At 46.7% G+C, this 983995-nt stretch overlaps 2 protein-coding genes and 1 long non-coding RNA gene across 8 annotated transcripts in view; 2 read left to right on the top strand and 1 right to left on the bottom strand.

The window, feature by feature from the left end:
* Positions 1–39579: 39579 nt before the first annotated feature.
* On the top strand, positions 39580–622807 carry ADAM15 (ADAM metallopeptidase domain 15). Of its 5 annotated transcripts, XM_069650162.1 has the most exons (25): positions 39580–42559; positions 159568–159677; positions 282356–282432; positions 302069–302147; positions 304675–304751; positions 311312–311489; positions 313046–313111; positions 317156–317227; positions 317492–317661; positions 341466–341550; positions 344744–344892; positions 345003–345177; positions 345269–345361; positions 346930–347125; positions 355759–355867; positions 357248–357443; positions 362324–362401; positions 371125–371236; positions 442517–442661; positions 452956–453018; positions 454793–454889; positions 493290–493367; positions 518543–518614; positions 579217–579347; positions 621970–622807. In XM_069650162.1, exons 1-25 carry the CDS (start codon positions 42403–42405, stop codon positions 622022–622024), a joined length of 2820 nt encoding a protein of 939 aa, XP_069506263.1. In that variant the 5' UTR covers positions 39580–42402; the 3' UTR covers positions 622025–622807. The 5 variants fall into 5 exon arrangements, with proteins under 5 accessions (XP_069506263.1, XP_069506264.1, XP_069506266.1 ...); XM_069650163.1 differs by lacking the exon at positions 518543–518614; XM_069650165.1 differs by lacking the exon at positions 493290–493367 and having other exon boundaries at positions 39581–42559.
* LOC138579947 (uncharacterized) lies at positions 120480–216865 on the bottom strand. The gene is made up of 3 exons (XR_011304163.1): positions 216619–216865; positions 203612–203773; positions 120480–120770 (listed from the first exon to the last, which is right to left on the bottom strand). It is a non-coding gene; the product is annotated as an uncharacterized lncRNA (long non-coding RNA).
* A 278462-nt stretch (positions 622808–901269) lies between the features above and the next one.
* The window catches only part of EFNA4 (ephrin A4), a 241342-nt gene continuing 158616 nt past the window's right edge, over positions 901270–983995 (top strand). For both annotated transcript variants that reach the window (XM_069650160.1, XM_069650159.1), the window contains exon 1: positions 901270–901542. In XM_069650160.1, the coding sequence (XP_069506261.1) occupies positions 901430–901542 (113 nt within the window). In that variant the 5' untranslated portion in view covers positions 901270–901429. The remainder of the gene's footprint in view (positions 901543–983995) is intronic.

Genomic DNA, 983995 nt, shown 5'->3' with positions numbered 1-983995 from the left:
CCAACCGAGGTGCATGAACGTGGTCACTAGGTTCCCATGACCTTTCTTGTGGTCCGTAACCCTTCCAGTCGATTAAATAAAAAAGTCTTGATTTAACCATCTTAGAGTCCAGGATATTCTTTACCTCGAATTCAGGTTCTCCATCTATTAGGATGGGGTCAGGTGGTTTGGTTAATCTTGTCCCAGGTTGAACTGGTTTTAGAAGTGAAACATGAAAGACAGGATGAATCCGCAAGTTAGAGGGTAATTCCAATTTGACGGCCACCGGGTTGATAATGGTCTTAATGGTGTAAGGTCCCAAATATCTGGGATTGAAAGTTCGAGTTCCCTTTAGAGGTATGTGTTTTGTAGCTAGCCAAACTTGATCTCCAATCTGGTATTGTGGAGTTTCACTTCTATGTCAATCAGCATTTTTGTTGTATTTCTCCTTTGCTTGTTTCAAGTGTTCTATTGCTTCCTTAAAGGCTTGTGTAATAGTAGAGTGCAGATGAGTCACTGCAGGCATTTCTAAGTGTTGAGGCGAATCGAGTTCGAGGATGATGTCCATATATGGTGTAAAAGGGGCTTTGTCCGGTTCCTGAATGTATGGAGTTATTGTATGCGTATTCCGAAATCCATAAAATATCTTTCCAATTGCTTTCGGTTTGGTGTAGCATACAACTAGGTATTGTTCAAGAGTCTGGTTGGTCCTCTCTGTCTGACCATCAGTTTGGGGGTGGTGACTGGTTGATAGCATTACGTCGATTTGCGCCAATTGACAGCATTTCTTCCAAAACTGCGAAATGAATTGAGTACCTCGGTCAGAGACCAATACGGAAGGAAATCCATGGATTCGAACAATGTTTTCGAGAAATTCCTTGGCCAAAATCGAAGCGACGTGGAAGGAAAAAAGATCCACAATAACTAAAATGGTGTTAAATCCATTACACGGAGGTAGATCTGTAATGAAGTCTAAAGACAAGGTGTGCCATGGTGCAGGTGGAATATCCAAAGGTTGTAAAAGGCCAGCTGTTTTTTTCTTCAGACTTTTGTTTTGGGCGCAGATGCCACAAGACATCACAAATGACTTTTCGTCCTTTTGCCAGGTGGGCCACCAGAATTGTCTTTTAATGTTAGCTTCAGTTTTTGCGATACCTGGGTGTCCTTCCATAAGGGCGTCATGATAATTGGAGATGACTAGTTCTTGTAGTTCCTTGTGTGGTAGAAATAGATGTCCTTGATAGTAAGGCAGGTCATTGATGACTGAATAATCTTGGGCTTTCTTTACCCAGTCCTGCAGGGCTGCTGGATCGAAAAGTTGTTGGATTTTTAAATGAATGTCTTCTAGAGTCTGTAGAGTAGTTATGCCAAGAATTCTTTGTTCTGAAATTATAGGCACCGGTTCCGGGTTCGAATATACTTCTGCCATCCCTATTCGCGATAGGGCATCTGCCTTGCCGTTTTTACAACCTGGTCCATAAGTGATCACAAAATCGAATTCAGCAAAGAATAATGCCCACCGAAGTTGACGCGATGATTGGGCCTTGGCTGTTTCCAAATACTGCAGATTCCTGTGATCTGTGATTACAGTGATGGTATGCCTGGCACAGAGAAGATAATGCCGCCAAGCCTTGAAGGCGGACTTGATGGCTAATAACTCCTTATCAGTAACCGCATAGTTTAATTCGGGTGCTGAGAACTTTCTTGACCAGAATGCTACTGGATGAAGTTGACCGGTTTCGGGATCCTTCTGGGACAGGACAGCTCCCATGGCTAAACTGGATGCATCAGTGTCAACTATGTATGGAAGCTCAGGGCGTGGATGCTTTAAGACAGGTGCAGACGTGAATTTCGATTTTAGCTCTTGGAAGGTTCTTTCAGCCTCTTCAGTCCACAAAAAACATTTGTTTTTTCGCAAAAGTGCTGTGATGGGGTGTACAATATGCGAGAATTCAGGAATAAATCTGCGATAGAAATTAGCAAATCCAAGCATGCTTTGTACCCCTTTAACAGAACTGGGTGATGGCCACTTGAGGATTGCGTCCACCTTTCGAGAGTCCATTCGAACTCCTTTTGGAGTCAGGATAAATCCCAGGAATTCAACTTCTGTAGAATGAAAAACACATTTCTCCAATTTTGCGTATAATTTGTGCTGCCGTAGTTTCTCTAGGACTGCACGAACGTGCTTCACATGGTCTGATTCTGAGGAGGAGTACACTAGAATATCGTCTATGTATACGACAACACAGACGTCAATGAGTTCACGAAGGACATCGTTCATAAAATACTGGAAGGCTGCTGGTGCATTGCACAACCCGAAGGGCATCACCTGGTATTCGAATAACCTGTACTTGGTGCGAAAGGCATTCTACCATTCATCACCTTTCTTTACACGTACCAGATGATATGCCCCTCGGAGGTCTAACTTGGTGTAGATACAAGCATCCTTTACTTGGTCTAGTAATTCGGGGATCAGAGGTAATGGGTATCGTTTTTTTACTGTAATCTGATGTAATGCGCGGTAGTCTATGCACGTTCTAAGGTCACCTTCCTTTTTAGGCACGAAGAATAGAGCTGAGGATGCAGGAGATTTGGATGGACGAATGAAGCCATTAGCAAGGTATTGGTCCGGATATTGTCGTAGGTGAAGATTTTCGGGTTCCGTGAGGGCGTAGATTCTACTGCATGGAGGTTGTGCACCCGGTACTGGGTCAATTTGACAATCGTATGATCTGTGAGGTGGTAAGGTATTTGCCTGTTCTTTTTGAAAAACATCCTGAAATTCTTGATATTCCTGAGATAACTGCACAACTGGATTAGTAACGGTGGCCAGGCTTTTGTTCAAGGTTTTTTCCAGGTAACAGGTGTGTGCACAATCTGGGAAGGTCACTCTCTTCTCTTGCCAATCAATACAAGGATTATGTGTTTCCAACCATGGCATTCCCAGAATTATTTGCAATTGCGGGGCCTTGATTAAATCAAACACAATAGTTTCTCGATGCCCATCTTGACCCAACAGTGTCAGCTCAGTAGTGGAATGAGTTACAGGCCCAGAGGCAATTTCAGTTTCATCGACTGTGGTGATGACATCCGAAGCAGTCTTTTTGCAAAGGGGTAGATTCATCCTTGAGGCCAATTTGTGGTCCATGTGGTTTCCTACGGCCCCGCTATCAATGTATGCCCTTACTGCATGCATACGTGATGGCTGCCTTGGATCAATTAGGACCATTGGTATAATTAGGTGGGAGGTCTGAGTGTCCTTCTTTAAGCTCGGCAAGCGGACCTCTACGCTTATCGGGCGTGGTCGTTTCCCGAATCAGGCTCTATTTGACTTTTGTCAGCAACTCCTACTACTTTCTTGGGTGTTTTTATAGGGCAATCCCGCAGAAAATGTCCTGCGGTTCCACAGTACAGACACAATTGCATCTGCCGTCTCTTTTCTCTTTCCTTTTGAGTTAAGGGTCCTTTAACCCCCCCGATCTGCATAGGTTCTGATGCATCTGTTCCTTTGGGGGTGACATTGGGTTTAACCCATACCCGACTCTCGAACTTAGCTCGCTCAGCCTTTCTATTCTGAAGTCGGTGGTCTAACTGGACCACTAAGTCTATACATTATGCGCAATCCTGAGGTGGGTTCACAACTTGAGCCAAAACATCTTTGAGTTCTCCCCGAAGCCCACAATGAAATAATGTAATTCGTTTCTCCTCAGACCATCCGGTTTCCACCACCAACCTATTGAAGGTTGCGATATAGGTTAGCAGATCCTGATTACCCTGTACAAGGGATAAAAGTTCGTTATCCAGGGCCTGTCCCTGTGAATGTCTGGCGAATAGTCTTTCCATGCTTCTTTGAAAACCCTGAAAATCCCGAAGAAGAGGGTCATCCTGGTTGACTAGTGGAATTGACCAGTCAGCTGCGCTGCCACTAAGATATGATAGTACAAAGGCTACTTTGGCTTGGTCATTTGGAAAAGCTCCAGGTCTGCATAAAAAGTGCAAGCGCCATTGATTCATAAACACTGCAAACCTTTTTGGGTCCCCAGCAAAGCGTTCGGGTGGAGCTAAAGGAATAGCCCCTGGTAGCATTACTTGCACAGGATTGTTCGATGAAACAGGAGCTGGGTTTCCCCCGAATCCAGGTAGGGATGTTTGCCCAGCTTGATTTTGCAGCAGTTGTCTAGCAAGATCATCTGTGCGTTCCTTTGACACAATCAGTTCTCTCCTGAGGGCATTAGTCTCTTGGCGCGCAGAGTGCACTTCCGCCCTAGGTTCCCCTAATAATTGGGCTAGTTGGTCTGCTTCGGAGGTTTCCATAACGCCCGAGTGGGAATTTGTAGATAGGCTTCGTGTTCTGTTACGCTCACCTGGCTCCCACAGGGGCGTCGATCGGACCCGGACAGCTGCGACCTCCTCCAACGTGAAGCGTAGTGCAGAGATGACAGACTGGACTGGACCGCCTAATCTCGTCTGCTTGACCCGTAGAAATATTCTCCTGCAAGTGGAGAAAGGGATTCAGCCACCCGTGGATTTTAGTAATGGCACCCCACTGTTCTCCCCACTAATCACCACCGATATTCACTTTCTGTAAGCACACCTTATGTTTGTAAATGATGAGCTCTCCATCCTGCGTGGAATGCAGGGGCGCGTAGATACCAGTTACTTCACTAGTTTGAGGGCGTTGGAAGAGTTCCGGATGAATATTGACTCTGAGGCTCCAGGCGAGAACCCGTAAGTATAAAGTTCAAAGAGTTCAATATGTCCGATGTTCACTCTTGTACATTCCTTTCTTGTTTTGCAGCTGGGTCCAAGGCAAGATTGTCTTGTGGCAGCTGATGGTGTTGAGGTAAGAGTCTGTATTACCCAACACTGTCCGGTAAAAGATGTGTGTGTTTAAATTGCTGGTTTCTCTCTCCTTACAGGTGCGGTGTAAGAAGTTGCGGTTTGTTACAGAATAATGCCTCCGGTTGTTAATCAGGTAAGTCTATGGTGGAGAGGTTGTATTTGTTGGCTCTCTCGGCTCACCTTATGTTTCTTTTGTCCCCTAGATGGTGGAATTCGGCGGAGAAAATGATGGAGGCTGCGCCGGATCGAAAAATGCTGTGAGGACTGGTGAGTATGGCGCGGCGCTGCAGCTGGTGATGCGACGCGTGTAGAATAAAGTCCTTTTCAAGTTCGAAGACGTGATGGATCCGGAATTCAGGTAAGGATTGAAATAATATCGGTTTTCTAACCTTTCCTTCTTCATTCTTCTAGTGCTAGGAGCTCTGGATTCGAGACGGGCGTGGCTGAAGACTGGATGCTGACTGCAGGCACGGTGAGCGTTACGCTGCTGGATGCAGAATAACACGAAGCATGTGCTGCTGTTCGGGCATGGTTTAAATAGCCTCCAAAATAGTTCCAGGTAAGAAGTCCCTATAACCACACCTGAGTAAAAAATAGTCCCTGTAGCAAAATAGTCCCATCCAGGCCTCACGTTGGCCTGGATTCATTTGCAGCATGGTCTGCATGAGGTAAGTAAAGTCTATGAGCCTGGCGCCTATGGCGCCAGGACTGATTTCTATTATGAGCCTGGCGCCTAAGGCGCCAGGACTAAACCCAGACAGCCCCCAGCTGGGGCTGCTGGGGTTTTATTAAATACCTGGATGCCTGCTCCCGGGGCTGATGGGCTTGATCCGAATGCCCGAGGGTAGGCATCATGACAACGTGGTCCTATATCTCAGGCTGAAAGAGATAAGAGGCGTCAGCAGCAGCTATGTTTATACTGCGGGAAGGCAGGCCACTTCCTGAAGGACTGTCCAGTGAAACCTTTGAGAAAACCTTTGGGAGGAATCAGACAGGAGAAGAAGGATCAGAGTCCAAAAAACTTAAGTGCCCGACAAGTATAGAGGTCAGCTTGTTGAGCGTGAAGGTTTCAGTGACCTCACACTTTGTGTTTCCTGTTATCCTATTTAGTCAGCAACTGCCCATGAAAAGATTTGCGTTGAACGCTTATATTGACTGTGGAGCAATTGGAAACTATATGGATCTACACTTGGCTGGCAAGTTGGAATTTTCCTTAATGGATAAGTTGGAAGCCGAGAATGTCTCTGGGGTGGATGGCACTCCCTTAGTGTCGGGCCCTGTAACACAGTCCACCAATGAACTGATTATGCTCAGCCATCGGGGACACAAGGAGGGATTTTCCTTTGACCTTATTCAAGCGCCCCAGTTCCAGATCACCTTGGGAATTCCATGGTTGGAAAAACACAATCCTGTACAAGAAGCTTGACCTTCAGTGCAGGATGCAACAGAACTTGTGGCCTTTTAGAAGATGCTTTGGAAATGGAGATGCCCAAGAGAACTACTGAGATCACCTTAGGTCTTCTTGGTTCTTTGCCATCCGAGTATCAGAAGTACCAGAGTGTTTTTCAGGAGGAGAAGCAAGCAGAAGTTTTGCCCCCTCACAGACCATATGATTGCCAAATCGATCTGGTTCCTGCTGCTCAGCTTCCTTGTAGTCGTATACATGCGCTAACGGAAAAGGAAAACTCTCATCTGAAAACTTATCTAGACCAGTATTTGGCAAATGGTGTCTTCAGACCGTCTAAGGCCCCAGCAGCTTCACCTCTGTTCTTCGTGCCAAAAAAAGAAGGAAAATTGAGAACTTGCATTGATTATCGGGCCTTGAATCAGATCACAGTCAAGAATCGCTACCCCCTGCCTCTCATCTCCACATTACTGGACCAAGTGAAAAGAGCTACAATATTCACCAAACTTGATCTCCGAAGAGCATATCATCTCATCCGAATAAAAGAAGGCGATGAATGGAAGACGGCCTTCCCCACACGCTACAGACTTTTTACAGACTTTTTTCAGACTTTTTTTTTTTTTACAGCCCTTTGGGCTGTGTAATGCACCAGCAGCCTTTCAAGCATTCATGAATGACATCTTCCGAGAACTCTTGGACATTTGCGTAGTGGTCTATGTAGATGACATTTTGATCTTCTCAGCTAACCCTCGAGAACATGTTGATCATGTGACTTCAGTTCTTCAAATACTTTGAGAAAACTTTTTGTATGTCAAATTGGAGAAATGTCAGTTCCATGTTTCTGAGGTCGAATTTTTGGGATTCGTGTTGTCATCCCAAGGAGTGAAAATGGACAATAGGAAGGTTGATGCCATTCTGTCTTGGTCTGCCCCCACATCAGTTAAGGGAGTTCAGAGTTTTTTGGGGTTCGCAAACTTCTATCGACGATTTGTGTCCGACTTTTCTCGATTGGTTCATCCCATCACATCCCTGCTTCGAAAGAATAAGACTTTTGCTTGGACAAAAGAGGCTGAAGAGGCATTCCAGAAATTGAAAGAGAGATTTACTACCGCTCCAGTTTTACAACATCCTAGACCTGATCTTCCTTTTGTGGTGGAAACTGATGCCTCAAGTGTGGCCATGGGTGCAGTTCTGTCTCAGCGTGATCCAGACTCTCAAGAGTGGCATTCTGGTCCAAGAAGTTTGCCCCGGCAGAGCTTTATTATACTGTCACTGATAAGGAGCTGTTGGCAATCAAATGTGCCTTGAAAGAATGGAGGCATCATTTGCTTGGGGCTAGGCACACTGTCACCATTTTCACGGACCACCGGAATTTGCAGTATTTACGATCTGCTAAAGCGCAATCTTCCCGACAGTTAAGGTGGGCCCTATTTTTTGGGCAGTATGACTTTGTTATCACCTTTCGCCCAGGGATTCATAATGGTAAGGCTGACGCTTTATCCAGGATTGGTAAGGGAGAAGAAGCTTACATTGTATCCACCCCTGTGGAAATAATTGCTGGTGAGAAAGTGCTAGGAGTCATGAACACCACTGACTCCCTGTTTGAAGAAGTGAAAGATGAAATCAAAGCAAGTATGAGTCCAACAGATCTGCAGGAATGGGAATCTGCGAGCGAGCATGGTAAGGTTTTGGATGGCTTACCATTTTACCAAGGACGTTTGTATTTGCCAACTCGTAAATTACAAGATCAAGTAATGGAAAGTTATCATTGTGCATTGTTGGAAGGCCATCCTGGAGTTACCAAAACCTTGGAAAGGGTCAAGAGATCATATTGGTGGCCTACCTGGCGAAAGGATGTAATCCAATTCATCAAAACCTGTGGAATTTGCGCTCAGAACAAATCTCAGAAGACGAAACCTGCAGGTTTTCTCAAACCTTTGGAAGTGCCACCCCTTCCTTGGCACACTCTCTCTTTGGACTTCATCACCGACTTACCCAAAAGTAATGGATTCGACACCATATTGGTGGTGGTAGATCTTTTTTCTAAGATGGCGCATTTTGTGGCCCTGAAAGGAGTTCCAACGGCAACAGTCCTGGCAAGGACATTTTTGGAAAATATAGTATGGCTGCATGGCTTTCCTTCCGTTGTAGTCTCTGATCGGGGAAGCCAATTTGTTTCCGAATGTTGGAATAAATGTTGCAAAATTGGCAAGATAGATGTACGCTTGTCCACCAGTTACCACCCCCAAACGGATGGACAAACTGAGCGCACCAATCAAACGTTAGAACAGTACCTCAGGTGTATGCTTCACCAGACAGATGATACTTGGTCTGAAATTTTGTGGATTGCTGAATACGCTTACAACAATTCCGTTCATTCATCCACGGGATTGAGTCCATTTTACATCACTTATGGTCAGCATCCTCGAACTTCAGTTTATGATCCGGTGGATGCATTGAAAATGCCAGCAGTAGAGACTTTGCACAATAATATAGCCACTGCAATTGCTAAAGCAAGAGAACAGTTGTTGATAGCCAAAACATCTCAGAAAAAGTTTGCAGATCACAAGCGCACAGATGCTCCGGAATACAATGTGGGGGATTCAGTTTGGTTAGCAACCAAGAATCTAGCTTTAAGGGGGGCTCGGAAGTTCCTTCCAAGATTTTTGGGGCCCTAAAAGATTGAGAAGATCATCAACCCAGTGGCCATGAAATTGACACTCCCAAGAAATATGAAAATCCACTCCGTGTTCCATGTGTCATTGTTGAAGGCTGTCAATCCCCATACCCGTGTCCAAAAGCCTCTGGCACCAATCATAGTGGAAGATGATCAGCCGAATTTGAGGTTAAGGCTATTCTGGACTCCAAGGTGGTTCGCAAGAAGCTGTATTACTTGGTGGACTGGAAGGGTTATGGGCCACAGGATAGAACTTGGGAACCATTTGAGAATGTTCATGCACCCAGATTGATAAGGGCCTTCCATCATAATTACCCAGGCAAACCAGGGAAGGGGAGTCTCCACCTAGGAGGGGCCTTGGGGGGGAATACTGTCATGATCACAGCAAGGAGATTTAGATTTTCCCAGAAAAAGAATTGGTCATCAGCCTATCACTGCTGGTTGGTGGGACAGCAACACAGAATAGTGGGTAGGGTGCAATAATCACTTCCTGACTTCAACATGGCTGCTCTAATTGTTCGCCGGCTAGTTTCTGGGCAGGTCTAGTGTTCTGCACTCCAGCGTTATATAAGCCCCTCCCAACGTGTGTGATGAGCTTCGCGTTGAATCTTTCAGGCTAACGCTTACCGTAGCCCTGTTCTCCTGTCAAACCAAGAATAAACCTAGTTATCGTTTCATTGACCACAGTTACCTCATAGTAGACGTTTTTCACAGTTTTCCCTTACCCGCCGTGTAATTCCTCTGAGATACATTCCTGTCACGGCGTGTGTTGCAATTGCTTTCCGAGTTTCTGTCAGGCGGCTGGGTAATTAGTGTTGCCGTTTGAAGTCGTCCGCGCTTCGGAAGACGGCGGCCGCATTAGTCACTCAAGTTTATTGTTTCCTGAGTCGCAGTCACGCAGCTGAGCGGTGAGCGGTTGCTGGAAAAGTCTCCGCGCTTAGGAAGAGCTGCGTCCAGATTCTGTCTCCGCAAGTATCTATCTTCAAAGTTTTTATCAGCTGTTTCTGGTTGGTAGTTGTGTTCCGTGTTTGTTTTTATCGCAATTCTAGACTCTCATTTAGCTTACATTCGAGTGCATGCCTGATAAGGCTATTCTATGAGGTGTTCTTCTTGTCAAAGGTCTTAATTTTGGATGCTTATCTTTCCCCTGACGCTTTGCGAATAGATAAGGTATTCCATTCTAACACAGTGCATTATACACCACATTAACTGAACCCCTCCTCTCCTTCTTTTCATTTCCCCCAGGTTTTGCTATGAAGCACAGTAGCATGGTGTCACATGTTCATTGTTGGCTCTGCTGTCACGTAGGAAATTAGGCAGGGTTCACAGTGATTTCACCCCTTTTAGTTTAGGCATTTGTCCAGGCCTTTTCTCACGCAGTTCATTGTCACTACCTCATCCACCTTTTAGGAATAGAGTTCACTCTCCTTCCCCTTTATACTGCAGCAAATTGATTCTTCGGGACTTGAGCCCCTGCACTGATGCAGGATGGAGAGCCCACTACAAAAGTATATTAGGTAAGAAAATCTGGTGAAAGAGTCTTAGCAAAAGAGAGATAACACTGCACTAAAGTCTGCAACACTAACTCTAGGAAATAATTGGTATTAATAGGGTAACGCTTTCACTGAAGATGTTTTTGATTGATGAACAGCGCTCTCTGAGAAGAGTCCTAGACTGGTTCCTTGAGTGTTCCTGCAGATTCAAGGTAAGCGTTACAGTAACGCATGTACAGCTCAAATTAAGTGAATAACTCTCAGAAAACTGCTTTGAAAAAACATTGGCAGGCACTACGAGTGCAAAGTTGTATGGTAAGGCTTGAGTAAAGCGAGCTCAAAGAGATGCCGGGAGTGGAATGCGTTTTGGGCAGGAAGTGGGTTGGAATGGACATAGGGATTAGCATGGCCTTGGTTAGTCAGTGGGTGGGTCAATTAGCAAACAACACTGACAACTTTTGTGTCCCTCCTCATACCCCATTCCTCCCCACTCAGATGCAATAGTTCAGATTATCGGTGGTGCTTTCCAAAACAAAAAAGAAATGCTCTCATCACATGGCCTATGTGAAGTCCAGGATTGCAGGACAACTACCCCTTCTGCCCGCCCCCTCCATCACCATTGTGGCAGGCCTGGGCACAACTGCATTTCTTTTCTTTAAAAGATTGTAACCAAATCTAGTTACCAGAACGTATCAGTTGACTGAAGCCCAGGGCTCAAAAAGAAGGGCAAACGGGCACGGACAGGCTCTTTGCATTGTGGGGCACCGGCGAGTATCTTCTCAGCATCCCCCCTACACAGGATCTTGAGGGTTGCCATGGACCGTGGTAACCCTAAGATTTGCTTATTGTTATGCCACCTCTCTCCTTCCTTGTAGCCAGGCAGCAGTCGAAGGGGACACTGGAAGCTCAAATGGCAACACATGTCCTATGCAGGCAGATGAGGCAACTCGGCCTGCCCAGTATGAACATTGTGGAGGAGACTAGATTTACCAGGCAATGGATTATCGGATTAATAGGTGAAAGGGCAATGTATCAAGGAGAGGGGCATTGCTGTGAGATGTGTGAAGAAAACGTGGGAATGGGACAGGAGGACGAGAATAGAAAATAAGAGAAAGAGAAAGGGGGCATTGGAAACGAGGGGATCAGACAGGGACACACACACACATCCAGCATAGAGTGATGGTAATATGTGGATAGGGCATAGGGCCAGGTGAGTGGCTACAGGGGGAAGGTGCCAGACAGGAGGGTGGACTAAAGGATAGAGGGATGAAGAGTGAGGACGAAGGGCATATAGAATAGAGAAAGGAAGATGGCACCCCAACCACAGTGTACATTAAGTTGTTAACGATTTCAATCAGGCGACACACACCTTGGTCTCGGCCTAGTATGCAGCGCACGACTGAAATGCTTATCTCTTTATAGATATAGATTCAATATTGAGATGGTACACCACTCATATCACACCCCCTTTTCAAATACCCCGGGTCACAATGGACCATGAACCAGGCTGGTTGGTAAAATACAATATTTATTTATTTATTTTCAAATTCAAAAGAAATCATACACTTTTAAATATGGGCAGCAATCACCAATGGGGTGATAATTGCAATGAGAATATGAGCAAGGCACAGGGTTTAACCTTCTAGTGGAACATATACACAGCACAGCACCATAGGAACACTTTTTGATTTAGGAAAGATAGCACCCAAGTTAGAATGTCACCCTGCAATGTTCCCTCAACCCACAAATACCCAATTCTGATGAACAGAAGCAGCAGGTAATCAGGAATAAGAAACAGGAAACGGAATGCAAATCTGACCTTCCCTCCCAAAATAAGAGAGAAAACTTATTTTAAACCCCTTGCAATGTTATGATATGACACTCGGAAATGAGCAAACAAATAATGAATGTGTGTTAAAAACGTTGAAGCAAATATAATTCCTCACTAAAGCAACAGTACAAAGACACTAATAGTCACAAAGAATGGATTACCAACAGCATACAGTTCGAAAAAATGAGTGGAAAGTTTAAAACAGATTGCAGCAAAATGACACGTTGGAAACTTTGCAATTTTTCAATTCCTGCCTGAAATTACCCAAACGATTTGGAGTGCGTTTTTTTTTGTTTGGGGCGTAGAGGTATATCTCGGGGATATTATAGAAGTGAAACTAGGTCTCTAGCTGGTAAATTGGAGGAGTTATGCACGATATAAAAAGGTGCGCTTTGAGTAAAATGGAGCTGTGAAATAGGAAAGGAAATCGGTTGTGGCAAGAAAAGTTTTACTTTACACTAGAGTATTCAGGCTAGGCCACCAAAGAGGAACACAGTAAGCTCCAGGGTTGATTCACGACTTCAACCCTCTCAATTCAGCGCCCAACTTTGCCGGAAACCAGTCCGATCACTCAAAATATGACTAATGGCATAGGATTACACAAGACAAAATTGAAAAGAGATGGCGCTAGCACTAGAAATCAAGGGCAGGGTTGCAAGAATAATTCTGACAGTTTTAGCAAGTTATCAGGATAAGGATAGGATGTCTTAGAGAGTGGGATAAGGCCAAAGACAAGATATGCTCTGAGTTTCTATGGGGTGGCAATTATACTCACAGTCCACTTTTTAGTTTTGGGATTTTTGGACCGTCAACGGTTCTGGTCACTACACGGCAGCGCGCTTGGCAAACAGCTGGGCAGTTCTGGTTACCGGATGGCACTTCTGGACTGGCAATTCTGGTCACTGGATACTAAAGGTCAGCTGGATGGCAGGATATGCAGTTAGGGGGCAGCAAGCCAGGCTGGTTCAGGATGCTTCCCAAAAGAATATCACAGCTTTCCCCTTTTTAATGGGAGATTAGTGGGTTTTCAGAATTGAGGCCTTGCAGGGATTAGGAACAGCACTGCTCGGGTTTTGCAGTGGGCCCTGGAGTAGGGTCAGCAATGCTTTGGCCTTGTAGCTGGGATCAGGAATATGGATGGATGGAACAGGAATGCAGCACAGGAACGTCAGGAAGAGTCTGTGTGTCTAGAGTCTTGTAAGGGACTCTTTATATAGAGCATGGTGACAACATTGACTATATGGCTGGGCCGGCTTAGCTAAGCCCGCCTCTAAACAACTGGATTGGACAATCAATGTTGGTTTCCTCCCCTGGGATGTGACTCAGTTCAGGAGGTTACATTTTATGATGTAAAAAGACTTCCCACAGACCTTTTTGCCAAATATCTGTCATACCAGAATGTGGCACCTTAATAAATGACATAATCAAGTTACATATGTTATGTAGAGCACTCACAGCCATCCAATCCTTCAGTTTGTGAAACATTGCTTTGTCCTTTTATACTTTTGTGGTAATTTTCAGTGTGAAATATTCGACCTAAAATTCCATAACTTTATACATGGGTGTGGGTGATCATATAGGATGTATGTACAAACATTCGCATTTGCAACATGGATGCTTTTCTTGTAATCCCCAATACATTGCCATTTCTGTCCCCAAAGTGTCAGTGAAATCTACCATGTCTTCAATGAAAGTCCATAAAATCATATTTAAATTATAACATTTTCACATTTCTACAAATTCTTGCTGCAGAGATAAAAGGTCTTTAAAGTTTATTTATAAAATAGTCTTTGGAAGCAAATGGCAGTCCTTTGTCTTGCACTAGACCTTTTCTTTATTTCAGCTGCCACCAACTGTCACTTCCTCCAGAGCAAGGTGGGGGTTACAGCTTGATTGAATGTTTATTGCCCCCTTCCCCTCTTCACACTTCCTGGCCCTGGGAGTTCCATTGTCAGTGGGTTCAGCCCAGCCTAAACTCTTTCCAACCTAGTAATTATCAGTGGGGCGTTAGTCTCTGCTGAGAGTTTATGGTCTGGCTCCCTTCCTAGGGGGAAGCTTTAACTCTGCCAATCGGAATAACATGTTTTTGACAGTTTGCAAATCCAGCCAAGGCAGTTTAAAACCTTTATTTTATGATATTTGGTCCTGAATTAAAACAAACCTGTGGTATAAAATAGCCCATGTATGCATTTTCACCAGCCACAAACCCCTTCACATTGCTAGGTAATGGCAGGCTTTCCTTCAACAGGTTAAAAAGTAAATAGGCATTTTTCTCCTTTAGTTTCGCAAAATCCCATTTTTACACATGTGTTGAAAACTGCTAGCATTTCCTTTCAAATTCGATTTTGAAATCTGACTTCCCAATATTGCCTCGCAGCCATAGTTATTTTCTTCTAGGCAGTAGTTTATGTGAAGCACAGATGCATTGAAACTGACATGGCTCAGATAGCTGGAGTCTCTTTTGAACTACTGAGCTTTGATACATTTATGAAGAAATGAACGCGTTTTTCCCATTCAAGTAAAAGTGAAGTTCCTTGTTGATTTCTCTTAGAGTTGGTTTGACAGGGCCTGTCATTCAGAAATCATGCCTGGTTTTGCTGAGGCACAATAAGATACTGGGCATGGCAGGGCCTTATTAATCACAGTGATTTAAGGAAGAACAGATGGAAACAGCATCAGCAGCATTATTTTAAAGGTGAAAAGTTTCCTTTATAATGGAGATCTTTGGCTTTATGCAAAGCAGTGCTGCCTTTTCACTCCATTTCTTTTGTACAGGTAGGAACACACTGGCACACTCCCTTAGTGTGTCCCCTTGTTCCATCCTGCCCCTGTGTGCTTGGCAAGAAGGTGCAGCCATCTCTTTGTTGCTGCCAAAATGCAGTTTTGAGGCCATAGCGCTCACAGGAGCCAGCGCAGCCATTTTGCTGTTTCTGCGCGCATGCAGCTTGTCGATGTGGGGAAATACTGTTGAGTGGGTCAATATATCCCACAAAGTAGAAAGACATGTTCAGAATAATAGCACAATCTTGGTCAATACACATTTACAAACAGGTATCAGCAATGCTAGGGGTTCTGACAGTTCGATTTCGGGGGGACTGGGCTACCCTGTTTAGACACACCAAAACTCGGCCCAAATGTTCTTAGGCTTGCTGGCACCTGGCACCAAAGCGATGTACAGTTCTTTGGTATTGTTGGCCCAGACAATAGGCCTCATAACAAGTATTCCGATCCGGAAAAAAACAGTGCTGGTAAGCTTAACGGCACCATTGTTTCCGAACCGGCATACTACAGATGTGCCTGCCGGAGCCGCTGTGCCCGACAGGTCTGACCCTGCCAGGCACAGCGGCCATGGTAGGCAGACCGCCACGGAAGCACCGGCACCATTATTAACAGTGCCTGTGCTTCCATGGTCCCCACTCCCATAGAGTATGGGAATGGGGAACAACATTTCACCGGCACCTGACTTTCTGGTCCACATGGGTTGTAATCCCCCTGTGTTACCAGGAAGGCAGGCACCGGTAAATAATTACGGGTCCAGCCGAAACCTGCCGGTAGCACCAACATGGTTACCGCTGGGCCCGTAATGAGGTCCAATGTCTTGCATCCATGTCTCTTTAGTGGGGCGTTGTTTGTGTGTCCATTTCATGAAGATAGCGCTCTTGGCCTGCAGCAACCCCAAGTTTAAGAACCTGCGTTGGCTTACACCCATCCGGCCTACATAGCCTACTATACAGTCTCATAGAGATGGGTCCAAATGCTCCCCCATTATCTCAGACAGGGTGTTCTTAACAGCGTCCCAGTACCCATATAGTTTGAGGCAGGACCAGAGCATATGCAGCAGATGATATGATAGGTTATTTATAGCGCGCTTAATACCCAGAGGTTTCTAAGCACGGTCCCTAGCCAGGATTTTGTTCCATGCCCCGCAAGTGGCCCCGACAGGGTCCTGTTGGTGCCTCACCTGGTATGTACTGCCTATTAGTAAGGCTGTTAAGGATGTGGGACAAGCACACACCTTCTCCAGGCGTGAGTGGGGTAGGAGAAGGTCCCAGTGTAGCCCAGTGGGAAGCAAAGTGAACCTGCGCAACCATGTAATACAGTTCAAAGTCAGGTGCATTGAACCTTTCTTCTTCATATGGTCTGGTCATATGTGACCATTTCAGTCGCACCGCCCCATCCGCCCATACGAAGGAGGAGCATGCGGCTGTCAGGTCATGGAACAGTGTGCGGCTTGTCCATAGTGGGGTGTTATGGAGAGCACCACCATTTTAATTAGGGATAGTTTTGCAGCCATTGACATCAGCAGTCTCCCCCATTTCTTCAGTTTAGCCTTAAAATCCCCAATGTAGGACGCGTAATTCAGTTTACGGGTTAAGCCGGGATTTCGTGACACCTTTATCCCTAAGTAATGGATCGAATGGGGAGCCCATTTCAACCCCATAGTGTTAGTGGGTACCGTCGTTTCGATCGACATGGGAAATATTTGATTTGCTATTATTCAGGTGCAGTCCAGAATATGCACCAAACCCCACCAGAGTATCCAGTACCTTAGTCAAGTTAACCTCTGGGTCTCTTATATATAATAGTATGTCATCCACATACATTGAGATGATTTTGGGTTTCCCCCCTATCGTTATGCTGGCCTGACTGTGTTCGGTCCGAATCTTGCCTGCTACCGGCTCGATTATCAGTTCGAATAGCAGTGGGGACAGTGGGCACCCCTGTCTGGTACCCCCTCGCAGTTGCATTAGTGGGAAGTCGCAACCATGTGTACGCACGTGGGCGTATGGACATGCGTAGAGTAGTTTCACCCAGGATATGAATCTAGGTCCGAACCCGTAGTTAGTCAACACCTGGAAGAGGAACGGCCAAGACAATGTATCAAAGGTTTTTTGCATATGCAGCGATACCGCCACCGCTTGAGTGTCGGGAGGAGTCAGGGTCATGATGTTGTATAGGCATCAAAGGCATAATGCGGTCGACCGGCCGGGTATAAATGCCACCGGATCAAGATGTACCATATGCACCATATGTGGGAGTATTTCAGCTGCAATGAGGCGACTAGTTCCAAAAGAGGATGTAGAAACAGTGAGCAGGGTACCGGAGGATGATAAACAAGAAGGAAGTAAACTGACTGTTACGCAGATAATTTCAAGTTTACCAGTAGTGACTCCATGGCCAGGTTATAAACAAGAGGTACCAGGCTAACATTTAGAGCCAATTTAAAAATAATGGTGACCCCACTCCCAGGTTTTACCTGACATGTCCCAATACAAGGGTCAGGCAAAGTAATCACACATACCTGATGGCCCTTTCCCTTCCCCACAGTGATAAAAGGTGGAGCAAGAGAGCACAGTACATAGTGTTAGAGCCTTTAACCCTTCCAGAGCTACCAAGGAATCAATAGGGTTTAATATCTGTAGCAGTAGGGAAGCTATTTTACCCCGTGGGAAAAGAGGAATGATACCTACGGGCTTGGTTTTGATACCCCCTCTGGGGTGTTACATACGATTAGCCCCAAAATCTTGCTTAGCATAGAAATTCGGGATAGATGTTTTACCAGGCGTTATTGACCCCGACTTCAGGGGAGACATGAAAGCTCTCTTACAGAATCACGGCGAAGTACCTTAGGGAGACCAAATTTCACAGGGAATTACGGAAAGGGCTTTCTTCCCTCAGTTCAAAGAAAGCAAACCAGATAAAACAGAAAGGGGTAGCTTAAGCTTTGGCAAAGCTGATAAATCTCTTAACACCAAAGAAAGAAAAGGAGAAGAACCCACCATCTATCCCGACCTAGCCTTTGCCCAGATAAATGATCCAGCCCTCGCTGAAGCTTTTTTGCCAGCATTTTCAGAAGAGGAAGGCATGGAGAAGGGAAGTCCCTTTTTCTTCTTAAAACTTGTGTTACTTTACCGAAGAACAACCACCCCAGAAGGTTTTATAAAAACCCAACTAGTAATACCTAAAAGTCACCGAAAGGTTGTGTTAGAAATCGCTCATTCTCATCTCACCCGAGGGCATGTGGGATACATTGAAACCCAGGTGCATATTAGTGGAAAGTTTTACTGCCCAGGTATCCACGCTGATATAAAAACTTTCATACAAACCTGCAAAATATGTCAGAATACCAGCCCGCACATCCCAGTACCTGCCCCTCTGAACCCGTTGCCGGTCATAGAAGTCCCCTTTTCCAGAATTGGTATGGACATAATAGGATCTCTAGAAACATCTGAAATTGGGCAACAAGTGTGTCCTTGTGATCGTGGATTATGCAACCCGATATCCCAAGGCATTCCCAATGAGAAATAATACCACCCAGCAGATCCTAAAACATCTTCTACCGTATTTCTGTAGGGTCGGTTTTCCCAAAGAAATACTAACAGACCGTACGAATTTTATGAGTGCGCTTGTGGCCGATGTCAAAGAGCTACTCCACATTACCACCTTGTGAATTTCTGTGTACCATCCTCAAACCGATGGTCTAGTAGAAAAATTCAATAAGACCCTGAAACTAATTCTACGGAAATTGGTAGACAAGGACGGGAAAGACTAGGATCGAATGAGCCCATGGGCACCATTTGCTGTGAGGAAAGCCCCCAAGCTTTGCTGCCAAACACTGTCTCACATCTCTTCCCTTGCATATCCAGTTCCCAATTGACACTATCCCCTACTTTTCTTCAGCTAGAAACCTCTGCATCATCTATGAACCTTCTCATACCTTTTCTCCAAAACTGCAATGGTGGTTCGCCTCAACCTTCTAAATATTAAGGAAAATCAGGTACCTCCTTCCTTTCCACAGTGCCAAACATCTCTTAACTACTCTTGTCTTCTCTAAACTGCACTACTGTGCCAGCATCCTCTTTGGTCTTCCCAACTATACTTTCATTCCTCTCGACAATATCATTAACTTCGCTACCAGGACTCTCTTTGACTCCCTCACTTCACACCTACTTCCTTATACTGTCACCAGGTTGAATGGCTGGCAATGCAAAACAGGGACAGATTTAAATGTCCTCTCCTGTTTCACAAATCTTTCCACGGCAAGGCACCACTGTATCGATCCTCCTCTATCCAACTCTACAAGCCTTCTTGTTATCTCAGCTCTGCCTCCTCAACTACCCTTGTGGTACCTTGCCCTCCCTGTGCGTTCTCTTGCTTCTGCTATTTCTCTCTTCTTGCTCTACTTGCATGGAATTCTCTTCTCTGGACGTCCAAGAAACAGTCCACACCAATTTGTTGAAAACCAAACTATAAAATTCAACCTCCCCACCTCTGATTTTCCCTCTTAACCTACCTCTCATCAGCCTTCTAGCTTACATTTTTCCCTCACCTCTAACCTGCCTCTGTTCCTCACTTCTTTCTCTGCCTCCACTGTAGCACTTCATTAATCATGATCACATCCCTAATAAATCAGGCCATACCGCCTACCTGCAGTTAAAAATGTGTGATGTTGGTTGTCCTTAATCTATGTTTGTCCACCCATATATTGTCCCCAGTGACTGTTCCATTTACTCCCCTCCACATCCTGGTCAGAGTGTCACTCAAACTTACCCCATTGTAAGAAGCTCACTGCTTTCCGTCAAAACTGATTTCTCATCTATTGTACGTAGTTCTGTGATCAAAAGAGCATTATTCACCCCTGTATAATAACTAAATAAATAAATAAATGTGGACCTTTGTAAATTTGGAATTCAATTTTATTTAGCTCCATAAATGCAATGACCACGATACATTCTGGTCGTCATGGACACTTTCTCTGGCTATGCCAAAGCCTAGTTATGCTGCAGAGCTGACTCTATCAAGTTTGCTAAGTTGCTTATAAGAGACTTTATTCCAAGATTTGGGGTGTCCTTCAGCATAAACATTGACTGGGGCATCCGCTTTACTGGCCAGGTGGTAAGGAACTGTGTGCAGTGTTTCAGATACAATGTAAGCTTTATTGCCCCCACCATCCTCAATCTGCATGGGTTGTGGAGAGACAAAAGGGTGTGATAAAGACTAGGTTGGCAGAAATCTGTGCAGATACAAGCCTCAATTGGGCCACCAGCGCCCTCATTGTTTAGCATGCATATCACAGCCAGCAGAAACATGGGGTTCAGTCCCCACAAGATACTGTTCAACATACCATTGTGCCTCCCTTCATCATAACCTGTTAAGAGTTCTTCTAGGAACATACTTTTAACTGTTCTACTGGCATGTTGCAAAACACTCATGGCTACTGTTAAGTCTCTGCACACTGTAAGTGACTTCAATCCAGCAATCCAACTAAGTCAATGCTTAGGATGGGATGCCCAATGGAAGCCCTTATTTATATATTTTTATGTCAAAGTTCTTTAAATCTGGATGATGAACCCTTATATAACGCCCCTCTCTTTGAATCACCCTGACCTCACTGAGCCAAGAAGTAGGTTTGTTTTGCAAATTAAAAGATTTATTTGAAGAATTAAACAATATATATATCACACTTTTCTGAACAAATAATATTTGAATAGCACACTTATGAATATGAACGGTAATCAGCAATGGATAATATTACAGTCTCAACAGTCTCTTTAATCAGTAAGGAGTAGGAATAGGAAGTATAAGATAGCACAGAATACTTGTATGGTTCGAGGAAATGCAATAATGGGAAAAATGCAACACAGAAATAAACTTGATATGGTTTCAATCAAAAGATAAGATAATCACTTTTTCCCCTGTGACTACTCACTCCCTCCAGTATGCAATATGAAGAGATGGAAATGAGGCTACACAGGTTTTAGAAATACAATCAATAATGCAGTTCAATCCCAGTTCCCCCCAGCAAGCTTAGAGAAAACAGGTATGATTTTAAAACACAGGTCAAAACGCTTTTGAATGTGATTGCAATGGATGGGAAAATCTGCTAAATTGATTTTATTTCACTAAAGGAGATCCAGAATAAGTGATAGTTACTTTGAATTGGTTCAGGTCAACACTAGCAATGATTCATGAATGATTATCAGATTGCAAACGAAATTCAGCAGTTGCAAACAAGAACTAGCTATTTTGACAGAAAATGAAATTGAGCCAAATTGCAATTCGCTGGAATTTTTCCGCGTGCGTAAATCGCGATTACGGAGAAACTATAATGAATTGGAATGTCGTTTTGGGTTTGTTGGAAAGCTCAGGATCTTAGCTTTAAAATGACAGTTACATTTCGCTTCTAGGACGTGCGGTTCGAAGGTTACTGTTGTTTTGTGAAGGTAGATTTTGCAGAAATAATGTCAAGATTTCCAAATGACAGATTGCACTTTACAGATTTGAAATCAATAGGATGGACACAAGATTCTATAATGCAGTTATGGACAGGTTGAGATGGATGGAAGAGAATTACTTTAAACTAAGAGATTGGTTATGGACAGTTCTAGACTAGATACTCACTCCTATCTTTGTAATGGAATGGCCCTCGTCAAAGATCTGGTCAAGGGGTTTTGGCTTCACTCTTGCAACCGGACAGGTCTCAGGCCCTCTGGGTTCTGCGTTCAGCACTGCACAGCGGTCTGCGGCCTCTTGAACTGGATCTGACGGGTCTTGGATTACAGCACTGCTTTCTGGGTCTGGACCTCGGTTCTAGCACAGGGTTCTTGGCTAGAATAGAACAGCTCAGCCTGGCTGTTGAATGTGAGAATCAGGTTTGCAAAAGATTCTGAAGCCTGCTGAGAAGGATTCAGCTTTTGGTTTAGGCCTCTCTGCTTCAAGATTGTAGAGTTTGGGTTCTAGAGTTCTGGTCTCTGGATCTAGATCTGGAGTATCTGTCTGGATATTGTCTGGATCTGGTCTGGCAGAGTGCTTCGCAGGGATCGGTGAGTAGTGGAAAAAAGAGTGTTTTTTACCTGTCCTAAACAGTCTCTTTTTATGTGTTTCCAAAGTGGGTGGGTAGGCTGTTTCTCTATGCCCAACCCCTAAGGATTTGATAGGTTAGAGGATTCTCTGTACCCTGACTGGAGAAAGAATCAGCTTATCACCCGGTGTCATGTTTATGGCTTAACTGAAATCCCTCCCCTTTGCTTTTACAGAGAAAATCAATTTTACCCAAAAAACATATTTCCCAGATACACAAGTTGTTCATAATACATATACACATCACAAATTACTTAAGGTACATTCCTGTCCAACTCTGATATCTAAGAGCTCTAGTTCAGAAATGACAACTTATTCAGGCTTTTGGTGGGTTTCCCAATATTGGTTCTGCACCAAATTTTACACAAATCTACATATCCTCTCTGGGCACATTTCTGTAAATTCTTATGTTCATAGCAAAAACACTGCAGCTGCAATAATATATTTGCTGGGCTACCTGAATCCACAATGGTTTGTCTCCGCCCCTAAATCTGGCTGCCTCAGAGGTCACATGTCCTGTCTCTCCCAGAGCAGTTGTTGACCAGTCACACCCAAATTAGCATATTCCTATTCATCCCAAAGCCCCCATTGTCTTGACTGAGAGCAACATGCCAGGGTGCCTTGGCTAGTTCCTGTTCACACCAGTCTGTCAATCTCTTGGCCAAGGGCAGAAGGAAGCTTCTTTGTCTAGGGATAAGGTGTGAAGGGTTCCCATTAACAGAAGGCCTCTTGAAGTTTTAACTAAATCAGATTACCTTCTAGTCAATTGCAACATAGTTCCTTGTAAAAAAAATACATTTATAAACTCACAATAAGCAACATATCTTTAAATCAAGTCTTTTTCAACAATGGAATCACTGTGTGGCACTCTATATGGCATTTTGATAGAATTCTCTTTGGAATATTTAACTTCTGAAACACAGCTCTCCTGTCAGAATTATAAATCGTCAGCACCTGACAGAGGCGATTAACGGTACTACACCCATTTTTACAGCTGTCTTTCCATCAAATATCTTTAAAAGTGGATTTTGTTCTAATAACACATGATTCTTTTCAACATTGGATTTCTGTGGATTCTTGCAGTGTAAAGATGTGGAACATCCAACAAGGAGGTTGGGTCTTTTTAGGTGGTTTGTGAGCCATGATTTTAGCAAATTTAACACCAAATAAAAAAAACAGATTTTTGAGACAGCGCTGTATTCTTTAGCAGAGATTTTGCTCTGTGAGCAGCCAAAGGATGGGTTTTGGCAGTGGTCTCCAGTGCTCACTAAGATAGGCAAAAGTGGATGGCAGCCTATTTTTCAGGTTTTCACTGCGCATTTTCTGGTGATTTCTGGCGAGCAGCATGCTTTCCAGTGGCCATTATGATGTTTTTGCTGCCAGCAATGCCTAGTGATGTTGCAGGGCTTGGATGAGAGGGTTGAGACATCCCACAACACACTGGTCAGAGAAGCATTACCCAAAGTGTTGAACGAACCCTGCCACTCTGTCCGGCCTTTCCAGTATGTGATGGTGAAAGAGCATCAGAAGACAATATTAGCACCTAGGTGTCTCATTCCCTATGAAGTCCTCTTGAAAAGGTATACAATAGTTAAGGCAAGAGAGATTGTCACCTGGGTTCACGTCACCTATTGTCAAAGAGGTGTCCCACCCAGAATTTGAGTGCAAAGGGGTAGCAGTTCACCTGCTAGCAGAACTTTGGCACTTTGCTATGTTTCTCAATGAAATCCGGTATCGGGATCAACAAAAAGGGATTAACAAAAATAGTTAGTCAAGAGCTTTAGAAAATCAATTTTACTCAGCTGGTAACTACTTCTGATATCCAAGCATGGCCATGGTATTGCAGGAGGTACATTATGGCATGGCAATGGGGGGCTTGAGATCAGGCAGGGGCCTAGGAATATGGGGGGGGCATGCTTTTGGGGTTCATCCACTCACCTGCCAAGTCTAAAGAGGGACAAGTTGCTTATCCTTGCCACGCCATCCTGAACTAGTTATCGGATTAAAACTATATCAAAGCATTATCTGAAACCAAATCTCTACTAACAGCAGCCATAATATATTATTCTCCTTCCCTGCGGTCACAACCAGGGAACCAAATTCACAAAATGAATTGAACTTGTCCAAACTGTTTCACATATCCAAATTGTAGTCATACTGTGTTCCTAACTTGTTTGTTGTAGATAAAAGACATGCATGGAAAGAGTTTTTGTTGGCACAGGAATGATTCAGAAATGGAATAAAACATAACGCCTTACTCGTGCCATCCAACTGAAACATGGTGTAGGGTAAACCTGTTGGAGGCAGTGAATATGGTGGCCATAACAGGTTATTACGATAAAGACAAGGAACTCAATAATTATAATGGTCCATACTGGTATCTGCTAACATGTCTGATTAGCAAGAATGATACTTTGATAGAGAGAATTTGTGCTGGAAGGCAGCAGCTGTGAAATCATCATGCGTATAGTTTGAATGGGTTTTCCTGTTCCATGATTCAGGCCTCTGTTTCTCATGGCATGAAGTGAGAAGAATTTAGAAATGTCAGAACTGTGTCAAGTTTTATGAAGCTGCAATTAGCGTGGGTAGGACGAAATACATGTTTACTTTTGTAAACGCTTCTTTACGAACAATCACATTCTCGTTACTTTTGTCAGCCTGCCAAGTGACATCACAGTTACCTCATGGGTTGTGAGGAGAGCGATATGTCTTGTACAACAGTGAAAGATATGGATGCCTCAGAAGAGTAAGGAGGATGCAGGGATAGACAATGGGATGAGGGAAATACAACTATTGCAGCTTTCAGTATCTAGATCGAGTCCCTTAGTGACCATATGGTTCAGTTAGAGAGGGCAACTGGATTCATCACCGGGGCACAAATGACCAGCTCTGAGGCAAACATTGAAGAACAGAATAATTTCTGCTCGGAGTATGGCAACAAAATAACTTCTGTCAAGACTTATCTGGAATGTCACTGCATCTGAGGCTGCTGTGGAATGGTACTTTGCCTGTGCAGAAGTTCAAAATGTTCTCAACAAACAACTTAAGAGAATTCATGTTACTTTATGGCATCGGGCTTGACTATGAGAGCTCAATGAGGAATCAGAGATACCAACAGAGCTGTCGCCCCCAAAGAAAGATATGGAATTACAGCACTTGGAAAGGCCAGCAAATGCAGTGTTCATTTCAGACTAGAAGACCTATTGATTGAGTCTGGGCCCAGACTAATCAATTCCTACTCGGTTTGTGGGCAGGATGCTCCCAGAACTAGGCGAACCATTCTGACGATTGGAAAGTGCACATTCCTGGACAACCTCAGATCTGTGGATAGATTTAGGAACTGATTGGATGTTATGTCCTCTTGAACCTCCTCAGATGCAATGACTGAATAATCTAGGGCCATGTAATGTAATGTTGGTAGGCAAGCTTTGGTCAGTACTATATCTATACAAGGTGCTCTATTAGTTCCAGGTAATGATAGTTGTCTCTAGTTTAGCAGGGCATGCTCAGCAGATATACATTTACTACTTAGAACTCAAAGTAGAACTCTTAACATATTCTAGCCAATGGTAAGCACCCAGCTAGTGAATTTGCAGAATGAAATGTGCCTGAATTGTTTAGTTTTGATCCCACAAAGATTTAATAATTTATTACAACTCTTAACCTAGGTTAAGGAAATAAATGTTGTGAAGATACAGATACTTATTGTAGAAACAGTCTTTGATGCGAGAAGCAAGCTTCCTAGTGTGCACAGAGGTATGCTACCTTGTGTACTTCCTCTGATGTGGGAGCCACAGTGAATATCGAGGATAAACCAATGACCTTTACCATTGTAGGGCTACTACTTCTTTTTGCATAATTAACTGCTTGCTGTTGCAGGTGCTTGTATAGAAGGGAAAGTTTAAGTTTATATACATCCAGACTTCCACCAACTACTATTGGGGAATGTAAATGCTATTTTAATAGTAGAGAGGATGTAAATAAGTAGAGGGAAGATGAGGTGAAATTACCAATTTGTCTTGCAACGTGTATAACATTTATTCATGAACATTGTCACTTTAACTTGGCTTTCATCTGTATAACTGATAATCAGACATTTCTGAAAGAGACAAAGGGCCTCATTACAAGTACAGCGGTGCAGAAAAACTCTGTTACCACTGCACCTATCTGGGCCTATGATCAGGAGATCATACCACCCCCAGAAACCACCCTGCTCGCATCCAATATAACTGCGGCGCACAACACGGACGCTAATCCGAAGCCCCACAAGGACGCAAAGGAGCTTGTTGCTCCTTTTAAAGCTGGCCACTGCCATCACGCTCCCTGAACGCTCACCAGCACCAGAAGAATGACTGGAACAGCACATCAGTGCTCCAGTGCCCGCACAAGCCCAGCCCTCCATGATGTAGGATTGGCCCACTGCAGGGAAAACAAGAACCAGGAAACATGCCTGCAGGCGCATCCTGACACCACTCAAGGCCCCCAGGTAAGGCCATCGCCTGTCTGGGACTGTCAGGACATGGAAGATGTCCACTCACCATAACCCTCATCAGATAGGACCACTAACATGCTGTGATTCCTGCAAACCACCATCCAGCGAATATGCTGGACCCGTCTGCAGCTGGTGTTCCCTAAACAATTTACAGTTCTTTGAACTTTCTTCAATGCGCCACTTTGAGGTTTTCATTCAAGCCACCATTGCCAACGAGTACAAGAGAGCTATACATACAGCCAAAGCCTCCTCTTACAACACCATAATAGCCAGTTCCAAATTGGACTTGCGTGAACTATTACCCATCTTATGTGATCTTGAAACCCCATCCACAGCGCCAATCGACTTCACCAAAGATGGCACCTGGTGCACCAAGGTAGGAAACGTCCCCATAGGAAAAATCCTCTCCTTACAAGAAAGGATTTGGGCTAAAGAACTTGCCATTTGCAGCAAACCACAGCATACAACACGCACCACCACGCAACCCCCTCCTCATCCCTTCCTCCCAATTTAACTTCCACCCACTATCAGAATTGGATGTTGCCAAGATAATAAAAGGGCTAAAACTCTCTCGCTCCTATATCTGTCCTGCACCAGTAATTAAAGCCTCTGCTGAAGCACTCACTCTTCTCATTACTACCATCGTCAACACATCCTTCACATTAGGCACAGACCCCACCAGCCGTAAGGAAGTGTGGATTCTCCCACTCCTCAAGAAACCTTTTACTAGATCCAACCACACCAACCAACTACTGCCCCATCTAGACACTGTGTGCAAACATGCATGCATGTGTGTTTGGTGATTCCCATGTCATGGTGCATGTACTGGGGAGCAGGACCAATGGATGGGTGTTGGGGTGCACCGTGGGGGTGCATCTTGTGGTGGCATTGTTGTGGACATATGCTACATGATTGCATGTTAGGGCAATGTGTTAGGGGGGTGGGGCACATTAGTCGGGGCCTGCCTGCAGGTTGCCGTCACTGGTGGGGGACATGAGTCAGGGCCTGCCTGCAGGTTGCAGTCACTGGTGGGGGTGGGGGGACATGAGTCGGGCATGCCTGCAGGTTGCCGCCACTGGTGTGGGTGGGGAACATGAGTCGGGGCCTGCCTGCGGGGTATGGTCACATGACCTGGGGGGGTCCCTTGTGATGTGGGCTGCCTGCGGGGTATGGTCACAGGTGATGGGGGGTCCCTTGTGGTGTGGGCTGCCTGCAGGGGATGGTCACGGGTGATGGGGTGTCCCTTGTGGTGTGGGCTGCCTGTGGGGTATGGTCATGGGTGGACTGCCTGCGGGGTATGGTCATGGTTGATGGTGGGATCCATTGTGGTGTGGGCTGCCTGCGGGGTATGGTTACAGGTGGGCTGTCTGCGGAGTATGGTCACGGGTGATGGGGGGTCCCTTGTGGTCTGCGCTGCCTGCGGGGTATGGTCATGGGTGATGATTGATTGATTGATATTTCATTTCTATCGCGCTCGTACACAAGTGTTTCAGAGCGCAACAAGGCAAGGGAGGGCAACAGGGGAGAACAAAACAGCGATCTTACTAGGCCCAGTGACATTGAGAACGCACAAGTGCATGGGAGAGGGGGAGGGGAATAGTGCATGGAAGGGGGGAGAGGTGGAAAGTGCGAAGCAGAGGAGAAACAGATAAATAACAATACATAAATAATAAAGGCAACAAACAGTGGTAATGCAGCCAGCAATTTGTAAGTGCTAGGTTTAAGGCAGCAGACAGGGTAGGTCTGATAAGTGCAGGAAGAAAAAGGGGGGCTGTATGGGTACAGATACAGACCCCAGTGCAAGGGGTGGCCCGGAAGCAGTGCGGAAGGGTGGCAGGATGAGCAGGTACCTGGGCCCAAAGGACAGAGGGTGGCCAGGTGCACGGTGCCAAGAGAGAACAGATCAGCAGGGGAGAAGGGGAGCGTAGGCAGAAGAAAAGAGGAAGGTCTTGAGGTGCTTCCGGAACCGGAGATGGTTCTCCTCAAGTTTTAGAGTGGCAGGGAGGCTGTTCCAGAGGGAGGCCCCAGCCGAAGACAGAGATCTACCCCCAGCTCGTTTCTTAGAATAACGACTGACCCTGAGTGAGTTGGAGGTAGAGGAGCGAAGAGCTCGAGAGGGGAGGTATTTGCGGAGGGATAGCTGAAGGTATTTCGGACCCAGGCCCCAGAAAGGTCCCATGTGGTGTGGGCTGCCTGCGGGGTATGGTCACAGGTGTTGGGGGGCCCTTGTGGTGTGGGCTGCCTGTGGGGTATGGTCACGAGTGATGGGGGGTCTCTTGTGGTGTGTGCTACCTGTGGGGTATGGTCACAGGTGTTGGGGGGCCCTTGTGGTGTGGGCTGCCTGCGGTGTATGGTCACGGGTGATGGGGGTCCCTTGTGGTTTGGGCTGCCTACCGTGTATGGTCAAAGGTGTTGAGGGGCCCTTGTGGTGTGGGCTGCCTGCTGGGTATGTCACGGGTCTTGGGGGGGTCCCTTGTGGTGTGGGCTGCCTACGGGGTATGTCACAGGTGGGCTGCCTGTGGGGTATGGTTATGGGTGATGGGGGTCCCTTGTGGTGTGGGCTGCCTGCGGGGTATGGTCACGAGTGATGGGGGGGTCCCATGTGGTGCGGGCTGCCACCGGAGTATGGTCACAGGAGATGAGGGGTCCCTTGTGGTGTGGGCTGCCTGCGGGGTATGATCACAGGTGTTGGGGGGCCATTGTGGTGTGGGCTGCCTGCTGGTTTTGGTCACGGGTGGGCTGCCTTCGGGGTATGGTCATGGGTTATGGGGGGTCCCTTGTGGTGTGGGCTGCCTGCGGGTATGGTCACAGGTGTTGGGGGGGCCCTTGTGGTGTGGGCTGCCTTCGGAGTATGGTCATGGGTTATGGGGGGTTCCTTGTGGTGTGGGCTGCCTGCGGGGTATGGTCACAGGTGTTGGGGAGGCCCTTGTGGTGTGGGCTGACTTCGGAGTATGGTCATGGGTGGGCTGCCTGCAGGGTATCGTCACAGGTGATGGGGGGTCCCTTGTGGTGTGGGCTGTCTGCCGGGTATGGTCACAGGGGCCCTTGTGGTGTGGGCTGCCTGCAGGGTATCGTCACAGGTGATGCGGGGTCCCTTGTGGTGTGGGCTGTCTGCCGGGTATGGTCACAGGGGCCCTTGTGGTGTGGGCTGCCTGCGGGGTATGGTCACGGGTGATGGGGGGGTCCCTTGTGGTGTGGGCTGCCTGCAGGGTATGGTCACAGTTGTTGGGGGGCCCTTGTGGTGTGGGCTGCCTGCGGGGTATGGTTACCGGTGGGCTGCCAGCGGGGTATGGTGATGGGTGATGGGGTGTCCCTTGTGGTGTGGGCTGCTTGCGGGGTATGGTCACGGGTTTTGGGCGGGCCCTTGTGGTGTGGACTGCCTGCAGGTGTGTTCGCAGCTGATGGCAGCACGTGCTGCCCTTTCCACGTGATTTGGCTGGTGCGAGCGTGGCATGCGATTTCACTGGGGTACCCGCGGCCCTTTCCATGCAATTTGGGTGGTGCGAGCGGGGTACGCGATTTCGCTGGGGTACGCGTGTCCCTTTGCATGCGATTTGGCTGGTCAGAGCAGGGTACGTGATTTCGCTGGGGTGCGGATGGGGTACGCGCGGGCCTTTCCATACGATTTCGCTGGTGCGAGCGGGGTGAGCGATTTCGCAGGGATACACGCAGGCCCTTTCCACGTGATTTGGCTGTTACAAGCAGGGTACACGATTACGCTAGGGTGCGGACGGGGTACGCGTGTCCCTTTCCACGAGATTTGGCTGGTACGAGCAGGGTGAGTGATTTCGCAAGGGTACGCGTGGCCCCTTTTCACGCGATTTGGCTCGTGCGAGAGGGGTACGCGATTTTGCTGGGGTGCGGATGGGGTAGGCGTGGCCCTTTCCACGCGATTTGGCTGGTGCAAGCAGGGTACGTGATTTCACTGGGGTACAAACAGCCCTTTCCACACGATTTGGCTGGTGCGAACAGGGTACACTCTGATTTTTCACACGATTACAATGGGAGGGGATGTGTGCTGGGCCATAGATGGCACGGGGCCGTATTGGGCATTTCACTGGCTTTTTCATGCACACGGGGCCGTGTTGGGGGCGTTACTGGCGCTGCTTGCTGTTCATTGCGCCACAGCTACTGATGCCTCAGGAAATCCATGAATACGCGTGCCGCGTGGTACTTGGAGTTTGTATTACACTTGGTACCATAACTGTGAACATGTGTCAATAAGAATGAAATCCTCAGACTAGCGCGGTAACCAGAGGTGAATACAAAACTGGTCTATTTACATCAATATAGCTTTTTGAACATTACAAGATCGTCACCCTGCCGGCAGATTGATTTACCGTAGGGACGCTCGTTCTGGTCACATGGTCAAGCCCCGATCGCCTTCATAAACAGTGGGAATGAGGTGCCGGACTGGTTCGCCAGTTCGATGCCTCGTTCCCCTTGTTGAAGCCTCGGTAAGTGGATTAAAATTGCAGCACAAGGATAAATAGTCGTCCTGTGTAGGATAGGTTAGATGACATGAGGTTGACTGAAGCTGGGACTATGCCAAATTACTGTATTGAGTTGGAAACGCAAAATATACTGGTGAGCTATTTCTTGACACTGGTTTTGACATGAGTCTATTGATGTAACTAGAGGTATAATTACTCCATGATGGGAGTGGTGAAGTTGATGTTGTGGTTTATTTTTCTAGGAAGCAGTGTATTTTGGTTAGAATATATGCACGTGGATGCAGCCTACATAGGTGAGCATTATTCATTTTTAAGATTTTATCGGCCCAGCTTGGTAATAAAACAAATCTGCTTTATGTTTTAGATTTTCAGAGATTTCAATTAACACTTACAGTGAAGATATGCACAGCTGACACTGGTGAACAAACTACGAGAAACTACTGGAGTAGTTCTTGAAGATTGAATATGTTTGTAAAGAATTAACATGTATATCGTTTACGTGATATTGCTTATCTACACTACTGAATGATATGGCAGTAGATCCTTTGAGAAAAGATAGATGGCTGTCCAAAACGCATCGGGTATCCAAAATTACAAATGCTAATGGATTTTTCTAAATCTTTGCATAGTAAAATATAAGGACAGGAAGGACGTGAAGTAAACTGTCCGTACCACTTTTCTATGTACCTTCTTTTGTTCGTTGCTTTATTTGAGAAGAGAATAAACATATGTATGTGTGGAATACATAAAAGCTAGATATTATATTTAACATCACAAAAAATGTTTTTGTTGAATGTGATTTGTCTGAACTTTAAATATTATCATAAAAAGAATCATGATCAAATAATCAAGTCTGAATGCCATTCAATCATTTAAATCCGGTGAAGTTTACCCCTACAGGTGTGTAATTGGGAGACTTGTTTTTCTAAACAAGTCCCTTTTTTTGTTGTGTTTTTGTCTTTGCTCTCCCATCAAGCCATGGGAGACACCCAACTGCACCCAAAGATATTTAAAATATACATAATACTTGGGATTTAAAGGACTATTAGCTGGCAATCCCACATGGTATTTTGTGACTAGTGTATTGATAGTTTTTCATTGTAGTACCATTTGGCATTGGAATTTTATAGATGTATAACTTTGTTAATATTTAAATTGTTTCAATAAATATACCTTCTGAGCAACCCTGTGTGTTTCTTGTCTCAAAAGAGGAAGGAGGCTGTAGGGAATCAGTACTGTTAAATTGGTGGGAGGGGGTTCCATATTCATAAAAAGAACTTGATCAAATACTGGAAAATTGTGTGCACCTGGTTTGGGATGGGTGGAAAACTCCCCTGAATTAGAAACTCTCCTGAATTAGATGTCGCCCGATTAAAACATCATACTACTTGTAAGACAATAAAGCTGTCTCTGACCTTGCTGCTATGTGAGAATGATTTTGTTAGCCTGGTTTCTCTGACAGTTGCTCCACCCAGAGGGACTGCTTGAGATTTAGTGGGTCTGTGCTCCCATTACCTCAAACTCCTCTATGGGTGCAGCAGATTAAGCTGGTCTCATAGTAGCATATGGCTACAGGACATCCAGCATGGTAGGTGTAGATGCGAGGGCCACAGTACTCACTACAGTACTGCCAAAAAACATTGTGAGGGAGATAGTTTTTTCAAACAGCTAGTCACCGCACCCCTGTTGCGTATTATGTCAGACACCGTAAAATCAATTTGGGATTAGGCGACTGCTTGTGTTCAGTTCAGGTGCTGTTTCTTTCGCATTCCTGTTTAACCTTATTTCTTTTGCAGGAGTTTCCTCCTTCCAACACGGAAAATGCCTCCTCCGTCTGACATTTTCCATGGTGGAAGGAGTTAACTTCTCTTCTGACTACACCTGCAAAAGAAATAAGGTTAAACAGGAATACGAAAGAAACTGCACCTGAATTGAAAACAGGCAGTCACCTAATCCCAAATTGATTTTATGGTGTCAGGCAGAATACGCAAAAGGGGTGCGGTGACCAGCTGTTTGAAAAAACTCTCTGCCTCACATTGTTTTTTGGCAGTACTGTAGCGAGTACTGTGGCACGGAAGAAAGTGGTCAGTATGTCACACCACCGAAACCGGTAGGCCTAGATTGACCTTATTCTTCAAGTAAAAGACCACTGGGGTGGTCTAAAGGTCCCTATTAGAAGAAATGTTTACTCTTCTTAAATACAATACAAGAATCAGAGTACATAACCTATGGTAATGTTGTGTTGGTAAAATAATTGAGTATGTTTCACTAACCAACGAGAGCGTTTCAAGATATTAATGTGTCTTTTATGTGTTTGGCCTTGTTTTTAGTTGCTAAGCAAGGAAAGAGAACAAACTTTTAAGATTTCACTTGCAAAGCATGCAACACACGATTGAAACTTTGAAAAGTGTGTTTTTTTAGAGAAAATGTTACTAGTGACTGCGATATAATAGTGATAGGGCAAGTCTTTCTTCTATCCCCTCACCCTAGATAAGCGGCTCATCAGCGCTACCAAGGGACAGCCACCACACGAGGGAATAGCAAGAACTGTTGGAGGGCAAGTTATGCTAGAGTTACACAATTGGTAACCTTAAAGATAAAGTCAATTGATCTACTTACCTGATGATTTTGTGTGTGATAAAATACAAGGGTGTATTGTCAGGTACGATACCCTGAAAGTCCCAAAAGTGTGTTTTTGGTAAATCCCCCACTCCAGAGCCATTATACTGGAGGTAAATCCCCTAACATTCTGCCGATAATCGGCAAAATCGGCAGAATTACAGCTGCAAGTAATTATGCCAAAAATGCCCTATAGAGTCCAATGGACTCTCAAAAAATGGGGATTAACTCTGCCACTGCCAATTGTAACCTGGTGGTAATTCCGCCGGACCAAGTGGCGGTAACGGTAATACCGTTGGGCGGTATTCCACCTGATTTACCGCTGCAATACCGACCAACTCGTAATGAGGCCCATAGTATGCAAAACAAATCCAACTTTACGAAGCGTTTCCCCCCGGGGATTATTTTGGCGCTGCACAAGGCCAGCGAGTGGCTCTGGTGGGGCAGAGCGCCTCTGTGGGTATTTAAGGTCCCAGGGAAGGTTCGGGATGCAGGCGACGGTTGGACTTGGAGATTGTGAAGTCCTGTCGCCTGCTCCCGAGCCTTCCCTGTAGCTGGGCCTAAGGTCATGTGAGGAGTTGATGTAGGGGTTAACTAGGGTCTAGTGGTGGGTGGTTAGGTGTAGCAGGATTGTGGGGAGAGGTGACGGCGGCGTTAGGAGTATAAAAAAATAAAAATTAAAAAAAATAATAGTGTTGGTGCGAACGCGTCTTAATTGGGGGTATCGTAAATAAGTTACCCCCCCTCTCTTACCGGTGCCGCCGTCTGTGGGGATGTGTTGATCCGGGCGGGCGGGTCGTGTAGGCTGGGGCTGCGGTTTTCGTCTCCCGGGTGGGTTGCCTGAGAGGGTTCCGGATCGCCGCGGGGAGTGGGGGAAGAGGTACGTCCATCAGTAGGCAGTCCGAGGGGGGGCCCCGGAGTGCTTTAGGCACCCGGCGCCGGCCCCGTTTCTCACGGGGCGCGCTGGTGCGTTGGTGCGGGGGAGGCCGTTGTACGAGCCCGTGTGTGTAGGGCTTGCTAGGTCCTCGCGTGCGGTGACGTCCTCCGGAATAAAGGGGGCAGAGCGGTCCTCTTAAAGGGCCCGCTCCTTTTTTCTTGGAAGTGTGCTGCAGGGCACTGCGGTGCGGCGGGTGGGCCACTAGGGGGCAGGCTGGTGAGAGGAGCGTTTGCATAGGGGTCCCCAAAAAAATAAAAAAAAATAAAAAAATAAAGTACAGGTGAGAAAGGAAAGGGTTTTTTCTGTGGGTGCCCAGCAGCAGTGGTGAGTGGGGGGGCACTGTGGGGTTTTAATAGTAGCTTGGCCTGAGAGCTACTAGTAGGGGTTCTCTAGAGGACTGGGGGTGTCGGCGAGGTGGTTTTTTTTTTAAAAAACAAAAAAAAACAAATGTATATAGGGAAATAAGATTGCTTGGAGCAGGGGTTATTTAACTCCTTTGGGGTTTAGCGGTTAGCGCAATTTCTTTAGGGTTTCGCGCTACTAGGGGCTCTTCTTGCCACGGGTAGGACCCGGCTCGGGGGCTTAGGTAGCAGGGAGCGAGAAGGGGCATATTTTAGTGCGCCAGTAAGTGTTGGTGCACGATGGTGGGACAAGGTGCAAGCAGGGAGGGGCTGGTGGATGCCAGGGCGCTGAGGGAGGCCCTGGCCATAATTAGCAGGGCAACTAAGGCCCAGATGGAGGGGGGCGGTGGGGGAGGTCACGGGTGAAGGGGAGACAAGTGGGGGTAGGCCGCAGCGGAGAGCGGCAGCTGACGGGGCTCTCGCGGCGGTGGTGGCTTGCACCCTCGCAGCGGGGAGAGGGGAGGTTTGGGAATCCAGGGGCAGGAAGATGAGGAGGGAGATAGACAGGAGGGCGTCCGGGGAAGAAAGGATTTCGGGTGGGCAGCCACGTGGGGAGGGAGTGAGGGATAGCACTAAGGGAGCAGCGAGTGCGCAGATGGAGGTGGCTCAAAGGAACCACGGTGGGGCTTTGGTGGAGGTGCAGAAGGGGGTGCAAGGGCAGCGGGGAAGAGGGGGGAAATACCTACGGAAGAGTGCGGGTTGGAGAAGGAGAGGGAGGGACCCATCAATTGAGGTGGAGAGGGCGGGGTGCGGAACGCCCCCCCCCGGGTAGGGTGAGAGTGAGGGCGGAGGGCACTGCGCAGCCCCCGCTGGTCAAATGGAAGTAGAGGGTTTGAGAGCGGCCCCTACTCGGTCAGCGTACGGAGAGCCTAGAGGGTGCAGAACGGCCCCTAGCAATGAAGACCCCAGGGTGGAGGTCGGAGCGCCTCGCCCGGGAGAAGAGGACCAGGCAGGGGTCTCCACGGCCCTGCCGAGAAGACGTCAAAGGAGTGGCGGGGTGGACACCCCGGGCTCGCAAGAGGAAGAGCAACTCGACTGGGGCACGAGCTCGCAGCCACAATGGTATTTGATGGGTGATGAAATTGGTTTTGAGGATTATGTGGGGCAGTGGGAGGTGGATGCTTATAGGACAGCATAGGAAAGGGGGGAGGAGAGAAGAAGTTGGTCTTTGGATATGGAAAGACAGGCGCAGGGGGGTCGGGGGGGCAAGAGGGCGGGGGAAAAGTTGGCTGGGCGAGTCTGCTGACATGTTTTGTCCCCGCAGTAGGAGCCCGCTAAGGAAGGAGATGAGGAGCATCGGTGTGGATGCCAGACCACAGACGGCAGGCGTGGAAAGAGGTGAGCGGGAAAGGGAATGGTCATCTGCATGGCAGAGAGGGGATACGAGAAGGGGGATAGGAAATGAAGGGTCTGGACTGCAAGGGGTAAGGAAAGAAATTGGTGTACAGGCCATTGGAGCCTTGGGGGATGAGAAGAGCATTTGCTCAGTGGAGGTCCAAACGGACAAGGTGGTGGAGCCATTGGTGCTCGAGGTGCAAGTTGGAAAAGAAAAAGAGGTTGAAGTGAAAGGCAAGGAAAAAAAACTGCCATACATGGGTATAACAAAACCGTTGGGGGCGCACTTGAAGGCAGCGACCAGGGAGAAGATGCAAGCGGGGGAATTTGTAGATGTTTTAAGCTGCTCCATAGGGAAGTGAGAGCAAAGGAGGGGTCTAAAGAAGAAGAGAGGGACCTGGCTTCGCGCCTAAGGGTCCCGGTGACTATTGAGAACTGGACGTCGGCATTTATCATTTATGCCAGCGAATATTGTGAGAAATTCCCGGAGCGATGCGTGGCTCTGCTGAAATATATGGACGTAATTAGGAAGGCTTTCACGAGTTTTGGAGGTTTTGCCTGGGTACGCAATGATGAGGAATTCAGAGCGAGAATGGCGGAGGACAGTCAGACGGTCTGGGGGGAGATAGACATGGATCTTTGGCTGCAATGGATGGCTCCAACGAGGCCTGCCCCGACATTGCACACAGCAAGTGGTCTGCCGGTGCCTTACCGGCCCTTTCTTGGTCGCTCCGCCCATGAGGGGACGGGGGGAGGAGGCAGAGGACAGCCCTCAGCTGCGTGTTGGACGTTCAATAAAGAAGGCTGCACGAGGTGGATGTGCAAATTTAAACACGAGTGCAGCAGGTGTGCGGGTCGGCATCCGGTGACAGATTGTTTGCAGGCATGGGACAGTGGGTCAGGGCGAGGAGCGGGGCAAGGAGGTGGGGGGGAAGAACTGCATGCCAGGTAAATTGGGGTGTTCTGGTAGGTCAGGCTCAGTTTATCGGAAAAGGAGGGGGGGGCACAAGGTTGATGAGAAGTCTTGGGGGGCGATCCAAAGGGGGTAGGAGAGGGGTGAGGAGGAAGACGCTTAGGTAGGGTAGGGGAGGGCCGCAGGGGGGATGTAACTGTGGAAATGGTTAAGGGGTGGTGGCCGTTGTTTTGGAGGGCTTGGACGACGGTGGGAACCCTCACGCTTGCCGCACGACAAGGTGAGTAAGTTTCAGGCTGCATGGACGGAGGTGCGGGAGCGCTTCTGGTGCAGCAGAGGGAAGTGATGAGATGGGTCTGCATGGACGGGGGTGCTTTAGGGCCCCTGGTGCAGCTGGGGGAAAAAATGGAGCAACGAGGCAAGGTGCTGGAAGAGGAATTTATATGGAATGGACTGCATGGACGGGGGCGCAGGTTTGGCCCCTGGTGCAGCGGAAGGCAAAGAAGGGTCCTGCATGGACGGGGGTGCACTAGGGCCCCTCGTGCAGGCGGGAAACAGGTGATAATGGACGCAAGGAGCTTGAAGATTAGTTATAGGGAATGGACTGCATGGACGGGGGTGCAGGTTTGGCCCCTGGTGCAGTGGCGAAAAGGAGTAATAAAGAAAAGGGCCTGCATGGACGGGGGTGCACCTAGGCCCCCGGTGCAGGGTGGGAAACGCAGGGACATATTAGTAAGGAGGGAAGGTGGGGGCAAGGGTGAGCAGTAGGGTAATAGGTTAGGGGAAAAAGGGGGTCTAAGTGGGTTTAGGTGTATTGTTTAAAGGTTAGGTGAAAGGTGCGAAATATAGGGGGACAGGTAGGAGAAGGCCAGGGGTGTTTCCGGAGAGGGATAAGGAGATGGCCAGGAAGGACAGGTTACTGAGGAAGGCGTTACTAGTGGAGGGGAAAGGTTAGGAGGTTGGAACTCATTCAGTTGGGAGGGGTGCAGCATCTGAAGGTAGCAGGCTGGGCTATTCAGAGGAGTAGGTGCAAAGGTTGGGATGCTGGAAGTAGGGGAGTTACAAAGGGTATGTCAGGGACCGGGGCAAACGGGATGTCTTTAATAAATTTTCAGTAGGTAGCAGGAGTGTTGTAGTTATTAGGATGTTGTTGATTTGTAAGTGATTTTGTAATTTCTTTTTCAGATGCTGCTAGGAGGTCGGGTCAGATGTCAGATACCTGGTTTGTGGGACATTCTATGGTTAAGTGGGCGGGGAAAGAAGCTGTGAAAAGGGTTGTTGGCAGGCAACTGGCGGATTTGGGCTCTTGGCTGGGAGATTGGTTAAGGAGTTGGAGGTAAAGAGAACTGGTGGGGGGGTGGGGCAGAAAGAACACCTTGGTGGAGGGTTTTTCTGGTGCCGGCGGCATGGGCCCTTTAGATGTGGGGGGAGGGAAGCACAATGGGGGAATGGCACGGGAAAGGATGGGGTGGTGCTGTTTGCACAAGCGGGCCACCCCGGGGGAACAGGTATTGAGCCTGGAGGGGCATGGCCCGGGGAGAAAGCGGGACGCCTGGAAAAGGGGTAAGGAGACGGTAGGGTCCAAGGGATAGTTAGGGAGGAAGTGGCTTTAATTAATTATTTAATTGTTGGGGGGGGAATGTTTAATTATTTAATTGGTTGTTTAAAATAGTTCTTTAGTCTGTAAGGCCATGGAGCCAGGTAAGCGTTTAATTGTAAGCTTTGGCCTGTCACATTAAAGCGACCTTTTCCACTTTTAAATGAGTCTGGGTTTTTGTGCAGTAAGCCAAAATGAGGTGCAACCGCAACTTTGTGTACAGTACATATGACCATTCATGCTTTGCATCTTTTCTATAGAATGACTATAGAAGCATGTGTGTAAATTCCCAGAGACAAAGTTAATGTCCAATATGTATCAGTTGGCTCCTGGAGCCAAAGGTAGCTCCTGGTAGCTGTTGCCGTCAAGCTCAGTCACCAGGCTCTTCTACAAGGCAATAACCAGAGTAACTCCGGACAATTTCGAAACCTGCTTCTTTCCTGTCCTCTTATCTTTCCTTTTCCGAACTTATACATTTCCGTTTATTCTCTCGTTCCACAAAATATGTCCGAAAACAGGGGGCGAAAGCGCTCAAATCATATCGCATTCGTATAGAGGGCAGAGTACTGTGGGGCTACGCCATAAGAGTCTTGGCAATTTGTATTTTAGTCACACCAATGAAGCATGATTGCGTACGTCCTATCATTCGTCTCCCTCTGGTAAAGCACGCCTACCCGGGGGGGCTCCTCCCCAGTCGTGCCTCTTGGTTTCCCTCCCACGGTTCTCGTCCCTCTCTCCTGCCTGGCTTGAGCTTACCTTCCCGTTTCAGGCCCCCCTTATTCCACCTCCGCCCACAGTGCTCTCCCCGCGCCCCAGAAGGCTTTTCTTGTCGCTCCTTCACTATTTGCTTAGCCCGTCTCGTGCCGTGGTTTCCTCTTACACGGGCACGCCTCTCTTTAAGGGCAAGCCCACCTCTTCTCCTCCTGCCACACCCCCGCCCGCCTTCTCCTCCCCTTCCCACCTTCTAGGCCCGCCCCCCTCTCTCGCCTCTTCCCTGGGCCTTCCCTGTTTATTTCCCAAAGCCGGAACTTGTCCCAATCCTTACTGTGTGCCCGGGTGTCAAAGGGACCGCAGCTGTGCCTGGCTGTGGAACCTTGAGGCTGTGCAGCCCGGGACTGCAGGGCGCTGCACGTCCACCACCGGCGCAGGGAGGGCTGTTTTTCTGTTCTTCTCCCACACTCCCGGGAACGGAGAAGACTGTGCACCCTACAACGAAAAGAACGTCAGCCTGCTCATCACCACCACACCGAGAAACCCGCCTTTACCTCAACGGTAACCGCTCTACCAGGCAGACACGTGTTCGCGCCATTCACGAACGAGAGGACGTCAACCACACCCTGGGGACATTGACACCTCTAAGCTAAGGAAATCACTGTAAACTTAAAATATCCCGCGGACCAAAGCAACTATACAAAACGGGACCTGGCCACCTATGAACTGGGGATAGCAATTCTAGCTTCTGTGAGACCGGTGCACTTCTGACTTGGGGATATCCTTAACTGTAACCTGTGCACATTATTAGCAAGGCCTACACTGAGAGGATTGCATCTGCTCCACGACGAAACCAGCGCCTGTAACCGATAACTTCGCTTCCATCATCCGCATCTCCGAAGCTGAGCCGTCTATCTGCACGTTGAACCTGATGAAAAGCGCACACGGGGCACATTCGCAGCACTACATTTTAAGGATACCGCCTTTCCCTGAGAAGTGCTTATGCACCTTAGGTTGCAATAGCTTCCTTTCAAGGGCTCCTACGCCGCTAACTAAAACACCTGCACTCTCATCAAAGGCCTACAGCAGTTCCTTAATTTGAGGTTCTTTGCGCTTTCATCGGAAGGACTGCACTTCTACCATTGCCCACTACACTTTCATCCAAGAACCTCTGTTCTTCCTCATAAGTGCCATTGCACTCAAATGGAATATCAGCACTTCCATTGAAGAGGTTATGTGCTACCATCCCGGGGCGGCTCTATCCTTTCCTGCAGGACTCGTTGCTTTTGAGTTATTTCCTTATTTTCTGCAAATTGCACTTGTTACCTGCACCTTTCTGGGATGTTGCACTTTTTCTGTGACACTTGTGAGTCTTCTGCATTTTCATCCTAGTACACCTGAACTTATTTCTCAAGGTTACTATTCTGTACAATCACTTTAGTACAACGCGTGAACACTGACACTTGTTTTCCATTTTTGGACGCCTATCTTTCTATCCTGGCCCACCTGGAATTCCATCCTCCCTGCAAGTGCTTAAAGTCCAAAAGCAGTACAGCCATTGTCACTTAGACTCTGAACGCTTCACGTAAACAGCAGTGGCTCCTGGCCGGAAACTATAATCCAAAGTCACCATAACTAACAGCAACTTCATCCCATGAATTGCACCTACAGTATCCTGGAAAGCAGTGTAACTTAATTCCAGGAACAGCAGGAACTCTATCCCAGTATCTACTTCCTAAAATCTTCGGAACCGCTGTAACTGATGAACTGCAAACCATACATTTGAGGAACTGCAGCATCTCCATCTCATTGAAGCCTTGTTTCCGTTGCTGTAGTAGCTTTCCTTGTCCCCATCAAAGACCTGTAATTGCTTGGGGGTGTGGGGGAGGATGCTGGCACCAATGCTGTCTTCAGCAGCTCCCCAATAGACCTTAAATAACTTCCCAATCACATTAGTACAAGGTTCTGAAAATCGGACACATACTGTAATTTAAACGTGGGAAAAATCCCTGGCATTACTGTACAGGTGAGCAGGCCCCATTCCAAGGAACGGTGTTAATGAGCCTTTATCCTTTCAAGCCTGAGGGTTCAATTGTCACTACTAGACTGATAACATAGGAGGAAAAGCATCTATCACCTTACCAGGGCAAAGTACCACTGTCCTCGGTGAGAGCTGTGGTACATGGTCCAATGTTCTACACAGGTGTCTTGAGTTCCAGCAGGATAGTACACATTTAGGATTAAAATCAGACTTTGGTCCATATATGCACCATGAGAACTTTGAGAAATCACCTTTTCTTGCCTTGACAAATGCCTAGTATTAGCACTTAGAAACAATTTTAAGGTGTCCTGGAACGCTACATTTATGTCTGTTTATATATTGCAGTGGGTGGGCATCCTACTTTGGTCATATGGTTTGGAGACCAGCATCTGAAGCGGCAAGTTACGGGGTGATCTTCTGGGTCATGTCCCAGAGTGGTGACCACCAGCGTACCATGTAGGGTGAGAGACAGGGTCTTCGCCTGTATGATCTAATATAAGGGAGGCTTGGTCTGTACAATCTAGGGACGATAGAGTGGACTCAATCCATAGGCTCTGCATGAGATATATGAATTGTTAGATCGTACTACCTGGGAGTGATCGAAATGACTTGGCCTATAGGATTTGGGAGTGAAAGAGCACACTTGTCCTGTACGATCTTGAAAGGATAAAGCTCACTCTTCTGTACGATCTGGAGGGAGAGTGAACACTCAACCGGGGAAAGAGGACAAGGGTGCTTGATCTAGGTTCTGGTGTAGGCTGTGCAGTTGCTGCCCACAGATTTAGTAATTGAAGGTTGACCGGCTGGATCAGTGATGGAGTTGGTCTATGGGGCGTTGATTTTCTGCTGGTTGTACTGTACTGCCCTGGCAAGCGCCCCCCAGTCTGAAGCTCTCCCGCCATTGCACAAGGTCCCAGAGCAGGAGCAGCCCGCGGCGCCTGAGACGATGCGCGATTTCTACCAAAGAGAAGGTAAGGCTTTGCACATTTGCGCACATAGTGGAGGGTTATGAATGCACGCATTATTAGGTAGATTGCATGACAGTGAATTTGCACATTTTGCCTGTCTTTTCAGTAGCCTCCATCCGTTCCCACAGAGTGAAAATCAGACCCACATTTTGAAAGCCGTGTTTTTCTTTCGATACACTTTAAAAATTAATAGCAAATTAGGATTTTCATGTGCTTATTACTTTGCCAGTGCAGGAGTAATGTTCACCAAGCTTTTCATTCCACAGTTTTAGCCACGTATCGTTTTACTTCGGAAATTTGTTAAATATTGTACCATTGCATACTTGTAAAGGGGTTGGAAATAATATTTAAAACATTTTTTTCACACATGACTGGTTAGTTGCATGTTTGTTAGAAATATGTGTACCAATTGCCTTCAAAATTTCACCTGCGCACCCGGAATAAGCTGTACTAAATGCTTAAAAAATACACACAATTGGGGCAGCCTGATTTGGAGAAATCTCCATCATCATGTTAAGTATCAGTGGGAATCCAACAATATCCCCGACTTGGTAGATGCCAGCCTCTCGGTTACAGGAGGACGGTGCTCTGTGCCACTTGTGCCCACCGTTTCCCGAATAGCGTAATAACGCTCATCAGACTTTTGAGGCCTTAAAAGTTAAACCGTGCACGTGAATTTACGACTTATACCTATATATGTGTAATGGATTCAAGGGGTGCATATACTTCAATAGCAGAATTCAAAGCGCTGGTGTAAAAAAAGTCCGACCTGGCTGATGGTGACTCGCATTACTTGGGACCTGAATGCCGTTGCCTCCCCGTGTGTAGTGCCGAACTCATGCACACGTAACGTCATTGCAGGCAGTATGGATAAGATGGCCTTCGAAACCTACCGCTCTGAGAAGCAGAATGCATAGAATGGACATGCGTATTGGCTTTCAAAATTGCGTTTAGAAAACCAAATTAGTGTTTTTCAAGAATCACCTGCCTCTATATGACATGCTACACACCTGCACTTAACGTACATAGACATTGAATAATTTGGGGACACAAACGCACGTGCACAGATGTCCATGCATACACTACTTCGGGTGTCATAAACATGTGGCTCCAGATGTTTGGGCAACCACACCCATAATGTTTCCCCACTGTCTATGCTGGCTAGAGCTGGTGGGAATTGTAGTGCAAAACATCTAGCGAGCCAAAGGTTGCAGACCCCTGTACTATTTGATCCTGGCACTCACAGGTGGGCTCTTTCTCTTTCTCCCTCTCACATATATCACCCACAGCATGTCTCTTCTCCATATAACCCAATTCTCTTGAACGCTGTCCTAACTTCCTTGAAGTGGCTCACATTCTGCCACGAGCTTTCTGAGTGTCCCAATGATAACTGACATTGGGCGGGCTTTCCTTTAATACATATGTTGTGACAGAATGCCATCTGCAAGAGTGTACAAGCCCAAGCTTTTTTTGATTTTGGCTAAGCACATTTTTTTCTCTCTTAGAAAGTGGTCTCTACGAAATAGTCTCCACTTTCAAAATAGTCTATTTTAAAAAGTATAGTTTACATGTGTATTTTGCTGTGCCCTGTCCACTCGCACACCAGCAGTTGCAATGCGGTTTGTCAACATGGCTGCTGCAGAGTAAGAGCGCGTTCCCGAAACAGCCTGCCAGAACCAATTTCCTTCTAACAGCCATGGGCTGCGTTTAACTGGCACTCATGTTTCCAAATATCTTTAACTGCATGTCCTCATGGCCTGGTGGAAGTGATTTGGTTAACTATACTTTTATATCTGTTTGACATAGTGGCAGATGAAGCATATAGTTCAAATTGCCAAAACCCAATCTGATGTCATTTAATGTATCCACTTGGTTTCCACTGTGATCTCTGCTGCAGGCCCCTTTGCGTGTTAGCGTCTGGGCCTGGAGGTTTCACACCCAACAAGTGGTGGGCATGTCCAGGATGCCTCTTATGTTCTTTGCTGGGAAACGTCATCTTCCCAGAAGAACGGGAAACTCTTCTCTTCTCCTTGCTACTACCCAGCCTCTGGTAGGGACGAGAAGGGTCCCTCTATCTTGAACATACACATGCCACATTTCCGAGACCCTCACACCCGCTAACTTCATGCAGGCAATGTACTAGAGGAGCTGACATCACCAGGAATAATTGTTGTTACAGCAGCAATGATTGACCCTCTGGAATGGGCAAATGTATAAGGGGGTGAGACCCCCCTCAATTGAATCATCTTGGAGTATCCATGGAACCATCTTGTAAGTAAGCTATGACACCTTCTGGGGCTGAAGACTACCCAAAGTCCCCAACCATCGCGATCAAGGGCAGGATTTCCAAGGATGGTGCAGACCTGCGCCCTGACCACTTCAGTGGAAAATTTGATGGGACTTGCTGGTGCCCGACTGCTGCTGAACACTGGTGCCCAGAAATATGCCTGCTAAAGTGGCAACCCTGCAGTTGTCTTTGGCAACCTGCCTGGCTGGGAAGGGCAGAAGACAGATTCACGTTTCCCCAGGAACCATGGTGTAGGGTTCCACAGCACCCCAAGTACCAAAAGAAGCTGCCTTTGGGTCCATCTACCATCTTGAGTCGATTTGAGCTGGCATATGCTTTCAAACTGCTGCAAATCTCTACTTCGTAACCCTTTGAGGGCCTTTGAACTGTGCCGATCCACACATCGCCTACCTTTCCCAAGCTTCTTTGAGCCAAATGCCATTGACTTGCTGAAATGCACGGTGTTGCTGAATCCTGTTGTATCCGTTTCGATGCACAGGAACAGACCTAGAAACCATGCTCATTCTCTGAGTAAACCCTTAGAGCTAACCTCAATTATGCACATTTTTTCCCGCTGGCATGTGCTCAGTCCATCAACCTCCCGACCCCCCATTTTATGACCTCCAAAACGCCTATTTCATAAAAAATAATCCAGGGCCTTCAACTAGACATAACAAGCCAATTCCGTTGACTTCTCATCTCTCCACTCTTCCTATTTTAGCTCGACACCTTTTCATCTGTGCAGATTGAGGGGCTCCTTTGCACCCTCAGGCTATCTCAACCTAAGCCATCCCAGTTGCTCTTGCCAAAGACTGACCAAACCACTACATACATTCAATAAACTGGATCGTTGTTAAATCCCCTCAACAACACCCATCATAGCCAAGTCCTTTTAGCTGCCAGTCCTCACTCAATTGTGAGAGAAAGAGATAGAATACCTTGACCTCACTGCACTGGCTAGCTACAGCCTATTTTGCGATCGAACATGGATTTAAAAAATCCTGGAGAAATAAGGATTGCCCAATTTAAACAATCACTGAAATATCTGTCAGTAACCTCTAACATTATTTTTCTCCTCTGTAGCGGTCATATGTTTGCATTTTGTGGTAGAATGAAGTTCATTGTGTGCACTATGCAAGTCTCATAAGTATATTAAATACAATGGTTGTGAATTTATCCTTGTTCGTGCATTCAGATTAGGTCCCCCAATTGCCTGTGATGATTATCGATGTGGAAAGCCGAGGGAGCCCCGGTGCCCCGGCTCGGGAGAAGTGTTCAGAGACTGTCCACACCCACTTAAAGCGCTGGAAAACGGTTGATCTGTTTGATATCCAGTTTCACATGTGCAGTAGAGTTCGTTTTTCGTCAGGGCTTTAAGTGGGCCCGGGCGGAGCCCCGGCAGTCTCTAAAAAGGGCCCCCACGCGGGGGCCCTGCCAGGTCCCACCCCCGACTAGTCCCAGACACGCTGACATCTCAGGCAGCCCGAGTAACAAGGGCGACATCAGCAGGCAGACCTTTCATTCAAGGAGCCCATGTTTAAAGCGTTGCCTACCACGCGGCTCCTTGAATGAAAGGGCTGCCTGCTGCGTGTGAGAACTGGAGCACACTGGTGTCACACCTTTGGGGTGCCCAGCCCCTTAAAAGGAGTGGCTGGGTGCAGCAAAGGCAATGCAGCCAATGCGCCCCAGTTCTACTTCTTTCATCAGCCCCCCTCCTAGGCTATGGGGGAGGGGGCTCTCGTTAGTGGGCATACCCTAAATAAACCCATTTAGGCCAAACACCCTAACGAGAGCCCCTCCTGATTTCTAATCCCACTTAAAGTACTGGGTGCCCCCCTCAAATGTCCCGCATCTCACCCACTGTCCTAAACAAGTAGTATTCCCCCCAACCTTACCTCGGCATGGCCCCCTACTTTGAATGCGTAGCCTGGGTCTGGAGGCCTGTTTAAACACGTCAGAGGTCCCCGTCTCTCAGGGTAGGGCCATGGGCGTGGACACCCTACTCAACAATTTGGCTGCCCATCAACAAGCTTTGCGGTGCGTCCCACTGAAAAGGAGTGCTGTCCAGTTGATAACAGGTGGACGAGTGGCAGGGCTGCTAGATGCAAGCTATGCGCAGTGTATTTCAAAGGCACGCCACCTTCCTTTGTGTGCAGGTCTGGTGTAGGTTGCCCCACCCTTGTGAACACCAGATGCGCACCAGCAGATGGCCAAGGACACTGGCAGCTTCTGCTCCAGGCAGGGCTTTAAGTGGGCCAGGCCCAGCTGGGGCTCATTCATGGCAGCCTCCAAATATTTCCCTTGAGCCAGGACTATGACAGGTTTCTCCAAACTGACCTACCTTACCAAATGTCGTTAAAGATATGAGTGGCAATACTGCTCTTTGCCATTAGATGTTCTGTCCAGTAATGTTTAGAATCTCAACATCACTTTGCCTTTTTACCAGGTAAGGCCACTACCAGTGGCATCCACTCCTGCATATATCTATGCAGCACCAGGTATCATACCTGATGCATAACTTATATAGCCTGCTTGCATGTGACCTCCTTGATCACCTGGCAACAGGGGCGTTGCTAGGGGGGGGCTAAGGGGGCTATAGCCCCTGATCTTTTGGTTGTAGCCCCGGATAGAATCTCAGGAGCTACAGCCAAAAGACTAGCTAGCCCCCAGTCCCAACAGTTCTGACATCAGCTTAGCCCCGGGTCTTTTCCAGACCTAGCAACTCCCCTTCCTGGCAACATCATTGTGTCTCGGGCTTATTCACCTGCCCATGCGTCGTCCAAACAGACTGCATGCATATCACCACAGTGCATGGTCCCCTGAGCCCAACACAAGAGGCACCATGTCCCACTGGGGCATGACCACATTAGGCACGATCTGGTGACATGAATTTTCGGCGGTGGGTGAGGGATTGAGGGGGCTCAGGTTGCCGAGGTGCCTGGGACGTTGTCTGCCCCATTTACTGCTCAGTGGCTACACACTTTAGTTCCGGCAACCCACAGTGAACACCAGCAGATGCACTCTTTATTTTAACCTTCAGTAGTTTAACTTTGCTTTGTTTGCACACACACCCACACCTGTTTTTACATCAGTTTTGAATTTCTTGGCAGATCCAGTGACTGTGTTTTTTGTCCACTCCATTTGCCTCCATCTCTTTGCCCTGAAGAAGGCCTTTGTGACCCTTAGTTTAATTGTCACATCCATGGCTGAAACTCGAGTTGGCACAAGTTGTTGACTTTCTTATAACCCATCTTCAGCAACTGCCTCAGGTCTTTGAAAAGAAATAATAGTGACGTAGGTTTAAAACCCTCTGATTTGCCACATCGTACCTAGTAATGGCGCTGGGTGTTTATTATTAACAGAGCCTGCTGTATTTTGTAAAAACAGATTTTATTTATTTATTTATTTATATTTATATAGCGCACAGACAGCCCAGGGGCATTGTGGCACTGTTACTTGCAGGAACTTAGTTACAGGGGGTACAGGATTGGTAGCAGTCGTTGGCACATTATGATTTCTACAAACAGATTAGTCTTTACAGCTCATGCATCTTTGGTTATTACATTACAGACAGTTTATTGGCAAACATGGTGCTGCGAGAGACCTTATGTGAAGAGGATGGTTTTCATAGCTTTCCGGAAGGCAATGAGGGAGGGCTCACCTCGGAATGTGGGAGGTAGGCATTCCAGTGTGATGGTGCGAGATAAGGGAAGCTGGATCCTCCAGCTCTGGCTCTTTTTACTAGTGGCACACAGAGCATGTTGGTATATGGTGACCTGGTTGGCCTTGTGGAGGAGACGGGGTGGATTCTTTGTGAAAGGTAGACAGGGGCGGTGAGGTGGATGCACTTGTGGGTCAGTGTCAGAGCTTTGAAGATGATTCTTTCCCTTATTGGTAGCCAGTGGGCTAGTTTTCTGGCCTCAGAGATGTGTTCTCTTTTCGTGATACCTTGGGCAGCGCGGAGGGCATTGTTCTGTATGATTTGTAGCCTTTCCAGGTTTTTGTTGGAAGTTCCTAGGAAGAGTACATTGCAGTAATCTAGCCTGGAGCCGGTGATTGCTCTGGCTATGTTTGTGCAATTCTCTTTGGAGAGGAAGGGTCTCACTGCGTTGATCAGTTTAGCGTGGTACGCAGCTGAGGAGGCTATTGCGTTGACTTGTCTGTCCATGGAGATGTTGGAATCCAAGTAGACACCAAGAGTTTTGACCGAGTCTGAGACAGGTATTTTAATGGAGTCAATGGTGAAATTACTGAATTGGGAGTCTAGATTTTTTAGCGTGTCGGGGGAGCCTACCAGTAGGAGTTCGGTCTTGTCGGAGTTGAGGCATAGTCCATTGTCTGCCATCCAGGCTTGGATGGTGTTGTAGAGGTTGTTGAGGGTCAGTGAGTCAGTGTCATAGTTGCCAGTGAGGGTGAGGAGGATCTGGATATCGTCAGCGTAGTTGGTGTAGGAGATGCCCATGGCGTCGAGGATGAGGAAGAGTGGTCGTGTGAAGATGTTGTAGAGAGTGGGGGAGAGGCAGGAGCCTTGGGGCACACCACAGAGGATGATGGTGGGTGAGGCGGAGGCTAAGTCAGAGAATACTTGCATGGTTCTGTCTTGTAGGAAGGACGTGATCCATGCTGTGGCCTCAGGGGGGAATTTAGCGGTGGCAGAGAGGTGGTGGCATAGGACGTCATGGTCTACGAGGTCAAAGGCTGCTGATAGGTCGAGAAGTAGGAGAAGTGTTGGTTTGCCCATGTCTCTGGTGTCGTCCATCTGGTTTTTCAAGTCAAGTAGTGCGGTTTCAGTCCCGTGTTTGGGGCGGAAGCCAGATTGTCGGAGACCTAGGAGTTTATTCTCTACAATGAAATGCTGAACCTGCAGATAGGCTGCTTTGTCCAGTATTTTGAGGAGGAATGGGACAGTGGTGATGGGTCTATAGTTGTTAGGGGAGGTGGGATCAAGAGTTGGTTTTTTTAATAGAGGGCGGACCCAGGCTTCCTTGAGGGAGGCGGGGACTTTCCCCGCGGCAAAGGAAGCATTGACAAAGGCTGTCAGGAAAGGAGCTAGTGCTTCAGTGCAGTCCTTGATGAGGGTAGCTGGGCATGCATCACCTTTACAGTTAGAGGGTTTGATATTCCTCATTATGTTGATGATGTCTTTTTGCTGTATGGGTTTGAAAGAGAAAGGTTGGGGGGGTCGGAGGCTGGCGGGGGGCAGGGATGTGTGTGTTAGGCATGGCTTGTTTAGTGGCTTATATTTTATTTTGGAGGAGGTTCAGTTTGGCTTGCATGGCAGTTTGTATTTCGTTGCACCAGTCTTTGTCTTTGGTGAAATTCTGGGGGGCGGGAGTGGGCGTCTCTAGCTCCCTGAAGATAGCAAAGATTTCTTTAGTGCTAGATTGGGCCTCCAAGATTCTGGATTCGAAGGATTTAGCCTTTGCTTGGGTGATAGCGTTTTTGTATTTGGTAGAGAGGGCTTTGAAGATCATCTTATCTTTGTCCGAGTGGGATGTTTGCCATTGTGTGAGTGCAACCTTTTTCTCGTTGGGGAGTGTGAGAAGGTCTGGGGTGAACCAGGAGTTGGAGTGGGTGGTGGGTTTGGATTTGCGGGGTTTCAGTGGGGCAATGGAGTTGATGGCTCCTTTGATGGCACTGTCATATGCTGTTGCAAGTATTTCTGGGTCTGTGGAGAAAGGAGGTCTGAAGGCTGGGCCTTGGAGGAAAGGCAGTAGCCTTTCCTTCGTGAGCTGACGGGAGCTTCTTGCGAGGCAGGGTGGCAAGGGTTAGGGTGCCGGGGCGGAGGGGCTGGTGGTGGGGATGCTGAAGGTGATGATATGGTGGTCAGACCACGGGGTGGGCGTGTTACCAGTGATGGTGAGTGGACCGTTGTGCTATGCAATCCAGTCGAGAGTTCGTCCCTGGGTGTGGGTAGGGCTGAAGATGGTGTTTTTGTAGCCTAGTGCCTTGAGGGCTGAGTCAAGGGATTTAGCTCCTGAGTCTTTGCAGTCAAGGAGGCCTAGGTTGACGTCCCCAAGGAGAACGGCTTTAGAGTTCTTTTTAAGGTTGTCTGAAAGGAGGTGGACGATAGAGGCTTGAAAGTCGCCTATTGGGCCTGGAGGGCGATAGACAATGTGAACAGCAATGGTACAGTGGGGAGAAAGGTTGATTTTGACTTGGAGGTAGTCACTGTTGTTGTGCAGGGATCTCTCTATCTTTCTACTGGAGAGAGAATCTCTGACAATGATTGCTACACCTCCACCTTTAGAGAGGCGATCTTGTCTCGCGATGGAGTAGGCCGGAGGTAGTGCAAGGGAGAGTGCCGGTCCGGATGCTTCATGTAGCCAGGTTTCTGAGATCATGAGCAGATCAAGATCATCGGAAATTATGAGGTCATGGATGTCCAGAGCGTGAGCATTAACGGACCTGGTATTGATCATGGCGCATTTGAGATGGGGTTGTGTAACAGCTAGAGGGGGGGGAGAGGGGAGCGAGGGAGAGGTGGTGGACACACATGTAATAGCAATTGGCACAGTAGCATTCAAAATGGTGGTAGAAGATTTGCCTAACACAGATTTTGCATTGGGTGGCACATTTTCTGTGGTGGTGGGCACACATGGAGTAGCAATTGGCACAGTAGCATTCAAAATAGTGGTAGAAGAATTGCACATCACAGATTTTACACTGGCGGGCTCATTTTTAGTGGTGGTGGGCACATGTGAAGTAGCATTTGGCAGCTGACCGACATTCTCGGCCCCCAATTGAGCTGTATAGTTTTGTTTGTCCTCAGCTTTGTAATGGTTTAGTGGCTTTATATGGGTCCCTTGTGGTAACATATGATGGCATGAATGTGTAGGAGAGTTTGGTGGTATGAATGCGTCAAGATTTGAACACTTCTCACTGGATTAACAAATAATATATTGGGTGAGTTTTTTTCAAGGGGAACAGAAGAACAAAATGTATTATTCTCCTGTTCGTGTTAATATCATGTCTCCATTGCAGTGTATGTGTGTTTGCTAATATCAGCAATATATATATTTTTTATATGTTCGGTTTGTAAATCATACAGTGTTTGATGGTTCATCACTTTTTAAGGTGATTTCCCAGTGACTTTGATTTGGAAAAAATACAGGGGCCTTCTTTGTAAAGCTTCTACTGGCAGGTCAGGCCTGCTGGGCGATTCATGGCCTCCACTGGAAAACTTGTTTTTTTGCCAGTCGGTAAAAAATGCTGGTGCCGGAATTACCGTAATTTTTTCTGGACCGGCAAAGTTATAGTGGGGGCCAAAGATTTGAGGCCTCTTTTAAAAGAGGAAAGCATTTTGGCACTGTGCACCTGTGAAAGGCTCACTTTGCATAAAATGCCACTTACTAAATTCTATCACTCACAGGAAAATTAAAAGGAAGATTGTGGTGTACTGGGCGATTAACTACTGCCAGTGGCATGAATATGATTTTTCCCAACTAGCAATGTGGGGTACTGGTACACCTTGGACTGCTTCGCTACAGAATAGCAATCTACAAGCAAAGTAACTGCTCATTAAGAAACTTGAAGGTCTATTAAGCAAATAATGTTGACAAACTACTTCTCACTTGTTGCCTCACCACATAACTGCTTTGTTAAAACTTGTATGTCAGATGTATGCAGAAACAGAAATCCTCTGTTGTTCCAGTTTATAGTGATATTTTTGAATGGCATATTCCCGAATGCCATTATGTCGACGCAATTTGGCAAAAAAATCTTTTTTTCGATTTTTTTTTAATTTTGTATTTAAAATGGGCCCCCCTGTTTTTTTTAACACACACTTTTTTTTACTTAACAAACAAAACAAAAAAAATTAAAACAAATATATTCGAGAAAAAAAAATTTCGGCAAAAAGTTTTCGACATAATAGTGTTTCGAAACTATGTATTCGAAAATATGACCGGATACGTTGTTCCATGTAGGATATGACATGTTTTGCAGATGCTGGTTTTTTTGGCTCCTCCTTTCGTGTACAAAATTGTCCCATTATAAACGCGGCACTGCAAGGTTTGTCGTGTTCTGGTCACAGGTACTAGGAAAGATATCTAACCCGACATGGGACAGCCTTAAATATTAAACAGAGGGGACCAATTCCAACAACGCTTTAAGTGTTGCTAAGTGGTCCCATGTAAACTCCATGGAGCCTTGGCTTTTCAGACTGCAAAACTTAATATTCTGGGAGTTGTAGTTTTGCTTTTTCCCATAAGGTTGGACCCACAAATCGGAAAACACACAGTGCTTTTGGTTAAAAAGCAAACACCGGCCACTTCACAGCTACTTCCAAGTGCAAACGGTGTGGAAAGGGGGCGGGGTTGGATGTGCTATCCACACAGAGCACGGCGCCACTTGACATTTCCATGAACTGATCTCTGTTATGTTATCAGCAATAAATCACTTGCTTTTGTCAATGATTTAAACAAGCATTCGGGCGGGTTGTTGCACGTTTTTTAAATAAAGTGTGCAATTCCACAAAGTAAAACTTTCTTATTTTAAAACAGCTAGACGGCTATGTGACGTTTTACTTTACCTTTTTGTTCTCAAATTAATCTACTGCTCTGTGTGGTAGGAATTTTGTTTTACATTCAGATGGCGCAATAAACAGTGAAAAATAGCACTTTCCAGGAAGATTTAGGGCCTGATTCATGGAACGTTTTCCTATGGGATTGCGCCATTATAAAACATTTCCATGAATCAGGCCCTAAGTATTTAACATGTAAAAGGACCACTGAAGATGACCTTTTCCTACCACGCATTTCCTTAATTGCTGTCTCTTGGGCAGCATGGGAAACACAAAAAAAGACAGCAAGAAACTTTAATATGGACAAGCCAAAGTTATGACTGCTTCACAGGTGAGGATTAAATAATAAGGCTACCTGTGATGCCGCCGGTTCTCCAGGTAAGTAACATGAAACAATAATACAATGGACCTCGGCAGAGGAGATTGGAGACACTCTTACATAAACAAGTTCAACGTGACTAATATCACAAAATATATATTTTTATTTTACATACATTTGACAAAACCTAACAGTGTTTGTTCACAAAACACACCTCATAGTCTACAATAATTATACATCCACTGATCTATTCCAGCATTCATATCATTATTCAAACACACACAAATCAGTACACACATATACATTGTATGGGTTACTAAAAGAACCCTAAAACACACGCTTACAAAATAAATTCCTCACACCTATATCCACTCTAAGTGTGTGTTCAAATCATATAGCACTCTGCTTATTCCCGCTTGCCTCCCGGGAGTCTCAAGGGTTTATCCTGTTCATCCGCGTCTAGACTTAAACAGCCGCATGAACAAGAATAAATTGCTGAACGGATTTGATGGAATTATATGCGCAAGGTATCCTGCAGACCTACAAATGCCATGATCTCTTCGAGACAGGACATTTAAGAGGACAAGAGGCCGCTGGTGACATACTTAGTGACTTCGAGCTTGAAGTCCTCTGGGGATTTGCGATCTCCAGGGTGTCTAACCTGATTTTCTGATCAGGCTTCTAGAAAATTATCTCCAGGAACATTGAGGATACATTCCATTGTTGACACTACCGCGCCAATTCCCTATTGGCGATTTGTGCTAGATGACATCCCCCACTAGATGACACTTCGGGTTAGGTCGTACCCATAACCTACCCTCATCCTGAAGAAGGTCGCTCAAGACAAGGCTCTATTAGCAGCCATAATTAGACAACCAAAACGTATGTAGATGTCATTGAATAAGCAGAGTGCTATATGATTTGAACACACAGAGTGGAAATAGGTGTGAGAAATTTATTTAGTGAGCGTGTGTTTTAGGGTTCTTTTAGTAACCCATATAGTGTATATGTGTGTATTGATTTGTGTATGTTTCAATAGTGGTATGAATGGTGGAATAGATCAGTGGGTGTATAATTATTGTAGATTATGAGGTGTGTTTTGTGAACAAACACTGTTAGGTTTTGTCAAATGTATGTAAAATAAAATATATCTTTTGTGTTATTAGTCACGTTGTACTTGTTTATGTAAGAGTGTCTCCAATCTCATCTGCCGAGGTCCATTGTATTATTGTTTAATGCTTCACAGGTGAGCCATTGATCAATTCACATAATCAAGCAGAGCCTCCCAAACCCAACACAGCATCAGAAAAACGATTGGAATGGCCGTTGCAACCTACACACCGCTCTGCAAGCTGCGTCACTGCTGGCAACCCACCAACTATGGAAGTGGGGTTATGGCCGGAGAGATGAGGATGGAGTTATGGGTGGAGTCATGACAGGCACATTATACACTTGTAATTAGTGTGAAAATACGTGGCTAAAATAGTTTTATAGCTGTTACTCGAAGCCTACAAAAATTACATAACAAACCAAACGGACAATATATAAATGTGTACATCATGTTGAGTAAAAGAACTGATTGTAGCTTTAATGTCCACATTCGGAATGGTAGTCTACAATTACCAGCGTGCAAAGCAATATAACTCTAAAAAGAATCTCCTTACGGTTTCACAAATTTACATTTAACTCTTAGACATAACCTGCTTGTAGTCACCGTTTCACACAACTTGCTGCTTTATGCACCCCCTTTATTTGTAGTCTCCCTCCATCCGCATCTCTTGAAGGACATGCCCCAGATCATACCCACCTCGGTGACTACGGCCATTTAATGCTAATCCCACTTCAATGTGCTAAAATTGGAAAACCCAACAAAAGACAAATCGGAGAAGAGCTCTTCTGAACAGCGGATCACTGTAGCATTGTCTAGTGGTGCTGTAATCACGCTCTGTTTGGCTTAGTTTTCCTCATCCCCTCTTCTCAACCACTCATTTGAGTGCAGTCATTGGCTCTAGAGCGACTGTTCTCTCGGCAGGGATGATAAACTATTCTAGGCTCGTGAGAATCTTGCTGTTGGTGCCTAGACTAACGATGAATTGAGTCTAGGGTTTGCAGTTGGACCTCCTAACCAAGTATGCACATACCATTGCACTCCTTCTGGTGGAGGTGAGGTCTAGCTAAGGGCCCAAGCATTCCAAGTCACACATGGGCGGGCAGGCAGTCCCTGGAGTAGAAGGCTCCTGCCTTCCAGACAATTTGGCCACAGACCTTATTTAGCATGGGACTCTGGGTAAGAGTTGTAGGAGTTTCACAAGAACACTTTGGACCCTGAACTGAAGCCAGCTTGACTTCTTCCTGCCTGAGAAACCTTCGGTTCACTTATCCAGTATTTGCTTTTTTTGGGAGAGGATATCGTACGCTTGGTTTTCAGTCAGAAGCCCCTGACATTTCCATGCTGCTTAGTTTAGTTTAGTTTACTCTTGGCAGGCCAGGCTACCTCCTGAAAGTAGGATGGCTACTGAAGTGGGGAGGCATGTGAAGCCCAGAAGGAGGCAGAAGTACCTGGTCGGCGCTGTAAGGCAGCCCCCGAACCATTTGCATTGATACATGGCTGTGCCTACTGGATGCTTTGGGAGGGGAATGCTTCGCGCAGAAACCTATTGTCTCTAGGAAAGTGTCTCCCTTTTGGGGACTCGCACATGAAGAACCGAGTAGAAGACAGAACTTTACTTGTAATTCTGGTGCTGTGCATCTTGCACAAGATTCTTCGCTTGAATGAAGATCTGCCACGTGATCCCTCGGAGAAGCTTCTGAACCTGTTCCCTTTCTCTGGATCCACACCGGGAGACCTGGAGGGGCGACAATACAATGAAACAACTTGCAGTATTAAAACCGATCCTGTACTTCCTAGTCTCGGGCGCTTTGTGACGCTCTCCACCCGAGATGCTGTTGCCTCCTTTCTGCTTATGTCCGTAGTCTGGTTCCTGGAGCACCAGCTCAAGAGCAGTCTCTTGGGCACCATCTTTAAAAGGACCCTTGTTAATATGTTTTTTCAAGGGGTGTGGCTGTATTACAAGAGTGTGCTGTTTGAAGCTCACTGGGTGCGATTGTTCTGTGTTAGTAGGGTTTAGCCCTGTGCCTACTTTGCTCTATGTATTGTGCAATACGGCCTTGCGGTTCCATGTAATAATGTCCCCGCAAAAATGTTGCCTGGCAAAAAGTTGCCAATTTTTGCAGGGACATTATTACATTAAACATGTGGGCGACACCCTTGTAAACCCCAAAACCATATATAATGTCGCCACTGCCTTTTCCCAGCGGCATTATGTTTGGCGACCATATATATATGGGGACATTATTACCGGATACTGGTCTTGCTCTGTTTTTCCTCTGTGTTCAATTGTGCTACTTGTTTAATTTCACCAGAAGAGGCTCCTTGTCACCAAACCCCTTTTCATGCAGGATTACAGCAGCTATATTTAATAACCCTGACTTATTTTGGGGTTTTATTTAGGGTTATCAGACCGGTAGATGCAGGTGGGCAGGGGTCGGGGGGGGGGGGTGTATAGGTACCTGAAGCGAGAGGCCCAGCACCGACGCCACTCCAGAGACTGTTCCATAACACACTCTAGAAGGGATCTGGAGGAGGCTCACAAAATCGCGGAGCGCATAGAGTGTTTTCGCAGAGCAGCAACTGCAACACCTGCATGCAACCAGGGATGCCATGCAAAGATCATCCCACCGCATGGCAAGGACCATAGACGGGCAGTGTCACCACCTATATGCACAGCAGCATTAAACACTGTTGTGTGGCAGACAGCTCACGAAGGCAATCGCCACAGGTGCCGAGACCACACATATTAGCCTGCTCCTCACCTTGCAGCACATCATGGGCCAGGATTCGGAACCTTCTTCTCCCGTCACTCTCTCACAAGGGTCACTGTCTGGCAGCCCCATCGCCCGTCACAACAAAATGTGGCACGCACACATGCCAAGCAATCTGGCATGCTGAAGAGGTCAGTAGCCTACACCAGGATTCTCTGCAATTACCACGGAGACCAGGGAATAACCTTATATAATACACAAACCTATGTGGGCTATACAACAATGTTCTCTAATTTTCAAACTACTTGGTCATTCATCGCCCCCATAAATATGTCTCAATATATTAAGTCCCAAGTAAATATACCTGGGGTTAAGGTAACAATTGAACTAAAAACATGCTTTATGCCTAATAAACATACACACGATTTATTACCAACATACACTTTTTTTTTAAACAAACACTGTATGTTTGTTATTTTACACATTTGGACATGGTGTTTGGGGAAAGTGTGGAGCTTATCAATTGGCTTAGGGAAAATTGTGTACACCAGTGGCTTCCTTTCAATCACCTGTATGCATTTACTGCCACCATTTTAGGTGGTATTTAGGCGGTATAGCCACTTCTAGTGAATGCAGTGGAAATACCATTTTTATTTCAGATGGTAATTCTGCTGGAGGAATTGGCACCAGCAGAAAATTTGCTGGTTTTCAGTGAGTTTCGCGCCGGAATATCAACCATAGCGAATTCCGCCAGAGGAATGCATGGACATTCATTGAAATATGATCGACCTACACCCTTCCTCACCCCATTCCCCAACATTTGCTTATATACTTATCTGGCGCTTTATATGAATATATGTATGCATGGGATTTATAAAGCACAAACCGAGCTGAGAAGCAATGGAGCACTGTACATAGGGGACGCAGTCAGGAGGTTACAGGTGGGGTTTTGTGGCAGCAGAGGAGCTGGAATGGATAGTAGGAGCTCGAGGCGCTCCATTGGCCGATAGTTTTTATTCTTGATTCCAGGCTTAACTTTAAAACTCACATTTCTCATATATCCCAATCTTGTTTTTTACAGCTATGTCTTCTTCTGAAGATTAAACCTTTTCTATCTGTCTCTGATTTCTGTTCAGCCATCAAGGGGCTCTTGTTCTATCTCGCCTGGACGGGGGAAATGCCATTTTTGTCGGCTTGCCTGGACCATCCATGGCATCTCCGAGGACAGCACTACATCAGCAGCTCGTCTGATTTCTGGCACACGGAAAAAGAACAGTACCCATGTTTTAGTTTCTCTTCACTGGCTCCCAATTCACTTTAGAGCACTTTTCAAGATGCGCTACATCACCCTGAAGGCAGTACATTTAGGCCAACCGCAGTACTTGCCAGCCAAACTTTCCATCTCCGGTTGTTCGAGGTCAGCTCGTAGCTCTGATACTTTGAAGATGACCTTCCCCTGTGTGAAACACACTTGCTACTCTTCTCACTTGCTACTCTTCTCCGGATTTCTCTGTTGCGACTCCCAGATCGTGGAATGCTCTCCCCCTACAATTCATTGCTCCTATTCTCTGTTCGCTTTTAGAAATGCTCTTAAAACTCACTCGTTTTCTCTTGCTTATCCTTACATTTTTCTGTAGGTTCGGCTTTTTATTTGGTTTATGGATAGGTTATATTTAATGTTAACTTAGCTTTAGGATAAAATATCTGTACAACAGTTTTTTCTTTCTTTCTTTACTTTTTTTGTTTTTATTTTTGTTCTTCCTGCATAGCGCTCCAATACAGTTAGGTCTAGTGGTGCTTCATGTATGGTATACATAAAGTATGGTTGGGATCATAGGGTGTGGCCATACCGGAGAACGTGATGAATGGGGTCAGTGTTGTAATTACAAAGGTGATGCTCATCATTAGAAAGAACAGTTCTCTCTCTCTACTTAAAGATTTGCCAGGGGCACGCCAACATTGGGATACTTCAGCGCCAGGCCCAATAAATTGCAGAGTTGGATAAAATCCTGCGTTCACTGCTTAACTAACAAGAGTATGTTTGATCATGGACAAACTATTCTCGCTGTGATTTGAATTGCAAAAATTGGAGTCCTTAGAAGTGATAAGGTTCACACTATTATATATTGCCTTAGAATGGGGCAGATGCCATGATTTTAGGGACAACGTTGTGTCTCCCTGTGCACCTTTATTAGTGGCCCCTGAGGCAGTCACCTAGAATTGCGTTATGGTTGCAGTGATCCTCCCTAACTTCCAATATCGGTTAATTTGACAAGCAGATGTATAGTCTCACGAGCCAGTCACTGCACCAGAGATTATAGCCTAGCAGACTGACAATTTCCTGCCCCCTTGCTGCCGGCCACTGAGGTTGACTGGGCCATTCAGATTATTATCCCAAATAAGAATGAATGAAGCTCTTTGCTATGCCGAGTTATGCCATGTTATCAGTGGCGTAACACAAGATCTGGGGGCCCCCCCTGCAAGCCATGCTGAGGGCCCCCCCCAACTCAGCAACAAATCACGAGTAGCGCCACACTCTGGGCCGTCCTAGATTACCATGCTTGCGCAATACGCACAAACGTGTTGCTGAAGGGGTATGCCACACAGTGCACTAGGAGAAAGATATAAATATGTATTTTAACGCAATATACAGCACACTTTCTGAGAAAAATTCGCTAAAAAGCCACAGTGTTTGCTATTGTTGTGTAGGGTCACAGCAATCCAATACATGCAAGTCACCAACAGTGCACATGAATATTAATACTTTGCTATTAAAAAAGCCATGCCACAATGAAAACATGTCCAACTGGCTGCACAATGTAGACCAGTGGTGACACATAATAACATTACAGTAAAGCATGCCAGGCCACATTAAGACATGCCTAGACTGGTTGCACCATAATGCCAGTCGAAGCAATAAGACTCATCAAGAAGAGAGCACACATTCAAGCCTGCGTCTCTGCGGCCTCTAACAACACAGCCAAACTCTGTAAAATCTGCAAGGAACTGGGCAATCCTTTTGCGGTTTCTACCTCTCCTGTTCCCTCAACAGGCCCTCTGTACAGCTTTGGCCTCTCGCTTCTCCGCTAAAACTCAGGACATCGTGTCCACTATCTCCTCTTCCTCTCCTCCCTCTTCCTCTCTCGACCCCCTTGGGCCATCTCTCTCTCTCCTCCTCCTTTCTCCTCTTTCTCTCTAACACCTGACGAGGTTTCTAGACAAGTCGCATCAATGGAAGTGTCATCGAAACAGGTGCTCGCCTGCTCCTCCAGAACCATCAAGGATCACATTGACACCCTTGATCCAGCCTTGGCCGATTTCTGTAATCATTCTTTTGCCACTGGAACTTCCCCCTTTGGTGGCAAACTCTTGGAAAAGCTGTCCAACTGCCAGCTTACTCTCCACACTGAATTTGTTGGTTGTCTCCATGACCATCAGTCTGGCTTAAGAGCTGCCAGAGGCATGGAAACTGTTCTCCTGAACACTTGTGAAGATCTGATCTCTAACCTCGATTCCAGCATTCCTTCTGCCTCATCAAACTGGAACTTTCCTCTGCTTTCGACACAGTCAACCACGCCATCCTGATCAATTGACTCTGTGAGAACCTGGGCATCATGGATCAGGGCGTGGAGTGGCTTACCTCCTTCTTCTTGGACCGCCCCTCCCATGGTCCAACTTAGTCCCTTTCACTCCGCCACCTCTCTCTACATGTAGCGTTATCCAGGGCTCTATCCTCTCACCCTGGTTTTTCAACCTCTACTTGGCCCCTTTGACCCACCTTATCTCTACCTTCTCCTCTAACTTACAGTGTTATGCGGATGACACTCAGCTTTCCTTCAGGCTCCCCTCAGCCTACTCTCCTCTCGCTCATTCCTGGTGTCATCTTCAACTCCACTCTCTCTTTCTCTCCTCACATCTCGGACGTCGCCAAGAAGCCCCACTACCAGTTGCACATCCTCAAAGGGACTCTTCCATTTCTCACTTTCCCCCAGAAGCTCACTGTCTCCAGAGCTCTGGTTCTCTCTAGGCTGGACTACTGCAACAGCCACTTTCTCAATCTGCCTTCCTCTACTCTCCGCCCTCTGCAACTAATCCAGAACAGGACTGTGAGACTTATCCTTGGCCTCAAGCCCAGGGACTGTATCTTTCCAGCCATGAGATCTCTCCACTAGCTCTCGGTGGCTGCAAAGATCAAGTTCAAGACCCTTTTCATTGTCCACAAGGATTTCTGGGGCTGGGATCCGCACTACATCCAACGCTATCTTCCAAAATACCTTCCTTCTTGAGCCCTAAGCGTTAGATGCTTCTCCAGGCAGAGGGGGGGGGGTAGATCCTTCTCTCCTGCAGGTGCCTGCCTCTGAAATGGCCTCTCTGACCCTCCCAAACTTGAGCCGGACCAACTGAAGTTCCGTAAGCAGCTCAAAACTTTCCTCTTCTCCTCTGCTTTCTCTCTCTCCCTCCCCTGCTGACCTACCTGTCCGCTGTACCAACTGGTTTCTTGGCTACCCTCTGTCTCACTGAGTCCAGGCTCTTTCTTGATCAGTCACCATTGCACTGCCTCCAGACCTACCACGCAGTTTGGGGCAGTAACTGTAACCCTACAATGCCTTGTTCTCCTTGCACTACCCAGAGCCGCGCTGCCCAGGCGCCACTTACTCAGAGCATTGCTGCCCTGTTTTCCCCTCCCCTCTCCCTTGCACTTCTCGTTCTCGCACTTGCACGATCTGAATGACACAAGGGTTAGTAAGATCATTTGTCTTGTCCTCCCTCAGTTTTCCTTCCCTTGTCTTGTCGTGCCTAAAAACACTTGTGTACAGGTGCATTATAAATGACTTATCATATCATAGCATATCATTTTATCACAGATGTCCAGAAAAATATACAGTACCGCAGTAAGAAGCTGCTAGACTGGCAGAAGCCAAATGCCAGCCTAGCCAGGTAATTAAACTTAGCAGGACTGCTTTATCAGAAAGGCCAAGTTAAAAAAGTCATACCAAACTGAGGAATGACTACACTGGCTGCACCAAAATGTCTCTCTAGCCACTAATACCACATATCATGCCTGCTTAGCATGGCCATGGACGACCATTATAATTTATTGCACAACCCTATCCCCCCACACATCCCTTCTCCCTCCCATCCCCTACCCCAACCTCCAAAATCAGCTCATTGCCCAATAATTACCTCCATGTCCCTCTTCCTTGTCCCAGTGCTACGTATGAGGCTTCTTGCCTCACTGGTAAGTACTGGGATGAGGAAGAGTGGGACTAGGAGTAATGAAGATTACAGGTAGCTTAATCAGGCATTACCTTCATGCATCTCTACCTTATCCTAGTTCTTGTGTATGCGGCATAGTGCCTCTACACAAGTACTGCCTCATACACAAGTACTGGGATGAGGAAGAAAGGGCTGGGTGTAAAGAAGATTACCAATAATTAATCAAGACATTAAACACAAGTAGTGGTGCAACACCATTGAGCTGACTGGGCTTCAGCACTCCCCCCACCCCCCACTGAAATTGTGGGCTATATTGACTTGACCTGGCTGATTTACAGAGCAATTGCCCGACAGAAAAGGACACAGATGTTAAACGGCACCTGGGTTTTGCCGTTAACAAAGGCCCGGCCCAGCAATTACTAATGTACAGCATTTCACTGATAGTACCTGCATTCAAATGCCAAATGTTTTAAGCAATTAAAATTGTGATGTGGGTTTAGTACTTGCATTCCAGGGGAGTGATTGGAAGGGTAGAGAGGAAACAGGAGACCAGTCATTCTCACAGCAGCTCATAAGTGGGTGCTTTCAGACCTAAAGGAGAGAGTTAACTGCTTGTAACATTGAAGCTGCACTAGAATAGTCTTATTAAAATGCATAAAGAAGTTAGATGCCCCCACACAAATAATTTTGCTCCTCCCCACCACACGTGAAGTTAGCGCCTCTCCCACCATTTGAAGGGATTTTGCTCCTCCCCACCACACGTGAAGTTAGCGCCTCTCCCACCATTTTAAGGGTTAGCCCCCTGAAATGTAGGATTTGTTGCACCCCTGAACACACCATTCACCATATATACACACGCACACCCAGCCATCCATATATTTAAGAGTGCAACCTTTCACCACACAGGCACACACACCCAGGCTCCTACCCATACATTTAAGTATGCACCCTTTCACCATACAGGCACACCCAGGCAGCCACCCATACATTTAAGTGTGCATTATTTCACCCTTTCACCGTACACGCACACCCAGCCACCCATACATTTGTGTGCACCCTTTCACCATACCCTCACACAGACAGTCACCTTTACATTTAAGTGTGGACACTTTAACCATACAGGCACACCCAGGCAGCCACCCATACATTTAAGTGTTCATCCTTTCACCGTAAACGCACACACACATACACAGCCACCCATATATTTGTGTGCTCTATTTCACCATACACTCACACATGCACACGTCATGAGTTGAGGGGAGCCATAATACTTCAAAAGTACATTGGGCCTCATTAGGACCTGGCGGTGACGGTATGAACGGTAGCGGCAAGGCACCGCCACTGTTCATACCATCCCGCCACATTACGAGTTCTGCTTGTGGGTTCCTGACAGCCCACCAGGTCTTACCTGGCGGGCTGTGCAGCACCAGCGAGCATAACTCGGAATTGCGCCGGCACCGTTATCAACGGTGCCGGCACAACCATGCTCCCCATCCTCATTCTGCCCTATAGGGAGCCCGGCAATACCGCCACCTGGGAATGGGCAATTACCGGCCCATTCATCTCGTAATGGGCCAGTTATTGCCCAATCGCGGGAGGCAGTGCCGGTAGCGGGCATGGCGGTTGCCGTGCCTGCCATACAGGCACGGCTACTGCCATGCTCGTAATGAGGCCTATTGTTCCTTTTTGAAGTCACTCTGACTTCATAAAGAAATTATTTCCGTTAAGGACTGAACCATAACAGAAATAATTTCTTTATGAAGGCAGAGAGACTTCAAAAATAAACTATTTATTTTTGAAGTCATAGGGCTACCCCCACCCCATGACATGGAGGCCTCCAGCTTAAAGTCTTCATGTCATGGAGTGGGGGTAGCCACCCGACTTTTTGTATTCACTCTGCTTTCATAAAGAAATTATTTCTGTTACAGAAATAATTTCTTTAGAAATGCAGATTGAATTCACAAAGAAAATGTAAAAAAAAAGTTAAAAAAAAACTTTTTTTTTTACACCAAGTGGGGGCCCCCTTTCAGAACATGTGGTCGCGGGGCCCCCCACACTGCGGGGGGTGCAGGGGTCCCTGTTTCGCCAGTGCATGTTATGGAGTATTGCATAGCACCCTTCTCCCTTTTTCATGGTTTCTCAAAGCTTTGTGATCTGTAAATCTTTCTTGCTTTGTTGCAGTACTGATGTGAAAAGATGAGACTGTCTGAAGTGTCTTAAATTTTAGATATTTTGTGACTTGTATAGAGGAAGGGATATGTGCGCTCCAGGTTGCTAACTAAATGGTTTGTGTGGCTGCCTGTGGTGTCTGTCAAAGTAGTGTTAAAGCAGCGTGGAGAATTGTGTTGGTGTATCTGTGGTGGATTAGTGTGGTGTTTAGGGAAATTGAGTATAGGCATTTGTCTTCGGGTGGTGTATGTTCCATTGTGTAACATGTGTTGTTTTGCTGCTGGAGTTTTGTGTCGAGATGTGCTGTTTGGCTACAGGGGACTATGTCAGGTGACACTATCATGGCACTAATTCAGGGTACACACTATAATCCGTGCCCTGGGGCCTTTCTTCTGACTTCCCACTGACATGTCAACACTACAATCAGCCCTACAGATAAGAGGTGTATCAGCCACATTTAATTCCAAAAAATAAGAAGTAAAAATATTCCCAACAAAAACTAGGAAACAGATACGTAGGACCATGGGCTCCTGCTTGCACCCAAACCGCTCCATTGATATGCTTGGACCAATAGTGCATGTAGTACAAGAGAAAGAAATGACTATTGCTGCCTGATCAGAAGTAAATATCTATCTTTTAATGTTCATGAATAACTAGGTTTTAAAGAAATAATTATTAAAAAAACATTTCCGTTTTTCTGTCAAACCATTTTTACTCACTTATAAAATTGACACTAAAACGATAACTCAGTCTGTTTGTCGGTCATGGGAAAGGGATTTGGGTCTTGCCCTTGATGAACACATATGGTCCTCAATCTTTTTCAGAATTAAAAACATTTCCGTTTCTGCAAACCACGCAACACTTTCTATTTTTTATTCATAGGGCGTTTATCAATCCCGCTAAACTTTCCAAGTGTAAGAATGGTTTAAGGAATGAATGCTGGACCTGTGGATATGCTCCTGCCTCGTATGAGCATATGTTTTTTAACTGTTCTTTTGTTTTCACATTCTGGCAATCTGTCTGGAAATATCTCAAACTAATCTTTAAGACTGATGTAACACTTTCCTTTTTGAATATTGTTTTATGTAGACTTGCTATTAATTGTCACAACATACAAACCTCTAGAGGTAAACTTTATGATTTATTTATAATCATAGCTCTCAAACTTATAACTGCTAATCGGAAAAACTCTTGTTCCCTAAGTAGTAGAGGTTGGTGGGATAACATCTGTCACATACAGAGAATGGAACATTGTATGGCTAAACTGCAAAACTATATCCCCAAATAGTATGCCAAATGGTCATTTTTTTATTCAATATTTAGACAGTTTTAATGCTTCTACACACGGCTCATACATGTATTGGTATTCATGACCTCATATCATCTACTTTAGCCTTGCGGTCGCAACGTTATTGAAAGCATATTGGTATGTTCACTTCTCCCCCTCCCATCTTACCCTTTGTCCTCTCGTTTGTCTCCCCTGTATTATGTCACCCCAATGTTTGTGTTTGTAAATATTCTGGTACTTATATATCAGATTATAGTCTATTTTATTCTGATACACATTGTCAATATTTCTATTAGTCATTATTATTGATGTTTGGTAGTCCTACTGCTTATTGATGACTAGTTCATTACTTGTCAGTTTATTTGTCTGCTGTTATTCATGCTGTTATTATTCTAATAAAAATTATTAAACAAAAAAAAAGGAATGATAAACTACTCTAGGCTCGTGAGAATCTTGCTGTTAGTGGCTAGACTAACGATGAATTGAGTCTAGGGTTTGCAGTTGGACCTCCTAACAAAGTATGCACATACCATTGCACTCCTTCTGGTGGAGGGGAGGTCTAGCTAAGGGCCCAAGCATTCTAAGTTGCACATGGGCAGGCAGTCCCTGGAGTAGAGGGCTCCTGCCTCCCAGACAATTTGGCCACACACCTTATTTGACATGGGACTCTGGGTAACAGTTGTAGGAGTTTCCCAAGAACACTTTGGACCCTGAACTGTAGCCAGCTTGACTTCTTCCTGCCTGAGAAACCTTTGGTTCACTTATCCAGTATTTGCTTTTTTGGGAGAGGATATCGTAAGCTTGGTTTTTAGTCGGCAGCCCCTGACATTTCCGTGCTGCTTAGTTTAGTTTACTCTTGGCAGGCCAGTCTACCTCCTGAAAGTAGGATGGCTACTGAAGTGGGGAGGCATGTGAAGCCCAGATGGAGGCAGAAGTACCTGGTCGGCGCTGTAAGGCAGCCCTCGAACCATTTGCATTGATACATGGCTGTGCCTACTGGATGCTTTGGGAGGGGAATGCTTTCTCTGGATCCACACCGGGAGACCTGGAGGGGCGACAATACAATGAAACAACTTGCAGTATTAAAACCGATCCTGTACTTCGTAGTCTCGGGCGCTTTGTGACGCTCTCCACCCGAGATGCTGTTGCCTCCTTTCTGCTTATGTCCGTAGTCTGGTTCTTGGAGCACCAGCTCAAGAGCAGCCTTTTGGGCACCATCTTTAAAAGGACCCTTGTTAATATGTTTTTGCACGGGGGTTGGCGGCATTGGAGCATGTTGTTTGAATGCTTACTAGTTGTGATTGTTCTGTGTTAGTAGGGTTTAGCCCGGTGCTAACTTTGCTTTATGTATTGAGCAATACGGCCTTGCGGTTCCATGTAATAATGTCCCCGCAAAAATGTCGCCTGGCAAAAAAAGTCCCCACAAAATGGCTGTTTTTTGCAGGGACACATTACATTTTCCCAGCGACATTATACAGATAAAAGGTGTAACGGCCACATTTACTCCCAAAAAATAAGAAGTAAAAATATTCCCAATAAAAACTAGGAAACAGATATGCAGGACCATGTGCCCCTGCTTGCACCCAAACCGCCCCATTGATATGCTTGGACCAATAGTCAATGTAGTACAAGAGGAAGAAATGACTATTGCTGCCTGAGCAGAAGAAGTAAATATCTATCTTTTAATGTACATGAATAACTAGGTTTCAAAGAAATAATTATTACAAAACAATTTCAGTTTTCTGTCAAAACATGTTTACTCACTTATAAAATTGACATATACTTGTACTCCCCGAAAAATCATTTTACTCACAACTTTAAAAAATAGGGAGTAAAATACGTCCACTTCAAAATCTTATCCGGAGCACTGACTACAACTATAGAGCCAGGCTGTCTTTTTAGAAAACGCTTGAACCCCTTCGTTTTGAGTAATCTGTATCTGGCTCTGACCCTAGCATGTGCTCTAGTCTCTTTTCCTTTTTGCGCCCTGATGCCTGCGGGCTCCGGCGCATTATAAACTGACAAACAAATAAATCGGACTATCGTTCAAAGGAGCTGGATATGCACCATGAACTTACAACCTACAAAGCCAAACACGGACCACATCCCAATCGCAGCATTACCCTGCCGGCAGGTGCTGTCAAAATGTGCGTTTTGTATTTAAAACCTATTCTGTTTTTGACAATGTCATTGTCCCAATGTGCATTAAAATTACACCATCGGCTGCAAATTTGAAACAAGTTTACACAAGCTTTCCTTTGAGGCAACAGGAATGGGGCACCATACAAGTACATTTTCCCCACCCGTACAAAGTTTCTGAAGATAACCCCTCACCTACCATTTGGTGTGTTGGGCCCTCACCCCTGAACGTTCCGTCTAGTTGTGCTCTTTAGTCTTACAACTATGTTTAGGAATTATGTCTCCCCTTTTATCTGTCTATATAATTTCCACATATTTATTTATTTTGCATTTTTAAAGCGCTCACACAGCCCAGGGGCATCGAAGCGCTGTTACAGGAATAGTTTAGTTTTTAGTTGCGTAATTGTTGTCTTAGTGCGTATTTATAACACGCTTAAATACCCAGTGGTTTCTAAGCGCAGACCCGGGGATCAGACCTGTGTTGCTTCGTGTTGTCTTGTTTCCAAGGCGAGCACGTTGCCACTGAGCTATCCTCCCGGGACGTAAACTGGTAGCCTGTGCATCAACAACCTATTTTTTATCATTACGTCCTGAATTCATGCAATAATGTTCCATGGTCATTAGGCTTACCTCTCAACTCGCATGGTTTTGGCCACTCCACGTAAGCAGCCCTGTCACCCGCCAAACCTGTTACATGCCCATACCAGTCAATGGGATTTCACCGGTCAAAAAACAAAATCTTGTATTTTCACTAGTCTTGGGGCCACAAAAGGTTGAGAGTTATGCATTAAGGCAGGAAGCCCCTCCTGCTGGTTACAGTGGATCGCGAGTAAAGCCTTCCCTCTTTCGGGTGTCCTGGTATCAGCTAATACTGTCAGGGACCCAGAAAGCCCCCTGGAATGGACTTTATCAGCAATAGTTCAGAGGTCATGAGCCTTGCCTGTTCCTTATGGATAATCCTATGCTTACTTGATTGGCGACAGCATAGAGGCCTGGATGCCCTCTTGGAAAATTACTTTCAGCAGGGATACACATTTCAAGATGCAGCTACTAGCCAGCCTTAAAAATTCACTTGCCACCTCAATTCTCTATATACAGGCAACGCACCATTGCTTACTATACAAGAGTCGGTTATCGCTAGAGAATGGCCAGTGCACATATTTCGCCCTGCTTTCAGTATTCATTGGGTATAAAGGCCCGTAGGTGAGGTGGTGGGGAGGGGAGTTCTTTATGGGTGTTCACAGCTGCAAGTGGCCCCATGTCATACACGTCACCCTTCAGCGAGTACTGGCTTTTCATCCAACCACATTTAACATCCTGGGAGTTCTAGTTGTGTTGTTCCCATTAGAACTGTGTGCGCCTGTAAGTCCTAGTTTGCAGGGTCCAGTGTGCCTGGACTTGTTTTCTCATGTGACCTGCTGCAACTTTGCACGGATTTGGTGGGTCTAGATCTGCAAGCACGCGCAGCTGAGAGGGGTGGTGCGAATCTCCAGTTCCTCCTCCCTTACCCTCACCCCTCCAGGTACGAGAATGCTGCGTGTTCACTACTGTATGCATCGCCCATACAGGGTGAAGGGTAATGCCATGGCATGATGGCAACATAGGTGATAACGGGCCTTAGGCCTTACCTAACTACATATCCCTCTCCAGGGCACCCTTGACTGTTGCTTCGCTTTCAGGGGAGTTAAATATTAACCCCTGCACTCCATGTGCTCTAGGGCAAACACAAACACACACCGGGAAACTGCCCCGTGCCTGATCAGGCTGTATCACAAACAAGAGAGGAAGGGGGGCTGCTTGCACCTCTGTCTGGGGAGACTGGGGTGCGCAGACCCCCAGTGACCTGCCCATGAATGCAGTTCTGCACCTGTGTCCGAGTCCACTAAGGCCACATGTTTACGGAAAACCTGATTAAACGTGTTCATTCCAGAAAATGGGTCATGTCTGGCCCTGCAGGTCGAACACAATGCTCATTTATAAAGGGCACACTGCAGGCGTGATGATCTCTTGTGCTGTAACCCGCAGATTACGCCTTCCAGGATTCAAACCAAAGACATGGATTACCCATACATCTCAGCAGCATTCAGACTAACCCGCTGGGGACCTGTCCTTTTAGCAGTAGCCGCATTAACCAGCAGAACGCATACGATCAGACCTGGAATTTCTTGTACGTTTGTTGGACCTGTCCTGGCATGGTCACATGTGGGCTTCCACTACAAAGCAGTTGAACCCGCCCGACGGCTTCCCCACGCCTTCCAGGCTCTCTGCGTGGGAAGCCTGTGCTTCTTGCCCTGTGGTGATGTGGCCCCTCCCTGTGCAGTGGAGGCCACCCAGCGTGGAGCCAGGCCCATGCAGGCTGAGCGTTCTGAAATGGCGCAACCTGTCTCCATGGCTGACTCTCGAGACTTCTGTCTGAAGACTTTTGAGTCGCCCCCTGGTAAAGCCAGATGCATTCTCTTACACCACGTTACCCACTCTTTAAATTTTCACTGAGGGCAGCTGCCACATTCCAGAACATTTAGTTCAAAAGGTGGGAAACCAAGAGAGCAACATTTTCATCCCGTAGGCAACAAAGCTAGAATTTCGAGATAGAAAACCGGGATGGCCAACAACATAAAAGGAGGACTAAACCACTCTCTCCCCTTTCCTCCCCCCTTAACCTGACGCCCTTCCGCTCCCACCCCTAAATTCCACAACATCTACATATACATGGTGTGGTTTTTACTTTTGATAAAAGCACGTAAACAACATGCATGGGATATTTTCAGTAATGCTGGTTGATGTATTGTAATGTTTAATGTATACAATGAACTTGATTAGTATTGGTATTTAGTGTTAAAAGTTGATCATCTCAACTACAACACAGTTTAAAAAAAAGAAAAGCACGTAAATATGAAAGGAGCTGTTGCTCTGTTTGATATTACATGCATTCAATTTACATTTTCTCATCCTGTCTCTCTGGCATAAGCAGTTAATGCATATCTGATAATTGGAAGGTTGTTGGTTCGAGCCTGTCGTCGGATGAGAACATTCAGAAAGTCCTACGTATTTTTAGTTTACAATTATTGGCGATAAAAAAAAAAGAAAGCGGTACGGTCACCCTCCCTTTTCCCAAAATCTGGATTGGGTTTTGAAATAAAAAAAAACTCTCTGAACAGATGTCCCGATTCCAGGACAGTCCCTGCAAAACCAGGACGTCTGGCCACGCTACACAAAGCTGCCAATGTGAGCGTGCTCAACTAATCTTTATAGATTTGAACAACTGACTTCTCCGGGTTCAGGGCGGACTGGCTAGTTCTATTGCTGAGAGGCATCACTATTCCATCCAAAGTCCTAAATTTGGTCAGTGTCAAGCTCTAGTCCCCAAAGAGGTCTCTGGGATAGACCTCTTGCTGACTTGTATAAGTCTAGGGAAAGATAGTGAGCTAAAGACTCCGGGTAAACCTCTCTTAACCAGGAGTAATGTCTGGCAGAGGGACTCCCAGGATCCCCTTGTTATTTGCATATTTTAAGTAACTTTGGGTCTCACCCTAAATTACTAGAGGAATCCAGACGTGGACTCCTTGCTCACTATTCTTAGAGAGGCACAGCTCCACCCTACTGATGAGGTCCAACCAGACCGAAACACATGTCTGGGGTTGCTGTTGGTACTCTTTTTCTGAGGATAATTGCCTAGCATTTCGGTGCTGGACTGCCCTAGGGCATGACAAAGACTGATATGTTGTGGATATTTCTCCTCTGTGAAAGATAGTGAGCTTAAGACGCTGGGTAAGCCTTTCGTAACCAAGGACTAATGTCTGCCAGAGGGACTCCCAGGACCCCCCCTTGTTATAAGGCTAAGGCTCCAAGATGTGTGGTTGGTCATAGCATGCCGATCCGCGCAGCATACACTAGCGACGCAGACAGGCCTGATGCTTCACAGTAAGATGCAGAACTCAGGAAGCCAGACCTTAGCTGTAAACCATTTGTTCTGAAGGCTTCTTGGTGCTCTTAGAAGTGGTTGAATATGTCACAAAAGAGCCCATGGGATTCTCACCTGAATTAGATTTCTGGACCGTGATGGCCCTGGACATTGTTAGTGCACAAATGCGATCTGGGAAGTAGAGGCACTTGATTAGCCAGAGCTTGACTTGGGGGCATGCTGTAGCTCCATTGGATTGTCTTTGGGACGATCTCCCATCACTCATTTTCTGACCGGGCATTCCCAAATTGAAACTGCAGGCGATTCAAACCTGGCTGTGAAGAGTACTAAGGGAAGCCCTTTGTGGGAGAGACAGTGTGACTTTTCTGCAGGTGCTGGTGAGATGACCTCTAGCAAACAGGGCTGAGGTAAACCCCCTAGGCTTCCACAGCAGGAGTGTGTTTTAATAGTTCCAATTCCCTGATGAGCTCAGACATTCTAAACCAAGAATGCAAAAAAAAAATAACAGGGAAATCTGTTGTTTCGCAGTTTAAGACTGAGGCTAATAGGCTTGCATCCAGATCTGGAGTCCTGGGGTTGTTTGTTTGGAATCCAGACTTGGTCTCCTTGCTAGTTTAGTTGGGATCCATGTGCACCTGCTGCGGCACCTGGATGCAAGACAGGCCTCCAGGGGCAGTTTGACTTGTACCCTGAAAATCCACGTTTCCGGTCGTTTTCCTGGATGGCGGAAACCAGGCCTAGCTTCCTCTGGCAGCTGAGGTCCATGCCGGACTTGCTGAGCTGTCCATTTTGTAGCTGTGGAATTTCGAAGCTTGTGCAGGCATTTTGAGTTAAGCATTCACTGCTGTGCTGTGTGCGCTGTGCATGTCTGTGAACTGCACTGCTGCTCGTGCCTTTTTTTCGTATAGCTACTGCCTTGCTGTGCCAATTCTGGGCAGGGAAGGAAGCATAAACGGCGGCCACCTGAGGGGATCTTGCATTTCCCACGCGCTGGTCTTGACCGGCCAACGAGAAGGAAACTGTCCCTGATGTTGTTAGCGCCAGGGGAGCCGGCACTGCTTCTGCCAGTTTTGCACCTGTTCCTTGTATATGGGAAGCTTGCATGCACTGCCACTGGTCACGCACTGTTACTGGTCACGCACACGCAGCGTGAACCTTAGAACTATGCCCTCCAGCGAGTGAGGGCCGCATTCTATGTGAGAAGGAAGCCTGCGCTGCCGGAGCCCGGGCTGTGCCTTTCCTTTGTTTGGGCACGGGAATGGGAATGTCATGTCTGTGCACGCGTGCATGGCAGCGCTAGATTTTGTCAAGGCATGTTGGTCGTGCACAGCAGGGCGGGAATTTCGGCGACCCCTGTGAAAACTGCACAGCTACAAAGTGCTCAAGGTTCCCAGGCGGGCGCCTTCCTGCTTTTATTAATAGACTCTGAGCTCAGAGCAAAAGGCCTGCAGGAAGCCGAGGGGACGAATGAATGAAAGACTGAGGTCTGCGCCTCTGTCACAGGCCCATCCTCCGGGGCTCCGGGTGGCGGCCCTCGCGCCTCGCGGCCCTCGCGCCTCGCGGACCTACTATGGAGTAGGGCAGCCCCGGAGCAGGACGATTAGGCGCGGCCAGTTCGGCGCGGGCCGATTCGCCGCGACCGATTCGGCGCAGGAGCCAATTGGGCGCGCCCATTTTGGCGCGCCCAATTCGGCGCTGCGACGTTTGGCCGTGGGGATGTTTTGGCGCGGGGTGGGGGTGTTGTGGGAGATTCGCATTGGGGTTTGGGGAGATTCTGTTTAGGCGCGGGGTGGGGGGGCTTTGGGGAGATTATCATAGGGGTTTGGGGAGATTCTGCCGGTTCCGTATTTTTAAATGTATTGTGAATTTAATATAAATGCTTTATTATTATTATTATTTTTTATCAATTCTTCAATCATGGGAGTTAAATATATAACTTTTGCTGCCCAGGGACAAGGCCAGCTTGGTCTTGTGGTTAAGTTCCAAGACCCACAATCTTGCTGGCCATGGTTCGTGGCTGGGCCATTCTATTTGGCAAAATATCACATTATTTTTATTTAAAAGGGGAAATTAACGAAAGGTTCAGTCTATCCACGAACCATGGCCTGCAAGACTCTGGGGTAGGGAACTTAACGCAAGGCCACTACCTCCAGCAAATTTGGGAGGAGAGGGGTGGTAGTGGGCAGGGGGTGGAGGAGCGAGGTGGTAGCTTGCAGGAGGTTAGAGGTGGTAGCTGGCAGGAGTTGGAGGTGGGAAGGGGGAGGTGGTAGTGGGCAGGGGGTGGAGGAGCGAGGTGGTAGCTGGCAGGTGGTGGGAGGTGGTAGTGGGCAGGGGGTGGAGGAGAGAGGTGGTAGCTGGCAGGGGGTTAGAGGTGGTAGCTGGCAGGAGTTGGAGGGGGGAGGTGGTAGTGGGCAGGGGTGGAAAGGGGGAGGTGGTAGTGGGCAGGGGGTGGAGGAGCGAGGTGGTAGCTGGCAGGTGGTGGGAGGTGGTAGTGGGCAGGGGGTGGAGGAGAGAGGTGGTAGCTGGCAGGGGGTTAGAGGTGGTAGCTGGCAGGAGTTGGAGGGGGAGGTGGTAGTGGGCAGGGGGTGGGAAGGGGGAGGTGGTAGTGGGCAGGTGGTGGGAGGAGGGGTGGTAGTGGGCAGAGGGTTCTTTTTTATTGTGAATTGCCCAAATGCGTTATAATTTTTTTTTATTAGACTGTTCAATCATGGGGGTTAAATATATAACTTTTGCAGCCCCCGGCAGAAGGCCAGTTTGGTTTTGTGGATAAGTTCCAAGCCTCACAATCTTGCAGGCCATGGTTCGTGGCTGGACTAAAGCTTTTAATTTTATTCTATTTGCAAAATATCACATTATTTTTTTTTTCAAATAGAATAGAATTAAAAGCTTTATCCCAGCCACGAACCATGGCCTGCAAGATTGTGAGGCTTGGAACTTAACCACAAGACCAAACTAGCCTTGTGCCTGAGGCAGCAAAAGTTGCATATTTAACTCGCATAATTGAATAGTCCAATAAAAAAAAAAATAATGATAAAGCATTTGGGAAAATCACAATGAAAAATTCTACACTTCACGCCAGTCACTTGACCCCAAATTATTTTCAAATGCAACACGTTGTCAGGCACAGTTCCTGTCAACGTGCTGCATTTGAAAATAATTATGCTTTAAAATTTGGCGTGAGGGAGTTTAGATGTGGCTGCAATGTCAGCCACGTCCAAACGTCCCTCGCGCCAAATCGGCGGCGCCAGAAAGGCTCCCGCGCCGAAATGGGCGCGCGAACTGGCCGCTGCGGCCAACTGGCCGCGCCGAACCGGCGCGCGGCGAAACGGCCGCGCCAAAAGGGGGTGTTCCCGGGCAGCCCCTATCCAACCCCCCCCCCTACAGACAGCAAAGAACACGGACCTGGTATCCGGTGTCAAAGGGAAACCTGCCTACGTCACTGGGCTGGACTATTTGAACACGTATTTATAGCTGGCCTTGCACAGCACTGTAAATAACTACTCCAAAAGTATACGCCTCAAAAATAGCTCAGCGCGTCAAGGGCTTACTAGAATTCATTCAAGGTAGAACTCCACCGCACTACCCATGAGATGAGACTGTCACAGAGGCTCCATGTTCACACGCATGGCGGCCAAACTCTGGAACTCACTCACAGAGGGAATGTGGACGCTTCAAGACCACCACACCTTCCGGAAAGCACTGAAGAATGTGGGAACACAATTACATTCCTTTGGGGTGCTTACAGCAACCTTGGACCCAGTAAGCCCAGAATGTGAGCCCTCCAGCACCCACATATTGCACCGCCTAGAATGGAATGTAGCCAGTGAACCCCCTAACCCCCCCCATTGGTTTAATCCTCTCTGTTTTCCCACATAACATGTACCATATTGGGCCTCATTACAAATATGGCTGTGTGGTGAAAATGGCGGTAAAGTGGCGGTAATTCCGTTACTGCCACTTTAATGCCTCATTACCGCACTGCTGCACCACACGTTTGGTGGCAAAGTGGATGATTTACTTCCAGCATTTTGCAGAAGGCAAATTCTTCACTTTACCTCTAATACGCGTTATACCACTCTCAGTAAATTAGCTAAAAATCTCCATGGAGACTTATGAACTCCAAAAATGGGGATTTCTGCTGCTGGCGACCACTCTTGATCCCGCGCTAATGCCATGGGACAGAGTGGCGGTAACCCCTAACTGAGTTTGGCAGTATATTCCGCATTTACCGCTGTATTCCTGCCAAACTCGCAATGATGCCCATGCTTTCAGTAGATGCGTTGCTTCTTTTTTAATGCAAACTACGGAAACCCTCCTGTACGTGGTCTTCTTTCTAGACTGCTTCATGCAATTTTGCGCTGCTTTGCTGGCAGTGAGACTGTAATGTTTGGCCCATGATTGCATGCAATATTGCCATGCTCCAAACCCGGCCTCTGGACCGCACCCAGTGACAGTGTGCTCCTGTTGAACGTGTTACCTTAAGACAGTGCGACCATGAGCTCTTCACAGAAGCCGGCCTTTTTCAAGTGCTGCCAGTACTTTCCTGTGACTGGTCTATGCACTGCTCCGCGATTACAACATCTAATTACCCTGCTTCAATCACCAGCCGCTGTTTTAACTACACCCAGTAACATTATGGCTGTGCTGGATTCTGGGTAGCCAAACAACTCCTTGCTAATCTTGCATAATGTCCCAAATAACCTGCAACACATCTCTCCAAGCCTCTTTCCACCTACACCAGGGACGACGACCAGAGCCACTACACACCACACACGTGACATGCACGGACAGGGGTCTGAAAACACGGAACCATGGTTACAGTTAAAATACTACCCCATTGACCACCATCACAGCCATTACACTGAACTCACCACAACAGACAGCAACCTGATGCACACCATGCACATCTACCACAGGACACACCAAGTCCTGGTCCTGATACTCAAAGCACCTAGAAGCTTACCCCACACTAACCAACGTGCTTGCTCTCAGCAGGCATCCAAGCAATAGCCAAGCAGTCTTGCACTGCTCTGACTAATCATTCATTCCCAACCCTTTCCCCCACAGACCCAGAGTGACGAGAACACATTAAAAAGGCAGCAAACCTCAATAAGGTAACATGCCCCACCCATCTTTCTTCCGCCTGTAGGCACAGATTAGCATGTGCACAAAACTGTCCATATTGCCTCAAGAATGGGCCTTAATGCTTTATTATTAGAGAATTTAGTAGCAGGAGGATTCTGTCTGAAGTGCTACATAAAACACGCATTGGCAATGCCAACAGTTTTGGCTTTGTGTAGGCATGGGAAATGCATTTGACGGGCACTGCTGCAGTGGTATTAAATTGCCATCAATGGTAGCAGCTGTACAATGGTGCGAGTAACTAGGCATACAATAGCTGTGGCTGGCAAATGCCTATTACGTGTGCACAAGTCAAAACTGTTGGCTTAGCCAAAGCTGGTTTTTAACAGGACTTCATGAATGGATCATATATTGCTTATCCATAGAGAGGCTTAAGGCAGACCTGGTTAAGACCTTTTTATTGCCACAATAGCATGTTTACAGCTCCATTTAAGTCATTAACAGAAGACTGCTTTGAGAAAATACTGGCAGGTACTTCGAGCACACAGTTTGATGGGAAGGCTTGATAAAGCTAGCTCAAGGAGATTCCAGGAGGATGTGTTTTGGGAAGCCGGGGCCAGGAAGTGGGTGGGACTGGCCATAGGGATTAGCATGGTCATGCACAGTCAATGGGTTGGAAAATAGCCAAACAACGCCTACATGTTTTGTGTCCCGCATATGCCATTTCTCCCTAGCTGTACTCTAAAGCAATAGTTTCAGTTTATAGGTGGCGCTTTATCGCGTCCTTCTACCAAAACTAATAATGGAACATTATTATTTATTGCCCAATTCCTCATGTTCTCAACCTCATAAAGGTAAGAGGCAGTCTGTATATATACATCGCTATGACCTGCAAGTTCTGTAAATCATTCCCTGGATCAGAAGCATGAATCCACTAAGAGATTAAAAAGATTTAAGACCTTAAATGAGAAGATCCCATGGCTGTACTAATCAGTGGGAAGTTTTCCTAATTTCTTTGTGGTTTTAAATTGCTTTCCAATAGGGCTGGGTGATATGGACCAAAAGTCATATCTCGATATTTTAGGGCTGAATGGCGATATACAATATATATCTTGATATTGTTTCTAGGTTATATGCTCAGGTGTAAGCCGCCCAACTACATGTGATATGTCACAAACACCTTTGTTTATAAGACATTGATCAAAATAAAGTGCAAATACAGGGTTCCTTTTCCTGTTTGAATACACACACAGCAGTGTAAATATCAAAATGTAAATAAATTGTATATGCAATCATATATATATATATGTGTAAATAGCTCGATGTTAACGATATTGTCTCACCCTATATCGTTTTATAAAATATATCAATATATCTCCAAAACTCGATATGTCGCCCAGCTCTACTCTCCAGTAAGCGGGAAGGTGTGTCTTGTCCCACACAAAAAAACACTGTGCCACAGCTCCTGCCAAATCAGTCGGCTGGAGGTCGGCATAAAGAGGGTCAATGCCCCAAAACGGTTCCTTCTGCTTTCTGATTGGCAGGACTCTGGAAGGAAAGCACAGTAACGACGAAGGGCGTGAGTACAGTAAAGAAAACATTACCAATATGCAGCCAGTTCAACTGAAATAGGGAAAAAAGGTTCAATGACGATGAAACCCCAAAAGTCCAGAAAAGCCTTACATGGATTGTATAAAATCAGCATGGGCTTAATAAAGCGTTTGGCAGTGTGTATCTTGTACATTTTTAAACTGGTTTGCTGTTACTGCCACTTGGCCTCTGGGTGAACCGCTAGATTATAGGGGTAATAGCAGAGTTGATTCCCATTCCTTGAGTCCATAGGACTGTAAGGGAAATTGGGAGAAATGACCACCGCTGCCACTGCCGGCTGTGATCATTCCTCTAGTTTTTACTGGTGATATGCGGGTGATAAGAGCTAGCAGTAGCCCCTCCAATTTCCCTGTAGACCTGTAATTTGGTTATGGCATCACCACTGCTTTTTACTTCACCCGCCGAACTAGTAATGAAGCCTCCTGTCTCTAAAATAACCTCATTTTCCTATAATTAAGTAATATTGGGCAACATGTGATGCTGCATAGCACACGGATGCAGCAATGGACGGATCACTGATGGGAAAAGTCAAGGAAATATTAAGCATGGACATTTTGATGTGATTTTTGTCAATAATTAAGGTCCAGCTGAGCAAGAAAGTCTCAGATAAAGTATGATGGTGTGGGTGTCCAGGGTGAGAAATCCTGTTTACTTCCTCTTAGTTAAACAAATACTCCCCCATAAAAAGGGACTAACAAACAGGGACCTGCTGATCTCCTTACTATTTCCTAAGACATTCCATCCATCTCTTCCATGCTACTGTATTTATGTATTATGTATTTGGGGTTTAAATTGTGAAAACATAGCCAAGAAGCAGCACAGCATTCTGCATGCCTTTGGGGTAACATACAAGTTAAGGAGGGGGTTTACGACATGTGGCATTGGATGTTGAGGCCATGGGGATGGGATGATATGTGGGAACACAAGGAACCTACGCGGCACCTAGGTGTTTACTGAAGGGTAAGGTCATGAGGTCTTTCCTGAACTGCAAGATGTTCGGCATTGTCCGGATTGCCACCAGGATGGTGCTTGAGTTGGCAGCGGTGAAGCCGCGGAAAGTCTGTTTCCTTATTTTTTTCCTTGCGTGCCAGTTTCACCGCAAGCCTACGGACGGTCTGGCTCACGGAGGAGCTAAGGAGTTTTGCAGCTAGGTAGGCAGCAGTGCGAGCTGTGGTTGCCTTGTTGGCACTGCGGACAGTCTTAAAAAAGTAGCTGGCTGGGATGGCAAGCCAGTGCTGCTACCTTAAATTGGGAGAAATGTGAGAATTGCTTGTTTTCTGTTATAAATCATGCAATTGCATGTTGGGCAGCCCTAAGTGGAGACAGGGGGTGCCTCTGGATTGCTGCAAAGACAGCGTTTCCCCCATCGATGCTGGAGGTTACCATGACTTGACCAGTGGTTTTGAAGTCCTCGGATAGAAGGAAAGATTTTTTCTACCAGAGAAGGGTTTATTGGTACAAGGCAGTTTGGGTCTTTTTGTTGATATATTTTCAGAAGGCGAGAGTGCTGTCTGTAGTTAACCCAAGTGATTTGGGAGTTGGGGTCAGGTGAGGCGTGAAGCAATCAAGGTGCATGTCGTTTAGCCACCCTTAATTGATAGCCTGTTTAGATGGGGGGGGGGGTTGCCAGTCATTTGGTCAAAAACAATTGGTCGACTGGACAACTGGTCGAATCAATTTGGTCAAAAACCAAATGGTCGAATTTTTTATTTCTTTTATTTTTACCCCTTTTTTTTTTTGGGGGGGTCCCCTCAAACCCCCTTTTTTTCTTTCTTTTTTTTTTTTCTACACGAAAACCCACGAAACATATATAAATTAAAAAAAAAAAATTCGACCATTTGGTTTTCGACCAAATGACGTAGACCAAATTGCAGTCGACCAGTTTGTAGTCGACTAAATGACTGGACACTGATGGGGGGCCGAATAGGACAAATCCTGTCTTAGTGGGATTGAGCTCCAGCTATGTGGTTGTCATCCTGGCTTTTATGGGGGGCAAGGGAATTCCTGAGGGGTGAGATGCCCTTCGTACTACTGACTTTTAAGCATAATTGGGTCACATCCGCAAATTGGTCAAGTGACAGGTTGGGATCATTGAAGTTCTTCATGCAGTAACCCGAAGATGTGTGGAGTTGATTGCGATAGCGTTTTACGCAGCAAGGCCAAGCTATTCCATTCTACTATTACGGAAAGATATGCAATGCTAAGATATTTGCCCATTAGTTTGTCTATGATTTGAAGCCCATCCTCTGTAACTAGTATGGTGGCTTTTCAGTGCTACATTTTAGTCTGAACCTAGATTGGTTATTGCAGAGCAGACTATGCTGGTTAATCCAACCATGGAGTTGGTTGGTAACTGCTTTCTCAATGATTTATCCAATGAATAGGAAGCGAGTGATTGGTAGTTCTATAATGTCGTCTGAGTCCAAGGTGTATTTCTTTTTATATTTTAGGAGGGGTCAGATTAGTCCTGTTTTTAGTGTGTTTGGAAAGATGCTTTGCGTGTGTGACGGATTTCATATTTTGAGGAGGGGGTGATGGGTAATATGCTTTAGCATGGCAGCAGGGAAAGTGCCAACTTCGTATACCTTTATTTTCAGTGACACAAGGGTGTCCGCAAGATCTCTCCTCCCCTGTCACTGAAAAAAAGGTATAATGTTTCAGGTGATCGTATGGTGTGCTTATTGTTGGTACATTTTTCTGTGTACCTGGCGGCAGAGGGTTTAACCTTGATGCAATGTAGTTTCAAGGGGCATGTGTGTCAACCAATTCCATTATGGTTCGGTCGAGAGTTGATAAGGGAGCAAGGCCATTGCGGGTGGTGGGGTTGGTTAGAGTTGCTAGTTTTGTGTTCTAATACTTACAAGGGGAAGTACTTAATGATGCTACAAGAGCCATAGTGGGCTTACCCTATCCCTTGTTAGATTGGCTGGTATACGAAAGGATGGTGGGGCTGGCAGTATTGGCCGTCCAGTTTAGTGGGATAGGGTTAACTAAGATGCTGAGAAGACAAGATAGAGTATGTTTCATCTGCTATAGGTAGGGTTTAGTTTGTTTTTTTAAGTCCAGGAATTTAATGAGACAGAGGAGAGTGTTCCTGGTGCTTTTATTGGCTTGGGTCCTTTGCAGTTGGAAGTCGCCAAAGAAGACTTTTGTTAAATGCAGGATTGATACTGAGGTGAAGAGGTCTGAAATGTAATTGAGGAATGACCCACAACTGTGAGGTGAGAAGTAGATCGGATCAGAATTGTCTCGTCCTGTTATGTAGTAGTGGAAGGGGGCATGATAGAAGCTCTTAAGAGTTCAAAGATATTTGAATGAGAATGGTACAGGTTGTAAGAGGATTCAATTCAGCACTACAGCTAAGTTAACGCCTAGTCTAGAATACTGAATGAAAACCCTTATTGATATATCTTTAGGTCCAGTTCATGCGTTCCGGATGACTACCCCTATATAACACCCCCCTCTTGGAATCCCCCTGACCCCACTGAGCCAAGAAGTAGTTCTGTTTTGCAAGTTTAAAAGGTTTATTTGATAATTTAAACAATAGATATATATATGACACTTTATAATAAATTAATAATTGAATAGCACACTTAATCTGATATGATAAAGATCAGCAATGGAGAATCTGGCACTAGCACACTTCTTATAATCACTAATGAGTTGACATGAAATGGATAAGGTAGCACACTGGTAAATAGGAACAAAAGAAGAAGGTGGTACAAAATGCTTTATAGAGTTCAAATGGATGCAAGGTTGAATGAATGAAATGCAGTATAGAAATACTCAATATGATTTCAACAAAACAATGTAATCACTTTTCTCTGGCAATTCCCTCCCCCCCCCTTTGATGCAAGGCAAGGAAATGGAAGGAAACACACAGTTCTCGGAAATGCAATCAAATGTGATTCAGTTCAATCCCAGCAAGCTTACAGAAAACAGATAGGAGTTTTGAAAACACAGGCCCAAATGCTTTGATATGTGTTAGCAATGGATGAGAAATATGCTGGAAATGCTTTTTAATTCCCTTTCAGAGGTTCAGGGTAAGTGGTATCTAGTTAATATTAGTCCAGGCTCACACTAGCAATGATGCAGGGATAGTTAGCAGGTTAAACGAATTTCTGGCAAATGGAAAGCAAACAGCAGCAGTTTTTACATGTGAAGAAATTGCAAATCGCGGTAAAATTCGCGGATGCGTGTTCCGCGATTGCGGTAAAACTATAAGGGGTAGGAATGCGGTTCTTGGTGCGATTCAAAGCTACGATTCTAAGCTATCAGAGGAAAGTTACTGCAAGTCTCTAGCCCAAACGGTCGCGGAGATATGAGCAATTTAATAAAGGTCGTTTTTGGGTTTGCAAATTTCAAAAGCTCAAAAAGACACGTGCAGCTTTTGCAGCTAAAATGACAGGTGACAGTTAGGAGGCAGTTCTACTTAGGTTAAATAGATTGAATTATATGATTTTAACTAGGAGATTGGTTCTGCACAGTTTTCTAGGTACTCACACTATATTCTTGGGTGAAATGGGCCTCATCACGGATCTGGTCAGGGTTTTAAATTCGCCTCTGGTCTCTGCACTTCACAGTGATCTGGGTCAGCTCTCTCTGGTTCTCTGGTCTGGGTCTCTAGTTCTGGATAGATTGAAGTCTCTAGTTTGGCTCTCTGGAGGGTTGATGGAGGTAAGTATGGATTTTTCCGGCAGAGCGTCCCGCTGCAGATGGATTTGGAAAGTCCCTATCTGTCCTGTCTGTCTGCTTTTATGTGTTTAGAATGTGGGTGTGTTCTAGCATCACTGACCCTACCTCTCTCTCAGCTTCTAATTGGTCAAACTTCCATTTATCATTTGATTGGGGAATGAACTGTGAGTCAGAGTGATGTCATTTTACAGCCTGCAGAAAGTCCACTCCTCCTGTCAACTTACACACAAATCTAGATTTGAAACAAATACATATTTGCAGAGGTACATATTGTTTTAAAATCATATGCACCCATCATGCATTACAGGAGGTATACCCTGTTCAAACTCTGCTCTTCCTGGGAGCTTGCATTCAGAACTGGCACATATTTCACTTTTTAACTGATTTTGCAATTTCTGACATTGACCCAACTTTACATACATGTGTGCAGGGAGTACGGACATTAACTGATGAAGTTTCAGATTTTTAACATGCATACATTTAGAGTAATATCCATTTTTCCGCTAAAACCCCCCTGAACATGCCACCGGGTCGAAAAACCTCTTAAAATGTGGGCAGAAAAATCACAAGAATTATGGTATCATTTATAAAATTTTCACATGTCCGCTCTATGAGTTATTCATCTTTTTAAAGTTATGTTCTGGCTCCAAAGGGGTGTGGTTTCCCAGGTCACATGGTATAGAAACCAGTCTTTCCAGTTTCTGCCAAGCCAGCTTGCTCTCACAGGCAGTGCTCCTCCCAGCTCCTGCCAAGAGGAAGCTACAATTTACGACTGCGGTAATAAAAACCTTTGCCTGAGTGAAGAGGGCTTTGTTCACTCTCTTGCAGAGCACAGATAATTCAATTATCAGATAGATGGCATATCCTTAGTGTGGGCAGCAAAAGGAAGGTTGGCCTGGGAACACAGCTGTGACTCAAGTTTCCTCCTGATGGGGGTAGTTGCCAGGCAGAATTCAAGTTCCTTAAGCCAAGTTTCAGATAAAATGTCACTTTTTGTTCCCCAGTTTCTGCATTCAAATAAAACTAAACTTTTTCACATATGCAGCTAGAAGGCTGATTCTAAGTTTAAAACTATGACATTTAAACAGTTACAACCTATGTGACACTCAAAAGTAGGTCACTCAGTCAATTTAAACATTTAGATTTTAGTGTCTTTAAATCCAGTGCAACTTAAACTGCTGAAATCCACAGCGCAGCCAGTCTTGTTATAAACCTTGTCTTATGATCTTCATTTCCCAGATTTTGTAGGCACACAAAACTCCATTCTGCCAAATGTCTGCTGGTGTTCAGTTAATATTTTGCACATATTGCAATGTTTGGAAATAGGCATTTTGACTTGCCTTCAGGGAAACAGAGTGGTTTTAAAACGCCGGCTTTTGGATAGTGGTGAGTACTGGTACTGCACCCATTTTTGGGATTTAAGAAATGAATTCCCCACAATTCTAGGTTGCATTTGGCAATCAGCATTGCCATTCCCAATGGTTTCAGACTACTGTGCGGGTAGTCCAATGGTGGTTTTAGGCAGCGTCCTTCTGTGCCCATAACATCGGCAAAAATGGGTGGCAGCCTATTCTTCCTGCATTTCCCTGTGCATTTTCTGGGAAGCTCTGGCCATCATGATGTTTTCATGTCAGCACTGCACAGTTTTGAGGTACGGCTCGGATGCATGGGTAAATACATCCCACAAGCCCCCCTCTTGCGATGGCCATTCTATTTCACGAATGGGACTCGCAAGACCTGGGATGTTTCCTCATCTTCTTCCAATAGATGGCACAGTTCAGCATCTTTTCCTCCATCCGGTCGGATCGATCGGTTCTCCTCGCCGGTCCTGATGGGAATATTGGGCGGTACCCCGAGCCCGTTGCGTCTCAGCTCCCGGTCTCCGGATCGTCCTCCTTGGCCCGTCTCAAGGTTTTCTTTCTCCTAGGATGACAAAGGAAGAGCGGCAATACCTACTCATAGACGTTTTTCCACCACTGTTGAGATAGTGGGGCAGCATATGCATTTCATCATAACAAAACATTACATTCTTATTTAGAAAAAAAAACAGTATAACTAAGAGACAGTTTCATGCAAATCACAATATTTTAGAGACTAGATGTGGTATGTTTTATGGTTGGAACTGAATTAGTCTGATACAGTACCCGCTAGGATTCCAGAGGATTCCTCCAGTTGTTGCAGAGTGTGCCTGGGATGGCAACATTTCAACTGGTTTATGTGGACCCACTTGTCTTCCCCCGCTGCCAAAGGACCTTTGGGGATGTGGATTTTGTAGGCCACAGGTGAGATCTTGTCGATGATCTCAAAGGGTCCTTTCCATGTAGGCAAAAATTTGCGCTGCTTGGCCTGGTTCCTTTGGAAGTTGTATAGATAGACCCGGTCCCCCACCTGATATTCCGTCCTGGAAGTTTTCAGGTCATAGTGGGTCTTCATGCTATCAGCTGATCTTTCTAGATTCCGCTGAGCATAAGCAAAAGCATGTTGGAGGTGTTTCCTTAAATTCTCTACATACTCATGAGTAGTGGAGGCATTTATCAGTGTCTGCTCTTGGGTCCTGTAGAGCAAATGCTGAGGAAGCACCATCTTGCGTCCAGTCATCAACTCAAATGGTGACATTTTGGTTGCAGATGAAGGGGTAGATCTGATGGCCATTAGGACCAGAGGTAATCGGATATCCCAACTTGGCCCAGAATCTGCCACAAACTTCTTTAATATGCTCACAATTGTCCGGTTATATCTCTCTACTGCCCCAGAAGAAGCTGGCCGATAAGCAATATGCAACTTCCTTTTGACCCCCAGTATCTCCCACATCTTTGTCATTACTTCACTGGTGAAGTGGCTACCTCTGTCTGACTCAATCCTTTGAGGTAGACCAAAACGGGAAAAGATGTGGTTAATCATCAAGGCAGCTGCAGTTTCTGCCTTGCAGTTTGGGGCTGGGAGACATTCCACCCACTTGGTAAACAAGCATGTCACAGTCAACATGTACTTATTCCCCCTAGCCGAGCGAATCACAGGGCCTACAAAGTCGATTTGTAAATCTGACCATGGCAGTGTCATTCCCCTCTTTTGTAAAGGTGCCCGGTGTGTGAGGGATGTCGGCTGAAATTGTGCACACACAAGACAACCCTTCAAATATTGGTTGAGGTCCTGGCCCATGTGTGGCCAGTATGCAACCTCTCTTAAGATTTCCAATGTTGTGTGAAACCCCCTATGACCGGCGGTGGCCGCATCATGGGCGTGACTTAACATCAGGCTTCGGAATGAGGTAGGAACCACCCACTGATCGTGGCCAGCTTTGGATTTCCTTACCAGCAAACCGTCTTGGATTCGGAACATTTTTGGACATTTCATCAACACTCTTAGGTCCTCTTTCCCAATGTAATCGGTATCCGTCAGGGGAAAGTTCTCAGGGTCCTCAAGGTGCTGGTAAAATTTACCAATAATTGGATCCCCCTTCTGAGCAGTAATCAAATCAGCATCAGGGGTCTCCTTACTCCATTGTGCAATTGAAAGGTCGTTGTGAGCATTTGTCTGGGACCTAGTGATAGCAGTGACCTGGATTTCCCCCAACAGGGACTCAATCTCAATTAGATCCCCTTGGATGGCCCCGGTTTTGGCCAGCTGATCAGCTAAGTCATTTCCAGTTTTGTCTGGTCCCTCTACTTTGGAATGACCCTTGATCTTTTTCCAGTAGATGGTCATCCCATTCGATGTTACCAGATCATCAATGTTTTGGATCAACTTCCCGTGTTTCAAGGGTTTGTTGTTAGCACATAACATGCCTCTGGTTTTCCAATTAACCAGGTGCTCCACGAACCCGTTCCGTACATAATCCGAATCTGTGATTATGACCAGTTCGTGGAGGTGATGCTGGACAGCAGAGAGGATGGCCTGATGCACAGCCATCAATTCTGCCACCTGACTACTTCGGGGACCAATTTTGTATCCAGCGGAGGGTTCTGGGGACTCATTCACCCATGCATTCCCTACGCCGGCCACCAGTTCTTTCTCCCCGTTGTTGTCAACATGGTAAGAGCATCCATCCACATACACAGTGGGCATTCCCTCACACTTGTCTTCTTCAAAGACTTTGTGGGGGGAATTAAGGTATGCCTCCATGTTGTCCTTGATTTTCAGACTTTCGTCCTCGAGACAGTTTTCTCTGGCACAATCATGCAAGTCAGCCAGACCTTGCGCGAGGGGACTCTTCTTGTTTTGGCCATATCTGACCTCCACAGGAAAGCCTTGCATTGACAGAATCCAGGAAGTAATTCGGGAATTACTCACATTTCCGGCCCGGATTCTGTCACTTTGGAGATATTGCAGAGGCTGGTGTGGAGTCTCCACTATGATGTGCTCCCCCTGGATAAACGGGCGGTAATTCTTCAATGCCCACACCGTCGCCAGGAGTGCCTTCTCACAATCGTTGAATTTTTCCTCCACAGAGGATAAAGTTTTGCTCGCATAGGAGATTACTTTATTGACCTTGTCATGCTTTTGATATAATACTGCCGTCAAGCACGTATTAGAGAACCCCGTATCCAGGAAGAACTCCTTGTTTCTGACAGGGTAAGCTAGGCAGGGCGCTTGTGAGAGGCTTCTTTTGAGTTGTTTTACTGCCTCGGCTTGTTCTGGACCCCATTCCCACTTGACCCCCCCCTTCAGGAGATGAATCAGGGGTCTGGTGATCTCTGCATAGCCCTCAATGAACTTTCTGCTGTAATTAGTCAGTCCAAGGAGGCTCCTTAGTTCCCGCAGCGTTGTGGGGTCTTTCAGTTTCTGAAGTGCTTCCACTTTCTTTTCTTGGGGACAAAGACCCTGAGGAGTAATCTCATGCCCCAAGAAGTTAACACGGGTTTTACACCACTGTGCTTTCTGAAAGGAAAGTTTTGCTCCGGCGGCCCTCAACTGTGTCAGAACATAACAGATCTCCGCTATGTGTTCCTCCACAGTTGAGCTTTTGATGAGGACATCATCTACATAAGCCAGGTTACCCCTTGCACCCAAGTCGGGCATGGCCTTGTGTAGAAAAATGTTGAATTCATTGCCGGAGTTGAGGTATCCGAAGGGAGTCCGGGTCCATGTGTACTGCTGGCCCCCAAAGGTAAAAGCCAGCTTGTATTGGTCCTCCCTACTGACAGGCACGGTCCAGTATCCATTGGTCAGGTCTATTGCAGTGAATACCTGTGACCCCTGAATCTGGGCCAGACCTTGGTCAATGTAGGGCAGAGGCCATCGGGAAGTATGGACCCGTTTGTTGAGCTCCCTGAGGTCGGCGCAGAGTCTCCACTGGCCGTTTGGCTTCAATATCCCCAGCACCGGATTATTGAAGGTGCTGTGGACTGGACGGATTATTCCCCGGGACTCAAGGTTCTTAATTATTTCGGTAAGGGACTCCATTGATGCGAGAGGCAAGCGATATTGCTTCACAAACACAGGAGTCATGCCAGGGTCCGTGGGGATTGTTGTTGTGTGGATGTCAGTGCGACCACAGTCATATGAGTCTACCGCAAAGAGATCTTGGAAATCCAAGAAAACTTGTTTCAACTTTTGCTTTTGTTCCAGAGTCACACAGGCATCAGCTAGGTTGACTCTCTCTTCCACCATCTGCCTGAAGCCTGGAAAGACTTCTGGTTTGGCTATTTCCGCGGCCTCCTCCAGCTGGGTGGAGAAGTCCCTGGTTAGAGTGCTGATTTGGACCGGAGGCTTCAGGTGGGAAAGGCAGCCCTCATGGACCTGGAAAATCACCTCATCCCTCCTGAAGTCACAAGTCACATCTTCCTTACCATAGGGGCAGGAAGTATACACCAGGAAGTTCCCCCCATGCCGGGTAAAAATCCTGTCTGGTGTTGTATTGTCATCACTGTCACTGTCAAAACAGTCCTTGGGGATTGGTCCTAACAGTTCATTTACTAAGTCGATGGAAAAATGTCGGTCATCAACCGCCATTCCAATAATGGTGCCTGCGGCTAGAGTAATACTCTTTAAGTCGCTGTTATCCACCTCTATTAGAATGGTGTCATGTTCTATGTTGACTAATGGAGTTGGGTTTACCCCTAACCCTTGCAGTTGGAGAGAAGCATTTAGATGTATGTAAGCATCAGGGTTTTGCAAATATTGTCCTCTTTTAACTTTCACTTCCAGGGAGAATTGTCGGGTCCTTTCTGGGATGGTGACTTCCTCTTTGATCTGAATTTCAACTGCATAAGGTAGCAATTGAGCTGACCTAAATGCTTTTTCTGGATCATCAAAGCCCATGGGATTATCCGCTAATCGGGACCAAGCTTTGAAGTTTATTAGGTCCAAACTAATGGCAAAGCGATTGAGAATGTCACTGCCTAAGTAAAAGGCGGCAGGGACATCTCGCACGACCCAACAATTGTGGACTATGCTCTTGTTGCCAATGGAGATTTTGAGCATACACCTGCTTGGCAGGAGATGTTTGGAATTAGGTGCTTCCAGGTCCATTTCCCATTTGTCTATCAGTTTGAAGGTGGGAATGGCTGGATCTTTTGGGAGTTGGCGAAACATGGCTTCGCTGATGAAGCTCTTACCGTTGTTCACACACACTCGAGCGAGAACAGAGTCCTTCCCATCATTTAACTGAACAGGGATGAACAACTGCTCTTCAATTTGCTGAATATCAGCCAGGCTCTGAGCTGATTTCACATCTTTCTGGACTATAGGAGTGTGAGTTTCTGATTGTGGATTAGTATAGAATCTCAGAGTGTTTCCTTCCAGCGTGGAATACCACCTTAAATTGGAAGGAAGGTTGATTTTCAGAAATAGAGAGGACCCCCCATCACCAGTCTGTTGTCCTACCGCTATTACTGTCACGTCTGGAATCTGGTTGTTCTGGAAGTGAAATTCTACTTGGTCAGATTTTTGTTCAACCATGTGGCAGGTGCCGTTTAAACTAACATGGTTAACACTCTGTTTTAATTTTATTGGTCGGCTAGTCTGGGTCCAGAGGACCTTGTTTACACAATCTATTAGGGGTGACAACCTTCTCAGGAGGTCATTCCCTAGTAAACAAGGGGTGCCCTCTGGGGTCACCACTATGACCGGGTGTTTCAACTTATGTCGCCCAATTTTAATGTCCAAGTCTGCAGTCCCCTCAACAGGAATTTCCTTCCAGTCAAAGTTCTGTAGTTGTCCCGGAAGAGAGGTGAGAGGAATTTGGTAATTCTCTCCCCTTCCTGCATTCAGTTCATCAAAGGCCCTTCTGGACAGAAGGGTAGCTTGAGATCCAGTGTCCACCAGTGCCGAGATTGTACCCTGCCCCTGTACTTGTACCGGGGCATAGTATCTTCCCTCCTTCTCCTCAAGGGGGCACAGATAATGTACATTTTTGGACAACTGGTGGGCTAACTTTCTGGTTTTGGACATCGCTAGCGAAGAGATTTGGGCAGAATTCTGTGGAGAGTCTTGGGAATCTGAAAGAAAAAGTTGGCAACTGGAGATCAGAGCCATTGTGGGTTCCCCTGGTTCCGGTTCTGGGCCGCCCCCCCCTTTTTGGAGGCAGTCACCAGGATGGGTTTGAACCAGGGGGTTTTCTTGCGGTTGGTTCTGGGATGAGATGGTGGGCGGCGGTAGCTCAGTCTCCACATCTCCCCAGTCTGGATTTGCATCCCTAGGGACCCATTTTTCTTTGGGAGGAGTTCCCCCCTCTCTGAAGGAGAAGATCCTTTTCCCAGGATCCTCTGAGGATCCCTCTCCCTCAAATTGGAAGATCTGTACCTCCTCCTCAAACTGAGTCTGTTTGGGTCTTTTGTTTCTCCTACCCCCCCTCTGCTCCTTAGGAGGCAGACTTTCAGGGGCAAGAGATTTTGTTTCCGGTTCCTGGGTTTCCAGGGGCTGTTTACAAGTGAGGAAGGAAGCTTCCTCCAAGGCTTTACATCCCCCTTCCCTTTGTGCCTCCTCCCTGGGAACCGGTGAGTTATCGGGGTGCTGCCCCCGTCATTGTTCTGGAGCACCAGGTCCAGAGTTGGGTGCGTTCTGCGCCGGCACGCCCATCTGAGGGTTCTGCTGAGCCCTCAGTATGTGACCCAGGTCCCGCGCCATGTTTTGAACCTGGCGCTCTAACTGGGAAACCCGCTCAGGCTGATACGGGGCCCTGTTTTCTCCCCGGGGCTGATCCCGGGAAGGGTAGCTGTCCCTTCTTTGGTAGTACCCCTGGTTGGGAAGATTTGGGTACCCCTCCACCCTTGGCCTCCCCTCTCCCGGATTCAGTGGTCTGGGCTCAGGGAATTGGGGAAAGAAGGATGGATGGTTTTGGGGCTGGAAGTCGGGTGGATATCTGGGGAAAAAGTCCTGCCCAGGGTTTGGTAAATTTCTGCCCTCCTGTGGGAAGTTTGGAGGGAAGTTCCCTGGGTTAGGTGCTTGGCTGGATCCCCCCCCTTGGGCTGGAGGAGTCCACACATAACCCAGGATGGGTCGATTTCCCTTGTAACGTGGACTTACATAGTCAGGAGAGCGAGGGACCCCATTTGTGGGGCTGCCTCCCTGGCTCCCTGTCTGTGACTGGCCCGAGGACCTTCTGGGCCTAGCATTATTAGGTGCAGGTAGGTTTTTAGGCCCCCCCATCTCCAGATCCAAAACGGGGGTGACCTTTACCTCTGCCACCTTTGCAGCAGCAGGGGTGCTGTTGGCTTTGGGGTTTTTCTGGGCATTGCTTTTATTTTCTATGGGCTTCTGCACCTCATAGATCCGGGTAGCCTGTTCAATGACCCAGTCTAAAGATCTTTTCTCATGAAAATCCCTCACAAGCTGGGTCATGATATATTTGGGCAAGGCATGGAAAAATGTATTGACAAACTCTCTACTATCTGTGCGCACCCTTCTGGTGGTTTGCGCAAAAGCACGCTTTAACTCCTGCACAAATTCTCGTGGGGCCTGATCCTCCCCACATTGCAAATTGTAGGCCGCCTTGCGAGCCTCTTGAGGATTTCTGTGAACAGAAAAATGTTTCAGGATGGCCGCCTTATATGTGGACCATCTTAAATTATTTTGGTCCTCCAGCCCCGCAAAGAAACTGGAGTATTCCGGGGAGAATGTCCACTTTACATATTGAATACAGCTTTGGCTGTCCTTCAAATGGAAAGTCTCCATCATTTGTTCAAACAACTCTAAGTGCTCCCAAACAGAATACTTAGCGTTCTTATGGTAAGGCGTGATGACGCTCCTGATCGCCTTAATCTGCTTTAAGGGGTCCTTAAGCAAGGCCCTTTTTGCCTTATTGGCCTTTTTGGTTCGGGTAACCCTTGTCCATTCTTCCTCGGACTCAGAGGCACTGCTCCCAGAGGTTCCCGTCTGTTCTTCCAGGTTTTCCCGGATTCTGCGAGCCTGGGAATGGCTGGCAGAATGTGGGGACCTGGTCTCCTGTGTCCTGCGCAGTTCAGAGGAGTCTTCAGATTCCTCCTTGCTGTCAGGATTTGATGGGTACCCCCTCCACTGACCTAACTGGGCAGAGGTTTTCAGGATGCCCTTAATGGGCCTACTCTCCTGGGGTTCCCCATTGAACTGTACTGTACTTGGGTGCCCATACCCGGATGCCCACCCCTCCATTCCTGAGTGGTACTGGCCTATGAGCCCCATACTTCTGGCTGGATAGTAATCTGCCATCCCTGTGGCCCTGTGCTCATGTGCGCCAGGGGACATGGGGGTGGCAGAGTCCAGGGACTGAGAGGTATGAGGGCCTCTGGTACTAGGGCTCCTGAGGTTATGCTCCGGAGTTTCCATTTCCCAGCGAATCTCATCTCTATCCGCCCCTGCTCCCTGTTGCAATGCAAGAGCCTGCATTTGTGCCTTCAGTTCCTCAGTTAAGGCCTTACTCGACTCTATCAGTCTCTCCTGCATCGCTACCTGCTGTTGGAGCCTATCATTGTGCTGGCAGAGAGCTTCATTCTCTCTCTGTGTTTCCTGATTGGTCCTGGAGAACTGGGCCAGTCTTTGCTGCAGGAGGGTTACCTCCTGGGCAATGTCCCTATTGGCCTGCTCCTTTCTTGCTAGAGCATCCTCCACCCTTCTGGTGTGCTCTACCAAGTTCTGGTTTTCTTTTTGGAGGTCACCCAGCCCCTGGTGGGCCAGGTGATTTTCTTCCATTTTTCTTTTTAAATGGCAGACTTCCTGGCCTAAGGCGTCTCTTTCCTGACTAAGAGCCTGCATTTGTGCCGCCAGGTCGTCCCTTTGCCTTTGGAAGGCACCAGCTTTCTGGCGCTCCTGATCAAACTCTGCCTGGGTATCCAGGTCTTTCAGAATCAGTTTATTGCTCTCCTCCTTCACTCTATCTAGGTGGCCTTGCAGGGTGACTACCTGCTCAGCACATGCCCTATTGAAGTCTAGCTGTTGCTCCAGCTTTTTCTGGCTTTGCAGTAGGGAGTCCAAACCTTCTTGGTGTTCCTTCTGCAAGGCCAGAAATCTGGTATCCTGTTCTGACTTTTCCTTTTGCAGCACATCCATATCCTCCTTTATTTTAGTGATGTACTGTCTGGTCTCATTTTCTGACTCCTGGCTTCTGTGCAGCCTTTGCTCAGAAGAGTCCAGATCAGATTGGGCCTTCTCTAACGCCATCTGTTGCCTTTTTGCCAGATCATGGCCTTCAGCACATTTATTCTGTATGGCTCCCATGTATAAATATAAATATGCCGCTATCCTAACAATCTTGTCGTGCTCATCTTTGGCCTTAGGAGCCATATATAGTTCACTCAGGGCCACGTGTAATGGACCCTGATCTCTATATATATCTGACCCTGTTTCAGTGACCTGTTGCGTGATGGCCTGCAACCAGACTGTTTGGTCCTGGTGAGTCCATTCACCTCTCACAAATAGTTTGTGTAAGAAGTGCTCTCTGGCTATTTTCATATCTACCAAGGTCGTCATTCTAGAGATTGGTCTCTGTCCTGACTTACGGAAGTTAGTATTTTAGTTTTGCAGAACAGAACTTTTCTTGGAGTGTCCCTTTTGAGGAATGCTTCACAGCGTAATGCAGCGTGGTGATCCGACTGGATGTATGTATCCCGTCAGTTAGCACACTGTATTAAGCTGCACAAATGGTAAATCTAACCCAACGTCTCGGCTCGAGCCCCCACTTTGTAAGAGGATTCAATTCAGCACTACAGCTAAGTTAACGCCTAGTCTAGAATACTGAATGAAAACCCTTATTGATATATCTTTAGGTCCAGTTCATGCGTTCCGGATGACTACCCCTATATAACACCCCCCTCTTGGAATCCCCCTGACCCCACTGAGCCAAGAAGTAGTTCTGTTTTGCAAGTTTAAAAGGTTTATTTGATAATTTAAACAATAGATATATATATGACACTTTATAATAAATTAATAATTGAATAGCACACTTAATCTGATATGATAAAGATCAGCAACGGAGAATCTGGCACTAGCACACTTCTTATAATCACTAATGAGTTGACATGAAATGGATAAGGTAGCACACTGGTAAATAGGAACAAAAGAAGAAGGTGGTACAAAATGCTTTATAGAGTTCAAATGGATGCAAGGTTGAATGAATGAAATGCAGTATAGAAATACTCAATATGATTTCAACAAAACAATGTAATCACTTTTCTCTGGCAATTCCCTCCCCCCCCCTTTGATGCAAGGCAAGGAAATGGAAGGAAACACACAGTTCTCGGAAATGCAATCAAATGTGATTCAGTTCAATCCCAGCAAGCTTACAGAAAACAGATAGGAGTTTTGAAAACACAGGCCCAAATGCTTTGATATGTGTTAGCAATGGATGAGAAATATGCTGGAAATGCTTTTTAATTCCCTTTCAGAGGTTCAGGGTAAGTGGTATCTAGTTAATATTAGTCCAGGCTCACACTAGCAATGATGCAGGGATAGTTAGCAGGTTAAACGAATTTCTGGCAAATGGAAAGCAAACAGCAGCAGTTTTTACATGTGAAGAAATTGCAAATCGCGGTAAAATTCGCGGATGCGTGTTCCGCGATTGCGGTAAAACTATAAGGGGTAGGAATGCGGTTCTTGGTGCGATTCAAAGCTACGATTCTAAGCTATCAGAGGAAAGTTACTGCAAGTCTCTAGCCCAAACGGTCGCGGAGATATGAGCAATTTAATAAAGGTCGTTTTTGGGTTTGCAAATTTCAAAAGCTCAAAAAGACACGTGCAGCTTTTGCAGCTAAAATGACAGGTGACAGTTAGGAGGCAGTTCTACTTAGGTTAAATAGATTGAATTATATGATTTTAACTAGGAGATTGGTTCTGCACAGTTTTCTAGGTACTCACACTATATTCTTGGGTGAAATGGGCCTCATCACGGATCTGGTCAGGGTTTTAAATTCGCCTCTGGTCTCTGCACTTCACAGTGATCTGGGTCAGCTCTCTCTGGTTCTCTGGTCTGGGTCTCTAGTTCTGGATAGATTGAAGTCTCTAGTTTGGCTCTCTGGAGGGTTGATGGAGGTAAGTATGGATTTTTCCGGCAGAGCGTCCCGCTGCAGATGGATTTGGAAAGTCCCTATCTGTCCTGTCTGTCTGCTTTTATGTGTTTAGAATGTGGGTGTGTTCTAGCATCACTGACCCTACCTCTCTCTCAGCTTCTAATTGGTCAAACTTCCATTTATCATTTGATTGGGGAATGAACTGTGAGTCAGAGTGATGTCATTTTACAGCCTGCAGAAAGTCCACTCCTCCTGTCAACTTACACACAAATCTAGATTTGAAACAAATACATATTTGCAGAGGTACATATTGTTTTAAAATCATATGCACCCATCATGCATTACAGGAGGAATACCCTGTTCAAACTCTGCTCTTCCTGGGAGCTTGCATTCAGAACTGGCACATATTTCACTTTTTAACTGATTTTGCAATTTCTGACATTGACCCAACTTTACATACATGTGTGCAGGGAGTACGGACATTAACTGATGAAGTTTCAGATTTTTAACATGCATACATTTAGAGTAATATCCATTTTTCCGCTAAAACCCCCCTGAACATGCCACCGGGTCGAAAAACCTCTTAAAATGTGGGCAGAAAAATCACAAGAATTATGGTATCATTTATAAAATTTTCACATGTCCGCTCTATGAGTTATTCATCTTTTTAAAGTTATGTTCTGGCTCCAAAGGGGTGTGGTTTCCCAGGTCACATGGTATAGAAACCAGTCTTTCCAGTTTCTGCCAAGCCAGCTTGCTCTCACAGGCAGTGCTCCTCCCAGCTCCTGCCAAGAGGAAGCTACAATTTACGACTGCGGTAATAAAAACCTTTGCCTGAGTGAAGAGGGCTTTGTTCACTCTCTTGCAGAGCACAGATAATTCAATTATCAGATAGATGGCATATCCTTAGTGTGGGCAGCAAAAGGAAGGTTGGCCTGGGAACACAGCTGTGACTCAAGTTTCCTCCTGATGGGGGTAGTTGCCAGGCAGAATTCAAGTTCCTTAAGCCAAGTTTCAGATAAAATGTCACTTTTTGTTCCCCAGTTTCTGCATTCAAATAAAACTAAACTTTTTCACATATGCAGCTAGAAGGCTGATTCTAAGTTTAAAACTATGACATTTAAACAGTTACAACCTATGTGACACTCAAAAGTAGGTCACTCAGTCAATTTAAACATTTAGATTTTAGTGTCTTTAAATCCAGTGCAACTTAAACTGCTGAAATCCACAGCGCAGCCAGTCTTGTTATAAACCTTGTCTTATGATCTTCATTTCCCAGATTTTGTAGGCACACAAAACTCCATTCTGCCAAATGTCTGCTGGTGTTCAGTTAATATTTTGCACATATTGCAATGTTTGAAAATAGGCATTTTGACTTGCCTTCAGGGAAACAGAGTGGTTTTAAAACGCCGGCTTTTGGATAGTGGTGAGTACTGGTACTGCACCCATTTTTGGGATTTAAGAAATGAATTCCCCACAATTCTAGGTTGCATTTGGCAATCAGCATTGCCATTCGCAATGGTTTCAGACTACTGTGCGGGTAGTCCAATGGTGGTTTTAGGCAGCGTCCTTCTGTGCCCATAACATCGGCAAAAATGGGTGGCAGCCTATTCTTCCTGCATTTCCCTGTGCATTTTCTGGGAAGCTCTGGCCATCATGATGTTTTCATGTCAGTACTGCACAGTTTTGAGGTACGGCTCGGATGCATGGGTAAATACATCCCACAAGGTACAGTCTGATTTGTTGTTAACTACTATTCCTCCCACTACTTTCCTTATCTGGTCAGCATGTTGGATGCTGTAGGAAGATGTGGGTAGAGGTACGGGAGAGTCAAGGTTTTGTGAAATAAATGGCATTGGGGTTGTGTGTTGTGATGAAGTCGGAAATGTTGACAGAATGGCAGACGACAAAGTGTCATTAATGAGCATTAGGCTTGGATGTGGCTTTGCAACCCATTGGTGCTGCAATTGTTGCCCTCAGGAGTGTGGGAATTGACTGTGGTTGTAGGAGAGCACTTCTGATGTCGGTCTGCGACTGGAGATGCATGGGTTCCCACCCTTGGGCTTATCATAGCCCTAATGGACACAAACAGGCAATGTCCTTGTCTTCGTCATAAGCTTAGGACGCTGGCAATGATGACGCCTAGGGAGGGCTGGATATAAGGAAGTGCTGTGGCACCTGGCTGGCTAGTGTGCTCGGGGTGGCGCAGCTGGTCACATGAAAAGGTACACTCTTTCGAGCCTGGTGGAAGAGCACTGTAAGTGAGGAAACAGGAATGAACCCTTAAATAGCACATTTGGAGGGAAAATACGGAAGAGGCAGAGTTGGTCCTGTGATTAGGAACTTTCCTCTGAGCCTGGTGGAAGGCGACTGAAAGGGGGATGGGGGAAACACGTCATTAAGTCATCACCACTTGACAGGAAAAGGCGGAGGAGCCAAGCTGGTCAAATGATCAGAAACACTCCTCAGATACTGGTGGAAGAGCACTTCAAGGGAAGGAAAAATTAAATCCTAAAGTAGTCCCTGTTTGGGAGAAAAAGCTCGAAGAGGTGGACCTACTCAACATTTAGTGCGATTTGCTGGAGGAAATGGAGCTGGCTTAAGGCAAGACCTCCAGACAACCAGCCAGTAAAAACAATCCTCTAAGGAAAAAGGCTAAGTGCACCTCTTTGCAAGGGAAACAAGGATTATTTTGTATTAAAAAAAAGGAAAAAGGTGGCAGAAGGTCCTGTAGAACCAAAATGACATGGAGTTCTCTGTTAGTTCAAAGCAGGTATGAGGTTTGAAGGGATGACAGCACCACCCGAGACGTAAACAGTACACAGTGTTAACTCCCCACCCTCATTTGCTATTATCTTTATACATACTACCAGTCCCCTACAGTCCCTTGACCGACTGGCCACATCCTAATCTACCTGTGCCATCCAGCACATCGTCCCCCTACTCCATCATCTTGGTTCTCCACTACCTGATTGGCGAGGTCCTTGGAATGGTACCTTCCCGATTGGCTTAGTCACATGGAGCGCACCTGGTCGTTAACATGAGCTCAGTGGATAACTCTGAGGACAAATTGGCTCCCTAGAACAATGGTACGCTTCTCTTGATGCCAGAAATGCGGGAGCCCCCACTATGCCTCCCTGTCGCTGAACTAAATTTGTTGGCATCACCTTCTGCTCCTTGTATCACAAATCACAGGGTGTATCACTCCTTGCTCCCCCCTTATCAGCCGCCTCTCCCTGGAGCTTCGTCTGGGCCTTTTGAGGACCACACTAATCAACTGAATTCTGATGTATTTAAGTATTCTGTTTTACAGCCATCTGGCAGTTCAAATGGGATGGCCATTCTCCTGGGGGGCACTAGTGGACATTTTGACAGCTCAAGACCTCTATCCCATGGGTTTGTCCTTTGGAGTGGGCACAGCCTTGCTTGTGCTCGGCCATTAACATTCCTTTCTGGTTTCGCAGGCCTACAACTCGATACAATTAAACCTTTAACTATTTGGCCTGAAGGCGCTATGCTCGCTTTCACTGCTAGGACTTGGGAAGGGGAGATGATTCAAACTCTTTATCGCGCTACACTGCCAAACTTCCAACAGGGACTGCAAAGTACTAGACCTCACTTCTAATATGGCAGTTCTTCAGTATTTCTCTCACCGGGGACTAGAGTCTATGTTATTATTGCCATACACTATATTTTGACTGCTATACTACACTGTCGCTCGTGACCTATACCTGGGCCTATCTACACTTCCATGACTATTACAAAACAACTATAGTTATTATTCCCACTTGGCAAATTCCACCCCCTACTGCTGCACACGTTCACTTTTGCAAGCGCTAATAGATTTTCCTGATCCAGAATCATTTGGGTGGGCATGGGAGCTGAAAGTACATCTCAACACTGGTTACATTGAGCAGAGACCCTTCTATGGGTTTGGTGGAAGAGAACAGCTAGAGATGGGGGAAAAACCAAGCCCTTAAGTAGACATTGTTGCCTGATGACAAAGGATGATCGAAATCTCCCACTCCTGATTGGCTGTGAGCCTCTCTGACCCCTTCCTGCCGGGTGTTAATACTTTTCAAACACTTAACATCCACACACAGGCACAGTTGTAATTGTTTCTTTGTTACAAAATAAACAGTAAAGCTCGAAAAAGTGTGTTCTCTTATACATACTCCTTAAGAGTCCCTTCTAGTGTCTGTGACAGGGTATACATGACCTGACCGGAATTTCAGACCGCGGTTCAAGATCATGTTGTGTTTAACGCACATCGCACATCGCCCTAGCCAGACACCACTGTTCTTGACTATGCCAAATCCTACTACATAGAGTTTATATCCTTCCTTCTCACACCCACTCATGGAATCCATGGCCTTCCAGGCCATGCTTCTACCCCACTGCACGGCCAAAAACCCTATTTAGGTCTCTAAATCTACCTAGATCCTTGCCCATCTCAACATAATACCATCACGCTGGATGTCTTTCTATTCAAAACCGCCCTCTCTTCAAGTTTCTACTCCTCATCTTTTGTCAGTTCATGGCCTCCACCATCACCTTGCTGACTGTATCTTTCTGTACTCTCCATCTTGAACTCTGCAAGCCTCATCTGTCAATGAGCTGTATGTCCCCCATGTGCTTCCCCCTACTTCTGCTCCTTCTCACTACATACCCCCCTCCACTGGAATGCCCCCCCTAACAATATAATTGAAGCTGTAGGTCTCCCTCATGCAGTCATTTCAACTTGTAAAGCATCCTGGATAGGGATTTCCCCCGCTTTCTGTCCTGTAACCTGATTACTGCATTTTTGGCAGAAGTGCCTCCTCAATCAAACGATCAAAATTATTTCAAATACATGGCCCCAGCTTCCATCACCACTCCCCTTGCCCGCTCTCATCTTGGCAGTATTCGTTGCCGAGTTGTTGTTTATGACAGCCCTAAAGTGCTTTGTGAAACCGAGAGCCTTGGCTGCATCCTAGATTGAACATTATCCAATGCAAGCAGCAAAAAGCAAGATCAAAAGCTTGCAGAGACACAGCTTGCAGGTGAGACCTGCTGCTGCCAGATTGTGTAACCTCTGCAGTTTATGAATGGTAGGGGCAGGAAGATAAAGATGAACTCTATTGCAGCAATTTAGTTTTTCTGTCTGAAAGGAATTTACCAAGGTGATATGTGCATTAGAAGAAAATACCCTGCAATTCTTTTGGAATAGGCGCAGCTGCAAAATTCCTGACTCTACTATGGTAGAGACATGAGAGAGGGAAGCATTGACTTATTTCCAATACTCAAATTATTCACAGTAGCAATTGGCCTAGGTCCCATACAAAGGGGCCAAAAGTCGAATGATTGGTCTTGCAATGAGGAGTTAACCCTCCATTCCCCCCCCATTTAAGTGCATCCATTTTATTGATGGCAATCAGTCAAGATGTAAAAATCTGTGCAGGGTTGTTGCTGTTGTCATGCAGCCGCACAATGATCTAGGTGTCATACACCTGGGTCTAAAAACGCTGCCCAATTGATTCAATCAAATTAGGTTAACTAGCGGAAACATGTCGCTAACCCTTGAAAGGCAGTGGGGACAATACCGATCCCTGTGGAATACGGCCAGGTAGAGAGACTTGCAGGGATTCATAGGGACCCGAGCAACAGTATAGTTTCGGCCCTTGGGTTTGGTTAAATCCAGTCCAATTCAGAACTGTATCATGAAAACCCTGCTGATCTATCTAAACGTAGCCAATGATCTATCCTGTAGAAGGCCGATAATTGGTCTAATAAGACCATGGCTAAGACCGCAAAAGCCTGTAACTTGAAAGCAGCCGGTTTTTCCAGTAGCTTCCCCAAATAGGGCAACTGCACAATTGGACGAAAGTTTGATGGAGCATTTGGTTTAGGCATAGGTTTTTCGGGAGTTTTTCAGGAGTGCCTGACTGCTGCCATTGTTAATTCCTCAAACACAACCATTTAACAAGCAATACAAATCAGAAATGATCACTGACCTGACCGGTTTGCTATGGGAGTATCATTTAGGGAGCCAGGGACCTTCACAGAATGAATCATTTTCCGCCATAGAATGTCTGATAACAAATCAGAAGTATGCATATGGGAGGACTTGTTTGCCGGGTATAGGAAAATTAGGGGAGTCAGAGAGGGATATTGGGCCTCATTACGAGGTATGAGGTAGCCATGCCCTTAATAAGGGAATGGCTACCCCCAAACACGGGTCCGGCACCGGGTCCCACAAACGGGGAATAACCGGGCAATTCCAACCTTTGCGGGCCTGGTAATTACCCTTGCGCGGGACTCGGAGCCGGTACGTCCCATTTCCCATTTGAGCCCACATAGGGCTCAATGGGAATGGGGAGGATGGTAGCAGGGGTACCATTTATAACGGTACCGTTGCTACCATCTTGTTCTGCTCGCGGGTGCCACTCTGCACGTCTGGTCTGGCCAGGCGTGCAGAGCGGCACCCACGAGCAGAACTCGTAATGTGGCGGCCCGGTATGAAAGGTGCCAGTGCCTTACCGGCACTGTTCATACCGTGGCCGCCAAGGTCGTACTGAGGCCCATTGTGTATTCAGCCATGATAGCACAACATTGTAGAGGTCCAACACGCATATAGAGAGAGCCATCAGCTGCGATTGGTTTCCAAAGTCCCTTCAGAAGAATAAATGCAACTTGAATAGTAGCTAATTTTAAAATTATGAATTGCATGTTTACAGTTTCTCAAAGCTACTGTGAAAATAGATTTTTCTACTTTACCATTAATACGTCTCCAGGTACATTTTAATTTCCTTAATTCTCTAGATTAGAGTTAAAACCATTGATTCTGAGACATCACTTTGTATGTATTTAACAGATTCTAAGGAGCAAAGTTATCTTGCCTTGTGCCTCTCAGCTGGGTGTTGCCTGTAACATTCCCATATCTCTATGCTGTTTTGCTGTGAGACCGGGGGTGGGGTTTCTGGAACTTACTTGTAACAGCAGAGCCATTACATGACCCTTGCCCTCTGATGACATCACAGGAAGTGATGTCATTTGACCCCACCACGAAGTTATCACGGGAAGTGATGAAAAACCTTTCACCCCTTGAAAAAAACAGGAAGTGGCATCACATAGCATTGTTACTAAGTACACTATGAAAAATATGGTTATGATATCACTACAATGTGGTATACATTTCATACAATAATGGATCACCATATGTATCGTTAATATCAGTGTGTATGGGCCTATATTACCAGATTACTGTGAACCTTGAAACACTTGTGTATAGGCGCGTTACAAATGCCATATCATATCATATATCATATCATATCATATCATATCATATCAATTTAAGCAGATGTCCAAGGCCAAATGATAATGATATGCTATTATATAGCACTTACGCCTAGGCGCTTTATATAGAACAAATATACATAAAATATCAACCAACCTGTGTTGGTACTCATGTATCAACCATAGAAGGATAAGAGGCTGAGTTGAAGTGTTTAAGAATAGACTAAATCAGTGACTCACCCCCTGGAGTGTGCCTGAAAAAACCTTTAATGAGTTTAGAATTATTGCATAGAATTCCAGAAAGACACATTGGCCCTCATTACGACCCTGGCGGAAAGTGACTGACCGGACCGCCACAGCGTAAATAGCGTTTCCGCCATTGCACGAAGGAGCAAAGTGCGGCCAATCACGACCCATCGGGCACGAGCATTACGCCATGGCGGAATCCGAAAGGCTGCGATGGCGGAAATGACCCCAAAACGGCCCTTACCGCCGCCGTACGCTGCACCAGGTGCAATACCGCCACCCATCTTAGCGGTCACCGTAATGAGCGGTCACCGTAACGAGCGTGCACCGCAAATTACGGCCACCGGAAATATACGGAAACGGAAGTAAAAGCATGTGGCCGGAACGGGAAACAGCACGCCGCACAACTATAAAATCCGAATCCCAACACAACCATAAAAAATCCGACCCTGACACACATCCCAACCCGTTAGCAACCCCAGTTAAAAAAATAAATATGGGAAAGGTAGCCAAGAAAGCGTGTGACCGCAAGCGGCAGGTACACTTCTCCCGAGAGGAACTGACCGTGCTCACCGAGACCCTACAGGAAAATTCCGCCGTCGTCTTCTCCAGTCAAATGACCAGGACGGCCCTTGCCAACAAGAAGGCCATATGGGCCCTGGTGGCACAGCGCGTAAGTGCGGTGGGGACAACACCCCGCACGCCACAGCAATGTCGCAAGCGGTGGGACGACCTGCGGATCCGCGTACGCAGCATACTTTCTGCGAACAGGAACATCGCCACAGCTACCGGGGGGGGTTCAGAGTCGCCCATCAAGTTGACCCCCTGGGAGGATATCTGCGCCTCCACCATAGGAATGGAGAGCATAGAGGGAGTCGGAGGGATGGAGAAAGGAGTGCCGACATCCGGAGAATCAGGTAGGTTGGCCAAGAGAAACAATGCGAAATCCACAAACCACGAACATGTGCAGTACCATGTGACCCCATAGTGCAATACATACTTAGCCCTGACAGCGCCCTCTAAAAGTCAGAATGAACAAACAAATCAATCAAGAAGCCATAAACAACCCCTACATGTGCAGCATGCACCCCCTAACTGCAGGCAGCCAAATGAATGCATCCTCAATCCACACGAAAATGAGACCACCTCCAAGGCCCAGTCCCAAATCAGCCTCATGTACCACCCCAATGCATTTGATACGTTGCCATTCCAAATCCGACAGACCCATAACTAACGCTCGCCCCTCTTTACTCCACCACAGGGTCCGATACCAACGACGAGCTGCAGGACACCCCTACCAGCACGCCTGCAAAGAGGGCCAGGACCAACGTCCCAAGAGCCTCCACCTCAGGTGCAAGGATCAAGACACGGCAGCAGCAGGAATCAAGTGGCAGCACACTGGAGGGGACTGCAACAGGCACCCCAGCAGCCAGCAAGTCCACAACCCCAGCACCACAGGTCCCCCCAAAGAACGTATCTGATGGCACTGCCTCTGGTGGTAGCAGCACCATAGGTGACACAGCTGTCATGCCAGCATGCTCCGACACGGAAAACAGTGCTGGCGACGTAGGTACCATCCATGACCTTTCCCAATCCCCCTGCATGTTCCATCCCCTACACCATGACGAAACCACGCAGGGGCACCCTGAAGACGACGACTGGCCAACCCCCACAAGTCCTGTGCCAAGGCAACATGTGTTGAGCAGCCCCCCTGTCACACCACCGCAAATGTCCATGGCCCAGCAGAGGCAACAGTCCCTCGACCTGCTGATCGAGCAACAGCAGGAAGCGTCCACGCTACTCAAGGACCATGCAAATGAATGCGGGGGTTCCAGGGCAGCCATGGAAACATCCACCGAGACACTCAGGGCACAAATAGAGAAAAGTAGTGAGAGCCTCAGGGGAGAAATGGAGAGAAGCACCGAGAGCCTGAGAGCACAAATGGAGAAAAGCACCGAGAGCCTGAGGGGGGAACTGCATGCGACGTCCAAAGACGTTTGTGCTGAACTTGCTGCTGTGCGCCGTGTGCTCTCGGAGCTCTCACAAACCCTCAGAGACATGCATGGACGCGAGCAGGCAGAGACCTCATCCGTGGCAAGTTCCGTCCAGGGCAGCCCCCAACGCAGATCTGGCAGGAACCTGCGCTCCACGGGCAGGGGTGCCCCTGATACCCGTAGAGGGGGCTTGCAATAGCGTCTACCCACGGACAGCATGCATATTTGGACACTGGTGTTGGGGGGGGAGGTAGTAGGGTGGAGGGGGTGTGTTGGGCTTCACTGGGTGGCGGGTCCATAGGGTGTATAAATCAAATCACATTAACAATACAGCACCTCATTATCATCCAATGACATGTGTGGACATTGATATTTGCGTACGAGGCCTTCATAGGCGTACAGTCCACAATGTGCCTGTACTACACACACACAGTGCCACAGGTCCCCTTTCCGTGTAATAGGCACCATGCGTGGTTGCTAGAAGCATGCATCTATGATGCTCTGTCGGATTGCACGTGCATCCTGTGCCTCATGGACTCCTTGAGGTGCCTCCACATCCCCACCCTCATCATCATCATCATCATCTTCAGGTGCATGCAGTACAGCGTCAGGGGGCATGGGCACATTCCTACGTATGCACATGTTGTGCAGCATGACACATGCCATGACCATCTTAGAAACCTTCTCATGGCTGTATATGAGTGCCCCGCCAGACCTGCTGAGGCTGCGGAAACGAGCCTTCAGTAGGCCGAATGCCTGTTCAATGACCACACGGGTACGTGAGTGGGCATGGTTGTAGTCCTCCTCATGCTCGTTCTGTGGGTTCCGGATTGGTGTAAGGAGCCATCTCTTCAGTGGATACCCGGCATCACCTGTATGAGACGAATAAAGGGTGTCAGTGGAATGATAGTGCTAAGTAGCCCCCCCCCCCTGCAAGGTCATTGACGCATCAAATGGGCCACGATGTCATGCATGGAATGAGACTCACCGAGTAGCCAGGATCTGTGCCCTGCGTGTCGCTCCATGTAGCGTGGTATTCTTGTGTTCCTCAGGACCATAGAATCATGGGTAGATCCTGGAAATCTGGCACAACAATGCGTAAATATCTTGTTGGAGTCACACACCATTTGCACATTGATTGAATGAAATTGTTTCCGGTTGCGGTACTGGACCTCCATGGCATGTGGGACAACCAATTCAACATGGGTGCAGTCGATGGCACCAATGCAACCCGGGATGCCGCCAAGTGCATGGAATCCCACTTTAGCGTTGGTAATCTCCTGGTACGTGCGTGGTAGTGTGATGTGGTCGTCGGCGTGCTTCAGGAGGGCATCGTGCACTTGGAAGAGTGTCCGTGAGAACAGTGGCTGTGAAATGCCATGCAACTGTCCCACTGTGTGCTGGTAGGTGCCTGTGGCCAGGAAGTGGAGTGCAGACACCACCTTCAGTAGGGGTGGGATGGCGGTTGGGCTATCTATCATGCTCACGAGGTCAGCATGTGTCATGTCCACAATGGCGATTATGGTGTCCCGGTCCAAACGGTAGAGGGTGTGGATCTGCTCAGCAGTGAGGTTGAACGGATCGGCTCGGAGGCGTGGGATTGCGGGCCGCCTGCGTGGTGGTAGTGGCAGTGCTTGTGGGCCTTGCTGACCCTGCCTTGCCCTCCTCCTCCTCCTTCTCCTCCGTCTCCCCTGTGCGCCCGGTTGTTGTACCTGTTGTTGTTCGTCGTCTTCTTGTAGTTGTAGCACTTGCAGTGCTATCTGGTACCCCAGGCCCAACATCGCTAGTCCTGCCGGTAGCATTTTGGAGTGGGAGTGGTTGTGGGAGGGGTTTGGGTCTGCAATATATGTGCTGTCGGCCTGTATGGCCTCCACCTGTGCTGATTGAATGAATCTGTGGCAGATGCAATCCCTTCTGGTCGAGCACGGCCCGCACGTAAGGCTGCATTTGGCCGCATGGCATCTTGGGATTTGAATCATGTATCTAATCCCGATGGCAGTGTGATGTACTTTGACTGATCTTCATGCTATGCTCCCATTGTTACACATGCTATGATTGCAGCCGCTTACATACCTGTGAAGAGTCAGTGGTATGTAGGGCTCGATCGATGGCCGACCCTCATGCAGCACAGTAACGTACTTCACCGACGGGCGTGGCGTGCCATTTGTGATTGCAGCCAGTTAGCATCATGACACACAGCCGCACTACATTGATGTAATTGTGAATGCAAGCGTTCACAGAAGCCTTTTCGACGTAATGTTGCAAGTGAGGAATTCGAAGGCCAGCATTTTGGGTTTTGAAGTAGCGGCGAGGATACGCCCACAGGTCTGGCTGGAAATGTAACGTTCTATTGTAGAATGTCCTTGGGACATGGCCCATAACGAGCAGGCAATGAATGATATGAATTGAATGGGATGCGCAATAGCGTAGTGGACGATGAGGCAGGACGTTCCCAAATCCATCTTGCTTCACAACACTACAGATCCGGCCAGGGGCACAGTGGTTTTTGCGGACTGCATTACGCACAGACGCGATGGAAGTTTCACATATTATGTGAGTGAATATTCATGCGTTTTCATTGCGGGATGAGGGAATGATGTGTGGATGCATGGACTGATGAATCCGTTTAGGGTCTGCCATGTACATGGGTTTTTTGGTTCACTCCCCTTCCCCTGCGTTATGTGATGCAAGGCTGCCATAGTGGGACATACGTCTATCTGCCCTTGTCGGATCCTCCCTGTCTCGACGCGCCTTCATACACTTGTGTCTAGGCACGTTACTAATCCCATGTCATGGGTTCTATCTTGACGGACGCATGCACAGTAACCGACGTTGCCAATGGTGTATTTAGCTCGATTGGTTTCGTTGTGATTCGATACTGAATTAGGGGTGTGTATATTCCTTTGGAGTGGGCTAGCATGCATATGGGTGTGGATTTGGTGTGTTGAATGAAGATTGTAATGCATCATGAGTCCCGTAATGCAATCGGTTGATTTGTGTTTCTTTTGGGTGACAGGTATCTCCTGCCCTATTGCAGATGCCATCTCTACGCCACTCCTCCAGATGGTTTTTACTCTCGACTCCTGCAGCTTCGGGTGAATCAGTGGAGCACCATTTCGATCATATGGGACGATCGCCAATGGGCCACATGCCCTTACGCTGTACTGGTGGCTAGGTGCAACATTTCGGCCTTTCAGCTCGACTAGTGCCTGCCTCATGGGACGGACCTGCGGTTCTTGCCGCTTCCATGTTGCCTTTTGGAACGTTGATGTAAGCCCTGTGTGCCATGATGGTACAGGGCGTCACACAAGTGGAAGCCGGTCAATTATTGCAGATGCAGCCCTCGGTGATGATGGTTGTTTTGGTGGTATTTTGCAAATTGATGTGGGGCCTTTGTCATTTGGATGTGCATTTAAATTGTATTCCGATATTTGTCGTGTTGCGTTGTTCTTTGCAGGTGATGTGGCGATTTTCGCTTTGTGGCGGTATGTATTGCGTGATGATCTGCTTTGTGTTCCGCCTTCTGAGTTGAGTTGTGTGGTACAGTACTGGCCGCGTTTGCCTACGTAGCACAGTATGGTCACGGATAGAGGCTGCCATTGTGACTGTTTACATGATGTGCTGTTCAGGGGCGGGGGATTGGCTTTTGGCCGACTGGTGCCTGTCAGCCAGGTCGATTGGTGGAATGATGGGTTGTTCAGAATGTGGCTGGTCACAGGTGACTGTGTTTGCGTGCGTTTGTTGGAGGGGGACTGGGGTCATGTCCATTGGAATAGCTTCTGTATTGATGCCATCTGTGCCCTGCAGCTCCCATCGGCCCCTCTTGGGATGAGCCTGGCTGCTCAGTCACTCTGCCGACTTGTGTGGTACATGCTTCTGCTGATGGGTGGTTTGTTTACTGGCATGAGTACAGGGCTGGTGCAATCCCCCTCAGGATGCTGTTGTGGATGTTGCCTTGCGCTGGTGGCAAGCGATGGGGGACTACTGTTGTTTTGTGTCATGTGTTCTTGATTTTCATTTTGATGTGTTGTACCTTCACATGCCTGTGCTGCGTCAGTACGGCTATGGTGACATGCCGTACATGGATGCCCACTCACGGGGCGCTTTGAGCCCCTGCATGCTTTTCTACGTTGGCATGCATGGGTGAATTGTGGATTTCACTGGTTGCATGGTGTGAGTACATTGCGCCTGCCAGGAGTTGTGCAATGAGGCCAGGGAGTGGAGTACAGGCACTCAGTGGGCCATTTACGGTTGGTTCGCGTTGCCGTATTTCTCGCCATGGCGGAATGGTACTTTACGACGTGCTTGATGGCGTTCAGTACATGTCCGCTAGGGTCAGAATTCGCGTACCGTTGCGCCATGGCGGTGATTCCGGTTTTGCAAGGCGCGCGTGCGCGTACTTGGTGCAGTTAGCGTTGCCGTTCACTGCGGTGTCGCTAATGGCATCGTACTTTACGGTGACGGGTCATGATCGCAACGAGCGGTGTTCGATGGCGGTATTGCATTTCCGCCATCATTTTTCCATTTCCGCAAGGGTCGTAATGAGGCCCATTATGTGTTATTCCTATTCTTTCTTATTCAGGGTCATTACTCAAAGTGTTACACTTATGGAACCACTGTTTTTTTAAGAGTCCTGAACAAGAACGCCAGCCACTCCAGAAACAAAGAGCCAAATGGCGCTGGCCACAGCGCAGGAGCTTATATTTACACACACAAAAAAAATATTTCTTTTTTTTAGGGATACCATGGGAGACCACAGGGGTCGCAGGGGTCGAACCTGCAACCACTGGCGATCCCCAAATGACACCCCTGAGCTGAGCAAGTCACAGACACGCTTGCAGCAGAAGCCTGGGAACCCTTGTCTTGCAGCACTGTTACTCATCTCACACTGACAGACAAATCCAATGTCGGTGTGTCAGCGAGCGGCTGAGACCATGTAGGGCCACTCCAGTCAATGAGCACCCCCCAGCAGTACATTACCAATGGCTTACACAGTGGCCGCGTTCCCCACCATCCGCATATGTAGCACTGATTGATCTACACTTTGTATCTGGCCATATTAGCCTTACTGGCATTTCAATTCTTTGGAATTTTGATTTTATTTTTTAACTTGGATTTTTCTTGCATCTTGAAGCTTTAGATTTTACAGCACCATCTATCATTTTATAGCTCTGCAATATGAACAATGGAAAGCTAGGTTTGCCCTTATTACACCTTCTAGATATCCCCAATCTAATCCATCTCCATTTAACCCAAACCTTCCAATTTCTTTGCCTGTTTTCCCATATTTTATGCACACTCGGAATTATGTGTTTTAAATCTGCAGTGATATTTTTCTGCCCATTTGGCAATGTGTGTTGTGACAAATCCTTGGATGTCGTCACTTCTTTCTAGGAGGACCCCATTCCCATGAGGGCAGGCAGGTGAGGTTGCTACCCGATAGTCCACCTGGGGGTGGTACTCAGTGGGAGGTGCTCATGGGGAGCCCCCCCCCATGGGAGTAGGGAAGACTATCCAAGGAGAACGCAACATTATCCACTCCATTCCCCTTCACCTACCCCACCCTTGTGTGTAACCCCATGTACATGTGTCGTGTAGCCAAAATCATAAGTACTGGGACAAGGAAGAATCTAGTCAACTCAAGGTAGAAGTATAGTATAAATACTGGGACGAGGAATAGTGTAGTTTACCCAACAGAGGGCTACAGGGCAGCTACAGAGACGAGTAGGAAATGTGGAAACATGAAAAGCACTCCTGGAACCACTAGTGAACATTCAAGTGGTTAACAAATTCCTATTGGTCAAGTCGCATTCAAAATAGAAGAGGAAAAACAGGAGAGTAATTATAGCCCTCCGTGGAGGAACCGCAGGCAAGTCAGCGGTGCAGCAGAGAAAAGCAAGGTGGGCCGGGATGTGAGGTGAGAAGGTGAAGCACCTCCTGAAGGTCGGAAGAGGAAAGACCCTTCATCCTACCGGGAAGCAGAGGGACCACACGGTCCACGTCGGTAGAGGAGCCCAAGGGGAAACTGCAGCTGCAGAGCTGCTGTAGCTGGAACAAAGTCTGCGGAAGGAACGCTAGGACCAAAGGCCTGTCCCAGGACCGACTGTAGCCCACAGCAACATTCCCTGAAGTTAGGGGCCAACACAGGCCAGCCAGTGGGGACAGAAGAGAGGATAGTGGTCCAGATAAGAAGGGTGGTGCTACCCTGGGAAGAAGGGCTGAGAAAATAGCCTGGGAAAAAGACTGTGGGAAAGTAATATGTGAAACAGTACGTGTCTGGTACCCACACCCACAAGAAGAAAAGTTGATTAGTCATCTTCATATTTGCAGTACATAGCAGGCTAGTGAAGCAGGTATGCCACACTACCAGCAGAGAATCCCACTGGTCTGGGACCCACAAGACTGGAAGACAAGTCTATGTTGGGAAGAAATGTACAAATCATAGAAATAGGCCAGGGGAAAGGAGTCATTACTTCTACTATTGTGAACTGTGTTAAAATTATAAAGGGACTATGGGAAGGGAGACATTCCCCAGGTGTTGTGAAATGTGAAGAAGCCTGAGAAAGGCCAGAGGAAGGGAGTCATTTCCCCTGGTGTTGTGAAAACACTGAGAGCAAGATACCTGGCGAAGGGAGGCATTCACCAGGAATCCAATATTTAAGAAACAACTGTGGGCGATAGGGAATGTTGATGTTTGAACAGGAACTTTACCTTTTGAGTTTGAACTGAGAACTTGACTGCTTTTTAGCATTACAATCTGGAGCCTTTTTTGTGCCTTGAAAAGGGATTGAGACCTGGGGAAGGGAGTCATTCCCTCAGGTAAAGGTCCCACCTAACAATTGGAACTGTGATCCAGAAGAAGGCAGTCATTCTTCTGGACCAACAAGATCCACTACCTCTTTAGTTCAGTTATAAGGGTAAGGGACAGAAGTAGGTTTTTGACACATGAAGGTGGACTCTTGATGTACACAGACATCCTGACCGAATCCTTAGTATTTTAGTTGAGGTAGGGAATCCCCTCTTAGAGTAGGGAGATGTAGGCTTTATCCTTCTCTTTATTTCTGGTTTAATAACAGTTTATGCCAACAACCATGACACCTGGGTGTCAGTCTCCTCCTTTCTGCATCCTTACAGTGTGCTAAGTTCGCAAGTGTTTAAAGCAACAAACTTGTATCTCGGTAGATGGCAATGGTTTGTGGAAGTACCATGAGCTGTGCATGTGTGTAAGCTTTCTAGGTGTGAAGTGCAGGAGCTATTGAGGACTTTGTGTTCATATAGGCGGCCTATGTCATTATCGTGTGGGCATGGGTTGGCCACAGGCTGAGTGTGTCTGTTTGAGTTGGAGATGTAAAGTTTGTTGTTCCAGGTCTGGGAAGATGGTCTTTTTCAAAGCTGTGTGCAAGTGGCTGCTTTGCATTTGTGTGTGGTGAACAAGGTGGAGAGAAACTGAGGGTTAGTCAAAAAGGTAGCATGTGTTCTTGTGGGTTTCCATATTGCTTGCAAGTTATTGGCCTTGCTGTCGGGTTTGTTGTGATGAAAGGTTGTGGCTTTTTGTGGTTGATGCATGAGGATATTGCGTGTTCTGATTTGAGATATTCTGGGAATCATGGAAGGTGTTTATTTAGGCTTTTGGCAGTGTTGTTTTGATGTGTGTCTTCTAGTCATTCTAGTTCTCTGATGCCATTAGTTATGTTCTAGGTGGACGATTGGGAGTCATCATGGCGTTCCCTCAGTATGTTTCTGCATGTGCAAGTCCATCTATTGAGATATATTGTTTATGTTGTTTGATGGGTGTGGGTTAGACATTGCATATTGTGCAGTAAACCGCCAGCTTATTAGATTTTTTCCTGAATTTCAGGTGATCCTGTGGGGTCCAGACGTGTGTGGTAGTGTGCTCCAGAGTTTGCCCAGCACAGTATAAAAGGCAGAGCCCTCATGTCTTTCACTGCTGAATCTTCTTGTTTCTATTAGTACGTCATCTTACATCTCTGGTGTGAGATTTTGTTTCAGAGAAATTCTGCTCCTTAACCTGCAGGGCTCTGTGGGCGCTGTAAATGGCTTTAAAGTGGATCCTTTTTTAAGGGTCGCCAGTGAAGTGCTCTGACAGATGGTATCATGGGTTCCCTCCTGTTGAGCCTGAGTAGTAATCGAGCTGCTGTGTTTTGGATCAGTGGAACTATTTTGTGGGATAGTCCATCTAGGTAAATGCTGTTTGCATAGTAATTTCTTGAAAGAATCAGAGAGGTGACAGGCAGTGATTTGTGTCCGAAAGAGAGGGGGAGCATAATCTGCTGGATGGATCAGAGATGGCAGAGCCACTTTTTTGACTATTGTGTTGACTTGCGGTTCCAGCATGAGTCTGTTGTCCATCAATATGCTGATGTTCTTGATCACTTTAAATGGCTTGGTGCAGTTACCAATAGAGGTGTTTCGGGTGCGGTGTGAGACGAGACTTAATATATTTCCATTTTGTGTGGGTTGAGTATTATGTAGTTGGTCATCAACCATTTGCTTATTTTTGTGATGCAATTGCTGAAGGTGGTGCTAGAGTTCCTGTCATCTGTCGTTTTGTATATGATTTGTTTATCATCCACATAGTAGTTACAGGCGAGCCCATAATTTGTTATATTCATCAGTGGGGTCATAGAGATGTATAAAGGAGTGGTGAGAGGCTTGATCCCTGAGCAACTTAACAGGTAATGCATCGTGGCTTTGAACTTAAAGTAGGGAGCCAGGTGATTTCTATTCCTTCTGTTAGGAATGATAACATCAATTGTAGAGTTGCGTTATGGAGTATGGTTTCTTCAAGCTACAAATCAGTGTACTGTCCTTAACTGTGTTGAAGGCCACTGAGATATCAGAGTATGAGCGCAGAAGTGATGTTGTTAGCCACTAAGATTTTGAGGTCATCCCAGATGGAAACTAGTGCCGATTCAGTGTCTCATAAGTCTAATACTGACTTGTGAGTGGCCTAGTAAACTATTAGACTGTAAATGCTATAAGATTTGGCTGAATACGCAGCTTTCTAGAATTTTGGCTAGGTATGGTATGTTTGAGATGTGATGAAAATTGGGGCTTCTGTAGAGTTTTATAGAAATAGTTTGATGTAGGCGGCCTTCAAAGGTTTTGGTACAATTTCTATTTCGAGTGAGCAGTGAAATAAATTCCAAAAATAGAAAGCTGATGTTTCCTTTTTGAGAATCTCTTTGTAGATGTTCAGGGGCAGGGGTCTATTGGTGAGACGGCTTTGTTACTGAGTTACACACGTTTTTTTTAAGTCTGGTTCATACATTGGTTTAAAACTGTTAGTTGGTGGGTGTGGAGGCTGGATGCCATTGCCAAGAGTTTTATTGTTGCTTCTAGTTCCGTCCTTATTGCAGCATTTATGGCTTGCTGTATGTTTGTGTTTCTGAAATAGTTGATAATTTCATCAAATCGTTGATTTCATCAACTCGTTTTTGGGTAGATGAACGTATTTGCTGCAGGAAGCAGGGTTTCTCATTTCATTAACAATTTGGTAAAGTTGTTTCCCTGAATGAGGTGAATAACTGATTTGTTTGAAATAGTAACGTTTCTTTCCTTTAGAGATTTATGCTGTGCAGCGGCAGGTCTGTCTTTGCTAAGTGATCTTGTCTTGTGGGTTGTTGTGTTTCCTAATCTTCTTTTCTACTATTCGATTTCTTTATTTTAGGATTTGTAATGGAGTGTGAACCATCTTGCTGAAGTCTTTTTTTACTTTCTTAGAGGATGATGCTCTTTAGCGGGGTGAGGGTGTCCTGTGCTTGGGGAAGCCAGTTTTCCAGTGCCACTAAAATTCTTCCAGCTATTAAGAGGTCTTGTTGGTTGGGGTTGGTCTTGGGTCGCCTCCATATGACTTCTGAGTTTCTCAAGGTTTAAAGTTTCCTAGATTCTTTTGGTGGTGGTTGTTTTGTCCTTTGTGAGTGGGGAGTTGACACATTGTAATGTTGATAGCAAAAGGAATCATTGGATGGTTGATCCATATAACCTGAATGGGGGCAGGTGGTTATTAGGCTTTCACAAAAGAATGTGTTGAGGTTGTATCCTGCAGTATGTGCTGCTCCTTTGATCATTTGTTTGAGGTGAAGCTGGCCATGCGTAAGCTTTTGGGTGCTAATTTTGTTTACTCTTTGAACCAAATATTGATGTCTCTGAGCACTGTTTAATGGGCTGTATCGCTAGGTTTGCAATGATGTTTGCAAAGATTTTGTGATGGTTGGGTGGTATGATGAAAGTCTTTTAATAGGTAGGACGGAGAGGTTGGATTGATGGTTTTAGTGTGAGATGGATGAAGAGTCCTTCATGGTCTGTGAAGTCCATGTGGTAGAAAATCAAGATTTTGAAGTATTCATGTGTGTCACAATGACACCTCCTCCTCTTTTGCAGGTCCAGTTGATCTGGATGAGTTTGATGTTATTGGAGATGGATTTGTGTGCTATTTGTTTAACAACCGGGTTTTGGTTATGAAGAGCATGTCCGCTCCTCCTTTGCTAAGAATTTTGTGAATCTCTGTTCTGTGTATAGAGATAGGGTGGGTGTTTATCACGCTGCAGGGTATGATGTCTCCTGTTTCTGGATCCATCGTCCGTTTCATTGGATGCACTGTGCTGGTTCCATGTTCCATGTGGGACACCCGGTCCTTGCCACATGATTGATTGTTTCTAAGGGTGGATAACTGAATTAAGTCTGATGTTTCTTTGTTAAACAGGCCCAGTAGGCTGCTGGTTTGTTTGTTTATTTAATTGGTTTCCAGAAAGAATGTGGCAGGTGGATGGGCTGTGGTGATGAAAGGTATGTATAGGTTGAAGGTTCTTTTTAGAATAATGCAGTCTTGAGCTTCTGTTGTGTGATGAATAGGCCAAGGTTCAGATATTGTTGTTCTAGTATTTTATTCTTGACTTTGTTGCATGCAAGATTGGCGGTTTACATGGTTCTGGTTCTTGTCCTCATGCATTCATTTTCCTGTGTTGTTTCTCAAGGTGTGCACCATGGAGGGAGTGGTACAAATTGGTAGGTGGAGAGGTAGCGTGAAACTAACTGTGGTTTTAGGTCTGGCTTGTGGTCTTTCACCACCAGGGTCACCTGATTAATTTTTGCTGGGTGTTGTATATGCGAGCTGGCCGGTGGACGGTTGTGTGCTATTTGTAGTATTGATGGTGAGCCTGTTGTTAAGATTTCCTCTGACTCTGCTGTCCTTCATGAGTGTGCCATTGTCATTGGAATCTTATAAATGGCGACAGTATTTGACTATCGTGGGCTATCTTGTAACAATGGATGCTTGGGAGCATGGGACGAGATAGTACACGTAATATGAAATAGTGGGGTATCGTGTATAGTCGATTACTTCTGGGATACCTAGCTGTGAAACACCAGCTGGCCCAATGTACAGCAATGCAATGTGCTTTTTAGGGGTGCTGTATGTCAACACAATAGAGTACAATTTAGTGTCAATGCATCACGCTTTTTTAGGGACAATTAAATGTGAGACAGTATGGGCAGGTGTGAACAACCTCGAGCAACATGTGGTAATGCAGTTTCGCAGGGACACCTAGATATGAAACACAACAGTACATAAAAGGAAGCCATTAGATGCGCCATTCCAGGGGCACCCATATGGAGAGCACAATATATGGCAATGCAATGCATGCCCGGGATGCCTATATTTGAGCGCAATACTGCACAACCTAGACACAGTGCAGCAGGCATAGTTAGATGTGAGTACATGTGTAAAACAATACAAAGCCTTGTGTTATGGCTATGTAGGGGCGAAGAGAACAGAACACAATATGTGTCACTGTACCTTCACAGGGACAACCGGATATGAGACACTAGTATACAAACGTTATTAAATTGATGGTTTATCTGAGGATTACCTAGACGTTAGTTCAATGCAATGCACTTTGCACATTATAGCACTAATGTATTGAATGCCTAGGGGAGAGGGGCTTTCTTAGGAAGAACTAGAAGTGAGATAACATACAAGGCCTCTAATAGAGAATAAGTTACATCTTGGGATAGCACATGCCTGGGATAAAGGGGTTGTCGTCCTCCATTACCTGGATCTAGTGGAATTCAGGACCAGGAGTTTCTTTGGGGCTGGGGTGCCAGGCGGACAGTAAAGAGGAAGCACGAGGCATCCTGTGCTCCTGACTGGCTAACACCGTAAGGCTGACCTAGGTAAATTAAGTTTATGGTGTGAAGCGGTCACATGACCCATTGTCTCCACCAATCTATAGGGATGGAGGATGGGTAAAGGGGCAGGCAGAGGGCTGGCAACTTCGGCTAGTAAAGGCCTGAAAAAGTACTTCTCCGATGAGAAGTGGAGGGCTGTACGCTATCACAAAGAACCAGTTTGTGGATTGCCTATCCTAGGGATTGTAATATCCACCGGATCAATTCTCTGAGTTCATTCTTTACAATAAACGAAACATCTATTCAATAACTAAGCCTAAACATGCATGCTAGCCAGTAGAGTATTTGCTTAGGCCGTGTGAAACACTTGTTGGCCATTAATTTCTTTTTTCTGTTGCTCTGATCTCTTATTTACTTGAGCATGCTCAGTCATTGAATATATTTCTTATTTACTTTCATTGACTCAGCAGTTGTAACCAGGGGATTGAAGAATCCCTAGGATAGGGAATCCACAACCCAGTTCTTCAGGATTTGTTTATAGCAAGAAGGTGGCCGGTCCGGTAACAACGGTACCGGTAAGCTTGCCATTACCGTTGCTACCGGACCGGCAAACTATGAGGTCTGCTCGCAGGGGCCTGTCAGCCTGGCAGGTCTGACCTGCCGGGTGGAACGGCACCCGTGTGGAGGCCTACGCTGTAGCACCGGCACCGCTCTTAGCGGTGCCGGTGCTACCGGCCTCCCCATTCCCATTGAGTCCTATGGGACTCCAAGGGAATGGGGAGTAATTTTTACCGGCACCCGGCAAAGGGGAATTACCGGGTCCGCCGGGGCTGGAATGCCCCGGTACATCCCCATTGCCGGGTGCCTGTAAAAAATGACTCGACCACCGCCAACCTTATATTGACCTCCAGAAGAAGGGAAAAAATTGAGACATGTCCATGTCCAACTAAATTATAATATGGGGGAGTTGGATATCGGTTAACAAACCGCAAATGCACAGAGTGGAAGGGTGAGGAGATGTTATGTCGGGTAGTATAGATAATTAAAATGTCATCAGCATATAAAGTTATCTTTACACGTTGAAGTTCTCCATTAGTAAAGGCAAATCGCCCTCTACCTGCCACAAATTCTGAGCCAGTGGTTCCACAGCGGCAAAGAAGCGGGAACTGCGGACAATCCTGTCTTCTACCATGGGAAACTGGGAACAGTGGAGAGCGATCTCTTCCCAACCAGACCTCAGAAGATACATTAACGGCATAATTCGTGTATATGAGCGATTATAATTCTCTGGTAGTTCCATTTTGTTCATTGCGACTCACAGGAAGTTTCGGCTTACTAAACTAAGTGCTATTGTGCCTAGAAATGTATAGGAGAGCTGGGACCCCCTGCTTACTATGTAGTCACTCACCACCTGCGCAACATGAGTGTGTTCAACGGTATCCTTCCCTAGCTAGAGTCGTGCTGGTCAGGGGCAAAAATATATTAAAACTCCTGAACCCAACACTTGCTAGGGGCTTTGGAATATATCTTATTATCCAAATTGGTAAGAGAAATAGGTTGATGGGGGCCACATCTGATTTTATTTACTTTTTTCAAAATAATAGGTTGCAATTATCACAAAGTGTGCAGACTTTGTGGGCAAATGCACCATGGCCCGGAGTGCGTAGCTCTTGCCTCTGCATTCACCCATGCACAAACCAAAATCTACATCAAGGATAGCATAAACATGCCCCCACCTCCGGGAATGCCAAAGGCCAGTGCCCTTCCTTTGCAACATAGATGTAAAACACTGCTCGCAGAACAGGGACCGGGACTCTTTTGTATTTGTATGATTTTGTGTTCTGTTGTTTTATGAACTCCGCTGCAATAAACGTGTTTGTTGCTGCTACAACCGCATCCTACCAAGTTTGATAAATAGAGTAGTACTTAATTTGGTAATAATACTACCTTTTTATTGGAGCACTCGAAAGTGGAAGCAAACTTGCAAGAAGCATTACATCAGGAGACAACCGAAATGTGACGTTTCCTTCTACTGCTAGCTTCTTGTGTGTCCTACCCCTAACAGTTCTGCTTTGAAGGATGCCAGACGGGGCATCTTCACTCAATCTGGGTTGTGCACATTTTTACTTGGGGTCCCCAGAGCAGAATACGGTCAGTATCCTGGTTTCAAACTCACTCAGTGGCTCAAATTACAAAATCAGTCATTAAATAGCAGCTATTACTAAAGTAAAAGGTTTGTCAACCAGTATCTTATTGACCGGCACCTCTATTGCAGGTAATAGTAATGGTTCTAGTTACGGAAGTGCCGTATAACAGAGCAAGCAACCCCGGAAGCTTAGTTATCTGGCCTTTTTGGTTTATCATCAGGCTTGGACAACCGCAATTTGGTAAACCAGAATTTTTGATTAGCAGATACCTTTGGGCTCCCATGGTGCTGGATAATTGAGCTTTTACTGTAAATATAGGTCCAGGTCATCGCTCTTATTGACGATGGAAACTAAAGGCAAAATCAACTACAAATGATCAAATATACTAAATTCCCTCCCACAAATGAATTCTACTTTACATGTTGGAGGACTACCCAGCTCTGTATATATGATATGATATGGCATTTATAATGCACCTATACACAAGTGTATGAAGGTGCAGTCCTGATTATGCACTAGTTGAGCCGCTGGGTGGCAGTTAATACATATTTTCCATACATTCGTTACAGAAAGTCATGATTCTATTAAAGACTCGGAGGCGAAAGTATATGCTCTCACTTCTCTTTACTTACTCGAGCAGCAATTTAACCAACAAACATGAAAAACAAATAACCAACAAAACTACAAATTCCAACAAAACCATCGTATTTATAGTGCGTTTTTCATAGGTTGTTCAAATCAGTGACTTCATCATCCAATTACACTCTCCTATCTTCTATAACACTAACTGTCCCCATAGTCCTTCCTCTTTCTTTTGCTGAACGAAATCCAAACTTGCGCCCCAACCGGTAAACGACTTAACTTCCCCTTGTTTCCTTCTCAAGGTGTCGTTTTCTGTTCCGTCCCTGCTGAAACAAATATAAACCATTACCAATCTCATCATGAACGGGTGGGCAATCGCATAACAAGAACATCACCATATCAAAATACAACATCACATTATTTTCAAATAGCATATATGAACATTTCATTGTAGCGATTGAAATTGGGTGGAATAATCTTTCGCCTCCGAGTCTTTAATAGAATCATGACTTTCTGTAACAAATGTATGGAAAATCTGTATTCTATGTCAAGACTCGGAGGTCATATTATGCTTGTTTAAAGCTTACTTACCACCAATGGTAATAAAAACAGACGACGCCATAGCACCCCTTGTGGAATGTGCCCCAAACTGACCTACATCTATACCTGCCTCTGCCATGCACCACCTTACCCATCTAGACAAAGTGTCTGATGCTACCGCCTTAAAGGTTTTCCTAATAGCTATCAGCAATTGATATTCTCCATTAGGTCTCGCCCTATTCGCTCTTTCTTCATACACTTTCAAACATCTAACTGGACACAATTTAGGTTTCCCCGGAAAGGCCATGTACTCAACGGATTTAATGTTTGTCTTTGTTCTCTTCTCTACATAAAATACTACTCCCTGAAGGTGAAAAGGACTTCATATTTACCTCTAAAGCCTTCACAACAGACACTCTCTTACATGAAATCAAACATAACAAGAGTAGTTAACTTAGCCCAGAGGACTTTCCTAGACAAATACTCATTGCCTGGCCAAGTCTCAAACATCTTTAATACCACACTCACATCCCTCAAATGAGAATATTTAGGTGTGGGTGGTCTCATGCATCTGATCCCTTTCAGGAGCCTACATACCAGAGGGTGCTCACCTACCGGCTTACTCTCAATGTACACATGACCTGCCGATATCACTGATCTATAATTGTTAATGGTCCTGTAAGCCTTTGCCTGCGCCCCCTGTGCTGCTAAAGAATTCACTATGTGAACTACACCTGTTCGTACGGGATCAACCTTTCACTCCATGCACCAATCACTCCACTTACTCCATGCCACTCTGTAGGCCTTCCTGGTAGCTGGGGCCCATGACTCTAATAAACTCCTGAGCCGTCCCTGAAAGTCCTGGCTTAGACCAATTTTTCCTGAAATCGCCCAAGCTGTCAGGAACTGGAGATTGTGGAAGCGCTGGAGGCTATGATAGGTGCGCGCTCCAGTCCTCACCCAAGATGCCTGCCGTGCCTTTAAGAGGCTGGCTCCTCCCACAAGCTGGTGCGTTGTATCTGTTTGCCAACGCTCGGTTCGTGTGTTGGAGTTTCTTCTGTGGATCCTTCCGTGCCTACAGCGAACTTACTGACCGCCTTGAATCCTACCCTAGTCTCCCTCCTCCTTCCTGCCTGTGCCTCTTTTTTTCTGTTTGTTCTGTTTTGCTCTCCGCCTTATCTTCTTTTTCCTTCTACTCACGGTGTCTCAGCGCCGCCTGGTTCTGTGCCTTTGCCCTTAGTTCTTTCTTAGCTCCCGTTCCATTCGCTACTCTGCCTTTCCTTTAATATTTCATTTTGAATTGTAGGCGCCGGTATTTCATATTGCTATCGGCGCTGCCTTGCCTTTCACTTGTTGGGTCCCTGTTGCTCAGACTACACCCTGGGAACCTTTAGCTCTTGCTTTATTGGACTATATCCGTATTCATTTCTATTTCCTTTCAGTCAGCCTTTCACAACCTGCTCAGGATATTCTTTTCGTCCTAATCCTATTTATATCCATCTTCTGTCACTTATCACGTGGTGTTGCCTTTTCTCCTTATATCCTTTACTCTTCTCAGCATTCAATTTGGAGAACTTCTGGTGTTCTCTTCCATTTATACTCCCTACAGTCTGGGCAATTGTGGAATCAGACATCTATTCAACCAGCATTCCTTTTTGGTGTGGAGTAAACAACCCCTTCCTTGTCGATTGAGAGGAACCGACTGTCCCCCATCTGAGCCCATTCGGAAACAGGGTTTTTTCTGCATTCGTGCTTTTTCCCTGGAAATTAGGACTGGCCCTCTGGGGATCCCCGAGGTCAGAGTTACATCTCTGCCAAGGTGGCCTCCGGAGGGGCCAGACCCTACCTACACGATAAGAAGGTCCGGACTCCAAGAGACAAGACTCCCTCAAGGAGAAGGGATCAGAAGAAGCCAGAGGCCAACCCTAAAGAATCTTTCCCAGAAGAATCAGGTGAGGAGTTGGGGGAGGAAGCCTCGGTTCTTGACACAAGCTATGAGGTTCAAATTCCCTGACCTCACCAAAGGGTGAGTTTCTCCTGCTGGATTTAACAATATGTCCTCTCTGCGTGGCAACAGAATTGGAGCCTCGTAAGACAACTCCAGGAGGTCCGGAAACCAAGCCTGACCTCTCCAGTCTGGTGTTACTAGAACCACCGTAGCTTCTTGTCGCATGACTTGCGCCACTGTGCGTGCTATCATGGCGAATAGAGGGAAAGCATATTCTCTTGCTGGTCCCCAAACCTGGAGAAATGCATCTGTCGCTGTCGCTTCCGGATCCGGTCTCCAGCTGTAAAACCTGGAGATCTTCATGTTCAATCTGGAGGCGAACAGATCTGTCTGACACGGACCCCTGCAACGCATTATCTCCTGAAATACTGAGTTGTCCAGTTGCCAATCGCTGGAGTCCCTCAAGTATCTCGAGTTCCAATCTGATACCAGATTGAGATCTCCTGGCAGGTGTTCACACGTATTCCTTTCTGGAGGCATATCTGCCAAAACTCTTTGGCCATCTCCGTAAGCATCTTCGACCTCGTTCCGTCCAGTCGATTTATATATCTGACTGCCAAAACATTGTCCATCTTTAACAGAATGGCACCTTTCACTCCTTCCCGGGTCCAACACCTGGCATCCGACTCTATCACCAGGTCCGGGGATGAGCCAAATATCGCCCTGCCATTCCATGCCTCCATGTGGTAGTACCACCACTCCAGTTCCAACCTCGCCTCCTGAGAGATAACCACCTTCTGTTCGTAAAATAGACCACTCCTGAGATGATCTATCTTCAGCCTCTGCAACGCTCTGTAGTGCAGAGGTCCTGGGAATATTGCCTGAATTGATGATGACAGACGGCCTGCCAATCTCGCTATTTCCCTCAATGAAATCTTCTGCTTTGTCCTCATACTCTTGATCTCCTTCTTTATTGAATTGACCTTCTCTAATGGAAGTTCGAGAACATCCTGTACTGTCTCTAAACTGAAGCCTAGGAATTCAATCTCCTTCACTGGCTCTAATTCCAACTTCTCCCAGTTTATCAAAAACCCCAGTTGTTGTAACAAAACTGTGGTTATCCGAACCTGCTCTACTAGAATCTCCCTGTCCTGACACATCAGGCAGATATCGTCCAGATACATGATCATCCTGAACCCCTGCTCTCTCAGATATCTTACCACAGGTTTTAACAGCTTGGTGAAACACCATGGAGCTGACGCCAGTCCAAACAGAAGACATTTGAACTCCCACTTCTGTCCTCTCCATATAAACTGTAATAGCCTCCTCTGATCTCTTTGGATAGGAATCGTCAAATATGCATCTCTGAGATCTATTCTCGCCAACCAATCTCCCTTCTGGAGGACATCTGTTAAAAGATAGATCCCTTCCATCTTGAAGTGCCTGTACACTAGAAAATAATTAAATCCTCTGAGATTTATCACCGGTTTTACCTTGTTTTTCCCTTTCACTAAAAACAGATTGCTTACGAAACCTCCCAAACCTTCTGAGGCTGTACCTATTGCGTTCTGTACCCTGAGTAACTCTACCTCTCTGTCTAGAAGCTCCCTGTCCTGTTTGCTGAACCTTATTTGCCTTTGCAACCTTACTTGATATGGTTCTCGACAGAACTCCAACTGGAAACCTCGCACAGTCTGTCTCACCCACGCATCTGAGGACAACTCCTCCCATTTTTCTACATGCAATTCCACTCTCCCTCCTACCGGAGAAATACTTGCATCTGCCATTTCCACTGTTTTTACTTCTCTCACCTGAATTACTCTGGTGTTGTCTAGTATTGCTTCTCCAACCTCTACCCCTGCCTCTTCACCTAGAAGGGAAGAAGGGGTTGGACCTTTGATCTTCCTGTTTGCAATTAGATCTGTCTCTATAGGAGCCTCTATACTGGCCACGGCTGGACTAGCGCCCCTTTCCTCCTCCAGCCCTGTCAAAAACTCTTCGACCAAATATTTTCTTCAAGGAAGATTGAGCTCTGTCCATAGAGACATATGTGCTGGCAAACTTTGCCATATCCTTAATAAACAGGTCCCCAAACAGCTTGCCCTTCACTGCCATCGCCTGTTCTGATGTCCCTATCTCACCAAGCCTGGTGTCCAATTTCATCAAAATGGACCTCCTCCTCTCAGTGGATAGCGCTGTATTAGCATTATCCAACACGCAGAGAGTCCTCTGTGCCCAACCAGCTACAATGTTCGGATCCATGGGCTCCTTCTTAGCTTTTGCCTCTTCTGCCAGCTGCCAGATTTTCGTAATCGGGCCCAACATGTCCAACAATTTGTCTTGACAGGACCTCCTGGACCTGTCAATGCCCTTCTTCACGTCCCTGCCATATCTGCCCAGGAACGTGAGGATCCTGTAATCAATCTCAGGGGTTTCCGCTACCCCGTCCGGAACCCTCGGTCTCGGGAATTCTGCCTTTAGTTTGCTTCTTGCTCATCTACTCAACGGGGCCCTCAACCGTCTCCTGATGTATTCCGCAATCTTTTCCAGAGTATCCCACTCATTGGACCTTGGATGCACCAGGTCGTCTGGGTCAAACTCATCTTTCAGTAGGTCCTCCTCTTCCCTCCTGCCTCTTTTACTTTTAGGTTCCCATTCATCCTCATCTGGGGAGGTCTGAGGTTCTGATGTACTGAATTCCTCACATCTTGAACTGCTTCTGCAGTAATTGTCATCCGACTCACTTGAGCTTGTGACTTGTCTCTCACGAGACCTCGCCTTCCTTTTCCCCGATCTGGATCTGCGAGGTGAAACCCGGGGGGGCTGGGCTCTACGGTCCCTGCGGGTTTAATTTTACTTCCCCCTTTTTTCCTGTGTGCCTTGCCCTGCGACAAAGCAGCCAGGTCTTGTAATATGCCCCTCTCTCTACGGGGCCTCTGGGCACTCTCCATTCTTTGAACTGCTTTGCTCATGCGTAAGCCGCTTACGTGAGGACATTCAGATCCTTCTGAGTAATCACTCATCTTTTTGCAGTGCCTTATAAATGTATCTGCAGTTTACTTGGGCTGCCCTCGTCAAAATATAGTTAACTGTAGCTTGGTGAGTCTCAGTATATGTTAGCAGTTTTCCTTGGGACTGAGCCCGTCAATGAGATATTTGACAATTTACTTAATGTCTCCTCCCCAGCAGGCAGAATAATGAGGGGTCTAACCAACTGTACCTGGGCTGAGCCCGTTCTTTATCCTGTGCAGCAGTGTCTATTTCAGCCTGCGGTGCCACTTCTGACCACCAGGCGGCGCCGCAGACTGTCCAGTGGAGCTTCTCGCTCTCTTCCACCAGATAGACCTTCAGAGTACGGCTGCTCAATAATGTATTTGGATCGTTTATTGATCCTTTCCTGCGCGCACACTAATGCTCCCACTCTTTAACACTGTAAGTTTGCAATGACGCCGGAACCCAAAGAGTCCCGTCGCGCTGTTGCGAACTTCCGTTACTGCAGTGCCTCCTAATGAGGCGAAATGACGCCAGAACGAAAGTCCCGTCGCGTCCTCTCCCGCGCATATGCTCCGCCAATCCACCCTAACGTACCGCGCGCCTTATATACCTCAACTGCGCACGCGCACGTCCTATTCTATGTATTAATCATACACATTAAACAATTAGTATAAAGATAAAATTAAACCACTTATCTCGGCTGCTCGAACAGCAAAGAAAGAGGAAGGACAATGGGGTCAGTTAGCGTTATAGAAGATAGGAGAGTGTAATTGGATGATGAAGTCACGTGATTGGAACAACCTATGAAAAACGGACTACAAATGTGATGGTTTTGTTGGGATTTGTAGTTTTGTTGGTGATTTGTTTTTCATATTTGTTGATTAAATTGCTGCCCGAGTAAGTAAAGAGAAGTGATAGCATAATCTGAGCCTCCGAGTCTTGACATAGAATTTAGGGTTTCCCCTAGGACCATTTCTCCAATGTATCCTGGTCATGTGCTCTTGAATGCCGGTTTTCTGGGGCCCCTCATTACCGCTTCTTCAAGCTTGCTGCATCAGTTGGTGAACTGGGATACGCCACTGGAGTAAATGTAGCTTCAGCCCCTAACTTCTGAAATGGTGTTAAATGAAAAGAAAGACCTGGAAGAGGGAGATAAGAGATATGGGACTTCCTGTTCTTGGCAGCACAGCGCCGCCTCGCTAAGCAACGTTATTTCCTGTCTCACCTCCTGTATCCTCGATGCGTGGGCCAGGATGCTCCCTCGACAGTGGAGTGACGACCCCTTTGAAGAGGGGAACTAAGCTGTGTACATAAGCAAAAGGCCCGTTTGCCAGCTGCTTCAACGTGACACGATTGAAAAAAATACATCTAGAAGGGTTCCATTGAAAGACCGTCATCAATGAATGGGTAGAGGGCGCACTCCTGCTGCTTTCTGGTAACTGGATTGCAGGCCTTTGAATTATTAATGGCAGCATGTCAAAGTCTGTAGTGCAGTTCTTGTTACATGGATGATCATTTGCCCTGAAAGTTTTTTTCGCTGGTCGCGGGGGCAGAGTTTCTGTATAAGTCAATCAGCGAGTTAGGAAATGAGTCGGTCTTTCGTCGTCACTTTCTGTGCCCTTATTCTTCTAAAGCCCAGTGCCCTTGAACTGCGCTCCATCTGGGTATGTCCGTCAGTCATTGCAAGCCTTAAGTCGCGAGCCTTCCTCCACGAGGCACCAGCGTTGCACACCTACTACCCCTCACTGTTTTGCGGCATTATTGTCAGAACCCGGTGCCTTTGCTGCACGCAGTCACATTCTCGTTTCTGTACAATAACCCCACAATCCGATTATTCTAGAAAGAGTAGCGCGACCAAATTTAGTAATCCATTGCATCACACATGTAGCCGTTGGCACACCAGTTTAGGTTTTGCTACCTTGTAAATGTCCAATGCTAGGTCTACCTCTAGGAAGGGATGCCTTAGAAACATAAAGGTGTCGATTCATGGAATTAATGTGCGCCGAAAATTCCCGCGCAGAGGTGCAAAAACGTGCGATTCGTAGTGCAAGTGCGAAAATCGCAGGGAAACCAGCGCACATCGATTCATGGAAGGCCATGCGCGAGAAAAATATCGGATGTGCGCTGAAAAAGTGCGCGGCGCATGCCGGCGCACAGGATATCTAATGGCGTGCGCCACGGCCACAGCGAAATCGCACATAGCGCGGCGCACACAACAAAAGTAGGCGGAACACGGGGCGTAACACTCGGAATGGGGAACAACTCGTCAAAATGTGGGCGTCACGGGGGAAGTACAGGAGGCAAGTGCGCGGAACGCCCACACGCTCGCCTACAACACGTATTCATGGAATCCAATAGGGCAAACCAGCGCACGGTCAAACCAGCGCACAGGCCCAAACACGTCCGCCACAAGAAAGCAGGCGGTAGTGTCTCTGCCCCTGAAATAAATGTGCGCCAAAATGTGCGCCAACAAAAAGCACCTATATACAGCTATGATGAATGTCACATACTGTGGCCCTCTAAGACAAATGACGTGCAAAGGGGTACGCGACAAACACGGACACTCGCTGAGTGAAAAAAAGCGTGTGCGTGTATTCTGTGCTGCGCGGAAAGTCCCACAGGCGATTTGCCTGGGTACGTGTATTCTGGCGTGCGCGGAAAGTCCCACACGCAATTTGCCTGGGTACGTGTATTCCGGGGTGCGGGGGAAGTCCCACACGCGATTGGCTGGGTACGTGTATTCCGGGGTGTGCGGGAAGTTCCACATGCAAATTGCCTGGGTCCGTGTATTCCGGGGTGCGCGGGAAGTCCCACACGCGATTGGCCTGGGTACGTGTATTCCGGGGTGCACGGGAAGTACTACACGTGAATTGACCGTGTGGGTCCTCCCAGGTGTTCCCTCTACACCCTCCACGGCCCCTGTAGGCAGCCCACACCACAGGGGACTACCCTGCACCCCTGCTCATGTCCCGTAGGCAGCCCATCCACCATGGCCATGCCCCCCAGCCAACCCACATGTCACCTTGCACTACTGATCACCAACACATGTCTCCCAGCACCCCCACCCACCAGCATCCAGGGGCACCCTCCACCAGGCCCCCACTCATGTCCCCCTGCACCCACACCCCCCAGCAGTCAGGGGCACCCTCCACCAGGCCCCCACTCATGTTGCCCTGCACCCCCACCCCCCAGCAGTCAGGTGCACCCTCCACCAGGCCCCCACTCATGTCCCCCTGCACCCACACCCCCCAGCAGTGCGGGGCACCTGCCAGCAGGCCCCCACACATGTCCCCCTGCACCCCCACCCCCCCCAGCAGTGCACGGCACCCTCCACCAGGCCCCCACTCATGTCTCCCAGCACCCCCACCCCCCACCAGTCAGGGGCACCCTCCACCAGGCCCCCACTCATGTCCCCCTGCACCACCACCAGGCCCCCACTCATGTCTCCCAGCACCCCCACCCCCCACCAGTCAGGGGCACCCTCCACCAGGCCCCCACTCATGTCCCCCTGCACCCCCACCCCCCAGCACTGTGGTGCACCCTCCACCAGGCCCCCACGCATGTCCAACTCATGTCTCCCAGCACCCCCAGCAGTGCAGGGCACCCTCCACCAGGCCCCCACTCATGTCCCCCTGCACCCCCACCCCCCAGCAGCCAGGGGAACCCTCCACCAGGACCCAACTCATGTCCCCCTGCACCCCCACCCCCAGCAGTCAGGTGCACCCTCCACCAGGCCCCCACTCATGTCGCCCTGCACCCACACCCCCCAGCAGTGCGGGGCACCTGCCAGCAGGCCCCCACACATGTCCCCCTGCACCCCCACACCCCAGCAGTCAGGGGCAGCCTCCACCAGGCCCCCACTCATGTCCAACTCATGTCCCCCTGCACCCCCATCCCCCAGCAGTCAGGAGCACCCTCCACCAGGCCCCCACTCATGCCCCCCTGCACCCCCACCCCCCAGCAGTCAGGGGCACCCTCCACCAGGCCCCCACTCATGTCCCCCTGCACCCCCACCCCCCAGCAGCCAGGGGCACCCTCCACCAGGCCCCCACTCATGTCCCCCTGCACCCCCACCCCCCAGCAGTCAGGTGCACCCTCCACCAGGCCCCCACTCATGTCGCCCTGCACCCACACCCCCCAGCAGTGCGGGGCACCTTCCAGCAGGCCCCCACACATGTCCCCCTGCACCCCCACCCCCCAGCAGTCAGGGGCAGCCTCCACCAGGCCCCCACTCATGTCCAACTCATGTCCCCCTGCACCCCCACCCCCCAGCAGTCAGGGGCACCCTCCACCAGGCCCCCACTCATGTCCCCCTGTACCCCCACCCCCCAGCACTGTGGTGCACCCTCCACCAGGCCCCCACTCATGTCTCCCAGCACCCCCACCCCCCACCAGTCAGGGGCACCCTCCACCAGGTCCCCACTCATGTGCCCCTGCACCCCCACCCCCCAGCACTGTGGTGCACCCTCCACCAGGCCCCCACTCATGTCCAACTCATGTCTCCCAGCACCCCCACCCCCCAGCAGTGCAGTGCACCCTCCACCAGGCCCCCACTCATGTCCCCCTGCACCCCCACCCCCCAGCAGTGCAGGGCACCCTCCGCCAGGCCACCACTCATGTCGCCCTGCACCCACACCCCCCAGCAGTGCGGGGCACCTGCCAGCAGGCCCCCACACATGTCCCCCTGCACCCCCACCCCCCCAGCAGTCAGGGGCAGCCTCCACCAGGCCCCCACTCATGTCCAACTCATGTCCCCCTGCACCCCCACCCCCCAGCAGTCAGGGGCACCCTCCACCAGTCCCCCACTCATGTCCCCCTGCACCCCCACCCCCCAGCAGTCAGGGGCACCCTCCACCAGGCCCCCACTCATGTTCCCCTGCACTCCCACCCCCCAGCAGCCAGGGACACCCTCCACCAGGCCCCCACTCATGTCCCCCTGCACCCACACCCCCCACCAGTGCGGGGCACCTGCCAGCAGGCCCCCTGCACCCTCACCCCCCAGCAGTCAGAGGCAGCCTCCACCAGGCCCCCACTCATGTCCAACTCATGTCCCCCTGCACCCCCACCCCCCAGCAGTCAGGGGCACCCTCCACCAGGCTCCCACTCATGTCCCCCTGTGCCCCCACCCCCCAGCAGTCAGGGGCACCCTCCACCAGGCCCCCACTCATGTCCCCCTGCACCCCCACCCCCCAGTAGTCAGGGGCACCCTCGACCAGGCCCCCACTCATGTCCCCCTGCACCCCCACCTCCCAGCAGTCAGGTGCACCCTCCACCAGGCCCCCACTCATGTCCCCCTGCACCCACCCCCCCAGCATTGCGGGGCACCTGCCAGCAGGCCCCCACACATGTCCCCCTGCACCCCCACCCCCAGCAGTCAGGGGCACCCTCCACCAGGCCCCCACTCATGTCTCCCAGCACCCCCACCCCCCAGCAGTCAGGGGCACCCTCCACCAGGCCCCCACTCATGTCCCCTTGCACCCCCACCCCCCAGCACTGTGGTGCACCCTCCACCAGGCCCCCACTCATGTCTCCCAGCACCCCCACCCCCCACCAGTCAGGGGCACCTTCCACCAGGCCCCCACTCATGTCCCTCTGCACCCCCACCCCCCAGCACTGTGGTGCACCCTCCACCAGGCCCCCACCCATGTCCAACTCATGTCCCCCTGCACTCCCACCCCAGCAGTCAGGGGCATCCTCCACCAGGCCTGCACTCATGTCCCCCTGCACCCCCACCCCCCAGCAGTCAGGGGCAGCCTCCACCAGGCCCCCACTCATGTCCCCCTGCACCCCCACCCCCCAGCAGTCAGGGGCACCCTCCACCAGGCCCCCACCATGTCCCCCTGCACCCACACCCCCCAGCAGCCAGGGGCACCCTCCACCAGGCCCCCACTCATGTCCCCCTGCACCCACCCCCCCAGCAGTCAGGGGCACCCTCCACCAGGCCCCCACTCATGTCCCCCTGCACCCCCACCCCCCAGCAGTCAGGTGCACCCTCCACCAGGCCCCCACTCATGTCCCCCTGCACCCACACCCCCCAGCAGTGCGGGGCACCTGCCAGCAGGCCCCCACACAAGTCCCCCTGCACCCCCACCCCCCCCAGCAGTGCAGGGCACCCTCCACCAGGCCCCCACTCATGTCTCCCAGCACCCCCACCCCCCACCAGTCAGGGGCACCCTCCACCAGGCCCCCACTCATGTCCCCCTGCACCCCCACCAGGCCCCCACTCATGTCTCCCAGCACCCCCACCCCCCACCAGTCAGGGGCACCCTCCACCAGGCCCCCACTCATGTCCTCCTGCACCCCCACCCCCCAGCACTGTGGTGCACCCTCCACCAGGCTCCCACGCATGTTCAACTCATGTCTCCCAGCACACCCACCCCCCAGCAGTGCAGGGCACCCTCCACCAGGCCCCTACTCATGTCCCCCTGCACCCTCACCCCCCAGCAGCCAGGGGCACCCTCCACCAGGCCCCCACTCATGTCCCCCTGCACCCCGACCCCCCAGCAGTCAGGTGCACCCTCCACCAGGCCCCCACTCATGTCGCCCTGCACCCACACCCCCCAGCAGTGTGGGGCACCTGCCAGCAGGCCCCCACACATGTCCCCCTGCACCCCCACACCCCAGCAGTCAGGGGCAGCCTCCACCAGGCCCCCACTCATGTCCAACTCATGTCCCCCTGGACCCCCATCCCCCAGCAGTCAGGGGCACCCTCCACCAGGCCCCCACTCATGTCCCCCTGCACCCCCACCCCCCAGCAGTCAGGGGCACCCTCCACCAGGGGCCCACTCATGTCCCCCTGCACCCCCACCCCCCAGCAGCCAGGGGCACCCTCCACCAGGCCCCCACTCATGTCCCCCTGCACCCCCACCCACCAGCAGTCAGGTGCACCCTCCACCAGGCCCCCACTCATGTCGCCCTGCACCCACACCCCCTAGCAGTGCGGGGCACCTTCCAGCAGGCCCCCACACATGTCCCCCTGCACCCCCACCCCCCAGCAGTCAGGGGCAGCCTCCACCAGGCCCCCACTCATGTCCAACTCATGTCCCCCTGCACCCCCACCCCCCAGCAGTCAGGGGCACTCTCCACCAGGCCCCCACTCATGTCTCCCAGCACCCCCACCCCCCACCAGTCAGGGGCACCCTCCACCAGGCCCCCACTCATGTCCCCCTGTACCCCCACCCCCAGCACTGTGGTGCACCCTCCACCAGGCCCCCACTCATGTCTCCCAGCACCCCCACCCCCCACCAGTCAGGGGCACCCTCCACCAGGCCCCCACTCATGTGCCCCTGCACCCCCACCCCCCAGCACTGTGGTGCTCCCTCCACCAGGCCCCCACTCATGTCCAACTCATGTCTCCCAGCACCCCCACCCCCAGCAGTGCAGGGCACCCTCCACCAGGCCCCCACTCATGTCCCCCTGCACCCCCACCCCCCAGCAGTGCAGGGCACCCTCCGCCAGGCCACCACTTATGTCGCCCTGCACCCACACCCCCCAGCAGTGCGGGGCACCTGCCAGCAGGCCCCCACACATGTCCCCCTGCACCCCCACCCCCCAGCAGTCAGGGGCAGCCTCCACCAGGCCCCCACTCATGTCCAACTCATGTCCCCCTGCACCCCCACCCCCCAGCAGTCAAGGGCACCCTCCACCAGGCCCCCACACATGTCCCCCTGCACCCCCACCCCCCAGCAGTCAGGGGCAGCCTCCACCAGGCCCCCACTCATGTCCAACTCATGTCCCCCTGCACCCCCACCCCCCAGCAGTCAGGGGCACCCTCCACCAGGCCCCCACTCATGTCCCCCTGTGCCCCCACCCCCCAGCAGTCAGGGGCACCCTCCACCAGGCCCCCACTCATGTCCCCCTGCACCCCCACCCCCCAGTAGTCAGGGGCACCCTCGACCAGGCCCCCACTCATGTCCCCCTGCACCCCCACCTCCCAGCAGTCAGGTGCACCCTCCACCAGGCCCCCACTCATGTCCCCCTGCACCCACCCCCCCAGCAGTGCGGGGCACCTGCCAGCAGGCCCCCACACATGTCCCCCTGCACCCCCACCCCCAGCAGTCAGGGGCACCCTCCACCAGGCCCCCACTCATGTCTCCCAGCACCCCCACCCCCCACCAGTCAGGGGCACCCTCCACCAGGCCCCCACTCATGTCCCCTTGCACCCCCACCCCCCAGCACTGTGGTGCACCCTTCACCAGGCCCCCACTCATGTCTCCCAGCACCCCCACCCCCACCAGTCAGGGGCACCTTCCACCAGGCCCCCACTCATGTCCCTCTGCACCCCCACCCCCCAGCACTGTGGTGCACCCTCCACCAGGCCCCCACCCATGTCCAAATCATGTCTCCCAGCACCCCCACCCCCCAGCAGTGCAGGGCACCCTCCACCAGGCCCCCACTCATGTCCCCCTGCACCCCCACCCCCCAGCAGTGCAGGGCACCTTCCACCAGGCCCCCACTCATGTCGCCCTGCACCCACACCGCCCAGCAGTCAGGGGCAGCCTCCACCAGGCCCCCACTCATGTCCAACTCATGTCCCCCTGCACTCCCACCCCAGCAGTCAGGGGCATCCTCCACCAGGCCTGCACTCATGTCCCCCTGCACTCCCACCCCCCAGCAGTCAGGGGCAGCCTCCACCAGGCCCCCACTCATGTCCCCCTGCACCCCCACCCCCCAACAGTCAGGGGCACCCTCCACCAGGCCCCCACTCATGTCCCCCTGCACCCCTACCCCCCAGCAGTCAGGGGCACCCTCCACCAGACCCCCACTCATGTCCCCCTGCACCCTCACCCCCCAGCAGTCAGGTGCACCCTCCACCAGGCCCCCACTCATGTCCCCCTGCACCCACACCCCCCAGCAGTGCAGGGCACCTGCCAGCAGGCCCCCACACATGTCCCCCAGCCAACACGTCATCACAATCCAGATCCCAGGCTCCTATGCCCACCCAAATTCCACCCCACACCACCCCAGTCCAAACACCCAACCAAGCTTTACATCCATTCAAAATGGAAATACCCATTACATGATAGATAACAAATAAGCAGTGTGCGCATGAGTACAAGTCCGTCAGACCCACACAATGGCAACACATGACTGTGAAAACCCACATTATGGCAGGCATGAAACCAATGAGAGAAGTCCACACATTGAAGTAAGAAACAAAAATGTATTACAGTGTAAATGAAGTGAATGAAATCAAAACAAACAATAATGGCAACAAATATCAAAATGCAGCATGTCCACAAAAATAATAAATAATGAAAATGGGAATCCAAAATAACCGTAAAGAAATTGTCCAAAGTCACTGTCCAACAAAGCAAATCCAAAGGGAAAGTAAAGTGAAAATCCATTACTCCATGGTGAAAAAAATAATAAAAGATGAAGGCCACAAATCCACTGTCAAACTATGTACAAAGAGCAAATCCATGGTCCATGATCCCAACGATGTAAATGAAACCTACAATAAAACCTACCTAACTAATAACTATATACAAAAAAGTGGGGCATAGTCCAAGCGCCCCAATTTAAAAAAAAGAAATAAAACCTAACACTAATTAACTATATACAAAGGCGGCGGGCTAGTCCAGCGGCTCACTCCGTGGTGTCCCGGGCCAGGGCATCATCGAACTCCTGTTCGATGTCCCAGAGGCGGTCCTGTTCCATGGCCCCGAGGGTCAGCAGGGACGCCGACATGTCCTCCTCCAACTCCCTGCGGATTGCCTCAAGGCACTCGGCCTGCCTCAGGGCCCTCCGCATGGAGTTCTCCACCCTGACCATCGTGAGCCGCTCCTCTTCCGCCCGCTGCCGCTCTGCACCCATCTACTGGCCCAACCGCTGCCACACGGAGGACAGTTCCCGTCCTGGGTCCTCCTGCCCTCCGGCCGATGTCTGCCCCTCCGATGTAGATTGCCCCGAGCCATGATGCCTCCCACGTTGACTCCGCTGCTGCCTCCGACGCAACTGCCTCTGCCAGCACGACTGCATCCAGGCTGATGGAATCCACCGACGCCGTCGTGCACGTGCCCTGCCCAATGATGCCGTCACATCCTCCATCTGCTGGGGTCCAGTTGCTGTGGTGTCCACCCCTGCTGGACCTCCGACTCCCGACTGTGGCAGGGATGGGATCCCCACCAAGCTGGCTGCGTTGGTCAGGGCAGGTCCACAGGGGGCCCTGGTGGCATCTGGGCCGGAAGACGGCATGGAGAATGACTGGCTTATAGTCTCCACAGAGGAGGAGAGGGCCGCCAGATTGGCCGACACATGTATGAAACCCCCGACCACGGCCGATCCCAACTGGGCCACGTCGGCACGGTGCTCTTCGTGATGACGTTCAAGCTCCTCCCGGGAAGCATGCACGTCATCACGAATGACACCCGTGCGCAACGCGACACCAATCAGGACCTTCTCCATACGGCCACGGGTCCCCTCGTCCGCAGGTGGAGGGGAGTCAGATGACATGGACATCCCCCCTACCTTCGGACGGGCCTGGGATGGGGCATCCCTGCTGGTGCATGGTGGTGCAGTCACAGTGTCAGGGACAGTGACATGTACAGGCCCCTCCACGGCGACCTGTACTGCCTCCTGCCCCTGGACTGCACCACTTCCACCAGCAGGGATGCCCCCACCAGGCCCCATGTGCGCCTCAGTAGCGGCCTCTTCCTCCTCTGTGGAAACCACCAACCTGGATGGCTCCACACCGTCTTCCGCCATTGCAAGCCCCTGTGGGGGCTCACCCACCCCTTCCGCTGCAGCCGTGGGGGCATCCCCGCCGCTTTGCTCCACAGCGCCGTCTCCGCCTTCTTCTTCACTTGCCGCTGTGTAGAGGGAGACATATAACACAAGCATCAGGGTACTGTACAATGGTCCCCTAGACAGGAAGCAATAGCAGATGAGTGGCACTGTCAAAGATCACTTCCATCATGTCCCTCCACAACACATGGGTCAGTGCAGGCAAAACACACGCAGTAACAGGCATGGCACATGCTATGGACATTTGCATACATGTCCAAGGGACTCTCCAAACATACAATGTTGTTATGGAACTCACATGCATCATGGGTCATGCCTATCACATGCACACACATCACCGTAGTTTCATCCATCTGGCCTTGTACACCCCAGACACAGTGGATACAAGGATAACTAGGCTGCATCTGTGAATCTGTACATTGTCACAGACATGTGTCATGCATCCATGGCATTCACAAGTCACAGACACGCAGGTCAGACACACAGACATGGATACCATACATGTACATGGCATCAGCACCCATCCCTCACCCCCACCCATGTCCAGGAACAGAGACTGGCATGCTCTCATGTGTCCAATCCGCATAGGGCTCCCCATGTTGCATTTAAACACATGCACCAACCGTGTGCTTCACACATTACTGGTCTCACATGCATGACCATGATGCCCCTGCACACATACATGCGTACATGGCCTATGTCACACATACAGGCAAGCATCAGACAACCAGCACACTGCAACATGCCCACTCTCACACAGCAATGCTTGCCCACTTACCGCTCAACTCCAGACGGGTCTGCCTCGCAAGGATCTGGGCGTGGAGCGCTGCGTCTACACGTTCCAGGACCCTCAGCTGGATGGTACTCATGCGGCCCCGGCCCCCCTCCACGAGGCGCCGGGCCTTCAAGAGGGTCCTGGACTTCAAGTCCTCCCAGCGCTTCTTGACTTTCTGGATGTTGCGGGTTGCCACCCCCTCCGCGTTGATGGCAACCACCATGTCGTCCCAGATCCTGTCCCGTCCTTCCTTGTTGGCGCGTGACGATCTGAAGAGGGCATCATACTGCCCCAGGAATTGCTCCACCAGGACACCAACTTCGGTGGCAGTGAAGCTGGTGCCTCTCTGCCTCTCTGGCCAGGGGTTGCCACTGGAGCCAGATGTTGCAGTGCCCGACATGGCAACCCCAGAGGCAGGAGTGGGTTGGCAACTGGGTCCTGGGGCTGGGCTGTGGAGCGATGGTATACCAGTCGGGAGTCTTCTGTTCCAGCAGGGATGGACACAGCAACTGGACCCCTGCAGATGGCAGATGTGCAGGCACAAAATGGCAGGGCACCGTGGCAGCAGGCAGGCAGGCAGCAGCAGATGGCTCATGGGAGGCTGCTCGGGGCTCTGCGGGGCAGTAATTCGGCCTTCTGGGCAGGAGCGTGGTCTTCCGTGTGCTTACGCGTGGCCAGCTTGATACGGAGTGAATTGGCACGTGAAAATCCTGCACGTCAACGTGAAATTCGAGGAAAGGGCCTTAGCGCGTAAGTGCGTCAGCACGCATACGCGATTCCATTGGACCAAAGACCCTCAGCGCGTAAGCGCGTCTGTGACATGATGCGCGCGGGTGTTTCCCTCATAGCACGTGATGACAGAGCACACGTGGAAACACTGCACGTCAGAGTATCATTGCGTGTAACTGGAGGAAAGTGCGTGTACACGCAATTGGCCTGGGTACATGTATTGCAGGGGTGCACGGGAATTCTCACACGCGATTTGCTTCGGTACGTGTATTACAGGGGTGCGCAGGAATTCTCACACGCGATTTGCTTGGGTACGTATATTACAGGGGTGCACAGGAATTCTCACACGCGATTTGCTTGGGTACGTGTATTACAGGGGTGCGCGGGAAGTTTTACACGCTCGCCAACAACACGTATCCATGGAATTGAACGGGGCTAAGGCATGCGCACAAAAAAACTTGCTAATCCGGAAACACGTACGCCAGCAGGAAGCAGGTGTACATCGACCCGCGCAGCATAAAAGTGCGCGCAAACAACAAACAAGCTCAGACGCCAGGATGAATATACCGTTCCTAGCAGCAGTGGCCGTGGGTTACCAAAGGAGGAGGAGGAGGATAGTGAGGGCCCGAATTTTCACACCAAGAACCAGCCTTTTTGGGATGCCTGATGACCAGGTGTATGGGAGGTACAGGTTTCCACCTCACATAATACTGGACCTGGTGAGTGAGTGGGAGGATGACCTCACATCACCCACCCTGTGCTCCCAAGCACTCAGCCCCCTGGAGAAGGTCCTTAATGTACTGCACTTCTTGGCCACTGGATAATTTCAGCGGACAAGTGCCATAGTGGGTGGGGGCTCACAGGCCACGCAGTCACGCTGCCTACACCAGGTCTTGAACATCATCACTACACCCCCATCAGTCCGCAGGCACATATACCTGCCCAGAACACCTGCAGAAAGGCAGGCTTCCGCCCTGGATTTCTACGGTGTGGCACAATTCCCCAAAGTTCTAGGTGCCATTGACTGCACCCATGTGGCACTACGTCCCCCCAGGGCATCTGAGCACATCTATAGGAACCGCAAGCACTGGCATACCATCAACGTGCAGGTAGTATGTAATGCCAAGGGAATCATCACCTCAGTATATGCCAACTATCCAGGGTCCACCCACGACAGCTTCATTTACTGAATGTCTACCCTAAGCCGGGACCTAGAAGCTGGGCGGCATGGCGATACATGGCTGCTTGATGAGTATGAATGCCACTGCACATGCATGCATGTCAGATGCAGAGTTATGTCACTACCCCACTAATGATACCCATCACCTCCTCACCAGGGGACAGTGCCTACCCTCTGAGCACCCACATGATGACGCCAATTCGGAACCCCATCACGCCTCCCGAGGTAAGATACAACACAGCCCATATTGCAACCCGGGGCATAGTGGAGCGCACATTCGGAGTGCTCAAGTCACGCTTTCGCTCCCTTGACCGTTCTGGCGGGCAGCTGTTATATGCGCCCCCAGTAGTGTGCAGGATCATAGTGGCAGCATGTGTCCTGCACAATGTTGCAACATGCCGGGGCCTGGCTGTGGACATGGTGGTGCCCCCACATCCCCAACCACATGCACGCCCGCTGCGCATGGGAGGGGAAAGGGCACGGGGTGAGGCAGCCCGTACGCAGCTGGTGGCTAATTACTTCACATAGAAATCACACCCCTGTGGAGTGCACACAGCCCTGGCACATAACATCTGATAAGCAATGATGACTCGACCTGACAATTATGATGAACAAAGGGACAGTCAACTGTCAGAACCATAGCAGCCTGAGATTGTTCATGTGGAAGTGTCACAATGTGTGCATCCCTACCTACACAAACACCACCAATGCAGTGTCATCAAAAGACACACTTCCATGCAGCAAAAATGAATACCCACTTGCAAAATACGACATGAGAACAGTGCCCTGTCACCCAACCCCTCCCCGGCACGGCCACACAACACACCATGGCATGTCATGCAATCTGAGAGCAAACAAATTAATCCCCACAACATGCCCAAAGGGTCACCAACTACAGTGTCCCTAATGGAAACTGGCCACACATGAAATGCTCACAGTAATGCAGGACCAACAACACACATTACCAAATACTTACCAAGAATACCAATCACCTACACAACTTTCAACCTACCATGAACATGACAGTACAGACTTAAAAAATTGGTAGCCTCACTACCCGATAATGCCAGCACTTCTAACACTTCCAAGTATACAGTGTTAGCGCCACGCAAGAGTGTAGGTGCACTGCTTACAACATGGACTCCAGTCCCAAAGTAGACCGCCTTGTGAAGACATGAGAAATGGACCTGCAAATTAGGAGGATGAGATGGATGCAGAGGCACATATCAATACACCATGCAGTGTACAATACAACAACAATATGCACTAGGAATGTATACACAGTATTGACTACAGACTGCACACACATCAAATGGGAGTCCAACGTCACCGTGTACGTCAATGTCACTTGGGCACACCCTTTGCAAGCCCATGGAAACGGGAAGCAGGAGGGGTGTGTGTCACACAAACCCAAGCATCTGACCCAAATTCAGGACAAGCCTGCATGTGCCCAGCCACAATACAGTGTATGCCCACGGGAGCCACACAAGGCAACACACTGTCCAAAAAATCAAAAATATAAAAAAAAATAATAAAAAATAGAAAATGGCCATTAATGGGCCCGGGGGGGTGGGGGAGGCCACCAAAACCCACCTGTGTGGATCTTGTGAAAAAAAAACACCTCCATGGGCTCATGGCCTGCACGGCTACCCTATTGTGAGAGAATCACTGCTGTCGCTCTCCCCAGACTCTGCAGCTGCCTCAGGAGGTGGTGGCACTATGGGAGGCAGCCCACGCAAAGCCCTAGTCTGGTCCTCCATGGCAGCAAGCATGCAGGTCTGGAAGGTCTGGTTCTGGAGGATAATCGTGCGGAGATCCCCATGCAATAACTCACGGGATGACCGGACCTCCTCACGAGTTATCTCAGCTGAGAGCGTACGTGTGAGACGCTCCAGCTGCTGTTCTGTCCTTGTGTTTGTTGAAGCCTCAAGCTCAACAAGAGTCGTCCTGAGGTGACGGAGTTCCACCCTCAGGGCTTCCCCTGTGGCCCTGGGACTCTATGGAAATGGCTTCCCGTAGAGTCGCGAGTGCCGCCCGCCTGTCCCTGTCGGACGCCAACATGTCCTCCCTGTGTGACTGACAGATGGAGTCTGTTGCCTGCTGTAGTCGCTCCATCAGCCTTTCTGTGGGGACAATGGAAGTGGCCACCCTATCCATGGCCTGAGCCATCATCTCTGATGATGCTGCCTGTTGGGTTGCCATACCGTATATGGATTGCTCCCATGCGGTATTGCCAGGTGGCGTACGGCCAGCACGACGGCGGGCACCACACCTGTCTGGGGCAAGGCGAACTGCGCCTTGCTGTGCCGGCACTGCCTGAGGCTGCAGGACTGCATTCCCCCTCTGATCTGCTGGCCCAGGAACAGGATCAGATGTTGCGGAGTGTGACCCTGCATCCGTAACCACCAAAGGCGGACCTGCCAACACTGACATCCCCATTGAGGGTCCTACCCCTGGTGCAGGTGGGTCGGACAGAACAGAATCCCTCCCAGGAACACTCACCTGCGACAGCACATAGGTCTCATCATCCGAATCTACACCTGAATACAGCTCGGGGGAGATGCACCCAGAGACACCCCTGGAGAGCACGACCTGCAGCAGTTGTGGGTTCTCACCCACCACCACACCACGTCCCTCACTGGTGGTCGGTCGGCCCTGAGACCCCTCCTGGGTCTGCACCATCTCCACAACCCCAGCAGCATCAAGTGCGTCATCCCCTGCAAAGACATGAAAGAAAAGAAATGGAAAAATGCATTAGCACTATGGCACACAATTAGGACTGAGAAGCTACAGAACCAGTACTTGATTGACACATGTCCCACATGACTAAAACCCTCCCATGCGTGCACCGTCAGTGCCTATGAAGGGGAGGCAAATGGCACACATTGATGACACCAAGATGGAAGATCAACACATTTGCTGCATGCTGCCTAGCAGTGGCATCACACATTGGCCTGTGATTGGCAGGTCAAATACACATGCCATCACACAGATGGCATGTACCAGAGCCATGAAGCCATAAAGTGAAGATGGAGAGGAGGGCACCACTTGTTCATTCAGTCTAGTTTGCTCATGAAATTGCTTTTTTAATTGAAATAGTTCAAATGTTTAACCTGGCGCTGCCAGTTCAAAATGGTCCTATAGCACAGGGACATGTCTAAACAAATGATATCCAGGAAACAAAGTCAGTCCACTTTACCATAGCCATGTCAGACATGTGACAATAGGACTGAGAAATGCCTAGTAAAAGTGGTGGAATGCAAACAATCTGCCTGAATAAACAGAGAAAAATAAGCAACAATGTTGTGGCAAGATGACACTTCAAGGGCAACTGGCGTGGTGTTGGGCTAGATGTCTACTGTTGGCAGAAGGGATACTGCTATACCCAAATGCTGGTGCGCAGAATGTATTGGATGAGGCACATGGTTGACCCAAACCACTCAGGCACACACACCCTCACCTGGCACACTAACAGAAGCCCTCACACACACACCATGCACATGGATGACACACACATGCATGTGCACTCACCGGACAATGCCTCGTAATCTGCCAGTTCTCCCACGCCTTGGATCTGTTCCTCCGTGACGTAGGTCCCAGCAACATGCTCATGTGGAGTGAGTTCTATGTCCTCTGCTGGAGACCCACCACTGGGTCCTCCTGCCCTCCGGCCAATGCCTGCCCCTCCGATGTAGATTGCCCCGAGCCATGATGCCTCCCACGTTGACTCCGCTGCTGCCTCCGACGCAACTGCCTCTGCCAGCATGACGGCATCCAGGCTGATGGAATCCACTGACGCCGTCATGCACGTGCCCTGCCCAATGATGCCGTCACATCCTCCATCTGCTGGGGTCCAGTTGCTGTGGTGTCCACCCCTGCTGGACCTCCGACTCCCGACTGTGGCAGGGATGGGATCCCCACCAAGCTGGCTGCGTTGGTCAGGGCAGGTCCATAGGGGGCCCTGGTGGCATCTGGGCCGGAAGACGGCATGGAGAATGACTGGCTTATAGTCTCCACAGAGGAGGAGAGGGCCGCCAGATTGGCCGACACATGTATGAAACCCCCGACCATGGCCGATCCCAACTGGGCCACGTCGGCACGGTGCTCTTCGTGATGACGTGCAAGCTCTTCCCGGGAAGCATGCTCGCCATCATGAATGACACCCGTGCGCAACGCGACCCCAATCAGGACCTTCTCCATACGGCCACGGGTCCCCTCGTCCGCAGGTGGAGGGGAGTCAGATGACATGGACACCCCCCCTACCTGCGGACGGGCCTGGGATGGGGCATCCCTGCTGGTGCATGGTGGAGCAGTCACAGTGTCAGGGACAGTGACATGCACAGGCCCCTCCACGGCGACCTGTGCTGCCCCTGGACTGCACCACTTGCACCAGCAGGGATGCCCCCACCAGGCCCCATGTGCGCCTCAGTAGCGGCCTCCTCCTCCTCTGTGGAAACCACCAACCTGGATGGCTCCACACCGTCTTCCGCCGTTGCAAGCCCCTGTGGGGGCTCACCCACCCCTTCCGCTGTAGCCGTGGGGACATCCCCGCCGCTTTGCTCCACAGCGCCGTCTCTGCCCTCTTCTTCACTTGCCGCTGTGTAGAGGGAGACATATAACACAAGCATCAGGGTACTGTACAATGGTCCCCTAGACAGGAAGCAATAGCAGATGAGTGGCACTGTCAAAGATCACTTCCATCATGTCCCTCCACAACACATGGGTCAGAGCAGGCAAAACACACGCAGTAACAGGCATGGCACATGCTATGGACATTTGCATACATGTCCAAGGGACTCTCCAAACATACAATGTTGTTATGGAACTCACAAGCATCATGGGTCATGCCTATCACATGCACACACATCACCGTAGTTTCATCCATCTGGCCTTGTACACCCCAGACACAGTGGATACAAGGATAACTAGGCTGCATCTGTGAATCTGTACATTGTCACAGACATGTGTCATGCATCCATGGCATTCACAAGTCACAGACACTCAGGTCAGACACACAGACATGGATACCATACATGTACATGGCATCAGCACCCATCCCTCACCCCCACCCATGTCCAGGAACAGAGACTGGCATGCTCTCACGTGTCCAATCCGCATAGGGCTCCCCATGTTGCATTTAAACACATGCACCAACCGTGTGCTTCACACATTACTGGTCTCACATGCATGACCATGATGTCCCTGCACACATACATGCGTACATGGCCTATGTCACACATACAGGCAAGCATCAGACAACCAGCACACTGCAACATGCCCTGTCTCACACAGCAATGCTTGCCCACTTACCGCTCAACTCCAGACGGGTCTGCCTCGCAAGGATCTGGGCGTGGAGCGCTGGGTCTACACGTTCCAGGACCCTCAGCTGGATGGTACTCATGCGGCCCGGCCCCCCTCCACGAGGCGCCGGGCCTTCAAGAGGGTCCTGGACATCAAGTCCTCCCAGCGCTTCTTGACTTTCTGGATGTTGCGGGTTGCCACCCCCTCCGCGTTGATGGCAACCACCAAGTCGTCCCAGATCCTGTCCCGTCCTTCCTTGTTGGCGCGTGACGATCCAAAGAGGGCATCATACTGCCCCAGGAATTGCTCCACCAGGACACCAACTTCGGTGGCAGTGAAGCTGGTGCCTCTCTGCCTCTCTGGCCGGGGGTTGCCACTGGAGCCAGATGTTGCAGTGCCCGACATGGCAACCCCAGAGGCAGGAGTGGGTGGGCAACTGGGTCCTGGGGCTGGGCTGTGGAGCGATGGTATACCAGTCGGGAGTCTTCTGTTCCAGCAGGGGTGGACACAGCAACTGGACCCCTGCAGATGGCAGATGTGCAGGCACAAAATGGCAGGGCACGGTGGCAGCGGACAGGCAGGCAGCAGCAGATGGCTCGTTGGAGGCTGCTCGGGGCTCTGGGGGGCAGTAATTCGGCCTTCTGGGCAGGAGCGTGGTCTTCCGTGTGCTTACGCGTGGCCAGCTTGATACGGAGTGAATTGGCACGTGAAAATCCTGCACGTCAACGTGAAATTCGAGGAAAGGGCCTTAGCGCGTAAGCGCGTCAGCACGCATACGTGATTCCATTGGACCAAAGGCCCTCAGCGCGTAAGCGCGTCTGTGACATGATGCGCGCGGGTGTTTCCCTCATAGCACGTGATGACAGAGCACACGTGGAAACACTGCACGTCAGAGTATCATTGCGTGTAATTGGAGGAAAGTGCGCGTACACGCAATTGGCCTGGGTACGTGTATTGCAGGGGTGCGCGGGAATTCTCACACGCGATTTGCTTGGGTACGTGTATTACAGGGGTGCGCGGGAATTCTCACACACGATTTGCTTGGGTACGTATATTACAGGGGTGCGTGGGAATTCTCACACGCGATTTGCTTGGATACGTGTATTACAGGGGTGCGCGGGAAGTTTTACACGCTCGCCAACAACACGTATCCATGGAATTGAACGGGGCTAAGGCATGCGCACAAAAAAAGTGCTAATCCGGAAACACGTACGCCAGCAGGAAGCAGGCGTACGTCGACCCGCGCAGCATAAAAGTGCACGCAAACAACAAACAAGCTCAGACGCCAGGATGAATATACCGTTCCTAGCAGCAGTGGCCGTGGGTTACCAAAGGAGGAGGAGGAGGATAGTGAGGGCCCGAATTTTCACACCCAGAACCAGCCTTTTTGGCATGCCTGATGATCAGGTGTATGGGAGGTACAGGTTTCCACCTCACATAATACTGGACCTGGTGAGTGAGTGGGAGGATGACCTCACATCACCCACCCTGTGCTCCCAAGCACTCAGCCCCCTGGAGAAGGTCCTTAATGTACTGCACTTCTTGGCCACTGGATAATTTCAGCGGACAAGTGCCATAGTGGGTGGGGGCTCACAGGCCACGCAGTCACGCTGCCTACACCAGGTCTTGAACATCATCACTACACCCCCATCAGTCCGCAGGCACATATACCTGCCCAGAACACCTGCAGAAAGGCAGGCTTCCGCCCTGGATTTCTACGGTGTGGCACAATTCCCCAAAGTTCTAGGTGCCATTGACTGCACCCATGTGGCACTACGTCCCCCCAGGGCATCTGAGCACATCTATAGGAACCGCAAGCACTGGCATACCATCAACGTGCAGGTAGTATGTAATGCCAAGGGAATCATCACCTCAGTATATGCCAACTATCCAGGGTCCACCCACGACAGCTTCATTTACTGAATGTCTACCCTAAGCCGGGACCTAGAAGCTGGGCGGCATGGCGATACATGGCTGCTTGATGAGTATGAATGCCACTGCACATGGATGCATGTCAGATGCAGAGTTATGTCACTACCCCACTAATGATACCCATCACCTCCTCACCAGGGGACAGTGCCTACCCTCTGAGCACCCACATGATGACGCCAATTCGGAACCCCATCACGCCTCCCGAGGTAAGATACAACACAGCCCATATTGCAACCTGGGGCATAGTGGAGCGCACATTCGGAGTGCTCAAGTCACGCTTTCGCTCCCTTGACCGTTCTGGCGGGCAGCTGTTATATGCGCCCCCAGTAGTGTGCAGGATCATAGTGGCAGCATGTGTCCTGCACAATGTTGCAACACGCCGGGGCCTGGCTGTGGACATGGTGGTGCCCCCACATCCCCAACCACATGCACGCCCGCTGCGCATGGGAGGGGAAAGGGCACGGGGTGAGGCAGCCCATACGCAGCTGGTGGCTAATTACTTCACATAGAAATCACACCCCTGTGGAGTGCACACAGCCCTGGCACATAACATCTGATAAGCAATGATGACTCGACCTGACAATTATGATGAACAAAGGGACAGTCAACTGTCAGAACCATAGCAGCCTGAGATTGTTCATGTGGAAGTGTCACAATGTGTGCATCCCTACCTACACAAACACCACCAATGCAGTGTCATCAAAAGACACACTTCCATGCAGCAAAAATGAATACCCACTTGCAAAATACTACATGAGAACAGTGCCCTGTCACCCAACCCCTCCCCGGCACGGCCACACAACACACCATGGCATGTCATGCAATCTGAGAGCAAACAAATTAATCCCCATAACATGCCCAAAGGGTCACCAACTACAGTGTCCCTAATGGAAACTGGCCACACATGAAATGCTCACAGTAATGCAGGACCAACAACACACATTACCAAATACTTACCAAGAATACCAATCACCTACACAACTTCCAACCTACCATGAACATGACAGTACAGACTTAAAAAATTGGTAGCCTCACTACCCGATAATGCCAGCACTTCTAACACTTCCAAGTATACAGTGTTAGCGCCACGCAAGAGTGTAGGTGCACTGCTTACAACATGGACTCCAGTCCTAAAGTAGACCGCCTTGTGAAGACATGAGAAATGGACCTGCAAATTAGGAGGATGAGATGGATGCAGAGGCACATATCAATACACCATGCAGTGTACAATACAACAACAATATGCACTAGGAATGTATACACAGTATTGACTACAGACTGCCCACACATCAAATGGGAGTCCAACGTCACCGTGTACGTCAATGTCAATTGGGCACACCCTTTGCAAGCCCATGGAAACGGGAAGCAGGAGGGGTGTGTGTCACACAAACCCAAGCATCTGACCCAAATTCATTACAAGCCTGCATGTGCCCAGCCACAACACAGTGTATGCCCACGGGAGCCACACAAGGCAACACACTGTCCAAAAAAAAAAAAATACAAACATTTTTTTACAAAAAATCAAAAATGGCCATTAATGGGCCCGGGGGGGTGGGGGAGGCCACCAAAACCCACCTGTGTGGATCTTGCGAGAAAAAAAAACACCTCCATGGGCTCATGGCCTGCACGGCTACCCTATTGTGAGAGAATCACTGCTGTCGCTCTCCCCAGACTCTGCAGCTGCCTCAGGAGGTGGTGGCACTATGGGAGGCAGCCCACGCAAAGCCCTAGTCTGGTCCTCCATGGCAGCAAGCATGCAGGTCTGGAAGGTCTGGTTCTGGAGGATAATCGTGCGGAGGTCCCCATGCAATAACTCACGGGATGACCGGACCTCCTCACGAGTTGCCTGCATCTCAGCTGAGAGCGTACATGTGAGACGCTCCAGCTGCTGTTTTGTCCTTGTGTTTGTTGAAGCCTCAAGCTCAACAAGAGTCGTCCTGAGGTGACGGAGTTCCACCCTCAGGGCTTCCTTGTGGCCCTGGGACTCTATGGAAATGGCTTCCCGCAGAGTCGCCAGTGCCGCCCGCCTGTCCCTTTCGAACGCCAACATGTCCTCCCTGTGTGACTGGCAGATGGAGTCTGTTGCCTGCTGTCGTCGCTCCATCAGCCTTTCTGGGGGGACAATGGAAGTGGCCACCCTATCCATGGCCTGAGCCATCATCTCTGATGATGCTGCCTGTTGGGTTGCCATACCGTATATGGATTGCTCCCATGCGGTATTGCCAGGTGGCGTACGGCCAGCACGTCGGCGGGCACCACACCTGTCTGGGGCAAGGCGAACTGCATCTTGCTGTGCCGGCACTGCCTGAGGCTGCAGGACTGCATTCCCCCTCTGATCTGCTGGCCCAGGAACAGGATCAGATGTTGCGGAGTGTGACCCTGCATCCGTAACCACCAAAGGCGGACCTGCCAACACTGACATCCCCATTGAGGGTTCTACCCCTGGTGCAGGTGGGTCGGACAGAACAGAATCCCTCCCAGGAACGCTCACCTGCGACGGCACATAGGTCTCATCATCCGAATCTACACCTGAATACAGCTCGGGGGAGGTGCACCCAGAGACACCCCTTGAGAGCAAGATCTGCAGCAGTTGTGGGTTCTCACCCACCACCACACCACGCCCCTCACTGGTGGTCGGTCGGCCCTGAGACCCCTCCTGGGTCTGCACCATCTCCACAACCCCAGCAGCATCAAGTGCGTCATCCCCTGCAAAGACATGAAAGAAAAGAAATGGAAAAATGCATTAGCACTATGGCACACAATTAGGGCTGAGAAGCTACAGAACCAGTACTTGATTGACACATGTCCCACATGACTAAAACCCTCCCATGCATGCACCGTCAGTGCCTATGAAGGGGAGGCAAATGGCACACATTGATGACACCAAGATGGAAGATCAACACATTTGCTGCATGCTGCCTAGCAGTGGCATCACACATTGGCCTGTGATTGGCAGGTCAAATACACATGCCATCACACAGATGGCATGTACCATAGCCATAAAGCCATAAAGTGAAGAGGGAGAGGAGGGCATCACTTGTTCATTCAGTCTAGTTTGCTCATGAAATTGCTTTTTTAATTGAAATAGTTCAAATGTTTAACCTGGTGCTGCCAGTCCAAAATGGTCCTATAGCACAGGGACATGTCTAAACAAATGATATCCAGGAAACAAAGTCAGTCCACTTTACCATAGCCATGTCAGACATGTGACAATAGGACTGAGAAATGCCTAGTAAAAGTGGTGGAATGCAAACAATCTGCCTGAATAAACAGAGAAAAATAAGCAACAATGTTGTGGCAAGATGATACTTCAAGGGCAACTGGCGTGGTGTTGGGCTAGATGTCTACTGTTGGCAGAAGGGATACTGCTATACCCAAATGCTGGTGCGCAGAATGTATTGGATGAGGCGCATGGTTGACCCAAACCACTCAGGCACACACACCCTCACCTGGCACCCAAACAGAAGCCCTCACACACACACCATGCACATGGATGACACACACATGCATGTGCACTCACCGGACAATGCCTCGTAATCTGCCAGTTCTCCTACCCCTTGTACCTGTTCCTCCGTGACATAGGTCCCAGCAACATGCTCATGTGGAGTGAGTTCTATGTCCTCTGCTGGAGACCCACCTCCAGTCACTAGAGTAGCGGCATGACTTGAGGCCAGCTTATTCTTTGCCCTGCGCTTCAGGTCACACCAGCGCTTGTAGCATTCAGTAGCTGTGCGCCTCACGATTCCAAGGGCACTTATGATGTCCGCGATGGTCTGCCAGTGTGCCAGACGTTGTGCAGGTGTGGTCTTGGATCCTGCAATAATCACCATTTCGCAGTCATGTGCCGACACATACTCTACAAGTGCATTCAGTCCGGCCTCATTGAAGCTGGGCTTCCTTGACGGGCTGGACTGTGTAGCCGTGTCTGGGGCATCAGCCTCTACTGGACGAGCACTCTTCCTCTTCCGCTTGGAAGGTGGTGGGGATCCTGAGTGTCCTACGCCGCTATGGACACTAGGGGCAGGAGCCCCGGTGGACTCTGTACTAGGAGTGTGGGATTGCACACTCAGCATGGGAGTTGGTGCAGGCATTAGCTCAAGTGTGATGGTGTCCGGGGGAATGTCAGCAGGATGGACTAGGACCGGCACTGTCCTGGTTGGGTGTGTGAGAGGTGGGGTGTATGGAGCCGCAGCTGCCCCTGCAGCCTCCCCACCCTGCCTACTCTGGGCAGCAGATGACCTAGCTGCCCCTGATCCACGTGGCCTGATGACACCAACGTGCACCGGCGCACGTGGCCTAGACCTGCTGACCTGGAAGTCAGCCATGGAGTCAACCTGTGCCAGGTCTGGTGCCACAGTGGGCTGGTCCAACAAGGGCTGAGCATGGATGGTGTCAGCCACGTTACCCTCAACCAGGGGGGGGCATGGGTGTCCCTGACTGGTCCTCCACACATGGGGGGCTAGGGGCACCCTGCAAATCACGGCCACGTCCCCTACCGGATCCACCACGGCCACCTTTGCCACCCTTACGGCTTGGTCGCCTCCCAACCATGGCACTGATGTTATTGTGCGTATGGGGGTCGCTGTGAACTATTGTCCTAGGCAATTGGGGGTCAAAGGGGTTGGGTACCAGATGGTAATCGTACCCTAGTGCTCTAGCAAGGCTGTATGTCACCCCTGGGGAAAGATGACGGGTCATGCAACGCACAGGCACAACAAAAAAGGGAAGTAAGGTGCACGCAACCCCTCCTAGACCACGTGTGTGGAAAAATAAACCTGCACTATGCTGTGGCACCCAGAAACACAAGAATGAACGGATGCGTGTCACACGCAGCCTAGAATGACCTCTGAAGGGGTACGCGACACACGGGGCAAGCACAGATGTTAAATACGTGCGCGACTCACCATCTGCCAGGAAAAAAAGCGTGAAAAAGACGCACGTGTGCGCGTTGGCAACACCCCCGCCAAAAGAAGAATTGTACGCTGTCTGAGGAGACAGGACAACAGTAGAAGGGAACGCTGTTTGAGGAAACAGGCCCAGGAAAAAGAGGAAAAGAGAAAAAGCTGTCAGAGGTAACAGGGAGTACGAACTTGAAACGCTGTGAAGTAAATCGCGTGTGAACCGACAAGAAGTACAGATTTCACCCACTGGCTCTCCACGAAAAGCGCGTACAAGGAAATGGTGTTCTACACGTACCTTTTATACACACGTCACAGACGCGCATACGCGCTGAGGCCATTTCCACCAATTACACGCTTTGACACTCGGACGTGTATTTTTTTTTTTACACGCGCCATTCTCAACGGCCATGCCCGTGACATCATAGACGCACCTGGGGGCCTTTGGGCCAATGAATTAACGTACGTGTGCTGACGCGCTTACGCGCTAAGGGCCTTTCCGCGAATTACACGCAGACGTGCTGGATTTTCACGTGCCAAATCACTCTGTATAAAGCTGGCCACGCGTAAGCACACGGAAGACCACACTCCTGCCCAGAAGGCCGAATTACTGCCCCCCAGAGCCCCGAGCACGCTCCCACCTGCCATCTGCTGCTGCCTGACTGCCTGCTGCCCACGTGTCCTGCCATTTGCTGCCTGCACATCAGCCAGGGGTGCTGTTGCTGTGACCACCCCTGCTGGAACCGAAGACTCCCGACTGGGATACCATCGTTCCACAGCCCAGCCCCAGGACCCAGTTGCCCACCCACTCCTGCCTCTGGGGTTGCCATGTCGGGCACTGCATTATCTGGCACCAGTGGCAACCCACGGCCAGAGAGGCAGAGGGGCACCAGCTTCACTGCCACCGAAGTTGGTGTCCTGGTGAAGCATGTCCTGGGGCAGTATGATGCCCTCTTTGGAAGGTTGCGCGCCGACAAGGAAGGACGGACTCGGATCTGGACAGACATCCTGACTGCCATCAACGCGGAGGGGGTGGCAGTCCGACTATTCCATCATGTGAAGAAGCGCTGGGAGGACTTCAGGTCCAGGACCCTCAAGAAGGCCCGGCGCCTCCTGAAAGCAGCGGATGCTAAGGGGCGCTGGGGCCACTTGTCGGAAGATCAGATGAGGGTCCTGGAACGCATATCTCCAGCGCCCCACGTCCAGGTCCTTGAGAGACAGACCCGTCTGGAGTCGAGCGGTAAGTGTACATGCATACTGATTGTAAGCTGTGCGTGTGGTGGTGTGGCAGGAGTGTGCAGGTTGCACATGTGGTTTTATGTGGCCAAGTATGGGGGGGTACAGGGCCGTGAGGTTGACACATGCGAGGGCTCTCATGTGTGACACATGGATGGTGCTTGTGTGTGTAGGTTTGCATGGCAAAGGATGTGGAAGAATGATTGGCAGGTGTGACATGGATGCCGATCTGAACACTGCGACAGTTGGCGGAGGTGTACACATGCATGAAAGTGTGGTGGTGTGTGTGCATGTGTAGTGCACTCCCTGTGTCGCATGTGATGTCTGGCTCACCTTTGCCTGGTCATGCTGTTGTATGTGTATGGATGGTGCTGGCTGTTGTGATATGGCTGTGGTATAGCTCATGTGCGGAGGGCAGGAGGACCCAGGATGGGAAGTGTCTTCCGTGTGGCAGCGGTTGGGCCACGCCATAGATGCGGAGCGGCAGCAGGCAGAAGAGGCACGGCTCACGATGGTCAGGGCGGAGAACTCCATGCGGAGGGCCCTGAGGCGGGCCGAGTGCCTCGAGGCAATCCGCAGGGAGTTGGAGGAGAACATGTCGTCGTCCCTGCGGACCCTGGGGGCCATGGAACAGGACCGCCTCCGGGACATTGAGCAGGAGTTCGATGATGCCCTGGCCCGCAACATCCAGAAGTGAGCCGTTGGACTAGCCCGCTGCCATTGTATATAGTTAATTAGTGTTCGGTTTTTATTTTATTTTTTTAATTTGGGGCGCTTGGACTATGCCCCACTTTTTTGTATATAGTTATTAGTTAGGTGGGTTTTATTGTAGGTTTCATTTACATCGTTGGGATCATGGACCCTGGATTTGCTCTTTGTACATAGTTTGACAGTGGATTTGTGGCCTTCATCTTTTATTATTTTTTCACCATGGAGCAATGGATTTTCACTTTACTTTCCCTTTGGATTTGCTTTGTTGGACGGTGACTTTGGACACAATTTCATTACGGTTATTTGGAATTCCCATTTTCATTATTTATTATTTTTGTGGACATGCTGCATTTTGATTTTTGTTGCCATTATTGTTTGTTTTGATTTCATTCACTTCATTTACACTGTAATACATTTTTGTTTCTTACTTCAATGTGTGGACTTCTCTCATTGGTTTCATGCCTGCTACAATGTGGGTTTTCACAGTCATGTGTTGCCATTGTGTGGGTCTGACGGACTTGTACTCATGCGCATACTGTATTTTTGTTATCTATCATGTAATGGGTATTTCAATTTTGAATGGATGTAAAGCTTGGTTGGGTGTTTGGACTGAGGTGGCGTGGGGTGTGATTTGGGTGGGCATAGGAGCCTGGGATCTGGATTGTGATGACGTGTTGGCTGGGGGACATGTGTGGGGGCCTGCTGGCAGGTGCCCCGCACTGCTGGGGGGTGGGGGTGCAGGGGGACATGAGTGGGGGCCTGGTGGAGGGTGCCCCTGACTGGTGGGGGGTGGGGTGCTGGGAGACATGAGTGGGGGCCTGGTGGAGGGTGCCCTGCACTGCTGGGGGGTGGGGGTGCAGGGGGACATGTGTGGGGGCCTGCTGGAGGGTGCCCTGCACTGCCTGGGGGTGGGGGTGCAGGGGGACATGAGTGGGGGCCTGGTGGAGGGGGCCCTGCACTGCCGGGGGGTGGGGGTGCAGGGGGACATGAGTGGGGGCCTGGTGGAGGGTGCCCTGCACTGCTGGGGGGTGGGGGAGCAGGGGGACATGTGTGGGGGCCTGCTGGAGGGTGCCCTGCACTGCCTGGGGGTGGGGGTGCAGGGGGACATGAGTGGGGGCCTGGTGGAGGGTGCCCTGCACTGCTGGGGGGTGGGGGTGCAGGGGGACATGAGTGGGGGCCTGGTGGAGGGTGCCCTGCACTGCTGGGGGGTGGGGGTGCAGGGGGACATGCGTTGGTGGGCAGTAGTGCAAGGTGACATGTGGGTTGGCTGGGGGGCATGGGCATGGTGGATGGGCTGCCTGCGGGACATGTGCAGGGTAGTCCCCTGTGGTGTGGGCCGCCTGCAAGGGCCGTGGAGGGTGTAGAGGGAACACCTGGGAGGACCCACACGGGCAATTCACGTGTAGTGCTCCCCGCGCACCCCTGAAATACACGTACCCTGATGGAATCGCATGTGATACTTCCCCCGCACCCCTAAAATACACGTACCCTGATGGAAACGCGTGTGATACTTCCCGCACACCCCTAAAATACACGTACCCTGCTGCTTTTGCGTGTGAAACTTCCCGAGAACCACTGAAATATACGTTCCCCGCTTGGCGTTTACTGTTTGGCAGCCCTGTGAACTGGTCCAGGGTTAGCGCAGCACTTTGCGATGATTTGGGAATTTTGAAGGCTTTTCCTTGCGCGAGGGCGTTCTTGGGGGCGTAACTGGCCCTGCTGCAGGGTCGCTGCGCCACTCTGCGCCACGGCTGGTTTTTGAGGCTAAAATCCATGAATACGCTGTGCGATGAAAAGGATTTTATCGCACGCGGCTGGCGCAGTGTATCGCACGGGGACACTGTGCGCCAGCCGCGTGCGCCACTTTTGTGCGAATTTCTATGAATTACCCTGTATATTTATATGCCAAGGTGGTTTGTGTTGATTCTGATTATGTTACCCTTAGCTGTTAGAAAAACCCCAGTGTCACTCTGCATTCAAACCACCTGATATTGATTTGGGTTGACAGAGTGTGGGGGGAGGTACGGGGGCAGACTATAGTGCCCTCTTATTTTTACTTATGCAGGTGAGATAACAGTACACTTTTCAGCTGGGCCAGTTTGCTCCAACCCCCACGTTCCAAGTTAAATATCTTTCTGTAAAAATGTATTTGTAGATTTAAAAAGTCATTTCCGCGTCTTTATTCCTTCTATACCCTATCACCGAACTGTGTACATTTTAACTATGCTTTAAATATATAAAACCTAGTTAGCTTCGTGCAAGACCTATGTCTGATTGTGGCATAAACCTGTATTATTCCTTGAGCCCTGTCATAGCTGTTAATAAGAGAAACCAGCGTTTGAAAAATGCCTTTGGCGGTGGTAAGGTCGATCTAAAAAACACATTGGGAAACGGGTAAACAAAAAAATATCAAGGTGAGATAGTAGAAAAACAGGGGCATCCTTGCAATGAGGAATGAGGGAATACACCCCTCTCCCCTTAAAGGAGAAGGAGAAAAAGAACAGCACCCACCTCAGCGCGGCCACCTCACTGCATTTGGAGCATTGGCCACAACACATTTTTTTTCAAGGGGATGGGGGGCTGCGGGTCATGGTTTAAAAATACATAATGCATCAAAAAGACCACTGCTACAAGATGGGAACTGGACCAGAATGTATTTATTCATTTGATTTTGTATAGCGCCGAGCGGCCCTTGGGAATCGTAGCGCTTGTTACAGAATGCTTGCTGATTACAGAGATTAGTTACATAGAGGATATGCAGTGTGCTTGGTCTGCTTACATACTGGTGCAGACGTGAAACGCATGTTACAGGTTATTTACAAAGGTTACAGTTGATTCTATTATGCTCAAGAGTACAGGAGTTTATAGCAAACAGACTGGTCCATGATCACCCTATTTCATAATGTTTCTACTTCCTGTTTATGCATTACCCATGAGCATCAGCTTGGTACCCATTCGTTCTCTTCATCGCCACTTCCCTCCTACCCTCAAAAGACTCTCCTCGCCACCAGCCTCAGCCGGCTGCTGAAAAATGGCAATTTCTGCACCTTCAGTACTTCACAAAACACTGAATTAAACTTCAATGAAGACACCATTGCAATGTTTTTGTGCGTAATGTATCGTTATGGCACGGCACTTCAAATCAATAAGTGGTTTCAGTTTGGGGCTGTGATTGGTTTGATAGGCCACAATGCAGAGTGCTTTAAATGGAAAAAAAGAAGGGCAGGTACTTGCCAATCTATGTTTTAAGTAGGCCGGGGATCACACCGGTAACGTCTAAAAACTGCTCTTGTGCCGGGGCCCGGCCTGCTTTCCCTGACCCAGTTCTATGAAATTCCCCCGGTCTTTATCACCAAATCATGTACTTCTCTATTTTTGTCACTTTCTAAGTGTGTCTTGCTCTGTGCGTTTCACTGTCTATTTGTACCACTTCCTATTTGCCTCTCTGCCCACGTTCCACCGCCCCAATCATATGCATCCTATCCTATCTCACCCTGTCTAAGTCCCTTTTTTCAGAGCTTGGCCCTTGGGACTCTGAAACATTACAATCATGGATTCCAAACAAAAACTGAGTTTAATGGGGTACTTGTGAATCATTCTCTGGACATTTGATTCTGTCAGCCTAATGCAGTCACCTCTCAAAATCGTACATCAATCACAGACTGGGTGCGCACTGTTTTGGCCTCAATATCGTGATGCATAACATGTGTGAAGGAAAAGGAGGGTCAGAAAGGAAACTAATACTTTACAAATAGCTATGATCTATGGCTAAACTAAGGCGCTTAAAGAGAAAAGTCGCTGATAAACTCTCACAATCCTCATTGAAACCTGCTGAGGGGCACATGGTTACTGCATAAATTAAACCATAAGCGGATAAGCGTACAGCTGGACTCCAACCCTGATCATCTTAATGAGGTGCACTGCAGACCATTAGATTTGTAACTTGTCTGCAAACCTGACCATCTGAAAGTAGCTCTGCAGATTTGACAGAGGGCAACCTATCACGCCTGCTCCTTGGTTTTCTTCCCTCTGCAAATTGCATAGAGAAGAGCACTCTCCCTAACAACAGTATGTTAGCAGTTCCTAGGCCCTACGGTGACCAGATTTAAAAAGAAAAAACCGGGACAGGGCAACTAACATAAAAGTAGGACTAACCCTTGAAAGTGGCTGTCAAGCCATTACACTTCAGTAGCGTTTGGAGGAGAAGGGGAGAAGGGGGTTTAAGTGTTTCTGTTCAAAGAAACACATATTCTAATTAATTTATCACAAACTATCACTATCTTAAATGGTAAAATGCAGCATTTCTTCTGTGCGAGATTGTGCATTCCTGCCTGCCAGCTATAAAGACCTACAAAAAACCGGGACCACTGCAGTTTCCAATGCGAACATAATCTTGCGAAAAGGGGACAGAGCACCAAATACTGGAACAGTCCCGGCAAAACTGGGACGTCTGCTCACCCTAGCACCCCCCAGCTCCCATGCAATTTCTGCTTGCTTGCACTACAAAGTTCAAATGCATGGAAATTCAGGTGAACCCAAGTTTCAGTGCATTCTTTAAACCGCTTTGTAGTGCAATCGTAAATGCGCTCTGCCATGTATGTGCATGGAATGAGACATTTCCATGAATTCCTATAGAATCTACCAGCTTTTAACAATTGCTAAAAGCTTGCAGATTCCAAAGGGATCTAATGCATATCTGCCATCATCGGAATCAGATGCTGGCAGATATGCGTTGTTTTTGAAAGATGGAGCAGATAGGCTGGTGGACACGTAGGTTTTGTCCTGGGTACCCACCCAAGCCAATCAAAACCTGGAGAGATAAACGAGGGAAAAAAATATGCATATGGTTATTGCTTTTGATTTACCACTCTGCGAGATTGAAACATGACCCCCTAAATCTGGCCCAATTTTTGCAGATAAGGCACAGCAAGAATACATGATTTTGGTCCCAGATCAGACATTTTGCCTAAGTGGTGAAACCAAGATTTGGGACCAGTGAGTGATTTAAGCACTTTGCCACATATCTTCCGAGTAAGTATATGTTGAAGGTTGGCTTTGAAAAGATTAAACAATAGCTGTAGAGCAATGCATTAAAAAGTACACACATTACATAAACAACTTTTGCTCAAGGTCCATTTGTTTGATTTTTTTTGTGTGATTTTTCTAACACAATTTCACTGCAAAAAAAGACGGGGCGGGGAACCCCTTGCAGCCTTCCCAACCCCACCTTAATAAATACCTAAACCCAACTCCCATCTATATTTGCAGCAAAATATGTTCTTTTACCCATCCTGACTAGAAGATCTCATTAAAAGCCTTCAAAAGTGTGTACGCTTTTCAAACTGCTTTCACAGTGAAAGTAAATGTAACACAATGTAAAGTGATCTAGAGTCTACACACATCATGCGATGTTATGCCCTCCTCCCATTTATTATCACCTCCCTTCACACTTCTTATTGGACAACAGTCCTTCCCCTGGCACACCTGCGCCTGGGTTAACAACCTCAAATCGCCCTTATTGTAATGCTTTGCTGACACAGAGCAAAACTTGAGTGGGATCAACTGTGCCAGGCTGTGCGGTACTGTGCTTGGACGTTTTACAGGGCAAAGTGTGAACGCCAAGCAGGAAAAGCTATGGACAGCTGACGTGTGCGGGACGCTTGCATGCACGCATGCTTCAAGAAGTCCTGGCCCTCAATACGACCAAAATAAGTAGTGCAGGTCCTGAGGGCTGATAGATGCGGCCCATTTAAACCACTCACAATGCCCACCATTTACTGCTCCTGACACTGCCGACTAAGGGACTTTCTTGGTCTGCCTGTGTACGAGTGCCCACACTTCTTATGCCACCCTTTTCTACATTTTTCACACTGACCGCCAATCCCATCTGTTCACTGTTTACCAGGGCCATTTTCTTACACTGCCAATCAGTGCCAGCGTCCTCCCCATGCTGCAGTACCAGCTCCGTACACGGCCCACCATTACCACTCGATCTTTTCAGGCGGCTGTGAAGATTGTTGATGCGGCCCTAGATTATTCTTCAGTTCCTCCTTCTCTTCTGATTAAATCACATTGATGTTACTAGTAAGTTGCCATCACTTGTCCGATTCTGACCGATTGCTTTACTCCGCAGGTGGCGCGTCCCAGAGCAGTTCCCAGCAGGAGGAGACTCCGCCGTTCACGGAAACCGTTCCTTGGGTCTTGTTGGAGGGCCAGAGGGTGCCGCTGCAGGAGGCTCTGAAGGTAAGGAATGGGGCCTGTCCTCTGCGGTTTTCTTGAATGGCTCCCTATTCCCCTTCCCCTACCCCCAAGGAAATCCTATAACTGCCCCACCGGTGCCTGTTTCCCTGACCTCTCGGCTTGACTCGCAAGCAGGCCTTTGCTTCAGGCTTGACCTTCCTGGGAATTCCCTGGTATGTCAGCCTTTGAGCAGGCACTTGGTGTGCTCTGACCTCGTCTTCCTATCCGAATCTTTGCTAGTGGTAGTATCTGCATCCTGCTCACCTGCTCACCTGTGATGTGCTGACTGCTGCGTTCCTGGTCATTGAAGTGGGAGGTTTTCTGGTTCATATGGAAGCTCGCCATTCCTCCCTGGTGAACACGCTTCTCGCTTGCTGTAGACCTCCCACCTCTAACCTAGCTTGTTCACCTTTCTGTTTTTGTTATATGTCCAGATAAGGCCAGGAGATACTTGTTGTCTTTGCATGTTCACCTTGCACGTGTCATTCCCATTTTGCCTTAGTTACTTTTCATGGCTCTGGCATCCACAGCCAGTGCTGTCTCTGCCATTAAGATGGCCGCTGGACAGGAAGGAGGATGAGCTGTCGGCACCAGTATGACACTTGAAAGGCAGAAATGTAGTGGCTGAGATTGATCGTTACTCGTAGCTCAGTGGATAGATACCATCAGGCACTTCATACATTATGTTGTGTTTTATTGTTATTTATTGTGTATAGGCAGTAACGTAAACCTCTTTTTGGAATTTAGGAGTAAAACAATTTCTTAGGCAGTAAAAGCGTACTCTTGAATACTGGCTTGCATAATTTATATATTTTAATGTGAAAAAATAGGCATTCTTCTTGCGAGCCAGTATAGAATAGGCCATTTTAGCTAACAAGCTACACGTGCCGCAGAAGCAGCCAGTGGCCATCCGTGGAAGTTCACTTCCACTTTAAAGCCACTGGGGCATACATTGTGGAATGCACATTAACTCAAAAATATATACACACAGGCATAGACAAATACTATTTTGTGGCGATAAGTATATACTTTTGAGCTACTTTACATACCCATAATGTGTTGCTCATTGGCATTTCAGTGCTAGATATTGTGTATTTCTTTGCTTTATTCGACATGATCTGGTCCACTGTGTAGAGTGAGGTGAAAAGAAAGCCCTTAAACCATAGCAAAACCCAGGGGGGTGTGTTCTCTATGAAAAGAGCCATGCATAAGATGGGAAGAGAGCTCTGTGACTTGGGCATGCTCCAATCTCTGTATGTAAACCACAGTCCACAGGTTAGAATTTCACTAAATTAATGGAACGGCTGGATGTGTCTGCTGTAAGATTCGTGGGTAGCCTGCAGCAGACTGGTTTTAATCGTTATGAAATAGCTCAGGGGGTAATATCCGCTAGAGAGATCTGTAACTAATCTAAAGGTAAACGGTTCACATGTATATAAATGGAGCAGAGAAGTCATGAAAAGCAGCAAAGGATGTGATGTTTAAATAACACCAAAGAGAAGAAAAATCTTGAGGTTACCATTTATCTGGCCCCAAAGGCGCCAAAACGTGTGACGTTATGTTAAGGGAGAGCAACAGGGAAAATGATGTTTCAAAGTCAGGGGTCCAAGCAGACACTGGGACCAGCGGCGTGTCCGGGGAGTGGCCTGGGGTGGCGGGTGCTACCCCTGGAATCTGATTGGCCACCCCAGGTGCCAACCCCTTATCCTAAACTATGATAATTATGTGTGTGCGCTTGTACTTCATGCCACCCCTGCATAAGTCAGTGCCCCACTTGGGTCACCCCAGTCAAAAGAGTCAGGTCTGGACAGGCCACTGACAGGGACCTTATGTTAGCACTGTGAGACCTTAACGCTGGTTGTGGTCTCACAGAGCATTGCACCCAGTTCTTACGGTCATACCTGAAGCCTTCCACAGTTCTGCAGGCCATGTGTGAGGTGTTGTACCCTGTTCTGGGCTGTGTTCGTTCTGAAGGCCATCTTTAGAGTATTTTCCAGTGATGAAGTGTTTTGTCCTGTTCTGGTGCCCGTATCTGGTGCCTTGTCCATTTCCGGTGGAATATCTGCAGTTCCATACCTACCTCTGAAGGCTATCTTCGGTCTATTGTTCAGTTCTGGAGGCCATCTGAAGAGTATTGTGCCCAGTTTTACAGGCCACATCAGTAGTATTGAGTCAGTTCCAGAAGCCGTATCTCAAGTATTATCACCTGTTCTAAAGGTGTATTGTTCTGTTCTGGAGGGCAGTGGGGTATTCAAGAGCCCAATTCTGTTAGCCGCATATTTTTCAGTTATGTAGTCCACATCTATTGTCTAGTTCTTGAGGCCACATTCTGAGTATACTTGGGCGGCCATATCTATTGTACTGTGCTGCTCTGGAGGCAGTATGTGAAGTATTGGGTCCCATTCTGGAGGCATCAGCTCCTGTTAGTTGAATTGGAATATGTCTTTTGGTCGAATTGCGACTGGTCAAATTATTTTACAGAATTTTCTTACTGTTTATTTACCGCATAGAGGTAGATTCGGGGTTGGGATTACGAAAAATAATGTGGTTAAAGAAGATTGAGGTATTCAGAAATTCGACCAAAACACACAGATCCCAGTCTTGTGTCCAATTTTGGAGTGTTGCCCAGTTCAGAAGGCCACATCTGAAATATTCAATCTCGGTCTGGGGCATTATTTGCTGTTTTGTGCAGTTCTGCAGGTCAAATGTATTTGCATGTATTTGGTTGTTTGTCAGACACTTTGTACCATAAAGGTTGTGCAAAGGACAGCAGTGCAGGTAGCTGAGGCAGTTATAATTGGCCGTTTCTTTACATGGTTACATGAGTGTACTTGCAAGAGCAGATGGTTGTTGGATGGGTGGAGTAGTGGACCATAAAAAGGAGATATTTAATAACCGTAAACACGAAATAGGCATTGAGCCAGTTATTTACACAGCTGCAATTTACATATGTGCTATGTGGGTGGGGCAGTCAGAGGGAGAGGGATTCTAGATAGGAGCTTGAGGACGTCCCTTCGCAGGTGAGCAAATGAGGTTTGAACCTGGGTTTGAATATTTTCGCAGTTTCGATTGCTTAGATGTCCAGGGGGAGAGCATTCCAGCAATGGAGACTAATCATGAGGAGGAGTGTGTGTGGGAGGTGGATTATAGAGGTCGGAGGAATGATTGGTTATTGCGAGTTGAGGAGTGTGGGGCTGTTGGGGGGATTGTAAATACAGATGCAATCAGTATGCTAGTGGGGCGAATGCCATAACTTGATTTGAAGACGAAAAGTAGAAACTTCAAAGGGAGTGATTTTATATTCAAAGCCAACGGGAAAGGATCTGAGAAGATTGGAAAGGGCCTGTGTGGAAAAGTGTAAGAACTTTGTTGAGTATAGTGAAGCAGTCGAGGGGAAGGCCCAGGATTCGGCTACAGGTATAATCAAGATGACTTGGGACCAGGGTAGAGGCCAGTGTTTTTGGCTGCATAGTGAGTGAGGTGCAGACAGATGTTCTTGATGTTCAGAAGGTTAATCCTGGCAGCAGTGGCAGTGATTGCATTTGAGTTTGCTGCCAAAGAGGACTCAGATGTGAAGCGGTCCTGAGGAAAAGAGATGGGGGATGGGAGAGTATGATTGACCTGGAGAAAGAGGACTTATATCTTGAAAGTGTTAAGCTTCAGTCATTGGGCAGCCATACAGTGATGGATTGTGGAGAGGCAGTTGCTTTCTGATGCGCTCCAAGATGTCAAGGGTGAAGGAAGGAAAGGAGAAGTAATCTGTGTGTAATTGACGAGCAGGTGGTAGTTGTATCCAAAAGAGGACATTAATTAACAAGGGATGAGGTATAGCAGGAGGAGAGGAGTGGGCCCACGGCTGATCCTTGTATGACCTGCCCTGCCTGAACGGGGGGGGGGGGGGGGAGAGAAGCTCAGGAGATGGAGAAGAAATGGTTGGAGGGATGTGAGGCCAGTCACGTGAGCATGGTGTCGTTAAAGCCAAGGCAGTGTTTGAAGAACGCAGATGATTCACAGTATCAAAGGCTCTAGAGATTGAGTAGAATGAGGTTGGATGAGAGGTGGGTGTATAGGGCAGAGGTAAGAACGTTTGGGACTTGTATAAGGTCAGATTAGTGGAATATTGAATCTGAAAACATAGATTGGGTGGAAAGGGTTTTTTCTTGAGTACTGTATCCAATCCTGGAGGCGCTATCAGGAGTATTGTCAGTTGTGGAGATCCTAGCTCCTGAAGAGTATGACCAGACTGTAGGCTAGCATTCCATAGGCGGGTGACCTGCTGGTAATGGCTAAGCAAGTCCTAGTATCTGAATCCAAAAGAGAGTACACTGAAGAGACAGAAGGGAGGGGACAAGATAGAGGTGCTCAGATGCAGGAAGGTACAGGAGATTGCATTTTCCAGCAGCAGAGAGGAGCCTTGAATCGATGGTCATGATGTGAACCTTGCAGTGTGCGGCATAGCAGATATGAGACAGGAGGGATATCATTGGGAGTCACACTGGAACATATTTTGCCATGTTAGGGGTGTAAAATGCATAAGCAGTTTCCAGCAAAATTGATGTTTAAAAATTAGCAAAAGAAAGGAGCAGTGATCCCAGAAACATGCAATTAAAGCATGATAGGCCTGCATGTGAAAGTAGCAAAGACATGTGCAGTGCTGACTGGCGCCGTTCTTTGCGACAAAGTGAGTAGGCGGAATGGGCCTGTGGTCCTTCTCTGGCACAGTGAAGGGCATTTAGCCCTATTCCTATGGATGGGCCTCAGGGTCCTTATTCAATCTTCCGATGTTCAAACTATTCTACAGCCCGCCAGTGAATAGTATGACAATGTGTTCTCACTGCAGAGGGCCCCCACTGGCCAGGAAGTGCTGTCTAGGGCTCAGCAGCTGCCAAAATGGAGTCTGCATTGAATCTGGGAGCCATGTTCAGCCTTGACCTTCCAGTGATGTTTAAGAACCAACCTTAAACTATCAGCAATGTCTAGGGCGTGGTAGTAGTCTGGTAGTGACCTCTAGAGCCTTAAACTAGCCTGGTGCCAATGTTTAGACCCTGGCAATGATGTTTATGTCTGACACCAGCTTGGCAATGCTATCGGCTGGTGTACAATGATCTTGCAATCATTTTTACAGCCTGACCCCCATGCAGTAGCAACTGCATTGGGTGGCACTAGATATAAAGCTATTGTTTTGGTATTGCAGCCTACATGCCTCGCCCGATTTAAGTACCAAATGGGAGCGCACTAGTGGGACTGCAGCAGAGACAATCACACTGTGAAAACTACACAGTTAAAAAGCCACATGTAAATTGGCCGCGATGAAAAGCGCGGTAAGTGACCTCAGCACCATCAGCCTTACCATATGCCAAAAAGAGTGGCATCCATTGGCTGATGGCCAGTAAGGCACCTCTGATCACATAGGTGCCTTGGGTATTTTAATAGATGTCACGAGGAGTTTAGTGCCAGCAGAAGCATCTATAGGCTATACTTTTTTGGTGAACAGTTCTTTTTATTAAAAGTTTGAAGCCATCATATAATGTTACAAACAAATTACCCCCACCTTCTCTCCCTTCAACCACACACACCAAACAAAAACAGGTTCAATGCAAGTCCAAGAATCTCCCCCCCCTATCTCATCAAAAAGCTTGGTCTTCCTTTGTCGATGGTAAATAACCCTTTCAGTCAATAACATTTTCCAAAGATCATGAGACCACTCATCAAACGTTGGGTGTTTCACCAATTTCCAATCTCGCAAGAACACTTTTTTGGCAACTCGCCCTGCTCTGAAAAGCCGACATTTGTGAGGGTAGGACAGATCCCCCAAAAGTGTTTCCTCCCCTAGAATCAATGTCCCATAATCAAAGTCCAGGTTTATTCTTAACACTTGGTTAAAAATCTTTGTTATTTCAGCCCAGAAGTGTCTAACCTTATTGCACCCCCAAAGCATGTGCTCCATCGAACCCACTGCTTACAACCCCAGCAAGCCTCAGAGTCTGTAATACCCCGTTTGAATAATCTCTGTGGAGTCCAGTACACACTATGATTTTAATTTGTCTGACCCTCTCGCCCAGGTTCAGATATGTTAAGGGAATGCTCTTACAAATGTCCTCCCACCTACTTTCAGTCATTCCGGAGTCTGATTTACTCACCCAGGTATTGATCAAGTCAACATTTTGCTCTCTGCTACTCTTTAAAAAGGTATACAATTTTGAAGCCAGGTGATCTGTTCTTTCGAAGTTTAGGATATGTGCACCCACATTGTTTGCATTCATGGGTTTTTGGGGATCCAACAATGTCTTTAACAAATGGAATTCAGCCAATGTGCCCTCCCTAATATCCTTCTCTGATTGCAGTTTCTTAAACGTTATCCACTTCTTGTCCTCCAATAGATCCCACAGCTAACTCACTCCACCCATGAACCAGCGAGGCCAAAAGATCATCTTCTCATTGTGTTTCACTTCAGGCTTAAACCCTATAGACGGGTCCTCTGAGTGGAGAGGCGCAAGACCAAGTCATTCTGACATTTTAGTCCAGCAGTCCCTCTAGAATTCTATCTGAGGTGATTTCCCATTCATTTTAGGATTTATTTGGTAAATCCTCAAGGAAAGGTAGCATGTGTCTACCTGTAAATGCAAGGTGGAAAGAGGAATAATTGGGAACATTCATTCCAGTTGTAACTTCTGTAACTTCAAGGGTGGTGGTTTTCTAGTTTGCAACGTCCTGTCCATATCATTCCATGTGCTCTGTCTTGTAGGTTAGGGGTTCATGCTCAGGAGGTAGTAAATCAGTGGTGTTATATTCATCTTTATGGCATTCACATTGCTTCATAGCAAGAGTTTCATAACACTAAATATATCTTCAGATCAGATATCAACTCCTTTGCATTCTCCTTCATCAAATGGTTCACATCATTTGTTAACCATATACCAAGTGAGTTCATTCTTTTAGGACACCACTGAAATACAAGGCCTGATACATCATTTGCTTTTGTTTCCTGTGAAGCAGCCATGGCCTCAGATTTTTACCAATTTATATTGTACCCAGAAATCCTTTCAAAGTCGTCTATTTGTTCCATGAGTGATGGTTATGATGACTTGAAATCTTGACGTACCATTAGAAGATCATCGACATACAGCCACAGCTTTTGTTCCAGCCCTCCATATTTTATACCAAATTTCATGATTTCCTAAGGAGCTCGCCAGGGGTTCCATAGCTATTACGAACAATAAAGGTGAGAGAGGAAAGCTTTGTGTAGTACCCCTTCCCAATTCAAATGGCCCAGAGATAAGCCTGTTTGTATTCATCACCACTGAAGGTTTGGTATATAACGGTTTGATCCAATTCATATAGTTCGAGCCAAATCCCAGTCTTCTCGTTTTGACAAAAAGTTAGTTCCATTCAATGCGATCAAATGCTTTCTCTTCATCCAGGGATAACGTAACCACCTTGGTCTTCAGCTTACAACTCTCAAGCAACCTTAGGAGCAGGTTCCTCATGTTCACTGTAGCATGTTGATTGATGTATATCAATTTTGGTAGAACTAATTCCAATCGTCGGGCTAAGCATGTAGCCAGTATTTTGTTGTCCAAATGATGGATCTGTAGCTACTCGGGTGGTTTACACTTTTCCAGTAATACCAAGATTGTTGCGTGACAAACAGAGTTCGATAAGAGGCCTTCATCATGATAGGATTGAAACATATCCTTCATAAGGTGCAACACACATTCTGGCATAACCCGGTATAATTCTACAGGTAAACCATCTGGACCTGGGCACTTCCCTGTGTTTATGTAGAAAGCCTCTTTCCTCAAGTCCTTCTTTGATACTTCCGACTCCAAGGACACCACTCAGTATCTGTCAACGTTGGAGTCCGTGCAAACTCAAGAAAGACTGCTAAATGCTCGGTGTCATCTGTTTTTTAAAGAGTATAGATGACTAGAAAAACTCTTTAAATACCAGCAAAATAAACAATGAAGGTCGCGACTCGGAAATTAAACTGCGCTTCTCTGAAAATTAGTATCTATGTAAGAATCAGATTAAACAAATCTAATTTGTGAGATGTTGATCTCTTTAATGATAGCCGACAAGTGCGCTATAGTCATAAGCCAAAAAATTATAAAAATCATATTACAAACAGCATATGTCATTTTCAATTGTTATGAGGGTGGTCCAAACAACCCATAAACACAATCAAAGCATTAATATTGTCCAATTACAAATATATACATTATTAAATCAACATGTCATATTGTTGATAAAGAAGATCAACCGCTTGTAACATAAAATTAAGTATAAATAAATCATCATGCATACCAAAATAAAGATAAAAATTGAAAATGTTAAAATTAAAAAGAAAAAGGGAGAGAGAGAAAAGCTAATTAAGAATAAGCACAGCTTTGCTACTAATTTGATTAGACCATCGTACAGAATGAAATGAGACCTTGTTGATGGGTTTTTAAGAAATTAAGAAAAGATAATGCTAATGTTATTGTGTAATGGGACAATGATGTTCTTGTACTAAATTAGTTTTTCTCTCCCTTTTTATTTTAACATTTTCAATTCATATCTTTATTTCGGTATGTATGATCATTTCTGTATACTTCATTTTATGTTACAAACGGTTGATCTTTGACAACAATATGACATGTTGATTTAATAATTTATATATTTGTAATTGGACAATATTAATGCTTTGATTGTGTTTATGGGTTGTTTTGACTACCTCATAATAATAGAAAATGAAATATACAGTTGCAATATGATTTTTATTATTTTTTGGCTTATGACTATAGTGCACTTATTAAGCCTTGATAACGACCTGGGGTCGGCTTAGCGCTATCATTAAAGAGATCAATATCTTACAACTTAGATTTGTTTAATCTGATTCTTATATAGATACTAATTTTCGGAGAAGCGCAGTTTAATTTCTGAGTTGCGACCTACATTGTTTATTTAGTTTATATTAGTGGATGGGGCAGAAACACTGCCCCCATAGACTGCAGCTATCCAGCATTTTCATGTTACGTAGCTAACTTTGACTATAACCCGAGCGCACCAGTCCCAGGCAAGCCCCAGACGATATACACTGTATTTCTCCTGGAGTACTGCAGCTAGTTTCAGATTTACAACTAAAATTATGACAGATTACCTCTTGAATAGAGAGGAGGACAGGGTACCACTTTTCTCCCCAGGAGGTAGTACCGCTAACGCTTTTAGAACAGGGACAAAACAAATGTAAGAAGCACAGTTTGATTTCTGAGTGGCGGTCTAAATTATTTATTTTGTTTGAATTAGGGTATAGGGGCAGAATCCCCATCACCCGTAGATTGCAGATATCCAGCATTCTCATATAACGTAGCTAACTTGACTATAACACGAGCGCACCGGACCCAGGCAAGCCCCTGACGATATCCACTCTTTAAATTCCAGGTTGATCATCGCCGGATCATACATGATCTTTCCAGAAGTATCTCTAATTGCACAAATCACCCTCTAATTGTCTTGCATTCGCAAACGATGAGCAAGCAGATGGTAACGTTTCTCCTTCTTGATAGGTGCAGCCTGTCCGAAACAGAGCCTTTTCAACGTTCTCCGACAGGAATTTATCAAATTCATATTTTTGTTTCAACCGCAATGTTTTCTTTCCTTCTGTCGGGCTGATCATTATTTCCTTATCCAGATCTGCGATGGTGTCCCCCAAGTTTTTTATCTCTTTTTCTTTAGACATTCTCTTGCTGCACGAGAGGCCAATCAGTATACCTCGCCTATAACACTTGAAAGTTTCCCATGTAGTCGCTATACTTTTCTTTCCATTCTTGTTTGTTTTTATGAAAAATTCTTCTCTGCAAGTTTCGTAATTACGTCGTCGTCTTCCAATAAGGATGTATTCATTCTCCAAATGTTGGATTGCCTAATAGTAAAATCACGTGAGATATCGAGTATGACAGGAGTGTGGTCAGAGATGTGAATATCCCCTATCCCCCTGATGCGAAAGAACTGGTTAATCGCCCGTCATGAGTATCATGTCTATATGAGATTATGTACCATAGGACCCGGAGTGAAAGCTTTATTCCTTGTCTGTTGGATGTTAAGATCTCCAGAGATCCATCAGCTGATACTCATCCATCAAGTTTCTAAGGCCAATCGATTCCCTTCTCCATTACTTGTCCATCTGTTGTTGTCCTTATCAACGAGTATGTCCAAAAACTGATTAAAGTCTCCTCCTAGAGCGATATTATTCTGCTTTAAGGACTGAACACCCTGTGCCACACGTTTAAAAAAAAATAAAATAAAAAAAATACCATTACCATTGGTAGGAGCATAAATGTTGCAGATGGTAAGCTTTAGTCTTGCAATCTAGCCACAATAGAAATCACCCGGCCCTCTTTGCCATTAACATGCGAGATAACTGATACCGGTAACTTTTTATGAAACATTGTGTAGGCACTCCTGGAACATGAGTTGTATGATGAGCCAAAAGCCTGGCCTACCCATCCCTTATTCAGCTTCTCTTCCTCAACCTCAGTTAAATGGGTCTCCTGTAGTAAGACAATATCGCTTTCAAGCTTTCTAAGTGAGAAAGGACTTCCTTTTTCTTCATAGGGTCATTCATGCCATTAACATTCCAGGAAATTGTCAGATTCCCTTTCAGTTTCCCTGCCATAGCCAGCCATTTACAAGGTGTAATCATTCACATAGAAAATACAGTGTGTGGCTAGGGAAGGGCGAAATGTGAAAAGTTAAAAACAACTAGTACTAGAAACAAAAGGATAACAATAAAAAAAGAATAAAAAACAGTAAACATCTCTTGTTGTCCTGACCAGGTGCTTGTGAGCATCAATAATTAATGTACTTCGCTGCCAGTGCCCTCTCTCCCCAATCCATCGCCCACTTCAATTATGAATCTTGTACAATCAGCATATCCTAAACCAGAAATGTAAAGATACCCAACTAATCGCAATAGTAATCGGGTGAACCATCAAAGTAACTCACAATAATCCTATTCTGATATTGTAATATATACAATACCTCCTCAACCACTGTCTCCTTAGTGAACAGATTACAAATCAACATAAAATGGGGTAAATCTTCAATAGCCCCAGATCCACAGGAGCAGCGCCTATTTTTAGACAGCCATGACATTCGTTCCCTTAAAGGTAAAACATGAAGTCTTTAAATTACAATAATTTGCCTCTGTTCGGGAGATCTTATTTTACATATTGCATTTCCTACCAGAGCTAAACTGCGGGAGACGGCAAAACATTTCAGGAGACTTAGCTTCATAATACAGCTGATTGCATGGTCATATTCCAACACCTTAGCTCTGACTTGTTTATACCTCCTTTCCTAAGCTGCATAAAATCGACGCCCCAATTCTTGCACAAGGAGGCACGCCACATAGCATTTATAATGTTTGGGTTTTGTAGGCTCTTAGCAGATGTTTTGAGGCAGAATTCTAAAAATAATTTGTTCCACACTATCCAAACGGGAGACATTCCCTGTGAAATCCAAAAGACTAGATATCATTTGTGCCACATTGTGGGTGACCTTCTGTCATGAATCGGAGATGATTCCCCCAGAAAACCTGGCTTAGGTCCCTTCTCATGGGGCCAGAGAAAGGCAGACGCTTTTTGATCCTGACCCTGGGGGTGCTGCGGGATGATCACATGAGGTGGGGAGAGCAGGTCAGGAGGAATGGGAAACCCCCTTTTATAACTTCCCCAGAGACCCCACCCTTCTAATGGCCTATTGTAAAATAGAAGGTTAGAAAAGCTGATTTTGACATTGTGGACTCCAAGTCCCACAATTCCCAAAGTACTGGGACGAAGAAGAGGGCTGCAGAGGCACAAAACTGCAAAGTGCAGTTATTGGTGTAAATGGCCCACACCTGAGGGAGACTGGGAGGCTTAAAATGCCCCCTTAGGTGCAGGACATGAAAAAGGAGAAGGAGAAGAGTAGCAGCAGGAGGTGGAGTATCCGTAGTCTCTCTGGGTTACAGCCGAAGCAGAAACTGGAGGAAAGCAGAGATTCTGCGACCACTGTTGGGGGTCGAACAGTTGCCGCTCATGAGAGGGTCTCTTCCTCTAGGAAACCTAAGTGCAGAGGTTGCGTGGTGGGAAGCGTACACTTTGAAAGCTTTACCCAAAGTGAGGAGGTCTCCAGTCGTAAAGCGAGCACCGGAGACCCTCTGGAGCAGAGAACGCTCCATTTGCGTGTGGCACAAGCCGCAGGAAGCCGAAAGAAGGTGGTTATCGGGGCGCGCAAAGAAGCAGAAGACTTGGAGGCAGCGGAGCAAGTGGACGTGCACGCCAGACCTGGTGAGTTCTCTATGATGTTGTGACCCCGGAGCGCTCCGAAATCGCCAACATGTCGATCCAGGGTGCCCTAAGCCAAAACCTGTTGTGAAGCGAGTGAAGGGGCAAAACAAAACAGAACACTAATCTATTTAAAAACCAAGCTGATGTAAAGAGTAGGAGGTGGCAGAATTTGAAAAACAGACTAGAAAGATGTGGCAGTATGGGTCAGAATAAAAGCAAGCAACAAGAGAGGGCAATATTTAAAGAAACCAATATGAACAACTATTGCCAAAGTCAAAAGAGAAATACATTTATGCAAAGAAAAAGGAACTAGCATTGTCAGAGCCAAGGCAATTCATACATCATACATACATACATCTAATGATTGTAAAATCTATTGTCCATATTTACAGAAGCCCATAGAAGGAACTGGCTTAAATCCACATTGCCAAAGAATTGTTGAAGTTAGACTGAATCATTGTCAGCATTTTGTTAATACGGAAGTGGAGAAACGAGAGTAGCAGGAAGACTCTTCTTTTGACAGAAGATATTCAGAGGGAGTGGAGCGTAATCTGCCTTGTGTGTGGCAATCACAAGTGAGTAACAAACAGCACCAGTGTGGTTCATGTTTCCCCAGAAGAAATTCTTAAACTTAATGTTGTTAAGCAGGAGACCTTGCTAACCACAGAAGCACTTATGTTTACTAGTTTATCCTGTTCTGCCAGAAGAGTACACCAGAGCTGAGAACATTTTAGAAGGTAGAAGGGCTGGCAGGTAAGTGGACCAGGTGAATGTTGATGAAGTACTGTGGTGTGGTGGTGAAAAGTCATAAAGAAGAATTGGTAGAACTACTGAGATGTGTTTGTGAAGTATTACAGAATCATCCTGACAAATTTACATTGCTGAAGCAAGCATTATGTTAACTGCTGCAGAATTATCTAACATTGTCAAAGCAAGCGTTTTGTTGCAGAATAATCCCGACAAAGACAGTTTCTGTTGATCCTAATGAACTAAGGAAGTGTTCCTGTTTATTGAGAAGAAGCTGTTTTGAGTTCTTTGTGCCACAAGTGGAAAGAGGAAAAACCTTGTTGAACAATTTTGAAGTATTGGAACGTTTATTGTCAAGTGTGAATCAAAACAACTGCACTGGAATTTTGTTACAAGACAGGATTTCCTTATTCTTCTGGAACTGTTGAACAGAATCCTGCTTGAATCTGGGAAGGGGAATTCACCCAGATTATAAGGAGAGACAGTTATGATGCAAACCTTACTGTTATATTTATTTGTTTTGTTCTGCCATATATTAGATTGTTGTGTTGTTGTATGTAGAAGTGTGAGGGACAGAAACCCTTTGGTGGTTCCTTTAGTTTATTTTATGCAGGGAAATCCTTGTCAGGGTAGTCATAGTGAGGCGTTTATCCAACCTTTTGAGTTAATAAAATGAAATCTTTTGAAACATCTTCACTAACTTCACCTCGCATCTGACCCCTCACACTTCATCAGCAGAGAATACATGTCATTGGAGCTTGGCCTTCACCATCTCGCTCAAGTCCTTGTTTAGGCTTCTTTGGTATGGGATTCTCAGCGGTTTCAATTTTCTTCTTGGTGTTGCGCATTGTCATATCATTGTAAAAACAGAGTTGAATATATGCTTTGTCAGATGAGTAGAGTCGGGAGAGCAGGAGCTTAGGTCTTAAGCTGCTGCCAGATCAACTGACATTCCAGTTTTCCCAACAGAGGCTATACCTAAACAAAAATTCAATTGAAGCAACCCCTTTTTCTGATAGGCTGCATCTCTGTTTGCATTAACTGGCTTTATGTGCTTTCAGTTAACATACATTGATTGGGACTTTCTCCATTCCGAAGTGTTCCCAATTTTGGCAGGTATTGGAAATGTCATGAAGTGAATTTTGCCATGACCTCAACATGTGGCCAAATGAGGGGCCAGGATAGAACCACGGTCACCTAACAAAAAATGTGTCATCTTAGTTGCTAGATGACGCCTCCTTCCAATCAGAGTCTTGCTGGAGTATACAGAAAGCAAGAGAATGCCTAACCCGCCTGAACATCTAAAATGCGGTAGAACTAGTCATGAGTGAATCGCACTTTTGCTTCTCTATAGTGGAAAGGAGGGCACTATGAACGCAGTGGGCCAGCTCCCTCCCCTGACTGGGCCTGCTGCCCTTCTAGGAAGAATTGGAAGAATTGGAAGAATTGTTTGAGCACCTGGGAAAATGATATCAATGCTTGGCAAATGGTGGATATATGTGGGCATATTATTCCGATGCTTGGCAAATGATGTGGACACCTGGGCAAATGATTGCAATAGATGTCAAATGTTGTTGAGCACCTGGCTGTGTTACGTTGATAGTATACTATGGAAGTCTGATTGCCGTATATTGGCAATACCGTAAATGGTGGTTTTAATTGAAATATGATGACAGTACATTAACATGGTATGGCCATACCTTGGAAATGATGGCAGCACCTGACATGAAATACCAATGCCTCGCACATGGTGTGAGTACAATGGCACATGTAGGACCAACCACATCTCCAGCCGAATGCCACAAGAGGCTCATCTGGCAACACCAATCTGGAAGAAATCACCTAATCCGAGCAACAACAGGGACAATACCAGAGAGACCCACCACTGATGGACTAGGCGATCAGTTGACAAGAGCGTGTGTCATTCCTTCTGTTTTTTTGGCTTCACTTTCTGTCTTCAACGTGACAGCCAGTGGCCATCTTGGAATGGTCACTGACATCACTGCTAGCTGGGATCTTGGTAGTGTGACATCACTTCCGGTTGCCATCTTGGATCAGCGACATCACATCCGGTGGCCAGCATGGATACGTCAGGTCACTTCCTGTGGCCATCTCTCCAGCCGAAAGCCACAAGAGGCTCCTCTGGCAACACCAATCAGGAAGAAATCACCTCATCCTAGCACAGCCGGGATAATATCAGAGAGACCCACCACTGATGGACTAGGCGATCAGGTGACAAGAATGTGTGTCGTCCCTACTGAACTTCTTAGACGTGTACAGCCAGGGGCATCCCAGTTAAGAGCGGAATAGTGAAGGGTGAAGACCAGCCCTTGACCAGCCTCTTTGCCTTTCAGCTTTTGGTTTTGCCTTTCTTTTTGCTGCACCTGTGAGTACCTGAAGCTTCCTAATTACTATACTGTCCACACTGTGCTACTATCCTATAATGCTTTCTCTCCTGATCCTCCTGCTGCTGCTCCTACTCATCTGTCCCTACGCTTTCTCTAATCATGCTTCATCTTCCTCCTTTCCTATCCTTATTATAAAACTCACAACTCAAAACTCCCACTACTCCATTTCTCGTCCACCTCCTTCCCGCTGAAGAGCTAACCATACTTCCTCTCCACCTATACACCTCGCCACTCTTCCTCTGAGACTCAACTTCTCTTCTCTTCCTTAACTCATCAAATGAACACTGCACTCAGAATGCTCAGTCTGTATGTAACAGAACATCCTTTATCACTGACTACTTTCACTCCAGCTCTCCTCTCCTAGAACCTCTTGCTATCATAGAAATCTCGATTTCTCCATCTGACACTGACACTCTGGCAGCCTTACAAGACTCCAAACTATCCTTCGTTCACTCTCCTCCAGTGACTGGCAGAGGTGGAGGCGTTGGACACCTACTCTCTTCCTGCCCCAATGCCTCACAAATCTCCAATGCCACATCTTCTCCTACCTCTTTTGAATTCACCATATATACTATTGGTCTGCCTGACTTAGTTCACATCATCAGCATCTATCACCCTCTTGGTTCCACTGGACCATTCTTCGATGATCTTGGGCAACTCCTTTATTCTCTTTCCACTAAATATCAACTAATTCTCTTGGGTGACTTAAACCTTCCCTCTCCAACAACTTCTCAGAAATCTGAACTACAGTCTTTTCTTGGTGACCACGCCCTTCACCCTATCCTTAACCTACCTACACAGACAGGCAGTAACTCTTTGGATTATTCATATCCACCTCTCTCAGCCACTAATACTACTGTCACACCATTCATATCTGAGCACTCAATTGTTTCCACCACCATCTCCTTTCCACACTTTGATCTTTCCTCACCACTTGCTTTACCTATTACTAAGAGGACATGTAAACCTTCTGCCATTCCCCCATCGCTCCGACCTACAGTTCTCACTCTCCTCCTTCACACCCGATAACTCTTCCACCAACACAGCCTTCTCCAGATGCCAATCCCTACTATATGACACATTATCCTCTCACTTCCCACTGCATACTTTCACCCCTATCTCTCAGCATCCTCAACCATGGGTCACCCCATCCATACGGTCTCTCTGCACAAACATGCGTTGGCTGCTGGGCAAATGGAGGCATACCCACTCGACTGAGGACCTGCAACTCTACCTCTCTGCCCTGAACTCTCTCAATTCCACTCTTGATATAGCTAAAAGGGAATTCTACCTAACCCCATTGACTCTCACTCCAACCATCCTTGTTGGCTAGAGGGCACCCTAAACTCACTCCTCACTCCTCCTAAATCTATGACTATCAACTCCACTCTCAGAGTTTATGACCTAGCTGAATACTTCGCTGCAAAAAAATCCAAAATTAGAGACTCTCTCCTGACCTTCCTCACACTCTCGCCTCCTACAGTATACACTCCCACCTACTCTACCATCATCTTTTGCCTCCATCTCCCACTTTAGTTACACTAATACTGACAAATTGCTATGTCTATTGATGAAGGCGAATGTGAAAAATCAACTTCCAGGGCACCAGTGGTCCAGGGAGGAATATTGGTTTCCAAACCATTAATCAGCCTCACACCTCTAGTACACCAGAAGGCATCCAAACAGATTGGAACACAAGTCATTTATAAACCTCCCTGTCCAATTTTGGTAACATGAACTGAACAGCAGGCTTATCTCTGAAAGGTTGTGGATCATTGGTTAGTTGAAAATGCTATTATTACCCAATGATTAAAGGGACTGTCCAGTCAAGGTTGTATACAAATATCTATTTTATTATTATCCCAACAGACAGTTCTAGCACACTACAAAATACAACCTATCCTGTAAAGGAATGCAGCGGACACAGTTTCAAAGAAGGAAAAGGGATACACTCTGGATACTGACCGGAGGGTAGTCGGTAAAGTAATTAATCGCAATGGTTCAGTTCAAGGATACTTGGTTTCAACACTAAGGGAGCAATCGGTTGTAAAATGTCACTAGGGCCCTCGGAAAAGGACCAGGGGGACAGAACCACAATGTATCTTGCGCTTGTAGAAGTTCTTTGTGCTTGATAGTGTAGAGTCTGTTTCAGGACGCTTTGCAACTTCTGCGACAGAGTTCAAGACAGGCGACAGCTGCGGGTATCAGGCGGCAGGCAGTTTGGCGAGCGAGGTTGGATGGATGGCTGCAGGCTGGCCAACACGGCAGCTCGGGTCAAGAAACGCTGTCTCAGTGCTGGTTGGCGGGTCTGAAGCACTGGTCGAGGCATCTCGGACTGCGTTAGCGACTGCGGCGTAACAACAGACAGAGTTCAGTCGGTTGCAGCTTGAGGGGCTCATCTGGCTCATAAATTTCCATTAAGGTGGATGTCGGTGGATGCTCGTTGATGCACTCCTCCTATGTTCTTCACCGGGCTTGTGTCGTCTTTTAACGCGGACGGACCAAAGCTGAGGAGAGTGCTGCAGGTAGCTTCTTTGTCCTTATTTTGGTTCAGAGACTCTCTGGTCCTTCCCACCTAGGAAGCTTGCTGCAGAGCCTAGCAGGGCACGTGGTGTGCTGGCTGGGTACCAGTTGTAGAGCTACTGGAGGGTCTTCTGGATTCAGTATCTCCCTCTGCTCCCTAGGAGATGTTAGGGGTGGGGTCCTGCTTCCCTCTTGGAGGTCCTGGCCTTCCTTCACTGGTGGAAGATGTAAGGCAGACTGTACCTTCAGCCAGGGTCCAATGCTGAGTTCTTCTTGTTACTCCTTGCGAAGTCTGCAAATGATCTGCCCAAAAGAGGGTCTCAGCCCTCTTTTAAAGCCAAATGGGCCACAGTAATTGGTGTATGCTAAGCCTACTTTAATTAACCAATGCTGGGTCCCCACGAACAATCTCCTGTATGTCTGAGGTCATAACCAGAGTGCTTTGCAACAGAAAAGGTAAAGGGGTGAAAACATGTAATACTAAGTCTCACCCATCTTCCTGTCTGTTGTGGATCAAATGATATCTCTGGTTAATTGAGCTCTCTGTGGTTCCTGATTAAAGCGGCAGGTCTCCCTTGAACTGCAGCGAGAACATAATTTCTGTCTCCTGCAAACCACATTTTCATACCTTCTGAATGGGGTCCTCCTACGGGGGTTGCCTACTGTAAACACATATTCCCAGACATGACAACTCATTGTCATTGATACTTTCGGTTGAGAGCTGGCTTCAGGTTGACACAGTGCATATGAAAGGGGTGTTGAGGTTTCCTGTTTCTTTTGTTTAGCCTCTGCAGCCAGGCCCCATGTGGGTCTGTTTGAATTGAACTTTGATTAGTATGCAAAGCTGCTGCCAGCAGCAGAGCTTAAACAAAGGGAAAGGGTGGATCCATGGAGACCTTGTTAGTTAATAAGGCTGGCCATGGCAGGGGGGAAGGTTTTGCCCTCCCCCTTCTGAGATGCCTTTAATTACTCTTGGCTGTCATATCCCAACTGAATATTACAGGGGGGGGCGGAGCCTGTAGGCTCTGTCCACCCTGAGTACACAGGTCTATGTATATGTCGTGCAGTGACCAGAGGAAAATGTGTGCGGATTAGCCCCACACATTTTCCGGAGGTTCATCTACCATCATTCAATTTCTTTTAAAGTTCAAAAAGCTCAGGCGAGCGCACCCTCACTGTGCGGATGGTGGAATTCCTCATAGCTGTGCCCCATCAGACCCTCTTGGTCCTCAGCTAGTCAAGCCTATTGCCCCTATAGTGGCCTCTCACCCTGTCCTTCGACTCTGCTTGCTGTCCTTTGACTAACCAACTGGCTAACTATTGCCCCGTGTCTCTCTTCCGCACTACTTTAAAGTGCTCAAAAGGGTTGCATTCAACGGTCTTACCAATTTGTTAGACATCCGCAACCGTCGAGGCCCCCTACAAGCAGGTTTCCGCTCCTGTCACTCCACGGAAACTGCTCTCATGAATATGTCCAACTTCATCGCATCTGCTAAGACCTCAAACATATCCTGTGTCCTAATTCTCCTTGACCTGTCTGCTGCCTTTGACACTGTCGATCACTCTGATTTCTTTAATACTATTTCTTCTTGGAATTTGCGATCAAGCCCTTGCCTGGATTGAATCCTACCTTGCACCTCATCAATTCTGACTCCTGGAGCAACAACACCTTTCAACTCACTCATCTAAATGTTGGTGTTCCACAAAGCTCTGTCTTGGATCCGCTCCTTTTACACTCTATACTTCTGCTCCTGGGGCACTAATCTACCAACTATTCGCAGGCAACACCCAAATCTTCTATTTTCTTCTTCTCCTTTCCTGAACTCTACTCTGATCTCTCTATCAAAATTTCCAACTGTCTCTCTGCTATTAAATATTGATTGCCTTTGCACGCTCTGGTCTTAAACTATACCAAAACACAGGTACTCTTCTTCCTGGCCAAATGCTCTCTCTCATCTCTTCATCTGCCTTTACAGTTCCCATATGACTCTCCCTTACTCTTCTTCAGCTAGTAGCCTCTGCGTCATCTATGACCCTTCTCACACCTTCTCTACTTTCATCTCCAAAACTGTAACACCAGCTCCCCTCAGCTTCTTAAATATTAGGAAAACCAGGCACCTCCTTCCTTTCAACAGTGCCAAGTATCTCTTAACCACTGTTGTCTTCTCTAAACTGGACTACTGTACCAGTATCCTCTTTGGTCTCCCCAACTGTGCTTTCTGTCCTCTTGACAAGATCATTAACTTTGTTACCATGACTCCCTTTGAACTCTCTCACGTCACACCTACCTCTTCATACCGTCACCAGGCTGGATGGCTGATGATGCAAAACAGGGCCAGATTTAAGTCTTCTCCTGGTTCACAAATCTATCCCTGGTAAGGCAGCACTGTATCTATACTCCTCTATCCAACTCTGTAAGCCTTTTCGTAATCCCTGCTCTGCCTCCCTGAATACCCTTATGGCTCCTCATCCTCCCCGTGCTTCCTCTTGATTCTGCTCTTTCTCTCTTCTTGCTGCACTTGCATGGAATTCTGTTCCCCCATACATCTGAGAAACAGTCCACACAGATTTGTTCAAAACCAAACTAAAAGCTTACCTCCTAGCCTCTAAGTTGCCCTCTTAACCTACCTCTCATCTGCCTGCTAGCTAACATGTTTCCCTCGCCTCTAACTTGCCTCTGTCTCTCACTTCCTCTGCCTCCACTCTAGCACTTCATCCATCATGGTCCCGTCCCAAGCATAGCTGGCCGTACCGCCTACCTGCCCTTAAACATGTCCAATGTTGGTTGTCCTTAATCTATCTATGTCCACTTATGTATTGTCCCCAGTGACTGTTACATTTACTTCCCTCCACAAACTGGTCAGAATGTGCCTCAAACTTACCCCATTGTAAGAAGCTCACTGCTTCCCGTCAAATCTGATTGTACGTTCTTTTGTGATGAAAAGAGCATTGTTCCTCCTGTATATAAATGAACATGCTCTCATTAACTGGTAACACACCACACAGTCTGAAGGTATTTGCTTTGCCAATGCTTGTTGGAAGTACACATGTTATCCTGGCCGGTCGGGATATGGGTATTCGTGTAGAATCAAGGCACAGCTGGGTCTCGCAAGGGCTTTGTGTGCCAAAGTCTGTCCTGATAGGCGGTGTGATCCGTTCTCATGCTTTACTGTCCTCGGACACGCATTGCTCATAGAAATTAGCCTCCCGCTGCTAAGGCTCGATGCCTCCTGGTGCTATGTATCCCAATAAAGCACCAGCTCCGGGGACAGATGTTTCTCCTGCTGTGCGCACTCTAGGGCCAAACTAAAAATATTGGCATGTTTAGTTTTTGCCTTCCTGAGAATGGCGGGAAGCCAGCACGCTTGCTGTCTTTTGCACGATAGAGGGCTCGCCTGGCACGTGAAAGCTCCACACTTTCTGCATTTCAGATGCGCGACTGCATCTTCCCAGCCCGTTGCACCTTTTAAAGCGCAGTAGCAACAGGTATGTGAGGCAGTCCTTTCAGAGTTGAGCCTGACAAAGTGACTCTATTAGTTTCAGGCACAGACGCACCCTGCCCCAGCTCTAACAGCCTTTCAGAAGCAGTGGTCGAAGTGGATGGGAGCGCTGCTCCTCTACTTTGTTCCTCTACTTTTTTAAAATTTAAGTTTCACTGTTCCTTTACTTTTATTTTGAAAAGAAACCGTTCTGGAACGGTTTCGTTTTAAAATAAAAGTGTAGGAAGAAGCCGACACTTGAAGTCCACTGCACTGAACGTTCCCTTAAACAGCAGCTGCATTTGTTAAGCAGGTTGTATGGCGCATGGGAGAGGGAGTGGCCATGGGGTTTGTGGGGAGTGGGGACAGTCCAGCACGGGATATAGCACCAACCTGCCTTGAAGTCTTCAGATAAACGCAGATTCATGGGTGCCTAGCTACCAAAGCTAAGGGATATTTGGGACATCCAGGAGGGGCTACCTGACTTCAAAGACTTGGCTAACATGTGTTTTAGGCACTGCCCACTTCATGTATTGGGGTCTTCTTGAGCTTCCAATCCTTTCTAGGGATTTCACAGGTATAACCATACTATGCAAGGATCTCAATTAAGGATAACAAGGGGTATCAGCTACTACCCTGGCAATTTCCTTGGTACCCCTGGTACTGCGTTGGTCACCCCTGGTCTATTGGCCCGCGTACATTTAGTTCCCTGACAAAACATTGTTGGCCTGAAATAAATAACTTTTTTGCTCTCCAAGGCCCTCATTACGAGTTTGGTGGTAGTTTGGCAGTAAATCTACTAAACGATCGCCAAATTCTGTTACTGGTACCGCCACTTGGTCCGTCGGTTACAGCTGGATTACAAGTGGCGACATGACAGTGTTAGTCCCAATTTATGGAGTCGATACCACTCTGTGCGATTTTCTGCGGAATTACCGCTGATGTTAGTTCTGCCGCGGTAATTCCACTCAAAATTGGTGCTAGGGTGGCAGATTCACCCCCAGCTATGTGCTGGAGGTAAATCCTCCACCTCACAGCCAATCTCGGTGTTGCAGGAATGCGACAGGAATCCAGCAGTAATGGAATTACTGCCCCATTCCCGCCAATTTTTCCCACACTACCGAACTTCTAATGAGGTCCTTAAGTGTACTTGGTTCAATGCACTTTTTCAGAGTAACGACTGCTTGTATAGTGGGAGCCACTCCCACAGGTAATTAATTCCTCAAGAAGTGCATGCTCTGTCCATTGGCATCAAAGCATTTTCACAGTGGCACATGCCATGGCATCTTCACAATTATTATTATTATTGTGTAGGACCTGTATTTCCCTGTAAGCATTTTCTGTGTGCATGCCACTTCATGGTAAATGTTCAAAGCAATTATCTCAAACTACTTTGTTCTTTTTATTTAGTATGTAGATAGAATTGGAGATCACTCGGTGGATTAAGTACTTGCCTCTAGGAACCATGTTCATCCTGCATCCCATCATAATAAATCATAATTGTTTTACTCAACAGGTTTTAATAAAGATGTCTGGTCTATTTTCCCATTGATTTAGAATATTGTTTGGTGCTTTGCATAACTTCTTTATTAACCACAAACAACTGTTATGATCATGAAAGAACACAATGCAGAAGTCTTAGTACGCTGATGCAAAAGAAAAGATGGGATTGTAGGAGATGTGGTCTACTGGGTAAATTGGGGAGAGGTCCACTGAGAACTAATCCCCTGTCTTCTCCCCTTGACCAACATGCATCATACTGGTCAAATCACTTTATCTCACAAAACCCCCTTATTATTGTCCTGCTCCTCCACCCCTAAAAACCTTCCCCAACATATTTTAGGTCCTAAAATATTTGGAGAAAATGCTTGATTTTCTTGTTGAGTGCACATTTGGGGAAATGTTGCCCCCTGGTGACCTTTACCTCTGCGACTTTATCACTGGATACCCTCAAATTGAGATCAACTAAAAGTAATTAAGTTCAGTGTGCATCATAAAAAAGCAAGATGAGCCATGCATCTACCATATTCGCGTTTATCCTATCGCGCTTTACTCCGGTGCTCTGAAACTACCATGGTGGTCGATTTGCAGCAGTATGTATTTATGTTTCCATTTATAGGGTGCACTAAACCCAAAGACATCGAGGCACTTGTTACAAAAGTTACATCATAATGTGCAGCACATAGGGCAATGCTCAATCTTGCTGCATCAAGGCGCTAGTTAGAAAATGTACATCAACATGGAAATTAATTAGGGCAATGATAGATTTTTAGGGTAAGGGACAAACAATGAGTTGACCTTTTGTAAATAGAGTCCTACAATGAACGCATCCCAGGCAAATAGCAGAGCCTTGCGGTGCTTACAGAAGGCCCAGAAAGATTGTTGCAATCTTAGATCAAGTGGTAAGGCACTTCAATTCGTAGAGGCAATGCCTGGGAAGCTCTCCCCATCTGCCCCCCCCCCCCCGATCTCTGTATCTTGAAATGCTAAGACAGTACAAAATGGAGGATTGAGTGGGTCTCAAGAGTGCGCTTTCATTCAATTTTTGTGATCGATAACTTGGGGAAGTGTTCGAAAGGCATTTGTGGGTGATGGCCAATGTTTTAAAGATAATATGCTTGCGAATCAGAGGGCCAGTGCACACTTCTTCTTGTGGCTGAGATATGCTCTTATCTTGGGATGTTCCAGACAGCCCGAAGCGCATTATTTTGTATGACTTGCAGCTTGCTGATGTTTCGTGTGGAGGTGCCTGCAAACAGGACATTGCCGTAATCCAATCTGGAGCCGAGGAGCACACGGTCAATGGTGAGGCGGCTGTCAGTAGAAAGGAAAGGCCTGCATGCATTGATTCATTTTGTGGTATAGGCAGCGGAAGAGGAGATGGCATTGATCTGCCTTGATAGCGACAACGTGGAATGTAGGTAAATACCTAAAGTCTTTACATCCTCTGTGACTGGGATAGTGATGCCGTCAATGACAAAGGATTTGTAAGCTGTGAGTTTATTTAGTGAAGTTTTCAAACCAACTACGAGAATTTCCATCTTATCATCGAGGCATAGCATGTGGGCGGCTATCCAGACATGGATAGTTTGGTAGACTGATTGCAAAGTGTTTGAGTCGGTGTTGTAGTTGCCAGTGATGGGTAGGATCAATTACGCATCATCAGCGTAGTTTGTGTAAGATATGCCCTAGGAGGTCAAAAAGGGGATTAGTAAAGATATTGTACAGGGTATGTGACATAAATGAGCTTTGGGGGACTCTGCAGGTGACAGGGGCTGGGGGGCCGAGGCGGTTGCTGAGAAAACCGTCATGGATCTGTTTGTTAGGAAGGAGGAAATCGAGGCGATGGCTTCGGCCAAGAAGTGTGTCGCTAAGTGGAGGTGTTGACACAAGGTTTGATGCTCCATGAGATCAAAGGCGGCTAACAGATCCAACAAGAGGAGGAGGGCTATCTTGCTAGTATCAATTCGTCCCGTTTATTTTAAGTCTAGTAATGCCGTTTCAGTACCATAGCATGGTCTCCACCCAGATTGCCGCAAACCCAGTAGGTTGTTGGATTTGAGTATAGGGAAAAGCTGTAACGCAGCCCAGCCAGAACTCCAGGACGGTTGGAGGTGATGTCCCCGTCCTTGGGCACCCATCCCCCATGTGGGTCGACCATCTCCCAGCACAGCGGTAGTCCCAGGGTACCCTGGCAGGGTCTCCATCTTTTCCCAGAGGGAAAAGCTGTGCCACAGGCCAGCCAGAGCTCCAGGATAGTCAGGGGTGGGGGGGTTATGTCCCCGGCCCTGGGCGGCTGTCTCTCATGTGGTTTGACCATCCCCAAGTGCAACAACAGTCTCAGGGTGCACCGTAAGGGTCCCCATCCAGTAATGCAGTCCAGCCAGAGCTCCAGGATGGTCAGGGGTGATTTCCCTGGCCTTGGGCAGCTGTCCCACATGTGGGTTGACCATCCACAAACCCAGCAGTGGCTCTAGGGAGCCTCTGTAGGGTCCCCGTCCTTCCCCAGAGGGCGAAGCTTTAACGCAAACCAGCCATAGCTTCAGGGTGGTCGGGGTAATGTCCCTGGCCTTGGGCGCCGGTCTCCCATGTGGGTTGATCATCCCCAAGCACAGGTACAGTCCTAGGACGCCCGGGCAGGGTCCCCATCCATTCCCAGAGGGAAATTCAGCAACACAGCACAGCCAGCGATCCTGGATGGTTGGATATGATGTCCTAGGGCCTTGAGCACCCGTCTCCCATGTGAGTTGACCATCCCCAAGCCGAGCCTGGAGCTCTGGCTGGGCTGTGTTATAGCCTTTCCCTCTGGGTAAGAATGGGGACCCTGCCGAAATCCCTGGAACTGCCCCTGGACTTGGGGACGGTCGACTCACATGGGAGACAGGTGCCCAAGGCCGGCGACAACACCTCCGACCATCCTGGAATTCTGGCTGGCCTGCGTTACAGCTTTTCTCTCTGGGAAAGGACGGGGACCCTGCCAGGGCTCACTGGAACCACTGCTGGGCTTGGGGATGGTCACCCCACATGGAAGACACCCACCCAAGGCCAGGGATCTCACCCCCAACCATTCTGGAGTTCTGGCTTGCCTGTGTTTCAGCTTTTCCCTCCGGGAAAGGACAGGCACCCTGCCGGGGCTCCCTCGGACTGCTGCTGTGCTTGTGGACGATAGAACCTTCATGGGAAACGAATGCCAAAGGTCGGGGACATCACCCCTATTACTGCACAATATTGTAGCTGGATTTGAAACTAGAGGAAACTCTGCTTTGACAATATTATTAAGGGGGTGGAGAGCCTGAATAAATCTCCATGACCATCCTTTCTATTTCTTCAGAGGGTACGCAGCCGTGTTACATGGAGAGTCTGATGGCACCAATATTCCTTGCTACATTAGAGCAGAAATGGTATTGAATATACCCTCATCAGCTACTCCGGACATGGGATACTGTTTTGCTCGTATCAAGATAGCTCTAGGCTTGAGCTTTTTTTTAACTGCTCCTACTCCACAAAGTAGGTCTACGTTATAAGGACTACTAGTCCACAAGCTGCTTTGAACTTTCTCTGAGTCTTCCTGAAAGTATGTTGGTTTTTGTCTCACTAATGCCTTTCCCCGTGGCATGTCTCTGTCTCTATTTTAATCCAATAAGTAAGACTTATAAAAAATACCAATTCATCATCTGAATAATCATATCTGAACAATTCCTTGTCTATCATTTCTTTCAGTCTATACCCTTCACCAAGGGCTATCACTGCTCTCCATCCTCTTCCCTCATCGTCTGTTCCACGCACAACCACCCTTTCCTCTCTGACTACTGATACTTGTAACTCTAAGGGAATTACTTGTCCATCTTGATCATCCATAGGTATTTCTGGTCTAAACAAATATTCATCAGGTATTCTCAATATTTTACCTACTAGTTTGGGGAGCCATGTTAACAAAATCGTTACTTCATACAAAAATACTTCTGTATCTAGAGGAACCCCTTGTAATGCTTTATGTTTGGCAAATGCTAGTATAAGCTCTCTTACATTCAGCAAATGTATTCCTGGAGTGGAACACACAATCCCATTGTCAGTAAAAGATTTTGTCATGTTTAGTTTTGTCATTAAGTCATGCCCTATGTTCACTGGCGTCTGTCGAGAGAACAATAGTGGCATAGATAAATCATGCTCTCCTATAGAAATTGGTAGCTCACAGATAAAAGGAACAAAAGTCATTGCCCCAAAGAATCTCTGTGCGCTCATGGCAATGCCAGACATTGGGTACTTTCCCTCTATGACACAGGAACGAGTCGCTCCAGTGTCTACAAGAAACACAAATGTCTTGCTTCCTATCGTTACCCTGACCTTTTGTTCCTCTTGGGGGTCTGGTGTCACTGATAGTACTGAACATTTCTGGTTGCTGTGTGGGCTGTCCTATTGCAGATATAAATTCATTCTAGTACCAGTTGTGAGAAACCTGAGGCATTTCACCCAGGCTATTGTCAGGGATCCCTGACTCAGGTGGCCAGGGGATCCTAATCCTGGGGCTGGACGAGCGAGGGAGGATCACCTGGGCTGGGGGTCCTTGGACACTGCGGGAGGAGTGCCCACGGGCGAGACGCAGTATCCCTTTTTCCCAACATAACCCCACCCTACATTCCCTCATTTGAAATAGGATACTTTCAACAAAGTCCCATTATGCCCAAATACCTTTCTGTAAAAACACAAAAACCCATATAACCCCCATCATACACTTATCCCCTTCACCTTGATAAAAAACCCACATAGTTATTCCATAATCACTCGGAGAAACAACAACTTCCACAATCCTTCCACACTGTCTTCCAAAAACTACTGGAACGAGGAAGAGGAAACCCCCGAGCCACGAAGATTACCCATAGGAACCAATGCACCATGAGTTCCTATGGGCAGTCTCCATCTTGTCCCGCTAAAAAAGCCAGGCGAGGTCAGACCTCCCTTTTCAACCACTCACACCTGATGTTAGATGACTCTTCTAGGGAGTATAACAGGTGGAACACACAGGTACACTCTGAGCGAGCTGGGGAGGCTGAGAGGATGGTGCTGTCCAGAGGAGCCAAGGAGAAGCTGCAGAGACCCTGGGAAGGAACCCTGAGACGGAGGACAGGCTGCCAAGTCACTGGGCCTGTGAGTGCAGGAGAGGCTGTGGTGTGACAAGAGAACTGTGCTTCCAGGCAGCCAGACCAGGGGCAGCTGGCGTCATCAGACAGTGCCCAAGCCAAGGCTCATCCCCTTGGTGTAACATTAAAACCCAGGCCTCTGAGGGGCAGGTGAGACGAACCTGACCCCAGAAAAGCCCCATTGGAAACCCCACAACTTCCAGAACCTGCAGAATGCCGTTTTGGGGAGCTGGCGAAGTGGGAGCGAAATAGAGACTGATGAATTGTAGACCTTGACGTCCAGAGAGATTTTCTTTTATCTAACTTTTCTGCAAGGTGAGAGGGTCTGAGCCCGACTGAGGGAGACCCATGTGAGAAGCTAAAGGAGGGTTCTGAGCCCGACTGAGGGAGACCCTTGAGAATTGAAGCAGGTTGAAACACGAGAAGGAGCAGATCTTGTGGGGCAAAGGTGAACCCACTGGAGCAGAATGACCGACCAACGCACCAGAGCAAAGGGTTGGTAAACCCTGAAGTTCCCTGTAGGAGGTCGTTGCCTCTGAAAAACTGGGAGAGAGCCAAATCCCAGACAAGAAGACTGCATTGTGTTTCAAGGACGCCAGCGACCCTCCCGGGTGAACGACAGAGTTGGGGAGGCGAGGCCAAGCCTGTGGTATTAACTTTGACTCCTGAATTGAAGCCACAAAGTGAATGAACTCTGAACAGCGTAATGGTCAAGATTAAAAGGGGAAGTGAAAAGGGGACTGCTTGAAGAGGAAGATTTCTTTGAACTTTTTGCTTATGGTACAGAACTACCAAGACCAAGAGACACTGGGGCAAATAACACAAAAGGAGATTGGAAGTGAAAGTCGAAGTGGTCCTGCGGAGGTCCATAGTAAAAGTCTTGCACAGACGAAAGTCTTCGACATCGGTGAAAGGACCGAGCCCGACTGAGGGCGACCTGGAATTTGAAATAAGTTTGGGGAAGGGAATCCATGCAAGTGCTGTGATTGCAATTTCTGAGCCCGGCTGAGGGAGATCTACGTTGAATCGGGTACTTTTTGCTTTGAGAAGTCCGATGTCATGACCACTGTTGTGCCACAAGCAGACTCCCACCAGAACCCTGAGGGCCTTAAAACCACTGCAAAAGGGCTCCTGGAGCCAGTCCTGGCGCCTTTGGCACCAGGCTCATATGTAGGAAGGAAGGGCTGTTCAAACTAGGTCCCATTTAGTCCCATTTATGTACATGGGCCTTTAAATCCAACCTGGAAGCACCCACACAGTCTAGTTCTAAGAACCAAGCCATGCGCTCTAGTGTTTTGGGTGTGGCAGGCCTGGAACTACTTTCCCTGGTACTACTTTACCTGGGCTATATAAACCACACCCTGACTGCAGAACACGCTTCGTGTTATTCTGCAACCAGCAGCATGACGCTCACCGTGTCCAGCTCCTGGTCTTCAGCATCTTCCTGTAATCCTGCAAAAACAAGAACAAGATTATTCTGTTTTACCTGAGAAAACACCATCCAGCACTCAGCATCTCAACTGGGCTGCAATCTGTGGAAACCGAGAGAAGAAGAAACATTACTTACCTGTGAGTACTAGCTTAAGGACTTCCGGCGAACCTCTACCACAGCTGCTGTTTGAACATTGCGACCTGCAGTAACGAGAAAGAAAAAAACAATATTAGAACGCGCGCTTCCAAAACATCGAATTCCACCAGTCTTACCTGAATTCCATCGCGCTACGCCACACTTCCATCCAGAGCACCACAGCAACATCTGCAAAGCAGAAGAGACATATTCAGGTTCGCTTTCAATATTAAACAACTGCACAGCGCTGTACTTACCTTAACGGATTCCGGGGGCCTATTTTTCATCGCGCTCTCATCCACTCGCAGCACCACAGTGGCCTGTGAGGAGAAGAAGAAGAAAACACAGGTTAGCTTTAAAAGGCAATAAAGGCGCTGCGCTTCGCGCTTTCTCTTACCTAGAAAACGTGCCTCTCTATCCGGCACGTCAGCATCAAGACCTTCACACCTGAAAAGAAGGAGATAAAGACATTAACGAATTCCCATCATAAACAGAACAAAGACTTACAATTAACAAACCTACCTGCCTGCCAGCAGATTCGGGGTCACAGCAGGCCTGGGCCCAAGGAAGGCGTACTGCACCAGTGAAGCAACCCGGGCAGCTCGCCAACAAACGTCAAGCGCCCCTGCACAAGAAACGCAGGACAGATAGCTCACCCTACAAATAACTAAGGTGAGAAAAGAACCCAGTGGGAAGGGAATCGGTCATAGGGAGGTGGGAGATTCACCCATTAGAGACAGTTATCACAAATCCTCCCTTCTGTAATTGCAGATTCATTATTCAGCACTAGGCAACTACGCATCCAGGGTTCCATATCTCAGAGCCTTCCAGACGCCCACGGGGATATCAGGTGAGCGTAACATCCGACCCCGACAGAGGGAGATCTATGTGAACTTTTTATTGAACAGTGAAAGAACTTTTGTGAACTGGATAACCAGTGACTTTAACGTGAAAGGCCAGGCGGGCCTCGCTCAATGTTTTTAAGGGCTTTGTTTTGAGAACCTGAGCCAGAGTGTGGTTTAGAGCCTGAGTGTGCCACCTTGTGCCGTGCTGAAAACGTGGGGAAGAGAACCTTAATACTCAGTCATTCTGATGTATTATTTTTGGACACTGTTTTCTTTTACATACATATTTTTCCAGCACATTTTTTTTGTAGTAGTCTAAGGGCAGGCAATTGGTTTTCTTAGTATAGGCCATTTTGTTTTGATAGACATCACAAGGACTGTTATTAGTTTATGGTTGAGCGTGCTCCCATCTTTAGATATAGGGCCAGATAGGCGTTTTTCTAACCCATACTGTTCAATAAACACCCTTGAACTGTACATTTGTGTCTTTCTTCACTATTGATTCCATGTCTTCCTTACACTGTGAAAGGATTTCCTCCTACTACGGTCACACTGGGTATAGATGCTTGTGGAGCCCATGGATTCGTGCTCCATTGTGGTGTTGCTGCTTGCTGAGTCTGTACTTGCTGTGCTTGTATAGGCACTAGCTGCAGATACCCATGCAGCATCTGCACTTGTGGTGGATTTTGCTGCGCTTGCTGTTTTTGCGGCGCCTTTGTCTGATTCTGTCTGTGATCTTGGGCAAAGCACTCCTGTGGTTCTGCATTATACAGTGGAGAGTAGCCTATCCCCTCTAGAAGCTTGCCAGTTCTGCTGCATACCTCCTCTACTTCGAATTGTTCAGGCTATATGTCCCCTTCCCCCACAATTCCAACATTGCTGTGGCTGTCCTCCATTAAAGCCTCCTCCTCCTCCTCCATGGGAGTTCTGAAATCACCCTCGTCCTCCTCTAGGTGCATTCCCTCTGCCTAGTGGTCAAAAGTTATATTCACCTTGATCTGCAGGGCTGTATTGGCTGCACCCGTTGTGTTACCACACTTTCACCACTTGGCAATACCACTCCTTCTGTAGCAAACCTCGACAATTTTTTCAGAACTAACTTTGCATCCTCTTGCTTTCTACCGTCAGCTTTTTTTAAATTCTTCTCTTGCAACAGTCGACAATGATGTACTATAGTCAAATGTATTTCTGGACAGTGCTTCGCTTCCATTCCCACCTGTTTCTTCATCTGCCTTTAGCACTGGCTAGGGCAGCCCTTGTAACAAAATGTGGTAAAATAATGCCACAGTTTTGTCCCAAGGCTCTCTTGTCTTGAGCCTCCAGTGCTCTTGAATCTCTCGAATAAAGGCAACAGGGTCTTCATCCTTCTCATTTTCCTTGTCATAATTGCACCCATGTCTGATGTGTTGGGGTACTGTACTCTAAGCGCTCTCCGTACGTCTGCTCTACAGGTATTGAATGGCGCTCCATCATGTGTCGAGTTTTGTTCTGTTACTTGCATACTCTGCTTGTCTCCAAATGTTGTCAGCTCTTTGCCCTATGATGGTTGCTAGTAGGCCTTTTACGTCTCCCACTGCTAACGACATTCCCGCTGTCATTCGTTCTAACTCATGAATCCATTTTCTTGCACCCTCAGTCAAACTAGGCAATTTACACTTCTTCCTCCATCTATGGTCACAGAACATATTGTGGTCTTCCTCTGGGAGTTGCATATACCCTTGCCCATGATCATACCACCTACATTTCTCGTTTTTCAGGTAGGACTAGTTTCGGCCATCTGTCTTCGGCCTGGCATTGACCTTAATCGACTTGCATATGGCGGTGATATATCCCTTGCACTGTGTGATTGTGCTGGTGGTCGTTCAGGATATGGTGTTGGTTCCATTGTTTTTTTCTATAGGGTCTTCTAAATCTGACAATTTTACCCATTTTTCTATGCCTGGATCTATTGAAAAACGACATGCGCCCGCTCTTTGTTCCTTCTCGTTTTGTTCCCTTTCTTCGTCTGACATCATTATACCCCAGCTTGTTTGGCTATCGTCCCTTTCCTCGGCATCAAGATCCAACCCGCTTAAGGACAATACTCTTATGTTCATCTGCTATTATATCACCCAATCTGCTTCCTGTTCCTTCTAATAAAGAAGCTTAATTGTCCCTTTAACTGTATAGCCATCCTTGTCTCTCATTTGCCTATATAGATCCCCAATCCTTTTCCTTATACCTTCTGCCTCATGCTCATCGGCCCATGTCTGTGTTCTCGGTATTCCCTGCAGCTTCCTACGGGGCTGCTGTGACCCTCTCTCTTCTTCCTATCATTGCCGTGCTTCGTCTAGCACCATGAATCTGTTAACAAGATAATCTATCTCATCATCCTTTTGTTACATACTTCTAACTTCTTCCCTTCTCCTCATCTCCCTATTCTCTTCTTCCTATCGCCTTCTTTGCAACCTACATTATTTTATTCTCCTGGCTTCTATTTCACTGTATTTCCTGTTCTCTATTCTTTCTTTCCCTTTCTTTTGTTCCTCGTACCATCGTTGTTCTTCCCTTTTGTTTCCTCTCTTTCTCCTTCTCTTCTTTGTATGCTCTTTCCTGTTCCTTTGCTTTCTCTTCCCGTTCTTCTCTTTCTTCCTTCGCTCGAAGCCCATGAATGCCCTTTCTGTCTAACCTAAGTAATATCTGTCCTCCCATCCATTGTTGTTGTGTTCTGTGCCTTGTTAACTGTATTGACTTTGTGTTTGCTCTCTAAGGTTCTTGATATTGTGTTGCTAGCCACGGTTTGTGGCATCACATTTCAAATGCCTGCATTCTTCACTTCTAGGTTCCCTGCTGACCTCTGTGTTTTGATATTGGTCCTGTATTGCATCTGCATTCTTTACTTCCAGGTTCCTCCCTGTTGAGCTTTGTGCTTTGCCTTGGTTCTGTACTACATCTGCATTTTCTACTTCTAGGTTCCCTGTTGTGCTCTTTTCTTTCTGATGGTTCTGTACTACATCTGATTTGTATGTCTGTTGTTCTTGTTCTTTGTTGTTCCCCTGTCTTTCGTGTCCCCCCTGTGCTACACTCCTGGCTGCCCCCTGACCACCCTGCACCACCTCCTCTCCCCAGACACCTCTCTCCTTACCCCCTTCTTTCCTCCCTTCACCCCTATGTTGCTCTCTGTCTCACCTATCTTTTCTAACTGCTATTCTATCGACAATCCTATCCCTCTCATTAAGTCTGGCAGGAAGAGGTTCAAAAGGGACATCCTGGTCTCTAACCCAGGCCTCTCTATCACTGATACCTACACCAGTGCTTCCTCCAGACAGACCCTTACCGACATACTCTTTGTCATTCCTTCTCCAGGCCTATGGTCCCCCATATGGTCTCTGTTCTCTCTCCTTTTTCCTCTTCTCTCATTAATAGTGACACCCAGTGGGAAGCCCTCCTGGCCCCCTTCCACTCCTCTTAAGACCATCATTAATGTCTACTTAAATGGCACTGTCTTGGTTTAGGGCCCTCAGGCCAATCTCCTCTTCTTTGAAAGACGCTTCCCGCACCTTATCAACTTCCTCTCCTCTGCTGCTATCCCTTCCTACCCCTCTCTGGCTCCTCTGCCACCTCCTTCCTCTGCCACTTCTTCAGCACCCCCTGCTACTTCTCTGGCCACCCTGTTGCCTCCCTCCTCTGCCACCCCTCTGGCACGCCCCTCTCCCTCTCTGACTACCCTGCTTTCTCTTCCTTCCTCCTCAATGTTTCTAGACAAATCTGATCTATAGAAGACTTGTCAAAGCAGGTTCTCCCCTGCTCATCCAGAACCCTCAAGGACCATATCGACCTCTGTTAATGACTCCAATCAAGCATTCCCACTAAGTCAGTGCCTTGTCTGGGATTGCTCAAGGGAAGCCCTTATTTATATATTTTTATGACAAGTTATAATCTGGATGATGAACCCTTGTATAACGCCCCTCTCTTAGAATCCCCCTGACCCCACTGAGCCAAGAAGTAGGTTTGTTTTGCAAATTGAAAAGGTTTATTTGAAAAATTAAACAATAGATATATATCACACTTTTATAATAAATTAATATTTGATATCACACTTAGACATATGACAGTGAGTGATCAACAATGGATGATGTTATACTAGCACACTGGTTTAATTACTTAGGAGTAGTATAGAGGATAAGGTAGCTGAGATTGCTTTATATGGTACAAGGAAATGCAAGGTGGAAAAGAAGCAACACAGGAATACATTTGATATGATTTCAGCAAAAGGTAATAGAATCACTTTTCCCCTTTTGGCAACTCACCCCCCCCCCCCTATGCAATAGAAGATGGAAGGGAGAGCACACAGTTCTCAGGAATACAATCACAGTACAATACACATTCAATTTCCCCCTAGCAAGCTTAGAGAAACAGGGATGATTTTAAACACAGGCAAAGTACTTTAAAGGTGGTATGCAAAGAAGGGAAAATATGCTAAAAATGATTTTAATTACCTATAGAGGTTCAGGGTGAGTGAGAGATACTTTAAATCAGTTCAGGATCACCTTAGCAATGCTCTATGAATGATTGCCAGGTTGCAAACGAATTTCAGCAAAGGAAACAAAAGACAAATATTTTTACACGTGGCTGAGATGAAGCAAAATGTCAAATCGCTGCAATTTAGTCGAGTGCGTCGAGCGCAATTACGAAGGAACTATAAGGAGTAGCAAGTCGGTTTAGAGCTTGTTAGAAAGCTTAATCTCAGCTTTAAAATAAAAGTTAAATCACGCTTCTATCACAAACGATTCAAGAGATACGGACGATTTTGTGAAGGTAGATTCTCGAAATTAAAATAAAGCTCTGAATGACAAATGACAGTTTTGCAGCTTTAGAATGACAGAATGACACGATTTCTAGGATGCAGTTCTCAATAGGTTAAAATAGTTTGAATTAGATTATTTTAAACTAAGAGATTGGTTTTGCACAGTTCTGGCTGAGTACTCACACTATATTTTGAACAGGAATGCGACTTTGTCACGGATCGGGTCAGGATTGGCTGTGGTTCTCTCGCCACTGGGTACTGGTTCTCTGGTTCTGCTCACAGCGATCTGGGTCAGCTCTCAGCACTGCACAGCGATCTGGTCTCTCTGGATCTCTGGTCTCTCTGGATCTCTGGTCTCTCTGGATCTCTGGTCTCTGGAGATTGATGGATTTGAAGTCTGGAGTCTCCCGGCAAAGCGTCCCGCAAGAAAGTGGAAAGTGAATGTCCCTGTCTGGCTTCCAGTGGCTCTTTTTATGTCTTTAGAAAGTGGGTTTGTGCGTAGCATAACTGAGCCTGCCCCTCTCAACTTATCATTGGCCCAGTTCTCCTCTCTCCCTTGATTGGGGGAACTGAGTTGTGAGTCAGAACTGAGTTGTGAGTCAGAGTGATGAGGTAGGTTTATGGTCAGAGGATCCTCCCCTTGTCAAATTGCACACAAATCTATTTCTGATCCAAATACATATTTCCCAGATACACAAGTGGTTGACATTACATGTACATATTACAGATTACTTATGGTACATTCTGTTCCAACTCTGATGTTTCTAAGAGCTTGCATTCAAAAATGACAACTTATTTTTGTTTTTAGTTGGTTTACCAATATCGGACGTTTACCAAAAATGGCACACATGTACACCGCCTTTCTACACTTATTCCAGTAAATTTGCATTTTTCTAGCGTGAACCCCGTGTCTGCAATCTCCATAATTCATGGGGTTTTGCCTCAGAACATGGTACAGAGTTCTAACACTTCTTGAAATGTGCACAGAAAAATCACAAGAATGATGATGTTATTTATATAATTTTTACACGTCCGCACTATGAATTATCCATCTTTTTAAAATTATGCTCTGGCCCCTAGGGGTGTGGTTTTCCAAAGCACATGGTGGAATTTCTGGTTTATCCACTTCCCCCAAGCTCAGCTTGCTCACAGATGCAGTGCCCCTCTCCGTTTCCTTCCAAGAGGAAGCCATTTACGACCCCCCTAATTTAACATTTGCCTGGGCCAAGGAAGGCTCATTGTTTAGTTTCCTGCAGTCCCCAGGTGCCACTCCCCTAATTCAATCAGAGAGGTGTCATCTCCTTTTGGCAGGGGCAGCAGAATGCAGCCAGGCCTGGGAACACAGCTGCTGATCAAGTTTCAACTCCTGTCTGGGGTAGTTGTCAGGCAGAATTCACTCTTTTCAAGCCAGGCTTCAGCCAAATGTCACTTTGGTTCCCAGTTTTCTACATTCAAACCAAACTTGCAATTTTTACACATGCAGCTAGAACACTGATTCTAAATTCAAAACTATGACATTTAAACAATTTCAACCTATGTGACACTCAAAAGTAGGTCACTCATTTATTCTAAACATTTCGATTTTAGTGGCTTTAAACCCAAATTCACTTAAGCTGCTGGCATCCCCAGCTATTTCCAATACATACATTAGACAATTACTTCCTTCAAGTCATTTCAGAATATAGTTTTACATTGTATCCACCTCTTAGTAAGTCTTTCTTTGGCCTGGTTTGGTTCATTTGTTCAGTTTTACACAAGTGTCTGGTGGTTTTAAAACGCCGGCTTTCTGGTAGTGGTGAGCACCAGTATTGCATCCATTTTTGACATTAATAACAACAGATATTGAACAGCACCACATTCCTTAGCACTGATGGGTGGCAGGCCAGGGGACCATTTTGCTGTGCGCAAAACTGCACAGTTCTCCAGGATTCTGGCGCAAATGTGGGCTTTTCCGCCCTCTTGGATTTCCTAAACCCACAGCACCAGGTGTTGCAGCATAATAGTCCAAATGTGAGTCATGACACCCAACACACCCTTGTTCCAGCTTTGGCCAATTTCTTCAATCGCTCCTTTGCCACTGGAACTTTTCCCTCCCCCTTAAGCACTCTTTTGTACACCTCCTTCTAAAGAAGCCCTCAGCCGATCCTTCCTATCCGGTTAACTTTTGCCCGATCTCCATCACTTCTTTGCTGGAAAAGCTAGCCATCTCCTAGCTTAATCTACATACTGAATCTGTTGGTTGCTACCATGACCACCAGTCTGGCTTCAGTGCTGCAAGAAGCACGGAAACTGCTCTTCTGAACACCCATGAAGACTTGCTCTCAAATCTTAACTCTAATCTCCCTTCTGTCCTCATTCTACTCAATCTATCCTCTGCTTTTGACATGGTCAACCATGCCATCCAAATCGCCTCTGTGACAACCTTGGTATTACTGATCAGGCCCAGGCATGGTTAACGTCCTTTCTCACAGATGCACCCACTCAGGTCCAACTGGGGTCTTTCCTCTCTTCTATCTCTTTCTCTACTTATGGTGTTCCCCAGGAGTCCAACTTCTCCCCCTGGCTCTTCAACAACTACCTCGCACCTATTGCCCACAGCATCTCTACTTTCTGCTCCAATTTTCAATGTTATGTGGATGACACTCAGCTCTCTTTCAGGCTCCCCTCAGCCACATTGCTTCTTTTCTCATATCAGACTGTCTGGCCGCAATTCAGAAATGGTGTGCTCCAATGACCTCTGCCTTAATGCCAGTAAGACTGAGATCCTCCTCATTGGAACACCTGCTCCCTCCTTTCTTCTCTGGCCGCCCACTTTGGGCCCTCTTCCTGCTCCTTCCTGTGAGGCTAAGAACCTTGGTGTCATCTTCGACTCCACCCTCTCCTTCTCTCCTCACATCTCTGACCTCTCTGAGAGGTCAAACTATGAGCTGCACTTCCTCAGAGGTATTCTTCCTTTTCTCACTTTCCTCCAGAAGCTCACTGTTTCTAGAGCTCTGGTCCTCTCTAGGCTGGACTATTGCAACGGCCTCTTTCTAAATCTTCCTGCCTATAGTCTTCGACCTTTACAACTTACGCAGAACAGGACTGCAAGACTTGTCATTGGCCTCAAGCCCAGGGATTGCTTCTCTCCAGCTCTGAAATCTCTTCACTGGCTCCCCGTTGCTGCAAGGATCAACTTCAAGACCCTCTGCATCGCCCACATGGCTTTCTGGGGCCTGGACCCCTCTACCCCCAACATTCTCTTCCAAAACATCTTCCTTCTCCAGTTCTCTGCTCATCCACCTCCAACTCTCTGAGGGTCAGACTCTTCTCCAAGCAGAGAGTTGGGGTCAGATCTATCTCCTCAGCAGGGGCCTCCCTCTGGAACAGCCTCCCTGCCTCTCTCAAACTTGAGCAGAACCACCTCTGGTTCCAGAAGCAACTCAAGACATTTCTTTTCGCTTCCACTTTCTCTCTTTCTCTCCCCTGCTTATGCACCTGACTGCTCCGCGCACTGGTCACCCTCTGAACTCAGGCCCAGGCTTGTGCATGTGCAGTTGCCTTTGCACTGCCTCCAGGCTCCCCAGTACTTAAGGGTCTGTATTTGCAACCCTACAGTCCCTTCTCTCTGCACTTATGAGCCACCCGCTGGCTTCACTTGTGAGTTAACTGCACTTGCCCCTTCCCCTCCGCCCTGGCACTTCTCCCCTTCCCAGCACTTGCGCGATCTGAATGACACAAGGCCTAGTAAGATCGTTATTTTGTCCTCCCTTTCCTTTGTTTCCCCCTCCTTGTTTTGTCGCGCCTAGAAACACTTGTGTACAGGGGCGTTAAAAATGACACATCATATCATATCATTTGTTTTGCACTATGGTTCCTTCCTTGGCTTTGTCCTTTCCTTCTTTTTGTCTTTTAGCTTCCTCCTCTATTTCTATCTGTCTACTTCTTCGTTCATCACACCCTTTATATTCATTCCTTAATCTTACTTGCTTCCATACTATCTCCACTTTTATATGCAGGAGGTGCGTTTGGTGGATTAACATAGCCCGCTGCTGCCTTTAGTTCCTTTTATAGGATAAATTTGTTATTTATCTTCCGTTCTGTCATCTTTTTTTGGGAGGAGTGAGAGGAGCTGAGGGCGTTACGTCCTCCTCTTTATGCTGATTAAGCACCCACTTCTTCTCAGGCGGGTATTCTTTCTCATTTTGATACATCTTCCTTAATTCTAAAAAAGCAAGCCTTTTTTCTAACTTCTTCTCGGTGTATGTAGCATATAAATACGTTGTCATGTGTCGCAATACTGTTTTTGACAACAAGCCTTCTTGAGGCCACGGCATAAGTGTTTCGTTAGTCGTTTCCTTCACCCACTCCGCCGGATACTGTCTAATTTTAGGTGTGTATCCTGGTAATGTCCTGCATAGATGTAAAAGGGGAGTGTCTCACATGATGACAAGTCCATTTCAACTGTCAATATTTACTGGTTTCTTAAAGATATTCACAACACAAAAAATTGATTTGGGCGAGTATTATCAATCGTTGCCCTTTACCACAACAGACAAATATTTCAAATAATGTTTAAATCTCTTAAATATTGTTTCTATTTATTTCTTTGTTTTTAGTTCTATCTATTCTTGCCGGCCTATTGTTGCTGTTGCACAAACCTTTAGTTTAACTTTACTACTTTTTCTCTTTTATCTTTTCTCAGATTGATTTCAGTCACTTGATCTTAATGCCTGATAATCAGCTGATTTTATTACTATTGTTTTATTCTTCTTAGTTTATACACAATACAAATTTTACACTGACATATTTATAACCCCAAATAGACGTGCACTCTTTTCTTTTTCTGTGATCACCTTCCTTTACTATCCCTTAGTAAATGTATCTCATCTCACTATTTACCCCATTTTGGAGTGTAATACGCATTTTCTCTTTTTGGCACTTGCCTCAGGAATCCTTACCATATAATCTACTTAGAGTTTAATGCATATTCTTTGGTCGCCTTGAAATCCGAAATCGAGGTATCTAGCTCTTTAAAAACAAATCCTGTTACCCTATATACACTTTATACTATAGCCCCTCCTCTTCTTTATTTGCCACCTTCAATGATCTACTTATGTCTGTGGCTCAGCTGGAGGCCCTCGGCATCGACTCTTCCCCAATCGACCAGTTTGCCTTCAGTCCGTGGGGCACCTGTGGACCACTTCTTTGCACACTTGTGTATTGTGTGTATTGTGCGCTGCTTTCCACAGGAAACTCCACGATCTTCTGGCTAATGGTGGAAGACGTTGATCGTCCAAAAGTCTGGATCTGGGTCCAGGTCGACTGGCTCTTGAGCCATCCCCACAGCTACCAAATAGCACATTGAAGCATCTCATGTGGCCGATGGAATTACCAATAATGATCTCAGACCAAAGAAAAACGGACAGACTCAAGGAATATGGCAAAATACTACTTTATTATCGGTTCAAATAAATTAGGGCAGCGAACAACTAATTGTAGCCCACACAGTCACACTTAAGTTTCGATTACACAAAGGTTTAATACCTCAATGTGCATCATTTAGGATGTCATCCTACATGGCAAACTTAAAAACCTTTTGAAGGGAGGAATTAGTTAAAGGGACATGTGTACCTATATATCATGTAAGTATTAATAACATTACTGGATGCCACTTATCTAGTAGGCGCGCCTTTAACCACCTCTAAATAAGTATAATACAGATTAAAGCAGAAAAACAGTAGCAAATTGCTTGTGGAACACTGTATAGCATGTTGCTACATAGACCCCTATAATTGGTTAACATTCTCTCCCAACCTTGGACTTTCAGCTTGTTGGCAGCACACGAGCAAAATGAAACTTGGGCGCATAGAACAATGTCAGACTACTACCCACTTGCCCAATTAGTTCATCATCTCTCATCGGTCAGGCCCTAAGCCAAGGCTTCTTCTTTATAGTTGATCTTGCAGCCTGTTCTCTGTTCTGGGACTTTTAAGGGAGTGTAGGCACACCATTATCTTTGTCTGGAGCTTAATGAATAGCCCCTGTTTTCGCCTTCTGAGTCACGTGTCAGGAGACCATGATCTTGTCCATCTCATACTCTTATTTGCTGCTATTTGTTTTAATTATGCTGGGTGCTATTACTCCTCTTGTCCTCTGGAGACTCGATCACTCCATCGTACATATACTTTTTCTGTCTTGATTGTCCAATACTTGGCACTTGCAGATGTTTTCTTCTTTGCTTAATCTAAGAGAAATATGTCTTACGTACATAGCTCACCCACTTGACTCCCTTTGTGCCTTGCAATTATTCCTCGATGTGGCATCCTAGATCCCAGGGCAACAGACTCCTCTTTATTCTTCACACAAAGCAGTTTTTCCAGTGTCTCCTTACTCTGCAGCCTTGGTCTGTCCCTGGGATAGCTTGATTGGTTTCAACATGAGTCCAACATCCATCTTTTTCTCATGGCCGCTTTAGTCACAGTGGGCCTCATCACGAGTTGGGTGGTAACGCCGGCTGTATTACCGCCGGCGCTATTAGCCCTACTGCCAAACCCCCCGGCGCTGTTAACGACGGATCGCGGGTTTGGCGGAACGGTTAGTGACCATTCCCCATTGGGCCAATTCGTGAATTTCCCATTCCCCATTGGTCCCAAATTTCGCGCTATTACCGCTGGCGGGAAATCCGCTGGCGGTATTAGCGCCGAAAATCGGCAAAATTGCCACGGATTTGCCCCCAGCTCAGAGCTGGGTGGAAATCCACCAAGGCCGTGATTTGGCGGACCCTTAAATGCAGCGGTAATAGCATTACCACCGCATTTAAGGGTTACTGCCAAACTCGTGATGAGGCCCATTATGTTTTCTTCTGCAGTAAGATTCTATATGTCTCAACCACCTTGCATTTCTGCATATATACAAGTTTCTCTTATTACTTCAGTTACATCTTTATTCTTTAAGTATTTGAATATCGTTTCAGTGCGTCCTTGTGTCTTTTCTTCATGACGTCACCCTGCAGCTGTCAGTTTGCACTGACAGCTCTTCTGTGTCCAAAGGTGTATGCCGACATCCTCCTACCAACTTAATGCGAGGGTACATTCGATATGGTTGTCTGAGTGCATAACATCTCTCCTACACTTGGTGCGGTATTGGGACAATACCTGGTGTCACACATAGGGCTGAGTGGTGGGCCTGGTGCCCGCTAAACCACATGAATAGTTACTGTAGAGGTGTTTGATCGTGTTAGCTTAACCGACAGGAGCTCACCTATTGGGAAGGTGGAGTTACTAATTTCTCTCATGTGGAGCGTATCTCTGGCTATGAGAGCAATCCTCCCTACCCTCACTTCTGGTATCTAACTTGTCCTTTCGATAGATTACATAGTATGGGGGGACAGCTGGGGAGAGGGTTGGGCCTGAGGCAGCGTGCAGCCAAGTTTCAGATATGGCTAGCAGGGTGAGCTTGTTAGAGGAAATGATTTCTGCAATGTCCAAAGCGTGGGCTAGTATGGATCTTGCGTTAACTAGAGCTCCCTTCAATGTTGAGGCAGTAAGGTTTGTGGGAGGTTTGTTGCCTGTGGAGCGTCTCTTATCAAGCATGCTGATGGGGCGACACTTAGAATCGTGGGGAGGGTATTGTGGAACCCCTGCATGGTTAGGTAATTGAGCTACTGGAGGTCGTGTAAGTAGAAACATAGCTTAGTTTTAAGCTGATATGGTTATGTGGATTGGGCAGGGAATTGGCCAAGGAGGTGGCATCAGGTATTGTCTTGATGCTGGTGGTTGATACGGCACAGATCATTCGAGGTAGCTGGCATGGTGGTAAAGTGCTGTTGGTATTAGCAGGATAAGTGATGATGCGATGCCCCGTCTGGTAGTGTTAGGCTCTATTTTGGTGCTGAACCTTTAGCAGTCTTGGAATGGGTGCACAGTGCATTCTTGGAGGTAGGATGCTCTTGTTTACCATCTAGCGGAGCTGAAAGGGGGTCAGTCTGGTGGGCAGGGACTTTGATCATACACGCTCGGAGATGCTTCCTGCATATAATAGTTGTTGGCCTTCCTAACAGGTGCGGGGGCTGAGAGGTGCATGTGGAAAGGCTTGTGCGCCTCGCTTAGCCGAGGCATCGTAATGATGGGGTGCGCGTTGCACATACAGACAGGGTGTTGGTACGTGGACCTCTAGCGCACACACAGGCATCATAGCTAGGGCATGGAGGGGAGGGGAGAAGGCACCAGGAGGGAGCAAGGTTGATGGTGGGATGGTAGAGTAGTGTGGTAGACTTTTGGACATTGACAGGGTTACCTTGGGCCCAAATAAACTGAGTAATAAGTACCTTTAATGAGATGCTAGCAGGCGTCCTTCCATGGCCTGACGGGGCCAGACAGAGTAAATGAACGAAGGCCTTAGCAGTGGGCCTTTGTTTGGGGCCGGCGTGCCTGCATCGGAAATAAATTATCATTGGGCATCCAATAGGATGTGGTCAGGGGGGGCAGAATTCCATTAACAAAGTCTGTATAGCAGAAACGGTATCATGGCAGCCATATATAAATGGCTTGTCGTTGATTCAATTTTGATTTCATCAAGTGTCTTCATTGCATTATTATGCAGCTCATCACAGTCTTTTATCACATTAACATTAAGCCCAAGGTGGCTTATCTTACTTCCGAATTCCGAAGAATGTACGCTGGTTGCACCGATGCGTGCCGCGATGTATTGGCAAACCTCATGCTCCACGATGGATTCAGCACAGGACCAGACAGGGGAAGTGAACGAAGGCCTTAGTAGTGGGCATTTGTAGGAGTCTTGCGTCGCCTGCTGGCGCCCTGCATCGGAAAGGGTGATGTATGAAAAGGTATTAACTTAACAACATAACATAAGATAACAATACGTTGGCAATTTAAGCTGCCCTTTGCATAGGGTCACGGCACTTGACCTTGTGAGGCTTTAGCTTGCAGATGACTCTAAATGGGCTATGAGGCTTAACCTGTCACTATAGTAGTGCTTGTCATGTAAGGCAGTATTTATCTTATTATGAATATAAATGGGATGTGAAGTTTTAACAGATGAAATGGTTACATGCAATTATAACTAATGAAATAATAACAAATACAAAATAACTAATTCCAAAATAACTAATACATTCAGTATTTTTTGGAGGGGGCTTTCCCCCACCCCCAAAACCACTATTCCCTTTCACAACCACATTTTTTGTATACACATTGCATACCGATAAAATGGCAGTATCTAGCTATATGAGGCAGTAGTAGCACAAGGAAACAGTACTCCTGACCTACAGTAGGGCTGTTGAGCGTGCCCCCAGCATATCATGAAGGCAGGCATTACATATTGAGACAGCACTATAGTTAATAAATGGTTGAAATCTCAAATGCCGGTGTATTTGATTTTGTACTATTTGTTTCTTGATTACTCTTCATTTGATGTCACCAGGACCAATACCATTACCCTCCTGTGCAGCAAGAAACCTTGGTGTCATGTTCGACTCCTCTCCCTCCTCACATCACAGACCTTGCCAAGAAGGCCCAATTTCAGCTGCACCTCCTCAGAGGCATTCTCCCTTTCCTCATCTTCCCCCAGAAAATCAATGTCTCTAGAGCTCACGTCCTCTCCAGGCTGGATTACTGCAACAGCCGCTTCCTCAATCTGCCAAACTCCTCCCTCCTCCCCCTTCAACTAATCCAGAATAGGACTACGAGACTTGTCCTTGGCCTCAAGCCTAGGGACCCCATCTATCCAGCCTTAAAATCTCTCCATTGGCTCCTGGTTGCTGTGAGGATCAAGTTCAAGAGCCTCTGCATCATCCACAAGGCTTTTTGGGACCTGGGACCCCGCTACATCCAACTCTCTCTCCCGCAATATCTCCCTGCTAGAGCCCTTCAGTCTTCTATCTCCAACTCTCTGCAGATCAGATGCTTTTCCAAGCAGAGAGTGGGGAGTAGATCTCTCTCCTCTGCTGGTGCCTCCCTCTGGAATGGCCTCCATGCCCCTCTCAGACTTGAGCCAGATCTCCTTAAGTTCCGGAAGCTTCTCAAGACCCTCCTTTTCTCTCCCTCCTTCCCGCTCCCCTTCTCCTGGTAATGCCCCCTCTGCCTCTTGACTGGCTACCTGGTTCCTGGAGATTCTTACCGGGCACCAAGCGCCTCCTTGACTAGTCTACCCCTGCACTTGTTCTCCCCTGACCTCCCTCCGGCAACTTGCACTGCCCTGCGGGCTCCCTCCCCCTGCACTAGCCTTGCTAGGCCTGCCCCCCTGAGCCCTTCCAGCCCCGTCCCTCGCACTTAGCACGTGGACCTTCTCTCACCTGCAGTTCTGCATCCCCTGGCACTGTCCACCTGGCCTCCCATGGCACTCACTTCACCCACAGGCCCTTTCGCACTTCACACCTTCCCCTCTCCCCCGCACTTCTTGCTACTGCACTGGCGCAATCCGATTGTCACAAGTAGGACCTTTTTTTTGTTTTTGTTCATCCCTGTTCCCCCCTTCCCATCTTGTTGCACCTTGAAACATCTTGTGTAGAAGCGCATTATAAATACCTAATAAAAATTCATATGGTATGATATCAACTGCAAAGGCCGTGTCATGTCTCTTATTGGGATGTCACCTGGTATGTGGTGTCACTTCTACTACCCCTGGTAATTTTGTTAATTGACGTCCCTGATAGTATGCACGTGAGTGGGAACGGTCTGCACTATGCAAGGGAAGGCGTTTGATCCTGTGTTAGATCCTCGCCCAAACAGATAGACTTACACAACAATATATCTCAATTGCAATTGAGGACTGTCAAACCCCAGGCAGATTGCGGATTTCAATTGCATCATTGTGCGAATCAATCCCCTTGGAGTACAACAGGCGTTCTTCTGCAGAGACAGGGTGATGATCAGAGCCTGTGAGGGGTTAGTTTGCCTGTGCTGGTGGCCGGCGGCAGGGGGCGGGGTTGGTACCCTATGTTTATGGGTAGCGTCGAAAGCGGAATCCCTTGATGGGACTAAACCTGAGCTCATCACCATGTTGTTAGTAGTTATTTGGACTGGTCGGCCGCTCAGAAACCAAGTAACCAGAAGTTGCTGATCTGGTTCAGTCAACAAGACGTGTGCACAGCCCTCAAATAATGAGGTATTTCTCAAATTGCTTGAAAGAAAGTAACAGAAAAATGTAAATAAATTAACAAATGTCGGGGACTATATGTATTTCCCCACAAGTATTCTTGAACCAATTGTCTTGATGGGTGCCCAACATAACACATGTTCTCTGTATACATCATGTTCGTATGTTTTAATAGAAAAATAAAATCCAATATACCAAAAAGAAAGTGTGTCCAGTGGCTATGTGAACACAGTTTGGTATTTCCCTGTGGTTTTCTCTGGCTCGTGGCCACATTGCCGCTGGCACTTGGATGATATACTGCTTTCCTCTGTTATCAGTGCAGGGCATAGACCTTCCCCGCCCCTGGAACTCTGTGTCGGGTGCGACCGAGGGAAGCACTTATCAGGACAAAGCCTTGACCACTTGTACTTTAAACGGCAATCCGTGCAGGGGGGTAACGGGGCTTTCTGCCAGGAAATGAGCAGGAGCTGACAGCATGGGGACAGGAAGTTCCTCCCCGGCCCCTCCTAGCACTCTGAAGCCGTGGGTTCCTCTGAAGTCGGAGTCATGCCTACGCTGCCAGCCTACAACGCCTTCCTTGCAGGAGCTTTCCACAGTCCAGGCACATTTTCGAGATGCCTTGCAGAGAAACCTTTCTAGGAAACCGAGGCATCCATCTTGCAACTCTGACCAGGGGTGGACTGGCCTATAGGGAACTCTAGAGATTTCCTGGCAGGCCTCTGCACCCTCGGCCTCTTTTGTGTGGTATTTCCAAATGTTTTCATAGGAAAGGGGTTGGGTTTGCCGAAAATGTGTAATATGGGGACACTTCGAAAATTATTTCCAGAGCCTCTTTTGGCTCCCAGTCTACCTCTGACTCGGAGCTCAATAATATAGCCTTATAGACCAAGGGAGGGGGCTTTGCATCGGGACGTAAATTGGGTAAGGGTCATTATCCCAAGCATTAATGACCCCTCCAGAAGTCTTTAAGGCTATTAGAAGATCGTCCTAGAAGCAATATGCTTTGAAGTTTAGGAGGTGAAGTAATATTACTTTAAGAGCAAAGGAAGTAAACAGACGCAGTTAGTAAATTAAATGTGGATTATTTTGTAGTATTTAAAAAACACTGTCTTCATAAGTTAAGCATTTTAATTGCAATTCGGTTGAAGTGGAAGACAGTGTTATTTAAAATTAGCATGCATTCAGGTGTCATGTGAAAGTAAATGGTTTCTCCATAAAAAAGAGAAAGCATTTTCCAATGTCTTCCTCTTTCTTGTGTTAAATAGCATGTTGCAGAAACAACAAATAGGCCCTCAGGAAAGGGGAGTGCCTTGTTGGGAAACCTCTTGCCTGGAAATTGCATTGTTGTTTCTCTATCTGCTTTTGAAGACAGAATGTTCAAAATGCAGTTAACACCAGTAGTTATTGACTGCACTCTAAACATTCTGATTGGCTGAGGGGAGTTCAATAACCATCTAGAAATGCCAATCCGCATTAATCCGAATCTGCTATTTAGAGGTCATGCAGATGCCCACCATGCAGCATCTATAACTGGTGACAAGGTTTTCTTAAGTTTGGGGTATCAAAAACACTTCCTGTCTAAACATCGTATTGAATGACCAAGTACACTGGGGCTCTCTGGCTTATCCACGGCAAAATGCTAAAAATTATTAAAACCCACAAACAATTCAAATCACACTAAAAGATTCTGCTTAAACCTATAAAGCCGTGCACTATCACACCCGACTTCAACGCCGCATTGGCTTGGGTTTGGACACAGGGGTAAGTTTAGAACCCTCAACACACTTTCCAAAGCTTGTTTGTGTAAAGTGTGGAGCTACCTTGAAAAGAATAGTACACGAGATGCCACTGCCGTTGCCATGCTTCAGCGTCTGCAGTAGCTTGTGCCAATTGACTTTGAATATGCTTAAACATGGAGAAAAAGAAGCCACCAAAATAAAAGCTCCTTCCCCAGCCTGCACTCCCTCCAAGAAAAGACTGAAAAAGGCTCTATTCAGGGCAGCCTTATAATTGTATGCCTGCCTTCTACAGACTGGCCCTCGCCCCATCAGAGCCTGACCCTGCCAGGATACACAAGCAGTGGCAAAGCCAACAGTTTGGGATTTTGTATAGTTGTGGGATAGCCATTTGCCAGGCACTGCCATAATGATGCTACCAGCCATGAAATGGCAAACGCTGAAACATTATGTGGTTACTTGGGCATATGACAGCAGTACATGGCAAATGCCTTGCAAATACCTACGCACAAGCCAAAACTGTTGGCTTTGTCAGCACTTGCCTTTTGTGTATGGTACATATATAAATCACGTGGTTGAAAGTGACTGCATTTTTATTACACCAGTAACTCATATACAGCGGAAACTACGCCATTACCTCTCAGAAGGCTGCTTTTCTATAATACTGGCAGGCCAAAGTTTGATGTTACTGCTGGACAGTGCTATCTCAAAGTGGTCCTATGATGGTTTGTTTTAAACCCCGAGGGGCAGGTATTGTCATGATACCTACCCCCGGAGCACCAGGCCAGGCCCAGCACCCCCGGGAGCAGGCATCATGCCCCTGGGTAAAAGCCCAGCGGCCCCTTATAGGGGCTCTTTGGACTCTGTCCTGGCGGCTTTGGCGCCAGGCTCATGTTGGACATCAGTCCTGGCGCCATAGGCGCCATGCTCATAAAGGAAGGTGTTTTGTGCACTTATCTGATGCAGACCATGCTGCAAGATTCAGGCCTCCCTGAGACCTGAAAGGGACTATTTTTTCATTGGGACTATTTTGCCACTCGGGCATGTCCAGGGAAGGATACTTACCTGGAACTACTTTGGGGGCTATTTAAACCACGCCCAGACAGTAGCTCACGCTTCGCGTTGTTCTGTATCCAAGCAGCTGAACGCTCACCGTGTCTGCTCCTGCATCTGGTCTCCAGCCTCGCCCGCCTCGATCCTGGAAAACCATAACACTTACCGGTCTTCTGTTGGTGGATCATTCCTCATTTCGGGTCGGCGCCGCTACGTTGGCAGGTACCGCACCCCGGCCCCTAATGGGAAAGGACAAAAGACATTACTGGAGGAATATAAAGACATTAAGAGGGATTGCCCCCATCGCTAACTCACCTGAGTTTACCATCGGCAAGTCAATCCCTCAACGCATCGCCTTCATTCTGCACCTGAAATAAAGGACAGATCACAGGTTAGGAAGGCAACAGAAAAGGAGGCTCAACACTTGAACTTTTGTAATCTTCATACTTACCGCATTCCGCTCGGAAAAGTCAAGTGGATTTTGCCAGCGCCATTCTGAAAACCAGTGAAGTAACTGGACAAACACGCGCCCCTGCACCAGAAGCAGGATGGAGAGTTCAACCTTTCAAACCATAAGGTGAGCTTCAAACGGGGATTTCGGAGGAAGTTAGAGAAGAACGAAGGGGGGAAAGGGGGAGCAAGCACACTATTCTGCAGACTGTTAATCCCCTTTCTCATCTGCAGAAGGATATTCCTACGGGCCAGACAAGCAAGATTTAAGGGTCCTGTTCAGTCGGTGTTCCGAGTTCTGCGGATCACGCTCGAAGAGGCCACAGCAACCCAGACTAGACCAGCACCTCTGTGGGAGTCAGGTGAGTGTTACAGGTATTGGGTGGGAATGGGCATAGGGATTAGCACGGCAATTGGCAGTATATGGTTGGGTAAAGAAGCAAACGCCCACATGCTATGTCCCCCTCACATTTCACACCCCCACCCCCTCAACTTTATCCCAATGCAATAGTTTCAATTTATAAATGCTGCTTAAGCATGACCTAGTAGATAAAAACAAAAAAGAACCCAGTACATGACCCATGAGGGACTTCCTGATCGCACCCTACCTGGGAACTTGATCCAAGCTGACTCACAACCAGGTACTCTACATCAGGCCGATCCCTCCCTTTAACGAGGGGCCCTACTAATATCCCATGAATCCTTGATAATTTTTTGGTTTACTGAGATAGAAGTAACCATTTGCTGGGAGGACATCATTTATCGGCTGAGCTGCACAGCCACGAGAAGCAAATGGATTGCTGTAAAGGGGCTGCAAGGCTTACTTTACAAGACTGCTTGCTGCATCATTTTAATAACATTCTTGATTCTAAAAATATTGAGTTGCTGTGCTCCCAAACTATAATGGCTGATTCTTGCATCATATAAAATAGAGGGTGTGGCATTAATGTGGCCTTTGAGGCAAAAAGCACCCCCAGGAGAAGGGCTTGGATATTTGTAGCCGCATAGCGAGTGCTACATAAGTGTTTTGATCCATCCATTCAGCTAGAAAGACATTGGGTCCGCAATGTAGGGAAGGACACCAACATTTCAGTACATTGGACAGGTCTGCAGTCAAGATCACAGTGACTATTTTTAAAAAGGAAATAGTTGGACCATGAGGTCCTTCTCCAGCGGTGATCGTTGATCACCTCAGTGTACTCCCTGTCCAAGAGATGGTGTCAGTCCTTTCTTCCCTATATCGCCAACAATTTGTCAACCCGGGAGCTTTCCGGACTTCCTTAGTTCATGTCACCTTTGGCATCTCCCATGGGTCTTCAGTATCCCCTGTGCTTTTTAATAATTAGCTGACCCTATTATTTGCCATCCGGGTGGCTGTGACAGTTTTGTTCGGGCTTATGCAGATCTCTCTCTCTCTCTCTCTCTCTCTCTCTCTCTCTCTCTCTCTCTCTCTCTCTCTCTCTGTCTCTCTCTCTAGCTTTCTCTCTCTCTCTCTCTCTCTCTCTCGCGCACACTCCCCCTGTGCCCCCTTATGCTGGCTTACTAGAATACCTTATAACTAACTCAAATGCATCTAGAGCATGGGAAGCCACCTATCCTGGGCACTGGAGATTTTGAGCAAGAATTTGAGTCCAGACGATCCCTCTGGTGGCTACCAGGCAAATACATGTTCAGGTTTAAGACAGCTTGCCTCTGTTTCTTTTGAAATGGCCACACCAATGGCCAACCTCTCCTCCAAAAGCGACACATGCCTTGTGGTACAGGCAGCTCCGGATTGGAATGCTGTATCGCAGGGGGTCTGCAGAACTTCCTCCCCAGCGGTTTTCAAGGCTCTCTGGAGGTTTTCTAGTTCACCGTTCTCCTATCCCCACAGTATTTGTGAGCTATACCCTCAGCACTTGGGAATTTCACCTCATATAAATGCACTCAACAACTTAGCTCATGCGAGCCTTGCCTCTAAACGCTGCAGTTAAAAGGCCCAGTAGGGGTTTCTCTGGTAATTTCCACATTGAAAAGGGGAAGGTTTTAAACTCTGATATTCAAGTTCATGTTCTTTCCAAAGTTCTTCTTTGGAAACACTGACATGGGTAGCATGTGGGGGGAAAACACGTATTGCATTGTAAAAACCATTGTTACATACATCAGGGCAGTCCGACATGCATGTTGTGAAAAGTGCTTGCACTAACATCTTTACTCTTTGATGATTATGCTGAAAGCCAATTTATGCCAGACCTTGCAAAAATCCACATAAAGTGCTCTGTCAGAACATTCTTATTATAGTGCTGGTTTTCCATTACATGTTGTATGATTGACTATTGGGGACTTGCAAGAACAAGGGGTGGGGCAGAGCAAAAGTTGCTATTTGATTGACGTAGCAATGTAGCCTGGGGCTTAATGGTGCCTGCGAGCATTGTGCCTGTGCTGTGTGAGTGGTATGTGTCTGCGTTTTCCCATTTCAGTCGGTCAGTGCCAATGTGACTTTGTGTGGGTGATGGTGCGGTGCGTACGGTCACATCATTTGGTGTAAATGCTGGGCAGGCTACAGACTGTTGCCTGTGTTCTGGTTGGTATAAGCAGCCTGGCAAGGTGGTAGCAGTCAGTGGTAGGTGGCGGCAGATGTACTTGGCAAATGCGTGCTTGATTTGTGTGACACAAGTTGGGTGAAAACGAGAAGGCAGATAGGTGCTAGTGCAAAGTTTTGTGGGCGTAGGTTATGGTGCGAGATTGAGAAGTATCAGTCAGTCACATACCTGGCATTACACGACATGGCGGGTCACTAGCATTGCAAAAGCATGAACCGGGATCACAATTAAGATTGGATAAGCAGGAGCTAAAGGCAGCTCCTGGGTATCTGGCATTAATCGGTGATGAGGAGCTACCCCTGGAGAACGAAGAGCTAGTGCATAGTGTTCCTGCAAATCGAACTTCCACAATAATTGCAAACTTAACATTTTGCCCATTATGTATAACTCTGTATGCTTTAAATGTCATATAGATGTGGCCTAAAGCTCATTTATTGATCGTCTCAAATACACAAAATGATTGTTGCATAGGTGTGTTTGTTCAGCATCAGTTGGCCCTGGGAGCCAAGATTAGCTCTTGGTAGAGCCGTTACTGTCAAGCTAACCAGGCTTTGTTACAAGCAGGGGCTAAATAGCTCCCAGATCCCCTCAGTTAGGAACCCTGATAAACCAGCAGCCTTTGGTCCCTCCAAACAAGACGTCAATGCATATCACTGTATATCTTGATGCAGCTGATAACAGCACTGCATGATGTGACATTTATAAAGGGCCTTGCCCTATCATTTAGTTGTCCTCCTGGCACTAGTGACCAGCACTGGCCATTGGGCCAGATTTCCCGAGATCAACGATTTGGCAACCGTCTCGGAAAACTATTTGTGGCCAATAACTTTGTGGGCAATCTTCTTTTGCTTCCAAGACCAGGATTCGAACTTGGTCATCAGGACCAAAGTCGAGTGACTTACCCACTAGACTCATGAGATCTCTGGTCAGACAGCTTGTCAATATTCCGGATAGGACTGTACTCTTTAGAAAATATTCAAGGACAGCTTTGTAAAGATGTGCACCTTTTCTAATTTGCTTGCAACATTACAGGAAACTCTCCACCTTTCTTTAATAATTTATTATTCTCCTGAAATGTAAATGTTTGTTTATGGGGGTAGAGGGGACTGAGAAAAATCTCCCGCGTTTTCCCTTGCCCTCATTTTCAATCCACCCTCCTAACCTTCACATCCTCCCTCCGCCCCTAGTTAATAATTTCCATTCCCAGCACTGCTAGTTACTGTTGCAGAACAGTGACAGGTTGTCCTTTGCCGGTTGCAGACTACCCAATGAGGCAGGCCACAGGGAGGAAGAGGTTACTGTGGGACTTGTGACCTACCTCCAACACTCTAGTTTACCAGTTATGGTATGCAATATTTGTAAAGCTCAACATTTGCCTTTTCTATGGCCTGTTGGTGCTGACGTCTGTCTCGGTGGGCTAGAAGATGTTTTGGCTAGAGTATATCACTCCAACGTTGCGATATTTGCTCTGACTGCCAGTACAGATAAGAGTTGAGTTCAATGCACTTTGCCTTGTCTACATAGCAATTAATAAACGGAACCCCCACTTCGTTCAAGAAAAAAATAAAACCTATTCTTCCACTCACCTGCTTATATCTAGCCATCAATCTTCAGCATTCCTTCCTAGATGTCAGAAGGCCATGCTGTAGTTACTCGTTCCATTGCATCTGACCTACAGAGCAACTGACCAATCAGAAGCCTTTAAACGCCATCTAAAGGCACACTTCTTCCCTATCGATTTTCAGTAGATTTCCATGGAATTTCCTCTCCCTCTTACTGGAGTAAATTCTGATTAGCTTGTTTTAATAAGTGCTAAATTGCGCTCTACAACATTAAACATAACATGGAAGTTTCCAAGGGCGTGGGTGATGCAAGTATGCTGGTTTCCCAACTCCCTAGAAAAGACGGTGAGTATTGCTTTTTGGACGAGGGTGGTTCGGTTTGAAGCCTTGCACGACACCTTGGTGTCAGTGTGGTAGGCGAGAGCAGTCTCTTGGTTGAAGGTAGCCAGGCTATGAGGCCTTGGGTGATGCCTTGGTGTCACTGTATAGTGTTATAGATTCATAAAGCCTCAGAAGGGACATGGCTAGATCCCTCACAAAGTCGTTGGTGGTCATAGTTCACTTCTGGGTGGATATAATGCATCAAAACAGAAAGCATTTGAAGCAACATATAAATGTGCCTAAGGGAACAGGAGAGTCTCTTCTCTTCACACCCTTCTGCTATTCCTCCACTTTTCCCCTCCCACCGGTCACTGTAGACAGCTCCCAATTTCACTGTCTTGCTCTGCCACTATTTCTCGATCTTCCTTCCGCAATAGATACACAATGTTCAACAAGAATTGGGAGGGAGTGTACGATTTGGGAATGCCCCTATGTGCTAGCGGTCCTGAGAAATTAACTTTAATGGTTTATAGGTAGCACTCTGTGGGATATGAAAACACAGGGCCACATTTCTCCTTTCTTGGTATGCAGGGAGCAGGCTGAAAACAGTCTCTGATGTCTACTTTGCAGTGGTGATGTGCGAGAAGGGGCTCTGGGACATTTTGCCAGCAATAACTTTTGGGCAAAGGATATTGATTGTCAGATGATCACAGCTTGGGCCAAAAGCTCTAATGGCAGTCAGATGCCAGTTGCAAGCTCCAAGGCCTCGAGAGCCCAGAGCAGAGGTATTCAAACTGTGGGTTATAGCCTCCTGGGGTGGGCATGGCTGCATTCCCTGGGAGGGTGCGAGACCCCCGCCTGAAAAGTATTAAACAATTTATTTTTTTGAATTTTCTTTTAGGGAGGAAAGAAAAAGCAGAGCTGCGAGAGACCTGGACAGGTGTGGCTCATCCATAATGGGTGAGGGGGCATCAACCCAGTAGTCCCCTCACCCATTATGGAGGAGCTAGCCCAGTGAAACACTGAGCGTTTCCTCAGCTGCTTTTTCCATCTGAGGGAGTGCTCCTTGGCTGGATGAACTGTCAAAGGGAGTTCCCCAGTCACACATGGTCAATGAGCCATACAAGACTCTGGGCCCTTTGTTTTGCCAGCCCTGCATAGCTCATTGGATATGTTGTCTGGGGAACTGCATGTTTGTATTTCGCAAGGGGGAGCTCCTCGCACATTCCAACAGGACAGGCTGGATCAGGGCGTTTCAGCACCAACACTCAGGCCCGTGCACGCAAGTGCAGGAACCAGGAAGCTTTTGCTTCCCGATTCCTGTTCATGATGCAGGAGCTGGAGCGTTGGGGAGGAAACTTCAGGATGGTAAGGAAGGTAAGTCTATGTGCATTTATTTCTTATTTATTTATGTGTATGGATGCGTGTATGCTTGTGTTATGAGTGAGTGTATGATGATGGATACTCGTGTGAAAGAGTGCAAGCTGCGTGAATGCTGTGTGAAAGCGTGTGTGTTTAAAAATGCCTTTGTTGCACAATCCCTTTACCCACCTGCCAAACTCGGGCCTCCTTCTGAGGCAATGTGGAGCCCAGGGGACAAGGATGGTATTTTTTACTGGACATTATCATAGATATCCAATAAAAAATACCATGCTTTCCTCTGGGCCCTCCAGCGCCTTCCACACACACATAATCAATGTGTGTGTGTCTTAGGTGCTGTGAGGCCCTGGGGACATGGGATGATATCTTTTTACTGGACATTTATCATAGATGTTCAGTAAAAAATACCATGCCTGCCCCTAGGCCTTCCAGCACCAATTACAAACTGTTTGGCTTTTTACCCAATGTTTTTTTAAAGTATGCTCTAAAATGCAACATTTTAATCCATTATTTAAAAAAAGAAAAATCCTGAACCCTATTGATTGGCTCAGGCTCCCTTGCTATGCTCTGCTGCTGTGGCATATCTGGGAGAAATTATATGACAGGTTATTTATAGCGCGCGTAATACCCAGATGTTTTGAAGTGCGACACTGGGATCGAACCTGAGTTGCTCCGTGTCCTCTTGCTTCCAAAGCGAGCATGTTGCCCCTGAGCTATCCTACCAAGCTAAATAATTATGCCCTTCCAATTAAATAATTCACCAGCCGCCACTGTCCCTGGGAGCGGGAGGGGCGAGCCAAGGGACTGTGGTGGGAGCAGGATGGGGGAGCCATGGCATAGTGGTGGGAGCAGGATCGGGGAGCCATGGCATAGTGGTGAGAGCATGGTGGGGAGAGCCCACGGACATTGGTTGGAGCAGGGTGGGTTGAGGCCCTGGGCGGGAGTTAGGAGTGGGATTAGGGAGCCCAGAGACTGAAATGGGAGCAGGTGGGGGAGCACAAGCACTATACTGGGAGTAAGGTGCGGTGACGGCGGGCAATAGTTCATAGCCATTTGGATTTACTGTCAATTTGGCATTTTTGGGGGGGGCTGCGTCTGCCCATATTTTCCTCAAGGGGACCGAGACCAAAAAGGTTTGAAGACCACTGGCCTTGAGAAACCCTAGCCTTTTGCTTGACCACACCAATCGGGAAACGCGCAATCAGTAATACAGCACCTCAACAAACATTACCGACCCCACAGACCGTTACCCTGACATCCATACAGTAGTGCAGTACATCAGCAAACAATCGGGACGGTCAACAGTGATATAAGCTACACCTTATATATTTCACATAAAGGACTCTGATAACCAAGCATTGTCTTCACAAGGAGCGTTTGACGCCAAGATCCCCATTTGTAATCTGCAATTTGCTGACCATTTGTCAATGCATATATAATACAACACTGACTTACTGCTCACCTTGTTAAGCATACATGAAGTGCTTAGATTCCCAGACCACTTGTTAAGCCCAAGCCCTGGAATAGCTCGATTGATAGCACTGGGTGTATTTGGCTCTGTGGGAAAAAAAAACTAAAATGGTATGGTTAAAATGCAGACACTTTGCACGTTTTAGTTTAAAACGACGTCAATAGAGAAAGGAGTCCTGAGTGTTGCAGAGCATTCAGTAGTGTGGGGGTGGGATGGGGGGGGTACTGAAATATCAGTTAGAAGCGGCTACTGATCTTGAACTCTGCTCATTGTGTAATAACCCCCCTATTTGTGGGTTGATATGCTATCACGGCTACCGGGATTTTCACTTATGGTCCCAGTAGAGGAAACGCAGGGGGAAGGACACATCCGATGACAAGTTCGTACATTACAAGACTTTCATCCCCAGAAGGCCGTCTCTGCTCCCTGGCCCGCCTTGGCCTATGCTTCTCTAAAGCGCCCTCCACCCCCGACCCCTACAGTCACCTGCTTCCGGTGCCAAGGGAGGGACGTCCCTCCCCGGTGAAGTCATCGCTCTGCGGCAGATTTCAACCGCTGTTCCTCTTTCTTCTCACCCCCCCCCCCTTCCCCTCCCCTCCAAGAGCACCTCTCCCAGTCAGCGCAGATTAAAAGGAAGTGCCTCGGCCCTTCTCAGGGGCTCTGCGGAGGCGACGTGGGAGAATGCAGGGCAGGCCCTTTCCGACAGGGGAAGATTAGTGCGCCTTGGTGCGCCCCCCATGGTGATGTCATGCATTGAGGCGATAACAAAAGAGTCAGGATAATGTAGAGGAAATGACTAGGGCTGGGCCACCTGGCACTTCTACCTTGGGGACTGATGTATATACCAGCAGGGCTCAACCCAGGGAGTGGGCAGACCTGCCTACATTTGAAAATCAAAAACCCTCATATTTTTTCCCTTTCCTATCAGCCTCTCTCATTTATTTCCACCTGAGTGAATTTAAATATTCTTGTTTTGTTAACAGTTGAACACAATTGCACTGGTGTGTTCTGTTTAATTATTAAATCATCTATTCAGGGCAGAAATGAGGGTTTTCACATTTTTCATCAAAAATCTGCAGATAAGGCACAGTGAGAAAACATGATTTGCCCAGGATCACACACTTTAGCTAAGTCATGAAACCGGAATATGAGACCAGTCTGCAATGTAAGCACTTAGCTGCATATCTTCTCACTTGTAGTTGGTAGGGGCACGTGTTAGTGTTTGGCTTTTAAGAGTTCTCTGTTTTATCAAAAGAAATTACCAGCAAAACAGAAATCCGAATAAAACAGCATGACAAATATACATTGGGATAGAAACATGTTTACCGAAAACAGTATAGCTGCCACTTTCCCCCTTCCCTTTGAAGAGAATGCAAGTTTCAGAATGCAGAGTAATACAAGTTTAAAGAATGACTTTAATCTACATAGCAAAGGATACTGTGATAAGTTTGACTCCTTGTTAACCAAGGGATCCTTATTATTGATATTAAATGTGAAGAACATGTCAAATTGGGCATAAATGCAAACCCTCCTTTATGTGTGTCAAAATAAGAAAGCATAATGGAAATGCAAGGCAGTTTAAATGTTTTTGTCTTGTAATAAGGGCCAGATTAGGATGTTTGTGGAGATTTATTTGGCCATCTTGATGCAAAATAGCTAATGCCCCACTCGGTTCTTATCACTGGCTATTAACAAACAGGGGTTCATTGTTTAAAAGCCCCTGTGGACTTTGACCCCCACTCCCTTGTTCCCCCAGCAGCCAGCAATGTATAGGCCAGGCAATTCCAGATGTTTCAATGCTCTTCCCTGGAGACCCAGCGAAGAGCATGAAAACCTGGAGGCTCTGGGAAAAACCCGGAGGTTAGGCAGGTCTCGTGCTATGGGTGGGCCTGGCAGCAGGGCATACTTACACATGGATAGGTGTGCGCTCTTGGGCCTTCTTCTTTAGCTGCCTTTTAACCGAGCTATGCAGAGTTTCATGAGAGCTCCATTTTCGAAGAAGTCCCTCACATTGCAGTGGGTGTGGAAAAAATAAATAAAGATAACCAGAGCGATGTGTAGAGCTCGCTGGTTAGGCCACTCTGTGCACCACAAGTAAGGGCTCACTGTGTCTCGTTCCGGATAATCCCTAAGGCGCTTGCATTCAGTTCTGAGGCCAAATGCTCAGTTCTGGAGGTTGTATCTGGCATGCTGTGTTAATTTCCACAGGCCATGTATCCTAATGTATATGTGTTCAACGTTTCACTACTTTTCCCTTTTGCGCCACCCTGTAACTAAGCTCCTTGCAAGTAACAGCGCCTCGATGCCCAAGGGCTGCTGTGCGCTACACAAATGTAATTAATAAATAAATACTGCTGTGTGGTTTCCGGTCTTGAGGCCATATGCACATTATTGGGTCTAGTTCTTGAGGCCTGCTCCAGACTATCAGGTCCAGTTTTGGAGGCCTAATTTGGGGTATTTGATGATGTTCTTAATATTGTCTTGCATTCAGATTTGGGGACGTCAGAAAATGACTATTCTGTCCTCTTCACAAAAGCCATACCTGAAGTATTCTGCCCGGCTTTGAACTCCGTATCAGAAGTACTGTTCATTTCTGGGGGGCAGCATCTGCTATATTGTCCAGCTCTGGGAGCCACTTTTGGAGTGTTGTGCCATGTCCACAAGGACTCTGCTGCTATTAGTACCCGGCAAGGGGCGTGTGGCAACCTCCCAGCCAATCAGGAAGCTCAGAATGGGGGCTTTACCACATGGTAAAACCCTGCTCCGAGCCTCCTGAGATCTGGAGTCTGCCATCTTCCCCTGCCGGGTCAGAGGTAAGTGCGCCCCATTTAGGCCTCTTCCAGCTTTCAAACACAAAACATAATCACAGTTCCTTCTTTATTGCACAGGATGCCCTTCCCCAGGTTTAGGCCCCTCTAATTTAAAACACAAATTCTGCTTGTCAAGATATACCTTTTTCTTACTGACACTCTTTTCCCGATATCTTCCTTTCATGGGCTAGAACCAGAGGCTTTCGAAAACGCCAGGCTTTTTTCTTTTCCTCAGTGCGACCACTCTGATTCTTTGCCCCTCTTTATTTTCTTAGTCCTACTTTTCTTGATACCTTTTCCCCTTCAGATGCTTCCTGCACCCCATTACTTCTTCTTTCCTTACTGTGCACACTTGCACTGTTTATTCTTTCTTTTCTTATTGTGCCACTGGCACTTGTCCTTTACTCTTCTTGTGCTACCTTGCACCCTCTTTTCTGTTTTCCTCTTTATCGTGCCCTTGGCACCTTTTCTTGACTCTTCTCGTGCCCCTCTCTTTTCTGTTATGGGCCACTCGAACCCTTGTGCTTTTTTTTCTCTTATTTTCACTTTCTGCTGCGATCAGTATTTTGGTCGCTTTCCGTTCCGATCTGCTTTTCTTTCTTTCTGCTTCACTTTTGCTTTTGGCTGTGCATTTAGCCTTTACACTTTCTGCTTCACTCTTGCTTGCAGCCTTTTCAATTTATGCTTTGTTCTTGCTTTCAGTTGTGCTTTTAACCTCTACACTTTCTGCTTTGCTCTTGCTTTTAACCTCTACACTATCTGCTTTGCTCTTGCTTTCAGCTTTTACACTTTACTTTCAATTTCGTGCCACTTTACTGTCTGCCTTTCTGCAGTTCCGCTCTCATCCAATGCACGCTCCTGAGTTTCTCTCACATTCTCCATGAAATTCACCGGGCAGTGTCACGTTGAGATGCGGTTCCTCCAGGAAATGCGGGATTGCGGTCAGGGTATCACCACCTGCCTCTCAGGCACCCTTGGGGTCAGCACAGGCCACAAGTGAACAAGCACTCTCCTGAACCTGGCCAACAGAATGAAGGCTGCGCTTCACTGGTTTCCTGGAGGCATAGTTCCCTTTGCCACACTGCAGCCCTTAATCCACGCCGGACCAGCGTCTCTGCACGCCGTCCTCCTCCAGCCTGCAGCTCCTGCTTCTCTTTGCTCCTGGGCTCCTCCGGTCCAGACTCCATCCCCAGCTCGCTCATTGTGTGCACGACCCCACCCTTTTTTAGTGAACCAACCAGTGCAGTGGAGTCAGGTGTGAGTATTTACTATTAAATGCCTGACCCTATTAGTGGGACAACCTTAGTTCTTTCTAGGGTAGGTTGCCCTTACTTTCCCCATGTTATTCCTATGGGTAATCTTTACTGATCTTAGTGGTCTCCTCCTCCTCTCATTATTTGTTGGAAATGGGGATTGGGAGATAGGGTGAGATTGTAAATATCCCCTTGAGGTTAAGGGTAAGATATTAGAAGTGGAACAAGATTTAGGTTGAGTTCTGATCATCTTATCGGGGTATTGACAGGAGGTATAAGAGAATCTCCTGATTCGCTCTTCCTCTACAGAGGAAGTTGTCCCCTTTTTTACTTCTGCTGATGGCTTATGTGTATAGTGTTCTGGGTGGTATTCTCTATAGTTCGGAGAGGATGAATAGCTCTTGTTATCAGTGCTCTGATCTTGTGTTACTTGCACCTTCCTCCATCTCCCTCTTGGGTAAACAACTCTTTTCGTTCTTGCTCTGGGGTCATAAATAATGGGTCTTGAGGAAGGAAAGACACTGTTACGGTCAAGAGTTGTAAAAAGGGATGGACTCAGGTGACAAGATGCCATGAACAACGAGGATGGGTAGGATGGTTTGGGGCAAGGAATGGGGGATACCATGTCTCGGCTTCGGATGCCCTCCCTGTAGTCCCCGAAGACCCCCCTGCCCTGGTGTTCCTCCCTCGCTGGTCCGCCCCCAGGGTTGGGATCCAAGAGCAATTGCCCTTCCCTGGCCACCTGAGCAATGGATCCCCAGGGAATACTTGTGAGAACACCCTCAGGTTTCTCACAAAACATAAACCATGGTAAGAGGCTGCAGGGTGAGGCCCATTAGTCACATTTAGAAACATGTATTTGCAAAGAGGTGGTTTAATGGAACCACCTTGAGCAGAAGAAAACTGTAAATTAATTCGGAAAAGGTCATGAGACCAAAACGGGGGACCATGAGAATAAGCAGGGGTAGACGTGGCAAGCAAGTTTAGAAGTTCAGCAAGCATGCTGTAACTCATGTAGAAAAAGTATCCTGCAGCCCACATAGTGTAAGAACACTGGAGTCATTAATGGGTAAACCTGCTGGTGTACAGAAATTGGGACTGACATAGGACAATCACGCTGAGGCCTACTTGGGGTAAGCATGGTGTAGCCAATATAGGGAAAACTTTCTGGTGCCCACATAGGGTAAGGCTGCTCGGGCCGGGTAGGGCAAGCATCTGGGGGCCCTAAAGGGTAAGCCTGCTAGTGCCAAGGTATGTAGGCATGCTGGTGCCCAGGTAAGATACACATCTGGCACCCCCATTTAGGGTAAGTATGCTACAGCATGTGCAGGGTTAGCAGGCTGGTACCCTTTTAGAGAACTCGTGCCATTTCCCTTCTAGGGGAAGCATGTTGTTGCCAATGTAGGCTAAGTCTGCCCTTGCCCATGTGTTACTCAGCAGATGTGGTGGTCTTGGGAATATATGTGCCCTTGCAGTCCATGCACGTACCTCTATACATTCCAGATGTCCTGCCAGGTGGCTTATGTTCCTTCTTCTCTGATGCTTTTCTGGCTGTTATGATTCAGTTGCTTTTTTTACAGGATTGTGAGGTTGTGTGTAACTATAGTGCAATGCTCTTGCGCAAGGTTTCCAACCCCATCGATATTTGGTTGCCAGGATAGGATACATTTGAAAGAAAAGATGCACATTTTAAAGTATACGCGAAAAAAGGCCTCCCTAATCCCTCCACTGATCGGTATCTAAATTTTTTGTTGTGCACAGCGTTCTATCCATATGAGTAATGCTCCCCAGCACCTCTGTCCTTTTTGGAGGGTGTATCCTTCATACTTTGATCTGAGACCATAATCAAATTGGTAATACAGCTAAAAGGCACCAAATATTTTGATGAAATACTGTTTTTTATGTATGTATATTTGACGCTGTTAGCAATGTTTTCTCTTTGTAGCAACTTTCCCTCCATTTCTGTGGACCCCCAAACTTGTTCCTTTTGTTTTTTAACTGTGTCCTGGCTTTTTCCAGTGAAGCCTTCAGCTTCACTCGCCTGCACATTTGCTCATTGTTCTGGGGAAACTGGCGAGTCCTTAAGTCTGTTGGTACATGGAAACTGTTTCCTTTTTCTTTTTACATGCTGTTTCTTTTTTTGGTAAGTTTTTATCATTGCACAATGCATATTACAATGCAGTGCAATGGGGTTTCTTTAGTATGACCCTAGACTACACTGAAAAGGATTTTTTGGTTACTTTCGATGTGCCTAAAGACAAGCTGGTGGCATCAGTTGCTTTTTTCTTAGCCTTGCTACGTTTACAGCGTTTGGCTACTAACTGTGGCTAGCGTCCCAACATGGCCGTCCCACAGGGTTTTTGCTTGTTCTGTTGGCCATCTTGTCTTGTGGCCTTCTTCCTGCCGTGCCAGGTCAGGAAAATCCTTTTATGGTCATGCACTTGCCTGGGAAAGGCTTGCTTTTCATGGGCTAGTGCAGGGCCATGTGTGTGTGTTCCCAGGAAGTGGGCTGGGACTGTCTGGTCCCATTCCACAAACTTGTTTCTGTATGTCTTGAGCGTATGCACAAGTTTGACCATGAGTGGTCGTCATTGGATCACTGCTGCAGTGTGTGTGAGGGGCAGATCTTCCATTGGGTGTGCTGAGTTTCTGTCTCACCTCGGTTGTTGGATAAGAAAAGGAGTCCTGCAGTCATGCCCCAGAGATCCTGTAGAAATCCTGCAAGGAGCCAAGTATCCTGCCCAGCTGTGAAGACCGTGTAAGGGTACCATTAAGTTGGGTAACAATAAACATATGTTATTAGCGCTAAGATGCCCCTTTGGGGGTGAACGTGCGCTTTACAAATACGCCTGTTAGGTTATGTTTTTAAGACCCGGGGACCTGTCGTAAGAAGGGCTGGCGACCAACTTTTGCTGCAGTCTCAGTGGAGTCCTGTCTGATTGGTGATCTTCAGAATGCCTTCGGTGGTACTTCGACCATTGGACTGGTGGGACCAACTATTCCAGGCATCTGCACAGTGCCCAGCTGTCTGGAGTCTTCAGAAGTGTTCCTGGAGCCATCTTGTGGACTGACCAACTCCATTTGGGGCTACTGCGGTAGAGGCGTCTTGGTTCTGTGTTTCATCTCAGAACTTTGGGCAACCCCTATCTTGTTCTACAGGAGTCCCACCTGTGTATTTTCAGCGGTTCAGCCTCATCGCGACCCAGGATAGTAGGCCGACTCTGACCGTGACAGCTGTGTCACTTTGTGTCACTATGCATGGGTGACGTTTATCGAAACCGGCTTCCCCCGTGTCTGGTCACTGCCCAGAAGAGTGCTGCATCAGTGAGAGTACCATTCATTGACAGGAACAGGCTGCACCAGCTTCTGTATCTAACCGGGACATCCCTTGCACACGCTACTCCTGGTCTACGGTGACCAGAACCAACAGCGGCAAAAACAAGCTCTGACGACCCTCTGTCAACCTGCCAAGCCTGAAGAGAAACCAGAGTATGGGGGTGAGCCACAGCAATACTTACCTGTCCACGTATCTCCACCTGTAAATGTTTTGTAATACTTTGAAAAGTTTTACATTTGTTTGGCTTTGGTCAAACTTGTTGCCGAAAGCCCTCCGCAAGCTGGGGACAGGTTTATTTACTAGAATACATCCTTTCCTCTCCATAAGACCCTCCTCCTAACTTTTCCCTGCTCACAAAACCTCTGGAAACTTTGTGAACCTTTGGAGCAGAATGTCCCAGTCAACTTAGGTTAGGGTTGTATTCTTGGGGACTGCTATTGCAAGTAATAATCATTATCTTCCCTTTCAGTATTGTGAGGGTAGGGGTATTATGATTTTATTGCACTGGCTAGTTGGGCTGTATATATGTATTTAATTATGCGTGTTGTGTGATAGTATTACTTGCTTATAGTCATTTTTATAGTGTTTGCTTGGCCATAAATATAGTATTTTTATAACTATCTCTCTAAGTGTAATCTTTGATTACTTAACACGTGGACTCACTGTGGACCCTTTACCAGTCTCACCCCTTCCTGAGACTTGGCCTTCACCTCTCTTCATACTACCTTGTTTGGTTTGGCTAGAGCTCCCTGAGTTTTCCCTGTTCACTAACTAGGTTGGCTTCCTACACATCTGTCCCCCATGCAAGAGGGTAGGAATCAATTCTAACACTGTAGCTAGCACACTTCATTTATGTTAGTTATTTAGTGTGTTATAATTCTCCACATGTATACAGGTTACATCAGGGCACCTGCTTAGCACATCATTGCCGATTAACATAAGACCTAGTTAGCACATTGTTAATGGTTCCGAACAAATCCACTTGCATTACATGGGTTTTGTATAGCACACCTTTGCCATTTGCACAGCTCATGGTGCTGAGCGTCTCCACATCGGATAGACACCTGAGCTCTGTTGGGCACACCTGTGTACCTGGTGGAGACACAGGGGTCCTCACTGTCCCCCTCAGTCTGGGTTTGATGAGGTGGCCTATGTGCGTTCCTGTCTGGTGGTGTCATGGGATTAAGATACTGTTGGGGGCCCCCAGCTCCTCAAAGGAGTGTGGTGGTGTGTGCCACTGGGGTCGAAGCAAGCTGTTTACGGCGGCAGGGAGAAGAGCGCTTGTGTAATGTATGGTACTAATTCTTTGCACAATAAGTGGTATTGAGTGGGACATTGCAAAAGGTTATCATATGTTTATGTAGAAGATATGGGACCTGCTGGAGCAACTTCCATGTCATTATTTTCCTGGTATTGCAGTTAACACAAATATTTTCATGAATACATTTCACAAGTTATAAACTCTAGCAATTTCAAATCCGTTCAATTAGCTTAATTTGATATATTTTCCATCAAGTGTTAACAGTAAAATAACATTTCATTAGATATTTAAAAAATGGTATAAGTAGTATACATAATTTCCATTATAAAGTGCATTTTCAGTTGTCAGCTTACTCTATTCTGTGTCTCAAGACAATTTACAATGATCTGTTGAGAAGGAAATCCTGGCCCTTATCTAATCTTGGTGAGGTTATCTGAATGTTTAAGGACTACCCACAGGGCTCTAGACAATAGATCCGACTCCTAACTATTTGTATTTGTCCATTGTACAAAGGGACTGCTCATTGCCAACACATGGAAACAAAAACCTGCCATTGGGATTCTCTCATATGATTTGGTTATCCATAAAAAAAGGCTTCAATTCAACTGGTTTTACTATTACTCACTGGGCCCTATTTTGGGGAATTATTAGCTCTTTGCCTTCTCTTAGCACTGAGTAAGGATAACAGTTAAATTACTCTTGCTTTTGTTTTTGTGTAACAGTATGAGGAATTTCTACTAGCATTAATAGGCAGGAGAGCGGGAACCAAAGTGAGCTGTGGAAGGTGCAGTTCATTGGAACAGAAGACATGGAATGAAAGTGAAGCAGATAGTAGAACAGTAAGAAGAATGCAAACTGGAGATACACAAAGAAGGGACCAGGGCAAAAGAAAGGAGAACACAACTAGAACATATGTGTGAAAGAGATTACACAAAATCAAGGCAACACAACACTTGAGAAGTATGTGAGGAGACAGAAGCAAGGCTCAATAGGACAAAAGAACGGCCAGCATGTTCTACAGAAGTGACAGTGGGAGACAAAGCACAAGAACTGGGACAAGGCATCAAGAGGGATACAGGACAAAAGCAAGAGGGAGCAAAAAACTAATAGAAAATATCATAAAGGGAAAAATACAAAATACAGGGAAAAGGAGTGATTGGGTGGGAATTGTAAAAACGATAGTAGACATGAACAGATAAAATAGGATGGTGGGCTGGATCAAAGAAAGAGAAAAGTGCCCATACGGAAAAAAGAAAGAACTGCTGTAATTAAAGCAATATAGACCAGGACAAGATGCACAGAGGACGGCAGCATGGGGAAATCACACAAGGGGGAACTGCAAGTAGCAACAAAACATGGCCTTGTGATGAGAAAGCGTCAGCTTCCTTTGATGAAAAGGATACTTTTGTGAACAGGAAACCGAGGAAAGCTGCAGACAGAAGACATTCTATGGGTGAGCAGATTTTGATACCCAATCCCAACACATCCCATGTGCGTTGTGCAGGATTCCCAGTAGCCTGATCTGGCTGGTGCTGCCACAGCTGATCAGAGCACACAATGATGTATAGTAAAAAGGCACAGAAGAGGGATTGATTCTAAGCCTCTAAGTGATGTCCTAAGCAAACGGGTAGCCGTGTCACTTTTAAAAACATCTTGTTAAATGGATATGAATCATTGGAAAATGTTCTGATGCCTACAGACACTGGCTTTATATCATTAGGAACCTTAGGGGAGGCAAACCTTCCTAAACCAGCTGCATTTCCCCTGAATACGAATGATTGGTACCAGCAGAGGACTGTTTCATTTGGTTCTGTGCTGAAGGTAACTGATGACAGCAGTCTGGCCTTGCAGCATGCCTCATTGTCTGCGTGCCATCTTCGAGCCAGTATTCCATTTGAAACCTGTATGCAAGCTACCCGAATTGTATTTCACCTGATTGTGGTCCCAAATGTTATCCGCTTGTTCCCTGCCAGCAATTGCCCTGCAATAACTCAAGAATTGGGGACAAAAACACCGGAAGGATAAGGAGGTTAAAATCTGGAACTTTCGCAGAAAATCCGATGGCATCTAGTAAGCTTAACATTGCAGAATGGTGGGAATTTGGCACATACATAACTTTGCGTGCTGAATAGAATACCATAATGGTATGGTAGCCTCTCCCTTACCAGCCCCTGCTAGCATGGTAATGATGCAGTTGTGATATAGTTTGCTATGTCAGTTGCTAGTGCAAAGTGTGTGTCTGGCAGCACTGTATTAATTCGCATGGCTGAATTCACGTCCTGGCACAGAGTGACTGTGACAGTCATCTGTGAGGGTGGTAAAACCTGAGTTTTTTTTATTTGTATTATTACAATGATGCGTAGAGCTCTGAATGTGAGGTCTGCTAATCAGACCTCCCTTTCATAATGCTTCGTGCTAGAGTGCACACATGTGATTTTTGCTGAGCTTCTCTGCTGATACCTCTCAGCTGCTGCCTTGGGATTTGGTAACCTGGCAGTCACAAGGTGACTTTCATTACAGTCAACAGCTGTTCGAACCAAAGGTCCATTATTACAGCATCTGCCTCTAATTGTGGGCAATCCTAAACTTAATCGATACAATTGTTGGCCCCATGCTATGGTGGTAGATGACAAATCTAAATGCAAGCCATATCTGGGTATGACATGGTAATCTCTGGAAATCCACAATTATACTGGCAGAACCAGTTGATGCCATTTTATCATCATCTTAGTTTTTATAGACTCTTCTTGTTAGGGCTTCCTACTGTTTGGGGCAGGGTTTCGCCCAAAACAAGCCATTTGCGCTCAGTCCCAGCAAAAGCATTGGTCTTCCCAGAAAAAGCGTTGTCCTCTCCCAGAAAGGCAAGAACTTCCGCGATGGGGCAGGGAACACTCATGTGCTTCAAGGGACAGGCTCTGCCAGTCAACAGGAATTCACACTAGGGAGTATAAAAAACAGAGACCCTTTGATGTGGGCAGACAGAGGAAGTGGTGCAGTAGAGTAGCCCAGGAGAGGTCTTTCCAGTTAGAGAGGGGTCCACTGTCTTGGATTTCTCTTAAGACTCCCAAACGTCATGCCTACTTCCCCATTAATTGCAGATGAAGCACTCTGGGCCCTACCTCAACAGGCAAGATGATACTGAAACAGCAGTCAGGATGGGACCCCTTACAGAAGAATAGAAGATAAACCATCTGCTGCGGCCTTTTGCGTATATATGTGGACATTCCCCATCTTTTTAGACTCAAAGGAGAAGGATTCTTGTGGAACATGTTTGAAAGTACAGTTTGCTCATTATCCTCAGCCATAGAGGTGAAGATCAAGGTCTCCAAAGAAGAGGCCAGCTCTTCCCTCTAATCATCCTAAGGGAATGTCCGGGTTGACCAGCTGGCTGCAAAAGGCCTACTGCAGTAAAGACTATTTGTCCCCCGTACCCTGACCAAGAAATGCTAGTGCTCTCTATACTGGTTGGGAATCGCAGAAGAAAGGGTCCTCCCAGCAAGCTGGAGTCAAGCACCAGCTCTGAACCATGTTTTCCACCTTCCATCCATCTTCAACCAGGGTACGCCACTTCAAGATGCTTTTCGAGCCTCTCTACAAGCACCAGAGCTGTTTTTGCTAATCGCCACTTTTTCAAACCCCTGAGCTGCTGACTCGACCCATTGCTTGCCTGTGCCGTAGCATCTTCGAGCCCATCGTGATTAAAGAACCGCATAGTGTTGTTGGACCTCTTCGAGCTGGCTTGAGCAATTCAAGACGCTGGTTCGACCAATTCCCACTTGGTTTCCTTACTTGATTCGATCCTGTCACTGCTGCAGGACTGCACTTTATCAGTGTGCCTTCTTTAGACGACTCAACTGCCTCAACACATATGATCCGGTGGGAATCTCTGCCACAAAATGTCTCTATGTGAACTCCACACCCTGAAAGCACAGAGAAGGCTGACTCAATGCTGTTCAGCCCAAAGACAAGCATTTCAAGTTATTTAAAGTGTCTCTGTACCTTTGGGCCACCTTAAGGGGCCCTTGTAACTTGTAAGAACCCCCGCTATTCTTTTTTTGAAAGACCTATTTAGTTACTTTGGCATTGCTACTGGAAATATTGACTGTGCACCTCATCTGGAAAAGTAGTCTTCATTCTCTGGATTTCATTTATAGGGCAGGTTATAGTGGGTTTTTTCAATTTTATTTTTGTATCATTTTTTATTAAGTAAAGAACATAACCAGTAAAACCAACACAGCAGAATCACATAGTATGACAGATTCTGCTCAGCATCAAGTTCACAATCGTTTTGCCCCGACCTTCCGTGGCCCTCCTTCCCTTTCTCATAACCTCCCACATTGGCAATAGCTCCTGCCCATCAACCCAACTCATCCCCTTTCCCACAGATCGTGTACAATTTCCTAGGATTGCTTCTATGCCTTTACACTGTCTCTTCTAGGGATCTGCAAGGGTCCATGCCCTCTCTCCATTGAGCCACTGTTGGCATATCACGTGACTCCCACTTGGTAGCCAGGTCCCTCCTTGCCAGGGCTAGGCCTGTGTAGATCAGTTGTTTTGTTCCTCCTGCACTCAATGCGACATCCAGAATATGGAATATGGTGACTTTGGGACACCTCAGGATCTCACTCAATACCAGTCTAGATAGTATGTGCAGAATCGTTCCCCAGTATGCCCTGACCCTGATGCAGGTCCATATTATGTGGAGAAAGGACCCATCCACACCCTTGCACTGTTTCTTTCCACCCTCCCCATCCTGTATAGGAATGGTGACAAGAGAGACACATACTCAGAAAGTAAGATTTCAAAACCTTTATTTAAAGTTTCAGGGTTGGTGTAATACCCAACTAGTCTTAACTGTAAACGGATGTTTCCCTGAAATGATGCTTCTAAGGGCCGTCTCTGTCTCAAAGGCCAAATAAAAAGTCTGTCTGTGTCTAAACCTATGCTTGCCCGCACTCTATACAAAAAATGTTTAGGGGGTCTTTTGTCAAAAATGAAAAGTAGTGGTTCAACAGAAAAATGGCAAACCAGGGTTGGTTTCTGGTGACCTTCTTGCCAGGCATGGCTTTAAGCTCACCAAAAAATGAGTTCATTCTAACAGGGTTGCCTGCAAGACCTTTGCCACAGGGTCCTTGCAGAGAATTAAAATACCTTCAGTGTATTTGAGTTCCTTGGGGTTCCCTTCCCCAAGCTTTAAGTATTCAAGTTTCAAATGCCACAAAAGAAATCTATCACAGTTCCTTTTGAAGATTCTCGGGGCTCCCTTCCCCACGCTTCAGTCCTTTCAACACTATAAAGCAAACCAATAAGTCTCCAACTTGGCCGGGCCTCTTAGGGTTCTCTTCCCCAAGCTCAGGCCCCTTCCAGCTTTCAAACACAATGCATTTTTATCAGGATACACTTGATTTCTTAAGTAGGCCTCTGAGTATTCCCTTCCTCAAGTTTAGGTCTCTTCCAGCTTTTAACACACAAGATATATCCCAGTTCCTTTTAGGTTTATCAGGGAGCCCTTCCCCAAGTCAAGGCCGCTTTAGTTCCAATCACGAATTCAGCTGGTAAGGATATGCCTTTTCCTTATTTACAGCTTTTCTTATATAAAATCCTCTCATGGGTTAGAAACAGAGGCTTTCGAAAAACGCCAGGCTCTTTGCTTTCTCCTAATCACGACCACTCTGATTCTTTGCCCCTCTCTTCATTTCCTACTTGCGCTTTCTTTTGTACCTTTTTTATTCAGGTGCTTTTTGTGCATACTTGCACTATCTTTTATTCCTTTGACTTTGTTGTGCACACTTGCGCTGTTCTTTTTCACTCTATAATTCCTCTGTGCCTCTTGCACCTTCCTGCTTTATTGTGCGTCTTGCATGCTTCTGTTTCACTCACTTCTGTCTTTGGTCGTGCACAATTGCACTTTCTTTGCTTTTCCAATGCGTCCCTGCATCTTTAAACTGTCACTTTCCTGCTCCCTGCCCTGCATCTTTAAACTGTCACTTTCCTGCTCTGTGCCTACTCACACCTTTTCCTTACTTTACTTTCAGGCCGCTTGCTCTCTATTGACTTTATGGTGCGCCCTCACACTTTCCTCTTGCTTTGCTTCAGTCCACTTTAACTTTGCATTCGGACCGCTTGCCTTGTCTTTCAAATCTATTTGCTTTCTGTCTTTTATTTCTGTGCTGCTTGAACGCTCTGTTTCTCTTTTGTTACTTTCTTTCACTGGCTTTCTCCCTTTTTTACTTTTCTGTTTCTTAAAACTGTCCTTGCTTTCTGCTTCGTGCCGTTTTACCAATCCTGCTTTTTTCTCCCTTTCCCGCTCCAGCCAAACGCTCGCTTCCGAGTTTCTCTCTCTGTCATGCAAAACTCCTCGGGTAGCGTAGTGCTGGAGTACAGTTTCTCCGGGATGCTTTGTGTCGAGGTCAGGGTCTCACCACCAGTCCCTCAGACGCCCTTGGGACTGGCACACAGCCAAAGGGAATGAGAAATTGCACAGACTCTGTCAGCAGTGTCCCAGCTGCCTCACTCCGTGTCTCAGGAGACACGGCTCCCCATCCACTCTGCAGCCCTCTGTACACATCAGGCTAGCGTTGCAGTACGCCGCTCTCCTCCGGATTCTCCTTTTTGCATCTCCCAGCTTCGTTGCTTCTCTGGTCCAAAATGCCTCTCCAGCTCGCTCATTCAACTGTGAGAAGTCACGCCTTTCATAGCTGAACACACAGTCAAGTGGCGTCAGGTTTGAATGGTTACTTACAAATACCTGACTCATTCTGACTCTATTAGTGGGACAGTGGTTTTCTCTAAAGTAGGTTTCCCTTACTTTCCCCATGTAATTCCTGTGAGTAATTATTATTGCTTCTAGTCGCCTCTTCTTCGTCCCAGTGTTATGGGGAGATGGAAGGGGTGTTGAGATAGCCCATAAAAACTGAGGGAGGGGGCTTGAGGTGTGATGAGATAAGGGGGAGTACCATGTGTCGCCCTTGGGTGTTCTCCACCCAATCCATTGTGACCCTCCACTCAGGTGATCTTCCCTCGCTAGTTCACCTCCAGGGTCGGGATCCAAAAGCGATGGCCCTTCCCTGGCCACCTGAATAGAGGATTCCAGGGCAGTAGGCGGGAGAACACTGTCTGGTTTCGCACAGCTCTTTCTGGAATAGTAAACGTGTTAGAAAACCTTTTAGTTGACCAATCGGAGTCTGGTGGACATATTAATTTGCCTGACAGCCACCTGTGCCACTCTTCCTCTTCCAACTCCCCTACATTGGGCTCCCACCTGGATTGGACCCTGTCCAGTCATTGTGCTGTAAAGTTGTTAATTGCCTGGTATATTATAGGGATTGCCTTTTTTTATATGCAGCCTGAGACTAGGTTAATCTCCAAGGGGGTGTAGTCTGCGTTATTGATTCTGCTCCCAGTTGACTATCTAGTGCGTGATGTAGGCGTATGTACGTATACCGATCCTTCTCCTCTAATCCGTGATCTCTGCAGAGGTTGAGGAATGGCACCATCCGGTCCTCTTTAATGACATCCCCTACTGTAACAATGCCCTTATCTATCCATCTATCCATCTAGAGTGCTTTCAAAGCTTGTGTACCTCAGGTATGTGTGTATTTGTTCAGAGTGGCATAAGTTCTGTGATCACTCGTTTGTACCCCATGGCTTCGGCATCAGCTGCTCTGACTTTTATACTCCTTCTTGCTTGCGACAGAAGATCCTGACTCCTGGTTTTGGTTTGTTTTTTGTATTGTTAGTTTAAAGTCCTATTTGGGCATAGGTTATAGAACATTGGTTGCATATTCTAGATATGCGGTTCGCCTGCAAGGATTCCCCTAACCAGGAATCCCATGCATTTGAGGATGTTATATATTTTCCTGCTGATCTGCGCAAATTAACATTACAATATTTTGAAATACCAAGCCTCCAAAGACATACCACTCGCCACACCAGTCACAATTGCAGGGTTCGAAATTGAGGGGAGCTGGCAGCTATTTAGTGCCTGCTTCTAGCCCTGTAGAGCCTGGTTAGCTTGCAACAAACAGCTACCAGGAGCTAAATTTTGGCTCCTAAGGTCAACTGGTGCCTTCCAAACATGTAAATGTGACTGAGTATTTGAGAACGTTGATAAAGGATAATTAGAACACATCTAATAGACATTTAAACACAATGGTTCATACAAATTGGATAAAGAGTTAAAGCAGCATCGCTGGTAGCTCCTGGTTCCCCTACGGTAGCTCCTGCCTGCAGGGTGATGTGCGACACCCATGAGCTGGTTTTAGCTCCTGCTCATCGAATCTCAATTTCGAACACTGCAACTGACTTAACATTGATATTCCTTCTCCTTCAGAAGAATTCGTTAAGGCACATGGGGACATTTAAATAGCGAACATAGCATTGAGAAAGACTTACAGCCTCATCACGAGTTTGGCGGTAACCCTTAAATGCGGCAGTAATGCTATTACCGCTGCATTTAAGGGTCTGCCAAATCACGGGCTTGCCTGCATTTACCCCGAGGTCTCAGCTGGGGGTAAATGTGCCGGGAAAATTCCCATTTCCGGTGCAATTAGCGCTGCGCTATTAGCGCGCGCTAATTGAGCCGAAAATTCCCCATTGGGACTGTTACCGCCAAACCGATGATCCGGAGCTAATACCGACAGAGGGTTTGACGGTAAAGCTATTAGCCTGGGCGATACCCAGCGTAATACTGCCAGGATACTGCCCAACTCGTGATGAGGCCCTTAGTGTCGAAACACGTGTTGGCTGTTTTTTCCTTGAGTGAACCCCAATAAATCATAAACACTGGATATATTTAATTTGCAATCATTTGTTGGGGCGAGCGCGACTATCTAGCACAATTTGTTAATTACTATTGTTGTTTGGTCTGCTTCTATACTAGCTCACAGTGTATAGCCTGCCCTCTGAAAGAAGTATAACTGCTGGGAAGTGTTTTCACCTTCATGATTAAGGTCACTGCTGATTTAATAGTAGTGTAGGCTGAGTAGGAGCGTTATTCATACTCAGACTTGCACTCCTGCAGCGCAGTAGTCCTTTTGTCACACTTGTGTGCAGCGATTGGACCCGGTGCAGAGTGTGCCTAGAGCTTAGTCAGCCACCGTCCAGACTGTGCAGGCAACACTAGAAACACTACTAGGTATTTTTTGATTTTTGCACAAAGGAACTGAATAAGGATACAGCGAAGGGCCTGAAGTCCAGCGCCCTTCACGGCCCATTTCAGGAAGGGGGCTTACCCATGACAGTTCCCCATGGCAGTAAGGTTAGCAAACCCAAAATGCTGAAAAGACTCCATGCTTTTGTAAGAAGCAAGGGTTGCAGAGGAGACCTACGGGGTGGGTAGTGATCTTGAGGACCCAATACAGGTGCTCATTCTAGTTGGGAATGTAGTGGATGGGGACAGCAACACCAATGGTGATAGCTGTTCACACCATTCTTCTCAATGGGTGGATACTGTAATATCCCGAACATCCTAAGTCTCAGTTGGGTCCCAAGTTTCGGTTTGGTCCCACGTTTCAGCCAGGTCTCGGGGTTGTTTCACTGGGGAGGGGATGGATGCTAGATTGCTCCTTAAAGCCCAAAGGAAGGTGGCCATAGCGGAACAAAAGCAGAGTGTTCTGTAATGCGAGAACTTTGCATGGTAGAATGTGAGGAGAAAAGGGAGACCTGCAGGCAATCTTCTGAGGGGGAGGGAAGTGTTTCAAGTGGTGGCACCCAAGGAAAGGCTAGGTGCCAGATCCCCAGGGACTTTGCCCAGCTGTAAACATGTTTTATTAGTTTAAAGTACTTCAGTTAGCCTTCCATCTTAGGAGATTGTGGGGTACAGCCCCCACGAGTCGCTTACCAACACAGGGTACTGATGCCCTCATTCAGTTCGCTTCTGAGAGTCCCAGTAATTCCAAAATGAAGGCCACCATCATCTGGAGCGTGTACAAGACTTTAGAACTATAATTTTGTCGTTTTATAGAACTCTCACAAAGGGGAACCCAAGCATTTAAGGTGCTACACATCTGTCCTTGAAGTATCTGAGTGGGTGAGGCACTGATAACAAAGTTGATGCATTTGAAGGAATATATTGTTAGCATGCAGGCATACTCTTAAAAATTGTAAGTCAGAGTTACACCAGGATCTAATGCACAAGAATATGATAAGGTTGCAAACGCTGCTGATTTGCATGTGAGCACTGAAGTCCAGAAAAATGCTCAGCCGAGCACATCCAAAGCAGTAGGAAAAGCATCTGATAAAAAGAGTGAGATGAACAAAGTTCTCACCCTTCTTCGAAGAAAGGTCCTCAAAATGAGATGGGGAATCCCCAGCCACATGGCTCGTCAGTGTAATAGAAAAGAAGATTGATTGGATCTTCTAAAACAGGGGTACCAACATGATCAACACCCAAAGGATGTTTGTAAGGGATTGTACCTTTTTTTCCGACAATAAAGGTCCGCAAGGACCAAAAGTTCTAAAAATGCTAACACCAAAGGTTCAAACACCAAAAGTTCGAACCTTTGGTGGTAGCATTGCAGGTAAGTTAAAAAAAAAAGAAAAGACTGCGGGGGCCCTGGGTGAGTCCCCCGCAACACCCCGCTTACTATTCTGTGTGGTGTATAGTGAGCGGGGTATTGCGGGGGACACTGGCCAATGGTAGAGGTTTACTGGAAGAGAGAAACCTCTGAGTGCCACGTAGCAGTACAAGTCTCCATTCCTGTAGACCTTTGGTTGGGGAATGATCTCCCTGATCCCAAAATATTTGCGGGGCCACTAGATACAAGCCTATGAAAGCAACCAGAAAGGAAGCGATTGACCCATGGGCCCGAGGTTGTTCTTGCTGGAGAATGCGAGATACTGCAGACACCAGTAGAGTCGCATCCCAAGCCCACTGAGATGGCTGTACCTGCAGGAGAGGGCCCTGTGTCCACTGATGTGCCTAGTGCAGAAGCACAGGATGCAGATGTCTTTACCGGCACAGTTTCCGCCGGATCCGTACTGAGGGCAATAGTGTGAACTATATTTAATTGTGTACAGAAAGGTTCATCATATTAACAAGCATGAGAGAACACTTTTTTTTAAATTGTCTTTATTTGCATTTTACAACATACAATAAACATTACGCAACAACATACAAACGAGGAACCCCCTCAACTAAATACCACAGAGAAACAAAACCCCCCTGGAGCCCACCCCCCCTCCTCACCCTCTCCCCAAGCATATTGTCAGCAAATTACTTTAGCACCAAGGGAAGGAGAGCCATTTAACTAAGAACAGATATAGACAGAAATGTAATCCAGTCACCGTACCACCGTCCTTAAATTGCGACCATAACATTGCACAGCCCATGTAGAGTAGGACACACCTCAGGATCACCACTCCATCGACTACAAGTCTGTGTCCGCTTCCGAGTCCTCCTTCCTAGCCATATAGCTCCTGAAAGGGCCCCAATAGTCCTTAGGTTTGCTGGTAGTTGGAAGCGTTAAATTGTACTGAGTCTCTCTGTGTTCACAGCACGCCATAAGATTGAGCCAGTGCTGGAACGAGGGTGGTGCCGGGGCTCCCCACTTTCGTGCCAATAGCGACCTAGCCACAACTGAAGCCATGCCAACAAGGCATCTCTGGCAAACGGAGCCAAAATCCATCCGTGCCAGCAACCAGCATTCGGGGGTAAGGGGAATAGCAATATCAATCATACTCGACATAGCCTCTGCTATACTCGACCAGAGATCCTAAACCAAAGGGCACAACCACACCACATGAAGGAAGCCAGCAGGGGTTTGACATCCCTTAGACATTTACACTCCGGGGGCTGAAGAGGAAACATCTTGTGTATTCTTACAGGGGAAAGATATTTTTGATGTAAAAATTTAAAGTGTATCAAGCGAAATCTACAGTGCATGAGAGAACACTTTTGAATATGTACATGATCACACAGCTGAATGAAAAACCTAGTTCTGTGACGTGTTGGTTGCTTATAACCATACACTTTTCTTAGTCTCCAGATCTCCCTTTGCTCTTCGATTATGACTGCATTATATATGAGCACCCTGGGCAGAGGCGCTGGCCAATCAGGAGGCAGCCAATGCAGGCAGAATTCTCAAGTTACAACCCACGTTCCATGCCGGAACCCTGCTCCAGTCCCTGGCCATCCTCTTGGTGAAGGTTAGCCAAGCTGGGTCTTCACTGGAGTCCCGCACTTCGACCTCCCTCTTCCCCCACTGGAATCCCCCAGCGCCCCACCACTCACCTGCACACGTCCTGGGTAGCCTCGAGGATCTGGAACAACCTATTTCCATTCTCAGATATATTTGTTTGCAGTTTGATTTTGTGGAAAGCACGCACATGAATTGTGCAAAGCCTGATTCCCATAAAAACAAAAGAAAAGTATCAGGACCTGGTTTGCTAATTGCAATAAATACAACTTTCAGGAGCGGCCAGGGCTCTACCGCTGAACTCGTATCTACCTGGTTTACTGCTTCCAGGGGCAGGCCTTGTCCTCCCTCACCCCCGAACGCGGTATGTATTGCTATATTGGGATTAGCTGAAATCAGTAACAGACAAAGGCCATCTTTTCCATCTTAAGTTTCCAATTACCCTTCCTGCCTGAATAGCACACTCCATGCATAGTCTCCCTTTTTAACTTTCCCCTAACATTATGAATTCTTTGATTTTTGACATTTCTCAATTTTTTTTCCTTACACAGCACATGAGGGCAGTCATAACGTTTACAGAGACACTGCCCTGTAGGACACTGACTGTACCCAGCTGCACAGAGCCTTACACTGAAAACTGTTTTCAGAACCTTTTAATCATATTTATCTAGTGGGGTTTTTGTGTCTGTCGATGTAGCTAAACTTTACGTTTTAGAGACCTTCATCTCACTCATGTGTTAATTCAGAAGTACACAGAAATGCTGTATTATTGCTCATTGGGGTCAAATATAATTTACTTGCAATAAAATATTTGGTACAAAATTGCCAAAAAGTTTCATTTGTTATAAAAAATAAAATTCATTAGCAAACACTGCTAATCAATGTTCGAAATTTAAAGTATGCCTTGATCTGGTTCATCTTATTCGTTTGGCATATTACTTAAAGGTTACAGCTAACAGGTGGCCTGTTAGTACTGGCCTCTGAGTGGCGTACAAATCGAGGAATGTGTGTGCTCCTGTCATACTTGCCAAGCTTCTGGTAAGTCGGTGGGGTGACGGAGATCCCCATTCATTCTGATGCTAGTGGTTGGGGGTTGTTCTAGAAGACAGGGTTGGACATGTGGATCACTGTATACAATTCCAGTATTCTCTTCACTCAATTTGCAATGCTACAATACCAGTGCTACAAAACTCATTGCCCAGTTCCACTATGCTCCAAGTTCGCAAACTTCTAGTATATTCCCAGTTAAAAATCTCAATATTCGTTTCCAAGTTTGTTAAAATTCTAACACAATCCACACCTAGTTTGCACAATGCCATTATAATTCCAGTTGAACAATTCCTCTTTGCACCAATACAACATCCCAAATCCATCCTTCATATCATGAAGTCACAAAGACACAACCCACATCCTAACCTCCCATAGATCAGAATGGCGAGCAGCGTCACACAGTTTAGGACCCATCATACTGGCTTTCTAGTTACCCCGGGAATACACAGATTACTTGTAAACATCTGAAGGGGCAACTGCTGCATTATTGAAAACGAAAATTAGGGAAATCCTTAAACTTCCTGAAATCTCATCCAGATAACTTCCTCAAATATGAGAATTCATCTTACCACATGGTGCTCAAAATATGATATATAATCAAATATAAACTACATTTGTTTAGCGATAAAACCCTACTGGAACAGCAAGGTGTTTTTGTGCATAGGGGCTTCTGAGTTGTGCGTAGATTTTGCAGTGTTTGGGAATAGGTGATTTATTGCTCGTGTACTTCAAGGAAAGGCCAGAGCTCCAGATATGCTGTAGACCTGCCCATTTTACTTCTTAAAATAAGGCTAATTCTCCCAAAAACGAAATGGAGGGAGTAACAGGAACGCATGTCCAAAACAGAACTAAGATTCAGAAACGCTTATACCAAGCTGTTCACATCTCATTGGGCCCAATCTCCTTATCTAAAGGGAGGGTGTTTCTGGTCACAAGAGCATCCATTTCCTGTTTTGTTCTGTCACAGGTCCCCTGCCCCTTATCATTAGGACTACCAATGCATCTTCATCAATGTATCTGAAGCAAGGAATGAGCATGGACCCCTTTTGTTTGGTTCTGATAGTGCCTAGAAACCAAGACCCCTTTACACCTCCAGTTAGTCTCTGCTAACATATTCATGTGCACAAACGACCCACCCATAATCAACCCCACTATCTCAAACAGTCCTACGCACATCACATTTGTTACAAGTCATAGCCCACCCACACAGCAGATACTCGATCAGGCATTGCATACAGTTTTGATCATAGACCTGGTGCCTGCCCCTTCAGCTCACATCCTTGACATCCTTATCCCACAAGATACAGTGTTCAGCGCATCAAGCACAAAGAATGGAGGAAGACTTGCAGTCAGGCACAAGTCCTCGTGGCCAGGGGCAGCTCAGGAAACTTCAACCCATTGGATATCCTCAGATTGCACTTCCTTCTACTGCCTCCTCGATGGCCGCCTTCAGCTTAATCTATAGACCACGAGGAACTAACGCATCTTTTCCCAAGTAAAGCATCTAAATCGACATCTCCACATTGTTAATCAACAATTACGACAGTATCTTTCTCAGGGACTACACCATTCGAGGGGAATTTTCCACCAAAAAAGAAACAAAACAAGCAAACCTTCACTAACCTCCTTAACAACCTGAAAGCCAAACATCAAACATCAGAACCATATCCTGCAGACCCTTGACTTGATTGTCACCTCTGTGTCTCTTTTGAAAACCACTCCCCATTTATAGATGCCCATGTCCTGTCCACACGTCCATCACATTCCACCTTCTCACCATGACCATGCCAAACCCACCAAGCCAAATTATTGGGTTTGGATTGACCGAGGTTGGTAAGTGGAATGTGATCGATGACATCCTCCCATGATACTTCTGACAGCTCTATATACTCAGCGAGACCCCCACTGAACATACACTACTGAATAAACCAGACCGATTTACTAGTATGCTCTCCACCTCCCAACGATTGCCCTTCTCTTCTAGCACTACTGGGGCTCTCTAGCATTTGACACAGTTAATCATGACCCCTAATGAACATGTTGCAAAATGCATAGGATTTCATGACACTAGGCAAACTGATCCACCCCATACCATTTCGTCTGTCACCATCTCATCCAGACCGCAAATTACAAATCCCTGGGGCAAACGGTGGCTTGATGAGTAGCCCTAGGGGCAATCTTTGCATGGAGCCTCTTGGAGGAATCTAGATTCATCAGTATGGCAGCAAAACTTGACTCTTTTTAAAAATCTCCCCATTCAAGGACACCACGTGTCTAATCAGGGTTCCAGATAAGATTTTGAAATGGGGGTATTTTACTTACTATTTTTTCAAGTTAGGAGTACCATTTTGTACAAAAATGATTTCCTTTCTAAATGATAGTATTTATTATGCAATATAAAATATACTGTAACTTTAAAATAGATATCTTTTCCAATCCATACATGTTTGCACATAGCAGTAAATAAAAATTAAAAGGTGCATTTTTACCCTAAAGTTCTACTTTAGGGTACCCAGACCCTGCATCCAGATTTCTGATTGTACTGTAAATAGACCACATTGTAATACTATATCCTGTAATTTTGTAATTATAACATGCTGTATATTGTAATTTATGTAACCTGTTTGCTGTAACTTGGAACCCCATTTGTATTCAAGCAAAAGCTCCCAGATACCCCTGGGTTATGTGCGCTATATCAAGTAATAAACTAAACTAAACTTCAGATCCGAAAGCTCTATTATGTTGCACTGCTTGAAATGTATCCACAAAATTGGAACCAGGTTGAGGGATCTGTAGCTCGAATCTTCCCTATTATCATAGCACAGTATGATTTGGGTAAATTCTTTTCAAATATTACCTCTGTTTCGGACTTGATCCATAGTATTGGGTTCCTGTTTATTTCATCCTTCAATAAATAATAATAATAATTTCACATTTATATAGCGCTACAAACCCTCAGGTATGTGAGCGCTGCTTATTATTACCCACGGTGCGTGGTGCTCATTTATCGACCTCGGAAGGATGAAAGGCTGAGTTTGGCCCCGCTGGGATTCGAACCTGCGTTAGCAAGCTCTGCACAGATGTCAAAGCGAGCGCTCTACTCGCTGTGCCACTTGACCGAGAAGATTCCCGATTCCATACACACTAACCAGTGTTGGTCTCTCTAGCCCTGTAGAAAGTGGTCCCAGCAACCCCTACACCACTGAAACCGGTCGGCTTTTGTGTGACCTGACTAGACAAGATACAGATCAGAGAGATCCTCGAGCCAGGCCACATTTCAATCCCAATAATAGGAGGGATTGTGTATTTAAAACCTTGGGAACGGCGTTTATAACAAGATATGCATCTCCGAACATAAAGAAATAGGAGTTGTCTCAAACTATCTTTGGACCAACACTCCAAATATGTTACTTTTGATGTCAATAAATATTCTGTGAAGTGAATTCACGTGACACAATTTTTGCCTCTCGACTTATATAATAAAAAGGTCTTTTTTCAGCCGAGAGACACAAAACCTTCACCTCTATTTTTAATCCGTTGCATTACAAAAAACGAAATAAAATTTGATGTTTATTTGGGAAACAACAATATAAAAAACCATAATGTGCGGAATCTTGAAGGATGAAATAAACAGGAACCCAATACTATGGATCAAGTCCGAAAAAGAATTAATATTTGAACAGAATTTACTCAAATCATACTGTGTTATGACTGCTTGAAATGTACCACTGATCAGAACACATCTGCAGAGCTGTATGGGTTGAAACAGAGGGCTGGCTTCTGTGTTTCTGTTACCTATTTTTGGGAGAGTGAGTACTTGTACTCGCTGTAGTGTTATTGTAGCTTTCCAGCTCTGCATCTTTCACTTGGTGCAGCCATGTATAAGGTAAAACGAAAATCTTCAGAAGAGCTCTAGATCTCCATGGCATTTGTCTATGCAGAACTAGTGTTCAATTTATCAAGGCCCCAAATGTAGGACTTTATTATGCATGCGTCTACAACTCTCTCCCCTGCCCCAAGCAGTTTCTTTTGTTCAAATAAGTTTTCTACAGTATGTTGAAGTCCAACTGATGCCATGCGTGGGTCTTCAGTCCTCTGCACGTTCGGGAATCAAAATGGAGGGCTTATCCTTATCGGAAACATTTATAAAGTCATAGTAAATGGCTTTCAGTTGTCATTCAGTGTTTGATTTGTGAATTCCGGAGGTGGTCTTCCAATGTTTTCAAAAGAATTTGTGATCTGTGTTTATCAGAGTTAATCTATTTTTCCTTTTATTAATAATGGGCAACAGTGTTTGTCCTGGGTTTAGAGACTGTATTGCTTTTACTTCCTTGACGGGTGACCCCCAAGTTGAATGCTTGTCTCAGACACGGGGCAAGCCTGCACATCTCCAGGAGCAAACTATGCCCTTCCTCCTTCACCTTCCGAGGTTGATCCAGTGAGCGCCATTAAATTGGGCAATGAGAACCGCTATCTTAGATCACCTGGGAGGGATCAGTCATGAAGTGCCACATTATGACAATATGATTTTTCTTATTGTTATTGTACAGTTTTTAATCATCCATTGTGCAAAAAAATAATTATCCCTCGCCAACCAAGAAACCCCATGGGCCTCAGTAGGATCTTTGTTCCCCCTTCCACACGTACGCCTAGGCAATGGAAGATGAGTGATGCTTTACAATCTATCTGCGGTAGCTACACAGCCTACAATTCACTCTTCCAAATCTCCCAAGCAAGCCAAGAGAGGTAGTTGAATGCAAATGGTGGCGTGGTGATATTCAGAGTTGTTCGCGTATTAGGAACATGCTTCCCAGTTCCCTGTGCTGGTTTTAAGACAAAATTGGATGACAATGGATCAGACTGGCCGGTTAGACGCCCTCATACGTTCCAGGAGCGGCGATGCAGTGATCGGTCCAGGAAGGACGTAACTGAGCTGGGAGATTACACAGCGCAGATTTCACTCAATGGAACAGCTCCTCAGCTATTTAGTTTGAAGAAATACTAAGTGCACATTATTTCAGGTGTCAGGCACGGGACCCGAGCGACAGCCTGAACATCGTCCTTTACCTCAGCAACTACAATATAGAGACATCCAAATTGACAACTGGCAACACACACCAAAGTGACCCCAAATGGGGTTCTTGTATGTCCTGAAGATGGCTCGGGTACGGAAACCATGGACACTACCAAGCCCAAACTCGAGTCGACACTTGTTTGTTTCATTTCCACCATACTACAAAAATCAGGCAGTCATTATGATTGCCATGGAGAATGTTATCAAAACTAGATCATTGATCTGTGCCAGCATTGTAATGGATCGGTGCATTTAATGTGAAAATAGCACTTTGCACTTTTGGGTCGAGTTGTAAGACCCTCTTTTTTTCAGATAAAACGGTTTACTTTGTGTTCTTTGCACTGTATGAATGGACCATGAATGAATGAATGATGTAGGTTGTATGAATTACAGAATGGGTCATAGTTGGTGTTGCTGTGTGGTTTTGCGTAAATTGTGATGAATTGTTAACATAGATTGAATTCATGTAATTTTAATGAATGAGGGTATTTTTTTTATATATTGTGATTTCACCTTCCTTCCATGAATGATATAAAATAAAGAATATTTTTTTGGTAATCAAATTTTATGTGTTCTATGTAAGGAGATCGTTCTAATTAGAATAGTTACTAAATGCCTATGACAGTTGGTATATACCCTCGGGTCTATACATTTTGTGAAGAGGGGTAGTCCCGCCAAACCACGTACCCCTTCACTGGACCCGATTGCTCATTTCCGTCATTAATGTAGGGTTTAGCAAAAGTTAAGACATTTAACCATTGCAGCAGAAGCACGAAGAGCATAGACGGCATGCTCGTCGCCAGTACAAGAGCTAACTAAACATGTTGTCCTTGGCCGTCGGGCCAGTATGCATATTTAAGTCACACACTCTGGAGTTATCTATTCAGCGAATTATTTTATACGTTGGCATAGCCCTTCCAAAAAAAACCTAGCACGGACAGGCATTCGTCCAATATGATTCTAAATTCACCTGCACCCCACATTGCACGTGGAGCAAAATTAGGATTGAATAAGAAGGAGCTAAGACTAGGTCCTGGGTATGCATCACTAACCGGTGGCCAGGAGCTAAAACTGGGGAACGGGGAGCTAGTGCATAGCGTTTCTCATATGTAACTGTCACATAAGATGCAAATATATAATTTTGTCCATTATTTATGACCCCTAATGCTTTAAATGTTGTATAGACGAATCTTAATGTTCCTTTATCGCAGGTCTACCCAACTTCAGGCTGCAAGGGCTGGAAACCTGTTGGATTTTTAGGATATTTCTAAATAATATTCACGAGGTAAACTTGCATACATTGATTCTAAATGTATGCAAATTTATATCATGAATATTAATGAGGGATATCCCAAAAATCCATCACGTCTGCATGCCTCGATTTATAGATTGTCCCAGATTCATAGAGTTAAATTCACATGTAGAGTTAAATTCACGTAGGTGTGTTTGTTTGGCATCAGTTGGCCTGGGGAGCCAAAAGTAGCTCCTGGTAGCTGTTGGTGTCAAGCAAACCAGGCTCTTCTAGGCTACAAAGAAACAAGGGGAGTGGCCCTATACCACAGAGAAAACTTGGACCAATGCTAATGTAGTACAAAAGGCTACACACAGGAGCTAAATAGATCCCAGCTCCCCTTAGTTTCAAACCCTGTGATATTTCAACCTTATCAATATCATGTTCATGCAATATCTGTGGGGTGTTGCAAATCTTTTACAGATGTTTCAATATGATGTGTTTACATTTTGTATTTATAGAAACTTGGTCTGTGGAGCACTTTTTCATGCCGATGGGTATCTGGTAATTCAAACACCAATTTTCCTATTGCTGCCACCTTTCTGTTGTTCCCCTGTGTTACTGTCCTGAACCCAAATGTGTATTTAGTATCAAATCCCACTGCCGAGTCACATTCCGCACTGCCAGTGCAGGAAATGGGCCGGAACAACACAGAGCAGCGCTCTGGCAAACATCTTGCCGGAGCCTTCCTTCATCTAAAAACAGTCTGCTTTATGAGCGTTCAGAACCCACACACAGAAACTGCCAAGCCTCATATACACTTTTGCAGCTGTCGGCGCTTCTTCTTCTTCTTACTGACAGATTTGTATCCATCAGCAGTGATTTTTGGATACTGAGGCTTGAGCCTCATTAGTCCATCTTCTCGTGGTGAGTATGTAGTTGGGGTAGGGATTCTACTTGGTCTGTGTGGTCTTGTCACAGTAGAGCTGGTTTCACAGGGTCTTCGCAGTGATGGGCCGCGGGTAGTGGTTGAAGGGGTTTGGAGTGGTGGCAGCACTGAGTCTTCTGATCAGAGGATTCAGGTTCTGATCCAGCCCTTGGCAGAAGTTATTACTCAGCTTTGCTAGATGTTCGTCCAACATCTCAATGTCCAGGTCTCTGTGAAGGTCTGCTATCCTTGTGAAGATTGGAGCTCCAGACAAATTCCGCAGGGCCTTGTTCTGGACTATCTGAAGACTCTTCCGGTGTCGCTCATGGCAGGTCATTCAAGCTGGGGAGCAGGGTTGCAGCTGTTCACACTGGTATATATGTCCTACATTTTAAACACACTCTTTATTAGGGTGAATATTATGACCAATCAAAACTGAAGAGTCCATTATGCGCTTAAAATGTTTTCTTAATGAATCACTATGAAACATGTTTAACATTTAATATTGTGCACATTATGTTGTTCCCAAAATGCTCTTTGCTTTTATGCAAATTGCCAGGATTGGGTTCTATATAGAGATATGGTGTTGTGCAATCTGACAATGTTGGGCAATGCCCCTTGGCTCCGCCCCTCCTAAGAAGTGACGGTTCCCCAATAAATGTTTTCCATTTTCAGCACTGCTGTGAATTCATGTAATTTGATGCATGTATAATGTGCATATTCCTTTGAAAGCAGAAATATCATAGGGTAAATACAGTTCTATTTGTGGTCGAAATATGACATCATCTATTGGATTGCGAGAAAGAAAAGAACGATAGGTGGCATCGGGAAGTCTGGAAAGAGAGAGAGAGGGAGAAAGAAAGGCGGGGTTTTTGCTAGATCGCTCAATGTCAAAGGTATGCCACATTTCCAGTTGTGTGCTTACCTTTTACTAATTACTGTTATCAGATGCTTCAATTGAAGTGAGCCAACTCCTTAAAAGTGTTTTTGTTAAAACAAAGGCCAAGTTTGGAAAAAATGCGTTGAATGATTCGGTTACCTCATGCCACAACATAAATAATCTCGTCTGAGTGAACTGAGCATCCACCGCCACTTGTCCACCCTCCTATCCATGCATACAGTAGTGCATTCCCACACCTGCAGAGGACCAGGCAAGGATGCGTGCCTCTGGGAATGATGAAGGGGCAATGGAAACGTGATGGCAGTGGTCGGTCGAAGTGTAAAAAGAAAAGTAGTGGAAGTATGTTCCCTCGCCTGCCCCCTTTTCTGCCCACTCCGACCATACTCACCATCACCTCCCCTCCCTTTTAACCCCATTCTTGGGTCTTTCCTTTCCTACACTGCACCCTGCAACATTGTGTTTTACAACAGTTCTAGTAAAACTGAATGAAAGAAAATGGATTTAAATGACCACCATTAGTGCGTCATTGGGGGTTATAACGAGGTGGGCAGTAAGGGTTTACGGGCACCGGTAAGGATGCCGGTGCCGGTAAACCCTTACCACCCTATTCCGAGGTCCCTTAGCGGGTCCCAGCAGGAACGGCTGGTCTGACCAGCCGTTCTCTGCGGGTCCCGTTGAGGGACCTTGGAGCTAATAACAGGCCCTCAATTTGCTGGCCCGTTATTTGCGCCTTCCCCATTCCCATTGAGCCCTATGGGGGCTCAAATGGGAATGGAGAATGGTTAACTGAATGGGGACTTACCGGGTCCGCATACGTCGGAATATCCCGGTAACTCCCCATTTAGCCAGACTGGACCCAGACTCGGGTTTGGGGGCAGCCATGGCGCTAATAGTGCCATGGCTACCTCCAAACTCGTAATGACCCCCATTGTCCCACTCAGCATGCACCGTTCACACCTCTTAAAGAACATGGCCAGCCACAGACGCAGCCCTCCCATTGCCAACATACAAGCCTGAGCCTACAGCCATTCATAGGCAGATCCAGATCATCGTCAAGTTGGGCATTTTGGCTGTTTGGGAACGGGTTGTACATCCCAAACAGTCTATTCAAATAAATAATCTCCTTCAAGCACTTGAGAGATAGCGCAGTGCAATGTTACTCTGTTATTCTGTCCTGATATCAGTATGGCTCAGGTTTATGTCCCCCTAGTAAGGATTAAGTTTAAGACGAAAAGGATTTTTAAAAAGATGCTCTCCTGGAACGGTATTCTGGGTCGCATAAAGTAAGGGAGCGATGACGGGTTGCCCCGAAACTAAGGGAACAGCGTACCCTTTAGTTCCTGCCCATTTTGACCTCTGCATGATGGAGAGGAGCTAGCAGTGCTAGGCAACCAGTAAAAATGGAGATGATGCATTCCTGTTTCCCACCCATTTATATACACGCGCAGGGGGTGGGGGGCAAGTATGTTGAGGAGTAGAGGGGATCCAGGAAGGCTTCTTTAAGTAAAAAAAAAAATATAGAATGCTGCGCCCTGCGTTTTTACCAGCACATTCACCTGCATGAGCCATAAGCGTGTCCAGCGATGCCGATGGCAAACCAAGTCCCGTGTCTGACTGCAAGTAACCCCAAAGTTGCTGAAAAAATACAGTCTAGCTCATGCCACCCATATCCAACTCCCCGGGGCTCTGCTCATTTTATCAGCCATACCAGACTTCTAACATGTTGTATGCATATATCAGCTCAGATTGCATGGGTTGGCATTCATCACACCTAGAAATGCTGTAAGTAGTTAATATTCACGCATTTTCATTGTTACCCAGTTTATCGACCTTGAACGGGAACTTCAGTTGACAACGGAGCAATTCTGTGGTCATGGTGTTGCAAAAGAGATAACCAATGAATAGTCCATTGAAACCCCTAACCATCAATAGCCTTATTAATACTGAGCATTTTTGCTTTGCGTGGAGAAAGCCCCAATTTAGTCGGCTACGTTTTATTTCCTTCTTTCGTACATGCTCGTCAGCTTAAAAGACACAAACAAAACTAGGGAAACTGAATTTGAATTAAAATGGGGTTCATCTTCTCTTTTTTTTTCCTCGGAGAGCGCCTTTGTTTATGACAATAACAGGCCGATTCATGTAATTCCTCACAAAAGTGTTGCACGCGGCTGGCGCACAGCGTGTCCATGCGAATGTCTGCGCAAGCCGCGTGCGATAAAATCCATTTCCGCGCACAGCGTATTCATGGATTCTCGCCTCCAAAAGCAGACGTGGCGCAGAGTGGCGCAGCGAGCCTGCAGCAGCGCCAGTTACGCCCCCAAGAACGCCATCGCGCAAGGAAAAGCCATCAAGATCGCAAAACCATCGCCAAGGGCTGCGCCAACACTGGACCAGTTCACCGGACTGTCAAACAGCAAACGCAAAGCGGGGAACGTGCATTACGGGTCTCGGGAACATGCGTGCGCGAGAAGTTTCACACGCGATCGGGCCTGGGGGAGCGTGTATTTCAGAGGTGCATGAGAAGTTTCACACGCGATTGTGCTGGGTACGTGTATTTCAGGGGTGCGCGAGAAGTTTCACATGCGATCGGGCCTGGGTGAGCGTGTGCGTGTAATTCAGGGGTGCGTGAGAAGTTTCACACGCGATTGGGCTGGGTACGTGTATTTCAGGGGTGCGCGGGAAGTTTTACACGCGATTGGGCTGGGTGTGGGTATTTCAGGGGTGCGCGAGAAGTTCTACACACGATTGGGCTCGGTGCGGGTATTTCAGGGGTGCGCGGGAAGTTTCACACGTGATTGGGCTGGGTGTGGGTATTTCAGGGGTGCGCGAGAAGATTTACACGCGATTGGGCTGGGTATGTGTATTTCAGAGGTGCGTCAGAAGTTTCACACGCGATCGGGCCTGGGGGAGCGTGTGCGTGTATTTCAGGGGTGCGTGAGAAGTTTCACATGCAATTGGGCTGGGTACGTGTATTTCAGGGGTGCGTGAGAAGTTTCACACGCGATTGGGCTGGGTACGTGTATTTCAGGGGTGCGCAGGAAGTCTTACACGCGATTGGGCTGGGTGCGGGTATTTCAGGGGTGCGGGTACAGGTTTCCACCTCACATAATACTCGACCTGGTCAGTGAGTGGGAGGATGACCTCACATCAACCACCCTGTGCTCCCAAGCACTCAGCCCCCTGGAGAAGGTCCTTAATGTACTGCACTTCTTGGCCACTGGATCATTTCAGCGGACAAGTGCCATAGTGGGGGGGTGTCACAGGCCACGCAGTCACGCTGCCTACACCAGGTCTTGGCCATCATCACTGCATGCCCATCAGTCCAAAGGCACATATACCTTCCCAGAACACCTGCAGAAAGGCAGGCTGTCGCCTAGGATTTCTACAGGGTGGCACGATTCCCCAAAGTGCTAGGTGCCATTGATTGCACCCATGTGGCTCTACGTCCCCCCAGGGCAACTGAGCACATCTATCGAACCGCAAGCACTGGCATTCCATCAACGTCCAGGTAGTATGTGATGCCAAGGGAATCATCACCTCAGTATACGCCAACTATCCAGGCTCCACTCACGACAGTTTCATCTACAGAATGTCTACCCTAAACTGGGACATAGAAGCTGGGCGGCATGGCGATACATGGCTGCTCGGTGAGTATATATGCCACTGCGCATGCATGCATGTCAGATACTGAGTAATGTCACAACCCCACTAATGATACCCATCACCACCTCCCCAGGGGACAGTGCCTACCCTCTCAGCACCCACATGATGACGCCAATTCGGAACCCCACCACGCCACCCCAGGTAAGATACAACACAGCCCACATTGCAACCCGGGGCATCGTGGAGCGCACATTCGGAGTGCTCAAGTCACGCTTCCGCTCCCTTGACCGTTCTGGCGGGCAGCTGTTATACGCTCCCCCAGTAGTGTGCAGGATCATAGTGGCAGCATGTGTCCTGCACAACGTTGCAACACACGCCGGGGACTGGCCGTGGACATGGTCGTGCCCCCACATCCCCAACCACATGCATGCACGCTGCGCATGGGAGGGGAAAGGGCACGGGGTGAGGCAGCCCGTACGCAGCTCGTGGCTAATTACTTCACATAAAATCACACCCCTGTGGAGTGCACACAGCCCTGGCACATACCAGCTGACAATCAATGATGATTGTAACTGACAATTATGATGTGTCAATGGACAGTCAACTGTCACAACCATACCAGCCTGAGATTGTACATCTGGAAGTGTTCCATTGTGTGCTTCCCTACCTACACAAACACCACCAATGCTGTGTTCAAAAGACACACTTCTATGCTGCTAAAATCATGACCCCCTTGCAAGATACAACATGACAACAGTGCCATGTCACCCAACCCCTCCCCAGCACCGCCACCCAACACACCGTGGCATGACATGCCATGTGAGAGCAAACAAAGTCATCCCCCAAACATGACACGTGTCACAAAGTACAGTGTCCCTAATGGAAACTGGCCACACACAATATGCCCACATAAATATAGAAATAACAACACACATGACCAAATACTTACCACAATACAATCGACATAGCATAAACATGACAGTACTAAGGTAAAGGATACGTAGTCTTACAACATGAGAATGCCAGCACATCCACCACCTCCAACTGTACAGTATTGTTGCCACACACATCTGGAAGTCCACTGCTCACAACATGAACTCCATCTCCAAAGTGGACGGCCTTGTGAAGACATGAGGAATGAACCTGCAAATTAGGAGGGAGACATGGATGCACAAGCACACATCAATACACCATGCAGTGCACAATACAACAACAATATGCACTAGGAATGTATACACAGCATTGACTACAGACTGCCCACACATGTCGTGGGAGTCCAACGTCACTGTGTAAGTCACTGTCACTTGGGCACACCCTTTGCAAGCCCATGGAAACGGGAAGCAGGAGGGGTGTGTGTCTCACAAACCCAAGCATCTAACCCAAACTTAGGACAAGCCTGCATGTGCCCAGCCGGAATACAGTGGATGCCCACGGGAGCCACACAAGGCAACACACTGCAACAAAAAATCAAAAATCAAAAATCAAAAATGGCCATGTGTGGGCCAGGGGGGGGGGGGGTTGGGGGAGGCCACCCAGGAGGTCCGAGGACAGGGTGCCCACCAACAGCCACCTGTGTGAATGTTGGGAAAAAAAAACACCTCCATGGGCTCATGGCCTGCACGGCTACTAAATCATGGGAGATTCACTGCTGGATTCGCTCTCCTCAATCTCTGCTGCTGCTGCCACAGGAGGTGGTGGTGCTATGGGAGGCAGCCCACGCAAAGCCCTAGTTTGGTCCTCCATGGCAGCAAGCATGCGGGTGTGGAAGGCCTCGTTCTGGAGGGATATGGTGCGGAGATCCCCATGCAACACCGACGTTTTGCCCGGACCTCCGCCCGAGTTGCCCGGGCCTCCGCCCGAGTTGCCTGCATCTCTGCTGAGAGCGTACGGGTGACGCGCTCCAGCAGCTGTTCCGTCCTGGTGACATTGGAAGCCTCAAGCTCCACAGGAGTCTGCCTGAGGTGCCGGACCTCGCCCCTCAGGGCTTCCCTCTGTCCCTGGGCATCTAGAGAAATTGATTCACTCAGATTGTCCAGGGCCGCCTGTCTGTCCCTGTTGGATGCCAACATGTCCTCCCTGACTGATTGGCAAATGGAGTCTGTTGCCTGCTGTAGTAGCTCCATCTGCCTTCCTCGGGGGACAATGGAAGTGGCCACCCTCTCCATGGCTTGAGCAATCATTTCTGATGATGCTGCCTGTTGGTTAGCCATACCGTACATGGATTGCTCCCATGCGGTATTGCCCGGTGGCGGACGGCCACCGCGTTGGCGGGCACCACACCTGTCTGGGGCAAGGCGAACTGCGCCTTGCTGTGTCGGCACTGCCTGAGGCTGCAGGACTGCATTTCCCCTCTGATCTGCTGGCCCAGGAACAGGATCAGATGTTGTGAAGTGTGGCCCTGCATCCGTAACCACCACAGGCGCACCTACCAACACTGACATCCCCATAGTGGGCTCTACCCCTGGTGCAGGTGGGTCGGACAGAACAGTATCTCTTCCATGAACACATACCTGCGAATCCACATAGGTCTCATCCGAATCAACACCTGAAAAGAGTTCTGGGGAGGTGCAGCCAGGGACACCCCTGGACAGTATGGCCTGCAGCAAGAGACGGTTCTCCCCCACCACCAAACCACGTCCCCCACTGGTGCCTGGTCGTGCTTCAGATCCCTCCTGGGCCTGCACCATCTCCTCACCCTCAACAGCATCAAGTGCGTCATCCTCTGCAAAAACATGAAAGACAAAAAATGGAAACAGGCATTAGCACCATGGCACGCAATTAGGCCAGACAAGCTACAGTACCAGTACTTGATTTACACATGTCCCACATGACTATAACCCTCCCATGCATGCACTGTCCATGAGTTGGAAGGGGAGGAAAATGTCAGACACTGATGACACCAAGATGGAAGAGCAACACATTAGCTCCATGCTGGCTAGCAGTGCCATCACACATTGGCCTGGGAGTGGCATGTCCAATACACATACATGACACATGCCATCACACAGATGGCATGTACCATAGGCATGTCATATATGTGACAATAGGGCAGAGTGATGCGCAGTAGAACTGGGTGAATTTCAACAATCAGCCTGAATGAACACAGCTAAATACGGAACAATGTTGTTGCAAGATGCCACTTCAAGGGCAATTGGCGCGATGTAGTGCAAAATGCCTACTGTGGGCAGAAGGGATACTGTAATACCCAAATCCCGGGGCGCCGAATGCATTGGATGAAGCACATGGTTGGCCCAAAACACTGAGGCACACACACCCTGACCTGGCACTCAACCAGAACCCCTCCCACAAACAACATACACATGGATCACACACACATGCATTTGCACTCACTGGACAATGCCTCGTAATCTGGCAGTTCTCCCACACCTTGGATCTGCTCCTCTGTGACGTAGGTCCCAGCAACATGCTCATGTAGAGTGAGTTCAATGTCCTCTTGTGGAGACCCACCTCCAGTCACCAGAGTTGTGGCATGACTTGGGGCCAGCTTTTTCTTTGCCCTGCACTTAAGGTCGTTCCAGCGCTTGTAGTACTCAACAGCTGTGCGCCTCACAAACCCAAGGGCACTTATGCTGTCCGCGATGGACTGCCAGTGTTACTGACGTCGAGCAGGTGTGATCCTACACCCTGAAGTGACCAACATTTCGGCGTCATGTTCGGACACATACTGCACAAGTGCATCCAGTTCGGCATCATTGAAGCTAGGCTTCCTTGGCGTGCCAGACTGTGTAGCCGTGTCGGGGTCATCAGCCTGTACTGGACGAGCACTCTTCCTCTTTCTTTTTGTGGGTGGTGGGGATCCGGAGTGCCCTACGCCGCTCTGGACACTAGAGGCAGGAGCACCGGTGGACTGTGTAGTAGTAGTGTGCGATGGCACACTGACCACATGACTTTCTGCAGGCATTAGCTGAAGTGTGATGATGGCAGGGGGAACCTCAGTCTGATGTACCGGGACCAACACTGTCCTGGCTGGGAGAGTCAGAGCTGGGGTGGACGGAGCTGCAGCTGCCCCTGCAGCCTCCCCACCCCGCCTACTCGGGGCAGCAGATAACATGGCTGCCCCTGTACCACGTGGCCTGGTGACACTGGCTTGCGCCACCACCCGTGGCCAAGACTTGGCGACCTGGAAGTCAGCCTTGGAGTCACCCTGTGCTAGGTCAGGTGCCACAACGGGCCGGTCCAACAAGGGCTGAGCAGGGATGGTGTCAGCCACGTTTCCCTCAAACATGGGGGGGATGTGTGTCCCTGACTGGTCCTCCACACGTGGGGGGCTAGGGGTAGTCTGCAAATCCTGGCCACGTCCCCTACCGCGCCCACCACGCCCACCTCTCGAGGCTCGGCCACCTTTGCCACCCTTACCGCTTGCTCGCCTCCCAGCCATGGCACTGATGGAGTTGTGCGTATGGGAGTTGCAGTAGACAATTGTCCTGGGCAATTGGGGGTCAAAGGGGTAGGGTACTATATGGAATTCGTACCCAAGTGCTCTAGCAAGGCTGTATGGAACCCCTGGGGAAAGATGACGGGTCACGCAATGCACAGGCACCCCTAAAACAGAAAATGACGTGCACGCGACCCCTCGTAGACCACGTGCGTGGGAAAAGGAACCCGCACTACGCTGTGGCACCCAGAAACACAAAAATGAACGTATGCGTGTCACACGCAGCCTACAATGACCTCTGATGGGGCACGCTACACACGGGGCTAGCACAGTTGGTAAATACGTGCGCGACTCACCGTCTGCCTGGGAAAAGAGCGTGAAAAATATGCGCGTGTGCGCGTTGGCAACACCCCCGCCAAAAGAAGATTTGTACACTGTCTGAGGAGACAGGACAAAAGGAGATGTCAACGCTGTTTGAGGAAACAGGTCGAAGAGAAAATCAGAAAAATACTGACAGAGGTAACAGGGAGTACGAACTAGAAACGCTGTGAAGTAAATCGCGTGTGAACCGACAAGAAGTACAGATTTCACCCACTCGCTCTCCACGAGAAGCAGGTACAAGGAAATGACGTACTACACGTACCTTTTAAACCGCACCACACGTCCAAAGTCACTTCTGCGTATACGCACTGAGGCCCTATCCTCCAATTACGCGAGCTGACACTCGGACGTGCAGTTTTTGGTCTTGTAACATTCCCCTGGGTACAGGGAAACGCCCGCGCGTGTCACGACACAGACACGCCTGCGCTGTCAGGGCCTTTGGTCCAATGGAATCGCGTACACAGGCCAATCGCGTGTGGAACTTCTCCCGCACCCCTGAAATACACGTACCCAGCCCAATCGCGTGTGGGACTTCTCGCGCACCTCTGAAATACACGCGCGCAGGCCAATCGCGTGTGGAACTTCTCGCGCACCTCTGAAATACACGCACCCAGGCCAATCGCGTGTGAAACTTCTCGCGCACCTCTGAAATACACACACACGCTCCCCCAGGCCTGATCGCATGTGAAACTTCTTGTGCACCTCTGAAATACACGCGCCCAGGCCAATCGCGTGTGAAACTTTGCGCGCACCTCTGAAATACACGCAAACGCTCCCCCAGGCCTGATCGCGTGTGGAACTTCTCACGCACCACTGAAATACACGCGCACAGGCCAATCGCGTGTGAAACTTCTCGCGCACCTCTGAAATACACGCGCCCAGGCCTATCGCGTGTGAAACTTCTCGCGCACCTCTGAGATACACGCACAGGCTCCCCCAGGCCCGATCGCGTGTGGAACTTCTCGCGCACCCCTAAAATACATGCGCACAGGCCAATCGCGTGTGAAACTTCTCGCGCACCTCTGAAATACACGCACACGCTCCCCCAGGCCCGATCGCGTGTGGGACTTCTCGCGCACCCCTGAAATACACGCACACGCTCCCCCAGGCCCGATCGCATGTGGAACTTCTCGCGCACCCCTGAAATACACGTACCCAGCACAATCGCATGTAGAACTTTGGCACACAATTTTTTCCTGCGCAGGGACGCTACCGCCTGCTTTCGTGTGGCGGACATGTATGGGCCTGTGCGCGTCTTTGGCCGTGCGCTGTTTTTCCCTATTCCTTTCCATGAATACGTGTTGTAGGCGAGCGTGTGGGCGTTCCGCGCACTTGCCTCCTGTACTTCCCCCGTGACGCCCACATTTTCACGAGTTGTTCCCCATTCTGCGTGTAACGCCCCGTGTTACGCCTACTTTTGTTATGTGCGCTGCGCTATGTGCAAATTCGCTGTGGCCTTATCGCACGGCGTTCGATGACCTGTGCGCCAGCGTGCGCCGTGCACTTTTTCAGCGCACATCTCACATTTTGCGCGTGCACGGACTTCCATGAATAGATGTGCACTGTTTTCTATGCGATACTCGCACTTGCACTGCGATTTTTGCTATTTCACTGCGAATCGCACGTTTTCGCACACGTGTGCCGTTTTTTCAGCGCACATTCATTCCATGAATCGGCCTGTAAATATGTATTTTGGCCTTGACACCAGAACTCTCCTAAACAGTATTTATTTTCCATTTAGACAGGCATACCCCCCAGGGCCGGCCTTAACACTGTAAGCGCCCGAGACGAGTCAACCGAATTTGGTGCTCCCACCCCTCCCCCGTCACCCACCACGAGGGGGTGGGGGCGTGCCAAATGTTTTGTTTCTGTATTTAATTCAATGCTTAACGCCCACTCCCATGCAGGAGCGGGGAGGAAAGCACTTTAATACAGCGCGACTGTGAAACCAGCCTGGGGCCTGCTGCTTTGACAGCCGCGCTGTTTTGTAATAAAAAGCACCCGCCCTCGTGCTGGCGCACACAGCACAAGCAGGCGAGCGGGGTGCCCTTTTATTAAAATAGGGTGCATGCCGCACCTTCACCCACCACGCCAGCTAGGGGCAGCCCTTGAAAGACTCCCCTGAGCTGGCGTGGCAGGCGGGCTAATATGGCGCCTTGGTCAGTCGGCCGGGCGGCCTTGCCCTAATGCCAGTACTGCTTACCCCTATGAGCTCAATAACTCCCTAGCGAGACCAGGGCCGGGGCATTTTTACTGCAAGTTATGCATCAGGGCCTTTCAACTCTTTCAGGTGAAAAGGTCCTCAAGCCTCAGGGGGGCCCCAGCAACTGCCTCCATGTTGGCAGTCAGCTTTCTTGCTGTCATTCAGGTCTTAAAACGTTCTGTTTTGCAGTATGCGCGCCACAAGCTGAATTTGCTAGGGCCCTTCAGTGCGTCACCTACCTGGAGCCTCTGTGGTACCATTTTACTCCAGCTTCTCAGGATTGGCACCTTGCTGACAAAGGATTTATTGTTCATTGGTGGAAGTTTAGTGTTTCGGCTTGGCCAGCTTGTCATATTTGGTGGTTATTAAGCCCCTGGCTCCACTTCTTTGTCCCCATTGTAATGAATGCACCGTGCTGGGGGCTCAGACTATCCTGAGCTCTCACCAAGGATGGGGGGGGGCTGGTGGAGCAAGCCATCGTGCTGAAATGCGACCCCACGAGCCGTGACACCTGTTCAGCCGGCCCTGCAAGACACTGCCTCCCTGAGAACATTTCTAATGCACAGGGATGTTGCTAGGTCTGGAAAAGATGCGGGGCTAAGCTAATGTCCGTCCTGTCAGGACTCGGGGCTAGCTAGCCTGTTGGTTGTAGCTGGCCCCATAGCTTCTATCCGGGGCTACAACCTAGGCTAATGCATGCCAGAAGGACTTGAGTGCTGTGGTGCTGGTTCCTAGGGCGTGACACCAAAGCAAGAGCAACGTGATGTGAGCAGCGGGCAGGGCCTGCTCAAGAGACAACACTGAGAAGCATCTCCGTCCTCGAGCCTGCTCCTGGGCATTGTTTATATGCAGCGTTGGTCAATGGGCTGGCTCTTGCCGGTCCGACACCCGACATCACGTGGTGATGATATGATGTGGCATTTATACCGCCCCTGCACACGAGTGTTTCTAGGTGCGGATGTCTCCCCGGATCTCGGACTGGGCCTGCTTCAGCCCTGACAAGGGGCTCGGTGATCTAATCTGATATGTGCTCCTTTCTCCAGCCGGCATTTGTGCGATTCCATGTCTTTCTTCTGCCCTGAAAGCACCACCACGGGAATCAATGGGCCATGACTATCACTGGGGTGGGGCCATCACTGTTAAAAGCAGGCTTTCCACATGCTGGGCACACTATTGTTGAACAAATGTGCATTTTATACCTTCATAGAAAAAAAAAAGTAATTTCCAAACTAAAAAATGCTGCTTAATCTTGCATTCACTAGTTTTCTTTGAAATGTGTTTTTTTTGGTCCGGCTACTTCACACATACCGTCATTTTTGAGCCCCTTCCTTTGTGTTTTATCACAGGTTACATTTATAAAGATGTTTTATGCTTGTCAAACTGCTTAATCACAAATAAATGCTTCTGTTGTGCTGACGGCAGTTATTAGGAAATTAACCTATGGGTTCATGGGTGGAGACTTTTGATTTTCATTTCAGGGTCAGAAATACCTCAACCTCTGCTGCCCTGAATATAAGCAAGCAACCAGCTCAACCCATCTGCTGGCCAAACACATTTTATAGCACTTATTATTTTTAATAAGGGATTTCAAAAAGTCATATGATTAACAAGCAATGTTTAATATATAACGTCTCAGCAACGTTCTCTGAACCTTCTGAGCTACCCAGGGAGTCTTCTACTGTAGAGCATGTCTATGGACCCCTTACTGTTCTAAAAATCACTGCATTACCAACAGTATTTTGAGTGCATCACTGCCATGGAAGTGATTTAACGTGAAAATGGTGTGCAGTATGGAGTTTGGAAACGAGCAGCATGAAAGAGGTTGCGCCATTTTAAAACTATTATTTTGAACATTTCCTTTTAGCAGAGATCAAGTACCAGCTCTGCCTCCTCGGAACTCCGCCCCCACCCTGGCCCGTGTGGGATCCACTTTCCATTTTTTCCATTTCTACCACTGGGTATATGCCCTTGTTTATGCTTATGCCTGAACATTTACATGAATGTCTTTCAAGTCTTTCATCATTTCTCCCAGTTAACTTTCCTGCCTGCCGTATACTGGCACCACATTGGCAATGAAGAATGGCACGGCCTTCAAGCGACACCCATCAAATTGCAATGCCGCTGCCTCAATTTTTCGAGTCACTGAACGAATCATCTGATCCTTGGACCCAATGGCTACTACTGTTTGTGACATACGTCATTACAATAGTCAGAATGGATTTTGCCCCTCAACACAAAAAGGCCATGTTGTTAAATGCCTTGGGGGTAGAGAGAGACACGATCAAATGTGCAGGCTTGAATGAGAACCCACCCGGGCGCAGCCGATGAAGGTGCAGTATATGGCAGGCCCTGAGAGGAGGATGGAACGTCGCTAGGTCAACGAGAAAAACGTAATCCTTCACAAGATAAAGTTTATTCAGGGGCTCAAGCACATAATGAACCAGTAGACAGCCATGTGGAACAGGTTTGAGGGATGTCATTATACTGTCATTTTGGAGCTAGAATCCCAGAGAAAGACACCCTCCCTCCCCCACCCTAGATAAAGCGGTAAGAGTAGTCGGAAGACTTGAAGAAACAGTGTTGAGAAGGAAAAACATGACTTCGCAGTCGCATGCTATTTCCTGGCCATGCTCTCAAAACCCAAACATGGCAGGGCCCTCCAGATAGGTGTGAACCCAGAGGAATCAAGCCATTTATGCCACAGATCCAGCAGTGAACACGACCTCGTCAGTGACCCATGTGACCTGCCATGAACAAGGACTGCACGTCATGCAGACTTGCCAGCCACTTTGCAGACAGACAAGCAACAGGCCAGCATCCAGAATGGAAAATGCTCCTGATGACCGAACGGATTGAAGCGATGAGGGTTGGCTCCCTATTAGCCGCTGACCTCAAAATGCAAAGAAGGGAGAAGGACCACTCCACGGTCTGTGTGGACTATCAACATGTGAATCTGATGGTGGCTACAGGGTAAGACTTTGCATTCATTCCAGTTCAAACCTGCAAGAAGATGGAATGAGGAGTTCATTAGAGTCAAAAATGTAAGCGTGAAGCCCACAGCAGGTGGAAGGCACACAGGTAAATTTACTGGCATGCAAAACATGTTTACTAAAATTAAGGATGCCAAGCTAACAAGAACGTGTACTTTGCGGGACATGGACTCGCAGCCAAAGGCTGCCATGATCAAGCCAAATTAGATATTTTCCTTTATCCTAATAGCAAGGACCAAGTGCTCTTTGTGAACAGCACAGCTAAGGAAATACAGTGGAACAACACAAGTATGTGCACAACATTACACTACGTTCAGGAGCAGGCCCAGTGAAATACATAGTGCATCCATTACCAGTCACAACAGGACAAGCACTCAAGGATCTCTTACAGAAATTACAAAACAACAAAACCCATAGAGTCTTCCCAGTTATTAAGCTCACTGATACTTACTAAAAAACCCAGCACTAACAGTTTCTGTCTATATGTTGACCTGAGTAGTCTCAACCAAGTAAAAAACAATAACTACCCTTTGCCAAGCCTCTCTAAATGGATCCTGGTGGCAAAGATTGCCAGTGCTTTCTGGAAATTGGCCATGAGAGACTCTGACAATCAACTAGGATTGCATAGTGACTTGAAATCCATCACTCCATGAATCACCCTACTTGGTATGTATAGATCAACTGGAAATACTTTTGGGGTCTCCTCAGTCTTTCAAATAATGATGGATTCATAATCAAAGACATTCCAAATATAGCACTTTTCCCTGATGATAATCTCATTTACAGGCAGACCTGTCCAGACCACACTACTAAGAATGTTACCAACGGCTAGCATTACAATGTGCAAAGCAAAATGTATATTTCACACAGAAGCTGTGGAGTACGTGGCCCAAGTAAGACTCTCAAAAGCCATTGTAGACGCTCTTGTACCCACCTGCAAAGAAGAATTAAATGAGTACCTCGGTCAGAGTATTGTGCTAAATTTATCCCGTACTTTTCAGAGAAGAAAGTACCCTTGCACTCTGAAGAAAGGCACCTAGTTCCCGTGGTAAAATACTCAACAGAAGGCTAAATTGAACTGCTAAAGATGCACGTTCTGAAGGTACCTTGTCTCAAACCCGTCGACCAACAATTGGAAATGTGCATCATAGTTTTGACGCCAGCACCTATAGTTTAGGAGCAAACCTTGCACAGAGGACTCACAAGGTGGAACGTATAATGGCGTTTGCTTCAAAATCCCAGCCGGCAACAGAACAAACCTACTCTGTTATTGAGAAGGAGAGATGGGCCAACTATTATTTTCACATCTGCAGATGGGGAAATAAGTTTAACCTCTTTACTGACCGCAAATCATTGGTTTATGTGTTGAGCCCCAGTGGAACAAAGTAATCGATCCCACGACCTGCCAGGCATGCCGCATATACTTTCTCCATGCATCATCTAACTGCCTGTGACAATAACCATGCCGACTGCATGTCCAGGCTCTCCAAGAAAGGCAAGGGAATCAAAGCCTTTCTATGGGATACACTAGAAAACTCTTGATCGATGACTACAGATTCAGAACATGTAGTAGGATAACTCACCTTTTCATGTTCAGGCCGGAACAAGAGCATGTAAGAGATGCCCAAAAACAGGCCCGGGGACAGAGATGCTGGTCTTTTCCAGCCGGAAAGGAAACATGTCTCTACTTCATTATCACAAAACCTACAAGTACGGTAATTTCTCAAAACATTTTCCCTAGCACCCATCACCTCTCTAGTAGGGAGTACATTTAGTTTAAATCGCAACATGTCTTGTCTACATTTTCTAGATGGGAGCTTTTGTAAGTAAAAATGGTAGAGCATTATAGGTTTTAATTTCATATTTTAAATGATAAAAGGTGGGAATCCATAGCTAAGGCCCGATTTTTTTTTTATCAAACCCAAAGATTTCTATGTTCATTCTATTTGAAAAAGAAAAAAGATCCTCCACTATAATGTCATAAGCACCTAATGATTTGGTAGTTAAAAGATACCACTCAGTCAAAACCTTACAGGACTTTTGAGCCAATTCAAGTCTTAAAGCAGCAAATGCAGAATTTTGTCGAGGCAATAAAAGAGATCTAAACAACTGGTATCTTTTCTAGTCTACATGAGCATCAAGTGAGATTAAACCTACCTCGTGTCTTCCATTGGGGTCCCTTGCGGTAGGATTAAAGCCCTTTTCCAGAAAAGTGCTTGAAACCTTTCCCAAACATTTATCAACGGGCCCCTTTCGGTACCATAAAGCAAACGAGGCACTGTCTTTTGATGGTAAAATTTGATCAAATGAATTGCAGAAAAACGTCCACTTTTCATATAAAAAACTGCTATCTCTGAGCCGTTCATCCTAGTTTTCTTCATCATGATATCCAAATCATGTTGATTCGTTCTGTTTGCGGTAATCACAACTCCCAAGTATTTAAAATTTTGGACCACCTCCAAATGTACTATGTCCAAAAACCAGTCAAAATGTATCTTCCTTATTTTATTATAATTTATCATTAAAATCTTTGATTTATGTACATTTAGATGCAGGTCCAAGGATAAAAAATAGGCATTTGTAACCGTCAGTGCTCTTTGTAAACCTATGGGTGTTAGAGAAAACAGAACAACATCGTCTGCGTAGACCAAGTGGTTTATTTGTAGGCTGCCCAGTTTGGGTGGATTATATATTTAAAATGTTCCCAAAAATATCACCAAAGTCATTAATATATAAATTAAATTAAAACAGTGCTAAAACACAGCCTTGGCGTAAACCACAACAGGATTATGAGGTTTTAATCCACCCAGTTGAATTACCACTCTGATCTAGTCGTACCTTAACTTCACTGTTTGAATGAAATGCGATCAGCATACTAATAATATCATTAGGACAGCCTAACTTGTATAATATTGCCCAGAGTATAGCCCTGTTTACACGATCGAAGGCCTGTGAAATATCTAAAAAAGCCCAGTAAAGTACTTGAGGCCTCCAATAGTGATAATGGGTGGTAGAATTTAGGGAGTTGACTGTCACCATTTTTAAAGATAACAAAAATCAAGGCTTTTTTCCAAGATATCGGCAGCTAACTTTCCCTCAAAATATTTTGAAATAGACTCCACAGAATAGCTGCTCGTAGGTTAGCATTTGATTTTAGAGTTGTATTTGCTAGGCCATCTGGGCCTGGGGCATATGAGGTTTTGCTTTTTTTTTTTAGAAGCATCTGAACCATGTCTAAATCAACAGTCATATAGTCATACAACACACAACTATGCTCAGCCCCACTTTCGTCGGATCAGGCCCACTGTATAATCTGGAGAATTGGGACTCCTAGATCTCTGCCTGAATAGGCTGCAGTTGAAGTGAGCTCTGAAGTGCGGGTTCCCAAACCAACCTCCAGAAGGCACGTGTGTTTTTTCGGATAATCGTGGCAAGCATGACTTCAGCGTCTGCCATATGTAGGCAGATGCTGAGTTTATGGCCCTTAAGTAACGTGCATGCAATGGATGGGATCGCAGAGTAATTCTGAGTCCAAATAACTGAACCAACTCAGAAAGATGGCAAATATACTGTTTTATTAACAATGATCTAAAACAGGTGTTAGGAAAGATTTCGTAATTGTAGGGAATTTTCCTTCCATGTGGCAACCCCTAAACTTTTTGCTATTGTTTTTAACCTTGTTCTTGACTTTGCCAGAGAAGTACAGCCTTCTGCCGCACTTCTCTGGGCTTTCGCTCCTTTCTTACGGGGAAACTGACATGCCCTTAAGACAGTCAGTACCGGGGAACGTGGTTTCCCGTAGTTTCTTTTATCGTGTCGCAGCTTTAGTGCAACACGACACAAGAGGGCACTGTAAGCTAAGTTACAGCTCTCTTGGGTCTCTAGCCTTCTACAGGCCCTAGATACTCTTTTAGGATGGTATTTGATCGGTGCAAGTCATTCAGGGACTCGAATGGTGGCAGCGATCGTTTTGTTTATTTTGAGCTCCTTTTGGCGTTCTGAGCACGTTTTTGCACTGAACCCAAAATGGTGGCCTGGCTCCCAAAATGGCCAGGCCGCGAGGCTCCTTTGTCTTGTCCACTGACCGTCTTGCTCCCTTCACCTTCCCCAGGTCCGGCGACCCGGGGCCTTCCTTATTTGGGCATGTACTTTCCCGCGAAACGTGGTTGCTTTCGCGGGCTTCTACATGTCGTTTGTGTGCCTCCAGGGTGTGGGCTGGGATGTCTGGTCCCAATACACATCCTGGGTGCCAGAGAGTCTAGGGTGGTGTGAATGCCTGGGACCACCGTGGTCCGTGATTGGTCCACGTATGGTATGTGTTTTGATGAGCGGATCTCCCATTGGCTCCCCTCCGTTTTGGCGCGAAGGGAACCGTGGATAAGAGGGGGCTGGAAACACCACTACCATGTCGATCTCCTGAGTTCTCACGAACGAAGGAATACAGGAGCCAAGTATCCTGCAACTACGAGGCTGGACCGAGGAATCGCTGGTGACCCGCTGAAGGAATCCTCCTTTGCACTGCTGTCGTCCGGAGAGCCCCTGTCCTCCTTTGATCGAACCAGAAGGCCTGTACTGGTGCTTCGACCTTTGGAATAGCAGGAACAGCTATTCCCGGCATCTTCAACCATCTCCTGCCAAGTAAGCCTTCGGAAGCGTCTCTGGGCCATCCAGTTGACTGACCAGCTTACCAAGGAGTTTGGCTCTGCAACCGCCGCCAGGTTGTGTTGTATTGCGAGTCCTTGTCCCTCTCCCACGCTTCGTACGCTTGGCGTCCCCAGGTCTGAAGGGAGGAGGGTTCATTTGGCTCGAATACACACGGCCGCTCCGTTGTCCTGTGCGGCAACAAAACTGTGCCGGTTTCGTCGATTGGGACGTCTTTTTGCTCTACACGACTACAAAGCGTTCCCTGCTCTTCTGAACCTGCCAGCTGCTGAAACTATCGTGGAGAAGCCTGGGTCTGCTTGCTTCGGGGACCGGTGAGTAGTATATCTAGGATCTGGTCGCCCTCCTGCAGTATCCCATTGCTTTCCCCTGCTGTGTAAAAACAGCACCCTTTTGCCGCGCTCGCGCTCTGCTTCTGCCCGCTGTGGAGGCTGCGCTTGAGTTGCGGAACCTGTTCTTCTTCTGCTGTGCACTAACGTGAACCGCCTGACTTCCTCCGAAGAGCTTCCCCTTGTGCCCGTCGGCACCGGCGTGGCAGGTACTTTGAGCACAAGGCTCCACTCTTCGCAGGGCTCGGACTTCCATCTAGTTAGGTGCCTATGAAGGCGAACTGAGTCGAAAGCATTATCGCACTGCCTGTTTTCCTTTCCTTTCAGGTGGACTACATATTTCGTGCTTTAAACGCTTGCGACTGTGTATTTGTATATATATTGTGTTGATATGGTATGTGTTGGTTTAATATTGTGATATTGTGATTTTCTCGCTACGGTCATTGTTTTAAAGGCCTTAAAATAAATGTGTATCTATTTTTGATATAACAACTGTTTGGAGTAGTTTGTAAGCGCTCTTGCTTTGTGTGCTCACTGCGGGCTTTCAGTCACCCTCACCCCTCTTGAGACCTAGTCTTGACCGCCGCGATCGCTACCTTGATTGGTCTGGCTTGTCCAGAGGTTACCCTGTTCCAAGTAATTAGGTTGGCCTTCTGAACTTCTGCGCCACCAGGACAGAGTTCAGAAATCCGTCTTAACAACAGGTAGTTTACAACAATCATCAACGGATGTACACTCATACTCTGAATGATTTCTTCGCAAAGTGTAAATTATATTCTAAAAATACATCAGCGGTGACATCATACTACGTGACAAATAATGAAAAACCTACGGGGGATTGTAATTGGTTCAAGTGGAGCATGTAAGTTTCTCCAGCATGGGGTCTGGCATGGATTCTCATGAATATTCCCCGTCGTCAGGCCGAGAATCCTTGGTAAAAGAAAAATCACGTTCACTTACTTTCACCTATAAACCAATCACTGAGCTCTGGGTCATACTGCCCCCAGCCAATGACTGCCCTCTTCCTTAGACCCTCCTCTGGCAGCCATCTTCAGATTTTTACCGCACGTTCAAGTGTTGGAGTCCTCGTTTTTTACTCCAAGAGCTTTTCTACATTTTGACACTTTTTTGATAAAAAAGTGTCTATTTTTCTCTCCTCTTTGCCCGGCTCGTCCCTTCCCACTCTAGCACTTTGCATTCATGCCGACCGGCACGGACCCCCTCTCCCTCGCACTTCATTTTACTACACTTGCACGATCCGAATCTCACAAGGCCTAGTAGGAATGTTATTGTTATCTATCTCCCTTGTCTCCCCCCCACCGCCCTTTTTGCCTTGTGGCACCTTGAAACACCATTTGTTGTATAGGCGCCTTACAAATATCCAGTAAATAAATACAAATAAATACAATATGGATCAGGGTGTTAACGGCTGAGGGGAACAAACTGGAGATTGGAGAGCAGAAGGACTAACTTACGCAGAGGGAAGATCTGTCTATTGTCCATGCAGAGACGAGAAAGCCCATAGAAGGATGACCAGTCTGCACAGGGGAATCCGAATAAACCACCTGAATTGAGCATTTGCTGACAGAATGATGCTTGCCTGACCGGGTCCCTAGTTGGTCCACCCAAATCAGAAGCTTCATCTTAAAAGTTAAAAAGAAACCTATACCAATTCCCTAAATTGGGCATTTTGATTAGGGTGAAATCCAGGAAGGCAATAGGACTCGGAATGTAGAGAGGTGCATTTCAAATCAGGGACACCGTGGCAAATATCCAAATGTTCTGTGTTCATTATATATATCAAATACAACGCCAGATGTGGTTTCTTTAAGGCCCAGTCCACTTAGAAGTAAAAAACGAAATCCAAATCTTAAAGCATTTCGGCTGCCTCTTTAAAGTGTGATTTTCTTTGTAAAGTGAAGCATTATTTGCAAATATATTTAGTGGTTGAAGCTGGCGTTGAGTCATTTAGATCATAGTTGAACCACTATAGCTTACGAAACATACTGTAGTTAATGCCGTTTGTGGAGACCATAGTCTAGACTGGATGGGTGCTCAACAAAATGTGTGCTGAAATAAATAATTGTATTCATTAATAACTGTGCAAAGTACAAATAATCTGCATTCTGTCATTCAATGCAAAGGTGTAATGTGGGATGGAAAGAGGTTTTCAAATAAGCATCTATTAGCGGAGAATGGTTCTTCAGCAGCCCGGAAATCTTAAGGAATCTGAAAACATTACAAGCAAGGCCTTTTAAAACTGCATACATCTGGATTGAAAGGAATACATTCATGTTCAAGGAAAGGCACACACATAAACACTGATGGATGAAAGGACAAATCTGTGTTTAATGAAAGTCACATACACATGTCGATAGAGAACGGCACCCACATTTTTATAAAACGTAGGATACATGTGGGTTCAGAACAGAACATATAGATTCCCGAGAATATTGCCTGTGAATTTAAACTTAAGTGAGCCAATGCAAACATGTCACCTTTTGCACAAATACAGCTTAACAAATAGTCCTATACTAGCCAGTCATTGTGTATTTGTCAAATGGCCTCTACATAGCTAGTACATTCACTATTTCATGCCAGGAGTAGAGAAATCTCTGTTTTCTATTTTGTTTCTTTAACATTCTCCGGTACCATACATGTCTTCATGTTGGAGAAAATGAAATTTGTAATCATATTTGCATTATGTACAGTGTTCTAGTGAGATAATATTGATGTTGACCAAATAGTTAATGCTGGGGAGAAATGCTAGAATGCTTCTATGTATAGGAAGATCTTGTGATTGAAATTGAATGTATGTGTGGACATATAATAGTGAGATTCATATAGGCACGTCAAATGTTTATCTAAGCATTTTTTTTAATAAATACATATTGTAGTGATTCCCAGGGTAATCCTGGAGACCCACAGGGTAATTCATAGATTTCAGCGCAGAGGCAGCGCACGCGAGCAGCGCAGAGAGGGAGCGTGCGCCAGCATGCGCCACCATGTGCACTAAACAGCATTCTGGCGCACCACGTATTTATGGAATTGCCAAGCCATTTTGAGTGCTGGCGCAGAGAACATCCCACAGCGCCAGTTACGCCCCCAACACCTCTTGCGCCCCCAACATCCCTTGCACAAGGAAAAACCATTGAAATCCCCAATGCAGCGCAAAGGGCCGCGCTAACCCTGGACCAGCTAACCGGGCCACTATACTGCAATCGCGCAAGTGGGGTACGTGTATTTCTGGGGTGCGCGGGAAGTTTCACACTGAATTTCGCTTGCAGAGCAGGGTACGTGTATTCTGAGGGGTGCGTGGGTACTTTCACACGGTATTCCGCTTGCAGAGCGGGGTACTTGTATTCTGAGGGGTGCGCGGATACTTTTACACGCAATTTCGCTGTCTGACTGGGGTACGTGTATTCTGAGGGGTGCGTGGGTACTTTCACACGCGATTCCACTTGCAGAGCGGGGTGCGTGTATTCTGAGGGTTGCGCGGTACTTTCACACGCGATTTCGCTTGCAGAGCAGGGTACGTGTATCCAGTGGGGCGCGGGGGGAGTCTCACACGCGATAGGCCTTGGGCGAGCGGGGTACTTCTATTTCTGGGGTGCGCGGGGAGTTTCACACGCAATTCCGCTTGCAGAGCGGGGTACGTGTATCCAGTGGGGTGCGCAGGGAGTTTCACATGCGATAGGCCTTGGGCGAGCAGGGTAAGTGTATTTCTGGGGTGCGCAGGGAGTTTCACATGCGATTTTGCTTGAAGAGCGGGTTACATGTATCCAGTGGGGTGCACGGATAGTTTCCCCTGCGATAGGCCTTGGGCGAGCGGGGTACGTGTATTTCTGGGGTGCACTGGGAGTTTCACACGCGATTTCGCTTGCAGGGCGGGGTACGTGTATCCAGTGGGGTGCGTGGGAAGTTTCACACGCGATATGCCTTGGGCGAGCGGGCTACGTGTATTTCTGGGGTGCGCGGGCCCCGACTCATGTCCCCCTGTACCCCCACCCACCCAGCATTGACGGGCACCTGCCAGCAGACCCCGACTCATGTCCCCCTGAACCCCCACCCACCCAGCATTGAGGGTCACCTGCCAGCAGGCCCCGACTCATGTCCCCCTGCACCCCCACCCACCCAGCATTGACGGTTAAGGCCCGACTCATGTCCCCCTGCAGCCCCACCCACCCAGCATTGACGGGCACCTGCCAGCAGGAGCCGACTCATGTTCCCCTGTACCCCCACCCAACCAGCATTGACGGGCACCTGCCAGCAGGCCCCGACTCATGTCCCCCTGCACTCCCACCCACCCAGCATTGACGGGCACCTGCCAGCAGGCCCCGACTCATGTCCCCCTGCACTCCCACCCACCCAGCATTGACGGGCACCTGCCAGCAGGCCCAGACTCATGTCCCCCTGCATGCCCACCCACCCAGCATTGACGGTTAGGGCCCGACTCATGTCCCCCTGCACCCCCACCCACCCAGCATTGACGTGCACCTGCCAGCAGGCCCCGACTCATGTCCCCCTGTACCCCCACCCACCCAGCATTGACGGTTAGGGCCCGACTCATGTCCCTCTGCACCCCCACCCACCCAGCATTGACGGGCACCTGTCAGCAGGCCCCAACACCTCATAAAGGTGCACAATCATGGGCCTCATGTCCACCAAAATCCCACAGCACGTCACCCCAGTTTTGAGAGGCAATCAAGTCCTCAATCCACCCCACACTGAAATGCCTATTTCATGACACAATACTACGTACATCAATACATGTCCCTCACACACACACACTGGGTGCCAGTGATTGTGTAAATCCACATTTTCACATGTAGTATCCCAATGAGCAAATACCACACATGGAAGTAATCAATCAAAATGTATTATGAAATAAATGAAATGAAAGCATGACAAATATTTGAAACATGAAATGAAATGCATGTCCAAAACAGAATTAAAAAAATATGAAGAACCAATCCAAAGTAATCCAAAAGAAGATTTGTCCAAACTCTCGGTCCACCAAAGCAAATCCAAAGGAAACGCAAAATGTAAAATCCATTGATCCATGGTGAGTAAAAAAATAAAATTATCTCATAAATCCACTGTTCAACTATGTACAACCATTTCATCCAGGGTCCATGAGCCCAACGAAAGAAATTAAACCTATCAAAAAAACTACCTAGGAAATAACTATATACAAAAGTGTGGGGCATAGTCCAATCACCCCAAAATAAAGCAAAACAAAAATGAAACCTAACACTACAAACTATATACAATGGCGGCGGGCTAGTCCGACGGCTCATTTTTCGATTTCCTGGGCCAGGGCATCATCGAACTCCTCGTCTGTGTTCTGGAGGCGGGCCTCTTCCATGGCCCTGAGGTTTCGCAGGGACAATGCCATGTCCAACTCCAACTCCCTGCGAATTGCCTCGAGGCACTCGGCCCGCCTCAGCGCCCTCTGCATGGAGTTCTCCGCCCTGACCATTGTGAGCCATGCCTCTTCCTCCCGCTGCCGCTCCGCTTCTATCTGCTGGCCCAAACGATGCCACATGGAAGACACTCCCAATCCAGGGTACTCCTGCCCTACGGCCGATGCCTTCCCCTCTGATGTTGTTGGCCCCGAGACATGATCGATCCCACCTTCAGCCTGCTGCTGCCGTGCATGTGCCCTGCCTGTTGTTGCCTGCATGTCATCCTCCTGCTGGGGTCCAGTTGTTGGGGTGGCCACCCCTGCTGGACCTCGGACTCCCGACTGTGGCAGGGATGTGTCCTCCACCAGCCTGGCTGCTGGGTCAGGGACAGCTCCACAGGGTGCCCGGGTGACACTTGGGCAGGAAGATGGCACGGAGGACGACCGGCGCATAGGGTGTTCAGTTGAGGAGGGGGTCGGCAGAAGCTCCAGCACACGGAGGAACCCAGCACTGGTGACCCCGCCCAGTAGGTTGACGCGGTCTTCGCGACATTCGAAATGACGTGCGATGTCCTTGCGAGAACCCCGCACGTCATCCCGTATGTCATGAACACGTAAAGCCACCCCACCCAAGACAGGCTTAAGCCGGTCCCGGATTGGCATGTCCGCAGGGAGAGGAAGGCCAGTTGTTCTGCGGTTATCCCCTCCCTGAAAACGGGTCTGGACGAAGGCATCCCTGCTGGTGCCGGATGATGCAGTCACAGGATCGGGAACAGGATTACACACAGGCACCTCCGCGGTGGCCTGTGCTGCCTCCTGTCCCTGCCCCTGGACTGCACCACTGGCACCAGTGGAATCCCCCCCTCCAGGCCCGGTGTGTGTGACTTCCACGGCCTCCTCCTCAACCAAACCCCCAACCAACCTGGATGACTCCGTGCCATCTTCCTCCGTAGGCCCCTGTGGGGTCTTAGCTGCCCCTTCTGCTGCCGAGGAGTCCACCTCTGACCTCTGCCTCTTGGACCTACCCCTGACAGCTGCGGCCGCGTAGGCGGCACCAGACTCCTCACTCCCCGACGAGATGGCAACCTGGGAGGGGAGCTGGGCCTTGCCTCTCCGGCTGGCGGTGGTATCCCTGCCTGTGTGCTCCACAGCACCGCCTCTGCCTTCTTCATCAGTTGACGCTGCAGACAGGGAGAGACAGAAGAGACAGAAGACAGGCATCAGGGCACTGTACAATGGTCTGATACACACATGACAGTTGCAGATGAGTGGCAGTCTCAAACTTCACACATGGCATCACACTCCCCAACACACATATCATTTCAAGCGACACACATGCGGAAATGAACAGGAATGTTGCAGCAGCCAGCACCATCCATACACATACAACATCATGACCATCCGAAGGTTAGCCTGACGTCACATGCAACACGGGGATTGGCAAACACATGCACACACGCCACCAGACATATATGCATCTGTACATCTACACCACCTGTTGCAGTCAAATCCTCGGCATCCATGTCACATCTGCCAATCAGCCTCCTACATGTCAGTGTCACATGCATTCCTGGTGTATCACAGTGGCACACATGTCAAATACCCTCACATGTACACCATGCATGTACATGAAGGTGGACCCGCATCCTTGTGTCACACCCCAACCATGCCATGGTACATACACAGATATGTAAACATGTGTGCACCCCAACATGCATTTGCCCATAATGCTTTTGTACTCATACACCTTTGATGTGCCTCACACATCACTGGACTCTCATGCGGCAGGCTCATGTCCCTGTACATACACATCCATACATGGGCCTTCCAAGACATTTGTGCAACCTGCACACACCTGCCACACCTCAACATGCACAGCATCCAATCAGTATGCATGCACACTTACCTCTCGACTCCGGACGGGTCTGCCTCCCAAGGACCTGGAGGTGGAGCACTGGGTGTATGCGTTCCAGGACCCTCATCTGCATGTTGGTAAGGTGGACCCGGCGCCCCTTTGCATGCTTTGCCTTCAGGAGACGCCGGGCCTTGCCGAGAGTCCTAGACCTGAAGTCCTCTCAGCGCTTCCGGACGTGTTGCAAGTCGCGGGCTGCCACCTCCTCCACGTTGAAGGCAGCCACGATGTCCATCCAGATCCTCTTCCGTCCTTCATTGTCGGTGCGTGAACTTCCAAAGAGGGCATAATAATGCCCCAGGACTTGCTCCACCAGGATACCAACTTCTGCAGCACTGAAGCTGGTAGCCCTCTGCCTCTCTGGCTGGGGGTTGCCAGTGGTGCCGGATGGTGTTGTGTCCGACATGGCAACCCCCGAGGCAGGTGTGGGTGGGCAACTGGGTACTGGGGCTGGGCTGTGGAGCAAGATGGTACTTCAGTCAGGAGTCTTCTGTTCCAGCAGGGGTGGTCACACCAACTGGACCCCTGCAGATGGTTGACGTGTAGGCACCAAATAGCAGGGCACGTGGCCAGCAGGCAGGCAGCAGCAAATGGCAGGTGGGAGCGTGCTCGGGGCTCTGGGGGGCAGTAATTCGGCCGTCTGGGCAGGGGCGTGGTCTTCTGTGTGTTGTTGCGTAGCCAGCTTGATACGGAGTGATTTGGCATGTGAAAAAACTGCACGTTACCGTGTAATTCGAGGAAAGGCCCTTAGCCCGTAAGCGCGTCTGTGACGTTATATGCACGAGCGTTTCCCACAACACGGGTGCATACTGAATCAGCATGTGAGCAAACTGCACATCAGCGTGCTATTGGAGGAAAGGGCCTTAGCGCGTACGCACGTAAGTGACGTTACACGTGTGGGCTGGCTCAAAAGGCACACGTATGACGCCATTTTCTCGTAGGTGCTATTTGCGGTGAGCGAGCGGGTGATTCTTGTACTTCTTGTCGGTTCACACGTGATTACTTCACAACGGTTCCAGTTCGTACTCCCTGTTTCCTCAGACTGCGATCATTTCTTCTTTTGGCGGGGGTGTTGCCAACACGCACACGTATGTCTTTTTCACATTCTTTTTCCAGGCAGACAGTGAGTCGTGCACGTTTTTTCCAACTGTGGTTGCCCCCGTGTGCCGCGTACCCCTTCAGAGGTCATTGTAGGCTGCGTGTATCACGCGTACGCTTATTTTTGTGTTTCTGGGTGCCACAGCGTAGTGCAGGTTCATTTTTCCACACACGTGGTCTACCAAGGGTTGCGTGCACGTTTGATATTGTTTTTGGGGTGCCTGTGCGTTGCGTGACCTGTCATCTTCCCCCAGGGGTCACAGACAGCCTTGCTAGAGCACTAGGGTACGAATACCATCTAGTACCCTACCTCTTTCACCCCAATTGCCCAGGACAATTGTTTACTGCAACTCCCATATGCAAAACAACATCAGTGCCATGGTTGGGAGCGACCAAGCAGTAAGGGAGGCAAAGGTGGTCGACCTCCAAAAGGTGGGTGCGTTAGGGGACGTGGCCAGGATGTGCAGGGTGGCCCAAGCAGGCAGTGTGTGGAGGACCAATCGGGGCCACCTATGCCCCCCCACCCCCAAAATGGTTGTGGGAAATGTAGCTGACACCATCCCAGCTCAGCCCTTGTTAAACCGGCCCATATTGTCAACTGAACCGGCACAGGATGACTCCCAGGCTGACTTCCAGGTCACCAAGTCTAAGCCACGTGTGGCGGTGAAGGTTGCTGTCACCAGGCCACGTGGATCTGGGGCAGCAATGTCATCTGCTGCCCCAAGTAGCCAGGGTGAGGAGGCTCAATCCACCCCAGCTCCAAGTCTCCCAGCCAGGACAGTGTCGGTCCAAGTCCATCACACCAACGTTGGTCCTGCCAACATCACCCTGCAGCCAATGCCTGCACTGAGACCTTTGGTCATTGTGCCTTCGCAAACTTACAGTACCCAGTCCACCTGCACTTCTGCCCCTACCAACCAGAGCGGCGTAAGCCACTCACGATCCGCACCACCTCTCAAGAGGAAGAAGGGTGCTCTTGCGGTACAGGCTGGGACCCCAGACACGGCTACACACTCCGCCACGTCAAGGAAGCCTAGCTTCAATGACGCCGAACTAGATGCGCTTGTGGCCTATGTGTTGGCACATAGCCGCGAAATGGTGGTGACTGCAGGGTGCAAGACTACGCCTGCTCAACGTAGGGCCCACTGGCAGACCATTGCGGACCACATTAGTGCCCTTGGATTTGTGAGGCGCACAGCTGATGATTGCTACAAGCGGTGCAAGGACCTGAAACGCAGAGCAAAGAACAAGCTGGCTTCCAATCATGCCTCTACTCTGGTGACTGGTGGTGGGTCTCCACCAGAGGACGACCAACTCACTGAACACGAGTCTGTCGCTGGAACCTTCGTCACAGAGGAACAGATCCGAGGCGTGGGAGACCTACCAGATCTTGAAGCATTGTCCGGTCAGTGCCCATGCATGTGTGTGTAATCCATGTGTATGTTGCTTGGGTGATGTGTTCTCATTCAGTGCCAGGTGAGGGTGTGTAGTCATGACTGGTATGGGTCAACCATGTGGTTCCTCCAAACCATTCCCCGGCCTTTGGTTTGGGTATGACAGTATCCCTTCTGACCACAGTAGCCAATTTTCACCATATTACTGCAGTTGCCCTTCAACTGTCATCTTGCAACAACATTGTTCAAAATGTTTTCCTGTTCATTCAGCCTGATTGTTTCAATCCTTGCCATTTTTATGACACATTTTTCTGCCCTACTGCCACAAATGTGACATGCTTCTGTCATAGATTACACCCCACAATGGCCCACATTTATTACCTTGTTATGGGAATGATTTAACCATTCAGGCTGATTGAGTAATGGCCTGCACACAATCATTTTTGGGCCCTGTTTGAATGTTGAACATGACTGTTGTCTTCTGTCATGTTGAAGTGACCAACCATTGATGCATCCATCTGCCTGCCATCACTGTATAATTGAACACTGGATCTGTAGCAGCGTGTGGCACATGCGTGTTTTGTCACACTATTTTGCATGTTGTATCTCATGATGTCCATCTCACATGGATGGGTGACAGTACTTATTTCCTACCATGTGGCTGTACTTGTCAAATGTACCATGGCTATGCTATGTGCCATCTGTGTGCTGGCATGTGTCATGTATGTGTATTGGACATGCCACTCTCAGGCTAATGTGTGATGCCAGTGCTATCCAGCATGCAGCACATGTGTTGCTTTTCCATCTTGGAGTCCTCAGTGTCTGCTTCTTGCCTCCCCTTCCAAATCATTGACAGTTCATGCATGCCATGGTTATAGTCATGTGGGACATGTGTAATTTATGTACTGAATCTCTGCCTCGTCAGGCCTATGTGTGTGCTATGGGACTCATGCCTGTTTCCATTTGTTATCTTTCATGTTTTTGCAGGTGATGAGGCACTTGATGCTGTTGAGGAGGAGGAGATGGTGCAGACCCAGGAGGAATCACAGCCACAACCGGGCACCACTGGAGGACGTGGGGTGGTGGTGGGTGAAAACCCATTTGTCCTACAAACCAAGCTGTCCAGGGGTGTCTCTGGGTGCACCTCCGCAGACCTCTATGAATCAGGTGCTGAATCGGACAGTGAGACATATGTGCTGTCGCAGGTGAGTGTTTCTGGCAGGGATGCTGTTCTGTCCAACCCACCTGCACCGGGGGTATACCCCTCTATGAGGATTTCAGTGTTGGTAAGTCTGCCTTTGGCGGTTACGGATGCATGGTCACACTCCACAATATTTGCTCCTGTTCCTGGGCCAGCAGATCAAAGGAGGAATGCAGTCCTGCAGCCTCAGGCAGTGCCAGCACAGCAAGGTGCAGATCGCCTTGCCCCAAACAGGTGTGGTGCCCGTCAACGCTGTGGCCGTGTGCCACCAGGCAATACAGTGTGGGAGAACTCCATGTACAGTATTGCAGCACAACAGGGAGCATCGTGTGAAATGATGGCTCAGGCAATGGATAGGGTGGCCACTTCCATTCTCTCCCCTGAAAGGCAGACGGAGCTTCAGCAGCAGGCAACAGACTCCATTTGCCACTCACACAGGGAGGACATGTTGGCGTCCAACAGGGACCGACGGGCTGGACTGGAGGCTCTGCGCGAAGCCATATCTGTAGAGTCACAGGCCCACAGGGAAGCCCTGAGGTTAGAACGCGGGTTCCTCAGAGATATTCTGGGTGAACTTGAGGCTTCCCGGAATTTTATGTCAGAATAGCAGCTGGAGCAGCTCACATGTTCACTCTCGGCTGAGCTCCAGGCAACCCGTGTGGAGATCCGGGCATCACGCGAGGCCATGCAGGCAGAAATGCGGGCAACCCGTGAGGTGCTGCATGGGGATCTCCGTACCATCATCCTGCTGAACCAAACCTTCCAGACCGCATGCTTGCTGCCATGGAGGACCATACCAGGGCTTTGCGTGGGCTGCCTCCCATATCACGGCCACCTCCTGATGTAGCAGCAGAGGGTGAAGAGAGCGAACGCAGTTCTCCCACTGTAGCGCAGCCGTGCAGGCCATGAGCCCATGGATGTATTTATTTTCTCAACATCCACGCATGTGGGTGTTGGAGTGCACCCTGTACCTCGAACCTCCTTGGTGCCCCCCCCCCCGGTCCACACATGGGCATTTTTGATATTTTTTTTATATATTTTTTTTACAGTGTGTTGCTTTGTGTGGCTCCCGTGGGCATCCACTGTGTATTCCAGCTGGGCACATGCAGGCTTGTCCTGTCTTTGGGTTAGATGCTTGGTTTCCTGACACACACACCCCTCCTGCTTCCCCTTTCCATGGGCTTGCAAAGGGTGTGACCAAGTGACAGTAACTTACACAGTGACATTGGGCTCCCATGAGTTGTGTGGGCAGTCTGTAGTCAAAACTGTGTGTACATCCCTAGTGGGGATTGTTGTTGGATTCTACACTGCATGGTGTATTGATATGTGCTTGTGCATCCATGTCTGTCTCCTTATTTACATGTAGGTTCTTCATGTCTTCACGAGGCCATCTCCTTTGCAGATGCAGTTCATGTTGTATGCAGTACACTGAGACATTTGCCTGACAGCAACACTCTGCAGTTGGAAGGGGTCGATGTGCTGCCTTAGTCAGGTTGTGAGACTTGCACTACTTCAATTTTTTACTATCATATATTGACACGGTTTCATACTGAACTGATGTTTTGTGTTGTTGGTAAGTATTTGTTCATGTGTGCTGTTTCTTATTGATTGCTGAGCGCATATTGTCTGTGGCCTGTTTACATTATGGACAGACACTTTGTGACACTTGTGTCATGTGTTGTGCATTCATTTGGTTGCTTTCACATTGCATGCCATGGCATGGTGTGTTGGGTCGCTGAGATGGGGAGGGATTGGGTGACATGGTACTATTTTGATGTGGTATTTTGCAAGGGGGTAGTTATTCCTGCTGCATGAATGTGTGTCTTTTTGTGAAACAGCATTGGGTGTTTTTAAGTAGGTAGGGATGCACACAATGTAACACTTCCAGGTGAACAATCTCAGGCTGGTAGGGTTGTGACAGCTGACTGTCCCTTTTGTCATCATCATTGATTGTCAGCTGGTATGTGCCAGGCCTGTGTGCACTCCGCAGGGGTGGGATTTTAGGTGAAGTAATTTGCCACAAGCTGGGTACGGGCTGCCTCACCACGTGCCCTTTCACCTCCCATGCGCAGCGGCCGTGCATGTGGTTGCGGATGTGGGGGCACCGCCATGTCCACCGGCACGCCCCTGCGGGTTGCAACGTTGGGCAGGACACATGCTGCCACTATGATCCTGCACACTAGTGGGGGCGCATATAGCAGCTGCCCACCAGAGCGGTCAAGGGAGCGAAAATGTGACTTGAGCACTCCGAATGTGCGCTCCACTATGCCCAGGGTTGCAATAGGGGCTGTGTTGTATCTTACCTCGGGTGGTGTCGTGGGGTTCCGAATTGGCGTCATCATGTAGGTGCTCAGAGGGTAGGCACTGTCCCCTAGGGCGGTGATAATGGTTGTCATTAGTGGGGTTTTCTTATTTCTCAGTTTCAGACATGCATGCATGTAGAGATGCATTTATACTCACCAATTAGCCATGTGTCGCTATGCCGGCCAGCTTCCAGGTCCCGGTTTAGGGGTGACATTCTGAATATGAAACTATCATGGCTGGACCCTGGATAGTTGGCATATACTGAGGTGATGATTACCTTGGCATCACATACAACCTGCACGTTGTTGGAATGCCAGTGCTTGCGGTTCCGATAGATGTGCTCAGTGGCCCTGGGTGGACGTAAAGCCACATGGGTGCAATCGATGGCACCTAGGACTTTGGGGAAGTGTGCCACCCTGTAAAATTGCTGGACAACAGCCTGCCTTTCGGCAGGTGTTCTGGGCATGTATATGTGCCTGCGGACTGAGGGGCGCGCAGTGATGATTGCCAACACCTGGTGTAGGCAGCGTGACTGCATGGCCCGTGAGACCCCCCCCCACTAAGGCACTTGTCCGCTGAAATGAACCAGTAGCCAAGAAGTGCAGTACATTGAGCACCTTTTCGAAGGGGCTCAGTGCTTGTGAGCACAGGGTGGGTGATGTGAGGTCATCCTCCCACTCCCTCACCAGGTCTAGGATTATGTGTGGTTGAAACCTGTACCTCCCATACACCTGGTCATCAGGCATCCCAAAAAGACTGGTCCTGGGTAAAAAAATGCGGGGCCTGGCTATCCTCCTCCTCCTGCGGTGTCCCATGACTACTGCTGCGAGGAACGGTACATTCATCGTAGCGTCTGAGCTTGTTTGTTGTTTGCGCGCACTTCGCGGGGCCGCTTACGCCTGCTTTTCCATTGGCAATTTCCTGCAGAAATATTCCTCCGGGGCTCAAGCGCTGGCGATCCATAGTACAGGCAAGATTCTCGCAGGAATGCAAAGTGTTTTTATTCTTGCAGTAAAACGAAAACGCCTTAAAAATAAAAAACATTTTTAAGCCCCCTTATTACTCTACATATGCAGCATTCATCATTTGTGGTCCTCCCCGCACCCCTCTCTGAAATCAGTCTGCCTGCAGCCCCTATCCTTATATCGTTTTGCCCCTGGTTCTTCCTGTGGCGCATTTGACTTACTGCGGCTCTTCACCGGGGTGGTGGGGGGATCCTGTGACGTTCCTTCACCGAGACTAAAACGATCTCACTGAAAAAGGTCTCTTTAGCACTTCCCAAAGTGTCAGCTCACCAGCTTGTCCTCTTTCACCCTTCCCATCCCTAACCTGATATGAAACCTCCCCTTCTTACCTTCTATGTGTCATTTATTGCGAACCAGCAGGATTATCGCGGGGACATCTTGTATTGAGCAAAAGAAAAGGTGCTTTTCATGTCTGAAAAGCCGGATTTTTCATGTCTGAAAAGCCTCAGTGCCACAGTGCACCGGGAAAGTATATGAAACGTTTTTGGTCCTGAGGGCACCCGTCTTTGCCATCACATTTCTTAAGAAACATCTAGACGGATTTACACCCAACTCCAAAAAAGGAATATCTGCAGTGCTTTTTGTGAACTTGTTTCTTATTTGGCAGAACTCTGCCAAGGCATTGCCACTGTCCACCAATCCAAAGGTACACCTTTTTCTCTTTGGGTATAGCAATAGTGTTCACAAAAGTCAGTGGTTCTTAAGTTTCACCTTAACAACAACATATATATATATATATATATATATATATATATCTAATTTGAGTTTACTGTTCCTAAAATTCTGGAGGTAATAACTTTTGACTCACAGGATGGATTTCGATGAAATCGTCACCTCCATCTGCCCCCCACCCCCTCCCAAAATAAAGTCTGGGACAGGCCTCTCCAAATTGGAAAATGTGGGGATAGTTCCTTAAACTGTTTAAATGTTATTAGACCAAGACCACACGCTGTTTTCAGCCTTCTCCCATTAATTTTACTATGGAGATAAAGGTGCTTCCTTTTAACATGTGTAGTGTGGAAAACCACTGGATGGACTTGCAGCATATAAAAAACAGGTTGGGCATAAAGTGTTTCTGATATTGCTCTTTTGTAGTATGGTGTAAGTTTATGCAGTAGCTTTTTTTTAAACAATGGACGCATTGCAAGTGCGAAAAACACATCATGGGTTTGAGGCGGGAAAGGGGATAATAGGAGCAGGACAGGGGATATATAACCAGTGTGGTGGGGTTTGGTAGGGACCAAAAAAAGTGAAGGGGTGCACATGGCGAGTGGAAGTGAGCATGGGGAAGATTTCCTAATTTTCAAACATCTTCCCTTTACCATGGTAATCTGCAATTGCTGTGGGAATGATTATTGCGGCAATACAAAGAGGCGTCACAGTGATCAGGGTTTTATTTCTGTGGGAAATGTTTTGATGAAACACTGCCCCCCCACCCCCCGAATGAAACTAGGGGTGGAAATAAGGACCCACTTGGGCCATGGCTAGTTGCCCATGGTGTTTTGTCTTAGCCTAATTGTTCCAAAATGGCATGATCGGTTGGATCTGGTTATTTATTTGATAGAGGGATAGAGTACACATGCTTCTTCCATGGTTCTACGAGTGGACCACAGCCTTTTTTGATTATTGTGGCAATGTGTACAGTCAAAGACAGTGGGTGGCCAGTGGGATCTGGTGGTTTACTAGTCAGGGCAATATGGGCCCCGGCCAAAGGCCATGTCCTGCGGGCCACAGTGTTTTTTTCTAATTGTTGCAGATTGGGCAGTGGCCACGGCAAGTAGGCCTTGAGAAAGATATAGTATCACAAAAAACCTAAAATCAGTGAAAAAACATTAAGGCAGAGGTGAGGTGATCCTACTCGTTGCAACAAAACTCAGGAAATACTGGAGGTGTGGGAACTAAGAGAAGTGCTACAAAGCAACCCTGCCGGGGTCCCTCGCTGATGCCTGACAAATATGTGTTTTTTCAACAACTGTTTGCATTGAGCCTTGCAGCAGCAGTACAGTAAAGATATGTGCTTTTCTGTTTACCCCAAAAATAGAACATTTAATTTCTTTGATTTTTTGGGAAATGTTTTCAGTGTAAACTGAAACCCAGAATGTATACATGTACTTAATGACACCATGTCAAAGGGTTGTTGATTCCGTTTTTTCAAAGGCTCAATTTGTTCTTAAGTAACAAGCACGTTCGTCTTTCCATATCCTGGTTTATTGATTTTGTTGTGATATAGGTATTGGGTAAGGAACAGAATTAGAAACTGGGACACTTGTGGCTCTTTTTCACTGTTTCAGCTGCTGATCTAAACAAAAGTTGTTTGTAATATGAGTGAGTGTTCTGAACTGGGTCTTACGTTGTCCTCCCACTCCTGAATTATTCTTAGCGCATCATTACAAATACGGTGGTGCAGTAAAAAAACAGCAGTAATGTGGCAGTAATTCAGTTACCATTGTTTTACCGCACCACCGTACTACAGGTTTGGCAGTGAGGTGGAAAAATGTTTTCCTGCAATAGGAGAATCCACCATGTTACCACCAAACAAATAAGGGGAATTACCGCCAGTGGTAATTCTGCCAAAATCCCCATGGAGTCCAGTGGACTCCAAAGAATGGGGACATACACTGACTACCACCACTTGTAATCCAGCGGTAAATTCGTTGGGCCAAGTGGCCGTAACAGTAATTCTCTTTGGTGGTTTTCTGGTGGATTTACTGCCAGAATACTGCCACACTTGTAATTAGGCCCGAAGTCTTTGTGTCACGGTTTCCCTTCATGGATTGCTTTACATATCTACCAGCATAATCTACCAATATCTAACTCTTTCCTTCTTGTGTTTGATTGCAGGTGGGTCACCCTTCCCAGCTATTTATTGTGTTGGAAATCGAAGGTGATGATTACGAGATTGAGCTGAAACAAAACAAGTAAGTTGTACAAGATAATTGGACGTGGTTTGTGAGTGGAAGGGGTAAGTGCTATTTTGGTGGACCTCATTCTGAAGATTGTATTGTGAGAAGCCTGGTTGGGTTGGTTAAGTGTTTATGGGTCAGGTGCAGGTTGTTTGATGAGAGAATCCAATTGAATTGTTGGGGCTAGGAGGGGAACTATGTTCGACTAGTATGTCATTTGTTAGCCAAACAGCATCATTAGTTTTGGCTATTAGGTGGCAGTGAAAGCGCTACCAAAAAAGCCAAAACTATTGTCATTAAAATAAGAGCTTTAACATGAGAGCTTGAAGTAGGTGCTTTGAATGCAGGTTTGTAATGCTTTTCAATGCAGATTGACACATGAGGATTGATATATGTAGTTTGACTATGTCCCACCCATTTAATGGCCATTGCTAAGTGAGATCTATAGCGTTTTGACCATCGTGAAAAGAATGGGCAGAAAACTTGAAAGAAAGTGGCGCAAATCTAACACTTTTTGCGATACAGTACTTTTCAAGAGCCATACCTGTGACTGTCACGGGGCAACATAATCCACTGCTGTATGGCAGACCCCACAAACCAAGGAACTGTACAAAATACCTAGGGAACTCACTAATCCTGAGCAGTCAAGCTGCGCCGTCAGCCCTTTCCAGCCTTTGTGTGTGAACTGGCCTTCTTTGTCGTTAATGTTAATGTCAATTTTAAAGGACATTTGTACCACGCACTATCACCACCGGAGTGGTCCCCTGAGAAAAATGTAAGAAATTAACAATGAACATCCACACCCTGATAAAATTCCCCCCGCCCTCTGCCACCACTTGGACTCCTTTTAGAGCCTGTAAATTCTTCTAGCTTCACATTCTTTAACCTAGCATTTGAAGACAACTTCACCAGATGAGTGAAAAATATGAAGGCCTCCTCAGCTTCACACCACCCAGGCTCAACCACCACCTAAGAGGACCAGATCTGTACCGAAGCTCTCTGCATAACTAAACAGAGAAATTATGCCCCTTACCCTCATAGTGCAGTGGTGCCCAAACAACTGAATAAAAGTGTCCCGCTTAAGAAACTAATTGCTGTCCCTAACCAATAAGACCACTTTCATTTAATATTAAATCTTCCTTTTCTGGTCAAAATCTTAGAGAGAATCGCTCTAGTGCAACTTGAAAACCACAGCAAGAGCGCAGGCCTTCTTCATGACAGACCATCATGGTTTCAGTCAGGTATGAGCACAAACTACACTGATGGATAAGGGGAGGAGATTATAAAAGCATCTGACGCCAGACAACGGGTAGCCCTCATATAACTGGACTTATTGGCAGCAAACAAATCGGTTGACCTTAAAACCCTAAATGACTGCATACAGGAAACCCTGAGGAAGGACTTTTTTATTTTGTTCCTCATGCTCAGTCCAAGCGTGGGACCAGGTATAAAACCCATGCTGTTCAGTATTGTCTTGCTTTCAAGACAAGCATGTGTCCCCTGGGCTACCCTTTTAGTAACACACTTAAATGTGTACACTCCTTTGTGACAGATCACTCTACTTAAGTCATACTGTGTCACTTCCTCTTCAATTCCAACTCATCTCTCTTAACCGGGCTCTGCATTGCATATATGCGCACCTGCTTTACCCAGAGGATGTGTAACTGAACTTTGAGACAAGTGATCACCTAAAAGCATAACTGAAAAATAGCTATTCAAGATGGGACGATCACGAGCAGCCTCTGCATCAATGTGTGCAAATAAGGGGAAACATAACTGTGAGCACACTCGACAATGCCTCCATCCCATCAGAAAATACATGAAGTTTAAGCCAACCATATCTAATGTTATAACCATCACTTCTCCCGATTCAGTGAAAGGGGTGCAATGCCAAGGACGAGGCTAGCCAAACTGGGCAAAGTCAAGGTGTAGAGAACATGAGCAGCCCAGCTTGGAGTTGCAAATAACCATCTTCTATTTAGAAAGCACTTAAAGACACTACTCTTCCCACAATGAATAATCGTGTGGAACAGTCATGTTTAAGTTGTGTTACTGCTATATAGCGCCTGAAGCACATTTGAAGTAAGAGTGGGTATGGGCAGACCAACTCGTTTGCCGTTTGGCACAGAGGGAATTATCGGAATAGGGCGATTATGGGATGTTTGAGCAATGTAGTTGGGTGCTTGGAGTCCTCTTGTAAAGAGTAGCAATAGAGTGAGGAAGAAGAGGATAAGGATGAGCAGGATAATTCTGTAGAGGTGTGAGGAATTCGACCATCCGTACGGTGGGTGTGCACTCCCCTGGACTTTTTTGAAATGTTATATGAAGTTGAATGATGGCAGATCAACCTCTGGAAAATGTGTGGGGCTAATCCGCACACATGTTCCAATGCGCACCACATGACAAACACATAGACCCATGTACACTGGGTGGACACAGTCTACAGGCGTCACCGCCCAGTCACATTTAGTTGGAATGTGACAGTCAGGAGTACATCCAGACATCACAATAAGGGAGGACAAAACCTTCCTCCTGCCATTGCTAGTCTGATTAAATGGCAAAGGCCACATGGATCCGCCCTGTCCTTTGTTGGCCCTGCGCGTGCCAGCTATGCATACTGATGAGAGTTAATTCAAGCAGGTCCATGAGAGGCCTAGTCGCAGGGCTAACAAAAGACAAGAAACCCCAACACCTTTGATATGCATTTTTGTCAACCTGAAGCCACCTTCTGCCTCTTATTATCAAGGGCAGTGAAATGTCATGTCTGGGACAGCTGTTTACAGTAATCATCCCCACAGCGGACCCATTCAGAAGGTACGAGTATGTGGTTGGCAGCAAACGAAAGTCGAGTCTGGCTGCGGCTTCAAGGGAGACCTGCCGCCTTAATCAGGAATCACAGAGAGTTCAATTAACCAGAGAGGCCCTTTGATCCACAACAGACAGGAAGATCGGTGGGACTTAGTAGTACTTGTTTTCACCCCTTCACCTTTCCTGTTGCAAAGCACTCTGGTTATGACCTCACGCATACAGGAGATTGTTGGTAGGGACCCATGATTGATTCTAGTTAGGCTTAGCCTACACCAGTCACTGGGGCCCATGTGGCTTTAAAAGCGGGTTGAGCCCCTCTTTTGGCAGATCATCTGAGGACCTGCCTTACAGCTTCCACCAATGAAGGAGGGCCAGGATTTCCAAAGAGGGAAGCAAGATCCCTTCCCTAAACATCTCCCAGTGAACAGAGGGAAATACTGAACCCAAAGGAACCTTACAGCAGCTGCAGAACCGGAACCCAGCCAGCACACAGATTGCCATGCTAGTATCTTCAATCAAGCTTTTTGGGTGGGAAGGGCCAGAGAGTTCCTGAACCAAACCCAGCACAAGGCAGGTGCCTACAACGCTCCTCAGCTTTGGGCCATCTGCCTAAAAGGACGACAGAAGCCCAGTGAAGAAGCTAGGAGGAGTGTATCAACAAGCATCAACCAGCGTCTGCCTTAAAGGACATTATTAAGACAGTCGAGCCCCTCGAGCTGCAACCGACTGCACCACTGACTGTTGTCATGGCGGTGTCGCTAACGTCGTCCGAGACGCCTCGATCAATGCTTTGATCCGCCAACCAGCACAAAGATAATGATTCCTGACCCCAAGCCGCCGTGTAGGCCAGCCTGCAGCTGTCCGTCCAGTCTCGTTTGCCGAACTGCCTGACGCCTGATACCTCTAGCTTTCTCCCGCCTTGAACTCTTTCGCAGAAGCTGCAAAGTGCCCTGAAACCAACTCGACCCTGTCGAGCCCCAAAGCACAAGGTACATTGCATGACGCAATCTGGGTCCCAGCCTCATAAACCAAGTTACAGGAGATACGGTACAGTCTCAGGTCACACGTAACAGTGTAACCCTGTATCTGTTTTATTTGTAAAACAGCTAGTGCCCCACCAAGATTGAGGGTGCAGCATATCAAAAGGTGCCCCTTTGAGCTGCCCAGGCTCCCTAGCATCACAGTTATGTACTTGCCCTGTTTTGCAGTGTTGAGATGCAGAGGTGCTGACTTCTTTAAGATGGGACCTCTTTCAGTGGATTCAATAATGTATGGAACCTGCATCTGGAGTAGCCTGGGCACATGGCTCACAGAAGTGCAAAGCTCCTCAAACCGTAAATCGCAAGAGCGGATTCCTCCAGGAGCAGGCAGTCCACAACAGTAATGATCAGGGAGGTGAAGTGTGCTTCTAAGGAGTGAACCCTGTCAAGTCCTCACGCTCACTACATAGATGCTTCTCCTTTCCCTAGAGCCATTGCTGCCAGGTGAGAGCCAATGGGTGAGGTAGAGGTGAGGCCAAGTGGCCAGTCAGGGGATGATTGCCAGACAAGTTCACAGTGACAGACTATTGCAATTCCCAATCAGTGTCCTTATTTATTTGTTTTTTATTCAGAACATTTGATAATGCCCACGCCCCATGCAGAATAAACTGCATCTGCATGCAGATGTGAAAATCATTTCCAAAGCTATAGTTGGAGTAAGGCAATTCCCAAGAAAAGGAAGTCTTCAAAGCTTTCTGGAAGGAAGTCAGAGTGATGGGACAACATGTAACTCACCAGTTAGAAAGAGTCCCAGAGATGATGAACTGCTACTAAAATCTTCGGTCCCCTCTATTCTTGCATCTAGGTTTTAGAATCATCAACATACAGGTATCATAAGATCGGAGTAGCTGCTTCGGTTCATATGGCCAGATTTTCCAGAAGATGCTCAGGGGCCAGGCCATGAAGCCACTTTAAAACTAAACAAAGGATTTAAATTGAATCATCTGTTGAACTGCAAGCCAATGAAGTGCTTGAGACTGAGTGGAACTTAAATAGGCCATAAATAAGGTGAACTTCAGAACTGTGAACTGCCTGAAGCCATTCTAATCGGTACTTTAGGATCCCAACATAAAGTATGTTAGAGTAGTCCAGTTTAGAATTGATAAATTAACCCAGAATCTGTGCGAAATCAGCTTTGTGGCCATATAAATAAATAAATAAATAAGGACCTGAAAATTTGACAGTTTGAAAAAATCACTTTTTACCACCTTGCTTATATGTTTGCTCACACCCAATTCTGCCTTCCTGAATGCCTTAAGATCTTTTACTGATTTTACAAACACAGTATCAGAAACCTGCAGCTTAAGGGAAAGGCAAAGCCACGCTAGATCAGATAATACATGCTTAGAACTTAGACTCATAGTTTTATATGGGGTTAGCTGCAATACCATCCAAGAAATGACTTCACCTGTTCTGTGAAGCTGTGCCTCGGCTCAAAATGGCAACATATCTAGAGAGTGGGTCACCTTACCATAGAGACCCTCTTATGGATCCGAAATAAAAGCCAGGCACAAAGTTGGCATATTTTGGCTAAAGACTTTTACACAACTTAAATGGGTTGGGAAAATGCCTCTCTGATCCTATTCTGAAGAGGAGCTTCCATACCTTAAAAACCAAAAATTAAGGATCTGTCTGTGTCAGGATGGCATACATTAAAAGCCGTCCTTGGGTCCAAATGTTCTTTCCTGACCCTCACACTATAAACAAAATAACAAAGTGAGAAGTGAAAATGTCTTTAACCTGGCTTTGGCAAAAAGTGTTCATAAATGAAAAAAATAGAAAAGCTCCAGCGTAAATGTTCTCCAATGGATTCTTCAATGGGATGGCATTGTCTCTTCTAACAGATCTTTTGTGTCTCCTCTGGACTCACAATACTCCTGTTGGGTAAACAGTGCTGTAGTGATCCTTCATTAACACAGGTTCCTTCTTTATTGTCTTTCTTTGACATTTATTGTAGATTTGTAATTTTCCTGGTGTACTCCCCTGCCAGGACTTCTCTTGTATTTCCAGTTGCCTGGTATACTTCCCTTGCCAGGACTTTTCATATCGTTTCAACTTCCTAGTATTCCTCTCTGCCAGGACTTCATATGTAGTTTCAACTGCCTGGTATCCTTCCCTTGCCAGGACTTCTCCTTCTTTTACTACAGTTCCTCTTTATAACCAAGACTGCATATACCGTTCTTTACTCGGTATATCGGTCTGCTTCAATGTTCGTTCAAGCTTTTCCCCACATTTGCATCTCATGCACTCGTATGTTATTGGAGTTTGGGTCTGCACTTTGCCTTTTCTGCTTTCAAACAATCTTCTTATTGTTTCTGTATTGGCAATCTTATAACATTCAAATTGTCCTTGGTGCAGTCTCTGAAATGCCCTGTTGTCCCTACTTGCTTTGGGCTTATTCACCGGCTCTATGTAGAGTCTACAGTCTTGTTTGCGCTTCCGTGGTGTAACTCTGCTGCGTGCCCACTCTGGGTTGCTCAGACGTCTCGGTAAGGAGAACGCTGCCTCTTCGAGCTGCCGAGCGCCCAGGAACTCTCTGGTGACTCCTGGTGTCTCCATGGCACGCCCTGATCACACACTGCATCTCTCCATCTCTGCAGGCGAGCCCCACTGCTCCGCCACACCAGCTTGTGGCTCCAGCATTTGCACGCCTCTGCGGAAGAACCAATGTCTTCTCCTGAACAACTTCTCATTTTGTGGTTGCCATCTTTAAATCTCCAGCGCTCAGGTGTTTTCATCAAACAACTAGTACGCACATTGAGCTTGAGGCTCTTCTTGCTTTGCACCAATTCCTTCATCCTCCTCATCTCCGTAGTTGGTTTTCGGAGTTGAGTCCATTGAAGCCAATTGATACACAGCCTCTGGGGAGTTTCTCTCAATTATTCCACATGAAGGTGAACCAAAAGTGAAAGGGGTTTTGTTGGAGCTTTTATACTTCAGGTCATAGATGGGAGTTTGACTTAAAGAATTTTGGGGAGAAGTTTCTTTACTTTTTCTACAGGGGGGAACAAACACTTGGCAATAGGCCATATTGGTATTTGGTATAAGGTTGTCTTCCTTGTGGATAAAGGGGGGGTATACCGTGTCTCATCCAATGAAGTCATGTCATCTCCCCGGTAGTTGTCTCCTCCCATGTGATCCTCCCTCATATAGCGGCCCCCAGGGTTAGGATTAGGTAGCGACTGCCGTCCCCTGGCCACATGGAAGGAGGTCACTGCTGGGATCTGTGAGGGCTCCATTGGATTCATCACAATCCTCACCTATGCTCACCTAAAGGAGTCGGTCAGGTCGTCCAGGACTCCTACAGCCAGAGGGACTGAGCATCGCCGGCCTCTAACACTGCAGTTCTTGGGTTTGGGGATGATGACGGTGGATGTATCTGAACAAAGTCAGGAACAGGGCTGGCTTCACAGGGACGTTTGGAAGCAGGACTGCCTCTCCAGCACCTCTTCGAAACAGGTTTTGCTCACAGATGGAACACAAGACTGGCTCCCCAAACCAGGAGCAAAAACAAAGAGATGATGGCTGGAAGGTTTAGACTGAATCTTAACCACTCGCATTGCTCTGGGCAACCCTCCAGACCATCGTTCTTCGCCTACCAAGCCATTACAGAAGGGGAAGGACCATATGCAAATCAGGCTTGATCCCACCCCAAAAGGGGCAGTCCAGCCCGAACTGCTAGGTCACATCCCTTATGCACGAGCCACAAACATCCCCAAACATGTTTCGGCCTTGTTGGGCCTCATCAGTGAGGAGTAGCTTGGGTCTCTAGGGCCAGCAGGCACGGGACCCACGTCTGGGCATACCCTTCCCACTCGGGGAGACAAAGCAAAAACAAAGAGGTGATGGCTGGAAGGTTTAGACTGAATCTTAACCACTGGCATTGCTCTGGGCAACCCTCCAGACCATCGTCCTTCGCCTGCCAAGCCATTACAGAAGGAGAAGACCATATGCAAATCAGGCTTCGTCCCACCCCAAAAGGGGCAGTCCAGCCCGAGCTGCTTGTTCACATCCCCTCTGCACGAGACCACAAGCATCCCCAAACATGTTTCGGCCTTGTTGGGCCTCATCAGTGAGGAGTAGCTTGGGTCTCTAGGCCCAGCAGGCACGGGACCCAGGTCTGGGCGTACCCGTCCCACTCGGGTAACAAAGCAAAAACAAAGAGATGATGGCTGGAAGGTTTAGACTGAATCTTAACCACTGGCATTGCTCTGGGCAACCCTCCTGACCATTGTTCTTCGCCTGCCAAGCCATTACAGAAGGGGAAAGACCATATGCAAATCAGGCTTGGTCCCACCCCAAAAGGGGCAGTCCAGCCCGAACTGCTAGGTCACATCCCTTCTGCACAAGACCACAAGCAGCCCCAAACATGTTTCGGCCTTGTTGGGCCTCATCAGTGAGGAGTAGCTTGAGTCTCTAGGCCCAGCAGGCACGGGACCCACGTCTGGGCATACCCGTCCCACTTGGGGTGACAAAGCAAAAAAAAAAGAGGTGATGGCTGGAAGGTTTAGACTGAATCTTAACCACTGGCATTGCTCTGGGCAACCCTCCAGATCATCGTTCTTCGCCTGCCGAGCCATTACAGAAGGGGAAAGACCATATGCAAATCAGGCTTGGTCCCACCCCAAAAGGGGCAGTCCAGCCCGAACTGCTAGGTCACATCCCTTCTGCACGAGACCACAAGCATCCCCAAACATGTTTCGGCCTCGTTGGGCCTCATCAGTGAGGAGTAGCTTGGGTCTCTAGCCCCAGCAGGCATGGGACCCACGTCTGGGCATACCCGTCCCACTCGGGGCGACAAAGCAAAAACAAAGAGGTGATGGCTGGAAGGTTTAGACTGAATCTTAACCACTGGCATTGCTCTGGGCAACCCTCCAGACCATTGTTCTTCGCCTGCCAAGCCATTACAGAAGGGGAAATACCATATGCAAATCAGGCTTGGTGTCACCCCAAAAGGGGCAGTCCAGCCCGAACTGCTAGGTTCCAGGATCCTGCTGGAGCCAGCAACCGAAAAGTAACTGACCCAACATGGCGGGCAGGACCAGCATCGGAACAAGGACGCGTGGAGCAGAGGCCACCATAGAGGCACGTATCAAGAAGGAAACACTGAGTGATATGCCGCCTCAGGGAGGTTGCCCTTGCCTACAGTTGGTGAACTGTCTGAGGGGGCATAGAATATTTGGAATCCGGAAGAATTGATGGATTTAAAAGGGCGCTGTGCTTTGAATGATGGTGTGTGTCCTTCCTGTTGCAGACTGATGAAAGTGAGGAAGAAGAGACAATAGCATACGCCTTGGCCTATTGGCTTAAGGGAAGCCCGAATAACCACAGACTGGCTGAAGTACCGACCAGGAATGAACCAGACACATTGCTGTAAATCAATGCTATGATGAAGAAATTGTGGCAAGCTTGAGAAATCGAAATAAAGACAATTACCAATTCTACTACAAAGTATAGAGTAGTCCTTGGGGTATAAACCCCGTCACATAGGCATGTTTCTGTTGAGAAAAATCCGCTGATGGAGAAGAGGTCTTGAGATAGATCTAGGTGTCATCAACATAGGAATGATTACTCTAGTCGGAATTGTCAATAATAATAAACAAAGGATGGCTATAAATATTAAATAATAAAGGGGAAAGAGGAGGCCCTTGAAGTGCTCCACATACAACCAGAACTGATACTGACAAATGGGACTAATCTCACTCGTTGAAGCATGTCCGACAGAAATGATCAACAACCCAAAGGCAGTCTCGGAAACCCTAGCCAGGTCAGAAAAACTGGGCAATGAAAATCTTGTGATCCAACATGTCGAGCGCTGCAGAGAGGTCTAAAATCATCAACAGGTTGAGGCTCCCCTCATCAGTGCATTACAGGTTATCATCCAAGACGGCAGGCAATCTGTGTTCTGTGGCAAGGGCAAATACCAAAGTGAAGGTAATCTTATAATTTGAGGTTTTCACCGTGCAGCTGGCATGTTAGAATCTTATCGAGAATTTAACAAGCCATCTTTTCAAGAATTTAACAGACCAGCATTTTGCGAATTGTTTGTTTAAAGATTTGCATTTTTCAGCAATGGGGGTAATGCTAGCCTCTTTCAATGACGGAGGCACAACTGCCCGCTGAATTGAAGGAATAACAAACTTCTCAATAAATGGTGCTAAAAGACCAGCAGGCGAGGGGGCAACTAAAGCTGGAAGAAAGTTTTCCAGTGGACAGGTAGGCTTGACAATGTCTAGTAAGTGGGATTTTACTTCAGTTGAGCTAGGCTTGCAATTAAAACAGGAAGTCATCGGAGGAAGACGATACGAGGTATGAGCAGGTGGTATATTATTTTTAGAGCATAGGTCTAGCTGAATCTGAGTACTGTTAAGAGGAAAACGTTATAAATATCATTGGCTTGCATAAATGAAGGTGTAACAGAACCCACATCGTATAAAGGTCCTTTACTTTATTATTCGCCTCTCAGCTATGACACAGTCAAAAGGGGCATGTAGCATCAACAATAGCTTTTAAAAAATACATTCCTATTCTAATTTAGGGTTTCATTGTTTGGGGGATCAGCGTTGCATTGATGTGCCCCGCTTAGCAAACTTGAACATCGCTCTGCTCTGTAGCCAGAAAGTTGATATTCTAGTGCCGAGAGGCTTTGTTATACACTTTAGTGGTGCTGGAAATTATTGCCTGTCTGAGGTGGTGGCCTCCACGCGTGAAAGTAAGTAATGGGTTGAGAAAGGAAGATGTGGAGGGTATGAAGATTAGTGGTAAGTACTTTTTGATTTTGACTTATTTCTAGGGGTAGGTTTGTCCCTTCAGGGTTGCATGGTTCTCAATCATAATAGGATTTGAAACGTGTGTTGCCGATAGAAACGTTATACTCGGCGGTGGGATTATAGGGCCTGTTGTCTGTGTACGTAACGGGTGTGCTTGGTTGCCATAGCTCCGCTGAACTGCTGGGATGCACATCAGTGCCTAGAGGAAACCGGAAGAGGATGTGGCTGATTGGCTAATGCTTTCTTCGTGGTTTGGAGATTAGCACAATGGGAAGTGGGCTTCCAACCACAATGTGTCGGCGCATCGGTGTCATTGCGTCTGGAGAAGAGGCACGGGAAGGGGGTGGCGTTGTGTTATTCAGGATATCCACGTTTGCATTGTGAAGAAGGGAAACGATGTCAGGATCAGAATGGGGCAAAGAAGACTTTGGACCATATTCCCACCTTAATTCGTGAGTTTCCAAGAAAAGCTGTTCCTGGGTGGTGCCTTTACACTCCCAGCTGAACAAGTACCGCATCTTTAACGTGTCGCACATGGCACGCTCCATTAACGTTCCTGGTTTAACTGGAGCGCAATGTTTACCCGGACTAGCTTATGCACACTATCTGCTCGTCTTTTATCCTTGTTGTTATATCTTCACACGTTTAATCCTCCCCACAGCCTACGGTCTGGAGAATCCTGACGGGGAAATGTATTTATTTATTGTTCGAACGCACTAAGCCCGTGGGCAACTAGTCGCTGGTTACAGTAGGGGAATATGCCCTATGCCAATAGGATTGTGAATTGGCACAGTACAAAATCGCTGTGAAATGATACAATTTAATAACCCCATACTGGACTGCTGGCAGGCCCAGCAACCAGTCTGAGCCTGGAGACGGGCTTAAAGTACTTATGATGTTGTAATGGTGGCAAAAGAGTTGGCAGGTAATCTACCGGAAGCACATCCAGTGTCCAGGCAAAGAATGTTGCAGGCTTGCTTTTGTAATTGAATCGGGCTATCAGGGCATAGACATATTGTGGAATCCCACGATTACCCTCTGACCGTTGCTTCTGTTTAGGTAACAATGATAATCCGTGGTGTTTTTGGGACAGGAGTGGGGTGGGAGTTATTGAGGCACCTGTATGATTGTACGCAGTGGTGGGAATGGAAAAAATGTGGTGGGGGACCCCACAACAAAAGGGCAGGGGGGAAGAATTTTGTTGGGGGGGGGCATGGCCGAGGGTGCGTGGTCTAGAGGGGGCGGGGCACGTGGTGGTCATCCAGCAATGGTGGAATACATTAAAAAATAAAAAGAATTTTAAAAAACGCCTGCGACGGCAGCATTGCGTTTTACCGCCGGCTTTGGCACTGGTGTGTAATGCTCACTACATGCACAAATGAAAGGAATCAGTTGTACACACCAGTGCTTAAGCCGCGGTAAAAGGCAATGCTGCTGGCGCGGCCGTTTTTTTTTCTTTTTTATGTATTCCAGCACTGTTCATGTGCTTGGGTGGCTGACTCTGGCCGGATACTGGCCCTGAAGAGGTTTAGGGGGATTATCAAGGGCCGGGCAGTGCTTGCCAGGATGAACAACACCACGGCCATGGCTTACGTAAACCATCAAGGGAGTTCTGGATCTCGATCACTGAATGTACATATCTGGAGCCGGGTCTCGGATCCGCCGAGAGCCGGCCCAATGACCAGCACTGATTGTACGGCAATGTTTTAAATGGGAACCTGAGTGTGTTGTAAGGCTCCGATTACTTACTGATAATCTTCATTACTCATAATCGTACTCTTCCTCGTCAGAGGCTCCCACCTCCCTCACTGGGACCCTTTTTTTCCTTCTAGAGGTACAATCATTCCACTTACCCACAGTGCCTTGATTACAAATTTCCCAAGTGGATCATGGGAATGTCCACACCTAGGACAGGAGAGGAGGTTATCAGTACTTTGACAAGCAACATTAGGACTAGGAGTAATGAAGAATACTGGTAAGTAATCAGAGCATTACCTACACATCTTTCTTTCTCATCCGAGTATTAACCTCTGAAATATACCCAGGCAGTAGACTGGAACAGTCCCAATGACAAACAACAAGCCAGCTGTTGTGGTATCCCAAGACCAATTTTATTATGCCATCAAGACATTCAGATCTTGCCAACAGAAAGCACCCTCACCCCAAACAAAACATCCCTGGGATTAGCCATGTTCAATCTATAGTGACGAGTGAACGTGTTCTAATCAGCCCATATGGCTACTCTACATTTCTCTTGTAGCAAAGCACACTGGGCGTCCACCCAGGAGTTAGCCATACCCCTAGTGCAGTGACTCTGCACATGATCAGGAATGGGTAACTCAGTCGTCACGCAGGCCATGGAGATAAACGTCTGTATCCAGCGACCGATGGACACCACTGAGTCCCTGCTGGGCCAAACGCCACCAAAAGACTATCCGTTTTTCCAAAATGTTCAGTTTTAGAGAGATATTATAGGACCTCCCTCCTCACGTCGTTGGAATGCCATGCCTCCTCCGCTAGAGTTTGAGGTTCCTGAAAAAAAAGACTGGAGAACCAACGCTTGAGAAGTGTGAAAATTAGAAACTATTTTAGGAAGGAACTTAGGATCGCAACACAATACCGCAGCTTCAGGGAGAACTCAAAGACACAACAAAGCTCCAATTTCACCCAACATTTAGGCTGAGGTAATAGCAATAAAAAATGCTGTTTTGTGGGTAAATTGTTTGATATCAATAAGCACAATCGGTTCAAAGGGAGGACGATGGAGACATTTTAGAACCAGTGGGAGATCCCAAGGAGGTTAAGCCCTTATAGGTGAGAGGTTGAGAGGAGGCAAGACCAGAGGCGTAGGCAGGGTAGGGCCTGAGGGGCAAGGCCCACCCAAAATCTGTGGGCATGTACAGATATTTATGTCAGTGCAGTGGGCCCAACTCCATTAGCTTCAGGCCCCATTTGCTAGACAATCCTGGCTACGCCTCTGGGCAAGACTCTTAAGAAATCTTCCGACCAGTGTTTCACCCACCAACTTCCCCTCCGGACCCCTTTTTAGAGCACTAAGAGCCACCCACTGAGAGCGAAGAGTAGAAACAGCCAAACTCCTATCAAACCCTTCCTGAAGGAATTGTATCACAGCTGAGATACCACAGAGAAGAGGTGAAATACGTAATCCCCTCACACTACTTTTCACAATTACTCCAACACTTCTCAAAGGCTTTTAAAGTTGAAGGGTGCTTAGAGTGGAGGATGGGATCCACCACTTAATCCGCCAAAAGGCCTTGACTCTTTAGACTCTCTCTTTCAATTTCCTGCCCGCCCGTTGTATCAATAGTTTTCCAGACCCACTTGTACAGGGCAAGACCACTTGGGGATCTTCCAAGCTGCCTGTAACTGGATATCCAGAACGGAAGGGAACTGCCCCCTCAAGGCCAAAAGGGAACTACCAAGATCACTGTTGCCCTGTTCTGTTTGATCTTTCCTTGTTAGTACCATGGGCAGATCTCTGCGAAGGTCCTGCCTGACGGAACCAACCCCTGAGTGCTGAGGCGGTGTGCCTCAAGATTTTCCACCCCTTTGATATGGGCTGGTTCCAAGGGCAGAAGGAGGCCCCTGCCCAAGACCCCATTTCCGTGGCAAGGACATTCCGTGATCGAGATCCAGAACGCCCTTGATGGTTTACGTAAGACATGGCCGTGGTGTTGTTCATCCTGGCAAGCACTGCCCGGCCCTTGATAATCTCCCTAAACCTCTTCAGGGCCAGTATATGGCTGACAATCCTCTCCAATTTGAGTATCTCAGAGAACCCTCCTGACTCAATTTTTCCTGTACATCCATGGACCCCAGAGTAGTACCTAAGATGAAGCTGATGGCCTCTGTGGTAAGGAAGATCCTCATGGGGCAATCCAACCCTTGGTCTGGAGACTATTCACCCTTTCCCAAGGGAGAAAGACCTTTCCCTGCTTGGTACAAAACTGGGCACCAATGAAGATTATATTCTGGGAGGGAACCAGCTGGGATTTCTGCCTTATTGATTGGGGTTCTCTGGTTCCGAAGGACCAGATGTAGATGAGCCTGTATTGATCCCCTCTTCTATGCCTTGATTAACAAATCATCTAGACATATGCTTAATTGAATCACCTGCAGATGAAGGTGAGCCACCAGGGGAGCTACCACTTTTTTGAAGACCCTTAGAGCAGTCTTTCCCCCAAAGGAGGGAGCTATGAAGTGGATATAACGGCACCTTAGTGCAAACCTTAGATACCTCCTTTGGGGGTGGGGTGCATGGCCACATGGTAGTAGGCATCCTGGAGATCCATGGATACCAACCAATCCCCCCTCCTATTATTTTTGAAGTGTTTCCAATTTGATCAGTTCCCCCTCTTAAATAGGCATGTTCAGGGCTTTCAGATGCACGATCAGCCTGGATTTGGGTATCGGGAATACTCAGGAATAGATCTCCTGGCCATGTTGGCTGGAGGAAGCCTAGAAATCGCTTTCTTGACCAATCACTCCCGGATAGCCTTGGACATGGCAGTCCTCCGGCTCTAGTTCCTTGGAATAGAAGCTATGGTCAGGAGCAACTGCATAGATGAGTCAGCATTTCTATCACTACATAAACTTGTGTATAGGCACGTTATAAATACCATATCATATCAGATAGTCTGCCTGGACCGTCCACAGAGCCCAGGCATCTGAAGGCTGCCTGTCCCAAACTGGGAAAAAGTGCCAGAGCCTTCCAACCACCACCAGCAGTCTGTAGCTGTCCTGAAGGTTTCAGAGGCCCTGCTCTAGCCGAAAGTCCTGCGATTGCAGAAAGGACTTGATTTTGGTAGTAGTAGAGTGATCCTGAATCTTTCACTCCGATGATTTGTGCCCACAGCTTGAAGGAGCATTGCCCCTTAACATGCTAGCATGTTTATCTGCCTGAAAGACTTTAAGGACTTTGTCTTCTAAGGAGTTTCCGAAAAGCATACTTCCTTCGAAGGCAAGCTTCACAGCAGTGGATTTCAGGAAGTCTTTGGTCTTCCAATCCTTTACATGAGTATGGCGTCTAGTCGAAATGCTGGTGTCAAAATGTACACTTCTTGAGACAGCAGGTGACCACACATCATCACAGGCATCACAGGCCCAGCAGCTAGACCATCTGTGCCGTGGGTACATTCAGACTCACTGCAGTAGGCATAAAGGCACCCTTGGGTGGCAACAGGCAGCATTTAACTTAGTAATTCTCTGCCCTGGACAGGACAGGAAGGCTCACCTTCACACTTCAGCCTGGATGGTGGGATCATGCCTTGTGGGGGGCAGTGTGACTCCTCCTTTTCCTTAGCTCCTTCCTGCTGCATCAGTCCTTCCTCTTCATCAGGTTCCTGGCATCTTCAAATTCCTCCTGTGTCCAAGTAGAAAGCCAACTCGTTGCCACTGTTAAAAAGTACACTTCTTGAGACAGCAGGTGAGGTTGAATATAAGTTTCTTTATTCAGGTTTTCAGGTATCTCAGTTTAGGAATAGAGTAGGACAGGAGTTTAGAGTAAAGCTGGAAATGAGCCCCCTAGCTCCCACCACCCAGGATACATCATTCTAACTGCCTGGGCTGGAACTGAACTCTTCAAATGAACACAGACCAACATTCCAAACACTCGGGGAACATTCTCTCCATGACATCAGACCATGACATCACCAGGCACAGAAACAGGATATAACACATCTCCCCTTCTTGCACCTAATAAGCAAGGGCAAAGAAGGCACAACATAACAGCTTGCTCCCAGCGCCATGGCTTTGCGCATGGAGTAAACTCCATCATACCACAAATCCAACAACAGTTCCAGGCGCTTTTGAATCTCCATAAGAATGGGACCACAACTGGAACCGACCTCCATGGCTTTGCGCAATTTCTTAAACACTCCAAGAACATTCTCAGCCCTATAGGACCTGTAGATATTCTCTTTAAGGGCCAGATGTGCCACTGAATGGACCTTCTTAAGTGCTGCATTGGCCTTTCAGGCGACTGGGACCCGGACCACTGTTTCTTCAGCTGTCATTGATATCTCCCCACCAAACTGACCAGAAAGTCATCCACATCCACAGTTTCTGGGAGAAAGGATTCTGTGCCTTTGAGAGGGTATAATTTCGACATGAACTACAACATAGCGATATGCTCTGGGTCATTCCACTCCTTCAGTAGTTTGTCCTTTATATCAGAAATCACTGGCAGACCCATTTTAGGTGTATGTTTATGCCGCCTGATCTTCGTATCGGCTGATCCTCCCTGGACATGCTTTCTCCTCCCTGGGTGTCTACTGCCCCAACCTCCTCTATCCAGATATTTCCCCTAAGCCTCATCCTCAGAGACTGAAACCACAGACGAGGAGCAGCAAGTCATGTCCAATGTTGAAGAAGAGCTTCAGGGGCAATTTTTTTTTCCTTTCTTCCTTCCTTCCTTTTCTTGAATCATCTGCCTCATCATCTTCTTAATTTACATTTGACAAAGAGAAAATCTTAACTGTTTTCCTTTTAGTTGCCTTCTTTTTACTGGATTTCTTCTCGGGGCTAGAAGAATCCTCTGACCGCTCTAATGTTTCTTCTTTTCCTAATGTTTCCCTAATATAGCTATGGAAAGCTGGCCTCTGTAATCTACAGAGTTCTGTATTAAAGTGAGGAAAATCAAGAAGACGCGGCAACCAGTAAACAAGACAACCGGGACAATCCGCCTAAATGCTTCCTGACTGCCACGCCAGTAAAGCAGCCAACCAGGTCCTTTTTTACTGGAAGACGCTCCCCTGCTAGGGAGCAAATGTCTGGAAGTGTCCCAGGTTGCTAAGATTCCATTGGGGGCACTCGAATATTCCCTCCAGTTTAGATAGGCAGAGCTTGCCATTCATTTCACTGCACCAACCATGCCCGGATGGAACCGAAAATGAATATGCGCGAGAGGCAGAGACTGGTTTCCATGCAACCAGTCTCTGCACTCTTACACTCATGTCTCAACCGCACCCCCTGCACCACAGAGAATGCAGGAGCCACGTTGTCCAGGGCCATCCCCGCTGGCCTGCTGGAGGAGATGCCGAGGAGGCCAGCTACATTGCTCCTCAGAATGCCGCACCGGGAAGAAGGGGTGGACTGACGTATAGGGAACTCTGGAGATTTCCCGGCAGGCATCTGCAGCCTGTGCCTCTTGTGTGTGGTAACCTATTTTATTTCCAAATGTTCTAATAGGAAAAGGGTTGGGCTTGCTAAAAATGTGTAATATGGGGCCACTTTGAACATTATTTCCAGGGATTTCCATTGGATCCCAGTAGACCCCTGCTGGAAAGATGTCAGATTCCTGGCTGGAGAACATGACATTTTTCATCTAAGGGATTGTGGAGAAGTGGGGGGTTTATACCTCGAGACGAAAAGAATAAATATTCCTGTGAGGGAGTCTGGACTCAAAGGTAAGTACTGGGACGAGGAAGAGGGGCTTGGAGGCAATGACCCAAACTGGCGAATGACAATGTGATTGCCGAAAAGTGAGACGTAGTTACAAAGTACATTACACAATGTGTGATGGATGGAAGTTGTGGAACCAATTGAAAAAGAAGTTTTCTTGGACTCAAATAGATGAGTGACACAGTGTACACTGACTCGTCTAATCCCCCCACCACTGTATGAACCCCGAATTCCCATTCGCCCTCTTCCCGCGGCGCTTGGCAGGGCCAGGTCTGCCGAAATGTTTCCACACAATAGCTGAGTCACGGTGCCCAGCGGCAGCGGGCCCTGCCCTTTCTCCGGCACCGCTTTGTTCTGCTTTGGGTTGGGCTCTGCCTATGGTCCCAGTGGACACATACTTGGCAGCACACGGGCCGGCATTCCTGAGACGTTCCCCGCCCTGTGTAGTGCTGGGGTGGACGTGGACACTTCCCGAATGCTTCGAAACAAATTTAACGTGTCACGCCGTGGCCAGCACCCACTTTAAATGCTCTGAGCCTTGCCGTATTATGTGCCGATTGCTAAGTAACATAACATAGCGGCAACGTCCATAGGAAACGTCACATGAAACGAAAGCACACAGTTTTGTGAGGTGGGATGGCTGGCTAGAATACCCCACGTCCCCAGGAAAAACACTTGGTGCAGACCAGGGTTTTTATTTATCAAAAAATATGCATATTGTCAGGGGCGTTGCTAGGGGGGGGGCTAAGGGGGCTATAGCCCCTGATCTTTTGGTTGTAGCCCCGGATAGAATCTCAGGAGTTACAGCCAAAAGACTAGCTAGCCCGTAGTCCCAACAGTTCCAACATCAGCTTAGCCCCGGGTCTTTTCCAGACCTAGCAACTCCCCTGCATATTGTATATTGACAGCTGACGATTTCCCCAGACGCCCACATCGAATTGGTAGCGTGTGCGCCTGCCCCCTCCCTCACACACACTCTTCCATTAAATGGCCTGCGCACCCGAAGTTCGGCCCTTTCAAGAAAATATTTGGGAATAAACGGGGGTGCGAGAATCTCGTGGCCTTGGGGAATCTGATATTATGGCATTGCCGTAAAAATGGCTGCAATTGCACATACAGAGACCCTGGCTCCATGATCACCCGTAGATGAGATGCAGTCTTAACCACAGCGAGGCCTCTGCATTCACCAGTAGAGCGATCGCTGCCATCGCCCATAGAGAGGCTGCTGCCATCAATACTGTTGTGTTTGGAACAATGTCTTAACAACTTACCACTCAAGCACATTTTCATTTTTGATATTTTTCATTCACCTTTTTACTCCTTTCCGTCTGTGCACACTCATTATTTTTCTTTCACCTACTCCCTCTCTTTGCCTGGGGTCCCTATTGTTTACCTCTACTTTCACACTCGACTGCTCAATCATTCTACTTCTTCATCAATCTCTTTACTCTTCTATCGCCTCGTGTTTTCCACTGTCCTTTTTCTGCGTTTCTGTTCTCCCTGATTCCCTCCTTTTCTCTCTGTGTCCTTCTTTCTCTCACCTGTCACCCCTTCACTCCCAGTCCCTTCACTCTCCTCTCTGCCTCACATGTATTTTGTTCTCTCCTGCAGGGAGCTCTTGCAAGGCGGGCACAGTCTGGTGTCCTACCTTCCCGATGGCAGGCCTGTGACGAAGAGCGCAGAGAAGCCGGTAAGGACTCTGCAACCTATTTCGTCCTGGAGCTTTCACTCGCAGTATAGCTCCATGTACTGAGCGTTTAGTCTTTGCTTATGTCTCCCAAAGCACTGCACTGCACTTGTCCGTCCATACATCAATATCCTGGCGCATAGGCCCGAGGCATGGGCTGTCTGTGCAGTGGCACAGGGCCCCACTCTCGGGGAGGGGGGCCTCGCAGGTCACATTATTTTAAAGTTAGGCTGTGCTGCTTCCTTGGACGAGTTGTGCTTTTTCCGAGAGAGGCCACAGTGTCACATCTCAAGCCATTGTGATGCTCTTAAGACAAAAACCCTCCCCACAGGCACCATAATTACTGTTAATCACTTTACTTGCTCTAGCCTAGCTTTTAAAGCATGAGCGATTTACACGTCCTGGCCCATTGAAGAGACCATTATTTTGGGCAATGTGTTTCCATGTTAAGAAATGCAAAGGGTCATTTTAATTCTAAAAGCACCCACAAAGCACCAGTTAGCTGCCTTCATTTACATCCTCCTCCAGCCAACTTAAAATATATCTCACAGAGCCATTTTAAACTAACTACATTATTTTCAGATGTTCATATTTAACACACCAAAATAGTTTATTTTTGTTAGTATGTGATATTTTCATCACACCACATACAAAGCCCGTAGTTGTCAAATATTGAAGCACAAACAGGTAACATTTTGACACACTAGTTTTAAGTCTTAAAAGTACATTTTCAAAACTCATAGGCCACGTTTTGCCTTCTGCTGAATTGCATTCTGGTATTTGTAGTTTCCCATTCAAGAAGAGGAGATTAATGCCACAATTGAACAATTTTTGCCTAACATGTTCTATAAGGATTTATGTATTTGTGTGAATACCATACTATGGTTTGTGTACTTTTTAAATCATATTTATAAAAGCAGAGTACTGTTCAAAACCAAACATGGGGGTAAGGGCAAACGATGAGCAGGCAAGCACATCATTTATATATGCCCAGGATGTGGTAAGAGGTTGAAATCCTAGAGATGTTATTTTTCCCTTATTGTGGCCATGTGTTGTTTTTTAGGGCATAAGTAGAGAATACATGTGGGTAGTCACACTTTTGTCAGAGGGTGGCTGCTACCCCACTTGGGTATTTTTGAGTCTGGCAAACTTTCTCAAGGATTTCACCCAGGTTGTCCAAGTGCAGACGCTTACCCACAAGACCATATAAAAGTGTCATCAAAACACTATTATTATTATTATTACTGGAATTTTGTTTTCCTGGGAATATTTCACTATAGATTATTGGGATTAAAAGGTTTGCACCTTTTACACTTTGCCAGCATAGTTATTGAAAAATCTCTCCTCTCAGGTAATTTCTCTGGTGTTGATTGTTTTTTAAATGACAATGCTGTTTTGTCTAAGGGGAAAGGTCAATTGAATCACACTTGTATTTTTTGCGATTTAAGATATGTACACTCACTGTGCGTATATTCATAGGTCCCAATTTTGATTTTTACTATGGGACCAGAGGCTCCCACACCTAGTGAAGCAAGGGAGCCGTACCCATACCATAGTCGAAACACTACATTTTACAGCACATTTTGAAACAGGAAAGGGAAAAAAGCCATATGATTTACAAGAAAATATAAACCTAACATCTCAGCAACAGTCACCTAACCTGCTCAGTTGCCATTGCAACATTCTGTTATGGAATCCCTGCTTCCCCTTTCAATTCTGATGAAGTCTAAGGGGGGTACATTGATGAATGAGGCTCCCTTCTTATTTTGTCTGCTTCCACAAAATAAAGTCTCACTCCTGATATTGCCACATAGGTAAATGTTAACAGTGACATATCATATACTGCACGCCACACTGTATTCATCTCCTGCCTTACTAATAGCAGCATGTTTTTAATGTAACTGCCCATGATATTTTGTATATTAAAGACTCATGCTGTGAAATCATTTTCTGTAATATCACAGGTCACCATTTATGCAAATAAGGCGGCCCGAACATCTTATGCCGCCTAGGGCCCCCCCGCAAATCCTAGGGTCAGCCCTGCATAGGTCCCTGGACTCTGTTGGCTGCGCGCGACTAAAAGGGACCTGTGTACAAGGTGCCGCACTGAAATGGGCGGCGCTGAAAGCGGTATGCCCCCACTCAGTGATGATGACCATGTGGTGCCCAGTGTGGCGCTGTATGCCAGGGTGCTGCTCAGCATGAGGTAGTGCCCCCCTAACAATCCCTGCATTGTAAAGTGTGCTCCCCCTTGTGATGTGAGACCCCTGCTGCATTGTGAGGCAAACACCTCCTGAGTCCTGTTGACCTGTGCCTGCTTCTTGAGGCGAGATCCTGAGGCGTGACACAGGGCCACCTCCACTGTGAGGTGTACCGAGTCAAGACCCCTTGTGCTGTGAGCAGACAGAAGCCCACTTCAGTCCCCACTGAGGCACTGGCGGGACCCCTTGCCCTGTCCCAAACACACACACTGTGAGGCACGACCCCCTCCTGCACCCTGACCTCACACTGTTTTCTTTCTCTTTTGCAGGTGAACTGCTACTACCACACGCGCGTGCTGGGGCTGCCCCACTCCAGGGGAAGCGTGAGTACATGCTCTGGAATCAGGTACTACAGGATGGGCCATTGATTTCATTGTTTGGTTTGGGATTTTAATGCACACAGTGAGCACACATTGAGCACACTGTGCACACTGCAGCTGAGAGCGACATTTACAGTGGACTTTCCCACGAGTCTGCTTCTCAAAATATATAGAAGAGAGCAACTAGACTAAACATTGAGTGGAGAGGGGCGGGTTGCCATTAACATTTTGAAGTGGGCTAACTTCAGAGACTGTGGGGGAGTGGCAAACTTACTTTTGTGGGTGCATCTCACTTCTTTATGCATTCTAATGATACTGATGGTGAAGCTTCAATGTTAAAAGCAGTTAACTCTCTCCTTCCTGCCTGAAACCACACACATAAGGACTGCTGTGAGAATGATCTGTCTCCTGTCCCACCCAAACCCTTCGAACCCCTTCCCTGACATGCAAGTGTTAACACTCCATCACAGTTTCAATTGCCTAAAAATGTATGCATATGAAAGCAGTTGCTAACAATGGAATACTTTACATGAGTAATTTCCGGGCCTTTGATAACTGCAGCCGCAGGTACCGTTTATTGCCTATGTCTGGTCCTGCCACTTCTCTGTAGGTCACCCAGGTCAAGTCAACATAACCCACTATTTCTGGGGTGGGAGGTGGGGGCTAAAGCATAACCTACCCAATTGTCGTTGCGCCACTGGAAGAGAACAACATCGGCAGGTAACCTTTTCAACCGGATCACGTCCTTCAATTTTATTTTATGTATCAATTACGTTCTGTACCTTTTGACCAGCATGCTTCCCTCTGCACCGATCAGTACGCATCTCATTGCACACATCTAAAATCAAACCAAGTACATTTTACTCTTACAAACATTATTATTATTATTATTGTGGTATTTCTTGAGTGCGGTCCGTGCTTCGAGAAGCAACGGAGCACGTTACAGAGGTATACAACAGTACCGATGCATAACAGAGCACTTTTCAGAGGTAACAACTGAACAGATATACAGCGGGGTGTAGGATCCCGAGGGGCACAGAGGGAAGGGTGAAGCTGTACAGGGTGGTGGGGACAAGAGGGCTGACCGCGTCTAGCGAGTCAGGTGGTGTGGGGGGCAACGTGATGACCTAGATGTTGAGCAGGAGAGACTCCTTGAAGAGGTGGGATTTGAGTACTTTTTTTAATTGTAGGTGCGGGTCTGATGTTGATGGGGAAGAGGATCCATAGTCTTGGCACGTAGGCAGAGAAGGCTTGTTTTCTGGTCCTTTCCTTTTTGCAGCAGTGGATTTCAAGTCTCCGCGTGTCCTGGCTCCTGGTGGTGCGCTGTCTGCCAGAGATGCAGAGTCTGCGAGATAGCTGGGTGATTTAAGGGTGACTGCCTTATAGATGATGCAGCAAGACAGCTAAACCTAACCCAGGGTGATGTGGTTGTATCTGACGAGGCCTGCAGCCACGTGTAGAACACATGTCAGGGACGCAAGGGAGGACGACAGGAGGCCTTTGAGGAGGGCATTGCCCCCATCCAGGTGAGATAGCACTAGTGCTTGAACAGTGGATCTAAACCTGTCCGGAGTGAGGAAGGGCTTGACGTTTCGCAGGAGGGAGCGCTGATACCCAGCTGTCTGAGTTTTCTTAGCTATGTGTGTCTTGAAGGAGAGGCGTTTTTCGATGTGGAACCCAAAGGACTTGGCGCAGGAGGTGCGCTTGGATGTGAAGCCCTCAGGGTTCATGGTTGCTAGCCAGCTGTATGTCTGGATGTTCGGTGTTGTTGGTGAGGAGTAGGAATTCGGTCTTGGAGGGGTTGAGCTTCAAGTATGCACCGGAAATCCAAGACTGGATCAGCGAGAGGTAGGTTTTGAGCTTGTAGATGTCCTTGATGGAGTCGATCTTGAGGTATAGCTGTCTGTTGTCTGCATCTTGTTGGATGTTGATGTTATGTGTGGCTAGAAGGCTCCCAGGAGGCTGTCAAGGATGTTGAGGGCATCATCGACCACCTGTATGGTTGCCGTCTCCATGCTGCATCTGCGTCTGAACCCAGATTGTTAGGTTTGGAGGAGATTGTTGGTGTTGATTTTATGCTGCAGTTGCGTGGCTTCCACTTTCTTGAAGATGGTTGATGGGGCGATAGTTACCTAGGTTGTCAGGATCCAGAATGGGTTTCTTTAGTAGAGGGAGGATTTGTCCTGTCTTATGGTCAATTATTATTATTATGGTATTTATTGAGCGCAGACCTAGCTTTCAGAAGCAACAGAGTGCTTTACAGAGGTTTACAACAGTACAGTTGAATAACAGAGCGCTTTTCAGAGGTAAAAACAGAACAGATGTACAACGGAGCGTAGTATACAGAGGGTCGATGGGAAGTTGCCTTGAGTTAGGGATATGTTGATGGTCTCACATTTCTAAAAGAACATTCCAGTGGTGGTTCTAGTCTTAAACCCCATTATCCATTTATTTCCAACACTCTCCAACTCACATCTCATTGCACTCTCAGCTCACATCTCATGATGGCAGTTCGATCACATCTACCCGTCTCATCACACCTGCAAGCTGACACCTCACATAACTCACTGCACCCTTCATAGCACCTTCTGCTCAGATCCCACTACACCTGAAATATTATACTTTTCAACCCTTTTCTTTACACTTTTGACATGATCATGCAATTACACCCACCCAGTACTTAATTTGTGGGGGTGTTTTCCAGGGCTGAGCCTTGGCACTTATTTCGGAACCTCATCACTTATTGTCTGATATCCTGTTTGATTATGATGAAGCGCTTTGGCAATTGTTAGTTTAACTGTCAGTATATTTACACAACAGGCAACAACAGGGTGCATTGGCCTAGTATCAGCAACTTGGGTTAGCTCATTGTACTTTATGAACTTGATCACCTACACTGGTTGGCAGTTCGAGTAATACATTTTCATGAATAACAATGGGTTGGAGGGTGACAATGCTGGGTACACGTGATGGCTATGCCCACACAATGCTCCAGTCAGCCTGCGTGACACAGTGCTTCAGTACTACTGTAATAAGCATCAGCAATGCTACAGCTGGATGGGTTGACAACAGGACAGCTAGCAGCAATAACACTGGGGCAATGCCAGGGAAAAGGCCACTGCCGAGGAGGAGCACCCATCCATACCTACACCAGAAAATCTTGCTGCAGAGTTTGACAGGAAAGTTCATCAGTTCAGAAATTATTCTGCCTGCATTTGTCGATCAATGTACAATAGGAGGAAATAATGTTTGGCCTATGTTCTGTGGCAAGATGGTCAGTAAGTTCCACCTGCCATCCATATAATCGGAGTAAAGTGTTAATGATGAGTATGGGCATAGCGTTTTCCAATGCAGTTTTGTTATTATAAACCGCTTCCGTGAATAGGCCCTTACTGTTTAAAGAAGCCCTTAAACATGTTTCCAATTTCAAGACATAACTAGCATCTTATGTAATGTTGATTGGTATTTGTAAATCAAGTGTCTGCCATAGTGAGAGAATCCATGGACACCGAAAGAGCCAGCACAGTTTGCAGCTTCAGCCCCACCAAATATGTTGACACTGGCAGAGCAGCTGTATGTGGTGGCAACAGTGGCAGATAGATGTCCGCCCTGACGTGCCACAGGCATGCTAGGAAATATGTGGGCCCTGGCACTTATTCTTTTACATATTAAGCACTGTGCCCACCAACTCACATCGAATGATGCATGTTGCATCTCATTACATCTGGCAACTTGCATCCAGTCACACGTCTCATGTCTCAATACACCTGTCAGCTCAGATCTTATGACTCCTGTTGGGTCTCATCTACATGTTTGCATATAACGTGTGCGTTCTTGTGTCTAAAAACAACTCTGGTGGCACAGCGAGAAATTGACATGGACATGGAATCTCCAAAACAAATAAGTTGTGTCAAAAAGTTTATGCAGACACCAAGCCTCTGTCTTCAATATGGCAGACCAGTCTGCTCAAAAACACAAAGAAATCCCCCATACTCAATGCCACAGGCTTACACGTATTTGAAAAGACTAGTTGGTGACTACATACAGCTACATATTCTTTGTATTGGATTTCAACCATTGAGCCTGATGAAAGCTGCTAATAATATATCAAACTGAAACTGGTTGACATGACATTTGAGGCAAAAAGTTTACTTGATATCCAGTCACATTTACTGTTTGTGAGAAGGAGTGGAGTGAACATCCGAGAGTTAAAACAGAAGCCTTAGCGCAACAAGGCATAATTCTACACAGGAAATTTGGCAAATTCTCGCTAAAGCCACTTATTACATTTTATAGGCAAAAGGTAGTTACAATTTTTACCTACGGGAGTGAATTTTTACCTCACACCTTGCTGAATTTAGACTGGAAAATATGTGACCGATTGGAAGCTATTTTTTGGAGAATTTTTTTAGCTCCCTGAGTATAGAATACTCTTTGAATTAGCCTTACAGTCAATGAAATCAATCATGAGATGGAAATCTCTGGACCTATTTAGAAAAACCTTGTTGGATGACAACAACCAACCGTTCGAAATTTTAAGAACTAAGGACACCACCTCACATGCCACTATTCTAAAAATGTGGAAAGAGCCAGGTATTCAGATGGACATTTTTGATTTTCTGATGGAAACCGTAATACACCGCCCTCAAGAAATAAAAAGAAAATTAAAGAGCGGACTGGATAGAGACAATAGAGAAGAAAAGCATGTATAAACATGCAAAAAGAGGATTGAGCAAGAACAGAACGTTAAATCAGCTCCGTTCGTATCTTGCTCTCTTCCCCTGTCAATATACTAGAGACCTCTTTCTGAGAAGGCGGCTCAATATTTTACCAACAAGGGAAGTTCTTGCGCCCAGAAAACAACTTGGTACACAGCCCCTATCGAACGTTTTTGTCAAATAAACGGTCCTATGGAATAATTATATCACATCATCATGATTTTCACGGCGCTGGCCAATGTACAACAAAGATTTGCTGCAATGGTACCAATAGAGAATGTGGCACTTTCTTTAGAAGATAGATGGTCAACATTGATGTTAGGGACCAAAAAGAAATTGACATTTAGAGTAGTGCAATTCCGGCTAAAGATAACCAGGAAAGAACCATCTACATGGTCCATAAGGAGCAGGTTTAAGGACTTTATTAATTGAAACAGGGAGCATCCCCAGTGCTTGGGTCTTATTGAATTGAGAGCAAAAGCACGATTACGAATTGGCGAATTGTGTTACTTATCTTTTGAATTGCCTTGAAGTTAAATAAGTTCTTTTATTAAGACATTGAATTATTGGATTTTGATATAATGAAAAAGTTTTGTAAAATAAAACTAAATTATTTAATTAAAAAAGAAAAAAGAATTGACTGTTTATTAAAAAGTAGATTTTTTGCAATGGATGTTATTGTTGCTGCTTGAATAAAGAAGCAATATGTTTTGGTGATTGTGGACAGGAAGCTCATTGACCTCCTTACATAGTCTGTGTCAAAGCACTTTTTATCACACTGGTTAAATCTTACATACGCCTCCTCACATCTCATCACAATAATCGAAATGAGTTCCACCAGTCAAATCCCATTATACATGCAATACCATGTCTTTATTACCTTCCATCATGCGTCGCACCAGCAAATGCCTGCCATGTTGTTGCTACTTATGTCTAGCACATGTTGTTAAACCTGCGAGCTCCCATCACATGGCAGCATTCCCCTGGTGTCTCATTGCCCCATGTGATCATATGACAACTGTCTGTGCTCATCCCAAGGCACTTGCCAGTTGCATCCCATTAACTTCCCCGCTCTCATCTCATTACCCCTGTAAACCCACATTTCATTTGACTGGCCGTCTCCCATCGCACTATGCTGGTCAGCTTGTATCTCATGACACCCGTCACCTCACTTCAACTGCCAAATCTCATTACGCCTACACTAGTCCACCGCATCCCTCATTACACCAATATAATATTGTTAAAACCCGCCCGATTGCATCTCATTGCTCCCGCTAGCCCAGAATTCTTTATCCTTGCCATGCTGCCTTGTAATCCATTAAGCCCGTCAGCTCATGATGGCTCCAAAATCATTTCAGCTGCCAAATCCTGTTACACATGTAAGCTTACCTCTTCCAATTTACAACTTTTGACATCTCATTACAGCCGTCAGAGTATGTTTTATTACAATGGTCCACTCATCTTGCAGTACAAGTGTGCGATTATAACATGCCACAACTCTGTGTAGATGTCAATTTACATCTCCTCACACCTATCAAACCGAATCATACTTAACACATTTCAGTACACCTGTCAGGTCACTTCTGATTACTGTAATATCAAATGAGGGAATTTAAGTGCCAACAAATAACTAAACAAACTCTGTCTTGAGTTTTCTTCGAGACCCTCTTTTCACATTTATAGGTCTTGTGAACGTGTATGTGGAAAGAACTTAAACTAAAAGAAGCTACAATTGTCAAAATGATCCCAATTTCCCCCCAGAATTTCCCCTTAAATGATTTTCTAAATCTGATCTTGCTGGTCTCTTAGTGAAAATAGAAGTCTCTTTTCTGTGGTCATGGTCAGTAAGAGCTCTTCGTTCTTCCCAGAGGCACTCTCTTCCTCTCTGGAAGCCGAAGCTACAGCATCACGCCGGTGGCGGATGATCCCAACGGAAGACACCTTCTCAGCAAGATCCCAAATGCTAGTGGTGAGAAGCAACCATGCGGTGCTAGATACGGACAACCAGTGATGCCCTCAGAGGGACACCGTCCTCGGCTTCGCCGGGTATGTAATGGGACTTGGGGAAAGGGTGCCACTGAGCCCAGGCTGCTATTGTCAGATGAGTAGAGTGTGTCAAGGCCCATAGTTAAGAGTTAGAACCTGCAAACGTTACAAAGCATTGCCTGTCTGTGTTCCTGCTAGTTTTTGATTTTATCATTTCATAGAAGGGGGCTTCTAAGTTTACATGCCCTCTGAAACTGTCACTGATCGAGTTACTGAATTTTTAAAATACCAATGGGTATGTTATTGGGTCTTGTATAGCACACCTTCTACCATTTTTCAGAGTTTCTTAGCACTTAGGAACATGCAAGAGGTGGGCTGAGGTAAGCTGGGAAGAGAAGTCTGTATGAGTGTAGAGGGGGCGAGAAAGGTGGTTGAGCATGCAATTTTATTGCATGCAGATTGGAAGAAAGTGGTCCCTCGTTTCAGGTACGCTTCTAGGTTTTTGTCCTGGCCTGGGAAAACCCTGTGATGTGTAGGTTTGGTATCAAGTGTGAGTTTGTGTGGTGACTGCATTCATGGACCATCCTCAAGAGTGTTTAGCATTCAGTGGTTCAGTGCTATGGTAGGGTGGAGGCATGTGGCCTCGGTTGTGGAGGGAGACAGAAAGGTCAGTTGTGTTAAGAATAAAAGTGATGCATCTCTTCTCTCTAAAATGTGTACATTTAACACAGCAATAAAACTCAGTGGGCCTGATCGAGTGGTAACAGCCCAGGGCCCAAGCTATAGGCTGAATTCCAGAGCCCAAGTTATAGGCCTGAGACACAAGGGTAAGGGAGGGGAGGTTCGGAGTGGGGAGATGGTGGGGCAGGGGAAACAGCCATCAGGCTACTCACAATGCGGGTTGAAATCGTAGGATTCAGCCTGTGATCCGAGCAATCTGATTGGTTGCCTCTCCCGCCCCAGGTGCTATTTAATAATTTAGAACATCCCAGATGATGGGATCTGCCATCAAGTCTGCCCATAATTTGCCAATGCCTGAAAACAGCCCCTACCTGTGTGACCCTTTCTACCTTCTAATTTTCCTGTGCCTTACCTTTTTTTTAAAAGTAATTTGTGTTTTGTCTCCTGTTTTTGAAAGGAGTCGAGCCACACATTTTTCAATCAAACTTTATATTAAGTTTTGCGAAAAGCGAAAAAGGACTCAAATTAAAATGGCTTTGTTTTGGCTTCCATGGGATGAGGGCAAATAGAGGATGATACAGCAGTGAGAGGGGAAAGCACAGGACAGAAAGTGCTATGTATATATATTTATTTCATTTTACGAAAAGAAAAGTATTGGACAGCACTAGGTGACACATGGCGGTGAAAATGATAGCAGATTAATTCTACTTATGAAAGGCAGAGTGAACACATAAAGATGAGACTTGAGGGAAAAGCCCGGAGGCCTTGTGGAGTTAGGAGCAATGCACTAAGCAGGAACTTGGGCAGACTTCACATAACATTGCACCCCTTAAAGTGCCCAGTATTCTATTGCTCGAATACAGCTTATTTTCAGGTGCTAGAAAGCCAGATGACCCTTTCTCATGTCCATTACTCTGATGTGTTTACTATTTCAGCTTCGAAGAAACGTGCTCAGTGAGATGAAATACATTGAGTTGGTGATAGTTGCAGACCAAAAGGAGGTGAGTTCCAGGTGAATCCCCCGCACATCCTAAACCTCTCACCCTACATATTGACCTGTCCCCGCCATGCCTATCTGACCTCGCAGAGACCCAATGCCCTGATCTGTTCCCTTTTTCTCACCATCTACCCTCCCGCGTTGTCCCCTTTGTCTGTCCATCTTTGCCATAAGGGATCTCCTATTTGCTGCCTCTGGGATGTTGGGTTGTCTCTTAGGTGTACTGGTCTATATAGAATTGCGGAAATTCGCCAACAGACTGCACTCTTCTAAAAGGCTTTATAAACGGAAGCAAAGCCAGTGGGGGTCATTGAAATTTCCCCGGTGCAGTTAAAAATGCAGGTAAAAGTGCTGGTAAACCTGGTACTGTAAGGAAGGCATGGTATCAAAGTAAGACGGACACAAGTGACCACAGTTCAAGGGTGTTTATTGAACTTTATCAAGTGTGTGAAAAACTCCTATCTCTAAGATTGGAGCAAGCTGTGACCATCAAATGAATAATAATACAGTCATAGTGGAGTCTCGTAAAAGAAAAGGGCCTATACTAAAAAATAAACTATTGCCAATACTTACCGCTAAGTTACAAATAGTGTGGGGCAATGTTCACGAAAAATAAAGAAGTGTTCACAAAATAAATCAGGATGTTCAGGCCGTTGGCCTCCCTTCCCCATGTTTTTAGTACGGCACAAGGCGGTTCACTTGAGCATAGCACACTCTTGGGCTTCTTCGGTACAACGAGACAGTTCCTTTTACCAACATCAGGGCCTGCTGTGTCCAAGTCTCTTACATTCAAAGGCTCTTAATTCAGAGGGCCTGATGTACCAAAAACAATGAAAAAAGTTCCTTTCCAAATACCCAAGTCGTGCGAGTCACTCTTCACCCTGGATCCAACTGTGCCGAGATCGTATCCCTTTTTATACAATTAGCCTCCCTCAGCCGGGATCAGACCAATTTCAGTTCATAGGCTATCAATGACTTTTGAATGTGCACAGGATTTAGCTTGACCCACTGCAGGACCACTTCAATTTCACAGTTTAATAATTCTCACATGCTCAGTAGGATACTAAACAGAGATCTTCAAGTGAGCACCCACATGGCGCCGCACCACTCTGTATCTTGTACCTATTTTGAAAGGTGGGGGGGTTGAGCTTCTAGGTATCCCACATGGTAGGATGGGGAAAACGTGTTAGAGGGAAGGGGATACTGTGTCTCACCTTTCAGTGTCCCACTTCCGCTCCCCGAAGACCCCTCATCCAGGTGATCCTCCCGCACTGGTCCACCCCCAGGAACTGAATTCAATAGTGATGGCCATGTCCTGGCCACCTGGATGACAGATCCCCGAGGACTAGCTGGTGAGCCACCTTCAGGTTTCTCACAGTACTGACACTTTTACCGCATATGGGGAACACATGTTTGCCGGTGGGGTGAATGATTTACCCCCAGCTAAAAGCTGGTGGTAAATCGGGCCCCCACCGGCAAAACAATGGCAGCATTTCCGGCACAGTTATTACTGGCAATCCCCTAAATGGAGTCCTATGGGACTTCATGGAATGGGGATTTCCTGCTGTTGCCGGCGGTGATACTGGGATATAGGGCACCGGTAACGGTTGGTCAGTTTCCCGGTATCCCGTTGGTAATACCAGTGGGATACCTGGAAACTTGTAATGAGGGCCAGTGACATGTCAGGTACAGTGATCTATGTGGGACTAGGCTTCAGGGGTTACATGCATGTACCAGGGAGGGTGGTGTTGTAATATGCTTTCTTCCTGCCTTGTCTTCGATACGTCAGTGGTGATGTCATGGCAGTTGTAAGAGTGGAATGTGGTGGGAGTGCTGACTGCTCAGTGTTCTGTGTATAACAGCTGGCTCAGAGATAAGGTGTTGTGTCCTGTAAACCTTTGGGCTGATCTATCCTGCAATGTAACTAATAAAGAAGATTTCCTTTTGTACCTGCGGCTCCTGGTCATCTCTGGGAAAGGACCCCTTGCTTATCCGTGAGGATAGGGTGATGTGCATGGATAAATTATAAGGACTGTGAGAAACCAAAGGACGTCTCACTTGCTAGTCCCTAGGGATCTCTCTTTCTCAGGTGGCCAGGGCACGTTCATCGCCTTTGGATCCAGACCCTGGTGGTGGACCAGTGCAGGTGGATCACCTGGGTGGGGGATCTTTGGGGAGTAGAGGTGAGGCAACCGATGGTGAGACGCAGTATTCACCTCTTTCCCGTGCCTATATCCCATCATCTTTTTTAGGATTCTCCAATGTCCGAACTCCCACCTACCCCCCTTTCTACATAAACACTGGGCCGAGGAAGAGGGCGACTGGGAGTAAAGAGGCTAACCCTTACATATCTCATTGGACATGTCACATTAATCAGGTTGGCAAAGTCAGGCACTTGACCTTAATCACATTCATCTGATACCAGACACACTCTGAGAAAGGTGAGACGCGAGAAGGAGCAGATCTTCCAGGGCAAAGGCAAACCCACTGGAGCGGGAGTACCGATTGAAGGAACAATGGAGAGGGGTAGGAAAACCCTGAAGTTCTCTAAAGGAGGTTGTTGCCTCTGGGAAACCATGAAAGAGACACAGAGAAAGCCAAATCCCAGACAAGAAGAAGTCTGCATTGTGTTTCAAAGACTCCAGCAACCCTCCCAGGTGAATGACAGGGCTGGGAAGGCGAGGCCAAGCCTGTGGTATCAACCTTGACTTGTGAATCAAAGATGCAAAGAAAATAAAGGAATGCACACAACTGGTGAGTTAGCGAAAGACCGGAAAGGCCCGTTCTTGTCAAGGAAAGTTTGAAGCTCCAACAGTGCATCTCACAATTGAAGGTTGCACGCATGCTGATGAGATGCGAAAGAAAGCAAACAAGTAATGAACTTTTAAGTTACTGATAACTGTGAAGCCAGTGATACAGAGTAGCGTAGTGGTCCGGCAAAAGGAAATAGCCCACTTGAAAGTCTCCACAAAATGTTTGATGTCATGTTATAAAGCGGCAAAGTGAATGTACTTTGAAATGCGCAATGGGTAAGATTTCTTTTAACTTTTCCGGTTGAGGTATAGAACTACCAATACCAAGAGACATTGTGGCAAATAACATTAAGGAAAACCTGAAGTGAAACCCAAAGTGGCCCTGTGGCGGTCTATGGTAAAAGCCTTGTACATTCGAAAGTCTCCAACATCAGTGAAAGGTCCGAGCCTGACTGAGGGAGACCAGGAAACATGAAATAAGTTAGGGGAAGGGAACCCCTAAACAATGTGAATGAAGCTTGGGAAAGGGAACCCCTGTGAGTGCTGTGATTGCGAGGTCCGAGCCCGGCTGAGGGAGATCTACGTTGAATGAGGTACTTTTGGTTGAAAGGTCCAAGCCAGACCGAGGGCGACCTACGTGAACTATTGATGCCTTGAGAGGTCCTAACCCGACAGAGGGAAACATACGTGAACATTTGTCGAACTGTGAAAGAACCTTTGGAAAGCTAGAATAAGTGGCTTTAACGTGGAAGGCCAAATGGGCCTCAACCCATGTTTTGAGCTGCCTTTTTTTGATAACCAGAGCCAGAGTATGTCATCCTGTTTACGCGTGCCACCTTACTCTGTGCTGTCCAACGTGGGGAGCAGAGTAGACTTGTATAAGAGATATGGCAGGCATTAGGTTTTGTTAGTATAGGCCATTTTGATTTGACATAGACTGACTAGGGCTATGTTTTCTTTATTATTTGATGGTAGAGACTACTCCCATCATAGCTATACGGCAACATAGGAATTTTTCGAAACCCCAAGAATCTAATAAAGGTTTTGAAACTTGTAACTTGTGTGCCAGTATCATACTTGTGATACCATGTCTCCCTCTGGTGATATAAGGGATGGCAGAGTCTACTATATCCTACTTTCTATAAGCCGATGTGTGGTGGCATTGGGCAGCACAGAGTGGGATAGCATGTGTTGGTTATGAGCTTTTCTATGGTGGTGTTTGAAGGCTGGGAGATCTGGCAGGTCCTGTTTCTCCTTTCTAAATTTGTTTCACCTTGTCCCGTCTCCTCTCTCAGTACAAGAACTATTACTCGGACATGGCGAAGCTGCAGCAAAGGATGCTAGAGATTGCCAACCAAGTTGATGAGGTAAGTCTATGCTGGAGATGACAGCCCGAGAGCAGGCATCCGGTTACTCTCACCATTGCATCTTAAAAGTTGAACCATGCTCCCTTCAGCCTTATGTACAGTGTGCACGGCTGGGTCATTCTGGGTGGGGGGCGGGTGTCCGGGAGTAGGAAAACAACCTCTTCCATATGCTGCCCCTCTCTGGGTGGTCTGTATCCAAGCCCATGCCCCCAAGTTCATGTTCTTTTCAAGCCAACCTTCTAACTGCATATACTGCCTTTGCAGTTTTACCAGCCGCTGAATGTGCGTGTGGTTCTGGTGGGTCTAGAAGTCTGGAACCGTGACGACCAAATCTTGGTAGGTGGAAACCTTACAGACACGCTGAACCGCTTCCTAGCATGGCGTCAGACAAACCTGCTTCCGCGGATGCCCCATGACAACGCACAGCTCTTAAGGTAAGAACATTGCTTCAAAAACATTTGCAGAACAGAATCAGAGATTGACACGGACACGTCTGTGAATGTGTGCAGTGTTCACTCTTTCTTCTCCCCGGTGTAAATGTAACTCCTTAAAGTACCCAGATTTAGTTTAAAAATAAATACACATAGCAAAATAAAAATGAAAGAAATATATTTTAAGGTGTGCTTCTCAAAAGCAATTGCAAATGTTAATTCATCTATGACATAGCCAGTCATTTGCTTTCTATGTTGAGACTGGTAGCTGTTACCCTCCATGTGCAAGAAAGGTGGTGTTGATAAATTGCGGTCACACATCTGCCTTCCGACCTTTGAGCTGTGGTGAATCATTAACATGTCTAAATCTAGATGCTAGTTCTTTTTTTCTAAAGACTTCCATGACCATTTATTAGAATATTTATTTATTTATTTATTTATTTATTTATTTATTTATTTAATGTGTTTCAGTTAATTAAAACTTTTCACATTTTTAATCAAGAATATTACGAACAATACATTACATTAACACTTACATTTCATACATTTATCATAAAATACTAAAACATAAAACAAACTCACATTTATCATATTATCAGATTTAAATCTCATTTACATTTTTTTTTAAATATGTACACTCCATAAAATCCCATCGCAGACTCTTACAAATACCACATACAAATACAATAGTCAACAAACACTCTTAAATCATTCCAAGCGAATATTCAGTATTAGGAGCCCCCAAATGTATGTGGAGAAAAAAGCCCTAATTTCCCTCTAATCATCTTTGGGTATCCTCAATGTGACTTCCAATCAAATTCGGTAAAGTGCTAACTGCAAGTATTTAAAATCAGAATTTAAACAATGAATACAACAATCTGAGTCCTTAATAGTATCAACGTTGGGAACATACAGCCCCAAATATTTTAGCTATATGTGGCCCAATTCTTGTCATGAAATGCTTAGCAGACTCGAGGTAAATCCTTTTTTTTTTTTTTTTAAGATTCTGCAAGTTCTCTCATGCACAGGAATCTTCTTCATGGGGCCCAGGATAGTCAAAACGGGTAAGCGATTCAATCGCAAAAGCATTATACATCTTCTCAGATCTTTCGTTGGACATAGGGTCATAAAAGACACAAAACTGTATGTCCTTAAACTGCACAGATGTTCAAAGTTATTGCCCAAGTCCCACTGCTGAATGTTTCTTGTGATGCATTTCTTCATGTCATAAAAAGTATCATTCCAATTTGGAATCCACCCAACATTTTCAAGTTCTTGCTTAATTTGCATCACATACCTTGTTCGATCACTCCTTTCCATCTCCTTACCAATGGAACACAGGAGCAATTCCTTTTCAGAGGTCATAGCTTTTATGTATAATGTTACTCATTTAAGGGTCCCCATATATAGAATGGACATCAGCCCCAGTTCCAATCAAATTATTTCTTTTGGAACACAGTGGGGTAGACCAATAATCCTCCTCCAAAAAGTACTTTCAACTTTTGTTAGCCAATCCCAATTATCGATAGTTAATGCCTCTGACTTTATTAAGAGTCAAAAGCAGCTTTGAGGTCAATATATAGGGCATATAGACTAGGACTACCTTTTATGCGTGCTCTTTCAATCAACCTATCCACCGCCCTTATATTGGCCACCGTAGAGCACTCTGCTCTAAAACCAGTTTGAGATCTATCCAAGGTGGCATTCTTTGTCACCCATGCTTGCCTTTTTTGCAATAACAGATAGGCAAAACAATGTCCAGTGATATTCGTCATTCAGAGAAGTCTATAATTTTTTGGCTCCTGTATGTCTCCCTTCTTATACACTGGAACCAGCATGGCTGTTTGCCATACACTAGGATTCTGCCCACTCTGCAATACTTTCTCAGAAAGCCATAACCGGGTCTTGGCCCACATTTCTGGCTCTGGTTTTATAATAATATTAGCCACTCCGTGAGGGCCGGGAGTTTGCAATGTCTTCAATCTCTTCGTTTTATACATAATCTCATCCTCCTCCATAATGAATTCATGTTTATACTGATATTCACTACGAGTGACCATAGACAGCTGCTCGCACTCCCCATTGATTTACCCAGGTATTCGCCCATTGCTGTCCACCAATGGGATTAATAGTTTTCCGATTCCTAGCACCGTTTGTCTCTCCCAGCATATGCCATATATCACGAACATTCTTGGCATTCAAAATTGCGACCATGCATTGCCAATCCCTTATTTTACTCTTTCTTCCACCAACGAATATAGTTTCCATATTGGTTTTTAATTGTTTTACAGATGGCATATATCATGGGATTGGTCTTGCCACTATACTTGAGCAACCGTATCTCTCTCCTCATTTCACGCTTCCTATTTCCTATAACACAATCATATGCTCTTACTACTCTACCGCCGCTTACAGTGTGAGGGGCAGCATAATACCCATGTTTTTTCTTAAAATTCCAGATCCATACTTCCATCTCTTCACTAGTTCAATACTCAATGTTAGTCAACAAGGGAGCAACACTCCCCTTAATTCCCACCTTAGCCCTTCTGATGTTTCTGTGGGACCATTTAATACTGTTCCCAGCTTGATTAACTTCAATTGCTATCCCTCTAGTGAATTCATCACTCACGTTTCCTACAGAATATTGCATGGTAACTGTAGCATGGCCAATAACGTTGTTCTCTTTCATGGTCAATCCTACCACCCCATGGAGCAACACAACACTAACAAAGAAGTAGGCAAGCGTGGCACGTTTATTACCCAATTTCCATGAGTAATTACTGTTACGATCACTCTCAGCATGTCAGTTTAGCATGTTTAGGTCGCATTCACTTAGCAATTCCACCCATTTATTTCCTTCACAAGAAGCATGCACTTGTAACATTGGGCTTTTTCTGTCCAAGTGGGGATGGGGGGGACTTCATTTCTGCAGATACAACTGCAGTTTAAATCTCCACCCAATATAACAAGATCTCTTACATTCCCTGTGGATATTCATTCAACAATTCAAATTTTGCAGTTTGCAGATTATCATTTACTATATCCCCAGAGGGGTTATAAGTATTAACAATGAGCGTTCGGCCTCCAGAGTAGGGATTAATATCATCGACCTCTACTGCTAACACATATCCGGGCATAGTGGGCCAACAATTTTCCAGGCCTTCAATTGATATGAATATTACTTAATCAATCTCGGATATAATGTCATTGATTTCGACAGTGTGCAGTTAAAAAGCAACACACACAACAAAACAATATATTTTCTTTCTGGTAATATTGTCACTTAAAAGTAATTGTGCTCCTAAATCTTTATGGAGATCCCTAGTTATTAATAAACACCTGCCTTCCCTATTAGGCATATCTCACTTTTGTTCTGGCAGTGTTTTGTTACTCTACAAGAGGATGGGTGATTGTGGTGTTGCTCAAAAGTGGCAGTTAGTTAGGCAATTAATTTTTTCCAACGCCTGCTCTGTTCCAGCATTGGACATGGGTGCACCAGATGCCGCAGGTGGGCTACCGGGCCCTCTGTGTGAACTTTGCAACTGGAAGCCTTGCCTTGGTGACGAGGGAAGGGGGTGTGTGAGAGAGGGGGCACTGATACATTGGGCAGGTAATGAACATATCACGCAGCCCTTGCGTGATAGACATGGTTTCCCGGTCGATTACCCAAGCACAGTGTCTACAAAAGTCACAGACTTTCAGGAAAATAAAGTATACTTGGCCACGTTTCTCATCATGGTGGAGTCTGAGTCTCTGAGACCCTAGTCATAGTTCTGCGTCTTTGTCTTGGCTGCATCGGCTCTTTGGACTGTGGATGACATGTAGTTCCACTCCTCCGTTAGGGGTCTCTTTACTTGGTAGGCATCCCTCTACCTGTACATTGGCCTGCATTCCTCCTTTGAATACTTGATCACTGGAGCTGATCTGTCATAGTCATTGGCCCTGGCTCAGGTCACTATATGAATCCTTACGCGCCAGGTCTTGCCTTCTTCCTTTCCCTGCTCTTTCTCCTCCACCATCTCTTGCTTTCACATTTTCTCCTTCACCTTCTCCAGTTCTCATTCCTACTCATGCTCTTGTTCTCCCTTCTCCTTCTACAATCTCTGTGTGTCTCCTCCATACTCTTCCCCTCAATCTCTCTCCTGCTCTCCTCTCTCTCAGTAACACCATTTCTCGGGACCGCCATCCTCTACTCCAATAAAGATAGTGAAGAGTGGCTTCCTTTTGTACTGTGAGTAATAGGGTGGATGTGGACTCTAATGGGCTACAGGGGTGAACTGGCCGATAGGGAACTCTGGAGATTCCCTGGTAGGCCTTTGCACCCTGGGCCTCCTTTGTGTGGTATTGCCATATTTTCTCAATAGGAAAAGGGTTCGGCTTGCTTAAAATGTGTAATATGGGTCCACTTTGAAAATTATTTGCAGGGCCTCTTTTAGTTCCCAGTCCACCCCTGATTGACTGTCCCGTTACTTCCTGGTATCCCTTGCACTAATTTGTTCTTGCCACTTGTGCTTACTTCTTCCTCTTTTGTGTAAACCTTCCCCCTCCTTAACTGCAGGTGAGGGGAGTTTTCTGTTGATTTAGTTTATGTTCTCCCCATGTTAAGGTCAGGCAGAAGAGTCATGGCTGTTGCCTGACCTAGACGTCTGTCTGGAAGGTTCTTGGGGAACTGGCTCTCACATCTGATTGTATATTTTGAACTGAATATTGTAGTTCGCTATTGCGTGTCCAGCGTGAGCTCCTGATCCATATCTCTTGTATAGGTTTGACTTTAGACTCCAGTCCGAGATCCATATCCTGCTTTGTCCTTCAGGTGCATGCCGCTATGAGACCACTGCTCTACCCATGAACTTGCAGACTTCATGCAATGTGTTTCTGTCTCTTCTCTACACCGTGTGTGTGTGTGTGTGTGTGTGTGTGTGTGTGCACGCTGTCTTACTCTGCACTGGGTATCTGTCTGTGATTCATGTCCTGCTTGACCTTATGCAGTGTGCTTCTGTCTCTTCTCCACAGCCTGTGTGTATGTATATGTATGTGAGCATTCTAACTCTTATACCAGGTTTTCCGCTGGTTACCTGTAGGAGATACCTTTGTTTAAGGTCACTCTTGTCTGCCTGGTCTGACGGGGCACGGATCGAAATGAGGATTTGTTGACCAGGAGCAAACAGCAGCTCCTGGGTATTAGTCATCACCCGCTGGACAGGAGTTATCTCTGGGGAGCCAGGAAGCACATGTACTAACATAGAACACAGCAAATCTAACTTGGCCGCACAATGTCCCTTTGAGGTGTCCTTTATTCTCTTTTATACATATTCCCAAACCTACACAGTTCATATCGCATAGATATGTTTATATGACACCACCTGCCTTGGGAGTCAAAAGTATCTCCTGGTTGCTGTTAGTTTCAGTCTAACAGGGCTCCCCTTGGTTATAACCAGGAGCTAAATAGCTCCCAGACCATAGCAATTTCGAACCCTGCTGGGGGAGGACTGGGCGATACCCCCTTCTCTAAATTGGTCCCCCAATGTATCCTAGTCACTGTTGGCTGGTTTTGCAACAGTGACAGAGCCATCAATGTGGACCCCTGATTTTGCATATGGCCTTGCAGCACCACCACATACTCATACTCAATGTGATGAATGGTGGTTTTGTGGAGGACACACCAGGTCTCATCTGTGACGGTCACCAACTGGGTGGCCTGCTGTGCTAAGAATACCAAAATGGTGGAGGTACTCTTCAGTCAACTGAGGAACCTATGGTTTTAGTTTATATAGCGGTAATGCTGAGTACCGTTGGACAGACATGCTCACTGGCAGTCCATGCCCTTGGGCATTGTGGGAAAGCAGGTGATATTTCAGAATGGGGAGCTTGTGTGAGGCTGGCAATGTTTCTCCCTTTCTGTCTGCCTGGAAGCACATAGGTAGGCCTTCATTTGGATCTTGGTGGTGGATCCAGCAGGAAGAGCCATGCTTCTTGCACACTGTTCCCTGCACAAGACATATCCCCACATACTTCCATGTATGTCTGCAAAGTAGAAATTGTCACTTCCCTGGGAAACACTGAAACAAAGAAGAACAGGGAGTACAGGAATCAATATAATATTGGGACGAGGAAGAGCAATGAGGAATGAAGACCTCACTACTGTGAAGAGGAAGAGCAACAACCTACTGAGGATTGAAGACCTCACTACTGAGATGAGGAAGAGACAAGGTTCCATGTGGCAGGTCCCACAGAACCAAGGTGCACGGACTAGATGCAATAGAACGGCTAATACCATTCAAGTCATAAAAGGGGAAGAAGGACTGGCAACGGCGAGGGGCCTACCCAGGAGGAAGCGGGAGATTTGAATGCTGGCAGCTGTAGAGGAGACAGGAAGCAGAGAGTACTGAGAACGGACCACTTACCCACTGATAAAGGTGTTCTTAGAAGCTCTGTTGCAGATGAACATCAGCGAGTAGTAGAAGCCTGAGCTGCCATCCAGTTAGGAAGCATGGAGCGCGTGAGCAAACCGTCCCGCCAACTGTCCCGGTCTCCCTGACCTCCCCAGAGAGGTCAGGGAGACCGGGACAGTTGGCGGGACGGCTAGGAGAAGGGTGGATCACGAAAGCGAGTCTGGGAGCCGCACCCATATATCTAATCAAGGCCTCCACACCAGTCTGCATAGTCACAGTACCTGGCAGGATAGTATACCAGGTAGGCTGTGACCAACAAAGTAGTACTACCAGTAGTAGTCCAGCAGGACGATCACAATTAAATAAAGTCGAATCTGGGATTCACACCCACATGAAGAGCGAGCCAAAGCAATCTACATACCACAGTACCTGGCAGAAGAGTATACCAGGTTGACGGTGACCAGTGGAGTAGTAGAAGTTAAACAAGAGAACTCACAATTGGGAAGTACAGAGAAGGCAAAGTTGGGACTCCATCACATATGAAGAGAGAGCTAAAGCACTCCTCATGATCACAACACCTGGCAGTATAGTGTACCGAGTTGTCTGTGAAACCAAGAAGGCAAGAGGAAACAAGAAATTTCCCTCGGAACGTGGTAAAGGACATAAGCTTTATAATCAGTGCTCGATAGAAGCAAGAGCCAGGTTGACTGAGGAATATACTTGGAAGAAACTAGGGAAAGGATAGCCTTCTCCCTAGTAATTTGTATGGACAGTATCAAGGACATTTCTGGAACACTGATAGAGGAAAAGACCCTCATTGAACATTTGGAGGGCACAACAACCTGGGAGTAAGGTTGTTCTTCCTTTTAGAGTTTATTTGTTGCACCATTTTGGAACTTTGCTTTGCGAGTTGCAACACAACTTTGAGACTAAAGAAGATCCTCTTTTCACATTAGTTTAGGTTTTAGTGTGGGGCTGGAAATAGGAATTTCGACACAACGGTAGACTTGTTTCTTTTGAACTATCCTGACAGCCTCCTTACACTATTATTTGGAGGCATGGAAACCCCTCTTAGTGTTAGGGTCAGGAAGGTATTTCTCCAACCCTGATTTGTTTAATAAAAGTCTCTGCCAACAAGCATGCAACCTGTGTGTCCATGTCCTTCCACACCCTTACAGTACGCTCAAATGAAGAACATTCTATACAAGTATTGTCGTTTCACAATGGTCCCATTTAGAAAGTTTTACGTTGGTATGGTGCTCCCTTCTTTTATGTTTGGGATGGAATTTGCTGAATGTGATTGGAATTGCCTTAGTAGATTGGAAGCCACACTTTGGAAGAAACTCTTGGGGTTGCCAATCTCATCCTCATCTGTTAAGATTAGTTGGGCTAATTTCTTAGAAATCTTACCATAATCTAGCGAAATTAAGGCTATCCCGTAAGATTTTAATACCACCATGGGTCTCCCTAGTCACTGACTTAAATGCAGTCATGCTCAAAAATGCATGTAGACCGTTGAGGAAATTCTGTAAAGAATGTTAAGATATTTTGGCAGAAATAGATTCTGGGAAGAAGCACATTATAGATTTTTTTTTTAAAATTGTATTTCGTTAACTTAAACCTTTACACTTATAAATGTATAGCCCTTATAAAACAATACATACAAACAATACATAAAAGGTGACTATTTCATCACATTTACTTTGACAAGAAATCACATCAATTATTTTAATTATTATTATTTAATAATAGCCTGGCTAGGACAACAGGAAATATAAAACAGTGATGTGGTGTAGGGACTATGAATAACTACTGCACTATACACATTTACAAGAATTCACTATGATATACCAACCGCTGAATACTATCCTGCAATATGTAAAGAGATTCCAGACACAAAGTACTGCTATATATTTGTGAGATTTTGATTTAATTTCTTGGGCACTTTACAAAGATGGGGACCAATTTGAGGAATCACCCAAAAATAGGAACTGACGGCTTTGTGGGGTGGTTGGATGTGAGGAAACATTGAAACACCTGTCGATAACCTGTCCGGCCACTAAAGATTTAAAACAAATCGCTTTTGGCAAATATGTTCATAGGCTGGCCATCCTGTCTAGTAATAGTTTTCGGCTCACCTTATGAGCAGTTATTCCATACCACTAGTTATTTCCCTTATACAGGTCCTAATAAGAATACATGAATTGTTGGGTGAACATGTATATAAATTAATTGAGTGTGTAATAATAGGAATTGTACTATTGTTATGATGTTTTAGTATCCTGGAGGTTTTCGGGTTCTGTTTTTTTTCTTCAATTTAAGCATTACTCTGATTTTTAAATGTACATATGGTACAAACTAATGTGTAAAGTTTTTTTATAAGGTATAAATAAAAGAAATCATATCCATTTGCACCATATCTCATCTGATTTTATTAAGTCAGTTTCAGTTTATTTCGGATTAGATACAATCCATACAATTATTATGTTCCATTTCATCATATCATATTCTACCTCATTCTACTCCATTCCATTCTATCCCATGCCACTCTATTCTATATCATGCCATCCTACTACATCCCCTCAGTCATATCCAGCCCCATTCCTATAACACATCAATACAGCCTATCCTAAGCTCTTCCATTGTATGTCTTTCCATCCTACTCCACTCTGTCCCATTCCATCCCAACTGACCACATCCCATCTTATAACACATTGCATGCATCTCTTCACTTTCACCCATTTTGGTGCCATTGCGTCCTATGCTAGTGCATCTATGTCCATTTTATCTCATCCCATAACTATCTTATCTTATTCCACCACATTCCACCCTATTCTGTTACATAGTTTTCTGTCCCATCAATTTCATCCAATGACATTCTATCTAATGTTCCCATCACTTCCAGAACCACCCCTTTCTATCCTATCTCATCTGATTGCATGCCACTATCCAATCCAGAATTCGGGTCAATAGAAGTCTATGTCAAAACACAGTTTAAGAGGACCTGTAGAAACATTTCACCCTGGACAACTTGCACCCCTCAGGTTAAATATCACAAATAACCCCCCGAACCCTTTGGTCAGCAGTTGGTAGTGCTGGTTGTGGTTCCCGAAAACACCTATTAAGAACAGTAAAAAAAAACTGTGACATTATCTTTTTACAGATGCTTCTTGCCAGAATATGGTCATCTAGGGACTTGAACCCTGGACCACTGATGACCGAGACAGCCATAAAGAAGAAGAATTGGTCTTCAAAGGAGTGGCTACCACCAGCCAGAAGTGAAGGCAATGGCAAAGATGGCTGCTGGAAGATGGGGGAAGTTAGCAAATCAGATATAGGTGGCTTGATGGACAAAGAAGGACATATAATTAGCAGACAACAGTACCAAGGTGAAGATGATGGTGCAGGAGACCCACACAAACAGCAGAGGGTAGGTAATGATGTCTCAAGTCTTCTGAGTGACGGCAGCTTCTCATATCAAGGCAGACGATTAAGATGGTAAAACAGAAAAGGGGTGGTAAATGGCCCGAGGGTTCCATGTCATTTCATCTACAGTAATTACTTTGTGGTAATTGAATACAAAGTAATTACTTTGAAATGCTACTTTGAATTCTTTTATTTTGAGGGGTCGCCCCATTCCTGCCTTTCCCTTCATTACTACCCCTCTCCAAAACCCTCCCCACCCCATTAACCCATAACTTCCCACATTTGTCTGAGTAATTTCGAAGTAATTACTTCCTAGTAAATTACTATGAAGATGAAGTAATTACTGTCGATGAATGAACGGGATACCGGCCAGAGATGGTCCCAGCACAGAAGTTTCAACCCAGCCAGCGAGGACGACTAGCAGGATGAAGAGGAAAGCCCAGTAAGGCAGCAGTTCCATGTCATTTCATCGACAGTAATTACTAAGTGGTAATTTGCTACGAATTTTACTTCCAATTACTTAGTTTTCTATTTTGGGGACACCTGTGCCCCCAATGCTTCCACTTTCCCTTCATTACTACCCCCCCCAAAGCTCTCGCCACCCTCCTTTGTAACACTTAACCCTTAAATACCCATATTTGTCAAAATAATTTCGAAGTAATTACTTCGTAGTAAATTACCAAGAAGATGATGTAATTACTGTCGCTGAATGAACGGAATACCGACCAGAAATGGTCCCAGCACAGCAGTTTCAACCCAGCCAGCGAGGGGGACGAGTTGGATGAAGAGGCCAGCCCAGGAAGGCCACCCAGCAGCAAATAAACAAACCATGTCCAAGGAACCGAGACACAAGCCCAGCCAATATGGCCAGACAAAATTGCAGCCGCCTCTTTTCAGTGCCAAATCCACCCTCTGGTAAGTAAACCTGCACCCTTCCAGGATACATCCAGAAGAACAGAGGCACGTCAAGGGATTCCAGGGACAAACTCATATACATATGGTCTGACTTAAGCCAGCCCTCCAGTAACACACCAGGGCACCTAAAATAAGATCTGGCGGTCATCCAATCATGTTTTTATTTATTGTGCAGTTGTAAGGTGTTTGTACGTCAAGTAAATTGTGTTTCAAAGCACCCACAGCACAACAGGGAGGGAACATGTGAATGAAAAGGCAAATATAAGAATGAAAGAGAGAGGCGGTCCTACTAGCCCTTGTGAGCATTCAGAACGTGCAAGTGCAGAGAGAGAGAGGAGATGAGGGTGGGGGATAAGTGCTAGGAGTACCACGGAGAGAAGTGTTAGGGAGTATGTTGCAAGCAGCTGTTAAGTGACTTGCTAAGTGTGGTCAACTGCCAATAAATAAGTGCAGGCACAGGCCAGTGGGCGCCAAGGCAAGTGCTAGGAGCTTCTGGAATTTGAGGAGATCCGGCTCAAGACAAAGAGGAAAGGGGAGGCTGTTCCATAGGACGGAGCCAGCCGTGGAGAGAGATCGGACACCTGATTGCTGTTTAGTGAAGCGCTTGACACATAGAGAGTTGGTGCCAGAGGAACGTAAAGATCTGGAGGGAGAGTATTTAGTGAGAGCCATTTGTAGGTAGCATGGTCCCAGGCCCCGGACAACCTTATGGATGATGCAGAGGGATTTGAATTTGATTCTTGCAGCAACCAGGAGTCAATGGAGAGATTTTAGGGCTGGAGAGAGGCGGTCCCTGGGCTTGAAACCAAGGATAAGTCTTGCAGCCCTATTCTGGATTAGCTGGAGTGGTCGTAGAGAGGAACAGGGTATATTAAGGAAGAGGCTTTTGCAGTAGTATAGCCTAGAGAAAACCAGTGCTCTAGAGACGTTGAGCTTCTGGAGGAAAGCTCCGAACACCGCCAAACATTCAGCTCCACAAACACATGACGTGTAAAGCCTGTCTCGTGCTAGGGACTGGTCTATACCTGTCCAACCCACAATAGAGGGTGCAGGGCAGGGTTCAGAGTGTGCCCATGTGTGCACAACAGCCATTTTAGGGCTCCCTCATGGTTTCCTAAAACAAAGGGATGGCCCGAAAACAAAATGACTGAGAGCAGGACTTGGAGAAATACGTTAGTATCCCAATCGCTACCAAAAAGGTGCATTGGGCTGCTTATGCAGTATATTGGCTTACACCCTGGTGAAGCCAAAACTAAATTGCAGCAGCCTTCTGCCTTCATCCTAAAGCCGGCATAGGGTGATAATGTCTCCCTATGGTCAAAATGGGGTGCTTAAAATGCACCCTGGTCCCAGGACCTATATGGACTACCATAGGATGAAATACTCACAAAAAGGGTTGTAGTAACAGGGGAACTTCAGCAGAAGCCCCTCTGAGCACAAAAAGAGCCAGGAAGCTAGCGCAGGTGCAGTGCGTTTATCTTGGAAGCAAGACACCTCAGTGCAACATCCCGGTACCGCGCTTAGAGACTGGTCTCCAGTATTAAGCGCGTTATAAAAGATTAATTAATTGTATTAATTTAATTACTTAAAAAGCAGTAAGTAATCCTAGAAGCCAAAGGGGAAGAAAAGTAAACGGTTTGGGGGTCTCACAAATTAAATTCTGCCCTGTCATCGAAGCCTAGATGGTTCAAAATACTTCCCTGCCTCATGTTCGTGGCATTGACCCCCAAGGAAGACTATCCCATAGGCTGTGACTTGACCCATCAAAGGACGAAAGAATTAAAACTGCATCCTTAAGGATTTTCACTGGCTATGTCTCAAAAGTCGTATCACCTTCAAAACTGCATGCATCATCTAACTGGCATCATTGACAAACGCTCCTATAGCTGGCCCCAAAAAGTTACCATCTCTGGAGAAAACACACCACAACATTGCAAGGCTTCAAATCAAGATTTGAATGCAAAAAGTCATCAGGAAAATAAAATCTCGGAAAGAACACCCTGCCCCTCACCATCTTGCACTCCGGGAAGGAACTTAAAATGCACCTCTATAAAGGTCACATGATCAGCCCCCCAAAAAGATCTGCCTTGCTCCTCTATGACACTAGTGATGCAATCGTCTTCCCTTTGCTGGTCTTCTTTCCTGATTCTTTACAACGCATAATCCTTAAAGAACTTCTCCCACCTGTTTGTACAGCACACCTTTGCTACCTATTTGTGATATGGAAATCTCCTTCTTCATATATATATGTACATACATGTTGACACTTCAAAACTTGTAAAATATCTTAAGATCAACTACAACTAAGACTCCTCCCAACAATCCATGGTTAAGTACTGTTACGAAGTATATTAACACCAGGCTAGAGAAGAATTACCTCTATAAACTATTGATACTGCTGTAGTATTCACTCTGCGTAACCTTGCAATAGTTGATAAGCCTTGAAGGTGGAAGGTGGAAGTATCACACATTTTACTATTATTACAATTGCGTATTTTTACAGTTGTAAGGGTGCAGAAGTAAGTCACAGACACAATGATGGCATAATTCTGTGTATTTACTTTTATTAATCAAGAAAGTGTTGGAAAAAGGCCTCTCTATCCCTGAAGCTGAGTTGTTTCCCTACCTCGAAAGAAAACTAGTGAAATTGTCAGGAAGTCCGAAACTGAAAAGTCTTTCCCTGTCGTGTCTCAAAACCTTCCTCTGTCCCTAACACTAATAACCTAAAATAATTGTGCAATGATTATCTTTTCTCACAAGTCAAAGTGTTCGTTGTGGTGCCAACCAACAGAAAAGTTCCCAGTCTCTCAGGTATTAAAAAGGTGGTGAGAAAAGCAAACCATGCTCAGAAAAATAATAAATATACAGAGAGGTTCCCAGTCTCTCTGGTGGAAAAAAAGTAATCAGAAAACAACGTAAACCATCTAAGGTTCCAACGATAGGGTATTTCTCCTTTCACCTAGATTTCCTCATATCCTATTTTCCTTTTGCTTAGGGCTCCGAAGACCCTTTTGCACTTTTTGGAAAAATGTCACTGGTTCCACCGCAAGGGTATACTTCTTGGATTCACTGATCTTTGTTCCACCACCTTGGCATACTCTGCTACCAAGTGTAGGATTCCCTTTTGGTTTTCAACCTCTCGTGTGGGTGCAGGTCCCAGACTCAAAAAACACTTTATACGGCTTGGTTCACTCTATTGTCAAACCAATGTCCTCTTATAGACTGTCTCTCTTTCTCTCGCAGGGTCCCAGACTCTCTTTAATCTTCGTCACTTTAAACTTTGGTTTCTCATATGGGTGCGAGTCCCAGACTCATACTGAAGTGTAACACCTGCTTGGTTTACTCTCCTGCCAAACATACACCTCTTTGTTGTTTGCTTCTTTTCTCCTCCAGCCCTCAGACCCTCTTATTCCTGATTTCTTATTTGGGTGCGGGTCCCAGACTCGCACTGTAGCTTTGTATTTGCTTGGTTCACTCTCCTGCCAACGATACATCTCTTCGTGTTTCAGTTCCTTTGCAATTAGGGTCCCAGACCCTTTTATTCTTGACTCGGTATTTGGGTCTGGGTCCCAGACTTGCACTTTGTATCTGCTTTTTCATTCAGGGTACCTGACCCTCTCCTTCTGGCTTCTGGGTCTATGCTGTTGTGCCCCCCCCCACCTCTAAGACCTCTTGGGTAACCGGCATACCTGTTTGCTTCCTTGGCGCAGGTACCAGAGTTTCCCATCCAGCAGTGTCCCTTCTCAATGCTTCGGTAGCGATGGGTGACCAGCGGGGTCTGTTGTGGCTCTGCAGACGTCTGACCCTTCCTGACTGCGCATTCCCTATGTCTCGCGGTTCGCTAGTTCCTGGGGCGTCCAAAGGATTTGCTAGGCCGCTTTCTGAGTAGTCCTTTCGTCCTGGACCAGGCTCAGGTACTCCCATTCCTTTGTTCATGCTTCCCCGTTTGGACTACATCTGCTCCTCTGGTACATGACTCCTGCTGTTCCTCCTCAGAGGATACTTCTTTTTTGTGTCCCATCTGAGCTCCATTTAAACTCCTGCATGGGATTGTTCTACTATATTGGGCCAATCACTGGTTTCGAGAAGCTAGACTGCTCACACTGGTTCACAAGAGTGATCCTTGGACTCCCGGTCCTCTTCTTCACAGCACCAGTCTAAACCATTCTCATTATACTTTTTACTCTCGCGTCTTTCAGTCTTGCCAATTATGTTGTATTGACTGACTTGACAACAAAATCCATTTGCGCTATCTAAAGCGGAGGAAGGAGGCTTTATGGATGGAGAAGGGTTGGGTATCTTGATGTGGGGTCATAACGGGTTCTCTGAGAATGATCGTCCCTAATGCCATAGAGGGATTCCTTCTCCATGTGATCCTCCCACGGTGACTATTGTACTGTAGACGCACCGCTCTGGCCCCATGGGAAAGGTCTCGCCCTATAGCGAGTCTTAGAGCAAAACATTGGTAGCGCGATTTTAACAAGTCATCAAGTAAACATAAGTAATAATGTTAAGTAAACATAAGTAATAATGTTCACAGTACAATGTATGTAAGGGGCATGAACAAAACAGCCAGTATCTCGGTTACATCAATGTGTTGCTGGAAGAGCCAGCTCTTCGGTTCTTTCCTAAACTGCAGGATACTTGGGTCAGTCCAGCTTGCCAGCGGGATGGAGTTCCAGAGGACTGGAGAGTAGCATGAGGAGGCCTGTTGCCTCATTTTCTGTCTTGCGAGCCATGCTAGTTTCCAGTCTGCTGATGGTCGTAATGACTGTGTGCCATTCATTGTTTTTATTTTGGCTGCATGTTATGTTGGTGTACCAGTGGTGGCTGCCTTGTAGGTGAGGTGCACAGTTTTAAATGCCATCCAAGCTGGGACGCATAGCCACTGTAATTCATGTGAGGTAGGGCTGAAGTGGTCAGGTTTCCTAGAGTTGGTGATGAGGTGAGCTGTGGTACCTTGGACTGCTTTGAGTGAAGCCAGTTGAGCAGCCGGGAGCCCTGCAAGGAGGGCGTTACCCCTGTCCATATGCAAGATTACTAGGGCCCACACCACCATTCAGAAGTGCTGCGGCTGGTGGAACGACTTAATCTTGCAGAAGAGAGATCTGATACCAAGCCATTTGAGCCTTTTTTGTGATGTGTTGTTGGAGGGATAGATTGCTGCTATTCAGAATGAAGCCTCAGGATTGGCTTGGGCTACACCCTCAAGAGGTTTTCGTAAGCTCAGAGATAGGTGCGCATTATATGTCCTAGAGTGGAAGAGAGAGGGCTGACGTAAGCCTTTGTGACCGGTGAACCTTATCTCCTGGAATGGGAGAAAAGGCTATTGTACGGCTAAGGGACTGGAAAGACTTTCCAAAGCCCTGATCAGAATAGGGCTGATGTGAGTTTACAGACAGCTGGGTTCTCTTGCAACATCTCAAAAGACTGAGATATTGCGCTTCATTTGATAGGTTCATAATAGAAATATTGAACTTCAATACCTTCATCATTCAGCAATCTGCCACCCTGTGCTACTTTTGAAGCATGTCCAATCGCCTCTTTCCCCTTCCTTAAGTACTCTGTATACACAGGTCCAGCAGTTCGACGAGCTGAGGAGTGATGGAGTCAGGAGGCTGGGGAGTGATGGAGTTGGGGGGCTGGGGAGTGATGGCGTCAAGAGGCTGGGGAGTGATGGCGTCAGGAGGCTGGGGAGTGATGGCGTCAGGGGGCTGGGGAGTGATGGAGTCAGGGGGCTGGGGAGTGATGGAGTCAGGGGTCTGGGGAGTGATTGAGTCAGGGGTCTGGGGAGTGATTGAGTCAGGGAGATAGGGAGTGATGGAGTCAGGGGGCTGGCGAGTGGTGGGGTCATAGGTCTGTTTTTCCTGGCAGAAATCATCTAAGGGTTCAAATACCACTTTTTTGTTTGTGCAAGAAAACTTGAGTTCTATGTATAATCCTGGACCTTCACCCGGATCATGTAGGCCCTGTTGAAGGAGGAGGACCGGCTTTGTGATGTGGAGCTCCGCGGTCACACTCTCCACTCCTGTCTTATGTGTCATATCAATCGTTTTGTGATTTGTTACTTCAGGGATCTATTACCAATATAAAGGGTTTGCGTTTTGTACGAACTCTGCCAAAACGTTTCGGCAAAGGCAATGACCGCAGGTGCAGCCTCCTTGTTTCATTCAAAAGTGCAAATGTTATTCTACAGCCCTATTCAAGTCTTTGGAGCATGGGCAATGGCCTGTTGCCCGAGTTGCTGTTTGATAACATTTTCCATTCGTTGTGGCTACTCGTTTGCTGGCCGGGGTGCAAAGTGTGACGGGGAATGAGCAAGCCCGGGGTGCTGGCTAGGCTGCCTTTGTGCTCGGTTACTTGTACACTCACTTTAAAAATGATTTCTATTCAGCTTTAGAGGTATGTAAATGCTGGATGACAGAACACTGATAATTATTGAAGTATTGGTAGACCACTAAATGTTATCAGCAGTAGGAGAGCATTGTTGTGCTTTGGGAAAACATTGAATTCTTCAGGAATTTGCAGAAGACCTGGTGGTTAGTGATTGTCCTGGTGTTCTTGGTGATGCCATTCAAGGGACAGGCTCCAAAAGAAACGAGGAGCGCAAACATTGAGGCGAGAAGAAAGGAATTGAAGAGTGCTGGTGAGGAGGACAGATACCACACTAAAATTGAAGGGCTGCGTAGAAGCAATCAATGTTGATGTTGTCAGGGCAAGTGCTGTGGTTGGACTTGTGTATCCAGCATACATTTGAACTGAATCTCTGATGTGGAACCTATGCAGTGCATTGAGGCCAGGTTTGAAGTGTGTGTGTGTATGTGTGTATGTCTTGGCCAGTTGAGAGTGTCTTGTGGTTCTGGACACCATGACGTTTTGTAAGTGTGTCTAGTTACTGTAGACCAATATAAAGTATAAAGCAGCAGTACAGCCTGAATACAATGGTGGTGAGGATGATATCTATTTTCTGGAGACGGGCAGGATTGGGAGACTTTGTTTTAGAATGTGCAGCCTGGAAATGGTGGAAGAGGTGACTTTTGAGAGCTATACAGTCTAGCGGTTAAAGGTGACTGCAAGGCTATATAGTTTCAGGACTTCTTTTGGTAGAACACCTACGTTTATTGTGGCAATGAATTGGTGTAAGGGGTGTGACATTATTGGAGCGATGGAGGATTTCAGATTTGGAACCATTTAGACAAAACCAATGATTTTCCATTCTGACATCAATGGCATTCAGTCTCACAATGTAGCTCTTTTGGGTCTTGTTCTACATAGAAGTATATTTGTGTATCATTACATATATTTATTGAAAAAAAGCAAGGGGTTCTTCAGATATGTTGTAATTACTAGAGAGTACTGAACAGAAGGGAAAATTCAAACGAAAACATGGACTGGGGACATCACAGAGTGAGCATACATTTTGTAATAGTTGAAAGTTATGTAAATACATTTGCCATGTAGGGAGGGGTTGGGGGTTAGTGGGAGGGATGAAGCCACTGCAAGGCTTCTGCCCCCTTGCCTGGATAGTAGGTGCTTTTTGAGAGCTCTCTGGAAGTTGTGTATTGCGACTGTGTTCTTGACATCAGTTGGTAGGAAGTTCCAGGGGCTGGGAGAAAGAAAGGTGCAAGAGCAGACATGCACTGCCAGTTGGGGGGAAATAGTGTTTGGGGCAACAGACCAATGGATCCGGCCTTGGGATCACAACGTCCTAGGCCTGGCACACATGCTGAAGGATCTGGGAGAAAGAAAGAAAAAAGTGGAAAGCTTGGGGGTGGGGTGGGTCAACCTCCACAATTCAGTGGAGAGTAAAAGTGCAGAGGCTACGTGTTGTGGTCAGATAGGAGGGATTTGAGCCAACTGAGGGCTATCGTACCTCCCCTTTTAAATGATTTACACGCGTTTTATTGAAAGCTGGAACTTCACAGGAAATCCTAGCATTTCTCATTTGTGTCCATGCTCGCAGATGTCACATAAGCTAGGATTGTTGTTTAGGTTGGCTAACCCAAGCATCACAGCTTTTCCCAACTGTGCTAGAGAACAGTAAGGTTGAATGTTCCTGGATAAATATCTGGCTTGTCGCTAGATGTGAGAACATGCAGAATCTAAGACTTTTACTCTGTCTTATTTTTGCTTAAGTTCAGCATGGAATTGCGAAGAAAGTCTTAGGGCCTCATTACACGGAAGGCGGTAAACCATGGTGCCATTAGCACCATGGTTGCCGCCGGTACCATACCGGTACCTCCATGGAGAAAAGGGGAATTACCACCCCATTCCAAGGTTGGCGGGCGGTAATTACCCCTTTCTCCATGGCCCTTCCCATTCCCATTTTTGCCCCAACGGGCATAATGGTAATGAGAAGGCGGTAATTACGGTACCGCAAATTGCGGTACCGTAATTAGCACCAAGGTCCCTTTGCGGGTCCCAACTTTAACGGCTTGTCTACACCAGGCGTTAAGGTCGGGTCCCGCAAAGGGATCTCGTAGTAAGGCGGTAAGGGTTAACGGTCACCGGTAAACCTACCGGTGACCGTTAACCCTTACCGCCTTATGTGTAATGAGGCCCTTAGACTGAAAAGGACTGATTCTTGTAGGTTTTGAGAAGAGAAACTTGGACTTAACATCTAGAATTTAATTCTTGAAGACCTGGTTGGACTCCCATCTTTAAACATTTTATTTTAAAAATAAAGTTCACCATGAAAGTGGCATTCTGTTTTGGTCTTTCAAAAGCCATCAATTTAAATGTAAAGTTCCTATATCAAGGCTATTAGTGAACAACTATTTAGCACACAATTGTTTTTTAAACAAATACTTGCTCAGGGCTTGAAAAATCTCCTCGCCCAATCGCATACTCAACGAGATTTTCTGAAGGTGTAGTACCATTTGCAAGGGACTCAACCATGCTGGCGATTACAGTGATGTTTACAACTTTTATTTGATATTTGATGCAAACAAACCTTGTTTCCCTTAAATGACAAATGCAAGTTTCACTGTGCGTGGCTGGCCTCTGGGTGGCAGCATTGTTACAAAAATGAAGTGTGCACCATTTAACCGAACGCACGTGTACATTTGTTGTCGCCACTAACCATGAGCCAAGTGTGTTTCTGTTAGGTCCTATATAAAAAATAAGGAACTTGACCTGCATGGCTAGTGGCATTTTTAAGAATTGGCAAGTCATTCTTGCTGTATTAGTGGTATCATTTATTGTTCATAAACTGAAGAAAAATCTCATACTGTCAAAGGAAACAAGAAAAAAGCATCACATTAATTGTTGCACAATACAAATTCTGTTAGCTGTTTTTTTTAAATTCTTAGTTGAACAGGCATTTGAAATAATGGAGAAGAACCAGATAATGATGTTTGTTCAACAATTCATTTTTAGCCAACATAAAACACTTCAGTTTAAAAAAAAACGTGGTCAGAAAAGGAGGTGGATATATGTTAGGAAAGATTTTCTTTTTGCTGCTTTCCTCCCATGTACTTCTATGGGACGCCCTTTCTTTTTGTTTGTTTTGAACCCTGTCCTGACTTTTCGGAGCTAAGTAAAGCCTTATGCTTTACTTCCCTGTCCTTTTGCTCATTATTATGGGGAAACTGATCTGTCCCCAAGAAGATCAGTAATGAGAGATTAGGTCTCTTTTTGTGAATTTGTTGTATAGTTACAGCTGCACACGTCGCTTTACAGTGAAGTGCAGTTAGGATACTTTATATACTTGTATCGTTTTATGTAATGGCTTTTGGGTTACTTTTGTAATGTGCCTGAGCAAGCTGGTGGCAGCAGGGATAAAGGTGGCTAGCACCCTAAAATGGCTGTGGCACAAGGTTTTTTTGCTTGTTCTTTAGCCATATTGTTCTTTGTCCTTCTTCATATCTTCCCAGGTCAGAAAATGTCTTTTATGGAATTCCTTTTCTCGGGGGAAAGCTTTGGCTTTCATGGACTAAGGGGCGCTTTGTGTGTGTCTAGTCCCAATCCATCTTCTTTGAGTCGAAATGCCTGTTGTTGGACAGATGTTGTTATGTTATGTTATGTTACTTGGCATTTATATAGCGCCTTATGTATCATTGGTATGACCGCAAAGCACTGGTAGGTTGAACACCCTCGGGAACCTCAGTTCAAGTCAGTAGAGAGAGAGAGAGAGTCGTATGGTTAATTTTAATGTTAATGTTAAAGGATATTTGTGCTGCACACTATCACCACCGGAGTGGTCCCCTGGCACTCTGGCGGCTCTGAAAAAGGGAAGGAGGGGGGTGAGTTAGTAGGAATAAGCTGGAAAAGTGCAAGAGAGCAGTGATGTGCTGTTGGCGGCCTCAGCCCGGTGGGAAGGCTAAAGTTAAGTGTATTTAGAATACTACACACAAGGGGATGAACATTGTCAAGAATTACAGAATTACGGAAAGCACCTCATGAAAACGCCAACAATGGAATGTCATCTACACCAGTTTTGGCTTAATAAAGCAATACATAAAATGGCAGCTCCCTTGTAAGACAATGCAAGCTAGCCTAGTCACTTAATTTGCATACCAGTAGTGCCTTGCCCTGAAATGGAGGTGAACTTCCAGGCATGGCTGGTTGGTGCTGCTGAGACGCGTGTGCCTCGTTAAATGAAATAGTGTATTCTACTCATGAATGTTATCCTTTTCTTTAGGGATGTTCAAGAGCAAGTTTATAGAGCAATATGGCCCTTGATTTTCCAAGCTTTTCCCCCCAAGACCTGATCTCTGTGAGGCTTTGTGGGTTATGAAAGCTTTTCAACACAATGTGGTATCCCAGACGTTCCACGAGTATCCCACCATCTAGCTTTTTGAGGAAAGTCCAAGTGCAATACTCTTGTGCTTTTCTAAGCTTTTTCCAGAACTCTGATTTCTTTGAACCTCTTAAAAATCCAAGCATATCCATGATTTGCCAAGCAATTCATAGGAAATCCTCAGATACTGGGTCTTATTTTTGCAGATTCAGAACATTGGAAGCAGCATTTAGCTCCTGTAGAACGAGGGTAGCATTGCAGAAGATTGTCATAGACATAGATGAGGGTGGTTTTGGCATTTCTAGAAGGACGACAAAACGGATTCGTGGTAATCTGAAAGGGGATCTGATTTTGTAGTATCTGGGTGGCAAGAACCATCAGCCAACAATCATTCCATAGCCAGGTATGTACAAAGGGAAAGGCTTGCTTTAATGTTTCAAGTACAGGGATGAAAGTAAGAAAGGAGAGCAGGTTAAAAGCATCTTTCTTCTTTGGCTCCCTATCTCCCAGTCCCCAACCGTCATTCCTGGAACCTGGTTGACACCCAGGTTCCAGAAACCTCACCACATTTCAAGCACCACTGCACTCCGCTCATTCAGTCCAGTGCTATGTCACCACAGATTTAAGATGACTCTGTAGTTGAACAATGATGTAATCATTGTACATTGTTGCTGGAACTTGGAGAATATTCCTGTAGCTGGTAGGGTTGGAGAGGCCGAACCCAGGTTTGACTTTCTTTTTTGTTTTTTTGAAGTAGCATGATGAAGGCAGATTTTGGGCACAATGACATTCTTCTTTTAGACAAAGAAATGTTGACCAAGGTCTGGAAGGCAGGCAGTTGTGTGGATGTATGGACCTAAACTATGGCTTTGGAGGGGCCGGGGTCAGTTATAGGAGACATATAGGAAGGGTAGGGAGGCATGAGGTGATCCATTTTGGATGATGGATCGGCTCATCTGCTATTCCGAATTGTAGACACTATTTCAATGTGAACATCTTGTTGGTTGCAGGGCTCTTGAGATGCTCTGCAGAGTTGTCAGATGAAAGCTCTTTGAGGATTGTAAAGAAATGGGCATATTTTGTTGGACTAATGTAGGTTCTTTGCATATCTGACTTTCTTGTAAACTCGGCTGTGAATGAGGCAGAGTGAGTAGTGATGGTGAGACTGGGATTATCTGCATTTTCTCTTCAGTTTGGAAACCACATATGTTTCATTAAGCAAGAAAAGCTGATCTATAGTCCAAGATTCTCAATGCTTATGAAGTGCTAAATATTGGAATCATCGCAAAGACTTATGGTCGCACAGAAAAGGAAATATAAAATGTACCATTGATTTTTGCCATACTCGATGTAGACTACAGATGATGCATATTGAAAAGCGTCGGTAGGTAAAGATATGTATTTATTTTTATCTTTGTAAAAATTGGCTAAGCTAAGCAACTCCTGGTTGTTGCATATATTCTCTCATTTACACATTCAGTGTGCTACATTCCTAGAGTGTCTCTGTTAGGGAGGAAGTTGGAGCAATGCATTTCCTCCAGAATGACTATGGCCAAAAAAAGAATTTCAACAACCTTTATGAAGGTGAGACAAAACATTATGAGACAAGTAAGCACTCCAGTTTGTGTTTGTGCTTCTTATATCATGCTAGTAGGTCACTAAGATGAGCACTACTAAGTGCTAGGAACATCTTGTCCGAGAGTTGCTTAATAGCTCTTATGTCATAATAATTGAGTCCTGTAAAAGGGTAAAGTGCTTGGATTCTTTGAGGATGACTCTGCCAAGAGAGCGTTGAGGGTAGAGATCATGGCTGCCACAAGAAGTGGCCCATTCCTGTTGCTTTGGTGAATATGTTTGCGATTTGATGAGCTGTGATACTAAGATAAGCCCAGAATCATCTCTAGCTGTGGGAAGCAAATGATGTGTGCAGGGGCTGTAAAATGGCCACCTACAGAGGCTTTGAAACCTTTTACTTGCAGAAGCAGAAACATCCATTTATAATAAGCAAGGCTTCTGGATATGGAGTAAGCAGGGGTACTGATCTACAATGTTAGAGGAGGTATTTGTTTCCAAAATGGTGCGCTGTAGTCCACAGGACAGCCAGCAAAGCCCTCACAGTACCTAACACTGTATTATGTTTTAATGATGCGTAGGCATTGTAGCCGCTTTCATTTGTTATTGTATTCACACTTTGTTGTTACAATGCTTTATCGAAATAACATTTTTGAACAAATGACCTTGTACTGCACCTGCAGTTCCTTACCCCTGTTTGCATTACAGATGTATTTAAGGCCCTACCTGCTCACTGATTGGCTGCACTTTCTCTCCACTAGGGGTGCTCCATTTAAGGGTCCCTTGGTTGGCATGGCGTCCCAAGCCTCCATGTGTACACCAGAGCGGTCAGGTGGAGTCATTGTGGTAAGTGTTGTAAGGACCAAACAAAGATATAGGCAAATAGGATCATCCCCCTGGCTTCATTAATTCTGCTTGTGATATGTATCACGTATGCCTCCTAACAGTGCCTGACTGAAATCTGTGTGCACCTTTTGACCGCATTTACGTGCCTAACTTGCCTATAGTACTGGTAGCTCGCAAGCAGGCCTTGTCGTCAAGCATTGTAATGCCTTCCTAAAATATCCGCCCCAATAATGTTGTACCTTCTGTGAGGAACCTGTGGGCGTTCTCACTTCTTTTTCCCCAGTATCCTCTGAGGTGATCAGGGAAAGGCCATTGCTTTTGGATCCCGACCCTGAGGGTGGATCCTGTGTGGAGGGAACTTGGGGAATGAGGAGAGGACATCCTTGGGTGAGACATGGTATCCTCCCTTTCACTTTCACAATGACCCCTCTATCCCTAAAGCCTTTGTAGGATATTGTCAACCCCTCCCCTTTCTTTCAATCTGTTCCCCAGAAACAACATCTTAGTACTGGGATGAGGAAGAGACCAACTAGGAGGACACATCCTTATTTCATGGGCACACATATATATCAGAGACCAAACAAAGATGAAAAATATTATTTTATTAAATCAGACAATTTCAAACAACCACTCTGGTACTGAGACGAGGAAGAGGACTATGGAGGGATACCGGAGGAACGCCCGGGCATGTCTGCATAATGGAGTCCTCCAAAGTCAGGCAAGATAACTCAACGTACCACACCTTGGGTCACATAACGCACCTGAAGGATATTAAAATGCCTGCCGTTCAGAGGGAAGAGGAACGGGCAGGAGGAAAGGAAGCTGAAGACCCGGGAGGTTGAAGCAGTGCTGCGCAGGAGAAGGGGACCTCACAGCCGTGGTCAACTGTGCGTGGGTTTCGGAAGACCTGCCATCCGCGGAAGCATATTTGGTTGGGAGAAGCAGTGGAGTGCCTTGTGACCGCAGCCACTGCTTAGAGAAGCCTGAAAAGCGGGCAGTATGCGTGGTGCAGACCGGAAGAGGAAGGCAGAGTAGGGGGAAGCCAGGAAGTAGCAGAAGCCTGGAGGAACCTGTTGCGAAGGACGCGAGAAGAAAGAATGCTGCCGTGTGCGACTGGTGAGTGTAGAGTCAATATGCACTCTGACCGGGGCGCTCCTGTAACATTTAGCAAAGCCCTTTGCAGCAGCAGAGGGAAAGGCAAAGCGTTTAAAAGTACTGTTGAATGCCAGACAAAATGTTATTGAAGTGTCAAGTGAAGTGCAACCAATTGAAGACAATTGTGAATACCGAACAGAGTAAGAATGGATGGAAAGCAGTTGTGAATACTGTACAGAGTGACAACGTGTTACCGACACAAAGTAAAAGGTCTTTGAAAACACTTGTGAATGCCACACAACTGTTGAATGCTCAGGAATGAAGAGAAAGCAATGTAGTGCATGAAACAAGAGTCAAGAAGTACAGTGTGTGAAACATGTAAAGGAAAAGTCAAGAGAGTACTAAGGAGGTACAAAGACGGAAACTTAAAAGTGACCCAAAGTACAGATGGGCCTAGGCATGGCCAACTGCGAGAGACTTGTGTTGGCAAGAGCCAGAGATGTGTTGGCAAGAGCCAGAGTTGTGTTGGCAAGAGCCATAGAAATACAAACAAGAATAACAAAGTGCATGGCATCTAAACCAGCCTCGGGACAGTGTCTGAAACCTGTGACACTTAGGAATCAACTAAGCATCACTGTCAGATGGAACCAGTGACTAAGTGTTGATAGAAGCAGTAAGAAAGTGTATCAGTTACGTGACCTGGATTGGGTGGACCGTGTGGTGCGACAACTGCGCCTAGACCGAGTGCCCCATTTGGAAAAAGCCAATGAAAGCATATTTGAAGTCAAAATTATTTGTTGCTACATCTTTATCAAAGACACTGAAGACGAGAAATAGAATTGTATCAGCTTTGAGAGCTGGGGAGCTTTTGAGCTTCTGACAAAAGAAGTACCAGACTGGGAAGGTTCCCAGGCGATCGTGTCAATTTTGAAAGTTGAAAGTTTTGAACTCATGTGGGGAGGAAACTCAGACTTGGGAGGTGTCCCAAGGAACTGTTATTTTACAAGCAAGTAGGTCTGGAATTTTGAACTCTTAGTGGGGGCGGGAGGGCTGGAATCCCCGACTTGGGAGGCATCACAAGAAACTGTGTTATCTTGGAAGCAAGAAGGCTTGAACTCTTGGGGAATGGAATCCCACTGTTTTGAGAACTATTTTGAACTTGGGGAAGCTGATCCTAAGCTAAGAGCTCGAAGAAGCTCTGAACTTTCTTTTGAACACCTTTCTGTTGAGACCGACATCCCTCCACATTGTATACAGTTAGCTGTGAGGGCAAGTATAGATTTTGGACACAGACAGAGACTTAAGTTGAACATCCTGATATAGACTATCCTTAGTTTTCTTTAGGTAGGGAAAACCCACCTTAGCACAGGGCAAGTTAGGTCTTACTCCACCCTGCCTTTTAAGTTAAATACATTTACTTTGTAAGTACAAATTTGAATCTGTTGTCTGTGACTTGCTTCATGATGCCTTCACACTCCTCATTGTCTTCCAATACCCACCAGAGACATTTGTGTGTAATGCCTGCTTGTTACACCTGCACACTAGTTGCTTATTACCTCAATGTGGCGTTTGCACTTCAATTGTGTGTCCTGCCACTACTGGAAGAAGTTAGACGCTTTCAGATGTGCCTTCCTACTACCACCTAGAGGCACCTGCCCCGGTCAGGTGTGCCTTCCACAATTCCTGTGTGCGGCATCTGACCCTCTCACTTTACAAATACATACTTTGACATCTGCTGCCTCCCCCATGTGTCCCTTAATCCAGCCTAGTTGTCCGTTTGTCTTGCCTGTCCCATAATGCCTGCCTGCAAACACCGGCCACTTTCACTAGTCTCCCTAATACCGGTTGGGATGCTTTCCAAACTCCCCACATTATGTGCTACCTAACTTTGCTCTTTATTCAGAACTGTCTTCTGTTTGTGTTCATAATTCCTGCCATTTTGCCCTGTTTCCATAGCACCAGTGTGGATATCTTCCCCTCTTTTTATTGTCTGTCAAAGTTGCCTGCAATGCCAGCATCTCCCTACCTCCTCCCCCCATTGGTGATCTGACTGAGTGCACCATTGTAAATATTGCTGGTTGCTTCCTCTCCTTCCCAGGACCACTCGGTGAGCATCCTGAGTGTCGCATCCACAATGGCTCACGAACTGGGGCACAACCTGGGCATGAGCCATGACACAGATGACAGGAGGTGCATGTGCCCCAGGTCCTTACTGACGCGGCGCTGTATCATGGAGTCGTCCTCTGGGTAAGTTGAAATGAGGACCTGGTTGGACTCAGGAACTATTGAAAGTGACGTAGGGTAGATGGTGATGATAAAAATATGACACTGCCTAATAAAATCTTATCCCGTTTCAGGTTTCTCTCTGGCCTTGCATTCAGCAACTGCAGTAAGTCCGACCTTGAGCGCAACCTTCTCCAAGGTGGTGGGATGTGCCTCTTCAATGTCCCTGAAGCAAAGAATCTCAAGCGCCAAATCTGTGGTAACCTGTTCCTAGAGGAGGGCGAAGAATGTGACTGTGGCTTGGCTGAGGTACTGTTGACACTTCTCCCCCTGAGCATTTCTTGGGCAAACATGATGTCTCCTCCCTGAGCCGATCTGTGCTCTGTTTCCTCTTTTGCAGGAATGCAAGGACCCCTGCTGCAATGCCACTGTATGTAAGCTGGTTCCTGGAGCAGAATGTTCCTCTATAGGAATGTGCTGTGAGGACTGCAAGGTAGGCCACCCACATGCCTCCACTTTTTAACATAACAGCATGTCTTCTAGCGTCAGTTAGCATTTCCTAAAAGCTGTGCTGTCATATGTGATACATAACCCGGGAGAAAGCTTCTTAATCACTGAATCATACATAGTCACGTGGTTTCTATAGCCTCCATAATTTGGTAAGGTCTTTGGGTAATCGCATCTGACATAGAACTGTTTCCTTTTTTAGCTCACATACCTCACTCTCATAATGCAGCTAGGAACTCCAAACCAATAGTGTAACTTCTGCAAGCTCTGTGTGTTGTTTCATTAGAGAAGAGTACTGTACAATCTCCAAGAAATAAGAGTTGTGTCATGGCAGTGGGATCATTGAATTCCTCCAAGAGTTAAGTCTTGTGAAAGCAATCAAATGGGTTCCCTCTGAGTTATATAGTAGGTCCTGCATGACCAAACGCATAGGTTTATTGAGTGTGGTCTGCAAGAGAATTGATGTTCATTCTCCCAGAATTAAAATTCATGTCTCGTAAGATCCTGTAGCATGTTGTGTCCAAGTGTCAGGAATTGGGTGTAAAAACAATATCATACATTCTTCAAGAATTTGCTGTTGGGCCCCTAGTATTTTAAGTTCTCCAAAGAGAGGATGTAGGTTCTACAAGAGCAAGGGCATATTCTTAGAAATACTACAAGAGTAGAAATATAGGATTTCCCCATCAGCTGCAAAATGACTCATTCGATATGTTGCCAATAACTGCTTGGTGGATCGGACAGAGGATTGCAAGAGATCACCCATATGTCATAATGTGGTTTCCCAAAGGGCTTTCATGAAGGGTGTGGAATGGGTCTGTGATGACCGATGGGTCCCTGACATGCTCTCCAAGATGTACTCCTCTAAGAGAAACCTATGTTTCCCAATAACTTGAAAAAGGATTCCACAATAGATGTTAGGTGGGTCCCCCAAGGCATGCCATTTATGACCATGGGATTCCATACTAGGTCCATATCTGGCAATCTGGATCTGTAGATATCTTTGTGTTCTCGATTGATGTCCATAATGCAATGGGCCTGACTTCATAGAATATGTGAGCTAGCGAGGGCTTATCAAAGAAGGGCTGTACCATTGCACATCCCACACAGGCTGCACTCACCTGGGCCATTTCAAGATTATAAATCGTACATCACAAAAGAACCAGTAGCTTGATCAGTCCCTCCTCCCCCTAGAATTAAAAATATGTATCTGCTTTAGTTTTGCCTGGCTGATGAAGCCTCTTTCACAGTGGCACCATTCCTCCCCAGCTGGGACACTTATCTGTCATTGTAGATACATTCTGAGGACACAGGTTTGTTTAGCAGCCCATGCCCAGGGATCTACTTTCTGGATCAGATATAAATATCTTGTGATGTGTTACCTTTCAGGGCACCAATGTGACTCTCTGCCCGGAAGGCTGGGCACCAGGACCTGTAACCTACCCCTCTTTCTTATTCAGAAGGCATCTTTATGTGCCATCTTTTGAGACCTTTCATTGCTACATCATATAAAGTCCCTTCTTGTTAAGATCTGCTTTCTCCCCACTTATTTTGCAGCTGAAGAACTCTGGGTCCTTGTGCCGTGTACCCTTGGGCGAGTGTGACCTACCAGAGTACTGCAATGGGGTTTCCCCTTACTGCCCTGAAAACATCTTCCTGCAGAACGGACAGCCTTGCAAGAGTGGTCAGGCCTACTGCTACAGCGGAGACTGCAGAAGTTATGATTCCCAATGCCAGACCCTTTGGGGACCGGGTAAGGGGTAAAGGGATAGTCAGCAGATTTCATTGATCTGTTTAGAGGTGTGCCTTAGGAAAACATAATGTGCACAAATGCGTCAATTTCTATTAATGGTTTGCATGCATAACACCTTAATAACTGTACTAATCTTTATCCTTTATCAAATGATTGGGCCGCCCTCCGATTGTCTAGTAATGGAGCAGGTGGCAAAGAAATAATCAGTTGAAAGGCCTAGGCTCAGAAGCCTGAGAGGGGAGCCAATTAGCTCTCCCAGGCTTACCTCGCCTTTTCATCATATCGGACTGCAGACCGCTCTCTGATTAGTCCTCTTTCTTCTGCCCATTTTTAAAACTATATTATGGTCAGAAGGAGTCAGGGTAAGTCATTTCAATGAATAGGGTAATTTGAATGAAGAGGCTAAATGATCAAGAATAGGGTGGAAACTAAAGAGAGTAAACCAATGTGGGAGTTGGCCCTAGAATCCGTGCCTAGATCTTTTTAGTTATAGATTATGCATGCAGTGACCCAAGTAACTGCCTTACAAATAACTGCTCGCAGCACGTGCTTCTGAAAAGCCAAAGATGATGCTTTGGACCCAGTTGCGTGTGCATATATGCCCATGGCAGAAGAAAGACCCCGGACAAAGTAACTCCCTAGAGTGGGCCACCAATGGGCTGTTATTGGGTTTCAGAGACCCAAAATCAACGCTATTGAAGAAGCACTTAAATCTTTAATACCTAGATTGTGACAGGTCCTCATTCCTTAATGCACAGTAATTTGGGAAAGCAGAGAAACTGAAGGATGAGTCCCTAAGATTAATTTAGTCCTACTAAGAAATTGTGGGAGACTCTGATGTTCATTAAGTCTTGTGGCAGCAGTAATAGCCACACGTAAATACTTTTTGAAAGTTTCTTGTCAAGTGACTGATGAAACCTTTGACTGGAAAGATCCTGTAATGGAGGGGATTTATCAAATGAGGAAACATGTTTCAGCAGCTGCTCAAAATGTCTTTTACATAAATGTCCTGTAGCTACCAAATGTGATTTGCAAGAATCTTGCTAGCTGACCAAAAAAGCAAGTACATATAAAAAATGAAAATAAGATGTGCATCTATAGAAAACACAGAGGATTAATGCTTCTTACCAAAGCCCAATAAAATAAGGAAAATGCTTCTTGTACTTTTTTCTTGTCAAGCCCTTTGTCGTCCTCTTAAGATGGACTACCTGGACTCTTTATTAAACTTTTTAGTTTCCAGGAACTTTTTGCGGAGTGATGACGTGTTAGGTCTTCCCTCAACATATACATTGTGATCGTCGAATGATGTTTGAATATCAAACTGAGTTTGACCAAATTAGTGCTTTTATGATTGCTAGACCTGGAAAGTTCTTTTCCGCTTGGCACAAACTTTCATTTTTGGGCGCTTAGCATAAGGGCGTCTTCTATGGAGGAGTTTCCATTCCCCATCCAAGAGCCATAGTCTAGGCGGTGAGAGGGAAACCCCCGTTTGAGAATAATTACCTCAACAACTTTGCAATGGAATATCCACTCTTGAAGAACACTGTGGAATCCACTCCATCTGTCTGGTGTATGGTTGAGTCCCCTGGCTAAGAGAGTCACTGAGACCCACATTGGTTTCTGAATGCACACATTCCCTATCTCCACAGCTAGAATGCGGAGAGCTTGTTTATGTAAAACCTAGCTGGATAATTGTTCTTAAAGGGCATGTTGGAAATCATTGCGAGAAGCATAAATTACTGTCAACTTTCGGATTATTATGGCTGGAATATTCACAAAGGCCGAAGCCCTCTTATCTGTTTTCCTATAATCTTTCATACAAATGAAATGGTAATCTTCAGGAGAACTGTGGATTTGTGGAATGAAAAATAACTCCCTGAATATGGCTAAACTCAGTTGCCACCAAAGCACATATGCTATGAAAATGGGGAAAGTTGGAACTTTAGTAGACAAGGCTTCTTTTTTCTCGGTTCCAGTGGTTGGCCAGGTATAATTGAACAAACCTCGTTTGAAGTCTGATAATTAATCGCTTAATGAAGATGACATTGACGTCCATCTTTGCGTACAAAGCTTACTAATTCAAAGGGACCCACAGTGCAGCAGTGATAAATATAACTAAGTTATGCTTACAAATCTCTAAAATAACAAACCCTTTGACAGAAAATTATGTATTCTTTGGCTGAGGGATGCATTCTTTTTTTGAGGAAGCAAGTCATATTTTGTGGAGAAGCATCCTCATACGATGAGCAGGAGACATAGATGATTTTCTTTACATTAGTTTGAGATAACCTAAATGAAATGTTCCTCTTTTACCAAGGTTAACGGACTAGACAAATGCTTGGACACGTTTAATTGTCTCCTCTTGTGTCTGACAACTAATACACCCAACAGAGAGAGAATATACACTTCATTATAATTATGTAGAGTATTTTATACATGTAGCACCAAATTACTATTGTACCGCAGTTGACTTAAACTAATGATTGTAATCAGGAAATTACTGGTAAGGCTTCAGATGTATTATTTAGTGTTCAAGTGCATTCAAATACTACATACAGTCAATGATTCATGTAACTGAATGGGCATAATAGCATGATAGAGGGGAATGTGTCCATCACATCAATAATAGAACACATTGTGAATGCATCAACATTTTAACACAACAAAACAAAACACAGGTAGAAAATAATGTAAAAACTCCTAATGAATCACAACAAAAGACTAACAAATGTTTTATCACTTTCAGTATGTACAGGATAAAACAATATCCAGAGGGCGAAATACATTGGCCCTCATTACAAGTTTGCCGGTCTGGAAACAACAGTGCCGTAAGCTTACCGGCACTGTTGTTTCCGGACCGGCAAACTACGAGTTTGCTGGCGAATGCCATTCCGCCCGCCAGGTCTGACCATGGCGGGCGGAATGGCAACCGCCAGCAGACTTGCACGGAAACACCGACACCGTTATCAACAGTGTCGGTGCTTCCTTGGTCCCCATTCCTGTGGAGTCAGGAATGGGGATCAACATTTTACCGGCGCGTGATTTACCGGACCGCCGGGGCTGTAATGCCCCGGTTATTCTGGCAAGTCAGGTGCCGGTAAATCATTATGGGTCCGGCGGCTACCTGCCAGTTTTTCCAGCACGGTTACCTCCGGACTCTAATGAGGGCCATTATGAGTGAATTTGAAAATTGAAGAACATCATTTGCGTAAAATGGCAGTGAGTTTGCATCACAGTCTTCTTCAGGTTCCATTTTAGTATGTATTCCTAATGACTTTCGCATTCATTTGATAGAATTAAATTACAACGTAGTTAGATTGATTATGGATAATCCTAATTTAATCATCAGCTGTATGTGGAAGAATTAATTAAGACTATTAATGTATAACTTATTTTTGGTGGCGACTTGCTTATAGGTGCCGGATGTTATATAGAAAAAGGTGGACTCATTCGAGTTCTCACCTGCTCGGAATACGTATATTATATTGTAATTCAGTTGTATGAGGACATATACTCTCTTTATTGAATTCTCCATCAACAATATGAAATGCTGTCAATACCATAACACTGGTAAGTTTCAGTAAATCTGTAGAGCATTAAAAGCATAATTCGAGCAGAGACTCTTCCCGATTTGAAGGTGACATCATAGCCTTAAAATTAAGGTGAAACTTGAGATCCATTGACTTTCTAAACGTTCTATTGCTAACAACATTGGATTCATTTGGCATATCTGTACAACATTTTCAAAGGTGTTTTCGGGCCCATTCCCTCTACACAGCAAACAATTTTTGCGCAAATTAGTTTATAGTTTCAAGAAACGTAAAGCTTTGAAAAAAGGGCATTTTTTTCTTTTTGCATTGTTTTTTCCCATAGGCGAAAATGTTTATACATCGGAAAAGCACGAAGCTGAAATCACTGGATGTTTTTGCTTCAAATTTGAAACAAGTTAAACACAAACCAGTGACTTTTAGAGGTTTGGTCAAATCCATCCAAAATATAATTTTACATTTGGTGGTCGAATAGCATGCCCCCACAGCATCAAAATCTTTTATCTCCCACGGTGCATTGCAGAAACTAAAGCTTTTCTGAAATTAAAAGCTGCCATTTCTTTCATCGTTGTGAGCTGTTCAAATGAAAGTTTTTCTTCCCATTTGTAGTGAATTTGTGGTAAATTTTCACAGGATCAAAGACGGGGTAGCGTCACAAAAAACTATTTAAAAAATGTATGCTAAAGCACCAAATATCTTACCCATTCTCTTCCTCATTATTGCCAAGTGGACCATACTGTGGAAAAATACCTTGGTACATAGCTTAGAAACATACTGATATTTTTAAATATGACATCTATGATGATATGAAAAGAAAAGAAAATTTAGTACTACAGGTGGTGTAAGGTATATGTTATTTTATGTTAATAGAATGTATAAAGCGCACGTTCACCTGGGGGCATCATGGCACTCACCTAACAGATATAAGCAGGAGAAGAAACAGACAGGAGTATTCCTAAAAAAGAAATGATTTCAAAGCAAGACGAAAGGAAAAATGATTGGTGGTTGCCCGCAGGGATAAGAAAGTGCATTCCACGCCTTTGCTGCTGCTACACAGAAGGCACGACCACCCATACGGGAAAGTCTTACCCAAGATATTTGAATCATCAGAGCCGATTGGGAGCGCAGCGCTCTAAAAGGTACATACGGGGAGAATATTATTTGAAGATATTCAGCTCCAAAGTTTATAAAAAAGCTTTATGGATGATACACAAGGACTTAAACAGTACTCGCTTATCGACAGGAAGCCAATTGAGCTGATGAAGAAGGGGTGACCAAGTATGTGCACCAAAAGGAGGTTGCAATACTGCTCTAGCTGCTGCATTTTGTAGTAGCTGCAGACAGCGAAAGAGGTAAGCAGGGTGGGCCAAATAAAATGCTTTGCAGTAATCAATACTGCTTAGAACAAGGGAAGCTACCACTGGAGCGTGAAATTTAGAAGGAATAAAAGGTAAAACCTTGCAGAGAATTTTGAGCTTCAAATGGCCCAATTGACAAATGGAGGAGACCTGATCGCACATCGACAAGGTGGAGGATATTTGAATCCCCAAATCCTTCACAACTTTTACAGGAGAGGGGAGGGGACCAAGAATAGTGGGCCAAAAGGACAAAGGGTAAGAGGTGCCAACAACCAGAACCTCTTTCTTCTCAACGTTCAGCTTCGGCCAGTTCTCGGCCATACACCCCCCCCCCCCACCTCCTCCAGGAAACCCCTAAACCGAGCTGCAGTATCCGGCCTGGCGAGATCCAGACAAAGTACGATCTGCATGTCATCGGCATAGAAAAGAGCACATGAAGCTGTGGGAGTGAATAAGGCAGAGAAGTGGCTGAATATAGGTGTTGAACAAGGTGGGGGATAAAGCAGAGCTTTGAGGGACTCCATAGGACAGGGGCACGGGTATAGAACAAAAAGGGGGTAGACGGACTTCGAGCGATCTGTCAGAAAGGCAGAGAACCAGGCAAGAACCTGGCTCAATAGACCCACAGAAGACAACCGGGCAATCAGGGTGGGGTGGGGCAGTTACGGTGTCAAACGCAGCTGACAAATCCAATAACATTTGCGCCCCCACGCCACATTGGTCGACCAGGTGAACAAGGTCGTCGACCATGTCAGAAACCTGAATGTAAGGGAGCAAGGAATTTAGAGGATTCAAGAAAGGAACCAAGTAGAGGGGAAATCAAGGACTCAAGTACTTTCATAAGAAATCGGAGGAGTGAAATAGGGCAAAAATGTGGAGATTGATTGGCATCACCTCTTGTTCCTCGTATCACAAATCACAGAGCGTGCTGCCCCTTGCTGCCCCCTTATCAGTTGCCCACCTGCAGTACACCTCCTTGCTCTCTCTCTCGAGGACCACATTAATCGGCCTGGTGGATTTATGTACTCTATTTTCCAGCCGCCTGGCAGCTCAAATCGGACTGCCATTGTCGCAGGGTTGCCAGTGCCCTAAATCTAAACCGGGTATGTTGTCAGCTCGAGACCTCTAACTTGTCTCACATGGATTTGTCCTTCGGGAAGGCTGCCGCCCTACCCTCACTCTGCCCTTGACATTCCACTCTTGTTCCCCAGGCCTATTTCATGATACAATTAAACCATTGTCTGTTCAGCCTGAATGCCTCTATTCTCGGCTTAACTCCTGGGGCTTGGGAAAGGGAAAATAATTAACTCTTCATTATGCCACACTGCTACACCTTCAACCGGGAATACAAAATGCTGGGCCTCACTTCCAACATGACGATGCTTCAGTCTTTCATGCAGCCCGGCCCTGTATCTGCCTCATCGTTACACTTTAAATGTAACTACTGCTACACAATATCGACTGTGCCCTATACCTGGGCCTACTTAAGCCTCTATAACTTCTTTGAAAATACATTTGTTGCTCCCAACTGCTTTCCCCACCCTTCTAAACCACGCACCTTCACTTTCTTGTGCCAATAGACTTTTAGCCTGAACAGTTTGGCCGTGTATGGGAGATCCATGTGCATCCCAACACTCTTGGTAAGAGGTTGCAGTGGCCTTGCCAGGGATTTAAAGAAAGCACACCTCTTGGCCGGTTCCATGTGATATTTTCGCCGCAAAAATATTGCGATGCAAAAATATCGCCATATTTTTGCGGCGAAAATAACACATGGACCCTGCGGGGGACACCCCCGCAACCCCTGCATCATTTTTTTTATGTGCGGGGGAAACCCCCGCAACAGCTGCACCTAATATTTTCGCCATATGTACGGCGATATTTTTGCTGGCGAAAATATCACCTGATACCTCTTGGCCCTGCAAGAGCTTGGTTTACTTTTCAAGCCTGCATGTTTTATTCTAAAGGAAGAATACGCGATAGGACTATTTGCATTTGCATTACTGTGTCTCACACAAAGGCATAAAAGGGTTCACATTCACCCAACAAGGATCCAAAACATAAAAATGTTTTAGAAAAATAGCTTGGCCCATGAACTATCAACTGGGACTTTTTAAACCGTCCATATTACATTTACAGAAGTTAGTACATAAAGAAATCAAAAGTGAAGCCAAAAAGACCTGGTGGCACAACACAGACAAGCATTACTTACTATAGAAATTCAGAGTGCTACAGTTATCGAAGCCCTCACAAATGATGTGATTAAATAAACAACCTATAAACCAATGGCGCATTTTCATTTTTTTCAGCCTTAGTTTTCATCCATGTGCCTCTTGGCTACCCAGGCATACCTAAGCGGATACATGCTAGGTAATCACTACCATGAGGTGGCAGTAACTAGTAAAAAAAAAGGCTGTGCTGGCATATGAACACAGTGCATTTGACCTGCAGTGACTATGTTAGCTGTGCCCCATGGCATATCAAGGCAGCATCCCAGTTAGTACATGATTGATACCTAAAACATATGTGTCTGCTTTTATTCCCTTTCGTTACTTTAGTAACAGTACACTGTATTTGATTTAACATGCGTTAAAGATAACAATTCCGGCGATGACGTCAGTCTCAATGGTCACGTGACATATGATATGTTATTTATAACGCGCTTAATACCCAGAGCTTTCTAAGCGCGGACCCAGGGATCGAACTTGTGTTGCTCCGTGTTGTCTTGCTTCCAAGGCAAGCACGTTGCCGCAGAGCTATCCTCCCAAGACAACCATATTCCGTCAAAGTTCCTAGGATACCTTTCCCTTGTCGTCAGGCATGTGATCTCACTTCTGCTACTCCTGGTACAGTGGTAAATTGGCATCCCAGGGCATGAGAGCAGATGTTTGCAAAGAAACCAAAAAGGTTTCTTCACATTAAGACGGAAGGAAACCTGCCCGGATAAAAGCTGCTGAAGGACTTTGCACTTCCTCACATCACAAAGAAGATCTGGAATTAACCTGAAAGCGAGCAGCACAGTGGCTTGAAAGGATATAGAGACTCTAGTCCTGTGATTCAGATCTAAGCTTTATAAATGTGGTGTTAGTGCTTGAGAACCTTGTCCTGTATTGTCATATGGAAGGACGTTCCCGTTGTAGGAATGAAGGCCACGAGCCATAAGAATAAGGGCTGTCGCAGAGAAAAAGTGCTGCACGCTAAACTCATTACATAGGTGCTTCTGCATAAAGGCACAATTTCTTCAACACGAGTCCATTCAGACAGGGCATGTTAGATGCACGTAGATGGCTCGGCGTCTTTATTACACCATGAGTTTCACCCAGAATGCATTATTAATGTTCATCTTTTGGAGGTAACAGAGTAATTTCAGTTCTTTTAGAGAGGACCATTTACCAGTTCCTAACTGCGACTCTCATTTAGGTCACATGAGCTGGATCAGAGGGCCTGTTTGAACATGTTTCTAAGAGCAGGGGCATTTCAGGCAGTCTTTTAAAGTTGCGAGAGTAATTGACTTTGCAGAAGCTCTCGTGCCACATCTACTTAGGGCTTTTTTCCAAGCTACTAATCACTCATTCCGTGCATGCTCAGCGCTGCCAGCGTTGACCACTACCATCTGTTTGATGGTTGGGATATTGGCAAGGTACTTGAGGCCTATTCACAGCTCCATTAGACCACAGCTCAGTTTCTAAATATCTGCTTGTTTTCTCTTTTTGGGGTTGGGGCTCTGCAGGGTCCAGCCAAGCTCCAGATGTGTGTTTTAACACTGTCAACGCTAAAGGAGACAAGTATGGGAACTGTGGACAGGCCCCCAATGGCTCCTTTGTGTCTTGTGATCAGAGGTAAGTTTGACAATTTTGTACTCAGGAGTAGAGATTTTTTTCAGAATCTGGCTAATCCTCATAGCTTGGTTTGACACTTCCAACTTTCCTCCTACAAATTAGTCGGTAGTTGAGTTTGGGTGGAGGCGTGGGCATTTTGCAAAAGCTCTAAAATACAAATTTACAAGGCTGCACTACATTTGTGGCTCGTCGCCCACCTTCACAGATTCTGTGGACATTAATTGCTCTGCTTCAGTTTGCACTCAATCCGAAAGCTAGCAGCAGTGTGTAAACGCAAACTTACTGTGGTTCTGTTGCTGCACTGCGTTTCTGATCTGCATCACCCTCTGCTATTCCAGTACTCAGACCCACATATTAACCTTAATTCTGCCATGCAGCACCATCCCCACCCATGCGGACAGTACACCCCAATTCTGGCCAACAAGCCCCTGTGTTGTGCCGGTGGTGTAGTATGTCAGTCCCTGTTAGGCTTGATGGTCAACACCTCATGCTTCTCCGGCAAAGATCCTCACACACAGCAAATGCACTTAAGTTATTTGCAGCACTCCATTTGTAGTTCTGGGACCTCCCCGCCCCCACCACACAAACACCTTCCTGCAAATGCAGCCCAATTCTCCTTGGCATCATCTACTGTTGTCAGTACTAAGACCACAGACACAACTCTGTTTCAGTCTTGACCCCTTCTTTTATCCATATTACACCATTATGGTGACACCCCTCCCCATCTCCCACCCAGAAAATTAAAAGGTCATCCAGATGATTTCACATCCGTGTGTGTACTTTGCACAGTGTACATTTTAAGATATATCCTTTTCCTGTCTCGCTTACTACTCCACCCTCCCTGTGACATTCTCATCTCTGTTTTAGTTTCTCTTTTGTATTTCCCTTTTAACTTCTCTCATGTTTTGCGTTATACTGTTCTCCCCTCTCCTTTCTCCCTGTCCTTGGTTCTCTATCTCTTCTACCACTTTGCTTTTGTTTTCTTTCTTTCATTTTGTTTTCCTGTTCTCATTTGTTTGTTTTCTTATCTTTAGCTTTCTTACATTCTTACTTGCTTACTTATTTTTTCCTATTGTCCTTCCCTTTGCTTTTCTTTAGTTTCATGTCATGTTTGCACATTTTGGGATCTAATTCTCACCCTTCTCTCTGTTTCTCTACCATTGTTCTTTTTAGTGTTTCTTTTCATTTTTAATGTGTTCACTTTGTCTGCTACTTTCATTTTTCCCATGTTTGCTTTTTGTTTTATCCAGAGCCGTCTCTTTCTTCATATCACCTCCACCTCGATGTGCCTTACTCCTGTTACTCTCTTCCTTTTGCTGTTTCCTTCCCTCTGCAATTATGCTCATTTTTAGTTCACTGTCTCCATGTTTATCTCCCCAGGAATACCAAATGTGGCAAGATTCAGTGTCAAGGTGGCCGTTACCGCCCCATCCTGGGTTCTAATGCTGAAATCGTTATAGCAAGTGTCACTGTAAATCAGACCAAGTTCAACTGTCGTGGGACCTACTACAACCTGGGTGATGACATCACAGATCCGGCAATGGTTTTGCCTGGGAGTACGTGTGGTGAGGGAAAGGTAGGCCATGGTTGATCCCCTGCTTTTATTCTACCTACGTTTTTAGTCTTGTTCTTGACAGACAGATGGGGTCATCGGAATGATTTCTGGCAGACAATTTAAACATAATGAGAACACCATCTCAAAGCAATGTAAAGACAAGAAAGGCAGACACGTTTTGCAACTCCTTGATATCTCTGTAGTACATTGGTCATGTTGCATGGGCAGGAGCCATCAGCCTGAACAATAGGCGTCAATAGGTTTTGATTCCAAGGTGCTTTTTAATGGTGCACCAAAAGCTAGCTCCTGCAAAGGCTATTTCAACCTCTGCTGAGGAGGCAGGTAGTCCTCCGAGAGGCTGTTCTCCTAATGCCCCCACCCATTCTTGGAGATCTTTTACAAACAGCCCTGGCATTGGATGCTTCATCAGCTCCCACGGTGCGCGATCTCTGCAAGCCAGCACTCCCAATGAGTTGGTGCTAATATTGTATGTTGTGGTAATTGTGGTAATTGCAGCAGCCGTTTGAGTATTCTGGAAAGTATCCTCTCCACTTTATGGACAGATTACCTTTATGTACTTGACACCCCAGTCATTGTCACCCTCATATTGGCTCCACATTCATGTCTTTTGAAAATCCTCTCTGTTGCTGGGTAAACAATTGACTGCTTTTATGTTCAAACCAGCTAAGACTGAACTTGTATTCTTTCCCCATCAATTTCCCCACAGCCATCCTTGCCCCCTCTAATCATTCCCATGAAGTCAATTTTTCTGATCGTGGGCAATCATGTTCAGCATTCTTCTCCGGACGTCGACCACTTGCTCGCTCTGCCTTAGAGATGCTCAGTTTAAGCTCACGGATGATGCAACAACCCTGAGCCAAGTACTTTCCACAGAGCAGGTTATTTGAACCATGTTCGTTCTCAGCAGAGGGACTGCCGCGCTTTGTCAAGCTAGAACTATTTGAACACTATTTGGAAATGAGGGTATGTGAACAGAAACTTAATAGACTTTAGATGGGAGAAACCGAATTTCACAGTATCATTAATTTGAGATATCAAGTCTCTGATCAGATTCCCAAATGTGTGACTATATCAGCAGGTGTGGCCAAATGGCCTGTACCTGAGGACAAAACTATCCAACACTAAATGTGCCTGGAATACCCAAGGTAAGATAGATTTTAAGAAACAGCCCTGTGGACAGAGTCTGAGGGGCCATCCTATTCTGGTGAGAATGGACAGACTCTAATGTCTTGCCAAACTACCTGGGTAGTGTGAATGAGCTGTAAGGTTTAGACTTAGGAGAATGAGAGAGTGGTGAACGGTTCAGTTAAGCACACATCAAACATTCTTAATAATACAAGTTAGGCAGAATGTATACAAATACAATTATTTATTTAGGCCTTGGACTAACTCTTAGCAATGAAAAGCCGCAAGTAAGTATCACACTAAACATACTGTTTGGGTGCTATGGCTACAGAGCACTAACACTTTACTTTTAAACACAGTTAACTCAATCTTAGCAACTGTAGTATAGCAAGGCAAGTAAGTAAATAACAAGGTAAGGAAGACCCACATTAGAGAACTGATGTTAGAAACTCCATACACAGTCTTATAAAATAAGGCAATGCACTTTAAAAGTCCTTCACTGGTTAGAAAAGATGAAGCCTAGTACCCTCAGAGTCACAGGTCCCAGTACAGTTCTTTTCAGAGGACTATGAATCTGCACAAGTATTGGCAAAGCCAACAGGCAGCTGTATGTGTTCCTAAGTTAAAAGGAACAAGGAAAGTAGTTTTTTTGGGAACCCCTCTTACAATCCAACCATTTTAGGGGAACCTCAGGGGAGTATTATTGGCTGATTACGGGCAGGCAAGGGCGAGGTAGGGCAAGGACTTTATGCCATTAAACCCTATAAACTCTGTGGAGATGGGGTTAGGAACTGGTATTTGTACTCACCGCCTGTACTCCGATTCACTCTGGGAAAACGTTGACATCTCATGAAATTACGTGGCCCCCATGCTCTGTATTTTGGTTCTATTGAAGGAGGTTTAGGGGTTGCGAGTGCAGAGGTGACTTCTAGCGTCAGTATTTATTTCTGATATTCTGCAGTTCTGCACTCTGGCGAAACGATTCCTGGTACTGCGGAGCTGAACATCCCTGGCATGATGAAGAAAGGACCACCATATTATCGACTACCTCAGAGGACCCCCCAAAGCAAAATGGTGATGGAGATCAGCAATGGCCACTTCGATGAAATGTCGGAAGCCGACCCTCGTGGCGGAAACAAAGAAGCTGGTCCTGAAAGGTCCAATTTTTGTGCTGGAAAGCTGCAAATGCAGGGGGAAGCCTCATGTTTCACAAGTTGAAGATCTGTGGAGTCCCAAGTCTGAACTTGGGATGGCTACTGATGCAGTGCAGCGGCCAACGAGAAATCAGGACAGCCGATAAAATGGTTCTCAGAACACCTCCACAGGCTTCCAACAGCAGGTTCCTCAAACAGGGGTCACACAGCTTCCGGGGTCGAAGCACTGATGAAGGCCTTCTGGAGTTGAGCAAAGGAGCATGGCTTCGCTTGGATGGTTGAAATAAGCATGCTGGTTGGCTGCAACAACGAGTTCCGGGGCCTTAGCAAGATCCTCCTCTTTATATGGGTCTTGGATCCAATGACAATTGAAACAGTGCAAAAGTCCTCCTTTTATCCAGGATTCGAGCTGAAGTCACCACCAAACCCACCAATGGAAAGGATCTGCACCATTCAAACTAACTGGCTGGGGTTGTTCAATCATACACATTTGGCATGGATGTGAACTGGGACCAGACAGACCCAGCCCCATCATCCGGCCACAAACCTCCACCGCTGCTTTGCCAGGAAAGCTGGTGATTTTGCCTGAAAAGTCAGGGCAGAAAGAAAGCCAAAATTCAAGATGGCCAAAGTACAGACGCATATCTCGTGGCACAGTCATTTTGGTGTATTTGGGACTCTAAAATTGATTACGCTGTAAAATGCAAAAATACACACAGGAATTAATAAAAACATGCTATAAAAGTATCCACTGCCACCATCCTGTCTCGGACATATCATACAAGTAACCACAAAGTTAACAAAAACAATGTTATAGGGAAACAAAGTTATAGGGACACCAAGTATCCCTACTGCACCCCCCTGCCAGGTGAAGTGTGCATTGTAAAACAAACAGAGAATCTCACAATGGAGAACAGTTTTCATGCACTGCTAGCCATCGGGACTGATCACTGCCCCCAAAACAGATGAGCTTGACAAGACTAATAAGTAAAAAAGACTTCACTTGCCACCAACTGTCAGGACAGGTACAAAACAACAGCAAACAGTTGGTTGGGGCATTCCACAGATATCTATGGAGGGAGAGAAGCAAAACGAAAATCTTGCCTAACAACCCACTAGATTGATTTTTGGTGTTTTTCTTCAACATGAAGTAAACCATTTTGTTCAGCCAGTTTATGATGGCATGCACGCAATTAAGACAGGATTTTGAAATTCAGCTTAGTCATCCTGCCGCTATCCGTGGCAGCCTCCCATATAAATGCCTATATGGTTGGTTCACTGTCTGCCACTATTCCTGCACATGTTCTGTATACAAACCCACCTGTGTCCTTCCATAGCCCACAGATCTCCTGCTGCAATCCAAATCTCACCCCCTGATCACAAACCTTCCACTGATCTCCTGTCCATCAATACCCATGCTCCACCTCCCAATCCTGTTTTTTCGTGCTTCTGGCTCCCCACCACTGGAACACTTTCCCCACAGTCATCACCTAAGCCACATATTACAAAGTCTTTAGAAAGCCCTTACAAGCCCTGTCTCCCATCACTGGAGAGACACTCTTCTGCCACTGCTCCCAACTTCCCATAAAGGGCAAGAGGCTCCGGTAAACTCAAGGAGATCAAGACATCTGATTTGTCATTGTCTCTTGTCTCGATATGCCTCTATATCCTTATTTTCTGCCCACATTTGTTGATTACTCCACTTATACTGTTTTCCTGTACCGATTATTGCATTTTACACACTGCTGTGCTATTATCTTTTGTTCAACTCAGTATAAAAATACATGTGATCCTTTCCTCATCCATATAACCCACCCCAATGTGGGCCAGTCGTTCCATTTGATCCTTTTCTGAACGCCTCCTCTTAATTAACCCTTCATTTGTATCTTCTCTCCCCATAGACACTGACTTTGAGACCGCCATCCCATTTGATTCTCCCCTAACCTGTAGAGGCCGTTCTGTCCTCCATATACACGTTCCTCTGTGATCCACCTCTTCTGTACTGTCCTCTCATGGACTACCCTTCCCATTTAATTATTCCACCCAACAGAGCCCCTTGGGTGGTCCGGTTTCTCCTTACACGCTGTCCTCCCGGTCAGCCACCATTTCCGTTTTGATCCTTCATTCACCCATAAGCTTTAAAAGTAAGGTCTCCCATTTGATCTTTCTCTTCCTTTAGAGACCGCTTTCATATCCAGATGTGGTATTGATTTGCATTTTATCTGAGGTGCTCTCTCTGTCCTCTCACAGCTGTTCAATGTAATCCATCCCTTACGTTTGACCCTTTCTTTAGTCATTGACTCCTCCATGGAGCCAGTCCATCCAGTTGATCCTTCCCTACCATAAAACCCCTTTTCTAATCAACTGTTTACATGTGATACTTCAATCACCCACATAGTCTTTACTGGGGGATCCAGTCCTTCTTGTGATCCATCGGCCATACCCTTTGGTAAGCCAGCCCTTCAAATGTACAATTTACTTGAGAGCGCTGTCTTTGGGTGCCCTAAACTATGCCAAAGTAGAGTAAAATCACTGTACAGATTGTACATGCCAGTGCACCCTAATATCTTCATCCATATCTGCTCTTTGTTTGCCACTCAGGTGTGCCTTGATCGGAAGTGCCAAAATGTGTCCGTTCTGGGGGTCCAGGAGTGTAATAGCAAGTGCAACGCGCATGGGGTAAGTACAGGATGAAAGTAGTCTGGTTTGTGAAGGACAGGGCAGTGGGAAGAATCCCTTTCTCTTTCCCCATGATGTTGTTTTGTTAACATGTGCTGCTTTCTCCTGCTTTCTACTTTTTCTTTCATTTTCACTTTGCCTGTTCATGTGTTTCTTTTTCTTTTCTCTTTCAATCCCTCCCATTTTATTTATTTTGCTAGTCCCCCTCATGCCTGCTTTCACTCATGTCTTCTTCATTTTCTTTACATATTTCCTGCTTATTCTTTTTCCTTTCTTGCTCTTTTCTTATTCTTGTTCATTACTTTTTCTTTCATTCTGTCTCCTACAGTTTTTGTCTTTTTTCAATTTCCAGGCACACATTTGTTATTTTTCTACTTCCCTCCATTCATTTCAATTCATTTTGTTTGATGACTTTTTACTATTCTTCTTCATGCCTTGCCTACCTCGCTTCTCCTATGCTATGTATTCCTTTTCCAGGTGACTCCCTTTAGTCGCTTACTCTGCCATCACTCACCCCTTCATTGCTTTGTTCGTTGATCCTCTTACTCTCTAGTGTTTTACACCACCGATCCCTGCCAGTTTTTGATCTGGATAGCCATAGTGTCTTCTGGAGTTTCAGCATAGAAATTGGCACTCACACAAGGTTGCAACTTAATATTTCGGAAGGGAGCTTTTCACATTACTGTAGATGCCCTGAATTTTACCCCTTTTGATGTTCGTTAATCTGCTTAGAATCACATGCTGTGCATATGGTCCGACATCCAGTGGTAACTGCGGAGTACTGCATCTTGTCTTTCGAGAATTGACATGGGTGTGCCTGTAACACTATCCCTACGTGACGTGTAGTGTACCCAAAATCCCTCACGCGTCATGTTCCCTCAGATTGTTTTACAATCTGGCGACAGCATACTGGTCGCCTTGATGCAGAGCTCGTTAAAGATTTTGCTTATTGTCCATCGACCTTTGGTCGAATAATTATATAAAGAATCCTTATCACCCTACCCGTTCCTTGTTTCGACGGCCTATACAGTAGGGAGAGTGGGGTTGGGGTGGACATTTCTATACAAATTGAGAATGCCTTTTCCTTTCCTTCCTTTTTCCCTTTCGGTCTTCGTCACTCTAACCATCCTCAGCAATGGAGAGGACTCCATTTAGGTTTTGCCCTAATTGTAGGAGCAAATTCTCTTGGAAAGACAGGCACAGACATTGTAACTGGTGCTTACCGCTTGATCACAAAGAGGAAGGATGCGCGGCTTGTAAGCTCCTTCGTCCTAAAACATTAAAGGAGCGTAGAGTCAAACGGTGGGCAGCCTACGGTATGTCAAAGGCCGAATTTGTTCCCGCTGTGGCAGCCACCGAATGTGACGACGGCAAGAGTGACGAACATACATCCGAACCGGAGGTTGTTGACCTTACGACGGAACGCTCGCGTTCCGCATCATCTGTCCCCGGCCCCGATAGGCACAGCTTAGGCACTGCTATGGGGAAGTCACACCCCGGCGACAAAGACGAGCATGTACACAGCATAAAGCACACAACCCCAAATCAATCTTCGGCCAGGTCGAAGAAGACTTCAGCGCCAACGGGTACACCGGGAACGCCGGCGGCACCCGCCGACCGTCAGTTTCGCCAGCCCTCCTTGCCGCCGCAATTGCGCCTAGCGACCAGGCAATCGAAAACAAAGGGCGCTACCCCCAATATATCAGGTTCCGCCGAGATGCATCACAAGAAGGCGTCCGGTGACGACAGGATTCCGATTCTGCCGAAAAAGGCGGTCACAGACAAGGCCTCGGCAGCGCTGAAAAATACAACCGTTGAGGACAAGGCCCTGGCAACGCAGAATAGGGCGGCCGTTGAGGACAAGGCCCCAACACCGGCGAAAAAGACCCCCTCGCAGGCTGAAGGCACACGCCTCCCCACCGCGGAGGAACGTCACCGGCAGCTTAGCCAGGATTGTCGCCGCCGATTCTCAGAAGCAGCAAGGCAGGCATGCACTGAGGCCCACGGAAGAGCCCAGGGATCGATCGAGGTACAAGGAAAGACTAAGGGGGGTACTGGAACCCACCCAGAGTCCAAGGAGAAGCACAGAGCCGTCTCACCTCTGTCGGTGCCCCAAGAGGAGTTCTCCGAAAGCGAAGAAGGACTATTCTCGACGACGAGATGAAAATCTCGACGCTTTAAGACAGATGAACAAAATCATTTCATTTTTCCACCTCTAGACCATTCTAGACCCTCTGTTTGGACTAGAGAAAATATTTGAAAACTGCATGGAAAGGCTGGACAGGTTTGTTTCCCGTTCAGAACTACCCACACCAAGGAGGCCAAGGGATGAGAGCCCTATGAATCTCAAGGCTAAGTTTCTAAGACTTTTTGACCCCTCTTTAAAAAACGATATTTACAACTATGATTTAACAGAGGATGACATTCATGCTGATACCCAGGATGAAGAATTCATCAACCCTGAGGACTTTCATGAACCCATAGAGGGCTGGGAAGAAAGCCCAGATGGGGGTGACCCCCAACCATGGCAATCCCCAAATCATCAAGACCCTGATGTCCTGTCCCTGGACTCTCCTCAGTCCACATCCACTAGGCAACAACCATCGCCAGTGGATGACCAATTGACCCTTAACTTAATGTTACATAAAGCAGCTGATCATTTTTAAGATTGCTATGGATGATGCGGTCCCCGAAGCTGACTTCGTGGAAGATATCCTTATCCTCCTTAATTCAATTAAGAAACGTCTGGCGCCATCTTTATCAACACCTGCTCTCACAACAGGTGTCAACCTGTGAATAGAAAAACTCTTTCGCCCTTCTCCATCAGACCCTCTTTATATCTGAGGTCATTCCACCCCAGATTCACTAGTAGTGACTACCACACGGAAGCGGGCAGGGGTCCCTTTGTCAACCGGCGAGGCACCCCCTGATATGGAAGGTAAATGACTTTACGGCCTGGTAAAAAGAATCACGGTTGCTGCCACGTTCTCAACGCGCATTGCCAACAACAATACCTTGTTGGCCAGCTACGCCGATGCCCAGTGGGCTTCACTACAGGAAGGCATACAAGAGGTTCCCGAACCCCTAGCTACTAGTCTCCTCTCCACTATCTCTGAAGGCAGACAGGTGAACCAGAGCATTCTTAAGAATACTTTGGATTCCGCAGAAACGGCTGGTCGATCCCTCGCTCAGGGCGCACTCCTAAAAAGTCATGCTTAGCTGCGGAACTCTGGATTTAAGCCTAAACGCAGGCATCACTAATAAACAAACCCGTGGAAGAATCCAAGTTGTTTGGGAAAGCGGTAGATGAGGCCCTCGAAACCACAAAAAAGGAGCATGACACCTTAAAAACATTAGACCAGATCACACAGAGACCCTCTACGAGAAGAAGATCTGGTTCCAACTGGCTTTTTATGGCCAACGCTTCCCTCAGCAACAATACTCATCGGGAAAAAATTGGACTTCTACATAGGGAAATAGTGGACATACCACCCCATATCCCCAAAGTTGTCAATGCCGTGGCAAAGAAAGAGGCCAGATCTCTAACCCTAGAGGCTCCCCGGCCTCAGGCTCAAAATGACTCAAAGATTTGGGTCCCCTCCCATGCCTCCCCAGTCAGGGGCTGGCTAACATTGTTTCTTCAGGCATGGGAGGAGATAACTACACACCAGTGGGTACTAAAGACCGTGGCCCACGGTTACTGTATAGAATTCAACCGGTCCCCAACATTCAGACCTCCACGAGCAAGACGACTGACACCAGACCATCTTCACTTTCTTCTGCAAGAAGTAGAAACTCTACAAGAGAAAGGAGACATGGAAATCGTACCTCTGGCACAGGTAAAAGAAGGTATTTATTCAGTGTACTTCATTGTACCCAAAAAGTATCTAACCATGCACCCTGTTCTAGATCTGCGCCCAGCGAACAGGTTTGTAAAGCCACAAAAATTCTGCATGGTCACACTGCAGAAAGTAATCCAACTACTAACACAGGGGATTACATTGCAACACTGGGCATGAAAAATGCATACTTTCATATTTCAATGTTGCCAGCGCATAGAAAATGCCTCAGATTTATGATACAAGACAAGCATTGTCAGTTGAAAGTACTACCCTTTGGCATAGCATCTGCACCAAGGGTATTTACAAAAGTACTAGCTGTAGCAGCAGCACATCTCCGCAGGCAATTCATCCCGGTATATCGTTACCTCGATGACTGGCTCATAACAGGGGACTCTTATGAAACATGTCTGTGAAATACCCAAAAGACGATAGATCTTTTATTCAGTCTGGGATGCTCTATCAACGAGAAAAAATCCAGCCTAGACCCTAATTCTCACAAAGGACGGCCTCGTCCTCCCCTCCAACGAGAGGGTCCGAAACATGTTGTTTCAGATCCCTCAATATGTAGCCAGTCGAGGGGTGACTGTACGCAAGGCTATGCGACTGCTAGGAATGATGGCGTCATGTATCTACTTGGTTCCTCACGCACGACTGCACATGCGACCAATGCAAGAGTGGCTCAACAGCCAGCGGTGTCAGGCCAGCGGACAATGGGACGATCTAGTAGTCGTCTCGCCGGCCCTCGTTCTCTCGCTTCAGTGGTGGTCGAGGGAGAACCTCTAGAAAGGGAAATCCTTTACCACTCCCGCAGTGGAGGCCACTCTAACCACGGACGCGTCTCTTACAGGGTGGGGAGCTCACCTGCTTCAACAAACAGCACACGGATCTTGGTCGTCAAACATAGCATCCAACCACATAAACCTGTTGAAACTGTTGGCAATGTTCAAAGCACTAAAAGCTTTCCAGACACAACTGCAGGGGAAGACGATTCTCATCCTCACAGACAGCACAACTGCCATGTACTATCTGAACAAACAAGGGGGCACTCATTCTCCAGGGCTGTCCAAACTGTCCCAGAACATTTGGAAGTGGGCTCTCAAACGCAACATGTTCCTACTGTCACAACATGTTCCAGGGGAACTCAATCTTCTGGCAGACATACTCAGCAGAGACTTCCCGTTACCCAGGGAGTATGAATGGTGATTATACAAAGACATTGTCTCCAATGTTTTCGCAGAATGAGGCTTCCCAGATTTAGATCTGTTTGCAACTCCGGAGAGCGCTCAATGCCAAGATTACGCCTTCAGGTACTCCCAGAACCGCTCCAAGGTTAACGGACTCTGGATAACATGGTCAGGGAAATTTGTCTAAGCTTTTCCCCCCGACTCCCCTTCTCAACAAGATCGTGCACAAGATGCACCAGGAACCAGTCACGATGATACTGGTAGCCCCCATGTGGGCCCGCCAACCCCGGTTCGCTCATCTGATGGAGATGTCCCTATCTCCTCCAGTCAAACTGCCTTGCCCGTACAACATTTTGTTGCAAGACAGAGGGTAGACGCTTCACCCATGCCCGCAGACATTGAATTTAGTGGCCTGTCTCCTGAGGTCATAGAGTTTGGACACCTGCAACTCCCTCAGAGATGTATGGACATTCTCAGGGAAGCAAGGAGGCCGAACATCAGATGCTGCTATTCCAGTAAATGGAAACGGTTTGTCATCTGGTGCAATTCAAAGAGCATTAACCCGATTAACTGCTCTCCCACACACATTGTGTTATACCTAACTCAGGCCTGGTCTTCAACTCCATAAAGGTGCACTTAGCTGCACTTTCAGCCTACACTACATCACAACAGAAAGTGTGTCCTGGTGGAAGATACCAGTTATTAAAGCTTTCATGGAGGGAGTGAAAAGAATTCACCCTCCCATTTCTAACCCGGCTCCCGGATGGGACCTAAACATGGTGTTGACTAGGCTTATGGGGGCTCCATTCGAGCTCATGCACAAGGCAAGTCGTAAAGACCTCACCCTTAAGGCTGCTTTTTTAATAGCTATTACCTCCATCAGGAGGGTAAGTGAACTACAAGCGCTCTCGATCTTAGATCCCTTCGTAACAGTTCACAAAGACAAGGTGGTTCTGCGCACTCACCCTAGATTTGCGCCTAAATTCATTTCAAAGTTCCATGTGAACCAGTCAATAGAACTTCCAACGTTCTTTCAAAATCCTTCAAGCATGGGAGAAAGAACCCTGCACACACTGGATGTACGCAGAGCTGCAGTGTTCTACATGGAAAGAACTCGACCACTTAAAACGACTAATCAGTTTTTTGTTTCAGTGACAGCAGGAAGAGAAGGAGACGCAGTCTCCATATCCACTATCTCTAGATATGATATGATATTGCATTTATAACGCGCCTAGTAATGCACAAGTGTTTCGAGGCGCGACTCAGCAAGGGAGGGGGCAGAGGGAAGACAGACAACGATCTTACTAGGCCAGGTGTCATTCAGATTGCGCAAGTGCATAGGAAGGGGAGGGAGGAGAAGTGCATGGGGGAGGACAGTGCAGTACAAGGGATAAGGATAAATAACAATAAGTAAAAGTACGGCCAGCCGGTGGCAAGTGCAGGGTAAGTGCAGACATCAGGTGTCAAATGCTGGAATTGTCAAATGCAGTTCACTCTGCTACACTCTTGCCCTTCAAGCCTAGAGCACATTCCACTCGAGGCACTTGGGTGTCCATAGCATTCATTGCAAATGTTCCCCTCAAATCTATTTGCAAAGCGGCAACCTGGAGTTCTGTACACACCTTTACAAAACACTGTTGGCTAGATACTCATTCTAGGTCTGATTCTCAGGTGGGACAGGCATACTAAGACAACTTTTCACTACTGTTCCTTCTCACAACCCACCTCCTACTCTGGGTACTGCTTGCTAGTCTATGCACAGCATGTAATTCTAAACAGATTAACAAACATCAGAAGACATGCATTACTTACCGTAAAAGCATTTCTGATGGATGTATCTGCTTAGATTCACATGCGCCCACCCTTCCTCCCCGCTCGGATGGAAAGAACATAGACGTTTCACCACTTTCTCTCTCTCTTTTCTGTACTCACGATAGTCATAAGGCTCCCTCTTGGCAGCAAAAATACAATCGGAAGGACCTCGACGCGTGATGGATTTTGGGTACACTACACGTCATGTAGGGATAGTGTTACAGGCACACCCATGTCAACGTCCCCTTTCGATTCTCGAAAGACAAGATGCAATACTCTGCGGTTACCAATGGATGTTGGACCATATGCACAGCATGTGAATCTAAGCAGATACAACCATCAGAAATGCTTTTACGGTAAGTAATGCATGTCGTATCAAAATGTGCTTTTTTAACTAAACACATAGATCAAATAGTGCAGTGCTTTACTGTAGATGCTTCCAACAGTGAGCACATGATTCTTTGTGTCTTATGTCTGTCAAAATATGATGCAAATAATGCAGAGTTGACATTTCCAGGATCTGCCCATGGAAAGGTCAGGTCTCTAAAAATATGGTTCTCATCAGGCATGCTGATGCATTGTTTACAAACTATGTCAGCTTAAACAAAGGTGTATAAACAAATAAATGCAATATCATGAACTAAACACTAATCAACAAATTTACCTTGCAAATTGGTTTACTGAATTCTGATAATCTGACCATATAATTAAAGGCCAGATGTATGTTTGTCCTGTATGTTTGTCCGAAGCAGTAGCTTCACCTGTTGTCACCGCTAGAGGGAGTTGTTGACTTAGGATATATAGAGGCAATGGCAATTTGCATAGATTTGCGTGTTGTCATCACTAGAGGGAGGTGTTGCCTTAGGATATTTAGTGGTCCTACTGTGTTAATGTAAACCTGCACTTTGGCCTGTGTACACAGGCTTCTACACTAGTATTCTATAAAATGATAACTCATGAACCATGTATGTGATTTGTTAGAGCAATTGTACTTATTAATATTTTACATGCAAAACAGAAGGACATGATGCAAATGCTGCAAATTTACTGTCTGACTGCCTACATTTAATTCATTAAACAAATGTTGTTTTCCAGTATGTCCTTCTCTTCTGTCATAGCAAATTAGGCAATTGTGCAATGTCCGTCTTCCTACACGAAGCACATAATAAATGCCAAATGTTCAGTGGTCTTTATATCTGTCTGCACTATGCACATGGCAAAAATAGTGGTGTTGGCAGTTAGTGTCTGCCTACAATAATCTCATCATACAAATAGGGCCTCATTAGGATGCAGTGTCTGCATCCACTAAGCACATGATCTTAATAGTGCAGAATCACATGATCGTAATAGTGCAGTTAGTTTGCTTGTTTGTATGACTTCACTTTGCACAAATGAATAATAGTAATATCCGATTTTGATATTGTGCTTCATGCTGGGTGCTTCCAGCTTCTAAACAGTGTAATGATAGTTCTTATCCAGTTTGATGGTACACAGTTTATCATCTTGGGAAGAATAAAGGGGCGAGTCAGACCTGTCTGGACTCAAACCTGGGCAGTGTAGGCTTGCCTCATGTGAGAAAAAAGGGCACGCTAGCCACCCAACAGAAACATACAAGTGCTCGGATGTTCGTCTCTTTTTGCATGGTTACATTAAAAACAAGCTATAAATTGAGTACACAATAACTGCAACATATTTCCCGTTTCACTGCATGTTTCTCTTTTCCTTGCCATCCTTTCTGTTTTTCTCCCTTCTCGCCCTCTTTGTCTCTCACCGCTCTCTTTTCCATTTCTTCCTATATCTGTTTTAGCTTTCAGTCTTACGCATCCCTTGTCGTTCCCTCTACCAAGTCTACACTATTTACCTTGTGCAAAACCTCTGTTTGCAGGTTTGCAACAGCAATGGGAACTGCCACTGTGATGACGGCTGGGGACCCCCTGACTGCAAAAGTGCAGGGCCTGGTGGGAGTATTGACAGTGGCCCGCAGGAGCAGCGAAGCGGTAACCATGCTTACTATATGAAGTGCTATACGTGTCTGTCTTACATAAGTGTGCAAGGATGGGTGAAGACATGTGTAGTCACACCTATGTTTAGATTCATCATGTTGCTATTGCCCTCCCAGTTCAACAGTGATCTGGGAGTTGTCTTGGACAACCATGATCTGAGACAGAGTCCTCAAAATCACTTATTTCTGCCTCAGAGATGTTGAAACAAACTCAGAGGTTAACCTAAGTGACATGCACTTTGATAGCCTGGCTGAGTTCTGAAGACTCTCCCTTCCGTCGATGGATGGTAGTACAAATTTTAGATGGACACAATACAAATCAAGTAATGTTTACACTAACGTCCTGACTATGGTTCCAGGTATTACCTGAAGATGAAATATGAGAGCTGAAATCCAAATGAAATTAAGTGAAATTCTCCAGCATTGGATCTTTCATAGATTCACATGCTGTTAGAATGTTCCCTGTGGCCAGTCTGGGAATCCTTGGTAACATTAAGCAGTTTCATAGGAAACCAGAAACTATTGACGTTAGTGTTCTCTCAGCCGCCCTTAGCTCCACCCCTGGAGGCCATCTTTAGATTATTTACTGCAACTTCAATGTTTTATTCAAGAATCTGCATCACTCAACACTTTACTATTACTATCATTTGAAAGCTACAAATAAGTTTTTAGAAGTTCCTGCACTCATTTGGTGACCATCTATAGGGAACATAAGCACACATATTTTCTTCTAGGGTTGAGGACAGTGAAGTGTCCCCTCTACCCTTCACCCTGACTGATTTAAATTCCAAAAAGAGCCTTTCCAAGACTTGTTCCACCTGTAAAATAAATAACATGCATGTTCTGGACAGACAACAGGAGTGGGGGTGTGCAAACCTTTCAACCACACAGCGAAAAGTGCAGAATCGGTTTCCGCCCGTTCTGCAAAATCAGCATTACAGTTCAGCCGCCACCGAAATTTCGCCCGGTTCTGTGCGGTTTCGCACGGAGCTTAGTGTTTCATTCCCATGTTAGTTTCTAGTAGCGCCATGAGAAACTTTGCACAGTTCTTTCTTTTCATATTTGCTAGTTTTGTGCAGCGATATGAGAAACGTAGTACAGGTTTTTTCAAACATTCTAGAGTTGCACACTGCCACAAGAAACTTTGTGTGGTTTTTCGATTCGTGATAGTCTCCAGCAGTGACACAAGAAACTCTGTGCAGGTCTTTTTTTTTTAACTGTAGTAGGTTCGCAACATGAGAATCTTTGTGCAGGTCTTTTTCCACTCCGTACTAGTTTCATGTAGTGGTACGAGAAACTTTGCACGGTTTTCCACGATCTGTGCTAGTTTAGAGCAGCGACACAAGAAACTTCATGTGGGCTTATTTTAGATCTGTACTACGTTTGCATTGTGGCATGAGAAATGTTCCACCGATTTTTTGAACCATGCTAGTTTTGCACAGCGGCCCGAGAAAGTTAGTGCCACTCTTTTTCGATTCGTGATAGGTTCATGCGGTAGCACACAAAATTCACGCAGTTCTTTTTGTCAGCCAGATTCCATGAGAAAGTTTGCGCTGCTCTTTTCGACACTCAATGGTGGCAGAACGACGGATTGCTGCAAAATAGATCGTAATTGGATAGATTTCACATATGAGGATGGTGGAAGGGAATTTAACAATTTTGTCCAGCACCAACCAGGATTGTCATTTTGTCTGTGATAGACAAAGGAGACTTGTGGCTTGGCTCAATGACGGCACTGTGGCATCATGCTCTGATGCAGTGAGAAGCTGTGCTTCACTGCATCCCGGCAGGCCCCTAGAGCAATTTTCCCTTTATAAGAGGTTTAGATCTCCTGAGGAAAGTTCCTGTGGGAAAAGGGTGAAGAAAGTGTATTTCTGATAAGCCTGCTATGACTGATAAAACATCATGTTCCCACAAACCGTTGACCTAGTCAACAACATCATCAAAGGCGCCATCATCTATGAAGCCCTCGATGACAAGCATGTATTCGAGCAATACCATTCCTAAAGCATGTGCGATTCCTTTGTAATTGCAAATGCCTTCTTTCAAGATGCTCAAACCATCGACAATGCCATCCGTGACTTCATTTCTGATGCAAACGAGCTTTCTTCATCCATATCATCATCCACAACCTCATCCATGACCTTGTCAGTGACCACCATATCGAAACCCTTGGTGCCCATCCTGTCAACAACTTTTCACTCGTGTACGACCTTGTCTACACACCTTTCGTCTGCGCATTCCACATCTGGTCCCTACTCCGCTCAGGTTGCCCAAAAGCCCTAAACAGCCTCTGTTCATGCTGCAGCCTTATGCTCAGTCTATGTTGTCAGTGTCTTCCAATGTTCTTCCCGAGGACATCCTGGAACACACTATTGACTCTGACTTTGAGGGCCCAGCAGGTGTTTTCCGAGGAGGAGGAGTCCTCTGATGGACCTGCCCGGCCACACACAAGTACTACCTGAAGCTTGTTGCCTATCTTTGGACATTGTAGCTACCCTGCCGGACAAAGAAGGCATACAGCCTGATGCATTTAGCAAGAGAGGCATTTTCTCTGCTCCAACCGCAATCAATGCCTCCAATTAACTCGCTATCATCACAAAATATGACCAGGAACTATGGTTCAAGATCAGTCCCACGTTGGAATTTCTCCCTGATGACCAAAAAACAAAACGATTTTGCACTGCTCAGGGAGGGCAAATCCATCTCTGACCATGCCATCTCAGTGGCAGTTTATATCGCGGACACAGGGTTCTGCCAGATGGGCAACAGCACTGTCCTGAGACGTCAAGGTTGGCTGCAGGCCACACATTTCAGGCCTGATGTGCAGGCGAAAATCGTTGTTAATCTGGAAATCCAAAATGAACCCTGGGGGTGTAGTTTGTGAGGCCAACCTGTTATAGTGAACAGGAAAGACACTAAAGTCTAGCTAAACCCTATCAAGGTAGGTAGCAGAGATGGTAATGCCTATACTTAGGAGGGGGTGTGAGAGTGGTCTATGGCTACAATGAATCGACCCATAACACCAATAAATCCAGTCAGACCATTAAGTACAAAAATATACAATGAATTAGGTCTTTAAAATACATACTAAGCAATGAACCTACCAGGCAAATATTGTTAACACTTACCATAAAACAGATATATTGTTAAACGAGTCTTCACGAGATCGCTGGTTACCTTTTCTTCCTGGAGACCGTGGAGTTGAGGTTGCCAGTCTGTCGGAGTATCTCTTGCCGATGAATGAGTAGCGCGAGAAATTAGCCCAATACCCCCCTGACGATATATGACAGGATGGCACTGAACCAACTCCCAACGCCACGGGTGGCACTTCTCCGTATTTACGTGGCGTCGGAACAGTGTTTCCACTGGCAGAGAAGGCTTAATGAAGACACCGATAATGGTGGAAGCTGAACTCCGGAACATCCAAGAGGGTAGCAAGGCACAGGTACCGGCAGGGCACAAGACAGGTAAAGAAGGAAGGTCTGCAAGGTCAAAACAGAACAGACAAGGGAATCCTACTATCCTAGCAGAAGGGAAGCAAACCAGGAACCCAGACAGGAACTCCCCTACCCCAACCCAGGTGGCAGGCAAGGACAAGGTAGAACCGGGAAGCAAGGGGTAGGAGGACTAAGGAGCAGGGAAAGGACAAGGAGGAAAGGCTGGGCTAGGCAGGATAAGGCAGAGTAAGGAACTGGAGAGGCTGAACAAGGCACAGGTAAGGCAGAGCAAGGAACTGGAGAGGCTGAGGCACGGACACCAGGGCTCCAGCAGCGCATACACAGTAACAACCGTGTTGAGACGCGTTGTCCCTGTGTATGTGGCGCTCATTTAAAGCCCGGCATCAAAGCGAGGCTTGGAACGCATGTTCCGACACTGCGCATGCGCGGGAAGTCGGATACTGACGACCCGCGCATGCGCAGATCCTCGCAAGATGGCGGCGCCCACGGAGCCCATCCGGACCGCGGGCCGGCGTGGGGAAAGACGCCACCGCGAGTACAGCCTCCATGAAGGAGGAGACCGCTGCGGCCGTGGACCCGGGACCCCAGGACAGGTAAGTGGCGCCCGCGAGCGAGCGCGCGGTGTGACATATATACATTGACTGTAGGAGAAGATAGAACATATCTGATTCAATAATCAGTGTAAAACGGGTATGTACACAGATGCATAAAATTCAGTAGAAACACATTAGCTCAGCCATAAAACAATTCCCTAGAACTTCATAAGCCCAACCCTACAATAGTTTGGGTCCTATGTCCTATAGTCATCAGTTAAGGTAACTTTACTATGGCCCTCATTACGACCCAGGCGGTAAGGGGTTTACGCCGGCGTAAACATCGCCGACCCTTACCGCCTGAGTACGAGTTCCCTTAGCGCCATGGCGGATTTAACACCTGCTTCTAGCAGGTGTTAAAATCCATGGCGCTAAGGGACCTTGTTGTTAATTACGCCACCGTAATTTACGGTGGCGTAATTAACGCCTTCCCCACTCCCATTATGCCCTATGGGGCAAAAATGGGAATGGGGAAGGGTAAATGGGGATTGGGGACTTACCGCCCCGCCAAGGTCGGAATGGGGCGGTAAGTCCGCCAACCACCATGGCGGAGTTGGCAATTTAGCGCCATGGACCATGGTGCTAATAGCGCCATGGTCCTCCGCCAAGGTCCTAATGAGGGCCTATGTGATTAGATGATGCAAGTGGTTGTGATTCAAAGTCCAAAAATTAAAGGAAAGTTCAGGTAAGTAACTCTCTCAATCCCACTACGCTGGGATAGACCTAGGGAAGGATCCTTGTTTAGACTACCACCAACCTAAGTCAGGAAAGAGACGAGATAGAGACAGGACTTTACACCCATGTAACCCAATGGAGGACATGGGTGGTCGGGGGGTGTTGAGAGAAACAGGTATGTTGACTTACCCCTGGCTTTGATTTCTCCAGAGATCCTGCTGAGGTTCTGTAATGAGTTGGGGACACAGTCGTCTGTGCTTGGTCCAGTTAAGGGAGGCCCAGGCGTTGTGGGTGTAGAGGTCACTTTCAGTGGCAGATTTTAGTTTTGGTTGCTTGCAGTGCTTGAATATTGGTTCCAGAGACTTCCAGCTGAATACCCTTGTGAAGAAAAGGTGAAGACTTTTGCAGAGCAGGTAACCTCAGGAAATGTACAAGGAAGGAAGAAGACGGATTGCAATGGGAGTCAGCACGGTCATGAGGCGACAGCCGATTTTCGATGAATGAGCGAAGGGGCAGGAACTGCACGGTTTCTGTTGATAGAAGAAGGCTGAAAATGCAGGCTTCTTGTAGAACAAGCCAAAGCTCCTCCAAGTTCCAAGGATGCCCTCAGAAGGGCGACAGCAGCAGCGACGTGGCCCAGGAGATAGCTGGTCAGTCCATTGGTTGGTCCAGGGACACATCCAAAGGCTCAGAAGACACAGATCCTCGATCAGGTCTTGAGACTGGTTGTTCCCACCGGTCAAAGTACCAATGAAGGTCTTCTTGAGATCAGGCAGAGGAGCATGACTTCACTGGGACTTTACTGGAGTTGGTGCTGGTCAGCTGCAGGAGTCTTCAGGTTGTCAGCAGGCTGCACTGCACATACAGGACTCAGCTCCAACGATGATCTGTGGAATGGCTGCAGGAATGGTGAGATTCAGGCATTCTCCAGTCGGCCGCATTATATTGGACTCATTATACATACAGCGGTGCGGAAAATCGGCGGTAACGGAGAGGTAACTCTGTTACTGCTGCATTACCGCGCCGCTCTACTAAAAGTTAGGCGGTAAAGTGGAAGATTCACCTCCAGCAAAACGCCAAAGGTGCATCCACCACTTAGGCAAAATTGGCGGAATTACTTCTGGTGGTATTTCCACCAAAATCCACATGTTGTCCTACGGACTCCAATATATGGAGACTAACACTGCCTACCACCACTTGGAATCCGGAGGTAAATCTGCCGGACCAAGTGGTAGTAACAAGAATTCCATTTGGCATTATGCCGGCAGATTTACCGCTGGAATACCGCCAAACTTGTAGATAGGCTGATTGTTTTCAATAAGGACAAGGTTCTCCTTCTGTCCAACCCTACATTTATGCCCAAAGTCCCATCCACTTTTTCATCACAATGATCCATTGGTTATACCAGTTTTATTTAGTTCTCCTACTATGCCTGCTGAACTAGCATGTCACAAGGACACTGAAGTATTTCAGTGGTCTGATGAAGCCCTTTAGAAAGTCCTAGCAGCTGTTAGGTGAATTTGGACCTGCTGCTACTGGAAACAGCCTCTCTAAGGCTTCATTTCCAGATGTCCTGCTTGTATCTCTTTCCGCTATGAATTTTATAACAGGCTGTGTTCATGTTGGCCCTGAGCACAACCTATGGGGCAGTCTCATCCAATGCTGTTTTTCCATTAGGAGTACAACTGTCGGGGGAGAGAGACAGACACAGACACACACACACACATACACCTTCATACTCTGCTCCCCTAAGGTGAGCCATCCTCCTCCCACTTTTACATGTTAAGGATTGGACCGGCTTTGCAATTTATTCTAACACCATGTTAATCTATGAAAGAAGCTGAAGAAGGAATAAGTTACTATCCCTTAATTCCTTTTCTCGAGCATTGGTATCTTTCCTACATTTACATGCAACCATCTTCCCTGCCCCACATGTGGCTCATCTTTGCTCTGTTATGTTCGATAAACACATCTGAAGATGGCCTCCAGGTGTGGCACTAAGGGAGGCACTGCCTGTTGAATAAGGGTTAAATGACCCAAAAGAACACTTAAGTGAATTCAATTTCTGTTTTTTTGTGAAACTGATTGGCGTTACTGAGTATTCCAAGTCTGATAAGTAACCTATTCCTTATCAAGAATTTGAAATTCACAGGGTTGCCCCGGCAGGCTCTTTGGTCTGCTGAGTGAAATATTAAGGATAACAATGGGCAGGTATGGAAGGCAAAATCCAAAGTTGCAAGGGAAGACCTGTTCTTTATTTTAGAAGCAAGGTTTGGAAATTACTTAATACTTTACTGTTTTACTTTGCAGTCACCCATGCAAAAGCTTGGTCTGCCAAGGGCCTCCTGACAATTGCATGGGCAGGCACCAATTGGTGATGCGCTTTGCTGCCTCGCTCAAACGGTGTGCATTGTTCAGAAATTTGCACAAAAGCATTGTTGTTCCTTTTATTGTTTTGGATAATGTGATAAATATTTAGTTTCTAGCTTTTTTCACTCTTCCAAGATTGTTTTAAGCGCAATTAACAATCTGAGTAGGTGAGTGGTGAACTTTGTTCCAAAGTGCCATTAATTGCCACATAGTCTGACTTATGGTGGTGGAGGATTCCACAGCATCGGTGCTGCTGTCGAGACACTCAGGCCTTCCTTTGAGGTCAAGACCACTTTGGAGATGTAGACACGGTTCTGTGTAGCACGTTGTAGCTCAAGGCTTATGATGTACAGTATGATTTTTGCGAGTCTTGTATGCTGGGTTTCAACAAAGGAGGCACTTGTTTTTATATAGCTCTTGCCAGCTAAATTTTTTCCATTTCATGAAATAGTAAATAACATGTTACTCTATATTAATACGTGTATCCGCTTTGGAAAGATGCAAGAATGACTATGCCCTACCAGGATTTAAATCTGTAACCTCGAGTACTAAAACAAACACCAGCACCAGCAGTGACCACTTAACTCCAAAAAGTAGAGGCCCATGTTATATTTGATGAGGACTTGTACCAGGAGCCTGTGGAACCTCTTGCATGTTGCATTAATATGATCTCATGGTTTTCGTTGTCTCCAGGAGTTTGGTAGTTTCAGGGAGCCACTAAGTGATTTTCCACAGGAGGTTCACGTAAGGCATTGGCTCAATCCAAACATGTGGGGATGGGCACTGCTAAGTTCCTGATGTTTTTGTGTTTTTTTCTGTGCTCTGGCTCCTGCCTTTCCACGTGCATGTTGTATCATAGAGAGTGAATGGAATGGCAGTAGCTGTAGATCTGACTTCAGGCTATGTTCTCAACCAGGAGATCTGTTTCTGGATGGGAAACAGAATGAAAACAGGCTTAGAGTGGGAGCCTGTTAACATGTACAGGCTAAAATCAGGTTATCGTCCCAGACATGCCCTTTATATTTAATTACCTGTATATGTATGCCCTTAAAATATTATTTTGAAGATTGACCCAATAGGGGACAGAAGAGGTCTCGGTTTGATGTTCTGATGTTGGCTAGCGAGTACCTGACCCAAGTCTGCACCAAAGCAGGTCCTACCTCCTGAATGTAGGTAGACCCAACAGGGTATTGTGGTCCACTGGGTCGAATGGCAAAAGACCACTGAAGGGACAACAATAGTTATTTATATAGATGGTGTTTTATGCAGCCAAATCATGCAGAGAAATCTGCTTTAGAATGCTAGAGAAGGATACACATACCACTGAGGCAGCACTTCTTATGGTTCCCTGACCGAAGACATTTAATACGTTTACCAGATGACTCCATGTCACTAGGGGCGCCATGCTCCAGTCCTGGGTTTTGTGTTTACTTTGGTTAAATGTATTCCAGTAAAGTGAACCGAGACTACAACTCGCAGTATGCAATTAGTAGTGATATTCAAATCAAGAGGTTGTGGTGTTCTAGGTCACATGGGGCCATCTTGTAACTGTATATTTAAGTGCATGTGGGAGATGTTGGCATCTAGTGTCCTCTGCTATAAGTCTGAGAGGGGCCGGTCTGATGTTAAGGAGACAGGCGATCCGGCATGTAAGAACCTTTCCGGGTCATAGCATGCTCACGTTAAGCACCGGAGAAGGGTTTCTGATAGAAGCATCATGTCAGCTATTCCAGGGAAGAGTAGCAGACAGGTTAAGAGGAGCCAGTGGGTCTGTAGGAGGCATTAATTAAATACATTGGTAGGGTTCCTTGATATAACTAGTTAACTTTGGAACTGAACTTAGATTTGATTAGAAAACCAACCAATTCTGTGGCTTGTGTGGAGTCATCACAGATGTTGAATGGGACTTGAACTGGGTTTCCAGCCCTTTAAGATGAGTAGCAATACCCTGGAGATGGATGGGGATGCGGATGTTATTAAAACATCAATAATCAAAACGACTCACGTAGTTTGGCAAAAGGGGAATCCGTTTTATTAACAAGTATATAAAACAGGGAGTACAACGAGCATCAGCAGTCGGTCGATCCTCCTACTTGATGCATCTTAGTAGAAACTGAGCTTATATTGCATACAATCATCATCATTGACGCTGACCTGCGTCACTACCTACGTGGCAAACTACAAAAACCTATCGGAGGGAGTGATTGGTTCCACGTGAATGTCTACGCATACGTTCCATATCAGTATAGAACCGTGAAGGAAAGTGATAGGGTGCTTAACATCAGGTGGGGCAACTAAGCCCCTCCTAAACATGGCCACTATGAACGTCACTAAATACATGATGTTCCATTGGCTAGACAAACTATAGGACCCTTGATTACATGGTCCTCTACAATTGGTTGGCTTCCGTTCCCCACCAATACTTTTCCACCTACGTTTAGCAGCATTCAGAATGAACATCCAGGTGCTAGAGGGCTCATCTAGAAACCAGCTTCCCACCAATTATTATATCAATCCATCATCACCTCAACAGTCCAGTGTCAATTAGTGCTTTGAAGTTTGGCCTTGGGTTTATACTTTGCTTTGAGAATTTTAAGGAGTGTAGGCACAGCCAGCCTTCGTGCGTAGGTGTGACCACCTCGATCATCCAATTTCTCCAGCATTGGATCTTTCATGGATTCACATGCTTAGAATATTCCCCGTCATCAGACTGGGACCCCTCGGTACACATATATAGCCTTTTCCTATAGGAAAACTTCCGACACTTTTGTGTCCTATCTACGTACTTTTAGGGCCTGCCTACGCATGCTCCGTAGGCCGTCACGGTATAAGAGGCCCGCCCCCGCGGCTCCCCTTCAGATTTCAACCGTCTCCAAAGTAGTGGGATCTCCTTGCGTCGTCTTACTATTTTGTACAAGGTTGTGTACTTGGAGTTGGAGTTAGGTGAATTTTCCTTCATGTCAGGAAAGGCGCTGTTCCGTCCGTGCGTGACGTGCGGCTTGAAAAAAGTTTACGAGGGGGACGCACATATGGATTGTATATACTGTCTCCACCCTCATCATTCGGCTGATAACTGTGACATATGCAAAGGGTTTTCTCAAAAGACCCTCAAAGACCGAAATCGACGGCTGGTGACATGGTTGAATGATGGAGCGGGGGCATACCCCCCTTCGGAGGTAGGCTCCACACAATCGGCGAAAACATCACACTGCGCTGTGTCGTCGGAACCACCGGCGAAGAAATCTCGACCGACGGATAAAGAGTCATCTCCGAGTCATTCAGCTAGAGAATCTTTGTCGAGAAAATCGTCATCTTCGTCAAAAAAGCATGACAAGGAAAGGCCGAAATACTCCTCGGGCGATCACCATAGATCGACCACGAGTCGAGAGTCGAGTAAAAGCAGGCCAAGTGTGGAAAAGGCGGGACCGCCTAAACCACCGGCTAAGCCACCGTCGTCGACGGCGGTCCTTTCATCGTCCTCCACCCTACCACTGACGCATGTGGTATCCACTGTCCCACCGACAACGACTGCGACGGTGGCCTTGTCAACGGAGGTTCTACAGGAAGCTTGGAGGCCTGAAGTTTTTGATCCGATCCCTCCGGATACTTTACTGCCGGAACAGGCAGTGTCGCTGTCCTCGGGGGAGGACGAGAGCGGGCGAATAGCTGGCCCAGCAGACCTCGGGCTACGAGTGGTTGACAAGTCGTTGACGAGGGGATCCGGAATTCCGGTGTCTGCCCCTCTTCTCAATCCTCAATCTGTTTTGTCGTTGGAGATTCTGTCCACGCTTCAGTCTTTGGTACAGTCGTTGGACCAGAGACTACCTCAGGTAAACCTGCCACAGTCACCCGTCGACGAGCCGGCCCGTCAAATCCACCGACTCACTTACGCACGCCAGTCTCAGCACCACAGGCACCCCAAGAGGAAGGTGAGCTGCCAGATTCGGAGTCTGACAGAGGAGCCATGTCGAATATCTCATCATCCCTCTCCACGGATCCAACCTGGGAGTCAGAGGTGGAGTTAGAAACCCCATGAAGCCCGGCTCACCCATCCCCCCCGGACGATATTGCATCATTCCATTCTATGATGGAGAAGGTGTGTAAGGAATTTGGTTTGTCCCAGGAAGAACAGAAAAAGGACTGTTTTTTGTTCGACCACATGGGTAAGAGAAGGAGGTCAGTGTTCTCAATACCCATACTAGATCACGTGTGGAAGGAGGGTTTGCAGACAATGCGTCACCTCTTTTCGGAGCCGGTGTTAGGGAGAATTCTCTGTTTAGGCTGAATTTCCCTACCTAGTGAGTCCCCCAGCAGCTTTGCTGGATTTCTGGGGTTTCTTTTTTCTCCTGCCAAGAGTGAGACTCTTTCACCCTCACTCTTGGGCATGTTTGAAGTGTGTTTTCTTGGTTAAACCTTGTGTTGAATGGGCTATGGGGTCTTTTACTCCATAGGGCCTCATGTATTTTTGTGATGTGGGTTACACAGCACCCTCTGTGCAGTAACCCAGGGGTGTCCTAGGGACTCCCCAACATAGACTCCATACCCTGGGACTGACTACTGTCTCCCAGGGCATGTAAAGTCACCAAAGACTTTGCTAGTCTTAAATCCTGAACAGAACCAGTACAAACCATCATATTGTGGACGTACTGGCTGGGGCAATTCGATTGCCCCAGGGTCTGTTAGTCGAAGGGGCACGTCTCCGTCCCCCCTGATCGAGGGGTGTCCTAGGGACTCCCCAACATAGACTCCATACCCTGGGACTGACTACTGTCTCCCAGGGCATGTAAAGTCACCAAAGACTTTACTAGTCTTAAATCCTGAACAGAACCAGTACAAACCATCATATTGTGGACGTACTGGCTGGGGCAATTCGATTGCCCCAGGGTCTGTTAGTCGAAGGGGCACGTCTCCGTCCCCCCTGATCGAGTTTTGGCTGGTGGCAGTGGAAACTACTTTTTATATTCAACCGCGAATATTTTCCTATGGGATTTCCCATTGTTTTAGGCTAACACATTTAATTATTTATTTACGGTAGCCTCAAACATACCGCCGGTTTATATATTTATTATTATAACTCCGGTTGGGATTTTTTGCCAAAACTTGATTCTAAAATGGCGTTGGCGTTCGCCTCTGTAACTCTGACCCAAAGTGGAGCCCTTTGTTCCACTTTTGGCGGGCTTCTCCACAGAGCCCTCCAAAGTGGTGCCACTCTGTCTGGGGTACTTAGGAGGGGTGGAGGGGGATTTAGGCACCCTGGACTGAGTTACCTTGGTAACTCAAGTCGCACTCCGTCCTGATTGGCCCAAGTGGTGAGCCGGCCGGCTCACCACTTAGCATGTTTGAGTGACAGCTAGGCTGGGTGAATGGGGGTTTGCTGCATAAAAGCAGGGCTTTGGGGACTGGAACTTCAGAAGTCGCCATAGGACCAAGAATCCGACGAGGGAAGAGCTGAGCCGACCTGCTACGACGACACCACCCGGTGGAGCCCTGCTGAACCGTCTCACCACTTTTCCCAACGACCGAGGAGAACTCTTAACGGAGTGGCTCCTTCCCTTGACTGGTGGGGACAACCAGTTTTCACCTTCTTTCCGCTTCTTCGAGGTATCTCGTGGCCGCCTTGCCCGTGCCAAGCACCCCGGCAACCGGAATACCACACTTTTACCACAACCGCGAAAGTCGGTACAACCCTTTAACCGGAGGACTCCGCGGCTGGTTTCTTCCCGGGCAGTGCAACGACCTTCTTCTTCTGCTCTTCAGCGAGAACTTCTTCTTCCCTGACCGACGTCGAGCCTTGCTGCCACTGCCTGGAACAACTGCCACCGCTGGAGGATCCTTCCCGTTTAAGGTACCGTGTTCCGCCTGGCTTCCCTTGCCACCGACTGTACGGGGTAGTTTTAGCCCCCGGCTTTCGAACCTGGGAGTGCCTGGGACACCCTGGCTAAACTTTCTAAGCCTCTCTAAACTCTTTCTGAACTCTTTTGCAAGACTCTGAATCCCTAATAACTGTGTGATCTTGGGCACATTTTCGCTCTGTCTGCTCTAAGAGTGGGCCCTGCCTAGTGACTTTTGCTCACCTGTGACTTTGTGCTTCTTTGAGCCTACTGAAAGTGTTCTTGACCTTAGAGTGGTGTGTTTATCCTAATTCTGCTCCTTTTTTCCCTCCCTTCTTTGAACCACTAGAGTGTCATCTAACGTTAAGCACTCACCTCTGTTTGAATTATGTGGTGTTAACCAAGAGTTGTCTAGTTAGGAATAAGGGTTGGGACTGCTTTCCATATAACTGTGTTTGAAGTGTTTTACTATATATTGCTAGAGTGTTTTCAACTTATGTGTTCTTAAAATAAATAACTATATACTTTTGAAACCAAGCTCTGGTCAGTGTTTGCTTGTACTATTGTGTTTGAGTACCTATTGTGTATACTTTGCATACTGCCTAACTCTTCTTGAGGGAAGTCTGACTGCTCAGCCACAGCTACCAGGTAAATCTGGGTGGTGCAGACTGCTACCAAGTGGGTTTACTGCTATACCTGTAGTCTTAAATCTTTTGCAGTGTTCCCTAAGGGAACTGCACAGGTTTCTGCCTAACACTGGTGTACAGCGGTGGGATTTGTATTGAGTATACATTTTGGTGTGCTTTAGATACCTTAGTGCAACTAACCACAAAGCTTAGCACTGTAAAAGTAATCCTCTAACATGTCAGTTATAGAAAGCTATAGTCAAGAGTCCCTTGCAGCCAAAACTGCTGATTGTTTAAGAGTGCTCTGTAAACATAAGGATCTCATGACTAAGGGCAAGAAAATGGAGCTGATTGAAAGATTGTTAGCTAACAAAAGTCTGGGTGATGGTTCAGAGGAACCTACCACCCCAGCAAATGTAGATGACAGTATTGAAATTGACATAGAACAAAATGTTGATGATTTTGAGGAAGAGTCAGAAGAGGAGGATGAGGCTGTTGTGACTGTCCCCCCTAGGCCTCTGCCTGCTCTACCTGCTGTGCCTACTGGGCCTTTACCAGGTCCCACATTTAGTCCTCAGTACTATGAACTAGAGAAAATGAAACTAGAATTGGAGTATAAAAAACTTAATGCTCAAACTGAAAAGGAACTAAGGCTAAGGGAAATGGAGCTCAAGCATGAGCTAGAAATGAAGAAATTGTCTGTTGAGAATGCTTCTCTCTCTGGCTCCTCTAGAAGTTCCAGTCCTAAAAGACCCCGGATGCCTAAAGAATTGGTTGGTATGTATGAGCCTAAGTTGGATGTGTTGGATTGGTTGTCTCTGTTTGAATATAATCATGGGCTCCAGAACATCACAGGAAATGACTTACTCACCTGGTTGTTCTCTAGGCTTCCCCCTGTTGCAACTGATGTGGTAATGGAGATGGGGGAGGAGGATAAGAAGGACTATGAATGTGTGAAACTAGCTTTGATAGCTAGGTTTGGGAAGACCCCTTCCCAGTATCTTAAGAGGTTTAGGAGCCTCAAAAAGCATGATGGTACCCCTTGGGCTACCTGGGTGAGTGAAGGGTTGAAAAACTTAGAGGGATGGATTAAGGGTTACAAGGTGAACACTTATGAAGGTATGAAGAATTTGTTTATGTTGGAGACTATTTATGATGCCTGCTCTCCTGAGCTCAGACAACACTTGGCTGATTCCAAGGAATTAGATTCCCGGAAACTAGCTAAGGCTGCTCACTTGTGGGTTGCCAACCGGGCCACTCACAAGGACTCTGGGGTAACTCAGAAAAAGGATGGGGAGAAACAGCCTAAAAAGGACTCCAAAGAGAATTCTAATACTACAAATTCCAAAGAGGGCCCCAAACAAAACTATAAGGGTAAGCCACAAGGGAAACCAAATCAGGCTAGTGTACCTTCTGGTCCCAGACCAGAAGGAGGTCAGAACAAGCCTCCATTCCAGCGAGCCTTTGGCTCATGCTTTGTTTGTAAGGCTACTGACCATGTGAAAGGAGATCCCAGATGTAAGGGTAAACCTTCAGGGGTCCAGCTTGCCTCCTTAGCCTTCGCTCTAAAAGAGGAAGTACATATGGCAAGTGGAAACTTTCTATTACTGGCTGATGAACCCACTGGAGTCTCAGCTAGTGTTTCTTTAGTCTCTCTGGGGTTGTGGGAACAACAGAACTTAGATGTCTATAACTCTATCCCAGATAATACTAAAGAGTATTATAAGGACAGTGTCCAGGTGAATGGTCAGGAGACTCCTGCCATTAGGGACACTGGAGCCAGCATAACTGTGGTGGATGAATCATTTTTCAAGGCAGAGGATGTTGCTAAGGCACCCAAATGCCTCACCAAGTTAGCTGGTGGGCCTGTGCAGATGTGTCCCCAGTTACCAGTTCTCATCCAATGTAATGATATGGCTGTGAAAATACCTGTCAGTGTACAATGTGAAGTGCCAAGTAGGGTTCTGTTGGGTAATGACCTCAAAGCTCTTGGAGTTGTGTCCCATACCCCCAGACCACCTAGCAAAAGGTTACAGGAGCTCACAAAACCTGCAAGAGAGAAAACCCTGAGAGGGTTATCTCAGGAGATGATGACAGAAATCACTCCTCTCCCACTGGAGCAACTTACTGCAGTAACAACCAGATCAGGAGCAAAGGGGCAACCCAAGACTCCTAGGAAAAAGCCAGCAGCAAGCACTCCAGTGCTTCCAACAAGGACTTCCCCTAGGTTGTCCAAAGTTACACCTGTAACTCCACCTCCAGCTGAGGCTGAGAGGGAGGTACAACCCTGTGTGGTTGAGCTAGACTCTGAGGAAGAGCTAGAAGGAGGCCCAAACCTTATTGGAGATTTGGACCCTGAGGACCATACTGAGCTGCAGTCTTTACTGGCAGAAGGTGGACCTAGCAGGGCAGCTTTTCGTAAGGGGCAAAGAGAATGTCCAACTCTGGAAGGTCTCCGCCACCAGGCAGCTTCTCAGGCTGATGGGCAAGAGCCTGGGAAGTATAGGTTACACTGGGAAGATGGCCTCTTCTACAGTGAACCAACTGAGTCTGAACCTGGAGACTACAAGCGCCTTGTAGTCCCCCAAGAGAACAGACAACAGTTCTTACAACTAGCCCATGAGATACCTTTGGCTGGTCACTTGAGTTTCAAGAAGACCAAGGAAAGGCTCTCTCTCTACTTTTATTGGCCAAAAATGGGGGCTGAAGTAGATAGATATTGTAAGAGCTGCCATACCTGCCAGACTTCTGGTAAGGTTGGTTCCAAGAATGTGGCACCTTTAGTGCCTCTCCCAGTTGTGGGAGTCCCATTTGAGAGGGTAGGGATTGACATTGTTGGTCCCCTTGATCCCCCAACCTCCTCAGGCAACAGGTTTATACTTGTTGTAGTAGACCATGCTACTAGGTACCCTGAGGCAATTCCTATGAGGACTGTTACGGCTCCGGCTGTGGCTAAGGCCCTCCTTGGTATTTTTACCAGGGTTGGGTTTCCTAAGGAAGTAATCTCTGACAGGGGGTCAAACTTTATGTCCCACTACATGAAGGCCATGTGGAAAACCTGTGGAGTTACTTACAAGTTCTCAACAGCATACCACCCTCAAACGAACGGGTTGGTTGAAAGGTTTAACAGAACCATGAAGAGCATGATAGGTGCTTTAGAGGAACCCCTTAAAAAGAAGTGGGACCTTCTACTGCCATGCCTTCTCTTTGCTTATAGAGAAGTCCCTCAGGAGGGAGTAGGTTATTCTCCCTTTGAGCTTCTCTATGGCCATCCGGTCAGAGGTCCATTGGCCCTGATTAAGGAGGGATTGGAAGGTGCTCCTCCCCTCAAGCCAGTCAGAGTGACTGACTTTGTGATAGGTCTCCGGAGGAGAATGTCACACATGATGGCAGAAGCAAGTGACAACTTGAAAGCTGGTCAAGCTCTGGTCAAACATTGGCATGACCAGAAGGCTAACATGGTTGAGTTTACTCAAGACCAGCTAGTTCTAGTTATGCTCCCAACAAGGCAGAGGGCCTTGCAAGACAAATGGATGGGACCCTTCAAGATTGTGGGAAAACTTGGAGAGGTCAACTATCTGGTGGATCTGGGCAGACCCAGGGAAGCTCCTAGAGTCTTCCACACCAACAGACTAAAAGCATACATCTCCAGACCTGACGTAGGAGCCTTGCTTCTAGCTTCAGCTGCAGAGGAAGAAGAGAGTGAATCTCTCCCTGATCTCCTCAGAGGTGTGCCTTTAGACGAAAAAGTTGAAGGAGTCAATCTCTCTTCAGACCTGACACCTGAGCAACAGGAGGAGTGCAAATCTATGTTAAATCAGTTTGCCTCCCTGTTCTCACTGTCACCAGGCTTGACCCCTCGGGGCCAGCATGATATACTCACTGGTGACTGTCTGCCAGTCAAAAGCAGAGGGTACAGAATGTCAGAACACATCAGAACCCACATCAAAGGAGAGGTCAAGAAGATGCTTGATCTCGGGGTAATAGAGCCCTCTACTAGTCCATGGTCTAGCCCAGTTGTGTTAGTACCAAAGGCAGGATCCAAAGACTTGAGATTCTGTGTGGACTATAGAGCTCTAAATGCAGTCACCAAGACTGATGCCCACCCTTTGCCCAGGACAGATGAGTTGGTGGATAAACTTGGTGCAGCCAAGTACCTCAGCACATTTGACCTTACGTCAGGCTATTGGCAAATAGCCCTGACAGACCATGCCAAGGAGAAAACTGCATTTTCAACCCCAGTTGGCTTGTACCAGTTTAAGGTCATGCCTTTTGGATTAAAAAATGCACCTGCCACATTCCAAAGGATGGTGAACCAAGTTCTGGCTGGGATGGAAGATTTCTGCATGGCATACTTGGATGACATTGCAGTTTTCAGCCACTCCTGGGAGGAACATGTGAACCACCTAGGACATGTGTTGCAGGCTCTTGAACAGGCCCATTTGACAATCAAAGCCAGTAAGTGCCAGATTGGTCAAAGTAAAGTGGTCTACCTTGGACATGAGGTAGGAGGTGGAGAAATAAGGCCCTTGCTCAGCAAGATTGAAGCTGTGCAAAATTGGACAACACCAACTACTCAAACCCAAGTGAGAGCCTTCCTAGGCCTCACTGGGTATTACAGGAATTTCATTGAGAACTATGGGACCATAGCTTCTCCACTGAATGTAATCTCCTCTCCTAAATTCCCTAAAAAGGTAAAATGGAATGAGGAGCGCAATCAGGCCTTTGAAAAACTGAAGAGAGCTCTTTGCCAAGCTCCAGTATTAAGAGCTCCTGACTACCACCAAACTTTCATTGTACAAACTGATGCTTCCAATGTAGGTATAGGTGCAGTTCTAAGCCAACTGGATGAGAAGGGTAGGGAGCACCCCATTTGCTTCATCAGTAGAAAACTGAAGGATCCTGAGACAAGGTGGGCAACAATCGAAAGAGAATGCTTTGCTATTGTGTGGGCACTGAAGAAGTTTAGGCCATACTTGTATGGTTCTACTTTTGTTATTCAGACTGACCACCAACCCTTGAGATGGTTAATGCAAATGAAAGCGGAAAATCCAAAACTATTGAGATGGTCAATCTGCCTGCAAGGGTTTGATTTCACCATTGAGCACAGGTCAGGGTGTCACCATCAAAATGCTGATGGACTCTCTAGGATGTATATCATCGACTAGAGGTATGAGGTTCATCCAGGAGTGGATTAAATCCTCCTGTCCCTTAGTCTGGGGGGGGCGAGTGTTAGGGAGAATTCTCTGTTTAGGCTGAATTTCCCTACCTAGTGAGTCCCCCAGCAGCTTTGTTGGATTTCTGGGGTTTCTTTTTTCTCCTGCCAAGAGTGAGACTCTTTTACCCTCACTCTTGGGCATGTTTGAAGTGTGTTTTCTTGGTTAAACCTTGTGTTGAATGGGCTATGGGGTCTTTTACTCCATAGGGCCTCATGTATTTTTGTGATGTGGGTTACACAGCACCCTCTGTGCAGTAACCCAGGGGTGTCCTAGGGACTCCCCAACATAGACTCCATACCCTGGGACTGACTACTGTCTCCCAGGGCATGTAAAGTCACCAAAGACTTTACTAGTCTTAAATCCTGAACAGAACCAGTACAAACCATCATATTTTGGACGTACTGGCTGGGGCAATTCGATTGCCCCAGGGTCTGTTAGTCGAAGGGGCACGTCTCCGTCCCCCCTGATCGAGTTTTGGCTGGTGGCAGTGGAAACTACTTTTTATATTCAACCGCGAATATTTTCCTATGGGATTTCCCATTGTTTTAGGCTAACACATTTAATTATTTATTTACGGTAGCCTCAAACATACCGCCGGTTTATATATTTATTATTATAACTCCGGTTGGGATTTTTTGCCAAAACTTGATTCTAAAATGGCGTTGGCGTTCGCCTCTGTAACTCTGACCCAAAGTGGAGCCCTTTGTACCACTTTTGGCGGGCTTCTCCACAGAAGCCCTCCAAAGTGGTGCCACTCTGTCTGGGGTACTTAGGAGGGGTGGAGGGGGATTTAGGCACCCTGGACTGAGTTACCTTGGTAACTCAAGTCGCACTCCGTCCTGATTGGCCCAAGTGGTGAGCCGGCCGGCTCACCACTTAGCATGTTTGAGTGACAGCTAGGCTGGGTGAATGGGGATTTGCTGCATAAAAGCAGGGCTTTGGGGACTGGAACTTCAGAAGTCGCCACAGGACCAAGAATCCGACGAGGGAAGAGCTGAGCCGACCTGCTACGACGACACCACCCGGTGGAGCCCTGCTGAACCGTCTCACCACTTTTCTCAACGACCGAGGAGAACTCTTAACGGAGTGGCTCCTTCCCTTGACTGGTGGGGACAACCAGTTTTCACCTTCTTTCCGCTTCTTCGAGGTATCTCGTGGCCGCCTTGCCCGTGCCAAGCACCCCGGCAACCGGAATACCACACTTTTACCACAACCGCGAAAGTCGGTACAACCCTTTAACCGGAGGACTCCGCGGCTGGTTTCTTCCCGGGCAGTGCAACGACCTTCTTCTTCTGCTCTTCAGCGAGAACTTCTTCTTCCCTGACCGACGTCGAGCCTTGCTGCCACTGCCTGGAACAACTGCCACCGCTGGAGGATCCTTCCCGTTTAAGGTACCGTGTTCCGCCTGGCTTCCCTTGCCACCGACTGTACGGGGTAGTTTTAGCCCCCGGCTTTCGAACCTGGGAGTGCCTGGGACACCCTGGCTAAACTTTCTAAGCCTCTCTAAACTCTTTCTGAACTCTTTTGCAAGACTCTGAATCCCTAATAACTGTGTGATCTTGGGCACATTTTCGCTCTGTCTGCTCTAAGAGTGGGCCCTGCCTAGTGACTTTTGCTCACCTGTGACTTTGTGCTTCTTTGAGCCTACTGAAAGTGTTCTTGACCTTAGAGTGGTGTGTTTATCCTAATTCTGCTCCTTTTTTCCCTCCCTTCTTTGAACCACTAGAGTGTCATCTAACGTTAAGCACTCACCTCTGTTTGAATTATGTGGTGTTAACCAAGAGTTGTCTAGTTAGGAATAAGGGTTGGGACTGCTTTCCATATAACTGTGTTTGAAGTGTTTTACTATATATTGCTAGAGTGTTTTCAACTTATGTGTTCTTAAAATAAATAACTATATACTTTTGAAACCAAGCTCTGGTCAGTGTTTGCTTGTACTATTGTGTTTGAGTACCTATTGTGTATACTTTGCATACTGCCTAACTCTTCTTGAGGGAAGTCTGACTGCTCAGCCACAGCTACCAGGTAAATCTGGGTGGTGCAGACTGCTACCAAGTGGGTTTACTGCTATACCTGTAGTCTTAAATCTTTTGCAGTGTTCCCTAAGGGAACTGCACAGGTTTCTGCCTAACAGCCGGCGGTAAAAGGACGCCTTGAGAAAAAATGTAAGGCTCCAGAGTCTACCCCCAAGTGCTTATCCTCCCAACCAACGCCTGAATCGGTGGTGTCGGCGGCAGCGGCGAGGAAAGCGAAGGCCCAGCACAAGTGCACGACTCTGCCTGAAAACGAGGCAAGACGTCAGGATGCCTTCGGCAAAAAAGTGCTATCCGTGGGAGCAACTACAGTAAAGGCCGCAAACTCTCTGGCTATTGTAGCCAGATAAGACAGAGAAATGTGGCACAGGCTGGCTCCGTTGCTGGATCATCTTCCGGAAGAGCATAGGAAGGCAGCGATGTTACTTGTCTGAGAGGGTGAGGAAGCCTCCAATCACGCAATAAACATCGCGGTTGACCTCGCTGAATCGGGCTTCAAGCAAGTCAATAATGGGGTAGTGTTACGACGACAGTCATGGCTTAAGTGTACCTACTTCAGGCCAGAGGTACAATACAAAGTATTAGATATGCCCTTTGAGGGAGACCTTCTATTCGGAGAGAAAGTAGATGAGGCCCTAAAGGGAATGAAAGAGGACTCGGACACGGCACGTTCATTGGGTGCCCTCCAGAGTGGCCGAAGCTACAAGTCTTTTTGTCCCTTTAGAGGGGATTCAGGTAATTCCAGATTCTCTGCGTCAGGAGACAGATCCTTTGGTCGGTCGGCTTACCCCTTCCAGGAAGAGACATCCTATCCGTCGTCGTCAAGAGAAAAGCAAAATAAAGATCAGCAATGACGAGCAACACACCGTTCTGGGGGGAAGAGTATCAGCCTATGTCGACGAATGGGAACGGATAACGACAGATCAATGGGTGCTGGACACAATAAGGAACGGGCATTCTCTACAATTCAAGCACAGCCCTCCACACATTCCACCTGCGTTCACCGCTCATTCCCATCTGAGGGTACTGCAACAAGAGGTAACACTCATGTTAGCAAAGGGCGTGATAGAATTAGTTCCAACATCCTTGAAAGGTCAAGGGGTCTACTCAAAATACTTCGTCGTAAAAAAGCCGAACGGAAAATGGCGTCCCATTCTAGACTTAAGCGATCTCAACAAGTCCTTAAAGAGCCTAAAATTCAAAATGCTCACGCTGCAAGAAGTGATCCGAGCCGTTCAAGAAGGGGATTTTCTAGCGTCCCTGGATTTGCAGGACGCGTACTTCCATATTCCAATGTGTCGGAAACACAGGAAGTTCCTGAGGTTTATGATAGGGCGGACTCAATACCATTTCACGGTTCTTCCCTTTGGGCTCAAAACCTCCCCCAGAACGTTCACGAAATGCCTGGCCCCAGTAGCGGCCTGGCTAAGGAGGCAAGGCCACCATGTATACCCATACCTCGACGACTGGCTGGTAAGGGGATCCTCCCCAGCGTCGACCAACACAAGTTTGCAAGCCACCATGCAACTTCTACAACAGCTGGGATTTGCCATAAACTTCAAAAAATCCTCTCTGCGGCCATCGAGAACGTTGGTGTTCCTGGGGGCACATTTCGAGACCCAGCCGGGGCTAGTGAAGCCTTCCCTTGACAGAACCTCAAAACTCAATCAACTGGCGAGCCGACTACGGCGAAACACCAAGCTCTCAGTGAGGAAATACGTTTCGGTCCTAGGGGCCATGGCATCCTGCATCCATCTGGTGGCAAACTGTCGCCTATTCATGAGGCCAGTTCAGGAGTTCCTCGCGGACCGGTGGACACAGGCCCAAGGATCGTGGTCAGACAAGATAATCATCGACGACGACAAACGGCTTCGGACCCTTCAGTGGTGGCAGAGTTTCCACAATCTGAACAACGGTGTACCCCTACAGGAACCGGAGTTCCAGCGAACCGTAGTCACGGATGCGTCTCTAACTGGATGGGGAGCTCACATGGGCACTCTTCAAACGCAAGGTCGTTGGTCTCAAATGGAGTCACTCCTACACATCAACGTGTTAGAGCTCAGAGCAGTGCGATGGGCCTTGAAGGCGTTCCTACCACACATCAAGGGATCGAGAGTACGAGTGCTGACGGACAATACGACGGCCATGTTTTATTTGAGAAAACAAGTAGGGACGCGATCCAGGACTCTTTCCATGGAGGCCCAGAAAGAATGGCATTGGGCATTAAAGCATGAGATTTCCATCGTGGCTCACCATCTCCCGGGAGTGAGGAATTCGCAAGCAGATTCCCTCTGCAGAAGGATGGCCCAGATACACGAATGGGAATGGACACAGTTCAGCTGACGAAAGTTTTCGAGAAATGGGGTCACCCCCCACTGGATGTTTTCGCAACGAAGGAAAACAAGAAATGCGAACAATTCGCAAGCAGATGGCCTCAGGAGGGTTCCATGGGGGAGGCATTCTCCTTCCCATGGACGGACAAGTTCCTTTATGCTTTTCCTCCGTTTCCCCTCATACGGAGGACAGTGCAGTGGATACGCAGGTATAGTTGCCGGGTAATTCTAGTGGCACCGTACTGGCCGCGGCAACCGTGGTTTTCCGACCTGCTTCACCTGTCGCTGGAACATCCAATAGCGTTTCCGAGAGTCCCGGGACAAAGGTACGGTGTGGCATCACGACCCGGACAGTCTCAACCTCAGAGCCTGGCTCTTGACTTTTCGGAATTTGGTACCTTAGACGTTTCGGAGGATTGTCAGAAAATTCTGCAAGCGGCTCGGGCCCCTTCTACCAACAAATCTTATACCTATAAGTGGCGAAGGTTCTGTGAGTGGTGTCGAGGACAACAAGGTCTACATCTGTTGAAGGTGACTCCGGAGCAAGTTCTACCTTACCTGCTTCACTTGGCAGAGGGGGGTTTAATCTTTCACATCGATAAAGGTGCACCTGGCGGCCATCTCTAGGTTCACGAGGAAGAGACAGTGGTCTCCTCTATTCAGCGACAGACTTGTGAAACACTTCATGAGGGGCTTATTTCGAACTTTTCCCCCAGTAAAACGTCTCCTACCAACATGGTGTCTCAACATAGTGTTGGCAGGCTTAATGAAAGCACCCTTTGAGCCTATGGCCACGTCGGACATGAAATTCATATCGTGGAAGTTGGCATTCTTAATTGCTATCACGTCAGTTAGGAGAATCTTGGAACTGCAGGCGTTGGTCGTAGACCCTCCATACCTAAGATTCTTTAAAGACAAGGTGGTTCTGGCAACTAATCCTACTTTCGTTCCGAAAGTTCCTACAGTGTATCACAAACACTCGTCCATTGTTCTCCCTACTTTCTTCGCGACCCCATCATCGGCAGCAGAAAAAGCTCTTCATACCTTGGACGTTAAGAGGGCCCTAAACATTTTACCTACATCGTACACAAGAACTCAGGTCTACTCGACAACTGTTCATCGCGTATGGTCCGTCGACGAGAGGAAAGGCAATTTCTAAGCAAGGATTGGCTTGATGGGTCTCGTCGACGATTGCGTTTTGCCACTCCAAGGCCGGAAGGCCGATGCAAGGGCATCCTAGAGCCCATTCTACAAGATCAACGTCCTCCTCAGCAGCATTATGGGCAGGAATTCCGCTAACGGACATATGACAGACTGCGGCATGGTCAGTGCCCCACACATTTACCCGCCACTACTGCCTTGCCAGGCAGCATGCGGACGAGGTGCAGATGGGAAGAGCAGTCCTGCGCCATCTGTTTCAATAAGGTAAGCTCTACACTGTGGAGAGTTTTTCTATCTGTTGGTGACCGTATGCTTTATGGAGGTACAGTTATATGGGTAAACTTATTTCTGGTGTACCTATGCATTGTGTATTGTGGTGAGGGTATATTGCATTACATTCTCACCGCCGTCTTCAGGTTTACTGCTATACAATCTATTCTAAGCATGTGAATCCATGAAAGATCCAATGCTGGAGAAGGGAATAGTTTCTTACCTGTAACTCCATTTCTCCAGCATAGTTATCTTTAATGGATTCACATGCGCCCGCCAGCCTCCCTGGAATGCAATGTATATGCTTGATAGGTTTGACCCTTCCTACTTTGGAGGGGCCGAAATCTGAAGGGGAGCCGCGGGGGCGGGCCTCTTATACCGTGACGGCCTACGGAGCATGCGTAGGCGGGCCCTAAAAGGACGTAGATAGGACACAAAAGTGTCGGATGTTTTCCTATAGGAAAAGGCTATATATGTGTACCGAGGGGTCCCAGTCTGACGACGGGGAATATTCTAAGCATGTGAATCCATGAAAGATACCAATGCTGGAGAAATGGAGTTACAGGTAAGAAACTATTCCCTTCTTCCTTCTACGTGACTGGACACCATGAAATCGAGCTTTTTGTGTATTTAATTCACTTTTTTAATAGTCCTCTGACGTATTTTGTTTGCTTAAGCTTCCTGAACAGAAGCCCCTTGTTCCTTCACACAATTTGTATCCAATGTCAGCCAAGTCCTGTTTGATAAGACTTTTGGCTTCCTGGCTCATCCTATCTCCTTCTGCTGAGATTAATTTGTGCTATTAAAACTTGCTTTTAACTGCGACACACTAAAGTGAGGCTGTTTTATTCATGCTCAGCACTGCTTTATAACGTGCACTGGAAACATCCATCTTTTATTTGTCCATATGTATCTATATATATATTTCTGAGGCTTGTGGAATCTGCTTAGATCACATGCTGTGCATAGGCCGACATCTAGTGGAAGCTGCGGAGTATTACAGTTTGTTTTTCGAAACTCGAAAATGGGCGTCGACACAGGCGTGCCAGTAATACTATCCCTAGTGTGACGTCCACTGTACCCAAGATCCCTCACGCGTCTGGGATCCTCAGTTTGTTTTTTTCAGCCATACTGGTCGGAAGCATCTTGCGGAGTCCCCTGGCCTTAGCCATACTTTTGCTATTATTGCAATTTCAAATTATTTATTGACATCCTTCCCCACCCCAACGTCGACCATCGATCTCGACGACGGCTGGAGAAGACATCGACCGTCGGCTGCTGCACGACGGATCTGGGCCTCGGAAGGCCGCTGGCCTCGGCCCGGGCCTAGTAGGCCGCTGGCCTCGGCCCTGCAAGTAGGGAGAGTGGGGGGTGGTACATACTCTTCACTCTTGGTATATAGGTACACCTTATATATTTCCTACACTTATCAGCCCGCTGCCTCAAGGTGCGTATGGAGGGTACCCCTTTCCAATTCTGCCCCAAGTGCAATCGCAAATACCCTTGGGTCGACAGGCACGCCACGTGCAATCTCTGCTTGCCGAGGGACCACCCCGAAGCGAACTGCAGAGCGTGTAGTAGGTTTAAACCTAAAACACTTAAGGACCGTTCGACAAAGCGTTGGGCCCACCACGCCAGGCAGGCAGCCATGGCAGCGGAGGGCGCCTTCAGCGATGGCAGCGACGCCGTACTTTCGGACGGCGAGGGCATTACAGCGTCGAAAGACTGCCGAGCGCAGGTCCCCGACCTCGGAAGGTTGTCCGGCAGGGCGGCTATGGGGAAGACCCCCGGCGACGCAAGCGCTACACCTACACACACTAAGCACACTAAGTCCAACCGAACCTCGACGACGTCGACTTCTCGGAAAGAGGCACGGATAGAACGGTCCGACTCGGTGTCCTCTGGGCGCTCTCGATCGAGATCGCCTCATGACGCAAGGCAATCATCCACTCTTGCCAAGAGTGCCTCGCTCCCTAGATTAACGGAAGTTCGATCGTCGGAAGACGAAGACGACTTCCACCCCCAGGCCGCGCTCCAAGAGACCGAGAGCGCAGTTAACACCAGCGAGGCCCCACGCTCGAAACAAAATACCTCTCCCGACCCTCGGCGCCAGGCGTCGAAAGTCTCTGGGGCCTCTAAGGGGCAGGGAAAACATTTTTCCACGCACAGGGAGGGAGGGAAACAGCGGAAAGCTCAGCCTTCCACTCCTGTAAGACCATCCTTCCACCCCAAGCAGACAGATAAACATAAATCTACTGGGACAGCAACATCCAGCAAGGGTACCCTTGATAAGTCCTCTAAGTTGCCTACTAAAGTCATACCCTGTTCCAAAGAATGGTCCAGTGAGGACATAGACAGGGTCATGTCAAGAATGTCTTCCTTAGCGGATTTTTATGACAAAAACCCAGAACATTTCCTTTCGTATGACCCTCAAGGGGCCACACCCTCAGGCTCCTCTGATCCTATCCCCCTAAGTAAAAAGGCCCGGGTTGAAAGACCTGACCCCTTCGAGGTGCAGCCTTACTCTACTCCATACTCTACTCCACACCCCAGATACCAAGGACAACCTTTCCCTGAAGGGGACCAGGAGTTTTCAATTAAGGAGGAACGAACCGGGTCCGAATACTATGCGGAGGATGAGGACCTGGAGGAGGTAGAAGATGAGGAAATTTACAGAGTAGATTCCCCGGTAGAGAGCGAAGCCCCAGTTACCGACTCGCCAGTTGATAACCAACCCCTCCTTAATGAAGTTCTTGCTCGCGCAGCAGAACATTTTCACATCGACACCCACGGTGTACAGGAGGAAAGGGACTTCGCAGAAGAGTTGGTGGGAGAGAGGAGGCCGGTCGCTCAGACCATCCCTATCCTTAAATCCATCCAACGTAGAATAGATCCATCCCTGGTGAATCCTAACCTCACCAGAGACGTCAACCCCAGAGTCGAAAAACTTTTTCGGGCAGCCCAGTCTGGCCCTCTTTATATAAGAGGTCATCTTAAACCAGACTCCCTAGTGGTTACCAACACTCGGAAGAGGGCTGGGACACCCTTATCGTCGTCAGAAGCTCCTCCCGACAAGGAGAGCAAAAGACTGTATGGGTTTGGCAGGAAGGTAGCCTCAACGTCCGCCTACCAAGCAAGGATTGCAAACTCCACCACCCTGTTGGCAAGTTACAACTGCCATCAATGGGAAGAGGTCGCGGCGCTCATAGCCTCTGCTCCTGAACCGTTAAAGGGCCAGTTGGCTCGGATCTCGGCAGAAGGGAGAGCCGTGTCTGGTTGCATTTTGAAAGCAACTTTCGACGCTGCAGACAACGCAGGAAGATTGATAGCAGAAGGTACTGTTATCAAGAGACATGCGTGGTTACGGCAGTCGGGGTTCAAAACAGAAACACAGGCGTCATTAATAGACAAGCCGGTGGAACCAGATCTATTGTTTGGGAAAGCGGTCGAAGACGCACTTAAAAATGCCAAGGACGAGTACGAGACTCTCAAATCCCTTGGCCAGCTTACCAACAAACCCCCGAACCAGAGGGGGAACAGTAATTTTCGTCGCCCACGCGGCCAAAATTCACAAAGAGGCAACTATGCCCAAGGACAGGGTACACAATGGAACAACAACCAGCAGTCTACCCAAAGTTACAGTAAAGGTAACAAGAGAGGTCGTGGAAGAGGCAGAGGCAGCCCCAACAAGGGAGGTGGCACGCCTCCGCCAAAGCAGTGACGCTCAGTTCAGGGTCCCTTCTCACGCAACCCCAGTAGGGGGACGCATTTCCAACTTCACCCAGGCTTGGGAAGGGATCACCTCAGACAGATGGGTGCTGTCAACAGTGTCCACAGGATATTGTATAGAATTACTGCAGCGTCCCCGGAACCACCCTCCACGACAAAAAATACACTCCTTAGAACATCAGAAGATCCTTCTCGAGGAGATTGCCATTCTGCTAGAAAAGGACGCGATAGAACTCGTCCCAGGACACCAGGTAAACAAGGGTATCTATTCAACTTACTTCCTTGTGCCAAAGAAAGATTTGACAATGCGCCCAGTATTGGACTTACGGCCTGCCAACAAGTATGTCAAGCCCCAAAAATTCCGTATGACCACGCTACAAGAGGTAATCCCCCTCCTAAAAAAGGGGGACTACATGGCAACCTTGGATATGAAAGATGCCTATTTTCATATTTCCATGCTCCCGGCGCACAGAAAATACTTGCGCTTCAAAGTGGACAGTCGCCACTACCAATTCAAGGTACTGCCCTTCGGGATAGCTTCAGCACCAAGGGTATTCACCAAGGTACTGGCGGTGGCAGCTGCACACCTACGCAGGGAGGCAATCCCAGTGTACCCTTATCTGGACGACTGGCTCATAACGGGGGAAACCCCAAGAATTTGCAGGTCAAACATTCAGAGGACTATCGACCTCCTCCACGAATTAGGCTTCTCTATCAACGAGAAGAAGTCAAGTCTGGTGCCAAGCACCTCAAAACAGTTCCTAGGAGCAATCCTAGATACTCAGAAAGGGTTGACCTTCCCCTCGGAAGAAAGAATTCGGAATATACTACTGCAAATTCCACATTATCAGTCAGGTCAACAAATAACGGTACGCAAAGCAATGCGGTTACTGGGCATGATGGCGTCATGCATTTACCTGGTCCCCCACTCGCGTCTGCGCATGCGTCCCATGCAGGAATGGTTGGCGAAACAGTGGTCTCAGGCAAGTGGTCAGTGGGACGATCTAGTGGTCGTTTCGCCAACACTCGTACAGAGCTTACACTGGTGGACAAAAGAGAATCTCGCAAGGGGAAAACCCTTTTACGATCCCGAAGTACAAGCAGTGGTAACTACAGATGCTTGCCTGACTGGGTGGGGAGCTCACCATCTCCACCACACAGCTCAGGGTCTCTGGTCTCACTCAGTAGCCAAGAACCACATCAACCTGCTAGAGCTTCTGGCAGTATTCCGAGCGCTTCGGGCGTTCGAGCCCCATCTACTAAACATGTCGGTGCAGATCCGGACGGACAGCACGACAGCCATGTTCTATCTGAACAAACAAGGAGGGACTCGTTCGCCAAATCTGTCCAAGCTTGCCCAGAAAATCTGGATATGGGCACTCAGACGGAACATCTTCCTATCAGCACAACATGTTCCAGGGGAGCTCAATTCCCTAGCGGATGCCCTAAGCAGAGACTCCCTTCCAGAAGAACACGAATGGGTCCTTCACAGAGAGATCGTAGAAGATCTCTTCTCTCAGTGGGGTTTCCCCACTATAGACCTATTCGCCACAAGCGAAAACAAACAATGCCCAGGATTTGCATCCAGGTTCCCCCAGCCAGACTCCCAAGGGAACGCCCTGTGGATGAACTGGTCAGGGATGTTTGCGTACGCTTTTCCACCAACCCCTCTCATCAGAAAGGTGGTGTACAAGATGAACAAGGAATCGATGACGCTCATCCTAGTTGCTCCCATGTGGGCGAGACAACCATGGTTTCCACACCTACGCAGGATGGCGCTGTGCGAGCCCATCAAACTCCCAGCCTGGTACAACCTACTGTCCCAGCAACAAGGTCTAACAGTGCACCAGGAACCCAACTGAATGAACCTAGCAGCATGGCTCCTGAGGTCATAGAGTTTGGGCATCTCAATTTACCACAGAGGTGTATGGACATCCTAAAAGAATCCAGGAAACCAAACACAAGGCACTGTTACTTTGACAAGTGGAAGAGATTCGTTATTTGGTGCCAGAATAAACAAATCAACCCAGTTGATTGCACTCCTTCCAACGTGGTAACATACATGCTCCACCTGCTGGATGCAGGGTTGGTTTTTAACTCTCTGAAAGTACACCTGGCAGCCCTCTCGGCTTACACCACATCCCATAACAAAGTATCGTGGTGGAAAGTACCAGTAGTTAAAGCCTTCATGGAAGGAGTAAAGAGACTTCACCCTCCTATTTCGAACCCACCGCCAGGATGGGACCTCAATGTGGTGCTAGCTAAGCTCATGGGGCCCCCTTTCGAACCCATGCATAAAAGTAGTCTCAAACACCTGACTTATAAAACGGCCTTCTTAGTAGCCATTACCTCCATAAGAAGGGTCAGTGAAATTCAGGCTCTATCAGCGCAAGATCCTTTCTTTATTATCCACAAAGACAAACTGGTTTTACGCACACACCCTAGGTTCTCACCTAAAGTTATATCTAAATTCCATGTAAACCAGTCCATCGAGCTTCCGGCTTTCTTCCAGAACCCGCAAAGCTCGGCTGAGGTGAAACTACACACCCTTGATGTGCGTAGGGCGGTCCTCTACTATGTAAATAAGACCAGACCGCTAAGAAAAACAGATCAACTGTTTGTCTCCGTAGCTACAGGCAGAGAGGGGGATCGCGTCTCTAAAGGCGCGATCTCGAAGTGGATTATCAACTGTATACAGCTGTGTTACTCTCTTTCTGAAAAAACTCTGCCTTTTACGCCAAGGGCCCATTCTACTAGAGGCATTGGTGCCACTCTGGCTTTCATTGCAAATGTTCCCCTCGACACCATTTGCAAAGCAGCTACTTGGAGCTCTATTCACACTTTTACTCAGCATTACTGCATTGACACTCATTCCAAGACAGATACACAAGTGGGACAAGCGGTTCTAAGACACCTGTTTGCTCATGACCCTTCTCACATCCCACCTCCTTCTTCGGGTACTGCTCGCTAATCTATGCACAGCATGTGATCTAAGCAGATTCCACAAGCCTCAGAAGGGATACATTACTCACCGTAATCGTATTTCTGATGCTTGTATCTGCTTAGATTCACATGCGACCCATCCTTCCTCCCCTCCGAGAGAAGGTGCATGATTGCTTGTAGTCTTACCTTTCTGTCTATCTGCTTGGATTATCTGTACTCACGCTACTCCTCATGCTTCCTCATGTCAGAAAAAATACAATCTGAGGATCCCAGACGCGTGAGGGATCTTGGGTACAGTGGACGTCACACTAGGGATAGTATTACTGGCACGCCTGTGTCGACGCCCATTTTCGAGTTTCGAAAAACAAACTGTAATACTCCGCAGCTTCCACTAGATGTCGGCCTATGCACAGCATGTGAATCTAAGCAGATACAAGCATCAGAAATACGATTACGGTGAGTAATGTATCCCATATCTATATATAGTTACACTCCGTGGAGGCTGCTAGCACACAGCACTTTAACAGCATTAAGCTGTACAGAGCATATTTTGCACAACAATTCCAAAAAGGTACTACTGTATTAGAACTTGTAATTTAAACATACTTGTGTCTTAAAAATGAAGAGTTTGTGTGCACTATGCACTATAATCCTTTCTTGTCTTTATCAAATGGGTAAAAAAACTGCATTGATTCAATTACGTTAAAAACTTAAAAATCTAAAGATTTAATATTGATGTGACTTGAATATGTTTCCATTTATGTTTAGAAATGGTCGCTTTGAACACATGTTCCATTTGAATCTACTAAAATATGTGCAAGTTTTTAACTTTTTACCTTTTGAACCCAACGTAAAATGGTGGATATGTGAAACGAACGAATAGAGAATGAGCGTGACTTTCTACACTGTAATCATAGAGTTTCAATGTGGATAAATTGTCCTTCCTTAGTGTTCATTGCCCTGAACGAGAGCAAGCGGCCAGTTGCCGCGAAACGCGTCGTTTACCGTGTGTTTTCTTTTTCTGTCCTGGACATATGTCCAAATAAAGTACAATTTTTTGACTGAACCTAATGGATTGCTGCCTCAGTGTTTTGCCGTAATTGGTACCAGCAGAACTCGCTTCCTGGAGTGCCTTCCGCTTTCCCTGCACTCGCGTACAGGGTTCACTACATATATATATATATATATATATATATACATATACATATATATATATATATATATATGCTTGCCACTTAGCTTCACGATCACTTTGCTGCTTGCGTTACAATAGCATCTGTACATGTGTAAAATGATTTGATAACTTCATCTGTTTCTGCGGCATAAGCTTCTTCATCCTGAGCGCAAGATGTCACTTATCCCTGTTGCTTTCTTGGTGCCTTATAGAATATCTGTATTCTCTGATCTCTGCATCTCTTCTGTGTGCGTCATCTCTTTCTGCATGATGTCACCATTCGTTCTTGCCTTTTAACTGCTCTGCTTCTTCGGGAATCTCATTCAGATGACCATCATTTTGTCTTGCGTGCAGGTATGGTTTTCTTAATGGGTACCTTGCCTCCCAGATTCACTTAGGTATTGGTACTCTTATGGGTACTGCACAGAGTCCACGCTCTGCACTTTGCTGATTCAATTGTTCCGCATACGTCACATACTTTGGTTCCCATTCTATAGGTAATATGGGTAGGGCAGTTGGCGGGGGAGTACTTGGCTCCTCCTCCACAGACTGGTGCCCTGTTCAGAAATACGATTTGCTATCCCTGTGGGTCCCCCATATATAGGCCCTGTTAGAGCTCAGATGCTAATATTTGTTTGCATGACTTTGTGTTAAAATTGGGAGATTGGCGATGGGGCAGTAATTCTCAGGTTGCATAGGTTTCTTAAGGAGTAGCATGAGGTGGCTTTTAAGTCTGTTGTTGGATTTTCCTTGTTTAAGTGGAGCGTGGATCATATGTGGGAGGAAGAGGGACACTGCTGCTACTTGTTTGGATTTCTCACCAGCACTTCCTAGGCCAAAGAATTTGCTGGAAATTGATAGAATCAGTCAACCTAAAAGTACTTTTCTGTTGCTTGGACTGCTTCTTGCTTGCAGGGAATTTTCAAGGTGTGCCCTGATCCGCCGCTGGACCTAGATTTGTTGGGCAATCAGGGTGATCTAGCAGCCTGTCTTTGACCCTTATGCTGCAGTCTGCTCTCAAATGATGGATGGCTCTGTGCTCTTTTCTACCATGTGGTTTTGCTTTAGGTCCCCTCGAGTCATAGGAACTTTGTCTCTCTAACCTGTGTCCTGCCACAGTGGGGCTGTTCAGATTTTGCTGCAAGGCCTTCCATCATAGGAACTAAGTGTCGTTTTACTCAGGCATTCTTTTTGAATCACAAACATTATTCCTTCTGAAATAAAAAAACAGATGTTGGAGTCTTGTAAATTCGAACTTTTTGTGCTAACATTAAAAATAAAAGTAGCCCAACAAATGATCAGTATTGGATTGTTAGTGATTTCAAGTGATGGGCCTCCACAGCCCAGAATCTTCATATCAAATATCAGTTTTTTTAATATAGGACGGAGACATGTCACGGAGGACACATGTGGCAGACACAACAACAGACACTAACTTCATGTCAAGCGTACAGCTCTTGGAATGATGACCACAACGCATTAGAGCTTTCATAGTTCATTCTAGTAAACATTGTTTCTCCAGCATGGGGCCTGGGATGGATTTACATGCTCATGAATATTCCTCGTCGTCAGGCTGGAAATCCTGCGTAAAAGAAAAAACAGTTTCACTTTCACTTACAAACTGTATTTCTCCTCTAAAGCAATCACTGTCCTCTGGGTCATACTGCCCCATTCAATGACAGTCCTCTGCCTAAGCCCCTACTCTGGCAGCCATCTTCCGATTTTCACCGCACTTCAGTGTTGGGAGTCCTCAAGTTTGCTCTCTGATCTACTTGTACGTTTCTTTGTGTTTTTGACGGAAAAAGTTCTATTTTTGTTCAAAAGAAGACTGTGTGCTCTTTTCTTCATCTGCTGACAGCGGGGATCTGTTGTCGGTGAAGTTCCATGCCCCTCAAGGGCAAAGATCCATCGAAGATTCTACAAGGCCTCTTAGGCCTACTTCGTGCCCTCTGACCATGCCGGAGGAGAAGGAGGGTAGGTCCCCCTTCAGGCCCTGCACTAAATGCGGGCTACGGAATGTGTTTGTGGAGAACAAGCACCTTCAATGCTTCTACTGCCTGCAACTGGAGCACAAGAAGTAGAATGCAAAATATGCCTCGATTTCTCCAAGAAAACGACGAGGGGCAGGCGGAGTAGGCTGGTGGCATGGCTTAACGCCAATGGCCATGGCTTAATGACGTGCTCGGAGCATGGTCATGCCTCACTCAGGACCGGCTTCATCCGTGTGGGCCCAAGATAAGGCCAAGAGCCGTAGGTCAGAGTCCACTGAGTTCACTGCGGTAGCGGGTCCCAAAGTGTCCGAGAGCCCACTCCAACAGAGCGATCGCTGCAACAACGGCGTTCCTGTCTGGTGTGCCTCTGCTAGACACCTGCAGGGCTGCTACATGGACGTCCACGCACACCTTCACGATGTTCTACTGGGTCGACAGGGAATCCAGGGAAGAGTCCAAAGTCGGACAAGCAGTGCTAAGCAACCTGTTTGCTTGAGGTGAGCCTGTTCCAGAGATGACAGTTAATTGCTTCTGTTGAGCCTTGCAATCTCCAATGGTTGTGTAATGTTGTACTGCTATGTATTCGTTATTCATGAGCATGTGAATCCATACCAAACCCCATGGTGGAGAAGGTTTAAGTGACTTACCTGTAACTATTGTTCTGATGTTTGTTAATCTGCTTAGAATCACATGCTATGCATAGTCTAACATCCAGTGGTCACTGCAGAGTATTGCATCTTGTTTTTCAAAAGTCGAAAAGGGGACTTCGACATAGGCATGTCTGTAACACTATCCCTATAGTGACGTGTAGTGTACCCAAAATTCCTCACACGTCGAGGTCCCTCAGATTGTTTTTTTCCACCCAGAATACTGGTCGCCTTAAGCGGAGCTCGTAAGAGACATTGCCATTGACTCGACCCTTGGTTGATTTGTTAATTATTGTTAACTCATATCACCTCCAGCCCTCTTTCGACGGCCATTCCACTTCCCCGCCGAGTCACGATTTTCGACGGCGGTGGTTTTTGATGGACGGTGAGCCTATCAGTGCTGCCGAACACGTGGCCTGGCCTCGCCGGCCTACAAAGTAGGGAAAGTGGGGGTCGGGGTGGCCATTTCTGTTTCTTCTAGAATGCCTTTCCTTTTCTCCCCCCTTTCCTTCTGGGTCGTTATCACTGGTTACGTCCTCTGCTATGGAGAGGACTCCTTTTAGATTTTGCCTACTTCTTAAGGGCAAATTTCCGTTGAAGGACAAGCATAAGCGGTGCAACTGCTGCTTACCCCTCGACCACAACGAGGCTGGTTGTACGGCCTGTAAGCTCCTTCGACCAAAAACTTTGAAGGAACGCAGGGTCAAAAGGTGGGCAGCCTACAGAATGTCAAAGGCTGATTCCTCGCCCGCAGCAGCCGCCGCCGGGTGTGACGAGGGGGATAGTGATAACTCCACTTCCGTAATGGAGGTTGTTGACCTCTCATTGGAGCGCTCTCGCTCCGTCGCATCTGTCCCTGGCCCCGAAAGGCACGGCTCCGGCCCTGCTTATGGGGATGTACACCCCGGCGACGCTGACGCACACGAAAAAGTCACTAAACACACAACCCACGGCCGTTGGCCTCAGCGCCAACAGAGATGCCGACACAGCCGGCTGCCTCCACCGACCGTAAGGGTCGGCAGCCTGCCCCACAGCCGCATGCACGCCTAGCGACTGGGCCTTCTAGTACTAAGGGCGCTACCACTAAAACATCCGTTTAGAAGCCTCGGAAGAAGGCGTCTGTCAACGGCAAGGTTCCGGCTCCACCGAAAACTACTCACGACCAGCCCCCGACAGAGAAGTTAGTCGTGGAAAGCATAGCAAGAATAGTCTCCCAAGACTCTCAGAAACGGCTGGTGAAAGATTCACCGAAGCCCGCTCAAAAGGTCAGGGACACGCCAAAACCTATAGAAGGTATGACGGAACCTCCCCCTACGTCGAAGGGAAAACCCAGAGATACTTGCCCACTGTCGGGCCCACGGGAAGGATTCTCAGAGGGCGACGGGGGTATATCCTCCACTTTGTGGGAGAGATCTTGGCGCCTAGAGGCGGAGGAGCAAGACTTTCCTTCCGCCACTAGACCATTCTGGGTCATCCCACTGGACTAGGGAAATATTTGAATCATGTATGGACAGGCTAGATAGGTTTGTGTCCACTTCTGAACACATTACACCTAAAAGGCCAAGGGAGGTACTCCCTCAAGACCCTAGAGCCAAATTCCCAAGACTCTTCGACCCACTCGAGGAAGAACTAGACACATATGACCTCACTGAAGAGGATCCTTACTTTCAGGAAGAGGATGAACTCACGAATACTGAGGATTTACAAGACCATGTAAGGGACTTTGAAGAAGACCCCGACATATGTGAGCCAAAGCCCTGGCAGTCCCCAGGGGCGTCGGCGGACCCTGATGTTTTGGATCTGGTCCCTCCAAAGACCACGCCTGTCAGAGATCCTTCACCTGTGGATGATCAACCCACATTTAATGCAATGCTACGCAAGGCAGCAGCACACTTTGATATGGGGGAGACTACCCCAGAAGTAGATTTTGTTGAAAAAATAATCAAAGAAAAGCCACCTGCTAGCCAAGCCATACCCCTCCTCGCCTCCATCAAGAGACGCTATGTTCCCTCTTTATCTACACCTGCCTTAGTTAGAGATATGAACCCAAGGATCGAGAAGCTTTTTAGCCCCTCACCCTCTGATCCCTTATATATTAGGGGTCATTCCATACCAGATTCCCTGGTAGTGACCACCACAAGAACAAGGGCGGGGATTCAGCTGTCCACCAGTGAGGCACCTCCCGATAAAGAGGGGAAAAGCTCTATGCTCTAGGGAAAAGGATTACATCCTCTGCAGCTTTCGCCACGGATATTGCCAACAATACTACTCTGTTGGCTAGTTACGCCGATGCCCAATGGGACCTGTTGCGCGAAGGCCTACAAGTAGTCCCTGAACCCTTGCATACCCGCTTATTGGCCACTGTCACAGAAGGCACTGAGGTGAACCAAAGCATCATCAAGAACACCTTAGATGCTGCAGAAACGGATGGCCATTCTTTAGTCCGGGGCGTACTCCTTAAGAGACATGCTTGGCTCAGAAACTCAGGTTTCAAGCCAGAAACACAGGCATCAACAAACCCCTTGAGGATTCCAACTTGTTTGGTAAGGCGGTTGATGACGCACTGGTGGTAACAGCTGAGAAGGAGCGCAAAACATTAAAGACCCTGGACCAAATCACAAGACCCCCTAATAAGCGCGCATATGCCAATAGGCGCTTTTTTTGTGGATAGCGACGACATACTCAACAGCAATACACCTCAGCCAGCAACTGATCCTCCCCTCAGGGAACCAGTGGATATAGCACACAGCATTCTCAAAGAGGACAACGTTGTGGCAAGGGAAGAGGTCGGGGCTCTACTCCTAGAGGCTCCCCGGCTGTCAACACCAAATGACCTGAAAATTCGGGTCCCCTCCCACGCATCTCCGGTCAGGGGCCGGTTAACATAATTTCTGCAAGCATGGGAGGGAATTACCACAGACCGTTGGGTACTGTCAACAATAGCCCAGGGTTACTGTATCAAATTCAGCCGGTCCCCGAAATTCAGACCTCCAAAGGGAAGACGTCTCACACCCGAACACCTTCTCATCCTTCTTCAGGAAGTGGAATCACTGCTGCAAAAAGGAGCCATAGAGGTTGTGCCTCTATCACAGGCAAAGGAGGGTATTTATTCAGTGTACTTCCTTGTACCCAAAAATGATCTAACCATGCGCCCTGTATTAGATCTGCGCCCAGCGAACACATTTGTAAAACTTCAAAAGGATCACACAGGAGGATTACATGGCAACACTAGACATGAAAGATGCATACTTTCATATTTCAATGTTGCCAGCGCACAGGAAATACCTCAGGTTCATGATAGAAGGCAAACACTATCAGTTCAAAGTGCTACCCTTCGGCATAACCTTGACGCCAAGGGTATTCACGAAGGTACTGGCAGTGGCAGCGGCACACCTGCGTAGGTTGTCCATTCCGGTCTATCCTTACCTCGACGACTGGCTCATAACGGGATTCTTACGAAACATGCTTCTCAAATACCCAAAAGACTATAGACCTCTTGTTCCACCTGGGCTTCTCCATCAAGGAGAAGAAGTCCAGTCTAGATCCCAGCCAAGCCAAGCAATTCCTAGGGGCTGTTATTCGAACAAAGGATGGCCTTGTCTTCCCCTCCAACGAGAGGGTCCAAAACATGCTGTTTCGGATCCCTCAATATGTAGCCGGTTGAGAGGTGACGGTAAGCAAAGCCATGCGATTGCTAGGAATGATGGCGTCATGTATTTATTTGGTCCCTCACACGTGCCTGCGCATGCGCTCAATACAAGAGTGGCTCAACAGCCAGTGGTGTCAGGCCAGCGGACAATGGGATGATCTAGTGGTTGTCTCGCAAGCCCTGGTTCTCTCGCTGCGGTGGTGGTCGAGGGAAAACCTCGTGGTGGGGAAATCCTTTGCCACCCCCACAGTGGACACCACTCTAACCACAGACGCATCCCTCACAGGATGGGGGGCTCACCTATCCCATCAGACTGCACGGAGAGTCTGTACTCCAAGTGCAGCGTTCAAACACATAAACCTGCTGGAATTGTTGGCGGTCTTCAAAGTACTGAAGGATTTCCAGACACACTGACATGGAAAGACAGTGCTGATCCTCACAGACAGCACCACGGCCATGTGCTACCTGATCAAGCAAGGGGGCACTCACTCCGCAGGACTCTTCAAGCTGTCCCAGAACATCTGGAAGTGGGCTCTCAAACACAACATGTTCCTGTTATCTCAACATGTACCAGGGGAACTCAATCTTCTGGCAAACGGACTCAGCAGAGACTTCCCTCTACCCGCAGAGTACGAATGGCAATTACACAAAGACATTGTCTCCAACGTTTTCGCATAATGGGGCTTCCCAGAGATCGACCTGTTTGCAACTCTGGAGAACACCCAATGCCAAGATTACGCCTCCAGGTGTCCCCAGGACCGCTCCAAGGGGAACGGCCTCTGGATAACATGGTCAGGGAAATTCTTCTATGCTTTTCCCCCCGAATCCCCTTCTCAACAAGATAGTGCACATGATGCACCAGGAACCAGTTACCATGATACTGGTGAACCCCCATGTGGGCCCGCCAACCCTGGTTCGCTCATCTGATGGAGATGTCACTGTCTCCTCAAGTGAAACTGCCCTGCCCATACAACATGTTGTCACAGGACAGGGACTGAACGCTGCATCCATGCCTACAGACCCTGAACTTGGCAGCCTGGCTCCTGAGGTCATAGAATTTGGACATTTGCAGCTCCCTGAGAGATGCATGGACTTTCTCAGGGAGGCTAGGAAACCGAACACTCGTTACTGCTACTCTAGTAAGTGGAAACGATTCGTCATCTGTTGTAACTCAAGGAGCATCAACCCCATTGACTGCTCGCCCACTCATATTGTTTTATACCTGACTCACTTGCTGGACTCAGGTTTAGGGCCTCATTACGAGGTGGGCGCAAAGGGATACCGGGCAGCGTTAAGGACATCGGTGCCGGTAATCCCTTTGCGCCCTATTCCGAGGACCCTTAGCGGGTTCCTTCCTTAACGCCTGGTTTTACTAGGCGTTATGGACGGGGCCCGTTAAGGGACTTCAGAGCTAATAACGGTACCGCAACTTGCGGTACCGTTTATTAGCGCCTTCCCATTGAGCCCTATGGGGGCTGAAATGGGAATGAGGAATGGCTTTTTCAATGGGGATTTACCGGTCCTGCAAAGGTCGGAATAGACCGGTAAGTCCCCCTTGAACAAGGGCAGACTCGGTACCGGTATTGGAGGTAGTCATGGCGCTAATAGCGCCATGACTGCCTCCAACCTCGTAATGAGGCCCTTAGTCTTCTGTTAAAGTTCACCTAGCTGCACTCTCCGCCTACACTACGTCTCAGCATAAGGTGTCATGGTGGAAGGTTCCAGTTATTAACGCCTTCATGGAGGGAGTGAAAAGAATTTACCCTCCTATATCTAACCCAGCTCCCGGATGGGACCTGAACGTTGTGTTAACCAGGCTAATGGGCTCCCCCTTCGAGCCCATGCATAAAGCAACCCTTAAGGATCTCACTCTTAAGACTGCTTTCTTGATAGCTATCACCTCCATTAGGAGAGTGAGTGAACTACAAGCGCTCTCTATCTTAGATCCCTTTGTAACAGTTCACAAAGATAAGGTGGTTCTATGCACACACCCTAGGTTTGCACCGAAATTCATTTCTAAGTTTTATGTCAACCAGTCTATAGAACTACCAACGTTCTTTCAAAATCCTTCAAACTTGGGGGAGAAGAGCCTACACACACTAGATGTGCGCAGGGCAGTCATGTTTTATATGGAAAGAACTCGTCCACTAGGAAAGTCTAATTGGTTCTTTGTCTCAGTGGCGGTAGGAAGAAAAGGGGATGCAGTCTCCAAATCCACTATCTCTAGATGGATTGTCCAGTGCATCACTCTCTGTTACACTCTTGCTAAGAGAGAACTGCCCTTCAAGCCTAGAGCACACTCTACTCGAGGCACTGGGGCATCCATAGCGTTCATTGCAAATGTTCCTTTAGAGTCCATTTGCAAAGCGGCAACCTGGAGTTCTGTACACACCTTTACAAAACACTATTGTCTAGATGCTCACTCTAGATCTGATTCCCAGGTGGGACAAGCAGTACTAAGACACCTTTTTTCCACTGTTCCTTCTCACAACCCACCTCCAACTCCGGGTACTGCTCGCTAGTCTATGCACAGCATGTGATTCTAAGCAGATTAACAAACATCTGAAGACATGCATTACTTACTGTAAAAGCATTTCTGATGGTAGTATCTGCTTAGATTCACATGCGCCCACCCTTCCTCCCCGCTCGGATGGAAGGAACATAGACGTCTTATTACTTTCTCTCTTTCTGTACTCACTCACGTTAGTCATAAGGCTCCCTCATGGCAGAAAAAAATACAAACCGAGGGACCTCGACGCGTGAGGGATTTTGGGTAGACTACACGTCACTATAGGGATAGCGTTACAGACATGCCTATGTTGACGTCCCCTTTTTGACTTTCGAAAAACAAGATGCAATACTCTGCAGTGACCACTGAATGTCGGACTATGCACAGCATGGGAATCTAAGCAGATACAACCATCAGAAATGCTTTTACGGTAAGCAATGCATGTCTTCTCTAGCATGGGTCTGGCATGGATTCACACGCAAACCCTCGCTCCGACCCCTCTGCGGCTCTTCTTGGTCATGCTGCCACTTTACATGTTTACCAAATCTGAAGATGGCTGCCAGAGGGGAGAACTGTCATTGGATGGGGACAGTATGACCCAGAGGACAGTAATTGGTTTAGAGAAGAAATACAGTTTTTATGTGAAAGTGAAACAGTTTTTTCTTTTACCAAGAATTACCAGACTGACGACGGGGAATATTCATGACCATGTGAATCCATGCCAGACCCATGATGGAGAACAATAGTTACAGGTAAGTAACTTAAACCTTGCTGCCAAGGATAAAAGAATAATTACACTGGCTGGACCTGCAATGCCTTATAATGCAAGGAATGGCGAATTCAGTCAAAATATGCATCCAGCCTAAGATCCTTTATGTCAGAAAGCCAGTCCCTTTTCCTATTACACTGCAACTGTTAAATGAACTGTATATACAATGGTTTTAAGAACATTGTGTGGATGGAGGAGTTTAAATACAAAGAGTTCCCTGGTCCTTAATAGTTAAGAACGTTAGGGAAGGGAGTTTGGTCTCCCAGGCCTCTATGATTAGATAGGACATTTACTCAGAAGTGGTCTCAATGCTAGTTTCAAGCAGAACACTCCAGATCATTATGATTCAGAGTTTTCATCAATAAGGTTCTTTTAGCTTGGTTGTGTTATATCAACTGCAAGGGCCAGGCAATAGAGGAGACAAAATCCCTGCCCGCCTGTAGGTTAACCCTGGTCTGAAAGAGAAGAACATTGTCCCAAGATCGTTCAACTGACTGAGCATTGCTTTGTTCCAGCCACACTGCCCATCAACAAACCAGTGGTATATCCCACAGCACCTTCAAACCAACCAATACACTGTAGCACGCTAACAATCCAAATAATCCTTAACAGGCCCATATTTGCTGTCCTTCCCATATTGATGTGCAGCAATACCATGCATTCTAGCAAGCGTTCCAGTGGCCCCATGCATCTACTGAAAGACAAGGGTGGTAGGATCGACCCATGCGGTGCTCTGCAGAGCTCAGGGTCAAGGCCATGCAATATATCCAACAAAACATCAAGATCATCAGGGACGGGTTACATGGGTAGGCTACTTGTTGTTGCCCTGTGTGCTTATGTATGTGTATGGTAGTACACTGTGTGTTGGTTTGTGACCACTTCATATCCCTTGCCATGATGGAAATCTGGTACTGTTGATTGTCTATTGAGGTAGTGGGTTATTTCATCAGATTTTGTAACAGGGTGACCAGCTGAGTGATTGAGTCCCAGTCCAGTCTGCTGTGGAGTGAAGGTTATGCTTTGAGTCACCTACCTACAGAATCTGAGTGTTTGGACATAGTACTGTTTCTTAGACTGGAAGAGGAAATGTGTCACTTCTCATAACCTCACAATGCTTGCAGGAGCTTCATACCAGCTCATTTGGGTAAAAAGACGCTATGCCATGTGCTACCTTGCACAGAAAAGAGTACCGTAAATATCCCTTTTCCCACTCTGTAGACCCTAAACAGCCAAGATCTATAAGCAGGAAAGCTGGGTGAATATAAGGGCACTCTGAAATGAGGGTGGCTTTGATCTGGCTCCTCTGGGACGAATGCCTTTACCCAGATGCTTGGGTACCTATGATGCCTGCAATGTGCTTTTGGAGATGACTATAATAGGTTGGGTAGCGAGATCCTACTTTGGCCTAGGTTCGGCTCCTGTGACAGTGATCTAGATACGACAGCCTTTCTACCCATCACTAACTGCTCTACACTTAAAATCTCTTGTTATTAGAGCACATCAGGGGGATATTGGGTCCCTCAGGGACATAGAATAAGCCTACCAGGAGAAACAAGGAGCGGGTAATGTTATGCTCCGATAACTCCGGGAAGGTGAGAGATGTCTATTTGAATGTGTACTATGATGTTGTGTTTTGGCAATGAGCAGGACTTACTGTTTGGTGGACAACCAAATGTGAATCTGTGGAGTGGAATTCAAAACCTAAGACATTTTAGTGGGTGACAGGTAGTCCGTGTTTGGAAGAGTGCAGCATGGAACTCTTCTTCAAATAGGGGAGAGAAGCAACACCACAGCATTCACTTCTCCCACACAACTACCTCATTCTACCGAACAGATCCCTCTTTCAATCTGTTTTTTAAACTTCATTGAACTGCATTCATAAGTGAGGGTCAGAACCTCCAAATTGGGGCCACTTGACACCCAGTTCTCCCTACAGACTGGTCCATGGGTAGAGGACTCTATAAACCCCTTTATTTATCCCTGTGGCCACAGAAGGTATCGGTGCAATGGTGGGAGGAAGGTGGGTGCATGCTGCCACTCACACATTCTCACACCGGAAGACTGGTGGTTCATTCTAGCTCTTAGCCCTCGATAGCATTAGACCACATGTTCAAGCCTCAATGGGCTACAGAGAGCTGGAAATGCCAGTTCCACATATCCTGGCCCAGTGACCTATATTATGGCTGCTACCAGGGGATTTGTCATTGTTATCTTACCGAAGCTGTTGTGGAACATGGCATTGCTGCAACTTTGGACATGAGATGTTGCTGAAGAATGGGGCTTTGGTGTCATGGTATAGCAGACACATCAGCTCCTGTGGTACAGACCCACTCACTACTACGTGCCCCAACTTGGCCTATGGTGTGATCCATCCAGCACATCTTGCAATGGTGGACCCTCATCTAGTCTTGCACCATTGCTGCTGTATTTCTGAAAATGGGGTGGAGGGAGCAGTTCAAAATGTTGAAAATAGGGGTCATGAACTGATGCTGCTGGATTGTTTAATGATGCATTTGGTGCCGTAATGATGCTTCTATTGGGCATGGAAGCTAGTGCAGTAGACATGTCCAGATGCAGAAAATGGTATACCATATATGTATGAACGGCATGGTCCTATTTCTCAGTGTTGCATAAGTGATGTTTCTGAGCATGCCTGGATCCATACATGTTTTTTATCGTGCACACTGTGGAGGGCCAGAAGGTGACAGACTAGATTATTCCATTCTGAGCTTGATTTTATTTAAATATGAAAACTGCTACACTTTCTCGAAACTATGTGCTTCCCTACATAGCAGAACTAACTGGGGTGCTCATCGATAAGTTGTGAAGTCCAAAGAAATAGTCTGTCCTCTGTCTATATCTTAACCAACTCTGACCCTACCACTAATACAAAATAACCAAAGGCCAGGAGAATGTCTCCCTTCTCCTGGGGCTGCTTTCTCAGCAAGTTTCTATGAATATGGAATTTTTAGATGGTTCTTTCAATCACTTGTATCAGTTTTGTTTAATTCACTTAAGGTATTTTTCCAATTCTCTTGGTCCCTCTTCTCTTGTCTTTTCAAAATTCTCTTTAAAGGTGTTCCTTTTCCTTGAGGTTTATTTCACTCAGACTTTATAACATAAACTTGAAAGTCTCTCTTTATCTGACATCAAACTTGTACCTTGAGTATTTTGAGCAATCATATTCTTATCAGGGTTCCCAATCTTATCACTTGGCTTTTCCCTGGGGCGAGTATGATGAACCCAGTGTTGATTCTCTCTTTTTATTACTCTTCTGGTTACTTTGCGTCTCACTGAAATGAGTATGATGGTCCCAGTGATGATTCTCACTCTACTGATTACTTTGCGTCTGTCGCACTTCGAGGGTTCCACGATCAGTCTGAGGAATCACTTGGGTTAGATGCCGCTAAAGTAATTCAGACTTCCCTCCTGAGAGCACAGCTTGCAGGGAAAAGAAGCACCTGTCAGGCAAAGGGCTCAGGCAAAAAGGCAGAACGCACAGCGGAGCTAGAGGGAAGAAAACAAACAAAGCAAATATTACATACCGTTTGTTGACAATTCCAGTCCCTCTACCCCCTCCGAGCCCCACAAGCTTACCTGTGTATTCCTTTCCTTCTGCGGAATACCTACTTGTGACAATACACAAGAATGGGAGTGCGTGAGGGTCAGAGGAAGATTTCTTGCTTGAATGAAGGGGGACCATAGACTTCCCTCAATGATTGATTAGTGATGTCAACAGAAGAGTGTCCCCCAATCCAATGAGTGAAAACAAAATCAAATGTTCCAAAAGCAAGTAGGCAAAAGAAAACAGCAGAGCGTCCTAGTATCCAAGGAGTGAAGCCAAGTGTCTCAAGATCCAAGGGGGCGGAGTAAATGATAAGCGCAGCAAAGCGTCCCAAAATAATCCCACAAGTGATGAACACAGCAAAGCGTCCCAAAAAATCCCACAAGTGATGAGCACAGCAAAGCGTCCCAACAATAATCAAGAAATGAGGTTTCTCCGCTCGGGAAGCGGGTGGCCAAGAGTGATTTGAAGACTACGGGGTTGAAGGGAGGCGGAAACCAGACATGAGAAGCAGAATCCAAAACAAGTCCGAGGTGTGTTCCGAGGTCGAGCAGGGGAGTTGATCAAACGAAGGTCTAAAGCAGAACCAAGGAGACGATAACAAGGTCCAAGGTAAACATAGAATTCAGGAACCAGAAAGGCAAGGAATAGGGGAAAGGAACTGATTCCAAGAGCGTAGCTCGCGTAACGCAATGGTTTAGGAGCACCGGCTTGCTGGGGGCGTGGCCAATTATAGGAAGTGAAATGTAATTGAGGCGTGGAACGCACGCAAAAAGAAAGTAAAAAACGTTCCAAAGGTTCCTTGCGGGCATCGTCCTCTTGGGAGATGTAGTTGATTACCGGCGGTGGCGTCGGCGTTGCCGCAAACGCCAAGTTAAACGCCACGGGCTTCTTCCCTGGGCATAAGGATAGCCTAAGAAACCGGGGGATGTGACAGTACCCCTCCTCAAAGATGGGCCTCCCCCGGGTCTCGGACCATTAGACCGGAGAAACGCCCGCAAAAGACGCGGAGCGTGAAGATTTGAGGCGGGTTCCCAGGTACGATCGTCGGGGCCATAGCCTTTCCAATCTACTAGATGATGCCGGGTGCCCCGGATTACTCGAGTATCTAATATGGCCTGAACCTCATATTCCTCCTCCCCCTGAATCGCAATAGGAGCGGGACGATCACCCAAACGTGTACCGGCAACATAAGGCCGTAATAGGGAGACGTGGAACACGGGGTGGATCTTCCAAGCTGAGGGTATGCCCAAACGATATGCCACTGCGTTGATGCATCGCGTGATGGTATAGGGACCCACGTAGCGGGGATTCAGCTTACGTTTGCCTCGTATGCGAAGGTGCACAGTCGATAGCCAGACCTTGTCCCCCAGGTGATACTCCGGGGCTGACCTACGATGCCTATCGGCATTTTGTTTTGTGCGATCCTGTGCTTGGTGTAGATGCTGAAGCACAGCGGCACGGATAGACCGTAACGACTGGGCTGTTGCCTGAGCTGCGGGTACTCGTGCCACTGAAGGAAGGGTGGATGGTAGAACTCGAGGATGTAAACCATACATGGCATAGAAGGGTGAACAACCAGCCGATGCATGGCAGGCATTGTTGTAAGCGAATTCCGCAGCCCCCAATACAGACAGCCAGTCTGATTGATATTGTAGGCACAAACATCGGAGATACTGCTCCATTGTGGCATTAAGACGTTCAGTCTGCCCGTCCGTCTGAGGATGGTATGCTGAGGATAGGCGAACGTCAATGCCAAGAAATCGAGTGAGAGCCAACCAAAAACGCGAGGTGAATTGGGATCCACGATCTGAGATAAGGATCTGAGGGAGGCCGAATAGGCGGACCACCTGTTCGAAAAACAACTTGGCCAATGTAGGAGCAGAAGGAACACCATTGCAGGGGACAAACCGTGCCATCTTGGTGAAGGCATCTACCACCACCAAGATAGTGGTTAACCCCTGGACTGGTGTCAGCTCTACCACAAAATCAAGTGACACAGTGTGCCATGGGCGTGATGGGATGGGCATTTTTTGGAGAAGCCCCACCGGTTTTCCAGGTACCGTTTTGCATCGTGTACAGACGGCACATTTAGATACATAGTCTGCCACATCCCGTTTCATATTGGGCCACCAACACCACCGGAGGAGTAGATCAGTTGTTTTAGTTTGTCCTGGATGAGCCGCCAGGCGAGTATCATGGGACCAGTTTAGGGCCTGTAACCGAGTCCGAGCATCAGGGATATACAGACGTTCCTGTACGTAAGGTAATCCCGATATCAATTGTGCTTTTAGCCCTTGAAGTACCTCCCCATGGTCAGCAGCCCAGTGGCGGATCCGTTCTAATAAGGAACCGGTTGCAGCACAGACACACATAACCGTGTTGTGTGGCAAAACAGGAAGGACTGCCTCCTCGAAGGGGATATCAACTCCGATACGAGAAAGTGCGTCGGCCTTGCCATGCAAGGGGCCCGGTCGATAAGAAACCGTGAAATTGAATTGTGCAAAAAACAAATGCCATCTGATTTGTCTAGAGTTGGTACATTTCACCGTGGATAGAGCTTGTAGGTTACGGTGGTCCGTGTAAACCGTGACAGGGTGTCGACCCCCCAGTAGATGGTGTCTCCACTCCTTAAAAGCAGCTCGAATAGCCAATAGCTCACGTTCCATTATAGTATAATGTTTTTCCGGAGAAGTCAATTTCCTGGAAAAGAAGGCTACTGGATGTAGTTGCCGAGTCGTGGGGCATTTTTGAGATAAGATCGCCCCAAGGGCAAGGGCAGAGGCATCAGCTTCGATGATGAAAGGTAATAGGGGGTTTGGATGTAGCAAGACCGGAGCCGTAGTGAACGCCTCTTTCAAGACCTGAAAGGCGTCCTGAGCCTGAATGTCCCAACAAAAGGGAACTGAGGGACTGGTAAGGCGTGTCAATGGGACTACAATGGCTGAAAAGGATGCAATAAAGCGTCTATAAAAGTTAGCAAATCCTAGGAAAGATTGCAAACCCTTAAGCGAAGTAGGAGCAGGCCAATCAAGGACTGCTCGTATCTTTGCATCATGCATATGAACACCCTGAGAGGATATCACGAATCCTAGAAACTCCACAGAGGAAACATGAAAGACACATTTTTCAGCCTTTGCATATAACCCATGTTCCCGAAGACGGAGTAACACCGTCCGGACATGGTTCTCATGTTGTGATAACGTTTCCGAGAATATTAATATATCATCTAGATATATCACAACAAAAACATCCAACAGATCTCGGAAGATGTCATTGACAAAGTGTTGGAAGGTTGCGGGGGCGTTACATAGACCAAACGGCATTACTAGGTATTCAAAAAGGCCGTATTTGCACTTGAAGGCAGTCTTCCACTCGTCGCCCGCACGCACTCTCACCAGATTGTAGGCCCCCCTTAGATCTAGTTTCGTGAAGAGTTTGGCGGTAGAGAGGCGATCTAACAACTCCGAAATGAGGGGTAATGGATACTGGTTTTTTATTGTCACAGCGTTAAGTGCACGATAATCTACACAAGGCCGGAGATCCCCTTCCTTTTTTGGGACAAAAAAAATCGGGGAAGCAGCTGGAGAACGGGAAGGTCTTATATGGCCCAATCTCAGAGATTTCTCGACGTACTCCTTTAGGAGTTCTTCCTCAGGCCGTGCCAAAGAATATATCCTTCCGTGGGGGAGAATGGCATTGGATACCAAATCAATCGGACAGTCATATTCCCGATGTGGCGGCAGTTGTTCAGACAAACCTTTGTCAAACACCTCAATCAGGTCCTGATATGCAGAAGGTATTTCCACCGTCATCCTAGTAGTAGCGTTACAAGTGAGGATACTTGAAATCAGAGCCTTACATGGAGATGGGTGAGATGTCCCGTGAACTGGAAAGCAGTCCTTCAGACACAAGGGAGAAGAAAAAAGCACTGTTTGTTCCACCCAGTCAATGATAGGGTTATGTTTACGCAACCATGGGAGGCCCAAGATGACCCCAAATTGCGGTGTGGAAATGAGATCGAAGGACAGGTATTCTGCATGCCCTTCCGTTGTGCTCATCCGCAAGGGTTGTGTTTGTTTAACAACATGACCCGAAACCAAACAGGAGCCGTCTACTGCATAAACAAGTTCTGGTGACTCCTTAGGGTCTACCGGGATACCATAGGTTGCTGCCAGATGTTCATCCATATAGTTACCTGTTGCCCCGGAATCTATCATGACTGGACTAGAAAAGACTTGAGAGTTGGGCAACATAAAAGACATATCTAAATATATGTGCGCGGCAGCTGTCTGAAGGAATGAGCCATTGGAAGGCTGACCCGTCACGTCGGCTCGATTTAGGGACGGGTCGTGGCGTTTCCCGCCCGTTTAACAGGGCGTTTAGGGCAGACACGAATGAAATGTCCCGTTTGTCCACAATACAGACACAGATTGTTTTGCATTCTTCTCTCCCTCTCTGCTTTTGAGAGGGGACCTTTTACTGCCCCAATTTGCATGGGTTCTACCTCTCCAGTGGTTGGAGAAGATCCCAATTCGGATTTGCCAGGGCGAGGATCAAGGTGACGGCGTTCTCCACGCCTTTGTTGCATCCGAGCATCGACCTGTAACACCAAATCAAGCAATTCAGGAAATACTGAAGGGATAGAAGGGACAACGGACAATGCGTCCTTAAGTTCGTCTGATAACCCCTTATAAAAGACTGCCGCCTTTTTTGATTCAGGCCAAGAGGTTTCTGCGGCCAGCTGATTAAATCGGGCTAAATACGCCAAAAGAGGTTGTTTCCCCAGGGAAATTGCCAAAAACTCTAAATCCGAAGCCTGAGCCTTATATCTGGTGTCAAAGACCAGATTCATGGCGACTAGTAGGGCATCGAAATCGTACAAGACCGGGTCATTGGACTCCAACAACGGATTCGCCCAGGCCGCAGCCATACCCCCTAGATGAGAGAGCACAAAAGCTGCTTTTGTTTCAGAATTAGGGAATGCCAAGGGACGGCATAGGAAATGTAAACGACATTGATTGACAAATGTCCTATACATTTTTGGATCTCCCGTGAAGCGTTCCGGTGGTGCCAATGGAAAAGGACCCGGCAACACCACAGGGGTTAGGGGTGTCGGAGGAACCGGTGGTGGTACAGGAGCGGGAACATCCCCAAACTCCTCATCCACCGGCAAGGGTTGCACAAAGCTTTGCATGACATCCATGCGTTGGTGCAAAGCGGCATGTGCTGCTGCCATGTCTGTGCGTAACGTGGTAAAGGCTTGCATCATAGCAGCCATAGGATCTGCATTAGGATCCATTTCGGACAGGCAGGCACCAGTATTAGGCTCCTAAATCTGTCGCACTTCGAGGGTTCCACGATCAGTCTGAGGAATCACTTGGGTTAGATGCCGCTAAAGTAATTCAGACTTCCCTCCTGAGAGCACAGCTTGCAGGGAAAAGAAGCACCTGTCAGGCCAAGGGCTCAGGCAAAAAGGCAGAACGCACAGCGGAGCTAGAGGGAAGAAAAACAAACAAAGCAAATATTACATACCGTTTGTTGACAATTCCAGTCCCTCTACCCCCTCCGAGCCCCACAAGCTTACCTGTGTATTCCTTTCCTTCTGCGGAATACCTACTTGTGACAATACACAAGAATGGGAGTGCGTGAGGGTCAGAGGAAGATTTCTTGCTTGAATGAAGGGGGACCATAGACTTCCCTCAATGATTGATTAGTGATGTCAACAGAAGAGTGTCCCCCAATCCAATGAGTGAAAACAAAATCAAATGTTCCAAAAGCAAGTAGGCAAAAGAAAACAGCAGAGCGTCCTAGTATCCAAGGAGTGAAGCCAAGTGTCTCAAGATCCAAGGGGGCGGAGTAAATGATAAGCGCAGCAAAGCGTCCCAAAATAATCCCACAAGTGATGAACACAGCAAAGCGTCCCAAAAAATCCCACAAGTGATGAGCACAGCAAAGCGTCCCAACAATAATCAAGAAATGAGGTTTCTCCGCTCGGGAAGCGGGTGGCCAAGAGTGATTTGAAGACTACGGGGTTGAAGGGAGGCGGAAACCAGACATGAGAAGCAGAATCCAAAACAAGTCCGAGGTGTGTTCCGAGGTCGAGCAGGGGAGTTGATCAAACGAAGGTCTAAAGCAGAACCAAGGAGACGATAACAAGGTCCAAGGTAAACTTAGAATTCAGGAACCAGAAAGGCAAAGAATAGGGGAAAGGAACTGATTCCAAGAGCGTAGCTCGCGTAACGCAATGGTTTAGGAGCACCGGCTTGCTGGGGGCGTGGCCAATTATAGGAAGTGAAATGTAATTGAGGCGTGGAACGCACGCAAAAAGAAAGTAAAAAACGTTCCAAAGGTTCCTTGCGGGCATCGTCCTCTTGGGAGATGTAGTTGATTACCGGCGGTGGCGTCGGCGTTGCCGCAAACGCCAAGTTAAACGCCACGGGCTTCTTCCCTGGGCATAAGGATAGCCTAAGAAACCGGGGGATGTGACAGCGTCTCACTGCGACGAGTATGATAGACCCAGTAATGACTCTCACTGTTCTGGTTACTTTGTGTCTCACTGGGACGGAGTATGATGAACCCAGTGCTGATTCTCAATCTGCTGATTAATTTGCGTCTCACTGGGACAAGCATGATGGACCCAGTAATGACTCTCACTCGTCTGATTACTTTGCGTCTTACTGATATGAGTATGCAAATAGTATTTGTTATACTCGCTAACCTCCCTGGGTCTCCCGCTCTTCCCATTACCTTCGTGGCGTTGGTATTGTGTCACCAGGTTGGTAGTTGACCTCTTCTCCGTGGGTCAGGACGCAACTTCAGTTGTCTCTTTCTCTCTCCCTGATGAAACCCTCTGCAGTGTCGCTTCATGCGATGCTTTGCTGTCTGGGAAGTGTTTCCCAGTATTTTCTCCTCGCTCGTCAGGTCTAGAGGTCTCTTTCCAGAGACTTGCAGTTCACTTGGCTCCCCAGAGCATTTTGGCTTCCTGGTGTGACTCAGGCACCGCTGTGATGAGGTTTCCTCTCCACGAAGGAAACCATACCTTCTTTTCCTCTCCTCTCACTGCCACGGCAGCTTTGAACTTCCTGGGTTTCTCTCTCACTGGTATCTCCTCCTCCAATACTTAAGATGCTCCGCTGGAGCTTCCCCAGCGTAATGTTGTAGTCCCTCTTTTGTGTTGGACTGGTGCTCAGTATTGTTCCATTGGTTTTATTTGTCACAGTAGCAGACAAGTACTTTTTCTCAGGTGGAATATCACAGTAGGACATGTATAGTTATTTGTCCTGTTTTCCTCCAGCAGGTTTCACTACGTTTGGTTGTTTAGAGATTTGGATAGGGAGTTCCTCACCAGAACAGGAGTCCTCGTCCCCACAGGAGGGGTGGGGGCTTCTCCCAGTGAGGTCCCGCTTACCTCTTCCCTTAGGGAGGGTATCGTGTAGCAGCAGGTTCACCGCCCTATACTCACAAGGAAAGGCTCCCTACCTTGGGAGGGAGAAGTGACGAAATCCTGTGATTCGTCACAACATGCAAACTACAGTAATAATGGGGCATTTTAATGAATACTGAGCCATTGGGAGGAATTTGGGCATGTCTTTTCAGAACGCTCTAAAAACTAAACTTGTATTCACAAATGAACATGGGTTGCAAACTTAAATGTAGCATTTGAGACGAGGTGATAAATGTTTCTTGTAGTGCACACCCTGAAACACCCTTGAATTTATTTGGCTCACTAGCTACAAGTGCACGCTCCAAGAACCAGTGATGGGGATTGCTCAACACTTGTCTAAAAAATATAGTGACTTTTTAAAGCCAGCTTCCACACTGGATGAAGAGAGCCCAGTGTCGGGTACACCCTACTGGAGCTTTATCATACGTCATCGCTCTGCAATGTTTCAGTATACCAGGAGGTGTCTTTTCTTTGGATAAGTGTGTGGATTCATTGTACCTTTGTATCAGCCTACTTCCCCTTCCTAGAGTTCAGCCTTACTGATCTGCCTTGTTGCTTATTTTAAGGGAGGTTTTTCATTCTTTTTGGCTGTGTGCTCTTCCCTACCTTGAAGTAAGAGTTGTGCAAAAACCCTGTTTACAATCCTGCATTATGGAAATGTCTTACTTTGGAAACGAAAGATGAAAAGGATGGCAACGGAGAAGTGTCAGAAGTACTGGCGGTGAAAGTCCCTAGAATTGAAGCTTGTCTATATTTTGAATGATATTGAGTGTAAGTGACTTCAATTCAGCACTCCAACTAAGTCAATGCCTAGTCTGGGATGCCCAATGGAAGCCCTTATTTATATATTTTATTATTTCAAAGTTCTGAAATCTGGATGATGAACCCTTATATAACGCCCCTCTCTTTGAATCCCCCCTGACCTCATTGAGCCAAGAAGTAGGTTTGTTTTGCAAATTAAAAGGTTTAGTTGAATAATTAAACAATATATATATATCACACTTTTATGAACAAAATAATATCTGAATAGCCCACTTATGAATATGGACGGTAATCAACAATAGGTAAGGTTACAAAATTACAATCTCTTTAATCACTTAGGAGTATGGATATGAAGGATACTGTAGCAGAGAATACTTATGTGATTCAAGGAAATGCAATGATGGGAATGAATGCAACACAGAAATAGCCTTGATATGATTTCAATCAAAAGATAATAGGGTCACTTTTTCCCCTGTGACTACTCACTCCCCCACTATTCAGTATGAAGAGATGGGAAGGAGGGTACACAAGTTTCAAGAATACAATCAATAATGCAGTTCAATTCCAGTTCCCCCAGCAAGCTTAGAGAGAACAGGTATGATTTTAAAACAGGCAAAATACTTTTGAATGTAATTGCAATGGATGGGAAAATATACTAAAAATGCTTTTATTCACTAAGGGATATTCAGGATAAGTGAGAGTTACTTAGGATTAGTTCAGGTCAACACTAGCAATGATTCATGAGTGATTACCAGGTTGAAAACGAAATTCAGCAATTGAGAACAAGGAGCAGCTATTTTTAACATGTGGTGAAATTGAGCCAAATTGCAATTCGCGGCACTTTTTCCACGTGCGTAAATCACGATTACGGAAAAACTATAAGGAATTGGAATGTCGTTTTAGGTTGTTGGAAAGCTGAGGACCTTAGCTTTAAAATGACAGTTAAAAGACGTGTGGTTCAAAAGATACGGACGTTTTTGTGGAGGTAGATTTTCAGAAATAAAGTCAAGATTTCAGAATGACAGATGCGCCTTAGAGATTTACCAACAACAGGATGGACACAAAATTCTATAATGCAGTTCTGGATAGGTTGAAATGGATTGAATAGGCTTACTTTAGACTAAGAGAGGACTATGTACAGTTATAGACTAGATACTCACTCCTAGTTTTGGAATGGAATGGAAATGGGCCTCGTCACCGATCTGGTCAGGTTTGGACTTCACTCGCCACCGCAGAGGTCTCAGGCACTGGTTCTGCGTTCAGCACTGCACGGCGGTCTGGTCTGGGCTGCCCCTTGGACTGGGTCTGACGGGTTCTGGATCAGCTCTGCTTTCTGGGTCTGGACCTCGGTTCTAGCACAGAATTCTTAGCTAGGATAGAACAGCACAGCCCGGCTGTTGAGAATCAGGTTGCAAAAGATTTTGAGGCCCGCTGAAGAGGATTCAGCTTGTGGGTAGGCCTCTCTGCTTCACGTTCTAGAGCTTGGTTCTAGAGTCTGGTCTCTGGATCTATCTGGAGTCTCTGTCTGGATATTATCTGGATCTGGTCCGGCAGAGTGCTGCGCAGGAATCAGTTGAAGTGGAAAAATGAGTGTGTGCCATCTGTCCTGAGCAGTCTCTTTTTTATGTGTTTTCAAAGTGGGTGTGGAGGCTGATTCTACATGCCCAACCCTCTAAGGATTTGATAGGTCAAAGAAATTTCTGATTTCTGACTGGAGAAAGGACCAGCGTGTCATGAGGTGTCGTCATGATGCTGTGTTTATGGCTTAGCTGACATCCCTCCCCACTGCTTTTACCTAGAAAATAAAATGTTCATAACAACCATACTTCCCAGATACACAAGTTGTTTATAGTACATATACACATCGCAAATTACTTATTTTGGTGGGTTTGCCAAGATTGGTTCTGCCCCAAATCTCACACAGACATACACACCCTCTCTGAGCATATTACTGTAAGTTCTTATGTTCCTAGCATAAACACTATCTACAATATTAATAAATCCCGGGGTTTGGTCTCAGAACATCCCACGGCGTCCAGCTTAGTCTTAAACTGTGAGTGCATATGTCATTTTAAGAATCTCAAAGTTTGACATTTCTGTCAGCTTGGAACACTTTGTAAATTGCAATTTTATAAAACATATATTTGCTCTCAATTAAATTCACATCTCAGTCTGGTCCACCCCCCCAGAACTTGGTGAGTCAGATGTCACATGGCCTATCTCTCCCAGAGCATTTGTTTGACCAGTTACACCCAAATCAGCATATTCTATTCAGCTGAAAGAATCCATTGTCTCTTTCCTCCGGGCTGCAGGGAAAATCTCAACCCTCTTAATCAACATGACCATGCAATATCCTGCCTTCTGGTGTGGAGTCCCCAGGTGTGAAGGATTCTCATGAAAAGCAAGCCTTTTGAAGTCTGAACCTCATCAGGTTACTTCCTGATCAATTGCAACCTAGTTCCCTATGGAAAAAATACATGTATAACTTAAAATAAGACACATGTCTATAATCAAGTCTTTTTCAACATGAAATCACTCTGTAGCACTCTATCTGGCATTTTGATGGAATTCTCTTCTTTGGCATAGTTTGAGTTCAATTGTTTAACCTTACAAAAGTGGCTGTTTTAAAACGCCGGCTTTCTGGTAGAGGTGAGTACCGGTATTGCACCCATTTTTGACAGCTTTCTTCCCATCAAGTATCTTTAAAATAGGGGGTTTTACTCTGAGAACATATGAGTCTTGCTGATATTGTATTGATATGGATTCTTGCAGTAATGATGTGGCACACCCAACAAGAAGGTTGGATCTTTTTAGGTGGTTTTGTGAGCCAAGGTTTTAGCACTTTTTGATACCAAATAAAAACAGATTTTTGAACAGATCTGTATTCCTTTGCAATCAGCATTGCTTTTTCCAAGTGGTTTCAGGCTACTGTGTGGGTAGCCCAATGGTGGTTTTAGGCAGTGGTCTCCTGTGTTACCACTGACATAGGCAAAAGTAGATGGCAGCCTATCTTTCATATTTTTACTGCGCATATTTAGCTGATTTTGAGCGAGCAGCATGCTTTCCAGTGGCCATTCTGATGTTTCTGCTGCCAGCAATGCACAGTACTGTTGCAGGGCTTGGATGAGTGGGTTAAAACATCCCACAAGCCCCCCTCTTGCGATGGCGTTGATTGTCAATCAATGGAATTCACAAGACTGGGATGTCGGCCTCATCTCTCCGGATTCCAACATGGCAAAGTCCATCGTCTTTTCTTCCATCAGAGGTGGATCGATCGGTTCTCCTCGCCAGTCCTGATGGGAGTATTGAGCGATACTCTGGGCCCCTCGGATATTTGCTCCAGGTCCCCGGGTCGTCCTCCTTGGTCAGTCTCCATGGTTTATCTCTCCTAGGATGACAAAGCAAAGCGGCAGAAACATATGCGTAGACATTTCCCCACCACTATTAATGTAGTGGGGCGGTCATATACATTTTATAAATCAGGAGACATTTTCAGTCTTATTATTATATTTTATAGCCTATACGTGGAATATTTTAGGGTTGGGGTTTTATTGATCTGGAGTGGCCCCCTCTGGGGTTCCAGAGGACTGCTCCAGTTGCTGCAGAGTGTGCCTGGGATGGCAACACTTAAGCTGATTAATATGGACCCATTTGTCTTCCCCCTCCGCCAAACTGCCTTTGGGGTTGCGGATCTTGTAGGCGACTGGTGAGATCTTGTCTACAATTTCAAATGGTCCCGTCCAGGTAGGCAGAAATTTCCACTGTTTGGCCTGGTTCCTTTGAAAATTGTATAGATAGACCCGGTCTCCTACATTGTATTCATTCCTGGTAGTCTTTAAGTCATAGTGGGTCTTCATGCTATCGGCTGATCTTTCTAGGTTTCTCTGAGCATAGGCAAAAGCATGTTGAAGGTGTTCTCTTAAATTTTCAACATACTCATGAGTTGTGGAGGCATTGATCAATGTCTGCTCTTGGGTCCTGTAAAGCAGATGCTGGGGAAGCACCATCCTGCGTCCAGTCATCAGCTCAAATGGTGACATTTTAGTTGCTGATGAAGGGGTAGATCTGATGGCCATTAGGACAAGAGGTAATCGGATATCCCAACTTGGCCCAGAATCTGCCACAAACTTTTTGAATATGCTCACAATGGTTTTGTTGTAACGTTCCACTGCACCAGAAGAGGCTGGCCGGTAAGCAATATGTAGCTTCCTTTTAACCCCCAGCATCTCCCACATCTTTGTCATTACTTCGCTGGTGAAATGGCTACCTCTGTCTGACTCAATCCTTTGGGGCAGTCCAAAATGCCAAAATATGTAGTTGATCATCATGGCAGCTGCAGTTTCTGCCTTGCAGTTTGGGGCCGGGACACATTCCACCCATTTAGTAAATAAGCATGTCACTGTCAACATGTACTTATTCCCCCTCGAGGAGCGAATCACAGGCCCTATATAGTCGACTTGCAAATCTGACCATGGCAGTGTCATCCCCCTCTTTTGGAGAGGCGCACGTTGTGTGAGGGATGTTGGCTGAAATTGTGCACACACAAGACACCCCTTCAAGTATTGGTTGCGGTCCTGCCCCATGTGTGGCCAGTATGCAACCTCTCTTAAGATTTCAAGTGTTGCATGAAACCCCCTATGACCGGCTGTGGTCGCATCATGGGCGTGACTTAACATCAGGCTTCGGAATGAGGTAGGAACCACCCACTGATCATGGCCAGTTTGGGATTTCCTTACCAACAAACCGTCTTGGATTCGGAACATTTTTGGACATTTCATCAACACTCTGAGTTCCTCTTTCCCAATGTAATCGGTATCCGTCAGGGGAAAGTTCTCACGGTCCGCAATGTGTTGGTAAAACTTACCAATTATTGGATCCCCTTTTTGAGCCGTAATCAAATCAGCATCTGGGGTCTCCTTACCCCATTGTGCAGTTGAAAGATCATTGTGAGCATTTGTCTGGGACCTAGTGATAGCAGTGACCTGGATTTCCCCCAACAGGGACTCGATCTCTATTAAATCCCCTTGGATGGCCCAGCTGATCAGCTAAGTAATTTCCAGTTTTTTCTGGTCCCTCTACTTTGGAATGACCCTTGATCTTTTTCCAGTAGATGGTCATCCCATTCAAGGTGACCAGATCATCAATATTTTGGATTAACTTCCCATGTTAACAGGGCTTGTTATTAGCACATAGCATGCCTCTGTTTTTCCAATTATCCAAGTGCTCCACAAACCCGTTCCGTACATAATCTGAATGTGTGATTATGACCAGTTCGTGGAGTTGATGTTGGACAGCAGTGAGGATGGCTTGATGCACAGCCATCATCTCTGCCACTTGACTACTTCGGGGACCAATCTTATACCCAGCGGAAGGTTCTGGGGACTCATTCACCCATGCATTCCCTACGCCGGCCACAAGTTCTTTTTCCCCGTTGTTGTTAACATGGTAAGAGCATCCATCCACATAGGCAGTGGGCATTCCCTCACACTTGTCTTCTTCAAAAACTTTGTGTGGGGAATTGAGGTATGCCTCCATGTTGTCCTTGATTTTTAGACTCTCGTCCTCGAGACAGTTTTCTCTGGCACAATCATGCAAGTCAGCCAGACCTTGCGCCAGGGGACTCTTCTTGTTTTGGCCATATCTGACCTCCACAGGAAAGCCTTGCATTGACAGAATCCAGGAAGTAATTCGGGAATTACTCACATTTCCGGCCCGGATTCTGTCACTTTGGAGATATTGCAGAGGCTGGTGTGGAGTCTCCACTATGATGTGTTCCCCCTGGATAAACGGGCGGTAATTCTTCAATGCCTTCTCACAATCGTTGAATCTTTCCTCCACAGAGGATAAAGTTTTACTCGCATAGGAGTTTACTTTATTGACCTTGTCACGCTTTTGGTATAATACTGCAGTCAAGCATGTATTAGAGAACCCTGTCTCCAAGAAAAACTCCTTGTTTCTGACAGGGTAAGCTAGGCAAGGCGCTTGTGAGAGGCTTCTTTTGAGCTGTCTTACTACCTCGGATTGTTCTGGACCCCATTCCCACTTGACCCCCCCCCCTTCAAGAGATGAATCAGGAGTCTGATGATCTCTGCGTAGCCCTCAATGAACTTTCTGCTATAATTAGTCAGTCCAAGGAGGCTCCTTAGATCCCGCAGAGTTGTGGGGTCTTTCAGTTTCTGAAGTGCTTCCACTTTCTTTTCCTGGGGTCAGAGACCCTGAGGAGTAATCTCATGCCCCAAGAAATTAACACGGGTTCTACACCACTGTGCTTTCTGAAAGGAAAGTTTTGCTCCGGCGGCCCTCAACTGGGTCAGAACATAACGAATCTCCGCTATATGTTCCTCCACAGTTGAGCTTTTAATGAGGACATCATCTACATAAGCCAGGTTACCCCTCTTAACCAGGTCAGGCATGGCCTTATGCAGATAAAATGTTGAATTCATTCCCGGAGTTGAGGTATCCGAAGGGAGTCTGGGTCCATGTGTACTGCTGGCCCCCAAAGGTAAAAGCCAGCTTGTATTAGTTTCCCTACTGACAGGCAGTCCAGTATCCATTGGTCTGGTCTATTACAGTGAATACCTGTGACCCCTGGATCTGGGCCAGCCCATGGTCAATGTAGGGAAGAGGCCATCGGGAAGTATGGACCCGTTTGTTGAGCTCCCTAAGGTCAGCGCAGAGTCTCTGTCAGAATCCAGTTGCCCACGTCGTGTAGCCGAAGAGTTCTTCCTCCCGATGGAACCCTCTGGCCCCAGGAATGGACAGCCAGAGCGATCAATCAGAGGAAAGAACGGATACCTGATGAGACCCAGAGGACGCAGGAGTTGTAATGTCGATGACGCAAAAGTTGTAATGCAGAAGTCAGGGTGGTACGAGTAGCCGAGGACAGGCGTTGGATCTGTAGGTGAGGAGTTAACACAATACAGATAATATAACAACCGCCCTTCTGACCAAACCCGAACACAACAGAAAGAATGCAATACGTTGATCCCAATTCTGATAACAACCCCTAGGCTTACCGTTACTCCGGGGAGAACCAGATGGAACCAGGAAGAGAAGAACTCCGAAGTCCACAATGCAGAATACCAGCAAAGCTCAACCACCTATCCCGCCGGCACGAGGACGCCTACTACACACTAGATAGTGTGCGTCACAAGGAAACCCCAGGTAGGAGGTTCATAAGTACCAAGTTCAACAATCCAAAGTTCAAGAGTTCCAAGGTCAACAATCCAAAGTTCAAGAAAAGTTCCAAAGTTCCTCAAAATACCCAGATGCAGTCCAGATGATTGATGATCCAGAAGACAACCGAAGAGCAACCAAAACTAATGGGCGAAGGCTAGGAAATCCGTGAGCGGTCCGAGGTCGAAGAATGATGCGGGCAGCAAACAAGAACAAGGCAGTCCAAAATCCAAAGCCAGGTAAACGGTCCGGGTCGAGGCAACGAGGTAATCAGAAATGCTGGAGGGAAGGGAAAGGGACAGAACCGGGATGATAAGGAAAACTGGGTACAAGGTACAAGATACGAGGCGCCACCAATTCTCAATCAGAAGCACCGATCTGGAGTGTAGGCGGAGAATATAAAGGTGAGGTCACATGACAGCGTTCCGCGGCTTCCAGCGTCGACCGTGGGAAACGCTGAGAGGACGCCAGCGTTGCCATGCCAACTTCCAAGCCCCTGGTTGTAGTGTTCTTAAAGGGCTATGCATCCGTTTCTTGACACTGCTTACACGCCGGTACATGACAGTCTCCACTGGCTGTTTGGCTTCAATATCCCCAGCACCGGATTATTGAAGGTGCTGTGGACTGGACGGATGATCCCGCGGGACTCAAGGTTCTTAATTATTTCAGTAAGGGACTCCATGGATGCGAGAGGCAAGCGATATTGCTTCACAAACACCGGAGTCATGCCAGGGTCCGTGGGAATTGTTGTTGTGTGTATGTCGGTGCGACCACAGTCCTATGGTCCACCACAAAGAGATCTTGAAAATCCAAGAAAACTTGTTTCAACTTTTGCTTCTGCTCCAGAGTCACACAGGCATCAGCTAGGTTGACTATCTCTTCAACCATCTGCCTGAAGCCTGGAAAGACTTCTGGTTTCGCTATCTCAGCGGTCTCCTCCAGCTGGGTGGAGAAGTCCCTGGTCAGAGTGCTGATTTGGACTGGTGACTTCAGGTGGGAAAGGCAGCCCTCATGGACCTGAAAAATCACCTCATCCCTCCTGAAGTCACAAGTCACATCTTCCTTACCAAAAGAGCAGGAAGTGTACACCAGGAAGTTCCCCTCATGCCAGGTAAAGATCCTGTCTGGTGTTATATTGTCATCACTGTCACTGTCAAAACAGTCCTTGGGGATTGGTCCTAACAGTTCATTTCTTAAATCAATGGAAAAATGTCGGTCATCAACCGCCATTCCAATAATGGTGCCTGCGGCTAGAATGATACTCTTTAAGTCGTTGTTATCCACCTCTATTGGAATGGTGTCATGTTCTATATTGACTAATGGTGTTGGATTTACCCCCAACCCTTGCTGTTGGAGAGAAGCATTTAGATGAATATAAGCATCAGGGGTTTTCAATTTTTGTCCTCTTTTAACTTTCACTTCCAGGCAGAATTGTCGGGTCCTTTCTGGGATGGTGACTTCCTCTCCAGTCTGAACTTCAACTGCATAAGGTAGCAATTGAGCTGACCTAAATGCTTTCTCTTGGTCATCAAAGCCCATGGGATTATCTGCTAATCGGGACGAAGCCTTGAAGTTTATTAGGTCCAAACTAATGGCAAAGCGGTTGAGAATACCACTCCCTAAGTAAAATGCGGCAGTGACGTCTCGCACGACCCAACAATTATGGACTATGCTCTTGTTGCCAATGGAGATTTTGATCATATACCTGCTTGGCAGGAGATGATTGGAATTGGGTGTTTCCAGATCCATTTCCCATTTGTCTATAAGTTTGAATGTGGGAATGGCTGGATCTTTTGGGAGTTGGCAGAACATGGCTTCCCTGATGAAGCTCTTACCTTTGTTCACACATACTTGGGCGAGAACAGTGTCCTTCCCATCATTTAACTGAACAGGGATGAACAACTGCTCCCCAATTTGCTGAATATCAGCCAGGCTCTGAGCTGATTTCACATCTTTCTGGACTATAGGAGTGGGAATGTCTGATTGTGGATTGGTGAAGAATTTCAGAGTGTTTCCTTCCAGGGTGGAATACCACTTAAACTGGAAGGTTGATTTTCAGTAATAGAGAGGACCCCCCATCACCAGTCTGTTGTCCTACTGCTATTAGTGTCACGTCTGGAATTTGGTTGTTCTGGAAGTGAAATTCGACTTGGTCAGATTTTTGTTCAACCATGTGGCATGTGCCGTTTAGACTAACATGGCTGACACTCTGTTTCAATTTTATTGGTCGGCTAGTCTGGGTCCAGAGGACCTTGTTTACGCAATCTATTAGGGGTGACAACCTTCTCAGGAGGTCATTCCCTAGTAAACAAGGGGTGCCCTCTGGAGTCACTACTATGACCGGGTGTTTCACCTTGTGTCGCCCAATTTTAATGTCCAAATCCGCAGTCCCCTCGATGGGAATCTCCTTCCCGTCAAAGTTCTGAAGTTGTCCAGGAAGAGAGGTGGGAGGAATTTGGTATTTCTCCCCCCTTCCTGAATTTAGTTCATCAAAGGCCTTTCTGGACAGAAGGGTAGCTTGGGACCCAGTGTCCACCAGTGCCAAAATTGTCCCCTGTACTTGTACCGGGGCATAGTATCTTCCCTCCTTCTCCGCAAGGGGGCACAGATAATGCACATTTTTGGACAACTGGTGGGCTAATTTTCTGGTTTTGGACATGGAGAGAGAAGAGATTCGGGCAGAATTCTGTGGAGTCTTGGGAATCTGAAAGAAAAAGTTGGCAACTAGAAATAGGAGAAGTTTTGGGTTCCCCTGGTTCTGGTTCTGGGCCGCCCCTCCCCGCCCCCTTTTTTGGAGGCAATCACCAGGATGGGTTTGAACCAGGGGATTTTCTTGTTGTTGGTTCTGGGATGGGATGATGGGAGGCGCTAGCTCAGTCCCCACATCTACCCAGTCTGGATGTGAATCCCTTGGGACCCATTTTTCTTTGGCAGGAGTTCCCCCATCTCTGAAGGAGAAGATCCTTTTCCCAGGATCCTCTGAGGATCCCTCTCCCTCAAATTGGAATATCTGTATCTCCTCCACAAAGTGGGTCTGTTTGGGTCCTTTGTTTCTCCTACCTCCTCTCTGCTCCTTGAGTGGCAGACTTTCAGGGGTAGGAGATTTTGTTTCCGGTTCCTGGATTTCCAGAGGCTGTTTACAAGTGGGGAAGGAAGCTTCCTCCAAGGCTTTACACCCCCTTCCCCTTGTGCCTCCTCCCTGGGAACCGGTGGGTTGTCGGGGTGCTGCCCACGTCATTGTTCTGGAGCACCAGGTCCAGAGTTTGGGGCATTCAGCGCCGGCATGCCCATCTGAGGGTTCTGCTGAGCCCTCAGCATGCGACCCAGATCCTGTGCCATATTTTGGACCTGGCGCTCTAACTGTGAAACCTGCTCAGGCTGATACAGGGTTCTGTTTTCTCCCCTGGGCTGATCCCGGGAAGGGTAGCTATCCCTTCCCTGGTAGTACCCCGGGTTGGGAAGATTTGAGTACCCCTCCACCCTTGGTTTCCCCTCTCCCGGATTAGGTGGTCTGGGCTCAGGGAAGTGGGGAAAGAAGGATGGATGATTTTGGGGTTGGAAGTTCTGTGGGTACCTGGGGAAAAAGTTCTGCCAGGATTTGGTGAATTTCTGCCCTCCTGGGGAAAGTTAGGAGGGAAGTTCCCTGGGTTAGGTGCTTGGCTGGATCCCTCCCCTTGGGCTGGCGGAGTCCACACATAACCCAGGATGGGTCGGTTTCCCTTGTAGCGGGTACTTACATAGTCAGGGGAGTGATGGTCCCCATTTGTGGGACTACCTCCTTGGCTCCCTGTCTGTGACTGGCCCGAAGGCCTTCTGGGCTTGGAATTATTCTGTGCAGGCAAGTTTTTAGGCCCCCCCATCTCCAAATCCAAAATGGGGGCAACCTTTACCTCTGCCACCTTGGCAGCAGCAGGGGTAAAGGTTGGTTTGGGGTTTTTCTGAGCATTATTTTTATTTTCTATGGGCTTCTGCACCTCATAGATTTGGGTGGCCTGTTCAATGACCCAGTCTAGTGACCTTTTCTCATGAAAATCTCTCACTAGCTAGGTCATGATGTATTTGAGTAGCACATGGAAAAACGTGTGAACAAATTCTTTACTGTCCGTGCGCACCCTTTTGGTAGTCTGCGCAAAGGCACGCTTCCACTCCTGCTCAAATTCCTGTGGGGCCTGATCCTCCCCACATTGCAAATTGTAGGCTGCCTTGCAAGCCTCTTTCTATGAACAGAAAAGTGCTTTAAGACGGCCGCCCTATATGTGGACCATCTTGAATGGTTTTGGTCCTCCAGCCCCTCAAAGAAACTGGAGTATTCTGGGGAGAATATCCATTTTACATACTGAATGCAGCTACTGCTGTCTTTCAAATGGAAAGTCTCCATCATTTGCTCAAAGAGCTCCAAGTGTTCCCAGACAGAATACTTGGAGTTCTTATGGTAAGGAGTGATGACGCTCCTTATTGCTTTGATCTGTTTTAAGGGGTCCTTAAGCAAGGCCCTTTTTGCCTTATTGGCCTTCTTGGTTCGGGTAACCCTGGTCCATTCATCCTCCTACTCAGAAGCACTGCTCCCAGAGGTGCCCGTCTGATCTTCCAGGTTTTCCCGGATTCTGCGAGCCTGGGAATGGCTGGCAGAATGTGGGGACCTAGTCTCTTGTGTCCTGGGACGCTCAGAGGAGTCTTCAGATTCCTCCTTGCTGCCCGGATTTGATGGGTTCCCCCCCACTGACCTAACTGGGCAGAGGTTTTCAGAATGCCCCTAGAAGGCCTACTCTCCCGGGGTTCCCCACTAAATTGCACTGTACTTGGGTGCCCATACATGGATGCCCGCCCACCCATTCCTGGGAGGTACTGGCCTATGAGCCCCATACTTCTGACTGGATAGTTATCTGCCATCCCCGTGGCCCTGGGCTCATGTGCGCCAGGGGACATGGGGGTGGCAGACTCCAGGGACTGGGAGAGATGGAGGCCTCTGATACTAGGCCTCCTGAGGTTATGCTCAGGTGTTTCCCTTTCCCAGCGAACCTCATCTCTATCAGCCCCTGCTCCCTGTTGCCCTGCCAGAGCCTGGGCTTTCAGTTCCTCAATCAAGGCCTTACTAGACTCTATCAGTCTCTCCTGCATGGCTACCTGTTGCTGGAGTCTATCATTGTGCTGACAGAGAGCCTCATTTTCCCTCTGTGCTTCCTGGTTGGTCCTGGAGTCCTGAGCCAGTCTTTGCTGCACGAGGGTTACCTCCTGAGTCCCATCTCTACTGGCCTGGTCATTTCTTGCCAGAGCATCTTCCACCCTCCTGGTGTGCTCCAACATGTTTTGATGCTCTTTTTGGAGGTCACCCAGTCCCTGGAGGGCCAGATGATTTTCTTCCATTTTCCTTTTTAAGTGGCAGACTTCCTGGTCTAAGGTGTCTCTTTCCTGAGTAAGAGCCTGCTTCTGTGCCGCCAGGTCGTCCCTCTGCCTTTGAAGGGCACCAGCTCTCTGGCGCTCTTCCTCAAATTCTGCCTGGGTGTCCAGGTCTTTCAGAAATAATGTGTTGCTCTCTGCCTTCTCCGTATCTAGGTGGTTTTGCAGGGTGACTACCTGCTCTGCGCATGCCCTGTTAAAGTCCAGTTGTTGCTCCAGCTTTTTCTGTCTCTGCAGTAGGGAGTCCAAACCTTCTTGACACTCCTTCTGCAAGGCCAGAATTCTGGTATCCTGGTCTGCCCTTTCCTGTTGCAGGATACCTATGTCCTCTTTGATTTTAATGATATACTGCCTACTTTCGTTTTCTGACTCCTGGCTCCTCTGCAGCTTCTGCTCAGAAGAGTACAGATCAGATTGTGCCTTCTCTAATGCCATCAGTCGACTATTTGCAAAATCTTGGCCTTCAGCACATTTGTCCAGTATGGCTCCCATATATAAATATAAATATGCCGCTATCCTGACAATCTTGTTGTGCTCATCTTTGGCTTTAGGGGCCATATATAGTTCACTCAGGGCCACATGTAAGGGGCCCTGATCTCTCCAGATCACTAACCAAGTTGCAGAGACCTGTTGTGTGATTGCCTGCAACCACACATTCTGGTCCTGCTCAGTCCACTCACCTCTCACAAATAGCTTATGTAAGAGGTGCTATCTCACTATCTTGATGTCTACCAGTGTCGTCATTCTGTAAATTGATTTCCTTCCTGACTTACAGAAGTTTGTCATTTTATTTTGCAAAACAGACCATTTTCTGAGAGCGTTCCTTTTTGAGGGGTGCTTTTACAGTGTAACACAGCGTGGTAGCCCAACAGGATTTATGTATCCTTTTAGTTAGCACACTGTATTAAGCTGCACAAGTGGTAGATCTAATCCAGAAGTCCCGCAACGAGCCCCCAATATGTAAGTGACTTCAATTCAGCACTCCAACTAAGTCAATGCCTAGTCTGGGATGCCCAATGGAAGCCCTTATTTAAATATTTTATTATGTCAAAGTTCTGAAATCTGGATGATGAACCCTTATATAACGCCCCTCTCTTTGAATCCCCCCGGACCTCACTGAGCCAAGAAGTATGTTTGTTTTGCAAATTAAAAGGTTTAGTAGAATAATTAAACAATATATATATCACACTTTTATGAACAAAATAATATCTGAACAGCCCACTTATCAATATGGAAGGTAATCAACAATAGGTAAGGTTACAAAATTGCAATCTCTTTAATCACTTAGCAGTATGAATATGACGGATACTGTAGCAGAGAATACTGATATGATTCAAGGAAATGCAATGATGGGAAAGAATGCAACACAGAAATAGTTGATATGATTTCAATCAAAAGATAATAGGGTCACTTTTTCCCCTGTGACTACTCACTCCCCCACTATGTAGTATGAAGAGATGGGAAGGAGGGTACACAAGTTTCAAGAATACAATCAATAATGCAGTTCAATTCCAGTTCCCCCAGCAAGCTTAGAGAGAACAGGTATGATTTTAAAACAGGCAAAATACTTTTGAATGTAATTGCAATGGATGGGAAAATATACTAAAAATGCTTTTAACTCACTAAGGGATATTCAGGATAAGTGAGAGTTACTTTGGATTAGTTCAGGTCAACACTAGCAGTGATTCATGAGTGATTACCAGGTTGAAAACGAAATTCAGCAGTTGAGAACAAGGAGCAGCTATTTTTAACATGTGGTGAAATTGAGCCAAATTGCAATTTGCTGCACTTTTTCCGCGTGCGTAAATCGCGATTACAGAAAAACTATAAGGAATTGGAATGTCGTTTTAGGTTTGTTGGAAAGCTGAGGATCTTAGCTTTAAAAAGATACGGATGTTTTTGTGGGGGTAGGTTTTCAGAAATAAAGTCAAGATTTCAGAATGACAGATGCGCCTTAGAGATTTACCAACAACAGGATGGACACAAAATTCTATAATGCAGTTCTGGATAGGTTGAAATGGATTGAATATGATTACTTTAGACTAAGAGATGACTATGTACAGTTCTAGTCTAGATACTCACTCCTAGTTTTGGAATGGAATGGAAATGGGCCTCATCACCAATCTGGTCAGGTTTGGACTTCACTCGCCACGGGAAAGGTCTCAGGCACTGGTTCTGCATTCAGCACTGCATGGCGGTCTGGTATGGGCGGCCTCTTGGACTAGGTCTGACGGGTTCTGGATCAGCTCTGCTTTCTGGGTCTGGATTACAGCACTGCTTTCTGGGTCTGTCTGGATATTATCTGGATCTGGTCCGGCAGAGTGCTGTGCAGGAATCAGTTGAAGTGGAAAAATTAGTGTGTGCCATCTGTCCTGAGCAGTCTCTTTTTATGTGTTTTCAAAGTGGGTGTGGAGGCTGATTCTACATGCCCAACCCTCTAAGGATTTGATAGGTCAGAGAAATTTCTCGGTTCTGACTGGAGAAAGAAAGGACCAGCGTGTCATGAGGTGTCATCATGATGCTGTATTTATGGCTTAGCTGACATCCCTCCCCACTGCTTTTACCTAGAAAATACATTTTTCATAACAACCATACTTCCCAGATACACAAGTTGTTCATAGTACATATACACATCGCAAATTACTTAAGGTACATTCTGTTCCAACTCTGATTTTTCTAAGAGCTTTATTTCAGAAATGACAACTTATTCGCAAATTTGGTGGGTTTGCCAAGATTGGTTCTGCCCCAAATCGCATACAAACATACACACCCTCTCTGAGCATATTACTGTAAGTTATTATGTTCCTAGCATAAACACTATCTACAATAATAATAAATCCCGGGGTTTGGTCTCAGAACATCCCACAGTGTCCAGCTTAGTCTTAAACTGTGAGTGCATATGTCATTTTAAGAATCTCAAAGTTTGACATTTCTGTCAGCTTGTAACACTTTGTAAATTGCAATTTTATAAAACATATATTTGCTCTCAATTGAATTCACATCTCAGTCTGGTCCGCCCCCCCCCCCCAGAACTTGGTGAGTCAGATGTCACATGGCCTGTCTCTCCCAGAGCAGTTGCTTGACCAGTTACACCCACATCAGCATATCCTATTCAGCTGAAAGAATCCATTGTCTCTTTCCTCCGGGCTGAAGGGAAAATCTCCTCCCTCTTAATGAACATGACCATGCGATATCCTGCCTTCTGGTGTGGAGTCCCCAGGTGCGAAGGATTCTCATGAAAAGCAAGCCTTTTGAAGTCTGAACTGCATCAGGTTACTTCCTGATCAATTGCAACCTAGTTCCTTATGGAAAAAATAAATGTATAACTTAAAATAAGCAACATGTCTTTAATCAAGTCTTTTTCAACATGAAATCACTGTGTAGAACTCTATCTGGCATTTTGATGGAATTCTCTTCTTTGGCATAGTTTGAGTTCAATTGTTTAACCTTACAAAAGTGGCTGTTTTAAAATGCCGGCTTTCTGGTAGAGGTGAGTACCGGTATTGCACCCAGTTTTGACAGCTTTCTTCCCATCAAATATCTTTAAAATAGGGGGTTTTGCTCTGAGAACATATGAGTCTTGCTGATATTGTATTGATGTGGATTCTTGCAGTAATGATGTGGCACACCCAACAAGAAGGTTGGATCTTTTTAGGTGGTTTTGTGAGCCATCATTTTAGCACTTTTTGATACCAAATAAAAACGGATTTTTGAACAGATCTGTGTTCCTTTGCAATCAGCATTGCTTTTTCCAAGTGGTTTCAGGCTACTGTGTGGGTAGCCCAATGGTGGTTTTAGGCAGTGGTCTCCTGTCTTACCACTGACATAGGCAAAAGTAGATGGCAGCCTATCTTTCAGATTTTTACTGCGCATTATTGGCTGGTTTTGAGCGAGCAGCATGCTTTCCAGTGGCCATTCTGATGTTTCTGCTGCCAGCAATGCACAGAACTGTTACAGGGCTTGGATGAGTGGGTTAAAACATCCCACATGAGCTCCCTAATGTTCTAAGTGATTTAATTCTATGTCTGTAAAGAATTGAAAGTTCCCTCTATCATCAGTGGGATATGGAACTAAGCAGTTTATATGACTTCAGGAACACCTCACTTTTTACACGCAAGAAGCCAGAAACATGTCTGAGGTTGTTGATTTTAAAGGTATCTTCTATGCTTTGTGGGTGCAATTTCAGAACTGCAATAGCAATTTCTGCATTTCCCAAGCAATGTCAAAACGGGTTTGACAATCTAAGATCTAGTGAAAATGTATACATATTCAATGTCTGCCTTTAAATGGTTAACCTGTTTTATTCTAGCCTGTGTCAGAATTCCTACGGTAAAGACCACATTCTCCCTAATAACTGTAAAGTTACCATTACATTTTACAAAGTATTGAGAATGTATTCCTGCGAAATATGCATTAACAATCACCATGTTTACCTCATATTTGAAATATATAGTGTTTTGGGGTGCACTGCCAAATTCCATTTTAAAAGGGGCCTTATGGTCTATATAGAGGGAAGCCCCTACTCCCTTTGCAAAGCTGTCTAACATGCATTGACAATCTTACTGTTCTAATCATCTTTGCTCATCCACACCTACCATTTGTGATTACAATTTCCTATTAAGGGCTTAGTGATGCAACTGGCCAACAAGACTGTATGTTATAGAGCTGGTTCTAGGAGAAAACCTGGCCCTCCTGTCTAAGTAGGAGTGCAGGCCTTTCTCTGAGACCTGTCACACTTAAGCCAAAATGTCTGGAAAAGTAGACCTTTTAAATGTGCAGTTTGGCCAAATTCACAAAAAACATTCTTGCTGTATTTGCTTGCATACTTAGCTCTCGAGCCTGCTCTCAGCTACCCACAAACCCAATCGCCACTTCTGAAATCCAGTTTGAAGCACTGATGTAAAGTATAAATGTATGTTTGTTCTCCTTGCTCTTTACTGGTTAGGTGTCTCCGGCCTTACCACAGCTCTGTTGATCCTCTTCCTCCTGGTGCTACCGCTTGCTGCCCTCCTGACTCTATGCTGCTTGAAGCGCACCATCCTGCAGAAGATGCTGGCAAACTTAAGCAAGGGTACAGGCTGCCAACGCAGGTAACAACCCCTCAAACTGCGGCCTGAATGCAACGTGTCTATATGGGAGAGTTCTGGAATGGAAGGGTGGGGGGTTGGGCAGGTATGTGAAATGCTCTGTTTTGTAACATGGAGGTATGTAGTCTTTACCTTTTGCTTTCTATTAGTATAGCACTGGACAAGGTTCTTCTATTCTATGTTGAAACTATACGGAGCCAATTTGACACTTGGTACCTTTTAGAGCAGATGGATGCATGGTTTTGTGGAAACAGTGCAAAGAAGCAATCAGACACCTCCTACCCACACTATCATGCGTCCCAACTTTGGATGCAGTAGAAAGGTGCGCAGAAAGGCCTTCGTGCAACTTATGTCTGCTTTGCAGATTTGACACAGCGTGGGTGTCTGGTAGCGTTGTCTCCACATGCCATGGATTCACAGCTGACGGGGAGACACACTTGGCAGAATATGTGATTTGTCCCTCTCCAGGAGACCTGTGTGACTGCCCCGCGGCTTCAGATGGATGTGTCCATATGATGTGCTTGAGTGGAAGTGGGGCTTTGCCAGGACTGTTAAATTAGACATGCTGGTTGGCTGCATCAATGAGTTCCAGCTCTTCAGCGAGCTGCTCCTCTAGGTAGGGGTCTTGGCTTCAATTACAATCTGTTGAATGTCTCCAAAAGACCTCCTTTTAACCAGGATTTGAGCTGAAGTTACCACCAATGGAAAGGATCTGCACCATTCGAACTGGCTGTGGCTGCTCAATGATAAACAGCCTCCGGCCTGCACATCTGCCTAGAAACAGACTCACTTTGGCATGAATGTGAACTGGAACCTGACACTGCCAGCCTCCATGTCCCGCCACAAACACCCACCATGGCTTTGCCTGTAGAAAATCCGCCCGATAGGGCAAGAAGAAGACCAAAATACAGCCCCTTTTGAGTATATGGTACTCTAGACGGCATTAGGTGCTGAAATGCATAAATCCTCATGAGAGTTAATAGAAACACAGTAGAAAAGTATCCACTGCCACCAGCCCATCTTGGACACACCATGCAAGTTGGCACAACGTTAACACAAATAAGGTTCTAGGGACACAAAGTATCCCTACTGAACATCCCTACAAGGTGAAGTGTTCAGTGTAACATGTAGTTTCACAATGGAGAACAGAGTTCTCCTGCACTGCTAACCATAGGGACTGCTTAGATTGCCCAAAACATATGAGATTGGCAAATATGTTCCACTTCCCAAGTTGTCCTTACTGTTCAGCGTTCCACTTGTACTTTAACACAGTTCTGTTCATTTTAGTTGCTGACCCCTAAACATGTTTGAGGCGTAGCAAGCCAAGATTTGCAGTAAGTGACTGTGTAACTATGTTGTGCTCCTTTACTAGTCAGTGATTAAAGTCTCCCAGTATCGTGAGGCATTAGCTGTCTAAGGAACGATTAGAAAACACACCAGCCAGGTTGTCTGCGATAGATGGGTTGTATGACTGTGTTTTGCAGAGGAGATGAATGTTTGTGTGGAGCAGTTCAGGAGAACTCATTCCCAGTCAAGGGTGTTGCCAGAGGGTGGGACTAATATTGAGAATCTTTATGAACAGGTGTACTTTTCCTCTCTTGGCCATTCTGCTGCCAAATTAGATCTTGGAGCCCATGGGGATGGCTTTGTGTATATACAGAGTGGTCCTCTGAGAACCAGGTTTTGTAGCCACAAAGATGATATTATATACTCGCAAAGGAGATCATAGCTCTCAGATGAAAATGTTGGCATGTAGTCAGCAGTGATGAGGAGGCATATGGGTGTGACGTATTCTTTGAGACTCCTTCACGTTGATAGATTGTTCAGGATGTTCTTTCCCTTGGGGTTGGACGGCTGAAGAATCCAGTTTGTTGTATTTGTCTTTGAAGAGGCTTAGCAGGTTCTTCTTGTTATCTGATTAGTTGTTTTAGGTATTGTGGGCTTGGTGGTAGGGGGCTGTTAATTGATTAAGGTTGCTTTAGTGGTGTAGGTCCAGTGCTCGAGGATGAGGTTATTTGATGGTGGGTGTTGCTTCTACTGCTTTGCAGTAGTCCTCTGTGCATTACGTTGATGGCTTGAGGGGTGGCTTGCTCATCTGCTACAGGTGCAGGACGTTCTTTTAGGGAGATTACTTATTAGGACTAGTGCTACTTTTTTGTCGATTGATTTTTTTCATGTCATGAAGTAGAATTATTACCTTTTAGGGAATAGTCTGGTCTATGGTTACAGTGGTTGACAGGCAGTGAATCACTTTAGGTAGCCACTAATGTGCTCAATTGCAGTGGGGTAATACCTAATGTGGAGCATCAGGAGGGGAGGTCAACACATTGATCAGGACAGTGGGGGGACAATTCTTGTTGTGTGACAATTGATCCGGAGCAACCAAGTAGGAACTGATACAATGGAGAGGGGAACACAATTAGCAAACTTGCAACAATTTATCTAGAAGAACCAAGGAGCAGATTAGAGTGGGACAACAATGCATGTAAGAAAAACTAGTAAGCACAATACAGTGGGGCATCAATTCATCTAGTGGTGCAACAATCCCATCAGGGGCAATCATTGAGCTATGTGATGAATCCTGCGCAATCCTCACAAAGAGCCTACCCAAAGTCTCTTCCCAGGTGGCCAGAGGAAGGAAGCTGCTACCTGATCCTAACCCTGGGGGTGGTATTAGCCGGGAGGATCACCTGGGAGGAGAAGGGCCCCAAGGGAAAAGTAGGACTCGGTTTGGAGAAACGCATAACTTGTCTTCTTCAGAAGAAATGTCAATGATGTCAATGATGCCCGAATACATAATGGCTTGCTGTCGGAGTGAGGTTTCCTTTCCCAAAGCTATTTATCCTGAGGGTTATGAAAACTGTCCTAATCAATCATTTATCAAGAGTACAACCCGCCTTCACAAAGTTGCCCGCAGTTATGATGGTAAAAACTCTTGTAGTCAACAGGAGAATGTTAAATATGAATCCCATAGCATTAACATCTTAGGTTCTGATAACCTTAACTCTCCTGTAAATCGGAACTGCTCATTGAGTCCTTCTAAAAATTCCTTGGAAGGTTTAATTAAAGACTGAAGTGAAATATGTAAATTTGGAAATAATATCCGGGAGTAAAAGAATCAATTTGAACCCTGTGGACTTCAAGTCCCACAATGCACAAAGTACTGGAACAAGGATTAGGAATGAAGAGGCACTGGATGCAAATTGCAGCCTAATGGTGTTAATGTGCATAAAGAGTTCTGGGAGTCCCTCTACCGGCACAAACACAGCCCATTGAGCTGTTCTTGGGTAGATGGCCCCCGGGAGAGTCTCAACCACGCTTTAGCTCACTGTGCTTTTCACAGAGGAGAAATTTCCATAGGCATATCAGTCTTTGTCCCACCTGAATGTAGTCCAGCACCGAAATGCTAGGCAAATCTCCTCTGAACAAGAGTACCAACAGCAACCCCAGACACATGTTTCGGCCTAGTCGGGCCTCATCAGTGAGGTGGAGCTGTGCCTCTCGGAGTATAGTGAGCAAGGGGTCCACGTCTGGATTACCCTGGTAACTTAGGGTGAGAATCCAAAGTACCCTAAAGGTACATAAAGAGGTCTGGAAGTCCCTCTACCGGCACAAACGCAGCCTATTGTCCTGTTCTTGGGTGGAGGGCCCCTGGGAGAGTCTCAACCACGCTTTAGCTCACTGTTGATCCCATAGACCTGGGTCCATTAAGACAAGGTAGCAATACTTAGTGATGGATGGGGATGCAGAATTTACTCAGACATCAATAATCAAACCGACTCAGGAAGTTGGCAAAACGTAGTGCTGTTTTATTTGCAATTATCTAAAACAGGGAGTTACAACGGGCGTCAACAGACGTAGCAAAGCACGATCTCGATGAATTTCATAAAAAACACAACACAACTTTTATAGTCAACATTTGTCATCATTGACGTCACACTACGTGGCAAAATACAAAATCTTACTCAGGGATGTGATAGGCTTACAGGGAACATCTAAGTATACGTTCCATACTAACGGGGGTTGTGTTTGGATCTCTAACATCAGGTGGACAACTAAGCCCTCCCCTAGTGCAAGTCATCTTTGTCGTCACAAAATACACGAAGATTCATTGATTATACAAACTATATGACTCTCTGTTACGTGGCCCTCTACAATTGGTTGCTACACTTGTACTCTTCTGGAATATTCCACATGCTAGCAACACGCAGGCTGGTACCCCAGGTGCTGGGAGGGTCGGCCTGGTCATGCCTCCCCGCCGAATTAGCCCATCATCTATCATCAATCTTGCGTTCTGCCATTCAATTAAGGCTTTGAACTTGGCCTTGCAGAAGCTCTCTGTGCCTGAGAATAAAAGGGAGTGTGGCATGGTCTTATCTTCTGGTTTCGGTGTAGCTCGCTCCACAGTCTATTTTCATCTGACCATGTGACTGGAGACCACATTTTCGAGCTCTTCGCAGCATATAATACTGTTAAATGATGAACTCTTGACTCCTTCTGTGTTTTTTCATCCCACCTCAAACACACATTTGTTTCTTTCTCACTTTCAGTGTAACTACTTGTCAGACAACCAGGCTCACGGTGGCCTTGACTCTTGGTACTGTGCCAGCCAGCCTTTCTTGAATTCTCCTTCGACATTAGCTATTTTCCAACTGCTCCACACTGAAGCCCTTTCCATTCTCAGGGTTCAAGCTTTGCTAAAGTGCATGCATCGTGGAACATCCAGGTTCTATACATTCCTATGTACATACATTGGCGCATCGCCGCAATCTATTCACTACATAGCGAGCCTCACGATTATTTTGTCTCCTTGCGTTACAGCATCTGTACAAGTGTAAAATTAATTTGCATTTTCTTCAGTGTTACTTCGCACGAGCATCTTCATTTCGATCCCAAAATGTTGCTTATCCTTGACACCTCCTCTTCAGATCATATAGAATGTCTGTTCTTTCGTCTTGTGTACCTTTTCAGCTGCGTCAGTTCTGCTTCGTATGATGTCACCAGTCTTCATTCTCGTTCATTTTCACACTTTTTCCGGACTCTGTCCAGAAGACCATCATTTCTTTGTGAATGCATATAGGGTTTTCTCAATGGATACCTTGTTTCAAGAATTATTTGCGGTACAGGCATCCTCACTGGTACGGCATGTGTTGCATTTTCCGGTTCCCAACATATAGGCAACATGAGGGCGGAGCTTCTGGTAGGGGCTTTTGGTTCTTCCTCTACACTGTGCACAGAGGAGAAATGTCCATAGGCATATCAGTCTTTGTCCCACCCAAAGGCAGTCCAGCACCGAAATGCTAGGCAAATCTCCTCTGAACAAGAGTACCAACAGCTACCCCAGACACTTGTTTCGACGTAGTCGGGCCTCATCAGTGAGGCGGAGCTGTGCCTCTCGGAGTATAGTGAGCAAGGGGTCCACGTCTGGATTACCCTGGTAACTTAGGTTGAGATCCCAAAGCACCCTAGAATTTACATTAAGAGGTCTGGGAGTCCCTCTATTGGCCTGGTTCTTTCAGCATGCCTCAACTGCTGAAAGTGCCTCACGGATTGCGATATGTTGTAGACCAGAGTTTGTCCAGGAAGGGAAATAAGAAACGATCTAATGGGTTAAGAGCATGCCAAGTGCAACCTCTTGTTGAGGCAACATGCACCAAAATGTGTCTACTTACGTTCATGCAATGACTCACTAATACCCCAGTTGGCCAAAGGTATGACCTTAGGAGCCATAGCCTTTCCCGGGCTGAGGATGCCCAAACATGCTTGTGACTAACCTTTAAAATGTGCCGAGCATCTGAAAACCATCAATTTGGAAATGTAGACATTTATGTTTATTTTGTTAGTGGTTTGCAAAGTGCCACCTTCAATTTAGCAGCAGCTGCATAGCGACATGACCTGTAGGTCTGGCAACAATACCAGCCTGTCCAATGCCCTTGTGGTATAAGATTCATGATGGACTTCTTCACTTTGAGTCTGGCTGCCACCTCAGTTAATAACAGAAGTGATAGAAATGCATACATTCGATTCATTCCAATCCTAATGTACCATACATTCCAAGTTCTTTAATGAAGTTTCCATTATTATATATTTTTTTAGAGGTTTACGAAGAATGCCTCCGCTGGTGTGTATGGTCTTCTGGTCCAGAGTTGATTCATTTTTTATTTTTTATTTTATGGTTTAAAGCGCAGACCTAGTTCGAGAGCAGCAGAGTGATGTCCAGCGTGCAAGTAGCCGGCATTTGGGCTGGCATCTATTAACAGTAACGCAGTACTATGAGGTCTGGGCGTCGGTATGTGCGTCCATTGGAAATAGTCCATGGTCAGGTGTTGTTGATGGAGCCATGTTTTGAGAGATTTTGTAAAATTGGAGAGTTGTGGGCGCATTCCGAGCCGACACCAGGATCGAGTTCCAGAGGGTGGGTGTATGACAAGGAAGTTGTGATTCAAGCTGGTTGGTTGATTTGCTGTGCAAGGAGGGTGTGCCACCAGATATGTGGAGCTTAGCCGCCAGGTAAGCTGGTGTGCTACTCGTGACTCCTTTGTAGATGATAAATGCAGTCTTGAACCGTATCCTAGCTTGGTGTGGAAGCTGGTGTAGTGTTCGCGTAGGATGGGGATAATTCTGTCAAATTTCTGGGCTCCCATAATAAGATGTTCTGCAGCATGGTGGACTGCTTTTAGGGGAGCCAAGTGAGCAGCTGTCAGGAGAGAATTTCCCCTATCGATGTGCAAGACCACAAAGGCCTGCACTACAGTCCAGAAGTCCTGTGGCAGGATGAAGGGTTTGATTTTTCAAAGGTTAGACATTCTGTGCATGGCTATTTGGGTCTTCTTAGCTGTGTGTTTCTGGAAGGACAGATTACTGTCAATGGTGAAGCCTAAGGATTTTGCTGAGTCTGAGAGTTGTGGATCAAATTCTTCTCAGTGCATATCATTGAGCCATTGTTGAATAAGTTGTTTTTTAGCAGGCGGACCGATGAGGACGAATTTGGCTCGAGTGGGTTTAGTTTGAGCTGGTCAGTTGACATCCAGGACTGGATGATGGCTAGCTAATCATGGAGACGAATGACGCCCTGCATAGCATTTTGCTCTCATGTACAACTGGGTATTGTTTATGTATTTGTGTATGGCTATATTAGGATCTTTGAGGAGAGTGCCCAGAGGATCCACGTAAAGTTTTAAAAGGATTGGTGAAAGGATGGAGTCATGGGAGGGCTCCTCAGGAGACCTGGAGTCGCTTAGAACGTAACAAGTTCATTTGGACAGCCTGGTGTCTGCCAGAGAGGTAGGAGGTAGACCAATTCAAGACAGTGCCAGAGAATCCTATGCTGTCAACTAGGAGGGAGAGAAGGATGCAGTTGTTGAAGGTTTCTAATGCAGCCAAAGGTCAAGGAGGACGAGGAGGTATGAGTCACCCTTATCCATGATTTGGAGAACATCATCCACCACTTGGATGGTGGCTGTCTTGATGGCTCCATTTGGGGCGGAACCCTGACTGATAGTCATTTAGGAGATGGACTTATTCGATTCTTGCGAGTAGTTGTGTAGCAACTACTTTTTCCATGATTTTTCCAATAAACGGGAGGTTCGTAATGGGCCTGTAGTTGGCTGGGTGATCTGGATCTAGGGTTGTTTTTTTCCAAAAGAGTTCGTATGAGACCAGTCTTGAGGGTGTCCAGGAAGGATCCTTCTGCTAGGGAGGCATTGATGATGCTGAGGAGCGCATTGAGCACCGGACACGTCAATTGTTTAATGATGGAGGCCAGAATTATATTATCAGAGGAAGAAGTAGGTTTGAGGGAGGCAATCATTTTTAGGCGATCCGGGGAAAAGAGAGGAGAGAATTCGGTCCAGACGGGCAGTGTGCGTGCCAGTGTACAGGGGATGCTTAGGCTGTTGGGGCTTGATTCAGTGGTGTCTCAGATTTTGTCTATTTTTTCGCATGTTTCCTGAGTTGCTGGTGCCTCAGGGTCGGGTGAGGGCTTGGCACAATGCTTTGCTACTTCAAATAGGGCTTTGCTCCTGTTAGAGGTAGCCGCAATGGTGGTGGAGCAGTAAGCAGCTTTGGTCTCTGTAATCAGAATCCTACGGTTTACGCGCATTTATCTGTTTTGGTGGGAATTCCCATTAAACCTATGCCTAGATCCTAGGATCCAGGGGAGCTGGGCTGCAAGCCGTACCCACAGAATCCCATTTCACGGTTTTCCAGCACTGCACATTAATTTCCACGTAGCTGAAAGTCTTCATTCCCCATAAATCAATCAATATCCTGGCACTAAGGCTTAACTTGAGTATTCCCAATTGTTGAATAGTGTATTGGCTCAAGGCCGATCTAATGTTCCCATGCTACAAAAGGGAAAGCTGCATTGACTTATTTAAGGCACACACCCATCAATGACGCATGCAGAGCTGCAACATGGGGTTAATGCCACACTTTCTGCAAGAATTGCTGCTGGAATGTGGACGCTCCAGAAGGTGCCAGAGTTGCAACATCCCTGCTAAGGAACCTGTTGCGTTCCTTGTGAAGCCCATCACAGCCCTCCTCCATCCAAGTGAGGAAAGAAAGAAAAGGATCAATATATGTGTACGTGTGGTATCCTGCATGTGAATGCACTCGAGAGCTTCTGGAATGTTGTTGCGTGTAAGATCAACTATTTGTGTATGTGAGTGTTCCAAGAGTGACAATTAGTGGAGATGGAAGAAGCTGTACTATTGAGTGATTGCCTATAATGTAATATCTTATCTGCTCTGTATAATATGCGTGTAGCTTTAATTAAGTCTGCCGTGCATACAACTTGCGACCCAAGGACCAGTATGACTCGCCTCAGGATCTACCCACAGACTTGCCGCTCGGTTGAAGTGTGGTGTGGTCTTCTGCTGAGAAGCATTTCTGGCTGCTTTTCCGCTCCTGCCGAGATGTCCCATTTGCCCCTTTGTGGCCCCCATGGACTGGGTGGGGGGGGGTGATCTGTGGTAGCAGTAAGGTGTAGGTTTGGAGTTTGGGCTCTGGTGGTGTTGCGGCCTTGTGATCCCTCATGGATTGGATCCAGGCTTCTGGTCACCCCCGGTTGCGGTCCCTGTTTAGGGACTGGCAGCAGTGGTGATATGGGCTGTCTGATCGCTGCTATAGGATCCAGCTGCCCGGTCCACACTGTGACGCATGTGGGCCCGTCAGTCCCTTTTTCTGTCTGCAGGAGTACCTAGGTGTTGTGGTACATGCTGTATCATCCATTGCGCATGACTTACTTGTTTAACTCTGTAGGGGCATGTCCATTGTATGCATGATTTTTGGTTGGGTTGCTGTTGCTGTGGTTGCTGAGAGTGGGCACCTTGCATTCTTTTCTGCATGAATGCTTTTCGTGAATGGATTGCGAGCAGGCCTTTACACCTCCTGTCCACTGTGTGTAAGTGAGTCTTCAGAGAGTGACCAGAAGTAGATGTGGGAGAAACGGGTTGCTTATAATGGAGTCTCATATGTGTACCTGCATCTTGTGCCTGTAACTTTAATAAAGCCGTCCTTTTATACTACTACTACTGAAGTCATGCCTGCCTCGCCTGCTTAACTTACCTTAAGAAGGCTTAGGCAGGTCACATCAGTAAGCAGGTATCAATATTGTAAAAATATAGATTGATGAAAAACACTGCTTGTATTAATTTCACTGTGCTGCTGCTTTTTCTATTGAACCATGAAAAGACCACTACTTTTTCTGTAATGCTAGGTCTCCTGCATTGGTACTTTTCAGGTACTTTTCATTGAACCTGCATCTCGAGGAGGGGAGGAGGGCAGGGGTGTTCTTAAGATAATGCCTAGGTGTGATTGTTTTTTGATCAAGGGGTGTATTGCGCAGGTCTGCTGCTTCTCTTTTCATGCTTGCTGTTTGTTGTGGAACCCATGTGGTCTGCTTGGTAGTTTCGGTGACCTACCATTCCAAATGAAATAAATGATATGAATGGGCTACAAAAGGCAATGTTGCTAAATGATTTTGCTTGAGAGCCCAGTGGATGCTATATAGTTAAGTCACTTTCTGATGTCATGTACCACCTGACAAGACCCTGCAGGTGTTCTCCTTCAGTGGAGAGTGATGTGTGCCTGTGTGTGCCCTCCACCCCTGACACACTGCCACCGATTCCCACTACCAGCCGAGCCTGAGTGATGTTGGCGTGTGCTGTGCCCAGGCTGGGGGCATCCTTTGACTCAATGACTGTGCTCCCCTCCCCCTGAGAGACATGTGGGCATGTGTGGCAGGATGTACTGCAGGCCGTGGAACTTGCTGACTCTGCTTTTTCTTTTCCTGCAGTGAAGGGTCGGCTGAGACACGGGTGCGGTTCCTGGGTGATGGCGCCTCAGTCGACAGGCCCAGGTAATTGCACAGCATTTAGGATTTTTAAAACCTTTCCCAGGGGCTTTTACCCCTGGCCACTTAGTGTATCTGCAAATCTGGAGAGAGAACTTCCTTCCACGGCTTGTGTATGGCCATATTATTGCTGGGGTTTAGCGCACCTCCCACTGTTGTTCAAGCAAGGGTTTCGAGGGCCCAGCGCTGCCCCAGAGGGAAATCAAACCCCGGCAGTAAGTTGTCACAGGTATACCTGCGAAGTGGCCCCGTGCCCTGCGTGACACCGAGAGCCAGTCCTGGTTTTTTCCATTGCTTGATGGGATTTATTGTGTTGTGTTTCCCATTGTAAGTATGGGCCTACTACTCCGAGCATGCCAAATTAAAAGCCAGAAGTGGTGTATGGTTTATGCATGACATGTGGCTACTTGGCAGCTGTGCACAGGTGCAGGACCCGGGGAGTGTGCACTTCCTTTAGAAGGGCCCAGTTAGTTCTGCAGAGCCCCAGTGGTGTGGGCCTAGCCCACGAAGACTTTAGATGCCATCAGCGTAAGCTTCCTGTCACAGTGCCCAGAGAGGACTCTAGCGGGATCAGCATTGAGGCTACACCTATGACCTGTGACCTGTGATCTTTTCTTGAATTTGTTTCATTTTTATAAGGCCACAAACCGTACTCACCACCCAAGTCCCTTTGCACTTACACAGATAAATGCCTGGACGGGTCAAGCTTCTATATTCCGCCAACGGAGAAGTGACCTGCCTGAAAGACCTGCGATGAACATGACCTGCCAGGGTCTCCTTGGGATCTGGCACTCCACTAATGGGGCTCCTGCTTTACCTTGACTGGTGCCTGTTGGGGATTGTGGGTGGTGGGGGGGCATTGGTATGCCATTCTGCTTTGGGAGCAGGTACCAGGCCTAGCGATGCTCAGAAGGCCAGACATGGCATTCTGCTGGTGACGGCCCTCATTGGCCTCTTGCCAGCCGCAGCCCCATTGTTGAGAGGGGAGTAAACAGCTGAGACATGGGACCCTCGCCCCTGAAGGAGCTACTCACTCCATAACTGCATTCTGTCTGCCAGGAGTGTGGACCCTGTGAGGGTCAATTTGCCCCCAACCCTGTCAGGTAGCAGAATTAGGATAGGGTGTAAACTGTTTATGTATTCTTGGATCTATTCACCTAATTCTGTAACCCTTGGTAGTGAACTCCTATGGTCCATCTTAGTCCCAAAGCTGCAGTGGGACGTAAGGAGCGACATCTCACGTGGCTGCTTTTGTTATCCTCCGACTGCGAATAATGAGCGCAAAGCCCATCGTGGCGCCACGTAGTCTCTGGGAGGGACATTTCTCCCACAGGAGTCAAAGTGCACGACGCACCCGGAGTTCAAGACTAGAAATGTACTCTTTGTGGCGGCCCCTGCTTTCTCACAACTCCCTAGGTCTCTCCTGGTCCTTTGTTTTACTCCCTCTGCCTTTATGTGTTTTTCGCTTTTAACTTCCTGAACTTGCACTTTTATGGTTTTCGTTAATGCATACCTTTAGTGTGCAAATAGGAGATAGGAGCCAATTGACAGGGCTTTTAAAAGTGAAAGTTCAGGAGAAATGTTAAAATCGGTGCACGAAAAATGAACTTGGTGGATCTATCTGAAGGGTTCTGCTTTGCACGAGCAGCAGCTGCTTTGCTGGGGGCCTGGGTCTGGGACAGGGGCGGCACAGCTAGCAGCAGAACAACAAGCCTGGCAAACAAGATTTCCAAAAGTTCTGCTGTGTGTTAATGGTGCCCTGTGCTTCTGTCTTTTGCAGATATCCCCATTCCGGAAGCCGCCCGACCCCGGAACGCCCAAGGCCACCCCAGCGGGGGCAGTCCACAGAGCTGCAGGTGATGCCCATCATTAGCAAGGTAAGGAGCGCAGCTCCCCTGGACTACCATGAACATGGTGTGTTTCCTTGTGTCCCAGCTGCTGACCGCCAGCCCACTCCTCTAATATGCCCCGAGAGCCCAGAGTATGAAAGAGCCCCTGAACATGGACTGACTGATTCGAGCTTCTATACTTAGAGTTATATTTCTGTGTCTTGGTCCCTCGAGTGAGGGACCCTCCTTCAGTGTGCTATACAGGTTAATAAAATGGCGCATTCGGGACACTATTTGGAGACGTTTCCTCTTTAATTAGGCTTCACGTTGCGGGAACACGCGAGTGGACGGCGTCCGTCCTCTTTTTTTCAGAGGCTCGACGGCGTCCACCCTGTGTTTTAAATTAATAAAAACAATGTTTAAAATTGCTCCTCTTACAATGGAGAGACGTGTCCGGGATTCGAACCCAGGTCGCGCAATTGATAGACAAAAAACATAGCGACCACAATAATCTCTACGCAGCTGTATTAAACTCCAATTGACTCTTTGCTCTGCAGGATACGTTTACTTAAACATGTTAGGACCAAAAGACCCCCATTTCTTTTTAGCAAGTAGTGTTTTAAAGAAAACGTGTTATCTTGGCAAATGCCTATTCTGTGCACGTGCTTGAGTTGGGAAAGACACCCTAAAACTAAATATGCCAATGTGCTTGAATATACGTTCGTCCCACTGCACACGTCATAGTCCACCCACGTTTTTTTAGGACCCTATCCCTGGATACGGTGGTGAATCTATTTGGGCACAGCCTTTCTGCCCCATGAGGGGAAGAGGTGGTTCCTCGGAGAGAGAGCCTTCCCGCCCAATCCCCTTTTCTGAATTATTGAGATGAACTCTACGATGGAACAACGCCTGCGCTTGACCAAAGGAGGGCCTGGCACCGCCATGTCACTGCTCGGTAGTGTTCTTTCACGTGGAGTCTTCCAGTGGCTTCCTGCACACCCACTGAAAGGATATCGGCACACTTGTGTGTAACTTTTTTGTGCACATAACCCATTTGAGTTTAAATTTAAAAATAACTCCTTGAGATGCATTTTTAGACTGCCGCATTATTTTTTTACCAAAACACGGTGTTACACTTTGCAGGATTTTTCCGCTGAATTTGCAGTCATCGTGATGCCCCTCTCAGCTGCCTTTAAGCAGGCAGGGAATGGGAAAGGAAGGCATCCTGCTTATTTACTGTGAAAAGGAGCTGTGTTTCATGCTGTAGATTATCTGGCGCAATCCCTGCGCGATTTAAAATACCTGTCTTCCACAACAGTTCAACAGGGACTTTTTCACAGAGCCGGCCGATTTGGTGCGGACGTTTGGCCGCAGAGCCCGTTTTAGAGTGCCCATTTCAGCGCGGCCAGTTTGCCGCTGGGATGTTCTGGCGCCAGGATGTTTTGGTGTGGGTATGGCCGCATTGTGAGCAACGAGTTGCTGTGTACACACACACACATACACATCTCCCATTACCACTGCCCAGCTGCTAGCATGGAAGGAGAGCTTGCACTCTCTCTCCCCCCGCCCCCCATCCTCCCTGGGCAGTGTACAGGTCATGCATGAGAGGAGAGCTCTCCCCAGTTCTCCCTGGGCACTGTTTAGTTTGTGCTCGAAAAGGACGTTCTCCCTCTCATCCTCCCTGGGCGCTGTGCAAAGTCTACTCCCTGCTTGCATTCCCTATGCTCCCTGTTCTTTTTTAAAAAAAATTTTTATTAAGTGTATTTGGTTTATTACAAACCTTTCACCTTCACTAAAACATTTCATCTTACAAAAAGATCTGTCACAGTCGGACAACATCAAGCAGATAAAAATTGAATTAAGTCCCAATATAATGTTCAATAAAATATTTACATCAACGCTGCACCGTGAGTCCTTTTAGCCAATTCAATTCAGTTTTTGTAATGCATTTCCTTCATCAATTAGGTCTAGCCTTTTTAGTGTGTTTTCCAGAAATTTGACTGTTATGAAATTTATTTTTGGAGATTGGCATGCATAAATTTTGCTCCACCATTTTTCTGCATCTAGGCCGCATAAGTCAGTGATATTACTGGTTAAGTACAAATTTCGTAGTTCTCTCAGTTCTGTGCAAAATAGCACTAAGTGGTGTAGTGATTCTTCACCTTTGTTGCACAATCTGCACTTTGTGCATATTTTCTCTCTAGTATATCTTGCTTTTGTTGTTTTATTTTGCAAGGTATTCAACCTGAAACGTAGTAACAGATCTCTTTGTTTTGAGTTCGGAAACTTTCTCAGATAATCTGGTATAATAGTCATCACCCCACAGTTAGATTTCAAGAGTGTATGCGTTTTTGACCGAGCTCTTTCGATTTCAGTTTTCGACCAGTCTTCAGCCCAAAGTGCTCTCTTTATAGCTATCGGGTTTTCTGCTAAAGTTTGGGATTTGAGGGTAAATTCTGTCAGAGTTTGTTCGTTTTCTCGTTTCCAATCTTCTATCACTTTTTCTTCGTAGTTATTGAATTTTGTGAGTAATTCGAATTGGGGCGGCATTGTATTATTCGTTATCTTTCTATACAACATTAGTTTATTATAACGAATGTGTATATATAACAATGTTAGGCCCAGTTCGTGTCTGATTACCGTCATTGGAGTGGCTTTTGGTATCGGTAAGTTTTTTTCCAGAACAAACCTTCTAGCGTGGTCCAAAACTTCTCTGGGATGTTCATACAAGTTTCTGCTCCATATATCAATATCAGAATTACTTTCAATCTGTAAAATATGATCACTGGTCGAAGGGAGAATTTTCCATATCTTTTATTGATAATGATGGCTTGAGCTGTTTTGTCTTTGCCTTTAGCATCCTTTTCCAGGGCTCTTCATTTTTTATTCCACTTATTTGTGATCCCAGATATCTCATTTCGTCACATGGTTTTATCCAGGTTTCATTTACTTTCCATTCTTCATTTTTTGTCTTTTTCCATCTTTTATCACCGAATATTAGTATTTCGGTTTTTTCTGCATTTATTTCTAGGTCATTGTTTTCTATATATTTTTCGACCTGATTTAAAGCCCTTTGCAGACCAATTTGAGTGTGATCTAAAATTATCAGGTCGTCTGCATAGAGCAGATGATTAATCGGTCTGCAATTCAATTTTGGTGGAAAGGTCCTGCTGTTTCCGAAACAGTGTTTTAGGTCTTCGATATAGAAGCAGAACAAAGTAGCTGCTAACGGGCATCCTTGTTTGAGGCCTTTTGTTGTTTTTATCTCCTTGGATAGATTGCCATCTTGGTCTAATTTGACTCTCATTGAGGTTTTAGCATACAGCTCTTTGATGGCTTTCAAGAGATCTGTCGGGCAGCCTTTAGAGGCCAATTTTTCCCAGAGACGGCTTCTTTTCACACTGTCAAATGCTTGCCGTAAATCAATACTTGCTGTATACAGTTTTTGTTTGTTTATATAGGCTCTTCTTTTCATCAGTCCTAGAATAAACAGATTTAAGTTGCAACCCACGTTCTCAACAAAACCTGATTGTCTTTTATCATATATATTGGACTCCTTAATCCACGTTTTCAGTTGTTTTAACAGGAGGGTGGCAAAGATTTTCCCAACACAATCTAATAGGGCAATTGGTCGGTAGTTTTCCGGGTCCATCCTATTGCCTTTTTTGAAGATCGGGACAATAATGGCCGACTTCCATGATTTTGGTATTTGTCCCTGTTTCACAATCCTCTTGAAGAGTCTTTCGCAGAAGGTTGCCCATTTTTCCGGGTCTTCTTTTAATACTGCATTTGATAGTCCATCAGGTCCTGGAGCTCTTGAGGAGCTCGCTCTTAAGATTAGGGACTTTATCTCCTCCTTATCGAAATGGATTTCCCACAGACCTGGTTTTTCTTCTTTAGTATTAGTTTCCATGTCCAGCGTTTTTGATTCATTAAACAATTTTGCAAAATGCTTAATCCATACGGTTTCTGCTATTGGATTCAAGATCGCCGCTGTTGGTTGTTTATCATTTAGTAGGTCCCACAATGTCCTGCTGTTTGCATTAGATATTGCTTTCTGCATGGCTTCAGCATCTTGTTGTAGCAGTTGTACTTTGTGGGTTTTCTGCCAGTTTTTGTATTTTTGTTTTCTTTTTTGCAGCATTGCTTTCATGTCTTTGTTCTTCCCATTTTTTAATGCACGTAGATCTTTTCTTAATAGTCTCTTTTCTATCGCTACTACTGGGTCATATACATGTAGTTTTTTAGTTCTTGGTTTTAGGTATTTTCCAGAGTATTGTCTAAATATCTGTAGCGATGTATCATATTCTACAGACTTTTTTTCTTTGGATTGTCACTTTTCTAGATTTTCTAGTACAGTGTCGAAATCACTTTTTTTCAACCTTAATCGATTTAGGCCGTGTTCTAACTCTATTTTTACGTCCCATTTTTGCTTTATTCGGGTTTCCCAGTGTAGGAATTCTGCGATGATTGGTTCATGATCGCTATAGTTTGAAGGTGTTATTTTGAAGCTTTGAATTTTCGTTAATAATCGTTCACACACAAACATATAATCTAGTGTGTTACTTGCAGTGCCATTTGACCAGGTCTTTGCTGGTGGTATATCTCCATTCGTGTTCCCATTTAATCTATGTAATCTCCTTGCATCCATTTCTTCATTCCATTTTTTTCCACGTTTGCGTTTTTGGTCATTTTTTTGAGTTGTATCATGTTGGGTTGCTTTATTTTCTTCAAAGCAATCTGCGTTAAGGTCACCGCAGATGATGATATTTAGATCTTTGTATGCTTCTATTTTTCCATCTAAGCATTCCGTTATTTGGTCTATGAGGCATTCGCTTTCGATGTTTTGAGGGTTCCAATAGACATTCAATATTAGCATTATTTGCTTGACTTTAGGAGCTTCGAGCTGGAAATTTATGACCGTTGCCTGTATATACGGGTTAATATTCTTAGATTCGATTACTTTTATTTCTGACGTGTTTTTGATTAATATCAAAAGACCTGCTGATGGTCTTCCAAGCGCACTTCTTTTGGTGGGGTTGCATAGCACAGTGAATCCTTCCTTAAATGGGGCAATTTTTAGCCATGATTCTTGAATACATATTATGTCTAGCTCGTTTAAGGATGGATTGAAATCACTAAAGAGATGGCTGTGACCTCTGGTGTTCGAGCTTCCTATTTTCCATCGATCAGTGTAGATTTTTTTGGATGGCTATAATTTTGGTTTAGTGGCAAGAGTGCCGGCTAGCCAATTCCAATATTTCGGGTCCTCTTTTGTTGTTTGTTGGGGATTTGTTGATTCACTTGTTTTTTCAGTTCTTCTTATGGTTATTTTTATTTTATCTAAATGCTCTTTTTCGTGCCTTTGAATCTGATCTTCATTTCCGTTTCTTTTTAATATTCTATTTGATGGTTCTGTAGTTAAGTATGTTGTGTTTTTGCTTCTACCTGAGTCACTCAGGTCATACTGGTAGTTCTCTCTCTGATTTGTCTTTCTATTTTCAATTTTCGATTTGATATGGTGTGCTTCTTCATCTTCCGAGAATTTCTTCTCAAAAAACACAGTTTTACTTTTTTCACTGGTTCCTGGTTTATCATTGATGTTTTGGTAGTCTACTGGTTCTGAGATTTTAAAGCCCAGTACTCGAAAGTTCTCGTGTGCCTCTAACATTATAGTGGCAAGTAACACCGAGTTTGTTGTAATTTCTACCAGGTCAACACGCGTTTCTTCAGGGAAGCTTACTGTCAGTATTTCTTCTGATTTTATTGTTTTCAATTGTGGAATGTATTGTAAAAGTTTCATTACTGCTGATCTATTAAGTATCAGGCCATCCGAACTTCTTGCTATTTTTTCGAGTATTACAACCCTATTTTTCGGTGGTTTAGGTTTTTGCTTCATCCATTTGTGCTTTATGTCGGTAATTCTAGCATTTCCTTGTTTGTCGCTCGAAAGCCAATTTTCTTTTCTTGTTTCATTTTGTTGTGTATTATTTGGATTAAGCAATTGTGTTTTTTTTGTGAAGAGCATTCGTTCATTTCTTTTGTTTTGGAGTATTTTGCTGTGCATTTTTTTAATTTTTCGCTTAGGGTTAGAAACTCTTCTTTATTCACCTCCCTAGGATCAATGCATAATTCTTCAGCTTCGTAAATATTGAAATCCGTTATTACTCTTTCCTGTATTTCGTTTGTATATCCAATTCCGTCGTCATAAACAGAGCAATCTAGGAGTTCTTGAATAGTTCGATCATGTGAATTGTCGTCTTCTGAAGATACCGAGACCGTTTGGCTCTTTTCTAAGGTCAACTGAGGGTGGTTCTCTATTGGTTTGCTGCATGGTATAGTATTATGCGACTCTTCTTCTGTTGTATCTTTTGTGCTTCGCAAGAGACCCCATGACCCGCCAATCTTCTTCTTTTCTTTGGGGATCACGTTTTTTGTTTTACATGTGCTTTTTTGATCTTTGTGTCATATTTATATTTGCTACTTCTGTCTTTTTACTTGTATTAGAATCAAATATGGGAAAAGCACTTGTTGTCGCTTTTCCTGTATTTTCCCGTATTTTTCCAGCAGTCTCAGATGTAATATTTTGGCTCCTTTCATTCTCAATCTGTGTTTGTTTCGGGGTTAATCTCGTATTTGAGGGCATGGAATCATGGGCTTCATAATCTTCATGTTCCTCGGACTGTGTTATTTCAAGTCCGGACACAGATGGAGCGTGGTGGACTTCTCTTTGTTCTTCCTGTGTGTACGCTCCTGTTTTTGGATCAGTCCTGATCGGGTGGAGGGCTAAAGTTGTGATGATTTCTCGAATCCCTTCTAAAAAATGTTGTTTATCGGTTTTTGCATCTTGCAATAAATCAATCAGTGTTTTTAGGACCACTCCCTCCATTTCTTTCTCCCGGCTTCTCTTTTCTTTAATATGGTCCATAACTGATTCCACGTAGATCAGTTTGCTGTTCATTAAAGCAATCAATGTCGATTGGTCTCGTTGGTTTTCAGTTAAAGTTTCATATAATTTTAGAAAAGGAGCCATAGTTACCGATACAGATGCTATGATTGCTTCCTGTGCCTCTTTTAACCACTTTTTTTCATTTGTCGTTCCATAAATAGCGCCATTTTTCCGTCTTTGTAAAATTTTTCATTCTTCATATTTCTCTCATTTGAGCTGTATTCTGATGAGCTTGAGGAGTTTTCCTCTGACGACGTCAATTCTTTTGTACCTTTTTTTGTGTTTGATGATACATTTTTGATGTGGTCTTGTAGTACTTTTATTTCTGAGACACGTTGCTTATTTATCTCTCTCTCTTCAGAAGGCCTTTGTCTGTGATTTTCTGTTTCAGACGTGACTGTAATTATGTTTTCGCTATTCGTGGGTACTTTAGTTGTCGTGCTTGATAGATCACTCAGGCTATTTTTAAGTGAGTTTTTCAGGGTATTGTTTTCTGGTGAGTGAATTCGAGGGCGTTTGGAGGCCCAGGACTCAGTTTGTACAGTTCCACCGCCTTGTTTTGCTATATTTTCTTTTTGACTTATTTCGTATGGACTTTCCTTTGCATTAATGCTCATAGCATCGAATTTCCCTACAGATGGGTTTTCTTTTTGAGTGTCTATGATCTCTGCTGTGTTTGATAGTAGGTCATCATCTGTTATTTCAGAAGTCACATTTCTTATAAATGCGATGTCATTTTCCTTTAGCACAGTTTTTGAAATGGAGCTTTCATGTGCATTTTTATTCGGTTGAATTTTGCCACTCTTTACGGCTTCGCTCATTTCCGAAGGGGCAGGTTTTCTATTAAAATGCCATCTTAGCGTGCCGATCTCGGATGTAGAGTGGCATCTTTTTTTGTCTGTTTCTTCAGATTTTGTAAACTGTGATATTCTAAGCTTTTCTCTTGATCCTCCTCTGCACCAATATTCATCCTTTTTATGCTGGTGCTTTTTTTTGGGGCTTCAACATAAGTTTTAGGCTCTTTATTTTTGTTCATTTCATTTGAGAGTGTGGGACTAACGGAGACTGCCTGATTTCCCTCAGGGGCCAGTTGTTTGGCCATGGCGTGCTGGTTGCAGGGGCTCAGCTGCCTTATTCCTCTCGTGGAAGCATGCCCTTCAGCTGGTCCTTCTACGCCCCCAGACAACAGAGGGTTAACTCTGTTCTCTGTGCGTGCTGCATCCGCAGTCCATTCGGGCTCCCGGCAGTCTCCGCCCACAGTCATGGGCAGCTCTCCCAGCTCATCGCCTCCTCGAGGCTCAGCGCTCACTCCTTTCGGATCACCCGCTCCCTCCCACCACGGGGCCGCGGCGGAGCTCAGAGCTCTAACACCCGCTCCACAGCTCGGCTCTCCTCGCCCGTGGCACGCCGCAGTGGGGCCGCCGCTATCCACGCGCACCATTGACTCGGCGCGTGCAGGCGACTCTTGCACCCCGCTCGCTCCGCCCTCCCGACACCATCCATCCCGCTGGTCGCTCCGGACACCGATCCCGTCCACAGCGACCACGCTCCTCTCATCACGGCGGGGGCCAGAATCGTAATGGCAGCCACACGTCTCCCCAGGCCCCAGCGGCAACCCCCCAGGCGCCGCACAAGTGCTCAATAGTGGCGAGGAACAGTCACCCGACGGGATGGGTGGAAACATCTCATTTGTGAGTATCTTACTTGTCAACTTGCATGTTTTGTTGGGGCGTAGATCTACTGGAAATTTTTTACATTGTTTTCCAATGTTTTTGATAGCTGTCTTTAAATTAGCTGAACTGTCTGTGGTGACTAATGATGAGTTAAAAGGCTGTTTCTCAGCCAGGTCGTCTAATGCACGTACCTTGCTCCGTGTTCTTGGATGTAGTTCTCCTGGTGTTTCGGAGTCCATTTGTTCACACATCGGCGAACACTCGGCAAACACTCCGCTACGCTCCGCGTCTGTGGGTGGTTCTTATGGGTTCCAGATGTAGAAATAAAGAACAGACTCCAGAACAGACTCCAGCAGAGGGTGTGGGTAACGGGGATTCTCCTTCTCCTTCTTTGCTGCCAAACACTCGGCAAATACTCCGCTACGCTCCGCGTCTGTGGGTGGTTCTTATGGGTTCCAGATGTAGAAATAAAGAACAGACTCCAGAACAGACTCCAGCAGAGGGTATGGGTAACGGGGATTCTCCTTCTCCTTCTTTGCTGCCAAACACTCGGCAAACACTCTGCTACGCTCCGCGTCTGTGGGTGGTTCTTATGGGTTCCAGATGTAGAAATAAAGAACAGACTCCAGAACAGACTCCAGCAGAGGGTATGGGTAACGGGGATTCTCCTTCTCCTTCTTTGCTGCCAAACACTCGGCAAACACTCCCTGTTCTATATATACACACAAAGTGGACAGCTTTGTAATTACTTTCTATTAACCTGCAATGTGTTTGCAATTATAAGTCAGTCCAAGTAATTTAGCATTCTTGGATGCCATCACCGAGCTGTCTAAAGTTCGTGGCCGCCTGAGCAGTCTCCAGCCCTGAGACCGAGTGGGTGCAGTGCAGTAATGAAGCTGCGACGGGAAAGAAACAAAGAAAATGGAGGAGGCGGCCCGGTAACCCTTGCAGGGTCCTCCGCTACCGCTCCTCCCCCTCCCTTTGGGTAAGGGGAGGGCCCAGGTGCGAAACATCACCAAAGACTCCAAAAAGCCAGCGAAGGGTGAACAATGGAAAAGGGCGGGGGAAGCCCTTTATAATGAGGGGGCGTCCTACAGCAGGTAGCATCCAGCCCCTGCAGTAGGACGCCCGCCCCACCGACAAAGGAGAAGGTTTTCGTTCAGTAGGGATTTGTTAAAAGTGCCAGGGGGTTCCCATGGTCAGAGTAGCCGGCTTGTAACATGGTCATTAGGTATAGTGGAAAGTGCTCATAGTTATGTGCTCAGGTATGCCTTGGAAATGATCGATAGGTGAGCTCTGGAGAACGGTACGGAATTGGAGAGGCACTGTATCACGCAGGACTCTGGGTAAAAGTAAGGGGGTAATAAAGCAGCTGACGATTGATTGTGTGCTGGGGCCGGTTACATTGGAGCATGATAACTCCATGGGAATGGGACAACAAGCTGGTTAAGTGTCAGACAACGGGGGGTTCAGTGGGGAGCAAAGGGACAGGAGTAGAAATGATGTCATCAGGCTGTGTGGGCCTGGTGCAGCATACCGACTTCCAATTAAAAAAACAAACAGAATTCTGTTATGGGGATGGTTGACCTAGGTAACAGCAAGATTCCAGAAGTTATGATCGGGACCATGTGTCAGGCAGCATTGGGAGAGGGTCATAGATCGTCACATTGGCAAGGCCGACTCACCCATTCAATCCTTCCGGGTCTAGAAACAAGTACCAGTGATGGTGGTCCATCTGTTAAGTAGCAATGTAGGTGTTAGTGGGATGCCACTCACTTATGACCAGAAAGCTGGTTTGGGGAGGCCGAGAAGGAAACAAGGTTTAGCACAGACGGTCTCTGAGCTGTATCGACTCTCCTCCAGCCTGGGATCACCTACGAGTAGCCAGTCTGCTGGGTCTATGGCAAGGGAGCTTTGACCTATGTAAGGAATGGGGGGTCTATTTTAGAGGAAGGATGGCCCATCTCCCCGGTTTTTGAAAATCAAGCAAAAAGAATACAGCTCAACCGCAACCGCCAGGAACAGTGCTCTCCCAGCATGGTAACTCCTGCAAGGGCAGGCAGCAAGGGTAAGTTGGTTGGGGAGCTTTTGCCTAATAAAAGATGGTGATGAACCTATTGTGGGTGCAGTGTGATGAACAAGTTGGCCAGACAGCCGGGTTAAAAACAGGAGCCGGTGGATGAGCAATTGCAAGGCCAGAAGGGTCTTCACTCTTTCGGACCAGCGCCTCTTGGGAGCCTAAGCGGCAGTGGCGTCTGGTGGTAGCAATGAGGGCACGGCTTCCTTCATAAACCGGAAGGGTCTTTACCCTTCGCATGACCAGCGCCTCTTGGGAGCCTAAGCGGCAGGGGCGTCTGGTGGTAGCGATAAGGGCCCAGCTTCCCCCGAATAACGGCACTTTCCCAGCCTAGGAACACCTGCAATGGGAGGCGGGGATCAGACACAAAGGGCTAAGGGAGTTGGGCCTACCTGCTGTGGACATTGTTGGACAAAAGGGGGAAGCAGGTGGCGGGGCAAGGAGCAGTCTCCGCACGTAGCTCCTGCAAGGTATGCCACGTAAAAGCGGTGTTCCGCCAGCACAAGATCTCCGGCAAGGACCGGCAGTCCAAGGAGTATAGAGAGGGGCAGTGGCGGCCGCTATCATAGGGCGGCAGGGCACCGCCCCCCCCTCCACTTAGGCCCCCACCAGGTGTTAGTACAGGCACATTCAGAAGAAGTTCAGAAGTTCTTCTTCTGAATCTGTTTATATTTTTCACCTCGTGGGGGCACTGTGGCGAGCCACTGGTGACAGTTACATCCTATTGTTGCAGCCGGCCCATGACTAGGATTCCTTTTCATGGGCCGGCTGCAACAGCGGGGCGCGTCCCGTTTTACACTGCATTTGCTTATAGTAAAGTGCGTGGAGCTCGTAGTTCCACGCACTTTACGTAACCCATTTAATTAGGATGCTGGCGGGCGCTCGAGGGGTGGCCCCGCCAGTTTCACTATGTGCGCAAACAGCGCGAAGATCTGTAATCTGCAGGGAGGGAGGGACTAGTCTCCTTCCCTCCCTGCATAGATACAGTAATCTCGTTGGCTGTTTACGAAAGGCTGGCAAACAGCCAATGAGATTACTGTATCTATTCAGGAAGCAGCCAATGACTTCAGTGTGGGGGTGGGGTGATGGCCCAGGGCCCCAGGCTGCATGCACCCACACTCTCTCTCTCTCTTCCATCGTCCTCGTGATTGGAACCTGTTTAGCTGCCTTGCTGCCCGCCACCAGAGAGAAAGAACAGTAGGCCGAAGAAGTTTGCCCTCTCCGACTGTGTGATCTAGGTGAGTGCATCTCAATGAAGTGTGTGTTTGCCTATGTGCCATCTTCTCCAGTTGGAGATCGGGGCAGCCAGACTTCACCATGTCAGGGGGCGGGAAGCATGCATTGCAGCAGTTTGCAGGCTCTGAGGTAACCCAGGGTCACAGTGTCGGGAGACTTGAGTCCAAGACCATCACTGTGAACTGGGGTATTTGAAGAGCCCATCGATGGAACAAAGCTGTTGTGCACGGGAAGGCCAGAGAAATTTGAGAAGAGTGGAACTTGTTCCTCTCTCACGAGGAAGCAGCGCGTGGCGGGGGTGAGCAGTGTGTCCAAGCACGATCTAGGAGGGGCCTGGGCATAGGAACTCGTATGAAAAGAAAGGCAACGGAGGGGAGCAGGTGGAGGTCAGAGATCGTCCGACTGTCAGAGATGTGGGCAGCAGCTGCAAACCTTTGCCTGGCCCGTGTTAAGGCACGAAAAGGCAACGCTGCCTGCCGTGCCCATGGGCCTGGGCCTGTGTATCTGTCCCATGGGATTCAGTGCGAGAGGTGTCAACGATGGATGATTTCCAGTTATCTCTTCTTTTGTGGTGTGATTTTTGAATTTCGGGTGCACATCTGTGCCAATCCTATGTTTGCTCTTGTAGTCCGTTATGTTAAACTAGTAATTGCTTTTTCAATATGAATTGCCTTGTGTTCACAACTCTTGATGCTTAAAGAAATGGGAAAGCTAGATCGTTCACATGGTGTTGATAAAGTTGCCATAGCTAACTGGCAATGCCAGAACAAATGATATGATAGGTTATTTATAACGTGCTTAGTTAATATCCAGAGGTTTCTGAGCGCGGACCTGTGTTGCTCTGTGTCGTCTTGCTTCCATGGTGAGCACACTGCCCCTCCCTGAGCTATCCTCCAGAGACTGAATGCAATGAGACCTGTATATGACTGTTTTCGTTAAGTTTGAATGTTGTAGCCTGCACGTTGGGTTTTTAATCCAGAGATTTGGTGAATTGTTGATGGCACTACTATTCTGTTAATCTTCAATTTGCTTTAAGTACTGTTTACCATTTTTTTCAGAGAAGCTCGATCCTGGGCAGCAAACATGCCTTCTGTTCTATTGTTTTGTTTGTTTTTTTTAAATGGGTAGGATCCATCTTGTGACCATTCCTCTTATTAGTTACAGGCCCAAATTCTCATGACTGACTCCAAAGGCTTCTCCCTCTTTTATGTAACATGAATTCCCATTTGTTCGTTGGGATTAATGAGGGCCAAAGTTCTTAAGCATGTGGTCTGCAACCAGATGTAAGCAAACTGTGGCCACCCGCTTCCAGTCCTGATTCTGCATCAGATTTTCCATAGAAATGGCACTCAGCCCAATCTTACTAATGCTCACCACTTTCATTCGTTACTCCTCCTCAGCGTTCATGATGTTACTGTTCAGTCTTTGTGGAGTGATAGGTGAGGTGGGGCCAATTGCACGGCTGCTAAGGATGTTGAGCCTGCAACATTAGATGTTATTGGCTGCTGACGTTTGAGGTGGCTGTCAAGCCTTGGGGATGGTGCAAGAAGATCGCACATGTCACGTGTCTAGTGCCCTCACACTCGTTCTCTTTCCCACACACACTCCCTCTCTCTGCAATCTTTCTCTGTCTCTGTTTCACTCTATGGGCCGTATTACAAGTTTGGAAATAACAAGAAAAAATGGCGGCAAATGGAATTGCTGCCACATTTACCATTCCGCCAAATTTCCAAACTCCTTAATTTTGGTGTTAATTTCTGCTGTGCTAATTCTTGCAAGGGCATTACCGCTGGGCACTTGACATGTACTTACATAAATGATTTCGCTTTACGTACAGGCTAGCTGGTTCCAGCTAGAGGTAAGTCATCCATGGAAAGGGCTCTGGCATTACATATAGAACGCATATGAATGCCAGTAACAGCATGACAAAATTATATTTTTCCATCATTACTAATACTTACTATATAATGATGAATTTCTTTATGCATATATTATAGTACCAGCTATTCTCAATACAAGCTGCTGTAAAATACACTTCCACACGTAAGAATAATTTACCACCATTAGTATGTAAAACCTAATGCTTTTAATGTTATGTTTTGGTGGGTTTTGACAGTAAATAGCACATTTTGGAGGCCATTTTTCAAAGAATTTCAAGCGGCCCGGACCCCCTGGGAACTTACCGGCCCACCAGCTTTAAAACTCACCAGCCGCCACTGGAGAGGGGCAGTCTACCTGACAAAGAGGGTGTCATGATGCCCGCTCCCGGGGAGCCGGTTCAAGCCCTGCGTCCCCGAAAGCTGACATCCAGTCCCCAAGGAAGGACCCAGCAACCCCATTTAGGGGCCCATTGGACAGTGTCCTGGCGCCTATGGCGCCATGCTCATAAAAGACATCAGTCCTGGCGCCATAGACGCCAGGCTCATTATGGGAGTGCTTGGGTGCACTTACCTGATGCAGACCATGCTGCAGGATCCCGGCCTCCTTGAGGCCTGAAAGGAACTACTTTACCTGTGGGACTAATTTACCATCCGGGCGTGGTCGGGGAAGGATACATACCTGATTGGAGGAAGGATACATACCTGGGACTTCTTCCAAGGCTATTTAAACCCCACCCGAACAGCCACATGCGCTTCGCGTTGTTCTGCATCTAGCAGCTGGACGCTCACTGTGTCTGCTCCTGCATCCTGACTTCTGCCACGCCTGCCAGCATCCTGGATCACCTGCGAAGGAAGAGAAGAAGAGAACAGAAGAAGGAAAAGTCCTTACCTGCTTAATCTGCATCCCAGAGACATCTCGCCGACAATCCTGAAAAGGAAGACTTTTATTTAAAAGCTCATCGCGTCGATCGCTGCAGCACCGCATTCCACCCACCTTTACAGGGCGCCTCCATGTTCAGCAGCGATCATCCGGATTCGCAGTCACGCCCCAGCGCCTAGGGAGAAAAAGACCAGAACAAAAGGTGAGAGAGAGAAGGGAATAAGGAAAGCTAAATCTCCATGTTAAGACTTACCTGTTGATTCATTCCCTCTTCATTTCGGGTCCGCGCCGCATCCTGGCATTTCCAGACCCCGGCCCGTAAGGGGAAAAAGAGACATCAGCGTTAATGAGCGAATGAAAAGACATTACCAAAAAACGCTCATTAAAGACTTACCTGATTTCTACAAGGATTTCACCTCTCATCGCGGGTCGGTGCCTGTTCCCCGGCATTCCGTACCCCGGCCCCTATGGGGAAAAAGACACTAGCATTAGTACATTAATGCATGGACACAAGGGGAACCTCTTATCAAAAAACTTACCTGGAAGCCAAGCAAGTTTGGTTCTCACCAATCCGAAAATCCAGTGAAGTAACTGGATACCAACGCGCCCCTGCATCAGAAGCAGGATGGAGAGCTCGTCCTTCCAGGCCCTAAGGTGAGACGCTACGAGAAATCACAGAAGGGTTTCGAGGAGGGTGAGAGGGGAAAGTGGGAGGCCGATTGCATTATCCCGCAGACAGTTAATCCCCTATTTTCGCCTACAGAAGGATACTTCTGCAAGCCAGACAAGCCAGATTTGGGGGCCCGGTCCAGTCCGTCTTCCGAACCCTGCGCATCACCTTAGAAGAGGTCACAGCAGCGCAAACCAGGCCAGCGCCTCTGTGGGGGTCAGGTGAGCGTAACAGAATGCGAAGCCTTCCTACAAATTCCTACCCAGGCGCTATCGAAAGTTCTGAGACTGATCAGTTGGCCCAATTACTGGGGGAATTACGGGCCGAAGTACATGCCGCTCGTCAAGAGACTAATGCCCTCAGGAGGGAATTAATAATATCAAAGGAAAGAACTGATGACCTGGCCAGACAGCTTTTGCAAGGTCAAGCTGGGCAAACTCCTCTACCCGGTTCCGGAGGGAACCCCGCTCCTGTGGTTTCCAGTAACCCTGTGCAGATTAATCTACCTGGAAACATGCCGCTGGCCCCACCCGAACGTTTTGCTGGGGACCCCAAACGATTAGCCGTATTCATGAATCAGTGTCATTTGCACTTCCTATGCAGACCTGGGGCCTTCCCTAATGATCAGACCAAGGTAGCCTTTGTATTGTCATATCTCAGCGGCTGCGCTGCCGATTGGTCAGTTCCACTGGTTACTCAAGATGACCCGATTCTCCGTGATTTTCAAAGGTTTCAAGCAAGCATGGAAAGGTTATTTGCTCGACACTCTCAGGGGCAGGCTCTGGATGACGAACTTCTATCCCTGCGACAGGGCAATCAGGACCTCCTATCCTATATTGCAACCTTTAATAGACTAATTGTGGAAACGGGATCGCCAGAGGATAAGAGTCAAGTTGTTTTATCGAGGCCTTCGCGGAGAACTTAAAGATGTCTTGGCCCAAGTTGTAAATCCGCCCCAAGAATGCACAGAGTATATAGACTTAGTGGTCCAATTGGATCACATACTTCAATACAGAAAAGCAGATCGGTCCAGGTTTGAGACCCGGGTGTTGGTCAAGACCCATGCTAATCCCAAGGGAGTTGATGTCTCTGAGCCTATGCCCGGCAAAACCGCCCCTAAAGGCGGTAGGAGCCGCTGATCAAAACCATGAAGACTCTGTTTCGGGAAACGACTCCGCCCGACAAGTGTAGGGGTCTGCTTGCCGAGCTTGAAAACTAACTCTCAGACCTCGCATTTCATTGTGCCAATGGTTCTCGTAGATCCAGAACAGCCTAAGCGGTTGCATGCAATAAAGGCATACAGCGATAGTGGGGCTATTGGAAACTATGTGGATCGTGAATTGGTCTCTAGGATTAACCTCCCTCTCCGTCTTAAAACCAGCAAAGATGTCATCACCACAGTCGATGGAACTGAAATTGCCTCTGGACCGGTAACACATTCCACTACTGAGGTGACTCTTCTTGGTCCCGACGGCCATCGGGAGGGTGTTGTGTTTGATGTAATCAAGACTCCACAGTTTCAGGTTATTCTTGGAATCCCTTGGTTAGAGACACATAATCCTCAAATTGATTGGCGAGCTAAGAGAATAACCTTCCCGGATTGTACACAAACCTGCTTCCCAGAAAACCTGAAGATTAATCTAGCATCTGTAACCTCTACCTCCATGCAACTACCTCCGGAATACCAAGACTTTCAGGACGTCTTCCAAAAGGAACAGGCCAACACGTTACCTCCTCACAGATCGTACGATTGCCAAATCGATCTGGTGCCCGGTGCACAACCCCCTTGTAGCAGGATTTATGCCCTTACCGAACCCGAGAATCTGCATTTGAGACAATATTTGGATCAATGCCTAGCTAATGGTTTTATTCGCCCGTCAAAATCCCCGGCATCCTCGGCTTTGTTCTTCGTGCCCAAAAAAGAAGGCGGCCTTAGAACTTGTATCGATTACCGCACATTGAACCAGATAACGGTTAAAAACCGTTATCCTCTGCCTCTGATCCCTGAACTCCTTGACCAGGTGAAGGACGCTTGCATATACACCAAGTTAGATCTCCGGGGGGCTTATCATCTGGTACGAGTTAAAGAAGGCGACGAATGGAAAACTGCCTTCCGTACTAAATACGGATTATTCGAGTACCAGGTGATGCCTTTCGGATTGTGTAACGCGCCGGCTGCCTTCCAATACTTCATGAATGATGTCCTTCGGGAACTCATCGATGTTTGTGTTGTCGTATATATCAATGACATTCTGGTGTACTCCTCTTCGGAATCTGATCACAGAAAACATGTCAGGGCAGTACTTGAAAAACTGTGCCAACACAAACTATTTGCTAAATTGCAGAAATGTGTTTTCCATCCCACAGAAGTCGAGTTTCCTGACACCCAAAGGAGTCCGAATGGACTCAAGAAAAGTGGATGCCATCCTCAAATGGCCATCCCCTAGCTCTGTAAAAGGGGTTAAAAGCATGCTCGGCTTTGCCAATTTCTATCACAGGTTTATCCCGGAATTTTCACGCGTGGTACAACTGCACTCTAGAGGAAAAATAAACGTTTTGAATGGTCTGAAGAAGCCGAGCAGGCCTTTCAGGATTTAAAAGTTAAGTTTATCTCCGCACCTATATTGAAACACCCGCGTCCAGATCTCCCTTATGTCGTCGAGACTGACGCATCCAGCCTAGCCATGGGAGCTGTCCTGTCCCAAAGAGATCCCGAAACCAACCAACTGCATCCCGTAGCATTTTGGTCAGGAAAATTCTCGGCACCCGAGGTTAATTATGCAATCACGGACAAAGAACTGTTAGCCATTAAGTCCGCTTTTAAAGCCTGGCGGCATTATCTGCTTGGCGCTCGACATACCATCACAGTGATCACTGATCACCGGAATTTACAGTATTTGAAAACCGTCAAGGCTCAGTCATCACGGCAGCTCCGATGGGCTTTGTTTTTCGCTGAATTTGATTTTGTGATTACCTATTGACCTGGCTGCAAGAATGGCAAAGCAGACGCCTTATCCCGAATTGGAATGGGAGAATCTGATACAAACTCGGAACCAGTACCAATAATTCCCGAACAGAGGATTCTAGGCATGACTTCGTTACAGAAGCTTGAAGACATTCAAGCCAGAGTGAAACAACTCCTGGACCGTACAACCTTACAGGAATGGATACAAAAGGGATCAGACTTTACCATAGATAATGGTTTACCTTATTTCCAAGGACGCTTATTCCTGCTACATAAGGAATTACACGAACTAGTTATTTCCGGTTATCATGATACATTAATAGAGGGACACCCCGGTATTGCCAAGACAGAGGAAAAGGTGAAACGACAATTTTGGTGGCCCTCTTGGCGAAAAGATGTCAAATCTTTTGTGATGTGCTGTGGTGTTTGCGCCCAAAATAAAAGTCAAAAGAAAAGACCAGCCGGTCTCCTTCAACCTCTAGACATACCACCAGCACCCTGGCACACCCTATCAATGGATTTTATTACGGACCTGCCTCCTTGTTCGGGGTACAATACTATTCTGGTAATTGTGGATTTGTTTTCCAAAATGGCCCACTTTATTCCTTTGAAAGGTTTACCTTCAGCTTCTGTCCTAGCCAAAGAATTCCTCGAAAATATTGTTCGGCTACATGGATTCCCATCTATACTAATCTCTGACCGGGGAAGCCAATTCAATTCCCACTTCTGGCGCAAATGTTGTCAAATGGCGCAGATCGACGTAAGATTATCGACCAGTCACCACCCTCAGACCGATGGTCAGACCGAGAGGACAAATCAGACCCTTGAGCAGAACTTACGGTGCATGTTACAGCAATCTGAAAGCAACTGGAAAGACATTCTTTGGATAGCCGAATACGCATATAATAATTCGGTACACTCTGGAACTGGCCACAGTCCTTTTTATACTTTGTTTGGGCATCACCCTCGAAGCTCAAACCTTGACTCACCTCAGAACCTCGGAATGCCTGCAGTAGAACATCTGCATTCTACAATTACCCAAGCCTTCAAAGAGGCAACTACGCATTTACAACAAACCAAGAGAAAATACAAGGAGAATGCTGATCTACATCGGAGTGAAGCACCTCCGTATCAGATTGGATATCAAGTGTGGTTAGCTACCAGACATTTACCACTCAAAGGGCCTCGAACTTTTAACCCAAAATATCTGGGACCTTATTCTATTACGGCAATAATTAACCCAGTGGCTGTTAAACTTGATTTACCAGCTAGTATGCGAATTCACCCTGTTTTTCATGTGTCACTTCTGAAACCAGTGGTACCCGGAACCTGACTACTCAAACCTCCAGAACCTATTCTAATAGATGGGGAGCCCGAATTCGAAGTGAAGAACATTTTAGACACAAAAATGTTTAGGTCAAAACTGTTCTACCTAATTGATTGGAAGGGGTACGGACCTCAGGAGAGGTCGTGGGAACCCAGCGACCATGTGCATGCACCTCGATTAGTCAGGAAATTCCACCGACTCTTCCCAGACAAACCAAAACCCCCGGAGGGAACAACCTTGGGAGGGGCCTTGGGGGGGAGTGCTGTCATGATGCCCGCACCCGGGGAGCCGGTTCAAGCTCTGCGTCCCCGAAAGCGGACATCCAGTCCCCAAGGAAGGACCCAGAAACCCCATATAGGGGCTCTTTGGACAGTGTCCTGGCACCTATGGCGCCAGGCTCATAAAAGACATCAGTCCTGGCGCCATAGGCGCCAGGATCATTATGGGAGTGCTTGGGTGCACTTACCTGATGCAGACCATGCTGCAGGATCCCGGCCTCCTTGAGGCCTGAAAGGAACTACTTTACCTGTGGGACTAATTTACCATCCGGGCGTGGTCGGGGAAGGATACATACCTGATTGGAGGAAGGATACATACCTGGGACTTCTTCCAAGGCTATTTAAACTCCACCCGAACAGCCACACGTGCTTCGCGTTGTTCTGCATCTAGCAGCTGGACGCTCACCGTGTCTGCTCCTGCATCCTGACTTCTGCCAGCATCCTGGATCACCTGCAAAGGAAGAGAAGAAGAGAACAGAAGAAGGAAAAGTCCTTACCTGCTAAATCCGCATCCCGGAGACATCTCGCCGACAATCCTGAAAAGGAAGACTTTTATTTAAAAGCTCATCGCGTCGATCGCTGCAGCGCCGCATTCCACTCACCTTTACAGGGCGCCTCCATGTTCAGCAGCGATCTTCCGGATTCGCAGTTACGCCCCAGCGCCTAGGGAGAAAAAGACCAGAACAAAAGGTGAGAGAGAGAAGGGAATAAGGAAAGCTAAATCTCCATGTTAAGACTTACCTGTTGATTCATTCCCTCTTCATTTCGGGTCCGCGCCGCATCCTGGCATTTCCGGACCCCGGCCCCTAAGGGGAAAAAGAGACATCAGCGTTAATGAGCGAATGAAAAGACATTACCAAAAAACGCTCATTAAAGACTTACCTGATTTCTACAAGGATTTCACCTCTCATCTCGGGTCAGTGCCTGTTCCCCGGCATTCCGTACCTCGGCCCGTATGGGGAAAAAGACACTAGCATTAGTACATTAATGCATGGACACAAGGGGAACCTCTTATCAAAAAACTTACCTGGAAGCCAAGCAAGTTTGGTTCTCACCAATCCGAAAATCCAGTGAAGTAACTGGATACCAACGCGCCCCTGCATCAGAAGCAGGATGGAGAGCTCGTCCTTCCAGACCCTAAGATGAGACGCTACGAGAAATCACAGAAGGGTTTCTAGGAGAGTGAGAGGGGAAAGTGGGAGGCCGATTGCATTACCCCGCAGACAGTTAATCCCCTATTTTCGCCTACAGAAGGATACTTCTGCGAGCCAGACAAGCCAGATTTGGGGGCCCGGTCCAGTCCGTCTTCTGAACCCTGCGCATGACCTTAGAAGATGTCACAGCAGCGCGAACCAGGCCAGCGCCTCTGTGGGAGTCAGGTGAGCGTAACAGGGGGATAGGAATGAAACAAAGGGGAAGGAAGGCAAAGTTGGTTTTGAAATTCTAGTTGGGAAATCGTATGGTCACAGATAATTCCCAGGCGGCAATGGAGGGATGCCGAGAACCACGCGGCAGTTGAAAGATCAAGGAAGAAGTTGATCAACTTGAAATCTCCTGAATATTGTTTTTTTTTTAAAGATGGGGTTCACCTGTGAGCAATGGGAATGGAACTCTTCTACTGGAATATATGTACAAAGATCTTGGAGCTATAAAAGGAAGCAGGAGAGAGGGGGAGCCACGGTGGACGGTAACCCACAAAGTGGCGTGGCGGTGTTTGGGCAACCAAGCACAAAAAACAGACTCCGAATGAGCCAGGAGGAAGCCGGAAGGGTCTTCGCTCTTCTCGGGCCAGCGCCTCTTGGGAGCCTAATGGCAGGGGCATCTGGTGGTAATAACAAGGGCTCAGCTTCCCCCAAAAAGAAACGGCGCTCTCCCCGCCCACGGACACCTGCAAGGGCAGGGTAGGCTCAGGCACAAAGGGTTGGGAGAGTTGGGCTTACTATGGACTTGGTGCAAAGGAATAGGGGGAAGCAAGTGGATTGGACATGTAGCAAGCGCCACACTTACAGACTAAATTTCAATAAATGTGTGCAGTGATTCTTGTGTGAAAATAAAACTGCTGCCAAGTTTGCCATTTTCAAAAAACAACTGTCTCATTCCAGCTCTTTTTCTGAGAAGGGAAAATAAACTGTAACGGAACAATGAGCAAAAAATGGCTTATTGGCTATGGGTACAAATGGACAAATCCAAGGGTTATGCGCCTAGTGTTTCCCGCCAGCAGCTCGCACTGCACTTCTGCGTCCCTTTCACGTTCACAAAGGGGAAATGACTTGTGGAGGCACTTGTTAAACTAATTATTTAGATGAAACCGTAATGTTTGGGCATGAAATCTTCAGCACTTAGGGTCAGGTGGAACACAGTACACAAGACACATTTAAGCAAAGTCTGCTTCAGTGCCTTTCGTTTATTTCTGGGACTGCTGATGTGAGCCTAGGTCAGGGAGCGTGCCTGGCAAGGGATGTAATTAGCAATACCAGAAGTGGTTTTGTTGAAATGCCCCCACCCTTCCTGCCTCTCAGAAGATATGAAAAGTTCCTCCAGCCAATTTTGTAACTCAAGCCAACTAAATTGGAATCTCACTTCAACGCGGATCCCTGCACCAGGTGTGATCTCGGGCAAGTTACATGCTGTCATCAGGGACTTATACAAAATGTGTTAATGAAGCTGTAAGCATTGCATTTTGTCAAGACACAGGCACAACAGGAAACTCCATAGAGGTACGGCAGACGCAGACATTACACATTTGTAACACCCACACAATGGTTCTTATTGTCTCAACCTCAGAACGATGAAAGGGTAAGGAAAACCAGCCAGACCCACAGAACTGCAAAGATTTCTGCAACCGGCGCGTGAGCCCTCGCAGCTATCCGGCCGGATTAATATATTGAAACCTGGTGTTTGAGTTGGCCTCCCGAGCGATGCATATTCCAGTTTATTTCAGGCCATGGGAAGGTGACGGCATCAGAAGCCACTGGTTGGCAAAGACTGCGGTGCTAGGCAGCTCGTGATAGGACAGGAGCGGCAGCTTGTGTCATGGGATTCATGCAACATCCCCCAGGGCTGTGCTGTCACGGGGGTAACGGGACACTCTTTAATAGGGCACTCCGCTGCCTCTCAACCATACTTAATGCACACAATTTCTCTCCCCAGCTCCTGAGTCATGAGACTGTGTGACATGGGTGCGGTGGGTGCTGCTGGCTCCAAGATGCCCCTGCTGCCTCTCCCAAGGGTTGCTGATCTGACACTGCCTGCCGGAGCAGGACGTATTGGCGTGGCCGGTTCGTGCTGCATATGCCAATAATTATGCTTTTGGCGTGAGGGAGTTTAGACGTGGCTGCAATGTCAGGCACGTCCAAACGTCCCTCGCGCCAAATCTACGGCGCCAGAAAGGCTTCTGCGCCAAAATGGGCGCACTGAAATGGTCGCCGCGCTGAAGCGGTCGTGCCAAACCGGCCCGCGCCAAAACGGCAGCACCAAAAAGGGGTGTACCGCTTTTTCAACCTCTAATGGTTATTTGTGTAAAGCCAGCAACATTCGCAGGAGTAAGTAGGTACTGCGACTTGATGCGATCGAACCTTTGCCTGAGGAAGGGTATTGGCAAGTCTTGTGAGCGGCCACTGGAACAGGTTTAAGTGCCTGTGGCCTTTAAGAGACCCAGACATTTGCAATAATAGGGGCGGTTTTTCGTATGTTGTATAAGATTATTGTGCCAAAGTTTCATTCAGAGATCATCAGACATGTTAGCATTATATTAAACATAATAATAAACCCACAAGGTCTGATTCACAAACCAGCCCGGCTGTAGATGTGTGGGGGCCCATTTCAACATGATGGTTGGCGGTGGATTCATGCTTAGAGCGAAAACGGTCTAAGGTGGGCTGGGGGCATACACTACAATGATAACAGAGATCGATTTAATAGCACCCGATTATCATGAGACGGACAGCCAGCAGGGATCTAAAACACTAAATACCCACTGAAGAGCTATCAAGTATCAACCCTTCTTTGTCAGCAAGTGGCTGATGTAGAGAAACCAGTGTTAGAAGGTAATGAGGTGATGGTGATAACACTGTATATCCCCTTGGGAAGTGATATAAGGCAGGGATCCAGGAAACGCGGCTTTTAATGAGAGCACTGCAAAGTACATTTTAATCCCCATAAAGAAAATGGGGAAAGGAATATATTGCCGTGTTACAAATCTGCCGACAGTCAACATGGGAGCAGTTCCCGGGGGCCTTGCTGATGCTCGAAGCCCCTTTTCTCTGAAAAGGTTGAAAGGCCCTGACACCGTCCATGTTCACAAATATTTTTTCTGGAGCAAATTGTGAGATGTCCCTGAAGCTCTCGGATCTGCACCTCTTAGCTTACACCAGCAGAGCTCTCGCGTTTCACCGTGCCACGCGTGTTTAGGCAAGCCAGTCTGTTTAGTCCCCAGTTAAAAATGGGGAAAAGCAAAAAAATAATACATTCCAGAATGCAAATGATGAAATCAGGACTCAATGGCGTACTCCTGCATCATGCGAATTCACGAAGCCTAAAACCGAGGCATATTAGTGAAGCCCAAGTGCCAGTGTGATTCACAAAGATTTGCTCAAGGGCATTTTGAGAAGGAAGTATATGGATGCCGCTGCAAACCCGAGAAGCTCAGGGCAACCCCCGATTTGCTCCATTGAAAATACTTGTGGTGGCCCATGGTTCTTGCCTAAATCGCCAGATAAATGTAACTGTTAAATCGACATTGGTCTTCGTTCCACACGCTCTTGGCCTTTAATGTTGTGAATCCCAAATCTGATGACTTTCTGCTGTTCTCAGCCAGTGAGGATTCGGCATTGCGAGTTTGGAAATAGGCCAGGGGCTGGCCTGGGATTAAGAACGCAAGGTTAATCTGCCGTTATTTGCGAGCAGACCCGCCATTCTACCTCCCGAGCCCTTCTGTATCTGGCCGTTATGGCTCCCATCGGAGTGCCCGTCGACTCATGGAAGACAAGAGGACGCAGTTAATAAGCTCCGCTGGGCATTGATTTCTCTGAGGTTGTTACCTTGGAGGTCTGTGATGGGTGTGTGGCCTTTTAGTAACAATCGTAGCACATGCATTCCCACTTGCATTTGTTGCAGGGTCTCGCACTGAACCTTATCCTGTATAATCCTGCCATCTAGTGGTCAGGAACGATATTGGTCATACTCTTTGATCAACGACCAAGTGGATTCGGAAATTGCACAATGCTTATGTCGAAGTGAACATTTGTGTTAGAGAAGCATAAGTGTCTGGAGTGCCCCTATGACGTTGACCTACCGAGTGAAATACCATCTTTCAGGTGTTTCATTCTTTTTTTTTATATATAACATTTTATTGTTTTTTGTTTAACACAAAAGAGAACATACAGCCCGTACAACGGGGTAACCAATACTTCCCTTTGCCCGTCAATTAGTGGTTCCACACCTTGGTTCACATACATAGGAGCTTAGCATAACCGGACATTTTACCACATTAATATTACGTAAACTGATTCCTTTGCGAGTCTTTGGGTTTTAGCACGGTCTGTCCATACAGGTTACTGTTCAGTGTGCATCTTCTCATTTTTGCCATATTTTCTGAGCTTTCTCAGGACATCCCCGGGCTGTATACACTCTTTTTTTCCATCGCAATACAAATGTCTACATCTGTGATCCATTGCTCATAAATTGGTGCTGTTGCAGAGCCCCAGAGTTGCGCTATATTTCTTTTGAGTATTGCAGTGGTCGTAGATAAAAACGCTTTTTCATAACATGTTAGCTCGATATCCCCTTCCTTCCCCAACAGTAGTTGTTTGGGGCTTGTGTGGATCCTTTTGCCCATTACCCTTGACAGTTCATTGCAGCACTGCTGCCAGTATTGTTGGATGACGGCACATTCCCACAGTATGTGATAATAGGAGCCTTCCTCCCTTTTACATCTCAAGCAGTGCGGGTCAGTGGTTTTCCCCCAGTTGAAAAATGTTACCCTCGGGTAGTAAATTCTATGCAGCATCTTCAGTTGAATTAATCTAAACCTGGAGGAGATAGCCGCTTATCTGGGGAACATTAATGCAGCTACCCATTCCTCTGGAAGTATGGCGCCCACATCCCTTTCCCATTTGGCCTTCAAACCTGACAGTTCTTTCGTGGCGAAAGAAGTTATGGCACTATATAAGGTGGACATGACTTAGTGTCTAATCATTTCTGGGAATAGATTGCGTTCCAACGGGGAGTAGTCTGGTATGTCAATCATATCGGGGAGGTGAACCTGTAGCGCATGTTTAAGATGCACATAGTGATACTGTTCATTAGGGGGAAGTGCGAAAGTGGTGGCTAAAACTTCGAATGGTATTATTTCGTTTTCTCTCACTACGTCCCCAATTTTGATAATGCCTAGTTGGGACCAAGAGTCAGGTGTTTCATTCTTGACTCGAGTATGAATGTAAATGTCCAAATTGCGCACTGACATATCAGGCTGCCTCCTTGATACCCGGGAGATAGGCAGTCCCTGGCGGCTAGTTATCACTAGGGTTATGTGAGGTGGTACAATGGACCCCTGTTTGGTGTTATCACACCCTCGGGGAGAATTGGAGAGGGGCCGGTTGCATTTAAATGCGCTTTCCCATCTTGTCTGCACGTCCCATCCCAGTGCACTTAACCAGCCTAGCGCAGAAGCAGACTTCAACTAAAAGGGGCTCTTTTTGGATAATAGACTACGACAGTTTATGCATGTTTGGGTTCGCTCTTCCGTACACACTGGTCCTTGCCCTGGGTTTTACATTCAACGCACACAGCTCCAATTTCTTCTCCACCGAACAGCAAAGCGAAACGACAATAGAACCTTGTGACGCACTTTCCTTGCAGCGAGAGACCTGGGGTATCTGAGGGACAGTCTACTTACTAAAAAAGCACTCGGGGTTTCCTTCCTTTGTTGGGTGACTGAACTATCTATGCATCCCGCTCATGTAGAATTTTGCCGCACATGTGAGTGGTGTAATGCAAGTTTGCCTGGATTTCGGAAGGATGTTTTTAGCAGCACAAATAAAATTAATTACTTTTTCTGACGCGGTGCATTCATTTCCCAGTACATCAGTGCAACATATATAGCACTCTCCGTTCAATCATTTACTTCCACCCAGCTCCACCCCCACACAGAGGGAACAACTATGCACACAGGGATACACGTTTCACTATGGCTAACATTTTTGCTTTCCCTACACATCAGGTAATTTTGCTATAGAAAGAGCACGTAGCCCCCTAACATGAGCGGCTCCCCAAGGTTATCAGGTTTCATCATCCCGCCATCTGTTAAGTTACTGGGGAGGACAGGCAAGGTGGTTGAAAGGGGGCAGTATTTATGCCGATTATTTCCCAGAGGAGCCTGGCAGTTGCTTAAAAGGGGGACCTTTCTCCACAAAGTCACCTACACCCCTATAGGTTCCTTTCAAGGACTGTTCACTGCTTGGGCATCATACTCAGCCGGGCACCTACATACTGGAGGCTGCTATCACGTGAGTGTCTACAGGGTCATACAACTACCCCTACTATAGGATTGGACTTTCGGGGATGAGGTGTCTGGGCTCTGCCAGTGCCGATCCTCTGGTGTATTGCCCTTGATTTGTTGCGCTGTATCCTCAACTACGCGCTCTCTGCTTCTCACCCTCATAGTTGTGCACTCGCCCTACTGTGGCATAAAGCACAATGCAGGCAACCAAGACAACATAACATGTTTTGGCACTCCTCTAACATACACAGGATCCTGTACAAGTGCACCTCTATGTCACCTGCATCCGTCTTCACCCCAAGTCCTGTACCTTTATATTGGGTAACTCCAAATTTCTTTCTTCGGGGACTGCAATGTCCAGCTGCCGTGTTTTGATTGCACAGCACTAGTACGCAACATCATGGGCAGAGCACATCTCTGGCATGCACAGGTGATGATAGTGCGCGGTATAAAAATCCTTTAACTTTTACATTAACACCCATGCACACAACCCACAGATGCACCAAGGTATCTCTAACCCTAGCAACTGCACTCACAGTGGACGGGTATCGCTCAATCCACTCAGGTGGTGAGATGTGAGGAAGTCGTTAATAAAGCCCTGGCCCGGACTGGAGTTACCACTGTATGCACTTCTCCCCTCACATTCTTCTCAGTGCAAACTAACTGCAGCAACAGGCGTATAGCACCAGCTCAGATCACGCTTCCCACCACACCCTACGGCCATCACATTTAGGTAATCCATGAAAAAACACCAAACTCAAGTCTGTTGGGTCTACAAATTGTACAGTGAACCCATAATTCACACCACTTCAAAGCCATACCAATGACGTGTGTGCTATTCAAAATGCCTTCGAAGTTGAACTTTGAAAAGAGGTGCCCACTTGCTGTGCAGCATTTCATCAGAATCTAGGAACCCTTCCTTTGGCCGACATCTTGAGCAGACTCTACACCTCTGTTGGACCTAATATTCTGTTTCTATCCTTTTTTTAACTGGAGCCGCAGCCATGTTAGGCTCCTGGGGTTTCTTGCAGAGTTTGTTCCATATTTTATCTGTTGAAAGCCCATCTTTGCTTGGGTCCTTTATGGCTCAATATTGAGAGTTCTCCTGCTTATTTATTTTATTTATTTATTGTTTGTTTGTTAGGAGCTTATATAGTAAGATTATACTGTTTCAAGCGCCCACAGGCACGGAGGGAGGGAGGGAAATACCGTACAATATGAAGAGCAGAGGGGCAAGAGGAGGAGGGACAAACCTACTATGCCTTGTGAGTATTCAGAACGTGCAAGTGCGGAAAGGAAGAGGGAAGAAGGCGTAAGTGCTGGAGAGTCCGAGCCCGTGAATGAGCCATGGACGAAGTGCTAGAATGCAGAGTGCTACACGGCCTGGGCCGCAGGAGGTGTAAGTGCGAGTCTCTAGAGTGGAGGGTTTGCAAATGCAAAGTGCTGTGGACAGACAGGAGCTGGGAGGAATTGGTGTGGGAGGTCAAGGCCCCGAAGATTCATAAGGGCCAAGGACACCGATTCAGCAACCGTGGTATTAGCAGAGGAGAGAAGGAGCAAAGGAGGAGGAAAAGAGGAAAGTCTTAAGGAGCTTCCGGAATTTGAGAAGATCTTGCTCAATGCGCAGGGGAAGAGGGAGGCTATTCCAAAGGAGGGAGTCCGCAGAGGAGAGTGAGTGACCCTCTGCCCTCTGTTTACGGACAAAGTTGGTACCAGAGGAGCGAAATGGACTAGAGGGAGAGTATTTAGTGAGATAAAGTTGAAAATAGTGTGGTCCCTGGGTCCAGGCAGCCTTGTGCTTGATGCAGCAGGCTTTGAATTTAATCCGTGCAGCAACCGGGAGCCAGTGAAGACTTTTTAGTGCAGGAGTGATGTGGTCCTTGGGCTTAAGGCCAATGATAAGTCTTGCTGCCCTATTCTGGATAAGCTGGAGGGGTCGCAGAGTGGAAGAAGGAAGATTCAGGAGGAGGCTGTTACAGTAGTGAAGTCTAGAGAGAACCAGGGCTTGAGTCAAATTGAGCCTCTGTGGGAAAGTGAGAAAAGGTAGAATTCCTTTTGGAAGGAGGAGCTGATAGTTGGACTTCTTGGCAATGGGCCTCATTCCGAGTATGGCGGTAAGGGATAGCGGCCACCGGTAACGAGACCGGTGGCGGTATTCCCTTACCGCCATACTCCGAGTTCCCTCTGCGCCCTCGCCTTTAACGCCTGCTTTGAGCAGGCGTTAAAGTCGAGGGCGCAAAGGGGCCTCCAAGCCAATAACGGTGACCGTAATGAACGGTCACCGTTATTTGCATCTTCCCCATTCCCATTGAGCCCTATGGGTGCTCATTTGGGAATGGGGAAGAGCCTTGGTGAATGGGGAATTACCGCCCCGCCAACCTTGGAATGGGGCGGTAATTCCGCCATCCACCAAGGCGCTGCCGTTCCGGGTACGGCGTCAACCAAGGCGTTAATAGCGCCATTTGTTAGCGCCGTACTCGGAATGAGGCCCAATGTCTTGAGTGAAGGAAAGAGAGGAGTCGACGATGACTCCAAGGATTCTGGCTTCAGTTGAAGGGGCAGGGGGGAGCCCAAGGAGGAAGGCCAGAGTGAAGGGAAGGAGGAGGAGGGAGCAGGGGTCCCAATGGGAAGGATCTCAGTTTTACAGGCTTTGAGGACAAGATAATTGGAGGCGCACCAGGACTGGATGGCAGATAGGCAGTCAGGGATGATGGAAGGTGCAAGAGGATCAGCATGGAGTCTGAAGAAGAGCTGTATGTCATCTGCGTAACACTGGAAGTTGAAGGAGAAAGAGGAGATAAGGCGTGAAAGGAGTGTAAGATAGATGTTAAAGAGCCAGGGGGAGAGTATAGAGCCCTGAGGCTTCTTCAGGTGTGATAGGAGAGAATGAGGAAAAGGAGGCAGGAAGAAGGGGAATGTGGTGGACAGGAAGTGGGATGGGTTGTGAGGGAGTGGAGAAAGGGTGGTCAGAATGTCCTGAGATTTGGTGGCAAAGTATGAGGCCAGTGCATTGCAGAGGGCCTGGGAAGGAGAAGGGAAGTAGGAGACTGCAGAGGGGTTGGCTAGTTCCCTGCAGATTTTGAAAAGTTCAGCCGTGTTATTTGATGCGCTGCCTACCCATGCCTGAATGTGGGCTCTTTTCTTAGCATGGATGGTGAGCCTGTATTGCTTTTGGAGCAGACGGCAAGCCAGTTTGTCAGAGGATTACCCTGCGGTTTGCCACTTCCTTTCTGCTGTCCTGCACTTTGGTTTCAGTGCTGCAAGTTCGGTGTCGTACCAAGTGTTACGCTTTGAGGCAGGTTTCAGATGGATCCTCATTACTGGGGAAAGAATGTCAAGAGTGTTGGTGATGGAAAGATGGAGGTTGCTGAGGGCAGTGTCAGAGGTATACTCAAAGGTGGGGGGTAAAGGGGGTGAAGGTGGAGGCAAAGGCAGTTTAAGTCGCTCATTTCTTTGGGTGGTTGTTTGTGAACAAGGTTGGTGAGTCGTTTGGGGGGTGGTCAGGGGGCCAATAGGACCCAGGTGGGAGGAGAGGAGAGAGTGGTCTGACCAGGAGAGTGGTGGGGGGAGAGAGACGTTAGAGTGTATGAGGGCATCAAGAGTGTGTCCAGCTGTGTGGGTTGGCCCAAAGGGCGAATGGAGAGGGAACGCAAGGAGCATAGTTCACTAAATAGAGTGGATGCAGAGCCAGGGGAGTCCAGTGGAATGTTGAAATCACCCAGTAGGAGAAGGTTGGAGGTGGCAGAAAGTAATGAAGAGCAGAAGTCGGCCCATTCTGAGAGGAATAGGAAGGTGACGCCTGGAGGCCGGTAGATGGTAGCAATGGTCAGGGTGGAAGTGGGAGAGATGACCAACTTGCAGACCAGGCTTTCAAAAGAGGAATAGGACTGGGTAGGTACAATAGAGGCAGGAACCCACTCAGGGAAGATTAAGGCTACCCCCCGCCAGTGCAGTGGGGTTGAGGCTTGGAGATGATCTCGAAGCCGACAAGGAGGAGGGAGTCAAAGGCAGTGACTGAACTGGCATTGAACCAAGTCTCGTTACGAGCCAGAATGTCGAGGTCAATGTCTTCAAGAAGGAGACAGATGTCAGAGGAGTGTTTGTTGGCTGAGCGGGTGTTAAGAGTCGCCAGGTGGAGGTGGTCAATGCTTTTGAAGGTTTTCTGAGGTGGGGTCCAGGGGCGTGGTACACCATTGAGAGGAGGGAGAGAAAGGGGAGAAGCAGGCGTAGGAAGGAAGTTAAGGATAGTTAATCACCTTTGCAAAGTTAATCTCCTCTGCACATTTTCAGTCTTGCCATAGGACTTAGCTGTCATTCCACTAAATGTTTACCCGGTCATGCAATGCATTGTAATTCAGCTGTTATGATGAGTTGGGGCCCCATGCCCTGCTCCATTAATTAATTACTTTCTCTAGCATCCATTTCCACCGGTCATACAATGTAGGATGCCACACAGGTTTGTTCCTTAGGGCATGGCCCTTCCATCTCCCATTCCCCGTTCTCCCAGCTACCCCACCTACACACACTGTCAATTCCTTACTCTACTGCTTTTATAGCATAAGCCATGGCGGTTCCAAGCTGTAACTGTCTGGTTGTTGGAGCGTAGATAATTTATACAATCCCACATCTTAAACTGCTTCCATACTTCAAGGTGCTGCTTGAGGATGTCCCGAGCCTATCACAAAACCATTCACTGCTCACTTGCAGCTTAATGAATTACATAGACTTGCCCAAACACAGACTCGCTACTGGTTCATCATTTTCACTTTCTCCCGCCCACCAACACTTCTTGCCGATGATCTACCTACATTCTCACTGTCTAGACTCTGCTTCTCCTGTTCCCCCCTCATCATCCCCAATTCCTTGTTCTGTGCCACAAACCCAGGTCTGGTTGGCTCAGGTGTTAGTGTTAAGGTTTCTAGAATCTGGCTTGGTGGACAGATTTTAGGAGGCCACCCTAGTTATAGTGAAGGGAGAACTCTGTGGTTAGCCGAAACCCAAGCAAGGTAGCAATTGAGAGCAGTCAAGGCTATTCTCACTAGACTGTGGGTGGGTCAACAGCCCCCAATGAGTCCACACAGTGAAGCACACAATAACTACATTTAGACAGGCATGTATAGAAATAGTTATTTATTGTAGGCCTTCGACATACACTGAAAATGACGCTAGCCTGTGATATTATCGCACAATACTCAATAGAAGCATACATACATTCACCATATGTTCATAAATGCATTCCAATAACTTATTCAGTTCAAGAGGTGAGTACAACAATGCAATAATGATGGCACCGAGTCACAAGTGAACTTCCCTAACTTCAGCAGTCCAATCCCTAAAAAGAATGGTGCCTCCTGCCCAAAGGTCACAGGAGCCCCAATAATTCTCAACAGAATGGAGTCTCTGTAGGTAAGTCATAATCTACTTATGTCGGTGAGGGTTCAAAATACTCTTCGACAATTCTACTAAGGTAAGTGTTCTTCTGTATTTCAGGAGTTACTACCCAGATTCGACTACCAAAAGGCAGTGGAATGGAAGTTTTGGGAAACAAAGGGACTTATTCCAATGTTATCCTGTGGAGGACAGGGGGAGACAAATGCTTTGCATTTACTTACCCTTAATTACCATTTCCCCAGATGACTTGATGGGTCTTCTGGGGGTCGCTGGAGGTTGGATTTCCCGCCATTGGCTCCGGTGAGAGGTGCCCAGGAGCTGCGGGTGCATGGATTCTTCCAGTTGGTTCCAGATGCAGAATGCAACCCTTGGTGAGGAAGACATGCAAGATTCACTGATGCAGGCCTCGTTAGGACACCTCACAGGATGGGGGAGGGCGAGTTCCAATGACATCTTCCTACGCAGGCGATGACAGGCATCCTTCCACTCACGGTCATAGAAGCTTCTTTAGGATAGGATCCCTTCATACTGAGAAAGCTGAAATTCAGAAGGAAGGTGACTTTTGCCACAAGCTGGCGACTACAAAAGATCTGGATGCATCCACTGACCGGCAACGTTTCTAGTGAGGTAGACCACTTGAGAGCTGGTCAGTCCGCAGGGTGGTCCAAGGACACTTCTGGAGGTTCAGGACCGCTGGATCCTTGCAAACGTGCCAAGAGTAGTTGGTCCTACTAGTCCTACTAGTCCTACTAGGATTGAAACACCACTCAGTGTCTTCTGAGATCAGGTAGTCCACCACAGCTTCACCAGGCCAGATGCAGGATATGATATGATATGGCATTTATAACGTGCCTATACACAAGTGTTTCAAGGCGCAACCAGGCAAGGGGGGGTAGAGGGAAGACAGAGACAGCGATCTTACTAGGCCAGGTGACATTGAGATCGCGCAAGTGCAGGGGAGGGGGAAAGGGAAAAGTGCGAGGGGAAGGGGAGGGAGCAATGCAAAACATAGGATAACAGTAAAATAAGTAAAGCAAATAAATAAATACAATAAATAAGAAGGTCAGCCAAGTGGTGGCAGGTGCAGGGGTAAGGGCAGACATCAGGTGTCAGGTGTTGGTAGGGGGCTGTAGGGATACAGAAACAGCTCCCGAGTGCATGAGGTTGGCAGGGGGGCAGTGCAGGTGTGCAGCTGGTGGGTAGGGGACCTGGACCCGAAACAGAGAGTAGCCAGGGGGCCAGTGCATTTAAGTTTCAGCCAGGGGTTCAGCAGGGGAGAGGAGGAGAGAAAGCAGAAGCAAAGAGGAAGGTCTTGAGGTGCTTCCGGAACCAGAGATGGTTTTCCTCAAGTTTCAGGGAGGCTATACCAGAGGGAGGCACCAGCCGAACAAAGAGATCTACCACCAAATCATTGCTTGGAGAAGCGACTGACCCTGAGGGAGTTGGAGGTGGATGAGTGAAGGGCTTGAGAAGGAAGATATTTAGTAAGAGAGTGTTGAAGGTATTGAAGCCCCAGACCCCAGAAGGCCTTGTGGAACTTACTCCTCGCAGCCACTGGGAGCCAGTGCAGAGATTTCAGTCCTGGAGAGATACGATCCCTGGGCTGAGGCCAAGGACAAGTCTCGCAGTCCTGTTTTGGATGAGTTGCTGAGGGCGCAGAGTAGAGGCAGGAAGATTTAGAAAGAGGCTGTTGCATTAGTCCAATCTAGAGAGAACCAGAGCTCTGGAGACGGCGAGCTTCTGGGGGAAGGAGAGGAAAGGAAGAATATCTCTGAGGAGGTGCAGCTGGTAGTGTGACTTCTTAGATACGTCAGAGATGTGAGGAGAGAAGGAGAGTGTGGAGTCGAAGATTACCCCCAGGTTTTTAGCCTCACAGGTGGGAGCAGGAAGAGTGCCGGAAGGATTGGATGCCAGGCCTCCTCAAGTGTCGTCTTCGGATCTTCAGCCAGTTATTCGTCTACGACGGATTCTTGGCTCTAACGATGATTTGAAGAAATTGCTGCAGGAGTCCTCTACTTATCCAAAACTCAGGCTGGAAGCAAATCCAAGCCCACCAATGGTAAGGATCTGCACCATTCAAACAGCCAGTAGTTGTCCAACCAGGGACAACTACTGGTTTCACTCGGGCAACCTGTGGAATGGGACCAGACAATCTCACCCTTTTCCTGGGCAACATATACACAAAGGAATCACCAGCCCACAAAAGCAGCAGCTTTGCCTGCCAAGTGCATGACCTTATAAGGGATTTCCTGACCTGCCAAGGCAGGAAGAAGGCCAAATAAAATGGCGAAAGAACAAGCGAAAACCTTGTGGCACGGCCATTTTAGGGCCCTAGCCATGTTAAGTAGCCACACAGGGGGAACGCGAATGTGCACACTAGAAGTAGTGCAAAAAATTGTAAAAACGTATCTGCTGCCACCAGTTTATCTTTAGGCACAAATAAAAGTAACCAAAAATCCCAAGTGTAAAAAGCTAGGGTGACACCAAAGTATCCCCATTGCACTGCATTGTAAGATGCTGTGTGCAATGTTAAAATGTCACAGAACTCAAAAGGGAAAACTAGTTTCCCAGTACTGAGAGTCTGAAGGACTGATCAGTTTCTCCATAACAAATAAGCAAAAGGCAAGGGAAGTGAAGCTGAAGGCTTAACTGCGCTTTAAAAAGTCATAACAGGTTAAAAAAAAACAGAACTAAAAGATTGGGGGTCCATAGGAACTATGGAGAGAATGTTGACAAAACAGAAATCTTTCCTAACACTGAGTACAATACGTACGCCCGTCAATCCCTGTATCTGGTAGATCACTGTGATTACTGGTGCATTATGAATAACTGTTAGTTTACATTACTTTCATATTGCTTTATCCCCACCTTCGGGTTTAAAAATAAGTAAACAGTCACCAGCAGAGCAAATTGGCATGGAGAGAGTATCCATCACTGCCAGGGATATCACTAGACGAGTGGTATCTGAATACATCTGACGAGTTCTAATTTTCTATACATTTTTTACTTGAAAGTAATGCTCTCCCACCAACAATCTCCCCAGACCTTCATTTCAATAAAAAAATATCCCCAACAATAAAGTTGGCAAGATCCTAAAATCCTCAGATCAACTACTGACCTGAAAAGAATTTTGCAAACCTACCACGAGTCATTGCTTATCTCTTCCAGGACGCGTTTACTCTTCTCCCGGCAGCCCTGGAATGGAACAACACCCTTGGTTCCGTGGGTCTCGACACATTTTTCAAAACCCTCCGCCTGGCTCAGTTGATTCAATGTTTTCGATGTAAGACGAGTGACAGTGTGCTCCTCAGATAGATCATAAGGTCTTTCAAAAGTCCCTGGCCAACCACATAGCACATAGCCACCAATCCAGTATTATCTTTGTAGCTAGCAACCATCCGGCGATACATTTTGCAGTTATTGTAAGGTGGATGGAACAATCTATTCAACTTTGTGCCACACTGGCCGCTCTTTGGTAAACCAACAACATTCCTTGACACAACCTAAGTAGAGCCGCACTGGGATTCTCTGCAGACATTTATGAGCACTATTGCATACTCATTCTATCAAGCAATTCTAAGGAATGTGTTTGGTGTCATTCATTGCACCCTACTTACATTTAGGAGTAAAGAATGTTCTAAAACCAGGGCCTGCAACCTTTGCCTCTCCAGATGCTTTGGACAACAACTTCCATCAACCCTTCCCAGCATAGCCAATAGTGAGAGACCCTGGGAGTCGGAGTACAAAGCATCTGAAAAGCCACAGATTGCAGACCTCTGTTCTAAAATCTGTGCATAGCCTGTGAATCTATAACAGATTCGCACTTCCAAAGGAAAAAACATTACTTAACTATAACAGTAGTTTTGAATCTTACTATTTGTCGTAGATGCACAAGAAACCTTCCTTTACTTCCCTGTCATTTGGTTTGCCAACAGCACATTCAATATAGAAGCATCATTGCATTCCGATATCATATAGGGAAAAACATACAACCAGAAGCGCGTCTGAATTTGTGTGCCCTTTTGGGCTTTGGGTGTTTGTGATTGGGTGCCAATCGAGACAGTCCACAATTTTCACTTTGGAACAAAATGTCATGTAATTTTCATGCGCGTTCTCTAGATGTCAGAATTTGGCGCAGCTTGTGAAACTACAAGAGATTGACACTACTACGCCGTGGTTACAGGCAAGTGGTGTATTCCATAGTTTAGCGCCAATTGAGCGATTGGGCCTTTTCTCCAAATCCTCTCACTTACCCGACCCACTAGAGATGGAAGTGGTCTGCGTGGTCCAAGATCCAGTTTTGCCTTTCCTCTCGTGTTAGTCCCATGCTAAGGTGGTGACCTCCTCCATTATGCGGTCGGTGGACTATTGGGACGGCATCTACCTTGGTCAGCCAGCCTTCTCAGTTCAGCGCTTGCAGAACTCTGCAGCACGGCTGGCCGTAGGGGCACCAAGACCGTCTCATTCCAAAGACTTGCTACGCCAATTCCACTGGCTTCTGATTGCGAGTCGGATCAGCTTTAAGATTCTGTGTGTTGTGCACCGTGCCATTCACAACACTGGTGCTGAATACCTTCTCTCAAAGCATACTCTTTATAGGTCTGTTAAAACTCTCTGACCCTCTTCTCAAGTTTTGTTGAGAGTCCTGAGATTCTGCAAGGTCCGGGCTGGGGGGCCCTCTTTCTCAGTCCTGGCCCCTACTCTGTGGAAATCTGTACCGGTCTCTCTTTGAGACATTGGTGATCACTTTGCGTTTTGGGGGACTCTGAACATGTATTTGCTAAGCTTCAGGTGATCTGGCTAGCTCTTCTCACCACTATCTGGGTTTTAGCACCTAGATGCCTTCTGGGCGTCGTTCAGGCTTTATAAGTCCTCTTACATTACATTACAGTGTGGGATCCTACATTATTGCATTTTTAAATTCTCCTCGCCCCGCTTTGTCTGCTTTCGGGGCTGTGAGATTGCTGTGCAATGCCAGGAAACACAGTTCTGAACCTGCTTCTACATGTCCTCCCGTGTAAAAAATGGGAAATGCCAGATTTGCCTGGATTTCTTGCGTACTGTGCTGTGTACTTAACCTGCAGTGTGGATGTGCAACAGTCTTAAAAACTGGTGCTCTGATTTGCTGTGCCCCCTCATTGACCTGCATTTCCGGTGTGCAGTCTTCCGGTTTGTAAACACATCGCTGGTGTTTTGCAGCCTAGGATTGCCGTTTGGTTTTGTGTATCGATGGTTGGAAACTTTTCACAGCTTAATCTTCAGTTGCTCAGGTTACTGGGGGAGGTGGACAAAAGCGGGGGTTGGAGGTCGATCTGTCTGATGCCTAGGGGCCAGATCTGCTGTAGCTTTTTGGGGTGGCGACTTGACGAATCGAATGTGGCCAATTCTCTTGATGTTCTGTCTCTGGTACACCATGCATGCTGCTTGCCATTGTATAGAGACCTTGTAACACCTGGCATGATCTAATGCTCTGTTCTCACCCTCAAGATGGCGGACGCATGAACATCTGTCCTAACACCGAATGCATCTCTATTAACCATGTCTATTCTCTCCTTCCTGCCATTCTTTTTTTTTTCCTTTTACTCTTTCTTTTTTGTTGTTTTGTTGCCATGCACTTCTCTCAGCCCATTTTTCAGGCTTCTGACAGGCCCGATCCACCATCGAAGCCACTTCCGCCTGATCCAGTGCCCAAGCGTGTGCAGGTAAAGTCACATTTCTGTGTGTGTTGCCGACCTGGTGAGGGCTGATGGTGGTGGTGCTTGCAGCGTTTAAGGAAGGAGGTGGGTTCTTGCTGCTCTAATCACTCACAAAGGGTGCTGCATGCGCGATGATCAAGGAGGCGGAAGGGACTATAGGTTCAAGAACCCTGGGAGGTGCACCTCATTGGCCAGTTTTACCTTTTGTGTTGGGGACGTTGTTCTTTGTTGCCTATTCTCTTCCTCCCTCTGCTTGCAAACTGATTTTCACTATCTAGGTCATGAATACTTTCACTCAAGATTATATTTTCATCGCGCCTTCTTTCTGTGTCTGCTAACTATCACACTACTGCCCTCAATATTTTCTCTTGCATGAGATTTCATAACAGAGCCTATTCTCCCTCAAAAGGGGGACTGTTCTCCTACTTGCCAGCCTAGACGGCCCTCCCTGGTTGGGCTGAACTCTTTAAAAATAAAAGTGTGAGGGCCACTGCTGCCCCCAGTTAGCAAGAAGATTGCCGGTTGCAAGGAAACCACACCAGGGAGATGAAAGGAGTTGTTGACAAACAAGAAAGATGCCGAAGCAGCAACACATCTCAAAGAAATTATAGAGAAGCCAATTGAACTCTTTTTGAAATCGGGGAACTGTTAAACTAAATTAAAACATGAAGCTATCATGACAAATGGAGGGACAGAAGCTTCACTTGCAGATCAGCTGGAGATAGACCTGTTCAACTACCACCATCATATCTGGGCCAATGTAGCTGTTGCCCTGTCTGTGTTACAGAGGCAAGTGAATTTACATGCTTCCCACCCAGCAACATGAAGCACATGCTCCCTCCCAAGGGGTCCTTCTGGTGTTCACTTCAAGCCAAAACACCCTGATGTTGCATACTTAGAATGTACATGGCTTCCATTATAGATCCCCACAGGGGTGTTGCTAGGTCTGGAAAAGATCTGGGGCTAAGCTAATGTCGGGACTGTCCGGACTAGGGGCTAGCTAGCCTTTTGGTTGTAGTGCCGGAGCTTTTGTCCGGGGCTACAACCAAAAGATACGGGGCTGTAGCCCCTTCAGCCACCCCCTAGCAACGCCTCTGGATCCCCGCCCAAGCACTCAGAATACCTTCATCTCCCTGGTGTGGCTTCCTTGCAACCAGCTATCTTCTTGCTATCTGGGGGCGAAAGGTGGCCCTTACACATTTATTTGTATAATATAATCTCTGGCATTGACCTCATCCCTAACATTCTGACCTGAGCAGCAGCCGGACAAGCAGCACAGAGATGACAATTGTCTTCAGCTGTGTAAAGGCAGATGGGAGCACGTGCAGTTCAATTCCTCACATTAACAGCATTGAAACACACATTGTGTGTAGTGTACTGTTGCTAGTTCCATTTTCATTAAATGACCATTGCAGATTACCTGTGTGTGCCATTTCTCCCCCCACAAAACAAATGCTTTCCTTTTTAGTTGCACAGCCCCATCTGCCAATAGCCTTATATACTTAGGAAGGGGTACCGATCACTGCGAATAATGAACCTTTCCCAACTTGTAGCTCTTGGCTTTGCCCCTGGAAATACATTGGTGGGGGAGGAGTGCCATTATCCTAAGGACAGTGACACCTCCATCGGTCCATACGGCTTCCTTCTTATTACACCATGGAGCATTTCCTGGGCTCACAGTCCTGATTCTGAAGATTCCTAATGAAGGCGCGGCTCGCCTGAAAATAAAGTGCGTATTCAAATCATGAGGACAAGGCCCTCAACACAAGTCCCTAGATAACCAACTTGAGCGGCACCCGTTCTACACTATGCAGGCCATATTGCAGGAAAAATATCCCATGGCAATTGTGAAAGAAATTGAAGGTAAGAAAACCAAGAATTTAAAATATTTTTAAATAGAACAAGACTACAATTTTAATGTACTAGTATAAAACAAATGTATATAGATATTTTTAAATAGAAAGGGACAACACTTGCAAGGTACTAGTATAAAAAAATGTATATAGATATTTTTAAATAGAAAGGGACTACCATTTTAAGGTACTAGTATATTCCATCGCAATTAGGAACGAAAGTGAAGGTAAAAAAATCAAGAATTTTGAAAGATATTTTTTTTCTAGAAAGAGACTACAATTTTAAGGTACTAGTATATAGGAGCATTTTTTAATTTTTTTATTTGTGTTTGGTTCATATACAAAAATAAAATTTCGCAGAACCTTTACAAACATTAAAATTTCTAAATATAGACACATATACAGTCATATAATCGTTTTTCCATCTTTCACACCTGTTTTAACATGATTTATTCCTTTCGAAGTATAATTTCATTTGTAATTTAATCTTCTGATTTAAAATTTTCTAGTTCCTTATCTATATATCTACACAAGTTAACAAGTTCAAATATTAGCGGTGTATATGTATGCGTACAGTCCTCAAAGTCTCTGTTCACAAATTTCATTAACCGGTTGGTCCTCATATTCCTGAAATGTGGACATTCCAAATTAAGATGTTTTAAGGATTCAACCGATTCATTACATAGAGGAAATCGACAATTCAATACTTTCCTCTCACCCAGTTTAGTCCAATGAACAGTTCTCTCTCTTGTGTGAAAGAGATTCAACCGGTACCTCATATAAACCTGTCGCACATATTTACATGGAAACATAGTTATATACGAATACCTCGGTATATGTTTTTTTAGAAAGGCTCCATATTCTTCGTACAATTTATATGCTGATATACTATCAATAGTGTCTTTCCAATCTAGTTCAAATAGCTTTTTTTTTACAAATGCTGGGCGATAGCATAAATCCTCTCTCATAATACCAATCGTGTGTATAAGATTTTGCATATTAGTTTGGTATTTTTTGAACGACAATGGAGTGGGTGCATCTAATAGCCCATTCAGGTCAACATATAAGGAATTCTTAGAAGGAAAGCATATCTTTGCATAGCACAAGAGTTGACGCCATTTCCATCTTGAAGATAAAGCAATTAACCCTAATTCATGGCGAAGAACTGCGTTAGGTAAAGACATTGGCAAGTGCATGGCTGATTTTATCAGAGTTCCTGCCATGAATCTAGGATTCCAGAGACATCGCTAAGGCACATGTCTATGGAATACAGTATGACCGATTAGATTTTTTAGAGTCAAAAAGTCTATTAGAGGTACCAAGGAAAATTTACAGTATTTTGAATATATCACTTTAAGTTGCGATAACAGGGGGCGCGATTTGTTTTTTATTAAATCCGACCAGTGTATGAGTGAATTTTGCGCAGATATTTCATAGCCCAGGTATATTGCACTAGGGGAGCAACCAACTTTAGTCTGCATAATTTCCCAACAATACCTTTTACTGTTCTGCCTCACCCCAAACTTCAAAATAACTGTTTTTGCATGGTTAGGCATTAAGTTATGTGTAACGGCAAATTGTTGAAACAATAATAACTTCTTTTGTAACCCAGCCGGAGTTGGATCAAATATGATGATATCATCGGCAAATTCCATCCACTTCACTCGCATTTGGCCTAGTTTTACAGAGAACAGATCTTTTAAGTCCAAATATTTGTCCAACTCAGCAATATACAAATTGAAAAAGGTTGCTGCTAGGTTACATCCCTGCTTAAGACCAATAAACGTATTGATCTGATCGGTTGTTCTACCATCAGCAGAGATTCTTATTTTGTATGAAGTATTAGTGTGTAGCTGAATGAACCAGTATATTAAGTATAACGGAATTCCCATAGTCATCAATTTCTTCCACAAAAGGTTTCTCACGACATTATCAAATGCCGCCGTCATATCGACCATTGCCATGTATACTGGTTGTGAGTGTTTACTTCTTGTGTTTGCAATAAGGTGAGCCATTACAGTAGCATTCAGTGTAGTATTCATTCCTTTACGAAAGCCCGTTTGAGATTTTGAAAGGAGATTATTTTCTTCAATAAATTTTTCTAGATCATGCAATAGTAATATGGCAAACAGTTTTGCATCGGTGTCAATCAGAGATATTGGTCTATAATTCTGAGGAAGGGAGGGGTCTCCCTTTTTAAATATTGGTACAATATTAGCCTGTGTCCAAGAGCAAGGGAAATTCAAATTTAGTTTTCAGCATTTCCACCCAAAACTCTGGGTCAGCTTTGTATAAGCACGGAGGAAGCCCATCTGGGCCAGCAGATTTTGAGTAGGAAATTTTCGATATAGCACATTTCAGATCTTCCCTTGACCATTTCAGTTGGACAATCTTTGAATAACATAGCTGAATATTGGGAATAGACTCAAATCGCTCCGGAATACGATACTTCAGGGATATATAATCTCACCATGTTTCCTCAGATATACAACAAGGTGATACTACAGAGATTTCCCTTTCATTCTTTTTTATCGTTCGCCATATAGTTCTAGTATCATGAAGAACAATTGCACATATAAGATCACAATTCTCTCTATTGTATTTACATATGCGAGCAAATTTTAAATTTCTTCTATATTCTTTCAAAATCAACAACTTCGCTGAGCTACGTTGCTCCACTCTGAGATCTGTGGATAGTAGCTGCCTAATTTCTTTATTCTTATTTCGTTTTAGTACTTTACATATGGGATCAAATGGATGGAGGTGGGTAGTCTGCACATACTTTTTCCCGAAAAAGGAAAGTGCATTTTTGATCAACTCTGTATAATGCTCAATCTTTGTTGTAGTCAAGTCAACATTAGAGACTTGACTCAAATTTAACTTCTGTGAGACATATTTGACAAATTGGGAGCATAATCCTTGATTCCATCTGATGGAAATTTGTGGTCGGGAAATTTCGACTAGAGCCATAGCAGGTTCTATGTGTGGTCTTCTACACTCCCATTTTAGATTACATAAGAGATGTGCATGATCACTCATCCCACTAAAGCCACACTGTGAGGAGACAAGTAGCGAGAGAAGAGATCTAGTAATGAAAATAAAGTCAATTACCGATGACTTTTCCCCGCGAGACCATGTAATATGTGATTTAGGGTCTTTATAACTTATCATGTCCAAATCCCAATTCTCCATTAGTTCTCTAAATAACGCCCCCCTAGTGCGTGAAAGTACATTTGATTTTACATTTCCATAGTCATCTATCTCTCTACAATCGCAATTGAAGTCTCCTCCAATAATAATCTCAGTAAGTGGAACAGATTTTGCTATATTCCCCATACAATCATCAAGTTCATCTAATATCACATTAATCCCCGTGTTGACAGGATTCCAATATAAACATACTACAGTGATCGACATATTTAAGTTGGGTGGACTGTTTTTCACAGACACACATAAAAGATTTGCGGATTCCCAAACCACTTTGGTGCGTAAATCAAAACTGTTGTTTATAGCAATCGCAAGGCCATCACTAGGGCATCCAAGTAACTGCTTCTTTGCTAATTTACAGTAGGTTGTGAATCCTGGTATGAGGAATACGTTTGCTTTCATAGTTTCTTGTAATAAGATAATAGTGGGCATATCTTCAATTGGTAAGGAAGCATTCCAATTCCTCAAATTCGAATGACCACATACATTCCAGGAGAGTACCTTCAACAATTTGCTATCCGGTTGCTATAAGGAGGAATCCTGGGTTTTCACTCCTAAAAGGGCAAATACCATAGGTTCCAACCATGGCATGCCTTTTTCCATTGCTACTCGTGTAAGAAGTGTTTGAAGCTCTCCTTTAGTAACAGTGTTACTTTGTTGGGGATCTAGTATATCAGTGTCTGTGGATTTCAGTTCTAAATTGGATTCACTAAATGCCAAGAAATCATTAGCTATTGATTCTGTTGTAAATGTTAATAATTTTATTCCTTGATTATTAAATTCATCTCCATATGACATGATGAAATTTAACATAGTTTCTGAACCCAAATAACATACTGCTCTACAGTTATCAGTCTGCGCTATGGATACTCTCAGTATATCTTCCGTGGTAATCAATCTTAATTGTGGAATTTGAGAAAAGAGAGATAGTATAAATGATCAATTCATTCTCTTGCCTGAGGTTGAGATCTTATTTCCTTCCATCCCCACAAGAAAGATGTTAGATTTGCTTTCGTTAAATTTCTCCATTTGGTTTTCTATGTTAACACACTGAGCTGTTGAATCTGCACTCTTCTCTTGCACTCTATCTATTGTTAGTACTGATCTTTGAGTATCTATAGTTAAATCTTTACTAGGCAGCACCTTTTGCATTACCTCATTCGACTCTAGGAGGCATGTTGATAGATTTTTTGTTTCAATGCACTGTGATAGCAAAATTTGTACCTCTTCTAATCTCTTCAGAATTGATACTTCTCTCGCCTTCCCCTCTTCGCCCAATACTGGACGACTATCCTCTTCTACTTGTTTAATTATTTTTAAAGTTCTGAGATCTGCCATTGGTAAGACTCTACTCAAAGCAGGTCCATGAATCGCAATGTAAGGAGGTGAAAAAGCTGGCCTTGCGACTATTTTATTTATAGTCGTTATCTTTTCCACAGGCATGCTTTTTTCATTTTCCTCCTCAACCTCTTCTACAAACAGAACATCCTTTTCTACAAATGCTCCTTTCACACAAGATAAGGGAGATGCATGTTCAAGAATAAACTTTGATGTCTTCCCTTTCCCATTGATCTTGTTTGAGAATTTAGTGTGACCTGTTTCATTCTTATCTGCAATTCTAACCGGGCCACCCACTGATTTTGTACAGATCTCGCTATAAGGTTTGTTCCCTCCTAGTTTAAATTGAGGGTCCAAAATCACTGAATTATTAGGAATAATTTCTTCATTGGTTGATATAATTTTGGATGTCCTAGTTGTGTCAAATATAGGAAAGTGTTTAGTTTTGTTTGGTTTAGGAGAAAAAAGTGATTCAGCACTTACTTTAAGCTTTATTTCCTTTCCTATTTCTTCCTGTTTTATGTTATTACAATTAAGTTTATCTACCACTATGTCTAACTTATTATTGCCACCCTTTGTTGAGAGAGTTACGTTTTCTCTATTCACATCATACTCTTCGCTTTTGAGGATAGCTTTAGCTGCCCAATACGAGGGTGGTTTCAATGCGTCCTGGCTCTCTTTAGACAGCTGACGAAGATCAATACTCAGTTCATCAGATATTACAATAGGTATTTCGTGGGAAAGTGCATTATCTGAGGATACATCTTTATTATTTATATTTTTTGTGAGTTTTTTCCCATAAGCTTCTCTTTTTCTCTTTACGATTCTTCTCATTGCTCTTTGGTGAACCCTTTTTGCACGGCGCGACATAAAGAAAGACTCATTTTCCCTGTTGTTATGCTTATCTTCCTTCTGTTGCTCTTCTACTAATACTTTCACCACAGTAGAGGGACTATCTGGACCTTCAGATGGTAACAATAATTTGTTCTGACAGGATAGGATAGAAACATTCATCAATTCCATTTGAGTTTTCAGAGCTCTAACTTCAGACTTACAGTTACAGATAGAGGAGACTAAAGCTGAACCTATAAGTGAATTGTTGATAGTGTCTGGTCCCTCACCTACTTGAATATTTTTATCACAAACATTCAGGTTAGGTTTAGTATTTAAGTTGCGTAATGTATCAGCTGCTAAAATGAAGCCCTCTATTTTTTCCATTTTACAACACAAGTGCTGTAAAGTCCCCTTAATATCTTTTAATTCTAGATGTGACAGATCATGGCCCTTATCCAATAGATCTCACATTTTTATAATAACCGGAAAGGTGCACGGAGACTCGGGTATTTTCTGTTCTATCCCATTCATGGCATCCTCCACAAAGTCTATTTCACATGGTCGACTCAGATTTTTTACGCCCTGTGATTTAAGAGACATGTGGGGAGATGAGGATATATGAGAGTAGGATAAATGGTCAAAAGAAGAATCTCTTACTACAGCTTCGCCGCAACGCTGCGAAGATACATTATGCAATTTTTTGTTACACACATAAGCGGAGTTAAGGTGCCTATGGCATGAATTATTTGGTGATCAAGTGCAATCATATTTTTTAAGGTGGAGTCATTATGGCCACCAGAGGTGAGAGATGATGCAGGATCTTCAAGGCTACATCTGCTAAGGTCTCTTTCTGTCATCGCTTTTAAAGAATGTGAGTTTATGTCTTCCGAACCCGGGTAGGTACCTTGTGAAGTAATGGGGCTATTTACATTGGTGTGGTGCATTGGCTCAAACCTAAAAATGCTGATGCTCTCTTGATTGACCTTATTAGTACACATATGTGGGCTTTCTCTTATCGAAGATTCAATATCGCTATTATCATTATGTGATTCAGATAAGTCGATATTCGTACTATTGTTTATTGTATTATCTAACCGTTTACTTCTTAAACTTGCTGCCATATTATTCCCAACAAATTGTACTTCAGCAGTTAAAGAGAAATAAAATAAACAGAACTCCCACAATTACAACCTTACAGTCCACCGCTAAGTAGAGGGGGACTCTGAAGACGTGCTCCTTCGTGAGCTCAGTATTTATAATTCAATGCACTTCTTTCTAATATGTATCTCCCGACAAGGAGCACAGACCACAGAAGTTCAAAGTTGCTTCTTCCAATAGTTCTATAATTGGAGAACTAAATATGAATAATTATTTTCCTGCCTCACAATATAGTCAATGTCCTAATTTCCACACAAATAATCGTATTTAAAACAGATACTTCTTACTTTGTGTTCAAACTTATTCAGAATCAAAGATACAGAGCATCCACAGTTTCCCGAATATTGAGACGCCGACTGCGCCGAACAGTCACTAGGCTTGACCCCGCCAGGCTTATCGCCGCAAGGGCCCCTTCAGGCGGCTCAAATGGTGTTCCAAAGTCACGTGATTGAACACGTGAGCAACACGGGTCCTGCCTCCTCCTGCAAACACGTGACCAGTAGCAAGAGCGCGACTCGCTCGCAGTGCCACTGGAAGATGAAAAGTACTTGTGCATCTTGTACACAGTTCAGGGAAGCAGATATAAAAGCACACGTTCTTCCTGGTCAGAACGCAATGCACCGCTCGGGCGCCTTCAGGCGGGTCAAATGGTGTTCCAAAGTCACGTGATTGAACAGGTGAGCAACACAGGTCCTGCCTCCTCCTGCAAACACGTGACCAGTAGCAAGAGCGCGACTCGCTCGCAGTGCCACTGGAAGATGAAAAGTACTTGTGCAGCTTGTACACAGTTCAGGGAAGCAGATATAAAAGCACACTTTCTTCCTGGTCAGAACGCAATGCACCGCTCGGGCGCCTTCAGGCGGGTCAAATGGTGTTCCAAAGTCACGTGATTGAACACGTGAGCAACACGGGTCCTGCCTCCTCCTGCAAACACGTGACCAGTAGCGAGAGCGTGACTCGCTCGCAGTGCCACTGGAAGATGAAAAGTACTTGTGCAGCTTGTACACAGTTCAGGGAAGCAGATATTAAAGCACACGTTCTTCCTGGTCAGAACGCAATGTATATAGGTGCATTAAGACCAATGTTAATAGTGTAGAATTATCTACTGAGAACCGAAAGACATTCCTTTGGTATGAGAATAATGTATAGCTTACATCCAGTCCACCTTACAAGGACCTCCTATTGTCTTGGTTTAATGACTCAGTGCACTCTGTGTACAACTACACACAAAAACGATGCCCCCTGCCCCCATAGGCATGATGTACTCACGGTAATGAATGTTTATTTTAAAATGTTTTTATTGGCATTTATGAATTACATCCACACTTTTGCAGCTCAGTTCGTCATCATTGTCGTGCATGCATGTAGAAGCTAATTAACAACAACAAATAACATTATAACAACAACAAACAGTCTTCACCATTGTATTTGCTCATAATGGTACTAGTCCGTTCACTACAGTAGCCCTCATGTGCAGGGCACTACTGAACCTATTGGGGGCAAGACGGTGCCTATGCACGCTTCTGTTGTATTATCCCAGCTCTTAACGAGTCCCAGTCATCCTTGTTGTGGTCCCTGGTTGTTCATGGGGGGTTTATCGTCTGATGGATGGAACATGTCCCAGATCAGTGTTTTCCTTGCCTCATATTCAGGGCTCACGTCGCCTCCTGCCTTGGACACTCCATCTCCCCATACCCTAGTCTCTGCCCCTGCCCAATTCTCCAGCTCGCTGTGCTATCATCTAGTATATTGCGGGCTCCCTGCCATTTCCCACGCCATTGCAATGGACCTTTTGGTCAGTATACATGCCATGTCCATAAATTTGACCACATAAATTTGTCCATAAATTTGACCACATGTCTGAACTTGTTTAATCTTGGGTAGGCTCCCTGGAGGCATTCTTTCGGTGCATCATCCCCGCTCTCTCTGACCCACACCAATGACACAGTGGGTGTGCTCTGTTGCTAAATTTAGCTATTCTACTTGGTGTCATATAGGTCCTAAACAACACATTTAACTGGATCAACCTAAATCGGGCGTTTCTGGACACCTCCCAGGGGTACATTTGGATCCTCTCCCACTCCTTCTCCGTTATGTTGATTCCCAGGTCTGTTTCCCACCATTGCTTCGGCCTGTCGCTTTTAGGGTTGTGTCTATCCGCCAGCTGGCTATAGAGTCTGGACACTGGCTTCCATCCATCTCCCAGGTTGTGAAGGAGGGTTGGTACTGGGTAAACCTCTGACTCCTCTGGCCATTATTTCCATTTCTTCCTTGCTACTTTTCTAGTCCTCTAATACTATAGGAACTGTCCATTGGGTAACCCCTCTTTCTCTCCTATAGATTCGTATTCCCTGAAAACTCCCTCCTCGTATGTGTCCCCCCAGGTGTACATGCCGTATCTTTCCCATTGCCTTATGTTTGCCAGGTCCGCTCTGGCTGCACAGACATCAGATGCGATCGGGGTCTCAGGTGAGTAGGGGTGTTCACGTCCCACCAGTTTCAGGGCCCTGGCCCAGATTCTCCTGCCTAACGCTACGATCATTGGGACACTACGCAGGCCCCCCAGCGGGACCCACAGTATTTCCTTTAGGCGTGCTGGCTCCACCAGTTGTTTTATCAGCTTTGTTTCCGAGTTGGTCTCGTCCGCAAGCCACTTGGCCACGAAACTGAGCTGCACTGCAGGTAATATTTCTCAAGATTTGGCAGTTGGACCCCGCCAGCCTTGTGCGGCAGCATAAGTGTGGTCAGAGACAGCCTGTGTCTGGTGGGGCCCCAGAGTAGTTCCTTTAGCAGCTTATCCAATAGGCGAAAGAAAGCGGCCGGAATATAATAGTGGACATTGTGGAAGAAATATTGAAACCGCAGTAGGACTAACATTTTAGTGACAGCAACCCTGCCCATCACCGACAGCGGCAGTAGCCCCTTTACCACCATTTCAGTGTTGCCCCCATGCGTTAGTTCAGGTGTGTGCCAGGCATTTACCCCAAGATATTTAAACTAGTTCAACTGCCACTGGATCCCGACCTCCGGGAGGTCCATCTCTGCTTTCCCAGCCAAGCCCGCCAGTGGAAATTGCAAGATTTCCCTTTGCTAAAGGAGATCCCTGACATCCGTGCAAAGTTCTCCAGCACTTATAAAATTACTGTAACATTCAGATGCGGATCCCTTAGGTACAGCAGTACGTCGTCTGCATACAATGATACATCGTGATACACTCCTCCCACTCTGATTCCTGCGTCAAGGAATTGTTTCCTGAGCTATATTGCTATCGGCCCTAGTCCCAAAACATAAAGCATTGGCGACAGTGGGCAGCCCTGTCTAGTGCCCCTTTGGATAGCCCAGGTTGCTACCCCTCTCTCCCAGTTTTCACCCTAGCCACTGGTGCTTCATGGTGTAATTTAAACCATTCAATGAATTGCTCACCCAACCCAAACGCTCTTAAGGCAGCAATTAACCATTTCCAGTATATGGAATCAAATGCTTTTATGGCGTCTAATGATACTATTGCGTATTGTTCCTGCGCCATTATATGCTGTAGCCGTCTCAGGTTTATTGCTGTGTTTCAGCCTGGTATAAACCCATTTTGGTCCCCATGTACTATTGTCCCTATGACCCTTGACAGCTGTTTGGCCAGTATAGTAGTCAGTATTTTGACATCATAATTCAGCATTGCTAATGGTCTATATGAGTCGCACTCATCTGTGGGTTTACTAGGTTTAGGTATCGGGATCACTAATGTCTCCCTCATGCTCCCCGGCAGCACCTTCATTTTATATGCCTCCTTGAATACCTTGTGTAGTACCGGGTTAGTTCCGGGCTCTATGCTTTGTAGAACTCAGAGGGTAACCCATCACTCCCAGGGGGCTTGTTAGTAGTTAATGATTTGATCGCTTCACTTATTTCCTCGGCAGAGGTGTAGCCAGGATCATCTAACATGTAGGGCATGAAGCTAAGGTAGCTCGGCCCACCACAGTGGCATTAACATCTGTAAGTGCCCACCCACCACAGTGACATTAACATCTGTAAGTGCCCACATCGTGCTGCTGAGTGGGCATTTACAGATTTTGGGGGGGGCGTGCCCGCTTAAGCCCTACCCTGTCTACGCCCCTGGTCCTCGGCCGCTAACTCCCCTTCCAACACTTCGCGTTGCATACTATTTAGCGTGGGCAAGCTTATTTCTTCCAGTATGTCCAGTATGTCGCCCTGTGTGTCTTGGCGGTACAATTGGGTGTAAACATTTTTAAAAATTTCATTAATAGACGATTGCAATGTATGCACCAAGCCTTTCTCATCCTTAATTTCTGTGGTCCGGTGTCTTGGATTTTCCCTCTTGCACAGCCACGACAGCGACCTACTTGGCTTGTCGCCTTCCGAGTGTGTCTTAGTGGTTTTTGCAATGTAGTCGAACTTCGAAAGTCTAGCCCAGGCACTTTGGCAGCTCTCTCTGGCTGCTGATAGTTCTAACTCTGCTTCTCCAGTTCTTTGGGCGCCAGCCTCCATCTGTCTAATCTTCTCCTCTGCTGTCTCTAACTCATTTCTCAGTGACCTTCTGATGCCCTGGCAATGACTTCCCCTCTCACCACAACTTTCAGTGCCTCCCAGATTGTACTCCAGCTCTCTACACTTCCCACATTGTGCTTGATGTACTCCACTAGTCTGCTCCGGAGTCCCCCTTTAAAGGCACAGTCCATCAGAGCATCCACTGGCATACGCCACATTGGTATTGATGGCCTAGGGCCCCACATCTTCCAGTCCATGAGTAGCGGTGAATGACCGGATATTGATCTACCCAGATATTTCGCTGATTCTGCTTGGGGCAGATGGGTTTTGTCTTATCAATAGGTAATCTATTCTGGTATATAGCCTGTGGGGCGATGAAAAATAAGATAATTCCCTGCCCACTTTGTGTAGCTCCCTCTTCACATCCGCCAGGTCTAGGTTCTCTATTACCTCGTTCAATGATGACAGGATCGTCCTCCCCCCTTCTATCGGCGGGCTAGACCTGTCGAAGGTGAGATCGCGAACACACTTAAGATCTCCCCCCCAGATAAAGAAGCAGTCACAGTAAGGGGCTAATGTCATACTCCGCCTTCTCAAGTACGCTGGGGACCCACAGTTGGGAAGATTGGAGTTAACTATGCAGATCTCCAACTGTTCAATGCTACCCCTGAGTATTTGGTATCTCCCTTCTGCGTCAACTTCCTTTGATAATAGGCGGAAGGGTACATTTTCACTAATCCATGTGTACACACCTTGCGCATCCTTAGAGTATGCCGCTCCAAAACCCTGTCCCCCCGCCCCAATGCCCTCCTACTTTGTTATTGCTATCTGCAGTGAGGTGGGTCTCCTGCAATAGTGCAATTGAAACCTTTTTCCTCCTCAGGAAGGATTTGATCTGGTTCCTACGCATGTAGGTGCCCATTCCTCTGACATTCCATCTCAGTACTTTTATATCAGCCGCCATTACTGCGTGGTGTAACTTCTTTCTGTACCCCACATTCTCTTTGTTTCCCCCGAACCCTCTCCCTCATTCTACTCTCATCTGCACCTCTCGTTTTTTGTCCCAGTCGAGCACCCTTTTCCCGTTGTATCAATTACTGTGAATGCCTTATAACATTTCAAACAACAACAAACCAAAATGAACCAACTGCACCCAGCAGTTGCACTGGTCTGGCAACGCTCAGGTGCCCCGGTCCGTCTTGGCCCATCCGGGTCTTCATGTGCGGGTTGTGGTGGGTTATCAACAGGCCGACTCGAGTCCCCTCGTGGGGTTTCACCTGTTGTCTTAGGCCAAGCACCCTTACAGACAGTTTCCCCGTCCATTGTGAGATCTGACTCTTGGATGTGGTGAATGTGGGCATCTGAAGAGTCGTACCATGTCGAATAGTTCTCCAAGGTGTCATAATTGACAAGCTCCCCCCCTTTCCTCAGTGCTTCAGACTACGTCACAGCTTCTACTCCCTCCGCCAAGTTGTTGTGTTCCAGCCACATGGTAGCCGCCTCCAGGGTCTTTAGGAAGACAGCTCGTCCCTTGTATATCACTTTGAGTCTTGATGGGTACATCAGCATCTATTTGAGGTTTAGCTCCCATAGCCTGGCCTTGAGACGAAGGAGTTTCTTGCTCTCTGTACTGCTGGGGTGTAATCCGGGTAGATTGCAATTTTGGCGTTGTCTCTTCTTATTTTGCCCCCTTCTCGCGAGTAGCGCAGGATGATTTCTCTGTCCTGGAAGTTTAGGATCCTTGCTATCATTGGGCGAGGGTGTGATCCAAGTGGTGGCCTTTTTTGTAGGGTTCTGCGGGCCCTCTCCACCGCAAATCCCTGTGAGAGTCAACCAGCGCTGATCTCTTGTTGTAGCAAGGTTTCAACAAATTTCAAGGGGTTGGGGCCTTCCATCCCCTCAGGGATTCCTATTAGGCACACATTGTTGCGTCTAGACCGCCCTTCAGCGTCCTCCGCCCTCTCTTCCAAGACTTTATTTCTTCTCTCCAGTTCCTGCACTCTAGTCTGGATATCCTTCCACGCCTCCAGTGTGCCTTGGTGCCCAGCCTCCGTGTCAGTTACACGCTCTGTGAGGTTGCGCATGTCTTGGCGTATCACTTGCATATCTGTTTTGACCTCTTCTATTTTGGTGTCTATAAAGGAGTGCAGCCCAGCAATAGCTCCAGCACCTGCTTATCTTTGTTGGGTTCTTCTGGAGTCTCTTTATCAGTGCGAGCCACATTGGTGTTCTGCATCTGTTCTCATGGTTTGGCTTCAGGGAAGGAATCCATAATTGTGGATTTGTTCTTCCTTTTGGGTGAGGACATAGCCACCTGCAGTGAACCCAAGTAATGCTGGCCTGCGGGCTAGCGTTATGTCTTGTTAGGGCCTGTTTTGCTGTGTGGCCTCTTGCCGGGCCTACAAGCAAGCTCAGGCCTCTGCCCGTGGCGTCCTCTTGTGTTCCAGCTGACGTGTATTCGGCCTGCCAGGCAGATGGATCCGCACAGTCAGTGATTGCCCCCCACTTAGCTGCCCCCGGGTCTACAGCACTCTGCTTTGTGTCTGTCCCTGTGCAGGGCAATGCTCTCAGCATTGAACAAGTTCCCCCTTTGACGATGGGGTTGTCCGGTTCCAGTGGCACCCTTTGTTGCCTTCAGTCGCATGCGCTGAGTGCTATGTGTGGCATACCTAGGGACAGGACCCTTCAGTGGGGTGCACAACCATCCATTTAGACAGCCTCCCCACGGCCCCTAGTGTGTTGAGGGAAAGTTTGGTGACAGCCTTCCCTTGGTCCCCAGGTCTCTTATTGCCCCAGTTAGGGGTATGTGCTGGGAGGCAGCACTGCGCAATGCAGCCGTCCTGCCGACAAATGTTCGCTGGAGGTAGCAGGCTCTAGCCTTCCTAACTCTTCTGCCGCAAGTCTCAGGCCTTTATCTCTGCCCTTAGTCTGTTTTTGTAACGCGGCTGCTATTGTATATAACAAGAGAGGTAATCACAATTCATCCTTCTCCTTGGCAGGGACTGCTGTGCGTGGTATATTGATATTTGGCTGTGCTGCCTCGTGTGTCTGTGGGCACTGCAGTGTAGTGCCCTCTCTTTCGTTGTCTCTGGTCTACGGGGCTTTGTTTTATCCCAGCTACCTCCTTCGGCAGCCCGTCGCGGTGCTCCAGTCGCTGACGGGCCTGCGTGGCCCGGCGGGATCACCCGACACCTCGATGGAGGTGTCCAGCACACCTTACCCCTCTAGCACTGCAGTGCACCCCAAGTGTTCCGCTGGTTTGGCAGTGCGCAGGCTTCCGTTAGCTATCCTGAGTAATTTTCCATTTAATGTCACTTTTTGCAGCTGCACTGTGTTCTGTCCAGCAGCTGACTCAGCCCCAGTCGCGGGATAGGAGGGATGTGGTCCCAGTGCCTTTCTGTTCCATTCTCTTCTCCCTTCAACACATCAATCGCTGCCCTTCGATCTCCAGAGTCTCTACGGAGCTCTCAGCAGGCCGCTGCATCTTCGTGATGTTACAATTGCCTCCTTCCATATTTTCACGGGGAGTATTCCGCCACTCTTCATGTGTCATATGGTTTCGTTCCCCTCCAGCTGCCACTCCAGGTCCTCTTTATGAGTCCTTTCCCTTGACGGGGGTCGCCCGTATCTGGTACGGTTGGGAGCCGTCTGACACGTCTACCTCCAGTCGAGGCTTCGGCGCTCCAGCCGCAGCCCACTCCGATTTTCACTCTGTTGGATGTTCCGGGGCTCTGCTGTTGTAGGCGGTCTGCTGGTGCCGAGCGGTCCGCAGGCCAGGGAAGGTGCGAGCCCCTTTTCCCCCGATGTGTGCGGTGAGGCGCAGTGCGAAACGCTGCTCCTCCCCCTCCTCACTGCCGGACCGCGGCTCTGTCCACCATCTTGCCGGCCAGGGGACGCTTGTTTGGAAGCCTCGGGTTTTGGCATACAAACTCTGATTTCCTTCGATTTTCTTGCGATTGGTGGCAGGACCGCTTCCTCTATACATGGGTGTTGATTCAATTGCTAATCACCTCTGTTGCCTTGAGGATAAAGGATCATGTCGAGGATCAGGATGGGAGCTCTGTCCAGGCAGCTCCTCACTCCATGAGCCCAGGCCACGCCCCCCCACGGTATTGAATATTCATGCATTCAGTGATGTATGCACATTTCATAGATTACCTTTCATGGGCTTTTCTCCTTATTTTAATTTTTTGAAAGTTCTAATAAATCAAGATCATCTGGTCCTTGATTGGTCTCTGAACATAAATAGAATATTCCTGCCCAAAACAGCATTGTAGCGATGCATGCATAAAACATCACATAGTGCTACGGCAAAGCTGCCATGCTCTTTAAAACAGAACTATATTCAATTTAAGGCACACGGACAACAAAACGTCTATTTCGTATACATCTTTAAAAAAAAGCAAATAGAAGGCTGAATACATACAATGCGTGTACACAGCTGTATTTTGTATCATTCATTTGGTAGAACATGTCATGACTATTTATTCCTGGGGCATCTTCTGCTTCAGGGATCCCTGATGTGTGGAGTGCTATAAGTTTCAATCCTTGCCTTTGTTCATTTTCAGCATATTTACGGTGGTACAGATTCCATGTGACCTAACGTAACATGTCTACACACTGACAAAGTTAGTGAGGCAGTAAGGAGATTATGCATCCCCCCTCCTCCATTGCTGCAACATTCTACTGCACCTCATTGCTGGTATATACCCAAGTCTGGATGTCTGAAAGCTTGTTGGACCCGAATAGATCAAAAATGTACATACTTGCATTGTTGGTATGAATTAAATTCAGTTTCTGTGGCCTGATGATTATGCACCAGAATCGGAGCCAGTATACAAGGAATGCGATTTAGAGGCTCTGCTTAATATATTTTGTATGTTTACACTGCAGAATATGCCGACACTTGATGTACTTATCCCTTTACACACTTGAAGTCTGAACGCCTTGTCTAGACAAAGACGAGAGCTATCTCGCCATCTAGGACAGTCCCGGTGCCATGAATGTACAAATGCTCTTTACACCGGCACTCTGCTGACAGAGGGCCTCATCATAGGTTTGGTGGTATTTTGGCAGTAAACTTGCCAAAATGGACGTTATTTTGGCATAAAGGTGGTGGGATTACCTCCAGTATCTTGCTGGAGGTTGTTTCCTCCACCCCCGTCTCCCCCCTGCCAAAAGCATAATGTTGCAGTGGGTAACCCCGTTCCTGCTGCATTACTGCCAATTTTAGTCGCACCGCCCAACTTGCAATGAGACCCATAGTCCAGATACTCTCTCTGATCCGGAATGGGGCCACCACGCTAACCCTGGACCCCTAAAGACGGCATCATGTGCAGATGGCCATTGTGATGCTCCATTGGCTAAATTGAGAAGCCTATTCAAGGTACTTTGATTCAGCTTGAAAACTGGAATCCAAGTCCCCTTTATCCACAGTCCTTGGTCATGAAGTTGACACCCAACTGGGCCAAGTTGCTCTACTACAGGCGTGTACGTAGTTGTATTGTGTAGCATGTATAGTGCTTTACACCACTGTAAAAGCACGGCGGGAGGGAGAAAAACGAATAGTAGGGAGAGAGAAGCAGAAGAAAAGCAGCAACCTAGGCTTATGTTAGCTGGCTTTTTTTGTACAGTGCTTTTCACCACTTCCACTAGTGCCAAAGTATTGCCGAAAAGATGTGGGGTGGGGCTAGTCGTTGGAGTTCTTGGCTAGATAGTTATTTTTCTCAGATGGAAAACTAGCACAGAATTTCTACAATTTCATAAAAAATCTAAAAACACCATTTGCCAACAGTGCCTCACTAAATGTGCCCACCCTGACTTTGCATTTTTCATTGGCCTATTCCTTCCTTTTTAACAAGTGTTCTTAGTTTGCAACCTAACAGAAGTAGGCCTCACTCTCGGCATGGTAGTTAGGAGTAAGTAGGATACAGTCCTGTGTCCCTTGGAAGGGAGATTCATTGCTCATGTAGCTGCAGAGTCTCACACTTCACTGTCCACAGTATTACAGTAATAAGACTCTTGTAGTAACAGCCATAAACAAACACATCTGCACTGGTTCACATTCGACTGCCGCCTATTTTATAGGTAACCACTTATGCCCTCAGCCTGGAAATCAACATATGCCTTTTTACAACTAATACATAAAGTTGCATGCATATGACCATTCTGACATATGTAAAATGTAGCATGCACAGTCGCCCACAAGGGTTCACTTTAACTGTCTGTGCCGTAGTCTGTCTCTCTTCTCACCCCTGTCACTATTGTGCGATGAAAGCCAGTCGCTTTCAGTCAGTCCAAGGCTCTTTGCTGCTTCATTATCCATTTCCAGGAAGTCATTTCTTTAGCAGTCTCTTTTACCATTCTTTATGCCTTTAAGGCATACGCCCGCCAAGGAAGAGGGGTAGAGTTTATGACGAGGGGTTTGGAGGGAGGAGAGTTGGCGCGGAGACGCCAGTTCCTGTAATACGTTAATAAAGACTGTTGTGTTTCATGTTCCTCTGGCTTTGCTTCCTTCCTTCATCCAAGCAGGCCCAGTCGGGTCAACATCTGGCGACAAGGATCTCTCCATGTGAGCCGCACTCCTCCTTTGCGGGTGATCCCACCATTTGATGCGGCTGGTGATCCCACTGGGCCAGTTCCTCCTCCTCCACAGTGCTGCCTGGCTCTCCGGTGTCAGCGAGTCCCGCCGTGTCCCTCCTTTAAGGTGATGGGCCCAGGCCCATACGCTATACTGCTGTGGGTGCAGCCCAACCCGCCCACCGCCATGTGAAGACCTGCTGGAGGGCTACACAACGCCCCAGATCTGCAGCGGCCCTGCAGGCCATCAGAACACCCCGTGGCGCAGGAGAGCACCTGTGGTGGCGTCGGGCAGAGCCCCTCCCACAGTGCCTGCCTGCAGCAAGAATACCGAGCCATCAACACTCCCGCCAGAGCTGGAGTGCACAGACGGTGAGCAGCTGCGTTGAAGGAGAGCTACCCCACCCGACAGGGCTCCAACCCCTGCATCCCGCTTGTGCCTCCCTTGCCTACAAAGGCATGTTCTCCTCTACACTCGCCTGCAGAGCCAAAAAAGTTCTCCATGCTTGACTTGATACAAGGGTACCATCAACTGGAGCTACACCCTGACTCCAGGGTGATAACAACGTTTGCCACCCATGATGGGCTGTTCCGATACCGGAGGTTGAACTTCGTTATCTCCTCGGCGGCTGAGATCTTTCAAGAAGCTGTGAGGCAGATCATCAGGCCAATCACGTGTGCACTAGATTACAGTGATGACATTCTCATTTTTGGTGCGTCCATAGAGGCCCATAATGCCGCAATCCTCGCCACCTGTGCGGCAGTCCAAGCCGCAGGCCCCACGCTCAACATTGACAAATGTCGATTTAGCAAATCGAAGCTGAAGTTTTTTGGACACATATTCTCTGGCGATCGGATGACGCCTGACCCGGAGAAGGTAGACACCATCACCAAATGAAAGGAACCACAGCAAGTTTCCAATGTCCGATCCTTCCTAGGGATGGCTGGGTACTGTGTTAGGTACATTCCTCATTACGCCTCGATCACTGAACCACTTACGAAGCTGCTACAGAAAGAAGCCGTGTTCGAGTGGTCCCCAGCATGCCAACAGGCATACAAATCGATCAAGTGAGCCCTGACTGAGGCCCATCGCCTTGCGTACTTCGACCCCTTCTGGCACACGGAAATTATAGTGGACGCCAGTCCGGTTGGCCTAAGTGCCATTCTGGCACAGACAAGCGTCGCTGATATCAACCCCAGACACATCGTGGCATATGCCAGCAGGGCCCTGTCCACACTGGAGTCCGCCTACTCGCAGGCTGAGAAGGAGAGCCTAGCCGCCATCTGGGTCTGTAAGCATTTCCACAACTTTATTATTGGCAAGAAGTTCACCCTGATCACCGATCATCAGGCGCTGCTATCATTGTTTGGCAACCGATGCACCAAGATGCCCCCGAGAATAGAGCAATGGGCCATCAGACTGCAGGAGTACAACTACGACATTGTGCACTGGCCTGGCGGTGGCCTAAATCCGGCGGACTACCTATCCAGTCATCCTCCGGGCCTTCCAGTTACCCGTGGGGGTGACGTTGCTTACATTGACTATGTGGCTGCTAACTCACTTCTGCCTGCCCTGTCGTTGGACGTGGTTGCGGCCGTGTCAGCTGCTGACCCAACAATCTCCCTTGCCATCAGCCTGACAAATACCAACAAATGGAAGGACTACCGACGAGCGACTTTGGCTCACCGGGGGTGTGGAAGGAGGAAATGGAGAGACTGGCAAGGGAGCAGTCTGAACTGGCTGTAAAAGACCACAACATACTCCTGAGAGGCTACCGGATCGTCATTCCTGCCACCCTTAGAGCAGACGTGGTCCGAACAGCCAACGAGGGCACACCGGGGAGCGAAAAATACCAAGAGACAACTACGATGCCATATCTGGTTCCCTTTTCTGGACGCACTGGTCGATGAGTGCAACAAGAACTGCCTTGCTTTCCAGTGCATGGCACCGGCAGAGCCACTGGTGCCCCTTCGGCCCACACAAATCCCAGAGCGGCCATGGGAAAGGATGGCAGTCGACTTCTACGAACCAATGGAGTCTGGCGAGTACTTCCTCCTCCTCACTGACGAGTACTCCCGATTTCCCATTGTTAAGGGACTTGCCACCACCGCTTTCCCTCAGGTAGCAGCCACTCTGTATGAGGTACTCAGTGAATGGGGCATCCCAAGAGTGATCAAGTGCGACAATGGCCCGCCGTTAAATGGTCATGAGTTCGAGCCACTGGCGAAACACCTCGGATTCAAGCACCTCAAAATAACTCCCCACTGGCCACAAGCGAATGGCATGGCGGAACGCTTTATGGCATTGATAAAGAAAACTCTCCAAAGGCCCGCATAGATTCCACCAATCCCCATCAGGCCCTATGCCGGCTACCACGGGACTATAGCAATACCCCGGACGAGGCTATTAACAAGACCCCGACAGAACTGATGGTTCGATACGATGTACACACACGCATTGTGAGAGGTTCCACGACCCAAGGAGGTGCCAATGCCGAAGTGACCCAGAGGGATGTAGAGTTGAAAGAGAAAACGAAGCAGGACTCGAACACAAGGCATCGGGCCGTGCCAAGGATTCCAGATCGGGGACGAGGTTCTTGTCCAACAGCCCATGGTAAAGTAGACAGACTCCCAGTTCGCCTCAAGCCACATGCGTGTTACGGCTGTAAAAGGGATGATGGTGACAGCCCAGAACGAAGACAAGGCCATTACGAGAAACAGCTCCCTATTCAAGCACTATGTTAAAAGGGAAGATTGTGAATCTCCCCCGCCGGAACCGGATCCGGTGTCTCGAGAGCCACAAGATGACTTGTGGGTCCCGCCTGGAGGATGTTCGAGCCAAGAGGGAACTCTGTGTGATCCTCTGGGTGGGGATCAAATGTATGACCGACAAGCCAGACCGCAGCGAGTAACATGGAAGCCGTTACGCTGGGTCGAAGAAAGTTGACCTGGATGTTTGAACATTCGTCCGGGGGTGGTGTTACCATTCTTTATGCCTTTTAAGGTTTACGCCCGCCAAGGAAGAGGGGCGGAGTGGATGACGAGGGGTTTGGAGGGAGGAGTGTTGGCGCAGAAACACCAGTTCCTGTAATACGTTAATAATTACTGTTGTGTTTCATGTTCCTCCGGCTCCGCGTCCTTCCCTCATCCAAGCAGGCCCAGTCCGGGCCACAGTCTCCTCTCGCCTCTACATCTGCCCACCATTCTGTGCACATAAACTGGTGTATTAGAAAAAACCTCTGGATTTTAAGTGATACTTAAACCTGGTAAAATCCAGTATACGCGTCCATAAACTACAAGCCATTCCTATAAAAGAAAATGTATGCGTAAATTACAATTGAATGCCAGGGATGAAATGTCACCAAAATTCCAGGGATAGTTGAACTGACATCACACGACCCTCGACCTCTGATAAAATCACCGGAAGTGATGTAATTTGACCCCACCCTGAAGTGACATCACAGGAAGCGATGCAACACAACTTTTCACCCTTGACAAAAGAGGAAGTGGCATCACATAGCATTGTTCCTAAGTACACTATGAAAAATATTGTTACGATATCACTGTAATGTGATATACATTTCATACAAGAATGGATCAACATATGTATCGTTGATATCGGTATGAATAGGCTCATATTACCAAATTAGTGTGAGTGCAAGCAGACGTCGAAGGCCAAATGATAATGATGTGTTATTATATAGCACTTGCGCTTAAGCGCTTTATATAGACCACATTTATATACAATATCACCTAACCTGTGTTGGTTCTCATTTATCAACCTCAGAAGGATGAAAGGCTGAGTTGGCCTTGACAGGATTAAAATCTGCAACCTGCAGATCACTCACACATTGCAGCAGCGAGTGCTCAACCCACTGAGCTATCTTACCGGCTATAAATATCTTACTGGCTATAGCCAAATAAGCAATTACATGTCTGAATGTTCTCAAAATCGAAAAGCAAATGACACTCTGTAGTGGATACCATTAACCTGGTAACTGGGATTTAATATCAGACCAGTTCGTCTGCAGGTCTGGTGCAAAGTTGGCCACATGCCATGTCTACGTGGATCTAATTTGCAGGCTTAAGAGGCTCGCAAAATGCATACCATTGGGAGGGTTCATAACTGTGTATTAAAGAATTTATATTAGCACAGAGAAAGCAGCGCACACTCGTACGGCATCCTGTACTCTGGGCACTCGTTACCTCATCCATGCAAGCAAACATCCTGAACAGCATGCCAGGGAGATAGGAAAGATAGACACTTGTGGAACCCCCTGTTATTTTTAAGAGGCCTGAACAAGAAAGCCAGCCACTTCAGAAACGAAGAGCCACATGGCGCTAACCACAGCCCAGGAACTTCCATTTTAGTTTTAGGGTTAGCAAGGGAGACCACAGGGGTAGCAAGGGAGACATCCAGGGTCGCAGGTGTGATCCCTGACAACCCCCAAATGATGTCCCTGCTATACACGTTTGCATAGGGTTTAGGTTGATTACTGTGAATACATTTCGTCGCAGGAGAATTGGTCGAATTTTGTATTTTTTTTACTGCTCAATTTTGCTGCATATACATGCGGGGGGAGACCCCCACTTCCCCCATTTAGTCCCCCCACTCCACCCTTTAGTCCCCCCACTTTACTTACTTCCCTAAACCCACCCCCACATATATATGCAGCAAAATTCAGGCACATATCTGGACCAATTCTCTTGCGACTAGATTTGTTGCGCAGTAATCTACCAATCCCGTGAGTTTGATATCCTAGGACTGCATGCATTTAAATTACTGATGACCACAAAAAAGTGTTTTATCTCGGGGTTGTCAGGAGAAGGCAATGCATATAAAGGCCACCACTCTCCAAAGCAGCCATGCCACCCTCCAAAGCAGCCATGCCCTCTTCAAAGCATCCGTGCCACCCTCCGGAGCATCAGTGCCATAGCATGTTTTCTGATTCATAACAGTAGCAGAAAGGCTTCTACTATGCACTCTGGTTATAGAGTGCTGCTTTTTGCACCATGGATAATTGTAGGATTTTAGCTGGGTAGTGTGTGATATTTGATATATTTCCAAAAGTGTATCCCTTCATTTAAAAAGGACAGTTGTGTGAGTGGAGGTTTGTTTTCACTTGCACCTAGCCACCTGGTAGTGGTCAAATTGCAATTTGTATTAATGCAAACGTAGAATGGAATTGGTCATGAATCAACAAACATGCATGATTCCTGCATTGTCATAGCCGTAAATTGCGTGTTTCGTACTTCACGTATTTTGTCTACATTGGGGGAGCAACTTTATAGTGTTTATCATCTGCACCCAACCTAGCCCATTTCACATGTGTACACAAAAATACACAGCCACATGTACCGTTTCAGATGTGTCATTGATCCTGGTAGCAGCCCTTACCTTCCCCTCTCCATGTAGCAGTCACTGAGTAAAATTCTCCCCTTGTGTCAGTTTTCTTAAGTCATTTCTTCGAACTCGGACCCACAGCCTTTCTCCCAGCCACTTTATTAAAGTCAGTCGCATGTCCTCCCTTCATGTCAGTCAGCACCTTTCCTTCTCCTTGGCTAGTGCGTCAGTCATGGGTCAGCTTGCTGCCGGCTCCATGCAAAGTAGCGGATGCGTTCCGGCCTAGGTGTGTCGGTTGCTTGCGCGTGTGCAGTCTACTTTCTATTAGTGACTGCGTTGCTCTCACTGTCCATGCTCTCTTTGTTCAGGGACCAGATCCAGACAGGCCCGCAGCTCCCACAAAGCCTCTGCCTGCGGACCCTGTGGTCAGGAATTCTCAGGTAACCCCTTGCAGAGTGCGCAGACGCATCTTTTGCTCTGTTTTGGTGGTGGTGAAATAGATCTGTGGTGGTGTGAGCCATGCATAGCTGGGCATTTGCTTTTATGGTGGCGGGGGCTATTGCTAGTGGGTTAATTGCTTTTATGGTGGTGGGGACCATTGCTGGAGATGTTCCTTTAGTGTTTATAGTCATGAGAAACATTGTTGGTTTTCCAGTGGCGCTTTCGGTGTTGGGAACCATTAGAGGTCTTTCAGTCAATTATATGGCGGCAGAATCTATTGGTGGTTGTACTGCAGTGTTGCTGGTTTTCAGACTGGGCATCATTTGTGTTATCAATGATAGGAGATGATGATTGTTTTATGAATGTAGTGAATTTGGCTGGTGCTGATATGTGGGTGTCTGCTGGTGGCAGTTCGCTGATCACGTCATTTGTTGCAGTCAAAATGACAATCGAACTGAACTGATCTAAGTGGTGGAGAGATTGCTGGTTGTGTTTTTTGATGTGTTCGCATTGGCGAGTTTGTGTAGCAGGCGATTGCAGGAGTTGTGAAGACGGTGAAGTTGAAGGCCTTATCAGACATTAAAGATGTTGCTGGAAGATGTGTGGATACTGATATTGAATGTTGGTGGCAGTTTTGCAGATAGTGATGTTGAATGTGTTGGGAAATGCGTCGATGGTGATATTAAATGCGTTAGCTGTTGTTTTGAGGGTGATGTTGAAGACGTTTGTGTGTATATTTGTGGACTTTGTGTTGATGGTAAATATGAAATGGCATTTGTAAAGCGCCTATACACAAGTGTTTCAAATGTATTTGTGACACCAATAAACTGTGTTGGTGTGTTTGTTGAAGTCTCTGTGAGATTCCTGATGATTTATGTTGGTAAAGATCATGACGATGGCGCTGATGTTGAGGCACGCTGCTGTCCGTAGAGACGACAGTGGTAATGATCATGCATAATAATGATTGGTGAATATGCCGGGGTGGATGATGGTAGTGCTGTTGTTGTGCTTCTGATTTTTTGTGTGGGTGTGTGTTCCGATGTGGGTTTAGTTGTGATGTGGGTGTGGGGATGATGGAGCAAGATGATACTTTTATCCCTTTTTTAAAGATATCGTTTAATGTCTACCCAAAAGCTTTTTGTGTCCTTGATTACTGATTTCAGTAATGGAAAAACAGATGCAGAGTGAGTTGCCTCAGAAGTACATCTTCAAAAGTCATCATGAGAGTGGATATTGCTAAAGGCCATGGGATCAAATGGAGTAACTACATGGGGACAACTACAGGGGAATGGTTTGCACGGGGGTCATGGGAGGCAGTTCTCAATGGGGTGCACAGAATACATGGGGTGGCGTCTGAGAGGAAATGCACACAATATAGTAAAACTGTGCTTCTGCATTTGGAAGGCTTTACTAAATATGAATATAAATGGAAGATCTTGCCAGAGGATCGGAGGGTGGATCGATGCATAGTGAGAAGGAAGGGTGAAGGGAGATCAGCCATCTGTCGGAATCCCGTCACTAGGCGTGGTGGGGGTGGGGCTTGTATCAGGAAGGGAGTGCAAGCAAGGGTGTACAAATTGGAATAATTGTCATTAAACACTAGCACACTATGCCAGTGGGTCTGGAGAATAAGAGCAGGAAGTTCTATATTGAAATTTGACCAACCCCACCCATTCCCCGTGCACAGGGCGTGGTCCGGCTCTGTGCCATCAGTATAGGCGGTTTCAGGAGATTGCCGATTTTGCAATTGTTGGCTGCAGCCCCACAACAGTTGGTGGACTGATATTTTGGCCTGAGGTCAACATACCAGTCTGGGGTGTACTGGCGACACTGGAATTTGACCAACCCCTCCCATTAGACCTGCACATGGGTGGAGAGGGGTCCAGGGCTGTACCCGGCCAATGCTCTTATCATGTCTAGGTTAGACTACTGCAACACCCTGTACTCAGGAGCCAACAAGTATGTTACTGACAAACTTCAAAAGTTGCAAAACAACACTCTAAGAGCAGCTTTGAACATCCCTCCTTATAATAATCTATAAACAAGGACCACGTTTGGACGTACTGTAACAAAAAGACTACTGCTTTGCAGGAGTACAGGGATAAGTAGTGGCTAAACCACATGCTCAGCTCCGCACTACTCCTAAACCAGCAGTGATCCCAATCATAGAGGTGAAACAGGCACACCCTAAAAAATATACCTCCTTCAACACTGTTGGTAGTGCTGGCCAAAGGCAGGTATCTTCAGAATGGGTGTGAGCTGATAACAGTAGCAACCCAAACAACTTGAGTACAATGGTTCCGAAATAAAAGAATGTCAAATCAAGGCTCTATAAAAATATAGGGCCTCATTCCGAGTTGGGCGGTAAGGAATACCGGGCACCGTTAAGGAGACCGGTGCCGGTAATCCCTTACTGCCCAATTCCGAGGTCCCTTAGCGGGAACCGCAAAGGACGTGTGGTCTGACTACACGTGTTTTACGGGACCCGTTAAGGGACCTTGGAGCTAATAACGGGCCCGCAATTAGCAGGCCCGTTATTAGCGCCTTCCCCCTTCCCATTGAGCCCTATGGGGGCTCAAATGGGAATGGGGAATGGCATTTGGAATGGGGACTTACCGGGTCCGCCTAGGTCAGAATGTCCCGGTAAATCCTCATTCCACCAGACCGGACCCGGTATGGGAGGCAGCCATGGCGCTAATAGCGCCATGGCTACCGCCCAACTCGGAATGAGGCCCATAGACTTTTAATAAAATGCAATCAACTAACTAAAACTGTAGCAAAACGCACCCCTATAGAGAAAACACAGAGAATGCAGACTGTAGTAGAATGGCACTCTGTGTTGATGAGCAGGGGTGTTCAGGCACTCAATTCGCACAATGTCAATGTTTAAGAATGTCTTTGAAGAAAAAGCAACAAAGCAGGGCTTAAAAGTCACCATATGGTCCCAAAAGAGGACCAGGGGGCATTACCCCTTCCAAGTACCTTATTCCTGTCCTTTGGAGCTTCTAGGAGCTTCCAGAGGTGGGGATTCAGCGTTGGTTTGGTGAGCTGTTCTATTTTGTCCAACCCAGGGTGTGATCCAAGCAGCAGTGGCACGTGGCAGAAAGAAGCTTTTGACAGACCCAGGCAATGTCCAACTCAGTTGTAGCTCAGAAGCTATTCAATTGAGGATCTGGCCTCAGAGGTGGTTCTTGACTTCTGTGTTGTGGGGTGTCCTAATCCCGGGTATCAAGGGACAAGGTGAGTCATTCTCCCCCCCCCCCACCCAACCCCCATTCCAGGGAGCATTGCAGGCACCTATATGTAATCCTTCACCTCTGGTGAACAGAGTCCTGTTTCCAGTGCAGCCAAAAGTGAGGCCTTTGTCCAACAGCATTCACCCCCACTGTTCCCTGGGGATGGTTAGGGGTCAGAGCTCTCCTCTGTTTTGGATGTATTTTGTCTTCACCACCATGCACAGGATATTTGAATGGACTCTTCTCCCAACAGAGATCCAGATGTGTATCCTTCTCTTCATCATCCAAAGATTAATCAATTAATTAGCAGGTACCCCTTTCCTTTTAAAGGTGAAATGCCACACGGGATTGGTACAAAGCAAGAAGAACATTTCCCAGGGGGATGGGTGTTACCCTGCCTGTCGGAGTATCAAAGAGCAGCATTCTGCCTATTATTTCACATGGATGTTGTGTGTAACAGACTAGACACCAATTATTAAGCCTGTCATAGCTGGCCATGCTCGTAGAGCTGACACTGTGTGATATGATAGTGCTGTGCCTGTATAATTGGGTGATTCTTGCAGCCACCATGATAAACCAGGCATGGGTTCTATTTACAGATTTCCATGCCACCAGACTGTTTAAATTGCACAGTCATTTGAATTTAGATCAGAGGTGCAGACAGTTAAAATGCAGCCCCTGCCTGCAGGAACTTGAGTGACCCAGCAGCTGCCTGGGATGTACACGTGACCTTTGAACCTATTCTGCAATGGCATTGTACATTTCAGGGGACAAGTTACAACAAGGCACATGTGCACCCTAACATTTCAGCATGAATCATCTATGAAAGGGGGTCTGATTAGCAGACCTTTCAGGGACAGAATTACCTGCATAATTTTAACATTAAACATCAAAAAGCTAGAGCTTCCACGTCCTGGCAGATGGCACCCTGTCACACTTACCCAAAATTTGTATCTCATCCCTTGTCAGCAGTTTCAGAGTGCTTTGCACAGAGTAGGCATCTGAAGGAGGGAGGGGGAGATATAATTTAGCAGGCTGAAATAAACTGTTGGAGGGACGCCATGCCATACACTGGTTGAGAGGTGAGTTTTCAGTCCTTTCAGGTACTTTGCAAAGGCTGCCTCTTGGTACTGAGTTGGTCCAGGAGCAGCAGCTTCAGTGGGATATTCCGGAGCACAACCGTGCAAAGCTTTCAGCACAAGGCAGACAGAATATTCAGCTGGACTTGTGTTCAACAGTCAAATTATAGAACGAGAGAGTCTTGGGGCGCGTTCTGTTTGTTTCAATCAAAGGCGGGGTGTGTAGTTATGTGATCTTTGGAGCTTGCCCATTGTCTCGTGTTGACCTCAATTCAATAGTCAGAGTGCAAGAGGACAATTTAAAGGACCATGGGGCAAAAACGAGTGCAGCAGTAATCCATGGAGAATGCAGTGGTGCTATAATACCTAATTGCACAGTTTTATTCTCCTTAGGAACAAATGACACAAAATCAATTTGATGTAGGTTCGGCTCTGAAATACAAAAACAACCTATACCAGAGTCTGCCTAAGAAGTGACTGGGGTGCTGCCAAACACTGTCAACTTTGGTTATCAGATTGAAAAAGCAAACTACATCTCGCAGGACCTACATAGCCTACAGCAGCAGCGAGTGGAGGCTAGTATCCCCTTTAACACCATGGGTAGGATTCATTCTCATGTTGCCTGAGCACTGTTTTTGGCTTATAATGAAGAGCAGTCGCTACTTCGGTATGGGGGCCAAAAATCCTGGAATTTCCTATCGGATGCTACATACGCTTCAAGGCACTGAATATTAAGGTTCTACTTTTTTTCATATCAAGCTTTTTTAAATGTGTCCATTTAGTTTTTGCACTTTTTGTCAAAATGAATTCACCCATGTTTTTTTAATGGGGGTTTACCTCTATGCCCCCACTCCCATTCCCACACCCTCACATAAACATAAACACATCTATATGTATATGTAATTGGTTGATTTTTTTTTTTTTAACAAAAGAGCACACTTTTAAAAAAGCTGCTTATGAAAAGACTTATTACATTAACGCAGCTCTGACAGCTCTGGAATGGCCCCTTCTTTATCATGATTGGTTCTCAATCGCACCCCAGAGTCTCCATTTACTTTAGTGTGCTCCATGCCAGTGCCAGACGATATCTATACACATAGCAACATGCAGTTACATGTAAAATAGTACATCTGGTAATGCAGATTTAGGTCCACATACTTTAAGATCATGTGGGAATAGGGATGCTAGAATTAAGCCTGCTGCAGCAGCTGCATGGCAGGAGAGCACAGGGCTAAAGCTATATATCAGAAGACACACTGTAGATTAGACAGAAACTGGAGCAGGAGTGGGCTATTAGCAAAAGAGAAAGAGAAGGCAAGCAAATATGCTGTGAATTGATCAGAATAAGGGGTGTACTGGAATATGGTAAGTGATTTCAAGGGGGAAATCATTCGGGACCTATAACAGGCGATTGCTTTAACTTTCATACAGCAGAGTCATGACGTGTACGCACTTTAGGCAGGTAAGACTCCAGCAGAAAAGCCGCACTATAAATGGATACTAAGCTGAGGCACAACAGTGGACCAATTTCCATTCAAGTCAGAAAAGCAGAGTGGATAGAAATAACCAAGTAAAGAATAGGAAGAGAAAGAAAGCATTAACGGCCCAAATCCCTGCTCAACAACAGGTAAGCATGTGCCGACATGTATTTTCTCCCTCCGTCCCCACATGCCATCCCCACCATCACCAGGCAATGCCAGCATCAACAACATCGCCCCTCCTCTAAGGCATTGAGTCCACAATACAGCAACCTCACCCACATCAGCCTCAAACCCATCAGCATCCCCTCACCATCCACAACATGGAGGTTGATGCTCGCCAGCGTCCGCTCAGCTATCACCCATGCAGCAGACATCAGTGACCTCGACACTACACACGACCTTGATACCATCTTCATCACTGAGGCCTGGAAGACACCCACCTCCACCCACATCCTAGACGTCCTTGTCCCCAATGGTTGCAGTATCCAACACAGAGACCCGCAGAACAAGACAGACAGAGGCCTGGCAGTCATCCACAAGACCTTGTGGCCCTGCACCAGACTTGACGTCGACAACATTAGCTCCTTTGAAGCCCTCTCCTGCTACTTCTCGCTCTCCGCGATGGACACAGTCACCTTCCATCTAATTTACAGACCACCCAAACCCACCACCGCCTTCATCAGAGACTTCACCGACTTGGTCACTACCATGTCTCTCACACACACCAACAAAATCTTTCTAGACGACTTCAGCCTCCCAGGCAACAAGGCCACCAAACCAATGAAGGAAGCTCTTCTCGACTCCCTCAGCCTCACACAACACATGGAAGACCCAACACACGAGAAAGGTAACATCCTCGACCTAATCACTGCACTGCCTTCCCTCCACTATAGAGCTCCTCTCCCGCTTGACTGATCTGACCATCTACCTGTGTTTTTCACCATCCTGCACATAACCCCAGTCAAGCACTCCCAGCAGAAACTCATCAGACAAAAGACAAACCTTTAAGTCCTTCAAGAACTTCCCGGTGGAAGCCCTGACGGAAGACCTCGCAACCTCCACCTCACATGGGCCGAACACCCCCAAACGAGCTGTGACTCTACTGGGAGCACTCAACACCACCCTCTCGGCCTCCATCGACAGACACGCGCCTCTGAAACAACGCACCTGCAAACTGAAACCGACAGCACCCTGGTACACACAAGAACTCAACCTCAGCAAAAGAGTAATCAAGAAGCAAGAGAAAATCTGGTGCCGCTCCAGAACTGCATCCAAACTGACACTCTTCAAGGATCTCCGGGCAACCCGCTAGAAAACTAATCAAGACAGCCAAGGCATCCTAATATCGGAACACCATAGCAGAAGCCGACAACAAAAGCAGAGCCCTCTTCAAAGTGGTCAAGCACTGCCTTAACTCAACTACCCGACCCTGCCATACCATACTGCATTCAAAAATCCACATTCTTCATCGACAAAATCAGCAAGGTTTGCCAGCATATGGACACCAGCTCTGCGTCTACAGATTCACCTCACGTCCCTCCTTGCGAAACCTGCACACCCTGGACAACCTTTAAGGTACTCTGTACAGTGGACCTGGTAGAAACCCTGGTCACACTCAAAGCCACATCATATACAGACGACATCCTCCTAGCATCCACCCTCAAGACCCACCCCGCAGAAGCTGTCCTTCCCTTTCTGGTGATCATCAACAGTTCCCTAAAGCAAGGTACCTTCCCATCGATCCTAAAGACAGGACAAATCCTCCCTCTTCTAAAAAAACCCACTCTGGATCTCGACAACCTAAGTAACTATACCCCCATCACCCATCTTTCCTTCCTAGTTAAGATAATTGAGAAAGTGGTAGCCGTGCAACTGCAGCAACACATCGACACCAACAATCTCCTCCAAACCTAATGATCCGGGTTCAGACTCGGGTGCAGCATGGAGACAGCAACATTACAGGTGGTCGACAACAGCATGCCTCATGGTTCTCCTGGACCTCTCGTCTGCTTTCGACAAAGTAGACCACCAGGCGCTCACAGACACCCTACATCAGCACATGGAGATTAGCAACCTTGTCATACACTGGTTCAAGTCCTACCTCGCCAATCGCCAGCAGTTTGTACAGATGGACTCCTCTAGCTCACCAATGTTACCCGTCACCTGTGGAGCCCTGCAGGGTTCCATCCTCTCCCCAGTGATCTTCAATCTATATATGGAGCAGCTGGGAGCCCTCATAGCCACACACAACATTCACATCCACCAATACGCCAACGGCACACAGCTATACCTCAAGATCGACTCCATCAAGGACATCCACAGGACTAAAACCTGCCTCTCGCTGATTCAGTCTTGGATGTCCAATGCATACACAACCCCTCCAAGACAAAATCCCGACTCCTCACCAACAACAACGAACACCTAGACATACCGATCTGGCTATCAGCCATGAACCCTGAGGGCTTCACACCCAAGCTCACCTCATGCGCCAAGTCCCTCGGGTTCCACATCGACAAACACCTCTCCTTCAAGACACACATAGCTATGAAAACTCAGACAGCTGGATATCGGCTCTCCCTCCTATGGAAAGGTAAGCACTTCCTCCCCTCTGGACAGCTTTACATCCACTGTTCAAGCACTGATCCTATCCCACCTGGATGGGGGCAATGCCCTCCTCATAGGCCTCCCGTCATCCTCTCTTGTGCCCCTGAGAAGTGTCCTACAAGCGGCAACACGCCTCATCAAGGATCTATGCAGATACAACCACATCACCCCGGCCCTCATCGACCTTCACTGGCTCCCTCCGCACGACCTTCATGTTTTGCAGCATAATCTATAAGGCATTCATCCTCAAGTGACCCAGCTACTTCGCAGAGAATCTCAGCATCTCGGGTGGACAGCGCACCACCAGCGGCCAGGACTGGTGCAGACTTGAAATCCACCAAAGCAAAAAGGAAAGGACCAGAAAACAAGGCTTCTCTGCCTACAACCCAACATTATGGAACCTCCTCCCTGTCAGCATCAGTCTCGTCCCTGCGCTCCTACAATTCAGAAAAGAACTCGAGACCCACCTTTTCAAGGAATCTCTCCTCAACAGGTAGGCGATCACGTCCCGCTGCGCCACCTAACTCATCAGACACTGTCTGCCCCCTCCTCACCGGCACCTTGTACAGCTCTACCACTCCTCTGTGCCCCTCTGTATCCTACCCCCCGCTGTATATCTGTATTGTTGTATACCTCTGTAAAGCGCGGCGTTGCTCCTTGAAGCTAGATTCACGCTCAATAAATACCATAATAATAATAGTAAAAAATGCACAAAGCAGTGACTGTAGACAGAGGATATAGAAAGAAGCTATACAAACGCTAACTTAGAAGTCGCACAAAAATGCTAGTACAAAGAACACCAAGTGCCAGGAATCAGAGAGAGTATCGGGGAAGCAGGCAAGGAAATCTACCGCACAGAAACGACTCAGAAATCTAGCATTATAGGAATATTGGGTAACACAAAACACTAGTCTCAGACAAGACAGTAGGTTGTTGCCAACTCAGAAAATATGTGGCTTCAGTAAACTTAGTGCACGTATCACAGACATGGCAGTCGGTCGCTGACAACTCAGCGAATACCTGGAGTCAGGACACTAAGTGCTCTGAAGTTCAAGTACATAAACTCCAGTAATAAAGCAAGAAGCAGGAAAGCTAAATACACCTGCTGATTCAGAAAAAACATGGTATTGGTGAACACTGGAAAATGACGACAAAGCAAGAAACTGAACTGTATGGAGAAAGAAAGGAAACATTGTGTGCAGGATAAAGGAGAGGCTGAGAGGAAGGAAAGCTCACTGTACAACAGGGTGTTTGGAGGAAGCCAGTAAGGCATCACAAATACCGGCAGAACACTGGTTGTCTTTAACAGTGAACAGGACACGAGCTGCACAAAGCAGCTACAGTGGGCAGGATTCTGGAGCGAAATGCAGGATATTAAGGAAAGGTTTGAAAACTGGCCACAGAAGGAAGCCCATAGCAGGAACCTCCAGTGTTAAGGCATTTGATTGAACGGCTGCTACTGCTGAAAGTGAATTTGTGAGAACTCTTCCAGTCCCCAGCCAAACAGGATGGAGCAGATTGCTGCCTGATACCGCTGTGCACAATCAATCCCACCCTAGCCTTCGGGAGCCGTTACATATAATCAAGGTCTCTCAAGCCCTTCTCAGCCTGTTGCAAGGGAATGAATTAAAACCTCCAGCCCTTTGTCTCTTGGACAGCATACATCTACCAGGATGCATCTGCTGGATTAACCCAAAATTCGGATTGGAACATGAAATGAGTTTGGTCCAAAACTGTATTTGTAAAGAAGGCAACTAAATGCAGAGGCAGTTTATAGGTACTAAGATGGTAGTTATGGTAATGAGAGTCTCTGAATGTCGGCTGTAGTAGAGGTTAGGATCCTGGTACTAGACTGTTGAATATGGATTGCAATTGGCATGTTAAAACTTATATTTAATTTCAGTGCAATAACTTGAACCCTTTAATGATTGCTCACAAAATGTAACTAATATAAATATCCCCCTAAGCTTTTAGGAATTGCAGATTTGTTGGAGCTTTTAGTTGGGAACAGCAAATTCCTTTCCCAGTTTTACCTCGCATAGGAAACCTTTGCTTACTATTTCTCAATCAAAATTCATAGCAATTTTCCAGGTAGTCAATGGAAAATCCAGGGAGATGTCTTTTTTTAGTAGGAGGAATTGGTTTGTCCATATTTCAGAAACATATAATTGCAAAGAGCAGTTTCTTGTGCATATGCAAACTATGCATTATATGAACTCCATTCCTGAACACGATCTGGGATTTTTTTTAATTCTAGTCACAGAGTAATAGTTACATCTGAAATTGAGCCTGGCACATGCACAATCAAGGTAATTCTGAAAGCCACATGCTTGGCAGACAACCATTGGCCGCTTCTGGGCTACCGGTTCTTACATTCTCCCTGCTAGAGCCAAGAACACAGGGTATCCAGTATTATTAGGCTGTACTAGAAGCAGGAGTGCAGTAGTGCAAGAACAACCCAGCTTGGGCATGAGTGTGTTCTGGATTCCAGCCCCTCCAGACTCACCCTTCCAAATAGCTGCCTTCACACCAGTTCCCTTTTTTCTAAGGTGTAGATGTCATGTGCTAGTTCTACTCTGAGATGTTTTTCATTTAGATTGCTAGAATTCTTTTTCTTCATGAATAGTTTGAATCCTGTGCCATACTCTCAGATCCTTTGCCTCCATTCCTTGCCGTTTACAATCAGTTCATATACAATCAGTTTTCAGAAGACCCAGCATTGCAGTCACACCTTTTTCATTATAGACCTTCAGAACTATTATTTTATTTGTTATGGCCCTTCAACATTCAAACATGCCTTGTTGTGCCTATTGTTAGGTAAGATTTTCGTTTTTATGTTAAATCCTCCTCACCTGTGTCATCCCCAGAACATTTTCCTGGATTTGTGGATTATTTTTCTTTGTTCCTGAGTGAGTGGGAACCTTTTTCCCCACTGCCCCTTTCTTTTACTCTTTTTATGTTTGCAATTTTGTAGACTCTCCATAGTGTGTTTTTGAAACTATCCTTTTTGATAACTTGTTGGGCATCTACATTTTATTGTTGCAGCACACACCACTAATTGAACAGTGTTGCTGGGTAGCCCTTTCGGCTTCCCTTTTTATTTTCTCTGGCTTTCCTGGGGTGAACTACTGTTCACAACGGTAGAGAGGGATTTTCATCCCCTTTACATGAACCTGTACACCCCACCGTATGCAGTATGCTGGGGGATACCTGGTATCCCCTTTCTCACTGCTCCTGAAACATTTCTGTTACAGTGAAAAGCTTACTATTATGGCTGGTGGCAGTGGACCTGGGTTTATGAATTTTGTGTAATCTTTGCTCGCAGGCTGTCAAATCAGCCGCAGTAATGCACAGGAGGATAACCATTCTACCAGAATGATGGCTTCTTTCTTTTTTTTGCCGTTTATAGTGTGCTTGTACTTTCTTGGTCCTTCTTCTGCCGTCCTAGGTGGGGAGGTCCTGGTTTCATCTTTGGCAGGAACCCGTTGTTTAGACCGCTGAGGCTCCAGAATGTCTGTGATGACAGGAAAGGGAGGAGGAGCCTGGAACTCCACAGCCATTTGTATTCTGGCATGCCTACCTTGAACCAGTTCAAACTGTGAGGCTGGCTGTTCGGAAAGGACAGCCACCCCTCCAGGTTTGAATGTTGCTTCCCTGTTGATTGGCTGGGTTCCAGTATGAAGTTCTGATTCTGGAAGCTGAAGAGGTAGTCGACCACTGGAGCTGGATCAGAAGAGGAAGATGAAGAAGCACTGGCTGCAACTGTTTTCCAGCGACTGGAGAGCCTCCTGTGCAACTGAAGCCTGATGTGACCCTTCCTTCCAAGCGACCTAGGAGTTCTGAAGACGACTCCTACCAATAGGGTGGGGAGACTCACTAGTCTTGAGAAGACCTGTAAAAAGGGAAATACCTCAACGTGCTGTGACCTTGCTGGGTTGCAAACCCGCCAATACCAGGGGACCTGGAGCCTGAGTGCAGTGCAACGTCTTCCGAAGTCTGATTGTCGCTGAAGCGCTTCTGGTCCTCACTTGGTCCTCCAGAAGCAAGAGTCCTTGAAGTCCCCTCACCAGAGTGCTGGACCAGATTAGAGAGGCGAATCCGATCGGCGGTGAACACTCTTCTTCAGGCACCTGTAAAAGGGTGCCAAAACTACAGAGCTGTTAGAAGCCTTTATGAATGCTTTGTTGGAAGTCTCTTGCCAGGTTCTTCTTCTCTGCTGAGGTACTGTCTTGGCTTGAGTAATATTAACCTAAAGTCTTGTGTGAATCCTGTGTAGCTTTGGGGGTGATTCGGGTGTTTGGGAGTTCGCCCTTACCGTTCGCCCAGACCTAATGCTGGAACACATCTAGGGAGCCTTCCACATAGTCCCAGAACCCTTTCTGCTAACTCTGAAGTCTGTACTTACTTGGAAGAGATATCCTCTGGAACTCTGACTTTCCTGCATCCTGTGTCTATCCTGACCTGCCTAAAGTTGGCCACTAGACCAGTAGTGTCCCCCTTCTGCCACTGAGGACACTCATGCTCCAGGAATAGGGAAGGACTTACAAGGTTTGGGCCTTTGCCTTGAAATAGAACAAGTGTCCTTACTTGCAAATGAGTTGGTTTGGTAACTGCATCTCTATAATAGGATAACTTACAAACGTTCTTATTTAACTCTGAATGGGTTCTACCATTCTAAAAAGTATATGAGGTTACTTTACTTGCCTTTGCCTTTTTCAATCTTCTAAAATGTAACGTAGTTGGTTTCACTTTAATATATCTGTAAAAGTATAATTGTAAGGGTTCACCAACTGGATCTTACTCACCTTGAATAGCTATGTGCCATTCTGAAGGTGTATCATTGGGGTTTGCTTACCCTGATCTTCTTCAGAGCAGTTCTAAAATAGTGTATGGAGTTATTGCTCACCTTAGTCTTTGTTGCACTGATCTGAAAAGCAACCTTGGTATAACTGTAATAGTTTGTTACCAACTTTGTATAACTTAAGGTTATCCAAAAGTAGTTCAGAGTTCTAACTTATCCAGGAAGTGCTTATTTCCCCTCTGAAAAGTAATTCACAAGTTATTGCTGATTTTAGAATTGGATACTGCTATTCTGTAATCTAAATGTAACTGAATCAATTCTTAAAATAGATTAAGTTACATATGTTGCAAGGTGTATAGCTGTAACACTATGGTATAACAGTTTTATTCTGTTAACTGAATAACACTAAAGGTTATGACCATTAGGGTCTACTGCCCTTAAATCACTGAGAGTAATCTAAAAGTAACTATTGTGGTTTTACTCCCCAGGAATAGGTGTTTCTAAATGTGATATACTAGGTTTGACTTACCTTGAATATTGTATAGTTTTCCAAGTAAGGTTTATGCTTTGGTTTGTATACCATAAGCATTGTGTTGGGTTTTAATATTTTGCATATGATTTATGACATATTACTTACTTCCTCCAAGAATTCTCTTGGCCTACTTGTATTTAAAATAAACCTTTATTTTTACAATACGTCTGGTTGTAAGTTTTCCTTTTGAACCATATGCATGCTATGCTTTCTTTGTACTTACCTACAGCCCTCTCTCCCTCCTATGATAAGCCTGACTGCTCTGTCCCCGCTACCAAATTATGCACTACAGTTGCAGTTTTCTGTCTTGCCTAATAAGATGGGTTTATAAAGCCCTTGGCTGGACTTTAGAATGACGGTCCCTAACACCTTTGATGCAAGCAAGTGCTTTCGAGCCTGGACGTGTTGGTGGAGGATCTTTGGAGAAGAAATAGTATATGGATTTGTGAGAGGGAGAAGACAAGAAACTTACATAAAACATTATTTTTAGATACCGGTCTGATGCCTTTTTTCTCTGAAACGCTCTCCAGTCAGACTCAGACATGGCGCTGCTACGCTGCTGTGCCAGTTTACAAGAGGTTCACTAGGTCTAAATTCAGGCTTAGTCATGTGGTGCTCTTGAGGAGTGCATTCAGGCTCACATGGCTCAAGATCCCCACGAAGTCCTCTCCGGTTAAGGCCTGTGGGGCCCTGTGTCGTAATTCCAGGCTCACACCTGAGATGGGGAAGATGTATCTGGCACCAACACCTGCTGAATAAACTGACCTATGCAACTTTAGTATAACAACAAATTATTAATCGGACAATAACAGTACCAGGAGATATCGGGTAAAATAAATTCAGTACAACACCACCCTCCCCTTTGAATTTAGTAAGTAATTTAAACTAGACATTAAGCGCCTAATTCACAGCATGTTTTCCAATGGCGTTTTGCCATTATAAAACGCTTCTGTGAATTAGGCCCTTAGTATTGGCATACGCTGTAATCAGACAGTGCAGGAGTCCAGCATAGATGTATGTCATTCTCATGTTTTTCAATTACATCAAATTAAGAAAAACAAAAAATGTAGACACACAAAAAAAGAAAATTGGTTAAAGAACATCAGAAATTTCATGCACACTGTGCTTATATGGGATCAACATCTATTCACTTGACGCATGAGGAAATAGCTTTCCCACTGTGTCTTTTTCCAGGGCCTCTGTGGCCTAATTCCAGGCTCTCACCTGAGACGAGGATGAAGTATCTGGCAACCGTACCTGAGGTTTCAGGGGTCTTATCATGCTAGTCCCCAAATGCACCATCCACTTCCAAATCTGGTCTTCGTGCAGCAGTAGCTCAGTCAGTAGCAGAGGTCACCGCCTCTGATTATCATGCCCCATCACAGTACCTTTCACTGCAGCGTTCGCCATCAGGTAGCTCTCAGGATACTGGTAGCCAGTCAGAAGCGCTCCAGCACCTAATAATGTGAAGAAACGACAGAGGCAAAGGATTTCTACATCTACGACTAGTAATACTTTGCAGGTAATGCAATCAGACTTAAGAGGCCTCTTTCTTTCCTCTCATTGTGGGCAGACTCAGCCAGAGAGGCAAAGGAAGTGAAAAGCAGTGCTTGTGGTATGCAGGTAAGATGCCTACAGAGAAGGCTCAGTTTCCTGGACAAGCAGTGCATGGGAACGAGATAAGGACAGAACCCGAGAAATAGGTAAGGCAGGGACTTTCTAGAATCACTGGAATGACTGCACAGTGATCCCAGAGCGAGGTGCTTGCAAATTTCAGATTGAAAAAGGATCTACTTTGAGATAGCTGGGACAACCTATTTGAGTGATTTGAAAGTGCAAGCCTAAGGAAACAAGTAATGCATAAACATCTTCAACGCTCTGTTCAATGTTATTGAAAATAAGCCTCTCGCACCCCGTTCTTCAATTCTTCAGGACTCACCTTCCCAGCATGCAGTGTTCTATGCACACAGCTTGCCAACGCTGTCCTGGTGCTTTGCCATGTCATGGTGCATTGGTCTTCTCACTGCCATTGCTCAGCTTCCTTTCTGGGACTTTTTGGAGACTCCCCCCACTCTTCCTGCACATCAGAAATTCCAACCTGCTCATTGTCTTTGAGGTGTGGTGGGAGGGCCTTGCCTCTGCTTCCAGCATTCTCTCCCCACAGCAACTTCCCTCCAACAAAGTCGCTCTTCGCGTCCCATGTGTTCGGCTTGTGTGTGGTGCAGCATCTTCTCCCCATTTACACAGATGTTCAAAAGGTGGTCTGCAGTTCCTTCTCCACTCTGGGAGGCCTGCTTCCTTTTCCCTGCTCAAAGAGGCTGCCTTGGTTTTTAATCAGTTTGGCTTTTTCCTGCAGCATTCACTCCAGGAACCCCTTTGGCTTTGCTTGCTCCAGACTAAGCTTTCTTGCAGACTCACTTCTTATGCTGGTGTAATTGTTGGGCCTGCTCCTTTCCCTTGACCAGTCTCCTCAGAGAAGGGTGACTTCTGTGACTCCCTATTTTTTTAGTAGTTTCTGGAACTGCTTCTTTGGTCAGGTGACCATGGCCATGGAAAAGAAAGACTGCAGACTTCTGCCCAGAGGCCTCAGTCAACCGTGATTTACGGTATTGGCTGAAAAGGATCTGGTTTTCTGAGGTGATAAAGCTTGTGGTGAAGTGCTCATTGCCCCTTCTGGTCCAAGAGGAGTGTTCGTTAAAGGGTTAGGTCATATCTCACCACTTTTCATAGACTGCATTTAAAAGTCGGGACTACCATATCATAATTTAACACATTTTCACCACACCTAGGACATCTACACAGACCCCTAGACAGTCGATGTCCCTCGTGGCAGAAAGCCCACTGCTACCCAAATCCTCATTCCAGCCCCACCAACCGCAGCACGTTCCCCTCTCCATCTCCCACCTTATTTCACCTTGCCCTCTTCCAGTTTGAGGCTGGTGCGAGTGTCTGAAATATTTTAGCCTCCTCACCCCTCGCTGAACGCTCAATGCATGTTGTAGTGGCCTGTCAATGATGACACCGAGCCCAGGGGTTGTGTTAGTGTCCTTTATTTCTCTTTAACACATGACACTATTAACACTTAACACTGATCTTCCAGCATACAACACTATATCTATAAATGTAAATGATAATGTCCTCTTGTGGTTCCTATGCTCAGGAAGTATATAGTTTTAAGACATGAGGTGTAGGACAGAGCCTGTGGCAGGTTGATGCTCACTCTCTGCTTGCCAGCTCGAAATGCTCTGAGCGGGAGCTGCCACTCGATTCCTTGCGCCACTTCTTTCGGGACATCCCTCTGGACCTCTTAAGGTCCTTTACTCTACATACCTCTTTTTGTTGGATGAAGTTGGTTCTACTCCATCACGTAGTCTTTGTACCTCCCTGGTCTTTTTCTTTCTCTCTGTGGTCGGCTGTTCTCTGGATTCTCTTGTTGTGGTGTTGTAGCCCTTTCGCTAGTTCTCTCTTGCCTCACCGCATTCCTCCTGGTACTGGTTTCCACTTGAGGGGGTGTCCCTATGTCCTCCGTCTCTGCCTGTCCTGACTGTTCTCCTATGGTCGCGTTCTCTTTGGCCAGGTCTCATCTTGACTTCTGTGATGAAGTGTTTCGGAGTTGTGTTCTACTTCTGCCCCCCTTTCATACAGGGCTACTCTCTAAGTTCCACCGCTTGCCGTCTTGGGTGCATACATATTTTGTCCCTCGTTGCACCACTTTCAATGGTCTGCTGAACTTGGACCCCGTCTCTGGATATCTGTGCACCATTTCAATTTTTATAAGATCTCCTTCTCGGACTGTGCTTTGTTGGGGCTTTCTCCTTTCATCGCTATATATCTTCATGGGTTTTTTGTTCTTCTTAACTCGCCATACCAATTCTTCCATGTCCACCCTTTCATCCTCTCTCACGCTTGCCAATCATGGCGGGACCATGGTAGCGACTGCCCTGCGTCCTCTGAGGAGGTGGAATGGCGATATGTTTGTGACACCATTGGGGTGAGGCGATGCTCAGCTATGGCTTCCTTGATGTACAAAGCCGATCGTGTCTCGCTGCTGTGGCCAACTGCAATGCTCCCTTAATTAATCTGTTGGTGCGTTCCACCAACCCATTTGCTTGTGGGTGACATAGGGCTGCTTTAATTTGCCTGATTTTGTTTTCCTCAGGAAACTGTTCATCTCTCTGGATATGAGTTGCACTCCATTGTCTATGACCGGTTCTCTGGGTAATCCTTCTCTCTGAAATATGTTTTTAAGGAACTGGATCACTGTGGCTGTGGTTATGTTGGATACAAATTCAACTTCTGTCCACTTCGATAAATAGTCCACCATCACTATGCCATACTTGCTCTCATGCTCCATGAGTTCCAGCGGGCCTATAAAGTCTAAGCCCAATTTTTGCCACACTCCTTCAGGCACTTCTGTGGGGTGTAGTGGTGCTTGCCTGACTTTGAGTCTCTTGTCACTATTCACACACTCGTGACACCTCTCTGTCATGACCCTTATTTCCAAGTCCTTGCCTGGCCACCAATATACTTCCCTTACTCTCCTTCTCGTCATGTTTTTTCCAAGATGACCGGCATTAGCTCTGCATAAGATGGTTCTTCTCATGGCTATGGGCAGAATCTTGGTCTCCTCTCATAAGCATCCCTCCATTTTCAAATATTTAATCTGACACTTTCCAGTAGGGACGCAACCCTTCTGGAATAGATCTCTCATCAGGCCACCCTTTTCTGACCCACTCCATGATTTTTGTTGTGGTGCCATCTTTGGCTGCTTCTTCTATCCAGTGTTTCTCATTCATTTCAAGGAATTCCCTGCTCTTTAGGTCTTCGAGTGATGCAACGATGCATTAGTCTTGTAGAAAACGTATTTCCTTATCTTTGCGCTGCAAGAGTCTGGACATGCAGTCCGCCTGGGCATTTTTCCATCCTGCGATGTGCTGTATTTCGTATGTCTATTCTTGCAGCTTGGCGGCAATGCGAGCAAGCCGTGGTGTCGCTGTGCGGGTTCCTCCTGGGCTCAGTAGGTGCACTAGGGGTTTGTGATCAGTTACCAGCTGAAACATTGTACCCCATACGTATATGCGGAAGTAATCCACAGCCCATGCACATGCTAACATTTCCTTTTCAATGGTGGAGTCTTTTTTTTCTGATTGTGAGAGAGCCTTAGATGCAAAGGCAACAATGTGTTCTTCATCGCCCTTCTTTTGCGTGAGCGTTGCTCCTATATCATATGCACTGGCATCCGTGATAATCATGGTCTTCCATTCGGTTGCAAGCAGGGCGCATGCATTATTCCTTTTTTGATATCTTCAAATGCTCTAGTTTGTTCTGCATCCCAGTGGTACTCTGCACTTTTCTTGAGTAATTCTCTCATGGGAGCAGTGGTCTCCGAGAAGTTTGGTATGAATTTTGTGCAGTATTCAAAAATGACCTCAGCTCTTCTTTGGTGGTTGGGAGGGGGTGGTGCCTTCACGATTGCTTGCAGTAAGTATTTCTTGGGACTGATACCTGCTCTGGATATGGTGTATCCCAGGTATTCTACTTCATCTGCCTGCAGTTCACATTTGTTGTAGCGAAGTCACACTCCTGCTTCCTACAATTTTGCCAACACTTTGCGGAGCGCTGCGTCATGTGTCTCTGTAGCTTCTGCGTACATTGAAATATCATCCTGGAAGTAAGAGACGTTTCCAATGTTCTTCAAGAGCGAGTCCCTCATGCGCTGGAACGCAGAGGCCGCAGAGGACAACCCAAATGTCATTCTGGTGAATTGATATGTTCCAAATGGGGTTATGAATGCCGTGAGGGGTCTGGATTCTCGATGTAAAGTGATTTGGTGTTAGGCATCCCTCAAGTCTAATTCAGAGAATATTTAGCCTCTTTCATGAGCAAGATCAGTTCATTTATACTCGGTAATGGATAACTGTCTGCCACTACCTCCATACTTAGGCTGCGCAAGTAGATGCAAATATGCAAGTTGCCGGTATGCTGTTTCTTTATAAGAACCATTGGGCTGAGCCATTCAGATTACTCTACCGTCTCTATGGTTCCTTGCGACAGCAGCTTGTTGTGCTTTTCTTATAGTGCAGCTCTCACCGTTGCCGGCACGGGTCTCACTCTATGCTTGACTGGTACCGCTCCTTGTTTCAGTTTTATCTTGTGCACATAGTTTTTGATGCGGCCGGGCATGTCTGAAAACAATTGCGGAACTTCTTCTTTGCTGATTGAGGCGCCATTTTAGTTTATGGACAGGACCTCTTCCTCCACGCTGGGGTCGAGCCTGATTTGCAGTTTTGCTTGGTCATCCCAGCCTAGCACTGGTAGTCCATTTTCTGCCAGATCTACTTTTGTTCTGGTAACTCTGTCCTTGAATTCTACTGTCGCTCTCACATACCCCAAAAGATTTATACTGGCATCTCATACACCGTGGGACTGAATTTTTATTGTAGGCTTCCACTCTTTTTCTTCCCAGCATGTTTTTGTACAAATTTAAGGGTAGTATGGTGAGGTCTGAACCCGAGTCTGCCATCACTCTTGTTTCATGACCATTGACTTTGATGGTGCAGTGTGGCTTTTCTCTCCGACTTGTGCCGCCATTCACCATGAGAACTGTGGCGCCTGCTTCTTCATCTGAGTATGCCTCATCTCTGCTTTCTTCGTTCTGGATTGCTGTCACAGTTTTCTTCACTCTCCACATGCACACCAATGCGAAGTGTCCAAATCTTCTGCATTTTGAACATTCTTTACTCCTTGCCGGGCATTCTCTGCTGTTGGCTAAGTGGCTTGTGCTGGCGCACCTGTGGCACTTCAATGGTTTGCGTTTCACTGCTGCGTCATCCCAGGCTTTGCGTTGTCCTCTGTCCCTTCTGCCTCTGGATTGCACCCACTGTATTTCGGGTGATTGCGCAGCAATTCCCCACTCTTTGCGCCTGTTGGAAGTTTCTTCTACAGCCCTCGCAATCTGGATTGCTTTATCTAACACAATTTCTTTTTCAAGAATAAATTAGTCTTGCACCTTTCTGTTGTTCGTGTGGACGATGAGCATGAGATTCTTTCCTCTGGCGTTGCTCCAAAAGCGCATAACGCAGCCAGTTCTCTTAGCTTAACTACGTAGTCGTCCACGGGTTCTGTCGGCTCTTGCTTCCTGCCATAAAATCTAATTCGGTGTAGCACTTAATTTTCTTTAAACGAGAATCTTTTGGCTATTCTCCTTTTCACTTTAGCAAAACAGAAAGGTGATGGCTGGAAGGTTTTGAATTAATCATAACCACGGGCAAAGCTCTGGGCAACCCCCCAGACCATCGTTTTTCAGCCTGCCAGGCCATTACAGAAGGGGAAAACCATATGCAAATCAGGCTTGGTCCTACCCCAAAAGGGGCAGTCCAGCCCGAACTGCTAGGTCACATCCCTTCTGCACGAGACCACAAGCATCCCCAGACATGTTTCAGCCTTGTTGGGCGTCATCAGTGAGGAGTAGCTTGGGTCTCTAGGCCCGGCAGACTCGGGACCCACGTCTGGGTATACCCGTCCCACTCGGGGTGACTTTAGCAAAACAGAAAGGTGATGGCTGGAAGGTTTTGAATTAATCATAACCACGGGCAAAGCTCTGGGCAACCCCCCAGACCATCGTTTTTCAGCCTGCCAGGCCATTACAGAAGGGGAAAAACCATATGCAAATCAGGCTTGGTCCTACCCCAAAAGGGGCAGTCCAGCCCGAACTGCTAGGTCACATCCCTTCTGCACGAGACCACAAGCATCCCCAGACATGTTTCAGCCTTGTTGGGCGTCATCAGTGAGGAGTAGCTTGGGTCTCTAGGCCCGGCAGACTCGGGACCCACGTCTGGGTATACCCGTCCCACTCGGGGTGACTTTAGCAAAACAGAAAGGTGATGGCTGGATGGTTTTGAATTAATCATAACCACGGGCAAAGCTCTGGGCAACCCCCCAGACCATCGTTTTTCAGCCTGCCAGGCCATTACAGAAGGGGAAAAACCATATGCAAATCAGGCTTGGTCCTACCCCAAAAGGGGCAGTCCAGCCCGAACTGCTAGGTCACATCCCTTCTGCACGAGACCACAAGCATCCCCAGACATGTTTCAGCCTTGTTGGGCGTCATCAGTGAGGAGTAGCTTGGGTCTCTAGGCCCGGCAGACTCGGGACCCACGTCTGGGTATACCCGTCCCACTCGGGGTGACTTTAGCAAAACAGAAAGGTGATGGCTGGAAGGTTTTGAATTAATCATAACCACGGGCAAAGCTCTGGGCAACCCCCCAGACCATCGTTTTTCAGCCTGCCAGGCCATTACAGAAGGGCCTGGCAGGCTGTCTCTAGAGACACTTCTTGATAGACGTCATCACCTTCTCCTGTCGGGTTTCTGGGTTCAGGCCTGCAAAAGTTCTTTGTCCTTCCAGACTCAGCGTGTTTAATAACTTGGCCTTCTTTCACGCAGTTGGATAGCCTGTTCCACCCATCGCTTCCAGATAGGTTTGAAATTAAGGCTCCCATTGGAGCAACGGAATAGCTGGCTTGCCTGGGACTTGCAGGAATAGTGGTGGTGGCGTCGCTCATTGCATCTTGGTGCAGATGGGCCAATCCCGTCCTTCGTCGCCAATTATGTAGTGGCCTGTCAATGATGACACCGAGCCCAGGGGTTGTGTCTTGTCCTTTATTTCTTATTAACACATAATACTGATCTTCCAGCATACAACACTATATCTATAAATGTAAATGATAATGTCCTCTTGTGGTTCCAATGCTCAGGAAGTATATAGTTTTAAGGCATGAGGTTATAGGAGAGAGCCTTTGTCAGGTTGATGCTCACTCCCTGCTTGCCGGCTCGGAATGCTCTAGGTGGGAGCTGCCACACGATTCCTTGCGGCACTTCCTTCGGGACGTCCCTTGGGACCTCTTAAGGTCCTTTACTCTACACACGTCCATGCACTTCCACGGCACAGAGGCAGATATGTTCTGTCCTCACGGCCGTCCACAATCAAAAAAACATTACCACTATTAATTTTTCCAGCGGCACGCACGGCTGCAGTAGCCGCCAGTCTCTCTGGACGAGGCTTTGCAAAATTGCCCTGCTATGTTCCACCACATCGTTTTCTCTAACCCACCTGATTTAACTTTCTAGCCTAACTTTATACCTGCAACATGAATGGAAACATACTGATCTTGACTTTATCACATATTGCTGTTCTTTTATGATACCAGCAACACACCTTATTTGTCTCCTAGCATAGGCTAAACCTGTAACTTGCATACAACGTACATTATACCCTGTCTTTCTGGCCTGACATCCATATTTCATCACCTGAACTTACAACCTGTACCATGAGGCCAGGCTTGCCAGAATATGTACTCATACTTATTTTGTTACTCTTGTTTGCTCAACTGAAGTTGCCCCCGTACCATGAGGCGAGGCTTGCCAGAATGTGCATTCATGCTTATTTTGTGCACTTACCTGAAGTAGCCCTCCACACCTTGTGGTGAGGAGACGCTTTACCGGAGTGTGTTTTTCAAGATATTCCCTCTTGCTTGTGGCCCATTGCATGGTCTTGCACCTTGTGGACTTTGCTATTGCACTTACTTTAACTTAGCATGTAACACGCGCCCAGATGCTTGAGGGCTTGGTGCGCTGCTATAAATGCAAAAATAAATAAATACATACAGGCCACTAGAGCATTCTCCACCTGAAGAAGAGAAAATTAGTATACTTTGGCCATTTGGCCTGATGTCTATGAAGGGCTTACCAATGTTATCAATGCTTTAATTTGATTGGCATTGCCCTGTAAAACCTGCTGGACTGCTATATGGGTCTGCATTAATACTTCTGAGGAATCTTTCTAGTTGTACATTGACTTTTTATGGAGACATTTTGAGGGCTGCCTTTGTTTCTTTCTCCTGGTCAGAAAATCTCCAATCTTTGTTATAAACATAATTCATGCATTGACTTAAAAACATTTTAGACCCGTTACATTCAGTTATGCGAAACTGATGACTTGGAAGGCTTGCCTTTTTAGTTGCAGCTGTAAGCTCATATGATTGCCACTTCGTAGGCTCTCTCAGCCGAGGAAACATGTACAGTTTTTGTGAAAGGCAGGTGGTCAGCAAAACATACTTCTCTTTTCTACTAGCGTTATTTAGAGATGGCCATCTTCATCAGGAGATTTCCCCTCTTCCTTGAAACCTCCTTGTCTGGGGCACAAAAAGCCTTCCACAATCTGGATTTGGAGAACTTTCTTTGATTATGCTTGGACTGAGTAAAGAGATATGATCATCCAATAAGGTGTCTCCCTCGTTTGCACCTGCCACACCCAAGTAACCTCCCTTACTTGCTGGATTGTGTCCTGTGTTTGTCTGCTTAATGATCCAGAGGACCCACCTTAATCAGGCACTCACACTCAGAGTCATGAGTAACGCATCGCAGGTGACACTCTAGAGACAGATGATGCTGATTGTTTTGGTAATGGTGGTGGTGGGTCGAGGAGTGGGACATGATAATGATGTAAGCGTTGGTCTCAGAGTCTATAGTAATGTGGTGGTCATGTAGATTGTTACTTGTGTCGGATTTTTGAGATGATGATGATGAATAATCTTGGTGGTGTGAGACTGAGATGAGGGTGGCATTAGGTGGGGTTATTGCACCCCACCTGATTCCACCATCAGTATCGGGCACACCTCCTCAAAGGAAGAATGTGTACGGTTCTGCTTCACTCTTCAATCAGCACCTAGAACACTCAACATCTTTACAGAACAGCCTTTTTGGTTTCATTTGGCAAATATAGTTCGGGGCCTAGTTGCTCTGAATTTTAGAAGGGAACCTGCATTTATGCACCTTAATAGAGTTCTTAAATCATTAAACAACTTGTCTTCTATACTCTCATAGCAAGAGTCCCTTTTGTTCAAACGAGAACAATCATTTGTACAGCAGATCATAAACACTTGGGCACAATTCATTGTTGAATTTTCAAAATAAGCATTTTAATCATATGAGCATCAATTTCAAATTACAACATTATTTGCTCTGTGCTAGAATTCTTAATCCAGCTAGTTATTTCATTACAACATAGCATATCCTAACGTCTCTTGCATCAGCTGCCAGCCATCCTAATATGTATTAAGCACAGTGGATTGAAACATGCATACTCAGTTTGCTGATACAGTAAAAGGACTCCTATCCTCAAGCCTTCATTTCAAGTGCATAAGCACATCAGTACTTGTTCAAAAATAAATAAAGAGCTATTTGTTTCCCATATCCACAGGTGTGTTATTCGAACAATGGGACCCATTCTGTAAAGCTTTTATGCCATGCATTCACATTACGGGGCTCATTTTCAATCATTTGTTTGGCAGAGAGTAGGGGAGGAACGCAACTTGCATTTCCGTCGCCTACCATCCAGCCCTCCGCACCGACATGGATTTTTATGCCAGCGCAAATTCTGGAGATCCCTATGGGCAGTCAGACCCCATAGAGATCCATTGTACACGCTGTCTGCCATGCTTGCATGGCAGACAGCGTGTACAATTACAGTTAAACCCTGACCTACATGCTTGCAGGTCGGAAGGGTTTAATTGTAATTTTGAACACTGCTTACCATGCAAGCATGGCAAGTGGCGCTCACAATGAAAAGTAAACGCTGCCTGGCATGCAAGCATGCCAGGCAACATTTAAACACTTTGCACGGCGGATTGCAAAAGTGCAGGGCACAAGGTGCCATACACACATCTTCTTTTGCCCCGAACGTTTGCACTGCTCCGTGCAAATGACGAAAATTTGGCAGGAGGGCACCGCCTGACGTGTATGTCACCAAATTAAGTTATTGATAAAAATGAGCCCCAGGGTGTTTTATTTCTCACAAAGCAGAGAGTAAAAGTAAAGAGTAAAGGCAATTTTACCTAGATTTAATCTTCACGTTTACACTCTGCTTTGTGGGGGTCGCTTTATACTATATGCTAATTGCATACAGTGGATCGCCAATGCCTACACTTGTGTGTTGCTGGCGCCTGCCTGAAATTTTAAACGCTCATAAAGCAGAGTGTAATTCTGAAGAGTAATTCAAGGCGAAATTGGTTTTACTCTTCACTTTTACTCTGATTTATGAGGAATCACACACACTGTAAATGATTCCTTGGATGTTACGTTTTTTAATGGATTCCAATGGAATCCACTACCTGCTATTTACCAGGTGTAAATGGGAGGTGCATTTAATTGGAATCTTTTTGTTTTATGCCTGCATGCCAATCCCATGAAGACGTGAAACTGATTTGCAAAGTGGAAATGCTAACACCGCTTTCCTGTCCTCTTACACCTCAGAACAGCACGAAAATGAGATGGAGTGGAAAATGGAAGCATAAAGGTACTTTTAAGCTTTCATTTTCCGCAACACTCATTCTAAAATGACCACCTGTGAGTGTTGAATGAAGGGGAGCCAACATCACAAACTGTCACATTTGTAATACTGACCTGGCTTTTGGGAACCATTGAGTACGTATGCAAAGACGAAGAAGGAAAAAGGAAGGTTTCTGAAAATGTAACATTCAGAACCACCTTTGTCAATCCTGCCAAATCATAAAAAGGAGGGTGCGCCAGGAGGGATTCAGGCAGGCAGGTCTTCTAGTCAGAAGAGCTGTTCTAATGGGGGACAAAAACGAAAAGGTAAATAACTGTTCAAAACATGCTTCCCAACTGTTTTTTCTCTGTGACAAGGCTTTTAATGGTACCATACTGGATGGTCAGTCTGCCGACTTAAGAGACTTCCACAATTCCACAAGGAGACAATCCGGAAATCATTAAGGAGTGGCTGTGCGAAGGTGAAGAACTAAGGAAGGGCCATGATAGACTGTTGAAATTAAATTATAAATCCGGCAACGCACAAAACATAATTCTAAATACCTATTTAACTGTAAACATTGTTACGGGATCGTGACAGCTAAGACCTTGGTTGCAGAAAGGTTAAAAAAAGTCTGTGGTCTAAGAAAGTTCCTTAGGAGTTCACAGCAGTCTTTAGCTGCGACCTGGATGAGTAGAATCTTTGCAAAACGCGCACGTCTGAAGCCTGAGATTTAAATAGGCGGAGCCGCGTCTATTTCCGGAAAGGACTCCATTGCAGAAACGGAAAAAGACATAGTTGGGGCCGCCATCTTTAAGTGGTGAAAACCCATATTGAGTTCATGGAAAGGTCATCTGGGACCATATCGATGTGCCCAATAAGGTTGCCACAGCCTTCCGGACAGAATTCGGTTGGCAGGAGATCTTCTATTAATGTTATGTATGGAAAAACTTCTAAGCCCCTTTCCCTAGGGAGGGGGTTGATGGAATTGTCTCGAGGTGTTCCCGGATCCAGCATGTGAAAACATTAACCAAATTAGGGAGAAAAAACGGCCGAGACACAAGTTCTGTTTTCGGGCCAATACCCTACCCAGTCAATCACAAACTGGACAGTATTCTTCCAACCACGTGAGCCTGTGATCTTGATTTCATAATCATCCTGGGAGCCTACTGCAAGAGGGTGTTGAAGATGTTGATCTCCATAGCGAAGAAAATTAGTGACTTGTTTAAGGAGAGATACATGGAAAACAGGGTGGATTCAGTAACTCTGTGAAAGAGTCAGTTCCATTGTAACATGATTGATTATCTTCTCTATTGTGAAAGGTCCGATGTATCTAGGTTGACATTTCTGATGACATGCAGGTAATTGAATGTTTGTTGTAGCTAACCATACTTTGGGGGTCATTATCAGTTTCGAGGTAGCCATGGTGCTATTAGCGCCATGGCTGCCTCCAAATTCGTGTCTGGGTTCCTTGAATGGGGATTTACCAGGTCACTCTAACCTTGGAGGACCCGGTAAGTCCCCATTCAAAATACCCATCCCCATTCCCATTCAAGCCCCCATAGGGCTCATTGGGAATGGGGAGGGAGCTAATAACGGGCCGTTAATATTGGACCCGTTATTAGCTCCCTGGTCCCTTAGAGACTCCCGCTAAGGACGGCTGGTTCAATCAGCCGGCCTTAGTGGGACCCGCTAAGGGACCTCGTAATGCAGTGGTAAGGGATTAACAGCACCGGCATCCTTACCGGCACCATTAACCCCTTACTGCCAGCCTCGTAATGAGGCCCTTTGTCTTTTGTTTTATAGAGGGGAGCGTCTAACCGTTTTTTGTTGGCATAGTTTGTTGTTTGTTACTGTGCATGTTTTACTTGTGCCTTCTGGAAGCCTTAATGTAATAATTGAATGCGTTCTTGAGCAGCAGGAATATAGATAACTCCACCCTTGGATAATGGAAAAGAAGTGGAATGGAAACCATAGGATAGATGAAAAGGAATATCTGATAAAGAAGAATGATGGGAGTCATTGTAGGCGCAAACTGCCTGCAATGACTCTGTTGGTAGTAAGGTCACCCAATCCTCGCTACATATAGTAGCATAGAGATGCAGATACTGACCTATCACCTTATTCAACCTTTCCATTTGTCCATCTCTCTGGGGATGGTATGCTAAAGAAAAAACATAGTTTGATTCCCAGGAGCCTGATGATCTCTCTCCAAAACGTGACACAAACTGAGAACCTTTGTCAGTAATTATGGAGTACGGGAGCCCAAGTAGTCTGAAGATATGTTGAATAAAGGTTGAGCTAAGGAGGATGCGGACGGTACATCGCGCAGAGCAATAAAGTCGGCAATTTTTGTAAATGAGTCCACAATCGTTAGAATCGTAGTCTCTCTTTGAACCAGGGGAAGTTTGGTTATGAAGTCCATTGAACAACATTTCCAATGGCCTATAGGTAAGGAAAGGGGGTGTAGTAGTCATATAGGTCTCTGGCGGTTGGGGGTGGACCCGGAACATACACAATATTCTTTTACATAATCTCTGGCCCATTCCTTCCACCAGACATATCTCTCAACCTTGTTCCATGTTTTAAGAACACCAAAATGTCCTTCTCCTAAATCATCATGACACTAAGTTAAGGAGAAGGTTTGAGTAGCTTTGGTAGGTAACCACAGTCGGTTTCTATGGAACAAAAGTGCTTGGTTTTCATGATTTGTGAAATCTTCATCACCAAATTTCTTTTTCATGGGACCAGTATAAGTAAGGCAGAGTTTCTCTTTGTATCCTTCTAATTACAAAACGAGTGTGGACAAGATTTGTGATGAAGCTATAAAAGGAACTCCCTCACTAAGTTCTATGAACATTGGATCCTTTCGAGACAGGTGTCGGCCTTGGTATTTTGGACCCCTGGAGGATAGGTTACCTTGAAATTGAAATGTGAAAAGAAATGTATCCATCGGTTTTGCCTTTGGTTTATGTATCTAGCAGTGCACAGAAATTCAAGATTTCTGTGATCAGTGATAACAAGAATAGGGTGTGTCGCTCCTTCCAGGTGATGTATCTAGGTAATTGTTTATTTGCAGAGCGCTTATACACAAGTGAAGTGCTTCAAAGAGCTTCAAGGTGGGAAGGGAACATGGGAGTACAGTCGTCTTTCTTAGGCCTTGTAGATTCCAAATGATTTACAACATTAGCTAGCATGCTAGGCCAGAGGTATATATACTAGTGAAGTGCTTGACAGAGTGAGGGAGCAATGTGGGGGGAGCATACAGGTCAATTGAACAGTACTGACCTGGCTAACATTTAGGGATGCTTGGTAGTTGGTCATCAATGCGCCAATGCATGAGTAATACAAGCAAGCACCACCTAGGGAGGGAGATGGTGGGAGGACCAGACAGACAGACTTACACAGCCTAGAACATTTAAGGTCAAGCAACGTGCAAGTGCACAAAACAGGAAGTGCGAGGGAGGAGAAGGGGGACATGTGTGCCCCATCTAGCAGGGGACCAGTTTAAGAGCAGACGGTGTGCCCTTCTCGTGGAGCATATTGCAGTGCCTGGCTAAGTGCGGAGGCCCGGAGGCAAGTGCTTAACTGGTGGGGGAGCCTGGGACATGTGAAGGCTCTGGAGGTGCACCAGGTGACCAGTCAGCTAACTGAGCAGTTGGGGAAGAGAAGGAGGTAAGGACGGAAGGGAGGAAAAAGGAGGTTAGCAGGGGAGAGGGAGAGAGAAGGAGGAGAAGAGGTAGGTCTTCAGGAGTTTCCGGAATTTAAGGAGGTCAGGCTCAAGATGAAGAGAGGTAGGTAGGCTGTTCCAGAGGGAGGCACCTGCAGAGGATTAGAATCTACCCCCAAATCTCTGTTTGGAGAAACGGTTCACACACCGAGAGTTGGAGGAGGCCGAGCCGAGGGCTCTAGAAGGAGAGTATTTAGAAAGAGAGCTTTATAGATATTAAGGGCCCCACCCCCAGAAAGCCTTGTGTACTATGCAGAGGGACTTAAACTTGATCATTGCAGCCACGGGGAGCCAGTGGAGTGATATCAGCGCCAGAGAGATGCAGTCCATGGGCTTAAGGCCAAGGATAAGTCTTGTGGTTCTGTTCTGGATAAGTTGCAGAGGTCAGAGAGTAGAATTAGGAAGATTGAGAAAGAGACTATTGTAGTAGTCCATTCTGGAGAGAACCGGAGACAGTGAGCCTCTGGGGGAAGGTGAGAAAAGGTAGAATACCTCTGTGGAGGTGCTGCTGGTAGTGAGACTTTGTGGACATGTCGGAAATGTGAGAAGAGGAGGAAAGTTGAAGATGACCCCCAGGTTTTTGCCTCGCCGGTGGGTGGGGGTGCAGGACCAAGGGAAGCCAGCCAGAGTGAGAGTGGGAAAGTGGGAGCAGGTGTCCCAGTGAGGACGATCACTGTCTTGCTGGCATTAAGACAGAGATCGTTAGCAGCACACCAGGAATGAATTGCGCCAGACAGTCAGGAATGAGCAAGGAGAAGGAAGAAGCAGAGGGTAGTCTGAAAGAGAGCTGTGTGTCATCTGCACAACACTGAAAGTTGGAGGCGAAGGCACAGAATATGTGGGCCAAAGGGGCCATGTAGACATTTAAAAACTAGGGGGTTAGTTTAGATCCCTGGGGGACACCACAAGTAGAGAGAGTTATGGTGGAGAGAAAGGGCCCAAGTTCCACCAGGGAAGGACGGTCAGAGAGAAAGGGCGCAAGCCACGCCAGGGCCTGATCTGTGATGCCCAGAGTATCCCGGAGACGGGTGATCATGCTGTTGTGGTTTACTGTAACAAAAGCAGAGGAGAGGTCAAGGAGAATGAGGACAGAGGGGGAGTTAGAGTCAAGGTTTGAGAGCAGGTCTTCACTGGTGTTCAGAAGAGAAGTTTCCGTGCAGCTGGATGCTCTAAAGCCAGATTGATGGTCATGAAGACAACCAACTGATTCAGTGTGTAGGGTGAGCTGAGAGATAGCCAGATTCTCCAGGGGTTTGCCGATGAAAGGACTGATGGAGATCGGGCGATAGTTAGCCACAATAGAGGGGTCGGCAGAGGGATCTTTGAGCATAGGGTTCTTTGAGCAGAGGGTGCACAAGAGAATGCTTGAGGGAATTGAGGAAAACTCCAGAGGTGAAGGAGAGGTTGCAAATGTCTGCCAAGGCTGGAGCTAAAGAGTCACTGTTGTCCTTGATGGTTTTTGAGGGGCAAGGGTCCACCTGTTTGGAGGAGGCTTTCATAGACCGGACTTGTCTAGAAACCTCCTAAGGGGTGACAGGGGAAAGGGAGGAGAGAAGGGGGGGCGTGGTGGGGATGGCCGAGGGGGGCCAAGAAGATAATGGTGCATGAGTGGATGGGGAGGAGAGAGAGGAGAAGATATCTAGTGTTTTGGCTGTAAAGTGTGCAGCCAGGGCACCGCAAAGGGCCTGGGTGGGTGCAATAGAGGAGGAGGTTGCAGTACGGTTGGCCAGCTCCTTACAGACTTTGAAACGTTTGGCCGTGTTGTTGGTTGCCGCAGAGATGCAGGCTTGAATATGGACTCTTTTCTGGAGCCGGATGCAGCATCTATATAGCTTGTCAGAGGGTGCACCTGAAGATCCCCATTTCTGTTCAGCTGCCCTGCACTTGTGTTTCAGGTCAGCCAGATCAGAGTCAAACCAAGAGTTACATTTTTTGGAAGGCGTCAGTCAGACCCTCATGACAGGGGCAAAGATATCGAGAGTATTGGAGATGGAAAGGTGTAAATTAGAGAGGGCTGTATCAGGGTGGGAGTCAGCCGCAAGAGTGGGAGGAAGAGGGAATGCAGAGGCAAAGGCAGCCACTGACACTTTTTTCATGGGTTGGAAGACCCTGTAGGGGAGAGGCGGTGTCGGGTGTGCCAGTGCTAAAGGAGAAGAGAGCTTCAAGTGAGACGAGAAAAGAGAGTGTTCAGTCCATGAGAGTGAAGTAGTGAGAGGGGTAGAGAGAGGGATGTCTGTGGAGATGAGAGCATGAAAGGTGTGACTAGCAGTGTGTGTCGGACCAAAGGGTAGAATGGAGAGGGAGAGCGAGTCGCATAGGTTGCGGAAAGCTCTTGAAGAGTCAGGGGAGTGAAGATGGATGTTAAGATCCCATAACAGGAGGAGTTGGGAGGCGGAGGAAAGGAGAGAAGATGCCAGGTCAGCCCATTCCGAGAGGAAGGAGGTGGAGTGGCCTGGTGGCCGATAGTAGGTGGCCAACGTAAGAGAGGAGGCAGGAGAGAGAGAGAGAGCCTGCAGACAAGGCATTTGAAAGATTAACAGTGCTGAGTCAGAATAGTAGAAACAGGGATCCATTCTCGAAAGAGCTGGGCAACACCCCCTCCTGTCTGTTGGGCCTGGGCTCAGAGAGGATCTTGTAGCCTTCAGGGAGAAGTGTGTCAAAACTCGTGACAGAGCTGTTCTTAAACCAGGTCCCAGGGAGAGCAAGAACATCAAGGTCCAGGTGTTCAAGGAGGTGGCAGCTGGCAGAGGAGTCCTTGACTGCGGAACAAAAGTTAAGTGTGTTGAGGTGGAGCAGATTGCCATTTTTGAGGGACTTATGAGGGGGGTACAAGGGAAAGGGGTCCCCACCGTAAGCGATGAGTGTGCCAAAGAGATAGGGGAAAGAGAAGGCAGAGGGGCTGAAGGGAGTCCAGGCAAGGGACCCTGGGCAGTAGTAGATGGCCAGGGGGCCAGTGAAGGAGGGCCACAGAGGGCAAGGGAGCCCCAGATGCATCAGCAGTGGGTGTCAATGGCACATGCATGGTAGAGGCTGATAGGGATATTAGTGATGAGTATGAGGGCAAGCGATCAAGGGCAGTAGAAGATGTCCAGGGTGTCATAGTGGAATAGGCAATGTGGCCAGGTGCAGGGAAGGGAGCCAGGGATGCTATAGGAGTAGTTGGCAAGGGAGCAAGTGGTGCTGAAGGTGGAAAGTTGATAAGGTGAGTGAGGAGCCTATCAAAAAGAAGGCGGTTGGGTTGAGGCCCATGTACCAAGATGGTACCATTTCGATAGACATTAATGATGACACTGGAGGTCGAGGAGGAGTCAAGAAGAGTAGGGAGAGAGCAGAGCAACCATATGAAGAATCCATAGTTTGGGAGACAGAACGACGGAGAGGATGTGGGTGAGAGTCTCTCTGGTGGAAGCACTGACGTAGGTGTCAGCGATAGGAAGGCATGGGCTGGAGCCAAGTAAGTCCTTCCTAAGTTTCTTCCTGCCAGACTTGGTGAGGGGTGAAGGGTAGGAGATGGAGAAACAGTTTGAGAAGATATGAGAGATAGTGAGCGTCGTTAGGGGACAGAGAGCATGCTACACTTAACCCAGATGAGCAACTGAAGGTGGTGAAAGCTTCTTTTATTGCAAGCAATTCTTTGTTAAAGATGCTCTAGTTTTGTTCTTGGAATGATAAGCCACTGGATGATTGGTTTTGGAATGAGGATCTGTTTGCGATAGCACTCCGCCTACTGCATAATCGGATGCATCGGCTTCTACCACATTGGGGAATTCGGGATCAGGTATTTTCAAAAACGGCACTGTGGTAAACTTTCATTTCAGATAGTCGAAGGCTTCTTGGGTTTGGTAATCCCATTGATATGGATGTCCTTTACGCAAAAGGTTGGTTAAGAGTAGTAGAATCCAGGAATACTCGGAAATAAAAACTGTCTATAGAAATTGGAAAAGCCTTGGAATCTTTGTAGTTCTTTGAGAGTTTTTGGAATAACCAAGTCCAGTATAGCATCGACCTTTTTTGCATCCATCTCTATCTTGTTGGGGTAGAGGCTATATCCCAAGTAGGCCAATCGTTCTTGGTGAAAAACACATTTCAAGGCTTTGGCGTAGAGGTGATGGTTTTGTAACCTAGATAGGACTTCTCGTGCAAGCGTCACATGTTCTTGTTTGGATGTCAAATATATAAAAATATCATCCAAATAGATGATTGCATAGACATCTAATATATCCCGAAAGACAAGAACTGAAAGGCCTCAGGAGCGTTGCACAGCCCTGAAGGGCATTACAAGATATTACAAGGCCGGGAGGATAGCACAGTGGGGCAGCGCGTTTGTCTTGGAAGCAAGACAACGCATAGCAACACAGTTTTGAATCCCAGGCTTGCTCTTAGAAAATGGTCCCTGTTATTAAGCACGTGATAAAAGAACAATTAAAAATTAATACTATTCATAATGCCCATAACGAGTGCGAAAAGCAGTTTTCCATTAGTCATGATTTCCATTAGTTTCCTGCAGCTATTCTCACCCGATTCTCAAGCTCCTTTCAAATCCAATTTTATGTTTATGGAACTATGACAGGCTTGATCTAGGAGAACATGGATCAATGGTAAAGGATCATGCTTCTTGTTGGTAGACTATGCAGGGCGAAAGTTCGGATTTGTCCTTCTTGGGAATAAAGAAAATGAGTGCTCCTGCAGGAGAGGCGGATTGTCTTATGAACCCTTTGTATAGTTTCAAAATGACATCCTCCTTTTCTGTGAGGAATCTAACACTAGTAACACCAACAATATATGCACACATGATACAAATACTTCATATTCCTTTACTACATTTCCCATGAGATACCAGCATCAGTAGGTGACCTCTCACCTCTGCACTATAATACAAACCATCCTACTATCGATAACCTATCTCTTTTTATCATGTATAGATATTTTACATCAGTTAACCAATCGTGTGTATTAATTAAAACGCTCAGCACGGCAAATTATCTAATCGGTACAATGTTACTCAATTATGGTAAAGCTCGGGACTACAGCCTTAGATGCTGCTTCACAATGACTCTCTAAACAGAGCCATCCGTTTGTTTATCATTATATGGCTATTTTACATCAGTCAACACATTGTCTGCATTAAATAAAAATGTACAGTACGTCGAATTATTTAGTCGACAAAATTCTACTCAATTATGGCAAAAGCATGGGACTTGGTGCTCACACGCCGCTACCCAAAACATGGCCGCCGACTTGAGACAGACGCATGGTAACAGACAATGGACTACTGTTCCCATGGTAATTGTGGCTTACTTAGATGACATTGCCGTCTACAGTTCCACCTGGGAGACAATTCAACAAACGTTTTCACTTTGTAACCATCAATCCACCCCATCATGTTCATGTGCGCAGCACTCACCCAGTCAATCCAAGAAACATTCTCTCGTTTCTTAAAATCCCTGAACCGTTTAAGATATTGGGTAGGCGTCTTGCCAAACTTGGCGATTAAAGCATACTTCATGCACTCGTACTGACCCCTTTCTTCCACACTCAACTTCAGAATACAGTCATATCGAGTTTGAGGCATTTAACAAACACTTAGCCCAATCTCTCTTAACAACATCATGGATTGCACAAGCCATCTCAAACGCTTCAATCCAATGGAGTATATCAGAACCCTCCGCATACACACCAACCAAATCTTTCATGAACTTGGTTGCTGGGGACCTGACACTTTCAACTGGTTTCGCTGAAGTCTCCACTCAAGCTTTCTCTAACTGGATTGGCTGACATTCAGTGTCCTTGTCTTTGAGTTCAAGATCCCTAATTTTGAGTTCCACTTGCTGTGCCAACTCCTCTTTCTCAAGCTCAGCATCATTTTCCAACTTGCGATATTCAAAGGCCAACTTCATCCTTAATAACTCAAGTTCCAAGGAACTGCTGGGGTTTGGAACAAAGGCAGCAGGAATGGTGGTATTCACAGAATTAGATTCGGCGACAACCCCCGGGGTAGAGTCCTCATTGGTTGCATCCCCCCCTTCAAGAGTTTCACAATCGATCTGGTAGTCCACCAGGGCAGCTATCAGCTCAGCCCTAGACTTATCCACAAAGTCTAATTCCCTGGCTTCACAAGCACTCTGGAGAGCCTCTAAGCTCATCCGAGTCAGTTTACCATTCGCAATAGATTCCATTGCTTGTAATGCAGTTATCTTGTACACGACTAAACCTTAATCTAACAAAGTGCAGATATCCTTCGTAAGTGGCACGGTTATACACTGAGTCTTAATGCCATAAGCATCCCACTGCTGCCACCAGCTGTGAAGACAGGAGGGGGGGTCTGTACTTCCGCTCTCTATATGGTAGAGGGGAGACACAGAGACCCCTGCCAAGATTCTCTAGTATTGGTAGACGTAGTCGATCAATCAAGGCCTAGCTTTTCAAGAGGTGATGCGAGCTGGTTCTTAAGTACAGTGTAGTCCCCAAGCATCCACGAAGGAATGTCCACGCACTGAATTGGTTTAAAACACAGTCTTTATATAATTAATATTCAAAGTCATATACACGATCACGATAACTGACTTTGTACTCCGGAAATCAACAATGGTAAATATGTACAATTCTAAAGTGGTACCACTAACGTTATTAGATCTCATTAAAGTGCACACGGTCAGAATGACACACAGATCAAAATAAAGAGGAAATCAGCAGTAGAGAGAGGAAGGAAAGCAAGATGGTGGAGCAATAGGCAGAATACTGGTAACTACTGTTAAACACAGCTCTGTGTGGAGATCCCCCCACCTGGGCAACCTGTAGAAGAAAGATACTTCTACAGATGTTTTCTCTGTATTTGTTGTTCCATTGTAAAGCGCCTTGGTGTAAGGCGCTCAATAAATCAATCAATCAATCAATCAATACAAGCCCAGTCCATATATTGTTCCCACTAGACTTTCCAATAGTTCTGCAACCCCAAAGTACCTGGCGTTGTAGCGTTCCTCGTCAGGGAAATCGACAACCCTTCTTGAGTGCCCTCCTTTTAAGGAAGGAGTCACGGGTCGTCGAACGTCCGACGGAGAACAGGTTGAGCTACGACGGTGAAGCGGTGCTCGTTGACGGGGAAGCATAGACGTCCTGCAAGGAAGAGGCCTGTGGCGCACCTCGATGTCAATAGTTCTGGACCGCAAAGAGTTGAAGAACTGTGGCCCAGCAAGGGCATCGAGTCGTCGGCTTCTCTGTGGTCTCTGGGTGGCGGGAAACCCACCGGTGGATGCTCCTCGGCGCGTCAACGGTCAGGCCTTCTCCGGCAGGATACAGCGGTGACGATGCGGACGAGAGCGTCCTTGGATCAATGAAATTCTTAGACAATGGGAGCGTGGCGGCTCCAGTCGGCGACGGCGGTCGGCGACAGTGGTGGACAACAGTCCGGGCGCTTCTCCTTGGAGTTCCACAGCAATCCATGTATCGGGTAGGCAGCCTGTCGAAGGTCTGTCTACCAGGGAGCTTTGGGAAAGATCAGCTGTGCACGATGGTCCCTCGTAGCTCGGGAAGAGGGCGCCTTACCAGGTCCTCTCTGGGTCGGTTCTTGAGGCACAACAGCTTTCAGATTGTGAAGGAGAGCAACAGCAATTCTTCCCGTCCAGCAGGGCTCAAGTTTAAGCGTCAGTTACTCCAGTTACTCGTCATAGTGGACTTCAGCTTCCGAACACGATTCCTAGTAGTGAGAGGTCCCCAGATATACTGTTCATCTCCCATTCATTCCACTGGGTCATACTCAAGCATCCAATCACGACTACAGGCATTCATGCAGGCAGGCAGCCAATCAGGCACATGAGGTATACAGGCCATTCACTTCTCTCTAGACACTCACAACAAGTTATGTGTATTGGGACAAGTACCGAGCCATTCAACACTCCAAGCGGCATTCATACCGGTTTCGGGCAGGGCTGTCTCAACCATTGTGTCAACCACCAGATACTAGATAGTCACAACATAGAATTTATGTTCGTCACACACTCCATTCACCCAGGTCCCACCCACAGGGCTACCCACAACATACGGTCATTGGGAAGGCTCCAGCCAGTCTGGTTGGCACTTCCCCACACTACCATATACGGAACTACCACCCAACAGCCAGTCAGGGGGAAGGGACAGAGGCAGGGCTTCCCGGAACTTCGGGAAGATCAAGGTAACAGGTGATGGAAGGCAAGTGGCCATGGGGGCCATTTTGTCTCCATCAGGAATCTACCGATTCCAATGACAGGGCCTGGGCATCCCAAAATGGAGGACGCTCAGGGCACCAGTCATTTCACCACAGAGCTGCCACCAGCCCGTACCCTGCTCTTTGGGTCACACACAGGTGCCCAAAAACATACACTAGGGGCACAGGGTTGTATCCCTACCGATGGGTGCCATAAGGGTATCCCACGGGTCTGTTCACCAAACCAAAAGAGAGCGAGCCGCACCGCCAGGAGTCCCACATGAACTCCTGCGCGTAAAACACGATGGAACACACAATAAAAAGCAGTAAAGGACAAGGATACAGAGGCCCAGTCCCTCCGATCCATTTCCAGCATCACAGTAATCCCATCACTCTTTAGCCAACAAGGAACCCACGGCCAGTTCCTACTGACGTGAGACGCGAGATATTAATCATTACAGGTAAGCCCTTAGGGGCCCAGACAGCCCACCACCCAGCGGACCAATCTCAGGATGGTCCGCCTACACACACGAGACCCTGCTTACTAGCGCAGACGGGCTCACGTTTTAGACGGCCTCGTGATAGAGATCTCTATTTAACTAACTCTCACACATAACCACTTGAAGCGTTAGCACCGGCACAATGTAACCGACAAAAAGGAATTTTTAAACAATAAGATTTATAAATACCGCGCAGTAATTTCTGAGCTTTTCTCATTGGGGCTCCAAACACACAAACGCGCACAGGCGCACGACCTTTCCTAATTCATAACATCTTTTTCTTTTGTTTTCTTTAATGAAGCTGTTTACTGATGTAAAAAGGGCTAATTACGATCATGAATCGAGATATTAATTGCGTGAGGGATGGCTAATATACCCCTTGCACATATATTTATACATACATTTTCCTAACACTGTACACAAATAATGGCAAAATGACAATGGGCCTCATTACAAGGTTTGCTATTAGCACCATGGCTACCCCCTTACCACATACTGGGCCCGGGTTCTCGGTATGGGGACTTACCGGGTCATTCCAACCTTGGAGGACCCAGTAAATCCCCATTCTGAAAACCATTCCCCATTCCCATTGAAGCCCCATAGGGCTCAATGGGAATGGGGAAGGAGCTAATAATGGGCCCGCAAATAGCGGCCCCCTTATTAGCTCCATGGTCCCTTTGCGGCACCCGCTAAGGGCGGCTGGTAAAACCAGCCGGCCTTAGTGGGACCCGCTAAGGGACCTCGGAATGCGGCGGTAAGGGGTTAACGGCACCGGCATCCTTACCGGTGCCGTTAACCCCTTACCGCCGCACTCGTAATGAGGCCCAATGTCATATATATATACATGTCTTATATGTATAGTATGGGATTGATTTATTCTCCGAACTTCCTGCCCCCCCCCCCCATTCTCATCTTTTTCTCGTATGCACCTCCTTTGTCCTTTTCTTTCAGTTGGATTAATTCCAGTAATATTAAACAGTTACAACTACCGTAACGTAATAATGACACCACAGGGTAAGAAATATATGTTTAACAACCTACTTTCATATGAGCCAATTAAGAACAATATTGATATTGAATATTGATATGAAACTAACTTTTGCTTTTGCTACCTTGTTTTCTATTTCTTTTACCCAATTATCATCCCTTATCCCCCACCCTCTATTTCTGTCACATCCTTCTGAATGAATTTAATTCTATATTGACATTATGCTTTGTGTGCAAATATGGCATTTTTTATTATTTGTATTGCTTTGGTTCTTTTGACGTTATGCTGGCACATTCTTTGAATATGACACTGTCTATTTCTTGTCCAATTGAATGTGCACTTTTTTACTCATTAACTGTTTTGTTCCATAATGTGTTAATGTGTTGTGTGGACATAGCAATGCCCTGATTTGAAAAAGGCACCTTGCCGAAACACGGGTTATCACAAAGGGCTACCAACAAGGGCTTTTGCAAACAAGCATCATTTATATTTTTTTCTGGTACAGTAATAAGGTGTGCTCAGAGCACTTTCTTCCTTTTCTGTGAGGACATACGTTCTTCCATAGGGAATCTGGGCTCCAGGTATTAACTTAATCTGACAATCATATGGTCTATGAGGTGGGAGATTGTTAGCCTCATTTGGATCGAAAACATCAGCGAAATCGCGGTCCCCTGGAGGGATGTTGAGATGTTGAGCTGTAGCAATACATGGTTTTTCTTTCATTAATGGTATCTGGCATGATTTGGGACAGTTGTCTCCTGAAAAGGTATGCTTTCGTTGCTTCCAATCGATCAAAGCATTATGGTAAGTGAGCCAAGGAACACAAAGTATTAACTGGAAATGAGCAGCAATGCAATCAAAACTAATCGTTTTTTGGTGTCTCTTGGAACCTGTCATTCTTAATAATATTGTCTGTTGTGCGATCATTGCAGAGGTCAAGTCGGAGCCCTCCACGGAGGTGATAGTTTTGCTTTGTTTCTTAATGGTTAGAGGAATTCCCATCTTCTGGGCGAAAGAGGCATGAACGAAATTGCTCATAGCACCACTGTCAATCATAGCCAATATGTCGTCCCAATATCTTGACACCCCTTGGAGTGTAACCTGGACGATAAAATGATGTTCCTTCACTGGCTTTACTACCTGGTGTAGCGTAGGGAAGACAGCCTGGGTACTCGTTTATTTCTCCCCTATAATGGGCAGGTTCTTCAATTTTCCAATTTAGAATCCCAGCTTTTGGGACAGGTCCTCATTGTGTGACCCTGACTACCACAGTAAAAGCATAGATTTCCCTTTCTCCATCTTTCCCTCTCTTCTGGTGTGACTGGGTCTCTGATGCTTCCAATCTGCATTGGTTCACTATGGGGAGTCTCCACCTCTTGATCTTGTGGATAAGGTGTTCTTCGCCATTCAGATCATCGGTGTTCTCCTTTCTGATCCTGCCATCGTTGGTCTATCTTTTTTATTATTGTCACACATTCTTGTAATGTGGCAGGGGGATTCACTACTTGAATAAGGGCGTCCTTGAGGTTGTCTCTTAATCCCCTTTGAAAGATTGTCATCTGCACATCCTCTGCCCAGGTAGTTTGGGAAACTAGATTCCTAAATTGAGCATTATCATTGAGAAGATCCCTATTTCCTTGACGGAATTCCATAAACTTGTTTCTGAGTGACTGAGCAGCATATTGTTTGCTGAACATACCCTGGAATGCTTCATAAAAGTCATCATATCGATTCAGAATAGGATCGGTAGTATCTATAAATGGAGTGGCCCATGACAAGGCAGTTTTCTCTAAATTGAGGAGAATAAAAAAACTTTAGCCTGGGTAAAGAAGGCCTTAAAGTCTTTAGGGTCTCACCATATTTAGTGGGCATAGTGGGTGTTGGAATGTTTGGGCCTTATCCTGGAGTGGGAAAGGTAGCAGGATATAATAAGGGATGCGATGTTCCCCACAGCTGGACTTTTACTGACCAGTGAATCAGTAAACGTGATTGTCTGAAACAAGATGGCATTTTCTTTCCTAGACACGTTCACTTCTGTTTGCAATTTATACATAGAGGCTGTGAGGTCTTTTTGCATCGCCTCCATGGTTCAAGAAAGTAAAAAAGTCTTGCAATCTGTCACAACTGTAATACTCACCTGGTTTTCGAGAACCTTGGAGTGTGGATGCAAAGGCTAAAAAGGAAAAAAGCGGGTTTCTGAAACTCTAACAATCATAACCACATTTGTCAATCCTGCCAAAGCATAAAGGAGGGCGCGCCGGGAGGAATTCAGGCAGACGAGTCTAGTAATCGGAAGAGCTGTAGAATTGGGAGGCAAGAAGGAAAAGGTACAAAAAATACTTTATTGTGATTCAGCCAATTCTATTGACTTTTCACAAACAAACAATTAAACAAAGGTCATACTTTTGGCATTGTCCAAAACACAGATTAAACTCATCAATGTATACATTTATAATTTAAAACAAGAAAAAAGGAAAGAAAAAACAAACTTACAATGAAGGTTCATTAACAATTATTCTAAAAAGCACAAAACAAAGGAAGAAAAAACTGAGATCTGTACAAAAAAGGAAAAATCAAGGAAATTAAGAATGACCAACCCCTTGTTTCCTTTCGCTTAGGAAGCCCAGAGATCTCAGAACTTCCACAACTTGAATTGTCAAATCTGTTTTATGGCCTGAAACTAGCCTTTGCCAAAAGGAATCCGTGCATAGCCAATCAGGTTTATCAATGAACCTACCTAATATTCTACACCTTGTTTCATAGGTATTCCTACATTTTAAGATAATGTGCTCTAATGATTGAGGAACATTTTCATTACATCTGTTACAGCTGTGATCTCTGGGTTCAGCGTTATCCCTGATGGCTTTAATTTCACTTGTATGAATTATGTTTGGGCGCGCCCTCAGAAAATCCATCATCCATGATTTATCTGGCAACCGACTAAGGTACTTCGGGGTGTGGCCACACGGTTTATCATACTGAGACAGTGACTTTTCTGTAATCAAGTCACGCATCTGGTCAATTGTTTCTATCCAATCCATACGTAAAAGAGCAGTCTTCACGCCTATAGGATTGGCACTCAGGTCTTCACAAGTTCTACTACAGTGAAGTAATCTCATGATGGCATAATCTTTCATCTGGATCAGAACAGGGCTTGTACCTTTCCTCATCTCCTGGCTTTTTTCCTCATGCAGGGAATCACTCTGTGGGCGCATCATTTGTCTATAAATGGAGAAATTGTTCCAATCCAAGTACACTTTCATTGAATACAGGCCCAGTTCATATCTAAGACTCATGATTGGCATGCTCATTAGGAGATTCAAAACACTTATCCAAATCTTTCCCTCAATCCTAGTCCAATTTACTGCCTGTGAGTACTGAGATATTTCTAGCCCATATAGTACTGCTGGAATTATCTTCAATGTGTAGTATCTTATGACAGGTACCATAGAAAAAAAACTTGCAGTAGGAATTAAGGAGTTTTTTCATTTGGGTCACCAATGGCACAAGTTTAAATTCTATATCTAGCTCCAGTTGTTTCAGTGATTGAGTCGAACATAGTTTTAGGCACATGTAAGTGAGTTCTTTCACACAAGGCACCGACATACCCAAGAGGCGCCAGTTGAATTTGGGGGCTGTCCTCTGCAGTCATTTAAAGACTAACATTTTGGAATTTTTGGTGTTTACCAGGAGGTCATTATCCAGGGCAGATTTACCAAAGGCATGCAGCAAACGTTGTAGTCCCACTGGCGAATGATCAACCAGAATGACATTGTCTGCATACGATATCCAACTTATTGACTGTCTGCCAATCTTGGGACTAACCAAACAATGCGATTTTAATGAAGATGCTGAGTCTGCCAAGTATAGATTAAATAATGTGTGGGTCACAATACAGCCTTGTCTTAGCCCCCTTTCAGTGCAGACTGCCCTGGATAAATCTCCCTTATCATTCAACCTGACTCTCAATTTTGAGTCTTTGTGCATAGTGATTAGAATTGCCAAGAGGGATCTAGGCATTGCCCAACTTTCTAATTTCTGCCACAACCGTTCCCTATTAATAGTGTTGTAGGCCTCTGACAGATCTAACCATGCTCCATATAAAATGGGGCCATCTTGTTTTCCAGGACTCATTTCGATACTACTGACATAATTAAACCATTTAGTGTGGTGGAAAGACCTTTACTAAAACCAATCTGTAGTTTTGAGATAACCCTAACTCTGTCGGCTCAGCTTTCCACTTCACGCAAGACAGCCCGGCAAAAATCTTGCTGTCAGCATCCAACAAAGCGATCAGACGGTTATTTGCAGGGACTGATCGTTCGCCTTTCTTATGGATTAGGATGACTAACGCCTGCCACTGTGATAATGGTACCATCCTTTAAGATCTATTTAAATAGTAGCAACAGGACTCTTGATCAGAGCTGCAGATTTGACTTAAGTATTGAGCTGGTCAGACCATTGGGTTCGGATGCTCTAGAAGAGGAATATGGTTTTATTAGATCTACAATTAACTCCTCGTCCAGGGGCAATTCCCATTTTACATCACAGTTGGATTTTGGAACATTCCCTGGTGTAACTTTATACATGTTCCCAAAAAACTCAAGCCAGACTGCCTGTTGGATAACATTACTTTGTGCTAGATTTTGGGTGGCATTTGTGTTACTAACTAACGCCCAGAAGCAGCGAGAATTATTGTTTATTAGAGTGGTCATCATTAGTTCGGCATCTTGCTGTAGTTGTAAGTATCTTTTGGAACGAGACCACCCTCTATTGCTGTTCTGCAACTTCTAGACTCCAAATTATATTCTATTATGGTGTTACACAAGAGTTTCAGATTTCTAAGATTTGTTCTCAGCTCCCTCTTTTTTTGCCTGAGGTCTTCATTATATCCATGTCGATATTTAATATAATTTAATATAATTTGGATTATATAATTGACCCGGGGGTTCCAGATTCCATATATAATCAATGAAATTCATTGGACAACATATGATCTTGAGTTCCTTTTCAGACAGAGTCTGTGTAGCCCCCATCAGTTTAACATTTAAGCAAATTGCAAGCTAAATGACTGTTGTAAAGTGATATCCAACCCCTTTTTCTGTGTGATAAGCCTTTTAATGGTACCTGAATGGAGAGTCAGTCTGCTGAATTAGGAGACTTCACAATACTGTAAACTGACAATATCATGGGAAGCCAATCCGGAAATCATTAAGGAGTGGCTGTACGAAGGTGAAGAACTAAGGAAGGGTTATGATTGACTGTTGAAATGAAATTATAAATCCGGCAACGCCCAAAAAATAATTCTAAATACCTATTTAACTGTAAACACTGGTCCGGATTCGTGACAGCTAACACTGCTCCTTGGTTGCAGAAAGGTTGTAAAAGGTCTGTAGTCAAAGAAAGTTCCTTAGGAGTTTGCAGCGGTCCTTATCTGCAACATGGATTAGAAGAATCTTTGCAAGACGTGCATGTCTGAATGCGCAAGATACAAATAGACGAAGCAGCGTCTATTTCCGGAAAGGACTCCATTGCAGAAACAGAAAATGACATAGCTGGGACCGCCATATTTAAGTGGTGAAAACCATGAGTGAGTACAAAGAAAGGTAATCTGAGACCGTATTGATGTGCCCAATAAGGCTGCCACAGCGTTCTGGGCAGGATTCGGTTGGCAGGAGACTATTATTTAGAAAATGACCTTGTGTGTGTCTAAAGGGCTTTTTTAAAGGTTTTGAAAGCCAAGACATAATTTTAAAACAGATTGCATGCTTTTTCCACATTATAGAATGAACACATTTGCTCATTGTATGTTGCGTTCAGTATCACAATAAGTCAACATTTTATGTTTGCATGCTTGGCTGTCCCTGCACTGCAAGGCAAATCTTTCCATGACAAACATATTAGTGATATATTTATCTTGGTGTATTATCGAAATAATGTAGAAGGGGCTGTAATGTCATGTGAATGTAAGCAGGTTTTTGATCATTATCACTTTGAAAACGTCACATTTGTATAGAAACTGGCATGCATGTCAGTAGTTTGCCTCTTACCATCTTCCCTACAGACATATGTTAATTACCTCACCCTCGTAGTGGAGAGTGTTCATGGCAGAAAGACTCCTCTGTACATTAGAGTATGTCACACCATGGAAACACCTAAGGCCAAGGAATAAGGGTTCATCCATGCCCTATGCCTATGTTTCATAACCTACTGGGGCAATCACGCCCACCAGGTTTTTTTTGCCTCATAAGGAGGAGTGTGTCTCCTTCCCAATTGTAGACCCCTCTCCAAGCAAAGAGCATGTTATCAGCCATCAAGGTGGCTCAAAATTTCTGTTAGTCTCCAACCTGGAACTACCCCCCAAAGATATGGGTTGGTCCCCATGCCCTGATCTTTAGTTTAACAGATGCAACCTTTGGTGGGGGCAGGCTATTGTAGTCATGTGCAGTCAGTCTGCTTCGGAACCCACCCAGTTATTAGGAATAAATGTGCTTGTTGCAGAGGAGGAGTCATTGCTTTCTAGGTTGCACATGTTCATGGTCTCACCTGCATGGGGAATTTCTTTAAGGAGATTGTAAAGGAGATGCTGTCGTGGCCACTCCTCTTCACCTAATCTCATCCTACCCTCCTCCTCTGAGGCTGACTACTTCGGTTCCAACTCCTTCAAAGGTATGTTCACCTTGTTCATCTCAACCGGCCTCTGTACATATGATCCCTACCGTGACTCTGAGCCTTTCTCATCTGCAGCCACAAGAGCTTACTTGGGTAGGTACTGCCAAAGGGCTGATCCAGTTTCTGGCACATTGGATGAGGATGATAGCGTGGATCTACAATTCTCAAATAGGTTGTTCAATAAATACATTTTAGGCACTCCTTTCCTGTGTTCTAGCAGCATTTCTGTCCACCAAAGCAGACAAAATGTGGGTTCCTTTGAAGAGGGATGTCCTCACAGATGTCTTTACATTTTGGAAAATACCTCAGAAATTGAACGTTGGCAATAAATGGCTAGATGCAAACTCCAGGCTTAAGATAGAAGAGCAGCTTTGTTTAACGCTCTGCCTCATAAGTTGTTTTGCTTCTATGGTCCATGGAAGCTCTCCCCCTCACTCATCCTCTTTGAGCCAGTGCTCTGTATCACGGTTGTGCAAAGAGAAGACACTAGATGGATGGGAAAAGGTTTACAATGACAGTGACTTCCACCTCAGGCAAGCTAAGGCTGATGCCATTATGACCACCTGAAATATGAAGCTGTGAAAGCATACCACTGTTATTCCATTGAGTTCCTCCCTGAGAGCAGAGAGCAGTGTCTTGCAGGCTTTTTAGAGGACAAATTGGTGGTCCATGACATGCTGGAGGTAGCCACTGGTCATGTGAACATTGCTACAAGGAGCATGAGCATTGGGTTAGAGATCCGAAGAAATGTTTGGCTGTGGGGCATGGTGTGTGGCCTTCCCTTTGATGGCCTGCGCCAATTCTGAACCTCCTACAAAGGGTTGCGTGAAGGTTTGTGTTACTTGCCGTAATTTGCAATACAAACAAATAAGGGACTTATCACAACTCTTTTTTGGGTCCTGTCTGTGTATCCTGAATTCTCTGACTGACCGCCATTATAATTGGTGGAAGGAAGCTGGCCCTATAATAGTGTGCATGGTGTGCCAACTCTCTAATCATACCTTCAACCTCTCATCAAATTAACAATTCTTCATTTGGGGAAAGCACACAAAAAGCAGCATTGCCCACATTGCTTGACAAAGAAAATGACTAGAGTCGACAATTACGTCCACTACCAATACAAATTAAAAGGAAGTGCTTTGTAGGGCAAACATGTCCCCTATTTATTCAGGAAAACCTTCTTAGCCCTGTGACCCTCTGGTTAAAAGAATTTATTTAAAACCTAGTTATACTAGGGAATCCACAACCAAATATGTTGGAAGCTCCTTTATGAACATATACTGGTTTCAGGCATATGTTTAATTTATGGCTTTCATCAGGATATCAGGCTGCATACATTATTTTAGCATACAGACCATTACTTGCAACCAACAGTGACATCTGGGAGCTCAGTTCCCACCAATACCAATAGCTTGTGGGCACACCCAATCTATTAAGACACACAAAAAGTTAGTATCCCTGTTATTCTGTATACTTCATGCAACCAATTCCTCTGAATTTGATAAGCCAAGAAACACTCATGCTTCTGTTATGCATCATTTCATCTGTATGTAATCTTTTTTCCCGTATTGGAGTAAGTCCTTCAGACAGGGAGGTAGTTATGCTCCACCAGTAACAGTAGGGCTATATATGTCTAAATAGAGGCAAAAGCCTTGGTTTGACAGCAGTGTTTTTCTCATTGGTTCAAATGTATGCCTGCAGGTTTTGTGAGAAAATAATATTTGAGCTTCCCAAACTGTGTGTTTAGTCCCCGACACGTCACATTGCTCGATCATAAGCGAATGGCGGTGTCACATGCGCTTGTTAAATAGAACATCGCTTTCTGGTTGTTGGCTGCACATGTGTGGAGTCACTTGTAAATCTCGTATGATGGCTATCTTTAAGTGGGAACAATATGTTTCAGTGTAATCCATAATTTCGTTCCATCCAAGGTAGGGGAACTTTGGTCTTCTTGCTATCAATGAGCAAAATCCAAATAATCATTTCTACTCCATGCCTATTGAAATTCTACAAGGGGGCAGTTATACTTGCAGCAAATCATGGGCGGTGCAGTGTTTCTTTCTGTGCACGCGCCCGTGTTTCTCATTGGCCTTTAGAAGTGCCCATCACTGTTTTGGTGCCCATAGTAGCATCATCCCTTCTGCTATAGTCCCTTACCTCTACTGGAAAAGAAACGGGTTAAGCCTCAGTACTCTTATTTTAGCTGTTCGTTACTATAACCAAATTTCTACCCAGATTTAAATAAGATTTCCAAGGTAGACCAACACCAGTTCCACCCATGTACGGAGGAAGAATTAACAGAATAAAAGACGATCACAACTAAATCGCTAGTAGTGATTACGCCTTGTCCCATAAGAGTGACAGGGTGGTGTGTCGCAAGGGTTCAGAGTCTTGCGCGACAGAGCCCCAGGCATGGACAACCAAAATTCAAAGAACCACAAAAATGTTATTGAACAAAACCATGCCATCCTCTGATTAGCAGACAAATTCACATTTTCTAAGTCCTGTGTAAAGACATCCCTTCCCGGATCAGAGTTTCCCCACCAAGTCTTGCAGTGTATCTCATGGGACCCTTGGACTATTTGCGTGGTGCAATGTGGCTGGAGATTACCCCTGCCTCTCTCACTTCCTTCAACCCTCACCCCTTCTCTCCTTCCCAAACAACTTTCATTGTATTTGAGGGAGGACATTTCAAACTACTTCACATCAACGCTATAGAAGAGCTTCCACACTCAGAATCCTCAGAAGGAATTTACTCTTGTTTTTTTGTGATTCCAAATAAAGGCAATTGGAAAGGTTCAAGGTGACCATGCCTGCACAGATCTTTGCGGCTCTGCTGAAGGGGGCAGAGTATGTGTGCCTTACATCTTCATGATGCATAGGTGCATGTTTCCCTTTAGCACCCTCATCGCAACTTAACTTCCCCCAGTATTCCAGCAGGGACCAGTGTTTCCAGTTAAAAGTGCTCGCCTTTGGCCTCATTGCCACAGTTAGAGTATTTGCCAAGATGATGTTGGTCCTGACAGTTTGCCTAAGACTGGGTGGTGAATTTACGCTTATTTTGATGATAACATTATTCCAGCATCCTCTGTGTAAGTGGCTGTCCTCTCTTTATAGATGTCACCGGATTTAGTCTTCATGATGGGCCTGTTTGTCAATTTCAAGAAATCCCAATTGATACCAACTCAGGCTAATAGACATTGAAGGTGGTAGAGCCTTCCTTCTCAGAAGAGGATTCATGACGTAAGGGGAAGGAGGGGCGATCTGTTCACAGATGTGCTAGAATTTCCGTGTTTCAGAAGTCACTTTTGAAAGGCTTCTACGGCTGGTGGCATTGTGCCTTCTGGTTGCCTGGAATGCGAGAGTTCACATCTGAGAGAGACTGATGCATATCATTGATCTCAGTTTTTTCAGATCCCCGATTTTGGCTCAAGTTAAGAATGACCTGCATTGGTGGATGTACAACCAGTATCTAAGGTGACAATTCCATTTTCTTTCTACCTGATCCACCTCTTTGGTTGTCCTGACTCCTCTCTAAAGAGATTGGGGACCTTCTGGTTTACGACTTGCGTAGGATTCTCATGATCACATGAATGTGTCGGGGTGCAAGGAGTGTGTTCTGTGAATGCCTGCCTTCCATCCATCGCAGGTCACGGAGTGCCGATTCTTCGCGGCAGGGTAAGTTAAAAGTTTCACTTGCAGAAGCATGTTGCTATGAGATCTCGTCAGTTTTTACGGGTAGCGATTGACCTCTAAAATAAGTGCACAAGCCTCAGTGTTTCTGGAGTGGCCGCTCACCAGCCAGAGGACCTCAGTGTGCAGGCAGACAAGCTAAGCAAAAAGTGACACGAATGGGAAATGACACCCCAAGATGCTGAATCAGATATTGTCATGCATGCGCCATGGGCACATCCATTTTTGCTCCATTTGGACTTTGCTAATTAATGATTATTGTCATCTAACTACGCATACCATAATGCACCTGGCCGCAAGCATTGTTTCCTGGCCGTTCCTATTGGAGTTCTATGGAACTACACCCCCCAGAAGCCTTAGAGTCTGGTCCTGCTTCCACCAGCCCAGGAACAGAAAGGGAGGTGGCCGATTGCCTGCAGGTGTGATTCGCCAGGTGAAACCAATTGGCCTGCCTCTGTGCTGGGCTAGGCAGTATATAAGGCTGCTGTCTGCAGTGGCTCAGCCTCTTGCATTGAGAGTCCTTCCTCCACCTTTCGCGAGTGTCTTCGGATCCCTGTATGCTGTTTATCCTCACTCCTGCTTGGACCCTGCCTTACAGCTTGTTACACCCTGCTGCCTACAGCCTTAGCCTTTTGGGCTCCCTGCCTTGTTGCTTGCTCCACCCTGCTGCCTCCAGTCATTGCCTTCCAGGCTCCCTGCCTCTCAGCCCTGCTCCTCTGGGCTCTCCACACGGCAGCTGATCACGCTCTGCTGCCTTCCAGTCTCCGCCCTTGCCCTGCCGGGCTCTCCACATTGCAGCGGATCACGCTCTGCTGCCTTCCAGTCTCCGCCCTTGCCCTGCCGGGCTCTCCACATTGCAGCAGATCACTCTCTGCTGCTTTCCAGCCTTAGCCCTTGTCCTCAGGGCTCCCTGCTCTGCAGCCTGCCTCTCTCCGGCTGCCTTTGCCCTTGTCCTCTGGACTCCCTGCTCTGTAGCCTCCTCTCTCCGGCTGCCTTTGCCCTTGTCCTCTGGGCTCCCTGCTTGCAGCCTATCTCACACCGGCTGCCTTAGCCCTTGTCCTCAGGGCTCCCTGCTCTGCAGCCTGCCTCTCTCCGGCTGCCTTTGCCTTTGTCCTCTGGGCTCCCTGCTCTGCAGCCTTCCTCACTCTGGCTGCGGTAGCCCTATTCCTCTGATATTTCTACCTTACTGTCCCACTCTTGTGGGCTTACTCCTTGCCTTCCTGCTCCTCTGAGCGCTCCTCCTACCTTTCTGTCCTCTGCTATCATATCCTGTTACTCGACTTTCCCTTCCTATCCTTCTGCTAGTTTGCTATCATCTCCTTTCCTGGATTTGTCTGTTGTATCTTCTCTTGTACTGTTTGTAGACCCTTTGTACAGAGCTTGTCTGCTGGTTCCCATCAGTCAACCTCTGCCCCTTCCCTTGTCTCGTTTCTATATCACAGACACCCATAGCTGCTGTTCCAAGTTATGAGCAAACAGCGTGGGACTCTGTTATAGCAAACTGTGCAGAAGGCTAGAGTATTTCCAAGGTTCGTGGAATACTCTTTTCCTATTCTGCATACACCCCAAGAGGGTATTCACTCTATACCTTTTCCCTTGCTACTCTTCCCTACTCTTCACTCCCTTTCCTTTCCGCGGTGTGTGTTCCTATCTGTCCACTTTATTTCAACACCCAAACTCATCTGGGTGTCTTGTGCCACTCGTATTAGAGTGCCATCCTTGACAGAATGCAAGAGCCAAAAATTTCTTATTCCATTGGCCGGAAGGGCACACACAGACCAAAGATGCTTCCCTTTCGAGTTAAGAAACCTTTGCATAAACCTATGGTTTCCCTAAGGACAGCAAACAAGAAACTTAGTCTAAAGGACAGTCTCGCCTTAGAAAACAAAGATTTACAAGCACGGTACTATACCCACTGGCTAGCTGACCCTTCTTCCATGTACAATTATTATGACATTTGCGACTATGATCCGCAGTCCTTATCTGTTGCAGAGCTACAGCAAGAAAATGAATTCCTACAGATCTTATTAGACCAAACAGTGGAAAACTCTCCTGCGTCTTCTGACAAGCCTGCTAACACCGTAACAGCTAAGGACATATCACTCATAGTGAGAGAATCTAAACCAGAATACGCTGTTGCCAATGTAATATGCGCAAGATCAGCTTGGCAAGCTCCCCAGAATGCTGGAAAACCTTATTCGACAGGACAAGGCAGTTATTATCCTGAGGTTTGTGCATCTGGTTCCGGGTACAAAAGACCTATACTAACCATCGGTTGTCTTAATACTTCCACAGTATCTATTAACCACAATAACCCTAAGGTCAGTCTTCCCATTGCTACAACCACATTTTCTGCCACACCCGCTTCTGAAGCTGTAGATCAAACTAATGATACTTACCTGCTACACAAACAACTCCTACGACTTAAAAGAAAGACCGAAGACCTTTATGATGACTTTGTTTATTTGTATCACAAGAATCTTATGAAGGGACACAAGTCACCAGACCTTTTGACACTATGTGCAACACCTGACATCTTATCTTTAGAGATCGACATGATAAGGCCTGGAGTTGCCATACAGAAAAGTATACAGACATTTACCAAGCAGATGGAAGACCTAAATATATCATATGTATCCCTTCTAGAGATTGACACAGCTCTTTCACCTTCCAGCCGCAGAAGCTCAGGTTGTTGTACTGATAGAAAAAAATTAACTCCTCCGGTGGGTCATATCACGCACACAGTCATTACACCGCAAGGCAAGGGTGGTCCACTGATTGAAATTCCTTCTGAGTCAAAGGATGATTCCGCCCTCACCCTTGCCTATCGTCCAGTACCCACACCTACAACCTCCTCTGCAATGACAATGGCAGCTGAAGAGACTGGCACAGTTCACACCGAGCATGCGGAAGTGGCAAGCGGGGCTTGCCAAAGTGTGGCTGTGCTATCAGACATCACTCTCGAGCAATTAACATCTTCTGTTTCTTCGATACCCCCTGAATCGCCAGTGGTTGTGGTACCCGATCTACCAGTAGTTGCAACACCTGATTTGTCTGTAGCTGCTATAGCACTCGAACTTTCAACTGCTATTCATGATCTGCCTACTGCTGTGGTTCCTAAACCCCCGGACACATTTGAGACTCCTGAAGTCCCTACTACAGATCTTGAGGTCGCTATAGCTATTATGAATCCTGAAACTACTACTCCAGTTGTTCCTGCTGGTATATCTGTAGCACTAAGACTGCCAGACTTTACTCTACCAGTCTCAGGTGTTTTCCAGCCCGCTGACTCTCTCATGGCTCCCTCACACCTAGTTGTTACAGCCTCGATACCCCCTACAGCCATCCAAGATCACACCGCTGCTGTATCCTCTGAACTCTCTATGGCAAACCCTAATGTTGTCATTACTACTTCGGATGTCTTGGAAAACCTTCCTAAAGATACCAACTCTGTTGTACCTATGGCTCCACTTTCCAGCATCATACTGTTGCCCATCAAGGAAAAATCTATCTTGGAGCCTGCAGCAGTTTTTCACAGTTCCTCTCTTCATGTACACACAGTTGGGGTCTGTGTTCCAAAGACTTCATCTTTTCTGAATTCTACATCCAAGGTTCAGAACATTGGTACCGGCTCCGTCATTCAAGACTCTCACCTTACTACTCGTTTCTGGTGCCTCATGATGTGTCTTTTTGGAGTAAGACTCTTGTACTGTGGAACAGACACTCTTCCTACAGGTCGGTCTTCAGGGAGCCTGGAGAGGGGCCTGGAGAGGGGCATACTGTCATGCATGCGCCATGGGCACATCCATTTTTGCTCCATTTGGACTTTGCTAATTAATGATTATTGTCATCTAACTACGCATACCATAATGCACCTGGCCGCAAGCATTGTTTCCTGGCCGTTCCTATTGGAGTTCTATGGAACTAGACCCCCCAGAAGCCTTAGAGTCTGGTCCTGCTTCCACCAGCCCAGGAACAGAAAGGGAGGTGGCCGATTGCCTGCAGGTGTGATTCGCCAGGTGAAACCCAATTGGCCTGCCTCTGTGCTGGGCTAGGCAGTATATAAGGCTGCTGTCTGCAGTGGCTCAGCCTCTTGCATTGAGAGTCCTTCCTCCACCTTTCGCGAGTGTCTTCGGATCCTTGTATGCTGTTTATCCTCACTCCTGCTTGGACCCTGCCTTACAGCTTGTTACACCCTGCTGCCTACAGCCTTACCCTTTTGGGCTCCCTGCCTTGTTGCTTGCTCCACCCTGCTGCCTCCAGTCATTGCCTTCCAGGCTCCCTGCCTCTCAGCCCTGCTCCTCTGGGCTCTCCACACGGCAGCTGATCACGCTCTGCTGCCTTCCAGTCTCCGCCCTTGCCCTGCCGGGCTCTCCACATTGCAGCGGATCACGCTCTGCTGCCTTCCAGTCTCCGCCCTTGCCCTGCCGGGCTCTCCACATTGCAGCGGATCACTCTCTGCTGTCTTCCAGTCTTCGCCCTTGCCCTGCCGGGCTCTCCACATTGCAGCGTATCACGCTCTGCTGCTTTCCAGCCTTAGCCCTTGTCCTCAGGGCTCCCTGCTCTGCAGCCTGCCTCTCTCCGGCTGCCTTTGCCCTTGTCCTCTGGACTCCCTGCTCTGTAGCCTCCTCTCTCCGGCTGCCTTTGCCCTTGTCCTCTGGGCTCCCTGCTTGCAGCCTATCTCACACCGGCTGCCTTAGCCCTTGTCCTCAGGGCTCCCTGCTCTGCAGCCTGCCTCTCTCCGGCTGCCTTTGCCTTTGTCCTCTGGGCTCCCTGCTCTGCAGCCTTCCTCACTCCGGCTGCCGTAGCCCTATTCCTCTGATATTTCTACCTTACTGTCCCACTCTTGTGGGCTTACTCCTTGCCTTCCTGCTCCTCTGAGCGCTCCTCCTACCTTTCTGTCCTCTGCTATCATATCCTGTTACTCGACTTTCCCTTCCTATCCTTCTGCTAGTTTGCTATCATCTCCTTTCCTGGATTTGTCTGTTGTATCTTCTCTTGTACTGTTTGTAGACCCTTTGTACAGAGCTTGTCTGCTGGTTCCCATCAGTCAACCTCTGCCCCTTCCCTTGTCTCGTTTCTATATCACAGACACCCATAGCTGCTGTTCCAAGTTATGAGCAAACAGCGTGGGACTCTGTTATAGCAAACTGTGCAGAAGGCTAGAGTATTTCCAAGGTTCGTGGAATACTCTTTTCCTATTCTGCATACACCCCAAGAGGGTATTCACTCTATACCTTTTCCCTTGCTACTCTTCCCTACTCTTCACTCCCTTTCCTTTCCGCGGTGTGTGTTCCTATCTGTCCACTTTATTTCAACACCCAAACTCATCTGGGTGTCTTGTGCCACTCGTATTAGAGTGCCATCCTTGACAGATATTCACAATGGGGTACTTTCCTCTCTACAGTAGTTCGTTTGGCCACCTTAAGTAGCCAAATGTGTCTCTCTGCATCTTGGCGAGGACAGATCCTGGGTTGCCTGGGTCATGACTTCCCCTTTCCTTGCTTAATTACTGTATACTGTTCCTCTTGTTTCATTGTGGGACAAAGTGGTGTGCAAGTTAAGTCTTCCTCTCGTTATTTTTCCATCTCTTTATTTCTCCAGTTGGTTTTAGATTGCAGAAGAAACACACAGCGCAAGAGTGTGTGAACGGCCTCATGATATGAATAGATGCATTCAAAAAATGTCTTGTTTTGCCTGTGGGTCTCCATACACGTCCTTATTTCCACTGTGGATCATTGTATTCAGGCCAGTCTGGGCCCCTGGGGTTAGGGATGGCACTCAAAGGGGCCGAGATCTCTCAAATCCATGACCAACCCCAACAGGGGAGACTAAATGGCATGGCATCCACTGCCAGAGACCAAATGCACATGGCAAAATTACCACGTTACAGCAAATATGCAGTGTGCCTGTTATGTAAACCGTCCCCAGAAGCTTGAGACGCAATCCACTTGAGACACGGCCACTGTGTTGACTGCATTGGGAAATGTTCTGGGGTAGCCATATTAAGGTACATTGACATGTTCACACAGCATGCCTGATGGGTTTCAGATTCCGGGAGATATGCACAAGTGGTTCAAGCGGCGTTAAAACATTTGCTTAAGAATGCTACAACCTTAAACACACAGCCTTCTAGTGTATACATAGCCTGCCTGTCTAAAAGGTACACGCTTCAAGGTGAACACGTTTCGTATTGGAACACTAGTTTTTCAGTTTGATATCTGATATAGATTCACATGCAAGGCATACGCCCTACCTGGAACGTTGTGACGCAGGTTATAACGTTTTCAGTGTAATAACTGAAATCGAATTCTGCATACAAATCAATGAAAAGTAGTGTTGGATTGTGGGGGTTCCAGTAGACTTCACATGGGAGTCTCATTACAGACACATCTGTTAGATCACATCATTTTAAATTGCTAGTTGTACAGGTAGTTTATCAAATGCCGATCTAGCACTCTTCCTCCCTCTCACCCTCTCCTTCTATCTCCCTATGTGGGTGAGAGTCATGTCAGATGCGCGTTTGCTAATGCCACCCTAACTGTTGCGGACAACTGCGCGACTAGAGTGGTGTCTTGCTCTTTTTAGAATGTTAGAATGTTCTTTTCTAACATGGTTACTATTAAATAGCTCAAACCTAGTCAGAAAGCCACAGAGTGCTTTACAGCAGGATTATGGTAACATTAACAGGAAAGAGGCAATTAACACGGTAGCAGTCTTACAGGTAGTCACCTCGTGGCTTGTGAGTAGCCTCTGAGTCTAGTTAATGCGTGTGTAACTGAAATAGCCAGGCTTTCGGCTCTTTTTGGAACAGGAGGGAGGGAGTGGTCTGGATTGCTACTGGGGTGGAATTCCATAGGACCAGAGCTCAACTCTGGCAATGGCCCTACTGTACATTTTTCGTCATCCACCAGAGGCGTTTCACATAGCTAGCCGTGAGGAAAAGAAAACACATATTTCTATCACTGAGCGATAGAAATGCAAGCGGGACAACCGCAGTTCATACAGCTGCTGTCACACTTAAAATAAAATCATAACAGGGTCAGGAAAGACCCTGTCATGGAATGCACACACACCCTGCGCCTATTCTAAACAGGCACAGAAGAATGTATACATTGTTTGCCATTTTTTCAAGTGCATCCCGTTTGTGAATTCATGATTCGCATTAATATGCACCGAAACACCCCCTGATTTGTGCAAATGTGCAAAGGAGTGAAAAATGAGAAGCCTGAGGTAGAAAGGGTATTCTGGTGCGCGCATCAAAGATGCGCTCATTCAGCTGCTCTTTGTGGATCGGGCTACTCCTTTTTTGGTGCAAGTGATGAGCTTTGTAGTAAGAGCATGGCCCTGAATCAACCCCCAAAAGGACTTATGGAGGCTTGGACCACAAACTGAAATGTCCAGTGCGTTTCCTGATCCAAGAGGTAAGAGGGCCCATTAGTGGTCATTCTCGAGAATGCTGCGTCTCTGGAGAGCAGGCCAAATATGCACCCATATAGTCCTCTCAAAATAAATGGTTAGTAAAAGTAAGGTTGGGCATACACTTGTTTATATCTATTGTAAAGTCTGAGAAAAAAAGCACATTCATCAGGGCACTTGATTCCTAGCAAGACCAGGCCTGCTCCTTTTTGGCCCAGTACTTTTGTTCCGCTATGAGAGCGCCATGATACCACTCCCCATCACCCCTTTCTAAGTGCCAGTATCTTGTAGAACTCGAATCCTCAGGACTCCATGCTGTACTGCAGCAGGGCAGCCTCCCTTTCCAATGGTTGCGCCCACGCATGGCTCCAAAGTTCCACCTTTTGGTAGTAGTGATCTGGAATATGCAGGATTAGGGAATATCTGACACTGCCCCTTTTAGTACAAAGTCACCAAAACAATCTGATTTGCCACAATGTAAAGCTGTTATTGAAAAAGAAACCCAGTTACAGTAAACTAAGTAAATGATGCCAGAAAAACCAACAAACATTGATCCTGCGTGTGAGTTTGGAACCTTTAACTGCACATTTTCCAGTCAGCAGTACCAATGGTGGTGTATTGGTTAGGGGTCCTGAATAGAAGTTGGATTGTTGCAAAGGCGTATACTACTTCTTCTGGTATGGCCGGTCTTATCCCGTAGTTGCTCAAGTCATGCCCTATTGGGTCGGTTCATATTATGTCCTGTGTTCAGGTCATGTCCTCTTCGTGTTCCGGTCGGCAACAGTGCATGACTTGAGCAACTATGGGATAATACCGGTCATACTAGAAGAAGAAGTACACGCATTCGCAACAATCCAACCCGAATTCAGTACCCCTAACCAGTGCACCACCATTGGTATTTAAGAACCACAAATGTTATTTCACTCAGAAACAAGAATGAAGAGAGTTAATCTTGTTAACCAAACTTAGAACAGAATATCATATGTATATGTTATAACTATGAAATGTATGCATTAAAAACGGAATTGTGATTCAAATTGACACACAGAACTAAGTGAATAGTGCCTTGAAAAAAGCCCAAGGAAGGGTGAAACAATAGCACATGCAAGGATATGATGGCGCAAAGGTCTTTTAAGAATAACACATCTGTCACTGCATAAATGCACTTTGAAGAATGACACATCACTCACCGAAAAAGCAACCACAAAGTTTAATATCGGAAGTGAATACCTCACGTGAAATAACTTGTGTTTGTATGATGCATGTGAGACAAATTGAATAAACACTAAGTAAAGTAACTTGTGTTAAAATAATGAATGTGAAGCGAATCTAAATAAAGTGCAACATTGTTTGAAAAATACTAACACGTATGTACCTCGCAATCATTATAGAATTCGAAAATTTGTGAGGACAACTAACCTAAAAGCGCATAGGCTCGCATAGAAAACAAACTTCTTTTTTCTTAGTCATCTTAAATCCTACCTGAGACCTGACAAGATGGACCCCTGAGACACAAGGAAGTGTCTTTTTATTAATTTACTTCCTTAACCAGCCTGAACCAAACAAGAGTGTGGCTCTCCGTTTGTCAGGTTTTGTCAAGTAGCTGTGGGCAGTGCTGTCCCACTTACTCCCCTTGTCTAACCCGTCCGATCTGCGCACTTGAGAATTGGTGTGCATGATACTTGTCATGTTACTCCCCATTTATAAAGTGCAGCAGCGTCCATGTACCTGCCTCCTGGCACTGGCACCAGTCTCCGTCAGGTGTTGCCTCATATTTGTGAGTTTCTCTGTGGTGGGAGCTACATGGGATGAGGCTTGGGATCTTCATTTGAACCTACCTGTGTGCAGGTGTATTAATGAAACGCCTTGGCATGTGGCATAAGCATAGATGCTCTTCACCCATGTTTTAGTACGCCGCACATAATACCACAATTCACATTTGCTTGGCCTCTTGGTGCTGATGGTTGTCTACAACGAGAGACTAATGGAAGATCGTCTGCCCAATATGGGCTACCCTTGAAATCTGCTCCCGAGCGATACCTCCTCTGCACCCAACCATAGGTGGTCAATCTGTGCATGTGTAGGTTACCTGTACTGTTGCATTACCCGAGTGTGGCTGCCTCACCGATGTGTGGTCTATCCTGGGAATGGTCTTCCTGTGACTGGTTTCCTGTGTTCAGTGGACAGGCATCATCTCCTATGGACACCCCTACTCAGTTCCTTTCTCTTCACTCAGATGGGAAATAACACCGGCAAGGTTGTTCCTAAATTCGGTACTGAGTTATGTCATGACCAAACATGGGTAGGTGCCATTCACTTTAACTTCAATATCCTGCGCACATTTAGAAAGTGTTGTGCATAGCTGTGTATAGTGTATCTCAGCGACTCATTCACTTCAAAAAATGTCTGTCTTCTCACATTTGAATCCTCAGCCTCATTTTTCAAGGGGGCATGCGTTTAATGATTCTCTGGGGTCAGATGTAGCTCCCTCCCAAATGACCACCTCTCCGCCGAGTCCCTTGAATCAGGTGAAATTCCCCCCTTGCCTCGCTCAGGTGTTCAGACATTTATAGAAATCTACATTTCCTAAAATAAGAGCTTGCTACACATGCTTCCAAAAAAGCAAGAGAACAATGCATCATTTTTTGAGGTTCTTTCCAGACCTTCAACATGACAGATCATTTTTAAAAAAAATACTTCTTTCAAAATATCTAATGTTCCATTTATCCTATTGCCATACTCATAGCCAGGGGCAGAGGGTAAACTTCACAGTGGCACTCATGAGAGCGCCGGCTAACAGTGGTTTTGAAGCAGTCAGCACAAGGTGGTTGCTCAAGTTATAGCCTGCATGGCCAGTGAGTTCCTTCTGTCTCTAATACCGCTGTGTCTGTCATCACTGAAGGCTGCCCGTGTTCATGCGCTATGCTACAGTAAGACTCAGGTATTTTGGCCCTTTTTCCCTGGATGCTGTCAGATGACAATGGCATCTCATCAGGGTGCAGGCTATCAGGGTAAAAGCAAACCATATATGTTACTATCTTTTCTATGAAGGAGAACGTCTAGTCAGTGATTAAAGGGGCAGAGAGAGGTCATGTGGATCAAAGACCAAGAAGAAATCATCATTCCTCAATCTGAGTCTTGGGAGGTGACTGCTATGGGCAATGTGTTGCTGCCTCTAAAGTGCGAGGCGTTTGGTGTGAGTGATATTGGCTGAAGGTTCTAACTTGCAAGAAAGTATGGGAGCCAGTGCAATATGGAATGTGGTTGCACCGAAAACATGTGCGTTGGGCTGCAAAAGGAGCTTGAGTACTGTAAACTATGTCCCAGGTGCAGTGAGTGACTTTTTGTTTTCATTCTGCAGCCTCAACTTTCTACAAAGCCGCCTGTTCCACCAAAGAAGTTTCTGCATTCACGGCCCATCTCGCAGACTGATGGAGAACTGCCCTCTTCTGTGCCCACCTACCACCCACAGGTCATTGCTTTTCCACCCAGGTAAGTACTTATCCAATTGCATTTTCCATCTCCCACACTGAAGTGCAGGCACAACTAGTGTGGTTTCACTTGAAGGCTTTAGATGGCATTTTAGGGTAAAGCTACTGCTGTGGTAATGCAGATCATACAAATCTGTAGTTTAGAATGCATCTCTGTCTCGGGTAACGCAGTCACTATTTATGCACAGATGGCAGAGGATTTCCTGGTTGAGCTTTTACATGCACAAACTATAAACAGCTGAACTATTCCTTCAGTAACACAGACTGTCCTGGTTTGTAGTCAGTCTCTTGGGCTTCATCTCCATATATAACTGTGGGTACAGGAAGGTGTCGGCTTTGATGGCCCGATGTAAAATTGGCTCAGATAGTCACTTCCCCGGTTGACTCAGTGGAAGTGCATGGAATCACCCATTTCAGTGCGCTCTGCTTGCTGGATTCATGGCTCCCACTGCACAGAGCATCTGAGCCACAGGAGCTATAGATCAAAGAAGCAATGAATAATGCTTCCTTAAAAACAAGGATAGGTGCTGCAGAGGCACCAGGTATCAGATTAGAAGAGGCCCGGTCTTAAAGGGTGTGTGCTGCTATGCATATCCGGTTTCAGGCACTCTGATCACCAATATACCACACTGGGGGAGCACACTGTTTGGTAAATGGGTAGGCAACACGCCTGGGAAAGGAAGACCAAAATGCCCAATACGACAAGATCTTTTCAAAGTAGGGGGTTCAACCTCTCCACTCAGGAGAGCACTAAGATAAGATCAGTCTTTTCAAACACAAACAGCACAATTAATGAATATTCTGCAGTAATCACAGGGACCTACAAAGGGTCTTAGAAGCCAACCTCTTTTGAAGGCTGATGTGCTACAAGTAAAGGTAACTCGTCCAACGAAAGACATGCACAGCATCCTAGCCTTGCTCTAAGTTTTGGAGACCATCCTATCATGTTTATCCATGGAAGCTCCACTTTCACAGGCTCACGCAAAGGGATGTAGATTGAGGCGTCTGGGAGACGCTCATCCTGTCATAACTGGATGCCATACACACAATGGAGTCTTTGTGTGTATGGAATACAGTTCTGGAAAGAGCCCATCAAGGAACAAATGGGCAAAATGCCCATTCCTTAAAGTGTTAACAAGCAAAGCAAAACCACAGCAAAATTGCTAAGTCACTGTACTTAAAAAGGCCTTGGGAGTCCCTTTGTGCCCGTTCAGGGGGCACATGTCTACCAATGCGGCAAAATGGCTACAGTATTGTGCAAAACAAACAACTGGACCTCGGTAATGAGGCTGTACTGATACAGATAACAAAAAACTTTGGTACAAAAAGAACATGATATCCTAATCACAAATCACTGTTTCGACATCTAAATATTTGTACCGTTCATACCCCAACTCTCATACACACAAATAATCTACAATTAGGCACTGGTAAAGGTCAGCCCTTGTTCTAACACTTTATTCAATGTATCCACACAATATTTCAATGTTCACCTCCTTCTTTCATAATAGTATCTATGTTAGTACAATAGCTACAACAGCGTATTGACCATATCACGTCTACATATGTTTTGGTTGACAAACAACGGCTTCAAATGACAGCCTACAATCGTTACGACCTTCTTCAGGACAAATATGAGGCGCAATTGATCCTCACATACATAACGTATTCCGGTGGAAGATGTCTTCCAATGTTCTTTCTGCGTAAAACACAAATACAATTTTGATTACTATTTACATGTCAATCCATCCTCTTTTTATTACACACAGCATATTTAATTATGCAAGTAACTCTTCTGTAGTTACATCTGTTTGCACTAACCTCCAAAATTAATTAATGGCAGTTATGCAAACTAAGGACCAAATCCGACAGTGCTCCGGGGGATAATTCTGTAAAGCCTGCAAAACAACATAGGCACAGAGTAAATATCATGGTCTATAGTCAAAAACATGTTTGGCAAATAAGATAAAAGGCCAGCACGCGACTTACTGATAGGCTCACTTCTGTATCACAGCATAGATAGTGTTGGTGCAATGACACCTTTGTGGTAATTCACAACTATCACTCCACGGCTTTCTACACAGAGTGTTCCTAATCCCTGTAGGAGACATATAGACAAGTGGACAGCCTGTAAATATCCTAGTGTATGTTTCCATCTCGTCTCAAACATGTGTGCCTCACAACAACTTACTTGGTGTAATGTGGCTGTTAACACGCACAAATGCAGGTAAACGCCTAGTCAATAGGTCATCTCAACTAAGAAACGCAGGTGGTGTGTTACAGAGGTTGTTCAACCCCTTGCCACCTGAAAAGACGTCAGTCAGGGTTCCTATTAGTAAAATGTATAATGTTAAAAAACATTGTGGAAAGTCACACTGCCGGCGACTTACTGATCTGCAATATCTATCAGCCTCGGCACTTGTCTCACGGCGTGTCTGCTTCAAATAACATTTGCTGCCGGAAGCCCTCGGCGTGCAGTGGAGTTAACAAATCTCTCAAGGCCTGCGTCTATATAAACAAATACAAACAAGGCACATCATTTGTCGTGTTGCACTCGAACATGGCGGTACTGAATGATTATGTAGTTCAATTCAAAATAAAAACCTGCATATACGAGTGTCCTCTTATCTGTATGTACTTGTTTGTGCCACAAACAGTCGTCAGAATACTCAAAATGTACTGAGTTCTGATCCCCCAGGTTCAAATATTAATACCTATTACCTCAGGGCCGCAAGCGCTTAAAAGATGAAAAGTCATTTGTGAGTCCAAATGTAAAAGTGCAACCGGACCAGAAATGCTTAAGGCGCCTTCGGACTCTAATAAGTAAACAACGCGCAATTAGACATCGCAATCGAATCTAGGTTTGTTTCAAAATGCTGCAGTGGCAACTAAAGAACAGGCTTGCATAAATGTTATCAGAAGACAGCAAATGACAATGGTTGTCGTTCTTACCTGCAACTGACGAGGAGTGTGTCTGATTCTCGTAGCATACTGAACGCGGGCGAAAAGCACAGTGCCCTTATACAGTTCAGTGTCAGTAGACAATGGCCAGTTCATGGACATAAAAATAGGACTGACCACATTAAAAAATCAAGAATGACCCTCGGGCACAACCTTCCAAAGAGAGGCTGGCGCAGTTACAACCCATATGGCGCACTTATACCTCTGCAAATGATTTATGTATATTGTGAATCTACAATTGGTATTTAGTTCACATAATGCACGTGTGCAAAGAATGTGCAAATAATGTGCAAAAAGTGTGCAACAGAGGCGGGTACTCCTCACCTCTTAGAGATATAAATCGGTATGGTCTTGAAAGTGTAGGCCATGCCATCCTGCCTTGAAGCACAGTCTTCAGAGCAGTTTGTTCCACTCTACGGACACATTCATACCGTGTTTGACCGAATCTAGAGAATATACCCAACGCTGTTCAAGTTTATGTAGCATGGTGCTGATATCACCACCACGTGCTGGAGCCCTTATAGTTTGTAGAATAAACCATCTGATGTCTCTTTCAGTGTGGCCAGCCCTTGTGAAATGTTCCACCAAGAGTTTGTTTTGTACCTTGTTCCGAGATTCTCTGTCAAATCTGCCTGGTAGTTTTACCAACATAAATCAAAGGACATGGCCATAGAAGAGTGCACACTGCATTTTTTGTCAGGCAATTAGTGTGCACTCTCAGTTGCCATTTCAGGTTACCATATTTGAGCACTCTCAGATTTGGTCCTTAGTTTGCATGACTGCCATTAATTAATTTTGGAGGTTAGTGCAAACAGATGTAACTACAGAAGAGTTACTTGCATAATTACATATGCTGTGTGTAATGAAAAGAGGCTGGATTGACATGTAAATAGTAATCAAAGTTGTATTTGTGTTTTTTACGCAGAAAGAACATTAGAAGATGTATGTGAGGATCAATTGCGCCTAATATTTGTCCTGACAAAGGTTGTAACGATTGTAGGCTGTCATTTGAAGCCATTGTTTTCAACCGAAACAAATGTAGACGTGATATGGTCAATAAGCTGTTGTACCAATTGTACTAATATACTATAAAGGCGGAAACCCAAGTTTTACTACCTTGGTAGTAGCTCTAACTTTTATTGGGGAAACAATGATATTGAACAAAGGAGGTAGTTAGCTGTTATCAACAACTTACAGTCAACATTCATTAAATTTGAGCTGTAAAAATAGCTGTTCAATAATTTTTTAATAATCAATTTCTATGACAAAACACACATTAGCTTAAAAAAGCGATGGGCCAATCCCTTTCACTTTACATAAAACAATCATAGGTTGTTTAAAAAAACAGACAATTTAGTCGTGACACTTTGACACAATATAGTGGCATCTGTCTAGTTGACGGGTAGTTGATTCAGTGATCAGCGCAGGGAGCAGTTGCTGTTTTGCACTGTTCATGGATCCTACGTTAAGGTTGCTATATCGTCAATCTAGTGTTTATTCTAGATGGGGGAACTCAACATGTTTCAATTCTCTAAACATTTTACGGAACTTTCTTCAGGAGTAGTGTCATATTCTAAAAAAAAAACAACTTTGACAACAACATTAGAGCGTGCTATCATTGCATATCTCTTGAGTTGATGGTTCTTGTTGCCAGTGTTTAATATCGAACTTGAGTGTTCTTACTGTAGCTGTTGGTATAGAACAAGGAAATATAAAAAAGATGTAAGCTTTTAGTGCTTTTTGGATCTTATTGATAAATATAATTTATCAGACTTGGCTAGGTTAGATAATTAACTAGTCTTGTCGGGGCGAGTGGTTCTTATGGAGGTATGTCCCTGTATAAGGCAGGATATAGTCCTCTTGGTCCGTAGTTGACTTTTCAATGAGTCTAGTGGGACCTGCAAGTTTAGTTTGCATTAATTAGTATATACTGTCAGTATAGACTGGCTTGATCTCTCGTAACGCATGTAGTGAAATCGGTGGTGACTTACCTCTTTTAGAGAGAGGTTCTCTAAGACTTTGACGTTGGTTAGACAAAGATGGTACTCTCAGGAGTTCTGTAGTAATCAGTCCTTCTGTGTTGTCCAAATCATAAGAACGGAGGGGAGCGCTCAGTTATGTCTAAAAATATATGGGCTATGATTACTATTTTTGAATAGGGCTCTATAGGATTCTTGTAAGCATGTAGCTGTCATCATCGTACTCGCTCACCTTATTGTTTTCATGCAGTGGCCCGGGCAACAGAAGCACGTTCGTTGCTTTTCTTAGTTCGGTCCTTTTTAGTGAAAACGAATTTGGAAGCAGTAAAGGGATTCTGGAGGAAACAGTCAAATGACACCAGTGATGTCTGTTAATTCTTAATAATTAAGGGTCAATAGCCTAGTTAATCAACATCTCGTAACGGGTTACCCGTATTATTATTATTAAGAGTTCTGAATTCCAGAGGGGAGTTTTTTTTTACCTTATTCCGTTTGTCTCTGTGCGTTCAACTCTGCTCGCTCCGGTTGTAGAATCCTCAAGACGCCGTTTCAGTGTAGGTAACGGTCGCCATATTGAGTGGGGAGTGCTAAATAGGATCCTGAGTCCTTTTTCTGTGTTTATTAGTGTAGTCTATTCTAATCACGGTTGCCAAGCGCGATGTCGACTGTGTGGCAAGGAAGAGATAATTAAGGGGCTACTGACATCTAAGAAGCATTCTTCTAGTCATAGATGTTAATTACTTACATCACAAAATCAAAAATAGTGATTTAATTTAAACGTGCGGCCGTGATGGAGGGATCATGTAAATTGAGTAATCCAGAGTAGATTCATATCTCTCTAGTAGTGTTAATTATTATTCCTGTGTATATCTTATAGGACTTCTTGGTGGATCTATTTTTAGAGATTAATTCTAGAGGAGGCTTATAGGCGAAATTACGGGTTGAACTGATAGTATTGGCCTTTATTAATAGGTTGAGTCCGTACAGTGTATACCTTCTGGGTGGGTATAATTTGCTGATAGATGTTCAGGTAGGCAGAGTGATCCTTTTACATTTTATGCCATTCTATTGCTTCGTTGAGCCCTCTTTTGTCACTTTGAGTCTGGAAAATGAGTCTTTGCTCTTTTTCTAGCAGTATTCTTTTCTTTTTGATGGGATCCATTCCGTTGATAGTTAGTAGAACGGTCCATTTCAGATCTTCTCTTGAGTGATTGTGTTCTAAATAGTGTTTGACCATGGGTGCCATTAAGGTTTTATTTCTGATGCAGCTTCTATGTTCTATAATTCAGGTTTTTACTTTCCGAATTGTTTTGCCTATATAGTTTAGGCCACATGGACATGTAATCATGTATATGACATAATCAGAATTGCAGTTGGTCAGTTGCATCTGTTTCCAGGGTGTGGTGAGACCTATCTCAGCTTCTTTAGATTTTTTAGTAAATTTACATACTGAGCATTGTCCGCAAGGGTAGTGACCAGTTATTGGGCTCATCCCCCATGTCTTAGTTAGATTTTCTAGCTCTGGTTGTTTACCTCTGAATTTGCTACTGCTTACCCTGTTTCCAATGGTAGTAGATTATCTGTAAGCAAAAAGTGGACAGGGGAGTTTGTTACTGGATTGGTCAAAAATCTTCCATTGTTTACGCACTATATTTGTTATGGATAAACTCAGGTTGGTGAATGTATTTACACTCACTATTCTTTCATCTGGGGGTTTTCTCACTTTTTCTGCAAGTAGGAATTCCCGATTATTATTGTAGGCTCTTTTTGCTGCTTTTCTTATAAGTTTTTTAGGGTATTCCCGATCTCTCCATTTTTTAGAGAGAGTCCTGCTTCTTTTTCATAGGATTCTTTCGCGCTACTACTTCTTTTCAATCGCAGAAATTGACCATATGGCAGATTATTTTTCAGGTGTTTGACATGATGACTATGATAATGAAGGAGGGAGTTCTTATCGGTAGTTTTGTGATAGGGTCGGACTAGTAATGTTCCTTGTTGGTCGAAGATGGTTAAGTCTAAGAAGTTGATTTCCTCTTTTTCAATCGTCATTGTAAATTGTAAATGGCGGTTGCGTTGATTAAGCCATGTTACAACATTTTTAGCCTCTTCTATAGTTCCTTTCCAGATGACTATGATATCGTTTATATACCTCGCCCATGATTGTAGATGAATTTCGAATGGGTTGTTGGCGTAAATATGTTTTTTCTCGAATAATTCATCATATAAATTCGCCACGCTTGGTGCCATGGTAGCTCCCATGGCAGTCCCTTCTATCTGCTGGTAAAACTGGCCTTGGAATTCGAAGAAGTTTTTGTTAATGCAACTCATCTTTTGTATCTTTAAGGTATGATTCCATTTTGGTGACATCATTTTTCAAATAGTGGTCAGTGAATTTAGAGAGTGATTCTAAGATGGAATTAATACCAGCTACAATAGGTCGTCCAGGTGGTTTAATTAAGGTCTTATGTATCTTTGCTAGACAATAAAAGGTGGGTGTAGAGGGGTCTGTGTTGGTAAGGAATTTGCATTCTTGGCGACTTATCGATCCTCTGTCTTTGGCTTTTTCTGCTTTTAACTCAATCATTTTTAGTAGTTCTTTCGTTGGGTTTTCAGGTAGTTTTTTTATAGTATTTTGTTTTGTTAAGATGACTAAGACATTCATTTATATAGTCTTTTGTGTCGAGGACCACTATACCACCTCCTTTATCAGCTCTTTTTATTATGATGTCATCATTCTTAGAGAGGCTGGTGAGTGCATTCATTTCTAGGTGACTAAGATTCTGAAAGGTAGGATGGTTTTTCTTTTCCATTTTCTCTATCTGTCTAAGAACTTGTTTTTCAAAGATCATAGATTCCAGGGAGTAAGAATGGCTAGGTGGACATAAATGTGAGGGAGTCATAACCTCATTAGAAGTATCAGGGAAGAATTCTTTAAGATGTATCTTTCTCATCAATTTGTGAAAATCACTGCGAAAGAGGAAAGGATCATGTTTCTTAGTGATAACAAAGCCCAAACCTTTGTTAAGGACAGATTCTTCTAGGTCTGTAAGTTTGTATTTTGATAGGTTTACTAGGAGCGATTGCCGCTCCTGGTTTGCCGTTTGTCGTTGTTCCAGTTGCCCCGATTGGGGCCTTGTTGTAAAAAATTCCTAGATTTATTTCCTTGGTTGCCTTGTCCTTTCTTGTTGTTACCTCTCCCCCTTTGGGGGGTTGTGCTTCCGAATGCGGTATTGTCTGGGTCACTGCTGCTGTTACTTGAGCTGAACGAGGTTGCTCTAAAGCGAACTCGTCGGTTCTGTTTGGGATTCTGTGATCGATTTCCCTGTTGGCCTGTGGATTTGTAACCTTCTTTGGTGTAAGGATAGGCTTTCTCATGGGGGTATTTTGTAAGGTCCTTTTTCAAACGTATCCTTTCTAGAGTATTGCTTTGTTTAAATTCTTACATGTCCTTCTCGATTTCTTCTAATCTCTTTTTAACTAATTCTATTGATATAGTTTTTTTTAGTTCTTCTTCTATTTTGGTTAGACCAATTTCTATTTTTTTTGCCATTTCTTTCGCTATGTCTATAATGAGAATTAGCCAATCTCTCCCACAGCGATTTGCTATATAACTCCATTGGAGTATAAATTTAGGGTTGTCTAGGAAAAGGCGGGGTTCGTTTGAGACTGTTAGGCCTTGGGGTAGTGGCTTGCTTTTAAGATATTCGAGCATTATCGCTCCGTGAAGTTCAGTTCCTATCAGTCTTTTTCGTAGTTGTAAAATTTAATCCCATTCATTCGTCTGTTCTTCAATGTTTTCTAGTTCCCTGTTGTTAATAATAGAGATGGCGTTCATAAGTGTTGTAGCATAGTCATCGCTATACCCTAAGGTTTTATCTTCTGCCATTGTTAGTAGGTAGTTAGATCAAATATTATAGTCAATTTCCGTATCGAATAGTTGAGGTAATTTCACTGTTCATGCATAGGTAGAGAGAAGCCTGTCTATCTGTCAGTAATTCCACTCTTAGAGTAATTCCTGTGACCAATAGCCACTGTGAACCAATATACTATAAAGGGGGAACCCAATTTTTACTACCTTGGTAGTAGCTCTAGCTTTTATTGGGGAAACAATGATACTGAACAAAGGAGGTAGTTAGCTCTTATCAACAATTTACAGTCAACATTCATTACATTTGCGCTGTAAAAATAGCTCTTCAATAATTTTTTAATAATCAATTTCTATGAAGAAACACACATTAGCTTAAAAAAGCGATGGGTCAATCCCTTTCACTTTACATAAAACAATCATAGGTTGTTTAAAAAAACAGACAATTTAGTCGTGACACTTTCACTTTGACACAATCCAGTGGCATCTGTCTAGTTGACGGGTAGTTGATTCAGGGATCAGCGCAGGGACCAGTTGCTGTCTTGCACTGTTCATGGATCCTACGTTAAGGTTGCTATATCGTCAATATAGTGTTTATTCTAGATGGGGGAATTCAACAAGTTTCAGTTCTCTAAACATTTTACGGAACTTTCTACAGGAGTAGTGTCATATTCTAAAAAAAAAAACAACTTTGACAACAACATTAGAGCATGCTATCATTGCATATCTCTTGAGTTGATGGTTCTTGTAGCCAGTGTTTAATATCGAACTTGAGTATTCTTATTGTAGCTGTTGATATAAAACAAGGAAATATAAAAAAGATGTAAGCTTTTAGTGCTTTTTGGATCTTATTGATAAATATAATTTATCAGACTTGGCTAGGTTAGATTATTACCTAGTCTTGTCGGGGCGTGTGGTTCCTAGGGAGGTATGTTCCTGTATAAGGCAGGATATAGTCCTCTTGGTCCGTAGTTGGCTTTTCAATGAGTCTAGTGGGACCTGCAAGTTTAGTTTGCATTAATTAGTATATACTGTTAGTATAGATTGGCTTGATCTCTCGTAACGCATGTAGTGAAATCGGTGGTGACTTACCTCTTTTAGAGAGAGGTTCTCTAAGACTTTGACGTTGGTTAGACAAAGATGGTACTCTCAGGAGTTCTGTAGTAATCAGTCCTTCCCTGTTGTCCAAATCATAAGAACGGAGGGGAGCGCTCAGTTATGTCTAAACATATATGGCCTATGATTACTATTTTTGAATAGGGCTCTATAGGATTCTTGTAAGCATGTAGCTGTCATCATCGTACTCGAGCTCACCTTATTGTTTTCATGCAGTGGCCGGGCGACAGAAGAGCGTTTGTTGCTTTTCTTAGTTCGGTCCTCTTTAGTGAAAACGAATTTGGAAGCAGTAAAGGGATTCTGGAGGGAACAGTCAAATGACACCAGTGGTGACTGTTAATTCTTAATAATTAAGGGTCAATAGCCTAGTTAATCAACCTCTCGTAGCGGGGTTACCCGTATTATTATAAAGAGTTCTGAATTCCAGAGGGGAGTTTTTTTTACCTTATTCCGTTTGTCTCTGTGCGTTTAACTCTGCTCTCTTCACCTAGAAATGAATGCACTCACCAGCCTCTCTAAGAATGATGACATCATAATAAAAAGAGCTGATAAAGGAGGAGGTATAGTGGTCCTCGACAAAAAAGACTATGTAAATAAATGTCTTAGTCAGCTTAACAACAAAATACTATAAAAAACTACCTGAAAACCCAATGAAGGAACTACTAAAAATGATTGAGTTAAAAGCAGAAAAAGCCAAAGACACAGGATGGATAAGTCGCCAAGAATGCAAATTCCTTACCAACACAGATCCCTCTACACCCACCTTTTATTGTCTACCAAAGATACATGAAACCTTAATTAAACCTCCTGGACGACCTATCGTAGCTGGTATTAATTCCATCTTGGAACCACTCTCTAAATTCGCTGACCACTACTTGAAAAATTATGTCACCAAAATGGAATCATACCTTAAAGATACAAAAGATGTTATCAAACGTTATGAAAACCATCCATACGATATCAATACACAATATCTAATTACTTTGGATATCGTCTCTTTATATACCAATATTACTCAACAAGAAACCATCGAAACACTAGAGGAAATATTACTAACAAGGCTAGACGAGGACCCTGTCCCTACGTCTTTCATTCTCTGGTGCATAGAAGTTGCATTAACAAAACACTTCTTCGAATTCCAAGGCCAGTTTTACCAGCAGATAGAAGGGACTGCGATGGGAGCTACCATGGCACCATGGCACAAAGCGTGGCGAATTTATATGTAGAATTTTTCAAGAAAAAACATATTTACGCCAACAACCCATTTGAAATTCATCTACAATCATGGGCGAGCTATATAGACGATATCATAGTCATCTGGAAAGGAACTATAGAAGAGGCAAAAAATGTTGTAACGTGGCTCAATCAACGCAACCGCCATTTACAATTTACAATGACGATTGAAAAAGAGGAAATCAACTTCCTAGACTTAACCATCTTCCACCAACAAGGAACATTACTAGTCCGACCCTATCATAAAACTACCGATAAGAACTCCCTCCTTCATTACCATAGTCATCACCTCTGACACCTGAAAAATACTCTGCCATATGGTCAATTTCTGCGATTGAAAAGAAACAGTAGCACAAAAGAATCCTATGAAAAAGAAGCAGGCACTCTCTCTAAAAAATTGAGAGATCGAGAATACCCTAAAAAACTTATAAGAAAAGCAGCAAAAAGAGCCTACAATAATAAACGGGAATCCCTACTTGAAGAAAATGTGAGAAAAACCCCAGATGAAAGAATAGTGAGTGTAAATACATTCACCAACCTGAGTTTATCCATAACAAATATAGTGCGCAAACAATGGAAGATTTTGACCAATCCATTAACAAACTCCCCTGTCCACTTTTTGCTTACAGAAAATCTACTACCATTGGAAACAGGGTAAGCAGTAGCAAATTCAGAGGTAAACAACCAGAGCTAGAAAATCTAACTAGGACATGGGGAATGAGCCCAATAACTGATGACTACCCCTGCGGACAATGCTCAGTATATAAATTTACTAAAAAATCTAAAGAAGCTGAGATAGGTCTCACCACACCCTGGAAACAGATGCAACTGACCAACTGCAATTCTGATTATGTCATATACATGATAACATGTCCATGTGGCCTAAACTATATAGGCAAATCAATTCGGAAAGTAAAAACCCGAATTATAGAACATAGAAGCTGCATCAGAAATAAAACCATAATGGCACCCATGGTCAAACACTATTTAGAACACAATCACTCAAGTGAAGATCTGAAATGGACCGTTCTACTAACTATCAAAGGAATGGATCCCATCAAAAAGAAAAGAATACTACTAGAAAAAGAGCAAAGACTCATTTTCCAGACTCAAAGTGACAAAAGAGGGCTCAACGAAGCAATAGAATGGCCTAAAATGTAAAAGGATCACTCTGCCTACCTGAACATCTATCAGCAAATTATACCCACCAAGAAGGTATACACTGTACGCACTCAACCTATTAATAAAGGCCAATACTATCAGTTCAACCCGTAATTCGCCTATAAGCCTCCTCTAGAATTAATCTCTAAAAATAGATCCACCAAGAAGTCCTATAAGATATACACAGGAATAATAATTAACACTACTAGAGAGATATGAATCTACCCGGGATTACTCAATTTACATGGCCCCTCCATCGCAGCCGCACGTTTAAATTAAATCACTATTTTTGATTTTGTGATGTAAGTAATTAACATCTATGACTATGAAGAATGCTTCTTTGATGTCAGTAGCCCCTTAATTATCTCTTCCTTGCCACACAGTCGACATTGCGCTTGGCAACCGCGATTAGAATAGACTACACTAATAAACACAGAAAAAGGACTCAGGATCCTATTTAGCACTCCCCACTCAAGATGGCGACCGTTACCTACACTGAAACGGCGTCTTGAGGTTTCTACAACCGGAGCGAGCAGATTTGAACGCACGGAGACAAACGGAATAAGGTAAAAAAAGAACTCCCCTCTGCTCTGGAATTCAGAACTCTTAATAATAATAATACGGGTAACCCCGTATTAGCCTAGTTGATTAACTAGGCTACTGACCCTTAATTATTAAGAATTAACAGTCACTACTGGTGTCATTTGGCTGTTTCCTCCAGAATCCTTTTACTGCTTCCAAATTCGTTTTCACTAAAGAGGACCGAACTAAGAAAAGCAACGAACGCTCTTCTGTCGCCCGGGCCACTGCATAAAAACAATAAGGTGAGCTCGAGTACGATGATGACAGCTACATGCTTACAAGAATCCTATAGAGCCCTATTCAAAAATAGTAATCATAGCCCATATATTTTTAGACATAACTGAGAGCTCCCCTCCGTTCTTATGATTTGGACAACACGGAAGGACTGATTACTACAGAACTCCTGAGAGTACCATCTTTGTTTAACCAACGTCAAAGTCTTAGAGAACCTCTCTCTAAAAGAGGTAAGTCACCACCGATTTCACTACATGCGTTACGAGAGATCAAGCCAGTCTATACTGACAGTATATACTAATTAATGCAAACTAAACTTGCAGGTCCCAGTAGACTGATGGAAAAGCCAACTACAGACCAAGAAGACTATATCCTGCCTTATACAGGAACATACCTCCCTAGGAACCTCTCGCCCCAACAAGACTAGGTAATTATCTAAGCTAGCCAAGTCTGATAAATTATATTTATCAATGAGATCCAAAAAGCACTAAAAGCTTACATCTTTTTTATATTTCCTTGTTGTATATTAACAGCTACAGTAAGAACACTCAAGTTCGATATTAAACACTGGCAACAAGAACCATCAACTCAAGAGATATGCAATGATAGCACGCTCTAATGTTGTTGTCAAAGTTGTTGTTTTTTTAGAATATGACGCTACTCCTGAAGAAAGTTCCGTAACATGTTTAGAGAATAGAATAAACACTAGATTGACGATATAGCAACCTTAACGTAGGATCCATGAACAGTGCAAGACAGCAACTGCTCCCTGCGCTGATCACTGAATCAACTACCCGTCAACTAAACAGATGCCACTAGATTGTGTCAAAGTCAAAGTGTCACGACTAAATTGTCTGTTTTTTTAAACAACGTATGATTGTTTTATGTAAAGTGAAAGGCATTGGCCCATCGCTTTTTTAAGCTAATGTGTGTTTTTTCATAGAAATTGATTATTAAAAAATGATTGAAGAGCTATTTTTACAGCGCAAATTTAATGAATGTTGACTGTACGTTGTTGATAAGAGCTAACTACCTCCTTTGTTCAGTACCTATTGTACTAACATACATACTATTATGAAAGAAAGATGTGAACATTGAGACATTGTGTGGATACATTGGATAAAGGGTTCGAACAAGGGCTGACCTTTACCGGTGTCTAATTGTAGATTATTTGCGTGTATGAGAGTTGGTAGAAATATTTAGATGTCAAAACAGTGATTTGTGACTAGGATATTGTGTTCTTAATTCTCTTAATTTTGTGATATATTTTATAATAAATTACATTTTTGTACCAAATATCTTTTGTTATCTGTATCAGTCCAGCCTAGTTACCGGGGTCCAGTTGTTTGTTTAGCCAAATAGTATTAACCTGGTGGGCCTTGCGGGATTACAGGTACCCTTATAACCTACATGTACAGTATTGTGCATCCAAATAAAAAGGGTGGAGCTGCCACCACTCTGCGACACTAACACACTATTAGGGTGAGATGATTCACCCTGGGACAAAATGGAGACATTTGTAGTACCCCAGTCCAGGTTGTCATATGAGCAGGACACAAACACTGTTAAAGCTTTCAGGAAAGCCCAAGTAGAGGTTTGTTTCCCCGAATTGCAGCTTTAAAGCAGATGTCAATAGATGTTTGTCAGCTAAAAAATGTTGGATACCAAAAGGCAAGTCAAATGTCAAGTGGACTAACAGAGTTAGCAAAAGGAGAGTAAAATATGACCTTCTGAGCTAACACTTGGGCCCTCAGTGTCATGTTATACAGATTCATGAGTCTTCCCTTTGAAGACAATGCACAAAGAAATGGCAGTACTAACTTTAAAGGTATCTGTTCAAATTATGGGATTGCAATTAGAAGGGTAAGTAACTACATGCACCTTTCTGTGACCATTCTTTTTTGACAATACATAAAGAGTAGATTGTACCAGGTATTCACAAAAGTGTGACAACCGCATAGTATCACCATTAAGTATCAATCAAACCATTAAGCTACCAGTATTTTTCAGACAATAGCAGTCAAAGGACGAAAAGATCTTCCACAAGAGCAGTTAAATTCTATTTGAGTTGAACGAAACAGTCCAGAAAGACAAGTGTTTTTTGTTATGTTCAGTAAAGAAAACAAATTCGGTGAAATCAGAAAGTCTCAGCAAGATACATTTTGCAATATACTTAACTCTTTTCCATCCCACTATTACAGTGTTTGAAAAGCATGCTAACATGTACCAGCTTGTTGCGAAACAAATAATTAATGTACCAATGACAGTACACTTGCAGTTTGATATATGTTATAAATTCACATACAACCTTCTCAACCTCCACTTGAGGTTTTACAGATACACAAATATATATTACAACAATGCAAAGACAAGGCATTTATGACAGGCATGGTATAGTGTCACATATGGTTTTGGGATCAAGATGGATACCATGACAAACTTCTGTCTTTCTATTACTTTTATTATGGGACTGTGTACAGGTATGGGTCAACTTACATGTAAAACTGAGATATTCCCAAAGAATTTATAATAAGGATGGTCTTCTCTCAAATGAAATCATAAACAGAACGACCCCCTCCGAAATGACTCCAACACCAAATGCTGGTACTAGGCCTCTGGAGCCTTTGTCTTAGTCTTAGTCTGTAGAGTTCAAAGGGGATTCCTTCACTTCCCCTTTTGGGCATTTCGAGTTCAAGGCATCACAAACCCTCTCATTGGTGGAGTCTATCTGCAGCTTTCCCTGGTCTTGAACCCCAAAGGATAAGACTTGGGACTGTCCATCCAAGAGGTGGAATAGCTCAATGAGTTTGGTGAGAGCGACGTTGAGAGAGAGATTGATCCCTGGTATTGTGGTTGGCTGTGGGAACATGGCCCTTCTCCCCCTCTAATCCTGTTGTAATCTCCCTGTCCTGTCCTCATTCCTCCTCCCACTATCTTTGCTGGCTCGGGCCAACCTGGCCCGCCAGACCCTTTTTTATTCTGGCTGACTGAGTCCTGGTCTTTCCTACTCTCTCCGTCACTCCCTGATCTTTTCTGTTTTTCTGCCAACTCCTTCGTACTACTCTCCACCTCTATTGTGATTGCTTCTGTCACTCCTTGGCCCTCATGACCATACCTCTTCTTTGCCTCAGGCTTTAGACATTACCACCTTTCACTACAACCACCTTCTCCTGTCCATTCTTGCTCCTGATGTGGCCACCTCCATAATGACCTCTTTTCAGAACTGACATTCCCTTTTGGTTACGTCTCTCTACTGATGTTGTCACGTTCTTTTCTGTGTGCCTCTGCGCAAGAGGATGAGCTAAAAGTCCAAGTAACTTTTTCAGGAAACCATTTTCCTTTCCCTACAATTCGCCAAACTTCGAATAGCCCCACAGTGCGGCTCCATATGGGGTTGCAGCTTTAATTTGTGTGGTATAAACCTTGATTGCAGCATCCTGTCTTTGGAATGGTCTGCTGCTTCTTCTAAACAATCTGAAAAATCGCCTTGCCTTCAGGAAGGCTCTTAAAACTTTTCTGTTTTGATATTGTTGCAGTTTTCCTCTCTGTTCCTCTCCACTCTCCAGTATCAAGATGCTTTTGGTGAATATGCGCTTAATAAGTATGCATAACATAACATAACATAACATTGTTTTCGCACATGGACTTCATTACGACCCTTGCGGACAGTCGTGCCTGTAATAGAGGCACGGCTGATGCCAGAGTCGTTTTTTTCCCACTCCCTGGAATGGGCAATTACCGGGGTATTTCAACCCCGGCGTACCCGGTAATTGCTCATTCTAGGGCGCCGGAAAAAATTCTTCCTCATTTCCATTTCAGCCCCGTAGGGCTCAATGGGAATGGGGAAGCCGCATGCACCGGCACCATTTGTGAATGGTGGCGATGCATGCGGCATGCTGTGCTCGCAGGTGCCGCTCTGCCCGCCGGGTCCAACCTGGTGGGCAGAAAGGCACCCGCGAGCACAACTCGTAGTTTGCCAGTCCGGGAACTACGGTACCGGCAAGCTTACCGGTACCGTAGTTCCCGGACTGGCAAACTTGAAATGAGCCCCTATATGTCTCATCTTGGCCTGCTGCTTTCTACTGGTGCACTCCATTGCTGCTGATTTAGCGGTATTGATCTTTAGCCCCAGACCAATCATAAAGGCGGCATAAGCATCAACCAGTGCCTGCAAAGCCCTTGGGGTGCTGGCCATGATGACCGTATCGTTCGCATAAGCCAACACTGGGAATTCCCTGCCCCCTCGGCTCAGAAAATCCAACCCTGTTGCCACCACAGCTTTCCACAACCCATTAATATACAAAGTAAAGAGTATCGGGGCAAGCACACTGGGCAAGCACACACCCCTGCCTACCGGACCCCCAACCCCACTTTAAAGCATTCTGAGCACCTACCCCTGGGTCCAATATGGACGCTGGCCCCATTGTCCGTATGGATCTCCCAAAGCACCACCAGTAGTACATCAAGCACGGCCCACAATTTACCTCTATCTACTTTATCAAAGGCCGTGCTTAAGTCCATAAATGCAAGGTAGGTCGCCTCTACCTTACAAAACACAAAATTCGAGACCAGAAGATATAAATACAGAGCCTGTTCCATGGTACTTAGTCCCGGACAGAAACCAAATTGGATGTCCGCCAAGACCGCCCCTTCTGCAAGCCATGCCTCAATGCATCCTAACAGGACACGGGGAAACATTTTAAATGAGGTGTGCAAAAGAGATATAAGGTGGTAGGACGAGGGAGAGGTTGGATCTCCCTTTTTAAAGTGCGAACATAATTGCGGATTTCCAGGAGGGCGGATAAAGACCCGTGCCTAAACAGGCATTGAACGATAGAGTCAGAACCGGTCCCCATAAATCAATCTGCTCCAGGAAAATATCTGCCGGTATTTCATCTGGTCCTGGGGCTCTATTGCGGGCCTGTGCCCCAATACCTTTTGAAACTTCTTCTATTGAGAAGCGAAGAGTAGTACCACCACTCCCTCTCCCCTCTGGTTCACTACTAGCACGAAACAGGGACCCAAAATGTGAAACCCAATCATTTGCCACCACATGTGTACCCTTGTTGCCCTACCTCCCATTATAGACAGCACCACCCTTGACAAATTCCCAGAAGGCTTTGGCGTTATTGGCCTCAAGGAACTCCTCCCATGCCTGTTCTTCTAGCCCCCTTTTTTATGTTCAGTCACCCTTCGATTTATGGTAGAAAAGTGGAGGATTTACCTCCAGCTTCACACTGGCGGTAAATTGGTCACTTTTTTCCAAAAATCAGCAGAATTACCACTCGTTAATTCTGCCAAACATCCTCAGTGGAGTCCTATGGACTCCAGAAAAGGGGTGTTTAAACTGCCTACCACCACTTACAATCCTGTGGTAAACCCACGGGACCAATTGGTAGTAACAGTAATTCCGTTTGTTGCTATTCTGGTGGATTTACGGGCAGAATACCGCCAAACTCGTAATCAAGATTTGTAAGATTTTGTAGGATTCATTATGTTTAAATGTGTACTAGATGTGCCCTAAATCCTCTTTTCAAGCATTCTCGAATACTCAAAAGTTAATGTCACATATGCATGTTTGTAAGGCACCAACTTGCCTGGGGAGCCAACAGAAGCTTCTGCTAGCTGTTGGTTTTAAGCTAACCAGTCTCTCCTAGGGTAGATGCCGAAGCTAAATAGCTCCCACCTCTGCACAATTTCGAACCCTGTAATAGAAGAAGGCCCCTAAAGGCACCATTCGTACTTGGTAGAGTTCCAAAGAATATCTCTCTCAGACCAACTGATTGTGGGGGAAATGTGGCTGACAAATGATGTCGCCTCATCTTCCTTCCACTAGGCCTGGCTAGACCTGGACTTGAAGCTGCTGCCTGAATCAGGCACAGCTTCTTCAGGGACGACCCCTGCTAAAGGTGTTCAGTAAAGCTAGAGTAATTGACTTGGCAGCTACTGTCGGATGTGGGTTGGGATTAGGATACCTTGTGGAGTGATCAGCTACCACTAGGATAATCTCATTGCCTGAGGATGTAAAAGAGTTCAGAAGACTAACACATTTAGTCTTTATCTCCTCAAAGGATGCAACCACTACTGGTAGCGGTGCTAGTGTATTCTGAATCCCTGTTTCACATTTGCCAGGTTACTGACAGAAAGTGTTGCTCCTGTAGTGGCTTTCCACTGGAACCCCTGTCTTGGGCCAGCAGGATTCCATGGGTGATCTTGAGCTATCTTGATTTCAAGATGAACTGCCAGGGAACTTAATGCACCAGCTGCAGGAGGAAAGGCCACGCATCCTGAGGTCTTACGGCCTCCTCTAGTGGGCTCAGTGGGCTTACACACTAGTAACCCACCGTCCTGTTGGATTCTTTGCTTCACAGGAGGCTCATCCCCCAATTGGGAGCAGGTCTTTCTCCATAGGTCTTTAAGTGATGGACGTTTCTGTTTACCCTTACTAATAACATTGTTAGGGTACTCCTTTTCTGCAAGCAAGGTTGGCAATGCAGGGCACCCAGAGGAATAGAGAGTATCTGGCAATCCCTCTTCCTCGTCATGTTCAGGGATCTGGCCAACTACCTCAACCTCAGGTAGGGGGAATATTTTCTTTCCCTCTTCCTTTGTTTCTTCTCTCCTTTAACCGGTTCCATGTAATAATGTCCCCTCAAAAATAACGCCATGCAAAAGAATTGCTGCAAAATTGCAATTTGTTTGCAGGGACATTATTAGGTGGAACATGTAGGGGACACCCCCGCAACCCCCAACCCCTTTTTTTCAAAGGGAGCGGGGGACAGCCCTCGCGCCCCCTGTCCCTATATATATGGTCAACTATATAATGTTGCCACTACCTTTTCCTGGCGACATTATATACGGTGACTATATATATATATAGGGATAATATTACCTGATACCCTTTAGCCTTAGGCCTCCCCTTTGGCTTAGTCATTCCTTATTACACTTGGCTAAGGCAGCCTGAATGTGAGACCTAGTGCTTGAAGGGTCTGTAGAGTATCTCTCAGGACCTTCTTGGAGTCTGATATCTGTCAGAATTCTTCTAGGAACTCTCCTCCTCACACTGATAGATGCCCTGTCCACTTCACTATTCACAGATAAAATTACAGGCATTTCTGGGAAGATGAGCGGGGGGACCTTCATTCAACTGAGTAGTCACCAGAGGAGCTCTGGCAAGAGCTTCTGGTTTTACTAATGTGGAATCAACCACAGTTGGACTGGGCCTAGTGTTCCTAATAGCAGAGGAACCTACACCTTTTACCAGTACTCTATCCTCAAGCAGATAATTCTTGGGATAGTCAGGTATGGAAGCAGAAGCTCTAGCAATGTTAGAATTCCAGGTTTCTAGGGAAACTAAACCTACTTCAGATTATTCACCATTGGGCAAGGTATCTAAACCCCCTGTGATTATCTCTTCCTCTTCATGAGAAAATGCCAGATTCACAGAGTGGACTCTCAAGATCTTACCCTTACATCTGGGGTCACCCTTCAAATGGTCACTTGCTCCATAGGCTACACATGATCCGCTGCATCAGTGTATAAAGGGAGGCTTAGAGTGTCCACTCACATGCTTGGGATAGTTTGTCCCAATACCCTTTCCATGTTCCTGTGACTTATTCCCCTTATGAAATCTTTTGTGGGCCTGACTGGAAGGCGTTTTATCAGTAGACCCACCCTCTTTCTCTTTTTGCTTTTCCGCCTCCTCATGCTTACCAGAAGCATGCTTGTCCTTATGGTACACTCCATGGGAAACCCAATGATCAGCAGCAATGGCCAGCGTCTTCAGATATAACTTCTTTGAATCTGCCAAATCTCCCTTAAGCTCAGGGGAACAAAAGGCAGAAATATGGGCCAGCATGACCAAGTGAATCATGCCTTTAAAAGTGGTTACCTTATGGCCTTCTACCCAGGGACTCAGATTCTTCAAGGAATCTGCCACAAAAGACACCCAAGTATTAGTCTCTTTCTTTTTGTTATCTCTGAACCTCTTTAAGTATTGGACATGAGTTTTCCCAAAGTTTAAGAGGAGAACCTGCTTCAATTTGTCAAAGTCGTTTCTGTCAGCCTTAGACATATCCATAATGGCACTGCAGCCAGAATGGGATAGTCTTCTGAGCAACCAAGCAATCTTATGAGGCTCCCCTACTTCTCGCACCTCAGAAGCATTCTCAAAAGTTGTTTTCCAATCAATAATATAATTTATTTCATAATACATACTGACAAGATCCTTAGGCAATCTAGGATGAGAATATGATCCAAAGCCACTTCAAGAACCTCTGGAGGAGCCTTGAGACTGTTGTAGTCTGGCCAAATCCAACTAGTGATCCATGTCTTTCTGTTTCTCAATCCTGTCAAACTCCAGTTTAGTCATGTTAAAGTCCAACTCCTTTTCTCTGAGCCTATGTTTTTCTCCTTTAAGCTCCCCGAGGCCTCAGCTTCTTTAAGCTCCCACAAGGCCTCAGCTTCTGCAGTTGACATTGAAACATGAGTAGACCCTTCTCTCCCTCTTCTTCTCCATTTTCAATAGTGGCTGTAACCACACACCCATTACTACTGCAAAGACCTGCCCCAGCATGTATAATAGCATCACTATTTAGAGGCAAAGTAACAATCCTAGACTCCTAGGCTGGTGATCTAGCAGTTTCTGTATCAAATCAGCCTTGATACCAGAGGATTGCAATCCTCTGTCTACACACAACCTTTTTAAATGTTCTACTTTGAGCAACAAGAGTAGATATAGTGAATGTTTCCATATCTGAAAAGAGTAGGCAACTGTTATACCAGGTACTAACTTCAGATCACAGTCTCTGTAAATAGAATTATGATACTACACCAGTAAACAACACTGGGGTACGCAATAGCTTATTTTCACCACCGAGCACCAACTTGTTCAGATGGCTTTCTAGAATCTGGCTGGTGTAAGGGTGCAGAAGTAGACACGGGACACAGAGACATTTTCTGGTCATTAACTTGTAATGAAAAGAAATAAAGGGCTAACTATATTGTCCTTATAACAAAGAGGGGTTTCCCTTCCTCAAACACAACTAAGGATAGTGCCAGAATGTCAATCGGAAGAAAGATGGTCCACTGTCCTATGTCCCAAACCTATTTACATCCCTCTCACTTCAAAATTAAACTTTAATACTAGCTTCACCCTGATTTCAGAAAGGTGGTTCCTTCCTTCTGGATGGGGTTTGGCAGTTTGTGACTACTGGGGAGATCTCCTTCTTCCCCTGGCTGTCACTAGGTCTTCTAAAGCAGTTACACATGGATGAAGGGAAGGTCCCCCTTCCCCAAGTCTTCTTAGACAACTCTTACAGTTCCACAAAGATGGGGGGAATATGCCTCCCTTCCCCAATCCTTTCTCAGGCTATCGTTTTTTGTTCCCTGTGATTTTGCCAAAGAGGATATCTTTCTCCTCCCCTGGTTTTCTCTTCTCTTTTGCAAAAGGATATCTCACGCCCCTTGGTCTTCTGTTTCACTTGTGGGGGAACCAGGCCCCTTTCTCAGGTTGCTAATGTCTCTCACTCAGGCCCGGTTCACTAAACTGCCAGGCACTGTTTGGAACATACAAGTTTTCAATCTTCTCAGCATTCGGGTCCCAGACCCCTTTCTCAGGTTTATAAAGTCTCTCAATGAGGCCCGGTTCACTAACCTGCCAGGCACTGTTTGACACATAAAGTTCTCTGTAATTCTTACAAGTACTGATATGTGGAAGATGACGACTCTTGTACTCGGCTTGAATGTTTTCAAGAATTGGTTTTACCCCGGGGATCTCTCTTTTGCCCCTGCTTGGTTCAACTCCATCCCTCAGGGTCTCAGTAAGGTTTTTGCACTGTCCCCTGGTTTTAAAGCACTTTCCCATTCCTTAACACAGTTCTCTTTATAGTTTCTTTCAATCCCAGGCGCTTGCTCCTTACCCCTGCTCTGTGGGCTGCTTCTCTCTCCAGCTCCCTGCTTCTTCAGGCTTCTCTTGTCGGCTCTCAGCCTCTCTGGGTTTCTCTCGCCTTCTTCGTGCTTCTGTCGCCGGTTCTCGGCTTCTCTGTACTTCTCTCGCCAGCTCTCGGCTTCTCTGGGTTTCTTTTGCTGGTTCTCGGCTTCTCTGGGTTCTCTTGCCCCTGGAAGTCATGCAGCGGTTCCACAGCCCTGGGCCCGTTACAGCGATACCATCTCCCGCTCTGCGGTTCACTGCCAGATACTTGCTTCTCCCGCTGTGTTCCACGTGTGTCAGCGGCGTGTTCTGTTGGGACGCATATGCTGGCTGTTCGGCGTCCCCGTCTCCTTTGGTCCGTTATCCGCACGGTAGCTCCTTCCAGCTTGCGGTTCCTCCATGGAGGATCAGACCACAAGAGAAGTCCTTCCACTGTTTTTTAGCATTGGCCGGCTCGAGAGCTAGTATGTTTGCTTTGGTTCTGCAAAGGGCTCTTCACTCCTCTTTTCTCCTTCCTCGTGTTAGCATTAACAGAGTCATAGCTTGCCTTACTCTTCCTCGTCACAGTGTTTTTGTTGTCTGTTTGTCAGTGCTATTATGCCTGCAGACCTGTTTCTAGCACTATATAAATTAATAAAGTAAAGTTAAAAACAGTATGATTTTCCTCATACTCAGGTCTACTCTGCATAAAGTAACTAGAAGCAGAAAGAGGGGTTACAGAGGATGAGAATTTGTGGCCCCAACAATGTGTGGGGATGTGGTTTTGGGGTAGAGTGGTCATTGCCATACCATGTTCTCCCTTGACAGTCTTCATCTCTCCCACATAGGGGGCCCCCTCCCATGGGTTCCTCCTGCTGAGTGAACTCAGGTGAATTAGTGGGAAGCGGCCACACCTCCCTGGCCCCATGCGAAGGCTCCCCCTCTGGGGTAGAAGTGACGAGATTGAGGGATTCGTCACAGAGGCCATCCTAGTTATTGTGAACTGGGGAACGCTGAGAGATTACCCAAAACCTAATCAATGTAGTAGTGGAGAGCATTCGAGGCTATTCTCAGAAGAGTGCAAGTGGGGTCCGGGGTCCACAATGAGTCCATGCAGTGAAGCACACAATAATTCAATTTAGACAGCTAAGTACAAAAATACCATATGGATTCTCGGCCCAAAACACACACTAGAAAATGAAACCAGCAGGTGATAATATTGCACAGCACTCAGTTTTAAACATACAGTCAACATGGGTTCTTATGAATGCATTCAATAACTTAATACACAAAAGAAGGTTAGTAAGTGATGCAGTAGGATAGAACAAAGTCACAAGACATATGCCCTAACTTCAGGAGTCCATCGCTATGAAGTGGGGCCATGCGCACAAAAGTCACAATGCTTCTCCCAAGAAAGTGTCTTAAATAGGTAAGGTTATTGTATATGGAGAATGTTCCGGAGAAGATGAGCAACAAAGTTACTGGTAGGGAAAAATATGTTTTTATCCTTCAGGTACTTCTGTTTTAGACGTGTTGATCAAACATCAGTGGAATGGAATACCTCAGGTTTATTCTAAGGAGAACAGGGGGAGGGACAAATGCTATGCGTTTACTTACCCCTCTGACTCTCCCAGAGGACTGGATGGATCGACTGGGGATCACTGGAGATAGTTGTTATGTTGGTTCCAGTGAGAGATGCCCAGGAGCTGAGTACAACCCTTCACGATGGAGAAATGCAGGAAGCACCAGTGCAGACCTCTTCAGGACGCTTCACAAGAATGGGGAAGGCAAGTTCCAGCAACAGCGATGGCAGTCGTCCTTCTAGTCACTGCTGAAGAAGTCCTTCCAGAGCAGGATCCCTTGAAGCTGGGAGACTGAAATTCACCAGGAAGGTGACTTACACCACAAGCTGGTGACCTCCGAAGTTCTGGCGAACCTCGACTGGTTCTAGTGAGGTAGCCCACTGGAGAGCTGGTCAGTCCACTTCCGAAGGCTTTGGACGGCTGGATCCTCGAACGTGTCAAGACTGGTTGGTCCCGCCATTCCAGACCCTGAAGTACTGCTCAGGGTCTTCGCAGATCAGGTAGTCCAGCAGTCCAGCAGGGCTTTACCGGGCCAAACGCAGGAAGGGAATGCTGAACCACTTCATGAGTCATCCACGGATCTTCAGTTGACTGCTCTTCTAACGCTCTTTTACACAGGATACTTAGCTCCAATGCTGATCTGTATAAATGGCTGCGGGAGTTCTCTTAAAGGTATTGAGCTAACAGAAATTAAGCCAGGAGAATGACTCCCTTTTCCTGGTCCAACTGGTTCAGTCTTAAGGGATGATTTCTTATAGTCTCTTGTAGCAGTTTCTGATATGCCCTTGTAACTCCTCCAAGGGACTTATCTGGGCTTGGTTAAATGTTCTTTCTCAGAGTTATATATATTCCTGGACTTGCCTTCTCTTCTTCTTGTCTATCACAACACATGAGATCACTCTTTTAATGTTGTTGGCTTTTTCCATGATTTCCACAAACCCTCTGGTGAGAGATACTACTCCAGTATCAATCTTTATCCTTGATATTTCTCTTGCAGTTATTGTGATGAGGGAGATTACTCCTGATATACCCTTCACCCTCAGTATCTTTCTTATAACAACTGTGACAGCAAAGATTCCTCCAGAGACATTCTTCACTCTAGTTATCTTTCTTGCAATTACTGTGGTGAGGGAGATTACGCCTGAGGCACTCTTTACCTTGGAATCTTTCTTGCAATTACTGTGACATGGGAGATTACTCCTGAGGGATACTTTACTCTTTCCCAAACCCCTATTGGGTCTCCCGCTGCTACTGTTACCTTCTTTCTGATTGGGGCACGTTACCGGTTCTTCCCATGATGTTGGTCTTGCTCGCTCTTGTTGGACGTACTTCGCGTCCCTCACTCTGCTTCCAGCTGCACCGCGCTGACTCCGCGGGCTTCTTGGCCTGTCGGTATCGGCGTAGGTAAAGGACCCCACGGTCAACCTCTCAGAGGTCATGGCACCCTCTGTCTCTTATCATCTTCTTCGTAGGTCAGGTCTCCGTCTGACTAGGGAGTGCTCCACCGACAGCTCCAAGGTGTCCTCACCACGGAGGACCAGCTTCCTCTGCTCATTTCCTCGTTCCCAGGTTTGAATCTCCCAGGGCTCACAGGCTTCATGCCAGGTTCTCGTTTCACAGAGTCCCTTCTTGGTCTTTATGTCCTGTAGTTTGTACCTCCTCAGCAGAGTGCCATAGTCCTTTTGAATCAAAGGAGTAATCTTTGTGCGTCTTGGGGCCACCTCTTCTCAGTACTGTCTAGATTTGGAAAAGGAGTAGTTCTCCAGCATGGGGTCTGGCATGGATTCACATGCTCATGAATATTCCCTGTCGTCAGGCTGGGAATCCTCGGTAAAGAAAAAATCAGTTTCAGTTTCACTTCTGAACTGTCTTTCCTAACAACCAATCACTGGTCTCTGGGTCATACTGCCCCCAGCCAATGACTGCATTCTACCTAAGCCCCTCCTCTGGCAGCCATCTTCAGATTTTTATCGCACGTTCAATGTTGGGAGTCCTCGTGCTTAGCTCTCGAGATTTTATCGCATTTAGCGATTTTTCTAAGAGTTCTCTATTTTTCCAGTAAATCGAGCCTCAAGCTCCATCGATCCATCATCCGATTAACGGGGACCCGTTTTCGGATTCTCAGCGCCCCTCAAGGGCGATTTTTCATTGAGTGTTTCTTGGAGGATTGCAGAAGCTTCTTCAAGGCCTACCCCGCGTGGATATGGCAGAGGAGAAGCACGACTTGACACCTCTGTTCAGGATTTGTCCAGGATGCGGCCCACAGAACATCTACTTGGACGATGACCACTCTGTGTGCCTCTACTGCCTGAATTCAGACCAAACGCATGTGCAAGACAACTGTGCCTTTTTGCCAGGATATGGTCCCCCGCACCATGAAGGACCAGCGCAGACGACTCACTGAGTGGCTCCAGGCCAAGGCCCCTGCTGCGGGTGGTTCCCGGCAGCATGCCTCCCCTAGCCACAAGAAGTCTGAGTGGTCTTCTAAGACCTTTGAGGGAGCCCTGGCGATGGGGGCCCAACATAAGGCCAAGCACCGCAAGTCCGCGGGCACCGGGAGCGCCGTTGCAACAGGCTCCCCGGGGGCCAGGGCGAGCACAGCGTCTCCGGCACCTGCGAACATGAGCCAACGCTCCGGTTCGGTGAAGAAGTGGAAGTCAGATCACCCGGGTACGTTTCTGGCGAAGCCCCGGACGGGGGCCAAGGGGGAGCGGGGCGCTGACCCTCCCCCCAAGGTGAAGTGCCCTAGCTCGACCAAGGTCGTGCAGGCCAAGATTCACCCAGCGAAACCTTCCATCAAAGGCATGGTGGTGTCCCTAGCGAAGGCCGCTGACACGGGTTTGCAGGGTACGGTCCCCAAGACGAGAGTTTCCCGGCTGCCAGGAGGGAATCGTTGTTTCAGCCCATAGACAAGACGCCGGAGAAGGTGATGCTCATCATCGCCCTGAAACTGTCTCCCTTGGTCGAGAAGAAAGGGCGGGGCACGGTAGCCCAGCAGGGCACGGACATCTCCTGTGAGGAGGAGCTTTCTACTATCCAGACCATCTTGGAGAAGAAATGTGTCGAGGCCAAGGCCTACGGGAGGGATCCCGACGAGGAAGAGCAAACCGTAGAGGTGGTCCCTACGCCGCTGCCCCTGTCGCTCCCACCTCCTCCACCTCAGCAACCACCTTAACCCCCCAGCGGACATTTCGGTGAACATTCTACAGGCACTCCACACCTTGTGTTCGGAGATTCGGACGAGGATGCCCCTTCCGCCGACGGAGGATCAAGCGACGCTGGTAGCTCCCGCGGCACCGGGCCTTCAGGTGTGCCCCTGACCAAGAAGAGGAGAGTTCACCCTCCACCACCTTTTCACCCGTCGCCCCTCTCCCCTCCACTGAGGGAGGATACGGACACGGACACGTCGACTACAGGAACGGGAACGGACGACGACGGTGGGTTAGGAGACCTCCCATCTCCGCTGCCCAGAGCCTCACCGCCCAACGAGATCGGCTCATTCCATGTCATGATTCCTAGGGCCGTGCTATTGATTCCTCTGTTGGACGATATTTGGGATGAGGGAATGCCCCTTATGAAGAACCAGTCCTAGGCCCCGGCAAAGAGGGACCAGTATGAAAAGAAGAACAGGGTGCCGGACTCTGCACCCAAGTGTTTGAGGTCCCAGCCTTCCCCGGATTCAGTAGTCTTGGCGGCGGCGAGGAAGAAATCCTCAGGCTCGGCTGCGTCGACGACCTCCTCCCCTCTGGACAGCGAGGGGAAGAAGTTGGACGCCATGGGACGACGAGTCATCACATCTGCAGCGACGACCATCCAGGCGGCCAATGCCCTCGCCATTGTGGCACCCTACGACAGGGAGCTCTGGTTTAAGATTGCTCCCCTCCTGGACTTCTTTCCAGATGACAATAGATCGGAAGGCTGTAGATTCTGCAGGAGGAAGAGGTGGCATCAGACCATGCCATTACAGTGGCCACGGACACTGCTGACACTGGATTCCGCCAAATGGGCAACAGCGTTTGCCTTCATTGGCAGGGATGGTTGAAGGCCACCAACTTTCGCCAGGAGGTGCAGTCGAGGGTATTGGACATGCCCTTCGACAGGGATAATTTGTTCGGGAAGACCGTGGACGAGTCCCGTCAGGACATCAAGGTGGACAACGAGACAGCTCGTGCCTTGGGCACTCTGAAACAGCGACGGCCATTCTTTCAGACCTCTGGAGAGAAATCACAAGGTTCCTTGAAGGGCTTCGCTGGAAGCTCATCGTCAACCATCCCTCTCTTCGGGCCAGGAGGCCTACAGGGGCTGCAGCAAGTCCGGAGGAGGTCGCTGTCGTCGCCAATGTCCCCAAGGCAGCGACGAAGCAAGATTGAACTGCCCATGTCGTCAGGCCCCCACCCGCGCACCACTGTGAGAGGCCGGCTGGCGAACTTTGTCAGCTTGTGGAAGTCCATTTCCACCGACTGTTGGGTTGCTGGACGCTCTGGCCCACGGACACACCCTGGAGTTCCAACGAAAGTGTCCCCGCATACCACCGGTGGCCAGGCAGGAAAACCATGTCCTGCAGCTTCTGCTGGAGGTGCGGGCCATGCTGAGGAAAGGTGCCATAGAGCTCGTTCCAAAGAGGCTCTGGGGCTCCGGAGTGTACTCTTGGTACTTCCTCGTCAAGAAGAAGACAGGCGGTTGGAGACCCATTCTGGACCTCTGCTGTCTGAACAAGTACAGAAAATAACAACAGGGTAAATTAGGGCTCAAAGAGCCGGAGTGGCAACTGCCTTCCCAAACCGTAGGGGAATACTGGTACACAAGGAACGGTTTGCTGGGGAAAAAGTTTATCAGCTTGCCAATCAAGCCAAGACAGAACAACTAATGGTAGTGCTTGAGCAATAGTCCTGCTCGCTTGGACACAGGATAGGAAGCTGATCTGGTGCTCTGTTGAGATGCCCGGGCCCCACTGGTGGAGAGCCGGGGGGTAGGGGGAGGTGTCGTGTGGGATATCTAACCACAGGCGGTGATAGACATACTGCCTGACTGGAGGGCAGTCTAGCTAGTGTGTGTGGTTTGAGTCACCAACAGCCTGACAGATGATGGGAGAAGGGAAGTCGGGCAACCAGCACTGTTATAAAAAAGTACGAGAGGGGGATTAGATCTCGTGGTCTTGGACCTAAAGGACTAGAAATGACAAATGCAAAAATAGAGGCATCGGGATTTCCTTATGATTTTATTCACCCTGGTGGCTCGAAAGTTGCTTGCAGATGAATGGTTGTCCTAAGTGTAGATTGAATGATAACAAGTTTTTACTAAAAATGCACTGTCCCACTAACTAAGGGATGTGCTAAAAAAAAACATGCTTTCTGGGTTTTTTTGTGCAATTTCGTGCAGTAGCCCCTGTTGGTCTAGCTACTGGGCCATTTGCGCAGGAAGAGTCGCGCCGGGACCCAATTTTTGGATTTCGAAATCGGGTCCCGGCAAAAATATGAACGGTAGCTCCCATCCTTGGAAACTTAACCCCTGAGCCTGTGTGAGGATCCCCATGCAGTCTGCCACTGCTGCCCTACTATGAGGACAGATACTATTCAGTAGCACACGAAGATTGAGCTTGTCCTGAAGAAGATGGTCGGTAATCACTAAAAAACCATCGAAACCAGTCGACCTGACCTGTTGTGGCTCCACCACAACATTTTATGATACCCCCAAGACCAACAGGGGCTACTGCACGAAATTGCACAAAAAAACCCAGAAAGCATTGTTTTTTTTAGCACAGCCCTTAGTTAGTGGGACAGTGCATTTTTAGTAAAAACTTGTTATCACTCAATCTACACTTTGGGCAACCATTCATCTGCAAGGAACTTTCGAGCCACCAGGGTGAATAAAATCATAAGGAAATCCTGATGCCTCTATTTTTGCATTTGTCATTTCTAGTCCTTTAGGTCCAAGACCACGAGATCTAATCCCCCTCTCGTACTTTTTTATAACAGTGCTGGTTGCCCGACTTCCCTTCTCCCATCATCTGTCAGGCTGTTGGTGACTCAAACCACACACACTAGCTAGACTGCCCTCCAGTCAGGCAGTATGTCTATCACTGCCTGTGGTTAGATATCCCACACGACACCTCCCCCTACCCCGCGGCTCTCCACCAGTGGGGCCCGGGCATCTCAACAGAGCACCAGATCAGCTTCCTATCCTGTGTCCAAGTGAGCAGGTCTATCGCTCAAGCACTACCATTAGTTGTTCTGTCTTGCCTTGATTGGCAAGCTGATAAACTTTTTCCCCAGCAAACCGTTCCTTGTCTGAACAAGTACATCAGATCCCAAAAGTTTCGGATGGCCTCCCTTCAGCACGTGCTGGGACAGCTGGAAGAAGGGGATTTCCTATTGTCGCTGGACTTGGAGGATGCCTACTTTCACATCCCCATTCACAAGGGACACCGCAAGTTACTGCACTTTGTGTTTCAAGGGCAACATTATCAGTTCAAGGCCCTTCCCTTCGGATTGAAGTCGATGCCAAGGGTTTTCACCAAGTGCCTGGTGCCAGTGGCGGCACAGCTGCGTTTACGAGGGATCCACGTTTACCCCTACCTGGAAGACTGGCTCATCCGAGCGAAATCGAGGGAGACCGCCGTCGCTCACACGGCAGAAACCGTCCAGCTGCTGACGGAGCTGGGGTTCTCAGTGAACTATGCAAAGTCTTGTTTGGTGCCATCGTAAGACGCACTGTTCCTGGGGTCCCGACTCAACAAGGTGTCATGCCTGGTGTCTCCTTCGGAGGAGACGATAACGGCCATCCTGTGCAAGATGCAACGGCTGTTGACCCTGAAGATTGCAAGGGTGAGGTCCATTAAGTCCCTTCTCGGCATGATGTCGTCATACATATACCTCATTCGGTTGTGCAGGCTGTGGATGTGGCCACTGCAAGAGTTCCTCGATGCCCGTTGGATCCAGGTATCAAGAAGCTTCAAGGACAGGATCTCTCTCGATGAGAATTTCCGTCGAGGGATACAGTGGTGGGGAGTCTGCACACATCTGTCGGTGGGTGCGGACTTCCAGACCCCACCTCGTCAGGAGACGGTCAGAATGGACGCCTCCCTGGAGGGATGGGGCACGCACACCAGAGGTCTCCACACAAGAGGGCCGTGGCTACCGGAGGAGAAGTTGTTGCATATCAACGTCCTGGAGCTACGGGCAGTGTTTTGGGCTCTCAAGTCTTTGCTTCTGTCCCTTAAGGGCAAGGTGATACGGGTCTTCACGGACAACACCACCACAATGTTTTACATCCGGAAGCAGGGGGGCACCAGATCCCCAGCGCTCTCCAAAGAGGCGCAGGACCGATGGCACTGGGCCATTGCCCAGGGGATGTTCCTCGTCCCGTTGCATCTGGCAGGAGTGAAGAACACCATCGCCTACTCTCTCAGCAGGGAGCTTGCTCTTGCCACGAGTGGGAACTTCGGCAGGATCAAGTGGATCTTCTGTTCCGTCGATGGGGCAATTCCCAGATCGATCTGTTTGCGACAACGACATAGACCAATTGCCAGAGGTTCGCCAGCAGGTTTCCCCAGCATGGGGGATGCATTCTCCTTCCCCTGCGACGGCCTGTTCCTGTATGCGTCCCTCTCGAAACAGTTGCTCTGTGACTGCAGCGTTAGAGTTTGGAGGATACCATATCCCGGCGGACTGCAAGGAGGTGCTTGCCAAGGCTAGGGCTTTGTCTACACTGAAATGCTACAGACATAAGTGGAAGAGGTCCGCCGTCTGGTGCCGTGCACAGAAAATTCACCCTCTTCGGATTCCGGCTCCACAGGTGCTGCCGTATTGGCTGTCTCTGGCCAAAGCAAAGCTGGCCCATACCTCCATCAAGGTTCATCTGGCGGCGATGTCCCGCTACACCAGAACTCCATGACCGTCGTTGTTATGGCCACACCGCCTGGTTAAGGAGGTCATCAAAGGACTTTTCCGTTCGTTCCTGCCGGTGAAGGCTCCGGCCCCAGCGTGGGAGCTCAATGTGGTACTGACTAGGCTCATAGGCCCTCATTCGAGCCTATGCATTCTGCGCCGCTGAAGCTTTTGTCGTGGAAAACAGCGTTTCTTGTGGCCATCACCTCCGCACGACGAGTGGGAGAGATGCAGGCCCTTTCTTGTAAACCACCTTACTTGACATTCCACGAGACGAGGGTGGTGATACGGACACACCCCTCCTTCATGCTCAAGGTGCTGTCAGACTTTCATCTAAAGAAGCCCTTGGTGTTACCCATGTTCTTCCTGATGCCTTTGTCGCCGGCTGAGAGGACTTTGCCCTCGCTGGATGTGGCTAGAGCGCTAAAGATCTACGTGTCCCGCACAAAGAGTTTTCGGAAGATCTCGCAACTGTTCGTGAACTTTGGCCCTGCGAACCAAGGGAAGGCCCTTTCCAAGGATTCCATTTCCAGGTGTCTCTCCGGCTGCATCACCCATTGTCACTGGTTGGCAAACCGACCGTTGCCTAGCCGTCCGAGAGCCCATTCGACCAGAGCGATCGCTGCAACTACGGCGTTCCTGTCTGGTGTGCCCCTGCTGGACATCTGCAGGGCTGTTTTGTGGAGGTTGACGCACACCTTCACAAGATTCTACTGCATCAACCGGGATTCCAGGGAGGAGTCCAGAGTCGGCCAGACAGTGCTGCGCAACCTGTTTGCTTTAAAGTGAGCCTGGTGAGGAGGTAAGAGATGCTTAATGTTGAGATGTTGAAATGCTTAATGTTGAGCCTTGCCACCTCCCGTGGTTGTGCATGTGTGTACTGCTATGTATTAGTTATTCATGAGCATGTGAATCCATGCCAGACCCCATGCTGGAGAAGGAACAAGTTACTTACCTGTAACTGTTGTTCTGGCATGGATTCAGGAACAGGAGTCCTTATCCTCATAAGGGGAGTCTCTCCGTGTGAGGTCCTGCTTTTCGCCACCCCTAGGGGGATTAGCGTAGTGAGCTCACCTCCCTACCCTCACAGGGAATGGCTCCTCCTTGGAGACAAGTGATGAGATCCTGTGAATCATTACACACCCCGATGTGGGCCTTTCACTGAAGATCTTCACCTATGAGTGGTAATTGGGTGAGGGGTGGGATTGGCCAGCTTCTATGGGTGCACCTTATTCTCCTTTGGGTTTTGGAGGTGAAACTAAATGTCTAACTGGCCTGGCCACCATCTTTTAGGCCAGTACTCCTTATATGTTCCTTCCCTGTGTTGCTTGTACGGTGCTGAGAGCTTCTGCTTTTTCAGTGTGGAAACAACCTGGGTATATTTTCTACATTCTTCAGTTTTCTGAGTAGTCTGTATGCCAGGGGATCATGGATAATTTCATTTCCGGCAGAGAAACAAGGCATCCATAACTTCAGTTTAGTTTTCATACAAACCCCTGTCAGAAACCTGTGGGCTTACAACATTGTATTAGCAGGACTCTCATTTAATGGTGTGTTGATTTTACATTGTGAAATGACTTCCCTAATGTTCCTGATAATGTTTCAGAACACAGTTGCAGTGTATAGTTAAGGGAAATATGTTCCCTGAAAAGGACAGGCACTTTTTCCTTCGCTGGAGCTCCAGTTCTGTTTCGAAAAGGGCTGTCTCTCAATTTAGGCGGTGGTGCCTTATTACCCTGCAGGGTTACCCCAGATTATGAACAGGGGTTCCTACATTAAACTGCTCTAGTGGACTGATGTATTGGGAAGGATCAAGACTCCCAGGACTGCGCTGGGGGTAAGGGGACTGTCCCTTGCTATATGATGGAAACCAGGGCAAAGTGACCAGCTCTTCCTCCCTGTACCTCCCCTAAATTCAGCATCTATTGGTTTGGGGTGGTATGCGGTCCCTTGAGCCACTGCCGTGGTGGATTCCAGAAGTAGACAGGGGATTTCATCACATGATCTAAAGATGGCACAGACTCAAAGCGCTATTATGGATGACCAGTTGACATCACAGGGGTTCCCCTCACAGCCCATGCAAATACCTTCTTTTAAAATTTACAAGAAAAATAAGTTGCATTTCTGGACACAACTATTAGAAGGCACAATATGCAGATAGTGTAAATCTATAATAATTAATTAATCACGTATTTGTTTTTATATAGTGCTTTCTCAAAGTGCTGAACATAGAACACTTTTATATGCAAAAAATATTACCCAACCGAAGTTGGATGAAAGACTGCTTTGGCAGTGTCGGGATTCAAACTTGTGACCTGCAGATCACAATAAGATCTCTGCAGTGAGCGCCTAACCCGGTGTCTGCCACTATGAATGGTACCAAGTTGCAAAAGGACTGTTTCTGGTAGGCAGCGTGGTTTCTAGCAGCTTCTTGTAGGAAGGCACCTTAGTCTGCAGAATTATGCTTTTTGATTTTTATCTTGCAGCCCTATACACAGCAGAGCTGCCATTATTGCCAGATTGTGCCAAAGCGGGCCTCAAGAAGCAGGGCAAACTATTGATACTTGGATATTGAAGGCTCATGCCTCCAATGGCAGAGCTATCTATCGCCTGTGGCTAGGACAGCAGAGTCTTATTTCTTTTTTCATAGATGAACACCTCTTGGACTGCAGAGATCCTGCCTTCTGATTTGGGACCATCCACCCCTCCGATCACTGAGATTAAATTCCTCAAAATCTACATTGGTGCAGACCACTTGTTGGCTCCTCAGATTGTGTGTGACCAACATAAGTTTCTTTTTTTAAAAAATTTGATTTGTTAAGGAAATTGTCCATCTCTTGTCTTTTCCACACAAGCTTTAGGATACATTTGGCTTATGTATGATGAATCTGATGATGCCATCACTTCTTTCCCAGAAGAAGCCTCTCCTCGTGTGGCCGGCCGGGGGACGATATTCACTATCTGATCCAGACCCTGGGGGTGGCTATCCAAAGGAGGATCACATGGGGAGAGGCGACACTAAGGGGGAGAGTGAGACATTGTCAGATGAGACATGGTAGGTATCCCCCGTTCCCTTTTAGGGATATCCCCTCCATCCCTCATGCCCTAATGAAATATTGTCCTGTAGAAACCGCAAAGCTGACTGATAATTCCCTACATATTCATGACTCAGACTACAGAACTAGGATTAGGAAGAGGGATAGAGGAATAAACATATGCAGAGCCCAGACACCAACAGAACGCTCTAGTTGTTGGAAGGAGTGGCACCGTAGCAGGATCTTTAAAACACCAACTGCTGTTGCAGGAAGGACAAAAACTGACAGGAGCAGTCGGCTCCTGTTGGAAGAAGGAACGACTCAGGTAGAGCCTCACTGCACACCAGACCCGTGGATTAGGGAGAAGCAGACCGAGGGCTGCTCAACACTGATGGTCTGCCGATACCACCGAGAAGGAGAAGCAGGAGAGTCAGAGCTCTTACCTTGCAGGGTAGTGACAGCAGAACGCTGCCCCCAGACTGTGCAAGCCAGGTGAGGAGCAGAGGAAGGACGGGATGCTTCTCCAGCCACTGAAGCTTGTGTGGGACGCCAAGCAGCTGTACATAACCAGTGAGCCTACCTGGAGAAAGTGGCATGCTGTGGCGCTTCAGGGCAAATGCTGTACACCTTGGGAGAGGGCAGAAAGCCACATAGAGGTGATGAAAAGTATCAAGCTGTTAAGAGGAGGGTTGCTAAGGCAGAAGTCGGCATGAGTTGAAAACCTGGACGCCAAATGGAGAAACATGTAAACATTTGTGAGAAGCACTGGCAGGATAGTAAACCAGGCTCTTGTGACGGCACCTGTGAGGGGAGTATACCAGGTGTTGTGTGAGCCTGGGTTATTTAAACACAAACAGAGGGACCCAGATAGAAAGGGGATACGCTGGGTACTTTAACAAATTTATGCACAAAAAAGGATCCCCTCACTTCAATTTGAATCAAATAAGAAAACCTCAGGAGAGAATGCTACATAAATCACAAGGTGTAAGAAAATATATTTCTAATGGATTGTGTCCTTCCACGTATTCCTCATCTTTCGACACATGCTGTCCAGCTTCAGATTTTTTCTGGCAGAGGGCGCTGTGCATCGATGGCGTCGACTCGGTGTCCCTCAAAGGCCTCTGTAGAGGATGATGTCATCAAAGGCATATAGAGTGCGCGCAGCGCCCATTGGCTTCTGTTCCATTTTTCTGCTACAGCGATAACTTCAACGAAATACTGCGACCTTCTTCACATCTTGTGCCGTCTTTGTTAAACTTTGACATTGAGATATTTTCAATATCGAAACCGACGACTCCGAAGTTCGGTTTAAAAAAATGTTGGGATTGTAGATCGAAAATGTCCCTGACTGATCCGCGCCGAATCTGTTTGTGGTGCCTCACAGCAGACCATGACACCTCCGACTGATCCAAGTGCCAGTCTATGACTGGAAAGGCCTTGAGGGAACGGAAGGGGAAGCTGAAGCAAAATCTCTAAATCCCCTACCCGATCCGTGAAACCTTCTACTGACTAGTCGAGAAGTGACTCTCCTTTTTGGAAGAAGGCCAAGCGGTCCAGGTCGAGGAGCAGCTCACACCACTCAAAGAAGTTGAAGAGAAGGCACCGTAGGTTGCCTTCGTCGACTTCATCGTCGGACCCTTCCCCAGAAAGAGTTGCTTGTCCAACCAAGAAATCCACTCTGGCCGAGTGAGAGGACTTGAGGGCAGAAATGCTTAAAATTTTCGAAAAGCCAAAACCAAGCCATGCTCCTACTGCGCCTTCGAAAGAAGCCAGGAAAGAAAGTTCTCAGCCTAAGTCTTGGGCGCCCTCGAGGACGGGACAAAGGGCCGATGCGCATCGTGAGCCTTCGTGACCTCGATCCGATGTAACATCGAAGGATCACTCGAACCATAAACACAAGTCGAGGCCGAGGTCATCAATGCCATCGATACCTTCGACGCCTTAGACGCCTGCCAAACCCTCAACGTCAACATCGAGGCCGAAGACTTTGACGCCAGCTGCGCCATCTTTACCACCTTTGTCGTCGACGCTGAGCGACCCACTTAAACCAATTGCGCTGATAAAGAAAACCTCAACGACTACTACAGCGGCAAAGCCAATTCTGTCAAAACCCATGATTCCTGACAAAACTACCTAGGAAAGATTTTTTTAAGTCTCTTTCTTCAATATAGGAAGAAAAGGAGCAGTCTGATGAAGAGGCCCCATTTGGCCTACTACATGGTACGCTAATGTACCAGAGAGTTTCATTGCGGAAGAGTCCAGGATAAGGGACCTTTATGATAATCTGCAGACTGCAAGTGGGGTTGATACCTCATCTGAACTAGAATTTGGGAAACCAGAGGATGGCGAGCAGGCGGATGCATCCTACAGGCAACTCATGTCCAAGGTTGTAGATTACATGGGTTTGAGTAGGCCTCCATTACCATACGAACAGGACGATCTTATTGACATTCTAGACAAGGTCCACAGTCGGACCCCATCTTACTATTCCATATTTCCGTGCAGAAAAGGGTGGCCAGAACTGGGATACACCAGAGACCAATCCAGCAGTTCATAAAAACTTGACTAAGAAGTACCACCCTCCAAGTAGTGACCCCGACTACCTCTCAAGACACCCCACTCCGGAGAGTCTGGTGGTGCAAGCAGCTACTGCAACATCAAAACAAGCGGTGTACCCTACCATCCCTCCTGATAGGGACGGCAAACGCGTAGATGGATGGGCAAGAAAGGTATTCTCTGCAGGGAGCATGGCACTAAAATCTGCCAACTACACCCTCGCAAAGTTTACGTTCACTCTATGGGACTGCATTTGCATGGTGGCAGAGCACATTCCCGAAGGGGATGAAAGAGATAGCTTCTTAGCTATAGTGAGAGACAGCAAAGAGGCCATGTGCGAGTCTCTTCAGTCAGGTTTGGATTATGCTGATAGCATCAGCAGAGCCATAGCTACCAGCACCGTTATGCGCAGGTTTGCCTGGTTGCGGAAGTCGGGTTTTGCACCGGATGTGCAATCCAGACTCCTCAACATGCCTTTTGACAGGTCTCACCTTTTTGGCAACAAGGCTGACGAGAGTCTTGAGAAGTTGCAGACCTCGAAGGCGGCAGCCAAATCTTTAGGCGCCGCTATTCAGGCTTTTCGACCTAGTGGACAACCTAGGAGTGGTAGATCTTTTCGCTACTACTCCTCAGTTTGAAGGGCGAGAGGAATGGCCAGTCATAGGGGCCAAAGAAAATGTCCTCATGATGGATGAGGAAGGGGTGCAAAGCCAGCTCAAGCAGTAGCTTCCTTACCATCTGCCGCTGCATCAGCCACCTCAAAACCTCTCTGAGGTCTTGAGTCACAGTTCACCAGTGGGTGGGGCAGGCTGTCTCAGGATCTAGAAGAATGGCAAGACATTACTTTGGATGCTTGATCTCTAGAAACCGTAGCCCACAGTAACTGCCTTCTGTTTATAAGGATACCTCGGAACAATCCACCGGGGAGCCACTCTTTGAGGATTCCGGATCCGCTCCTTGTGCATGAGATTTTAAACCTGCTAGAGAAAGCTGCTAAAGAACCAGTGCCTGTAGCGGAGAGGAACAAGGGATGGTATTCCCCTTATTTCCTAATACCCAAGAAGGACGGAGGATTGAGACCCATCTTGGACCCATCAGGAAGGACAGGTTCAAGGTGGTCACACTTTCTCAGATCATTCAGGCTCTCCAACTCCAGGATTGGTTGGTGTCATTGGACATTCAGGATGCTTATTTTCTTGTGCCAATCCATCGCAAGCACAGAAAACACCTGAGGTTTGCAGTTGGCGGTTGTCATTATCAATTTTGAGTTCTTCCATTCGGCTGACCTCCACACTAAGGGTTTTCACCAAACTGATGGCAGTGGTGGCAGCAAATCTCAGGAGAGGGGGGATTCACGTCTTCCTCTACCTGGACGATTGACTGACCAGAGCGCGTTCCCCAGAACAAGCCTGGGATCATCTCAACGTCACCTGCCACTCTCCCCACAGACTGGGCTTCTCCCTCATTGACAAGTAGTCCCATATGACACCTTCTAAAAAACTCCAGCTGCACTGGATACTTCCTTGGAAACGAGCTTGCCACCCGAGGTGAGGGCTCAAGACATTCTTCAGATGTTTACCAAGTTTCAGAATGCCCACAGTCTTCCGGCCTTTGATATTTGGAGGTTGCTCGGCCTCATGGAATCCATTTATCTGGTGCCAGAGACCCGTCTGAGAATGAGATCCCTTCAATGGGCTATAAGAACTCAATGGTCCCAGTTCTCAGGAAAAATGTCAGACTTACTTCAGGTTCCAAGCAGGTTCGCACAGGATCTTCTGTGGTGGGCCTGCAAGGACAATATTCTGAAGGGAGAACCCGTTTGTCATCCATGGCCGGAGATAACAGTAGTGACGGATGCTGCTGTGGTACTGGGCAAATACAAGAAGGAATCTCTCTTTCGGCAGTTCACCTAGCCGGAGAGGAGAACACGGCGGCGGGCACTCTGGGCAGGCAGAGCACAGTCTCCCACGAGTTCAGGAAGTCCTTCAAGAGATCTTCAACCTTTGGGGAACCCCTCAAGTGGGTCTGGTTGCGACTGGTGTCAACCGGAAGTGCAAACTGTATTGCTCCAGGGAATTTTTCCCAAGAAGAGCTCTACAAGACACATTCGTAGAGAACTGGGAAGTTCCGCTCCTGCACCTGTTAACCTTAAAAAAACATTTTATTGTTAGCTCTAACATCAGCCGGTAGAGTGAGCCAGTTGCAGGCACTTTCGTCCAAGCCACCCTTTACTATCTTCCACAAGGATAGGGTTGTTCTAAGGGTCAAACCTTCATGTTTGCCCAAAATCATTTCTGATTTCCATATAGGACAGAACATGGTTCTACCTTATTTCTATCAGCCCCATCTCATGCTGGCAAGGAAGAGGAAAGACTGTATAGGTTAGACCCTCGTAGAGCGTTACGTTTTTATGTATCTAGAATGTCTATGCATTGATGACCAACCTTTCATTCGATATACAGGTCATAAACTGGATCAGGATGTCTCTATGTAGACCTTATCCAGATGGATATTTCTGGCCATTTCAGAATGTTATAGGTTGGCAGGAAAGGAACCTCCGGAAGGTTTAAGGGCCCATTCCACCCAGGGTATGGCTACCTCTAAAGCCCTGCAAAGGGGCGTACCAAATAAAAACATTTGTGAAGCGGCATCATGGTCTAGTATCCACACATTCACAAAGCATTATTGCCTGGGATCTTCCCTTGGTCAGGATGGCACCTTTTGGTAAGGCAGTCCTGCACTCAATGAAAATATATGAAGTCAAATTCTACTCCCTCCTCCAAATCAAATACTGCTGTGGAAGTCTGTCAAAAGATGAGGAATATGTGGGGGGACACAATCCATTCGAAGAACAAGTTACTTACCCCTGATAACATTCTTTTGACTGGATGTTCCTCCCATGTATTCCTCTACGTCCTCCCATCCTAACCCTCGGTAGAATTGCCTGTGCTATTACAGTTTCCGTTCTATCAAGGCTGAGTAGGGTCACTCCTGTGTTTTGCAGGTATTTCTGCTGTTAAAGGGGAAAAACAGAACTAAAGCCAATGGGCGCTGCGCGTGCTGTATATGCCTTCGATGACATCATCCTCGACGCAGGCCGTCGAGGGACATCGAGTCAATGCCATTGACGCACAGCAACCTTTGCCATAATTTGTTTTCCAAAGCAGCTGAAGCTGAACAACATGTGTCGAAAGATGAGAAATAGGTGGGAGGAACATCCAGTCGAAAGAACGTTTCCAGGGGTAAGTAACTTGTTCATCTTTATTATTTCATGAATAACAGTTATATTTTTTTTAAACCACAAATATATAGGTTCTCTTGTATTGGAAACATTTAGACACGAGTACCACAACAACTGTGTCACAACCATTACATTTGCCACATGCACAAATACACTCCACAAAAATTTGAATGACTTCGAGAATATAACTATACATCAATGCGAACAACAAGTGATTTCAAAATAATCACAATTTCAACGAATGGGCTACATACTCCAGAAACTAGGTTGAATACCCATCACCTCACCATGTGACTCTGTGACCCAGGAACTGTTAATATCATCTAAGTGGAAGTCTTTTTGTTGGAGTTGTACTTTTTGTTGAACTTTTACATGTGTGCACTTTTCAAGCCACAGAGAAAACCCTTAACATGCGAGGTCTAGGATAGGATTTCAGACACAGGACATTTTTCTTTGGACATCTTGACACAAAGCAGACCCATAGTTTTTGATTGAGGTAGGGAAATACCTCCTAGAGTAGGGACAGTACGCATTTCCTAACCCCTTTAATTATTTGAATACAAATCTGTAACCACAAACATGAGTCCTCTTTGTTCTCGTCTGATTCCCGGTTCCTCACATGTCTTGCGTCAACTATGCTGATAGTGCCTCCCCAAGTATTTTCTCCCCCCATCTCCTGTGACTGTAAATTGTGGTGGCCCATCTAGTTCTTCATCTAAGACAACACAAACCTTTCCCTCTAGATTATCTTAGACTGCACTGGTTCCAGTTGGCAGTGATTTGCTTACAACCCCCGGCATGTAGATTGAGCCATCTGTAAGCAGGCCCTGCATGTCACCTGCCATAAGTTCATTCACTGGTTCCTGTCATGGCTGTCTTTTTGGTCTTTGGTCGCAGGACTTCACATCCCTGAGTTTAAAAAGCAGAGTGGTAGGCAGGTCCTTAACATTTAAGCAGCTGTTCCGTGAAACTCTACCTTTTGCTCAAAATGACAATCATTCTGGTTTTCCATGGAAGCTCAATACATTCGTCCTTCCCACATATCCCTCCGATTTTGGGTGTTTTATGTTTCAGTTAGAATTGTCAAGAAGCAACATGGAGCATTGAATGCAAAATGCACTGTAAAAGCTGGTAAAGCTGTGGGGTTTCCTTGCTATGATGACTTGTTCCACCTGCACTAAAGATTTTTGGAGCTTGTCCACAAAATGTATATCAGAGGGCAAACAAAACTTGTTTATTGGCCTATTTCCTCTTTTTGACACTCATGTTTCCTTTTTGCAGACCAGCACCACCACCACCATCTGGCCTGGCCGAAGATACCCATATACAAACTTAAATGGGCTGCTTCTCACATGGGGGAAGCTACCAGACTGTGCCTACTGCTGTTAAGCTGACTGTCTATCACTGGGAGAATCTCCTCTTTCCCAAGCCAGTGCAGAAAATGATACCAACTGCCCACTGCTGATTGGGAGACCAAGGTTTGGATGCTGGACTGCCCATGCCGGAAAATGCCCTTGGAAACTTGCCCAAGCGCATAACCTCTGTCCAGCTCCAAGCTTTTCACCTGAGAGTGACGGCGGCAGCAGAGTGGACGTGCACTCTGAAAAAATGAACTAGAACCAAAGACTCACAAAAAGGTCTGGGAGCCCCTCTACTGAGAACGAACATGGCCAAATAACCTGTCCCTTTGGAAGGTGCCCACTCAGGAGGGTCTTCAACCACGTTTTAGCTCACTGTACCTTTCACAGAGAAGAAACCAAAGACTGATCCATCCTAAAGAACAAGGCCTTACCTGAGGGACACTCTCCTGGAAATCCTTCCCCATCTAAGTTAATCGTGCTTGGAATATTGGAGGGGGCAACGTGGCACCAGTTAATTTTGCAAGTCTGAATCTGATCGTCTGTGACTGCATGTAGACTTAAGGGATCTAGGGGAAGGCAAAGCTGCTTCTTATGTCTCTGCTTCTGATGGGAGCTGGAATACCTACCTTATTTGCACAAAAGGAACTGAAGTGTTGTACATAGTTTTTGTTTTCCTGCAGGAAGGTGCAGGCTTTCGTGATTCGCTTAGGATTCCACTGTAAACCGATTAAGTTTTAAATGAATATCCAGAAACTGAATGTGCAGTTTGCTTCCATGCATGTGTGTGTGTGTGTGTGTGTGGGGGGGTGGGGGGCTAAAGTCTGCCTTTGCCAGAGTTTCTTTGTCTATGTTTGTGCTAGATGAGATAACTAATCTGTGGTCGATAGCGCAGGCACCCATTGTTAGTGGTTTCTTATGCTCATTAGGTGAATGTTTGCACCCATAGGCAGGGTTTGCTGGCACAGATTATCAGGGTTTTCTGATGGCCATTGTCAAGCATTGCTTTTGGCGCTGGTTTCTGATTCTCATTGATGTTGCAATGGGGACACCCATTGGCGTAGGGCTATTTGCACCGCTGCCAGGAATTGCTGCCATCCATTGTCAGAGGTTGCTCTCACGCAGTGGCATAGCAGATAGCAATATGTTTCAGTCCCATGGAAAGGTTGTGTGGTGAGCTTAAAGTAGTTTGGAACATTTAGGCAGGCTGTGGAGAAGGGACACGTGTTGGCAGCTTGTTAGACTGACCAGGGAAGTAGCAGAACAGATAGACAGTGTAGAGAGCTTGAGGCACAGGGGCAAGCAATGTGAGGAGCTTGGCAGAGAGAGCTTGCTAGTGGAGGTATCTTGACACAATGGCCCTCACTACAGTTTCGCAGGTATCCCGTCGGAATTACGGCAGGATATCTGCAAAACTGCTGCCCGGTATTACCAGGGTATTACGGGCGGCAGAGATACCAGTAAGTTCCCATTCTATGGAGTCCTACAGGATGGCATTGCTGGAATTACCAGCATCGGTAGTACCAGTGTCAGTGATAACGGCAATAATTTGCTGGTATGGCCTTGAACTCCCGGCAGGTCAGGCCTGCCGTTAGTTAACTGCCCCTACCGGCAAACTTGTGTTGCCATAGTCCGAAAAAAATGCTGGTGCCAGTATTACCAGCATTTTTTCCAACCTGGGGACCTTGTAATGAGGCCCAATGAGAGGTGAATCAATTCTGTATTTCGAACATACGAGTTATCAACCAAAGAAGATAAGGTTCGGACTGTTGGGTTGAGTGCTAACCTCCCCTTCTGAGCTCAGAAGAGAATCTTTCTGTTTCCTCTATTCCCCCTGTTGATGGCTATTTAAAAGTAACTTGTAGTGTTTGGCAGGATTTACCACCAAGTTAGACCTGATTCTCACCTTGGTGATGTGACAAAGCAGTCAATCACTCTTAGTTCGGAATGCAGTAATCATAAACTACAGTTTGTCATTCCACAAGCACATGATACGATATATGGTTGATTGCCCAGAATACTTAGTGAACAATATACTCTTTAGTAGAAGTAAAGCATTGAGTGGGCATACACACACATGTAAGTTCTAAATTAGGGTCAAGTGTTTACAGAAACAGTAAAGGGTCAATACAAGTCACAAGTCACATTCAAACCCAGTAGGAAATGCATTACACAGGTTAATACAAGTAAATGGGCTTTAAAAAGTGAGATGCAGTGATTTAAACACTGAAATGCATGCACGATAGAAAGTGGGTGGTGAAAATATACTGAGAATTTTAAACAATCCTAGACCAAAATAGGAACAACTATGCAATGAAGATTTACAGGAAAGTAAATTTTTCAAGTATATTTATGGAGTTTTGGAAATTCATGAAAGTCTGTCCATAGAAGCCAATGGTGCAGAGGTAATAGTTCAGCTCCAGGTTCTAGGTCAGAGGTGAGGTAGGTATTACCAGTATAAGTATTCGAGGTAAGCTGGAGGTGAGGTCACCTTCTGTAACGGTTTATTGAGAAGCCACTCTCAACACAGGGAGTTCCTTCCCTCCCCATTCAAGGTGTGCACAGCAAACATTTTAACATTCTTTTATTCGGCCCTACTTCAGACACATATCATGCCTCTTGGATCCCTCCCCCTGAGCTACCAATGACCCAAGAAGCAGGCCGGTGTGCAGGAAAAATATTTGGATTTATTTAAATTAAAAGGAATAGAAATCACACTGAGCTACACGTGACACCTTCTTTGTGGCTCACCATTAACTTCTTGTTACTCAAATCAATTACACAAATTCGTTTTTTTTAAAACACAGATAACAAATCTTTACTTTCTACAAATTTCACTTCAAGAAATAATTAAACTGATCAATAACCAAAACAATTACAAAATGTAGTGCTGTGCAATTTTGATTTTCCTGCAGGCTTAAAAGGCTAGCAGTAGGATTTCAAGATTGGTACAGATACATATGGCAATTATGATTTCACCCACACTTTTGGTTTAAAATAAAAAACAGGTTGATTTAGAGGTTTGTTTTTAAACCACCCCCCCCCCCCGCCCCACTAAGGTCAGTGTTGGGGAAGACGGACAAAATAATTAGAATGATTTGGGGAATAATGGATTTCAGATCCCCTCCACCGAAAGGCCTGTGTTAGGGGAAAGTTGTACAAACAGATTGGACTTATTTAAGAACAAAGACACCCCTCTTCCTTAAATAAGTCGGGGTCAACAGCACAAAAAAGGATTACCCAATTAAATTATAGGCTATAGTTTTCAACGCAAACTGGGAGGTGAGCTTTTTAAATTTTGAATTTTAACAAAAATCATCCTGTAGTGTTCCACCAAATGGGGAATTAATTACATGAATCGTTTTAATTAAATAGGCTAAGGATCTACACAGTTTTGCCCCATTCCCCCACTCCCTATAAAGGGAATGGATTTAAGACAAGCAGACTCCCCCACCTTTTGGGCTCCCAGGGCTCAGTTCTATTTACATAGAAAGCCTCTGTTTAAAGTTCAGGACAGCCAGCTGCATGTCAGGACCCTCTGGAAAGATAGGGCAGGGGTCTGGTCACTCCACTCTCAAGCATGGCCTCCCATTCTCCACTATAGGAACCAGTCAGCGGTTAGGCCTTCCTAGAAATAGACATCTCCACCCAGATGTACTCTCAGCAGTCTCCTCTGGTGTTTCCTTGCAGCTGTCAGATTGTAAATTGCAGCAGCACTTCTTTGATGGTACATTTCTGCAGCTCTGTCCTTTGCTCCTTGTGCAGTCCCCTTTATATAGCAGCAGTGACACCACCAACTTTACAATCTTGGGGAAGTACCCTGCAGGAGGTCACACAAATAGGATTGGACAGTTACCCTTCTCTCTCCTCCCCACTCCAGACCATCTCAACGGATTGATTAAAGAGTCTGCAGAAGACATATGGCAGCCCCATTTACAATCCCCATTTGTTCTCCTGTCAAATCTTTGGCTAGTTATGTAGCAAAACTTCATAATTTTACTAGCAACTGCCATAACTTTCCTTTTCAGTTAATCATGGGGAATAAAGAAGACGACAGCAAGGTCTGCACCACGTTGCACGGCCTTGTGGCACTTTTCTGTCATTTCCATAAAAAGCGTAACAGTTTGAACATTTAATTTCCTACCCCATATTCCTAATTTTACCCTTCACCATTTCGCCAACACTTATATTCTGGATATTTTCAGATCAGCAAGAAAGCTAGTTTACCTGGCTGTTACGGTTCCCTAACTCGTAGGTGCATGAATTTTATATCTCCAAAATCGCCTGGAAATTACCTATAAAATGGTACCAAAATGAAGAAAATCTGCCTTTTGGTGGCTGGGAAAAGGCATATGTTATAGTAGTGCTTTTAAATGAATTGTAAATCTGTATGTTCAGCAAATGGGAGATCTGCTTCATCCAGCCAGCTGCCCCCCCATGCCAGCCTGTGACCAGAGCTTTTTTTTATGAGTCTATTTGAAGTTGGTTGTTTGCTCTTTCAAGTTATAGCCCCCAGTATTTACATCTTTTAGTCATGCTCCAGCCAGGGGGAGCTTCTCTGCTATCACTTTCCTTCAGAGCCAGCAAGTCTGGGGAACAGTGAGCTTTCCACACCGTTAGAAGGACACACTGTGTTACAGTTGTAATTAGATGGTGGATGTAACTTTCAGACTTGCAGTGGGGGGATTTCTTTGTGAAGTTTGCCCACCCACACGCCAAAAGGGGTTGTCTTGGGCCGACAGACATTTTTCCATGGAAAACAAAGTGGCTTTTCAAATGTCACTGGTATTTTGTATGTGAAACATAATATACATTACTTTTTGTCACTTCACACCTTGGCCCTCATTACAGGTTTGCTGATCCGGAATGGTACTGGTAGAACCGTACAGGCACCGTTTTCCAGACTGACAAACTACGAGTTCTGCAGGCAGGTGCCGTCCCGCTCGCCAGGTCAGACCTGGTGGGCAGAACAGCACCCGCCCACAGAGTTGCACGGAAACACCGGCACCATTATGACATGGTGCCAGTGTTTCCATGGCCCATATTCCCGTGGAGTCCTATGGGACTCCACAGGAATGGGGATTAACAGAATTGCCGGCAATGTATTTACCGGACCACTGGGGCTGTAATACCCCGGTAATTCCGGCAAATCTGGCACCGGTAAATCACTACCGATCCGGCGGCAGCATGCCAGTTCCACCGCCATTTCTACCGCCGGACTCGTAATGAATCCCCATGTCTTTTTGCCTGACATTTGTCTGTTAACAGCCGTTTCGTGTCCACGTTTAAAAATCCTGTTTTTCATGTGAAAGGTTCCTTCAGTTTTCACTTGCAGCCACAGATGCAAAGCTGTTTTTTGTCAGTGTTGAAAAATCTTGTTTTTCAGGTGAAAGGGACCTTCAGTTTGGGGCCTTTGAGTGCACCCCGCATGCTCCCCCCGTTCGTCCATGACTGTTTAGTGGGCAAGAGCAGGGCAGACTGGGGTTTCCTTAGCGGCACTGTATTTACCGGACCACTGGGGCTGTAATGCCCTGGTAATTCTGGCAAATCTGGCACTGGTAAATCACTACCGGTCTGGCGGCAGCATGCCGGTTTCACCGGCATGGCTGCCGCCGGACTCGTAATGAATCCCCATGTCTTTTTGCCTGACATTTGTCTGTTAACAGCCGTTTTCTGTCTGTTAAAAGCTGTTTTTTGTCAGTGTTGAAAAATCTTGTTTTTCAGGTGAAAGGGACCTTCAGTTTGGGGCCTTTGAATGCACCCCACATGCTCCCCCCGTTCGTCCATGACTGTTTAGTCGGCAAGAGCGGGGCAGACTGGGGTTTCCATAGCGGCACTGTATTTACCGGACCACTGGGGCTGTAATGCCCCGGTAATCCCGGCAAATGTGGCACCGGTAAATCACTACCGGTCCAGCGGCAGAATGACGGTTTCACCGGCATGGCTACCGCCGGACTCATAATGAATCCCCATGTCTTTTTGCCTGACATTTGTCTGTTAACAGCCATTTTGTGTCCACGTTTAAAAATCCTGCTTTTCATGTGAAAGGTACCTTCAGTTTTCACTTGCAGCCACAGATGGAAAGCTGTTTTTTGTCAGTGTTGAAAAATCTTGTTTTTCAGGTGAAAGGGACCTTCAGTTTGGGGCCTTTGAATGCACCCCACATGCTCCCCCCATTCGTCCATGACTGTTTAGTGGGAAAGAGCAGGGCAGAGTGGGGTTTATTTAGCGGCACTGTATTTACCGGACCACTGGGGCTGTAATGCCCTGGTAATTCCGGCAAATCTGGCACCAGTAAATCACTACTGGTCCGGCGGCAGCATGCCGGTTTCACCGGCATGGCTACCGCCGGACTCGTAATGAATCCCCATGTCTTTTTGCCTGACATTTGTCTGTTAACAGCTGTTTTTTGTCTGTTAAAAGCTGGTTTTTGTCAGTGTTGAAAAATCTTGTTTTTCAGGTGAAAGGGACCTTCAGTTTCGGGCCTTTGAATGCACCCCACATGCTCCCCCCGTTCGTCCATGACTGTTTAGTGGGCAAGAGCAGGGCATACTGGGGTTTCCTTGGCGGCACTGTATTTACCGGACTACTGTGGCTGTAATGCCCCGGTAATTCCGGCAAATCTGGCACCGGTAAATCACTACCGGTGCGGCGGCAGCATGACGGTTTCACCGGCATGGCTACCGCCAGACTCGTAATGAATCCCCATGTCTTTTTGCCTGACATTTGTCTGTTAACAGCCGTTTTGTGTCCACGTTTAAAGATCCTGCTTTTCATGTGAAAGGTACCTTCAGTTTTCACTTGCAGCCACAGATGGAAAGCTGTTTTTTGTCAGTGTTGAAAAATCTTGTTTTTCAGGTGAAAGGGACCTTCAGTTTGGGGCCTTTGAATGCACCCCACATGCTCCCCCCGTTCGTCCATGACTGTTTAATGGGCAAGAGCAGGGCAGACAGGGGTTTCCTTAGCGTCCCCTTTTTTGTTTTCGTTATATTACATTTTCTGTTGGAGCCTATCCGGTTCAATTTCCATCATTAAGGAGAGTGTGCTTCAGTCTCTCCATCATTCTCTCGGTTGGGGGGTGTAGCACAGCACCCCCATTCTCTTTCATTAGGAAGTGGGCACTCCAGCCTCCCGTTCCATTTTTGGGTTGGGGTGTGTGTCACAGCACCCCATTTCTTCCTTCATTAGGGAGTGGGTACTCCAGCCTCCCCTTCCCTCTTTGGGTTGGAGGCTGTGGCATGGCACCCCCTTTCTTCCTTCTTTTCTGGTGTCTCTGGGGTTCTCACCGGACTCCCCTCACACCTCCAGGCTGGAATTTAAGGAGGTTAGTTCTCTAATAATAGAAAGAGAAAGAGGTTCAGTATTTTTTACATACGTATTTCCCCAGAAAATATACGTAGAATTGACAGAAACAGCATACAGATATAAAAAGATTTCTGATGTTTGTTAATCTGCTTAGAATCACATACTGTGCATAGGTCCGACATCCAGTGGTCACTGCGGAGTATTGCATTTTGTTTCTCGTAGTCGAAAAGGGGACGTCGACAAGGCGTGTCTGTAACACTATCCCTATAGTGACGTGCGTTGTACCCACAATCCCTCACGCGTCGAGGTCCCTCAGATTGTTTTTTTCCGCCCAGCTTATGGTCGCCTTACGCGGAGCTCCTAGAGAGACATTGCTAAACAATTACTACGGACCTCGGTCCTTAATATATACTTACTGTTAAAAGATCCCTCCCCTCGACGTTAGCTGTGAAGCTGTTTCTCCGCCGAGCAAGTTTTCGACGGAGGAGAAGAGACGGAGGAGATCCTTCGGCGCTGCCGAACACGTGGCCAGGCCTCGCCGGCCAACATACAGTAGGGAGAGTGGGGGTTTCCAACTTTTACCTTCTCGTCGAGAATGTCTTTCTTTCTCCCCTATCTTTCCCTTGGGGTTGTTATCACTAGTTTGTATTGGCTCAGCTATGGAGAGGACACCTTTTAAGTTTTGCCCACGCTGTAGGGGCAAATACACTTGGAAGGACAAACACAAGCTCTGTAATCGTTGCTTGCCCCTCGATCATAAAGAGGACAGCTGCGCGGCCTGTAAGCTCTTGAAACCAAGAACTCTTAAAGAACGGAAAGTTAAGAGGTGGGCGGACTACGCAATGTCGAAGTCAGTTTCCTCACCCGCCGCCGCTGTTACAGAAAGTGACGAGGAGGGTGATAACTCGACGTCCGTTACGGAAGTCATTAACCCCCAGAAGGAGCGCTCGCGCTCCTCGACGTCCGTCCCCGGCCCCGACGGGCTCGGCTCACGCCCTGCTTATGGGGATGAACACACCGGCGACAAGGACGCACACAGACCCCATAGGCCTAAGCACACAACCCACGGCTCTTCTTCGTCCAGGACGAAGGATCCACCAGCGCCGAAGGGGACGCAGGGCACTCCGGCGTCGACCTCAGACCGCAAGGGTCTCAAGCCCCACCCGCAAACGCAGCCGCGACCAGCGATTGGGCTTTTATCTAATACGGGCGCTACCTCAAAAACATCCGACGTAACGCTCCATAGAGCGGCCGTCGAAAAACAACGCGCAACGCAGGCAACGCCGACTCCAGAACCCTCGACTGACGAACTCGTCGTCGAGAGTGTGGCGAGAATTGTTTCCGAGGACAAACGTAAGCGGACGACGAAACAGACGTCGAATACTGCACCCAAGGATATAGAAACACCAAAAAAGCACAAGAGTAGCCAGGAACTGCCCCATCCATCTAAAGGCACTTCTGAACTACCGGAGGGCTTTTCTGAGGGCGACGGAAACATTTCGTCGACGTTGTGGGAGCGTTCGAAGCGTTTTGAAGGTGAAAACTCTGATTTCCCCCCTCTAGACTATTCAGGGGTTCCCCATGAGACCCTGGAAAGACTCCAATCTTGTATGGAAAAGATGGAGAGGTTTTTGGGTAGCCAAAACCCACCCACACCCAAAAGACCAAGAGAATGGACCCAGGATGACCCTAGGGTCAAGATTCCTAGGCTGTTTCCCCCTTCTACAGATGCATATGACCTCACTGAAGAGGAGCAATACCTCCAGGAAGATGAGGAGTGTTTAGGTGGAGAGGAAGAACTTGAGGAGGAGAGGTTTGAGGAAGACCCTTACACTAGCGCAGGAGCTTTTGAAGAAGATACAGCTACCTCACAGCCCTGGCACTCCCCATCAGTGCAGCCTTGGCAATCCCCATCAGTGCACTCAGACCCTGATGTCTTTCATCCTTCTCCTCCCAAGGACTCACCTATTGGGAACACCTCCCCCATAGATGACCAGCCTTCACTTAATGCACTATTACACAAGGCAGCAGCGCATTTTGAAATAGACACAGGGGAGACCCTTCCGGACATAGACTTTGTAGAAAAGGTTATTAAAGAAAAAGCCCCGGTCAGCCAGTCCATTCCGCTCCTGGCTTCTATAAAGAGAAGAATAACTCCTTCCCTTTCCAATCCGGCCTTAGTCAGAGGGGTCAACCCTCGGATAGAAAAGCTCTTCAGCCCTTCGTCTTCTGACCCTTTGTACATCAGGGGACATTCTATTCCGGACTCTCTGGTAGTGACTAACACAAGAAAGAGAGCGGGGGTACCACTATCTACTAGTGAGGCACCAGAGGGCAAGAAGCTCTATGCACTTGGGAAGAGAATCACGACATCCGCCACCTTCTCAACCAGGATCGCGAATAACAATTCCCTACTAGCTAGCTACGCAGATGCACAGTGGAGCAAGCTGCGCAGCGAAGCAGAGGACGCACCAGAACCCCTGCGTTCACGCCTGTTGGCTACTATATCAGAGGGAACTCTTGTAAACCAGGGCATCGTAAAGAACTCCTTAGATGCCGCAGAGACAGCTGGCCGCTCCCTGGTTCAGGGAATACTTCTCAAACGCCATGTCTGGCTGCGCAATTCAGGATTTAAGCCAGAAACTCAGGCTTCCCTAATAAATAAGCCCATAGAGCAAACACATCTGTTTGGGAAAGCAGTTGATGAGGCCCTAGAACATGCGAAGAAGGAGTTTGATACCATCAAGACTCTTGACCAAATTTCTAGGCCACCTAACAGACGCAGCTATGGCAATAGACGCTCCTTTCGTGGCCAACGCCAGCAGCAAAGCCAACAACAATTTTACTCTGCTACCAACTGGCCCTCTAACCAAAGCAACCGGTTCAGTCAAAGAGGCCAACGTCGTGGCAAAGGAAGAGGGCGCGGCTCCAGTCCAAAAGGCCCCACGCCCAATACCAACAAATGACCCAAAGATTCGGGTCCCCTCCCATGCATCACCGGTCGGGGGCCGGCTAACATCGTTCCTTTCAGCATGGGAGGGAATAACGTCAGACCGCTGGCTATTATCCACCATAGCCAACGGATACTGCATCGAATTCAACGGTTCCCCGAAATACAGACCCCCACGGAACCGACGCATGACACCGGAACACCTCACTATTCTTCTTCAAGAAGTAGAAGAGCTACTGAAAAAAGAAGCTATAGAGGCTGTCCCCCTAGCTCAGGTAACAGAAGGTATTTATTCAGTGTACTTCCTTGTACCCAAAAAGGACTTAACCATACGCCCTGTATTAGATCTGCGCCCAGCGAACAACTTTGTCAAACCCCAAAAGTTTCGTATGGTGACCTTGCAGGAAGTAATCCCACTGTTATCACAGGGGGATTACATGATAACACTAGACATGAAAGATGCATACTTTCATATTTTAATGTTGCCAGCGCACAGAAAATACCTCAGGTTCAAGATAGAGAACAAACACTATCAGTTCAGAGTACTACCCTTCGGGATAGCATCTGCACCAAGGGTATTTACGAAAGTACTGGCAGTGGCAGCGGCCCACCTGCGCAGATTATCCATCCCAGTTTACCCGTACCTCGACGACTGGCTCATAACAGGGGATTCTTACGAAACATGCTTCTCCAATACCCAAAGGACCGTAGACCTTTTGTCCCAACTGGGCTTCTCCATCAACGAAAAGAAGTCCAGCTTAGACCCCAGCCAAATCAAACAATTCCTAGGGGCTCTAATTCGAACAAAGGACAGCCTCGTCTTCCCCTCCAACGAGAGGGTCCAAAACATGCTGTTTCAGATCCCCCAATATGTGGCAGGTCGAGAGGTGACGGTACGCAAAGCAATGCGCTTGCTAGGGATGATGGCGTCATGTATTTATTTGGTACCTCACGCGCGCCTGCGCATGCGCCCAATGCAAGAGTGGCTCTACAGCCAGTGGTGTCAGGCCAGCGGACAATGGGACGATCTGGTGGTGGTCTCGCAGGCCTTGGTTCTCTCGCTACGGTGGTGGACAAAGGAAAACCTGTTATTAGGGAAAACATTTGCCACACCCGCAGTGGAAGCCACTCTAACCACAGACGCATCCCTTACAGGATGGGGGGCTCACCTATCCCATCAGACTGCTCACGGAGTGTGGACTCCGAGCTTAGCATCCAAGCATATAAACCTGCTGGAACTATTAGCAGTGTTCAAAGCACTGAAAGCCTTTCAGGAACACTTACAAGGAAAGACAGTGATGGTCCTCACAGACAGCACCACAGCCATGCACTATCTCAACAAGCAAGGGGGCACTCACTCTCCAGGACTGTCCAAGCTGTCCCAGAATATATGGAAGTGGGCTCTCAAACACAACATGTTCCTACTATCACAACATGTACCAGGGGAACTCAATCTGCTAGCAGACAAACTCAGCAGAGACTTGCCCTTCCCAAAGAGTATGAATGGCAATTACACGAAAACATCGTCTTAGACGTCTTCACGCAATGGGGTTTCCCGGAAATAGACCTGTTCGCAACCCTGGAGAACTCACAATGCCAAAGTTACGCCTCCAGGTACCCCCAGAACCAGTCCAAGGGGAACGGTCTGTTGATTCAATGGTCAGGGAAATTTGTTTACGCCTTTCCCCCGACTCCCCTCCTCAACAAAGTGGTGCACAAGATGCACCAAGAGCAGGTTACCATACTAGTAGCCCCAATGTGGGCCCGGCAGCCATGGTTCGCTCACTTGATGGAGATGTCCCTATCTCCCCCAATGAAACTTCCCTGCCCGTACAACATGCTGTCACAAGACAAGGGCAGGACACTGCATCCATGCCCTCAGACCATGAACTTAGCAGCCTGGCTCCTGAGATCATAGAATTTGGACATTTACATCTCCCTCAGAGATGTATGGACATCCTCAGGGAAGCCAGAAAACCTAATACTCGCCACTGCTATTCTAGCAAGTGGAAAAGATTTGTCATCTGGTGTAGAAGTAAGAACATCAACCCGGTTGACTGCTCTGCCACTAACATTATTCTGTACTTAACCCATTTACTGGATTCAGGTCTAGTGTTTAATTCCATTAAAGTCCACCTAGCGGCACTTTCTGCATACACCACTTCCCAACTTAAAGTGTCGTGGTGGAAGATACCAGTTATCAAGGCCTTTATGGAAGGGGTAAAGAGAATACACCCCCCGATAGCTAACCCAGCTCCCGGATGGGACTTAAACGTGGTACTTTATAGACTCATGGGCACTCCTTCGAACCCATGCACAAGGCAACTCTTAAATACCTCACTCTTAAGACTGCTTTCCTAATAGCTATCACCTCCTTTAGGAGAGTAAGTGAACTACAGGCTCTTTCTGTACTAGACCCCTTCGTATCAGTTCACAAGGATAAGGTGGTTCTTCGCATACACCCAAGGTTTGCACCAAAATTCATCTTGAAATTTCATGTAAACCAATCTATAGAACTACCAACGTTCTTTCAAAACCCTTCCAGCTTGGGAGAAAAAAGTCTACATACACTAGATGTACGCAGAGCTGTCATGTTCTACATGGAAAGAACCAGATCACTGAGAAAGACTAATCAGTTCTTTGTCTCGGTGGCAGCAGGAAGAGAAGGAGATGCAGTCTCTAAGTCCACTATATCTAGATGGATTGTACAATGCATCACTCTCTGTTACACTCTTGCTAAGAGAGAACTACCCTTCAAGCCAAGAGCACATTCCACTCGAGGCACTGGGGCTTCCATAGCATTCATTGCAAATGTTCCCCTTGAGTCCATCTGCAAAGCGGCTACCTGGAGTTCTGTGCACACCTTTACAAAACACTACTGTTCAGATGCACACTCTAGATCTGACTCCCAGGTGGGACAGGCAGTATTAAGACATCTTTTCTCTACTGTTCCTTCTCATAACCCACCGCCAACTCCGGGTACTGCTCGCTAGTCTATGCACAGCATGTGATTCTAAGCAGATTAACAAACATCAGAAGACAATGCATTTCTTACCGTAAAAGCATTTCTGATGGTTGTATCTGCTTAGATTCACATGCGCCCGCCCTTCCTCCCCGCTCGGATGGAAGGAACATAGACATCCTCTACTATATTTCTCTCGTTTCTGTACTCACTCACGTCTAGAAGGCTCCCTCAGGGCAGAAAAATACAAACAGAGGGACCTCGACGCGTGAGGGATTGTGGGTACAACGCACGTCACTATAGGGTTAGTGTTACAGACACGCCTTGTCAACGTCCCCTTTTCGACTACAAAATGCAATACTCCGCAGTGACCACTGGATGTCGGACCTATGCACAGCATGTGAATCTAAGCAGATACAACCATCAGAAATGCTTTTACGGTAAGTAATGCATTGTCATTTCCACCATTTCACAAAACCTATTTTTTCTATTTTCTTCCTGTTCACAGTGAGCGCCAAGTAAATTACTCGGTTATATATATATTCCTCGTAATTTCATCTGATTTTTCATCCTTCCTGTTCATTCCTCAGTTGGTTCCTCTGCTTGACTTTCAGTTGGCTCTTCAATCAGTCGTAAAGCATGTCTGGCATGACAGCTTTTCAACTAATTGATGTGGACCCATTTTTCTTCTGTCTGTTCTCCTTTTGCGATGCAGATCTTGTAGGCAACAGGTGATATTTTATCTACAATTTCAAAGGCACCACGCCAAGATGGCAAGAATTTCCACTCCTTGACCTAATTCCTTTGAAAATTGTACAGGTAAACCTTGTCCCCTACCTCATATTCTTTCTAGGTGGTCTTTAGGTCATAATAGGTCTTCATCCCTTCTGCTGACATTTCTAAATTGCGCTGAGCATACGCAAATGCATACTGGAGGTGCTGCCTTAAATTTCATGTACTCCTGAGTAATGGACACATTTATTAGTGTCTGCTCTTGAGTTCGGTACAGCAGATGCTTAGGTAACACCATTTTTTTGTCCAGTCAGGAGCTCAAATTGTGACTTCTTTGTTGCAGAAGATGGTGTAGACCTAATATCCATCAGGACAAGCGGTAATCAGATGTGCCAACTGGGTCCAGAGTGTTCCACAATTTTTTTGTTGTATCTCTCTATCCCTCCCATCCCCATTTGAGGCCTGGCGGTAGCAATGTGGAGTTTTATTTTTGCCCCTAGAATCTCCCACATCTTCACCATCACCTCACTGGTAAAATGGCTTCCTCGCTCTAAACTCAATCCTTTGCAAGACATTCTACCCACTTTGTGAACAAGCATGTCACTGTCAACATGTACTAGTTTCCTCGAGAGGAGCAAATCACTGGCCCGTTGAAATCGACTTGCAAATCTGACCAAGGCCGTGTCATTCCCCTTTTTTGTACTGGAGCTCTGTGTGAGTGAACTGGGTTGAAATCGGGCACACACAAGCCACACCTTTAGGCAAGGTTTGAGGTCCTGGCCCATGTGGGGCCAGAAGGGAACCTTGTGCAAGATTTCTAATGTGTGAAACCCCCTATGAGCAACAGTGGGCGCGTCATGGGTGTGATTCAAGATCAGGCTTCGGTATGAGGTAGGTACCACCCACTGGTCACAGCCAGATAGGGCTCTTCTTAACAACAAACCGTCTTGGATCCGGAACATCTTGGAAAACTTCATTTACGCCCGGAGATCTTCTTTACCGGTATAATCTGACTCTTTTAGAGGAAAGCTCACAAGGTTTTCAATGTGTCGATACAATTTCCCAATGATTGGGTCCTCTTTCTGTGCATTGATGAAATCTGCATTTGGAGTACCTTTACTCCACTGGGCAGTCGAGAGTTCTCTATTTGCACAGGTTTGTGACGTGGTGACAGTGGCTATTTGGATTTCACTCAGCATGGATTCTGTTTCTATATAATCTCCCTGCAGAGCTCCGGTTTTAGCCAGCTGGCCAGCCAGACCATTCCCAGTTTTATCTGGCCCCTCCATTTTGGAATGACCCCTTATTTTTCTCCAATCGATAGCAATCTCATTGGTGGTCACCAGGTTGTAAATTGACTGGATCAGTTTGGCATGCTTTAGGGGTTTGTTGTTGGCACAAAGCATGCCTCGATTCTTTTCTTCAATCAGGTGCTCCACTAACTCATTGCTGACATAATCGGAGTCAGTGATTATGACCAGTTAATTGAGTTGGTAGTGCACTGCAGTGAGGATAGCTTGATGAATGGCCATCAACCGTGCAACCTGACTACTTCAGGGTCCTAGTTTATAACCAGCATAGGGTTCTGAGGTATCATTCACCCAGGCATTCCCAATGCCAGCCACCAGTTCTTTTCCCCCGTTATTATTAACATGGTAGGAGCACCCATGCACATACACTGTGGGTAACCCCTGACATGTGTCTTCTTCATAGACCTTGTGTGGGGAAGTTAAGTACGCTTCCATGTTGTTGTTGGTCATTACTCCCTGCCTAAGCCACGCCCACCTGGTGCCTTCCAGGTTGCCGCTCTTTTTCCCCTCTTAGCAAGCCCTGCGCACCTGGTGCCTTTCTGGTTACCGCTTTTTTTCCCTACTTAAGGAGCCCTCCAGCATCTTTTCCTTTGCAGATGGGGAGCTGGTGCAAGTGGATCTAGGTCACCTGGCCTAAGCCCGCCCACCGGGTGCCTTCAAGGTCACCGCTCTTTATCCCCACATAGCAAACCCTGCCCACCTGGTGCCTTCCTGGTTGCTGCTCTTTTCCCCTCCTTAAGGAGCCCTCCAGCCTCTTTTCCTTTGCAGATGGGGAGCTGGTGCAAGTGGATCAAGGTCACCTGGCCTAAGCTCCACCCACCTTCTTAGCCCTGCCTCTTCCTTCCTGCTCTTAACTCTTAGATCAAGGGCATCTCTCGCCCAGGCGTCCGAAGCGAAGGGATGATGAAGAAAAGGGCAATTCCTTTTGGACCTGTTCGGAACAGGAGGACCCAGGGCCCAAACCCCTGCTCAAACAGCAGGTAAGCATGCACCAACATGTGTTTACTCCCTTTGTCCCCCCCCACCAGGCCACCACCCCCCCACCCTCTCTCGTCTCCCCGTGATGTCCCTTTGGGCCCCCCACCCTTCTTGCAAAAAGGTGTTGCCTGTTTTGCTTGAATCATCTACCCTGCTCCCCCTCGAACTCCTGCAGCCTACTTCTGCAGGAGTCTGTACTGATACATTCTGGTTTCACCATCACCGTGATGTGGCCAATGCTGGATTTGACTTTTATGGACTTCATTGATTGACGGTGCATCACCCTTTCTCAAGTCTCATGCTGGACTTCCTTTGCATCCTGTACTCATGGTGGCCCTGAATCACGCTGTTCCGATCTTCATCTTGTATCCTGGCTTGCAACATTATGTGTTACTACTGACTTCTGCAATTGTATTTGCTCTCCCCTCTTGCTTATCCAGGAAACCTCTTTTTGACTGCTTACTCTGTTCTCTCCTCCTCTCCCTTTCTCCCTTTTCCTATCTCCTCCCCTCCTCCCCTTACTTTCTGCTATGCACTTAATCTATCAGAATTGTACCTGGACCTAGTCTGATAGCAACCTTGTCTGTCTCCTGCCCCCTTCCCTTACTTGTTCCCCCCCAGCACTATCTGAAATGTCATCAGGCCTAGTACGACAGTCTCTTGTTTTGTTCCTCCCCCTCCCTTTCTGCAGCCCACTCCCTCACCTTTTGTTTTTCTCTAGTTCTACCAGAAATGTCCTCAGGCCTAGTACCGTAGTCGCCTGTCTGTTTCCATTTCCTTCCCACTCTCCCCCTCCCTTCCTTATCTATGTCTTAGTTCTTGCACTATCTGAAATGTTGTCAGGCCGAGTACGATAGTTAATTTCACATTATTACTGTACATGGCATGTAAGAATGTCATTCTATTTTACCTTGATCTCTCCCTTGCCTTGAAGCGCTTTGAAACACATTGTGTATAGGCGCTATATAAATAAACTTTCATATCGTATTATTAGACTTCCGTCCTCAAGACAGTTTTCTTGAGCACAATCCTACACGTCCACCAACCCTTGCACTAGGGAACTCTTCTTGTTTTGGCCATATCCGACCTCCAGAACAGAATCCAGGCAATAATTCTAGAATGACTAACGTTCCCCGTCCGGATTCTGTCACTTTGGAGATATTGCAAGGGATGGTGAGGAGTCTTGACAATGATGTGCTCACCCTGTATGAATGGACGGTAATTATTTAGTGCCCACACCGTTGCCAGCAGTGCCTTCTCGCAGTCATTGAATTTTTCCTCCACAGAGGACAAAGTCTTGCTCGAGTACGAGATGGCTTTATTGACCTTGTTGTGCTTTTGATACAACACCATTGTTAGGCAAGTATCTGAGAACCCTGTCTCCAAGAAGAACTTCTTCTTTATGGGGTAAGCCAAACAAGGATCCTGGGAAAGGCTTCTTTTCAGTTGTTTAACTGGCTCTGATTGTTCCGGACCCCACTCCCACTTGATTCCAGCCTTTAATAAATGAACTAAGGGTCAAGTGACCTCTGAGTAGTCTTCAATGAACTTCTGACTATAATTAGTGAGTCCAAGAAGGCTTCCTAATTCTCACAGAGTAGTAGGGTCTGCTAATTTCAATAAGGCTTCCACATTGTTTGCCTCAGGATTAAGACCGTCAGAGGTGATCTCGTGCCCTAAGAGGTTCACTTGGGTCTTACACCACTGTCAATTCTGAAAAGAAAAGACACGTTTGTTCCGGCTTTCTGCAACTGGGTTAGAACATAGCAGATTTCTGCTATATGTTCCTCCACGGTTGAGCTCTTGATCAAAACATCATCCACACAGGACATGGCCTTATGTAGGAAAATGTTGAACTCATTGCCAGAGTTTATGTATTGAAAGGTGTTTCAGGGTCCCCATGCACTGCTGCCCCCCCAAGGTAAAAGCATGCTTGTACTGGTCTTCCCTACACCTGGGGTACTGTGCAGTAACCATTGGTCAGGTCAAAGGCGGTATACACCTTTGACCCTTGGATCTGGGCTAGTCCATGATCGATGTAGGGAAGGGGCCATCTTGACATGTAGAGCCGTTTGTTCAACTCCCTCAGGTCTGCACATAGGGCCTCATTACGGGTCCGGCTGCAACCCTGCTGGTGATACTGGTGGATTGCTGCCGGACCCGTAAAGAATTACTGGTGCCTGGGGTATTACAACAGCAGCGGCCGCAAAGTCAGGCACCGGTAATTCTGTTAATCCCCATTCCCATGGTGTGCCACAGGACTCCATGGGAGTGGGGACCACGTCCTCCCGTGGTCCCAACTCCCATGGAGTCCTGCTTCCATGACGTTGGCCTACCGTGGCCGCTGTGTCCGGCAGGGTCTGCCCTGTCGGGCACAGCGGCTCCGGCAGTCAAACCCGTAGTATGCTGGCCCTGAAACAACGGTGCCGGTATGCTTGCCAGCACCGTTGTTTCCGGACCAGCATGCTTATAATGAGGCCCATAGTCTCCATTTACTGTTTGGTTTGAGTATCCCCAGTACCGGGTTGTGACGGTATTGTGGATCAGACAAATTATCCCATGGGATTCTAAATTCTTAATAATCGATGTGAGTGACTCCATGGGCGCGAGAGATAACCGGTATTGTTTCAAAAATACTGGCGCCATTGGAATGGCGGTTGAATGAATGGATATGCATCTTCAGTCGTATGATTCCACTGAAAAGATATCTTGGAATTCCAGGAAGACCTGTTTCAGCTTTTGTCTTTGCCCCTCGGTCTCTCAGGCATCAGCAAGATTAATCCTTTCCTCGACCATTTGCTTGAAACCTGGCAAGACCTTGGGCTTGGCAATTTCAGCGGTATCCTCCGGTTGGGTGGAGAGATCTCTTTTGATGGTGCTGACCTGGACAGGGGATTGAAGGTAGTGGTCCTTGACTCTGAACCCTCCTAATGTCATGGGCCACCTCTTCCACACTGTTTGGGCAGGAAGAGTACACCAGGAAATTCCCCCTATGCCTAGTAAAAATCTTTTCTGGAATAATACCGTCGCTGAGGTCAAAATAGTTGTTTGGGATTGGTCCTATGATTTAATTATCTAAATCAATACAATAATGTTGCGCATCAACTGCTTTTCCAAAAAGGTGTCTGCGCCCAAAGTGATACTTCGAGGGTCGCTGTTATTGACTAGTATTCAAATGGTGTCATGTTCTAAGTCTATTAGAGGTGTCGGATTTAAATACAAACCTTGTTGTTGGAAATGTGAATTTATATTTACAAAGGTGTCCTGATTTTTGAGGTTCTGTCCTTGCTTAATTTTGAGGGGGAGAGTAAATTGTCACACCTGCCCAGGGATGCTAACTTCTTCTTGCACTTGAACTTCAACCGCATAAGGCAGCATTTGAGCTGACCGTAATGCTTTTTCAGTGTTGTGAAAGCCCACGGAGTTACCCCCGAGTCGGGACCAGGCTTTATTATTAATTAGGTCCAAATTGATTGCGAAACGGTTGAGAATGTCACTTCCCATATAAAAGGTGGAAGGGAAATATCTCACGACCCAACGATTATGCACTATGCTTTTGTTTCCAATGGACATTTTTAGCATACACCTGTTAGGTAGGAGATGTTTGGAATTTGGGGTTTCCAGACCTATTTCCCATTTGTCAATCAATTTAAATGTGGGAATGGTCTCATCTTTTGGGAGTTTCCTGAATAATTCTTGGCTGATGAAGCTCCTTCCATTATTCAGGCATACTGTGGCGAGCACAGAATGCCCTTTTTCTGAATGTCGTGTCAGGCTTTGAGCAGGCTCTTCCTTGCATGGTTTCACGGGACTCAATGTTTCTTCTGATTTTGGACTGGTGATCAATTTTAGGGTGTTGCCTTCCAGTGTGGATTGCCACTTAAAACTGGGAGGAAGGTTGACTTTCAAGAATAAAGAAGGTTATCATCACCAGTTTGTTCTCCTACAGAGATGACCGTGATGTCGGAGACTTGGTTATTCTTGAAATGGAACTCTACATTCTCAGAGCATTGATCAATAACATGAATGGTACCATTCAGGCTTACATAATTTGTACTCATTTTTAATTTGTAGGGCGATTAGTCTAAATCCAGAAGACCTTGTTTACACAGTTGATCAGAGGTGATAACCTCCTCAGCAGATTGTTCCCCAGTAAACAGGGTGTGCCCTCTGGAGTCACAAATATCACTGGATGTTTCATCCTGTGCATCCAATTTTCATGTCCCGATCCGAAGTCCCTTCGATAGAAATATCAATCCTGTCAACATTTAAAAAAACAAAAAAAATATTTAACTTGCAGTCACATTACATTACTCTTGAGTACTGTACTTACAATTACACATGTTCATTTTGTACTCCATCAATCCTTAAACAGTTACATTACATCTTGTTCCTCCTCCCTCTGCCTCTTATCAGTCAAGCATTGCCTAAGTCCCACAAATATCCCTCAGCCGGATGTCATTGGCAGTAGACCAGAGTACACCTCTTCGTTATCATTTGCCCAGGTCATGTCCCTTATCCAGTCCACCAACATGGGGGTGGGAGGGTTTCTACATTTCCAGTGCATCAATATCACACATTTTGCTAATAGTAAATCCAAATTGAGAAATTTACGGTGGATGGGGTTCATCTTGATCACTATTTCCAGTACATATGTTTTAGATTCCCATTGCATGTGGTTGTCTGACGTTTATCTAGCAACCCACAGACATCAGCCCAGTATCCTGAAAGCTTTGTACATGACCATAACATATGTAATATGCTAGCCTCTTCACTCCCACATCTGGGACATTTTCCTTATAATGTGATGTACATACTTTTGAGTCGGGCAGGAGTGGAACGGATTCTATTGATTATTTTATAGTGGATCAGCAGATATCTGGAGTTGCATGATATACCTTTGGTTTGCCCACATAGTTGTGCCCAGTGTGTATCTATAAAAGTGGTTCCCAGGTCTTATTCCCAATCCAGTTTAACATTTGGGGCCTGGCTTGCTCTGTTTGCTAGGGAAACTTTGTAAAGTGTGGACGCAGATTTCTTTGGCACGCTTGGAGATGTATGAAAGGTTCTTCTGGGAAGCTCTTCCAAACATCGGCCATTGCGGTATGGAGCCTGATGTATTGTAGCTTCCGAAGTGGACTGTCCCCCACCATCACCTTGATCTCGTCCCAGCTAATGAAGTGTTTATCAACAAATACGTCTACAAGAGAGGTTGATCCCCCTCTCTCACTTTAGTGTGTGGATAATGCTGCATCTTGCGACGGGGGTATGTATGGTGCACTCCATATAGGCATCCCGGGATGGTATAATACTGTGTCATTGGGGCTACCCGCCAGTCTATCCCATGCTCTACAAGTTACCTGTCCCGGATTCATGGAGTTGTCATTTTGCCGCCCTCTCACTACCAGCTTGTTTAGAAGTCTTGTGGGGCCTCCCTCATGTGTTTCGATCGCTATGTGAGATGCTCTAGGGCTTCCCTGCTTCCAATATACTGCATAGTAAGCCTGCGCAGAGAGGAAGTAAAGTTCAAAGTCGGGTGAGACCAGTCCCCTTTTCTCGTATGGTTCCGTAAGCCGTTTCCAGCTCACTCTGGGCTGCCCTTTCCATATGAAGGTTGTACATGCTCCTTGAATTTTGGTGAGAAAGGATCTCCCCGGCCACACTGGTATTGTGCTAAATAATTGGAATAGCTTCGGGAGTATGATCATTTTGATTAGTGCTAGACGTCCCATTAATGATATTGGCAGATGATTCCACCGGGTGAGTTTGGCACAGAGTGGTTCCGCCAGTTCCCCGTAATTAAGGGCGTTGGTTAGTTGGGTTGTGCGCGCTATATCCACACCCAAATATTTCACCTTTTGGGGTGCCCATTTGAGTCCGTCCAAGTTAGTGGGGCGTGTAGTCGCTTCTGTTAGGGGGAATACCTCAGATTTGGCAGCATTCAATCTAAGACCTATATTTTCCCCAAACTCATGCACTGCTTTCAGAATTTGTGTCCTATGTTTCTCTGGGTTCCTGATGTATAGCATAATGTCATCTGCGTAGAGAGTAATAAGCTCGATGTGGCCGGCCTAGGATATCCCCGCCCTACTGTATCTCGCCCTCAGCATGTCAGCAAGTGGCTCGATCACAAGTGCGAACAACAGCAGTGACAGTGGGCAACCCTGCCTCGTGCCTCCGGCCAACTCCAGAATCGACAATAACATCCCATTTACGCAGATCCGCGCATAGGGTTGCTTGTAGAGTATACAGACTCATTTTATAAAATTTGGGCCAAAACCATAGTTCTCGAGCGCTCTAAACAGGAAGGGCCAATAAACGGTGGCGAATGCCTTCTGCATGTCCAGGGCCATTGCTATCCCCTGAGTGTCTTTTGGAAATTCGCCATGATATTATAGCAACGGCGAATATTGGTTGTCGTTGATCTGCCCTACACAAACCATGCTTGGTCTCTTTGGACCACATATGGCATAAGGGGGTTAAGTCTAGTGGCTAAGATCTTCGCGAACACTTTCGCGTCCGTGTTTGAGGGACAGGGGGCGGTAGGAGCCACAGTCCTCAGGCTGTTTCCCGGGTGTAAGTAGTAGAGTTATAATTGCTTTGCGCGTGGAGTCAGGCAGCTTCCCTAGTTCCGGTGCCTCAGTCCATACCGCATGGAGACATGGGGCTAATATTTCTACAAATTCGTCATAGAATTCTGCACCTAAGCCATCGTTGCCTGGCACTTACTGCTCGGCAGGGCTTTTATGGCCTCCCTAATTTCACTAAGTGTCAGGGGGGCATCTAGGGCTTCTCTGGCTACACCTGACAAAAGAGTGGTGGGTATCTTAGACAGGTAGCTTTCTATTTCTCCATCTGTGGCTATGCTTTGGGGAGAATACAGTGTGGCATAAAAGTCGAAGAAGACCCTACTGGTCTCTTCCTGGTCGGTCACCACAACACTGTCAGACCGTGTTAAACATGGTATATTCATGGTTCTCCTCTCCCCACGGACCGTCTGTGCTAGCAATCTACCTGGCCTTTCCTGTTCACCATATCTCTGTGCAGCCGCTGGTCTATCTAAATAGTGGCCTGGAAGTCCTCCAGCTGTGTTTTGATCGCAGCTGCTGTCTTTGCGGCTGGGGCGATCGCATAGTGTTCTTGCAGTTTGGCTATTTCCCCGTTCCTTCATTCCAATTCTCTCAGAATGTCCTTGATTACCCCAAATTCAGTGGACATGCTATACCCCTTATGTAGGCCGTGAATGCTTGCCATAATATTGCCTGACTAGTGACAGACTCGTCATTATGTTAAAAAAATCAGTTGACATGTTGAGTCAGATTAGTTTTGTATACTGGGTCCATGAGTGCTGCCGCCTTAAATCGCCATGGGGCTCTATGCGGGATTATCTCAGGGATAGTCAGTGTTATTAGTATCGGGGAGTGGTCTGACAGTGTTCTGGGTAGTATTATGACTGATTATCCTTTGGGACAGCAGCCACAAGTTGATCCTAGAATACATGTCGTGGACCGAGGAATATAAGGTATAGGCCCGTTGTGATCCATGCAGTGTGTGCCTGGCGTCTGTCAATCCCAAATCTGTCATATGCAAGCATATCTTACAGGCTGCGCTGATCAGAGATCTAATGGTGCTCAATGTCCTGTCCAGGTCTAGGTCTAGTACATTGTTAAAATATCCCCCACAAATGATTTGGGCAGTTGGGAATTTGGCACATTTCTGGAAGATCTCAGTGTAGTATTCAGGATCATCAATATTAGGTCCGTATATGTTGATCAGCAAGGTTTCAATGCTGCCTAATTTACCATGTACTAACACATATCTGCCTTTGGGGTCACTGTCTGTTGCTAAGTGTGTAAATGGTAGTGTTTTGTGCACCAATATCATGACCCCCTCGGCTCTAGACGAGTAAGATGAGTAAAAACAATGGCTCCCCACCCCGGAGCAGGTTTGTTTGCTTGACTTCCTAATAAATGCGTATCCTGGAGGAAAAATATACGAGTGCCTGTTCTGTTGACATACGCCATTACTTTGCACGCTTTCACCGGTATTACCAGACGCCTGAGATTCCAGCTCATCAATTGTATCTCTCTTGGTGCTGCGTTAGCCATATGATTTGAGAATCTCAATCTCTGTCTTCGTCTTCTAATGCGTAAATGTGCTGTTACAGTGATATATTGTTGCCTGTCTGCATTATATTATCTTTAACACCCCAACTGTGTCCCCATCCTCCCTCCCCCACCTTCATAGTTCCCCGAACTTCAACTATGCAATTTCCCCTCCTTCCAATCTCCCTCCACTTGCCTAATTAATCAACATATGCACTCGCATACGGGGGGTGCTTCGGTGGAGGATGGGGCCAGGCGCCTATGGCTATATCACTCTTTCCTTGGCTTGTACTTATGTAGGTTGCTATCTCTCATGTTGTTTTTGTGTCAATCAGCATGTTGCGACAAGCATTCCAATGTTGAAGTGGTGTGGGCGATGCCCTATGTGTATGCTGTGGCCATCGTTTCTTGTCGCTTCGCTAGGCCGTTCACTGACAGGCGTCCGGTACATTGCAAGATCATCTCACTTACTGGCTTCATCCCCCACAGAGGTACACTTGACGGTCATAGGGCTATTTGTCTCAACGAAGGAGAGTGCTTCCTCAGGAAACGTAAAGAAGTAGGTCTTATTGTTACGTTGCAAGCGCAGTCTGGCTGGATATAACATTGCATATGGTATTTTCTGCTCCCGAAGCATCTTCTTTACTCCCAAGAATGACCGACGTTTCTGCTGTACTGCTATGGTATATCCCGGGAATGTGTGAAGTATGTTAGTTCCAAGTTTCAGTTTCTGTTTGTCTCTGGCTGCCCTCAACACCAGGTCTCTGTCCCTGTAGTTCATGAGTTTTTCTATTATCTGCCTCGCGTATGCCCCTGGGTTAGGGCATGGGGCCAGAAACTTGTGTGCTCGTTCAACCACAAACATTGCCGACCATCCCAGGTCTCCCAGTAGCTCTTTGAGCAGTTGTTTAACAGCCAGCTCCATCAGTCCCTTAAGGGCATCCTCGGGCACCCCAATTATACGTATATTATTGCGGTGCAACCTTGCTGCAAGGTCCTCGCATTTCAGTTTAACTGTTCCCAGATCCTTAACCACATTGATGACAGTACTTTGTAGTGCTTCAAGGGTGTCTTCAGTCTTGATGCTTGTCTCTGCCTCAGTGATCCGGCCTGTTGCTTTCTCCAGCTGGTTCCGGATCAATGTCACATTGGTGTTTATGCCATCGGGTTTGTCATTAAGTGCCGCAAAGCCTTGTTGCATGGAGTTGAAGACTCCTTGTAGATCCATGGTTGGCTGCATCACTGGTGTTGTGGGGGAGACCATTTGGTCCAAAGGGCGGCTTCTCACCTCCCTCTCCTTACTTGTTGGTTGTGCAAATTTTTCTATTGTTCCACTCTTCTTGGCTGTTGCTCCTTTGGGCATTGTAGTGCGTTCAGAAGTCTTGTGTCCCTCTCAGGTGCTGCAGAGGTTTGGTGCAGAGGGGCAGGGGGATTTCTGCTAGTATGCTCACCTAGACGCTTGCAAAGAACTTGGTAGAAATGGTGTTGATAGTGGTTTAACACAATGATCTGCTAGGCAGGTGCCTATATTGCGTTACAGTATTTCTGGTTTTGGGGGCCCTGTTGTGTGCCTCCCCAGCTATTGGGTAGATCTTTCACTGATATAGTAGGTACACCCTTCTGCTGCGTTGCTTGTGTCTTGCGCCTGAAAGTGTAACTAAAATTCACCAGAATATTACTCTGTGATGTATCCAGGAGCTCCTTTCTTATTACCTGCCTGCTCACTTTGCAGGACTAGCTTGACAGACCACAGCCTGTGCAGGATGTCTATCTGTTTCAGTGAGGAGGGATATATCCTGTGGTTGTTGTGGGGTCACAGGTCTAGTACCCCTCTAGCGCCCCTAGGACACCATCCGACAGCCGCGATGCAGTGAACTTTGTCTGGATTCTCATCAGCAATGGGTCCTGGGCTGCGTGTATCCTGCAGATGAAGCATACTCTCTGCGCATCCCTCTTTTGACAAGTGTTGGGCATGCTGCTCGCTCGAATATCCTTGTGGTGTTCCTTATCCATCCACACCCCTTCTTATTTGAACTTTTGCCTGCTATGGCCTCTATCTTTCCTGTTGCCAATGCCCAGTGCGTGCAGCGCTGGGACGCTGTGCATCCGTGACCAGGTTGGGTGGCAAGGGAGCCCCAATCCCTCGATAGATGCGCTAGATGCGCTAGAGGAGTGGGTATCTGTTTGTGTGTCTCTCACAAGTGTGTCTCACATGTGGGATCTGCTGGGCCTCTGGCGAAACCGCACTAGCCGATGTCGCCGACTCTCCTCTTCTGCACTGTAAAATGTTGTTTGGGGCCTAGTGCTGTTCGCCGCCGAGTATCACCCTCAGTGGATGTGTGGGAAGCCGGGGTTGCTCATTTGTTTTGCTGCACATGGGATGCGTGCTGGTGAGGTCTGGGGGCAATGCTCAGATGTTGTTGCCTCATATGCAACAGGTATTGTCCCCCACCGGGTCCGCACTTCCCCAGTTCCTCTATGTTTACTGCAGCGCCAAGGTCCCCTCGCTAAGTGCGGCCTGCGTGTCGCATTCGACTCACCCCCTTGTTGCACCCACAGTGGCAGGCGTCTAGACGGTCAACGATCCGGCTGTCCGTAGTTCATGCACCGCTCTGGTTTTCGGGGGGCAGGTGTCCCTCTGTACGTTGTTTGCTTGTGTTGCGGCCACCTGGGGGCGGCAAGGGCCTGCAGCGGCCGGTCGTCTCCATTGTCCCAGTCCTCTGAAGCTCTTATCTACAGTGCGTGATACGAAGAGGAGCTGCGCTCCGCGCACTCCTATTTCTAGCTTCTGCGGTGTTCCTGGTCAGTCTGCGGACAGGGATCTCCTACCTCACGTGAACCAACGATCCAACACCAAGGTCAGGGTATTCCGGTTCAGCCGTGAGTTTCAGCTGTGTTTGCTGGGTCTGCGTTGGCATGGCAAGGGTACCAGTGCTGCTTACTCCGATGATCTCAGGACGCATCCTGGTGGCCACGTTTTTCCTCAAAGGAGGCCGCTCGGAACCAGTCGGGAAGAGGCTGCAACTTCAGTTCTTCTCCTCGCATTTCTGCGATATTTCGTACACGAACAGTCGGGACCTTCCTACAACATCTTGTGGATTTTTGCCCGGAACTGGATTGTTTTTAGCGAGATGTGTGCCTCGGTCCTCGGCTCGCTCACGGAGCTCACACTCAGTGCTGCATCCAGCTACCAGCGCAACAGCGCCCCCCTTCTATCAACATTTTGGAGTTGTCCCAGAAGTGGTGTGAGGGGAATTTGGTGGCCCAACCCCCGTCCTGAGTTTAGTTGGTCAAAGGCCTTTTTGGACAGGAGTGTGGCTTGGGATCCAGTATCGACCAGAGCTGATAATTCACACTGACTCTGCAACTTGACTGGTGCATAAAATCGTCTGTTTTTCTCCTCCATGGTGCAAAGAAAAGTGAGTTATTTGACAGGCCAGTGGTCACTTTCGTAATATTGAACTCTGACACTGTGATCTTGGGCAATTTCCTGTGTCGGAGTTTGGGAATCGGTAAAAAAAACTTTGCAACTCTAAAGATAGTTGTTGTGGAATCCTCCTTTTCCTCTTCTCCTTGGCTGTTTTCTGTTATCTGGAACAGTACTCAGAACCTGTTTGGAGAAAGGACACCCCCTCTGTTTCAATTCTGTCTGGCTCACATGTTTGGGGTTGAATAGTTTCTGAGACTTTATCCATACTTACCCTGTCCCACTCAGGGTCTTTTGGGAACCATTTTTCTTTGGGAGCGATCCCATCATTTTTGAAGGAGAAGGTATGCTTACCTGAACCCTCCAGGGATTCTTCTCTTTCAAAGGGGTAATCTGGATTTCCTCCACAAAGTGGGTTCTTCTTTGGCACCTCCTACTTACCTGTTGCTCTTTGGGTTTTAACAATTTGGGGGTAGAAGAGACTCTTTCAGGATGAGAGATTTTTAGGGGTTCTATTTGGGTTAGAAAGGAAGCTTCCTCTAGGGCGTGGCATCTCCACTCCACCGGGTCCCCCTCCTCAGGAATGTGTGGTTTGTCAGAGGTTTATTCCTGTTATTACACCTCTGGGGCATCTGACTTGGGTGTTGGGGAATTCTGGGAAGCAGGGTTATGTTGAGAGTTGGACTGAGCCCTCAGCATGCGCCGCAGATCATCGGTCAGTTGCTGGACCTGTCGCTCCAGTCGCAAGACCATGTCTGGGTGGTATGGAGGTCTCAAGTCATACCTCTACTGCTCCCGAAAAGGGTAACTGTCCCTTCTCTCGGAGTAGCTCAGATATTGGAAATTTCCCCCACAATTTTTCATCCTGAATCTCCCTTCTTCCGGTTTCAGGGATATATTGTCCTGGACCCCGAAGAGAGAGAGAGGAGGATTGTTTTGGAAGTTCTGGTTTGGGGGATATCTGGGGAAAAAGCTCAGATTGGGAGGTGGAATAACACTTCTCTCCTGACAGAGGTTTGGAGGGATGTTTCCCGGGGCAGTACTTATCTGATTAGTTCCCCCCGCCCCCCTGGGATGGCGGAGTTTATACATACCCCAAGATTGGTTTAGTACCCTTGTACCTAGGACTTATATAGGTGGCAGGGTCAGAGGGATCATTGTTCTGGGCACCTGCCTGACTACCAATCAATTAGGCCGGGTTGGGGGGTCCCTTCTGCCTTCCATTTTGCTTGTTGGCAGGAGGGTTACCTTTAGACCCCCCCCATCTCCAGATCCAATGGAGGGGTATTTTTTACCTCTGCCTTTTTCACAGCAGCAAGGGTGTTGGATGGTTTGGGAGTTGTGGCTGTATTTTTACTCTCAGCAGGCTTCTGGACCTCATAAATCCTGGTGGCCTGTTCAATCACCCAATCCAGGATCCTGTGCTTGTGAAAGTCAAGCACCAACTGATCCATTATCGATTTGGGGAGTGCATGGAAATGTGTAGTTATGAACTCCCTACTATTGGTGTTCACCCGCCGGGAAGTCTGAGCAAATGCCTGCTTGAACACCTGCACAAACTCCCTAGGTGCCGTATCTTCCCCACACTAGAAGTTACATGCAGCCTTACGGGCCCCTTGTGGGTTGCTATGGGTGGGAAAAGGTTTCAATATGGCTGCCTTATAGGTGGACCATTTATAATGATCATGGTCCTGCAGTGCCGCAAAGAAGTGCATTTTGAAAATGCTATACAATCCACTTCATTCCTGATCTGAAATGATGCCATCATCTGCTCATAAAGTTCCAGGTGCTCCCATACCAAATACTTGCCATTCTTGTGGTTTGGGGTCAGGAAGCTCTTTATGGCCTTGATCTGTCGAATTGGGTCTTTGACAAAACCCTTGCTCTGTTTCCCTGTCTTTTTCTTCTTTTGCACCAGAGTCCATTCACCTTCTGACTCAGAGCTGCTACAGGTACTCCCTTCTCTGTCTTCTAGGCACTCCCTATCTGTATGAGACTGGGAATATCTGCCAGAACCACAGGGTCTGGACACCTCTCGCCTGAACCAAAGTGAACTCTCAGGGTCACTCTTGCTGTATTTCCTTTCCCGCCCAGGATAGAACCCAATTTTGTCATACCTCCTACCAGGGAGTCTGGGGAATTCCCCCTTCTCCTGAATGTAGAGGTTTTTAGAATACCCTTCCTGGGCTGAGGGTCTGGCTTTTCTCCTTCAGCAAAGCGGGCAAAGTGGTCTCTTTGTAGTTGCATCTTCAGCCAATCTAACTCCCTGTCTTTCTCCTCATAAGAGTTTTCATGGTCTGAAGTACTTATAGTATTATTCCTTCCTTCCCAGGACACACTGGTACAGCCCTTTCCCTTCTGTGTAGTATAGATAAATATTCATCCTTCTCAGACATGGACTGGCCTTCTGGATCAGTCAGGCTAAACCTGGGTAAGTCCAACTGCCTCATGTTCCCCCGTTCTTATTCGGTCGCATACATGAGGTCAGTTCCCATTTGTACCAGGGAGGTTGTACATGACGTACCCGAGGCCCTTGATAGGATGGGAATCTCACCTTGATTAGTGGGCCTTTTCCCATATCCTGATTGGTCAGGGTGCCTCAGCACCTGTTTTTAATTCTCAATTTTGTTTCTGAGACTCACGCCTGCTTCTCTCTGTCCTTGTTTCCTGTTGGTATTCAGAGAGCTGGCTTTTTAATTCTGACATTAACGCCTGATTAATCTCATGCACCCTGCTCTGAGCTGCCAGCCGTTCCTTTGTTTGCTGCACCTCCTGCTAAAGTGATTAATTCTCCCTTTGAATGCCATGTTTGCTGCATGCATATTCAATGCACTTTAACTTCAGGAGACTAATCTCTTTCTCTTGCTTATACCTACCGTTCACTACCTCTGATAGTTCAGCTTCTATTTGTCTCACACGCCTTTCTAGCTCATTCCTTGCTTCTCTAATTCTGGTCAGCTCCTGAGAAGCTGACTGTTCCTTTTCTACCTCCATTTCCAACTGATTTGTCCTTTGTAATAGGATGCTGTTATCCTGATTCAAGAGGTATTTTTCCTGAATCAGCCCTGTCCTCTTTTGTTTCAGAGTATTTATACCTTGGTGAATTTCAATCCATCAAATCACTTTATTTCGGCAAATTGCCATAAAAGAATGAAATACATATGGATATTTCATAAAAGAATAAAATACATGTATATATACATGTAGACATTATAAATGAATTACACAGATCTAAGGAGCAGTACAGAATTCTAGCAAATGCAAATGCTGGAGTACAAAATGCAAACTGGTGAATTTCATCAAACTCCTTTTGGGAGTCTATTTCTTTAATGATAACCTGACTATGTTCCCTTTCTATGGTCTTGGTTTGTTGCTTGAGGGCCACAATGTCATCTAACAACCCTCTATTATAAATAGTCTGATCATTACACTTATGTTTCGGTGTGCCCACATTTTCCACACACTCTTTATGTGTATTTTGCATTGCAGAAAACTGTGTTTCACACTCTGCACTCCTTTACTGCTGGGTATTTAACTCCTTTTTTAGTTGTTCATTGGTGTCCTGGGCCTTTGACAGGGCTCCAGCCTGATTCATCCTACTAGCCTCACTATGTTGCCAACTCTCTTCCACTAACAGCAGATGGAAATACAACTGATCAGTTAGCTGAGCCATTTGTATCTGTTCACCAGAAGCAGTTGTGGTCATATAAAATGGCTCAAGTGCTTTGTGCAATATTCCACCTTCAAGCCAAATATCTTTGCTTATTGGGGTAACCTCCCGCACAATTCTGGTTTGCCAGTTTCCAGCCTCGCCCGCAACCTATTCTACTTTAAGAACTAATTTTGCTAGGTGATGCTCCCTGGCTTCACCAATTTGTACAGTAGTCATTTTCACAATGGCTTTTTGCACCTTAGTATAACTTTCTTTATGCAGGTGGCAAAAATCACCCTGTTCCTGCTTGATTTCCTCACACAAATCAATTATTGCACAATCTTAATTGTTCACCTGTACACCCCCCTGGAACTCAGGGGTCAAGTCTTTGCTGCACTTTAACAAAACAAAGTTGAGTTTCCCTCCACCTTAATACAATTGCATCAAAATGAGTAATCTTTCACAATGTACTTGTCATGGGTCAGAAATAGGCAGCTAAATCTCAGCCACGAGCCCCCAATTTGTAATGGTTTTTTGAGAGGCCACCCTCCCACTCAAGATGTGCAAAACAAACTAACAAATTATTTTATTCAGCCCTACTTCAGACACATATCCTGCCCCTTGGATCCCTCCCCCTGACCTACCAGTGATCCAAGAACCAGGCTGGTGTACAGGAAATATATTTGTATTTATTTAAATTAAAAGTAATAGAAATCACATACACTGCACTTGCCACCTTCTTTGTGTCTCGCCATTAACTTCTTGTTGCTGAATCAATTACACAAATTAGTTTTTTTAAAAAAATCACAATTCTTTACTTTATACAAATGTCACCCCGTAGTGTTCCACCAAATGGGGAATTAATTAAATTAATCTTTTTAGTTAAAAAGGCTAGGGATCTACACAGTTTTTCTCCCCCAATAAAGGGAAAGGATTTAAGGAAAGTAGACTCCCCCACTTTTTGGTTTCTCAGGGCTCGGTTCTACTTACATAGAAAGCCTCTGTTTAACATTCAGGACAGCCAGCTGCATGCCAGGACCCTCTGGAAGGATAGGGCAGGGGTCTGCTCACTCCACTCTCAAGGATGGCCTCCCACTCTCCACCATAGGACTGAGTCAGCGTTTAGGCCTTCCTCGAAATAGATAGCTCCACCCAGATGCACTCTCAGCAATCTCCTCTGGTGTTTCCTAAATTGCAATAGTCCTTTTTAATTCATTGTAAATCTGTATGTTCAGCAAATGGGAGATCTGCTTCATCCAGCCTTCTGTCTCCCTGGACCAGCCTGTGACCAGAGATTTTATGTTTTTAATCTCTTTGATGTTGGTTGTTTGTTCTTTGAAGTTGTATCCTCCAGTCTTTACACCTTTTTGGTCATGCTCCAGCCAAGGGGAACTGTACTGCTATCACTTGCCTTCAGAGCCAGCAAATCTCGGGAACACTGGGCTTTCCACACCTTTAGCAGGACACACTTTATTGCAGTTGTAATTAGACGGTGGATGTAACTTTCAGATTTGCAGTGGGGGGATTTCTTTGTGAAGTTTGCCCACCCACAAGCCAAAAGCTTTGCCTTGGGCCGACAGACATTTTTCCATGGAAAACAAAGCGGCTTTTCAAATGTCACTGATATTTTGAAACTTAATATACATTATTTTTTGTCAACACGCACCATGTCTTTTTGCCTGATATTATTGTGTTAGTAGTGGTAAATTTTTCACATTTAAACTGCAAGGCCGTTTTTTGTGTCAGTGTTTAAAAATCCTGTTTTTGGGACCTTCAGTTTGGGGCCTTTGAATGCACCCCACAGTTCAGGCTAGGGAAGTTGTAGGATATATACTGAAGGGTAAATCCCCTACTCTGTGGGGACTGGGGAAAACAATCAGCAAAAACCAACAAAATATGTCCCCACAGATTATAAACTGGTGATATGGTATATGTATTACCTATACACACCTCTTTCTCTCTGACCAAACAAAAAATTTGAATTTTTGCACAAAAATATTTCGCAACAGGATCACTACTAACTGGGTATGCTATTTCTTAATTCCAGTTGGTGTCCTAATATTCTCTATTTGTCCACACTGCCATCATACATATGTGTAATAGTGCAACTGATGTTGTCAACAATCATTTACTTTGATTTTGTCACTTAACTAGATATGAAATCTCACCATATACAGCAAGGATGTTTTTCATTATTTAATAAAGAACATAAGACAATCTTTTACACATGAGCCTCTGTGACATTTCACAAACTGTTAGACACTTTTTTCTTGAATCAGGCTCGAAACATATGACAATCAGATCAACAGTATCTCAATAAATCATACACCATACAAAACGATAATAATCAAAAAAACATGCATCAGTAGCAAAAAAAGAAGCTATACATTTAGAAAAAACGAACAAGATAAAATTAAACATAAAAAGAAGAAACTTTCCTTTCGGTAAAGACGCTGAGTGTCACAAAAAATAAATTCTTCTATGTAAAAGAAGTATTCTAAGATTACTTAGTTTCCACCCTTTTTCAGTTGTGGAAATCTTCAAATCTATATTTCAAGAGTGCCAAGGAGGGTAAAATGTCAAATTATTGTTCCTTGTAGGGTTTGAGAACAAGTGGCCGGTGTCAATTTGGTTGATGTATTCACACTTGCCAATCACTTCTTATAATACTGCTCGGGTCTCACTTCTTACAATACTACTCAGGTCTACGTATAGGGTCTGGCCTAGCAGATGCAGGCACAGATGCCACCTCTGGGGGCCGGAAAAGGTCAACCAGGTGTGGTTAAATACGTTTCAGCGTGAAGACTTAGACAGAAAACGCCTTCCTCAGGACCAAAGGTCAGATGTGTAAGACATTAACCCCTCAAATAGGGTTTTAAGTAAGTCGCTGAAACACAAGTCCAGATGCAGGCCTGTGATGCTCCTCTCCAGTGGGTACAAAGGACTGCAGACGTGGAGGCAGATGGATTTTTTTGATGATGAGGGCTGCAGTAGTCCCAGTCAAGATGCCCCACCTTGGAGCAGAAGTGTTTGAGCAACAACAGCATGCCACTTGGTTCCAGCACAGCAATGCGGCATCATCCAGTTCTGTCCTAGGCACAGACATAGGAGGCAGGAGCTCAACAGATTGCACACAGGGCTGCAGAGGAGATGAATTTGGCTGATCCTGATTATTCATTTTACATTTATCGCAGCACACAAAGCCCCTCCGGCATCTAGGCGTTAGTTACAGTAAGTGCAATTACATGGTCTACAAGGTGTAAGACCATGCTGGGTCACAGTCATAACGACATATCTTGACAACATACTCCGGCATTGACTCGCTTCATGGTACGGGGGCTACTTCAGGTATGCGTGCAAGCATACGTGACAAAGTAGGTTTGAACGTACCGTCTGGCAAGCCCTGCCTCATGGTATGGGGGGCTGCTTCAGGTATGCGTGCAAGCATGAGTGGCAAATTAGGTATGACTACACATTCTGGCAAAGCCTCGCCACATGGTAAGGGGGCTACTTCAGAAATGCATGAACACATAAGTGACAGGGCCAGGAGACAAATTAAGGGTATTGCAGATATGTTACAGTTTTACAAAGGTATGGTGCGTCCCAGTCAAATTACAAAGATTTGAGGTCAAAATCAGTGATTTCCATCAAGTTGAAGTTAGTTGTGACAACAAAATTATGTGCGTTATGGGAGTAATGCAGGATAAGCAGAAAGTCGGGAGCAATAGGTTTCCTGGTATGTGTGTGCCGTGCGATGCGTGAGGATGGCAGCGCTAGTATAGGGGGAGACAGTCGGAACAGTGAAAGCTTTGCTTCGAGTCTTAATCGAGTCACACCCCTGTGGCTGGATCAATTGACGGCAAGTTAAACATGCAGAGACAATCCTGGTGTGCAGGGGAACACTAGCAAGATGCAAGTGTCAAAGTAGGACCCTTATCTTGTGCACCGGCGAAGCTGCGCCAGTGTAAATGGGGGCTGCATCGGAGTTTTAGGTGTTAGTGTCAGAGTTGGTAACTATGCGAGTTATGGAGCGAGAGGTAGAGGAATGGGTAAGATGCATTGGACGCGGGAATTGCAAGTATGGAGGGTGGGTAAGCGCATCAAGTCATGGGATGGAGGGAGAGCCTGAGTCATGAGTCTGTTGGCCGAGAGGAGGAGAGATTTGAGGGAACTAGCTCAGGCCCACAGCGAGGATCTTCCAGAGAGCATCTTCCTCCCCAGCTACTCTAGCGTGATTCCAGGCAGGTTCAGAGGAATGGCTCATAATCCCCAAAGGTGGAAACACACAGGGCTTGGTCTTGTCACAAAGAAGAGCAGGATCAACAACAGGCTGACGTAGTGGAGTCTATTAAGGCCCTTTGCCAAGCTGTGCCAAAATAATAATGAAAGGCAAAATAAAACTAGCTTCAACGATAACAGCGTGACTTTTTCCTATAGTCTAACTGAATAGGCCTTAACATTTTCCCACAAGTGAATTCTCTTGAGTTCAATCTGATTGAGTCCCATAGAATCCCCAGGACAAATTCTCTCTGGGCTTCTATCTAAGAGTTCATGACCTTCACAGAGTGTCTTTTGACTTCACAAATCTCAGAAGTAGCAGCAGTTCCACAGCCTCGTTCACTCATGGTCCTGGGATTTTTAAATGTCCATGACTCTTCTTTCTTGTCTCCTGTTTCTTGCAAGTCTGTCTTTTCATTCTGGCTAAAGCAAAAGACCTGCCCACGGTCCTTTCCTTCATTTGTCCAGTGCTGGGGTGTGGGCAGGCTGAATGATCCCCAGAGGTTCCACCAGGGACTAGCTAAATTACTTTCCTATTATTATCTGGTTCAATGCCGCCCATCTGTAGGTACTAGACTTGCCCTTCAAAACTAAGACCTCTTCTACCTCCTCTGTGAGTCGCAACAATGTCATTAATGTGAGGATCTCTTCCCTTTCCTCACTTCCCTCCTCAACTACTCAGTCTTTCCTTCTGGACCTTGCTGGGCCTATCTCCACTGTCTTTCCTTCCCTTTCATTTTGTCTGCCGAAAATCCCACCTCACCCACCTGCTCAACAATTCACAACGTTTTTGTTCCTGGGGTCACCTCACGTTCTTCTCTTCTCCCCTCTACTGGCCTGCCATTCCTTTTCCTGCAAACATGCGATTCACTTACTTCTAACGCTTGAAATTACGGCTTTTGTGCTTCCCGCCACCTTCTCTGTTGCCAGTCTCCTCCTGCTCAGGTTTTCTCGCCCACCCTTTAAGCAGCTTTTCCCAGCCTCCGCCTCACAACTCTTTTTGCACTTCCTGTGCTGCTCCTTTCCGATTTTCCCACCTTGAGACAGACCTGCAGAGTCGGCTCCCAACCTGGAAAACGACCTGGGCGCAGCACACTGATGCACTGCCGATGCTGTTAGTTTTGTTACCTGGGGTGTGTCACTGATCAGAGTTTTGAGGGTCTTCGAACAAGTCCCTTCTTGCCCCTGTGTCCCACGGACTGACTGACAAACATAGTGCTGGAACCGCCTCTCGTGACAGACTGTCATGGTCCCCAGCCCTCCAGTCAGCTTCTTTGCACCATTCAAAGGTTTGGCAGCCATCCAATCAGGTTGGCAAAGCCAAACTCCACTTTAACGGGCACATACAACAGGATGCAGGATGTCTATGATAACTCTCATCCAATCAAGAATGGGTGCAACTCACACAAAGGACCATGTGTGTGTCCTGCAGACAACCCATGTAGGTTTAAATAAAGAACAACCACAAACCAAAATGTCTAGGTTACAGGGCTTAAACACCCACAAGTAGTCACGTTGCTCCTTTTCAGGGGACAAGTGGGTACTAACACTGTAAAACGGCTACAAAACTGTGCTGCCAAATTAAAGGCATAAAGCTGCCAGCAACATGAAACACTAAACACAATTACAGGGTGAACTCACCCTGGGTGAAAAATTGACACTTTGGTAGTTTTTCTGCGTTTGTAGCTATATGGGGTACGCAGCATTACATAACGTGGACCTCAATAAAGGGCACCCTGTCAGCAAAAATAAAACTGGATTATAAAAAACCAGCAAAAAGCCAAACTGACTAACACAGGGTGGTCCAACTCCAGGCCTCGAGGGTCGGAAACCTGGTGGTTTTCAGGATAGTCCTCATTAACATTCACGAGCAAAAGGGTGCATACATTTAGAATCATTGAATGCAAATGTATTCTATGAATATTAATGATGGGGTATCCTGAAATTCCGACATAGATCCATCCCGCCCTCGAGGGCTGGAGTTGGACAACCCTGGACTAACAGATCTAGCAAACGGAGAGTCAGAATTGACTCACATTGGCCAAATAGGCCATACCATCATTTGACTGGCTTAGTCCCACCAGCCTTTTAGTAACTGTCTTCACTGAGTATGTTCTAGCCCTGAAATGTGTTTCAGAATCCTGGGAGCCTGACAGATAGATTTCTCTGCCTTTTACCCCACGGTCGTTTTGGGAAATGTCCCTTGTCTCCTTGGGCCTAGCTTTCTCATGATTGGAATCAGTAAAGGACATGTTAAAAGTTTCCCCTAGCTATCAATATTGTGTTGGATTTATAACGTGCCCGAAATGACTTCAGTAATGGAAAAGTAAATGTCCACTTGATCCTGCTTACAATCCCGCTTCCTCAAAATGCTTGGAATGTTCTGCCTGCTGGGAAAGATGCTTAAAGAGGGATGCCCAGTGTCCTCAAAATGCTTGGAATGTTCTGCCTGCTGGGAAAGATGCTTATAGAGGGATGCCCAGTGCGCATGATCTGCTGTAATCATGCTTGCCAGCTCCACGTCCCTCCGTCTGTTTCCTTTGCTCATGAATAATGGATATTTCCTGGCTTTACTCAGTTGCTTCTCAGTATGCTTCCCCACCCCCAGCAAGCCCATAGTTTGTGGTCTATAGATTTAGGTGAATATTTATTTTCACAAGCACCCCAAACAGGTAGTACATTTTCCCTCCATATGCTGCTGCCTCAGTTTGGAAGGACTCCTTGAGATGTACGTCCCAGGCCCCAATCCAACACGAGTTATTCTACCAACACCAACTGCCTTCCGAGCATTACACCACGTTCTTGCTCCGGTATTGCCATAACATTACGGTTGAATAAATGCTGAATGGTTGTGTCTGGTGTGTCAGGAAACGCTGCGTTATTGTGTTTTCTTTGCTACTGTTCCTGCTGTTGGAACCTTGCTGCTGCTGCCGCCGCAATTGGATTTACTGGAGTCTCTTTGTTATTGTTGCTGCTATTGGAACCTTGCTACTGTTGCCGCAAGTGGAATCACTGCAGTCTTTCCACAAGTTTCATTCCAGACCCCGCCTCCATCTGACGCCCGCTTTCATCAACCCCTAAGAAAGCGGAGTGTGATGAGTGTCTGGTGTCCGATGGGCTGGCGGTCCGATGGCCTAATGGATGAAGGAATAACTTTACGGAGCTCTAAATACAGGAAAGAAGGGGATTCTGCAGCTACACCAACGTCAGATGCTGCAACGATAGTGTCAGCGCCGCGTCTAGATTTGGATAATACAACGCTGGCTCCAACACTTTTTCAATTAGGATAGATAGCACCCAAGTTAAGGTTTCCCCCTGCAATGTTCCCTCATCCCACAACTACTCGAATTCTGAGTGGACAGACAGAAGCAGCAGGTAGTCAGGGATATGAGGCAGCAAACAGAATCAAAATCCGACCTTCCCTCACAAAATAAAGATTTGAAACCCTTTTCAATGGCCTAAAATGATACTCGGATTTTTTTTAAACTTTATTTTTGGTTTGCATATCACATCACACACGCTTCAGTTACCCTCTTACATCTTGATTTGTATATTTTACAATGTATGTTCACCCTTTTCTTCCCCCAGTGTATCCAGGAACATATACATTCATATATTTACAACATTTCGGTTATGCTGCGGTTACGAATTGATGAGTTTTGTTATGAGTTCATTCGCTATCAGAGTTCTCCATGTCAGGTGGGGTGGCGCCCAGGTACGTTCTAAACAGAGTCCAGATATCTTTCGGGCTGCAAGGTGGAGATATCATTCCTATGTAGGTTTCCTCACATTCATTAATGTACGTTAAGGTTCTAAGGAATTTTTCCACTCGTGGGGCACGGCTACTCTTCCAATTTTGAAGGATAAACTTCTTGGCTGCTCCGCAGGCTACATTAAACAATCTCCTGGTTTTTTCTAGGGTTTTCCCTATATCGCCGAAGAGGTATTTTTGGGAGTTGAGCTGCGCTGGGATTTGTGTTATATTTTCTAAGATGCTCGCCACTTCATGCCAGAATTCGGCTATCAAGGGTAGGCCCAGTACATGGGGAATGCTTCCGCCCGGGGGTTGTTGCATTTCGGGCAGTTGTCGGATACGGATTTATGGAATTTCGCCATTCTGAGTGGGGTGTAATGGAGTTTGTTCAATATTTTGAATTGTATGAGTCTGAGGCCCCCATTCAGCGATACTTTCTTAGTAAAGAGACAGTACCTGGACCATGTCCCTTCTTCTATTGTTGCCCCTATGTCTTTTTCCCATGAGGTCTTGATGGTGTTAATCGATTTCGTGTGTTTTTGAACTATGTTGTAAAGTATGGACACCCCTGTACCTGTTTGTGCAAACAGTGATTGACAGCATGGGTGTTCGGGCGGTTCTAGTGGGAATGTTGGCCATCGTTTCTTGAATGCTGCCTTCATACGGTGGTATTGCAGGTTTCTCCCTACTGTGTCTGTAAAATCCTGTGGGGTTATAAATTTACCGTTTGGAAACATGGCTTTAATTTTGAATTCGGATTCCGGGAGTCAGGTTTTCTGTATGCTAATGTCGTAAGTTGGTTTAATGCCTGGAAAGTTCCATAACGGGGCTTGTGAATCATAGGGTGTGTCAATGTGGAGCTGTTTGCTGATGGCAGCCCATGCCGTGATTGTGCAAGATGCAGGGTCAAATTTACATTCGTCTGTTAGATTTCGTGAAAATTATGGCTCTTAGGTCTGATGGACGGACCGAGTGCCGTTCAATGGGGACATGTGGTGCATTTTCAGTAGGGTCCTGCCAATATTTGGCATATTGTGCCTGCGCCACTTGATAGTACAATTCAAAGTCGGGTGCGGCAAAGCACCCCATTTCATAAGGTTCCACTTGTTTGTCCCATTTCAGCCTATTGGCTCCGCCGCTCCATATGAAGGTGGTCGCCATGGAGCGTACATTTTCGAAGAAGGGGTTGACTGGCCATATTGGGACATTACTGAAGATATGCAGGAGTTTGGGGAGCACGACCATTTTGAGCACTGCTACTCGGCCTGCAAGTGAAATGGGAAGTCAAGTCCAAATTTGGAGTTTAGTATGGATAATCTGTAGTGTAGATTCATAGTTATCTACATATAAGGAGGTTTTGTCTCTGGATACCAGGATTCCTAAGTGTCTGATATGGTTGGGGGCCCATCTCAAGTCATAAGTGTGTGTCAGACAGGTAGTAGCTTGTGTCAGCGGGAAGATTTCAGACTTAGTGGTGTTAATTTTGTAGCCTGAGTGTGCAGTGAAGTCTTCTATCACTGTCAGTGTGGGGGCTAGGTTTGTTTCTGGTTCACAAATGTACAATAATGCGTCATTCGCATATAATGATATGGATTGGTAAGCGCCGGCCATCTTTATGCCCCTGAGTTCTTGTTGCAGTCTAATCGCAGCCGCCACTGGTTCAATCGTGAGGGCTAAAAGGATGGGGGAAAATGGACACCCCTCTCTAATGCCCCTATGTAGAGTGAAATGATCGGATAGTGTGCGGTTTGTTAAGACCTTTTCTTTAGGTGCAGTGTAGTGCAATCTAACACATTGCTTAAAGTATGGGCAAAATCCAAATTTGTTGAGGACATCGAACATGTATGTCCATGAAACTGAGTCAAACGCTTTCTCAGCGTCTAATGATACAGCCACCGCTTGGACTCCCGGTTTCATCTGCACCATGATGCTAAATAATCTACGTAGGTTTAAAGCTGTGGACCTCGTTGGGATAAAGCCGCACTGATCAGGATGTATTAGGGTGGTCATTTTAGGCAACAGTCTGGTGGCAAGTAGTTTTGCGTATATTTTAGCATCTGTGTTTATCAGGGAGAGTGGGCAGTAGGAGGAGCGCTCATGTGCAGGGCGTCTGGGTTTCAGTAATATCGTTATGACTGCATCCGTCATTGTATCAGGGAGTGAGCCAGAGCTCATGGCTTCCTCTCATACTAGGACTAATATCGGGGCAAGTATTGTGGAGTATGTTTTATAGAGTTCAGAACTCAGACCGTCTGGTCCTGGGGTTTTGCCCGCTGCTAGTGATTTCATTGCATCAGCGATCTCCCATATAGTCGACCATTTGCTCACTGATCCTTTATTCAATTGGAAGAATTCCTCCATATCAACATGTAGTGATTCCACAATGACTGGGTCCTTTAATATATTTGGGGGCATTCTCCAACGCTGGGTTGGACGCTTTATGCTGTGTAACGATACCTCAATTGTGACCGGGGAGTGATCTGAGAGTGTACGGGGAAGGATTTTGCATTGTTCTACTGCATTAATTAAAGGGGAGGAGATAAACCAAGAATCTATTCTGGATTCCGTATCATGCACTGAAGAGTAGAACGTATATTGTCTATCAGTTGGATGTATTCCTCTCCATGCGTCGGTCAAAGCCAATTCCTCTAGGGCCTGGTGTATAGTGTTGGCTGCTCTGCTGAGGTTCCTTTTCTTACTCGAGGATCTGTCTAATGAGATGTCAAGGATAGTGTTGAAATCCCCACCCCACAGTACCCACGTGTCCGGCGTAGGACCGATTTCATCAAGGAGATGTATATAGAATTCAGGGTCGTCCACGTTCGGACCATAGGTATTGACCAGTACCACTTTCTCACCTGCCACCACACTCCACACCATTACATATCTGCCCAGTGGGTCTATTTTGCTTTTTTCAGTGGAGAACCCCAGTGAGGGGTGTATTAGCGTAAGGACACCTCTATTCTGGGATGAATATTCAATATAGTGTCTATTATTGCCCCATCGCCGTAATATATTCTCGTTGGTTTCTCGTAGAGCATGGGTTTCTTGGAGCATGGCAATGTGTGGGAGGTGTCTGTTAATATACGCCCCTACTTTGCTGGCCTTTGCCCTGTTATTTAATCCGCGGATATTCCAGGTAAGCATTTTGATTCTAACCCAGCAGGTGGTTTTGCTTTTTGCGCCATGGTGGTGGGTACCAATCACGTCTAAGGGGGGGGAGTTCTTTGAGGGGATTGGCGCTTGCTTCAGTGATTGCATTTTTAACCTCAAACAAACCAATTAACCTCTTCTCCTGAAGCCCAACTGGGGCTTTTAAAGGGAATAACAGTGTTCTTAAACAACGAAACAGTCCCATGTTGTCTATACCCGCCCCCACCCACATCATCGGACCCAACTTGATGATGATCCCTTCTTACAAACTTGTGGTTTCACCTGAGGAAGGGACGAGTGCTGCTATACCGCTTTCCTGTCCGAGCACATCTCATCCGGCTTCATTTAATATTAATGGACTGTGGGACCCCTTCTACCACTTCAAAACGTGATTATGAACAGAGGAGTAGGGTAGAGCTGTGGTCGATTGTAGGGCATTTTGAGGGCTATACTGGTCGCTGCAGGCCATTTTGATCAAGTCGTGCTCTCCGGGAGGAAGAGGAATTGAGGCCTCCACGTATGTCAGCGCTGCCTTGGGAGATTCGAAGAAGTGCGCCCGGCTGCTGTGCTGTATGCATAGTTTTGCGGGGAACAGCAGGGTGTACGGGACTTGTCTCAATCGCAGCTGGCGCTTGATGGCTTCGTAGGATCATCTTTGAGTTTGGACTCCCGCAGAGAAATCGGGATATATATGGATGTTGTCGTTTTCATTTTTAAGGGGCCCCTTTACCCGTGCCAGTTTCAGGACTGAGTCCCTGTCTCTATAGTTCAGCAGTTTGACAATGACCGTGCAGGGAGGAGCCCCTGTCTTAGGTGGAGGAGCAAGGGTACGGTGCGGTCGTTCAACCAAAAATCCTCAGAAGGGACTTCAAGAGGATTTCGATTCGAGACTCCATGGGACCTTTACAAAAGAATTCTGAAAGGCCAACTATATGTATGTTATTCCTTCTCAATCTCGACTCCAAGTCCTCACATTTATCTCGGAGCTTGTTCATTTCCCCTTTCAGGAGCGCAATGTCATGCGTGTTTTGGTGTGTTGAGTCCTCGTTTGCGCTGATCCTGTTCTCAGTGTTTGTGATCCTAGCACTTTCTTTGTCCACCCGAGCCTTGAGGGAGCCTATTGTTGAGACAATGTCATCTAATTTGACGTTGATCACAAGGAATCCATTTAGCACCGTGATAAGGAGTTGGTCGAATTTTGAATCATCTGCAGTGGAGGATGTAGCTTCTGATGATGGAGCCAGGATTTCGGAGGATGTTTGTGAGTTCGTGAAGGAGTCCATTGGTCCAGTTTTCCTGCTTTTGACTATGTTCTTTCCAGGCATCACAAGGATCTTTGTTCCGTTCGGCTTAGTACAGATGGTGGAAAAAAGATGTGTGGTCGGGTTCAAGTTTGTCTGCAGTGTGATATGGGGCTTCGCTGGTGCTGACTGTATTACAGAGTGGTCTCGAGGCCGAGTGTATCAGGATCGTGGTTCAAATCTCCTTCCTGTTGCTTTATTTTGCAGTGGTTGGTAACAGAACCCCTCTCAGCTGCCCCGTCGAGGCGAGATGATCAGCTTGGCTTTACCTACGAGGTCAGCTGTTTAGTCCGGTGTTGAAACCTTTATTTGGTGTTGACAGGAGTTACAGGTTTGGTTGGCGTGGCCTGCCACCGCTCTCCAGAGTGGACTGCGTCCTCCCATGTATCCTTGCACTGTTAGGATCGTTCTGGGTTGTGGAGGATATTTTGCCTTCCAGATGTAGATGCCACAAGGGTAAAGTTATATTTTCTCACATCCAATGCCAGCGAGCTTAACGGATAAAGGTTTCCCGCTTCTATGGGAGCGTTGTGCAGGTGGAATGTTGTGGTTGTATCCGAGTACGTCGGGTTCCTGCTTTATAACGTTGTATTGGTATCTGGTAGTTTTATTTCACATACGGGCCCGCCCCATTGCCTCGAGGTAAGATGTGAGGGCGTACTGTGCTCAAGTGGTCTGAGTCCCCGCAGGCAGGCGGCCGTTGTGCACGCAGTGCCCGCCCGCGTTCTTCCACTGTATATTGGGTCTCTGTTGTCTCCTCCAGCCCGGTTATCCTCCCTTGCTGTCACTTATTTCCATACAGGAGGGATTGTTTTAGTTTCTGCCTTGGTGTGCTGCTGGGGAGAGGGTCACGTATGTGCGTGTTCATTGATTTTGGTGCCCTAACCTGCAATCGGCCCATTGGACTAGGATGAGGCCAGTAATGTTCTGGCCTCCGCGGCTGTTCGTTACCCAGGGAGGCCCTCCTTTGTATGCTTTGAGGGCCGGTGCAGTCTCCGCGGCTCTGGCGAGAGCAGGGGACATGGGAGGTGAATTAAAACATGCGTGCGTGGCCCGCCGGAGGACTGTAGGGGGAGGCTGCGGGGGGTGCAGCGCTGCTCCCACCGAGTGAGATCCAGCTTAGTCTTTGCCCCTTCTGTCCAGAGTCACTCTGCGCCCGCAGCGGCCCGGATCGGGGATATCTTCGCCCTCGGTCCACGCCATAACCCGGGCTGACTCCGCCCCCGGAGAAGCCCGCGCGTGGCCGAGAGCCACGGCTCTCGTGTAGGAGCTTATGGAGCTGCGGGGCAGCCCGGAGCTCCACGCCTGCAGCCCCAGCTGTACACAGGCACACAGTGTCCGTTTTCACCCGCTCTTTCGGTCGGAGATGGCAGTATGCCCACTGCCGCCAGCTGTGCAGTTTTTGTGGTTCGGGGGGTTCGAATGTAGGGAATTTTATAACAGGATTTATTGCCGGAGAGGAGCTCTTGTTCTAGGCAGCCATCTTGATGCGCAGCAGCGCCCCATCTCATGATACTCAGATTTTAACAAATAATTAATTATATGTTTAATGAAATAATGATGTACTATGTTTTATCACAGTCTCAGGGATGTTATATCACTAGCAACTATAAGGTAGGGTTATCACAAAAGGCGTACAGTTCACAAAGCAGGTTGAAATTGAGAACACAGTGCAGTCAAATCACACATGGAAAAGTGGCAGTTTTCTCTTTTTCAGCTTCAAATGTCAAAAAAGTTTTTTTTTTCAAAACTGGGTTAAAACCACAGAATCGGAATGCGGTATTTAGGGTGGGTGATGAATGCACATCACAGGGATCATATAGAAGTGAAAGGGTGAGTATACCTGAAGAATTGAATGAGATTTTCAAGGTAGAATGAGGTCCGATTTTAGGAAAATAGAGCAGTTAAAAAGAGAAAATCGGTTTGGAAAGAAAGGAAAAGTTTTACTTACACAAGATTTAATGACTAGAAAAGAGGAACACCATCCGTGAATATAAAAGTTACACTGCAGTTGTAACCCTTCACGCAGTGTACCCCTTTTCTTTTAGGGAAAATGTATTTATTTCATCAAAATATTGCTAAGGACTTATGATATATGCGAGACAGAAATTAAGAGAAAAGTGGCGGTAACGCTTGGAGATCAAGGACAAAATGAACAGAGAATTCTAACAGTCTTAATCATGTTACCAAGGCAAGGATAGGATTTCTTAGAGAGTTGAACAAAGAAAAAGGCATCAAGATGGGTAGACTATGGGCCTCATTACAAGGCTGCCGATAGCTGTGCCTGTGATACAGGCACGGCTGATGTCGGTATTCATTTTTTTCCCTGCGCCCGAAATTTACCGGGTCATTACGGCCTTGCCGGACCCGGTATTTGCCCATTCCTGGGCCCCAGAAAGAATTCTTCCCCATTCCCATTGAGCCCAAGAGGCTCAATGGATATGGGGAAGCCGGGTGCACAGGCACCATTTATAACGGTGCCTGTGCATCTGTGCATCCGACATGCTGTGCTCGCGGGTGCCTTTCATTCCGCCAGGTCAGACCTGGCGGAATGAAAGGCACCCGCGAGCACAACTCGGAGTTTGCCGGTCCGGATACAACAGTACCGGCAAGCTTACCTGTAACGTTGTATCCGGACCAGCAAGCTCGTAATGAGGCCCTATGTGTTGCTATGGGATGGGGAAATACTCACAATCAGCACTGGAGTTTGGGGATTTGGGCAGCCAACTGGATTCTGGACTCATAAGGTTCAGGTCACAGGAAGGCGCTCTCCTAACAGCAAACATCTGGGCAAACCTGGTCGCTGGGTCATGGTAAGTGTACAGCGGGCATGCAGGGAGTGAGCAAAAGGCCGGTCTGGTCACAGGATGCTCCCCAAGGTACCACAGCTTTTCCCCTTGGCTATTGGGATTTTAGTGGACTTTCTGGATCAATGGCCTTAGGATAGGATCAGCTATGCTTTGGCCTTGCAGTAGAGTCTGGAATCTTTCAAAGGTGGATCTGGAATGTCAGGATACGCAGGCACTGGAAATTCAGGAGAGAGTGTGTGTCTAGAGTTCTGTCAGCCACTCTTATTTATAAGGCATGGTGACATCATAGGATTGTACAGTGGGGCATGCTTCTAACAACAGAATTGGTCAAGGGTGTTACGCTCACCTGGTCTCTGAGGAGGCGTTGGGGCACGGTCGCAGCCCTCCCAGGGATGAAACTCCTTTTGTCTGTTCTTCCCTCTGCATCTGTGCAGGGAACTGCGGTGATGAGCAGTGCGGTTCCTGCGTGAATATAAGGAGGGTCATATGAGTATGCAGCCTGTGGTCCCAGACCCCTTCTCCAGACCTCTTTTCTCTGGATGTGGCTTCCCTGGGGTTGCACTACTCTTGAGGCTCACCTGCTAAATGATGATGATGAGCTCTCCATCCTGCTGCTTCTGGCAGGGGCGCTTGTTGAAGGGAACCGAGTTCCTTCACTGGTCCCTTGTTGTGGAAGTCCAGGCCAGCTGCGACTAGTCCACTTCTCTTGTGGGTAAGTGTTTCCCTTGTTTCCACTTGGCCGCTTGTCTTCTGACAGTTGTAATTGTACTTGTAAAGTTCGTTCTCTGTCCTTTGTATGTAATGTCTATTTTCTCTGCTCTCTCCCTTTCTGGTGGTGTAGCGGTGCCGGCAGTAGCTGTGGTAGAAGAAGCAGAGCCGGCGGTACGGAGGAGCGGGCTGAGATGGTCCGACATCTGGTAAGTTGCCTTTAATGATTCCTTAAGGTGCGCGTTGGGTTTTAAATGCGGCGTGACCCTGGGTTAGGTGTTTTCGGGAGCTCTAACCTTGTCTTGTCTTCTTTTCTCGTTTCAGGACTTCGGCTTCGTGGGACAGAGAGCGCATGTGCTTCGGCGTCGATTCGGGATCTGCCAAGAAGATGGAGTGTTGCCGTGAGATGTGAGCCAGGGTCCAGGTAAGGATGCTGTTATTGCAGGATCACGAGGTAAGTAGTTGGTCCAGGCGGCGGTGAGCATCACGTTACACAAAGGTGCAAAGTAACGTGAAGCGTTTGCTTGAGGGATCAGTGGGTTTATATAGTCTTGTTCCCTGCCATTCCCAGTAGCTCTGGCCTGCCTGCTGCCATACCCTGCCACACCTGACGAGTCAGCACCTGAAGGCCAGGCCTGGGGAGCCACGCCCGATGAGTTAGCACATGGGGATGTTCTCTGGAATAAAGGCTTCCAGCACCTGGAAAGTTCTTGTAAAATAAAAGCACTCCAGCATTGAAGTAAAATAAAATCACTCCTGCACTGAAATAAAGTGTGGACTGAAGTAAAATAAAAGCACTCCTGCACTGGAATAAAGCATTCCTGCTCACATCTCTATATGAGCATGGCGCCAAAGGTGCCAGGACTGAGGCCAGCCAGGGCCCCTGTGTTTATGAGTACTAAAGGGACATAAGTGAGTCAAGTGGCCCATTGCCCCCGTCACTAGATGGTGTGGTTTTTGTGTTCTGGGGCCCATGGCCATGACAGCACTCCCCCTCAAGGCCACTCTCAAGGGGGGTTCCCCCCTGGCCCTGGTTTAGTGGGGTTATTGCGGTGCAACTGCCTGATTAATCGTGGAGCATGGACATGTTCGCTGGGCTCCCAGGTCCGATCTTGGGGTCCATAACTTTTCCAGTCTATAAGGTAGTATAGCTTAGACCACACCATCTTAGAGTCTAGGATCCTTTTAACTTTGTATTCTGGTTCTCCTTCAACTATTTTGGGATCCGGTGGAGTATCAATGTACCTGGTCTCAATGGTTTTAGGAGGGAGAAACCGGGTGGATCCGCATGTGGGCCGGTAATTCTAATTTCATGGCCGCAGGGTTGATCACGGCTTTGATGGAATAGGGTTCTAGGTATCTGGGACGGGAGATTAGTGGCCCCTTCAGAGAAATGTTTTTGCAGGCTAACCAAACCTTGTCCCCGACCTGATAATTTGGAGCCTCCTTTCGGTGTCTGTCTGCAAACTATTTCTGCTTTTCTTTGGCTCTGGTCAAATATTCTGCTGCCTGCTTAAGGACTCGAGTGATGTTTCATGTAAGGTTCTTACCGCTGGCATCTCCAGTGCTTCAAGCGAATCAAAGACAGATGTTCATGGATGTTGACCACATACTGTGCAAAATGGCGTTTGTCCTGTACTGGTGTGGATGGAATTGTTGTATGCATATTCGTCCAACCAGAGTATGTCCTTCGAGGTATCTTCGGTTTGTTGTAACATGCACCTTAAGTACTGCTCTAGAGTTTGATTGGTCCGTTCGGTCTGGCCATCGCTTTGGGGATGATGACTTGTGGACAATCGAAGGTCGATTTTGGCTATTCTGCAACATTTTCTCCAGAGAGCTGAGACAAACGAGTTAAGCGGTCTGATATCAATATTGATGGAAATCCGTATAGTCAGACAATTTGTTTCAAAAAGACAGTGGGCAGATGAGAGGCCATCGGGTCCCCTTTTAGAGGAATGAAATGAGCCATCTAAGAGAACAGATCCACGCTGACCAGGATGCTGTTTTTGTCACGTCTGCTCCCTCCGCTCCCTCTAGGGGGTGGCTCACGTGGTCTTTCTGGCACAGGTGGAGACGAGTTTCATGCATCGCCTCTACTTCCTCCAACATGGCGGTAGCAAGGAAAAGCAGCGCACCAGCCTTCCGAATCCGGGAGTTTCGGATGACTCCGCCCCCAACCTCACAGAATGGATTTCTTTCGGCGGCGTCTTCGGTCCAGCGCGTTGCTACTGTTTTCAGAGGCCACGCACCGTAAGTTCGTTATTCTAGGCTAGCTCTCTTTACTATCCGAAGACTCCGCTTGTCTGTAATCTTTCTACCGTCTCTCCTTTTCTCAGTGTCAGACTCCTCTGTCCTTGGTCCTCTGCCCTACCAGCTCTCCACACGCATACACCGGAGGCATTTTTTTCTACACTCTTCAGTACGTATAGTTCCGTACCCCCCCAGCATACATATCCTTTCATTCGTTCCATCACTAACCTTTCTCCATCCTTCAGTCTCTTCAGCATGGACAGGGAGTTACTTTTTCCAACGCGCTGAACAGATTACAACCTCCGTGCAAGCCGTCCTACAGCTCCTCAACAGACATTCAGAATTAAAGGTATATCACTCACTAGAGTTCTACTTCCGCAATCTCTCCCTTCTCTAATCACCACCTGGTTTCTCTCATCAGGATAATTCGCGATAGCAAGTCCAACTCCCGAAGTCACTCCTGGGGAATCAAGACTCGCCCATCGCTTCTTCCGAGTTCCTGGCACGGCAGGGTTTTCTCCCCCACGAGGGTTTCCCTGACTTCCCCTCCTCGACCTGGGTTTCTCCGGCGCGGGGAGAGGAGGTTAGGTGAGCTTTCCATTCAGCTCTACGAATTCCTACTGGACCAGGTTAGTGTTGTCTTGTTGTTTATCTGATATCTGCAGTAAGGACTGTGATCACCGTTCCTTTGGAATTGAAAAGAACATAGATTGTTACAGTTAGCAACGCCCGATATTTTCAAGGCTATATCGGCCTCACATTCTTTATTGGTAGAGTCAGAGGATCCATTATGGACCAACAAATACAACAATTAATGGCAGCGGTTCAGTCCCTGTCAACCGAGGTCCAGCAATTGAAGCTAGAGAATACCGGCTTAAGGCAACAGGTGGGTCGAGCAGCCCATAGCTCTGAAGTACCTCCTGGCCCATTACCCGCAGGACGTTTTGATGGTAATCCCCATGCAGTCAAGGAGTTTCTTGAGTCCTGTTCTGTACAGTTCGCCTTTAAGGCACGCTTTTTCCCGACAGACAGAGACAAGGTGGGCCATATGATTTCCCAAATGTCAGGGGCTGCGTTAGCTTGGGCCACTCCTTTAGTTACCAGCAACAATCCCATACTCGATTCCTACCTTGCCTTTTGCAACAGCGTAAAGAGTATGTTTGGGAGACAGGAGATAACCATTGCCTCACAGGAAAGGTTATTGGATTTTAAACAGGGTAGTCAGGATATCCTTACCTATATCACACGCTTTAAGCAACTAGCTTCTGACACGGAATGGGCCGATGAAGCTTTGATGACCATATTCCGAAGAGGACTTTCAGAGGATTTAAAGGACGAAGTGTCCCGAGTCCCACGTCCACATAATATGGCAGAATACATCTCACTGGTTATGCAGTTAGACTATAGACTGCAAGAAAGACAGAAAGAAAGAAAGAAAGGAAAGAGCAGACAAACCACCGAAGGGACCCTGTCTCCTATTAGACCAGTTCCTTCCGAGGAGCCGATGCAAATTGGGAATACGAGAGGCCCTTTATCCGTGGAAGAACGTACCAGAAGGCGTACTCAGGGACTTTGTATGTATTGTGGAGATAGCTCTCATTCGGTCAAGGAATGTCCCCATACTCCCCCTAGGAAGGTGGGAAATGCCAGCACCCGGCCGTAAGGGGAACAACGGTGCAGGGTTCCAGAGTTACTAGTTCCCTTCAAAGCATTCCCAGGGTTCAACAGGATCTATCCACGGAAAACCAGATGATAGTACTTGGAGTTACGCTAGCCTGGGGTAGCACAAGATTGGAAAACGTGCCCGCACTTATCGATAGCGGAGCCGCAGGAAATTTCTTAGATGACACATTTGCTACTAGACAGGGGATTCCAAAAGTACCCAAGGCGTTAATGATCCCGGTTGAGAGTGTGGACAGTAGCCCTCTTACTTCCGGTCCCATAAAAGACCACACTTCTCCTCTCACGATGACAATAGCGGCACATCAAGAGATCCTGAAATTAGATTTAATCAAGACTGCACATTATCCTGTAATCTTAGGATTGCCATGGCTGAGATTACACAACCCCTTTATTAACTGGACAGCTGGTACTCTTTTTTTGGGGTCAGAACATTGTGTTCACAACTGCCATAACTTAGTCGCCTCCACATCCAAGAACAAGCCCTCTCAAGAGTCTTTTTGTGTCACAAATAGGATTCTTAACGAAGTAAACACTCTTCCCCAGGAATATCAGGAATTCCACCAGTTCTTTGCAAAGACAGAATTCACCGAATTACCACCTCATCGCAGAGATGACTGTTGTATAGATCTGGTTCCAAATAGTCCTCTCCCTTTTGGTCGCATGTACATATTGTCCGCCAAGGAAAAAGAGGCACTGAAAGAATATCTGAAGACAAATCTAGAAAATAGCTTAATCACAGAATTCACCTCTCCTGCAGCGGCTTCACTCTTCTTTATTCCAAAGAAAAACACGTCCGAGTTACGTCCCTGCATTGACTTCAGAGGATTAAATAAAATCACAGTGCCGGACAAGTATCCCATGCCGCTTATTCCGGATATCTTGGAAGCGCTTAGAGGAGCTAGACTCCACACTAAACTGGATCTACGCGGTGCTTATCACCTCATCCGCATAAGAAAAGGGGACGAATGGAAGACCACCTTTCGGACACCATTCGGTCACTTCCAATATAGTGTAATGCCATTTGGATTAGCCAATGCCCCGGCAATATTCCAAAGGTTTATGGACCACATTTTTGCAGATATATCCCTACATTTTGTCATTGTCTATTTAGATGACATTTTGGTATTTTCATCCACCCTTTCAGACCATGTCATTCATGTTAAAGAAGTCTTACACAGACTACAGAAGAACCATCTCTTTTATAAATTAGAGAAATGCGAATTCCATAAAGACAAAGTGGCATATCTAGGGTATATCCTGTCCGATCAAGGAGTCTCCATGGATCCCTCAAAGGTGTCAGCTATACTTGATTGGCCAGCCCCCAAGTCAGTTAAAGAAATACAGTGGTTTCTTGGCTTCGCGAATGTCTACAGGCGCTTCATTCCTCATTTCTCTTCCCTCACACATCCCATCACTCATCTGCTAAAGAAAGGGGTTGTATTTCGATGGACAAATGAAACTCAGGAATCCTTTCAGGAGCTAAAATCCCTATTCACTAGAGCTCCTATCTTGGCAATGCCGGATCAGCTTCACAGATTCATAGTGGAATCACATGCCTCAGACCAGTGTATTGGAGCGGTTCTGTTACAACCGGACGACAGGGGGTTCGAAAGACCCATTGCTTACCTATCGAAGACTCTGTCCCCGGCGGAAGTACATTACACGGTTCTCGAGAAAGAATTGCTCGCGATCAAGAGGGCCTTTGAAGAATGGCGTCATTTACTTTTGGGAGCATTATTTCCCATTGAAATAAGAACCGACCATCACAACCTCCGAGCACTGCAATATGCCCAAACCAACAATAGTAGACAGGCTAGATGGGCGCATTTTTTTTCACCCTTCCGGGTTACCTTCACTTTCATAACGGGCAAGACTAATCTCAAAGCGGATGCTTTATCCCGCAGTAATCCACGAAAAGGAGCTCCCTTTCAGCCAGAACCTATGTTTCCCAACCTGGTCACAGTGCCTGTTGTCCATTCTTTTCTTCAAAAGATAGCACTAAGGACAAGAAATCTGGACTTGGATCGGGACGATACCCTTCGAGAACTAGGACTTACTGCTGATCAGGGTCTTCTTTTCAAGGAAGACAAGATGTACCTTCCCGACCAAGAACTACAATTAGAAGTACTTCAAATGTGTCATGACTCCAAGGCAGCCGGGCATAGAGGAACTCTCAATACTACAGAACAGATTCAACGGCACTTCTGGTGGCCGACGCTTCGCAAGGATGTACAGGACTATGTCGCGTCTTGTCCGGTGTGTCTACAAACCAAGACCCTAAGGATTCCTCCTATTGGCAAACTAATTCTTACCCAAATTCCTACGAAACCTTGGCAAATAATATCAACAGACTTTATTGTGGATCTACCAAGGTCAGAGGGTTGTAATACCATCATGGTGACAATAGACTCTTTAACCAAATTGGCGCATTTCATCCCTCTCCCATCTGTTCCATCTGCACCTGTTATGGCCAGGATATTCGTGGAACGCATTTTTTCACTCCACGGATTACCGGAGGTCATTATCTCGGATAGAGGACCACAATACATGTCACAGTACTGGAAACATATATGTCTCTTACTAGGGATCTCAAGAGCGCTCAGTTCCGGATACCACCCTCAGACCAACGGCCAGACGGAACGTTTAAATCAAACCCTGAAAGCATATCTAAGATGTTACATATCAGCTTTACAAGATAATTGGAAGGCTTTACTGCCTATAGCAGAATTTGCTTATAATAATGTGGTACATTCCACCCTACGTGTTAGTCCTTTCTTTAGTACATTTGGATTTCATCCGGAGGTGTACCCATCAACTGTTCCCACGGCTACTCCGTATCCGGATTTAGACAGGTTAATAGCCTCCATTCAACAAGGACATCGAAATGCACAGGAAGCTCTGAAGGATGCTCATGAACGCTATAAGATACAAGCCGACAAGCATCGGAGTCCCACACCTTCCATTCAAGTTGGTGACAAGGTATGGTTGTCGGGTAAATATCTCCCCAAGAGTTTGAAACCTTCAAAATTGTCGCCGAGATACTTTGGACCCTTTTTGGTTCTTGAAAATAAGGGTCTGGCTGCTTTCAAGTTACGTCTCCCTTTTTCTTGGAAGCGCATACACCCTACATTCCATGTTTCTCAGCTGAAGCCTGACGTACAATCCCGATTCCATGTGTCTAAGAAGGGAACTCCCCCTCCAGTCCTGACAAGTGAAGGACCGGAATACGAAGTCTCCTCGATCTGTGATTCACGCTATAGAAGAGGGGTGCTACAGTTCCTTATAGACTGGAAGGGATATTCTCAGGCGGAACGTTCTTGGGAACCCGCCTCAGCGGTTCATGCTCCCCGTTTGGTTCGCAGGTTCTACCGGCTACACCCTGGCAAGCCGGGTTTCGTCGCCCTTCGGAGGGGGCATACTGTCACGTCCGCTCCCTCCGCTCCCTCTAGGGGGCGGCTCACGTGGTCTTTCTGGCACAGGTGGAGACGAGTTTCATGCATCGCCTCTACTTCCTCCAACATGGCGGTAGCAAGGAAAAGCAGCGCACCAGCCTTCCGAATCCGGGAGTGTCGGATGACTCCCCTCCCAACCTCGCAGAATGGATTTCCTTCGGCGGCGTCTTCGGTCCAGCGCGTTGCTACTGTTTTCAGAGGCCACGCACCGTAAGTTCGATATTCTAGGCTAGCTCTCTTTACTATCCGAAGACTCCGCTTGTCTGTAATCTTTCTACCGTCTCTCCTTTTCTCAGTGTCAGACTCCTCTGTCCTTGGTCCTCCGCCCTACCAGCTCTCCACACGCATACACCGGAGGCATTTGTTCTACACTCTTCAATACGTATAGTTCCCTACCCCCCCTAGCATACATATCCTTTCATTCGTTCCATCACTAACCTTTCTCCATCCTTCAGTCTCTTCAGCATGGACAGGGAGTTACTTTTTCCAACGCGCTGAACAGATTACAACCTCTGTGCAAGCCGTCCTACATCTCCTCAACAGACATTCAGAATTAAAGGTATATCGCTCACTAGAGTTCTACTTCCGCAATCTCTCCCTTCTCTAATCACCACCTGGTTTCTCTCATCAGGATAATTTGCGATAGCAAGTCCAACTCCCGAAGTCACTCCTGGGGAATCAAGACTCGCCCATCGCTTCTTCCGAGTTCCTGGCACGGCAGGGTTTTCTCCCCCACGAGGGTTTCCCTGACTTCCCCTCCTCGACCTGGGTTTCTCCGGCGCGGAGAGAGGAGGTTAGGTGAGCTTTCCATTCAGCTCTACGAATTCCTACTGGACCAGGTTAGTGTTGTCTTGTTGTTTATCTGATATCTGCAGTAAGGACTGTGATCACCGTTCCTTTGGAATTGAAAAGAACATAGATTGTTACAGTTTTATCCATTGCACGGGGGAAGATCAGTAATAAAATACATATTATGCGACTTGGCATACACAGCGCATGCCAAGGCGCCGGGCGCACCATCAAAGGACGTAGAAGGCCTCCAGTACTTTGATTTTGAGACTTGTGCTGAGCGCAAACACCACAGGTCGCGATGAACTCGGCAATATCTTTTCGACAAGTGGGCCACCAGTAAGTTTTTTTTATTTTAGCTTGAGTTTTAGCCATTCCTGGATGTCCTTCTATTAAAGAGTCATGGTAGTATGCTATAAAGGATGTCCTTCTATTAAAGAGTCATGGTAGTATGCTATAATTTGGTTTTGCAGGTCTTTAACCGGAACGTACAGTCTCCCTTGAAAGTGTGGTAGATTGTTCACAATAATGTATTGGTCTCCTCTTGACAGCCATTCCTGTTGTTCTGATTGGTTCATCAAGTTTTGAAGGTCAATATTTAGGTCACCCAAAGTGGCAGTTGCTGCAATCGTGTTCATGATTCGTTCTTCAGGGATGATTGCCACGGGGTCTGGTGTGGTGAACACCTTTTTGTCTTCGCTCATTCGCGATAGGGCGTCCGCTTTTCCATTGCGTACTCCGGGTCTATAGGTAATGACAAAGTCATATTCGAAAGGATTGTGTCTTCCGACATATTCTACATCTTTGACAATAATGACCACAGCTGTGATGCTTCAGAAAACTTTTTCAACGTAGGCGTCCTGCGTCGATGACATCTATACGCTGTCCCTTGAGAGCCTCCGTCGATGGTCGACGTCACCAGATGTTATATCTAGGACACATGACATCTGTAGCCTCAGTTACGTTTTTTCCACAAACGTGTTCGCTTCGGAATCTCGGCGAGCTCGGTTCTTCTGCTTTGTATCGGTTCTTCTATGTTGCATTGACGATGTCTTCATCCTCTTCTACCACAAAGTCAGGCTTTAAAAAGTGTTGGGACTGCGGTTCCAAAATGTCCATCATGGACCCGCACAATGTCTGCCTCTGGTGCCTCGGCAAAAGCCACGCCACCGACGACTGCGACGATTGCCAGTCCCTGACATTGAAGGCCTTGCGGGAGTGGAAGAAGAAATTATCGGTAGGTAGGGATTCTAAGACCCATAAATTGAAATCTGCTGGGCTTTCGACCGACGACTCGAGGCGTGACTCTCTGCGTCGGCGTAAGTCCAGGGGGTCTCAGTCTCAGAGTGGTTCCTGCCATTCCTCCACCTCTTCTAGGCATTCTCAGAAGCGCCGTCACTGGTCGCCTTCCCCGTCCTCGTCGGAGGAGACCCCCAGATGGCGTGTATCTTGTCCCACCAAGTATTCGTCGCCGGCCGAATGGGACGCATTCCGCCAGCAGATGATGGCGATTTTCGAATCGCAAGGCACCGTTCACGAGCTAGGGCCACCACTTGCACGCCTTTGGGTTCGGGAAGTCGGCGCAATCATCGGGAGCCGTCAAGGTCCCGATCGGACAAGGTTGATCGCCACAGCCATGCCAAGTCCAGGTCCCGGTCCTCAATGCCTTCCAGGAAGGCATCGACGCCATCGGCGCTGTGTCCGTCGAGGGACTCTCTCTCGATGCAGTTGTCAAAGTCGTCGGCGCCTTGGTCGATGTCGACGCCGATTCCATCGGCGCCCTCATTGCCTTTTGAGGAAAATTTACCAGAGGTGCCCCGGAGGGCTGCGGAAACTCCAAAGAAGCCTCCCTGTAAATCAGTGAGGCCTGTTTTTGAGCCCTTCTCTGCTCGTACATCCAGATTGGAGTATATTTCAGAGGTGGAAGAAGGGTCTGATGAGGAGAGGGTTGTGCCTCCTGAGGTTCCTGATGACCTGTTGTCTGGTCACAGTCAAATGGTAGACCTACGTCAGTCCTTACATGATGCCAGTGTTCTTGACACCTGTCCCGAGTTTGGCAGGCCTGAGCCTGGTATGCATGGCGAATCCTCATATAGGCGTCTCATGTCGAGGGTGAGTACTTGGGGTGGTCTGCTCCATCGGTTGATTTTCTTCAGGATGATCTGGCAGACATCCTGGACCAAGATCCACCAACTGACCCGGTGTTGCCATTTCATATGGCATTGCAAAGAAGGGTGGCAGCGGCTTGGACTGCTCCGGAGAGTCTCCCGGCAGTGAATAAGTCGCATCCGAAAAAATACCGCCCAGCCAGTGGTGACCCCTGGTACTTGTCAATGCACCCTACTCCAGAGAGTTTGGTGGTGCAGGCGGCTACGGCCCCAGCGAAGCAGGCTGCGTACCCTACCATCCCTCCTGATAGGGACGACAAGCGCTTTGATGGTTGGGCTTTCTTCTGGGGGTATGGCTTTAAAGGCAGCAAACTCTGTTTGTGCCTTGGCAAGATTCACTCACACTCTGTGGAGTTGTGCATCTTTGGCAGCTGAGCATATTCCCGAAGGGGAGGAACGGGATGGTTTTCTAGCCCTCGTGCAAGACGGCAAGGATGCCATGTGTGAATCTGTTCAGTCGGGTGTGGACATGGCAGACTGTGTCAGCCGGTCCATTGCGGCGAGCACAGTGATACGTAGCTTTGCGTGGTTGCGGAAGTCGGGGTTTGCTCCTGATGTGCAATCCCAGCTTCTCAACATGCCCTTTGAGGGTGTCCATCTTTTTGGCAGCAAGGCTGACGAGAGCCTTGAGAGGTTGCAGACCTCCAAAGCTGCAGCAATGTCTTTGAGCGCTGCAGTACGTCAACCTCCGCCTTTTCATCCTAGGAGACAGCAACGGAGGTGAGGTTCCTTTCGATACTACTCTTCCTTTGGTAGATCGAGAGGAGCTGCCAGTAAAAGGGGCCACCATAGGAGTACCAGAGGTGGAAAGCAGGGTACTGGAGGTGCCAAAGCCATTCGGGCAGTTGCCTCTTTGCCCTCAGGCACTGCCGCAGCCGCGTCCACTCAGTCATGAGGTCATGTCCCATGGTTCGCCGGTTGGGAGCAGACTGGCGCAGCATCTTGGAGAATGGCGTGCCATTACTTCAGATGTGTGGGGTCTGGAGAGCATAACCCACGGCTACTGTCTCCCCTTTCGGCAGAGGCCTGATGACAATCCACCAGGGAAGCTCTCTTTGAAGTGTCCGGATCCGCTCCTTGCGCAGGAAATCGTATCCCTAGAGCAAGGCGCCATAGAACTGGTCCCTGTAGCGGAGAGGAACAAGGGATGGTATTCCCCTTATTTTTTTATCCCAAAAAAAGACGGGGGATTTAGACCCATCATGGACTTGCATGGGCTGAACAAGCTCCTCAGGAAGGACAAGTTCAAGATGGTAACTCTTTCTCAAGTCCTCCAGGCCCTTCAACTACAAGATTGGTTGGTATCTCTAGACCACAAGGATGCTTACTTTCATGTGCCAATTCATCCAAAGCACAGGAAGTACCTGAGGTTCGCGGTTGGCGACTCGCATTTTCGGTTTTGGGTCCTGCCGTTTGGATTGACCTCTGCCCCGAGGTTCTTCACCAAGCTGATGGTGGTGGTGGCACTGTATCTCAGGAAAGGGGGGATTCACGTCTACCCCTACCTGACAATTGGTTGATCAGGGCGCGTTCTCCAGAGCAAGCACTGGATCATATGTCCGTCACCTGTCACTCCATTCACAAGCTGGGCTACTACCTTCATTTAAAGAAGTCCCATTTGACACCTACCCAGCGGCTCCAGTACATCGGAGCAGTGCTCGACACATCCCTGTGGCTGTGTTCACCTCCCCAGGTGAGGGCTCTACACATTCTGCAGATCGTGGACAAGTTTCAACGTGCCCAGAGTCTCCCGGCGTTTGAGTTCTTGAGGTTGCTCGGCCTCATGGAATCCTGCATTTTCCTGGTGCCAGAGGCCTGGCTGCGGATGAGATCTCTGCAGTGGGCTCTCAAGATGCAGTGGTCATAGTTCTCTGGCAGGATGTCGGATCCCGTTCAGATTCCGCCCTCGGTCACACAGGATCTTCTGTGGTGGGCCGTCGAAGGCAATCTGATGAAGGGTGCTCCATTTTGGCAATCGTGGCCGGAGGTGACGATCATGACGGACGCATTCCCTCACGGGTTTGGGGAGCTCATGCCAAAGAAATGACGGCCGTTGGTCTCTGTCGGAGTCCAGACTCCACATCAATCTGTTAGAGCTGTGGGCTGTCAGGCTAGCCCTGGAGGCTTTTCTGCCGTCTGTACGGGGGAAGAATGTCCTGATTATGACGGACAACACAGTGGCCATGCACTACCTCAACATAAAAGGGGGGACATGGGCACTCCCGTTGTGCAGGGAGGCAATGCAGCTCTGGTTCTGGGCCATTCAGCGGACATTTCAATCTCGGCAGTTCATCTGGCCGGAGACGAAAACGTGGCGGCGGACGCTCTGAGCAGGCAGAGGACGGTCTCTCACGCGTGGGAGCTGGCTCAGGAATTTCTTTTGGAGATCTTCGCCCTTTGGGGAACCCCGCACGTGGATCTCTTCGCCACCAGTGTCAACCGGAAGTGCGAAAGATTTTGCTTGCAGGAATTTACTCCAAGAGGAGCCTTAGGGGACGCGTTCGTAGTGGAGTGGTCCTTCCCACTGCTGTACCCATTTCCTCCAGTCCTCGTAATTCCACAGGTGTTGCAGAGGTTACGGAGGTTTGGTTCCCAGAGGATCCTCATTGCTCCGGCATTGGCCAGGAGAGCGTGGTACCCGGACCTTCTCGACATGTCCATCTGTCCTCCATGACGTCTTCCCTACCGAGACAATCTGCTCTCACGGGAGGGGGGTAGGGTTCTCCATCCAGAGGTCAAGTCCCTCAGCCTTCACGCTTGGTATCTGAAAGGTTGAGGTGTAAGGATTTGGACCTCCCTGAAGATGTGATGGAGGTGTTGCTTTCGGCCAGAAGGCACGCAACGAAAACTCTGTGCCGTTGGAGAAAGTTCTGCGACTGGTGCAGGGTACAGAATGTGGATCCTTTCCAATGTTCCATTCCTTTGGTTTTGTCTTTTTTGCTTTCTTTAGCCCACAAGGGCCTGCAAGTAGGTACCATTAAGGGTTACCTGGCGGCGCTGTCCATATTTAAGCGCTCGTCTGAGGAATGTTCTTATTTTAAGATCCTTTTGATCTCTCAGTTTCTAAAAGGGCTAACTAATATGTTTTCACCGTCGCCTTTCAAGGTGCCGGGAATGGTATTTGAATGTGGTTTTAAAGTTCCTAATGGGAGCTCTGTTTGAGCCCTTCCATTCTTGTCCATTGCAACTGTTGTCCTTTAAAACTGTATTTTTAGTTGCGGTTACTTCCGCACGCAGAGTGAGTGAGTTGCAGGCACTTTCCGCCAAACCACCCTTCACTGTGTTCCATAAGGACAGGGTTGTCCTTAGGGTGCAGCCTTCTTTTCTTCCTAAGGTTGTGTCGGAATTCCACTTGAGCCAGAAGGTAATTCTTCTGGCGTTTTATCCTCCTCCGCATCCTGGCAAGGAAGAGGAGAGGTTCCATAGGTTGGATCCTAGGAGAGCTTTGAGTTTCTATCTCTCACAGATGTCCCAGGTCAGGGTGGACGATCAGCTCTTTGTTGGTTATGCTGGAAGGCATTTAGGTCAGGCTGTTTCCAAGCAGACCTTGTCCAGATGGATCATTTTGACAATCTCTGAGTGTTACCGTTTGGTGGCAAAGGACACTCTACTAGGGGTGTGGCTGCCTCCACTGTTCTACAGAGGCGGGTTCCGATTGGCAATATTTGCGAAGCAGCCACGTCGGCCTCTGTCCATACTTTTGTAAAACATTATTCCTTGGACTCTATCCATGGGCAGGATTTGGCCTTTGGTAAGGCAGTCCTCTATTCTGCAATTTGATTGGGCATTCCAAATTGATGCAATTGTAAATTCTTTTCCCACCTCCATATGTTGGTACTGCTTTGGGAGTCTGTCAAAGATGTGGAATACGTCAGAGGACACAATCCCTTCGAAGAACAAGTTACTTATCTTACCTGGTAACGTTCTTTTGATTGGATGTTCCTCCGACGTATTCCACATTGAACCCTCCCTGCCTGCCCCTCTACAGAATTTCTTATGCGATTGCAGCTTACGATTCCGCAAGGCTTTCTGTAGTCATACTGGCAGAAGATTGGTGCCACACGTTCTGGGGAAAAAACTACAACTGAGACTACGGGCGTGGTGCGCCCTAGATATAACATCCGGTGACGTTGACCATCGACGGAGGCCCTCGAGGGACAGCGTATCGACGTCATCGACGCAGGATGCCTACACCGAAAACGTTTTCCGAAGCAGCACAGCTGTGGTCATTACTGTCAAAGATGTGGAATACATCGGAGGAACATACCATTGAAAGAGCGTCACAAGGTAAGATAAGTAACTTGTTCTTGCGCAAAAGAGAGAGAGCCCAGCGGAGTTGACATGATGATTTTGCTTTTGCGGTTTTCAGATATTGTAGGTTACGATGGTCCGTAATGACAGTGACTGTGTGCCTGGCTCCAAGAAGTTAATGCCTCCATGCCTTGAATGACGCTTTCATTGCTAACAGTTCTTTATCAGTGATCGCATAGTTCAATTCGGGAGCGGAGAACCTACGAGACCAGAAAGCCACAGAATTACTTGTCCTGTTTCGGGATCTTGCTGAGACAAAACAGCTCCCATTGCTACGTTGGAAGCATCGGTTTTGACAATGTATGGTAATTCGGGTCGGGGATGCCTTAAAATGGGTGCTGATGTTGAATGCTGGTTTTAAGGTCTGGAAGGCTTCTTCTGCTTCTGTGGTCCACTGAAATTGTTTGTTCTTTCATAGCAGGGATGTGATGGGGTGAACAATCTGGGAGATTCCTGGGATGAACCGACGATAAAAATTGGCGAACCTGAGCACACTTTGTACACCTTTTGTGGAAGTTGGTGAGGGCCAGTGAAGGATGGTATCTACTTTGTGCATGTCCATGTGTACCCCTCACGGTTTGAGTATAAACCTGAGGAATTCAACCTCTGTCACATGAAAGAAGCATTTCTCCAAATTGGCGTACAGCCGATGTTGTCGAAGTCTTTCTAAAACAGCCTGGACATGTCTAACATGTTCCTCCTTGGTGGTTGAGTAAATTGAGGATGTCGTCGATATAGAAGAGTGCGCACACGTCCAATAGTTCACGGAGCACGTCATTCATAAAATATTGGTACGCTGCGGGAGCATTACATAGCCTGAAGGGCATAACCTGATATTCGTAAAGGCCATATTTTGTGCGAAAGGCTGTTTTCTACTCATCCCCCTTTTTGACTCTTACCAGATGGTAGGCCCCTAGTAAATCCAATTTGGTATACATTTGCGTGTTTATTAATTGACCCAGAAGTTCTGGAATGAGTGGCAACGGGTACCATTTTTTTTACTGTAATCTGATTGAGGGCTCTATAGTCAATGCAAGTTCCCAGGTCTCCCTCCTTGCTAGGCACGAAAAATAAGGAAGGAGATTTTGATGGGCGAATGAAACCGTTGGCTAAATACTGATCCAAGTATGTTTTTAAATGTTGGTTTTCTTGCTCCGTTAGGGCGTAAATCCAGCTGCAAGGAATCTGGGCTCCGGGTACAAGTTCAATTTGGCAGTCGTATGTTCTGTGCGGGGGTAAGGTATTTGCTTGCTCCTTTTGAAATACATCTTGGTAATCCAGGTATTCAGAGGGTAAAGAACTGGTGAGACCTAATAAGATTCCTTTCTTTGAACTTGGTTTAGTGTGATCTTTCACTAAGCATTCTTTGTTGAAACAGGTGTTAGCACAGTGTAGGGGAAAAGTCAGAACTCTTTTACGCCAGTCGATTTTGGGATTATGGGTTTCCAGCCAAGGCATCCCTAATATCATTTGGAACTGAGGAACGCCAATGAGATCCAAGGTGATGTCCTCTTGGTGACCTCCCTGACACAGAAGCGTAACTTTTCCGGCATAATGCGTCACTGGGCCAGATGATAACTGAGATCCATCAACCGCTGTAACATTTTCCAATCTATGCTTCTGTCGGAGAGGAAGACCTATCTGGATAGCCAAATCTTGGTCAATGTAATTCCCCACAGCTCCACTGTCAATATATGCTTCTAAAGCATGCATTTTTGATGCGCGTTGTGGTCTACCAAGAGCACAGGGATGACTAGGTGTGAGGTGTGTATTGGTTCCTTTTCACCTCTCGACAAGTGGACCCCTAGGCTTGCCGGGCGTTGGAGTTTCCCGAGTCCAGTTCTTCTTCTTCACTCTTGTCAGTTGCTCTGACTGTTCTCCTGGGTGGTTTCACCGGACATTCTCGGAGAAAGTGTCCTGCTTTGCCACAATACAAGCAGAGCTGTTGCTGTCTTCTTTTTTCTCTTTTCGCCTTTGTGAGAGGGCTCCGCAAGCCCCCGATCTGCATTGGTTCCGACCATTCATGCGGCTTGGCCTGATTCTCTCGGGGTCACACATAGACCGACCGCCCTTCAGCTCTGGCTCTATCCATTTTCCGATTCTGCAATCTATGATCGAGTTGAACTGTTAGGTTAATATATTCAGCACATCCCTACGGGGGATTTACTACTTGGGCTAGAACGTTCTTAAGCCCCCCTCGTAATCCACGGTGAAAGAGCGTAGTTCTTATTCCCTCTGGCCAATTTGTTTGGATTATAAGACGGTTGAAGGAGGCGATGTAGGTTAACAAATCTTGGTTACCCTGCCGGAGTGACAATAATTTGTTGTCCAGAGCCTGACCTTGGGCATGCCATGCAAATAGTTTCTCCATTTCGTGCTGAAAACCCCCAAAGTCCCAAAGCAAGGGGTCATCTTGAGTTACCAAGGGTATAGACCAGTCCTCTGCACTTCCTCCCAAATATGAAAGTACAAATGCCACCCTAGATTGATTGTTGGGGAAGGCCCCAGGTCTGCATATGGAATGAAGGCGCATTGATTCATGAATACAGCGTACTTATCTGGATCACCAGTGAAGCGCGTGGGCGGAGCTAAGGGAACCGCCCCTGGAAGAACCACCTGTACGGGCATTGGTGTTGACTGTAGTGGCAGAATAGGGTGGGCCAGCCCCGGTAATGGGGCTTGGCCAGCCTGTGCTTGGAGCATCTGCTTTGCTAAATCGTCTGTGCGTTCTCGATTCACAATGAGGACCCTCTTTAAGGCATTGGTTTCCTGTCTTGAGGCATGAACTTCAGCCCGCAACTCTCCAGTAACTGGGCCAACTGGTCAGTTTCTGAAGTTTCCATAATGCCTAGGCAGAGTTTCATAGGAGGCTTTGTATTCTATTATCCTCACCTGGTCTCTGCGGAGACGTTGGGGAACAGTCGCAGCCCTCCTAGGGATGAGACTCCTCTTGTCTGTTCCTCCCTCTCCGTCTGTCTGGGGAACTGCAGTGATGAGCAGTGCGGTTCCTGCATGAATATAAGGGGGGTCATATGAGTATGCAGCCTGTGGTCCCTGACCCCTTCTCCAGAACTCTTCTCCCTGGATGTGGCTTCCCTGGGGTTGCACTACTCTGGAGGCTCACCTACTAAATGATGTTGATGAGTTCTCCATCTTGCTGCTTCTGGCAGGGGCGCTTGTTGAAGGGAACCAAGTTCCTTCACTGGTCCCTTGTGGAAGTCCAGGCCAGCTGCAACTAGTCCACTTCTCTTGTGGGTAAGTGTTTCCATTGTTTCCGCTTGTCTTCGGACTGTTGTAATTGTATTTGTAAAGTTTGTTCTCTGTTCTTTGTATGTAATGTCTCTTTTCTCTGCTCTCTCCCCTTGTAGGTGGTGTAGCGGTGGCAGCAGTAGCTGTGGTAGAAGAAGCGGAGCCGGTGGTACAGAGAAGCAGGGCTAAGATGTCCAACAGCTGGTAAGTATTCTTTAATGGTGCCTTAGGGTGCGCATTGGGTTTTAAATGAGGCGCGACCCTGGGTTGGTGTTTTCGGGAGTTCTAACATTGTCTTCTTTTCTCGTTTCAGTACTTCGGCTTTGTGGGACAGAGAGCGTAGGTGCTGCGGTGTTGATTTGGGATCTGCCAAGAAGATGCAGCGTTGCCGTGAGATGCGAGACATGGTCCAGGCAAGGATGCTGTTGTTGCTGGATCACGAGGTAAGTAGCTTGTCCAGGCGGCAGTGAGCGTCACGTTACACAGAGGTGCAAAGTAACGAAAAGCGTTTGCTTGAGGGATCAGTGGGTTTATATAGTCTTGTTCCCGGCCATGCCCAGTAGCTCTGGCCTGCCTGCTGCCACGCCCTGCCACACCCGATGAGTCAGCACCTGAAGACCAAGCCTAGGCAGCCACGCCCGATGAGTCGGCACATGGGGATGTTCTCTGGAATAAAGGCTTCCAGCACCTGGAAAGTTTTTGTAAAATAAAAGCACTCCAGCACTGAAGTAAAATAAAAGCACTCCTGCACTGAAATAAAGCGTGCACTGAAGTAAAAAAAAAGCACTCCTGCACTGAAATAAAGTGTTCCTGCTCACATATCTATATGAGCCTGGCACCAAAGGCCCCAGGACTGAGTCCAACCAGGGCCCCTGTGTTTCAGAGTCCCAAAGGGACATAAAAGAGTCAAGTGACCCATTGCCCCGTCACTAGATGGTGTGATTTTTGTGTTCTGTGGCCCGTGGCCATGACAGGGGTGATTGTTACCGCCTTGCTGTCAGCCGGTTGGGTTTCAGGGGCATGATGTCAGATTTATGATGTGTGCTTTACAATACATAGGATCATCCCACAGTTACTTTTGCTAAAATCGGTCTTTAACATAAATTACACATTTGTACAGTTGTGGCACTTTAACAAATTACATAGGCAGATTACATATTTCACATAGAACATTGCAGTCCAATTCTCACATTTGTAGGACTTTGTTTGGTCTTTCTAATCGTTTTTCGCGCTTTTTCAATGAAATTACCTTACCTAAAATTCTATAACTTTATACATGTGTATATATAGTCATAAGGCATGTGAATATTGATTTTCAAAGTGGCATCATATACACTTTCCTCAGAATATCCACTTCTCTGCCATTTCTGTCCACCATATGCCAGTGAAGGCTACCATGTCTTGTTTAAAAGCCCCAAATATTACACTTAAACTGTACAACTTTTGCATTTCTGCACTGTCCGGTTACAGAATTAACAGTCTTCAAAGTTTATTCATCAAATAGTATTTTGAGACAGATGGGGCTGCCTTTGTTCTCCAAATATGGTCATGTCTTTTCAGGCTACCACCAACTCTCGGTTCAGCCCAGGGTGGCCATGGGAGTTTCCCAGTTTGATTGATTGTTTATTGTCACTTGCCCCGCTTCACACGTAGGTGTCCCAGATCCATTGTCTCAAGCTGAAGCCCAGACAGATGTCTGACGAACGTGTGATATTTCTTTCTCTTGGTCCATTCAAAGTTTTCAAAGGTAGCAATTAACATGCATGTGTCCCAGAAATGTATGGTGGCTCCTTTTGGGGGCAGGCCTCAGTTTAGCCAGCAGATAAACCTGTTCTGCAGCTTCCACAGTCCAGCCACTGCATTTAATTCCTTATTTTGTTCTGAATCAGAAAGAAGCAAGCCTATTGAAATAAAACATCTCTCATATGTTTCCCAGCAAAGCCCCTTTTACATTGCTAGGCCAAGACAGGGCCTTCTTTCAACATTACACTTTTAAAATAGGCATTTTTCCTTATTTGCAAAAGCATATTTTAAACGATGGTGAAGTCTGCTGGGCTGACCATTTCAAAAGGTTTACTCTTCCTTCTGACTTTCAAACACTGTTTTTCCCTAGTTAGTTTCATGTATACAGCAATCTTTTTAAAGCCACAGGTCCACTGAAGTTGACATATGCCCTCAGAGCTAGGATTTCTTTTGAAGCAGTGATTTTTGAAGTCTTGTGGTCCAAAAGTCAAGCGTTTTTCCGTGCAGCTGAAAGTAAAGCTTCTGTTGATTTCCAAGACTTGGTCTGACACAGCCTGCCATTCAGGAATAATTCTCTCTCCTGCTGGGGCACAGTCTGAATATGGATGGGCATGGCAGGGCCTCACTGATAAAAGCAGAGTAAAGAAGAACAGATGAAAAGAGCAACAGAGCGGCATCATTTTAACTGTAAAATATTTCCCTTTTTCACTGGGAAACTTTGGGCTAGCAGCAAAGCAGCGCCGCTTCTCACTTCGCTCCTTTAGTACACACAAGAACACACCCTCGCAGCCTTTCTTGGGGTGCTCCCTGTGCCAACCTGCCCAATGGTGTTTGGCAAAACAGTGCAGCCATCCTTTTGTAGCTGCCAAACGCAGTTTTGATGCGAGGCAGTGGTGCTCAAAGGAGCCAGCGCAGCCATTTTGCTGTTAACTGCTGAAGTGCAGCTTGGTTATGGATGGGGATTCTGCAGAGTGGGTCAATGTATCCCACATTCTTAAGGTTAAATCTAAATCTTATGGGATCCCTTTTCTATACACTTTGAAGTATTCTAGTCAAAGTTACCATGTGACTGTACTTATCAAGATGAATTGGAACTTTATACAATCGGTCCCACGGTTGCACAATCCTTTTCCAAGACCTCCTTTCTTAGCTAAAAAAAGGGCTAGAAACCTAAGGGACCTATTGGTCAAGGCTGAAAGACCAAAACCCAATTCACAAACCATACTCCAGAATAAGAAGAGTGGCACTTTTCCTTGTCTTCATTGCAATAATTGCAATAATAACATAAAGGGCAACTATATGAGATCCATGTACAGGAGCAAAGATCACACTCAGAGACTTTGCCACATGTGACTCTAGCTTGTTTATATACGGCCTCAGCTGCCCATGTGGTATTTTCTATGTGGGACAAACAACAATAAAAGTCAAAGAAAGGTGTAATGAACATAAGAATAAAAAAACAAATGCTCACTGGTGCTGAGACTTTACGGAACAAAGACACACAGTGGCCCAACTTAAATGCATGGTCCTAGAAAAGTACACAAACCCAATAGAAGTGGGGATCTAGCCAAGAGACTTAATCAGAGAGAACTATATTGGATAGAGAAATTGGATAGTCTTACCCCTAGTGGAATGAATGAGGGGTTTTACCTAGGAGCAGTTCTGTAAACTATCACTGGGAAGTCATATTGGCACATTTGTTGTATTAATACAAACACCTCACCACACAGATTTTAAGCATGTCTACCCTCTCCGTACATTCACCTGAAGTATCTTGATCTAGGCCTTACGTATCCCACATTAACTCTGTGGAGAGTAACTCCTCCTAGGCCTTTAGTATCTTGCATTAACTTAGTCGAGATCACTATTACCAGACATCTACTGGGACTTCTAAAATCCATGCATTCAGATAAGAGCTTGCTCTATACCAATAGAACCACACCACAATTGGCAGAGAGATGAGCCTACATAAAAGCACCATGAACCATGTATGATGACCTTAAACTTCACCTCTTTGAAAACATATTTTCATAAATATTTGTATGTATTCTGCAACAGATTCCACAGTGCATGATGAAAATTCTTAAGCATTAGATTGCCTGTTATATCGAGGGGCAATATTGATATACCATATGACAAGGTCTAGAAAGGCTCAGTTCCATGCAACGTCACTTGTTTACAAGTGATGTCATCACCCATTACGTGGCGATGACGTCTCCTACTTTAAGCAGCCATTTTGGAATGCCGCCGCGAGAGAGAATTGAAGAAGGTTAGAGGAGGTTACTGCAACACATTTATTTATTTTATTTGTAATTTATATAGCGCAGATCCACTGACCCTAAGGCTTAAGGGCGCTAAAAACAGATAAAAAACACACAGGACGTCCAGAAGAAAAGACCACCGAGGATGAATATAATGCCGGAAGGCAAAAAATATCTCAAACCAGAGGAAGAAGTTAATTAAACAGATATGTTTTGAATCCTCTCCTGAACACTCTGTTAGAACTTTCTGTTCTGAGTTTCAATGGAAGGTTGTTCCAAGCAATGGGGGCCGCAGAATAAAAGGCTCCAACCTTTGTCTGAGATAATCTACAGTTTGGAACAGTTAGCTGAAGGAGACCACTGGATCTGAGGCTATAATTACTGGTTTTAGGCCTATGTTCGTCATTGAGGTAAGTATGACCAGAATTACTCAAACCATTTAAGGAGATGAACAGGAGACGAAAGAGAATACGTTCCTTAGTAGGAAGCCAGTGAAGCTCACTTTTGAACAGGGAGATATGGTCAGATCTCTTTTTGTCCATAACAACCCTGACAGCGTTATTCTGCACTACCTGCAGCCTATTTGTTTCACATTTAGGAAGCCCGATCAGAAGACTACTACCGTAGTCTATCCTGGAGCTAATCAATGCTCGAGCCAACGTCTCTCTGCTAGTTTGCTAGAGGAAGGGGCATGCATGAGAGAGTAGCTTAATATAATAAGAAGATGAGGACACCAGATTACTGACCTGCACTTTCATACTCAGATTACAATCCAGATAGATCCCCAGTGTCTTCACCATTTTTTTGATCTTTATGACACAGTTATCAATCACGAGCTGGGAGTATAAATCTTCCATTTTGTGAATTTTTGGATCAGTGCCCACATGCATATGTTCTGTCTTGTTAGTGTTAAGGGCCAATCCATTAACACACATCCAACTTTGGATGAGTGCATATATCTAATTGATTTTGGTTTCATCAACCGAGAGAATACCCGTGATAGGAATAATACACTGAGTATCATCAGCGTAATTGGTGAACTCTGTCATTACTGTCCAAGAAGTCAAGGAAGGGATCCGTAAAGATGTTATAAAAAAATCGGTGAAAGACAGGCTCCCTGCGGGACTCCCTGCGTAAAATCCAGTGGGTTAGCATCTGTGATGTTACTGCTCACTCGCCATTGGCACTCTTTGAGAAAAGAGGCGACCCATGCGGCAGCCGGAGCCGAGAAACCCGCCACCTCCTTCAACCTGGAGACCAACACTGAGCGTCTACCAGGTCGAAGGCGGCGGAAAGGTCCAGCAACAACAGCATACAGAGGCTACCCTGATCCATGTGGTGAAGGAGCCTGGACTTCAAATCCAGCAGTGCGGTCTCTGTTCCGTGTTTTTCCCGAAAAACAGATTGTCTCTTGTTTAGGATGTCAGTAGTTCTCAAATGAGTTAATAGTTGAGTATACGCAACTCTATCAAGAATCTTAAGCAAAAATGGTGAGTTGGAAATAGGACGATAGTTCAGAGGATCAACAGGAGAGAGATCTGTTTTTTTCAATAGTGGGGTTACCCAGGAATGTTTAATAAAAGTAGGAACAACACTGTCCCTAAAGGATGCATTGACAAACTTGCAGAGAGTCGTGATCAGAGAGGAGGCGCAAGCCTTTATCGTGATTGCCGGGCATACATCACCCTTACAGTTAGATGGTTTAAGGTTCTGAATTATCACTGTAAGATCGGCCTCTGAGATGGGCTTGAATGAGAATAGTTCTTCGTTATTCCAACATTTAACGGGGGTAATAGGGTCTTTAAAGCCCTTAAGTGCCAATGTGGTTCTGGCTTCGGCAATGCCTCTGTTAGTTTTGATAAGTTTGGCATCCATCGCCTCCTGTATTTGATTACACCATTTGGTGTCTTTAACAATAGGATCCTTTATAGTATTAGTGGTTGTTTCCAACTCTTTAAATACTTTGAACAGCTCCTTGGGTTTGGACTGAGCTTTAGCTATCCTATCATCAAGATAGGCTCTTTTGGTAGCAATCACTGCTTTTTTATAAGCCCTACCATGACCATTATATAAGTCTCTATCAGCTTCTAGAAACGATTTTCTTCCAAAAATAGAGAGCCTTAGTTTTAATACTTTTTAGTTGTGTCACGACCCTCGCCAAAAAACCCCCTCCGGCAAACCCATTGGCCAGGTGGAGTCTGGACTCGGGCCTCTAGAGCCTGGCATCCTCTTCAAAAGCCCTCATGGGGCCAGTCCTGGGCCTATGGTGCCAGGCTCATACACCATGAACAACAATGTGCTTGGGAACTACTTTATTGTATTGTCAGCCAACATGGAGGCATCCACATATCAGTTCCCTAAGAACCAATCTATGCGGGCTAGTGTTTTGGGTGTGGCAGGCCGCCTGGAACTACTTTCCCTGGTACTACTTTACCTGGGCTATATAGACCACACCCTGACTGCAGAACATGCTTCGTGTTACTTTGCAGCTTGCAACGTGACGCTCACCGTGTCCAGCTATTCCCTCGAACCTCGGAGAAGCAGAACCTGCAAGGAGACAAAAGGAACATCATTATCAGCAGCATCTTACCTGCAGTCTTCATCTTTATACACTCGCAGCTACTGAGAACAGCTTCCTCGAATCTGCATGCCTCCCGGACAGAACGACCTGAAAGAGGAAGATAGAGGCAACATTAAAGAAAGCTGTAGAGACATTTACAAATTACGAACTGCTCAAAAGGCTTACCTGGCTGGTCGCCTCTCAGCTGGCACCACTCCGGACATTGCACTCGCGCTGAAGAACACTGCAACCCACAAGGAAGGAAAACACAGGTTAGCAAAGCCAAGACTTCGCAGCGCTGCGCATAACGCTTACTTACCGCATCATATCGCTCTTAATGCACCATCATTTACCAGCGGGGCTCAACCAAGCCAGTTCGCCGCGCTGAAGCTCCACATACCTAAGGGAGAAAAAGGAGACATTTTAAACAAAGAAAGGCATGCAGGATAGCAACAAAACTAAAGAACAGCAATAAGACCTACCTGAACAATATCAAACGGGCCGGCGTCAGTGAAGTAACTGGACCGCACTCGCCCATGAAAGACAACGCGCTCCTGCAAAGAAGGCAGGACGGAGAGCACGCCTAATTCTACCACAAGGTGAGGAGAGGGCGCCAGAGGGACTGAAAGCATACGGGGGTGGAGGGAGGATACTTACCCCAGTCGGTCAGTCTTGAACACAGTCCTCCTGTATTTTCAGACAGAACCTTCCCCGCAGACCACATCAGGGCAAAGCTGAGAAGCATACCAGTGAGTAACCCGGCTGGGTGGCGTCCCTGTGGATACCAGGTGAGCGTAACAAGTTGTTGTAGGTCGTGGGAAAACCAGGATTTGGTTTCTCTCTGAATTATTTTTTTGTTTGTAATGGGAGCTAGGGTGTTTACTGCCTCACGAAGAGTATCTTGATAGACAGCAGGGATATCTTCAATCGAGAATTCATCTTTAATCATACTATTCAAGCTGATGAACCAGGGGTTGAGAGCCTCAGGGGTTCATTTATTTTAGATTTCTACGACACATAGGACTAGAAACAGGTTTCCTGTTATGTATAACTTTGTCTGATAGTAACTCAAAATGAATAAAAAAAAGTGGTCCGACCAGGGGCATGGGCTCACGTTCAGGTTAGCTGGAGTGATGTTAAGATAACTCAGCCAATCGATAGAGTGCACCTTCGCATGGGTCGGCACATTGATTATTTGAAAGAAACCTAAGTTGGACAGTGCTGTATCCACTTTATTGGCTTGTGGGTCAGCCTTATCCCCAAACCAGTAGTTTAAGTCTCCTAATAATAGGACATTAGATAGTGGTTTTAAGAAAGTTAGCAATACTTCAGATAACTGATTGCTAAAATATTTCATGGGATCAGGAGGCCGATATATAAGAATAATATTAAGTGTGTTTTCGGGATGTATACTGATTTTGGCATGCAATATGTCACACCCAGCTATATTACATACATCACGCTATAAGCCTCTTCTCTTTCCCACAACTAACACTTCGAATGTTTAGACTGACAGAGGCCCTGGAGAACCTATCCTGATGGAATTTACATTCTTGAATAATGCAGGGCTTCTTTGTAATGAAGTAGGAGTTGAACGACAGGCCTTCTAACGAGCGCATTATTTAATCAGCATTCAAATTACCTGGAAGAGGTAAGTTTGTGCATATCTTAGTTGTTAGACCTATGCTACACGAATACCAGATGCTTAGCATAGGTTTTGGACTTTTTTTATTCATAGAGATGGTGGGAGGCATGCAGTACCATTTCTTCACACATTAGCCGATCTGATAAAACTTTTTGAAGCCAATCACAAAATGAAGGTGTGTTCTGGACACCATGATCCACACAGTAGCCCATCAACAAGTAGTTTAAGCTAGCTTGTATATATTGTTTACATATCTGATTGGAATTATTTTCTATAGACAAAGTGTAGACAAGACAGTCAAGCTGACCACCTGCATGGAGGTAGGAAACCCTTCCTAGCACTGAGCAATAGATTTACACCATTTTGTAATTATTCTTTTAAAATAGAAAGGGAAGTTTGGGAGAGAAAACCCTCATTATCTCCTATCTATTAAAGAGGGTATACCACAATTGGAATAGAGTACACTAGAATCGAAAATATCACACTGGATCATCTAATTTTGAGCTACACCATGTGAATGGGCTAGCAATGGGTCATGATAGTATATTAGTGATGATAGTGACTTGTATGAATAAATGTAGGTCACATACTAATATTGTGTATTCTTTATCTTGTAGTTGTGGATTGCCATGAAGATTCTGAAAAGAAAGACAGAGAGAATTGTTTGCTCCTTTGTGGTTACAATCATCTTTTTCGTTATCATAAAAACAAATTCGAAATATAATTATGGATTGTTGTGCAATATTTGGTGTGCAGGGGACGCAAGTGCTCCACAGACAGTGAACACCGATTTGTTTACTATTGTCATTGTACAGCCTAGTGCCAGAGTTGTTTTTCTCTCCCACACCTACCTACTATCATTGTGTATTTCATTAAGCACTAGGTGTGCTCCTGTACAATAGAACTTGACATAGGAGATATCGTCAGGTTTTATTCCCCCACGTTTTATTTTACTCCTTGGCTGTTCAACCAATACCTGCCACTTCTTGCCCACCACAATGCCGCTCTCTCCCCAAACTTTCACTGCTATGAGGATGACACTAAGCTCATTTTCAGGCTCCCTTCTCCTTTCCTGTCACTCTCTGGTCGGCCTCCCTAGGACCTCTTCCTGCTTCCACCTGTGAGGCTAAAAGCCTCAAGGTCATATTCAACTCCACACTCTCCTTCTCTCCTCACATCTCTGACGTCTCTAAGAAGTCACACTACCAACTGCACCTACTCAGAGGTATTCTTCCTTTCCTCTACTTCCCCCAGAAGCTCACTGTCTACAGAGCTCTGGTTCTCTCTAGACTGGACAATTGCAACAGCCTCTTTCTAAATCCCCCTGCTTCTACTCTCTGCCCTCTGCAACTCATCCAAAACAGGACTGCAAGACTTGTCTTTGCCCTCAAGCCCAGGGATTGTATCTCTCTAGGACTGAAATCTCTACACTTGCTTCCAATGGCTGCGAGTTCAAAACCGTCTGCATTGTCCACACGGCCTTCTGGGACCTGGGGCCTCAATAACTTAAACTCTCTCTCTGTAAATATCTTCCTTCACGAGCCAGTCGCTCCTCCACCTCCAACTCCCTCAGGGCCAGTCGATTCTCCAAGCAACAAGTTGGTGGTAGATATCTTTCCTCAGCTGGGGCCTCCCTGCCTCTCTGAAACTTGAGAAGAACCATCTCTGGTTCCGGAGGCACCTCAAGACCTTCCTCTTTGCTTCTGCTTTCTCTCTTTTTCCCCTTCTGAACGCCTGTTTGAAATTGAAACTGCACTGGTCACCTGGCTACCCGCTGATCTCGGGCCCGGGTTCCCTCCCCATCAGTTGCACTCCTGCACTGACTGCCACCCTGGCAACCCTTGCACTCGGGGTCTGTTTCTGTATCCCTACAGTCCCCTACCAGCACTTGACACTTGATGTCTGCACTTGCCACCAGCTGGCCTCACTTTTTTATTTATTAGTTTATTTGTTTTACTGTGTGATCCCATGTACTGCACTGACCCCTCCTCTTTCCCCTCATACTTTTCTCTTTCCCCTGCACTTGCACACTCTCAATGTCACCTGGCCTAGTAGGATTGTTGTCTGTCTTCCCTTTTTTCCCCTCCCTTGCCTCATTGTGCTTTGAAACACTTGTGTATAGGCGCGTTATAAATGCCATATCATATCATATCATGTGTTTTGACATGCAAGACATTCATTACATGGTGCTGAGTAGGATCCCCAGACAATTGGGCTGATGCGCATGGTTGGTCAGGGGTGTTTGCATGTGGGTTCACAATGATGGGGACGGATATGGGTTTGAGTCACATGGCCCGTTGGTCTTTGGCCTGTGTGTGGGGATGGCAAGGCACCTGTGATGGGGCAGCTGTTGTCTGCCATGCAGGATTCAGGTGTTCATGCACAAATGCCCCCTCCTCGCGTGCTACTCTAATTGGGGGAGGGTTACTTGCTACATGGCACTGGCAGGTCCCTATGGGGCACTGCTGTGCTGTCAGCATGGGTGTGTAGTGCAGGGCACTTGGATGGGTCCCTTGGCTACCCTCCCCACTGTTGTGACTGACATAGGTAGCCTTGGTCCACTGGCACTTGGCTGCTGTTGTTGGGGGCTGATGTGGCACCCACTCAATGCCCCCTGTCGCCATGGTCAGTTCATGGGTCTGTCCACTGGGACATCTTGTGCTAGCCTGTCATTGATGCATGCAGATGGTCTCGTGGGGGGGGGGTTGACTAATCTCCTGCCTCCCACCTCAGCACCTCCAACTCCCTCGATGGCCTTCATGTCCAGCACTGTACTGCACTTCTCCCATGCCGTAAGACGAACACAGTTAGTGTATTTAATTTTAGGCTAAGCCATCATTGTTTTTTAAAACGGTGTTCGTAGCAGCAGAGACCTTGATGAATGTGTTCCCTGATGGAGCCCTGCCTTTGGCAAACAATTACAGTACCTTTCTATTTCAGATGAAAATGTTTGTTTTCTAAAAAGTATTTTGTCAATTATTCTGATGTAACTTTAGTTGCATTTTTACTGTAATCTTTGATTGTTGGGATATGTCGCTTAGTTATCATACCCACAGGTTCGAATCCTGGCTGCCTGACCTCTTTGCCCTTCCAAAGTGATTAAGTACCAGTAAATTGTCTAAGGGCTATTCTTACAAACGGGAAGAATCTGTCATGGAACACTTTAAAAAATCTGCTATTGTTATAAATACATACATATTCCGCCACTGAACACCCGGTGGCGGTGCAGCACCGTGTATGATCGGGGACGTGTCGATGAGCAGAAATGGTGCGCCTACAGCATGTGTTGGCCAATGTGGACCACTAGGCGGCTCTGCAGCTCCACTTGTGATAGTCTGGGCCCGGTAACCAACAAGACCATCTCTGCTGATGTGCATTCTCCAGGAATAACTGCATCCAGAAATAACACTCGGACCGAACAAGACGTGGCCCGTCGGGAACCCGAGGAGACTGAATCGGGTCAAAGCAGCCTAACAGGGAAGCAGCCGAGTGGGGGGAGGCGCGTGGCGACTCTCAAGGCTACTGACCTGGAATCTCCTGTTCTAGGTTTGAAGTCCACGACGGGTTGCTGGGGAAGGCGCGGGATCGGTGCCTCCAATGCGTTCATTTATAGGACATATCCCTCTTCCATTTCAAGTGGCCCGGGCACTTCATCCTTTTACAATTCACGGCTGGGCCAGGGCCTAGGTTGGTTTGCAAATGGAATGGCATGGCCAGTAGCGTTGGGACTGGACCTTTGGTCACATAGGCTGGCCCCATCAATGCTGGGGGCAGACACCAAGAGTGCCGTGGTCACATAGCAGGGAAGGTTCAAGGTTGCAGGGATCACCCTGATTGCCGCGGTGGCAAGACATCAGCTGCCGGGGGCTCCGGGCTAGCAGCTGTGCTGTGATCACACAGAAGGACAGTGGCCTGGGGGCTCCCACGCTACACGTGCTGAGCCGGGGGTTCCCAGATCAGCAGGGCGGCAGGACCGTGGCCCAGCAATGAGGCACGAGACAGAAGTGCCCTTCATGGAGTCTGCCGTCGTTGTGAGGCACGTGCTGGCTGAAGCTCTTTTTTTATTGACAATCAGTCATGACCTTGTCAAGACACATTTCCGTAAAGGGGCAAGCCCCGCAAGTAGTGGCGTTCATTGACAGAGCTGTATGGCTGTGGGTGCTGCAGGTTATTGGTGAGCTGCACTGCCTGTAAATGACGCTCCATACTGTAATATGAGAGGGCCACAGGTTAGAGAGCTTCAGCAAAACTGAGTGTGGTGTCACCAAAATGGGAGGAGAGGAGCAGCAGGTGCAGGCATGTTCGGACCGAAAAGAGCTGTATAAGCAGAGATGTGTCATATAAACAACGTACCAATGATTAATATGGCACATCTCTGCTAATACAGCTATAACTTCCCCCATCTTTCCTCTCTCCTTTCATTCTACACTCCCTCTCTCTCCATCCAATCTGCTGATCTCTTCCTACTCACTGTGCCCCTGCCCCCGTGTGCCTCTTCTCGTTTCTGTTCCTTTCAGATCCTTGCCCCCCTACACTGGAACTCTCTACCTCTTTCTATCCACTCCATCCCCACCTACTCCTCCTTCTGTACCTCCTTGAAATCTCTTCTTCTCCATTCCCCGCCCTGACACCCCTCATTCCCTCCCTTTACTTCTCTCTCCCCTCATTTTTCTCCTACTTATCTCTTCCCTACCTGCTCCATTTCCTCTTACGCTTCCCCCCTTCCCTTGTAACTTCATTTCATTCCCCCGTCCTGACTCCCTCATCTCTCCCCCTTTCTCCTCCCCTTCCTTTTCTCGTTTATTGACCTAGGTAAATTGTTCTACATACTGTTTTATTGGTTTGTTTCATGTTTGTAATTTGCTTCTATTGTTATCATACTCGATGTATTCTTGTTGTTATAATGTAAAGCGCTTTGGTGTAAAGCGCTATATAAACGTAATAAACACAAAATAAATACAAATACCACTAGTTCATTTAATTTTTAAATTGCATAATACCCTTAATTCAAATGATCAGGAAAAGCGTCCAGGAAATATATGACCAGCTGGTCTCGGAGGATGGACCCCGCCCATGTCTGAACCCCTCTGAGACACACGGGCAGCTTCCATGGCTCAGAAGCCAACACCGTATCCAACCCGCCAACACGTGTCTGTGTTCTCAGCAGCAGAGCCTGTCTCATGCACGATGGGTCATTTCCACCTGAAGGGCCTCGCATAGCAGCTCTCACCTTGCAAATCTGTGACAGTTACAGCGAGCAACACGTCACAGCACCCTTTCAGTGTGTTGTCCATAGTTATGACGTCTACTGGGTTAGCATCCAACAATACAAAGTGTGCTCTTGTGCAGCTAGTCAAAGGTTTTTAAAATCATTCACAAGAACGTTTTGTGATAAAGAATCTCCGTAACCAAGTTTATTAGACAGCTTCTTTTATTGTGTGTCTTAAAGCTCTGAAAGTACAGTGGATAAGTAGATTTTTCAGGCTTGCCTGATTTTGCATTCTGGGACTTTTCGTTTTTCATTCAGGGTGTGGAAAATTAAGCTACAGTGATATTATTTTGGCTTAGCGTGTTGCTATAAGGATCTACATGTTGTCATGTTGCTTTCCTATGCAATTTGTGTATTTTGCAAGCAAACTCTACAAGGCAGTATTATTTCAGGGTTTAACATCCAAAACTTAAATATGTGGACCAAGTAAAGCTCGGAAGGTATGCTGTAAAGTGCCTAAATTGACGAGTGGTTTAAACCCCCCAATTCAGTGTTTTACCAAAGTGTGTGATCCTGGTCAAAAAATGTAATCTCACTCTGAGTTTACTGCACAAAAAAGTTAGAATGGTGGCGTCCCCTGCTGGGGGAAGGGTGTTTATCAGTGCAGCATCTCCTGCGCCTCCTGTGGTTGCGTCCCTGGGTGGAGCATTGATGACAGTCCTGGAGCAGGTAAGTGCCACCGCGGTTACCCCTGCATCCTCCCACTGCTCCACTGAAGAATGAGGGAATGTCTCTCATATGTCCTATTATGCTATATGTCATTGCATCTTTTGTTGCACACCATCTGCCATTTTCACATTTTCTAGGAGTTCAGGATCTGCAAGAGGTAGGGTCGGGGGCTAATGGAGTAGCAGGGGGATGAGGGCATGATTGGTTTGTTACATCATTGAAGTGTTCAGTTCTGAAAAGATAGGTCTTTCTGTGCAGTGTAAGGCTTAGATGGGCTGTGATCTGTCTGAAGCAGTGGTTAATGTGTGCTCCATGATGCTTTGGTACTGGTTTGTGTGATTGTATATGATTCTGTCAAGGAGCTGCTTAAGAAGTGTGGGGAGTTGTGTTTATGTGGGGTGGGTTAGTTTGCTGTTTAGGGAACGTGAGTGCAGACACGTGCCTTCGGACGGTGTATGTTCCATTGTGTAACCAGTGTTTCCAATGGATTGGTTGAGTGGCGCGAGGTATTGTCTAGGTTGGATGTAGAATGATTTTTGTAGTGGTTATTGTTAGCAAATATTTGTCCAGTCAATGCTGAATTGGACTGCATGGGCACACCATGCAAGAGTGCACTTTAAGCAGCAACAGCACACAGAAAATTGCCGGCGATGCACCATAGAGCCAAAGACCAGACGAGGGATGGACCAGAGGAGCACTAGCAAGGGAGCCAGAGTGACTCGCCAGATCAGCCAATGAGCAGAATAGTGATAGGCCAGAGCACGGAGGGCCTGTTTAAACAAGCATTTAAACAAAGTAAACTCAACAGTTCTGGCTTGTGTGTAGATAATAGATAGGCATATGCTGGGCATTCATGCCATATGCCTAGAAAATCACATCAATTTCCAGCTGTTGCCATATTTTGGCCCGGTAATGCCATTATGCCAGTGCCTGGCAAATATCTATCCCATGCCTACAGAAATGCCAAAACTGCGGCCTTTGCCAATGCTTGCAATGAGGAGACTGCAGACAGGTAATTACTGCAAGTACAAAGTGTGTTGATTTTAAAGTAGGGGCTTGCAGTATTTCATTGCTGTTTCACTCACCAATGTGGATACATAAAAGTATTTATTAAGAGAAATGAATAGTCATAAATTAAAATGACAATTAACGCGGTCACCTGTCATAGCTGCATTAACTTCCCGTACTGTTTATATCAGAAATGACACTTTTACCAGCCCTATGCAGTTCACATGTAATGGCAACCAAAGTATGTTAAAGCTATGTTTGTAATGGTGTGTTCTAGTGTTATCGATGATCAACAGATTAGACTAATGAACGGTATTGCGTTTTTATCCGGAGGTGTTTTTCGATGTAATTTGTAACATACAAATTACAATGAAATGAAATATAGAGGGCGAGGTTGTAAGGGGCCATGAGGTTGAGTCAGGGTTAATAATATAAGGATAGGGAATTGGGGGCTTGAGGTGGGGGCCCCCCAAATATAACAAATACATTCAATGAGTTTTCTCGCAATCATTTCTTTAAAAAAAATGATTTCAACAAACCTCATGTCGGTAAAACGGCATAAAACCTAATAGACGTGCTCTCAAGAGATGTGTGTCAAATAGGATCTTGTTTAATTTGCATGTGCAGTTGGATCGCAGATTTATTCATGTATACAGCGTATTGATATTTCTCAGGGACCAATCTAGTGCCATTTGTTTTTTATTCTTCCAAGAAATGTCTAGTCTAGCAACAAATCAACAAGTGCTATTGTAGTTTAAAAACCAAAAGTCAAGCCCCTCCTGGCCCTGTCCTGCCCCTCACCCTGCCTTTTCCCTCCCACTACCCCGACCTCTATCACCATCCCACTCCCTCCTTTTTGGATGCTGCCGGAGTACCACTAGTTTATTTTTTCCACTCCCGCCACTGTGTATTAGCAGAGTTGTGTTTGGTTCTCAGTGATGAAATGTCAAGGAGGGTGCATCAGCAGCACTGAGATACACTAGGAGTGTGCTGTGCGACTCTCAGGGCTGGAGATGCAGGTCGTGGCTGGGGAGCATTGGAAGAGGTGTGGGCGGTTCAGTGCTTTAAGTGGGAGGAGGAATTGAGTGGGGAGTGGGACTCTGTCAAGGGGGCGTGACTTAAGTGGTGGTGCGGAGAGGGCAGCGAGAGGGAGAGCATGGAAACTGCTGGGATCCAAGTCCAGCTTGAACATGCAGTGGGAGCCAAGCAGGAGAGGAAGGGCACATTGCCATCAGTCCTCTTTTTGGTGCGCCGCGTCTACTATTGTTTCTTAATCAGAGGCTCCAGCTGCCTTTGGGGTTTGAAGCCTGTCATTAAGAGACGTGTGCCACACCACCTCCCCTTTTCCTATTTCACGAGATGCGCCCACCCCCTCAGGAAGCCCCTTAATCAGCATAGCCACATGGTTAAAGGGCTGCCTGCGTGGTTGGCGCCATTCCCCTTTTCCCTAATCAGATGCGCTGACCTCGCAGGTAGCCCTTTAACCATGCAGCTTTTATTTTGAGGGAAAGGCCTGCTTGAGGGGTTTGGAGCCTCTAGGGCTAGTCAGAGGGTAGCCCGGCAGAGCCCCAGATCGGGAGCAGTTTATGAAGACTAACAGGGCTCCACCCTGGCTAGCGCTTGCTCCCTTAAAGCCGCGGGACGGGTCCAAATATAGTAACAGCAGGGTCTACTGGGGGTCAGACGTAAGTCAAATTGACAGAGCTGTGCCTGGCTTCAAATATTGAAATGTCAAGGTGTTCCAAAGAGCAGGGTCCAACAGCAGTAGCAGAGCAGTGTATGGGTTTCCGTAATAGAAAAGGAGGCATGCTGCAAGGCTACATTGAGGTACATTGTGGTGTTGTACCCGGGTCCGAGTAATGGAAGCGCATGGGTGCTGCAGGTCAAGAGTGAGGTGTGCTGCCTGAGTTCTACTCCTGTGCCACTATTGGGAAAGCTGGGCATGGCACAGGTCAGCAGTGAGAGCTGCAAGTGGCATGCAAAATCGAAGCGACGGGGGATCTGAAAGGGGGTGTTGCCCAAAGGAGGGGCAGGTAGCTTAGGAAAGGGCGACCAGCTCCCAAATATACATTATGAGACCCTGCAAACAAGTACTGTGTGCCATTCAACATTGTCTCAGGAGGGCCATGGCTTTATCTAGGCTTTTGCTGCAGAGTGAATCAAGGTGTGTCTGATGGGGTGAACATGTCCCCCAGGGAGGCGCCAGTCTTCTCAAACTAAAGGCGGCGCCACTTTAAATGTTGGCTTTTCTTGGCCAGCTTCTGACCCCTTTAAAAGACGTCAGCGTATCACTGACATGCTTTTCCTTGCTTTTAGCAATTTGAGGTGGGGCAGGGAATATTCTTTGGCAATAATAAAGGTGGTTATGGGGCTCATGCCATACACCCTCAATGATTAAGCCAGTGGCATCACCCATTGGAGTTTGCATTAGGAAACATCGCCATTATAATCTACGCACCACATAGCCGGGGCCCAGGGGAGCATGGGTAAGGGGGCCCTCAAACAGCATTGCAATGTGCCCCAACAAGCCCCCATGAATCTTCAGCCAGCCCTGAAACCACATATGAGTAACGGGAGGGAACACATAGCACAACTGTATTCACGTGACTACTTTGCTTACAAAGAACATTTTGGGAACATACGAATGACTACAATTTTGTATATATGACATATATGTCTGGGACACTGATTTAAGGCTGCAACTCTTCTGAGCATATACTGCACACTGCTCATGGAGCTAATTTCATTTGCGATAACACCCGAACAGCGACATATCTGCCAATCAGGCGTCATATTTACTCATTTGGATATTCTCCGCTTTTGGGCACGAGGCACTGGCTGTCCAGCTGGATGGAAGACAGCCTCTTGTTTTGTTTTGCTTCCTGTATTCTAGTCACCGCTCCTTAATGCTTGAGCCAGCGTGAGTCTCCTGCAGGCGCTCAGTAGAAATCCTGTCGGGTCACGGTGCCTTTCTCGTGGGGGGCTGAGGGAGCCCTGGCTTGGGAGCAGTTTATGGGGACTGCTGGGGCCTTGCCTCGGCTTCCATCAGACACCTAGAGAACTGGAACAGCGGGGGCTTCTTCGGGTCGGTGTGCAGGGGCTGCACACCTGGCTGCTGCTTGCCTCCTGTATGCCACAAGGTAACAAAGCTGGCCTTGTGGGGGTGCCAAGTCAGGTCCATCAATGATAGCCGCTGACTGCAGCTCGATGAGTGATAGTCTGGGGCCTGGACTCGGTGGCATGCAGGTTGCTCCACACGCGTGCACCTGGGGGCAGAGGAGCTATAGCGAAGTCACGTGGTGTATTGGCAGGCCACAGAATGTCCACGTGTGACCTCAGTGCTGGAAAAGCATGACTGGCTTCTTGTACAGTATTGTATTTTTTACTGTGTTGTATTTATTTACGAACAGGGTGTCATTTTGAACAGAAATGACTTACAAAGTAAGAAATGACAGACGGCTGAGGCAGTCCAAGCATAAGGGGTCGTTATGTAAGAGCATTGTAGCACTGAATGACCTATAACAGAGCATACAGTAGAGCAGGGAGTGGAGGACATTACAACACCGTGAGCCTGAGATCAGTATTTACAGATTTACAAATTACATAGAGTCTGAGGGCAGGATGCCGGGGAGAAGGGTTTGGTGGTTAGGTCGTATAGGCAGAGTCTCGGGAGGATAGCTCAGGGGCAACGCGTGCGCCTTGGAAGCAAGACGCCCCGGAGCAACACAGGTTCGATCCCCGTGTCTGCGCTTTGAAACCTATGGGTATTAAGCTTGCCATAAATAACCAATTACATTACATTACAGAGTTTGTGCCTCATTTTGAAGAGTTCCACAAAAAAGATGGTTTTGATAGACAGTGCGAGAGCATTCCAGTAGAGCGAGGCAAGTAGAGAAAAGGAGAGAAAGCAGGAGGCGATAAAGGCAGACTAAGGGACTTCTGGGTTGTGAAGTGACAACGAGCAGAGTGTTTGAGAGTAACAGTAAAGTGTGGTGCGTTCAATGAGGTAGTGGGGGCCAAAACCATGGATGGATTCATAGAGGAATAGCAGGAATTTAAAGAGAGCATTTATTTGCATGGTCAGACCTTCAGCATTGTGCTGGCAGAGGGTGGGGGAGGATCTGGTTTGGTTGACAAGGGTGTGTGTTGGAAAGTTGAGGACTTTGTTTAAGGTACCAAAATTGTAGAATGCATATCAACAAGAAAGCTCACTCAGTAGTCCAGTTTGCTGTGCACAAGAGTAGCGATGAGGCTTTTAGTTGAGTTGTGCATGAGGTTTGGGTGTATTTTTCTAATATTTAGGTCACTGTCAAAGAGAACTCCACGGTTGCGAGCCATGGGTGAAGTGATGAATAGAATGGGAATGGGATAGGGGAAGTGGGGTTGGCGTTGGAGGCAGGGAGAAAGAGGACTTCAATTTTGGAAGACTTCATCATGAGGTAGAGTAGAGCCACCCAGTGGCATATGATGGCTCAGCTGTTGGTTATGCGTTCCGAGATTGTAGAAGTCAAGGAGGTGAAGGTGAACAATATCCAACTATCATCCGTGAAGAGGTGATAGTTACAGCCAAAGGAGGACATCAGTTTGCCAATGGAGGGGGGGTGTATAGGGAGAAGAGAAGTGGGCCCAAGACAGATTTTTGAGGAACTCCCATGGGAAAGGCTGCGAGGGGGTATTGCTGGAGTCACGTGAGATGGCGAAGGATTGTTAGAGAAGTCAGAAGACTCCCAGCCATCTATGGTGTCCTTGAAGCCAAGGAGGGAATGAGTTTGAAGGGATAGTGGGGGGTTGATGCGCCGTGTCAAATGCATCTGAAAGGTCTGGATGAATGGCTGAGAGGTGAGAGTGGGGGGGCAATAGTAGGAGAATTGGCAACAAGGATGAGCGCAGTTGTAGTGGAGTGTTTCTACTGGTGTCCAGATTGGAGTGGGTGGAGAGGTTACATGGGAGTGTACCTCAAAATAGTTTACTATATATGAGATGATAGGTTATTTATAACACGCTTAATGCTTAGAGGTTTCGAAGTGTGGACCCAGGGATCGAACCTGTAGTGCTCCTTGTTGTCTTGCTTCCAAGGCGAGCACGTTGCCCCTGAGCTATCCTCCCGAGACCAACCTCCTGAGCAATTTAGAGTGATAGGGAAGTAGAGAGGCAGGTCTGTAGAATGACAGGTTTTTGGGGTTAGCACTTGGTTTATTTAGGCAAAGTATGACTGTGGCTGTTTTGTAACAGGCTGGAAAGATATCAGTTGTGCGAGAGAGAGGTAAAAGGCAGAGAGGTGAGCAGAGTTGGCAGGTGCAAGTTCTTAACAATTTGTGGTGCATAGTGGTCAATTGAAGCGCTGGATCGGTTGTCAGAGCTAAATGATGGGTAGATGTTTAGTTGGGGCAGTAGCTAAGAAACAGGATAAATAGGAGCGTGTGGCTAAGATGGCAGGAGAGGAAATGAGGGAGTGGATAGGAGAGATAGAAAGTTGGCCCATATTTTGGTGATTTCATTGGAAAAGTAGGAGGCAAAGTCATCGGAGGAGAGAGAAGAGGACATTCAGTGGTATTTGGGGAAAGCATGGCCTTTTGGGGCAAGGATAGCGAGCAACGGAACGAGAGGAGCGAGGAAGTATGATTAGTTTAACAGGAGCATTTGGCTGTGTTGTGAGCTGTGGTCAGGGGCAGTAGAGTTGTCTTTGCACCAACAGCATAAGCAGTGACACCTTGTTGTACTCAGCATTTGCACGGAGTAAGTGTACCAAACCTTTATGCCATCGTATGGCACTCATAAAATGATTGAAAGATAAGTTGCTAAAACCAGTAAGAATGATGAGTGGCTCAAGGGCCCACTCCTGTAATCAGTGTGAGATCAGCTCTGCAGGTTGTAGCTTTCCATCCTGGATGGACAACAAGACTTTTATCCTATCAAGGTCACTAAATGAGAACCAGATTGGGTTTGTTAATAATAATTCTATGTGAACATGTTTTATGGAAAGCACTTTGGTGAACGTGCTATATAACTTACAGATTATTATAGTTGCAACATACATGCAAAAGGGGCACTTCATCTAATGAACCCTGCACTGGCACGTCCAATCCCTTTCCTCCAGACTACTGCCAGGTCTGAGGATTGGAGAGCCTCGTCCCGTATGCTTCCTTACTCAGGCACTTGTTCACACATGTGCCTAAGACTGATAGGCCCATTTGCATATCACCTCACAACCCCAGACTGGCATGCAATGGGGAGCTGCGTTGATTCTCTGACATCAACAAGCCATCAACAAACTATCCTTGATCGGCAACTTAGCATCTTGTGTTCCAACGAAGACATCAAAGCACAGCATCGCTCCGATACCCCAATCTTCAACCGGTTGGCACCCAAGTTCGACTTTAAGCAATGCACGGAAGGAGAAATACATACTATAGTCTCCAACCTAAAACCTACATCTTGTTTGGGTGTTACATGCCCGGCTAATATCTTTAAATGGTCCCTGGTGCTCTCGGTTCCATGGATTACCAGGATTGTAAACACCTCATTCAGAGGTGGCATACTTTCACCGTCACTCAAGGAGGCATGGATTACCCCTTTGTTGAAAAAAAGTACCTTGGATCCCTCACTGGTAAAAAATGACTGACCCATGACAAATGTCCCATTCCTGCTCAAAATCTTAGCTTGTGTGATGTATCTACAACTTCAGGAGTTTGTGGAGAACAACAACATACTGGGCACCCAACAATCGGGCTTTAGAGCACAGGATGAAAATGGCCCTTTTTAGACCTTTAATCTAACATCTCAGGCATAGTGGAATGAGGTTGCCCAGCCCTGCTGATGTTATTGGACCTCTCAGCCGCATTTCATATCGTTAACCACAACCTCCAGGTGGAAAGATTAAAAGGCTGGATAGATCGAACTGCAGATTGGATTGACTCCTTCCTGGGCCCTCGTACATCTAGAGTGGCAATAGAAAATGTAGAATCACAATCCACATTTACCACCTGTGTAGTGCCACAGGGATCATGTATAGCACCAACTTTGTTCAACATATACATCAGGCCACTACTTGACCTCTTTGATAACATTGGTGTTCAATAAACAAACTACGCAGACGACACCCAGGTTCTCCTTGAGCTGTCTGATCATTATGTACAAGACTCTGAAGCTTTGAGGGTGGCATACAGTGCCGTCCATTACCGGATGGCTCTAAATTCCCTGGCACTCCACAATGAAAAAATCACATTGCTCATTGTGGCTTCTGGCCCCCAACCTGAAGAAACCGGACCCATCCTATGACTGCTTTCATATCATGGGCAGTAAGATCACTGTAGCCAGATATGATAAGACATTGGGGGTGTCCCTGGATGCTGAATTATCCATAAAGCCCAGGTCTCCCACATCCAATCCTTATGTGGATATATCATGAAGCTGCTGAATCAAAGAAGGCCTTACCTCTCAGTCAGTAATAGATCCCTCTTAGCCGCCGCCCTGGTTAACACCATGCTTGACTACTGTAAAATCCTCCCTATTAGAACATCACAAACCACTCAAAATGGCATGGTACGTGCCATCCAGGGGCTCTCTAAACGTGATCACGTGACAGTGGCTAGAAGGGCACTACAATGACTGCCAGTGAAACATAGGATCACATAAACTGCTCTCACTCTCTTACAAATGCTGGACCTCCACCGCCCCTCAACGCCGTTTGGATCGTCTGCAACCACGTTTCACTCTGACCAAATTAGGCAGAGCCAGCTTTGACGTGCAAGCACGCAGAGAGTGGAATATCCTACCCCTAAAACTGAGAGCATCTTCGTCTCTGACAGAATTCAAATGATACATCAAAAGTCACCTCTTTAACCTAAAACCAGGTTGAGGAGTATGTTAGCTTCTCTCCACTTACCCCCTTGCTGACAACCCAACCCCTGCTTTGTACTCATTCTGTCTTAAGTCCTAACTGGTATTTGTGCGCCCTGAGGCCCAGAGGAATGTGGCATGTTATAAATAAATAATAATAATCCCTGTAAGGACCACACCGTCACAAGACCAGACTCAAAGGGGTTTTTCGAGGGCATCTAGGTTCTGACCTATTGTGACAACCACTCTCCACTTACCCTGACCTGCACACCATGGCTGCTCACCACAGCTCAGGAATCCACGAATCTCACAAAAAAGATCTTCAGCACCACAATGTATTGGAAATGACAAAATGACAGTGGCGCGCTACACAAATCCCAGGTGACATAACATGTCCTTGTCTCCAACCATTGACCACACTGTGTTTTGCAGGTCTGATTCCCTCACTTTTAACTCTTGCCCTCCCCCCTGTCTCCCAGGTCTGATGTCTACCTTTCAGCACACATGACCTCATACTGTACTCAGGGTCTGATTTCCTTCACCTCTGATATTGCCCCTCATTTATCACAACATGAGATTAGACTGTAGCTAAGGCCAGCTTGTGCCACCAATACATGGATGCAGTTCTTTGAGGACATTGCAGAAAACGAACCTGGTGCCTATTTTTATTTATTTCATTAACATTATTTTTAATAGTGCACAAACCAGAATGAAGGGCATCTGGGAGGGTTAAACATAAAAGCTAAACTAAACCAGAGTAGAAGGAATTCAGGAATAAAAAGACAATTTTAACAAGGAAACAGAAGAGTTTAGGTCAGGGGGCAGAGAGAACCAAAAGCGGGGAATGGAAATAGAGCAAGCACAAGGTAGGCTGGAGGTTCTAGCTTTTTGTGTTCTAGGTGTATACCTAAGTACAGTAATGCACGTACCCCACTCGCACAGGGCCAATCGCGTGTGAAACTTCCCACAAACCCCAGTAATACACGTTCCCCGTTTGCTGTGCTGGTACAGGGTTAGCGCAGCCCTTTGCGCTGGATTGGGGATTTTTATGGCTTTTCCCTGCGCGAGGGGCGTTTTTGGGGCCGTAACTGGCGCTGCAACAGGATCGCTGCGCCACTGTGCACCACGGCTGGTTTTGGTAGCTAAAATCCATGAATATGCTGTGCGCGGAAATGGATTTTAGCACGCGCGGCTGGCGCAGAGATTCGCACGCGCACACTGTGCGCCAGCCGCGTGCGCCACTTGTGCGCTAAATTCTATGAATTACCCCCTTGGTGTCAAGGACCTGAAAGCATGGTTTTGCAAATGTGTTTGTGTTTTATTTTTTGAAAAGTGTCGTAATGTAGGTAAAAATAGTGATATAACTTTGGTGGCTGGGGTATAGCCTTTGGCTATGGGCAGTGGCCAGATTGTCTGCGTCATGGCCTAAGGCCATGACCTGGACAATCTGGCTACTGGCCACGACTACAAGGGACCAGCAGTGGGGTTAAAGTGGGCATGGCCAGCTGGGACCGCTTGTGTGGTAAAGTGTTTCGAAAATTGGCATAGGACTGAAAGGGAATAAAATGTGTTTGTGGATGCAGGTTGAAGTGCTGGATGGGATTGCAGCAAATATGCACGAGGAGGGTCAGCAAGAACTGGAAAGCATGGTTTTGCAAATATGTCCTGTGTTTTTTTTTTTTAAGTGTAAAGTGTAAGTACACACCACAGTGATATAACATTGGTGTCTTTGCAACGGGTCTGCCTGTGAGCAAGCGGAAATGTGTACTGTAATTTGCTAATTGGGGAATGTGGCATGGCCGAAGCGGTAGGTTTGAATGGGAACAAACATTCTGCTTGCGGTTACAGCCTGAAGTGATGGACTAGATTACAACAAACACGCGTGACGAGCACTAGCAAAGACCTGAAAGCATGTTTTTGGAAATATTTTTTTTTTTAAAGTGTAAGAATGTAAGTAGAAAAACTAGTGATATGCATTTGGTGTCTGGGTAGTGGGCCTGGCCCTCCACAAATGCAAATGTGAACTCTGATTTTCTCATTTGGGAATGCGGCATGGCCGAAGCCTATGCCCCATGTATTTGGAAACTGCCCATGGTTGCAAGCCATGCACACTGGCCTTTAAAGGAGGTTTATAGTTCTTTAATATATATGAAAAGAGGAATTATTAATAACTAATATAGTGATATAACACCATGAAACATTTAAACTTATAAAAACCTATTAAATTGACAGAAAAAACATTGTTCAAGGAATGTTATGCTTAACATGCATCCCACCCTTGGTACTCCTCTGCTCCAGTAGTTACCCAGTGGCCTCCCACTTTGGTATACCTTTGCATTTGCCTCCTGGGTTTTCATGAGCACTTGTTCATCCGTACTGCCTCTTCTATGTATGCATTTCTCTCACTGCACAATGCATATGTGCATTTATAGGAGCATTGGCTAACATTTTTTGGGATACCTAGGGGAAATGCAGAAGCAAAAGATTTGTAAAAGATTGTTAAGTGGCAGTTGGTGTGTGGAAGCTGAATGTGGTCATAGGGTTCTATGTACCGTTCTTGGAAGTGTTTGGTGGATGGATGTGTGACTGTTTGAAAGCAGGCATTGGGGGAGTGTAACAAATATAAAATTAAAAAGGGTAGAAGGGCTGCCCTGTGTGATTATGTGCACGTGCCATCTGGGTGTTTTAATGATCCATGGCGTGGAATGGGACTGTGGAGACCGTGGATAGTTATAAAGGTCCATCGATTATGGTCCTTATTGTATGCTAGAAAGAAGTATTTGGGACAGAAAATTGTTTCTCATTTATTTTATATTTTTCTCTAAAATACAATTGTACATTAGCACTCTGGGTGGGGGAGCCAGCCAATCAGGTGGCTAGGAACGTGGGCTTGAACCGCCAGTACAAGCCCATGTTCCAAGCTGCCTGACGGCTGGCTCTCCCACCGCCATATTTCTCCCCACCCTCAATCCCATTTTTCCCCCCATTCCCCAAACCCCTCCCCCTTACCTTATTTCGGCAGCTATGGGTACCACCGCCGCATTTGCTGCTTCTCTTCGCCTCCCACAGGCCACCATGAAAAGAGCAGAGGGGCTCTGTATGGAGCCCTGCCTTCCCTTTCCATGGTGACCATCTTGGAAAAGGATTTTCCTTTCGACAGTGGGATGCACACATGTCCTGCTGTAGGAAGGATAATCCTTTTTTAGCACCCTGCTTTGGCAACCATGGGGGTGCTAATGGGCTTCATCCCTCATTGCAGGGGGTGGAATGGGGAATAACGGTCCGGAGTCCTCGTTATCTGCCCTCGCTTCGCTTGGGCCGATAACTTGGGCTGCCGGGTTGTTATCCCCCGTTCCAGCCACTGGAATGGGGGATAAACGCCACATTATTCCCATTAGCATCACACAAAATGCTAATGGAAATGTTGGAAAATCGTATTGAGTCTATCTACTTTACTGAGAATTTCTGAGTAGATGGAGTGTATAAGATTTTTTTTTGTTCTATTTTTTAACTGTGAAAGGTAGTTCCCTTAAGGAACCTTTTTTGTTCTTTTTTGATTTTACTTTTAATTATTTTGCAGGAGAGGTCAGAAAGTAAGGTGGGGAGGTAAATGAGGGAAGAGGCACCAACTAATAATATGAAGGGGCATGTGGACAGGGGAAGATGTTGCGTGTGTGTTACATCTAAGCTAAGGGGCAGTATTTCTCATGCTCCATGTGTAATTACTTTACAGACAAGGGGTTGTGAATATAATTTTGGCAAAAAATATCAGGGGTTATCAGGACATGTGTAATAAACTACATACTTCATGACGCAATGTAGTGTTGTAAAGAAAATTCCATTCCAGTGTTCTTTCTAGTACAGGAACCTACGCATACAGAAATGTAGGTATTGGTTGAAGCATACACCATAGAGGTGCTAAATTTCCACTTTTTGAATAGTTATATAATAAAAGGATGAATGCTTCTGTATCAGACTTTTGTGGTCTGTGAAACATGTACTAAATTGCTAATAATGCATCACTTACTTCATATTTCTAGTAATACACACAAAACAGAAATAGACTACAATGCATACACATATGAGGCTTATATATGGAGAGTACAGTAAGCAAACAAGAGGCAGTATCATTAGCAACTGGGTATAATCTACATGATTGTATTCACGCACAAAAATGATAGCTTTGTTTCAGGCCTGCTTCTTCCCCTATATCATAAGATGCGATTAAAATGTAGGGAAAGTATTGTAAAAAAATGTGAGAATAGCAATATCTATAAATGTAGTAACTTTTGAAAGTTAAGTTTCCGACTGTCAGTAAATAAAACCGCCTGGCCTAGATGTGGCAGTGAGCAAAAACGAAGGGGCTACACATGTGATGTCATCAGTGATGTCATTAATGACATTTGTGATGTCATCTTTGATGTCCTGGGTGTTAGTGTTAGCAGTGCACAGTGATGTGGGCAGTTATGGTTGCTTAGCCTACCATAACTGGCGAATTTCAGGTTTTTTTGGGTTTTACTTTGAACCATAATGGCACGGGTGAAAAGTTTTTTTAGTAAAGTGCACAGGTTTTTGGTAGGACAACTTAACCATAACGTTCCCTTAACAAAGTTTTTTTGAGTGAATTTTACGGGTTTTTAGTATGTAATTTTATATATAACGTCTTGTTAATAAAAAAATCTTGTACTGAATGTCACTGCTGTAATGAAAAAGCATAAGGAACAGTGCCGCTGCCTTGCAAATAAGAAACGCACAAAATGTGTCGCCGTACATCTACCGACCCATATTACGTTTGTTTGGCTCTTTGTTCATTGCCATTCGCAAATTGCCTTATTCTCTGCCGTTTCAAAAAGCAAAGGCACTCGTACACAAAGTAAACATTACGTTAATAGCGACCTTTCACAGTGTAAATAAATTTATTTTAAAAAAATTGCATACACTCCAAGTACTGCATATTTCTCAGTAAAGGACATGGACGCAATAATCTTTGCCATTAATAGTCTAAATGTGCAATGCACTAACGAGTGCTACTAAAAAGGAGGATTACTTGTTATAATCGGGGGCGGCTTTTTCGGGTCGGATTACAAAACAAAATCCTTTTTGAAGATGGCCGCCTTACAAAGGGAAGACGGTTATTTCATACATAGTCCCTTTTCCCTTTCCATGGTAGTCGGCAAAAAACACAAGTACATGACGTGATGCAGAACGTGCAAATAAACATACAGCGAAGTACAACCTAATATCTTACATTTGCAAATAATAGAGTGGATTGTAAAAGAAAACGTAAACATTTTCGAGTTCGTAAATTAGGTTTATTTTACAACAAACTATCAGAGATCATCGGAGAAATCCCATTTGCATTGCAATAAGGACAATGGGTGAAAGGGCGGCATTGCATACAAAAATGATGCGTTCTTGGTTAAAGCAGGCACTTTGTTTCCACAGTGATTTCCAAGAAGGCGTCATAACCTTGAGCCTACAGCGCCATAAATGATGTGATGTTGCTCCGAGTAGCGAGTTCAGCGTACGGAAAAGCGGGCTTAGGGTATCTTCCCACGTAATTGTTATGGACAGGAAACCGCTCACGAGCAGTTGTATTTGACGGCCGAAAAAGCCCTCACTCGGCATCTGAAAGCCATGGCACGGACAATACAGCAATATGTACCTGGGGGGCAGACGTAACAAAAATTACATGTCAGTAACCAACCTCTATCTTAAATATTTCAAAAAAGACACAAAAAATTGGCAAACTAATACAGAAATGTAAGTGGGCAAACATGATATTTTAGTGAAATGTTACTAATGACCATGTGTAACTGTAGGAACAATCTACAAACGGGGAGATCCTGCATGCACCGTAAGAGAAAAAAAAATAGCAACTACACAGAAAGACGATAGTGTAGTTATGAAAGCAAAATGAGTCGACAATGTAAGAAAAATTAGGTCTCGTGATTTCAAACAAGACCACTAGAACGTGCAAACTGATGCACAAATCTATGTCCAGAAAAATAACGTTGCAACCAATAAATAGTAATGGTAAACAAGGATGAGTGTACTTATACCCTACAAATGGGAAACCTGTGCACTTGGCAATATTACAGGAAAAATGGAACAGCGCAGAAACATAATACGGTGGTTATATTGGCACAATTAAAGTTTTGGTAATGTAAAAATAAAGGGCAGTTCGCTGTAGAGTGGGCAAAAGTAAACTTACATAATATGTACTGCCTCCATTCTGTTTCTGCAAGGCAGACACCAATGTATTGCATCAAAGAATCTTCGTGGACTGATATTGCATGTCTCTAACACACGTTTTAAAACATAACCTTATCAATTGCTATTTTTTTTTTTTACCCTTTCATTCCTTGAATTTCTTGTAAGGTTTCCGTTTCACTCAAGGTCAAAAAACAAAGGCCCCTTATACAATCACTCAGATGCGCGGGTGTATTGACCGTCCAACCAAAAAAGCAACTAATGTGACCTTCACTCAGAAGGCACAAAAATTCCTAGTTTGTACCAACATATTGAAATCCAATTATGAGAACCGCTACTCCCATACACCTCCAGAGTCGCTGTTTCCAGCAAACAGTGCAGATGGTGACCTTAGTTTTCAAAACTTAGAACGCCAGTCTGATGGCAATATTATTCCAAAAAGCATTTTAACCCATGCGCACTAATTGGTAGTGGTACAGTGAACACGAACCTGCATGTGAACGTATGAGTTTGGTGACAAGAAAAGTCCACTTTTTCAGTTTGTGCCCCCACATTCCATCCTAACCCCCTCAAAGGTGACCTTCTGAAGTAGTATTACATAAGTGTGACCAGTGCAATGTAGTCGTGTTTTGTATGTGGGTCTGGCGATGTCCGCGTACACCAAAACATTAATAAAAGATATCGGGGGGACGGGACAAAGCTGACGAACTTGACACTGTTCCACAACAAATCATGGAAAGCTTCACATGCTCGTGGACGTAAACATTTTCCCCAAGTCTAAGGGGAAAAGAGACGTTTTGAGAACCCCCTGCCCTTATAATTCCCCCCCCCCAGACTAAACATCACCAAACATTCCAAAGAAATTGAAAGTGTCCGACATGTTTTTTTGCAAACTTTGGTGAGGAATCGTCCAAGGGGAGCACAGTTGTAAGGCACCCAAAAAGTTATCTTCCTATGGAAACAGCAAATTCACCATAACAACACAGCCACTAACATGGCTGTGTGATATGCTGCAGTGGTAGTGGCCAGGACCTAGAGATTTCGATATATATCCATACATAATTGAATGTAAGGGTGTACATTGGCGTTTAACTGTACTGCTTATGAGGTCGTTTCTGCGTGCATGGCCTGTGGCCATGCACCCAAGACTGTACACCCTCCCCAGAACCATCACACTACTAAGCTTTAGTACGGGTGAATGCATTCCTATAATATGATGTGGTGATTATGGGCAGGGCCTAGAGCTTTAGGAGTAAGGCGTATGGCCTACGGCCTGCAGCCATGCATCCAAAACTCTGCATCCTGCCCACAACCACCTGACAGATGTGTGTAAGTACGGTTGTATCAATAGGTGTGGTATTCCTCACTTGATCTTGACAGAGGCTAGACTCCTACCTGTATGTTCATATATATTACAATGTGTGGGTGTGCAGTGGGTTATACCTCCAGTGCTTATAACTTAGTTCTTGGGTGCATGGCCGCCCAAACAAGAACACTATTTCACCCATCTCTTACTCTGTGAACCTCCCCACGCACTGTAGGAGAGCAAAACAGTTTCTGAAACAGCATTTCGCCTGTGGTGGCGACCGCGCTCTCTTTGGATCCAAGATGTCGGCGCAGCCACACATTCTGATGCACATCACGGCTCTCTGCAGCCAATCGGCAAAGACGTCGCATGTCCGCGGTCATGACGCCACCCCCCTGGCCAATTGGTATCTTGTCCGCGGAGCGAACAGGGAAGTGTGACCGCGGAGCGGACATAGATCTCACAAATTTTTTTAGACATAGGGCCTCATTACACGGACGGCGGTAAGGGTTAACGGTCACCGTTAATGGCAATGGTGACCGTTAACCCTTACCGCCGTACTACGAGGTCCCTTTGCGGGTTGGAGGATTTAACGCCTGCTTCTTGCAGGCGTTAAAATCCAACCCGCTAAGGGACCTCGGAGCTAATTACGGCACCGCAAAATTGCGGTGCCGTAATTAGCGCCTTCCCCAGTCCCATAGAGCCCTATGGGGCAGAAATGGGAATGGGGAAGGGCAATGGCGGAAAGGGGATTTACCGCCCCTCCAACCTTGGAATGGGGCGGTAAATCCCCTTTCCGCCAAGGCGGTGCCGGTATTTTACCGGCATGAGCCATGGCGCTAATAGCGCCATGGCTCACCGCCTACCGTGTAATGAGGCCCTATTCTTTGGTCGTTTTAAAGGAAACTACTGGACGGATTGTCACCAAATTTACAAAAGCACGCTTTCGGGACCAAGCCCCTGCCGCAAATTTGGTGAAAATCCGTCCAAAGTTTTGACCTTTAAGAGTGCGCAAAGGTTTTCCCCCATTCAGTCTATGGGAAAAAAAGACATTTTGGGACCCCCCTATAACATTTCTCCCCCTGGACCAAACATCACCAAACTTTGCAATTCAGAGTGGCCCATACACTTTTTCTGCAAAGTTTGGTGAGGATTCGTCCAGGGGGAGCGGAGTTATAACCCGCCCAAAAAGTGCTCTTCCTATGGAAACAGCAACTTAACCATAACTACAGGGCCACTGCCGTGGCCGTGTAATATATATATATATATCCAAGGCTAACAATGCAAACACACTGTTTGTTTGAGCAGCACTCACGTGAGGGGTCCTCGCAGTCAACACCAGAAGTCTGCAGGTTTAAAAATAGGTTTATACTTTATTAAAAAATAATGGCTTCATTTAAAAAGAAGAATTCATTCTGCCAGCAGAGATATGGCAGTTGACGCGTTTCGCCACTAACCCGTGGCTTGATCACAATGTTTTCTCCCATGTTCACTACCCCCTTAAGAAAGTAAGTCAGTGGAAAGTGAAAAAGGGATTTGCAGCCTGCCAGTGCATTTCGGCCATGTTGCATAGGGTTAACAGATGAACAGCGTTACACAGTGAAAAACACAGAAGGTAACCTTTGAGATCGTATACAACCCAATTAGTAATCTGCAGCTGATTGTAACATGCACCCTATAAAGCACTTATTGCCGCACATTCCTCTCAAATGGGCGGTGTGTTATTCACCTTTGCCTATGACTTTGTAATTTCATTTTCGCTAAAGTACCTCACTTCTCTGCAGTAACGCCATATCCTTGGACACCTTGCAACGTGGATTCACATTTTGATCATTACAACCCATGCCATCTGATTGATTTAAAGTGTGCAATGCTTTTAAAATGGGGATTTTCAACCCCATATATTTTAGTGAATTTTGACATTCCTTCAGTGTTAACAGTTCATACAAATTCCTATTAGTGAGTTTGTGTGTAGTTCTGGACATCGGACTTGTTTAAAGTGCATAGTGCATTCTCACAACTAGTTGCAACACCGTGTACTTAACATGGTCTACACATCATTACAATATTGATGATCTATACATACACATGATGGTTTAGTTGCAAGTGAGTTCAAGGACCTAGTGCATAGTTGGGTAGCAAGCCTATTTACCATTGCTGCAGACATTCGGGCATCATCCTAATCATTGGGGAGCCGAACTTTAAATAACCTGACACAGATGTGTACTGCTTGCTTGTTAAAGTATCCAGTGCCTCCTCCCATTAGCCCGTATCGTAATGCGGATAGCCAATCGGTCTAATTTCCATACTTAATATGTACTTATGAACACCCTTCCGTGCTGGAGGAAAACAATGTAAGTCTAATGTACTGACTACAAAACTTCAATGCATGGTGGGTTTAGGCGTTCAGATAATAATCTATAAGTAGACTAACCTGCTAATAGTTAAAAGTGTCTGATGCATCGTATTCAAAATGACTCGTGCCACTGACCGTTCGTCCCTTATATTTAGACAGACAGTCTGGCCACATATAGAGCCCAATATGGTTTTGTAAAACACAGGGCCTCATTACACGGATGCCGGTAAAATACTGGCACCGCCTTGGCGGAAAGGGGAATTACCACCCCATTCCAAGGTTGGTGGGGTGGTAATTCCCCCTTCCACCATTGCCCTTCCCCATTCCCATTTTTGCCCCACAGGGCATAATGGGAATGGGGAAGGCGCTAATTACGGTACTGCAAATTGCGGTACCGTAATTAGCTCCCGGGGTCCCTTTGCGGGTTGGTTTTTAACGCCTGCAAAAAGCAGGCGTTAAATTCCCCAACCCGCAAAGGGACCTCGTAGTAAGGCGGTAAGGATTTACCGGTGCCGGTAAAATACCGGTACCGGTAAACCCTTACCGCCTACCGTGTAATGAGGCCCACAGTGTCTGCTGACCATAATCATAAAATACAATAGCAGAACTAATTATGTATTCAGTATACACACTGCTAAGTGGTCTATGCATCATGTTTCAGACTAGGCGGTGTCATCACGCCTGAATAGATTGTCATATCGCACGGCAGTCGGCAGGATGACTATTAAGTGCAAGTGTGCCTTGTCCCTAAGTATCCCAGTTGAGGACAGTGAACAATTAAATAAAAAGAGAATAAGAAAAAGGGAAATAATTTAGGAGCATCATATACGCAGTGTGATTCGGACATGTGGAAACATACAGACTGATTGAAGATTGACAATTCATAGTGTCAAGCAACAAGATTTGGAAACTAGGGAAGGAAACAAACAGCAGCAAATGACTTTGTCTTATTCCTGTATCTGATCCAGGAACTAGGCATGTTCACACTGGGGGACCAATTGCCATTTTGAGGATAGAATAGATCACCCAATCATTCCATTCCCAAAAATGTGTACAATTCTTTGTCTAAATTGTGCCCCCTTGGGTTTTTACTCTCAGAGTCTATAATCGATCTTGTCTATTCCTGTGGCAGCAGGCATTCCTTGTCCCCTTCTCTTAGTCCAACATCAACTTTGTATATCCCAAGAAATGTTTGTTCAGCAGGATCGCCTCTGTGTAACTCAGAAAAATGCTTGGACATGAGATGGGCACCATTATTGTTCATGATTGCCCTCACATGTTGCAATATACACATGTTCAATTTGCAGTTCGTGCTTCCCACATACCATTTTTGACAGGGGCATGAGAGGACAGACACTACAAATTCGGATTCACATGTGATTTCCCTTTGATGTTGATAGGGTGCCCTAATACTGGATGGTTATAGGTATTGCAATTCCGGGCATATTTACACATTTTACAACGGGTACATTTGAAGAAACCTTCTCCACTGGTAGTCAGCCAAGTTTTTCCTTCCCTCGGATTTTCTGATTTCATGAAGCTGTTTACTAGAGTGTCTTTAATGGCACTGCTTTTCGTAAAAGTGATATCTGGATGTTCCTTGTGTATCGCACTTAGATCTTTCTCTGCTCTTAATATTTTCCAACATTTTTTGAGAATATGCCGTAAGGATTATGCATGGGTTTCAAAAGTATGAATTAATCGTGTCACATCTTCATCGATTTTACTGATGGTATTAGATGCCTGATTTGTTAGCAAAGCATGTCTGTTTAATGACTAGGCTTTCATATAGGTCAGTTCAATGATCTTCTTAGGATATTGTTCTTTATGGAAACCCGAAGCAGTGATTTTACTGGCTACATCGAAGTCTTGAATGTTGTTGCAGTTGCTTCATATCCTAACAAATTCCCCATAAGGTATACTCCATATGAGATTTTTTGGATGTCTACTTGTGGCATGGAGGGGGCATTAGATCCAGAAGTTTTTTTGTATAGCTCGCAAATGACATGTTGGTCCATTATTTTAACTGTAACATCCAGAAACACTATAGAGTGCACACTATGGGTTTCTGTAAATTTCAAGTTACTATAAATCATAGGGCACCTGGCGGGGTCCTGATTTACCCAGGTGGGTATACGTATCATAAACAAATAATCAGGATGAGGAGATCCCCACGATTATGGGTTACTACAAACCTGTTTTTCTACTCTCCTTCCAGACCTGGGTCCAATATCGGCCCACTCCGGTACCGTGAGACTCTGAACCACGTCGGCCTCTAAGAAACTACAGCCGACCCACCCAGTGTCAGTATTGCACCGGTTATCCTGCATTCATTTTGGATTTCCCGACAGCATCCCTCTGCTACCTCAGCAGTAGCTAAGCTGTCCTTTGGATACACCATGTGATGTATCACCTGGGCACCAATTGGCCTGTATTAAATACCTTTAGTACTTAATGAACAACCACTCGAGATCCTAACAGTTCTGTTTCACCCACAGACATCACGGACAGCACCGCCACCCGTGCCTTATCCTGAAGAAGGCCAGTATAAAGACAGGCTCCAACTAAGCCACTTTCTTTGGCCGAAACACACCCTGTGTCACACCCTGTGTCGAACTATGTGACACAACTGTATCACTACCTTGTATTTGTCATATTCAAAGATTGTTGTGTGCACTTTTTGTTTACCATGCCTCAGACCATCCCCAGTCTCAGGCTTGTGTTTTTCCTGTACCAGCGGGTTCTTGTACCCCCTCGATCTGTAAGGAAACATGTATCCCAATGTAGTTTTGACCTCTACACTCCAGAGGCCGACACATATTTGTGTTACTACTGTATAACTAACTTTGTCCGTTCGTTTGTTTCAACCATCTTTCATGCTTATCGGAAGAAATGTAAAGTAAATTGTTGAGCCACTAACTACTTCCTGTGTGATTACATAATAAACACACACACACAGCACTTTTGTGTCCATGTAAATTTCAAGTTACAATTATTTGCATTTAGTTCTTTGACAAACTCAATCCAACCTTTTTCACTGGTTTTCCAAATAATGAAAAGATTGTCTATGTAGCACAGCCATAACACTGTATTCTCTGTATGAACCTCGTTTTTGTCTGCCCACACTACACATTTTTCCCAGTACCCCATAGTCAAATTAGTATATGAGGGGCGAATGTAGGGCCCATGGCGGTAACTTAGATTTGCCGGAAAATGTTGTTATTGAAAAGAAATGTATTGTTATTAAGACAAATATCGATTATGCCCAGAATCATGTTAGTGTGTTTCAGATAATTCATTGACCTTGTGTTGAGAAAAAAATTCACATGCTTTCATCCCAAATTCGTGTTGTATGGAGGTGTACAGGGAAACCACATCCATAGCTGCCAAGATGAAGGTAGGCTCCCATGAAAGTTCATCTGTTTAAGACAAGAATTCAGTAGTGTCTCTTAAATACGATGTTAAAGATGAGACCAATGGAAACAAGACTTTGTGCACAAATTTGGACATATTTTCTAAAAGTGACCCAGTGTCACAATAGGTCTTCCCGGTGGTCTAGTCGGATTTTTATGGCTCTTGGGCGAGGAAATATATGGTCAGTATGATCGAATGCCTGATGTAATTGTCCTTTTCCTTGTCCGAGATACCTAACTGTTCCCATTCCGGAAGGAAGGGCTGTACTTTGTCTTCTAATTCTTTGATGGGGTTGGTATTAAATGTTTCATAACATTTTGTATCATGTAGTTGTTTGTAGGCCTCCTTTATGTAATCTTTTTGATTCATTACCACAATGTTGCAGCCTTTATTCGGAGGTTTGATTATGCAATTAGGTAGTTGACTAGTTCAATTAGTACCTTTTTTGTGTTTTTTTGACATATTGGGCCTCATTATGAGTGTGGCGGAAAGGCAACAACAGCGCAGGTAGTGCTACCGGCGCCGCTGTTAACTCTCCACCACACTACGAGTTCTGCTCGCTGGTGCCGGTATGCACGCCTGGTTTGACCAGGCATGCATATCGACACCTGCGAGCAGAACTCATGATTGCACCAGCACCGTTATAAACGGTACCAGTGCAACCATGCTCCTGACCCCCATTCTGCCCCACAGGGCAGAATGGGGATCGGGAGGCCGGCCATAATGGCACCCGCGAATGGGCAATTACTGGGTCCGCCAAACTCGGCATGACCCGGTTACTGCCCATTCGCGGGTGCCGGGGAAAAAAACAACTCCGGCCGCAGCCGTGCCCTTAATTAAGGGCACGGCTACCGCTAGAGTTATAGTGAGGGCCATTGTCTTTATATTGGAATCTGCTGCCTTTTCTCATATTCTATAGGTCCACTATCACTACATTCTGAAAGGCATCCATGTTGCTTCCTGTGGTACTCGTGGGATTAGATTTACATTTTAGTTTGCTGGTGGATGGCCATTGTACATTGATACCCAATTCCTCAAAATTGACTGCCTCTTCGATGGTTTCTACTTGGCCTTCCTTTTCCAAATTTATTAATGTTCAGAGGGTGTTGAGTTCTCCTATGGAAATGTCTGTACGACCTTCATATGCTGGCATGTTTTTTTTGTATGTATTAGTAGCAAAGAATTTTTTCAGATGTAACTTGCGCATAAATCTGTCCAAGTAAATTCTGGTTTGCTCATAATCATACCTTGCTAAAGGGCAAACATTGAGCCCCAGGTTTAACACTTTAATGTGTTCATCAGTTAGAGTATGTTCAGATAGATTGATGAGTTGTTGACTGGCTTCTCCTATGGTGGTACTGCTCATTTGCCAGAGTGCAGAGATCTCCCTGGAGGATTGTTGGTTGTACTTACTGCCCCTCTGGCCCACCTCATTTTTTTCTTCCTCCTCTCCCTTGGCCTCTTCGAGTGAAATTTCCTCCATCTTGACAGAGTAGCCCCATTTCTTCTAAAAAAAATTAAGGCGTACGCATAATTCATCATTTTCACTCTCCGTAATTTCCGATTCTGATATGGACGCATTGGGATCAGAGGTACTTTCAATGTTGTTTGAAGGTGTTACAGTCACTATTTTAGCTATTTTAGCTTTTGCCTCAGATGGTCAAACTTGCATGCAAAAGTATAAACACAGCCATTTTTGTAATCCTCTTTGTCACGCAGGAATTCACATTGTTTCCTTAACTTGATGTTATCCTCATATATTTTTAGACTGTTCTCACAAACACATATATCAACCTCAGATGTTAGGGGTCTGTATTACACACCCTTACCAGAATTCGGTCCTGTGATATGCCGTATAACCACAAATGTCTACAAAGACTGCTTACCACACTGAGCTATCTTTTGAATCATCTTGGCACCCAAATATATCAGTATGTATTTCAACTTTGGTTATTTAACATGATCAATATATTCCCACAGAAAGCTGAAAAAGCTACACAACTTGTGTTATAGTGAATGCACAAACTGTATGTAGTGCAGTAAACCGAGAACACATTTAAAAGAATTCATTGGTCAGAACTGAATGTACTTGTCAACAACAGCGAAGCAGCATACACTATACAATTTCATGACATGTAAGAGTTATGTTTTCTAAAAACATGTGCCCTGAATTCTTTGAATCAGGCAGCTAATTCGGTGCCCCTCCCAAAGTGGGGGCCTGGGATATGCTTCCCTTTTGCCCTACCATAAAGATATCTTTGGGTGTAGGGAAATACGCTCATGTGTTTCCTGCTATATGGGGTGGTGGGACAAAATTCTCTAGGGCTCAAGAGGCTAAGGTAGCCAAACTTAAAGCCAAAAAAGCAAGCCTTCCTCAAGCAGAGTTTTTCCTGTGTTGGCGGTGTGGAGCCTAAGCTGCCCCTTTGCTAGCACAGTTCTAGCGATATGTGGAGTCACCTAGCCATTGTCTCACTTCATCAGGCACTGAAAGGTGTAAGGGCACCTGAGCACCAATGGGGGCCTACACGAGCACCAATGGGGCCTACACGAGGATCATGATTGAAACTCCTTTGATATGAGGCTGGAAATGCATTGGAGGGACAGGGCCTCCATGTCCTTGTCCTGTATTCCTTTTATCATGTGTGTTCTGTGTTGATTTCTGCACAGGAGTCCATGTGGGACTCCTATCAGTGCAGCTCTTCCTCCATTTGGTTGTGGGGAACAGACCCTTGGGATACCCTTATGGCACCCATGGGTGGGGGTAGATCCCTGTAGCCCTAGTGTATGTTTTTGGGACACCTGTCTGTGGCCCAAAGAGCAGGCTATCGGCTGGTGGCAGCTCCATGCTGAATTTGACAGTATCCTCCATTTTGGGATACCCAGGCCCTGCCATTGGAATCAGTTGCTTACTGATAGGCAGACAAGATGGCCCCTGTGGCCTCTTGCTTTCTATTGCCTGTTACCTTGCTTTCCCAAAGTCCTGGGAAGCCCTGTCCCTGTGCCTTACCCTGACTGGCTGTTGGGTGGATGTTCCATATATGGTATTGTGGGGAAGTCCAGGCCTGATTGGCTGGAGCCTTCCCAATGACTGTATGTTGTGGGTACACCCTTGTGGTGGGACCTGGGTCAATGAAGTGTGAGACCAATATACGTTTCATGTTATGGGTGTCTGGTTTCTAGTGTGTGACACAATGCATGAGAAAGCCCTGCCAGAAACTGGTATGAATGCAGTGTGGTGTGCTGAAAGGCTGGGGGCTTGCCCAAATCCACATTCCTTGTTGTGAGTGTCTGGATGGAGAAAAATGGCTTGACTGCACTGTGAGCCTGATGGACTGCCTGCCTGCTGAATGTCCTTCTGAATGATTGGCTGCCTGAGGCTGGCTCAGCAGTGTGAATGAGAGATAGAACAGTATATCTGGGGACCTTTCACTGACTAGAATCATTCAGAAGCTGAAGTTGAAACTGGATGCTTAACCTTGAAGCCCAGCTGGAAGAAGAAGGCTCTGCTGCTGCTTTCCTTCAACGCAATCTGAAAGCTGTTGTGTCTCCAAGAACTGATCCAAGAGAGGACCTGGCTAGGAGACCTCTTGCCGCGCTACGAGGGAACATTGTGCACCAGCTCATCTTCATCAAGGCACCCTGGTAGTCAGTCCCTAACAGCTGTGGACCGGAAACTGTGTCCGCCGAGAAACATTGAAGTAAGTACCAGGACGTTGAGGCCGTCGACAACCATCACCGTCGACCGAGGTTCAGAGGACCGATGTAACCTCCTCGACTGGAGCTGCAACGTTCCATTGCCTAAGACACTTTGAAATCAAGGACTCCCTTGCCATCACCGTCGACCGCTTTGTCCCGCCGGAGAAAGTCAAGGTCCACCCGAAGTCCACAAAGATGCCAACAAAGATCTGAAAGCCAGCCGTGGTCGAGTTCCAATCGCCAACGCCAAATGCCGACGACCCAATGCCCTTGCTGGGCCTACGTTCTACATCAATGTGCTTTGCGGCAAAAAACTCTTGTCATCAAGGTGTACCGCACGCCTCATCTTCACAGGACGTCCACGACCGATCGTCGATGAGAACCGCAAAGGTCGAAGCTGTGCCCTCGAAAACAGTGTTCACAGTTCTTCGTAGGAATCTTGCCTATTTGTGGCTCCTGCCTTAAAGGGAGTCTACTCAAGAGGGATCCATCGATGAACCATCGAAGAACTCTGCTGAACCAGTTACACTGGGGTAGTAGAACATTTGTAAAAGGAAACAAGACTATCTTAAACATGCATGGACTGGGCTTGTTGATCCACTTTATTTACAGGTTGCACAGTTGGGGGGATCCTCAGACAGAACTGTGTCATTCGTATGGACAAAGTATTCTGCCATTGTTTAACTTAACTTGTCTTCCTTCCTATGTCTATTGTTGATTCACTTTACTATTTGATTTGTATGCCATTGAGACTGTCAGCAGTTGGTGCATTTTAAAGGATTCAAGAGTGAACTGTGGTACCACATAAACATTGTACATATGTACCATATTAGAATTTCCAGAGGGCAAAGTGTGTTATTGATTGTGCATATATTCTGAACTGTATTTATATAAAGAACTGTGTTATAACATAACATAGTGTGTGGACAGTCCTTTGTGGGGGCTTGGGGACTAAACTGTACTTAGGAACCAGCCTGCATCCCCACCTGAGAGCTTAAGCATTGATTGCTCATCCATAGCTACTCTTTAGAGAATCTTGGCTGGGGTGCTCTGTGCTTCTACTCTGCCACATAGTGGGCAGGAGTACAGAAACGCCCCTCCAGTATTTACAGATACCTTTCTCCAAAGGACCCTGAGGTCACCTGCCTACCCACTCCAGCACCCAAGCACTGATTTAACCGAACCCCCCTGCATGGATACTTAGCCTCCCAGCTACCTTTCATTTAGGAATGGGAAATGTGGCAAGCCAGAAGTAGGACTCGGACACTGGGGCATCATGTTTATGTGGGTCTTTTTTAGCTCTTGGCCAGCTTAAAAGGAAAAACAATGAAAATGGTCTCTAAGTGATATGTTCCCTAATCTAAAACTCAAATATTCAAGAAAAGGATATTCATGTTCAGGATAAATCAAAACGTAATGTTATTAGCCCAAATCCTGTACCAGCCTTCCACATGTATAGAAACTAACACACATACGTCTACAGGGTTCAATAACTAAAAAGATGCTTGACTACTTCTGTTCCAGGTTTTCTCCCCTGCATAGAAAGTTCTTCAGGTGCCGCTGTAATGGCTACATGTTCCAAACTTAGTCCCAAATAAAGTCTTACTTGAGATATTTCAGTCTCTCTTTCCCCTGACATCTTGCAGTGCCATTTTTACTTGTTTACCCCACTCCAGAGTGTTTCTTTTCCCCTCACTCTCTTTCACTCCACCTGGGGTATTTCTCTTGGTTATCCCTGTTCCAGAGTGTCTTCACTCTCTACCCCTCTTCTGGGGTCTCTTGACTCTTGTTCCCCTCTTTTGGGGTATCTTCACTCTCACACCTTCTCATAGGGTATCTTGATCTCAGAGGAAGGGGTTGAGCTCATTTGAACTGAGCCCACTCCTTCTCGCCTCTTCCCCTCCCAGGGTAGTCAGGCTGCCCACAGTCCCATCTTCACTGGGCAACTTTAGCTTACCTCACTCCTTCCATAAGCTAGAATAGGCTGCCTTTCTTCCAGCTCTTCTATCAGAGGGGTAGGGGCCTCTTCTACCCATGGGTTCAGCTGGGCTCTCTCAGGTTTTCCTCTTCAGCGCAGCAGGGCAGTTACCAGGCACAAGGCAGCACTACTTTAGGCCTCCTCTCCACTTCAGCATGGCAGGGTAGCCTGAGGTAACTTGCAACTGATTGGGCTCCTTTTATTCATTCCGTTCTCTCTCTTTACATTTTAGGTATTCATTCAACCACAGTGCTATTTCAGCTGTGCTGCTATTCACTGGTAACAGAGGCTGAAGGGTTTTTCCTGCAGCTGATAAGTGCTTTTCTTTGCTCCAGGCTGGCAGTGCATCTCGCTGCATGTTGCCGACTTCACCAGCACTCTTCTGGTCCACAGTGCGCAGTCAGGCCACCACCATTCTCCCCCTTTGCCGTCACAGGGGTTCAGAGATTTGTCATTTGTGTGAGTTGTGATGAATCACAGGATTCCCTCACTCCTCCCCGAGGGGAGCCTTTCCCTGTGAGGCCAGGGAGGTGAGTGTGCTATGCAATAATCTCCCTACGGGTAGCGACAAGCAAGACCTCACTGGGAGACACTCCCCCTCTGTGGACAAGGACTCCCGTTCTTAAAGAGATGCAATGCGGGAGATGCCAATAAGCACTAATAACAGGGACCTGCAAAATAAGATCATTAGGTTAGTATGAAGGACTGTATGGTGGTCTACAGTGCTAGGAGCAGACAACATGAAAATGATTTAGTTTTAAAAAATTCATGGCTAATTCATGATGTTTTTCTAATAGGGACGTACCCAAGTGATCTTAGATATTTCATCTGGTGGAGAGTATCTCTAGTTAAACATCAGAGCGATCTGGAGGTTGAACGTAGACTCACAGGGGCCATATTAAGACGAAAGGAAAGAAGAAGTGAGCCTGTCAAAGGTAAATATACAAAGACAAACTTAGACATACAATGATGCATTATATAACCCTGGTAATTGGCATAAACATTTCGATATACCTAAAAAAGAGCGAGGTAAATATTAGAGCGTATGTGACAACATTATGGTCTATCTAATGTAGGGTCTATCACACTACTAATGTAGGGTGATACAAAATTTACCAAGAACTAATGGATCATGTAAAACCTGTTGTTGACCAAGGCAGAGAGTTGATGTGATAACAGATGTAAAGAAGGAGTTAGTATAATTGATGACACCCTTCTGTTGATAATTGATATACAGCAGGTTGCATATAATAAAAATGTCAACCGGGATGTAATTTCGAGTACTAAAATTTGACTATCCCACACTTGCTTCCCACAGTGTATCCGTCAGATGGTTGGACCTTAAGAAAGGACTAATGGGATCCCATTGAAAGTCGATCCCTAGAAGAGATAAAGTCTATAAGAAGACAAATACAACTGTACATTTAATGGAATGTGGTTTTATTTTTACCCCTGAAGAATTTCCTTGTTAGTAGTTTGTAAGTGTGATAGGAATGAAACATGTCGGGTATGGTATGAATGTGGTACGAAAGTAAGCATGGGTTGTATAATTACAAAGTGAAATGTTTTACGGACTGGGATGTACTTCTCTATGAGAGAGGAGAGCAATTTACAGATCCAGATCAAGAGATGAATTCCAAAAAGTATTAAATGATTGAATACTACATGATATTGAATGTGCACAGAAATTATTGAATAATATATGGTGTTCATATAGTTGTTTGTCAAACTATTTAAAAACTCTTTAAAAATTGCAGATGTGAAAAAAGAAAAAAGTTTTTTACTGTTGATATGCTAAAAATAAAAACTATTTTTTGATACAATTTGTTGTAGTATATGAGAATTTAATGGTTACTAATCTCATGTATTAAGGTACAACCACACATGGAGTTGGGGAAGCAAGTGACCGAGTGAACATTGTGTATTGTTAGACAAGTGTTTTTTGTAGAGGGCTGTTCACTAGTGGTTGTAGAAAATATTGCCTCTGGTCTCTCTAAATTAGTTGTGAAGGTCCCCTTAAGCAACATATCACCAACCCACCTTCAAAAGCATCTAGTGCAAGAATATATGAAGAACAAACTAGAATCTGTTATTGTCAGCCCAAAGACTCTGTGTGTCATTACGAGTTTGGAGGTAGCCTTGGCGCAATTAGCGCCATGGCTGTCTCCAAACTCGTGCCCGGGTTCTCAGAATGGGGACTTACTGGGTAATTCCAACTGTGGAGGACCCGGTAAGTCCCCATTCTGAAAACCATTCCCTATACCCATTCAAGCCCCCATAGGGCTCAATGGGAAAGGGGAAGGAGCTAATAACAGGCCCGTAAATTACGGGCCCGTTATTAGCTCCCTGGTCCCTTAGCGGCTCCCGCTAAGGATGGCTGGTTTTACCAGCTGGCCTTAGTGGGATGCGCTAAGGGACCTCGGAATGCGGCGGTAAGGGGTTGACGGCACTGGCATCCTTACCGGTGCCGTTAACCCCTTACCGCTGCACTCGTAACGACCCCCTCTGATTGTACCCAGGAAGAAACACTTATATAGTACTGAGATGAAGAATATCACTGGAAGAATAAAGAGTTTAGATGAAAAGGTGAAGAAGGACTTTGATACTACGCCGGGGAAGTCCCACGGCAGCGTCATAAATATTGGAGGTGGCGATCTTGCGAGAGAGAGAAACCGCAAGTTTCGAATCAGCAGGGAGAGGAACGCTGAAGGAAACTTGGACGTGCGGCATCCGACGATAGAGAGAAGCCTGAGTGCAGCTTCAGACGCATGGCATCAGAAAAGAGAGAAGACACGAGAGACTGAGGTGGATGCAAGGCATCCTGAACCTGACCCTGTGATTAGTGGTGGTGTGACCACAGGCAAGGGGCAAAACAAGAAGGTGATGGCTAGAAGGTTTTGAATTAATCATAACTACAGGCATAGCTCTGGGAAACCTCCAGACCATCCTTTTTCAGCCTGCCAAGCCATTACAGAAGGGGAAAGACCATACGCAAATTATGACTGGTATTCCCAGACGTGGGTCCTGTGCCTGCTGGGCCTAGAGTCCCAAGCTACTCCTCACTGATGAGGCCCAACAAGGCTGAAACATGTTTGGGGATGCTTGTGGTCTCGTGCAGAAGGGATGTGACCTAGCAGTTCGGGCTGGACTGCCCCTTTTAGGGTGGGACCAAGCCTGATTTGCATATGGTCTTTCCCCTTCTGTAATGGCTTGGCAGGTGAAGAACAATGGACTGGAGGGTTGCCCAGGGCAATACCAGTGGTTAAGATTCATTCTAAACCTTCCATCCGTCACCTCTCTGTCTTTGCTTTGTCACCCCGTGAGGGACGGGTATGCCCAGACGTGGGTCCCGTGCCTGCTGTGCCTAGAGACCCAAGCTACTCCTCACTGATGAGGCCCAACAAAGCCGAAACATGTTTGGGGATGCTTGTGGTCTCGTGCAGAAGGGATGTAACCTAGCAGTTCGGGCTGGACTGCCCCTTTTAGGGTGGGACCAAGCCTGATTTGCATATGGTCTTTCCCCTTCTGTAATGGCTTGGCAGGTGAAGAACAATGGACTGGAGGGTTGCACAGGGCAATACCAGTGGTTAAGATTCATTTTAAACCTTCCAGCCATCACCTCTTTGTCTTTGCTTTGTTACCCCGAGAGGGATGGGTATGCCCAGACGTGGGTCCTGTGCCTTCTGTGCCTAGAGACCCAAGCTACTCCTCACTGATGAGGCCCAACAAAGCCCAAACATGTTTTGGGATGCTTGTGGTCTCGTGCAGAAGGGATGTGACCTAGCAGTTCAGGCTGGACTGCCCCTTTTAGGGTGGGACCAAGCCTGATTTGCATATGGTCTTTCCCCTTCTGTAATGGCTTGGCAGGTGAAGAACAATGGACTGGAGGGTTGCCCAGGGCAATACCAGTGGTTAAGATTCATTTTAAACCTTCCAGCCATCACCTCTTTGTCTTTGCTTTGTTACCCCGAGAGGGATGGGTATGCCCAGACGTGGGTCCCGTGCCTTCTGTGCCTAGAGACCCAAGCTACTCCTCACTGATGAGGCCCAACAAAGCCGAAACATGTTTTGGGATGCTTGTGGTCTCGTGCAGAAGGGATGTGACCTAGCAGTTCAGGCTGGACTGCCCCTTTTGGGGTGGGATCAAGCCTGATTTGCATATGGTCTTTCCCCTTCTGTAATGGCTTGGCAGGCGAAGAATGATGTTCTGGAGGGTTGCCCAGCGCAATACCAGTGGTTAAGATTCATTCTAAACCTTCCAGCCATCACCTCTTAGTCTTTGCCGTGACCACAGGCAAGTCATGGTGGACCTGGAGGTCCATGAATAATGCCAACACCAGTTCCAGTACAGTGTTGTGGAGTGAACCGAACCAAGAAGGAACAAAGAAATGAGAAGCCAACTTGACAAGTGAATTTATGTATTTATTTATTGTTCGCTTGTTAGGCACTTATACAGCACGTAAATACTGTTTGAAATCACCCACAGGGCAAGGGGAGGGAATAAGGGAGTGAAACACATTAAAAAACACACGTAAATATTAACAGTGGAGGGAAAAGAAAAAAAGGACAAACCTACTATGCCTTGTGAGTATTCAGAACATGCAATTGCAGCAAGGAAGAGGTCAGAGGGGATAGCTACTGAAGTGTCCATGCTCGTTGGTTAGCCACGGATGAAGTGCATGGTATGGTGAGTGCGACACGGCCAGGAGCCGCGTTGGGTGTAAGTGCAAACCTCCAGGGCAGAGGGTGTGCTGAGGCAAGTGCTGAGGCTAGATAGAAGCTGGGCGATTAGGTGTGGGAGGTGAGGGGCCTGAGGATGCATAAGGGACCGGGACACCAATCACAGCAACTGTGAGATTAGCAGAGGAGAGAAGAAGGGAAGGAGGAGGTACAGAGGAAGGTCTTGAGGAGCTTCCGGAATTTATGAAAGTCCTGCTCAAGGTGCCGGGGGAGAGGGAGGCTGTTGCATAGGAGGGAGCAAGCTGAGGAAAGCGATGGACCTCCTGCCCTCTGTTTAGCAAAAGGCTTTACACACAAGGAGTTGGTGCCAGAGGAACATAGAGTCTAGAGGGAGAGTATTTAGTAAGACGAAGTTGAAGATAGTGTGGCCCCCGGGCCCAGAAAGCCTTGTGGATGATGCAGAGGGGTTTGAATTTAATCCATGTAGCAAGAGGGAGCCAGTGAAGACTTTTTAGGGCAGGAGAGATGTGGTCTCTGGCCTTAAGGCCAAGCATAAGTCTTGCTGCCGTATTCTGGATTAGCTGGACAGGTCGCAGAGTGGATGAAGGTAGATTCAGGAGGAGGCTATTGCAATAGTGAATACCAGGGCTCGGGTAACATTGAGCCTCTGGGGCAAAGTGAGAAACAGGAGAATTCCTTTGAGAAGGAAGAGTTGAAAGTGGGACTTCTTGGCAATGTCCTGAGTGTGAGGAAGGAAGGAGAGAGAGGAGTTGAAGATGACTTCAAGGTTTCTGGCTTCAGAAGAAGGAGCCGGGGGAGAGCCCTTGGAGGAAGGCCAGAGTGAAGAGAAGAAGGAGGGAGCAGTGGTTTCTGATTGGAAAGATCTCAGTTTTACAGGCGTTGAGGCAGAGATCATTGGCGGTACACCAGGCCTGGATGGCAGATAGGCAGTCTGGGATAAAGGAAGGTGCAAGAGGGTCAGTTGGAAGTTTGAAAAATAATTGTGTGCCATCTGCATAACACTGTATGTTGGGGGAAAAGGAGGAGATGAGGTGTGCTAGCTGAGCAAGGTAGATGTTAAAGAGCCAAGGGGAGAGTATAGAGCCCTGGGGGACACCACAGGTGGAGAAGGAAGCAGGAGAGGAGAAGGTGCCCAGAATGACTTTAGATGACTGGTCCGTTAGGAAGGATGTCAGCCAGTCCAGTGCCGTTCCGAGATACTGAGGGTATCGTGGAGCCTTTTAATGAGGATGGAATGGTTGACCAAGTCAAAGGGAGAGGAAAGTTTGAGTAGTATGAGGACAACTGGGGAATTGGAGTCCAGAGATTTGAGCAGTTCTTCATGGATGTGCAGAAGAGCAGATTCTGTGCCTCTGGAGCTCGGAATCCAGACTGATGGTCATGGAGACCACCAACAAGTTTGGTGTGCAAGTCGAGTTGGGGCAAGGCCAGCTTCTCCAGCAGTTTCCCCAGGAAGGGGTGATCGGAATAGGGCAGTAGTTGGCAGGACAAGTAGGGTCTGTTTTTTTCAGGAGGGGCGCACAAGGGAGTGCTTGCGGGAGGAGGGGAAATATCCAGTGGCAAAAGAGTGATTGCAGAAGTGTGCGATTGTGGGGGCAAGAGACCCAATGTTGTCCTTGATGGTTCTGGAAGAGCAAGGGGAAACCTGTTTAGAAGAGACCTTCATGGGGTGGACAACAATGGTAACTTCTTCAGGTGTGACAGGGGAGAAGGAGGAGAGGGAGGAGGAGGAGGGTAAGGGGACCAGGGAGGCAAGGGGATGTGGAATGGCTTGGGAGGGTGAGTAACAAGGGTGTTCAAGATGTCCTGAGTGATGGTGATGAATTGAGTGGCCAGTGTGTTGCAGAGTGCCTGGGATGGAGAAGAGGAGACTGTGAAAGGGTTGGCTATTTCCCTGCATATCTTGAAATTTTAAGCTGTGTTGTTGGACGCACTGGAGACGCATGCCTGTATGTGGGCTGTTTTCTTTTAATGGATGGAAAGTCTGTATTGTCTTTGGAGCAGGCGGTAGACCAGTTTGTCAGAGGATGAGCCTGAGGTTTGCCACTTCTGTTCCACCGTTCTGGATTTTCATTTCAGGGCTGCAAGTTCGGAGTCGTACCAGGTGTTGCGCTTTGAGGCAGGTTTCAGGCAGATCGTCATGACTAGGGCAAGAATGTCAAGAGTATTGTGATGGCCAAGTGGAGGTTGCTGAGAGCAGAGTCAGTGGTAGGATCTGAGGTAGCGGGGATGAAGGTGGAAGAGAAGACAGCAGCTGACACTCGTTTCATTGTGCAGCTGTTGGTGAACAAGGTTGGCAGTGCTTTTGGGGGTGCGGTCAGAGGGCCAAAGGGACGCAGGTGGGAGGAGAGGAGAGAATGGTCTGACCAAGAGAGAGGGGTGACTAGTGGGGAGGAAAGAGAGAGGTCAAAGTGGATGAGGGCGTACAGAGTATGTCCGGTCGAGTGGGTTGGACCAGAAGGGAGAATGGAGAGGGATAGAGAGGTGCAGATGTCAATGGAAAGAGTGGATGCTGTGACAGGGGAGTCCAGTTGGATGTTGAAATCACCCTAGAGGAGGGGATTAGAGATGGATGAAAGTAAGGAAGAACAGAAATTGGCCCATTCACAGAGGAACATGGTGGTAGTGCCTGGAGGCCGGTAAATAGTAGCAATGGTCAGGGTGAGGAGGGAGAGATGACCAACTTGCACACCAGGCTCAAAGGAGGAGTAGAGCTGGGTGGGTAATATGGAAGAAGGAACCCCCACCGGGAAGATTAAGCCAACCCCACCGTCAGCAGAGGGAGTTCGAAGCTTGGAGATGATCTTGAAGCCATCAGGGAGGAAGTTATCAAAAGCAATGACCGAGCTGGCATTGAACCATGTCTCAGAAAGGCGAGAATGTTTAGATCAGTGTCTTCAAGAAGGAGGCAGATGTCGGCAGAGTGTTTGTTGGCTGAGCAGGCGTAAAGAGTCGCCAGATGGAGGCGGTCTCTGCCGTTGAAGGTTTTCTGTCAGTCAGAGGGGGAGGGATAGACAGAGCAGTGGGGGGAGAGGCAGGAGAAGGAAGAACATTCATGAGATACGGCAGGATCCGGTCAAAGAGAAGGAGGTTGGGTTGAGGTAGCTGGACCAGAATAGTGCTTGCGTGGTAGACATTAACAAAGCAGCGTGAAGATGAGAAGCCGGCCAAGAGGAACTTCCCACTTGGTGCCACCGTTAATGGGAGAGGATGTGAAAGGAGAGAGAGTAGAGATGAGATAAGGCGTCCATAGATCCGGAGAGTGGACAGAGAAGAGGATATCTGTGAAGACCTCTCTGGAAGACGCACTGATATAGGTGTCTGCGACGGGAAGAGCAGCGTTTGCACCCAGGATTTGTTTTTTGGGCTTTTTTCTTACAGACTTCGTTAGAGACGGGGTAGCGGTTAAGGAAATGGGTGAGATGGTGAGAACTATAGGGGCATCAATATAATACAGTTACACAAATACCCCAAGTGTTGCACCCACTGCAGGGTGAACCTAACTCCACTGTCTGGGATAGATCAACATCCAATAACCAAGAAGAGGAGATAGGAAAAGGCAATGTATAACAATTTCAGGGGTGACCCGCAGCATCTCCCAGCTACACCTGGTCCAGAAACATTAAAAAATAATAGGGACTAGGTAGCCTTAGTCTAAAAATACAAATTTGATTTTATTTCATAGGAAATTGAAAATCTTAAATATATTCAAAACACCCATACAACACTGTTCTAATACAAAATCCGGACACAACATGAAATTTAAACAATACTATTCTGTGTACATAACATAAAGACACAATAAGACACCAAATAACATAATGATCTAATTACTGTGTCTACAGAAAAGAACTCAATATGTTTCTGTCCTTCACACAACTTTGTGAGGACATTCATCAGGGGGTATCCTTTTTCCCGTTCTTGTTAGATTTCTGAATTAGTGTTTCTTGGGTGGAATTTCTTTTTTTAAAAACTGTTCTTTAAAAACAGGGGTTGCATTTATCCAATTAACGATCCATGTGACACACCCAAAGATAGAAAAAAAGAAGAAAACGAGAAGAAAACAGGAGTCACCAAACAAATCATAATAGGAATAAATCCATATATCAATCACAACAATGACATTCAAAAGTAATGGATCATCGTGTACATTTGTGAACACACAAACATTATTTTAGCCAAATACCTGCTTTTCATGCACAGTAGAATTCTGATTAATGGAAGAAAAAGAGACATAGGGGTGGCAGAGATTGGTAGAGGGATGAAGAAGAGTGACTGCACAGCACAGTTCTAGCAAAAACACACCGGGCGGCCTACTAGTCACAAAAAAGGCACAAATGCAATCAAAAATTTGAGGTTCAAGACACAAGAGACACAGATGCAATGCAAAGAGGTGCACAGATGTAAAGGCATACCCACCTAAATTTGATTTTCAAAAATAGTGGCACAGATGCAAAGCACGAAGGTTAACAGATGTAAAGGCACACACACCTAAATCCGATTTTTAAAAAAAATAGTGGCACAGATGTAAAGCACAGAACTGAACAGATGTAAAGGCACACACACCTAAATTCGATTTTCAAAAATAGTGGCACAGATGCAAAGCACAAAGGTGTACACATGTAAAGTCAGACACACCTAAATTCGATTTTCAAAAATAGTGGCATAGTTGCAATGCACAGAGGTGCACAGATGTAAAGGCGCACAGACCTACATTTTCGTTTTTCTAAAATAATGGCACAGATGAATTGAGAAAAGACGTAGGTTAGTTGAGGCAAGCAAGGCAGAGTACATAGGCACAGTAATTGGATCAGAAAGTTAGTGGAGGGGGCAATGGGAGAGTTCAGCCATCACTCACTGGTAGATCTGGAGGGAGTGTAGATGTCCATAGGTCCAAGATCATGGGGTAGCAATATGTCAGTTTGGAGGCTGAATCAAAGTTTATGGAGGGGGAAGAAGGAGAAGGAGACAGGCACAGACAGGAGCCTTTGGAAGTGGGCTGGCTAAGCCTGCTGGCTCCATGATTGACCCAGATAAGAGGGGCTCAGCCATCATATTCCCTCTACAGTAAACACCCAAGGCACTCCGGTGCTCTTGAGGCGGCCGCCCACTTGGAATGGTCTAAACAAATGCCCCCCAGGAAATGCAGGCACTCAACAAAGAATAGGCAGTGCGACAATGAAAGGCTTTTTTAAGCAAAAATTATTGTACTTCTTCCAAGAGTTATGCTGAGTGTGCCGCCAGTAGTGATCAGCACCGGAGCGCTTACCTTTGAGGTTTTAGGCTGGTATTTAATTCTCAGAGGAGGTCTCGTGGTGGGTGGGGGAGGCGCTGGAGCGGCCCGCTTCCCTGCAGCCTTCATCGCTAATATCGGAGCAAGAACAGAGAGTGGATGCCAGGAGCAGGAGGCAGGAGTGGGGCCTTTGGAAGTTAGCCGGCTCTGTGATTGGCCCAGATAAGAGGGGCTCAGCCAAACATAGGCTATCTACAGTAAACACCCAAGGCACTCTTGTGCTCTTGTGGCGCCGGCCATCTTGGAATGGCCTACGCAACGAAGAGGTTCCCAGCATGTTGGAAGCCCTGATGATGATATCCCTGAACAATACAGGTAACAGGGGGAGCGGGAGACCCTGGAGGGGCAAGATACTTCCTGTATGCTCCTACTCGTCCCAGATGAGACAGTATCAAGAATACCTGAGGACATTGAGAGTCATTACTGGGATGCTCATACTCGTCCCAGTTAGGATAAAGTATCAAGAATATCTGAGGAGAGTTAGAATCATTACTCTGACTCTCATACTCATCCTAGTCAAGACAAAGTATCAAGAGTACCTGAGGAGAGTGAGAATCATCCCTGGAATGTGCCTACTCGTCCCAGTCGAGACCAAGTATTAAGAGTATTTGATGAGAGTGAGCATCATTACTGGAATGCTCCTACTCATCCCAGTTGCAATAAATTGTCAAAAAGTACATGTAGAGAGTGAGATTCATTGCTGGAACGCTCGTACTTGTCCCAGTCGAGATAAAGTGTCAAGAGTAAATGAAGAGAGTGACAATCATTACTAGAACATTCATATTCGTCCCAGTCGAGATATAGTTTTTAGAGTGAATGAAGAAAAATAGAATCAATACTGAAACCCTTGAACTCATGCCAGTCAAGATAAAGGGTGGAAAATCTTAAATCTGAATTAAAGGAAAAGAAATAAACTTGTCCTGTGGGAGGAAAGGGATAATCCCAAGTAGAATAAAACAAGAAGAGAAGGAAGAGTAATTGAGTGAAAGAGACAGTTGAAATCTTGAAGAACCTAGTATCCGAACTGTATGATTTGATAAAAGTAGTTACCAAGAACTACCTAAGGATACTTTCTTGAACTGAACTCTGTGAAATACCACCTCAAAGGAGAAGGGATTCATTGTCCTGTGCTTGTGCTGTTCCAATAGTGGTAGGGTTGGGTTAGGTTAGTTTGGACAGTGAACGGAACTTGACTCTCACTGACGACTGACGAGAATCTTAGTTAGCTTTGTTGGGCAGCAAACGCCATAGTATGGGGAAAGATAGGTGTTTTCACCTTTCATTTAATAAACATCAGTAGTGAGATGGAAAATCAGAGTCTGTGTTCTTCTTCTGACCCACAACAGAGTCAAGGAAAAACCTTGATTCACCACAGAAAATAAAGCTACAGTCATACTCTTTTTGCTAAATCTGTTTGTTTCGAAAATGATGTATATTTTGTCAGGTTAGTTTATTGTGTCATTTGTACACTTTTACAGTCACCTGTCGACAAGCAGATTATGTGTTAGCACTGGTAAGCCATGCCTGAATCCATATCTAACAAACCAGGGTCAAGTCCTAAAAAAAGCAGTGGGAGGACTCATTAACTAACGCAATTGGATACAACATCACCAGAAATTAGCATATCAAAGTGAAATATGCACAATTCATTGAATTGGTTTTGCATAACCACCCAAATTGCATGGGACAAATTGCATTTACATTTCATAAAATCAACACACACACAAAATCAAGAGAGGATATTTTCTTCTAATAGTGTTTTTGAAAATGTTTAATGGTGTGCATGTTAAACTCCAAGAACCAATACCAATGTTTTCCATGGAACATGCAGTACCGAAATGGGACATTTCATCTTTAGTTGTTTGTTATTTTTCATCAGGTTATATAGTGCAGTGGTAAAGTGTCCTCCCTGCATTCTAAACACTGTGGTTCGAGCCCCGAGGTTGGTGTTAATGTATAAAAATAAGACACTCAACAGTTCTCATTTATGCTGGGGTGGGACTGAGTCCACCCTCTGAAAAAAAGTGGGTGGACTGCGCCCCCTGCGTGTACCCTCGACTTGAGCCCTGTAACAAACGTATGCTTGTTAAAGAAGTGTTTGAGTGCCTAAATTGCAGACTTGGGTCAAATCCTGGCTTTCCTGTTTAACCAAAATGGCCGTTCCTAGGTAGTCATTTAGGGCATAATTCACATAGCGTTTTTCAATGGGGGTTTGCCGTTATAAAACCCTCTTGTGAATTAGGCCCATAATCTCACTGTTCCTTATCAGACAACAATGCGGGTGCATAGAAGTGATTCATTCCCCATTGTATGCAATACAAAAACACTCAGGGTGTACATAGCACTGGGTAGTGAACATGTTTACGTTTTCGGAATGTAGTCACCATAAAGCATGTTTTGTCATTTTCGGATCTGTGAGTCACAGTGCGGAACTTGGCCACAGTTGCTGCTGTTGGTAGGTCGCTAAAATGGTAGAGGTGTGCTATACTGGAACAGCTCACTTTGCATGAAAGAGTTGACAGGAGTTTCAGTAAATCAAATCTGATCAAGACAAATGCACAGTCTCTTCTGGCTGAAGAGAGGCTACTGGCTCCTGTTATACTTCATCTGGCAGCAACATGCTGAAAAAGATTACACAGCTGCGATAAACCCTGTGGTGGGTGCACAGTCTAGGTGAGCGCACTTTAGACAACGAACTCACACAAGAGAACATGAAAGTGATTATTGGTTTGCGATATTTATAGAGCAAGTTAATTACATGTTAAGAAAACCATCGTTAATCATCTATAGTGCAATGATTTTACAATGTTGGGTCAGTGTTGCAGTGGTTTGTGGCATGGGGGCGGATTCTAGTGTTTCGACCTGGGCAGTTTATGGTCTAAAAAATGGCCTGGGAAGAGCGTTCACAGTGAGTGGGGGCGAAGGCAGAGTGTTCTATTTCAGCAATAATTCCGTGTCTGAGAGCCTTAAAGTGTGGTTGATGACGTGGGCTGTTATCACATTGTATGGCCTGAAGAATGAGGCATTTAGCACCCCCTGGCAAGCGAGAGAGAGGTAACTGTGGGAAAACACAATCCAGGGCAAGTATGTGACCCATGCGTTCTGTTTATGTGGCAACACATTCTGGTCAGGTGCGTTTCTTGATCCGGGCGAAGCGGGCAGCTTCCCGGGCGCAATTGCCCCAGGGGGCACATTTGCCCTGGGAGGCGGAATTTCACTGTTGGTGGCGATTGCCCGTGGGCGAGTAGAGGGCAGCAGGTGCTGCCTCTGCCTCTCTGACCCACGTAACGTTACGTGAGGCTCTCTGAACACAGGCCACCATTTTGTTGTGTTTCCGTAATCCGACTCAAGTTTCATTTGTATGTTTGAATATCGAGAGTGGAGCTATTACCCAAATCCAACTCATATTTTTAATTACATAGGCAGTGGGCGAAATGAACGTGTGCGCGTGTACTCGGCGGGAAAATGTGATTGCGGTAGAGGATGGGGCCGGGCTGCAGGGACTGGGGAATGGTGAGGCACGCATCATTATCAAATGGGCCCTGGCTTCCTTTCAGCCGGATCTCTTTTTAGATGGACCATAGAGACGTTGCCGCAATTGTGAGCAGTGTGATTAAGGTGCAAGTAAACAACATATATCGCTCTTTCCACTAATAGTGAGCATCGTTATTGTAATGTAACATTGGCATACAGGATAATGGGCATTTTGCAAGAAGGTCCTTGAAGTGAACAGTTTAAGTTAAGGAGCTTGTAATGTTGTCAACACATTACTTTCCCATAAAAGTTAGAGAGGTCGAAACGACGGGCCCCACACCTAGCGCCTGTAGGTTCTGTATGTTGGCTTTTTGACACGTTTTCGTTTTATTTCCCCAGCGTTATTCCTTAGCAAGGCCTCTGCTTTAAAACTGCCATCCGTTCCAGTAACCACCACAACCCGAATAGCGACATTTGATCGCAATAGTGTCTGATGTTTGTTGATTTGTTTTTAGCCAATGCCACTGGGCCTTGGGCGACTTCACCCAGCCCCCACGTAAAGCACCCCCCCCCCCCCCTCGGCTTGGAGGACTGAGGAAACACAGAATATAGCAAACTTCCAAACATCCGCGAGGTTTTAAAGGTGCTTCCGATTTTTTTCCAAGAGACACCCTATGTCTCAAATCTAAAGTTACCTTATTCCACATCAACTGATTCTAAAGCCTCTGGTTTTGAAAAAAAAATGCAAAGGAAATGGCAAAAAGAAGGGCACCCGTGGATGCAAGAAATAAGCATCCATCCTGCACAAGGTACCGAGAGATTTGCCAGATAGATGTCTCTTAGAACAGCCAATAGCTCCAAATCCTCAAAGGAGCACTTTTCAAAGCTCATGTGCTCCTCAACCCTTTTATGAGGATCTTCTATTGTAGCCTCAGCAGTGCTTGGGTGAGGGGGAGTGCAGGGGGTACTAGAATCTGGAAAGATGTTATGGGTAATTGGCCTGGGCGACTGGCTGCAAAGAAAGGGGGGGCAGCCTGAGCACTGATGCATCTTCAGCTGGATTTGATATCAACCATGAGAACACCAATGTAAGCTACTTGCTGCTTTGCATAAAATCAAAGGGCATTTTGGGAACTAATGAATGAGAACGCATATGACACATCTATGACCACGATTCAAACTTGAAACACGTCTGAGCATATATTGCGAACAGACCTTTCTGTTTAGTTAATGCAGCACCCAAACAGTTAAAATACAGTAACTAAGTCACCTACAACCATTTGGCCACCTTCTGCTTTTGAGAGTCCAGTGCTGGCTTTCCTGCTTTCACAATAGTCCTTGCCCTTACCATAGGCCGCCCATGGAAACTCTGGTGCTTATTCAGGGACTGGGTAGCTCAGCAACACCCTAGCTTTCAGGAAGTTTTCAGGCTGCTGGAGTTCTGCTCCACCTAGCCCTGGCCCGCTTAAAGCTCTCAACCTGGGGGTCGGGCACTAATAACTTCCTGGTGAGCAGAGGAACCGTGCATGCGTACAGCAGAATCCAAACAGTCAAATTAAACTGGTTACGAGAGCGATTGCTCGAGAGTAATGAGTTATTGCTGTGATGAAAGGCAAGTGCTTGTGAATGGGATGCACTGAGTTGGATGGGTTTAGCAGGAGCGGGCGGAAGCTACAAGAAATGTATGATATTCGTTCTTCACCAAGCTCCGCCATACGTTTCACTACTGAACGCTGTCCTCCACGCAGGCCCGTTTGTTGGCCCGGGCGATTGCCCTGGGGCCGAAATTTCTCTGTTGGGGGCGATTGCCTGTGGGCGAGTAGAGGGCAGCAGATGCTGCCTCTGGCTCTCTGAACACAGGCCACCATTTTATTGTAGTGTTCACCGAAATCCTTCATGATGGTTTCCGGAATCCGACACTTGTTTCATTTGTATAGCAATGATTAATTGATGTTGGGTAGCAGTTACTTAACCATGGAGGGTAGTTAGGCAGTGGCGCATGTCGTGCGCGGGGGCGCATTTTTAGTGTTTCGACCTGTGCACCAAATGGCATGGACATTGAGTTGCGGCAAGGGACAGGGGCCAACTATTGAAGACAGGGCCTACAGAATGCAGCATAGGGAATATGTAAGGAAGGGGCGGAGTGAGCGTGTGGACAATGGGAAGGAGCGGGGAAGCAGTGGCGGTGTGCCACGTCAGAACGACAGATTTGGGGCCAGGGCCGAGGCACTGATCAGCAGTTTTGAACGCAGTCTTGCACTAAAGGCTGCGAGCCTATGAAGTTGGATGGCTGTTGCTGATCCTTCGGTGCTAATACCAAAGTCTCCTTGAACTCCCCCCTTTAGGAGATTTGATGTCTTTGGCAATCATTTTGTGAAGTTAGCACCCATGGGGGCACCCTGCTTTGTGGGACGTGTGGACGGAGAAGTGTTCCTGCTCCGCATCTCATCAACCTTTATGTGAAGAATCTCCTGCATGGATTTATCATTAGTCTGAACCCCGCACAAACTCCAACTTACATATTTATATACAATTTTTACCCAACCGAAGTTGGTACTTATTCATCAACCCTGGAAGGATGAAAGGCTGAGTTGGCCTTGCCAGGATTCGAACATGCGACCTGCAGATCACACACAGATTACATCAGTGAGCGCTAGATCCGCATCCGCAGAGCTAGTTTTCCAGAAGCCATGGTCGACCTTCGCCCTCCTTGAGGCGCAGTCTGTCGCGCCACAAAGCCATTTCCCATGTTTTTGAGGACACTGTTCATCTTAGAGCCTTGACCCACTGTTTACGCTCTTCCCCCTAATCAGAGATTTCCAATGAGCGTAAAGGACCAGTTTTCCCATTAATGGGAGATGGCGGAGATGTGGGATTGCTTCTGGCAGGCAAACATGCCCCTTGCCTCGCACCCTACCCTCGCTGTATCTTGGAACTATGGCCCTCATTATGAGTTTGCGAGTACCCCGCCAGTAATTCCAGTGAGGTACCGAAAAAGTGGCCCTACCATATCTGCCGCCCGATATCCTGGTAGTACCAGGATACTACAGGCAGTGGAGATGCCAGTACGTTCCCATTCCATGGAGTTCCACAGGACGCCATGGGATGGGATTGCCTGAATCACCGGCACCGGTAAAATTCAAGCATTTCTACGGGTCAGGCCGGCTGAGAGATCCATGGCCCCCACTGGCAAACTTGTGTTTTGCTGGTCTGGAAAAATGCAGGTGCTGGAATTGACAGCATTTTTTCTTGACTGGCAAAGTGACTCAATGGAGTCCCTTGTGGAATTCTTGGCTGTAGGTGTGAGCTTTGAAGCGCTGGGTCGATGGACATGATGCCATGTTTCAGAAACTAACGTTATGGAGGTGCCTAACATCAGGTGAGTGAGAAACAGGAAAAGAGTCCCTTGACCTGTGCCTCTGTGTAACGTATGAGGAGTGTGGTTTTGTGCAGAGGAAGCTCTGTTTCCTTCTTGGACAAATGACCAGCGATTCTGGCCCAAACGCGATTATTGGCCGAATGCCAGGCAAATAATACTCTTTTCCTGAAGGTTGCTGCCCTGAATGTTGAAAGTCCTCAAAGGTCCCACTGGGTGCAGCACTAGGGCTAATTCCAGTGAAGCTTGACACTGCTCTGAGCTTGAAAACCAACATATTAATACATGAGAAATTGTGATGCAGGTGAGCTAGGTCTAGGCCAAATCCCAGGTAACTTAACATAACTTATTTCTTTTGTCTGTGCATCAATATCTATTTTTAGTGGCCAATGGCTCCTGGTCCAGCGTCCTCCTGGGACTCTGGTGTATGCAGCAAATAGCTGGCTTCAATGGATGAGTGGAGAAGCTGCAGTTGTCCCTTTTCCATTGTGGGGGTATCTCGTGGGGTGCTTGGGCTCAGGATTTCTATTCCTATATTTGCACACTGCGATTCTCTGTGATATAATTCATTAGTCTCTTGAAGAAATAGTATCCCCCCATGGCATGGTGGCCATTGCGCAAGTCCAATAACATTTGTGTCCTATTTTCAGGCCCACTTGCAAGGAACACAAGTGGCCTAATCTTACTTCCAAGTGCCTGCAAGCACTCAAGATGCTGCAAATAGTTAATGGGTCCTAGTAGGATATCTCAGTGGGTTACCACTCTTGTTGCAGTGAGCTTCATAACTTGCAAGCCACATGTTATAAGTGGGATACTGAAGTAAAAGCCAGTGGTACCGGTTGGCACCACTGACAAACCCTAATGACATCCCTGAGTCTTTGATGGGCAGGGGCAGCTTCCCACTGTGCTCTCGGTCTATGGACAAGAGTGCTGGCAACATTATAGTGAAGAATTCCACATCATTGCATGGACGCATGGCTTCGGTAGGCCGGGGTGCAAAATGGCCTCACCACTGTAAGGACATACACTTCCCCCAAACAGAACAGAAGGCTGGGGTTAGGATAGTCGGGCCCTTTCCTTCAGAGATTTGGTGCATGAATGTGGAGTAGTTGAGAGTGTGAAATTTGCAGTGAACTCAAGCTCCCAGACCTGGATGGGCTGTTTTGACCAATCCAGCATTAGAGGAGAGGGTTGCTTAGTAAGTGGCAGACCTTGTTAGACAAGAGTTGCACGTATTTGGTATAGTTGCATCATTTTATTTTCTTTGGGGAAGAATTTGTTTGGGGAACATGCGTGCACGTGTTTTGTGAGTAGAGGCAGTTTGTTTTTTAGTGTTGTCGAAAGTGGTCATAGTATTCATTTAATGTGGCTATTGTGAGAAACCTGAAGGTGTCTCACCCGGTAGTCACCGGGAGTCTGTCATCCAGGTGGCCACAACACGGTCATCGGTTTTGGATCCAGTTCCTGGGGGTGGACCAATGCCGGATGATCACCTGGATGAGGGGTCCGGGAGTGGAAGTGGGACACCGGACGGTGTGGTGCGGTATACCCTTTCCTCTAACACCTTTTCCCCATCCTACCAGGTAGGATACTCAAGAACTGAAACCCCCCTTTTCTGACAAAAGCACTTTCTCAAGGACAGCTCACAGTGAGGGAACGGACTAACACCCAAGCCGTATACCTGACATGTCCCAATACAATGGTCAGGCAGGGTCAGGCAATTACTGATCATTACACACACCTGACTTCCATCACACTTCCCCACACAGATAAAGCATGGAGCATGAAAGCACACTCTCAGCAAGGCAAAGCACATGAGGAAGCAGCAATTCCAAGATGGCAGTTTAATACAAGGAGAAAGACGGCAAGACAAAGAGAGTTACAAGGAAGGAGTGAGCTTGACCTTTTTCAGAGAAAGACTGTTACTTTCATGTGTGTCAGAGGTACGCAGCGGTTTCCAGTGTCGAAACCCAAAGCGGGGTAGATTGTTTGCCACTGTGGTACTGTCCTTGGCTCCCACAACAAAGCAGCATCCATGAAGTCAGCACAGCCAGTGAGTTGGGGGGACTGATATCAGACCGACCTGTGTTGAAGCCAAGGTTGCAAGCAGCAACACTGTATAGAGTAAACTGAAGAGAACAGTATGTGACGCGTATGTGACAAGCAACGCATATATAATTAAACAGCAGATGAGCGACTGAACTTTTGAAGCCAAGACAGATACCGTAAACAGAGTGGTCCGGCGCCACGTGGGTGCTCATTCGAAGGTCTCTGTTAGGTATCCAACTGAACGGTGGCAATTGTAAAAAGGAATTGTGAAATCGAAGTGGTCCTGCAACGGGTCAAGCCAAACCCTGTGCACATTCGAAAGTATTTGATACCTGATGCTAACTGAAATTGGTTTGAACCCAGCTGAGGGAGACTCACCCTAGAAAGAATATCCTATGAACATTGTGAGAAAGGATCTGAGCCCGGAAGAGGGGGACCCAAAGTGAGGATCATTTTATTAAAGGGATCTGAGCCCGGCTGAGGGGGATCTGGGTTGAATAGCGAATCACCCGAATTGAGTACTTGTGGGACGAAAATAACTTTGTGTGTTTTGTCGCATCAGGCCCTCTGCATGAAGAGACTTTGATAGGCAAAGAGACTTGGGCACAGAAGGCCCTGATGCTAATGATTGAACTTTATCCTCATGTTGAAGAAGCCAGAGATTGTGCTACGCTCAAGTGAACCGCCTTGTCGAGTGCTGAAAATGTGGGGAATGAAGGCCAACAGCCTGAACATCCTGACATTTCATTTTTGTGAACACTTTTTTCTTTTTCATAAACACTACCCCACACTATTTGTATTTAGAGGTCAGGAATGGCAATAGGTTTTTATTAGTATAGGCCCCTTTATGTGGACAAGACACTACGAGGAGTGCGTTATTATTATTTGATGGTCGTAGCTTGCTCCCATCTGTAGATTTAGGATTAGATAAGCATTTATCATACCCCTGTTGAAGTTCAATAAACACCCTTGAACCGTGGTCGCTTGTGTCTTTCTTACTGTTTATACCATGCCTTCCTCACACTATGGAGCTGACGGAAGGGCCAGAGCGGAAATAACGTGTAGAAAGTTATGGAGCTGCATAGTGCGAGTAAATGATGCAGCAGTCGCTTGTGGGGAGGAGGAACAGCTTTTTCTAACTTACTAACATAGGGCATCTTTGTTAAGGCAATGGGCTTGGGGAGAAGGCTGGTATCTGGAAAGTTCAAGGTGCCATACGGAAGATCTGAGGGATGTTGCGCCCAGCCCCAGGGAACACCCCACCTCTCACATAATCTGTCAGAAATATGTTGCCAGAAAGGACATGGGAGAGTTTTCCACCAACTTTGAAGGCAAATCAGAGACCGTCAAGTGGGAGAAGGAACACTGAGGCAAGTTAATCTTCCCATTACTGTTGGGGAAACTCCAAGCCGCCTATCATCTCCTCAACATTGAGGGCCAGATTCACATAATGTACAAATGCTCAAGCATGGGCACAGGAAAATATTGGAAGCCAAAAGGGTGGTACACAAAGCATTGCAGAGATAGAGAATACAGAGGAAAGGTTACCAGGAAGATGCACATATACGAACAGAGAATGAGGGCCTGGTTTTCAAGCAGTGTTGCTGTGAGTGTGCCAAGAAAAACATGACGTTGTGGTAAGAAATATGTAGCCAGTTAAACTACCAGTGAGGCTTTTTGGGAGGGGGGGTGTAGACTGAGAACTAACCCACTTGTATGGATTGACTATTCTGTGATGTTTAGGTTCTGGCAATTTTGGCCGGTTGGACACTAGGAGATTCAATGAGATTGCAAGGGTCACAACGTTTGGTTATTTAAGTAAACTGGGATTTGCGCCCCGCCTGCAGTTTCGGCACTGAACCATGCTGTTTCCCAGTTCTTGTTGGACAACAAAGTTCAATCATTTGCCTTACTTTGAAAGCACAGAAATAACATGAGCACCCAACACCACATTATAAAAAATAATACTTTCAGAAACAGGTCATGTAAAGGGAGGATTATAGCTTTATTTACTTAAATAAAAGTTTGCAAATAAAATAATCTTAACTGAGGTGAGTTTTAAAAGAGTGATCTCCGTCGTAAGGTCACATGCTTATTGTCATTTTATGACAAACCCTTCGGGATTTGTTTTCATGTGAAGAAGAACTTTTGAAATCTAAAAAGAAAACATTGTAGCAAATAAAAATACCAGCTACTAACTAATCTTACTAAAAGCCTGTGACATTTGATCAGTTTGGCTCTGGTCCAGTGACCCTTCCACTCAGTTGGCATAAATGAAAAGGAAGAGCGGGCAATCAGCTAAAGAATCCCACTGGAATGTGAGAAGGTAAAACTTTTCCACAAAGAGAGGGCTACCGAGAGAAGATGATCCTTTGAAGATCACAGCCTTGTCTAGAGGCAGCGCCAGGATTGCCTCCAGTTTGCCTTCCGAAAAACCTTTCTCAATTAAGGCATTCTGCTCCTCATTTGGTGTGGGAAATATATTGCCTGCTGGATCCCCAACCCAGTTTTTAAATCAATGGCTAGGAGGGACAGCAATCTAGACACTGGCCATACTGATGCTATGTTTTTTTTTAAAATAAGTAGTGCGTTTTAGTGCAGATGCATTTTTTCAATCACATTAGGTGTTGCTTGGACTAAAGTTTATAAACTAAAGTTGTCAAAATTGTAGAGTGGAAAGACTGTCGGAACTGGTGTGATTTGGTACTGTGTTCTGGCATGTAAACATACTTCTCTGCTACAATTTCTTAACATACTGAGCTATCTTACTATCACTTATGGAACCCAATCTGATCGATGTGCTTTTCAACGTCGGTTATAGCAGATTTTCACAATAGTCTTCAAAGAATGATGAAAACACTACTGAAATTGTGCGATAGTGAACGTAAAACGTGAATGTGCTACAGTGAACACAGAACGCGCTACAGGTTTAGTTGGCCAGACCTTATTTTTTTTTTAAATAAAAAACATGCACTGACTTCTTTGCATCAGGCAGGCAGGTAGGTCTCCTCCCAGAGTGGGAGCCAGGGACCAGTCACCCATTTACACGGACATTAAGGTATCTTTGTCATGCACTCAGGTTCAAGTTGAGGAGCAAAGGTTGAACTTTGAAACCACAAACATGTGGCAATAGGAAGATCTAGATAAGGGGCCCGATTCATGGAATGTTATGCACGGTTCAAAGTGACTTTGCACTGGTGAAAAGTGGCTTTGCACTGCCGACACAAACCCCGATTCATGGAACTATGCAAAGTGTATTTTTGCACTGAAAGGTCAGTGCATAGTCTTTTTTGCAGTACAAAATACCTATAGTTGACTTTGGCTCCCCCTCAGTCAATTTAAATACTTACATCCAAAAACATTTCTGATCCCAGTAAAACCCCACCCCAACTTCTTGGCGAGGAGAGGGGTCCTTAGCAGACACCTTTCCCGCCTCCACCATTCCCACATTTGTGTGTGACTACATTTTCAGTCACTTCAAATAGAAAGTGCAAAATCGTGGTGCAAAAACTAGTTCTGCTGTGGTGGAAGGTGTATTTTGCTCCCTTGTGGAGAACTCTGCAATATGGGGTATTTTGCAGTTGTAGTGATGCAGATAACAAAGACACAATTCTCCCAGGGTGGGTGAAAACACCTGATTTCGCTTTTGGCAGGTAAGAGCCCATTGAAGTGTATGGTGGGTGAGTAAACTGATTACAGGGTGTGTGACACCTGCCAAAAACGTGTGAGTTGAGAGGTCTGCAAGAGCACTTCCACAAAAACCTCTGTGAATGAGAATATGCGGATGGCTGGGCCATGCCTATGCAGTTTGCCCTACTTTACTACAAGGTAGTGGCGGCAGATACATCATCCGGGTGTAGTACGGAAGCAGTGGGACAGTATGAGGGGCCAGCACACACAGGACACAACTAAACGTATAAGGGACAGGACTGATAGAATACATTATTAAAATATGACATGATTATCAAATACAGTACTTACATGTTATGTTATTTGACATTTATATAGCTCTCTATGTATCATTGGTATGACCTCAAAGCGCTGGTAGATTGAATGCCCCTGGGGACCATGGTCCAAGTCAGTTGAGAGAGTAAGGTGGCATAGGGCGCAGGGGTGCACCGATTATGTGTGCAGCTGAAGCGACTGCGCAATGGTAGCTGCATCCTAGCATCAGGTGTGGTGGTATTTGATATCAGAAGAATGTGTGCAGTCAGGGCGATGGTCACCAGGACTGGGTTCTGGCTGCATTAGGCCTGTTTAGGACGCTTATGTGTGCAGCTAGGCCGAATTCGAGGGGTATAGCTGCGTTTTATCAGAGTGTTGAGGTGTTCATGAGGCAATGATTTAATGTGAGCAGCTAGGCCGAAATTGATCGAGGGTGTAGCTGCATTCTAATTGTGAGTTGGTTGTAGAGAAGAGAGTGAGCGTAGTGATATGAGAGGTGAGTGTATGGGAGGAGGGTTTGATCTAGCGGGCTCGCTGTTCGGGAATTAAGGTCCGTGTTTGCGATTTTCACGTTCAGCGTGAACGTATTCGTAATTTATTTGCTGTCTTCAGTGGCATTATTGCTTAGGGTTTCTGAACATTTGTCATCAGGTAGCAAGGTTTCCGCAGTCTTAGATGGTCATATTCAGCATTATGGAAAAATCCAGGCTTTTAGAACTTTGCGAAAGGCCATGTAGTTGTGGATGTGTCGAATATGGGCAGGGAGGGAGTTCCACAGAGTAGGGGCTAAGGTTGAAAAAGCAGATCCTCCGATCCTGACAGAGTTGGAGGTTGGAATCGCTAGAAAGAGGGCAGTGCTTGATCTGAGGGTGCCTGGTGGGAGGTAGGATATTATCTTTTCTTGTAGGTATGTCGGGCGGGTCTTGTGCACTGCTCTGTGGGTAATGCATAGGGTCTTGAAGGTGGCACTCTGACTGGGAGCCAGTGGAGGGTTCGAAGAGCGGGAGAGATGGGGTCTCTGTGTCCCAGGGTGAGGAGGAGTTTGGCGGCAGCATTTTGGCTCTTTGTAGTTTGTTGAGTTGGTATGCCGGTGCTCCCAGGTATCAGGAGTTAGCATAGTCCAGTCTCGACATAGCAATAAAAATAACAGTGACGAGTCTGTTGGGGTAGGAGGAGTAAGGAAAAATGTGTGTTAGAAGTTTGAGGTGATAGTGACAGCATTTTGAAACATTAGTGGACTGACGGGAGAGGGTTAGGCCTGAGTCCATAGTGCAGCCAAGTTTTTGATTATATCGGAGGGAGAGGGAGGTGGGATGAGGGAGGGGGGCCATGGGAGCGGTTGTGGGAGAAGGTATTGTCACACTCCATGATTTCGGTTTTATCAGGGTTCAAAAGGAGGTGGTTACAAGTCATCCATCGGTCAATATCACGGAGACAAGCCTCAAGGTCAGGGCGTGTGATGGTGTTAGTCTTGGGAATTCTTTGGATAATTAGGGTATCGTCGGCCTAGGTGTAACAAGAGAGGTTGCGCGCACAGATGATTCCTGGTAGAGTGGTCAGATGGAGGTTGAAGGAGAGCAGAGGCATGCGCCTTGGGGCACTCCATTGTTGACGGGGCGAGCAGTTGAGACAAAAGGGGGAAGGAGGACGGTTTGTTTTCTGTTGCTGAGGAAGGAGGCAATCGATTTGAGTGCCGAGCCACAATTTCCTAGGGAGTGGAGGTGGTCAAGGAGGATTGAATGGTTAACCGTGTCAAAGACTGCAGAGAGATCGAGGAGAATCAGTGCTGCGCAGCCCTCAGATTCTGCCGTAACCTTGAGATCATCCCAGATCGAGATCAGAGTGGTTTCTGTGCCATGTCGCTGTCAGAAGCCTTATTGGGCGGGGTCGAGGAGTTTGTTGGATTATACAAAGGAGTTGACATCAAGGCGGTCAAGGGATGCCTTTTCTAGAAGTGGCTTGACATGCACTATTTTAAAGGCTTCAGGGAAGAGATCACAGTGAGGGAGTTGTTTAGTATGGCTCTTGCATGTTCTCCTGCGCAGGTAGAGGAGAATATTTCTTTCAGAACAGAAGCGTGGGAAGGGGTGATCCGGAGGGTCTTCTGGCTGTTAGTAGGTCAAGGAACTCATCTCTGGAGATAGGTTCGGAAGAGTCGAAGGTTGGTCAAGGTGGGTTGAGTGGGCTTCGGGGTGATGGGATCAGGAGTGGTTCGTTTGGGGTAGGTTTTCAGCATGGACAGTTTGGAGTGAAGGGTTGCTGCCTGGTCAAGTGCGATGTTATAGAGATGTAGCGAGAGGGAGTCGCAGAGTGATTGCGTGGGAGTGGATTGGGCGGAGGTGCAAGCAGGTTTCACGAATTCAGAGATTAATGGAACATAGATGGGCATTGTGGAGCTTAATACTATCGATAACATACAGAACAGAGGTTGCATTCACACTGCGCAAAAATCACAAAAGTCCATGTGTAAATTGCATGTATTTAATTGATTGTAGGTCAGCCTGACACGTTTTTCGAGCTATGTGCTCTTCGTCCGAGGCTGAACACACCATATACAAATAAGTTTTAAAACCACATCACAATAACATATACATTGAGGTAACACAAACCAAAGGACAGTTTAGCAGGGCTGAGAACCATAGGCCACAGGACAATTCATTTAGATTGACACAAATAAAAGGCAATAAGGATTAAAGGGGTAAATGAGGGCCTTGGAAGAGTAAAATGAGAGAAAGGGCGTGATTTTATGGATGGTGAGGAGGCCAAAGCAATTTCCATAGTTTGCTGTCATTTAAGATTGCTGTCAAAGAGAACCCTCAGGATGCAGGCCATGGGGGCTGGGTTGAGCATGCCAGGAGGCAAGAAAAGGGGAAAAGGGGTTGGAGACTGGGAAGTAGATTAGCGCAGAGTTGGATGAATGGAGCCAGAGCCATCCTAAGGCATGGGCGTTCTGAGCGGTGGCACAGAGCCCCACAGCACGGGGGGCCCGCAGGCATCTGGCTCATGGAGTACTAGCAGAATGAATGCCCATCTTGCAATTGCATTCGTTATCAGACAGGCTGTGGCCAACAAAAAAACAGTGCAGTTTCACAGTTGAATGAATCATGGGCTCCCTGTTGTGCAATCTCCTAAAGCAGTACAGGCCCCTGCTGTCACATCTCTGAGTGTATCAGAGCCCCCTGCTATCGCATCTCCCTCCATTCAGGAAGAAGCAATGCATGGGCAGAAAACCATATTCTCTGGTGCTCACAAACGCCAACCCTCCATTCATTCAGTTAAGCACCAACCCTTAGATCCTGCAGTCACAGGCAGTCCATGGTCAACAATCAATTCAGAAGGTGAGTCCACTGTAAAACTATATCATTATGATATGATATGGCATCTGTAACACGCCTATACACAAGTGTTTCAAGGCGCGACGAGGAAAGGAAGGGGGAACAAAGGGAGGACAGAGACAATGATCTTACTAGGCCAGGTGACATTGAGATCGCGCAAGTGCAGGGGGGGAAGTGCCAGGGAAAGGGGAAGGGAGCAGTGCTGTACATGGGATCAAAACAATAACAAGAAGTGCGGTCAGCAGGTGGCGGGTGCATGGGTAAGTGCAGACAGCAGGTGTCCAAAAGTGCAGGTAGGGGTACCGTAGGGTTACAGATACAGACCCAAGTGCAAGGGTTACCCGGAGGCAGTGCGGGTGTGCAACTGGTCGGGTAGGGACCCGAGCCCGAAACCAGAGGGTAGCCAGGTGACCAGTGCAGTTAGTACTCCATTCACAGAAAAGTCAGAATGCCTGCAAAATTATGTGTACATTCTGTTTTGGGCATTGCATGGCATTGTTTTAAATTAAAATCTTTGCATTTTTACAATGTGTATGCATTTTGAGTCCCTTCCGATGACGTCACTACATGTGAAAATTGGAGGGGGCCCCACATTTACCTTTCACCCTGGGCCCCGCAAGTCCTATGGTCGACTTTGAATAGAGCATCTGCTAACGAACCTTCACATTGCGACACATGGCAATTAGGCTGCCTGGGGTGAAGAAGGAGCAGGAGGAAAAACTGTGGGTGTCATCGGTAAAGAGATGGCACTAGAACCCAAAGGAGGAAATACATTTGCAAATGGGAGAGGGTGTAGAAAGCAAGGCGGCAAGGACCATGGATGGACCTTTGAGGGACACCACATGGTAGAGTGGTTGCCGGGGGTTTGTTGCAGTATACCAGGAGATGGAGAAGGAGCAGCCAGATAGATATGAGGCGATCCGGGCAAGGGCAGTGCCCTGGACCCCACATGGGAGAGAGCAAGAGGAGGGGGGAGTAGTTTGCAGTATTGAGTACCGTGGGGTCATAAACGCGATAGTGTTTTTTTTACAAAATAGACCAATCATGTCTATAAAAACAAACAAAACTCTGAGAGCTGGAGATGACTGACGCTTTATGTCTGTGAATGAATCTACCACCTCCACTGGTTTCTTCCCACACACTTGCCCCTTTCCTCCTCACCCTCTCACTGAAAGTGCCTTGTACTTCCATGAACATGTTCCTGTAAATTGCGCTATTTATAGTACTTCGGCAATGCCTTCTCGTGCATAAAACTATGTTGTCAACATCGTACAGATGTTTGGAAGCTAGGTGATGTTGAAATGTACACAAGGGGCTTCATTACAGGCCAGGCAGCCCGGGAAGTCAGGAGCCAGCAAATTGTAAGTGCCCATTCCCATAGAGTCCTATGGGACTCCATGGGAGTGGGGACACAGAAGCATCGGCACCGTTAGCAACAGTGCTGGTGCTTCCGTGAACAGTCTGCCTACCGTGGCCGCAGCACACAACAGGGTCAGACCTGTCGGGCACAGCGGCCACGACAGGAAAACTCAGAACCGAGCGTACCGCCACCCTTGTTTCCAGACCGGCAGACTCGTAATGAAGCTCATGGTTTTGTTATACTCTTGAAATACATAGAGGTTCCAAGTTAATGTTATAGTTTGACGGTCACCAGAAGGATGGAGACAGAAGCAAAAGGGGGAGGCCAGGTTGGGGCCCAGTTGGCCTGAAGGACCTTGTTGGCGTTTATTTTAAGGGACCAAGCAGCCTGGGGGATGGGCCGACAAAGGCGCTATGGGTGGGCTGTTAATGTTCTTAGAAGGTTAAGGGTGGTGTAGAATTGTTATGTATTAGTGTAATGTTTAGGTCAAATATTAGTGTATACTGCGAGAAAGCTGAGGACTTTGGAATTTGTCTATAATCACTCCATTATCTCACCCCTCTACTTGCAGGGTACTAGTCCAGGGCTTTGGAGGTATGGCAATGGGGCGACTGACAAAATCCTGTTGTTAATGTATAAATAAGTAAATCACAGAAGGCAGTAAGAGGTAGCTGGGGCAACACGTGTAAAGGTGGTGACTAAGATGGCTCTCTTTTTGAGAATAGAGATCTTCATTTGGAAACAATTGTAATTGATAATGGTAATTGTATCTTAAATACACATACACATCTATACATTTATAGATGTGTGTGTATATGCATATAAACTTCCGCTAAAATATCATTCCACATTTAAATGCCGCTCTTGGACTTTGTTCGAGGTGGAATGTAAGCGCTAATCCAAGCAGATGCCGCCAGGTTGCAAACCGGAGACGTATTTCCCACCGGCAGAATTTTCTGACTCTGGAAGCTTAGGTTCCTAGCAGCAGGGGTGTGGATATTAAGAACGTGCTGGCCTTCGTTCCCTGTCACTGACGGGGGAGGGGATTAAAGCAGTGGATTATGTCACCACTCTTTATGGCACGCGGTGAGGCTAAATTATTAACCAAGTGTATGTTTTCTTTTAATATATCTTTAAGTGTGTGATAACGCTTTGGCAGAGGTACACTGCACTTGACATGCAGTTTCAGGAGCTCTGCACTATTTAAACGGGAAATTATATTTGCAGACCTTTAAGAGCTGTGAGATTTTGCTGGGCCAGCTGTGTTTCTGTTGATTTCTGGGCCCAGCTGTGCCTTTGCTGGCTGCGTATGGCTGAGGGTTGGAAATATTTCTGGCGGGGGCAGCTGTTTTTTAAATTAACGGAGCAAAAGTGATTACTGTTGGATCTGGTGAGGATAATCTCCTCCACATAAAACAAAGAAAAGATCTTACTGTTAAATGTGACACTAATCCCACCTCTGACACCAGTGTTGTGCTGGGTCACATGATCTCTGTGATAAATGCTTGGTGGAAACAGAGAAGTGTTGAGGTCAAAAGACTAGAACGGATTGGACCTAGGGAACAGGGTTTAGGTGTTTATTGAGCTTCCTATTCAATTAGTTGTGAAAATGTGATGTTTGCTTGATTTAGAAAACTGATTAACTCTCTCGTTCTATCAATTACCAGCCACTTGGGCGGCACCTGTCATTTTAATGCAGCGGAACTAAACCAAAACATTATTCCTGTTGCCGATCCATCTTACTTAGGAAGGAAACAACTCCAAAATAAGCTGCTGCTGGCACTGCTTGTCGGAGTGTCCCTGGAATTTAGAGGTCATTAGTCAGTGGCAAACGTGTCTTTCTGTCTAGGCCTCCACCCACTCTGGAATGGTGTTACACCTCTGCTGAAAACATACAAACCCTTCAGATATTTGGAAATAACTAACATTTGTAGGCATGCTCATACACATATTTTGGTTGTACAAGAGAGCATAAACTTTGGAGTTTAGTCATGTAAAAGTCCAGAAATCATGTGAGCTAACCAACTTGGATGTTTACTGCATCCAAGCAATAAAGGATAACAACGACAAAGCCAATAGGTGTGTTTTTGTGATAATAGTGAAAAGAACATTGGAGAACTTGGGTGGCGATTTTAAAATCCCTCCCTACAGACATGGCCCTAATTCACAGAGAGTTTTCAAAATGGGTGTTTTGACATTATAAAACGCTTCTGTGGATTACGCCCATATTACGCCCATCATCTCTAAGAAAAACACAAATACCTCTGCCCAGCCAATGCATGGAAGCAAAATATGCTCCCAAGGCTCCCATCTGAACACAAATGCTCATATGCCTTCGACACAGAACCCCTATAAACAGATCCACACGCAGAACTGGGGATAGTTTTGGTCTGCATCATCAACACAACAAACTGTCTTTTATTTTGCTCCTCTCCCTCCTACCCTGACCCCCTCTCTTTCAGATCTGCAAGAGTGCCTGGAGACCATGCACATGGCAGAGGTGCACATTATAAATCCCCTAACAACAACACATATAACAAGAATTCAGAGGGCGTTGTGGTTGTTAAATGTTGTCCCCCCCCCAAAAAAAATGTATAATGCCACTGATGACAATGGGATTTAAAGGCGCAATATGTATTGGGTACATTCGAGGACTCCAAAAGGCCTTATTACAGGTACAATGGTACATCAGAATGGAATGTATAATGCCTCGTGTTTTTAAAACACTGCCTAATTACAGGCTGAGACTGTGTGGTTCATTTACAGCATGGGTTAAATCGGAAGAACAGCACGGAGAACCTTTTATGCAGTCCTTCCAGTGTCCCTGTGCTGTAAAGGCTGTGTGCCTTTAAATGTGTACTTGCTGGCCAAAGTCAGACCTCTTTAAAAGGCGTCACCTTATCACAGGCACGCGTTACCCTGCGGTTAGCTCTTTGGTGTGGGGGCACGGAATAGGAAGATCAATGAAGTTCCCCTGTGGAGCTTATGCTGTGGAACCTTGGAAATAAAACCAGGAAAATCACCCCTTGGAGTTTGCATTGGGGACCCTCTCTGATAGAATCCAGGCACCACAGAGCTTCATCGCATGGGTTTTCATAGCTGTAGGCAAGTGGGGCCCCATACATCATTTTGAAATGGACCCCCACAAGACCCCAATCATCTTCACCCTAACACTGAGCAAACAGCATCCTCCTGTGCAGTAACACCTGAGCAAGGTCACACACTGCACCTGAGCATAGTAAACGGCGTAAGACCCAACGCCCTGGGATCTGCCATTGCTGGGTCCTCTCGGACTCGCTAGAGTGGGGTGGTGGCAGAGTATTTTGGGGTTGGAGGCATGGCGTATTTTGGAGTGAGCTGTTTATGGAAGCTGTTCCTGGTTTCTCTGGTGCAGCTGCTTGTTGCTGCTTTAGTGGCTGGGCACAGAGCTCCCGAGTCCTTAAACATGCCCCCCCTCACACAGGATATTGCAGCATTGCGTTCCACATATTGCGACAAGGAAAATGAAACATTGCGGCGCTAATATTTATTCTCAATTAAATGCTATAGGTAGCTACTAACACGCACAGAATTCAGTTTCGAATGTCCTTATTGTGCCTGCGGATTGAAAACAATCTCTCACAAAGGGAGCTCCTTCATGTAATAATGTGGGGGTCTTCACCACTGTTGCTGTGGAGCGCCGGACACCAGAAATTGACATGGATTTACTGATTGGACTGATTCTTGCACCTGTTCAGCAGCATTTCAAACATGTTGTTGCACATTTAAAAGTTATAAATGTTACCCTTTTTCTGGTGGGAGCGCAACGTTTCTGTGAGCTGGATGGTCTGAACTGATCTCAGGCCGTTTAGCGGGATGCGGGTTGCCATTTCCTACACCAGTGGGAGCATGCCTTGTTTTGGTGTGGGGCTTTTGTTGGAGGGTGCGGTCATCTGAGATTAGGTTTTTTGTTGGTTTCCTATTTCGATTCATTTATTGTGTAAATCTTCCCTGTGAAGAAGTTGCCGGTTTTTCGGAGAGATTTTAGGATTGTGGGATGTCAGATGTTGTGTGTGGTGATGAGATGAATCGCTGAGACCCTTCAGTGTCCCCAATGTGCAATTCCTCTTTAGCAAAGACAATGGGCCTCATTACAAGGACGGAGGTAACACGCCTTTGCTACTGGCGGGTTGCAGCCGTCCTCGGAACACAATGCACCGCCTGATATCCCGGTGCCACCGGGACATTACAAATCCTGCCGGCCCGGGATGTCAGGCGGTGGATTTGGGAAGTCCCAATTCCTGTGGAGTGCCATAGGACTCCATGGAAATGCGTTCACAGAAGCACCCGCACCATTGTCAACAGTGCCGGTGCTTCTGTGAAAACTCTACAGGCAGGTGCCGTTATGCCCGGCAGGTCAGACTTGCGGGGTGTAACAGCCCCCGCCCTCACAGTCAGACTGTGGTGGTCCAGAAAGGGTGCCGGTACGTTGCTACCGGCAGCCTTTTTTCCCTACCGCCACACTTATGAGGCCAAATGACTTTATGGTAAGTGGTTGGTATTAGGCCAAAAGACCTTTTAAAAAAAAGAACAGAAAGATCGATTTAGAAAGCCCGCTCTGAGTCACACCCCTGCCGCACACAAGTGCGTGCAGGGGCTGAGAGTCACGGGAGTGTCGGGTAAGTGAATGTGGGGCTGTGTGTGTGTGTGTGCGTGCGTGTATATACGTGTGTATATGCGTGTGTGTGTGCCTTTGAGTAGTCGGTGTGTGTTGTGCTAGGAAGGGGGTGGTAGGTGGGGAAAAGGGGGAGTCTGGGAATTAAATTCCCCAACCCACCCACTTTAGGAAAAAAATAGTGGGAGAGGGTGGGGGAATATTTCATATTTCGGCATTTTAAAGCCGACACAAAAACGGACGAAGAAATTCGTTCTGTTTTGTGTTCGGTCTTTAAAATGCAGAAACATGACATAGAACCACAGCATTATTTCTTTGAGTTGACGTTTATGGAGAGGTGTGTATGAAAATATGTGTAGGTCGCTGATGATCGGCTCTTTGGAGCGACTAGAGAAGGCCTTCCACAAAGGCTTTTGTGAAGCCTGGGTTCGTTTTTTGTTCAGGTTTGTGGTGATTTGCCTTGCTTGGGTGGTGTTGAGCAGTAGATGATGCTGCAGTCTCACCTCGTTGCATTGAGGGAGCCTGGATTGCGGTTCTAAATGTCATGTTCTAGTGTGGTGCCCAGGCAGCATCCTTTTTTGTGTGGCTCTTCTTAATACTTGATTTTAAGACTGGGCCATCACAGGCTGGGTTCATCAGGTCTACAAGACAGACATTGAAGGCTCTGCATATTAGGGAATAGTCAGATCTGAGTGAAGGCTCTTTGAGACAGGCAGATCATTTTTCAAAGAAGATCTTCAATGTTCTTGTAGCGGGAGGTGCTGAGTGCTGTTAGTAGTTTTCCTACTTGATTATATGATTTGGATTTTATGAGGTTCTGTTTTCAAGAGTGAAGAAGTAGTCAGTCAGGATACCATAATGGAGGCAGGGACCTGAAGAAGTAGCCGGTCAGAATTCCATGAGGGGTCAGGGACTTAAAAGAAGAAGTACTCAGTCAGGATTCCATGAGGAGGCAGGGACCTGAAGAAATAGTCGGTCAGAATTCCATGAGGGGTCAGGGACTTAAAAGAAGAAGTACTCAGTCAGGATTCCATGAGGAGGCAGGGACCTGAAGAAATAGTCGGTCAGAATTCCATGAGGGGGCAGGGACCTGAAGAAATAGTCGGTCAGGATTCCATGAGGAGAAAGGGACGTGAAGAAGTAGTCGGTCATGATACCATAATGGAGGCAGGGACCTGAAGAAGTAGTCGGTCAGGATTCTATGATGGAAGCAGGGACTTGAAGAAGTAGTCGGTCAGGATTCCATGATGGAGGCAGGGACATGAACACGTTGTCAGTCAGGATTCCATGAGGAGGCAGGGGCCTGAAGAAGTAGCCGGTCAGAATTCCATGAGGGGGCAGGAACTTAAAAGAAGAAGTACTCAGTCAGGATTCCATGAGGAGGCCAGGATTTGAAGAAGTAGTCGGTCAGGATTCCATGATGGAGGCAGGGACCTGAAGAAGTAGTCAGTCAGGATTCTATGATGGAGGCAGGGACTTGAAGAAGTAGTCGGTCAGGATTCCATGATGGAGGCAGGGACATGAAGAAGTAGTCGGTCAGGATTCCATGAGGAGGCAGGGACCTGAAGAAGAAGTTGGTCAGGATTCCATGATGGAGGCAGGGATCTGAAGAAATACTCAGTCAGGATACCATGATGGAGGCAGGGGCTTGAAGAAGTAGTCAGTCCGGATTCCATGAGGAGGCAGGGGCCTGAAGAAGAAGTCGGTCAGGATACCATGATGGAGGCAAGGGACTTGAAGTAGTGGGTCAGGATTCCATGATGGAGGCAGGGACCTGAAGAAGAAGTCGGTCAGGATACCATGATGGAGGCAGGAACCCGAAGAAATAGTCGGTCAGAATTCCATGAGGGGGCAGGGACTTAAAAGAAGAAGTACTCGGTCAGGATTCCATGAGGAGGCCGGGACGTGAAGAAGTAGTCGGTCAGGATTCCATGATGGAGGCAGGGACCTGAAGAAGTAGTCGGTCAGGATTCTATGATGGAGGCAAGGACTTGAAGAAGTAGTCGGTCAGGATTCCATGATGGAGGCAGGGACATGAAGAAGTAGTCAGTCAGGATTCCATGAGGAGGCAGGGGCCTGAAGAAGTAGTTAGTCAGGATTCCATGATGGAGGCAGGGACCTGAAGAAGAAGTCGGTCAGGATACCATGATGGAGGCAGGGACCTGAAGAAATAGTCGGTCAGAATTCCATGAGGGGGCAGGGACCTAAAAGAGGAAGTACTCGGTCAGGATTCCATAAGGAGGCTGGGACTTGGAGAAGTAGTTGGTCAGGATTCCATGATGGAGGCAGGGACCCGAAGAAGTAGTCAGTCAGGATTCTATGATGGAGGCAAGGGACTTGAAGTAGTGGGTCAGGATTCCACGATGGAGGCAGGGACATGAAGAAGTTGTCAGTCAGGATTCCATGATGGAGGCAGGGACATGAAGAAGTAGTCAGTCAGGATTCCATGAAGAGAAAGGGACGTGAAGGAGTAGTCGGTCAGGATACCATAATGGAGGCAGGGACCTGAAGAAGTAGTCGGTCAGGATTCCATGAAGAGAAAGGGACGTGAAGGAGTAGTCGGTCAGGATACCATAATGGAGGCAGGGACCTGAAGAAGTAGTCGGTCAGGATACCATGATGGAGGCAGGGACCTGAAGAAATAGTCGGTCAGAATTCCATGAGGGGGCAGGGACTTAAAAGAGGAAGTACTCGGTCAGGATTCCATAAGGAGGCTGGGACTTGGAGAAGTAGTAGGTCAGGATTCCATGATGGAGGCAGGGCCATGAAGAAGTAGTCGGTCAGGATTGTATGATGGAGGCAGGGACTTGAAGAAGTAGTCAGTCAAGATTCCTTGATGGAGGGGGGGCATGAAGAAGTAGTCGGTCAGGATTCCATGAGAAGGCAGGGACCTGAAGAAGTAGTTGGTCAGGATTCCATGATGGAGCCAGGGACCTGAAGAAGTAGTCAGTCAGGATTCCTTTATGGAGGGGGTGGGGGCTGAAGAAGTAGTCGGTCAGGATTCCATGAGGAGGCAGGGACCTGAAGAAGTAGTTGGTCAGCATTCCATGATGGAGCCAGGGACCTGAAGAAGTAGTCGGTCAGGATACCATGATGGAGGCAGGGGCCTGAAGAAGGAGTCGGTCAGGATTCCATGATAGAGGCATGGGCCTTCAAGAAGTAGTCAGTCAGGATTCCATGATGGAGGCAGGAGCCTGAAGAAGCAGTCAGTCAGGATTCCATGAGGAGGCAGGGGCCTAAAGTAGTAGTCGGTCAGGATTCCATGATGGAGGCCGGGGCCAGATGTTTCGTATGAACCTAGTTTCTGTTATGTGAAGTACATCTATTGAGTTCTACAGTTCGTGGGCGTGTACTATTGCTGACATAGCAGGAGCAAGTTGAAGGGAAGGAACAGAGTGGGTGGGGACTTATAGCCCTCCAAACCCCTCATTTCAGAAAGAAGACAGTTTAGTTCTGAGAACTGTTTGAGGTGCTGCAGCCACAACCTCAAAAAAATAAAAAAGTGAAAAAAGCATTCGTTTAGTTTCACAATTTTCAACGTGAACGATATAGAGTGTCCATAGGTACGTGGGTATCACAGCGACCAGCCTTTATTCTTACTTCAATGCCTCTCCTGTTCCCAATAGCATGGATCTGCGAATAGGGGTCACACCTGCACCCTAGCAAGCCACAGGTGGCACCAGGCCAGCTCCCATGGGAGCAAGCAGGGGAATCCCTCTGCAGTGGTGTCCAGATAGACATCATTCGTTATGAAAGGAACTGCTGGACATGTCTACAGAGCCCTTCTCTGCAGCTTGCAGGAGGAGGTTCTGTTCTCCACTGGCAAGGTCATGCGGTGCAGCTGCAGATGATGATGCATCCAGGGCACGGCCTCTGTAATGGCATTGAGAAGACACGCCTGCTGGAGATCCGCCTCCATGAAGCAGCGTTCAAGGGAACATTTAATCTCCCATTTCACGGTGTCAGTCCCTCTAGTTCCATTACTGCCAGCTTGAGAGCTTACGAAAGGTCGGTTGGGTTGGGGAAAAGCGAGACCTACTACAAGCATGCTTGCTGCTTTCAGCCTACACTGCTCTGTGATTGTAGCATTTTCGTGGGCTGGCCAACTGAGGAACTAAGTCCTCCTATTGCTTGTCTAGTACAGAATTGAAAGGGCCCGATTCATGTAAATGTGCACAGAAATCCCGCAAGTGCCACACGCGCAGAGAAGGACACTGGCGAGCCTGCGCGCAAAATAAAATGTTTGTGCCCCGTGTATTTATGGAATTCACTGCGCAGAGTTACCGTATTCGCAAGTCGTGCCCAGAACGTCCAAGATTGTCCCCACACAAATCAAGGTTGGATCAAGGTAGGCTGAGGAGGCAAGAGGTGGAGAGGCCACAACTGGAGACCTTCGGGAGGAAGAAGTAAGGCAAGGGTTGTGGCTCCAGCTATGACCTAAACAGAAACCATTATTTCAACAGCTGATTTGGGAGACCAGAAGGCATTCTAAGGGAGTTCATTGTGGAGGAGGGCTGGCAGAATGAGTTTGGGAACCCCAATAAACTATCAACAAACAACTGAGAAAGAGAAAGTTGCGGCAACCTATACCGTTTTGATTGATTGATTGATATTTTATTTCTATCGCGCTCGTACACAAGTGTTTCAGAGCGCGACAAGGCAAAGGAGGGGAACAGGGGAGAACAAAACAGCGATCTTACTAGGCCCAGTGACATTGAGAACGCGCAGGTGCATGGGAGAGGGGGGAGGGGAAAGTGCATGGAAGGGGGGAGAAGTGGAAAGTGCGAAGCAGAGGAGAAACAGATAAATAACAATAAATAAATAAACGGTTGAAGCTTAAATTGAAAAGAAAGGGTTTGGGAACCCCTGTAAACTCGCAATTCAGCAAAAAGACGATACTGTATTGGACATATGTAAGGCACCTATACACAAGTGCTTCGAGGTGTCACAATACAAAAAAGGGGGCAGCGGCGGACAGAGGAGAAAATAACAATAAACGGTTCTACTAGGTCTTGTGACATTCATACTGTGCAAGTGCAGTGAATCATAAAGTGCAGGGGGAGGGGGAATGTAAGGGCAGTCAGACTGGGATAAGGGAGGGGGGAATGCAGGAGGCAGGGGCCCAAGGGGATGAGCAAGTGCAAGGGGGGATCCCAAGGAGGGTAAATGCCAGGGGGAAGCAGGGGTAAGAGTTAGCTAGTGCGATAACGGGGTGGACCAGATTCAATCTAGTTAGGGAAGGGTGCCCATGGGTTTAGGGGTGCTTGCTGGCGAGGTTTGGTCGAGGAGGGCCTGGTCCCTGAAAGACTCGTAAGGGGCTAGGCACCAGTCGCAGCATCAAGGGGGGCAATAACACAGGAGGGGAAGGGCGAAGGAGCAGGAGAAAAGGAAAAGGTCAGCCCCCATCAGAGATTGATGAACATGCCTCATTGCTTAGTTTTAAACATATTTTGGCAAATGTATCTGACCAGGAGGACTCATATGAAGAGAAGATCAGGGAGTTAGACTGGCAGAGACATCAGCTATAAAGGGACCATATGGTCCACTTCACAAATAAAGAAGAGTCTGAGTTTAGGCCCCAAAAGAGCTTCCTGAAAACCTCCACCCATTCAGGGAGGAGGGTGGAGGTCTCCACCACCCCCAGAAGAAGGGAGGAGTCAGAGGAGTACTCCCCTGTGCGAAAGAGGGAGTCCAAGGGAAGTGACCCAGAGAGCCCACACTATAACAGGGGAGAAGAGGCTTGGCCCCGTCATTCTGGGAGAGACTCCCAGTCTCAAAGAATCAGGGAGCACCTAGAGAATGGGGACGGAACCACAAATAGTGGTAGCTCTGAGTCTAAGGGCGAATGGACTCAGGTGCAAAGGAAAAAGAAGGCTGCCAAAAAAAAGAGACCTCTGGTAAAAGACCACATTAGACAAATAAAAGCCATTAGAAACCTTATGACCCTTTACCACAAAAAATGCAAGGTGCTCAGTCTGAGAGCACCTGGAGCTGTATGACCAGATGATGATGTCATTTGGCATCAAAAATGACCATAACTTGATGGAGTTTGCCAAGTGGACATTCTCCCCAGAGTAATCTAGCTTCTTTGCTGGGATGGAGGATCAAAAGCATTCAAGGTGGTGTACCTAAAAGGCGGCCATCGTGAAACACTTCCCCGTGCATCGGAACCCCCAGGAGGCTCGCAAGGCAGCCTACAACTTGCAGTGCGGAAAGGATCAGGCCCTGATAGAGTATGTACAAGAATTAAAGCTGCTCTTTGCAGAAACCACTAGCGGGGTGCGCACAAACAGTAATTAGTTCATTAATACCTATATTCTGACCTTCCATAAATAATCATGATGCAGCTGGTTAGGAACTTTCCATGATGAAAGGACCCTAGACTGGGTAATAGAGCAAGCTACCCAGATCTACGAGGTCTAAGAGCCTGTGGAAAATAGGAATTCCCCCAAAAATCCGAACCAATCAACACCACCGCTGCTGCCAAGGTGCCGGCGGTGAAGAATGCTGAGGAGACCCTCTGACCAGTCCCAAATGGGGGGTAGCCAGGCAGGGTACCCCACAAATATGTCACCTGACTCTGCCACCTACATTAGCTCGAGGTACAAGGGGAACAGACCCATTTTGGAGTACATATGGACTCAAGGTGGGGATCCAACCAGGTAAGTACCGAAATGTTCCTCCCAAATTTCCCCAAAATTCCCACAGAACTTCCCTCAGGAAGGCAGTCATGTTCCACCCTCCAATTTAAGCTTCTTCCCTAGGTACCTTCCAAATCCCAACCTCCAGAATGATCCTCCTCTCTCTCCCCGCTTTCAGGAGTCTAGACCCACAGAACAGGGAGATGGGAGACCAAGGATGGAGGGCTACCAGGGAAACTCTCCATACCCAAGCTACTTTGGGAGAAGGGACAGTTACCCTTCCCGAGAGCAGCAAAGATTCGACCCCAGGCCCCTGTATCATCCAGAGAGGGTGTCACAACTGGAGCACCAGGTCCAGAGCTTGAACCAAGACCTGAGTCACATTTCGAGGGCGCAGCAGAGCCCTCAAATGAACATGGCTGCCCAGAACAGCTCAAACCCAGGTTCTGGCATCCTGGAACAATGACAGGGAGAAAACCGTGACAACCAACAGGTTCCAGAGGAGGAGGCTCGGGAGGAAGGGGGATAGAAAGCCCTAGAGGACGCTTCCTTCCTCACCAGTGAAATGTCCCTTGAAACCTCTGAACCTGAACCCGAATCTCCTACCCATGAAAAACTGCAACCTAGGGAAGAGAGGGTAAGTAGGAGAAATCAAGTGATCAAGAAGTCCCTCTTTGTGGAGGAAGTCCGAGTCCTCGAGTTTGAAGGGGAAGAATCCCTGGAAGATTCTGGGAAGAAAGTCTTCTCTTTCAAGGATGGAGGGGTACCTCCCAAAGGAAAATGGGTCCCAAAAGACGCTACATTAGACTGGGTAAGTATGGGAACTGACCTAGAACCGCCTATCCCTGAACCCCAGAAATATCATCCAGAGAACTTAGAAATGGATGAGGGATCCTCCCCCAAACCGGTTCAAGTGACGGTCTCCAGGAAAAGGGGGACAACACAGAATCAAGTGAAACAGGGGATTCACAAACTCCACAAATCTCAGGCTGCCAAACCTTCTTCACAGATTACCAAACTCTGACACAGGAAAGTGCCCAAGGTCACACAGTGTCGGAGTTCAAAATAAAGAAATTAACTGTTCAGCTGGCACAAAATGCACATTTTATTTGCCCCTTTGAGGAGACAGAAGGCAGGTTTTATGCCCCCATCAGAGTACAAGGACAGTGTGCATTTTAAGCGCTGGTGGATACAGGATCCCAAGCCACCCTTCTGTCCAAAAAGACATTTGAGCAAATCAATTCAGGAAGGGGGGAGAGTCACCAAATTCCCCTCACACCTCTTCCTGGACAACTCCCGAACTTCGACAGCAATTACATTCCCGTTGAGGGGACTGCGGATCTGGAGATCAAAATTGGGCAACAAAAGGGGAAACACCCGGTTATAGTTGTCACTCCAGAGGGAACTCTTTGTCTCCTAGGGAATGACCTCCTTCAGGGGTTGTCACACCTAATAGTCTGTGTGAACAAGGTCCTCTGGACACAGACCAACCGGCCAATAAAATTAAAACAGAGCACCAACTATGTAAGCTTAAATGGCACAAGTCGCATGGTTGAGCAGCGGTCTGACTAAATGGAATTCCACTTTAGGAACAATAAAGTCCCTTACATAATTGTCATTGCGGTAGGAGAGCAACCTGTGATGGGAACCCTTCTCTATTCAGATTGAAGAAAACCCAAATCCCATGATAAAAGATGATGAAAAACTATCCCAACGTTTGGCTGCGATTCAGAAAAAGAGCAAACAGCTATTCGTTCCCATTCAGATAAATAATGGCGGGGAACTGTTCTTGCCCGAATATGCGTGAATAATGGAAAAAGCTTCATCAGAGAAGCGTTATTCAAGAAACTCCCAAAAGATCGGACCATTCTCACATTTAAGTTGATTGATAAGTGGGAAATGGGCCTGGAAACTCCCAATTCCAAAAATCTCCTGCCTAGCAGGTGCTTGCTAAAAATGCCCATTGGTGAGAAAAGCATAGAGCATAATTGTTGGGTTGTGCGAGATGTCCCCTCTGCCTTCTACTTTGGAAGTGACATTCTCAATCGATTTGCAATTCATTTGGACCTCATTAATTACAAAGTGTCATCCTGACTGGGGGACATTTCCTGAAAAGGCATTTCGGTCAGCTCAATTGCTACCATATGCAGTGGAAGTTCAAACTGGAGAAGATGCCACCATCCCAGGACTGGCCCGACACTTAATTATCCCCCTCAAAATCAAGAGAGAGGACTGAAACTCCAAACCTGGATGCTTATGTAAACTTAAATCATCATCTCCAACAGCAGGGGTTGTATTTGAACCCGACACCATTAGTTGACTTAGAACACAACACCATTCCAATATTGGTGGATAAAAGCGACCCTCGGAGTATCACTCTGGGTCCAGACACCTTTATTGAAATGGCAGTTGATGCCCAACATTTCTCCATCGGCTTAGGGAATGAAATCACGGGATAGATCCCCAATGACTGCTACGAATGTGATGATGACTTAACTCCAGAAAACATTTTTGCCTGGCGAGGGGGGGATTTCTTGGTGTACGCTTCCTGCCCTTACGGGGCGGAAGAGGTGACCTGTGACATCAGGATGGATGAGGTGATATTTCAGGTCAACAGTGACTGCTTCTCCTACCTGAAACCTCCTGTCCAGGCCAACACCATAACCAGAGATCTCTCCACGCAGCTGGAGGATATGGCGGAGATCGCAAAACCCAAGGTCTTTCCAGGCTTCAGGCAGATGGTTGAGGACTGGATCAACCTTGCTGATGCCTGTGAGACCGAGGAGCAAAAGCAGAAGCTGAAGCAAGTGTTTCTGAATTTTCAAGAAATCTTTGCCCTGGACTCGTATGACTGTGGTTGCACCGAGATACATTATATATCCATACCCACAGACCCTGGGGTGACTCCCGTATTCATGAAGCAATATCGGTTGCTTCTCGCGTCTATGGAGTCACTCACTGAAATCATAAAGAACATTGTGTCCTGTGGGATAATTCACCCAGTCCACAGTACCTTTAACAATCTGGTACTGGGGATACTAAAACCCAATGGCCAATGGAGGCTGTGCGCAGACCTTAGCGAGTTGAACAAATGGGTCCACATATCCCGATGGCCTCTTCCCTACATTAACCAGGGACTGGCGCAGATCCAAGGGTCAAAGGTGTATACCGCCATTGACCTGACCAATTGATACTGGACAGTTCCCGTGAGTAGGGAAGACCAGTACAAGCTGGCCTTTACCTTCAGGAGCAGCAGTACACGTGGACACGAACCCCCTTTGGATATATAAACTCCAGCAATGAATTGAACATCTTTTTGCACAAGGCATTTCCTGACTTGGGTGAAAGGGGAAACCTGGCCTATGTGGATGATGTCCTAATTAAAAGCTAACCGTGTAGGAACATATAGCGAAAATCTGCTATGTTCTGACCCAGCTGAGGGAAACTGTCCTTCCAGAAGGCGCAGTGGTATAAGACCCACGTGAACTTCTTAGGGCATGAAATCACCTCTGAGGGTCGCTGTCCCCAGGTGAAAAAGGTGTAAGCATTAATAAAACTGAAACACCCCACGACTCTGCGTGAACTAAGAAACCTTCTTGGACGGACTAGTTATAGTCAAAAGTTCATAGAGGACTACGCAGAGGTCAGGAGACCCTTGGTCCATATTCTCAAGGCCAGGGTCAAGTGGGAGTGGGGGCAAGCAGAGGCAGTGAAACAACTGAAGAGAAGCCTCTCACAAGCACCTTGTCTAGCTTACCCTGTCAAAAACAAGGAGTTCTACTTTGAGACAGGGTTCTCAAATACATGCTTGACAGCAGTATTATACCAGAAGCATGACAAGGTCAACAAAGTCATCTCCTATGTGAGTAAGACTTTGTTTTCTGTGCGGGAAAAATTCAACGATTGTGAGAAGGGACTCCTTGCAATGGTGAGAGCATTGAAAAATTAAAGCCCGTTTATCCAGGGGGAGCACATCATCATCGAGACTCCTCACCAGCCTTTGCAATATCTCCAAAGCGACAGAATCCAGGTGGGGAATGTGAGTAATTCCAGAATTACTTCCTGGATTCTGTCCATGCAAGCCTTTGCTGTGGAGGTCAGATATGGCCAAAACAAGAAGAGTCCCCTCGCGCAAGGTTTGTCTGAGGTGCATGATTGTGCTCGAGAAAACTGTCTCGAGGACAAAAGTCTAAAAACACAAGACAACATGGAGGTGTTTCTGACTTCCCCACACAAAGTCTATGAGAAAGACACATGCCAGGGGATGCCCACAGTTTATGTGGACGGGTGCTCCTACCATGTAGATAACAACGTTGAAAAGGAACTGGTGGACGGCATTGGGAAGGCCTGGGTAAATTATATGATATGATCTGATATGGCATTTATAATGTTCCTATACACAAGTGTTTCAATGATGCCCCAGAGCCCTCTGCTGGGTACAAGAGCGGTCCCCGAAGTAGTCAGGTGGTGGAGTTGATGGCGGTTCATCAGGCCATCATCACTGCTGTGCAACACAGACTCCACAAAATGGTCATAATCACCTATTCAGATTATGGCTGCAACAGGTTCGTGGAGCACCTGATAAAATGGAAAACCAGAGGCATGCTGTGTGCAAACAATAAACCGCTTAAGCATGGCAAATTAATACAATCCATTGATGATCTGGTCACCTCTAATGAGATGACCATCTACTGGAAGAAGATCATGGGTCATTACAAAATAGAGGGACCAGACAAAACAGGAATGACCTGGCTGACCAGTTGGCCAAAACCGAAGCCATCCATGGGGATCTCATTGAGATCGAGTCCCTGTTGGGGGAAATCCAGGTCGCTGCTGTCACCAGATCTCAAACCTTTGCCCAAAATGAGCTCTGAACTGCCCAGTGTGGTAAGGAGACCCCAGATGCTGATTTGATCACAGCACACAAAGGGGATCCAATAGTGGAGAAATGTTATCAACGCATTGAAGACTGCATACATTTTCCTCTGACCGAAACTAATTAACTCAGGAAAGAGGATCTGCAGGTGTTGAAGTTTCCCAAAATGTTCAGAATCCAAGACGGTTTGTTGGTACGGAGATCCATCTCTGGTTGTGACCAGTGGGTGGTACCTACCTCATTCCAAAGCCTGATGCTAAGTCACGCCCATGACACGGCCACAGCCGGTCATCAGGGATTTCATTCTACTTTGGAAATTTTGAGAGAGGTTGCATACTGGCCACAAATGGGGCAGGACCTTGACCAATACTTGACGGGGTGTCTGTGATGCTGGAAATGCATCGGAGAGACAGGGCCTCCGTATCCTTGTCCTTTACTGCCTTTTTATCGTGTGTTCTGTCGTGTTTTCCACGCAGGAGTTCATGTGGGACTCCTGGTGATGCAGCTATCTCTCTTTTGATTTGGAGAACAGACCCCTGGGATGCCCTTACGGCACCCATGGGTGGGGGGTACAACCCTGTGCCCCTAGTGTATGTCTTTGGGCACCTGTGGGTGGCCCGCAGAGCAGGGTATGGGCTGGTGGCAGCTCCATGCTGAATTTGACAGGTGCGCTGAGTATCCCCCATTTTGGGATACCCAGGCCCTACCACTGGAATCAGTTGATTACTGATAGAAAACAAGATGGCCCCTGCGGCCTCTTGCTTTCTATTGCCGGTTACCTTGTTTTCCCAAAGTCCTAGGAAGCCCTGACTCTGTCCCTTCCCCCTGACTGGCTGTTGGGTGGAAGTTCCATATATGGTGTTGTTGTGAAGTCCAGTCCAGACTGGCTGGAGTCTTCCCAGTGACTGTATGTTGTGGGTACATCCTGTGTGTGGGACCTGAGTGAATGGAGTGTGTGACCAATATGCACTTCTTGTTGTGGCTGTTTGGTTTCTGGTATGAGAGACAAAGACTGAGACAGCCCTGCCCGAAACTGGCCTGAATGCAGTGTGTAGTGGTGAATGGCTGGGTACTTGTCCCAATCCACATTCCTTGTTGTGAGTGTCTGAGAGGGAGGAGGATGGCCTGAATGCACTGTGTGCCTGATTGGCTGACTGCTGCATGAACGTCCTTCTGTATGATTGGCTGCTGAGAGTGACCCAGCAGTGTGGATGAGAGACCAGATAGTATATGTGGGGACCTCTCACCACTGGAAATTGTTCAGAAGCTGTGTCTACACTTGAAGAGTATCTGGAACTGCTGATCCTCGACGCCCAGCTGGAAGAAGAAGACTTGCTGTTGCATTTGCTTCGACCTGATCTGAAAGCTGCCGAATTCTTCAAAGACTGATCCGAGAGAGGACCTGGTAAGGCGCCCTCTTTCCGTGCTCCGAGGGACCATCGAGCACCGCTAACCTTCGCCAAAGCTCCCTGGAAGTCAGACCCTCGAAAGGCTGTCCACCCGAGATGGGACTGCTGAGGAGAACGAAGCAAAGCACCCTGACTTCGCCGCTGTCAAGGTCTATTGCCGTCGACCAGGGTTTGCAGGTTTGTGTAACCGCTGGAGGCCCGTCGAAGTTATGTTGCCCAGCCGTGGGGACCACTTGACGCCGTGCCGCCGACGACCGGAGCCGCCCGCTCCTTTGCCTAAGAACATTTGAATCCAAGGACTCCCTTGTCCGCAACGTCGACGGCTTTGTCCCACCGGAGAAAGTCGAGGATGACCAACGCGCCGAGGAGAATCTGCCGGTGGGTTTCCTGCCACCTGAAGGCCACAAAGACTTCGACGACTCAACGCCCTTGTTGGGCCACAGTTCTTCTAAAACTCTTTGCTGTCCTGAACAATCAATCGCTGAGGTGCCCCGCACACCTCATCCTCGCAGGCACCCTCAAACTTCTCATCGCCGCCGTCGACGACAAGTTCACCACCTTCGACGCCTCTCGACGATCCGTGGCACATGCTTAAAAGGGTGTCACTCAAGAAGGATCCTTCGACACGTCTTCGAAGAACTCTACTCCACCAGGTACCTTGGGGGGGTAAAACCTTAATAGGAGGAAATAAGATTAGTGAACAATATTTGGACTGGGCTTGTGCTATATATCTTTATTTTACAGGTTGCCCAGGTGGGGGGATCTCCACACAGAACTGTGTCTAGTGGTAGGGGCCAGAACCCTGCCTATTGTTTCAACCATCTTGCGTTCTTTCCTATCTCTATTGCTGGTTTCCTTGTTATTGAGCTGTGTGACATTTTAACCGTACAGTTGTTGCACTTTAATGAGAGTTGATAACATTGGTGGTACCACTTTAGAATTGTATATATTTATCATTGTTGATTTCCGAGTACAAAGTGTGTTATTGTGATCGTGTACATACCTTTGAATATTAATTATATAAAGACTGTGTTTTCAGTAATACAGTGTGTGGACATTCCTTTGTGGGGGTTCGGGGACTACACTGTACTTAATAACCAGCCCGCATCACCTCCTGAGAAGCTAGGCCTTGATTGCCCCTCCATTACTACCCTATAGAGAATCTTGGCTGGGGTCCGCTGTGCCTCTCCTCTACCATATAGAGAGCGGAAGTACAGACACCCCCCACTGGTATCTTTAGACTGGTGGCAGCAGTGGGAGGCTTATGGTTTTAAGAATCAGTGTATAACCGTGCCACTTACAAAATATCTGCACTTTATTAAATTAAGGTTTGGTTGTGTACAAAATAACTGCATTACAAGCAATGGAGTCTATTGCAAATGGTAAATTGACTAGGATGAGCTTATAGACTCTCCAGAGTGCTTGTGAAGCCAGGGAGTTAGACTTTGTGGATAGGTCTAGGGCTGAGCTGATAGCTGCCCTGGTGGACTACCAGACTGATGGTGAAACTCTTGATGAGGGGGGGGAATGCAACCAATGAGGACTCTGCCCCTGGGGTTTCTGCGGAATCTGTTTCTGGGAATGCCTCCATTCCTGCTGCCTCTGTTCCAAACCCCAGCACTGCTCTTCAGGGGGAAACCCTGAAGATTGAACTTTTAAATTTGGAGCTATAACGGGAACAGTTAGCCTTTCAATACAAAAAATTGGCAACTGAAGCTGAGTTGAAGAAAGAGGAGTTGGTACAGCAAGTGATACTCAAAGATAGGGACACTGAGCACCAAAGAATCCAGCTAGAGAAAGCTAGAGTGGAGACTTCAGCTAAACCAGATGAGAGTGGCAGGTCCCCAGCCACCAAATTTATGAAAGATTTGGTTGGTGTGTTTGTGGAGGGTTCTGATATCCTCCAATGGATTGAAGCGTTTGAAATGGCCTGTGCAATTCATGATGTTAACAAAAGAGATTGGGCTAAGTGTTTGTTAAGCCGAGTGCCTCAGACTGGGTATGACTGTATTCTGAGGTTGAGTGTGGAAGACAGGGGTCAGTATGAGTGTATGAAGTCTGCTTTAATTGCCAAGTTTGGCAAGACACCTACCCAATACCTTAAAAGGTTCAGGGATTTTAGGAAAAGAGAGAATGTGTCTTGGGTTGACTGGGTGAGTGCTGCGCACATGAACATGATGGGGTGGATTGATGGTTACAAGGTGAAAACTTTTGTTGAATTGTCCCACCTGTTGTTTTTTGAGCATTTTTCTGAAGCCTGTTCACTGGAGCTGCGTCAGTATGTTGCTGACCAGAACATTTTGGATCCCTTTAAGCTGGCCAGGCTGGCTGACAAGTGGGTCTCCCACCGGGTGTCCCCTAAGGACTCCAGTGGGAAGGACAAGGACAAAGAAAAGGGGGCCTCTCAGAAAGCTGAGGAGTCCCAAAAGCAGTCACAGTCGGGTAAACCTAAACCCTCCTCTCATAAGACCCAAAAATATAGTGGGGATAAGTCATCTGTGGGTGGGAATAAGAGTAGTGGACCACCTGCTGCAAAGCAGGCTCCCAGTGGTTCCAGTACCGTACCCTGCACTCCCGGCACTTGTTGGGATTGTGGGGCTCTGGATCACAAGAGGGGTGACTCCAGGTGTAAAGGTAAGGCACTTGGAGTACAGGCTGTCAGCCTGACCTACCCTTACCCCATGTCTGAGGTGGAGGCCACTGTCCTCCTCTCCTCTACAGGGATCCCCTATGGTGCTCCTGTAGAGATTTCCTTAGTGTCCCTGGGGGCCTGGGACCAGTAAGAGGAAGTACTGGCGACTATCCCACAGAACACCCGTAGATTTTGGAGAAGTGTCCTCCTGAATGGCCAGCCTTCTACTGGTTTGAGAGACACTGGGGCAAGCATGACAGTGGTGGACAGGACCCTGCTCAAGCCAGAGGACTATGTAGGAGCTCCTCTGAGAACCACCAATTTAGCTGGTGGGCCTCCCAAAATATCGCCTGTAGCCCTAGTCACACTCGTAATTGGAGATAAAACAGCAAAGCTTCCTGTCCTGGTTCAGGACAATGTCCCTGCTAACATTCTGTTAGGTAATGATCTAGTAGAGTTGGGGTTGATCTCGGATGGTCTTCCCATGACTGCTGCTGCAGTCACTAGGTCACAGGTGACCCAGGGTCTGGCTGTGAGTCAGGTACCCGAGCCAAAGGCGCGGCCTAAGGCAAGACGAAGGAAGAACAAGAAGGCGACCTCTGTGCCAGGGGCCCCTTCTCTTCCTAATGTTCCTACAGCACCCATTGGGATCCATGCTCCGGACGGGCTGGGTCCAGTGGTAAACCCCGCCTCAACTCCTGTGGGAGAAGAGCCAGAAGACTCTCCTGTGGGAGAGGTTCTCAACCCGGAGGATCATCCCGATCTTCAATGCTTGTTAGCTGAATGGGGACCCTCCTGGGCAGACTTCTGTAAGGGACAGAGAGAGTGCCACTCTCTCGAGGGTCTAAGGAAACAGGCCCTGTCCCAGGCACAAGGAGAAGTGCCTAGGACATTCCGGATTTATTGGGAGGGTGAGCTCCTTGTTAGTGAGCCCACTAAGCCTGAACCTGGTGCCCTCAAGAGGTTGGTGGTACCCCAGGTTTACAGGCCCTTCCTACTGCAGTTGGCGCATGAGGTGCCCTTAGCTGGTCATCTTGGTACCAAGAAGGCTAAGCAGAGGCTCTCTGCCCATTTCTACTGGCCTTGGATGGGAGTAGAAGTGGAGTCCCACTGCAGGACCTGCCCAACTTGTCAGTTGTCTGGCAAGACTGGAGGCAGTGTCATTGCCCAACTGCAGCCATTGCCAGTGGTTGGCACACCATTTGAGAGGGTGGGCATCGACATTGTCAGTCCCCTGGACCCTCCCACTTCAGGTGGACATCGGTTCATCCTGGTCTTGGTAGATCATGCCACCAGGTACCCTGAGGCTATACCCCTTCGCACTAACTGCCAAGGTGGTTGCCAGGGCTCTCCTGGGCATTTTCACCCATGTTGGATTCCCTAAGGAGGTTGTCTCTGACAGATGATCCAACTTCATGTCTAGTTACATGAAGACCATGTGGAAAGAGTGCGGAGTAACATAAAGGTTCTCCACCTCTTACCATCCCCAGACCAATGGTCTGGTTGAGAGATTTAATAAAACTCTCAAGGGCATGATAGGTGCTTTGGAAGAGCCCCTATGGAGGAAATGGGATCTCCTCCTACCATGCCTGCTGTTTGCTTACAGGGAGGTACCTCAAGAGGGTGTTGGTTTCAGCCCCTTTGAGTTACTCTTTGGACATCCCGTGAGGGGGCCCCTTGCCTTGATCCGAGAAGGTTTGGAAGCCACCGCTCCAGGTCCCGCCAAGCAAGTGGGGGACTATGTGTTAGGCCTCAGATGGAGGATGACACAGATGATGGGTCAGGCAACAGCGAATCTCAAGGCCAGCCAGGAATTGAACAAGTACTGGCATGACCTTAAAGCATCGCAAGTAGATTGGACTCCGGGACAGGAGGACCTCGTGATGGAGCCTACCAAGCCTCGGGCATTGGCAGATAAATGGACTGGACCCTTCAGGATAATCTCCAAGATGGGCGAGGTAAATTATCTGGTTGACATGGGAATCCCAGGGGTAGCCCCTCAGGTATTCCATGTTAATAGGCTCAAGCCTTTCCACAGGCGAGCAGAAGTCTCATGTCTCTTGCTAGCTTCAGAGCAAGAAGAGGATGAGAGTGAGCCCCTTCCTGATTTGCTGTATAGCAACCCTCAGGATGGCTCAGTGGAGGGAGTGCATCTCTCTCCAGATTTGACAACCGAGCAGCAGTGGGCCTGCAGGACTTTGCTCCAGCAGTATGCCTCTCTGTTTTCACTGACACCGGGCCTTACACTGTGGTGTAAGCACGAAATTGACACTGGTGACAGCGTGCCTGTCAAAAGCAGGAGCTACCGTATGTCAGATACTGTTAAGAACCACATCCAGGCTGAGGTCACCAAGATGTTGGATCTGGGTGTTATTGAACCCTCAACCAGTCCCGTGGTCCTTGTCCCCAAGGCAAGTTCCCAGGCAGGTACCAAGGATTGGAGGTTCTGTGTGGACTACACAGGATTCAATGTCGTCACCAAAACTGACGTGCACCCATTGCCCCGGGCTGATGAGCTCGTGGACACCATATATGCTGCCAAATTTGTGAGCACCTTTGACCTTACCTCAGGCTATTGGCAAATAGCTCTGATGGACCATGCCAAGGAAAATACTGTGTTCTCAACACCAGAGGGACTCTACCAGTTTAGGGTCATGCCTTTTGGGTTGAAGAATGCCCCTGCCACCTTCCAGAGATTGATCAACCATGCGCTCAGTGGGCTGGAAGCCTTTTGTGTGGCTTATTTAGATGACATTGCTGTCTACAGTTCCACTTGGGAAGAGAATTTGACACATCTGGGTAAGGTGTTGCAGGCCTTGAAAAGGGCTACCCTCACTATCAAGGCCACCAAGTGCCAGATAGCTCAGAGGAAAATCATATATCTTGGTCATGAGGTAGGAGGGGGTCAAATCCAACCTCTCCCCAGTAAGGTACAGGATGTACAGGACTGGGAGACTCCCACTACTCAAACCCAGGTGAGAGCCTTTTTGGGCCTCACTGGGTCTTATCGCAATTTCATGGCAGACTATGGAACCATAGCTGCACCCCTGACAGCTCTGACTTCACCCAAACAGCCTAGGAAGGTTAATTGGACTGAAGACTGTCAGAGGGCCTTTGATGGCTTGAAAGAAAGTCTGTGTAGTGCACCTGTGTTGTGTGCGCCTGACTACAGCTGACCCTTTATCGTCCAGACGGATGCCTGCGACACCGGAATTGGAGCTGTCTTGTCCCAGTTAGATGACAAAGGGAGGGGACATCCTATCATCTTCATCAGTAGACAACTCAAGGGTAGAGAATTTAGGTGGGCTACTGTTGAGAAGGAATGTTTCAGTATAGTTTGGAGCTTTAGGCGTTTTAGGCCCTACCTTACGGGGTCTACCTTCAAGGTCCAAACAGATCATAAGCCCCTGAAGTGGCTTATGCAGATGAAGGGTGAAAACCCGAAACTGCTCAGGTGGTCCATTAGCCTGCAAGGGCTAGACTTAACCATAGAGCACAGACCAGGGAAGAGTCACGATAATGCAGATGGCCTTTCCAGAAGGTATGTTGACCGTCTGGATGAGGGTGTCTATCCCGTGGGAGATTAGGCACCCTCCACCTCAGTCTGGGGGGGGCGACTGTGATGCTGGAAATGCATCGGAGGGACAGGGCCTCCGTATCCTTGTCCTTTACTGCATTTTTATCGTGTGTTCTGTCGTGTTTTCCACGCAGGAGTTCATGTGGGAGTCCTGGCGGTGCAGCTCTCTCTCTTTTGTTTTGGTGAACAGACCCATGGGATACCCTTACGGCACCCATGGGTGGGTGGTACAACCCTGTGCCCCAAGTGTATGTTTTTGGGCACCTTTGGGTGGCCCGCAGAGCAGGGTATGGGCTGGTGGCAGCTCCATGCTGAATTTGACAGGTGCGCTGAGTATCCTCCATTTTGGGATACCCAGGCCCTGCCACTGGAATCAGTTGATTCCTGATAGAAAACAAGATGGCCCCTGCGGCCTCTTGCTTTCTATTGCCGGTTACCTTGTTTTCCCAAAGTCCTGGGAAGCCCTGACTCTTTCCCTTCCCCCTGACTGGCTGTTGGGTGGGTGGAAGTTCCATATATGGTGTTGTTGTCAAGTCCAGTCCAGACTGGCTGGAGCCTTCCCAGTGACTGTATGTTGTGGGTACACCTTGTGGGTGGGACCTGAGTGAATGGAGTGTGTGACCAATATGCACTTCTTGTTGTGGCTGTCTGGTTTCTGGTATGAGAGACAAAGACTGAGACAGCCCTGCCCGAAACTGGCCTGAATGCAGTGTGTAGTGTTGAATGGCTGGGTACTTGTCCCAATCCAAATTCCTTGTTGCGAGTGTCTGAGAGGGAGGAGGATGGTCTGAATGCACTGTGTGCCTGATTGGCTGACTGACTGCATGGACGCCCTTCTGTATGATTGGCTGCTGAGAGTGACCCAGCAGTGTGGATGAGAGACAAGATAGTATATCTGGGGACCTCTCACCACTGGAAATTGTTCAGAAGCTGTGTCTACACTTGAAGAGTAACTGGAACTGCTGATGCTCGATGCCGAGCTGGAAGAAGAAGACTTGCTGTTGCATTTGCTTCGACCTGATCTGAAAGCTGCCGAATTCATCAAAGACTGATCTGAGAGAGGACCTGGTAAGGTGCCCTCTTCCCGTGCTCCGAGGGACAGTCGAGCACCGCTAACATTCGCCAAAGCTCTCTGGAAGTCAAACCCTCGAAAGGCTGCCGACCTGAGACGGGACTGCCGAGGAGAACGAAGCAAAGCACCCGCACTTCGCCGCTGTCGAGGTCTATTGCCGTCGAACAGGGTTCGCAGGTTTGTGTAACTGCTGGAGGCCCGTCGAAGTTGTGCTGCCCAGCTGTGGAGACCACTTGACGCTGTGCCACCGACGACCGGAGCCGCCCGCTCCTTTGCCTAAGAACATTTGAATCCAAGGACTCCATTGTCCGCAACGTCGACCACTTTGTCCCGCCGGAGAAAGTCGAGGACGACCAACGCGCCGAGGAGAATCCGCCGGTAGGTTTCCTGCCACCTGAAGGCCACAAAGACTTCGACGACTCGACGCCCTTGTTGGGCCACAGTTCTTTTGAAACTCTTTGCGGTCCTGAACAATCAATCACCAAGGTGCCCTGCACACCTCATCCTCACAGGACGTCGCTGACGAGCACCGCCTGGATCGACACCGTGGTCTCGGCACCCTCGAACTTCTCATCGCCGCCGTCGACGACAAGTTCACACCTTCGACGCCTCTCGTTGATCCGTGGCTCCTGCTTTAAAGGGAGTCACTCAAGAAGGATTCTTCGACACGTATTCGAAGAACTCTACTCCACCAGGTACATTGGGGGGGTAAAACCTTAATAGGAGGAAATAAGACTAGTGAACAATATATGGACTGGGCTTGTACTATATATCTTTATTTTACAGGTTGCCCAGGTGGGGGATCTCCACACAGAACTGTGTCTAGTGCTAGGGGCCAGAACTCTGCCTATTGTTTCAACCATCTTGAGTTCTTTCCTATCTCTATTGCTGGTTTCCTTGTTATTGATCTGTGTGACATTTTAACCGTACAGTTGATGTACTTTAATGAGATTTGATAACATTGGTGGTACCACTTTAGAATTGTATATATTTATCATTGTTGATTTCTGAGTACAAAGTGCGTTATTGTGATTGTGTACATAGCTTTGAATATTAATTATATAAAGACTGTGTTTTCAGTGATACAGTGTGTGGACATTCCTTTGTGGGGGTTCGGGCACTACACTGTACTTAAGAACCAGCCCGCATCACCTCCTGAGAAGCTAGGCCTTGATTGCTCGTCCATTGCTACCCTATAGAGAATCTTGGCTGGGGTCCGCTGTGCCTCTCCTCTACCATATAGAGAGCGGAAGTACAGACACCCCCCACTGGTATGTTTACAGTGTCTTGTGTGTGACCGCAATTTCAGCCAAGTTCTCTCACACCCCAAGCTCCCCTCCAGAAAAGGGGGATGACACTGCCTGGGATAGTTTTACAAGTAGATTTCATCGGCCTCATGATTCAGAGGAAACAAGTACATGTTGAGGGTCACATTCTTGTTTACCAAATGGGTGGAATATCCCCCGGCCCCAGATTGCAAGGCAGAAACAGCCGCTGCCTGATGATCAACCACATCTTCTTGCATTTTGGCCTTCCCCAAAGGATTGAGTGGGAGCAAGAAAGTCACTTCCCCAGTGAGGTGATGACAAAGATGTGGGAGATACTTGAGATACTTGGGTAAAGAGAAAACTCCATATTGCCTACCTCCCAGGCTCTAGTGGGGGAGTTGAGAGGTACAACAAAACAATTGTGGGCATCCTAAAGAAGTTTCTGGTGGACTCTGGGCCTAGTTGGGACATCCGACTACCGCTCATACTGATGCCCATCAGGTCTACACCATCTTCTGCGACCAAAATGTCTCAATTTGAGCTAATGACTGGACGTAAAATGGTGCTACCACAGCATCTGCTCTACAGAACGCAAGAGCAGACCCTGATCCATGTGTCCATGACACATGACTATATTGAGAATCTGAGAAAACACCTTCAGCATGCTTTTGCGTACACAACGGAATCTGGAAAAATTGGCAGAGGGGATCAAAACCCACTAAGAATCAAAGACCACTAAAATATAATATCAAGTAAGAGACTGGGTCTACTTGTACAATTTTCAGAGGTACCAGACCAAAGAGTGGAAACTCCTTCCCTCCGGCCCCTTTGAAATTGTAGATAAAATCTCATCTGTCGCCTATAAGATCCACATCCCTAAAGGAGAACAAACGGAAGAGAAATGGGTGCACATCAATCAGCTGGAGTGCTGTCATCCCAGGCAGAACTTGTGACTGATTGACGAACCCAGTGAGGGTAGAGCCCAGGAATCCTCCAAGGAGTAAAGGTAAGGAACTGGAAACTGGATGAAGAAAATCATACATTGACAGGGAGTAGAACAATTATTCTTATTTTGAAAATATTATGAAAAGGAAAAATGTGAGGAATGACAATGTGTCCTTGTCATATGTACTGTATATGTGTCTCTCTTGCTGTTTTGTTATCTATTTTCATGTCCCTACCTGGGGAAATGGTATTGTGTAAAATTCTTAATCTCTCCATTCTTCTTGGCAGATCTATTAACTCCTTGCCTCTGCATGCCGGAGGATAGCCGCTGGACGGGGAGAGGCCCAGGAATCCCAAACTAATGGAAAAATCAAAATCCGAAGAGAGTGGGTGCGAACCAGTGCACCACTCTATCAGGACCAGAATAGAGCTGACACACTCTGAAGGAGAGTCCTGGAAAGAACCCAGGAGCAGGCGTGCTCTAAAGGAATCCCTGGGATGAACCCAAACCATCGTGAAATTAACACCCCACTCTCTCCTGTTGTCTCTCAATAAAGTTACCACAGAGATAGGAGGGGGGGCTTGTTGGGTGAAATAGCACTGAATAGCATAATGAAAGGCCAGAGTCAGTATGAGGGCTCCCCATAATAAAAGGCCCACTGTGAATCCACCTGGAAATAAGACCCTGCAATTCCTAAAATGAAAAGGGGTGAATTCAGGTGGCAAAGCCTGGTGATGCCTGAAAATGTTCCTTGCCACAAATCACGGGAAGACCTCATGATACTTTTGAAAATGGTCTGGAAAAGATTAGACTATATTGGCAGAAATGGCGGCATCCAGCGTGTAAAATGGTGTGCAAACTTGCACCGCAGAATGGAGTTTGTTCACTATGTCCAAAATTACTTTTCCTTTTTCAGTTAAAGACATGCTCCTCAACATGTGTGTAAAACTTTCAACATAAGAGTTTGGGTCCTGTCATGTTGGGAGCCTGCACTGAGTTAAAATGCTGCAGTCAAATGAAGGCCCTTTTCCAGTCAAATGAAGGCTTTTTTCCACAGTTGGGACTACAAAAGACATTTCGATTTTGCCTTAAGTAACATTTTGTAAAACCAAATGTGCATCAAAGTCTGGAAATGTTTAATTATGTTGCCCACATGTAACCACTGTCTGCAGAGAACAATGTTGCAGTGATAATTCAATATATTAATGGTTTGCATTTCCAGAGTTCATGTTGAATTAAAATGCAAGTTAAAAAGTCAATTTCAGCTGAAGAAAGGTTGAGGGCAATTCATTGCCAGTAAGTTTCAATTCCTGGCTGTGACTCCCCCACGAGTGAAACTGGATTTCAAAGCTGTGTTGCCAAGGGAATGAGTTGAGGAATTCCCCTGCTAATCAAGTTTTATGACCAAAAGCACTTATGCCACTGTAAACATGGCCACTTAGCCTTTGAAGCTGTAGGCTAACCTAAACAAAAGTATCCCTCTTGACATCAAGGCCAAAAACCAGATCTATGGAAATATGCTATTTTAGGGATAACTTGGGAAGCATTAATTGTACACTATTCATTGTTCGGATTTATGATAAGCTGTCAGTGAGCTTGGGCCAAAAACGATTTTGGTGACACCAACAGATCAAAGGTTATACTAATTAAATTGATTGTGTCCCCTGCATAAATATGACAATCATAAAAATCTGAGAAAATGTGTAACAAGTGATAGGTATTCCACCCAGCGAATGCCAGATTTTTCAGTTATTCTTCTAGGTCGGGTCATTTGATTCACCGAAAAATATAGTGTCTGAAAATGCTGGCATGTGTGACATCATATGTTGAGAAAGGGCATTTGCCAAAATGTGAGATTTCCATGGACCAAATCCAGATCCAACCCCCTGTCTCAGTCAAATGATGGATGGGGTATCCTCCTGTGGCTTCTCAAACTCCGGCTCGCAGAGGGGGGAGTGAACCCCTGACCCTTGCCCTATCAGTTGTGCGAAAAGGATGACACATCAGTGATGTAATTTGCCTTATCAATGGGTTACTTCTCTTCAAATGAGGATTCTCTCTTCAAAATCCGAGGTGTGCAGCTGACGGAAATCTCGAGCTATCCTTGCAGGAGTGGGTCCAGTCTTGGAGTGAAGCAGGAAGCTGGAGTAGCTGATTTGGAGGACAGAGAGAGGCCTCGACTGACCCCTTTGATGGTCCATGCAGTGAAGCCCTGGCGCCCATTGATGAACATAAAGCCCTGTTCTCCTGTAAATATAGACCTCCTCAGCCATAAATTAAACAAATGCTATCTTTTTAAGCACTACCCTAGGGAGTCCTCATAAGGAAAAATCATCCATCTTATCCGTTTGCAAGATTTAGTCATTTTTCTATTGAAAAGAATTTTATTTGCCTTTGCATTGTGGTAACTTTCCCATTGACAAATCCTTTGTTCACCTGTGCATTCAAGTCATTTTTCCTATGGAACAAAATCATCCCTTGTTTACCTTTTGATTATAGTCCTTTTCCCCCTGAAAAGTCCTTTGTTTGCCTGCATAGTTAAGTTATTTTCCTGTGGAAGAATCCGTGTATGTCTGTGTATTTTTGCCATTTCCCATTTAAGAATTCCCAGTGCGTGCGTAGATCCTTAGTATATTTGGCTTATTAAATCAATTAATTCCCACATTAATTCATGAGATAGGGACAGATGACATTCAAAACTACCTATCCTTTCTCTGTATTTTGCAAGTCGTTATATGTATAAAATAATTCCCAGTAAGTCATTTCATTAATAGCTGAAAACCATGTTTCCATGTGTCAAAGTGTTTTAAAAACAAATTTCCGTTTGCATCTATCATATTGCACCCAAATTGTGGTTCCCATTGTGAGTAATCCCTTTGCCCAAAGTCTCCCTGGTGTGTGTTTCTGTCATTGTAACTAAAAACCGAGTTCCTATGAGAGTTTTCCATTGTTTGAAGCGTGTGTGTCATTCCCAGTCTCAGTAAAATTTGTGTGATTTGCATTTTCGTTTTTCTAAACATTTCTTTTCACCTTTGGAAAAGTGTTTTTCCTAAAGTATTCCCCTTCCCCTATCATATTCTGAGCTCGGATTTGGCATTGACTTTCCTTCGTTTTCCATGGCTTAGAGCTTGCCTGTCATTTCCAGCTCCAGCAAAATTACGGTGATTTCCATTTTCGTTTTTCTAAATATTTCTTTTAACCTTTGAAAAATCATTTTTCCTACTGTATCCTTCTTACCCTATCATCCCCTGATAACGCATCTGAATTGTATCCACTTTTATTTTTCTTTCTCATGTGTTGCCTTCGTTGAAATCGAAATTTCCTATGTGTGCTGTCTAGTCTGTTTTGAAGCCCTAATTGTCCTCTAGTGTAAGCAGCATGAAGTACCTTTGTGTGTTGTCCCATAGCAATAGTATTAAATCATGGAAAACACATTTTTCCATTGTCGCAGGGGGAACGCTTAACCTTCCTGTAATCATTTGAGTGGAAGATTTTTGTATTGCTTTTCATAAAACAAAATAAGGGTGGCATTACAATATCTCTTAACCTGGTTAGCTTCCAGAAGTCTGTACATTTGTGTTGCCACAACATTATTGACTACTGTCATCTATTTGTTCTAAATGGACATTAAAGTAATAAATTAATAAAAGTATACATTGACAACACACCGGCCTGGTTCCTGGTCTATTGTGACAAAAGGGTGCGGGTGGAGGTTGGGTGCGAGACGGGTTGGGGGCCTCCTTAAAAAAGAATTCTGTGTAATAGTAGAAAGCATTTTTATTGTTTTCCACCTTCATTTGCAAGGGAAGAGATCCCTGACTTGCTGGTGCTGCATAATTTAGCATGACAACTACAAGACATTCAATCTCAGTGTCCTCGGTCACTTGACAAAATCATTGTGCCTAAAAGCTTGTGTACAGTGTAGAAATGTTTGACCATAGCACATAAAGTAGCCCTTGATTTAATTGTGCCATAATTAATGCTTTGTTGTAATGTCTCTATCTTTCCTATCTCCCTGGTCTGCTGTTCAGGATGTCTGTTTGCTTGTCTGAATTAACGAGGGCCCAGAGTAAGGGATGCCGTGTGTGTGCGCTGCTTTCCCTTCGCTACTCTAAATTCTTTAATACAAAGTTATGAACCCTCCCAATGGTCTGTATTTTGCCAACCTCTGAAGCCTGAAAAGTCGATCCAAGCAGGCTCGACATGTGGCCAACTTTGGACCAAACCTGCAGATGAACTGGCCTGCTGTTAAATGTTAAATTACCAGTTTAATGGTATCCACTACAGAGTGTAATTTGCTTTCTGACTTTGAGAACATCCAGACATGTCATTGCTCATTTCGCTGGTAAGATAGCTTAGTGGGTTGAGCACTCACTGTTACGATGTGTGCGTGATCTGCAGGTTGCAGGTTCGAATCCCAGCATGGCCAACTCAGCCCTTCATGCTTCTGAGATTGATAAATGAGTACCAACACTGGTTGGGTGGTATTGTATGTATATTTCTTCTATTTAAAGCACTTAAGCGTAAGTCCTATATAATAGTACATCACTATCATTTGGCCTTGGACGTCTGCTTGCATTCACAGTAATTTGGTAATATGGGCCTATACACACTGATACTAACGATACATATGGTGATCCATTCTTGTATGAAATGTATATCACATTACAGTGATATCGTAACCATATATTTTGTAGTGTGCTTAGGAACAATGCTATGTGATGCCACTTCCTGTTTTATCAAGGGGTGAAAGGTTGCGTTCCATCACTTCCTGTGATGTTACTTCAGGGCGGGGTCAAATGACATCAGAGGCCAAGGGTCATGTGATTTCACTCCCACTACCTCTGGCATTTTGGTGAAATGACATCCCTGGACTGTGACTCGCTATCCAATGTAACTTCTTGAGTGAGGTTACTCCATCAGTCTCGATTCAGGCAATAAGATCTGCAGGTTCGGGTTGGCACCTTATTTTAACAGGCTGCCCCTTTGCATGCCTGGGAGGTCATCCCACTTTGACCCATAATTGCCTTGTTCTTCCTGAAGCCCTGTTGGGGAAATGGAAGGGTGTGCCTCCAGCAGTTAGTTCCCCCGGGTCTCAGCTATGGACCCCTACAGACTGTGCTCCTTAAATAAGCTCTCAGCCACTGTCTGACCCCATTTCTTTTCACTGGAACATCAACCCATTACTCTTTCTTCATCATCCCATCCTTCCCTCTCTCCTATTCTCCCTTCTCCACTTCTCCACTTCCCCTACAGTGCCCTGACATGGCCTAAAAACGGTATTACGTGCTATACAAGAAGACTCCATACATGTTAATCAGTAGTTTTGGAACTAATTAATTCAGGAGATACCAGAGGAAAGTAGCATTTTTTTGCAATCCAATTTTTAAAAATAACACCTGTTACTTTGGATGTATGGGATTATTAGAGGTGTAAGCGAAGCTAGGAAGCCGGGTTGCCCTGTACATACGGGGCACACCCAGGGGGTTAAAGGTAGGGGGGGCTTTCCATCGGAAGATGCTGGAATGGGTAGGGGGAGTAGAAGTAGGGTTGAGTGGCGTGATCAGTGGCTGGCAAGACCCTCTTTGGTGGCAAGATTTCCCAGCCGTCCCTGAAGTGTAGGAAGGAGGAGGCAATCTTTCCCTCTTCCCTTTTATTTCTTATTTCCTTGTTCCTTTCTTTTGACCTTTTTAGCCTTTTGAGATTGTATTTTCACTTTGTCTCCTTGCCATATAAAGGCCCGTGTTGCCAATGAAGGAAACAATATATGATAGAAATAAACGAGGAAGACAACGTAATTGCATTAACTGTCGCCTTGATAACCTCCTGTAATTAACTTTTAACATCATTTGTAATTGGCTGGAATGTTTTGAATATTGTCCCTTTTCATATTGTTTTGTTTTATTCCGTGTATGTTTTTTTATTAGAGAGACGGTGTGTTCCTAAGGGTGTCCAGCAACAACCCACAGATAACCACCACGAAGCGTGCCCAGAAAGGGGGGCAGGGAGGAGCAAGATGTTAAAAGTTAGCAGGGTCCCAGACTTGCAGGTTTATCCCAGAATGCACCCTGTGCTTTCTCATAGTTTGATGAAACGTGTTTAACATTCTTTTTCTTGGAATTTGGGTGGGTTCACTAGGGGAAGAGATGTGCAAGGGAGTGTGCGCCCAGACTTGCACCGGGGACGCCTCTAATGACACCATAAGGAGGAGAGATGACTCATCTCAGCATTCTGTTCCAGCTGTGTCAAAATTCCCAGCAACGCCAACGATTAGGGAGGAAGATCCCCGCACGGAGGATATCCCTCGTCAGGTAAAGACTCCCGCCAGATGAGGGAAATGTGAGCTACCTGTATAATAGAGGGATGTGTGTACACACATGCCAACATGCCTCATTTCAGTCGGGAAATGCTAGTCCAGTCCCGGTTTTCACTTGGCTTTCTGGGACTTGTAGTCCCAGATTTCCCAATTATAAACTTAGGGCTACAAGCACAAAAAATGCAAAGTCCAAACCAGTACTGGACTGGCGTCTCCCGACTGAAAATTGGGACAGTTTGGGAAGTACGATATGTATGCCCCGTGCTGACGGGCTCCAGGTTGGCATTTGGATAAAAGAGATGGTTTGCTGGTTAGCTCCAATAGCCCATATCTGTGCCTCACAAAACACGCAGCCCACTTGGGGGAAGAAAGGTCCTCTATTACCCCCTGTTCCCTTTTCAGATCTGCCAGAGCACCAGGGGATCACTCCGGTGGTGATAGTGCGCGGTACAAATATCCTTTGACATTACCATTATTGAGGACCAATAGCGCACACATGCGCGCCACAAACCACAGCCAGCATTTAGCTCAGAGAGTCGCTCTGTTGATGAGCTCCAGCAGATCGCCTATGGGTGCTCAAGCAGCGGCGGATCTAGCCACTGGCTTGGGAGCGCTTAAGCCCCCTCACATTGAGGGAAGTGAAGGCAGCACTCTACCCTGACTTTCAGCCCAGACACATCAGGAAGGACCTTTAGGAAAACTCTGAAAATCTGGCTCTTTACCCAAGCCACCCTGCTCCCACACACACCAATTTTCTGTATTGGCTGTACTGCATGATATCTGATATATTTTCTTCTTTCCCTGATGTAATAGCGCCTAGATACCGGAGGGTTCAGTGCGCTGCCACAAATGCTAAAATAAATACAGGGTGCTACAGCAACAGCCTGTCAAATCTCTCAGCCCAGCCCTTATAACCCCATGACAAAACAGAGGCTTAACTGCTCTGCTTTTATTGGCTCACACTTCCTGATGGTTGGCATCTGTCTGTGAACCTAAGTGTCCCCTGAAACAGGGTGAAAGATGGATCTAATGAAGTAATGGACAGTGCAATACATATTCCGTCTCCTGATCTCGGATGGGGGAGGAGGGTTGATAGCGCAATGGGTTAATGCACCCATTGCAGTTATCTACAGTTCCTGGGGAGATGTTGGTGCAGGTGTGCTTGCTATGCTGGGACCTGTTGTCTTTTGATCGCTTCCAGAAGACGTCCTACTTGATTCCCTGCACAAGACACTTATGGACACTAACCCCTATGCTTCACTTTTTCCCCTCATTTTCTCAGTGACATTTTGCAGCACAGCGACAGTTTATGTGTGAGGGTTAACAAGGCCAGAAACCACAAAGAAAAGGTGCATCTGTTAGTGGGCATGGAGGGGCACTGGTTGATCACCCATGGGTCAACTTGCAGCTCACTGTATGCAGAAGGCAGCACTCTACGATGATGCTAATCCCGTTGGTTGATGGGAAAAGAGCCTGTCTCATTTCTCATTGGAGAGAGCAGATAATTTACGTTTGAACAATCATTAACATGGCAGAAGCAGGGCACGTACAGTGACGCAGGACAAAAGCCTGCCCAAGGCATATCCATATGCCGCTGTCGGGGGGAAATTCTGCCGGGGTCGGCCGGGCCGTCCGCAGACCTCCGGGCAGGGAGGCCCCAACTCCTCCTGTATATCCCAAAGGAGATAGAGTATGAGACACACACAAGAAGCAAGGTGACTCTGCTGTTTATTAAACACAAACGGCAGGGATGGGTCAAGGATCATACGCGTCTGACCTGACACACACACAATCGTGGGGCTTGCAGGCCCTTTTTACTGTAGTATGACGCGCTACTTGCGTCACTCTAGAAAATTAACAAAAAACCTATCGCCACTCTTAATTGGCTGCTCGAGTGGTAGGGTTAGTATAGCATACGTATAGAGAATAATATGAGTGGACGAGGGTTAGTCAGGTGATATATCTGGGTTGTCCCTACAATTAGATACATGAGAATTGTTACATGAAGACTCCTAATGATTGGTTAATGTTACTGTCGTCAGTGATAAGAGCCCCATGTTCTGATTGGTGCGCCCGTGAGCTTCCCAGCCTGGGACCATCGCTGTTCCCAGCTCTCGGTGTACCTGCAATTTGCAACAATGTTTCACTATTGGTACATGCAGACAATGTGAAGACTTATTCATGAGCTGGACGGCCGACTACTCCCACTGTCGCAGATGTCCATTGATCCTTTCAAGTGTATCTGGCTGTGTCTTGTAACGAGGGATCCAGACGCCTCTTTCCTCCTGGGCTTGGCATCTCGTCAGGTTCGTCTTGGTCACGTGAGATGGGACCGTGTTTGAGGCAGAATTCTGCACAATTAATATTGTTTTTCCACTGTGTGCCTGGTTTAATTAGCAGGTGCGACTTTGATGTTGGTGCACGGCGTGCGAGGTTGCAACATCGTGCCCTTGATGGTCTGCTTTTGGAATGCAGGTTTGCAACATTACGACCTTGGCTGTCTGCTCTCGCCAGGCTCATTCTGCAGGATCAGCAACCAGACTCTTGTTCTGTTAACGTCCATGGGAGCTCTTGCTTGCGGCCTACTTAGGCCTAGTGTATAGGTGGAACCGTTTGGTGCACAGGCGCTTTAGGTTATAGACTCGTATTGTCTTACGACCAGTATTGTGTCTTCGTTATAATCCTCATTATGGCACCTAGGTGTAGGAGAAGCGTAAGCAAGCTCTTTAGATGAGTTCATGGTGCGTCTTGCGTTTCTGCATTTTGAAAGCCTATGTGGAAAATAATAAAGATGCACGTCCGTGAGTATGTCTGTCGCCTACGTCATAGCACTGAGTATATTCTTCATGTAGATTGGTGCGGGAGTGTCCAGTGTGTATGTTGGCACAGGTGTGCTATCCGTTGGCTAGGTCGTCATGGCATCTCTAACGACGTATAGTTTTAGTCCAGTTGATCCATGCCGCAGGCATCGGCATGGGCAGGGCGGGCTGCTGGGCAGGCAGATGGACACATCCTTATGTTCCTGTACCAGGGTATCTGGTCGTCTGGTAGATGGGCAAACTCTTCTCGTGGCGGGTGCTGGGGCCGTGAACCTTTAGGCCAGGCGCGAGAGGGGGAAGATGGGAGCCTGTTTTTCCATTTTCCCACTTCAGTCCCCCCTCTGGTCGACTTGTCGACCACAAACATATCCTTTTCGTTATCTCCTCTTACTCTCCACACTTTAGTTATTCCTCCTAAATGTCCATAATGGTTAACATGATCTTCAAATGACCAATACATATATTCACAGGTTCCTCCAGGAGTACAGTATACCCATCTCCCTATGTAACTCCTGGGGTTTCTCGGGTTCTCGACCTTCACCGATGGTGGGTCCAGGTGGTTGGTGATGATCTGGTTGCGCAATTTCTCTCTCTCTTGTATTATTATGCCTGTGTGTTGGCCGTCGTCTGCTGGCATCAGTGGGTGCATACCGACCATTTCGAGCAACCCGTCAGTGGTGCGTGCCTTCCGGGCTTTCCAAAATCTTATTATGATCAGTGTAGCTCCAGCCAAAATAACACAACCAACTATAATTTTCAGTCCGTCTGACAGCCAAGATGGCATCCATGACCATAATAGCGAAAACCAGCTCTCATCCTTTTTCACACCATTACTTTCATCCACCATTTTGGAGTGTAACTGGGCCAATTGTGAAACTGCTTCTGTCAGTGTACCGTTGTCAGCATCGTTGGCAGGAATGAATGTGCAGCATGAGTGTCCTATCTTTGCGCAAACTCCTCCTTCCATGGCAGTGAGGAGGTCCAATACATATCTGTTCTGCAGTGCTACCATCCTTATTGCTCGCAGCTCCTCTTTAATTGCGTTGAATCCGTTTACTGTAGAATTGATGGTCATCATAAGTTCCCATCTAGTTATCTGGAGCCATTTTGTGTTTGCGTAAGCCTGTAGTCCCGGATGTATTATTGAGGAGAAGAACATTGCTGCTCTGCTAAATAGTCTGTGTTCTGGCGGGATTGAAGTCAGTGCCGTTTCCGACCTTCCCCATAGGTAATTTCCGGTCAGAGGTTCACCTTGTCTTTTCCGTCTATTTAGGATAGTATCATTGCTGCTGGTCCTGTTCCTTGGCTCCTCCTGAGGTGGTGCAGATCTCTTATTTCTCTTGTCCCCTTCATCCATCTTGGGAAAGTTCGCCACATTCACATGCTTCTGGGGTACCACTAGTGATGGTACATTGACATGCACCATCGTACATACACCATTCCACAGAGGGGGCAGTGTGTGATATGCCTTTTCTCTACAGGCCCAGTAATGGTCCATTATCACTGCTGTTCCTGCTCCCCCCTCAGGTAACTCCATCACGCTTCCACAATTGGTGTTGTATCCTACGTCCACCTCTCCTTTATGTTGATAGCATACTTTAGGCGCAGTCAGCGGCAGTATTGTTATTGGGTCTTCATCCGTTTCTATCCATGTGAGCATAGGCACGTATTTGATCCAAGTCGTCCAACATCTGTGATTGTGTGCATCGATAGTTGAAATAGTTTCTTTTGTTACCATGTTGCTGCCAACCACTCCTATCTCCCATTTGTTGTGCAGGTATACTTTCCCCGTTATCATCACCAGTGGCCTCTCCCAGCATCCTAGTTTACCAGGAACTTCAGTGGCGTACCAATCACATGATAAATACTGCAGTGTTACTTTCTTTGTTTCTCCTTTTGCAGGACCACTTGTTATGTATCTAAATGCTTCAGCATGTATACTGCTCTTGTGGTAACTCAAATAAGTCTTGAGGAAGTTGTTTTCGTATGGGTATGAGTCTCGTGTTTTCCACGTCATATGCACCACTGTCCCTTGAAATCTTCCTTTCGTTTGGAACAGTGCCAAGTATACTATGCATTGTGCTGTTTTTTTGTCTATTTCTCTGGCAACAAATGTTCGAGAAGCGCTCATGGCGTATGGTATTAATGAGCAAACGTAGCAGCTGTCTTCTGTTGTCTGCTTACCAATGCGGGTCTTGTGTTGATACCATATGTTGTTTGAGACGTGTGCTGAATCTTGTATATAATTGTCAATACCTTTATTATCTGAGTATGTGCTGCGTTGGACTCTATTTTGCATGTGCGCAATTTTACTAATATCACCTGACGTAACACCTGTTGCAGCTGGGGATGGGGGTGTGTTAGGTTTGGGTACAGCAACAATATTGATAGCACAGCTGTACTGCCATACAGAGGCAGCTACGAACCCGGTGATTACCAAAATCCCTATTACTTTTATTACATATGCTAATTTCACCGGCATTTTGCTCTTACCTTGCTGCAGTCCGGCAGCGTATTCTTGCGACGTTATAATTGCCCGCCTGAAAATTCTCAATATGCTGGTTATTAAATGTTAGTTGTTGTTTTTCTTTAAGCTCTCCCTATCAAATAGTCATTCAGTGCCCAGGCGAAGAGCTGTTCCCACGCTACTCTAAGCGATCTATCTCTTAGGGCAGGTAAGTATGGGTGGAGGTGGGGCATCGAATATTCTATGGCCAAAAGGAACGCTGTGTAGTAGACGCGTACCCTTTTCCTTTTCAGGTACGTTGGCCTTTTTATTTCATATACAAATTGGTGTGACAATTCTTCTGGGTAATTATCGTCTGAGGGTACCATCTACTCCTGGGCAGTGAATTTGTTAGTTAACTACTTTCTTAGCAATACAATAATACGCGGTTCCTGCATGTGCGAGAGAAAAGAAAAGAGAGCATTCACGTGTTTACATGTGTATTTGTGCGAGGCAATGTCCTTTAGTTCAGTTACTACTGTAATGGGTACAGGGGTCAGTGGATGGTGGGCAGGGGGTGTTTGGGTTCAACTGGTGGGCGTTGCTTTTACTCTTTGAGCGTGTGATCATGGGGTAGGCTGTATGGGGATCACCCCTTTCTTCTTCAGTTATTGTCTCTGGGGAGTCTGGGGAGTGACAAGGTATGGGAATACTTGGGCCGCTGGCTGTGGTAGAGCTTCCTTCTTCCGTTGTCGATGTTGTTGCTGTTCTCTCAATGGACCTGTCAGTGGCGCTGGGGCGGGTCTGTTGTCTGTAGACCTTTACGTCGTGTAGGTGGTTCCAGGCACGCTTGTCCTGTAACTTTACTGCTCTTGTTGATACCTCCTCTACCAGATGGGGACCAGTAAAGCGTGGGTCATTCCATTTCCTATTGAAGTTGCGATGTAGTACGTGGTCACCTTTAGCAAGCTTACACAGTCCTTCCTTTTCCAGTTCTTTATCCGCATCTTCTTGTTGGCTTCTATTAGACCCGCCCCATGTGCGCTCGAGCTGTTGAGACACAAACACTACACTAGTAATCAAAGAAGACACATATTGGTACATTTCATCACCCAGAACACTTGCAGTGCTTTCGTGGTCGGTAAATGCTCTTGACGTTGGCGTTAGGGGAAGGCGCATTTGACATCCGGTAACCACCTCATGGGGAGTGAGGTGGTGGTCGGACCCTGGCCTATTCCTTAGCTCAAATAATGCTACTGGAAGACAATATAACCAACTCTTCTTTGTTGTTTGCTGTATCTTTGCAATTGCCTCCTTTAATAGGCCATTCAGGCGTTCACATATACCGTTGGCCTGTGGGTGGTATGCACATGCAAATTTATGTTGAATGTTCAGCAGCGATGTAATGTGCTGAAACATCTCGTTTGCGAAATGTGGGCCATTGTCTGACCTTAACACCTCGCACACTCCCCACCTGGGGAAGACCTCCCTCACTAGGAACTTGGCTGCTCTAAATGCATCTGGGTGTGAACAGGGCCCTGCCTCAATCCACCTAGAGAATGGGCATACTACTACAATCATATACCTATTTCCTTGACATATATTGATCATATCAACATAGTCAATATGGAGATGCCGGAAAGGTCCCTCTGGCCGGGGTATAGTACCTCTTATCACCTTTAGAGTGTGGCCGGCCGTAAACTGTTGACATGTGAGACAGTTACTGATAAAATTCGACACATGCGAATTTAACTCGGGGCAGAACCAGTCTTCCCCAATTCGTGCTGCAATTACTTCCTTGCCTGTGTGGGCTGGATAATGTAGTTGGTTCAGGGCGGTGTTCAAAAGTGCCAATGGTATTACAACCTTTCCAGTGCCACCCTGGCGCCATAGTGCGTCGGTTGGTGACATTGTACACCCTCTTTTTACCCATATTTCTTTTTCGGCCATTGGTGCAGCCGCTTGTAACTCCATAATCTGTGTGGCTGGGAGATGGGTGTACCCTTCTCTTATCAACATCTCCTTAGCCATTCCCCTCCCTCTCCCTCTCCCTCTCTGTGACTCTGGGGGGTTCCATATCTCACCAAAGTATGCAGCATACTTCGCATGTGCGTCCGCTGCTGCATTTCCCTTCGAGACGTGGTCCTCACCATTGGTGTGTGCGGTGCATTTCACTAAAGCTAATTCTTGGGGGTCATTAATTACTTCAATCAGTTCAGCCAATAAGAGGGCATGTTGCACTGGAGTGCCATCAGCTCTCCTAAACCCTCTTCTTCTCCATTTCGACAACCCTGAGTGGACAGTTGATGTAACATATGCGCTGTCGGAATATATGGTCACTCGTTTGTCAAAGCTTTCCTTCAACGCCAAGATCAGTGCGACCAGTTCAGCTGCTTGTGCGGAGTAATGCTGTGGTAATTGTACACATTTCACTGCCACACACACCGGTACCTCCATCATTTTCACCACTGCTGCCCCAGTCCTCCTCACACCATCCCTCTGATCGATAGTTGTTGACCCATCAATAAATAACAGCTCACCCCCCTCTAGTGCGTTTTCCTCAACTTTTCTAGTACATGAGTACATTTCAGTTATTTCAGTACAGTCATGGGCATAGTCTCCCTCCTCAATTACTTCTGCTAGGAACCTTGCAGGGTTGACCGTGCTACATCTAACATTTGATAGTTCGGCTCTGGATAGAATGATCTCATAACCTGATGCTCTTTGCGTGGTTAGGGTGGATTTAGGTTTATTTAATATCGCAAAAAGTGCATGTTCCACAAATAGTGTAGTCGGGCACCCCATGGTTATTGCTGATGCTTTCTCCACCGCAAAAGCGGCTGCGGCGAGACCTTGTTCGCAGGGGAAGTGGCCTAACATTACAGGATCTAAGTGGCCACTGTAAAATGCTACGGGTTTGTAGCCCATGCTTGTTTTTTGAGCCAACACTGCTTTCATTACTGCTGAGTCGCAATGTGAAAATATAAAAAATTGCCGCTCATACTCTGGGGATGCCAGTACCGGAGCAGTTGATATCGCATCTTTTAATTCATCAAAAGCTTCTTTCATTTCCCTCGTCCACCCCAGTTTTTTCTCCCCTTTATTAGCTTCCCGTAACGCCTCAAGCAGGGGTCCTATGTATGAACTGTAATCAAATACCCAAGCTCTACAGTAATTGCAGAGCCCCAGGAACTGCTGCAGTTCCCTTACAGTTTGTGGCATTGGAGTGGTTGAAATAGCTTGTGCTCTTTGTGGTGCAATCTTTCTTCCATGTTGGGATATAAGCTGACCAATGTAAAGTACCTGTTCTTGACAATACTGTATCTTTTCCATGTCTACCTTGTAACCTTTGTCAGCTAATATTGTCAACATTTTTAAGGAGTCCTCTCTGCATGTTTTTTCGTTTTTACTGCAAATTATTATGTCATCCACATACTGCAACACTGTGCTTTCCACTTCAATGTTACCCAAATCCATCTGTATCACTCTGTTGAAAATTGAAGGTGATTCACAATACCCTTGTGGTAATCTGGTGTGCTTCCACTTAGCGTTTCTGTAAGTGAAGCTCGTCAGATCTTGTGAGTCTGGGTGTAATGGTATTGAGAAAAAAGCATTTTTAAGGTCGACCACTGTAAATCGTGATGCTTCTGCTGGAATGCCACACAATATTGTGGCCGGGTTTGCAGCTACGGGATATTCCGCTTCTACTATGTTGTTCAAGGGCCTGAGATCCTGTATAAAGCGCCAAGACCCCCCTTTAGCCTTGCGCACTGGGTACACAGCCGTATTACATGGTGATTCTGAGGGGACAAATATACCATTATTTATAAGGGCCGTAATGGTTTCATATATGCCCTCATCTGCCTCTTTTGATAGTGGGTACTGTTTTACTCTGGGGAGTATTTCACCTTTTTTCAATTTTATTTTTACTCCCCCTATACTTTTTATGCAGCCCACGTCATAGGGGCCAGTAGTCCACAATGATTTGGGTACCTTTGACATGTCGTCCTTAAAGAAAGGGACCGGGGTGCATGCGGGTGCCTCAAGTGCCATTGCAATTTTCTGTGCTACTTGTTTGTAGGCCACCCTTAGCCATAATTCCACACTCATCATAAACACCATTTCACCTTCCTCCTTCTCATCTGAAAACAGCTCTTCATCTGACACCTGGGTGAGCCTACATCCTTCTGCTAATGCTATCACTGCCCTCCATGCTCTTCCTTCTCTGTCTTGGGCATGTACAGCAATATAATCAGCTGTTGCAATAATGCTCTCAATATCCATTGAAACCACCTTCCCTTCTGGTTCATTAACAGGTGTTTCTGGTCTGAACAGATAGGCTGCTGGCCTTCTCCATATTTTCCCTTCTATCCCTGGCATCCATGCAATTGCCATGTCCGTTCCATACTGGAAGAGTTCACCATCTACTGGCTCCACCCTAATCGCTGTCTGTCCACAGTATGCCTGCATAATTTGCCGTGCTGTGAGCATGTTAATCCCTGGAGTAGAGCAAATTATGCCGTCCTCAGTAAAGGAGATCGTCATATTCAACCTGTTCATTATATCTCTCCCCAGTATATTTACTGGTGAAGCACTATAATACAAAAGTGGAACTGACAGATCGTAATCTCCAATAGATAAGGGAATGTTATCAGTAAAGGGAACCAACCCTCTAGCCCCAGAGAATCCTTGGGTGTTCATGGTCTCACCTGACATCTTAAATTTACCTTCCCTTATGCAAGACCGGGTCGCCCCGGTGTCAACAAGGAATGATCATTTTTTGTCACCTATCGTTACCTCTATGCGTGGTTCCTCCGCACTATTAGGTGTTACTGACAGGATGGGACACACCAAGGCCGTCTGTGGGCTGTCCTATTGGGGGTACAACGACTGGCCATTCCCGGTATAAGGGTTGTGTCCCAAAACCGTCACCCTACCCAGTTGTGTTTGTGGTATTTGTGGTTGTTGTGTGATCGCTACCTGTTGTTGTGGCAATGTTTGGGGCTGTTGTTGTGTTAATTGTTGTTGTTGTTCATTTCCTTGTGGCAACATTTGCTGTTGTGGTATGCCCTGCTGTACTTGTGCGGGCCGTGGTTGTCCCTGATCACTCCATGATGGTGTTCCTGGTCTAACTCTACACGTGCGTGACATGTGCCCCAATAGTCCACAGCTCCAACACACCGGTGGTTCCCTATTCTGCCATGGAAAGCTCCCTGTGTTGTCCTGGTATACTGGTTGCCCTGTGGGGTAGGAATTTCTAAATCCTCCCACCTGCGGTTGGGTACCATACCCGTACCCTCTCCCTCTCATAAGTCCTCCTCTCCCCCTGTTATAATTGTAATATCCAGCTCCTTGCATTGGGTATCCTCCTCCCATGTTGGGCGTGTATGGTTGGAGTGGCGGCACCTGTTGTGTTGTAGTCTGTGAAGGTGGTATTTGGGAGGAATCTTGTGCAGCCACTACTTGTGTGGGGCTTTGGGTCATTGTTGTAGGTGTAGTTATTAGTGCCCCTTCCATTGTGTACTTAGTAAGCTTTTTCTGTACTAATTTAGCCTCTTCCGTTTTCCTGTCCTCTTCCTTTTGTTTCACTTTTCCTTGCCATGTCCTACAATGATGCACTATAGTCAGTTGTATTTCGGGCCATGGTTTTGCTTCCATTCCCACTACTTTCTTTAGTTGTTTCTGAACTCCTTCCGGGAGCCCTTGTACCAGTATATGGTAAAATATTGCTGGTGTTTTATCCCATTGTTCTCTAGTTTCCATGCGCCACTTCTCTTGGATTTCCTGGATATAATCAACAGGATCTTCGTTCTCATGCATCTTGCGGGATGTAATTGCTCCTATATCTGATGTGTCTGGGTACTGTACCCTCAATGCCTGCCATAGTGCATGTCTGCAGTTTGCGAACGGTGCCCCATCGTGCGATGTATTTGTTATTGTTACCCCATGAAATCCCGCTCTTTTCCATATGTCATCCGCTCTATCCCCTAATATTGATATTAAAAGGCCCTTTACATCTCCTACTGCTAGCTTCTGTCCTGCGGTGTGTTTTTCCATTTCATATATCCATTTACCCGCACCTCCACTTAATGATGGGAGCCTACATTTTATATTTTCTTTATCGGTATGCTTCCAAGGAACATACTGTGGTCTAACCCCACCTCTCTCCAAAAGTGGCATTAAATGATGTCTTGTTTCACCCTTTGTGTTCCATAATATTGAATCCTCACACCCTTCCTCCTCTTCCCTTTCTTCCACATTTTCACTTTCGTTTTTATTTCCCCTGCTGATACCTCCTTCTTCTCCATCTTTGTCTGTATTTAATGTGGGCATGTGTGTACCTCCTTCCTGCCTGCGACTAGGGAGGTCTCTAAGCCGCCATGTATAGGGTGTCCGTTCGTCGGTGAAGGGCGCTAGTTTTATTTTGCGTAACGAACGTGAGGTGGTTGAGCATGTAGGGTGCGATAGGGGAGGGCATGATGGGGATGATGGGGATGGGGATGTTGCGTCCTCATTTGCCCGTCTTTCCTCTATTCCTTTCTTTCCCTCCTCACTTCTCTCCATCTCATCCTTTCTCCTACTGATCCATGGTGAGTCTACGTTGGTCCGGGTGATGTATAGTTTATCTAAGCTTTCCCTTTCACTCTTTCTCCCTTCACTTTCCACTCTCTCTTCCTCACTACAAAAGCTATTTATAAACGGCACCCCCCACTCGGTCTTTTTCCCCTTGATCGTTACTGTTTGTAAATCTATTAGGTCCAGTTCTCCTCTTTCTCCTTTGTCAACCGCTCCCCTTTGTGCTGATGTTGTTGCTACTTTTGTGTCATCATATATATTCCCCCATCTTCCACTCTCTCTTCCCCATCTCCTCTTTCTCCTTCATGCCTTTCCTCCATCTCCTTATTATTTTCCTCCCTCTTCCTTTTCAATTCCTCCATCACTTCACTTCTCATCTGTTCTAAAATTCTCTCATCCTCTTTCTTCCTCTCCCATTTCGCCCTTTCCTTTTCTACTATACTCTCCATCACCCTCCCTTCTTCGTATTTCTTAGTTGATTCTGATAGTAACCTCCTCCTCCACATTGCCATGTCTTTTCCTTTTTCTTCTTCTTCCCTTTTCTTTTCGCGCAGTACTACTCTTGATACCCTTTCTGCTGCTGCTTTTACCCTGTCAGCTTCTCTCCTTTGCTCCTCAGTTTGTTCCCTTATTTTTTCCAATTCGTTCTTACCTTCTTTCCTTTTCCTCGCTCTCTCTCTCTCCTCCCTCTCAAGCTGCTTGATCAATTCATTCTGTTCATCCCTTAATTTTGCTAATCGCTCCTCCAAAATCTCTTCCTTTTGTCTTAACAGCTCTTCCCCCCTCAATTCACTCTCCCTGGTATTATCCTCGTCTGTTTTCTTTACTACCTCCCTCTCTTCTCCTGTTAATGAACCTCGTAATTTTAATAATATCTGCGCAGCTACCCATTCATCATTTCCTATCTCCATAGTCTGGTCTTCTCCAGTCCTCCCCTCCCCTGCTGGCATTTTCCCATGAGCCACATATGGTGGAGGGCTGTATGCCGGGTTCGAGTATCCCTCAGCCGCCCTTAACTGTCCTCTTTCTATTTCTCCCATTTCTCTTAAAGGGTACAACCCCCCTCCCTCTGTTTTTACTCCCGTTACTAGGGGTATATCATTGCTCTGTTCCTTTTTTATTTCATCTGCTTTACTATTCTTTCCTCCTCCCTCACCTCTGTTTCCCGTGGTCTTTGGGTCCTCATACCCCTGTTTCCCATCCTCTCCTTCCTCCTTAATCTCTGTTTCTTCTGGTATTTCCCCCATAGTGAATATTCCATTTGGTCCTGGTCGGGACCCCTGGAACATCCTCCATAAGTTAAACACCTCCACGTGGTTTGCCAACTTCTTCCCTTTATATGTATTGTGCAGATGATTTAATAGTGAATGTTGGGCATATGGATCGAAGCTACCGTTAGGCGGCCACGGTGTTAGCATTTTGTTATCCGTCCCCTGGGTCCATTCTATGCTATACTTAATCAGTTTCTCCCTATGGGGTGGCAGTGTTGTGCATATGTATTGTAGTGGCGTGGTGAGGGTGTTCCCCCACCCTCCTGATCCTGTTCCGTATGACATAGTAGCGCTCCACTCGCTACCCTCCCTTAATATGGTATCAGTTTATCCCACTAGTAGTTTACAATATACAGCCTTATATCGTTACCTGGCCCCGTAAGTTTGGGGACTTACGATAGTCCGCTTAAGGAAAATTATAAAAATATAGTATGTTACATTTGTAGATTTTCCTCTGCCTTTCTTCCTTTATACAACACCCTTACGGCCCCCTTGCGGCCGAGGCGTACGCAGCCCCCTGCGGCTGCGTACCCCTTATTACGTTCTTATACAGTCGTCCTGTTTTCACGTGCTCCTCCCCCTTCTACACTTGCCGCGGCCGGCGTTCTCCGTGCGCAGCCACGTTCCCCGTTTCGCCTTTTCTCGATCAACTCGTTTTACCGTTTATCTCCGTTTCCACTCCCTTACCACCGTTCTCTTCCTCAACACTCTCAAAACGAGGATGCCTCGTGTTTGCGATATCCTATGAAAACCCTATTGGTGACGTCACCGATCACGTAGAGCTACTGGTAAGTAGCAATCTACCCCCGTTAACCCCACAGCTGTCTTCCTGTCACTCCTGGAACAAGGTAATCAAATCAACAATATAATCGGACTGCGCACGCTGCGTCGCCTCGCGTGTGATACGCCCCTCGACAGGAGGGCTTAACCAGCCAATTATCTTCCGTATTGGGCAACTAACTAGCTACCGCCTACAGGGAAACGTCATCTACCTATCGAGTGTCTTGCTCGAACAATAGGGATCCTCATCTACTCATTGATCAATAAATGCCAAATCGTAGGAAACCACAAATACACAAACTCTTACACGTAGTCGCGGCCTAGGCCAATCAGTGTTTACGAGCGGCCGCACGTGATGTTTTCGCGCTCCGCCCCCTTCTCTCGCGTTACGTTGCCAACTGCTCTCGTGCTTGTTCAACTATCATTCATTCTATTTCTAACACTAAACTGTCAAACCTTCGCCGTTCACCTGTGCAACACCTCCCGCCTCCCGTATTTAATTCCTCCCCCCTCCCTCACAATTTCACATTGTTTGTTGTGCGTGGCATGCTCACCAAGTTCTCCTGATGCGGGGCCGCTCGACTGCGTGCACCCCTCCAAGCGGCTCGCCACCTCCCCTCGTCTGGACCACGTCTGGACACTCGCCAACCGCGGGCGGGATACTTCTCAACCGGCTCCCGAGGGCCAATATTCAGATTGCGCTGTCCGGTCTTCTCGCAGTTCCGCGACGGTCCTGTAGTCCTCAGAAGGGGGCGACGGCAGAGGGGGCCGCGCCGCCGGGCCTCCTCGCAACTGGAGTGCCTGGAAAAAGTAAAAATAAAAATGCCGATCTTAAACAGATCTCAGCAGTGCCTCCAACTTGTCGGGGGGAAATTCTGCCGGGGTCGGCCGGGCCGTCCGCAGACCTCCGGGCAGGGAGGCCCCAACTCCTCCCGTATATCCCAAAGGAGATAGAGTATGAGACACACACAAGAAGCAAGGTGACTCTGCTGTTTATTAAACACAAACGGCAGGGATGGGTCAAGGATCATACGCGTCTGACCTGACACACACACAATCGTGGGGCTCACAGGCCCTTTTTACTGTAGTATGACGCGCTACTTGCGTCACTCTAGAAAATTAACAAAAAACCTATCGCCACTCTTAATTGGCTGCTCGAGTGGTAGGGTTAGTATAGCATACGTATAGAGAATAATATGAGTGGACGAGGGTTAGTCAGGTGATATATCTGGGTTGTCCCTACAATTAGATATATGAGAATTGTTACATGAAGACTCCTAATGATTGGTTAATGTTACTGTCGTCAGTGATAAGAGCCCCATGTTCTGATTGGTGCGCCCGTGAGCTTCCCAGCCTGGGACCATCGCTTTTCCCAGCTCTCGGTGTACCTGCAATTTGCAACAATGTTTCACTATTGGTACATGCAGACAATGTGAAGACTTATTCATGAGCTGGACGGCCGACTACTCCCACTGTCGCAGATGTCCATTGATCCTTTCAAGTGTATCTGCCTGTGTCTTGTAACGAGGGATCCAGACGCCTCTTTCCTCCTGGGCCTCGTCAGGTTCGTCTTGGTCACGTGATATGGGACCGTGTTTGAGGCAGAATTCTGCACAATTAATATTGTTTTTCCACTGTGTGCCTGGTTTAATTAGCAGGTGCGACTTTGATGTTGGTGCACGGCGTGCGAGGTTGCAACATCGTGCCCTTGATGGTCTGCTTTTGGAATGCGGGTTTGCAACATTACGACCTTGGCTGTCTGCTCTCGCCAGGCTCATTCTGCAGGATCAGCAACCTGACTCTTGTTCTGTTAACGTCCACGGGAGCTCTTGCTTGCGGCCTACTTAGGCCTAGTGTATAGGTGGAACCGTTTGGTGCACAGGCGCTTTAGGTTATAGACTCGTATTGTCTTACGACCAGTATTGTGTCTTCGTTATAATCCTCATTATGGCACCTAGGTGTAGGAGAAGCGTAAGCAAGCTCTTTAGATGAGTTCATGGTGCGTCTTGCGTTTCTGCATTTTGAAAGCCTATGTGGAAAATAATAAAGATGCACGTCCGTGAGTATGTCTGTCGCCTACGTCATAGCACTGAGTATATTCTTCATGTAGATTGGTGCGGGAGTGTCCAGTGTGTATGTTGGCACAGGTGTGCTATCCGTTGGCTAGGTCATGGCATCTCTAACGACGTATAGTTTTAGTCCAGTTGATCCATGCCGCAGGCATCGGCATGGGCAGGGCGGGCTGCTGGGCAGGCAGATGGACACATCCTTATGTTCCTGTACCAGGGTATCTGGTCGTCTGGTAGATGGGCAAACTCTTCTCGTGGCGGGTGCTTGGGCCGTGAACCTTTAGGCCAGGCGCGAGAGGGGGAAGATGGGAGCCTGTTTTTCCATTTTCCCACTTCACCGCCTATCAAGGAGCCAAAGGGTTAACTGCTGGTCCCAGCATGTGCATGGCCCATGCCGCTAATGATTAGCACAGCTTTGTGGAGCTAGCGAGCCCCTGCATTGGGGTGAAAGATGCACCTGCTGGGCCAAGGGAAAGTGTGATAGCTATCCAGCCTCCTAGGGTCAGAGCAAAGAGGGGCGGCGTGGACAGCCCATTGGGTAGTGGCCCCACTCCCGAAAAGCTTTTAAACTACCATCCATCCCGCTCAAAATGTTTACGCTGGCTCTACCCCTGCCTCCAGCTCCCCCAAAATGTTGAGGCTGCCTCTGCCACTGCTGCCAAAAATCAAATGCAGCATTTGGAAAACAGATGTTATATGATGATGGGCAAAAACAAAGAGGTGATGGCTGGAAGGTTTGGAATGAATCTTAACCTCCTGCATTGCTCTGGGCAACCCTACAGAAGGGGAAAAGACTGTATGCAAATCAGGCTTAGTCCCACCCCAAAAGGGGCAGTCCAGCCTGAACTGCTAGGTCACATCCCTTCTGCACGAGACCACAAGCTTCCCCAGACATGTTTCAGTTTTTTTGGGCCTCATCAGTGAGGAGTAGCTTGGGTCTCTAGGTCAAGCAGGCACGGGACCCACGTCTGATGAGGTTCAACCAGACTGAAACATGTGTCTGGGGTTGTTATTTGCATATTTCAAGTAACTTTGGGTCTCACCCTAGATTACTAGGGGAATCCAGACATGGACCCCTGGCTCACTATTCTTAGAGAGGCACAGCTACACCCTACTGATGAGGTTTAATCAGACTGAAACACATGTCTGGGGTTGCTGTTGGTGCTCTTTTTTAGAGAAGAATTGCCTAGCATTTTGGTGCTGGACTGCCCCAGGGCAGGACAAAGACTGATATGTTTGGAATATTTCTCCTCTGTGAAAGATAGTGAGCTAAAGACTCTGGCTAAGGCTCTTGTAACCAGGACTAATGTCTGGCAGAGAGTCTCCCAGGATCCCCCCTTGTTATTTGCATATTTCAAGTAACTTTGGGTCTCACCCTGAGTTACTAAGGGAATCCAGACGTGGACCCCTTGCTCACTATTCTTAGAGAGGCACAGCTACACCCTACTGATGCGGTTCAACCAGACTGAAACACATGTCTGGGGATGCTGTTGGTACTCTTGCTTAAAGGAGATATGCCTAGCATTTCAGTGCTGGACTGCCCCAGGGCAGGACAAAGACTGATATGTTTGGAATATTTCTCCTCTGTGAAGGATAGTGAGCTAGACTCTGGGTAAAGGCTCTTGTAACCAGGACTAATGTCTGGCAGAGAGTCTCCCAGGACCCCCCCCTTGTTATTTGCATATGATGTTGGGTGCCAACAGCCCACGAACAGGCACGAGAGCTATTTGCAGCATTTGGAGAAGATAGGTGCTCTACTGAGGAATGCCAGCAGCTCATTACCTCCATGTCCTCTCTTCCTCGTTCCAGTACGTACTCTATGAATTTTCTTTGGACACTCCCCCTCATAGCCTGGCCAGTTCCATAATCCTCCTGTTTCATTTCTTTCCTTCCGGGCAGTGAACCTGGGAGAGGCCTGCTAAACTAGTCTTTTCCCCCAAAAAACTTTTGATTCTAATGCTGGGCTTTGTGGCACTAGGAATGCTGTTTGTCATTGCCCCGTCAGCCCCTGGTGGACTTGTGCTTCGGGAGTGGAGAGCAACCACAGGCCTGGTGAGCATGAGGTTAATTGCAAGGCTCCACTGGGCTGAGCACGAGGGGTGCTGTTAGGGAGAACTTTCACTTTAGTGCTAAATTCCTCCCACCTTAGAGACCCCCAGCTCTATTGCTGAACCTTTAGACTTTGTACTTTTAATTCTATGTGTTTTCTGTGTTTCTTTTGGTTTTTGGGAGTCTGACAAACTCCATAGGCATCATCTTTATATTGTGCCACGCAGCACCTTCAGTGCAGTGGCACAGGGAAGTCTCTCAGATTTCCCAAATGTTTAAATACCTTCTCTTGGATAAACTACTATTTCCAAGAGCAGTAAAGTGAAATTGCCTGTACTTAAAATTGTAACTTTCTAGACCCAGCACACACTATCTTACAATAGGGTGCTGCAAGGGTTACTTAGTATCCTCTTTGTCTAGTTTCTCATGTAACAATTTTATGTTACCCTTTCTACAATGAATGGCTGGTGGCAGTGGTTTAATTAATACTACCATTGTGTGTTTATACCGCGGGCTGCGTTTGCAGCTGCAGTACGGCACCCATGGGTGCCCATTTTGCCAAAATGGGCCGGGTCTACTTTTTCCACCATTTCTTGCTGGACGGGTCCTTCTTGAGATTTACTCTGCCTGCCAAACCAGGTTTGGTCTCTTTGTTCATTTTGTCTTTGGCAGGATTCACGAGTGAAACCTGCCTCTGGCTCCAGTATGTCTGGCATGGGCAGGAAGGGAGTGAGGTGCCCAAAACTCCCCGTGCTTAATCCCCTTGGTTACAGGAATGCACCCAAAGGTGATTGGCCAGCTGGCTGACCAGCAAGGACAGCCACCCTGCTGTGTGATTGACAGCTAGGCTGGAATGAATGGGAGAAACCTGCATAAAAGGCGAGGCTTTCTGGCTTGGAAGGCAGAGTCAACCACTGTATGAAGGAATCTGGAGAAGAACTTGGAAGAGATGCCTGCTGCAATGTTTGGACCGTTGGGTTGACCGGTGAAGCCCTGTTGCTGTGCTGAAACTCTGAATTCGCCTCGACTAGAGAAGCCCTGCAAGGATGACTTCTCGCCTTGAGTTGGTGGGACCAATCAACTCTAAAGTGAACTCATTTGGATATCTTCTCAGAGCTGGCTGTACTTCCACTGCTGCTGTTGCTGGAAGCAAAGTGCCAGGGAGCACTTTGGTTCCAGCACCAAACACAGCGCATCACTTTTAAGATGGACAGAGCTGCTGGAAGATCCCCCAGACTCCCAGTAAGCAGGACTGACCACACCTGAGCCACCTCAACAGAGTGCTGGACCCCAGAAGTGATGAAAGTCCAGAGTGGTATCCGTGAGACCACTGTGGTGCTATTTGCTGAGACGCAAGGAGCTGAAACCGCAATGTGCTGCTGAATAGAAGTTTGTCCTTTTCTGTCGCCGACCATCCCGTGGTGCAGGAGTCCCCAGAAGTCCTCCCTCTTGTCCCCACAACTGTGGCACAGGTACGAAAGGATCTGCAGAGCCACACAGGAACAGAAGCCAGTTGGAACCATTTCTTGTAAGCAAAGGTACTGTACAGTCTAAGAGAAGTTAGCTCTTGTTGTTGTAGCCTTACTTGATCTCAGTTGAGACTTGTATTGGTTGCTTCTCTAGAGATGCTAACATGATTTACCTCTCACAAGCCTCCCAGCTTGTGACCCTACTTTGATTCTACTTTTTCTACTAAGGCTTTTAAAACATTGTGCAAAACTTTTACTTACCTGCGAGAAGTGCTTCAGCTGTAATGGTTTTATAACATGGCACACTCCAGCAGGGACTCTTTCTCCTGACAATGAATGTGGCGCACAATAAAAACCCTTTCTATCTTTAATGAACCACCGGTTCTTTTATTTGAGTAGGCCCCCAACCGTCTCGCAACCACCTTCTAAAACACCCCGAGTCGCAATGAATTAGAACCATAGGAACCAGGCTAGTGTCCATCAATAAGATGTGTATTAATTTTATGGTTTAATGAAAATAAAAGCAAAATCAAACAATGGGACTGTAACCACCAAGGTATTGGCAATACAAATGCAAGAGATTCCTATACACAGTTAGTTCAAAATCCCCACAATTCACATAAATCTTTAATGACAAAACAGGAAAAATGTTTTGAAAGCATGTGATGGTACTAATGTTAAGCACTCCCCCTACAACACGCACCCCCGAACATCTGCTAACTTAATTCCTTATGGATGGAAGGCAGTGGCAAGGAGTCAGGATAAAGAGGGAACAATCAAATTTAGAATTCAGCTCATCACTCCCAGATGGGAGGCCAGAAAAGAAAATGAAAACCCAATTTATGAGCAAAACAGCATAATCAGATTTCACTTGTTACTCGCACAGCAGCTTGCAACCGAAGTGTGACAGCTAGAACAGAAATTTGTGTTACTACACTCGAGAGATACGGAAGCTTACAGACTACTATGCAATGCACCAAGGCAACATGAACACAAGGTAAAAAAGTCAATTTTGGGACAGAAAACAAATGCAAAAGTAAAACACACGCAGCAGAATGGGAATTTGTTTCTACGTGGGACTTGTGATGACAGGTAGCCACGGAAAGTACTTGGCTGTCAAAATCAGAAATCGGTTTTCAGGACAAGGAACAGAGGCACATAACGTAGGATTCTGACAGTAAGGGGTGGTTCTCAATGGGACTTGTCAGGGGTTTTCACCCATGTTCGAGTTATTATGCTGCAACATTTGGTGCTGTGGGCTTAGGAAATCCAAGATGGCGGAAAAGCCCACATTGAGCCAGAATCCAGGAAAACCGCACAGTTTTGGCGCACACCAAAATGTTCCCCTGACCTGCCACCCACCAGTGCGAGCGTGATGGGCCAGGAGTGCCATGGGCGAAATGTGTGCCAAAGGAAAAACAGCAGTGCCGGTTAGCTCAGAAAGCGCTTTGAAATCACCTTTGTTTCTCTGAAATGCAAGCTAAAAATGCCTATTTTAAACATTGCAAGATATTAAAAAATCTCACTGAACACCAGCAGACATTTGGCAGAATGTATTCTTGTGTGCATACAAAATCTGGAAAGAGAAAGAGCCCAAAATAATGTTCATAATGAAACTGGCTGAGCCGTGGATGTCAGCAGCTGAAGTGAAATTGGACTGACAGACACTAAAATCTAAATGTTTAAAATAAATGAGTGACCTACTGTTGAGTGTCACTTAGTTTGCAACTGTTAAATGTCATAGTTTTGAACTTAGAATCAGCGTTCTAGATGTATGTGTAAAAATTGTAAGTTTGATTTGGATGAAGAAAAACTGGGAACAAAAGTGACATTTAGCTGAAGCCTGGCTTAAAGAGATTGAATTCTGCCTGGCAACTACCCCCGACAGGAGTTGAAACTTCCTTAGCCACTCTTCCCAGGGCTGGCCTGCATTCTCCTGCCCTCACCAAAGGGAGATGACACCTCTCTGATTGGATTAGGGTAGGAGCAGCTGGGGACTGCAGGAAACTGAACAATGAGCCTTCCTTGGCTCAGGCAAATGTTAAATTAGGGGGGGTCGTAAATGGCTTCCTCTTGAGAGAAACTGGGAGGAGCAGTGCCTCTGTGAGCAACTGGAGTTGGAGGAAGTGGACAAACCAGAAATTCCACCATGTGCTTTGGGAAACCACACCCCTCTGGGCCAGAGCATGATTTTAAAAAAGATGGATAATTCATAGTACGGACTTGTCAAAATTACATAGTTAATATCATTATTCTTGTGATTTGTCTGTGCACATTTTAAGAGGTCTTAGAACTCTGTACCATGTTCTGAGGCAAAACCCCATGAGTTATGGAGATTGCAGACACAGGGATCACTCTAGAAAAATGAAAATGTTCTGAAATATGTGTAGAAAGGCAGGGTACATCTGTGTCATTTTTGGTAAAAATCCAATATTGGTAAACCAACCAAAAAGCGCAAAATGTTGTCATTTCTTAATCCAAGCTCTTAGAAACATCAGAGTTGGGACAGAAACTACCTCATGTGATATATGATGTGTATATGTAATGTCAACCACTTGTGTATCTGGGAAATGTGTTTAGTTATGAAAATGATTTTCTAAGGTAAAAGCAAAGGGGAGTGTTCTTTCTGTATGCCATAAAGATGACACTTGATGACTCACTGCTCCCTTCTCAAATCAGGCCAAAGAGAAATCCTTGACCTATCAAATCGTGAGTGGGTTGGGCAAAGAAAGTTAGCATCCACACCCATTTTCAAAAGACATAAAAAGAGCCACTGGAAGCCAGACAGGGACATTCATTTTCCAACCTTCAACGGAATTCCTGCGCAGCACGCTGACGGAGAACTCCAGAACCTCACTCCAGAACTTCACTCCAGAACTTAAAGCAGAGAGGCCTGGACTACCAGCTAAATCCTTTTTCAGCAGGCCTTCAGAATCCAGCAATCCAACCAAACTATTCTACAGCCGGGCGAGCTGTTGAATTCTTTGCCAAGAACTTTTGCCAGAACCGGTAGCAGACCTAGAAAGAAGTGCTGACAGCAGAACCACAGACCAGATCTGAACCAGAGAGACCAGAACCAGAGATCCAGACCAGCAGAGCAGAGCTGACCCAGATAGCTGTGACTTCAGAACCAACCGTCTGGAGTCCAGTCCCAACCTGACCAGACCCTGACGGCCTATTTCAAATTCATAGTGTGAGTACCCAGCTAGAACTGTGCAGAACCCATCTCTTAGCTTAAAATAATCTGATTCAAAACATTTGAACCTGTCCAGAACTGCATCATAGGAATCGTGTGTCCCTTCTCTGATTTTCAACCTGTAAAAGTGTAATTTTGCCATTTTTAATCATTATTTCATTTCTGAAAATCTACCTTCACGAAATAGTCTGTATCTCTTGGACCGTTTGTGCTAGAAGCGAGATTTAAGATTCTAGGCTTTCCAACAAACCCAGAACCGACTTTCTATTCATCATATTTTTTCTGTAATCGGGCTCGACGCACTCGGAAAAAGTGCCGCGATTTGTGATTTGGCTCACATTTCTTCACTTGTCAAAATAGCAGCTTCTTGCTTTCCTTTGCTGAAATTCGTTTGCAACCTGACAATCATTCATAGAGCATTGCTAAAGTATTCCTGAACTAATTTAAAGTAGCTATCACCCACCCTGAATCTCTTATAGGGAATTAAAATCATTTTTAGCATATTTTTCCCTTCTTTGCAAACCACATTTAAAGTATTTTGCCTGTGTTTTAAAATCATCCCTGTGATCTAAGTTTGCTAGGGGGGAACTGAATTCGTATTGTACTGTTATTGTATTCCTGAAGACTGTGTGTGTTACTTCCATCTCCTTACATTGCATAGGGGGGGAGTGAATTGTCAGAGAAAAAGTAATCATATTATATTTTGCTGAAATCATATCAAGTTTATTTCCGTACTGCCTTTTATTCATCTTTGCATCTCCTTGAAACAATAAAGCATTCCCAGCTACCTTGTTCTTTCCGTACCAACTCCTAAGTAATAAAATAAGTGTGCTAGTATAACATTACCCAGTGTTGATCACTGTCATATTCTTAAGTGTGATATCAAATATTAATTTATTATAAAAGTGTAATATATATATATATATATATATAGTTTAATTTTTCCAATAAATCTTTTAAATTGCAAAACAAACCTACTTCTTGGATCAGTGAGGTCAGGGGGATTCAAAGAGAGGGGTGTTATATAAGGGTTTATCATCCAGAGTATAACTTGTCATAAAAATATATAAATAAGGGCTTCCCTTGGGCGTCCCAGACGAGGCACTGACTTAGTGGGATTGCTGAATTGAAGTCATTTAACAGACTACGGATTGGGTTTTTCTATGGGATGGATACAAATCGGAATTCGCGTGAAGGCACACAATGCACGCGCAAATTCGTTTTTTTGTTACACAAAGACTAATTCTCTTTAGGCTATATTTTAATGTCTTTAGTTATTAAAGAAAGGCACTTGGCATGAAGTGGTTAATTTGGAATGTCAACCAACTCACACCGTGAATCTCTTTATAGAGGAATTCATTAATTTACTTGAAAATTATACTAAGGACTTATACAGACAACTGAAAGACTTATAAATGGAATACACTAACTTACACAGGCTAATACAGATTTGTCTATGGAAAGGTGAATGGATTATACTGGCAATTTGGGACCTTGAATGGGGTTTTTTCAATGGGATGCAAGAGTCAAAAGAGCGGAATATGCAGTTTGGGCACTGGGTTTATGTGCTACCTACAATGTAAGCTGGAGTTTGGGATCCTAGAAAGCCAGCGAGGTCTCTGGTCACTCTGGACAGCTAGGCCAAGGGATGTGGTCACTGCGCTCTCATGGATGGGATTCTGGACAGCTGGCCCAAGGTCTGGTCACTGCGCTATTCTAGATGAGGTCAGCTAGGCAAGGTCTGGTCTCTGCACTCTCTTGGATGGGATCAGCTGCCTCCTCTCCTTTCTCCCTGGATTATTGTGTGTGCCTGAATCTGGAATCTGGGTATCTTGCTGTAGATGGAATGGATGATCTGGATCTGAAGGGATGGGTTATCTGGAACCGGATTTGAATCCCTTGTGTCTCTCTGTGTCCCCCTTATATAGATAAAATTACATCATCTATTTTACAATCTGGGGGGGGGAGTACTCTGGAATTATTCCTGTCCTGGGATAGGACAGCATATTAGTCCTCTCTCCTCCCCCTTGGCCGATTGGTTCACGGGAAAGGGCATCATTTGTGTAGTTGCATTTATGACCTTTGTCTCTTAGTCTACTTTTTAACAAAAATGAGTTATGAATCAAAACTTCAGACTTGGACATAAGAAGTAGATATGCGGATTCAATGGGTCACAGGAAATTAGACAAACCGATCGCCGGCTCCGTGCAAAGTAGCATCACGCTTTGGCACATTTTGGCCCTTTTCATGAAATGCATACTATTTAAAATTCCGCCATTGACTACACATGTTCATAATTACATCTGGCATCTTTCCACCTAGTTTCACATTTGTCCCATTTATAATTCAACCCGAAATGCATCTTTCCTGGCCATTTCAGTTCACCAAGTGCTAGAAACATGCACTTGGTCTCTTTATATTCGTCTAAAAATCACATGAAAAACTAGCATAATAGAAACTTATTACTTATTCAGGGTGCTGGGAAAAATGTCTTAAAATGAAGAAGTCCTTTACTGTCAATGGGGAGGATTTGCCACATGTGGGGGTGGTGCTGCAGACCCCCACAGCAAACTGTCTCCGCCTGGTTCGACTTGCAACAAAGGACTTTTATGATGCCCTTTGAAGTTCAACAGTTCCTCCTTCAGAGACCCACTGAGAGTGGGTGCAGGAGGAAATCACACCTCTCGGTCACACACTTACCATACTGGCTTCCTTTGTTCCCTCTTCCAGGGCTGCCTGCTAGTTTAGCAGGGCTGTGAATCATCACACTCCCGGCCACCTTACAGGCCATGTGGACCGGTTCACTGATTCATGAGACTTCCGGTGGGAGGCCAAGTTTTCCATTGAATCTTGTGCCTGAGCCTCAAACTGGGTTTTCAAGTTTCCGAGCCTTCTTCAAGGTAACCAAATCTTGTGGTGACGAAAATATATATAATGTACAATGTGTAGCCAACCCCCCTCCCAGATATTCAATGATATTTCTGTGCAAGCAAAAGCTGTCATTTGATGTTGACTTTTTAAATAACATTTCTCCTTATTTTCCCAAGCACAGATTCACACGCGTGCAGGCCTTTCAATTAAAGTTTCAATGCGGTTCTGCAGAGCACAGGATTATCTTTCAATAAGTCTTTTTGAGGGGTTTTGCATGTACTGTTGGTTCCTGGACAAAGATGGATATTGCACAGTATTTCTTTAATTTTGACACAGAAAAGACAAAAAGCCGCTGTGTCTTTCATTTGCAGCAATTGGAGCGCAATGCTTCACACCAAAGGAAAAACAAAAGCTGTGACGGGTTGTAATGCAGAAACCATTGCCCCTGTTTTGGATGTTGTGCACTCTTTTTGTTATCCAAATGTAGAAACACAGCTGCAGCGCTGTTCTGAAGGCAGGGCATAACTTATAGTTATGCAGATGAAAATGAAGCAAATGCAAGGTCGTTTTCCAATGCAGTGTTCAATTGCTCACCACACATGTGCCAGAAAGACAAAAGCACAGCCGTTTTGGTGGCACTGTTCAAATGCGGTTTTAGGTGAAGGAGATTTCTGCTTAAGGCCTTAAATGCACCACTCACAGCTCACCTAGACTGTTGCCCAATTGACATTGGTTGGCCTGGCTCCCTGAATGACTCTTCTCTCCTCTGCTTGTGTGTTACCTTCCCTCAAGGTAAGGGTTAATTAACTTTGCATTGGGGGGTTCAAAAGTATTTACCTGCTTCAAAATATTTGTGTTATCTCTTGTTTTATTCTGAAACCTCTTTACTTTAACACTAATCTCAGTATTGCATTGCTCCAACTGTACCAGTGATATATTAATGTCCACAGTGTCCTAGCTATTTAAGTCACCTGAGGGTGTAGGAAGGCTCTGTGTGCCATCCCAAATGGGTACTTGCTGATTTAGATAAACTAAGAGTGTGTATTTCGGCGGAGTGTATTTGTGTGTTACTATTATATTGCCCCTTCTGAAGAAGGCTCATTTAAACTGACTGTCAAAGTAATAATTGTTTAATCAAGAAAACTTGGGTGCAAATGTTTATTTGGATACTTGTCACTTTGAATCTCTGTGTCACTCCCCTATTGCTCACATTGACCCCTCTTGAGATACGCATGGCTGCTCAGCCACACTACCAACATGTGTAGTAGAGACTTATAACAAAGGTTGGGTTCCTATTACCAGGAGGTCAAGGTTGTTGTAGTGCACCCAAAGGATACTGCTCCAAATCTTGCCTAACACTGGTGGCAGCGGTGGGATCTATTGTAGGGTTGTTACACAAATTATTTGCTTTGCTTCTGTTCAACTAAAAAACCTTCACAAGGCTAAGCTCAATTAGAACAGCAATTGTAACATGCCAAATATGGATAGCTTCATTCAGGAAGCCCTGATCATTTTAATAGTAGATTAACTGAAATAAATGTGTAAAGCCAATAATCTCCCTGTTAAAGCAAACAAGGATGAATTGATTGCAAGATTGTTGAATCATCAAAGTCTGGGTGGTAGGCCTGTCACACCTACTAACCCAGGAAATGTGGACATCGATCATGAGGATGATAATTCAGAATCCAACTCTAATGTCTTAGAAGAGCCAGAGGAGCGAGAGGAGCCCCAGAATAGGAACCCCTCTATGCCTCGGCCTGCCCTTTTGCCTCAACTTTCATCCACTGGGACCCCACAAGGTCCATCACTGAGTCCAGAATATGTGTCTCTTGAAAACATGAGACTTGAATTGAAATCGGAGGCTACAAGCCCAAGCTGAAGCCAAGCATCAGGACATCAAACTCAGAGAATTGGAAATGCAACATGCTCTTGAAATGAAAAGATTGTCTCTTGAAACTATTTCCCTCCCAGAGTCCTGTAGGTCTTCCAGTCCAACGAGGCCTCGCCTGCCCAAAGAAGCAGTGAGTATGTATGATGTGAAACTTGACATTTTGGATTGGTTGAGTGCATTGAATACAATCATGGGATTCAGGGTCTCACGGAATCAGTTGATTCCTTGGCATTTGTCTAGGCTCCCCCAGGTTGCAACTGATGTTGTAATGGAGGTGGGGGGACTTGAAAGATTGGAGTATCATAATGTGAAGCTAGCTTTGATAGCTAGATTTGGGAAAACTCCTTCCCAGTACCTTAAGAGGTTTAGGACCCTCAAAATGACTGATGGTGCCCCTAATAATTGTTTAATCTAGAAACCTTGCGTGTAAGTGTTTATTTGGATACTTGTCACTATGAATCTCTGTGTAACTCCCCTGCTACTCACATTGACCACTCTTGAGCTAAGCCTGGCTGCTCAGCCACACTACCAACATGTTTAGTAGATACTTATATTAAAGGTTGGGTTCCTATTACCAGGCGGTCAAGGTTGTTGTAGTGCACCCAAAGGATACTGCTCCAAATCTTGCCTCACATTGGTGGCTGCAGAATCTTTTGCTTTCTGAAAATTCTGACCCCATGGCTGGGCTTTCAGGGTCTATGTTTGCGGTTTTATTTCCCTCCCACCAGGCCAACCAGTCCCTGCTGGGATTGTACTTCAGAAGGGGAGGGCATTTGTTGCGCTGGTGAGCATGGACACCACACAAGGCTCTACCGGGATAAGCACCAGCGGTGCCCAGGCTAGCAAAGGGCTGCAGTTAATTTTTCCTGGGCCTGCAAAGGACATAGCAAAGGTATTCGAGCAGCGGACGTCATCAGTTTCGCGAGCGCTTCATGACGATGTGCGGTTCAGAGAAGTCCCTCTAGGGAGCGTCAAGGCCAAAATGAGTAAGGGAGACGTGGACTGCGGTCATGGTACTATTCTATGTCTCATGTACGTGGCCACTTATCTATGTATGGGGGATGGTGGTCCCCGCTCTAGGGTTTACAACCAATAAGGCTTCTTACAGGCTATGCTGGACTTTCCAGTCTCTTGGTGGGTTTCCGCTTGTTGCATCAGTGGCAGCTTGAGCATGGCTTAGGGGGGAGTACATTTGGAGACTCTTTCCTCAGCCCAATAGACATGTTGCTGAGGCTGCGGGGATACCCCTGTTCCTCCCCTCCCCAAATTGAAAGAAGGCGTGCTACATGGGGATGTGTGGATTGCAGAGGTCTCTTAAGGAGTCTTAAGCTAACTATGTATAGGAGGGACTGGGGCGGCGGTCATGGTGTTATGCTGTTTATCTCATGCACGTGTGGGTATTATTCTGTGTATGTGGTCTGATGGTACCCCACTCTTGGGTTTACAGATGAACAGGTTTTTTGCAGGTTCTGGTAGACTTCCCAGTGTCTTGGTGACACTGCCCGTTTGTGGCAATCGCGGATTGAGAATGGTGTTGTAACGTTTGACATGCAAAATGCTTCTCAATATCCTAATATGCTTCCACTGACCTGAATCTGAAGTAGCAGTATTGTGGCATTGAGAATCCTCCTGGTCACCCTGCTTCCCTGTTCTACATAAAGGGACCAAAAACACAGGGCTTCCAGGGAGGGAACCCTCTGGGGTAGAAAACCCTGTGTCTTTTTCGGTGAGTAGTGGAGCTTGTCCAAGATTGCAGATGGATGTTGAATAAGGTGATTTCTCAGCTTCCTTGTACCCTAAAGGTAGTCAACTAAAGGAAATGACAGGCGATAGTAATGAATTCACACGGCTTCCACAGGAAAGTATAGAAAAGAGGGCAAAGGTTTGAGAAGACTAGTGCCCCTTCTGACGTGGGTGAAAGCTCACATGAGGCTAGGTTACTGTTGTCGGCAATAAGGAATTACGATGAGTGTCTGGAGGATATAGAATGTAAGGTTGGAAGGCTTAGAACCAGGTAAACTAAGGCAGTAACGAAGAAAGCATCCTGCCTACCTGTTGCTAGGCAACAAGAAGCTATGCAGGAGATGGCGGCCGTTTCACCGCAACATTTGCAACAAGAATTCCTTCTGCATCGGGTAAGTAATTGTGAATCGGTCTGCTTGGGGGTTTTTGTTAATGGGTAACACTTGTCTAAGAAGAAAGAGAGAACGTTAGGGCAGATGCGGATCGGATTTCGCTACCATTGTCATTTAAGCGTAGACCAGCGTTCTTACCCGAAGGACTATCAAAGGCTGGAACTGTATACAAAGAATGCATCAACAATCCGCTAGATGGGGGAACCTTACGAGAGAGTGAAATCATTAATGGCACACACAGTGGAGCAAAGATAGATAAGGAGCATAGGACAGAGAGAATAACTTGCAAGCGTTTGCTATGAAACATAGCAACGCAACAGGCTCTGTGTAGAGGATCCATATGAACAGACTTCAGAGACGTGGACGGAGCCAAACTACAGTGAGAAATCCGAACCACTCAAAGGCTACTGCAGCACAGCAGCGCCATCTTGGGAGGGTGCCATAAGGTACAGCCCACCTGTCTCCACCTGTGCCACAATGACCAATGGAATTGACGACTCATGACAGTATGCCCCCTCCGAAGGGGAGGCCCCCTGGGCTTGCCGGTGTGAAACAGATGAAAACGGCGGACCAGCCGGGGGGGGGGTCATGCACAGCTGAGGCAGGTTCCCAAGAGTGATCAGCTGCAGAATATACCCTCCAATCAACCAAATATTGCAAGGTTGCCCTCTGGTACCTTGGGTCGCAAATGCCCGCAACCTAGTATTCGGGACCAGAAGACGTGGAGACTGGAGGCAGTCAATGGGTAGATACATGACCATAGTGGTCAGACACATCGGGCTTCAACTGAGAGACACGAAATACCGGGTGGATCTGGGACCAGGATGGCGGTAGTTGCAAGAGAAAGGCTGCATCCCTGCGATGGGCCAGGACGCGAGAGGGACCAAAGTATCTAGGCAAACGTTTAGAGGGCACAAGATGCCGAGGCAAGAAACAAGATGCCAACCACACAGTGTCCCCAACCAAAATGACGGGCATAGGAGAACGGCGGCAGTCAGCATAAAATTTGACACGGTCCCGTACAACTTGAAGAGCCGACCTGGCCGACCCATGAGCCTGCTGGCCCCGACAACCAAAGCATCCAAAGCTGGAATCTGCGCTGAAGGCGCTGCATCAGTCGGAAAGCTGGCAGGGTGGAATCCATACATACAATAAAAAGGATGGATTTGAGAGAGGCATGGGTTGTGTTATTGTACGTGAACTCGGTCAAGGATATGAGTTTGCACCAGTTGTCCTGAGCCGCAGAGATACAAATGATACAAGAGGAGACATACTCCTTGGCATCGAAGAGCAAAGTAGGCAACCAAAAGTGTTGTTGCAGTAGATTGGTTGGTCCAGCGATCCCACGGTGCCCAGGCGCCAGGGAATCGTGACACCCACTAAGTACTTCTTTCCTTTACTCAAAATTGGGTAAAACGACTGTTTGTCCATGGTACCAACAACCATGATCCACTACCAATTTGTGATCTGACTGGAACTGAGTGTTGAGGTTTGCGAAAGTCGCAGTCTCTAATACCACCTTTTGTAGGAAGGCGTGTACCACGTTAACAAATTAGTCCTTGAGAAACATAGGTTCGGAATGGAAATGCAGACGTGGGATAGGTTCCTTCCTGGACAGGGCATCTGCTCGGAGGTTAACTTTGCCTGGGATGAAGGTGAATTCAATGTTGAATGGAGAAAAGAAATGTTCCCAACGAGCCTGTCGGCTATTCCTAGTCTGTGCACACTGGAGTGCCTTCAAATTATGGCGGTCGGTACGAACCTCGATCGGAAATTTAGCCCCCAATAACAGATGCCTCCACTCTTCAAATGCACTCTTGATAGCTAGTATCTCCTTCACCAGCACTGTGTTATTCAATTTAGATGGAGACAGCGTCTTGGATAGGTAGGCAATGGGACATTCAACCCCTTGAGCATTATGCTGAAGCAGAATGGCCCCTAAAGCATGCTGTGAGGCATCCGATTCCAAAAATAATCTTTTCTCCTGGTCAGGTGAGAGAGGAATGGGGGCAGATGTGAATGCTGGCTTGAGAGTGTCAAAGGCAGCTTGGGCTTCCCTAGACCATACGAATGAAACACCTTTCGTCTGGAGTTGTGTCAGAGGACGCACCACGTTCGAGACAGCCGGAATGAAGCACCTATAAAAATTGGCAAAGCCTAAAAAATGTTGAATGTCCTTAACTGAGGTTGGAGGAGGCCAATTCAAAACAGCAGCGACCTTTGCCAGATCAATTGAGATCCCTTCTGTAGACAAAATGTAACCTAGGTAGGACACGCTAGTCTGGTTGAACTCACACTTTTCGAGTTTGCATAGGAGACGGTTGTCCTTGAGAAGACTCAGTACTTCTTGTATATGCTGGACATGATGTTCCGGTGATGAAGAAAAAAACAGTATATCATCAAGGTATACCACAACATAGTGAATGAGGAGGTCAGTAAATATGTGATCCATAAATTGCTGGAACACTGCGGGGGCATTGGACAGGCCGAAGGGCATCACCCAGTACTCAGTGTCCGAATGGAGTGCGAAAAGCCATCTTCCATTCATACTATGGCCGTATCCGGATGAGATTATATGCCCCACGCAGGTCCAATTTTAGTGAAGCTCTTAGAGTCTTTGACAGCTTTGAGGATATCTGGGATTAAGGGCATAGATACGTATCTGGTATTGTTATCTTATTGAGACCACAGAAGTCTATACAAGGGCGCAGCTCCGTAGTGTTCTTTTTGGGAATAAAAAACAAAGATGCCGCCGCAGGTGATGTGGACTCGGCTATCAAGCCATTACGAAGATTAGTCTGCAAATAATCACAAAGTACTGCCTTTTTCGTGGCAGAAAGGATATACATCCTGCCGAATAGCATGAGTTCATCTGGTATTAAGTCAATAGAGCAGTCATCCCTGCGATAGGGAGGCAACTCTGTGAATTCTGACATGGCAAAAACATCCTGAAAAGGAAGGTAAGGTTCGGGAATGTCTCGCACATGATTAAGGATCGTGATGATGGAAAGGCCCTTGTCTGTGGCAGTTGGAATATGGAATCCGACGGCCTCACAGGGTAGCCAATGCGATAGACGGAAGTCTGAACCAAGAAAAAATGATCCAGCGGTCCAGTTTACATATGGGTTGTGAATCCGCAGCCAGGGAAGCTCCAGAATAATGAGGTAGTGGGTGGTCTTTATTAAGTCCAGAATAATTTCTTCCTGGTGAGATGACATCAACATTCTAAGAACCAGAGTATTTTCTTTGATAGGCCCGGATGTTAGCGGGCTGCCATCCTCACTTTCTACAGGGATGGCCACAGATTTCAAGGAATGACGGACCCCATGTTGAGCAGCCCACTTATCATCCATAAAACAGCTTGCAGCCCACTGTCTATTAATGCAGGCACTTGCGTGATTTCGAAGTTGCCCCAAGAAAACGATACTCATACCACCATCATGATAGGATCTGATTGATTAGGAGGGAAGACAGACATTTTAGGAATGGGGAACCAACAGTTTGAACTAGACCCGCGGTTCTCCTCATGGTCGGATGTTGGTGTTTTCCGACTTTCGGGGAGGTGTCAGACGACAGTCCTGGAGTAAATGAGAATTATCTCCACAATACATACATAACCCTAAAGTCTGTCTTTTGGTTCATTCTTCAGTGGCTAAATGTCCTCCACTTGTATGGGTTCCTCTGATAATACTGGATTCCCAACAGGAGTTGTTCTGCTGGATGAAGCAATGGGTTATGAAGGGACCCGGATATATCTGTGTCTTCGTCATTCTACCTGTCGTTTGTGCATGCGGTAATCTAATTGCATCACTAATGCTATCATATCGGCTAGATTAGGAGGTCGGGGTACTGGAGAAACCTGGTCTTTCAATTCTTCAGTAAGACCCCTATGAAACAGAGTAACTAAGGAGTCATTGGGCGAGGATGTGTCTGTAGCCTTTAGTTCAAAGCTGGTTATGTAGGAAAGTAAATCCTGGGACCCTTGCTTGAAATCTAACAGACGTTCTTGAGATATGATAGTTATCTCGTCTGCCAAACATGGCTTTTAAGCTATTTACAAATGCTGCATATTAATCCAGGCAGGAATTGTTCGTAGTCACTAACGGTGTGGCCCAAGCCAATGCTGGGACTGCCAAGTGGGCAATCATATGGTCGACTCTGTCACGATCAGTAGGAAAAAATGCAGCCTTGAACGTAAACTGACAGGGGCAGGTTTCAAGAAACTCTTAATTTATGGGGGATCCCGTCAAATCTACCCCGTGGAAGAGGACCTGGGGGAATCTCTGAACTCTGGGCACAGCGTACCATTTGCTGTCGAAGCACAGCATTTTCCTGTTTAAGGGATTGTACCTCAGCAGTGAAGTTCTGCATTGCAGCCACCAACTGCTGCATCTGATCCATGCCGGTAATTTACTTTTAGGGCGTTGCTAACTGTAACGTTTGAAATACAAAATGCTTCTCAATATCCTGATATGCTTCCACTGACCTGAATCTGAAGCAGCAATATTGTGGCATTGAGGACCCTCCTGGTCACCCTGCTTCCCTGTTCCACATAAAGGGACGAAGAACACAGGGCTTCCATGGGAACCCTCTGGGGTAGAAAACCCTGCGTCTTCTCCAATGAGTAGTGGAGCTTGTCCGCAGCCTAAGGTTGCAGATGGATGTTGAATAAGGTGATTTCTCAGCTTCCTTGTATCCTGAAGGTAGTCAACTAAAGTAAATGACAGGAGGTAATAATGAATTCACACGGCTTTCACAGGAAAGTATATAAAAGAAAGCAAAGGTTTGAGAAGACTAGTACCCCTTCTGACGTGGGTGAAAGCTCGCACGAGGCTGGGTTACTGTTGTCGGCAATAAGGAATTCCGACTAGTGTCTGGAGGATATGGAAGGTAAGGTTGGAAAGCTTAGAACCAGGTAAACTAAGGCAGTAACGAAGAAAGAGCCCTGCCTACTTGTTGCTAGGCAACAAGAAGCTATGCATGAAAAGGCGGCTTTCTCCCCGCAAGATTTGCAACAAGAATTCCTTCTGTATCAGGTAAGTAATTGTGAATCGGTCTTCTTGGAAGTTTTTGTTAACGGGCGTAACACTTCAAGTGTCTAAGAAGAAAGAGAGAACGTTAGGGCAGACGCGGATTGGCTTTCGCTACCATTGTCATGGAAGCGAAGACCGGCGTTCTTACCTGAAGGACTATCAAAGGCTGGAACTGTATACAAAGAATGCATCAGCGATCCGCTAGATGAGGGAACCCTACGAGCGAGTGAAATCATGAATGGCACACACAGAGGAGCAGAGATACTTAAGGAGCATAGGACAGAGGGAGTAACTTACAAGTGTTCACTATGAAATGTAGCAATGCAACAGGCTCTGTGTAGAGGATCCATATGAACAGACTTCAGAGACGTGGGTGGAGCCAAGCCACAGTGAGAGATCTGAGCCACTGAAAGGCTACTGCAGCAAAACTGCACCATCTTGGGAGGGTACCATAAGGTACAGCCCACCTGTCTCCACATGTGCCACAATGACCAGCGGAATAGATGCCTCATGACCGGCGTGGGGAGTAAGCTACATTTTGGGGGATTTTTCCCACAGCATGATAGACAGGTTGCTGGGGCTGCTGGGATACCCATATTTCCAGCTACCCCCCTTACGTTGGCAGAAGGAGCACTACATGGGGACGTGTGAGCTTCAGATGCCCCTCAAAGGAGCATCAAGGTCATGTGGGGAGTAGTGAAAAGGCATAGTAGGGCTAGGCGTAATGAAGATTACCGATAAGTAACCAGAACACCTACGGGTGCCAAGTAATACATACTGAATTTTGGCAAGGGATGTACTCTGCTAACAGGGCACACAAGACACCCAAGAAATACATACAGTATTTAGAGAACAGCTGTACTATGCTACTGAGCTCAAACTATCCAATCATGGGGCACCGAGAAACACGGACAGCATTTGGGCTCTCCTGGTGAACTCCTACAGCTCACCAATGGGCACCAGGGATGGCATAGTGAGCAGTTGGAGAAGGGATGTGCAATGCTGAGGAACACCAACAGACACACAGAAAAGCAAGAAACGCAGAAAGACATTGCAAAAGAGGTCTACTATGCCGCAGAGAACCAACACACGTCACATCATGGCCAAGAACGATGTGCTCCACTGGGGAAATACATGTGCTATGCTGATGCGATTCAGCAGGGACCACAAAACAGCAAGACATACATATCAAGTATTGGTACGAGATGTGCAATGCAATGCTGAGGTGTTCTAACAGCAAACACACAGATATACATAACTCCAGAGAAGAGATGTCATGTTTTGATTAGTTCCAGCAGACCACAAACGGCTTCCAAATATACACTGGGGGCAGAGATGTACTCTGCTGATGAGCTCCGACAGCTGACACATGGGTGACAAGAAAGAGGCAGAGCTCTTAGAGAATAGTTAGGAAAAACCAATGTGCTTCAGATGGCCACCAAAAAACATATACAGTGTTTGTTTGAGAAATGCAGATGGCCTACTAGAGCCCACCAAGCCAGCCTTGGGTGGATGCCTCAGGGATCACCCGTATCCCGTCTTTGACCTTTAACCTCGATGTTTCACTCCCCTTTTTCGGATCAACATTCTCTGGATACGCTACCACAAGCGCGCATCCTGCCCTTTCTCCCCTTACCTTTTCATACGTTTGTCTGCCTCGTTTCTTCCCTTCTTCTGCTTCTCTCATCCTCACACTGCGCCACAGCCCATTCCTTTCCAATACAGACCCTAGTCTAGTTAACCCTGCGCAGTGGCACAATACGCCACAATCCGGACAAGCCCCAACACAGTCAGACGAGTACAGTGGTGATGGACACAGTATAAAAGATTTAACACAACATAAAATAACATGTATGTTAGAACTCTGATGGACCTCCTCCAGTCCCACCAATTAAACTCACAGCAACATGCAAACCTACCTTTGTGCTACAAACAAGCAAGTCAACTTCTCCATCTTGTCTTAATGGGTACGACGTTGTTACATTGCCTGTTTTTTTCTGACCGTTTTTTGTCAGGCGGGAAGGGGATATAAGGGTTAAGGGGGTGGGGAATAGCCAGTAAATATTAGAGGACGGGGGCTTGGAGGGAGAACCTCCAAAAAGAAAAAAGAAACATTTTATATGTGTTTTTTTGGAAAAAACTGTTGAGTAAAAACGAATTCAAGAAAATGGGCGATGTAAGAACATAGAACCGTCTTAATGTCTGTTGGCAGTCTAAAGGCTTAGAAGCGGTGTAAACAAAGCAATCTTAAGAAATGGGGGAGGTCTAAAGAGCAGGAGGTAGTCCAAAAGGTGGTACAAAGGAATCAAGAAAACCTAAGGGCAGGAGGTGGACAAGGAGGAGGCCGGTGAAAAGGATTATAAGCCATGTAGAGGTGTCTAAAGGGTTGAGGCCATCTAAACAAGTGAGGCCATTTAAAAGGATTGTGCACTTCTAAAGCACTGGAGGTGATATTTTTGATGACTTTGACCTGGTGACTTGTTCTTTCCAAAACTGAAGAGTGATGGCCGAAACATTCGGAGGGAATCACTGGCTTTGCCCAGAGCAAACCTCCAAGCCATTGTTTCTCAGCCTCTGGTATGCCACTGAAGAAGTGAAAAAGGATTTGCAAATCAGGCATGGTCCTACCCCATGTCTGGGGGGGGAGGGGAGTCACCTAGCTGTTTCCAGTTCAAACTGCTAGGTGACATCCCCTCTATATGAGACAGAAATTGAGGTGTAGCTGGGGACTCTAGGCCTGGAGGCCGCAACTTGTCTGCAATTACAATTGGTGCTGTGCATGAGGTCTGTGACCTAGCGGCTCTGGATGGACAGCCTTTTTTGCGTCAAAACCAGGTCTACATTGCATATGGTTTCCCCCTTCTGTAAGGTCTCAGCCAGATCACTTGCCATGATTCTTTCAAAACCAATACCAGTTTCTGAGTCCAACTAGGTTGCCAACCTGCGCTTCATCCGGTGACTGCTTCCAGTGAGACCCCACCGTCCCCAAAGGCCTGCTGCCCGTGCAGCCGGTTCTGGGCATCATTCGGAATCTCAGAAGGGCTTCTTTCCACGCCAAAGACTTCTGATGTAACTCTTCACAGGCTGCATGCATGTGTGATACATTCCCTGAACAGTGCACCTACTGAGGCCACACAGCCAGCACCCGGGGGAACCCATGGAACCACTGGAGGTTCTTCCTTCTCAGACCTTCCTGGCATGGGACCCAGAGGTGCAGTGCCACTTGGCACCTTTCGCGTGGACACTCAGATGTTTGAAGGGCACTCAAATCAACTCTGAAGAGGCAACACAATACTAGAAGGAAGCTGAAGAGAAAGTCAAACTTACAACCGAAAGAATGAAAACAGTGAAGAAGAGCCACTGATTATCATTATTGTTATTATTATTACTATTATTATCAGGGTATTTATTGAGCGCAGACCCAGCTTCAAAAAGCAACAGAGACCTTCATAGGGGGAAGAACGTGGGGATGGCAGCAGAGACACAAAGGCATAGGGAGATGGGCACAGGGGGAGGGGGAAAGTGGGCAATTTGTCAGCAAGGGACCCACAAGCAAGCGGGGCAGGAAACAGTGGGGATCACATGACTCAGTCTCAGGTAGGGTGGGGAATGGAGGGCGTGTGGATCTAGGTGTTGAAAACTAAACAAGAGGCCATTGGGAAAGTACAAAGAACCAAGGTAAACAATATACAGTAGGAGGTCCAAGGTGATCTATTGGGAACAAGACCATATGAGTTAGGGTACCAATAGAAAAAACAGTATCCCTACAAAATATCACCACCAAAAATATCGCCGTGTACATGGCCGTTTGTCTCACCATAGGCGATATTTTTGGGGGGGGGATAATTTGTGGGAGCAGGGGTTGCGGGGGTGTCCCACGCACATTTTAAAATAATGTGGGATTTGCGGGGGTGTCCCCCCCCCAGGGTCCATGGGTCAATATCGCTGCAAAAATATGGCGATATTTTGGTATTGCAATATTTTTGCAGGTATGTTAACATATGGAACCGAAAAAGCAAGACTAACCATTAGTCTGACAAAACCCAGGGTCCCACTGAAGAAAAGGACCAGTGGGGGGAAAAGAAGAAGGAATAGTCAAATACTCTGGAATGGAGGCCAATGGGCTTCTGCCCTAGTGGCTCAACTGGGGCTAAAGGTTACTCAGCGTGGAATAAGTGTATTGGGACAGAAGCCATCACAGAGTTCACAATGTCACCCAAAGCCCCAGTGGCTCCAGCAGCAGTCATGTTTTTAAGGAATATGGCATTTGGAAGACTTGACACCAGGCCGACAGATTGCTCTCAAGGTGGGTGGTTATCGGGGTGCATGTTGCCATAAAAAAAGGTCACGCACACAGGGTGAAGAGATGAAAGAAAAGACAGGCAAAGTGGGGCCTTGGGATGCACAGAGGGAGTCAGAGGATGACAAACTGGCAAAACCAAAATCTCTACCAATATATGCAGATTGTCTACATTGCTCAAGGCATATGGCCAATCTGCGCTCACGAGGTGCCTTCTCATTCCTCAAGCCGCTCCCCCAGCATGTTCCTCAGAGCGACCATTTGTGAGCTTTCTAATGGCAACAGCTCAGCATTTCATCGCACCACGCTGTGCTGTGCACCTGGAAGCCAGCAGACTTCCAGCCACTCAAGGTCATGGAGGACCAGAAGCAGGGTCAGAAATACAATACAAAGGAGGCATACATCTGGAAACGAACGAGCCCTAGATTTGGAGCCCTTGGAAATATGTTCTCCATGGCATGCACAGGTGACAAACACTCCAAACATGCAGAAGAAAGGCTCAGGGTTGTCCAACTCCAGGATCCGGCCAGCATCAGCGCCAAAGAGACCATCACTAAATTAAGGGCTTTTGAAAAAAAATGTTTTAAAAAAAACAAAGCGCTTTCCATGCTACAGTAGGGAGAGGGGGGGCGGAGCCGCACACAGCACATTGGCGAGTGCTCTTCTGGCTCCGCCCACCCACCTATGTCACAGGCAACAGTAGCCAAGGCAGACCCTCAGCGAACCTGGGGGCTCGCCTCTCTGACCTAATCTGCTCTGTGCAAGTCCCACGTCAGAAGGGGTACTAGTCTTCTGAAACCTTTGCTCTCTCTTATATACTTTCCTGTGGAAGCCGTGTGAATTCATTACTATCTCCTGTCATTTCTTTTAGTTGACTACCTTCAGGATACAAGGAAGCTGAGAAATCACCTTATTCTACATCCATCTGCAACCTTCGGCTGCGGACAAGCTCCACTACTCATTGCAGAAGACGCAGGGTTTTCTACCCCAGAGGGTTTCCATGGAAGCCCTGTGTTCTTGGTCCCTTTATGTGGAACAGGGAAGCAGGGTGACGAGGAGGGTCCCCAATCTGTACAAGTGCACAGAGCAGATTACATCACTGATGCGAGCACCCAAGTCCGCCGAGGGTCAACGACCCTGCGGAAAGCAGAATCCATTTGGAAAACGCAATGATCCCCAAGCCCCCAGCTTCGAGGGCTCGGTGATCGTTGCCTTTCCCAAATGAATTCTGGTATTTGTAGTTTGGGATACATTATGACACAGACGGTTCTGACTTGAAAAGCATGCAAACCATAGCAAGGTACCGATACCCTTACCGTTTGTGTACTTTTCAAGAAATTAAAGAATTGGAGCCATTTAAAAAATATTTTTAAAATTTCCTTTGATCGGAGTTCTACTGGCTGCTCTGCCACTTCTGAACTCCACCCCCGCTACCCCCAAACTCCGCCTTCACACCAGCCCTTGTGGGATCCCTCTCCAATTGTTTTCCATTTTCACCACTGGACATAAGCACCTAAAATGCTCCATTTACCTAACTTTTATTCTTTCAAAGGAGAGCCTTCATGATTTCCCAATTTAGTACCACCGGATTTTTATTTCCAATTTGCAGTTTTTCATAACATTCTGCATCATTTATTCTACTGAAGTCCTTATCAGTGATAAAAATATATGGCGAGTACACCACACAGAACTCATTATGAGAGACATCCTCAGTACTCACAACATAATACTATTGAGGAACCCATTACAATACCTTGAATAGTCTTCTATAATTTCAGATTTCTTTTTTAACACACACCACGCTGCCTTCTCAAGTCAATGGATGATAGCTGGTTGGTAATCAGAACCATCCAGAACCTAATTCTCTCATCGAAGGTCAGCATCATGCCAGTCTCCCCACTGTAGATTTAGTCTAATCAGAAATCCCCCTAGAAGACTCTAAATAGAGCATACTTCTTCCTTTTTGTTTAACAGATATTGGGCCTCACTATAAGTGTGCCGGTCCGGAAACAACAGTGCCGGTAAGCTTACCGGCACTGTTGTTTCCAGACTGGCACACTACGGGTTTGCCTGCCAGAGCCGCTGTGCTCGACAGGGCTGATCCAGCCGGGCACAGCGGCCACGGCAGGAAAAGCCGTCACGGAAGCACCGGCACTGTTAAAAACGGTGCCGGTGCTTGCGTGGTCCCCATTCCCATAGAGTCCATAAGGACTCTATGGGATTTGGGAATTACAATTTGCTGGTGCCTGACTTCCTGGACTGCTGGGGTTGTACCGGGAAGTCAGGTGCCGATAAATCCTTACGGGTCTGGCGGCAACCTGCCGGTAGCAGCGGCACGGTTACCGCCAGACCCGTAATTAGGCTATTTGAATCCAAATGAGAGAGTGATCAAGTGACTGACCTGAAATAATTATTTTCTTCTGCCCCAAGAGAACTTATCCTATGGACTTATCCACCATCAGAGTCAGCCAGGTGAATAGGAGCAGAATACGGTATGAGGAAACCAGCCAAACACTATTTACTCATAATATATGCAAATTAGAGGACATTGATTGTCCTCTTACTTACTCCCTAAATAATTGAAGGATTCTGAAGATTCTTTATATTGAACATTCGCTCCTGATGAAGGGAATACCCAAAACGCGTTGAGCTTATTTTTTGTTCTTAAAACTGGATGGCTCTCCTCCTTAGTGGGTTCTGGAGGATGGCCTGGGCGCGGTGGAACTCCAGGCTCTTTCAAGAAGGAGAATGAGGACTGCTTTTAATACAAAATATAAGCATTTCTTGCATTAGGGGTGCGGGGTGGCAACAACATTTTTACTCACGGGGGGCTCACTGTAAAAAAGGATTGTATACCACTCCTCTAGAGTGAACAAAGGTTCCTTTATGTGAGTAGCAGCCAGTTCTGACTTAATGAGGGTGTACCAGACATCCCAGTCTCCATCTACATTTGTCTGGCCTGCTCAATTGGATGACTGAAAAGACTTTTGGCCTCATCATGAGTTTGGTGGTAAATCTGCTGAGATATCACCAAATGGAATTACCGTTACAGCCCCTTGGTCCAGTGGAATTACCACTGGATTACATTGATTAGACTCCATGGGGATTTTGGTGGAATTACAACCGATTTTTACAACACAGCCCAACCTGTAATGAGGCTGTTTACATGGTGCACGGATGCTGTTTGGGGGACTAGGGTAGCCCACAGGGGAGCTAGAGTGGCTGATAGGGCACTTGTGTGTGTGTGTATATTTCTGCGGGGATACTGATTCGCTCCTCAGCACCTACCTTAAAACACACCCTTTAAGTTGAGAGACAAGAGGATGGCCTGAAGATGCTTGCTGTGGGTCTGTCCTGCTTCCTCCAGATCTTCTGATGGCAAAGCTCTGCTCCTCTCCCCTCATGGGAATCCTGTCTCGGGGTCTGTCTCCCTCTGATCTGGGGGGAGTAACTCGATCCTCCTTCATTGTATCCCTTTATTTCATGCACAGAGCTCTGTTCTCCTTTGTCTTCAACTAGGACCACAGTGATTGCCCTGCTGACGAAATGGGGTTGTGTATTGGTGCTGCTTGACGCTTCTGCTACATTGTGGGGCATCTTGTGTTGGACTCCTGCAGACATTCTTCATTGAGAGACCATCTTCCTCCAGTCTTGCATTCCTTTGGCCCCGGCTAGCGCATCAATGGCCTGCATCTTCAGTGCCTTGTGGCATTGTGTGCAGGCCATCTTCCAAAGTACCTCCACTGCAACATTGTCGTCTGTCTTCTGATCCTCTGGGGCAGCTCTAAATCCTTACCCTTCTGGGCCACTGGCCATAGACCTGGGTCTTGAACTCTCCTAGTGGAAGTACTACATTCTCATCGCCTTGAGGTTTGCCTTGCCTGCATCTCTCCTCTGGCACTAGTTATACTTGTGTACGGTTTCCTGATACCAGCAAGCTAGACTATTGCCTTAATCCGTTTCTCCTCTGAACGTCTATAATGCCCTAAAGTACCTGAGGTGCTTACCTGTAAATCTTCATTGTATATCTGTTTGTATAGAGGTCCAGGATTCTTTAAAGTACTATTTTATATGTATTTCTGTGTAAAAGTCCTGCTCTTCATACTAAAGTCCTTATTAAGAGGAAAATAGTGTACTAACCTATGCAATCGTTTTTCTGTCTGACTTCAAAGATGCACTTTACACCGCCCGCCTCCCCCAAGAATAAATTCTGATTGCTCGGTCAAATTAATACAGTGAAAGCCAGAGATGACTTAATGATAAACTATGCCTAACACTTCTGGTTGATTGGTTTTTCTACGCCCTTACCAGAGGAAACAGGAACAATCTCTGTAACAGAATGCTAAAGTATTTAATTCTATTCTTGATCTCCTGATGAAGCTGAAATGAGAGGATCCTGTGGTCTTAGAGGTGGGAGTACAGGCTGACATTTTGTCAACCAAGGTAGGGGGAAGTGTGAAGGATTGCAGCTAAAAAGTGAAAGAACCTTGCTTCTTCTCCAATCACCATCCAAACGTGGAAAACCAAAGTAGATTTCACCCAAATGATACCCAAGAGTGTTGTGGTCCAATATGCTAGAAAGGCCTAAATGGCTGCTGTGGCCTTCCGTAAAGGGAGTCTAGCAGCCCCTACAGGTACCCCCTTGAATAACATCAATAAGCAAATGGACCAAATAGTCAACACATTTACCCAAACCGGTCTCTCTAATAACACAGACATGGTGTGCTAGCAGGTTGTACAAAATGCACGCCAAAGGACCTGGTAGTCTTGACATCTCTCCTGCCACCAGATAAGGGTATTTTGGACTCAATAAAAGTGATCATCACATCACCCTTTTGGGGTTGACCTGGGTCACCGCACCTTCTGGGGTATGTACCTTGGTATAACCTGCACAGATAAGCCTAGCTTCGGTCTATGAACCTCCTTCCGGAAACTCACAATAAGGTCTTGGAAACCACTCCCCCGATTTGTAGGAGGATCCCTTTGGAATATATTTATGAGCAGTTGGCAAATGTATGTCCCCAGTAAAGCCACTCTTCTCTTCAAGTCAGTGCAAGGACAGGTTATGGTAGATTGTGAGTTTTCTAACTTTCTAGGAACATTGTCAAGCACTTGACGGGACCTCTAACAGAGACAAGAAGGAAAGGGAGAGGAGGCAGCTTGGTCTAGTGAACAGTTCTATTCAGATAAAAAGGACTGACAACCTCCTTTTGATCCAGGAACACCACCTTGCGGTGTGTGGAAAAGTGACCCTGTACCTGCCCGAGTGGCAGAAAGTCAAAAAGGAATCCCACCCCCTTTCCATTATCTTCCCAGGTTAAGAATGTTATTTCCTCCTTCCCCTCAATCCCGGACTCCTCCCACTGAAGAGAGGGAATAAGGTTTATATTTGCATGTGTGTCAACGGAAGCAAAAGAAAAGAGGATTAAATACTATATTGACTCTCCAGGACCAGGTTTTCAAATCCATACAATAGGAGGTTTGGATGTGCATCACAGATTTGAAAGGCACCTTTCTGCCCCTTGTTGGCCCTTCCTAAGGTTATTGGCCAGGCTTTTCTAGTCAGCCTTGCACAGCCTCTAAGATGTTCATCAAAGACATGTCAGGGAAGAACTCTTATCTTTGACTGAAGTTGTTCCATTTCTGTCCACATATAGATGAATATTTGATCTCTGGCTCGCCGCAATAGGAGGCGGCTGCTTTGCATCATTATTTTCTAGACTTCCTTTTCAAGGTGGGCCTCTGGATAAACCCACCAAACTCCATGTTAACCTCTAATAAAAGAATCCCCTCTTTTGGTGTTTTTTTGTATATGGCAAAGGCTGTAGCCTTTCATATGGAAGGGAGCCTTGCAGATCTGTGGTGGCGGATTCTACAACTTTGGGGGAAAGGCTTTGAACCCAGTCCTCTGTTTCAGAGCTTAGCAGGTCAAATGTATACCTGTGTCTGGGTGGTCCCACATACCTTGTTGAACATGCAATGGACCCAATTCCAAATGGAGGCAAATTTGGGTCAGACCAACAGACTACAATATCATCAAATTCTTATCAATGAGGAAGTGATAAGTGGTGGAGTGCGGAATACCATGGGATAGATAGGGTACAGATCATACCTCCCGAGCATGAGAGCCAATGTTCCCCATAACCATTGATTCATCAGAGTTGATTTGTGGTGCTATTTCCCCATCAGGCTCAAGTTCATGACCTGAGGTCCCACCAAACCAGTCCTTTCCTCAGCAACGTGTTCAAGTTCAACGTGATCTTCTTGGCCCTCAAGGTGTCACTTATCTACCCTTGTAGACATGTTCTATATGAACAAACAAAGGGGACCACAATCCCTAAATTGTGTGCTCTGGCTATGACACTATGGGCCTCATTACGACTCTGGCGCTAAGTGGTTAACGGCGTCGTAAAAAAGGCTGCAGCGCCGTTAACCACTTAGCGCCTTACTACGAGGTCTCTTTGCGGACCCGACCTTAACGGCTACGCAGGCAATTACGGTACCGCAAAATGGGGAAAAATGGGAATGGGGAGGGCCATGGGGAAATACCGCCCCACCAACCTTGGAATGGGGTTGTATTTCCCCATTTCACCATGGCGGACTCGTTACAACACCGGCACCAACCATGGTGCTAATAGTGCCATGGTTTAGCGCCGGTGTTGTAGTGAGGGCCTATGGATCAGAGCAATGAGGCATGACATAACTCACTCAGGAAGTCACATGTGGGGTTTGGACAATACAGAGCAGACTAATACCCCCCCCCCTCACTGGAAAGCAAATTGAACTATCAGGTTTGGACTCCTGTACATTCTACCTTGCCTCATAGGAAGAGTGCTGAATGTGATTTAATAGCTGACCATGTACTTGAACCCTTGATTCTGAACCAGAGGCTCACAAGAATGTTCAGCTGTCTACTTCACGTGCCAGACATCCATAGTAATTGTGGCATGAAAATATTTACTCCACTCGACATTGAATGTCTTCATGAGGTACATTTTGCCACATGCTTAACATAGTTCATTTTAAAGATAGCAAAGCACTGCAAATGTCTACTAGCTGCGGAAAATAGCATTTTTTAGAATCCTCCTGATTGCGCAGACCATTGAGAATCACTGGTTTTGAATAGACACAAAATGATACAAGTTGTTTACCTTGTACTATAAAAGAAATTACACCACTATAAGGGTGCAGAGTGAGGAGACTGACATACAGGTGGCATGATTCACAAATCAAGGTTTATTTTTGGTGTCAAAGGAAATAAAAACCCTACCTATTCCTGACTCTAAGAGGGGTTTCCCTGCATCAACATAAATACTAAGGGTCCTGTCAGAATGTCCAAAACAAAAAAAGTCCAATATTCCTGTGTTCAAAAACGTCACTCTGTCCCTTACACTCTAACCTGACTCAAGCAAACAAAAAAGATTGGTGGTCCAGAAAGGGCAGCAGGTTTGCACCCAAATTCCCTCTGGGTAGTTCCACCTGTGACAAATCAACTTCCGGGGCACCAGTGGTCCAGGGATGAATATCGTTTTCTAAACCATCAATCAGCCCCACACCTCTAGTACACCAGAAGGGATCCAAAAAGATTGTAAACACAAGCAAATTGGAAAACATCTTGTCCAATTTAGGTAACGTGGATGGAACAGCAGGCTTATCTCGGCAAGGTCATGGATCGTTGGTTAGTTGCAACACAGCAAAAAGGCAATTATTACCCAATGATAAAAGGGACTGTCCAGTCAAGGTTGTATAAAAATATCTACTTTCTTATTATCACAATAGACAGTTCTATCACACTTCAAAATAAAACCCACCCTGGAAAGGAATGCAGATAACAGACAGATTCAAAGAAGGAAAAGGGATGCACTCTGGATACTGAAGGGAGGGTAGTCAGTAAAGTAATAAATCACAATAGTTCAAGGATACTTGGTTTCAACATAAAGGGAGTAATGGGTTGTAATATGTCACTCTGGGCTTTTCGGAAAAGGACCCAGGGGACAGAACCACATACCCTTCCCCAATGTGATGAGGTGAATCTATTTCACAGGGGAACCGAGAGAGAAAATCCAAGTTGCCTTGGTCTTTACCTTTTCGGTGCTCCACAGTGGAACAGTAGGGTTGCAGGTCAAAGAACCATCGCAAGACTTGAGGGTTAGAGTCTTTTCGTTGGCTAATCCAAACTAGTGGAGAATGATCCATGATGAGTGTGAACTTTCTTCCTAGGAGGTAGTATCTGAGATGGATAATGTCCCACTTGATGGCAAGTGCCTCTAATTCCAGCACAGAGTAAATTCTTTCACGTGCGAAAAGTTTGCGACTCGTAAACAAGATGGGATGTTCCAATCCATTGCAAATTTGTGATAAGACAGCTCCTAACCCTGTAAGGGAGGAGTCTGTCTGCAATACAAATTCTTTTGAGAAATCTACAACCTTTAGGATCGGGTTCTGGCACAGGGTTTGTTTTAGGTTGTTGTAACACATATCAACTTCATCGGTCCAACGAATGTTCTGGGGATTGGCGTTCTTTCGTTTATCTGTCAGCCTGGATGTCCTGTCTGAGACATTTGGGATACACCTACAGTAATAACTGATTAATCCTAGAAATGCTCTGAGATCTCTTTTAGTTTTAGGTGTAGGGGTATCTAGCACAGCTTTCACTTTCTCACGTTGAGGTTGCACAATACCATTCCCTACAAAGAAGCCAAGGTATTTCATGGCTGATTGGGCCAGTCTGCATTTGGATGGATTGACAGTTAGACCAGCTTCTCTGAGAGCCCTCATAATGGTAATGTGATGGAAAAGGTGGTCTTACAAAGTTTTACTATAAATGACGATATCATCAATAAAAGCTCCATAGAAATCAGAGTAGGGCTGTAATATTTTGTCCATAAGCCGTTGGAAAGTGGATGGAGCCTCATATAAGCCAAAAGGCAGGACCTTGAATTGGAACAGTCCTCGGGGGGGGGGGGGGTGGTCGAGGAAGCTGTCTTTTCATTATCAGGTCCATACACTGTGACCTGCCAGTACCCTTTTGTCAATTCTAGGGTTGATAGAAAGGTGGCATTTCCGAGTTCATTGATTCAGTCATTGATGTGTGGCATGGGATAAGCAACCAAGCCGGAAAGGGACATGACTTGGTGAATATCTATGCAAAACCTCCAGGTGTGGTCAGGTTTGGTGACAAAGATGATAGGGGAGGACAATGGGCTTGAAGAGGGTTCGATAATGTTCGCTCATAACATTTTAACATTTTATTCCCTTTATCAACCACTATCTGTTTACAGGCTTCTGGGAGTGTATATGGTTTCAGATTAACCACTTTTCCCTTGGGTGTTCTAATGTAGTGATAGGTGGCTTTGACTCTTCCTGGTATGATGGTATCATCAGGGAATGAGATAATTATATCTTTAAAATCTTCTTGTTGTTGCCTAGATAGCTCTTGAGGAATTAATTCACAGTTTTGCACCTCCTCTGGCACCAAACAGGATACTATTGTGGCATTGGTGGCAGATGGGTTTTCCCTCCATACTTTTAAGAGATTTACATGATATCGATGTACCTTCTGTTTCCTGTCAGGTTGGGCTACCTGACAAGAAGAGGTTCCTGTGCGTTCCAGTATTTCATATGGCCCATGCCACTTAGAAACAAGCTTGTTTTCCGAGGTAGGCAAGAGGACCAATACCTTCTGTACTACGGATAACGATCTTAAACTCACCTATTTATCATAGGTGGATTTGTGCTGGATTTGGGCCTTTTACATATGAGTATAGACTAGGTTTTGAAGAACCCTAATATGCTCTCGCAGTCTGGTAGCGGTCTGTGAAAGGGGAATGGGTGCCTCTTCTCGTGTTTCCCAGGTTTCCCAGAGCATGTCCAGGACATCTCTAGGTTCTCTACCATAGAGGAGCTTGAAAGGAGAGAATCCAGTAGATGCCTGAGGGATTTTTCACACTGCAAACAGTGCCCAGGGGATCGTGCAGTCCCAGTCCTTCCCATCCTTATCTCCCAACTTTCTTAGGATAATTTTAAGTGTTTGATTGAATCTCTCTACAAAACTATATGTTTGGGGACGGTACACTGAAGTTTGCAAGTTGGTAATATGGAGTAGTTCCTTGACTTCCCCCATAAGCTTGCACATAAAGTTTGAACCTTGATTTGTCAGGATTTCCTTTGGAAAGCCAACCCAGAAAAATATGGTAGGAGGTGCTTTAAAATTGCTGAGTGGTGTTGTTCCGCATAGTGAATGCCTCAGGGTATTTGGTTGCGCAATCGACAATCACAAGGACAAATTTGTTACCCAGTCTAGATGTTTCTAAAGGTCCAATGATATCCATCCCAATTCTTGAAATAGGGACTTATATGATTTGCAAACGATTCAGAGGGGCAGGCAAGGGGATGTGAATACTGGTTTTCTGACATATTTCACATGTCTGAATAAAGATTTTTATATCAGCATGGATACCTGACCAGTAAAACTTCCCGCTGATGTGTGCCTGTGTTTTGGATTGTTGTAAGTGTCCCCCGGTCAGATGGGAATGCGCAATCTCAGCACGATCTTTCGGTGAGTTTTGGGGATTAATAACTGGATTTTACTCAAGCCTTCTGAGGATATTTCTTTTCTATATAGCAATCCTTGCTTCAAGGAGAAGAAAGGACTTCCCTTCTCTACACCCTCTCCTTCAGGAATTGCTTGTAAGAAAGCCTCAGTGAGAGCTGGGTCATTTTTCTCGGCAAAAGCTACGTCGGGATAGATTGTAGGTTCTTCTAACCTTTTCTATTCAGTGCTTGATGGTACCTCTCTCTGTTTCCTCTGATTTACTTTATTTAAAATGAGTAAATAGTGCTTTTTCTAGAATCCCTTGGGCAATTTTGTCCCATATGGACCTCAAATGTGATCTCGCCATGGTTCTGTAAGAGAAACTTTATGTCTCTGAGAAATTGGGATTGATGATGCCTGCTATACTGGTATCAAGACTAAGTCTGTGGGAATCATTCCTTTTTTGAATAGTAGCCTCTCTACTACTGCAGATATAAAAGACCATTGATTCTTTTGCAGCAACCAGGGGGTTGGAGGCTCTATGACTAAGCTTCTGAAAATGTAGGGTTCCCCAATTTGTTTCAATTGAGTCACATCCCATTCTTGACATCACATGTAAGGAAGGCATGTTATCAACAATAAGACAGATACAAGTGACCACAATTCAAGGGTGTTTATTGAACGTGTGCAAGGGTGTGATAAACGCTGATCTAAACCTAAATCTTCAGATGAGAGCAAACTACAACCATCAAATGATAACAATGCAGTCCTAGTGGAGTCTTGTCAAAATAAAAGGTCCTATAGTAAAAAAAAAACCTATTGCCAATCTTTACCACTAAATTACAAACAATGGGCCTCATTATGATTGTGGCGGTAAGGCAACAACGGCGCCGGTAGTGCTACCGGCGCCGTTGTTACCATACCGCCAAATTCTGAGTTCTGTTCACGGGTGCCGCTCTGCACGCCTGGTCAGACCAGGCGTGCAGAGCGGCAGCCGCGAGCAGAACTAGATGGTAGCAACAGTACCATTATGAACAGTGCCGCTGCTACCATCCTCTCCATTTCCATTGAGCCCTATGGGGGCTCAAATGGGAGTGGGGACGTACCAGCTCTGGGTCCCGCGCAAGGGGGATTACCAGGCCCGCCGAGGTCAGAATGGCCCAGTAATTCCCCTTTCACAGGACCCAGAGCCGAACCCCAGTTTGGGGATAGCCATGCCGGTAAAAACAGCATGGCTACCTCCAACCTCGTAAGTATGCCCCATGTGTGGTAATGTTCATGAAAAAGAAAAAAGCGTTCACAAAATAATATGTCAGGAAGCTCGGTCCATTGGCCTCCCTTCTCCGCGCTTTCAGTACGGGATAAGGAGGGTCAGTTGAGAAAGCACACACTTTGGCTACTGCGGCACGAGGATAGAGTTCAATTTTCTTAGTTCAGGACCTTCAGTGTCCAAGTCTCTTTACTTCTTGCAAGTCTCCTGACGCAGAGGGCCTGCTGTACCAAAAAAAATACTCAAACGTTCTTTTCCTTTCACCAGTGTTCAACTTGGCTATTCACCCTGGATGCCCCTCAGCCAGGCTCAGATCCTTTTCAAAACAAAAGTTCAACATTGGATCCCGCTCTTCCAGGTTCAGAACCCTTTCCAAAACAAGTTTCAGAGAATTATTTTTCGGGTAACTCCCGGTTCACCCTGGATCCCCCTCTGCCAGGCTCAGATCCCTTCCTTTTGATCAATTAGTCTCCCTCAACCGGGCTCGGACCAATTGTGATGTACATTAAACTATCAAAGACTTTCAAATGTGCACCGGGTTTAGCTTGACCTGTTGCATGACCAGTTCGTTCGATCTCAATATTGGTTTATCTTACACTCAGCATCAGTTGGATATCTAACAGATACTTTTGAATGAGCACCACATTGCACCAGACCCCTTTGTGTATGGTATCTTTTCCTGGCCTCCCAAAGTTCAAATGTAAAGTTCAACTAATTCCTTTGGCTTCCAATTGTATTTGCGTCACTCATCACAAACGCTTCACACACTGCTCTCTTTATACAATGTTGCCACTTGCAACCTTGGTTCAAAACAGAAGCTGGTTTGGTATCAGTCTCTCAAACTCACTAGCTGTGCTGTCTTTGCTGATGCTGCTTTGTTGCAGGAGACAAGGACAGTACCACAGTGGCAATTTGCTCCGCCCCACCATCGTCATCGACACGGGAGTGCCCTGGGTACCTCCGACACACTGTGCAGGTTTGATCAGCCTTGGTTCCTGGTCTCAGTTTCTTACTTTCCAAGGCTCACAAAAGTAACAGTCTTTACAGATCAAGAGTACTTGCCTCCATGTAACCCTCTTTGATCTCACCGTCTTTCTCCCTGTATTAAACTGCCATCTTGAAACTACTGTTTCCTCATGTGTTTTGCCTCACTCAGTGTGGTTTCATGTTCCATCTTTTATCCGTGTGGGGTGGGGAAGTGTGATGGAAGTCAGGTGTGTGTAATGATCTGTAATTGCCTGACCTTGCCTGACCATAGTGGTGGGACATGTCAGGTATATGGCTCTGTGGTTAGTCCTTTGCAGCTCATGGTGAACTGTCCATGAGAAAGTGCTTGTGTTAGGAAGGGGGAGAGCTCCTAGGTATCCTACCTGGTAGGATAGGGAAAAGATATTACAAGGAAGGGGATACCGCATCTCACCCTCCGTTGTCCCACTTTGACTCCCTGAATACCCCTCATCCAGATGTTTCTCCCGAACTGGTCTACCTCCAGGAACTGTATCCAAAAGCAATGTCTGTGTCCTGGCCACCTGGATGACAGATCCCCGGAGACTAGTGGGTGAGACACCTTCAGGTACCTCAGCATCCTTTCACCTTCTCAGTGCACAGAGCTTAGCAACAATGCATCCAATGTTAAGGGGCAATCTAATTCTCCTCTCAGGGACATTTTCCCACAACCCAAACAAAAAACTCATGGGCGAGTATGGCAGTGTGCAATTCACCATTTTCGATAGGGTATCTATAACGTGCTTCCAAAACCTCTGCAGTTTGTGGCAGCCCCACAACATGTGCAAATGATTGGACTCCTCTGCATGGCAGCAGGGGCGCCTGTCATCATTCCCTGGATATATGCGTTTAAGCCTGTTGTGGGGGTAATATAGCCTGCACAGTATTCTGTATGGAATGGGCGTAAATCTAGAATTAAGCAGCACAGTCTTTGTCAGCGAGCACATCTTGTCCCACTGTTCATCAGATATTTCACTTTGTAGCTCATCTCCCCATTTTTGTTTAGCAGGGGATATCCGCCCTAGTTACTTAACCGCAATCAACCCATACAGTGTGGCAAGTTGTTTATGGCATCCCGAGGAGGTGGTGATATATGCCATGAGCACCTTCTCAGGGGGTTCAATAGGGGAGCCCTCTCATAGCTTGAATACTACCGCCCGGAGTCTATAATATTGCAGGATCTCAGTTGTAGTGCTTGTGTGCCCCTGCTTACAAGTCTTCATGTTAAAAAACGTCCCCCTCAGGAAACAGATCTCCCACTGTCTGATATCTCATTTTTTCCCATGCTATCCCAAGTGGGTTCCAGACCCGGGAATCGGCACAACGGGAGACACTTTGTGTAGGCGTGGGTCACACCCATCCCACAAAATATTTTCTGCCACAACCTAATATGGGTATGCACTGGATCCAATGGGCAATCGTCTGAATATGTGGTACTAAGGAGGAGGGTTCTGGTGTCAATCTTATCAGCCGCCAGACGCTCAAGCCAAACATGCGGACGGGAAACCACCCCCACCATACCAGTAGGATCTGAATTGCGCCTGGGCAGTGAGCCAGTAGTTCTCAAAATGGGGCACAGCAAACTCTCCCGTCATAGAGCTGCGCTAAAACTAACAATTTCTTTCAGACTGCAGCTGCATGCCAAAGAAACTGCGAGAGCGACAGATGGAGTGCAGCAAACTATTCTTTACCCGGCCATAGTATCACGTTGGTGAACAGATATAATAGTTTGGGCAACAGGATCATTTTCACCAACGCAAATTTACCCGCCAGCGAAAGTGGAACATTCCTCCATCTCTTCACTTTGTCCAAGACCTAAGTCTCTGTGGCTGTGTATTTATAGGAGAGAAGGGACCTTTTGTCCCTAGCTATTCAAACCCCTAAGTATTTAGTACCCCCAGGTGCCCACTGCAGGGGATATGCTCCCTGTGTCCTAGCCGTTTCACCGATCAAGGGGAATATCTCAAACTTAGAGTAATTAACCATACATCCTGAATACTTCCTGAACTCTGTAATGTCCTGCATTATTGGGTCCAGATTAATATGTCGGTATCTGATGTACAATAAGATGTTGTCAGCGTACAGGGAGACAATCTCCGGTGGTCCCATCAGCCTGATTCCCCTCTTCCCCTGGCGCTCCCTAATTATATATGCCATGGGCTCTATAACTAGCGTGAATAGTAATGGGGAGAGGGGTAACCCTGGCGTGTTCTCCTCTCCAGGAGCAGCAGTTCAGACAGTTGGGAATTACAAGTACTCTAGCTGTGGGCCACGTATACAAAAGCTTAATTAACCCAATCATATTTGCCTATTGCCCACATTTTCCTAAAACAGGAAACAGCTATTCCCATGATACCATGTCGAAGGCCTTCTGTGCGTCTATTGAAACCACCATGGTAGAATCTCCAGTTGACAAGTGGGACATGGTAGTGAATAATCTATGCACATTCAGTGCAGTAGACCTTCACGGAATGAATGCTGCCTGATCGGCGTGGAACAGATGCAGCAGCAGGGGAAGGAGCCTATCAGCGATAATCTTAGCAAAAATGTTGGTGTCCACATTGATTAACGATAGCGGTGTATGTAACCCATGCTCATTTGCCGGTTTACCTGGCTTGAGGAGAATCATGATAGTCGTCTACCGGAGCGACTCTGGTACGAGGGAGCAGGCTAGTGCCTCATCCCATATCTATAGTAAGTGGGGGCCCCTTATCTCCTCAAACGCAGCGTAAAGTTCTCCTGGGGAGGTCTTTGATCACTTCCATAATCTCCTCGATGGTAAATGGCATATAAATCTGCTCCCTGGCAATTGCTGACAGTCTGGACAGAGGTATATCTTCCAATAGCGAATGTATAGCCTGCCCCCCATTGGGTGGGGCAGTCCAGTAGAGATTTCCATAAAATTGCCTGAACAACCCCAGTATCCTCCGGAATCTATAGTTAATCTCACCCTGCTCCTCTAGATGGCATTTATATGCTGTGGGCTATGCTCCGTGTTAGGGAGAATTCTCAAGACTGTGCTAATTTCCCTTACCTATTGAGACCCCCAGCAACTTGGCTGGATTTCTAGGATTTGATTTTTTATCTGGGAAGAGTGCAAGCCTTTTTTCCCACTCCTACATGTATTTTGATGTGTGTTTTACTTTTGCGTTATTTGGTTATGGAGTTTTAAAACAACTCCATAGGCATCATCTTTTTCTGTGTGTCACACAGCACCTTCAGTGCAGTGGCACAGCGATGTCTTTCAGACTTCCCAAGGTTTAAATACCTTCTCTGGGACAGACTACCGTCTCCCAGAGAATGTAAAGTTAAATTGACTTTACTAGTCTCTTTAAATGTACAGACCCAGCACACACTATCTTCCTATAGAGTGCTGGAGGGGTTGCCTAGCTTCCCCTGAGTCAAAACACTCATGTAACAGTCAAATGTTACCCTTTTCTACTTTAAATGGCTGGTGGCAGTGGTTTAGATCAAACTTTTCCCTGACCGCTAACAACGGTATCTAAAAATCGGGTCAGCCATGTTTTTGAATATGGCGCCCCATACCTATCTGTAAAAACAGACTCCGGTCTAATTTTTTTGCCATTTCTTTTAGGAAAGGTCCTTCTTGTGTTTGTCTCTGCGTGCCAAACCAGGTTTGGTCCCTTTGTTTGTTGGCCTTTGGCGGGCCTCAGTGCTGAAGCCCTCCTCTGGCGCCTGTGTGTCTGGGGTGGACAGGATGTGAGGGAGGTGCCCGAAACTGCCCGTGCTTAGTCTCCTAGGAGACCTGAATGCACTCTGGCGTGATTGGCCGGCTGGCTGTCCGGCAAGGACCGCCACCCTGATTTGTGACGGACAGCCAGGCTGGAATGAATGGGGGAAATTGTTTAAAAGCAGCTCTCTGGGACTTGGAAAGCAGAGTCGACCACTGGAACGAAAGAACTGAATGTGAGCTGAAGGAAGAGGACTGCTGCAACTCCTGGATGACCGGTGAAGCCCTGCTGCAGGTCCAAATTTCCTGAAACTCCATCGACAGAGAAGCCCTTCAAGGTTAACTTCTTCCCTTGAGTTTGGTGGGAACAACCAACTCGTAAGCCACCAGGGCACCATCCCCATCTTGGTCGAATTTTCTACAGAGTGCTGTTGAAAACCGGATAGACAGAGGGAAGGAAACCAGCTCATGGACTTTAAGGCACTCACACCTTAAACTGACATTTTGCTAAGCTTTTGGCCTCATCCATGGGCAGTGCAGGAACCTCCCGACGTCCTCCTTCTTGTCCCCATGACTGAAGCTCAGGAACAGCGAAATCTGCTCGAACTGCCAGGAACAACTGCCTCGCTACAGCTCTTCTTCACTTTCAAGGTACTGTGCAAATGCGGTCTGGAAATCTTGTCGGCCACGTTGAAAGTTTGTGAAACTTTCCCGACTTCGAAGGCTTGTCCTTCCCTAAACATTTGTCTAACTTTTTGCCTGGCCAAACTCTTCTAAAAACCGTGGCAAAGACTTAACCGTTTACTACCAGAACTTTGCTATCTAATACAAAGACTCTGAACCATTGACTTTGGGCCAGGCCTATGAACTGAATTGCTGGTTTTAGTTTACTCAAACCTTTTGCCCTGCCTATGCAAGTATCTGTGCTGGTAATTCTTATAACCTTGTCTTTTTACCCCTTTTGAAAGTATCTGAAGTGCCATTTTGCTCCCACTTCAGGGGAGCTAAACTTGTTCATTTACTTATCGGTTGTGTATTTGTGGTTTATTAGTGTGTGATATTGAGCTGCTCTTGCTAGTGTAATGTTTTCAAACTGACTGTGTAAATAAATGTATATTCGTTTACCAAGAAACCTTGAGTAAGTGTTTGTTTGAATCGATGTAAATTGTTGGTCCTTTGTGTAACTTGTTCTACTGCTCACTTTACTCTTGAGATAGGGTCTGGCTGCTCAGCCATCACTACCACTTTACTGTGTAGTACAGGCTTGTACCAAAGGTGAAATTGTACTTGCACTTGTAGTCTTAATTGTATGTAGTGTTCCCAAAGGGTACTGCACATGATTCTGCCTAACACTCCGCCCGCACCATTTTGGCCAGTGTCTTCCCAGGGTGCACTCCCTCCCCAGATCACCTGACTGCTGCGGGATTTGCAACATATTTGATTACCATCTCTGCAGTCGCCCGATATTGTTCAAGCATAGTGTGTATCTCAGCCATGCTGCCCGGGTCTGGTGCGGCAGCGTAAGCATTCTCCAACCCTTTAAGTTTGGATTCACAGTTCTCTAAATTGTGTCTGATAGTCCTGAGTACCCGAAATTCGTCTGAGATGGCCAGGCCCCTGATATAAGCTTCGAACGCATGCCACACCATGCCCTGTGTTGTAGCCCCAGGAGTGTTATGAGTGAAATAGGTACATATATCAGCTTTGATGTCTGCACTGAACAGTGTGTTCTGTAAAGTCTCAGACTTTAACCTCCATGAGGTCTGACTCGAAGCCCCCCTGCCCAGTCTTATCTGCATGCTGATGAGGGAATGAGCCGATAGTGTGCGAGGAAGGATGTCTACCTGCTGAACTTCAACCACCAGCTGAGATCTATTTGTGAAGCCATATAGTGGACTGGCGAGTAGTATGTGCATTTTCGGTCATGTGGATGCATGATTCGCCACACATTGCGCAGCCCGAGCCTCTCCATCTTGCTCAGCAAGCTTTAGATGGTAGCCTGGGGTCGTCCCTGTCTGATCCACCCTTTGGTCCAGTATACAATTCATGCCCCCCAAAATGACAGGGACCCACGGAAATTAGTCAATAATGTTCGCTATGGTTTCATAGAATTCATAGGAGGCCGTATTCAGCCCATACGTGTTGACTAACAAGACCTCCACCCCCTCAACCACACCATGTACAATAACATGTGCAATAACATATCAGCCCTCTACGTCAATGCATGTTCCCTTCAAGGTAAACTTAAGTGTTTTATGGATAAGGGTCAGAGCCCCCCTGGATTGGGATGAGTAGACTGTGAAGAACAGATTATTCCCTGCAGCTTTTTTATTAGCTGTCGCTGTAGAGTGAGTTTCGTTTCCCTCAGGGACATTATGTTGGTTTTATGCCTGCTGGCATAGGCCGTTATATGCCTGGTTTTCACGTAGCTTCCCAACTGCCTAATATTCCATCTGAAAATATGAAGTGCCATCTGCTCCAAGCTCTATATTGATCATGCGCCCAGCACGCCCACCTCGGGCCGCGTTCCCCGCTTCTTCACAGAAGTGACCATTCGCACCAAACCACATATATGCCTGCAAAGTTTTTCATAACTTTTTTCACCCTCACCCCCCTCCCCAAACAGGGTGAGTCTACATTCCCCAAGATTCCTCCCATAAACAGCCCCCTCCCCAGGATCCTTCCCAAGGACACCAGGAATACCGTCCCGCAATCCGCCAGAGGTCGGAGGAGGGACGCCCTCCCCCTTAATCAGAAACATTTTACCTAAGGATGTGGCTTTTCATTACATTACTGCAGATCCACAGCATGCACCCAAGGCATATCGACAGCTGCACCTTCGTAAACAATTTCTAATAAAACAACAATTGAGAAGACGGCTCCCCAGCAAACAACAAATGAACTCCCATAGGAGCCGCAGGAGCTCAGCACCACCCTTCTTCATCTGCGCTTCGGGAGAGTGTCAATGAAGGACATCACTTACGCCGGTTCCTTGAAGAAATGAGTCTTATTGTTGTCTATCACACAGAGCCTGGAAGGGTACAACATTGCCTATTGCAGACCTCAATCTCGTAGGTCTTGCTTTGCAGCCGCAAACAAGGTGCTTGCTTTTTGTACCACAGGGGTGAAGTCCAGATATATGGCTATCTTCGAGGACTGGTATTGTAGGACCCCAAGCTCACTGGCCTTACTTAGGATCAAGTCCCTGTTGTGATAGATCAAGACTCCAACGATCACTTATCTAGTTTCCAATTGACAGATATGAATCCTACTGCATCCATTCCAGGATGGTCAGCATGTCCACGGTCGAGGACTGCAGAGGACTGCTCACCTTCCCACTTATCGCACTTTCCGCCTCTGGTGTTATTTCTTGCCTGGCTGCCTGCGTCCCTGCCTGGGTCTTTGTCTTTGCCTTCTCCAGTACAGCCATGTTTGGAAATGCAAGTTTGGCTTGACGCTTATGTCCTTTAACCATCTGTTGGCACTGGTACGGGGGTAGCGCGGCCAGTCCTGAACAATTTTGGGGTGGGGGGTCTCGCAGCACCTCTCACTTCATGCACAGCCCAGCCCTATCAACTCAGCGCACAGCCCCGCACCTCCACTCACCAGCCTTGTTTGCAGCAACACACCGCCCAGCCTACACACTCCCAAGATTTCAGCAGTGCAGTAGATGTCTTGCCAGATTGGACAGATTGGCCGCCGCTGCCTCAGCCCAGATAGCTCTCCTCTGTCACAGCCAGGGAGCCAGAATCAATGATGCTGCAAAGTAGTGGGGCAGCAGAGTCAGGCCGGTTTATATTGTGCCGGGAGAAGAAGAAAGAATAAAAAGGAGGGGCTGGTAGATGCCTGCCCTGTCCTAGCTCCCTTCAGCCTTTGCTGGTCTGTGTTTAGAGCCTGCCTACCACATCCTGGAAGGCCTCATCATCAGGCACATATGATGGGAGTATTCGTTCCTCCGGCTGTCCACACTAGGGTTCTGCACCGGACAGCAAACATGCCCAGGATCTCCACACACGGAGCGGGGCTCCCAGCTTCGGCAGGGGGCCCGGGGAACAACCGGTCTCCCGATTTCTGTGCACGTCTCTGCTGTTGGTGTGGCTCTGGCAGCCTAGCCCCAGATCAGGGCCCTCTACGGTGAGTCTCCCCGGCTGCAGCTCACGAGGTAGTAAATATTGCCAAACTTTCGCTGTAGACACACATCCAGTTCGTACCTGCACAGGACCTCCCTGGGGGCACTTGTGTTTTTGGATAATGGGGTGATGGGCCTCACTCTCTCTGAATCTCTGAGAGCTTTAAAAGGATGCGTCCATATTGGTGCAATGCCACCTGGTGTCCTTAGCCTCCCCCTTCTGAGAGGACATGGTGTAATCCTGGCTGTCATATCCCAACTAAATATGATAGGGGGGACAGCGCCTGCCTGTAGGCTTTGCCCACCCAGAGTACACAGGTCTATGTGTATGTCATGCAGTGAGCATAGAAAATGTGTGCGGACTAGCCCCACACATTTTCCGGAGGTTTATCTACCATCATTCAATTTATTTTAAAATTTCAAATAAAAAAACATGTGAGCGCACACCCACCGTGCAGATGGTCTAATTCCTCACACCACCTGCGAGAATGTTTCCCTTTTCCTAGACGGCAAACCTTTTCCTCAAGAAAATTCAAATTGCACTCAAGGCAAAGCAAGTTGACTTTATAAAGTTCCACTGAATCAGGGGGATAACTCCCTCCCCCCTAACCTTTCTGGGGTTCTCCCAAAAAACACAAATGTTCCGTTCACCAGGGGGAATGGCTTCCTTGCCCTGGCTTTTCTCAAGCTTGTATGACACAACAATACAAAGTTATCAAGGCTTTTGTGACTCAACATATTCCCTTCCCCTAGGTTTTCCTTCCCAATTGTAAATTCTCCAGTAGGTCCCAGACCTCTGCTTCTCTCTCTTTTAGCTTGGGTCAACTTGGTTCACTTCCCTGCCAAGGATGGTCCTTAATAAAGGGGTGCAAACCCCTCTTCTTTATGTTCGGGTACTTAGAGCCTACTTCTCCCAGGTTACACCACGAGGAAGATGACTGATGTGGTTCACGTGTAGTGGGTCCCAGATCGCTCTTCTTTGCCTGTAGGTACTTGGAGCCCTCTTCTCCCAAGTACCACCACGAGGAAGAGGACTTGTGCTATTCTCACATAGTGGTGGGTCCTAGACCCCTCTTCTTTGCCTTCGGATACTTGGGGTCCTTTACTCCCAAGTACCACCATGAGGATGATGACTTGTGTTACTTTCATTTGGTGGGTCCCAGACTCTTAAACTTCTTTTATTGCAAGGCAGACCCGGTTCACTTGCCTGCCAGGTACTGTGACTATGAAGATGCTGACTGCACCTTCTTATTTTCCCATCAGCCAGCCCCAGTGAACCGGGTGTTATACTGCATTCTCCTCTCATAGTCGTCAATTGTCCCGTAGGGGGGATCCCTCCCCATGAGATCCTCCCACTGAGACACAACCCCAGGGGGACTATCAGGTAGCGACCTCATCTCCCTGACCTCATGGGAAGGGGCTCACCGTAAGGGAGAAGGGACGGCCTCTGAGGATTCGTCACACCACACATGCCTTTCCTCTTTTACTGTACCATCAATTCCCTTTCAAATAATGATTACAGCTTGCTGCTCATCAGAATTGCCAAGGCCACTGAACTACACATGGTAAGCCATCAGTTCTGAAAAGAGAGACGCAGCACATTTGAAAAGAAGCACTTCCCCAAAGAAATGTATTTAGATGATGCCTTAAAAAAGCACCCTAAAAGAAGGAAAAGATAAAGCTAAGTCAGCCCATAATTTTCTTCCCAATATTATATCTTTTGTCTTATTGGATTATTACAATAAGAACCGGTGTCGTCATATTAATTCATCCTAATCATTAAGTGTTTTTCAAAAGTAACATGGTTATATGCACTTTGGTTGAAAAGTATTGGTGCAAGGTTCAATATATATTTGTTGGTTTAATACCCGATTTTCTATACAAGTAGGTTTTTTCATTTGTTTATCCACAGTGTGTCTACATTTTAAAGGACTTTCCCATATTTTCATTATCCCTGGAGAGCCATCTTTCCACAGATTTACAGAGTCCGTTTGTACTTTTCATGATGTTTCCTTACATGCACATAACTAGTAGAGTCTGTTTACAGTTTCCAAGGTGTTACCAACGTTGATAGGATTTTAGTTTCAGATTTGGGGCCTGATTCACAGAGTGTTTCCAATAGGATTGCTCGATTATAAAACACGTCTGTGAATCAGGCCCTTGATCTTTGAAGCTGACATTTGGTGTCTACTCCCAAGGGTTATTTCGGATGACGGTGCCTTACTTCCATGCACAGATGGTATTTAAATTTCTATTTAACTTGGTTGCTATTTCCATTTATAACTTTTAGGTGTGCTTTTCCTCCAGATCATAGTTTTTGAAACTGACACGCAGCGAACATCCATGTTTGCGCATGATTTGGATGATGTAATCAGGACCATGGACCTTCAACATTATTAATTCTCACTGTATTTGGAATGAGAAAGCATACAGTTCTGAACCATAAGTCGTAGCTTTAAAATCTTCGATTGTGAAGAACTTTATTCTGCACTCCAATGAACTATCAAATTGGATGATCTCGGATATCTGTACTGCAGAACTTACATCTGGAACCGAGGGCTGAAAGAACTCTGTGGAACGAGAACATGGAAGGTGTCCTATGCAGGAATTGGAGAAACCCATGCATTGGAAAGAAATACCAAGCGAACAGGAAACGCAGGGCACAAGGCAACCATTTGGTGGTCACAGATGGGGAGAACGTGATCACAGAAAAAGCAAATACGACTGCTCAAAGCTGTGCTTCCCAGTATCCATAGACCATGACCCGAGCATTGAGACTATAGGCCTCATTACGACCCTTGCGGAATGGATTTACCGGTACCGGTAATGGTGCCGGTAAACCCATTCCGCCCTATTACGAGGTTCCCTCGCGGGGCCCGGAACAAACATCTGGTAAAATCAGACGTCCTTTCCGGATCCCACGAGGGGACCAAGGAGCTAACGGGCCTGTTACTAACGGACCCGTTATTAGCTCCATCCCCATTCCCATTGAGACCTATGGGGGCTTGAATGGAAATGGGGAATGGTTTTGTGAATGAGGAATTACCGGGTCCTCCAAGGTTGGAATGACCCGGTAATTCCTCATTCACAGACCACGGACCTGGACACGATTTTGGAGGCAGCCATGGCGCTAATAGCACCATGGCTACATCCAAACTCGTAATGAGGCCTTATATCATTATCTACCATTTTACCCTCATTTAATTTCCATATCCCTGGTTCCTTGCAGTATTGTCATCTTGCGGACAGCAGCTGTGACACATATGCCTTTCCAGATGTCCCCGTTCAGGACTTCACACAAGCTTTTGAACCTACCTCACGCTATTGCTACGCCGTTCCAGCCAGTTCCAGATGAATCAAACTGTGGGAAAAGGAGGGTTGCAAAAACTATGCATCTCTGAGTGGGAGAGCATTGTTTATATTCATGGGTAGTACTTGTGCTTTACTTGGGTTACCCACAAACTGATCGGAATGTACTACCCTATCAGATCTTTTATTGGCAGATGATTTGTTTTTGGACTAGGTTATAAATGTACATATTGTATGCATGCATTCACTGTACATTATGTTTGTTACAAGGTTTCTGTAGTCAGTTGCCATTAGGAATAGATGCAGGCTCGCATTGCCCCCTTCTGTATCAGGCACCCCAAGAGCTAAGGGGTGGGAGAAAGCAGCCCCTTTCCTTCGGCCACCAGATTAGTGCCATTTCTAGTTCCCAATACTCTAGACCAACTATAGAGGGGATAACATGATTTCTCTCCATCTGCAGAAGATCGACTCATTCACCCGCCAACATTTTTTAAACTCAGCAGAACTCAAAATGCAGTCTTTTTTGCATGGTGGGTGCCCAAGATACCTCACTGTTGAACTGGTCAGGCATGTTCTCTTACATGACACACCTCTCTGCTTCATCCTCAAAATAATTCTGAAATTGAGGCCAAGCAGAAGATTTGGGTTGTTAGTAGTACACAAATGAACAGTGTCTGGTACTTAAAAGCGGGGTTACGTTCAGCAAATCTGGCCACCATTTTATAGCTTGGCACATCTGTGTATAAAGAATGTGTTTTCGTACACCAGGAGTTACTGGATGACTACCTCAAGGCTTTGCAAGTGGCTCGGGGGTGCTGACGAGACTTCAGCGCAGAATGAAGAAGCTTAGATGTTGCTAGCCCTCAATGAAAAGGTGATGTAGACCACTCTCTTCTTTCTTAGACCAGGGTCCTTTATATCCCATCTAAACATTTGTCCGATTTAATCATTTATCAAGCTTTTTTTCATCTATTTTCACAAATCCATCCTCTGAAGCAGAAAGGACTTTGAATAAAACTTACATCAGTAGGATGATGTAATCTCAGATCTACTGCTGGTGACATATGTCTCCCCTTCGCCCGGAAAACCGGCATTCAATGCCTCCGAGTCTCATGGATAGTCTCTTGTACGCTGAAGGAATTCAAGATTCAGATATCCCTTCCACCAAACGGATCCGCTCTCATTGCTTAGGGGCAAAGACAGCATAAGTAATGTGCCACTTGTGGGATGTTTTCTCCACAGAATATGAAATGCATTAACAGATATGAAATAAGAAATACATTAATCAAGGGGCCTTATCAAATCCAAATAATTTCAGTTACATATTATGCCCACATATGTGTTTGTACCTTTATATAATGTAATTTCAGGTACAAGTTTTACAATATGCACATTGAGTGTAGAGCCCTTTGGGTAACGTGCATGCAATGACTGAGAGGAGATGCAGAATAACTCTGACACCAAATAATCAAACCAATTTAGGAAGATGGCAAAGTTTGCTGTTTTAATACCATTTGTCTAAAACAGGGAGTTACAACCGACATCAACGGACGCTCGCTCGCGCTCTCGTACATTTCACATAAAAACACATTTATATACTAAAAATTAATCACAAGTGATTTCATACTACGTGGCAAATGAGACAAATCTGCAAAGGGTTATGATAGGCTCAAGGGGAACATCTAAGTATACCTTTTGTAATGGGTGGGTTTGTGATAGGAGATCTACTGTCAGGTGGACAATTGATACCTACATCTAAACAGGTGATCTTCAACACTAAGTGCACAGTATATCATTGGATCTCAAACTATAAGCCCCTTTGTTATATGGCCTTCTACAATTGGTTGGAATGCTCGTGCCATGTCTGGAACATTTGGTTCAATTAGCAGCACGTAAGCTCAGACCCAGGTGCCAGGAGGTGGACTTGACTTTACCTCCCCACCCAATTAGCGCAGCGTCTCTCATCACCCATGCCTTCTGCCATGAAGATGGTCTTTGAACTTGGCCTTGCAAAGTATTCTTGTCCGTGAGAATATAAGGGAGTGCAAGCAGGAACTACTGCTTGTTCTAGAACTCCACGCTAAACTCTATTTCCATCCTTGGCTCACGTGACAGGAGACCATGATTTGGATCATTCTTCAGCATTTTAATGTCGTAATTGAAGAAAACTTGACACGCATGGTGTTCTTTCTTTGCACCTTAAGAAAGGATCATTCAGCTTCTCATGTTTTACTGCCTTAAGAATAGATAACAGGCATTGGATGCTTTTACTTTGATTCCAGGCCAAACAGCCTCACCATTCATATCCACAATCTCAGCTAATTCTTGCTGCAACACAGTTCTCAGCCTCTCTCTCTCCATGGGTCCAGGCTCACTAAATTCATGACACCAATGTCCAGCATCTATACAACGGCGGCTCCGCCTGCAGTCTATTCACTACGTATAGCCAGCTTCTAAGATCACTTAGTCTACTTGCATTGTTGCATCTGTACAGTTATTGAACGGCGTACATTTTCTGCAGTGCGTCACACACGTGCAATCTTTTCGCATATGAAAGTTTACTCTACGTCATCTGTTTCTAGAAGGTCCATGCATCTTCTTCTGTCAGTCTTCTCAGGCCGTCATGATCATGTCTCGTGATGTCACCAGCTCCTCTTTCTCTCGTTTTTCATATTCCTTTGGGGGGTTCCTACCTCAGATTGTCGTCTCTTCGGGGATACATCTGGTAGGGTTTTCTCAGTGGGTATTTTATTTTTAATATTCGCCGTGGTGTGGTCACAACTGCTGGTGTCAAACATGGCACAATCTCAGGCCTCCAACATACAGAAGATAGGGGGCGGGGTATCTGCAGAGGCATGGAGCTGCTCCTCTGCAACATCAAAATCTATGTGTGCATTTAAAGTGAAACACAGTGTTCACTTAATTACCTTTTTCATCAAAGAAAGACCAAAAGTATTTAGAAAACGTAGAGAAAGAATGTGCGTATTCAAAGGGAAAAGTATCTATTAAACCTTACTTGTTGTAGAGAGGTCTGTCACGACATACAGCTCAATATGGAACTGTCTAAAGCAAAAGCAGAGGCACATATATAGGTTGATACTAGGTCCCATGCTCAAAAATACACAAATAAGCCTTACATCATGGAAGTGTTCTTCGATCGTTGCTTGACAGTTTAACTTCAAAATCAACAAATGGCTATGTGTGGCAAACCTGGCCAAACAGAATCGGTTATCTTTAACTGACCACAGGTCACTAAGCATAGCAAGCCCCATCTTTCGACAGTGCAAATGGTTGTTCAAGGCAATCCTTAATTGAACAGAAATATATATGTATCCCATGCCACATAAAGATAGGAAATGGAGAATGGGTTGAGATAAACTAAACTGAAACTTAGCTTGTGTTGCCAATAAGGTGGGCATTGAAGTTAAATGCGTTTAAAATGCAAAACCCCCTAAACGGCATCTGAGCAGTTACAAAAACAAATATAGGTGCCTAATCGTGACCCTATGCTGCATCCATACATGTGAAGCTTTTTAGCACAAAGAGGTTTTGCAACTAAAATGTTTGAATCAAAACTTTACAATCGTAAATTCTAAAGAGATGGGCAGATGATTGCAATGAATTAAAAATGGAGACACACATGAAATACACAACCTATATTTATAAAACATTCTGCTTTAAGTCTGTAATTCAGTGATGTCAGATACTAAGGGGGGGCCCTATAGAGGAAATGAAGCCAAAAATCAAGAGATATACTCCTGTAGCCAGCTTCTTATGTGATGCAGGTTTTCCTTTCCTTTTGAATCAGCTCTCCCAAGTACAACTGGGCCCTTTTCTCTGCTCACCCAACTCTCTACTTGCAGCATCCCTCAGGGCTCTATCCTCTCGCTGTGAGTTTTAAACATTTACCTTGCCTCTCTGCCCCACTTGATCTCCAACTTCTCTCCTCATTTCCATTGGTACTCTAATGACACACAGCTCTCCTTTAAGCGTCCAGACTCTATCTCCACTCCTTCCTCTCTCATTCTCAATTGTCCGAATGCTCATCAATCATGGCGTGCTGCTAATGATCTCTGCCTTAATGCCAGTAAGACTGAGATCCTTCTCATTGGCGCTCCAGCTCCCTCCTTCCTTCCTACTCTTTGGCCACCCTCCTGGGGCCCCTTCCCTTCACCATTATTTGAAGCAAAAAACATGGGTGTAATGTCCGACTCCTGGCTCTCCTTCTCCCCTCATATCGTTGACCTCGCCAAAAAGGCCAACCTTCAGCTTCACCTCCTCAGGGGCATTCTCCCTTTCCTCACCTTCCCCCAGAAACTCAATGTCTCCAGAGCTCTGGTGCTCTCCATGCTGGAATACTGCAAAAGGCTCTTCCTTAATCTGCCTCTCTCCTCCCTCTGCCCTCTTCAACTAGTTCAGAATAGGACTGCAAGACTTATTCTTGGCCTCAAGCCCATGGACGACATTTCTCCAGCCCTAACAGATCTCCACTGGCTCCTCGTGGCTGCAATGATCAAATTCAAGACCCTCTGCATCATCCACAAGGCTTTCTGGTGCCTGCAATCTTGTAACACCCACCTTTCTTTCCCTAAATACCTCCCTGCTGGAGTCCTTCAGTCCTCTAGCTCAAACTCTCTGCTGATCAGATGTTTCCCTAAGCAGAGAGTGGGGGTGTAGATCCCTTTCATCACAGGAGCCTCTCTCTGGAACGTCCTCCCTGCCCCTCTCCATCTTGAGCCAGATCTCCTTATGTTCCGGAAATCTCTCAAGACCTTCCTTTTCTCCTCCGCCTTCCCTTCCCCCCCTCCCTTGCTAACTCTCCACCTGCCATTTGTGGCTGGTTGCCTGTGTCCCATTTGAGTCTTACTGCGGCCAGGCCCTCATAACGCTTTACCCCTGCAAACTACCAGCACTTGCCCTTGGGCACCCTTCCCTGACTAGCCTCTAAGTCTGGTCCACCCCCCTTCTTCAGACTAGTTGATCCCACCCCTACTTCGCCTGGCACTTGCCCTCCTGGGCTCCCCTTTAGTACTTGGCCAGCCCCTTCTGCCCCCTCCGGCACTTCATCCTCTTCTCCCTATCCCTTCCCTCACCCTATCTACCCCTCCCGTCCACACTTATTGTTACTCCACTTGCACAATCCAAATGTCAGAAGGCCTCGTAGGACTGCTATTGTTGTTTTCTCCCGTGTCCCCGCAACCACCCATTTTTGTCTTGTGGCACCTGGAACCACTTTCTGCTGTATAGGCACCATACAAATTTACAATAAATTAACATGTAAAAACTATTGGAAATAAATGGGTGTGATAGGTGCCATGTTCTCTTTGGTCTTTTCGCTTTTGTTTAAAGACCAATCCAATACACTGCCCAATAGACATATGCAGAACTTACTTTCCTCTTATAAGTGGGGTTTGCTGGGAATTTAAGGTCAAACACACAGGAAGAAGGGGGACGCAGCAGAGACATCCTGAAAGGAGAAAAGTAGATTGGATTGTAACTGGATGTAGCCAATGGGGGAATCTTTTCAATAGGCCTGAACCAGATTGGACTGAATGCAGAGGTGTTTTCCAGTGTATGAAAAGATTACCTAACAGCTGTTTTAGTGCAGGTGCATAGACTGGAGGGTGAGCTTACCTGACAGAGCTGCCTGAAGCCAGTCGGTGTCCTTACTTGTCATGGGCTTTTGAAAGACAGACAAAAAGTAAGTACATATGCCCCAAGATTGGCATGTTTCCTTAGAATTAATTTAAATCCATATAGCATGTTAAAGTATTTTGCATGCCCTGTTTCAAAGTTATATTACTGAAAAATAAATCATAGTGCAAGGGGTACGCATTTTTTTTATTTATAAACAAAACTGAAACCCTAGCTATCATCTTCACATTAGGACTTTCTCCTGCAAGCTGAGATCTCTCAAAGCTTTTTAAATCTCAGATTTAATGTGGAAAATCAAGTCCTGTGATTAGTGTCTGCCAGAGTTTAAAAAAGTAATTGAAATCTATATTTTAAATGTACATGTTGATCTGGAGTGTTGAGGGTGTGACAGACTTCTGAAAGATAGCGGGTTAGACCCAACTGATCCAATATTCTAAAAGCAACATAAGAATCCCAGGCCTTTAAAATTGTTTGCAACAAATCCAACAATATAGATGATGCAGTCAGGTAGTGTCTATGCCTACGTTTGTCAAAAATAGTGTCCAACGTGTTTGATTTAAATTCAGCCTGTGTCCCATTTGAGTCTTACTGCGGCCAGGCCCTCATACCGCTTTACCCCTGCAAACTACCAGCACTTGCCCTTGGGCACCCTTCCCTGACTAGCCTCTAAGTCTGGTCCACCCCCCTTCTTCAGACTAGTTGATCCCACCCCTACTTCGCCTGGCACTTGCCCTCCTGGGCTCCCCTTTAGTACTTGGCCAGCCCCTTCTGCCCCCTCCGGCACTTCATCCTCTTCTCCCTATCCCTTCCCTCACCCTATCTACCCCTCCCGTCCACACTTATTGTTACTCCACTTGCACAATCCAAATGTCAGAAGGCCTCGTAGGACTGCTATTGTTGTTTTCTCCCGTGTCCCCGCAACCACCCATTTTTGTCTTGTGGCACCTGGAACCACTTTCTGCTGTATAGGCACCATACAAATTTACAATAAATTAACATGTAAAAACTATTGGAAATAAATGGGTGTGATAGGTGCCATGTTCATATAATCATATCAATAATACATATTTGAGCTGTAACCCGTGACAGCGTCAGGGACTTTAACCTAACAGGGGGGGGGTTCTCCTCCCAACTGGGGGTAGACAGCCTACCATGGGTCGTTGCCAGAGCTGATCCAACCCCAGAAGTGGAGTTAGCGAGTTGGGAGCCCCTAGTGCCTTGCTCCTCTAGGCGTATGTTTTGGTGTAAGAACATTGGTGGTATTTTGTTGATCACAATGCCTTGCAACCTCCGTGCTGGCCTGGGCTCTGCTCTTTTTATTTTAGAATCAATGATTCCCAAAGACACCAAGCAGCTGCCAAGAAAAACCCAGTCGTAGTCCTATTGGGGATGGACAACCTTCTTATTAAGATTCAGTGGTCGGGTAGAAGCCTCTATTCATTACAACAGAAAAGAAGACACAAACATTGACCCACTTACAGATTGGAGAGAGCCTGCACAATGGATTAGTCATTTTCCTCTTAAAAAACATGAAAGACCTCTAATATGGGGTATGGTTTACAGACATTTTTAACACTTGTTCAATCAAAACCTTGGGCAAAGACAGAATTGATTGGTCCCAACAGAGAGGTGACAAAAACAAACTGTGGGAACACGATGGAGGATAAAACAAGGGCAATTTGGGCTATAAATGCCCAGGCAAAACAAAGTAAAGATGAAAGGTATTCGGGTGAGATCAACGGCAGAGCTGGTGGACCAAAAGAATAGACAGGGGAGAGGGGACAGTGAAGAGGATCAGTGCAGATATTGTTGCTGTGGCGGATAAGCTGTTGCATGTGTGAGAGACCTGTTGTACCAATCACAAGGGAGGAGAGAGAGAGAGACCATGTGTGAGAGAGTGAGAGCGAGGGGTGTGAGAATAGTAGGAAAGAGGAGGCCGAAGATAAAGGTTTTTGAGACAGTGAGAGCAAGCAAGCAAAACAGAGTAGAGAGGGGAGGGAGAAAGAGAGACACGGGAGAGTAAAGATGGGAAAGGGAGAGAGATTGTGTGGAGGTAGTGGAAGAGCAAGGAAGAAGTCGGGAAGCAGGAGAAGGTAACCACAGAGGGAGGAACGAGAGAGAGGGGGCGAGAGAGCGCATGGAAGACTAGCAAGACTGGTGGTGGCAAGAGAATAGAGCGGACGCAAGGAATAGTGGAGAAGGCATGAGGGAAGATAGACACAGAGAGAATGAGACACAGAGACAAGAAGCAAGATATCTTTTTCTGATGATCCAAACCAATTTAGGACAAGGGTCCCTTTAGAAAATCAACCCAGCGTGTGAGAGAGATAGAGGGATAGATAAGGCCAAGGTCCATAGACTTAACAGTAGATGATATTGTGCTGTAGATCTTGGAGACAAAAACGTATGGTTAGGAATAGGGAAGTCTGGGCTAAGGTGTAGGGAGCCCACGGGAAGGTCGAGTTTAGCCCAGGGCAGATTTTAGTTCACATCAACTACAATCTCCTGAGAAGACAATCTGGGAAAACGTTATCCGCACTCTGGTCTGTGGTTCATTAAAGCCACGCATGACAAACTGCAATACATTGTTTTGTTTCAAACACCTTTCTGTGAATTGTTTCACCTTTCGATTTTATGGTGAACAAGGGTTTAAAGTAAGCAACATTCTATGATGTAAGCAGACTGTTTCTTTAAATGTTCTAACACCAGCAATGTGAATTTATAGGTCTATATATAGAGTGCAGACAAATACAGGATTTAGTTTAGATGGATGCGATGAGGCTCTCCCATTTTAATACAAGTGAGAAATCACCAGTCACATTATTTTGATGCCAGTTTATTTAAAACACGAAATTGTTATTACAAACCAACTTGCTTAATGTCTCAAAGTGTGAGAGTGTGATTGTTACACGCTCAATTATTATACTCAGTGTTGTTCGAGACTGGAAATTGAAATTCAGCATTACGTGGTGTGTAGGGTGACCAGATTTTCAAAATAAAAAAACGGGACGGCCACCAACATAAAAGAGGGACTACCCCCATCGCAGCCCACCAATTACCGCCCCTTCCCCAACACGCCCCCACAACCACCCACAACCATATTTCCACCACTTCTCCTTTCTATAAACTGTATATAATCTCATTTGTGCAGTTTTGTCTGTGAATTGTGGCATGTTAATTAATATTACATGGCTTGCTGTACAAAAAATTCAAAGCCAGTCTCAGTGGCGCAGTCAGTAAGTGTTCTGACTTGTACCAAAAAAGATGGGGGATCGAGCCAAACCTCCAACTTGAAAATTCTGGAGGTGTTGTGAAAAATAATTACGGTTTTGGGGTTTCGAAATGAAAAACCTCCTGGGACCCCGGGACGGAAGGTGATTTCCTGGGAAAATCCGGACGTCTGGTCACCCTAGTGGTGTGGATTTTTGAGCTTCCTTGAAAAGGGCTCAGCACCCAATTCATAAACGTTATGTTGATTTACACCGTGCACGGCTACCACCCACGGGCGGTCCCTAGGCGCTCGGCTGGCTCCTCAAGAAAGAGGACAGGGTTGGTTAGTGAGGGTAGAGGGATTGGATAGGTCCAGAACCAGGAGAAACGCATCTGTGTGTGTTGGCTTGCATATGGTTGGTGGCGTGCACTGGCTTATTGTTTCCGTATGGGTAAAGTCCAAGGCCTGGGTTGTTACTATGACTGTTATGTAGGAGTGTGTGTGTGCATTTGATATGTAGATTGGATGGTAGTTCCAGTGTCCATGTTTGTTGTTGTAAACTTTGTTACTTCACTTGTGTTGGGTGTGTGTTAGAGTATAGGTTGGCTAGCCCAGTGGGCGTGTATGGTTCGTTTGTTTGTTTATTTATTTATTTGTAATGCGCAGCAGACCCGCAGGTATCAGGGCGCAGAAAGAGCAGCAAGAATACCTTCAACTTAGACATGGTGGTGTGTAGGAGGGAGCAGGAGGGGGGCGATTATATAAATAATCTGACAAAATGGCACATGCCCATAGATTTGATCAGCTGAGCCATCTCATACATTTGGGCAAGCATTACTTCATGGACCATTGACATCAGCTGTGGAATGGCTTCCCTTTTTGGCCAGGCTTTGCTCAAGAACATCTTTGGCTAAATACAGCAATTGCTGTTGTGCTGCGACCCGATGAATGAGACAGGCCATACCGTTAAGTAGTACATACAAGCTGTAGTGGATTTTGCATTGTTAGTCCATGCAACCTCCCCACCCCCAAGAGGCCCCAGCCAGCATCACTCCCGTGTTATCAGTAGTGGCATTCGTGGAGTGAGTGAGTCTGATGGATGAAAGCCAGTGTTTAAACCGACTGACCTCTCTTGCCACCTGTGCGAGCTTATACTGCCTGAATATACACCCACGTCAAAATCACAGTTCTTTCCTAGCTTCTTATAATTGGAAACAAATTATGGCAATGCTTAAAATGTGATTTGTCAAATAGTAACTTAATTGGCACTTAAGCTACAATGCCCTCACAACTAATAATAGCACCAATGCCCTGGACAATGGCAGGGATCTGGTGGCAGGAAAGCCCAACGTAAGAGCCCTGAGTGAAGCAAGGCCCATTAAGAAGAGGCGAGGGTCACTTAATCCATGGCATCGCCCAGGGTCTGAGGGTGCTGTTGCTACAGGGTCCCTCCACCCCTTCAAACCAGAGGTAGCATCATTGTGGTGTGGTGGGGACTACCACCTGTTGCTGGTGCTCAGATGGCTGGCGATGCAGAAGATAGAGGCTGTAGCTGGTGGCCAACACATTCCTTCACAGTGGACCAGGATGGGGGCCAGATAAGCGCGGAAGAGCGGGGTTTAAAGCACAGCGCAGGTCAGGGACACACCGCTGGCAGGAAGGGGAACATTGAAAACGTTCAGAGTGTCTGGCGGAGAAGGATACTGAAATTGCAGCCAACTTCTGTTCAATGGTGCCAAAATGGCTGCCTCCTGACAAGTCAAAATGCTCTGAACTTTCTCAAAAGGGTGCACACTTCATATACATATTTTCAACATATAAAAGGCTAAGGATGTGTGTTCAAGCTCAACCCCTATGTACAGCATAACTCCTCACAGCACATTCACAGCGAGGAACAATAACTGGCAACACACACACCAAAGGAGCACAAATGCACACTAGTTCAAAGGGTGGCAACACAAAACGGCCAGCCGCGAATGAAAGGCAGTACACAAACAAGAGCTGATGGCAGCAAAAACAACAGCATCACCAAACGATGACAGAACACACAAATAACACGACATGGCATCACACAAACCAACAATGACAGATGGTAGCGCACACAAACAATGGATGGCACCACAAACACACCAATAAAGATGGATGGCATCACATAACCAATTACGGATTATAGTGTATAAACCTATATATATACACAACAGATGACAGCACACAGAAACACCACAGCAACAATAGATGGCAGCACACACAAACAAATAAATGGCAGCACATACACAAATGTAACACCAGGTGGAAACGCACAAAACAGCAATGGATGGCAGCAGACAGCGAATTACAGAAGGAAACATGTGGCAACAAACACACTGACGATGTATGGTGCACAGAAGTGTATCAACAGACACTCAACAGAAATGCAACATCATATGGCAACACAACATGGATGGCAGCACACAAACAATGGATAGCAGCATACACAGAGCAATAGAATATAGCAACACACACATACCTGCTGTATCGCTGCCACCTGTGGCCTCTCCAGCAAGTCCCCTCTGCATAGTTGCTTCAGCCGGATTAGAGGACTGAACTATGTCAGGCTCCACAACTGGTCCCATCCAGTTAGATTGATGTCTGCAATGCTTAATTCATGAGTGTGTTTTAAAGTCTGAGCCCCAAGACTTATGTCTGAACAACAGCACGGATTGTCTCAGACTCTGTTCAATTATTTATTTATATTTGTGCATTTGTATAGTGCACAGGCAGCCCCAGGGCATTGCGGCGCTGTTACATGCAGTTCAACTTAGTTACAGTATGAGGCTGTGTTTTGGCAACCTTTTTGTGTGATCCACTCCAGTTATCCAGTTTCATGAATAACATTCATGATCGATTAACGGGTCACCATTTTTCTCCACAAACCTCAACAGACTACAGAAGACTAAAGGAAAGAATAACAACCCTTAAACTACTGTGGGTCTCCTAAGGTGGGGAGAGTTATGTGCCCCTGCACCGTCCCCAGAAAGCTGTAAAATAAGAACACAAAGTTAGTATGTGGATCAGGCACAGGATAATAGCACAACCAACCTGAATGATTAGTTAGGAAGGTAAAGAAGAACTAAATCCAGGGGCGGGAAGAAGCTTGTAAAGTTCAGTAATTCAGAAGGAAAAAAAGCACCAACAATAATACTGAATCAAAAAGTCACTGATTCACATGAAAACTAACAAATTCAATGCGTCAGTGCCCGGAGAGTGTAGCCAAATGAGGCCAAGGTTCACCAAAGGATACAAAAGTTCTACAAAGTTGAGAACTCTAAGAAGAATAACCAGATCGGGCGACAAAGAGGGCTCTATGACAAGCATCCAAAGGAGAAGCATTGAGGAGCGTTGAGCTAAGTCTCTTCTGGCTAGATAAACCCATAATCTATGACTAATCAGGAATGCCAGGATACGCAATGTGCAGCTGACGTAACGTCATCGACGTGTGCTCCCAATCCTGATGGGAAATGTTTTTGCAAGAGCTGCAATAGCATATAACTAATCCCCTCTTATATACTAAAACTGGCTTGGAAAACGAGCTTGGTTAATCCCATAAGGTGTCGCTCAGAAAGGGCTGGAATACCTTGAAGTTCTGATAGATCCCCCTCCTCAAGGCACGCACACGTTGCAAGCAGGATGGAAAGCGGTGGTGAAACTGAGCCGCCAACCGAGGATGCGAGTACATTAAATGCGGGTTCCGATGAACGGTCCTCTGGACCATACCTTCTGCAGTCCATCAGGTATTGAAATTGGTTTCTGTACCTGCGAGAATCAAGGATATCCACTTCATACTCAGTATCTGAAATAGCAGTTATATCCTCAGCCATGGTGGGTAGATGCGTTTTAGAATGATATTGCTTGACCTGAGCACAGAGATGTGGTATGCTGGATGGATACACCACTTTTTAGGTAGTCAAAGATCATAGGCTACCAGATTAAGAACTCTGTTGATCACATATGGTTCAATGAAATGTGTTTTCAGCTTGTTTGACCCTGTACGCATGAATGTTTACTATGCAACTATACTTTATCAACAAGTTGTAAAGTTGACATGTCTTTTCAGTGTTTATTGACTCTGTTGAGAGGCAGAAGAAAATGTCATTCATCACGTCTGCCACACCCCTGACTCCATACTGTAGAAACCAGAGGAGTAGGTCATTCATGACGTTAGCCCCTTCCCCGCCTAAATATTGCAAGCACTGGAGACGCTATTCACTAACCCCATCTACCTTATCTTGGAATCATTGAAGAAGAGATGAATTTGCAAGCTCAAGAAAACATGAGCATGCTGTAACTGAAGATGACAAAAAGCCAGTTACCCCATTGCCAGCCTAACACACGTAGAAGCATGAGACACCAAGTCAAACTCACATTTAGACATGAAGAATGTTACCCGCATTCAATAGACACTATAACCATATAATAATAAATGTATACGCCGAAAGCAAGATGCACATGAATACACATAAAAGCTTGCTTAACGCAGAAGTGCAGCAAGAACGAGTGACCATTTTGTGAGAAAATGCATGGTGCCGCTAGTGAATGGAGAATCCAACGATGCCTCAAAGCGTCAGAGAAATTCAGGTTGCTGAATTAGCTGAAACGCAGGTCTGCACAGACCCAACAGGGGCTATGCAGCCCACTTCCAAGGTTATTGCAGAAAAGGGAGGGTCGGCTAGCTATAAAGTAGAACAGAAGACAACAATTCCCAAGCATGACACATTTCTCTTAGATCAAGTAAAAGAACAAACGACCTAATTAAAAACTTGAAATTGAATGAAGAGTAGCCCAACCAAGTCTCTAGTGGCAAGGAGGGTAATAGCACCCATATTATTAAGAGCTAAATTCATGATAAAAGCTGAGCAGAATAATTCAAATTGTGGTCTATTCACATGTGACTTACGATTACAGAACAGTTTCGATTTATTAGCACCAGACACAGATATGCACCTGCCTCAACTCCCAAATGTTCTCAGAACTGAAATGACAGACAAGGCAAAGTTCAACGTTAGGAGCCCTGGCTTGTGGCCTAGGAAATCAGGGATGGGGGTCTAAGTTAATTGGAAGAAGTGGCTCCTTGGTGTCTCCCCCTACCACTACATTTTGCGTGTGCGCTGATGACCTGCCAAAGGTCCATGGTTGGTGAAGCCAGTACCAACCAATCATTGTTCTCCGATAATGCTGCCTTGCAACTGTTGCAGGAGCCAATTATTATAATGATGTATTTTATTTCTTATCACTTTAGGGGGGTGTCTGAGGTGGGGCCACCAAAGTTCCATATCCAATGAAAACACTAAGTAGTATATAGTCTAACTAATCCCACCTTCCCATAGGTTTTTGTAAATGCAACATGAAGTATGGTGTATTTTTTGTTATAGGATGTTTGAGATGAAAATCATTGAGCATGGAGACGTTTGGTGTTTACTGCTGTCCCCGTTTTATACCGATTGTTAATAAAACAGGCCTTTGTCAATTACTTTGACTCTTCTGTTATTGGGCGCAGGATTTCCAGGCCTGTCTGTTTCACTTAGGACTGGGGTTTCCAGACCCTCCATTAGAGCTTGAACCTTGTATTGGTGTTGTGTCTTTTCTAAATTTTCTTGTACCGGTTTGTGTACAGATTTCAAAAGGTCCACCATCGAGACGGCTCAGGGAACGTTAGATACTTTGAAACACGCACGGGGAAGGCTCTTGGATTGGTTCCATACAAGGCATAGAAAGGTGACGCTCCGGTAGAGGAGTGAGTAGCATTATTATATGCGAATTCTTCTAGCAGTAACAGACTATACCAATGATCTGTCTGTATTAGGCAATAACACAGGTATTGTTCTATAGCGCAATTGAGTCTTTCAGTCTGCCCGGTCTGTGGATGGTATGGCGAAGAAGCAAGTCCATGTCCAACATGCGGGCAAACATACACCAGAAATGAGCTGTAAATTGTGACCGCCAATCTGAAACGATGGAAGATGGCAAACCATGCAATCGATAGACATGTTTCACTAGAAGGGTTATAGTTTGGGCACTAGGATGATCTGTGGGGAGTCCTACGATGAAGTCTAAACTTATAGTGTTTGCCTTGGGTTTGGTGAATGATATTAGTCTTTGTGCTCTACCCCCTTTTTTGTTTATTATCCTTTGTAGTTCTTTATTCCATTTTTGACTAATCCATTCTTTGTGGAGGCCAGTGTCTGCATGGCTACACAGACCAACATCCACCTATCAGTCTGCGAAATTAAGTAAAGAGATTGTTTTTTTTATTTAGGCCTGTGCGCATTCCTATAAACATTATTTGTATAATTAAATTCTGCAATAATTTTCTACTGCACATTGTTTAGCGAGTAAGAAATAATTGGTTTTAATTCAATTGATTACAGTGTCTTCATATGAGCAAAAACATTTCAAACTTGTGCCAACATAACTCCGCTAGAAGGCATGTGCGTGTGTTTCGCTCTTTCATGGGCTTTTTATCAAGGCACTAATACATTGGTTTAGCGCATCAAGTGTGATTCATAGATACATTCCATTCGTTTGCATAATACAAAGACATTGATCATCAACAAATCATTAGCAGTGTTATTTTTGTTGTTGTGTTGGTTTTCAGGTATTGTGGTTCTTGAATGAACACATTTCTGTGGTCCTTAATTCCAGTGAGTGGTTTCCACTGTCCTTGCTGGGGTCCTGTTATAGTGGAAGATACCTCAAGGTCATGCAGTCCATCTTCTGGGTTGTGCCACACTTGGTTTAAAGTCTTGGATTCTGATTGCGTGCATCATTCCCTATTGGGAAATCCTGTGGCTCTGTGCTCCGTGCTGTCGTCTGCTTCTTGTGGTTGCTTATAGTGTGCCATGGCCCTGGCAGTACCAGCAATGGTCATAGCACACCATGTTTCTTACCAGGAATGGTCTTCACTCGAGCGCATATGTGACAATCCTGGACATATTTCCAGGTTTGGACATGTAATTCAGCCCACCAACATTGGAGAAACTGTATGTTTTTTTTCGTACCCCAGGATGACCTATCGCATTATGGTCATGACATAATTGCAGCCCCTATGGATGCATCATGCGTTCCATGGGCAACAGGATACGCTCCTGGTAGTATGGAAATCCTTGTGTTGTACAGTTATCCATTGAGGGTTGTGTATTTTTTCTTTTCTCCCACTTTAGCAGTTCTAGGATGTCAGAATGCAAAATTTTACATACACATATGACTCGACCGGGTGAGAGTACTGTCACTATTTTTTCTCTGCCAGAAGACACATCCTCCATGGTAGCCTAAAGATGATGTCTGGTTTTCCATGTTTAGAACCTGGTCTAAACATCACTGAGAGCTTATACCCCAAGAAGAACAGTTGCCATTGTGTCAGTCGTGAATTGGTACATCTGAGGCCAGTGAGTGATAGGAGGTTATGATCTGTATATACTGTCACAGGATATCGTGCCTCTAAAAGGAAATGGCGCCATTTTTCCAATGCATCCTTCTTAGCCAACAGCTTTTTCTCAGTTAAGGGATAGTTATGTCAGCATGATGGAGCTTCCTGCAAAACAATGCAATGGGGTGGAGTAGTTTAGTTTAGTTTAGTTTATTCATTTGTATTGAGCACCAGACCCGAGGGTATGAGGGCGCATGAGCAGCATGGTTATTCAAAGCTTGGTTACAGGTTGCTTATACATTGCATTACAGAATTGCAGTGTGACAATGAAGGACATGTGTACAGTTTAACAGGAAGGATATAATGCAGTACAAATATTTTATAAATTTACATATAAACATACATTACAGGATTGCAGCAGTGTGGTGTTAATGGTTCGTGTTCTTTATCCAGTGGATATAGTTGCGTCTAAAGTGTGAATATGATTGGGGTGTTCTGAGGGATGGTGGTAGGGCGTTCCAGTGTTGGGGGGCTTTCACCTGGAAGCTGTTGCCGCCCATTTTGGTGCGTTTGAACCTGGGAACTAAGAGCAGGTTTGCGTTGGAAGTTCTGGTGGGTCTGTTGGGGGTGTATTTGCATATTCTGTCTACCAGGTAGCGTGGAGCAGCGTTGTTCAGATATTTGTGGGTTAGCAATGCTACTTTAAGCATGATTTTGTCTGATGTGTTGAGCCAGTTATGGGATTTCCTGATGTTGTAAATGTGTTCTCTCCTGGGAATGCTGAGCACTGCTCTAAGAGCGTTGTTTTGTAGCGTCTGAATTTTGTTGGCGATTTGCTTGCTGGCTCCTACGTAGAGGGCATTACAGTAGTCCAGTTTAGATAATACCAGGGCTCTGGCTAGTGTAATGCAGCTCTGGGTAGATAAGAAAGCTTTGGCTGCTCTTATAAGCTTACATTTGTAGGCCATGGAGGATGCCATCGAACTAACCTGTTTGTGGAAGGATAGGGAGGAGTCGAGATATATTCCTAAAGTTTTCACTTCTTTGGATACCTTGATTGGGTTCCCGTCTATGATGAAGTTGGTGTAGTTGTGGTCTAGTTTGGTTAGGTTGGAGGTGGAGCCAAGGAGGATGAGTTCAGTTTTGTCATCATTCAGGCATAGACTGTGCGAAGCCATCAATGCCTGAATGATGAGATACACCTTGTTCACCAAGGCCAAATCCTGGTTGTAATCTCCCGTCAACGGGATGAGGATCTGTGTATCATCAGCGTAGTTGGTGTAGGTGATACCCAGGCCATCTAGATCGTCAAACAGGGGCTTCGTGAACACGTTGTACAGAGTGGGGGAGACGCAAGAGCCCTGTGGGACTCCGCACGTGATGGGGATGGGAGCGGCAGAGGTGGAAAAGACGCGCATGGATCTGTTGTTGAGGAATGACTCAAGCCAGCGGATGGCTTCTTGGGAGAAGTGGGCTGCTGAGTCTAAATGATTACATAGGATTTTATGGTCAACTAGATCAAATTCTGCAGAGAGGTCTAGCAAGAGTAGTAGTGCAGTTTTCCCATTGTCTCTAAGGGTGTCTATTTGGGCTTTCAGATCAATCAGAGCCGTTTCAGTCCCATGTTGGGGTCTGAAGCCTGATTGTCATATGCCTAGGAGGTGGTTTATTTCAAGATATGTTTGGATTTGTTGGTATGCTGTCTTGTCTAGTATGCTTGGTGGATTTACAGAGTTCAGACAGCACTGATCAACCATGTAAAATGAGGCATCAGTTTCTACAATGAAGGTCAGACCGGGGTTTGCATGAAGCAATACAGGTGCTGCGGTAAGGCGGTCTTAACTGATTCGAGGAACTGCTGTTCTTGTTGATCCCAATGAAACAATATGTTTGTTTGTGTTAAGCTAGTCAAAGGTAAAGCTATTTCTGAAACCCATATACAAATATGTAATGAAAGTTCACAAAGCTCAAAAAAGCTCTGGTGATCTTTTAGATTTACAGGTGTTTGACACTCTAGCACTGCCTTGGCTTTTCAGTCATCCATGCTGATCCCTTCTGGGGATAGAGCGAATCTAAGAAATTCTCTCTAGGTCTGATGGAATATACTGTGGGGTTCAAAGGCAGCCCTCAGATAAAAAGGAAACTGCACGTGGCTATGTTGGGCCTACAAAGCAGAGCATTGCAAACACACACACAGATGACTGCCACCTTAAAATAATATGCTGTTTCCAGAAACATACAATTAAATGGGCCTAGAAAATGCAGAAATACAGTCTTGGAAATGTGACAGCACAATGTTAACTGGCAGACTGAAAAGCCATCAATTCGTTTTCAAACTGCCAAACAGGAACACACTGTTTCCTTTGATAAAACCAAGAGTGGCATGGAAAAATAAAGTAGTTTGCACCTGTGATTGAAAGGAACTGTTTCCCAGTGGACCTCTTTTGCCAGAATTATGTGAAATATATATATACCAGGATGTAAAGATGACAATGATGGCATAGTACAGGAGAAAACGGCATCTGATACGAGGACAAATAGTAAAGCAGGCTTCTGTTTAATGAAAGAAACTGCATTCAAGCGGACCTTAACAGAGATTCAAAGCCACCCTCCCTGAATAGATGCCAAGCCTCTGTCCTGCTCTGATCTCAATGTGAAAGACCATAGTTTTGAGGATTCAGGGCCGGAGAGGAGGCTGTATACAGTTTTGAGTTTATTGGGTTGGTGTAAATCGCTGAGTCAACCTAAAGGCAGCCCTTGATGGGTGGAACTTTGAACAATGTTTGAGACTAAAATCCAAAAATGTGGTCAGCTCAGAGATAGAGATCACAGGCTTGTTCCCAGGGTACCTCCCCTGAGCATGGCGGGGGCAATCTGCTCTGCTCTTCAAGATAAGCAGACTCATGGCCTGGCTTTTCACCTTGCCATAATGCTAATGGACTTTATTGCAGCCAGAGTCAAAAGAGCCAAAAGCGAGGGGGCGCACGGATGAGCCTGCTCTTCGTGTGAGCTCTGCATCCGAGGTCCCAAAAGTGGCTTTGAGCTCCCACTTTTACGACCCCCCCAGTGCTGGTTACGGAGCAGGAGACGTCCGAAGGCGACCCCCCGCCCCCCATCTGGGGAAAAACCTTAAGAAAATCGGAGGAGTCTTCGCTGAGAAAACGAGATATACGTTCTGAGGCCCTGGCCACGACATGCGCAGCAACCAACGGAAAGCGCACCCCCGCGACTGAACATACGCTTGAGGGGAGAGCAGACCTGTGCGACGGCCCCTACACGGCTGAGGGAGCCTCGCTCGGCCCCGCTCGTGGTGTGGGTCGGCGGCTGCGTGCCGAGCCCTGTCCCTGTGCGGGACCCGGAAGGGCCCCACCCGATGAGATAAGGTAGGCGGTCGCCCCTCACCCCCTGTCTGAAGGTCTCCACAGGGCAAGGGACTGTCGCGCGCTGCGGCACGCACCTCCAACAGAACTTCCTCCTCTCCCTCCCCGTTCAGAATGAGAAATAGGAGTCAAAGGCACCTGAGGGCAAAGATACCCCCCCCCACCACGCATCCGGATCAACATACGCGGTGCACCGCCTAGTCCGTGCCTCAACTCTGCCACACTGACAGATCTTGCACCAAATCTACCGGCATATTGGAAGGTCACCAGGACTGAGGGTTGGGCCCCCACACCTGGGGCGTGTGCCTCCTCGAGTAGCCTTGAACATAAGTGACCCGATATTGAGGGGCCACCTTCCACTCACCCCCCCCGGGCAAGGCGCACAGGCAGCTCACAGCTGGGGTGGGGTTCTGGAGGATGGGATTTCCAGCCTGAATATTCGGATGAACAAACTACGGTCGCCTTGCGGTAAGGGGCGCTTACGGAACCTCTTCGTGCAACGAAGAATTGAGGGTTGGGACCCTGCTTGTCAGGGCGTATGACCTCCTCTGACCACACATACACGCTTCCAAGCTCGCCGGGCTTGGGAACACGTTCCCGGCCTTCCACTTGGAGTGGTTTTAGCGCACGTGGCGAACCCAGGAGGGCCGTACACTGCCGTGCCCAGCTGCCCCTCTCTTCGGAGTTTTCTGTTACGCTGTGCCAGGGACAAACCCCCACCAGTATAAAACGAAACCAGATGCAAGAAGGAGTCAAGAGGTGCCTGATCTTATGAGGGACGCTACTCGTCGGTGGCGAATTTCACAAAAGCCCTTTGCCTCGATGCCTCTCCTGGCCAACGTGGGATAACAGCCAACACGCAGAAGCGCATTACACTCGAATGACCTCCCCAGCGGCGTAGCCCTCACAAATCCATCTGAGACCCGTTCTTCATGAACCCTAAGAGTAAACTCGCAAAATACAGGTTCACGCCAGCCATCGAACCTTCGGAATCTCCCACTGAGTCCAAGATGTCGACGGCGGGGTCTGATGCAGCGGCTACCAAGGCAGATGTTGCTGATCTGCTCACCGAGATGAGAGGCATGAGAGCAGACATTGGCGGCAAAATAGACAGAATCACACAAAGGATGGACAAAATGGATGACAGGCTGGAACAGGTCGAGCATAATCAAACCTCTCTGAGCACATTGGAGGCGCAAATGGATCACTGCATCGCCGAGATAGAACACAAAGAAGAAGAAATACACCTCAAGGTTGATGATCTTGAAAATAGGGAACGCCGCAACAACATAAGGGTCTTTGGTGTTCCCGAGAGAGAAGGTGAAACTGAACTCGATCTAAAGCAGACACTACACAAGATTCTAAAGCTCCTCTTCAAGGATGATATCGGTGGATGAACCCAGAATAGACTGTATTCACAGAGCTGGGGGTAGGCCGGGAGGCCCGAGGTCGGTACTGGCCCGATTTCACAATTACGCTGACAGAGTAAGAATCCTGGAGAAGGCCAGGAATACCACACAACTTTCACTCGAAGACTCCAATATTTCACTCTACCAGGATTTCTTCACTCACGCTGGCACTGAGGAAGAAGTGTTCCCGATCACGAAGATGCTAAAGGACAAAGGCGTTAGATACAGATGGGGTTACCCGTTCTCCCTCACCTTTGAATGGGAAGGCTCGGCGATGAGACTCGGCTCGGAGAGGGATATCACCGACTGTATAGCGGACCTGATAGGTCCCCAGGGGCAGGGTTCCTCCCTTGCGGAGTCCAAAAAGGAGGAGGGTGAATGGCACACCAAGGGCCCAAGGCGGAGAAGAATCCAAGGATCCAGAAAATTCCGTAGGATGAACAATTCCCAGGATATGGAACATTAATCGGAGGCATGGATTCTCACATCATGCCGCATAAAGCAAAAGAAACACTGAGGAGATAACAAGGTGAGGCCCGGGAGCATGAGCGTTGCCTAACCATGGGTGGAGTAACTCAGCTCATTTGATGTCGATCTGACTCCCGGTGCGCGTCACTGATATGCCCGGCATAAAGGTCGAACACTTTTCTTACTGTCAGACACTGGACAGATGCCCAAAATCGAGGCTGGAAGTCGTATTTACAAGTTGGTTTTGATGAATGTTATGAGTGCAAAGTTGGGGGCTCACTGTTATATTGATTTATACGTTGATAGGACCGCTTGTTTTGCGGTTCCCATTGGTGGTCCGAGGCCGACTGGGTGATGTTAACCTGGGAGGACCGGACGCCGACTGCACGGCGGGGGGGGGTTGTTTCGACACATAGTACACTGGAAGGCAAACCTGGGGGGCGGAAGAACACGAGGCAAGTTGATGAAGGAACCGAAGGCGTACTGGGCGGGTCACTCACTGGCCTCCTCAGGACATGTTGGGTCCAGGTCTGAGAAAGACGGATCACGCCCCGTCCTATTAATTGACTCAAGGGCCATGAAGCAGGCGATTCAGCCATTGAAATATTCACATAAACTCTGTGATGTCTCCCGCATTTGCATCCATTAACAACACGCTACGCATATGCACACTGAATGTAAAGGGACTGAACTCCCCCACAAAATGCTCCATGGTGGCCAGGGAATTTAGGCGGTCGAACATAGACATCCTGTTTCTCCAAGAGACAAGATACCGCAGAGGGGAGGAGATGCTTATTCCATCTCGCGAGGTGGGCCCTTCTTTATGGTGCTCCAATATCACAAAGAAAGGGGGAGTGGGGATTCTTATTCGGAAAAGTCTCCGGATGGCGACTCTGGACACGTAGACGGACAACGAGGGAAGGGCTCTCGTGGTGGTGGGGAACATTCACGGCACAATTTTCACACTGGCTACACTTTATGCACCCAACCAAGGGCAGAATAGGTTCCTCCATAAGATTAAGGAGAAAGTCTTCACCATGGCACAGGGACACATAGCTCTTGGGGGTGACTTTAACACCTGGATGGACAGTTCGATGGATAGACAAACTAGGGCAGATGTGCATGACCCACCCACCTCTCAAGATGTAGCCAAAATTAAACTTACCCTTGACCTATATGGTCTCACTGACAGTTGGTGTCACCTGCACCCAGCAGATAGATGCTTCACCTTCCACTCCCTCCCCCATGACACGCTTACGCGTATTGATTATATCTTCCTTAACGACGGCCTCCTGCGAATACTTCGTGCGGCAAGTATTCATCCCACCACGTGGTCAGACCATGACATGGTCGTGGTCGATATGTGCTGGGACGACTTGGCCCCTCGAAACTCCAAATGGAGGTGCAACGATTCCCTATGGACTGACTCAGTTTTCAAGGAAACCCTTGAAACTGAGATTGAGCAATTCTTCCTTACCAATGATACGGGGGAGGTCGGGAAGGTACACGTATGGGAATCTACTAAGGCCACCTGGAGGGGGGGTACTCATTAGGGAAGGGGCCCAAAAAAAGAGAGAACGTGCACTGATAGAAAAAAACATCAGGGAAAAGCTCCACATAGCCCAGAAATTAGTACAATCTTCCCCGTGTGACAGACCCAAACACATGGCCGAAGCCAGACGGCTCAGGGAAGAGCTCTGACTACTCATCGTTGGGTAAGACAGCCCAAACCCTGCAATATTTAAAACAAAAATACTATGAAAAGGGCTATAAAGCCGATGCTCTTCTGGCGGCTCGTCTTCGGGCACAGAAAGCTGAAAGATGGGTGGATAGTATTGAAAGGGTTGATGACACCCTCACAGATACGATCGTCACATCTCTCGAGGGGATACAGGAGGCATTTGCCTACTTTTATGAGGATTTATACACATGCGACCCCCCCCTCCCGCAGGAAGCATTGACACTTACCTTAGAGAAGTTAGGATCCCCACACTCACACCCACAGAAGCCAAATCCTTAGACATGCCAATTACCGAAGAAGAAGTCACATAGGCCATAAAACGTCTAAAGACTGGAAAGGCCCCGGGAGAAGATGGTTTCACACCCGGATTCTACAAGGCTTTCTCTACACTCATCGCCCCCTTCCTTGCATCCTTATTTAATCACATTTTCGAACAGGCCAGGCGCCCCCGTCCTTCTCACAAGCCCTTCTCGCTGTCATTCCGAAGGAAGGGAGAGATCCCACGCGTTGTAGTTCCTACCGCCCCATCTCTCTTCTGAATATAGATGCTAAAATATACGCGAGTGTCATTGCAGCCCGACTCGAAACATACTTACCACGATTAATTCACTCTGATCAGGTTGGCTTTGTCATCAGGAGACAGGGTGCAGACACCATGAGGAAAACTTTATATCTTATCTATGAGGCGCAGGGAATGGGAGGGGACCCATCTCTTCTTTCACTAGATGCTGAGAAGGCCTTCGACAGGGTTGCCTGGGACTTCCTAGAAAGAGTACTAGTCCGGAAGGGGTTGGGGCCGAAGTTACGCCGTGCCATTACGGCCCTGTACACATCTCCCACAACATCAGTGACAGTAAACGGGGGCTATTTGCGATGGCTCCCTCTGGAGAGGGGAACGAGGCAGGGTTGTCCACTGTCAGCAATACTATTCGTACGCTCTCTTGAGCCGTTGGCACAGAGATTGAGGCAGGATGCTAGGGTAAAAGGCATTATGGTAGGAGATTGCGAATACAAACTAAGCCTCTATGCGGATGACATACTACTGCACCTAACTGACCGCCTAAGTTCTGTCCCGGCTGCGATCAGCATCATCGAAGAATATGGGGAACTGGCTGGCCTTAAAATCAACACCGGAAAGTCGATCCTCCTTCCACTTGACAAGAGTCGAGACTCTGAGGCAGATCGATTCGCTCCCTTGGGAGTAAAGGTCAGCCTCACCACGCTTCGATATCTGGGTATTAATGTGACTCGAGACCTTGACTCCCTTTATGAGGCTAACTTTCCCCCACTATCGCTCTCCCTCCAAAAGGACATCCAAAGGTGGTCCAGACTCACCATCTCCTGGCTGGGCCGATTAAATGCAATAAAAATGGTGATTCTCCCTAAAATACTTGACCTGTTCCAAATGCTCCCCATTAAAATGCCCAAAGAATACTTTACGTGCATGAGAAAAACCCTCTTAGCCTTCTTATGGCAGGGCCAGAAGCCGAGAGTCCCCAGATCCTTGCTACAGCTCCGGAGGGACAACACGGGAGTGGGCCTCCCGGATATAGAAGTGTTTTACAGGGCAGCCCAACTACGTGTCCTTGTCCCGCACATCAGGCAAAAGTCAGAGCCACAGTGGATAGCCCTAGACAACTACCATCTCCGGCCATTCATTCTAAGCGAATGGCTATGGGTTCCAGGGCCCCAATTGCGGAATAGTGTTAAAAACCACGCTATTATTGGAACAATATGGGCAATCTGGACACCAGGCAGGAAAATGGTGGGACTAACAACTTGGCCATCTCCCCTTGGACACCTGTGGTCACCGGGGATTCGGGACACTATCCCAGAACCAGGGAGCTTCGAGACATGGTACGATGCGGGATTAGAGAGGGCTGGTCAACTCTGGAGAGATAGTGTCTTTATTGCAATTCAGGACTTACAGGAGGCGCTCAACATAGGCCCACTCTCGGTTTTCCTATATCTCAGACTCAAGGGGGTGATGACAAGGGCGGTATGGAAGGAACAACTACAAAGGGATCTCACCCCGTTTGAAATCATTCTCAACACATGTACGGGTTCAAAGGGCTTGATAAGTGCAATGTACTCAGCGCTGATTGAGGTTGATATCACACCATCACACACACTGAGGAACAGGTGGGAATCAGACATGGGAAGGCAGATTTCGCAAAAGCTATGGCTCCAAATTTGCAGAAGGTCAGCGAAATCTTCCATATCATGCCAATATAAATTGCATGCCGTTAAGTTGTTATACAGATGGCATTATGACCCGGTCCGGTTGGCCAAAATGTACCAAGGAATAAGCCCACATTGCTGGAGAGGCTGTGGAAAACGGGCCGATTACTTGCATATGTGGTGGGGGTGTGAGGCGGTCCAAGCCTACTGGACGGAGGTCCTCAGTTGGATCAAGGAGCTGGACGATGAGGACAGAGAGGTACACCCACTTCTGATCTTGTTTGGCTTGGTTGAAACAGAAGACACAATTAAGAAAGCACCCAAAATGGTTTTGGGTTTACTGCTGGCCGCTCAAGCGTGCCTCACCATGGTGTGGAAAAGAGCAAGGCTCCATAAAAAGACCGAATGGCTGAGTGTTGCCTTGAATATATATAGAATGGACAACCTCACGGCGGTCCTACATGGAGATCGCACCTCAGTAGAGAATGCATGGTCGGGGTTTCGGGCTAAATATGTGATATAATAAACGTGTGCAAAGCGTTACAATGTTTGGAGGCATTTTGGTTGATGGCTGAGTCTCGCCGCTAGGCCAAACTTGCAAGTTCTAATATGTCTATGAATCCGATATCAGGAAGTTAATAGTGGTTCGGAGATAGATACTGGTTTCTTCCAGTCCTTCAGACGGTACTATGTGCAAGGGGGTGTGGAGGGAGGGTAGGGGTAATTGGGTTTGATGAACCTATTCAAAGTTTATGCTATGTGCATCAGATCCCAAACGTTTTATACACTGTTTTGCTATCGATGTGATATTAGTTTTTTTGTACCTAACCGTTCGGTTGTAAATGCCTGTATATGATTGTCAAACTTTTATTTTGAAAACTAATAAAAAGACGAATTAAAACATTTTTTTTAAAAATGAGCCAAAAGCCAGGGCACAAATTAAGCTTGGAAGAGATGTAATGAGAAAATTGAAGTTTAAATATGCTGTGATTATTTTGCCATAGATTTACATCCGATTTTGTTGATTATCTCAAGATTCATACAGTGGTGAATAATAACCAAGAAATAATTGGAAAGGTTATGAGAAGACCTTTGTATTGATACCACTCCCCTAAACATTCAACCTTGGAAACGATTATACTCTGAAATGTGATGGTAGCTTCTCAGAAAATAAATGCCACAAAGCAGTCATTTTGGAATATAGCAGCTTAAGGAAGTATAGAACCGTTTGTACAATTTTGTGATGCTTACTTTAAAAACAAAAATACGGCATTCAAACCTGCAATGCCTTGCTAAGACGAGACACATTTCAATAGAACCGGCATAAGCAGGCCATGTTAGGCATATTACTATTATTACGCTTCATTAGAAATTAGCAACAGTTGCCATGTTGTCACTAAAGTCCAAATATTGAAATGTGTAGAAAATTAATTTTAAGTGAGAGGACTTTCCCCTCCCAATTTGGCTTTGGTAAAGTGAAGGGGACAATCAAAGAGAAGAGGGTAAGCCTTGGGTATGGGGATGGAAAATTAATTGTCCAATCCCTGTCAAAATCCAATAAGATGGCATCTCATAATGTAGACATTTTGGGGTGTAGTTTAGGTATTTTCAGCCGACGAACTATGGAAATCAGGGACTGGCTGGAAATTGAATGAGAGGTGGACTGCCTGATTTCATCCGAGTTCGAACTGCTGACTAAAATTGCTGGAGGAGGCCTGGGAAGGACTAAAAGACGCAGGGATCTGTGGCCAATGAGTGGCAAAATAGAGGGATTGGGTCTGGAGAATATCCATGACTGATATTGGATTCTGATGGTCCCTGTCCTGTACCTGAATGATGACCTGAACCTTGATGACATTTTCTCTGACCACAGACCCAGAGATATTTAAGTAAACGTGTCCAACAAAATCTCTGATCTTGGGCCCAGGTCCCCACCCCACCTGTTGCACTCCTGCACTGGCCCCCTGGCAACCCATGCACTCTGGGTCTGTTCTGTATCCCCACAGCCCCGACTAGCACTTGACACCTGATGGTTGCACTTACCTGTGCACTTGCCACCTGCTGGTCATACATTTATTTATTGTCTTTATTTATTATCTGTATTCATCTTACTGTTATCCTATGTACTGCACTAGTCCCTCCCTTTCCCACCACACTTTTCCCCAATATGCAAGTTCCTTTCAGCCAAGTACAATTGGTGGGTCTCTGGGCTGAATTAGCAAATGGCTACCCCCACTGCAAGCCTGTATCGTGCATCCCAACTTTTTACAACTACAATAAAATGTGGCCTGACTGAAGGGTGATGAAAACAAAGTTTCCCCCGACCTGCCGTCTCTGATGGCTCAGTTCTGTGTAGGCCACATGGCCTAGCTAGTGCAGGACTTGAATTCGGGAGGGGCTACAATCAAGGGAAGCTTAAACTCTGGAACAAAATACAAGAAAATATAAGCTTTTCAGATCAAAATGGAGGTCCACTACAGATAACAGGACAGGATGGCAGGTGTCAGCAGGGCAGGTCTAGCTAATTGTTTGAAGTGGGGGTCCTCTGTTTAGCTGAGGCTTCATAAGCATTATGACCATCAGCCTGCTAACTTCAAACACAAAGAGGCTCATAAAAACACAGTTTAGGAAGCTCTTGTCACTTGCTGGACAGCAATGGCAAATGGTCTGGAGGAAGGGGAGCTCTCCTTTGCAGACATATGAAGATTGCCCCTTTAGTTTAAAAGATCTTTCACAATTGTGGCATTTTCTAAGCAACCACAAGTCCCACTGCATACATGTAGGATTCATTTTTTAGATAATTTCAAGGTGATTTCTTGAAATAAAATGTGTCCACCTGCAATTTAGGGAAATGTTTCTGCTCCGAACATGTCCCAAATTTCAGAATCGGCATGCTGGTGGAGGGTAAAATTAGATATGTGTAGAGTAAGTTGCATGTGCATAACGATTATGATTTTTGGAAAAAATAGCAGAAAATTGCAAAATGGCTGTGCAACATGGTTTGGACCTGGCTATCATTTTATTAAATTCCCCATGATTAGCTAAAGCAAAATATATATATTATGGTAGTTGTTAGGAAAAACTTCCATGTATATGTACTTTTCCCTCCAGTTGTGTACCCCCAACTTTTCGCTGATGTTAAACACCATAGTCTGACTTTACCAGAGGAGCCCAGCCTTCTGCTGCACTCCTCTGGGCTTTTTCGCTTACTTTTTACGGGGGAAACTGACATGCCCTTAAGACAGTCAGTACTGGGAGACTTTGTTTCCCTTAGTCCTTTCCAATGTTGCAACTTTTCTGCAAAATGTAACAAGTGTTCATTGTACCTGCCAGTACAGTGCACTTCGGTCTATTAGTCATTTCCAAAGGCCCTAGATACTCTCGAAGGATTTTTTTTGGAGAAGTGCAGATGTGCCTTGGACAGGGCTGGTGGCAGCTCATCAATTTGTATATTTTTAACCCTTTCCTGCCAGGTAAAACACGATTACCACGTTTGGCATGGAGGGGTGGCCTGGCTCCAAAATGGCCATGCCACGAGGTTCTTTGTCCTGTCCTTTGGCCATCTTGCCACTTCACCTTCCCCAGGTCAAGTCGAGCCGGGTCAGTCCTTATTTGGGCATGCATTTTCCCACTAAGCGCCAAGCATTTGTGGCCTTCTGCATGCCTTGTGCGTTTACCTCCAGAATGTGGGCTGGAACGTCTGGTTCCAATACACATCCTGGGTGCCAGAGAATCTGGAGTGCTGTGAATGCATGGGACCACTATGGTCTGTGATTGGTCCACATATACCTGTATGTGAGCAGATCCCCCTCCGTTCAGATTCTGAACGAAGGTTTGGATCCAAGTGTCCTGAAACTAAGAAGCCGAGTCAAGGAACCACTGGTGACTCACTGGAAGGTTTGGCACCCTGAGCCCGCTGTCATCCCATGAAACCCCTCTGCATCTGGTCATCCTAGATGGTCTCCAAAGACACTTTGACCCATTGGAATAGTGGGACCAAGTACTCTCTGCACCTTCATCAAACCCTGCAAGTAAGCTCTCTCGGAAGTGTCCCTGTGCCAACCAGTGGGCTGACCAGTTTACACAGACTCTTTGCCCCGATACCACAGCCGTTATCAGGAGGCCCTCGTAACTTGGTACGTCACTTGTCCTTCCCAGGTATGGAGTAAAGGGAGTGCGCCCGAACCAGCGTATACACGGTTACCGTGTCACCCAGCCGTGGTGACGAACTTAGCAGGTGCACTGCATTTGTGCCCCTCTTACCCCTGAAGCTTGCTGCAGTGAAACTGGCCTAATCCGTCCACCAGGAGCAGAGAAATCACCACTGTCCCATTTGAGAATCATCGCTGCATCTTCATCATTAAAGCCGTAGAGCTGCCAAATTACCACACTTGACCCTGCAACTGAAGTGGACTTGACTGCCGAAGTTTGGCCCAGAGTGTGCCAGTGGTCAGTGAGTAATCGCAACCCTAACCAGTGGCCCCTAGTGCCTCCATCCATTTTTATGCACAAGTGGCCCCTGAGGGCCCTTCTTTCCTCTGCTAGTGTGAACTAGCAAACCATTCCCAACTCTTGGAATTGACTCTGCCCTCAAGTGGAGGCCCTCCTCAAATAGTGTGAACCTATCTTCATCCCCTCGTCCACCTTCCTGAGCTGTACAGACCCCTGAAGAGACCCCGTTTTGCAAATTTGAATTACTGCGTGGGCTAGCATTCCATGTACATTTGAGCAATAGGCTCCACTCTTCTTAGGTATTGGACTGTCTCTTAGTTAGGAGTGTGTTGGATGCAGAAGGGGCTAAAGACTATTTGCACTGCCCGTTTCCTTCCCCTTTTAGGATGTGTACTCATTTTGTGCATTAACCCTTTAGACCCCATTGGTCTTGTATATTTGTATTTAGATAGGATTGTGTTGGCTTAATAGTATTACTGTGATGTGATTTGAGTGTTGAAACTCAAAGGCCTTGAAATACATGTATTGTATTCAATCACCCTCACCCCTCCTGAGACCTAGTCTTGACCGCCCCCAAGCTACCTTGATGGTCTGGCTGTCCAGAAGGTTGCCCTGTTCCAAGAAACTAGGCTGGCCTTCTGAATCTCTGTCCACCAGGTCAGAGTTCAGAAATCCATCTTAACAGCAGTTACTAGTAAATTATGTTTTTGACACATAACTAGATTTTTGTCAAATGTTCACACGAGAACAAAAGGGGATTTCCAATGGGAGTTACCATATTTCTACTCTAGACTCCTAAACCAATCCTGAGAGAGAGGATTGTCCAGGGAGAGAGAGAGAGAAGGGTTAGCTGTACAATCCTGGTTGCGAGAATTCTTGCAGAGCACTGCCCTGTATTGAATTCTTGATGGTGTCATCACTGGTATATGAAGTGGATGCACTAGGAGTGAGAGAGAGCTGCTAAATACAGCTAAAAGGAAACACCAAAGGAGATTGATGAAATTGCAACTGGATTGAGCCGTGTATCGCTGGGGAGGCCTAAATCTGACTGGGCACTTGATGAAGAGCTGGGGGCCCTCCTTGAGAGTGGAGTGACCTCACCCCTGCCCTGTCCTCAAAGAGGGTCCTGAAACACAGACTATTTCACTAAAAATACTAATGTAATTAATTACCCATTCGGCAGAACACCATGGGGTGATTTCTGCTAAAGTTCAAAATTAACAAATAATCATTCCCAGTGTGAGCTGAAAACTATAGCCTGTAATTTAATTTGGTAATCATATTGGCCCAGGTTCTGCCCCACCCCACCTCCCCCATACACACAGGCCTTTAAATGGAGGGGGTATTGAAATCCAAAATTCTAAATTCTCCCCAAATCATTCCAATGTTTCTGTCCGACTTCTCCAAGGCAGACAAAAGAGGGGGGGGCTGAAAAACCAACTGCTAAATCACCCTGTGTTTATTTTAAAGCAAAGGTGTGGGTGAAATAATTGCCATATGCATTTGTACACATCTGTAAACCAAACTGCTAGCCTTTTAAGCAAGCAGGAAAGTCAAAATTGCACAGCATTGCATAAGTAAATTGATTTTGTTCATTGACCAGTGTGGATTATTTCTTGGGGTGAGCTGTGCAGAAGGTAAAGTATTGTCATTTTTGCCAACCAAGTTGTGCGATTTATTTATGTAACAAGAAGTTTACTTGTGAGCCACAAAGACAGTGGTGTGTGTAGTTTTACTGTGATCTCAATTTTCAATGTTTCAATTATTCAAATAAATATGTACACCGGCCTGGTTCTTGGCTCATTATTAGATCAGGGGGAGGGATACAAGGGGCATTACAGAAGTCTGAAATAAGGCTGAATAAAGAACTGACAATTTATTTTGCGACACCTGGCTTGGGGAGGGAAGGAACTCCCAGTACTGAGGGGGGCCTCTCAATAAACCGTTAATAATTCCTCCAAAGTGGAGAGGATCATGTGCCCCTGCACCATCCCCAGAAAGCTGTAAAACAAGAGCACAAAGTGAGTATATACATCAGGCACAGGATAATGGCCAAGCCCTCTGCTCAATTACCTGAATGATTAGTTAGGATGCTAAGGAAAAACTAAAACCAAGGGAAGGAAAAAGTTTGTAAAGTTCAGTAGTGCAGAAGGAAAGAAAAAGCAAAATAAAAGCACCAACTAAAATACTGAATCTGAAAGTCACTGATTCCCAAGAAAAGAAAGGAAAAACAAAAAATCAAAAAAAAAAAAAGAGTAGGTGTCTATGAGAGCGGAGCCAAAAGATACAAGGTTCACCAAAGGAAACACAAGTACAACAAAGCGGAGGGCTCTAATTAGAATACCCCTGTCACTTGACACACAGGGCTCTACGACAAACATCCAAAGGAGAAGCAATGAGGAGGGCTAAGCCGAGTCACTTCCAGCTAGATGACCCTATGTCTATGCCAAATCTGGAATCCTCGTGTACGAAACGTGCTGCTAACGTAATGACATCATAGACGTGCAATCCCTATCCCGATAAGAAATGTGCTTTTTTGCAAGAGAAGCGATAGAGCGTAACCAACCCCCCTCGTATATACCAGGACTGGTGGGAAAACGAGCCTGTTTAATCCCAAAAGGTGCCAATTGGGAAGGGCTTAAGTACCTTCAAGTTCTGACAATAGAAATGAGCCATAAGGCGACAGTGCTGGGCACTCGTGCTTGTCATTCCAGCACAATGCTCTAGTTGGGGTACAGGCATTGGAGCCACCCTGCTACTGTAATAACTACCAGCTATTCCACAGGAAGGAAGATGGCTCTGGCATGTAGCGAGGGTAGTCATAAAACCAGGTGCAGCTGACTAGTTAAGTTTCAGATGGCCATGTATATGTGCCGTTGTCAGTGTGATGCCAGCTTTGCAGCACCTCTGCAGGCGGGCGCACTCACTGGGTACATGCAGGGCCTGGTTAAGCTGGGCATTTCCACTTTTTTCTTATGATGTGCATCCAGAATGTGGTGCACGAATACGCAAGCGCGTGCCAAGCTGCCAACTCCACAAGTCTTAAACACATAGGAGTGCAATTGGGGCGGCACAGCCACAACTGCCTTAGTGGGGAAGAGGGACAACAAGCACAGTGGACAACAGGACAGTCACCAGCCAACAGTGCTACCATAGGGGCAAGGCCTTTGAAAAGGCTACTGGAAAGAAGGAGTAGCTGTGCCGAGAGCCAACCTGTAGAAGAGGATCTCGTGAGTGGGTTGCAAAGCAAGTTAATCAGTTCAGGGAGGGTTTTGACTGCATTTGACCTCTACTTTCTGTGGCTAGATGCCACTTGTCACCTAAAGAATCAGAGGAAACTGATAACGAGAATGTTTTCAACCAATTTCTTTGCAGGGCATATCTGCAAAAGGATATTTACAATTACAGATAGCTGTGAAATTGTACAGCGTACCCAATGAGGTTATATTGTAGACTTCAGGGGGGTGGGGGGGCAAGGAGGGACTTTATAGAGGTTTTTTGGATCTAGACAAGGCGTTTGACTCCATCAACAGAGACGTACTGTGGACGAAGTTACACAGTATGGGGATGCCGCCGGCACTTTAAAATTGACTTCAGATATATTACACAGACACAGAGGCCGCAGTGAGACACACTAAAACTGGCAATAAAACCAGTAGGGGAGTGAAGCAAGGATGCCCGCTGGCCCCACTATTATTCTGTCTGTTCATGTCAGATTTCAATCCCAGGAAAGCTGTTGCAAATTCATTTCCACCTTCCACGATGAACCTAGCGTTCAGCGCCCCCTTTATATACAGACGATATAGCCATCCTTTTTTTAACAGCGGTTGGCAATATACATGGGTAGTCATAGGTTCAAATTAACTAAATCTAAGATCAAGATACGGTTCCATGTTATATTTTTCTGACGGTAAATTAATTTACTTCAAAGTAATTACTTCGAAAAAGCACTTAGAATATATATATTTTTTAAGTTAGAGAGTCCCTCCTCCCCAAGACAGCCTTCCCCTACACTAGTACCCCAACCCCAATCCCCTCCCCATCCCTTTAACCCCTTAACCCACTGCCCCCTATATAATTTGAAGTGTTTTCGAAATTGTTGGAAAATCCATGGGATACCCAAGCTAATGCTCTTTGGCAAACCAGGGAAAACTATAAAAGTCCTCCATGGAAGAATAGAGGAAGTGTAAAAGTCTTCATATCTTGCCCTTCCATTCACAAGGAATGGCTCAAGGTCCGCAAATATTAAATACCAGCTGGAAAGGGCAGCACACAGACTGAAAGATGTAGCCAGGTTCTATTTTATGTATGGGGCACAGAGACTCAACATATGCTTGGAGGTTTTTAAAACTGAAGTCTCATCTGCAATTTTGTTCGGACCTGCAATTTGGGGTTTTAAGGAGTACAACTGCCTAGAGACAATGCAGAACAAACGTCTGCATCAACTACTAGGGCTTCTCCCGTCGGATCCCAAGCAGAGTAATGAGAATAGAGCTGTGTCTACATAGTATAGGTTCCCTAGTTTACAGTAGATTTGTAACTATTTTTTAAAATTCAATTGGGCTTTTTGATTAATTCTAATACCATTGCTGCCTTCTCTGAAATGAGGCCTCAGAGCAGCAGCAAATAACTCTGGCTCAGAGGCAGCGCACATTGTAAACATAACCCATCGGGAACTCTTGATGTGCTCTCATACCCATGCAGAATACACCAGATCAAATCAGCAGTGAAAGTGTGGTCCAAAAGTAAGGCAAAAGATATTAATTTACTGAAAAATAAATCCTTCGCATTGTTGGGATGGAGAGAGTGTCTTCCCACCCCCTAGCCAATACCGAATGAGCATTAGGGCACATCCAGGGAGCAAAGGGAGAGGGGTGCACATAAAGGGGGGTTGCAGAATCACCTTAGTGCATGCATTACAAGCTATATGGTAGATGCAGGTATGAAGGCCATCTTGGCAACGACAGCCATCTTAGACGTTAGGCCCAAGAGCAGCTGAACAGCATTTTGTCTGTTCGCATTAGGGCCCTTGCACGAGCACAAACACCACCTGCACCCTGGCCATATCTGAGAGATCCACAACTTCACACATTGTTCAGAAAGTTTCAGGCCCGCGCGCCCTGGAAAGAATGCACCTGCAAAGACATGAGAACGAAGCACCTCTTGGCAGTATCATCCCATGGAGAAGATAGCAAGGACCTCTTGCTCCCTACATGAGAAATACAGCGCTGTCATGCTTTTATCCCATGGCCCCACACATGCCACAGCACCATCCAAACCCAGATCATCCATAAAACGTTTACATCCCTTGATTGATCACTAAGTTCAGAAGGCAAGGTTATCGCTGCTTCAGGAATGGGTCACGTGATTTGTGCAGCGAGGTGCAGGGTGGCATCAGAATTCTAGCCCAAAACTAATGCGGAGGACCTTGGAAGTTTGCTGATCTGTCTGGGAGCGAGTAGTGTGTGTGAGATGGTGTAACCTCGGCTCTCCCCGAGCCCACCCCTATATCTGCCAGGTGCATTGTTCCAATCATAAGAATAACATTGTGCGTTAGAGTAGCTAATTAATTGTTAGGTCAGCTCACCATGGATGACGAGCCCCGCAGCACCCACGTGAACAAAGATGACAGATGAAGATAGACCAATGGCCTGGCATCCCATATGGAGAAGGATACATCTAAAGGCATCCTCCAATCGGTATCGTAGAACTGTAATATATATAATTATGTCACTAGTGACGCGGTTTGTGATTAGAATATATTGCACATACCGACGAAACTCAACATTCCGCGGCAGCAGCATTCTTTGCTGATGCATACCTATTTTTGTAAAAATAAATATTTTTTCTCCATGCAAAAGTGTCCTGGGCCTTTTTCCCTAACTGGCTATATTTGTTCTGGTGCGAGCGTGCAGGGGCGTGCCTTCATTTTGCTGACCCCGACGTGATCCCAGCAACCCCCGTACTGATGGAGGCTTCCAGGCCGCTTCTCCCAAGGGGCCGCACCCACCTGCGGCGACCAGTCCCAAACACATAAATCCCAGAGGTTTGCAGGAGCTGTCTTTGCAGAATTCCTGTCTGCTCTCTGAAGTGGGACACTGCTCCGGAGAGAGTGCATGCTGGTGTGTGTTGGAACCCAGTGATGGAGGAGTTTTTGTGAACACATTTCGGTATACCCTTGCAAGGGATAACAATTACGTGAAGGATATATGGCAAAGAGTGTGGGTTGTAAGCAAGTGGAGAACAAGGTTGTTTGTGTAGTGTGGGTGTGCTTTTTTATTATTATTGAATTTTTAAGGAGTATATTATGGAAAAAGAAAACAGGTGTGTGGAGTCTCCCAGAGTGAGGGGAGATGGTGGTACCACTTTTATTGTTTAACAGTGAAAAGGGAAATAAATAGGAACCCCGAATAATTAGTGGGTTCGGGAATGGTAGTGGCTATTTTAGCTTGTTATTTTAGATTATTGGTTTTGTGTTTTTTGTTGTGGAGGCCCGAGGAGGGGCATTTGTGTTTATCTGTGTGCTTTGGGTGCATGGAGTGAGAGAGTGGGTGTGTATGAGGGGAGGGAAAGCAACGGGAATGACAAATTGATTTTTTGGATTGGTTAGAAGTGCAGGGACAACTCACAGTGCATATATCTTTGCAGTGGGAGGGGAGACGCCTTTAGAGTACATATACAAGGCCTTGCCCTTGTTCTGGGAGAAGATCGAGAAATATCACAAACAGTGAGTAACAGAAATACAAGGGCGGGATGCCACACTCCTGGCCAGAGCAAGGCACCCACAATAAGGGAATCCTGGAACACATTTCTAACAGCAAAATACAAGGGTTAACAGTTGCAGAACAGGAAGGAAATTCTAGACTTATGGAATATGGAGGACGCAGAGGACTCTTTGGGAGGGGCATGAACACCCATGAAGGGGGCAAGCAGGCAGAGGTGGGTGGGACATGGACAGAAAACAAATGGGTATATCCATTGGCAGTGCTCCCAGTGACAGGGTACAGTAACCCAACCTATTCATCCACCCGGGCAATGCTCCCGTCGCCTCCATATATAACTACTCCAGCAACCACTCCACTGTAAAATAAAAAGTGCACAGGGAAGAGGGAATTAGAAGAGGCGCTAGAGTCAGAGCGAGCAGAGCTAGAGCGGCTGAGAACAGCACAGAGTAAGGCTAAAGGGAGCAGTCTAGATGAGGGGAGAGTGGGGGACATTTTGTTCAGATTAGACAGCTCAGCAATAAAGGATGTGTATATAGAGAAGAAAGAAGACAAATGAGCATACAGCACAAGGTAAGGAACTGTAAAATCTGACAGAGGCTTAGGTGGAGATCAGGGAGAGGATGGGTGACATACAGGGGATCAGTTTGAGGATGACTGTGAGGAGGAAGTACAGCAGGTGCCGCAAATAACACCTGGAGTGGAAAGTTTGTGGTATGAGAGGGTAAGGGGGTTTGGCTGGCAGTAGCGAGGGAAAATGTAAGTGCCAGGAGGAAAGAAAGGAAAAACATGGGTTTCCAGATGCCTTGGATACACCATGGCGTGGGTAGAGCATAGTATGTGCCCATGGCGCAGTTGGACGAGAACAATTGGATCGAGGTGCTCCTGCCATTAACAGCAGGGTTGGGGAAGTGGATATATGCATTTGAAAAATACACTGCGGGTGTACCCCTCTCCATAAGCAATATGAAAAGCTTATTAGTGGTGATAGTGGGGGGAGCAAGCTGGAGACGTGTGGATCAAAGCAGGGTACCCTGGACTAAGGTTAGACAATGATGCACATGATGGCACACTGTTAAACAACATCAGAGCGATGGTGTGGAGTGAGCTTTGGCGCACATACAAAGACACCCCAGACTATGCAAAACACTACGAGTGATGAGGAAGACCACACGCAGGACATTATTAAGGTTCATGAGATGAGGAGAGCGGAGACGGGGGACCAGTGGGATCGATCATTTCCTCTTTTCTATTTTGTTATCAAAAAGGGCTTACCAAAAGAGGTGCAGAAGGCACTAGACAAAATTGTGGGCATTGAAGCGAAAGGGTGGGCGGAAAAACAGAGTATAATAATACACCATTGCAAATGAATAAAGGAATGAGATGGGGAATGGACACAGCAGCTGCAGACAAACGAGGCAAACTTGGTACAGAGGAAGTTAGCTAAAATAGCTGTAGAAGGGACCGTGTCCACCCAGAACAGGCGGAAGGCACAGGGAGCATGCAGGGGTCTGCAGATGTCTGAATAGCAGCATTTTAGCCAGGACGACAAGGGCAGTGGGGAGCAGACAGCAGTACCCAACTCAGGAGTGGCAGCAAGGAGGTCAGCAGTGTGGAAGGGATGGATTTAGAGGGGGCTTGGAGGTATGGTACCGAGAGGGGCAAGTCATGAGTTCCTCAAACTGCGGGAACTGGGCACATTTTTCAAGAGAATGTAGTAGTAGGCCAGGGCTCAGATACAACACCTATCACACACCACCCCAGAACACACAACAGATGCAGACAATATGAAGAACCTCCATACACTATGAAATACACCAAGCATACACACAGCTCCCACCCCAGGACCCGGGAAACAGCGAACAAATTACTCATGTTCTTTTGGAAGAATTATTCTTTATTGTCAGCAACAGCAACCCCAACAGCACATACAGCAACAGCACCTGCAGCAACAGTACCCGCAACAAGCGATGCCCCATCCCAGAAATGGAAACATGCACACATGTGACAAAGTGGCACCATAGAACCTTACTGAGGGGTGAGCAGGATAGGAAACAACCCTTTCACATTCCCCAGGTCGAATTCAAACCCGGAATAGGACAGCCCAGTCCTACCCATGACAGTACTCCCTGATGAGGAACCCTTAGTGTTTGCAAAAATAGGAAACAAACACTTCAATTTTACGGTCGACACAGGTGCCACAAAATCATGCAATCATTGGGGTAGATTTTCTGCTATTGGCCCACACTCTTGACAAGGGTGCCGTCTCCATGGTTCCATACACTAAAGAGGTTGACATCAAAATATGGGGAAGTGGGGAAGACGGTGCGGGCCCCCTTATTGTATTGAGATGTCACACGTGAACTTGCTGTACAGGGATCTGCTCAGCAAGCTCCACATGACAATTTCATTCACAGACAGTGGCCTAGTTTGTGCAACGCCAGTGATGTGCGCCATCAGAGCAATGATGATAATTCATGCAATCGGAGGAGAGGTAGTGGTTCGCTGAATTCCCATAGTTCTGGACATGTTTGTGTATGGAATCCCAGTGCTTGTGGAGGCAGTGATACCTCAGATTGGCAAAGTGTGTTGGCGAGTGCCCACATATTTCATTTTTCGCCCAATTGTGTCCCCTGAACTGACAGATGGTACAACACTGTCCCTAGATTTACAAGAATTGGTGGTCTCAGAAAAAAGGATTGTTTGAAAGGGACTGACCAGAATGGGTGCGAGTGGTGCACAGTACTTTGTATTGACCGGAATGTACCTCTGAAGGAGGCGACTTACGCAGAATTGTTCGAGGACAGGCCAGATGATGGGGAACTTGTGCTAGCAATATGTATACCCTGCAAAGTAATAGTGCCGTTTGGAAAAATTCAGTGTCCCACGATGGCCCCACCCGAGTTCATTGAGGCAGATTTTGGAGCAGGTTCCAGAGAGACTATGGACAACAAACCCCCATGACGTAGGGTTCCTACAGGCAGGGCTTTAAGTGGGCTGGGCCAGCCGGGGCCAAGCTCCGGCAGTCTCCAAAAAGTGGGGCTGAGCCAGGGCTCTGCCGGGCCCATCGGTCCCACCACATCATGGCGGGACACATTATCCTGCCACAGCCGTGACAGGAGATGCACCCGAGTCAGGCAGCGGTGACTGACAGAAGTGCCAGCCTATGGCTGGCTGGCATTTTTGGCAGTCACTGCAACTTCCTCTGGTGACCACTTGTGCGAGGGGTCACCAGAGGAGGGTACTGTCATTTTGTTTCCCCTCCCCAGGTCACCGAGGGGTCTTTAACCCTCAGCAAACCCGCCGACTTGATGACATTTTGAGGTTTATAAAAGATGGCTTGAAAGTACACACTTCAAAGCCTTCTTTTATAAAGCTTTGCCGATGTCCATAGTCAAAGCTTAATAAATGGATTGAATTGTGTACTTTTCAAGCCATCTTTTATAAACCTTGAAACATGTTACATATTTCTGTTTAAAAAAAGAAGGCATGAAAAGTGGACAAACCATAGTACAGCATGCAAACAAATGTATAAATGGATTCATTTATATATTTATGCGTGCACCTTACTATGGTTTGTGTACTATGCAAGCCATCTTTGATAAACATAGAAATATGCAACATTTTTCCACATCTATAAAAGATGGCTTTCGTAGTACACAAACCATAGTAAGCTGCACATAAAATATATAAATGAATATTTTTCTTGGCATACCTTACTATGGTTTGTGTACTTTTCAGGCCACGCCCATCCTGCAAGCCACACCCCCAAATGAGCCCCCCCCCTCAATTTCTCACCCCACTTAAAGCCCTGCCTACAGGGAGTGACCCCAGTGCACATTATACTGAAACCAGGAGCAGTACTACCCCAAGTGAAACAATACCCACTTTCTAGGGAGGGCGAGGAGGGAATTAAGGACACCATCAGTGCACTACTAAGGACACCATCAGTGCACTACTCAACTAAGGGAGAATGGTACCATCTACCTCCCCATGCAACACAGCCATCTACCCTGTGAAAAGGGCAACAGGGGAATTGGAGAATGATTCCGGATCTGCGCCGCCTAAATGAGGTTGTACAGCAAGAATATTCTTTTGGATCCAAACCCTGCCGCGGTCGTGTGCTGTATCTCCAAGAAGGAGGCAACAGATTTTTCATTGATTGACAAGAACGTATTCTTCTCCATACCATTGCACCCAGGCTCAAAACACACGAATCCAACAATTCCCAGCTCTATCAAAGCAGCCTGGGACAAGCCACTCCTGAAGAAACCCTCCCTCTACCCTAGCCTTCCCACCAACTAGTGCCCATCACAACAGTACCCTACCTCTTCAAAATTTTGGATCGCATTGCCCATTCACAATTCCAATCACATCTCGAAACCCACAATCTGTTGGGTACCCGCTAATCAGGGTTCAGACCCAGACATAGCACAAAATCCACCCTCCATGACTTGCTCGACCACATCAGGGACGCCGGGGGGCTTGCCATCCTCCTCCTACTAGATCTCTCGGCGGCCTATGACCTCATTGACCACATGATTCGGTGCCATCGTCTCACTGTCACTTTCAACCTCACCCCTGAAGCAATAAACTGGATCAAGTCCTTCCTATCTGAAGAGTCCTCCAGGGTCTTCATAGGAATGGAAGGAGCTGACCCCATCCCAGTCTCCTACGGTGTCCCTCATGGATCTTGCCCCTCTCCCACCCTGTACAATATGTATACCAAACCCCTCTTTGACCACCTATACAGCACCTCCGCAAACTCACCAGCAACTACGGTCTGGACTCAAACAATATCAAGCACATCTACAGCATCACCCAGGCATGGATGGCGCCCCCCCCCCCATCTCTGTCTGAATGATGACAAAATGGAGCTCCTTATCGTGGGCTCCCCGTACCACCTCAAACACCTCAACCACGCCTTTACCTCATTTTGTATCGATGGAAACACTACGCCTCTACCTGGATGCAGCACTTAACATGCAGAGCATGTGAAGGCAGTCACCTCAATTGCTTACCAGCAGTAACTGCCTCACCCTATCTAGAGACATCATTGGTAGTAAACGATTATTGCAATGCTATCCTGGCTGGAACATCAATGAAAAATATCAACAAACTTCAGCTGATCCAAAATAATGCCCTCAAAGCAGTCTGAGGCCTGAAACGATCAGACAACATCTTGCAAATTAGACACGAGGAGCACTTGCTCCCCATTAAAGTACGTATTGTGTTCAAACACCTCGCCATCACCCATCTTTGCTTTCATGACACTGCTCTCCCTACATACCCTGCTGCATCATTAAAAAGAAAAACACACCACTTGCAGTTTACGCGCCTCGTCTGCACTCATAACCCTCAGATTCAACAGAAAGAGAGCTGGAGGTTCTAGTTTCACCGCAATCGCTCCCACCTTGTGGAAAGCATTACCTCCCTGTATCCAAGAAGAACCTACATACCCTTGTTTTACAGCCATGTTTAATAAATACATGTGATTGCATATACTGTACTGTTAGAAAACTTACAATTGCCTGATCTATAATATCCAAACTATACTGTACCACATGTAAGCCAGCTGTAACAACTATTACCTGTACTGTGCCATTCTTCTAGCGCCGTGATACCTCCGGGTCAGAGCGCTACCAACAAATACAATAAAATAAAGGGTAGCTAATTCATTGTTGGGTCAGCTCACCGCGGATGACAAGCCCAGCAGCATCCAAGTGAACAGAGATTGACATTTGAAGATGGACCAATGGCCTGGCATCCCATATGGATGAGGCCCTACATCTATAGGCCTCCTCCAATCTGTTGTACAATTGTACTATATATGAATTCATCAATAGTGACACTGTTTGTGCTTATAATGTACCACACATACCTAAACGGACCAGAGAACGTTCCACGGCTGATACATTACTATTTTTGGAGAAATAAATACTGGTTATCCTTGCAAGAGTGTTCTGTCCCTTTTTCCACTAGTGGGCTGTAATTTTTCCTGGTGCGAGCGTGCAGCGGCGTGCCTTCAGCATCAATGCGGTCCTATGCAAGTTTAAAATGTCATTTTTGGAAATGGAGGCAATAAGCAAGATAAAGTCCCCTGAGGTCAGAAGGCTATTGATAATGATGAGAACCAGCCAATTGCTGCACGGATCAATGGCCTAAATAAATGCCTGTGCGATCTTGTTCATGAAGAGGATTTGCTACATTTCCTCTTACTGTATATCCTCGTCATCGGCCCCAACTGCGAAAATGGTTAAAAGCGCTCTTTCTGAAAATTAACATTGGATCTTGTGCCGAAGATGTCTTGGTTAATTAATATCGAAGAGCCATCATCCCTACATAATATAGCAGAATATATCAAAATAGCTCTTAACAGAAAGTTGGATTTACGACGACAAGAGAAACTAGTAAACACTTGTTCTGCAGTTAATGTTCCAAGATCAAATTAGCATAAACTGAGTTTTAATGGGGACTGCATAACTCTACATCCCTCCAACCCCACAATATCTTCACTGACTCCTGGTGGCTGCAAGGATCAAATTCAAGAACCTCTGCATCATCCACAAGGCATTTGGGGTCCTGTGACCACGCCATCTCCAACTTTCTCTCCCTAAATACCTCCCTGCTAGAGCCCTCCGCTCCTCTAATTCCAAATCTCTGCTTGTCAAACACTTCTCCAAGCAGAGAATGGGTGCCAGGTCTTTCTCTCCTTAACAGCCTCTCTTCCCCTCTCAGACTTGAGCCGGATCGCCTTATTTTCTAGAAAACTCTGCTTTTCTCTACCGCTTTCCCTCTTCACCTTCCCTGCTAATCACCCCTCTGCCGCTGAGACTAGCGGCCCGGTCCTTCATGAATCTCACAGGTTACCAGGCCCCTGCCCAGTTGACACCAGCACTGCCTATGTGGGCCCTCTATCTGGTAGCTATACATCCCACTTGTGTTCCTCTGCCCAGCACTTAACAAGCGGCCTCCTCCCCTGGCTCCCCCAGCACTTCCCTTCCGGGCTCTGTTAGAAGTGAGAAGGTGTCTCACCCACTAGTCCCCAGGGATCTGTCATCCAGGTGGCCAGGACACAGCCATCTCTTTTGGGTCCAGTTCCTGGGGGTGGACCAGTGCAGGAGGATCACCTGGGTTAGGGGTGTTCTGGAGTGCGATACCTGATGGCGAGACGTGGTATTCCCCTCCCCTTAACACTGTTACCCCATCCTACTCGGTAGGATATTTAGGAACTCTACCGCCCCGCCCCCCACTCCCCTACACAAACACTTCACATGGACAGTCCGCTCTGCACATGGACAGTCCGCTCTGGAAGAAAACAGTCTCACACCAGAGCATTGTAACCGACATGCCCTCTACTATGGTCAGGCAAGGTCAGGCAATTAATGGTGATCACTTACACCGGACTCCTATTAAGCTTCCCCACACAGATAAAAGGCAAAGCACAAGAGCACACTGAGCGAGGCAAAGCACATAAAGGAACAAGGTTTTTGAGATGGCAGCTGAACGAGGGGAGAAAGATGGCAAACCAAGAAGGGTACTCCAGGAGGGAGATACCCTGGACCTTTCTGGACGAAAAAGTCATTCAGCTTGAAAAGCGTAAGGCCAGGAAACAAGACTGAAGAGTCCTGCATTGTGTGTCAGAGATACACAATACAGGTCCTCCAGAATGGCTGATCGAATTGGGGAGGAGCAGCAGATGCTGTGGCACCATCCTTGGCTCCAAAATTAGAGCAGCACCAGTAAGATTAACACAGCCAGTGAGACCGATATAAGACCGATCTGTGTTGATGTCAAAGTTGCAAGCAGCAACATTGTATGAAGAGTGCAAGAAGGAAGATTTGTAATGCGTGTGATGAAAGACATGAGGAAAGCTGAATTGCTGATCTATGCTTGAACTAAGAGAAGAAAATACAATACATGTAACAGAGTAGGCTGGCACCGCGAGAGTGCTCAATCGAAGGTCTCTCTAAGGTTTCCAGCTAAAAGTGATAAAAAAATAAAGGATACGAATAAGAAATGAAGTGGTCCTGTGACGGTTTAAGCAAAATCCATGGCACAATCAAAAGATTTTTTTTTTTTTTTTTTAACACGGTCCGAGGCCCAACGAGGGAGACAAATTGAGAATTGTGTTAAGGGGTCCGAGCCCAAATGAGGGAGATCTGTGGTCTGAGCCCAACCAATTGTGAATATTGTGCTAAAGGGGGTCCGCACCTGAAGGAGAGAGGGCATGGTGAATATTGAACATGAGAATGTGAAAGACCTTGGAAGAAAGTAACTTTAGTGCTTGTCCGTTATGTCAGGCCCTCTGCAATAAAGAGACTTTGAAAGGTAAAGCGACTTGGCACAGAAGGCCCCGATACCTATGCTTTGAACTGTATCCTCGTGGCAGAGAAGCCATAGTGTGTGCTAAGCTCAAACATGCCACGTTGTCCCGTGCTGAAACCGTGGGGAAGGGAAGCCAACTGCTCAACTATCGTAACATTCTTTCGTGAACACTTTTCTTTTACATACATTGTTATCCCACACTATTTGCATTTAGAAGTAAGGATAGGCAATACGTTTATTAGTGTACGCCGTTTTAGTTTGACAGACTCCACTAGGACTGCGTTATTTTTATTGGATGGTCGTAGTTTGCTCAACCAACACATTGAAGTTCAATAAACACCCTTGAACTGTGATCACTTGCGTCTGTCTTCACTGTTTGATACCATGCCTTCCTTGCCCACCCCCCTCCCTCCCTCCCTCCCTCCTGCACGTCCTTGAATCATTTGCACTTCTGAATGCCAGAAGACCTAGTAGGACTGCGAAGGTTTATTAGTGTTTCTTTTGTCATTATTTGTTTCCTTTCCTGCTCTCTCCCTACTTTGCTTTATGGCGCATGGAAACACCATTGGTTGTTTAGGCACCTATCAAATGCTCAATAAAATAAATCAATATATACATGTGGCTTTGATATCAGTTGAAAATGTGCATGTAATAAAATATTAATTTTATATTAGTAGACTGTAGCCCAGATGTCTTCCGTTTTTTTCAAATTAAATTAATTTGAACTGGTATACGTTTATTCAAAGATATGTTTAAGGGGAAACTCCGAATAGACTTGTGTAAAGAATGAATGAAGCAAGATTCGTTTCCATCCCACTACTATATGACATTGATTCGAATGTGTAAAGCAAACATCTGCCACGAGTGGTGACCCTTCACCCCAACGAGCAGGTGGGATTTGCAGCGGCAACCTCCAACATAGTGACACTATGGGAGGCAAGCTGCCACCCTGTCGTGGCACTTGTGTGCTGACGCATTTGGACCCTGGCACCCATTGATTTACAAACTAAGCACCGACGTACGGTACGCTGCGGACAGCAGGTTTGCATTGAATACTAACATCTTCGAAACGACCACCTCATTAAAATATATGACAGACCATTTTTAGAACTGCAGCTTCCTTTATTCGAGCGGGCAGTTCTCATTGTGTGAATAATACGCAACGCAAACCAGCACTTCGTCCAAAGTTGCGAGAAAAAATGAAACAGCTGCGGCCTCGCGCGTGCAGCTTTCGGGGGAGCAATGCAGCGGCTGATGGACTTGACACACTGGAGGCCAAGCAACGCGTGTAACCTGCGACGCCACGCAGCACGTCCGCGGCAGGCACGGGTTTATCACACGCACGCACGAACACCGCGGGAAGCTGTTAATGGCCCGCGGTGGGGCACGTTCATCCTTTGGGGGAGTTAGCCTGCACCAAGCACGTCCCTACAAGGGTCCGCCCACTCACCTGCCAATCTCGGCGTGACTCAGAGGCAAGCGCTCCCAGGTATGCAGGAGGAATGCCAGTATCAGGGGATGGGTTTGACACACACACAAAACGTGCCAGTGCGTAAGCAGCAGATCCCCCCTCACCCCTCCTTCGGTCCATTCCCCTCAGATAACGACTGCTGTTGGCTGCCAGGCCCAGATCTTCCCATGCCTCTGCTGATGAGGGTTCATGTGGTGTGCCCATTCCTTGCTGGCAGGCAGGCGCGCCCTGCGTGGTCTCCAGCTTGATCTTTCCTGTACTGCTGACCCCCCTGAACGCGTGTACTGCTTCTGCAGGCGGTAATCTCGATGGGGTCGTGTTTTCTCGCGACTCATGCGCCGGTCTCCCCCAGCCTTACTCATCTGAAGACCCCAACCCCTCCTCCCCCGTGACATACTGTGACCTCCTGAGACTGGACCTCCCATGTATAGGTTCGCTTTTTACAGTTTAGCAACCCTCCCTCCCCGCACCCACTCCTTTATTTACGTGGCGTTTGTGCGCTTGAGCACCCGGTACATCGCGACTCCTTGCATTACTTGTGAACCCCAATATGATAGCGCCTTGCTTCCGAGCCGTTTCAGCCTCGTGTGGGAACCTCTTGAAAGCGACCCCGCCCTCGCCCAAGATGTCTAAAGCACGCGCTCAACCCGCTGAGCTGGGATAGCAAGTCGAGAAGTGAAGCAGCGCCACCTCTGTAATATACCTTGTTTTGCATTTAAGCATAAAGCTCGCTGTGCCTGGATGAATAAATGCCTGCTTAATGATCGCCATATATAGTGCTCATTGCCCTTTGTCTAGACCTCCCCCCAGCCGGAGGAGACTACCCCCACCCCGAAAACCACCAGTCCTGCTGGGGGCCTTTAGGCACGACTGGCCCTAGGTCCTGCTGGTGCGGTCTTAACCTCCCCCCCCCCCAAATCATGTTACTGGAGACTGGCGCCCAGTTCCTCAGTCCTGCTCAATGAAATTTGTGGGGTCTACCCCCAGTCCTGTTGGAGACCGAGCCCAGTTGCTCAGTCGTGTTTAGTCCTGCTTGTGGGGGAGGGAGGCTAGCCTCCAATCCTGTTGGCGGAGACTGACTCCCCAGTTCCTCAGTAGTGCTCGGTCCTGGGGGGTAACCTCCCTGCCCGCCAGTGCTGGAGACTGACCCCAAGTTCCTAAATCCTGCTCAGTACTGCTGGAGGGTGTACTCCCTACAGGCAGGGTCTACTCCCCAGTCCTGTTGGAGACTGACCCCCAGTTCCTCAGTCGTGCTTTGGGGTGGGGGGTTTGGGGTCATACCCTCCAGTCCTGCTGGGAGGGTGACCCCCAGTTCCTCAGTCGTGCTCAGTCCTGCTTTGGGGGTGAGGGGGATCATACCCTCCAGTTGGAAACTGACCCCAGTTCCTCAGTCGTGCTGCAGTTCTGCTGGTGGGTGTCCACTGAGTCCCGTTGCCTGCTGGGGACCGACTCCCCCGGTCTCCCCGTCGCAGGCAGGTTCACCCCGCTCCTCAGTCCTGCCCAGTACTTTTGGCGGCTGGTTTCTTCAGGCCTCGGGCAGTGCTCCGCACCGCGGGGTGCGCCTTTGTGCTGCCCTGACACCCCGCGAAGTCCTGTTTGGGGATATCCTGGGGAATTGCTGCTGGCGGACCCTGCTCTTTGGGGCTGCAGGTGGAGTCTGTTCCCCCCGGGCCTCCAGGGAGTCCTGCTAGTAGGGGCTGCGCCTTCAGCTCCTCAGGGGTTAAGGCCGCCCCCTGGACTCAGTGTGTGTGTGTGTTATTTTCTTCCTGCCTCGGGATTGGACCAAAGTTTTGTCCTCCTTCTCCCTGGGAGGGTGGGGCCTCCCCCTACCTTTCTCTCAGCCGCACTGCCTCACTCGCCGGGTGAGTGGGTGTCTGGTGCAGCGAAGCCGCCCAGCAGGACCCCCGCCATGCCCCTGGACCCCCTGCTGAGGGGGCTGCTCTGGGTGTCCTTGGTCTTGGAGGAAGTGAGGAGAGTCTGCGGCGCCAGGCATGCGGTGTACTGGAACAGCAGCAACCAGAGGTGGGTGCGGGTCCTGCCGGCAGGGGGCAGCCCCGGGCGCCGACGCTAGGTGGCAATAGACGAGGACTGGCCTGGGAAGCTGGTGGAGGGGCGCATGCGTGGGTGGGGGCACACATGAGGCTAGGGTGCCGGGTTGCTTGGGTTACGTCATGGGACGGGGGGGGGGGTGCTCCATCCCTGGAAAGCAGTTGTGAACTTTCCGGGCTCCTGTGTGGGATTGTAGGCGCTCGAAGGGCCTTCTCCTCGGAAGCCATTGAACGCTGCATTGCTGCCTGGAACAGGAGCGTTTCTGAGTTGGCAGGAGCGTGAACTGTGAAAGGAACTGCTGGCAGGCCTCGTCCAGGGCTAGAGGAAACGTCCACTAAAGCGAGTTTCCTACGCGGAGGGGCCGCTGCTAATTGTAACCAGCCTCGCGAGGGGAGGGGAGGGGGGGACTGGGCTTCATGTGCGGCTTAAGGAGTTTTGCATTGCAAAAGCGGTAGAGTTGGGTCCTGTTAATGCCGGCCCTGCGGGCAAACTCTTCAGAGGGCGGGGTCTGGGCTGTGCTGTGTAGGTATGCGGGCTCCCCTTCGGGGTGTGTTGTGGGATCAGCGTGCTGGTTAGGTGGTTTGGTGTTTGATTCGCGTAGCGGGTGACCTTTGCTTTGTGTCGCGCCCGCGCGATTTGCGAGTGATTTCCGAAGGTGCTTGTTTTGACGGGCAGGTGGCGCGTGTGTGACTTTGCGTGGGTTATGTTACAGGATATGTATACCACTTTGGTGGTGACAGTGCAAGGTACAAATGCCTTTAACATTGACATACCGCAGAGTGGTGGTTCCCCTGGCTCCAGGGTCGTACTGGGGCATAAAATTGTCTCGGGCACCAAGTGGCCCACAATTGTAAATGGGACTTAAAACAGTGTCACAAAAGGAATGAACAGCACCAACGGAGGAGGTTTTTGATACAATGTGATGCAAATTGTACATTTTAAAGAATATTTATTCAGCAACATTGGTCAAAACTATTAGCCGCGTAGTAAAGTAACTCATCAAACTGGCCCACATGGGCCTATTGCCCTGTAAGCTACTCCGAGCCTGCCTTGCGCTCTGGCAGATCTGAAAGGCAAGAAGGTAGGGTGAGTTAGTAGGACTGAGCGGGAGAAAAAGAGCAAGAGAGCTGTGATGTGCGTTTGGAGGCCTCAGTTCGGTTTACACTGTTCGCTGAGTTTAGGTGTGTTTTTTGGTTGGTAGCCTTTATTTATTTCATTGATAGAGCCCAGGACCCTCAGTATCACGGCGCTAGAATTGATATTTTATTTTTCTTTATTTTTTACATTTATAAAGCGCTCACACAGCCTGCACGCATCGAGGCGCTGTTACAAGAATTGTTTGCTTTTCTTAGTTGCTAATTGTGTTTTTTTTGTGTCTTAGTTACGTATTTATAACACGCTTAAACACCCAGAGGTTTCTAAGCGCGGACCCGGGGATCGAACCTGTGTTGCTTCGTGTCGTCTTGCTTCCAAGACGCGCACGCTGCCGCTGAGCTATCCTCCCGGGATATATTTCAGTCTATGCATATATGACATGAAGTTTGCAGAAATAGTGTCAGTAACAGTGTCAGTTAAAGGCAATACAATAAAGGCAATGTGCTGTTGTGCAAGACGATGTGTGGTTTGTTTTGCTGTAGTGGTATAGTGAAGGGCACTGTTTTAGAGGTAAGGTTGTGTTAGTTCAGAGCTTGAGAGGTGTACGCAGAGGGGTGAGTTTTTTTTTTTAATTATTATTAGTAGGGTTGGCTAGTAGCATCACTATATAGATGGGTGCGTGCTAATATTCACAGTTCTGTCTATATGTGACGCTAGGTAATATTCACAATTCTGTCGATGTGACGCAAGCTAATATTCACAATTCTATCTAGTTGTGACGTGACACAAGCTAATATTCACAATTCTGTCTGGATATGACGCAAGCTAATATTCACAATTCTGTCTGGATATGACGCAAGCTAATATTCACAATTCTGTCTATATGTGACACAAGCTAATATTCACAATTCTGTCTGGATATGACTCAAGCTAATATTCACAATTCTGTCTATATGTGACGCTAGGTAATATTCACAATTCGGTCTGGATGCGAGTACTTTGCCAAGTTTGGCATGTCTACATTCATTGGTTTGCTTGAGTTTTGAGTTCATGTAAAGAGCTGTTGCGTGCAAATTCTTCATAAAGTCCTGCTACCTGCTTTGTATTCTGGGACTTGCAGTCCTGCATGTATAATCACCAAAATTATAACGAGAAGTACCAGAATGCGAACGGTTGCTGCTGAACTTGATAGGACAACTTCAGAATGGTTTGCGGCAAGTGTGACGTGAGTGGTGTACATCACACATCCTCTCGCACAACAGCACATGACGGCAACCAACCACAAAACACACTTAAACTCAGCGAACAATGTTGACCGAACTGGTGCTGTCAACAGCACATCACAGCTCTCTTCCTCTTACCCCGCTCAGCCCTACTAACCCACCCCACCCTCTTTCCCTTTCAGATCCGCCAGAGGAACACTCCAGTGGTGATAGTGTGTGGTATAAATATACCGTAACATAACATACCATCAAGGTCTCTGCGTTTTTGTAAATCAGGTCCTAGACGCGTGCGTGATTAGTTTGTGCATATTGGAGTGGGGTTTGCGAGTGGTGCAGTTTGATGGAAGCATGAGTAAGCTTGGCGTGAAGTGTGTGCACTGATTTTGGCTGTGTTCGATCCTGGGGTCCATCTGCCTCTCAGTGCTCAGAGACCCAACAGCCTTTTCCATGGGGGGGGGTGTTGTCAGGGGCAACAGTATAAACAGTAGGCTGCTCCCCTCCCGTGACCTCTGACCCCTTAACCCTTTGTCCCTGTGTCAGGCAACTTCACCTCTGTCTTCCCAATGGCATTTAAAATGTGATTGGTGTCAGCCCCCCCCCCACCTTCAGGCTCGGGTGAGTCCTGTGTTTAGCTTCCCTCCTTTATTTGTTTCTGGGGGAGGGGGACCCCGGCACACACTTACAGAAAGGAAAATTCCACTTTTTATGTTTTCCACAAATCGGAAAAAACAAAACAAAAGGAAAGCTGCACTCTCCCGCAACACATTAAAGTTCTTTCCTTGTTTACTTGTTCGGCCCCCATCAAAAAAGAGAAAAATACATCTCTATTGCCTATTTTTAAAAAAACTTCGAAGTTTTACTTACTTACGGTAATTCAAGGTTAGCAGGTTACCCCTGACATTTCTTTGTGAAGTGCTTCTGGGACGGTGACTGCGGGCCCTGGCCCTCTAAAGGGTCCTTGGTTTAGTGTATGGCAGGGCCCTTGGTTTAGTGTATTGCCGGTCCCTTAGTTTAGTTTGGTGTATTGCCGGTCCCTTCGTTTAGTCTATTGCGGGTAGCATTGCAAGGCCTTCAGCGGTTTCTTTTGGAAGCGCCTGTTGTCGAAATTACAGCATCAGATGTAATGTAAATCAAAGTGTAGGGGCTTTCAGAAGTTTTCGTTTGTTGAAGGGGGCTCGGCCATGACCCCGAGATTTGCCCAAAGTGATGTTTATTTAATTTTCACGCTTTTTTCGTAAAAGTAAAACACATGGCTTTGAAAGGGCCGAGAGGGGAAATGTTACCCTCCGTTATTTTGGTTGAAGGCACTCGTGCGGTTTCTCTTCGGCATCTGTTTATTTTATTTGGCTGACAAGTTTGTCAGTTTAAATTCAGCGTCCCTGCGCGCGGGGCGCTCCCGATTGCTTTACTGAGTTTGTCAAACATAAAAAAGAGAAAATGAGCGAATCACCAAGTCGTGTGTTCAAGTATTGTGCCGCCGCCGACAAGTGGCCCAGCTGTTTGTGTGTTCAGACTTCGGCTTAACACGCATTAAGGACCCCGCGGGCCCGTACCTATGACCAGGGCCTGGTACTGAACATCGGTGTCCAAAAACATGACCTCGTGGACTTCTATGTCATTTAAAAAAAAAAAAAAAAAGATAAATGCCAGCGGTAATTCAAGGTTAGCAGGTTACCCCTGACATTTCTTTGTGAAGTGCTTCTGGGACGGTGACTGCGGGCCCTGGCCCTCTTAAGGGCCCTTGGTTTAGTGTATGGCAGGGCCCTTGGTTTAGTGTATGGCAGGGCCCTTGGTTTAGTGTATGGCAGGGCCCTTGGTTTAGTGTATTGCCGGTCCCTTCGTTTAGTCTATTGCGGGTAGTATTGCAAGCAGGGGTGGACTGGCCTTTAGGGAACTCTGGAGATTTCCCGGTGGGCCTCTGCACCCTTGGCCTTTTTTCTGTGGTATTTACAAATGTTCTCATAGGAAAAGCATTGGGCTTGCTGAAAATGTGTCATATGGGGCCACTTTGAACTTTATTTCCAGGGCCTCTTTTGGTCCCCAGTAATTATTTCCAGGGCCTCTTTTAGTTCCCAGTCCAGCCCTGATTGCAAGGCCTTCAGCGGTTTCTTTTGGAAGCGCCTGTTGTCGAAATGCAAGCAAACAAAAAAAACCTCAATATTTAACACTTTGCGATTTGATCATCTTTCTACTGCCAGACGCAAGTTAGAATACACCCCCACTCCCACCCCCCCGGCCCCGTTTAGTGATTTGTTTTGCCTTTCAAGTACTGAAGACCATGACACGAAAATGATGCACGAGCAAAAGTCAAATCTCGTCCACATGTTTCTCCAGAGCGTTCCACAACGTGGGGCCGTTTTTCTAAATACGTTCTTTAGAGGTACCCCGACCAAGACCAAGACACCAACAAATAAATAATACCAATCACGTGTTTTATTGCACCGGCTGAGAATAATATGCGGGGATTAACTGCACTCTTCTTTGGGTGGCAGAAAGCGCTGCATCTTGAATTCCAGAGTGACAATAAACCTACACTTGGCGAACTGCGTTGGAGCTCGTAGTTTGTGAGCACCCAGCCGAAGACTCCGTCACTCCGAAACCTCGCAGCGCTGGCTCACCATTTCATCCTTCTAAGCGCGATAAAAGGAGTATCGCCACAGTATGCAACAGTAACACGGATTACTGAGGTCACGTGGCTGTGTACGTGGTGCAAATGCTCAGGTATTCTCGATCCTGTTACCAGGATCTCTTGAACGCCCCCAGATCACATTATTTATTTATTTATTTTAGTATTTGTATAGCGCGCTGCAACCCAAGGGCATAGATTAAATAAAGACATATTGTTTGGACTCCATGTTTTTAGTCTATTTGTTTCTTCTACTGTGTAATAACACTTTGTTTTTCTATATAGTGCTTTATGCCCCCCCCCTCTTCTAAACACTGTCAAAACATGTGTTTTCATTGCTCAATTTAATGGAACTCAGTGTATTGGCCCAGAAGAAGGGCTGAGTCTGCTTTGCAGCAGATTTAGAATTTGTGGATTTCTGATTTTGCCCTGTGTCTGAGGCCAGCGCTTAACTCGTGCGCCATCCGCCAGAACTGTCTACGATTTGAATGAGTGCTTAAGATGGCACAGTAAGGTCACAAAGTGGCCCCCGGCTGTTGTGGTGTAAAATAATGTAATCTCCAGGTTTCACACCGCATTTCAGAAAGAGCAACGTCTGGAGTACATCGCTTTCCCCCTCCCCCCAGTCCAGAGACTACAGGAACTTTTTGCGCTTATTTGCGGCTGTGCAGGGCCCACTGCGTCCACGGACCCACCCAGTCGCTCCTCCCCGGACCAGTCTGCTGCTGCTCCAAAACCAAGGCCTTGTTTGGTCCCCAGCTCTGTCCATTGGTGGCACGCATTTAGTGCAGCGACATGCTTGAGAAAATGGCGACAGTGACTGGTAACGTTAATAACTTGCTTCGGGAGGAGACCTGTGTGGCTTCTCGTTCTTAGTGGCCGGCGGGGTTCAGCCCTCCAGCCTTTTTGCCCTTACTCGCAGGGGCTGACCGAATGACAAGGAAGCTCCCTGCACTTCGGGCATCCGTTCTGCAGGCGGGAGTCACTTACTCCCGGCGGCTTTGCTGTAAATCGAAGATTCCCACTCTGGTCATTTCTTCCTAAATCGGCACCATAGAATTATTAGTCAATATTTTTTTCTTCCTCTGGGGCCCAGCAGGTAAACGGGGCTCTCGTCGCTTTCTCTTGTGGGAGCGGAGGAAGGGATTCCTAGGAAAATCCCTGTTGATCCGAGGTCCCGATGCGTTATTTTCAAGTTTAATTAAATTACACGTGCCTGCTGTTTTATCTTTAGAAGTTAGTTTAGTGACGTTTGCTGACGACCCCAGCGCACAAAAGGACTCTTATGCCGAAAGTGGGATACTGGGGGCGCACCTCCAACCCCCTCACCCCCCCCCATCAATTTCGCTCCCGGCAGCGGCCTCTAAACCCTTGGTGTAGGGCTGAGAATAAGAACTCTTCGGCTTGGACAATATACTGTTCCTTTATAACACGTCTCCGTCTTCGGGCGAGGCTTTGGAGGGGAAATGTTTGCGAAACCGTGGGGTTTCTGCCGCAACACAATGCACTGTATTGTGTCGGCCTGTGTGATGCAGGGCCCTCGAGTACTCGGGTACCCAAGTGTCAATCCCAGGGCCTTACAGTAGCTCAGAATGGGGGCAAAGGTCGGGCAAGACTCGCTATCCTCAACATGATACAAACGTTTTCCAACAGCTTTCTGGCCGTTTTCCATTCATTCCTCTCTTCTGTGACCCCCCCCCCCAACCCTTATCATTCTCGGGGGGTATTTAGAAAGTACCTCGAAGAGTTGTTAACTGCGGGGCTGCAAATGCATTAATGGCGTGCCACTGTTGGGCCAAAGGTCGGATTAGGCAAACGTCATGTTCAGCTTTTTTTCCTGCAACAGAAAAACATGTACTTTTTTGGCAGTATTTTCAAACGTATTCCAAAAATACTTGGTTAGGAACTTAGTACGGACCCTCTTTTATGGGTTTGTTAGCTTCTGGTGTCCCTCTGCCACACAAGTATGCTGCTGCTGGGCACGAGAAGGCACACTGTGCGGGAACTACTGGTTTGGGTGTGCTATAAATCTCTCGGACGCCGCGTGCTTGCCGAGGAAGGAGTAGTGCCTGGAGCAGAGAAGCACTTGTTACTGATCGGTTGGAGGAACGTGTTCTATGTTAGTGCTCCAGGCAAAGGCGCTGGCTACGAAGGGGCTGCACCCCCGCCTCAACTGCTGGTGCCGTGCCCTGGGTACACTCACTGCAAAGCAGACCAGGCCCAAGTGCTTTTCATTACCGCGAGGGATAGCCTCGGGGAAGGGGGTCCTCTGGTTGTACTTAAGTTGCAGCCCCGGCTAGTGCCGCACAGGCTTGTGGGAAAACAGCGCTTAGTAACCCGGCTTTTCAGGTGCTGGTTGTTGTCATATATACTTCCCAACAGGGCCCATTCCAATCTGTAGGTGCGTATCCAGACCTGATTTTTCCCTTTGCATTCTGGGATTTGTAGTTCCACATTTCCCATTATAAAACTCGGACTACGAGTCCCAGAATGCAAAGAAAAAACCAGGACTGGATAATCACCTACAGATTGGAATGTGTCATGGACATGATATTGTTGTGCCTTGTGTGTGCGTGTAAGCCTATAGCATGGCGGCTAGCCTGGGCACAGTTAGTTGCACTGGGGACCCTGCCTTTATTGGGTGGGCCACGCTCGCTAGTGGTGGTCAGATGGATCTGGTGGCGTGTGGCATTTGCTGGGGCTTCTCTTCGTGCATTGACGCCGGTGGCCGGCGCGGGTCTGGACGCGGTGGTCACGTGATGCCGCCGTCATTGCTCTTCGGTGTCAGCTGGACTTGCGGCATCCTCTGAAGTGCCGCTGTTGTATCTGGGAGAGTGTGCAGGATTGTGTGCCACTCAAGTGAGAGCCCGCTCTGTGGACCCCATTTGTGTGTGTGAAACAGCTGTAAGAAAACTCAGTAAGCCTGCTTACCTGAGATGAGTTGTTCGGGTCCAACACCAAGCCCTTCCTTGTTATTCAAAGACGTTCCTCTACACTTTTGACTGCAGGCCTGGGGGGTTCGGCGTGCGTGCTTAATGGTGCTCCTGCGCACTGGTTTTGTTCATGCCGAGATTAAGGAGACCTGTCACGTGATTATTAACGGGGTTCGTGTTCCTGGGTACACGGAAGCCCCTACTCTCTAACCCGCCTTAGTCTTTATGTGGATTAACAGAACTACAGCTTTTTCGGTTTCGGTGTGATGTAACGCGAGCACATATTTTTTTACGAGGGGGCAGCGAAGCAATATCTGCTTTTGGGCATCACCTCATACTTTGAACATTATTTTCTTTTTGAAAATAAAAATGGAAAGGTGTGGCATGACGGGGCTGAGCCAGCTTAGCTGGCTAATGCACCTGCTGTGGAGTTGTGTGACGTGTCATTCACTGGTTCATATCAGGATTTCCTCCTTCTGCATAATCACTCTGACAATGCAAGTGCCTGCCGCGAGGCCTTTCATTTGGGGCAGTGCTGCATACGTGGTCAATATTATGATGTTATGGTTATATTGTGATCTTCTTCTGACCAGGGTTACCGACAGGGTTCACACGGGGGGTGGGGCATGGTATCCAGGCGCTAAGAGGTTTTTTTTCCCCGCTATCAGGGGTGGAAAGTTGGCAAGGTCTTGAGCCACCTACCACCTTTGTCAAGGCAGATCGTTGAGCGCATCGATTGTCCCTACCAAAGAGTTGGACGCCTGTTTGCTGAGATGGAATTTAATGTTTTAACTGAAGTTCGTTCAAACGCGATTAACGCACTTTGCAGAAGTTTATTCATTCATCCTGGTTAAAGAGGTTTCTTTTTGGTTATTCTCCTTTCTTTATCAGTGAAATGTTGTGTAGTTTGAGTATACAGCCGGTAAACTAATTAGTTGTGCTGCTTTTGCATAACTTCCGGTGCGGCTTCATCGTGCGTTTTCAGCATGGCAGCGCCACAATGTACACACATGAAAGGACCATGAGGTACCTCCGTGCTGTGGGGCAATCGATGTGTCCTCACATTTAAGTTTGGTAGTAGGACAGCGATAGTGTCATTTCCATGCGAATACCCACATGTATGCAATTTCTCAAGCCCGTAAAAGGCGCCTCCAAAAAAAATAGACCCGACTTTTTAAAGCACCTACTTTATTTCATTGGTGTAGTTTGTTGGCATGCACACTGTTTGTTTTTTTTTTCAATAGAACTTCGAATTTTCTTCGTAACATTCTGCATGTCTGTGCCAAAAGCTGACTGCAAGCAGATACTCGTATCGCACAGCTTGTTTCGAGTGGCGTCTTCAAGTCGTAGAAGCACAGTTGTAAAACTCATTTTTTTGTTTTTAAGCTTCCAGCCAGCGTGTGTTTTATGTACTTTTTGGAAAGCCAAACATTAATGCATGTGCGCACTAACCAGAGCTGAGAAAATGGGGGTAAAATGCCAGGATCGTAGACTGGGTCCAGTATTTAACGAACGTGTGTGATGCTCATTGTATGGACGACTCATTGTATCTCCCTGCAGAGGTGTGAACAGGGTAGGGCCTGAGCGGGCAAGATCCACACAAAATCTGCAAATGCCCACTCAGCAGCGCTGTGTGGGCATTTACAGATGTTAATGTCACTGCAGTGGGCCCAACTACATTAGCTTCAGGCCCCACTTGTTAGACAATCCCGGCTGCGCTTCCTAGCTGCCAAAATATGGACGGCCTAAATGCTAATCCTTCCCGTAGTGCACGCGGTCCAAAAAAAAAAAATCATGGCTAAAGGCGTAGCGTAGCCACACATATACTAATCACAATGGCTGATCAAATAGCACACATCACAATGCTATGTATCTCCCGACATACTCCTGCCAACCTGTAAGGCAATTCCACGTGTTAGCTTCATATTAAAAAAAATTATAATAATTTCACTTTTTAACGTCACTACGTATGTAAATTGGTACGTTCCTCCCTGGCACTTCCTGTCTGTGTGGAGATCGGATCCCAGGGCCAGTGATATAAAGTAGTGGAACTGTGACTCAGGCAGGGGACAGAGTAGGAAGGAAAGGAGTAACGTGCAACAGGTTTTTCATGGGTAGACAATTTCAGGTGACAAACCGTCAAGGCAGGGTTTGGTGGAGGTAACGCATCCCTCATATGCCCACACTCGCCAGGCCCCTGCAACCTCCATGGGGAGCGGAGGGTTCCACTCAGAAACAGACTTTCGCTACTTACCTTTGTTCCAGTGCAAGCCTCCGAACAATGTCGCAAAGTCAATCAAGTTGGAATACAGACACATCGCAGAGACGATATCGGAAGCAGCCGTGACTTGCGCCGGTGGCTTCCAGCTCGAAGTCTCGATGCGAGGACACCACTGCTCAAAATGGATCTATATGCAAAAATCTGTTCATATTTCCCACTCTGGAGCCACATCGCTCACTTCAATCTCTTCAAATGCTGATTCGGATACACCACATAACCTGATTTCTGAAATAAGAGTTTAGCAAATTTCAAATGTTACTTTCGGATCCTTTCATAGTTTCTGCATTTCTTTCTCAAACAAATAGGATGACGTGTAATGACACGTTTTATATTAAAGTTTTCTCGGTAGCCGAAGGTTGACTTTAGTCAAGACGCGCTTCCTACTAGGTATGACCAATGTTTGGAGAGTCGCTATAACCCTAATTGTGCAGGGGTCACACCACCACCTGGTGACCTTGGGTACCACTGTGAATATTGATCTGTGGAGCTCCCCTGGCATGTCTGGAAATGCCGGCCTTTCCTCCACGCATTGCTGTGTTCCTGGTGCATGCTCGGGCATTGCTCAGCCACGCACTCCATGCACTCCGGCATGCCTGGCAGGTAGGTGCGCATTAGCTGCGCGCCAGCCTGTGGTAAAGGAAGAAGCGCAGACCCAAGATAAGGAACAGGATTTATTCAAGTAAAAGACCCCATGCAGGTATTGTCCCCAAGAAAAAAAAACGCTGGTCCCAACTGTCAACTAGCACATAGGTGTGCGCACGCGGTGGCATTCCAATATGGAACGCTGACGTGCCATCGTGCATGTATCCGGAGCAGCAGATGCAACATATGTTTCCTCTTTCACATAGCAGGTATGAATTTAAATGAGATAACATAGAAATGGCAATAAATATAATGCTATCACAGTATATATATATATAATATATATATTGCAAGTTTACGGATAGCGGGGTGAAAAGAAAAACAACTGAAAACTACTTTACATAATCATCGAATTTCACTGGTCTCCTTCTCTACCGACCTGTGGTACCCTCATCATATTTTCCCATGTCATGTTGCCCTATGATCACCTCATGCCCCACCCCCCCACGTGCCCCATCCTGTGAGCCATCCCACAACGCAAGACTCAATGAGAAGTGGTAAGGAAATCACCTTGCCACTCGACCTCATATGGTTGCCCCGGTCATAGTCTCCCTTGTACCATTCCTCTCCCGCCTCTCCAAAAGCATCACTGTGCCCTTCCACAGAAACATTATCCACCATATGAGGATGGCGAACATGGCCACATGGTCTTTACTCCATCTTCTACTGTCACTGGTCACAACATGTGTTTTTCCTACTCTCACCACCTCTATGGGATCAAAATAATGGTAAAACCCCTTTGGCACACCAAAAGTCTTCTTTACCCGCACAGCATTGCCTACACCTACTCTACACCCACCCACATACATTTGCTCATTGTTTTTCCCCAACAGCCAGTGAGGGTCTATTTCGCAGAGCATCTTCCTGCCTCTTATCTTCTCGAATGGGGAAATCCCAGTCAACACGCGTGGCATGTCTCTGAACACCCTCATCATTTCCTGTATGCACCTCCTCCAATCAAGGCCATTGGCAAACGCCAATTGAATAGTTTCCTTAATGATGCCATTCACACATTCAACTAGTCCATTGGCCTTGGGATTATATAATGGGGTGCAATGGTTTTGAATGCCATTGCTTTCTAGGTATTCATGCATATCCCGTGACACCAATTGAACATTGTTATCGGAAATCACCACCTTAGGATATCCCTCTCTAGCAAACAACCTTTCCATAAAATCAATCACACATTTAGTAGAAATGCTTTCCACAGACTCCACCTTGACACGTAATCGGCCATTACAATGGCAAATCTATGTTCCTGTCCCAACACACTCATGGGTCACATGAAGTTGATAGTCACTTCTCCCACGGGTGCTCGGGGACATCCACATTCCCGATCTCCATTTTCTGTGTTTTAGCAATTTATCGCTTGCTCCACAGGGAAGACATGCACTCACCTCCTCATTTCCCATACCATCCATGACGGGCCACCAAAACTTTGCTCTCAACTTGCGCTTGGTTAAACTCTTACCAAGGTGACCTTTACGATCATGATTAACCAGCTCTCTCTGGCGTGATGTAGGATGAACCAACCTTTCTCCTGTAGCCAAACCCCACATGGAACTGCTCAGCTCGTCCCTGATCTTATAGAAAGGTGAACTATCCTCCTCCCTATAGCACCATCCCCGCTCTGTCCTGGACATGGCTTCCTTTAATGTACAATCATCATAAATGCCTTCCAATCAGATCTCTTTGGAAAACGCCCTGTCCATGGTATTAACCACCTCTGCAATCCACTCATCACTCGCAGCCTCTACCTCCACCGGACACATCTTGGGGGACCTTGATAGACCACCTGTGACAGGATTGCAATGCCCCGGGACAGTTCTGACCACAAAATTGAATTCCTGCAGGGCCGATAACCACCTGGCAGTCCTAGGAGAGGCTAGACTTGAACCCCTTGTAGTAAACAAATGCAAATGCTTATGATTGCTTTTGATGATATACAGAATACCCGAAACAAACGTCTTGAAGTGGTTTGCAGCCCAATAACATGCCAAACTCTCCCTCTCGATTGTAGAATATCTGGATACAGTGGCTGTAGGAGCCTGTGATGCAAATGCTACCGGTACTTTCACACCCTTCCTGTACTGATTTATGACGGCACCCAGTCCCCGGTTACAAGCATCCACAGTAATGGTGGTTTCCGCTGAGGGATCAAACCTATGACGTATGGGTGCATTGGCCACCTCCTCCTTCATTTTCCTGAATGCCTTTATCTTCTTTCTCTCTCCACACAAATTCTGCCATTATTTTCACCAAATCCCTCAATATGGCACACTTAGCCGAAGAATTCTCCACAATCTTAGCGTAAAATTCTATCAGGCCTAGCAATGATTTCAACTCATCCTTGTTTGCTGGAGCTCTAATCCCCAAGATGGCATTGACTATCTCTGGGCGCGTTTCTAGGCCACTTGCAGACAGACTGTGACCCAAGAACGATACTTGGTGTACCTTAAACTGGCATTTGCCAATTTTCAGTCTTTCCCACCACCTCAAGTCATCTGAAGACCTCATTTTCTCTCAGATTGTGCTGCAATTCAGTATTTCCTCCCAACACAATATCATCCTGAAACCATTTCACGCCAGGCATATCCCTTAACAGATCACCCATGACTTTCTGAAAAACTGCTGATGCCAAACCAAAAGGCAGTCTCCTAAACTGAAATGCACCCGTGGGTGTGATAAAAGCAGTAAGCACCCTTGGTGATTGGTGCGAATCCACCTGGTGGTAGGCTGCTGACAGGCCCAGAATGGAAAACCACTCTGCTTCCTCCATAGTTGACAGCATTTCATTTACTTTGGGTAAAGGCTGTTGCAATTTATATCTCTTAAATCAATACAAAGCCTAATCCTTCCATCAGGATGCTGGGTAAAAACAATGGGAGATAACCACTTGCTATATTCAATTGGTTCAATAAACCCCTGTTGACATAAACCCTGCAATTCCAACCTCACCTTTTCCCTAATCCCAAATGTCAGATTTCTCACCTTGTGCACACATGGCCTGGCGTCCTCCACCAACTGAATTTTGTGGCAATATCTGCGCAATTTACCAATCCCTTTGCGGAACACATTGCTAAATTTCCTCCCTACCTCTTCCATGTATTTCTCAGATGTATCCTTAGCAACCAGCCTTACTTACTTGTATTTCTTTTCAAGGTTGTAATGCCAATCCAAGCTTTCCCTGGTGCTTCTATCCCAATAGACAATCCCCATTCATAGCAACCAACACCATAGCATAGATATGACTATTGCCATATGCAACATTGCACCAAACAAAAACTCTTAAATAAAAAAAAATACATTTGTTTAATTGACTTTAGTTTGATAAAAGAAAACGGAAACTAAAAATCAATTTTACCACCACCATATTTCTTGGGCTGGATGTCTCATGAATATAACATGCGCCTTTTGCCACCCCAGATCTCCTCATATTTCTCTCCTGAAAATCACTGTATACAGTGAGCCTGAATCCATTAACGCCTTCACAGAGCACCCAGCCACCACAATCCCACCTCCGGTGGGGTGTACTCATCCCGTTCATCATCTCCCACCTCCCACACAATGTGTACAATCTTGTTAGACCACCCATTCCTTTCCTCTAAAGCACAATTTACGCTGGCTTCACGCTATGATATATTATTGCATTTGCAAAACCTGGAGAAATGGCCTGATCTGCCACACTTCCTGCATTTCCCTCTCATGGCAGGATATGCCTTGGGGTTAAGAGCATGCTTTTCAAATCCACATCTGCAGCAACGCTCATTCCTGAAAACCTTTTGGGAATTTTGTCTGCCCCCATTTCTATAAAATTTCTTTACTGCACACACTTTCTCCCCCTTACTGATGGACTCCGTTGTAACCCCATTGTCCTTTATCACACTCACGTTCTCCTTGGCATTTTTTGCATTCACCTCCTTCAAACACCTACTTGTTAGCTCCATACCCATTGCTATTGTCAAAGCTTCCTCTAATGTTTTTTTTGCTGTACCATAACCATTCTTGTATTTTGGGATTAGATGTGTGCATCATTAGTTGGTCACGGAGGTATTCATCCTTCCTCCCGTGAACTCGCACTAAGCCAGCAACCCTCTTAAGTCGGCCACAAACGCATCCACTGATTCACCAATCCCGTGCTTGCTTGATAAAAATGTATAGCTTTCCTATACAACATTTACCTGTTTACCATATTAAGCTTTCAATTTTCTCATTACCTTTCCATATAAAGCATCGCCATCACAGCTCCCACCTTCTTACCCTTCCACCCCTTGAACATCTAATAGTTTCTTTATTACTATTTCTGCTTCTGCCCCCAAACACATGGAGTAGAATATTTCCTCTCATCCGAGAATCTCTCAAACCCAGATGCTACAAAATGAAACTTTTGGGTTGGGTCGAGATTTTGCATGATGAGTAAAGAATACACCCACCACACACCCCCGTGAAATATAATAAAGTGCAACCGAACCGCACAATCCACAAGTTAAAAGCAATATGAAGCTTCCCAAAAGACAAAAACTTCAGTGAACTGAGTAAGAAGGAAAACAATATATATTTGTACATTTAAAAGTGACTACAATTCAACTGCACCCTTGCACGCCATTTTGAACACAGATTGAGACAATGAAATCGCACCTTTGCAGACCCTGCAGGGTGCTTTCCAACCACCCACCAGTTAGAACGCACACCCCTGTGCACCTGAATATATATTTCCACAATTAAAAGCGAAGAAAAATAACAAGAAATACAGTAGAAATAGAATGCAATGAAAATATTGTTGTGTTTCCAAAGAGCATCACTTTCACAAAAGTGTTGCTGCAAAAACTCTGCACGCCCTTGTACGTGGCTGCATGTATTCTCTGACAAATATATATACATTTCTCCAGACCTTGCCTGTTGATAAATTACCAAAGACTCTCACCATAAATTGACTGAAGGGGGAGCTGTCTTTGTTGACACAGAACAAATATCTCCCAACCAGTAAGAAAATTCTTGATGATGCAAACAGTAGCTGGAAGGGGAAGACTTGATTGCTGTAAAACAACTTCACCACAGCATCCGATTGCGGCAGCCTCGCCCCCGCCGCGCACAACCCAATTTGCAACCTGCAGTAGAAAGCCTGACCGGTGCTCCGATACTCAATGACCAGCCCCAACACAAACCCCCACCAGCCCCACCACGATCCCCGACTCGGGTCCTGACAAGATGGGGGGGGGGGACCTCCACGCAACTTGTGGCGTGTCAATCCTGTGCCCGCTAAATGAGGCAATGGCTGAATTTGCAGAAGCACAGCAACTCTCCCCTGCCACCAGGACCCGCTAGAGCCAGCAGCATATATTCGGGATGACACGGGTCAACAGCACAGGCGTCCAACATTGCGCCGCCAAGGATATAACGCCTTTCCTTACAAGCCCTGTCCCAGGCTCTGATGGAAGTCTACAGAGTAAAGTGCCAAAGGATATGCTCTCCAACCTTGATTCCAACACCCCCTGTGTCCCCATCTTCTTGATCTCTGTTCTGCCTTTAACACGGTCAACCATGCCCTCCTGCTCAACTGTCTCTGGCATAACCTGGGGATCACTGGTCAGGCCCTGCCCTGGCTGTCTTCATTCCTCTCTGATCGACCCTCCCATGTTCAACTTGTGTCCTTCCTCTTTTCTATCTCTACCTGTGATGTTCCCCAGGGGTCTATCCTCTCTCCCTGGCTGTTCAACCAATACCTGGCACTTCTTGCCCACCGCATTGCTGTGCTCTTCCCCAACTTCCAGTGCTATGCGGATGACACTCAGCTCATCTTCAGGCAATCCTCAGCCACCTCTTCTCCCTCTCTCATCTCTCATCTCTGACTGTCTGTCCGCCACCCAGGAGTGGTGTGCTGCCAATGATCTCTGCCTTAACGCCAGTAAGACAGAGATCCCTCTCATTGGCACACCCGCTCCCTCCTTTCCTGTCACTCTCTGGCCGGCCTCTCTTGGCCCTCTTCCGGGTCCCTTCTGTGAGGCTAAAAACCTTGGGGTCATCTTCGACTCCACACTCTCATTCTCTCTTCACTTCTCTGATGTCTCTAAGAAGTCACACTACCAGCTGCACCTCCTGAGAGGTATTCTTCCTTTCCCCTCCTTCCCCCAGAAGCTCACTGTCTCCAGAGCTCTGGTTCTCTGTAGGCTGGACTATTGCAACAGCTTCCTTCTAAATCTACCTGCCTCTACTCTCCTCCCTCTGCAATGTATCCAGAACAGGACTGCGAGACTTGTCCTTGGCCTCAAACCAAGGGATCGTATCTCTCCAGGACTGAAATCTCTGCACTGGCTCTGAGTGGCTGCGAGGTTTAAGTTCAAAACCCTCTGCATTGTCCACAAGGCCTTCTGGGGCCTGGAGCCTCAATACCTTCAACTCTCTCTTCCTAAATATCTTCCCTCTCAAGCTCTTCGCTCATCTGTCTCCAACTCTCTCTCGAGGTCAGTCGTGTCTCCAAGCAACGAGTTGGTGGTAGATCTTTTTCTTCGGCTGGGGCCTCCCTCTGGAACAGCCTTCCTGCCCCCCTGAAACTTGAGAACCATCTATGGTTCCGGAAGCACCTCAAAACCTTCCTCTTTGCTTCTGCCTTTTCTCCTCCTCTCCCCTGCTGACTTCTGGCTGAAACCGAAACTGCATTGGTTACCTGGCCACCCACTGATCTCGGGCCTAGGTCCCCTCCCCTGCCAGTCGCACACCTGCTCTGCCTTCCTGGGAACCCCCGCACTTGGGGACTGTTTTCTGTACCCCTACAGTCCCCCTAACAACACTTGCCACCTGATGTCTGTACTTTTACTTACTGTTATTTTTTTTTTTTTATCCCTTGTATTGCACTGTCCCCTCCCCCTGCACTTGCACAATCTGAATGAAACCTGGCCTGGTTGGATCGGTGTCTGTCTTCCCTCTGGTCCCCCTCACTTGCCTCGTTGCGCCTCGAAACACTTGTGTATAGGTGCGTTATAAATGCCATATCATATACCGCCTCCAAAGCCCCGACCCGGGCTCCGAAAAGGGAGACCCACAATGGTACCTCACACCGCAGCTCGGACGCGACGTCCGACTTTGCATAGGCTCCCAGCAGAGTCACTGCCCATAGGTCATGTACTTCAGAGGCAGACACGAGTCGACCAGGATAGGAGAGCTACCCTCGACCAAGGCTCCAACTCCAAGCTGCTCCTTCCTGTCAGTACCGCAACCTCGTGAACACCGCCACAGCTAAAAAGTCACCGACACCCCACTCCCAGGCACGGACCACTCGATCGACTATACCACTATAGGCACCACAACAGTCAGCTGCTGCTGCAATGGTGTCTGTCCGCATCGGGGTACTCGTCGCCAATAAAATATGTGGTAAAGGAAGAAGCGCAGACCCAAGATAAGGTAAGTAACAGGATTTATTCCAGTAAAAGACCCCATGGGGGTATTGTCACCAAGAAAGCCAGGTCGATAATAAGGAACTGTTGATCCCAACTGCCAGCTGTCACATAGGTGTGCACACGCGATGGCATTCCAATATGGAACGCTGATGTGCCATCGCGTGCGCACCAGAGCAGCAGATGCAAGACCCAGCATTGTTTTGGCTGTCAGCGCTGCGCCATGCTGGTAGGGAGGACAGACCTGCTGGCCGTTTTCCAATGTGGGCCTCAAGATGGCTGTTTAGATAGCTCCGATGGTTTTGTATGTTTTTAGGACCACATAGAAGAGCAAGGAAGTCAGACAACTACAGAGAGCATTGGGTATACAATAGAACTTCCAGTTGAGGAGCCTCGTGTATTTTTAAAGCTGCTGATTTTTAGTTCGTCTGGCGCCCCTCCCAGTGCCCTCACCCCCTTGTTTAGATTGGGGAGTTTTACATGTTTACCTGCTGTTCTATCTTCTAGTTTCCAATATGGGAGAAAAGGCTTGAGGTCGTTTTACAGGCGTTACTTAACTACTCACTTCTGTTTGTTTGCGTCACAGAAGTCATTCCCGCATTTTAAGATTGTAGTATTGCAAATACTTGGATGACTTGAACATTTTAAGGTTTAGCTCCACCTATAAACCAATGCTTATGCATTGGAGTACAGCTAGGAGGGGATCGCAAATGAGAAGGGACACAGCTTGTAGGTGGTGTTTGGTTATTTACCCACCCATTCACTGCCCATGGCCATGCTAATCCCTGTGGCCATTGCCACCCACTCGCTGCCCATCCACGCCCAAAACACATCCTTCGGGGATTTCCTTGAGCTATCAAGCCTTAAAATCAAACTTTGAACTGCAAGTGCCTGCCAAGTTGTTTCAAAGCAGTCATCTGAGATCTAATACTTGTTGCTGTAAAACGTGCAGCTGGTGTAATAAAAAAAAATAGGCAATATGCATGTTCTTCACTGAAGTCCTGTAAAACAAGTGCTAGCAAAGCCAACAGTCTCGGCTTGTGTATAAGTATTAGATAGGCATTTGCCAGGCACTGCTATCGTATGCCCGGGTACTTGCACCATTAAACGTTGCTACAGTTAGTATCATTATGACAATGCCTCGCAAATCCCTTTCCCACGGCTACACAAAAGCCAAAACTGAAAAGAGATCCTCAAGAGGGTGTACTTAGGGCTGGGAGGAGTAAGAAGTGGGTGGAAATAGCCAGAGGGATTATCATGGCCATGGGCAGTCACTGGGTGGGTAGTAAATAACCAAACGATGCATTTGTTTCGGCTTACAGGTGGTGCTAGAGCTCCACTTTATAGCCAAAGCTAAATAAGTGGCATATGGTTGGGTGAGTGGGAGCAGAGGTTGGTATGAGAGTGGCCCCGTGAGGCTGGCATGGTTTTACCTTTTCTTGTGTGCATGCAGATGTGGTGTGCATTAGGACTTTGCTGGCTGTAGTTCTTCAGCCACCCAGTATCCTGTGGGTTTACATAGGGTTAGGAACGTGGTATTCAAACCTTTACCCCCCCCCCTTGAGTAATACTATTATTTCTGCCATGCTCCCCGCACCATCTAGGTGGCCCAAAGGATGTCCAGGCTCTTTAAAAAAGCGTTAAGGTGACTGCTTTTAATAGAAAATACAAGCAGTAGAAGATCTGGTACTGTTCACATTACAAACAGTCATATTAATCCCTTTTAAAGAGTCTGCCCCCCCCCACCACCCTCTTTGACATCCTTCGGGCCATCCAGTTTGAAGACCACTGTGGTAGGATGAGGTGGCAAGAGTGGGCGATAGGAGTTGGTAAGCGCAGTGAGTGCTTTGTTTGTGAGATGCATGTTGGCTGAAAACAGCCAGGCAGCTGCGGGTGCTACTGCAGAGTTTTGTGGATGTTGTCTAGGGTGGGAGGTTCAGATTTGCATGTAAATCGGTCCCTAACTAGGCCATTAACCACTGGCCTATCATGGCCTATGCCCTATTACTTTTGACTCGCACAACTTAAGTGAGTCCACTTCTGGGGTGCCAGGGAGTCCTTTCAGCCACACATCTTCATCACCCTGACGCATCCCTTCTCCAACATCATTATTGTATATGCTTTCCTGTGCTTGGGGATCTTTGCAAAGAGCCTCCCTTGCCTCCACACAGTGGTTATCTTACCATTCCCTATACCTTGTGGTTCAGGGCTATGTTGTCAGAGAATGGTCCCGGTCTCCACTCACCCACATGCAAGGAGACCTGAATAAATGGCGGCCCATGCTATGTGATGTTGTCTGATCTTATGTCGTGTTCATGTGACATCCGCCTCATACTTGCGCAGCCGCAAAACAATGGGTGGGGCGGGGCTGGAATTGGTTGCGGTGCAACTTTAGAAGGAGCAGAGGGAGGATATAAGGTGGCTGCTGTGGCGGCATTGGGCTAAACTGCACAAAAACCCAGACTTGCATGTAGTGGAAAAGGTTGCTTGAATGTGGCTCCTCCAGACTACAGATCTATAACATTCACCAAAGCAGTACATTAATTAAATAATTAATCAATTCCTGCCCCTTATTTCCCTACGATCTCCTTCCTTTCTTCTCACCCTTCATTCATTCCCTCTCTTCCCTCATCTTCTACTCTAGGACATGCCCCTCATTCTTCCATACCTCTTCCACCTTCCACCTCCCTCCTTTACTGCGCTAATAACCATTTTTGCTTCCTTCTGCCATTCTCCAAGGGGCTATGTCCCGACACCAGAAAAACCCTCCCCTCAGGTGTTCTTTCTGCCCCCACTCTTTTACCTCTAACCCTTTGACACCCTCCACCACTAACCTCAAGTCCAGCATATAGTCCCCAAAACCGAAAAATGAACACCATCTTCCCGGAACAAATTGAAATCCTCATACTTGTCCAGACGCTCGAGTGTTTGCACCTCCCACCTTCCCCCCCCCCCCCCAGACTTGCAACACTTCAACATCTCACTGTAAATTTTCTTCCTTGTGCACTCCACTAGCATTGGCAGCAGCTGGTCCCACCTGAGACATCCCACCCCAGACCATCTCAACAAAGCCACCCCAGAGCTGCACCCCAATTGGGTACCAAAATTCCTTTTTGCAGCGGCTTTCCCCGCCCACTTCACTATCCATAGTGAATATCCATATCCACATCTGAGGAACCTCACCGCTCCCTCAAGCTGTATCTGAAAAAGACCATGAGCTTCCCGTCTAAAAGCCCCTCCACCACTTCCCGCCCCCACTCTCTAAGAGTTCCCCTCACCCAGATCTCTGGTGTACGCTTTATACTTTGCCGATTTCCAGCACCCTAGACTCTTCAACCCCTCCTCGGACAAACCCCACCTGCTCCCCCTCCTCCCCCTGACACTGCCCCCATCCTAAAAGGAGTCCCAAACTCCTGTGCCCCCCACAGCTAGCAGAGCTCTCATCATTACCCCAAAACCTGCGCAGCCATCACCCCCTCCCCGTTCTCATGCTGAAAAACCAAACCCTCCCTCCCGTACATCTCGACCGCCATAATAAACCTGCTCTCACCGGACACCACTTTCTGCTTCCCCTGTCCAAATGCACCCACAGCTCTTTTCCCCAACTGATCTGTCTTTGATTTACAAATTCCAACAGACATCCCTCCACCTCAGACCCCACCCACCGTCAGAACCAACTCGGACACCCAAAAGGCCCCAAACCCCCCAAATAAAACATGCAGTAAACCTGCCTCTTTCCCACAGAGACCACCATATATCCCCAAGAGCATTGCAAGACCTACCCAACAGCCCCATTGATACCGGCCTCCAACTATCCCTTACCTTTCGCTTTTCCCTCGCCTAACCTTCAACATCCTGCATGCCATTTCACCCCGCTAGGGAGAAAGCCCCAGACCCACTTATCATAAAACGTGATGCCCGCCAGCTTCCCCGCTATATTCGCCCTGGGTCATCCTTCCCCACACAGCCCAGTATAAAGTTGATCACATCCTCCCTCCTTCTCTCCTCTGCGTCACCTCTCCCTTTCCAACTCCTTGTTCCCCTCTCAGAAACTCCAACCATGCTCTCCTGTATGTTGCCTGCGACGCTGGGGCCAGTGAACCCTCCACTAAATAGAGTGCTCTCAATATCCTAGACGCCACAGCTCCTCTGGGATCCAGTGCCCTTCCACCTTGGCTTCCGGTGCCAACCCACAGAATCTCTGCCACTGAAAATGAAATAATGCATCAGTGACGCCGTTATCTTTACCTGGCACGTGCATCGCCCTAAACACCACATTCCATTTCTATCACCTCAACACAGATTCCCTTAATAGCCTGGACACCCTCTGATCCCTGGAAGATTGCTTGTTCACAATGTTCACCACAGCCTCATTATCCACGTTGAAATTCACCCCATTATTCTGCAACTCCTTGCTCCACAATTCCAAGGCCATCAGCAACGGGAATAATTCCAAGAAATCTCTACTCCTTCCCCTTTTACTCCACTGCTCAGGCCACTTCTCTGCACACCATCTACCCCTCCAGTACACACCAAAGCCTCCTGCACCCGACGCATCAGGCAAAACCTGCACCTCCCAAGAGACCGGGTCCACCCGTAGCCACATAGACACGCCATTAAATTCCACCAGAAATCGCAACCACAACTTACAATCTTCCCTGATGGCCCCAGACACCCTCACTCTATGATGGGGCTTCGCCCCACCATAGAATGGGCCATATTCCTACAAAAAGTGCAGCCCAGGGCCACCACCTGACACACAAAATTGAGCTACCTCTGCATGTCCACCAGCATCATCTTATGCGCTGCTGTCGCCCTCTCCAGCAACTTTACCAGCTTGCATACCCTGTCGTCCATCAACTGTGAGGTAATAGCCATTTAATTCAACTCGATGCCCAAAAAAGTCAGAACCACCGTTGGCCCCTCTGTTTTATCCTCCGTCAATGGCACTCCCAACTCACGCATGAATGTCTGGAAAGCTTTCAGCATTTGCTGGCACTCCTCTTCCCTTAACGCCCCACTGATTAATGAAAAGTCACCACCAAACCCTGACCTATAGGTGAAGACCAACTACAAAAAGGAGCTAAAACCAGTGGTCGAAATGAGTGGGAGCTGCGTTCCACTACTTTTACTGTTAACAGCTCCACTATTTTTGCAACCATTTTCACCCTTCCAGACCTGTTCTTTATGAAGTTAAAGCAGACTTCTCCACTTTACCACCGATATCAGTCTTTTTCAACTAAAATGCCTGTCAACCAGCATGACTGTAACCCTTGAAAAATGTGCTGTACGTTGCTCCTTTCCTTCCTACTCTGTCCCCTGCCGTAGCCACAGTTCACTACGTGTTTTGGTGCACTTCGATCACTGGCTAAAACGTTCAAATAATGTACACAATGCACAACCGATAGGTAATGCTTTTTCCACATAAATCTGTTCCTCAAACTGCATCCACAGCAACCAAAAATCCGACTTAAAGTCACACTTGGCCATAAATGCACCACACCCTTTTCCCTCACCAGCCCCACTGCGTGATCCATGCTTGGGTTGGACTACCCACACCCTTCTGGGGCAATTAAATAATTCACAGACATGGCCTCTGGCCACGATAAATGGTGAATCAACCTATACTCACCGGCCACCTTCTTAGGTACCACCACCGAGGGGGACACCACCAGATCACCCGGCACATCTGCAAATAGTCCAACCATCCTTCCCTCGGCCACCTCCTTCTGCAGCTTCGTCTTTGCCACATCAGGTCTGTCACGCACCAACTTCAGGTTTTCTGCCCACAGCTGAATCCTGGGATCCTGATACCCCAAACTAGAACCCTCCTGAGAACCTGCACCCAACATTCTGGCCCCTTCCCTATCCAGTAAAAACACAGCCATTCTTCCAGCACTACTAGCTTAACTGGAGTATAAGCCTTGCCCCAGACCCCAGCCCCCTCCCTCTCTCTGCTGTCACAAAACCTTGCGTGACAGGGCGCTGTCCTGCAAACCTATTGCACTCATGTTTGAAACTGCACACCGCACTAGAGCACCCTTCCTTAGTAAAGGCCCAGCTGGCTGCTGATGGCTGCCCCCTACCCTGTACGGGGCGGGACGACCAAGAAAGGGCCGCTAAGGCACAGGTAAACCGCTCACCATGTGAAGCATGAGTGGCATCCACTGGAACCACAGGCACATATCCATCTCCCCCCACACTGCCATCTGGTCCTACCACATTCTTGCCCTGAACTCCTCATCGTACCCCACCAAGCCAAATCCTCTGAAACTAGCAAAGCCTTTCCTAATAACATCCATGTACTTAAACAATGCTACATACCTCCTGGGGTACTTCTCACAGTAGATGCTAGTGTATATTAAAACTGCTGAGCTTCACTTCTCAATCGTAGCGGGCACCCGCAGCCTCACTGCCAGCTCCCACTCCTCCTCTTTCGACCCCTATTTAGCTCCCACTTCCCTGCGTAAAAGCTTGAACACATCTCCAAACTCCCCAGTCCAAATGTTCTCCTTTGTAGCCACCATCAAATAGTCCCCCAAAACCTTAGTAATACCCATACAGGGTAACTTCTTCGCCTACTCTGTGCTCTCCCCCGCAACTGGGGTATTAACATCGCCACTGCGTCCGGTACCTTATCTGTTTGTGCCTCCACTGAGTTTAAACACCTCCCTTCTGCCTTCACCAGGGCCCCGACCGACGCACTCCATCCTTCATCCCCACTTCTGGTGCACCCCAAACTCCCCTTTTTGTGCCCCCCACAACCAAAACCATGCTCCGGACCATTCTATACCCTGCTCACCTCTTGGGACCCTATCCTCGCCGCCCAGCTGCACCATCCTGGCTTCCACACTGCTATTTCTCCTTTCCTTTCCTTTCCTTTCCCAAAGAACTTCTACTGTGAGAACAAAAAACATCAGTAGTGTCTCCTGCCCATCTTTCCTGCACCCCATACCCCTGTTACCGCCAGCCCTGTCCTCCCCTACAAACCTGTGACCCCGTTGCCCCCCTTTCCCTTCAACTCACTCCCCCAACCCCTCTGTTCCTCCCCTCATATCCTCAACAGCCATATACCAGTCATGTTCCATAAGCCCGCTTGGGCCGGACCGGTCCTCCTCGAGCCAGTACAGGGCATCCACCCGATGCTCCAGGGTCATTTTCTCAGAGGGGCCCCACCAACCCCATCCTGCTACTCTTCTTCTCGGGCGAGGCGTTCCACCTTCTGCGCTGCGATCCTCCGTGCTCTAGGCTGCCCCCTGCTACTTGCCAGAGGGACTGCCCTGAAGTCCTCTCCCGCTGAAATGTGGGCTGGACTACACCCTCCGCATTTCTTGCCGCTGACTGGTGAGGCCGTACCATGACTGTCCCCGTTTCCTACCCTGCTCCCTCTTCACTGATGCCCCATCCTGCTCCGCCCCTCCTACAGTCCCCACTTCCTTGCCCCCACCCCCCTTGATGCCTGCACTCACCCCCCACCACCCTGAGCCCCAGCACCACACCTAACTCCCTTTTCTTCCGCTTCCCAGCTCCTTGCCACCCTCCTCGGCATGACCACCCTGCTCCTTCTTGCTCAGTTTCCTCTACCCTCCCTTCCCCCTGCCGTGAAAACCCTGTCCCACTGGGCCCCCTCTCCGCCGTGACCTCGTGCACCACCCCCTCTAGCTGGGCTTTGGGCGCCGTGCTGATAATGCTCAGTGCCGCACGCAAGGCCTGAGTATCCGCGACAGTCACCAACATGACCCCACAACCTCCAAGACCTCCCCACTAATGTAACCAAAGAAAAACCCTTTGCAGTGAGCCCCCATCACACCTGCACAGGTCCTCCTCTTCTAACTCTTATATCCTTATCTGCTCGTTCATTAATATATACTTTTTTGACATTTTTTATCACCCTCTCAGCACCCCCAACCCCTTCCCCCCAGCTGCCACCGCCCCACAAACGGGGCCTAGCTGCCCCTCACAGAAGCAGACCTGACACTAGGCCCGCAATAGCAATTCCCCCCCTTTATTTCAGTTCTTACTCTTTTATTTAAAACTTTCACTTACAAAACTCCCTGCCCAACCCGAACCACTGCCTGTTGCTCTCCACCCGTGGAACGTGGTGGAGTGCGACGAACATACTGTCAGGCCGTGCACAACACTGCCACCTAGCGGCCTGCTATGTGCACCGCACTCTCCTAGGTACAACTGACGTGGCCGCACAGGCTCCCCTGCCCCGACTCGGTCTGCACTCCCACCCTGCAAGGCAACTGGCCCCAAAGCCGCCAGAGCGCAGAGCTGCCCAGCCGGACTCCCCAAAAACCACATGTCACTAGACCTGCTCCCAAACCTGCAATGAAAAGCATGAGCAGGGCCAAACTGAGTGCAAGAACGCTCGAGACCCGCTCCACCCATGGCCCACCGCTATCCCGACAAGACAAGGAGCGTCATGACGACCCGGACCTGCACCAGGAAGGTGAGCCAGTGTCACCCCACACCCCTCTTCCCTATCCCTCTGCTAACAATATTTATTTAATCTCCTTTTCTTTCTTTTTTTTTATATCCCCCAACCTTTATTATCACATTTACCAACCTGTACCCTAACTCCCAACCATACCAGACCGCCACCCAGCAGCGACTAACGCCACCAACCGTTGCTTGCTCCCGAACCTTCCCTGCCCACTTTTATCCCCAGGAAAGGGAGGCTCTCTCCCTTGGCCCGCTCGCTGGCCAGTGCAGTGCCCAAAATACCCTGGGAGGAAACGCGTGCCCACTGGCGCCGCCTTGTTGATCTATGCAAAACGAAAGAAATTGGGCTCTAACTTGTTAATAATATCATCATTCTCAAATGTAAGATTCAGGCAATCTTGTCCATTTTCCCCAAACCGAAGGTTAATAAACACTCTCCTTTGCTCTTGTGCAATACAAATGGCTTGATGATTAAAACCTATATAATAATCTTTATACAAGTGTTTGCTGATCAAAACTTTAGCGAAGTTGAAGGAGAAAATAATGATGCTCGAGGGAACACATTTGGAAACCACCTAAAAAAGGAAAGCCAAATAACGAAATATGTGGACCCCAGGACTGACCTCCATTAAAAATCCCAAATTGGTGAAACTATTGATGTTCGGCATCAAAAATCCTTGATTAATGTTGTGGCTTTGGAGGAAAAAAATGGTTTAATATGTTTTCTTTTGAAATGGCTGTTTTCGATAATTTGCCGCTAATTGGCAGACGCGGGGGCTGTCTTGTCTTTCACCCTTCGCACATCCGGGGCTTTCCCTCAGTATCACTTGCTGCATTTCTCTCAAGGACAGCGCGAGCTGGAATGTGATAGCTGTGCTATTTCCTACATGGGGACACTTAAAGCAGCAGGCCTTCACTTGGAGCTAAACGTGCTATCATCCCTTTATCAGCGGTTCTTATTTGGGGTGACATGCTTGTTGGGGTGAGGGTGGTGGTTTTGGGTATCCCTTTGCCATGTGCTCTATATGCTGTGGTACAAAGTTCTCAAAGCAAGACGAGAAGTGCTGTTGTGGTCTCTTCCTAGCGAGGAACAGGTGAAGACTCAATGCTGCTTTGCCCCTCTCCACCCTCTTTCATTGAGTAGGAACCGGACGTGAAGTTGCTTTTTGCTGGTGCACTTCTTAAAACCATGGATACAGGTATTCAATGCAGAACAGCAAGGAATGTATAGGAGCCGATTGGCAGAATTTTTTTTCCCATGTTGCTGAAGAAGGGACACCATTTGTGATTGACGCGGGTTACAAATGGCGGTTGCTCCCTTTCAGTGTTCGCTCCATCTTTGACGATGCAAATCAGTGCCCTGCAAACGTAATGCATGGCAGATGGAAGTTGCGTTGCGGGTAGGTCACCATGCAAATATGGGCACATCTCTGGTTCAGAAGGATGATCTGTAAATTCCCTGTTCTCTGCTTTACCCTTCCCTACCGCTTACTAGCTTCAAGGGAGGGAAAAGGGCACATTGCGGCCATGTGTAATGTCTGGTTGCCTTGCTGGACACTGTACAGCAGATATCTGCAATGTGAGGCTCTATCGAGGTTTTGGACTACGATTCCCATGATCTCTCGCTATTGACTATGGTGGTTTGGGTTGATGGTAGCTGTAGTCCAAAATATTACGGGGTCCAAAGGTTTCAGATTCCTGAGTACAGCATTGCTTAATTGTGTTATGTTCTGGTTATGGGATTTATAATACACGACACTGCCATTTGCATGATCTCCAGGTGCTCTGGTGAATAAGTGGTGAGTGTTATATGTTAGTCGAAGAATGATTGATGGCTTTGCTGTTGTGGTACTGCATGCAGTTTAGATGTATGCAGTTGCTGTGTGGGGTTCTGTTGCTAGGTGTTGTGTTTCGAAGGCCTAGAGAAGCAATCCTGTCCAGGTGGGAGTCTTGCGTGCCCGTGATGCTAGAGCGTGTTGGTTGTGGCAGTGATATGTAATGTGGTTTTAGAGGTTTAGAGTACTTCTGTTTGATGTCTGTAGAATAGAGAGGTTTTAAATAGCTGGGCCGATGCCTTTGTTGCTCTGTGTATAGTGTATTTGACTGTGGACGATGAGAGAGTTAGTGCAGGAAGTTAATGGCAACTTAAGGTGTCCATTTGATGTGTCGGGGAACCATACATAATGGACATTCATCACCTTTAGGTAGCATGCAGCAAAATGTCAGGTGTCTGTTCACAAAGGTAGAGACATCATCAATTTCACAATTTCAAAGGATCCGATTATGGCAAAATAAAGGAAAGAAAGCAGAGCGCCTAAACTCAATTCACCATTGTGTCTTTACTTCTCTGTACGTACAAAGAACCACTGTTGGAGGCCACCGCTGGGGATCGTCTCTCTCTTTGTTTGTCTATGAATTATGTGCACCCAACATGGATTTGCTCATTACATTTTTGTGTATCAATCAATAATTAATACTGGTCATATTACATTTGATTTACTTTGTACATATCTCTGACATTCTTCAATGGATGGTGCCAATTAATGTGATCAACCAAATTTCTTTGAATTGTGTTAACTTGTTGGTACGGGTTTGTGATGCTGGCGTTTCCATGTATACTCATGTTTGGTCTTGTTACTCATATGTTATGTATTTGTTCAACCCGAGAAGAAGAGCACACGCTCGAAACACGTGTCAGGCTGACTTGAAATGCAATACATTTATCTGCGATCTCGCAGTATACAATAATTCATGACATTTTTGCAGCGTTAATGTATTTGAGATTGTAGTGCTATTTACGTTGCCTGTCTTTACACCCCCAATAGACAATAATCCTGGTGGCCCGTTGAAGAGGCGCTCCATATTCTTGTAAATCAAACATAAAAGGGGCCCAGGGTGCAGAGGCCTACTGGGAAATCTCCAGAGTTCCCTATAGGCCGGTCCACCCCGGCTTAGGAGACGAGGCCCTTGCCTGTGCAAGGACGAGTCCAGGAACCCCCATGGTCCAGAAACTCCAGCTCTGAGGGCCACAAACGCAGCAGGATTCAGAATGTCTATGCATGATCATCGAAGGTCCCTTTTGGGGTTGTGGGGGCTTTGAAATCGGAGCACTTGAATCCCTATTTTTTTCGAAGTTGGGAGAAAGTATTTTCTCAGGATTGAACAAGTAATTCCTGTTCCTGATGGAGGTATTTTTAACAGAAGTAAAATATATGTTAACTCTAAAAGATATATCTTTGTATAATCCATACTACTTTGCACCTAGTAATTCATGGACATCGCCTTAAAGGTCCTCTCCAGGTCAGGCAGTAGTGACGTTAAAGCACTTTCCTGTGCCTCTGCTATGCGGGATGCACTGATCCCGAACTACTCAGCGAGCTGTGTGGATGGGTGCAGGGAGCTGTGTGGATGGGAGCAGGCGCAGATCTGTCGCTTGGGAGCATTTGCCAGCTTTGTTGGAGCCAAGGTGGCTGGTATGCCACTGATCTGTGGGGTTGTGCTTGTTGCCTCCAAACCTGGAGGAATACCCCCCGCCCACCCAGCGCACGATCGGTGATGGAGTGCAAGCATTGGCATATGCCTTTGCTTTCATTGTAGCAGGACAAATAGTAGGCGATTATTGTAGGAATCCGTGCTCCTAGTATTTTTCAATTTGGAAGGATGAAGGTTTCGACAGCATTCCAATGTCCCAATTCTCAATTTTACTGGCACATCGTGAAACCTTGCAACAGCTACAAAACTATCGACGGTGGGTTGTCCAGGTTAATTGCCAATTTGCAACTTACATTCAACTTCATACCTGGATCATTGGCGGCTTCCGAGGGTAGGGACATTTGAGAAGTATTTTTGTGGTTTGACCAATTATATTGATACCCCAACGTTAATATTTCATTGCATCTCACTTTTTTATTCTTGTGTGTGTGTGTGTGTGTGTGTCCGTCCGTCCGTCCGTCCGTCCCCATTTGAGCCAGGTCACACAACGCCACCTAGTAGCCATCGCTGAATAAACAACATGGTCACAGCAAAGCGTTCGTGCCTCGTCTGGGCACTTGATCACAATGAACAATACAATGCAAATCCTGCATTAAAAAAGAGCAGTCGCCTACTCTATGGTATTTCTCTGTTTATCAGAGTTTTCCCGTGTGCCCCCTTCAAACAATCACAGATAAGTGTTTTTTCCAATGTAAACACACACACATTCTTTTGTTTCATTGCGTGCATAAGTAGAGTATTATCTCTCATAACCCGCTGCAAGAAAAACATATGCCCCGGTTTGAGAGGTGAACTTTGAAATCCACCCTTAATGCAAACATTGCTCAAAGACATACATCAATCACACTCTGATTTTGACCTGTTTTGACAGTGGCCTTGTTATGTATAAAAGATGGCAGGCTTTGAGAACTCACCATTTTTTTTTTTGGCAATGTGCAGTGAGATTAAATGATTTGCCAAGGATCACACACTTTGGTTAAGCAGTGGGCTACATGTCCTGACCCCCAACTAACCACATTCAAGCAGCACAGAAAAGGGGAAAAAAATGACCAACTGCAAGACTAACATATGCCCAGGTACTTCGGCACCGATAGTGAAAATCAAAAGCTGGCACCCATGAATATACACACAGTAAGTGAACATATATCTTCAAGTGAAATATACAAATGTATTTAATTTGACTTTCCCCTTAGGAGAAAGTGTGCAAGACAAAATAGCATTGGACTTTAAAAAAAAGTTATGAACACCAGAAAAATTACATGAGAGAGGAAATGTTCCAATAAATATGTTGGCAAAGCAAAAAAAAATATGCTAGTCTTTTAAACCCAGCAATCAGCAGTGAAATATTCCCTAGGAAACAAAATCCCAATACAAAACAAGTGTTTGTGGTCTTGTGGGTAAGCGCCTGCACTGGGAACATGACAACCTGAGTGAGTACAATCCTGGTAGCCAAATACTTGAGCAAGCTTGCCAACCTAAAATAAAAACCATCCTCTGTGTAAAAAAATAAATAAAATAAATAAATAAAATTAGCCACCATCGTGGGAAAATAACTGCACCAGTGTCCGGGATTTCAACCTCTCGCCACATCATAGGCAAATACTCATGACTTAAATGCCCTCTCATCATTTCTCCTCCTCACTCCCATATCTGGCTTTCAACAATACTCTGCTTTATAAAGATAGCTTGAGAATGTTGCATGGCGTATGACCACTCAAATATATAAATCCTTGTAGAACTATGTTGAGCAAAACGTGTACAATTGTGGCATTATTCCCCCCCTCATCTTGACTGGGAGACTACACATAACCGAATGCAATGCAGCAAAAGGCAAAACAATTGTCTGTCAGTGACCACTGGGCAAATAGAAGTTCTTTAAACCATATTTGGGTATATTATATATATAACAAAAGGTTATTCTAGCTTGCTTCGCTCGTACAAGCTGGATTTGAAATTGTCCGTGTATTAGTAGCTCCTTACCGAAAGAGATGCAATTTTCATGTGGGCCTCATGGCAGCTTAACTGTTGGAGTACTTTTCAAGGACTGACAGTTGCAGGTTTAAAAAATAATGTGGATGCTGTGTGTTTTCTTTGTTTGTTATGAGATATTTAAAACTAAAAGACACAGCATCCAGGACTGTGGGCTGTCTCCCATCCATTCAGTAACCAAGGCTGACCTTGCTTAGCTTCAAAGTGAGGAATGGGCTGGCCTCCTCGGGCCATGTTGCTGTAAGTGGTCTTGTAACTTGTGCTTATTTATTAGGCAACATGGCCTGAGGGCGGCCAGTTATTGCATGGGTGGGAATCCTGGATGCCTGTTTTAGTATGCACTACAGATAGCTGCAGGTATGTGTAGTTTTATAGCCCTGAATATCGTTGAAGAAAAAAAATGCTTTTTTTTGGCGCCCCTCCCGCACCTATAGTATGTTTTTAACCTGCAAAATTCTTTTTTCTGTGTTTAATTTTCTGATAACCTCGGCTATCTCTCGCCTTGAGTAGAGAAAAAAAAAGGATGGCTGCCGTTTTAATTTATAAAACCAATTTCTTCTCAATTTACCCTAGTAATATGTATCTTTTGGAGAAGGGGGCACCCCATTTCAGTCAAATACAAAAAAGACTGGAGCGAATATCCCCAAACCACAAAAGGATTGCAAGTCAACACTTTGTGCACAAGTTGTTTCAGACTTGATCGAATCTGTCTATCGGTTTTGGCTGTGCGGTCATGCAAAAAATGACCTTTTTTTGTGTATGGGGAAACGAATGGGGACTAGGCTGAAAGCATGTTTCTTTTGTTTTCTTTTTTATATTTGAAAGAATCTTTCTGAAACTTCGGGGGCGGTGGGGGTGCGGGGTTGCTCGACAAACTTTTTCTTAATGCCAAATTTCAGCCAAATCCATTGCACGAGTCAAAAATTATTAGATATATCTGCACCGAGCATTCCCAAAAATGTGGTTGTGTAACTATAAAGAAGACTCCAGATAAGATTTAGAAGTGGGGGTATTTTTCTCACTTTTTTAATTTGGGAGTACAAATATTTTTAGGGAGTAAATTGATCATTTCTATTACAAATAGCAGATTTGGGCTAGATAACATTTAATTGAACTCTAAAACAGGAATTGTTTGGGACAATCTTTGTGTTTTTTTTTTTTTTTAAATTGCAGCTGGTCATTTCCACAAATGAAAAGGATGTAGTTTTACTTTTTTTAATATTATTATTTTATTTTTATTGCTCTTCAGATCAGGCAGTGACTGTATACGTGGAGCCGTGTGGGTGGATGCCCTGGGCAGCCTCCAATGTTTCCGTCGTTTGCTCTTTTTGATGGCATTATTTTGACTCTCTATTGGGAATATTTGCTAGATTTTAGGGAGTAAAATTGGTTGGTATGATCTGTAGGGCTGGCTACAGTAATGTTTGCCAAAAGTAATGCAGACGGTTGTGTATTTTGTGTTGGGTATGCAGAAGTGTGGTTCACCACTTAGCCTTCTACTTCTGTGCATAAAAGGAACCAAACGAACGTTCCCGCCATTTGGTCACCAGTTGCGCTCCCACTCAGTCCCTGCCTTTTCCAGGTGTGGTACACTTTCATACACGGTTGCTCGAAAAAACAAAGTTTGTTCGGAATATAACACCATTTTTTACAACTGTTATGTAAATTTACATTACAATCGCGATAGTGAAGTATGGGCCATGATGTGCGTACATAGAAGGTGGCAGAGTTGGATGCCACGAAGGGCAGGAATGGAGAGCAGGGCAGAGTGGGCAGCTTTCCAAAAAAAAGTAACCAAAACCGCACCTACATTTTTGGAAATCCACAAGGGGCCGGCCCTACCTGCTAATACCAAACATTTCAAAACGATTGCTCATGTCATGGGGATGTTATTTTGAATTGAAAAGCAATTCCTGTCAATTGCTGGATTCGGTACATGCAGAATAGACGACAAAGTGACGGCTACAAAATAAACAGTGCTTACACTGGGGAGTTTGATTTGGTTTAGTTTAGTTTTACCAATGTAGCCTACATTTCTGTCTCTTCTAAGCCACGTCACGTTACACCTTGGGAATATTTTGATAGCAATAATTTAACTACATCATATATCCTAAGTATATCGATTCTGTCCAAAATAGTTTGAATATATGATAAATATATACTAAAATGATTTTATTTGTTTTTAAACCACAAGTGTTATCGATGACGATGACATTGAACTATATTGGCCTAATTTAAAAAGAAAAGTATTTTTTATTTACAAAAGAATAGAAATTAACGCTACTACTCATAAAGTAATAAAACCATACTGTTCTTAATTGTTGTCCACAGTGGAACTTTCCTTTAAGTAGCAGCGCCATCAGGCCTGGCGTAATTTAGCCTTGGGAGCGAGCCTCCATTGGCTTCGGAATGGATTTCTCTAGGCTTAGACCAGCTCCTTTATCTTCCCATGCTCTGTGCTATCACGATACGATATGATAATGCATTTATAACGCGCGCGTTATAAATGCATTATCATATCATATCGTCATATCATATCGTAATTACCCTTTTTCTTTCTTTATCCAGGGCTGTCCGGCATTTTTTTCTTTGTGGGGTGCAATTTGCCTTTGTGTGTGTGTGTTTTTTTTTTTCTGTCACTTTTTGGCTTAATGCACAAAAAACCCAGACTCGTTTAAAAGTGGAAAAGGTCGCTTTAATGTGACAGGCCAAAGCTTACAATCAAACGCTTAGCTGGCTCCATGGCCTAACAAACTAAAGGAATATTTTAACCACCACTTAAATAAATTAAACATTTTCATTTTCCCCCCAACAATTAAATAATTAAATAACCTAATTCCTCCCTAATGATCCCTTGGATCCTACCGTCTCCTTGCCCCTTTTCCAGGCGTCCCGCTTTCTCCCAGGGGCCATGCCCCTCCAGGCTCAATACCTGTTCCCCCGGGGTGACCTGCTTGTGCAAACAGCGCCACCCCATCCTTTCCCGTGTCATTCCCCCATTGTGCTTCCCTCCCCCCACATCAAAAGGGGCCATGCCCCCGGCGCCCCGACCCACTCCAACACCCTTCAAACTCCCCTCTACACCAAACTCCCCCTTCCTATGACCTGCAGCCAGCCTGACCTGCCACATCAGCAACATATATTACACACAACTTTCCCAATGCCCTGACCTGTCACACAAAACCACCAACCCTACCTTCCTAACAGACCCCAAAACTCATGAACCCGCCATGCCATCTAAAAAACCCCTGCATCATCCCATGAACAATGGATCCCACCATATTACATACCCAGACACTACCCTAACGAAAATGAAAAGGGTGGGAGGGCGGGACAATCCTCAAGTCCTAACTGTCGCCTGCCTCCCGAACCTTCCCTGAGCCCTTAAATACCCCCCCCAGGAGGCGCTCTGCCCCACGGCCACTCGCTGGCCATGTGCATCGCCAAAAATCTCCCCGGGGGGAAACGCTTCGCGTTCCCCCTGGGGCCCCCCTTTTGGCTTAATGCACAAAAAACCCAGACTCGTTTAAAAGTGGAAAAGGTCGCTTTAATGTGACAGGCCAAAGCTTACAATCAAACGCTTAACTGGCTCCATGGCCTAACAAACTAAAGGAATATTTTAACCACCACTTAAATAAATTAAACATTTTCATTTTCCCCCCAACAATTAAATAATTAAATAACCTAATTCCTCCCTAATGATCCCTTGGATCCTACCGTCTCCTTGCCCCTTTTCCAGGCGTCCCGCTTTCTCCCAGGGGCCATGCCCCTCCAGGCTCAATACCTGTTCCCCCGGGGTGACCTGCTTGTGCAAACAGCGCCACCCCATCCTTTCCCGTGTCATTCCCCCATTGTGCTTCCCTCCCCCCACATCAAAAGGGGCCATGCCCCCGGCACCAGAAAAACCCTCCCCCGAGGAGTTCTTTCTGCCCCACCCCCCCCCCCCCAAACTTTTCTACCTCAAACTTTTTACCCAGTCTCCCAGCCCAGAAACTAAGAAGAGCCACCCGTATTCCTCACCAGGTCATTCTCCCCTGCATGCAAAATCACCACCTCTGTAACCCCAAGCGTTCCCTCAACCCTGCCAATATAGGAAGCAGCTGATCCCCCCGCAGGCCCCCCAACCCGTGCCGTCTCACCCCCACTTCCTTGTAACTGCACCCCTGTTACCTTCCAAACCCCTTTTCCCCACTTCCTTCCCAACCCACTTAACAATTCAATGGCCAACAAATCAAAACTTGCGCCAACTCCCCTTCCTTTCGCGCAGCATCTGAAAAAGAAAATACAAAATCACTGACAAGTCAAAAATATTTCAACAACAGTTGGCCCACCAAGTCCTAACCACCTTTTCAACAACCCCATTATCAAACTCCCTGCCGTACCCCTTATATTTCCCAGACCTCCAACGTCCCAATCTTTTCACCTTGTCTTCTGAAAAAACCCAGCCTGGTACCCACAGATGCTGCGCCCATCCTAAATAATGAGTCCCGAAATCCTCTTCCTTTTCTCCCACTGCCACCAACTCCTTCCGCGATACCCCTAACACCTGGAACTGGGCATAAGACCTTGCTCCCACGACCCAGCCGAAAACACGAGCCCCTTCCCTTCTTATCCGTCTTAGACCTTTTAATCTTGATGTCTAAACCTTCTTCTGTAATTTGAACATCTTCCCACTACAGTCCCACTACCCCCCCTTTTCCCCCGACCAACTCAAAAAACCCTGAAAGCCCCCAAACAATAACCACGTAAAACAAGTCGCAGACAGCTCCCCTACAAACAATAACTATTTGTTCCACTTGTTGTGCCCAGTTTATTCCTTTACCTTCCTGCATTGTCCCCCCCTGCACCGGGGGCCCACGTGCACCCCCGTCCATGCAGGCCCTTTAGTTTATTCCTCCTCTCGCCATTGCACCAAGGGGCCCAAACCTGCACCCCCGTCCATGCAGTCCCTTCCCTATAACTCTTCAAGCTCCTCGCATCCATTACCACTTTTTTTTTTTTTTTTTTTTTTTTTTTTTTTTCTTTCTTTCCCCGCCTGCACCAGGAGCCCTAATGCACCCCCGTCCATGCAGGCCCCTTTTCTGCCTTACTCCTCTCCACCGCTGCACCAGGAGCCAAACCTGCGCCCCCGTCCATGCAGTTCCTTCCATATCCCCATCTTCAAGCTACTTGCGTCCATTACCACCTGTTTCCCACCTGCACCAGGGGGCCTAGTGCACCCCCGTCCATGCAGGCCCCCTTTTTTTTTTTTTTTTTTTTTTTTTTTACTCCTCTCCACCGCTGCACCAGGGGCCAAACCTGCGCCCCCGTCCATGCAGACCATTCCACATAAATTCCTCTTCCGGCACCTCGCTTCTCTGTTCCACTTTTTTTTTTTTTTTTTTTTTTTTTTTTTTTTTTATAGCTGCACCAGGGGCCCTAGTGCACCCCCGTCCATGCAGACCCAAATCCTCACTTCCCCCTGCTGCACCAGAGGCGCTCCCGCACCTCCGTCCATGCAGCCTGAAGCCTACTCACCTTGTCGTGCGGCAAGCGTGAGAGCTTCACCCCCGTCGTCCATGCCCTCCAAACGACAGCTACCTCCCCTTAACAATTACCACCGTTACATCCCCCTGCGGCCCTCCCCTACCTACGCGTCTTCCTCCTCACCCTTCTTCTGCCCCCCTTTCAGTTGCCCCCAACCATCTTTCATCAAACCTTGTGCCCCCCCCCCTACTTTACCTTAAACTGAGCCCGACCTACCAGCACACCCCAATTTACCTGGTATGCGGTCCTTCCCCCCCACTTCCTTGCCCCGCTCCTCGCCCTGACCCACTGTCCTCTGCCTGAAAACACTCTGTAACCGGATGCCGACCCGCACACCTGCTGCACTCGTGTTTAAATTTGCACATCCACCTCGTGCAGCCATCTTTATTGAACGCCCAACATGCAGTTGAGGGCTGTCCTCCGCCTCCTCCCCCCACCCCCTCATGGGCGGGGCGACCAAGAAAGGGCCGGTAAGGCACAGGCAGCCCACTCGCTGTGTGCAATGTCGGGGCTGGCCTCGTTGGGGCCATCCATTGCAGCCAAAGATCCATATCTATCTCCCCCCAGACCGCCTGACTGTCCTCCGCCATTCTCGCTCTAAATTCCTCATCATACCTTACCCAAGCAAAGCCCCCAAAGCTCGTGAAAGCCTTCCTTACTACATCCATGTATTTAAGCAGGGCCACACAACGCTCCGGGAATTTTTCGCAATACACGCTGGCATAAATGATAAACGCCGACGTCCAATTTTCAATGGTCACCGGGACCCTCGGGCGTGAAGCCAGCTCTCTCTCTTCCTCCTTAGACCCCTCTTTCGCTCTCACCTCCCTATGCAGCAACTTGAAGACATCCACAAATTCTCCTCCCTGTATCTTCTCCCTGGTCGCTGCCATCAAATGTGCCCCCAATGGTTTTGTTATCCCCATGTATGGCAATTTCTTCTCCTTTCCCTTTACCTCCACCTCTTTATCTTTTCCCGCCTGCACCTCGAGCCCCAATGGCTCCACCACTTTGTCCGTTTGGACCTCCACTGAGCAAATGTTCTTTCCAACCCCTTCGGCTCCAAAAGCCTGCACCCCTACTTCCTTCATCACACCTTGTAGACCACCCCGGTCATCCCCCAACCCCCTATTTGTGACCCCTCTCTGCCATGCAGATGACCATTCCCTTTCCCTCTCACCTCTTTCCACGCCTGCCATCTGCGGCCTGGCCTCCACACCGGTGCTCCTCCTCTCCATTCTTAGAGGGCTCCTGCTGCGGGGACAAAACATGTCATCACAATCGCCCAGCCAATAATTTCCTCGACCCGCTTCGCCCCGACCCCCTTGTACTTCCCTTTCCCCGTCCCACCTTGAACTTCTTCTCTCCTTCGCCCTTTCCATTTCCGTCCTGTAATCCTCACGTTCCCATTGCCCCCCGTATTCCTCCCAACCAACTTCATCACCCCTTAAATACCATTGAGGATGCGGGCTCCTGCCCGAGATGATTTGCTGATCTTCCTCCGAGCCCGGGGCGTCCGCCCCGCCACCCCTCTGACGTCTTCTCGGCGGGGCTGTGGGAACCTCTGCCTGGTCCTCTTCTCTTGGGCGAGGCGTTCCGACCTCCACCCTGACGTCCTCGTTGCTAGGGGCTGTGCTGTGCCCTCTAGGCTCTCCTTGCACTAACCGAGGAGGGGCCGCACCGAAACCCTCACCCTCCACCTGCACAGCGGGGGCTGCGCAGCGCCCTCCGCCCCCACTCCTCCTATCCGGGGGGGCCGTTCCGCGCCCCACCCTGCCCTCCTCAATTGACGGGGACCTCTCCCTCCTTCTCCCACCTGCGCTCTTCTGCAGGTATTTTCCCCCTCTTCCTCTCTGCCCTGCCACACCCACCTGCCCTCCACCCCTGCCCCCACTGTTGTTCCCTCGGTCTCTACCCTCTCGAGAACTCCCCTCTACCCTGGAGCTATCATACCCTTCCTCCCTTTCTGGCTGACCCCCTGAACTCATTAAACCCCCATCTGCCCTCCTGTCTATCTCCCTCCTCATCTTCCTGCCCCTAGATTCCCAAATCTCCCCTTTTCCTGCCGTAGGGGTGCAAGCCACCACCGCCGCCAATGCACCGTCTGCCGCCGCTCTGCGCTGCGGCCGGCCCCCACCGCTCCCTTCCTCTCCCGTAACTTCCCCTACCGCAGTTTCCACTTGGGCTTTAGTGGCCCTGCTAATGATTTCCAGGGCCTTCTTCAAGGCCCCGGCATCCACCAGCCCCTTCTTGCTCGCCCCCCGGCCTGTCATTGTGCACACTAAAATGTGTGTGCCCAGCAGAATCACCCTTTCAAAGATTTTCCCTAAATACCCAGAAATATGCCCCCTAAAATTGCACTAATTACTCTATGCCCCCGAGCCGGGACCTACCCGTGGACTAGCACCCTTGGCCCTGAGAACCCTCACAACCCTCACCCTAACTTAACCGCCCCCCAGAACCACAAAACACACCTAGTGTGCTACCCTGTAAAATAACCTCCCTAATACTGCCAATTCATAAAAGGAAAACATTTTCCCAAAATAAACTTCCCAAATTAGCTTTTTTTTTACTATCAGCTTCCTTAATGATAAATTGCAAAATATAAAATTAATATAAATTTTTTTTTTTTTTTTTTTTTTTTTTTTTAAACCTAAATAACTAAAATGTCCTCTTCAACCCCCCCCCCCCCTCTCTACCCTGGACACGAAACCCACGAGAGCCCTCCCCACCACTGTAGCCAAGCACTTAGTGCTCCCTGACCGGCAGAGAACACTGCCCCCTGGCGGTGACACACCAACACCGCACTCCCTCTACACGCGAGGGACACGGCCCCTTTAAGAACCTTGCCCAACCCTCTTACTGTACGAGCGCTGCTACGCAGCACCAACGCTCGTCAAAAAAGGCGACGAAAGTTCCCCCGCGGAGCCGCGGCAAAGCCGCTGGATCTCCGCCCCCACCCCCAGGCCCCAAACGCACAGCGGGCCCGAGCACGGGAGACACTTCCCACACAAAACCAGCCACACACCGCGGAGCCCCCACGCCCCCCGCTCACGGGATACCCTCGGCGTGAAAAAGGAAACCTGAAGACCCGGTAAGACGCGAGGGGTGTCTTATATACGGCACCCCTCCTACACACGCTAAACAAACGAAATGAAATTATTATTATTATTAATTTTTTTCTTTTTTTTTATTTTTTTTTTAAGACCTACCCGCCCTCCTCCTCTACTATTCCCCCACCTCACCTGCACTACACTCGTCACCTAGGCCCCGGAACCACAGGGAAGGCTCGGGAGCAGGCAACAGGACCTGACAATCCTCAAGTCCTAACTGTCGCCTGCCTCCCGAACCTTCCCTGAGCCCTTAAATACCCCCCCCAGGAGGCGCTCTGCCCCACGGCCACTCGCTGGCCATGTGCATCGCCAAAAATCTCCCCGGGGGGAAACGCTTCGCGTTCCCCCCGGGGCCCCCCTTCCACTCCATGTTAAAATGCACTTTTTGACAGCAATGTTAGCCAAAAGTACCCCCAGGGTCCACCGAAAGAGGTTGTGTTCAAAAGTAATGAACGTAGCTTGTGTTTGAGGTGCAATTTTGTACAAGTGTTCTTGACCGTTTTTGTGTTGTGTAGCTCCCTTTCCGGCCCTGTACACCCGTTGGGACTGGGAAAGGATCGCTTTTATTTAGTTAGCAAGTCTGTGTTCCTGGCAAGTAACTGGACTGGTGCGGCTGGCGTGCGCATGCGCGAGCTGAGCTATGTGGTGGACACTCTGTGTGGACAGGTCTGGATATGGCAGTGGTTTCCGAAGCAGCACCAGTGTTTGAATTGTATTCCTGTGATTCTGTCTGCATTTCTTAGCAAGTTGGTGGGGTGTGGCGAGAGTGGTTGTGTGCTATTTGGCACCTCTGGAAGATTTCTATCCTGAGCGCATGGTGATGGGTAAGTGACCGTGGGTAAATTGGCCACCACCTCTCCTTGGACTAGTTAAGCGACGTTCATGCTAACTGGGAGAATTACACATCAGCCCTCTCCACCTGCCCAAGCTCTCCAGAACATTTAGAGGCACTAGGCAGTCCGATACTCTCACAGTTCCTGTAGGAGCCACCTGCCTTTGCTGGGACCCCTGAGTCACTTACCTCGCACCCAGACAGCTTTTGATGGCGTGGGGTCCTCTCGGCCCCAGCTTGATGATTCTGGCAATGGGACCGGGGCGTTCAGTTTCGCTTTTGTGGGTTTCTACAGTTGGTGTTTGCCGTTGGTGATTTGCTTGCGCTGGTTGGCCAGGCGTTTTTGCCTAGCTGTCCAATGGCGTAGCGAGGCCGTGTGTCAGTCTAATGCACATTAATCTTCGCAGGCCGTGGAATAATAGCACTTTATTCCCTAGATCCGACGCAAGAATCCCAGCCTTGCATATTTCCCCCTTCCGCCCGGTCACGCCATTAGTCCTACCCTTCCCGAGCGAGCCCATTCCCACAATGCGCATGGAGGCCACTCCAGATGTGGAAACAGCTGTGCAGGTTTCACGGCTCGTCTTCGTCTAGGGTGCAGCAAAAAAGGCTTCGTCATGAATCGCCAAGCAGGTCATGCCAGGGTGGTAGGGATGAGACTGAGGCAGGGGATGATGTTGCCACCTTGAAGGGGGTGGTGATGCCCTACTGGGTGGTGGCATTGATGGTCTGATCGGCGATTGCACTGGAATCATTCTGGGGGGCTGTATTGAGGTCCTGGTAGGAAATGTCCATCTGCTGGCAGAGAAGATTTGGATGTCTTGGAGGGTGGCCTTGTTGCACTGGCACATGATTAGGCCAGTACGCGGGCAGAACATTAAGTCACTTGCCGGATGTTTCCATCATCAGTGGTGCATTATTTTCATAGGTCAAAACGCTACTGCTTTTATTTCATTACATTTGATCCTTTTTCTGTGTTGATGCTTGGAGACGGACTCTTATTCAGCTTTTAGGGCCAGGAGCGAGACGTCTCCAGTCCTTTTACAGTTTCATGATGGAGCTCTCTCTGATCCAGTGGCTGCATAGTATGTCTGCATTGCCTAGGCACGTCCCCCTAACTGGCATAGTACCAGTGGCAGATTTAAGGCAAAGGGCGCCGTGGGCAGCACCTGACACAGGGCCCTAGGTGAGCGGGTCATGGAGGCAGAGCTTTGGGTGGGCGGAGTTAACTGTGGTCACAGTGCACAATGGCAAACTTTAGGGACAAAAGCAATTTTTTATTAATTTGTCTTCTTTACAGTTACCTAGGGGGCTAAGTAACCAGCTGGGCCTCATCAGCAGGCTTTGCTATTAATGCTAAGTATTGTAAACCAAGAGAATATACGCGTCCTTGTAGCAGAAAAGTGATGTCATTATGTTTGTGTGGGCGTTGCTGCAGCCATGCATCGCAAAATGACAGAATTGCATAATGTTAAGCTTTTGCTGCACGGGTTGGAGAGTGAAAAACTTGGATCTGTACAAGGGTGTACTAGTATGGAATTACAGAGCCCTTTACAATATTTTGTATCTGCGTGTACTTGAGATGCAAAACAGATCAATCTGGACGGTGTTAAAAAACAAACAAGAAGATGACTGATGTTTGTGACAGCAGTGTGATGAGCTGCCTGTGATCGCTGCAGGATCAGATGCTGTATCTATTAGTTTATTCATTTGATTTTTTTCCCCAAAAGATGATCGAATGATGTGACACTCCCCAACCATACCACACCCCTACGTGCCCGACTAACAAAACGTTTCCAATGGGATTTTTCCATTGAAAAGTGCTTTTGTAAATTGGGCATATGGCGCCTTCTAGGGTAGGGCTGTGCTCCGTAAACTTCCTAAATAAAGGAAAAGTAAAAAAAAAAAAAGCAACACAGAACAACGTGCTGAGGTGTATTGTCGTAATATTTAAAAACCTTCGCATTGCAGCATGTATTTTGAAGGAGATACTGACATTTCTATATAACAAAGCAAAACACGCCACAAGATCTATTTTTTATTTTATTTTTTTCATCAGTGACCAAACCCCTCTTCATTTCGCACCAACCTTGTTTGGCTTTGTTTATGCTGTGAAAGCTGTCGCATAAATGCCTGCCATGTTCCCTCAGGGCTGACAAACCGTGCTAAGATCCAGAATGTGCCACACAGCGATGGCACATGTGCTCTCTGGCCGCAGTCAGGGGAAAGCGGGCAGAGAACTCGCCGTCGCAAAGCAGGCCCACCACAGCAGAAAGGGCCCTGTGCTGTGTGGGAGGGGTGGGCCCTAGCACAGGGGCCTGCTCGCCATTTCTCTGGCTGACGACCATTAGATCCTCCTCTGCATGGTACACCTGTGTTAGCAATGGTTGACCAATCAAGGCATATGTAGCAGGGGTTTGTTGGTGGGTGGGGTGGTGGTGGGGGGGGGGGGTTTGGCATGGCACCATATACACGCAACACAGCTTTTTCCAGATCAATAAAGATGTACCTAGAGTTAGATTTCAAAAGTAATAACTCTTTACGCTAACCTTTGCAATATAACTTTATTGGATGAAGGTTGCTGACCCCATACGGCATGCCGCAAAGATGGGCGAACATAGGGTCAATGATAGTCGACGCGATTATGCTCTCCTATGTTGGGAGGATTACTCTTCACCCGTGGTTTTCTTTCTTTGCTACCTCTCTTGGAAGAATCGAGTCCTCTAGGGGGACATATTTGTTGGCCCTGCCTGATTTCTGTGGTAGGAAGTTCATGGGTCGTACAAAGTGTAATAACGGGACCATGGCAATGGTGGACAATGCTGGCGGATTGGCGTCCTTGCATTTTTCCAGTGTCCCTTGCCAGTTCCTCGATGACGGAGACTCACAGTTGTAGTTCCTTGGTGGACATTGCAGTTGTCAGGATCTGGCCCAGAGGAAACTCGCAGGCACCTTCCATACTGGCACGGTCCCAGATCCAACGGCAGGTGCATTTCTGCAGCGTATCTGGATGGACCGCTTCCATCAAGATGCAAAGGTGTGGTGATGGAAGTTCTGTGAAAATCAATTCAGTGGTGCTGCTGGGCCACCTGCGCTTGACCCCCATGCCCCAATGGAACATGGGTTAAGAGGACACACTGGGGTGTCTGGGCACAGCAACAGATTTCCTTCTATGTTCTGTACGGACCCCTGTGTGTTCTGGGGCCCAGAGAGTGGTGGTGTGAGCTTGTGCAGTGGGCACAGTGTTGCACGACATGTGTTGATTTGCATACAGTCAAGGCACAGTGGCCCCCGAGGATACTCGCGTGTTGCATGGAAGATGGGATTTCCAGGCTCTCCCCATGTGCTTTGGAGTTGTTGCTCCGACCTGATTGGCCAGAGCCCCCGACTTGGATAGTCTAGGCTCTTTGCCTTTCAGCCTAGAAGGCTGGGTGGCGTATGCTAAAAGTGGGCATCGACCAGTCCTGGCTCTTGGAGGCAGATTTCTATTCGTTCTTTGGTTAGCAGGTGGGCAGTGGTACACTCCAAAGACCGGGGTCCCTTGTCCTAGGCTCCCACAGTTGGAAAGGGGGTGGCCACTTTGGCAAAGCCCGCATTTTTTTTAAAGTGCTGTTCTGATTCATCGTCGACCTTCAGTTGATTTTAAAGTTCAGTGAAAGAGCCTCCAGTACATATGGGATGCTGGGGGTGTGGAGGTGGTCAAAGCCCCTGTCACGAGGTACCAGTACGCCAAAGGAATGCTTTCGCTCTTAAAAATGGAAATGTATTAAATTACAGTATTAAACAGGGACTGAGAGCTAGCCCTCCTACTGACTTGCATTTCACCTGTGGCACGAGGCTTACTCAAGGCAAACATGTTCAGCCCTGTTTGGGATTTGTCGCATTAGTGCAACTCTGGGCCATGTGCTCGCTGTTTCCATTTGACAGGCAAACTCTCAGCCTCTTCGTAGGGTGAACGGGTGTAGGTGTTCGGCTCGAGGAGCCAAACTGCGAAAAATATGGCCGTGGTTGAATTCCTGGGAAAGGGCCAACCATCTTACTCGTCCAACTAATGCATTGTTCATGTTAAACACTGCCTGACTGGTGTGGCTACCACGATTCAAGGCATCACACCTGAATACAGCCAGATGCCGAACCTCAAAAATGATTAGAAATATTCTCCAACCAGGCTCAACGGTGAGGTACCCTCCCTGAGGGAGGAGAAGAGGTCACTTGTGTAGCCACCTTCCACAGAAGCCTTGGACTTCTGGGGTGCACGTAAGAATTGCCTCAGAGGTTCAGACCCCCTCGCGATGAGTGTTAACCCGCAGGGAAAAATATAGAGTAACCAGGACTGTCCGAGCTGCACACTGCTTGGGACTTTTGGATTTGCACACCCTACATTCTGATAGTCCTGGTGGAGGCTCTGCAGCCAGAAAGGCTCATTTGTCTCCACTACTGATTTGGACTTAGAATTGCATGAAGCGCTGATTGCAGCTAAAATCTGTTCAGCTGCTGTTCGTGCAGGAAATGCTGTCCGGATGCAATGTAACCCCTACTCGTCCGCCAGCATGTGCAGTATCTAAATTTTGTAGAAGTAGGTATGGCGGTGGCGGGGGCAGTGCTAACCATGTCTCCAATCTCGTCAACCTGGGAGCCCGGAGGACTCTCCAGAGAGCCCCCATAGTAGCCTCAGACAGCACAGAAAGTGGTGCCCAAGATGGTGTCCCCACTTGCATGTCATTCACAAGGGAAGTTGGAAGTTAGGGTTGAAGGGCTTCAGCACACCAAGAAAGGTACAATGAGAATTGCAGTCTGCGTGAGTTATGAACCTGGCCTTATTTTCAGACACTTGGGATATTATGCTTTTTGTAAGAAACCCCACACGTCCGATACATGTCTACTTTGGCATAAATGCTTGCTTTTGGGAGGGTGTGCAAGGACGAGTCCCTGAAGCTTGGATCCACACTGCTGGGGAGTGGCAGTTGACTTGATCAGTCTGCCAAGAGCCAAGCTTCCATCCTTCCTTCTCCGTTTCCATTCACACCCGTGGGTTTATGGATTCCATACATACCAACACGACCCATTCCATTCGGGAAATTGTACTCCATTCCTGGTTTTACATTCTGGTACTTGTAGTGCTGGATTTCCTCATTAGCATTCTGCGGATGGGAGCCGGCCAATCAGGTGGCTAGAATGCGGGCTGATGCTCCCAATCTAGCCTGCATTCCAAGACGTCTGATGACCGGCTGTGCAGCCTGCCATCTCCCCCCACCCTCTGTTCCCCTTTTTTATATTTTTGATATCAACCCCCTCTGCCCAAGCCCACTTACCTGATTGTGGCGGAGTCACCCGCTGCAACAACTCGCCTACCTCTTCCGCCCGTCATAGTAATAGATGAGGGGCTCCGTACATGGCGACCATCTTGGCAAAGCATTGTCATTCATTGAATAGGACACTCACAACGTCCTGTTCAATGAATGAAAATACTTTTTTTAACAACCCGGGTTACCGCTTTGGTAACCCGGGGTGCTAATGGCATTCTTAAACTGCTCTTCAGGACGTACTTTGGGGCAGTAGGCGCTCTGCCATGCTTTGTTTGGCTCGACCTGGAATGGTAGTAAAGCGGTTTGAAAATGTTCCTCAGACTGGGAGGAATGCGGGCTCCCTTTAGCTGCAAACAAAGGGTTAAAGAGGGTTACACTTAATACCGAAGGGCAGACACAATGTCGAGCTCCATGCCCGGCACCCCAGCAAGTAGCCACCTCTGGCCTCTTACCATCCAAAATAAGTAGAGGGTGAATGCCCCAGGCAAAGTACCCCTCGCCCCGGCCACCTATCACATCACCCCAAATCTCATTGAGACGGAAGAGCGATGTTCATTGTACACCCAGGGCTCAAGTCGAGGGTACACGCCGGGGGATGGAGTCCACCCACTTTATTCAGAGGTTGGACTCAGTCCCCCCTCAGCTAAAATGAGCAACATTGAATGTCCTCTTTGAATTTATGAATTAAAGTCGACCCCGGGGATCAAACCGCGGTCAGCTGGAGACTTCACCATTGCACTGTATGACCTGATGAAAAATAACAAACTAAAGTTGTAATGTCCCATTTCGGTACTGCAAGTCCCAGGGAAAACATTTGTATTGCTTCTTGGAGTTTAAAACATGCACACCGTTTAACGAACATGCTAATTTCTGGCGACGTCACGTCGCATTGCGCTTGCTGATGAGACCCCCCACTTTAAGTTTTAGGACTTGACCCCTGTGTACACCCCAGAAAGAAAACCTAACAAAACGCAGCAACCGGTCAGGAATAAAAGTGATATGCTGTGTTGATGAGTAAAGTGACAGAGGTAAAAATACCCCCACCCCCTATTGCCCGCTCTTCCGACAGCGGGATGGTGGGTGGGTGAGAGGAGGTCCTCTGCCAACCCAACCCTGTAATGTTTCATCTGGAGAGGCGTCCCCTGCAAGGTGTTGGCAGCTCCCATGTCTGCCTGTGGAGTGGGGGATGAGTAGGGGCCCGCCTGCCGAGGGCATGGAGAGGTCTGGCCCGTAACTCATCTCTGAAGCCTGGGCTGTAGCTCATCTGTGTGCTTCATGTTCTATAAACAGAAGCTGAGAGGCGCGCCATTCTTTTCCCAACTTCCTGCACTCTTCTGGCAGCCTCTGGGCGCACTGGGCTGCGCTCTGTGCCCAGTGATGGAAGTGTACAAAAAGAAGTAGTGGAACTATGTTTCCTACTGGCCTGCACCGCCCCCTGCAAACCCCATCGCCCCCCCCCCCCCCACACACAATACAAACTCCAAAACACCTGCACCTGCCGGTAAAGGGAATGTTCAGTCTAGTGCACTTTAAGTGCAAGTTTCACCTTCTTCCTACACTTTAATTTGAAAACAAAACCATTCCGGAACAGTTTCTTTTTAAAATAAAAGTATAGGAACTGCAAAACTTTAAAAGAAGTAGAGGAGCACCGCTCCCGACTGCTCCCGCCCACTTCGACCACTGTCTATGCCCCCACGGTGTGGTGGAAAGTGCTCACTGTGAACCAAATCCCCTTCTAGGCACTTGGCAGTTTTAGGGCATTGATGTACTTACTGCTCATAGAGAGGGGAGGGTACGGCCAGACATGGGCCCCAAGAGTACAGCCCCTGCAGTCCCAAGGCACACTCCCGGATGACCCATAAGGGGTAGCGCGGAAGGGACGTGACTTAGCTCTTGTGGCTGGACTGGCCAACCCCTTTGGGGGCGGGGACCAGTATGATTTGCATAAGGTCTTCTTCTGTAATGCGCAATAGGCTTAAACATCCCTAGCTTGAAGTGTTACCCAGAGCAATGCTAGTGTGGTAATTAGGAGCCACCGCTTTTAAATGTGGCAGTGCTCTTGCGTTATGCTAGATTGTGAGCTTCAAGTACTGACCATGGTCGGATTGTGGTCTACAATTGTCTCGGGCACCAATGAAAAAGTGGCCAGCAGTTGCAAATGGCAATTTATTCCTTTTGTGACAGACCGTTTGAGTAGTTCTCAAAGGGGGGGTTTTTTGATAAAATGTGATGCAAATTGTGCATTTTATAGAATATTTATTTAGCAACACTGGTCAAAACTACTAGCCGCATAGCGAAGTAACTCATTAAACTGGCCCACATTGGCCAAAAAAGTGGCCCACTTTGATCCAAAAAACGGGCCCATCCTAGCATTTTGATTTTGGTTCCGGCATTGCCCTAGGGCCCTATAGGCCACTCCAAGCCTGGTACTGAGGCCTTTGCTCTCTGGCTGCCTATCTGCTCTTCCCTTTGGGTGTATTATGTGGCAGTCGCTTGCTGCTGTCTGCTAGTTCCACTCGAGAGGCTTTGAGCATGCAGCAATGGCAAAGGCATGGTTTGACAAGCATTCTCCCCAAAATGGGGACTGCTGCGAGAGGTAGGGTGGTGGTGGTTGACCCTGGCCGACACAATGGCCTTCAACAGAAGGGCACTTTATTTTGTTTGTTTAATTTGGTGATTTGTCGGGTGCCTTGTGAGCAAAGATACTGCTTTGAGGTGATTGGGGTCTGGGGAGGCAGGGAATAGAAAAATGGGGGGTGGGTAGGAACAGCAGGAGGGGCGGATGTAGAGCAGGAGTAGCGGATTTCTGGCAACTAAGGAAGCAGCTGCAGGTAAGTGGGGCATGGGTTAGGGTGATCCTGCGTGAGAGGTCCAACAGTGGTGGGGCAAAGAGAGGTGTTTTGCTCGGGAGGGTAGATGGCATCCTCCCGCTTCTCGGGAGGCAAGGCACAGGAGCCCACCCTCTGAGCTGCTTGATTGGGTGCAACGTGCCAGGTGAGCCATTGTAAACAGGGGGTCTTAAGCACTGTTACAAAGCTTGATGCTTCTCGTCCCAACATTTCATCAGGATAGGGTGACCTTAAAATCTGGATAGGGCAACTAACATGAAAGTAGGACTAACTCTTGAAGGTGGCTGTCAACGCATTAGACTTCAGTAGCGGTTAGAAGAGAAGGAGGTTTAAGTTTTTCTGGTGAAAGAACCACATCTTTATAATGAATTTATCACTATCTTAAATCGTCAAACACAGCATTTCTTCTGTGTGAGATTGTGCATTCCTGCCTGCCAGCTATGAAGACCTACTACCAAAAACCCTGACCCCTGCATTTTCCAATGGAAAAATGATCTAGAGAAAGGGGGACAGAGCACCCAATTGTGGGACAGTCCTGGCAAAACTGGGACTTCTGGTCACCCTACACCAGAACAATGCTCAATACAAGCTTCTGAGCACATACTCCAATTTATTTCTAACCTGACTGTAACCGTTTTAATTTTTAGGGGGGTGGGGGGTGGGGGACCATACGGTTATGTCATTATCAATATAGGGGGCTTGTGTAGTTGTAACACACATCTTTACTAAAGATGAAAATGAAATGCCTAATTTCTGGTTCTACATGTGCATAGGGAGTTACTCGCCAACTGCCCCACCGAGCTACCAGCAGTTGACAAAAAAAACTTGAGTGCTGTAGGAAGCAGGCAGGCCAGTGCCATGTGACCAGCCACCTCTGCTGCTGCTGATGAAAGCCTCTTCAAATAGTGTAAACTTATTGTGCTGGAATCCACCTGTGTTTTTGCCGGGGTCAACTCTATGGGAGAAACGAGAGTGGAGGTTCTGGGCGGCGCAGGCGGCAGGGCCAATGAGCGACACAAGACAGATATGCTTTGGAACTAAATGAAGCTGCCTCTTCAGCAGCCCTGCTGGTCTTGGGCCGGGGCAAAAGCGAGGGAGAGCCCCTCTTGCTCTCTGTCCTAATACCCCTGCCTGAGACCTCCTGGATCCATGCTTCCGGTGGCCTGCGAATGACGTAATCACGCTCACTCTGGGCCTGGATGACCCTACCCCTATACTCCACCTACCCTTATACTTCCCTATGCCATTCATTCTTTGGCCCTCCCCCAAGCCTCCCAAGTCGCGACCCAGGCAAGCTCCCAGGGCTGCTATTGATGGAGGCCTCCTCGGTCTCTTGTCGCGGTACAGCCGGAACCCACTAGGACAGTTTCTTTCACGACCATCATCTCCCGATTCAAATTCAGTTTAGTTGGCGGTGTCCCGATAGGTGTCTCGGTTTTAAAGTGTTGTTTGGGGGCCTTTTGTTCTTTGTGTCATTATTTTATTTGTGGGATATATTTTCATTCATAAGTGGACTCCTCGTTGTATATAAACCTGGTATCAATATTACCGTGGTGTGACTGCTCAAGTCCACTGGGCCAATGAGGGTGCCATAGTAGCATCGCCAGCCCTTTTTGCAAGTGGTCCATGTGTGTGCAACACAGAACTTGAGTTGAAGAGGGAAATACCTGAGACATTTTACTTGGCAAACAGTAGGCCACATTTAACACCAAATACATCAATTGCAAAGTGGACGCTCTACATCGTAAAACAGAAATTGATCAGAAGTTTTGTACATAAAATCTGGACCCCTCTGGTGAACGCCATTTAAAAACTGCTGGATATGGGAATGTGCGTGTCACCACGTACCTGTGAGGAATTTGACCATCCGCACGATTGGTGTGTGCTCCCCTGTGCTTTTTTGAAATTTTATATGAAATTGAATGATGGTGCATCAACCTCTGGAAAATGTGTGGGGCTGATCTGCACACCTTTTCCTATGCTAACTGCACGACATACACAGACCTGTGTACTCTGGGTGTACACAGCCTAAAGGTGCAGTCCTTCCTGTCACATTTAGTTGGAATGTGATACCCTGGAGTACATCAAGGCATCTCAAAAGGGGGAGTGCAAAAGCTTCCTCTTGTCATGGCCAGCCTGTTTATATAACAAAGGCTCCATGGATCCACCCTTTCCTTTGTTGGCCCTGCTGGTGTCAGCTATGCATACTGATAATTTAAGCAGACCTACGAGAGGCCTGGTCACAGGGATAACAAAAAACAGAAAAACCCAACACCTTCGATATGCATCTGTGTCAACCTGAAGCCTGCTCCCACCTCTTGGTATCAAGGGCAGAGAAATGTCATGTCGGGGACTGCTGTTTACAGTAGTCATCCCCGCAGGGGGACCCGATCCAGAAGGTACGAGTATGTGGTTTGGCGGTGACAGAACGCCTGGTCTGGTTGCAGCTTCAAGGGAGACCTGCCCCTTTAATCAGGAACCGCAGAGAGCTCAACTAACCAGAGTGACCCTTTGATCCACAACAGACAGGAAGATGGGTGGGACTTGGTATTACATGTTTTCACCCCTTTACCTTTCCTGTTGCAAAGCACTCTGGTTATGACTTCAAGCATACAGGAGATGGTTGGTGGGGGACCCGGGATTGGTTCATTAAGGTATACTTGGCCTACACCAATCACTGGGGCTCATTTGACTGTTTTCGTGCCTTGAAACACTTGTGTATAGGTGTGTTTATAAATGCCATCATATCATTTGGCTTTAAAAGAGGTACAAGCCGTCTTTTGGAGATCATCTGAAGACTTTGCAAGGAGCAAAAAGAACAACTCATTTGGATCCTGGCTGAGAGTACAGTCTGCCTTGCAGCTTCCGGCAGTGAAGCAAGGCCAGGATTTCCAAGAGGAAAGCAAGATTCCTCCCCTAAACATTTCCCAGGGATCAGAGGGAGATACCTGACAACACTCTCCTCAGCTTTGGGCCGTCTGCCTTAAAGGACGACATGAGCCCAGTGAAGATGCTAAGAGGAGTGCAATGACTAGCATCAACTAGCGTCCGCCTTCAAGGACATTTTCAAGCCAGTCAAACCCCTCGAGCTGCAACCAACTGCACCATGGCTTTTGACGCCACAGTCGCTCGCGCCGTCCGAGACGTCTCGACCAGTGCTTAAGACCCGCCAACCAGCACTGAAACTACGAATCCTGACCCTGAGCCGCCGTGTAGGCCAGCCTGCAGCTGGCCATCCAGCCGGCTACTCCAGAAAAAGCCTCTGTCACCAGAACACACTACTCCAGATGAGACCTCCGCCCCCGTGAAACAATACTCCAAAAGACACCTCTTCTACCTCGACACAGTTCTCCACAAGAGGCCTCACCAGCGGGACACAATACTCCAGAAGAGGCCTCTGCTACCAGGACACAATACTTCAGAAGAGGCCTCTGCCACCGGGAAGCAATACTCAAAAAGAGGGCTTTGCCCCTAGGACATAATACTCCAGAAGTGGGCCCCTATGCCACCAGCAGGACACAGTACCCCAGAAGAGAGCTCTGTCACTAGGACACAATACCCCAGAAGAGGCCTCTGTTATCTGGACCCAGTATTCCAGAAGTGGCTTTCAAAACAGAACACCGAGCCCTCCAGCTGTCTAAATAACTCTCAACGTGTACCTTCCTGAACAGGAAACGGGACTTGGTTCTCTATCCGTAACCTTAGGAGCCCAAGAAGAGACTCATGTGGTCGCCATAAATAGCCCCAGCGATCGCAGCAGGGCTCTATACGTAGACGCTGCAGGGACCCCCGCCACAGGTGACTGGCGCATTGGTGATAGAACCCTGCCCTCTACCACTTCCTTGTGCAGCGTACACTCCCTCACGTGCAGTGCTCGGGGCCACGGCACGAGTTATTGGCCACTCCACCAGTGGTAAAATTGCACATCAATGACACTTATTTCTCCTTTTCAAGAATCCAGTGCTATTCATTTAAATGATTATGAAATTGTGAATGAGTCTGGTTTTGTAAAGGTTATTTTCCTGCAGTGATCTTCCTCCGGGTTATTTGCCACGCGCAGTTTCCTGCCGCTGCCACCAGAGCCCTTCTATCTTAGCCTAGTAACAAGGCTCAGTGGGTTTATGCTCCTATGTGCGTGAAGGCCAAAGGTTTTATTCTAGAGGGGCCGACTCAGCCTTTCATCCTTCGGAGTCTAATCAGATGAGGAACGTGAACAATATGAGGCGATTCATGCTTGCGGTGTGCACTATTTAAGTAATGTCGTTTTCACTTTTCCCTCAATCTGCTTTTTCTAAAGCGAGTCTACGCTGTTATGTCTTTTCCTAGGCTTTCTCCCCCCTTTTTGCTTCCTTCTCTTACAGGTAGATTCGAGTGGCTCGTATGGCAATAGGGCAATGCCCAAAGTGCCAGCTTATGATTCTAATATGCACCAGTTCTTTTTTTTTTATTGACAAACTTTTTGGCCAGATTGGGTCCGTTTCATAAATTACTACACTCATTTTATCCAAAGCACACATATATATATATAGTACACAGTCTATTCTGGACAGTATTGACTGGTAGTTGTGTGATTGTGGACACTTTTTCATTGGTGCCTGGACCGGCTTATTTTTTTATTTTTGTTTGAGTTTTAATGCAACAACACAATCCTCTGCTTGCCCCCTTCTCTTTTCTTTCTATCACCATTTTTGTCATCTGACCCCCATCTTTCTCAAGCTTGCGCTCCAGTGAGCGCGGGGCTGCACTCCTGCTGCAGTTTGTTCGGTGTGTGTGACAAGCAGAGTCAGACGTCATGTCAGGGCTTAACCCTCTCCCGTTTCGAACCTTTCTAAAGCCTGCTCCTGCCTTACCGTGAGGTTTTATGGTTTTAGGTTCCGTTTTGACCCTTTTTATTATAAAGGCCATAAAACTCTTCCGGATATCCGGCTCCAGGCCTGCGCCGAGTGCGTATATCGCGTAACGAGACATCCTGCCCGCCTCTCTTTATGACTTTCCAAGTCCAGGACAGCGATATTAAAATCCTACTCTGGGCTCGGCATCCAGCTCTCCACCCCTCTCTACACACACTGTGGGGATGTAGCGAGGCTGTGGGGGTGTGTGGTTTTCCTCTGCCGTCAGTTTCTAAACTATAGTTGGCAAAATGGGATCCAGAGAAGCTTTTGAAGTTGGAGCGTTTCACTCCCTATTTTCAAAATCTGGAGTAAAATTATTTTTTTAAAGGAGCAAAAAGTCATAATTACTTCCAGTGTGAGTATTTCTTTGGTGAGTAAAAATATACTTTAACTTAAAAACAGTTATTGTTTTGTAAACTATAATACTTGGCACTCTGTAATAAATACAACTTGGCACTCGGGAGGTGACGAATTGTGGACCCCATCCACCTGGGAGCTCGGAATGCAGGATTGAACTCGTGGTAATGTCTCTGAGCCCCTGATAATCAACAGGCGTCCACCTTCTTTGCTGTGTGGCTCACTTGCCCCCACTCCTCATGTGCCCCCTCCCACAACCTTGCATGCTGCCTACTCTGCCCCGCCCTGTAGAATGTGCCATCTTCTCTGCTCAGCTCGTACTGCACCATGCACTCCTCCTGGCTGCCCCACTCGCCGCCATGAAAAGGGAGAAAGGACTAGTACGTGGTATTCAAACGTTTTTTATGCTGAGCCCGCCCTCAGTAAAATATTGTCGAGACTTCCCTCTTGAGTAAAGATAGCATTCTCTGGCCCCCATGCCATAGCTGCTTATATAGTCTATTTAAAGCAGTCACTGTACACCCTTTTTGAAGAAGCTTGCACGGCCGTTCCTCACTGACCATCCTTCTTGTCCCCTATGGGGGCAAGTCCCACAATTTGCAGACCCCTGCACTAGAAGTTCCCTTTAGTTTATCCCTGGGTCAGCCAAAACGTATTGCATTAGAGTACAGCTATGAAGAAATGGCATACAAGTAGGGACACAAATCTTGTGGGTGTTATTTGGCTATTTGCCCACTCATTGATTGCCCATGGCCATGTAAATCCCTATGGCCATTCCCACCCAGTTCCTGCCCCTACCTACCCAAAACACCTCATGGAAATGCTTCAAGCTCACGTTAATCAAGCCTTACCATCAAATGTTGCACTCAAAGTGCCTGCCAATGTTTTTACAAAGCGGTCGTCTGAAAATGAATGACTAATTGGAGCTCTAAACTTGATACTCATGTAATAAAATGTCTTAACAAAGTCTGCCTTCAGCGAATCGATGTATAAGCACTATGCACGTCCTTCACTGAAGTCCTTTTAAAACCGTTTTGGCTTGTGTATAATTATTAGGCATTTGCCAGGCACTGCTATTAGATGCCCAGGTACTCCCACCATTTTGCAGCTGCTACCTTCGATGGGCAGTTAATACCACTACGACAGTGCCTGTGAAGTGCCTTTCCCATGCCTACAACGAAAGCCCAAATTGATGGCATTGCCAATGCGTGTTCATATAGCGGCCATTTTGAATTATATATATTTTTTCTACTATGGGAAAATGCCCTTTTTAAAGTGTTTTTTAAAAAGTGTTAGCACACTGGGCAGCAGTCTTTGTGCTGATAGCTATAACCGCCTCCGTGAAGGCGGTCGGCAATACAGCCAGGTAATAATGTTGGGGCCCCAGCTATGGCCCTTGCGCCTGGATTATTCCCTGGAGGTAATGCCTCCACCTCTGGGAGGCGTGCAACATCATTGAGCTGACCAGGCTGAAGCCCCACCTCCCCAAATCTTTGCTGAGGGGTGGGGCTTCCATGCCCTTTAGTAGTTCAAAGGAGGGTGCATTTTGTTTAGATAATCAAGCACTGCCGGTTTCCCAGAGTCACCGCCCCCCTGAGACACGCAGCTGCGTCCCTGGCTTTGCAGCCAGTGCCGTAATGAAATTGACAACATGTTTCTTTTGTCACCAGCCGCAGGGCCTTTCTTATGCATGATGGTGAATTTCCAACTGAAAGACCACCAGTCATCTTGCAAATCCGTGACAACACAATAAAGTAACCTTTGAAAATGTTTTCATATCCATAACGTCTAATAGAAAGGTAAGGTTTTCTTTGATGTCTTTAGTTGAAGGTTCTTAAAACCATACATGGCTCCACGCTGGAGGTTTGTGACGAATCTCTAAACCTAAGTGAGTTTATTACCCAACTTATTGTATTGTGTGTCTTAAAGTGCTGAAAATAAAGTAGGTAAATAGATATTTTGCCTTTTGCATCTTATAGTTTTCCATTCAGGATGTGGAAAATAACAATACACTGCTATTATTTTGGCCCGACATGCTGCTATAAGGATTTATATGTTGTCATAATGCTTTACTATGCAATTTGTGTATTTTGCAAGTAAACTCTATAGGACAGTATTACTGTAGGGGTTGACACCCAAAATGTAAACTTTTATTCCAAGTAAAGTGTGGAAAATGGTGGCCGTGCCCAAATTGCAAGTTGGTTAAAATACCTGCTTAGTTGTTTAGCGCAAGTGTGTGATCCCGGGCAAATAATGTAATCACACCCTGACTTCAACTGCAAAAATTGGAGTTCTTATATGTGATTAGTTACACCCTTACAATAGAACAGTTTTAATAAGTTAGTGACAAATTGGTGTACCTTGGTGCTCCTCTGCTAGTGGCTCCAATACTGTCACATAGAATTGCATTATTGTTCCACTGGCCCTTCCCCGGTCTCGTAACACTTGATTTGGCAGGCAGACATAGTCTCACCAGCCAGTCAGTGCACCAGAGATTCTAGTATAGCGGAACCAACATTACATTTTCTGCCCTGCTGCTCCCGGCCACTGAAGTTACTTGGGCCGTCCAGAGTACTGCCCCACACTCTATGTCCTGTTATGCCATGATATTGAGTCTTTCATTGCACACCATCTGCCATTTTCGCACTTTCTAGGACCTTCAGGATCTGCAAGAAGTGGGTGTTTTCAGACTTAAGGGAGAGAGTTAACTGATTGTAACATTGAAGCTGCACTAGAATAGTCTCATTACAATGAGTAAAGAAGTTAGATGTCCCTACACGAGTAAGTTTTTCACTCCTCTACCGTCTGAAGTTAGCGCCTCTCCTAAAATTTGAAGGGTTAGCCTCTGCCTACATTTTAGCCTAGGTGCATCCCTGGATGTGCGCACTTGCATTTTGTTAGGCAGAGAGGTGAGGGAAGCCTTTCCCCGAAACTGGCAGTGTTAAAGGTTTACTTTGTTACGAAATATGTACTTGAACAAACGTAGTAAAACTTTAAAGCGGCTACTTTCAAGAAAGACTTCCATCGCCTCTCTGCATATTGCGCTTTAAAATATACTATTTGATAGTTGTTCCCACACCAGACCATGGGGGTGGGGAGTGGGCGTAGACCAGTAGGGCCAGAGTCTCCAAGTTTTCCATGCCTATTTTCTGAAGGGGCACCTCCCATCACCACTTAGCCACCCCCCGCACGGAATGTAGGTTTTGTTGCCCCCCTGGCCTTGGGGGGGTAGGGGGGGTTACTTCTTAATTAACACACATTGTTTACCTCATTGTTCTTCTTCGGAACAGGAAATAATAGCATTGCTTCCTCCTGTGCCATGGGGCCGGCTCATGTGTGTTTAGGTTGTGTTCTATGTTTGGATAGGAACATTGTCCCTGCTTTTTAGTAATGTTTAGGGAGTACAAGTGCCTGGTCTGCTCTAGGGCTGGGTGTAACATGTGCAGAACTGGATTTGGGGGTTTTAGTGTGCTTCATTGGATCGCCGGCTTCACACTGTCAATTGCCTGATTCTAAGCAATTTCTTTTGACATGTTTTTTGTAATGAAATACTTATTTGCACAGCAGGTGCATAGTACCATGAAACTTTGAGTGGCAGTCTGCCTTTGTGTGTGCACTTAACTATCTTTATATGGAACATCACTAAACAAATGATTGATATTTCTGTTGGACATGCCACGCACTTATCACCGCTTCCGCCTAGTAAGTGTTCTAATTGCCCAGCTCAGTGGCACCCACCCTATCGATATTGGAAGTACAGAGACTGTGTCGGCGCTAATGGAATTTCACCCAGGTTCGTTCCTGCCCTCCGAGTCATCTTACCATTCGTTTCCAGTCAAGATCCTATATTTTTGGCGATTTCTGACAAATTAGACCCCATTGCGAGTCAAACGGGGACACTAAATGATCACAGGTGTCGTACCTTCTTTTTGCGCTTGGGTATGTGGCTTCCCTGTTACTCTCACTCTGCTTATTCTATTCTCCCTGTGCTTTATTTATCACTTTCTTTATCTGCACAGACTTGAGGCGGCTGTCTGTCTTCTTACTGATAGACTTTATCCATCAGCTGTGATTTTTGGATACCAATTCTTGAGCCTCATTACTCCATCTTCTTGGGTTGAGTATGTAGTGGTGGGTTTGGATTCTTCTTGGTTTGTGTGGACTTGCCACAGTAGGGCTGGGATTCACAGGGTCTTCGCCGTGATGGGTCGCAGGTAGTGGTCGAAAGGGTTTGCAGTGGTAGCAGTGAGTTTTCTGATCAGAGGGTTCGGGTTCTGATCCAGTCCTTGGCAGAAGTTCTTACTCAGCTCGATGTCCAGGTCTCTGTGAAGATCAGCTATCCTAGTTAAGAGTGGAGCTCCAGACGATATCCGCAGGGCCTTGTTCTGGACTATCTGAAGACTCTTCTGGTGTCGCTCATGGCAGGTCATCCATGCTGGGAAGGCATACGTCAGGGTAGGTTTGATCAGCGCCTTGTAGAGGTTGATCTTTGTCCGGAGGGGGATGGACTTGGTCTTCAGGAGTTCCTACAGTGCTGCCATCTTTCCTGTTGCCTTCTGCTGAGTATTCTCGATATGGCTTCCCCAGTTGAGTCTGCAGTCCAGGGTCACACCGAGGTAGCGGCTGCTGCTCCCCCACTTGATGGTCTCTCCGTTGAGGCAAGCTTTCATCCTTCCTTCTTAAACAACTTTTTTTAGCTCCGCTGTTTCCTGCCAGTTGCTCATGTCTTCCTAATTCTGAAAAGGTGATTGGTCGGAAATTGCTCTGCTCCGCCCACTGCCTCCATTCCCTTCTCTCGTATCCGGAATGTCCACTGCTGCGCTCTCTATCTGGTATTTATTCTGCCCCTTTTACTATTGATGTTGTGCCTCCCTTTTAGCGCAGGCCATGCTTCTACCCGCCCTTGGGAACCCTCCATGTGTTCCATACCTGCGTCTGTGCGCCATTCGATTTCCGATTTGCCTTTTCTTTCCAAGCTCCTCCAACACTCGACCAGTTTTCTTCCTCCTTCTCTATCGGAGGTTAGACCTGCCGATTAAATAGGATATGCCCTTCTTTCAGTCACTCAGTATTGTTTCCCTTATTCCTCCATCTTAAAAAACGCTACTCGATTTATTAGTCCTTCCTCTGGTCTTTCATGACACTTTTATGCAGGAAATTTCCATAATCCCCGTTTGCCTCTTTCTCTGATAAACCTCTCCCTCCTCTCTCAAGCAAACTGTCTTCACCAAACAGAGGATGGTCTCTGATTCGTCCAATCTTCATGAATATTCTGTAATGTCAAAATAATATCCTGTCCTTTCTCCACATGTCTGTCCAATTCCTGCTTCCATCTTCCCACCCCCTTGTATGTTCCTCCCGCTTTCTGTCTGTAATTTCGCCGTCTACCTATCCCACTCCCCTGTCTGTTGCTACCATGTCCTAATCTTGGACTAGGTCACCTTCTGGAGCCGGCTTGGCAGTCCCAGAATTATGATCTGTGAATTTACCTGCAGTACCATGAATGTATATATGCCGGTAGACCACTGGCGTAACGGGGGCCCCTTGCTACCCAGGGCCAGCGGTGAGTGGCAGTGGGGGGGGGGGACACTCAGCAGGGCTTGCAGGGGGGGGCCCACATGTTGGGTTACGCCAGTGCGATAGACATCTACCAAGGTTTGCCCCATTGTGCTCTCGCGCCCTTCACCCACCCAACACTACCCAATCTCTAACCTGCAATTCTTCCAAAACTGTCTTGGGATCCCAATGCACATATTATTATCTTTAAAAAGTGTCTTATTTTAGTTTAGACCCTTCATTTGAAAAAAATAACCACTCTTAACCAGAGTAATTGTCGACAATGCATTCTGCCAAAGCCAACACACACTGTGAATGGAGTTTGTTGAACAATGTACCAGCATCCACCCGCCATTTCATTAAATGGCGCTCGCTTTTCAGATTCCTTGATGCCAAAGTCACCTAATGGTGGATAGTCATCAGGGGATCCTCTCTCTCAACTCCTGGAGCTGGGTCTGAGACAGAGCTCTCAGTCCCAGGGTTTGGGGGAGAGCCTCGGGCGGGGCCCCTCTGTCCGGCAGAGCTCGGGCAGTTTCCAAAACCTGCCTCCAAGCTCGGGCGCTACCTGGGCTCCCTCAATCCCCCAAGAATAGGCGCTCTTTGATATTTTTCCTGAGCGCCATTCCAGGGCCTGAAAGCGCGCACAAGAGGCTTTCGGCAGGGGCGTTGCTAGGGGGGGGCTAAGGGGGCTATAGCCCCTGATCTTTTTGTTGTAGCCCCGGCTAGAATCTCAGGAGCTACAGCCAAAAGACTAGCTAGCCCCCAGTCCCAACAGTTCTGACATCAGCTTAGCCCCGGGTCTTTTCCAGACCTAGCAACTCCCCTGGCTTTCGGTACTTAATAGTAAAACCATCTGTGAGGGGAATATGTGCAGGGAAACCAGAGCGCCGTTTCTGTTCAAACATGCCAGCCCAAGACTCACGTTGATGGCTGAGGCTGTCCAAATGATTACACAGGACTTCTGGTTTGCAAACATTTTACTGGTGGAGTATTCACAGACGAAATTAGCAACACTGCCAGTGTGCAAGGTGTGCCCAGAAGGGTTGCAAGATTGAATAGCTATCCCTAACCTATATAAATATGTGTGGTAATTATTATATCACCAAAAAGCTATTTTATTTTGTGCAAAGCAGCCAGTAGCTTACATTGCTGCTATTTGCCCCCCCCCCCCTTCTCATAGGTGATTTCAGGGCCGGCTGGAGATATGTGGAGGTGCATTTGTAAATATTTGGTGCCCCCCACACCACTTCTGAAGCAGCTGTGCGGTGCCTACGTGAGCATGGAGATGTTTCCTTATGCGCATGCCAACGGGGGGGGGGGGGGTTTCCCTGGGGTTATCAATGAGATATAACCCTCCTTCTTTCCCAAGCATATTCCCTGTCTCGCGCCAAAGGGCTGACAGCCGGGTAATCCTACAACTGAAGTTAATACTTTGGTCGAGGTCTGCCTTTGGCCGGCGAATGGACATTTAACGTCACGCAGCCTTTAGTTTGAGAAGACTGGTGCCACCTTGGAGAATATGCGCTTATCAGCTCTACCTTGGGGTTTCAGAGGCAAACTACTGGATATAGCAAGTGATGAAGGAAGCAGATGGCTGCAGATTATCTGGGATAGGGGTATTGGCTTCTGCACGGCAAAACAAAGGAAGGCAGCCATCAGGCAGCTCAAACATTATATTACCAGTTAAGAAGGGCGCGACGAAATGCCTTCAGCTCTGCAGTAGTTTAAGAGTGAGTAGGGGCTAAAAAAGGGGTGCGGACCCTTGTGGAGCAGGAAAGACGAGTTCTAGGCCGAACTTCCCCTCTTGAGCACAGTGGGTGATAGTGAACAAAGTCCCTGCGGCCGATTGCCCTCGTCGGTCTTTATGGAGCGCCTTAAATGGGTTGATCCTCCAAATGAAGCACTACAGTCACATCAGCTCTGAACCGGAAAGCATTGTCGAGTAGCTGCTTGCACCCATGCCTTGCTAGCTTGGTGCATGTTTGCACCATGGAGGGCAGCCCGCCGCGCCTTTGGTTGACATCCGTGTAAACTCTTGCTCTGTTTGTTCATAAAGATGGATTACGAGTCCCTGGTAACCGGGGCTGGCGAGGGCGCGCGCTGTGGCGGCAGCCGTGGTACGTGCCTTCTCTCTCGCTCGCCCATGGCACCGACGTGACGGGGCTACCGGCAGTAAATACTTTGCGATACACAATGCAAAGAGTGTCTCGCTGCTGTAAGACGCGTGGCAAAGCCGGTCTCATTCAGACCATGGCTACTAGAAAAGTATCCAGTTATCGGCCTCGTTGCGATGGCCAAAATAAGCCATGAAAACGCCATTTTGGAACGAAATAGATATCACGGCCGCATGTTCTCGCTCAAGTTTCCACTGGCCATTCTTGAGAAGGGTATCCAAGTCCCAGTGTTACTCGGATTTCTGGGATTTGTAGTTTTCCTATTCAAACGGGAAATTAAAAAAAAAATTAAAAAAAAGTCTGGGAATCTAAACGAGAGAAAAAACAGGACTGTGTGATCTTCGGATGCCTCGCCACGGAGATCTTGAGAGCTTTGCATTTGCTGCAAGGGCTCGGTGTTTTGTAGGCTTGCTTTCTCCACGGTGTTGAACTATTTGTCATGTTAACGTTCTCACGTCTGCAATTGGACCTGCACATGCCAGCCTTCGTACCGCCCTCGCCCACACATATGCAGAATAGACACACCGGCCCATCGGTCTGTCCATCCCCCCCAGAACCACGCCTAGCTGGGTGTGTGTGGCTGGGGCGCCCGGCAGATTGATGACATAACACAAGGTACATATGTATATGTGTCTGCCATGTGTGTGACCCCTCCATGGGGAATTTGCTGACCAGGGGCCTACCGTTTGGAAGCGGCTGAGCACGCTACATTAGAGAATGATACTAAACTCCAGGTGCTACTGAATTCCGTTCTTCGGTTAAATTCTGCCCTGCCCACATGTGCCCAGAGGAGCATGCTGAACCACTCACCCCACGCCCCCAGCTGTCCCCTGCAGAGTGTAGAGCAGCACCCAGGCACTGACTCGTCCCCCATTCTTCTAAGGCCTTTGTCTGCCTCCGCGGTGCGTTGGCCCGAGATTATCTCTGGGCCACGAGCCAAGCGTGAGCTCACTTTCCCGTGAGCCTCCACCGCTCGTGGACGTCTGCCGAGTAGATCTGTGGCTCGCTCGGGATTTATGGATTGCACCGGTTTAAGGAGAGTAAAATCACAAAATAGATCACTCTAAATAAGACAAGTTGATCCCGCAGATAGGCGGACGGTGTCGGCGGAGACTAGAGCGCAGGGATCCCAAGAATGGGCGGGCTCGTGGGTTGTAAAGGGGCTCGATTAATGTAAACGGGGGTGGGGCGGGGCGGAGGTTTATTTTGTATACGTGTAATTCGGTTTGGTGATTGAAGTCACTATTCCGGCGCCTTCTGTGTAATCTCTACGTCCTGCACTTTGGTCTGCTTTGGTGACATTCCCCGGGTCACACCTTTCTGTTGGGTGGTGTTGGGACTGACCTGCTGTTTGGGAGCTCAGCCAAAAAAGTGATGGGTGCAAGGTTTTGAATTAATTGGAACCACTGTCACTGTTCTCGGCCATGTACCCATGGCATGGAAACGCAAGCAACCCCTCACGGACGAGGCCCCACAATGCCATAACATGATTGGGGGGTGCTTGTGTTTCTGTGCAGAGGTACCTGGCCTGGCAGCTCGGGCTGGGCTGCTTCCATTGGTGGCAGTACCTGACTGATTTGTATTTGGCCCAGATGGGTTTAACAACGGTGGTTTGGAAGGTTGCCCAGAGCAGTGCCAGTAGTTCAGATTAATTCAAAGCCTTGCACTTTTCCTGGTTCTAGTTCAGGAGCTTGGCCCCATGTCTACTCGGGTGTCATTGGGTGGAATGTTTTGGCTGCCAAGAAGGCTCTGCTATGTGGAGATGGCTTGGGAGAGTACGGATCAGGGTTGTCCAATCCAACTAAGGTGTGCGCCCCTGTTGTGTTAAGCTTTGGCGTGGTGGTGCAGGGTTCCAGACCTGTGTAAGTGTGGCCTAAGGCCTAAGTGTTTGCTGTTGTCTCTGGCATCTGAGTGCAGAAGTACAGTAGGAGCAATTGGTGTGCATACATATGAAATGCAGGTAGCTTCTATGCCTCTTATGCATGTGAAAGCTCACATTAAAGTGAGGTTTGACTTTGGTGCACCTTTATACTCGTAGGAGGCATTTACGAGTTTTACATTTGGTACATGTATGCAATTTACATCTTTACACCTCTCATTTGCCCATGAAATCCACATCAAAGTCAGCGCGGACTTTGATGTGAGTTTTCATACGTATAGTAGTGTACATGTACGAAACATACGTGTACAGTTCATGTAGAAGGTGTACATTAATTTTTTGCATGCGTGTTGCATAGATGCGTCTTGTAACTTACATTTCTAAAAATTGAGCAGCAGAATTTTCGAATTTATTTGGGACATCAAATCCTGATGAGGTGTAGGTGCACGGCAAGCCACTCAAAAATGGAACTGGGCAATTTTGAGATATTTGGCCCAAATTTTCTTTTGTTTTCCCTGTTGGAACTCCCCATTTTAAAAGCTTTTCAAAAAGCAATTGAAACAACTTTTTTTTAATTTATTTTTTAAATGAAGCAGTCTTTGACATTCGGAAATGTCCATGCAGGGGCAAATGCCACCAGAACTTAGTGGCCATTTTTCAGAATTTTCAATGGGATGGTTAAAGTTATTAGCAAATGTTTTTCCATATGCTAATCTAAAGTGATAGCTTTTGCTGGATTAATTACATCATTTGCTTTAGCCAACCGTTAAAGAGATGGATAGGTTTTAAGTGGACATTAAACTGTCAAACAATCCCTGTCTGAAAGAGGTTGTCTATTTGGGTTTTAGATTTCAATCATATCCAAGTATTGCCTTTGTTGAGTCAGGTATTTATGGCAAAAAGGACCAACTCGTCTGCCAAACGAAAAAACGATGAGGCCGATGTTGTAGGTTTTCAATTATCTCGCTAATAAACTTTTATAAAGTTAAGATCATACCGTCATTGTTACATGGGCTGCCTGTTTAAATATTAGCATGAGCAACAAACTGGATCAGAACCGAGGGGAGGTTATGGAAAAAAAGTATTACATCTCCCTCAATCTTTACCAATGGCAAACCTGAGGTTTGAGTTGGGTGAGGGCAAGCCTATATTGGAAACTTACAACATTATACAGACTTATATTAGTCCCCCAGAAATATTCTCTAAATGAGGATGTTATCCGTCATCTAGACATGGGATCCAGTTTGACCCTATGCAAGCTGAAGGATAGCGTGTTGAAAATCCTGCAGAATTGTCATTGATCAGTAGAAGACCTTATTAAAAAAATAAAAAATAAAACACCACTGTGGTAAAATTGGGAATTCAGAGAAAAGACTGGGCTGATAAAATAGATCAAATGCATAGCTATGTATTCGCAAAGTCATTGTCAATCGTTGACAAAACAAAGGCTTGCCTACCATCAATGTTTAAAGCGTTTTCCTAATTTCTACTGCAGGGTGGAATTTTTGTGATTTTTGCCTAAACTTCAGGGATGTCATTTCACCGAAATGCCAGGGGTAGCAGAAGTGATATCACACGACCTTTGACCTGTGATGACATCAAAGGAAGCAATGTAATTTGACCAAAGCCCAAATTGACATCATGGGGAGCGATGGAACACAACCTTTTACCCCTTGACAAAACAGCCAGTGGCATCACATAGCATTGTTTCTAAGTACATTACGCAAAAAAATGGTTATGATATCACTGTAAAGTGATATACATTTATAGAAGAATGGATCACCATATGTAGCATTAATATTGGCGCGTATAGGCCCATATTACCAAATTACTGTGAATGCATGCAGACGTTCAAGGCCAAATGATAAAGGTGTGTTATTATGTAGCACTTCTGCTTAAGCGCTTCATATAGAACACATATATTACCCAACCTGTGTTGGTACTCTTTTATCAACCTCAGCAGGATGAAAGGCTGAGTTGAACTTGCCAGGAGTCGAACCTGAAACCTGCAGATCACAGACTCATTGCAGGAGCGAGCGCTCAACCTACTGAGCCATCTGAACGGCTACAGCTGTCAGAAAACTAGCCACTCAAGAAACAGTCACATGCTGCTGGCCACAGCCCAGGAGCCTCAATTTAATAGTAATAAAAAAAAAGGGGGTAGCAAGGGAGAACTCGGTGGTCGCCGGTGCGAACCCTAGCGACTCCTAAATGACGCCCCCCCCCCCTAAACTTGTTACAGACTGGCGAAATTCTGGCAATCTATAATAAGGACTCGAACAGAGATGATCATTGTAGGCTGTGAAGGGGGGAAAACTAAAACAACACCTAAAACGTGTTATGATTGAATGCCACGCAGTCCAGGCTGGGAGAGGAAAGCATTTTTCACGCATTGTCAAAGGGGGGCGAAACACTGATGATTTCAGGGAGAGATGGTCCTCATGGTCCGAAACTTGCCTTTCTATCGAAGGCTTGAGAATGTTGAGGGATCTATGTTTTATAAATCTGTGAATCAGGTGTTTAATGGAAATGAGTGATATGTAAAATCTTATATCGTGTTTAAAGAATGAAAGATTGTTTTGTAACGTTTTTGTTTTTTGTAATGTTTTATGTGAGAAGTCAAACTAATTGACTAAATCTCATTAAATAAAAAAAGTACAAATAATACATAGTGGTGTTTGTGATGGAAAGGCCAATGTGCCCAGTAGAGGACGGTTGGTTTGGATGCGTTGGCCACTGTTTGGTGCGGAGGGAGAGAGTTATTGATATGCAGGCTGGTGTCGCAATAAAGAGAAGCTGGTGGTAGGTGTTGGCGATACATGAGTAAGCAGCACTGAAAAGGGCGATATTATCGATTATGTAAAGTCAGGAAGTTATCTGTATATATATATATATATCTGTCGAGTAAAGGTTATTGATACAAAGGCTGATATATCTGTTAAGGTGGGAATTTGACTGATATCCAGCCACATAGGAATCGAGAAGGCCAATAACGATGACCCACCGGAAGGACCACCCTCCAAGCCGATGCCCAACTCCAACTGCGCTAGACTTCCAATCTCACCCTGGCATCAATCAGGCTCTCGTTTCATGATTCTGAGTGGGAAGCATGCGGCCTCGCTTACCTGCCAAAAAGGGAGGGGCGGAGTGTCCTCTTTGGGTGGTGCATTGAATGCTGGAGGTCCGGGGCATGTGCTGTCTTGCACGATGTGCAAGGCCACCGCTGCAGTGCTATTGCTGGTCGAGGCTACTAGTGTCATTAATTGAGTGGGAGTCTGAACCCCCTCATTGGCACCCTCCAGCACACCCTGGTCTCTCTTTAGGGAACCATCTTTAGTTGATCTATCACCACCTATACGCCGAACCTATTACAGATAGGTAGACCTGGCATATGAGGAGGGACACAGATGGTAGGCTCGGTTTGGTTATTTGTCCACCTGGCCATGCTAATCACTATGGCCATTCCCACCCAGTTCCTGCCCTTCCCTGCCTGAAAACGCCTTCTCATCGGAACTCTTTGAGCTCCCTTTTAATCCAGCCTTACCATCAAACTTTGCACTCCGTTTCTGCCAGTTTTTTTTTTTCAAAGCAGCCTTCTTAGAGTTAATGACTTAATTGGAGCTGTAAACCGCTACTGGTGTAATAAAAATGTCTTCACCAGGTCTGCCTTCAATCACTTGATTTTATAAGCCGAATGCTTGTCCTTCTTTGAAGTCCTGTTCAACACAAGCATTGGCATAGTGAACAGTTTTTGCTTGTGTATAAGTATTACTTGCCAGGGACTGCTATTAAATGCCCAGGTACTCGCACCTGCTACCATCAATGCCGAGTTAACACCACTACAGAAGTACCTGGCCAGTGTCTTTCCTATGCCTACACAAAAGCCCAAACTGTTGCCCCCCACCTTTTCTTTACACTATCCAGCAGCATACTCATGTGTATCAGCTTTTCTACTCCAAGTTTTTACTGCATTAACTCCTTGCTGACTGGTCATTTAGGGTTTCAGTTTACCCCCTCCCCCGCTGGCAGCCATTATGCTCTGCCATGCAGTGACCAATAAAGCTGTCCCCTGATAATCTGCAGCCACTCTCCCGCACCCTCTTATGCGTCGGCTGGTATTGTGCCACAGAAGGAAGCTGCAAGAATGGGTTGATGGAATGCAGGTGGCATCACCATTATAATTAATGCACCCCACAGTTGCCTCAGATGGGCTTTCCCAGCTCTGGGCAAAGGGGCACCCAAACTTCATTCTGAATGGTCCCTCCCACAGCTTCACCCTTCCCTGGTTAAATCGTGTGCCACAAAGTTAGGGGGGGCAAACACCCTTGCCCCCTGGCCCCTCAAAATGACACCTAGGAAATCCAACGCCACCCTCGCTTTTCCACGTAGTTCAGGGCTCCATTGTGGAGTGCAAGCAGGTGAAGAAGCCAACATTTAACATGAGGGTCGGCCTGCGGATGGAAGGGGACCTGGATGAAGTGGGGACGAGTGCCTCTCTGGTCTGTGACTGTAACCGAGATATTCCTTTGCTGCCTCCGGGCCTGATGGTTTGCGCGTTATAAATCAAACAAATACACATTAAAACCCATTTTACAATTGCATTCCACCTGCCTGCTTTTTGTGAACTAGTCTCCTAATTTGTTAATTTATAGAAGGTCGTTTGTGTTCTGTAATAACCCCACGGTAATGTGTGTAGTGGCATTCTTGTGTTTGCTGCAGGTTCTTACTTAATCTCAAAGTCCCTCGATGACGAGGCGGCCTGGCGCGCACAGCGCCTCCGTCCCCCGGCACATTGCGCCAGCCCTACATGGAGCATTTATAGTTTTATGCAGGCATTGTAGAACCCCATGATGCTTGCGCAGAACCAAGGAAAACGTGTTTTTATATTAATTTGTAATATTTGCTGTTTCAGTAGCACGTCTGGTGAGTTGGCTTTTGGACCAGTAGAGCAAGACTCCTGGTTTTATTAGTATCACATTTTAAACTTGGCATACCCTCTGCACAGGCATGTCTTGTATTTTTTGTCTTTCGTTGTCGTCTTGCTTTAACTAAGCCTAAGTGGTTCGTTCCACAGTGTTGGCCTCAAGAAGGGGGCTGCAACTGACGGCTCTACGGATATTTTAGACTACAACTTCCATGATCCATCACTGTTGAGTAGGCTTTTTGGGCTGATGGGAGTTGCAGTCCGAAACATCTCGGAAGCCAAAGGGCGCAGAAGTTATGCAACTTATCACTGAAACTTCCTTGGCCTCCAAGGATTCCATCTCCTTGTGTGAGATGTTTAATCTAAATGGGAGTGGATGGGAGCGCCATTGAACAGTGTCCTACATGCTGGCCGGGAGAGAACCTACCCTACTGTTGAAACCTGGTTTGAAGCAAACACTTGAAACATTTCTAGATCTGGTGCTTTTCTAGATATATGCTCACGCTAAAGCAAACTGCCACCCAGTGCTGGGTGGGCCCCATCTTCCTTGGCCAAATGGGAGCACTGGGAAAGAGGAGACCCATGCTGGGGCTGCTGTGCATGGGCGTCATTTTAGCGAGAACCAAGGGTGTTTGTCCCCCCCAACCTTTGTGCCACACCACTTTGCCCCACTGATTTGGCAGGGGCACCTTTAATGTAGTTGGTGGGGACAGGACATCATTTACAGCAAAGTTACTCCACTGCTGGTGTGACCTCTGTGTCCAAATTGCAGTCTCATTTTTTTTTTAAAAGGAAAAACTTTATGGAGCCGTTGATTGCACACTTCATATAAAAGCAATTAAGAGACACCATAAGACTGGACACCCCTTCACACACCTAGGGGTGTATATGCAAAGTGGCATAGAGGCGCCATGAAACATTTTGGTGCATGGCAGCCAATAGGCGGTCCTCTTTTTAGGCACATATCTCTGTTACACTGGGATGGAATTCTGCTTCTAAATGCATCTTATACTGACTGATTCTGAGGAACACGCGTCTTCTTTTTATTTTTTGTAATTTAGCCGTTTGTTTTACATAGTAAAGTATGTGGTCTTTTAAGAGGTAAAATAATATTTATGTAAAGCCACCATGAAATTGTGCTTTTTATTTTTATAAGGTGGCGGTAATAAATCCTTTGACACACAGCTATACTGCAACACCTTCTTGTAACTTCCCTAGAGAGAGAATGGCAACCATTAGCCCAGGCTGGGCTCTTTGCTGAGCGCCTGCCGCACGGACTACTTTGTTTTAGCTACTGTTGTCTAAAGGAAGTTTCTGTGCAATGGGAGCCCTCAGCCCGCACAGTTAGAAATCTTGGACCAGTGCATGGAAAACAAAATGGCCGCGGACTTGCAACATGAGCTTATTATTGTTCAAATCTCACGGGGTTTGATGCGTTTCTGCCATTTTCCATTCATATGGCCACTCCTCATAACTGGACACCAGCCCCACTTTAGAGGCTAAAGTTCTACTAGTTCTGTTTTGAGCTAGCGTTGGCTGGAAAAGTAAAATAGTTTCTGACTTCTGGTGGTGGCACCTCCATCTGCTCTTGTGCTAAGTTAATCATTAGGCTATCCTAGACAACAGATGCTTCCTTGATTAATGTTAACACCTGTTCGCCCCGACCCCAGCATCTGGCGGCGTATGTTTCCTCAATGAAAGAGCCCGGCATATACAATTTATTATGAAAAGTTGCGTCTCCACCACACAGGTGTAAATGCTGGGGGAAAGATTGCATCTTCACCATACAAGCGTAAATGCTGGGAAAAAGATCTAGAACATTCTTGAATGTTGAACCTGAATGACTTGGATATTTCAGGAATTAGGATGTTTCTCATTTCATCTCTGCCATCTGCAAATTGGCAATGGGGAAAGTAAAAACCCTAAAGTAGGTAAAGGCATGAGGGGCTCTGGTGGTTAGGGTAGATGGGAGAAGAATTTAGGCACCTCCTTTTAGGTGGTGGTTGAGTTACAGGCTGTGCTTAAAAAGAGTAAAAAGATTGTAATGCGTCAGTGCTATGTAGCATGGCATTACGGTGCATTTTGACCTTAGGAGGGGGTTTAAATAGTGCCCTCACAAAAACCATGCACTCTTCCTGTCGTTCACTTCCGTGTCACCTGACGTAACCCTCGCACCTTCGCTGGTTCCAGAATCCCACCCTTTCAGAGTAGTTCGATTTCGGCAGTCAGATGGGAGCTGTTCGAAAATACCTTTTGTGGGTCTGGATTGCTACAATTGGTAGCTAGTGAGGTAAAGTTTTTGTTCTTCTATTGACCAATAATTTCTCTTGTTGAAGTGGCTGTTTTTCAAAATTCTGTAATTTCACACATCTGCAGGCCAGAGGTTACTGGTTAATTTCTCCTGGCAGGAATCGTGTGGCAGAGGCAGAGGCAGAGGGTGGCTGCGGGGAATGACTAGACGGGCTTAGACCAATGGCGGTCACCATTGACCAGGTTCTTCCCTGGGATTGGAGGAGCTCTGACTAAGTGTTTTCCTGGTAGGTCGTGCGCCAAAAAAACTGAAGTCATTTTTGCCATTTGATTTGACCTTGCTTTTGACCTTGCTTTTGAGAGTTTTTCTAGAGATCTGACAAGAACAAATTGTTGTTTTTATGAAATACAAAGGAATCGTGTTCCGCTGAAATCTTGTAAGCCTGTAAAAAAAAAAAAACTAAACAAATTCGCGACCACACTTCCAAACTAAATATTTGTGTGCCTATATTCTGTGCCAGCTGTTCACTGCTCTTAGGCGGCCTAACAAGAGGAGGCGTGCCAGGACCCTGGCATAACCCGAGGGTAGAAAAACATTCAGAACAATGTAATGCAAAGTTAAGAAAACCAAAGGTCGCTAAATCCCTGCGTTACCACTTTTTACATTCCTGAGGAACAATAAGGGTGTGTTACTTAAGGCTCATTCGGAATTGATATTACATTTCCTTACAGCGCTTTACAAAACTCCAATTACTAAACCCAAAACACATTTTAGTGAGGAACAAATGGAAGCATTTTATCTGTCCCTCAAAGTCTGCAATGAGCAGATGTTACAGTGCCCCGAGGCCCTGTGCGTTTCTTCACAGGCAGGCACTGGTGTTAACAACTTTTTGTTGCATGACCTCATTTTAGCACCCTCTCTGGTGAGTCCACTAATCAGATCACTCCTACAATCCAAGACTGGGTTTGGAGCAACCCGAGCAGTGGAGGCACCCGCCGCCATCTTCCATGCACATAACCCCTCCATTCATGAATGCTATGGAAATGGAAGAGGGTCTCTGATCCAGAGCCCCACACCCGTTTTTATGGTGGCCATGTTAGGTGAGGAATTGGATGCCTTTGTGTGAATCAACAGGTTGCACGCTCACTGTGACCTGTTGATTCACACAAACGTATTGCTGTTCGGACCCTGAGGGTTATCCTAGGGGTGCAAATAGCAATACGCTCCCATTCTAGCAGCTTCACAATGTAGTAACAGTGCAGGAGCCCAGCGTTAATGCCCCACTTAATGGTCCTTATTATATGGATGTTGGAAAGACGAGAAGCTCAGCGGGGTGGCTAGGAGTAGAACTTGTGACCTGCTGTTGGCTGAGATCTTTATAGTGAATGTGGTAACGTTGCTGACCTCCGCAGTGCCTCCAGCTTTCACGGTTTCCACATCACCAATATCATGAGGTCAGTCTGTGGTCAAGTGTACTATTGAACTAGATGGACCCCAGCCGGCCCATGTGCCTGGGGCTCTCCAAACAGCCCTTTAAGATGAGTAGCAGCACCCTCGAGATAGATGGGGATACAGATTCGTACTCTTGCACAAAATGATAATGACAACTCAATAGTTTGGCAAAGGGAGTCAGTTTAATGACAAGTACACAAAACAAGGAGTTCAAAGAACATCAGCAACTGCTCGATCTTCCTTCTCGCTTAAAACTCCACTTAATTTCAGAAAAACCACAGTATTTATATCAAAAACTCGTCATCACTGATGCGCAATCTATTTTACTACTAAGCATAAGCAAGCTTCACAATTTCTTTGCTTCTTGCGGTTTTCTGCATCTGTACACGTTTAAACTAACTGAATATCTTCATCGTGCATATGGCATATGTTTCTTCATCTTGACATCAACTGTTTCACTGTAGGCTCAAGATGTCACTTTTCCATGGTATTTCGTCTCTTTGTTAGTATTCTTAAGTCATTATATCTTCTATATGTGTGTCATTCCGATTTCTCATGACGTCACCATTCGTCTTACTTTAGTATCTTCTTGGCTTCTTCGGGTATTACATTCTGACAACCGTTATTTTCTCTTGCCTGTAGATATGGTTTTCTTAATGAGTACCTTACTGTGCAGGTTTTCTTAGGTGTCTGTACTTCAATAGGTGCTGTTACTCTGATAGGCACTGAGCAGAGCCCAACTGCAGCTCTCTGCTGGTTTATCTGTTCATACGTCACATATTTAGGCGTGAACGTACATGGTACTTCGAAGGGGGCGGCTGAAGTGTGGATGGTGCTTGGCACTTAATCTTCACTATAAATCAGGATTGCCCTGGTCTCATGGCTATTTATTTTGTGAAATGGTAGTTTCCATATGTCACTTGTCGTTCACTGTGGGTTTTCATTTTACCAATGTATTGCGTGACTTTTATGTTTCCCAAATGTATTTTCCACCTTGCACTGCATAGTACTGTATATTTGCTGAGCTGTTTATGCTTGCTGTTTATTTCTGTCAAGTACTTGCATGTTCCCCAGTGTGTGTATTTTGTTTCTGGCACACTGGACAGTGTGTGTGTGTTTGTGGACCTATGTTGAGTTTCTGCTATTGGGTTTAGTCCTCTTTCCCCTGCACCTGTGGTATGTTTCGGGCGTGCGGTGGGGGGTTGTGCAATTACTCCAGCCCAGGGAGAGGACTTCACAAACCTATTGCCTAGCTACCAGTATTCCAGCGTTAACAATCTGGCCTGATCTTTTTACTCACTTGTCCTACCCTGAGCTCTGCAAAACAAGTTCCACTTCTGTCCATCATGGGGGTGGGTGGGGAAAGCCACCTGTCACACACCAAACTATGAGCCTCCCATGAGGCCTCAACTCTTCTGTACTCTATAATTTCAACTCCCCTGAACTGGGATATCGCACAGAATAGTTGAAAATGTGTGTCCAGCCCTGCATCCCATCTCCGCTAGAAACCAAACAAAAGGTATCCTGGCAACAACCAAACCAGTTGCCTGGTCTCCCCTTCTCTGCAGACCACACACACGTATCCCTGGCAACCAAATGTTTTGTTTCTGAATGGGAGCGACGGCCTTATATAAAACCTGTGGAGCGAGAACCGGTTTCTTCTTTTTGGCTGCTGGTGATGTGGTGTGCAGACCGCGTGGGTTTGGGGTAGAGGATGCAGAGGCCCTTGCCCTTCTAGCAGGTACCCTTCCCCTTATCTGGCCTTATCATTCTCCCGTGGTTCCCTTGCTCCCCAAACTGCTCTATTTATCCACCAGTGGGTCTCCTGGCCTCTCAGCCTCTGCCCCCCTGTCTGCCTCTTTATCCCTCTCTGATTCTTTGTCCCCCTGTGTCTCTGTGCCTGTCCCCCTCCCTGTGTCTCTGTACCTGTCTCCCTGTGCCCATGTCTCTCACTCTCCCTGTGTGTTTATCTCTGTGCCTGGCGCTCTCTCTCTCTCTCTCTCCCCCCCCCCTCACCATTTCTACCAGCCCCTCTCCAACTCTCTCTCCAACCCTTCCCTACCTTGGTGTCCCCCTCACCCCTGCATCCAAGGGTACTCCTCAGGCCCCTGGATCCATGCCAGTGTGTGTGCCGAGCTAGTCCAGTGTGTCTAATTTATCCTGCTGGCAATGAGTTTATTCCTCTGCCTGTAATAGATACGTTCCTGGTTTCGACAAAGACTTTGGTGCCTTCACTGTGTTACCACTTTTCAGTGCAGCCTGATTTTTCCTGCCAGAGGGGGACCCAGTCCATCTGCATACACAACATGCTCCAACCAGGTCTGTTGACTCCCTGGTCCAAAACTGTGGCCCTCTCTGGGGTCTCCCTTATGGCCTACCCCCATTTTGGCGTGCCTCCCACTTCCACAATATGGCTGCCTTGCCTCACAATGAAATTATTCTGAGCTCTAAGACCTGCATGTATTTTATGAATGAAGCATCTTTGGAGTTGATAAAAAGGGCCAGGTGCATTTGTTGGTACTTCTGTTTAGCCACCAGTACTGGCATGATACAATGCCCAAAAGGTGCACTGGAAAGCACCGCAAAACCCAAGCTTTGTTTTAAAGTTATTTTGCCTCTTAACAAATGTGAAGCGGATCAATGTGTATTTGCTATTTTTTAAGCCATGATGTACAAATAAAAAGGTGGGTTTTCTGTGAATTGCCAACTATTGCATTTCCAATGTTCCATGCTGTGTGAATCCTTCTGCTGCAAAAGTAGTATGCGAAAAGCTTTTGGAAGTAGGGGGGCGGGGTGAGCCAGCCATGCTCCTCCAGTATGAGGTGCATGGTAACCATACACCTCCGTTATTCATGCAGTATTCTTCTGACTTCACAGTAGAACTGTGCAGTGTTAACACTGTACAAACATTATTATTGTTATTCCTGTACCAGTCACACAATACCTGGTTAACAATGGTAGTACCTGAGAGTAATAATGGCTGATCATGGAGCGGGGATCCGGGCATTTAATGCCTATCCTTGACAAAGGGCTGAGCACCTCGCCTTTAGATCACATAACCTTACAGTGAGTGCTTATCCGGGCGTTTGTTGGCAAAACCTTGTTTATGACGGCATGCAATGCCAGTTCCAGGCCAAATGGTAATAGTATCTGGGCTTATGATGGAAGTAGCTGGAAAATAGTGAATAACCGACCAATCCCTGGTCAAAGTCTAAACTATTGGCTTTGTCAGTGCTTATTTAATGTCCTATTGGAACCATTGTTTGGCTGCTGTTTTTGGTATTTTTCTTTCTTCAAAAAAAATGTTGCTTGCCAATTCTTTGCATCCTCTACACTAGACTGTTGTAAGGGTACAGAAGTAGATGCGGGTCACAAAGGTGGCATGCTTGTTGGCATAAAGTTTTATTGAGCTGAAAATAAGGAAAAGTATCATACCTGTCCCTAAAACTAAGGAGGGTTTCCCTGCCTCAAACAAAACTAAGAATATTGTCAGAATCTCCGTCAAAGGTCACTAGTTAATAATCCACTGTCGTAGGTCCCAAACCTATTTCCGTTCCTTACAGTTCAACAGACTACCTATAAACAGATTGTACCTTGCTTATAGCAGGATGACTCCCTTCTTCGGGATGTTGCAGCCAGTTTATAAATGGTGGTGGACTATCCCCTAGCAGTCACTAGGCTTTAAAGAGTTGTTCCCTTTGATTGGAGAGGAGGTCTTTCTCCATCTCCGGATCTTCTCAGCAAAGTTCCAAAACAATATTGAGAAGGCTTCTCCCTTCCCTAAGCCTTTCTCATGCTCCCTTTTCCAAAAGACTTATTTATCAAAAATCTGTCTTCTGACAAAGAATATATCTCTCTTCCTCTGGTCTTCTCTTAACTTGTGATAAAACTTCTCCCCCTGGGCTTTTTGTGACTTGTGCCAAAGGATCTCTTCCCCTGGACTTCTTGTGTCATTGTGTGGATCCCAGAGCCCTCTCTTAGATGGATTTCATAAGCCTGGTTCACTAACCTGATAGGCATTCTCTCGTATGTATAACTGTCTTGGTTGCTCAATCTGCTGGTCCCTGACCTATCTTTTAGCTTTGTAATGTTTCTTAACTATGCCCAGTTCACTATCCTGCAAGGCCTCTCTTTCAGTCTCTTTGGGGTGCCCTTTCACCGCCTGCATCCTCAACTGGTCTCTCTCTTTGGTCCCACTGGGATGACGAAGGTGGCTTTTCACCTTCTCCCAACCACACTGTTGGGGCAAACTCCCAGGTATGCCCAAGGGCCACAAGGTATTTGCAGACTCTCGGAAGGTTCAACACCTTCCACTGGAGAAACGGATGACTCGGTCAAATAGCAAGTTTAAACTGCGGTTTATTACTGCAAAAGCCAACAGGGATCGGTACAGGGACAGAAGAAATCCGTGGACGTCTCGACTTCTCCTGGCTCGCAGGCCAGTTTTGTACCCAAAGGACATCAGAGTGATGCTACAACCTGGGGCCTTCTCCAAGAAACCTAGCGGACCACTGGATTGGGTACTGAGCAGCAGTCCACCTACAGTGGACACTATACATGTCAATCTACTGGCTCTCGCTGGCCTGGTCCATCCCAAAATCACTATCTATAACAATGTTGCAGTGTGAGCGTCTTACCATTTGGTTCCTGCCCGTTGCTACCCACCCCTAGGATACTAAATTGTGATTGGCTAAAGCTGACATCCCCAGGCCTGGGATCCGCAACGGTTCTCAGCTGTTGGTGTAACTTCTCGAGGTAATACAAATGACTGTGTCTGCATTGTAAATTGTGTGTACCACCTTAGTCTATGAGAGTTCTATTTTGCTCAGTGCAATGCTTGTCTCATATTGTAACATCTTTGTTGCAAGCTTCTGTCTGGCGGCGTGAGATCGGCTCCCTTTCCCAATGCTGGTTGCTGTCCATTGTCTGAGTCAGCTGGGTCACGTGTTCGGAGACCATGATTTGGAGCTAGGTAGCTCTGAATTATGAAGAATTATTAGCATTTATTGCAGCTGGTGCTACTGTCGTTCAGGGATCGTAATGTCATCCGTATCTTGTGGCCTTGGCAGCGGGTCCTGTCTCAGACGTTTGCTCTCTGTTCAGTCAGAATTCAACTCGGCTCAGTTCTTGCTGAGAGGCTTGTGGCCTGCTGTAATTTTCCTAAACCATTATGTGGTTCCTACAGTGTTCGTGCTATTTTATGTTCTCCATAGGTTAGTCACAGTTGGCTCTGTCAGGTCTCGTAGGTGCTGCTGCAGTTCCATAAGGATATTTGCATATAAGCATCTGCATGGTTTACGCAGGATCTGTTGCTTCTTGCGGTTTCTGCATTGCTGCATTTAGCTAATGGCAAAATAATAAAGCACTGCCAGTATGTATATTTATATGTCCCCTATCTGTAGCACTGTAGACTCGTATTCTTCATTGATTCGAGTGTGTGTTTATGTCCCGAAGTGCGGATGGCATGTGTGCTTCATGTCTAATGCTGCTAAGTCGTGGTGTCTCTAACGAAATCAGCAACTTGGCTTCTTAGCCCTTTAGGCAATATTGTCAATTGAGGTGTCTTTGGTTGTAGCCTGGGGATCCTCATCCGCTCTGGGGTAGACTTGTACCACACCTGGCATGCAGGGCTGGCTGAGGGGGTACCTCTCAACATACTTAACAACCACTGGAGCACTGGGAATTGGTCTGAAATAGTATGGGGCGCCCGTGGTGTCTCCTGCCTTCTTCCATGTCATATATCTTATAGGGGGGAGGAGAGGGCAAACTTCCTCAGTCTGTGGGGTCTCTTTATCTTCCCGGTCCTCCTGAGCATTCCTTTGCACTTGGTCCGTGAAGGTTCCAGTCCTCTGCAACACTGGTAAGCTTCTGCCGCTTCCTTAGGCTTTTGGCAGCTCCACCAAGCTGGTTTCTCACTGCGTGTCTGGTCTCGCCTGGACCACTCGGCCGGCTTGGCTTCTGCCACCGGATGCCAGGTTCCCCAACAACCAGGTAAGTCATAGCTTTTCTCTGCCTTCTCACTCTCTGCCTTCTTGCTCCAGGCGTTCGGGTCCGCAGTATGTCCTTTCTGCATCGCTTGTTCCCCAGCGTCAAGTTGCTCTGGGGTAGGACTGATCACGAGGAGAGTCCTTCATCAGTTTTAATGGGGGATTGTCTTTCTAGCTTCCAATAGTTAGTATCAGTTTTGTTTAGGGGTCTTCATGGCCCTGCTCTTCCTCGCGGCAGTACTTTTGGAGTCATCCATATTCACTATTCCCTCACTCTTCCTCATCACAGTTTTATCTGTCTGATATACATATTTGCCATCTATAAGGAAATTAGTAGAAGAAAGAGGAGACAGAGGAGTTGAGGGGTGTCTGAGCCCTATTTGTATGCTTGGGTGAAATGCCTGGCATCATGATAGTGTGGATACAGAGTTTGCCCTCAACAGTCCTCACCGCTCCCAAAGAGAGGGTCTCCACCCATGGGATCTTCCCGCTGAGAACCAGTCCCAGGGGGACTATCGGGTAGTGGCCCCACAACCCTGGCCCCACTGGAATGGTTTCCTTCCGGGGAGAAGCATTGACATCGAGGAATTTGTCACACTGTACGGATGCCAGCTGTCAAAATAGCACATATTGAGGAAACAATATTTGCAAAGAAGAAAATAAGAATCACCTGTAAGGGTAGTTCTCCAGTATGTGAATATCATATAGAATCATATGCTTCCCATTTGAGCATCTGTCAGGTGGGGAGCCCTACGTAACTAGCAAATAACACACCTTTTTCCAAAGCTTTTTAAGCCCGTCACTTTATATAGGTTCACATGCTTGAGAGTTCTTCATGTCTAAATTATGTACTACAACCTCGGTACTTCTGAAGCTGTTTGGTATCAAAACAACACTGGCAACTCTAACTTTTCATTAACATGAAACTATTGTGGAAGAGCGTTTTGGATTGGTTCTAAGAACTTGGTGTAAGGATGATTGACCACTGGCACGTGGAGTTCACATGCGCAACTGGCTGCCATAATGACTAATGGAAAGCCACTTTCCCAAACAAAAAAGTTTATTTCATAACATAACGGTACAGATGATCTCACCATGGTTCTCGAAAAAAATCACATTCAGCTCCCAGTGGCAGCTGGTGTCCTGACGAGGGGACATCTCAGCAATAAATTTGCTATCTGACCTCAGTGAGTGTCTTGAAATTGCTGCAGTCTGTACTCTGCCAAGAACATTTAAGGTAAGATTTAGCTTCTTGTAGTAAGTATCGAGATACTCCAGTCTTCATGTGGCTGAAACCAATCCCTTCAATTTCCTCATGCAGGTCCAATTGGTTAGTCATAGCTTGTGTGTGCAGTAGCACCTTTCGCCATTTCTCACGCGCAGAATGGAATTACCATAATATATTATCTCAGACCCAAATAACCGGACTGACTCAAAGAATATGGCAAAGAACGACGTTATTGTCTGCTCAAATAAAATAGGTAAATCTGGTGACCATAAAAAATGTAGCTCACACACTCAGTTACTTTTTCATTATACAAAAGGCTTTACGCGATGTACGTCAGTTATGATGTAATTCTACGTAACAAACCGTAAAACCTATCGAGGGGAGGGATTGGTTAGGGATCAATATATACGTATAGTATTTATAAGTGTTGATAACATCGTTGGCTGCCCCATATCTGGTAGGCACACCTCAAACTACCTCTAAATACATATAAAACAGCTTATAACACAACAAGCACTGCTTATCTGCTGCTGCAACATTGTGAAGCATGCTGCTACCTAGCCCCTTATGATTGGTTGGCATACTCCCCCAACCTTGGACATTAGACTTGTTAGCAGCATGTGAGCAAAACCATACCAAGCTGTGGGGAACGTCGGACCATTGGCCACTTTGGTCAATTAGCCTACCATCTCTCATCAGATGGGCCCTAAACCAAGGCTTCCTCTTTGTAGATGACCTTGCTGGCCGTTTCTTTCTCGGGGACAATTAAGGGACTAAGGGCAGACCACTATCTTTGTCTGGATCTTAATGAATAGACCTAGCACCACTTGTCAGCAGCCCACAAATCTGTCCATTCCAACCTTTTATTTAATGCTATTTGATTTAATTATGATTTAAATAAGCCAAGTGTTATTGTTCCTTTTGGCCTCTGGAGACTTGGTCACTCCATCTTACATATGCTTTTTGTATCCTTAATTGTTTAATGCTTGGCACTTGCAGATGTTTACACCTGTGCTTAATCAAAGAGAAATGTGTCCTTCGTTCATAGCTTATCCTTGTTAACTCTGCTTGTACTTTCCAGTTATTTCTTGATGTGTCATCATTGGTCTCAGCCAAACAGATACTCTCTGTTCCTCGTCGGGAGCTGTTTATACGTCTTTCAACTCTGCAGCCTTGCTTTGTCTCTTTGGTAGTTTTAACACAATCTTTCAGCATGGCCGATTCACTCACGTTACAGTTTCTGCTGCAGCAAGCTTCTATATAGCTTATCTACCTTGTTTTTCTGCATATTTACGTTTGCTGAGTTTCATCTCACTCGTCTTTTCAGCATAGATGATTTCTTCTTCTCTTTATATTCGATTACTTTTACTACTTCGATTACATCTTTACTCTTTAAGTATCTGCATATAATTTCTGTGCGTTTTTGTGACTTCGCTTTACGACGTCGCTTTAATCTTGTCAGCTTTCATTTACATGTCCAATGGTGTATGCAGACATCCACTACTACATCAGTGCGAGGTCCATTTGTTTTAGTTGTCTGAGTGCATAACAACTCTCATATCTTAGATGCAGTATTGGGATGATACCTGGTGTCATGCACAGAGTCTTCCGGCTATTCTTCCAGTAACATGGAGGTGAGGAGGTGGGCACTAGAGATGGCATCATCTGCTTCTCTACATGTGCACTAGCCAGAATCTCCTCAAGTTACTTTTTTCAACTACACACGACAGCACCCTAGCTGGTCAAAACACCTGCTGTCAGTTGCAGCAATGTCTGGTTGTGGTGGACAGGGTGTCCATGGTCCTTGATCCACAATGTAGAATGAGGTCTGAAAAGAATGTGTGGTGGAATGGGCAGGTGATGTAATCGCATGCAATCACTTGGGGAATCTGCTCCACTGGGGGCCTATAAGAATCATTCTGGCTGAGCGAGACCACCACTTTCACAACAGTCTCTGGATTGTTTGACTGGATAGGAAGG

This window comes from Ambystoma mexicanum, chromosome 1p (assembly GCF_040938575.1).
Source record: "Ambystoma mexicanum isolate Mex_15411 chromosome 1p, UKY_AmexF1_1, whole genome shotgun sequence".
Classification (NCBI taxonomy): Eukaryota; Metazoa; Chordata; class Amphibia; order Caudata; family Ambystomatidae; genus Ambystoma; species Ambystoma mexicanum.
This window is presented reverse-complemented; position numbering and strand designations above follow the sequence as displayed.

Excerpts from the sequence above, each read along its gene's own strand:
- ADAM15 (XM_069650162.1), top strand. The coding sequence starts at position 42,403 with ATGGAGTTGGTCTATGGGGCGTTGATTTTCTGCTGGTTGTACTGTACT. Across the intron at positions 302,148-304,674 it reads CGAAGAGCGCAGAGAAGCCG|GTGAACTGCTACTACCACAC; the intron begins GTAAGGACTCTG and ends TCTCTTTTGCAG. Across the intron at positions 304,752-311,311 it reads AGTACATGCTCTGGAATCAG|AGGCACTCTCTTCCTCTCTG; the intron begins GTACTACAGGAT and ends CGTTCTTCCCAG.